Raw genomic sequence first — 1153433 nt, 5'->3', positions numbered from 1 at the left:
ACTACATCTTAATGTGTTAATTTGAAATATTAATCTGACAAAATGGTACTGCATTTTTCATCCACAGAAAGAGAAGCCCATATTTTTAAATGCTGGACTTGTGATGGTAATAAGAGTGATTTCATTTGTAATTAGACAGATGAATTAATGAAGGGGTAGGGACCCATCACATGTTTTGAACTTACTTACTTAGGCGATACCTAGTAGGCCAAGGATAATAGTTTTCCAGTTGTGGGGTCTTGGGGGTGGGTCCGTAGGTGGCTGAAGAGACCTATTCTTGACCCGCATGTTCTCCCGCAGTGAGGACATCAGTTTCCAGGTGGAAGGCGGTCCCGGTCAGGGTTGGCTTGATGCTCCGTTTTCTTGGCACGTTTCTCTCTTAAGCCCTCCATTCGTGTCTCTTCGAACTCTACAGCATAGCTGTTCACAGCTGACCTCCAGTCACAGTGCTCAAGGGCTAGGGTTTCCCAGTTCTCAGTGTCTATGCCACAGTTTTTAAGGTTGGCTTTAAGCCCATCTTTAAATCTCTTTTCCTGCCCACCAACATTCCGTTTTCCATTCTTTAGTTGGGAGTAGAGTAGCTGCTTTGGAAGACGGTGATCATGCATTCGGACAACGTGGCCAGTTCAGCGAAGTTGATGGCGTAGGAGCATCGCTTCAATGATGGTCTTTGCTTCTTCCAGCATGCTGCCATTTGTCTGCCTGTCTTCCCAAGAGATTAGCAGGATTTTTCTGAGGCAACGCTGATGAAAACACTCCAGGAGTTGAGTGTGACATCTGTAGACCATCCACGTTTCACAGGCGTAGAGCAGAGTTGGGAAGACAATGGCTTTATAAACAAGCACCTTGGTATCTCTACGGATGTCCCAATCATCAAACACTCTCTGCTTCATTCGGAAAAATGCTGCACTCGCAGAGCTCAAGCAGTGTTGTATTTCAGTGTTGATGTTGACTTTTGTGGAGAGGTGGCTGCCAAGGTAGTGGAAATGGTCAACGTTTTCTAATGTGACACCATTAAGCTGTATTCCTGGCATTGCGGAGGGGTTAGCTGGTGCCTGTTGAAAGAGCACTTTAGTTTTCTCGATGTTCAATGAGAGACCGAGCTTCTCGTATGCTTCTGCGAAGGTATTTAGAGTGGCTTGTAGGTCTTCTGAATGCGCACAGACTACGTTGTCATTGGCATATCGGAGTTCTATAATAGATGTTGTGGTGACCTTGGTTTTGGCTCTCAGTCTGCTGAGGTTAAATAGCTTTCCATCTGTCTGATACATGATTTCCACTCTGGTGGGAAGCTTCCCATCAACAAGGTGAAGTATCATAGCGATGAAGATGGAAAATAAGGTAGGGGCAATAACACATCCCTACTTGACACCTGATTTCATCTTAAATGGGTCACTTTGGGAGCCATTGCTGTCCAAGACTGTTGCCTTCATGTCATCATGGAGGAGCCGCAGGATGTTCACAAATTTGTCAGGGCACCCGAATTTTAGGAGGATGGTCCAGAGAACGCTGCGATTCACTGTGTCGAATGCCTTTGCAAGGTCAATGAATGCCATGCACAGAAGTTGATTTTGTTCCCTGCATTTTTCTTGGAGCTGTCGTGCAGTGAAGATCATGTCCACTGTTCCTCTGGAGGGGTGGAAGCTGTTCTGGGATTCTGGGAGGGTGTTTTCTGAAACAGGGAGAAGGCGGTTTGCAAAGATTCTTGCGAGGATTTTCCCAGCGGAGGTTAGAAGGGAGATACCGCAATAGTTTCCTCAGTCTGTTCTGTCCCCTTTCTTGAAAAGGGTGATGATGGTGGCATCCTTGAAGTCTGCTGGGATTTTCTTGGTCACCCACACTTTTTCAATGAGCTGGTGGAGTTGTTGTATCAGCTCAGGAACAACCCACTTTGAAGATTTCAGCAGGGATCCCATCAGGTCCGCTGGCTTTGTTATTTCTTTGTTGGCTGATAGCATTGCTGACTTCTTCCAAACTAGGCAGTGCTGCAGCTTATCCCTGGTTTGTTGTTGCAAGATTTGTGAGAGGGCCTCTTCGGCCACATTGGAGCTGCGATGAGTTAATGAAGGGGTAGAGACCCATCACATGTTTTGAACTACAACTACAACAACCATTTACCTGATTGTTGACTAATGACTATGTTGGTTGGTTCTGATAGGACTTTGAGTCAAAAACCTCTGAAGGACCAAAGGTTCCCCACCAGAGTGAATAAGCTATGGTAATTAAGTATAAATTAAACACAGATGATAACCTGTGGCGTAATATTAAAGATCATACTAAAAATATAAACTAAGAATCACAATGCAATTTTATTAATATTTTATGAATAATTAGTGGAGATTATTCTCTATTCTCTAATAAGAATGTTTGAGATTGCAGGCTCGTTTGGGTAAATGCTTTTAGGAAGAGCATGCACCTGTCCTCATTCATCCTCCTGCTCTTCAGCAACATGAATATAGCTTCATTGTGTGTGCATGTGTGGATGCAGTGCATAAAATGTAGGTTGAGGGGAGATACAACTGTGCCTCATTACCTTTATCTCACCTATATATAAAGCTTTTATAAAGATGAGGCTTCAAAAACAATTGTAACATCATGAAAGGCAAAGATTATTATTTCAAGAAAATATTTAAAATGCTTTGAATTTGTTTAATGATTTTTGTATGCGTTGACTTGGCAATGTACAATCCGTTTATATCATTCCTTCACACATACTATATTAGCACATGGTGTTAATAGTGAAATCCAGCAGAGTAGTGAACAGTGACAGAAAATGATAGGAGGACACTTCCTTTCTAGCTTTGTCTTCTGACTCTTTGACACTGAAAACAATAAAAGGACAGAATCAAGATGATTATGACGCAAACACTGAGGGAAGCAGTCAAGAATACTAGTGGTGTAGTCATAAAGGTTAAATACCACCCGCAATAGTGCAAAGTTACACTCAGAAGAAACAGAAAAGAGCTGTGGAAAACAAGCAAGTGAGACTCTCACAGGATATATTCAGACTTCAGGAAATAATATGTAAGAGTTCAGCATGCGATATGAAAGGTTTTATTGCTCTTCAATTACCACATTGCAAAGTAGAAATCTCAGAGCACTGATGTCTTGCTGCTGAGAGGGAAGCAAAAGTTGTTGAGAAAGCTGCCAAAGAGAGATCATCATGGGAACAGTACACACTCCTGATAATAAATACTAGGACTGAGTCACTGGAGACAGCCGTTTGAAGACAATACTACACTTAGTCTGAAAGTTCGTTTATTGCTCAAACAGTTTGTGTTATTGTGTGCTGCAGCACAGTACAATATTGTGCAGTAGTATTTGCCTAGGCTACAGTAGTTAGTAATCTTATTTTTTACTCAGTGTATTTCTGTGAGTAACAGAGCCATAAAAAGAATTGCAAATTCTAAGCTGTATTATCTGACAATGTACCCCATGACATTGCTACTCTGTGTATTTATATGATTTAATGGTCTGACAGATTTCTTTTAGATATACACTCATACCTTTCTCCCTTCAGAATGGTTGCTGAAGTGGCTAATAATAAAATGAATGTCTTGGAAAAGGCTGACTATGAGAGTGATGCATCTAAGTCCCAGGTGTGTCTGATTATTCAACATCCAGCAGTCTACAAGTTCTTTGTACTACAATAGGGATAGCTCAAACCCACTCCAACAATTATGAAGGATGCAACTTACCTTATTTGCTGAAATGCCAGCAGTTCTTATTTGTCACTTTGAAGAGGCCTTTTCATCTTTACATGCTCATTTTTCATAGTTATATGAATGTTTAACACACAGTTCTCAAGAAGGCTCAGTTTCTCTTGGAATAGTTGCATTTGAAATGCCAATTGGTATTTGAGTTCAAGCAATGTGATTGGAAAGGCTTCTGGATTATGATTTTTGTTCTTTGTGTAATCTTTTAGCAGCTTATTTATATATTTAAATGTTATTGTTTTATTCTTTTCATGATTTAACACACAATGTATATTGTAGTTTGCTTGTCTTATGTTAATGTGGCATTTAATTATTGCCAATTTGGAAGCCGCTCTGAGTCCCCATTGGGGTTGAGATAGAGTGGAGTAAAAATACAGTAAATAATAATAGATGAAATTATAGAACAAAGAATTACAGATGACAACAATCAGTTAATCAGCAAGTCTATATATGTCTCTATAGAATTGTCAAACCACACTGTCATACTCATAGGTTACAGAGAAAGAATGGGATGAATATTCAAAAGTGTGTGTGTGTGTGTGTGTGTGTATACACAATTGCAGATCACATAGTAAAGGTAAAGGTTTCCCCTGACGTTAAGTCCAGTCGTGACCGACTCTGGGGCTTGGTGCTCATCTCCATTTCTAAGCTGAAGATCTGGTGTTGTCCATAGACACCTCCAAGGTTATGTGGCCAGCATGACTGCATGGAGCGCCGTTACCTTCCCGCCAGAGCGGTACCTATTGATCTACTCACATTTGCATGTTTTCGAACTGCTAGGTTGGCAGGAGCTGTGGCTAACAGTGGGCACTCATTCAGTTCCCAGGATTTGAACCTGGGACCTTTTGGTCCGCAAGTTCAGCAGCTCAGCACTTTAACACACTGTGCCACCAGGGGCCCCATTGCACATCACATATATTGCACAAAATTCACACGTAGCAGTTTTTTTGCAGAAAGCAATATTTTCTGCTCAGCTTGGGAAATATTATTGTGTGTGGTTTTCAAAAACTTTCTTGCAGTGAGATGAAAATTGTTTAAAATTTCTTCCTCTGAGAAGAGCCTCAGGGTGCATCCACACTGTGGAATTAACATATTTTAACTTCACTTTTAACTGCCATGGCTCAATGCTATGGAATCCTGGTATTTGTAGTTTGGTGAGCACTAACACGCTGGCAGAAAAGGCTAAAAATTTTGTAAAACTACAACTCCCACAATTCCATAGCATTGAGCCATGACAGTTAAAGTGTTGCCAAAGTGTATTAATTCTGGAGTGCAGATACACCCTTAAGTAAGAACTAATCCCCAATGGTTTTTGGTCTAGAAGTCTAAGGGGTCAAAATTACAATGATAGGTTTCAGTGTAGGATGATAAGAATGATGACGATGAAAATAACAGTGATGAGTATATGGATGATAATTTTTGCTGCTTATATGAATGAGGTATAACCTCTAAAAGAAAAAAAAACATACATTTATCACAGTTTAATTAGAATGATGAGTAAACACAGCCAACAACAGATATCACAATGAGACAGTCTATTTGGTTTTGTTGCATGGTCCATGGTTGCTTCATAAATAAAGGACTGTGCAGTAAATAAAGAAGGCAATATGCAAATAAGCACTTAACAACTTGGCTCAGAACAATGTAGATAACAAGATTTGAGAGGTAACAGTGGGTGAGCAGTTGGCAGGAATGACTCCTTCAATTAGGATGGCAATTGGATATTTGGTGAACAGAAAGAGAGTACAAGATTTCTCCAGCCTGTACAGTTTGAAAGGAACTAGCCAGGAGCAGACATGGTGCTTTGTAAGGGGATAAAGATGAATGAATACTGAAGGGAAATAAAACCTTGCATTTTGCATATAAATGACATAATGATTGCATAGACACATAGGCATTATTTTCCTAAGAATTCAGAGCAATCAAGGCATAATGGCTGGCAAGATGGTAAACACTGCAGAACATCTAAGGACTGTGTTCCTGATACACCTCACCTGGAGCAACTAGTGTGTTGCTAGGAAGAAGAAACAGACTTGCAGGCAAAAGGCAGAAATGTCAGTAAAAGTCAGTATCAATTCATCTGTGCAATTGGACTTTCTACTTCATAGGACCGGGGGGACATGAGAAAAGTCTCCCTGCAGAATTGTGTTACATTCTGACCCTGGGCAACATCTTTGTAGATGGCTGATTCTCTCACACCAGAAGTGACTTGCAGCATGCAACCAAACAAACAAACAAACCAACTGACCTTTTCAGGACAAACTGTGACAATAATCTCAATCAACATCGAAGGCATATCAGCTACCAAAGAACAGCTGCTTTATGAATTATGCTGAGATAAGAAATATGGCATGCTGTGTGTCCAAGAAATATACAGGGATACACAACAGAAATGACCCAAAGTTCCAGGAATGATCTTTGTGGCAGAAAGACCTTACGTGCAGTATGGATATGTCATCTTTGTAAAATCAGGTCTCCAAGTCAGCAGTGCCCATAATACTGAAGAAAGCAATATAGAAGTTATAACAGCAGAGCTTAATAACATCACGATTATCGCTATGTACAAGCCCTCAAATGTTTCTCCTCTCCTGAGAACTTTGATAGGCACTAAAGGGCAGTAGTAGTTGGCAACTTTAACAGCCATAGCCATGTATGGGGCTGTGTTCAGTAAGATAAAAATTGAGAGGCTGTCCTCTCCTGGTCTGAATTGCATAAACTATCACTTATCCATGATAGTAAGCTCCCATCATCCTACAACAGTGGGTGATGGCACCAAGGATATAACACTGACCTCCTATTTGTGAGTGACAGCATTGTGTAACAATGCACTAAATCAGGGGGACCACCAATACCAAACACACAGCATCTGCTGATAGTATGCCAACTGTTCCCAACTATAAGGCCTCAGGAAGTTCAATTTAAACAAAGATTAAACTTTAACTTCAGAAAGGCAGATTGGCCTAGCACAATCAAAGTACCCCTGACAGATGGCCATCCAGCTTCTGTTTAAAAACTTTCATGGAAGTAGCCTCCACGACACTCCAAAGCAGAGAGTTCTACTGTTGAATAACTCTTATGGTCAGGAAGTTCTTCCTAATGTTCAGGTGGAATCTCCTTTCCAGTAATTTGAACCCACTGCTCCGAGTCCTAGTTTAAAGGGCAGCAGAAAACAAACTCGCTCCTTATTCCTTATGACATCCTTTCACATATTTATACATGGCTATCATGTTTCCTCTCAACCTTCTCTTCTGCAGGCTCAACATATCCAGCTCTTTAAGATGCTCCTCATTGGGCATAGACCCCAGACCTTTGATAATTTTAGTTGCCCTCCTCTGGACACCTTCTGGCTTGTCAATATATCTTTTAAATTGTTGTGACCAGAATGGGACACAGTATTCCAAGTGAGGTCTAACCAAAGCAGAATAGAGAGGCACCATGACTTGGCTGACGTTCAACTTATTGGCCATGAAGACTTCAAGATCTTTTTCACATGGACTGTTGTCAAGCCAGGCATCACCCATCATGTATCTGTGCATTTCATATTTTTTCTGCCTAAGTGGAGTATCTTGCATTTCTCCTTGTTGAAATTAGTTTTTGTCCCAGCTCTCTAATGTCTTAAGGTCATTTTGAATTCTGATCCTATTCTCTGGAGTATTAACTAACTCTCCTAACTTGGTGTCATCTGTAAACTTGATAAGCATGCCCTCTAAACCTTCATCCAAGTAATTAATAAAGATGTTGAACTATACTGGGCCCAGAGCCCTGCGGCACTTCACTAGTAACTTCTAAATCTGAAAAAAAACCAAAAAAACAAAAACAGAGTTCCCTCACTACTTCGCGGTTCACTTTTCGCGGATTTGCTATTTCACAGTTTTTCAATAAACTCTAAAAGAATATTATAAATAATTAAAAATTACAATTTACAGCCTAAGGAAGGGAGGAAGGAGAAGCCGAAGGGAGAGAAAAGCAGCAACAGGAGGAGAAGGAGGCAATTTATCAACACACGATTGGTTGATACAGACTTAAAATAGTGTATAACTACTAAACTAATGTATAAATATTAAAATAAATATAGTGTCTATATCTACTTCACGGATTTTCACTTATTGCAGGTGGTCCTGGAACGTAACCCCCGCAATAAGCGAGGGAACACTGTATATCAAACATGAAAAAATGTTATGCTTTTTTTGCTGTCTTACACAAAATGAAATGAAATATAATTTTTACTGATTTGTATTTCTGCCATGCCATATCAGCCCAATGAAGGCTTCATAGATCTCAGATGACAATATATAAATGCTGGACTCCCATTGAAAGGAGATTGTCATCAGGATCTACTAGCTCAGTGGTTCTCAAGCTGTGGGTCCCCAGATGTTTTGGCCTTCAATGCCTAGAAATACTAATAGCTGGTAAACTGACTGGGATTTCTGGGAATTGTAGGGCAAAACATCTGGGGACCCACAGGTTGAGAACCACTGTACTAGCTTCAACCTCTTTCTGCTAGAGGTAAGAACACCAAAACATTTATTTTATTTTATTTTTTTCATTCTAATTTCTAGAGTTCAGTGAAGGATGGAGAAGTGGGAATCCAAAAAAAAAAAAGTGACAATTCACAAAAAACTTTGCTACTTGATGGAATATTGATATTATAATACTTAATGTTTTCAATTTATTGCTTAACAGGTTAGAAAACATGTGCATACAGACACATGGACCTACAGTTGAAGGTGTTATTTTATTCCTTTGCATAAACAAAGACTAAAATAACCATCTATTTGGCAATGTTAAATTTTAAGTGGATGATGGTGGTAATGTAACTTCATCACATTCTTGAGACATTTGAAATTCTACCAACGTCTTGTTCAAGGGATGCATTATGTTATAATGTCAACTATTTAGCTGTAATTAAAGGATCACTTTTCATTGCCACATGGGAATTTGTTTCATATTTACTTATTTATAAATTTCCCAGAAGTTCTAATTAGCTAGTGAAAATACTTGTTCCCTTTATTAAATATATGAAAAAGTCAGCTACCCTGGGAAAAAAAATGCCATTTTGTAATTATAATCATATACCAACTTTTCTATTCTACAAGAAGACAAAAAATAATGTTAGTAAGATAATCATAGCACCTGTTTTTTTGTTTTAAAATTAGTTATGTACTTTTAATTGTATTTATTGAGTGAATTTTCTCTCTTATTGCCTTGAATGAAATAATACATTCATTCGTTTTGTATTGCATGAAGTGTATGCATTGTATGAGCTCAGGTGTATGTGTTACATAAGGTGAATATACAAAGAATGGAACAGATGCTTTTAAGTAAAGGATTACAAACAGTTCCATAAACCTAGAATGACAGTTATTGTTTGATGGAAAAGCCTTCTTCAGCATCTTTGACATAGCACCGAATGCCTGCTGTAGTAGCATATTAATGCCAAAATGACTTCAAAAACCAGAAGTCAAAGATACTATCAATCTAATGAAAGAAATCAGGATGAGAAGAAGTCATGATATATATATTTCAAGAAAGAACTGCCAATTTCTGTTGCTTTTGGTTTTCTTTGTCAGAACTCGAAGTCAAATAGCTGGATAGTTTGGGTCTCTTTCTTTAATTAATTCAGATGTGGCTGAACTTTTTTGTAATTGAAGCTACAAGGCTTTAATTTTTTAATGCAGCATAATAATAATAATAATAATAATAATAATAATAATAATAATAATAATATTAAAATGAGAAAAGCCATAACAGAACCTAAATAATGATGATGATGATGATGATCATCATCATCATCATCATCATCATCATCATCATCATCATCATCATCATCATTTTCTCTAGCTTCTTTAAGGATTAGGGCCTCCCAAAGTGAATTGCAAGAAATTAATGAAGTACAATATTAACATTCCCAAGTTTAAGGTAGCAATCAAAATGGTTTCTGAAGAGAAGAAATATAAAATTAAGCAAGCTCAAACTTGAATTAAATTTTATAGGATTTTACTACAACGTAGATGCAGGAACTGTGCAGCACTCCAGATACTATTTATTGCAACTTCCAACTAGGCATATGTTATTTTAAATTATTCATTACCATGAGGGACAATATTTTTTTTTCAAGCTTCCAGATGCCTTAGAAATCTGTGTGTTGTATCCCAGCCACAGGCTGGCCACGGCCATGTTCAAGATGATGACACTGAAGGGGATTTTGGTTTCCAAGATGGAACAGAAGAGGATTCTGGTTTGGGGATTTTGCAGCAGTCTGAGCCTCCTGTTAGAGACATGCAGTTTCACTTTGAGCAAGATGACCTGCTGGCCCCAGAAGAGTCAGATAACGGTCAAGCTGACATTCTTCCTTTGGGAGTTTTTGAGGAGGATTCGACAGTTGTGAGAAATAATGAGGAGGTAACTGGAGAACTAACAAATAATGACGGAGTCGGGGCAACTGAAGACCAGGTGCGAGATAACAGTGACCCTGAGCTGTCCAGGCAAGACCGTTTGTCTTGGCGGGGCTCTGAGCTCCGCAGAAGTGATCGTTTGGCGCGCAAAAGACAGCTTTTGAAAGAATCAAGCTGTGGCAAAAGAAACGCCTTCTTGGGTTTCTTCTTGGGCTATTAAAAGAAGCCTGTGCAGACCATGCCCTTTGTCAGAGCAATTCATCGCTTCATCCTTGTGCATGTTTCCCTTGCCAGCGTCTTGGAGTCTAGGGCCTTGTTTTGTGCTTTCTAAGGACTACACTTTGCCTCTGGGATTTCTTGCATTCTTGGACCCTGTTTCTTGCTTTTGGACCTTGTGTTTTGGATCCTGTGGACTAAGACTTTGTGCTCTGAACTTCATGCTTTGGATTCTATGGATTAAGACCTTGTGCTTTGGATTTCATGGACTAACTCTGTGCCTTATGGATTATTGCTATTACTTTGCCTTTTGAACCAATGGACCTTGCCTTTTGAACTGATGGACATTTATGCATTATTGATTCCCTGCTACCTTTGGACATTTTCTTTATAACTTTGAATTATCTTTTGATTGCTTGCTTCATCCATATACTGCTTTGCTTTAATAAAGACTTTAAAAGACTATTTGTGTGTTGACTGGGTATCCTAGCAAGGTGAACTTAGCCTGAGGTGCGACACTGTGCTGCTTTCAAAGAGGAAAAACTATTGGAAGATGATCTTCTGGTAGTGAAGACAGTTCCCCAGCATGACAACAGGATGACAGGCAGAAAGCATTCAATAATCTGGAATGCTACAGCCTCATGTGACATTAGAAGAATGGGGAGAACGGACTTCCCTACCCCTGTGCAACTGGGGGGGGGGGAGCAATTTGCTGCCTCCCCGTGGAAGAGGCCATCAGAAAGTAGTCCAGACAGGACTACTTTCTGGGAGGGCCAAGCTATAGCCACCATTCTGCCCCCCCCCCCCCCTTCCAGTAAAGGCAGAGAAGGATTTCAGTATCCTCAGCTGCCTTACTCTTATGCACCCAACACGAGGGCAGCTAAAAATCTGGAAGTCCTCAACTAACTTTCCACCTCATGCACCCCATGCAAAGGGGGCGGGAGAGACATCCAACGATCTTAAAGGCTCTAGTTATTGCTTCTTTTCCCCATCCCAAATTCTTTTATGCCATTGGGAGATAGGAAAGGGAAGTAATGATCTTTTTCAATACCTTCTGAATATTCTCAAGTACCTTCAAGGACTCTGTGCATACATCATAAGCATGTATCAGTGAGGTGAAATCTGCCATCTGTGAAATTATAATCCAACACACCAGGTGTTCCTACTTTAGTGTCAAAATGTATGTGTTTTACATTGTACACAAGCATTTTGCTTAACAAAGGTTGCATCTACTCTATAGAATTAATAAATTTTGCCACTATTTTAACTGTGAAGTGCCAATATTCAAAGATCTTTTAGCTTTACAAGGTCTTCAGCCTTCTCTGCCAAAGAGTTCTGGTGTCGTGCCAAATTACAAACCCCAGGATTCCATAAAAATGACCAATGTCTATTTAAGTAGTATCAAACTTCATTAATTCTACAGTGTAGATGCACCAAAAGTCATACAGTTTTTAAGAGCTGTAGGAGTAAATCCAATGGTTAGTCACAGCAAGAATAAATTGATGGTGGAAGCATCTTGGATAAGAATCCAGAATGTCAAAGACAATACTCCAAACAAGTTTTAAATGCATTCCAGTAGAAGTATTAGTGCTAGGTTTGTAATACCATGTCCATTTGGTGATGGGAGTCTATTCTTCTAATGATGAAAATAATAACAAACCTTCCAAAATCATTTATTACAATTACTATTACAGTTTTGGTAAACCATTTTCATACTTGTTACTTTTCAGTTTTTCATTAGTAGCTACATCTAAAAAGTATTAACCTTTATAAAAATGGAGATGGAAAAAAAATTCTATCGAAATGTTCTGAGGAATTTTTAACACAAAAAAGTATTGAGAAACGATAGCAAGCAAATGGTATTCAGAGAGAACGCAGGAGAAACATGTCATGAAAGAGATAATTGCTTCCCTTTCCCACCTCCCAATGGTATAACAATATTATGTTGTCATGGCATTAGCAGTTACCTTTACCATCACTCTCAAGTAACATGTAAGCCAGGCAAAATTTATGTTAATAAGTTCTGTTCTATTATTTATTTAGATTCCTCTTTTTTGGTAAAGAAATTGAATGAAACCATTCAGTTCATTGACCAAATCAATTGGAAAAAACCCTGTGAGAATTTCATTTGGCATAAACAAAGTAGACCTTTAGAAGAATTCTTGATTTTCTTTGTTTCACTTCTTTTGATGAATTTTCTGGCAATGTCTGGGTTGACAGCATCTACCTAACCACATGGAAGAATCAAATAAACAGATTCATTTTACTGATGTTTTACTTCAGTTGTTCAAGATGTCTGCTAGTTCATCCATTGTATTTAGTTCATTTTGGCCATTTTGTTAACTCCCAATAAAGCTTCATTACCAAGGATGTCAAAAGTTGATTGTCAATTGATCTACCTAGGCCTAGGGTTTTGAGTGCTTAGATCTTAAATGCTGGAATTCTTGGTGTCTATATTAAGCACTAAGCAGCATGCAGGAGGATTAATTCCCTTTCTGGCCCCCAGCATGGGGGCTGGGAAGTGCTTTGCTCCCTCCCAGTGAAGAGAGAGACAAAATAGTTCTGGCCGGGACTACTTGTGGGCAGGGCTAGCAATTCTTGGGGGGTTTTAATGGAATATCCTTTTGGAGGCAGGAATTGCTTTTAGGTAATGCCCTCCAAGTCGCATCAGATTCATCAGGGCCAATTGGCTTCGGAGTATACTTTAGCAGACACTGGTGTGCAGACCGATGGCTGCCTTACTGGCTTGACAAGGGCATTACTGCGGATCTTATATTCTTGGAATTCTTTCCCATTTTGGTGGCAGTAACAATATCGGCACCTGAGTTTGCTAACTCCACAGTTCATTTCTGATGTGACAACATGGCCACAGTTCAGGTTATTAACTCACTGACCTCAAAGTCATCCAGGATTATGAGGGCATTACATTATTTTACCCTTCATTGCCTGAATAACAACCTATTGTTTAAGGCATTCCACATTGCTGGTGCAAATAATGCTTTGGCTGATGCTTTGTCCCCTATGCAGATGGAGCGCTTCAGGCAACTCACACCAGATGCAGATGCAATGCCAAAGGCTGTGTCAGACCATCTTTGGCAGGTTGGAAAGAAGAGTTAGCCAGGGGATGGGTTTGGCTCTGGTGCCAGCTTCCAAGACAGCCTACAGTGCAGCAGTCTGTGAGTTCGAGGATTTTAGGAAGGATTACAATTTGGGTGAGATCGTGCTAGTTCCACCAGAACATCAAATTTTGTGTCATACTTTGGAGATCGGGCTTAGCGCCCCATTCCATTTGGGCCAAGATGTCCGCATTGGTATTCTGGTTCAGAGCCCAGGGTTGCCCAATGCCACGGAGGATTTCCATGTTTGAAAATGTTTGGAGGGGTGGTTGGCAAGCCCCAGGATGACAGAAGGCCTATTTCTTCAGGCATGCTAAAGGTCTGGCTAGCAGTATGCTCATCTCCTTTGAGGCCTTGTTATCGCATGCGGCTGCCCTCATGGCCTTCTTTGGGGTGCTGCGAGTCAGCGAGTTAGTGACTGGTTCAAAGGGGGACAGGTCAAATACTGACGCTGTCAGACATCATGTTGACTGCATCAGATTTACAAATTGTTGCTAGAAAGTCAAAGACTGAGCAAAGGGGGATGGGACGCATTCTCAAGCTATTGGCATGTAGCAATCCAGAGTAATGCCCGGTGAGGGCTATGGCAACATACTTGCATGCCAGGGGTGACATGCTGGGCCCTGTATTTGTTCACCGGGATGGCCTTCCCCTTACCAAGTATCAGTTCTGGACCAGGACATCCAAGGCTTTGGAAGCAATTGGTATTTGGGGGCACAAATTTGGGGCACACTCTTTTCGAATTGGAGCAGCATCCATGGTGGCAGCATTGGGGTACGATGCGGCACAAATGAAGGTAATGGGAAGGTGGAAGTCAGTGGCATACAGGACCTATGTCAGGCCTACTTCGTTGTATTAATACAGGTATTTTCATTGCAGATGCAGAGCAGCCATGGCTGAGGTGGTGCATTCTTATTTCTGGACACAGTTACAATTTCTGGGCCAAGTAATATGGCTGCATAAATTCCTTTGGTCAGCACCTTGGTCTAGCTACAGAGGTGGCAGTGAAATGGAGAAGTCGGAGAGGCCTGTGATGGGAGGGCCAGCTGCCTCTCTGGTTTTCAGCAGGAAGCAGAGACAACCCACCTGACGTGCTCATCATCCACTTGGAAGGCAATGACCTTGGACTTTTGAAGGGAAAGACACTTAGTGAGCAGGCGCTGGCTGATTTCCAGAAATTAAAGGAGGCTCGGCCTCAGACAAGAATGATTTTGTCCGCAATCATGCCACGCCACACATGGCTGGGTGGTGGAACTAATAAGCAAATGGATGAGGCCCGAAGACGGGTCCATAGATAGGCTCGCTGGCACACTTGATTATCAGATTGTCCCAGTAGGCACAACAAGGGGTTGCGTTCGGGGAGTGTGGTGTTGCCCCATTTGTTGGGGGAGGAGTTGGCCTTGGAGGGTCAAGGCCTCAATGGTATTGATGAACAGAGTCATGTGTAAGTTCAAGTTCAAGTTTAAGGGCAAGTTCAAGTTTATGTTCACGCTCTTTAATTTTGTTGTAGCTCACACAGATATTGATCAATAACATATAGTAAAGTTGCCCATATTTAAACCCTAAAGTTGCCCATATTTAAACTAAATGATAATTGTGTTAGATTTAATATAAAGTTGAAATATAATAAACACAATATGAATTTTAAAACACCCAGTGCCCCCCCCCCCAATCCTATCCACAACCTCCCAGCAACATGTCCCTTATCCTTTTCCAAATTCCTGCCTGCAGAAAAAAAAAGTCTTGATCTGCTTGCGGAAGGCCAGCAGGGATGGTGCCATCCTGGTCTCCCTTGGAAAGGGGTTCCACAGTCTGGAAGCAGCCACCAAAAGACTGTCTCCCATGTGTAACAACTGCAGAATATACTGTGAGCATCAATGTATGAGTAAAATAGACAGTATTAATCTTCTGCGCTGGTGCCTTGGAGTTTTAGGTAAATGCACACCCAAGGGATTGCTGCAAATAACTGGCTGGGAAAATAAATTTTGAAACCCAGACAACTACTTTTCCTGTTATGACTTTGCAGCAGCTGGATGAATACCTTTTTAATAAATGTTATTTTCTTGGTTCAGGACAACTTGGACTGCATGGCTCTACTACTTAACACTCACAGAAATCAATACAATATATATGTAAAGAGAAACTACAAAAATATCAGAAAACCAAAGGGAAGCTCTAAATAAGGAAATAACAGAACAAGAAATTCAAAAAGAAATACAAAATTTAAAAGTAAACAAAACACCAGGACTGGATGGAATATCGGCAGCATACTACAAAACCTATCAAAAAGAATTAACCCCCTATCTAAAAAGAGTAATTAATAAACTGAGAGAAACCCAGAAATGCCAGAAACATGGAAATAGGCAACAATATGCGTAATTCATAAAGAAAATTCAGATAAGGAAAAAATGAGAAACTACAGACCAATATCTCTACTAAATGTAGATTATAAGATGTTCAGTAATATAATCGCTGAGTGCCTAAAAAGTTTCCTAACACATTGGATAAAGGAGGAACAAGTGGGATTCCTCCCCAAAAGACACCAAAGTAGTAATGTAAGAACTATAATTGACCTAATAGAATATTATGAACAAAACCACCAGAAAAAAGTCCTCTTCCTTGCACTAGATGTCATAGACAGAACGCCACCAAATAGAGTAAAACACAGTTTATTGAGGTTACAGAACTAAGAATGCCTGTAATAAACAAAAAACAGGGCAAACACTTGACTTCAGTGTGATAAGTAACAGAAAACTGCTCCATTTGAGCTAAAACAGTTCAAAAGAATAAGCCGGATTAAACAGAAGTTTAATCCGGGTTAAATCAAAAGTGCTTACTTCAGCCAGGCAAATAAGGCAAACAAAAGAGGATTAACAGAGGTCCGAATGAAAACAATAAACTGGCAGCAGATTCTTCTCTGCTACTCAAAAACTAGAGCTGAGTAAATCAGACTGTTTACTCCTCCGTGCAACAAGCGATATCCGGGTCCAGGCACATCAATCAGGGTAACGGCAGTCAGCAGGGTCCCAATCCGGTCCGAGGTCGAAGCCAAGTGTAGACGTCTAGAATTCCACAAGTGTCACCGATAGCCACAGAAGGAGTAATCCGAGGTCGAGGTCAATCAGTCCATTCGTCAATCCAGTGTAGGTAGTTAATGTCCGTCAAAAAGACGACGGAGGTCCAAGCTATCAAGATTAAACACAAGTTGCACAGAAAAAGCCCACACAGTTCCTCCCGCCGTCTATGCCCAGTGTCCTTGGTAACTTACGTATCCAGCAAACGAATCACACCCGTCTTCAGGAAGTTCCCCAACAAGAGCCCAAGCGTTCGTCCAGATTACCTTGCCCAACGCAATTAGCCATTGATCCTAAACCCCATTTTATCCCAGTTCAAACTTCATCATCGCTATCAGCTGCCATCCCAATTCCAGGTGTCCCATCATCATCCTCATCAGAGCTACAACGCCTTTGACTACGCCCCACAGCATCCCCAGCTGTGGATCCCGCTCCATCCCTCCAGCCCGTCCATGGGTCTGATCCTGCAACCCGCCAATCGCCTCCCATGCTTTGATTGCCGGTGACACCCAAATCCTCTCTTACATGAGTCCATTCCATGTCATCCTCCTCCGAGCTAACCATTTCTTCCTCCATTCCCTCGGTAAAACCCTCAAAGGAGTCCTCATCTGTTGGTTCTGCAAATAGATCCCGGAGCCGTTTCCTTTCACGCTCCTCAAAAGAGTCTGACTCTCGAGGAGTCTTACGACCCCTTCTCCTAGTATCAGAGCCATAGGTTACTATATATATATAATTCTCTTAGGTTACTATATATATATAATTCTCTTTTTCCCAATTTGAGATTTTTCTCTTTCTTTTTAAATATTTTGTTAAAACTAATAAAGATAAAGATTTTATTTAAAAAAAAAACACTCACAGAAATCATGTGAGATAAGTCAGACCTGTTAATTTATTACTTTATTTACTTACTTTATTTATACCCTGCCTTTGTCTTAGTGGGGACTCACGGTGGGTAACAACAATCCCACATAGTTTTAAAAAGCACAGTTTTAAAAAGCACAGTACAAAATGCAAAAGATAATTAAATAATACGATGTGGGTTAAGGTAAAAACAGATTAAAACATAACAAATACACTTAAAGTAGCATTTAACCCCCCCCCCCCCCGAATCCAATCCACACTTCCCCAGTAGCATGTGCCTTATTCTTCTCCAAATGCCTGCTAGCAGAGGAAGGTGTTCCCTTCTTCAAATGTGGTCCCTAGGCTAGAGAAGTTTACTATTCCCATTTTTCTTTACGTGACGTGAATTTTATATGGTAAGCTTGAAGGAAGAGACTGCCTTGGTACATGCATTTGGAAGCCACTTTGAGATATTATTTGGCTAAAGAATGGTTCACCACTTTGAGCCCCACCTGTGGGAGAAAAGCAGGATAAAAATAAATAAATAACTCTATGAAAAGAATTTAAATAAATAGCATTATACGAGGCCTTGGGACTTTAACCTGGGACTCATGCATCAAAGATCCAATTAGTTTCTTCACTGTACTACCGTCCCAGAACAGGAGCTGTTGATATACATAAATAGCACCAATGCTGGAGACCAAGAAAAAGTGCTAAGGATACACGATCAATATCTGCCAGATGAGACAAAGGATTACCAGGCTTTATAAATCCCCTGGCTTTAGTCCAGGCTCCTCAAACTAAGCAATCCTGAAGCCTTAGTTAATACAAAGATGCTCCCATGGTGTGCCCACCATCCTAAGCATTCACCAGCCTGATTAGATATTGCTTTCTGTCCACAATCAACAAAAGTTTAGGCAATTATTACAGAACGTACCACAAAATTTAAGCTGTGGGAAAAAATCATTTGCTGGCAGTCTTTCTATGCCTCTAGTTTGGCACCCAATAACTAAAATGTACCTACTGTGTGTCTACTGTGCCTCAATAAATTATAATGCTCATAGTCTTTTCCTTTTGCAAAGATCAATGTTCAGAAGTATATCTTGGATGAGATCTGGCAAGACATTTTCCAGTTAGGGAAGAACAGATGACTAAGGTAAATAGAAAGACTGGCTTCAACTTGGAATAGAGAAATCATCAACAGCAATATGACTTGGAGAATTTCCAGGTCTAACTGTTATTGTAGTCCATTACGTCTTAACAAAATAATCAGTTAATTACTAGATGCTTGATTACAAGCAAATCTCATGTAAGAGGTCAAATTTGCACTATTTTACTGCTGTCTGGTTTATCAAAGAAACAGGCAGTTCATCCCCAAGCTCAGCACAATGGTAGTTTATGCTGAGTACTCCATAGGGAATTTGTTTCAAAGAGAAAGACATCAATACTGGTTATAGGTACAGCATTTGATACTTGAAAGTTAATCTATGAAGATCTGCTGCCTCTGAATTGGCCAAGATTACCGTCCTTTGTGTAAAGTGCATCATAAATCTGTAAAATTCTTTTAAGGTAGTAGTCATATGACTTTCATTCTATTCAGAGTTCAACTGAAATGTCCCTGAAAATCAATTGAAAAGAAAGGGAACATTGCCCATGAGAGATTTAGGGGAACAGTTTGATTCTAAGCCCTTACATACATTGAAGGGGATAATTTGGCAACAGTTCGATTTGTGTTCATACAGATGTATCTTTAGGAGGAGGCTGGTGAGGTTTTCAGTTTGTTTCTCATATGGCTGTTAATGTATTCATGCAAGGAAACAAGATGAGAATTACAGACAAAAGGCCAACATTCCCATCATTAGGCCACACTGTGAACCAGACATCCTAAGGAGTGAGGTTAAATGGGTCTTAAGAAGCACTGCTAACAACAAGGCAGCAGGAGACGATGGGAACAGTTCAGGAGCTGAACTGTTTAAAATCTTGAAAGATGATGCTGTCAAGGTGATGCATGCCATATGCCGGCAAATATGGAAAACACAAGAATGGCCATCAGATTGGGAAAAATCAATTTACATCCCCATACCAAAAAAGGGAAATGCTAAAGAATGTTCAAACTTCCGTACAGTGGCACTTATTTCACATGCCAGTAAGGTTATGCTCAAGATCCTTCAAGGCAGACTTCAGCAATACAAGGAGCGAGAGCTGCCAGATGTCCAAGCTGGGTTTAGAAAAGGCAGAGGAACAACAGAACAAATTGCCAATATCCGCTGGATAATGAAGGAAGCCAGGGAGTTTCAGAAAAACATCTACTTCTGCTTTATTGACTATTCTAAAGCCTTCGACTGTGTGGACCATAACAAACTGTGGCATGTGCTTGGTGGTATGGGGATACCAAGTCACCTTGTCTGTCTCCTGAGAAATCTGTATAAAGACCAAGTAGCCATAGTAAGAACAGATCACGGAACAACAGGCTGGTTCAAGGTTGGGAAAGGAGTACAGCAGGGCTGTATACTATCGCCCTACCTATTCAACTTGTACGCAGAACACATCATGCGACGTGCGGCGCTTGACGAATCCAAGGCTGGAGTTAAAATTTCTGGAAGAAACATTTACAACCCTAGGTATGCAGATGATACCACTCTGATGGCTGAAAGTGAGGAACTGCTGAGGAGCCTTATCACAAAGGTGAAAGAAGAAAGTGCAAAAGCCAGGCTGCAGTTAAACATCAAGAAAACCAAGATCATGGCAACCAGACCGATTGACAACTGACAAATAGAGGGAGAAAACATGGAGGCAGTGACAGACTTTATATTTCTAGGTGCGAAGATCACTGCAGATGCAGACTGCAGCCAGGAAATCAGAAGACGTCTACTTCTTGGGAGGAGAGCAATGGCCAACCTCGATAAAATACTGAAAAGCAGAGACATCACACTGGCAACGAAGGTCCGCATAGTGAAAGCAATGGTAATCCCCATAGTAACCTATGGCTGCGAGAGGTGGACCATAAGGAAGGCTGAGCGAAGGAAGATAGACGCTTTTGAACTTTGGTGCTGGAGGAAAATCCTGAGAGTGCCTTGGATCGCAAGAAGATCCAACCAGTCCATCCTCCAGGAAATAATGCCCGACTGCTCAATCAAGGGAAGGATATTAGAGGCAAAGTTGAAGTATTTTGGCCACATCATGAGGAGACAGGAAAGCTTGGAGAAGATCATGATGCTGGAGAAAATGGAAGGAAAAAAGAAGAGAGGACGATCAAGGGAGAGATGGATGAACCGTATCCTTGAAGTAACTGGCTTGACCTTGAAGGAACTGGGGGCGGTGACGGCCGACAGGGAGCTCTGGCATGGACTGGTCCATGAGGTCATGAAGAGTCAAAAATGACTGAACGAGTGAGACGACTACGTGACCAACCCCGGAAACAGGACATCTGAGTTGAACTACATTGATTACTTCTATTTTAGGATTTCTTTTATGAAGCCATTATTTCTATATTTCCCTTACACACATAACACACACATTTGGTTTTATACTGTCATTTGAGGGTTGGGAGCTGAAAATGTTTTGTCAATAACTAGGTACTCAAAGGGCTGTCTAGATATATAAATGCTTGATACATTTATACATTTCTGTTGAGTAGCTAAGAGAACAGTTTATCATGCTGAAAGTACAAAGCAATAACAGTGCCCAATTGGCTAAACCCAGGCATGGACAAACTTCAGCCCACCAGGTGTTTTGGACTTCATCTCCCACAATTCCTAATAGCCTACCAGCTGTTAGAAATTATGGGAGCTGTAGTCCAAAGCACCTGGAGGGCCAAAGTTTGCCCATGCCTGGGCTAAACACTCAGATAGCAGGCAACAACTTTTTATTGCTCGACATGTTCCAATGAAATGACCATTAGCATATTGAAAAGAAAAAAAACATATTTTTATTCTTCCTGCGGGAGTCTAAGAGTGACCCCCAGCTAGGCTCTGGCAAAGCATTTTATTAGATTAAACTCTGCATGCATAGATGAATAAATATGCTATGTAAGATGCTACTACACGTTTCTTGCAGTAGCATCCAAAGGGACATACCTTTGTTTACTCCAAAGCCATCTAAGTACATATTTGCTAGACTTAAGAGATGCCTGTTGCAAACTCTGGGAATCACATATATGGATTAAAAAAACAAAAAATATTCAGGGCAAGTTTAAAGAGACTGGATGAAATACAGAACTCATGATCTAAGTTGTTTAGGATGGGAGGAAAGCTGCATAAATTTGATTTGGGCAGAGGTTATAAAATACTTTTGTGTGGAGAAAGTCCATGAAAGAACAAAACAGAAGCAGCACAGTAAAAAGGGAGCCTGAGCAAATATAATGAAATGCATACTCAGCAATCTTTTTAGTTAATTTTATTTGTATAATTACAATGAAAATTTACTCTGAGTCAGGTGGCCAATATGCTGGCAGCTTCCTATAATCTATTTTTATATCACAGACAGCCAGGGGGGAAAAGAAGTGATATGACTGAAGAAACAAGAAAAAAGAAAATGAGGCTTTGCAGGGAAATAGTGGGTCACACAATGTGGGGAAAGCAACAGAAGAGGATTTTCTTAGCAATTTGTGCTGCTTAAATGTGATTTTGGTGGTGGCATGATGATAGCAGATAGTGCAGTGGGGTGGCAAAACAATTTCGGAGTGAACATATCCTATGGGCTACATATTGCCCATCCCCATTATAATGTGCCTCAATAAGGTTTTAAGAGTTTTATTAGAACACAACATTAGCAATTCAGATCCATATGTGGATGCACACTATGTGTACCGAAAGGAGTGCTACTGATATGGACATCCAATGTCAACTTGGACATTAGACACAAAGACATTGTGAGGAGACACCTCATTTGAAGGATTCTAGAGTCATAGACCAGGAATCTGGTGCTTATTACTAGACTAGTGAGTGTGAAGGGGCAGATTTAAGGGTATTTAAGGCCCAGATACCCCCTCACGTGCCTCCTTAATTCTTACAACAAGAGGGGATGACATATGTTTGGAATTCAGATGGACAGGGGATGAAGATGATTAGAGATTTGGCTTGGAGATTGCTGTGTTTATGTTCAGTGCACACAGCCCTCTCTAGGGCTGTCTCTGTGCTTAGACATTTTTCCTCTTACATAATTATCAGGGGAGATCTTAAACTCGAATTGTCTCTACTCTTCTTCCCCATCTTCAATAGGCTGCCTATCCTTACTCTCCTTTGTAGCCCTATCAGGCTTCCTCTCTCTTGGCTCTTCACCTTCACAGCCTCATTTGACCTCCAACACTATATTGCTCTCTTTTTAACAGACATTCCCACTTTTATCTTGGAATCTGTACTAATATGACATATTCTTATGCAGACATACCTTGTCTTGTAAGAAGAGGAGAGCAGGGTATCTGTACCTTTGATTTTTAAAAAGGGTAAGTATGCAGTTGTGACAAGTGCATGGAATCATTGAATGGTAGATAGATGTTTCATCAACTAAAACTCTATTACAGAATTAATTTTTAAAATACAGGACAGGGGCTCTGTTTCCCACTGTGTACTTCCAGTCCTTACACATTCATATTTCTATTTCTTAACACTCAAAGGAAAAGGCCTTTAACTGTCACATAAATCAAAATGAAGCTAAAATAAGCATATATATTTACTAACATGGAAAAAAAAGACTTCTGATCTACAAATACCAGGAAAGGTGCGTGAAGGGAAAGCCAATTGCCTTTCCAGAGAATGGCTTTCAACTCTAATGAAAAACTGAGTCCTTAAAAAAGAAGATGTTGGTAAACAGGGAATTATTTAGCCAATTACACCTGCTTCAAAGGGCATTAAAAATTAACCGCAGTGCATGCAGATTTGGAAATGGTATGAGCTGCTTACAATGAAATGCTTACTTGATCTCCTGCTGAAAGTATTTATATAGGCTGTTGATTTTAAACCAGAACTGTTAAGTCTGCTGTTTCAGCCCCAAAGCTGAGGCAGCAGCCATGTCTCAAGCTGACATAAACATCAATGTTACAAATTACTTTTCATACATCTGTATCAGGAACAGAGCCTTTGCCTCAGCACTTCCCAGTCAAAGAAGTTATGAGATTATATGTCTTTTGGTATTCAGTGGTTATAATACTATATTTGATTGAATTTGATTGACTAGTTCCTCCCACCGTCTCAACTAAAACAGACCTATTGAAATAGAATTGTGATCTAGCACATTGATTAATGTCATTGACTCGGTGAGTTTCTTCAAGTTGGAAATAGCAATAGGAGTCAAACCTATACCTTGCAATATATAAGTAGCATTCTTAACATTTGTATTTGGGATGGCAGTCAATACGGGGTAGGAGTGACATTCAGATCTGGAAAACAGACCAGTTTAGACCCCAGCTGGGAATCTCCAATTCAGAATGATTTAGAATTGCCAAATTTGACAATAAGGTCTACTGCTGAATTTAATTTTGAAAAAATTCAATGTCTTTGCATAGTAGACACCGAATTATGCCTATTAAAATAACTAGATGGCTCCAGTTCACAAACTTTTGAAAGAGATAATGCAATATTTTTCTTTTCTTCTCATATCTTTAGACACTCAAAATGAGTAAAGCATAAAGCCTCAATATATTCTTTTATATCCCGAGCTAGTTAGTTCTTGTAAAGGAAATTGAGCAAACTGAAGGGGAGGCAGAGCAAAAAAATGTCCAAGGTTCCGTGGCAAGATGTGATTGTAATCATTGTGAAACTTCCTATCCAACATAATAAAAAATAGAACCGGCTGAGAGGAGAAATTGCTAAAATAATGCAAAGTGTCCATTTCTTTCAAGCGGTACCATGTGGTAGGTTATGTTAAAGACAGGTTCTATTAATGTGCAGGCTGTGATTGTATTTGCTTTTGTTCTTCTAGTTATTTGTGCAATGATGGATGCCACAGTTCTGGAATCAGACAAATGATGCACTTGAATGTTCAATCCATATTCAAGCAATGAACTCTGGGCACGCTTTTATTGATTAGGGAAATTACACAAGACCAAAGATCATGGACAATGCTGTATCAAGTAGTTGACACAGTATCACTTGCCATCTTCTTCCTTAGCTCATATGGGTATTTATTTAGCTCATATAGGTATCTATTTATCTCCCCAGTAAAGGGTTTCTTTTATTTTCTGTACTGTAAAGTTGAAGTTGTTAGACAAGTAGGTGCTTCAAACCAGGTTGTTGTTGTTATAGGGAATAAGTTCTGTAAGTGAACTTCTGCCCTGAATTGCCAGATGGTAATGACGTTTGTACAATTAAGGACCTGTTTCTGCTTACAAGACTTTCTTTTAGGCAAGACGAGGTTGTTAGCAATGCTGCAAATACAGAAGAAACTATTTGTATGATCATTGTGGGAAAGGAATGAAATGCAGATGGCAGTGCCACCAGGAAAGGACTTTGGGGCACAATCCAAGGTTCCATCCAGCAGAGTAAGAAGAAAAAAAAAATCTCAGATGCAGCAGAGAAAAGCCACATCACTTCATAGAGAAAATCAGCAACCTCAAGCTCAACACCAATGGCAAACTGATCTGCTTTGATGTGGTATTTCTATTTACCAAGGTCCCAGTAGCAGACACCATTGTACTAATCAACCAGAATTTCCCTAAAGACATCACAACCCTGTTTCACCATCGCCTCACCACAAGCTACTTCCAGTGGGACAATGAATTCTATGAACAGAAAGATGGAGTAGCCACAGGGAGCGCTCTCCGCTCAGTCATAGCAAATTTCTACATTGAGAAACAAGTCCTGGAAACAGCAACAAAAAAGCCCACTATATAGTTCAGATATGTGGATGACACCTTCACCATTTGGAGCCATGGAGAAGAACAATAAAACAAGTTCCTGGAATGTCTTAACAGCATCCACCCAAACATCCAATTCACCATGGAAAAAGAAAATGAAGCAAAACTGCTATTTCTAGATGTCCTAGTCATCCGCAAACCCAATCAAAAATTGGGCCACACAGTTTATAGAAAACCTACACACACTGATAGATATCTGCATAAAAACTCCAGCCATCACCCAGATCAAAAAAAGAAAAAGAAGCACAATTAAAGCTCTGGCAGAATCTGGACTCTATAGGCCAATGGATCCTCCACCACAGTCATCAGAAGAGCTGCAAAGCCAAGAACAAGCCACAAGAGTAAAGACAAAGATTCACCCCAAGGAAAAGTGTTCTTACCATACATCTTACCATACACCGTTCCACTGACCGCATAGGGAAGCTGATGAAGAAACACAACCTACAAACTATCTACAGACCCACGAAGAAAATTCAACAAATGTTACATTCAGCAAAGGACAAGAGTGATCCTCTCACCTCTGTGGGAGTCTACTTATACCATGCACGTCTACAGGGACCACCAAACGCAGCATTGCCCAAACGTGAATCAAGGAATATAAAAGGCACTGCAGAGTAATTCAGCCAAAGAAGTCAGCCATAGCAGAGCACTTGATGAACCAACCTGGACACAGCATATTATTTGAGAACACAGAAATGCTGGACCACTTTCACAATCACCATGTCTGACTATACAGAGAAGCCACTGAAATCCACAAGCATGTGGACAATTTCAACAGAAAGGAGGAAACCATAAAAATGAACAAAATCTGGCTACCAGTATTTAAAATAAAATAAAATCAGGACAGTAAGCAAAGAATACCACTCAGAAAACAGGAATTCCAGATATGAATCAACCAGGGCCAGCTAACACTTCCCAAGAAAGGATTCCCCAGGCAGTAAGCAGCCAGACTTTGAAGCTGAAAGGCTATTAGTTGCTAATCAAGGTGGCCAACTGCACCATTCACACTTGCCTCAAACAGACAAGAGTTCTTTCTCCCACCTTGAACATTCCACAGATATATAAACCTCAATTGCCTAGTTTCCAACACACCTCACAACCTCTGAGGATGCTTGCCATAGATGCAGGAGAAATGTCGGGAAAGAATGCTTCTGAGACATGGCCATACAACCTGGAAAGCTCACAGCAACTCAGTGATTCCAGCCATGAAAGTCTTCAACAACACACATCCGCCTTGCTCTTTTAAGTGCTGCTACAATAAAACTATTTTATCTTGGAAAAGTGAACCAAACAGAGACTTAAGATACCAAGGCAAAATGTCCCATGTATTGTTGTTCAAATGATATAGTGTCTGTTGGGGAAGAATTCTAGATACGCATGTATTTATTTGCAAGCCTTACACTTTACTGAGTACCTACTGCATTCAAACCATCACAGGTGGATGCTTTTGCACTAGCCAATACAAAACTTTGGATTATTAAAGCACCATGCCAGAAAACAGTGTTCATCTTGCTTTATTAACTAGCATTAATAAGGAGCTTTTGACAATCTCAGATACAAGTTTTCATACACAGGCAGTTTATCATTATATTTATGTTTACATTATTGTCTAATATGTTTCTTTTGTCTAGGACAGGTGCTAAAGATCAGATGCAAACTGTAAATACTTGATTAACATAATATAGCACAATAGTAGTGCTAATGTTATCTGAAATACATGACCAATATGCACTCTGCCCTAATTGAATTAAAATAAATTAGCTGTCCTTCTGCAGTGTGCCAAGCTGGGACACTCCAGATCTGTGGAAATGTCTTCCTCACTAGCAAGTCATACCCTCCCAGTCTTAGGAGGAACCATGGTCCAGTCCTGAATTATTTTCACATCAGGAAGAACAGCAAGTTTTAAGTAACTAGAAAGGCAACCTTCAGGTGTGAGCATGGCTTTTGCAATGAATTGTCAGTTATTCTTAATTCATCCAAAGACCACCGAAAGGTGCTTTTTCATCTCCACATTCCAGGTAATAACTCTTGATTTAATTGGTCATAGTCTGCTCAAAGTCATTGTGCTATGACTCCGTCACTGCCATTTGGTTTAGCTATACTATGTGCTCTTCAGGCTGATGGACTCAGCTGCAATACACTATGTTGTGTCACTACACAAGTTTGCCAAAGTCTCGCCTAATTCATTACTTTTTTATTAGACCTGTTCCTGGAATGCCTCTTTCCACTTTGCTAAATTCACACTTTCTGACTTAGAAAATCCCTTCACGTTACACAAATACAACACTATTGACTTCATCACACACAAATAAGCATTTCTACACACTTAAGTAACTGCCACAGATAGTGCCCTTCACATGATGCAAGCTTCAAATGTGGGACAGAAGTTTGCTGCTTCTAAGGTGTGGGTTTTTCACACAGTTCTTGAGTTGATGGGCAAGTGACTTATTCCGCAATCACCTGCATAGAAACCTGTAAAAATACCCAATTTGACATATGATGGGAATCCTCCCCTGCCTGTTTGTAAATAAAATGATGTTGTCATTGTGGAGGGAGGAACAAGATAGGCAGAATCAATTCCTTTCTGCCACCATTACCATTTTGGGACTGAGGAGGTATAGCAAACAAGATAGTCAAAACATTCAGGAGGAAATAGCAAGTATGCAAATCCTGCACTTTGTGTCTCTGCTGTAACCTTAGCAAGATTTTTGCTCCCTCTTCCTGTGTTGGGTTATAAAAGTCCTTTTGAACTCTTATCTGAAACTCCTGCTGTGCTAATTTTGCCAGCAGAGAATAATTTAAGAGATAGCTTCATTTCCTCCATCCCTCCTGTAAGAACACAAGAATAACCCCTCTAACTAAATACGTTGTTGTCTTTTGGACTGTAAGTTGAACTCCCAAGAAAGAGATAGGTTTTAAAAAGAAAAGAAAATGGGGGAAGGGCAGTGGGAGAAAAAGGTCTTTACTGTGTGATAGTAAATCAAATGGATAAATTTTAAAGAAAGCAGAGAGAAGGATTGGTTGTGATGGAGGTAGGAAAATTGTCCACTTAATTTCAAAATGGAATATGCTGAAGCTTTATGGAACACCTGCTTCACCTCATTTTTCCAGCTCAATGTGATGCAGTCATATGACTTTTATTGCTATGATTATATCCTGTAGAATCCTAGGGTTGTTTGCACAGATACTACCCTTGGCAGAGAATTCTATATTTGTTATTTTGTTGTTGTGTACCTTCATCTTTTGCAACTTATGGTGACTCTAAGATGAATCTATCATTAAGAATATGTGATTTACCCAAGGTCACCCAATAGTATTTCATGAGTGAACAGGGAATTGAACCTTGGTCTCCTGAACCTTGGTAGTCCAGTGTACAAACCACTACATCATGCTGGCTCCCGGAATTATAAATGCTTGACCTTAATCATTTATAATCCCTGGATTCCATAGAATGGAATAACAGTAATTAAAATGGAATTGTTATGTGATGATTGTGTGATGTGAAAAAGCCCAGAGTTTTCCTCTTTTCCTTGAGTAACCTTACTGGTTGAAAATGCAAACAGAGCCAATGCTGCTTTGAAAACTCTAAAGACACCTTTGGTCCACTCAGGGATGTAACTATTGGAGGGTAAAATGGGGAGGAAAGGTTTGACTCACAAATGAGAGTTCTGCTGCGCTAATGAAGATTTCCTTCAATGTAAAGTCTTTAGCATTAGTTGCCACACTGCACTTACAATTCATAATTTCCAGAACTCCAAACTCAGCTGTCTTGACTTGAACACCAAAGAACATCACCCAGTAATTCAGAACACATGCAAGGATGGGAAATAAACAGTTCAATCAAATTAATGAAAACACTTGCACGAAAGAGAGCTGAATATTCTCCAAAATGAAGGGCATATCCATGGTTAAAATGTCCTGAGCAACAAAGCTCTTGACAGAGTTTGTGTGAATATTGTCAAATATCTTCTGTAAGAGAAAGTTAAACAAAATAGGAAAAAGAAAAACTGGCTGGGTGCCTTTAATAGAACATAGACTGTCTTTGCAGAAGAACCACAAAAATCTTTACACTGCTGGGATAAACCATCCATTTAAGAGCAGCTGGTTTGTGTTAGCAGCTACTGCTGAGCTTGGTCAGAAGCCTGGATAGCAAATTAGCCAACATTGGCTTGGTTAGATGGCATGAAGGCTTGAAGAAGAAACATCCAACACTTTAAAAAGGCAGGTGATGAGTCCTGGCAGGCCCCTTATTCAAAGTTTGCCTACTTCCCTAAAATAATTTTGGAGAATGGAGGAAATACATTGCGATATCTGACAGTATATCTGTAAAGCCAGTTTGGTTCAATGGAAAGCTATTTTGATTACCAAAGTTGTCATCCTATGTGCATATACTTATAAATATGCTGCAACTTAATAATTCCATCTGCCATGGTGGCATCTGTGCCATATCCATATCAGCATGATTACAGTTCATTTAATATAGTTTAAATATACAAAATATTATAGTGCATATTGTCTATTGGCTTTAGCTGCTACACTACTCTTTACGTTTTACCAAAGCGGTTAATATATTAACGTTTATATTTCCTCTAAAATGTTTTCAGAAGCTTCAAAGGGACAAGGAATTTTTTTAAAAAAACTTGTGGTGATGAATGGGGAAACTGCTGAGCTATAAAAGGAATAATTATCTGTTACTAGCTGAAGTTTTAGCTTTAGCAAAGCATAGAAGCTCCTTTCTCCTTCACCTGATGCTCTCTTGTTTCCTTTTTTTCCATTACATTCCTTTTCTTTTTTGTTTGTTTTCCCTCTCTGAGACATGAGAACATCAATGATGAAAATACAAAAGAAATTAAAAAACATCGCCATCGTTTCTTCTACATGGTGAATGTAAAGTTTAATTTTTTGTTTGTTTGTGTAAGCAATATAACTGAAGGCTATTCTGGATGCAAAGACAGCTAATCCCTCACAGACAGCTGAGAGCTTTAGTGGTGAAGAGTTAAATGACTTCAGAAAGCTATATATAAGATTATGACTAATACAACATAAGGAAGCCAAATCAGATAAAGTGTGCTTCTAAAACCAAATTGCAAGAAAACACACCAACCTGATAGAACAAATAAACAAATGCTACAAATAATGTAAAAGAGGACAAATTATTATAGTCATCTTGCGATTGAGCCAAAGAACAGGCTTCTTGCAAGATCCAATAGTCTAAAATGACATGTGTCATACATAGATTCCAATGACATTAGACAGGGTTACCAATACAATCTTAATAAAAATAGTTACTCTTTGATTATAGCTATGTTGAATTAATGGATCATATGTATCGGTGTGTCTTCAGGTCATCTGCAATTTTTGACAAGCCAATGATGAACTTAACAGGGTTTTCTTGGCTATGATTTCCATTGTTTTCCTTTAAGCCAGAAATAGTGTGACTTGCTTGAGATCAACCAGTGGGTTTCCATGGTAGGGTGAGGATTTAAGTCAAAGTCTCCATAATCTTTGTCCAAAAATCAACCTGCTTCATCACACTGGCTCTGGAATGCATGGGACTGTGTTATACTGCTGAATTAATACAATTTACTAGTAGTGCTATAATACTACCAAAAACTGCAAATTTACGCAAATACCTATGTAAGATGTGCCGATGTATGAAAGTATCATAAGAGATTATATAAAATTATATCCTTTATCCCTGTCATATAATGCCATGATCACATATGGTGTTTTTATTACTAGCATGTATATTCAGCATTGCCTGGGTTTGCATTTCTTCATGCTATTTATTAGAAATGTGTTTTGTTAGTTGCAGGCTTTCCTTAGAATGTCCCTATGACAACATTTTGGCTCTCTGAAAGGAACTCCTAGAGTGCCTCCCTGTTGACACTCGGACCTTCTGCCATTTGTCATTTTTCCCTCTGAGGTAGCCTTTCTATCTAATGCCTTTTGTGGTTGCATCTGAGTATTGCATACATACATACATACCTATTCATTTTGGGGGTCCTAATAGAGGTAGTCCAAGGTCATCATAGAGGCAGCACACACACAGAGTATTAGTCACAAAGAGAATTCCAAGAGTCCAGTCCAAGGGTCAAAAACTCACAAGGCTCACAAACTATGCAATATACGAAGTCCAGGATCATCCACACAGGCAGACCAAACAGAGTAGCAGGCATAGAGAACCGTCCAAAAGTCTGGTCCATGGTCAAATACAGAAGAATGTCCAATACATAAAGTCCAAGAGTCAAGATCACCAGCTAAAACATCCATCATGACTATTGTTTCCAGCAAGGTACTGTTGCAAACATTCAGTTTTTATGCAGACTCTGCAAAGGTCGTACAGCTAGTCATTCTTCTTTTGGGCCAACCTCTTTGACCTGCGCAGCTGAATCATATCTACCCTGAGTTGTAACCAGGTGGTAAGCAGTACGTCAGTGGTTCTCAACCTGTGGGTGCCCAGATGTTTTGGCCTTCAACTCCCAGAAATCCAACAGCTGGTAAACTGGCTGGGATTTCTGGGAGTTGTAGGCCAAAACTCCTGGGGACCCAGGTTGAAAACCACTGCGGTAAATTCTGCTCTTCTGCCTTAAGAGCCTCATTCTGCCTACACTCAGCTGCTTCTGCATGGCCCAGCTCCTGCTCAGCAGTAGCACTCTTAGTTATGTCAGGCTGCTCCTTCATCATTGGCTCATGGTCCTGATAGGGGGATTTTTAAGATGAAACTGCACCAGTATTTTAAGTTGGATCATGAAAAATATGTGTACTAAATTTTTGTCCAGATCCATCAAGCCATGTAGGAGCTTTTGTGGAACATAAATATATGTGCATTCTTTTACTTTTATATAGAGTGATTGATTTATATTATTTTATTCATGTTTTGCCTTTTCCACAGAATCGTACCCAGAGTGGCTTATGTTATATGTTTGAAATGTTTTTACATGAGATAATACCCTAATATACCTAGACTATGTAAAGTCTACAAGAGACAAAAGCTTAGACTCTGAAATATCTGTGAAAGAAATGTGTCTAAAATGGAAATGTTTTTTATATGAGGAGCTTTATGTAAAACTACAGAAGTTGATCATTTTCCTTACAGTAATAAAATATTTCTGAACACATGGATATTTTTATCCATATTGGATAATTCACCAGTACTTTCTTAATCATTCTGACAAGTCTCAATTACAACTTCATGAAGGAAATTTCAAAAAATAGCTATGTGTTCCTACAAAAGTCTTGTCTTAAATGCTTTCAACTTTTTGTGTGTTTGTCAGTATTTCACCTTGCTGCAGAAGCTTTGCATCACTTTGTCAGTTGCAGTGCAGTAAATTCAGTTGACAGCAATTCCCACATCTATTGGGACAACTCTGTGGCTGGACTCTGAGAGAAGAGCCATACTGTCAGGGAATTGTTGACTTGCTCATTCTCCACTGAGATGTGCCAAAGTCTGCCAACAAAACCCTCCTGCATAGGACCAAAATCTTTTAAGCAAAAGAATTAATGGACACAAATCTGTTCTAAAAAAGGCCACATTAATGAACAAGCCAGATAATATTTTATTCTTTACGAAGTATCCTGCTATTAGCCTCAAATTCAGCACATTCTAAGGAAAAGATTACAGAGTGCAATTTCAGTGTAAAATATTTAACTATAGTTTATCAACAAGTATGTGTTAAGGGTTTAATTGAGACTTATCCATAATAGATATTAGCACAATGTTTTTCAAATGAGGTGTCCTCAGTTTTATGATGTTTTGAATGCATTTTAACAGTTTTAACTTAATTTTAATCTGTAAATTTTAATCTGGATTTTATCAGTGGATTTTAACTTGTATTTTGTATGTTTTGTATCCTGTTGTATGTCTTTTAATGTTTTATCTCTTGTTTTAATGATGTTATATCCTGCCTTAAGCTGGATATTTTATTATGACACAGCAAACAAGATAGATATGCTGGATTTCATATCACAAAATCACAAGTCGAACATTTCCCAAGTGTCTAGAACTGTGTGATGTATTTTCGGATGATGCGTGCAGATCCCAGTAGGGTGGCCTTTTGCAGTTGGCAGATCGTGATTTTGTCAATGTCTATTGTTTTCAATAGACATTGACAATAATAATTATTCCAATAATAATAATAATAATAATGATGATGATGATGATGATGCTGTTATTATTGTTATTAGTGTTTGTTTATCTTTATATGTTTTGTATTATAATATTAATATTAATTGCAGTATATTTTTTTCATTTGTATTCTAAGCTATTTTCGTTCCACTATTGGAAGAAAGTTGGCATATTAATCCAAGAAAGGAAGAAGAAAACAAAAGATCACGGAAACACAATATGCTGCTTCTTTTGTAACATCATTTGTATATATGTTCATCTATCACTTTGACTCCCATTTATTTATGCCACTTGAAGTCCTATTTGAGAGAGAAGTGGTATATAAATCGTACATCAGATAAGTTTAACTAATTTAATAACATAGGTTGTATCCCTTGCATTAAAAAAATCTATGTATTTACATTTTAAAATTATCGTACATCCATTTGGTCCCATTGTTTTACAGTTTGCTTGTTTTTTTCTTTGTAGAAATAGGTGGTTGAAATATTTTTGATAGCTGAGGACAGCACTTAGTTCACCTGGCATTGAACTGTAGTCTATAAAATTGTCACAACAAATCATTCAGGTGTGAAAAGACTGCTTTTGAAAGCTTTTAATATTTCTTTTCCTTAGAGGCATTGCACCTGCAGTTGTGCAAATCTGATTGATAAATATAGAGATATATAGATAGATAACAAAAGGGGAAAATAAAAATAAGATTTTTATGGAAATAATTAAATGGTAAATATTTATTGGTCTGATCTGACCTTTAAACCAAAAATATCTGCATGACATTGATATCTACACAGTCATGTGTAAGTGAGGGAGTGAAACTGTCTTACAAACATTGTTTAAGTCTTGTTATTAAGGAAGCATAAAATCTAACCACACTAGTTGTCAGTTACACTTCAAATCATAAGAACATGTGCACAGTTTATCAAAGTACATATGAAAGTAAAAATATCCAGAAAATTTGTAATACATATGTAGTGCATTGCAATACATCCATAAAAAAGAAAACCATCACTAGTGCCTATACCCATATTATAGGCCACAAAGAAGCTTTATCTGAATTACACTGTCATCATTTGGGTAAAGTACAGGCAATCCCCAAGTGGTGTTTGTTTTGCTGCTATCTACCTCTGTTCGGTGATTTCACCTCACTTTCTGTCTCTGTGATAATTGGATTTTGAAAAATTTGTTTACTTCCTGTAATTTTATTTACTTTTGGGTAGTTCCCTTGTGCAATCATTAAGGTATATCTAAGCTGCATTATAAGTGTAATGCTGATATAATGATATGTAACTCCATTCTTTTTGGAAGATAACTGTAACATAGTTATTTTTGGTGTTATAGGCCTGGTGGAGCCTGACTAAACAGAGGAATAGGAATATCACGTGTGGGAGTATTTATGTTGTTATAGTTTTTATATCCTACCAGGCAGGGTACAGACAACAAAACTGTATCTTAAAATAGTGTAAACATTTTGAGGAGAGTAAAAAATAATATAACACGGTATATGCAGCTTGAACAACTATAGTAATTGCTTTTAAACAGCAATGATAATGACTGGGCACAGATAAAGTTCTCCCTCTTGGCAGAAAATAAAAGTAACACACATAAGGGAAGGTAAAGCACTATAAACTCTTTGGATTGTGAGCTTGTTTAGTATCTGAAGAACATTTAGTAATATATCGTTTTGTTCAGAAGCACTTCTTTGATCTTACAGGTAATATCCCATGTTAAAGTAATTTTTATCTCAGATTTTGATGAAGTGGGGAAGAAATGAAATGATTCCACTTGAAGCTCCCTTTAGAATATTGCCATAAGAATGAGTTATTGAGCAATTTTAAATTCCAGTTTAGTCTGTGAGTTATAGAGCTGCACTGCCAGTTGTGCTAAAACATTCTCGCATTTTGCCGGGCAAACAAAAAACACAAGGGAACAAATGATTACAGAGGGCAAAGCTCAAAATTGAAGAGGAAGGGCATTAAAATGAGTATTTTGTATTTGTTGTGTGCCATTTCTGATGTATAGTGACTCCAAGGCAAACTTATCACAGGAATTTCTTGGCAGGATTCATTTAGAGTGGATTTGCTTTTGCCTTCCTCTGCAGCTAAGAGAGGATGACTTGCCCAAGGTCATCAATGGGTTTCTGTGACTGGTCCCCAGTGTTATGACTATAGTCCAGTGATCAACTGCTACATACATTGTCTCCCAGTGAGCAAGTAATAATTATACAATATTGCATTGCCCATGTTAAAAAGGTCAGGCACACATAAAATAATGTAGCAAGTATGCATGTATAAAATGTAAATGCTTCATGCTGAAAACTTCTTTTTTATTCTCAATTTTGTTTTCAAAACATATCAATGTAATTCGATATGATTTAGAAATATGCATTTTGGGAACATGACCCACTTAAGCTTGCATGCATGTGAGTCTAACATAATAAATCGTATATGGTCTCAACCACCAAAATATATCAAGTCCGTAGGTCAGCCCCACATTTGCTTATCTCTTGAAAGGCATAAATCAGTTCATTGTAATTGAGATGACACTATTATGTGCACCTTAGTTTATTTCAGTTACTATAATCGATACATTGCAGTATATTAATCTTACATTAATTTTGCAACCACAAAGATGTCATCCTCTAGAACTACTGGAAGTCGGAGTAGGATGACATCTTCATTCTGTTGCTAGATACAGATATGCAATTGGACATTTCCTGGGCTCCCTTGTCCTCCAGGCATTAAATGGGTGGATGGGAGCGCTCTGTTGGAGAAGTGCTATTGTACATAAAGGTACTGGATTCCTTCTTCTGTAATGATCTTAAAACTTAAATGAGTTATGTAGACATAACCAGAATTTGTGCCGATATATGTCACCAACAGGATTCCAGCCTTTCAGTTAATTCAGTATATAATAATAATAATAATAATAATAATAATAATAATAATATGTTTCCAGCCTCTCCTCATGACTCGAGTCAGGGCACAACACAGTTAAAACACATTATCATGAAATCAATTCAATAAAATGTATATATTAAAACATGTTTCTTTAAAATACAAATATTAAAATACAAGGAACAAAGATTAAAATACAATACTTATATCAATTGGAAATACAATATCAATTGAAATGACAGTAGTATACTGCTAATAATAATGAAATCTGAATAGTGAAAAGTGTTATCAGTAACTATATCAGGGGTCCACTTTTTTCTCAGTTCAGAGAACTGCTGTTGATTGTGGCTTGGGAGTGTTCATTCTCCCTCTCTCCCACATGCAGATAGAGTCATACTCTTTTTTTATAAATGTGATTGAACAGCCTTCTTTCCACATTGTGTCTCAGCAATGCTAACATAAATCACTCTTTCCTCACTACTACCAACCATGAAAAAAGAGACATGTGTATGAAAGTAGGAAAAGAGTGAGTGGGATAATGAAGCCTCTCTTGCCCCCTGAAAAGATCTTAAGTGAAGGGACTGCATTTACCACTCCAGGCCATGGACTGTATGTTCCAGAAATATAGGAATTCTTCAGTGTAAACCCATGGAAACAATGAAAGAAATGTGACATTAAAAGACCAGTGTGTAACTCTATTACATAAATAAATAAAAACCTTCTTACTTATTATTTATATAATTAACACTTTTTAATCCCAAACTTTTTCAAAGTTCAGGGATCCATGCTGCTAGTTCTAAAACCTATCTTGTGGAAAGTTGTCCATCCTCTAATACTGAAAGCTGCTAAATAAAATATTTGAGGTAGAAAACCATGTAAGTGTAACACAGGTAAGGAAGGATTCTAAAATTTGTTCTGCCTGCCAGATGTCACATCTTTTGGAGCTCTATAAAATTGAAGTGAGAGGAGTTGAAAATGAGAAAGTGATTGATTGCTAAGGAAATAATCCTAGTTTTAAACTAATGAGAAAACTAATTGAAACCATTTGTCTCCAAAGCAGGTTTATTAGCTTAGTGCTGTTTTCATTTATGTAACATGTGTACACGAGCACATTTACAGAAAGTTCTGATGTTTGCTAGTATTTTGTTGATACATTCAATGAAGGATTTTAAAATAACTAAGTACATTCAAAATTAGGCTTTTAAACTCTCTAGCATTTAATGATTTTATTTCCTGTCATGAAGAAAGAATATTAGCTTCACTTTTGACTGAATCTATATTTCTCTCCTTTCAGTTCCTTTCTAAATGGAGCTACCGTACTTGAGGGTGTTTCCAGAACTGGATTTCATTGTGAAATGCCCAGCCTTGTTCATTTATTTCAATAGGCTAAGATTCTACATTGGGTTACATAGCATAAATCTCTTGAAGTAGATTTGCTCAATTGTGTTATGCAAACCTTGCTGTGAATTGACATGGTAAACCACATCTCTAATGAGATATGTAATTTAGTGCCCACAGACAGTTGACATTAGAATATGCCCATTTGGTTCCATAGGAGAACAGTTATAGTATCCTAGCCATCATTACATCCCTTCTACTATTATCACTGCTTCTTCCTTTTTCTTGCTCTCATAGAAACTCTGCTGGATAATTTTACTGCTGGTACTAGAAGCCTTCCATCTGGATACCCCCAGAATTGTAGACCTATTAAAATGAATAGGACTTGTTACCCACTGATTTAAAAAGGCATATTGATTGCATATAGTTTATTCTAGTTGGGGAAGATATTGAATTTCGCCCACAGAGATATAAAGACTTGCATCTTGAACAGATGAAGCATTTAACGGGTTGGTTCAGAACTTTGGCTTTACTTTTATTAGAACTTAGATTGCATATCGCACCCTGCACTTGCCCTATAAGCCTTATATTTCACCTGTCACACCAGCACTTTTAATCTTGTACCCATTACTCTGGCCCGGCCCAGTTTTATTGTGTTTTAGCGTATTGTTTACTGCTTGTTGTTTATACTGTTTTAATTGTTTTAATTTGCCTTTTGTTTTGTATTGTTATATTGTGTGTTGAGGCCTTGGCCTTTGTAAGCCGCATCGAGTCCTTCGGGAGATGCTAGCGGGGTACAAATAAAGTTTAATAATAATAATAATAATAATAATAATAATAATAATAATAACTACAGCTCCTGCTTTCCGTCTGAGTGTGCCAATATGATTGCATCTGCACTTGATAAAAATAAATGAATAGCTGTTAGAGGACAGATCATGATCTAGTTTTGAAAATATGCTAGGAAGCTGAAATTGAACAGCAAGGTGAAACAAATTTGCCAGAACTTGGAATAAATATGGGAGAAGAGATGGGAAAGGAAGAGGACTGGTGGGATGGACAGGATAAAGGGCATGTGTTGTGGCCTTTTGCATCATGTTTTAGGAAAATTCCTGCTTTCGCATGGAAATAGCACTTATATGTGCATCACTGATTCCTTATATTCCATATATCATCATATCCAAAAACCTGCGAAAAGGTCCATATTAGATCATGAATCACTTTTAGCTCCATAGGGGGTTAGCAGAATATTTTCTGAAGAAGAAAGGGTGTATAAAATAGAGTTGTGCAAAGGGAAAACAAAGTGAGTGAGATGAAGAAAATAGTCACACAATTAATTCCAGTTCTGAACTGAAATTGTTAAGCTCTGACTCAAGAACTGCTGACCAGCAATATTCCACATTGGGACTATTTGTGTGCAGGAGGAGGGAAAGGAGGAATCACCTCTTCCTTTCCCCCTCCCTTCTCCAATCACTCTGTAGGTCCAGCCAGGATCACTGGGCATGATGGGTGGAGACCACAAGTGTTCAATCTGCCACAAAGTGTGAGCAAACTCCCAAGCTGCAGGGAAGTTCCATAATACTCCCAACCTTTTTAAGTGGATGACAAGGCTGCGTTAAGCAGTTTTGGTGGGCATTAGGACAAATGCATCCCTGTGTATGCCAAGGAGTCAATTCACTCCTGCCCTACCTCATTTGGCAGTGTAGATGGGCCCGATGCAAAGAATTACATCCCTAGTGCTGATGTACACACTGCAAATTTAGCTACAATAACAACAAGGTAGGGGTAGAAAAACACTTTACTTGGGATAGGTATAGGTTGGGAACAGAGTCAGAAAAAAGAAGGCCGAATGAATAGAGGGAGGAGGAGAACATAGTTTTGATGCCAGGAAAAAAGAGAACAGACAAAGGAAGGAAAATTTAGAAGTCTAGAGGCTTTAAAAATAACTTTGGGGTTCGGTGTAGTGATGCAATTGTTTCACAGATTTCAGCCTTAGAATGGTTATTTTATTATTGGTAGGATAAAAATCACTATGCTACCATACTTGGAGCAGCAGTAGCCAAGATGTTGTGGGGCAAAGGAAGACAGACAAACACATTGTCATCAGGAAAGGCTGTTTATTTCAACCAGCCTATTTCTGTAGTACCTGTGATTGTCCAAGCCAGTCTTCCTAGGACACATCATTTCTGAGGACCCGTTCTCCACAAGCAGACAGGTGCTGGAGATACAGCATATGTAAAATTAGCTGCCTTCTCCTCCTGAGTACAGTGACTTTGATTGCTTTCCCTCCGTGCTACTGAACAACCCTGGAAGATGTGCAGCTGCTAGAATAATGTATTGTTACACTAACAAAGTACATAAGAAGGATTCCAACTCAAATTGGATTTTGGCTCTGGTGAGTACTGAGAAGGCAAAATAATGGTAGGATGGGATCTGATTTGAACTGAAAGCTAAGATAGCAATCCATATACCATAAGTACAGCCTATGCACATATGGTTTAATAGGGTGTATGTTTCTGGTTATAATGAACCATATTAGTGTTGAAACTGTCTCCCCAAATGTTCATAAAATGATGCCTTGGAATATTAGAAGGCATACGAACTGAACTGATGTGGGGTTGCTACCTTGTCAATAATTACATAGTAGAGTTTCTGTCTTGGAGTGTGCTACTTTTATCAGTTGTGTTGCTTTCTAACCTCATGTCTCTATGGAAACAATTCAGTGTTGATAACTAAATACAGTGCTTATGCAGTTTTATTTTTCCACATTAGAACTGCTTAAATTTCAGCCAGGGGTACTACAGGAAATTGGCATCTGACTTCTTCAAACATGTATTGTGCTGCCTCTGAAACCTAGCAAAAATGTATCCATTGATTGTCTCCTTCATCTTTACAAGTGCTTCTACAACTCAAAACTATACAAAACATATATAAAACATGGAGCATACAATGAAAAAAGATGAAAGTGTTGCTCCCTTGTTTAAAATGAGGATGTGGTGTTGCTGCTAGGAGGACAGGGAGTGCGGGTCTTTTAAGGACTCAGGTGTTTTGTTAATCAACGTGATTTAAAATGTATTTAGCAGCACTAAGTACTGTCACTGTAGGTAATGGTCCAGATAAGACACCATTCAGAATTACAAGTGCTAACTGGATTTTCCAATGAGAGTAACAGTAAGTGATGGTGTTCATGCTTTTAATAAGGCCAATCTCATGAAGCTTTGGAGGTGAAAGACGCTAATCTAATTCTCTGTGTTAAATTTGGTTTCAGATTTAGTCCTTCTATAATGCAGACCATTGAAAATGTGCAAGAGATGAGGAGAGAATTATTTGCAAGGCATGATCTAGGAAGGGAAAGAGCTATGAATCTTGAAATATGTGATGAAAGATTTAATAATTTCTCCCCACTTTTAAACTTTCTTTTTATATAAGCACTACACTCAAAGTCAAATACAAAAGCAAGTAATTATGCTTTGGTTTTCTTTCTCCTGACAGAGCTTTTGTACACACACATGAAGAAATCAAGACTCATAGAATCCTAGAGTTGGAAGACACTTTGTGGGCCATCCAGTCCAACCCCCTGCCAAGAAGCAGGAAAATCACATTCAAGTCACCCCTGCTAGATGGTCATCTGGCCTCTGTTTAAAATCCTCCAAAGAAGGAGCCTCCACCACACTCAGAGAGAGAGAGAGTTCCACTGCTGAACAGCTCTCACAGTCAGGAAGTTTTCCTAATGTTCAAGAGGAATCTCTTTTCCTGTAGTTTGAGATCATTGTTCTGCATTTTAATCTCCAGGGCAGCAGAAAACATGCTTGCTCTTTCCTCCCTATGACTTCCCCTGACATATTTATATATGGCCATCATGTCTTCTCACAGCCTTCTCTTCTGCAGGCTAAACATGCCCAGATTTTTAAGCCGCTCCTTATACTGATAAAACATGATCATTTTTAATGTTAAAAAGTAAGGATGTGCACAACACCCCAAAACTGTACAGTTTATGGTTCCATTTTCAGCTTCCCTACTATCCCGGTTTTGTTTCCTGGTTAATTCCCGAAATCAGGAAGGGGGTGCCATTTTTGTTCTGGTAAGATTTCGTCCATTGGTGCCAATGGGAAAATTTTAGAGGCGAATTTCTCTGTCTTTTTTGGGTCTATCAGGATGAAACTTGCCTCATTCATAGGCTACATTTACGACTGTAAGCTTATCACATTTCAGAACATTTCACCAATCCACTAATTTTTGGGAATCTTTTTTAAAAAACTATAACTTTAAAAAAACACACACATACAAGAGGGGGTTCTGGAAATTGGGGTCCCAACCAGCACACACCACAAGAGAGAGAAAAATAGACACAGTCAATCAGGCCTGCTCATGAATTTGTACAAATAGTATTGTCATTTGAAAAGCAAATGCTAAAAATCCCTCTCTCCCTGAGTTTAAAAGAACAGGAGAACATTCTGTAGTCAATGGAGCAAAAGAGGGCTGCTAGAAGCTAATGATGTATCCTTCAGCAAATCTTGCAAGAGTGTACACACTTAGAAATGTGACAGCCAAGATCATTCACATATACCCTAGCTGTCTGGTGAGGTAAATTAGATTTTTATGTACCATTTATGAGTATCTTTCAGAAAGACTATATATCACTGGAACATTCAGTGCAGAACCCAAAAACAAACAAACCAACCCCTGGTTTCTCCATAATCTTATAACCTCATAACAGTCTCATAGATCATCTATCTTGTTTGTCAGATTTACAGAGAAACCAAAAGGTAGAAATAAATTCTATAAGAGTTGCACTATAACCATCTTCAGTTGCCTTTCTCCAACTTCCCTGTCAATTAAAATTCTCTTGCCTCCCATTTTATTTTTGTCAATGGTTTTATTACCCTCCCTTATCAGAGAATTATGTCTGCAGCAATGAACATGTTCCCCATGTTGACTTCCTGCATAGTTTCAAAACCTGAAAACTCAGAGTCCTAAATCAGACAGGGATTCCTGAATTTATTCACTTTCCAACTCTCATATTTTAAATATTTCCAATTCTTTCTGCAGCTGAAAAAGAAAATAAACATGTCATGCTTTGTAAATTTTTGTTTAATAAATGAAAGTAAATTGTCACTCATCAGCTTCTGCCATATACAGTAGATGTTCCATTCAGCACTCATGGGGATTGGTAGGTGCCAGATAAATGTAGTTTCTGGTTGCTTGAGAGTTACTATTCTTTGGATGCTCAGGACTGTTACCTAGACTGTAAATTGTCTGGGGCCCACAGTTAGAGGAAGAAGCTCACTGGAATTAACCTTTCCCCCTAAAAAGTGGCTCCTCACCAGTGTCAATACTCTTAAGGATTTTTGTCTAGCCATTAGTAATGTGATTCTAAGTTACTGAGATAAAGTGTTACATTCCCATAATCACTGTTGATAAAACATAATCCTACCAAAATCTTAGAAAGTTTTTTTTTGGACTAAAACTCCTATAATCATGCAAACAGTATATCCAGTGGAAAGTTGTCCTCCATAGGAGGATTTGCCATTTCTGATTTACAAAGTAACAATCCAAAGCTCTGCCCTATATCGCATCCTCGATAACTCTTTCCATATGCTGTGTTAAAAGGTCTGAGGCAAAGAGCCTGCATACATATGTACACATATGTGCACACACGCACACACACACACACACACACCATGTAACTCATCATCTTGAACATATAATAGGTTGAGTATATAGTAAGCTGAGTAAGTAGTATAGATCTGTGAGCTTGATTAGGTACACAGAGTTCCCCACCCAACCTGTGGATGTTTTTGTGGATGTTCTGACCCCTTGAAATTGCAGCTCCTGTGGAGGCTGGTTCTGTAAGCTCCTAAAGAAAACATCTCTGCACATGATCCTTTTAAAATATGAGGACCTTTGGTAAGGATAATGTACAGATATGCTTTTGTTAGGAACTGCCACTCTAAGATGCCAAGAGGACCTTTAAGTGTTTCTTCTCGAAGGAGTGTGGATTGTAGCAAAGAGGAAGTTGCTTGGGCCTCACTCTCTGTGATGGTGCAGTGGTAGAGGCTGCATTGAAATGTGTTTGTGTGTTCTGAATGTCATGTGCATTTAAATATGTCTGAAGGCCGTGTTAATATATTCATCTGCCTGCCATTTCTTTCCTTGGCTTTCTTGAGCAGCTTCTTTGTTTCATAGCATTCTTCTGTATCAGGGTAAACATGAAGCACAGTACCCAATTCATTGGGCTTTAATATAAGAGATTTCATCTAAACATTAAGAAGAACTTTTGGATGGTAAAAGCTGTTCAATAGCTTTCCACTCTCCAAGGTATGCTGGGAGGTTCTTAAGAAGAGGCTGGATGGCCATATGTTCAGAGTGTTTTTGCTTGTTTATTTCTAGGTGTCAGAGAGTTGGATTGTATGGCCCCTGTGGTTTCTTCCAATTCTATTCTTCTATTCATGTCCACAAATGATGTTCAGTTAGACCCATAAATGGCTCTATTGTATCACTAGACAAAGGGTGACCTTTAGATATTTTTTCCCTCAAAATGCAACTAATTTGAACCATGAGTTCAAATTAGATCAATTGATCTGAAGCTAATCCTCTTGAGAATGCTTTGGATAATTAGTAGATTAGTAAAATTAGCTGTAGATCTAATAAAGACCAGGTGGTCTGAGATTGTAATAGGATTACTGGACTGAGTAGCTGAGGCACAGGCTTCTGTCTTCTTCACAGAGCCTGAGAATAAAATAGAGTATTTTAAACAGGCGGATTTATTGGAACCGGAAGATATGTTAAAAGTCAATGAAATCTTTTATAAACCAAAAAGACCATAATGTGGTGATCTGGGGCACTATTAAATTATTTTTCAGTTTTTAAAGCTTTATTTATTATGGACTGTTTGAAGAGAGACAACACAAGGTATAGGGAATTTCCCCTAGTAAGATCAGCACAGCTGCAGATTTTTCTGGATGAATAGGAACAATGTTAAGAAATATTTGAAAAAAATGTTATTCAGTGATAAAAAAAAAACCTTGATGAAAAGAATCCTAGATTGATGAGAATTTTTGCAGATTAGGTTTCATCCTATGAAAAATTCATGCTTGGTGGTTTGTTGCAAACATTTTTCTGCACAAAAAAGCTGATTTGCTGTGCATAACATTTTGTTTTTGAACAAGAAATGCATAGATTTTGTACCAAATAAGTCTCAAATGGTGCACAGATTTTGAGAAGAAAATAACTAAAATTACATATTGCTTCCTTTCAAAAGAAAATTGATGAAAATTACATTCCTAAGCAGTAATGTAAAGTCAATGAAGCCATCAAAGCCCCTGGGAAGGTATGATAAAGGTAAAGGTTTTCCCCTGACATTAAGTCCAGTTGTGTCCGACTCTGGGGGTTGGTGCTCCTCTCCATTTATAAGCCGAAGAGCCAGTGTTGTCCATAGACACCTCCAAGGTCATGTGGCTGACATGACTGGTATGATACCATCCAGTAAGAAGCACTGCAGCCTCCACCATTTTCCATGGACAAAACAAGAATAATGACACAGTTGATTTGCATTTTTTTTCAATTCATTTCTAAGACATTGAGAGAAAGTTACAGTCATAACCTGACTGATCTAACAAATGGTGGCCAAAGCTTTTCTTACAGAATTTTTTCACACCCACTAGACTACGCAGCCTCCTAGTACAGTAATCCTCTTTCTTAATCGTGCTTTCTGTCATTCATTTGTTGTAGGCTTTTTTTACCATCACTCATAGACTTAAGGTGAACTTTTAACTTCAGAGGAATTGCCTTTTCTCAGATGACATTTTGCTTACATCTCTGGCAATCTGTTGTGCTCCCTTTTCTTCAGCTGTGAGGATCCATGTCCAGTTCCCTCCTTGCATCTCTTTTCCATATAGATAAACAGTAATTGGTATATCACATTTCTTAGATGTAATGATCAGGAATAATAAGATCAGGTATATAGAAAACATCCTTGTGAAGCCTTGACGTGGCAGAGAATGGAATCCCTTCAGATCCCACCGCTGCCACCAATTATGTGAAGACTTGATGTGATGACAGGGATGGAACCTTTTTGGATCCCACCGCTGCCACCAATTATGTGAGGACTTGATGTGATGACAGGGATGGAATCTTTTTGGATCCCACTACTGCCACCAAAATGCGAAGGATTCACCTTCTTCCTCTATGTATCCTACTTTTCAATGTTATCGCTGCCACCACCTTTGAAAGATGCTTTGCTCAAATAATAAGCAACATTTGAAGAAACAGTAACTTGTTTATTTATAGCACAAAGCTTGATGGTTGCAAGAATGTTATAACTTAAGTTGAACGATGTTACTTCTGTACAGTAAGTGTTGCAAGACTTTTCAATCGTTTCACTGAGCTTAGTATGGTATTAGCTTTATAAGACTTGTTTCTTTCAGTTAGGAATACTGTCCTTCTTGAACTTAATTGATCTGTACCCGATCAGACTTGGACTGGGGAGTTTAACTGGTTAACCCTAGTCCTTCTATGACTTAGGGATGTAACCTCAGCTCTTTAGTTATTCCTACTAAAGGCTCAGCAACTTTAATTTTAGCCCTTCTCCGCTAAAACTCTCTAGCTGCTCAACTTCCTCCCACAATCTCTTTTTTTCGATCACACTCCTTTCCCACTGAATAGAACCAACTGCTCTGCTCAACCGACAAACTCCAACTGCCCAATTCCAACTGCTAAATTTTGAATTCTAAGGCTTCCACCAGCAAGGTGAAGCCACGCCCCTTTTCCTGGCCATGCCTTAGAGGCTCCCAGCTTCTGTATAAGAATAGCTGAAATATATAACTTTAAACAGTCAACCTAAACATAGCAATCATGAATAAAACACAATGATCATGACATCTTTACAATCCTGTTCTGTGCAGGGGAGTTCTTATGCCATTTCTTAAATGAATACAAGATCTCTTGAGTACTTCAGTGTGCACCGGGCAAGATAATCAGAACATAATGAGATTTTAAAACTACCTGTGAGAAAAAGAACGTAGCTTTCAATTCTGGAAGGGAAATCTAAACTGCCACATTTGGGTATAAGGGGGGAACTCTTTAACTCTGCCAAAAGAAAGTATTTTCAAACAGAGAGGGAATAAAAGTGAGGTCAAATGTGATCAATTACCAATTTGCCTGAGGGATACATGCTTGATTTTCTTCCAAGTTGATGAGTTTGATCATCTCTATCTGAAAATTTGTTCAAATTTCTTCTCTTGCTTGTTAAGTACTATTCCTGCAGTGTGCCTGTGATCTGATTTGGAATAATGTTATTTAATTGCTCAGCATGATAGAATATGTTATTTTCTCCAGTGCCACCCACCTGTGCTGAATTTTTAAATAAAATTCAGTGGAACAATGATACAACGAAGGAGGAATATAAGCACAATTAATGAATCTAAATATATTTTCTACCAGGATGAAGGATTCTTTAATTCTAGCTATGAATCTGGTCAAGAAAACTATAGAACACTAATTTCCAAGGGCACACTGTAGCTCCAAGCTTGCTCTCAAGAAGCAGTAGGTTCAGACCAGAGCCAGCCCTAGGTATTTTTCAAGTGTAGGCGAACAGAATTTTGGCGCCCCCGCCCCAACCAATCACTAAAAAATAAAAGCGTTGGATAAGCGAAAATGTTGAATAATAAGGAGGCCTATTAAACATCAAATTACATTAAGATTTTACAAATTAAGCACCAAAACATCATGTTTTACAACAAATCAACAGAAAAAGGAGTCTCGACTGCGCCCCCATATGTTTTGCACCCGAAGCGACCGCTTAATTCGCCTCATTGTTGGACCGGCTCTGGTTCAGACATAACCTTGCTTAGTACTTAATCTTCTGAGACAGATTGGTGTGACATAAAATGTATCCCTACATTTGGTGGAACAACAAACAAAAGTAGACCACATTACTTCAGCAATCGGAGACTTGTGGACAAACAGCAGCATTGTCCATATAATTTGCTGGTATGGACCAAATAGCTGCTGCAAATTGCAACGTAACATTTTTAAGGGGGAGATTTGTGCAAAATTTCATTTGTATTTTAACATGATAATACTGGACTTTGGCAGGGTTTTTTCACTCCTTAAATCTTGTACAGGAGTTCATTGGGTATTTTTTTGAAGTAGAAAATTTGCCAGTGTTAGGGAAAATGCATACAAAATGCATATATCAGAGAAAATAGTACAGAAAATAGTATAAAGAAAAATGTTTGCCATAATGACATACAATCAGGTGTTCAGGTTCATGGGTTCAGGATGTGTGGACAGCACTTACTTTCTAGGTGTATGCAGTGGGTGGTTGAGTGGCAGGGTGAGGTGGGGAGGCTAAGACTCCTTCTCATACATGACAGATGGCTTTGGGGTGCATGTGGGGAGTGGCGGGGTGGAAGAATGAGGATAGAAAAGAAGGCTGGGACTCACATGTAGTATGCCAGTTGTCTTTTGGTTGTGGACAGAAAGTTGTATGGTGGGTGGAGAGAAAAGGCTGGGGTTCATGTTTGTGCACTGCAGTTGTCTTTGAGGTATGTTGGGAGGGATAGCTAATACTCCAGAAGACAAAATCAGAATTCAAAACGATCTTAACAAATTAGAGAGATTGGCCGTAACTAACAAAATGAAGTTCAACAGAGACAAATGCAAGATACTCCACTTAGGCAGAAAAAATGAAATGCAATGGGGGATGTCTGGCTAGACAGCAGTACGTGTGAAAAAGATCTTGGAGTTCTCATGGACAACAAGTTAAACATGAGCCAACAATGTGATGAGGTGGCTAAAATAAGCCAATGGGATTTTAGCCTTCATAAATAGGAGTATAGTGTCTAGATCCAGGGAAGTCATGCTACCCCTCTATTTCACCTTGGTCAGACCACACCTGGAATACTGTGTCCATTTCTGGGCACGGCAATTGAAAGGAGAGGTTGAGAAGCTGGAATGTGTCCAGAGGAGGGTGACTAAAATGATCAAGAGTCTGAAGAACAAGCCCTACGAGGAAGTCATAGGGAGTAGGGAGCAAGCTTGTTTTCTGCTGCCCTGGAGATTAGGACATGGAACAATGGCTTTAAACTACAGGAAAGGAGATTTCACCTGAACATGAGGAATAACTTTTTCACTGTGAGAGCTGTTCGGCACTGGAACTCTGCCCCAGAGTGTGGTGGAGGATCCTTCTTTGGAGGCTTTTAAGCAGAAGCTGGATGGCCATCTGTCAGGGATGCTTTGAATGCGGTTTCCTGCTTCTCAGCAGGGGGTTGGACTGGATGGCCCATGAGGTCTCTTCCAACTCTATGATTCTATGTGAATGAGATGGGATGATTTAGAACAATGGGGTGGGGAGATTGCAGCTCACATGCATTCACTACAGCTATCTTCAGGGTTTGCATAGGATGAGATGAGATATAAGGGAGTGGGTGACACTCAAGCTTCCTTCTTGTCCATTTATATAAGTGACTTAATCACCCACATTTTTAATATCCATGAGGGTACTAGAACCAATCCCCTGTGGACAGAGAGGCTAAGTGCATGCATGTTGGAGATACATGCTTGCAAAACTGTGTTCTGGCATTAATCGCATACAAAATCAATACAAATTTTGGGTGAAACATTTGGGCGGTAGGAAAACAAGAAAGAAAAAAAAAGGGGGGGAAGAGAACTGCATAACAAAACTGATACATTTAGATCTACTTTAAGCTGCCTTAACAGTCTTTTCTTTTTCTTTCTCCTAGTAGCAAATGCAGGTTGTAATAAAGCTCCTCTTCCTTCTATTGCCTTCTCATTTCAGAAGAGAATACCCTACTAGAACTGCTATAAGGCAAGCTGAAATTGTCTCTGTGTTTCATCTTGATTTTGGCTCCATATTGCCACTCTTCTTGTCTTACAAATTGGAAGCCACTGCAGTTCTTGTAAAACTGGTAATGTGCACTCTCTCAAACACACGTTATACAATAGTTTGCTGAAGATAATGGACTCCAAAGCTCTGGGAGACCTCCCTCAGTGGATTTATATAAATATTAAAAAGCATAGGAGGTAGTGCTGGCCCTATAGAACTCCACATGATGATGTCTAGGAATCTTATCTACAGCCATAAGGAATATTCAATCATAAAGTATTGGACACTTCAAGGCCCATTTCAACCAATGTCTCAGAAGTATAATATGACATATGTAATAAATTGCCAAGAGATCCAGAAGAACCACCAGAGATACACTTCCCTATACAATTCCTGGCATTGGTGAACTGTGCAGGCAGCCAAAGTTGCTTCTGTCTCATAACCAGATGTGAAGTCAATTTGAAATGGATCCTGGTTATTAATTTCTTTCAAAAGGAATTGAATGGTGTTCCTTGTTCTAAGATCTTTGAAAATGGAAACTGCTCAATGATTATCTGGGATGGGATGGAGGTCTGGTGAAGGTCTCTTTAGTCTTACCCCTGCATCTTTCATCACCTCACAATTAACAGCTTTAATCAAGACTAAAAGAGAAATGGTTTACCTCATATCTCCAAGAGAGTCCAAGTACAAGAATTCAAGGAAGTGCTGGATTTCCCTCCATCCTAATCAGGGAAGAAATAACATTATCACCACCACCATTATAATCAAAGGTACACTTCTCAGTGGTAAATTGAGTGCTGATTCCTTTTAGTGAACAGTTTTGAAGTTGTTTGAAACTTGTTATTCTGGAAATGATTTTTTAACATTTTCTTCATTTAAACATTATTATTATTATTATTATTATTATTATTATTATTTTGTAAAGTGAAGTTACTACATAAATTATTAACCATGTAAGGAATGACTTTGTTCTGAGCTTCAATTACAGAGTTGGAATTAGATCTTGCAATCTCATTTGATTATTGTTCTTCCTTGTTACCTGAAATAGGGAAGTTGGGAAAGTAGGAAATATAGAAAAGTAGGGATGCCGGGAGTGTAGAAGTGGGTTTTGGGGGTTGGAATCTACTGATTATCAGTTTGCTCATTCAAGGACTTCTGTACATCTCCTCTTTTTAGTAATGCATGTAGCAAATGAGAATTGGTGCAAATATTATAATATGTTCATTCTAGAGTTTGGAAAGTGTTTTTAAAAAGAAAGGACAAGAAGAGTGAACTTCAGACAGGCTGAAGATAACTGAACAGTGTGAAAATGTTGGGTCTCTACCATTCTCAATTACTGCTGATTTTAGCATATATTACTGCATATTCATTCTTTAAAGTACTTTTCTAAGCACATTTCACTAATCAACTAATCATTTTAGATAATTAGACTGACTTTAATAGAAAACAATTCATAATCTTACACCATAAAAATACCAGTCTACTTTCATTGTAAAGGAAGAATTTAAAAATATTACAATGCTTGTATTTGCAAATGTACCAATGGCTAATCTACAATAGAGTCAGAGAGGAAAACAGATTGGATGTTCCTAAAGGCATTCTTGTATCTTTAGTTCCTTTGCATAAATATAAAAACTAAAGTCATCAGCCCAAAGCACAGTGCATGCTTTTAATGCAAAGTGCATTCAATATGCACCATCCACTTTTTAGTAAGCATCAGTCAAATCAAGCAGCACCATAACCAGCAATAGATTGCTTGTATTTTTTTAAAAGTCAGTTGCTCTGATGCTCCAGAGGCTCAAACAAGGAAACTTGTAAACCTGGTGCCGTGGTATTACAAATGGCACCTAGGCAAAATTGTTAAGTGCTTGACCTTTCCTCAGTGTGCCACATAGCAGCCAGAAACAAAACAAGCTGTCTAAATGTCAAAGCAGTTGAATAAATAAGAAAATCCAATCATTGCTCCAATAGCTACCAGCTAGTTTCCTTTGCTTATATGGTTGACATGCAGCAAGGGAAAATTCATTTGTTTTACTGCCCCCTTTCATTGTGTTGTTGAGCACAAGAGATGCCACAGTGCTGTGGTCTTCATATAAAGGCAGCAGCAGTTCATTAAATAAGACCAAGTTCTATTTGATACTGAGGGGTTTTACTGTACCAAAGAGCTGAACAGTGTATTTCAGACTCAAATCTCACTATTGTAGCTTGGAAAAAAGGTACTAACACCAATGCTCTATCTTCTCATCACTGAATACCTAGATCAAGTATTGAAAGGCAAGGTCTTGTTTCAAATTATGTCACATGAAATTAGTCAAACAGATCCCCATGACACTGCAACTGTTCATTGTATTAGGCTTGTTGTGTGATTGAGTGGACAAGAATGAAGGACTGACAATGAGCAGACAGAGAATATTGTTCTGCCCGTAAAGATCCAGAAGAGGTTGTTGCTACTGCTTCTTACTGGTGGCAATGGGAGAGATTCAGAAGCAATTCAGATGAAGAAGCTGTTGGTCTAAGTTTGAGAAATGGGTGTGTGCTGAGAAATTGAGTATACTTTCTCTTCTTTCTTTTGGGATCACAGAGCACAAGAACTTCATCTCAATTGTCTTCCTTCCTCCTCCCATCCTTAGGTTGGGCAGCAGCAGGGGGGAGGTTGTATAACAAGCAATAAGATAGCAAATAGCTTCCTCTCCACACACTTACATTTGTGGATAGGCCCTTTCAAAGTTCACAAATATAGCACTATGATTCCATTTTACTGCCATGGCTGAATCCTATGGAATCCTGGAGTTTGAAATTTAATATGGCACAAAAGCTCTCTTGCTGAAAATGCTAAATACCCCTCCCTAAACTGCAAATTCCAGAATGGAAGGTTAAAGAGAACTCATAGTATAATAATGGTCTCATGCAAAAAGGTCTGTGTTGCTAACAGAATGCTGCCTTAAATCTCACACACTTGGGCATCAAATTGTTTTGTATTATAACAATCTGGAGATGAAAATTATTGTCTATAGAGTTGTAGTGGCTAAGGCACAAAACACTGAGCTGTTTGTTCAGATCAACACTTCTATATAGACTTTGTACATCAGAGAGGAAAAAAAGTGGCAGGAGACTTGTATGAACAAATTATAATGGTAAAAGAAGAAATAATAGAGGAACTATTTCAAATGTGGAGAATGGATATGGAAATTGAGAGGGAGGCCAAGGGAAATAATTAATATAGTAAAGGAAAAATACAATGTACTAAGGGAAGCAAGGAGAAAAATGTTACAAAAATGGTATAGGATCCCTGCACAACTTTCACATTTTTTACCAGGGGCAGAGGACAGGTGTTGGCATGGTTGTAAACAAAGAGGTGTGTTTAATCATATGATACGGGAATGGAGAATGATTGAAGGAGAAATTAACACAATGTTACATCTTCAAATAATAATAGCCAATAGAAATCTACTATAATGTTTGTAAATGTTTTAAATGTTTAATATGTCTGTTTTTAATCTAATCTAATTTTAATGTCTGTATTATATGTTTTTAAGGCATTGAATTATTGCCTCCATGTGAGCCTCCTTGAGTCCCATTCAGGGTAGAGAAAAGCGGGGTAGAAATAGAGAAAATTAATAAAATAAATAAATGTTACATACAAGGATATCAGGAGTGCATAATGTGCAAAAGGAAAGAGAGATTGACAAATTAATAGTGTGTATGGAAATTGTTTTTGTAAGAGGTTGGAAAGATAAAATAAAGTGGACCATGACAAACTGATAAAATTACATAGTAAATATGTTAAATGTGGAAATAACAAATTGTAAATTGAACAATATAGACAAAATAGAAAATGTTATAATAATTAAGAATATGTGGGATCCAGTTAGAATTATCTAGAGAATGTATTCAGATGTGGAGTGGAAAAATTGAGATTAAGACTGATATTTCAAATGTATTTTCCATAGTTTATTTATTTATTTATTTACAACATTTCTACCCTGCCTTTCTCACCTAAAGGGACTCAAGGCGGCTTACAAAACTGGCAAAATTCAATGCCGATAATACAAACCACAGTAATAAAATAAAACAAACATTTTAAAACCTAAATATAATCAAATAAAAACAGTATATAAAATTTAAAATTTAATATTGCTTAAATCCATTCGTCCAATAACCTGATGCGTCATCTTTAATCCAGACCATGTTGAGCCATAAAGTTTACTCATTAAACGCTTGCTCACATAGCCAAGTCTTTAGTTTTTTCCTAAAACCGAGGCGAGATGGAGCCTGCCAGATATCACTAGGGAGAGTGTTCCACAGCTGAGGGGCCACCACTGAGAAGGATTGCGATTGACCAGGAGGACCTCTGTCTTGTCTGGATTCAATTTCAATTTGTTCACCCTCATCCAGTCTGACACAGCGATAAAGCACCGGTTCAGGACCTAGACAGCCTCCTTAATGGCAGGTGGAAAGGAGTGACAGAGCTGGATATCATCTGCTTACAGATGGTACCGTACTCCGAAACTCCTGATGATCTCTCCCAGTGGCTTCATGTATATGTTGAACAACATGGGGGACAGTACTGACCCTTGCGGGACCCCACAAGACAATGGTTGCAGGGCTGAGCAGGTGTCCCCCAATGACACCATCTGGGACCGCCTCTCCAGGAATGAGTGGTGCCAATGCAAAACAGTACCTCCAAGCCCCATCCCCGTGAGATGTCCCAGAAAAATACCATGGTCAATGATATTGAAGGTCACTGAGAGGTCCAGCAGAACCAGCAGGTACACACTCCCCCCTGTCCAGTTCCCGGGGTAGATAATCAACTAAGGCGACCAAGCTGTCTTGGTACCATGTCCCGGCCTAAAGCCAGACTGCACCAGATCTAGATAATCAGTGTCTACCAAGAATGCTTGGAGTTGCGCAGCCACCACACGTTCCACAACCTTGCCCAAAAAGGGGAGATTGGAAATAGGCCGATAGCTGTCCAATTGAGTGGGGTGCAGTGATGGCTTCTTCAACAGCAGTTTGATCACAGCCAATTTAAGGCTTGCTGGAAATTTGTAAGCTAGGGGGAGGAGTGAAGGGTTAGAGTGGGGTAAAACATTAAACTGATTTTTAAAAGACTTTGTGCATCCATATACTAATATTTCTGGCATAGCTTGGCTTAAAAACATGACTTCTAAAGCAAATGAAATGCAGTTCCTCTATGAACAAACCTGTGAGTTTGATTTCCCACCTGTAATAATGATCATTGTGAGAATAAATAAAAGCATAAATTGTGTTACACGTTGCCTGCTGATATGCTAGCCAAGTTGTGTATTCTTGCTTCATTTTTAGTGATGGAGATGGTAGTGTATTCATATTGAACTCAAAGAGAATCTGTGATGTGACAGCAGAAACAGCTGTGATGAACCCCTACCCAGACAGAGATGTTTCCAGTTACTTCTAGGTTAGGGACCTTTTTATAAGGTGTGACATAATCCAAAAACTCCTTTACCATTCCTTACCAAGAAGATTTATAGGGGCTGCTTTTCTTTCTTTTGAAATTGTATTGGCAAGCTTGTCAGTAGTGTATCTTCACTTAGTCATTGATGATGTAGATAACAGTCACCAGTACAACTTTCCTTTTTGTCTCTCTCTCTCTTTTTTTTTTAATCCTCTCTAGGGAAAACATATTTGGCTGATTTGGAGGCAAAGCTCTGTAAAACTGTGCATACTATCTCAATTTCCATGGGTATATCTGAGTCCTGTAAGGCAGTGTTTTTCTCAAACTGTGCTCCTCCAGGTGTTTTGGACTTCAGCTCCCAGAAATCCCACCAAGATTACCAGCTGTTAGAAATTGTGGGCGTTGAAATCCAAAACATCTGGGACGGACCCAATCTCAGATAACCGAACACCTCAGATTGCCTGGGAGGCCCTATTATCCCTCCTGGCAATCCAGTTTAGGGAAGCGCCCGTGTGTGCTGCTGCCTAGCAACACTCACGGGCTCTTCCCAAGAGGTGAGTGGTTGCCGAGGGATGGGGCTCCATCCCTCGGCAACCACTCACCTCTTGGGAAGCGCCCGTGAGTGCTGCTGCTTGGCACTTCCCAAGAGGCGAGTGGTCACTGAGGGACGGGGCTCTGTCCCTACAATGAGCACTTGGCCCAGGGGAGCGCCCGTGAGTGCTGCTGCCTAGCAACACTCATGGGCACTTCCCAAGAGACGAGTGGTCGCTGAGGGACATCTCCCCGGATCTCACTTGGCCAGGCCCTTGCTGGAGGAAAAATTTTCCTCCAGCAAGGGCTTGGCTGAGGAAAACCTGGGGCATGCACCTCGTCTCTTGGAGGGACAGGCCCTTGCTGGAGCAAGGGCCTGTCCCTTCGAGAAATGCCCCGCGCGCCCCGGATCTCACTCAGCCAGGCCCTTGCTGGAGGAAATTTTTTCTTACAGCAAGGGCCTGGCCGAGCGAGATCCAGGGAGACGTCCCTACAATCGCGAGGCGCTTCCAGAGCGCTTCCTCCTCCCTCTCCCGCTCCTTCTCTCGCGCTCCCTTTGCTCAAGGTAAGGAGAGGGAGGGGTGTCCCCGGTGGCACCTCGTATGATACGGATGCTCAGTTAACCGGGGCTTGGTTAACCGAGACTCTACTGTACTAGAGAGACCTGGATCTATTCCTTGAGGACTCTCCTTTATGGCACACACAGCTAAGAGTACATTTCCACAGTAGTAATTACTAGTAAAGTAAGTTTATCAGGAAACTCTTGGGATGCTTTTTAATATTACAGTAGAAGTGTGTGCATAATGTATAGAAATAAACAGCACTGGGAATATTTGTTCATTTGCAGCATGTTAGACAAAAATACATTTGCGGATAGCTAGATGAGAACTATATCTTTTTCTCCCATGATGTGTCATTATCTTATATGCACCTTATTTTGAATCTTAAAATCATAGAGGAATATCAAGGTTTTCTACACAGCCAGTCTAAAGATGCAAGTGTGAAGTGTCCCTGGAGAAAGAAGAACATTAATCACTGGTGATGGTTCTACAATGACTGATGGTTGTGCCAAAGGTGCTCCTTACAAAGGTTCTTCATTAGTTCCTCACAGCTAGGTAAACTGAAACTAAACTAGGGTATACTGATCAGAATATCCAACAGAGTTTCCAAATTGAGTGTGGAAAACTACTTTTTGTTGTACAATGGTTTTCAGTGATGTTGATAAGGCAATTTTGGGTGCTTTCCATACTCTGATCGCAAAACCACCAATTTAAAGGTATCTGGATATTTTAGCAGACCTAAAATGTTGCATGCAGTGTGCTGATGAACCAGAAATGCTTGTAAAGTCCTCTATAGCTTAGATTATGAAAGTCTGTATCTTTCCATAGAAATTTGACAGAATCCTATAATGTTCAGAAGAGGGCTTCATCTTGTATCGGCCACTGTTACAGGCTTGGCTGGCAAGGAGATGGGAGAGAGTATTTTGGATGGATGGATGTATCTCATTCTTTGAACTCTCTCCTGCAGGAGGCTAGCCTAGCCACTCCTCTATTCTCTTGTTGGTCACCCACCAATATCTCACAGATGAAACTGGGACATGTGGCCAAGCAACATCAGGGTGTGATCAAAGTGGCAAAAGGTTCTTCTAATTATTTTATTATTGTAGTATAAATAATACAAATACATTTTAACATCTCAATTAAAGGTTGCCCTAATGTGTTATTTACAACCTACAATATATTATCTATACACAGTTTCTCTCCTAAGCATAAAATAAAGATGTTTCTCTTTCCGCATAACAGAAAAATAATTTAAAAAGGTAAAATTGATTTCTTATCTGCTAACCCAAATATAGTTTTGTAAAATAAACCCAACAATTAGTCATCTTCTTGGTATTATGACATTTAAAAACATCCTGCCTGCCATGTAATGCCAATTTGTTAAACTCAGTCTTCAAAAGTTAGCAATAGCTTTTAGTGAGAAAAAGCAGACCTGCTGCAACATTATGCCAATATGCAGCAACTGAAGTAAGCAGAAGACAAAAGAAAAAAAGTGAGATTTTTTGCTTTCATTGGATTGATTTTTTTTTAAAAAAGCTTTTATTCTATGTATTGCTTTAGCTATTTTTTTACTTCAGTCTGTAAGCTGCTTTCTGCCCCATGTTGAAGAAAAGGCACAGTATTGAATGAATGAATGAACTTTTTCCATTGGTGTATCCTTTTTCATTTGTTTCATTTATTTATCCTTGTGTTAAAATATCAGAGTTCTTCATTCCACAGATGATTGATAAGTAACCACTTAATTTTTGTTTGTTTTCCAGCTCCCTCTTACAGTGTTAGCTTTGTAATATACTAGCTGTGCCCGGCCACGTGTTGCTGTGGCTAGGACTTAATTTTTCTTTTCTTTTTGTTGTATGAACGTAGAGGCATGGATGAGAGGTTGTGCTGTCAATTTTCAAGGTTGTGGGGCATTTAGTTTAGTTGTTTTGTCCAGTGCCGTGATTCCATTACCCTTTTATATATATAGATGTCGGAAGAAAAGTGACTCTTTGATCTATGCTGAACACAATGCCCTCTTGCTGAAAGCATTACTCCCAGAAAGTTTGTTTCTAGAGTTTACTCAGTAAATGGAGAACTGGTTTGTGTTGCTATTGGAGCCTAAACGAGGAAAACAAATCTCCAGCTGAAAGACATTGCATGCACGCTTTCTATATTTTATTCATGTAGATGCTTTTCCTGTTCCAATTACAATTACAACTGGTTTGGTTCCAGCCTTCCTTTCCCTTGAGGAGAATTCTCTTTTTTTACAGTTTCATATTTAAGTACAAAATTCTTTAATATCCCACAACAGAGATGCTTTGCCTAGTAGACCCATCCCCTGTCCCCCATGGACGTTGTTTTTCCTCCTTTCTATATGCAGGATCCATCAAATAAACATGGCAGAACTTGAAGTCAAATTCATGCCATGCACATTTTACTAATAGACATTTTATGAAAGAGGTCTTCTCACAATTCTAGCTTGCTTGTGAAAGCTATAAATGCCAGTATTAGACAAAAAAATGTCAAATATTTTGTTTAAGAAGATGACAAGATTGCAAATATACTGGATTCTAATTGTTATGTATATTTTTTTTCCTGTTCCCCAGAGCAGTGCTTCTCAAAGTGGTGGACTGTGTTGGTTTATAAGATAGTTGCTGCCTATCTGTACCATATTTATAGAAAAGAAACAGTTGTAGTTATTGACATTTTCAAAAATTTACATTTGGGGTTTCCATCTCCCCAAATCCCCAGTCAATATAGTCAGGGAAATTCTGAGAGCCAAAGCCCACAAATAATTTTTTCAAAAGTCTGAATCCCATGTACTTCCCAGGACAAGTGGGATAACATAGGAAATTAAAGGAATTCAAGCCTTCAAAGATATGAAAATGCATTTTTCAGGACACCACATTTCATGGGTCTAGTACCATAAACAATGAAGCTACTTTCTTCCTTTATTATCCATTTAATTAACCAAAATTAGAAGTTGATAAGATTTATGAACATATCACTAAAATGTGCTAATTCCTACAAACCAAAATTGCTGCTAAAGACCCAGATTACACCCACTGCTGCCTTACCCACAAGATATTTAAGTAAGAGGTATGTCTTCAAGCTACTTGCCATTTTATGGTGAACTTATGGATTTCACAGGGTTCTTAAACAAGGAGTTAGTTTGCCATTGCCTTCCTCTGAATGTAGCTATCATACTTAGTATTTCCTGGAGGTCTCCCTTTTAAGTACTAACCAGGTCAAATTTCGGCTTGGCTTCAAAGATCAGCTGGGATCTGGTTCTTTCAAGATATTCACCAGACAGTAGTTCCATATTCAAGGTGCATCTAGACTGTAAGAATTAATGTAGTTTAATACAATGTTAACTGCCATAACACAATGTTATGGAATTATGGGAGTAGTAGCTTTACCAGGTGTTTATCTTTCTCTGTCAGAGTTCTGGTGCCTCACAAAACTACAGGTCCTAGAATTCTATACCATTGAACCATGGCAGTTAAAGCTGTGTCGAACTGCATTAATTCTACAGTGTAAATACTGCCCTAGTCATAATGATGGGGTATCTTACTATCCTTATTGCTGATTTCCTTCTAACAGGTAGTTATTAGGCATGTGCGATCCATGAAAAAAAATGGTTCTAAACTCTCTTCGAAAGTAGGGGGTGCTGGTGCTTCGTTTCTAAAGTCATTTCCAAATTTTGAAGGCAAAAAGTTCAAAACTTTCCAAAACTTCCGAATCTTCGTATGTACCTCGTTAATGGCGGATGTGCATGCGCATGAAGGAAACATTATTGTAAATGGGGAAATTTGAGGGGCTTCTCTATCCCTCATTTTTGGCCTATCCTAATAAAACTTGCTACAGTGGTAGAACACATTTACCTCTGTTAGCTCACCAAATCTAAGAACGTTTAATTTATCCTCAGATTTTTGGTGAATTTTCAAAATTTTTATAAAAAGCATTTTTTTTAATAATAACAAAAATCTGTTCCTGGTTTGAAAGTGTTATTCCATGTTTAATTGGGTTGTCTTAACTTTGAAAGTTTTTGTTCTACTTCAGAAACTTTGTTTTTGTGGCTGAAACTTTGTTAAATTGGTGGAGAGAGACTCAACAAACCATCATGTGCAATTTTTATAGGACAATGTCCCTTGCACAAAAACAAAGATTTGGCAGTGTAATAAAGTTTAATCATGTTTTTTATAACAGAACTAATTAGGAAATGACATTTATCAACCAGGAACAGAAATCATAGCACACCATCAAATCACCCCTGACAGATGGCCTCTGAATAAGGAAATCTGTTCCTGGTTTAAAGTGTTATTTCCAGTTTCATTTGGTTTTCTGGAGCTGAGAGTGTGTGACTTGCCCAAGATCACCCAGTGGGTTTCCATGGCTGAGTGGAGAATCAAGCCACAATCTTAGTCCCACTCTCAAACCATTACAATACACCATGCTGTCTCAAAGCAGCCCGCTGCTAGCCAGGAGGGAAAACTCTCTTCCTGCACCGGGCTTAGTTTCTATGGGGCTGTTATTAAGCCAGTTGCTAGCCAAGCCTGTTGCTAGCCCGGAGAGAAAACGCTCAGGACTTGGTTTCTTTCTATGGGGCTGTTATTAAGCCCGTTGCTAGCCAGGAGAGAAAACGCTCAGGACTTGGTTTCTTTCTATGGGGCTGTTATTAAGCCCGGATGCTAGCCATTGGAGAGAAAATATTCTTCCCTTTCAGCACTGAGGCAAGCCCAGGCTAGGATGCTCCTCTCTGCAAAAAATGTTTGGTTGAATTAAAAACGCTTTCTCATATATCCAAAGGTTTTCTGAGGCCATTAAATAAATGGGCTCCAATGCTTCAAATTGGAAGGTTAATTCCAAATCGCTAAACCACCTCGGAACCCGGTTCAGAACCCAAAATAGATATGATTTTATTCCAATTAATATCGATTCCGAGGAATTTGCCCATGCCTAGTACTTATGGTGATGGATAATTTTCCCTGTTAATAGATTAAGTGCCTTAATGCAGCTGTATTGACTGTGTCTGGTGGATGTCTTATTATATCCTGTAGCTGAGCTCGATTGGGCATCATGCTAAGCTGGCATTGATATCATAGACACTAATCCTGGATAGTACATTCTATCCAGTTCAGCTGCTGTTATTCTTAAAACATAAATAGGACTGGGTTGTAAAGGAGGTGGAGGAACTTTATAGAGTACATGTCTTCTGGTGTACACACACAGCTATATAGGTGCTATCCCCCTGATTAATTGCTAATATTTAATTTTTGCGGAAAACACAGACTGGTAATTTCCATCATAGTATATGAAGAAATTCAGTTTACATTATTTTCAAATCTCTGTTCTTTGCGTGTAGTAATTAATCATTATACACTACTGAAATAAAGTGAAGTGAAGTGTAAAATGGCTTATTACTCATAGTGCTCATAACCACTTTCAAAAGAGTTCAACTTAATTTGCAACCAGAGGCAGAATGGTTTAGTATGTTTCACTATATATTTTGATATATTCTCCCCCCCCCCCCCAAAAAAAATTCCAATCTAATGTATAGTAAACAAATTAATCTATTTTTATTTGGCCATATGTTGCTCCAGAAGTAGATTTTACTCCAAAAATAAAAAATAATCTAATGTGCAAAATAATCTCAATAGATTAAAACAATAAATAACACAGAAACCAAATGCTCTATTAATGGAAATTCTGCAATGGAAAATAATTGCAAATAGGCAGAAAAAGTAATATTTCAAATGCTATGTAAACACCAAGGTTATCCTTTTATAGGTATTCCTTATTTAAACAAGTAGAATGACTGGCTGTATCACAAAGAAATAAACATTAGTGACCATGGATATGCTTAAAGGAAATGAGCTTTTTAAACAAGAAATGATCTTATGTATCCACAAACGCTCTTAAACTTGTGTTAAGCATTGTTGTCTTGGGGCAATCATGACTGGAGTCCATAATTCAGTGTCCTCATGACTAGTTCTTAGCCTTTCTATACTTCCCCTCACTATAACTGATCACACACCCATCCTTTTGTGCAATTAAGTGGGTATGGAAGCATGGAGGAACAGTCATATATGCCTGTCCAAACTTCTCACTTGTCCTTATGATCAGCAGTCATAAGAATTTAATTGTCTTTTAACTTTTTGTATTATCAAAATTTAACTAGTTTGTTTTTTTCCCCTCTTTGTATGGTCCCACACAAAAATAAAATAAAATAAAAGAGAGATGGCATGGGAAATAGAGAAATGAATAGATTCCTAATTAAGCCATGCAAACTGAGCATGATGACAAATGTTGCCATCTGGCTTTGGCCCAGAGATGAAGACACTATTGTCATGTCCTCTACTTAGGATAATAGAATCTTATAATATTAGAGCTGGACGAGACCACAAGGGTTAATTTGCCTAAGCACTGTTCAAAGGAGCGGGGGGGGGGGGGGGGCTGTGACAGGGCAGATTACAACTGACATCAAACACTCACCACAGAGGCTCAGACAAGGGCAGAGGTAGCATTATTCAAGAGCAGCAAGAATGTGTCCAAGCCCAGTTCCATGAACAATCAATGGTTGGGAGAATGGAGCTGTGCCCTATGCTCCCATGTGGCCTTGTGCATGGGAAAACGTCAACATGCTCAATGTAGGCTATTTAATCTCCATGATAATTAACAGCTTTCTTCGGCAAAGTTTTCAGTGAAATCAAACAAAAAACAACCAGAGCAAGTACAAACCACAATTGGTATTTATTTAGCTCGTTCCTATTATTCCCACAATCACACAAGCTATATCAGATTAGTCTAATGGCTCCAATGGCAATGGAGCAGTAGATCTGCGCTAAGTTTCACTCTGGGCTTTAAGAAATGTATTGAAGGTGCTGAACTAATTTCAAGGATAGACTTCAGCACTTTTAAGATCTCTTTTAAAGTTCAGACTAAACCCCAGAGCAATTTCGCCACTGATAAGGGGAACACCAGCCTCCGCTGGAGCATATGGAGATGTGTAGGTAATATTTTTCATCTTAAGAGACTGTAACATCAGTTTACATATAAATTCTTACTCTGGCAGTTTTCCAGCTAAGCATCTTGCCTGTTTAGCATCAGCCATACAATTCCTTCATGTTTTCAAGCCTGCCTCAGGGCTGAGACCAAACATTAATGAGCATATGTCTTGGCATCCTACACAATATGCATCCCAAAAGTGTAGAGAAACGATAGAGTGAATGTTTTGATTTGATAATATTGTTCTGAGTGAACCCACAAACCAAAGATATTATTTATTCTCCTATTGCTTCCAACAGTATAATTCCCATTCATTTTTATACCTCTCTTGTGAGCTGAGGCTAGCATTGTATCTTTGCTTTACCGATTCTCTGTGGGGCCACCCATGCTACATAAAATATCTAATTCATTTTTCTGGGTTTTTTTTTTCACTTCCTATAATAATCTAAACGATTGTCAAGGAGCCTTTTTTTTTTTCATTTTTTACTGGCATGGCTTACAATTCTCCTTCCAGAATAACACTGAGAAACAACCAGCCCTTTTGAAATCTTTTGTTGCTATAAAGTTTTTTCCCCCTGTCAGCCAACTTCCCTTGCTAACTTTGACTTTTATGAAGTCTGGCTTTCTAAAATTTGTCCTTTTCATTTTCTTTAAACTTCAACACACAAAAGTTTGTCCTTTTATATTCCTTTCTCCTCAAGGTGCCTGCCACCCTTGCACACCTTATGATTTTTTTGTAATAATCAATAAATGCTACAAGTGCTGATTTTTCGGATCGTGATATTTATCCCTTCCAAAATACTGTTTATGGAAGCATAATCTGAAATAAATCATCATTTTTCTGTCTTTACTTACCTCCATTAATCACAACCAGATCTAAAATAATTGAATCTGTTAGTTGCATCTTCAATCATCTCAAGCAAAAGGTTCTTTCCTCACCTGTCACTCTTGTGATTATTTTTTTAAAATGAACTATCAGAAGGTGTTGGTTCTGCCCATTATCAGTTATGATTGATTTGTGTATGAATTCCTTCTTTAAAAATATATATTTTATTGATTTTGGTGGCCCAAAGTAGATATTGATTATGACACAACTCAGAAAATAATAGGTATGGGAAAAGATAAAATATCAGGGAACACATGAGGAAAAGCAAAAATTGCAGTTACAGGGCTAAAAGTAGATATGAGGTCATGCTCAATGAAGAGTTTTTTCTATCCTTACCTCCTATTTGCCATATGCTTGACCACACAAAGAAAGTCATGCACAGCAGGACAGTGTGGGTGAATTAGGAGCAGAACGGCAGATAAGATTCAAAGACACAAGGAAGCAAAATGGATACAATGTGAGAGGTTTGACATTCTGTATTGGGTTCTGCATTGACTATGACAATAAAAATGATTTTCAAGTGATTTTAAGCAATTGTAAAAAAGGCAAGCATCCTGCTGGCAATTATTAAGAAAGAAAAAATGGAAATAAAACTGCATGGTAACATGTAGCCTTCATATAATTTACAATTTGGCTCCATTTGTAGTACGGGGTACAGGTCTGATTTTCTTATCTGAAAAATAAAGCTATAGCAGTAGAGAACATAAAGAAAAGGGACACTCAAAATGATAAAAGCCTCATTCCATCCCTCTACTCCAGCATTGGAGGCTTTCTGCCCATTGTAGCTGAGAGTGGCAGTAAAGATGATGAATCCTTGAGCCCATGGACACTGATATCTTACCACACATGACAAAAAGGCCTGTAACCAAGGGGGCAGACCCATAGCCAGAAAAAAATTGGGAGGGGTTGAATTCCCCCCCCCCCCAATAACTTTTCAGGTTTGGCACAAGATCTAAACACCCTAAAATTACCATCATTGTGTAAAGATTCTTCACAGGTAATCAATCGGTCCTGAATCTTTGCTCCCCATGAAGCCAGTTCTTGTCGACCACAAAGGACAATAGTTTCTACAACTGGCAAAAGTTTTTTTTCTGTTTTCTTCTGCTTTCTTCTTATTTCCTTTATCATGATGACGGTTACATCAGAATGTTTTCAACTGTGAATTAGCAAGAAGTTTTCAGCCAAGCACAAGTTGTTCTGATGGTACTCTGTTTTTTTGTGTCCATCTTTTTTTTTTTGTTTGCATCTTTCCATTGTCAAACGGTTTAGCAGCCAATGCACCAAGCTTCTGAGGAACCCCTTTACCCCAAACTTCTCCTCCAAATAATACAATGTACTTACAGAGTGCACCTTGTGCATGAAAATAGTAGGCTAACCAGGGAAATCTGCTGAACCATTTTGGCTAAAATCTTATATCTTAAATCTTCTTAGCCAAAAGAAATACATATCCTGGCAATGGAATCTGTGGATTTTGCACTAACTGATCTTTCAATTGGTCATCCAAAACAGTCCTGTTCATATAAAGTCCAAGGTCTAACAATGATACAGCTCCTTGTCTTTGCTCCTGCTCCATGGTTTCTTTGCCAGGGCTTGGATTAGTTGAACAAGTGGTAGACACCATAGTTTACAGTTTCCTCAGTTTTCATGTGCCGTTCAGGTGTGCTTAATCTGGGGTTTTCATCAGTACCAGCTGCTGTAATGGTTCTCAACCTACTTCTTGGTCTTCAATAGCTGGCTTTTTCTTTTTTGCCATGAACTCAAAAATGTTCAGTTGCTTTGATAGACATTTAGGCATCTTCTGAAGTCAGGTGGATGACAGGAAACACTAATAGCAGCCAATGAGGCTTTAAGTCTCTGAACCAAGCAGGACCTGGCAACTCAAGCTAGCATACAAATTACACAGTAAGTAATTTATGGCAAGATTTAAAACATAACATGAGGCCTGAAACAAAAGAGAGCCTCCCCATATAATTGCAAGAGCTTAAAGCCTAACATGAGACTAAAGCTTAACTTCTAACATGAGACATACAAAAAATGTAGCTTTCAGTATGTGATTACACAGTTAAAGAGTGGAATTGCCTGTGCCTTCCTGGGGCTGCGATAGTGTGATTCCCTCCAGACAAGAATTCATTCAGCATTATTTTAAAGGAAGGAGTTGTCTGCACCCTTCCTATGTGGCCCAGCAATCATGACTTGAGATCAAAAGAGTGTGCCTCACCCAGGCAACAACTTATTAAGAGCTTATTCTAAAAGGAGGAGGGAGGGCCATCCTCCTCTGCTACAGAAGGTGCCTTCCTTGAGGCAACCGAGGAGGGGAACTCTGCATAGTGCAGCCACCCAAACCTCCAATCCAGCCATTGTGCTCTGCTGCTGGGAAATCTCTGCCAATAAATGCAGAGGGCAGAAAGTGCCCACATTTTAGGTTGAATCCCTAGGGCAAAGGCAAAGCAATGGGAACCCTACTATCTTCTGGAAAAGGGGAAAGGAGGGAGCTAAAAGGGAAAGGACTAATGCCCCATTGGGAATCTGCCTCCTACCTCAAGCTGAAGCAAAGAGCACAATAACTGGGGTGGAGCAGCCTTAAATAGCCTGCAGCTCCACCCCTGTCAACCACCCCCACCAAGTCTGGTCTCCTTCATGAGGACCTTCAAATCCACCTCACACCTTAGGCTTTGCCTGCCAGTTATGGGTGGGCCTAGTTGGTTACATCCACTTTATTAGCGATTGCTGCAAGTAATAACAGTGAATAAATTTTCAAAATTTGGTTGAGAGTTCTGGAGGGACTCGTTTTATTTTTGCTTCTCATAGACTTAGCATGGGGATTTGGTTAACCAGTTAAAATTCATGAGTAAACCAGGTTTTTTTAACCTGAAAATTTTCAGGGGGGGGGGGGGTGAAATCTTTCACAATTACTTGCATGAGAAGCCAAAGTGTAGGAAATGGTCAGGGCACACCATCATGCTATTTAAGCAATGTCTCCTTCAGTTGTGGTTTGTCATTGCATCTCAAACAGGCCATAGTCAGCTTTTAGATTTTACTGCCTTGGGATGTGACTCTAGTCACTGATTTACAATGCAAGTTGACAGAATACAGAACAACTGAACTTCAAACTGTGGAGGTGCTCATGGGTTTAGCAAATGAAGTCAGAACTGCCAACGTGAGGACTGCTGTCTTCTTCTAAATTTCTCCAATCTACTGTCATCCAGATGTGTTGGGTTGCAGTTCCCAACCTTCATAACCAATTGGCCACATTTTTTAGGATTGTGAGAGTTCACTACAACACAACTTTAAGGACACAAGGCTAAGGAAGGCAGTACAAGCTGCCTGCTTTATTGATTTGGTTTTGATGGTAGCAAGACTCACCTCTCCTGACAACTGCAATGACAAATGCACACACAAGCTCCTTGTCCAAGACAACTAAATGTAACCTGCCTTCATAAGGCACTTTGATGAGAAAATAAAGGTGGAATGACAGCCTTTTAATGTTCTGTGTGTGTTTATGTGATCACAGCCAAGGAAGAAATTTACAGTTACAAGATATGGCTTATGTTGTTTTATGGCAGAAGCAGTCTTCTGTTCTATTTTGTGGAATGAGTGCGATTCAGAAAACCCACCTTTATACAAGCCAATAGGAGATATACAATCCCAATGTTTAGTTTGGAATACATCGAGCAATTTGTATCAATCTCGTCAATTTGTGAAAAGGACAGCGTTTCATTAAACTGTCCTGTGTAGAAAAAATTGTTTCAGGTGCTGTATCAGTAAATTATTGATGAGAAATGTTCCTTTATAGTGTGGGTGTCAATTCAATATCCAGCATAGAAGACAATCCTGATTCACCAAGATAGCTAGGAGGCAGCTGAGCTAATACTGGGATGGCTCAAACTGTGTCGAATCTAAACACCACTCAGCCTAGGAAGGGTGGAGACCTCAGCTGGCCAAAAAAGGCGAAAGCTACCAGGAGAGAGAGAAAAAAAAAACAATCAGCAGTGTCCATGGAAATAGAATTGATAGCTGCTAGTCACTAGCCAGCAGCCACCAAAATCCTAAACTCCATCTTGCATCATAACCAGAACAAACATGGAAACAATTGATGGTTCAGGAGCCAAACTAAATATTGGCTGAAGTTATATTGCCCAGTCAGTCCAATAATGTGCCTGGTTGAATGTTTCCTCTTCTGCTTGTTCAGATTTCAACTAGAGGCTTGTGCCATATCATTTTGAACTTCCCCAAATATGCCACATCATTGCCCACAATGTCAAATCATTTCTACCATATTCAGTGCTTTCAGCAGCCCTCCGGATGTGGTTTCCCAACATTTACACCTAGTCACAGATACACATACAATTTAAAAAAATCACAGAAAGTAATGCAATTTATTTTCTCAATCTCATTTATTTCATTGTATTTAAATTCCATTTTGCTCCAACATCAAGGTGGCACATAGATTTGAGTTAAACCCAAATATAATTATAACTATGAATAGTACCTTTGGCAGAACATCCAACAGAAATTGACCATAGAATCTCACTAGAAGTCTCGAGAGAACACTTTTCTGGGCATCTCTAGTTTTTGCAGAGTAATTCTATGATATTCAAAGCTTTCTGTGTATAATTGAAATCACATTTGACAAGCTTGCATAATAAGCAGATCTATTTCACAATTAATCCTGAAAGGGCAAATATTGTGTAGCTTGTTTAGAACAAGACAGTCTCCTTGTCAGCCTATACCACAAGTACCAGTCAGGACAGCCTGAAATGATATAGCCAGAAGTGAACGAGGGCACTCTTTCAGGAAGAAAGGGGGTTGCCAGGTGGGAGCCAGATGAAAGATGCTCAAAGCTCAGTGATCAAACAAGAGAAGACACCAAGCAGTCAAGCACATGTAGAAGGAGAGGGATGGAATAGCCAGGAAGAGGGATGTGAAGTGTACTATACCTGATTAACTCCCCGTGGTTCCCCTGGTTTATCTATTTTATATATTCATGTATTTATTTCCTGCCATTCTGCCCAGAAGGAGATCCTTACTCCAGTTATGCTCTTCAAGATCAAGTGTTTTCTCCTTCCCAATAGTGAAAGGAGAAATAACCCAATGAGCACTCATGTCATTGAGAAGTTTTGATGCTGAGCAATTACAGCCACTGCAAAGACATGAAGAAAGGGTACCAGATATTATCAGCATTGCAGTTTTGACTATTTTTCTCCATATGAATCAACTGGGCATTTTGCTTGAAACTGTAAGCCCAAAATTTCAGGGTGGATGTTTGTTGCTGTCAAATGCATTCACATCAACCTGAGATTCAACCTGTAGGGACTATCAGCAAAAAAGGATAAGAAGAGAAGAATGGAATGTTTCTTGTCTCTTTTCAGGTGTTGTTTACTATTTTTGTGCAAGGTCCTCTTGTGATCAAAGGCTTCTCTTATGTTATTTTCTACTATGGGTTATTACAAAGTATCTTGTGAGTACATAGCATGGACACTTGGAGGCCAGAGAGACATAGGGCTTTATTACACCAGCCTGCAAGTCTCATTGTAATTGGAATAGGTAAGGGAAAGAAAACATTCCCAGATAGGTATATTAATTATCTCACTTCCACAATAGTGCTATGGTGCTGGTTTGGCAATCTGTGTTCCTGTTGTCTTTCTTTCATGCTGCATCCATAATCCAGTCTTCCTGTCTATATATATATATATATATATACACAATTTTGCTTTTATGGTAATGTGGTGGTGGTGAGAGAGAGGAAGGCAGAAAAACGAAATGAGTGTGGGAGAGAGGAGTGAGGTGGGAGAGGGGGAAACAGTTTGAAAATAGTGAGGGGAAAGAAAAGGGGAGGGGAGATAAAGTACATCCACTGATGACATGTGACTGCTGGCATATCAGCACAGAAGCAGAAGAGGCTTATTACACTGAGGTTAGTAATGGGAAGGCAGCACTGTCAGGAGTTTTATCTAACGATGGGTAAAAAGTATCTTTACATTCTAAGAAGAAAGGCCAATTAACAGCAGGATGCACATGAGGTCATGTAATAGCTACTGGAAAAAGTCACAGTTATCCTACTGCAAGCCCTGTACAATAGTGTCCATAGTCGCAAACTGTGTACTGTGTCATCTGTGATGACTCATGGGCCATGTAGTCCCGTTCCTAGTACTATTGAGGCAGATGAAGAGGAAAACTTGGGTTTCCCACCGTTTCTGCCAGATTTGGAGCCCTTGCACCTGCAAGATGTTTGCCCACAAGAAGTCAGCCAAACAAGCCTTGAGCAGAAATCTCCCCCATTTTCTCGCTGGGATTATTATAATCAAGATAGGGGCGCTCGAGAGGCAACTCGCCGGAGCGCCAGGATAGCTGCCAGACAATTAGCTGATTAAGTCTGTTTCCCTTGGGAAACTTTAAGGAGCCATGCATCTGGACACAGTATAGGTTTCGGTTCTTGTTCCCCAGAGAAAGTGTTCCTTGGCGGGAAAACAAGATCCTATATAGGTGTTTGCCCGCACAGAAATCCTTGCGGAGTCAATTCGTCGGCTTGAGGAGTGAGATCGTGTGTAGACTTCGTACTCCAGATCCCAGATCCCGGATCAAGTTTCCAGCTCAGCCTTGTACCATGGACTTCTATGGACTCAGTTCTTGATTCATGTTTGCCTTGCTTCAAGTTTGATCTTGCCAAGTCTCAAGTCTTGCCTTGCCTTGCGTTTTAAACCACGGACCTTGCTTCTCAGATTCAAGCCTTGTTTTCCAGTTTCCTTCGGATTTACCTTAAGCCTCAAAGACTATGGACAGTTCCCCACACTATTGCTTGCCAAATAGTGTGTGTTTCGGTGAAGTGGATTATAACTTTGGACTTTAATATCACATATTGGACATTGTTTTCCTGGACTATATTTGACCTTTCCTGAAAGGTCTACTCCTGAACTATATTCTACACTTGTTTTTATTGACTTTATATATTCCTTTAATAAAGATATTAGATAGATTCTGGTCTCTGCGCATGGTTATTGGTGCTCTGCAGCCTGGGTCCTGACATCATCAGAGTCATAATCTTCCTAGATGAGATTTATTTCAGGCTGTGATTCCTTGGTATTTGTGTTCTATCCTAACCATCATTATTTCAGGATACTTGTGGCTTCAGCAGCAGATTGGGAGTAATGATTCACTCTCCATTGCACTGGCCTACCTTTGTGCTTCATAATAACTGTGTCCCTGGGTTGGAAAAGGTTTAGTTCTGACTAATTTAGCTGATTCCTTGCTACATCCCTTCCCAACTCTTTCTTGGTTCTTTTGCTGGTAGATACAAGCAAGGAGAGCAGTTTTACTAGCAGATCTCTCTCCCAACAAAGCACCCCTTAGTAATGGTATTTTTATATATGCTAGATTGTTCTCTACAAATAAGCCATTACATGGGTGGGATGAATAAAACCTAGGTGATAACAAGAACTGTAATTTTGGAATATGTCTAATGCACAATCTGAACAAATGCAGCTATAATAACTGGTAATTATGAAGATTTTCACCCTGGAGTCGAGTAGTTTCCTTCAGCTGCAATTAAACTGCTACATTTTGACCTCCACAAAGCTAATGCTCTGAACTTGTTCTGCAATGTCTATGGACAGCAGACTATTGATGTGATGCTAGAAACTGCACAGTTAGGTACTGTAGTTGGGGTCATACCATATATTTAACAGAAGTTCTTTTCTTCATCTGATTTTTGAACAATGCTTGTTCTGAGAATCTTAAAAGTGTCTAGAACATACAATCATAATTAACCAAGCCTGAGCTAAAACAAAGGATGTGCACAGTTTGTACAATACTTAATACTTCCTCAAAATTGTGCTTCTTCAGGCTGGTGGGAAAGGGTCAGAATGATAAATGCCGGATGAATGCAGTATTGATACGCATCCAGCAACTGTATATATTTGGTAAATCGCAATGTCCTTTTCATGGCTTCAATCAGCTCAGCTTCAGTTTTGTCTTGTTGTTGTTGCTGCCCTTGAAAACAGGCTGTCTTCATCCTAGCAAAAGTGACATCATTGTATAGCTGATCAGATTTGGATTTCTGATCATGTCACTGATGGGAAACAAGGCTAAATCATATTATAGCTGGGCAAGCACATTTCAAGTTTGTCAAGTAATTGACGGGATTGCTCTAAAGGACAGACTTATTTGCCAGCAACTATTTCCAATGAACATGGGGAAAGGCCAAAAGGCCTCTGTGCCACTGGCAAATGTTATTGTGTGCTATTTTGTAGCTGTGGAATTGTTTGGTTTGGCTCCAAACCCATTGACTCTTGGGAGGAGAGAAAAGCTGTGTGTATGTCATTGGTAGGACATGATCTTGAAGCTTCCTGTGTGTCTTACTGTTGCAGCCCAGTCACCTACTTGATCTCTTTTTCACCCAAACACAACACAGATGAACAAGAATAGTAAGTGTATTGAAAAAAGAGTATCTGATATAAAAACAGTTTCAAAATACATATGTGAGTTAGATTTCCAGAAGTTTAACAAAAAGCAATGATCAGCTCTTAATAAGAATTCCAGAAATCACTTTAGACAAACACAAGAAACTGTAATCCAACAATTGTTGCATTAAAACCATGAAAGCATGAACATGACTATAATTCAGAGGCTTGATACTTAATACTGACTATAATCCCAAAGGCTTGAAACTTGAATCAGGTTTTGTAAGTCAAACAGGAGGCATGGAACTTAAACAGGAAAACAAGATGCAGACCCAAGAACAGAATTACTAATTTAGAGCTCCCAAGATAGGCAACTTGACACATGAAAATCCAACTTGATCTCCCCAATGAACATTGACTCCAATATTCCCTTTGGCCCATGACATCACCCTTTTTCACACCTGAGTTCCCTTTGTTTATCTTTCAGTCTCTGGGAACATTGGACTTGTCTCTGTTTCACAGTATCCCTTCTGATCTGTACTTACTTACTTAGGCGATCCCTCGTAGTTCGAGGATGATGGTCCTCCATTTCTTGGAAGACGCCTGTGCATGATTTTTTTTAATGTGTGGAGGTCGGTGCACGGCCAGACAACACACAGTCTTCACAGATTGAGGTCCCCAGCAGGGGTGTGATTAACACAACGAGAGTGGTTTCTCAGTCTGTTGCAGCCTTCTTCCGCCTTCACAGCCGTTGTAACATGTACCATGTTATCCTCCGCCTGCTCCGCCGTTGAGGTCTTTGAGTCTTCAGATTGTTCTTGGTTTGGATCCTCCCCTGTGGCCACTCCTGGGAGTGCATGATTCCAGTGGTTGTGCCCTCAGGTTCATTGGAACACGCAAGCCCCCTCACCATGTCAAGGTGACAATCCATTGAGGAGGGATTTGTAAACACTAGGTTATCTGTAACCCTCCTGTCTACTCCACATTCCTTTCAGAGTCAATCCCTGTTGATTCTCATGATAATCATTGCCTGTAACAGTTCTAGCCAAAACATTCCCATTGTCTCAAAAAACACTTTCGCTTTCCCCCACAGATCACAAGTCTCAACCAGAAAATCCTTGTCCTCATTCTCAGATGCTTCACATGCCTCAATACAGATGGAATACAGATTTGGTCGCTGCATCTATCAGTTGAGCATTAAATTGTAAATAACAATATGATATTCCTGGACTTACTGTGGTTAACAAAATAGTAAATAATTATGAACCCTAGTGATTCAACAACTTCCAACAGAAGTGTTGTGAATGCGCCTGTGAATGATAGTGGTTGTCAGAACCCTGGCAGCAGAGCACCAATAACCATACACAGAGGCCAGTCTCTATCTAATATCTTTATTAATGAAATATATAAAATCAAATAAAACAAGTGAAGAATATAGTTCAGAAGCAGACCTTTCAAATGAGGTCAAATATAGTCCAAAAATGTATTGTCCAATAAATGATATTAGAGTTCAAAGTTTTAATCCACTTGACCGAAACACACACCTTGCCAAGCAATAGTGTGGGGAAATAGCAGAGTCTTAGAGTCCAATGAAGCTTGACAACAAGGCTGGAAATAAACTTGATTCTTGACTAGATCCGTGACTGGAGACAAGGCAAAACATGAAGCATGAAGCAGGGTTCGTGGTAAAACCGCGAGGCAGGACAAGGCTTGAAGCTTGATCCGGGAAGCAAGGAACTGGGATTACGAAGTCCACACACGGTCTCACTCTCGAAGCTGATCAATTGACTCCGCAAAGAATCCCTCGCGCCAAACACCTATATTGGGTCTCGTTTTCCCGCCAACAGAACTCTTTCCCTAGAGAACGAGAAGCGAAACCCAACTCTGTCCAGATGTGTGACTCCTTAGAATTTCCCAAGGGAAGCAGGCCTAATCAGCTTGATGTTTGGCAGCTAAGCGTAAACTCCTCCGTTGGGCTTCTCTGACTCCCCTTTCTCTGGAATAAGATTCTTTTCTGGGAAACGGAGGGGAGTTCTGCCCAAGGCCTGTTTGGCTGAATTCTTGAGGGCAAACATCAACATCCTGCAGGTGAAGGGACTCCGGCTCTTGCTGTACCGGCGAAAACCCCATGTTTTCCTCTTCGTCTGCCACAATAGTACTAGGAACAGGACTCAAGGCCCATGAGTCCTCACACTATCCCCGCCCCCAAGGCCCCCCTCATTCAGGGCCCCTCTCCGAGAGTCGCGGGGCCATGGCTTGGTAGGGTAGGTCTGATGGAAGCGGCGGACTAAGTCGGGGGCATGGACTGTGGAAGCATCTTCCCAGGAGCGTTCTTCGGGGCCAAAACCCACCCAGTCAATGAGATACTGAAGGCGGCGGCGATGGAAGCGAAAATCCAAAATGTCCTGAACCTCGAACTCCTCCTCTCCGTCCACTAGAACAGGGGCGGGGGGCGGCCGGCTCGCGTCGGGGCGGACACCATCCGCCGGAAGGAGCAGGGAACGGTGGAACACCGGATGAATGCGCATGGAGCGCGGAAGTTGTAGTTTGAAAGTCACGGGGTTAAGTTGCGCCACCACTGGGTAGGGACCCATGAGTCCTCACAGTGGTGAGATCAGGAGAGGAAGGAAAACCCTCGCGAGGAGGGCTCGTTGGAGGATTTGTTTAGGAAAAGGGTCAGGGAGACTGATGGGGAGTCTTCTAGGAGGATTCATGTGGGGATCCTGAGGTGGAAATGGATGCTGGGGAACAGGTGTTAATGGAGGAATTGGGCACGGACTGGGCACGGGCACCGGAGATGCTTGGGGACGAATCGGGGCCCATGGATACTGCTGATGCTGGGGAAACTTGGGTGTCTTCAGAAGCAGATCCCACTTGGTCTGCTTGGAGGAGTGAGGGGGGTCCACAGGTGTGGATAGAGTTGGGCATGGGCAGGATGATTGGGACTCTGATGAGGAATTTGGAACACCTGACCCAAGGGCATTGGCTGTGTGGAGTTCTGATTCAGATTAAGAAGTTGAGACACCTGCTCTTTGGGCGTAAATAGTTTGGACGCCCAGGGAGACCTGGATATATTGGGGTTGTTTGGCCATTATACCTTGCATGCAGCAAGGTGTTGCTGGGCGCCATTGGGTTTCCTGTGTGTGTTACTGAAGACTGGACTGGGATTTTGCAACGGATGTAAGTTTAATCTGGGTTATTCTGCAACGGAGGGCTGGAATTGTGTGGGTTTTCCTGGACTGCACTGTTATTACTATTTTGTATTAGCTGCTGTTCGCCCTCTTTGCTTTGGCTCTCTGTGCCATTTTGTGTTGTGACCTTATTGGATGACTTCAACCTCTCAGACCTCTAAAACACATGAAAAACACAGCAATAAAAACATAAAATGAGCTGGGCAAAGTGCACTGAGTGGAACTTGTAAACAAGAAGAAAGTTAAGGTGCTACAGGGTCATGGGAAGAGCCTTAAACTGGGGTGAACTCTGAGGCTATGTCAAGGAGTTAACCAGCAGGTACAACTGGTCAGAAAAAAACACTAGTACAATGGTTTAGCAGTGGGCGGTACTTCTTCAAAGGCCTGTTTGAAGAGCCAGGTTTTCAGGCTCTTCCTGAACACTTCCAAGGTGGCAGCTTGCCTAATTTCCCTGGGGAACGCATTCCAGAGCCAGAGGGCCACCACAGAGAAGGCCCTCTCCCTCGTCCCCACCAACCACACTTGTGACACAGTTTTGAACTCCTTTTGTACTCTTGAGTTTTGGGAAAGGTTTGTGGGCTTCAATACTGCTTGCTTTAGTTCATGCATCCGTTTTTCAGCCCATTGTGAACTTTTGGGTCAAGTTCTAGAACTTTAAGTTTAACCCGGATTATATCTCTGGCTAATCCGGATTACTTGCCAGTTCTTGTTTTTTGGGATTTTACCCGCTTGTTCTACTTAATAACATTGAAAGTTAAGTGTTTTAAGTCTTTTTAGTTTTTTGAGCTATTTTTTTGGTCTGTTGCTTTAATAAACTTTGCTCTCTAATTGGTGTCTGACTTTTGACAAAATGCATATCATAGAGTTGCACTGGAAGAACTAGGAAAAGCCTAGAAAAGAAATATTTTTTTTTCAATTTTGGGTAAATGAAACCATGTGTATCAGTCTCACAGATACAAGGATCATACTGTATTGTGTGGTGCATGGTGATATTTATGAGTATGGTTTATGTTTATGTGCAGACCCCATGTCCCTTTGCATTCATTTAACCTCCCATAAGATCAAATGAATGCTTGGATGAAGCTTCCATTATCATTAAAAGGTTAATTATTATCACAGAAAAGCACAGTCATCGGACAGAAATAACAACACAGTCTTTGTGTTCTGCACACAGTGGAATTTTGAATACACATACCTTTTTTACAAATTGATTCTCATCATCCCCATCATCATATTAGTTAACTCTGTAAAAAAGAGTATGAAAAACTAGCTTTCATCCTTGTCTTATGTGTTTGTATTCTCTTTTAGATATTGTGCCCCTCTGTTTTTGAAAGTGTATCAGCTGAATGGTATCCCAAAAAGGGAGCTGGTAGATATTTCTAATATATAGGATGATGTTTTTTTTTCTATTCAGGAGAAAACAAAGTATCAAGGAGTCTTAGCAACACACATATCGATTGTACAGCTGTCTGATTCACTACAGGACAATTGGTCAAGGTGAAGGGAAATGCTAGAAATGGAAACAGAGGGACTTGGAAATAAACTGTTAGCTGGTAAAGTTTAATCTAGAATTACACTAATACACAGTAGGCCTGAAAGTAATAGGTTCTTTAAATACTGGGCATGTCTTCAACCAGGCATGAGGTTATTTCATTTACATCAGAGATATCCCTTGACTTTTACTGTTAAATGAATCATAAAACGGCAGGATGTTGCCTCAGCATTTGATAATGCCAATGCACTAGAATATATTTTGTGCAGCACATTTTGTTCATTTGATCAGTCCCTTTAGCAACTAAAGTTGCATTTTGTCCCTTATGTAAGCCATCCCGAGTCCTGTTTGGGAGATGGTGGCTGGGTATAAGAAAATAATAATAATAATAATAATAATAATAATAATAATAATAATAATAATAATAATAATGACAAGTCCATAGCTTTCATTTCCAACAAACAGTTCAGTTTTCCAGTGCTCCATCATGTTTTCAATGAAGGTGCCAACGTTTTTACTAATCCCGATGGTGTCCAGGCACTTGATGATCCAGCTGTGTGGGAGTGAGTCAAAGGCCTTTTTGTAGTCAATCCCCATCATGTGAAGATTAGCTTTTCGGCTTTTACAGTTCTCCAGAATAATTTTGTCAATCGATAACTGGTCTTTTGTGCCCCTGCTTTTCCGTTTGTTGCCTTTCTGTTCATCTGGCAAGATGTTTTTTTCTTCAAGATAGTCTTGAATTCTGTCAGCTATGATGCCAGTTAGTAGTTTAAACATAGTGGGCAGACACGTTATTGGCCTGTAGTTTCCTGGTGCTGCTCCTTTTGCTGGATCCTTTTGTATCAGGTATGTTCTTCCAGTTGTTAGCCATTCACTGATACTTCTTTTCTGCAGCATCTCATTGAATTGTTGGGCCATTTTTCCATGTAAACTAATCAGATGTTTGAGCCAAAATCCATGGAGTTGATCACTACCAGGCGATGTCCAGTTCTTGACTTTTTGCACTCGTTTGCTGATCATTTCAGTTGTTATTTCCATCAGTTCCATTTTGTTCTGTGAGAATTTTCCTTCAAACTCCTTTATCCACCCAGTGTTTTTGTTGTAGTTCTTATTATTTTCCCAAAGCTCTTTCCAGAACTTCGTTGTTGCAGTTTTCTCTGGCTTTATGGTTACTGTGTCTGTTGTTTGGTTCAGGCTCTGGTAGAACCGTCTTTGGTCTGATTGAAATAGTTGATTTTGTCTGTACTGGATGATTCTGGCTTCATATCTTTCAATTTTTCTGGCTGTTGCTGTAATTTGTTCTTTCACAATTTCCAAGGCTTCTTCAATTTTTCTGGTGTTCAGCCAGTACTTTCTGATCAGGTATTGCTTGATTTTGTCATTCTTCAGTTTCTTCTCTTTCATATTTTTCAGGTTACTTGCATCTGATCTAAGTTTCTTGATTTTCAACTCTAGCCTGACCTTCCACTTTGGTTTTCCAGTTGATTTTCTTTGGGGCTGCCTTGATTGTAGGAGCCCAAGCTCTTCTGTTACTATCACTGCTGCACTGTAGGCATACTGGTTTGTTTGTTCAATTGATGTTATTTGGACAGTGGAGAGTACTGCATTCACATCTTTCATGAGAGGCGCTAGGTGTCTCTTGGGCACTGTTTTTAGAGTTGGGAGCCGCTGTCTTATTGCATTTGCTGCAGCATGAGCCATGATCTTATTCTTGAGCTCTTGTTGTCTTGCTGTCAAGGTTCCTGGTGGTTCAACAGGTGTTTCAAGTGCTGGTTCATGAAATTCTTGCAAAAGCTCCACACTTTCTTCTGGTTCAATCTGTTCTACCATTCCAAGTGTTGCTGGAGTCTCTGCTGCTGTCTGTGCTGTGGTCTGATGGTAATTTACTTTGCAAATTTTCTGGATTTCTTCGAGTTCAACTTCACTGAACACTTTGTTTCTGATTATGAATCTTCGTTGGTCAGCCAGAATCAGCAGCATCCACCGCAGTCCTTTTTATCCTGGGCGATGACCGAGCCAGTATAGACTTCGTTTTGGTTTGATTCTCCATAATGCTAATGGGTTAGGTGCACTTGGTTGCATTCCTTCGCTGAGGCCTCTCTGGCTTGGTTGGACCTGCCGGTAGTTACACGGTAATTACGGAGAGGAATTTTCCAGGGAGACTCATTGTCCCCTCTGCTTTTCATTATTGCCATGATCCCTCTGTCAACAATCTTACAAAAAACAAATCTCGGCTATCAAACATCTAAGAATTCTCACAAAATTTCGCATCTGATGTACATGGATGACCTGAAGCTGTATGGGAAAACGGAAACTGAAATCCAGTCTCTGACTAACACTGTCCGAATTTTTAGCACTGATATCAGCATGGAGTTTGGCTTGGACAAATGTTCGACAGTGGCATTGAAGAAGGGAAAAATCATTGAAAGTGAGGGCATAAATATGCCTAATGGCCAAACAATAAAGTGTCACCAGCCAGAGGCCTATAAATATCTGGGCATATTACAGCTGGACAACATCAAGCATGAACATGTGAAGACTGTGGTCAGTAAAGAATACACACAAAGGGTCAGAAAAATTCTCAAAAGCAAGCTCAATGGAGGCAACACCATCAAGGCCATAAACACCTGGGCCATACCTGTCATAAGATATACTGCTGGCATCATAAACTGGACACAGATGGAACTGGACAATTTGGACAGAAAAACAAGAAAACTCATGACCATTCATCATTCACTGCACCCTCGCAGTGATGTTGACCGGCTATATCTGCCTAGAAGATCAGGGGGCAGAGGACTCTTACAAGTCAAACAAGCAGTCAAAGAAGAAGAACATGCCCTGGCAGAATATGTAAAGCAAAGTGAAGAACCTGCTTTGATTGAAGTAAAAAATCAGAAACTCCTCAAAGCACAGCAGACAAAAAACCAGTACAAGAAAGCCACACTACAAACTAGAGCTGACAGCTGGCACAACAAAACATTGCATGGGAAGTTCCTTGACAAAATTGAAGGAAAAGCTGACAAGGAGAAGACTTGGCTCTGGCTCACGAATGGGACCCTGAAGAAGGAGACAGAAGGCCTGATCCTTGCAGCCCAGGAGCAAGCCATCAGAACAAATGCAATTAAGGCCAAGATCGAAAAATCAGCTATTGACCCAAAATGCAGACTGTGCAAGGAAACCGACGAAACCATTGATCATATCCTCAGCTGCTGTAAGAAAATTGCACAGACAGACTACAAACAGAGGCACAACTATGTGGCCCAAATGATTCATTGGAACTTATGCCTCAAGTACCACCTGCCAGCAGCAAAGAACTGGTGGGATCACAAATCTGCAAAAGTATTGGAAAATGAGCACGCAAAGATACTATGGGACTTCCGAATCCAGACTGACAAAGTTCTGGAACACAACACACCAGACATCACAGTTGTGGAAAAGAAAAAGGTTTGGATCATTGATGTCGCCATCCCAGGTGACAGTCGCATTGACGAAAAACAACAGGAAAAACTCAGCCGCTATCAGGACCTCAAGATTGAACTTCAAAGACTCTGGCAGAAACCAGTACAGGTGGTCCCGGTGGTGATGGGCACATTGGGTGCCGTGCCAAAAGATCTCAGCCAGCATTTGGAAACAATAGACATTGACAAAATTACGATCTGCCAACTGCAAAAGGCCACCCTGCTGGGATCTGCGCGCATCATCCGAAAATACATCACACAGTCCTAGACACTTGGGAAGTGTTCGACTTGTGATTTTGTGATATGAAATCCAGAATATCTATCTTGTTTGCTGTGTCATAATAAAATAATAATAATAATAATAATAATAATAATAATAATAATAATAATAATAATAATTTCATTTTTATTTACTATGGGCTAGTTCTGAAGGGAAGGAAGCTTCCTTCTGAAGCTATTACAACTTAATCTGCCCCAGATTAACTTTTTTCCAAAGTTCACTTTTGGGTTTAAAGATAGGTGAAAGATTGTTTTTTTATCAGAAGTTATCAACTTTTCAAAATCAACAAAGGAGAACTTTATTTCAGTTTGTTTCTGTTTGAAACTTTCCAGAATTCACAAAATTCAAATGTAAAGGAACATAAAACTGGTAATGTGCCCATCCAAATTGAGTGGTGGCTGAGGTGAATGGTGACTTCACGTTTTGAATAAATTCCTTTCATTATTTTTTGTTTGCTGAAATCTTTTTGATTTTATTTTTTTCCTGTGGTAAAAAATCTCTTGATTTTATTCATGATTAAGTTGTGTAATGGTATCTGGTCCCATATCCTGCTGTTGGTTCTATCAGCTGCTACCACCACCAATTCACCCCATATGACTTCATAACTTAATTGAAGTCACCTTTTTACCTGCAGAGACTTCCCTCCTCCAACCAAGGGAGATGAGAATCTGCCCTGAGTCCCCTATTGGGTGAGAAGGGAGGGATACAAATGTTGTAATAAATTAATTGTTGTAATAATATACTAATATGTATATACACACCAAGCAAAGGCACTGAAGGGAGTATAGAATAAAGGAGAAAATTGAAGGAAAATTTGTATTCGAAGGATGAAATCTTACACTAGCAAAAGTATATTTTGTATATGAAAGCACCTTCTTTTAGGAATTATTTTAGAGCAGTTACAAATATGTCCTAAGTGATATTCAGCCAAGGTTAGAAGAAACATAATGCCTGACATAACTAACTGAACATTCTTATTCTACTCTCAAAACAGATAAGGGTCTTTAGAACTCATGAAAAGCTGGAAGTCTGGACCCTATGTCCAACCTATGAACAAACTTCCCGAAGAAGAAGAAGAAGAAGAAGAAGAAGAAGAAGAAGAAGAAGAAATAGAAGAAGAAGAAGAGGAGGAGGAGGAGGAGGAGGAGGAGGAGGAGGAGGAGGAGGAGGAGGAGGAGGAAGTTGTTTTGTTTATATTCCACTCCCTTTCCCAGAAGGGACTCAGGGTGGCTTACAGCAGGTAACTGTTAAGACAATACAATACAAAAACAATAGTGCATAGGTCAAATTAACATAACTTAAAATAGGACCATTGAAATTCCCTAGGGATGTTGAGGTAGGAATTACCTTCTCTAGTTCTCCATCAATCCCAAAATATCTTAATCACTCTCCATTTTGCCCCATGGCAACATGTTTTCTAATTTTTCATTTTGGAAACATTTTGAAACTTTTTGAAACTGTCTTGCTAAACTGATCATCTCCATTGAACACATGTCTCTCATGACATCTGTTGGTATTAAGTGATGCTAAGCACCACTAAATGTAACCTAAAACCTAAAATCATGAATCCATTGTTTTCCTTGAGGAGAAACTATATCTTTTAGTTGTGCCCCAAAAAATTGGAAGGCCCATTGTGAAAAACAGTTTGCAGGTTTCTCTTCTGATATATGTTGTTTCCATACCAGTTGCCCCAAACTTGTGGAAACTGTCCTGGCTGAATGGAGAGATGAAGCAAACCACCTTCTCCCATGATGCCAAAATACAAGGACTTCCACAAAAACATGCATTTGTCTTTCTGTGACTTTGAAAATATCTTAAACAGATCCACCTTTATCCATTATATTGTCTTCAAAAGAGTGAGATTCAGGGAATTTAGGGACTAGGCACAACCTCCAGAGGTAAAGTTGCTAATGTTACCACATCTGCACCTATTCTGAGAAGAGGCAACAAGGCTTACAAATTTATTTCAGTTTCTCAGTTCAGGAGGATAGCATAAGATCTTAATCTGTTCACAATTTATGATACAAACCTCTCCTAAGGGGCTACTGTGTCTCCAAATTTCATTTAGTACAGGATAACAGAAAAGTTTTTGTATATTTATACATTTTAAATTGATGTTTTTATGTCAAGCTGCTTTGAGTCCCCTTTGGGGAGATAAAGCTGGGGGTATAAATAATAATAATAATATCTCTGCTCCCTTCCTATCAATATCAAAATATAAGTTGGAGGGTAAGAGAACATTTTCAGCAGTTGGTTTGCATCATTTCAGATATCACCTGACTTTACTGGTGACCTACAGCAGCAGTTCCAGAATAAAACTTCACCTTGCATTATACTTACCAATCACATGATCGATCCTTAGAACATCAAAATATTTGAACAATTTTCATATGTGGACTTTTCCCCTCTATGTCAAGATCTGGAAATCTAAACAGACCAGTATGTACGTATATATGTGTGTCCACAGTTCTTTCCAATAGTTTGTATATTTCTTTCCCCTGCCAAAGCAGTAAGGCAGCCTTGTACAATTTGTGCTTCACCAAGCTGAACGCATCAACCCACCAGCCATGTGCTGTACACTGCCAACTGCTTGACAAGTGATAACCTCCTTGTTTTTGTTTCTGTTTTTGTCTGGAAGGAAAACAGAAGGTTTATGTAGTCTCTGGTGGAAGACAAGGGATGGGCGTTAGTCTTTTGTACTGCTTCATAGACAATCATGTAGTTCTGTAGTAAGAGATCTTATTTTCATCTCCTTTGTTTAGTTAATTTTGAAGTAGGTCCATGCTGTTCAGATTTTCAAATTGGTGTTCATTTCCCCCCATTCTCATAAAAGCCACATAAATCATCCTTGTGTAATTTGATCTTTCTACCCACTCTAACCAATTCTAAATACTGGAAGCTTGCCCTGACCTTCAATGACATTAACCAGCTCAATCAATTGCTATCAGAGGCTTAACCACCATCATAAATAAAAGTAGAACATTCACATTTCTTTATGGAAATATCTACTTCATACCTCCTGGGACTGGCAAAGGAACAGAATGAATCTTGCATAAGAAATGCACATATTCCTGACAGCTGTGATGTTTTTCCAATGAGAAACTGGCTACAAACCCAGGTAATGTTTGAAAATGCATATGGCTAAAATATGTCCAATTCAAATGCACACAAAAACTGCTTTTCATCAATGTAAAATATGCACTGGACGGTATACATTACAAGACACGTGTACTTTTTGCTTGTATTTTCCCCTTTTATGTGAAGTGAGGAGGGGTGAACAAATGTTCCTGACAGGGAACCATATGAATAAAAATGCTTATGGGGTCCCATCAGAGAATTGCAGGATTTCTCAACCTTGAACATAAAATCTCTCTTTTTTTCAAGACAGAAATATCCTTACACATACATTCTCTTATTGTCTCTTTCAGATACTATTGACTATGACAAACTGATGGCTGGCCTAGACTTTGCTGTGATCTGGCACTGAGAGCTTGGCATTATTCAATTAAACTCTTGTAGCAACCCCTGTAGAATATACACAATAAGTCTTGGCCATCTCACAACAATATGATAAGCTTGAGAATTCCAGAAAAAGAATGTGAAAATAAATGTTAAAGCATCTTGAGAATGACTTAGAAAAATGGAAACCTATTTCACAGAAGAAGAAAGTTTTCAGGAAATCAAAAGGCAGATTTCAGCAAAGGGAAATAAGAGTTGAGCTGCAATGTCTCAGAAACTGTTCTGACAAACATTTCTTTCTCCTAGAAAAAGGGCACTTTACATAAATGTTGGTGACTATTCATCACCATTCCTTTTGTGGTAGCTGCCATGTTCCCTCCCAGTATCACATACCTGATAGTGATTCCAGATCAAGGGCATTGAAGGAGATACAAAACAGTTATTTGATTGCTAACAATCAAATGGGGCTGGGCTGTGGCGCAGGCTGGTTAGTAGCCAGCTGCAATAAATCACTATGACCAAGAGGTCATGAGTTTGAGGCCAGCCCGTGTCGGAATGAGCACACGATAATTAAAATTAAAAATAGGCCCTGCTCGTTGTTGACCTAAGCAACCCGAAAGATAGTTGTATCTATCAAGTAGGAAATTTAGGTACCACTATGTGGGGAGGCTAATTTAACTAAAAATTTACAACAACATGAAAACTGCCACCAGCCTGCAGAAAGGAATGAGGAAGTTGGCTTCACAGTGGGTGATGAAGCAGCTGCTCCCCCTGTGGCCAGAATCGAGCATACCCTCAGGAAGCTGGAAGCTGGAGAAGGTTAAAATTGCCTCTGTGTCTGTTTCTGTCTCTGTCTCTATGTTCATATGGCATTGAATGTTTGCCTTGTATATATACAATGTGATCTGCCCTGAGTCCCCTTCAGGGTGAGAAGGGCGGAATATAAATACTGTAAAATAAATAAATAAATAAATTTCTTTGTGGCAGCGATGGAAAGAAGGAAAGAAAGAAGGATGCCTTGTCACTACTAGTAGTGAGGTCCGTCGGAAGAAATGTTGGAAATGTTTTCAAGTCCCTGGAGAAATTTAGTGACATTATCTTCCAAACTTCTTTGCTCAGAAATTTAAAACAGAATTAATAACCAACCATGGAATAATGACACCAGACACAGAATGATGAGTTAAATGAGCCACTTTATTTGCCTGTAATTTGTGCTGAACCTGGAAAGAAGAATGAGAGGGAAAGCAACCTGATATGGGTCCAGCTGAGGCCAGTTGTCAATTTTTGTCAAGCTCCACAGGATTCCCTTTGATGCAACAATCCCAATAGCAACTCAATAACTGGGTTGCTCCCCAGCTGACTGTTCATTGGAAGGTAAACAAATCACAACCAAGTCCCAGGATCCTATAAGCGAGAACAAACCCCCTACAGCTTCATGGTAGATTCTCCACCTTCTAGGTCCCAGGATCTAAAGAGGCAGTTCCAAGGCCTTATACTTCACAAAATGATTGTCAGTGTGTACACCAAAGTTGTACATTCTATCTTCCAGTGATTACTTATTTACAGTTATCACTCTGAGCCAATCATCAAAGTGCTCATGATGCAGCATGGCATATGAACACACACAGACACACACCAAAAATCTCCTCAGATAAAGTGGATAACGTTTCTATCCAGCCCCAAAAGCAAGCAGCCAAAACTCACACTACACTGGAGGCGGGAGAGGAGACTACAAAGCAAAGATCCAAAGAGGGCATGTGAAGGGATGGCCAGGCCTAAAATAGCCTCTACCTCCGGCCCATTGTATGATAGAGAGATAGCTAAAGATAGCTAAAGATAGAAAGGAACATACATAGATAGAAAGATACATACATACATACACACACATACATACATAGATGGATGGATGGATGGATGATAGATGGATAGATGAGTGGATAACTGGATCAATAGAGATACAGAGAGAGAGAGAGAGAGAGAGAGAGAGAGAGAGAGAGAGAGAGAGAGAGAGAGAGAGAGAGAGAGAGAGAGAGAGAGAATAGAGTGATGGTTCTAAGAGAGACCTAACTTCAGGTCCCAATAGAGGATGATGTCAGACATGACAGACACTCATTGTTAGGGATGGCAATGAACTCATCCATGCATTCCACTGGTTCCAGATATCTTATTTTCCAAAGAGGGATATTCCAGTATATCCCTTGTGATGCCAAAAAAAATCCATGACAGACTGTCAAGAAACCTTATTTTTGTAGCCCTGCTCAGGTCTTATAAACACAGTGGTATGGCTTGAGTGTGAAGCATAATCCTATGTTCTATTCTAGAAGAGGAAGTTCACATTGGCACCGTTTTTACATACAAAACAAAAAACCCTGGATCTCATTGTACCCAGAGTGGGTTGGACTTAATAAAAAAGGGCCTCTTCAATTCAATATCCCTTCAGTGTAGTATAAATATCCACATATAAAGATATGCTCTACTAACACTACACAACCCCAGGTAGAATAGCAACATTGTGCAAGACATGCCTAAATGACTGATTTCCATTGCACAGTGAGAAACAGGAGTGTACAGGGCACAATCCATATGCACAGTTTACAGTTGCAATGCACAACAATGCTGTATAAACAGTTCTGCCACTGTCAACAGAATGCATCTGTTGTACAATAGTAAATAATGCACACATAGAGTGATGTCTGCCTGAATATGTCACTAACAGGATGTTGCCAATCAGGATGTGTCAGGAAGCAGTGCCTATTCCCTGCTTTCCCAAGCAGGAAGAAGTATTTCACTCTTTCTCCTACAATCAGTTGCCATTCTGTTCTCAGCTAATATAATCCAGCAACATTGCACTATTTCAGTATTATCTCAAGTAAGTGGTAAAAACATTTGTGTTTGATTCCAACAATGTTAAAGTAATTAATTGTTCCATTGTCTCCCATTTCTTGCAACCCTACTAGTTCTTTCATCCCACCTTAGGTTTAATAGTTTTTCAGGGTGAGCCATACAATTACCTATTACAATTAAAATATACATACAGTGAGATTTCTTTACAATATTTACCTTATCCGATATTCTCAGAACATAGTATAATAAAATAATATGGGCACTCAAAAGTATACAGCCATGTTTTTACTTGGTGCCTATGTAGAATACCACTTTTTACAAAGCACCATAGAGCTGGAAGAGACCACAAGAGCTATTAGGTCTAATCCCTTGCCATGCAGAGATACAGATAGTCTCTTTTTAAAAACCTCCAAAGGAGGCTCTACTACATCCTGATGAAACATCTATCTGGCTGTTTTGGATACTATATCCTATTTCTTCCTCTCTACCTACTGTTCTTTGTTTCCCTGTCTTTGGGTATCTGATCTCTGTGCTCTGAGCATGCTCAGCAGGATAGTTTGGATCTGTTTTGTGCTCTTCCTATGTTTCGGTCTCCTCCCTTTTAGTTTTCTTGACTGGGGGAATGTAAACTACAGGGGAAAAACCTTTGAGTTGCCATCGATGCCTGTATCACCTTAACCCCAAGACATTTAAATATACACTAGCAAAATAAACTAATCCAGATAATGAAATAGTTTATGAACCAGTTTGCAAAGTGAATACAAAAATAATAACTGAGGCTAGCAGGAAATAATTCCATGTGTTAGTAGTAGCAGCTCAGAGGAAAGTCCAGAAAGATGCCTTTACGGAGTACAAGATATTTACTTGATCTTTACTTTAGGTTTCCTTCTATCTTTTGAGGAAAAGGGCAAGTTTAAACACTATTCTTTGAAATAAAGCCACTGGATTATGATGCTAAGCATACCTCTCAAATCAAAGTCATTATGTCTCTGAATACCATTCAGCAGGGAACTAGTAGGAGAATGATATTACACTCAAATCCTGCTTGAGGGCTACATACAGACATCAGGATGTCTACCCTGGGAAGAGAATGCTGGATTAGATAGGCCTGTGGTCCGATCCAGCGTGTCTTTTATGTTCCTATGAGGCACATAATTGCTTCCAATAACAAACCAGGCAATCAACCACCTGCTGGTTTGGAATTGAAACAGGGGTTCCAAAATATAAGCAAGTCATTTCTGTATTCTTGATGTATTTCCTAGGCATCTAAGTTTCTATTGAGGTGGAACAGATCCTGGTGTGATGCCAAAGCTTACAGAATTGAGGAAAATAATAGTACCACTCAATTCTGTTTTGCTCAGACCTCACCTAGAATACTGTGTTCAGTTCTGGGGACCACAATTCAAGAAGGATATTGATAAGTGTGGAACATTTCCAGAGAAGAGTGACCAAAATGATCAAAGGTTTGAAAGTCAAGCCCCATGAGGAATAGCTTAGGGAGCTGGGTATGTAGCCTGGAGAAAAAAAGTCTGAGAGAGGACATGATAGCCATGTTCAAATGTTTTAAAGGATGTCACATTGAGGAGGGGGCAAGCTTGTTTTCTGCTGATCTGCATTGCTGGAAAAGAAATTCAACCTAAATGTTAGGAAAAATTTCCTGATGGTAAAAGCTGTTCAATGGTGGAACATGCTGTCTCAAAGTGTGGTGGTGTTTCTTTCTCTAGAGGTTTTTAAACAGGGGCTGGATGGCCATCTGTTGAAAGTGCTTTGATTGTGTGTTCCGACATGGCAGAGGCCCTTGTGATCTCTACCTATGATTCAAGAATGTTGATTGCATTTAGACAAATTGCAATTACAACTAGAAAGCATAAATGACAGGTTCTCGACCAGGTTTACCTAGAACCTAGTTCCATAAGATATCATGGTTGGGTTTTTTTTTTAAAGTAAGCATTTTTGAATCATAGATATAATAATTTTTATGCAGGGATTCAAGCTTTCCTCTGAGATGAAGGTTGAGAAAGGACAGTCTAAACCAGGAGTATCAGACTTACTTTCTTTCAGGGCAACATCGGCTTTGTAGTTGTTTTCAAAGGGCCATTTGTAATTGTATGACTGTATAAATGTAACTACATTTCCCTGGCACTGAAAGCCTCACGGGCCACATAGAATGATATAGAATGACTTGGCAGACCTTGTGTTTGACTTGTGTGGTCTAAGCTAACCAGATTTCAGGCAAACTTTCTAAATCTATCATACCAATTTATCTGGTCTAGTCTAGTAACAGAAACTAGATTAGGTTACATATCCTCCATCCATTTGTTTTTCACTTGTTTCTAAAATGTTACAATTTCTCTCCCCTCTTACTTTCCTCCTTTATCTTCAGTTTACTTCCACTGCTATAAATTGAGTTCAAAGTACATATGTGGTTTGCTCTAAATTAACTGAGTGGGGGGGGGGGAGAGTGGAGCAGGTGTAATTTTGCCCTTCTGAAAGGCTCAGGCAAAAGCAAACTGCTGCAGCCTCCCCTATCTTGTGTGCTCTTCTTAATTAATATAACCTTTGCCATTTTGACCACACAGTGATATTGTTTGTCCATTCATATCCTAGTTGTCAGCTGTTAAGTGTTGGATGTATAGAATAACAGTTGAGGAAAATAGGAAAGTAAAAGGTTAGAACAGAAAATGAAACTGTTAAAATGTCCTGCACCACCTTTAGTGTTTTGTACTTTTCTTCAGTTATCCACAGTATTCTGTTAGGTGTGAACCAGGAAACCCTGGTTTAATTAATATTACCCTGTTTCCCCTAAAATAAGACATCCCTAGAAAATAAGACCTAGTAGAGGTTTTGCTGAACTGCTAAATATAAGGCTTCCCCCAAAAGTAAGACCTAGCAAAGTTTTTGTTTGGAAGCATGCCCAACGAACAGAACACCAGAGCATGCAGGATCGGTAAATGTATGTACCATAGAGTGCTGTACATGGAAATATTGGTAGTAACAAGAAATTCTTGATAAAATTCAGTTTGTCTGGTTTTGCTGGTTTGTGATGACAACTACTGTAAAGTATATAATAAATGTTCATTTTTTGTTCAACAATAACTGTTCATTTTTCTTCATGGAAAAAATAAGACATCCCCTGAAAATAAGACCTAGCGCATCTTTGGGAGCAAAACTTAATATAAGACACTGTCTTATTTTCGGGGAAACACGGTAGTTAGCCAGGCTTAGATCCTGGCTAGTTAGTTACAGCACTATTATAGGATTCTACTTTAGTTGTCAGTACTTGGTCCTATGGGATTTTGAGATTTGCAGTTAATTCTATGTGAGAGTATTCTAATAATTTAGTTGGGGGGAGGAGGGAAGAGAAAGAGAATCACTTATGAGATTTCCTGTTTCATTTCTCAAAAGAATTTGAAGAACTTCAGATTCTATATGTACTTTGGTCCAAAGGGGTGGACAGGCAGAATTTGCTTTTCAGCGGTGAGCAACAGAATGATGTGACCAGACATAATGCAGTAAATGTGTGTCAGAATGAGAGATGAGCATATGAAAGTAATATTAGCTCTTTTATTTAACCTTTCCCACCTCAATCTCCTTTTTAAAAAAGCAAAATTTCTGCCCTAAAATCTGGGGTTTTGTGTGTATCATACAATAAAACAAAATATATGATGCAATAAAGTTCAGATGTCCAGATGCTGAGGTGGAGAAGGAAGCTTTTAATGCAATAACATTATACCATACATTCTCCCCTTCTCTTGACATCTGGACAGTTTCTTGCTGGAATTCTTAGCTGAAGTTACTGCACTGAGTTGGTAGAGGTTGCAATCAATAGACTATGGGATCCCTTCCAAACCCCATGATCCTATGACTCTACCATACATTACCAGGAGAAAAAGGAGGAAAAAAATAGCTCTGCCACTTTCCTTGTCATGGCTAGTTCAACTCCAAGATGACATTTTGGCTCTTGAGCATGGAACTTTCTCCTAAAATACAAGCAGATGCTTTGTCATTAGTCATAAAGTAAATATTTATTGGACACTAAAGAGGGGCAGACAATGATATAGACCAGTGGTTCTCAACCTGGGGTCCCCAGATGTTTTTGGCCTTCAACTCCCAGAAATCCTAACACCTGGTAAACTGGCTGGGATTTCTGAGAGTTGTAAGCCAAAAACATCTGGGGACCCCAGGTTGAGAACCACTGATATAGATAATATGTATATCACACAAATTGTCCTTATACTTATGTGAAGAGGTTTGGACAAATGCAAGACTGGTCCTTCAGTTCAGGTCTAACTGTATCATACTGAAGACCCTGAATCCTATATGCTCCATCCATATCAAATAATACATCTTCTCAGGCCAATTAGTATTCCAATGATAGCTATGATGCAGTTCTGAGATGAATCTATGCAAGCATGATACTGGAATATATCTGGACTCACTCTGGGGTGACACCTGAATGTCTTCTGCACTCCATTTCTGTACTTCCAGTGAGTATCGCAGGCTATTCTTGGATAAACAAGCTTTGCAAAGCTCAGGGATTTTCTGAAGTTTGTTTGAAACTCCAAAGTGTCCTGTGATGTTGGTGCAATGTGGACAGCTGGGTAGGATCTGATTTGGAGTGGGACATTGCTACCATCTCTTTTTTCCTGTGTCTCTCAATGTAGGGAAAAGATCATGCTGCTCCTAGTTGGCCACAGAGCTCCATGTAAAGTTGTAGTTGTGTGACCATTTGATATCAGCACAAGTGACCGTGCAATCAGGAAGAAGGACGCACAGGCAGTCACATGGAATGGGGTGCTTACAATGGCCAGGAGATTGCACAGAGCTCTGTCATTGGCTGGGAGCAGCAACAGTGATGTGGAAGGTAAGGTGATGGTCCAGTGGGGCCAATTCAGTCTCAGACAAGCTGGACTGCATGAATGCCAACCATGGGTTCAGTGGGGGAGGGGGGGGGGTTCACTTGATGTTGATGGATCTGGACTTCTTATATTACTGCAGCACATAAGCATACAGTGTTCTTGCAATTCTCTCCATTAGGGCAAAGGCCAGTATAATTTATCTGAGGAGTATATAAATTATCCCCTTGCAAGTTATTTTCATTGAAGTATATTGGTTTAGTGCTCCTTATCAGGGAACAAAACTGAAATATATGCAAGAGTTTGATTTGTTATTGTACTATATCTTTTTATAAGTCTAGGTTTAGGACTGTTTTATTATTAATGCTAAGACTTTGCAAACATATTCTCGGTAAATAAATAGCATAACATGATGGATAGTAAACTTTGCCCAAGGACCAAGGAAAAAACTCCTACAATGCATTATCAAAGACTATTCATTCCGTAGATTATAGGTGTCTTAAAAATTATACAAGGAACAGATTGCTGGAGATAAATGATCAACACTTTCATAAGGAAAAAGAATGGCAAAGTACAGCGTCTGACAGGATGTTCTTCAAGCCAAGTGAAGTTATGAGGCAATTTGAACAGTCTCTGTAATTGTAAGTTGAAGCCACCAGATGGCATAAGGAAATGAATGTCATTAACTGCACACGTCCCCTTGTTTTGGAGTACATCCAAACTAAACAACTCACCAGCACAAAGGAAAAAAAATAGAAAAGCTTTATCACTCTGTAAGGGTATAAAGCAAGAATAAAAGATGGCCTTGTAGTTAAAACCTAGGGCTGTTTCTTGTGAAATCCCTGGAAAAAGGATAGTGTTGGGAACTGCATTGTTTTAGAAAGACAATTACTTTCTAAGGGACATGATAAGCAATCCTTTTTAAAAAAAATAAAATAGGAATGAAATAGAGATAATGGGAAAAGAGAGACATTTTCCCCTAATGCCTCATAACACTGACATCCAGAATTGTGTTATGATGAAAAGTGTCTTTAGCTTCAGGTCTTAGCAAAAGGTGTGTATGTGGGGAGGAGTACTTCCTTGTGTAGTATATAATCATTAGACTAAAATTAGCATAAGGTACAGTTGCCAGATGGTCTTCAGAGGATGTAATTTAAGCAAATTGACTCAAATGTGATGCATGGAGAGAGAATGGAGATGGTGCACATTCCTAAAGCCTGTTCCTCTAGAAGAGCCTATCAATGGACGCACATTGCAAAATGTAGAATGACAACATTGCAGGATGTTTTTATGCATTTAGACCGACAGTAGTTGTACATTTTACAAAAAAAAATGTTAAGGTAGATAAGATATTACTGCTGAGGAACTGCAGTGCTGCTGTATGGTTTTGTGTATATCAGTCTGAGCTTGAAGGACCCAAGCAGCATACACTTCTGATAGACAAGAAGATGATAAAGTAAATAAATTTGGCTCATACTGTGAAGGAAATGTTCCATGGGAATTTCTTTTTATGGAATATGCAGGTCTACTAGTCAGATCTATCAGTTTCCATTATTAAATAGAACGTATTACTGAAAGAACTCCTGGAGCACTCAGACTACTCTGATTTTAACCATACACACTTATGCTTCAGTACAAGTCAAGATGGTAAGGGGGAAAAGGAAAAGCTATGCATCAGGGAGTGGGGGAGCACTCTAACAAATCTGATGGAATAAATTACGACATATGGAGGGACTGAATCATAGAATCATACAGTTGGAAGAGATCTCATAGGCCATCCAGTCCAACCCCCTGCTAAGAAGCAGGAAAATCGCATTCAAAGCACCTTGACAGATGGCTATCCAGCCTCTGCTTAAAAGCCTCCAAAGAAGGAGCCTCCACCACACTCTGGAGCAAAGAGTTCCACCCCAAAAACAGCTCTCACAGTTAGGAAGTTCTTCTTAATGTTCAGGTGGAATCTCCTTTCCTGTAGTTTGAAATCACTGTTCTGCGTCCTAGTCTGAAGTAGCTTTGAAACAAGAAAAAATAATAATTTTGCCATATTAATTTTGCACTTACAAAAAAAATCCCACATGTAGTTCAAATAGGCAATCACAAAATTGTAATAGTATCATGTTTTACATCCATTAGGTTTGAGAGCAGTGACAATGAGCCTCAATATATAGGATAAATCACACAGATGTTATTTGCTGCTTTCACAGGTAATGCTCACATAGAGAAAACATTCTCATATTTCAGTCAAACCATTCACATATGCCTCCACCACAATTTAGGATATGAATATTAGTTAGCCTTATATTGGGAGTGAACAAGAACAGCAGATTTGCATATTAATTATTTACCAAAAAGAATGAACCCATATTTATAGCTAGCTTGTTAGGTAAAGGTAAAGGTTTTCGCCTGACATTAAGCCTAGTCATGTCCAACTGTGGGGGATGGTGCTCATCTCCATTTCTAAGCTGAATAGCTGGTGTTGTCCATAGACACCCCCAAGGTCATGTGGCTGGCATGACTGCATAGAGCAGTTACCTTCCCACCTAAGCGATACCTATTGATCTACTCTTATTTGCATGTTTTTTAATTGCTAGGTTGGCAGAAGCTGGGGCTAACAGCGGGAGCTTACCCTGCTCCCCAAATTTGAACTTTCAGTCAGCAGGTTCAGCAGCTCAGCGGTTTAATCTGCTGCGCCAACAGGGGCTCCTAGCTAGTTTGTTACATGCCTTCAAACTGATCCAAACCTATGGATCAGTTTGTCAGGAAAATCTTATCAAGTAAATCCTCTAGACAGAATCTCATTGTTAAAATTAGTTTAGGAAAGTAAATACTTTCTGTATATATTTCAGATGTCAAAATTAATGTCAAAATACATAGTATGATTTTACATAGGATTTGTGTTACATTAGAACAGTAAAGACAAATATCACTAATTTAAAATAAAAATTAAATATTAAATAACCAAAATAAAAAGGTGTAAACACTAAATTAATCTGGCAATCTGCTATTGCAACACATCCAATGAAGTGGTTTAAAATCAGTATTAAAAGATTAGACTAATTCTCTGAGAGAGCACAACATATCCAAGATCACCCAGTGGATTTCCATGGCTGAATGGGGATTTGAACTCTATTTTCCCAGAGTCCTAATCCACCAGACTGGCTCATAGGATACCATAGGATCTTTATTTGCGTGTGTATGTGTTTTCTTTATCAAAATCTCTGTGTGTATATAATAAATAATAAACTTTATTTATATCCCACCCACTCTCCAACAGGATTTGGGTGGGATATAAATATAAATGTGTGTGTGTGTGTGTGTGTGGTTGATTGGTTCTCCATATTTTTTTGGAGATGAAAATATCTGTGTAAATAAAAACGGAGTTTGTGCCTTCCACTCTAGGCACTGAGTTGATGTCTGAATAAGCATGAGATGATTGGGAACAATTTGACCAGTTTTTCTCTTTAGCAGACACAGCTGTTTTGTAAAGCCACCCTCAAATCTTTCGGATTGCAATAGGGATAGCTAATAACAGAGTATCATTGCTGGGAAAATCCATTTCACTGCCAATTACTGTGGCAACTCAAAGGAAACAGGATAGTCCAAGGGATGTGGCAGATGATGTCATTGTCAGTATTAATCAAAAAGCTCTTAGTCTTTGTGAAACCTGCTTTCCTTTCTCCACTGGAAGGGATGCAGACAGCATCTACTTCATCCTATTCAATTTCCCCAGATTAAGTGGTTTATTAGTATTATATCCTGTTTTCAACTTCAAACAAAAGTCAGGGTTCCCAAATCAGAAGCCATAGAAGCAAGACGTATTCTATGTAAAACAGTCTGGGGTTTAAAAAGCTGTAAATTAGAGTCAGTCTTGTCAAGTCTTAACCAGTCCAAGAGTTGCAATTCTATTAAACACACTTGCATAAGCTGAAATTGTTGAAAGTTGTACTCAGAAAGGTGGCTGATCAATGTAACCACCTTATATGGACAGCATGCTCAGTCAGCACCCTGATCCCAGGAAATGTTTAGGAAAAGCATTCTATAGCAACGCTCCTCCTTACACCTTGATTGCAGTCATTCACTCCATCACCAGGAGATGGTCTAATCCAGACAATTTTTCTGAGACTGGTATGTCAATGTGTGATCCTCCTCCAGTTCCCCTGCTCTGCACCTGATATGACTTGTTGAACCAAAGGGAAATGAAACAAAATCTCAGGGTAGGGAGCATGACATATCACCCATTTCTAGAATTGTGGAAATTATGTGCTTCATTGTTTCCTAGAACTGATAACACAATCCTTTGCAATGTTTACTCACCTGTCAGCCTCACTGTGCTCAGTAACACTTACTTTCTAGCCATTAAGATTATGTTATAAAGCAGTGGTTCTCAACCTGGGGTCCCCAGATGTTTTTGACCTTCAATTCCCCAAAATCCTAACAGCTGGTAAACTGGCTGCAATTTCTGGGGATTGTAGGCCAAAAACATCTGGGGATTCCAGGTTGAGAACCACTGTTATAAAGGATTTGTTTTCCATTGAGGTGGTTTGTTCAGGATCACCATGGAGGAAGATTAAATGGCCACATTCTGTAACTCCATCACTTTGCTTCATGAAATTACCAGTATCAGTTACTTATCTGCCTTTGACATCCTCTTCTTGTTCAGTGTAATCATTTCTAGTTAACCATAAAGCCAGAACTGAAGTTTATAGTCAAAACTTTCAAAAAGCAAATGTAATATGTTTAAATTTTAGAACGTAAACTTGGAAATGAATAAATTGCTTCAGTCGAATAGACAGCCCAGAACCAAAGTCAATATCAAAACAACACTGTCCGAATGTGTCTCTCGCTACGACCCACCTCAAAATTTAAGATCTTCAGGTGAGGCCCTGCTCTCAGTCCCGCTAGCCTCACAGATGCGGCTGGCGGGGATGAGAGACAGGGCCTTTTCAGTGGTGGCTCCTCACCTATGGAACACCCTCCCAAGCGAAGTCAGGCAGGCGGGATCCCTCTTATCCTTTCATAGCAAAGTTAAGATCTGGTTGTGGGACCAGGCCTTCGAACAACACTAGCAGCATTAAGTATTATAATGTGTGCTGGAACTCAATTTGATAGTCTCTTATTTTTAGATCTGATTGCGCCTATCTGCTATTTAGTATTGTATTTTATGAATGTTGCTGTAATTGATTAGTTAACTATTTTAATTTATTTGTATTGTATTTTATATTTTTATATACGTGTGTTTTATTGTAAGCTGCTCTGAGTCCCCTTTTGGGTGAGAAGGGCAGGATACAAATGTTGTAATAAATAAATAAACACAACATATTTGTGTTCTAGGTATGTGAGAATTAATCTCTTTCTCCCACTCAGCTGGGGGCAGGGGAGCATTTTGCCAACTCCGCCGAAGGGGACCTTTACTAGAAATAGTTCTTTGGAACTATTTCCAGTGGACATGGCTACATGAGAGAGTAGCCCACCCTTTGAAGCTCATTCAGAGCTCAGTACTGACCCACCCTTCTGTCCACTAATAGTGTAATTATTTGGTCACCTCTGGGGCAGAGTAGGAACTCCCCCCCCCCCCAATGTTCTAGGGGAGTTTTTCACCTACCCTATACTGTTAAAAAAGGGGGAAATGGGGAATGTGGGTTTTAAATAGGCCATCATGCAGAAACAGCAATGGCTTTACATTTTGCTGTACACCTAAGGCACTCCTTTGTGGTATAGGCCAGGAATGGAAACCCTCTCCTGTGGTTTAAAAAACCAATGTGAGGGCAAATGGAAATGGCCTTATAATGAGATTTCTGGCCGCAATAAATCCTTGGGGCAGAATTCTCTTTTACATTTCCCTGAGTGGTCACCCTGGAAACTGTACAGTTTATTACAGCCAGGAACACAGGTGTTTCGCCCAAGTTAGCTGAGGAGTAGGTCTTAGATGGCCACTGCCTCAGCTTAATCCACACCAAGTTCATGTCCCTTTAGAAAGATTTTGCAAGTCACAACAGGTTAATTTGGTAACATTAATAAAAGTTGCCCATGGTTAATCCCATATTGTTGTGTTGTCTCGTTGTTTTGGGTGTTGGCTGGCAAAGGGCATTTGGTTGCTAAAATGAAGTAGTGATGGAGTTCAATGGGGTTGCCAAGTCTCAGGGTTCTGACTGAGATATTGGGAAATGTTATTGGTCTCCAAAAAGAATGATAAATGTCATTGTGGGGAAGAGAAATAATTACTTTGTTTTCTGAGTTGGCTTAAAAACTTTTAAAAATCCACATAGAAACTTCAAAACTCATTGCAAGAATCCATTTTATGTCACAAAGGCCCAACCCTGTAACATCATAATGCTCCACCCTCTGTTCCCATGTGTTCCCTAAAATGTTTCCTAAAATTTTAGTAATAGAACCTGGTAACCCTAGTGATGGACTATTCATAAATGAAGGGGAAATTAGGGAAAATGGAAGCAGTTGAAGATGAAAATAACATACTGAAATGATGTGGGTAAAAATGAATGGAAAGTGGAAACAAGGAAGTTACATGGAGGGAGGTGATGGTATACCTATTTTTGCACAGTTTGAGCTTGCCTTCATGTTTCATACGCATTCTACTGATTATCTGCAGCAAGAATCAGCATAAGCCAGAAGGACCTAATCCTAAATGGAAAGTCTTTCACCTTGATCCAAAACCAATTTCATTGGGAAAAATTACCCATACATTTAATCAGAACTTAATTTCACACAAGTAGTAAATGAGCGTACCATTTTAACACAGCTGGTTTTGGAGAGTTTAAAAATACTTAACTAATTCAACCACAATGGGCACGATAAAACCTAATTCCCTTGCAATAAAGCAATGTGTACAAAGCAAGTAGATTCTTCCCTAAAATCTCAAGCTCTGAAACAAACTTATCTTTGTGAGAGATGCCAAAAACGACTTGCAGAGTCAGAAAGGGCTGCTTTATATCTTATTATCTCCCCCACCCCACCTCTTGTATTGCCTAGTAACTTGATGCTAGATATAACACTTTGTCGTTGGGTAATACCATTTTGTTTTTTCATTTTTCACCTGACATATTTTGAATGTAGCAGTCTCTGTGAGATTACATAATTTGGATTCTCTCCGAGTCTGAAGATTCAGGAATGGTATAGAATTGATGTTTTCTTCCCTTTCTGAGCTGCATTTTGCCAAGAGAAGGCATATCTCTAACTATCTTCCCTGCTGCTTCAGCGATGTCTGTTAAACTAACAAGAAGCAACATGCAGAGATACCATCAAGCATTTCACCCTGTCTCCAGTATATGAGGACATGTCTCATTATGACCATGGGACTTCTACAGTAGACAAAATAAGAATAACTCATCTCAATATAGTACTGCAAAGGAAATGCATAGTCTCCAAAAGGTACAACATTAATTTGACCCCACTTAGGTAAAGCATGAGTTCTAATCATTTTATGTTAAATATGTAATGACACTGTTGTAAAAAAAAAGTATTTCCCCAAAATTGGTAGTGCATATTCTGAAAATTGTTTCATACTACCTACATGCTAGAAAAATAAATAAGACTGCAATGTTTAGGATTACTCACATGCAAAATAAATTTACATTGCAGCTAGATCAGGGGTCCCCAAACTAAGGCCCGGGGGCCGGATGCGGCCCTCCAAGGTCATTTACCTGGCCCCTGCCCTCAGTTTTATAATATAATATATTGTATATACAAATAATATTGATAATAATATTATAATGTAATACAATAGAAGACTAATAATAATAATACCATACAATAGTATTAATTCTATTTTATATATTACTAATAATATTACAGTATAGTGGTATAGTTTGATATAGCAATATATAATGCTAATAGTGTGCTATGCTAATAATATAACATATTGTATGTACATATAATTTGTAAGCCACTCTGAGTCCCCTTTGGGGTGAGAAGGGTGTGATACAAATGTAGTAAATAAATATAGTAAATAAATAAATAAATTTTAGACTTAGGCTCGCCCAAAGTCTGAAATGACTTGAAGGCACACAACAACAACAACAATCCTAATTAACTTGACTATCTCATTGGCCATAAGCAGGCCCACACTTCCCATTGAAATCCTGATAAATGTATGTTGGTTATAATTGTTTTTATTTTTAAATATTGTATTGCTTTTTCATTGTTCTTGTTGTTGTTTTTGCACTACAGATAAGACATGTGTAGTGTACATCAGAATTTGTTTGTATTTTTTTTTCAAATGATAATTTGGCCCCTCAACAGTTTGAAGGAGTGTGGACTGGCCCTCTGCATAAAAAGTTTGGGGACCCCTGAGCTAGATGAATGGATTTCGACCATCTTATTTGTTTTGCTTATTTTGGCAAGCATACTGTTCTTATTCAAGTGTCAAAGTACTTGTGTGAGAATTGGTCCACAGAGTCAAGTGTGTTGCGCCTTGACTATGTGAATGGTGTATTCCAAGTTTGCAGTGAGTATGAACTCATACTTTTATGGTTTCATTTAATCACTTGTAAAATGGTTAATCACATTTAGATGAAATTCACTGGTTTGTGGAACTTTTCTGTCTGAGATTAACAAGTAGACATAGGAGGTTATCACATGAGGCTCGTACTGCACATTTGAAGCACTTTATTCACGAATGGAAGCACCTGTGATTGCACAATGTTTATTTAAAAAAGAAAACTTCTTCCTATATAAACTACATCTGCAGGACAAAATGTCCTCCCATTCCATCAGCATTCCTCTCATAGCACAGAGAAGAAATGAGCTCATAAATCAGCAGAAATTCTGACTTCATGATATCTCCCTCCACAACTTCTGCCCAGGTTGCAGAAAGGATTCATATTTATTTTTTTCTGAATGATCTGGTACCATCTAGATGGCATTATCTTGACTCATAAAATCTGACATTGCTTCAATTACTTAGGAAGTTCACTGATATGAATGCTAGATCAGAAGGTCATTTTAGTTACCTTGGAGGCTGACTTATGTTTGTGACAAGGTAAGAGGAATGTGGCAATTACTTTTTCCTAGATCTCACTGTGATTTTCAGTAACATAGACAATGGTTTGTCCTGGTGTTCCTGGTTTGACTGGCCATGAGAAGCAAGTGTATCACAGTTGATTTCAATCTTTCCTGTCAAGTTGTATCCAGTAGGTTCAGTAGGGACCACTCTGGGAGAATACCCTCAAGCTGTATTCCACTTACTAATACAATTTTTAGAGCCATGGGTCTGGATCATTCAAATCTTCCATCAAAATCAACGAAGAGAGAATGAGAACTTCTGTTTCTGGAATCCTCCAGGAATTGTCATTCTTAGATAAGGTTCAGCTCCCAGAAAGCCTTTAAAGCTGCTTTTTAAAGAATCCCACACCAAAATACTGCTTAAATGATGGAAATCTGATGTGAATCTGCATGCACCACAGGGATGAGATACCGACTTCTGAATACCTCAAAAAGCATAGAACATCAAGCAGGATTAGTGTTGAACTATGAGTGTTTATCAGGAGTAAAAAAATGACACACACAAAATGGATGTTTCATAACCTATAAAGCCCTGTAGGACAGTGTAGGCAAGCTTTTAATACACACATCAAGGCACTGGAACAGGTAATGTGGAGTCTTGGAGTGAGATACCAACTAACACAATGATGGCATTCAGCTCTATTGCTTCTTGTTATCCAGTCACTACTTCAGGGCCCAAGTTCTGTGATGGCTAAGACTGAACAAGCTGGAATCAAAACCCTCACATAGAAATATAGAGAACTTCTTAGAGGAGAAAGTTTGACTCTTTGGTACTTCCTAGTAATAATGTTTGAGGAATTCATTTATTGTGAGTACTGACATAGACAGCCTTTTAATAGAAAGAAGCAGACTACTGCAAGTAGTAGTTGACAAGATAATGGGGATAATAACTCTGTAGGGCATCTGGAGTCATCATGCTCTGTGGAGGGTTATTTATGGTAAGAACTTATGAACTGTATTAAGTTTGTCACAGAAAATTCCATGATTGTTGTTCATACATGGCTAATTATATTCCTATAATGTGCAGTTCAACGGACGAACAGTGTAAATTGATTTTCTGAGCACTTAAGAGTGGCAAAGAAACTTATACTTCAAGGCTAGAAAGATAAACATACAATGGTCTGAAAATTTTACAGCCCTCTTTGTATTTGAATGTTATCATACAGTGCTCTTTTTCATTTAGACACTTTTTGAGACATTTAGACTGCTGACATCAATCAGGTTATTCAATTCTTATAAATGTCCCTGTAAACCTGCTTTTTCCCTTTTTATTTTTGTAACTTTTTTTGCTACAATGAACTCATGATATCTACTGCGGTTTGATTCCAGGACTCCCTGTAGATATAAAAATCCATTGATGCCCAAGTCTTGTTATATGAAATAATACAGTAAAATAGTATACTCATATCCTATCCGATTTGTCGTCAATTTACTCTTTTGGGCTCAATTTACTCTTTTGGATATCTACCATTTGCCAAATTATATGATCTTGATTTCTTTTCCATTATATGAAATGGAAAAATCAAGGTTTACTATTGGGAATTGAGGGTAAGAAAAATATTTTCAAGCCATGGATGGCTGAATCCTTGGATACACAATATCTAGATATGGAGGCCAACTCTATCATGTTAGTGAAATGGGAGTTATCTTTCACTATGTTGTTCCATAATGGTAACAGTGACAATAAATGCATTTGCATGCCCAATAGTATGAATGAATGATACTTTATTTATAGCCCGCCCTATCTCCCCAAAGGGACTCAGGGCAGCTTACAATAAAATAAACAATGGCAAACATTCAATGCCGACAAGTAGCTATAACCTTTTCTGAGTTCCATAGGTTGCCAATTCTTTACATATCAGGAGCCAAACCTTATGCCCAAATGAAAGTTCAGCACCATGGATAGTACCCTTAAACATGGAAATAAAGGTGGGTAGATTAATTGCACCTCTGATGTAGAAATCCCATTTTCCTGAGTTGCCTCAACTTTGTAACATTTGCACAGATGTTAGTTACATCATGACTTGACTGCTGCAGTGCGCTCTGTATACAGGAAGTTTGAAGATTATTTGAAAGCTCCAGCTAGTTAAAAATACAGCAAAAAGATCTGCTAAGTGATGTAGAATATCAAGATCACAGTATTTCAATAATAAGATGCTGTTACTTTTAACCTGTTGAGCCCTATCGCCATCATCCTGCTTGGTCATTATCCAAAAGCTTGCTCCCTCCTAAGAATTTTTAACATGAACAATGATATTTACAATCAAAGAGATATGCATTTAAAAAAGAAAGAAATAGAAAAAAGAAAAAGGAAAGGAGGAGAAAAAGGAAAAAAAGCCATACAATTAACATGCAATAAAACTTTGACATTGACTATAATAAAAATAAGAAAGAAAATCCTCTTTACAATCTCAAGCATCGAAATTTCAGAATTTTTGATATGAGGATACAGATACATAGCTTTTTAAAGTAAATCAGGCTATTTATAATATCAAATCAATTTAATATATCTCCACTCTCCGTGAGGTGAATCATAAACTAGGAACATCTTCAATTTAGCATTGCATGTAAGTAATCAAATCTAATCACATAAGACCACAATTGGTCAGCACAACTCCAGTCATGTACTGCCAGGTGATTGCATGATGTATGATTCAGCACGATTAAGAATAATCATACCAATCAAGTACAGATTTTTGATTTTCCATTATTTTCTTCTCTCTCAGCTAGACTGTCCCTTTCTTTATCTCATGATCCTGCTTAGGTGTCAATGCATAAGTGGCTGAATGTCCAGAACTGGCTTCCATATATACTTTTAACTTTGTGAAGACATCCATCACAGAGTACACTGGTTGTCATTCTTTCTTCTAATACACATACTTCAGAGCCTTTAATTTTGCAAAATATATATACAAAATGTAGGGTCAAGTTTATAAATTCCATGTGCCCTACTGAATAGTGTGAGATTTAAAACTAGGTATCTTGGTCCTGGTAATCTTCTTTGTTCATTCTTCATTTTCATCTATTTTGGGTAAAGGTAACGGTTTCCCCCTGACATTAAGTCTAGTTGTATCCGACTTGGGGGTAGGTACTCATCTCCATTTCTAAGCCGAATAGCCAGCATTGTCCATAGACACCTCCAAGGTCATGTGGCTGGCATGATTGCATGGAGCAGTGTTTCCTTCTCGCTGGAGCATCACCTATTGGTCTATTCACATTTTCGAACTGCTAGGTTGGCAGAAACTGGGAGCTCACCCCACTCCCAGGATTTGAATCGCTGACCTTTCAGTCAGCAAATTCAGCAGTGGGTTAACCTGCTGCGCCACCAGGTTCTCCTATTTAACATATATGAAATCAATGAGTTCACAATGAAAGAAGCTCTAAAATATGCCCAGGGTTTTCACAAATGACAAGTCATTTTGGATCTGCAATAATGCAATGCAAAGGGTAGAAGAAAACTGAGCAAAATGGGTGAAAATGTTTCTGCTGCTATTAGGAGATTTCAATTCATGGCCTCATTTATTTTGGGATGATCAGATGAAAGATGTGATATCTTCCAAGAAGGATTTGGAGGTATATTTGTTTTACTTTCCCTCAAAAGAGGCAGGCCTCTTATGTGGGAGGTACAGTACAATACACATTTAAGGTTTAAAATATAACATTTTGGTTTCAGGAGATTTCCGAAGTATTCACAGGGCCGGTTGTTACTAGGCGGCCGCTGACGCGGCCGCCTCGGGCGCTGGCTGCTAGGGGCGCTGTCGAGGCGTCGACAGCGACCCGTAGCGCCACCGACGCCTCCGGTGTTGGCGCGGGCCCGCGGGGCTTCAATCCCCGCGCCCGCGCCAAGCACCTAGGCCATTTTGCCCTTAGTAACAAACTAAGGGCAAAAATGGCCTATCTGTGCTGTGCGCATGCGCACAGCCAGATAAGCCATTTTTGCCCTTAGTTTGTTACTAAGGGCAAAATGGCCTAGCTGTGCTGTGCGCACGCGCACAGCACAGCTAGGCCATTCGGGCCTGACTTCCTGGTCGCGGCCGGCGACCGCCCGGGCGATCGCCGGCCGCGACCAGGAAGTCAGGCCCGAATGGGCTATCTGCGCTGTGCCCGTGCGCACAGCGCAGATAGCCCATTCGGGCCTGACTTCCTGGTCGCGGCCGGCGATCGCCCGGGCGGTCGCCGGCCGCGACCAGGAAGTCAGGCCCGAATGGCCTAGCTGCGCTGTGCGCGTGCGCACAGCACAGCTAGGCCATTTGCCCTTAGTAACAAACTAAGGGCAAAAATGGCTTATCTGGCTGTGCGCATGCGCACTGCCAGATAGGCCATTTTTGCCCTTAGTTTGTTGACTAAGGGCAAAATGGCCTAGCTGTGCTGTGCGCATGCGCACAGCACAGCTAGGCCATTCGGGCCTTACTTCCTGGTCGCGGCCAGGGCACGGGGGGCGGGGCCAACTCTGGCCCCGCCCCCCGCACTATTCGCCCTGGCCCCGCCTCCCACACAGCGTGGGAGGCGGGGCCAGGGCACGCTGGGCGGGGCCAGGGCGTGGGAGGCGGGGCCGGTGGCGGGGGCGCTTTTTAGCCCCCCGCTTAACATTTAAAAATATCTCCGGCCGGCCCTGAGTATTCATAAAAATGAAGAGAGGTCTAGGCTTTCCTAGAGCAACCAACCACATTGATTGGATATATATAGTGATGTATAGCAATTGATGCAATGGGTCTGGTCTAGTTAGGACTAGAAATTGGATTTAATAAGACCCAGTGTGGTGTAGTGCTTTGTGCATTAGACTACGACACTGGAGACTAGGAATCAAATCCCTACTTGGTCATGGAAATCCATTAGGTGACATTGGCCAAATCACACTCCCTCAGCCTCAGAAGAAAGCAAAGGCAAATCCCTCTGGCCAAATGTTGCTAATAAAATCTTATGATAGGTTCTCCTTAAGGTTACCATAAATAAAACATGACTTGATTATGCACACCGATGAAGTTAATATTTTTGCTCATTAAAAACCCTAAAGCATGCTTATCACTTTATTTTGCACACAAGACAGTATTAATTATAGATTTTGTTTACTTACCAATTAATACATTATTTATCAATGAATGAATAATAAACTAATGCATCCCTTAGGTTTTGGTCTTGCTTTATGGTATACCATTTGATGTTATACTCTACCCCACTAGTGACGTTCTAGCCAATTTTCACCTCTTGTCTGGCAATTCTGCTGATGGAGCAACACCTTCTCCCTGGTTATTGTTGCTTATGATTCATGTCTTCAACCGAAATTAGATCAGAGTCTCAATACTTGTATTTCAAGAGAGGTGCTTGTTATTTCTGATATTTTGATGTTGTATGTTTCAATGTAATTTACTTTTGTAGTTAGCAATTTCTTCAGTTTGTCAACCATCTGGCTTACTATTTCATTTTGCTTCACTGATTTTGCTTTTAAACCTCCTATTTTGCTTACCTGTATGGGTGGACTTCATTGGGAACAGAATCAGAAAGTTCTCCTTTAACAGCAAATCATGGCTCCTATCCTGATCCTCGCACTAATCCGCTGTCATTATCATTCCATGCTGGCACTGGATGCTGAGCAATTTGGTCTTTCCCATCTGCATTCCAGTCCAGTGGTATTGGCTTTGAGCCATCTGCAGGCACAGAATAGCTGTATTGTGCTGGAGAAGCCATCCTGGAATTCAGCATTCATAGTTATTTAAAGCTAGACATAGATATTCTTCCAAAGGGGAAAAAGGGGAGAAAAAGAAGCCCAGCTGCATTCATTTCAATGATTACATATCCTGCTATGTCTGATTATGCAGACATAAAACACAGCTGCATTCATTTAAGTCATTACATGCTGAAATGTGGAGGGGTTGTGCTTTGCTCTTTTAGAAATTAAAAGGCATTTTGCACTGATGGTAAGGAGGCTAGAATTTGGTCATTTGAGTGTGTTTTGATTATAAGCTTTTAATAATTCATTTATCACCCTGTTCTCTCCCTCCTGCCTGTCCTTTGTCTCTTATTTTAAAGTCTGCATTTAATTTCTGCATTACCACTGACCTGGACAATAAAAGTAATTTGGTACCCCCACACATACAGTTTCAGTTGTTATCTTCTACTTTCTATATATATATAAATGTTCTGACCATTTCTGCCTTAAAGTAAACAGCGAAACTAAACACCCACCAAAACTCACGAAACTTGGCTACAAAAGACATGGTCATCTTCGCTGTGTTTAGACATCAAAAAAAGAAAAGAAAAACAAAGTCCTAATTAGAGGGAGAGGAATAATTGTTTTTTCCCCATTTTTGCCAGTTAGAAGGCTAAGCTCTGCCCACTTTGTCTCCTAGCAACCCACTCAGCCATTTAATGGCGCCCAGGGCTGCTTCAGTCAAGCCTCTTCCACACTGCCTATAAAATACAGATTATCTGATTTGAACTGGATTATATGGCAGTGTAGACCCAAGGCCCTTCCACACAGCTATATTACCCATTTATAATTTTACATTATCTGATTTGAACTTGATTATCTTGAGTCCACACTGCCATATAATCCACTTCAGTATGCATTTTATACAGCTGTGTAGAAGGGGCCTCATATAATCCAGTTCTAAGCAGATAATATAAGATTATAAATATACAGTAAGGCTCACTTATCCAACATAAACACCCCGGCAGAACGTTGGCTTCAGACAAGGAGACTCATCATATTCACCTTCTTTCTTTCTTTTTTTTTCACAAAAAATTATGCCTTTATTTACCAACCAATCTATATATATAAAATGATAAAGTTGTTTGCGCAGTGACTATAACAACAAAACTAAACATCCCAGAAATACGAAATTTGGCAACACAATGCAAAAGGCTTGCCTCCAGGTTACAACAACACAACCACACCACAAAACCACAATCCAGACCCACAAAACTCACAACAACGCATCATGCGATAACAACACAACTAAACGCCCCAGAAATACAAAACTTGGCAACACAATGCAAAAGCCTTGCCTCCCAGTTGTAACAACACAACCACACCACAAAACCACACAGGACCCACAAAACTCACAACAACGCATCGTGACTATAACAACACAACTAAATGTGATGACCCATGGGCCTTGTAGTCCTGCTCAGGACATTGTAATTCCTGATGAAGATGAAAACTTGGGTTTTTTACCTTCCCAGTCTGAACTGGATTCCTCTCAGCCAGATCTTTCCCAGGCAGATCTGGGAACCTTGCACCTGCAAGAAAGTTGTCTCCCAGAAGTATGTCAAACAAGCCCAGAGCCTACTTCTCCCGTATTCTTGCGCCGGGAGTTTTGTAAACAACAGAGAAGTTTGGATTCAGCTTCGCGCAGGAGTGCGAGGATTGCAGCTAAGAATGTGGCCAATTAAGACTGCTTCTCGTGAGAATCTTTGGGGAGTCTCACATCTGGTCTCAGAGTTAGCTTTCGGTTCTGATTCCCAGAGAACTGCTTCGGCGGGAAAGCTAGACTCTATTTAGGTGTTTTACCCGCGTAGTAACTTCGCGGAGTCAATTCGTCAGCCTTCGGAGCGAGTTGTGTCTGGACAGCGCGCTCCGATTCAAGCCTCGCTCCTGCTCAAGCCTTGCCTTGCTATCCAGCCTTCGCCTTGCTTCCCAGCCTTGTTTATCTACGGACTTTGCCTTGTTTCCCAGGATCAATCCTTGCCTTGTTCCACGGATTTATCAAGTTATTCCACGGACCTTGTTCTTGTTCTTAGTTACCTTGTTCCACGTTCAAGCCTTGTTTCAAGTATCAAGTTATTTCCTAGCCTCGCTCAAGTTTCATGGACTAAAGGACCTTGTCATCTCCCCTCACTTTGCCTGGCAAAGTGAGTGTTTCGGTTATTGGATTACAACTTTGGACCTTAATATTTCTTATTGGACATTGCTTTTTTGGACTAATTCTGACCTTTCCTGAAAGGTCTAATTCTGAACTATTTTCTACACTTGTTTTTATTAACTTTATATATTCCTTCAATAAAGATATTAGATAGATTCTGGCCTCTGTGTATGGTTATTGGTGCTCTGCAGCCTGGGTCGTGACAGTTTGACTCCGCCACCCTAAGCACCAATTAACCTCGGCCAGAATGTCTACCGGAGTCGTACCTGGGCCGAGCGGCCAGCCGATTACCTACACCATCGACAAGGAAGAGGTGGACCGAATCCGTGATAAGCTCAATGCACAGGATGGAGAAATAAGGGGTTTGAAGGAACGCGGAGTTCGTCTTCCGGCCATGGCGTTGCCAACCAAGTTTACTGGAGAAGCTTCTAAGGTTCATGTTTTCCGTCGCCAATGTCAAGCTTATCTGGAGGCCCGTGCTGCCGGGTTTCCCCAAGAAGACATCAAAGTGGCATGGGTTTACAGTCTTCTAGACGGGCCAGCGGCCAGCTGGGCGACGGCACTGTTCGACCAAGCCTCTCCACACCTAAGATCAGCGCAACACTTCTTGGACCACCTCAAGGAGACTTGGGGAATCGAGGACAATTTGGAGGCAGCCGGTCACAAACTCCGTCGCCTTTTCCAAGGAGACAGACCTATGTCTCAGTATATAGCCGAGTTCCGAGTGCTGGCCCACAACACCGGCTGGAACGATGTAGCCCTCAGGGGACAATTCCGGGAGGGTCTCAACATTGAAATGCTGGAAGAAATCTCCAAGGTGGATCCTCCCCAGACCCTCGAGGCACTCATTGATCAATGTTTACGGGCTGAAGTCATGATTGCCAACAGGAAACAGTGGGTTCGAGGCCAGGGCAGTAGAGCCGGGGCAAAACCCCCCGCTCCCGCCAGCGTTCAGCCACGTCCGGTGTGGAGACCCCTACCGCCAACCCCATACCCCAGAGGAGGCGAGGAGGTGCCGATGCAGTTGGGCAATGTGCGTCCCAGACTAGATGCCGCCGAGAAGGCCCGTCGTCAACGCTTAAACCTCTGCTGGTACTGCGGGAACGGGGGCCACTTCGCCAGAGAGTGCCCAGCCAAAGGGAAGCCTGCCGCCCGTCTTGCGGCGGCGTCCTCCACGGAGACGAAGGCGTCTGAGCCGACTGGCACACAGCCGGCGGGGGAAGCCAACGACCGGGTGTAGAGAGGCTCGCCAACCCGGTCAAAAAATCCATCCAAGAGCCGCCAACCGGGGTCCTGTTCCTTCTCGTGGTCACATTATGGTCAGCAAAAAGGGGACCCGTCATGATCCACGCCATGATAGACTCTGGAGCTACCAACAATTTCATCGATAGAGAGTATGCCGACTCTCTGGGATTACAATATCATGATTTCAAGAATGCCCGTGTGGTGCAAGCCATAGACGGCCGTCCCCTCAAGACGGGCCCCGTAAGTCAGTGGTCGGAACCCACCAGGATGTGGATAAGGGAACATATGGAAGAGATTTCCTTCTTTGTTACCGAGGTCCCCCATTTCCCTGTGATTTTGGGAATTCCATGGCTGACTCTCCACGACCCTAACATCTCCTGGTCCAACAGAGAACTGCAGTTTGCTTCACCGTATTGCCAAAACCATTGCCTCGTAGCCAAGGTATGCCATGCCACAGACACCGAGCCCATCATCACCTTGCCAAAGAAGTACTCCGAGTATTGGGATGTATTCAATGAGAAAGAAGCCGAAAAATTACCCCCACATAGACCTTATGACTGTGCCATTGACTTGGTGGAGGGGGCCCCGATCCCGCGAGGGCATCTCTACTCCCTGACTGAACCAGAGCAAGAAGCTCTCAGGGAATTCCTAGAGACAAACCTTCGCAAGGGATTCATCAGACCCTCTCAATCCCCAGCCGCCTCCCCAGTGATGTTTGTGAAGAAGAAGTCAGGGGAACTACGCTTGGTGGTGGACTACAGAGCATTGAACAATATCACCAAGCGGAACAGCTATCCCCTGCCCTTAATCTCGGATCTACTGGATCGGCTTCGAGGAGCCAAGGTTTACACCAAGCTGGATCTTCGGGGGGCTTACAACTTAGTTCGCATCAGGGAAGGGGACGAGTGGAAGACCGCCTTCCAGACCAAATTCGGATTATTTGAGTCCCGAGTTATGAATTTCGGTTTATGCGGAGCCCCCGCAACGTTCCAGCATTTTGTCAATGACATTTTTCAGGACTATCTAGACAGGTTCTTGATAATCTACCTGGACGATTTTTTGGTGTTTTCCAGATCACAATCAGAACATGAGAACCACGTCAAAATGGTGTTACAACGATTGCGGGATCATGGACTTTATGCCAAGCTGGAAAAATGCGCTTTTGATCTACAAGAGGTAGATTTCCTTGGTTACCGCATCTCGCCTCTAGGGCTTTCCATGGATCCAGCCAAAGTTTCAGCAGTATTGGAATGGCGGGCGCCAACTAACAAGAAAGAGGTGCAGCGTTTCTTGGGGTTCGCGAACTACTACCGCAAGTTCATTCCAGATTTTGCCCGCTGGTCCGACCCCATCACTAGCTGCATCCGTGGAAAGCAGCCTTTCCGCTGGACTGATCAAGCAGAGAAAGGGTTCCAGCAACTAAAGAAACTATTCACCTCCCAGCCAATTCTACAGCACCCAAATCCTGGAACCCCTTTTGTGGTGCAAGCGGACGCCTCTGATGTGGCAATTGGGGCTGTACTCTTACAACCGGTGGGAGATCACCTCCACCCCTGTGCCTTTTATTCTCGTCAACTAACCACACCAGAGAGGAATTACACCATTTGGGAAAAAGAACTACTGGCCATAAAGGCAGCCTTTGAAACTTGGAGACATTGGCTAGAAGGGGCCAAATTTCCCATTGAAGTCCACACTGATCATCGTAATCTAGAACATCTAAGAACTGCCCGCAAACTAAATCAGAGGCAGCAACGTTGGGCTTTATTCTTTGAACGTTTCAACTTCCAGATCCATTATGTGACCCCAGCCCAAACCAAGCAAGCAGACGCCCTGTCACGTAAACCGGAATACGCTGCAGGACGCAAGGAGACCTTTGAATCCCAACTGCTACAACCTGAGAACTTTGCCACGCTCACGGTGGGGAACACCAAATCCATTCCCATTGGTTCAACTTCCCCTACTCCAGGACCCATCTGTGCTCAAGAAATCAGGGCTAGTCAGCAAGCAGATGCCTGGGCGCAGGACCAACTTCGCCAAGGTCTGCATTTCCCCTTTTCGCTTAAAGATGGGCTGCTCTGCTATAGAAATCATGTTTATATCCCACCCGGACCGGGCAGGGAAAAAGCGCTTCGTCTGTGTCATGACTGCAAACCAGCAGGACACTTCGGACTATTTAAAACTATGCATTTGATCCTAAGGGATTTTTGGTGGCCCAAGATCCGCAAGGATGTGGAAAAATATGTCAACACCTGCCCAGTATGCCAGCGCTCCAAGATACGAAGGGAGAAGCCCTCAGGGCTTTTACACCCCCTTCCTACCCCATCTCGCCCATGGGAAATAATTTCCGCGGATTTCATCACTGACCTACCACCTTCCTGTGGATTCACCACGATCTTAGTGGTGGTGGACCTATTCACCAAGTTAGCCCATTTCATTCCCTGCGAAGGCCTCCCCACGGCCAAGGAAACTGCGGATCTATTTCTTCAACATGTTTTCAGACTACATGGATTGCCCAAGAGTTTAGTCACAGACCGTGGATCTCAATTCACCTCTCGTTTTTGGAAGGCACTACAAAAGCTATTGGGCATAGACTCTCGCTTATCTTCAGCTCATCATCCCCAAACAGATGGGCAAACGGAGCGCACCAATGCCACTTTGGAGCAGTATCTTCGCTGTTATGTAAACTATCAACAGGACAATTGGGCTTCTCTGTTACCACTGTCTGAGTTTGCCTACAACAATGGAGTTCAAGCTTCTACAAAAGAAACGCCGTTCTTTGCAAACTACGGCTTCCATCCACGTTTCTTCCCCCCTGTCATTGAAACTTCAGAGGTTCCCGCAGCAGAGGATTGGCTGCAGGAACTCACAGCGGTGCAACAACTTTTGCTCCAGCAACTGGATCAAGCCAAGGAGGACTATAAACGCCACGCTGACAAACATCGCCAGCCGGGCCCCGAAATCAAGGTAGGAGATCGGGTTTTCCTGTCCACTCGCTTTCTGCCCTCCCACCGCCCTTGCCGGAAGTTAGATGCCCGTTTCATTGGTCCCTATCCAGTGGTGGCGCAATTAAACCCCGTGACTTTCAAACTCCAACTTCCGCGTTCAATGCGCATTCACCCAGTGTTTCACCGTTCCCTGCTCCTTCCGGCGGATGGTGTGCGACCTGATACAGACCAACCGGCCCCCCCTCCTGTTTTGATGAATGGGGAGGAGGAGTTCGAGGTTGAGGACATTTTGGATTCTCGCTTTCACCGCCGCCGCCTACAATATCTCATTGACTGGGTGGGTTTTGGCCCTGAGGAACGCTCTTGGGAAGACGCCTCCACAGTCCATGCTCCTGATCTAACCCGTCGCTTTCATCAGACCTATCCCACCAAACCACGACCTCGCGCCTCGGGGAGAGGGCCCCAGTTTGGGAGGGGCCTTGAGGAGGGGGATAGTGTGATGACCCATGGGCCTTGTAGTCCTGCTCAGGACATTGTAATTCCTGATGAAGATGAAAACTTGGGTTTTTTACCTTCCCAGTCTGAACTGGATTCCTCTCAGCCAGATCTTTCCCAGGCAGATCTGGGAACCTTGCACCTGCAAGAAAGTTGTCTCCCAGAAGTATGTCAAACAAGCCCAGAGCCTACTTCTCCCGTATTCTTGCGCCGGGAGTTTTGTAAACAACAGAGAAGTTTGGATTCAGCTTCGCGCAGGAGTGCGAGGATTGCAGCTAAGAATGTGGCCAATTAAGACTGCTTCTCGTGAGAATCTTTGGGGAGTCTCACATCTGGTCTCAGAGTTAGCTTTCGGTTCTGATTCCCAGAGAACTGCTTCGGCGGGAAAGCTAGACTCTATTTAGGTGTTTTACCCGCGTAGTAACTTCGCGGAGTCAATTCGTCAGCCTTCGGAGCGAGTTGTGTCTGGACAGCGCGCTCCGATTCAAGCCTCGCTCCTGCTCAAGCCTTGCCTTGCTATCCAGCCTTCGCCTTGCTTCCCAGCCTTGTTTATCTACGGACTTTGCCTTGTTTCCCAGGATCAATCCTTGCCTTGTTCCACGGATTTATCAAGTTATTCCACGGACCTTGTTCTTGTTCTTAGTTACCTTGTTCCACGTTCAAGCCTTGTTTCAAGTATCAAGTTATTTCCTAGCCTCGCTCAAGTTTCATGGACTAAAGGACCTTGTCATCTCCCCTCACTTTGCCTGGCAAAGTGAGTGTTTCGGTTATTGGATTACAACTTTGGACCTTAATATTTCTTATTGGACATTGCTTTTTTGGACTAATTCTGACCTTTCCTGAAAGGTCTAATTCTGAACTATTTTCTACACTTGTTTTTATTAACTTTATATATTCCTTCAATAAAGATATTAGATAGATTCTGGCCTCTGTGTATGGTTATTGGTGCTCTGCAGCCTGGGTCGTGACACTAAACACCCCAGAAATACGAAACTTGGCGACACAACGCAAAAGCCTTCCCTCCCAGTTGTAGCAACACAACCACACCACAAAACCACAATCCGGACCCATAAAACTCACAACAATGCATCGTGACTATAACAACACAACTAAACGTCCCAGAAATACAAAACTTGGCACACAACTAAACGCCCCAGAAATATAAAACTTGACAACACAATGCAAAAACCTTGCCTCCCGGTTGTAACAACACAACCACACCACAAAACCACACAGGACCCACAAAACTCACAACAATGCATTGTGACTATAACAACACAACTAAACGCCCCAGAAATACGAAACTTGGCACACAACTAAACGTCCCAGAAATACAAAACTTGACAACACAACACAAAAGCCTTTTCTCCCGATTATACAACACAACTACACCACAAAACCACAATCCGGACCCACAAAACTCACAACAACGCATCGTGACTATAACACAACAAAACGCCCCAGAAATACAAAATTTGACAACACAACGCAAAAGCCTTGCCTCCCAGTTGTCAGAACACAACCAAAACACAAAACCACAATCCGGACCCACAAAACTCACAACAACGCATCATGACTATAACAACACAACTAAACGCCCCAGAAATACAAAACTTGGCAAAACAATGCAAAAGCCTTGCCTCCCGGTTGTAAGAACACAACCACACCACAAAACCACACCGGACCCACAAAACTCACAACAACGCATCATGACTATAACAACACAACTAAACGCCCCAGAAATACGAAACTTGGCAACACAACACAAAAGCATTCCCTCCCGAATGTAACAACACAACCACACCACAAAACCACAATCCGGACCCACAAAACTCACAACAATGCATCGTGACTATAACAACACAACTAAACACCCCAGAAATACAAAACTTGGCACACAACTAAACGACCCAGAAATACAAAACTTCGCAACACAACACAAAAGCGTTGCCTCTCAGTTGTAACAACACAACCACACCACAAAACCACAATTCAGACCCACAAAACTCACAACAACGCATTGTGACTATAACAAATACAACATTTGACAACACAACTCATCCACCTCCCCAATCCCTACATTCACACTTGGCCTCCAAAAAAACAATTACAATAATAACAATGACAACAACAACAACAACAATAAGAATCAACACCATCACAGGCAAGAAACAGCCAGGCACTGAGGCTGAGAGGCCAGTCAGTGCTACACTGGGCCTCCAAAAAACAAAACAGTAGCATCTAACTTATCCAACCTTCATAATCACTACAACAACAATAATAATAAACACCTACACAGGCAAAACAAAAAAAGACTATTGTACCACAATAAAAATATAAACCGCACTCAGCAGAATCAGACATTACAACTAACAACAAACCAAAGACAACAGGGATCTCAAGCAATTATCAATCAACACAAAAATGGAAGAAGGTAACAGACTTCAAATACTACTACTAATGTGAGTATAAAGAAGGTGGAGGTCACAGCATCAATACAACCTAATGTAGACTGACCAACACCACCAGACTAAGCCACTGCAACGCGTGGCCGGGCACAGCTACTATATATATAAAATTGAAGTTTTACCTTATAAAATAGAGTAAATTAACATCGAAAGAGTGAGAACATTTGATTGTATAGAAAGTAGGAAAACTGAGATTAAAAAAGGATCAAAAAGGGAGTGTGAGAAAAAAAACCAAAAACCAAAAACAAAGCTAAAGTGCCCATATTTATATTAAAAAGAAAAAAATCTGAACAAATGGTGATATAAAAATGCAAAAGTACTTGGCAAAAAAAACACGCCAAAAAGCAAAAGCAAAAAGCATTAGCACTGGCATTAAACACTTCGAATAAAATCGCTAGGTTAGAAGCAGCTGACACTGGAAATGCTCTAACAAAGAACTACCAAAAACTGTTAAAGTTAAACTAAACAATCATTGTTGTTCCAGTACGACAGTTGGAAAATAAAATAATAATAATAAAAGTTAGGATTTCCAAGCAGTATGTCATCATTTGGTTAACAGAGAGATATAGAAGAATAATATAACGTGCATTTATGATAAGTCTATATTTCATTAAGGCTATTCAACAGAAGAAGAACAAAAAATAAAAACCTTCAACTTTAATCTACCTAAAAATAGTTAATTTTGGCAAAATCCTTAAAAATGAATTGATATTTAATTCTCCTTTTTTTACACTGACCGAATTCAGTAGATAAAGGTGTTCCCCACATGAAGATGTCCATGTAGTAACTGCTTCTGATATGAATGCTAATGATGAAGAACATCTTGGCATGGGTGGGGGGGGGGGGGAATAGTGTTAGAAAACAGACAGGAAGAAAAACAACTCATTTGAAATATGGATTTCAAGCTCTTTTCAAGATGAATATGGAAGAATTATGGCAAATTTACATATGTCCTTATGGTAAAAACAAGTGAAATGAAATTCTTGTTCTAAAGAGAAAAAGAGCACAATGTCAAAATAAATAGAAAAATCTGCATATAAATCAAACATTACAGATAGATATTTTGTTTTGTGAGGGGAAAGGAAAGATATAGATGTGAAAGGGGAATAAACACTCAATGTTAATGATATTGAAACACAGATATCACAGTCATCATGTAAATTGGGCATGGTCTCTGAAAGAAATGGCATGAGGGATCAGGAGAAGATTTAAACAATTGACAAAAAAAGAAGAAAAATAAAACAGGCTGAATGCCTTGGACATTTGCTGCCACTAGGATTGGAATCATCCAGTGTGGTAACTATTGGTGTCACCCCAATGAACCTCCTCCCATACCAGACTCTATTACAATATTGTAGCTAAATTGACAAAATCCGTAACTAAAAATCAGCAGCAATGAAAACAACACTGCATGTTCAAACCACACAATTCTGTTACTGTAACTGGACATTAATGACAGCTCTGATCAAAGAACATGCATATTAGAAGATTCAAAAAATAAATCGGCACAATGTTTTAGCCACATTGATACAGTTCATAAAAGCTGGGCTTACAAGAAATGTTTTTGTGGTTATAGCTACTACAGGGATCTTTTAAATAAAAAATAATAAATTACTGTTGAAACACTGCACCAAAATTTTATAGTCATTTGGGTATTACTCCCTCTAATGGTATTCCCTGGTACAGTTCACACCCTTGCACATGGAAACACAAATACCCATGACATCACTGCATTGAAGACTGTTCTTCTATGTTGAGGAAGGAGCAAGAGTTGAGAAACAGAAAAGACCTAGGAAGGTGAAAATAAACAGAGTTAGCAAGCTGCAAAAAAACAAAAAAAAACAAAAAACAAAAACAAAACAAAACAAAACAAACAGGGCCAGGAAAGCAAGGGAAGATTTATAATCACGAGGAAAGAAGTTGAGAGCTTGAAAAGCAAGGAGCATAAAATAAGTTTGATAGAGAACATAAATTAAATTAAGTATTGCAGAAGTGATTCTATCATCAAGCAGTCCGATCCTATGCAGATGTTTTAGTGCATAAATGTAATCTGATTATTTTTTATTTATTAGTTCTGACAGTTATGGTGTTCAGCTAAAACATTTCATCCACATAACCCCGAAGTGTCTTACTGAAATAAACCAATTTAAAATTACAATAAAGGCATAATGATATCAAAATATAACTCACCAACAGTTGTATACAGAGAACAAGTGTGGATAAACAATCATAGCTAAAGCCATTGAAGCTGTATTGTCATAATGTTGAGGTCAGATCAAGTCTTTGCTGACTTTGCTTAAACAACCTGTCCTTGCTAGTAGGGAGCAATTATTTTCAATGAGTTATCATTTTCAAGGAATTTTGATGCTAAAGCTGACTCATAACCCAATGAGCATTTATATGTTCAGAATAACATGTCCCCCAATTTACAGCATTCATCTCTTTCACCTGTTGTGCATTTTTTTAAAAAAGGTTCCATGTCCTATTGCTAATGCAGGAGCAGGCAACTTCTATTCCAGCACTCTTTCAGCATACACAATAGAATTATAGAATTTTAGAGCTGGAATAGACCATAAGGGCCATCCAGTCAAATTCCCTGACATGCAGGAACACACAGATGGTCATACAGCCACTACTTAAGTCCCCAGAAGAATAGTGTGTATACTATATGTATTATGTATATGTGTCATGTGTGTGCACACCCATGCATTGCAGCTGTTGTTAATTACCTTTGACCTCAACTTGCAGTGATCCCATGAATAAGGGAGGAAATCAGCATTTAAAACACCAATTTCAGGCAAATTTGGAACCCACACAGTGAGCCAAAACCTCACCTTTTAGGGGGGTGGCCACATTCTCTTCCATGCCAATTTGCAATTGGCATAAGGGGTATGGCCACCAGCCCCTGCCCTCCATTGTCCCCTTATTGGCTTTACAATGCAAAGAAAAGGCTCCTTACCCAGACTGGAGGGTTCTCCATGCTCTGTGGTGCCTGTAAATGATGTACGTCCAGAGTTTTCGAGGGGGAATTCCCCACTGCCCTCTTGGAAGCTTCATTGCATTGTTTTCTGTTGCAATAGAGTGAAGGAGACCTTCCAGGCACAGTAAGGAGTCTTTTTTTAAGCCAGGAAAGGGGGGGGGAAGTGAGGTAGGGAAGGCTGGCACTGCCATCCCTCCTCCATGGGCTGCTTGTGCCACAGAGGCGGAATCACTGTGAAAACTGCTCCCAAGATTACAAATAGTGATCTCGAAAGTCTCAAAAGGCCTCACACTTCCAAAGATGCAGACCTTACTGAAAGGTTCAGATCTTTGGAGGCGTTATTTCAACCTAGATTAAATAATATATCATGTGTGCAGAGAGGGTGGGAGGGTGTGTGTGCGCACACACACAAACTCACATAACATGCCAACACACACAACATACAACTCATCTAAATTTCCTGCATGTTTTCTCCAACTAATCCATTTTATTGGCCTAGCAATTTTTGCAGGTTTTGAAAAGAGAATTGCTTTAATTTCTCATGTAGAAACAGGTTCTTCTAGATCACATTTTGTCCACTGTTCATACAACTGGACTTTTTTTTGTAAAATGAAAAAGAAAAAAAAAGAATGTTAAACAAAACTGTATATGATGAGAAAGCAGATATCGTGGGATTTTCTGCCTTGATATTCTGGGTTATATGGCTGTTTAGAAGGGCCCCAAGTCATGTTTTGTCCTCCAAAAGCCAAGGAAGTTCTGCTGTGAAATTGAGCCCTGAATATGACTGCATTTCCCACCCTGCCTTTATTTTACTCCAGGGTGATGGAGTCAATTTGAACAGGAGATGAAGACATGAAGAAAGGGGGAGGCACATAAAAGACAACCTGTTGAGAGAAGGAGGAATGCAGTGTAGTGGGAGGAAAACCTCTCTCCTCAGCAATTATAAAACTCTTTCTCTGCAGCTACCATTTTCTACTGAAAGTGTCCCCTCTGCTGAGTCTGCTTTTCCAGAAACAGTATTTTCTGTCAGCAAATGACAGGAGACATTGCTTCTGGCAGGGCTGATGCAGTGGGAGGCCTGTAAACCTTAAGGAACTCTGCGGTAAAAGAATGTTTAAGGTCTGTTGGCTGCAAAGCAGGACTTTCCTAGTACATAATAAGGAAAAAGAGATTTAGTAGTGTATTAAAGTCATGATGTTATTTGACAGGTACTGTATGGTACAATAATGTTATTCCACTATACTCTTTCTTGCTCCGAGGGCTATAAATCTCTGTTTTAGTTACAAAGCACTATCTCCTCTTTGTTGCTTTCCTGTAAAAAGATGTGGCATATCTGAAAGATATGGCTGTTGGACATTTTCATTTGGTTAATTCTTTACATCCGAAAAGGAACAGGGATAGAGAGTTGGCACAATATGCATTTACATGATCCTACATCTCCTTAATATGCAAAGCACTAAATGATTTAGTAAAGGTCTAATGACTTTACATTAGGCATATATCACAGATATCCACAAAGTATAATTAATTGAATCTGTTGCACCATCACCCAAGGCATTTCCTTGTGAAGTCAATTAGAAAAAATGGAACAATGAGGAAAACAGGAAGTGAGGGATTGTAGCAAAGAAGCATCATAAAAGTTTATCCCTGATACTCACTAAAAAGAGGTATAGATCAGTACTGCCCACAAAATCTGAAAAAAGTTCCCCTCTTTGAAATGATTACTCCAGTCTCTCAATCACTATGATCTCCAATAATAGGACTGAGTATTCTGGGATATGTGATATAAAAACCCTACTTTCTCCAAGCTCTTGAATGGCTACTGTGTCAACTCAGTCCGCAGTCCAATCAACTCAAATTCTCACATCTGTGAATTATTTTATGAACTTCTTGTCAAGGTCAGATGCCAGCCAATGGATGGAAATACAGTTTATTGTATAAACAACTCAAAAAGCTCATAAAACAAACACAGGAGCTTGCAACACTTCAGTGTGAAAAAGACATTTAAACTGAAGAAACTCCAAAAAACCAAACTGGAGTATAATTCGGATTATCCAGAGATATAATCCAGATTAAAACAAAATTGCTTAGATTCAGCTTAAAATTGCAGGATAACTTGGAGAAGGCAAAACAAACAAATTCCAAGGGTCCAAAATAAACAGAATCCCAACTGGGCTACAAATAGAGTTTTAAGGCTCAAAACAAACAATGTCCCAAACCGGGCCAAACTTTGCTGCCAGAGGCAGCGCAAACAAACTGGTGCCGGAAACAAAGTAACGAACGGCAAAGAGTTACTGCAGGGTCAGAAGCCAAGCAAGTGGTCAATAATGAAGTGTAATTGCAGAACCAGGAGTCAAACCGGAATTGGGAGTGAAGAGTAATTGCAGAGTCAGGAACGAATCCAGCAGTCGGTAATGGAGCGTAACTGCAGAACCAGGAGCCAAACTGGAATTAGGAGCGGAGCGTTACTTCAGGGTCAGGAACGAAGCCAGCGGTCGATAATGGAGAGTAGTTACAAGGTTGAGAACGAAGCCAAGCCGGAATAGGGAGCGAAGAGTAATGCCAAAACGATGTCCAGTCCAAGGTCCAAGATGAGAACTTGTCACAGGAAAATCCTCGTCAATGGGTTGACACAAGTAGCCAAAACGACAGAGGCAAAGTCGGTTGCACAGTCTCAAGCCAGTCTTCAGGAACACGAAACCCAATGGCGCCCAACAACCACCTTGCCACACGCAAGGGCCCAATGGCCAAATGCCCACAATTTATTTACAATTCGTCTTCAGAACTTGAGCTTGAGGTTGTTCCCATTCCTCATCTGAGATGAAACCACCCTGCTGACGCCCAGACCTACCCTCAGCTGTGGAACTATCCCCACTCCTCCAATTAGACCACCTTGGGTCTGATCCTGATTCAAAACCCTCAGATGAATCCTCATCTGTTGATTCCTCAAATATCTCTTTAAGCCTCTTTCTCTGTAACTCCACAAATGAGTCTTGCTCCCAAGAAGCCTTTCTTCTCTTCCTGCTACTATCAGTAGTATCATTGACCCCAGAAGGCTCATTCACAACACTTCTCCTAGTGTGTTTCACTAGATACATTATACAAGGAATGGAGATTGTGTTGCACCCGGCACCTTGGCCAACATATCCAATTGTCAGGATTAATAGGAAATTCTGGAGGGCTAAAAAAATTCCTAGCACAGGTTCACAGGTGGGACATTCCACCAATGTGTATCATTTTCCATGAGAAATGGTTGGCTGGCAAAAAGAACTTATTTGTTTTACCCTCTTTCAATTAACCCCTTCATACAAACTAACAAAGAGCACTGAAAATTGACCCATAAATCATTATTGTGACATATAACTAATAGCTTGGGTGCAGATGGTCTGAAATACCATATCTTCACATATGAGCCTGACTGAGTGTTAATGGCTTCTCACAGTCTCATCACCATCCCAGGCACATTTGGTAAGGAGTCTAAGGACATGGCAGACAGACTTCTCAGTGACTGCTCCCAATTTCCAATACTCCATTCCACAAGAGGTCCAGTTGGGCCTTCTTTATTGTCTTTCTGCCAACAGACCTGTACCTTTTTATTAAGGTCACTGTGCCTATTCTAATTTATTGTTGAAGATGGAACCTTTAATGGAGGATGTTGTGTTTTCATTTTATTATGTTCCAAATGTGTGTGTATTTAAAAAATCTTGTTTTAAATAGAACTGTAGTTTAATGCTCTCTTAACTTTTGCATTAATAAAAATGTCTTTTTTGCAATTTGTTTTAAATGGCTATGAGACATTTTGAGCCATGTGCCCGGAAAAAGGCAGGATATAAAACAAACAAGCACCCCTGCCCCAAAGACAAAGCTCTGATAAAACCAACTGCTATAATGATAAATTAGAATAATCAATCACAAAACAGCATCTCCTTCTTTCCTTCTCATTTTTTTTTATTTCTGCCCTGTCTTATGTGGAGAACTTGAGCAGAGTGTATTGATTTTTGCATAGACTATCTGGATCTCTAACCCTATAAATACACGTCACCAAGAAAGCTTTGAAAGCATTTAGATACTGTCCAAATTTGCAGGGTTTTTAAAAATAATAATACAACTTTATTCTTGTATCCTTGTCACCATCATCCCAAAGAACTCAGGCTGGCTTTCACAAGGCACAAGGTGCCTAAAAGCAAGACATGAAATAAAACACAATTTAAAATACAATTGAATAAAACACATAAGCATGTAACAACAGCATAAAACTCAGAATAAAACAGCGCTCATCCGCCAATGGCGATAGCTAACGTATACATGGCCAGGCTGTAAACAATATGTGTGAAGGACAGAACGCCACAAGATCAAAGATAACAGAGTTTATTGGATTACAGAACTCAAAATGCCCGTAAAATACAAGGGCCAGGCAGTATTAGCCTTTAAAAGCAAAAAGGGGCAAGGAAAAACGCTCAAAAGATAAACCGGATTAAACCGAAGTTTAATCCGGGTAAAAACAAACAGCTTGCTTCAGCCTGGAGATAAACAAAACAAAAGCCGGGGAACAAAGTGTTCAAAAGAATGCAGCTAATTGGCAGCAGATTCCTCTCTGCTGCCAGCACTGTGCTTTGAGTAACTTGAGTCACTCTTCCACACAGCAGGCAAGATTTCCAATACACACAGATCAGCCGAGGATTGAAGCAGTAGAGTAGACCCAGTTCCTTTCCGTAGTTCAAGCCAGAAGCAGACGTTTGTAGATTCACCAAGTCCGAGTAGGGGGAAGTCAAGCCGTGGTCAGTTCAGTCCGAAATCCAAAGCAGGAGATGGCGTCCGTCAAGAAGACGACGGAAGGTCAAAGCTAATGAGATTAAGCACAAGTTTGCACAAACAAAAGCCCACACAATTCCTCCCGCCGTCTGACCCCAAATTCCAAAACAACTTACGTATCAGCACACGAAAACACACCAGTCTTCAGGAAAGCGTCCCACACAGATCCCAAGCGTTCGTCCAGATTACCTTGCCCAACGCAATTTGCAATTGCTCCCAAGCCTCATTTTATGCCAGTTACAAATCCTTATCACTATCAGCTGCCCTCCTTAACCCGGGCGTTTCCTCATCACTTTCCTCATCAGAGCTGGAACACCTCTGACTACGCCCCACAGCATCCCCAGCTGTGGATCCCGTCCCATCCCTCCAGCTTGTCCATGGGTCTAATCCTGAAGGTCCCCATTCATCTTCCATCCCATCATTGCCAGTGGCACCCAATTCCTCCCTCACCCGAGTCCAATCCATCTCATCCTCCTCCGAGCTAACCAGCCCCTCCTCCATTCTCTCCGTAAACCCCTCAAAAGACTCTTCGTCAGATGGTGCTGCAAAGATATCTCGCAGTCTCTTTCTTTCTCGCTCCTCGAGAGTATCTGACTCTCGAGGAGTCTTACGCCCACGTCTGCCAGTAACAGAGCCATGAGGCTCAATCATAACACTATCCCCTCTCACAAAGGCCTCCTCCCCCGAAGGCGGAGAGGTGGCAGTGATACCCTCCGCTATAGCACCACGACGACTGGAGGTATCTAATTTTAACAGTGAACGATGGAAAACTGGATGGACCTTTAAACTAGACGGTAAACGCAAACGAAACGCAACGGAAGAAATCTTTTTAACGATAGGAAAGGGACCCAAATACCGAGGCGCAAATTTTCCCCCAGCCTGTTTAATATGTTTGGAAGACAACCACACCAAATCCCCTTCTTCCAACTCCTCCCCTGCCTGCCTGCGGCGATCGGCCTGAGTCTTTTGCGTTGCCTTAGCTTCCAACAGTAAGCGACGGGCAACATCATGCAACGCAGCCATTTCCGAAGAGCGGTACACAGGGTCAGAAGAGACCACATTGGTCGACGGCGCCACACCTCCCCGTGGGTGAAAACCATACGTTAGTTCAAATGGCGTATGCTGACTAGACGTGTGCACCGCATTGTTGTAAGCGAACTCCGCCACCGGTAGCCACTTCACCCAAGCAGTGGGTTGATCTAAACAAAAACAACGTAAATATTGCTCTAAGAGCCCATTAACCCGTTCCGACTGACCATCCGTTTGCGGATGAAACGCAGAAGAAACGTTTAACTTAGTACCTAAGCACTCATGGAAGTGTTTCCAAAAGCGTGACACAAATTGCGGAGCCCTATCCGAAATAATCACCTCGGGAGCTCCGTGCAAACGATAGATGTGCTTAGTAAACAGTAAGGCCAACGTAGGGGCCGCCGGAATGGTTGAACAAGGAATAAAATGAGCCAGTTTGCTAAATAAATCCACCACCACCCAAATACAAGTATAACCCCCAGACTTAGGCAAATCCGAAATAAAATCCATGGAAATGATTTGCCATGGCCTCTCAGGAACAGGTAGAGACGACAACAAACCTCTAGGGTGCCCAACAGGCGTCTTACTCTGCTGGCAAACAGCGCAGCTGTCACAAAAGCGCAGAATGTCTTGCCGCATCTTTGGCCACCAGTAGCTCCTGGTGATAAGCTGCACGGTCTTGAACCTGCCAAAGTGCCCAGCCATGGGTTCGTCATGGTGGGCTCTAATCACCTCCAACCTGAGGGCCCCCACTGGTACATAGACCTGCCCCCTGCGTACCAATACCCCGTCTTGATCTTGTAGATGAGGCAGTATTGTACGGTTACCTGCTGATAACAGCATAAGTTGCTCCTGAGTCCACACATCGTCCCTCTGAGCCTCAAGGATCTGGTCATGTAACCCGAGCTCATTATCTACAACACATAGAGAGGCAGTAGGCAAGATGGTCTGACATACTACCTGCTCATTGGTCTTAAACTCCGGCTTGCGGGACAAGGCGTCGGCCCGCAAGTTTGCCTTCCCCTCCACGAACTGCACTTTGAAGTTAAACCTGGAGAAAAACAAAGCCCATCGGATTTGACGCTGGTTTAACTTTTTTGCTGTTTGCAAGTGCTCCAAATTCTTGTGATCAGACCTGACCACGATTTGGTGCCGCGCCCCTTCTAGCCAGTGCCGCCACACCTCAAACGCCACCTTAATCGCCAACAACTCCTTCTCCCATATGGTATAGTTCTGCTCGAATGGTGTTAGTTGCCGCGAGTAAAATCCACAGGGACGCAAGGTCCCTGAGGAATCTTTCTGAGACAATACAGCCCCCAACGCGTAGCTAGAAGCGTCCGCTTCTACCACGAACGGTTTGTCAACATCAGGATGTGTTAGTATGTTGTCTGATTGAAAGCTAGACTTTAGTTGTAAAAACGCGTCGTGAGCTTCCCGCCCCCACACAAATGGCTGTTTCTTACGCAGGAGCTGCGTCAAAGGCACCGTGAGCTTTGCAAAATTCGGAATAAACTCCCGGTAGTAATTAGCGAATCCTAAGAACCTTTGCACATCCTTCTTAGTCTTAAGCTCCTGCCATGAGTTGACGGCGTCAACCTTATGTGGGTCCATTTTAAGTTCCCTACCTGACACTACATGACCTAGGAACTCCACTTCAGGCACATGAAAGACGCACTTGGAAGCCTTGGCGAAGAGCCCATTAGCCCGCAGACGGTGCAGAACCTGCTTGACATGTTGACGATGTTCTTTCTCGTCCTTAGAAAAAATCAAGATATCATCCAAATAAATCACTAAAAATTGGTCAATTAGGTCCCTAAACACATCGTTCATGAACCTCTGGAAGACCGCAGGCGCATTGCAAAGTCCGAAAGGCATGACTCGGAACTCGTGGCATCCGAAGCACGTGTTAAATGCCGTCTTCCATTCATCACCTTCCCGTATTCGGATTAAGTTATACGCCCCCCGCAGGTCAAGCTTGGTAAAGACCTTAGCCCCTTGCACCCTTGATAACAGTTCCGAGATTAAAGGCAGCGGGTACCTATCCCGAATGGTGTATTTGTTTAGGATCCGATAATCGCAGACCAACCTAAGTTCCCCAGTCTTTTTGGCTACAAAGAATACCGGTGCCGCAGTTGGAGAGCTAGATGGGCGAATAAACCCCTTGGCTAAATTTTCATCTAGGAACTCTCGCAAAGCTTGCCTTTCCGGTACAGTCAAGGCATACAGCCTTCCTGCTGGCAATTTCGCACCTTCCGCTAGCTTAATGGCGCAATCATACGGCCTGTGCGGCGGTAACTTGTCCGCTTCTTTTTTACAAAATACATCAGAGAACTCCCCATACTCAGCAGGCACTCCCTCCATATCAGATTGAGAAACGTTCAGAGTGCAACAATCCTGCCTCTTTAAGGTCAACTTACGCGTCACCCAATCTACTTGTGGATTTACTACAGCTAGCCAATCCATCCCCAGGATCACATCGTATCTGGGCAAGCTTGTAATATCCCACACAAACGTTCCCGTTACTCCCTGCACCTCCCACATTACTGCTGAGGTCTCATGGTTAACCACCCCAGTCTCCAGCAGTCTCCCATCCGCTCCTTCCACCCACACGTCGCATGCCTTGCGCACTCTAGGAATGCCATGCTTCCTAGCAAACTCAATATCCACGTAAGAGACCGTAGCCCCTGAGTCCAGCAGTGCCAAAGTAGAAACAAGTTCCTTTCCCCCAACAGATAATGTAATGGGTACGAAAACATGCTTCCTCCCCTCAGTTGACTGCTTTAGTAGCCCTAATGCGTTGGACTCACGTCGCACTAGGGCTGGCCTTTTCCCGAAAGCTGGGAAGGTTTCACATTACAGTTTTTGGCAAAATGCCCAGCATTCCCACAGTACAAACACAACCCCAGCTGCCTCCTGCGGTTCTTTTCTTCTGTAGACAGCTTTTTAAAGACCCCAAGCTCCATAGGCTCTTCCCCCATCACCACAGGTGCCCTGGTTACATGCATAGGTGGCGCACACATTGCTTTCGAGTGTTTACGGGACTCGAACCTGGCGTCCAAACGCAGCACCTTAGCTACTAAGGCATCCCAATTCTCAGCCGGCTCCAAGCGTGCTAATTCATCCTGGGGATAATCACTTAACCCAGCAGTAAACAAAAGCATGAATGCATTTTCCCCCCAGTCCAGCTGGTGGCGATACAAATTAAACTTATTTAAGTAATCCAAAACAGTCCCCTTTCCCTGTTTCAACCGATACAGAGCCCACCCAGCATTCTCCGTGCGGAGAGGGTCCCCAAAAGTGTCAGTTAGTAACTTCTTGAAATTATTCAAATTGTCCTTGACTGGGTCATTTCCCAAAATTAAATTAGTGGCCCATTGTCCTGCGGGACCAGTCAACAAACTCAAAATAAATGCCACCTTGCTAGTGTCTGTAGGGTAAGCATGAGCACTGAGCTGGGAAAAATAAAGCTCAACTTGTGCCAAAAAAGTTGGCAACTTGCACCTGGTTCCGTCAAAGCGTTCAGGAGTCAAAACATGTCCTTTAACAGCATTAGCTGTTTGACTGACAGTAAAGGCCGTTTGTAATTGATCGAACTTAGCCCTTAACTCATCCATCGTCTTCCTGACGGGATTTATTACTGCAATAAACCTTTTATATGGCGTTGGGCAATCTGTCAAGGACAGAACGCCACAAGATCAAAGATAACAGAGTTTATTGGATTACAGAACTCAAAATGCCCGTAAAATACAAGGGCCAGGCAGTATTAGCCTTTAAAAGCAAAAAGGGGCAAGGAAAAACGCTCAAAAGATAAACCGGATTAAACCGAAGTTTAATCCGGGTAAAAACAAACAGCTTGCTTCAGCCTGGAGATAAACAAAACAAAAGCCGGGGAACAAAGTGTTCAAAAGAATGCAGCTAATTGGCAGCAGATTCCTCTCTGCTGCCAGCACTGTGCTTTGAGTAACTTGAGTCACTCTTCCACACAGCAGGCAAGATTTCCAATACACACAGATCAGCCGAGGATTGAAGCAGTAGAGTAGACCCAGTTCCTTTCCGTAGTTCAAGCCAGAAGCAGACGTTTGTAGATTCACCAAGTCCGAGTAGGGGGAAGTCAAGCCGTGGTCAGTTCAGTCCGAAATCCAAAGCAGGAGATGGCGTCCGTCAAGAAGACGACGGAAGGTCAAAGCTAATGAGATTAAGCACAAGTTTGCACAAACAAAAGCCCACACAATTCCTCCCGCCGTCTGACCCCAAATTCCAAAACAACTTACGTATCAGCACACGAAAACACACCAGTCTTCAGGAAAGCGTCCCACACAGATCCCAAGCGTTCGTCCAGATTACCTTGCCCAACGCAATTTGCAATTGCTCCCAAGCCTCATTTTATGCCAGTTACAAATCCTCATCACTATCAGCTGCCCTCCTTAACCCGGGCGTTTCCTCATCACTTTCCTCATCAGAGCTGGAACACCTCTGACTACGCCCCACAGCATCCCCAGCTGTGGATCCCGTCCCATCCCTCCAGCTTGTCCATGGGTCTAATCCTGAAGGTCCCCATTCATCTTCCATCCCATCATTGCCAGTGGCACCCAATTCCTCCCTCACCCGAGTCCAATCCATCTCATCCTCCTCCGAGCTAACCAGCCCCTCCTCCATTCTCTCCGTAAACCCCTCAAAAGACTCTTCGTCAGATGGTGCTGCAAAGATATCTCGCAGTCTCTTTCTTTCTCGCTCCTCGAGAGTATCTGACTCTCGAGGAGTCTTACGCCCACGTCTGCCAGTAACAGAGCCATGAGGCTCAATCATAACAATATGGCCAGGGAATGGGAATAAGTACAAAGCTGTAACTATGGGAAGAAAGCATGGGAATAAAGTGCAAAATGCAAAACAAATTCATAGATCAGCTAGGGACTAGGCCTTCTCAAAAGCTTGTTTGAAAAGCCAGGTCTTCAGGTCCCTATGGAAGGAGGAAAGTATGGGGGCTTTGTTGTTGTTGTTGTTGTTGTTGTTGTTACCTGCAATCAAGTCAGTTTTTTTTTCTTATGGATAGACTATGAATGAGACACCTCCCTTCATGAGTTCTGTTCAAGAACAATCCTACTCAGGTGTTGCATAAACAAGACTGTGGCTTCCTTTATGGAATCAGGAGACAGAGCTCCATGTGCTGAAAGATGGGCACTTGCTTTATTTGCTTTTAAAAGCCCAACACATTTTGGTTACTATCAGTTGGCCTTCCTGAGGGGCTACACACACATACATGGGAAACATTACAAAATATCCATTTAGTACATTAATGGCCCAAAATAAGTTATATTCTATAAAAACATATACATTTCATTATTCTACATAACAGTACAATTTCTGGAGTTGATAACACTCCAAAGAAATGGACCATTAAACAATGACAACTAGAGACTATGATGTCTGGATATTTATTGATGGACTCAGGTTTCAGGAAAGAAAAAGGATCAACGTAGACTAATGTAGAAATATATAGAATAATGTGATCTATACATTTAAAGAAATATAATTCTTTCTGTATTATGCTTGTTATTGTACTTATTAATAGAATTATATATGTGTTTTAGTGAATCCTCTAAGAAGAGCCAACTCTGATAGTGGCTGAAACAGATTGGAATTTTAAAAACAAATAAAGCAATTGATCATTTTTCACCATGTAGAGTTTTCTCTCCTAGTTTGCTTTGACTTTTCACACATGCTCACCAGTTTTTTCCTTTATTGAACAAAAACCACATATAACACGGTCTGCTTCTGAATACATCTCCCAAATTTGAAATTAAGGATTTGTCCAACACTGAAATACACTCCTAATCTTTGATTTTGCATAATTTGTTCTAACATTAAGAAAAATCTCTTAGTAAGACCAGTATCAGGCATCCTAAACTAACAATTTAGTACCAGCCTATCATCAGACCAAACTCTCCCTGTTTTTGTTTTAAATCTGCTTGAGTAATATGTTTTGCCCAGTTGAAAATCTCTGACTGCAGGCTGTGGAGAACGTGTTTCATCGCACATATCTCCACAGGCAACCTTCGGCAACAAGGATTCTTACTCTATATTGAAGAGGCCATATGAATAATAGAAACAGTAACAACAACCGGCAAACATTTGGCATTGAACAACACTCTCAGGTTGGCAAAAAAGGCCCCACAACAAACAATGTGAGCATTCAAAAACTCCTTAATTGGCTATTGTGCGTAATTAAACCACATTTATCTAGCCTGCTTACGAAGGGGCCAGAATACTGAGCCCCTTCCTATGGATGGAAACCAATAGTTCAAAAAGGCAACACTGGTACATAGCTGAACAAACACAACAGCTGTCAAGAGTCAGACGCCAGTTACAAAACAGAGTTTATTCCGAAGATAAGCCAAAAAATAACATAAACACAGGAAATATCCTTGAAACACTTCACTTATCAGTGTTTCGAGAGTAGATTGGACAATAGTAACTCAAAAACGAGCCACGCTAATTTCCCATGCTGGCATTCAATAAAAAACTAACGCTTCAATTCAGCTTTGGAAAACAAATAGAGTTAATTGCTGGAAAATAAACAAACTAGAAAAGCAGTAAAACTGCTTCCACGGTGCAGCTAAGCCGAGAGCCTCAAAGGGATGATGAATAGCAGTCGTCAGAAGAATCCAAGGTCAGGTCAGGAGGCAGCAGAAATTCCAAAAGACAAACCAGTAGTCAGAAGCCGGGAAAAGTAGTCAGTCAGAGGGCGAAGACAGAAGCCAGGTCAAATACCAATCCAGAGTCCGAAGAGGGTGCAGTCATCCAAACCAGGTACACGAAAAGGCACAAAGATAGTATCAGCAGATCCGAATCACAGTCCAAGTCCAGCACAGAGATCCCAATGGCGCCTCAGCAACACCTTGCCACACGCAAAGTGCAGTGGCCAAACATTCCCATTTTATTCCCCTTCCTCCTGGGTGACCAAACACTCACACCCAAACACTCGGTGTCCCAAATCTACTCAGAGTCTGAACTCCACACAGCTAGAGCTCGTGGATCTGGAGTACCTAGCAATTCGTCGGAGTCCCAATCATCCTGCCCACACTTAGCCCCATGAACACTTAAAGAACCATCCTCCCTTCTCCAAGCATCCCAATTGGGATCAGCTCCTGCAGAAACCCCAGGTTCAGAAGTATCCATAGACCCCAAATCCCCAGACATCTCCGGTGGCTGTGCCCATTCAGTGCCCGCTTCCCCAGCCACCACCTGTTCTTCAGCATCCATCTCCCCATCTGAATCTTCCTCAGAAGATCCCCCATATAGCTCTCTAAGTCGCTTCCTGCGCAACTCCTCCAGTGAACCCTCATCACGAGGGTTTTTTCTTCCTCTTCGAATTCCATCACCATCAACCATAATCCCCGAAGGCGCAGTCACAACAGCTGACTTAAAAACATCCCTCTGCAACTCATCATATTCAGTGTGTGCATACTATTAGAAGTGTTCATTTTTGTTTGCTTTGTAATTTTGATAAAATTTATTAAATTTTGTACTTATGAGGTGATATCTGATACATGGGCATGGCCCGCGCCAAAAATTTAAGAATCGAAACTTACCCCATACTTTTGGTTTTAGTTTTGTAAATCTTGGAAGGCTCTTAAAGTCAGTTTCCTTTTCAGTTCAAGGAAGCAAAACAAAGCCAAAAAGGTTGCCTTAGTGCCTTGCCTTGCCTTTTCTCTACATTAAAGGAGTTTCGGCATTAGGAGTGGGAAAAACGGGAGCAGTGTTTGCTGGGAACAGCACAAAACTCCGGGAAATGTAGTTTGGGACAGGGGGGGCTCTATGCCAGAGAATTCAAAAATTGCTTGTAAAATTTGTCTTGTTATAGATGTGAATCACCTAAAGCGGCAGAGTTTCTCCCGTAACAGGATATATATAAAAAAAACCCAGGCACCCCTGTTGAATTTATTTGCAAAGACTTTTTGTTTTGAGAGAAGTGCTCCATTATCTTCTCTATCTTGCATATAGCTATGTCACTGACCATGTGTTCACTTGTTTACTTCTTTTGGAAGAATTTCTCATCGAACTTGGATTCCTGAAGCTTGCATACATTGGGACTGATATCAGACTGAGATACTTTGTGTTTGAGAGCAGTTGCTCCTTTTTCATTGTATTTTTCATGTTACTGTATTGAGCTTTGTATTGGGGATTTTGGTGTCATTATATGCTATTTGGTCATCACAGTTCTCCTTTTGCATAGACTATTTTGTGTTTGTTTAGAGAATTCAAAAGCCCTTGCCCTGAACTACATTTCCCAGAGTGAATCAGCATCAGAAAGCACCAATGAAGATAGTGAAGAGAGATATTTGTCTTTTCCTAACAGCAACCAGCCAGAGTTCCAATGAATATGCAAAGAGGAGGACTGATAGATACTTCTGGTAAGTAAATCTCTGTGCTGAGCTGGGAAGAAATCCCTAAATGGATGGCCATCTGTCAGTAGAGTTTTGATGGTGCCCTTCTGCATGGAAAAGGGGTTGAACTACTTGGCTCTTGGGGGTCCCCTCAAACTCTAGGATTCTATGAAAATGTGGAGCTGGTTAATATTGGTTTTTGCTGGTGAATATGAGAGACATTCAATGAGATAGCTATTGTGGCTTTAAAAATGTTTTTGTCAAAACCATTAAAAATTCCTAAAATCAGGAGATGTATGAATATTTCTGAAAGTTGTAAGGGAGGAGATGATGCCGTTATGTCCTGTCATTGGAAGGAAATTCAAGGAGATGGCTTTTGTAGTTTTTTTTTAAAAAAAATATTGTTTATAAAATCTTTGAAAATTTCCCGAAAATCCGTGGATAAGTGAAACATTCTAAAATTTGGTGAGCTAACATGGTGAATATGTTTTACCATTGTAGCAAGTTTCACCCCAGGAGCTTTAAAATGAGGGAGAAAGGAGCCCCTGAAGTTTCCCCAATTATAGTAATTTATGCACAATTACTGTAACAAAATTTCATTACTCTTGTTATAGTAATAATTTTTTCACTAACTATACTTTAGAAACACTTTAAAAATGAAATGCCAGCGCCCCTAGTTTTGTAATCAGTTTTGAACCATTTTTATCAGTTTTGAACCAATTTTCCCTACTATCTATCCATTTCTAATCTCTACTATAACCAATATGTGGAGGTCAGGGTGGGAAAATTGTAATTATTGGACAGGATATCAGCTGAGTTTTGTTAAAAGACACATCTATATATATATAAAAATGTAATGTTCGTTTTATTATGGAGTAAACAACAAAACCACTGAACCAAATCACACCGGATTTGGCCACAAAAGACATAGTCATCCAAAATATGTCTTTCAATTAAAAAAAACCCTAGAAAAATAATCCAAATTACAGAGGATGAGGAAGAGCCTTTCTCCCCCTAACTGCCAGTTAGAAAGGTAGGCTCTGCTGCCTTTAGCCCCCCCCCCCGCTGCCTTTAAGCCCCGCCCCCTTCATATCCTAGCAACTCCCTGAGCCAAAATGGTGCCCACGGCACAGGCAGAGTGCACTTAGCCCTGATCCACACTGCCTATAAAATACAGATTATCTTATTTGAACTGGATTATATGGCAGTGTAGACTCAAGGTCCTTCCACATAGCTATATTACCCATTTATAATTTTATATTATCTGCTTTGAACTGGATTATCTTGAGTCCACACTGCCATAAAAACCACTTCAGTGTGGATTTCATACAGCTGTGTAGAAGGGGCCTCATATAATCCAGATCTAAGCAGATAATATAAGATTATAAATATAATATGAAATAATTACTGTGGTATAATAATACAGAACAATATAATCTCTAAATCAGGACAGTAAATAAAGAACAACACTCTTGAAAACAGGGAAATTGGGAATTACAGAAAGGAAACATTCAGGGTCAGCTAACACTTCCCAACAGAGGATACCCCCAGGCAGGAATCAGTCAGGCTTTGAAGCTGCAAGGCCATTAAATGCTAATCAAGGTGCCTAATTGCAGCATTCATACCTGCCACACCGAGACTATTAATTGCTTTTCAACCTGGCCAACCAAGATTTTCCCTAGGTGAAAAACCCCCAGGCTTTGAAGTCATGAGGCTACTCCATCCCATTCAACTTGGCCTAGCAAGGATGCCCTATGTAGAAAGCGGCCAGGCTTTCAAGCTGCAAGACTGTTTAGTGCAATTCAATCTGACCAAATAATGATTCCCCTACAAAGGAATTAGCCAGGCTTCAAAGCGGCTCTTTGATTGAGGGTGCTACTCCAGCTACTCCAGAAAATGGCCAGGCTTTGAGGCTGCAAGTTTATTCACTGCTATTCCACCTGGCCAACAAATGATTCCCATAACACGTGGCCGGACAAAGCTAGTACTTATATGTGTGTGTGTGTGTGTGTGTGTGTGTCTGTGTATGATGATTTTATCTTGTTTAACATTTCTCACCTGGGTTCTTTCCCTCTAAGAACTTCATTACAAAGGCCCATGCATTGCGGCGAATCCTTGAGGTCCTGGGAGGGAGTGTAGAGAATCTGTTGCTCCACACCCCACATTGCCTGACTTACATCTTTCCCCATCTCACAGAGGGAAGTGTCACCGCCTGTCTTCATCTCATTGCTCCAAAGGTAATATAGGAAGCCTCCCAGGTTGCTGCCATGGTGGCATATGCTGTTTGCTCTCCCCTTTTATCACAGAACCCGCTGGAAGTCCCCATGTGTCATGCAATGAAACGTGGTGAAAGGGGAGAGTAAGTGGCATATGACAGGCAAATCAGCCGGTATTATGAGGTTGTAGTTGATCCCAATGTCACCTCCCATTACTGTCTTCAATATGTAAATACATTGAAAATGAAAGGAAATTATACTACACTCAAAATCATGACCAAAAGTATAAGCTTAGCCTAAGAGAACATAAAGGGCTAATGTAAATCAGCTCATCTGTAGGCTTTGGTATTTAATGATATATAGAGCATGGTGTTGAATGAACTTTTAAAAATGTGGACATCATCAATTTTGGCAGATAATGCCCCCCCCCTCCGCCCTCTCATGCCAGATACAATTTGATTTAGCCTCTCATAAGGTCCAGTGTAATGATGGAACCTTGGGGTCACAAACAAAGCTACTCAACAGGGGCAGGATGTCACAGAAATGTTCTATCAGAGCAATATTAAACTTTAATTTAGAAGAATGCTGACAACTGCAATTGCTTCAAAAAAAAAAAGAAGCAAAAGAAGAAGCAGAGAACAAGAGATAATACCATGCTAGAATGCTAAATCATTTCAGAAAAAGTCTCCGATTCAATTGAAGGGGAAAAAAGAATTAAAGGGAAAATCTTTCATGCTTTTCATCTAGGAAGGAAACAGTAAATTCTCTGCAGCTGAATATCCAAGAGCTTGTTTCCACTTCACAGACACACTCTTGAATTAGTTTTCAGTCTATGTTTTGAATGTCTATGCATACACTTAAGGGGGTTGCAAATCTTGACTGGATTATTCTTCTGCATAAACTTATTCTCCTCACCACAAAATGACAGCACTGTTTTTGTCTGAGCTGGAGATGTTTTGTTCCTTTTCAAGTGTATTTTTCTTGAAAATGTGCAAAATTGAAAAATGGAAGAAGTGTCAATTTTCATGACAAAGTGAAAATAATACCACTGGATCGTTATTTGTGTCTGTGTGATAAATCATCCTTTCCTTTTATTCTTAGGTGTGTGTGCTCTTAGCTTTAAAAGGCCTTGTGTTTCAGAGGTATTTTGTGCTAAATGTAGTGCTTCAAAATGATGGACCTAATTTCAAAGCAGTATGTTTGACAATAGCAACATGCCACAATTACACAAAATGTTACAAACAGTTTAATGAGTTATCAAGTTATCGAGTTTTAATAACCATTTTGAGTCAGAAAGAAATCTAAAAAATAACCTTGCAAATGGAGAATATCTCATTAGGCCTTATGTTGTTGGAGTCACCATCTTGAAAATGATGGAGGCTAGGGGCTGTTTGTGCACTGGGAGAGGCATCTGTAGTAATTCATGGAAATTATATTCCCCATCCTTTCAAGTGATAAGAGGTTCATTCATGGGTGGTTTGTGGTTGCAGAGATATAGTAATTTCAAATGAGGTCCATCATTTTAAAACACCCTGTATAATGAGGGGGGTGGGGAAGGCTTGGTGTTGGCTTGGAGTACACATGCTGGAGGCAAGATCTCTAAACCAATATCTTAAGAATATTATTGGTTTTGCGTTCTTAAATCCTTATTGGGAATTTTATTATTATTTCCAAATTTGTCTTTAAATGAAGATTAACACAAGAGAGTTGAAGAAAGTAGCTTTGATATGTCCTGTTCATATTTAAGGAGTGATCAGTCCTGGGTAGATCTATCTATCTATCTATCTATCTATCTATTAGGGTTGTCCATATCGTCGTAAAAATTGTCATACCGTTATAATTTCGTTATGTTCCCGTTTTTTGACATGAGTATTGAAACGTTTTCCGTGGGCGCAACTGGCAATGTAATACGATCCATCGTTGGCCCATTCTGTAATTGTGTCTTAAAATTTTCGTTAATTTTTTTCCTTCCAAAATTTTTTCTTATATATATATATATATATATATATATATATATATATATATATTTGTTTCTGCAACTTAACATGAACAGGAGCCTAGCGCAGCCTAACATGGCTCCCGCTCCCTGCCAATCAGAGTCTTCCACGATGGCTAAAAAAGGTGGGGGCTAGCGTCCTCCCGTCGACGTGTAGAATCGCTATAAAAATCGCCTCCGCACAGAGCCAAGCCATTCTCTGGGTTGAGATACCGAGGAGAGAGGGTGGTTCGCGCGCGCGCCGTGAAGCTGAGAGGGCAAAGTGGCTGGTTGTTGCCGGTTAGATATTGTGTTGGGGGAAATTGGCTTGGGGCTTGGGGCAGAGTCCTTGCTGTGGATGTTGGGAATTTTTATTTTCCAAAGGAGTCTGCGTCCCTCCCTGTAACCACTAGCTTTGGGGCTTTTGGGGTGCTTTTTCTTTTTGAGGTAGACTTTTTGCCTTTCCTTTGCAAAGTTTTCTGGAAGAAAGCAATAAAACCCATATAAGGCTTTCCAAGCCTGCAAAGGAGTGTGTGCACCCCTTTTCCTTGTTGCACAAAAAAAACACAAAAAAAAACCCGGCCACCGCTTTTTATTAGATAGGGGCAGGGTGTGTGGTGTGGGGCTCAGGTCACAAGGGAGTGGGACATGAGCTCCCATGTCTTAGGAAGCTGAAATATCACCACCTTATTTTTAGATAGGAGCGGGGGGTTTCCAGTTTCTGCAAATGACCACCATTTTCGCTGATTTCCGGCCACAGCAACAAATATACACAAATAGAAAAGAGGGACTTTCACAGTGAAGAACCCAATTGAACAGGAAGTAAGACTTTCAAAACAGGAACAGGTTTCTTAAAATATAAAAAAATAGTATATTATAAAAAGTTATAAAAATTCGCCAAAAATCATAGGAGACAGGAAACATTCTGCAATTTGTTGAGCAAAGAGTGTGGAATGTGTTCTCCCACTGTACCAAATTTGATGAGAATAGCTCAAGAAATGAGGGCGGGAGACCCCCAGAAAAGTCCCCCCCCCAGTTTCCTGTTTTTTGGCGATTGCGCATGCGTGTCCGCCATTTTAGAAACATTTTAAAAACATTACGAATTTTCGTAAATATCCAAAAATTTTGGGTGAAACATTTAGAAATAATTTCTACAACGAAGAGCCGGCACCCCCTACTTTAGAAACGAGAATTGAAACAATTTTTCCATCGATCGGACAACCCTACTATCTATCTATCTATCTATCTTGAATTAATTTATATTGGAGACATGAATTTTATTGTATGCCGATAAACTCAATTTATATTGAAGAAATAGATATGGCATTATTGAATTTAATTCTCTGAAGGTATATAAAACCACATGCTGATCTTTTTTTTCTTGCGGCACTAGTATAATAAATATGACATGTTTCTTTCCATTGATAAAATTGCACTGAAAACAAAATTACAGGTTTTCTTTGACAGATTATATAAGCCAAAATCAATGACTACATTTTGTGACATGTGGATATAAAAGCTGTTTGCAAGGGAGAACTAATTTGAAATTGGTTCTCAAAAGGCCCACTTGAATAGGATGCCTCTAGATATTTGTTCTTTATGTTTATTATACCTCAGATTGCATCTGTACAGAAAGACATAAGTGAATGTCTCTGATTATTTTTTATCTAGTTATCTATGAAAGATAATAAAGTCAACTCCAAAGAAATGAACACTTCCTGCCTTACAATATTCCTAAACTGTGATTTTCTCACGAAACTGCTCTGATTGCAGCAACTAAGTAAGAATTTGCATACCACTATTTGTGTAATATAGGACTTGAGCTCTTCTTCCCAATGATCTAATGTAAGCATGTTTTATTTATTTATTTATTTACAACATTTCTACCCCACCCTTCTCACCTGAGGGGACTCAGGGCGCCTTGCAACAATCGGCAAAATTCAATGCCAAACAAAATCAGTAAAAAAACAACAACGTATTTAAAAACCATTAACAATAATCCATAAAATACATCATTCAAGCTTAAAAGCATATAATTACTTAATTCCATTCTTCCAAAAAACCTTGCAAATAGACCTTAGTTCAGACCATGTCAATATAGTACTTACTCACTAAATGCTTGTGCACAAAGCCATGTCTTAACGTTCTTCCTGAAGCCCAAAAGAGTTGGGGCCTGCCAGATGTTACTGGGGAGGGCGTTCCACAGCCGAGGCCCTGTCCCTCATTCCCACTAGCCGGGCCTGTGAGGCAGCTGGGACCAAGAGCAGGGCCTCTCCAGACATTCTTAGCATTCTTGATGGTTCATAGGAGGAGATACGTTCGGACAGATAAGTTGGACCAGAACCGTTTAGGGCTTTGTAGGTCAAAACCAGCAATTTGAATTGGGCTCGGTAGCATATCGGCAGCCAGTCGAGCTGGCATAACAGTGGAGTAGTATGCTCCCTGTATGCTGCCCCAGTTAACAATCTGGCTGCCGCCCGTTTTACTAATTGGAGCTTCTGGGCTGTCTTCAAAGGCAGCCCCACGTAAAGCACGTTGCAGTAATCCAAACGGGATGTAACCAGAGTGTGGACCACCGTGGCCAAATCAGACCTCCCAAGGAACGGGCACAGCTGGCGCACAAGTCTTAGATGTGCAAATGCTCCCCTGGCTACCGCCGAGACCTGGGGTTCCAGGCTCAGCGATGAGTCCAGGAGAACACTCAGACTGCGAACCTGTGTCTTCAGGGGGAGTGCGACCCCGTCCAACACAGGCTGTAACCCTATTCCCCATTCAGCCTTGCGACTGACCAGGAGGACCTCTGTCTTGTATGGATTCAATTTCAATTTGTTTGCCCTCATCCGGTCCGACACAGCGGCCAAGCACCGGTTCAGGACCTGAACAGCCTCCTCAGTGACAGGTGGGAAGGAGTGACAGAGCTGGACATCATCTGCGTACAGATGACACCGAACCCCAAAACTCTGGATGATCTCTCCCAGTGGCTTTATGTATATGTAGAACAACATGGGGTACAGTACCGACCCCTGCGGGACCCCACAATGAAATGGTTGAGGGGACGAGCAGGTATCCCCCAATGATACCATCTGGGAGCAACCCTCCAGAAAGGACCAGAGCCACTGCAAAACAGTACCCCCGAGCCCCATTCCAGCAAGGCGTCCTGGAAGGATACCGTGGTCAACGGTATCGAAGGCTGCTGAGAGGTACAGCAGAACCAGCAGGGACACACTCCTCCTGTCCAGTTCCTGGCGTAAATCATCAACTAAGACGACCAAGGCTGTCTTGGTACCATGTTCTGGCCTAAAGCCAGACTGTGCCAGATCTAGAAAATTAGTGTCTACCAAGAATGCCCGGAGTTGTGTGGCCACCACATGTTCCAGGACCTTGCCCAAGAAGGGGAGATTGGAAATAGGCTGATAGCTGTCCAATTGAGTGGGATCCAGTGATGGTTTTTTCAACAGCGGTTTGATCACAGCCAATTTCAGGCTCACTGGAAATATGCCTTCCCAAAGGGAGGCATTCACCAACACCTTCACCCATTCGGCCAATCCCGCTCTGGCTTCTCTCACCAGCCAGGATGGGCAGGGGTCTAGGATGCATGTGGTAGCCCTCACCTCTCCAAGCACCTTGTCCACATCCTCAGACTGAACCAAATGAAAAGAATCCATCAAAACTGGACAAGCAGGTGCTTGTGCTACATCCTCGGAGACTGCCGTAAATATGGTGTCAAAGCCAGAATGGATCAAAGTGACTTTGTCCGCAAAGAACCGAGCAAATGCTTCACAGTGGGCTGCCAAGTTGTCAGGGATCCTGTCTTGGGAGATGGGATATAACAAACCTCTGACAACTCGGAACAGCTCCACCGGACGATTCTGTGAGGATGCAGTATTAGCTGCAAAGAAAGAATTCTTTGCAGCATCTATTGCCGCGGCATATGTCCTAAGATAGGAACATAGCCGTGTTCGGTTTGACTCCCTCGGCTCTGAAAGCCACACGCACTCTAGTCCCCTCTTCTTTCGCCTCATCGCTGCCAGCTCCTTGGTAAACCAAGGAGATGATTTAGCTCGGGTACTCAAGAAGGGATGTTCCAGCGCTATCGTGTCTATTGCCCTAGTCACCTCCTTTTTTCAGAGGGCGACCAGAGCATCGACAGAATCACCAGCCGAGGAGGCAGGAAACTCCCCAAGAGCTGTCAGGAATCCATCCAGATCCATAAGCCTCCCGGGGCAGACCATTTTAATAGGTCCTCCACCCCTGTGGAGGTAAGGGGGTGCAGTAAGTCTAAACCTGATCAGGTGATGGTCGCTCCATGGCAATGGAGCGATGGTAAACTTCTCCACACTGCCACCTTCCTCCCATCCCTGACAGAAAACCATGTCAAGTATGTGCCCCACTCTGTGGGTGGGACCAGATACTAACTGGGACAGCCCCATGGTTGCCATGGAGGCCATGAAGTCCTGAGCCACTCCAGTAAGGGTGATCTCAGCATGGACATTGAAGTCCCCCAGCACAATAAGCTGCTGGGACTCCAACGCCAGACTCAAGACCACCCCCGCTAGATCCTTAGTTTCTGTAATAAAATCACTGGGGTACAGAGGATTTGGGTGGAGGTTAAAAGGTAAAAATAAATTTACAATTAAAATGCTCAGGAGTATTGATCTTATCACCACATTATACAACTCATTAGATGATAAAATGCCCATATACATTGACATAGTTTATCCAGTTGTTTATAGTTGTTTAGTAAACAAACTGTCCCTCCCCGCCCTCCTAAACGGACCTCCCTAACCCTCAATTAAAGCCCACAGTTGATGACCAAACCCCATTCACAACAGATGTTAACTATTGCTTTACAACAGATGTCAACTATAGCAACAAGGTCTTAGCAGCTGTAATTAAGGTGCTTTAATGTAATTAAAGTAATTAAAGTGCTTTAGTGCCTTAGTGCTTAATTTGGGTTTAGTTCAGCAGGGCAATTACAGCAGTCAGGAGAAGTCCGATAGTAAGCAAGTGAGGTAGTTTGGTAAAGTGCAGCAGGCAGGTCTGTTCCATAAAGTGCTTAGTGCTTGATAGGGTTGTCCGATCGATGGAAAAATTGTTTCAATTCTCGTTTCTAAAGTAGGGGGTGCCGGCTCTTCGTTGTAGAAATTATTTCTAAATGTTTCACCCAAAATTTTTGGATATTTACGAAAATTCATAATGTTTCTAAAATGTTTCTAAAATGGCGGACGCGCATGCGCAATCGCCAAAAAACAGGAAACTGGGGGGGACTTTTCTGGGGGTCTCCTGCCCTCATTTCTTGAGCTATTCTCATCAAATTTGGTACAGTGGGAGAACACATTCCACACTCTTTGCTCAACAAATTGCAGAATGTTTCCTGTCTCCTATGATCTTTGGCGAATTTTTATAGCTTTTTGTAATATACTATTTTTTTTATATTTTAAGAAACCTGTTCCTGTTTTGAAAGTCTTACTTCCTGTTCAATTGGGTTCTTCACTGTGAAAGTCCCTCTTTTCTATTTGTGTATATTTGTTGCTGTGGCCGGATATCAGCGAAAATGGTGGTCATTTGCAGAAACTGGAAACCCCCCGCTCCTATCTAAAAATAAGGTGGTGATATTTCAGCTTCCTAAGACATGGGAGCTCATGTCCCACTCCCTTGTGACCTGAGCCCCACACCACACACCCTGCCCCTATCTAATAAAAAGCGGTGGCCGGGTTTTTTTTTTTGTGCAACAAGGAAAAGAGGTGCTCACTGCTCGGGTCTCACTGCCCCGCCATTGGGAAGGCCGAAGTCTTTTCTCTGGGACCACTTCACGGTCCATTCCCAACAGTCTTCCTTGGCTGTGTGCAGGCACTGCAGGATGCACATTAGCAGGGGTAAAGACCTCAGGCATTTGTTCACCACTGGCTTGCGGTACCACATGAAGAGACATTTCCCTTGGGAGGGGGATGCCTTAGCCCCGCTAGCAGCACCCTGAGCTCTCCTTCTTCTCCGTTACGGTCTGCTGGGAGAGGGTCTCAATTAACCCTGGACCATTGGGGCCATTCCACTGGAAGGAAGAGAACAGGGGGAACGGCACCCACCGTTGAGTAGATCACTCAGCGTCTGGGAGAGATGCTGGCTCTCGACCACCATCCCTTCAGAATGGTAGAGCAAGAAGGCTTTGTGCGGTTCGTGGAACTGCTGTGTCCGCAATACAAAATCCCATCGCGACAAACCTTTTCAAGGACAGTGATACCGGGGCTGTACGAGGCCTGCAAGGTACGCGTAGAGGCAATGTTGCGGAGCGCCCTTGGGGGGCACATCCATTACACGTCTGACATTTGGACAAGTGTTGGGGGTGGCCATTCCTATCTTTCGTTGACTGCACATTGGGTGTAGCCTTTATGGCAGCTAGAGAAAGGGGGGCCCAAGCCCCACTGACCGGGGGGGCCGGCCACTGTTGGCTGGCCCCACGCCACTACCCCTGCACCCATGGGGAAGGGGGTGTAGCCTTTTGGGCAGCTAGTGAAATGGGGACCCAAGCCACACTGCCCAGGGGGGCCGGCCACCGTTGGCCGGCCCCACGCCACTACCCCAGCACCCATGGGGAAGGGGGTGTCACCTTTTGGGCAGCTAGTGAAATGGGGTCCCAAGCCTAAAGGCACATTGGGTGTAGCCTTTATGGCAGCTAGAGAAAGGGGGGCCCAAGCCCCACTGACCAGGGGGGCCGGCCTGACACCACTACCCCAGCACCCATGGGGAAGGGGATGTGGCCTTTAGGGCTGCTAGTGAAATGGGGTCCCAAGCCCCACTGCCCAGGGGGGCCGGACACCATTGGCCGGCCTGACACCACTACCCCAGCACCCATGGGGAAGGGGGTGTGGCCTTTAGGGCTGCTAGTGAAATGGGGTCCCAAGCCCCACTGCCCAGGGGGGCTGGCCACCGTTGGCCGGCCCCACGCCACTACCCCAGCACCCATGGGGAAGGGGGTGTGGCCTTTAGGGCTGCTAGTGAAATGGGGGCCCAGGCCCCACTGCCCAGGGGGGCTGGCCACCATGGGATGTCACCCAGCACTGCCCATTTCTGCCAAGAAGCAGGAATTTCCTTCTTGAGTGTCTCTCTCATTCCACGGTGTTTGTCGCATCACCCTGGCCAAGCACAAACAAGATCCAAGCCTTCCGGTTGTCTGGGCACCACACTCGCATCCAACGATGAAAAACTTGTTGAGATCCCCAGGGTGGGCCCCATTACACCATGTTTCCTCTTCTATAACCAGAGACTTCTGTATCAACCAGACCAGAGCCCCAAAGTCTCTAGCCGCCACAAAGGCACACTCCCTGACAGCAAACCGTCTGCGGCCCTGGCTGCAGCCCTACCAGATGTACACAAGCCAACTGGCAGTCCGCAGAGTTGTCGTGGCCACCATCACATCAATAATAATAATAATAATAATAATAATAATAATAATAATAATAACAATAGTAAGAACTTTATTTGTATACCCCGCCCCATCTTCCCGGAGGGACTCGGAGCAGCTTACATGGGGCATGCCCGTCAACAATACAATGGCAGCAATTAAACACAAAAAAATATCCACAAAAAAAAACAAATGTTGCATCAATAAAACATAAAATCAATAAGCAGTCAAAGTCGGCATACAGCATTACATGGTTAAAAAACAGAGGACTAAAAACACGGCTCTGGGCCGAGGGCAGAATACTTCAACATAGAAGAGGTAGTTTCACAGTTAAAAATCAATAAAGTGCAAAATACTCATGGCCTAGCAACCTATTCTTCAATAGGCAAAGATCCACCCTACAATCCTCGAAGGCTTTTCGGAAGAGGCAGGTTTTAAGGCTCTGATGTAAGGATCATGTTTCTATGGACTTAAACTAGAGGGAAGACTTGTGTGTGTCTGGTGTTCAGTTATTAAAGTTCTCAAGCAGATGAGCTAGAAAGAGGGAAATGAATTCTGTTGGGTTTACAGTTTCATTCAAGTTGTAGATGTAAACTAATGAAAGATATTGTCTTTATTGTGTAGAAATGAAACCAAAGAACTTAAACCTAGCACCAATTTCTAGACAAAAGAATCCATGAAGAAATAATTCATTGTTTTTAATAGTAATACAGAGCTTCTGAGTGATTAGTTTCTCTACTTATGAGTCAGCGGAAGATTTGGATCACATACTTTCCCTCAGTGTCACATCCTCTCATACACACGCATAGAGAAAAGAATTATAGCAGGCAGTGGCAGGGATCCATAAAAAAAGGGTGACCCCTGTCATTGTGGGATTGCAGTGATCCCATTGTAAAAGCATTGGAAAGGAGTGGGAGATAAAGAAAACGTTTCCGTTATCCTAAACGACAAGAGGCTTTGGGCAGGATGTCCCACATGTAATGGTGGCAGTGGTAACAAAGTTGGATTTTAAAGCGCCGTACATTTCCTTCGTGAAAACACAGTCTTCATTTTCTATTACAAAACACTATGAATTGTCCTGGACTGTATATTCAGCTTAAATAGCGGAAAAGTGCACCTGGTACTGTTGCACAGCAGATGTTTCTGCATGTTCCATAAGAGTTTATGTTGTTAAGACACAATATGAGGAGCAAATATGAGAAAAAAAGACACGAAAATAGACTAGGTTGTTGGGTAGCTGGGTGCCATTGCATCACCTATCGTTGGTGTACCGCCAGTTGCAGGATAGTAGGTTCATTGCACCCTGCAAGTTTGCCATCTCATTTCCATACAGCTGGTCATTGCCATTCTTGAAAGCTGTGGTGCAAGCCCCAAATCCACTCTGCTTGCCACTTGCTCAAAAGTTGCTTCCAAAAGCCAGTTCCATTATCAAAACCTAGAGCACCATTACCCACTATTCTGTTTTTGCTCCAAAGTCTGTCTTGACAACTGCACCATAGGTTCTTTCTAGGTTTTCCCTCTCTGTAAATCCAGGTCCACCTCTTTTGTGAATAGAATACATTGCCAGCCAGGGGGAGCATCGACATAAGAAAAGAAACACTGATTCCGGTTTTTTAAATAATTTTGATTTAAAAATTGGCTGGGTCAGATTACAGTTACCGCCGGCGCTTCTCATCTTAAGCAGGAGGTGTTTGAACCCAGGTGGGAAAGCAGAAGCATGTAGGTTTTGCCAGATTGAGCCACATGGCCGTCCAAAGAGCATGGAAGCAGAGGGATCGCAGATGCTCTGTGAGCATCGCGATGTTGACACACGAGCCAGAAATGCGATCCTCAGACCATCATCGCGAACAACCAGGGCGTAAAGCCCAGAGGGACACATTTGAAGCAATTTTGAAGTTTAATCTACATATTTAAATCCTGTGTTTGGTTGACATAGAGAAATTTAAATCCTGATTTTCCTTTTCTAAGTGGTGATTTGTATTTTGTGGCTTTTATTTTGTCCTCATGTTGTTTGGGCCGCTGCCCCAAGTAAGCAGCACCGAGTCCACGCAGGGAGATGTTGGCGGGAAATAGATAAATTTTTAGTCCTTTTAAATTGTTCATATTATAATCACTCAGAGAGTCCTCCTCGCTTCAAAGGGATTTCTTGATATTCTAGGACTGGGAGTTTGGCCTCGAGGAAGACCATTCTCTCAACAGAAAGGTCACTCGGCAAGCTGCAGCAAGGGGTCACACCATCGTCGGCCATGTTGAATACCCTCTTGAAAGCTTTGAACTGCTTGGAGGATAATAAATGGCATGTGCTGGGTTATTTTGGAATTCCAAGTCACCTAGTCTGTCCCCCGAAAAGTGTAAGTTGACATGGTGGGAAAAGAAAACAGATCAACCGACGGTTTCAAGATTGGGAATGGGGTGCGGCAGGGCCACATAATTTCAGCCTCTCTAATCATCTTGCTGTTTGTGTGGAACATTTAATGCGACATGCGTGGCTAGAGGACCTGTAGGCAGGATTTTAAATTTATGGAAGACACATACACAACCTATGGTATGAGATAACAGTCTGATGACTGAAAGAGAGTAGGGGCAGAGGAGCCTTCTCTCAAAGGTGAAAGAAGAAAGGGCCAAAGCTGGGTTGTAAGAGAAGGAAGCTTAAGGGAACCACACAGATTTATAACTGTCAAAATCATGGATTGGATGTGTAGGGTATGACAAACGTTTTATTTCTTCTTGCGACATATCACTGCAGATGCGGACTGTGGCCAGGAAGTTAGTAGAGGTTTTGCAGAGCTCTGTCCAAACTTGACAAAATAAGAGCAGAGACTTCACGCAAACATAGGAGGACCACATACTCGCATTGTCATCGCAATGCAATTCCCCATAGTAACCTGTGGATGTGAGAGCTTGACCGTAAGGAAGGCTGAGCGAGGGAAGAATGGCACTTTTGAACTTACTTGCTTTTTGAAAAACAGGAGAGTGCCTGGGACTGTAAGAAGATCCAAGGAGGGAAGGATATTACAGGCAAAGCAGCAGGCTGGCATGGACTTGAAGGAAATGTGGCCGTAGATGTCTGACAGGGAAGTCTTGTGTGAATCCGTCCAAGAGTTCTCCATGGCTCGGAGAAGACTACAAGTCTGAGCACTGCGTGAAAGACTTACTCCGGTGTGATTCCACCGTCTTCTATCGTCCCCCTGTCAAACCAGCAAGAAGCACTTCCGTAACCAGAGGACCTGCACCCACATGTCACTAGCAGCCACAAAGGCACATTCCCTGACGGCCCAACGGCACCGTCCCCGTGCGCGGAAAGAGGGCGCGGGGACCATCAGGCGGCCGTCCCGCGGGCAGAGCGTTGACCACCCTCTCAAGGTGATGCTACGGCCTAGATAACTATAACACGACAGTGGAAGAAAACTTGGAGAAGGGGTGACCAAGGCCGAGGTGTACTACTTACTCCGGTGTGATTCCACCGTCTTCTATCGTCCCCCTGACAAACCAGCAAGAAGCACTTCCGTAACCAGAGGACCTACGCCCACATGTCACTAGCAGCCACAAAGGCACACTCCCTGACGGCCCAACGGCACCATCCCCGTGCCCGGAAAGAGGGCACGGGGACCATCAGGCGGCCGTCCCACGGGCAGAGCGTCGACCACCCTCTCAAGGTGATGGGACAGTGGAAAACAATTTTGAGAAGTGGTGACCAAGGCCGAGGTGTACTACTTACTCCGGTGTGATTCCACCGTCTTCTATCGTCCCGCTAACAAACCAGCAAAAAGCACTTCCGTAACCAGAGGACCTGCGCCCACATGTCACTAGCAGCCACAAAGGCACACTCCCTCATGGCCCAACGGCACCGTCCCCGTGCCCGGAAAGAGGGCGCGGGGACCATCAGGTGGCCGTCCCGCGGGCAGAGCGTCGACCACCCTCTCAAGGTGATGGGACAGTGGAAAACAATTTTGAGAAGTGGTGACCAAGGCCGAGGTGTACTACTTACTGCGGTGTGATTCCGTCTTCTATTGTCCCGCTAACAAACCAGCAAAAAGCACTTCCGTAACCAGAGGACCTGCGCCCACATGTCACTAGCAGCCACAAAGGCACACTCCCTGACGGCCCAACGGCACCGTCCCCGTGCCCGGAAAGAGGGCGCGGGGACCATCAGGCGGCCGTCCCGTGGGCAGAGCGTCGACCACCCTCTCAAGGTGATGGGACAGTGGAGGACAATTTTGAGAAGTGGTGACCAAGGCCAAGGTGTACTACTTACTGCGGTAAGACACATCTGTCTAGCAGCCACAAAGGCACACTCCCAGACGGGGATTGGCGGGGACCGGAATGTGCACTTGAGAGGCTCTTTCACCTGTCGTCTGGATCCCACAACCTCGACTGTGTTAGTCCGGTCTGGGCACCTAACTTGACAGCCAGAGGCAGACTGGCATCAAAACTCTCATAACCCACAAGAGTTGTAAAAACAGATGTAATCTGCAAAGGGAGCACAAGCCCCAAACCCCTTTCAGCCCTGGATGGACGACCAATTAGTCCCAGGGATACCTGGCCAGGCATCGCCGTAAGTAATGGAACCTCATATGCATATTTTCACATCATGGACAATGCATTAAGAACAGAATGAGACAACAGACATTAGATTGAATAAAGAAGTTTTAACTTTTATTTTTATGAAATACATGCCAAAGTATAAGACAACTCAAAACACAGGAAATGTTGTGCTTGCAAACTTTATATTTCAAATAGTATTGCAGTCCTTCGAGGATTGCTTTGTGCGGTGCTCATCAAACGGCAGCAAAGTATGTCTCTTCTCAAAACAGCAATCTGTGGAGAAAGAGCATCCCCCTACTAGGATACCAGGATAGAGGAGTTCATAGTGCCTGCCCATCGTCAGTGAGAAGTTGAGAAAAAAGCTCAATGTTCCGAGAAAAGGTCCATCATAGAAACGGGGTAAGACTTATGAAGATAAGTCTTATGAAGATAAAACCTCTGGTCTTCGGAGAGGGTGCCTCACTTCCAAGGAAGCTCTGGAAAATTCAAAACAGGGAGGTTGGCCTTGAGGAAGACCAATTTCTCCACGGAAAGCGGATCCAGCAAGCTGCGGTGAGGGGTCACGACATCACCGGCCATGCTGAATACCCTCTCGCTCTGCACGCTGGTGGGAGGGCAGCTGAGGAACTTGCGGGCAACATTGGCAAGATGCGGCCACACGTGTTCACGAGAAGACCAGTAGGCCTTACTAGTGACTTACTTTCGGGGTCCTGGATTGTGCGTGAGGGCTGCGGGTGCTGCCGATGGGAGCCTTAGAGGATCGGGAGGGAAAAGAGGAGAAGAAGTCCGATCGCCATTTTATCTGCTCGGTCTGAGAGCCTCCGGGAGCCGGGACCCTCCAAGGCCCAGAACTCTGGCGGTGGGCGAGCCAGGTGATCGCCACCAGCATCTGGCCTGGGGAATTCAAGCCCGTGCCGGGCAGGGTGGCTTCACCCGGTCTCCTTTCACTCTTGGAGGCCGCGCCGGACCGGGCGGCCTCCGGCGGACATCTTCGGCGATCCCTGAGACCTCCTACCACTCTCGTCTCTGTCCTTGGGTGGCCTCGCCGAACCGGACGACCACCCTTAGCTTCTCCCTTGGCTTCCTTTTGACGGTGGAGGCCGCGCCGAACCGGGCGGCCTCTCTTGACACCTTACCGGCCCTCTCTGGACTTCTGGTGGGCCCTCTCAAAGAGAACTAGGCCACGCCGGACCGGGTGGCCTTTTCTCCCCACTCTCCGTCCTCCTCCTTGGGCTTTTGGGGTCGGCTTAAGCCCCTGGAGGCCGCGCCGACCCGGGCAGCCTCCTTGAGCCTTTACCATCGGTTTGGGAGAAGAGAAGATCTGTGCCTCCCGTTCCTGCCTTTGCCTTGGTGGCCGCACCGAACCGGGCGGCCACCTTCCAGCTTCCCTCCAGCATTCCCCATAGTGAAAATCAGCCCTTGGAAGCCGCGCCGGACTGGGCGATCTCTCCAAGCCTTTCTATCAGCTCTCACAAAGAGAAGACAGCTGGGACTTTTCATCGGCCTTAGCGAACCGGGTGGACTGTACGAAGCGGCATTATCAGGATCCTCAGTGCTGCAGCCGCCATCTATTTTATTTTATTCTATTTTTTATTTTATTGTTGTTGTTGTTGTTTTTTTTCATTGAGTGTGTATATGTATGTATTACAGATAGGAGCGAGGAAATTTTAATGTGACGCAGGGAGATAGATTTGATTGTTGATAGGAAGTGGGCTTATGTATTTGGTACTTAAACATAGGAAGTGATCACATAGGATTTGTGAGCTCCTTGAGGTTAATTTGATTGGTATATTGATGGTATTAGAATGTGAATTGATGGTGTGCGCATGTTGGCTGATATATATCTGAGTGGAAAGAGTCAGTAGAAACGGTGTGTTAACTTTGAAAGATTAGAGTGGTTACTATAGGAAGGTTTTTTGAGAAAGTATTAGGAATGAGTTGGCAGGAATCTCCGAGGAAAAATGAACTTTGTCACCTATGTGATCTGTTGGGGAAATCGTTCAGTACTGTTTTGTATCAGCTGGAGACACTGAACAAGAAAATTGATCATCTTTTCAAGGGAATTTCCCTAATTGTGAAAAATCCTTCTCCTATAGACACTATAACAACTGTACCAACTAGTTTTACTAACATTAATGAGGAATTAAACCCTTTGGAAGACCATGGCAGAATAAAGCCTGAGGAGCAGAAGGTAGTTAATAGGTCAGATTTGGAAGTGGCCAGTGATGAGGATGGGTTTTTATATGGGGAAGAGGGGCAGGGGAGGGTTGCCTGGAAGGAAATTAATAGAGTCTCTCAGAGGACAAACAACACGCTGTCACCAGAACTGTTTGGACAATCTCGGGATACTTCCTGTAATCTGTTGCGAACCACCAAGGTAGTAGTGGAAGTATCAGACTCTTTACTGAATAGAGGCAGATGGACATCTAAGCGAGCGGTCCAGATATCTCTCGCACAAATTCTTTCTTTAAGCCGGTCAGAAGTGAAGATAAAGCCCATTGACTGGCTTCGCAGAGACTATCAATCCTGGAACCGCTCCTTATGTCTTCTCATTGGGTTGGAAGATAGAATGATACTGGAAGAATTGTTTTTGTACGGGCCTAAACTTCAACAGTGGGGTATCACTCTTAAGAGGGTATTAGTAGACCCATTGATTCGCCCTCTAGTCATCAAGCGGAATCGCGATATACAAGATTCCCCAATGTCAAGCCATGTCTGTTCTACCCCTCAGCCCTCCCATCAGTCATCAGTTGTGCCTAGTCCCCCTCCCACGTTAGATGATGTTATCATATTAGATGACGCCTCTTCCCTCATATCAGCGGAGATAAGCCTCTCCTTTAAACAATCAAGTACACCTGGAGGCTTCCCATCCCAAGACAGCTGACTATACCCCTCTAGTGGCAATCCCAATCAGCCAATCCCTCAGGACGAAGAGGGTCCTCACGGGTGTGGGGGAGAAGGAAGATCGGTCACCAACGACCCAGGGAGAAGCGCAACAGAGTTATTGCGACCCTGGAGAGAAATAGGTGTGGTAGTCTTCAGGACAGACCCCCCAGCCTTAAGGTCCTGCTTCTGAATGCCAGATCCGTCAATGGTAAGACAGCTATCATCCAGGATTTGATCCTGGATGAGGGGGCGGATCTGGCATGTTAATACATGGTTGGATGAGCTGGGTGGGGTGAATCTCACCCAGCTGTGTCCACCGGGTTTCGGGGTTCATCAGCAGGCCAGGGTTGAGGGGCGGGGAGGAGGAGTTGCGGTGATCTTCCGGCAGTCCATCGCCCTGATCAGATGCACCGTTCCGCAATCTATGAGGTTTGAATGTGTCCTGTTGAAGGTGGGAGCCCGAGACAGCTTGGGGATTCTGTTGGTGTACCGTCCACCCCGCGACCCAGCAGTCTCCCTGTCTGAGCTAGCAGAAGTGGTCTCTAATGCGGCCTTGGTCTCCCAACAACTCATAGTTTTGGGAGACTTTAACATTCATGCCGAGACCACATTAACAGGTGCAGCTCAGGATTTCATGGTTGCCATGACGACCATGGGGCTGACTCAAGTTATATCTAGGCCCACACATCAGGCGGGACACACGTTGGACCTTGTCTTCATTGTGGACGGTGGGACAGTCAGAGTGGAAGAACAAAAATCCTTCCATTGTCATGGTCTGACCATCATCTGATCTGTGTAAGTTTCGCCGTGTCTTCTAACCTCCGCAGGGGTGGTGGGCCCACTAAGATGGTCCGCCCCAGGAGGCTGATGGATCCAGATGGACTCCTGAGGTCTCTTGGGGATCTTCCTGTTCTGGAGACTGGCGATCCTGTTGATGTCCTGGCTGATCGCTGTAATAGTGAGCTAGCAAGGGCACTGGACACGATCGCTCCCGAACGTCCCCTCTCGCTGCGTAGAGCCACGTCAACTCCTTGGTTCACTGAGGAGTTGGCTGTGATGAAGCGTGCGAGGAGGGGACTAGAGTGCATCTGGAGGAAATCTCAGGATGTGTCCGACCAAGCACGGGCTAAAGCCGCTATTAAGGCTTACTCCGTGGCTCTGCGAGCAGCCAGGAAAGCTTTCACAACTGCCCGCATTGCGTCTGCGGCCAATAGACTATCGGAGTTGTTCCGAGTTGTTGGGGAGCTCCTGCGGCCCCCTGAGACCCAGGAGCTTCCCGATGACTTGGCAACCCGGTGCAGCGAGTTCGCGCACCATTTCGCAGGCAAAGTTGCTCAGATACGTCGTGAGTTGGACTCCAGCTTGACTGTGGTTGCAGCGGAGGTAACCGAGGCACCTGTCGGTCTGATTTTGTGGGATTCTTTCCAGCTTGTTCTTCCTGATGACGTGGAGGGGATCCTTGGGTCTGTGAGGGCGACCGCTTGCGCTCTGGATCCTTGTCCTTCTTGGCTGGTTAAACTGGCCAAAGATGGGTTGTTGGAGTGGTTTGTGGCTATAATAAGTGCCTCCTTGGGTCAAGGGTCATTTCCATCCTGTTTTAAGCAAGCGGTGGTAAAACCGCTACTAAAAAAGCTCTCGTTAGACCCATCGGTTTGTGACAATTACAGACCAATCTCCAACCTCCCATTTCTGGGCAAGGTTCTGGAGCGGGTGGTTGCCACGCAGCTCCAGGGGTTTCTCGATGACACCGATTTTCTGGACTGCTCGCAGTCTGGTTTCAGGCCTGGGCACAGCACCGAGACGGCTTTGGTCGCCTTGGTGGATGACCTCCGCAGGGAACTGGACAGGGGGAGTGTGACCCTACTGGTTCTCCTGGATATCTCAGCGGCTTTCGATACCATCGACCATGGTATCCTTCTGGGGAGGCTCTCCGGGATGGGGCTCGGTGGCACAGTTCTGCTGTGGCTTCGGTCCTTCCTGGAGGGCCGTTCCCAGATGGTGAAGCTGGGGGACACCTGCTCGGACCCCTGGCCATTGACCTGTGGGGTTCCGCAGGGGTCTATCTTATCCCCCATGCTATTTAACATCTACATGAAACCGCTGGGAGAGGTCATCCGGAGTTTTGGAGGGCGTTGCCATCTCTACGCGGATGACACGCAAATCCACTACTCGTTTCCATCTGACTCCAAGGAAGCCCCTCGGATGCTGAACCAGTGCCTGGCCGCTGTGGCAGACTGGATGAGGAGGAACAAGCTGAGGATCAATCCTGACAAGACAGAGGCCCTCCTGGTCAGTTGTGCGTTGGATCAGGGTATTGGGTGGCAGCCTGTGCTGGACGGGGTTGCACTCCCCCTGAAATCACAGGTCCGCAGTTTGGGGGTCCTCCTGGATTCAGCGTTGACACTTGAAGCACAGGTGTCGGCGGTGGCCGGGAGGGCCTTTGCACAACTCAAACTTGTGCACCAACTGCGACCATACCTCGTGAAGTCTGATTTGACCATGGTGGTCCATGCCTTAGTTACCTCTAGACTGGACTACTGTAATGCGCTCTACGTGGGGCTTCCCTTGAAGACGGCCCGGAAATTACAATTGGTCCAACGCTCGGCTGCCAGATTAATAACGGGGGCAAGTTACAGGGAGAGATCCACTCCCCTGTTTAAGGAGCTCCACTGGCTGCTGTTCATCTTCCGGTCCCAATTCAAGGTGCAGACCATCATCTATAAAGCCCTAAACGGTTTGGGACCCACCTACCTCCGTGACCGTATCTCCCTCCATAAACCTGCCCGATCTTTACGATCATCCAGGGAGCCCCTTTTATCACCACTGTCGTTATCCCAGGCCTGCCTTGTGAGTACAAGGGAGAGGGCATTCTCTGCTGTGGCCCCCCGACTGTGGAACTCACTACCCACTGAAATTAGGCAAGCTCCCACGCTGTTAGCTTTTAGGAAAGACTTGAAAACATGGCTTTTCCGCTGTGCCTTCGGTGAGTAATTTCTGTCATATATTTCTGTGTTACTCCCACCCCGAATATCTATCCTCTAGATTACCCCACTTCCATATGTCCCTGTCCGCAGTGGAGTACCCCTCTGTCCCTCTCACTCCAGGTTTTATCTCTGTGTTTATGCGGCATGCCCTTGTTTTATTGTTTTTTGATTTCTTGATGTAATGCCTATTATTATTTATTGTATTTTTAATGGTGCTATGATATGTTGTTTTTATATTTTATATTGTATTGCTCTGGGCATGGCCCCATGTTAGCCGCCCCGAGTCCCCGTTGGGGAGATGGTGGCGGGGTATAAATAAAGTTTTATTATTATTTATTATTATAGGCCAACGGATCACAAGATAGATTCTCCTGCGGTTCCTCGAAGTAACGGTTGACGCTACACTCAGCAGAATCCAGCTTCCGTAGCTTTGAGGAATGAGAAGCTCCCGATTGTGACAGAATGGTGACCATTTTCCCGAATAAATCTTGCCGAGTCTGCTGCTGCTGCCCTTGCTGCTGACAACGCTGCTCTCTAGAGGTCGGAATCCTATCGCACGGCACTTCCGGGCTGTCGGACTCGCCACTGGCGCTAGTGCTAGGGGTGGCAGGCATCCGTGCCAGGGTGCCCATGTGCTGCTCTGCCCACCCCCCACGGCGACACACTCCTCCTTGCACACAAGGTTGACGGAGGCATGCCTTCCACTCCAGATAGTCTTTGGAGCAGACGGTGTCCTTCAACCTCGGATCACAGATGGCTGCTATCATATGGACATAGCTGTTTTGCAGCGGCTCCAGACGTTTACGGACAGCGATGGTCAGCCTTCTCACGACCTCCTGGACCTGCGGTGTTAGATTGCTGGCCAGGGAGTCGAGTGTGCGACCTCCTCCCAGCATTTCCAGATGCCTCTTTAGGGCCAAGACCAGAAGCACTCCCTGGCTGAGAAGGGCCCCCTGTGCCGATAGGGTCTCGGTTGCTTCCTTGAACGGTCTCAGAACTTCCACCAGTTGTGAGATGGTGTCCCACTCTTGCTTGCTCGAAACAAGCTTGCCAATAGACGCAACCAAGGAAAGGGAGATTCCATGTACCGCCTTCTGCTGCTCCACCATTCTTTCTAGCATCTTGAAGGTGGAGTTCCACCGGGTGGAAACGTCCTGAAGGAGCTTGTGTTGCGGTAGCCCCTCCAATTTCTGTCTGTCCCTTAGCTCTCGGGCAGCCTTGATGCTGCGGTGGAAGAACCCGGCGATCTTGCGGCAGCGTTCAATCAGCTGTGACAGGTGTGTGCCACCAGCGGAGGCCTGCTGCTGCTCCTCCGTGCTCTTGAAAGCATCCTTGACCTTGTTGTGCAGCAAGTGTGCCAAACATGTAACGTTGGTGAAGCCGGTGCTTTCAACTGCCCTAATCATGTTTTTCCCTGCGTCAGTGACCATGAACCCCGTCCTCATTGTCTCCGGATGCCTTGGTGTCCAGGCCGCCATCATGTCCTCGAGGATCTTGCAGATTGTTTCTGCCTTGTGGTCTCTATCAACACCCTCCAGGGCGAGGAGGGCCCAGCGCTGACCGGTCTCCACGCTGTCACCTTTATCCCACCAATGTGCGGTCAACGACAGATAGGAATGGCCACCCCCAACACTTGTCCAAATGTCAGACGTGTAATGGATGTGCCCCCCAAGGGCGCTCCGCAACATTGCCTCTATGCGTACCTTGCAGGCCTCGTACAGCCCCGGTATCACTGTCCTTGAAAAAGGTTTGTCGCGATGGGATTTTGTACTGCGGACACAGCAGTTCCACGAACCGCACAAAGCCTTCTTGCTCTACCATTCTGAAGGGATGGTGGTCGAGAGCCAGCATCTCTCCCAGACGCTGAGTGATCTGCTCAACGGTGGGTGCCGTTCCCCCTGTTCTCTTCCTTCCAGTGGAATGGCCCCAGTGGTCCAGGGTTAATTGAGACCCTCTCCCAGCAGACCGTAACGGAGAAGAAGGAGAGCTCAGGGTGCTGCTAGCAGGGCTAAGGGATCCCCCTCCCAAGGGAATTGAAGGATGATGTCTCTTCATGTGGTACCGCAAGCCAGTGGTGGACAAATGCCTCATGTCTTTACCCCTGCTAATATGCATCCCGCAGTGCCTGCACACAGCCAAGGAAGACTGTTGGGAATGGACCGCGAAGTGGTCCCAGAGGAAAGACCTCGGCCTTCCCAATGGCGGGGCCCCCGGCGGCCTTTGTGGGGTGCTCACAGGACTGGGGGCGGAAGGAGTGGGTTGCGACATGACGTCCTCTGTGGGAACGGCACGAGTGGGATTGCCTTCTTCCTCATCATCATCCGATGAAGTCAGTGTTAAGGGAAGCCTATCTATTTCTTTCTTAATTTTTATGTCCGGCGCGAGGACAACGACATGACCCAATTCAGAGACGTCCGTGGCAGCCTCTGATACGGGTGGCGGTGTGGTTTTATCACGGAGGGAACCCTTTTCTGACGTCGACCCACCGGGAACACGCCCTTCCACCATTTGTGTTTGCACAGCACTGCCCTCAGGAGCACCCCTTTGTTTCCTTCCAGTGCCACCCCTCGTTCCTCTTCCCGAGGCCAAGCTTCTCCCCGAAGTCTTGCGGGAACCACCTATTCCCCATGAACGCTTCATTACAGTGCTCTCGCTGATGAACTCCCCGAAACAGTTCCGTATGTTAAAATAGTTTATTTCAACCGACAGACCCTTTGTAATTTGGACACGGGCTCTCGAGATCAACGGAGCCTCTTTCTGTGATCCCCCTAGACTGGAGGCCAATGCCTTCCCTTGAATGTCTAACTGGGCGTGAGGGTAGCACTGGCTGGAATGCACACGTTCTTTGGAAACTGTTACTTCCAATGGACCCTTTTAATTTTGGAAAGCTATGTGTGTCTTTGAAATTGATGCAGTAACACTCAGCCCGGGGGCTTGGGATTATAAACGAAGCGTGAGGTAAGCTCAGCGCTTACAGGGAAGCAGACGTGGTTAGAAAACTATAATTTTCAAGCTCCCTCCTTTGCAGGCTTGGAAAGCCTGATATGGGTTGATTGCTTTATTCCAGAAAACTTTGAAAAGGAAAGGCAAAAGGTCTCCCTCAGAAAGTAAAAAGAACCCCAAATCTCTGTGGTTACAGGGACGCAAGCAGTGCACCCTCCATTGCAGGCTTGGAAAGCCTGATATGGCTTGATTGCTTTATTCCAGAAAACTTTGAAAAGGAAAGGGAAAACGTCTCCCTCAGAAAGTAAAAAGAGCCCCAAAGCTTAGCGGTTACAGGGAGGGACGCAGACTCCTTTGGAAAATAAAAATTCCCAACATCCACAGCAAGGACTCTGCCCCAAGCCAATTTCCCCCCAACACAATATCTAACCGGCAACAACCCTCTACCCCCACTTAGCCCTCTCTGCTTCACGGCGCGCGCGAACCACCCTCTCTCCTCGGTATCCCAACTCAGAATGGTTTGGCTCCGTGCGGAGGCGATTTTTATAGTGATTCTACACGTCGACGGGAGGATGCTAGCCCCCACCTTTTTTAGCCATCGTGGAAGACTCTGATTGGCAGGGAGCGGGAGCCATGTTAGGCTGCGCTAGGCTCCCGTTCATGTTAGGTTGCAGAAAAAAAATTTTAAAAAAAATATTAAAAATTTTTTTTTGGAAGGACAAAAATGAACGAAAATTTTAAGACACAATTACAAAATGGGCCAACGATGGATCGTATTACATTGTCAGTTGCACCCAGGGAAAACGTTTCAATACTCGTGTCAAAAAATGGGAACAATACGAAATAATTACGGTAGGGATATTTTTACGACAATATGGACAACCCTAGTGCTTAATGGTGGGAGGTTCTGTTCAAAAAGGTGCTTAATGGCAGCAAGTTCTGTTCAAATAAAATGCTTAATGGCAGCGAGTTCTATTCCATAATGTGCTCAGTAGGCCTGTAAAATGCTTAGCAGATGGCAAGTTCTCTCAATAAAGTGATTAGTACTCCGACTCACCACCAAAACACCAAGGTGGCACACACACCCTTCCCTTCCTCTCGCTGCAATGATGGTAGCAGCAGCAATCCCAGGTCTGCAGCGTGGGCGGCCCATCCGGCCGGGCACAGGTAGCAGCCGGACAACACCTTCTCCAGTTGGCCGCCACTCCAGCCCATCCAGTCTGGCCACCCCGGGCAACAGCCAGAAGGCAAGGCCAGAAGCAAGGAGGCAGCGACAGGCAGCCAACACACCAACCGCGCCCCTCACCTCCTGCGCCAATCACCGGCCCAGAAGTGGGCCTGAGCAAAGCCCCAAACTTTGCACCAACACCTTGCACCGAACACTCCAAGGCATCAGCAGCAACGCTGACGCTCCAAAGCAGCAGTGGTAGCAAAGCAGCAGCCCCAACAGCGACCCAGCAGCAACTGCAGGGGAACTATAGCCTCCAAGCCTGCCGCCTCTCCAACACTAATGCAGAGCCTGCACGAACACACTCTACCCCAGAATGATGGCAGTCTCAGCAGGTATAGTGCAAAGTAAATGTCCTTAAATTAAATTTTTCAGCAGCCGGGTAGGGCTAAAAGATTTTCAAACGCTGGTCTTGAGGTCTTAGTAGGTGGAAGGGCTCCCTCTCCCTCCTTTCACGCTGGGCTCGCGTGACCTTCGCCACCCTGGGTCTCAGTTCTAGGTCTTCTAGTCCAGAGAGTGGCAGAGGTTAAAAGTTTGTTAAAAATTGTAAAAAACAAAAAAAAAAACAAAAAAAAAACCCAGACGACCATGCGGAGCCCGCAGAAGACCAACCGACCGCGGCGCCATCTTGAATCCTATTTATCTTGAATTTTTTTATTTAATTTCATTTATATACCACTTTTCTCAACCCAAGGGGAACTCAAAGCGGTTTAACTACGTAGTAATTTCCAATGCATGGGCAGGATTTCCCAACGATGGGTAGAAATGAACCTTTCCTGGCAGAATAGAGATATCCAGCAAAGCTGAGTTTCCCTCCCTACTACACACTTAGAGGATGGAACTCCCTTCCTTAGTGAGCTTTCAGGGATAGCAAAAGGCTTAAGCCAGTGGTTTTCAACCTGTGAGTCCACAGGTGTTTTGGCCTACAACTCCCAGAAATCCCAGCCAGTTTTCCAGCTGTTAGGATTTCTGGGAGTTGAAAGCCAAAACATCTGGCTTAAGGATTATGGGGAGAAAGTTTTCATTGAAACAACCAGCACAATGTAGATTATCTATGGACCTCTTCAGATGGCCCTTTCAGGCCGTGCCATTGCGCCGGCAACCACCGGAAAAAGGGAAGGTGTGTAGGGCGGCTCACGGCACCCTGTGAACCCTCCCTTCATCACATGGAGGGGATGGGAGAGGGTGGTTGGCAACCTTTCCCTCCCCCCATCAGATGGCAGAAAGGGCAGCAACATGCATTGCTACACCACCCTTTCTTCCATCACACAGAGAAATGGGGAGTAAAGTGTGGAGCTACACAAAATACACTTTCCTCCCTATAGTCATGGAGGAAATGAGAAGAAGGTAGGAGGGGCCTGCCATGCATCATGTGACGACACATGGCAGGCCCCATTCTTGCCATGAAGCAAAGCAAAGAAATGATATAACTTATCTTTTCATTAAAAATAGGTCATTTATAGTTTTTTTATTGTATATAAATCCTGGTCCTAGTGAGGTTTGAATTCTTCTACCCATTCTTGAATTCTTCTACCTCTAGAGAAAGAAATAACTACTAGCAATGGTTGTGTACATATTGTTTTCCCCTCTATGTTTGTATACCATATATTGTGTCATGCAAAACTGATTTAAGAGTTACTTTCCATCCAATTCATGTTCAATTCTAATAAAAGTGGAACATGATAATGCTAGTGAAACATTGTTTAGATAATGGCTCAGCTTATCTTAAAAGGTAGCTATTTATGTTAGGCGACAATAAGCTTAAATCCCTAAATCCATTCTGTATGCTTTGAATATTTCTGTTCTATCTTGTCCATAATCAGTAGGACCAGGTTTAATTTATCAAAATTGCCTGGAAATGGGAAAATACCAAAACTATCATGTGAAGTGATTGGAAATCACATGATTACTTATATTGTATTACATCAGAAAAGTATTTTAAGGGTTTTTTATGTGTAAAAGAATGGAAATTTTTATAAGATGTGATTCGTTCATCTAATAAGGAATCCTCCAAATGTATTCTCTTTATCTTTGATAACTATAATTTTGATATCATGCTTCCCTTGAGTATTTTGGAAATACAACATATTGATCTATGTATATATTTATTTATTGGAATCACCTTTCTCATATTTCTAGAACAGTGTATGAAGATAGAATGAACATGATGTAGTGATCCGAGCACTGGACAATGACTATGGGGACTAGGGTTTTATTTCCCACTCAACCATGGAAGTGGCTACTGGATGACCTTGGGCAAGTCACACACTCTCAGCCTTAGAAAATCCTGTGATGAGTCCTCAGAGTTACTATAAATCAGAAACCCTTTGAAAACACACAAGAACATCTACTGAATGGCTAAGGGGCAAAATGCAATGAAACTGAGTGGCATAACTAATACTGTAAATCACCACCATTAATTAGATGCCTGGACAAATAAAATGTCTTAACTTGATATAAAAAAGAACACAGAGTTGTTGTTAGTTATACCTGCTTTGCGAGAGAATTCCAGAGTAAGATTCCACCACAGAGATTGCTCTCTTGGTTGTGCCAAGAGAGACATAATGTTCTTTCAGTGATGATACCTGAAGAAAGTCTTTACTTAGCAGGCTTAATGCCCAAGTGGAATAATCTAAGAGAATACTTGGACCTCAAGCCATTAAAGGTTTGGAGTGTTGTGATGGAGTCTTCAAGTAGAGATCCTACTAGTTGTATTAGAAGAGGCAGGAAAACTGCTTGTAAGCAAGACTCTGATGAGGAGCAACAAAGGAAGAGAATCCGGGAAATACTTATGGAGCCCTCTGGTGATGATACCTTTGAGGGTTTTGAAGGGAATTGTGGGACTGGGAGTCAGGAGGATGGGATGTCAGACTCTGGGAGTGAGGTGATGGATTGGACTAAGGTTCAGGAGATCCGAGAGATTCTTGAGGAGCCCACAAGCAGTGGTACATTTGAGGGATGGCACAGAGAAGATACAGATGGATCCTGGGGAGTTATGGGTTTGGATAGAAGGTGGTCTGGCTGGAGAGATCATAGAAGGGCTGCAGCTGGAGATGTGGCGTTGGGTGACTCCAGCTCTGATGAGGATTTGCAGCAACCAGCTGTGGATGGGGCGTTGGCTGGCTCAAGTTCAGAGGAGGACTTGTAGATAAAAGTAAGTTTGTTGCTAATGTAATTTTGCAATCGGCAAGGTGTTTTGTTGGGCACTTTTCGGGATCTCTGTTTCAGAAGACGTGTTTGGAAGACTGCTTTGGGACATAATTGTTAACCCGGGTTTTTAGTGGCAACGGGGGCTGGCATTGTGTGGGTTTGCCCTGGATTGTCTTGTGTTGGTTTTATTTATTAGCTGCCGGCTTGCCTCCATCGCTTTGGCTCTTTTGTTTATCTTGGACTGGAATTCAGTGACTGTGACTTCTTCCTGACGACCTGAACTGGAATTCGGTGACTGTGACTTCTCCCTGATCACTTGGACTGGAACTCGACGCCTGTGACTTCTCCCTAACGATGCGAGAAGGAGAAGCTGTGACTTCTCCTTTACAACGTGGTTTTGCTTTAGCAATGTTCTGGGGCATTGTGTGGCCGTTGGTCACTGTAGGTTACTGCTGGTAGCTTTCATGTGTTTGTTTAGCTCCAACCAGCAGGTGGAGCGAGTTTCCAGCCTTTTCAACTAAGTTTGTTTTAATCTGGATTATTTCCCAGGATAATCCAGATTATATCCCAAGTTTGGGTCTTTTGAGTTCTTTTTGGACATTGTTACCTCACACTGAAGAGAAAGTGTTTTGAGCCTCCTTTTGGTTGTTTTTTAGGCTTTTTTGTGTTGTTTTTGCAATAAACTGAGTTGTTTATATTGGCTGGTGTCTGACTCATAACATGGAGACTAATTCCACTTAGATGGCTCAACAGGCATTTTAGCAGGCAAAATCTGTATCAATTGAAGCTTTCAAAATATGTTTAGATGGTGCATGGAACACATCTCAGAAACACAGAATACATAAATTACTTACTTGACACCTCTTGGTCAAGTAAGTAATTTGGTGTTGGATCACTTGCTGACTGGAACATAGGAAAACATTTTATTATTGCTGTTTGGATGCCTGACATGAAAATGATGATCTAGGTGAATGTATGAGCAGAGTTCTTGTTGTTTTCAACAAAAATAGACATACTTATATATATGCATATAATTATTTTCTAGTGAATTCAATGATAAAAATATTCAGTGACATCCTACATCATTTACTTAGTTATGAAAGAGTAACTAAAGAACTCTTCTTCCAAATCTACCTTAGTAGCACTTGCATCAGGAGGTGAAAGTCTGCTCAGCTGATAACTAGGGCAAAAGAGGGTGATATTTCCAGCCACCTCCCACCAGCAAATGGAGCTGTGATGAAAAAATGCAATAGGAATCCTGCTTGTAATTATTACAATCTCAATTGCTCGCAGTAGAGTACTGGAAGTATTATTCTCATGTGTCCTGATCACCAGATGAACAGACTTCTATTGCAACAATGACTGTTAAAAAAGGGAGGTGTTTTTGGGTGGGGGCACAATTTATGATCATAGCAATAGTGTCACAATCACAAATATGGAAAAATTATGGATACATAACCCTGGGTTTTGAATAAATAACCATAATGCAGAAGCCAACCATCACATTCCAAGTGCAGTACCCATTTTAGGTATCTGTATTCATATGCATGCACAATATGGTTTAAGTAGGTACCAGTGGCATACCTTATCTAAGAAAATAGCCAATCTGAATGCTTCCCCCCCCCCCCCCCAAAAAAAAAGCAAGGCTAAACAGTATCTGAAATAGTTATGTAAACTATTTGGCTGTTTTACAAGTATATTTGTTATTTGCGCCTCACTTTCCAATGCGGTTCAGGACTTAATTGATGCATGGTACGTCTGCTTGTTCCTTTTGGAATGTGAAGGAATAATAAATGTGAAATTCTTGGCACATTTGACCCTGGTTGCAAATTCTGCATGTTTTCCTCTGTGAAAGATACTCCATATGTGAGCTTCTGTCACATGTAACAAACTTTTTTTTTGTCTATAAAGAAGAATAACGAACACTTTCTGCATAGTAACCCAAACATTTCTTCAAAACTATTGAATCAAGGCTTTAAAAGCTTATAGATAATATTTATTACTCTGATGATTATGGCTACAACTCTCTGTGTTACTATTGCTAAGATAATGGGAAAAGCAAATAAACTCAGAAACCATTATAAGATATAAATGGCTAAATAGAATACTGCATACAAACAATTGAGATTTAGTGATAGCACCCAGAAGTTATAGCTTTATTGGCAGGCACTTGATGTAAGAATTCTTACACCAGTTTGATGAGGATGAATAAAGAGAAATAAAATGTATAAAGGAAATGTTAGTAATAAACTCAGCTGAAATTGGATTTTAGGTTGCAACAGCAAGCATCTCTGTTGCATAAAATTCCTTGGAGATTTTAATGATCATAAACATTAAGATTCACAGCTTTTAGTTACATCTTCAAGTTAATATCATCATTAAAATATGTTTAATCCATCTATTGTTTCCACTTGCTCCATTCTGTTATGCCACTGCACCTAGCTATGAAACATAGCGGTTTTCAAAGACATCAAACAAGGTATTATTTTTCTGTAAGTTAGATTTTCTCTAGATTCAGCATTACATTGTTTTGTATGCTTTGCTAAAATTTAGCTATTGTTATCTTTATTATAATTTATTTTTTTAACTACTACTATGACTTCTTTGGTGCATTTTTCAAATTAGGAAATGAGGCATCTTACAACTAAAAAAATTAAAAAAGTTAAAAATGGAAACAAGATGACACATTTCCCCAAGCATAACAAACCACAGGGATAAAGAATTGGCTTAATATCAATGTTGTTGTTTTATTTCGTTTTTAGTCTAGTCCACCTTTGTGTCCACACAAACAGTTATATATAGTAAACTCTTAGCCTGGTATTTCAAGTAGGGATACATGTCTTCATTTATTTTATATTTTCATACAAAAATGAATAATTTCAAATGTTTTCTTTCTGCAGTGCTTTCATGCCATTTTTCATATTTTTGGCCTCATTATAGGATTATGAATTTTCTTCAGTGAAAAAAGCTTGAGGGTTTTTTTTATTTAAAAATATTCCTGTTCAAACAATTGTTTTCTGTGTAAAACTCAAAAGTTTTTTGTGTGCTGATGAATTTAACACATATATACAAAGGCTCAATGTGTGAAAGATCTTACCATGATTTAACATTTTGTTTGCAGAGTGTCTCAGATGGTTGAGATACTCTTATCTTCAAGGAGAAGAAAATTGGAGTAGATCCTTACTCACAACTAAAAATAATGTGATTGCCCTGTTTATAACCCTCTTTTCAGAATCCTGTACAATACTTAGTAGTACTATAAGTACTAAGCCATAAGTGCTGAAAAGTATAAACATTTGCCTCCTCATTACAAATATTGTTCTTGTTATTTAACATCATGTCAACTTTCACTTATGGTCACTCTATAAATGAGGAAATCCCCAAGATCCACAGTCATCAACTGCCCTCCATGTGTCTTGAAAACCCAGATCTTCCTTGAGTGAATCTGTTGTAGTTGGGCCAGGGGGCAATAATACTACTACTACTAGAACTGCTAGCAGGAGGAAAGGAGCTAATGGTGAGCAGGTGTTTGATGAGGAACAGCAAGCAAAGCAGGTCCGGGAAATACTTATGGCTCCTTCTGCGGATGAAACGTTTGAAGGATTTTCTAGCGATGAGGAGTCAATGCTGGAAGATGATGGGTTAATAGAGAGTAGAGGAACTAAAAGGTCAACTCGGGAGCAAGAGTCAGCTGAGGAAAGGGAAAGCAAGAAGATCCGGGATCTACTCACTGCTCCCACGGAAGATGAAACATTTGAGGGTTTTTCTGGGGATGATGGGTCTGGGAGTGAGATGGAAAGTGCTGCAGATTGGACTCAAGTAAATGTGTGTGCAGAGCCAGTTTCTGGGAGTGCATCAGGCAAACTACTGGTACACCAGGGACATGGGGAGATCTAAGTCTTGAACAAAGATGGAGGGACTGGAGGGATGATGGGCGAGGTTCACGTATGAGATCAAAATCAGCTGTGGATAATGATGACAGGGCGGAGGCCTCATCATCGTCGGATAACGAGGTGTAAGTTAAAAGTAAGTTGGAAGTACAGACTCCTTGGAAAAGGCAAGGTGTTGTTTTGGACATTGGGTTGTCGCTGCCTGTTCTACTGTTGGGATTGGGTCCTGGATGTACAGCTTCATGTTCCTGAATTCAGTTTGGCTCCTGATGACGGCATCGCTCGTTCCTGGCTTGGCATTTCCTGGCTTCCCTTGGCTCCTGGATTCAGTTTGGCTCCTGACAATGGCATCGCTTGTTCCTGGCTTGGCATTTCCTGGCTTCTCCTTTGGCTCCTGAATTTGGTTTGGCTCCTGGCGACGGCATCACTATTCTCGGTTGGCTCTCCTTTTGGCTCTTGAAATCGGCTTGGCTCCTGGCGATGGCATCGCTACTTTCTGTTGGCTCCCCTTTTTGTTCCTGAATTCGGATTGGCTCCTGATGACGGCATCGGTACTCCTGGTTGGCTCTCTTTCTGGTTCCTGAATTCGGCTTGGCTTTTGACGGCGACTTCGCTACTCCCGGTTGGCTCTCTTTCTGGTTCCTGAATTCGGCTTGGCTTTTGGACAACGGTGTCGCCTGCTCTTACTACAGTTGTGCGTTTGGCCCTCTCCTGGCTTTCTATGCCATAGTTTGGCATGACTTTAGTTTCAGTGAACTCTTGGCTGGAGTTAAGATGGATTATTAGGTGGATAATCCTGATTATTTTCTGTTCCCGCATTTTTGCCTTTTCCTGAAGCAAAGACATTTATTTTTACCAGGAACACTGAAGTTAAGTGTTCTTAGGTTCAGAATATCATTTAATAAATGTTTGTTATCTTTACTCATTGTGTGTGGCCCTTTAAGAGGAGCCTGTGTCCTGACAGAATCAATCCAGTTATAGTATTGAAGAGATTGAGGTTTTACAAGTGTGAATTTAAAAGAAGAAAGTTTTGAGAATGAGTTAAAGAGAGGAGAGGAAGGAGTGAAAGGAGTGAAGGAATTGGTAAGAGATAGTGTTGGTAGGCACAGGGGGAAAAGATGTGTGTGGAAGGTGAAAAAGAACAGAATGATGGGAGATGGGCGTGGGAAGCACAGGAAGAGGGGAAACGCAGAAAAAATGTTTTGGAAAAATAAGGTTGTTTTGGAACAGAGAGAAACAGAGAGGCCAAATTGAAGGATAGCGCTGGGAGGGAAAATTTTGATTGCATGTGTACATGTTTACTTCAATCACTCTGGTCAACTATAAAAGCCATAATGCAGATCAATCTAGGGTGACACTCCGCTCTTACCATTGCACCCACTCCATAGTGTTATACTGCAGATTTAACGATTGTATTTTAATCTCCTTGTTTCTAGTGTCTGATTTGAAATAGATACTAGAGATATTTGTGCACTGAGCCTCAACAGTATGATCTCCCTTTTTTCTTACTGCTTTCTGATTTACCAAACATTGGATGCACCCACAGAGTAGAATTAATGCAGCTTGACACTACTTTTACTGCCCTGGCTCAATGGTATGGAATCCTGAAAGTTGTAGTTTGGTGAGGCATCAGCACACTTTCGCAGGGAAGGCTAAAAACCTCATAAAACTACAATGACCATAATTCCATAGGATTGGGCCATGTCAGTTAAAGTGGTATCAAACTGCATTATTTCTGTGGTGTAGATGCACTGTCAGTGTCTGAATCACAGTCTAGTGTTTCTTATGAAACCTTAGTGCAATGGTTCTCAACCTGTGAGTCCCCAGATGTTTTGACCTTCAACTCCAAGAAATCCTAACAACTGGTACACTAGCTGGAATTTCTGAGAGTTGTAGGCCAATACACCTGGGGACCCACAATTTGGGAACCACTGCCTTAGTGCTATCAACATTGTTTGAGAATCTCTCAAAGGCAGAAAAGTTCCATTTGATACCAGGCAGCTTTATCCTCAGAAAATCCTTTTAAAAACCTGGCTTCATACATTTCAAAGTATGTAATATCTATAACTTCTATACTTCCGTTACTCCCTCACACCTCACAGAGACAACTGGCTAACAAAAGTAAGCACTCAGCTAACATTGTTCATAATACCTATAAACAATTTGAGATATTATTTTTCCTAAATTAAACTCAACATAAAACCTAACAGAAAATCCCATGCCAGAAGTTTTGAAAAAGTACTGAAATAAGCATTTTTTTTCTTGCTGAGACTACTTTTTGTCAGTAGAAGAGACATCAATTTAACAGTTAAGACAGTTATTTAGTATAGAGTGAGAAAAGACTGGAACAGGTTTTATGAGCTTCTGTTCATGAACATCAATTTGTGCTGTTCATTAATTCTAAAGATTTGAAACTTTAGGATAGATTTCTGAGGCTTCTGTCAAGTACCTGGGAGAGCTAGTGTGGTATTGTGGTTGCACTGTTGGATTAGCATTAGTAAGACTCATGTTCAAATCTGTATGTTCTTATTTACTTTGTGGTGTCATCCCAACTCTTCTCCCATCCATCTCCTTCCTTCCCCGAGACCCTTCCCACAAAACAATTGTTGGTAGGTATCCCTATAGGTTGAAGGACTTCCAGTTGAAGTTTACTCCTTTCGGCAGCAGGTGAAGACTTACATTCTATTCTTAGTCCCTAGTAAGAGAAAATGCACAGAACTGATAAATCTTAACATGTGCTAATTTATCAAATGGTCATCGATTATATATCTAATATAGTTGAACCCAACAATAAGATTTAGAATCATAGAATAAGAAGGTTGGAAGAGACCACATGGGTCATCCAGTCAAACCCCCATCCTTCCAGGGATGGAATTATGCAGTCTATCAGATATTGTTGAATAGCAGTTCCCCTCATTTTTGGCCATTGCCTATTCTGGTAAGGCTTTTGAGGGCTTTCAATCCAATATCCAATACCAACCACAGATTTAGACCCTCATTTTCCCAACCCTGAAGTGTAACTTTTTTTCAACTGATGTAAAATTGTAGCTCTTGGGCCTCATCATACTATCCAATTATAACACTATTATTTCTCTTTAACAGCTATGATAACTTCTTATGAAAACCAGGAATTTGTAGTTTGGCAAGTCCCTAAAGGTCTCAAGCTTTTTAAAAAAAATTGTGTCAGAAGCGACTTGAGAACATACTGCAAGTCACTTCTGATGTGAGAGAATTGGCCATCTACAGAGACATTGCCCAGGGGATGCCCACATGTGATAGCTGGGAGGCTTCTCTCATGTTCCTGCAAGCTAGAGCTGACAGACAGGAGCTCACACCATCTCACGGCTTCAAACCGGTAATCTTTAGGTCAGCAAACCAACCTTCATTCAGGTTAGCAGTTTAGCCAGTGCAAGGGTTTAACCCAGTGGTTCTCAACCTGGGGTTGCCAGATGTTTTTGAATTCAACTCCCAGAAATCCTAACAGCTGGTAAACTGGCTGGGAATTCTGGGAGTTGGAGGCCAAAAAAAAACTGGGGACTCCAGGTTGACAACCCATTGCACCACTGTGTCTCGGGTCTCAAGCTGACAAGTGTAAACCCCTCTACCTTATCTGGAGTGGAAATATAGTGTTACAAGAGTTGTAGTGTGAAATTGCTGAATTGAGTTGTAAGCCAATTTTTTTTTTTTGGGCGGGGGGGGGGGGACTCAACTAGAATCCAAGAGAGCCAGCTTGGCATAATGATTTGGGCACTGACCATCATTCTGGAAAGCAGGGATCACATCTCTGATCAGCCATGGAATCTCATTGGGTGACTTTGGGGAAGTCACACACTCTCAGCCTCAGTAGAAGGCAAAGAGAAACCAATCTGAACAAGAAAATATGATGGGTTCACTTTGGGGTTACCATAAGTTGGAAATTATTCAAAAACACACAAAAACATTTAGAACTCAATTAAAAAAATGTCTGAAATGAGAACCATTGGTGTCAGATTTTGGGGATTAGAATATGATAGATATTATTCCTCTTTACCTAATACTGGAAATTTAGGAAGATAAGGAACGATAGCATATATATATATATATATATATATATAGAGAGAGAGAGAGAGAGAGAGAGAGAGAGAGAGAGAGAGAGAGAGAGAGAGGGAGAGAGAGAGAGAGACAGAGAGAGAGAGAGGGAGAGAGAGAGAGAGAGATTTCCACAGAGATAAGTTGAATGAAATGTATATAATATATTGCTTTATATGGTAGAAAGCTTGTATAGAAGTAACTAAAATGAGAGATTTTGAGGCTAGAATATAAACAGGGGAATTATTGGGATGCATACACCCTGTACTTTACATCTTGAAGCTCAAATGTATGTTTTTTTTCCGTAATGTAGCTAGACACATGGATATATGCATTCTAGTATGATAGATGAAAATGTTACTTTGAGAGTGTGTCTAGGACCCCCTTTTCTGTGTCTTCTCTCAGATTGAGGAAGTCGACAGCTGCAGGCTGACCAGTGGGGAAGTTATCTCTGCACCATGGAGACACTGTAGACTCAACAATAGAGGGCACGGAAGAGATATAAGGAACTGCTAACTAGCCCCCAGAGTGATCAAGACTTTCAAGTCAGGTAGTGAAGAAATCAACACAGGTCTTGACAGCAGGATGTTGCCAGGAATTTGGCTCCCACCTCCCAAGAGTCATCGTGGGCATGTACAGTCTTTGGACCAGTACTCCAGTTCCAAGGAGCTCCAACACACGGTAAAAAGCTCTGTCCTAAACGGCCTGCCACTATGGCTCTAGTGGTGGCAAATGATACTGATGATTTGAACCTGAATGAATTTATCCACTCCCATGAACCTGGACAAATGGAGCACTGGAACTGGGAAGGCAGTGTTATTATGCAGATGTATCCTTCAAATGCCTGATATGATGGAAAGATTATTTGTCCAACCTCCAGTCCTAGGAAAATTGCTCAGAAAGCTTTGTTACTGTTGTGACCTTGGAATGTAATGGAGAATGGGACAGATGGGGTTTTATGTGTTGCGAAGCTAATAAACCCCTGATTTCTAGTCTTCTTGGTAGCTAATGGAGCCCAAGGGCTATGGCATGCTCTTCTGCAGGGAGGAAGTGGACAGTATCACTCCTTCTGCTTACAAATTAACTCAGCAAAAATAATCTTATTTTTACACTGTAATTTTTCATTTACCTGTAGAATGAATGATTCTAAACTTCAAGTTATTATTTCATTTTTATATATATATTATATATAAAGGAACTCAAGATCTTTCTTTTTATTTGAGGTGACAATTTGTAGAACCATACTCGGGCACAGCAAGCGATGATAAGAGTTGAATCTTCTAGTCTTCTCAAAATGGAGCTAACACATTCTGTGGCATGAAGATTGGGCGGGGGGGGGTGGTGGTGGTGGAATTGGACCAATTGTGCTTTGTAGATTAATTTCCTTCAAAGAGAAGGAGATAACTGCAAGGTTGCAGTCTGAAAATATTGATTCACTGTTTCATATTCAGCAGAATTTATCAAAGAAATTGTAAGCAGGCTTGTCAGAGACATTTTTCTTTTCAAAGCCAACAGTTTAAAGCTTTTCTGTAAACATTATTATTATTATTATTATTATTATTATTATTATTATTATTATTATTATTGCAATCTTCTTGGAGCTGTTCCTGTGAGTCAGAAAAAAATCCCCTCTTTACTTATTATTATTTCAGTTAAGAAATAACAGCTTCTTTTATAATAAATGTATGCTTTTCCAAACATTTTTATCTATTTACACACTGAGAGCATAGTCAATAAATTGAGTTCTAATATTGCTGTACTGTGGAGAGTGTGGCTCATGATTTAATTTTTATTAGAGACCCCAAAGGCCATGTATTCCAACCGCAGGAATATACATGTATTCCAGGCAGGAATATACAATCAAAGCACAGTTGACTGATAGTCAGAGGCGGTTCAACCGCCAGGCCAACTAGGCACTTGCCTGTGGTGCAAGTCTGTCGGGGGCGCCATTGAGGCATTCCTGGGTGCGCGCACATGTGTGCATGCATGCGCGTGCACTCCCTGCCTCCTCTCGGCTTTGGTCTGGGCCCGCTCGCAGGCCGAAGCCTAGCAGGCCCAGAGAACAAAGCTGAGAGGAGGTGGGGTGTGCACGCATGTGCGTGCACCTGGGCACACACCCGCCTCCTCCTCAGCTTCATTCTCTGGGCCCGCTAAGCTTTGGGGCCTGGGCCTGGCCTCCGGGGAGCCAAGTGGAGCTCAGGGTCCACTTACATGCTATGGAGGGAGGAGAGGAGAGGAGGCTTTGGTAAGTGGCGCCGAGGCCTAGGAAGGAGGGCAGCTGCTGGAAAACTCACAGCAACCCAGTGATTCCAGTTGAAAAGTATTGTAATTTAAAATACTGAGAATAAGAGAAGAGGTGGGCGTTAGGACCCTGTGGATGTCGGCCAGGGGAAGAGGGAGACGCGCAGACACACTCACAGGGCGCGAGCGAGTCAAAGGAGGGAAGCGGCTGCAAGCACGTCCTGTCTCTCTCTCTCTCTCTTGCCTGGCCTTCCATTCATCACCTGTTCTGCTCTGCCCTCCATAAGCAGGTGTAAAGTGTTGTCCTCCTCCTCAACATCCCCAGTGCATTCATCAATGACAATCCATTGAGATACATCAGAGAGCCCATTACTCTCCCAAGGATGTTCCTGTTGCTCCTGGTCTACGATTGGGGATGGAGCATTTGCATGATTACATAAGTGTGAATGTGGTGATGCACTGTCCCCGTCACGGCTATCCCCTGCGCATTGATCAAGGGTGGCCCACTGAGTGGTATCTAAGAAACTGTGGTCCTCCACAAGATGTGTTTCCTGATTGTATGTTAATGGTGTTAGAATTTCAAATCTGTTGTGTAAATGCAGCTGAGCAGAGGAGTTCTGCGGAGGCTGCCTGGTCCCGTGTCTCCTTCTATGGGTGACCTCCTTCCAAGCCTGAGGGTTGTCTACCTTTGAGTTGATCTCCCCATAAGGTTCCTGATCATGGTCATGGTGGTGTTGGTGTGATGCAGGCTGCAGATCTACAGCAGCGTGTTGTGCAGTGTCCAAGAAGAGCTCGAGTGCCTGAATGTCCTTAAGGGTCTTAATATGGTGCTCGAGCTGTTGGATCCTCTGCTCCATCAGAGTCATCTGTTTGCATTTGGAGCAGATGTAGTTGACTAGTTTTTGTGTGAAAAAGCAGAACATGCCACAGCTGGTGCATGTGGTGGAAAGTATTTGCTGTTGGTCCATCTTTTGGTGAGTGAAGTGACCGAGGAGGATTGTGTGTGTTATGGGCAGAATGCTATCCACCTTCCTGTGTGTGTATTTTTAAAGTTGTTTTGTTTATTGTATATACTGTAAGAATGTGACATCCTGACAGATGACCATCAGCCTCTGAATAAGGAAATCTGTTCCTGGTTTGAAAGTATTATTTCCTGTTTCATTGGGTTTTCTGGGGCCAAGAGTGTGTGAGTTGCCCAAGATCACCCAGTGGGTTTCCATGGCTGAGTGGGGAATCAAGCTACAATTGTAGGTCAACTCTCAAACGACCACACTATGCTGTCCCCAAAAGGGGCCCGCTGTTTCTTACTATGAGGCTTAGCCCTCTTCTACTCATGAGTGGCTTTCTTCCTATGAGGTTTAGCCCGCTTCCGATGTTACACTATATCTTAGGAGAAAACCTCAGTCTTTTTTTTAATGAATGCTCCCATGAGAAAATGTATAAGGATGTTGGTGAACTACAATTCCCAAAACTCCTCCAGGATTCACAGCTGACCATGTTGGGTCTGTGTGAAAAGCTTGGTCCAGATCCTTCACTTTTCTTCTTATCCCAGTTTATATGGCAGTGGGGACTCATATAATCCAGTTTAAATCAGATAATCTGGGATAAGATCCTGGGATATAGGGCAGTGTAGTTCCAGCCTGAGGCCCTTTCCACAGTGTCCCTATATCCCAGGGTCTTATCCAAGATGATATGGCAGTGGGGACATATATTATCCCCCTCCTCCCGGAGGAGGTTTGCAAAGCTTTAGAGAACTTTGTGCAAAAGAGCGAGAGAGAAAGGGAAGCCAAGGCAAACTTATTCTCCTCCCCCCCTTCCTTCCTTCCTTCCTTCTTTCCTTTCTTCCTTCCCTCCTTCCTTTCTTGCCTCCTCAATCGGAGGCAGTGTGCTGCAAGATCCGGCAAGACGATGCTGCTGAAGCCCAGGCAGAGAAGCTGCAAAGGGAGCTAGACATTGGAGAGGGCCCTCTGAGAGCAGGTAGTCGGCCTTCCACCTATTCCTCCACCCATTCCTCGCTCCATGCTCCCTCCACATTTTGCACACAGGGAGGCACACTCTTGCAAAATGTGCCCCTTCTCTTCTACGCAGGGCTTTCCCTGTTTCCCTTTGCCCCTTTTGCCTTCTTTCCCTCCTTCTCCTCCAGGAGTGTAAATGCTCCTGGCTTGCTTTCTATGGGGGTCTTAAGCCCAATGCAGGAGATTGGTTGAAAATGCTTTCTCATGAATCTGAAGGTATTCCGAAAGGTATTCTGAGGATGGTCTCCAATGCTTTGAATTGGAAGGTTAATTCCAAAGGGCCAAACCATCTCAGAATCCTGTTCAATTGTATTACGATTGATGATTTTATTATGATTAATGAGGTTTCCGATATTTTTGCTCAACCCTAGTATTTATTTATTTATTTACAGCATTTATATTCTGCCCTTCTCACCCCGAAGGGGACTCAGGGCGGATCACATTACACATATAGGCAAACATTCAATGCCTTTTAACATAGAACAAAGACAAACAAACATAGGCTCCGAGCGGGCCTCGAACTCATGACCTCCTGGTCAGAGTGATTCATTGCAGTGATTCATTGCAGCTGCTCTCCAGCCTGCGCCACAGCCAGAGCTATTTATTTCTAGATAGCAACTAAATGTACAAATAGGGATTGTACACTAGCAGTTTCCTAGACAAATGCAGCAGTATAGTCTGCTTATTTAAAATGGATTTGAATCATGATACTAGCTGTTTTGTTTGAGCAGAATCCAGATAACTAAATGAAAAACCAGTCAGCAATCAGAATAATTGTGAAATTTTACTGCAGTGTATTTTTCTTCCTTTCTTATCCAATAATGGCCTCTCCCCTTTTATAGATGTGAAAACCTAGTACACATAGATTTCCACAGTAGATTCAAACCCTTTACGTGTTTTCTGACTCTGTGTCAGGACTTGAGACTGATTAAATTTCTTCATCTTACCAACACCGTATTATTGAGAGGAAAGGAAAGCTGTCTTTTCATAGAAAAATCGTATCTCCTTGGCCCATCTTTTGACTGAGTTCTTTAAAAATAGAAAGTTTATCATGTTCACCTCTACGAAGTTTTATCCAACTCTCTCTCTCAGAGTCTCAGGGCAGAATAATGCCAAAAAAGACACATCTGTTACAGCTTTAGGGTTTAAAGCTTTAAGAGCTGCAGTCTTATTCTTCCTTGAAGTAGCTAAACTCTGTTGTATTGAATGGGATTTTCTTCTGAGTAGACATGTATAAAATTACAATGAGAACACAGTAGTTTTTGTTGGGAATCACCCTGGACTACTCAAGTTTAAATGTAGTCAGATAGATGATAGAATTAGATTGAGGGAATCCTTTCCCCATTTCCAAAGAATGCCTAGATAGGCTTTACTGTGTTTCATCCTATCCTGTTTACGTCACATCCCTTACTTTGAAGTTAGTAGAAATGTGAATCTCCAGGGACACTAACTTCTCATTGGTCAAAATGTTTTATGGCCCCAATAAACTGGACCATGAGGTTGGAACCATTTTGGTTCTCTCTTCTCCCTTTGTTCTTCTAGCTAACAAACAGCATCTTGCTGTCTCTCCTGGCAAGATGTAACTAGTATTTAGATGTTTGTTATTTTTCCTTTCTTATTTTTCCTTAGAAATCAGTCTAGAGTAGACTAGACAGCTCCCAAGCCTTTCTATCTATAATGGAATTCCTTTTACCTAAATAAATGCTTTTGAACTTTTACTGAGACTCTGCAATCGATTGCCATCCTAAGCTGAAAGGCTACTCTTTGCTCACCGCGTGTAAGTAACTGCTGCATTTGAAAGTTTTGCTTTTTTGCTACTCTGCTACATTTTGGTGGAATCTCCCCCAGAGAGGGTTAAATTGAGTCTAACCACTCAGAGATTACCACAACAATTTTAAAGAAATCACCTGCCCTGCACTATAGAATACAAAACATCAAGGCTTTCCCAAACCTTTCCACCTTTCCAATGCTAGGCTGAAAGAAAGAGAAAGAGAATGAACCAGTGTGGTGTTGTGCTTTGTATGTTGGAATAGAACTCTTGGAAAACAAGATTGAAATCTCTGTTCAGCTACCAGTGACCTTAGGCTAGTCCAACACTCAGTCTTGCCACATGTGCCGCTGGAATCAGCCAGTATCACCATGTCCTGGCTGCACCCATCAAGGTGTATGGTGTGTGTGTGTGTGGGGGGGGGGGGCTGTTGCCCTGTGCCCCGCTCTGGCTCCCCCTCATCACATTGGGGGAAGGAAGGAGAGACAGGGAGGTGCCTCACTATGGTGTGCCTCCTTCCTCACACCACACCGCATGGACGGCTGGCCCTAGTGCTCATGCTGATGGCAGTTTCTCATCCCTGGTGAGAGAGAGCCCTTCCTCCTCACCACACACACAACTCAATGAAGTAGGCTGAGACCATGGGGCAGTGTGGGGCATGTAGATGGCCATCTCTGGACCATCTCACCCAGGCCTCTGCACAAAAGGAGGCCACCACCGTCATGGGGCCGCCCACTGCCTCCATTCTAATTTGAAGGGAGAGAATCAGGTGGAATGGCAGTTGAGAGAGTGGGAGCCCCTCTCTTTCTCTCTTTGAAGTTGGCTGTGGTGAGGGGGTGAAGAGACAGGAAGATGCCCTGTGCGCCTGGAGCAATGGAAAGTTGCCACCTCACACTCCTGGTACAAGGGCTTCCTCTTGTCTCTCTCCACTCATTGATGTTGCCTCCACTCCAAAATTACTTCTAACCCATAAACCCAACCAGGGGCATGGGGACCTGTCACCCCACGTCCACACCATCCCTGCTTCCCCTTAACCCATAAGATGGGGGGAAGCCTCAGAAAGATGCTTCAACGACCTTTCCTTATGGAAAAATGGAAAGCCTCCCCCCATGCACCACTGGCTTCTTTTCGGTAGTGATAGGAGTTTTTTTTTCCAGTTCAGCCAAGGAGCCACCCCTGAAGTACTTGTAATGAGTGTGATAGGAGCTGTCGCACTCTATGGCCGAACTTGAAAAACCCCATCATGCCATTGAAAAGAAGCTAGTGGGAAGGGATCCTTATAGAGGAAGGCCCTGGCAAAACTCTGAATAAATCTGGTCAAGAAGAACCTATGATAGGGTTTCCTTAAGTTTGAGTCTTAAGGAAAGGCATATAGCAAAAAAGAAATCAAGATGCTTAACAATAAACCTAACCTTTTAGAGATTATTGCACATAATAACTCAGTTCTTTTATCTATGTTGACCTATCTCAAAGTGTTTTGTCTCTGGTGTGCCAGCCTCCTGCATCAAGAAGCTTATAACCTACCTTTCTCTTAACTGATCTAATAGAGCGTTAGCAGCTCAAATTTGTGCATCCTGATCAATATCTTGTATTTATCAAGTTACTTTTCTTCACTAACCTAGATGTTGGCAATATACCCAAACTGGAAAACTACCACTTCCTAGCTGTACCCAATCCCAGCAAAAATCCTATATCATTGATGGTTTCTTGATGGATAGAAACTTCACCAGCTCAGGACTGAATGCTTTTCTAAGGATATGCATGAAGTCCCTAGAAAAATGTTTAATTTACCCCCAACATGAAACTGTTTTAGTAGCATAAGTGTCCTTAAAAGGGATCTCTTTCAGAAATAATGTCCAGAGGTGGGTGACTAAAATGATCAAAGGTCTGGAGACGATGCCCTATGAGGAACATCTTAAAGAGCTGGGTATGTTTAGCCTGCAGAAGAGAAGGTTGAGAGGAGACATGATAGCCATGTATAAATATGTGAAAGGATGTCATAAGGAAGAAGGAGCAAGCTTGTTTTCTGCTACCCTGGAAACTAGGACTGTGTTCAAATTACAGGAAAGGAGATTCCACTTGAATATTAGGAAGAACTTTCTGACCATGAGAGCTGTTCAACAATGGAACTCTTTGCCTTGGAGTATGGTAAATGGTCCTTCCTTGGAGGCTTTTAAACATCTGTCAGATGTACTTTGTGCTTTTCCTGCATGGAAGGGGGCTGGATAGCCCATGTGATCTCTTTCAACTTTATTATTCTATGATTTTCTCAGATGAAATATCTTGTCTGCTTATTCAATGAGCCATGGAATAGACTTTAACTAGGCATGGGAAAACCTGTCAATTTTGCTTTGAACCCGCACCATAAAATACAGGGGCCAGACAACAAACATATGAAATAAATGGGCAATTATTTGATCTATTTATTAATTTAACTTCTGCAATCTGCAAGAAAAGGGAGGGGATTAAATCCACCTGATGGGTATAGCTGAAGGACAGGTGTCACTTCACTGATTGTCTCCACAGAACACCTTGGGCCAGCCCTTCAACACCGAGGGGCAATCCAAATTATTTTGGTTGCTCATCCCAGCTGGTTTTAACAGGAAGGTCATCCTGGGGGCACTACCTCCTAAATCACAGGGTTTTAAAAGTGAAACTCCCATTCTAGCCTCAAAGGTGGCCCCTTTCCCAGCTACCAAGGTAGACCCGATAGTGGATGCTGTGGTGCCTCCCAAATCTAATTAAAATTTTTAACATTCCACAGAAAGTGACAGGTGTCTGTCTAGTCACTTTTCCCCACCCAAAAGTCAATCATAGATCCAACCTCCCCTTTCAAGTCTTCCAAGAACAAAACATTCCCTTTAACAGAAAGGTGAACTCAATTTACCCAGTACAAATCGGGCCTTCATACGTATGATCTGCCCTGTAGAATTTGGGCTGTATCTTCAGCTCTGTGGAATTCCAGCTCTGTGGAATTCGGGCTATATGTGAAGAATGTCAGCAACTGCCATGTGGCATCGGATACTTTAACTTGCCGTTATCATTACACTGTGCAAATTCAATATGATTAGGATTCACATCTTCATGCCACTGAAGGTGATCTCCATCTTATATAATTTAGGCCCTATTAAAAGAATGTGAGGATGAACAATAAAATGAGATCAGCCTACTTGGGATTCCCATCTACTCACCACTGAAGGTGAGGTAAAAGAACATCATCCTTGTAAAATTCAGGCCAAATGAAAAGAATGTCATGATGAGTAGTAGATTAACACACACATCCCTCCGTCCCCAATGTGTGGCACTGCAGTCTTCAACTTACAATTATTCTTACACAGTGCGAGGTCGGTCTGGTTGGGATTCCCACCTACCCACCACTGAAGGCAGTAAAAAATGGTGAAGGACCATAAAATCCATGCTCCAGGCCACATACCTCTATCACCCAGAAATCATTTTGAGCATACAAGATCTAGACTTTACTCTTTAAAAGACCCAGATTATTCCCTCCAAGATGAACAATTAAAATATCTGGAGGAGGACCCCATCTTTTTTAGAAAAAAAAGGAGGAAAGTACCACACCATTCAATCATAGCCAGTTACTGACACCCCACTGTGACTGGTTGCAGATGAGGGCCTTCTCTTGGACTGAACTGCACCTGAAAACTAAGCAAAATAGAACAAACAAAGCAAGAACCATTTAACATGCCCTGGTATCAAGCAGATGTATCTTTTAAAGGCCATAGCAGAACACTGTCCAATATTCTGGATATTTTGGCATCAAGGCTTATTATTCCAGTGGTCAAAGCTGCCCAGGTTCTGAAGAAATGTGTGCCAATTCATAGCCATTAACACATAAAGCATTAAGACTCTTGAAGGTAACAGCCCAATCTTAATATTTAGTAAGGTTGGGAAGCAAAAGTGGCAAAACAACCACCCTGGCATAGGGCTTCTACTCATTGCATTACTTTTTAATGTTCTTACAGGGTAAAGTTCAACTTTCATACATTCCTGCATCAATATGTACTTATCTTTTGGTCCATCTTTGACCACCACATTAAAAGGACCTCTGCATGCTCAGATAACCAAATTTTCATGAATTCTGTGGTGAGACTGGCACACCTCATATCTCATAAAGATGCCTTAAAAATGCTTTATGGAACTACTCAGCAGGCAAAATGGAGGTGACCAATGATCTCTTGAAATTCCTGTAGAGTGGTTTTTCTGCATTCAGAGAAAACCATCAGTTTAACTTTCGATAGCTCCAGCTTATCCCTTGGAGCATTGAGCCAAAGTATCAACTTTGATGCCCAAAAAGATAAGCATGCTGCTAGGGCACTTTATTTTCTCATAGGCCAAGAGGATACCCAACTTACCAGCCAGATCCCAGAAGCAGTGCATGAGACCGAAACTTTGTGCAGAACCTGCTTCCCCAATATATAATGCCCACTACCAAGGTCAATCCCAACCGCCCGGTTACATCACAAAATAACTTTGCTGCCACCAATCTACGACCACACAATTTATTCTTCCCTGTCCCACTGGCTCACCGACCACCAGAGTCAGTTCACAGAGCCACACAAAAATGAAGGGAATCTCTGACTTAAAGGATGATGGCTGTTATGCAGGCAGGCCTCCTTCCTATATTGATGCACATAAAGACACACTGAATACCTGTAGTGAAGTATAAACAGATTTGTGAAGTTTATTTGACCTAGAACAAGAAGGTTGCTCAGATATTAGAAGAAGTTCAGACACGTAATGGTTTCAGAAGATTATCGAGCTGTTTCCTTAAAAGAAAATGGTTCCTTAACTTGTCTTCAGAAGAACTATGTTCACTCACAGGAGAACTAATCGGGCTTTTCCAAAACCCTTCGGTCATCCCTTCTGGAGGCTCCTAATATAAGCCTTCTGTCCCTTAGAGGCTATCCAAAATGTAGCACTTCTCCTCAAAGGCTATTTTTATTTCATGCCTCACAGAGGTTCTTTTCTCTCACTTCCAAACACTTCCTTTCTCCTCCTCAGACTCCTCTCCATCTCTCCCGATTATCTCTCTTTCCCTGGTGCCTTCTACTTTCTGTAGCTAGGCAACACTTTCTAACTCCCCCACCAATCAGGCACCACTACAATAAAATGAGCAGGCTGTTTCCTCTTCCTTTAGTTTGGATTGGGCCTTTTCTCCAAGGGCCTAGAACTTTTCCTACACACTAGCCTGACAAAGTAATCCCATTCAGTTACACTCACTCTCAAAGAAAAAACCCAACAATTCAAAATTCTATGGGTGGACAGAGAGTAAACAAAGTGCAGACTTCACTAGCTTGGCACCAGGGTCTTTCCATTGTACCTGCCGAACTGCAGCATCAAACAAAGTATAACAGATCGAACACAATGGAGTGGCATCATTAACTGAATCTCCTTTGGGATAAAAGATGAGGTGAATGAGCCAAAATTCTCCTGGAGCCAACAGGGAAGCTCACAAACTGGGAGCAGATAAACTGCAAAAGGGCCAACTACCTTTCCTTCTGAAACTTCTTTGCTAATTTTATTGCACAAAAAAGGAAACAGGAAATACCCAAATGGGACTCAATTTCCCTCAATTAATCCTTTTACCTCAGGCAACAGCCAATGTTGCTGCCATCTTCACGCACGTTAAAAAAAGGATGAGTAGCTATTTTCAGTTGTACTTGTCTGTTATAAAGGTGTTAAAGATGAAGAAAAACAGGGGTTCAAACACAATTTCTAGTGACCAGATGGATGAATCTGATAATTTAAATTATTCTAACATTAGTGGATGTTTTTTTAAAAAATGTTATTTTTATTCCTAATTAGAAGAAATTTGAAAAAGTAAACTCTGAATACAAATGAATAATAAAAATTCACACCCCAACCTATGTAGTTAGATCTGGCAACCCTCCCAAAATTAGTTTCTTATGAATAAACGTTTAAGAAACTAAATAATTTTCTTTTCAACTCTTCCATATCATGTTATGATATTGAAAACCCTCCTCATGCATTACCACAATGAATTAGAGTAAGACATAAATCCACTAATGTGCAATTAATCACTAAAGAACCAAAAGACATCTGGGCTTATATTCTGCAACATTTCTCAGACTCTGCTTTCTGAATGCAAATGTAAAAAAGGATGAGTACATACATGGGAAGAAGGCCCACAGAATGACATAACCTGATTAGGAATGAGTCATGTCCATCCTTGAGCAATTTCAGTGGATAAGTCTTCAATTGCTAAGCTTCTACCATACTAGCCTTGAATTGATTAAAACCTCTCCATTGTCAAGTTGACCGACCAGGGATGCTATAGATGTGGATATTGTTTGAGTTTCAAAACACCTTGACATATTTTTCTCAAATGGTACATTCTGCATTATGCTGATTTATTGGTAATGAAGTGTGCAATCATTATGCGTTACAGTTGCCATGAGCATGAAAATTCACATAAGTTTGAGCCACAAATGTTAAAAAATGTTAAGCGTGTTTTTAAAGTAGATCATCCTGCCATGCAACATTTATATCTGTTGAAATTTGAATGAGCCCAAATTGAGGAGTGTTGGGTTGTTGTGTGTTTTCCGGGCTGTATGGCCATGTTCCAGAAGTATTCTCTCCTGACGTTTCGCCCATATCTATGGAAGGCATCCTCAGAGGTTGTGAGGTATATGTGAGGAGGGTTGCTTTATACCCTTTGCTACTGGGTGATTACAAATATCTTCACCGTTATTCTGCTCACAGGGTGGCCAAGCCTTTACTCATGGGATTTCCACCAACAAGACAGGAGTATAACTGCACTCTCCATCTAACGTTCTTAAGTAACTCATAGACAGAGGCATACTAGCTATGTGTGATGACTCATGGGCCTGGTAGTCCTGCTTATGACACTGTAATGCCTGATGATGAAGAAAACTTGGGTTTTTTACCTTCCCAGTCTGAACTGGAATCTTCCCAGCCAGATCTTTCCCAGGCAGATCTGGGAACCTTGCACCTGCAAGAGAGTTGTGACCCAGAAGTATGTCAAACAAATCCGGAGCCCACTTCCCCTGTGTTCTCCCGCCATGAGTTTTGTAAACAACAGAGAGGTTTGGAAGCTGCTTCGCGCAGGAGTGCGAGGATAGCAGCCAAGAATTCAGCCAATTAAGTCTGCTTTTTCGTGAGAATCCTTAAGGAGTCAAACATCTGGTCTCAAAGATTAGCTTTCGTTTCTGGTTCCCAGAGAACTGCTTCGGCGGGAAAGTTAGACTCTATATAGGTGATTTACCCGCGAAGTAACTTCGCGGAGTCAATTCGTCAACCTCCGGAGCGAGTTGTGTCTGGACAGCGCGCTCCGTTTCAAGCCTCGCTCCTGCTCAAGCCTTGCCCTGCTTTCCAGCCTTCGCTCCTGTTTCTGCCTTTGTTTACCTACGGACCTTGCTTGTTTCCCAGGACTAAACATTGCCTTGTATCACGGATTTTACCAAGTTTTTCCACGGACCTTGTTCTTGTTCCTTGTTACCTTGTTCCACGTTTTAAGCCTTGTTTCAAGTATCAAGTTATTTCCTAGCCTTGCTCAAGTTTATGGACTAAAGGACCTTGTCATCTCCCCTCACTTTGCCTGGCAAAGTGAGTGTTTCGGTTATTGGATTACAACTTTGAACCTTAATATTTCATATTGGACATCGTTTTTTGGACTAATTTAGACCTTTCCTGAAAGGTCTGCTTTTGGACTATTTCATATACTTGCTTTTATTAACTTTATATATTCCTTCAATAAAGATATTAGATAGATTCTGGCCTCTGTGTTTGGTTATTGGTGCCTTTGCAGCCTGGGTCCTGACAGTTTGACTCCGCCACCCATAAGCACCAATTAACCAAGGCCAGAATGTCGACCGGAGCCGCGCCGGCTGGGCAGCCGCTCAGCTACACCATCAGCAAAGATGAAGTGGATCGCATCCGTGACAGACTCAACGCGCAGGATGGAGAAATAAAAGGATTGAGGGAGCGCGGAGTCCGCCTCCCGGCCATGGCGTTGCCAACTAAGTTTTCTGGAGAAGCTTCCAAGGTCCAAGTTTTCCGCCGCCAGTGCCAGGCTTACCTAGAGGCCCGTGCCGCCGAGTTTCCCCAAGAAGACATCAAGGTGGCGTGGGTTTACAGCCTTCTAGACGGACCAGCGGCCAGCTGGGCGACGGCCCTATTCGATCAAGCCTCTTCCCACCTAAGAACAGCGCAACGCTTCTTGGATCACCTTAAGGAGACCTGGGGAATCGAGGACAATTTGGAGGCAGCCGGCCATAAACTCCGGCGCCTCTTTCAAGGAGACAGACCCATGTCTCAGTACATAGCTGAGTTCCGAGTGCTGGCCCACAGCACCGGCTGGAACGATGTAGCCCTCAGGGGACAATTTCGGGAGGGTCTCAACATTGAAATGCTGGAAGAAATCTCCAAGGTGGACCCTCCCCAGTCCCTCGAAGCACTCATTGACCAATGTTTACGGGCTGAAGTCTTGATTGCCAACAGGAAACAATGGGTACGTGGTCAGAGCGGTAGAGCTGGGGCAAAACCCCCCGCTCCCGCCAGAGTCCAGCCGCGTCCAGTGTGGAGACCCCCACCACCAACCCCATACCCCAGAGGGAGCGAGGAGGTGCCGATGCAGTTGGGCAACGTGCGACCCAGGTTAGATGCCGCCGAGAAGGCCCGTCGCCAACGCTTAAATCTCTGCTGGTATTGCGGAAATGGGGGCCACTTCGCCAGAGAGTGTCCAGCCAAAGGGAAGCCCGCCGCCCGTCTTGCGGCGGCGTCCTCCACGGAGACGAAGGCGTCTGAGGCGGCTGGCACACAGCCGGCGGGGGAAGCCAACGACCGGGCGTAGAGAGGCTCGCCAACCCGGTCAGAAAACCCATTCAAGAGCCGCCAACCGGGGTCCTGTTCCTTCTAGTGGTCACCTTATGGTCAGCAAAAAGGGGACCCGTCATGATCCACGCCATGATAGACTCCGGAGCCACCAACAACTTCATTGACAGAGAGTATGCCGACTCTCTGGGATTACAATATCATGACTTCAAGAATGCCCGTGTGGTGCAAGCCATAGACGGCCGCCCCCTCAAGACGGGGCCCGTAAGCCAGTGGTCAGAACCCACCAGGATGTGGATAAGGGAACATATGGAAGAGATTTCTTTCTTTGTTACCGAGGTTCCCCATTTCCCTGTGATTTTGGGAATCCCGTGGCTGACTCTCCACGACCCAAGCATCTCCTGGTCCAACAGAGAACTACAGTTTGCTTCAAAGTACTGCCAAAACCATTGCCTCGTAGCCAAGGTCTGCCATGCCACAGAGACCGAGCCCATCATCACCCTGCCCAAGAAGTACTCCGAGTATTGGGATGTATTCAATGAAAAAGAAGCCGAGAAATTACCCCCACATAGACCTTATGACTGTGCCATTGACTTGGTGGAGGGGGCCCCGATCCCGCGAGGGCACCTATACTCCCTGACTGAACCGGAGCAAGAAGCTCTCAGGGAATTCATAGAGACAAACCTTCGCAAGGGATTCATCAGACCCTCTCAATCCCCAGCCGCCTCCCCAGTGATGTTTGTGAAGAAGAAGTCAGGGGAATTACGCTTGGTGGTGGACTACAGAGCATTGAACAATATCACCAAGCGGAACAGTTATCCCCTGCCCTTAATCTCGGATCTACTGGACCGACTTCGAGGAGCCAAGGTCTACACCAAGCTGGATCTTCGAGGGGCTTATAATCTAGTTCGCATCAGAGAAGGGGACGAGTGGAAGACTGCCTTTCAGACTAAATTCGGATTATTCGAGTCCCGAGTTATGAATTATGGATTATGCGGAGCCCCCGCAACGTTCCAGCATTTTGTCAATGATATTTTTCAGGACTATCTAGATCGGTTCTTGATAATCTACCTGGACGATTTTTTGGTGTTTTCTAGATCACAATCAGAACATGAGAACCACGTCAAAATGGTGTTACAACGTTTGCGAGATCATGGACTTTATGCCAAGTTGGAAAAATGCGCTTTCGATCTACAAGAGGTAGATTTCCTTGGTTACCGTATCTCGCCTCTAGGGCTCTCCATGGATCCAGCCAAGGTTTCAGCAGTATTGGAATGGCGGGCGCCAACTAACAAGAAAGAGGTGCAGCGTTTCTTGGGGTTCGCGAACTATTACCGCAAGTTCATTCCAGATTTTGCCCGCTGGTCTGACCCAATCACTAGCTGCATCCGTGGAAAACAGCCCTTCCGCTGGACTGATCAAGCAGAGAAAGGGTTCCAGCAACTAAAGAAATTATTCACGTCCCAGCCAATTCTACAGCACCCAGATCCTGGAACCCCTTTTGTTGTGCAAGCGGACGCCTCGGATGTGGCAATTGGGGCTGTACTCTTACAACCGGTGGGAGACCACCTTCATCCCTGTGCCTTTTACTCCCGTCAACTAACCACACCAGAGAGAAATTACACCATTTGGGAAAAGGAACTACTGGCCATAAAGGCAGCCTTTGAAACTTGGAGACATTGGCTAGAAGGGGCCAAATTTCCCATTGAAGTCCACACTGATCATCGAAATCTAGAACATCTAAGAACTGCCCGCAAACTAAATCAGAGGCAGCAACGTTGGGCTTTATTCTTTGAACGTTTCAACTTCCAGATCCATTATGTGACCCCAGCCCAAACCAAGCAAGCAGACGCCCTGTCACGTAAACCGGAATACGCTGCAGGACGCAAGGAGACCTTTGAATCCCAACTACTACAACCCGAGAACTTTGCCACTCTCACAGTGGGGAACACCAAATCCACTCCCATTGGTTCAACTTCCTCTACTCCAGGACCCATCTGTGCTCAAGAAATCAGGGCTAGTCAGCAAGCAGATGCCTGGGCGCAGGACCAACTTCGTCAAGGTCTGCATTTTCCCTTTTCGCTTAAAGATGGACTGCTTTGCTATAGAAATCATGTTTATATCCCACCCGGACCGGGCAGGGAAAAAGCGCTTCGTCTGTGTCATGACTGCAAACCAGCAGGGCATTTCGGACTATTTAAAACCATGCATCTGATCCTAAGGGATTTTTGGTGGCCCAAGATCCGCAAAGATGTGGAAAAATATGTCAACACCTGCCCAGTATGCCAGCGCTCCAAGATAAGAAGGGAGAAACCCTCAGGGCTTCTACATCCCCTTCCTACCCCATCTCGCCCATGGGAAATAATTTCTGCGGATTTCATCACTGACCTACCACCTTCCTGTGGATTCACCACGATCCTAGTGGTGGTGGACCTTTTCACCAAGTTAGCCCATTTCATACCCTGTGAAGGTCTCCCCACGGCCAAAGAGACTGCAGATCTATTCCTTCAACATGTTTTCAGACTACATGGATTGCCCAAGAGTTTAGTCACAGACCGTGGATCTCAATTCACCTCTCGTTTTTGGAAGGCACTACAAAAACTATTGGGCATAGACTCTCGCTTATCTTCAGCTCATCATCCTCAAACAGATGGGCAAACGGAGCGCACCAATGCCACCTTGGAGCAGTATCTTCGCTGTTATGTAAACTACCAACAGGACAATTGGGCTTCTCTGTTACCACTGTCAGAGTTTGCTTATAACAATGGAGTTCAAGCTTCTACAAAAGAAACGCCGTTCTTTGCAAACTACGGCTTCCACCCACGTTTCTTTCCCCCTGTCATTGAAACTTCAGAAGTTCCCGCAGCAGAGGATTGGCTGCAGGAACTCACAGCGGTACAACAACTTTTGCTCCAGCAACTGGACCAAGCCAAGGAGGACTATAAACGCCACGCTGACAAACATTGCCAGCCGGGCCCCGAAATCAAGGTAGGAGATCGGGTTTTTCTGTCCACTCGCTTTCTGCCCTCCCACCGCCCTTGCCGGAAGTTAGATGCCCGTTTCATTGGCCCTTATCCAGTGGTGGCGCAATTAAACCCCGTGACTTTCAAACTCCAACTTCCGCGTTCAATGCGCATCCACCCAGTGTTTCACCGTTCCCTGCTCCTTCCGGCGGATGGTGTGCGTCCTGATACAGACCAACCGGCTCCCCCTCCTGTTTTGATGAATGGGGAGGAGGAGTTCGAGGTTGAGGACATTTTAGATTCTCGCTTTCACCGCCGCCGCCTGCAATATCTCATTGACTGGGTGGGTTTTGGCCCTGAGGAGCGCTCTTGGGAAGACGCCTCCACAGTTCACGCTCCTGATCTAACCCGTCGCTTTCATCAGACCTATCCCACCAAACCGCGGCCTCGCGCTTCGGGGAGAGAGTCCCAGCTTGGGAGGGGCCCTGAGGAGGGGGATAGTGTGATGACTCATGGGCCTGGTAGTCCTGCTTATGACACTGTAATGCCTGATGATGAAGAAAACTTGGGTTTTTTACCTTCCCAGTCTGAACTGGAATCTTCCCAGCCAGATCTTTCCCAGGCAGATCTGGGAACCTTGCACCTGCAAGAGAGTTGTGACCCAGAAGTATGTCAAACAAATCCGGAGCCCACTTCCCCTGTGTTCTCCCGCCATGAGTTTTGTAAACAACAGAGAGGTTTGGAAGCTGCTTCGCGCAGGAGTGCGAGGATAGCAGCCAAGAATTCAGCCAATTAAGTCTGCTTTTTCGTGAGAATCCTTAAGGAGTCAAACATCTGGTCTCAAAGATTAGCTTTCGTTTCTGGTTCCCAGAGAACTGCTTCGGCGGGAAAGTTAGACTCTATATAGGTGATTTACCCGCGAAGTAACTTCGCGGAGTCAATTCGTCAACCTCCGGAGCGAGTTGTGTCTGGACAGCGCGCTCCGTTTCAAGCCTCGCTCCTGCTCAAGCCTTGCCCTGCTTTCCAGCCTTCGCTCCTGTTTCTGCCTTTGTTTACCTACGGACCTTGCTTGTTTCCCAGGACTAAACATTGCCTTGTATCACGGATTTTACCAAGTTTTTCCACGGACCTTGTTCTTGTTCCTTGTTACCTTGTTCCACGTTTTAAGCCTTGTTTCAAGTATCAAGTTATTTCCTAGCCTTGCTCAAGTTTATGGACTAAAGGACCTTGTCATCTCCCCTCACTTTGCCTGGCAAAGTGAGTGTTTCGGTTATTGGATTACAACTTTGAACCTTAATATTTCATATTGGACATCGTTTTTTGGACTAATTTAGACCTTTCCTGAAAGGTCTGCTTTTGGACTATTTCATATACTTGCTTTTATTAACTTTATATATTCCTTCAATAAAGATATTAGATAGATTCTGGCCTCTGTGTTTGGTTATTGGTGCCTTTGCAGCCTGGGTCCTGACACTATGAGACAGAAATGATATCTATCTTCATCTTCCATGAATTTTTCCAATTCTCTTTTAAAGCCATTCAGTTTGACAACTCTAACTGAAGCTTCTGGCAGTGAATTCCACATTTGTGCTAATTGTAATAGTGCTTCCTTTTATCTTTCTTGAATATTTCACCATTTAGCTTTAGTGGATGATCGCAGGTTTTAATATTATGGAAAAAAATGAAAAGCTTTTTTTCTGTCTAAGAATGCTGTGAAAGAACACCACACATAATTATATATACTACATGAAACCCCTTGCACACACCTGTTTTGTAACCTAAACATTCACAAATATAGCCTTTCCTTATAGGACAACTGTTTGGACCATTGCTTTTTTGGGTTGCCTTATTCTGAATCTTTTCAAGTACTACTGTCATTTTTTTTAAAGGATGATATACAGCATTCCAATATGAAATTTGCATTTTTAAAGCTGTTGAATATTATATTGACACTTCCATTGAGATATCTCCTACAGCCTCTCAGACCATTATTTTGGCCACTGATATCACATGAGATGTGAAATCAATGTGAAGTTGGAATTCTTTCCCCTCAATATGCACTAGATTTGAGCCTGAATAAGTTTGAACGAAAATTATTTGTCGTTTTCGGTAGGTCATTTTGTTTAATATTCGAAAGCAGAATGGGGAGGAGGGAGATGAAAAGCCTGGCAAAATGGAGAGAGCCAGATTTTATCAGTTCTGGAGAAAATTAATACCTGAGGCAAGGATCTGCAGCGTTCCCTGGCAGAAGCAGCATCCTCCATTTTTTTCTTGGAAAGTTCCCACCTCCTCTAGAGAAGGCCTTGGGAACTCACTTTCCCAGCAGCACTTGCATGCCTTATGCATTGAAAACCTCCTCTCTGAGCATGATGGGAGTTGAAGTTATTCTCTCTTTGCCCAATCAGCAAAAAGGAGGGGGCAGTTATTTCCATTCCTTCGGTGCTGACCTGGCAGGCAGCACATGGCAAGAATGTGGTGAGGAATGAGCACCCCGTGAAGAAGGCCGAGGAGGCTGCACGAAGGGAGCAGCAGCAGCAAGAGCATCAGGATGTTCCTTCACTGTGGTCCTGTGGCTGTGATGTTGTGTGGGTTCTGTATGGTAGGCATGGCTTTATTCCTTGTCAGATTTAATTGAGAAAGTTTAAAAAAATTGGCTGGGCACCAAAGAAGACCCCCAAGGCTTTGGAGGACAAGGAGGACGAGCCCCACAGAGGGGGCCTTGTGGGGGAGGGAACGAGCATTGTAGCCAATGGCCAGAATATTTGCTGGATGAAAACAGCAAAACCCCTCCCCTTCTAAGTAACTTCCTGGTAAACAGAATGAGGGGTAAGCCGACAAGGACCCCAAAACGGCATGCCTTTTGGCCGAATAGCACACCTCTAATATGCACACACAGAGAGAGAGACACACACACTATGTATGTGTTTGTGTGTAATAACATACAATTCAACTTTATTTCTAAAAAAGTAAAGAAATACAATACCAAACATTTTTCATCTATTTCTAGTTGCAAAGGCATTATTCATGCCTTTCCTCTCTTCTGTGATTGTGCTGTGGTGTACAACAGTACCATCACAGGTTCATTATCATCTGTACTCTGGGAGGGAGACTACCAGAGAGCAAGATAGGAGATCATCATTTCTGAAACTCAGCCATGCATTCACTAATGATTAATTATTATTAACTTTGTGGCAATGTGAATTATATATGCCAAAAATCAACAGTCCTTCTAGTTTCTTCGCTATTTCCAGCAGGGGAGTTGCTTGTTGACTGAAAAAAATAGCACAAGAGAAGGAACAAACAGAAGAAGACAACATGTGGATTGTCGATTTTCACCTGTCAGCAAGTCTCAAGTCAACACAAAAAGGAAACAGCTGTCAAGGAGTTATATGGGGAGAGGGTATTCATTTTACTCACACCTAATTGCATCTCAAAGGTGGATCTTTGTGTGCAATTGTAGAGGCTTTCTGAAGTTCAATCATTTTCTTCCAGTGTCTAGGCACTGGGAAAAATGTGTTATGGAAGGTTTTCTTCATATTTTTAATTCAGGAAAGCTGTCTTTGGCCACTATAATTATTGAAAATGAAAATATCTTTGCTTTCTTGCTTCAAAATGTAGTCATGGTAATGTCCCATGACCTCAGATCTACAAGTATAGCATTATGAAGTGACTAGAAGCATTTGCAAATATATGCAACCTGTTCCTTTTAGGCATATTCATTATGAATACATCCACAATCTCCCTTCAGGAGTGAAGGGAAAAATATCCTTCCTGAGAATCATTCATAAGAGTGCCTCAAAAAACGCATTAATGATGAAATGAGCCTTCTCCATCAGATATTAATGTATAATACTACTGCAGATTACATTCCTGAAAGGAAATCCAGCATGCAACGTGGGGCTCAATTGGCTTGATAAAAACAGTGTTTCACACTCCTAGAAATTTGTTGGAAGAAAATATTCACCTTGCCTCAAGCATCCACACATTTGGAGTGCCTACAGGTTCTTTATGTGAAATAAATTTCTCACAAAACAATGTGCAGTTGTGAAAAGGTGAATGGCTCACACAAACATCATTGAAAATAATACACAGAAAAAAGAAATGTAACCTTTCACAAATTACGTAAACTGCATCAATGCATGCACAGGTTAGAGGATATTAAAAATTGTACATAATGAACGCCAAAAAGAGAAACATTCTCACAACCCAATGTGAAAGAAGAACTGAAAAAAATGCAAATGAGATTGTGAGAAACCTAGCAAACTTGAGATGGGAGTACATGCACATATGGTAAAATTAATGCAGTTTGAAACCACTTTAACTGCCATGGCTATGTGCCATAGAATCATGAAAGTTGCAGCTTGATGAGGCATCAACACTCTGCTAGAGAAGGCTAAAAACCTTATAAAACTACAATTACCATGATTCCACACAGCAAACTGTACTGCACTTCCATTATGCAGAGCCAATTTTTGGCCTGTTTTATGGTTTCCATTGACATGTGCTGATGTGCATTAAGAGCTTTCTTTTGAACCTTCCTCTGACTTTGCTTATGTCAGTTTAAAGTCCTTTGACTGTTCTGCGGTGTTCTTTTACAGCATCCATTTTCTAGCCACTGCAGTTTGAAGTTAGCTAGCTTCAAAGGGCATTAAATGATGTGCGTTGATGAGGCTATAGATGTTATATCGGGGTCACCTATTTGAGATCATCACATGCTGTGACTGTAAGAAAGACACAGAAAGAAAAGACAGGTATCCACACTCACATTTCCAGGCGGATGCTATGGCATTGGGTTGCTTCTATGTAGGTGGCTCCAAAATTGCTCCAGCAATGTCTTTATACTTCACAAGGCATTGTCACTGGCCATCTATCAGGGAGACATTTCATACTCTTTTTTTTGTTTTCACAATTGAGCCTGCTTTGTACACAACATTCTCTTGCGTCTCCTTTTAAGATCAAAGAAACCTTCATGTTGGCACCTGCTTAAAGTGCCTTTTAAAATGAAATAAAACAATGATGGGCCATTTCCTTGTTTTTCAGAAAGAGGGTTATAAGGGAAAGGGGACCAACAGTACATAATTTCACCATTTGCTGTAGCACAAGATTCCAGTCTTTACATGGAGAAGTCATTAGTGGCATTTCTTAATAAATGGGAACATTTTATGGATTTTTGCAAAAAAAAACAACTTTATAATTTATTTTTGTTATGGTTAGGAGGAGCCCTCGGTGGCTCAGCAGATTAAACTGCTGAGCTGCTGAACTTGCTGACCAAAAAGTTGATGATTCAAGTTTGGGGAGCAGGCTGAGCTCCTGCTGTTAGACCCAGCTTCTGCCAAACTAGCAGTTTGAAAACATACAAATATGAGTAGATCAATAGGTACTGCTTCTGTGGGAACAGTGCTCCATGCAGTCATGTTGGCCACATGATCTAGGAGGTGTCTACAGACAATGCTGGCTCTTCAGCTTAGAAATAGAGATGAGCACCAGAGTTGGACATGACTAGACATATGTCAGGGAAAAACCTTTACCTTTACTAGGAAGGATTGGTTACAGATGTGGGTATGCATGTTTTAATGTTAGAGAAAAGGTCAGAAATAATCCCACAAGCCTACAAAGTTGAGTCTTAAAAGCCTTTGAAAGGAATTTAGTGTTTTAAATCCAAAAATAATCTCAGATTTTGCTCCGTCACAAACATTTGTTCTTTTTATATTTTGTAATATGTGGTTGAAAAAAAATTCTTTGGGAAGAAAAGCAATGAAAGCTGTTTATTGAAGATAATATGTAAGAATTAGCAAATCTAAGTTCAAAATTACTAAAACAAGGTTATAGTCCACAAGGAACGAGGCACTTAGAAATCTTGAAGCAAGGTTCCATATAAAACCAAAGACAAGAATAAACTTCAATCAACGTAGTCAAAATTAGTCCAAGGAACAAGGTCATGAACTGGAACAAAGAACACAATCTGGAACTGGAACAAGTGATTCAAAATGCAAGGCTTTCAGGAACATGGTATGATAATCCAAAATACCCAGGGACAGGAACAAGAACTGGAACAAAGCTCAAAATGCAAGGCTTACAGGAACTTGGCATGAAAGTCCAAAGGTAACATGAAACAATAGTCCATGAAGCAAGAACAAACCACTCGATAAGCAAAGTTACCACCTCTGAATTCTCTCTCAGAAGCAGTTCCTCTTAAAGCAAAAATCTGTGGGAAGTTTCATCAAAACCCCTTCTCATTAGTAACTGTTTGCTTCTCCCAAAACCTCCCTTTTTTTCTCCTTTCGGTAAAGGCCTGACTGAGACTTTGGGGAAATGCGGAGCACATTGCTAAACAGCAATGCGCCCCAGGTTTCTCTAGGCCGGGCCTCCCTATTATCCAACAGATCCGGTTATCCTGCCTGTTTAACTCAGATAACTGGAACTCTACTGTACAGATTTAACAATTTTTTAATACAACTTACGTAATTTCTGAAAACGTTGCACAAGCATAATGCTAGATATTAGAGTTATGCGTGGAATTCATTTATCCCGTTTAATTAGTTTCTTTCATGCCTTTTGTTTTTTCAGGAGCATGAAACAGGGAAGCCCCACCCACTATGGAAATCAGCTCAACACCAAAGCTAGCAGGAGCTGGTCCTGGCTCCTGTCCTGTTTTTCGGCATCAGAAAGTAAGAGGCACTTGGCTGCAGGCCCTGGCAGGTGCGGCTGCTCTGGACCTGCATGCCACATACACATTCACCTTGGAAAGAGAGTGTGTGTGTGGCATGCAGGCCCAGAGCACCTGCGTCTGCCAGGGCCTACAGCCAAGTGCCTCCTCTAGAGTAGAAATAGCAGCTAAGAAGAAGCCTCCTTTAAGCACATGCTGGGAAAGGGAGTCTGGGCATAATGGGCTGATAGAAAATGGATCTTTCAGCAATGGAGAGCAAAAACAGATATCTGCTCTCCCAATTTTGGAAGGCTCCTAAAAATGGACTGGGCCCCCACTGAAAGCTGGGACACGAAACAGGTCAGGGTTTAGCCCAAATGCACTAGTCTACTAGGTATATGTAACTGCTGAGAGGAAGATCAGAGGTTGTGTTTTTTCTTCAGTATCTTCTTTATTTATTTTATCACCCTTTTCTCCATATCTTTTATTGTATTGTTATAATCTGTAATTAATGTTTTTAAAAAACAAATAAAACCTTCCCAAAACCCCCAAAAGACTTCAACCTTTACTAAAGGCCACAAAAACCTTAGTCATACCAGTCAATAATTTGAGAAACACTCATAAAAGATAAGCAAAAATAGCTATTCATATCTGACAGTGAAGTACCAAAAAGAGCAAAAAAAATGCTGTTTTATAAATCCTGAATGGCCGCACAGTGGTGGATGATCTCTGTTTGTTTGTTTATGATATTTCACTGTCTTGTCTTCCTGAGGCAAAAGTTTCCAAAACTGATTTGCAATACTGAAAAGAAAAGAAAAAGTACAACAGAATTTAAAATGAAATGTGTGACAGAATTAATTAAACCAACACAACACGTTTAAAATAGATGTAGCAATAAAGTGTCACAACCTAAAAATATAGTTCTGTATTCAACTGGAAGCACAAGGGAGCAACCAGCTGGCATCCTTGTTAGTATTTACACAGCATTCACAGATAGACATTGTAACTTGTTGGATTCAGACTTATAATCATTGCATTACTATGATGATTTAGAGTGCCACTATCCCTCTTTAACAGATAGACAATGCCAAATAAAAAGAATTATGAGACACTGAGGAACAGGACAGTGAGTGATGTAGTGTTTATTCCTCTGTTGGCAGAAGGTCTTTTCCAACAAGCAGTTGTTGCAACCAGACTCCAGTTCCCCTGCAGCTAATTATTGATAAGTGCTTCACTGCCAGGACAGGGATGATGGTTTCTTCCCTTATTGCTCCTCTCCCAGTACTTCCAAAAGATATTTGTGTGAGGTGTTATCTAGTTGTTAACATTTGGGGGGGGGGGGCATGATAAAACTTAGCTACTAGAGGCATGCATTTTTTCCATTAGTCATCGTAAGTCGTATCAAAATCATTAATTTCATACTTACGAGGCAATATCTGACACATGGGTGTGGCCCACGCCAAAAACTTAAGAATTGAAACCTACCCAATACTTTTTCATTTGCATTGTGTACATCTTGGAAGCCTCCCAAAATCAGTTTTATTTTCAGTGCAAGCAAGCAAAGCAAAGCCAAAAAAGTTGCCTTTCCTCTTTAAATTAATGGCCTCTCACCATTAGGAGAGGGAAAGCAGGAAGCAGTGTTTGCTGGGAAAGAAAACATAGAACTCTGGGAAGTGTAGCTTGGGAAGGGGAGGAGCCCTAGGACAGAGAATGCAAAAGGCCCTGCCCTAAACTACATTTTCCATAATTCTGCTCGCAACAGAAAGTTCCAATCAGTACACGGGAGAGATGTGTCTCTCTGTACCAGCAGCCAGTGAGAGTTCCAATAAATTGTTGACTCTGCAAAGATTTACTTACTTATTTCTGCAAATCAGTGCTGGACTGGGAAGAAATCCCTAAATGGATGGCCCTTGGGGGTACCTTCCAACTCAATAGGGGAAGTATATTAATTTGTTTAGAGGTTGGATGGCCATCTGTCAGGAGAGTTTTGATGATGCCCTTCTGCCTGGAAGAAGGGAGTTGGACTACATGTTCTTTGAGGGTCGCCTCCAACTCTAGGATTCTATGAAAATATAGAATTAGTTAATATTGGTTTCTATTGGTTAATATATGAGGGACATTTAATGAGTTTGTTGTGGCTTTAAAAAGTTTTTGTCAAAACCTTAATTTTTTTTTTCTAAAATCTGTAGATGTATGAATATTTCTGAAAGTTGGGGAAAATGATCCTGTGTTATCTTGTGTCATTGTATAGAAAATTCAAGGAAACGGCTTTTGTAGTTTTTTTTTTAAAGTTGTTTATAAAAACATTTAAAATTCCCTGAAAATCTATGGATAAGTGAAATATTCTGAAACTTGTTGGGCTAACACTAGTAAATGTGTTCTACTATTCTAGCAAGTTTCACCCCAATAGCTGTAAAAATGAGGGAGCAAGGAGCCCTTGAGGTTTCCCCAATTATAGTAATAATGTGTAATTATTATAATAAAAAAGTAACAAAATGTTATTATACTCGTTATAGTAACAACATTTTCACCTACTATACTTTAGAAACAAAATGTCAGCACTGCCCAATTTTGTAATGATTTTTGAAACATGTTGTTGTTTTTACATGTTGCTTTTTCCCCATGGGTGAGATTCAAAGCGGCGTACAACATATAAAATTCATATAAATACATCAGACAGCAATACATGATCAATTAAAACATCATATCCTGATATAAAAACCCAATTAACATATCGAATAAAACAATGTTAAAACTTACAACAAGCACCATTTAAAAATATCCATAACCTCCAGCCACTGATGTTATTTAATCTGCTACAATGGTTGAGTTCCATTGTCATGCTTATTTCTCCTGGGCCAGGATCTCAATCAACCTTCTTGTGAATGTGCTAAAGTTTGCCCACTCCACTAGGCAAAAATAGACATTGGTTTGGAATGTGAGAAAACAAGGATTTACCATATTTACTCTAGTCTAATGCACAATTGAATCTAATGTCCAATTCAATTTTCAAAACCCTGAAACAAAAATAAGTATTTGCTGCTGGATGTAATTTGTCAAAGAATGCTGATGCTTCACTAAACTACAATCCTAGAATGGCATAGCATTGAGCCATGGCAATTAAATTAGAGATGTTGGCCCTCAAATAGGAGCTCCAGGTGTTCTTGAAGCAGCTTCCCCTTTTGCTTTGGCTCAGCACTAAGATTACTGTATTATGCCAATCTGGTGCGCCCCCTAATTTTGGCAAAGTAATTTAGCTAAAAAAAGAGAAAAAGATGAGCATTAGATATGAGTAAATAGGGTGTTAGAAAAAATGTCTCATATAAGGAAATGCAGAATGGTCCTTCCTTTTAAAGCCTGCAAGTCCTGCCAAAAGATGCAATCTATATATATAAAAGGGTAATGAAATTTCGGCCTAGGACAAAACAACAAAACTGCACATCCCAGAAACACTAAACTTGGCAGCACAACCCCTCATCCATGCCTCTACGTTCATACAACAAAAAGAAAAGAAAAATAAAGTCCTAATTAGAGGGAGAGGAATAATTGTTTTTATTCCAATTGCTGCCAGTTAGAAGGCTAAGCTCCGCCCACTTGGTCTCCTAGCAACCCACTCAACCCAGGGGACAGGCAGAGTTAGGCCTCATTTAGGCCTCTTCCACACTGCCTATAAAATACAGATTATCTGATTTTAACTGGATTATATGGCAGTGTAGACTCAAGGCTCTTCCACACAGCTATATAACCCATTTATAATGGACTTTATGTCAGGGGAAAAGCTTTACCCTTTACCTTAACTACCACCAATTCCTCAATACTTTATTTCCCATACCACCATACTTTGCCACAGCAACGCGTGGCCAGGCACAGCTAGTTCCTTATATATTCATTCACTTTCCACTGGCTGTCATTCTTCCAAAAACATTTCTTTATAAGGGCATGTTTCCCAGCTCTGCCCTCTCTCCAGCCAATGATCAAACGTGACACACTGCTCAACTCAAATGGTGGTGTGCAAATTCCCCAAATCCTTTTTGTCAATCACTTCACTGCCTTAAACACAATTTTAAAACAGAAGATATGTTGTGTACACATCCTAATGTAGATCATATTATGACAATGGGGCTATTGCAGAAAGGTCAAAGCTAAGATATTATTGAACACCAAGAGCCCGCCAGACAGTAACTTTTTCCTGGGAGCTCCCATAGCTGTCAGGAGAGTTCCCAGATGCCCTTCCCTGTAAACCCAGAAGCAATCACTACAAAAGGCAAAAAATGTGAGATTTCCAGGTATGGGAATATCACTGATTTTAGCCGAATATCTAGATCTTTGCATGCCTGTATGTCCCTGCAATTGGAAATCACTGAATTTTTTTTTATCTGGGTTTGTTCCCAGATTTTAGATGTTTGTTCCTGATCGGTCAGTTTTTAAAAAGAAGGTAACACTTGGGTAGAAGGCAAAAACTTTGTCTTGGGAAGAAGAACTTCATCCTTCACCTGTTAAATGAAGTTTGTGACAGAAAAAAAGTTCCTGGGGTGCAGCAAGTACTTTCACATTAAGTAGTACACAATGAAACAGGAACAGACACTTTCAAACCAGGAATAGAATGTCATCATTACTGTAATTAGTCATACCTTGTTGTATGGCCAACTGTGCAGACAAGTTTTGTGGTGTACTTGTGTCAGGGAACAACAGGATTATGTTGTCGAGTTATACATGTTGGTTCCTCATTGGGTGACAGCAGCATACACCTAATGTGTATGTAGTAAATGGCAAAAACGTACTACTGGCTATTGGGACATGGATGTGCTGGAGAGGAATGTAAATACTGAGAGCCAAGGTCATGCGGGTGGCTAATAGAAACAGTCATGCATAACCCAGGAACAGCACTCTATTGTTCCATGCCACAAGTACACAACCAAATCTGTCTGGACAGATGACTAGGCAGCCAGGCTCTAAAAAGGGTTAATTATGACAAAGTTCTGTTCCTGTCTTGAAAGTGTGTGTGCTCCTGTTTCATTGTGCAGTGCTGACTTGGGCAGAAGTGGTCCTACCCCATTAGGTTTGTTTGTATGGCAGATACTTCATGAAACATCTGGAGGGCACAGTTTCTCTGGCCAGAATAAAGAATGGAACTATTGCAGAGATGCGCATATCTGTATATCCGCATTCCTGGGCTTTAAAAAAAAAATGCTGCTGAGGTTTCTGGCAAAAGTCCCGTGGCGGCCATCTTGGGAGCCTCTAAATCTCAGAACAAAGCAGCAAGTCTGGACAATGGAGGCAGAAATCCCAGGAATAACAGGTCTGTATGTGGACTTCTTCTGAAGTCCTGGAATGTTTTGCCCCTGTTTAAAACCAGTGATTTAGTGCTGCCTGGAAGTGCCCCATGTGAGCCAGGTTTCTGTGACTGATGGTTGGGTCAGATAGGTCTGCATGGATATGTTTTTTAAAATACCCCAACTCAGACATTCATGAAGATCACTAGAATTTTAAATTGGGTCCCAAGAACCAATCACCCAAGAACCTACTAACAACTGGAACAACTAACACAAAGTTTACTTAATCCCAAAATCAATCTGGCAGGTTCATTCTGAAATTTCCAATGAAGGTGGTAATCCTTCATACAGTATATGGAAGTACAGTAGTCTAATCTGGATATGATTAGAATATGAAATTACTGAAGCAAGATTCACCTTCTCTAAATGTAGATGCAGATGGATAATCAACTGAAACCGATAAAAGATACTCCTGGTAATAAACACTAGCTGAGAATGAGCCTGCAAATCTCCAGTGGGACGTGACCCCAAGAGGTTGTATGTGGGACCCACTGAAGACAGTTGGACTTAACATTTTAAATAAACATACACGGGTTTTGCTGTGAGTATTGGATAACAAGTCTATACCATGAGTAATCCTATTGAGATTTGCAACTGTAGCATTAAAATTGCCAGTAAGGCAGTAAATGTAAGTATCGGTATTTATGACACACTTTCAAATGGCCATTTTCAGAAATGGAATTGCCTTCACAATGCATGTATAAATTCCTTCTATACTGCGCATTGGCCACAGTTAATAATCTTATAGCTTGTGGGTACCCTCATGGCAAATTTATCTATTCCTTCGAGTGGCTTGCTTTCTGTTTCAAGATGTTTTGGATAAACTGCTTTTGCTGTGTAATAAAGAAAAACACTGATCTTTTTAATTCATACAGAACTTAACCCTGTGGAATATACTGGTTCCCATAATTTAAATGATATCAGACTGTGCTTGGCTGTGCTCATATTTTAAATTCTGCCTTGTAAACTTTAAATGTAAGGGTTACTGGCATTTCAGGTCAGAATTTCTTGATATAGGGCTGAATATCCTATAGAAAATACATTATAGTAGATCATAAATGACATAAATATATTTCACAATACCTTTAAGCATCCTTATTTTCAATTTTTGTACAAATTTTGAATCTAAAGACTAGAATCATAGAATCATAGAATAGTAGAGTTGGAAGAGACCTCATGGGCCATCCAGTCCAACCCCCTGCCAAGAGGCAGGAAATCGCATTCAAAGCACCCCCGACAGATGGCCATACAGCTTCTGTTTAAAAGCTTCCAAAGAAAGAGCCTCCACCACACTCTGGGGCAGAGAGCTCCACTCCCAAACAGCCCTCACAGTGAGGAAGTTCTTCCTGATGTTCAGGTGGAATCTCCTTTCCTGTAGTTTGAAGCCATTGTTCCACGTCCTAGTCTGCAGGGCAGCAGAAAACAAGCTTGCTCCCTCCTCCCTATGACTTCCCCTCACATATTTGCACATGGCTATCATGTCTCCTCTTAGCCTTCTTTTTTGCAGGCTAATCATGTCCAGTTCTTTAAGCCGCTCCTCATTGGGCTTGTTCTCCAGACTCTTAATCATTTTAGTTGCCCTCCTCTGGATGCTTTCCAGCTTGTCAACATCTCCCTTCAACTGCGGTGCCCAGAATTGGACACAGTATTCCAGGTGTGGTCTGACCAAGGCAGAATAGAGGGGGAGCATGACTTCCCTGGATCTAGATCCTATACCCCTATAGATGCAGGCCAAAATCCCGTTGGTTTTCTTAGCAGCCACATCACATTGCTGGCTCATGTTTAACTTGTTGTCCACAAGGACTCCAAGATCTTTTTCACATGTACTGCTGTCTAGCCAGGCATCCCCCATTTATGCAATAAACAAACTATGTTTGTTTATTGCATAAAGTAATAAAAATAACTTTAAAACAACAGTTTTAAACCTGAGAGTTTGTACATCACATCCCAGAAGCCACAGCCGGAATAATCAATGGAACTGGAATGTGGGAATTCAAGTCCAAAACCTCTGAGTACTAAATAGTAAGAACTACTGCTTTAAGATTTTTTTTATATATATATATATATATATATATATATATATATATATATATATATATATATAGAGTTGGATCTTTGGGGTAGTGCATTTGATATTGTTGTGTGCCTTTTCTGATTTAAGTTAATCCTAAAATTAACCTATCATGAGGCTTTTCTTGGCACAACTGAGAGAGTGTGACTTGCTCAAGGTTACCTGCTGCTCCATGACAGAGCATGATTTTGCATATTGCTGGAGTTTAATGGTCAAAAAAGGATATCATACTGCTCTCAGAATAATAGAACCATCATTATAAAATTATTGTCATTGTTTTTTTTTTTTTAAAAAAAGATCACATCAAACAAAAATGAAAAATGTGTGACTATTGTAACATAGAAACATATTTTCCTCTTTTACTCATTTATTTATGGAGGAATGAGAAATATCTGGCCATCCAGATATTGTTAGAAGACATCTTACAGCAATTTTAGCCCACCTAGCCAATAGTGAAAAAAAGCTATTTTTATTTATTTTATTTTTACTCCACCTTTTTCCCAGTACAGAGACTCAAGGCACAACCGCCCCCCCCCCCCCCAACACACACGCACAAAATCTGCACAATTCCATCCCTAATTTGTGAACCACTATGAGCACTTCTTGTAGTAATTTAATAGTGCAAAAGTCTCTGCCAGATCTTAAATAAGATGAGTGAGATCCCATATGCCAGTTCACAGTCATTGAAAAACTATGAATGCTTCAGTTGTGTGAAGTGGCATTGGAAAGGCTTCCTGTGCAGAAGAAAAGATTCTGATCTCCACATCTCAAGTAAGTAAAATGTATAATTGAATTACATTTGTGGCTGTTAATTAATATAATCGAAGTAGACCTGGCATAGCGAAGAAGAGACTTTAAGCATCATCAAGTAGTGCCTTCAATTTCCATGTATTAGGTTCCCAAATGCACAGTGTGACTTATGCATAAGAAAATGAGATTTGCAAAAGATTATTTCAGATGTGTTAAGGGAAGGGAATGCATTTCAATAGAAATATTAGTTCCAACAGTATTGATAGATAATGAGGCATTCACTCATGTGGTGGATACTATGGCATGTGATGGCATGAAATCATGTTATGTACCATAGGAAATAGGTGTGCAAAAATATCCTAATTTAATTTATTTATTTCCAAACACTGCATTGTATTTTAATAGCCTGATGTGAAGCAACTTTTGATTCACTTTTAATATTACAATTTTACTTGCTTATGAAATATAGAACCTAGAGCAGGCATGGGTAAACTTTGCCCTTTAGCTGTTTTGGATTTCAACTCCCACAATTCCTAACAGCCATTAAAGTCCAAAACAACTGCAGGGCTGAAGTTTGTCCATGCCTGCTCTACAGATATGTTTACTGGCAATGTCTCTATTCCAGGTCCATCTAGCTCTATATTGTTTACTCTGTCTCTATTTTTAAGTGGAATCCTAATAGTTATCCAGGTCAAGTAGTGCTGCAATGGCAATATGTGCAGCCAACTATAGTCATGGTCAGGCCTGTAGAGATTACATTCATTGCATATTTATTATTTTTCTCTCTCTTCTACTAACTCTTTAGCCAAACAGAAACACTGTTCTTCATGCTAATGAACATCATCCACAACATTTATTTTCTACTTTTTAATTCTCCTTAAAGCCTTCCCCTCTAACTTTTCTTCCATTATTCTCTGCTCATGAGGGGGGTAGGGATAAAGCAGATGCTTGCCTCTAATCTGTGGCAGAATACGGAGAGACAATTTGCATCTCTGCATGCACCTAAGGCACCCATTTTGGTGAAAGCCAGGAACAGGAACCCCCACCAGCGAGTTTGCTCAACCGAGGTGTGGGTGAACAGAAATGGCCTTAGAGATGCGGGGAAATTCTAGTCCCTGGAGTCTCTCAACTTGGGGTTTGAATACTCTATGCAGCTTCTCTAAGCAGTTGTCCTGGTTGTGATTCATGGTGAGTTATACAGGGAACTCAGGTGTCTTGCCCAAATCAGTGCTCATGGCTACTGGCATGGCTACTACCTCAGCTTACACAACATCAAATTCAAACACTTTTAGTTGGTTGCAGTTCATGAAGAAAGTTTAAATAGGTAAGAATTTTTTTAAAAAGTTGCCCATATGTATCCCAACACAGTTGTCTGGTCTCATTATTTCATTGATGGGTGGGCAATTTCTGTATTACTAACATACCAAATGTCTGTTTCTTCTGTATTGCCTACTTTCCTTCCTGTCTTGTTAGATGAATTATCTAAAATGTCAAAGTCTTTGAATCCTTCTACCTGCTCTTTTCAGCTTGTTCCTTCTCACTTCTTAATTACTGTTACCTCTGCCATTCTCTTTTCCATATTTTTAATCCGTTTCTTTCTGCTGGTTTATTATCTTCTGAGTTTTCTTTAAAAGGCTTCACTTGATCAATCTTCTGTTTCTTATTATCTTGCCTTTCCTCTAGAAAGTTTTGGACTGCACCATTTACATCCACTTCTGCAACTTACTTTCTTGATTTTAATGAATCCCTTTCAATCTGGATTTCACCCTTTGCACTCTACTGAGATCATTTTTACAAAAATCACAAATGATCTCCTTCAGGCCGAATCAGAAGGCTTGTATTCCATTTTTATTTGCCTTGATCTCTTTTCAGCCTTTTGCATAGTTGATCATGCTCTTTTGTTGGATTTACTTCATGACCTAGCATTTATGGATTTAGTCCTTAGCAGATTTATATCTTATCCTTCAGGTCAGGTATCTTCCATTCCTCCTTCAGTCAAGATTCCACACGGCCATGTTCTGGGCCCTTTTAAAGTTATTATTGTAAAATTTTATTCAGAAATAAAGGAAGGGAAAACACTATAAACAACAAGAACAATACAAAAACAAATGATTGTAATATATAAAACTAAAACTACTACATCTACACCTCTATGGATCCTACTCAAATGAAGGCATAATATGACAACAATAGACAAATAAACTGCATGTCTGCATTCACTCACATGTGTCTTGCCTTGACTTATGTGTCATTCCTGCAGCCTGAGCAACGTTGCTCCTCTTTCGTGTCGTCACCCTCCTCCTTTTTCTCTGCAATGTCATAAACAGATTTCTTAGAATTTGTATTTTCCATTTAGATCTTAAACAACTGAAATTTTGAGGGAGGGGAGAAGATAATAAGTCCTACACAGAGAAATAGATCCTGAGCATGCACTTTTGTATAGTCAAAAATGATTAGTGAGCCATAAGAAAAATCAATATAATAAATAAAAGAAGAAACCAGGCAAGTTGATTCAATCTACCTCTTGGCCAAGACTCATTAGAAAACACCAAGGATGTTTGTACATGTGTTCAACATTGCACATTTTCAGAAGACAAATTTAATTTGGCACAGCAATGGGGCTTCTTGTATGCAACAGTAACACAAAAGGTCTATATTAAAATAACTATCTGTTTAAAGGACTTCAGAACAAGTTGAGAAAGTGCCAGAGCTAATTATGTGTTCATCTTTTTTAACTAGCATAGATACTTCCTTGAAGTTAATTAGGATTTTGTGGCTATTCACTATTCATTATTTCACTCTCCTATATATTCTAGAAAGAGCACACCCACTCTTCCGTTAGGTAGCCTTGGAAACTGGTGGTTAGAAATCACATCCAGTGCAATTAAAACAGTTCTTTTGAATTTTTGGACAGAATAAGATTAAATGATGATGAAACAGAACAAATGTTTTGATCCATTCCAGATTTAATATTTTTCTAATTCATAGCCATGTTTAAAATAGTCTTCATTGCATTTTTTACAGGAAGAACATATGATACCAATACTTCACATATGAGTAAGGGTGAATTTATAGAAATTAGCTAGACTTTCAAGGTGCTATATTATCTCTCTCAATTAGGGAATCAGATTGTCAGTCCAATTATGTCTTTAAATTTCAAAAAATATATAAATCTCATGCATTGTTTTCAAAATCAGTTAAATTAACAGTCCCATCACTGGTAAAGGGAATTGGCTATAGAGAAAAACAGAGAACACTGCCATTTTATACAACAAATTCCATATTTATGCTATGCCAAAATGGTTAAGGCATTAGGAATTTATTTATTTATTTATTTATTTATTTATTTATTTATTTACAGCATTTATATTCCGCCCTTCTCACCCCAAAGGGGACTCAGGGCAGATTACATTGCACACATAAAGGCAAACATTCAATGCCTTTTAACATAGAACAGAGACAGAGACAAGAATTGATGCTGTAACTATTTTGTGAGCAATTTCACCATCCCTTGTAATAATAGTATACATTTAGATGTCTCAATTCAACCAAACTAATACCAAAAAATTATCTACCATAATGCCATTCTAAAATAGCTGAAAATAAACTCTTGTTACTTTATTGTTCAATCTGAATTTTAAATGGCTGGAACTAAAAATTTAATTAAATGCAAATCCATGTATATGCAGAAAAAGTAAGGATGTTGCATTTAAGAGCAAAGTTTGGGGAAATTAGCATACTAATATGCAGATATTGGCTGCTCCAAATCTTTACAATATGGAGTTCCAAGATGGAAAGGCAGGAAGAGTGTCACTCCAAAGTAAAAGATCCTATCTAATCCTAAAAATATGACTGAAACTTTATTGTAGAAAAGTGAACATTTACCCATTTTGATTTTGATCTGCTTCCTCTGCATCCCAGATGTTCTTCTTGTTTTTGTTTCTTGTTGGAATCTAAGACTTTATCTTTTTTCCCCTCCTGTGGAAATTTATATTTTGGCACGTGCTTTGTCCACAGGTATATACTTTTTGTTCATTCCTCACTTTAAAAATAGATTTTCATATATATTTTCCCCATTAAGCCATGTCTGTATGCATTTATCAAAGATATACATTTTGAGTTGTACACACATTCATCTATTGTTATTATTTATTCTTAGGCTGTCGACTGGGGTTCAATACATGGAGCACACAAATCCCTTGTTGCATCAGTTCCACTGACTGGTGGTCTGATTTGGACCAGTATTCAATGTGCTGGTTATGACCTTGCAAAGCTCAGATCCAACTTATCTGAAGGAGGATATTCTATCATATGTGTTTTGAAATCTAGAGAGATCATTTTCTCTATCCCATCACTCTCACAGGTGTATCTTGTGGGAACATAGGAAATTCTTGGTGGCTTCTCTTCTTCAGACATTATGTAACTTCTATAGAACATTTCATGCATGTTTTCTTTAATGGACCCCACTACTGAAAATTTAAATCCTTTATTCCATAGGTATTCCCAATTATCCAAATCTATATTTTTCCCTAGGTTTCTAGCCCAGAAGATCATTCCTGTTTTTATTCGATTATCTTCTAGGTCATACACTAGAATATATTTGTATAATCTGGAGATCAATCCTTCATTTTCTTTCTCCAAAATATTCTCCAAGTCCGATTTCCTTTTGAATAACCCAATTTTAAAATATTTCATGTAGTTGTTGATATCTAAACCAGTCATTTATCTTTTGCTCTTCTATCCCTTTTAATTTCCATTGTCCCTTTTCTTCCATTAGATATTCCCTATATGTTCTCCATTCCTCACTATATGTTGGTATTGTTTCCAGAGGACACAGCCACAAAGAGTCTTTGGCTCCATCCCTTACTTATATCTTTACCATAATGCTTGAAGGCCAGCTCTTATTGGGTGTCTTTTTTAGACTTATCTTTCCCATACCATAAATAGGCATGTCAGCCAAATCTTAGATTATGTCCCTCTAGGTTGAGTAAAGCACAATTTCCTAACTTTATTCAGTCCATTAACCAACTAAAGTCTACGGCTTCATAATAATATCTAAGATCTGGAAATGCTACTCCTCTATCTTTGGAATCTATTAGATTTCTATACACAGTTCTAGCCTTTTTTCCCTATCTATATCCATAATAAAAGTGAAAACCCGTATGTGTGTATGTCGCACAGGTGTCCGCTCACACAGACAGCCTCTGGCCTCCACAAACAGGCTATAATTCCCAGGGCTGAGAAGCCAGCAAGTCACTCCCATCCACTGACATTGCGGTTACAGTGAGCTCCATGAACATGTAGCACAACCCTTGCCAATGTCCTCCCCAAACACTATGGCCCACCACCCAAGGAATGCTTTCATTTGAGGACCATTTCATCCTAAATTTTGTTTTTTCCATCACAGGCAGGCATCCCAGGATTTTCCATTACTGGAGAATTTGCATGATCCCGCCTACTGCCCTTCCCTTTCAAATCTGTCTGCATAACAAACAGAGCAGAACTCAACAACAACTAAACTTACTGGCGGAGCTTGGGGGATTGAAGTTGTAGTTTACCCTGCATCAAGTCAGAGCATTGTGACTCCCACTGGGAATTTATAAGAGTTGTAGTTCACCTACACCCAGAACGCTATGATCCCAAACAATGATGGGTCTGGACTAAACTTGCCATGCATCCCTGATATGCCCAGATTTGAATACTGGTGGGTTTGGAGGGGAATTGGCCTGGACATTTGGGAGTAGTAGGTACTGGGATTTATAGTTCACCTGCAATCGAACCCCACCGATGATGGACCAGGATCAAACTTGCCCCCATAACCAATACAACATATTGGAAAAGTTTGGGCGAAAGGGAGTTATAGTTCACCTGCACCCAGAGAAACACTGACCCCCACCAACAATGGACCGGGACCAAAATTTGCACAGAGAAGCCTCATGACCAACTGAACATACTGGAGGGGTTTGTGGGAATGGGTCTTGCTTTTGGGAGTTGTAGTTCACCAGTATCCAAAGACCACTGAACCCAGCCAATGATGGATCTGGACCAAACTGGGCACACAGACTGAACATTGCCTGCTGTGGATACTGACAGATGTTTTGGGACAATTGCCCCAGGAATCTGGGAGTTGTAGTAGTTCACCCCATCCAGGCAGCACTGCAGCCAGGTGATGACCAGCCAACGATAGATCTGGACCATGCTTGCTACACAGACCCAAAATGGCCAACTTTGAATACTGGCAGGGTTTGGGAAGGATTGAACCACGATTCTGGGAATTGTAGTTCACCCACTCTAAACTGAAAATACCTAACATTGAAATACAAATAATGACTTTTTCAAATAACCCGGGCACCACTGGGTCTCCAAGATAGTTCCAAATAAAAGACTAGAATTTGACCGTATCTTTTCTCCATTAATCAAAGACCTTCACTCTCTTAATTATTTGTAAAATTTGGAATAATAACAGCATTTTTCGTAAAATCATCACTTTTAGCACTGCTATTCTCCCCAAGAAGGATAATTTGATCCTTTGCCAGTTTTCCAGATCTTTTTTGAGTTCCTTCCATGCCTTCCCATAGTTGTCTTAAAATAGATTATTGTTTTATTAGTTATCTGTAATTACCACCATGTCATCCGCATATGACTTGACTTTGAATTCTTGCCCGTTTATTTTCACTCCTTTAGTATGTCTGTCCTCCCTAATCATAATATTTAGTATCTCTAACATCCATATAAATAAGACAGGAAACAGTGGGCTAGCTTGTCTTGTTTCCTGTCTTATTTATATGGATGTTAGAAATACAGTTGACCATTTATCCTTAGTTTTGCTTTTTGGCTAGAATAAATTGAACCAACCTCATTTCAAAATTATTGGCCTACCCCATATTGAATCAGTACTTTATCCTTAAAATCCCAACCAACATTGTCAAATGCATTATCAGCATCAAAAAATAACAATGTGAGCTCTCTGTTGGGGTCTTGTTCAGCTAACTCTATTATATTTAGTATTGATATTACATTCTAATTTAACTGTCTACCTGGAAAGAAGCGTACTTGATCTTCATTTATAATTTTAACCAGAATTCTTTTTAATCTACTTGCAAGAATTTCAGCACATAATTTATAATTGCAATTTAATAGCGAGATCATCTATAATTCTTCACCTGTTCCAAATCTCTATACTATTTTGGAATAAGAACTATATTTGCCTCCACCCAAGAGTTCGGAATCTCACCTTTTTGCAATGCTTTATTTGTTACTGATAACGGAGTTGGAGCCAATTCTTCTTTATATTCCTTATAGTACTTGGCTGAAAATCCATCTGGGCCACAGAGAGAAGAATTCATTACTTCCCACACATAGTGATCAGAGCCCCTACAGGATTCACTTTCCTCCTGAGGAACAGACTATTTTCCTACATCCAAACACAGAATGACAAAAGCATCCTTCTAGACATCCTTCAGACCTCTTGGAGGATAGCATCATCATTAAGTCTGTGATTTCAGACACAAATGCCTCACACTTTCCATAGGGCTATTCACACTATAAAACAGGGGTCCTCAAACTTTTTAAGTGGAGTGCCGGTTCATGGTCCCTCAGATTGTTGAGGGGCTGAATTATCATTTGAAAAAAAACGAACAAATTCCTATGCACACTGCACATATCTTATTTGTAGTGTAAACGCCCCCCCCAACAATTATTTATTTATATATTTGCTACATTTATACCCCACCCTCTCTCACCCCAAAGGGGACTCAGAGTGGCTTACAAGTTGTATGTACATACAATATATTATATTATTAGCATAGTACAATATTAGCATTATATATTAATATATTGCACTATACCACTATACTGTAAGATTATTAGTAATATTACAGTACATCTAATATATAATATATAATTTATATTATTATATTATACAATATTATTATATTGTATTATTATTATTAGCCACCCTGAGTCCCCTATTGGGTGAGAAGGACGGGGGTAGAAATACTGTAATAAATAAATAAATAAGTTATTATCAATATTATATGTATACACAATATATTATATTATTACCATAGCACAATATTAGTAAATGAAAGAACAATACAATATTTAAAAATAAAAACAGTTTTAACCAACATACTGTAAATCTTTCAGGATTTCAATGGGAAGTGTGGGCCTGCTTCTGGCCAATGAGATAGTCAAGTTAAGTAGGATTTTTGTTGCTGTGTGCCTTCAAGTCATTTCAGACTTTGGGTGAGCCTAAGTCTAAAACTGAGGGCGGGGGCCAGGTAAATGACCTTGGAGGGCTATATCTGGCCCCTGGGCCTTAGTTTGGGGACCTCTGCTATAAAATATAGTGACTGCTTCATCATCAAATATAATGCCCTTGATTATTTAGTTCCTTTTTCATGTATCTAATACACCTCTAAATTCCAAAATATTTTAGAAACCTATGGTATAGTCAGTCCACGGTTATTTCCATTCTACATCTCCAGAGATCTGGCTAAAATATAGCAATTTGTCCAAGGCTAAACAAAGCAGCGGCAACAGTTGGAGTTAAGCAGAACGTTTTTCATATTCATGATCCCCATGGGTTCACAGCAGTGCAAGCATACATATTGTACAGAGTAACTGCATGAAGAGCAAAGTAATACAAAATTATCATGCTGCCTTGTGGATTTGTTTGTATTAGTTTAGAAAAATATTTTTGAAAAATTCAAATGTTTATCATGCATATATTTTTGTACAATTTTTAATTCTGATGCTCATATCATTAGAATGACTTACAGTGATCTTATGTGAAGGATGCTGCATTCTCTAATATTCAAATTATTCATACAGAGTAATATAATGTGTATAATGTGTAACATATGCAGCTATGGGAGACATTACTAGGTGGAGAATATTTTGCTTGTTCAGAATGAAATACTAATTCATTTCAATAACATCAATAAAAGTATTATTTTTAGGATATACACATGCACACAAACAATGGATCTACCACCATCCCACACCCTTTTCTTTATTATGGAAATCTATTAATTTCTTCCCATTTTTGAGGGTCAATTCTAATAAAATCATCTTTGAGGGATGAAGGCATAGGGCTCATCTACACTGACCATCTATCTGCGACATATCATATACCTTTTCTTGGGCACTCTGACTGAGCCAGGCCACACATACGCTGATGGAGGGTGGAGAAGGTTCCTCCTCCCTCCTAGCTCCCTTAGTGTGGTGGTGCTCTGGCTGACATAAACCAGAGTACCAAAAACCAAGGTAGGTAGGATATTGCAGCTGTAGACAGGGATGGGGACCTTAAAGTGGTTGCTCAGTGGCGCTGAATATGTTCAGCATTGCAAAGTGACAGAGGGAGTCCCTATCTGGCCACTATGCAGGCCAGAATGCTGATCAGGCCCACATTAGCATGTATAAACAAGTACACAAACATACAAATCTTATGACAAAGGAAAACAATAGAACATGTGCCAAATTCTTTTTGACCTTGAAAAATATCAGAGGCTTATGCCTTACTTGTCAAGAAAGTAACATATTCACCATACCTATTTCTTAATTGTCAATGGGTTTATTAACTTGGTTGTTAAACTGTCCAATAACTTCTGTTTCTAAATATGTTAGTATTGAGTTATTCGCATCTACTTTATATGTCATCTTTGATTATTTTTTTTAAAAAAAAACACCATTCACCCCACTTAATTTTTATAGGAAATAAAATTAATAGAACAAATATCTAATTTACATTGCAAGTTATAAGGTGACATAAACATGTGGTAAGTTTCTATATCACTACATATTTTGTAAGGTTAATTCCTTTGTTTTATACTCTTTATAGTTTTGAACTAGTTTATACCCATTCCTGGACCAAACTTCATGTTTTTTTCACTACTGAATTATTCTTGTTTGCAATAAATTAAAAAGTAGCCTTCTCTGTCAATCTCAAATTAAGCCTGCATCCTTAATCAGTCAACAGTTTACTCTTTCTTTTCCATACGTAGTGTCAGAGGACAATATTTTGAGGTTTAAGGCTATGCAGTCTTTTATTTTACAACCATACAGCTTTCTACTACAGAAGTAAGAGCAAATGTACATTAGAGAGCATTTATCTTATGTATTGATTTTTAGGACAGAACCTTTAGAGCAGCCTTATTTCTCCAGCTGTAGAAAGTGCCCAGTTAGCCATTTGTTTCATTCTGATATATTGTTTTGCATATGTAGAAAATGTTTATGTCACTATGTCTGAAAGACAGAGAGAATGGAAAGAAAGAGATGGAGATAATATATAACATATAATATGTAAACACAGTAAAATATATCTTTTTCATTTTATGGGAGGCATGAATATTTGGATTTCTGAAGATTTAGAACCAAATTGGCTTTGTCAGTCTTTGAATTAGCCAGGCTGCCCCCCCCCCCCCACACACACACACACTTCCTCCACGTCAAATTAGTGTCCATACCCTTGTGATTGGCAGATAAATACTGGTAATTGAATGTATACCATAACACACTAGATAGTTAATTCATTTTTTTCAGACCCATTATGTTGAGGCAATGGAAAATTTTAGGAGTAAGTTGCTAGAGTTAGCAATCACTATGACTTGCTGCTATTCAGCTCAGAATCTGGAGGGTAACAACCCCTTCATCAAAGACTTCTTTCTTAATAACCATATCTGATGCAGCCAGAATCCTCCTTCATGGGTCTTTTTGTTGATGTTATAAAGTAGGTGGTTAATCTAGTAGGAGACTCATTCAGGCACAGACCAACAGCTGCAGAGAACAGCATTTCTGCTGTGACCTTCAGTTTCACCTTCGCTGTGTGAGGTAGATATTTTGGTAGTAGGTCATGAAAGGTAGTCATCTTTCTTCTTCTTTTCATCTTCTAGAAATACAATCCTATGATGGAAGAATGGAAGAAGACAACTTGGTCACCTTCTTTGAGAAGATATAATTAAAGGGGAAGTGAGGCGTAACAGTCAAAGGATTTTCTTTTCTAGTTCCCATTTAACCTTTAGAATGATAACTGTGAGGCTTATCTTTTTAGACTGAAACATTCTACATTGCTGGGGCAGCATGTATTACAGCAATTTAAAATAGTACTGACATCCAATATTAATACTTACACTAGCCCTCCTCTTCTGTGAAGTGCATGAAGTGGGTCTTATAACTTACCAGGAAGGAATGCTAGCAGTTGGGCACCAGATGTCTGGCATGAGAAAAGCAGCTCCTTGCATCTAGAATTCCATATAATTGGGATCACCATGCAGATTCTCATGGCAGGGGGAATGGTTTATGTTCAATATATGAAAACCTAAAGGCAAAACTAGCAGTGTATCCAGTTAAGTACTTTCTAGTAATGGTGGCAGCTCTCCTTCACTCAATTCACATGTTAATTCAAGATGGAAACTGTTTTTTAATGTAACATAGAACATCCAGAGCAAAACAGAAGAACTATGAAGAGATAATTTTATACAAACATTCATGTTGTTGATGGTCAAAATTGCTTTATGAGTTAAATAAATTGTTTTATAGTTATATTGCAAATTTCCCCAAGGTTTTCATCTTACTATTTCATTTTTGATGGGTTTTTTTTAAAATTTCCAGTTTACAGCATTATTTGTCCTTGCTTTCAAACATGAAACTGAAATGCTTTCGATTTTCTTCTCAAAATTTGTTCTTCTTATTAAATGCTATTGAGTCAACTTTGACCAATGAATTAGACATTGCCAAGTCACCCCATCATCAATAGTCATGCTCAAGTCTTAGAGACTCAGGGCGGTGGCTTCCTTGATTGAGTCTATCCATCTGGGATATGGCTTTCTTTTTATTCAGTGGCAACATTCACTACAGCGCTACTCATAACTGTCCTATGACTGCTGAGTGTCTTCTGAACTGGAAGTTTCATCTTCTGAACTATCTCTTGTTTGATTTAAATCAGACCTGCACAACTTGCCCTTAACCAATGGCCGGGAATTCTGGTTGCTGGAGGCCAAAACAGCTGGAGTACTGCAGGTTGTGCAGGCCTGATGGACTCATCATAGAGTTTCATTGTGAAAGGTGTTTACCAGTGCCTCCTTTTGTACAGTACAAACAAATGCTAACTACGTTGCCACTGCCATTGTTTCTGAGAGATGCCCTGTCAGTGCCATACTCCACTGCTACTGCTGCTGAGCAGCTGTTTAGGGCATTTATTATTGCTTCTCCAGCAAAAACCTCTCTGACTTTGGAGACTTTAATAGCAGAATCTCAGCATAGTTTGTTGCTTCACAGGAACACTAAATTTTATTATTGAGGAAAGTTGGTGCCATTGTTATTCTTAAAACCCTTCTTTTTGAGACTACCCTTCTTACATTTTAATTTACAATTGTATTGCAAATTTATCCCAGGTTCCCAGTCTCTTTAATCAATTTCTTATTTTTTTTCTGAAGTTTTTATCCTATTTTATACTTAATTGGGGCACGATCTGTTTGTGCATTCTAAACAAAAAAGAATGACATTTATGTTTGTTATTTCTTGTGAAAACTACTCTTAGTCTTAACATCTAATGTACAATTACAGCATGTCAAAAACTTGCTCAAATTGTCAATTTTCTTTTTCCATTTCATGTAATTTCTTTGACTTATACTTTGGGGTCAACATATATGTTGAGGTAATTAGTGACATGGCTTGCCCAAGGACACTAAACTCTCCTTGCCACAAGACGATTGGGGTGGGAGGAGTTGCCTAACAATTTTGAACAATTTTGAAGTAATTTTTCATTTTTCTGTAAACGCACAACTCTTAAAACTATTTTCATTTTTTTTTTTTTTGAAATGTAATCTTTATTAAAAGAAATTTTTTTCCATTAATACATTGACCTATCTAAAGGAAAGGTTGGGGTGGGATGGTCGAGGTAAGTGGGTAAGGGAGGAGGTAATGGGTGGTGAAATGGGTAGTCCTATCCTGTATTTGGGGGGATGAGGAGGCAAAAAGGTGAACTCTCTAGTGGGCCAGAGATGGGTTCTGGATTGGGAAGGGACAGGGGAATGTTCGGGGAAGAATAGGAATGGGGGCCGACATTCGACTCCCGGATTGATACCCTATCTACAGTGGGGGGAGGGGTTGATTAGATGGAGGGGATGGACTTCCACTCTTCTTTCTTCCTTCTATTCTCGTGCTTCATTTTCCTTTCATTTCTTCTTGTAGGTAAATTTCCAATTCAGACCAGTCCGTTTGTTTCATTGGTTTCCCTGTGCTTCTTCTTGTCAGATAGGTTAATTTATCCATATTTTTAATGTCTAGTAATTTTTCCAACCACATTGTTACCGTGGGGCTCTCTGGGTTCTTCCAGTTTTTTGCTACTACCATTCTTGCGGCAGTTACTGCATATGTAAAGATTTTTATCTTATTTTCTTTTTCTTTTAAGGAGTCTAATGGATCCTGCTCTTGCATTTCAAGTAACCCTAATAAAAAATATTCAGGTTTACATTCTAAATTAATTTTTAGCATTTTTTTACATTCTAAGTGGATTGATTTCCAATAATTTTTAATATTTTTACAATTCCACCATATGTGGAAATATGACCCAATTTGTTCTTTACACCTCCAACATCTTTTGTCTCTGTTTCGATACATTAATCCCAGTTTTTTGGGGGTTAGATACCATCTATGGATAGTTTTTAGCCAATTTTCTTTCAAGTCAATTGAATAGCAATATTTTATTTTTTTATTCCAAATATTTTCCCATTCATCCATTGTGATGGGTCTGCCTATATTCCTAGACCATTTTAACATTGATTCCTTGACTATTGCGGATTCTGTATTCCATTCTATTAATTTGTTATATAGAATCGTTACCAATTTCTTGTTTTTCTGAAGTATATTGTCCCAAAAATTGTTATCCAAATTGAAACCCGTTTCTTTATCTCTGTTATAACTTTCCTTTATTTGGTGGTATTGGAACCAGGATATATTCTTGTATTTTTTTTGAACTTCCTCTATTTCTTTGATACCTACTATTCCAGATATTAAATTTGATTTTTTTAAGATTTCTTTATATGTTGGCCAATTGTTCCAGCCCAATAATCTACGTTGGTTAGCCTCTAAAGAGGAAAGCCACAGTGGAGTTTTCTCATATAAATATCTTCTATATTTTACCCATATTTTAATCAAGGATGACCTCACAAAATGGTTTCCAAAATTTTTATCAATTTTCATTTTATCGTAGCATAGGTAACCATGCCAACCCCATCGCAGATTGAATCCTTCAATTGTCAGTAATTTTTTATTTTCCAATTTAACCCAGTCGATTACCCATTCCAGAGCACACGCCTCATGGTAAAGTTGTAAATCAGGCAGTCCAAAACCTCCTCTCATTTGAGGGGTGATCATCGTGCTAAATTTTATTCGGGGCTTTTTATTTTTCCAAATAAATTTTGACAGTTCTTTGTTCCAGTCTTTGAATACCTTAGCCCCTCTAATAATTGGGATGTTCCTGAACAGATATAACAATTTAGGCAAGACATTCATTTTAATAACCGCAATTCTCCCCATAAGTGAAATATTTAGATTTGCCCAATTTCCTAAATCTTTTTTTGTTTCCTTCCATTGTGCCCCGTAATTCAGATCTAATAGTTGGTTGTTTTTACTAGCTATCCAGATCCCTAAATATTTCATTTTTTTTACTATTTCCAAACCCGATTTCTCCTTTAATTCCCTCTGGCTTCTCATAGACATATTTTTAGTAAGGATTACTGTTTTCTTTTTGTTTAATTTGAAACCTGCCAGATATCCAAAATCCTCTATTTTTTTTAACCAATCTTTTATCATTTCTTTTGGGTTTTCAATTACACAAATTACATCATCAGCAAATGCTCTAATCTTTATTTCTTGTTTGTCCAATTTAATCCCCTTTAAATTTTCATCTTTTTGAATTGAGTTTAACATAATCTCCAATGTAAAGATAAAAATTAGCGGAGACAGGGGACAGCCTTGTCTCGTTCCTTTAGTTATTTCAAATTCTTTAGTTAATTGATTGTTTACTCTAATTCTAGCGCTTTGCTGATGATATATTGCGTTGATTCCATTTTGAAATTGATTTCCTATGTCTATTTCCTTTAATAGTAGTTTAAAAAAGTTCCAATTGACGTTATCAAAGGCTTTTTCAGCATCCACTGCTAAAAAGCCCACCTCCTTTTGATGATTTACATCGAAATATTCTATCGAATCTATTATTAATCTGACGTTGTTCTTTGTACTGCGATTGGGAAGGAATCCAGTTTGGTCATCTGAAATCCATTCTTTTAGAAATTCGGTAAATCTATTAGCCAGCACTTTTGTGAAAATTTTATAATCGGTATTAAGTAATGAGATGGGGCGGTAATTTGATACCTTATTTGGATCTGATCCTTCTTTATGTATTAAAATAATTTCCGCTTTTTTCCACGTCTCTGGAATGATTTTTTTTGTTAGGGCTTCATTCATTACCTTTTTCAAGTGTTGAATTATTTCATCTAATTGTAATTTATAGAAGCCCGCCGTGAATCCATCAGGACCTGGGGATTTATTGGCGTCTAAATTTTTGATAGCCATTTTTATTTCGTTTTCTGTAATTTCTTTATTTAAAGTTAATCTTTGTTCTTCTGTAATTTTTTGCAATTTTAGCTTACTTAAATATTCGCCAATTAAATCTAAATCTATATTATCTTTTTTATATAGATTGCTATAAAAACTTTCAAAGATGTCTCTTATCTTATCATCTATGTATATCAATTTCCCTTGTGATTCTATTTTTGTGATTTGTTGTTTATTTTTCTTTTTTCTTATCATTCTGGCCAACCATCTCCCTGGTTTATTTGCGTTCTCAAATGCGTTCTGTTTTGTCCATTTCAGTTGGTTAGCTAAGTGCTCCAATTCTAAGTTGCTTTTCTGTTTGTGTAATATTTTTAATTTTTTCATAATCTTTCCATCACTTGGGTTTTTTTTTAATTGTAATTCCTCTGCTTCCATTTCTTTTTGTATGTCTTGTAGTTTTTGATATTTAATTCTATTTTTTCGTGCTTTCTGCTGAATAAAATGGCCCCTAGCTACTGCTTTATAGGCATCCCAGGTTGTTTGTGGACTTGTCTCTTGGTTATCATTAAATTGAAAGTATTCCATAGTCATCCTTTTAATTTTTTTAATGTCAGTTTCCTGTTTAATTAAATTATTATCCAATCTCCAACTTACCGGTTTCTTTTTATAATTTATATTCATAATCAATGGGCAGTGATCTGAAAGATCTCGTGTTAAGATTTTTATCTCATCTACTTTAGGTTCTAAACTTTTAGATGTCCAGATCATATCGATTCTGGACCATGAATTATGGCGATTGGAGTAGAATGTATAATCTCTTTGTGTAGGATTACGTATTCTCCAAATGTCCTCTAGATCGTATTCATCTTTTAATTGTGAAAAATTTATTGGAAGAGAGTTATTATTATTTTTCTTTTTCTTTACCGATTTATCCAAATTATAATCTAATATTCCGTTGAAGTCTCCCATAATTACAATGTGGTCAAAATCTGTCTTCCCAATTTTGGTTCTTAGTGCATTAACAAATTTTCTTTTGGGGCCATTTGGAACGTAAATGTTACAGATTAATAGTTTTTCAATGCCTAGGTCAATTTTTACTGCTATTATCCTTCCTTCCTGATCCTTAAATATTTCTTCAGATTTAAATTTTTCATCTATATATAAGGCCACCCCACGTTTTTTCTTTGTGTCCAGAGAGTAATATAATTTTCCCAATTTAGTATGTATTAAATATTTTGAATGTTTCTGGGCGATATGGACTTCTTGGAGAGCAATAATATTATAATTTTTCTTACCTAAGTAGTTATAGGTTCTCTGTCTCTTAATGGGCGAGTTCAAACCGTTAATGTTGTTCGAAAATATCTTTATTGATTGGGTAAAACTATTCATTAAGGGCATCTTCCATTTTCTCTCCTTCCTCTTCCTCCTCTGAAAGAGCTTCTTGATCTTCGCCTAAAATTGATATGAGTTGTTCTTCCACAACTTCCTTTGGCGACTCTTGTCTTCTTTTCTTTGCCTTTTTGGGGTTTTTCTCTTCACTCGATGATTGTGGTGATAGTCTTTGTGCTAGGTCTTTTTTTAGCTTCCTATAAAATTGGTCTGCTTTTTCTTCTGTTTTAATCCAAATTTTTTCCCCTTTATAAGTTAACATGAGACCTTCTTGTTTCTCCCAGCGGAACCTGATTTGGAGGCGCTTCAATTCATCCGTTAAGAAAAAGTACTTTTTCCGTTTATTGATAGTGGATGGTGGGAATTCTTTGAGGATCATAATTCTTTTTGTGTTGTAGGTAATTGATTTTGTTCTGGAATTGTATAATATTTCATTTCTAAAACTTTTCTTTACAAAATGTGCGATGACATCTCTGGCCACTTTATTTTTTTTTGCATAATTTGTATGTAGTCTGTAGACGCTATCGATTTGTTCAGCTGCCTCTCTCTCACTGCATTGTATGACTTCAGCAGTTATCTTGGTTATAATTTGTTTAATATTTTCCTTAGGGTCTTCTTCTATATTTCGAAATCTTAGTTGGTATTCTGCTTCATTTTGTTCAATTTTTTCTTGCATTTTTTCCAGTTTGGTGTTCTTGAATTCCATGGTTTCCACTTTTTGTTGTAATTTTAACTGTGTCCTCTCTATTCTTATGTTGTCTGTTTTAATTTCTTGAATTTCTTGTACGTTTTTTGCCACTTCCAGTTTAATGGTGCAAATTTCCTCTTTTATTTCTTTCTTTAATATAGTCATTTCTTCTTGCAATATTTTTTGTTGCAAGTCCTGTTTTACTGCGATCCCGTGGATCTCTTTTTGAAGCAAGTCTTGCTTATCTGAGATTTTCTGCATCTCTTTTAATAATTCACGGAACCCGGTATCTTCAGGGATTGAGTTTCGTCTTTGTAGTGTCTTAGGGTCTCTAACATCCTTTTCTGTTTTCCCCCTAAGGGTCGTTGTTTTGAAGTCCATTTTTCCTTAGTAAAGATTTACTTAAACAAGTTGTTCTTTTGGGTTGCAATGGCCTTTTTGTCTCTGGGTTCCTTATTTGCCTTCTATCTTAATATAGGTAATGGGAGGATTAGATCCTGGTGTCTCTTTCTTAATGCCCCTCTTTCCGCCTTTTGCCAGAACTCTATGGTTTGTGTCTCTTGAAATTAGTCCCTTCGGCTTCCTGTTCCACCAGAAGCGCGTCTCACCTCCTAGCCAGCTCCGGTTGCGGACTCCTCCCCAAACTTCGCTTGGCTGGGGCAGGGACTTACATAGACAAAACAAACTCCTTCTCAAGGTCAGTTAGGTCTTGCTGGCTTCTGATATGGCGGGCGTCTTTTCGGTCGCCAACTCCTCTGAGGGGGCCTTCTTCCGTTAGTATAATCCTCCCGTGGTTATATTCTGCAGTATCAATTTAAGAGCCTTGTTTAAATTACAACACTCCCCAGTGCTCTCTGACTCTTTTTGCCAGTTTCCTATCAAGAAGGCTGTACCAAAGGTGCTGTTTCCCTTCCCCCTTTGTTTTTAAAGATATGCAAAGTAATGCCTTTAAGTAAGGCATTACTTAACTATTTTCATTTTTAAGTTGTTCTATGTACTATTAAAAACTAAACACATAGGATGAGGTTTCTTTGTCATCCATCAGATTCTCATTTTTGCTTACTGCATGTGTTTGTTCTTAGCTGCACAAAGGGAAACAATACCACTGATTTTGTTTGTCCAAATTGTGCAAAACATACAGGAAAAAAGCACTTGGTACCTAACATTCATGCTGTAAGCAAGATTGACACATTGCCTGTTGTTAGTGTGATACTAGATGGCTGCTTATATCATTATTTGTAGTTGCATATCAAGTTGTACTGTGGTTCTTCATAAATTCTCATTTAAGAGAGCAGTTAGGAATGTGTGGCAGTCCATATTATCACAGATAATAACCTCTTGTCTTATCCCTGCTTCAGAAAACCCTCCAGTTATCCTGTGCAGATTGTTAGGAGAAAGTATTATCAAAAACAATAAAGGAAAATAGGTTAGGCTAAATTGAAATATTCCTTTTGATCCTAAATTCCTACACACAAAACTCTATTTAGGGCATGATCTTATGGAGGAAAGGAAATACGTTATTTATTTATTTTATTTACTTTCTTTGGGGGGTGATCTACTTTCACCTTAAAATCTGTTCTAGATAGCTGGGATTTTCTGAAGCAGAGGTAAGCCAAGATTTTATCTCCTGTGTTGGGGGAAAGGGCCCTTTCTGTTACCAAAAGAATGCTTGAAAACCAAACCGTCATACTTTAGGGTTCAGAGTTCACCTGTGACACGTTGTAGTGTTGGTGCACATTTCCTGTCAACTTGATTATGTGCTCCCTTTCTATCTTTATATTTCTTCACACATACGGGTTAGAATGATCTCTACTACAGGTTTCTCTTTTTCGTAAAAAAAAGAAAAGAAAAAAAAAGAACAGTCCATACCACTTTTGCTAATGTAGCCTCTTTCCATATGATTGAAGAAGATGCATTTCATGTGTTCTGCTGTGACTGATCAATTCAGATTATAATGGCTGTAAAACTTTGAACTCTCACTCACTAAATCTATTTAGTTTTCAAACATATAAAATGAATCCTTGTTTTATTTCTACATTACGTTAGCCACAACAGTTTTACATCAAGATGCAATTATCTCAAGCAACAGTAGACAATGGGGGGAAAGAATGAGAGACATTGGCTATTCTTGAGTCCTGCTTTGGTTTTGCTTCTTTAGGGATTTTGTTATAAATCAAGAAGAGAACTTCAGTGAGTGAGAACAAGGCTTTAGCATAGCAGGTTAATCACCAAGCTGCAATAAATCTTGCCAACCAGAAGGTTGAGAGTTCAAAGCCTGTGACAGGGTGAGCTCTTGACCTTTAGCCCAGCTTCTGCCTACCTAGCAGTTCAAATACAAATGTGAGTAAATAGGAACCACATTAAAGTGGGAGGTATTTAGGCTTGGTGTTTGACCAGAAAAAAGGAGGACATTTATAAATAAAGAAAGGTCTTCAGCAGGGAGATGGAGTGACAGCACTCCCAGTGGCTGGAATCCAGCACAGCCTCCAAAGATGCCAAAAGATGGGAAAGCCTATATATATCTCTATCTGTTGTCTATCTTATCATTGTTATAATCAGCATTGTTATAATCATCATTAACTCTAACAGAAGAGTTAAGCTGCCTCACAGCTTGCCTAGAATAACTATGATGGTTCTGTAGACACTGGCCAGGAGAGTTCTTTTAGGAACTGTCTACTCTGTTGTGTTTCATATGGCTTTCAGATTGATTATTGTTGTGTACCTTCAAGTAATTTCTAGATTAGGGTGACCCTAAGGTGAAGCTATCATAGGAGTTTCCTGGCAGAATCCATTCTGAGGCTGAAAGAATGTGACTTGCCAAAGATCACTCAGTGGATTCTCATGACTAAGGAATTATTTGATCCTGGTCTCCTGGTGTCCTAGGGCGCTTCCACACATCACTAAAACTTGCACCGAAATGGGTTAAACAAGGGGGATCCTCTTCCCACAGCCCCGGGATGTTCCCCCCATGATGGTTACAGGCTATTCAGATTGAAATTGGGAAAGCATGAAGCCACCCTGAAGCCAGTGATTTACCCCCTAAAACTTACTGTAAAGGGGCCCTGGCCACCATGGAGCCTTTCCTCATATCCTTCAGGAAAATGATGCTTCAGGAGATGGGAGGAGTTGTGGAGGAAAATCCCCCCCCCCCCAAGTAAGCCAGATTGCTAGGAGGCAGGGGTTTTGCCTGCATTATCTTCATTATTTATTATTGTGACTGGCAGTACCAAGGTTTTCTTTGCCACTAAGAGTCTCTGATAAGGAGTATTATCCAGCAAGAATGGGGAAAGAGTGTAAGAGCACTCAGTATTTTCAGTTATTGAAAAATTGATTGACTGATTGTGTTCACCTGACCAAGGCCCACTTCTGCCTATATAATGTCTCACGGTATCTTTGTCCATGACAGAGACTGCTTTATGCTAGCTCTTGAAGCTTTTTCCAGTTTGGTCTTTTTAGATAGTACATGAGTCCACACATGGCACTATTAGTCCCTGGAAATGGTCCCATGGCATCACATAATAATAATAACAATAATAATAATAATAATAATAATAATAATAATAATAATAATAATTTTATTCTTATACCCTGCCACCATCTCTCTAAACGGATTTGGGCGGCTTACATATGGGGCAGAATGTCCACAAAACCCCCCCAATACAATCCATTACAACAAAAATACAATTAAATAAAACCTAGTAAAATATAACAATCCAGATAAAAACACAATTAAATAAAACATTAAGAATATAAAACAGCATCATTAAAATTCCATCAAACAATGAGTGACAAAAACCAATTATCAAAAATACTAAAATGGGTGTGAACAGGCTATAAAAAGGGATAGTGCAAAGCAGTATACTATAGGGCCAGGGAGTTGGATGAAGTACAGAGAACAGAGTACTATCTGGCCAACTAGGGACTGGGCATATGAAGATAACTGCAAAAAGTACGGGGGACTTCCACCAGAAGTTTTCTTCCTAATGGCACTCTAATGGCACTCTTCCTAATGGCACTCTGTACTTCATAAGCCTTTTTCCCAGAGTTGCAGTGCTGATGAAAATATAATAAAGTGCGTGCAAGCAGATTTTCTGACATTGTCTCTCCTTTCTCTCACTCCTGGTGCCTCCAGGATTGCCTTCTTGAACCCTGTTTCTCTTTGGGGTCACTCAACTGTTACATGCTTCTGCCCACTGTGCAATTGCAAGATCATTTTCCAATTAATAATATACAAGAAATGAGAACAAAGGAATGGTTTGAGAGAGTTATCATGGGAACTACTTTCCTCTCATGCTTCCATTTAGTCAACTGTGTGTCCATGGCTCCATCTGTTTATATCTCTCCATCAGCTGTTTTGAGAGCAGTCTACACTAGCATTCTGCAAGAAAATCTCATCTTTGGAGGAATGCTGGGACAAATGCAAGATACTTCACTTCAGCAGAAAAAATGGAATGCAAAGACACAGAATGGGGACGCCTGGCTCAACAGCAGTATGTGCGAAAAGGACCTTCCAGGGAAGTCATGCTACCCCTCTATTCTGCCTTGGATACCTGGAATACTGTTTCCAATTCTGGGCACTGCAGTTGAAGGGAGATATTGACAAGCTGGAAAGCATCCAGAGGAGGGCAACTAAAATGATCAAGGATCTGGAGAACAAGCCCTATGAGGAGTGGCTTAAAGAGCTAGGAATGTTTAGCCTGCAGAAGAGAAGGCTGAGAGGAGACATGATAGCCATGTACAAATATGTAAGGGGAAGTCATAGGGAGGAGGGAGCAAGCTTGTTTTCTGCTGCCCTGGAGACTAGGACACAGAACAATGGCTTTAAACTACAGGAAAGGAGATTCGACCTGAACATCAGGAAGAACTTCCTCACTGTGAGAGTGCTTCAGCAGTGGAACTCTCTGCCTCAGACTGTGGTGGAGGCTCCTTCTTTGGAGACCTTTAAGCAGAGGCTGGATGGCCATCTGTAGGGGGTGCTTTGAATGCGATTTCCTGCTTCTTGGCAGGGGGTTGGACTAGATGGCCCATGAGGTCTGTTCCAACTATATTATTCTATGATTGTACGATTCTATGATTATGTGAAGTTTTTAACACATGTTTTCATGCAGTCCCATAAATAATTGCACATTATGGGTGTGCGTTTTGTAGCTACCCCCCACCATCCCACTTTCTTCCAGGTTTTTAGGCCTGTGTAGATGGACCCATACACTCTCAGCCCAGAAAATCCTGTGATAGAGTCACCTTAGGATCAACATATGCCAGAAATAACTTGAAAGTAAGCAACAACAACAACAACTGGCTTATGTGTATGGATCACTAAGATTATTTTAATATTGAAGTCATGGCAGTTCCACCATACAAGATCAGTTTTAATCCCTCTCTCTCAAACAGCTGAGAGAAAAGCTTCTACAAGTCTCCTCCACACTGCTGGCTGCTTCAAAACCTTGCAGCCCAGACTGGTAAGAACAGCTGAAAGAGAAGCTTCTACAACTCTCCTCTATGCTGCTGGCCATTTTAAAACCTTGCAGCCCAGACTGGTAAGAACAGCTAAGAAAAAAGCTTCTACAACTCTCCTCCATGCTGCTAGCCACTTTAAAACCTTGCAGCCCAGACTGGTAAGAACAGCTGAAAGAGAAGCTTCTACAACTCTCCTCCACGCTGCTGGCCATTTAAAAGCCTTGCAGCCCAGACTGGTAAGAAGAGCTAAGAGAGAAACTTCTACAACTGTCCTCCATGCTGCTAGCCACTTCAAAACCTTGCAGCCCAGACTGCTAAGAAGAGCTGAAAGAGAAGCTTCTACAACTCTCCTCCACGCTGCTGGCCATTTTAAAGTCTTGCAGCCTAGACTGGTAAGAACAGCTAAGAGAGAAACTTCTACAACTGTCCTCCACGCTGCTAGCCACTTTAAAACCTTGGAGCCCAGACTGGTAAGAACAGCTAAGAAAAAAGTTTCTACAACTCTCCTCCATGCCGCTAGCAACTTCAAAACCTTGCAGCCCAGACTGGTAAGAACAGCTGAAAGAGAAGCTTCTTCAACTCTCCCCCACACTGCTGGCCATTTTAAAGCTTTGCAGCCCAGACTGGTAAGAACAGCTAAGAGAGAAACTTCTACAACTGTCCTCCACGCTGCTAGCCACTTTAAAACCTTGCAGCCCAGACTGGTAAAAACAACTGAGAGAGGAGCCTCTGGTGAGTGGCCGCATTGGGCTGCCTCTAATGTTGGGCCTTTTCCATCATGGCCCCCTCTGGCATCACCGTTGCAGCATTCAAACCAGACAGGCAGTTTTGGGGCGTCCTCCACCATCGCCCCCTTGGCTGCTGTGTTCCACCGCTGGCTTTTTCTACCACCATTTTATCATAAATCACCAGCTACTTGACTGTATTTTCCATGACTAGGAAATGAGATTTCACACATGATCAAAACATCATTTATAGGAAGTAAATAAATATCTGTGATTGATATAAATGTACTACAGAGTCATTTGTATAGTGCATTTGTTGTGCTTCTTTGTCTTTTCTCTTTCCACCTTGTTCTTAAATGGCAACTGAAGGCACTGAGAATATCACTACTGTATCAGCATTGAGGAATAATTGAGAGGAGGAGGTGTTTTGCTGGTGAGCATGAGCCAGCATTTTTGAGTTTATGACTGAAAATTAATCTTCTAACTTCAAAGGAGTCTCAGCTTCTCCCACGCAATTACATGCAGAAGTTGGAAATTTTATTGTACTTTCTCTCCCCAGCTTGAGTAATGATTTAAACATTGTTATACTTGTCCTTTTAGAAACATCTTAGGGGAAGCACTACAAACTTTTAAGAGGTCTTTTTGAATATAGATGTTTCACTGAGTGGAGAGAACAGACAGGATGTTTACTGTAATGCAGATTTCAAGATAAGTCATGACTCAGGTGATGTGTTTCATATTTTAGTTCTCCCACATTCTCTGCTATTGACTGTGCTTGTAATAATTTCTTATTTTATATCATTGTGGTCTTCCAAAATATTTTTGCAAGCACCATAAATATTCAGAGCTGCATATTTTAAAATAGTACAGGTATCTGCCTGTCAGAAAGAATGCATGAGGAGCCTTATACTTATTCAGGAACATGGGACATAGAATTTATTTTAATGTTTTATTTCAAAATTGTAGGAAAGATTATAGGAGTCTTTAAATCCAACATGTTTTTGCAGTAATTCTACCAATGAAACATGGGTGGTCTTGGATTTCATCCTGCACCATTGGATATATCAGAGGAGAAGAATAGGCGTTGCAGCCCAACAATACAGTAGAATCTCACTTATCCAACATAAACGGGCCGGCAGAATGTTGGATAAGTGAATATGTTGCATAATAAGGAGAGAATAAGGAAAAGCCTATTAAACATCAAATTAGGCTATGATTTTGCAAATTAAGCACCAAAACATCATGTTATACAACAAATTTGACAGAAAATGTAGTTCAATATGCAGTAATGCTATGTAGTAATTACTGTATTTATGTGATGACTCATGGGCCTTGTAGTCCTGCTCATGACATTGTAATGCCTGATGAAGAAGAAAACTTGGGTTTTTTACCTTCCCAGTCAGAACTGGAATCTTCTCAGCCAGATCTTTCCCAGGCAGATCTGGGAACCTTGCACCTGCAAGAAAGTTGTGTCCCAGAAGTATGTCAAACAAACCCTGAGCCTACATCTCCCGTGTTCTCTCGCCATGAGTTTTGTAAACAACAGAGGGGTTTGGAAGCAGCTTCGCGCAGGAGTGCTAGAATAGCAGCTAAGAATGTAGCCAATTAAGCCTGCTTTTCGTGAGAATCTTTAAGGAGTCAAACATCTGGTCTCAGAGTTTTAGCTTTCGTTTCTGGTTCCCAGAGAACTGCTTCGGCGGGAAAGTTAGACTCTATATAGGTGTTTTACCCGCGAAGTAACTTCGCGGAGTCAATTCGTCAGCCTCCGGAGCGAGTTGTGTCTGGACAGCGCGCTCCGTTTCAAGCCTCGTTCCTGCTCAAGCCTTGTCCTTGTTTCCAGCCTTCGCTCCTGTTTCCCAGCCTTTGTTTACCTACGGACCTTGCCTTGTTTCCCAGGACTAAACCTTGCCTTGTTTCACGGATTTTACCAAGTTATTCCACGGACCTTGTTCTTGTTCCTCGTTACCTTGTTCCACGATTCAAGCCTTGTTTCAAGTATCAAGTTATTTCCTAGCCTTGCTCAAGTTCATGGACTAAAGGACCTTGTCATCTCCCCTCACTTTGCCTGGCAAAGTGAGTGTTTCGGTTATTGGATTACAACTTTGGACCTTAATATTTCATATTGGACATTGTTTCTTTGGACTAATTTTGACCTTTCCTGAAAGGTCTGCTTCTGGACTAACTTTTACATTTGCTTTTATTAACTTTATATATTTCCTTAATAAAGATATTAGATAGAATCTGGCCTCTGCGTATGGTTATTGGTGCTCTGTTGCCTGGGTCGTGACAGTTTGACTCCGCCACCCATAAGCACCAATTAACCAAGGCCAGAATGTCTACCGGAACCGTGCCGGGTGGGCAGCCGCTTACCTACACCATCGACAAGGATGAGGTGGACCGAATCCGTGACAAGCTCAATGCACAGGATGGGGAAATAAAGGGTTTGAAGGAACGCGGAATCCGTCTTCCGGCCATGGCGTTGCCAACCAAGTTTACTGGAGAAGCTTCTAAGGTTCATGTTTTCCGTCGCCAATGCCAAGCTTATCTAGAGGCCCGTGCTGCCGAGTTTCCCCAAGAAGACATCAAGGTGGCGTGGGTTTACAGTCTCCTAGACGGGCCAGCGGCCAACTGGGCGACGGCACTGTTCGACCAAGCCTCTCCACACCTAAGATCAGCGCAACGCTTCTTGGACCACCTTAAGGAGACTTGGGGAATCGAGGACAATTTGGAGGCAGCCGGTCACAAACTCCGCCGCCTCTTCCAAGGAGACAGACCCATGTCTCAGTACATAGCCGAGTTCCGAGTGCTGGCCCACAACACCGGCTGGAACGATGTTGCCCTCAGAGGACAATTTCGGGAGGGTCTCAACATTGAAATGCTGGAGGAAATCTCCAAGGTGGATCCTCCCCAAACGCTTGAGGCACTCATCGATCAATGTTTACGGGCTGAAGTCATGATTGCCAACAGGAAACAGTGGGTACGAGGCCAGAGCGGTAGAGCTGGGGCAAAACCCCCCGCTCCCGCCAGCGTTCAGCCGCGCCCAGTGTGGAGACCCCCACCACCATCCCCATACCCCAGAGGGGGCGAGGAGGTGCCGATGCAGTTGGGCAATGTGCGTCCCAGATTAGATGCCGCCGAGAAGGCCCGCCGCCAACGCCTAAATCTCTGTTGGTATTGCGGAAATGGGGGCCACTTCGCCAGAGAGTGCCCAGCCAAAGGGAAGCCCACCGCCCGTCTTGCGGCGGCGTCCTCCACGGAGACGAAGGTGTCTGAGGCGGCTGGCACACAGCCGGCGGGGGAAGCCAACGACCGGGCGTAGAGAGGCTCGCCAACCCGGTCAAGAAACCCATTCAAGAGCCGCCAACCGGGGTCCTGTTCCTTCTAGTGGTCACCTTATGGTCAGTAAAAAGGGGACCCGTTATGATCCACGCCATGATAGACTCAGGAGCTACCAACAATTTCATTGATAGAGAGTATGCCGACTCTCTGGGATTACAATATCATGACTTCAAGAATGCCCGTGTGGTGCAAGCCATCGATGGCCGCCCTCTCAAGACGGGCCCCGTAAGCCAGTGGTCGGAACCCACCAGGATGTGGATAAGGGAACATATGGAAGAAATTTCCTTCTTTGTTACCGAGGTTCCCCATTTCCCTGTGATTTTGGGGATTCCATGGCTGACACTTCACGACCCAAGCATCTCCTGGACCAACAGAGAACTGCAGTTTGCTTCAAAATACTGCCAAAACCATTGCCTCGTAGCCAAGGTCTGCCATGCCACAGACACCGAGCCCATTATCACCTTGCCAAAGAAGTACTCCGAGTATTGGGATGTATTCAATGAAAAAGAAGCCGAAAAATTACCCCCACATAGACCTTATGACTGTGCCATCGACCTGGTGGAGGGGGCCCCAATCCCGCGAGGGCATCTATACTCCCTGACTGAACCAGAGCAAGAAGCTCTCAGGGAATTCATAGAGTCAAACCTTCGTAAGGGATTCATTAGACCCTCTCAATCCCCAGCCGCCTCCCCAGTGATGTTTGTGAAGAAGAAGTCAGGGGAACTACGCTTGGTGGTGGACTATAGAGCATTGAATAATATCACCAAGCGGAACAGCTATCCCCTGCCCTTAATCTCGGATCTACTAGACCGACTTCGAGGAGCCAAGGTTTACACCAAGCTGGATCTTCGGGGGGCTTACAACTTAGTTCGCATCAGAGAAGGGGACGAGTGGAAGACCGCCTTCCAGACTAAATTCGGATTATTCGAGTCCCGAGTTATGAATTATGGATTATGCGGAGCTCCCGCAACGTTCCAGCATTTTGTCAATGACATTTTTCAGGACTATCTAGATAGGTTCTTGATAATCTACCTGGACGATTTTTTGGTGTTTTCTAGATCACAATCAGAACATGAGAACCACGTCAAAATGGTGTTACAACGATTGCGGGATCATGGACTTTATGCCAAGCTGGAAAAATGCGCTTTTGATCTACAAGAGGTAGATTTCCTTGGATACCGTATCTCGCCTCTAGGGCTCTCCATGGATCCAGCCAAGGTTTCAGCAGTATTGGAATGGCGGGCGCCAACTAACAAGAAGGAGGTGCAGCGATTCTTGGGGTTCGCGAACTATTACCGCAAGTTCATTCCAGATTTTGCCCGCTGGTCTGACCCAATCACTAGCTGCATCCGTGGAAAACAGCCCTTCCGCTGGACTGATCAAGCAGAGAAAGGGTTTCAGCAACTAAAGAAATTATTCACGTCCCAGCCAATCCTTCAGCATCCAGACCCTGAAACCCTTTTTGTGGTGCAAGCGGACGCCTCTGATGTGGCAATTGGGGCTGTGCTCCTACAACCGGTGGGAGATCACCTTCATCCTTGTGCCTATTATTCTCGTCAACTAACCGCACCAGAGAGGAACTATACCATTTGGGAAAAGGAACTATTAGCCATAAAGGCAGCTTTTGAAACTTGGAGACATTGGCTAGAAGGGGCCAAATTTCCCATTGAAGTCCACACTGATCATCGGAATCTAGAACATCTAAGAACTGCCCGCAAGCTAAATCAGAGGCAGCAACGTTGGGCTTTATTCTTTGAACGTTTCAACTTCCAGATTCATTATGTGACCCCAGCCCAAACCAAGCAAGCAGACGCCCTGTCACGTAAACCGGAATACGCTGCAGGACGTAAGGAGACCCTTGAATCCCAACTATTACAACCCGAGAACTTTGCCACGCTCACAGTGGGGAACACCAAATCCACTCCCATTGGTTCAACTTCCTCTACTCCAGGACCCATCTGTGCTCAAGAAATCAGGGCTAGTCAGCAAGCAGATGCCTGGGCGCAGGACCAACTTCGTCAAGGTCTGCATTTTCCCTTTTCGCTTAAAGATGGACTGCTTTGCTATAGAAATCATGTTTATATCCCACCCGGACCGGGCAGGGAAAAAGCACTTCGTCTGTGTCATGACTGCAAACCAGCAGGGCATTTCGGACTATTTAAAACCATGCATCTGATCCTAAGAGATTTCTGGTGGCCCAAGATCCGCAAAGATGTGGAAAAATATGTCAACACCTGCCCAGTATGCCAGCGCTCCAAGATAAGAAGGGAGAAGCCCTCAGGGCTTCTACACCCCCTTCCTACCCCATCTCGCCCATGGGAAATAATTTCTGCAGATTTCATCACTGACCTACCACCTTCCTGTGGATTCACCACGATCCTAGTGGTGGTGGACCTTTTCACCAAGTTAGCCCATTTCATTCCCTGTGAAGGCCTCCCCACGGCCAAAGAGACTGCAGATCTATTCCTTCAACATGTTTTCAGACTACATGGATTGCCCAAGAGTTTGGTCACAGACCGTGGATCTCAATTCACCTCTCGTTTCTGGAAGGCACTACAAAAACTATTGGGCATAGACTCTCGTTTATCTTCAGCTCATCATCCCTAAACAGATGGGCAAACGGAGCGCACCAATGCCACTTTGGAACAGTATCTTCGCTGTTATGTAAACTACCAACAGGACAATTGGGCTTCTCTGTTACCACTGTCAGAGTTTGCCTACAACAATGGAGTTCAAGCTTCTACAAAAGAAACGCCGTTCTTTGCAAACTACGGCTTCCATCCACGTTTCTTTCCCCCTGTCATTGAAACTTCAGAAGTTCCCGCAGCAGAGGATTGGCTGCAGGAACTCACAGCGGTGCAACAACTTTTGCTCCAACAACTAGACCAAGCCAAGGAGGACTATAAACGTCACGCGGACAAACATCGCCAACCGGGCCCCGAAATCAAGGTAGGAGATCGGGTTTTTCTGTCCACTCGCTTTTTGCCCTCCCATCGCCCTTGCCGGAAGTTGGATGCCCGTTTCATTGGCCCCTATCCAGTGGTAGCGCAATTAAACCCCGTGACTTTCAAACTCCAACTTCCGCGTTCAATGCGCATTCACCCAGTGTTTCACCGCTCCCTGCTCCTTCCGGCGAATGGTGTGCGTTCTGATACAGACCAACCGGCCCCCCCTCCTGTTTTGATGAATGGGGAGGAGGAGTTCGAGGTTGAGGACATTTTGGATTCTCGCTTTCACCGCCGCCGCCTACAATATCTCATTGACTGGGTGGGTTTTGGCCCTGAGGAACGCTCTTGGGAAGACGCCTCCACAGTCCATGCTCCTGATCTAACCCGTCGCTTTCATCAAACCTATCCCGCCAAGCCGCGACCTCGCGCCTCGGGGAGAGAGTCCCAGTTTGGGAGGGGCCTTGAGGAGGGGGATAGTGTGATGACTCATGGGCCTTGTAGTCCTGCTCATGACATTGTAATGCCTGATGAAGAAGAAAACTTGGGTTTTTTACCTTCCCAGTCAGAACTGGAATCTTCTCAGCCAGATCTTTCCCAGGCAGATCTGGGAACCTTGCACCTGCAAGAAAGTTGTGTCCCAGAAGTATGTCAAACAAACCCTGAGCCTACATCTCCCGTGTTCTCTCGCCATGAGTTTTGTAAACAACAGAGGGGTTTGGAAGCAGCTTCGCGCAGGAGTGCTAGAATAGCAGCTAAGAATGTAGCCAATTAAGCCTGCTTTTCGTGAGAATCTTTAAGGAGTCAAACATCTGGTCTCAGAGTTTTAGCTTTCGTTTCTGGTTCCCAGAGAACTGCTTCGGCGGGAAAGTTAGACTCTATATAGGTGTTTTACCCGCGAAGTAACTTCGCGGAGTCAATTCGTCAGCCTCCGGAGCGAGTTGTGTCTGGACAGCGCGCTCCGTTTCAAGCCTCGTTCCTGCTCAAGCCTTGTCCTTGTTTCCAGCCTTCGCTCCTGTTTCCCAGCCTTTGTTTACCTACGGACCTTGCCTTGTTTCCCAGGACTAAACCTTGCCTTGTTTCACGGATTTTACCAAGTTATTCCACGGACCTTGTTCTTGTTCCTCGTTACCTTGTTCCACGATTCAAGCCTTGTTTCAAGTATCAAGTTATTTCCTAGCCTTGCTCAAGTTCATGGACTAAAGGACCTTGTCATCTCCCCTCACTTTGCCTGGCAAAGTGAGTGTTTCGGTTATTGGATTACAACTTTGGACCTTAATATTTCATATTGGACATTGTTTCTTTGGACTAATTTTGACCTTTCCTGAAAGGTCTGCTTCTGGACTAACTTTTACATTTGCTTTTATTAACTTTATATATTTCCTTAATAAAGATATTAGATAGAATCTGGCCTCTGCGTATGGTTATTGGTGCTCTGTTGCCTGGGTCGTGACAATTTACGAATTTAGCACCAAAATATCACGATATATTGAAAACATTGACTACAAAAATGCATTGGATAATCCAGAACGTTGGATAAGCGAGTGTTGGATAAGTGAGACTCTACTGTATTTGGAAGACCTCCACAATCTCAATAGAATTATGGAAATCAAACAAGATTTGAGGGTCTTTTATATTAATTATTAGGCTTGAGCAAATTTTTTCGTTAGTTCATTAAATTCGTTAAAAATTCGTTTCGCAAGTACTTTTGAATTGATATTTGAACCATCTGCTCACTGCCTTACAAATATTACAAATTTGAATAATAAAAGTACCTTTTTCGTTTGTTTCTGATGTCTTCGGATGTAGCTGTAGCCCCTCTGAGAGGAGAAGCCATGTTGGCATGCCTCTCAGCCAATCAGAGCGGAAGAGGGAGGGAGGGAGAGGCATGGCCATCGATCTGCTAGCATTTTTAAAAAAATGTTGCTTCAAAAATCCCCAAAAATCAGTGGATGGGTCAAACATTATGAAACTTGATAGGCTAAGAGTACTTAATTTTTGCTTCCATTCTGGCAAATTTCATCATAATAGCTTTCATAATGCAGGAGAACGAAGCTTCTGAATATTTACCATTCTTTTAAGTGGAAATGAAGCAATTCGCCATAACGAGAGAAAAAACTCCATTTCCCAGAAGCCTTAGCAAGCCAATCAAAGTGGAAGGAAGAAGGACAGGGAGGCGTGGCCATCGATCTGCTAACATTTTAAAAAAATGTTGCTTCAGAAATCCCCAAAAATCAGTGGATGGGTCAAACATTATGAAACTTGATAGGCTAAGAGTACTTAATTTTTGCTTCCATTCTGGCAAATTTCATCATAATAGCTTTCATAATGCAGGAGAACGAAGCCTCTGAATATTGACCATTCTTTTAAGTGGAAATGAAGCAATTCGCCATAACGAGAGAAAAAACTCCATTTCCCAGAAGCCTTAGCAAGCCAATCAAAGTGGAAGGAAGAAGGACAGGGAGGCGTGGCCATCGATCTGCTAACATTTTAAAAAAATGTTGCTTCAGAAATCCCCAAAAATCAGTGGATGGGTCAAACATTATGAAACTTGATAGGCTAAGAGTGGTTAATTTTTGCTTCCATTCTGGCAAATTTCATCATAATAGCTTTCAAAATGCAGGAGAAGGAAGCCTCTGAATTTTGACCATTTATAAAAGCATTGGGCTGAAGCAAACGTTTCTCCAATAGTACTATGCCCACTTACAAACTACAATTCCCAGGTGTTCCAGGCCCTCTCTCCTCTTAACATTCCCCACCCCCTTTTGTCCTCACTTAGAATCATAGAGTCATTGAACAGTAGAGTTGGAAGAGACCTCGTGGGCCATCCAGCCCAACCCCTTCTGCCAGGCAGGAAGACACCATCCAATCCCTCCCAACAGATGGCCATCCAGCCTCTGCTTAAAAGCCTCCAAAGAAGGAACCTCCACCACAGCCCGGGGAGAGAGTTCCACAGCTGAACAGCTCACAGTGAGGAAGTTCTTCCTAATGTTCAGGTGAAATCTCCTTTTCTGTAGTTTGAAGCCATTGTTCCGCATCCTAGTCTGCAGGGCAGCAGAAAACAAGCTTGCTCCCTCCTCTCTATGACTTCCCCTCACATATTATACATCATGTCTCCTCTCAGCCTTCTTTTCTGCAGGCTAAACATGCCCAGTTCTTCAAGCCGCTCCTCATAGGGCTTGTTCTCCAGACCCTAGATCATTTTAGTTGCACTCCTCTGACCATCTTGACCAAACTTTCATACAGTATGTGAATTCTTGGAAGGTATGAGAAGTTTAGAGAGAAGGAGGGAGGGAGAGGTTTGAATTTTGGACTCCAATTGTGGCTTGATTCCCCACTCAGCCACCCACTTGGGCAAGTCACACACTCTCAGCCCAGAAAAGCCAATGAAACAGGAAATAGCACTTTCAAACCAGGAACTAATTTCCTTATTCAGAGGCTGATGGCCATCTGTCAGGAATGATTTGATGGTGTACTATGATTTCTGTTCCTGGGTGATAAATGTCATTTCCTAATTAGTTCTGTCATAGAAACATGGCAAAATCTATGACACTGCCTGAACTTTGTGCAAGCGACATGGATGGAACATATTATGGTTTGGTCCACCAATTTAACAAAGTTTCAGCCACAAAAACAAAGTTTCTGAAGTAGAACAATGACTTTCACAGTAAAGACAACCCAATGAAACAGGAAATAAGACTTTCAAACCAGGAACAGATTTCTGCAGTTATTAAAAAATGGTTTATTATAAAAGCTATGAAAATTCGCCAAAAATCAGAGGATAAGGGAAACGTTCCAAATTTTGGTGAGCTATCAGTGTTAAATGTGTTCTACCACTGTACCAAGTTTGAAGAAGGTCACTCAAAAAATGAGGGTGGGAGAGTCCTGTAAAATCTCCCCTCGTGCTGTTTTTTTTGCTACTATGCATGCGCGTCCGCCATTAACGAATTACTTTTGAAACTAACGAATTTTCATTAAATTTCGAAAAATTTTGAGGGCAAAATTCGGAAATGACATCAGAAACGAAACGCTGGCGCCCCCTACTTTTGAAACAAGTTTAGAATCAATTTTTTCATGGATCGCTCAAGCCTATTAATTATAGCAAAATGATTCCTTTTAACTGATCACATCCTATGGAATCATGGCATTTGGAATTTGGGGAGATATCAGAAGAAATCTTGGGCTGAGATTTCTAAGTAACTCTCCCTAAACCATGATAGGGTCATTTTAGGGTCAACATAAGTTGAAAATAACTTGAAGGCACACAACAATACCATGAATCCTCAGATTTGATTGTCATGGTAGTTAAATACTGTGCTATAACTGTAGGATGAAAGGGCCCAAATGTGTGCTAACATTCCACAACTAGCATTCAACAACATGTTTCCTATTATGAGGCAAAATCTGAGTAGTGTGATGCTTATTTACTGTTTAATAGGCTTGCTGAAATAATTCGTTTTCCCCGTTAACCGTTATTAATTCGTTATTTTCGTTTGTTTTGAAGCAATATACGGCATTGGTTGTCCACACGCCTGGATATCGCGGTTTCGAACCGCGACTGACCGTTTTCCGTTATGTCGTCGGTTTTTTTCGTTTTTAAAAAATGCTTTTGCAAATCACCCAAACTTGTTTAAGTGCACTGGGGCAACCTAGAGTGTTGTTTGCACCTTGTGGCCAATCAGAGAGGACGTTTAACCAGGGGGAGGGGCTGGTAGGACGTCCTGAATGAAAAGAGCGAGCAGGGAGCCTCGTGGCTCATTTGCACCGGGAACCTGGAGAGGGTGGAAGGGAGATTCTGGGGGCAGGCAGGCAGGCAGGCAAGATTGCTGCGTCACAGCCTTGGCTGTGTCTGAGCTAGAGCTAGGCTAAGGCTACAGAAGACCTGGAGAAAAGGTTGGGTGGGTGAGTTTGGGAGGGAAACTGTTGGCTGTTGCTTTTTTAATTTTTTGGGAAGGGCCTGTGGGTGTTTTTTTCCTCCCGAGATTGGCGTTTTCCATTTTCCCACCCGGCCAGCAATTTTTCTGCTGCGCCATTTTTTCTGTTGCGGTGGGCTTTCTTCTTTCTTTCAAACGCTAAAGGGTTTTTGGAAACAAGGGAGCCGATTTGGCCCTTGCCTCATGCAGGGCTGTTTGTCCGTGCCAGGGACGCTTTCTGTGAATAAACAGCCAAGTTTGGCCAAAGGATTGCACCTCCCATTGTCCTTTGTAGAACTAAAACTCCTTTTTGGGAAACAAGGGACCCAGTTTTGCCCTTTGCCAGGGCTGTTTGTCCATGCCAGGGACGCTTTCTGTGAATCAAAAGCCAACTTTGGCCAAAGGATTGCACCTCCCATTGTCCTTTGTAGAACTAAAACTCCTTTTTGGGAAACAAGGGACCCACTTTTGCCCTTTGCCAGGGCGGTTTGTCCGTGCCAGGGTCGCTTTCTGTGAATCAAAAGCCAACTTTGGCCAAGGGATTGTACCTCCCATTGTCCTTTGTAGAACAAAACCTCCTTTTTGGGAAAAAAGGGACCCACTTTTGCCCTTTGCCTGCTCAAACAGGGCTGTTTGTCCGTGCCAGGGTCGCTTTCTGTGAATCCAAAGCCAACTTTGGCCAAAGGATTGCACCTCCCATTGTCCTTTGTAGAACTAAACCTCCATTTTGGGAAACAGGGGACCCACTTTTGCCCCTTGCCTGCTGAAGCAGGGCAGTTTGTCCGTGCCAGGGTCACTTTCTGGGAATCAAAAGCCAAGTTTGGCCAAAGGATTGCACCTCCCATACTCCTTTGTAGAACTAAACCTCCATTTTGGGAAACAGGGGACCCACTTTTGCCCCTTGCCTGCTGAAGCAGGGCAGTTTGTCCGTGCCAGGGTCGCTTTCTGGGAATCCAAAGCCAAGTTTGGCCAAAGGATTGCACCTCCCATACTCCTTTGTAGAATTAAACCTCCATTTTGGGAAACAGGGGACCCACTTTTGCCCCTTGCCTGCTGAAGCAGGGCAGTTTGTCCGTGCCAGGGTCGCTTTCTGGGAATCCAAAGCCAAGTTTGGCCAAAGGATTGCACCTCCCATACTCCTTTGTAGAACTAAACCTCCATTTTGGGAAACAGGGGACCCACTTTTGCCCCTTGCCTGCTGAAGCAGGGCAGTTTGTCCGTGCCAGGGTCGCTTTCTGGGAATCCAAAGCCAAGTTTGGCCAAAGGATTGCACCTCCCATACTCCTTTGTAGAACTAAACCTCCATTTTGGGAAACAGGGGACCCACTTTTGCCCCTTGCCTGCTGAAGCAGGGCAGTTTGTCCGTGCCAGGGTCGCTTTCTGGGAATCCAAAGCCAAGTTTGGCCAAAGGATTGCACCTCCCATACTCCTTTGTAGAACTAAACCTCCATTTTGGGAAACAGGGGACCCACTTTTGCCCCTTGCCTGCTGAAGCAGGGCAGTTTGTCCGTGCCAGGGTCGCTTTCTGGGAATCCAAAGCCAAGTTTGGCCAAAGGATTGCACCTCCCATACTCCTTTGTAGAACTAAACCTCCATTTTGGGAAACAGGGGACCCACTTTTGCCCCTTGCCTGCTGAAGCAGGGCAGTTTGTCCGTGCCAGGGTCGCTTTCTGGGAATCCAAAGCCAAGTTTGGCCAAAGGATTGCACCTCCCATACTCCTTTGTAGAACTAAACCTCCATTTTGGGAAACAGGGGACCCACTTTTGCCCCTTGCCTGCTGAAGCAGGGCAGTTTGTCCGTGCCAGGGTCGCTTTCTGGGAATCCAAAGCCAAGTTTGGCCAAAGGATTGCACCTCCCATACTCCTTTGTAGAACTAAACCTCCATTTTGGGAAACAGGGGACCCACTTTTGCCCCTTGCCTGCTGAAGCAGGGCAGTTTGTCCGTGCCAGGGTCGCTTTCTGGGAATCAAAAGCCAAGTTTGGCCAAAGGATTGCACCTCCCATACTCCTTTGTAGAACTAAACCTCCATTTTGGGAAACAGGGGACCCACTTTTGCCCCTTGCCTGCTGAAGCAGGGCAGTTTGTCCGTGCCAGGGTCGCTTTCTGGGAATCCAAAGCCAAGTTTGGCCAAAGGATTGCACCTCCCATACTCCTTTGTAGAACTAAACCTCCATTTTGGGAAACAGGGGACCCACTTTTGCCCCTTGCCTGCTGAAGCAGGGCAGTTTGTCCGTGCCAGGGTCGCTTTCTGGGAATCAAAAGCCAAGTTTGGCCAAAGGATTGCACCTTCCATTGTCCTTTGTAGAACTAAACCTCCTTTTTGGGAAACAAGGGACCCAGTTTTGCCCCTTGCCTGCTGAAGCAGGGCTGTTTGTCCGTGCCAGGGTCGCTTTCTGTGAATCAAAAGCCAAGTTTGGCCAAAGGATTGCACCTCCCATACTCCTTTGTCGAACTGGAAAGTACAGGTATCCCCTTGTAAAAGAATAAAAATAACTAAAACAGAAATAGACGGTTTTGCGGCAGTTAATATACCCTAAACAGAACACGTTGCCAATCAAGAAACAAGAAATATTTTCCACCACTTAACACGTTGCCAATCAAGAAACAAAAAAATATTTTCCACCACTTACACAACACCTTTCCATCCCCCCATCTGTCTCCTGAAAACACTCCTGTTATCAGGAAGAGTTCAGCTGTACGCGGGTCTGGGGGAGCAAGTCCTGCTAGTGGTAAAGCCACAGCCAGGACACTGTGGGGGGCAAAAAAAGTTAGGGTGGGTCCCATCCGTCTGGAACGCCGAAGTATGGGAGTGGGTGGACTTGATGAAGAAGCCGGCTGTTCGCATGCAGAAAGTTCACAGCCCTCCACACCGAGCCAGTTGTCTTATGGAGCTGAGACCACAGGAAGATCAATGGAACGTACAGGTGTAGCTGTCCTGGAACTACAGGTGGTGGATAGTGAGGAAATAGATAACTCCACCCCTCCACCCGCTACTGACAGTGAGGAGGAGGTAGAGGAGGTTGTACCATCCAAACAAAAACTTTCTCTAGCTGACGAAAGGGTGCCCACGACTCCTATCTCAGTGGGTGTCGCCACAGTGGCTGTGGGGAGGCCAAGGTCTTATATTTGGGACCATTTCCATGTCCACTCTCAGTGTGCCACTTTGGCAGTTTGTAGGCACTGTGGGGCAAATATCAGCAGAGGCAGAGACCTGAGACATCTTGCGACCTCGGGGTTGAGTTCTCACTTGAAGCGACACCATCCCTCCATATCGGTAGGAGGGGGAACTGCAAGCCCTTCCAGTGGCAGCATTAGCACAAAGTTCTCCTGGTGAAGATGGTGGAAGGCAGACACAGTCCACCTTGGAGGATTGGGCCATTCCATTACCCAGAAAGAAAACGGGGGAAACATTACTCACACCCCAGCAGATAACCCAAAGTGTGGGAGAGATGATTGCCCTTGATCACCATCCCTTCCGCCTGGTTGAACAAGAAGGCTTCGTACGCCTTATGAAACGACTGTGCCCCCGATACAAAATCCCATCCCGTCACACCTTTTCCAGAAAAGTTATTCCCGGCTTGTACGAGGGCTGTAAGGAACGCATTACCCAGATGTTGCGTAGCGCCATGGGAGGACACATCCATTTTACCTCTGACATTTGGTCAAGCTTGGGAGGAGGCCATTCCTACCTCTCTCTCACGGCACATTGGTGGGAGAAGGAAGGCAGTATGGATACATCCCATCGTTGGGCACTCCTCGCGTTGGAGGTAGTTGTTCGTGATCACAAGGCAGAGACCATCTGCAGCTATCTGGAAAACATTATGGGGGAGTGGATGCAGTGTAGGCCGGAAGAAATGAAGAGGGGCTTTATGGTGACTGACGCTGGTAAAAATATGATCAAAGCGGTTGAAAGTGCCGGGTTTCAGAATGTGTCCTGCATGGCCCACTTGCTTCACAATACCGTCAAGGAAGGTTTAAAGAGCCCGGAAGAGCAGCCAGCCAGCAACGCAAACATCGCCCTGCTGATTGAGCGCTGTAGAAAGATCGCGGGCTACTTCCACAGGAGCATCAAGGCAGCCCGGCAGCTGAGAGAGAGGCAGAGCCTTGAAGGCCTCCCGCAGCACAAGCTGCTCCAGGACGTCTCAACTCGGTGGAATTCAACCTTTAAAATGCTTGAACGCATGGTCGAGCAGCAGAAGGCGGTACACGGCATCTCCCTCACATTGGTTGCGCCAGTTAGCAAACTTGTTCCAAATAAGCAAGAGTGGGACACCATCTCCCAGCTAGTAGACATACTAAAGACATTCAAACATGCCACTGAGACCCTTTCGGAATCAAAAGCCCTTCTTAGCCAGGCAGTGCCCATGGTCTTGAGGCTAAGGAGGCACCTAGAAAGGCTTGGGGCCGGTCGAACACTGGACTCCCTGGCTGGACCACTGACACCGCCGGCCCAGGAGGTGGTGAGGAGGTTGTCCTTTGCTGTACAGAAACGCCTTGAGCCACTTCTTTCCAGCAAGGTCCATATGCTGGCGGCCTTGTGTGATCCCCGGCTAAAGTACAACGTCTGCCCAAAAGACTTTACCGTGTGGAAGGCCCAACTAGTTAACCTTGTAAGGGAGGTCTTTGCTGCCAGGGTTGAGGAAACGGGCACAGCGGCCCCTCTTCCGGAAATGCCTGTCACCCCCAGTACTAGCGCTAGTGGCGAGACTGAAAGTCCCGGGGAGCCGTTAGGGGTTTGCCCTAGGGATACGGATCTCCAGCAGCGACCAGGAAACGTTTTTTTTGCAGAGACAGTGGCCATACTTGCCTGCTCTGAAGAATCCTCTTTGCTGGCTTCTGCTCAAAAGGTAGACTCGGCCGAATGCTCGGTCAACAGGTACTTTGAGGAGCCTCCTGAGATAATATCTTGTGATCCATTGGCCTATTGGGCTTCACGCGAACACATGTGGCCGGATCTGTCATACGTAGCCCGCCAGTTCCTTAGCTGTCCTCCCACGAGCGTGCAGAGCGAAAGGGTCTTCAGCCTAGCGGGAGATGTAGTCACGCCCCACCGCAGCTTGCTGGACCCGCAAACAGTTGAGAAACTGGTTTTCCTGAAGGCCAACCTTCCCGTGTTGAATTTCCCAGAATTGGATTTTGACACCGACGGCTCATAGAGCGATATTTCTCCTTTAATCAACTATGCTTCAGAGTAACTTTGGCAAATTTTGTGGGTGGCCAGGGGTGGTGTTGCCCCTTTGGACTCTGTCCAACTACTATCTCCTCTAACCTACAATGCTTTCCTCTCTCTTTTCCCTTCCTTTCTCGTCTTTATCATCACTCACCGTTGCCCACTGTTGTTTTGGGGTTCATCAATCACAAGGGGCCGTTTCCCGAATCATTGAATCATGGAATCATAGAAAAGTAGAGTTGGAATAGAACTCATGGGCCATCGAGATCTCCCACAACTAAGACGCAGGAAGTTTCATTCAAAAGATCCCCGACAGATGGCCATCGAGTGTATGCTTAAAAGCTACAAAAGAAGGAGCCTCCAACACACTCTGGGGGAGACAGTTCCACTGCCGAACAGCCATCACAGTGAGGAAGTTCTTCCTGATGTTCAGGTGGAATCTCCATTCCTGTTGTTTGAAGCCACTGCTCCGTCCCGTTGTCTTCAAGGCAGCAGAAAATAAGCTTGCTCCCTCCTCCCAATGACTTCCCCTCACATATTTGTACATTGCTATCTTGTCTCCTCTCAGCCTTCTCTTCTGCATGCTAAAAATGGCCAGCTATTAAAGCCTCTCCTCATACTGCTTGTTCTCCAGACCCTTATTCATTTTAGTCGCACTCCTCTTGACACTTTCAAGCTTGCCCGCATCTCCATTTATCTGCGGTGACCAATTATTCCACGTGTGGTCTGACCAAGGCAGAGTAGAGGGGGAGCATGACTGCCTTGGATCTAGACGCTATTCCCCTGTTGATTCAGGCCTAAAGCCCATTGGATAGTTGATCTGCCGCAACCCATAGTAGGCTCATTGTTATCTTGTTGTCCAGGAGGACTTTCAGATGTTTTTCTCACACACTGCTGTCAAGCTAGGCGTCCAAAAAACAGTCGCTTGGATTTCCATTATTTATACCTAAGTGAAGTAGCTTGCAGTTGTCCCTGTTGAACTTAATAAAGTTACTTTTGGCCCATCTCTGTAGTCTGAAGTTACAAAACTTTAGAAGGATTTTCTGAGGGAAATTACTCCATAAAAGCCAAGGTAGGAAATGCTTCCTCTTTGGGTTCAGTACGTATTTCATTCAATTCTCTTTTTTTTTTTTTTGTTGGTCAAAAATTATTTCCCTCATGAGCCAGAACTGTTTGGTCTTCTCCAGATCCTCGGAGTTCCTGAACAGAAAGAGCACTGTTATATTTGTTGTGGATACTTCGGATAATCATTTTAGGTGAAGGATTACGCCAGACTCACACTTTTCAGAGATATCTGTCCATCTGAACATTTGAGGATGTGTTTTGCCGCAGGGATTAATACTACACCTCGACTTTGGCAATCACTTCTCTAAATTTTCATCTTTCAATGTCCCAACGGCTTGAGCGGGTGTGGTCGACGCAGTGGCCGCGGGACGGCCGCCTTTGGGTCCCCTAGCCCTCTGGCCGCGCACGCGGACGGTGGCGTTTGCCCGTCAGGGCGTGTGCCTTTGCGGCTGCTTTAGAGGAGTGGGCGCAGGTTACGTCGAGTGCGAACCACTTTTTGCTGGCTTGTTGGTATAACTCAGAGGGTGGAATTATCAAAGACAGTGGGACACCGACGATTTTGCCCAAATTTCTCAAAATGTAAACCTTGTGTCCCGTCACCCTGAAAGGCTGTGATTGACGCTGTTGCTGCGGAACGGCCGCCTTTGGTTGTTCTTGCCCTCTGGCCGCGCACGCGGACGGTGGCGTTTGCCCGTCAGGGCGTGTGCCTTTGCGGCTGCTTTAGAGGAGTGGGCGCAGGTTACGTCGAGTGCGAACCGCTTCTTGCTGGCTTGTTGGTATAACTCAGAGGGTGGAATGATCAAAGACAGTGGGACAGTGTCCCAGGCACCTATAAAGGCAGTGTACTCAACGTTGTGGCCGCAGAACGGCCGCCTTAGGGTCCCCTTTCCCTCTGGCCGCGCACGCGGACGGTGGCGTTTGCCTGTCAGGGCGTGTGCCTTTGCGGCTGCTTTAGAGGAGTGGGCGCAGGTTCCGTCTCGTGGGAACTCTTTTTTGCTGGCCTGTGGGAGTAATTGCTAGAAGATGGTGGAATCACTTAAAAAAGTGGGACACCGTGTCCTTTACCACTTTTCCAAATTGTCTTCTTTCACTGTACCATTGCCTTGAGCAGGTGTAGTCGACAGTATGTGATGATAATCTTCCGCAGACTCATAAGTAGAGAATCAATCCACTCAGAAACTCTGTTTTGCAATTAGAAACAATTACTTATGTCTTCATGTTCCCTTTTGAATCAACATTTGTGCTTTGTTTCTACTTTGGATTCATTACTACTCCATTACACACAATATCTTTCATAATTTTACTTCCTCAACTTTACTTTAACTGTATACCAACAGAAGTCATTTCCCTCTATCCAACTCATCTGCTGGAGAACTTAAATAACACCAGAAATACACACAATTCTTCCCTGAAGTGCAACTCCATGGAAACATGAACCCAACATCAGAGCCTTAAAACCTTCCTCTTCCAAAAAGCCTTAGAGGTCTGTGTGGTCGTTCGTTGCCTAGAATTGCTTGCCAGGCCAATAGTATTTTGCACTGCATTGTTTTTTAACTGTCAAACTACCTCCTCTCTATTCAGCCCTCGGACCCGTGCCGTGTTTTTACACCAATGTTTTTTAAGCTGTTAATGCTGTATGCTGACTGTGACTTTAGTTATATTTTATGTATCATTGACCCAACATTTCCTTGAATACAGAAGATTCTCACTGATCAAAGCTGAACGGATCTACCTAAGCTTAAATAAGGAAATATCTTGGATTGGACTGGTAGAAGAGAAGCGTATTACACACATCATATGAGGTTATGAATTTCCTAATAAAGCAACAAAAATTCATGTTATACAACCAATGTGACAGAAGAAGTCGTTCAATATGCAGTAATGTAATGTTGTTATTGCTTAATTTATTAATTTGGCTGCAAAATATCACAATATAATGAAATTGTTGACTACATAAATGGCTACTGTTTTCCAGAGGCTAGACGGTTTGCTGTCATTGAGTGTGTCTTTGTGTCATGGGTTGTGAGGAGTTGGCGTGGGGCCCGCCAACGGTGGCTGGCCCCCCTGGTCTAAGGGGATTGGGCCCACATTTCAAAAGCATACGTAACGAAAGCAGGCCCTTCCCCATGTGGGTTCTTTGGTGTGTGTGTGGGGCCGGCCAACGGTGGCCGGCACCCCTGGTCTGATGGGCTTGGGCCCACATTTCAAAAGCATACGTAACGAAAGCAGGCCCTTCCCCATGTGGGTTCTTTGGTGTGTGTGTGTGGGGCCAGCCAACGGTGGCTGGCCCCCCGGGTCAGAGGGGCTTGGGCCCACATTTCTAAAGCAGGCGGAAAGAAAACATGCCCTTCCCCGTGGCTTGTGGGGTGTGGGCGTGGGGCCGGCCAACGGTGGCCGGCCCCCCGGGTCTGATGGGCTTGGGCCCACATTTCTAAAGCAGACGGAAAGAAAACATGCCCTTCCCCGTGGCTTGTGGGGTGTGGGCGTGGGGCCGGCCAACGGTGGCTGGCCCCCCGGGTCTGATGGGCTTGGGCCCACATTTCTAAAGCAGACGGAAAGAAAACATGCCCTTCCCCGTGGCTTGTGGGGTGTGGGCGTGGGGCCGGCCAACGGTGGCCGGCCCCCTGGGTCAGAGGGGCTTGTGCCCACATTTCTAAAGCAGACAGAAAGAAAACATGCCCTTCCCCGTGGCTTGTGGTGTGTGGGCGTGGGGCCGGCCAACGGTGGCCGGCCCCCCAGGTCTGAGGGGCTTGGGCCCACATTTCGAAAGCAGATGGGAAGAATGCATGCCCTTCCCCATGTGGGTTCTGTGGTGTGGGCGTGGGGCCGGCCAACGGTGGCCGGCCCTCCGGGTCTGAGGGGCTTGGGCCCACATTTCGAAAGCAGACGGGAAGAATGCATGCCCTTCCCCGTGGGTTGTGGGGTGTGGGCGTGGGGCCGGCCAACGGTGGCCGGCCCCCCGGGTCTGAGGGGCTTGGGCCCACATTTCCTGGTTTTTTACTTCTCTCTCTGTCTCTGGGATGCGTGCCGGCCAACGGTGGCCGGCCCCCCTGGGCAGTATTTTAAAGTGTGGGCCACAATTTATTCCCTCTCTGGGAAGCGTGCCGGCCAACGGTGGCCGGCCTAGTATTTTAAAGTGTGGGCCACTCTTGTTCCCTCTCTGGGAAGCGTGCCGGCCAACGGTGGCCGGCCTAGTATTTTAAAGTGTGGGCCACAATTTATTCCCTCTCTGGGAAGCGTGCCGGCCAACGGTGGCTGGCCTAGTATTTTAAAGTGTGGGCCACAATTTATTCCCTCTCTGGGAAGCGTGCCGGCCAACGGTGGCCGGCCCCCCTGGGCAGTATTTCAATGTGTGCGCCTTGCCGCCTGTGGCTTTTCCTTTCTTTTCTTTTCTTTTGTTTTAGCTGCCTGTCGGCCTACGTGGTCGTGTTTCCCACGATGCGCCGCATATCCCTCTTCTCTCGCGGCTGTCTTTCGGCACCCCTTTATGCGATTTTGCACAGAAGCCTCCTTTTTTGCGGGCCACTCTTTTTCCCTCTCTGGGAAGCGTGCCGGCCAACGGTGGCCGGCCTAGTATTTTAAAGTGTGGGCCACTCTTATTCCCTCTCTGGGAAGCGTGCCGGCCAACGGTGGCCGGCCTAGTATTTTAAAGTGTGGGCCACAATTTATTCCCTCTCTGGGAAGCGTGCCGGCCAACGGTGGCCGGCCTAGTATTTTAAAGTGTGGGCCACTCTTGTTCCCTCTCTGGGAAGCGTGCCGGCCAACAGTGACCGGCCCCCCTGGGCAGTATTTTAAAGTGTGGGCCACTCTTTTTCCCTCTCTGGGAAGCGTGCCGGCCAACGGTGGCCGGCCTAGTATTTTAAAGTGTGGGCCACAATTTATTCCCTCTCTGGGAAGCATGCCGGCCAACGGTGGCCGGCCCCCCTGGGCAGTATTTTAACATATGGGCCTTGCCACCTGTGGCTTTTTCTTTCTTTTCTTTTCTTTGGTTTTAGCTGCCTGTCGGCCTACGTGGTCATGTTTCCCACGATGCGCCGCATCTCTCTTGTCTCGCGGCTGTCGTTCTTTACCCATTTTGCCATCAGGCAATAAATCAAACCAACGTCGCAGAAATCTTACATTTCTTGGGAGGGGGAGGGGCTTGACCACTGGGGTATAATGGCCTCCAATATTGATGCCTGGGGAAAGTCATTGCGCATAGTGGCAGGCAGCAAAATGTGTCTCTTGGCCAATGTCCCCCAATGCCCTAAAATTTTGACAGATTTACGGGCACTGAAACAATGATACACAAGTAGAAGCAAGAACTTTCACAGTGATGGAACCCCTATTGAATGAACAGGAAATAACAATTCAAAAGCAGGAACAGATTTTTTGCAATTGGTAAAGTTTTTCTATATGAAATATAAAATTGTGCAATAAATCTTAGGAAAGGGCAAACGCTCTGCAATTTAGCGAACAAGCAGGGTGGATTGTGTTCTCCCACTGTACCAAATTTGATCAGTATAGCTGAAAAAATGAGAGCAGGAGAGCCCCCGACCCCCCCCCCCTCTGGGGCTGTTTTTGGGCGACCGCGCATGCGCGTCCGCCATTAACGAATTAATTTTGAAGATAACGAATTTTCGTTAATTTCGAAAATTTTGGGGGGCAAAATTCGGAAATACCTACAAAAACGAAAAGCTGACCCCCTCTAGTTTTGAAACGAGTTTAGAATCAAATTTTTCGTGGATCGATCAAGCCTACTGTTTAATGCAGGAAATCTAAGAGAAGAACAGAAATAATTACCAATGATCTTCCTTGCCAGTTTAGAAAGTGATAGGAAACTTTCACAGTTCTTAAATTACAAGTTAGACAAGATTGATCTCCAAATGATATATAATTATAAGCTTGTTCTTGGAATGGAGCAGGGCACATTGGGAGCAAGGTGTGTGAAGCTGGGGAGAGGTAGCTATGAAAAAAACACACAATAGTTTCTATGTTTCATCTGACACCACACATTATTCCCTTCAATACTACTCCAGGATCATCATGATATTAGTCTTAGGATGGAAAGTTTTTCCCATCAACTATGCACCCTGTTTCTATCGGCATCATTGGCAAATAGAGTTGGTGAGTATCCAGTAATTAGGTTGTGGGTTGGTCACAACAGATGGGCTGAGTGAAAAAGCAGAAGGATATACATTTTTATTTACCGTATATACTCGAGTATAAGCCGACCCAAATATAAGCCGAGGCACCTAATTTTACCACAAAAAACTGGGGAAACATATTGACGCAAGTATAAGCCGAGGGTGGTAAATGTTGCAGCTACTGGTAAATTTCAAAATAAAAATAGATATCAATAAAATTACGTTAATTGAGGCATCAGTGGGGTAAATATTTTTGAATATTTACCGTATTTCAAAGAAAAACAGTACATTAACTCTATAAGTGGAAAAGTAGGGTCAACAAAAACAATATGGTATCAACAGTAACTTTATAATAATCATCATCATCATCTTCATCTTCCTTTGTATCCCACTCTATCTATCTCCCCATGGGGATTCAGGCCAACTTCCAACATAGTAACAGGCAGACATTAAATGCCTATATAAACAATGCAGAGCCAGATATAGATCTATAATTATATATACTAATTTCACATTTGCATTTCCCCCTGAAACATTTGCAAATCCTCTCTCTATATATGTGCATTTCCCTCCTGCAATATTTGCAAGCCCCATCTATGTTTATATCTATCTAGACATCTCTCTTCTCTATATATATGTGTGTGTGTGTGTGTGTGTGTGCATATTTGCAAGCTCTATATATCTATATTAATATATATCTATCTAGACATCTCTCTATGGACTTGCAAAGACCTGCAAATATGTGCGGGGAACATTCATATATAAAATTAATGTATTTCTAGGGAGAAAAATCTATATATTATTTACAAGCTTTGGGGTATGCATTTGCCCAAGGAAGAAATGCAAGCAAAGCCCCCCTAAAAACTACTTTGGCCTCTTTTCTCCTGGCCTTTCCTACCTCTTTTATTTCTCCCTTTTTCAAACTCTAAAAGTAGTCAGAAAAGGCTTTTAAAAACTTCCCTCCCTCTCCCCCAAAAAAACCCACTCCATTTTTGTTTCCTTAGGAATAAAAAGAAATACACACCTTCTGTTGCTCTCCTTTCCCTCCTTCCCTCCCTTTTGACTCAAATGTTCTTAGAATAATAGTAATAATAATAATAAATCCTGCAAATTTGCAAGAGTATTTCTTTTTCTTCCCCTTCCATCTATGCAATCTTTTTCTTCTTCCTGGCTTGGCAAGAGGCTCTCACTCACTCTCCTTTCGCTTTTGAAAACATTCCCTTTTTGTCTCTCTTTCTTAAAAAATAAGATAACTCCAGCCTGGGAGAAGAAGCAGAGAAAGGAGGTTTTGGGAAAGAAAACATACTGTGGCCTCCAGGCTACACTGCCTGGCTTGACCGTGACCCGATTATAAGCCGAGGGAAGCTTTTTCAGCCCCCAAAAAGAGATTTAAAAAACTTGGCTTATCTTCGAGTATATATGGTACTGTTGTGAATGCGCCTTCAAAGACTGTGAATGATAGTGGTGGGATCAGGAGAGGAAGGAAAAACCCTCGCGAGGAGGGCTCGTTGGAGGATTTGTTTAGGAAAAGGGTCAGGGAGACTGATGGGGAGTCTTCTGAGGAGGATTCATGTGGGGATCCTGAGGTGGAAATGGATGCTGGGGAACAGGTGTTAACGGAGGAATTGGGCACGGACTGGGCACGGGCACCGGAGATGCTTGGGGACGAATCGGGGCCCATGGATACTGCTGATGCTGGGGAAGCTTGGCTGTCTTCAGAAGCAGATCCCACTTGGTCTGCTTAGAGGAGTGAGAGGGGGTCCACAGGTGTGGATAGAGTTGGGCATGGGCAGGATGATTGGGACTCTGATGAGGAATTAGGAACGCCTGACCCAAGGGCATTGGCTGTGTGGAGTTCTGATTCAGATTAAGAAGTTGAGACACCTGATCTTTGGGCGTGGATAGTTTGGAAGCCCAGGGAGACCTGGATATATTGGGGTTGTTTGGCCATTATACCTTGCGTGTGGCAAGGTGTTGCTGGGCGCCATTGGGTTTCCTGTGTGTGTTACTGAAGACTGGACTGGGACTTTGCAACGGATGTAAATTTAATCTGGGTTATTCTGCAACGGAGGGCTGGAATTGTGTGGGTTTTCCTGGACAGCACTGTTATTACTATTTTGTATTAGCTGCTGTTCGCCCTTGTTGCTTTGGCTCTCTGTGCCATTTCGTGTTGTGACCTTCTTGGATGACTTCAACCTCTCGGACCTTGGACCTTGGACTGGAACTTGACTTCGCTCTTCGCTCTCAATCTGTGGCTTGGCGTCATTCTCTATTCCGTGGCTGTCTCCTGATACCGACGCTGTCTGCTTATCCCAACTTTGGACTGGCTTGATGATGTTTTCCCACTCTGCTCCTTTAACTCTTGGTTTGGTGTATGTTCCAGCAGCGGTTGCTGTGAACTCGCCAGCGTCTCGCTGTTTCGCTGGCTTTGCTGCTATCAACTGGGAGTTCCCTAGCTCCATTTGGACGTTTGTTTGTTTTGAACTCCTTTTTGTACTTTTGTGTTTTGGGAAAGGTTTGTGGGCTTCAATACCGCTTGCTTTAGTTCATGGCTCCGTATTTCAGCCCATTGTGAACTTTTGGGTCAAGTTCTAGAACTTTAAGTTTAACATGGATTATATCTCTGGCTAATCCGGATTATTTGCCAGTTCTTGTTTTTTGGGGTTTTACCCGCTTGTTCTACTTAATAACAGTCTGACTTTTGACAGGTACTTTGCTCTTGATGAAATTTGTTTTACTTTTTTCTCCACTGGAAAGACAATACAAGTTTTGATTGTTACCAGAAAAAAACCTTTTTGCACAAAAGTTTAGAAGGTGTGTAAAAATTATTTTTCTGCTCTTAAAAAACAACAACAAGGAAAATAAAACATTTGGTCCTTGAGCAATCAGCCCTCAAGTTTTTAAATGTTCAGAAAAATACTGAGATTGCTGACCATTTTCAAGATGGGGTGCCATACTACTTCTTTGTCAAGTACAAAATGATGGGCAAATATTCTTTACATCGGTAGAAAATAAAAAACACAGGTAATAATAATGGTAACAGCACTTTGAAAAATCAAGAGGAATCCTCAAGCTCCCTTTTAGTCAAATCTAATTTATGCACCCAGTGTGTGGCCCTTTGGGTTACATCACTTAAAAGATGCAATGGGATGACTTTATAGCAAGGAATAGAAGACACAGTCTAACATTCAGATCAAATGCACCCCAATTTAGGACAGGGACAGTCACATGATAACTCTTGCTATAATGTTGTCTAACACAGTCATAAGAGATATGGTTTATCACTGTTGCAGTTTACTTAATGAAGTTCTATCTCTAGCTTGCTCAAAGAAACATCTCTTTTCACATTATTCTGAACATACCAATTACTTGAATTGCTGGGACATGAGTGAACCCTAATGTGATAACTGCAGCTGTGTCTAAAAATATTCTCTAAAAAATCCAAGGTATAAGTGGCAGCCATTTTTCTATTCTCTTTCTCTCCTCCATTAGACCCTGTCTTTGAATATGAACAGCTAATTTATAAGTAAATCTAACTTTATTTTCTAAAAAATATTAAGCTCCCCTTACATGCTCCTAGATCCTACGTAGACAGATGAGAGTGTAATTGTTCAGCTTCTGCCTTGCTAAATGATTATTTTTCTTGAGTAATCCAGTACTGTCTTTCACATTTCCCAATACCAACATATACAAGGATCCCCTGAACTTGAGGAGCCTGGATATTGAAGTGGGATGGAAAAGGACAAGGAATCATTTTTCCATGTACTGCACATATTTGTGCCTCTCAGGGACCAAACCATTATGTTTCCCTGAAGGCTGCTTACATACCAGTGTTTCCATTTTTCTTCTTTAATACTAGTTATTTACACACACCAAAATCCTTCTGTGTTACCTAAGTCAATCCAGCAGGAGCCCTTGTCTCATTCTTCCAAAGCAACAAAGAGAAAGTAGAACCTATCAGGAGGTAGAAATGTTCTGTAGAGAGCTTTTGAATCCAGCGTAAAAGCTTTCCCACTTCTATGTGAGGTTTTCCTTTGCTGAACAGTGAGAGCAGGTGTTTTCTGCCTGGGCTGTAGAGTTTAATTGGGTTGCCAGTGGTTCTGACTGCATGCTGGTGCATTTTTCCTTTGCTACACAAAAGAAACCAGAACTAAAAACTTTTAAATAAACAAGTAATTACATAGAAAAGTTCTGAATCTTTTTTCAAAGGGAGCTTGTTTGACTTTAGTACGTGTTATTCTTTGTTCTGCCTGCTGGATTAAAAGAGAATTGGAACAGCTTATTGAATGTAACTACTTTCCATGCTATTCAGTAAATTTTTGCCCCCCCCTCCCCGTTTTCTGTTCTTTCATTGTGCTCACTGTATAGGAGTCTATGTTCAAAGACATCATTTTGATCTGATAAAAGTGTTTGTTTACTTTAATGGGAATCGAGATTGTTTAGCAAATGGAAAAGCTCGGTGTTGGCCTTCAATACTACACTGAGACTGAGAGACTGAGAGAAATGACCAATTGCAAGATAATGCATGGTTTAGGAAATGTAATGATGAGAGTTTGTCTAAAATGTTGTTATAGATAAAAGCATACTTAGCAGAGAGTACAATAGAGAGGTTCACAATCACATCACTTGGGGAAATACTAAGCAAGAAGAGCAGTGTAGCTCACAGACAATGTTCATAAACTAAGCTTCTTTCTGAACTGTATGGGAGAATAAACCAGGAACTAAAAAGACACTATGGTGGTTAGAAAATAGGAAGTGGAAACACGCAAGAAGAGAATGATGTAATTAATATTAAAGTTATTCAGTGATATCTCATGAAAGGGTTATTGTAAAAAAAAAATTACAAGTGACAAGAGGTCAGTAAAAGGGATGAAAAGGTCTTTTAAGTAATGGGGGCAGCAATGTATTGACGAAGGTAGTAATGTGATGTTAAATGAATTCTATTGCACCGCTCACAGAGGAGGACAGGGTGAGATGCCAGAATCAGTCATACATTTCCCTGGAGCAAGAAAAGATAGTGAATAAAATCAAAACCATGCCAAAATGGATGCTCTAGATATTAGTGAACTGAAGGCTAACAAGACTTCAGGCAGCTACAGAGTGGGTGACCAATCCCTGAGTAATAGAACAGGAAGGCCTAGGGGGAAAATGAGGGGATTATTCAAAAGGTTTCTTAGTTCTGACTGTTCCCTACATTGATTTCACAGGACCTCATGGAGCTGCTAGCCCTTTAGCATCATTAGATGAGTTTGTTCTAGCACTTCACCACAAAATCCATCTTGGATATTCCCCATACTTTTGTAAGTCTTTGGAGATATGCTTTCCCTCAGAGGTTCTGACAAACTATACTACAGTGCACAGCATCAGGTATTTGGGAGCTTATCTGGTTTCCCTCAACACTAACAGCAGGATGAATGTCGTTCAAAAAGCAAATTACTTTCATCCTGTACACAGTAAATAGAATACTGTGTACTTTGCATTATGTTTTGTATTCACATTATAGGGTCTGAGGGGAGTTGAGATTTCTGTATTTATTTCTCATAGAGACTCCATCGAACTCAGATATATTCATTGCCCAAGCCACTGGTGGCTCAGAGGGTAAACCCTTGTGCAGGCAGACTGATGACTTGAAGGTTGGGTTGCTGACCTGAAGATTGCCGGTTCGAATCCTACCCAGTGAGATCACAGATGAGCTCCATGTAGGCACATGAGAGAAGCTTCTCACAAGGATGGTAAAAACATCAAAAAACCTGGCATCGGCTGGACAACGTCTTTGCAGAGAGCCAATTCTCTCACATCAGAAGCAACTTGCAGTTTCTCAAGTCGCTCCTGACACACGCACAAAAATGCACAAGCCTATGTAATCAAAGATCGAAGGGCAAAGTGCCACTTCACATAACCTAACTGGTATCATAGGAATGTGGCCTCTTATGATTGGCCCAGCAAGTACTAGCACTTGTTCATGATATTGCTTCACACCATGCTCTACTTGTTCAAAGGATGCTGTAACTTGCTGTACAAAAAATGTCATAGTGTACAAATCCAGCAGAAATGGAGAGGTGTACAGCTGCTAAGGGCTGGCACACGCATTGGTGTCATCCCCAAGATTCATGTCAGGTGTTCCTCTCTAGTCAAAAAACATGTGATCCAAAAACATTTGCAACTGAAATTTCACTGCCACTTTGCAACACTTTCCTCTTAAGAGTGCCAGGTAATCATCTCCTGTTCAATGACACACATCAGCAGAACCTGGAAACCAAGTCCAAGAGCTATGGGAAATGCAGCTGGCCCCCTCAGTACATACAACTTGCCAATTTTGTCTTTTCTTGATCATTAAATTGACACTGAATTGGAAGCTGGGTTCTTGGAAAAGATTTGTATGGCCAAATGGCAAACTCTTCTATGATCCTCGCAGTATGTATTGCTAACATACCAATCTGGTCAAAACAATCCTCCAACCACCCACTCCAGTGTGCATCCTGTTTTCACAGCAGAAAAGATACAAAATTACAGATTTTAGGTTAGCCTATTTGTCCCCATGAGCTTTATAATCCAATAAACCCTTTGAGGTTCTATAAACTTAAAATAAATACAGAGAAAACATCATATATACTTTGTAAGTGTTCGTGTATTATTCTCCCATCACCCCACACAACATTGCCTCCTTCCAGATGACTATCTAACTTGGATCCCATACCAAAAAAAAATTGAATATAAATAAAATAAAAAACAAACAAACAAACAAAGCATATACCATACTGTATTATGGGAAATAGAAAGCAAATTGACAGGCCACCTTAGGAGGCAGTGAACTTATCGAAGATTCACCAACAGATCCGTTTTATTGATGAGATGAGGTATCTCACAGAATCTCCTCATCTTTACTTCTATAGCTTTGAGAAGCACTGCCTGATCTGCCTCATATACACTGCTGTGCTTGCTAGTGCAGCTCTAAGAGGCCCTGGAGGAAATAAGAATGACTCCAAAGCCTTATGAAAGCTGTCAACTACTGGCTTCACCTCAAACGTCTTTAAAGCTTTATTTTTCCCCAATAGCAGATGTTGTTGTTTACAGTTCAGTGCAACAAAAGTCATGGTTTCTAGAACGACCAACTATGACCTTAGGAACAATCTATGGAAAATACTAAAAAATTCATTTAATAATATTGAAGCTATTACTATCTAAAATGTATATATTGGGAGGAAAATTATACACAACAGGTGGAAACATAGATATGGTGAACTCTGTTAATGCTCAAAATTAACACAAGCAAAAAAAAAAAACATTTGGGTTGGTTTTGTCCTTATTGATTTTATTCACAATGACTGTGGGAGAGATTTGCAACTGTTTTAGTTTTCACAAAGGGAGTATAAAACAGCATAAAGAAATGACTGCAACAAAAGAAGTTTATTTTTAAAACCAAACATAGCAGCAAAGACATTCTGAGGAAATGAAAGTCTGAATTCTCTCTCCACCAAAGTGTTCCTTTTCTATTTCCCTTTATATTTATTTGTTGTCTATGTGCCAATGGGGTAAAGAAAGAGATCACATGGCCTATTTCACTGTTTTGTTGGTTCCTTCAATTGAGCTGGAAGAAATTGTGCTTTCAGCTTTCCTTTTCCCAACATTGATCGGACACTTGTGGCTACTATTACAAATTCAAACCCTACATTCATTTTGTAGTCAGGAAATGTTTCTGAGTTTTGCTCACATCCCGTGCTATTTCAAACATTCAGGGCACCATAAACTTTTCATCTTGTACATCACTTAAAACTTTTCATAATCCACTAGCAGCAGTAACTGTTTTGATTCCTTTTATTTATTTATTTTAAGGAAAAAAAGGAGAAGGAGAATTGACCCCTTGGCCTTAACATGACACATGGAGCTGATTTACCCTCAACACCAGGCAAGGATGTTTATGCATTTTTGACCCATATTAGCAATGCCCTGAAGCTTCCATGTTGCTAATGTGGCCATCCTGCTTTCTTGGGCTCCGCAGCCTGGGGATAGGACATGATGCTTATTGTCACCATCATAGCACCAGCCACGGAGCTCCTTTCCTCATTCCTCTCTCCAAGTTGCACTGCCACTTTTGCAAGTGTTAGCTAAGGTAACAAGCAGTGACCATAAGAACTTTGACACTCCATGGGCACCGCTACAAGGGCAGCAAGATGATGATAGTAAGGCAAGCCATCTAATGGGGCAGAACAACAGCAGGGTGTGCAGTGCAGATTCTCATGGAGATGGGTCCTTATTTTGGAATACACATTTATGTACGCACACACACAGTCTCAATAAATAATAACAACAACAACAACAACAACAACAACAACAACAACAACTTTATTTTTATATCTTGCCACCATCTCCCTGAAGGGACTCAGGGTGGCTTACAAGTGGGACCAAGCCCAATAATAACAAAATTAACCAAGTAAAACACATTTAAAAATGCAATAAACATATGGCAATCTACTCAAACCATTAAAATAGTAAAGTATAAAAACATCATTAAAATAAATCATGATGAGATTTTCTAATGTGATCTCTTTGGAATGTATCACTCTTTCATTTGTGCTGAGGAGCATAGCTGTCTCTATTTCAGACAGACAAACATACACATTCACACCTAGGTGCATCTATCACCTACTGAGAGAGAGAAAAATCTCTATTTTTGCCAGAAGACTGTGTAGAGCATTATAAAAGTTAAGTGAATGTTGTGGCAACTTAGAGAGTAATAGTGCCATTATCATGTAAGTGTTAATTATCAAATAAGCTTAATAAGTGCATGACTACACAATGTTACAGAACTTGCCAAGGATTTGCATTCAGCGGTAACTAAGGACCTTATAACATTGGGATATACTCCATTTATATCAGTATTCATCCCATGTTTTTCCATGACTGGATGCATACTGTATTCAAACGGGATATATACTGACCCTATCATACCCAATTCTTACATTTTTAAAATACTGTGCTTTGACTCATCACACCACGGAAGGCTGGCTCCTCCTAATTAGTTTGAATGCCTCCCCTTGTCACTTTTTTATTTTATTTTTTGAATATTCCACAGTGGCATACCTTTCTCGTGAGATTTTAACTGACAGAATGCAAACTGATTTTACAATTACATTGTAAAAAATTGCCTCAGATATGTATTAAATTTTAAAAAGCTTGATAGGAATCCCATGTGAAATTACTCTATTTCTGTGACTTTTTCAGAAGGATTCTAATGGATTATTAATGGAATGGGACAAACATCATGTGATAGGACCCATTTGGAATTGCATTCAACGAGTCTCAGAAACAGAGTATATCCCATTGTACTAAGGTCCTAGGATGTGTTTAACAGTATCATCTAACACGAGGGCTTTCTATAAATATTTTTAAACAGGCAAAAAGAGAATGCTGGGTAACTTCACCTTGAGCATTGTATTTATTATCTGTGAAAATTTGCTTCCTAAACTTAACGATATATTGAAGCAGCAGCTGTGGTTTTCATCATCATAATTGGATGTTTTAAGTTGTGCTGAAGCCCATTTATAGGATAGAAATTGTAGTTCTCTTCCCATAGCCCCTTGCACCAGCTGGTAATAAGAAGTTAGTTAGGTGAGCAGCCCATCACTAATGTGCCTCAGAGTGCTAGCCTGGCAACCAAGCTTTAAATCCCTTCCCACACATTGAGCTTGCCAGCTGTCCCTGTGATAGGAAATGAAACAGACACATCAGATATTAGAACTGTTTTTTTCTACTAGAGAATAGGTAACAAAGGGCAATTCTTGATACCAACTGGGGGAAATCATCCACAAAATTCCTTCTCAAAAATGACCAATGAAAAATGATCAAGACTAATCCAATACCCTTCCACCTTGAGGTGGGACTGTTGCTAGAGTAGAAAAGTAGATAAACAAGAAAAAAATCTTTCCCTATAAAGGTGACCCATCCCACTTGGCATAAGATACTGTGCCCCCACCTTGTCATGGTGAGGGGATTTGTGTGTTCCAGTGAAACTGTGGGTGAAGCCGTCAGAGTCATTGCTCCCAGGGGGATCCTCCAGGGCAGCAAGGTCACAGGGGAGGAATCAGACCAAGAACAATATGAAAAACACTTTATCATGGTGAAAAAAAGCTGAAACAGATGAGAGGCCACTGGTTGTCGGGTTAACCATACCAATGGATCTTAACCTCATTCTGTGAAGATTGTGTGTCGATCAGATGTGCATTGATCTTGACACCTAAAACAAATTCACATACAGGCATTTTCCAAGAAAAAAGAAAGGAAAATCAACAAAAGTCCCATAGTGATCAGCAAGTGGTGATGCAGACAGGACTGTGAAATCTGGAAGTCCCTAGCCACAGACTGGCATGTGGGCAGTGAATATGGATTCAGTCATTCCACCTCAAGGTCCAAGGCAGTTGAGCAGTTCGCCAGTTGTATCCATGTCTAAGCAGCCCTATTTAGGATCCACTCTGCTTACCCCAGGGAGCTAGAAAATGTTCCCTAAACATATTCGGCCTCTCTTATCCCTGACTGTACTGCCACATCCAGAGGGTTAACAACCTTGTAATCAAAAAAGATAAGTGAATTTTGGAACATGGAACATACAAACACTGTTTGTTAACACAGACAATGAATGCCTTGAATGCAGGACTGCTTTTATTGCAAGAAAGATGAGGTGCTTTAACATAACGGTAGCAGTGCCCAAAGAGCAAGAGAGGGGCAATTGAAGGAAAGGGGAGTCTACTCCTTCTGGAAGAGACTGCCTGAACAAGACTGAAGAATACATGAACTCAGCTTTGCTATCAAACAAGATCTGGTGAAGCATCTGTCTGAAGCATTCACTGGCATTAGCAAACCCTCCAAATTAATCTTGCCAAAAACCAGCAGCAACTATCATAAGTCCCTAGGCACCAATGCCAGATGATGACAGACATCAAGGAAAATAATTTACTATCAGCTCGACACCATCTTATTGGAAATACCTAAAGAGGACAAAATTATCCTCCTGGGAGATTTTAGTGCAAGTGTTGGATGAGATTTTGACCTGTGGCCAGGGATTATGGGGAAAGATAGGGTTGGAAACAGCAACCCAAATGGCTTCCTACTTCTTAACAAATGTGCAGAACACAACCTTGTCATCACCAATACACTCTTCCATCAGAAAACAAGTTTAAAATATCATGGAAGCATCCCAAGTCAAAGCATTACCACCTCTTAGACTATGTAATTATATGTGCCAGAGACCACTGCAATGTGTTTCTCATAAGAGGTTTTCTCGCAAATCCTGCAACAACAAACCAGGGATCAGCTTGCAGCACAGCCTAGTTTGGAGGAAGTCCGCAAAACCATCCACCAATTAAAAATAACTGCTGGAGAGACCACAGGTTAATCCCTTCAAGAGTCCTCTAAACAAGCCCTTCTCCAAACAAAACTCAAGGATCATTTTCACATGGAACACCCTGAAAATGTTGAAGAACATTAGAATAAACTGAAGACTTCTATCATTACACCTGTGAAGAAACCATTGGATACCAAACTAAGAAACATCAAGACTGGTTTGATGAAAATGATAACGAGACCCAACAGTTAATTGATAAGAAAAGGAACACCCTCAAAAGAGTCACTAACTGTGCTGCTAAGAAAAAGTTCTATGCTAATGAAAAATCTGAGGTCCAAAGAAGGACCTGAGAACTCAAGAACATCTGGTGGACAAAAGAGGCTCAAGAAATCCAAGATCTTGCATATGGGGTTTCTTCAATGTCACAAAAATCATGTTTAGTCCAACAAAGCATAGCATACACCCTCTATGCTCATCAGATGGAACTAAACTTCTAAAGAACAAAATATCAATTGCACTACATTGGAAAGAGCACTACCATAACCTCCTTAACCACAGCACCAAGAAAAATGAAGGGAACAAAATCAACAACTGTTCATGGTAGTCATTGACCTTGCAAAGACATTCAACACAGTGAATTGCAATGCACTCTGGTCCAACCTCGTAAAAATCGGATGCCTTGATAAATTTGTGAACATTCTGCAGCTCCATTATGGCATGATGGCAACCTTATTTTCCATCTTCATAGCTATAATTCTACATCTTGTTGATAGGAAGCTTCCCACCAGTGTTGAAACAATCTTTCGGACAGATGGCAAGCTATTTAACCTCAGCAGACTGAAAGCCAAAACCAAGGTCACAACAACATATGTTATAGAACTCCAATATGCTGATGATAATGTAATCTGTGCTCATTCAGAAGACGCCTTACAAGCCACTCTAAACACCTTTTCAGAAGCATACAAAAAGCTTGGCCTCTCACTGAACATCAAGAAAATCAAAGTGCTCTATATAGTGTGTGTGGGTGTTTATTCTGGATGTTGAAACCACACAACTACCAGTCCTGTTGCCATTGTTTAAAATTAGCAACTTCAATTAGTTTTTGCCATTGCCACAGTTGCTTCTGAAATTAGCACAAACCCCTGTAACTTTCCACATAGAAAGAGAAGAGTTCCTCTTCTTTTGAATCCCAGGCAAAATTCAGAAATCCAAGCACCTAGAGTTTAATTCAAGAGACTCTTCTTTCACTGGGGCTTATATAAATAGACTCTCATCTTACGTACCTTTCAGCATTTCGTGGTAAACAGGCACTTCCATTATCTGTCTATAACATTTACATACATTCAAATGGAAAGTGACACAATAATATCTGTTTCTGTTTTATTTTTCAAAATTAAATGTTAATATAAGCGAGGAAGTACAAAAACAGTTGTTACTGGAAAGTATGTGCAACAGCACTTATAATTTTATAATCTTTTATGGAAATATTGAAACACTTCTTGTAAACTACTAAAGCCATTTTGATCCATATGCTATATGTGTGCATAGTTGAGGAGAGGTTTTTGACTTTTCTGAATGTTGTCCTTTAAAAGAAAGGAAAGCAGAAAATCATTTTAAATATTTCCAGTTATAATGCTTTCCTACATGAGCAAAATTCTGCAGATCCTACATATTAGTGCCCTGCTGATATATTAGATTCACACATACATAGATACACCATGAAAGCTTCATAAACATATTATGTGCCAGCTGTGCATTGAAGCACAGCTGAATGCTTACAGGAGAGAATGGCATGGCTATGAACAGGTTTCAAGATACCATTGCATGAGAATCTTATGTCTTGATCTGGACAAGCTTCTAATATTTTCTCACTGGTGCAGTCATCTTCACTGAACTCCCCTGTTTTTGTAGATAAAGTCAAACAATTATCTTTCCCCAGTTTCTGATCTGAGTGCTGCATAAACTTCTCCTGGGTCTGTACAGATGTGTTTGTAATCTGCAGTTACATTTTAACTGACAAGTGTCATGCTGCAGATAACTGGTTGAAGGCTATAGCAAGTGATATGCATACAAAAGCAACCTTCCTTCAGTCCAGTCTCCAAGTGGGACTGGAAAAGACTCATACTATGTGCTTCACAGAATTTCTGGTAGACTCATATCCTCCAACATTTCATAGATGAAAATTGGGACTTGTGTTGTCCAAGCAACTTCTTATAGTGGTCAAGATGAGAAAGATTGTTAATAAGAGTGAATACAGAAGCTAGGAGAGGTTGCAGCAGTTTGCTTTTGACTGAGCCAACTGGGAAGGGCAAGACTGTCCTTCTGATCTCCTTTCCCCTTGCTGAGTTAATTGAGTACAAACTACTTTTGTACTTTAAACTCAGTTTGCATTATTTGAATTACATTGAGAACAAAGGAGGAAAGTGGGAGGAGAGGAAAAACTGGAATAACAGGAGAGGACATAGAATGACAGAGGATTAATCGGGATTGTTACTGCCAAATTGGGACAGTTGGAGGATATGGTAGACAGGATTGTCAGAATGTTATGAAATGTAAAATTATAGTTGTGCTGGACTAGATGCTGATGTTAAATACTATAATGCATATACATAAACAGAAAGTTGAAGTATCTGGGTTATGACTAGATCAAGCCTTTATTTTGTTCAACCAACCAAAATTTTTCGATTTTGGCTTTTCAGCAGGAAAAGATAATCTGTTGTGAGTTTTGAAACAGCCACTTTTATCCAGAAATAGTTGCATATAATTATTCACTGCAATGATTTTATATTCAGTACTTCAGACTCTCCTATAATATGGATGAAGGAGTTTAATTATTGCAGGACACATCCAGAGAGATGGTTGTTTCAGGTATTCAAAAACTTGGGTGGATCATTCTTCTATAAAAAAAAAGAGTGGGTTGCACTTCACATCTATGCATGGAGAGTACTATTGAAATGCAAAAATAAAATATTATTAAGTAACTATTATTTTTAAAAATAAATTCCTTCCTGGGGCATTTTTTACACAAAACTACAAATTAGCAGCAAAACCAATCATTTATCTCTAAATTAGCATTTTAATGACACTAGGCAGAAGGGCAGGAAGATATTAATTTTAAAAGTGGGAGAGGACCTTGTTAAGGACAACATGATCCACGAGCAGAGGCCAGTCATGGTGGTACGTACTTGCCTTCTTTAATCAAGTCAAAAAGAGAACCATTAGTAATGGTTGGAACTCCTTTTTCATTGCCAGACATCTTTAGCTTTTGGATCTGCCATTGAGTAATTAACAATAATATTTTCCAAGGCTTTAAAACAATCTTTCTTTCCACTTGTAGTACTTTGACATTATCTTCAAAGCAGGTCTAGCAGAGCTAATGAAGAATTCATTGCTCAGTTGATATTTCTATCCATGGAATGGGGAGAAGCACAACACAAATTGGAGGATGGAGCCAGGAGCATAATCGTACAGTTCTGTAGGAATGCTGAACTATAGATGATGGGTGTTTGTATGCTGATATGTTATAGATCTCTTTGAAAACTCCATTTAGTTCATTAAGAAGAAGCAACGCCTCATAATCTGCAACATTTCACAGATGAAAATAAGAACATGTGTCAAAACACCGTCAGAAGATGGAAAAGGTTATTAATAAGGAAAAACACACAAGTCAGAAGAGGCTGCAACAGTCTGATTTTGCCCATTGGAAAAATAAATTCTGCTTACTTAATTTGGCGCAAACTACTTTTGAACTTTGAAATCTGTTTGTGCAAATAAAAATAAGATGAGATTAAATAAGGAAATTATGGGAATCATTAAAAGAATCCATATTACCTGGGTCTATCGACCATATACAAGTTATTGTCCTACTGCCTCATCACTCCATCCCAAAGTATCCACCAGACATCTGAGTTGCTTCATTCCACTGATATATTATAGTCTCCCATCTCTGTTATTCGGTTTTCTCCACATTACCCTGTGTTTGATTTTTTTATTTTGAAAGGAATCTGTTGGAACATACTCTCCTTTAAGAGTGATATGTCTGAGAAAGTAATACAAATGTGAAATTACTCAGTTGTAAAAAACAACATATAATGGAACAATGACTATATCGAAGGACTTGTTTGACTTTTCACACCAATCTGATTTACCATATTTTGTCTTCAGGCTGATCCCTAGTGGTTTAGGACTAGGAGTACCAATGTGCTTCCAGCAGCCACTATTTGATTAATGGACAACTATTTTGAGTTAATCATTAGACACTTGCCTATGGGGACAGCCTTAATGAACTAAATGCAAAGGATTTTCCATCTTTCTTCACAGACACGCTGTGATATTTTTCCCTAAAACAAAAATTAGATTAAAAGGATGTTAATCATGTGCTGCTGTCTATTTGAACAGCTATTCCTTTGAGATAGTTGTTTTCCAAAGTGTCAAATTAGGTAGGACTTCAGCAGTAAAGTGGACAATGTGTTCTAGTTATTTGGGTTTCCAAATATTGTTTATTATCTTAGGGACTACCCTACTATGTAGGTAATAATAGCACCTACATTGAAATATAAAATGCTATTTTTACAGCCAAAGGAATGTCTTAAATATCTTTCAGCTTTGTCACTAATGCACTCAGATTAATCATCTGGGATTCTGACCACTAGGAAACATGTTTTATGCCCTTGAAAGTATATCTTCATCATGCATTTGGCTGTGATGAGCACTGCTTCCCCTGATAATAACAGAAAATGCCAATATTATGTTATCATTAACTATTTTATGTCCATATGGTCTCATTTTAGCTTGTATGGAGTTCTACACAACATACCATGTTCATGTTAGTTTTCTATTTGTTTGCTTGTTCAGGCCAACAAATAGAAAACTAACATGAACATGATGTGTTGTGTATTGTAGAAATCTGCAGCATTTTTCATCTTTTATTGGACCATATATTTGAGGATGAACAAGTACTGAAAGCAAAGTTCCTTTCATATGTTTTACAAAGAGGACTAAATACATGTCACCATTTGTACGGAAAAGCTCACCTTTTGTTTAGAAATTGCTGAACATGTGACATGTAAACTATTTTCTAATATTATCATGGATAATGAGCAATAGGGTGGTGCATTCAGGGTAAACCCTGGCCCATTTCGTGTCCTGGCTTTTGGTGGGAGCCTCCTGAAATCAGGAGGGCAGATATCTGTTTTGCTCTCCAGTGCTGAAAGATTAGTTTTCTATCAGCCCATTATGTGTGTGTGTGTGTGTGGGGGGGGGGGGGGGTTCCACCCAGGATCCCCTTCCTGCTTCACATTTTAAGGAGGCGTCTTCTTACCTGCTGTTTCTACTCTAGAGGAAGTGCTTGGCTGCAGGCTCTGGCAGGCACGTCTCTGGGCGTGCACGTCACACATGCATTCTCTTTCAAAGGAGTGTGTGTGTGTGGTCTGCAGCTGAGTGCCTCTTAATCTGTGATGCCAAAAAGCAGGCCAGGAGCTGGGCCCCACTGCTGCATGCTTTTGTTTCAAGCTGATTTCCATAGCAGGAGGGACCTTCCTGTTATGTGCTCCTGAAGAAACGAAAGACATGAAAGAAACACTAACGAATTCATGCATTGTGTCCACTATGATGATAAGAACATGAGGGGGATAATAAAAGTGGCTTTCTGGCTGCTCTTAACTGCTTTTGGCACTGCTGGATGGTCAAGACTCCATCCAGTCTCTAAGCAGCTGGGAAGGTGGCTGTCTAAACCATCTGCTATTCACCACTCTGGATCAGCTCAGGGAAAAGTGGCCAGTTTAAAACAACTCTTAGAATTTCATCCCTTGTGATTAGCAAAGCATTGGTGATTGTAGATTTTCCATTTTGCTTTGCAACACCTCAATTGGAAATTAAACAAATGATTTTCCTATTCTTGTCACATGTTTTCCTTCATGCTGCTCTCTTTACAAATTATCTGTTTGCCTTCCCATCATATAGGAAAAATATTTCTCCTCCTACTGTCCCCTCCCCCATTTTCATTTTATTGAAAAAAATCCTCTGAGTTTTTTCTTGCAGAATTACTCTATGGATTTGGATATTTTAAAAAGTTGGCAGAACAAAATAAATAAATTACTGTTCCTTCCTCCATGGCCCTAAAATGGTAATGGCAGAAAAAAGGAATCAATACTGCCCATCTCGACTCCTCCCTCCAGCAAGATGTCATCACACTGTTTACAAGCTGACAAGGGGGATTCTTATCACATGTGAAATTTGCCATTTTTTTCTCATCTCTATGTGGAGAATTGAAAATGAAGTCAATTGCCAATCGAATTCTGAATTGTTGGGAAAACCCACACTTTACAAATAGCAAAAGACTAGAAACTCACAGAACAAGCATGAGTTGTGTTAAGAGCTCTGTCAGTAACCATTTCCAAAGTGTATAGAAACGCAGAGACAACCTTTAATATTCATTGCTGGCATCTCATCCAAGTATTAGCCACAGGTCTGCAACTGCTTAGCTTCTGAAATCAGATAGAATCTGGTACCTATAGGGCATTTAGGAATAAAGGCATGGAACTAAGAGTGAGAAAAATAAATAAATGTAACAGAAAAATGTAACAAAGGAGATACATAAATACACCCTAGTAGTCATATCTTTAGTTTTACATGCAGAAAAATACTTTATTCAGTTCAGCCTTAATTACTTTTATTCATTCTGATTAATCTATATAATCTGGTCTCTGGGCATTTTGGAAAAGGACAGGGTAAAGTCATTTTTCTTCTGGTGTTGCAAATAGGTTTTCTGCAAAGCAATTGCCAAAGTTTTTTTTCCCTCAGGAAAAAAACTAGAGTTCAAATGCAATTATCTGATACTATTACATATTGGTTTATTCCATTTCTATAAATATGATATAATTCCTATGTAATCATTCTTGAAAAATGCACTAAATGTGTTTATTTTTAAAGAACTGAAAATAAAGAAATCTTCATTTTTATGTACCAATGTTCCCAAGTGGCTAAGTTTTTGTTCTTATCATAGATCAACAACCACACATTATTTACCATATCTTTAGTTTTTCAGCAATTTTGGTTTTGAACTGCATTCTGTGACAGCATCTGTAGACAGTGTAAACATGTTGAATCTTATATGCAAATAACTATAGAAATCTTATAATGGGTACAGACTAATCAATGTACATTCAGTCTGTTTTGAACATAATACTTCAGGATCCAGGATGCAACATAGTTCCCATTGAAATTACTTGTGTAGTAAGATAGTGATCATAAACTAGATTAAAAAGATTGGAAAGCAAAAGAAAGCAATTGACAGACATATAGAACTGACCATTTTTATTAATTAAATGATAAATTATTGAATTAAACATTTGTTCCTTCGACATATTTCACCATTTTCCGTAATTTGTGTTTTTGTTTTATTTATCCTCTGTGAGAGTTTGATTGGCACCTTAGTGTACAATTGTTGAAATCTAAAATCAGTTAAGTGGAAAAGAGGAAAAGCAGAAGCTATGCACAGCAAAATTTTTAGTTCCCGGTAATTTTTTTAAATGTAAAAAACACAACATGAGGAAAAACAAAAGAAAGATAGCTCATACTTTAGATTAACCACTAATGTTTATTGGCCCCCATCTCCAAAACTTGACATCATGGCTAAATGAAAGCAAATGAGCATCTGTGCAAAATCTGCCCAATTTAAATGAATCCTTGCAGTGGAGACAAAAGCTATTAAAATACCAGCCACTATCAAAACGCAATGGGAATTCTAATGCCAGAAAGAGAATACTGATAGGTCATGTAACCATGTGAAGTGCCAATTCAAGATGGCCCTTGCCACAAATCTAAAATGTGTTCTATATATTCCTCCAAAGCAAAAGAAGAGAGATCACTGTTAGACTTGGGTAACAGATGGAGGACATGTTTATCCATCTCTTATAACTGAACCTGGCTAGCTTAGTCTGCTTGGCCTAGTCACTGAGTCTCAATAATAACAGTATTTAGTGAAGCTATTTGGTAACTGGATACATTTGGAAATGATGAAATGCAAAATAGTGGGAGCAGTAGTTCTGTCTCATGGAGATATTGCTGGAGATATTTCATAAACAAATTCTGTTGTGAAAAAATGCCATTCCTGCTGAAAATCCATGTTATTCTCATGCAATGACAGCAGGAAGGTATCTAAAAGCTATCCCAGAAAGGTTGACAGAACCAAATGAAGAATCATCAACAAGATTTGGCCCTCACATTTTCAGCTTTTAATCAAGGTACAGCAAAATCTTTCTCTGTGTGTCATTTTTTAGTAAAGCAAATAGTAACTTTTTGCATTGTATATGTACATTCAGGTATTGCTAACAATCTCTGAAAAAAGCAGAGATCTGCTACCAATTTACTTTTTTGGAGTAGGTTGGAAAAACAACAGCATGATTTCCCTGTCTCTCCTCTGCAAATAATGACTTTACATCAGCATATGTTCCATATCTGTATAACCTTGTTGCTACTATAAAATACTCATTTTATGCCTGAGAAATGCATAGTCCCAAATCTAGCTGAATATTTATGGATTTTAGTGACCTTGAAAGTATAGATACATGCCATTTCCATTTCAAATTTTAAAATGGAAGCATTTCAATAAGACTAATTGATTTTTGCTCACCATTCACAACAAGGAGCATTTCAGAGATAAGACACACAGTTAGGTCCAGGATCTACACCTAAGTGGAATCAGGTGCAGTTACTGATTCATGAAGTTACACAGAAAAGTGAACACGTGCAGCAGCATTTTGATATTTACTTCTTGATAGACTGAACTACTTCAACCTGCAGAGGAAAGATTGCATTTTGAAATGGTATCTGATGAAGAAAATCCAAACAACCCATCAAATTCTAGATGGAAGGAACATCAGTATAAATATTCAATTGCACAAGTTTAAGCATAAATCTGAAAGTATGGTTTATAATCAAACTCATCTCTTTCTGAATGTGGAGCCATGATATGGATCACCACATGTGAATCACCAGTCATTTAGTAGAGATTTGTTCGAATTTGTTCAAGTCTTTCATCCAAAGAGCTCACAGTCAAGAAACGTGAGGCTACCTGTGCATACCTCCAACATGCCTCCAGACACCTACCACTTAGGTGTTTTTAGCCTGCTTATCATCAAAGCAGTTCACTGGAGAGTCCTGTTTTATTTATATGTCTTGTTCCTAAAAATGGAAGCAATAAAAAGCACACCATAGGATATTGGGGACTAAGAAACAGTGCTTTGGGTGTAATTTTTGTGCACACTTGCAGCAAAGGCAAACAAAAACATGGCTCATTAGGTATGGAGTGTTAATCCTGCCCTCTTCAGTTCAGAAGCTTTCTTTTGGGTTTGGATTATTCAATGGAATATGACATAAATTCTAAACAAGTTCTAGTTCAAGATTCTTTAGAATCTATAACCTAAAAATCATACAAAAGACAAAGTAGTTTCATTTTCATTCTGTTCACTGGTGATGCCTTGGCATGGGCACTACTCTGCTGGAACAGAACAATCCAGTGCTGTCTTTATGATTGTTGGCAAGATCTATAAGGACTGTTTTGCAGAAACTTCTTCCCCCTGGAGTTCCATCATGTTCTAAGGATAATGCCAAAATATGTGACTAATTTCAAATGTCTGGCATTGCATGTGAGTTGGAAATATTGTGAACCATTACATTTTTACAGGAAATCAGATTCATGAACTGAATAGTGACCTTCATGATTTTATAGATTTGTCTAGTTGACATATGTATGTACTATTTTATTTATTATTTATTTACAGCATTTATATTCCGCCCTTCTCACCCTGAAGGGGACTCAGGGCGGATCACATTACACACATCAGGCAAACATTCAATGCTTTTTTAACATAGGACAAAGACAAACAACAAACATAGCTCCGAGCGGGCCTCGAACTTATGACCTCCTGGTCAGTGATTCATTGCTCTCCCGTCTGCGCCACAGCCTCCAGTTTCATCTCCCTTCACAAAGATTCATGATTATGACAAAACTAATACAAATAAAGGTTTTCTCTATTTGCTACAGAAGTAACAAAAGCATGAATTCTGGTTTTATTGAGCAGGGGAACACTTTTATACTTACCACTTTGTTCCCAACTATCTGCTAAAGTCCAGCATCATAATATCAGGAAACATGCTGTAGTTGCATAATGAGCCAATGAACGCTCTGCCATACTGTATAGCCCATAGCTATGTTGGTAATCTTTTCCCAGTTGTATCACAAAATAGCAAAAATGGTGTCTGCCCTATGAGCTTTGATTGGTTCAGTGGCTGACAGCTGCAGTCTGTATCAGGAATAGGAAATGTGTATTTCTTTGGATATTGTTAGACTACAGCTCTCATCAGCCAACATAGCCAATGTAAGGAATGATGGAAATAGTAGTTCAATATCAGTAGGATCACATGTTCCCTACAATGTAGAAGGTTTTATGGACAGTAGTCAGATATCTGTACATGAACTTCGTATAAAATTTCCATTCTGTAGAACTGGCTGCCCTAAATTCAATTGCTTCCTCGAGGGTGTGATGCGTTTCATGACTACTGAAATTTTATTTTCTAGTTAAGCAATTTCCATTGTGGGGGATTAATATAGCTATTATGTCTTGGGTAATAAATTTGTGTTCATTCAAAGTTGCTCCACAAATCATCAGCTACACAAATCTCATTACAAAACATATTCCCTTAACTGTTGAGGTTACTGTATTGAGAAATGTTCCAAATACATATTTGCTGCATTACTTGTGTATTTACATGGGATGACTCCTCATTAAATTCAGAGATTCTAGTGTGATTTATACATGCAAAGCAGTCATTTGCATTCAAGAATGACATCCTTAATTCTCTGTTTCTTGACAATCTACAGTGTGTAGCAGCCATAATGAAATTCAGATGACAGCGGACTAACTATTCACTTCTTTAAGAAGAACATACTTTTATTTCTGTATCTTATAAAGTGTTGAATAATTATTTCATAAGCATGAAATATGAAATTAAAACTATCCATAGAAAGTGACAGAACTGGATTAACCATTACACTAAATATGCTATAGAGTATAAGCCTAATCAAATTGGGCCCACGGTTATGTTTTAACTATCTGAAAATCTCAGCCTTTTCCCTGCATATGCTGATCTCTTTTCAATCTCACCAAAGCTTTGAATGTATTTGTGTTCCCTTAAGACAGAGCTTTTAAAGAAGCACCAAATATATTCTGTGCTGATGAAAATTTCAAAATATTGATAGTCTGAACAGCATGAGGATATGAGCTTAGCAAAAGAGATGGGCGATGATAAGATATCTATATGATGCTATATGCAAGCTGACAGAAAAGAATGGAAGAGATATTTTAAAAGTTATGGGGGTCAGAATATATATTTGTCATAAGTCAGAATGTCTTTTAATTTTGGCACAGTAGCAAAAAGAAGCTTCATAACCAAAACTTTGTTTTACAACTCATTTGTGTTTTTTGATCAAATACATTTCAAATGAGAAACACCATCCAGTAATATTGTGTGGTTAAATGAGACCTTCAAACTTTAGGGTGTATTTGCATATGTATGTAATACCATTCAACACTACTTTCAATTTCTTTGAATTTAGCAAAGTTTAGATTGAAAGTTCATTCAGAGTTCCAAGCAAATTGCCTTAGATGGGAAGGATTTCAATACAATAGAAAAAGATCTCAAAGTAAGCAAATATAAATCACATCCATAGCAGGCGTTAGCATGGAATGTAAATTTGGGAGGGGGTTCTGGTCATCAGTAGTGAAGGGACAAACAGCAGTGGTCCTAGGTCAAGTGCCAGAGTGAGGTCAAGTCAATTGGAAACTCGTTCTCTCTCCAACTTGCGTTCCATCCCCAGGCATACGGCCGAGAAGGTGCTACCAACACCCCTCCTGTCCCTGCTACTATTCAATGCTAGGTCTATTGTTAACAAAAGTTCTACCCTCTCTGACTTTATTCTCGATCAAGCAGCGGACCTGGTTTGTATTACAGAGACCTGGATCCGTGAGGGTGATAACATTCCCTCACATGAACTGGCACCTCCAGGCTTCCAGATATTTCAACAGCCATGGAGTGTGGGACGGGGTGGAGGGGTAGCAATACTCTCCCGTGATTATGTTACCATCAAAGTTATTCCAACTCCAAAGATAGCCGGTATTGAATGTATTGGTGCGATCTTGGCTAGTAGGGAATCCCTAGCCATTCTTGTAGTTTACCGCACACCTGGGTCTCCGGGAGAGAGTCTGCTTAATTTATTAGATCTTGTGGCGGACTGGGTCTTGAAGTTCCCCAGACTTATTGTTCTGGGTGACTTTAATGTACATGTCGAGGCACTGTCATCTTCATCAGTGACTAAGGACCTAGTACCAACCTTTGAAGATTTGGGGCTCTCATTACTCAAGACTTGCCCTACTCATTGGGCTGGTCACACTATAGACTTGATTTTTAATATCGGAGTACGAACATCTCTCTCCGCAGTAATTGATGTTCCCTGGTCTGATCATGCTGTCCCGAAGGCCCGGATTTAGATTCCATCTCCTACTCCCCACCTTGCCAAACCAATCTTTGCTCGGTCTAGGAGACTCATGGAACCGGCTAGGTTCTTGAATGCCCTTAAGGGCCTGGGAACTGTGTGTGTCACTCTCAATGAGCTAATCAACAACTGGAATGTCAGTTTGTTGGCTGCCTTGGATGAGATTGCCCCCAGACGCGTCCTTCGCCCTCACCGGAATCGCTCCCCTTGGTACACTAATGAGCTACGGACGATGAAGCAAGCACGAAAGCGGCTAGAACGTCGGTGGCGACGGAAACCTGACGAGGTGTCACTGTCCGCTTTCAAGGCTTTTCGCAGGTCCTACGAATCAGCCATCAAGGACGCTAAAAAATCTTACAATTCCTCCTTAATAGCCTCTGCTAGATCATGCCCAGCACAATTATTCAAAATCGTTCGTGCTTTGACCAGTCCGGCTCCATTAGTCCAAAAACCAGCAACCACGGCTCTTACAGCAGTTTTTCACTGATAAAATCACCGTGCTTCGGCAGGAACTGCCCCGTACAGTTGATACCTTGAGTAAGCTCAAGACTTCGTGGCCACTTAGTGGGTCTATCTTTGACCGATTTACTCCTCTTGGCAGGGAAGATGTCGCTAGAATCCTGGCTGTTGCAAAACCAACCACTTGTTCCCTTGATCTGTGCCCCTCTTGGCTGGTGAAGAGCTGCCTGGAAGGTCTATTCAATTCGTTGAGTAATATAATCAATGGCTCTCTTGAACAGGGGGTCTTACCGGACAACCTAAAAGAGGCAAGGGTTAATCCCTTGCTAAAGAAGCCTAGCTTGGATCCCATGACCCTTGCCAATTATCGTCCTGTCTCTAACCTTCCATTCTTAGGTAAGATGATAGAGCGGGCTGTACTGGGACAATTGCAACATTTTTTGGATGATACAGCCGGCCTGGACCCTTTCCAGACAGGTTTCTGCCCTGGCCATGGGACGGAGACAGTCCTGGTTGCTATTACAGATGAACTTCGTCACCAGTCTGATAGCGGCGGATCAGCGCTACTGGTACTTCTCGACCTTACCGCAGCATTTGACACCATTGACTACGATCTAATGATTCACCATCTTGGAGTTTGCGGTCAGGTCCTCAATTGGTTCAACTCATTTCTCCGAAACCGGAGCCAATGCGTGGAGTATATGGATCAAGTCTCTGAAAGATCTTCCCTCCTATGTGGGGTACCCCAAGGTGCAATTCTCTCCCCTCTTCTCTTCAACATCTTGGTTAGACCCCTTGCTAGTTTGGCTCGGAGTTTCGGCCTAGATTGCTATCAATATGCGGATGACACCCAACTCCTTCTGCACTTGGAGCCTGGAGTAACGTCAATACCAGACCATTTCACCTTATGTCTGGAGACTCTGTCGAACTGGCTACGTGCTAGTAGACTGAAGGTGAACCCGGCGAAGACTGAGATCCTCTGGCATGGCCACTCGATTGGTCTGACCCATTTGCTACCCACCTTCGATGGTGCTGCCCTATCTCCTTCGCCTACCGTTAACAGCTTGGGTGTCGTTTTGGATTCGCAGCTGACAATGGAAGCTCAGGTCGCTGCTGCCAGCAAACAGGCCTTTTTCCACCTACGACAAGTGAGGCAATAGGCACCCTATCTATCTGATGAGGCTCTGGCAACAGTCATCGATGCCATGGTCACGTCTAGGCTGGACTATTGCAACGCCCTGTATGTTGGCCTTCCGATGTCTACGACCCAAAAGTTCCGTATTGCTCAGAATGCTGCAGCCAGGCTACTCACAAGAACACCCATGAAATGCCATATAACACCAGTGCTGCAGCATTTGCATTGGCTTCCAATTAATTACCGTGGTTTATATAAGATGCTAGTTCTGACCTTTAAAATTCTTTACGGCCAGGACCCATCGTACCTTAGGGACCATCTCTCCTTCTCCCATCATCGGAGGTCGCAACGACCATCCCAACGAGACTTACTTTATATACCGGGTCCTAGAGAAGTGCACTTGGAAAGGACCAGATGCAGAGCTTTTTCTATTTCTGCCCCTGCCTTATGGACTGCCTTGCCGCCCTATATGAGAGCCATGCGTGAGTTAGGGCCTTTTACCCTAGCACTTAAGACCTGGCTTTTTACTGGAGCTTTTGATTTATGTTAATTTTATCAATGTTTGTATGTATGTATGTATTTTTATCCTTTTCAATTTAGCTTGTAAATCACCTAGAGCATCTTGGATGGAGGGTGATTAATGATGATGATCCAGCAACTTTTACATTCTAAAGAGGTGGGTTAAATGTCAAGTCGAATGTCTGGAAAAACTTTCACAGAGTCTGAAAACATTTGCAAGATTTTGGCATATGTTTGGAGGTGACCCCAAATTTCAGTGGTAATTGTTAACAAAGTAGGCAGTTACATTGCTTGGAAAAGACAGCAAGAAAGCAATGACTAGCATACATTTGCATTTGAGGGTGGTGGAGAAAAAAAAGGGCATTTCTCAAAGACCTGAAAGCCCAGGCAAGCTCATGTGGGGGGAATATAGTCTCTGAGATAGCCTAAACCACTGATTCCCAAAGTGGGCACTACCGCCCCTTGGTGGGTGCTGCAGTGATCCAGGGGGGCTGTGATGGCCACAGGTGCATTTGGGGGTGGGGCCAGGGGAGGGGTGGGGCCTCTTCCCAAGTGCCCGAGACAAGGCTGAGCCCCTGAGGCGCCTGTTAGGACACAAGGGGCAGAGCTAGGGGAGTGGGCGTGGCTTCTTCCCAAGAGCCCAAGACAGGGCTGAGAATCTATACCTCTCCTGAGGCACTTGTTGGGACACAGAGGGCGGAACTAGGGAAGGGGGCAGGGCCCCATTCCAAGAGCCCAAGACAGGGCTGAGCCTGTATATCTCTCCTGAAAGGCCTTTTAGGACTAAAGGGTGGGGTTAGGGGCGGTGCCTCTTTCAAAGAGCACGAGACAGGGCTGAGCCTCTGTATACCTCCCCTGAGGCACTTGTTAGAACACGGGGGCAGGGTATAGAGGTTCAGCCCTGTCTGGCACTTGGGAAGAGGCCCCGCCCCCTCCTCTAGCCCCACCCCTTGTGTCCTGGCAGGTGCCGCAGGACAGGAATAGAAGCTCAGCCCTGCCTCAGAGCTTGTAACTCTGCCCATCCCATTTGTGGCCCTGCCCATCTTCCCCTCCTCTATTGCATCTTGGACTAGGGGAGAGGCTCAGCCCCACCCTCTTGAGCAGGAGCTACACCCACCCCTCTAAGCCACGTCCCCCCTTTCCAGGGGCTGCTGCATAATATTTTTTCTGGAAAGGGGGCGGTAGGCCAAATAAGTTTGGGAACCACTGGCCTAAACCAACATAACACAGGGTTTTAGGAACAATATCTAATTCTTTGATTTGTGTTACTAACAGACTAATAACTTCCCAACCTTGCCATCACCAGACTGAAAGTGCCTCATCAGCCATTCTTTTTCAATACCACCTATGAAAAAAGATTAATGCTAATCAAAGTACGAGCATTCAGAAATTATTATTATTAAACAATAGACTTTAAAAGAGGATGAAAATATTTTATCTTTTTTGTTTTAAAATTCTGTCAACAATCTTTGTTCTCTATGCAGTATTTTTAGGGAACACCTCAAAATATGTTTATGTTGTATGTGACAACACTGCTGATGTGACATTAGGAACTATTTCAGTAGAAACAATATAATCTGGATATTTGAATAATTTGTTACTGATTGGTGTATTCTGGCTTCCTTTCAAGGAAGGTAATTATGCACAGCCTGTTCTTATGCATGTTGAAAAGAATCATAAATATGATTCAATGCTAATATCTTGCAGGAAAGCATGTTTGTATAATTCCACTAGTTTGCTTCTTAGTAATCATCTTGCTTTCACCTGTCTAATTATTTAAGGAGTTAAACAGAGTAGAATGACTCTCCTGGTGCCTGAGTTTTATTACATTGAAGTCAAAAGCTTGAGTCATATTTATGTTTGAATAATGAGAAGATAAAACTAGACAGCCTCATCTAATCTGTTTTTCCCTTCAGGGCATACCCAAGACATTTTGTTTCCCCAAGTAGAACTCAAAAAGTGCTCCCCCCCATTTCAACAACTTTAGTCAAGGTGTTTAGCATCAAACCAACCAATTAATTCTATCAGTTGAGTCAGAAAAAACACAAGCTCCTGTCCCATTCCTGACAGTAAAATGATAATAATGGCAAAGTAAATAACTAAAATTCTTCTGTCCCTTTCATGACACCGAGTCACATCAATCTACTGAATGATAGGGTTTGTTTAAGTCTACCAAAACCTGACTTACTTGCATTTTCAAGGAAAGTTCTATTCTGCTTCAAATCAACACAAACGGGCATAACAATTTAACAACAACAATAACAAAGTATGACTTTTTGGTTATAGCTTGACACTTACATACTTTTGGACCTGTCATATTCCAGGTAGACTGGTTATAGTTAGACCACTCTCATAAACATAGTGTATTCCACTAGCCAATTATGAAAGTAAATTTTTAACCACCTCCCTTCCTCTCTTTTTCATTGCTTTTGCTTCCTTCCAGTGTCTGCTCCTCCATGTTATCAGGTTTAAGAAGTGAGAAAACATCCACATAATGTGTTGCTCTTGTATGCCTTCAAGTTGTTTCTGTTTTATGGCAACCCTATCATAGGATCTTCTTAACCAAATTTGTTTGTGTGGTCTTTACCCTCTTCTGAGGCTGAGATAATTTGACTTGCCCAAGTTCACACAATGGGTTTCCATGACTGAGCAGGGATCTGAACCCTGGTCTCCAGAATAGTAGCTTACATTATCACAGCATTCATGCACAAAGGCCATGTATGTGCATGGGGCAGTAGCAATGGGGGGGATGACCTTAGTGGGCTAGATTTGGCCCACAGTTTGTCTTTGGGAACCGCTGTTCTAGAGGATAGGACCAGGTCTAATGTTTTGAAGTTACAGAACAGTTGGTTTCCATTGAACATTAGAAACAACTTCTTGATAATAAGAGCAGTTTAGATTAAACTGATTACCTATAGAAGTGGAGGGACTTCCTTTTCTGGAGTTTTTCAAAAGTAGACTGGGCAGCTACCTGATGGGCATGCTTCAGCTGGAAATCCTGCATTGTACGTGGGCTGGATTCAATGGCCCAGGAGGTCACTTTCAACACTATGATTTGACTGTTCTGCTTTTGGAATTGGAAAAGTGCATAAATTAATTCTTCCTTTGTAACAAATTACTTCTGAGCTACATTCTTATTCAGTCCAATCTCTTGTTTTCAACACATGTAACTTAGGGATACACAGTGTTTGCACTAAGAAGAGTACTGCCAAAACTGTCATTCAAAAGTTGGCAATGAATCACTCGTTGGCACCCATTGCCAAATACTATTCCAAATTCTCACTCCAGCCAGAAGTTTAAAAGAAAACAAAGTAAAAGCTTAAAGGAAGATCCCCAGGGATATTCCAATAGTTGAGGATACCTGAATTGCTCTTTCCCATTGTCATCCTGTATCAGATAGATCAGCTAGGTTATGATGAATCATTGTAATAAGAACTATAAGACAATCAATAATGTAGATACTGCTAGGTGAAAATAACCAAAAAGCTATAATTGAGAGAAGTGATAATATATCATCGGCTTACTACATAGGGGAAGATAAGATTTGGATTTCTATTATATATAGACATGGACTTGAAAGTCTACTCTATGTAAAAACATCTTCAGAAAAAGTTGATGGATCAGTTAACTGAAGAGAGATTGGCATTCATTCAGATCTGAGCTTCAAACCCACAAATAAAAAAGGACCCAGGACAAATGTTGTGCCTAAGAAGTTCAGATTGTTGGGTATAAAATGTGAGATTTCATGAATCTGTTTCATAGCTGGGCTTATGGCACACTAGGGCAGAAACCAGAAGAGAAAGACCAGCTATCTCCCCACACATAGCAATCAAAAGAACCAAACTTAAGAGAAAAAAAGTATAAACAGATGCTTACTCACAGCTTTTGTATAATCACACACAGGTTTAGCTTCTTAAAGTAAGGTGAAAGGAAAAATAGAATTCTACGTAGTATCAAAAAGGATGGAGCATCTCATCCAGAGACACTTGCTCATACCTCCTCATGCCTGATGGCAAAAGGTTAGAGAGAAAAAGGTGGGTGAGCAAAACACATGCAACCCCAGAGAACAAGTGAGTTTATAGTTTGCTTGACTCCACATTTTTTTAAAAAAGAAACAACAAACCTGCATATACATTTTTTATATTTTCCACACCAAACAAACTTTATAATCTTACTAATCATGACATGCAAGATTACAAGCTAAAGCTAAATGTGCATTCACATCAATCCTAAAGGTTATTCACAGCCCTCCACTTCTGAGATGCAAGCAACATTGAATCTAGAAGAAGAAATACAGGTAGCCCCCGAGTTACAAACATCTGACTTCCAAACCACTTATAGTTAAGATCAGGGGTGAGACAATAGGAAGTGAGATACATTTACTTCTAGAAAGGGAAATTCACTCCTGAAAGAGTTATCATGGAGGAAAGGTGTCTCTATGGAAGATTCAGCACCAATCCTTGTTTCCACAACAAGCCCAATTTTCAAAATCAAATTTAAAAATCTTCAAACAGGGTTACAGCCAGCAAAACAAACACTACAGGGGTGTTAATCCTTCCGCAGCCTAAGAACAAACATACAGAACCTATTTCATTTGTAACTTGGGGACTGCTGCTACCTGGAATCTTCAAATAATGTGAACCTTTGTTATGATTGAGGGGAAAAAAACTAGAATTACAGCTTGAACAGCATGAAATCAGAATGGGAATATGATTGAAAAGGATGGGCTTTGGATGATTTCTGTCATTTCCCTGCTGTCGTCTCAGCCCTCTCCTGGAGCATAGAAACAAGACGCTAGTAGAAGGGGCGGTTCGTTCCTTGCCCCCCTTCTCCTGGCATGTAATTTCTACATACCAGGAGAGGGTTAGCAGTAGGAAAATGGTGGCTGGGTAAGTTATTTTCTCTTTTTTGGGGGGGGGGGGGGTATTTTAAGGGGTTTTGGGGAGGAGGTATCTGGGTATTCTCCCAGAAGGTTCTGGGAGGACATCTAGGCACACCCTCCCCCCGCTAAAAGTGTGGGTTTTTCTAGCCGATGTGGGGATAGAAGTCCACCCCAACCTGGTTTTTTTTATACCTGGGTTGGAGCGGACTTTTCTTCTCTGTGGAATGGCCAAATTTTATTCCAAACATATTTTATATAACTTTCGAGTAAATCAGATAATGACAAAGTGCACATGAACAAAATCTAATATCTATACATGATAATCCTTATCGAAAGTCTGCATGACTGATGCAGAATGTTTCCGGAACTTGCTTATTGTTTAAGAGGATGTTCTCAGGGTCTGGGACTGTAGGTATCCATAATCTCTGGTTTTTGGTCTTGGGCACATGCTATTGTAGTTACAACATTTCAAGCATAACACAAATAACAAAGTTTAGCAAACAATACAGAACGTGAGGATACATCAGTTATTGTTAAAATGGAGTTGGTCAGGCTTGCCAAAACAGATCAGTGTCAGCTCACCACAGCCGCTCCTGAATGAACACACGAGACTCTTTGTGGTATCACCAGGAACTTTTACTGTAGGAAACATGAACATCAGAAAAGCCAAGAATGGGAGGCTCCGGCCAACCCTCCTTTATATACCCTCCCCCTCATTTGAACAGTCTCTTCCCGCTCAGTAAAACCCCGCGCAAATTCCCCGCCAAGTCCATCAGCCGTTTCTCCTCCGAGTCCTGGGACGCAGGTGTCTTATCAATGTCAGTGACCCTGAAACTCAGAGCCACATCCAGGCTCTAGTAGCAGGGTTCTGACATGGCGTCCTCCTCCCCTTCGTCCTGGAAGGAAAAGATTAAACACAACTATTGTTCTCCGCTGTCCAGAGTTCCTTTATACTTTTTTAACAGGCTGCAATGGAATACCGGGTGTACCTTTCCTAGGTCCTTTGGTAGCCTCAGCTCATAGGTCACTTCGTTTATTCTTTTTGCTACCCTGAATGGCCCTATATAGCGTGGAGCCAATTTCTTGGATGGGAACCCCAATTTCAGGTTTTTTGTGCTCAGCCAAACCAGATCTCCTTCGCCCAATTTGTCCCCCTCTCGGCGCCTACGATCCGCAAAGAGCTTGTACTTCTTTTGTGTTTCCCGCAATGCCTCTACCACGGTTTGCCACCCTTGCTTGATTTTGGCCGGCCATTCCTCGTCGGTCTGGCCCTCCCCTTCCTTCCACTCGGGTAGCCTGGGGAAAGGTGCCACCTCCTGTCCGTATACTATTTCGAATGGGGCACGACCTGTGGCCGAATGTACGGCCCCGTTAAAAGCCATCTCAGCAAACGGAAGAAGGTCCGCCCAATCATCCTGTCTATAATTGGTGTACATCCTTAAGAATTGGCACAGTGTCTGTTGGGTACGTTCGACCCCCCCGTTGGTCGCGGGATGAAAGGCCGAGCTCAGGTTCCTTTCTGCTCCTAACAGCTGTAAGAATTTTCCCCAAAATTTTGCAGTAAATTGGACTCCCCGGTCACTAATTATCTTGTCGGGACACCCATGTAGGCGATATACATGCTTCACATACAAATCAGCAAGTTTTTCAGCTGAAGGAAGTTTTGGCAGAGCCACAAAGTGTGCCTGTTTTGAGAATAGGTCCAATATTGTCCAAATGTATCTGTGGCCTCTGCTGGGGGGTAGTTCGCCTACAAAATCCATGGCTACGCATTCCCATGGCCTCATGGGCTCCACCACCTTCTGCAATAGCCCCTGGGGCTTCCCCGGTGGTGTTTTTCCCTCTGCACATAATTCACACTGCGTGACGTATCCCCTGGCGTCTTTCCTCATTCCGGGCCACCAGCATTGTTTGGCCAACAGTTTAATAGTCCTGGTGGGGCCTAGATGACCCGCACCCTTGTTATCATGGTACTTCCTTAACATTTCTCGTCTTAAACATTCAGGAATATACAATTTCTTATTTACAAACACCAAATCCCCACACAATTCTCCCTTTTCTTTGTTTGTTTGTAACCATTTGTCCATTCCATACGCTCGCTTCAACTCTTCCTCCCATATTTCTCCTCCCCCCGTGGAAATGGCAGTACGTTTGTTTTCTTTGGCCGCTTGTGCTCGAGTTAGTACTGCCAGGCCCCATTGCTTATCAAGAAAAATACTCCCTTCAGATTCCTGAATTCCTCCCCCGTGCTGAGGCATCCGAGAGAGAGCGTCAGCGAGTATATTATGTTTCCCCTGGAAGAATCTGAGTCTGAAATCAAAACGGCTGAAATATTGGGCCCATCTAATTTGCTTCGCTGATAGTTTACGAGGGGATCTTAGATACTGTAAATTTCTATGGTCAGTCCACACCTCAAACGGTGTTCCACTTCCTTCCAGGAAGTGTCTCCAGCACTCTAGTGCTTTTAGAATCGCTAAGGCTTCTCTCTCCCAAATCGGCCAGTTTTTTTCTGTATCGCTAAACTTTTTTGACAGATAGCCACATGGCTTCAGGTTCCCCCCCTCGTCTTTCTGTAGCAGAACTGCCCCATATGCCCGGTCTGACGCATCGCAATGTAATACAAAGGCTTTAGACATATCAGGGTGCTGTAGGACAGGCTCCTCAGTAAAACGCTTTTTAAGGGCTTCGAAAGCTTCCTGGCATTCTATTGTCCAGGTCAGTTTGGCCCCTGGGGCCTTCACTTTGGCTGTTTCTCCCCTACCTTTAGTCTTTAACAAATCCGTTAATGGCAAAGTGAGGCGCGCAAAGTCCTTGATAAATGTTCTATAGAAGTTTGCGAACCCTAGGAAGGATTGCAGCTGCTTCCGTGTTTTGGGGGCTTCCCACCCCCTCACGTCTTCTACCTTCGCAGGGTCCATCGCCACTCCCTGGGAGGAAATCCTATACCCCAGAAAGTCTATCTGGTCTTTATTGAACTCGCACTTGGCAAGCTTCGCATACAGTTTTGCTTCTCTCAACTTTTGCAGGACTTCCCTGACTAGTTCTATGTGTTGCTCCTTAGTCCGAGATACTAACAATATGTCATCTAAAAAAACAAAGACTCCCTTGTACAACAATGGATGCAACACTTCGTTGATTAATTGCATGAACGCGGCGCCTCCGCCGCACAAACCGAAAGGGAGCACACGATAATTGAATAATCCGAATGCACAGGAGAAGGCCGTCTTCCACCTGTCCTCTGGTTTAATCTGCAATTTATGGTACGCTTCAATTAAGTCCAATTTAGTGAATATCTGTCCCTCCGATAACTGGGCGATCAAGTCCTTCACTAAAGGTAGGGGGTATTTATTTCCAGAACTGATTGCATTCAGGCCCCTGTAGTCAATGCAGAGCCTCAGCGTTTGGTCCTTTTTGCGCCTGAACAACACAGGCGCCCCTAGAGGGGAATTTGAAGGCTCTATGAAACCCCTCGCTAGGTTTTTATCAATGTATTTTCTCAGTTCCTCCTTTTCCCTAGCCGACATTGGGTATATTTTTGCCTTAGGAAGCTCTGCTCCTGGGACTAGCTCTATCTTCACTTCAACTCTCCGCTTCGGTGGGAAACTGTCTGCTTCCTTCTCATCAAATACGTCCACAAAATCCCGATACTCTGGGGGTAATTTATCTGCCAGTTCTGCTATCCTGATAGAGTCTTCCTCCCCCCTTTTCCCCGGCTCCCTTTCCACTTCCTGGCTCCCTCCTTCCAACTTCATCCTGAAGATCATGCTCTTATCCTCCCAGTTGATTTGCGGGTTGGCCTGCCCCAGCCATGGCATGCCTAGTATAACATTATAGCTGGCTATTTGTGATATCACAAATGACACCTTTCCTTCCCAACTCCCTATCTTACACTTTACATCTTCGGCACTGTACTTAGCTAATGATCCCGATGCTGTGGATCCGTCCAACTGCGAAAAAGCTATTGGGGATTCTAGGTTCGTTCTTTCGCATCCCAATCCCTCGGCTAATTCAGGGGAGATGATGTTCCTGGAACATCCACAATCCACAAATGCTTTGCAGGTTGCTTGTTTGCTGCCACTTTCCAGCTGAATGGGGACCACTATCATGGCTTTGTCCTGACTTACCAACCCCCCCGAGTGGTGCCTCATCGGTGGTTCTTCCTCGGCGCGTTTCCCTGCCACGGCTCTTGGTTTGGGCGGGCCTCCGCCTTCCCCTTTTCTCTGCCAGCACTCGGCAGCCCTGTGGCCCAAACGGCCGCACACGAAGCAGCCCCTCCTGCTGGTGCTCACGTTCCCTGTCGGCTCCGTTCTCCTCCCGGCTGGGGTTGATCCCTCCTTCCGGCTCCCCTCTTTCATCTGCGGCCGCTGCTGTAGCCCTCCTCGGTGCCTCCTCGCCTGGGCCAGCGATGTCTCGATGCGCCCCGCCAGCTGAATCCATCCGCGCAGTGTGTCAGGCTCATCACGATGCACCGCCCAGGAGAGGATCTCCCGCCTGAGCCCCTCTTTGAAGAGTTCTATCTTTGTCACTGCAGACCATTCCGGCACCTTTTCAGCGAGGCATTGGAACTCCTCCGCATACTCAGATACCGACCTCTGCCCCTGGGAGACGGTCTTCAACTCCTCCCTCGCCCGGATCTGCTCCAGTGGATCTCGGAAACGGGTCTCCAGGGCCCCCATAAAGCGTCGGAGTGACCCCAGACATGGGTCGCGCCGCGCGTGTAGTTGAACGTACCAGCTGGCCGCTCCCCTCTTCAACACTGCACCAATGGCCCGTACCCGGCTGGATTCCGTTCTAAAAGTGTGGGCATTGTCCTCCATATAGCCCCTCACCGTGGTCAGGAAAAAATCCAGTTCAGAGGACTCTCCCCCAAACTCGATCCTTAGTTCCTCTCGTCTCGGTAGGGGTCCCTGTGGTGGCAATCCCCAATCCTCCGCCCGTCGCAAGCCCCCTTGCGGGCCAGTGGGCCCCGCTGCTGCTTCCCTTTGTCCTGTGCCACGCCCGGCATTCGCCAGGGGCACCAGGGTCTCAGTTGGGAGCGTAGCCGGGATTCTCGGAGGCTTTTCCCCTTCGTCGTCACTCTCCTCCACCCGCGTCAGGCTCGTTTGGATCTTGGGCCGGGCACCGGGCTCCTTTCGCATTTCCCTTCCCTTCGGTGCTGGGAGGTCTGCAAAGCCCTGGCTGCTTCCCATGCTCACGTCCCACATTGAGCTAGCCCGGAGTTCCCTTCCTCGCTCCGGCTCCGCCAAAACCGCCAGGCGCTCCATCGCCCTCGACATCACTGCCAGGGTGGTCTCCATCGCCGACATCCTCTCCTCCAGAAACACCATCTTTTGCGGGCCTGGGGAAGGTGAACCTTCCTCTCCTCCGGTGCTATCTCCCCGCACCACTCCGCGCCTCTGGGTTACCCCATTTGGCTGGGCATAAGCGGTGGATGACGCCAGGGCCGCCAGCTGGTGGAACTCAGCGTCCGTCTCGGGAGTGGCCCTTTCCGACCTTCCTCCTCCGGCGCCCAAGAGCTCTTCATCCTCCACTTGCATGTTACACCTCACCGCTACAGCGGGATGGTGTCCGTATTCTTGGCTTAGTGTCAGCTCACCACAGCCGCTCCTGAATGAACACACGAGACTCTTTGTGGTATCACCAGGAACTTTTACTGTAGGAAACATGAACATCAGAAAAGCCAAGAATGGGAGGCTCCGGCCAACCCTCCTTTATATACCCTCCCCCTCATTTGAACAGTCTCTTCCCGCTCAGTAAAACCCCGCGCAAATTCCCCGCCAAGTCCATCAGCCGTTTCTCCTCCGAGTCCTGGGACGCAGGTGTCTTATCAATGTCAGTGACCCTGAAACTCAGAGCCACATCCAGGCTCTAGTAGCAGGGTTCTGACAGATCAGCATACAAGTGTAACTTTAATTCTTATTTTGCACATCAGCTATGCTCCATTCTGATCGAGGGCCTTTCCACACAACCATATAATCCGAAATATCAAGGCAGATAATCCACAATATCTGCTATGAACTGGGTTATCTGAGCCCACACTGCCATATAATCCAGTTTAATGTGGATTTTATACAGCTGTGTGGAAGGGGCCTTACTCTTTGCCATATAAAGAAGAGGAAAGGAGAGTAAGGACACCTTCAGATGAAGCTCTGTTGTGTGTACCAACACCTTGTTAAATTAACTTTCTGGGTACATATAACAAAGCTTTATCTGCAGTCTTGGCTGTGGAACATCTTAAAGGAGTCAGGCAGAATATAATATTATCCAGAAAGAAGCAAATCATGTCCCGTCCCCTAAATTTTCCAATGGCTGGGAAAGGTGATAGAAGTATTTACAACTGTCAGTTAGTATTGATGAGTGAAAATAATAAATTTGCTTAGAAATATCAGTTTCCCCAAGTTCTAAATTCTCCTAGTTATTTCAGAAATTATCTATAACTGTGACAGCTTTTTTAAAAAACAAAAAAATCTCTTGATCTTAAATCCCATGGAAAACCATATTTTGTTTTGCAACTTTTATATATTCATACACAGTAATACAGAGACTGAAATATTATTTCTTGCGGTCTAAAACAAGCCTCCCACTGAGTTCAGTGCTATCAAAACTTAACTTACGGTATTCTGACTAATGCATGTCCCCAAGAACAAGCAAATACACTAATAAAATATTTAAAACACTATTGAAGCAGTCTCTATCCTCATTTATTCTAGTTAAAATTTCAAGCGTTCAGCATGTTTTGAGTTTAAGCTGTAGGGCTGAGTACTGTATTAGGCAACTTATTGTAGCATCTCTCAACGAGCCTGTCTGTTGTTGGTTGACAACTACAAAACTAGATTCCACTTTTTAAGGGGCTAGATTTGACCAAGGGATGCCAGTTTCTGATCGCTATGCCAGAGGTTCAGCTACTGCAAATTCATCAGGGACACAAAAGAACAGAGTTGTAAAGTGGAAATGCTAATCATAAAAAGCTAACTGGAGTAACCTAACTAATGCTTTATGAAATGAGCAGCAGGTTTTCTCATTATCATCTGCAAGAATGACAAACCCAAATGTTTTGTTCCTCTCCTATGACACAGTGAAATCAGTTTTGGAAATTCTTATTGAGAATCTGCACACCTGTGAGAAAGTAATTTGCACACATGGTGAAAGAAACAAGTGCTGAATTTTTGAAATCAATAAATATTCACAGAGAGATACATATGTGGATTGGTTGAGGTGTTTGCTTCTGTGTTAACTGTGTGTATGTGATTTGCTTTCCTCTCCCAATAGAAAATGCCCTAGTATGCAGAAATTCCTGAACTTCTTTTGAAATTTCTCAAGGGTTTTCCCCAAATTTTTCCTTCCATAAGCTCACAGAGGATGTATGAATCATGCATTCCCTTGTTTAAATCTTGTAATGCGTTTGATTGGGAATATATTTCTAAAGAAGAGTCCCTTATCTGACCTCCAACATTATCAAAGGAAATGCCATACGTACAAAATGCCAATGGAAACAGCTATGCAGATTTTGACCATGTCTTACATATTTGCAGCATGTAACTTCATGCAATCTTTCTTTATTGATGCCCCCATTGCTTCATATTTCTAGAACTGGCAAAGAATTTATTCCATATATTGTAGCTTTTACTCTTTGACTATGGCATTTTGATCCCTGTCTTCTTTCAGGATGGGAGGGAGCCAGCATGGTAAAGTAGTTTGAATGTTAGAATACAGTTCTGGAGAAAAGGGTGAAACTCTCTAGGTGACCTTGGGCAAGTCACACTTTCCTAGCCTCAGAAGGCAATGACTAACTCCTTCTGAACAAAACATGCCATGAAAATTCTGTGATAGGTTCAGCTTAGGGTCTTTGTTAATCAGAAATGGTTTAAAAGCTTGCAACAGCAATTTATGACTCTGGAAGTGGTATGTATTGTAGTGCCTAGATTTATTATATTTGCATATCTTGTTGGTTTACGACTTACAGGGCTGCCTCTATTCTGCAAAAGCAGGACTTCAACAGGATGAGAAGATGTTTTCATATGTTCACATTTTCCATAAAGCGCTGTGCTAATCCTTGCAACCCCATTTATCTGTAGATGAGGAGGCAAAGAGCACATGACCTGCTGAAGCAAATGCAGGGTTGATTACCATATGTGTGTTAATGGTAGACAGCATTAATGTGGTTAGATGCAGACTATTAATTAATCATGAAATTTAGAATATCTCTGGTCCTATATACTACAGTGTGAATGTTGAGGAAGACGGGGAAATTGATGAAAATGTGTTTCTTTGTGTATTTGGATCCAGAAATTAAGCTATCAAATAGAAAGTGTGCAAAGTGGAAGCAGAAGACATTCATGAATTATTTTCTTACAATTTTGCATTTCAAATCTAGAGAAAGGTGACATATATGAAGATTCTATTATCTGTGTAGCATTAAGGTTTATCAATTTAAAATGTTCTGATTAAATGATAGAGTTTCCCCCCCCTTAAGTATGCATTCTAAACTTTTGTTTCTTAGGAGTTCTTACAACTTGTTGAAACACATACATATTGTGATTTTTTTGGATTTTTCTCCAAGTACAAAGGATTCAGATTCAGAAAGAAATTGAATGGTGCTTCACACATAACTTTTCTAGAGTAAATCAAAAGCACCTAATGGTCTTTCTAGCAGCATCAGTGTTGTACAATTTCACTGTAATGTGTTTCAAGGCCATAACAATAAAAAGTTATGTATCTATATAAAATTCTAAAATATCTTTTAATCCATTGGTTTGCTTTGGTAGTCTTAAACTACTACAAACAAACCTGAAATTGTACAAGGTCTCTAGCTGTCAATGATATTGACTGAAAACCAGCTAGCAATTTGATGAAAGCCTTACTTAAATTAATGCTTGTATATGTTTAAAATTTCCTTAATTAGTTAAACAGTGCTTGAATCTCATATACAGTCCAGTCAGCACATGAAGATCTGTATCTTTAAAAAACATAGAAGTTGCATAATAGCACAATAGTTCAGATATTTCCAATCTAAATCCTGTTCTACAGGGATTATACAGGAAACATTACCGTATTTGTGCTTCTCATTAGATTTTTGAGGGGGATTGATATTTCTGCAGATGGCAAGTCTAAAAGAACAAAACAGAAAAATGTAACCTTTGTTTCAGTGGCATTTGCAAGAGATTACGGTAGTGAGGAGGAGAATTATTTAGATAGTCCCACTGATGTATGTATAATTATTCCAAAATAAGTATATTCATAATGATTCTTCTGTTGGTAGTACTCCTTTATATTCCAAAATCGCCTTAAACACACACACACACACACACACACACACACACACACACACACAGGTATTGTTGTTGTAGTTTGTGGTGTATTTTGGGCTTGATCCCAATGTGAGCCACCCCAAGTCCCTTCAGGGAGATGGGGCGAGATAGAAGAATAAAGTTATTATTATTATTATTATTATTATTATTATTATTATTATTATTATTTGACACAACGACATAGTCTGACACAGCAAACAAGAAAGATATGCTGGATTTCGTATCACAAAATCACAAGTCAAACACTTCCCAAGCGTTTAGGACTGTGTGATGTATTTTGGGATGATGAGCGCAGATCCCAGTAGGGTGGCCTTTTGCAGTTGGCAGATCGTAATTTTGTCAATGTCTATTGTTTCCAAATGCCGGCTGAGATCTTTTGGGACGGCACCCAGTGTGCTGATCACCACCGGGACCACCTGTTCTGGTTTCTCCCAGAGTCTTTGAAGTTCAATCTTGAAGTCCTGATAGCGGCTGAGTTTTTTCCTATTGTTTTTCATCAATTTGACTGTCACCTGGTATGGTGACATCAATAATCCAATCGTTTTTCTTTTGCACAACTGTGATGTCTGGTGTGTTGTGTTCCAGTCTGGATTCGAAAGTCCCACAGTATCTTTGCGTGTTCATTTTCCATTACCTTTGAAGGTTTGTGATCCCACCAGTTCTTTACTGTAGGGAGGTGGTACTTGAGGCATAAGTTCCAATGAATCATTTGGGCCACATAGTTGTGCCTCTGTTTGTAGTCTGTCTGTGAAATTTTCTTACAGCAGCTGAGGATATGATCAATGGTTTCGTCAGCTTCCTTGCAGAGTCTGCATTTTGGGTCATCAGCTGATTTTTTGATCTTGGCCTTAATTGCATTTGTTCTGATGGCTTGCTCCTGGGCTGCAAGGATCAGGCCTTCTGTCTCCTTCTTCAGTGTCCCATTCATGAGCCATAGCCAGGTCTTCTCCTCATCAGCTTTTCAAGGAACTTTCCATGCAATGTTTTGTTATGCCAGCTGTCAGCTCTAGTTTGTAGTGCGGTTTTCTTGTACTGGTTTTTTGTCTGCTGTGCTTTGAGGAGTTTCTGATTTTTGACCTCAATCAAAGCAGGTTCTTCACTTTGCTTTACATATTCTGCCAGGGCATATTCTTCTTCTTTGACTGCTTGTTTTACTTGTAAGAGTCCTCTGCCCCCTGATCTTCTAGGCAGATATAGCCGGTCAACATCACTGTGAGGGTGCAGTGAGTGATGAATGGCCATGAGTTTTCTTGTTTTTCTGTCCAAATTGTCCAGTTCCACCTTTCTCCAGTTTATGATGCCAGCAGTATATCTTATGACAGGTATGGCCCAGGTGTTTATGGCCCTGATTGTGTTGCCTCCATTGAGCTTGCTTTTGAGATTTTTTCTGACCCATTGTGTGTATTCTTTGCTGACCACAGTTTTCACATGTTCATGCTTGATGTTGTCCAGCTGTAATATGACCAGATATTTATAGGCCTCTGGCTGGTGACATTTTATCTTTTGGCCATTGGGCATATTTATGCCCTCACTTTCAATGATTTTTCCCTTCTTCAATGCCACTGTCGAACATTTGTCCAAATCAAACTCCATGCTGACATCAGTGCTAAAAATTCAGACAGTGTTAGTCAGAGACTGAATTTCAGTTTCAGTTTTCCCATACAGCTTCAGGTCATTCATGTACATCAGATGCGAAATTTTGTGAGATTTGTTTTTTGTAAGATTGTTGACAGAGGGATCATAGCAATAATGAAAAGCAGGGGGACAATGAGTCTCATTGGAAAATTCCTCTTCTGATGTTGACAAGTCCATAGCTTTCATTTCCAAGAAACAGTTCAGTTTTCCAGTGCTCCATCATGTTTTCAATAAAGGTGCCAACATTTTTACTAATCCCAATGGCATCCAGGTACTTGATGATCCAGCTGTGTGGGAGTGAGTCAAAGGCATTTTTGTAGTCAATCCACGTCATGTGAAGATTAGCTTTTTGGCTTTTACAGTTCTCCAGAATCATTTTGTCAATTAATAGCTGGTCTTTTGTGCCCCTGCTTTTCCATTTGTTGCCTCTTTGTTCATCTGGCAAGATATTTTTTTCTTCAAGATAGTCTTGAATTCTGTCAGCTATGATGCCAGTCAGTAGTTTAAACATAGTGGGCAGACATGTTATTGGCCTGTAGTTTCCTGGTGCTGCTCCTTTTGCTGGATCCTTTTGTATCAGGTATGTTCTCCCAGTTGTTAGCCATTCGCTCATACTTCCTTTCTGCAGCATCTCATTGAATTGCTGGGCCATTTTTCCATGTAAGCTAATCAGATATTTGAGCCAAAATCCATAAAGTTGATCACTACCAGGCGATGTCAAGTTCTTGACTTTTTGCACTCGTTTGCTGATCATTTCAGTTGTTATTTCCATCTGTTCCATTTTGTTATGTCAGAATTTACCTTCAAACTCCTTTATCCACCCAGCGTTTTGTTGTAGTTCTTATCATTTCCCAAAGTTCTTTCCAGAACTTCGTTGTTGCAGTTTTCTCCGGCTTTATGGTTACTGTATCTGTTGTTTGGTTCAGACTCTGGTAGAACAGTCTTTTGTCTGATTGAAACAGTTAATTTTGTCTGTACTGAATAATTCTGGCTTCATATCTTTCAATTTTTCTAGCTGTTGCTGTAATTTGTTCTTTCACTATTTCCAAAGCTTCTTCCATTTTTCTGGTGTTCGGCCAGTACTTTCAGATCAGGTATTGCTTGATTTTGTCATTCTTCAGTTTCTTCTCTTTCATATTTTTCAGGTTACTTGCATCTGATCTAAGTTTCTTGATTTTCAACTCTAGCCTGACCTTCCACTTTGGTTTTCCAGTTGATTTTCTTTGGGGCTGCCTTTGTTGTAGGAGCCCAAGCTCTTCTGTTACTATCACTGCTGTACTGTAGGCATACTGGTTTGTTTGTTCAATTGATGTTATTTGGAAGTGGAAAGTCCTGTATTCACATCTTTCATGAGAGGCGCCAGGTGTCTTTTGGGCACTGTTTTTAGAGTTGGGAGCTGCTTTCTTATTGCATTTGCTGCAGCATGAGCCATGATTTTATCCTTGTGCTCTTGTTGTTTTGCTGTCAAGGTTCCTGGTGGTTCAACAAGTGCCTCAAGTGCTGGTTCTTCAAATTCTTGTAAAAGCACCACACTTTCTTCTGGTTCAATCTGTTCCACCATTCCAAGTGTTGCTGGAGTCTCTGCTGCTGTCTGTGCTGTGGTCTGATGGTAATTTGCTTTGCAGGTTTTCTGAATTTCTTCAAGTTCAACTTTACTGAACACTTTGTTTCTGATTATGAATCTTCGTTAGTCAGCCAGTCAGGGTTCTGTTATCTGTAAGTCAGGGTACTCTTGCTTCCACAGTTGATGCATCCTTTTTGGTAGCCACGCTGTAGTTTTAATCAATTACTGGAAATTCTAATTTTTTTTGTTTTGTTTTAGCCATGTTATTAAAAATATTGTTTAATTCTTTTTAGTTTTTGTAAACTAATGTTTGGTTTTGTCCAATTGATTAGACCTCTCCCCCCAAAAAAAACCTTCTTTCTTTGACATTAAAGCACAGTGTTGAGAATGTATTTCTTTCATTGTCTGAAATGCCAAAGCCTGATATAGACAAATGCCCCTATATACGAAAGAAATTGGGAAGTAATGAGGAGGAAATAAATAATGACAATTTTATTAAAATACACCATGACAACAAGTCTGTTGTAGTTCACAAAACCATGAAACATCTTCCGTGACTGACAGCCCTTTAAAATCTCTGGCATAAGGTTGAAGGGGGAAGGAAAAGGCACATCAATTTTTCTTTCAAGCGGTAAATAAATGAATAAATAGGACAAAAGGAAATGAAAAAGAAAGTGTAGGCTGATAGTGCTGCATTAAATGTGCTGGCAGTAATTTGGCCATTTTGAAATCTGTGGGATCACATGGTTGGAGTTGAAGTTATGAAGAGGCCATGGAAATTTGTCATCAAACAGCAATGTAGTAAATACACACCTATTTGAATAACAATGCCCATGTTAGAAAAAGGCACATCCTAAATATAATTGTAGACCATAGGTGAATAATTCTAGCTAGTAGGGAGGAGAATTTTTTATTCTCTTGCCCCAGAATTTTCCAGAGTCTATGCAAACTGCAAAATATGTAAACAAATAAATCACTCAACAAGTCCAGAAATCTTTTCTTTCATTTGACAATATTGCTGAACAAAGCAGAGGAACTGTCATTTATTTGAAAAGTAAACTGCCACACTTGGGGACTGCAGGGGGCTGAAAGGGATGGTCTAAAGGAATTGAGATCTGCCAAAAACAGCTTGGGGCTCACAGACTGATGTCTTAGCTGATATTTCTGTTTCAGATAGTTTGGCTTGGAATTCCTTACCTTATTGTAATAAATGAAAACCATTGTTCAGTTAACAAAGCAGAAGAAACTTTTTAATTGAAGGAAATCTCTCTAAACCACACATTGCCCAGCTATGGTTCAAAATGGCCAGTTGCTTGCAAAGAGTCCATGGCCTGTGGGGAGTGAGGACAGGACATCCAATTCCCCTGCAGTTATTAATGCAGTCTGAAGGTGATGGTGGTGGTTTCTCTCTGGATAGGGGATTGGACCAAAATTGCCCCAATCCAGTTATCCAGAATGCAACAAAGCCCTTGGGAGACTTTGGGGTTTCCTGTAAATTCAAGAGTATCACCCCACTTTGCCTAAATGCCTAAAGTCAGATTACGGGAAGAAAATCCATGACACTCACTGAAAGTCCCTGTTCATAGTGGAGAGAAACAGCAACGGATCTGTAGCAGGTCTGTTTTCTTATTAGTGTGAATAAGCCCTGATATGACTGGAGGTTGTTGAAATTAAGATGAGTATGTATAGGTTTTGTTCTACCAAGATCCTTTTGCTTTAATGTATGTTTACCCTCAGTTAAGCTTCAAAGAATTTAATGTGAGTTACAATTAGAAATGTAATTCCAGGCTTGGAATACTAATTTCTGCCACTCATAATACTTTTCTCAGTAGGAAGGAAAGCATTACAGGTTTTTTTTCTGCCTCAGGTTTTAATCCAAGCTAGAGGGCGATTCCTTTGTTTCATGTTCATAATGGTGTTTTTTTCTCTCTCTGCCTTAATGCATGGATCTAAGCTTCAGAGAAGAAGGACATATATTTCTATTCAATGTATTATAATTTGCTTTAATATATTCTTTAAGAAGCCATTTGGAGATAATTCTGTGGTTCTTTTGCAACTGCATCTTATACGCCTTCTGCTCTCCTCAGCCCAACAATGTGGTTTACCAGTAGTTGCCATGCATAGTTTGAATGTATAAAGCAGACATGTCCACAGAGATGGTCAGAGAATGGCATAATAAATACCTGGAGTTATCTGTAGACCTGATGATGCAGACAAGTATCTATAGTATTTTCTCCCTATGCATCATGTTTAAAGCAAGTTCCAGGTGAGAATCATCTGTTGAACCCAGAGCTTGGAAAAAAATGGCTACTGGAAACCATAATATGCTTATTTTAGGATCATCATAAGTTGGACTTGAAGACACACAACAACAAAATGGAAGTTGGAGTCCTAATGTTTCCAAGCTTTTATTTTAAACAAGAGGAAATATTTGTTTTTATCTGCATATATTTTAACATTGTAAGCCACCATAGAACCTCATCACATCGACAATTTTCATCATCCTAGGACACTTGCAGAATGCTGGAAGCACGGAGCCTGCCATAGGCTACTTCAAGCACAACCATGCTGGAATGCTGAAAAGATATCATGGGAAGCTTCCAGTGTTCTCATTGAAAAGAATGGGGCAAGAACGGGGAGAAGCTGGGCAGCGACGCTTCCTCCATGGGCTGAGCAACTAGTGATGCACCACTGCCCTCTGGATTTGGCATGCTACAAGGCAAACCCCGCCATTATTGCCCACCATCTGGACCTCAATGTGATGAGGTCCTAGGGCTGAGCAAGAGATGGGATGGTAATGATGACTGATCATACAACAATAGCCTTGTTCCATTATTATTGTGGAATGTTAATTTTACTGTCATTCCCCCATACATAAGGGGTGGTCAAACAACTGATTTGTAATAAATACACTGTGGGATAGACTGGTCAGCATTTGTTTTGGTTTTTCTTGTCCTAGAACAGCTAGAAGCTACAGATGGAAAACACATCAGGTTTTGACTTCTCAGTTTTCAGGTGCATAATTCAGATAGCTGGGAAGGGGCTCTTGGGATTTTCTCGGAGACGTTATTACACCCTTCAGAAAGCCTCTAGGATTGAGCTCTCTATTTTGGTAAAGGAATTTTGAAGAAGGCCCAGGAGGAGCTAGAGCTACAAGATGAAATATTGGGACCAGATGTGATCCACAGGCCATAAATTTCCCACCTTGCTTTGCAGCTTTATAGAGGCTAGTGTATCTTCAAGCATCTGTGACAATACTTAACATGAAGATGTGTTAAAAGAATAAAAAAGAGTGCTGTGTTCCCTCACTTAGGTTCCAAGACCACCCGCAATAAGTGAAAAACCGCGAAGTAGGGACACTATATTTATTTTAATAATTATACATTATTTGAGTAGTTATACACTATTTTAAGTCTTTATCAACCAATCGTGTGTTCCAATCCACGAAAAGTGAACCGCGAAGTAGTGAGGTAACCTGTATATCAAAATGCCATTTCCAGCCTGCATTGTGGCCCAACAGGGATGTCCTAAGCTGCCTCCATGACAGGAAGGTTTCCCAACTGCCCACTCTGTCCCTTTCGCTATCAGCTACAGTGGGGAAAGCCCCCTTTTCCTTCTCCTACATCCCCTTGCCAATGACATGGCACAGAAGCAGGAAGAGGGACTGCCAACCATGAGGTAGATCACTATAGCTGGTAGCGACAGGGATAGTGAGGATGAGAGGAGACAGCCTGAGCCAAGAGTTTGAGGAGTGCAAGATAGCCATTGGGACTCCCACAGCTGGTTACACATAGAAACCAGGTGGGGGTGTCTGCACCACCAAAACACAGGAGAAAGCCTGAATTCTGGTTCAGGATTTGGGCTTTCCACTGTGGTTTTTTAATTGGGGTGCAGCCACATTAAGATGCTTCCCCGGGTTAATCCTGATCAGCCCATGTACGTGCTAATCTGGCCCCATAGCAACCCAAATGGGCAGTGTAGATGGGGTCATATATTTTGACATTTTAAAAACCAAAAAAATCATATTTTGTTGCAGTTTTGCATACATAAACACATAAAACCCCTTCAAGAAATGTTTTCCTAAAGTCCAGAACTGCAAAAATCATTTTTAAAGTCTCTTGGAATCTGTACTGTTGTGGGCAGAAGACATTATTTAGCTTTCCTTTGCATGCAAGAACAGGTAAACCCCCTTTTTGGGATACTGTGGCAGGTTGAATGAGGGAGGAAACAAGGAAAGAGTCTGGTTTCTGTCAGTAGAATGTTGGGTTTTGGCTAAAGATCTTCATATATTTGTCTGGAAAGAGTTCAGGAGATTTGGTAGATTTTTCAAAATCAGTGTCTGATATTACCACATGTAGTAGGTCTGTACATGAAGACACTTGCGAGCTGAGTTGTGCTGGTGCCAGGGAAGTGTTCGTTATAATGAAAGATGAAGTGAAAGGTTAATGCTGATATTAATGCTAATTCATCTTTTTCGGGCTTCCTTAGTATGGAAAAGGCAAAAAGAAATGTGTGTAAATTGGTGCCATTTGTAAATCTCACTGTGAATTAGGATGAATTGTTATTCCATAATCACACAACCTTTCCTTAGTTAATGGGGGAAAACATAAAACATTAATATATTGTATATAGTGGATATAGCAATGCTACCTCCAAAAATGAACTTTGTGTCACAAAGAGAAGAGTACCCTTTTGTTTTGCGAATTGAGGCCTTATTATTGCCCTCAAGTTCTCTGACTGGGTCTTGGAGAAATGTTGTTTTGGGTGGGTATAAACAATCTTACTATTTAAGATATCACATGGAAGCAGATAGAACTTATTTTTGGTTACACTCTAGAAAATGAATGAAGACTAAAATCTGGAATTATGCAGTGCAGATAAAAGATAAAATTTAAATTAACCAACTCACTAAAGTCTTTATTACACAAAGCTGGCAAACCAGAATTGCAGTGGGATAAGCATGTCTGTTGCTGCTAGCTATCACAAAATGTCTTGAGCATCCAGCTACCTTCTCTCATGACTGTAGTGCCTCTTTTAAATGATGGGTAAAATCCACCAATGCCTCCCAATTCTGCTATCTTCCCATTATGTATCTCAGTGTAATGGGTCCCTTCCACTTCTGTGCTGACGTGCTGACAGACTAACTCAACCAGAGAAATCAGCCATAGCAGAGCACTTGATGAACCAACCTGGACACAGTATATTATTTGAGAACACAGAAATGCTCGACCACTCCAACAACTATCATGTCAGACGACACAGAGAAGCCATTGAAATCCACAAGCATGTGAACAATTTCAACAGAAAAGAGGAAACCATGAAAATGAACAAAATCTGGCTACCAGTATTAAAAAACTCAAAAATCAGAAAAGTAAATAAGAAGCAACACTCTGAGAACAGAGGAGTTCCAGACATGAATCAACCAGGGGCAGATAACGTCTCTGAACAAAGGATGCCCCCAGGCAGGAAGAAGCCAGGAGATGAAGCTATTCAATGCTAATTTAGGTGATTAACTACAACATTCACACTGGCCTCCAACTGACAAGAGTTCTTCTCTCATTCTGGACTTTCCACAGATATATATAAACCTTCCTTGCTTAGTTTCTCCATACCTCACAACCGCTGAGGGTGCCTGCCATAGATGTGGGCGAAAAGTCAAGAGAGAATACTTCTGGAACATGGCCATACAGCCCAGAAAACATACAACAACCCTGTGATCCCAGCCATAAACGCCTTCTACAACACACCCTTACTTTCTTTTCAAAAGGATAAGTCATATATATATATATATATATATATATATATATATATATATATATATATACACTCGCCATTATGTAAGAAAGAGCATCTATGCGAAATGAGCATCAAATGAGCATCAACTTGTCTGACCTCCATGTGTCCTCCATGCCTTTCTGAGCTTCCACTCTGTCTATAGTTGCTAAGCAGACAATCGTTGGCAGTGAAAGACAAGGATGCAGCAATGTTCTACATTCCACCCTCCTGTAAAATGGGGAAACAATTTTAAAACTCAACTCCCCTTAAATGGGCTTAAGTCAGTTTTTCCTCAGAACCTAATGTAATTAGGGCAACACCATATAATTTATAAATTGACAATGCTGATGGCCTTCAATGTCTTTATAACTATCCAAAAGTTTAATATATTTGCAAGGATTGCATGTATCCAAACTCCCCTGTGACCTGCATTCTCTGAAGTTTCCATATAATCGAGAGCTTTCCCAAAGTAACTTTGGGCCCATCGAATACTCCTGCCCTTTTTCCTTTATCTTTACCATCCAGTGGGCATCAAAATGGATGCAGACACTCCTTGGTGCCTGGAATGATACTATCCATCACACCTGGGAGATGAGAAGAAAGAGAGAAGGAATCATGCCTTTTAACTGGTTAACTGAATCGCCATGCTAAGTCTATGAAAAGCAAAAATTAGAGTTCCTCCAGAACTGCAAGAACTAACTCAACCAAATTTTGCTAATTTATTCACACTATTATTACTTACCTTTTGGCTAATTTACATTGCAATAGCAGCAATAGCTGACATAGTGACCAATTTTTGACATTTTGTATGTTTAATCAACATTTTCTCCATAAAAAACAATGTAATCCACTGAAATAGACATCAGAATCGGATTCCCCAGGTTAAACTCCATAAGAAAAACTTAAGTTTAACTACAATTTACACTGTTTCCAGGTATATAGCAACTATGTTAATTTTTGCTGGCTTTAAAATTTATACCTTAATTTCTCCTAAACTATCAAGTATTTTTGAATAACTATGTACCAGATTAAAGGTATTTTTTATGTAGTTTCTAAAATGTAATACAGTAGAGTCTCACTTATCCAAGCTAAATGGGCCGGCAGAAGCTTGGATAAGCGAATATCTTGGATAACAAGGAGGGATTGAGGAAAAGCCTATTAAACATCAAATTAGGTTATGATTTTACAAATTAAGCACCAAAACTTCATGTTATACAAAAAATTTGACAGAAAAAGTAGTTCAATATGCAGTAATGTTATGTTGTAATTATTGTATTTACAAATTTAGCACCAAAATATCACAATATATTGAAAACATTGACTACAAAAATGGCTTGGATTATCCAGAGGCTTGGATAAGTGAGACTGTACTGTAGTATGTGTGGGCCATCAATCTTGATTTTTAGATTTCCAATTTAAAGTGTAAATAATGTATAAAAGATCTTTCAAAATGCTGTATCTCTGATTCTAATTAACATTTTGTCATAAAACTTGAACACAATTATAGATTTTATTAGTTTCTTTTGTTTTTACTCATATAATTTTCTTTAATGATTTGTGAAATATTATTTTAAAAATCTGAAAGTAGTTACATCACTGTTCTCTTGCTCTTCCTCCTTTCAGAGTTCTCTCTTATGTCCCTTTTCTTGCTCCTCCCATTCAGGTATAAAAGGAAGGCATGAAAGCAGCTGTGGGTCATTTCTTACTATGCAACTGTCTGCTAGCTTGAGTTGCTGTTCTGAGACTTAAAGCCCTGTTAGTTGCTGTTCGTGTTTCTTTTCATCCACCTGATTCCAGAAGATGCCTAAGTGTTTGTAGGAGAAACTGGGGGTAAAGGTGGTCATCAGAAGCTTGGTGCATTCTTTGCTAAACAATTTGTGCAATGGAAAGATGCAATAAAAGTCTTCAATTGACACCAAAAAAAAGAGAACCACCAGAACAACTTGTGCTTGGCTGAGGACTTGCTAATTCACAGTTGAAAACATTGTGATGTAAACTATCATCATGATGAAGGAGAAAAAGCAGAAGAAAACAGAAAGAAATTTCTGCCAAATTGTGGAAACCATTGTCCTTTGTGGCTGACAAGAACTGCTTTTAAGAGGGAGCAATGATTCAGGATCTATTACATGTGAAGAACCTTTGCACAATGATGGTAATTTCAGGGCCTTGTTGAGATCTTGTGCCAGATCAGGAGACACTGGCATAAAAAAGTTATCTTTAAACTGTAGCTATGAATGCCCAGTATACTAGTCCTCAAATACATAATAAACTAATAGACATTTGTAGTGGCAAGAGAGTAAAAATGTTGAAAGATGAAATGCATTACAGATGAAACTGTAGATGAAACTTTGGATGTGAGTACTTCAGAACACTTATCACTCTCAATAAGGTATGAAAACATGGGAAGACTTTCTACGCTTTGTGAAGATAAATGATATGACAGGTGTAGGGCTTGCAGGCATTCTTTTGAAAACACTGGAAAAATTGGGCTGAACTTGCAATACTTTTATGGACAGGATTAGGATGGAGCTGATAATATGAAAGATCATATTAGTGGTGCACAGGCAATTATATTGCAGAAGTATCCAATGGCTTACATCCATTGCAGTGCTCACTCACTAAATCTAGCCTTAGCAAAGACTTGCAGCATTCCACCTGTCAGAAACTGCCAAGGAATGATATCAACTGTGTGCAATTTCTTCAGAGCATCACTCATCAGTGCTCATCAGAAAAATATAAGACAATTTCCTGAATCAAGAGCAAACAACCTGCTGCTGCTTTGTGAAACCCATCACGTTGAGTAACAGGATACAATTTTACATTTTGTTGAACTGTACAGTGTGGTGGTGAGAAACTCTTTGCAACAGTGAGACTTTTTCTCAAGGTGGACACTTTCTTTTAACTGTTCTGAATGCTGAATTTGCAGTTACCATGCACATCCTAAGAAAGTTGCTTTCACCATCCCTTCAGCTTAGGAAAACATTACAAAGAGTAGTTATGGACATTTTCTGTAGTTTGCAACATAATGACAGTCTCTTAGAAAAGGCCAAGGAGATGCACACAGAATCTATGAGATAATTTCAGGAGATCTTTCACACAGCAAGAGCAGTGGTGGAGTCTATGGATGGAGAAGTTAGGATTCCTCGCATCTGTTCAAGGCAGACTTGTAAAAGCAACATGCAGATAACTTCACCAACATCAATAGAATATTATAGGCTAAATGTGTACATCCCATTTGACTTGTGGTGTAGAAAATGAAAAATGATTAGAGCTGCAGAAAACCATCAAATACCCTGGAAGCACATCTTGTCTGTGATGGACAGTTTTTTCCAAAGAAACTTCAGATTTCTGCCAAAATTGCCAGTGTCAACAGCTATAAATGAAAGGTTTTCAACTTTTAAACGTTTGAAAACATACAAAACAAGCACACAGGGGCAAGAAAGACTGGCTGGGCTTGCACTCTTGAGCATCCACCGATGTTCATCAATGGAGCCTGATTTCTGTCAAAATGTATTGACAGAGTTTTCAAGTGTTTCTAACAGGCATTGTGGTATTCTTTTGGAACTACAAAATTACTAATTAAAAGTGACTTTCAGGGTTTTTTTCAGACTTGAAACTTTGTAGCTAAAATAGAAATTTGATTTAATTAAGTCTATACAAGTCTATAGCCCCAGTGGCAAAGTGTGTTAAAGCACTGAGCTGCTGAACTTGCAGACTGAAAGGTCCCAGGTTCAAATCCCTGGAGCGGAGTGAGCACCCACTGTTAGCTCCAGCTTCTGCCAACCTAGCAGTTCGAACACATGCAAATGTGAGTAGATCAATAGGTACCACTCCGGTGGAAAGGTAACAGCGCTCCATGCAGTCAGACATGACTGGACTTAATGTCAGGGGAAACCTTTACGTTTACCGATACAAAAATATGGAGCCCGGTGGCGCAATGGGTTAAACCTCTGAGCTGCTGAACTAGCTGACCAAAAGGTCAGCAGTTCAAATCCAGGGAGTGGTGTGAGCTCCCACTATTAGCCCCAGCTTCTGCCAACCTAGCAGTTCGAAAACAAGCAAATGTGAGTAGATCAATAGGTACCGCTCCAGCAGGAAGGTAACTGCACTCCATGCAGTCAGGCCAAACATATGATCTTGGAAGTGTCTACAAACAATGCCAGCTCGTCGGCTTAGAAATGGAGATGAGCACCAACCACCAGAGTTGGACACAACTAAATTTAATGTTAGGAGAAAACCCTTACCTTTTATACAAAAATATCGAATGAGTTATAGGATTTAAATTATTTTGTGTTATGGACCTACTCTTCATGATTTGCTAAACAAACAAACATTGTTTCAACCACCCATCTCCAACACCATTATTTTTTTTTTGCCTATGTGCCTGCTCCCTGATCCACCCCCTTTCCCCAGTAGATTGGTCTAAATCAAATCCAGTACTATTATCCAAACTGCACCAAAACCATGGGATTGCTCCAGAGTTTCAGGCAAACTCTTAAGCATCACAATTGTTCTCAACACAGGATTTTAAAAAAATGTTGCAGAACATCATAGTAACGGCCAGGAACACAGTGAATATGGGTTATTGAGCCCATGTAGATGAGCCCTTTAGAGCAGCAAAAAGTAAGCCTGCTCTATCTACAAGATGACATCCTTTCAAATATATAAACATGTTGGCTATGCCATCTCTTAATCTTCTCTTCTCTAAGCTCAACATGCGTTCTCAAAGCCAGTCCTCATAGGGGAGGGCTTTCAGATTTTGTTCATTTTAACTTTTTTCATTAGCCACATCATAATTCTGTTCATTTCACAAATTGTGCTAATGGCAGGACCATAGCAGCCTGGCAAGAATAGAGCCACGAATTACAAAAGGAAGAGGGCTTTTTTGACATCAGATTACATTTCTCCAGTCATCTACTAAATAGACTTGTTTCTCATACCTAAAGGACAAAAGTCTGAAGAAAATACTGTATCATGATTTTAAACCACAGGAGTCAGCACTTTCACACTGATCACTACAATTTTGCAGATTATTCATTGGGGCACATGCAAGGCACCACTTTAAAGAAAAGCAGCCCCAGGGCTCTGTACTTAAAAGGAAGGCGGACTGGAGCATGCCACTACAGCAGCAACATGAAAGGCTTCCTATGTTCCGCCATAAACAATGGATATGCTTCCCTCTGTGGGATGGTAATTGGGTGAGCTGAACTATGTGGGGTGTATGGTGACGTGTTTTCCATGCTCCCCAACGTGCACCACTGGAATTGCCACGGTGTGTGGCGATTCCGGCAGCCTTTGTGATGAGTTGCATGATAGAAATACCTTTACTTTCTGATGGTACAACATACCCCAATTTCATTTCAAGCACAAAATTATTAAACTATGTTATGAAATTACCTCCATGCTATATGTATAGGGTGTGTGTGTGTGTGTGTGTATACACACACACACACACACACACACAAATGTATTTTGTAACTTTGATTCCAGCTCCAAGAAATCTCATTAGGTACAAATATGTAAATGCAGGTAATCTAAAATCTGAACAAAATACTTCCAGTCCCAAGCATTTTGGATAAGAGATATTCAGCCAGTACTGCAATCTCAAAGAATTGCATGGATGCCCCTGGATTCAGTATTTGCTTTTATAATGTAATGCTTTGGGGGTTCTTTTGCTGGCACAGCATTCTATGTATACACATTCTAAGTATTTGTTTGCTGGTGCAGCAAGTCTTAGGGAAAGGCAATTAGTCTCACCCTGAAGCATACGTAAGTGTCTTCATGAAAGAAATTGAATCCGTCCACACACCTTATATAATATCATTCTTAACTTTGGTTGAGTCATTGTTTCTGAACTCTGCATTTGACATGTTTGTTGTGATACTGAACATTCTAGCATATTTGTATTAAATGAAACCATCCTGAAATACATTGTTTCACTTTCTTATTCAAGAATAGGTGTGTGCTCTCTCTTTTGTCCCTTCTCCCCTCCTTTTCTTTGGCATATAAGTCAAGGGAACCTAAGGTATCTTTGGAAGCTTTCAGGAGGAAGATGTTTGAAAAATACCCATTGTGTGTATGAATTGCATACAGATACACATACCATTTATTTCTTCCATATTGAAGACAGTTGTAGCTAGTTGATTCCATGTTAGTTGGAAGCCACCATCTGCTACTTACTCGAATTTCAGATTAACGCAAAGAGAAGATTTCATTTCTAATTTGTGTGGATGTTATCAGCCAGCACTACCAGAAGGTAAATTAATGAGACATTTCACACACAATATGAATGAATATATTTATTAAAAACCACACAAGTGTTCTACTGTGTCTCCTAGAAGGGACTTGGAGAGGGTGGCAGTCAGAGGTGGCTCTGCTTACAGGCAGTACCCAAGTTACAAACAAAATAGGGTCTGTAAATTCATTCTTAAGTTGAATTTGTTTTTAAGTTGGAACAGGTCCAGCAAAAAGTTCACTCTTTGTAATTTGGCCAAGAAAGATATACATTTCTTGTATAGTTCCTGTATGATTATTAGAATCTTTTAAAAAAAAGATTCCAAGCAATTTAAAGGAAAATCATAGAAATAGATAACCCTTCCCTCAAGAAGCCTCTCTTGTTTATCCTGCCCCAGCTTCCCTGGGGTGCAGCATACTGTGGAATGATGTGTCAGGAGATGGAGGGGGGGCGGCGAGGAGGACTCCCCTATCTCCTGACATGCCATTTCCTCATGCCAGGAGGCTGCAAAGAGGAACTTAATGGTGGCCAGGTAAGTTTTCTTTAGTTTTAAAGTGGAGGCTGGGGGTGGGTGGGATGGGAGCCATCCCTAACCTTTGGGCTCCAAGAGCCCAAATAGTTCAGGATAGCAAATGGGGAGTCACCTGTGGGTAATCCCAGGACTATCTGAAAGTTAGTCCCCACAGACCCAATACCCCATTAGACAAGAGCTTATTCTGAATTAATTAATTTTACCAGGGGCATCATTTTGATGCCCCGGTAAAAACCCACACAGATCTGGTGTTTTGGTCCTGTCTGAATGGGCCCTTTGAGAGATCCATAGGAAGAAAGGGGGTTTGGAGAGATTGATAGGAAGAAAAGGAAAGAGAGGATTGGAGAGATTCACAGGAAGAAAAGGAAAACAGGGCTTGGAGAGATCCACAGGAAGTTTGGAGAGATTCATATGAAAAAAAAGAGAAAGGGGGTTTGGAGAGATATAGATAGGAAGAACAAGGAAAGGGGAGTGGAGAGAAACAGACACACTTTGGTTCAGTGCAAAGATTTTATGGCAGAGAGGGAAGGGAGAGGCCCATCTGTAACTATGAGTTTTCATGTTGGATGTTTGTAACTCAGGGACTACCTGTATTTGTCAACTTCTTCAGCTACCAGGCATTGAGAGTTGTGGGATGCTAAAGGTAGAGAGAAGTCACTTCTTCCTATGCTATCCTGCTGCATTTCAGGTGCAATTGTTGGGATTTAAGAAAGGTTCAAATGTAAGTCTTGCTGGTTTGCTGCATGTGGCATGGAAGAGGAAATACCTTGTTAATGTAGCATGATGTTTTAAGGCAGTCCTGGAAATTTTAAGGATAAAGAAAAAAGCATTCAATTAGATTGAATTCTTACTCGATCAGGATATATATTTCCTGCTTACTACTACAGTGACTGGCATGAACTTGAAGAAACTGGGGGCGGGGATGGCCGACAGGGAGCTCTGGCGTGGACTGGTCCATGAGGTCATGAAGAGTCGGAAACGACTATGCGACAGAGAGAGAGACTGCGACTAATAACTTTCTAGTCTACAAAGTTCAAAATTTGGCATTTTTTTCCTTTCATCATCATATACGCTTTGTAGATTCTATAAAAATGCAAATTGACTTTGGGTAGAAATGAAAAAAGAAACATGCAGGTCAGAACTGTCATATCTTTTAGGCCCCTTCCACACTGCCCTATATTCCAGGATTTGATCCAAAATTATCTGCTTTAAACTGAATTAGATGAGACCCCACTGCCAGATAACCTGGGATAAGCAAATAATCTGGGGTCTGATCCTGGGATATAGGGGCAGTGTGGAAGGGGCCTTGGAGATAAGGATTTCAAATGCTTAGATATTAAAACTAGTAGGATTGCAGTTCAGACTCCAACAACAAATGCACCAGCTTAGCCAGTGCTTGTGGAAGCTATTTTTCTTGTCTAAATAGAATTATTAGAAATACTTAAGTCACACATAATTTCAATGAAGTCATTCAAAGTAATTGTGCAATTGAAATGTAAATATTAGCACAATCTTTTGAAAATTAAAACACAAGAATGGATCTCCTGAGCACATTATATGCTGCATTTGCCAAAAGTAAAGGTGACTTTTTGTTATTTTCATAGCTATTGCATTGATTTTGGAAGCTTGTCGTGTTAACACTATAATGTTGCCCTTTGAAGCTCTTTCTGCTAAGTATTCAGCATTTATCCCAGATGGAATAAGTCTGAAATTTTTAGCTCAAGTGCCCTTAGCAGATGCCGTTCTACATCATTTCAAACATTGAATCATAGGTCAGTACAATTTTTCAGGCTTGACTAAAAATGAGGTAGCATGAAGGCTCAATTTTCTAGTGAATTACACTGTAATGCTGCCTGTCCTACAGTGCCTTTTAATATTGGATAGCCATTTATGGAAGATCATCTACCTCCCCAAAGTTGAAATAACTAGGACTTGCTATAAGAAAGTGTTTTCACTTCAAAGGGATGCTTATGAATTAGGCTGATGCATTATAGCATAATAGCAGTGGCTTAGAAATCCCTTTCTAGGAAACATTTGGGTTTCTCCTGTGCGTATTTATCTAGCTAGCTGTATTAGCCTTCTCTACTTTCTTCTTCAATTGCTGTATTGTACTATAATATCTACCAACTTCTCATCAACAATTGAATGAGAAATGAAGTCTAAATTATCTGGGGGGTATAATTCCCAGATCTCAGTGCCTGGACTCTTTTCTCTGGTCTTCAGGATGAAGGATAAGAAACTTAGGATAAGAGTGCTATATGAAATCTCTCTCTCTCTCTCTCTCTCTCTCTCTCTCTCTCTCTCTCTCCCTCTCTCACTCTCTCCCTCCCTCCCTCCCTCCCTCCCTCCCCCCACCTCTCTCTCTCATCTATATATATATTCTCAATTGTTAGACTTGAGTTCTCATGTAAAATGTCACCTTTGGTAATATCCCTGGGGCCTACCCACATGATGTCACAAAGGGTCTCCTTGTGGTTCTGAAATCTTAGGCCCAAAGACAGTCCTCACCTGGGGTCCCTCAGTTTGTTAGGAATGAGTCTATCTATATTAGAGACCTACAGTTTGGTGGGAACCAACCCCTTATTTTTTGGTCTGTTTATCTGAGTCTCGATGGCGAAGTGCATTAAAGCACTGAGCTGGAGACCGAAAGGTCCCAGGTTCAAACCCCAGGAGCGGTGTGAGCGGCCGCTGTTAGCTCCAGCTCCTGCCAACCTAGCAGTTCGAAAACATGCCAATGTGAATAGATCAATAGGTACCGCTCCAGCGGGAAGGTAACAGCGCTCCATGCAGTCATGCCAGCCACATGATCTTGGAGGTGTCTGCAGACAACGCCGGCTCTTCGGCTTAGAAATGGAGATGACAACCAACCCCCAAAGTCAGACATGACTGGACTTAACGTCAGGGGAAACCTTTACCTTTTTTTATCTGAGTTTTGTCTGTCTATTTTGAGGGTAGGATACGATTTTGGCTAAAGTGAGTTCTGGATATGGTATCTGATCCAGACTAACAAATGTCATAATGGAAGACAAATTCAGTGATAGCTGTGCAGCAGTACACTTATTTAGCCAACTCCAAAGAAGAAGATAAATTTTGCAAGCTTTTAAAAATTCACTGACTTCCTCAACAAGCAAATAAGTTAAAATTATACAGGAAAAAGGTGTTAGAATCACAGGTCTACATTCTATCTCAGATGTTACTCTAATGTCAGTTAAGAAGGTATTGAGAGACACGCTTGCTCCCTTCTTTGTCATGTGGGGACTAGAGATAAAGGACAATACAAGACATTAGACCAGAGCTTTCTAAACATTTCATGTTGGTGACATACTTTTTAGACATGCATTATTTCACAATATCTTAATTCAGTTTTACTAGCAAAACAGAGGTTATTAGGGATACAGACACATATGTAAATTGTAATAACAAAATCTGTGGGGACACAACATATCTCCTCCATATATATATATATATTAAAGTATAGGATTTATTTCTTATTTCACATAAACTCAGAGGTTACTCATGACATTTGTGTGACACACCTACACACTTTAGCTGACACACTAATGTGTCATGACACACCATTTGGAAATCTCTGCATCAGGCGATGCTTCCTCTTAATAAACTTGATTGTGTAATACATAGTCTTAAAAGCCTTTTCTCAGATGTGCAATTCAGACAGTTCAGATTTTGTTTCCTTTTTCATTGCTTCTCTCAGAATTCCCCTAAATTTTTATCTTGTCCAAGTTAAGTTCTTCACAGGATCTTTTCTTCTTGCTGTATGAGAATTTATGCATATTTTTGTTCACATTATTCCTAATTTACACATCTTCTCTTCTGTATATATTTTGAACACATTTTCCTACTGAGCAAAATATACCTGTTCATGTTTTTCAAATGCATTCATTTATGTGGTAAGAAAGAAAATAAAATAAAAGGGGAAAAGATTAGAAAAGAAAAAAGAAAAAGGGATAAGCAAATTTAATACTCATTGCTTTAGGGCAGGGGTCCCCAAACTAAGGCCCGGGGGCCGGATGCGGCCCTCCAAGGTCATTTACCTGGCCCCCGCCCTCAGTTTTATAATATAATATTTTTATATCAGTTTTAATAATATAATATAATGTATATACATATAATATTGATAATAATCTTATGTTATACAATATAATACTAATAGTAATACCATATAATAATATTAATTATATGTTATAAATTACATATTATATAATAGTATAGTGGTATAGTTCAATATAGTAATACTAGCTGTGCCCGGCCACGCGTTGCTGTGGCAAAGTGGTGGTGGTATTGGTTAAAAATTGTTGTGTAATTTTTATTAGACGTTATTTGTATTTTTTTTAAATTAATTTTATTGTAAGTAATTTTTTTATTTATTATATTTTATTATTTTCTTGTATTATTTTTAGTTATTTTCTGTTATTATAGTATTTTATTGTATTAATTTTTTAGTGTTTTAAATTATTTTTTAGTGTTTTTTATTATTTTTATTGGGTTGCTAGGAGACCAAGTTGGAGGAGCTTAGCCTTCTAACTGGCAGCAATTGGATAAAAGCAATTATTCCTCTCTCTCTAATTAGGACTTAATTTTTCTTTTCTTTTTGTTGTATCAACCTATAGGCGTGGATGATGGGTTGTGTTGTCAAATTTCGAGGTTGAGGGGCCTGTAGTTTTGTTGTTTTGTGGGTCGCCGTGATGCCATCACTCTTTTATATATATAGATATAATGCTAATATTGTGTTATGCTAATAATATAATATATTGTATGTACATACAGCTGCTCTGAGTCCCCTTCGGGGTGAGAAGGGTGGGATATAAATGTAGTAAATAAATGCAGTAAATAAATAATTAATTTTAGGCTCGGCCAAAGTCTGAAATGACTTGAAGGCACACAACAACAACAATCCTAATTAACTTGACTATCTCATTGGCCAGTAGCAGGCCCACACTTTCCATTGAAATCCTAATAGGTTTATGTTGGTTGAAATTGTTTTCATTTTTAAATATTGTATCCTTTCGTTGTTGTTGTTGCTGCACTACAAATAAGACATGTGCAGTATAGGAAGCATAGGAATTTGTTGTTGTTTTTTTCAAATGATAATTCGGCCCCTCAACAGTCTGAAGGATTGTGGACCGGCCCTCTGCTTCAAAAGTTTGGGGACCCCTGCTTTAGGGTTTCTCCTGCTAATAAACATGTATAATGTTATTATTAGCATCACAGAATGCAAATAAAACTTAACAATAATATACTTGGTTAATGAAAATGTCTCTTTCCTATTCAGGCTTCCACTTAATGTGCAAAGGTGGAACAGGGCAGTTGGGCAGGCTTTTCATTAAAAATGACCATAGATCAGGGATGGGGCCAGAGAACATATGCAGGACAAGAAATGTTATCTCCGTGTGTTCAGTGTGCACATGGTTGGATGTCTTGAAAAAAGGAGTACAGGAATGAGAAGAATATTGAATCTAGAATAGCATCAATTCATAAGGTGTCATAACTGTTAATGAGACTCAATTATCTTGGCTGGCATTCTTTATGAATTAACTGTATCCTAGAATAAATGTCATAATTTTCTGTGGCATACAGTCATTCCCTGGTCTCTAAGATGATTCTGAAAATCACAGGAATTCTAGAACTAATGTTGACAAATAGGGGGATTCAGTCATTTTAGCAATACTGTACAATTTCCAAAATATTAAATGTATACACTAGTAATAAATGTGGGACTTATCTAATCAAAAGTAATAATGGTTAGTTGAAATCCTACACACATATGTCTGAGAATAAATTATACTGAAGTCTAAATAGGATTTGTTTCCAGGAACATGTCATCATATCGAACTCTCATTGTTAAATAATAAAGTTTGAAAATGCAATTAACTGCCTGTCCATTGAAATGGGAATCTTTTAAAGGTCCTTAACTCTATCTAGATCCAAACCACTGTTTTTGTTTTTGACCCCTGGAATAGCTTTTGCAATGATTTAAAGGAAATTATTGATCTTAATTTTAGCTACTAATAGAAGATGTGGTGTTTGGAATCTTTATTATAGATTTTTTTATTAGTTGAAACACTGACGACTCTTAATGAGTATGATGCATTACCCATGGCTTGGAGTCTATGCAGTGTCTTTACAGCTTACAAAGCTAGATGCTTCAACAGCATCTAATTGGATTTTAATTGGAATCAAGTCAAGATTAAATTAGTTGCTTTCACTTATAAGATCTAAGGTTCCATCTAGAAAGTTCTAGTATTCCAACACAAAGAAATACAATCACAAAAATGCTACACAGGGACCCACATGCAATATTTTCTTTATTATACTTTCAACATCTGTCTGAACCTGAATGTTTAAAAGTTTCCAAATACTAGGCTTGGGCTCAAATCAGTCTGAACTTAAATGATTGGTAGTTTTTGCTGGGCCTTTTATATAGTACTAGCTGTGCCCGGCCACGCGTTGCTGTGGCTGATGGGAATCATTTGTTGACCAGTTGGAATAGCAGTGAATAGCCTTGCAGTCTTAAAGTCTGGGTGTTTTCTCCTTACGTGAATCGTTGTTTGGTGAGCTGGAATAGGTTTCCTGCTTGGAAGGCTGGGTACTTGCGTTGTAGGGAAATGGTTTTTTAGCCAATTTGAATGGCACTGAATAGCCTCGCTGTTTCAAAGACTGACTGCTTTCTACATAGGGGCATCCTTTCTTGGGCAGGCTGAATGAGACGAAGTAGCCTCATGGCCTTGAATAGCCTTGCTGTTTGGAAGCCTGGTTGTTTCCTGCCTGGGGGAATCCTTTGTTGGGAGGTGTTAGCTGGCCCTGTTGGTTTCCTGTCTGGAATTCCCATTTTCAGAGTGTTGTTCTGTATTTAATGTCCTGATTTTAGAGATGATATTGTTGGTTCCTGCCTGGGGGAATCCTTTGTTGGGAGGTGTTAGCTGGCCCAGTTGTTTCCTTTCTGGAATTGAGAGGCCTCCATCTTAAAAAAAACCTAAACCCAAACATTGCGGCCTGGGGGCCTCTCCCGGCCTTGAGGCGTTTATCTCCCAAAGAAAAGAGTTAAAAGAAAGGAAACCTTGGTCCTTGCGGCCTCCCTCCAGCCTGGTGGGAGGCGGAGGTGGATCTTGGGGGGGAAGGTTCGGGCTCCGGCTCTCTCGTGGCCGGGGCCGCCCTGAGGCCTGCGGGGCACGGAGGAGCCTGCGATGGAGGGGGGCCTTTCTGGAAGCCCCCCCCGCCTTCGGCTCTGCAGGCCTCCACATCCCAAAAAAAGAAAAACCTTGGGGCCTCGCGGCCTCGGGAGGCTGTGGTGGGTCGGGGGAGGGGGGCCTCCCTCTGACCTGTGGGGGCGCATGGAGGAGGGGGCGCTTGGGGGGGGGGGTTGTTCCACGCCTGCTGGGGCCCCGCTGTGGCCTGAGAATGTTTACTCCACGGCCCAACCGCGTGGAGCCCCTCCTCCGACCACCATGGGGCCTTCCAGCCAGGCTGACGGCTGGGGGTTTAAGGTACCATGGAGGTTCTGGACGGGATTTTTTATTGTATCAACCTAGAGGCGTGGATGATGGGCTGTGTTGTCCAATTTCAAGGTTGGGGGGCCCATAGTTAAGTTGTTTTGCTTGGTGCCGCGATGCCATCACTCTTTTATATATATAGATTCGAAAATAGAATGGGGAGGAGGGAGCCACAAAGCTTGGCAAAATGGATTAAGAGAGCCAGATTTTATTGGTTCTGGAGAGGAAGGAGTTAAGTCTGCAATATACCTGAGGCAGGGCACTGTTACTTTCCCCGGCAGAAGCAGTGTCCTCCATTTCTTCTTGCAAAGTTCCCTCCTCCTCCAGAGAGGGGCCTGGAAACTCGCTTTACCAGCAGCACTTGCATAGGGCAGGCATTGAAAACTTCATCTTGGAGCATGATAGGAGTTGAAGTTTTTCTCTCTCTCTGTTTCTCAGCCAATAAAAAGCCTGGTGGTATCCATGCTCTGATTCGCTGAGAATGCACACAACCAGTGACTAAATTTGGCAGGCCTGCAATTATAAATCGGGTCCAAAACTGAGGTAGGTTTCATGCAGATAGGCCTTAAAATGACTGAGGATTGAGCCATTGTAGCTAATGAGCAGAATCTTTGCCGAATGAAAATGGCAAAACTTCCCTTTTGAGTAACTTCCCAGTAAACAGAATGAGGGGTCAGCTGACAATGGACCCCAAAACAGCATGCTTTTTGGGCAAATTGCACACCTCTACCAAATACCATACACATTTTAAAATCATTATCTTCTCAGCATATACATAACAATTAATGATAATAATCAGTACTAGATTCAATTGCTAGTCACAAGTAGTCCCTTTGAACCAATGTAAGCTATATTAAATGTTAATTTGCCAAATTCTCATTTATTGAACAGGTTCTGTTCTAGTTGTAATTACCAATTGGATTTCAGCCCAAGTTTCAAAGCATTGGTTCCATAAGTAAACAAATGGTTAAATCCCGCCCCCCTCAAATCTAGATAGCGTTTTGGTATGTGCATGTTTTAATAACTAACACATTTAAGACAGGAGTTTCCCTTGATTAATTAATACATTCTCAAATTTAGTCAGTCTCCTAATACATGTCATCTTACTTGTTGACATGTAATTCTTGTCATCTTTAGCCAGTTATATTAAAAGAAGTTATCTGAAATTGCTATTCAGAAAAAATGTGATCTAATAGTTTCCATTTTTTTCTTTTTTTTTTGCAGTTATGTATAAGATCTTTCATAGCTATCATCCTTGCAGTTCTGAAACATATCAATATTCCCCCTTTTTAGCTTTGAAAGGTTCCCATTGATCCATCCTTATTAAATTTTGAATTAAACATAACAGATGCCAAGGGTGATATATTAGAGCATAAATGCAATATATATTTATCTCAACACTTTCAATAACATTACCAGATCCTAAGATATTTTTTTCTTTCTTTACATGACATCTATGATACCATAATATTGAACTTATTCAGTGGCAATGATGGAACTAAAGAAGAACCCCCCCCCCCCCCCACACACACACACTGTAGTTGCCTTTTAGTGTAATGTTGCAGAGCTATGGTATTCTCAGTGGTCCAGAGAGCCTATTGGGTTATGCATGTTGGTAGATCTCGTGAAACACTATGATGTAAAAACAAAATTGCTTACACCTATCATTATTTAGATCCTATGAGTTTACTTTAGAATTAATGCAGTTTGACCTTACTTCAATTGTCTCAATGCTATTGACTCATGGGAGTTGTAGTGTTACAAGATTTTTAGGCTTCTCTGCCAAAGACTACGGGTGCCTTACCAAACTATAAATCTGCGGAGGTTTGTCCGGTTAGATTTTGACAGATAAATTTCAGTTGTAAAAGTCCCACTTGCTAGATCTTGTTCCTTATAGCTGATTGATTAGTTAGGCTCTTTGAGCTAGAAACTCTTGTTTCAGCGATGGCATATCCCAGTCCCCTGAATGAAGCAGGTGGTGCAACCACTGCAGAAAAAACATTATGACTAGACCAGAAGATTTTAACTACTGTACTACCTATTCAGTGGGCAACATTTCCTTCCTGGACAGGACACCTTAACATTGCTAGGTAGCACTAAATGGGACTGATCTTCAGGTCCTTTTTAATAGTGACTTTGGCACAGAAACCTTTTCCTTACCCCGTGGAATAAAATATTAGGATCCATAATGCATACTCTGGTAGCCTTTTGATGAAAATATTGTAACACGCTGGTCTGCCAGAATGAAAACTGGAATAGGCTCCTGCACTTTTAATAGTTGTGTAAAAGGGGGCAGTACTCATTAGTCCATTTTTGTGTCAGAAATTTTGTGGATACCTGGGACAGCATCATACATTGCTTCACAGTGCAAATAGCTCCCTCCCACAAATAGGCAAATGTCCTCTTTAACTCCTGATTGCCACACAAACTATTGAACTATTTGAAGTTGACTATTTTACTATTTTATATGTCCCACAATATCAACATATGGTAGTGCATGTTTTCCTGCCTACACCTAAAAGAGATGGTGCTGTTTTCCCAATTTGTGTGTGTGTGTGTGTGTGTGTGTGTGTGTGTGTGTGAAATTTGAAAAATAAAACACAGAACAAGAATTAGGAAAACACAGGAAGTGTACTGGAGGACTATATAGTTTGGGGGCATAGATAATTTTATCATAAGTCTTTTAAAGGGATGGGTTAGTATTCACAATGTTTTCACACCATGTTGCTGCTATTCCATTTTCTTTCCGATGTAACCCCAGGTTTTCCCACCAAAAATAACAAGATAACAGTTTTGTTCTCTGTGTTTGATGGCTCAGATCACTTTGCCAGTGTCCTTATTTAGGGATAAGATGGATATGATAAAGCCATGTAGTAAACAGGATTATCAAATGATTTCTTTACAGTAAAGAAGAGGGAAGGAAGGAGTGGGTATACCACTATTCATGGGGCTACCATGATCTCTCTCTTTTTAATGTTTTAAAGAAATGCTTTATTAATATAGTGGTACAGCAGCAGGCATGCCCAGTTGGAGCATAATGTGGAAAATGTGACATTATTGCAATGGCAATAGTGTTTTTAGACAATCATGAGGACACAATAGAGGTTTATTATTTATAGGGTTACTGTACATTGAAAGGCTCTTGTTAGCAATTTAATAAAAACCAAACTGTGTTCAAGGAAATTACTCCTAACTCCATATGCATAAAATTTCAACCTTTACCACAACTAGGTTTAGCTAGCAAGGTGCTGTTTGCTTCATGAGTTTTAGCCAAACTCACTATGTTTTTGGCATTTTTACAGAGAGAAGAGCCTAGTGTTTTTCTAGAAAGTAATATATCAGTCTTCCAAATGAAATGACATACAAGCCTAGGTGTCCTGATTTTTTTCCCTCTCAAAATTTCATATAGCTTCTAAGTTATAATTCAGTTTTTTCCCATTCAGAAGATTTGTAGGACTTGAGAATAACTAGTAACTTTATAAGTTTAGGTTGAAAGACTTGCAAGGGACAAAGGAGAATTCAGGTTTCTATGCATGGTAGCTGAAAGAGCTTCAGCAATTTTACAGGTCTCAGAAATGAACTGCTACCTGGGGAAAAATGGCAAGAAAAATGAACAAATAGATCTAAAGTGTATGTGTTTGCACAAGTGAACATTTTTTTTTCTTTGTAATTTGGAAAGGAGGTAAAAATGATACACACCCTTTCAATTTTTATGAATGCGCTAGACTTATAATGACGAACTGTTAGTTTAATTTCAAGAAAGGCAAATTGTTGAGCAGGGTGTGTTTCACTTTACTTGAATAATGAAGGAAAATGTCTTACAAACATTGGCTTCATCCCTTTTTTGGAATTTTCTATATTAGATTTATATAAATGATTTTGGAATCTACTGTTCTAATGTATTACTATTTTTTAATATTGGTATAAAACACTTACCGGTACTACTTTATCACATGGGCCAATTTGCTCATCGTACGCAGCTTGCTCTCCACTTTCAGCATGGAGCCCATTAGATGACGCACAAGGACTTCTGGCTGGGCTCCATGCTGAAAGAGGAGAGGAAGCAGCACACGCCTTCCTGTGTTGCCTTACAAGAAATTGGGGGCGGGGGAGCCAGGTGGTGACACTTCCCCACATGGGATGAGGGGTAAGGCAAGTTGTGCAATGCAGGGCATGGAGCAATGGCTTCTCTACACCATCCCTGCCAAGAAACCATGGATTCGCCATGATGGATGGTGAATCCATGGGCATTTGTGATGAGTTCCATAGAAAGATTGTCTTTAATGCTGAGTCTCTTATTAATGTTCTGCCTGGCACAAATGTGGACCTTCTTGGTAATTTTTCATCTTGTCAGTCACACATCCTGGAAGACTTCTCCCAATGAAACTCATTCAAATGAATTCATGTATTATTTATCGCATAAGACTCCTTTGCTTTCTATACAATTTATCCTCCCCCCTCCATTTCTAAACATGTGGAATCCATTGAAGGTACAATGGATGATGGAGCCTTTCCCATAACTTAAGGGGACTTCATGTCAGCGCCTGTCATGCTTTGTTAGGGAAACATCTGAAACAGTCCCAAAAATTGGGGGGGGGGGGTGTTATGGATTGTCTTCTGGACACAGGAAATGGAATATAAGTGGAGATAAAACCAAAAAACGTGTGGGATGGGAGCTGTCAAATTTGACATGAAGTGAGGGACATTTCGGTGGACAGTCCCCTACCAAGCATTGACATTCCTCTCCCAAAATTCTGCTTCATGAGTCTGGCATGGTAATTTGATTGCATTGTTCCTAGTAGCAGCTATGTCTAACCACCTTTTTTTAATTCCAAACAACACCAAAGAGCTATAGTAGCTTAAGGGTGTTATCAGAAATGAAAAGGGAGGCTAGAAACATCTAGCTAATATTACTTAATATTATATAAAACAAAATGGGAAGAAGATAAACATTTGCAACAAACCTATTAAAACAGCAGGAATTGTAGGTGCTAGCACCAACCCTAGATATGTCACATTTGTACAATTTGTCAGTTATTATTCTTATCTTTACTAAAATGCATTAATATCTACCATTAAATGTCCCCTGTTGGCTTTATTCCACTGTATTCTTTAAGCACTGCGGGAGCAATAATGCAGCATTTGTAAAAGCAAATCCTGGATAAACTTGAATAAAAGAAATAGCATCAGAAATTTACAGGTTATGTTTGAAGTAGCAAAGAATTTTCAGAGTGACTCAGCAGTGAAATTCAGCTCCTTAAGTTTTACTCAGCTGTGACCATTTACTTTTTGTCTACTGAGAATTACCATAATTGCATGTGCTAAGTGCAGATAAGCATGCTGTTCAATATGCGTTCTACCAAAAAACAATAAAAAAAAAGACTCTACTCCCTGTTTCCAGTCACTGTACCCATTAATTTTATGCTTGCCATTCTTGGTTGGATGGGGAAGGTTTTTCTAAATGGTATAGTAAGGCTGCAAAGAAAACTGAATTTCAATGAAGAAAATAATTAGCTAGTATTAATGAGATTTAAATTAGAAGGGAGTTAGGAAAGGTCTCAACTTCTTTTTCTCTACAATGTTTTGTCTTGTTCTAAGCAATTTTTAATAACCTATTATCTGGTTGGAGAGCCTGTGTCCTTTCTAAATGTTGTTGGCATACAGCACCTATCATCTCTGGCCCATGGCCATTCTGGTTGGGTCAAACATGCATTAGAATCCGGCAAATGCTGCAGGATCTCAGGTTCCCCATCTCTACTGTAAAAGATAATATGACTGCTTTAAGACTACGCTTCAACACTCCCCCACCATTGTTTATGTGTGCCCATTTATCTCCTGATAAAATTTGAAGTGTGAATGTCAAAGGAAGCTGATTGTACTTTTAAAATTTCATTCTTTTTACTGTTCTAGGGAGAAGAGAAGATTAATAGCTCTTTAAGTATGACCAACAGCAACTTAGCACTGTATTCTTCAAATTTGGGACAATAATAATAATAATAATAATAATAATAATAATAATAATAATTCCCCCCTGCACAGTTATGAAACCGCACAGTTATGAAATGCTATTACAAATCTGAACCTCAAATGTGTGGCTACCAAAAAAGGATGCATCAACTGTGGAAGCAAGAGTACCCTGACTCACAGATAACAGAACCCCGACTGGCTGACCAACAAAGATTCATAATCAGAAACAAAGTCTTCAGTGAAGTTGAACTCGAAGAAATTCAGAAAATCTGCAAAGCAAATTACCATCAGACCACAGCACAGACAGCAGCAAAGACTCCAGCAACACTTAGAATAGTTGAACAGATTGAACCAGAAGAAAGTGTGGAGCTTTTGCAAGAATTTGAAGACCTAATACTTGTTGAACCACCAGGAACCTTGACAGCAAGACAACAAGAGGTCAAGGATAAGATCATGGCTCATGCTGCAGCAAATGCAATAAGAAAGCAGCTCCCAACTCTAAAAACAGTGCCCAAGAGACACCTGGCGCCTCTCATAAAAGATGTGAATACAGTACTCTCCACTGTCCAGATAGCAGCAATTGAACAAACAAACCAGTATGCCTACAGTACAGCAGTGATAGTAACAGAAGAGCTTGGGCTCCTACAACCAGGGCAGCCCCAAAGAAAACTGACTGGAAAACCAAAGTGGAAGGTCAGGCTAGAGTTGAAAATCAAGAAACTTAGATCAGATGCAAGTAACCTGAAAAATATGAAGGAGAAGAAACTGAAGAATGACAAAATCGAGCAATACCTGATCAGAAAGTACTGGCTGAACACGAGAAAAATTGAAGAAGCTTTGGAAATAGTGAAAGAACAAATTACAGTGACAGCTAGAAAAATTGAAAGATATGAAGCCAGAATCATCCAGTAAAGACAAAATCAAGTGCTTCAATCAGACCAAAGACGGTTCTACCAGAGTCTGAACCAAACAACAGACACAGTAACCATAAAGCTGGAGAAAACTGCAACAACGAAGTTCTGGAAAGAACTTCGGGAAAATAATTAAATAATTAGAACTACAACAAAAACACTGGGTGGATAAAGGAGTTTGAAGGAAAATTCTCACAGAACAAAATGGAACAGATGGAAATAACAACTGAAATGATCAGCAAACGAGCGCAAAAAGTGGGAAGTGTTCGACTTGTGAGTTTGTGAAATGAAATCCAGCATATTTATCTTGTTTCTGTGTCATATAATAAAATAATAATAATAATAATAATAATAATAATAATAATAATAATAATAATAATTTATTTGTGGCCCGCCTTATCTCCCCAAGGGTACTCAGGGCGGCTCAAGAATACAGCATGGAAATGGAATTATGAGCATAAGTTAAGTGGACACAACAACTAGGATTACTAAGAACATTCTAGCAATCCCTTGACTCAATGGCAGCACCATTTTGGAGATCGTGAGGTACTGGAGAAACATTTGGCAACATCCCTACAGCTAGACACCTGACAAAATCCTCCTTCAGCACCTTCAGTCAACAGTGTAATGTGGCAGCTTAATGTGGTCCTCAGACTTTTTAAGCAGAGGGCCAGTTCACAATTCCCCAGGTTGCTGGGGGCTCGAACTAAAGTTTGAAAAAAATGAATAAATTCCTATGCACACTGCACATATCTTATTTGTAGTGCAAAAAACATGAAAGAATGATACAATATTTAAAACAAAGAGCAATTTTAAACAACATAAGCCTCCCAGTATTTCAATGGGAAGTGTGGGCCTGCATTTGGCTGATGAGATAGACAAGTTAATTAGGATTGTTGTTGTTGTGGCCTTCAAGTCGTTTCAGACTAAGGTAAGTTTGAGGTTGCCTCTTCTAGATCAAGGGAAATAATACCATCTCTCAATTCTTTGGTCGGATCTTACCATGACTACCGTGTCCAGTTCTGGGCATCACAATTCAAGAAGTATATTGAAAAACTGGAATGTGTCCAGGGAAGGATGACCAAAATGGTAAAAATTCTGGAAGCCAATGAGAAATATCTTAAGGGAACCTAGAAGAGAGAAAATTAAAATGGAACATGATCGTCATGTTTAAATATTGGAAAGGATGTCATATTCAAGGCAGATTTGTTTTCTGCTGGTTGAGAAACTAGAACACAGATTCAAACTACAGGAAAAGTGATTCCACTAAAATCTTAGGATGAACTTTGTAGTAGTAAGAGCTGCTTGACAGTGGAAGACACTACCTCAGAGTGTTGTGGAGTCTTCTTCTGAGGTTTATTTCTGCATAGCCAAGGATGGGACTGGAGGCTCTTATAGTCTCTTCCAGTTCTATGCCTCAATGACCTCCAGGGACTTCTAGGAGATTCCAAAATATGCTTTTTGCCATCCTGTGATGCTTTTCTGACACCTCTTGTTCTCCATCAGTTACTAAATAGTAGCGTTGTGCTTTTTTGTATAGAATTGCTGTTTGTTTTGCATAGTTTCATTCATTTAATCTCATTTTCATATTTGTTCCTGTTAAGGAAAATGGGGCGCTTATATGAACCGAGTTTTCACTTGGTTTTCACTTTTTTTTTTTTTTTTACAAAAAATGAATTTTTTGTACCATTGGCTGCAATGGGAGGGCTTCCAAGGCTCACCCCCCTCTTCTGCTTGGTTTTTGGGCTAGAGGGGTGAAAACCGCCACAAACGGAGGACATTTCGGCCCCTTTTAGCCCACCAACTTTTAAAACATTAGGATCTTCCCCAGAGTATTATTGTTATTAATGATATTATTATTATTAACACCCATTGGTACACATCTGATGTAATGGGATCAATAAATACCATATACTGTAGGCAACATTTTGTACTACAACTCCTACTGTCTTTCACCCAGCATGCCAACTATCAATTTACTCCCCACAAAAAAAGGAGAAAATTCCAAATTGAGAGCATAGGATTACGGCTAATGCTATGCTACATGATTTGTAACTTATTATATCCATCTCAGTTCTTTATGTTGAGATACATCAGCAGCGACTTGAAGTCAAATACACACACTCTCCTCTCCACATTGAGCATAAAAGTTCTATACATCTCCATATATAACTAAAAGGTAGGCTTGAGCGATCCACGAAAAATTTGATTCTAAACTCGTTTCAAAAGTAGAGGGGGGTGGCGATTTGTTTCTGAAGTCATTTCCGAATTTTGCCCCAAATTTTTTTCGAAATCAACGAAAATTCTTTATTTTCAAAATTAATTCGTTAATGGCGGATGCGCATGCGCAGTGCCCCAAAAACAGCCCAAGGGGGGGAGTTAGGGGGCTCTCCTGCACTCATTTTTTCAGCTATACTGATCAAATTTGGTACAGTGGGAGAACACAATCCACCCTGCTTGTTCGCTAAATTGCAGAGCGTTTGCCCTTTCCTAAGATTTATTGCGCAATTTTATAGTTCATATAAAAAAACTTTATTTACCAATTGCAAAAAATCTGTTCCTGCTTTTGAATTGTTATTTCCTGTTCAATAGGGGTTCCTTCACTGTGAAAGTCCTTCTTCTACTTGTGTAACATTGTTTCAGTGCCCGTAAATCTGTCAAAATGTTAGGGCATTGGGGGCCATTGGCCAAGAGACACATTTTGCTGCCTGCCACAATGCGCAATGACTTTCCCCAGGCATCCATATTGGAGGCCATTATACCACAGTGGTCAAGCCCCTCCCCCTCCCAAGAAATGTAAGATTTGTGCGACGTTGGTTTGATTTATTGCCTGATGGCAAAATGGGGGCTTGGATCCTACTCCCCTGGGGAGCCGGCCACTGTGGGCCGTCTCCCACCCCCACCCCTTTCCCCAAAGCAGCAGGGCGTGGGCTTAAACTGCGGAAATAGACATGGGGGCATGGATCCCACACCCCTGACCCTTTCCCTAAAGCAGTAGGGCGGGGGCTTAGCTGCAGAGATACACATGAGGGTTTGGATCCATTAAAAGCACTGGCAGGGGGAGTGGGAAAAATTGGAGCAAAAAGAAAGAAAAAATCAACGTGGTGATCCGAACCGCAATGTCCAAGATGGAGAAAAAAGCAGAAAGAAAAAATCCCCGTGGGGATCCGAACCCCAATGTCTATCTCAGCAGCAAAGACCCCACCCTGCGCCGTCCACAGTTGGCCGGCATGCATCCCCTAGAGAGAGAGAGAAAAAAAAACAGAGGACCCCACCCCAAAGGAAGGATCTGGGAAAAATTGCCCAAATATGAACGGAAGGTCAGCCGCAAGAGAAGAGAGATGCGGTGCATCGTGGGAAACTCGACCACGTAGGCCGAGAGGCAGCAAAAAGAAAAGAAAAGAAAGAAAAAAGCCACAGGCAGCCAAGCCCACACATTAAGCCAGGCCGGCCACAGTTGGCCGGCATGCATCCCCCAGAGAGAGAGAGAGAAAAAAACAGAGGACCCCGCCCCAAAGGAAGCATCTTGGAAAAATTGCCCAAATATGAACGGAAGGAAGGACAGCCGAGAGAGATGAGAGATGCGGTGCATCGTGGGAAACTCGACCACGTAGGCCGAGAGGCAGCAAAAAGAAAAGAAAAGAAAAGAAAGAAAAATGCCACAGGCAGCCAAGCCCACACATTAAGCCGGGCCGGCCACAGTTGGCCGGCATGCATCCCCTAGAGAGAGAGAGAGAAAAAAACAGAGGACCCCGCCCCAAAGGAAGCATCTTGGAAGAATTGCCTAAATATGAACGGAAGGACAGCCGAGAGAGATGAGAGATGTGGTGCATCAAGGGAAACTCGACCACGTAGGACAAGAGGCAGCAAAAAGAAAAGAAAAGAAAAAAGCCACAGGCAGCCAAGCCCACACATTAAGCCGGGCCGGCCACAGTTGGCCGGCATGCATCCCCTAGAGAGAGAGAGAGAAAAAAAAAAACAGAGGACCCCGCCCCAAAGGAAAGATCTGGGAATAATTGCCCAAATATGGACGGAAGGACAGCCGCGAGAGAAGAGAGATGCAGTGCATCGAGGGAAACTCGACCACGTAGGCCGAGAGGCAGCAAAAAGAAAACAAAAGAAAAGAAAGAAAAAAGCCGGCGGCAGCAAAGCCCACACGTTGAGCCGGGCCGGCCACAGTTGGCCGGCATGCATCCCTGAGAGATCGGCCCGGCCCTCCACAAAGTTTTCTGCTTTTGCGACCTTAGCCTCTACCCACGCCAACACCCCACCACCCAAGGGGAAGGGCGTGTTTTCTTAACGTCTGCTATTGAAATGTGGGCCCAAGCCCCTCGGACCAGGGGGGCCGGCCACCGTTGGCCGGCCCCATGCCCACACCCCACAACCCATGTGGAAGGGTATGTTTTCTTTACGTCTGCTTTTGAAATGTGGGCCCAAGCCCCTCAGACCAGGGGGGCCGGCCACCGTTGGCCGGCCCCCCAGCCACACCACACAACCCATGCCACAAAGGCACACTCCCTGACAGCAAACCGTCAAGCCTCAGGATAATTCAAGCCATTTTTGTAGTCAATGATTCCAATATATCGTGATATTTTGGAGCTAAATTCATAAATTCAGCAATTACAACATAACATTACTGCATATTGAACTACTTTTTCTGTCAAATTGGTTGTATAACATGAAGTTTTGGTGCTTAATTTGTAAAATCATAACCTAATTTGATGTTTAATACGCTTTTCCTCGACCAGTCCTTACAATCCAAGATATTCGCTTATTCAAGCTTTTGTTGGCCCATTCAGCTTGGATCAGTGAGACTCTTCTGTATTCCAGAAAATGTTGCATCAATAAGACATAAAATAAAACTGAAGTCACAGTCAGCATACAGCATTACCAGCTTAAAAAACAGTGGTGTAAAAACACGGCTCTGGTCCGAGGGCTGAATACTTCAAAGAGATGAGGTAGTTTGACAGTTAAAAATCAATAAAGTGCGAAATACTCTTGGCCTGGCAACCAATTCTTCAATAGGCAACGATCCACCACACAGTCCTCGAAGGCTTTTTGGAAGAGGAATGTTTTAAGGCTCTGATGTTAGGTTCATGTTTCCATGGAGTTGAACTAGAGGGAAGACTTGTGTGTGTCTGGTGTTATTAAAGTTCTCTAGCAGATGAGCTGGAAAGAGGGAAATGACTTCTGTTGGTATACAGTTTCAGTAAAGTTGAGGAAGTAAAATTATGAAAGATATTGTGTTTAATGGAGTAGTAATGAATCCAAAGAAGAAATATAGCACAAATGTTGAGTCAAAAGGAACCATGAAGACATAACTAATTGTTTTTAATAGCAATACAGAGTTTCTGAGTGGATTGTTTCTCTACTTATGAGTCTGCGGAAGATTAGCATCACATACTGTCGACCACACCCGCTCAAGGCGATGGGACAGTGAAAGAAGACAATTTTGAGAAGTGGCGAAGGCCGAGGTGTCCCACATTCTGCGTTGATTCCACCCTCTTCTATCGTTCTACCAATAAACCAGCAAAAAACCGTTCCCACGACACAGAACCGGCGGTCACACATCAATAGCAGCCGCCAAGGAACACACCCTGACGGGCAAACGGCACCGTCCGCGTGCGCGGCCAGAGGGTGAGGGGACCATAAGGCGGCCGTCCCGCGGCCACAACGTCAAGTACACTGCCTTTCAAGGTGATGGGACACTAGACAACCATTTTGAGAAATGCTGGCAAAGGCCGACGTGTCCCACTTTCTTTGGTGATTCCACCCTCTTCTATCGTTATACCAACAAGCCAGCAAAAAGCAGTTCCCACGCCACGGAACCTGCGCCCACACATCAAAAGCAGCCGCAAAGGCACACGCCCTGATGTGCAAACGGCACCGTCCGCGTGCGCGGCCAGAGGGCGAGGGGACCATAAGGCGGCCGTTCCGCGGCCACAGCGTCAACCACAGCCTTTCAAGGTGATGGGACACTACACAACCATTTTGAGAAATGCTGGCAAAGGCCGAGGTGTCCCACTGTCTTTGGTGATTCCACCCTCTTCTATCGTTATACCAACAAGCCAGCAAAAAGCAGTTCCCACGCCACGGAACCTGCGCCCACACATCAAAAGCAGCCGCAAAGGCACACGCCCTGACGGGCAAACGGCACCATCCGCGTGCGCGGACAGAGGGCGCGGGGACCATTATTCGGCCGTCCCGCGTCCACTGCGTCGACCACACCCGCTCAAGCCGATGGGACAGGGAAAGATGAAAATTTAGAGAAGTAGTGGCCAAGGATGAGGTGTACTAATTCATGCGGCAAGACACATCCTCAAAGGTTCAGATGGACCGTTATCTCTGTAAAGTGAGACTGTGCCGTATTCCTTCACCAAATATGTCTTACCGAAGGATCCACATCAATTATAACAATGTTCTTTCTGTACAGGAACTGCGAGGATCTGGAGAAGACCTAACAGTCATGGCTCATTCCCGAAATATATTTGGACAAAAAAAGGATAGAGATTTGAATGTAATCCATTCTGAACCCAAAGCGGAAGCATTTCCTACCTTGGCTTTTATGGACTAAGTTCCCCCAGAATATCCTTCTACCTATCCAGGATCATTATTACAGGAGAAAAAACCTATTGGAACCTCAGGGAACGGCCCTTAGAGATTGATTTACCCAAAAACGACCGTGGGCAACGGTGTGTGATGATAAAGACGAGAAAGGAAGGGAAGAGAGGAAGGAAAGCATGGGAGGATAGAGGAGAGAGTTGTTGGACAGAGGCCAAAGGGGCAACCCCCCCGCCCCCCAACAGAAATAGCCAAAGTTAATCAGAAGCAGAGCGGCTTAAAGGAGGAGAACTGTTGTTCTAGGAGCCGTCGGTGTCAAAATCCAAATCGGGGAAATTCAACACGGGAAGGTTGGCCTTCAGGAAGACCAGTTTCTCAACTGTGTGAGGGTCCAGCAAGCTGCGGTGGGGCGTGACTACATCTCCCGCTAGGCTGAAGACCCTTTTGCTCTGCACGCTGGTGGGAGGACAGCTGAGGAACTGGCGCGCTACGTGCGACAGATCCGGCCACATGTGATCACGTGAAGCCCAATAGGCCAATGGATCACAAGAAATTATCTCAGGAGGCTCCTCAAAGTACCTGTTGACCGAGCATTCGGCCGAGTCTGTGATGACCCATGGGCCTTGTAGTCCTGCTCAGGACATTGTAATTCCTGATGAAGATGAAAACTTGGGTTTTTTACCTTCCCAGTCTGAACTGGATTCTTCTCAGCCAGATCTTTCCCAGGCAGATCTGGGAACCTTGCACCTGCAAGAAAGTTGTCTCCCAGAAGTATGTCAAACAAGCCCAGAGCCTACTTCTCCCGTGTTCTTGCGCCGGGAGTTTTGTAAACAACAGAGAAGTTTGGAATCAGCTTCGCGCAGGAGTGCGAGGATTGCAGCTAAGAATGTGGCCAATTAAGACTGCTTCTCGTGAGAATCTTTGGGGAGTCTCACATCTGGTCTCAGAGTTTAGCTTTCGGTTCTGATTCCCAGAGAACTGCTTCGGCGGGAAAGTTAGACTCTATTTAGGTGTTTTACCCGCGTAGTAACTTCGCGGAGTCAATTCGTCAGCCTACGGAGCGAGTGGTGTCTGGACAGCGCGCTCCGATTCAAGCCTCGCTCCTGCTCAAGCCTTGCCTTGCTATCCAGCCTTCGCCTTGCTTCCCAGCCTGTGTTTATCTACGGACTTTGCCTTGTTTCCCAGGATCAATCCTTGCCTTGTTCCACGGATTTTATCAAGTTATTCCACGGACCTTGCTCTTGTTCTTAGTTACCTTGTTCCACGTTCAAGCCTTGTTTCAAGTATCAAGTTATTTCCTAGCCTCGCTCAAGTTTCATGGACTAAAGGACCTTGTCATCTCCCCTCACTTTGCTTGGCAAAGTGAGTGTTTCGGTTATTGGATTACAACTTTGGACCTTAATATTTCTTATTGGACATTGCTTTTTTGGACTAATACTGACCTTTCCTGAAAGGTCTAATTCTGGACTATTTTTCTACACTTGTTTTTATTAACTTTATATATTCCTTCAATAAAGATATTAGATAGATTCTGGCCTCTGTGTATGGTTATTGGTGCTCTGCAGCCTGGGTCTTGACAGTTTGACTCCGCCACCCTAAGCACCAATTAACCTCGGCCAGAATGTCAACCGGAGTCGTACCTGGGCCGAGCGGCCAGCCGATTACCTACACCATCGACAAGGATGAGGTGGACCGAATCCGTGATAAGCTCAATGCACAGGATGGAGAAATAAGGGGTTTGAAGGAACGCGGAATTCGTCTTCCGGCCATGGCGTTGCCAACCAAGTTTACTGGAGAAGCTTCTAAGGTTCATGTCTTCCGTCGCCAATGTCAAGCTTATCTAGAGGCCCGTGCTGCCGAGTTTCCCCAAGAAGACATCAAAGTGGCATGGGTTTACAGTCTTCTAGACGGGCCAGCGGCCAGCTGGGCGACGGCACTGTACGACCAAGCCTCTCCACACCTAAGATCAGCGCAACACTTCTTGGACCACCTCAAGGAGACTTGGGGAATCGAGGACAATTTGGAGGCAGCCGGTCACAAACTCCGTCGCCTTTTCCAAGGAGACAGACCTATGTCTCAGTATATAGCCGAGTTCCGAGTGCTGGCCCACAACACCGGCTGGAACGATGTAGCCCTCAGGGGACAATTCCGGGAGGGTCTCAACATTGAAATGCTGGAAGAAATCTCCAAGGTGGATCCTCCCCAGACCCTCGAGGCACTCATTGATCAATGTTTACGGGCTGAAGTCATGATTGCCAACAGGAAACAGTGGGTTCGAGGCCAGGGCGGTAGAGCCGGGGCAAAACCCCCCGCTCCCGCCAGCGTTCAGCCACGTCCGGTCTGGAGACCCCCACCGCCAACCCCATACCCCAGAGGAGGCGAGGAGGTGCCGATGCAGTTGGGCAATGTGCATCCCAGACTAGATGCCGCCGAGAAGGCCCGTCGTCAACGCTTAAACCTCTGCTGGTACTGCGGGAACGGGGGCCACTTCGCCAGAGAGTGCCCAGCCAAAGGGAAGCCTGCCGCCCGTCTTGCGGCGGCGTCCTCCACGGAGACGAAGACGTCTGAGCCGACTGGCACACAGCCGGCGGGGGAAGCCAACGACCGGGTGTAGAGAGGCTCGCCAACCCGGTCAAAAAATCCATCCAAGAGCCGCCAACCGGGGTCCTGTTCCTTCTCGTGGTCACATTATGGTCAGCAAAAAGGGGACCCGTCATGATCCACGCCATGATAGACTCTGGAGCTACCAACAATTTCATCGATAGAGAGTATGCCGACTCTCTGGGATTACAATATCATGATTTCAAGAATGCCCGTGTGGTGCAAGCCATAGACGGCCGCCCCCTCAAGACGGGCCCCGTAAGTCAGTGGTCGGAACCCACCAGGATGTGGATAAGGGAACATATGGAAGAGATTTCCTTCTTTGTTACCGAGGTCCCCCATTTCCCTGTGATTTTGGGAATTCCATGGCTGACTCTCCACGACCCTAACATCTCCTGGTCCAACAGAGAACTGCAGTTTGCTTCACCGTACTGCCAAAACCATTGCCTCGTAGCCAAGGTATGCCACGCCACAGACACCGAGCCCATCATCACCTTGCCAAAGAAGTACTCCGAGTATTGGGATGTATTCAATGAGAAAGAAGCCGAAAAATTACCCCCACATAGACCTTATGACTGTGCCATTGACTTGGTGGAGGGGGCCCCGATCCCGCGAGGGCATCTCTACTCCCTGACTGAACCAGAGCAAGAAGCTCTCAGGGAATTCCTAGAGACAAACCTTCGCAAGGGATTCATCAGACCCTCTCAATCCCCAGCCGCCTCCCCAGTGATGTTTGTGAAGAAGAAGTCAGGGGAACTACGCTTGGTGGTGGACTACAGAGCATTGAACAATATCACCAAGCGGAACAGCTATCCCCTGCCCTTAATCTCGGATCTACTGGATCGGCTTCGAGGAGCCAAGGTTTACACCAAGCTGGATCTTCGGGGGGCTTACAACTTAGTTCGCATCAGGGAAGGGGACGAGTGGAAGACCGCCTTCCAGACCAAATTCGGATTATTCGAGTCCCGAGTTATGAATTTCGGTTTATGCGGAGCCCCCGCAACGTTCCAGCATTTTGTCAATGACATTTTTCAGGACTATCTAGACAGGTTCTTGATAATCTACCTGGACGATTTTTTGGTGTTTTCTAGATCACAATCAGAACATGAGAACCACGTCAAAATGGTGTTACAACGATTGCGGGATCATGGACTTTATGCCAAGCTGGAAAAATGCGCCTTTGATCTACAAGAGGTAGATTTCCTTGGTTACCGCATCTCGCCTCTAGGGCTTTCCATGGATCCAGCCAAGGTTTCAGCAGTATTGGAATGGCGGGCGCCAACTAACAAGAAAGAGGTGCAGCGTTTCTTGGGGTTCGCGAACTATTACCGCAAGTTCATTCCAGATTTTGCCCGCTGGTCCGACCCCATCACTAGCTGCATCCGTGGAAAGCAGCCTTTCCGCTGGACTGATCAAGCAGAGAAAGGGTTCCAACAACTAAAGAAACTATTCACCTCCCAGCCAATTCTACAGCACCCAAATCCTGGAACCCCTTTTGTGGTGCAAGCGGACGCCTCTGATGTGGCAATTGGGGCTGTACTCTTACAACCGGTGGGAGATCACCTCCATCCCTGTGCCTTTTATTCTCGTCAACTAACCACACCAGAGAGGAATTACACCATTTGGGAAAAAGAACTACTGGCCATAAAGGCAGCCTTTGAAACTTGGAGACATTGGCTAGAAGGGGCCAAATTTCCCATTGAAGTCCACACTGATCATCGTAATCTAGAACATCTAAGAACTGCCCGCAAACTAAATCAGAGGCAGCAACGTTGGGCTTTATTCTTTGAACGTTTCAATTTCCAGATCCATTATGTGACCCCAGCCCAAACCAAGCAAGCAGACGCCCTGTCACGTAAACCGGAATACGCTGCAGGACGCAAGGAGACCTTTGAATCCCAACTGCTACAACCCGAGAACTTTGCCACGCTCACGGTGGGGAACACCAAATCCATTCCCATTGGATCAACTTCCCCTACTCCAGGACCCATCTGTGCTCAAGAAATCAGGGCTAGTCAGCAAGCAGATGCCTGGGCGCAGGACCAACTTCGCCAAGGTCTGCACTTTCCCTTTTCGCTTAAAGATGGGCTGCTCTGCTATAGAAATCATGTTTATATCCCACCCGGACCGGGCAGGGAAAAAGCGCTTCGTCTGTGTCATGACTGCAAACCAGCAGGACACTTCGGACTATTTAAAACCATGCATTTGATCCTAAGGGATTTTTGGTGGCCCAAGATCCGCAAGGATGTGGAAAAATATGTCAACACCTGCCCAGTATGCCAGCGCTCCAAGATACGAAGGGAGAAGCCCTCAGGGCTTTTACACCCCCTTCCCACCCCATCTCGCCCATGGGAAATAATTTCCGCGGATTTCATCACTGACCTACCACCTTCCTGTGGATTCACCACGATCTTGGTGGTGGTGGACCTTTTCACCAAGTTAGCCCATTTCATTCCCTGTGAAGGCCTCCCCACGGCCAAAGAAACTGCGGAACTATTTCTTCAACATGTTTTCAGACTACATGGATTGCCCAAGAGTTTAGTCACAGACCGTGGATCTCAATTCACCTCTCGTTTTTGGAAGGCACTACAAAAACTATTGGGCATAGACTCTCGCTTATCTTCAGCTCATCATCCCCAAACAGATGGGCAAACGGAGCGCACCAATGCCACTTTGGAGCAGTATCTTCGCTGTTATGTAAACTACCAACAGGACAATTGGGCTTCTCTGTTACCACTGTCTGAGTTTGCCTACAACAATGGGGTTCAAGCTTCTACAAAAGAAACGCCGTTCTTTGCAAACTACGGCTTCCATCCACGTTTCTTCCCCCCTGTCATTGAAACTTCAGAAGTTCCCGCAGCAGAGGATTGGCTGCAGGAACTCACAGCGGTGCAACAACTTTTGCTCCAGCAACTGGACCAAGCCAAGGAGGACTATAAACGCCACGCTGACAAACATCGCCAGCCGGGCCCCGAAATCAAGGTAGGAGATCGGGTTTTTCTGTCCACTCGCTTCCTGCCCTCCCACCGCCCTTGCCGGAAGTTAGATGCCCGTTTCATTGGCCCCTATCCAGTGGTGGCGCAACTTAACCCCGTGACTTTCAAACTCCAACTTCCGCGTTCAATGCGCATTCACCCAGTGTTTCACCGTTCCCTGCTCCTTCCGGCGGATGGTGTGCGACCTGATACAGACCAACCGGCCCCCCCTCCTGTTTTGATGAATGGGGAGGAGGAGTTCGAGGTTGAGGACATTTTGGATTCTCGCTTTCACCGCCGCCGCCTACAATATCTCATTGACTGGGTGGGTTTTGGCCCTGAGGAACGCTCTTGGGAAGACGCCTCCACAGTCCATGCTCCTGATCTAACCCGTCGCTTTCATCAGACCTATCCCACCAAACCGCGACCTCGCGCCTCGGGGAGAGGGCCCCAGTTTGGGAGGGGCCTTGAGGAGGGGGATAGTGTGATGACCCATGGGCCTTGTAGTCCTGCTCAGGACATTGTAATTCCTGATGAAGATGAAAACTTGGGTTTTTTACCTTCCCAGTCTGAACTGGATTCTTCTCAGCCAGATCTTTCCCAGGCAGATCTGGGAACCTTGCACCTGCAAGAAAGTTGTCTCCCAGAAGTATGTCAAACAAGCCCAGAGCCTACTTCTCCCGTGTTCTTGCGCCGGGAGTTTTGTAAACAACAGAGAAGTTTGGAATCAGCTTCGCGCAGGAGTGCGAGGATTGCAGCTAAGAATGTGGCCAATTAAGACTGCTTCTCGTGAGAATCTTTGGGGAGTCTCACATCTGGTCTCAGAGTTTAGCTTTCGGTTCTGATTCCCAGAGAACTGCTTCGGCGGGAAAGTTAGACTCTATTTAGGTGTTTTACCCGCGTAGTAACTTCGCGGAGTCAATTCGTCAGCCTACGGAGCGAGTGGTGTCTGGACAGCGCGCTCCGATTCAAGCCTCGCTCCTGCTCAAGCCTTGCCTTGCTATCCAGCCTTCGCCTTGCTTCCCAGCCTGTGTTTATCTACGGACTTTGCCTTGTTTCCCAGGATCAATCCTTGCCTTGTTCCACGGATTTTATCAAGTTATTCCACGGACCTTGCTCTTGTTCTTAGTTACCTTGTTCCACGTTCAAGCCTTGTTTCAAGTATCAAGTTATTTCCTAGCCTCGCTCAAGTTTCATGGACTAAAGGACCTTGTCATCTCCCCTCACTTTGCTTGGCAAAGTGAGTGTTTCGGTTATTGGATTACAACTTTGGACCTTAATATTTCTTATTGGACATTGCTTTTTTGGACTAATACTGACCTTTCCTGAAAGGTCTAATTCTGGACTATTTTTCTACACTTGTTTTTATTAACTTTATATATTCCTTCAATAAAGATATTAGATAGATTCTGGCCTCTGTGTATGGTTATTGGTGCTCTGCAGCCTGGGTCTTGACAGAGTCTACCTTTTGAGCAGAAGCCAGCAAAGAGGATTCTTCCGAGCAGGCAAGTATGGCCACCGTCTCTGCAAAGAAAGCGTTTCCTGGTCGCGGCTGGAGATCCGTATCCCTACGGCAACCCCCTGCCGGCTCCCCGGGACTATCAGTCTCGCCACTAGCGCTAGTGCTGGGGGTGGCAGGCATTTCCGGTAGAGGGGCCGCTGTGCCCGTTTCCTCCACCCTGGCAGCAAAGACCTCCCTCACAAGGTTAACTAGTTGGGCCTTCCATACGGTAAAGTCTTTTGGGCAGACGTTGTACTTTAGCCGTGGATCACACAAGGCCGCCAGCATATGGACCTTGCTGGAAAGAAGTGGCTCAAGGTGTTTCCGTACAGCAAAGGACAACCTCCTCACAACCTCCTGGGCCGGCAGTGTCAGCGGTCCAGCCAGGGAGTCCAGTGTTTGACCGGCCCCAAGCCTTTCTAGGTGCCTCCTTAGCCTCAAGACCATGGGCACTGCCTGGCTAAGAAGGGCTTTTGATTCCGAAAGGGTCTCTGTGGCATGTTTGAATGGCTTTAGTACGTCTACCAGCTGGGAGATGGTGTCCCACTCTTGCTTATTTGGAACAAGCTTGCTAACAGGCGCAACCAATGTAAGGGAGATGCCGTGTACCGCCTTCTGCTGCTCGACCATGCGTTCGAGCATCTTATAGGTCGAATTCCACCGGGTAGAGACGTCCTGGAGCAGCTTGTGCTGTGGGAGGCCTTCAAGGCTTTGTCTGTCTCTCAGCTGCCGGGCTGCCTTGATGCTCCTGTGGAAGTAGCCCGCGATCTTTCTACAGCGCTCGATCAGCAGGCAGATGTTTGCGGTGCTGGCCGGCTGCTCTTCCGGGCTCTTTAAACCTTCCTTGACGGTATTGTGAAGCAAGTGGGCCATGCAGGTGACATTCAAAAACCCTGCACTTTCAACCGCTTTGATCATATTTTTACCAGCGTCAGTCACCATGAAGCCCCTCCTCATTTCTTCCGGCCTGCACCGCATCCACTCCCCCATCATGTTTTCCAGATAGCTGCAGATGGTCTCTGCCTTGTGATCACGATCAACTACCTCCAATGCGAGGAGTGCCCAACGATGGGATGTATCCATACTGCCTTCCTTCTCCCACCAATGTGCCGTGAGAGAGAGGTAGGAATGGCCTCCTCCCAAGCTTGACCAAATGTCAGAGGTAAAATGGATGTGTCCTCCCATGGCACTACGCAACATCTGGATAATGCGTTCCTTGCAGCCCTCGTACAATCCGGGAATAACTTTTCTGGAAAAGGTGTGACGGGAGGGGATATTGTAGCGGGGGCACAGGCGTTTCATAAGGCGTATGAAGCCTTCTTGTTCAACCAGGCAGAAGGGATGGTGATCAAGGGCAATCATCTCTCCCACACTTTGGGTTATCTGCTGGGGTGTGGGTAATGTATCCCCCGTTCTCTTCCTGGCTAAAGGAATGGCCCAATCCTCCAAGGTGGACTGTGTCTGCCTTCCACCATCTTCACCAGGAGAACTTTGTGTGCTAATGCTGCCACTGGAAGGGCTTGCAGCTCCCCCTCCTACCGATATGGAGGAATGGTGTTGCTTCATGTGAGAGCTCAACCCCGAGGTCGCAAGATGTCTCAGGTCTCTGCCTCTGCTGATATTTGCCCCACAGTGTCTACAAACTGCCAAAGTGGCACGCTGAGTGTGGACATGGAAATGGTCCCAAATATATGACCTTGGCCTCCCCACAGCCACTGTTCCGACGCCCACGGAGATAGGAGTCGTGGGCACCCTTTCAGCAGCATGAGATAGTCTATGATTTGATGGTACTACCTCCTCTACCTCCTCCTCACTGTCAGTAGCGGGTGGAGGGGTGGGGTTATCTAGATCCTCACTATCCACCACCTGTAGTTCCAGGACGGCAACACCTGTATGTTCCATTGATCGTCCAGTTGTCTCGGCACCAACCGACAAATGGCTCCGGGTGGAGGGCTGTGAACTTTCAGCAGATGAACAGCCAGCTTCTTCATCAAGTCCACCCACTCCCATCGTTCCGCGTTCCAGACGGATGGGACCCACCCTAACTTTTTTGGCCCCCCACAGTGTCCGGGCTGTTGCTTGACCACTAGGAGGACTTGCTCCACCAGACCCGCGTTCAGCTGAACGCTTCATGATAACGGGAGTGTTTTCAGGTAACAGAAGGGAGGAAGGTATTGTGTTACTGGGGGGAAAGATGTGTTGTTTCTTGATTGGCAATGTGTTCAGGGTCTATTAACTGCCGCAAACCCTTCTATTACTGTTGTTCTTATTGTTATACGTTACAAAGGGGATACCTGTATTTTCCAGACCTTGATAGGGTTAATATAGGAGAAAGAGATTTTATGCAAGCCCTACTTCGGCAAACCCTTTTGCCAAACTTGGCTTTTGATTCACAGCGGCCGTGGCACAGACAAAAACCCCTGCTTGAGCAGCCTAGAAGGTAAGGAGGCAAAATCAGGCTCCCTTATTTTCCAAAAAGGAGGTGTAGTTCTACGAAGCACGATGGGACGTGCAACCCTTTTGCAAAACTTAGCTTTTGATTCACAGCAGCCCTGGCACAGACAAAAAGCCCTGCTTGAGCAGCCTAGAAGGAAAGGAGGCAAAATCAGGCTCCCTTATTTCCTAAAAAGGAGGTGTAGTTCTACAAAGGACTATGGGACGTGCAAACCTTTTGCCAAACTTGGCTTTTGATTCACAGCGGCCCTGGCACAGACAAAAAGCCCTGCTTGAGCAGCCTAGAAGGAAAGGAGGCAAAATCAGGCTCCCTTATTTTCCAAAAAGGAGGTGTAGTTCTACAAAGGACTATGGGACGTGCAACCCTTTTGCCAAACTTGGCTTTTGATTCACAGCGGCCGTGGCACAGACAAAAACCCCTGCTTGAGCAGCCTAGAAGGAAAGGAGGCAAAATCAGGCTCCCTTATTTTCCAAAAAGGAGGTGTAGTTCTACAAAGCACGATGGGACGTGCAACCCTTTTGCCAAACTTAGCTTTTGATTCACAGCAGCCCTGGCACAGACAAAAAGCCCTGCTTGAGCAGCCTAGAAGGAAAGGAGGCAAAATCAGGCTCCCTTATTTCCTAAAAAGGAGGTGTAGTTCTACAAAGGACTATGGGACGTGCAACCCTTTTGCCAAACTTGGCTTTTGATTCACAGCGGCCCTGGCACAGACAAAAAGCCCTGCTTGAGCAGCCTAGAAGGAAAGGAGGCAAAATCAGGCTCCCTTATTTTCCAAAAAGGAGGTGTAGTTCTACAAAGGACTATGGGACGTGCAACCCTTTTGCCAAACTTGGCTTTTGATTCACAGCGGCCCTGGCACAGACAAAAACCCCTGCTTGAGCAGCCTAGAAGGAAAGGAGGCAAAATCAGGCTCCCTTATTTTCCAAAAAGGAGGTGTAGTTCTACAAAGCGCGATGGGACGTGCAACCCTTTTGCCAAACTTGGCTTTTGATTCACAGCGGTCCTGGCACAGACAAAAAGCCCTGCTTGAGCAGCCTAGAAGGAAAGGAGGCAAAATCAGGCTCCCTTATTTCCCAAAAAGGAGGTGTAGTTCTACAAAGCACGATGGGACGTGCAACCCTTTTGCCAAACTTGGCTTTTGATTCACAGCGGCCCTGGCACAGACAAAAAGCCCTGCTTGAGCAGCCTTGAAGGAAAGGAAAGAGGGGGAAGCAAAATCAGGCTCCCTTATTTCCCAAAAAGCAGGTGTAGTTCTACAAAGGACGATGGGACGTGCAACCCTTTTGCCAAACTTGGCTTTTGATTCACAGCGACCCTGGCACAGACAAAAAGCCCTGCTTGAGCAGCCTAGAAGGAAAGGAGGCAAAATCAGGCTCCCTTTTTTCACAAAACCCTTTTGCCAGACTTTGCTATTAGCGTTGAAAAAAGAAAAGTATCCTAATCTAAACGAAAGCCCACCCCGCCCGCAACAGGCAAAATGGCGCAGCAGAAAAATTGCAGGCCGGGTGGGAAAATGGCAAACACCAATCTTGTGAGGAAAAAAGCCCACAGGCCCTTTGGAAAAAAAAAAACACCTAACAGTTTCCAACCCCACCCCACCCCACCTCACCCACCCAACCTTTTCTCCCGTTCTTCTAATCTGTAGCCTAGCTCTAGCTCAGCCAAGGAAGCTGTGACGCAGCAATCTTGCCTGCCTGTGCCTGGAATCTCGCTCCCAACCCACCCTCTCTCTGCAGATCCTGAAATGAGCCACAAGGCTCCCGTGCACTGTCTTTTCATTGAGGACGTACTACCAGCCCCTCCCCCGGGTTAAACGTGCTCTCTGATTGGCCACAAGGTGCAAACAACACGCTAGGTTGCCCCAGTGCATTTAAACAAGTTTGGGTGATTTGCAAAAGCTTTTTTTCCCAACGAAAAAAAACGACGAAATAAGAAAAAATGACCTGTCGCGGTTCGAAACCGCGATATCCAGACGTGTGGACAATCAAGGTCGTATATTGCTTCAAAAGTAACGAAAGTAACGAATTAATAACGGGTAACGGGGAAATCGAATTATTTGAGCAAGCCTACTAAAAGGATGCCAGACACAAGATGTTAATCTGTGTCTCAATGATGTGAATCTAATATAATAATCAGAAAATTTACCAGAATATTTGGAGAACTGAGGCTTAATTTTTGTTTGGGCACTCAAAATGTACTCCTGTATTTTTCATTTATGCTTACATTACAAAGACTATATTTTCTCACATTAACCATTATAATATCTGTTACATTAAGGCCACAATTTAAATAAGTATTTTTAAACTGAACTATTTGTCCTAATAAACAGGAGGCAGCTTTCCATTTACACATGAGTGCAACATTAAAAACACACATCTCATAAAAATAGTATCCTAACAAATCAAAACACTGAAATAGAAAATGAAAGCCAGTCAAAATTAGCTAGCCTTGAAAGGGCTGCACATATAACACATTTATAAGTGCAGAAAAAATATAGAGAGCCAGTGAAATGACTAAGGCATTGGGGGATCAGGATTCAAATTTTTGTTCAGTCATGGAAAACTGCTGGGTTACCTTGTCATACTACCTCAGTTTTAGACTGTCAAATGTTCTCTGAATAAATCTTACCAAGAAAAAGTCATGATGTGGTTGCCATAAGTCGGATTTGGCTTGGGCATATAACAGCGGGGAAAATATTGAGAGACGTAAGGCAGTTTCAGTAGCATAGATTTTTTAAAATAATAATAATAATAATAATAAAATAAAACCCAAACAAATACAAAATGCCATTTTTGGCAGGAAACACGAGTGGTTTATTCTGCTTCACATTTTCTGGAAAACATGGATCTGGGGTTGCATTCTCCCTCATAGCACACAATCTGGTTGCCACAAACCTAACTGAAAAAAGTATGGATCACTAGAGCTTAATAGCAAAAGGGCATGCTGATTTGGATAAAGCTGCATAACTGTTTGCATGTACAGATGCAAATGATATCCATAACTTATATGGATTAGAATACATATCACTCCAGATGCGAAGAATGTGAGCAAGTCAATTTTGGGCCATCTGAAATTTTGCTGTAGAAATGATAGCTGCAGATGAGCAAGTACAATGTCCTAGGTACTTTCATTATAGTTCTTTTTCTCTAAATGAAATGTAAACTGGATACTCCTTCAAACAAAGATTATCGTTAAAGTTATAACTTTTATCTGGCAGCTATTCTCTGTAAGAGCAGACATATACTCACCATGGACAGAAATATTCCAGAGATGGTGTAGAGAAGTATTTCTCAAACTTCATAATGCCGCCACCCCTTAATACAGTTCCTCGTGTTGTGGTGACCCCCAACCATAAAATTATTTTCAGTGCTACTTCATAACTGTCATTTTGCTATTGTTATGAATTGTAATGTAAATATCTTATATGCAGGATGTATTTTCATTCACTAGATCAAATTTGGCACAAATACCCCATATGCCCAAATTTGAATACTGGTGGGATTGGGAGTGGGGGGTTGATCTTGTCATTTGGGAGTTGTAGTTGCTGGGATTTATAGTAAATCTATTTATTATTTACAGCATTTATATTCTGCCCTTCTCACCCCGAAGGGGACTCAGGGCGGATCACATTACACATATGGGCAAACATTCAATGCCTTTTAACATAGAACAAAGACAAGACAAACATAGGCTCTGAGCAGAGCTGGCCCTAGGTATTTTTCAAGTGTAGGCGAACAGATTTTGGCTCCCCCCCCCCAAACCAATCACTGAAAAATAAAAGCATTGGATAAGCGGAAATGTTGGATAATAAGGAGGGATTAAGGAAAAGCCTATTAAACATCAAACTACATTAAGATTTTACAAATTAAGCACCAAAAACATCATGTTTTACAAGAAATCAACAGAAAAAGCAGTCTCGACTGCACCCCCGTATGTTTTGCGCCCCAAGCAACCGCTTAATTCACCTCATTGTTGGACCGGCTCTGGCTCCGAGCGGGCCTCGAACTCATGACCTCCTGGTCAGAGTGATTCATTGCAGCTGGTTGCAGCTGGCTTGCTCTCCAGCCTGTGCCACGGCCCAGGCAGAACATTCTGAACTCCAACAATGATGGAATTGAACCAAACTTGGCACACAGAACTCCAATGACCAACAGGAAATACTGGAAGGGTTTGGTGGGCATTGGCCTTGAATTTTGGGGTTGTAGTTCATCCAGGGCCGGCCCAACACGGAGGCCACGTGAGGCTGCCGCCTTGGGCGCAGGCCCGGGTGGGGGGCGCCGTCAGGCGCCCTGGCCCCGCCTCCCACGCTGCGTGAGAGGCGGGGTCAGGGTGAGCTGCACGGGAGGCTCCCGCGCAGCTCAGCTTCGCTGGCCTGGCCTTTTCCAGGGGGCCAGACTGCAGCAAAGGTCCTTGCAGGCCGCGATCGCGGCCTGCAAGGACCTTTGCTGCAGTCTGGCCCCCTGGAAAAGGCCAGAGCGCGCTGGAAGGGAGGCAAGGCCCCGTCTGGGCGGAGCCTCGCCTCCCGCGCAGCTCAGCTTGCCAGTCTGGCCTTTTCCAGGGGGCCAGACTGCAGCAAAGGTCCTTGCAGGCCGCGATCGTGGCCTGCAAGGACCTTTGCTGCAGTCTGCCCCCCTGGAAAAGGCCAGACTGGCAAGCTGAGCTGCGCGGGAGGCGGGGCCAACCCTGGCCCCGCCCCCCACGCCCTGGCCCGCCGGCAGGGCGCAGGAGGCAGGAGGGCGCAATTTCCCCTCCCCGCTTTATATAAAAAAATATGTCCGGCCGGCCCTGAGTTCATCTACACCCAGAGAGCACTGTGGACTCAAACAATGATTTCCTAAACAATCAGTACAAGCTGGCACTGACAGAGATGAGACTTTGATTGCATGTTCTCTTTGCCACATGGATAATATAATTATTAAAGTACTACCAAGGCATTCTGACTGATCAACTAACTTGCTATTCTAGGCATGGGCAACTTGCAGAAGTTGGTTAGGGGTGATTTCCAGGAACTGCATAGACTACAAGAAGAAGAAGAAGAAGAAGAAGAAGAAGAAGAAGAAGAAGAAGAAGAAGAGGAGGAGGAGGAGGAGGAGGAGGAGGAGGAGGAGGAGGAGGAGGAGGAGGAGGTGGAGGAGCAGCAGCAGCAGCAGCAGCACACCAGAAACAGAACAAGAAGTGGCCAGAAGTACAACCTTTTTGAAAGGCAGATCATAACTCCTGAAGCCTTCTGGGATAGGACAGAAAAAGGTGTTCAAAGAATGCTGCTGTCTGAACCTCCCACACCCATATTTTTCTACCCTGAAGGTATAACTCTTACTTCAAAAGGATTGTAATTGGAGATGAAATGCATTTAGGAAAGGAATCCTTCAGAAACTTGACATGCTTTGTGGTTTCTAATTTATCTTCAAATTGATTTTTGTTTGATTGTTTAAAGGATCTGAATGATTTATGCTGCAGTCTATCAATATCAATGATTTTAGGCTTATTGGATTTTAAACACATCCCTGTCCATTTATTACAAAATCTATCTAGTTTCAGGTAGAAACTTACTTGTCATAGAGAGAAAAGAAATGTTGATTTTCAATGGGCTAAGATATTTAGCATAAACCACTAGGCAAATCCCACTTCCAGAGTGGTTCCACCTAGATGAGAGTGATCCATCATGTAGCCATCTATAAGCAATGTGACTTGGCATCAGCTTATCTGGGACAATAGGAAACAAGAACTCCCACACATTTTCCCCTCCAAGTGCAAAATACTTACTCTAGAAGGTTACAACAAAATTGTGATTATACCTTGTGCACTCAAGAGATAGCTCAATCTCATATATGTTTATAGAAGTACATGTCATTGTGTTTGAAGCTTATTCTCAAATAAAGGTGGAAGTAAAATTGAACACAATTAGATTTTCTTCTGGGTGTACGCATAAGATGAAGCTGCAGCAGCTCTGGATTCATGCAAATATAGATAACTAACACATTTCCAATGGAAGACTGTAATTTTAATTTTCCAATTTTTCCAGCCTCAGTTTAAAAATTGCTTGCAAAATGACACTGGGCAATAAAAAAATCAAAGACCATATGAACAGTTTGTTATATTTAGATAGACTGAGCATCCCTTATTTAGAGTACCAAAATTTGAAATATTCCAAAATCCAAATTGCCTACATGGGTAGCTGAGGTAGTGATAACTTTGGTTTCTGATGGTCCAGTTTGCACAAACATACTAAAAATATTGTATAAAATTACTTCTTGACTATGTATCTAAGATGTATATGAAACATAAATGAATATTGTATTTAGAGGTGGATTCCCTCTCCAAAATATCTCATTATGTACTTTTATGAAAATATAGGTACTCCAAAAAAAATTCTTTTAAAAGTACAACCTGCAACTTTCAAACAAACAGCATACTACTCTTGTGTTTAAATCAGTTTTTCCAAATTATTTGTCTATTTCTCAGTTGTTTATTAAATTAAATTATTGTCTGCCTACATTTAGACAGAAAAAATGAAATGCAAAGATACAGGATGGGTGATGCCTAGCATGACAACAGTGCATGTGGTTGGAGTCTTTGCGGACAACAGGTTGACCATGAGCCAACAGTGTGATGCAGAAGCTTAAAAAGCCAATGGGATTTTGGGCTGCATCAAAAGGAGTATAGTGTCTAGATTGCGGGAAGTCTTTGTGCCTCTCTATTCTGCTTTGGTCAGACCTCACCTGAAATACTGTGTCAAATTCTGGGTGCCACAGTTCAAAAGAGATATTGACAAACTGGAAGGTGTCCAGAGGAGGGCAACTAAAATGATCAAAGGTTTGGAGATCAGACCCTATGAGGAGCATCTTACTGGATATGTTTAGCTTGCAGAAGAGAAGGTTGAGAGGAGACATGATAGCCATGTATAAATACGTGAAAGGGTTTCATAAGAAAGAGGGACCAAGCTTGTTTTCTGTTGCCCTTGAAACTAGGACTTTGAGCTATAAGTTAAAATTTCAGGAAAAGAGATTCCACCTGAACATGTTGATTCCACCTGTGATTCTATGCTTCTATGAATGTTCTTCTGCTTTGTTGTTTTAAAGTTATAAAACTATGCTTTTTAAGTTGTAAGCAATGGCTTGAATGTCAGGGTGTGCCCCTTTCTGTTGGGCATCAAGTTAAAAAGGTGGGGGGGGGGGGTACAAATATATATAAATATATTAATAATTTGGTCCCAATGCCTCAGCATGCTTCAGATTAGTTGTTGTAGCTTCTTCACATCTTCCTCCCCTCCCAATATTTTTGAGTCTACACCAACCACCAAGGATTGATAGGCAAGACTGGACATCATATGGAAATAATGAAATACTGAACTGCATTGGTATTTGATGTCTCAGTGATGGTTTAATACGATACTACCAGATGCCATCTTCATGGTTTATCCCCTTATTGCTTTTCCTACTCCTATGTATACCTCCTTCACCTGACCCTAAGTGGCTGAATCACAGTCTAGCCTTCTTTCTTCATTTGAAGCACATGTGGTTTATATCATTGTTATAGAAATTCTTTTACGACCTTTTTTCTAGGCACCTTGTTCTTTTGTATTCCCTGCAATATAAGCTTACCTACCCCCCCCCCCCCCCCGAATACATTATTGGGGAGGACGTTTGAGTGGAAGGCCTTTGACATAAAAAAGAGAAAACATGTGGTGTCACAAGAGAGAGTTGCTAAAATCCAGTTTTCCCATGTAAAACAATGATAGTGTTTTGTTGTTGTTTTTTTGCTGTTGATGTTTTTAACCCTATTAATCATAAGATAAGATCATATGGGACACATGCGGGAAACTTTAAATGTCATGGTATTAACTGCATGAGGAAGTATTTAATTTAATTTTCCCAGGGCAAGGAATGAAGGAACCCTATCTAATGAGAGGAAAGGTGTAAAGGTGGACAATTACACTGGTTTTTCTATTGGGGGGGGGGGGGGGTCAGTGGCATGTACATTTTTTTTGCCTGTCCCCTTTTCTTCTCTCTGCCACCACTATTTCAAAATACAGAGCATGCACACACAGTACTGTGGCTGAGAATAATCCAATGTGTTGGTCAAGTGGAAATGGTGGGATACTCCCTTCTGTCCCAGAATAACTTCAGAAGGGAAGATCATGTGTCTGTCAATATTCATTATAATGAGTTAAAATTTACACTAGAATTGATAATGCAATATTGAGAAGATTTGTATTGCTAGCATGCATCTGGCCATATTATTTTTCCATTTCCTATCTTTTGTCCTCTGTCTTCTTCCCCACCCCCCTCTCCCTCCTAATAATTTTAGTTAAACGTATCCTCCTCCCCTTCTCTTTTATCTCTCTTCTCTGTCTTCTCCCTTCTACAACTCTCATTTGCACTCTTTTTTTTCTCCTTCATTAGTACCCTTCTCTATCTTATATTCTGTCCCCCTCTCCCCATCCTCAATTCACACCCACTTTCTATATTTTACCCCACTAGGTTAATTCATTACCTTCCTTCTCCTTCTCAAAGGGTGCTTCCAGACAGCGCTTAAACCACTTTGGAGGTTTAAGTTCCCATGAGTGCCCAAACCATCTGGGTTTTCCAAGGGGTTGTCCCCATTCCAGTGTGGTATGGGACCACCCTAACTCCCTCCCCAAAGCCTTAAAATAAAAACATACCAGGCCACCATGCCTCCTTTCTGGCAGCCCTCCTGGCACGTAGAAATGACACTCCAGGAGGCAGAGGGACCAGGAGCAATTTTTCACCTAGGCACCCACCTGGCATGCCATTTCTACATGTTAGGAGGGCTGCCAAAGAGGGGGCATGGCACTTTGGGGGAGGGTTGGGAAGGGAGTGGTCGCCATCTCACATCTTTGGGCTCTAGAAACCCAAAAGATACAAGATGGTTGTGGGGACTGGCCCCTGGGAGTACCCGGTAGTCAGTCGCCACAAAGCTTATACCACATTAGATGCAATCATTTCAGGAAGGCCTGGGTCTAATGGGGTATCTAATTAATTCAGGACAATGCAGGGTTTCCCTGCTTTGTCCCAAATTAATTCACTTTTACTTGAGGTGTCATTTGGATGCCTCAGGTAAAAGTCCGACAGAGCCTGTATTTTGGGCCTTGTGTGGAAGGGACCTCTTTCTTTGTATCTCCAATTCTTTCATCCTTTCTGATTCAAAATAAAACAAAAGAAATTCTAACCAAAAAATCACCCTTTTAATCCATGACTAGGATAAATTGAATTACTAGCATTTTAAATGTATCCTATCATGCCATGTCAACGCCCCCCCCCCCCCATATTTTTTATTCAGCATTATAGTTGTTAATATATTGTAATTATAGTTATCACTATTTGGAATGTTTGGGAAAAATTTTCAGTTTGACTGTTAAAAAGGAATGGTAACAACATTTAGAAAATGTTCCACTTGCCTGGACAAAAAATCTTTGAATGGGCTAACTCTTCTATGTGTTGAAATAGTGCTTGAAAAAAACATTAACAATGGAACTATTTTTTGCCTCTTCTTATAGAAAAAGATTTTCAATCTTGATTTGTCATGTTTTTGTATCATTAAAAGATTTTATTGGAAATCAAAGCTAGAAGTTTGGTTTTTCTTTTGGAAACAAATCTTGGGGAACTTTCTTTGGCTTCACTACAATCCCATATATGGTTGAAAGCAGTACCAGCAACATATATGTGATATTTTCCCCTTGTTCAAAGCAGATCCTGCAAAAGAAAATTCGGTTCTGTTCCATAAACGGGGAAGAGGCCACTAGTGGGTGCTAGAAAGTGAAGTAGTGTCCAATTTATTGGGGGGTGGGAATAGAAGGAGGAAAAACGTTTCCCCCATTTTTGCTGGTCATTCCCCCTCCCCCTTCCCATATCACAAACAAGGGTTGTTTCCATGATGTGGAAATGGATGGGGGGAATAACAGGGAAACAAGGGGTAATGGTTTTCCTCCTTCAACTCACCCTCCACTCCAACTTAAGGTGCTAAAAACAGATATTTTGGTGGAGTTTTTTGAAAACATTATTCCCAACCAGGAAAAAAAATATTTCTTATAAAAAGAAATAATAGCAACACTTATGCAAGCATCATTGATTCAGCTAATTCAATCTAGCTAGAACTAACAATTGTGTTTAGAATAGAATGATTTTTAAGAAGTTAAAGGTACTAAGTGCCCAGATGTTTGATAAATAACCATTAGTTCCTACTTTATCATGTAAAACTTCATTGGGAATCTTCAGACATGCTTTTGTCAGACTGCCATCCAAAACCCATTTGTTTAGGAGAAAATTGTGTTGAATTCAGACCTAGTTGTACACCTTTTAAAAGCTGTTTTTCAAATGGTCATGCTCGCTCACCTTGGAAAGGCAAATACATATTTGGTTCAAGTGGTGAGAGGGATGTCTCTTGGGAAGAAAGGAGTGATATGTTTGTCATTTGGGGTGAAGCAAAGATACAGGAGTAACTAAAAGAAAGTCGAAGAAATATAAAGACGAATACACAATGTTGCTGAAGACTTCTCACACAGACTTCTGTACAAAGTTAATATACAGTCACTCATATGCCAAAATAGCCACTTATAGTAATGAAAATATTGCCATGAACAATGCATGTGTATTATTCATTTCAGCCCCAAGCACAACAGAAAGCTTACAAAGATTAGCAGAATGGAGGAGAGATCATGTGTGCAGGTAAAGTTACTGCCCGTGTAAGTAAGCACCTTCTCAGATATACACATCAGCCAATCAGATTGCACATGGGAGGTACAAAAAAGGCTATTGGCTTCATAGCTTAAATGGATATACTTTCAAGTACATGCATGATGGGAATAAAATAGGACATCCATGAAAGTGTGATGGAATTACTCCTATGCAGTGTCTATGTGAAATTGAGGGTCATGCCCTTCTGTCACAAAGTTCATTTGCATTATTATGCGCTGATTTGTTGTTAACAATAATAAAATAGAACAGTATACTGCACAAGTGTACATCCACTCATAGGTTCTTGTGCTATCAATGCTGGATGTTGAAATGTTAGCCCCATTATTCTACCTATGGCTTTTCAGTTGTTTTATGCATTTTAGATAAAAAGGCAAAACCATAGCCAAATTCAGAAACAATCTCCTTACCTTTTTCAAATTGTCGGAACATCTATTGAAATAAAACATACCCTGTTTCCCCGAAAATAAGACAGGGTCTTATATTAATTTTTGCTCCCAAAGATGCACTAGGTCTTATTTTCAGGGGATGTCTTATTTTTCCATGAAGAAGAGCTCACATTTATTGTTGAACAACAAAATGAACATTTATTATATACTGTAAAGTAGTTGTCATCACAAACCAGCATAACCAAACTAGGAATCCTATCAAGAATTTCTTGTTACTACTATTATTTACATGTGCAACAATCTATGGTACCTTTTGCAGTTTAGGTTTCACAAGGTTTCCACGCTGATTTCTCTCTATTCTAGTTTCAGTGTAGTCATGAATGATGAATAATATAATATACTATAATAATAATAATATGATAATATAATAATAATATAATGATATACAATATATTAATGAGATAATATAATAATAGGATATAATAATAACAGAATATGATAATAATATGGTATTAATAGGATAATATAATAATGGGATATAATAACAGAATAGCATAATAATAAAATAATAATATGATAATATAATAGAATAATAGTATAGAATATAATGATCTAAAATATATTAATAGGGTAATATAAAATTGAATATAATAACAGAATAATATAATAATATGAAAATATAATATAATAATAATATAATAATAATATAATGATATAATAATAATAGAAAAATATAATATAATGATATAAAATATATTAATAGGATAATATAATAATGGGATATAATAATAGTAACAGAATATGATGATAATAATATGGTAATAGAATAATAGTGTAAAATAATAAGTTTCATGGCATAGGATAGGAATAAGGATGAGAGGAGAATCCCTATGTGTCCTGTACCTTTGAGAAGCAGAAGCAACAGGATGAGTGGAAAGCCCTCTTCCTTCCCTCCCACCCTCCCTTGCCCTGGCTCCAGGAGCCAATCAGAAGCCTTGGGGGCAAAGGGAGCATGGCCTTGTCTCCGAAGGAAGAAACGGAAGTGCAGCAGCAGCAGCCACGGAAGGTTCTTCAAGCCGCGGCTGGGGGACAGGCAAGGCAAGGCAAGGCAGGGAGGCACAGAAAGCAAGCACTTTCTCTCCCTCCCTTCCTCTGATGTGTATGAGTGCTGCTTTAGTCCTGCAGCCATGCTTCCTAATGGAACTCTCCTGCAGCCTTAGTTGCTAGGTCTTGCTTTCAGGGGAGGCCTTATATTTGGCAATCCCCCCAAACCCCTGCTAGGTCTTATTTTTTGGGGAGGTCTTATTTTAGGGGAAACACGGTAAGCACACAAAAGCTCCAGAATATGGTTTTTAATTTGAGGACAGAGACACAAATTAAGGATTATCATTTCAATACACTTGCTGGGGGCAGGAAGCCAGATTCCTGGCAAGGTCAAAGGGAGTATTCATCCAGGCTAGCCAAATGTGTAAGGACATAATGGTTTTTATGGTTGTATTTACCTAGTTTCCCAGTTTTGACCAAAAGGAGAAAGGCAGAGATGATCACATTAAGGCTTTAACGAAGGCAGCCCTAGTATTCTGAAGTGAGAAGAATTCTGGGAAATGTAGTTTAGGGCAGGGCCTTTTGAATTCTCTGCCATAGTGGTCCTCACCTTCCCAAACTCCATTTTCCAAAATTCTGCTTACCGCCTTCGGCCAACTCCTCCTCCTTCTCCCTGAAAATTTTGGTGGGGGAAAACCCATATTCATTACAGTAGAGTCTCACTTATCCAACACTCGCTTATCCAACATTCTGGATTATCCAACACATTTTTGTAGTCAATGTTTTCAATATATCGGGATATTTTGGTGCTAAATTCATAAATATAGTAATTACTACATAGCATTACTGCGTATTGAACTACTTTTTCTGCCAAATTTGTTTTCTAACATGATGTTTTGGTACTTCATTTGTAAAATCATAACCTAATTTGATGTTTAATAGGGTTTTCCTTAATGCCTCCTTATTATCCAACATATTTGCTTATCCAACATTCTGCCGGCCCGTTTATGTTGGATAAGTGAGACTCTACTGTATCTAAAAAGATTTCAAGGTAAAAGGGATTTATTGGGAGTTGGGCTGTGAGGTAGGCAAAGTGAGAGGCAAGAAAACGCCAAAGTTTATCTAGTATGTTTCCTGTTGTTGTTGTTGTTGTTGTTTCAAAGGCTGGATGAGCATCTGTTGGGGGTACTTTGAGTATGCTTTTCTTGCCTCGCTGAAGGGAGTTGGACTGGATGGCCCCAGGGATCTTCCAGTGAAATAGAACTGTTAAGTTTATGTTGGTTAAAATTCCCTAAAAATCAGTGGATGTGCAAATCTTTCTGAAACTTGAGGGGAATGATGCCTTGGTTATGTTGTATCATTGTAAATAAAAACTCAAGGAGCCAACTCTTGTAGTTTTTTTAAAAAAATGTTGTTCATAAAAACGTTTTAAAGTTCCCAAAAATCAGTGGATGTGTGAAACATTCTGATATATGAGAAGTCGGGGGTAACAGTGGTAAATGTGTTTTACAATTGTAGCATGTTTCATGCCTATAGCGCTAAACATGAGGGAGAAAGGAACCCTGGAAGCTTCTCCACTTGCACAATTACATAACGAAAATGTAACAAAAAATTCATTTTATTGTTATAGTTATGATATGGGCCCCTTACGGTATTTTAGAAACACTTTAGAAATTATTTACACACACAACCAATTTAATAATGAGTACTGAAACATTTTTTCATTGATCACACAGGCCTTCTCTCTCTCTCTCTCTCTCTCTCTCTCTCTCTCTATACATACACACACACACACACACATATTGTACCTGTCATGCCCCATGAAGCCCCCCACTGTTTACCCCTAGTTAAACTCTTTTTAGTTATAGGGATTAATATTTTATGTACAGTTTCTGCAGTGTCAGTCTACACAGCTTCTTTATATTTGAAACCTTGGTCATCTTGCCCCTTTAAGAATCCCCTCAGGGGCAGAGCCTCAGGCAAGGTCCTTTTGGTTCTTGGAAGAGTCAGCTTTTTTGGGACTTGAGGGTGAAGAGAGTGGATGGCTGGAGGGTCTACAAAATTGCAGTCGGAGCTGTGTGAGCTGTATTCAAGTCCAGTCAGAGTTGAATATTGAGACCAGCTTAGAGACAGTTGAACACCATACAAGAAAGAGACAATAAGAAGAAATAAAGCTTCAAGGCCCTCAGTTTGGCCAGAATTGTGTCTATCTCTCAAAGACTTTACCACTCCTCATAAAGACTTTGTAGTGAGATTCAGGGGGAGAGTAAGTCTAAAATTCTTGTCAGTTAATAAATTCTTGTTTGATTCAGCTATATAATCTCTGACCTCTCTACTCTTCCAAGTAATTAAGATTGCATGGGGGTAGAACAGTATCTGTTCTGGCTTACATACAAATTCAACTTAAAGATAAATCTGCAGAACCAATCTTGTTCAAAACATGGATAATGCCTCTAGCTACTAGCCATGACCATATTTAGATTCTTTACAAATATATATGAGGGCCTTCAGATAATAAGCACTTTATAAGACTGAGATTGATTATTGTTGTTTTTACCTGCAGCAATTGCTGTATTTTACTGTTTTTTAATCAGGGGGGCACTGTGAAGTTGTGATGTTTTATGTTGGCTGCTTATTGTTTTATGTTATTTTTTTGCACTTTTTGTATTTTACATGTTGCACCTTGAGTTGAGTGCTTTGTGAGCCGCCCTGAGTCCTTCTGGAAGATGGTGGCGGGGTATAAATAAAGATGACGATGATGATGATGATGATGATGATGATGATGATGATTTCCTGTCAGTGACCACAATATTTTATTTCTTAGCTCAATTTGGCACATTTCCCTGCCTGAAGACATTTCTGTACATTTTGAATTACAAATTGGCCTTTTGTTAAGTAAGGCCTGTTTTATTTTGGTTTTGAACAGTGCTTTCTGTGTCCAAGGCTAAAGGTAGTACCTTCTCATACTTTTGTATTCTATTGGAAAATTCTCCCATTTTTCACCTGTTAAAACCATTTCTCCTCTTCTCCTCCCCTTCCATAATGATTTCTGAACTGATAATCTAGCCACAATAATCCTAGAGTGACTGATTTTTTAAAAAACTCTCTTGCACTAAAGAATTTTACTTTCAAAACATCTACTTTGCAAATAGGAAGAAACAAATTATGCAAAGTTAGTTAAAGCCATCTAATCTCACTTCAGGGAATTACCTGCCCTGAGTCCCCCCCGGGTGAGAAGGGCGGGGGTATAAATGCTGGAAATAAATAAATACCTAAAGGGGAAAATAGTGAAGGTAGAAGGGTGAGGTTTTGAATAAGGTTTCAGATACCGATAAGTAATGAATCCAGAGATTTCATGTTTAAATTATTTGTTGTAAATATCTATTCGGTTTATGTTCTACACAATGGTCCCATTTAAGAAAAGATAAGCAAGCTGGTCATGCTTATCACACTGAATTAAAGGTGTGTAAAATTCCAGACATTGTTTTGGGTTTTGGAACAATTTGGCTATTGGAAATCCAAACCACAAATATAAGAAACAGGAAGGGCTCCTCCAAAGCATTTATAAATCAAAACACAAGCCCTGGAATCTTTTGGATAAATTAAAAAAATTGGTTGATTCAGACCTTTTTTTTCAGTACAACATATTGCTCATTGCTCCAGTGTGGGAGGTGGTGGGAAGGGGCTGTTTGACATGATTGACAAGGGCAGCTGCATGTTTTTTCACATTGAAAGCCAATCAGAAGAAGAATGCTGATCATGTGGCTTTCTGCAAAGCTGATCTATATATATCTGTGCATCCTTTAGCTTTGTTCAGTTTCTGTTTCTTAAAACTTATAGCAGCACTACTCTAGCTATTGAGTCCCCTTCGGGATGAGAAAGGCAGGGTATAAATGGGGCAAATAAATAAATAAATATTAGCTAGCTTAGTTTTTTGATAATTCTTTTTCTTTGTGTCCCTTCATCAACATCCAGTCTATCTATCTTATTTATTATTTATTTATTTACAGCATTTATATTCCGCCCTTCTCACCCTGAAGGGGACTCAGGGCGGATCACATTACACATATAGGCAAACATTCAATGCCTTTTAACATAGAACAAAGACAAACAAACATAGGCTCCGAGCGGGCCTCGAACTCATGACCTCCTAGTCAGAGTGATTCATTGCAGTGATTAATTGCAGCTGCTCTCCAGCCTGCGCCACAGCCCGAGCCCTTCCTCTTTTATTTTCCAAATTCCACTAGGGAGGTGTGGGTGGATGTGAGTTTAAGGGAGGGGGGCTGTGAGTTTTAAAGGGCATTTCAATCTGCTAAAAACAGTGGATGATTGAAACATTATGACATTTTGCAGGAACGATGCACTATTCATATTCTGTCACAAGTGTGGCAAGTTTCATCCTGATATCCATAAAAATGTCAGAAAAAAGGGTTTTGCAAGTTTCTCAATTGGCACCAATGAACCGAATAATACAGAAACAATAACAAAACTCTGGATTATGAATTACAAACCCTCCAAATCTTCCCAAAATGAAAGGGGGGATCCAAAATTTGAAATGAAGCTGAAACAGATGCCTGCCATTTCACATACCTCTACACTGTGTCCCAAATCCAGGGAGGGATCTTGAAGGTAAAAAAAAGAAGATCCCAAGGGTTGGAACAGTGAATCCAATCTGGAGAAAGATTCAGTCACACAAGTTCATGAGCAAAAGAGAAGGAGAAGGCTATCAAAGGAGAGGAAGAAGGTTAAGAGACTGTAGAACAGTTGTTCTTAACCTGTGGGTCCCCAGGTGTTTTCGCCTACAACTCCCAGAAATCCTATTCAGTTGATCAGCTGTTAGGATTTCTGGGAGTTGAAAGACAAAGCATCTGGGGACTCACAGGGTGAGAACCACTGCTGCAGAAGGAGATGGCTGGATGGCCATCTGTCAGGGCTGCTTTGAGTGTATGTTCCTAGATGAAAGAGGGTTGGACTGGATGGCTCTTACAGTCTCTTCCAACTCTATGATTCTCTGAATCTAAGATCGAAAAGTGAGTGGAAGGGGTAGATTCAGCTACATGTAGTAAGCATTTAAAGAACATTTTGAAGAAGACACCAAAAATCATAAAAATATGCCTCAAAAAAGGTTGCAGTCTTTTTCAAAAATAAAAATGTTTTAAAATCAGGGTAAGCACTATTTTATGAGATTACCATGATAATATAGCTGATTTTAACACATTAAAAAAATTAACAATTAAATGTTAAAAACGAAACTGCTGTCATTCTATGACTGTAATTACAGAACAATGGCTTTCCTCAAAGCCAGTCTTTCATCTCAAACATTTACATATATTCTCAGTGAATACCACACAGTTTATCATTATGGTGAATCAGATAAGGTTTGATATTGCTGAAAAGATCGAATGATGAACTGGTTTCTCCACCAGGTAGACTAAGGCTTCTACCTCAGGCAAATTTGAGTGTCATGAATAGGTAGAAAGCTGTTGACTCTTCACTTTGCTGTTACTGCATTTTATTAAAATAGGAAAATGATGATGTACGTTAGACATTTGCTCCATGTGCAGCCTTTATTTATTTATTTATTTATTTATTAAAACATTTATATCTCGCCCTTCTCACCCAACAGGGGGTCAAATCAAGACCAGGTTCCAAAATGACTTGGACCAGCCCTAAATGTATCATTTCAATACTTTGGGAAATTATTTTATTTACTAGAGCTCCCAGGGCCAGTCTAGTGTTCATCATGCCAGCGTAGATCTACCCTCTATATTGTGTGCTTTAATTATCTTTAGTAAGTATATGAAACCATATTGTGCCTGAATTGTGCCTGGATGTTCAATAAATTTAGAATTGTTGTACTTCAGAGAAAACAATACCAATAGTAACAATTGGGAAGTTATGGGTGCAAGTAGGAACCACTATAGTGGTAACAAAAATTAGCAGTGTCACTAGATAAAAAGCATTTGTTTGAGATCACATATCCACCTGGTATTGTGAATCAAAGAGTCCTTCCACACAGCCATATAACCCAGAATATCCAGGCAGATAATCCACAATATCTGCTTTGAACTGGAATATTTGAGTGCACACTGTCATATAATGCGGTTCAATGTGGATTTTATACAGCTATGTGGAAGGGCCTTGAGTACCACTGTGGGCCCATCCAGACTTTAACAGAAGTGGAGTAATACTTCAATAATAAAATATATACAGTACACCATCAACTATGAATGGCATGTAAATCTCTTGGTTACTAATAAGGGGACCAGTGATTCAATTTTCTACTTCAATGTATTGGACAAATCTTTCCATTCAGTTGTGCCTCCCTTATGCACAATTATAATGCATGAATACTTTGTCATTTAAATTCAGTTCACCCTAGTTAACACATCTATAGTTCATGGTATGGAAATATTTCCTCACCTAATATTTTGAAGGTCTAAAAGAAATGTGAGTTGAAAGCTGGAAGATTTTGTCTGCAGTTTATTGCCACTCTGTAATATATCAAGCCATATTAAATCTTTCTGATGCCTTCACTGCATGAGTAATTATGTATTCAAGCAACTAGACTCTTCTTTCTTATGACATGTGTAACCATCTTCACTTTCCAGAACAGTATGTTCTCATTTCATAAAATTACATTAAATTCTGCATTTCTGTTAAAATTTTTTTTAAAAAAATAGAATCTATTATTGACCAAGAAGCAGTTTTATTTATATCTCCTGGATGTGAAGGACACTCAGGACGTTCACTTCTGTCAGAAGCTGTTTGCCAATAAAAGACAATAAGAGTCATCATCTGAATTTAACCTTTGTAAGGAAAGAAAAATATCAATGGCTAATTAAAAAGTGAGTAATTTATGTAAACCACTGGGTTTTAAGAACACACACCTATAGAGATCATAAGGCACAAAAACTATTGTTTGAATCTCCCTTTTAATATGCCTCTGATGGGTTCTTTCTGCATGCTAGGTCTTTTTAGAGGTGGCACAAAGATTTCAGTATTTCTTTGAGTATGCCAAGTTCCATATCAGTGCCAACTCCCATGCTGCCAAGGTATGCGCTTCTAATTGGTACCATAACTTTCCACTCTTCCTAAGCAGAGTACAGCTTTCCTATGCACAGTGCAGGAGGTTAATTTGAAAGTTGTCTGTTAATTTAAAGAAGTTTGACCTCTGATCTACATGCAAATCTTGTGGAGCAATGCAACTTTAATTATAGAGATACATTTTTGGGTGTGGGGTGTATGGCTTTTCTGTGATTTAATGTTGGAGACAAACCTGAAGTGCACTCCTACCCTGAGCTAAGTAGCATCCACTGTGCTCCGTTCCCTCCCCAGTTGCCACTTAAACTGCTAGTAATAACAAATCCTTGAGGACATCAATAGAGTCGCTGTGTTGAATAATCGCACACTATCAGGCAGTAGGCTTGCAGCAGCAGCTCCATTGCCTGTGACATCACTCCTGAAGCTCAAACCCCACTCTAAGCTGCCTTCATTAGTCAGTGTGTTGGTCTGTCTGCTTTTTTTCCAGATCTACAGACCGTCACACACGAGAACAGGTTATTTGCAGAGGGAGGACATTGAGCATCAGTAGCCGGAGAATAAGAAGCGAGACAGACAGAGACACACAGAAAGAGAGAGGAATAAAGAGAGCGATTACCAGCTTCACAGAACACAACAGACGCTAACAATATGAAATTCATCTTGCCTCGTTACTTGCTGTCCCTTTTCCCTGTTCTGGTTCTCAGCAGCACCAGGTGAGTACAGATCTCTCTGACTTGGCATTGTGTTTGAGAAGCAGTTAAGGTGGCTTTTTAAATCATGGTTTTCATTCCAGCTTTTCCCATGCCTGTAAGTTCAGAAAGCATCTTTTTCCTGAGCAAATTCCAGGCTGTGTATTCTCTCTGTGTCTCTGCCTCTTTCTTTTAATCTCATTCTCTCCCTCTCTTTTGCCTTTCTCACATGCATAAGAGACTTTGATTCTGGGTCATTTGCTAGTTAGTCGAAGCCATTCATCTTCTTAGCCTATCACAAGAAAACTCTTAGCTCTGCAATGACCCAAAGCTTTTTATGATTAAGCAAAACATTTCCCGATGTCCAGTCAATGCCCAGTTCAGCAGTAATATTGTTTCATTGGTTTCAGTGGACTATAAGGAAGCAAAAGATATGAGCATAAAACATACTTTGTTGTTTGCTATTATTTAATTTGAGGTAAAACAAAACAAAGCACCATGTCAAAGCCAATTGCTGTAGGAGTTTTGCAACTGAAAAATAACTATGTTCAGTGTTTCCCTTTATGTGAGCATCTGTGAATAACAGAATGACATTGGGATGTCAGAAAAAATGTTTCAAAGTTGCAAAAATGTAGGTATTTCGTACAGTGTGGATTAATGACAGACATGGTTTGGGTTCTATATGTTGAATGTCACCGTTTTTGATATTGGTACAATATATATTTTTGAAAAGGGTGAAGCATGTTCAGCCACTAGCAGGTGCAGAAAACTAAATCTAAAGAACTCTCTCTCTCTGTCCCAGAACCACACTGTGTAGCTACAGATGGAAAGTTAATATTGTGTGCAAAGCAGGAGCTGTTTGAGTGAAGACCTTTTCTGCTGTCTTCTGCTGTCAGTACATCTTTTACAATTTCCTGATGCTTATAAACAAGAAAGTGACAACTTCCAGCTCTGAGGGATATTAAGTACCCTGAAAATGTCTAAGTCTCCTGTGAATGTAATAAAGCAATGTACCTCTAACTGTGTGGGCCTCCAGAGAAATGCTCACAATCTTTTATGTTTGTTTACTTACAATACTTCCCTGTCAGTGAATTTGGAAAAACTGTTCCCATTCTGAGATTTGAGGGGACAGTAAGTGAAACAAGATTAGTCACTAAATGATTGGACTTTCAGGAGTAATCAATATAAACTAAAATGCTTGATGACCATAGGTGCAATGGAAAAGGAGGGGTTAAAGAAGTATAGAACAAAGTAGAAGGACTGCAGCGAGCTTGGTGGGGAGAGTTGCCAGCTCTTCTTACTCAGCTGTCTCTTGCTTTTAAAGAAGTTGTAATTTTTAGTTCCATCCTGTTCCATCAGCAGTGAATCATTCTGATGTTCATGTTCTTTGATAGACCAGGCAATTCCTTTTGGAACCATGTATTGTGATTTCCCAATTATCTGAAAATCTGTTTTGATTTAGTAAGTAGATCTTGGAAAGGGTCTGTCAATACAAAACTCTCTATCATTTCATATTGCTCATTTGGCTCTAGCTTGAAATGTTATGTGCTTTGCCAATTGACAGAGGAGAGAGCAGGATAGGGATGGCAAAGAAAATTGCCAAGAGATACAAGTTTGCATCTTAAATGGGCTTTTGACAGAAGTGCTTTTATGGCTGAGTTGTTGGTTGCCAACTTATCTCCTGTTTATAAAGAACAGAAAGTGAAAGATCATTTGCATTTCCATATATTTTTTCAAAACATTATTACACCCCGTAATTGAATAGATTTCCAGAAAGAAAATTAACCAGAAGATCAATTGTAGTCTGGGATCTCATTTAATAAACAGTATAAAGGTATTGTTTAAAAATGTGGAAACATTCTTTTCTATGAAATGTATATATTAGAAATGTATTATTTGTTTTGAACAGTCTATTTTTTCCACTGGTTTTGAAACAATATATGCTAAAACTGCAGGAGGGTATTGATGTCCCAGCATCAACCTACCCCAGTTAAAGAAACTTTCCGACAAAAATTCAGTTTGTGTACATTAAATGGAAAATGCTAATTTGATCTTATCCTACTGTTGCCTAAAATAGTGCTGTACATGAATGAATTAGGCTTTCCTTATAATTGAGTTTCTACTGGAACTTGTGTTTATTTTAATTAAGGTGAAACTTTCACTTGGGACTTAAACTTGCCCTAGAAGTCACATGGACTGCATACCTTCAGTGAGTTGTATATGTTGTATAGATTACCAATAAACGTTCTAGAACAAGTGAATGGATACTGACAGATGAGAAAGCCATAATTACTGAACTGCAGAATGGGATGGTAGATATATTATACTGGTATTTGGGAACCAATTGGAAGTGATCGTACTAAATGAGGATACATCCAAAAATATATTTGGCAAAGAAAAGAGAAAATAAAATTAAGCTATTGAAACAGACTTTATGTATGTTATTTTATTTTGAGTGCTATTTTTTTAGAAAATATATGGTATTTAAAGTGTTTGCTTTGGTTTGTAAATATATTACCACAATATCAATATTGACATGGTCCAGTGACAGCAATCTGCGCATTTTAGGGGATTATAGTTGGAAGCTATTCGAAGTCTGTGCTTAGATAGATTAACAGATTGACTAGTTCTATATAACTATGTGTATTGTCTCAGTTGGTTTTCATGGCCATAGACTTGCCTCCTGAAATCATTGTGAAAGAGTAGTGAATAGCCTTTTGTTAGATTCTTATCTGAGCAATGATATTTCTTCCATCATTTCTTCTAGAAAAAGGCCAAGCCATTTAGTTTACAGAATCTAAACCTCTTCTTTACTAATATGTGGTTAATATTTAGGCAATTGCTCAAGATGGGAAGGTTTGCAAGTACAGTTGGGGATCCATTACCCTACTGCGTACAACTGCTTAGTTCAGGCACAGCTATAACCATGAATGATGTGAGATTCTTTAGATGTTCTTTCGAGTGAACTTGACATGTATACAAAACAACCTTCATTTACCATAGTTATTCAGTCCAGAACCAGAAGTTTGTTTGATGGGGGGAAATGCTGTGAGTTTTGTTGTGCTGATTTTTATTCTTTAGCTGTGACATCTTCATTTTTGTGTGTGAAGGAATCTGTTTTACATACTACATAAGGATTAAGGTTGAGAATAATCTTTATTTTGAACAAGTTCTGAATTTCAATGATTTGAAACTGCTGGTGGTTATATCGTGATGTGAAGTTAGATCTGCTTAGCTGCTGTTTTATCAATTGTGTGCTTATTACACAGGCATGTATATTTTCTTCCATGAAGAGTTACTCTCATGCCTTTTTGCTCATGACAGTTTATAGGATGGGGATTTGCCATCAACCACAACTTCCTCTCCATCCACACAGAGTGCAGTTACTTCTTTTGTGGGGCTTATTTGAATGCAGAGATTAGCTGTCTTCCACATCAACTTTGGCAGGGACTCCTCTCATTATGGGTGGAATTTGTAGCAAAAACTTTCTGTATATATTTCAGATTTCAATATTAATGCCAAAAAATACATAGTATGATTTTACATAGGATTGGTGCTATTTGGGGCTGCTTTTGCTGACTGACTGTTTTAGGGGTTTGACAGTTGTGAAGGCAGAGATAAATATTGGTTGGTGTTTGTAATACACTGGAGACAACTTTGAGGCCCCAAATCACCTACACAAATTTCATTGAAGGAAATTTGCAAAAGTTTGGTTGCATGTAAACCTGATACTTGCATTTCACCAACCCACCTCAAGACCCTTTGGTAGGCCAGGATCTGCCCCTTGGACCACCTGCCTGCCGTTCTTTAACCTTGGTACAACATCTACAGTTGCAGCCACTAACAGTACACTCTGTGCACTTCATTGCAATGAATTTTCATTAATAAAAGGAATATTATTTATGTAACAGATAACTGAACCTAATTCAGTATTGCTGTATATATTCAATATCATATTGATGTACATAAGCAAAGGGTTATTTTTTCTGAACATTAGAGATAATAATACTTGATATTTGTTTTCTCACTAGTCAGAAGTTATCTAGCTTTTTATTACTTTTTGCTGTGAAATCCACACCTGTACCATGGAAATATGACCCAAGGAGTCATTTGCACATTGGCTTACTTCTATTTGCTTTAAATTTTTGCATGTTAGAACCTGTCAAAAAGTTATTGTTACTTCTAAATCATCAATGGTTAGCTGTAGACTGTGGTTTATGAACATGGAGGTCTTTCCTCATTTATGGAACAGACTGACATCCAACAGAGCCTCCTGCTGGAGAAAAGGGGAAAGTCAAACTTTGCCAATACCACTTTCTTGCTGCACTAGGCATACAATGTTTTGGAGAGTCTGTCAAATCTCCAGAGCATCTTCTCAGCACATATAGGAAACTGCAAGAGAGTGGAAGGAATGGAGAGTTGCTTTCTTCCACTGGAACCTGATAACTTCCATTATATTAGTGTGATGAATGTGCTCTAGTTTTAGTCCAAATTGTCAAGAAGCTATCAAAGATGTTGAGCCTATTTTGAGATACTTTATCTAGTTCCTTTGAAAATTCAGATTAAAACTTCGAATTGATTCTTTGTCACACTGACTTCAAAGCTTTCAGCAGTTACTGCATTCTCCATCTTCCTCCCTTAGGGAGCATTACATGAATGCACAACAACACTGTGTATATAATAGTATCAATCTTGGACTGTTGATGCATATTTTAAATTTGGACCATAACTAACTACTTTGTGAATTCAGTATTGTTACCCATGTCATCCCTGTTCCCATCTTGTTTGCTGTCATTGTTTCCCCTGCTTGTTGCTTCTTTGAAGAGAGAGAGAAATGAAAAAAGACCAAAACTATAATAGGCAAGAAGAGTTTCCTAACAAATTAGTTATCATATTTCCTGACACATTTTGAGCATTTGAGATGTACCTCGTGGAAAACTACTCAATGTCTCCCTGGAACAGTTGAAAAACTGTACATTATAATTCAATTTCTAGCAATAGTCTAGCTAAATGAATAAAAATTCAGTCAGTAAACTTATGCTTTTAAAATCTGGCCTCTATAAGGGTTCAATCAATATATTTTAACATTCACAGAAAGATATATTATAAATAAAGATGTGTTAGACAAGATTGAAAAACATGATTAATAGATTCAGCTTGGTCCTAATGGATCCATTAACACCAGAGATGGCTCCATATCACTGTCATACACTCTAACATTTCAAAGATGAAAACTAGAACATGAGTAGCTAAGCAACCTTTAAGTGTCTTCAAGATGGCAAAAGTTATCAGTGACAAAGAATACATAAGTGTTTTTGTCTACATTTAGGAGAAGGGCAAAATGTTGCCCCACCTCTCCTCTATTCCCTGCTGATTTAATGAAGCGCAAACTACTTTTGTACTTTGAACTCTGCAGCAATTGAAGTAAGCAGAGGATGAAAGGAGAATGTGAAAGTAAGAGAGAGAAACTCGGACGTTTAAAAAAAACTGTTAAAATGGACATCAGAACTTTTTCTGCCAAATCAGTTGGAGTATCTCTTTTGCTGGATTGAGATATTCAGATTCCACAGATTTTATTTTCTTATTCTTTTTTTAAGAGAGAAGGTGGATTACTTCTTCAGGAATCCTCCCGAAGTGACTATTCATCTTTGAAATATCAAAAAGTTCATTGACTTTAAATCCTGAAGTGGGCTTCTAGCCACTCTTGCTTTTGTTGTTTTGCCTCTTTGTTTGGAGACATGTTTAGCAGCCTGTGTAGCTCCCACAGCATCCCAGGAACAGAAAATTTGCCTACCTGTTCTCCACTCCTGATTTCTGACTTCTGTTCTTGAAGGAACCTTCTTCAACACTAGGTAGCCATATGGACTCAAGTCATAGGAAGAATGGCTTTAGTCAAGGAGAAAAGCTGAATTGCAATAGCAATAGCACTGGAGAAAAAGCACCTTTTCAGGTACCTCTGCTTCCAAGCATTTTTGTGTAATGTGTAGCATTTATGGACATTTTGCTTATTGAAAGTTAAATAAAATGTGACCCTTATGCTTCCCTTCCTCCTGAATATATTTCCAGTTTTCCTCAGAGTCGCCAGTTATGACTTCCACTTCTTCAGGGGATGACTGGTCACACTGTGTGAGACACATTTTCAGTATGGATACATTTCAATAAATGTTATTTTTGAAATTTGTTCACAGGCAGTTTTAAAGTGTTTCAACAATTTTTGTAATTTATTCACACTGGGAAGAGACAGTATGGAAATATAATGAAAACTTATATAGAGAATTGAAACTTTTCTGAAGTTATGCCGTTATATCACCCAACAAATCAAACTGCTTTGTAAACTGTTTTTCTTCAGTAAAAGCATCAGTAAGAGAAATATCTGCAGGCACACCAAGGTGTGCATCTCATTGTATTTTCTTTAGATCATGGCTATCAACCTTAAAATAAGGTTGCAGTCCTATGTGTACCTGCCCATGGATGGTGTTGTTAAGGGCATTTAGGAAATACATCTTAATAGACATGTATACAGTTGAATTGAAACTGATTTCTCCTTGGTAATCATTCCAAGAACAGTACTCTGGACTATTCTTTATTAACAGAATCCTTTGTTGATTATACTGGAAAACATTTTACCCTAGGGAATAGAATATATCATTTTCTAAAATGGTTTTCAGTTTGAATTGCAATAAAATCCTGCACTCACTCTCAAGCGTGTAAGCCCAAGAAAATGCAGTTTAGTAATAATATTTCTTATTAAATGGGTGTCCAAATAAGAGGGTTGTTTCTTTTTTCTTTTTCTCAAAACCCCCAACTCAGATCTCACATTAGTTTAATGGCAGGGAAAGGGATTATGGCAGGGTTTTTTTTAATGGAGCCATTCTACATCAGTATGAAATTGCATTATAAAGCACTTTGTAATTTAGTTCAGAGAAACAAACATAATGTTAGTGAACTTTGACTAAAATGATAGAATATTATGGAGTTGTGTTATAAAAAGGCATGACTTTAGCTTTCATTTTAATTTTATTTATTTCTCAGAAACCATTCATAGCCTACTCTTCTAAAGCTTAAGGTGTTTACAGCAAACTTTCCACATCAGTGCCTCCTAGCAAAAAAAGAAGCAGCAAAAACAAGACAATCCAATTGGTGCCTCAGGCATCTTTTGTATTGCTTAATCAATACATATTGTTTTAAAAGCAACATAAAATGTCATTTTAATAATTCTTCTATCTAATATTTGGCCATTTAATTATTGGTTTTAAATGTACTTCACTGAGTATCTTGATTATTCTTTCTGTTAATGCTGGGGTGAAGCAATACAATTTCTGCTGCAAAGAAAAACAGAAGAAACTATTTTTGAAGGTACTATCTAAACTATAGAGGGGCCCCTGGTGGCACAGTGCGTTAAAGCGCTGAGCTGCTGAACTTGCAGACCAAAAGGTCCCAGGTTCAAATCCCAGGAGTGGAATGATCGCCTGCTGTTAGCCCCAGCTTCTGCCAACCTAGCAGTTTGAAAACATGCAAATGTGAGTAGATCAATAGGTACTGCTCCGGCGGGATGGTAATGGCGCTCCATGTAGTCATGCCAGCCACATGACCTTGGAGGTGTCTATGGACAACGCCGGCTCTTTGGCTTAGAAATGGAGATGAGTACCAACCCCCAGAGTCAGTCATGACTGGACTTAACATCAGGGGAAAACCTTAACCTTATCTAAACTATCCTATTTGTTAAAATTATCTGAACATCATTTATGTCTCATGAGCTTACTTGTTTGTCTAGCTTGTTTTCCATGAATGTGGACAAATGTGTACATGATGAAGAAGCACAGAAGATAGCCTCAGAAACACTACACAATTATAGTGCTATTTTCCATTTTAACTGTCATGATAGCATTTTATAGAATCCTGGGCTTGGCAGTTAAGGGAGAGGCATTTAGACTTCTCAGCTATATAACTCTACAATAAACTTTGTTAATCTTTAAGATACCATACTTTTTCTTTTTTAAGATCTTGTTTCTGGAATATAGGATTGATTTTCTGTTTGCAATAATATTTTTAAGCATTCTTTTTTGTTTTATAATGATGGGTTTTGTGTTATAGGGAATCGCTCATGACCGAGTATGATTGTCTTCCAAGGGCAGAGTCTTGGCAGTGGGTCTGTAAGTGACTGTGGAGATCTATTCTAGATTCACATTGTGATGACTCATGGGCCTTGTAGTCCTGTTCCTAGTACTATTGTGACAGACGAAGAGGAAAACATGGGATTTTTGCCGGTTCAGCCAGAGCCGGAGCCTCCTCAGTCTCCTCACCTGCAGGATGTTGATGTTTGTCCTCAAGAATCCAGCCAAACAAGCCTTGGGCAGAATTCTCCCCCGTTTTCCCAAAAGGACAATTATAATAGAGATAGAGGGGCGAGGGAGGCTAATCGCCGGTCTCTCAGAATCGCTGCCAGACAATTAGCTGATTAAGCCTGCTTCCCTTGGGAAATTCTAAGGAGTCATGCATCTGGACACAGTTTGGGTTTCACTTCTTGTTCTCCAGGGAAAGTGTTCCTTGGCGGGAAAACAAGATCCTATATAGGTGTTTTGCCGCAAGGGGAACCTTGCGGAGTCAATTCGTCAACTCGAGGAGTGAGATCGTGTGTGGACTCCAGTTCCTTGTTTCCCGGATCAAGTTCAAGCCTGCCTTGTTTCGCGTTTGCCACGGACCTTGTTTTTGCTTCTTGTTGCCTCGTTTCAAGTCTTGTTCTAGCCAAGTATCAAGTTTGTTTTCCAGCCTAGTTGTCAAGTTTCAATGGACTAAAGGACCTTGTCTTCTCCCCACACTATTGCTTGGCAAAGTGTGTGTTTCGGTTATTGGATTATAACTTTGGACTTAATATCTTATATTGGACAATTTATTCCTGGACTATATTTGACCTCATCAGAATGGTCTGCTTCTGAACTATATTCTTCACTTGTTTTTATTGACTTTATATATTCCTTTAATAAGGATATTAGATAGATTCTGGTCTCTGCGCTTGGTTATTGGTGCTCTGCAGCCTGGGTCCTGACAGTTTGACTCCGCCACCCTAAGCACCAATTCACCTAGGCCAGAATGTCTACAGGAACCGGGGCGGAAGCCCAACCACTCAGCTATACCATTTCCAAGGAAGAATTCGACAGGATCCGAGATACCCTCCGAACGCAGGAGGGAGAAATACGGGGCTTAAAGGAACGCGGTGTCCGGCTCCCTGGCCTAACGCTTCCAACCAAGTTTTCTGGAGAAGCCTCCAAGGTTCATGTTTTCCGTCGCCAATGCCAGGCGTACATAGAAGCCCGCCAAGCCGAGTTTCCCCAAGAAGAAATCAAGGTGGCGTGGATTTACAGCCTCCTAGAAGGGCCTGCGGCCAATTGGGCGACGGCGCTGTTTGATGCGGCTTCCATGCACCTGAGTTCCGTGCACAACTTCCTGAATCACCTTAGAGCGACGTGGGGGATCGAGGACAACGAGGAGGCGGCCGGCCATAAACTCCGGCGTCTCTTCCAAGGGGACAGACAGTTGTCCCAGTACATAGCCGAGTTCCGGGTGTTGGCTCAAAACACCGGCTGGAACGATATAGCCCTCAGAGGACAGTTTCGTGAGGGTCTTAACATCGAGATGCAGGAAGAAATCTCTAAGGTGGATCCTCCAGATTCCTTAGAGAGACTTATCAATCATTGTCTACGAGCCGAAGTCCTGCTTGCCAACAAAAAACAGTGGCTCCGAGGCCAGAGTGGAAGAGCCGGAGTGACACCCCCTGCTTCCGCCAGTATTCAGCCACGTCCAGTGTGAAGACCCCCACCACCAGCCCCAAACCCCAGGGGAAGCGAGGAGGAGCCGATGCAGTTGGGCAATGTGCGCCCCACACTAGATGTTGCCGAGAAGGCGCGCCGCCAACGTTTAAACCTCTGTTGGTACTGCGGGAACGGGGGCCACTTCGCCAGAGAATGTCCAGCCAAAAGAAAGCCCGCCGCTCGCTTGGCGGCGGCGTCCTCCGCGGAGACGGAGACGGCCGAGGCGACTGGAGCAAGGCTGGCGGGGGAAGCCAGCGACTGGGCGTAGAGAGGCTCGCCAACCCGGTCAAAAACCCCACTCAAGAGCCGCAAACCGGGGTCCTATTTCTCCTAGTGGTCACGCTGTGGTCAGCGTAAAAAGGACCCGTCATGATCCATGCCATGATAGACTCAGGGGCGACAAACAACTTCATCGATAGAGAGTATGCCGACTCTCTAGGATTACAATATCATGATTTCAAGAATGCCCGGGTGGTGCAGGCCATAGATGGCCGTCCACTAAAGACGGGTCCAGTAAGCCAATGGACTGAACCCACCAGAATGTGGATAAAAGAACACATGGAAGAAATTTCCTTCTTCGTTACCGAGGTGCCCCACTTCCCTGTGATATTGGGGATTCCATGGCTGACACTTCACGACCCAAACATCTCCTGGTCCAACAGAGAACTACAGTTTGCCTCAAGATATTGCCAAAACCATTGTCTAGTAGCCAAGGTCTGTCATGCCACAGACACCGAGCCCATCATCACCTTGCCCAAGAAATATTCGGACTTTTGGGATGTCTTCAATGAAAAGGAAGCCGAGAAACTACCCCCACATAGACCCCATGACTGTGCCATTGACTTGGTGGAGGGGGCCCCGATTCCGCGAGAACACCTCTACTCCCTGACTGAACCAGAGCAAGAAGCTCTCAGGGAGTTTATAGAGTCAAACCTTCGCAAGGGGTTCATAAGACCCTCTCAATCCCCAGCTGCTTCCCCAGTGATGTTTGTGAAAAAGAAGTCAGGGGACCTACGCTTGGTTGTGGACTATAGAGCATTGAACAATATCACGAAATGGAACCGTTACCCCTTGCCTTTGATCTCAGACCTATTAGACCGACTCCGAGGGGCCAAGGTTTACACCAAGCTGGATCTACGGGGGGCTTACAATCTAGTTCGCATCAGAGAAGGGGACGAATGGAAAACCGCTTTCCAGACCAAATTCGGATTATTTGAGTCCCTAGTAATGAATTACGGTTTATCCGGAGCTCCCGCAACGTTCCAGCATTTTGTCAACGATATCTTCCAGGATTATCTAGACCGGTTCTTGATCATATATTTGGACGATTTTTTGGTGTTTTCTAGATCACAATCGGAACATGAGCAACACGTCAGAATGGTGCTACAACGATTGCGAGATCATGGACTATATGCCAAGTTAGAGAAATGCACCTTTGATCTACAAGAGGTAGATTTCCTGGGATACCGTGTCTCGCCACAAGGGCTCTCCATGGACCCAGCAAAGGTTTCAGCAGTATTGGAATGGCGGGCGCCAACCAACAAGAAGGAACTGCAACGCTTCTTGGGGTTCGCGAACTACTACCGCAAATTCATCCCAGACTTCGCCCGCTGGTCTGACCCAATCACCAGCTGCATCCGTGGGAAACAACCTTTCCGCTGGACGGAGCAAGCAGAGAAAGGGTTCCAGCAACTAAAGAAGTTATTCACGACCCAGCCAATTTTACAGCACCCTGATCCTAAAACCCCTTTTGTTGTGCAGGCTGACGCCTCTGATGTGGCAATTGGGGCTATACTCATGCAACCAGTGGGAGAACATCTTCACCCTTGTGCCTATTACTCCCGTCAACTAACAGCCCCAGAGAGAAATTACACTATTTGGGAGAAAGAACTTTTGGCCATAAAGGCAGCCTTTGAAAATTGGAGACATTGGTTAGAAGGGGCCAAATTTCCCATTGAGGTTCATACTGATCATCGAAATTTAGAACACCTAAGGACCGCACGAAAGCTAAATCAAAGGCAACAGCGCTGGGCTTTATTCTTTGAACGTTTTGACTTCCAGATCCATTATGTAACCCCGGCTCAGACCAAGCAGGCAGATGCTCTATCACGGAAACCAGAGTATGCTGCAGGACGCAAAGAGACCTTCGAATCTCGATTGCTGCAGCCCGAAAACTTTGCCACGCTCACAGTGGGAAACACCAAATCCACTTCAATTGAACCAACTCCTTCTAACCCAGAACCCCTTTGCGCTCAAGAAATTAGAGCCAGTCAGCAGGCAGATGCCTGGGCTCAAGAACAGATTCACCAAGGACTACGTTTCCCTTTCTCACTTAAGGATGGGCTACTGTGCTACAGGAATCATGTTTACATCCCTCCAGGTCCAGGTAGAGAAAAGGCACTTCATCTATGTCATGACTGCAAGCCAGCAGGGCATTTTGGACTTTTTAAAACCATGCACTTGATCCTACGGGATTTCTGATGGCCCAAGATCCGCAAGGATGTGGAGAAATATGTCAATACCTGCCCGGTATGTCAGCGTTCCAAGACGAGAAGGGAGAAGCCGACAGGGCTACTGCATCCCCTTCCTACTCCATCTCGCCCATGGGAGATAATTTCCACGGATTTTATCACCAACCTACCACCTTCCCTTGGATTCACCACGATCCTAGTGGTGGTGGACCTTTTTACCAAGTTGGCCCATTTCATTCCCTGCGATGGTCTCCCCACGGCCAAAGAGACTGCAGATTTATTCCTTCAGCATGTTTTCCGACTACATGGATTGCCCAAGAGTTTAGTCACGGACCGTGGATCTCAATTCACCTCTCGCTTCTGGAAGGCACTACATTGGGCATAGACTCTCGTTTATCTTCAGCTCATCATCCCCAAACGGATGGGCAAACTGAGCGCACCAATGCCACTTTGGAACAATACCTTCGCTGTTATGTAAACTACCAGCAGGACAATTGGGCTTCCCTGTTACCTCTATCAGAATTTGCTTACAACAATGGTTTCCAGGCTTCAACTAAAGAAACCCCGTTCTTTGCAAACTACGGCTTCCATCCACGTTTCTTCCCTTCTGTCATTGAATCTTCAGAAGTCCCTGCAGCGGAGGACTGGTTGCAAGAACTTACAGCGGTGCAACAACTCTTGCACCAACAACTGGATCAAGCCAAGGAGGACTATAAACGCCACGCTGACGGCCATCGTCAGCCGGGCCCCGAGATCAAGGTAGGAGATCGGGTTCTATTGTCCACTCGCTTTTTGCCCTCCCACTGTCCTTGCCGGAAGTTAGATGCCCGTTTCATTGGTCCCTACCCAGTGGTGGCGCAACTTAACCCCATGACTTTCAAACTACAACTCCCGCGCTCCATGCGCATTCATCCGGTGTTTCATCGTTCCCTGCTCCTTCCGGCGGATGGGGTACGCCCCGATGTGGACCAGCCGGCCCCCGCCCCTGTTTTGGTGGACGGGGAGGAGGAATTCGAGGTTCAGGACATTTTGGATTCTCGCTTTCATCGCCGTCGCCTTCAGTATCTCATTGACTGGGTGGGTTTTGGGCCCGAAGAACGGTCTTGGGAAGACGCTTCCACGATCCATGCCCCCGACTTAGTTCATCGCTTTCATCAAACCTACCCCGCCAAGCCGCGGCACTGCAACTCGAGGAGAGCGGCCATGTTTGAGGGGGGCCTTGGGGGCGGGGATAGTGTGATGACTCATGGGCCTTGTAGTCCTGTTCCTAGTACTATTGTGACAGACGAAGAGGAAAACATGGGATTTTTGCCGGTTCAGCCAGAGCCGGAGCCTCCTCAGTCTCCTCACCTGCAGGATGTTGATGTTTGTCCTCAAGAATCCAGCCAAACAAGCCTTGGGCAGAATTCTCCCCCGTTTTCCCAAAAGGACAATTATAATAGAGATAGAGGGGCGAGGGAGGCTAATCGCCGGTCTCTCAGAATCGCTGCCAGACAATTAGCTGATTAAGCCTGCTTCCCTTGGGAAATTCTAAGGAGTCATGCATCTGGACACAGTTTGGGTTTCACTTCTTGTTCTCCAGGGAAAGTGTTCCTTGGCGGGAAAACAAGATCCTATATAGGTGTTTTGCCGCAAGGGGAACCTTGCGGAGTCAATTCGTCAGCTCGAGGAGTGAGATCGTGTGTGGACTCCAGTTCCTTGTTTCCCGGATCAAGTTCAAGCCTGCCTTGTTTCGCGTTTGCCACGGACCTTGTTTTTGCTTCTTGTTGCCTCGTTTCAAGTCTTGTTCTAGCCAAGTATCAAGTTTGTTTTCCAGCCTAGTTGTCAAGTTTCAATGGACTAAAGGACCTTGTCTTCTCCCCACACTATTGCTTGGCAAAGTGTGTGTTTCGGTTATTGGATTATAACTTTAGACTTAATATCTTATATTGGACAATTTATTCCTGGACTATATTTGACCTCATCAGAATGGTCTGCTTCTGAACTATATTCTTCACTTGTTTTTATTGACTTTATATATTCCTTTAATAAAGATATTAGATAGATTCTGGTCTCTGCGCTTGGTTATTGGTGCTCTGCAGCCTGGGTCCTGACACACATTATCTTTCACAATGAGGATATAGATTTCCATATTGAAGGTGGTCATGACAAGGGCTGCTTGACGTGCCTTCCTTTTGGCACATTTCTCCCTTTTGCCTCTATCTGTGCCTCTTCTGAATCCACAGCACCGTAGGTAACAGCTGACCTCCAGTTAGAGTGCTCAAGGGCCAGGGATTCCCAGTTCTCAGTGTTTATGCCACATTTTGTAAGGTTAGCTTTAACCTTTAAATCTGTTTTGCTATCTGCTAAGATTTTGTTATCTGTTCTAGTGTTAAACCACTAAGCTTTATTTCTGGAATTGCAAAGCGATTGGTTGCTGCCTGCTGATAAAGCACTTTGGTTTTCTTGATGTCATCTTTAGTTGACGTGGTTTTCTAGGTTTTTCTTGTTTTCTTGTGATTTGAAATTGCTTCATCTTTTATTTCCCAGAAAACTGCATATAAGTAATGGGTAGCTCAGAAATTTGAAAAAAAAAACCAACAAAACACAGAATTAAAAGTATTTGAAGCTAGTTATCTGAATAAGCATTCTTTGCATTTTGGAGTGTTTCCAGACCCCAATTCATCAGTCATCAATATAGATATTAAGTTGAGAAATAAATGCATTGCGGACTATGAGTGTGAGTTGATGGAATGATAATGAAAAGGTACTTAGACCTTTCTGAGGAAAAAAAATGTTTCCTTGTTAGCTACTGTAATGAACTGGTTGATATACCTGATCATTTCCCCAGTATAGCACTCCTTGTCAGCAATCATAGGAGTGGATTCCTGATAAATATAATGGGCCACATCTCTCCTACATATAGCTTTCATTGATTGTAATGTCCCAAAAAATCAATATTTCTACATCAGAGATGGACTAAGATTTAAGACTTCATAACTGCTTTGACGACTTATGTTTTATGTCACAAAATATTAAGAATTTTGATTTAGATCTCTTTGTTTCAAGTAGTTTAATTTTGCATTGTATAAATTATTGGTTAATTTTTAAATGTATGTTCAGGCATGGTGTTATTCATCTATAATTTGAAACAGAGGATCTTCTGTCATCTTCTTAAATGGTGTCACAAAACTGGGGGGTTGGGGGTGGCATAACAACGCAAATAACAACTTGCTATTCAAAGTGTTGAATCTAATTATTGCATAATAATTTGAAAGTGTGAAGCTGTTAGCACAGGAGCTGGTCACAAGGATAAATTTAGCTAATGGCTGTAACTTAGATAAAGTTACTTGTGTTTGGTAAGACACAATTTCCAGGCCAGAAGCATTGTGCACTGAATGCCAGTTGTTAATTTTATGGGAAAACAGCAAGGGTGGATGACCGAGTTCCTTTTTTATTGTGATTATTTAAGGCTTGGATACAAATAGTTTAAATGGAATTCTGGCCTATATGGATCTTGTTTTGATTTGGCAGACCTCTTATACTCTTGAAGAGGGTTATAATAAGAGAATCTTGATCCATTCTGTCCTCCAGCTTATTCAGGAAAGTATTTCTCACTGTGCACTTGGTTCAATCTGGGGAGTGAATTCCTACAAGCAATCAAAATGTGAAGTGAAGAATGTGCACCCTTGTCTTTACCTTCATTCATGACACAGTGTGTCAGCACCCATCAAGCAGTGAGGAAAAAAACTATGAAACAGGAAGATCACTTAATATGTGTAAGCCCCTTGTTGTTGTTGCCTTCAAAATGTTAAATGTTATACATGTTAAATTTACCCAACTAGCCAATTCTGGCTGGCTCCCATATCAACAGTTTTGAACAGTTTTGAGCTTTACTCTAAACCAGGCCAGCATAACCTGTTGTGGACTTCAGTGCAAACCATCTCTTCTGATATCCCAGTGCACACCTTGTTTCTTCACTCTCTGCAAAGTCTGAATGGAAGTTCTATTCAGGTTCAATAAGCAGAAAGGTCCATGTTTCTCTGTTTTATTTTAATCACATAGAACATTTTACAGATTCAGATCTTTCAGATTTATGTGTTTATGTGTCTTAGTTAGTTCGCTTGGGGATAGCTTGCGTTTCTAAGGAGTGAACCAGACTTATATAGCATAAAAGGAGAATTGTATTTCTTATATCTCAAATCTTACTATATTTCATAACCCTCAAGGTCCTAAAATCAAATGAAACTTTAAGGAATTTGGCATTTTCCTCCTTACAAACCAGCCTGATATACAGTTCTTGCACATTTCAGTATACACAGATGCAAATATCACGGAAGAGCAGGTTGTCCTATATTGCTTTATTCTTTTTCTGACATACTACCAATGAAATGGGTAATCAATCAGCCAGTTACAATGATATTGAAGTTCCTTCTGTTCTGAGTCAGCAGCATGTGAATTCATGGTGTGGACAGCCATCATTGGAATTATTATTGCCTCATCCATTACAGTCTTTAATCATCCCTTTTGCAGCTTCTTAGTAATGACTCCTGTTGAAAAATAGAGGGAAAGTCTGTCACATATAATAGGAGGAAAATGTCATTTGTCATGTGCAGAGGCAAAACCAGCCAAATGTCTTGTTGAATTTTGGAAGAGCTTGAGATATGTAAACATGCCTAACAAGGGAATTAAAAGTATGTCTAAATGTTGAAAAAGTGGTAACATTTCTATGAAAGAAGCTATATGCTAACCAATATGCCAGCATACTAAAGGGATATTCTTTAGATAAGATGGGGAAGTTCATTCTATTTCAAAATTATGATTATACCTCAAGAATAGCTACAACTCTGATTGTTGTCAAAAGTGAAATTGTTGTTATTAAAAGGCACCACACAAATTGCACTGCAAATAAACTGCTTTGAAATGTAATTCTGATTACATCCAAGCGTGAGACAATTTGGGATTCTTACTTCCTGCCACTGCTGTCTGAAATGGTTTTCCCCTCATGCATTGTTTATGTATACAAAATGTCTTCTTTTATATGCTAATTGAGATATGTATATGATTTCCCATTTGATACAATTTAACAGTAGTGTACATATTAACATCCCACTTTCAAGTGTTTGCACACTTTTCTGGGCATATAACTACAGCTGGGGAAAAAATCTACAATAAGCCTCCATCTACAGTGATCATTTCATGCAGGTGCAAGCCAATTTGAACCTGCCTGCCACAAAATGCACACATTCAATGTGCGCTGCAGTGCAGTTTGAAGGGTCTACAGCACAGTAAAAAAAAGTTGCTGGAAGGTCTGAGTTAAGCCCTTGAATGGACTGCAGCAAATCCCAATATATCCTAGACTAAAATTGGTTCCACAGAATGTGAAGTACATTGTAGACACCTGTCCTAGATGTTGCACTTTGGAGAAGTCAGAATGAGGAGGCTGTTGAAAAATGCCCCAGGCGCATGGCTGACTAGTATCGGGGTAATTGCCTCTATTTGGGGGGCGGGGAGGATAATTGACTACCTCCACTCCTAGTTGTCAGTACCCCACTTTTTTCACCTATGAGTACTATGTCTCTGGAGCACGAATGAAGGGTGAAAGGGAAAAATGTGTCAAGAGGAAGGCACGTCAAGCCAACCCTGATCAGGACTGCCTTACACTTGGAAACCAATGTCTTCATTGCGGAAGAACATGTGGGTCAAAAATAGGGCTCCACAGTCACCTATGTATCCACTGCCAATTCACTACATTTGGAGGGCCATAATATTCAGACAACAAGGCAGCGCCTAAGTAAGTAAGTCTCAGGAGCACTGATGTGTATCTCTCTCAAAAATGGAGGAGGGGGGAGTCTCTACACAGCAGTTTCAGGCCAGGTTCTGTGGTTAATGTAATCACCTTCCTGGCCTCAAACCAGTTCCAGACCTGTCGGTCTAATCACCTGTGCAGCAAAACCAGTTCCAAGATGCATTTTAATGTCAGTGTAGATGTATTCTAAGTTGCATAACATAATAAAAACAGATAATAATATTGCACTAAACCCAAAGTTGGGCTTTCATGATCAAGAAGGGATTCAAACCCTGTTTTCTACAGTTGCAGTCATATCATCATCATCATCATCATCATTTTATTTCTTATCCACCTCTCCTCATGGCTTGAGACAGGTTACAAAACAAGTTAAATACATGAACGCAGCAAAACACTACAAATACATACACTAAAAAGTATGTTGAAACAGAGATTAAACAAAGGACATGCATTAAAATTCATGTTTATGTTTAAAGACTGTCTGGGTAGGCCTGCCAGAAGAGACAGGCCTTCACTTGTGTCTTAAATTCCGACAGCTGATTTAGCTGTAGGAGCTCTACTGGCAGGTTGTTCCACAGCCTTGGGGTGATGAAACGGTCCTCTGGGTGGTGGTTGCCAGTCAGATTCTGGCTGGTTGGATCAGATGCCCCCCCACACACACACACACACAGAAGACCAAAGTGTGTGGACCGGATTATATGGGAGAAGGCGATCGTTTAGGCAACTTGCTCAAAATATGCTCAGAATACCATGTCATACTCTTTCTCCTCTTTGTGTGTGTGTAGAGTGATTAAAATTATAGTAATAGTAATCAAGAAACTGTAAAATTTCATCAAATTATTCCATTACTTTTGTATTGGAACAGTCCTGGCAAGATAGAATGTTAAAAATTGATATTATGGAGTGAAATAATGGTGGAGGTAGAGACCTGGTTCTCCATTATAACATACAGAAAAAATTACCTTCTGTTGCCCAGATGGACATGGATACTTTTAATTTAATTTAAATGAAACAATTTTAATTAGTAGGAACTACCATGTGATATCCATTACAGAGTTCACCAAGCATGGGGATTCTATGAGCAAGCATTAGGATTTGTAGCATGCTAAGAACTTTTTCATTCTTTTCAATACTGAAATTATTGTTGTAGGCTATTGTTATACTCTAGATTACTGAACTCATTTATTTAAGTCAATAAAAATGAACCTCAAAAGGAGAAAGAAAATAAAGAGATAGAAATAAAGAAATGAAATCATTCACCAAGCTTTCACTTCTAGTTCATATGGGAAAACCTAAATATTGTTTGTGTTATCCTGCTGATGTACAAAGTGGAGCAAATTAATGGCTTTAATGTTCAGAGGGGATTCTCTCCTTAAAGTACAAGGTGCTAGCATTACTGCTAAAAGACTACTGCTGCCCATTAAATAATTTATAGATCCAACAATTTTGAAAGCTTTTTTTACTCTTTGGTTTAAGTACCATTATAAATATTTATTATCTGTTACAACGTGATTGTCTAAGCTGCCCAGAATGATGCAGATACTGTAGAACATGTAAAAATTACAGCTGAGATTCTGGCTGAGAAGACAAACTCCCTCCCAGGGACAACTCTCACTTCCTGTAGGACTCATTGTCACTTGTGAGACTCCATGACATGGCCATTTAGTGCCTAGTGGGGGGTATCCAGCTAAGCTGGAGACACAGCAAAAACGTCCCCAAAGATCTAATATTGTCATAATGCTACAGGGAAATAGCTGGATGCTCTTCCTCCATCCCCAGCTCTTTCCAGTCACTTTCTGAAAAAGACAAATGAGTTTTGAAGGAGTGAGTGTTGCATACACCTTTTATTGTTAAGTTGTTGAGTGGGATGGTAAGGATGCATAGCTAGTTATTTCTCAAATCATCTGATGAGCCAAATAAAGTAGACTTCTTCTGGATACCCACACAATGTATGGCTGGATTTGCAGTAGAAGTGCTGCATCCAGCCATTGATCCAGTGCAAAGGGAATTGAAATTTACATCACAGCTCTAGATTTGGTCCCATCAATTGCCCACATATCTACTAGAACCATACTGTGTTACTAGCCACAAGCAGCTTCCTTGCATAGTCTTGCTGGCAACCCTGCTTCTGGTAAGGTCACAACAATGCACCAAACTATGTGACCCGAAAAGTAATATTGGGAATTGTTTGGGACTAGCGGTAGCCCCAATGTGCCCTGCATGGAGCCCTGCAGGTCATCTGGATGCCAAAACATTTTCAAGGACACTCTTGACCTTCATTAGTGCAGCCCGAAAGCAAATTTACCAGAATATGTCGTATTTGTACATCCAGCCTTGATGTGGTTATAGAGTCTAAAAATTGGATCCAAAGCGCATTTAGTCCAACCTTCTGTTAATTTTACCTTGAATGTTACATTTTGTACTCCAACTCACAGAGCCCCTCAGCCAATATGGTAACTATTTACTTCTCCCAAAGATGGAAATATTTCCCAGTTCTGAGTCTAATATGAACCCTGTGCTATATGATCTCTGTATTGTCAAAGGCATTCATGGCTGGAATTGCTGGGTTGTGTGAGTTTTTTGGGTTGTATGGTCATGTTCCAGTTACATACTCTCCTGATGTTTCACCTGCATCTGTAGCAAGCATCCTCAGAGAACCTCTGAAGATACTAGCCACAGATACAGATGAAACATCAGGAGAGTATGCTACTAGAACTCGAAAGTATGCTAGAGCCCGAAAAACTCACAGCAACCCTGTATTGTTTTATTTATTCATCCATTTCAGTTCTTTAAGTTGCTGTATGTTGGCATCAACATGAAGGCACATATACACAAAATTAGGCAAAACCACCTCTGAGTTTTCCTTGCCTATGAAGTTCATGGAGTTATGAGGCAATTTGAAGACTCAAATACACACAATCAAGTCATAAACTTACATGTATGAACTGGCCAAGAATGGCCTGAGAACAATATAAGATCTATTCCAGACACTCACACTGAGTTCACACGTGATTGGGAGAAGCATTCATTCTGTTTCATAGTGAAGGTTTAGGTTTTTATGTGGAATCCATCTTTCTGAGAATTTTCACTCTCTTTGTTTCGTTCAGTTAATGTAGCTTATCTCATATTTTTATACACATACCCATGACAGTGGGCAGGAAACTGGTGTGATTTCTTTTCTGAAAGATAGATAAAAAGGAATGAATATGTGAGAAATGGAAATGTCAGCTGTAGTTGAAGAAGCTTTAGATTGGCTATTGATTCCTCTCGGTACAGTTAAAATGAAATATTTGCCTGACATGCAGATACAAAAAATGTGAGATATGTTATATATTTTTTAAAATCCACATTCTTTAAAGCCAGCATTTTTAGAAAGATGTGGGCTAATCATGCTCCAGCCAGTGCATCCTGAATACAAATAAATGTCCTTTCCAACATTTTGACCTACTGTTACAAGTTATATGTAATCTCATTTTCACAGCAGTCCTACCTAGGGCCAAAATCATCTCTCTCTGCAAGCATTATAGAGTTGTTCCCAACTTTTCATCTAAAGTTGAATCAAAAGCATATTTGTGAGTTCGTCTTTGGGTGAAACATCTGAGGAGCTTCAAGGGAATGCTGAAATAGCTTTGGTAAATTGAGCAATATCTGTGTCTGAAAATCTGTGGTTGTCACAGGATATTGACTAAAATGAAATTCAAAAAGAATATGTTAGTTTCTCCTCAGATAAAACAGCAGAAGGTATTTGAAGACAAGCCAGTACCACATTTTAATTTTTCTCCTCAAGTACTACATTTAATAAACAAACAAGCCCCACACCCTTGAAACAAGAACAAACAATAGTGGATGCTCAGTCAAAGGAAAAAAAAATAGGATACATCCTTCTATAACTTCAGATAATCAGTAGGGAGAGCATAGAGAGAAGGTTCCTTAAGGATATAATAAACAGAGATCTTAATAAATGCGTTCTTGTTATTCATTTGAAAAATTCTCATATCACAGATAAGTACCAGTTTTCGGGATATATCAAACCAGTCTCTGAAACAGGTCATTTGCAGGAAAAGCCCAGCTATTTCCATTCTATCTGTTTCAGGTATCCTATCTATTCCTTTGCCCATATTCTACCTATTCTTGATGACCCTTGGTTCACTGTAATAGAGGTATTCTTTTGTGTGTGTTGTAGATAGAGAAATAGTTGCACTTCTGGAAATTTATCACTTATTCCTGAACATTTTACTTCTAATGACCATCCACTGCTTTCTGAAACTTGAGTGCTGACCTTTGCAAATGTATTTTGTATAAAAGGGTTTCATGTTCTCTTATCGTACATGCAAATCTGTATATTAAGACAACTGAAAGTCAAATATCACTATTATAACAGTGGTTAAGTAAAAAAGAATATGGCATATCACTTGGTATGAAAAGGGGTTTAAGAATATGTTTTGAAAGCCTTGTTGTTGTTGTTGTTGTGTCTCATTAGCACAGATTTGAAACTTTTTCAAATAGTACAGATTTGATGGTTAAAAATATCCCTGCACCACTCTTCAGTTCTGTCAAGGTTCTTCCATTAAATAAAGCCACAGCTTCTCCTTGCTTCACAAGGCTGTGGAGCTCTGAGCTTTCTCCTCCATGTCTAAGGCCCCTTCTACACTGTCATATAAAATCCAGATTATCTCTTTTGAACTGGATTATGTGGAAGTGTAGACTCATATAATCCAGTTGAAAGCAGATAATGTAGATTATTTGCTTTGATAATCTGGATTATATGGCATCATAGAAGATGCCAATGAGTGTACTCATTAGAGGGCAGATGTATCTCATTCATGACCCAAATAACAAGTCAGCCATTAAACAGCTACTTTGTTACCTAATTTGTTTGTTTGTTTGTTTATTTATTTATTTATTTATTTTGTATACCACTCTTCTCCTCCAGGGAGACCCAGGGAGAACTGAAACATAGCATATATATTTACAATTGTCTATACCAAGTGCAAGCAGAGACATCACACTGGCAACGAAGGTCCGCATAGTCAAAGCAATGGTATTCCCCATAGTAACCTATGGTTGCGAGAGCTGGACCATAAGGAAGGCTGACCGAAGGAAGATAGATGCTTTTGAACTCTGGTGCTGGAGGAAAATCCTGAGAGTGCCTTGGACCGCAAGAAGATCCAACCAGTCCATCCTCCAGGAAATAATGCCTGGCTACTCACTGGAGGGAAGGATATTACAGGCAAAGTTGAAGTACTTTGGTCACATCATGAGGAGACAAGAAAACTTCGAAAAGATCATGATGCTGGGGAAAATGGAAGGAAAAAGGAAGAGAGGCCGACCAAGGGCAAGATGGATGGATGGGATCCTTGAAGTGACTGGCTTGACCCTGAAGGAACTGGGAGCGGCAACGGCTGACAGGGAACTCTGGCGTGGAGTTGGAAATGGCTATGCGACTGAGCAGCAGCACACCAAGTCAAATCATATTTGCAGTAGTTTGTGTGCTGCAGGACCAGTTAGTGAGGTACTGTTTCTCTTTAAACACCACTTCCTATCATACTTGCAACACTTGCAAGGGTTGGCCTTTAGCGTAGCTGGTTAATCACCAGCTGCAATAAATCGTACCAATTGAAAGGTTGGCAGTTTGAAGCTCAGATCGGGCTGAGATTCGGTATTATTTGAGGTGCCGCTGGGGGCGCCCCTCCCTCTCCTGCTCCTTCTTTCGGGTTTGAGAGAAGGAGAGGGAGGAGGAAGCGCCCTGCGATTGCTGCTGCCTCAGCAAGCCCTTGGCCTAGGGAAGCACCCTGTGATTGTTGCTGCCTAGCAACGCTCGCGAGTTACTTCCCTCGCCCCTTGGGAAGCACCCCATGAGTGTTGCTAGACAGCAGCAATCATGGGGCACTTCCCTAAACTGCATTGCCGGGAGGGATATTAGGGCCTCCCTATTATCCAAGCAGTTCGGTTATCCAAGATTGGACCCCCCCCCCCCTTTTATCTCAGATAACTGGAACTCTACTATACCAGAAATTCCTGGTTATCAAAGAAAGGAGGAAGTCTGTGAGCATGGGCTATTCGACATGGAGGATGGAGGATGATTATTATTATTGGATTGTGATGATGATGAATAGTAGTGATTGAACATTTCAGCTAGATTTGAAAGAGTAGCAGAGAACATAATTTGTGGTTCCCTGTGCATAAATCTCTCTCATGTTCTGCTGGATTTACCTCTGTACTTTTTTTTTTATATAAACCCAAAATCTGGAGACTTTTAACATAAAAATTGAAATCCTTTGGTAGAAATTTCATGACGGAAAGAGTTCGGAGAGTTGGAGCAGTATATAGGGCACATTGATGCTCCTTCATGGAATAACAAAGGCTGTTCTGCTTCAGAAAACAGTTCCATGTTGGAGTTCTTGTTAAGGTGGATCAGGTGCAAAAAAGAGTACTCAGCTCCCCCTCCCTTTCATTGCTATGCAAAAGTTGAAATTTCGGCAGCCTCAGCTTTTAGATTGAAGCATCTAGCTGAATAAATGACTGAGTTTTGCTGACAGCTTGCTCTCACATTCAGGCTTTTCACCATTTTTAGTAGGAAGAAACTGGGACATTTTAAAGGCATCTGGAAATCTGGGGTGACAAAGAATTCTTTGTGACTGCCCTTGCCAAGCCAAGACAGTGAGAAGGCATAGAGTTGGTCACCCCCTTCTCCTGTCATTTATAAGAATGCACGAAGAATGACAAACCATTTTCATACAGAATTATGGTATACATAGTCTGCCACAATAGAATCTTTGCTAAAGTACTGTCAACACATGTCACATTCCTTTAAATAGTTTGTGATGATAAACTTTGGCATTTTGTAAAGTATCAGAGGAACAACAAAAACTGCCATAGCATTTCAGAAAAGAGTAGATTCAAACTGTATATGATGATAAGCAGTAGTTACCCAGGGTTTGACCTACAGATTGTTTAAATGAAACAACATGAAATTTTATGTGAAGGTTCCAAAGAGAAAACATGAAATTTTCAACATGCAGAGCCTGTGTTTATTCAGTGAACTACAAACCTAATTTCCTCTGGTTTTTCTGTATTTGGCTGTATTCTTTGAATGGGCCAATAAAAATTATAATACTTATTTTATGAATAATTGGAAAGAACTGCAAACAGAAATATAGTGCACAAGTACAAAACCTTTTTTCTTTTAAAAAACTAATGTTTCCACTGGAATTTGTTGTTAAAGTCTACTATACAGAGGTGTCTGGATAATCCCCAACTTTTCAATTAAAAAGCGAGGTGTGTTGGAGATTCACTGAATCTTCTTTCCCCAGCCTAGCACTGATAATGAGCAGAGAGGAAGATTCACTGCTACGGTTCTTTACTTTCGTAATAGAAAGCTGCAAAGGGAAGGTTCATCAGTTTCCACTCTAGCCACCTTCACAAAATTCCTGATAAAAATGATACTTAGCTACAAAATCTAATGCAGTAAAAAACTAGATACTTTCAATTATTTCAAAGGTAAAAACCATGATGTGTGTGCCAAAGCAACAGCAGAGCATGATGAAAATAGCAAATGTTTTATGAGGTAAAATAGAAACGCTCAGACAGGCTGCAGCAGTTGCCTTTTGCCCAAGTTCTCTGGAAAGGACAAAATTCGACCTCCTTCCTTTCTTCACCTCTTCATGAATTAATGGAGAGCAAATTGCTTTTTCACTTTGAATTCAATTTGTAGGATACTGTGAAATCAGTCAAGGAAAGGGGGAAAAAGAGGAGAAGGAAAGAGAAAACAATAGCTGAAAAGGTAGGATGAATTAGGCCTGTCCCTGCCAAACTGGAACAATTGGAACATATGCAAACTGGAAGACTGAATACTTGTGCAAATCAGTAAATTGACATACATACACACACACATCACTCAGATACAGTAGAGTCTCACTTATCCAAGCTAAACGGGCCGGCAGAAGCTTGGATAAGCGAATATCTTGGATAATAAGGAGGGATTAAGGAAAAGCCTATTAAACATCAAATTAGGTTATTATTTTACAAATTAAGCACCAAAACATCATGTTATACAACAAATTTGACAGAAAAAGTAGTTCAGTACACAGTAATGCTATGTTGTAATTACTGTATTTACGAATTTAGCACCAAAATATCCCGATATATTGAAAACATTGACTACAAAAATTGCTTGGATAATCCAGAGGCTTGGATAAGAGAGGCTTGGATAAGTGAGACTCCACTGTACTTAGAATATATATTTGTGATTATATGCTAATCTGTTCATATATTTATATACACACAGTTTTGAGCTTCTGTGTTGCTGTTTAGTAATGGTCAATGTAAAAATACTGTCTGTAAAGTAAAACGAAAAAGAAAATTTGTCAAATTTGCAAATTCTTTGTAATAATCCATTAATACCTACTGCCTTAATTTGCTCCCCTACTTTCTTTTCAGCACCATAAAATGTGTGTGTGTGTATATACATACACACACACACATACACACACACACACACACACACACACACATATACATACATACATGAAATAAAAGGAAGGTACTGATATGTATTATCCAATGGAGGATACTAGGGGGTGCTAGAGAGAGAAGGATATCCCATTTTATGGGGGTGGAGGATGGATTGAAGTAGTAAAACAATTTCTCTCTGTTTTCCTGTTATTCCCCCACCCATGTTCCATAAATGAAGGAAACAACCCTCATTTATGATAAGGAAAGCGGGGAGGGGAAATAACCAGTGTAAATGGGGGAAATGGTTTTCCTCTTTCAACTCCCCCCAGTAAAATGAACTACCTTTCTCTCTCTGGCGTCTCCTAGTTTCCTCCACCCAGATAATGGAACAGTGCCTGAAGGAATTCTTACTATCCAGTCTAATCATGCTGGTATACATATTTGGAAATAGGGTTCCATGAATTCAACATTATTTAGGAAGATTGTGGCATTGGAAGAGTTGAGTTCCAATTAAGGTAAAATGTTTCCTCTATATAACAGGTAAATAATATCAAGAATAAATAGCCAAGGTGAAATTGCCACATGAAAAATATGATCTGTGAAAAATAATGTGGAGAAACAAGATTTGCTAGACATATTTTACAATAAAAGTGATTACCAGCAGCCATATCAAATGACAGGCAAATTATGTTTTGGGTATTATTTTATCAGATAGTGAAAAAAAGTTCTTCAACTGCAATTACTGCCAATCAAGGGCCACAGAAAAGCTGTCAGTACCACTCCTATGGACTCCCATTCACCTTCAGGCTGACAGTCATGCTGAGACCTTTGGCTTCTATCACTGTGGTGAAGGAATGGTGATTTGGAAAACAATGTACATTTGTCCCTACCTTTGAAGTTCCAAAGAGCTCTCTGCCTTCTGTTTCAGCTTAGCTAGATATTTCTTGGGGGTGTTATAGAGAAATTTTGAATTTTAAAAAAGCTTTCAAATATGGGAAATTGATCAGCCTTTAGTTTTTAATATTCTGCAGAACGGAGAAAAAAGTCTTTGGAAAAAAATTCTGAGGTGCAATTTTCTTCTTCTTCTAAAGTACAGCAATAAGAACCAAAATGTATAACCTTGTGTATTTACATGATTGGCTATGACAACCAGCATTGCATCATTTAGGAAAACCTTATTATGCATTTTTTTTCTTAATAATTTTTATTCAGAAAAAAACTAACAAATTCTACAAACTGACATAAAAAGCAAGAATACAAACCATAAAGCAAAATGAAAAAAACAAAGTAGAAATCCAATTTCCTAATATAAAAACACACACTACACTACAGCTATTAAACATTGACCACACACAGATATAAAATGCCTAAAATAGATTTTTATCCATCTTAAACCATTCTGTAATTGGGGTTGTTGTATGTTTTCCGGGCTGTATGGCCATGTTCTAGAAGTATTCTCTCCTGACGTTTTGCCCACATCTATGGCAGGCATCCTCAGAGGTTGTGAGGTATGGAGAAACTAAGCAAGGAAGGTTTATATGTATCTGTGGAAAATCCAGGGTGAGAGAAGAACTCTTTGTCAGTTGGAGGTCAGTGTGAATGTTGTAGTTAATAACCTTGATTAGCATTGCATAGCTTCATCTCCTGGCAGTCGTTAGCTGCCTCTGGTTCCCATGTCTGGAACTCCCCTGTTTTCAGAGTGTTGCTTCTTATTTACTGTTCTGATTTTTGAGTTTTTTAATACTGGTAGCCAGATTTTGTTCATTTTCATGGTTTCCTCCTTTCAGTTGAAGTTGTCCACATGCTTGTGAATTTCAGTGGCTTCTCTGTGTAGTCTGACATGATAGTTGTTGGATTGGTCAAGCATTTCTGTGTTCTCAAATAATATACTGTGTCCAGGTTGGTTCATCAAGTGCTCTGCTATGGCTGATTTGTCTGGTTGAGTTAGTCTGCAGTGCCTTTCATGTTCTTTGATTCATGTTTGGGCGCTGCGTTTGGTGGTCCATATGTAGACTTGTCCACAGCTGCATGGTATCTGGTAGACTCCTGCAGAGGAGAGAGGATCCCTCTTGTCCTTCGCTGACCGTAGCATTTGTAGGATTTTCTTTGTGGGTCTGTAGATAGTTTGTAGGTTGTGCTTCTTCATCAGTTCGCTTATGTGGTCAGTGGTTCCCTTGATGTATGGTAAGAACACCTTTCCTCTGGGTGGATCTTTGTCTTTACTCTCCTGGCTTGCTCTTGGCCTTATACCTCTTCTGATGTCCATGGTGGAGTATCCATTGGCCTGTAGATGGCCTGTAGATCCATTGGCCACTTTAGGTGGTTTAGTTCACCTTGGAGGAGGTGAGGTTCACAGATTCTTTGTGCACGGTCTGTCAGGGCTTTGATTGTGCTTCTTTTTTGACTTGGGTGATGTAATTAGTTTGTAAGCAAATGAAAAACAACAGGAAAAACTCAGCCACTATCAGGACCTCAAGATTGAACTTCAAAGACTTTGGCAGAAACCAGTACAGGTGGTCCCGGTGGTGATTGGCAGACTGGGTGCCGTACCAAAAGATCTCAGCCGGCATTTGGAAACAATAGACATTGACAAAATTACTATCTGACAACTGCAAAAGGCCACCCTACTGAGATCTGCACGCATCATCCGAAAATACATAACACAGTCCTAAACGCTTGGGAAGTGTTCGACTTGTGATTTTGTGATATGAAATTCAGCATATCTATCTTATTTGCTGTGTCAGACTATGTCGTTGTGTCAATAATAATAATATTGTTTCTTACTCACCTCTCCCTGTGACTTGAGGTAGGTTACAACATAGCTGTATTGAGAAGCCCTCTAGCAATAACTCCTCTCTTCTTTTTAATCTGAATTGGCCATTATTCAATAACAGCAGGTATAGATTAACCATTTATTTTTCAAAGCAATTTCAAGTTTCAGGTGGAGAGCACCATAATGACCTCTTTGCACAAAATTTATTCTTACATTTATTCTACACTTGTAAAAGTAATTATTAAAATTGAAGTCTGTCTTTATTTTGTCATACCAAAGGTAAGCATGAATCTTAAATTTCAGACCCTCTCCTTCTAATTGTAGTATTAGTTCATTTCTCAGGAAAAACAAGTTCTGCAGCCATGTCAAACAGGACAACTTGATTATACATACTCATTAAGAATAATTTCCAGATAACTAGAAATTAACATAAAATTTGGTATGAATATTTATTTATTTACAATATTTATACCCTTCATCTCGAAGGGGACTCAGAATTGCTCACAGAACACACATACAACAAACATTCAATGCTGATTATACAATTATATAATTAACAAGGACAGATAAGGACAAACAACACAACAGAGGTAAAGGCAGTTTTTCCCCAACTTATTTCCAGCATCTTAGAGGCTGTGCTCAACTCTGGCTATTGTGCCGGGGGGGGGGGGGCAATTGAATTCTCCTCTCAAAAGAGTCAGAGTTGTTTTGGCCTGGTTTTGCTGGCTCAACCTATTTAAGGCCAATCCACCCCTCCACCCACCCCGCTTTGTGCAGCATGTAGCCCACCCTCCCACCCTATGGATAGTGTGAGTACAGACTGGTCACCTGGGGGGGGGGATTTCTACCCCAAGTTTTCTTGGGGTTTTTTCACCTATCCCACACTGTTTCAGAGGAGGTGTTAATTGGCCTAGGGTGGGTCATCAAAATAGAAATCCCAGCAGATAATTTGTATGTCATACCCTTGTAAGCACCATGGCACCTACCTTTTGTGGATGAAGGGTAGACTCCTATACCAGTCCTTCTAAGTTCTGTGGCCCAGAGGGTTATAAGAGATGAGTTTCCATTGGGGCTGAGATGATGGTTCTAACTCTTATAAAACTCATAGGTTTTATAGGGAGCATCTTCAGGTTGACCTTCCAGTTTAGATTGGCTGAGGGAACAGCCAAAAGAGATGGGGTAGCCCTTGGAATCTTGGTGCTAGTACAAGGTTGGTCCTCGGGGGTGGCCAACGGAACCGACACCTTGGCCAAGAGACTTTTCCCACCAGATAGCGAGAGGTAAAATGTGTTTTTGGTTGCCAAGTTAATTCAATGACAGGTTAATTTGTTTGAAGTTGAATAAATAAATATTAAATAAGTCAATAAAATGGCCCTTTAGTGGGAAACCATTGGAATGAGGGCTATCATAGTGTGAGGGCAATGCAGTCTCTGAAACTCGTATGTGGGCATCTTCTGAATTTATGGCATTTATAAGTTGTTTCTCTAGGTAAAGGCTTTCCAAGCTATCTTACTAAATAAGCTTCAAGATAATTAGCTTCAAAAATGTAGCAGGATAAGGTCATTTCCTTGATATAGCAATGCAATCCACTTACAGTGCTGCCAGCTCAGACCACAATGTGTTTCTTTTTATCCTCCTCTGATTAATCCTGATCAATGGTTCTTGTATAAACATTGTATACAGTTTCTTTTTTCTATCTTTTTTTTAAAAAAAGATTAATGAATAAATTACAGGTTTTCTCAATCTGGCTCTATCGTTAGATGATCTGATGGTTTTATCTTTGAAACATGATTCCAGCGTTTGCAGAACTCTTGTAATGTGGACAGCACACTTTTTGGGATATAGATTTTTTTTCCATGTCAGGAACGACTTGAGAAACTGTAAGTCACTTCTGGTGTTAGAAAATTGGCCGTCTGTAAAAGGATGTTGCCCAGGGGATGCCCGGATGTTTTGATGTTTGGATATGGATTAAACTGCCTCAACATATTTTTCACCCAAAGTTCTTCACATCTGTTTGGCAAAGAGTAACTTAGCAAGTCACAGAACTGGATGAGAAGAGAAGGTATTATGTCCCCTCCCCCTGACTGCCCAGACAGGACAGTCAACAGCAGGAGGGATGGAGTTTCTCAAATAGAATTATCTCCCAGGCAAATATGTATATTAAATAGTTCTCAAGAGAAAGCTAACATGCTGCGGTGACAAGGAAATACCATTTACTAAATTCTTTGATAGCTTTTATTTGCGGGGGGCTAAAATGCAAGTATTTATTTGAAATTAAACTTATTTATATGCATGCATTTTACTTAGTATTCATGCATTTTCTTTTTGCAGCCATGTAGAGAAACATGATAATCAGAATCTCTAAAACAGGAAATACATCTGTGTCTATGAAATATACATTGTTTCCCTTTGATGTGGTTGTGATGTGATTATATGTATAGTAGTAATGTGCTGTGTATTTAGACAACTGTATCACATTCAAGGATATAATACATTTAAATATGTCACCTGAGTCATCACCAACTTAGTTATGAATGTAACCAAGTCTCCTAGTCTGACTTATGTATCCCATTCAACAGCCAGATTGAGTGATGGAAGTCTGTTCTGCTGGTGTAAGGTCATAGCAGAATATTTCCAGCCCTGCCCACTGTGATGGGGTTGCATCATAACCTAGTGTTGCATATTCATAACTATTTCCCAGACACTATTGAATTGTCACAGCCTTGATTGGGGCTGAAAACATTGTCCTTTTGCATCCTGTTTGTAAATACACCAGACACCTTCATATGAAGTGATACCTTGGAGTTTAAGGTGGAATTTTGGGGGCAGTGGAAGATTGATGAAAATGGCAATAATGACTATGAAATAGTTATGAATCTATAATATTAGGTTATGAATCTGTAACTACAAAACAACTAGTTTTATTTGTTTTCCTGTAAGGACCCTGAAGGCAGAATGCTACTGCCATTTCAGGTGCTGCCCTAGCAGAAACAACTGGCTTTTTTTGCCATTTCTTTTGTGTATCTGCCATCCTGTGTGCCACTTTGAGCTAATATAATTGAATTATTGTCATCCTCCCCTTTTTAGGACTTAAAAAGAAGCACAAACACCACTTTGGGCTGCAGCAGCCTCATATTCCAATCAAGACCCCTTTTGTAAATTAAACTCTTTTATCATTGTGGAACACCCTTGGATTCTTTTCTGTTTCTCACATTGCTGGGGAGTAAGGGCACTGCACACAGGCTGACCCAGTTCTGCCAATTAGTGTCCTGAAGAAAAATTCTCTTCCAAATCTCTTCTGTTCTGTCCCCAGTGTTATGCATCCGCAGCAGACAGTGCCAAATTTTAAAGCAGCAAGTTAGATGTGGTTAAGGTATTAATCAGACATTCACTCTAGTGTGTTGTGATAAAAATAGTCACCACAGAAGAGAAAAGGACAAATTACCATGTCCCAAATTACTATCGTGACTCAATGCACACAGCAAGTGGAGTTAAAAAATTTATAGAAAATGTTGAATGCATTAAGTTAATGGTCAATATGCTTTAAGATCTAATTCATTTACATTTATGCTGGGGGTTGGATTCTATTAAATGTATAATAAATTACCCATTCTGATTAATTCAGATGTCTCCACTTAGTAGACTCAAGCTGGAAACAGGATGTCTATGATAATTTTACTCACCCAACTCTGTTTGGACCTTTGGAGATAGGGACCTACTATGTGATTTTATGAACATCTCACCCCTTCCCTATAATCTTGTTTTATAACATCCCCTTTTTGAAGTTCTTCAGATTTTATAGATATAAAATGGTTTGATTTCAGTAATATGGATCTGTTACTATTTTTAGCAATGGAGAGGGGATGATATAAGAGTGCAGCTAGATAGGGCACACAATAAGAACATTTCTCCCTTAATTAGAATGTTTATTTTATTTCACTTCTCAAATTTCTAACATTGCAAAAAGTGAGGCATTGAAAACTTTTCACACTGGAATACTTATATTTGCTGTATTTACAATCCTGGTAATTTTGCCTGCCACTTTTATTTGGATGCCTAAACTATATTTCTAAATGCTCAAGTATGTAATTACAACTATAAAAAATTGGGGTCTGAACAAAGGGAAATGCCCTAATTTCCTAACCCATCCACTCCTATATTTGCACCTCTGGAATAAAGAAGGATAAATTACAAACCTGAAAAGATCTAACATAGTTCATTCAGCTCCTGACAAACTATTCTGATTGTTGTAACTTAAATATTTCATAACAGTTCCATCTGGAACTGAGGAAAACAAGCAATTTTGAGAGTAAAAGAGTTAGACAGACTTAGTTTATGGGTAAATTACAAATGGAGAAATGTAAAACTTGTTTGTGCTTTAGCACTACATATTTAATTAATTTAATAACTTAAATAATTACTTTTGAAATTAACCCAAAACTCAGTCTCAATATACCGGCTATCTGAGACTCACAAACAACTCATAGTTAAAAATGGGGGTGAGACAACAGGAAGTGAGAGAAACCTACCCCTCAGAAGGGAAATTTAGTCCTCAAAGAATTATTGTGGGGAAAATGTGAAATTTTCTCACCAATCCTTGTTTCCACAACAAGCCAAATTTTTCAAAATTCAATTATTACAGGGACAGAAAATGAGGTGGAATATTCTGAGCAGGGGCACAGACAGCAAAACAAACACCACCACAAGGGTGTTAGCTTGACCGTATGCTATACAAAAATGTGTGTATGTGTGTGTGAAATAGGTACTAAAAAAGTACCTATTCCAACTTACATGCAAATTCAACTTAAGACCAAACCAACAGAACCTATCTTGTTAGTAATTTGGGGACTGTCTGAAGTTAAATAACTCTTTGAATTAACAAAATAGTTTTGAATTAAGTTGTCAGTTTTTATGACAATCTTCTAACTTATTTGATAATTAATTTTAACTAATTTGTTCATATAACTGAGGTTGATTTGGGCTTTTTTTCAGTCATTGAAATATTCAACAACACTGATGAATTATGTGAAGCTATGCATTCCACATTCAGTTGTACTCATCTATCAATAGGTAATAAATGGTGCTCAAACTACTACACCACTTTACTTCTCTTATGGCAGGAAATTATTATTATGATCATTATTATTTTCATGGAGTTTCATATGCTACTGCAGCAAAGATAATTCATGGGCTTGCAGAAATGCTCAGTATCATCACCTTTATGTTTGTGTACCAGTAACTTCAAATATAACAAAACCTAGTTTTGTCCTAGGCAAATGTGTCCCAGATATGGACCCATCATATATAAGCCCCTGGTGATGAAACACACAAGTTACTTCTTTGGAATTACACCAAAACTGCACACATTTTGAAAGCATCTGTCACCTTTCATTTGTTGCTCTTTGGCATAAAGTCCAAATGAACTCAGGCATTGAAATCCTAGCTCAAATATGTGCTAGCTATAGGAAATTAGGTGCAAACCTCTTTTGCTGGCAGATACATTTTTCTGACAGCAGATCTGCTGGCAGAGCAATTTAACATCAGAAAGGCATTTCTGGCTGCATTCCCCAAAAAGTATGAAAAAAAGAGGAACTGAGTTATGCTAAATCCGAACTTTCTCCAATCCAGCAGCAGAGCATCCAAGCACAAAGGTGGGTTTAGGGATGCAAATCTTCATAAATGCCAATTTCACAGGCAAAAATGAATACTTCTTACAATTTTTTACCTCACTGTTAGAAAGTCATCAAATACTGTACAATTTTTGATAGTTACATATGTGAGAGGGCAAGCCCAGCTTTAGATAACGTGGTCCTCATCCAGCACTGCAACAGCAAAAAGGCACAATCAAAATTCATGGCATTCAGAGGTTGATAATCAAGAAAAAGCTATTAGCTAGCTCGTTCTACTTAAATCCCAAATAAAAGCATTGAATTTAGTTAACATAGCCCTGCATTCCTCTGCAAAATTAATATATTGTCCACATTCATAAATTACATGAGGTACATTTTTTACTGAAGGCCCAGGTCCCGAAATACAAGATGTAGTGGGCACCGGGGGTGGGGGATATCGTTAAGTCTATATAAAAGCAAAAAATTTCCAGCCTTCAAATAGGAGGCATCCTTTATAATTTGGCACATTTCCCAATTCCAAAAGGACATGTTTCCTGGCCCCCAAATAAGAGACATCTCTTATATCAAGAGATACTGTTACCCCTATCCCCACCTGGTTAAGCCCTTATGGGTAATAACTAGGACATGTTAAGCATCCCTTATCCAGAATGCTAAAATCCAAAATATTCTCAAGATCCAAAATAGTACATGGAGTTGCTGAATTAGTGACACCTTTGCTTTCTGATGGTTCGATGTATACTTTGTTTCCTGCATAAAACTGTTAAATTATTGTATCATATTATCTTTAGGCTATGTGTATAAAATGCTTATGAAAAATAAATGAATGCTGTGTTTTTACTTGAGTTTCATTTCCAAGATCTCTTATTACATACATATATACAAGTACATTATCTAAAATGCAGAACATTTCTGATTACAAACATGTTAGATAAGGGATAGTCAACCTTTCTCTTAATCAATTGATTATTATTATTTATTGTATATCCTATCTTTCTACTATGGATTAGTCTTTAGTTTATTTATTGCAACTAGAGGCAAGTTCAGCCTCTAGTACTTGCAGTACTATCTTGAAACGACTGTAGTTTCTGAAGTGCTTGAAAGGTAGCTCCACCTTTCAATTAAAACTACAATAGTTTAAGTGAAAATAGATATGATGCCAGTTCATTACTTGTATTTTCCACAAATGTGGTCTTATCTGGCCGGAACTCCTTTGAACTCATTTTTCTTGGTCTGTTGAACCAATTCCTTTCTTTTCCTTGTCAAGGTACAAACAGAAATGAGATGGTTTCTTGTATAACATGTATGGTATGTTATTAGTGCATGAGACATAATAAAATCTGGCATAGATTTTTCCTGCTCACTGAAGGACTATTCATTTAATTGTGCTTACTAATGATACTTAAAGAACAGGTCATTAAAAATAATTTTACATCCTTGACAATGTGATCCATGGGTATCAATTTTATCCCTCTAAAACAAATGACAAAATGTGGAATGTATTCCTAAAATGACATGTGGCAATAATTAGAATTAACTATTTTGATAACCAGGATTGGGCAAACGGCATAATACATGCTCAGCTGGAAGCTTTGCACACTTTTAGCCATATGCCTAAGAAACAGAAGTCTATTGTTTTATCATCTTTAGCTGTGAAATAAAAATAAAAATTCCAAATGGCAATCAGGCATATTGAAAGGTAGGTTTGCTGAAATATTCAAGGCAAAAGAAGCATTTAAAAGAAATATGTGAGATACAAGAACAGGGTTTTTCCCCCACAATTAAAAGTGCCCCTTTCTTAGCTGTGATCAAAATCCTCCTCAGAATAATTCCAAGTTAGTCTAATGGTTGTGTTTCCAAGCACTATATAAGGAGGCATCCAGTACCTTCTTATGCAAGATGTTTTCTCTTTCACACATTGTGTACAAGAACATAGATACAGCTGCAGCCCCACCCCATGATCACATGATGACATGATGTTTGGGAAGACCACTGTTATCACCACAATCCATGAAAATATACTAGCAGAATTTTATGCCATACAGGATCTTCGTAAAGATGTAACAATATTTAAGTTATTAGATTAAAGTGAAAGTGTAGTTCAGACTAGTCTTATTTTAATTTTGTTATTATTTATTTTTTCTAATTTGTGGTTACAGTTATTTCTCAGTTTAAGCACAGGAAGACGGTGTCCAGGGACACCCTCCCAATAATGGTGCTCAAAAACACCCTATGAGATAGAGACTGGTCCACGGCAATACACTGAACTGATGACTGAGTGAGAATATGAAACTAGGTGGGAATTTCATACTATGCATTTATAATACTATTGTTCTACTTCAACTACTATGGCTCTGTCCTATGATATCCTGGGATTAGCAGTTCTCAACCATAATACTCCAATGTCTAGCTAAATTAAAAAAACACAAGACTCCAGATAATAAAATCATAGCAGTTAAAATGAAATAGCAGTAGTGTCTTGTTTGTATGAGGCCCTATTTACACTGTCATATGCAGTTTAACTGCATTAAACTGCATTATATGTATTTACACTGCTAAATAGCACAGTTCAATGTGGTTAAATTGCATTATATGGCAGTGTATATGCATCCCATGACAATGTAGGTTTAAGAAATGCAGCTTTTTTGGATCAAGAAATGTGGATTGCAGACTAATAGAGAGATGTGAAACAGGAATTATAAAACAGATACCACCAATGGGGCTGGACTGTGGCGCAGGCTGGTTAGCAGCCAGCTGCAATAAATCACTCTGACCAAGAGGTCATGAGTTCGAGGCCAGCCCGTGTTGGGGTGAGCACCCGACAATTAAAAAATAAAATATAGCCCCTGCTCGTTGCTGACCTATGCAACCCGAAAGATAGTTGCAACTATCAAGTAGGAAATTTAGGTACCACTTATATGTGGGGAGGCTAATTTACGATATCATAAAAATCATCCAGCCGTCGTTGGAATGAGGAAGTTCCATCACAGTGGATGATGAAGCAGCTGCTCCCCCTGTGGCCAGAATCAAGCATATCCTCAGGAAGCTGGAAGCTGGAGAAGGTTTAAATTGCACCTGTGTCTGTCTCTGTCTCTGTTCTATATTATATGGCATTGAATGTTTGCCTTATATGTGTACAATGTGATCTGCCCTGAGTCCCCTTCGGGGTGAGAAGGGCGGAATATAAATACTGTAAATAAATAAAATAAATAAATGGTAAAAATATTCTTTTGTAAAGAAAGAAAATGTCCATCAGGAAATTGGAGGAAATATGTCAGTACAGCACTATGAGCAGGCACAAAGGAAAAAAATACTAGCTGAGTAGCTGTTTAAAAAGAAAAAGAAAAAGCACAGTGGTAGCTCAGTGTGTATTATATTAAAAACCTTCTTGAACTAATACATTATGTTTCTTTTACACACACACACACCATTTTATTGAAAGTTTTAAAATACATTAAAAATTAGAAAGATTAAATACAAAAAAAGAAATAAACATTAGATACAAAAAAAAAAGAAATACAGTAGAGTCTCACTTATCCAAGTTAAATGGGCCAGCAGAACCTTGGATAAGCGAATATCTTGGATAATAAGGAGGGATTAAGGAAAAGCCTATTCAACATCAAATTAGGTTATGATTTTACAAATTAAGCACCAAAACATCATGTTATACAACAAATTTGACAGAAAAAGTAGTTCAATATGCAGCAATGTTATGTTGTAATTACTGTATTTACGAATTTAGAACCAAAATATCACGATATATTGAAAACATTGACTACAAAAATGCATTGGATAATCCAGAACCTTGGATAAGCGAGTCTTGGATAAGTGAGACTCTAATGTAATAAAAAATTAAAAATACAAAGTAAGCTAAAAAAGAGGAAAAGGAAAAAAGAGAGATAAGTTCTGTAGGTTTGTTCTTAAGTTGAATTTGTTTGTAAGTCAGAACAGGTATATTTTGTTAGTGTAACTCCAGCTCTTTGGATAGCATAGGGAAGGGTTAATGCCCCCGTGGTGTTTGTTTGATTGTCTATAATCCCCCCTTTTAATAACATTTCTAATTGTCAAAACACAAAGGTTTACTTTTTCAAACTACCCAATTTACCCATTTCTGATAAATCAATCAATTGCATCAGCCATGGTTTATAGTATTGATTTTTTCCATCTCTGTGCATAGAACAGTCCTGCTGCTGTAAACATAGAAAATCCCATATTATCTGCTTTGAACTGGGTTATATGACAATGTGGACTCAGATAACCCAGTTCCAAGCAGATATTGTGGACGCTCTGCCTTGGAAGGGTCCATAATCTCTTGTGACCTATTTCCATAAATCCCAACAGAAAAAGTTCCAGTTTCAATTGACTATTAATCTTTAAAATCCTCTGCATTACTGGGTATATCTGAAACAATTTCTTTACTTTTTTCACATGCCAACACATTAAAATGTCCTTTCATAGCTCTGTTTCAAGATATTTATCATATTATTCCATGCTCACAGACTGGCAATGATATTTGACCAAGCAAAAGGAGAACATTATAAGCTTTAAGAGAAAAATTATAGCTGTAATGGTATATTTGACCTCAGCAAAACCTCCCAAGTAATTGAAGGTGCAAACTCCGTTAGACTTTAATCCATCTTGATGCAATAATGTTGTATTATCATAGCATAAGTAGAGTGCTTTCAGACAAAGAAAAAAACATAATAAAGTGAAAGTGAAACTGCAATATTGTGAGATGTGAATGTTTCATAGTTGTACTTTGAGGGCTCAGTTAATTATTGAGCTCTTGAAATCATCCTCCACCAACCTAATTTAAAAAAACAAAGGTTCTAGAGCTGGAGAATAAATTAGAATTTCACCTCCATGGTGACGTACAAATTAAGCAAAGACCAGCCACTTAATTTCTACTATCATCAGTCAATACAGTGCAGGACAACAATGCCAGGAGAACTATATTCAATGTACCACATCCAAATTGGTGTCAGTTGTTGATCTTAAATGAACAATTTCAAAAGTGTATTTCTTTTTTGAAAAGTAATTGTTCTTGGATGCACTCATACTAATGGGCCATTACAATTCCCTGATCAATTGCCTAGAATTGCAATAACCTTTTCCCCAGCAAGAAGAAAAAGAAAGATGAAAACACTCAATTGTTCAAGATTACATCAAATCTGTACAAGCTAGTTGGACACAAACCCTATTGAACTCTGTATGTTAGAATATAGAGTTATACAAGAAATGTATAACACGGAGAAATGCGAACACCACCATCTGTCCTATGCCTTCAGCCCATGCAGAAAAATCTTTAGCCCATGGAAGCAAAATGTGGGCTTACTAGTGAAAATTGCATGAAGAAGGCTCCTCCCGCAGAGATACCTTCTTAAGTCAAATTGATAAGCAAACTGGATTTAAAAAAAACAACAACCAAAAAACAGGTGATCCAATCCTGAGTGGGCTGGCCCTCAGGGAATGATGATGACAGAATTTAGGATTTGCATAATATTTTCAAGCTTTTGCAAATGTCACAAAGATCCACTAAAGAGCTTTATATGTGCCATCAAATTACATTAATGTATTTAGGGAATAGAAGCAGTCTGCTAGGTTACTATAGCAGCAGAAATAGCAAATTGGAATATACATAGTAAAGCTTGAGAAATAAAAAAGAGCAAGTTTCCTAGTTTTCAGTAAGCTGTGACTGCAGACGATAGAAGGTGTATGAAGGTTAATCACAAAGTGAGCTTTGGTCTAGTTAATGTTGAAGGTTCTGTCAACACAAATGTTATTTATAAATAGAAAGGATGCCAGGTCGCCAAGGATTGTTGTAAACTTAATTGTAGTATGATCATACCTTTCGATAATAGGAAATTCAATTGCTGCAGTGTGTATTGTCATATTAGATTATACAGGATGAGTATCATTTATTCAGAATTCCGAATTCCAAAATACTCCAAAATTCAAAGTTATCTACATGGGTGATTGAAATTGTGACATCTTTGCTTTTGCATTTTTGGAGATGCACATTTATTAAAAATATTGCCTATACAATTACCTTCAGCCTAGGTATATAAAATGTTAATGAATTTCATGTTTAGACTTTGGTACCATCTTCTTACATATATGCAAGTATTCAAAAATCTGAGGGGGGGGGACCCCTGAAATATACACCTGTGATCCCGAGCATTTTGGATAAGAGATACTCTCCCTAGGCAAAGCAGCTTTAAGAAATGATTTCCTAAATGACCATAGCATTAATTTGCCAACACTGGATTCCTCCAAAAGGATATCATCAGGTGGCTAGTGGATGGCAAACTTTGACATATTTGAAGAAAAATTTCATTGTTCCAAAAAATCTGTATGTGGGAAATGTATGGGGAGTTTTTTAGATATAGCCTCTGTGTCCTAGACATCTGTTTCTAAAAGCTATTACAAATTTGGAAGAAACTAAAAGGAAACTGATCCAGTTTGCAGATTGAACTCCCTTTTTCATCAGCAGAGTAAAACATCATGCCTCAGTCCCCAAGGGAGGGATTTGACTGAAACTTTCTATTTTCCTCCATCTGCTTATCACCCCAAGTTAATTATCTCTGACTCTCCTGCTCCTCTTAGTTTTTCAGTGGTAAAATAGTAGAATACTTAAAACTATGTAAAGTGAAAGATGGCTCACTGATTTAAGACACAACACATGGCATGCCTGGATGGAAGCTTCCCACGCTTCTAGTCTAGCTGCTGTGGATATACTGAAATCAGAGAACTGCCCTGGGGAAAAACAAGAGGTCAGATAAAGTAATAAGAAACCAAATGACAACAATGATTTAAGAATGTGAAATCTCAAGCAAACTTAGCAAAGTTCCCAAAAGAAGTTTTAGAAGTTGGTAACCAGGAAAAAGAATAGTAAATAAGGTTGAACACAAATGCAATGTAATACGCTTGTGGTTGTGCGATATTTCACATGTATGAAGTGCAGTAGATTGTACAATAGTCACAATTTCACATATCCACACTTCAAAAAATATTCCCCTCTGGAAGTGTTTATGGGCCTCTCTAGTCCTCAAATGTGATTCTGTGATATGCTTCCAGACCAAGTATAGACAAAATATCGGGATTGCTATTATCTGCAGTTTCATATATCAATGGAGTTGTAACATTGAAAGTAATACCATACTACTGAAAAAAATTGGGAGTTATGTGAATAACATAATTAATTCATGTATACCTTGTACATAGGGAGCCCCAGGTGGTGAAGTGGGTTAAATCACTTAGCTGACTAAAAAGTCAGCAATTTGAATCCAGGGAGCGGAATGAACTCCCGCTGTTACCCCCAGCTTCTGCCAACTTAGCAGTTTGAAAACATGCAAATGTGAGTAGATCAATAGATACCACTCTATCAGGAAGGTAACGACTCTCCATGCAGTCATGCCAGCTACATGACCTTTTAAGCTCTTTGGCTTAGCAATGGAGATGAGCACCATACCCCAGAGTCAGACACAACTAGACTTAATGTCAGGGGAAACCTTTACCTTTACCTACCTTTTACATTAAACAGAAATGGATCTGGCAATGAGTCAGGAAAAGTTTTTATAATAATGAAATGACAGTTCTGGTCTATGTTAAGAATGTCTATTAAAATTCCATTTTTAAAAGGAAGCATCATAACCTCACTGAACAAATCACTGAAACTACATCTAAATGTTACCCCTGAAGCTTGCTTACGTACAGCATTAGCCTAGTACAAGATCACTTGATGAAACTTAAAAATAGTTCCACTCACATTTACAAATTGTCCATACATCACATCTCTGGAAACAGTCCAACCTTAAGAAGAAGCAAAGCAGATTGTGTCATGACTTTTGATATCTATATATGGCACTGGAGCCAATTTCATCATGAAGGCTATTTCTGGTGACATACATTCTTAAAATAGATCTTTTAGCATTCTTTTAAAGGTTTTAGGAGTTTAAAATGGGCAAGTGGTTTTTTTTTTTCCAATGCAAAGGTTTTGTCAAAGATGTTTCAATTGATAGATGAATAATTCAGAATGCAACTGCATTTTAATATACAAGCTCAAAATATTAGCACCAAAATGACATATAAATAATAATGTATATTCCTAGAGTTTACCACCCAGAGTTAACCTAGGCTATCAGTATTTATAGGATTAATAACATAACAAAATTATGTTTCTCCAGGATTGTACTCAATATGCCTCATACATTTTATTCCATTTTAAATGCACAGGGGTGCATTTCATTTGTTCTTGCCTCGGCCTGCACTTCCTAGTTCCGGGTGATTATTTTTTAATTGATAACAGGCATCCCAGAATTTGTTTAATTACATAAGAAATAGTTATGAATTAAAAGTTTAATAATCCCATTTCAGTGAAATCAGTAACAATGAAAAGAGCAGCTGCTTTACATTTCAAAACAGATGGTCTCTTTCTTGTTCCATGCTGAATTCTCCCATAGAGGCTTGTTGAGAAGCAGAGGCATGAAGTGTTGTGACATTCTCATAGAATATGAAATGTTTGTCATATAGATGTTTCCTGACATCTTCATAGAACCTTGTTCTGAAATATATGTTTGGGTGGCCTTATAATGGGACACATTTCTGAGTTTTTAGAAGCTGACAAAATAAAGACTTCCACAGATGAAATATTTTATTTTGAAATATTATTTTCCAGATTATCATAATCAGATATTATTTTATAGCTGTGGCCAGAGGCGGTCCACCTGACAGGCAAGGGAGGCATTTGCCTGTGGCGCCATCGTTCCAGGGGCGCCCTCGAGTCCCCCGGGCTGATGGCACCACCCCCGCTGTCACGACCCAGGCTGCAGAGCACCAATAACCATACACAGAGGCCAGAATCTAACTAATATCTTTATTATGGAAATATATAAGGTTAATAAAAGCAAGTGTAGGAAATAGTTCAGGAGTAGACCTTTCAGGGAAGATCAAAATTAGTCCAAAGAAACAATGTCCAATATTGTCACGACCCAGGCTACAGAGCACCAATAACCATACGCAGAGGCCAGATTCTATCTAATATCTTTATTAAGGAAATATATAAAGTTAGTAAAAGCAAATGTAAAAGTTAGTCCAGAAGCAGACCTTTCAGGAAAGGTCAAAATTAGTCCAAAGAAACAATGTCCAATATGAAATATTAAGGTCCAAAGTTGTAATCCAATAACCGAAACACTCACTTTGCCAGGCAAAGTGAGGGGAGATGACAAGGTCCTTTAGTCCATGAACTTGAGCAAGGCTAGGAAATAACTTGATACTTGAAACAAGGCTTGAAACGTGGAACAAGGTAACGAGGAACAAGAACAAGGTCCGTGGAATAACTTGGTAAAATCCGTGAAACAAGGCAAGGGTTAGTCCTGGGAAACAAGGCAAGATCCGTAGGTAAACAAAGGCTGGGAAACAGGAGCGGAGGCTGAAAACAAGGCAAGGCTTGAGCAGGAACGAGGCTTGAATCGGAGCGCGCTGTCCAGACACAACTCGCTCCGGAGGCTGACGAATTGACTCCGCGAAGTTACTACGCGGGTAAAACACCTATATAGAGTCTAACTTTCCCGCCGAAGCAGTTCTCTGGGAACCAGAAACGAAAGCTAAACTCTGAGACCAGATGTCTGACTCCTTAAAGATTCTCACGAAAAGCAGACTTAATTGGGTACATTCTTAGCTGCTATCCTCGCACTCCTGCGCGAAGCTGCTTCCAAACCCCTCTGTTGTTTACAAAACTCATGGCGAGAGAACACGGGAGATGTAGGCTCAGGGTTTGTTTGACATACTTCTGGGACACAACTTTCTTGCAGGTGCAAGGTTCCCAGATCTGCCTGGGAAAGATCTGGCTGAGAAGATTCCAGTTCTGACTGGGAAGGTAAAAAACCCAAGTTTTCTTCTTCATCAGGCATTACAATGTCATGAGCAGGACTACAAGGCCCATGAGTCATCACACTATCCCCCTCCTCAAGGCCCCTCCCAAACTGGGACTCTCTCCCCGAGGCGCGAGGTCGTGGCTTGGCGGGATAGGTTTGATGAAAGCGACGGGTTAGATCAGGAGCATGGACTGTGGAGGCGTCTTCCCAAGAGCGTTCCTCAGGGCCAAAACCCACCTAGTCAATGAGATATTGCAGGCGGCGGCGGTGAAAGCGAGAATCTAAAATGTCCTGAACCTCGAACTCGTCCTCCCCATCCACCAAAATAGGGACGGGGGCCGGCCGGTCTACATCTGGCCGCACACCATCCGCCGGAAGGAGCAGGGAGCGGTGAAACACTGGGTGAATGCGCATTGAACGTGGAAGTTGGAGTTTGAAAGTCACGGGGTTTAATTGCGCCACCACTGGATAGGGGCCAATGAAACGGGCATCTAACTTCCGGCAAGGGCGGTGGGAGGGCAAAAATCGAGTGGACAGAAAAACCCGATCTCCTACCTTGATTTCGGGGCCCGGCTGGCGATGTTTGTCCGCGTGACGTTTATAGTCCTCCTTGGCTTGTTCCAGTTGCTGGAGCAAAAGTTGTTGCACCGCTGTGAGTTCCTGCAGCCAATCTTCTGCTGCGGGAACTTCTGAAGTTTCAATGACAGGGGGAAAGAAACGTGGATGGAAGCCGTAGTTTGCAAAGAACGGCGTTTCTTTTGTAGAAGCCTGGACTCCATTGTTGTAGGCAAATTCCGACAGTGGTAACAGAGAAGCCCAATTGTCCTGTTGGTAGTTTACATAACAGCGAAGGTACTGTTCCAAAGTGGCATTGGTGCGCTCCGTTTGCCCATCCGTTTGGGGGTGATGAGCTGAAGATAAACGAGAGTCTATGCCCAATAGTTTTTGCAGTGCCTTCCAGAAACGAGAGGTGAATTGGGATCCACGGTCTGTGACCAAACTCTTGGGCAATCCATGTAGTCTGAAAACATGTTGGAGGAATAAATCTGCAGTCTCTTGGGCCGTGGGGAGACCTTCACAGGGAATGAAATGGGCTAACTTGGTGAAAAGGTCCACCACCACTAGGATCGTGGTGAATCCACAGGAAGGTGGTAAGTCAGTGATAAAATCCGCAGAAATTATTTCCCATGGGCGAGATGGGTTAGGAAGGGGGTGTAGAAGCCCTGAGGGCTTCTCCCTTCTTATCTTGGAGCGCTGGCATACTGGGCAGGTGTTAACATATTTTTCCACATCCTTGCGGATCTTGGGCCACCAGAAATCTCTTAGGATCAAATGCATGGTTTTAAATAGTCCGAAATGCCCTGCTGGTTTGCAGTCATGACACAGACGAAGTACTTTTTCCCTGCCCGGTCCGGGTGGGATATAAACATGATTTCTATAGCAAAGCAGTCCATCTTTAAGCGAAAAAGGAAAGTGCAGACCTTGACGAAGTTGGTCCTGCGCCCAGGCATCTGCTTGCTGACTAGCCCTGATTTCTTGAGCACAGATGGGCCCTGGATTAGGGGGAGTTGAATCAATGGGAGTGGATTTGGTGTTCCCCACTGTGAGCGTGGCAAAGTTCTCGGGTTGTAGTAGTTGGGATTCAAAGGTCTCCTTGCGTCCTGCAGCGTATTCCGGTTTACGTGACAGGGCGTCTGCTTGCTTGGTTTGGGCTGGGGTCACATAATGAATCTGGAAGTTGAAACGTTCAAAGAATAAAGCCCAACGTTGCTGCCTTTGATTTAGCTTGCGGGCAGTTCTTAGATGTTCTAGATTCCGATGATCAGTGTGGACTTCAATGGGAAATTTGGCCCCTTCTAGCCAATGTCTCCAAGTTTCAAAAGCTGCCTTTATGGCTAATAGTTCCTTTTCCCAAATGGTATAGTTCCTCTCTGGTGCGGTTAGTTGACGAGAATAATAAGCACAAGGATGAAGGTGATCTCCCACCGGTTGTAGGAGCACAGCCCCAATTGCCACATCAGAGGCGTCCGCTTGCACCACAAAAAGGGTTTCAGGATCTGGATGCTGAAGGATTGGCTGGGATGTGAATAGTTTCTTTAGTTGCTGGAACCCTTTCTCTGCTTGATCAGTCCAGCGGAAGGGCCGTTTTCCACGGATGCAGCTAGCGGTCAGACCAGCGGGCAAAATCTGGAATGAACTTGCGGTAGTAGTTCGCGAACCCCAAGAATCGCTGCACCTCCTTCTTGTTAGTTGGCGCCCGCCATTCCAATACTGCGGAAACCTTGGCTGGATCCATGGAGAGCCCTAGAGGCGAGATACGGTATCCAAGGAAATCTACCTCTTGTAGATCAAAAGCGCATTTTTCCAGCTTGGCATAAAGTCCATGATCCCGCAATCGTTGTAACACCATTTTGACGTGGTTCTCATGTTCTGATTGTGATCTAGAAAACACCAAAAAATCGTCCAGGTAGATTATCAAGAACCTATCTAGATAGTCCTGGAAAATGTCATTGACAAAATGCTGGAACGTTGCGGGAGCTCCGCATAATCCATAATTCATAACTCGGGACTCGAATAATCCGAATTTAGTCTGGAAGGCGGTCTTCCACTCGTCCCCTTCTCTGATGCGAACTAAGTTGTAAGCTCCCCGAAGATCCAGCTTGGTGTAAACCTTGGCTCCTCGAAGTCGGTCTAGTAGATCCGAGATTAAGGGCAGGGGGTAGCTGTTCCGCTTGGTGATATTATTCAATGCTCTGTAGTCCACCACCAAGCGTAATTCCCCTGACTTCTTCTTCACAAACATCACTGGGGAGGCGGCTGGGGATTGAGAGGGTCTGATGAATCCCTTGCGAAGGTTTGTCTCTATGAATTCCCTGAGAGCTTCTTGCTCTGGTTCAGTCAGGGAGTAGAGATGCCCTCGCGGGATCGGGGCCCCCTCCACCAAGTCAATGGCACAGTCATAAGGTCTATGTGGGGGTAACCTTTCGGCTTCTTTTTCATTGAATACATCCCAATACTCGGAGTACTTCTTTGGCAAGGTGATAATGGGCTCGGTGTCTGTGGCATGGCAGACCTTGGCTACGAGGCAATGATTTTGGCAGTACCTTGAAGCAAACTGCAGTTCTCTGTTGGACCAGGAGATGCTTGGGTCGTGAAGTGTCAGCCATGGAATCCCCAAAATCACAGGGAAATGGGGAACCTCAGTAACAAAGAAGGAAATCTCTTCCATATGTTCCCTTATCCACATCCTGGTGGGTTCCGACCACTGGCTTACGGGGCCCGTCTTGAGAGGGCGACCATCAATGGCTTGCACCACACGGGCATTCTTGAAGTCATGATATTGTAATCCCAGAGAGTCGGCATACTCTCTATCAATGAAATTGTTGGTAGCTCCTGAGTCTATCATGGCGTGGATCATGACGGGTCCCCTTTTTGCTGACCATAAGGTGACCACTAGAAGGAACAGGACCCCGGTTGGCGGCTCTTGAACGGGTTTCTTGACCGGGTTGGCGAGCCTCTCTACGCCCGGTCGTTGGCTTCCCCCGCCGGCTGTGTGCCAGCCGCCTCAGACGCCTTCGTCTCCGTGGAGGACGCCGCCGCAAGACGGGTGGCGGGCTTCCCTTTGGCTGGGCACTCTCTGGCGAAGTGGCCCCCATTCCCGCAATACCAGCAGAGATTTAGGCGTTGGCGGCGGGCCTTCTCGGCGGCATCTAATCTGGGACGCACATTGCCCAACTGCATCGGCACCTCCTCGCTCCCTCTGGGGTATGGGGATGGTGGTGGGGGTCTCCACTCTGGACGCGGCTGAACGCTGGCGGGAGCGGAGGGTTTTGCCCCAGCTCTACCGCTCTGGCCTCGGACCCACTGTTTTCTGTTGGCAATCATGACTTCAGCCCGTAAACATTGTTCGATGAGTGCTTCCAGCGTTTGGGGAGGATCCACCTTGGAGATTTCCTCCAGCATTTCGATGTTGAGACCCTCCCGAAATTGTCCTCTGAGGGCAACATCGTTCCAGCCGGTGTTGTGGGCCAGCACTCGGAACTCGGCTATGTACTGAGACATGGGTCTGTCTCCTTGGAAGAGGCGGCGGAGTTTGTGCCCGGCGGCCTCCAAATTGTCCTCGATTCCCCAGGTCGCCTTAAGGTGGTCCAAGAAATGTTGCGCTGACCTTAGATGTGGGGAGGCTTGGTCGAACAGAGCCGTCGCCCAGTTAGCCGCTGGCCCGTCTAGGAGACTGTAAATCCACGCCACCTTGATGTCTTCCTGGGGAAACTCGGCATCACGGGCCTCTAGATAAGCTTGGCATTGGCGACGGAAAACATGAACCTTAGAAGCTTCTCCAGTAAACTTGGTTGGCAACGCCATGGCCGGAAGACGGATTCCGCGTTCCTTCAAACCCTTTATTTCCCCATCCTGTGCATTGAGCTTATCACGGATTCGGTCCACCTCATCCTTGTCGATGGTGTAGGTAATCGGCTGGCCGCTCGGCCCAGGTACGGTTCCGGTAGACATTCTGGCCGAGGTTAATTGGTGCTTAGGGTGGCGGAGTCAAACTGTCACGACCCAGGCTACAGAGCACCAATAACCATACGCAGAGGCCAGATTCTATCTAATATCTTTATTAAGGAAATATATAAAGTTAGTAAAAGCAAATGTAAAAGTTAGTCCAGAAGCAGACCTTTCAGGAAAGGTCAAAATTAGTCCAAAGAAACAATGTCCAATATGAAATATTAAGGTCCAAAGTTGTAATCCAATAACCGAAACACTCACTTTGCCAGGCAAAGTGAGGGGAGATGACAAGGTCCTTTAGTCCATGAACTTGAGCAAGGCTAGGAAATAACTTGATACTTGAAACAAGGCTTGAAACGTGGAACAAGGTAACGAGGAACAAGAACAAGGTCCGTGGAATAACTTGGTAAAATCCGTGAAACAAGGCAAGGGTTAGTCCTGGGAAACAAGGCAAGATCCGTAGGTAAACAAAGGCTGGGAAACAGGAGCGGAGGCTGAAAACAAGGCAAGGCTTGAGCAGGAACGAGGCTTGAATCGGAGCGCGCTGTCCAGACACAACTCGCTCCGGAGGCTGACGAATTGACTCCGCGAAGTTACTACGCGGGTAAAACACCTATATAGAGTCTAACTTTCCCGCCGAAGCAGTTCTCTGGGAACCAGAAACGAAAGCTAAACTCTGAGACCAGATGTCTGACTCCTTAAAGATTCTCACGAAAAGCAGACTTAATTGGGTACATTCTTAGCTGCTATCCTCGCACTCCTGCGCGAAGCTGCTTCCAAACCCCTCTGTTGTTTACAAAACTCATGGCGAGAGAACACGGGAGATGTAGGCTCAGGGTTTGTTTGACATACTTCTGGGACACAACTTTCTTGCAGGTGCAAGGTTCCCAGATCTGCCTGGGAAAGATCTGGCTGAGAAGATTCCAGTTCTGACTGGGAAGGTAAAAAAACCCAAGTTTTCTTCTTCATCAGGCATTACAATGTCATGAGCAGGACTACAAGGCCCATGAGTCATCACAAATATGAAATATTAAGGTCCAAAGTTGTAATCCAATAACCGAAACACTCACTTCGCCAAGCGAAGTGAGGGGAGATGACAAGGTCCTTTAGTCCATGAAACTTGAGCAAGGCTAGGTAATAACTTGATACTTGGAACACAAGGCTTGAACAAGGCAACAAGAAACGAGGAGCAAAACCAAGATCCGTGGAATTTACTTGGCAAGGTCCGGGAAGCAAGGCAAGATCCGTGGAAGTAAACAAGGCTGGGAACGAAGGCTTGTAAACAGGAACAAGGCTTGAAAACAGGAACGAGGCTTGGAAACGGAGTAGCTGTCCACACACGCTACTCCAGTAGCTGACGAATTGACTCCGCAAGATTCCAAAAGGGGCAAGGAACCTAAATAGGGCCTCGTTTCCCACCAGAGAACACTTCTCTGGGGAAACCAGAAACGAAAGTCAATCTCTGTGTCCAGATGTATGACTCCCTAAATTTTCTCATGGGAGCAGGCTTAATCATCAGAATGCTTTGCTGCGATTCTCAGGCTTCGGCGATTAGCCTGCTGAACTCCTTTTTGTTGTAGATAATAATTACGGCGAGAAAATGGGGGAGATTTTGACTCAGGGCTTGTTTGGCAGATTTCTGGAATACAAACCTCCTGCAGGTGCAAGGGCTCTAATTCAGGCTGAAATGGTGGAAAACCCAAGTTTTCCTCTTCATCTGTCACAACAGCACTAGGAACGGGACTACATGGCCCATGAGTCATCACACTATCCCCCTCCTCAAGCCCCCTCTCAAACTGGGACTCTCTCCCCGAGGCGCGAGGCCGCGGCTTGGCGGGATAGGTCTGATGGAAACGGCGGGTTAAATCTGGGGCATGGACTGTGGAAGCGTCCTCCCAAGAGCGTTCCTCGGGGCCAAAACCCACCCAGTCAATGAGATATTGAAGGCGGCGGCGATGAAAGCGAGAATCCAAAATGTCCTGAACCTCGAATTCCTCCTCCCCATCCACCAAAATAGGAGTGGGGGCCAGCCGGTCTACATCAGGGCGCACACCATCCGCCGGAAGGAGCAGAGAGCGATGAAACACTGGATGAATGCGCATAGAGCGTGGGAGTTGGAGTTTGAAAGTCACGGGGTTAAGTTGCGCCACCACTGGATAGGGACCAATGAAACGGGCATCTAACTTCCGGCAAGGGCGATGGGAGGGCAAAAAGCGAGTGGACAGAAGAACCCGGTCTCCTACCTTGATTTCGGGGCCCGGCTGGCGATGTTTGTCCGCGTGACGTTTATAGTCCTCCTTGGCTTGGTCTAGTTGCTGGAGCAAAAGTTGTTGCACCGCTGAGAGTTCCTGCAGCCAGTCTTCGGCTGCGGGAACTTCTGAGGTTTCAATGACAGGAGGAAAGAAACGTGGATGGAAGCCGTAGTTTGCAAAGAACGGGGTTTCTTTAGTCAAGGCCTGGACACCATTGTTATAGGCAAATTCTGACAGCGGTAACAGGGAAGCCCAATTGTCCTGCTGGTAGTTCACATAACAGCGAAGGTATTGTTCCAGAGTGGCATTGGTGCGCTCAGTTTGCCCATCCGTTTGGGGATGGTGAGCCGAAGATAAACGAGAGTCTATGCCCAATAGTTTTTGTAGTGCCTTCCAGAAATGAGAGGTGAATTGGGACCCACGGTCTGTGACCAAACTCTTGGGCAATCCATGCAATCTGAAAACATGTTGAAGGAATAAATCTGCAGTCTCTTTGGCCGTGGGAAGGCCATCGCAGGGAATGAAATGGGCTAACTTGGTAAAAAGGTCCACCACCACTAGGATTGTGGTGAATCCACAAGAAGGTGGTAGATCAGTGATAAAATCCGCAGAGATTATTTCCCATGGGCGAGATGGGGTAGGGAGGGGATGCAGAAGCCCTGAGGGCTTTTCCCTTCTTGTCTTGGAGCGCTGGCATACTGGGCAGGTGTTGACATATTTTTCCACATCCTTGCGGATCTTGGGCCACCAGAAATCTCTTAGGATCAAATGCATGGTTTTAAATAGTCCGTAGTGCCCTGCTGGCTTGCAGTCATGACACAGACGAAGTGCTTTTTCCCTGCCCGGTCCTGGAGGAATGTAGACATGATTTCTATAGCAAAGTAGCCCATCCTTAAGCGAAAAGGGGAAATGTAGTCCTTGGCGAAGTTGGTCCTGTGCCCAGGCATCTGCTTGCTGACTAGCCCTGATTTCCTGAGCACAAAGGGGCCCTGGAGTAGAGGGGGTTGATTCAATGGGAGTGGATTTGGTGTTTCCCACTGTGAGCGTGGCAAAGTTCTCGGGCTGTAGCAGCTGGGACTCAAAGGTCTCTTTGCGCCCTGCAGCATATTCCGGTTTCCGTGACAGAGCATCTGCTTGCTTGGTCTGGGCTGGGGTTACATAATGGATTTGGAAGTTAAAACGTTCAAAGAATAAAGCCCAGCGTTGTTGCCTCTGATTTAGCTTGCGGGCAGTTCTTAGATGCTCTAGGTTCCGATGATCAGTATGGACTTCAATGGGAAATTTGGCCCCTTCTAACCAATGTCTCCAAGTTTCAAAGGCTGCTTTAATGGCCAAAAGTTCCTTTTCCCAAATAGTGTAATTCCTCTCTGGTGCGGTCAATTGACGGGAATAAAAGGCACAAGGGTGAAGATGATCTCCCACTGGTTGTAGGTGTACAGCCCCAATCGCCACATCGGAGGCGTCCGCCTGCACGACAAAAGGGGTTTCAGGATCTGGGTGCTGAAGGATTGGCTGGGACGTGAATAATTTCTTTAGTTGCTGGAACCCTTTCTCTGCTTGTTCTGTCCAGCGGAAGGGCTGTTTCCCACGGATGCAGCTGGTGATTGGATCAGACCAGCGGGCAAAGTCTGGAATGAACTTGCGGTAGTAGTTCGCGAACCCCAAGAAACGTTGCACCTCTTTCTTGTTGGTTGGCGCCCGCCATTCCAATACTGCTGCAACCTTTGCCGGGTCCATGGTGAGCCCTAGTGGCGAGACACGATATCCCAGGAAATCTACCTCTTGTAGATCAAAAGCGCATTTTTCCAGCTTGGCATAAAGTCCATGGTCCCGCAATCGTTGTAACACCATTCTGACGTGGTTCTCATGTTCTGATTGTGATCTAGAAAACACCAAAAAATCATCCAGGTAGATAATCAAGAACCGGTCTAGATAATCCTGAAAGATATCGTTGACAAAATGCTGGAACGTTGCGGGAGCTCCACATAAACCGAAATTCATGACCAGGGTTTCGAATAAACCGAATTTAGTCTGGAAGGCAGTCTTCCACTCGTCCCCTTCCCTGATGCGAACTAGATTATAAGCTCCTCGTAGATCCAGTTTGGTGTAAACCTTAGCCCCTCGAAGCCGGTCTAAGAGGTCCGAGATCAAAGGCAGGGGATACCGGTTTCGCTTAGTGATATTGTTCAATGCTCTATAGTCCACCACCAAGCGTAGGTCCCCTGACTTCTTTTTCACAAACATCACCGGGGAAGTGGCTGGGGATTGCGAGGGTCTGATAAACCCCTTGCGGAGGTTTGTCTCTAAGAACTCCCTGAGAGCTTCTTGCTCTGGTTCAGTCAGGGAGTAGAGGTGTCCTCGCGGGATCGGGGCCCCCTCCACCAAGTCAATGGCACAGTCATAAGGTCTATGTGGGGGTAGTCTCTCGGCTTCTTTTTCATTGAATACATCCCAATATTCTGAGTACTTCTTGGGCAAGGTGATGATGGGTTCAGCGTCTGTGGCATGGCAGACCTTGGCTACAAGGCAATGGTTTTGGCAATATTTTGAAGCAAACTGCAGTTCTCTGTTGGACCAGGAGATGCTTGGGTCGTGGAGTGTCAGCCATGGAATTCCCAAAATCACAGGGAAGTGGGGAACCTCGGTAACAAAGAAGGAAATCTCTTCCATGTGTTCCCTTATCCACATTCTGGTGGGCTCCGACCACTGGCTTACTGGACCTGTCTTGAGGGGGCGGCCATCGATGGCTTGCACCACACGGGCGTTCTTGAAGTCGTGATATTGTAATCCCAGAGAGTCGGCATACTCTCTATCAATGAAGTTGTTTGTGGCTCCTGAGTCTATCATGGCATGGACCATGACGGGTCCTTTTTTCACTGACCACAAGGTGACCACTAGAAGAAATAGGACCCCGGTTGGCGGCTCTTGAGTGGGGTTTTTGACCGGGTTGGCGAGCCTCTCTACGCCCGGTCGCTGGCTTCTCCCGCCGGCTGTGCGCCAGCCACCTCAGACGTCTTCGTCTCCGTGGAGGACGCCGCCGCCAGACGAGCGGCGGGCTTCCCTTTGGCTGGACACTCTCTGGCAAAGTGGCCCCCGTTTCCACAGTACCAACAGAGATTTAGGCGTTGGTGGCGGGCCTTCTCGGCAGCATCTAATCTGGGATGCACATTGCCCAACTGCATCGGCACCTCCTCGCTTCCTCTGGGGTATGGGGCTGGTGGCGGGGGTCTCCACACTGGACGCGGCTGGACGCCGGTGGGAGCGGGAGGTCTCGCTCCGGTCCTACCGCTCTGGCCTCGGATCCATTGTCTTCTGTTGGCAATCATGACTTCAGCTCGTAAACATTGATCAATGAGTGCTTCAAGAGAGTGTGGAGGATCCACCTTGGAGATTTCCTCCAGCATCTCGATATTGAGACCCTCCCGAAATTGTCCTCTGAGGGCTACATCGTTCCATCCGGTGTTATGGGCCAGCACTCGGAACTCGGCTATGTACTGGGACATGGGTCTGTCCCCTTGGGAGAGGCGCCGGAGTTTGTGGCCGGCTGCCTCCAAATTGTCCTCAATCCCCCAAGTCGCCTTAATGTGATCTAAGAATTGTTGCGCTGATCTTAGATGTGGGGAGACTTGGTCGAACAGTGCCGTCGCCCAGTTGGCCGCTGGCCCGTCTAGGAGACTGTAGATCCACGCCACCTTGATGTCTTCTTGGGGAAACTCGGCATTACGGGCCTCTAGATAAGCCTGGCATTGGCGACGGAAAACATGAACCTTAGAAGCTTCTCCAGTAAACTTGGTTGGCAACGCCAGGGCCGGGAGACAGATTCCGCGTTCCTTCAATCCCCTTATTTCTCCCTCCTGCGCATTGAGCTTATCACGGATGCGGTCCACTTCATCCTTGTCGATGGTGTAGCTGAGTGGTTGGGCCCCCGGTCCGGCTCCGGTAGACATTCTGGCCTAGGTTAATTGGTGCTTAGGGTGGTGGAGTCAAACTGTCACGACCCAGGCTGCAGAGCACCAATAACCATACACAGAGGCCAGAATCTAACTAATATCTTTATTATGGAAATATATAAGGTTAATAAAAGCAAGTGTAGGAAATAGTTCAGGAGTAGACCTTTCAGGGAAGATCAAAATTAGTCCAAAGAAACAATGTCCAATATGAAATATTAAGGTCCAAAGTTGTAATCCAATAACCGAAACACTCACTTCGCCAAGCGAAGTGAGGGGAGATGACAAGGTCCTTTAGTCCATGAAACTTGAGCAAGGCTAGGTAATAACTTGATACTTGGAACACAAGGCTTGAACAAGGCAACAAGAAACGAGGAGCAAAACCAAGATCCGTGGAATTTACTTGGCAAGGTCCGGGAAGCAAGGCAAGATCCGTGGAAGTAAACAAGGCTGGGAACGAAGGCTTGGAAACAGGAACAAGGCTTGAAAACAGGAACGAGGCTTGGAAACGGAGTAGCTGTCCACACACGCTACTCCAGTAGCTGACGAATTGACTCCGCAAGATTCCAAAAGGGGCAAGGAACCTAAATAGGGCCTCGTTTCCCACCAGAGAACACTTCTCTGGGGAAACCAGAAACGAAAGTCAATCTCTGTGTCCAGATGTATGACTCCCTAAAATTTCTCATGGGAGCAGGCTTAATCATCAGAATGCTTTGCTGCGATTCTCAGGCTTCGGCGATTAGCCTGCTGAACTCCTTTTTGTTGTAGATAATAATTACGGCGAGAAAATGGGGGAGATTTTGACTCAGGGCTTGTTTGGCAGATTTCTGGAATACAAACCTCCTGCAGGTGCAAGGGCTCTAATTCAGGCTGAAATGGTGGAAAACCCAAGTTTTCCTCTTCATCTGTCACAACAGCACTAGGAACGGGACTACATGGCCCATGAGTCATCACACCCGCCTCCTTCGGCTTGGCGCTGGTCATTCCCGCCATGGCCTGGTCCTTCCTGGGGCCGCGCAGGCTGCATGGCGGCAAGGCCCAGGCCGCAGCGAGAAGGACAACGCTGCATGGCCCCACCCACCACACCACGCAGCCCTGCTGGCACTAGATAAGGCAGTCAGAACGTTTAAAAGTAATTTCTTGAACTATTAACCATGCTGACTGCAAGAATTTTTGGAACTGCAGTCCCTTCAAATACCTTTTCTAATATTTACATATAACCCATGCTCAATCTTCAGCTGTTTTTGATTAGAATACAAATTTCTGGATTTGACTTACCGTATATACTCAAAGATAAGCTAAGTTTTTCAGCCCTTTTTATGAGCTGAAAAAGCCTCCCTTGGCTTATAATGGGGTCAAGGCTGGGCAGTGGAGCCTGGAGGCCATTGCTTACAAGATATGATATCTTTCTCTTTCCTCTTGCCCTCCCTCATCAGAGTGTTTTCTTTTTCAAAGCCTCTCTCGCTCTTAACCAAGGGAATATTTTTAAAAGGGAAAGGAGGGGGGAGATAGGCCTTCCAAGTCAGGAAGAAGAAAATATATATCCATTAATCTTATAAATTTTGTTGATTTATATTTGCGTCTGTAATTTTGTTATACTGTATTTTGTTTATTGTAATTATCCGGACTTGGCCCCATGTAAGTCATCCCGAGTCCCTTTGGGGAGATGGAGGCAGGGTACAAAAATGAAGTTGTTGTTGTTGTTGTTGTTGTTGTTGTTGTTGTTGTTGTTATCATTAAAAAACATTTCCCCCGGAAATATTTGTTAATCTCTCCTACAGATATAGTATGGGCATTTCCCTCTGCAAGCCTTTGCAATCCCTATGCACCTATGCACCTGTATCTATCTATTTATATACAGTGTTCCCTCACTTATCGCAGGGGTTACATTCCAGGACCACCCGCAATAAGTGAAATTCCACCAAGTAGGGGCACTATATTTATTTCAATATTTACACATTATATTGGTAGTTAGGTGGCCTTTCTTCCCTTTGCAAGCCTTCTTCCTGCACTTCTTCCTCTCCAGCACCTGCCAGTTTCCCTTTTGAACATGTGTCTCCCTCTCATCGGCTTCCAGAGTAGTCCAGCTGGATGCTGACAAAAAAGAGGGCACATGCTCAAAAGGGAAACTGGGACCTTTTGTGCATGCGCACTTCTCAGAAAAAAACTGTGAAGCAGTGAGGGAGCGAAAAGTGAACTGCAAAGTAGGGAGGGAACGCTGTACATTAATTTATATATGAATTTTCCTCTTATATTTGCAGGTCTTTGCAAATCCTATATACATATAGATATCTAGAGATTTCCATATATCTGTATATCTGTATCTATATGTATACTTTATTTTATATATTAGTTTTCCCCTCACATGTTTGCAATTCTCTGCAAATCCTATATAGGTATAATTATCTATATATACAGATATGTCTAGATAGATATATATGAATATAGATATATACGGCTTACAAATATGTATAGAAATGTCAAGACAGATATGAATAGGGCTTGCAAATATTGTAGAGGAAATGCAAACACACACACACACACACACACATATAGAGAGAAACATTTATATATATATATATATGCAGCTAGCTACTAACCAGCTGTGCCGGGTTGTGGCATAGCTAGTTAGAAGCCAGCTGCACTAAATCACTACTGACTGTGAGATCATGAGATCGAAGCCCGGGTCAGGTTAAGCCCCCAACCATTAATAGCCTAGCTTGCTGTTTACCTAAGCAGCCCGAAAGACAGTTGCATCAATCAAGTAGGACATTTAGGTATGCTTTATGAAAGAACCTAATTTAACAAATGTACAATGTTTCAGATGTACAATTGGATCAGGACCAAATCATTAATAATTTAATAATTTTCATAGACTCATTGCACACAAGGCAAGTTAGATTTCTGACTTTAATTTTCTCTTAATTGTCCTATGCCTCTCAGACTCTTTTTGCAATCCTTCAAGAACTGCTTCAATGTCAAGAACTCTTTACTATATATCTGGACTGCAGCCTGCCATACATTGTTACACTGTGTATTATTTCTTCCCTTGGCGTTGATTGTGCTGGATGAAACTGAAGAGAAATAGATTCTAATAATATATGGAGGGCAGTAGATTCTCTGTCTTGACCATACATCATTAGCAGAGAGGCATAGTTGTGGTACAGGACAGAGCTGTTGCTCATATTTACAGAAAACTCTCTCTCTATATATATATATTAGGCTTGAGCGATCCATGAAAAAATTGATTCTAAACTCGCTTCAAAAGTAGGGGGCACTAGCGTTTTGTTTCTGATGTCATTTCCGAATTTTGCCCCTCAAAAATTTCGAAATTTAACGAAAATTCGTTAATTTCAAAAGTAATTCGTTAATGGCAGACACGCATGCGCAGTGGCCAAAAAAAAACAGCAGGGGGGGAGACTTTGCAGGTCTCTCCCGCCCTCATTTTTTGAGCTATCTTCTTCAAACTTGGTACAGTGGTAGAACACATTTAACACTGATAGCTCACGAATTCAGAACATTTCCCTTATCCTCTGATTTTTGGCGAATTTTTATAGCTTTTATAATAAACCATTTTATAATAATTGCAGAAATCTGTTCCTGGTTTGGAAGTCTTATTTCCTGTTTCATTGGGTTGTCTTTACTTTGAAAGTCATTGTTCTACTTCAGAAACTTTTTTGTGGCTGAAACTTTGTTAAATTGGTGGACTCAAAAACCATAATGCACTACACCAGGAGTCCCCAAACTAAGGGCCGTTGGCCAGATGCGGCCCTCCAATGCCATTGACCTGGCCCATGTCCTAAACTTTACACTTAGGGTTGACTTAAGTCTGAAATGACTTGAAGGCACACAACAACAACAATCCTAATTTTGGACTATTTCACCACAGTCTGGCCCCTCAACAGTCTGAGGGACTATGAACCCCTGCACTACATTACACCATGGTGTCTCTCTCTCTCTCTTTTTTTTATGAATGCTCCCATGAGAAAATGTATGGGTGAACTACAATTCCCAAAAGTCTTGGGTCAACCATCCAAAACCCCCCTAGGATTCACAGCTGGTGTGTGCCAAGCTTCGTACAGATCCATCACTTTTCTTCTTATCCCAGATTATCTGCAGAGAGAACTCATATAATCCAGTTTAAATCAGATAATCTGAAACTAGATCCTGGGATATAGGTTTAAAGCGCCCCAATAGCAAGCAGCCAAGCACTCCAGCACACCCAGACCTCTCCCCGCTCTTTCTCCAAAGCGGATTAAAGCGGCCCATTGCAAGCAGCCAAGCACTCCAGCACACCCAGACCTCTCCCCGCTCGTTCTCCAAAGCGAATTAAAGCGGCCCATTGCAAGCAGCCAAGCACTCCAGCACACCCAGACCTCTCCCCGCTCGTTCTGCAAAGCGGATTAAAGCGCCCCATAAGCAGTCAAGTAGTCCAGGAGCCCTTTGCAAATGCTTGCCCCCTCCGAAACATTCGACACCATTCGAAAAATTGGCAATCAAGGGTTCGATATCGACAGGATAACCTTTTTCTAAACACAGTTCAAAAGTGACAAAACATACGAATTGGATGCGACATCAGAAGGATTCGAATTTTTTGCCCAACCCTAATATATATATATATATATATATATATATATATATATATATATCAACAATTTTAAACAAAAACATTAATAGTGTATATATGTGGTTCACATTATCATGAGATTTCAATATTTTCCATAATGTAAGTAGTTAAAAAGCAGTACACCAAAACAAAAAAGAAAATCTTTTATGACAATTTTCAAAAGCAAGACATAATTTTGGAGTGGTGATGCTTGGATGCAAAGCAATTCACGATTTCATTGTAAATGAGTGCAGCATATAAGATTCTAATTTTCTATAATAGCAACCTGTGAAAAGTGCTTCAGGGCAGCTTTATCCATTATGTAAGTGAGATATTAAATATAATGGTGTTTATGAGGCATGGGGAAAGGTGTGTGTTGATCAGATTCAAATATTCATCATGTCTCGTTACTAGCTAATGTGCTGATATTTTCTAAATTGGATTTTGCAAATTTGACAAAACTGTCTTCTCATTTTCATTTTATAAGCATTGCAGTGAAACATATTTATCTTATTATCCCAGAAACTGGAGGTTTCCAGGGCAATAAATGAGTTATTAGCTCCCTTTGTGTCTCCTCTTTTCTTAGTAAAATATCAAGATTGCTTGAAACATTCATACTTTGTACTCCATTACTATACTATGTATTTCTAGAACGTTTGGACTATTGCAGATTATTGTAAATTGTCTCACTCTTTCTTTGAAGATATTTTCACTCATCTGGTTATGACAATTGGTTATGACATTTCTGGGGGAAAGGATTGGGACAACATTTAGTAATATTTCACTTAAAGCACGAAAGTTGCTGTTTACAATAGTTTTTTAAAAAAATTTGTGAAAGCTGCTACCTTCTCAAAGCATTGGTCTTGCAAACTCTCTTGATCTTGCCCACCAGCTCTCCTATTGGTTTTAAAGATGACTGTGAAGACGAGCCATGGAATAATGAAGCCAGACACAAAGATTGGGTTGAAATAAGAGTCAATTTATTTAGCCTATGTCCTATTTGTTTGTTTGGAAAGAGCAAGATGGAGAGAGCAACCTGTTGCATTGGGCAAATCATCTGAGCGCCTAGGATGGTCCAAACAATTGGGTTGCTTATTTGAAAGGCAATTTACTGGAAAGGGAAGGGAATTCTTACCTGGCCCAAAGCAACCAGACTGAGGGTGGGAGGATGGGTCACATTTAGAAACTGAAGATGCAGAAAAAGAGGTGGTCCTATTTATTTTTAAATAGGCCTAGAGAACATGTTTTATTGTTATCTTATACACAACAATAATAAACAAAGGAACAGTACACTGTGCCAAGAAAGGGCACCAAATACCCTGAATAAGTACCCCAGGTGTCTCAACTTACTTAGAACAGTTTCTATTTTTCAGTATACCCCTGAAAAATCACCTTCTTCTCTTTGATCGAAGTTACTTTGCATTGCTAAACTTTATTATAATTTCTGCATGCCTGGTAAACCACTTAGCTGTCCACATATTGTGGGATTCCTCCAGCCTTGTCAGGCTTCCAAATGGTGAATGAGTAGTAGAAATACTAGTTTAAACATCTGGAATAGTAGTTTATCAACATCTACTGGAGCACAGATTCCATGACACTAGTATCATGTTAGTGTCCAGCCATAAAGACAGCAAATCTCTACTCTATGGGGTATATTTCAAAGTAGTCAAATGTTTTATTACACTAGAAAATCCCATGCAGGGTTTAGCTTGTTAATTCAGATACTATTGATTCTGATTAATATTTTGGATTACTGATGTCATTTTACTTCAAAATTCTGTTCTCTTAGTATATATTTAGCTTAACAAACAAATTCCTTATCAGTATTTAAATGGGAGGTTTTCAGTTTAAAGAACAAATAATATAAATAATGTTGGCCAAATTTCTGTTTGTGACACAGGTGTAAAGTTATATTATACTTATACATGTCTTTTTCCTCATCACTGATAGCTAAAAATGTACAATCAATCATATTTGTGCATCTAGCAAGCAAACTGTTTAATCAACAATAGATACTTTGAGTTCAGAGAATGTTAAGGGATGTCATGTGAGAAAAAAAACTTGCAGGCTATGCAAATGTTACAAGAATTTAACCTAGAAAGATTCTAAGCACTAATGAGTATAATGTGTGTTGCTTAGATTTGGTCACCACAGGGAATTGGATGTTTCAAGCAATTTGTGCCCTGGATTTTATATCCAAGAAAAAAGTTATGTTACCTTGCAGTCAATTCAAAGCCAGATGATATGAAAAGAAAATAGATATAATAAAGCAATGCAAAAATAGCAGACAATTATTTTTTTCAATCACATAAAATACAAACATTATATTGGCCTCTTATAAAATATATTCATTCATAAGTCCCATTGAAATCGATGGGGCATTTTATTCATTAGCATAACTCATGACTCATTAATTTCAGAAATGAATTTATGGGGGACTTAGTGGAATTAATTTTCTCTTGATGAGGGATCTGTTATATTCCATTAAATCTGTGTATCTTTGCAAAGGTGTATAAAGAATTCTTCACTTATCTATTCAACATATTTATCAATGACTTGGATAAGGGAATAGCGGGCATGCTTATCAAATTTGCAGATGACATCAGATTGAGAGAAATAACTGATATCTCAGAGGACAATATCAGAATCCAAAATTACCAAAATGACCTTAAGAGAGCTGGCCATTTAAAAAAAAAAAAAAAAAAAAACTTCAACAGGAATAATGTATGGTATTACACTAGGCAGGAAAAAATGAAATGCACAGATAATAAATGGTTGAAATGCACAGATAATTAAATGGCTTTAAAACAGTACACATGAAAGGGATCTTGGAATCTGTAAAGAATTTGCATTGCACTTTTCAGATAATTCACGCAGATTCATTCCAACTTGGATGATATTATTGATACAGCATCAGTGGATATAACCTTGGCTCTTGCTTATCAAGTACTGATGGATATTTTTCAATTTGTGCAGCCTGAGTATGTGAGCACAATCCTTAGAGAAGTGAGAGCTACCACATGTGTTTCATGTCCTTGCCCTTTCTGGTTGATCAAACAGGCCAAAAGGGGACTGATGGAGCAGGTAAAAGCTTGATGAACAATTCCTTCTTCGAAAAAGGCTAAATTCCATCTTGCCAACAGGAGGCAGTTGTGAGGAACATATTTTAAAATATCATCCTTGAACCCCTCCATCATGGACAACTATTGTCCAATGTCCAACTTTCCCTTTTTTAGCAATTTATTGGAGTGTATGGTGGCTTCCCAGCTCCAGGTGTTTTTGAATGAAATTGATTATTTCGAGCCATTGCAATCTGTTTTCAGGCCTGACTGTAGGACAGAGACAACTTTTGTCATCTTGATGTATGGCCTATGCAGAGAATTGGATGGGGGAGTGTGTCCCTGGACCTCTTGCCACCTCCTCACATTGGGGCAAATTGCCTCTTTGCAGTACTTTGAGGATGGGGCCTGCCAGGTGCCATCACATGATGCTCGGCAGGCCATGCCCCATTGCCCCTCCAAGTGCTAAGGAAGCAAAGATTTTTGGATAGCTCCAATTGAGCTACCCACATTTTACTCTCCTTTCCCCCATCTGTTGGGGAAAGGGCAGTGCGGCAACGTGTGTTGCCACCCTTTCTCCTGTCAGATGAGGATAGGGATAGGGCAACAGTGTGGCTTGTCCCATTCCCCCAATGTGATGGGGGAAGGAGGGAAGGTGTGCAAGGCACTGTGAGGTGCCCCATGTGCCTGATGTTTTGCCAGCAATTACTGATGAAATGCAGCAATGAGGAGGCAAGTGTGAAGTGTGTAAGTGTCCTTGGAGATCGTGGGGATGTGAGAGACAGCCTTCCAGGTGGCTGCCCCTCAACTTTAGAACTCCCTGCCCAGGGAAGCCAGAATGGCCCCCTTCCTAATGTCCTTCCAGAACCAGACTAAAACCTTTTTATTCAGGCAGGCCTTTAAAGAAGGAGGTTTTAAATACTGAATTAGAGGGTGTTGTGTGGTGTTTTATGTATTTTAAACAATTTTAACGGTTTCAATTATTCATTTTAGATTAATATTTTAAAGAGGAAAAATGGAAAATTACAACAACATCATCAACAACAGCAACACAAGCTGAACATTATGTGGCAGCTAAAAAAACTAGATTGCATTAGTAGGAATAAAGTGGTTAGACTGAAGTAAGTCATAGTCCCATTTTATTCTTCTTGTAGTTGAAGAATAAAATCTACCTAATCTTCATCGTCAAGCATATATTTGCTTTTTAATTGCAAACAGATGTGGAAATGGTACAGAATTTAAAGCTGTAAAAAGATAAAAATTGGCATATTGGTCAATTTCTACATTTCAATAAGTGAGAATGTGAAAGAGAATCTAAAATTATCCATGCAGAGGGGGAAAGGTAGCATAAACTCAAATAAATAAACAGGGAAAAAAACAGTAAAAAGGAAAAATTAAGAGAGCAACTTTAATCTCCAAGCAGTCACCAGCTAGGGCTGTTATTGGTTGACAACAATTGCATACATAGAATGCAGATACACTATTCTTAGATGTGGAATCTACACATGCCTTTAGAGCCAATGCAGTGTTTCAGCATTGGACTACGATTCTGGAGACCAGGTTCAGTGCCCTATTTGGCCATAGAAACCTGCTGGGTGATCAGCCCCAGAATATTCAGTGAGAGGTTCACCATATGACCTGAATGCTCACAATAACCACAGCAACAAGAAATGCATGTACATGCGAGTTCATCCTTAGAGAGTGGTTGTTACAGTGCTTAGAGTATTGGACTGGAAAGAGTTTGGCTCAAGTTCCCAATGATGCATGGATTTTACTGGTGACTTTGCACTACTAAAATTTTCTCTTCATGGCCTATATGAATAATGGCAAGATGGGGAAAATCATGTACCTTGCTTTGAGAACATTACAGGAATCAAGATGTAGAAATTGAATAAATAAATGTGAATTCAACACTTTTAGAAAAAGGAATTGATTATTTGTTCTAGTTTTTGGTCTATACCAGTTTTGTTATTCCCCAGAAAAATAAAATCAGGTTAATTTATACAGTTACTCTCAATGTCATACTTCCATGGAACAGAAATTTGGGTAAATAACACAGAATTGATGGAAGTAGCATTTCTTGGCATTTGACACTTTTTTCTCTGCACAAAAAAAGAATCTTCTTTCAGCAATTCCACATTTGCAAGTTTATGAGGATTATGTGGGGCAAGAGTACTAATAAAGCAATGCACATAATTTAAAATGTGACTACCTAAAGATGTACGAGTTTTAAAAATTAAAAGTACTTCTGTCAATAGAGAAGATGTGCATACTAAATAAAATGTGCAAGTATTTAGTCACATAAAGACAAAATGAATAAAATATACATAACAGCTATATGAAAAAGCCACAGTCTTGCAAGCCAATATGAAATTAGAATGGGAAGAAAATGCAAATAGGATTAGAAGAAACAACAAACTGGAGAGATTTTTACTTCCCTCTCAAACTTCTCTACCTTAGAACAGGACTGGAAACATGGAAAGAGCTTTCAAAGTAATGATAAATGTGAGATTAGTCCAGAATGTCTCACACTGTCAGCAGGGAAGAGAACCCATGTAAAGCTGTTTCCAATTATTTTGGATGGAAATATGCCTATCAATGTTCCAAGCATATACAACACATTGGCCGTAACCATTATAGATATTTCAGAGAACCAAAAATATTTCATTTAGATCATGAATTGACAGCTCCAAGAAGATCTTTGTATGCTCACCTTAATATCCATAGAGATGTTGAAGAAATAAACAAACTAGGATCATTAGATTTTTGGTTTGGTTTGTAGTGCAAAATCCTACCAATTAGAGCTAAGGTAAACTTGAAAAATGTATATACAACCTGCTAGCTAATTGCTTCTGTTGCTTCCTTAACCCTTATATGCTTTTTTATTCACAGCACCAGATACATTTACTGCAGCATTGCAAATTGGTTGCCTCCTCCCAAGCATTGCAAGCTGAAATACTTCTCTCTTTTTGATAGGAAAAAAAACCCTCTGGTGCATATGTTTTCATATTTCAGGAACAGTTATATTTATCTTTCCTGATATGTTTTTCTTTATATAATGATGTAAAGAGATGTGGGTGTGTGCATGTTTTCTTCTTTGCTAATGAAATACAATATTCCTATGGATCATCTCTTAACAGAAACAATGTAATATAAGGGTAGAACTGTCCAAGGATAAAAGAATAAGAATTAGGGGAATTTTGATTTGTTCATATGAGAAAGCTCTTCATGAATCTGAGTATTCTACCCTACTTCAGAATTTAGAAAAAAAACCTTATTAATAAGATTTATTTTTAGTAATAGTAAATTTCCATATTCCACTTGCTCAAAAACTTTAAAAGGTATTTGAATATTTAGCATCTCTGTTTGATTCACTAGCCACCTCTCAAATAATGGGTCCAGCTCTGAATGCCACACGTAGGAAGAATATGAACAACTTGAAACAGGTTCAAAGAAAGGATATGAATCAGAAGTATGGAAACCTATGATAGAGAAAAGATAAAAATGCAGGAAAAGAGAAGCAATATTGTTTAGAGATGAAATTATTATTCTTTTTTTAAAGTAGTAGAAAAATGAGTTCCCCAAGTATTGGAAAAGCCTGCTTGGAAGGATTCTAGATATTTAAAATTTTAACAGTTGGGACTTAGCCTCTATGGAAAGCTTGGGTTTCCTGAAATAACCTGCAGCACAGTAGGTTAAGCCATCAGCTGCAGTAAATCTTGCCAATCAAAAGATTGGCAGTTCGAAGACCGGTCAGGGTGAGCTCCTGGTCTTTAGCCCAGCTTCTGCCTGCCTAGCGATTCGAAAGCAAAATGTGAATAGATTCACAGGTACCTGTCACGCCAAAGGCAACAGAGCACTAAGAACCAGACACGGAGACCAAAACAATCTAATATCTTTATTAAGGAAATATTAAAGTAGAATAAAAACAACTAGAAAATGTAGTCCAGCAATAGACCTTTCAGGGAAGGTCAAATATAGTCCAGAAATATATTGTCCAATATATTATATTAGAGTCCAAAGTTATAATCCCAATACCGAAACACACTCTACTTTCAAGCCGTAGAGTGGGGAAACGTCCAAAGTGTTTCTAAGATTCAAAGTAAGTCCAAAGCAAGAACTGGAGACAAGGCTAGATACTTGAGACAAAATCCAAGGCTGGAAACACGACGAGATAGTTCATGAAAACTTGACAAGGTTAGGCAAGGCAAGGCAAGGAAACTGGAGTTGCAGACTTAAAACGCTGTCCACACTAGGCTGGAACCGAAGTTAATCCTGAAGCTGATCTGTTGACTCCGCACGGATTCCCCTGTATGGGGAATTTTTATGTTCTTCAATCTTCCTGAAAAGCAGGTGTCCAGAACTTCCTTTCCCAAGGGAAAGAGAAGCGAAACACATCTTTCTGCAGCTGCGTTCCTCCCTGCAAATTCCCAGGAGAAACTTAGCTAATTAACGACTTGTTTGGCTGCTAATCTGAGGCTTCTCCTTGATAGTTCTTTCTGGCCCCGACTCGCCGTATAGGATTCCTTTCTCACAAAGGGAGGAGAGGAACTGGGAGGAATTTGTTCAAGGTCCGTTTGGCTAGAATCATCAACAACAGGCATCTGGAAGAAATCCGTCTCCTGCTGAGACGGCAGAAAACCCATGTTTTCATCATCATTATCCATGATGGTGCTAGGGTCAGAACTCTGAGGCCCATGAGACATCACAGTACCACTCAAAAAAAAGTTGGGTATTTTAAGGCACCCATAAGGAAAAATGCTGGTGATTCGATCAAAAGTTTACAAACAAAGCACTTCAGCAGGGAACCAAGCACAAGCCTCCAAGATGCTGAAGATGGCAAAAACCTATAATACCTCTTTCTATGTACAATTGTCTGTCTTGTCTGTGTATAAATGGCATCGAATGTTTGCTGCATATGTATGTTCTATGATCTGCCCTGAGTCTCCTCAGGGGTGAGAAGGGTGGAATATACATACGGTTCAGAGAGGTTTACTTTTGTCTTTCTTTGAGGCTGGGAGAGGCATACATAACTGAACAGGAATATGGACCCTAATCGCCAGATTGCTAAACCAGTGTTCAGACCACTGCTATCTGTTAATTGACCACAACATTATTTTGAAGTGTTGTAGAAAACAGATATGATAGCCATGGAAACCCTAACATGAATGATGAATCCAGACAGTGACAGATTTTCACTATAAAACAACTTCATTGTTTGGTTTTGCCACACATAAAAGTTTTTCTTAGCTGTACTGAAATTCATGACATGACACTGTTGGATGCTTCATGTCCTGACACAAAGAACTAAGTTGCTTCTATCATATTTTCCCTGCCAAATGCATATCATTTTTGCTCCTATTCCCATTTTCTTGTCAAGCTAATTAAAATATTTTACATACTAAAGAATCTGACCCATATTCCATTGGGAATGGCCCTTTCTTTCCTGCATTTTATATTCTTCTGCTCTCGTCCAATAAAAAAATACTATCAAATGATGCCAACTTTTGATTATCTTTGAAAGCTTTTTCTTGAGCTTTGTTAAAAAACACCATGGTCCTGTCTCTCTTCAAAAGATATAGGCTATATTTCACAAGCTTCCTGCCATATGGTCTTCTTCAAAGCTCCAAATTATACGTAATTTCCATTTCTCTGAACCTTTTTAAAATGGTGTTATTTCACTAAAGGTGGTTATTCCCATTGAATTCAATAGGAGCTAAGTGCATTAAAGATTAAAGTGATTACATGTTCCCAGAGCAATTTCCCTTGAATGGGGTATTATTTTTGAAGCCATCAGATATCACTGATCTACTATAGGTAAAAAAAACCCTTTGATTGAAAAAGCCATTCTAAATCAAGAATATATTTTGCTTCGTCATTTGCTTTTTATTTAAAAAAAAGATAAGGCACAATTTTTAAAAGGTAGAAGTGGTCTTGGATTTTATTGTTATTTAGTATTTTTCATGTTATTAAAAGCAGTAAAATGTTAAGAAATTTCTTCTGAAAGGTATTTAAAGCACACTCTATTGAAATGAATGGAAAATGCTCAAGAGTTCTTTCATTAATCAATATTTTATCTTGGATTTCTATTTTATTTGAAATGTAAGATGCCTATAGGAAACTATTTTTATCAGATCATTGTTCTCTCTGGTTCATCTTCCTGGATCTGATTGGCACACACCTGAGCCCCTGGGGTTTCTGACAAGAGTCTTTGACATGCCAAATGTGTACTGTGCCACTGAGCGATGCCACTTTCCCAAACCAGCTGGAACTGGCCAAGTAAAATCTTCTTAGAAGAGACGGAAAATTCCATCTCCAAAGGGCTTGGTTGAAGCATTGGACTCATCAGTTGAATACAATTAGGTCAAAGAAGCTTATTGCTCCTAGGAAGGAAATTTAAATAGATAAGGGATGGAAAGAGTCAGAAAACATAGCAAGCAAGGAACCAGGCCACAGGAAAAGCTTTTCCAAGGGACAAACAGCAGAGTATGTGAATCATCAGTTTTGCTAATGTTTTCCATTTCACAGAATCAGTTGATAGGAAGGGAGATATTATGACGCAAAGAAAGATTAAATGACTGACCAAAGTAAAGATGAATGAGCAAATAGTATTTCAACTAGGTGAGGAGTCCCCTTTTCTCCTTGAAGCTTGTTCTTGTTCTCTGAAATTGAAAATTGTAAAAAAAAAAAGTGGAATATTTTTTCTTTTAGAATGATGCATGAAATGTTTAAAGCAAGATGTTTTAAAAATTGCTTCTAAAAACTATGTAACAGAAAATCTATTTAAACCAGGGTACCATTTGCCTTGGAGCCCCTGGTAGCACATCAGGTTAAACCACTGAGCTGACCAAAAAGTCAGCAGTTCAAATCCAGAGAGCGGGGTGAGCTATTGCTGCTAGCCCCAGCTTCTCCCAAGCTAGCAGTTCAAAACATGGAAAATGTCAGTAGATCAATAGGTACTGGTCTGGCAGGAAGGTAACGGTGCTTCATGCAGTCATGCCGGCCACATGACCTTGGAGGTGTCTGCAGACAACGCTGGCTCATTGGCTTAGAAATGGAGATGAGCACCAACCCCTAAAGTCAGGCACGACTAGACTTAATGTCAGGGGAAAACCTTTACCTTTACCTTTACCTTTACCATTTACTTGCCCATTCTTGGTTAATGTGGGATTTGTGTATTGATAGTGTTTAAATGAAATTTGTGTCTTGTCTGTATTGCATACTGATTGCATCATCCAGAGTGTACTATAGTCTGGAAAGAGTTAATTACTAAGAAGCTGTGTTGACCTTGATGTGTGGCTGGAACTGGGGAGTGTTCAGACACAGGTGTGTGTGCATTGCTGATTGCATCAGTTCAGTTCTGAGTTGAGTGCTGTCTGCTGAGAGTGAGAGTCCTGTGTTCATCCATTGTCTTCAAGCTTGTTTGTCTTGATTATTACTGAAGTCAGTAAAACTTTGTATATAGCTTTACCATCGTCTCTGATGTCTCTTCGTTCTGTGTTCCACTGACTCTATCCAACTACTGCTGCGCTGCAAATTACTTTGACAGTTTTGTGTTGATTTGACATTGTGGAGAGCTACAGCATTTTTTTCTGTTTTACGAATGTTAGGAGGTTTTTTGTTGTTATTGCCTTTCACCTGTTCTTAATAAGCAAGTCAGATCAAATCAGTTCATTATACTAGAGGACTTTGCAGTTAATTGGTAACAAAAAATTAAAACCAAAATTAAAAGGAAGTTTTTTTTATTTTGAATTGTTGTATAAATATTGTCTTTTATTATAATGAATGTGATAAGGTTTTGACAAAGATATGCATAATACATTTTTGTTCCTAAAGTAAATAGAAAGTCTTGAAATTCATAAAGTTTGATGGTATCACTGCAATTTCATTCTCCATTTTATTTTATTTTTTTTAAAAAGAAATTCCTCCAAGCTGTCAAACTTTTCAGATATTTTAACATTTGTTATCATATTACACAATGAGTATTTAGCAACTGAAAAGAAAGAATGAAATCATGCATCTCTCCTTTTTCGTGTCTGAATTACTGTATATGAGTTTCTAAATAGGTGTAGCCTTTCATAATGCTTGGATTATTGTGGATCACTTGATGAGATCTAATTTTAGGGTCCTTCAGTACTGCCATGTAATCCAGAATATCAAGGCAAATAATCCACATTATCAGCTTTGAACTGGTTTATCTGAGTCTAAACTGCCAGATAATTCAGTTCAAAGCAAATGATCCAGATCTTATATGGCAGTGTAGAAGGGGCCCTAGTCCTTCTGTTCATCAAGCAGCAAAAACCACTGTCAGTCCTGGAAAGGCTTTTTACCCCCATTATAAAACCAGAAGTACAATATAGCCACAGAAATATACTCTTGCCAGTGACAACAGGGGAAGATGTGCCAGCATGATGCCAATTCCAAAGTAAAGTAGTTACAGTTCATACAGGCCCCTTCTACACTGCCATATAATCCAGATTATCAAAGCAGATAATCCACATTATCTGTTTTGAACTGGAGTATTGTTGTCGAGCAAATGTAGGGTTCGTCCCTGGAGCAGGGACAAACCGATGCCCTCTGACCGCAGGATTCGATCCTGGCCAACGGGGGCACTGCGAATTAAAACCCTATTTCCCACAATAATCTCACCCAAATCTTGAAGAGAGAGAACCGAGTTGTCTTTATTTCGAATCAGCTGACGCGGATGTCAAGACGCAATCGCTCACCGTGACGACATGTCACATAATACATTGCAGCAATTTTTATAAGCAAAAAGACAGGCAGAGCAATTCAAATCTCCCTCCCCGCCTTTCCCCGCCCAGTTCCACTCTGATTGGCTCTTTGACTGGGTGGCTCGAAATCCCCCCAATCAGATGGCTTCCTACAGTCTACCAATCAGGGACAAGGGGCGGGCTGAGCAGCGATTAATGGACAGCCAAGCAGATTATGAAAAGGATGGATGAGTCAATATGTCCAATCTACATATGTGTCTGACACACTTGTATTGACAAAGGATGAGCTGTTTCCTGAATAATTGTGTGGATGAAGGGTGAGCTATTCTTCCTTCTGATGGCCTGCTCTGAACTCAGAAGGGGGAACAGCCCAAATAATTGTCCATGCAAGGGTAGGTGATCATCTCTGGGCAGGGTACTCCAGCCCATCCAAGGGGGGGGGGGGCTGTCTGCACGTAGCTGAGTCAAACCTCAGTCACTCTATTTTTTCATATATGAGGCATTTTGGGAAGGGAGACATATAGGAATACATTCATAGAGTCAGAAATCATATTGCCCACTCCCAGCCACCCAAAGGTCTAGAGTTCATAAAGTTTCATACGAAATCCAGAATCCAAAGGAAAGATTGTAAAGCATGTGGTTTAAAACTGGCTTTTTTCCTTTGCTAACTCCTTTGTCTGGGTAAACAAAAGGGAGTGCTTTTGTCACTGGTTAAAGAAAGGATTAAGGAAGTTGTTATTTCTTGCCTCAGGCTAAAAGGTCAAACACCTTTTGTGCAGAGAGTTTTAGTAAACCACAGTAAACTCCAGTAAAAAGTCTCAATCACCTTCTACTATAAATATATGGAATATAGAACATAAAGTCTTGATTTTTGAACTATCTTTTACAAAGTCCTGGGGGGGGGGGGTCACCTCGATCACAGTATGTGAGTCTACATTGGCACATAATCCAGTTCAAAGTGGACAATTCGGATTTTATATAGCAGTGTAGAAGAGACCACAGTCTTTCTTCTAATGATAAGTATTACTCAAAGAAGGGGACCCACCCAATCAAATATTTCCTCTCTAGGGTTTTTTTTTTAGAACTCCAAGGCCCCTTCTACACTGCCATGTAATCCACATTATAAAATCAGATAATCCAAATAATAATAATAATAATAATAATAATAATAATAATAATAATAATAAGTTTATTTATATCCTGCCTCCATCTCCCCCGAAGGGGACTCGGGGCGGCTTACAGCAAAATAAAAATACAGCAATGATAAAATATAAAACATCAAAGGACAAAAACAAAAACCAATTAAAAAAAACATAGACTTGTATAACCGAATTATATGAGTCTACACTGACATATAATCCAGTTCTAAGTAGATATTACAGATTTTATATAGCAGTGTAGAAAGGGCCAAAAATAACTTCCACTAAGAGTCATTCATTTCAATTCACTGGTATTCATTTTTCTTTTCTTTCCATGCTTGGTTCAAGAAAATATCCCCAGTGGATACGAGATTCATACTATATTTTGCTTTATAACTGCTACTAATACTCAAGACTGAGCAATGTCTCTAAACACGGCATTTTCCAACTGTTCCAATTTGGCAGAGACAATTCCAATCAATCACCTCTTGATCCACTTTTTCAGAAGTTTTAAAATTGCCCCACCTTCTCTTCTCCTCCACTTTCCCTCTGTGTCCTCATTTTACTTAAGTTTACAAAGCAAATACAAAGTGAAAAGCACTTTCTGCTTACTTAACAAGTGATGAGGAAAGGAGAAGGCAGAATTTTGCCTTCCTTGCAGACTCAGAAAAAAGCAAACTTCTGCAGCCTCTCTTAGCTTGTGTCCTCTAGTTTACCATATATCTTCTACTGAAGATTAGAGAGCATGAAAAGGTTACAAATCCAAAGAAAAAAAGTTTCTCAAAACATGCTTAATTTAACATCAACTATTTAAACAAGAACACTATATTTGAATTATTACAGTTGAGCTACCAAATGAACCAGCTTCAGCTTAAGTGAACATTGAAATGGAAGTGCTTCCAAATGGAAATTGGGGGAAGGAACAGGTATAAAATCATCAGTTTCTAAAGTCACGCTGGAAAAATATGTGAAGCATAGATAAGCAGACTGGCTTCCAAATGCGTTGCCAAGCATGACATTTAATACTTGTTGAAACTGCCATACTAAATATGGTGGATATTGCTCAGTTTCCTTCTCCTGCCAACTGCCTCCAAGCTCTCCTTCAGTAATCAAGCATTTTGTGAGGCTTACGCTCAAAAGTAAAGGGGACAGGTGCAGTTGACAGCAGGACCCTTATTTTTTATTTCTTTGACATTCTGTAGGTGGTAGAGGACTTGCTTGTGACAGCTTGCAGGATGAGGAGGAAGTGACTCAACCATCCTGTTCTCAGTTCCACAGCACAGAAAAGCACAAAACAAATGTCAGGCCCAATTAATAAGCTAATGAGTGGTTTGTTAAGGCACTATTTCCTTTTGATACACAAAGAAGTGCTTATCCTCCCTCCCCTCCCTTTCTTTCTCTCTTTCTCCCTCTCTCCGTTCTATTTCTCACTTTCTTTCTTCCTCTTCTCATCTTCTCCCCACCCCATGCTGATGGAGAGTATACATGAACCTATATGGAGACTACCCAGTTGTTCTTTCTTTTCTTTTCTTTTTTCAGAAAAGGAATTTAAAATGGGGAGCACTGCTTGAAATTCTCACTATTTAAAGCATGCCTTTTGCGCAGTTCTTTCACAAATGTGCAAGACCTTGTATGAGAAATGTGCAGAGAACAAATGTATGCTAAGTAGCCATTAGTGAGGCAGTTCATTGGCAGAAATTACTGCAGGGTAGGTAGAACACAAATGAAAGGAAATGTTGTTGGTTCGGAAACGTATACAATATTTTAAGGAACACTATGAAAACTAAGACAGATTCACTACACATCTGAAATGGAACCAATAGTTGCAACAGAAAGCAACAGTAGAGGCACAGGTCTTCTCAAGAGCAGGTACACATTTTCTGATTGGCTAATAACTCTTCTGATATCAGCAGATGATCCTGCAGACCACTGGTCAGCATCCATGTATGATATCAGCAAATATGCCCTTACTTCAACAGTACATTCAATCACCTCATTACCCAACGGGACTATTTAATAGATGTAGCCACTAAACTGGGGATGGACAGATCAGTCTATTTCTGGTCCATGTCCATTTTTCATGGATTTATTCACAAATATGTCTCAATCTGTTTTCTGCAATTTTCAAAAACCAGATTAAAATCCTTATTGTTTGTACACATTTTCACCTGGACTCTGTATTTTAGCATGCTATCCAATATGTGTGCAATAGGTTCTTATAATAGAGAAAAGTGAACATACTGATGAAACCAGTTGATCATAAGCAAAACTTCCAATAATCACCGATAAGACCTCTGTTCTGTTTTTGCCAGCAATAGAGTAAAATCTACACAAGATATCATATTTACAATTAAAAAAATCCACAAGGAAACATTGCCACAGATAATTTTCACATTTGTCTAAATATATTTTATTAGGCATTTTGTTCAACAAAAATATCTTCTCCTAAGACCACTATATAAAGCAAATACGCTTGCATAAAGTGAGTGAATCTACACCAGGGGTCCCCAAACTAAGGCCCGGGGGCCGGATGCGGCCCTCCGAGGTCATTTACCTGGCCCCCGCCCTCAGTTTTATAATATAATATATTGTATACATATAATATTGATAATAATATTATAATGTAATACAATATAACACTAATAATAATACCATATAATAATATTAATTATATATTCTATATTACATATAATATTACTAATAATATTACAGTATAGTGGTATAGTTCAATAAAGTAATATATAATGCTAATATTGTGCTATGCTAATAATATAATATATTGTATGTACATATAATTTATAAGCCACTCTAAGTCCCCTTTGGGGTGAGAAGGGTGTGATACAAATGTAGTAAATAAATGCAGTAAATAAATAAATAAATAATAAATACATTTTAGACTTAGGCTCGCCCAAAGTCTGAAATGACTTGAAGGCACACAACAACAACAACAACAACAACAACAACAACAACAACAACAACCCTAATTAACTTGACTATCTCATTGGCCAGAAGCAGAAGCACACTTCCCATTGAAATCCTGATAAATGTATGTTGGCTAAAATTATTTTTATTTTTAAATATTGTATTGTTCTTTCATTGTTCTTGTTCTTGTTGTTGTTGTTGTTTTTGCACTACAAATAAGACATGTGCAGTGTGCATCAGAATTTGTTTGTATTTTTTAAAAAATGATAATCCGGCCCCTCAACAGTCTGAAGGATTGTGGACCGGCCCTCGGCGTAAAAAGTTTGAGGACCTCTGATCTACACAGACACATTCCCTCTTCATAAGGCCTCAAATGTTCAAAGATGTTGAAATATGAGAAAATATACACATCCAAACAAAATGCCAGCATTGTCTTGAAACAATCCCATAAATGTTTTTCTCATTAAAATAATGAGAAATTTAACTCACACATAAAACTAGCACCATTATGAAAACCTGTTTGTTGAATTGTGTCCAAAATGTTTACTTGCATTTTATAAATATAACAAATTTCAAATTTTGAATGTTAGTTTGATTATGAAATAAATTCTATGAACGAAAATTGGCCCAGTTTTTTAGGATGAGATGTAATCCAAATACTATCAATTCTCTGTTCTAATTTTTAGCATTTTTTGAAGAATCCCATTAATCCACCTTTATATTTTATTCATCTCTCCTACATTATGTATTGTTGTACACATTTCCTTAAGAAATATGATTTTACATGTCTTTTTAAAGCTGAAAACTGCTCTGCAAAGTTTAGAGAAACTTGTATTCTGAAAGATACTTGACTTAGGACCTTATCACATGAGGAATTTCAGCACCCTAGGACACTTCTGATCCAGTTGAGCCATAGAGCCCCACACCACACATCACATGATGTAGCCTCACTCCCAGCAGGGCTCCATGGCTCAACTGGGGTGGTAATATCTTATGATGCTGCACCACCAACACAGAAGCCACCCCATGTTCCATTTGGAACAATGGGGCTACCACAGGGAAAGCCACATGGCAATGCTTCCCCACATGTGATGGGAAAGCTTCAGCTACCAACAAGGTGGATTTGGATTGGATGTTGGAATTGCCCCTTTGCCTCCAAATTCACCATGGAGGTTGGCAAATCAATCTGAAGGACCTCATCATGAGGTCCCTAAAGAACTTCAAAGCTGGTTGGTTTACATGGAATTTGTTGCACATTTACACCAAATCTAACCAGTTGCCATAGGCTTCTGATAGCTTACATATTTGTATGTTGGCTTGGTATAATCTTGATTCTGGCCTGTAGCCAGGATTTTGTTTCGGGAGGGGCTGGGATTTTGGTTTGGGGGAGGGGCTGAGTCTGAGTGGGAGAGGGTCTACCCTAGCAAATCTTTTGTATCATTATCCCATAACCCCCATGCATATGGGATATATTGAGCATGGTGATCAGATCATGATATGGATAAACATAACAGTTTAAATGTATATAAATGTAAGGCCTTCTCATGGACCACTCTGAGAATTTTTTTTTGGGGGGGGGGGGACTCAAGCCCCTCAAGCCCCCCCCCCCCCCCCCCCCGGCTACATGCCTGTCCTGATTCATTCATCTATAAAAAGTATCATAGACAATGATCAGTTCTTTGGTAAGAGTAGAACAACCCACTTTACCAACTATAATACTAGCACTTCAATTGAAGTACCAATAGAATCAAAATACTTTTCCATCTGTATCTAAATTTAAGAAATAATGCCTCTTGGTGGGACTCCACTCATGTTGCAGAACCACTATTAAGAAATCCATTCCTCAAATCTCTAAATGTTTACCTTGCATTGTGTTTTTGCTGAGTGCAGCTTGATATTTCTTGAGCAAAGTTATTGTACCTATAAAGAAAATCCTAGATCTGTAGTGTTATATGCTAAATAGAATCTCCAGTAATAGTTGTTTCATTGAAAGCTTCTATTAGATTTACTCAAGATCACTCACAAACACTATGTATTGAGCAAGAAACATGAACTTTGTTTAAATGTTCATATAACAGACAGAGTTGTTGTTGTATGGGCCACAATTATACTTATACGCTAAAGTCCTGTTAGTCCCAAGATCCACCAGGGCAGTGATTCTCAACCTGGCGTCCCCAGATGTTTTTGGCTTTCAACTCCCAGAAATCCTAACAACTAGTACACTGGCCGGGATTTCTGGGAATTGTAGGCCAAAAATATCTGGGGATCCCAGGTTGAGAACCACTGCAATAGGGCCATTGTTCAATGTTGAGTTAACAAATGGTAAATCCAAATAATTTCATGACTCTTCTTTAGCTAGAATCACAGAGCCCCCAGATGGCGTAGTGGACTAAGTGACTTGAAGGTTGGGTTGCTGACCTGAAAGCTGCCAGGTTCGAATCCCACCTGGGGAGAGTGCGGATGAGCTCCCTCTATCAGCTCCAGCTCCATGCGGGGACATGAGAGAAGCCTCCCACAAGGATAGTAAAAACATCAAAAAAAAAAAAACATCCGGGCGTCCCCTGGGCAACATCCTTGCAGACGGCCAATTCTCTCACTCCAGAAGCAACTCAAGTTGCTCCTGACACGAAAAAAAAAGAAAAGAAGCTAGAATCACAAAAGGATTTAGATCGGCATTTCTTTCTTTCTTACAATTATGACTTATCCAATAAACAGAGTTATCTGCTTTGTGTATATCTACTTCCCCCCTGCCCTGATGCTGGATTTTACTTTGCAGTAAACCTAATACACTGCGGAAATAAACCATTTAAGGAAATCCATTCTGTAAGAACTCTTTTACATATATAACAATGACCATGCAATCTATTCAAGGTTCATTAATGTTTAAATATGAGCAAGCTGGAACTGAAAACTCCATAATATTGCAGAGGGTGAAAAACTAAGCACTTTTCAAATTGGCTAAGATAAATCTGAAGCAAAGTGTACATTGCATTTATATGCAAGAAAGATTTATTAATTCAGAATGGTAGCAGGGACACAGTACAAATATAGTAGGCAATATATATCTAATCTTGCCCTAGGTGGTGCAGACTGATGTGCTCATTGATCCATCTATAAATTCATACTTATAGTCTAAATTATTCCAAGGGCAGATGAGAGACAATTGATATGTACCTCTTCCAGGCTGTGGATAGAATTGTGATGATACACATATTCCTGTCAACTCATCAGGAGCTGAAATATGTTCTATAAAACTAGCATATTTTTCTACAAGGGTACAGAAGAGCTTTGAATTCTTATGGATCCTTTACTAAGACATTACTTCCTAACTTTACTCCTTGATCAGTCCTCTGGCTGACATTATTTCTACCAATAAATATTGTAAAATAAATTTGAATTTCATCTAGCTCTGCTATAAGGTCTGACCATTTTTTCTTCCTGCCTTAATTCAAATAAAAACAGAGACAATGTAACAATTTCAACTTTGCCCACAATCATATAGAAAATTTCTCTTGAAATGTCTGGCACTGGGCTGAGATGTCTGCAGGTCTTCATCAGTAAAGTGGGAAAATTATGCTTCCTCCATAGTATCCCAGGAAGTTGTCAGAAGTGGCTAGAATGTGTCAAAAGTGTTGAAATGTCCCATTAGTCATCTCAGGGAGAGTGACAGAAGCTCATTAATGACAAAGTTGTTAAAAGTCATACAAGAGAAGAAGTGGTAATGTCAGAATCTTGTTTGAGCTGTTTGATTAAGATGGTATTTAAGCTGGTCTTGAGGGAGAGGTGATGTAGAAAGAGGTCCCACCAAAAGGTATCTTAAACACCTCTGTAACTCTGTAACCATCACTTTTTAATGTATGAGTTTTAACAACTTTGCCTGATAAAAAGCTGGTGATCTTTGAAAGCTGAAATAAAACACTTTTTGCCTTTTTGGTTGGCCTAATATAGGTATCACTGCCATTTGCATTTTGCTCCAAGGCTGAAACAACTAATATTAAATATATTCTTTATTTAAGCTATAGACCAGCTATAGATTATTTTCATACAGAAGAGTTTACATCAATTACTAACCCCAACTAGATTTGATTCACTGAGGTGTGACATTTTCTTGTTGTGCTGTCTCACATTTTTTTTTATGCTGGCTAGGGATGCTAGGATTTCTAGTTCAAAATTTGCAAAGGTCTAGAAACCAACAGTACATCCAAAATGTAGGATTGATATAATTTGTCATCCCTTTAAGTGCCTTGATTCAATCTTTATATATATAAATGTAATGTTTGTATTACTATGGAGTAACCAACAAAACCACTGAACCAAATCACACCAAATTTGGCCACAAAAGACATAGTCATCCAAAATATGTCTTTCAATAAAAAAATCTAGAAAAATAGTCCAAATTACAGAGGATGAGGAAGAGCCTTTCTCTCACTAACTGCCAGTCAGAAAGGTAGGCTCTGCTGCCTTTAGCCCCCCTCCCCTGCTGCCTTTAGGCTCCGCCCCCTTCGTATCCTAGCAACTCCCTCAGCTAAAATGGCACCCAGGGCACAGGCAGAATTCACTTAGGCCTCATCCACACTGCCTATAAATACAGATTATCTGATTTGAACTGGATTATATGGCAGTGTAGACTCAAGGTCCTTCCACACAGCTATATTACCCATTTATAATCTTATATTATCTGCTTTGAACTGGATTATCTTGAGTCCACACTGCCATATAATCCACTTCAGTGCGGATTTTATACAGCTGTGTAGAAGGGGCCTCAAATAATCCACTTCTAAGCAGAAAATGTAAAATTATAAATATAATATGAAATAATTACTGTGGTATAATACAGAACAATATAAACTCTAAAATAAGGACAGTAAATAAAGAGCAATACTCTGAAAGCAGGGAAATTGGGAATTCCAGAAAGGAAACAATCAGGGCCAGCTAATACTTCCCAACAAAGGATTCTCCCAGGCAGGAATCAGCCAGGCTTTGAAGCTGCAAGGCCATTAAATGCTAATCAAGGTGCCTAATTGCAGCATTCATACCTGCTACACCGAGACTATTAATTGCTATTCAACCTGGCCAACCAAGGATTCGGCAATTAGAAAGCAGCCAGGCTTGCAAGCAGCAAGGCTATTCAGTACTATTCTACCTGGCCAACCAAGATTTCTCCTAGGTGAAAAACCCCCAGGCTTTGAAGCCATGAGGCTACTCCATCCCATTCAAGCTGGCCTAGCAAGGATGCCCTATGTAGAAAACAGGCAGGCTTTTAAGCTGCAAGACTATTCAGTGCAATTCAAACTGGCCAAACTATAGAGAATGGTGGGATTTATTTCTTTGGAGTTCTTTCAGTGAAGATTGAATGATATCTCTGATAAGTGTTTTAGTTGTATTTTCCTGCATGTCAGGAATATTTTATTTTTGTTTCAATTTTTATCTCCGATTGTGTTTGTAGCTGTATCCTTGCCTTGTTGTTTATGTTTTTAGTTAATAAATTTTTGGGGGCTTATTTAGTTTGAAACCTGCTTATTTTCCAAAACTGTCGATTTTCGTAAGCCAGGCATTCCTTTTATCTAGTGGGTTTTCAATGATGCAGACCACATCACCGGCATATACTCTCAATTTATATTTTTGTATTTCAATTCTCAAACTGCAAGATTTTTAATCTTTTACATTAATTTTCAAAACTGTAGGGGTTTGTGCACATCTCCCATGCAATCCATTAATATTAGCCAAGGATCCTAACAGCCAAGGTTGTCAGATGACTATCTTAAGAATAAGGGACACCTGGGGGGCCTTCCAGCTAGGGACTTCCGGGGCCTCAACCAATGAGCATGCATCTGGGCTAAGCTGCCAGCAGAGGTGATGACAGTGGTTTTCCTTGGCAACTGCTGCCGCAATCACCCCACCACTGCATGGCACATTCCTACTGCCAGTCCGGCCCAGGTGCATCTCCATCAGCTTTATGCCAGGGCCAAGGCCTGGCCCTGCCCTTCTGGCTTGCCCTTGACTGAAAGGGCAGGCCAGAAAGGCAGGATAGGTTTGGTACAGTGCAAGGGCAATGGGGCATGCCTGTCCAGCAACAGGCATGTGCTGGGGCGGGGGAGGTTGCCAAGGAAAACCACTGCCATAACCATCCCCCCCACCCAGTACATGCTCACCACTGGATGAGCATGCTAGATAGACACATGATTGGCCTAGTGTGCACCTGGGCAGGGCCCAGGCAAGTTAGCCTGTGTTGTTGGCACTGCTGGTAGGTGGGGTGGGTGTGGGGGAAGTATTGCCAAAAATAAGAATCATGAAGAGCAAGAAAATCAGACACAGGACATTTACTTGAATTAAAGGACTGTCCCTTAAAATATGGGATGCTTGGCAATGCTGCTAACAGCATGGTAAATCTTAATCGTTTCAAAAGATGTGCCTAAGTGAAACCTAGTCACTGTAATGGATACATTATGACAGCATATGACTATAACTATATATCTGTAAGAGAGAGAAACATTTTGATAAGATTAAATGAAAAGTAGAGTTTCTGATCTTAAGAACATAAGCTTTATGAACTCTAGTCATACTGAACTCAAATTTGAGATGAGTAAAATAATACCTGAATTACAAAGATTTGAGATGAGTAATGCATATAATATCTTGGGTTGCATATTAAAAGAATCATAGAATCGTAGAATCGTAGAATCGTAGAGTTGGAAGAGACCTCACAGGCCATCCAATCCAACCCCCTGCAAGAAAGGAAATGAGGAACAGATAACAAAAATGTTTTGGGGATAATGATGGAAATTATGTAGGACATTTAAATAGACAGTTTATATAAGAGAGAAGAAATCAAGAGGCTTTTCTCAAGACAGTCTGGTGGCAAAAATTAAAGAGACTTTGATTTCAGTTCAGTGTAGCCTCATATTGCGTAGTTTAGCAGACTTTCCATTCCCACTTGAGCATGTTATCCACAATGATTTTGAAAGTAAGCCAAGGAATGGAATGTGAAAGTATAGCTTCACAGATGAAGATACAGTTATTGGCAACTGTAAAATGATCACATTACTATTTTACCCCAAGTATATTGGAAAAAAACTTACAGCTTATCACCTAAAAAGATAAGCTTTTCTAATATCCAAAAAGATACATAAATTACAGTCCACATAGTTCAAAGTGTATTTCTGATTTAATCCCTGATGAGTCTCAAGTCTTGGTGTCATCTTCTGTAACTATGGTCTAATCTTGTCTATTAGAAATGTTTAGGCTATGCTTAACAGTTCTATAGTTTCGTTTCCATTTTGTATCATGTCAAATAAACCTGTATGAATAAAATATATGGTCTTATATCTCAAGAGAGTGGTATCCCAGATTGTTCTCTTTCACTTTCACAAAGACAAAAATGTAGAGATTCATTTATCCAGTATAAAAAATACGACACTACAACCACTATAGGTGTCCCTTTCCCCAAACCAACACTTGGAAACAATCACAGCAGACTATAAAAAGGCATTTTCAAAACATCTTTCTCAATTTGGTTAAGGTAATTCAAGATTGTCACCAAGTGGGTTTCAGTGCTGGTCACCAAAACATTAACTACATACAGATCTGAAATGCCTTATCTTAGGGCTTTACATTCTCTTCCACTTGTGTTTTTATTCCCTCAATTTTCCATGCACATTTAAAAATATAAGTATAATTAGATCATATTATAAAGGGCTTTTCTATAGATCTTCTATGGGCAGATGTATACTGACCCACTATACTGGGCCTGATCCAGCATGTGTATGGTTCAGGCAGGCACTCCTCCAGTTGCTGTGTCCTCAAGACCAAGTGTGCTCAGCACCACTGCCTAGCTACTCTTACCATCCCCTCCATCCTCTGTACCATAGCAGACTCCAGCAGTGACATAGGTCCTACATTTTTGCTACTAGCTGCAGTGACATAAGCTAGGATGACAGGACAACAAGTGAGGAGGGAGAAGAAACATTTTCCACAGTTGTGTGTGTGTGTGTGTGTGTGTGTGTGTGTGTTTCATAGTTAGGTCTGCCCATTGTATTAGACTTGAAGCTGTTGCACAGGATTTCTCAGCACACAACTATGCTTAACAAGCAACGATCAAACCAAGAAACAACAAAGTTTTTTTCCCCCAACACTGGCTGCATTATTACTTCTGTTGTATTTTCAAGAAAGAATGGCAGTCTATCATTTTAGCCAAAAAAAAATAAAACTAATAAATCTTCAGGGAGTTTCTTATAAAATGGATATAAAATGCATCTATTTTTAAAAAAAGAATTATAGAAATATCTGATATTGTTTAATATTCAAATACAGACAAGTTCCATGATTCTTAGTCATGGAACTAGATGTACAGCTTCTCATCTTCTGCCTTTCCCTTCAAAACTCTTGGATCATGTATTGCAAATCAGATTAAAACAAAAATGGAGATTCCATGTTTTCTGCCATTTACAGATCCTTGCCCTTAATTTTGCTAACCCTAATTGTATGAACTTTGCCCCAGTACTACATAGTTGAGGCTCCACTCTTATACTAATATTACAGGGATGAATAAGCATAATTGGTATTGTGTTATGGTTTAAATCCAAAAAATCACTGATGTAATTGAGCAGATAGAAGCTTCCGCTTTTTTCTGTTGATCCTCAGAACTTTCAAATGTCCTTACAACATGCAGGAGAACTTGCTGGATAGTGCTAATAACATGCCTATGGGGGAAAGAAGAGTTTAGAAAAACTCTAGACTGACCCACCTTTAGAAGATGCTCTCCTGATTTTAAGATATATTTGTATTTATTATTATTATTTGGCCACAAAACAACAAGTGTAGTTGCAATGTGACACCCTATTGTGTAGGAACTGTCAGGAAGAGGTTAGGACCAATTAGACAGCTTAATACTTCCCAAAGAAATTATCTTTTTTATTGGCTCCCCAGGCATTTAGATGACACTTTCCAAAAGCTGTCTCTAGACATTTTAAAGATCCAAGTGTTTTCTCTTTTCCCTATACTTCTTAAATTTCACTTCAGCTGTAATCTAACCATACATTTCAGTGACATTTGGGCACAACTTTTACTTCTCCTACAACTGAAACAAGAAATGGTGATCACAAATTTCTCTGTTGTAAAAGGGAAGAGGTCATTTTAGCCACCAGAATTTGTCATTATTTTGCAAGAAGGGTTTTTCTTCTTTCATTGTTTGATAATATGAGCTGGGCTTTCTAGTCTCTAGTATCATTCTAGCTCCATGGTATGACCTTCCTTTGGGGTCTATAGATGATTTCTATTGAATAAGCATGAACAAAACTGGACAATACAGGCTTAATTTGCAATGAAAGGATATGGTGGACAAAGGATATTAAAAGACTCCACATTAACAAGTTTTAAAAAACTAAATACATACAATTTAAGGTTAGCAATAAAATTTATGTGTATTTTTAGTTTCCTATCACTGGTAAGAAATAACAAGAATCTTTTTTTTTCCAAAATTGGTTATATAAAAATAAATGTATCCAACTAAAATATGTTTATGTTGCACAAACTGACTTAGTAATTTGAAACATGCATTTAAATGTATAATTCAGAATGCATTAACAAGTGTCCATTAGGAAAGGAACATTTCAAAATAATAATTGCATTATGATGAAGGAAGAACAAAGTAGTTAAATAACAACACAGAATTTTTATGGAATGAGATTGATAGTGGAACTGGGAAAAAGAGAGCAAAACCAAAATTGATATATTTTCAAACACATATATTTGTCATGACTTGTGGATGTATTGTGGCTGGTGAATGTATTATCTAAAAACTACAGACTGTCATTAATGAGCATTTGTAATTAAACAATTCTCCTAACTCATGAAAACAAGTGCAGTCCTATGTTAAGATTTTGGGGAAGTAAACTTGAAAATAAGTATTCAAAGTAGTTAGAGTGTCTAAAGTGAACGTTGTTCTCTAAAATGGAACATTATTCTTTCGGAGTTCTTTTTTCATCTGGAGAAAGCAAATGCATTGATGTTTGATAAATTCACTCTGTCGTAAAGCAAAATGCCAATGACAAAATAAAATAAAAAATAGAAAAGCAACACTCTACTTTAAGCAAGGAAGTCAAAAAGCAATTGTTCTAAATGACCATAAAGTTTGGGAGCTTCACATTTAATCTGCAATGAAACAGCAGTGCAGATCTTTTTTATTCTAAATTTCTTTTCTTAATTGATCCCATTTGAAACAAAGGCACAACTTTGCACATTGCTATGGAGAACCACTTTTTCATGTGAATTTTTAAGGAGAAGAGATAATAAATTCAGCAACATACGACTGCAGTTAAATATTGTAATGCCATTCCTGGCATCATATTTCTGTTCTATATAATACGGGTCCTTTAGTTTAATTGAAAGTATTGTATTTGGAAACAAAACCTCCTAAAAGTCTCTATAATAACATTCCATTTGAACTAAAGATCCTGCAAAGTAATGATAAAGGGTGCTTTCATTCATCTATCATATTGATAGGCAAAGTGGGGCTGTGATGCCACATCTTGCATCGTCAAGCTATTTTTGTAGTGCTCAGCCTTTCTATACTGCAAACTCTTTGACTGAGCTCTTTTTAACAAAAATAATAGGGTGAATTTCTTCTCCTGAAAGTTGCCAAGAGTGGTGATTTGCCATTAAAATAATTTGCATTGCAACTTTAAAAATGACAGAATAATGTTTGTCACCATTTTGAGGCAATGAACCTAAGGGCCCAACCAGATGGGCCTAAAAACTAAGACCTGTTTCAGTTTTTAATGGAGGCATCCAAACAATGCCTCTGGTAAAAACAAATTAATTCAGAACAAACCAAGGGTTCCCTGGTTTGTTCCAAATTATTTTGATACCTCTTTAGATCCGGCGCTTCCTGAAAGGCTAGGGTCTAATGAGGTTTTGGGCCTGTGGAGACTTACTTTCGGATAGTCTCAGGAGTACCCAGAGGTCCGTTTCCACTACAATATAACACCTTTCGGGCTTCTGGAGCCCAAAGGTGCTGGATGGTGCCCACCTCCTTGCCTCAAGCCTCAAATTGCATCCTAAAAGTTAAGAATAGGCTACTTGGCCATGAGAAGACAGGCTGGGGGAGGGATTTTTCTCCCTGTCCCTCCTGTCTCATCAGGCATTATTTCCTCAAGGAGGGAAGTTATGGCAACCAGGTACCTTTTCCTTAACTTTTAGAGAGAAATTGGGGGGGGGGCTTCAAAGTGGCCACCCCCCCCCCCCCGCCAGGAAAGCCTGGGATTTGGGGGGAGTGGGGACTCAAACCTGTGCCAAAGTGGGTTTTTAAAAGCCACTTTGGTGAAGATTTGAGTCCTGTCTGGAAGCATTTTCTAAGCTCCTAGCCAGTATTCTTTTGATCTCAAAATTTGATTATTATCAGAACTGCGGAGAGAAAACTTCCATAGCTTCTCTCCATAAATGCTTATCCATAAATCTGGTTCTCGCAAGACCCAAATAGGCAAATAGATTTCCACTATGTGTCTATCTGTCAATTGTATATTGTTGTACATCTTTGCAGAATGCCTTAAAGGTCAATGAGTAATATCTTTTCCATGGATACAAGAAGAAAACTGTGTATGAACAATATAAAAAAGTGAAGTGAAATGGCAATGAAGTGGTTGTATGAAGAGGTGATAACGTATCTCACTGGTATTGCTGATGCATAGGATAAGATTTTCAAATGTTTTCAAGAGATGGGACCATAGAAATATAAGGAAGAAACTATAAGTTGGGATATGAAAATGTTTTTATGAAATTGAAGTGATTTTTATTTCCAATTTTTCCATAAGTGTTCATGGTATATTTCAATATATGTTGAGAAGAAAATGGAGCTGGATTTTTTTATTATTTGATTATTGTTTTTGGTGGAGAGATTGGGGAAGCAATTTTAATTGGCTCATATAATGATGTAAGATATATGGAAAAATTGCCTCTTCATAACAACAGCTATATGGCAAAGATCTCAGAAACAATCGCTGAGGAGGAGCGCCCACTTGGCTGAGCATGGAGACTCTTGCTAGAAGCCTTTCCCTTGGGAACTTTGGAGAGGAAGGCCCCTTGGGGGGGAAGACTCTGCACCTCAATAAAAGCCTTGCTCACAGTAGTTTCCCTGCAGTGTTAACGTTACCCAATGTTAAGAAGCTTCGTCGCCTCCAGTTCCCAGCCTCTTGGCTCGAGCGGTCAGCAGTTGCCGTTACTCGCGAATAGACTGGGATTGAGTCTACTTCTCTCTTGTTCCATGTGCCAAGTTTTGTTTCTACGCTCTCAAGTTCCTGTCTTGCTTCTAAGAACTTTCATGAACATTTGAACCCTATTTGTGTTTCTTGCTTGCCGGATTGACTCCCCACTCAAACCCTGTTTCAAACCTGGACTTTGGATTCTAATACTGGACATATTCCTTGACATTTCTGGACTATCTTATACCTTTTCTTAAAGGGCTATTCCTTGCTCAACTTTTCCACCAATTCATTTTTGGACTATTATTTGCTTTAATAAAGATATTAAAAGATTATTGGCCTCAGTGTTGGTTTTCAGTGTTCTCGCTGCCTGGATTGTAACAACAACCTACAAACCATCTACAGACCCACTAAGAAAATCCAACAAATGCTACATTCAGCGAAGGACAAGAGGGATCCTCTCACATAGGGACCACCAAATGCAGAACCCAAACACGAGTCAAAGAACATGAAAGGCACTGCAGACCCTCTCAACCAGAGAAATCAGCCATAGCAGAGCACTTGATGAACTAACCTGGACACAGTATATTATTTGAGAACACAGAAATGCTCGACCACTCCAACAACTATCATGTCAGACTACCCAGAGAAGCCATTGAAGTTCACAACCATGTGGACAACTTCAACAGAAAGGAGGAAACCATGCAAATGAACAAAATCTGGCTACCAGTGTTAAACACTCCAAAATCAGAACAGTAAATAAGGAGCAGCACTTTGAAAACAGAAGAATTCCAGACAGGAATCAATCGGGCAACTAAGGACTCTGAACAAAGGATTCCCCCAAGTCAGGATGTGAGGCTGGGAAGGCCATTTAATGCTAACAAAGGTGATTAATTACAGCATTCACACTGGCCTCCAACAGACAAGAGTTCTTCCCCACACCCAGGAACCTCCACAGATATATAAACCTTCCTTGCTTAGTTTCTCCATACCTCACAACCTCTGAGGATGCCTGTCATAGATGCGGGAGAAACGTCAGGAGAGAGTACTTCTGGAACATGGCCATACAGCCAGGAAATCATACAGCAACCCTGTGATCCCGGCCATGAAAGCCTTCGACAACACATTGGCCATAGATAGATTTACAGAGCTGGAACCATCCGTTCCAATCCCATAGACATTGCAGGATCTCCATCTTAAGAATTCCCAGCAGGTACTGTCTGGCAGAGAAAGATTTCTATATAACTTAATTTGCCTTTGACATATAATGCTACTTCCACTAAAAACACTACACTCTCTCATTATGTACAAGGAAAAGATCTGTGAGAACAAATGACTCTGTGTCAAAGTCCTAATTTCACTGCTCAGATTTACGTTTCTGTGTTAGTAGAATGAGTAAAAATAATGATTAGTCTTATAAGAATGTAAAAAAGAAAGCTTAATAAAGCTGAAAAATTATGCTAGATTTACAAGTCTGCCACAGGTAAATTTATAGCAAAATTATCATGTTGCAAATAATCAGAAACAAAGAGTAATATCTGTTGCAGTTAAAAATAATTTAAATTAGGGTGTATATCAACCGGTAGTGATGCACAGTAATGATGCCCATAGTTGTGTATGGCCTTTACCTCAAAAGAATGAAACAATGTTGGCTTTGCAAAGCCAGTTTTTATGTTAGGAGAAATTGCCATTCTTGCCTCTCTAATCTGACCCATTTCCAAAGTAATGGATTGATACTAACAAGACAATTGTGCTAAACTCTCAGCGTTCATAATTAGTTAATCAATCCAGAGTAATAAACTGTAGATGGCTGTGAAATCTGCTTCTGGATTGTTATGTGAGAGGATAACAGACTGACACTATATACACATGCACACCATTGGTCCTCTACATTTGAGAGTTTAACTTTTACAGATTTGATTAATATGACCTAGAATCTTAGAATCTTAGCATCATAGAATTTAGAAGAGACCTCATGGGCCATCCAGTCCAATCCCCTGCCAAGAAGCAGGAAAATCACATTCAAAGCATCCCAGACAGATGGCCTTGAATGAGATTTTTCTGCTTCTTGGCAGGGGGTTGGACTGGATGGTCCATGAGGTCTCTTCCAATTTTATGAATGTCTAGTTCCTTCAGTACAACTATGGTCAGCTTTCAGTGGAAGTAGATCATTATGTCATACTGGATGATCTAGAGATTTCTAGAGAGAATGGTTTGCTAGGCAGTTATAGGTCCTCTAGTCAATTCTATGGTCAACTTCTGCCAGAAGTTGACCATAGAGTTGCATTGTAAGACCTAGAGATTCATAGAGAGGTGTTCTCTCAGGTAAAATTGAGAGTCTTATTCATGGTTTTTCCAATTTTGTTCAAGTCCTGTGCCTCTAACTCCAATACATTTGGAGTGGGGGCGGGGGGAGACTGTAGATGACAACAGCAGAGGGGTAAAATTCATAATTTTCAAAAGGTTGTTTATTAAGGAGCATGAGAGATAAGATGGTGGATCTTTTGAGAACAAATATAGTACAACTAGGTGTGATTTGATAAATGCTTAACAAATATATTCACCTTGAATTTCCCCCTTCAATCTGATTTTTTTGAACTGAGGACAGATAAAGTAGCTTTCAATGGGAAACTGCTTTGGAACAGAGTAACAAAAATCAACAAGAGAAATTCCAGGGAATATGTATAACGGAACTACAAATTAAAAAGTTGTGGATGTCTTTCTTACTTTCTATCTGCCTAGCAAATGAATAACTTAAAATGGCTGTCAATGAACAATAAAGTCTTTGTAAAACAGCTATTCATCTGTTTTGATTGTTGAAACTATATTCAGTTTGCTGCCAAGCTCCAGCTTTTGTCCCTACTTGTTCTTGCCTTATAATTTCATAACTTTCTTTTTCTGTTGTTCTTTCAGAGTCTTACACTGAAAACCATAGTTAAAGGAAAAATCTAACTAGAGATGAACAGAAGGTATCTTTTCCCCATAAAATTCAAAGCAAAACTTGCAATGCAGGCAATACCTTCAAGACTAAATGAAAAATGGGCAACTGCAGCAGACCCAAAAGCTACTTTCAGCCCTGGGATCCTGCAATGGCAAAAAAAAAAAAAGTGCCCCAAGCCCTAGAAAACTTGGAACTTGTCTTTTCTGGTCCTATTCCCTGATATTGATCAATAGTTGCTCCTGGACACCCAGATGTCCAGGGACTTCTGGTCAGTAATGTGAAGGTAGAATCCATGTTATGAGAAATCAAGGAATTATCTGGGTTTTCAGTCACCCTGATACCTCCTCCTTCTCCTTGGTCACGTGGTACTTCTGCTGACATCTGCAAAGGCATCCTCAACAGACAGGAATTCCCCAGAGCTCCATGGCAGACTGCTGCAGCAACAAATGCATCAGGCCCAGTAAGAGTAACCATCCTTCAAGGCTGAACCAGATTCAGCCTGACTGGAGGGTCTAGTTCAGCTCCCACCACTGCTGTACCTCAGGGTCTGAGGAATCAGGCTGATCCAGGACAAAAATACTCCTGCCTGGTTCCAGATTAAGGCATGCATTTAGATGAGCCCTTGAACCAGTTGAAAGTCCATTTAAGCAGTAAGAGTTTTTACTTTAATTTATTTCTGTTCCTGAATGCAATTTACTTTTTTTCTTATCCAGGAAAAAGCCATTTCTAGGAGCATGGAGAGATCAAAAGTCACAAAAACAGCCTTATGGCACTGCATCTGGCCTCAGGGCAATTTTGGCTGGATCTACACTGCTATTCAATGCAGTTTGGAATTGCATTATATGATTAGTGTTATATTATATTAGATCCATATAATACAGTTCAATACAGTTCAAGACACATTATATAGGACACTGACCATATAATAGAGTTAAAACAGCTATATTCAGCAATGGAGATCCAGCCTATGTTGTAAAGGATTGCACACAGCTAAGGATCTATTTGGGTAGTTGCTCAATCACATTCTGGTTGGTACAGGATGACAGATAAGTTGTTTTGGTTTCATTTGACCTCTCCCATTTGGGTGAGAAAGCAGACAGAATTATCTTATTATAGAGTTTTGTGCATTTCAATTTTTAAAGAAAATTGACACCCCTCACACCCCCCCCCCCAGATCACATCTGATGGACTCATCATCCTTTTCTATACAAATACTCTGTTTATTGAGCTATCACATGGAGAAGTGCAGTCTCCGCCCATATTACTTTCTTTCTTTTTTAATTAGAAAAAGGAAAAAAAACTCACCATTGTGGAAGTCCGAAATCAAAAAAGTCCAATGAAATACTTGTTACCGCTTCAATGACTTTGAAGAATAACACGCCTAGTATTTCCATTTTTAAAGGGGGGGGGGGTTAGTAACACAGTATGTCCAAATTCGGTAATCCCAGGTCTACAAAAAGGTGAAAATATAGCTACAGTGAATTGCATATATTGAATTTGTGCAATTCCCGAGAAATGTATTATTTTAAGAAATTACCATAAAAGTTTCATTAAAAGGATTCATGACAAGAAAAACATCACTGAGCCACCCACAGGAACACCCATTATTTATGCCACTACAACAATCTAAATCAGAGGAATCTGACCGTTCCCATCCCAGCTTTAAAAAAGTATCTTAAGTTGTTTCTAGACAAATTGGGAGCTCTGAAGATGATTGCTTTCCAACTCCAAAAACCTCTACACACTTTAAAAACATTTTAAAGATGGAGTCCCATAGGAAATCACCAGAAGTACTCCTGCGTCATTTGAAGAGCTCTGGAGATATTTGCCTTTAAATTGTTTTAAAAGTGTGTAGAAACAGGAGAAATCCTGTGTCTGATAAGGTCCCAAAATGTTTCCCTATGCTGAAAATCAATGAAAATCAACCACTACACACATTCCTTAAAACAATCTCAGAAAATCAACCAATACACTCAATCTCTCGACCATCCTGAGTTTAGGAGGCAAAGTTGCTGGTTTAAGGAGTTGAACTTCACTATACCTAGAAGCATGACATGTTTTAACAGAATCAACAGGGCTTCCTAGATTACTGATTGGGAAAAGTTCTAGTTCCTTTGATTTATCTTAGCTGCAGCCTGCACTTGAATTGATTTGCTTTCATTATGCAATGTGAAGAAGTCTGGCTATTTGAGCACAGTATTTTTATCCTTGAAAACATGCCACTAAAAATAAATGCATGCTTTCTTTCTTTTTTAATATAATAAAAGTATACTTTGTGTGCTAGTTTTTGTCATTCCCACTTCAAAAGCTAAAGCTAGCTGCTTATTTGCTTCTTGAACAATTAACATTTTCTCCTGTGCATCTCTGCTAACATCCTAGGCCAAATGGACATTTGTGCAAATAAAGTGAAGGCATGGACTAGTAAGAATATTGTAAATATGATATTAATTTTATACTGTAGAAGTTTTGCCTTTTTTTCCTTTCACTGATATTATTAGCAATGTGCATAGTGACTACCTGGAAACAAGATTACATATCAAGATTGAAGACCATACTCTCTGTGTCCAGTCAAGCTGTTTAGGAAATGCAGTTAGTTGAGCCTATGAAACATGATCACAAATCTAAAGTTTCATCCGTAATAGCTTAGTGATTTTTATTTTTACCAAGCATTACTCTCAGGAAAAAGATCTCCAAAATAGATCTCTTTTCTATCCAAGACACATGTTATTTTGGAAATATCATATTTCTAAAGAGATCTCATTTTGAAAGGAAAAAAAGCTTTTGAATATTGGAATTCATGAGTTAGAAGCTCAAAGTGTTTTTGAAGATAGAACAATGGAGAAATTGATGGCCTGCAATAATGGAATAAATTACAGATGTAATTTCTGATTAATTTGAAAAATCATACATATGCTCAGTGTTTGAAGTATGAACATTCACATTTTTATATATTAAACACCTGACTGAAATATCAATGGGTTTAATTTAGCTAAGAACAAACTGAGTGAGGAAGTGTCAGGATGGAAATATTCACTAATTTCCTTGTCCTTAATGAAAAAGTTGTCTAACTGCACTAAGGTCCCTTCTACACTGCCATATAATTTAAATTATCAAATCAGATAATCCACATTGTCGACACTGCAGTATAATCCAGTTCAAAGCAGATAATCTGGATTTTATATGGCAGTGTATAAGGGGCTGAGACACTCAATCTACTGCTGCAAGATTTTGAGCACTTTCAGGAAGCTAAACCCAAACTGTCCTGAACAATGTATAGACCAGCCTATTTGCACTTCCTGAATTTTTGACTGTATTTTGGGATGAAAAATAATTGCAATGCAGAAGCATTGTTTAGAAATGATAGACAAAACTGTCAGAGAACAAAAAGCTACATATCTTTCCTTCCTTAGCAAATAGTTATCTCCTGACAAGAAACTATAAAACCTCACACTATATTTCTCCTACAAATCCAAGTGTGTCCTGGTGCTTTATGTGGAGATACAAGTTTTTGATAGTGGCTCTATGTGTACGTGCCTTCAAGTTGCCTGTCGGCTTATACCCACTCCATTAATTTCATATGATCTTCTTAGGCAAGGAACCTTGTTCCTAAATCCCCTGTCTCCTGCTCTTTCTACCCTCTCTTTCTATACACTCCAGCTCACATCAGTCAATGCTTCCATATCACTTCCAGGTAACTAAGGGGCTCATTATGCAGGCAGAATTGACAGCTCTGTCCAGCAGTTAAGAAGGCAGGGTTGAAAATTGTTTGAAATTGCAGTTGTTCAAATCCCCTGGATTTTGTGTGTGTGTGTGTGTGTGTGTGTGTGTGTGTGTAATGTTGATAGCCAGGAAGGGGGAAAAATGGGTTGTTGCAGATTTCCAACTTTTCACATCACTATGAGTAATTTTAGAAATTCTTCTAGAGAGAACAGGATGTGGGGAAAGTAGAATATTGACGTGATGCAGGGGTATGAAAGAAGGGAAGATATGCTATAAAATGCAAGATGTCTATTCTGTAAAGGATGAAAGCACAAAACAGTTTATTCACCGCCTCATCCTTTTAGTTCTTTCTACACTCACTGTTCTTTGTACTGTCATCCATTAATTACATTTTTGTTTTGTTTTTTTGTTTTTTGTTTTTTTTTAAATCACATTACTAGAGTTGCCAAGGTGAAAACTAGAAGAAGTTCCTGTATCTTTAATCCAGTCCATGAGAGTTTATGTAACCAACACTATTCTCTCAGTTCGTCTCTAAGGCAGTGGTTCTCAATCTTGTCATGGTTTGCAAAGACACTGTGCTGTGTGTGTTAACTGAAAAATGAAGTGCATGAAACCAATTGGCTCAGCCTGTGGGATTGATTTTGATACTGTTTCTGTTCTGCTGCTGCAGAACTAGTTTGGACAAGTTTTTCAGTGCTGACTTATGACTGCTAGTGAAGAGAGCAGTGTGTACTCAGAGAGGCCTTGCTATTTTGAGGCCTCTTAGCTGCTGAGAAGGGAGGGAGAAGAACCAGATCTGTATTCTTCTCTGAAGCAGATTTTTGGACTGAGAAAGGACTCTTTATAACTATGGACTTCTGTAAGTGATCAGAGGGGCCATTGTAAATACTAGTGTTTTTGATCTCTTGGAATTCGTAAAGTTCCTGTATTTTTGTTCTGCAAACCTGAGCGGCATGTTATTGTTGTGCAGGTGATCACAGGCACATTTGGATCACAGGCACATTTAAGAGCTTCCATTTATCATCATAAATCTGTAACAAACCTGTGGGTCCCCAGATGTTTTGGCCTTCAAGTCCCAGAAATCCTAACAGCTAGTAAACTGGCTGGGATTTTTGGGAGTTGTAGGCCAAAACACCTGGGGACCCACAGGTTGAGAACCACTGCTCTAAAGTGTTACAAGATTCTTTTGTATACAGTATCTTTCATGCAGGAATTTCAGCTGGTCCATGGCAAATGATGCTGAAATTTCTTGTTCTACACAGCCATGAAATGTACAAGAGACCTCTCAGTTTACACTCTAGCAATCCTAATTTTGTTCACTTAATCTATAACAAAAAAAAAACCTGTGACAGATTATTAGGGCAAAATGGCTTGTTCTCTTAAATTAGCATGGGAACTGGCAAAAATCTGTCTACCACATTTATTTAGGATTACATGACAGATTAATGAGAGGGGTGTGGTCTTAATTGAGTGCTTAAATTCCATTGATTTAATTTGGATTTAAATGCATGCCACTATACATTGAACTGTAGTAAGTGTTCCATTTAATCAATAAGGTTTGTGAATTAGGTCCTTTTTTATGACATTCTGCAGTCAATGTCTTATATTTGTACAATTGCTTACATTTGATGCAATCAATTATCTGGGCTGTCTATTTAATAACATCTTTCCAATATTAGATTAATGTGCTACATTGGAATGAATGATAGGCTATACTGAAAAATTTCTTAAGCTTTGGCTAACAGGCTTGGATGAGCCACATTAACTGAACATAGTGCCATTATCCATGAAGAGATTCTAATATTGGTCATAAGACTGGTTTGTTGGGAATTGTCATTTTTCAGTATCTACTTATTCTTTGTGAGTGGGAGCTAAGAATAAATATCCTTTTTAGATATCTCATCTGGAAAACAACATTAACTATGGGGTGTTGTTGTTGTTGTTTTTTTTAAAAAAAATGCAGTCATGAGAGATTTAATCTACAAAAATATAGCACAAAGGTCCCACTTTAACAACCATGGCTTCATCCTATGGAATCTTGGGTTTATTGTTTGGTGAAGCATTATAAATGCTCCTCCCTACACTGCAAATTCCAGAATTCCATTTGATGTTGCCATTGTAGTTAAGAGAGAAATTCATTGCCACAATTTGGCAGCATGGAAGGATCCATGTGCTTATGCAGATGCTCATAATGGAACCTGAAGCACTGTGTAACGGGAAGCTCAGGAAACAATATTTAGAGTTATTTACAATTATTAAGTTCAATTGAAAAATCTGGCCATACCATGGATATCCATCCAGCAAGTGTATAGATTGAAAAGATCTTTATAAATATTTAAATCCCAGATAAAAAGGAGGAAGAAGGGAATCCTGGAAGGAAAGATTCTATGTAGTTTATGACTTATTTTGTTAATCTGATTTAACCAAAAAATCTCAAATTGTAAATATGAAGAAGAAGAAAAAACTGGAAAAATTTGCCCATTTCTGCTCCTGATATTATCCTATAGATTTATCCAGTTTGACTTCTTTTCATAGGCCAAAATCATGCAGCCTATTCTTGTCTCTCATTCCTTAATATTTGCTGATGCAGGCTGCACCTCTGTACCCATGAGGAGAGGTAACTCTCTGGAGAGATAACAAGCAAACATACACACTTTGTTTTAAAATGCACCTATTGTCCATTTTAATTATAAAGGGGTGTTACTAGATGTTTTTTTCCTCTGAATAAAAGGACTCCTTTCCATCATGTCAAATTTTTACTGGTGGGACAAGACATGTCAATTTTCATTAGTTATCCTTATAGCTGCCTATGCCAGAAGAAAATGTGGGTCACTGTGACAGATTCTGTGGAATCAAAGGAGATTTGGAAAATAGCCTCTCTCTCACTTCCATACTCTTGCCCTCTGGCTGAAACCCACTGGTGGGAGCAAATTCCAAATATAAACATTGAAATCTGTTCTCTGGGCAAGTGCACATATTTAGAGGAAAAAGAAATGCTTTAGCATCCATGCCGAGACCACATTGACAGGTGCAGCTCAGGATTTCATGGTTGCCATGATGACCATGGGGCTGACTCAAGTTATATCTGGGCCCACACATCAGGCGGGACACATGCTGGACCTTGTCTTTATTGTGGACGGTGGGACAGTCAGAGTGGAAGAGCAAAACATCCTTCCATTGTCATGGTCTGACCATCATCTGATCTGTTTAAGTTTTGCCGTATCTTCTAACCTTCGCAGGGGTGGTGGACCCACTAAGATGGTCCGCCCCAGGAGGCTGATGGATCCGGATGGACTCCTGAGGTCTCTTGGGGATCTTCCTGTTCTGGAGACTGGCGATCCTGTTGATGTCCTGGCTGATCGTTATAACAGCGAGTTGGCAAGGGCACTTGACACGATCGCTCCCGAACGTCCCCTCTCGCTGCGTAGAGTCACGTCGACTCCTTGGTTCACTGAGGAGCTGGCTGTGATGAAGCGTGCAAGGAGGGGACTAGAGTGCATCTGGAGGAAATCTCAGGATGTGTCTGACCAAGCACGGGCTAAAGCCGCTATTAAGGCTTACTCCGTGGCTCTGCGAGCAGCCAGGAAAGCTTTCACGACTGCCCGCATAGCGTCTGCAGCCAACAGGCCATCGGAGTTGTTCCGAGTTGTTGGGGAGCTCCTGCGGCCTCCCGAGGCCCAGGGGCTTCCTGATGACTTGGCAACTCGGTGCAGCGATTTCGCTCACAATTTTGCAGGCAAAGTTGCTCAGATACGCTGTGAGTTGGACTCCAGCTTAACTGTAGTTCCAGCGGAGGTAACCGAGGTACCTGTCTGTCCGATCTTGTGGGATTCTTTCTGGCTTGTTCTTCCTGATGACGTGGAGGGGATTCTTGGGTCTGTGAGGGCGACCACTTGCGCTCTGGATCCTTGTCCTTCTTGGCTGGTTAAGCTGGCCAAAGATGGGTTGTTGGATTGGTTTGTGGCTATTATAAATGCCTCCTTGGGTCAGGGGTCAGTTCCATCCTGCTTTAAGCTGGCGGTAGTAAAACCATTACTAAAAAAAGACCTCTTTAGACCCATCTGTATGTAACAACTACAGACCAATTTCCAACCTCCCATTTTTGGACAAGGTTCTGGAGCGGGTGGTTGCCACGCAGCTCCAGGAGTTCCTCGATGACACTGATTTTCTGGACCGCTTGCAGTCTGGCTTCAGGCCTGGGTACAGCACCAAGACGGCTTTGGTCGCCTTGGTGGATGACCTCCGCAGGGAGCTGGACAGGGTGAGTGTGACCCTGCTGGTTCTCTTGGACATCTCAGCGGCTTTCAGTACCATTGACCATGGTATCCTTCTGGGGAGGCTCTCTGGGATGGGGCTTGGTGGCACAGTTCTGCTGTGCCTCCAGTCCTTCCTGGAGGGTCGTTCCCAGACGGTGAAGCTGAGGGACACCTGCTCGGACCCCTGGCCATTGACCTGTGGGGTTCCGCAAGGGTCTATCCTATCCCCCATGCTATTTAACATCTACATGAAACCGCTGGGAGAGGTCATCTGGAGTTTTGGAGGGCGTTGCCATCTCTACGCAGATGACACGCAAATCCACTACTCGTTTCCATCTGAATCCAAGGAAGTCCCTCGGATGCTGAATCAGTGCCTGGCCGCTGTGGCGGACTGGATGAGGAGGAACAAACTGAGGATCAATCCTGACAAGACAGAGGCCCTCCTGGTCAGTCGCTCGTCGGATCGGGGTATTGGGTGGCAACCTGTGCTGGACGGGGTTGCACTCCCCCTGAAATCACAGGTCCGCAGTTTGGGGGTCCTCCTGGACTCAGCACTGACGCTTGAGGTGCAGGTGTCGGCGGTGGCTGGGAGGGCCTTCGCACAACTCAAACTTGTGCGCCAACTGCGACCATACCTCGTGAAGTCTGACTTGACCACGGTGGTGCATGCCTTAGTTACCTCTAGACTGGACTACTGTAATGCGCTCTACGTGGGACTTCCCTTGAAGATGTCCCGGAAACTACAATTGCTCCAGCACTCGGCTGCCAGGTTAATTATGAGGGCGAGTTACAGGGAGAGATCTACTCCCCTGTTCAAGGAGCTCCACTGGCTGCCTTTTATTTTCCGGTCCCAATTCAAGGTGTATACCATCACATATAAAGCCCTAAACGGTTTGGGACCCACCTACCTTCATGACCGTAGCTCCTATCACAAGCCTACCCGAACCCTTCGTTCATCAGGGGAAGCTTTCCTGTCCCCACTCCCGATATCCCAGACCCGCCTTGTGGGAATAAGGGAGAGGGCCTTTTCTGCTGTGGCCCCCCGATTGTGGAACTCACTGCCTGCTGAGATTAGGCAAGCCCCCACACTAGCAGCCTTCAAGAAAGACTTGAAAACATGGCTCTTCCGCTGTGCTTTTGGAGAGTAACTATTTTATATTTTGACCCTGTTCACTGTGGTTTTTATTTTTATGTCTTCCTCACCCCGAGTTTTAACTTAATGTTCATGTGGTCTGCCCTTGTTTTCATTGTCTCCTTGTTTTATTTTGTAATGGATATTATTTATTGTATTGCTTATTGTATTGTGATGTGCTGTTCTTTTATATGCTGTTTACATTGTATTGTTTTGGGCATGGCCCCATGTAAGCCACCATGTAAGCCACCCCGAGTCCCCGTTGGGGAGATGGTGGCGTGGTATAAATAAAGTTTTTATTATTATTATTATTATTATTATTATTATTATTATTATTATTATTATTATTTAGAAATGAGCCATGCAATAGTTCAGATGTGAAAAATACTTAGGAAACAGGTGAGGCATTTGTCTTAGAAGCATCTACCCACAACACTGGAAAAGGGTACTTGCTGGTTTTGTTTAGTTTTTATTGGTAACTTGAAGCTTCCATACAGAGAAAGCAAGAACAGCTCTGTTTTTAATCCCAGTAGTACCCATGGTTTTGTGAAATATGATTTGTAGTTAGTTAAGACTGTTTCCATAGTTTCTTTATTATACATATTCAAATTACCATTGTAAACTTCTGCATACTAGAAAAAGACTGAATAAATTAGCTCTTTACACAGATATCCTTTGCTTCATTCCAGCATCGGTTAATCAGACCTGCACCTGGGTATCTAAAGCCATTAGCTGGTGCTTGTTTTTATGCCACATATAAATAAATAAATATTTTTCATATGCAACCGTGGAACCAAATGCCATCTTGAAATCAGTTCCACTCTACTTATTTCAAATGAGAGCATCTTAGTTGCCTGGCAGTTCATAATTTCTAGTTGATGTTTCTTGCTTTGTGTTTTCTGATTATTTTCTTTCTAACACTCTTTCTTTTAAGAAATACATAAACAAATATAATGAAAACACTATAAACTTTCCAAACCAAGAATAGTATTTTAAAAAATAACAATGTGAAAACAGCATATATGTGTTGATTAATATAATGGAAAAAGTACATAAACTATAATTATGGTACAGGAAGAAAGGTACACAAATTTGTATCACCCTAAGAAAATTCTAGAGAAATCTAGGTTGCCTATACATAGTCACATAATCTTGATCAGAATTCGGATTTTAAAAATCCAGTTTAACTCTGGAGAGTCTCCACACACACACCCCAGGAACCATAATGAAGTTCCTGACACATTCACAAAGCTTCCCTCATGCCAAATTGATTCAACACAGCAACGTATTTTTTTCTTATTTTCTTTGGAGAAATGCACTGAATTCCAGCAGTCCATTGCATAAGAATCAGCAATTGAGTTTTTCTTCTAAATAAAAAAAGGGGGGAAGGTGATTTCTTCTCAGGAAGGGAAAAGGTGATTGTTTACCTTCTTGAGATTGCCATATCTGATTCCTTTATCTGAATTTTCGAATGATGGTGTTGTTTACATGAGTGCTGCACATGTTTCTCCCAAATTTCTGCTCTGCAGCATCCGTACACTAATCAGCTATAGTGCATTTTATTACCAATTTTGGAATTTCTCCTGACTTTTTTAACACATGCCTTCCATATGGATGCGCATTGCAGCATACATTAAGAGTTTGAGTTTTTTAGCTCTCACCACCCTTATTTTATCAACTTCATTCTGGATTTTCTGGCCTGTGTAGATGGGGTCTAGCATGCTTATGGGGCTCAAAACCACTTTTTCATATACTGTTTCTGTATAGGCAGAGAACAATCATATTGTCTTCTTACCCTTCTTTTTGTTCGCACCACGTTTGTGCCTCTTGCCTCCCTCTTCTCTTTATGCAAGACGGTGAGAGACATGCATGCCAGCAGCGCTAGCTTCCTGTTCTTGCTATGCTCGCGCCTCTCGCCTTCTCATGCAAAGGGAAGAGGGAGGCGAGGGAGGTGAGGCACGTGCGCACCAGCAGCATCAACTTCCTGTTCTCGCCACATTCGTGCCTCTTGCCTCCCTCTTCCCTTTGCTTGAGAAGGAGAGAAGCGCGCACACAGCGAGAACAGGAAGCTGTTGCCGCTGGCCTGTGCGCCTCTCACCTTCTCGCGCAAGAGAGGACGGAGGTGAGAGGTGCAAACGTGGCAAGAGTAGAGAGCTAGTGCAGTTGGAGCGCACGCCCCCACACCCTTCGCATTACAGGAGAGCAGCAGGCCGGGTTTCCAAAGGCAACGATGGCTACTCCTTGGCTTCCCTCTGGTGAGAAGAGGGAAGCGAGTGGCGAAAAGAGGAGGATGGTTGCCATTGCCATGGATTATTTACACCAGCGCCCTAGTGAAGGCATGGGCAAATCAGGGGTCTCCAGGGTTCTTGGACTTCAACTCCCACCACTACCTCCAAGTTAGAGCAGGCATGGGCAAACCTGAGCCCCTAGGGGTTTTGGACTTCAACTCCCACAAGTCCATCCAGGCATGGGCAAACTTGGGCCCCCTAGGGCCCAAGAATATCAAGGCAGATAACCCACAATATCTGCTTTGAACTGGGTTATCTGAGTCCACACTGCTATATAATCCAGTTCAAAGCAGATATTGTGGATTATATGCCTTGATATTCTGGGTTATATGGCTGTGTGAAAGGACCCTCAGGGCTCTTCCACACAGCCATATAACCCAGAATATCAAAGCAGAACAATCCACAATATCTGCTTTGAACTGGGTTATCTGAGTCCACACTGCCCTATATCCCAGTTCAATGTTTGGTGCTAAATTCTCAAATATAGTAATTCCTACATAACATTACCATGTATTGAACTGCTTTTTCTGTTGATTTGTTGTAAAACATGATGTTTTGGTGCTTAATTTGTAAAATCATAATGTAATTTGATGTTTAATAGGCTTTTCCTTAATCCCTTCTTATTATCAAACATTTTGGCTTATCCAACGCTTTTATTTTTCAGTAATTGGTTTTGGACGGGGGCACCAAAATTCTGTTCACTTACACTTGAAAATTACATAGGATCTACATGACAGGAAGTGATTTTTCTTTGTGCAGCCAATAAGCTTTTGAAGAACATGCATTATTCTGTGGGTTTACACTGTCACTAAAGGAGCTTCTTTTCTCTGCCATCTTGCTTTGGCAAGATGGCAGTCAAGTGGCCAAGTCATTAAAGTCATTTTGACTCTAGAAAGGTATGATTACTATGTATTATCTCCAGTATAATATCCAGTATGCCTCTAAATTCCAAAGTTGAGGAACATGAATGAAAAATACAATTACATTTATGTATTCCATATGTTTCTGGATGCTTTTACAATATATGTGTAAAGTTATTCTTCAAAAATGTCAAAGACAGCCTTTACTCAGCTGAGCTTTCCAATGGAATCTGGAAGAAAAACTGAGGGTGGATCAATGGAAGGATTGTGTTTCCATTGCATTACACATCAAATAATTGCAGTAGTTTACTGCAACATAATATAAGGAATATTAGTTCCATACTGGATGGTTTCATGATATTGTAGAGAATGCATATAAAAAACATTACCCGGGCCGCAGAAGATATTCCTATTGCTCAAACAGTTTGCATTTTATTTAGCTAGCCAGGTTGAAAATAGGTATCATGAATTGCCTTAGAAACCAAATGATACAATGTCAACATTGCCTGCTACAAAAATATTGTGGAATACCACACTAGAAGCAGTGGCATTAGATTCTTACTATCTTTTTTAAAGGAAAAAATATAGATCTTTAATTATACTTAATTAAAATTTAGAATGTTCTCCTGGATAAAACCAAGACAGAAGTATGAAGAGGAATATACAGTTGGCAAAACTAAATCATTAAATGATCAAGAGTTATCTCTATATATACTGCCAAAACGTCCACAAGAAAATGGAGAAAATGCTAGTATAGATTTGAAAAAGAAATTAAAATAAGTGTTTTGTCCAGATGACTGAAATAGTGTTGAGCTTAGTTTTTGATTTTCGTAAAGAAACTAATGAATATTTCTGGGGTATTTTCATTGCTATTTGCTAATGAGTGTCCACTAAGGCTGTGTATACAGATGCCACATTAGACTAAGGTTTGGTTATTTTAGGCAAAAAAAAATGTAAGCACATCATTAAAATACCATGAAGTGGTAACAACCAGCATAACAAACAAGACTTGTGAGGGCTATTATTTTACTAAGCAAAAGTTTCTACTATTATACCACCAGAACAGAGAAACAATGCTTTACAATGGGGATGCTAATTCTCTTCATATGGAGTTCTCATCAGATTCAAGGATCATGAATTACTGCATGTTTTCCAAAATACTTTATGAATCTTCCTTGTTCTGTTTCATTGCTGAATTATGTGTGAACAATCTGTATGTAAAATGTGGTTATACTAATAGAACATTGGTTCACTCTAAATTTCATACAAAGACACTTAATTCAAATTTCTCAAATGAATAAAGATACTGAAATGCATTTGTACACAATTCACACTTTTCTTGGCTTCTTGTGCTATTGTTTTCCAGTAGCAGGAAGACATGCACCAAAATGCATATGCTGGGAAAATTGTGCATGGAAATAGATTGTATTACAAGATGAATAAATAAAAAATATGTATTGGTAGGAGATACTTACAAAATATGCACAAGTACTCATGGAGATTTTCATATGGATTTTAAATGACAAATGAATACATTGAATTAAATTACATAAACTCAGTGAATTCAAATGTTTGGGCAAATAAGATACTCTTCAATAAGAATTAAATTTTGAAAAATTCCCTGCAGATTTCAGGAGTAACACTGTTAACTATAAAATAGCTAAACAAATGAATGAGAAAAAGCAATTCTTTCCAACTGAAAAGTTCTATCAGTAGCTGCTCTTAGAATGAACCAAGATGAATCAGGATTAACCAGTGACTGCATACCTCAGGAGTTTGATTAATCTGGGTTTTATTCCAGACTTATCCAAGATATTTGAATCACCTTCTAGTCCAGAGTTAAAATGTGATGGCCAATTTTACCAGTATTTTGCATTATGAACCCATCATGGGAAGTAGAAACCAGTATACTGGTGTCATCACCTTTAGGGTTCACTAAGAGGCTCAAATATCAAATGGAAAGTGACCTCAATGAAGAAATTAATACACTGAATTAAATGAGATCACTGATCTGACTGTGGCCAGATCCTTTTTGCCAAAGCACAGTGATATCTGGTGACTTCCATACCAAATGACTCAGATGAATAATGAATCAGTGTACATTTTAATCTAAACTTTGAAGTTATTATTCTGATGTGTATAATTTTATCCACAAGATAGATTCAGTACCTTGGACACCTCTTTAAAGTTCTGATTGTGATCGTCTTTACATTCAGTATTACCCTGTTTTCCCTAAAATAAGACATCCCCAGAAAATAAGACCTAGTAGAGGTTTTGCTGAATTGCTAAATATAAGGCCTCCCCCGAAAGTAAGACCTAGCAAAGTTTTTGTTTGGAAGCATGCCCGCCGAACAGAACACCAAAGCATGCAAGATCGATAAATGTACGTACCATAGAGTGTTGTACATGGAAATATTGATAGTAACAAGAAATTCTTGATAGAATTCACAGTTTGTCTGGTTATGCTGGTTTGTGATAACAACTACTGTACAGTATGTAATAAATGTTCATTTTTTTTGTTCAACGATAAATGTGAATTTTTCTTCATGGAAACAATAAGATATCCCCAGAAAAAAAGACCTGGCACATCTTTGGGACACTGTCTTATTTTCGGGGAAACACGGTAGCAGAGGTTTAGAAGCAAGCCTGTCTGAAAAAGAGTATACAATCCCAAAAAAGTCATAGTCTGTGTAAAGCTTAGTGAGAAGGGCATAAATGTATGTTAAGAATTTTTCATAATCTCTCTTCCCAAAACATTCTAATGATCAATTTCTCCAATTAATTTTGAAACTATACAAATCTTGTAAAAAAGCGGGGAGCGGGATAAGGAAGGGAAGTCACGTGTACTTATGACAATCCGACAGAACAAGCAGATACTTGCTCTGGAAGACAAATACCCCACAAATTATTTTCAGGTCCATGCATTAGTTTATTTTATCCTCCTATGCCACTAAAATTAGAATAAACATTGAGAAGACTGAATTTAAAACAGTATTATATATGCAGACAGAAAAACCAACTGAAAACAAAAGATAAAGAAATAGATTAGATTCTGTTGCTATGGTTTTAACCAGAACATTCTCCTTCGTGGACCCACCTTAAGAGAGAAGACAAAGAAGCTAATAACAGGGTTCAGTTGCTCAGAGGAACCATTGAATTGATTTTAATTTTAAATCATTTTAATTTTGCTTATTTTCATTTGTTTAATTAAATTAATCTAATGCATTACAATTGCTAAAAGTCTCCTACAATAATTCAGTCCATTATTCCAGGGTTTCAGAAAATTAAAGAGACTTTAATTCAGCCTTTATTGTCTAATTTCAATAAAGTATTGTGAAATAAGAGCTAATTAAAAGAAGCAATTGAGAAAGAAGAAAACAGCTCACGTTTCAGTTGTTAATCTTAACTGGAGTAGAGTCACTTAACCTATGGAATTGAAAAAGGTCTTCATTTGCCAATTTATTATTTATTCAGGATCCATCTCCTGTAGCTAGGGCTAACAATTGGATTTTGGCCACAATGTTTTACTCATGCATCAGATTGTAGAAAGGCACCTTTCTTCACATCAGAATTTATCTGTGAGACACATGGGGATTTTCCACACAATTTCATTATGGTGCTATGATTTCATTTTAACTACTCTGGCAATATCCTATCGAATCCAGGGACTTGCAGTTTAAACAGGGAATATTATCCCTCATCAAACTACAAGTCTCAGGATTTCATCGTATGAAGCAATGTTACCAGAGATGGTAGTGAGAAACAGTGAAAGTTGTACTGGACAACACATTTAAAATGCTGTATCATGCCCTATCTACACTGCGATATAATGCAGTTTGAAACTGCATTATAGAGTCAGTGTAGGCTCATATAATGAAATTTTACTGTATTAAACTGCACTATAAGGGTTTGCACTGACCATATAATGTAGTTTGTTACTGCATTATACAACAGTCTAATGTGAAAAAGGCAATTTATAAAACTAACAGTATCAGATTGATTTTATACAATTTCAGTCAACATCCTGTGTGAAATTCCAGCTACCACATTTTGGTGCTGGAGGAAAATCCTGAGGGTGCCTTGGACCGCAAAAAGATCCAACCACTCCATCCTCCAGGAAATAATGCCTGGCTGCTCACTGGAAGAAAGGATATGAGAGGCAAAGATGAAGATTTTGGCCACATCATGATAAGATAGGATAGCTTGGAAAAGATCATGATGCTGGGGAAAATGGAAGGAAAAAGGAAGAGAGGCCGACCAAGGGCAAGATGGATGGATGGTATCCTTGAAGTGATTGGGTTGACCCTGAAGCAACTGGGAGTGGCGACGGCCGACAGGAAACTCTGGTGTGGACTGGTCCATGAGGTCACGAAGAGTCGGAAATGAAGAAGAAGAAAACTATTGCCATCCAGCAAACAAACTCCAGAAATCAGCCAGGGGAGCATCTACACTATAGAAATAATGAAGTTTGACATCATTTTAATTACCATGGCTCAAAGCTATGGAGTTATGGGAGTTGTAGTTTTGCAATATATTTAGCCTTCTCTACCAACGAGTGCTAGTGCTTCACCAAACTGCACCAAACTACAACTCCAGTGACTGCATAGCACTGAAGCATGACACTTAAAATGGTATCAAACTGAACTAATTTTCTGTGTGGATTAACTTCTAGATAGTCTAACAAATAGTTAATGATGTGAATGTCATGAACAGTGATTTCCAAATTCTGGCCCTCTAGATATTTTTGGATCTCAACTCCCAACAGCCTTAGCAATTTTGGTAAATGGTCTAAGATTCTGGAAGCTATAATCTGAAACATCTGTAGAATCACAGTTTGGGAATCACTGTTGTAGATTAACAACCTCATCACAATCACCAAATATAGCATCCTAAGATGCTTCAACCTGTTTTGGGGATGGAGCTCCACGGAGGCCATCACATAACATTGTGTGACTTCCAGAGGAGGCCCTGCCTTTATTTCAATGTATGTCTCTGTAATCCCACATGGTAGCCTTGGATATCCATGAGTATACATTGACTTTACCACCAGGTAGAATCAAAGCGTCATTTGCAAATGTGATTTCAAAGGAACTGCGTTTTCTTTAAACGCACCAGCCCCTTCTACTCTCTCAGCACTCTTTGAGGGGATTGGCCAAAGTGCTACTGCTCGTGCCAGTTTTCCAACCAGTCATTCAAAAGGCCAGAAGTGGTGCCACAATAGAGAGATTAGAGTGTGTTGGTGTTTCTTTCAGGTTATCTCATGATAGACTATACTCTTGCCTTTCACCACTCTTCTCAGAAAAAGGAATACTACTTTTTTGGTAAGAGTTCATACTGTACCTTAACACTGTTAAAAATAGAAGTATCCCCTTCTCTTAAAATGGTGAAATGCCTTTTTGAATGTGTGGGCCTCCTGGGTGGTGACCAGGAGTAGCTGACCCCTGAAGACAGGGTTGCCATTTTGCCTTCTTGGAAGTAGGATGCTCAATTTACTCACAGGTTATACCAAAACCCATAGGTTTGGTCCCGAACCTGTCCTTGATTCACACATGAGGTTGACTTATCAAAAAGTATATACTGTAATTCTATTGTTTTAAACCTTAAAATGTAATGGATACTGTCTAATCTAGTGGATTCTTAGTTTAAACAATTTAAGTTAATCATTCCAGTATCAGTACAGATTTTGTGTGACTGATTGTGTGCTGCTTTGGCCAGTATCTTATTGGTGACATATGCAGGCACCATAACAGATTATTCTAACATAGGAACATTTCACACAAAGGTGGGATTATTATTTATTTATTTTTGTTTAGATCTGTTTACCTCTCATTTAAAATCATAGCGAGCCTGTTATTCTGCACTACTTTAAAAAAATCAAATGTAGATCCTTAGACATTAATCTATGGCCTTTTATCAGCCTATGCAGCACATTGTATCTGTGTTCCTCAAGCAGAGGAAAGGTTTGCAACAGCTTTCATGAAAGCAGAAATATTGGTAAGAGAAAGACTTTGATATCCTGTTCAACAGAAGAGTATTTGCAATGGAAGGGGTATTAATAATGGGATTCCATAGCACTGAGCTATGTGTGCTCCTAAATAACATTTACAAACTACCCTCAAAACATGAAGTGGCATTCTCTGTGAAATGAACACTAGACTAGGCTGAACAAGGTTTAGTCAACGGAGAGAACGTGGCTTGCATAATAAGGTAGTAAATTCTACTTATAGATGCATTTTTAGGAAGATACAGTTTATTGAGGACTACATTTTTACTAATTAATTCCTTTCAATTAATATATATGCTAGAAAATAATATGATTTAGTATGGGAAATAAAATTATGAAAGCTCATTAAAATCAGTGAACGTGCTACAGACACCTTGGTATGAATAATTCATCGACTGTACAGTGAGTGCATTTACTTTTGAAAGAGCTGTTCGTAAATTACTTTTATTGCTAAGCTATTCTATTTTTTATTTTATTTTGTGATGGGAAGAAAAATACACAGACAGACATACCATGTGCATACACAGACAAGGTCTATGAAGCTTTGGAAAGTTTAATTGCAAATTGATTAACAAGGAGCTTAACTAATTAAATCTACTGAAAGAGATTTAGGTTGACATCATGCTAGTAGGTACTCATAATAAAGAACCGTCCCATTGCATTACATACAGTACATTTGTCACTGATAAACTAACAGCTATTTATCTGAGCTGACAGTCAATAGAGGAAGAAAGCCAATCTTTATAGTATTAGAATAAATATATGGATGATTTTCTACTAATCATACTATTAAAGAACTTCCAGAAAAATAAAATAAAAATGATCATCATCCAGTTTTAAGAATGCATAAAACTACATGGAGTAATAATAAAATAGCAATATAGAAAAATTGTTTACTGTTAGAACAGGTTATCTGTCAGGAAATGTCCAACAGTCAACATGCTGAAATATAAGTTAGCACATTCAATCCCATCAAAATTGCAATATAAATGACAAAAACATGCATTGTAAAACCAGCATATATTTTTAATTTTTATAATCTTCACTTTTGTAATTAATTGTAGTTGTATTAGTTATAAGTAACACTAATTGTATTATTTAGTACAGTAGAGTCTCACTTATCCAACATAAACGGGCTGGCAGAACGTTGGATAAGTGAATATGTTGGATAATAAGGAGAGATTAAGAAGAAGCCTATTAAACACCAAATTAGGTTATGATTTTATAAATTAAGCACCAAAACATCATGTTATACAACACATTTGACAGAAAAAGTAGTAGTAGTATCTGATAAGGTAAAACTTCAATAATAATAAAAATTAAAAAAATAGATAGAAAAAGTAGTTCACTATGCAGTAATGCTACGTAGTAATTACTGTATTTATGAATTTAGAACCAAAATATCATGATATATTGAAAATATTGACTACAAAAATGTGTTGGATAATCCAGAACGTTGGATAAGTGAGTGTTGGATAAGTGAGACTCTACTGTATATTGTGTTAACATTGTTCTTTTGTTGCATGAAATACTTTTCAGAGCAGATTATGGGTTTGACAGAGAGTTGTAAGGACTTTAGCGCATGAACCTGCCATTTCACTAGAGTCATACTATCATTGATAGTGGATACATAACAGGTTGAGCACACCTCTTTTCAAACATGCAATTGCATCAGTTGTATCAATTCATCAATTAATAGTCCCACTATCGTATTTCTGAACATCCTTGTAACCCTGTCTTCCCATACTACCACCTTTCCTTTTTTAAAAAAATTATGTTTAAAGCACAATTTATTGCACAATTTCAGCTTTAAAACAAAACAAAACAGACATAAAAATAACAATAAAATATAACATAAAAGGAAAATGATTAGCTTGAAAATGAGGGGGGAGGGCAGAGAAGATGGAGATAGGAGGAGAACCCTGCTCCCTAATATCCTTTTACTGCTACTATGCTGGCACAGAAGTGAGAGGGACTCATCAGATGAAGATCGATGATGAGGACATTGTAGGGTTGGGAGCTATTTACACGTTTTACCAATTAATAGTTAGGGAGGAAGCAACCCAGCAGTGGGCCACAGCATCATGTGATAGGATTCATTATTAAATATGATGGTCCAGCTGCAATGCTGGTTCAACTGCTTCATGTGTAAAATCTGTAGTCATGGTTAATCTTAAAGGTCACATTTGTTATTGGCTACTTAGGAAGTAATCTTTACATTTTTATAAAGTGACATTCCTCCCCATCCATCATATGTCTCCAGGTGGACTACAGTACCTACAACAGGCACCAATCTGGGTCTCATTCATTCACTCTTTATTTGTTGAAGGTTTAAAAAAGTAATCCCAAAGCTTTGTAAAATAATATTTGTTTATTTCAACCAAAGGATAATGGTCCACTGGAAATATAGTGATAAATGGTTGGCTGTAAACATTAGATAATAAAGGGTGGATATGTTTTAATCAGAAATATTTAGTGTACTTCACTCTATTGTCATTGCTATTTTAAAATATTTGTTTACCTCCTGGCTAAAACTGTCATTTGGATATAGTGAAAAAAATAAATGTATTAGAAGTGAATGCAGAAATCCTGTAATAATTCTATACGTATCTCACTGAATTCTTATTGCTGAGTCAACCTGGTAGAAATCATATAGTTGGTTCAATGAATCTCATTGATTCCAATGCATAGGTCCAAAGTGTGTGAAAGTGGTTAAACCTCTACCTGGGTTGTCCCCTCAGGATTCCTTCCTGGATCTGGTACTCAGGTTTCAGGAGACCTTTAAAGTGGACCAGTGGTTCTGTTGATTAGTGGTTTTAGTGGGGTAAAGTGTTTCTCAATTCTAAAAGCAAACAATCAGATACAATTATAGAAAATACAACCAGTAAATGTTTATTATATCATTTTATTTTGATTATTGTTGTGTTATTTACACTGTTGTAAGCCGTTTTGATTCCCCTCAGGGAGATGGGGCGGGGTATAAATAAAGTTGTTATATTACTGACATAAAAACACAGTATGACACAGCAAACAAGATGTATATGCTGGATTTCGTATCACAAAATCACAAGTCAAACACTTCCCAAGCGTTTAGGACTGTGTGATGTATTTTCGGATGATGTGCGCAGATCCCAGTAGGGTGGCCTTTTGCAGTTGGCAGATCGCAATTTTGTCAATGTCTATTGTTTCCAAATGCCAGCTGAGATCTTTTGGCATGGCACTCAGTGTGCCGATCACCACTGGGACCACCTGTACTGGTTTCTGCCAGAGTCTTTGAAGTTCAATCTTGAGGTCCTGATAGCGGCTGAGTTTTTCCTGTTGTTTTTCATGAATGCGACTGTCACCTGGTATGGCAACATCAATGATCCAAACCTTTTTCTTTTCCACAACTGTGATGTCTGGTGTGTTGTGTTCCAGAACTTTGTCAGTCTGGATTCAGAAGTCCCACAGTATCTTTGCGTGTTCATTTTCCACGACCTTTACAGGTTTGTGATCCCACCAGTTCTTTACTGCTGGGAGGTGGTACTTGAGGCATAAGTTCCAGTGTGCCAATTACCACTGGGACCACCTGTACTGGTTTATGCCAGAGCCTTTGCAGTTCAATTTTGGGTTGTTATATTATTATTGTTTATTATTATTATTATTATTATTATTATTATTATTATTATTATTATTATTATATAACAATTCAGTTAATGATGAATCCTCTGAGCTCTTTCCATAGGTTTGGGGATATTGGAAGTATGGAGGAAAGGGAGCTGACATACACCTTCATCTCTAAAGGGGCTGGGCTGTGGTGCAGCTGGTTAGTAGCCAGCTGCAATAAATCACTATTGACCGAGAAGTCATGAGTACGAAGCCCGGGTCAAATTGAGTGCCTGACCATAAATAGCCCCAGCTCATTGTTTACAAAAGCAACCCGAAAGACAGATGAATCTGTCAAGTAGGAAATTTAGGGATTGCTTATGAGGGAAGGCTAATTTAACTAATTTACGTCACCATAAAAATGTCCAGCAGTGTGCGTGCTGGAAGATGAGGAAATAATCCATCAAGGACTCAGCGTCACAGTGGATGATGAAGCAGCAGCTCCCCCTGTGGTTGGAATTGAGCATATCTTCATAAAGCCAGAAGCTGGAATGTGTGATGTCTCAGGCACCTTTGGCCCCTGATCCAGCAGCCATTGTGGATCAAAATGAAGAGAATTTGGGTTTTTTCCCACCTCAGCAAGATTCAATCCCTTTCCAGATGTCTCCTGTTGACATTGCAGAGTCAGAGCCAATTAGGAATGCCCTTGAAATGTTGCCGGCTCTTCCCAGATCTCCAGAGAGTTTAGAATTTGATAGAAGGGCTACTTTCCAAACAGATCCCTCTCGAAGACAAAGTTTAAGGAGAAGTGTGAGATTAGCAGACCGAGGAGATTGTGGCTAAGCCAGTTCTCCTGGGAAGAATTGGGGAGGCAGGCATCTGGCGCCTCGTTGTTAGCAGCTCGTTCTCTTGGGAACATTTGTGGAGTCACGCACCTGCTTTGGGGGAGCTTTTGGACTTCAATAAAAGTTCTGCGCAGAGAATCTCTGTTGCAGTGTCAACTGAACTTCTGACTGAAGAATACATCATCTCTTGATCCTGAGCTTCCAAGCGGCCCGTTGGTGCACTTACTCTCGAGTAGACCGAGCGTAGCGGCTCGTCCCTTGCCAAGTTTGGACTGCGTTTCAGATCCACCACAAACAGCCTTGCCTTGCCTTGAAACCTTGTTCTGGACTATTATTTCAAGTACTTTCCTGAGGAACTCTGCTCCTTTCCCCACTCAAACTTCCAATAAGTTTGAGTGTGTTTCGGTTATTGGATTCTGGACATTGGACTCTAATATTGGACATAAAACTTTCATTCTTTGGACTAATTCTGATCTTTTCTTAAAGGTCAACTGTTTGACTATCTATTTTGCTTATTTTTGTTTGAAACTTTTATTGCTTAAATAAAAATATTAGATTGTTTATTGGCCTCTGTGTTGGTTCCCAGTGTTTGCGCTGCCTAGGGGTGTTACAGAATGTTAAATAGCTTCTGTGTCTGCGTGTGTTGTATATCTAATGGCATTGAATGTTTGCCATGTATATGTACATTGTGATCCGCACTGAGTCCCCTTCAGGGTGAGAAGGGCGGAATATAAAACTGTAAACAAATAAATAAATAAACTGGTTGGTGGGGACCCGAGAAAGGGCCTTCTTTGACTCTGGAAATCTCTGCCTAGGGAAGCCAGAATGCTCCCTCCATGTTTTTAAGAATGGACCATTGGGTGCTGCATGGTGTTAAGAATTGTTTTAACAATTTTTTAATTGTTAATTTAATAAGATTTTTAATTAATTATTTTAATGATTGTAATATTTAAGTGTATTTTCATATTTATATTTTGGAGGTTTTTAAATTGTATTTTTTTTAAAAAATTGTGAGCTGCTTTGGATCTCAGTCCTGGGATTAAAATGGGGTATGATGATGGTGATGGTGATATCATCTGGGCTTATTTTTTGAACAATTAAATCAAATCCCTTCCCCACAGCCACAAGCATATGGTCTCATTATTTTAAACAAAATAGTACAATTCAAAATCATCACCTGAGGACCCCATTCTTACTTAATTTGTTGGAGAGAAAACAATCCTTTTTCTACAAACCTAGAATTGTAATGACATTGTAATTTGCTGAGGTGTCCAATAAACAGGAGTCAATTAACAATTTTCCTCAAGCTATAGTTCAAAAAGATAATTCAATAAAGCCCAACGAAAACTGATCCAGTCCACAATACATATATTATGGCTGGATGGAATTAACAAGGACCATATCTCAGTACAAATAAAAATCTGAAATTGGATACTTTATTTTTGTTGTTTTGTAAGAAGCTTCCACAAATTGCTGGAATTCTTGCTGGAAGGATTGGAAGGGAATCTTAGCATTATTTAAATTCATGCTTGCCCTCGTGGTGACAGAAAGTCATTAAGCAGAATGATTACAAAATGGGAGTCAGTTGCACAATTGGCACAAGGTAAGGAGGGAGCCCCCAATGGTGCAGTGGATTAAACCACTGAGCTGTTGAACTTGCTGAACGAAAGGTCAGTGGTTCAAATTTGGGGAGCGGGGTAAGCTCCCACTGTTAGCCTCAGTTTCTGTCAACCTCACAGTTCAATAACATGTAAATGTGAGTAGATAAATTCTGCTCCAGTAGAATTGTAATGGCATTCCATGCAGTCATGCTGGCCACATGACCTTGGAGGTGTCTACAGACAATGTCGGCTATTCGGTTTACAAATGGAGATGAGCACTAACCCCCAGAATTGGACACGACTAGATACAATGTCAGGGGGAAACCTAAGGGGAAGGATTACATCTTTGTGGGACGTCAATTCTGATTGGACATACTCATATTTACAGTTAGGCTGAATTAAAGGAAAACTACTGGATGGAAGCTGGCAAAGGCATTACTTCATGATTTCTTCTTGATTGTCTAGTTAAATTGCTAAATCAGGGTTTCTCAAACTAAGGCCCGCAGACCGGATGCAATCCTCCAAGGTCATTAACCTGGCCTCTCTCTAAACTTTAGACACAGAGTCGCCCTATGTCTAAAACGACTTAAAGGCACACACACACACACACACACACACACAAAACAATCCTAATTAACTTGACTATCTCAGCCAAAAGCAGGCCCACACTTCCCATAGAAAAACTGGTACGTTTATCTTGGTTAAAATTGTTCTTCATTAAATATTGTATTGTTCTTTCCTTCTTTTTGCATTGCAAATAAGATATGTGCACTGTGCATAGGAATTTGCTCATTTTTTTACTAAACTATAGTTCAGCCTCCCAACAGTCTGAGGGACCATGAACCAGCCCTCTGCTTAAAACGTTTGAGGACCCCTGTGCTAAATCCTCATATTCCCCTCTTTATCATATTTGAAAAAGTGGAAACATTGTTGCTTTAATATTTGTTTTCATCTACCTTCAATCCATGTCCCCTCCCTCACTTGTCCAGCATATTTTAACAGCCAGGAAGAAATGTAATGTACTTTCAACCTCCATATGCTCATATTTTAGTATGCAGCCCTAAATCAATTTACATGGAGAGTATGCTTTTGACCTCAGTGAGTAGATCTGTGAGGATAAATTTATTCAACAGTATCCAGTGACAAACATTTCCCCCCCCCCTGTTATACACTATATAAATGTTCACTCCTAAAAAATCTCTGAACCAAACAAGAAAAAATATAACTAAGTATATAGGTGCAAGAAGATGAGCAGGCATGATGTGATTAATCAGTTATAATTCAGAGTTGTTGTATGTCTTTCGGACTGTGTGGCCATGTTCCAGAAGTATTCTCTCCTGACGTTTCGCCCACATCTATGGCAGGCATCCTCAGAGGCTGTGTGGCATGGATCCGTAAGATTTTCCCCTTTTTCATTAAAGGCCTTTTAAAACCTGGCTACATTGTCAATTTAGGGGACTTGTGAAATTCGCTTAGGGTGGTCTCTAAGGACCTTAATCCAGAATCCCCTCATCTTTTTTAAATCAGTTTAGGAAACATGAAGTGATTGGACCCATCCCATGATGCAGGAGGACTTCCTATCTGTGTTCCATAATATAAATGTTTGAACTATCTCAAAAAAGGGAAGGGGGAGAAGACAATCAAAAATTGTCTTAGGAATCTAGGATGCATGATATTTTATTTCTGAACTGACAAAACTATGTGGGATGGGATCTGACAGATTTACCTGTGTTGAATTGTTTCAGTGACATGGAGGAATGGGCATTCCTCACCACTTTGCTTCCACTGCATTTTCTCCTTAATAGTAATATAGGCTTGAAGTTGTGCTCTTGTTAGCTTTTTAATATAACACTGATCTCATGGAAGGAAGCAAAGCTTTGCAAGAGGGGATCGTGGCAAAGTGATTTATAATTACACAGGTATAATGAAGGGAAGAAAGACATGGAGAAGACTTACTATGGCAAAGTGGTTTTAAATTGCACTGGTATAATTACGGTAAGCAAAGCCTTGCAAGAAGGGACCATGGCAAAGTGTTTTATAATTACAATGGTATAATGAAGGGAAGGAAGACATGGGGGAATAATATTAATAATAATAATAATTATTATTATTATTATTCCACTTTTTTCTCTATACAGAGACTCAAAGCAGCTTGCAACTCAAAGCATTTCAGTACAACTTACAATATACAAATATACAAACATTAAAACAATATTAAACAACATTAATATTAAAGCAATCAGGTTAAAAGCAGAAAAGTATATAAAATCACATCACAAAAGCAGAGTAACCCTTGAATTGTGCCCAGTAACAGACTGGCAATCAGTGGAGCTGCTTGGGGGGGGGGGGGGGGGGTTGTACGCTCCCTGTAGCCAGCTCCAGTTAGCAACCTGGCTACAGCTCTTTGAACCAGCTGAAATTTCCGAGCACTCTTCAGAGGCAGCCCCAAATAGAGTGTGTTACATTAATCCGGATGGGATGTAACTAAGACATGTACCACTATGGCCAGATCTGGCTTCTCAAGAAACAGGCACAGTTGGCACACAAATTTTAATTGTGCAAAGGCCGTCCTAGCCACCACTGATACCTGGGCCTCCAGGAGGATCCCCAAACCGCAGACCTGTGTCTTTAGGGGGAGTGTGACTCCACCTAGCATAGGCTGAATCCCTATTCCCTGGTCTGCCTTCTGACTGACCAGGGGCACCGCTGTCTTGCCTGGATTCAATTTGTTTGCTCTCAACCAGTCCATTACTGATGACAGACACTGGTTTAGGGTCAGGACAGCTTCCTTGGTTTTAGGTGGAAAGGAGTAGTAGAGTTGGGTGTCATCTGCATATAAGTGGCACCGAACTCCAAAACTCCAGATGATCTCTCACAGTGGTTTCATGGATATGTTAAACAGCATGGAGGATAAAATGGAACCCTGAAGAACCCCACAGGTCAATGGATGGGAGTTCAAACAGGAGTTCCCCAGTACCACCTTCTGGGTACAGCTCTCCAGGAAGGACCAGAGCCACTGTAAAACAATGCCTCCTAGTCGTATTCCAGTGAGATGACCCAGAAGGATACTATGGTCAATGGTATCAAAAGCCGCTGAGAAATCCAGGAGAATCAAGGGAGACACACTCCACCTGTCTAGCTCTCTGTAGAGGTTATTCTGCTAACCTTGTGGTCTCATCCAACTCTAGGATACTATGATTCCATGATTCTCTTATTACCATTGATCACATGATGCTAACCTACATTATTGAGATATCTAGAACTGAGGCTGCACTCATGCAGCCAGGTGTAGTGATTTGGTTTGCTACAAATTCCATCACCCCAAACCAGCACAATCAGTAGTGAGTAATGCTGGGAGTGAGAATTCAGCAACAACCAGAGGGCTTTGTCATTACTGCCTTTGATCCAGAATGTCAAATTTAAGAATTTTTAGGCTAAGAGTTGCAGCAGTCAATACAGGATTGCAAAAAAGTGGCAATTGAATGTTGAAGTGCTCACTTCGCACAAAAGGCTTTGCTAGAGGAAGGATTTGCTAGGTAAGGCTGTCATCATGTAACTAAAATAATTCTTCTGCTATACCACTTTCCCCCTCTTTTCTCCTTGATGGATTATGAGATTGTTAGAAATGTGACAAATTATTAGCATGAGATAAGAGTAATTCTCTCCTTATTTACAAGATTGATATTAAAAAGCCATTGATGTCATAAGCTTCCCATGCTTGTTAGCTAATAATGGCCTCTGACTCAGAGAGCTTAAATGATCAGAAAGGGTTCACTTTTCATGCCACACTCAAGCTTGTAGAATAGCCATTTAATAATCTTTTTTCTGTAATATGCAAAGATATCCACTAGTTAGGGATCACATACTTTCCTGTGTGTGTGTGGGGGGGGGGGGGAAGCTGAGTGAAAGAACACAAGCTCATCTACCAGATTGTTTTGCAAAGTGTTCAAAGGCAAGCATTATTCTTGCCTTCCCTTTGCCACAATAAGCCAATGTTTAAAGATGTACTGCTTGCCTTTCTGGGTAATGTGACTCTAAAGTGGGTAATTGTAGACCCCTCGACTCGCCCTCTTATGCCCAACCTGCCCTCACATACCCGAGCCCCGGCTAAGTCAAACAGGATGTTTAACCCTTTGTGCAGGTCCTCTTCCCCTGTAAATTCGCTTTCAGTTAAATCTGCTCAACCCCTCTCCATACCCTGCCCACAAGCCCTGCTTTCTAACACCTTGTCAAGCTGCTTCGAGAGATCTCCCCCTTTTGATAGGCTCTATCTGTCCCCTTCTCTAGACACTACACAAGATGGAGATCCTTGCAGCCCTTTGAATTCAGGAAGCTGACTAGGCCCTCTTAATAACATTTCAGTAGAGCCAGGATCTCTGGGGGGTGGGGTCCGGGGGGGGAGGGTTCCATCGAGGGTTCCATCGAGGTTGTGTGGGGGAGGAGGGGATACGGCCAACAGTTTCCCAGGGAGAAGCGCAACAGGTGTCTTGCGACCCTGGAGAAGGTTAGGTGTGGTAGCCTCCATGGCAGCCCCTCCGGGTTGAAGGTACTGCTGCTTAATGCCAGATCCATCAGTGGGAAATCTGCAATTATCCAGGACTTAATCCTGGATGAGCAGGCGGATCTGGCTTGCATCACCAAGACCTGATTGGATGAACTGGGTGGGGTAAACCTTACCCAGCTTTGTCCTCCGGGTTTCGGGGTGCATCAGCAGGCCAGGCCTGGAGGGCGGGGAGGTGGGGTTGCAGTGGTCTTTCGGCAGTCCATCGCCCTGGTCAGATGCACCGTTCCGCAATCTGCTGGGTTTGAGTGTCTCCACTTGAAGGTGGGTACCCGGGACAGTTTGGGGATTCTGCTGGTGTACCGTCCACCCCGCGACACAGCAGTCTCCCTACCTGAGCTAGCTGAGGTGGTCTCTAGCATGGTGTTGGGCTCCCAGCGCCTTTTGGTATTGGGTGACTTCAATATCCACGCTGAGGCCACCTTGACAGGTGCAGCTCAGGAATTCATGGCTGCCATGACGACCATGGGGCTGTCCCAAGTAATATCGGGTCCCACCCATCAAGCTGGTCATACACTCGACCTGGTCTTTGTTGTGGGCGACGGTTTGGTCAGAGTGGAAGAGCAAACTATTCTTCCATTGTCATGGTCTGACCATTATCTGATCAGTTTAAGACTCACTGTGTCCTCAAACCTCCGCAGGCGTGGTGGACCCATTAAGATGGTCCACCCCAGGAGACTTATGGATCCTGAGGGACTCCTGACGTCTCTTGGGGTTCTGTCTGCTATGGAGGCTGATGATCCTGTAGATGCCTTGGTCGCTCATTATAATACCGAGTTGTCCAGGGCTATTGACATGATCACTCCCGAATGTCCCCTCTGGCTGCATGGAGTTGCCCCGGCTCCCTGGTTCACCAGGGAGCTGGCGGAGATGAAACGTGGGAGAAGGAGACTAGAGTGGCGCTGGCGGAGAACTCATGACGTTTCTGACCGAGCACGGTCTAAAGCCGCTATTAGGGCTTATTCTGCGGCGTTGCGGGCAGCCAGGAAGGTCTTCACGACTGCCCTCATCGCGTCTGCAACAAATAGATCTTCTGAGTTGTTCTGTGTTGTTGGGGAGCTCCTCCACCCTTCTCAGGGTGGGGGGGGGGCACCTGACTCCTCGGCAACTCGGTGTAGCGAGTTCGCTCACCATTTTGCAGACAAAGTCGCTCAGATTCGTTCCGACTTGGACGCCAGTCTTGATGCATTGCCAGGTGAGGTAACCGAGGCATCTGTCTGTTCGATCTTGTGGGATTCGTTTCAGTTTGTGCAACCTGATGATGTGGACAAGATTCTTGGAGCGGTGAGGGCGACTACCTGTGCCCTAGATCCCTGCCCATCTTGGCTTTTAAAACAGGCCAGTGGTGGGTTAGTTGATTGGTTTGTGGCAATAATTAATGCCTCTTTGGGGCAGAGCAAATTTCCATCTAGCCTAAAACAAGCAGTGGTAAGGCCTAGTCTGAAGAAGGCCTCATTGGATCCGGCCAATCCTTGTAACTACAGGCCAATATCTAACCTACTATTCTTGGGCAAGGTCTTGGAGCGGGTGGTTGCTTCTCAGCTCCAGGGATTCTTGGAAGATACGGATTTTCTGGACCAATCGCAGTCTGGCTTCAGGCCTGGGTTCAGTACCGAGACGGCTTTGGTCGCCTTGGTGGATGACCTCCGCAGGGAGCTGGACAGGGGGAGTGTGACCCTGCTGGTTCTCTTGGACATCTCAGCGGCTTTCGATACTATCGACCATGGTATCCTTCTGGGGTGGCTCTCTGGGATGGGCCTTGGGGGTACTGCACTGCAGTGGCCCCAGTCCTTTCTTGAGGGTCGTTCCCAGTTGGTGAAGCTGGGGACACCTGCTCGGACCCCTGGCCATTGACCTGTGGGGTCCCGCAAGGTTCTACTTTGTCCCCCATGCTTTTTAACATCTACATGAAACCGCTGGGAGAGGTCATCCGGAGTTTTGGAGTACGGTGCCATCTCTACGTGGATGACACCCAACTCTACTACTCTTTCCCACCTAATTCTAAGGAAGCCCCTCGGATTCTTGACCAGTGTCTGGCCGCTGTGTTGGCCTGGATGACGGTGAACAAACTGAAAATTAATCCCGACAAGACAGAGGTCCTCCAGGTCAGTCGTACGTCTGATCGGGGTATTGGGTGGCAACCTGTGCTTGGCGGGGTCGCACTCCCCCTGAAGGCGCAGGTCCGCAGCTTGGGGGTCCTCCTGGCTGACGCTTGAGGCTCAGATGTCAGCCATGGCTGGGAGGGCCTTTGCACAATTAAAACTTGTGCGCCAGCTGCGACCATACCTTGAGAAGTCTGATCTGACCATGGTGGTCCATGCCTTAGTTACCTCTAGACTGGACTATTGCAATGCGCTCTACGTGGAGCTGCCTTTGAAGACGGCCCGGAAATTACAACTAGTACAGCGTTCGGCAGACAGGCTTCTAACCGGAGCGAATTACAGGGCGCGTTCAACGCCTCTGTTTAAGGAGCTTCACTGGCTGCCATTTAATTTCCAGGCCCAATTCAAGGTGCAGGTTATCACCTACAAAGCCCTAAATGGTTTGGGACCCACCTACCTTAGAGACCGCATCTCCCCCTATGAACCTGCACGTTCTCTTCGCTCGTCGGGGGAGGCCCTTCTCTCACTCCCACCACCCTCGCAGTCGCAGTTGGTGGGGACGAGAGAGAGGGCCTTCTCCGTCGTGGCCCCCCAGCTTTGGAACTCGCTCCCTAGAGAGATCAGGCAGGCCCCTACCCTCCTCTCCTTCCGTAGGAGCTTAAAAACCTGGCTCTTTCAAAAGGCCTTTGATACTTAATTTGGTGTCGGACTGATCTATCTGCCCATTTTATAATAGCCCCATTCTCGAGGTGTTGCCAATGCGATATTACACTTTGTCCATTTCAACTGTGAAATTACCTTCCCCATTTCGGCCCATTTCGACACAAGTTGCACTTTGCCTGGGTTCTATGAATTAGTCTCCAGTGTTAATATTGTATGTTTTATGTTGATTTTAATGATTGTTTTTACTGTAATTGATGTTTTTATTGGATAACTGTTTTATTGCTGTGTTTTGATATTTGATTGTTTTATCGGGCAAGGCCCCATGTAAGCCGCCCCGAGTCCCTTCGGGGAGATGGGGTGGGGTATAAAAATAAAGTTATTATTATTATTATTATTATTATTATTATTATTATTATTATTATTATTATTACAGATTCAAGGCAGCAACAATAAACTAAAACAATTTAAGTGCATATAAGCTATCCCATTACAAAATAAACCAAACTGAACCTTCAACGGCCATTAAAGATGCTACAAACTCAAGTCATTCTGTTATGGTTGAGCCTTCGGGCTCCGGTAATAGAATAAGGGGTCATAAGACTCCTCGAGAGTCAGACTCTTTTGAGGAGCGTGAAAGAAAACGGCTCCGGGATTTGTTTACAGAGCCGACAGATGAGGATTCATTTGAGGGTTTTTCTGAGGGTTTGGAGGAAGAGATGGCCAGCTCGGAGGAGGACGACATGGAATGGACTCGTGTGAGAGAGGATTTGGGTGTTGGGGAAACAGGCAATGAAAGCATGGGAGGTGATTGGCGGGTTGCAGGATCAGACCCATGGACTGGCTGGAGGGATGGAGCGGGATCCACAGCTGGGGATGCTGTGGGGCGTAGTCAAAGGTGCTTAAGCTCTGATGAGGATGATGATGTTGGGGCGCCTGGAATTGGGATGGCAGCTGACAGCGATGATGATCTTGAACTGGGATAAAATGGGGTTTGGGACCAATGACTAATTGCGTTGGGCAAGGTAATCTGGACGGACGCTTGGGCTTTTGTTGGGGAACTTCCTGAAGACGGGTGTGATTTGTTACTGGATACATAAGTTTACCAAGGACACTGGGCATCGACGGCGGGAGGAACTGTGCGGGGTTTTTCTCTGTGCAACTTGTGTTTAATCTCGATAGCTTGGACCTCCGTCGTCTTTTTGACGGGCAATACCTACTCGCACTGGATTGACGCTGGACTGACTGACTTCGATTCCGGATTATCCCTTCTGCTGGCTATCGGTGAGACCTTTGGATTTCTTGACGACTACGCTTGGCTATAGACCTCTGGACCGGATTGGGACCCTGCTGACTGCCGTTACCCTGACTGCTGTGCCTGGACCTGGATATCGTTGGCCGCTGAACCCTGACTACGACCTCGCTTTTCGCTCGCTGCAGGAAGGAATAAACAAGCCTGGTTTATTTCCCTGCTGTTTCTGAGTAGCAGAGAGGAATCTGCCACCAGTCTGTTGTTTACATTTTGTCTCCTGTTGAGCCTCTTTTGTTTGCATTGTTTTGCCAGGCTGAAGTAAGCACTTTTGATTTAATCCGGATTATACTTCTGTTTAACCCGGTTTATCCCTTTGAACCGTTTAAGCTCAAACTGAGCTGTTTTTGTTACTTATCACACTGAAGTCAAGTGTTTGCCCTGTTCTTTGTTTCCTATGGGCGTTTTTAGTTCTGTAACCTCAATAAACTGAGTTTTGTTTTACTTGCTGGCGTTCTGTCTCTGTCAGATTTCCCAACGCCCTAAAATTTCAGTGAGGTACCAACGTCAAGAAGACGATGGAGGAACTCAAGGCTCGTTTGGATCAGCTGCAGGCTGCCTTTTATGCTGCACAAGCAGCACAGCCAGCTAAGGGACATGTAATGACTCCTGAACGTTTTGATGGGTCCCGGAACAAATTGCCTACATTTTTGGCTCAAGTTGAACTTTATTTTTCTCAGATTAGCCCACAAGCTTTTCCTACGGACACCAGCAAGGTGGCATTTATTTTGAGTTTACTGACCGGTTCAGCGGGACAGTGGGCAACTAATTTGATTTTGAGTAATGACCCAGTCAAGGATAATTTGGTTAACTTCAAGAAATTATTGTCAGACACTTTTGGGGATCCCCTCCGTATGGAGAATGCTAGCTGGGCTCTTTACCGGTTAAAACAGGGAAAAGGGTCTGTTTTGGACTATTTGAATAAGTTTAATTCTCTTCGCCATCAATTGGACTGGGGGGAGAACGCATTTATGCTTTTGTTTATAGCTGGTTTAAGTGACCATCTTCAAGATGAACTGGCGCGGTTAGAGCCAGCAGAAAACTGGGACGCTTTGGTGGCTAAGGTTTTGCGTTTGGACGCCCGGTTTGAATCTCGTAAACAATCTCAGACTATGTATGCGCCATCTGTATCTGTATCTAGGACACCTGTGGCTAAGGGGGAGGAGCCTATGGAGCTCGGGGTGTTTAGAAAGTTGTCAACGGCGGAAAAAGATCGTAGAAGGCAATTAGGATTATGTTTGTATTGTGGGACTGCTGGGCACTTTGCTAGGAACTGTAACATCAAACCTTCTCAGTTTTCGGGAAAAGGCCAGCCCTAGTGCGATTTGAGTCCAACGCACTAGGGCTTACAAGGCAGTCACTAGAGGGAAAGAAACATGTTTTTGTACCCATTTCTCTATCTGTTGGGGGAAAGGAACTTGTTTCAACTCTGGCATTGCTGGACTCAGGGGCTACGGTCTCGTACGTGGATGTTGGGTTTGCAAGAAAACATAGGCTCCCTACAAAACGTAAAGCATGCGATATATGGGTGGAAGGAGCGGATGGGAGACTACTGGAATCTGGGGTGGTTAATCGTGAAACCTCAGGAATAACATGGGAGGTGCAAGGGGTAACTGGAGAATTTGTATGGGACATCACACGGTTACCAAAATACAATGTAATTCTGGGAATGGATTGGTTAACTTTGGTGAACCCTCAAATGGATTGGGTGAAGCGTACTATAGCTTTTAAAAGGCAGGGATGTTTTGTTTTAAATTCTTCCCAGATTGATATGGAGGGTGTGCCTACTGAATATAGGGAATTCCAAAATGTTTTCTGTAGGAAGCAGATAAGTTACCGCCTCATAGACCATACGATTGTGCGATTAGACTGCTGGAAGGAGCTAAGTTACCAGCAGGAAGGTTGTACGCTCTAACGGTACCTGAAAGGCAAGCCTTGAGAGAATTCCTTGATGAGAATCTAGCCAAAGGGTTTATTCGTCCATCGAGCTCTCCAACTGCTGCACCTGTGTTTTTTGTGGCTAAAAAGACAGGGGAGCTTAGGCTAGTATGTGACTATCGGGTTCTTAATAAGCATACCATTCGTGATAGGTATCCACTACCTTTGATTTCGGAGCTTCTTTCAAGGGTTCAAGGGGCTAAGATCTTTTCTAAACTTGACCTACGGGGGGCATATAATTTGATTAGGATACGGGAAGGTGATGAATGGAAGACGGCATTCAATACATGCTTCGGATGTCACGAATTTCGTGTGATGCCCTTCGGGTTATGTAATGCGCCCGCCGTCTTCCAAAGGTTCATAAATGACGTGTTAGTAGGCTTGCTCAAATAATTCGATTTCCCCGTTACCCGTTATTAATTCGTTATTTTCGTTAGTTTTGAAGCAATATACGGCCTTGATTGTCCACACGTCTGGATATCGCGGTTTCGAATCGCGAGAGGCCGTTTTTTCTTATTTCGTCGTTTTTTTCGTTAGGAAAAAAAAGCTTTTGCAAATCACCCAAACTCCCACCATTCAGGCCCTTTCCTTTTGCCCCTCAGCAAAAGGGGCGTCACGGGCTCAGCCAATGGGAGGGGGCGAGGGGGAAGGAGGCTGAGGAGGAGGAGGAAGACGGAGGGGGGAAATGGCCACCGCCGCCGCCGCCTCGCCTCAGCTCAGACCTGGTGTCTCTCTGTGAGGCGGGAAGGCGGCGGATGGAGCCGGGAATGGAGAGACCGAGAGAGACAGAGAGGGGCCCGGCGGTGAGGAGGAAGAGGCCCAGGATGCGAGGGGGTGTGGGCCAGGCCCGTCCTCGGCTTCTCCCAGGGAGGGAGGGAGGGAGGACTACGACTCCCAGGGGCCCAGATTTGCACCCTCCCTCCCCCCAATACAGGTCTCCATACCACGCTACATGAACTTGAATGGATACTGTGGTTGTGTTGTCGAAAGCTTTCATGGCCAGGATCACACTGTTGTGGTATGTATTCCGGGCTCTATGGCCATGTGCCAGAAGCATTCTCTCCTGACGTTTCACCCACCTCTGTGGCAGACATACTCAGAGGTTTTGACGTCTGTGCGAAGCTAGGCAAGTGGGGTTTATATATCTGTGGAAGGTCCAGGGTGGGAGAAAGAACTCTTGTCTGTGGGAGGCAAGTGTGAATGTTGCAATTGGTCACCTTGATTAGCATTGAATAGCCTTGCAGCTTCAAAGCCTGGCTGCTTCCTACCTGGGGGAATCCTTTGTTGGGAGGTATTAGCTGGCCCTGATTGTTTCCTGTCTGGAATTCCCATTTTCTGGGTGTTGTTCTTTTACTGTCCTGATTTTAGCTTTTCTGTAGCTAAAAATGCATATAAAATTGATTCTATAGGGAGGATAAATGATTGGATTTCAACTCCTACAGCTTGGCTTTCTCTGCCAATAATGGTACCATACCAAACTAAACCTCCCAAGATTCTGTAGCAGTGAGCCATCTTGGATATTGTAAGGGATTTATTATTATTATTATTATTATTATTATTATTATTATTATTATTATTAGACCTTGCTCCCAGGAAGGTGCCTTCGCTGTGGCTCCCAACTTATCTATCTACCTTTCCACATATTCTCCACATTGTGTGTATGTGTATGTATATTATATATACATGAGCCCCGATGGCGAAGTGTGTTAAAGCACTGAGCTGCTGAACTTGCAGACCGAAAGGTCCCAGGTTCAAATCCCGGGAGCAGAGTGAGTGCCCGCTGTTAGCTCCAGCTTCTGCCAACCTAGCAGCTTGAAAACATGCCAATGTGAGTAGATCAATAGGTACTGCTCTGGCGGGAAGGTAATGGCACTCCATGTAGTCATGCCGGCCACATGACCTTGGAGGTGTCTATGGACAACACTGGCTCTTGGGCTTAGAAATGGAGATGAGCACCAACCCCCAGAGTCAGACATGACTGAACTTAACGTCAAGGGATACCTTTACCTTTACCTATATACACACACACACAAACACACACACACATATGCAGGGACTATATATACACAGTATATATCACACACACACCAATTTAACAAAGTTTCAGCCACAAAAACAAAGTTTCTGAAGTAGAACAATGACTTTCACAGTAAAGACAACCCAATGAAACAGGAAATAAGACTTTCAAACCAGGAACAGATTTCTGCAATTATTAAAAAATGGTTTATTATAAAAGCTATGAAAGTTCGCCAAAAATCAGAGGATAAGGGAAATGTTCCAAACTTTGGTGAGCTATCAGTGTTAAATGTGTTCTACCACTGTACCAAGTTTGAAGAAGATCACTCAAAAAATGAGGGTGGGAGAGTCCTGTAAAATCTCCCCTCGTGCTGTTTTTTTGGCCACTCCGCATGCGCGTCCGCCATTAACGAATTAATTTTGAAACTAACGAATTTTCGTTAATTTCGAATTTTTGGGGGGGCAAAATTCGGAAATGACATCAGAAATGAAACGATGGCGCCCCCTACTTTTGAAACGAGTTTAGAATCAATTTTTTCATGGATCGCTCAAGCCTAATATTCAGATTTCATTTCTGGGATCTTCAAATTATACTTGGAAATAAACTGGTAGATAGTGATGTCTTTAGATATAGCACAAAGTTACTGGTTTCCTAGGACCAAAGCAACAATCTGGCCACAGTATTGTCAGTTCATAGAATTTTCTGACTGAGCCTTTTCACATGCAACCCATGTAGCACAGTGTTAAATGTGTTCTACCACTGTACCAAGTTTGAAGAAGATCACTCAAAAAATGAGGGTGGGAGAGTCCTGTAAAGTCCTCTCCCTCTGTGCTGTTTTTGGGAATTGCGCATGCGCGTCCGCCATTAACGAATTAATTTTGAAGATAACAATTTTCGTTAATTTCGAATTTTTTGGGGGGCAAAATTCGGAAATACCTCCAGAAACGAAACGCTGCCCCCCTCTAGTTTTGAAACGAGTTTAGAATCAAATTTTTCGTGGATCGATCAAGCCTAGTGTTTAGAGATTTGATTGATCAGTTTGTGGTTGTTTATTTGGACAATATATTGATTTTCTCAAAAGATGAGAAGGAACATCAGCAACATGTGAGGCAGGTGTTGCAACGTTTACGGGATAATGGGCTTTTTGCTAAGGCCTCCAAATGTGTGTTCAACGTGTCAGAGGTGGAATTCTTGGGACATGTAGTTTCAGGAAAAGAACTAAAGATGGACCCGCACAAGGTTGACGCTGTCAACTCCTGGCAGGAACTCAAGTCTAAAAAAGATGTACAGCGTTTTTTGGGGTTTGCTAATTACTATCGAGAGTTTATTCCAAACTTTGCTAAACTGACTGTACCTTTAACACAGCTATTACGTAAGAAGCAACCGTTTGTGTGGGGGAGGGAGGCTCAAGATGCGTTTGAACAGTTGAAATCTAGTTTCCAAGATGATAATGTACTAATACATCCAGACATTGATAAACCATTCATAGTAGAAGCAGATGCTTCTAGCTATGCATTGGGGGCTTTGTTATCTCAAAGGGATTCATTAGGGACCTTGCGTCCCTGTGGATTCTATTCCAGACAACTAACACCTTTTGAACAAAATTACACCATCTGGGAAAAGGAATTGTTGGCTATAAAGGTGGCTTTTGAGGTGTGGCGGCACTGGTTAGAAGGCGCACGTCATCAAATCGTGGTCAGATCTGACCACAAGAACTTAGAACATTTACAGACTGCCAAGAAATCGAATCAACGCCAGATTCGATGGGCCTTGTTTTTCTCTAGGTTCAATTTTAAGGTTCAGTTTGTGGAGGGGAAGGTTAATTTAAGGGCGGATGCTTTGTCTCGTAAGCCAGAGTTTAAAACTTGCGAGCAAACAGTGCGTCAGACAATATTACCAACTGCTTCTTTATGTGTGGTAGAGAACGAGTCTGGGCTACACACTCAGATTCTAGAGGCTCAAAAGAATGATAACTGGACTCAAGAACAACTCATATTGCTTTCGGTAGGAACTCGTACTGTGCTACCTCATTTACAGGAACAAGAGGGGGTTTTGGTGCGTAATGGGCAAGTTTATGTACCGGCGGGTTCACTCAGGTTGGAAGTAATTAGGGCACATCATGATGAGCCGATGGCTGGGCATTTTGGTAGGTTTAAGACTGTGCAACTCATTACCAGAAATTATTGGTGGCCTAAAATGCGACAGGACATTCTTCGTTACTGTGATAGTTGTGCAGTTTGTCAACAGAGCAAGACGCCTGCCGGGCGCCCTAGGGGATTATTGTCTTCACTGCCTGTTCCTGAAAGACCCTGGCAAATTATTTCTATGGATTTCATTTCTGATTTACCTAGGTCTGGGGGTTACATGTGTATCTGGGTGGTGGTGGATTTGTTTTCTAAAATGGCTCATTTTATACCTTGTTCAACGATTCCGGCGGCTCCTACATTGGCTTTACTTTTTACTAAGCATATTTTCCGTTTGCATGGGGCTCCTGAGATTATTGTATCTGACAGGGCTCCTCAGTTCGTATCTCGTTTTTGGAAGCATTTCCATGAGTGATCCCAGAAGGGCAGTTGGTTCTCGCAGAGGCAGAGGCAGCAGGAGGACATTTTTGCTCCCTGGCTTCAGGTAGGATTTGGCTAAGATTTGGCTAAGATTTTAAACTGAGTGTGGGCTTGGCTCCTGTGGTCAAAGTCTAACTGTTGTGTGACTGTTGTGTTGAAAGAGAGCCAGGTACTTAAGTTGATTGACAGCAGGCATTGTCCCCTGTTAATTGAGTTTCTGGGAAAGCTTTATTTGCCAGTGTAAAGGCACCTTTACTAACTATCCTTTGCATTACATACAGGAAACAAAGCAACATAAACAAATACACAAAGAGGTGGTTTGTTGCAGTCTGCACATAAAGTGCGTGCATATTACTTAACTGTACAAAGATCCCACTTGGCCACAACGCTCACCAAGAGATGCAACAAAAGCAAAACATTCCCATCACATGCACCAGCTGTGGCATGCTCTGCTTTTTCACACAAAAACTAGACAACTACAACTGCTCCAAATGCAAACAGATGACTCTGATGGAGCAGAGGATCCAACAGCTCGAGCACCATATTAAGACCCTTAAGGACATTCAGGCACTCGAGCTCTTCTTGGACACTGCACAACACGCTGCTGTAGATCTGCAGCCTGCATCACACCAACACCACCAAGACCAGGATCAGGAACCTTATGGGGAGATCAACTCAAAGGTAGACAACCCTCAGGCTTGGAAGGAGGTCACCCATAGAAGGAGACGCAGGACCAGGCAGCCTCCGCAGAACTCCTCTGCTCAGCTGCATTTACACAACAGATTTGAAATTCTTACATCATTAACATACAATCAGGAAACACATCTTGTGGAGGACCACAGTTTCTTAGATACCACTCAGTGGACCACCCTGGATCAATGCGCAGGGGATAGCCCTGACGGGGACAGTGCATCACCACAGTCACACTTATGTAATCATGCAAATGCTCCATCCCCAATCATAGACCAGGAGCAACAGGAACATCCTTGGGAGAGTAATGGGCTCTCGGATGTATCTCAATGGATTGTCATTGATGAATGCACTGGGGATGTTGAGGAGGAGGACAACACTTTACACCTACATGATTCACTTCAACAGGAACACTCTTCAGGGGATATACACACTGTCTTGCACAAAAGGGACCCTGTCAATCCTCAAAGGAAACAGGTATTGGTAGTAGGTGATTCCCTCCTTAGAGGAACGGAAGCCATCATTTCCAGACCGGATGGGATGGCTCGAGAAACATGCTGCCTCCCGGGGGCAAAAATACACCATATCACTCAGAGGCTCAGCAGGCTCCTAAAGCCCCATCACCCTCCCCACCTTATGTTGATTCATGTAGGTACCAATGACACCGCTAGGCATACTTTTCAAAAGATCACAAATGATTTTCGAGCTCTGGGAACAAAGCTAAAACTGTATAATGTACATGTGATCTTTTCATCCCTCCTCCCCGTTGTAGGACACGGCTCTACAAGGGCCGGAAAAATAGTACAGGTCAATAACTGGCTCAGAAAATGGTGTCAAGAGGAGCATTTTGGCTTCCTTGACCATGGTCTACTCTTCCAAGAGGATGGACTACTGGCAAGCGATGGGGTGCATCTCACACAAGTAGGAAAACATCTTTTTGCACACAGACTCACAAACCTCATCAGGCGCACTTTAAACTAGATCCACTGGGGGAGGGGAACAACAGCCTGGCAAACACTATATTACCCACGACACAGGGAACCGCCAAAAGGCTAAACGGAGGGCTGCACAAACACAGCAAGGACCAAGTACAGAGAGCACAATAATCCCAAATAAACAGTTCGAGGGGAGGTCACAGGGGCTTACATGTCTTTACACTAATGCTCAGAGCATGGGAAATAAGCAAGACGAACTCCAACTCCTAGCACAGCACCACACATACGATGTCATAGGCATCACTGAAACCTGGTGGGATGACTCCCATCACTGGAATTTAACCATTGAGGGCTATAACCTCTTTCACAGAAATAGAACAAAGGGGAGAGGAGGGGGGGTAGCTTTATATGTCAAAAACAGTTACGTTGCAGAAGAAATGCAAGACTGTAATCCGGGAAACCAGCTTGAAAGCATCTGGATAAGAATCAAGGGAACCGGGACTCAAAAAGATCTTGTGGTGGGTGTCTACTACAGACCTCCGAGTCAGGATGAAGGACTTGATGAAGCCTTCTGTCAACAGCTGACCAAACAGGCACAAAGAAGAGATATAATAGTCATGGGCGATTTCAATTATCCCGATATCTGCTGGAAAACAAACTCAGCCAAGAGTAGAAAGTCCAACAAATTCCTCACTTGCCTTGCAGATAATTTTATGGTCCAGAAGGTAGAAGAGGCAACAAGGGGATCCGCAACTCTTGATCTAATCTTAACAAATGTGGAAGACCTGATCAATACAGTTGAAGTGGTTGGATCCTTAGGGGCAAGTGACCATGTGCTCCTGCAGTTTGCAATACAAAGGAATGCTGAAACTAAGACAAGTCAAACACGCTTTCTGTACTTTAAGAGAGCTGACTTTCAAAAAATGAAGGAATTACTGAGCAGCATTCCATGGACGCCGATATTAAAAAACAAGGGAGTTAAGGATGGATGGGAGTTTTTCAAAAGTGAAATACTCAAGGCGCAAATGCAAACAGTGCCAACAAAGAAGAAAAATAAGAAAAGTGCAAAGAAGCCAGAATGGATGTCCAAAGAACTTCTAACTGAGCTAAAGCTCAAAAGTGACATGCACAAGAAGTGGAAAAGGGGAGAAATCACCAAAGAAGAATTCAAACGTATAGCCAACACCGGTAGGGAAAAGGTTCGCAAGGCTAAAGCGCAAAATGAGCTCAGGCTTGCCAGGGACATAAAAAACAACAAAAAAGGCTTTTTTGCTTACGTTGGTAGAAAAAGGAAGAAAAAGGAGGCGATAGGGCCATTGCAAGGAGAAGATGGGGTGATGGCGACAGGGGACAGGGAAAAGGCAGAACTACTTAATGCCTTCTTTGCCTCGGTCTTCTCACAAAAAGAAAGCCATCTTCAACCTCAGCAACATGGATTGGACGAAGGATTGGGGGAAATCCAACCCCAAATAGGGAAACAAGTTGTCCAGGAACACCTGGCCACTCTAAACGAATTCAAGTCCCCAGGGCCAGACCAGCTACATCCAAGAGTACTGAAGGAACTAGCGGAAGTTATTTCAGAACCACTGGCAATTATCTTCGAGAGTTCTTGGAGAACGGGAGAAGTCCCAGAAGATTGGAGGAGGGCGAATGTGGTCCCTATCTCCAAGAAGGGAAAAAAGAACGACCCAAACAATTACCATCCGGTCAGCCTCACATCAATACCAGGCAAAATTCTGGAAAAGATCATTAAGGACGTGGTCTGCGAACACTTAGAAACAAATGCGGTCATTGCTAATAGTCAACACGGATTTACCAAAAACAAGTCATGCCAGACTAATCTGATCTCTTTTTTCGATAGAGTTACGAGTTGGGTCGATGCAGGGAATGCCGTGGATGTAGCGTACCTGGATTTCAGTAAGGCCTTCGACAAAGTCCCCCACGACCTTCTGGCAAACAAAGTAGTAAAATGTGGGCTAGACAAAACTACGGTTAGGTGGATCTGTAATTGGCTAAGCGAACGAACCCAAAGGGTGCTCACCAATGCGTCGTCTTCATCATGGAAAGAAGTGACAAGTGGAGTGCCGCAGGGCTCCGTCCTGGGCCCGGTTCTGTTCAACATCTTTATTAACGACTTAGACGAAGGGTTAGAAGGCACGATCATCAAGTTTGCAGACGACACAAAACTGGGAGGGATAGCTAACACTCCGGAAGACAGGAGCAGAATTCAAAACAATCTTGACAGACTAGAGAGATGGGCCGAAACTAACAAAATGAAGTTCAACAGGGACAAATGCAAGATACTTCACTTCGGCAGAAAAAATGGAAATCAAAGATACAGATTTGGGGACGCCTGGCTTGACAGCAGTGTGTGCGAAAAAGACCTTGGAGTCCTTGTGGACAACAAGTTAAACATGAGCCAACAATGTGATGCGGCTGCTAAAAAAGCCAATGGGATTCTGGCCTGCATCAATAGAGGAATAGCGTCTAGATCCAGGGAAGTTATGCTCCCCCTCTATTCTGCCTTGGTCAGACCACACCTGGAATACTGTGTCCAATTTTGGGCACCACAGTTGAAGGGAGATGTTGACAAGCTGGAAAGCGTCCAGAGGAGGGCAACTAAAATGATTAAGGGTCTGGAGAACAAGCCCTATGAGGAGCGGCTTAAAGAGCTGGGCATGTTTAGCCTGCAGAAGAGAAGGCTGAGAGGAGACATGATAGCCATGTACAAATATGTGAAGGGAAGTCAAAGGGAGGAGGGAGCAAGCTTGTTTTCTGCTGCCCTGCAGACTAGGACACGGAACAATGGCTTCAAACTACAGGAAAGGAGATTCCACTTGAACATCAGGAAGAACTTCCTCACTGTGAGAGCTGTTCGACAGTGGAACTCTCTCCCCAGGGCCGTGGTGGAGGCTCCTTCTTTGGAGGCTTTTAAGCAGAGGCTGGATGGCCATCTGTCGGGGGTGCTTTGAATGCGATTTCCTGCTTCTTAGCAGGGGGTTGGACTGGATGGCCCATGTGGTCTCTTCCAACTCTACTATTCTATGATTCTATGATTCTATGAGTGTTTAAGAACCAAGTTGAATGTGTCCTCTGCTTTCCATCCGCAAACGGATGGACAATCTGAGAGAGTTAATGGGCTGTTGGAGCAGTATTTGCTCTGCTTTTGCCTGGAACAACCTGGTGATTGGGTGAAGTGGTTGTCGGTAGCCGAGTTTGCTTATAATAACGCTACGCATACGTCCAGTCGACACACACCATTTGAGTTGACTTATGGTTTCCATCCGCGGGGGGGAGTGGCACCGTCAACCAATGTGGTTTCTTCTGACCCTGTATATCGCTCATCTGAAATGGCTGCCTTACATGATATCGCTCGTAAGTTGTTGTTAGAAGCCAAGGCAGCTCAGAAAACTCAAGCAGATCGACATAGGCAGGCAGGGGAGGAGTTGGAAGAGGGGGATCTGGTGTGGTTATCCTCTAAGTATATCAAACATTCTGGGGGAAAGTTTGGACCACTGTATTTAGGGCCATTTCCTATTGTTAAGAAGATCTCTTCTGTGGCGTTTAGATTAGGTTTGCCGTCCTCTCTTAAGGTCCATCCTGTATTCCATCGCTCTTTGTTAAAGTTGGACACTTCTGGGCAACGGGATGCGGTAGTCTCTGCTGTGTCTCCACCTTTGGAGGGTGAGGCCTTTGTGAGGGGGGATAGTGTTATGGTTGAGCCTTCGGGCTCCGGTAATAGAATAAGGGGTCATAAGACTCCTCGAGAGTCAGACTCTTTCGAGAAGCATGAAAGAAAACGGCTCCGGGATTTGTTTACAGAGCCGACAGATGAGGATTCATTTGAGGGTTTTTCTGAGGGTTTGGAGGAAGAGATGGCCAGCTCGGAGGAGGACGACATGGAATGGACTCATGTGAGAGAGGATTTGGGTGTTGGGGAAACAGGCAATGAAAGCATGGGAGGTGATTGGCGGGTTGCAGGATCAGACCCATGGACTGGCTGGAGGGATGGAGCGGGATCCACAGCTGGGGATGCTGTGGGGCGTAGTCAAAGGTGCTTAAGCTCTGATGAGGATGATGATGTTGGGGCGCCTGGAATTGGGATGGCAGCTGACAGCGTTGATGAGCTTGAACTGGGATAAAATGGGGTTTGGGACCAATGACTAATTGCGTTGGGCAAGGTAATCTGGACGGACGCTTGGGCTTTTGTTGGGGAACTTCCTGAAGACGGGTGTGATTCGTTACTAGATACGTAAGTTTACCAAGGACACTGGGCATCGACGGCGGGAGGAACTGTGCGGGGTTTTTCTCTGTGCAACTTGTGTTTAATCTCGATAGCTTGGACCTCCGTCGTCTTTTTGACGGGCAATACCTACTCGCACTGGATTGACGCTGGACTGACTGACTTCGATTCCGGATTATCCCTTCTGCTGGCTATCGGTGAGACCTTTGGATTTCTTGACGACTACGCTTGGCTATAGACCTCTGGACCGGATTGGGACCCTGCTGACTGCCATTACCCTGACTGCTGTGCCTGGACCTGGATATCGTTGGCCGCTGAACCCTGACTACGACCACGCTTTTCGCTCGCTGCAGGAAGGAATAAACAAGCCTGGTTTATTTCCCTGCCGTTTCTGAGTAGCAGAGAGGAATCTGCCACCAGTCTGTTGTTTACATTTTGTCTCCTGTTGATCCTCTTTTGTTTGCATTGTTTTGCCAGGCTGAAGTAAGCACTTTTGATTTAATCCGGATTATACTTCTGTTTAACCCGGTTTATCCCTTTGAACCGTTTAAGCTCAAACTGAGCTGTTTTTGTTACTTATCACACTGAAGTCAAGTGTTTGCCCTGTTCTTTGTTTCCTACGGGCGTTTTTAGTTCTGTAACCTCAATAAACTGAGTTTTGTTTTACTTGCTGGTGTTCTGTCTCTGACACATTCTTTGCAGATTTGACTTTTGCAGATGTGAATTTTGCAGATTTGACTATTCACAGATTTGATTAAAATGTTATCTCTAGGAATCTCTGGGTCTTCTAGTGTGACTATAGCCAACTTTCCTGGAGAACCTAGACATTTCTACAGAGAATATTTTAATCAAATCTATAAATAATTAAATCTGCAAAAGTCAAATCTGCAAAGAATGACTGTTGTTTGTTGCATCTTTAACTGTTCTCTGAGAATCTCTTGGTCAGTTCATAGGCAAACTTCAGCCCTCCAGGTGTTTTTGACTTCAACTCCCACAATTCCAAATAGCCTACCGGGTTGTGGGAGTTGAAGTACAAAGTATTTGGAGAGCCAAAGTTTGCCCATGTCTGCTCTAGGTGCGCTAACAAAGATTGACCATAAAGTTGTACTGCAAGACCTAGATATTCCTAGATAAGTGTTCTCTCAAGTAAAAAAAAGTGATTTCTTTATTTGCAGTAGTTCACTTTCATACGAATTCTGTACCCCTAACCCTAGATAATGTGGAGGGATGGTTATTTACTTCAGTAAAAGTCCATTATGGTAGGGATGAGCAACTGTGACCTTCCCAAATGAAGTAAACTTAAGTCTTTGAAAGCTTATGCCAAATAAAACCTAAGGCTCTTTGTCAGTTTTGTTCACACATTTCTAGTTTTTCCAAATACATTAATAATAGAAATCATACTTTGATCTAGATTAGCAATCTGCAATCTGTAGTACTGTGTTAAACAACAATACTCTGAAGAAAATATAAATCAGCTTTCAATGTTATATGTGCAATTTGATGTTAGAATTTTAAATACACATGTGTATTTACTTTACAGGATTTACTTTCACAAAAATATGACCATGGTCATTTGCTTTCAGAAATTTAAACAAAAAAAATGGATAGAGAGACTCATTAGTATCCAATGGTTATGACAGCTATAGGAGGTTTTCACATAGAGAGCCATTTATCATTCAATACTGGATTGCCACATGAGCTGTTATTGTCTAGCATGGGGCATTGAGAAGGCTTATTTACATATACACAGCTTGTGCAGTGTTGTTATTTTTCTGAACAAATGTAGACTGTCTTCCACATAGTTTGGGTTACTACCTGCAGTTGTTAGTTAATTATGTTCTCATTATCTTCAAACAATGTTGAATGAGAAAGGACCTCCTAATTATTTGATTGATTTTAAGGATCTTCAGCCAAATCCCATCATTATAAAGGTTAGTCGGATTGAAAGAAAAAAGAGAAAAGAAAACAACCCAAGAGATTTTCATGAAGTTAATTATTTTGGGAACTAATTTATGTCAGAACGCACATGTTGTACTCAGCATGGAATCCCTTTCAAAGAAATCTATGGTTGTACCCAATTAGAGCATTCCCTCCTCCCTTGAACAAAGATCAGAAGGAAGTTCTCTTAATCCCACCATATGCTTGTACACATGGAGCTGGCAAAGAAAGGCCTAAGATTAGAAAATTGGATTTTGAATCATTATGTGGGTGGAAGATAGGGACTGAAGACCTTAGCTAGTGCTAGATTATCTTCATACAATTAAGATCTGGTCCGATGCCTAAAATTGTGTTGTTCATTTTCCCTTTGTCCATTTTTCTTTCATCCTGACATTTCTACTATGGATAAAAATAATTTTCTCAGATTCAAAATGATATTAAAATCAATATTGTTCTGTTTTCTGTATACATTTTGTATCCATCCATTATGACATCAAAAGAATGTATGGATATCTTTGCATAAAATGTAAATTCTACCAAAAGAAGAAGGTAACTTAATAAAAAATAGAAATGCAATATAAATAAGCATGATGTCATTCCTTTTTTCCTTTGGGTTTTCCTTTTCTTTTCTCCTCTCCTAGATATTTCACATGGAAAGTATGTGATACAGCATCAATAGAAGTATTGTGACTAGATCAAGGGAAGTAGCATCATTATTTTTGGGTCAGACCTCACCCATAATGCTTTACCACAATTCAAGAAAGATATTGGAATGTGTCCAGAAAAGGATAACCAAAATACTAATGGGCCTGGAAACCATGCCCTATGCTTAGAGAGCAGAATTTGCATAGCCTGGAGAAGTGATATTTAAGAGATGACATGATAGCCATGTTTCAGTATTTGAAAGAATGCCATGTTGAAGATGGGTCAGACTTGCTTTCTACTGCTTCATGGATTCAAACTAAAGAAAATGTGGTCCACCTAAACATTAGAAATAATTTTCTAACGGTAAGAACTCTTGTGACAGTGGAATATGCTGCCTTGGAATGCAATGGAATGCTTTTTCCCCTGGAGGTTTTTTAAACTAGAGGTATCTATCAGGGGTACTTTGATTGCATATCCTTGTGTAGCACAATTGGATTGGGCTGGATAGCCCTTGTGATCTCTTCCAGCTCTGTGATTTTAAGTAACTCATTACTTTTACCAAAAATTAGATGGACACGTTATTAGGAATATATTCATAACCTGTTAGGATTATGATACCAATATGGTTAGATATTGGTGCAGAGTAGCAAAAAACGCAGAAGACTAGGGGTTTATGTGAGCAGAGGTGAGAAAAAGCAAAATAGCCAGGCTCCCTTTCCCTTTAAAGAGTCATGCATATAAAATAAGCATAAGAGACATCAAAAGTAAAATAGTAAAAATATGTTTACTCACAATCTTGTATGATGATGGTCATACAGGCAAAAACATCTTAGTTCCAAAAGAATACAGTTCAGGATACTACATTCTTAACAAATAAGTAACATCAGCATGGCATGGCTGGAAAAGGAAGCAGGAAGAGCACAGAGAGAGCAGGAAGAGAGCCTCCCCTTTTTATGCCCCAAATTCTAAAGGTGTACATCACTTCCTGTGTGTCCCCAGAAAGGATACTCCCCTTATACACTTCACATGCGCAACCCTTAAAATGGTACCATCAACTTTGGAATGCAGCTTGGCTCAGGTTACTAAGCAACAAACAAAATTAACTACATAAACCATCCCACATTGAAAATACATGCATGATTGCTTAGATAACCCAACACACGTTGGGTTATCTAAGCCAGTCCTTCTGTGTTTACTTTTCAACCCATGCTCATTTTACTACATGGGGAAAATCTTCTATATTATTGAGTAATGATCTTGCATATAAAATAGTTTAATCTGCCTTTTATGCCCATTGAAACCCTTTCTTTTATTGATTCTAAATATGTTTTCTGTTCTTCTGTGTCTTCAAGTCATTTCTGATTTACCCTTAAAATATGTTGAGTAAAATTCTGGGGAAATGAGTGAAAGAGCAAAAACTGGGCAGTTGTGTTAAATAAGTTAGGCCTTTGCAAAGTTTTTGGAGATGCTTCTGCTCAATAAAAAACTGATTTGATTGAAATTTCATGCAGTAGTGTTTGCAAATAAGTGCAGAAAAATAGGCACAGTTATTATCTATAAGGCAATGAGATCACATAAAATTGTGCCAGTTACTCGTCCCATTTACCTTTAACGTATATCCCTGGATCTGATATTTGGGCCTCCGTGTGAACACTCCATGGAATAAGTAGATGTGTAACAACACCCAGAGAAAAATGTAGAATTCAAAGTAGCAAAGCAGTATTTATGGTTTCTACTTCAGTAATCATTACAAGCAAAGCCATTTATGGTTTCTAAAAATGTTTACTTCTTTTTGTAGTAATCACAAATATTGAAATTACTCTATTAGCCTTCTGCCATATTATTCAGAAAGCATTAATGGAACTCGTTTAAAACTTTTAAAATCTCTAAACTTGAAAAGACATGCATATGGAAGGGGAAGTTGAGAAGTTACATGCAAAAGCACTACAGTAGAGTCTCACTTATCCAACACTCGTTTATCCAACGTTCTGGATTATCCAACGCATTTTAGTAGTCAATGTTCTCAATACATCATGATATTTTGGTGCTAAATTCGTGAATACAGTAATTACTACATAGCATTACTGCGTATTGAACTACTTTTTGTGTCAAATTTGTTGTATGACATGATGTTTTGTTGCTTAATTTGTAAAATCATAACCTAATTTTATGTTTAATAGGCTTTTCCTTAATGCCTCCTTATTATCCAACATATTCGCTTATCCAACGTTCTGCCAGCCTGTTTATGTTGGATAAGTGAGACTCTACTGTATTTGTAATGGTTTTGTAAAATTAAATGCTTCAAACATTTGTTTTGCTTTTTAGAGATACTTTTCCTTTATGGTGGAATGGAACTAACATAACAGTGTTTGTACACTCAATGTAAAACAACGATGCTGTGCTTGAAATAACATTGATGTGTGCATGTTTCTCTCTTTTCCTCTGATTCTATTCAAAGATCCAGAGAAATAGACATGACCTTCTAAATGTCTTGGATTTGAAAGTGTGTACTATAAAGGGAAGGGATACTTTCCAAAAAAAATGGTTTTGTTTTTATAAGCAGGAATGATAGTGTAGGGATACAGGGAGAAGAACAAAGTGCTAGGGGACCAAGATTTCTAGCTAATAACATTCAGTCTTTTTTTAAAAAGAAAAGAAAAGAAAAGACGCTATTTGTAATCCTCTCCCAAAATTTACTATAACTGCAAATTTATATTTATTTTAGCATTCCAGCCCATGTTATAAATATTTTTGAATATTCTAACTGCGTTTGGATGCCTGGAATTGTAGGGCTTTGCCCAAGAAAGGAAGATTAGACACTGATCTATATTAAGGAGGGCTTCACCAATTTAAATGGACCCAGTATAATCCCACTCAGAGTTCATGGACACTTTGTTACCAATTTCTGCTCCAATGATGGCATTTAAGTCAGCTCTTCTGCAAAAGAAACATGCATTGAAACCCGAGAGGAAGCAAGTTAAAGGGGGGGGTGGGGTGGCTAAATGATGTTTAGCCAAAGTGCAGAAGGAATCAGGAAGAATCGGGATATGGGCTGGAAAACTGGTGTTTAAAAGGGGCCCTTTAAACCCAATTCTTCCTAAGAAACACACACCTTTCCATGCCTGTGTATTCCAGCAGTCCTAGAAAATACTTGCTTTCCTTCCCTCCCCCTTGTGTGGATTCTAGAGCATGTACATTTCTGAGAAGCCTGAAACAGTTGATTGGCTAATCGGGTTGTCAAACAGAGGAACATGTGGCTCAGGGAAGCACAAGTGGAAAGCAAATACAACTCTCTCAAAATCTGTCTTTTACACGTTGTAATGGTAAACAGAACTCGAATTAACAATTGGGAGAAGCTAGAGATCCGAGGGAAATGTGTGTGTGTGTGTGTGTGGGTGTATGCTCTGTTATGCACTGGACCTCATACATGCATTTGCACATCTCTGGAGTACATTTTTAAAAAACACTTCTGTTGGATTTCCCCCATCTGCTTTCCATCTTAATCTGCTTCAAAAAACAGTTGTATGGACAGTAGAGGACTATGCAGTTGTCAGGGTCGGACCAATGTAATTTTCAAGTGTAAGCGAACAGAATTTTGGCGCCTTCCCCCCCCCAAAAAAACCAATCACTGAAAAATAAAAGCGTTGGATAAGCCAAAATGTTGGATAATAAGGAAGAATTAAGAAAAAGCATATTAAACATCAAATTACATTATGATTTTACAAATTAAGCACCAAAACATCATGTTTTACAACAAATCAACAGAAAAAGCAGTTCAATACATGGTAATGTTATGTAGGAATTACTATATTTGAGAATTTAGCACCAAACATTGAACTGGGATATAGGGCAGTGTGGACTCAGATAACCCAGTTCAAAGCAAATATTGTGGGTTATTCTGCTTTGATATTCTGGGTTATAGGGCTGTGTGGAAGGGCAGTGAGGGTCCTTCCACACAGCTATATAACCCAGAATATCAAGGCAGATAATCCACAATATCTGCTTCTTAACTGGATTATATGGCAGTGTGGACTCAGATAACTCAGTTCAAAGCAGATATTGTGGGTTATTCTGCCTTGATATTCTGGGTTATATGGCTGTGTGGAAGAGCCCTGAGGGTCCTTCCACACAGCCATATAACCCAGAATATAAAGGCAGACAATCCACAAGTATGTTTCAATCTACTTGGAATACACAAAGTGTGTTTAAGAACCGGTCCAAGAACTTTATTATGCCAATTGTTTGCCTTAGATCAGGCATGAGGCAAACTTCAGCCCTCCAGGTGTTTTGGATTCCAACTCTCATAATTCCTAACAGCCTACCGGCGGTTAGGAATTGTGGGAGTTGCAGTCCAAACACCCGGAGGGCCGAAGTTTGCCCCATGCCTGCCATAGATAGTTGAGCAAATAGTTTTCATGGTTGCCCCTCACTGTTAGGAATTGTGGGAGTTGAAGTCCAAAACAACCGGAGGGCAGAAGTTTGCCTATACCTGCTGTAAATTAAATGCTATAAAATCCTGGGAGTTTTAGTGACTCCCTCCCTTAAGCCCAGGTATCTGAAGCAACCAATCAGGATGCTGCACCTCAGCCCTCCCTGGGAGCGCTCGGAGAGCTCCTTCAACCCCCTCCCGAACCCCCGCCCACCCCAAGTCCCAGCTTACAGTGCTGACCAGTTGGACAAGGACTTGGGGCTGCTGCAGGAAGCGGCACAGGTCGAAGGGGCTGTCTGCCTTGGCCGCTCCATAGGCACCCCCATTGCCCTGGCCCTGCTTTCCACACCGCTGCTCTCCATTCCTTGCCAACACTGGGAGCAAGCTGCGGCCGCCATGCCTGAACTTGAGTGGCCTCCTCCGCAGGCCACGCCCCCAGGGAGGAGACTTCAACTCCCGACAGCCTCACTGCTTTGGCTGATGCTTTGGCTGAACTGGAGTCCAAAATACCTGGGTCACCACCGAAGCTTGGGAAGCACTTGAAGGAAGTGACTCTGCACCTCTGCTTTAAAGTGAAGGGACCTCGGCGCCACTTTTAACTGCCATGGTGGCCTGGATGCTGTGGAGGCCAGGCCAGACCATGGCCGCAGAGGCATGAAGGCCACACCTGGGCAGAGGTACCTCAATGGCGCCCCCTAGGCACCCCCTAGGTGCCCCCTAAAGGATGGAGCCTTCAGCAACTGCCTACTTCGCCTAATAGTTGAACTGCCCCTGGCAGTTTGACTGACAGGTTTTTGTTTGGACTCCCTTTGAGGTCCTGCATTTTAAAAACTGACTCCTTTGTCCTGCTTTTTGGTGCTATCTGGTAGACCCCTATATCTTGTATTCCAGGTTGCAATTTGAAAGTTTTTTTTTTAATTCTCTGAATTTCTTTTACCTCTATCTGGTTCAGTAGGAGATGAAATCATGTCAGGCCAGAAACTGATTGTATTAGTATTTCTCAAATCCTATAATAAATAATCTGGCATAAAGCTAACAAGACTATATACAAAAATGGAGCAAAGGTTTTGGAGATATATGATCGAGACATTTATCTGGATATTTTATTGTGGAATCGGCACAAACCATAATCCGATCCAGTCAAAATGTCATTTTTTATTTGATTCAAAATATTGTTCATAGGCAGGTGTGCTGCAAAGATGACTCGTAAGATTAAGAGCATTGGATCACACAAATTAAAATATTTCCTCTCAAATTCTTAAGTCATGTGTGCATTTACTTATACTAAATGATCATATGCAGGTTGATATGCTGCCTTTTTAAGCACAACTATACTTAAAATCTAGTCATCAAAGGAAAATAGGTTTCACTGAAACCAGCAGTTACCACAAATACATTAAAGAAACTGCTGCTTTTAAATAAAATTGATATTATTATTACTCTTTACTATATGCTGAGTAATATTTTCTGATTTCTTTCTAGTTGCTTTACTGCTTAAAATCCTTCTTTGAGACATTCTGAGGTTTTTTTTATTTTAAAAATGCAAAAATAGAATAATGAATATGTTACGTTACTCGTTTGCTGTCATTATTGGGAACAAGTCAATGATTTTGGAAGGGGGTGTGGGTGTATATTTGTAATATGGTATTTTTTAAAAAGAAAATGACCTCAAGGCAAGCATTATGACTATAATTGGATAATGTAAAAACTAAATACAGCACATAAGCAAACATTATACATTAGATAAAATATTAAGCCCAATGTTGAAATGTGCTTACTAAAGAAAATTTGGAAAAATGGTACAGTACAAATTTAATATACGAATCCAAAAAAAAATGAAGTCTCACAACCCAAAGTGAAACAGAGATGGGCAGATGGGATTTGGATAAATACCATGAAATAAAGATTCTAAGGTTTTCACATATCTTATTGCCCAAGATTTAGCAAAAGATATACAGTAGTAAACATCACAAAATAATGTAAAATAAAAGATGCTTATGAAGTAAGTTCTCACATCATTTATTGCTGCTGGTTATATTTATTTATGTGTCATAAAATTTCTTCAGTTTCTGTGCTAAGAGAAAAGTCACCTGAGAGTATATGAGATTTTTAGAACAATACTCAGGAGGACATGTATTTTATTTGCACGGGGCAGTCAGAATTAGTTGTGGAGAAAATTTTAAAAATCTGTTCAGGTCTGACCATGTCATTGTTATGCTCTGCACTTCCTCCCTCTTTTCTCCCCCCCCCCCACAGAACAGGTAGTGTCAATTAGTACTGGGTATGAGAAAGAACCCCCCGAAATAATGAGACAAGGCAAGTAAACTTGGGTTTAAAACTGGGTAACTTTATTGATACCGTGTTTCCCCGAAAATAAGACAGTGTCTTATATTAATTTTTGCTCCCAAAGATGTGCTAGGTCTTATTTTCAGGGGATATCTTATTTTTCCATGAAGAAGAATTCACATTTATTGTTGAACAAAAAAAATGAACATTTATTATATACTGTACAGTAGTTGTCATCACAAACCAGCATAACCAGACAAACTGTGAATCCTATCAAGAATTTCTTACTACCATTATTTCCATGTGCAACAATCTATGGTACGTACATTTACCAAACCTGCATGCTCTGGTGTTCTGTTCAGCGGGCATGCTTCCAAACATAAACTGTGCTAGGTCTTACTTTTGGGGGAGGTCTTATATTTAGCAATTCAGCAAAACCTCTACTAGGTCTTATTTTCTGGGGATGTCTTATTTTAGGGGAAACAGGGTAGTTACCTAGCTATCTTTTAATTTGGAACTAGGGCCAAACTCTCAAAAAGCCATCTGTAAATTTGGTAAGGCATAAAACAATATAGGTGATCCTGCCCGACCATCCTTTTAACTGAATTTAGGGTGAAACACCAGGTCCCCAGCATAACTAAACCTGTATGACCTGAAGGGGAATGTGGTGGAGAGTTTTGCCTCAGAAACAAATGAGGTCAAAATCTCCCATTCCAAGGCCATAATTGTTCACCCTCGCTGGGGCTATACAAACCCTAGGCGAGGATTCACGCCTCTGGCCAACATCAAAATGAGGTGCCTTGTGGTGCACACCAAAATAAGAGATTCCCCTAAGCATTCCGCCACAGTTCAGGAGCAAATGTCTATTTAGCTCCTGACCCCCACCAAATTCTCAAAGATTTCCCTAATTTTTTTTGTAGGTCAGCTAGGAAAATTTGGTTGCCCAGTTCGGACAGATGAATACATCAGCCCGATACAGATTTAGATCATTGAACCTTATGGTGTCATGTGGGATATAATAGCCCATGCCATTCTCCAAAACTTTTTGAAGGGCCCTATTGACCCATTTCCGAGCTTTATCCAACTTTTTGTCATTCCCATAGGGCCAATGTGGCCTAGAAATAATTGTTGACCATGACAAGCCAATATGATCTTGTGCATGTCATTCAAAACTTGAAGAAAGAGGGCCCTGCCTTTAAGCAGTCCCAACTCATTGCCTCCCAAATGAATAACAATAAGGTCAGGAAGAAAATGGACCCCTGACCCAAACAACAACAGAAGCAAACCATCCCACCACAGACCTCTTCTTCCCCTCCATTCCCCAAAGGCCATGGAAGCGAGGCCGAGATGTTGGCCGTAGGGACCTCTCCGTGCCTGTCACTCTGCCTAGTGCATATAACTGTGCCTGCAAATCAGGATGCAACATCTACTTGCCAACAGGATTGGTTCTGCAAAAAACAAGGTCATGTAACTAACCTGGCATATGACGCACATACGCATGGTAAGCACCAGATTTCCATCTGGTGCTTCAATAATTTTGTCTACTGAATAGCCCATTACAGCAGCAACGGAAGCAGTTCAAATTCTAAAGGAATGAGTACCAAACTTCTGATCCCTGATCCCCAGAATTTTTAAAGCCCTGGAAGTCAAGGCCCAGAACTGGTATTTTGTCAACAGTGCTCCATCCCGATGACAAAAAAGAAAACCCTCTGCTGTCCTCCTGCATACAACAAAAGATGTCAATGCTGCAACTGGGTATATTTCAGAGTCACTACAATGTCCCAATTTAAAAATGGAACCCTTACCCATTTGATCCGTTTTAGAAGACCGAATTACCAATTCTAATTTGTCCTGCTGGAGCCGCAGGCCCAAAAATTGAAGAGCCCTTCGAGATTGATCCACCTTTGAAGAGGCGATCAACTCACTAACTTGAAGAGCCCCAAAGAAAGTGGTGAGAGCTGCCACCTGGAATAACACAGTTTCATATTGGGATTCACAAATTTGGGGCCAAATTTGCTTTAAACCCCTAAGTATTTCAGGGGTCAATGGCTGGTGACTGTCTCGTGGCCTAACTTGCTCTCTAGACAAGTCTTCCAACCATTTGCGAAGCCGAAAATCGGCTGTGACATTCAGAAAACCCTGTGCCTTGAGCCAATAAGCCAGGGCAGATTACTTAGCATGAATGATTTGAGGGGCCAACCCCTTCCTTTCAAGAAAAATGCCAAACTGTGCAACGTGCTCATATGGAACCGGTGAAACAGAACTTATAGCATACAACTTCTTGAACTCATAAAACTCCTGCACCGCCCTGATGTAAGATTTTCTGGAAGTCGTAGCCAAGGCTAGCTTCATTCCCCAAACTATGGACTGTTCCCAATTTTCCAAAGATGGACCAGCATGCTCTGAGGGTGCAAATCTGCGCTGGGGGCAAGCTGCCTGAAGCATTCCATCTGCATACGGGACAGAGCATCAGCAAGAGAATTATCTGTCCTCGCAATATGAAAAGCTCTAAACAGTATGCTATACTTTATACAGTGGAGTGTGAAAAACTTCAAAACCTCCTTCAAGTCTGGGTGACCTAGATGTTAACGAATTGATAACCTGCACAGTGGTCTGGTTATCACACCAAAAATGAACAGTAGCATTTGCCAATTGATCTGCCCACAGCATCACTGCTACCGAAATGGGGGGAAAAATCCAGGAATGTTAAATCAGAGGTTATCCCCCTTGTGTGCCAACTCTTGGGCCATACCTTGGCACACCAATACCCATTAAAAAATACACCAAAACCAATGGCTCCAGCAGTATCAGACGCTATCTGAAGGGTGTCCTTCAGTAATAGGTCCTGTCTCCAAAAAGAAATTCCATTAAATTGACTTAAAAATTGCAACCATACATCCAAATCAGCCTTAATCCCACGGGTAATCCGCACATGATGATGCGGGAGTCTGACACCGGAAATAGCAATGCAGAGTCTGCGCAAAAAGGCACGCCCAGGAGCCACCACTCTGCATGCAAAATTTAAATGTCCAATAATTTCCTGAAACTCATGTAAAGTGGCCTTATTATGGGTAACAAAGGATTGGATCCTATTTATTAAATTTGACACCTTATCTAGAGGCAAACTAGAGGATTGTTGAACCGTATCAATCTCAATCCCTAAAAAGGTTAATTTAGTGGCAGGGCCCTCGGTTTTTTCTAGGGCCGAAGGGACACCCAATTGATCAGCCAATCGTTGAAAAGAATGGAGCAAAAATTCGCATTCCCCAAACCCGTACTTTCCTATGAATAAAAAATCATCCAAATAATGAACAACCCCCAATAAACCTGATTTTGATTTAAGGGCCCACTCTAAAAAGGTGCTAAAGGACTCGAAAGCAGCACATGAAACTGAACAGCCCATTGAAAGACCCCTGTCCATATAGTACAACCCGTTGAACTGAAAACCCAACAGTTCAAAGTCCAGCGGGTGCACTGGAAGAAGGCAAAAAGCAGACTTGATGTCACACTTTGCCAACTCAGCTGCCGGCCCATGAGCCCTAACTTTCTTCACCGTCGAATCAAAGGAAGTATAATGGACCATACAAAAATCCTCTGGAATTGCGTCATTCACCGATCTCTCCCTGGGATAGGAAAGATGGTGAATGAGGTGATACTCCCCTGGGACCTTCCCTAGTGGGAACAATCCCTAGTGGCAAAACCCTTAAACGTGGTGAGGGAGGTGAAGTAAATGGGCCAAGAACCCTACCCTCAGTGACTTCTTTATTAATTTTTGAAAGGACAATGTCCTCCATGCCAATAATGGATTTCAAGTTCGGGGCTCTAAAAGGAGCTTTGGGACCTAACGCAGGAATCCTAAAATCATTTAAAAAACCCATTACGCAAATAACAAGCTGCATTTAAATTGGGATAACAAGATAACCACAAGTCCAACTCAACTAGATTAATTGGGCTGGGTCCCTTTGGAAAACCCGCCGGGACTGAAACCTCTCTTTGAATTATGGTTATCCTTTCCACCACCCTTGCTGGGTTTACCCTTGGTAAAATTCTTTGCTGCATGCTGCCCTGAACAAATGGTGCAGACATGCAGAAATTTACATCCCTTCTGGGAACAAACTTCCTGGGAAGAATACTCCCAGCACAATAAGTGCTGTTGTAGTTGTTGATGCTGTTGATGTTGCGACTGGTGAAAGGAATGCCCAGCCTTGTAATTTTGATAGTATGCCCACTATTGGCCTTCTCGCCTGAAATAGGGCGTGCTGGAGTTAAAACTTCCAACCAAAGTTGGTAATCTATCAAATCCCAATGTAAGGTTGGAGATTGGGCAGCACGAAGCCTAAAGCGTTTGCCATACAGGAGCCAAGCGCCACCAGTAAAATTCACATAGAGCGAATTATTAATATTCATATATTGGAAGAGAGAGTGGGATCTGGAAGGATATGCCTTCACTAGAACCCCACCATAAATCAAAAAACAAGCGAACCAGTTACCCCAATTCTGGTCCACTTTACGTTTTTTAATAATTTCCTTCCTTTTGTCATCCAATTCGTCCTTTTCTTTTTTCTCCAATTCCCTGAAATACAAGGAAAAAATGTCAATGTATTCGTTTCTGAGAATTTTATCGACAGTCTTTTGGGCCAAATGAGAGCCCAATGCGTCGCACTAAGGCTATCAGGGGCAGGCAATGTCCAATCAGCCATGCCCCAAAAACAAAGTGAGCCTTCCATAGTGGGAGTTGCTGCAACTGATGGTCCCACAAGGCTTGGTGTTCCAACAGCAGGGGCCAAAATAGCTAATTGTGTGCTGCTGGTGGAGGGGCAGGCTCAGAAGGTGTTTGAATTGAATTTAAATCCTGTGAATCAGCCACTCCCCAGGGGAAGATGTGTGCGTCCCCATTACCTAGAGCAGTGGCAACATGCCTCACCTCCCCTGCTAGAGGCTGTACTCCTGCCACCGGAGAGGGGAATGGAATGACTTCCGCAACGACTGATGTTGAGGTGGCCAACTGCTCATCTGTGGCTGGGAACATAAAGATTTTATTAACATCGTATTACTGCCAGCACCAGGCCGTTGAGCTTCCTTTTCTCTGTCACGCATATCAATAGTTGCGACTAGCACCTTCAGCAACTGGGTTGAATCTTCTTCCTCGCCCGAATAGGCGCTCAGCGGGGGAGGGCGCTTAGCGGCTGATTTTTTAGCCGGGCCCTTGCCCTTCGGCCCCTGATATTCTTCTTTGGTGCCATACTGCAAAATAAATAAAATAAATCATTAAGCAACTTCCTTTTAAATAATGTAGCATGCCACCCAGAACAAACAGTATCAAAGGCAAACTAAAATGCCCTTACCCATAAAACCACTATTCAATTCCCTACCAACACTAAATAATTTCAACCATGTTCTCAGCTAAAATTAAATAGTACTATTATTGTTGTTAATATTAAACTTACTACTACAATGAAAACAGCAACACATACACCAAGTCCTGGCTTGACCACATTAGCCATTATACCAGCAACCAAATTACTATAATTTTCTTTTATTAATAACTAAAGGGCAAAAGCCCCACACAGAGCCAGCAGTGCAGCCTGCAAAAATTGACAAAAGAGGGGCCTGACAAAATGGCCACCGAGCCTGACAAAATGGCCTCCTGGCATGAACAAAATGACCGCCTGACCTGCCCAACATGGCTGCTGAGCCTGATCAAAAATGGCTGCCGAGCTTGATTGAAAATGGCTGCCGAATCTGCCCAACATGGCTGCTGGGCCCAAACAAAAATGGCCACCAGACCAACCCAACATGGCTGCCAGGCCTGGTCAAACATGGCCACCAGACATGCCCAACATGGCCTTCAGGCCTAAACAAAAATGGTTGCCATGACTGCCACAAATTGCCTCATAGCCCAATCAAAAATGGCCACCAGGTCTATTCAAAATGGAAGGACCAAAATGGCTGCCGCTCATGAAAAAATTGTGCCAAAATTGACACCTAATAACAGGCGCAAAATTCAAAAGCTGTCCATGCCCCTCTACAAAAATCTGCTCAGCAACAGCCAGAAACCATTAACTTCAGCATCAAAATTGCCTCCGCAAAATGGCCGTCAATGGCCAAATATGGAACTCCAGCCAACATGTCCACGAAAAAGGAAAAAACCCTGGAAAAGGAGCGTTGCACTACCTCGCTCATCCAACAATCAGGCGCAAATAAGGCGTGGGGAAGAAACGTTCCCACTCCGCGCCAAACCAAACATTCCCAAAGCAGAGAAATAAAAGGGACACCCTATAAAAAGAGTGTTGCTCCACCTCGCTTCTTCAAAACTAATTCAGGCATGGAAAGGGCACGGAAAGGAAACACACACACCATGCACGCTCCCTCCCTACGCCAAAAACAAACAGCCCCCAAACCAAGAAAGAAAAGAAAAGACCCTTTCCAACTGAAGTGCGGGCCTCAAGCCACCCTTACCCGCTGGAAGAAAACCCGGAGGAATGGGGGGGGGAGGTGCGCAGCCACTGCGCGCACACACAACTGCACCTACCTCGATCCACAGCAACATGGAGGAGGATGAAGAAAATTCTTCAAAAGCTTAGCTGAGGGAGGAGAGCAAGGGAAGCAGGGGTCAACCTCCAACAACCCTGCTCCTTCACCTCGCCAGCCACATACAGACCTCACAGCAGCAACACAAGGTAAATGGCTGAATGAATGAGCTCTCCCTTCGAAGACCCACAAGGCTCCCTCGCTGATCAGGAGATCTCACTTTCCACTCCTTCCTCCTTGACGTCCAGAAAGTGAGTGATCTAGGGGGCATGCTGCTTCCTAGAAGCCCCGTCCCTCAGCTCTCTCTTTCCGGTGGGAGGGGGCAAAGCCACTTCCCTCCCACAGCTGCTGGGGGGGGGGGGAGTTTAATCTCATGCTATAATTTTCTTCTTGTCCCATTTCTTTTTTTAAAAAAAACTGTCATACACTTTCTTTCATTGAAAAATAACATCTGGGTTACTGTTTGCTTCATTGCATATTCTACTTTCCCCCCCTGTAGCTGAATTCTGTGTTGAATCAGTTTCCAAATCCTACGTGTGAGACATACTTTGGTATCTTCTAAGATGAGCAATAGCAAACATTACATGCTTTACCTTGATTTGCATGGAATTGACATTATACATCCGAACACGAATGGTACAGTTTTTGGCTTGTTTTATACAACTGTGAGATATTTGGGCTGTGAGCCCCATTAATGTCAAACAGAAAATATAGCTACACTACCATGAAATTCCCCTGACAGGTTTACACAGCACCATCCCTTCTGCCAGTTGCTCTTTGCCTGAGTCTTGTCAACATTTCTTTTTGAGGCATCCAAGCTGGAAAAGCAAAGTCAAACATATAAATTATATCTAGAGGATGTGTCTGCTTCTAAGGTGTCTTAGAAGATGACTCATCAGAACCCAACAATGAATTAATTTAGCAAGAACTGCAAGGCAATAAAATGGCTAATATCAAACCCAGATTAGGAAAGCAAAAGTCTTATTTGGTTTCTGTTGTCAATACTCCTGCTTTGCAGTCTTCATTTTTTAGCCTTCAGGACAACTGTTGAAAACATAATACATTAAGTTAATTTCTTTACAGTCAACCCTTCCATTTGCCTCATAATCTCTCCTTTTTTATCTTGGTATTTTTCATACTTGTTTTGTGATTTTTTTAAAAAATATTGTAATTTCCAAGTGATATTGCTTTAGGTGTGCCTAGAACCAAGCCATAGACATATATTAAGAATTCTCATGTTATATTAGAATGTGTAATGCAGTAAGAAACAGATGCCTACATGCCACTCATATAGTCTACATTAGCTACATTATGATCCATTCTCAATTATTAGAAGGTGTGTGTGTGTGTGTGTGTGTGTGTGTGTGTGTGTGTGTATTTGTGTGTGAGAGGGAATATAAACACATCAAAGAGGTTTTCATAACTTGAATATATTACATAGCTCATAGCAGCATTCTTGTAAAAAACTGTGTATTAACAACAACAGATTTATTCTCTGTGTGAATGTATGATACAAAACCAGCACTATAGTCAAAGGATATATTCAAACTATATACAAAAGGAACACTCACTGAGCTCTGCAAAAGTACTTCCAAAAACCTAGGGAAAAAAGATTTAGGTGGAAATCTTTGCCACAACCACACAGTGAAAACAATAGCTTACCTGTCATTTAATTTTAATTGTTCATTGAGAGAGAAAAAAGGAAAACAGTAAAATGAAGACAATGATTAAAGTGCCCTGGTGGACGGTATGACTGGTTTGCTGGCTGGAAACCTGAACAAGAATGGTGCAAACTGCAACATTTTGTTGAAGAAGATTTTTGAAAATGAAAAAAGTTAGAAAAATAAGTAATGTCAATGACATATTGGTGCACAACTCAGTATAGAGCTATGATTAGGAAGGAGATTGAAATCATTGTTTTTGGTAAGTTTAATTAAAAGTCAAATTATAAGAACTGCGATTCATCAATCTTCCTTCCTTCCTTCTCTGTTTCCTCTTTCTGCAGTACATTATTCTACTTCAGATACATTGGGAGCTGGATATTTTTCAGCAGTGTTGGTTGGTTGCACCCTGGTTTGTCCTGGATTTTAGTGTAAACCAGGATCTTAATCTATTTGTGGCAACAAGGTTTGGGACCTTGTATAGATCCTTTTAAAATTTAAACTAAAGATCTCATCATATGGCACTCCATTTCTATTAATTTCTACACACTTCAGACACAGATTCCCACGGTCCTTGAAATGATACAGGACTGCTTCTGGTGGTTGCTTGTGGGCCTCCGTCTCTGCAGCATGTAGAAATAGGAGAATTTCAAAGACGGGCAGAAATTGACTTCAATTATTTCCCTGTGCATAGAAATGCTTAAAACTTGTATTTTTCCTTGTGATGGGAAGTGGTGTATTTGTCAGTATTACTTTGTAACATTTCGGTATGGCTATTCATGTCCGTGGTCTGCTAATTCTCCTTATGTTTCCATTAGTGGTTTAAAGATGGTGTGGGTCCCATTGAAAGAATTCTGCCTATCTCCTTTAGTGTAAAGGCTTCAGAGGAATGAGCCCATGAAAAGTGTTGTTTCAAAAAGGATGCCTGTTTGAAAAAGTGGGCTGATATCCTTGAAATTGTTGAGCTAGAAAGAGGAGGAGGAGATCCTGTGTGATGGGGGAGGGGATAAATTCTCAGTCTTCTTTAAAGACAGAACCCCTGTTGAATTATGGTTGTATGTGTATGAAATGTAAATCAAATTTTTCTGCTGTTTTGCAAGAGTGCGTGTTTCAGTAATGAAACAGTTAACAGCAGGCTAGTTTTGACTGACAGCCTGCTGTTGACCTATCAGGCATGATTTCCAGCCTTGGAAGTCGGGAACTTCCTTCGTACTGAGGAATGTGCTTTCTTATCACTCTGTGTGTATGTTGAGCGGTGCTTGCCGAGGCAAGAGGCTATAGAAGAATGCCAGCTCAGAGCAATGGCCTTTGCTAAGCTTTGTAAATATGTTTATAGATATTGAATAAATGTTTGGACTTCAGACTGCTGATGTGTTTGAGTCTGACATTGAAGAGGAATTGGTGTGGCAGATGATTGCAACCAATTCATCAGGGTGCTGGAGAAGATGATTGATGGAGTTTGAAGAAACCCACCCAGCACGCACCCTGAACCCCACGCTGACAACCCCATGAGATGTGATGTAAAGAAAATGATTTCAATCAACTTTTCCCCCTCTTGTGGGATGAAGTCCTTAAATCCAAGTTGGGTTACTAGTCCATTGGCACAGAAACCCGTCATGTCTCCATATCTCATGGTACATCTTTACTGTAGAATCAATATAATTTGAACCACTTTAACTGCTATGGCACATTGCTTTGGAATCATGGGAGTTTTCATTTTGTAAGGTGTTTAGCCTCTGCTAAAGAGTATTGGTGTCTCACCAAATTACAATTCCCAGGATTCCTTAGCATTGAGCCATAGCATTTTAAATAGTGTTGAACTGACTATTTATACAATCAGTTTCAGTGTGTGCAGGAGTTGTGTAATGTTTATACATTATACTAAGGTGGTTTTTGTCTTTGCTAGAATGCAATGTACATGCAGTAAACATGTACAGTAAATACTAGACTTGTGCATAATTTCAGATCATAATCATATATCGGATTAAATTTGTTAAATTCATGAATACAAAGCGATTTCTGAGACATGCAGGAAAAGTAGGGAGGGTTTAGAAATTGAACCATTCACCAATAATTTTAGTTGATGTTATGAAACATTCGGATGTCTTCTAAGATCAGTTTAATTTTTGGTATAACTATTAAGCAACTTTGGTAAAGCCAAGGGAACATAAAGTGCTTAGAAATCTTTTTTTTTTTTTACTTTGGAGTTTTGCCCCATTGTTGCCAGAAACAGGGTGCAGTGGGCGGGATTTAATTTAATGGAGATTGAGAATACAGCCATCTTAAATGTAGCATATATATATATATATATATATATATATATATATATATATATATATATATACACATACACACACCTCAATAAAATGCTTTGCTTGAACGCCTGGCCCCAGTGCGGTTTTCAGAGTGCTCACATACCTTTGGGGTGCAACAGCATTCAAGAGAAATGTTGTTGTTGCTTTTTGTTATGGTCTAAAATTAAAAATACTCCTAAAATCTGCAGATGTGTGAACCTTTCTGTAATATCTGGGGACTGATGACCTGGTTATCTTGTGGATTGTATAAAAATCTGTGGATAGCTCCTTTAGTTATTTTAAAAACTTGGAAAATTAGCCAAAAATCTGCAGATAAGTGAAATGTTATGAAGCATGATGGGCAAAGAGCAGTAAATGTGTTCTACTATTGTAGCAAGTTTCACCCCAATTGTTGTAAGCCCAGTCTGAGGTTGGGCAATGTTCAACCTGTGATTGTTCCTACTCCTGACTCTGTGATTGCTCCTGCACCTGACTTGCCAAAAGACTCTGGGTTTGAGCCTGAGATTCTTATGCAGCCAAAGTTGGAGGAAACTGCTATCCCAGGCCAGCCAGATTTTGGGCTGGAGGATTCTGGGAATAGACTCACAATGGTTTCAAGCTGACAGCTTGAACCCAATTCCTTGAAGGAGTCAAGGTTGGGCTTTCCTTTGTCAGATGGGCATTCTAATGAGGATTCTAGTCGTGATAAGGCTAATGAGCTTGACCGAAGGAAAGTGATTTATCAGCAGAAGAGAGTAAGGGAGGGTTTTCGGCACAGCCAGAGATTGCTATTGAGAAAGAATAATGAGCAGACTTCCCACGGAAAGAGGCCTTGAATTTACCTTTAAGAGGAACTGTGTTCTGTGAGAGATTCAGAGGTGGTAACTTTGCTCATCAAGAGAAAGATCCATGTTCCATGCTCCATGTTCCTGTGAAATTCCATGTTAATTCATGCAGCCTTGTGCCTTGATTCTTGTTGCAGTCTTGTCCTTGCTTTTGGGGATTTTTGTGTATCCAGTTGGGAGTTCTAGTAATTTGTAGTTTGGATTTCTGCTCCAGCCGAGATCCTGCCTTGTGTTCCAGCCTTGATCCTATTCCTTGGGCTAATCGAGTGTTGTCTCCGGTGTTCCAGTTTGGTCTTCTGTGCCTTGGACTAACCTTGATACCTTGCTTGGACTGATTTTGATATCCTTTTTGGACTATAATCTTCTGTGTGACTTTTATAGAGCCTTGCTTCAAGATTCTCAAGTATTTTGTTCTTTGTGAACTTAAACCTCATTTCATTGACTTTGAACTTTGATTTGCTACTGCTTGCATATAATCTTCAATAAACAGCTTGCTTGCTTATATTCTTGGGTTTTGAAGTGCCTCTGCGACCGAGGGGTGCAACACCAATAGCTTTAAAATTAGGGAGATAGGAGCCCCTGAAGTTTCCCCAATGGTAGTAATTATTGTATTAATGCACATGCACAATTACTGTAGCATAATAGTAACAAAATTTTGTTAGTCCCATTATAGTAATGAGTTTTTTTTTACTAAGTAAACTTTAGAAACACTTTAGAAATGAAGCTCCACAGTTTTGAAAGTACTTTTGAACATTTTTTTTATCTATCACACATGTTGAGTAAATATGTTTTATATGTATTTTTATAGAAATAAATTTCAATATGTGTATTTGTGGTATTTTTACAATGTTTATGTGTTTTAATTATTCTGTAACCCACCTTGAGCCACAAGGAGAAGTGGGTAAGAATTATTATTATTATTATTATTATTATTATTATTATTATTATTATTATTATTATTATTATTATTATTATTATTGGCCAGACATAGCAGGATACATCATGGATGCATCCTTATTCATACGATGTGATGTGATATGCTCTATTTAAAAGAGCCTGTAAGCCTAATCTACTTTATCCTGAAAGTTTAATTTTGACAACAACTAGAAACCATATTTCACTTAGGATGGGAACCACAAAAAAAGTAAATACTGGAGGTGGAAGAAATAAAAAGAAAATGGACTTAACTGGCCACAAACGCTAGGGAATGAACAGCAAACATAGAAAGTGTACTTTGGACACAGCTTTAGAAAGGGATAAAAAGAAATCAATACTGAATCAAATTTCTTCATCTTTACCAGCTCCCTTCATGATGCTAGATACTTTCCCATGTCTGCAGTCAAACACTGGGTCATTAAGATTTAAAATCTATCATCCTATGTATTACTTCTAAAGCAAAGTTCCAATAATTAAAAGAAGGCCAAATGACAACTGCAGAACTAATTTCCAATCAAATGTGACAGGGACAGCAGTTTAATTCCCTCTTCATGATTTTCACCACAGATGGAGTTCAGTGGCTCAGATTGCTTGAATGCGATTTCCTGCTTCTTAGCAGGGGGTTGGACTGGATGGCCCATGTGGTCTCTTCCAACTCTACTATTCTATGATATACACTGAATCAGCTGCATAAAAACACTGTGCATGAACTAGTAAGGAGACAGTGTTTTAAAACTATTCCACTTGTTATCAGTGTTGTTGATGCCTTTCCTCATAAATGGATGGGAGCTTTAGAAGAAGAACTTTCCATTTCTTACCCTCAGTTGAATCGGGCATAGTATGTTCAAATTGTTTATAAGTTGAATATTAAAGTCCCATACATTTTATTTCAACATTTTCAGCATTTATTTCAGGTATATATTCCCACTGGATTTTTGCAGATGGTATTCTATCATCTGTCTATCTACATTCTAATATGTCATAGCAGTCATTTTATCATGAGATTTATTATATTCAATCAGTACAATCTTGCTGAACTAATAAAATGGTCAACAGTTTCATCTTTTTCTTTCTGTAGACACCATTGATATTCATGGATTTTATTTTTAAAGTATTTACCTTAATGCTATTTGTCTAAAATGGCATTTCCAAAAAAAGAAGGATGAAATAATGCCACTTTGGTTGTACAGTCTTGAATTTACAAATATCCAACTTACATCAGAGTCCTAGGAAAAATGTGGGGGTGTGGCATAAGGAGTGCACAGGAGCGAATGTTTGAAAATCTTGAAGCATTTGCAATCACAGATAAAATAAATGATATGTCAAAACAAATATCTGCCTAAGTTGCAAGTAAAGTAGAACTCCATGAAAAATATTTTTGAAGTTTTGGTTAGTATGGCGTAAGGTTAGGGTCACTGTGTGAGATTTTTACTGTTGTCTGTATCCTAAAGTGAATGTGACTCCAAATATGGACCTTTACTCATATTTTCCTCTTTCCACCCATACCAGCATCTCCTTCTCATTTGGGCATCATGAAAAAAGCTGCCAAAGAAGAGGAGATAAGTAGCATTTATTTGCGTTCACACACACAATATACACTGACATACTTATCTTCAGATAAAGTTCGCCAGACATTTAGGATACACAGAGGTACAACTTGTGGAACAATTCAGGAGAATCATGCAGCCATGGAAAGACCAGTAGCTAGTGTTTTGGTTTGTCATTTGGGCTTCCAAAGGTCTAACTGAAATCAGCTGCAAGCTTTTAGATCAAATCCCCAAAGTTATTTTTTGCTCTCAAGGAAACACCTGATGCTTGAAAAGTGCTCTTCCTTCTGAAGAGCAAATCTAGTGTCTGCTGTCTCATTTTAATATCCCCTATTGACTACAATTTCACAAGCTGTGTACAGATAGATGTTTAATTAATTACAATTAATTATTTTTTTCATATCAACCTGTCTTTGAAATGAACACAAGTAAACACTCTTAAATTTCAATAAGCACAGTAAGTTTCAAGTGTTTAGGTTGCATGGTCTTGGTGCTATGGTAGAGACAAATAGACACATATGCAAACACTTTTATTTTTATATATTTTAGAAATCGCTAAACTGTAATTCAGGATAAAACCTCAGAATGCAGTATGCTACAAATGTAAAAGGACCTAAAATAATAAAACAATAATAAAATGAGATGATACATGACAGATGTGGTGTGTCATAATCAAAAACGTCTGTAGGGGGAAGAATAGCAATGAAGGATTTTATAGGTGTGGAAGTGTAGTGTCAGGCTTACTTCAAAGGACCAGTCTGAACGCAGATCAAAGACAGCTGCTCTCAAACACAATCTTTATTGAAGAATACATGACTTTGGAAAAGTCGAGAATGACCTAATGTTTACATACATCTAATTTTATCACTTCTGATGCAACGTAATATCACACGCAAATATCATCATCAAACCCCACCTTCTGGATCACATTTCCACCAAGGTTTCTATCCCCCCCACACTACAGCAATTATAATTGTTTATACTTTCACCCCTGAGTTCCCAGGCTCATTTTATCTTCTCCCGCCAGGTGCTCGCATGTTTATGTTATGAAGTCAGATTCAGGGCTTGGAAATTCAGCCCTGGGATCTGGCTGCATGACATGGCGCCCCCGTTTTCTTCGTCCTCCTCTTCGGTTCTTCTTTCACCATAGTCCTGAAACAAATCAAACAATAACTCTATGGGTCCATTTTGTCTAAAGTCCCCATATATTTTTTCAGCAAGCTGCGATGGAAGACTGGGTGTATTTTTCCTAAACTTTTTGGCAATGCCAATTGGAAAGTCACTTCATTGATAACACCCTGTATTCTGAATGGTCCAATATATTTGGGGCCCAGTTTTCTTGAAGGTAACCCCAATTTGATGTTTTGGGTACTTAACCACACTAGATCTCCTTTATCTAATTTATCGCCTTCCACCCTCTTTCTGTCTGCGAACGTTTTATACTTTTTGTGTGCTTCTTTTAACGAAGCAGTCACTTGATTCCAACATTCCATCATTTGCGTTTTCCATTTCCCTGCCTCTGTTCCTTCATTTTCTGTCCACCTCGGCAATTGGGGTAAAGGTTGTATTTCATACCCGTAAACTACTTCAAAGGGGGTTTTGTTTGTTGCTGAATGTATAGTTGAATTAAAGGCTAGTTCCGCAAACGCCAACCACCTAGACCAGTCATTTTGTCTCATGTTAGAGTACATTCGAAGGAACTGCCCAAGCGTTTGCTGAGTACGTTCTACCGCCCCGTTTGTCATGGGGTGAAAAGCAGAACTTAAACTCCTTTCTGCTCCTAGCATTTCCAAGAATTTTTCCCAAAATTTTGCTGTGAATTGTACTCCTCTGTCACTGACTACTCTACTTGGACATCCATGTAATTTGTAAATATGGTTTATGTACAATTCAGCTAGTTTCTCAGCCGATGGTAGCTTCGTCAGTGCTATAAAGTGGGCCTGTTTAGAAAACAGGTCTAATACTGTCCAAATATAACGATGTCCTTTGCTGACTGGCAGTTCTCCCACAAAGTCCATAGCTACACATTCCCAAGGCCTGGTAGGTTCCGCTACTGTCTGTAACAATCCCATAGGCTTCCCTCCTCCCGATTTATTTCTGGCACAATCATCACATTGGACACCATGATTCTTTATGTCCTTCCTCATTCCTGGCCACCAACAATGTTTTGCTATTGCCTTTGTTGTTTTGGTAATTCCTGTATGACCAGCGCTCTGGTTGTTGTGAAAACGATGCAGAATCTTAATCCTTAATATTGCTGGGATATACAGTTTCTTGTTTACAAACCAAAATCCCCCCTTCTGGTCCCCCTTTTCTGCGTTGGACGCGATCCATTGATCTCCTTTATAAGACTGTTTTAGTTCATTTCCCCAGTTATCTTCCCCGCCGAGTTCGACAAAAGTCGTGTCCTCCTTTTGGGTTTGTGCTCTTGTCCTGACAGCTAAGCCCCATTGTTTGTCAGAGAATATTGTCCCCTCCTTTGCTGTGGTTAGGCCTTCGTGTTGAGGCATGCGTGAAAGAGCATCTGCCAAGACATTCTGTTTCCCTTGAAAAAACTTTAATTGGAAATCGAATCTGCTGAAGTATTGCGCCCATCTGATTTGTTTGGGGGACAATTTTCTAGGAGACTTTAAATACTGGAGATTCTTATGGTCAGACCAAATTTCGAATGGGATTCCGCTTCCTTCGAGGAAGTGTCGCCAGCATTCTAAGGCTTTTAATATGGCTAATGCCTCCTTTTCCCATATTGGCCAACTTTTTTCAGTTTCGCTGAACTTCCGTGACAAATATCCACAGGGTTTTAAGTTCCCATTTTGATCCTTTTGCAATAGCACTGCCCCGTACGCACAGTCTGAGGCATCGCAATGGATTATGAAAGGGCTCCTGATATCAGGGTGTTTTAGGATGGGTCCTTCAGTGAAGCATTCTTTTAAGGTCTCGAATGCCTTTTGGCATTCTGGCGTCCAACTCAGTTTGGCGCCGGGAGCTTTCACTTTTGCTGTCTCCCCTTTCCCTTTTGTTTTTAAAAGTTCTGTAAGGGGTGCGGTTATTTGTGCAAAGCCTTTTATGAAGGGTCTGTAAAAATTTGCAAACCCCAGAAATGATTGTAATTGCCTCCTTGTTTGAGGCACTCCCCATTCTTTCACATCTGCTACTTTAGCTGGATCCATAGCTAACCCTTCTGGAGACATCCGATATCCCAGAAAGTCAATTTGAGTTTTATTAAATTCACATTTGGACAGTTTTGCGTACAGCTTTGCTTCTCTTAGTCTCTGCAAAACTTCCCGGACCAATTTTACGTGCTTTTCCTTATCTTCAGAAATGATCAAGATATCATCAAGGAATATGAACACCCCTCTGTACAATAACGGGTGTAGTATTTCATTTATAAGCTGCATAAAGCAACCGCTTCCATTTTTTAACCCGAAAGGCAAAATTTCGTATTCAAAATGGCCGAATGCGCAGGAAAATGCGGTTTTCCAAGTATCCTCCGGTTTGATCCTTAATTTATGATACGCTTCAATTAAATCCAGTTTAGTAAATATGCTCCCTTTCTTCAATACGGTAATTAAATCCTTGACTAAGGGCATAGGGTATTTATTGTCCTTGGTAATTGCGTTTAAATTTCGATAATCAATGCACAATCTTAGGGAATTGTCTTTCTTTCTCCTAAATAACACTGGAGCCCCGAGAGGAGAATTAGATGGCTTAATGAAGCCTCGAGCCAGGTTTTTATCAATGTATTTTCTCAATTCCTCCTTCTCTTGCACAGACATGGGATACACTTTTGGTTTTGGTAAGTCTGCTCCTGGGGTTATTTCAATCCCTACTTCTATATTTCTTTTGGGAGGCAATTTACTGGCCTCTTTCTGATTGAAAACATCCGCAAAGTCTCTGTATTCAGGTGGCAATAGCTGTGGGTCTATTTCCCCTGCTTCGTCTTCCTCGTCCTCCTCTTCTGCAATTTTGCTTATCTCCCATTGCATCTGCTGTTCTTTAAATGCTAAGCTTTTTCCTCTCCAATCTACTTCAGGATTTGCTTGTTCGAGCCATGGTATCCCCAATATTACATGGTATGTGGCAATAGGGGCTATCACAAAGGATATTCTTCCTCCCCATTTGCCTATTTTGCATGGAACTCCCCGTAATTCCTTTGTAGATACTTCCCCAGCAGCGACTGATCCATCTAGCTGCGAAAATGCAATTGGGGAGTCAAGTGCCATCTGCTGGCATTTCAGCGCTCCTGCTAATTCTGGGGTTATAATGTTCCTAGAACACCCGCAGTCTACAAACGCCTTGCAGGTGGCCCGATTTTCTAGCCCCGAGAGGCAAATTGGTACTACTATCATGCGTTTGTCCCGACTCACCAATCTTTCCGAAGATTCTGGGGCCTGCACCTCCTCCTCCGCACGCCTCCCGGTTGCTGGCTTGGGCTTTGGGGCTTTTGGCGGCTCCCCCTTCCGGGCCCAGCATTCCGCTGCTCGGTGGCCCGTCTTCCCACATACAAAGCATCCCGGTTTAGGTTTGTTGTCGTCTCCTCTGGAGGGAATCCCCGGCCTCCCTCCGGGTCTTTCTTGCTTCCTCGTTTCTCCTCTACCTCTCGCCACCGGTCTTTGCTGGCCGCTGCTGCTCCTGAAGCGCTTTACTTGTGCCAGGGTAGATTCGACGCGCCCCGCTAGTTGAATCCATCCCTGGAGCGTCTCGGGGTCGTCTCTGTGCGCTGCCCAGCTGAAAATCTCGGGGCGTAGTCCCTCTTTAAATAGTTCCACTTTGGTTACTTCAGACCACTCCGGTACCCTTTCCGCGAGGTGGAGGAATTCCTCTGCGTACTCGGGCACCGTTTTGTCCCTCTGTTTTATTCCTTTCAGCTGGTCTCGAGCCCTCAATTGCTCTAGCCGGTCTCTGAACCGGTTCTCCAGTGCGGCGAGGAAGCGGGGCACTGACCTCAGGCATGGGTCGCGTCTGGCATGCAATTGCACATACCAGCTGGCTGCTCCTCGCTTTAGTGTGTTGCCGATGGCTCGAACCCTGCTTGCTTCGGAGGGAAATGTGTGTGCGTTGTCTTCCATGTATCCTCTAATGCTAATTAGAAAAAAGTTCAGTTCCTCTGATTCCCCTCCGTATTCCAGCTTGAGATCTTCCCTTCTAGGCATCCATTCTGCAGCCCTTTGATATTGTCTGGGCGACATGGGGAAGGGTTGCATCAGGTTTCCTCGGGTGGCTCCTTGGAACACGCCGCGCCCCGCTCCGGTGGTCATTCTGCGCGGCTCCTGGAAGTCTGCCGCCGCTGTTGGCTCTTCCTCCCATCCGCATACTGGCCTAGCTGTAGCCCCCTCATCTCGCCTTTCCTCGTCGTACGGCACATCCTCCTCCTCTTCCTGGACCCCCCGCTCCTCTCCGCCTTCGTCTGCGAATCCACTGGACCCGATCCCTGGCCCCAGTGGCCTTTCCACCCCGACGCCCATTCGGGGGGTTGGGAGCTCTGTTGGAGACGGCGGCCTCAGGGTCCCCAGGGCTCGCTGACGCTCCACTTCTCGCGCCATGCTGTTCCGGAACTGCAGCTCCTGCCAGTATTCCTCATCTCCCTCGTCCCTTGCCGCCACGGGGCTCTGCGTTGACGCCCGCTGGCCCCTCTGGCTCCAATCTCCTTCTTTGCTTGGTTCTCTCTCGGCGCCATATCGGCTGGCCTCCTTCTGGAGATTCTCTTCCAATAATGGCACCAATCTCCCCACGGTTTCCGACAGCCTGGATAAATTAGTTTCCAGGATGGATAACCGCAGGGCCACGGTCTCCGGCATACTTCCTCCAGATCCCCAACTGGTTTCTGCAGCTGCAGAGACGCCTCTTCCGAGCCTGGGAATTCTCTGGGTCACGCCGTTCGGCTTGGGGTACCCCGTAGAGGAAGCTATGGCTTGCAGCGTCTCTTCTCTCTTCGGCCGGGCCCCTTGCAAAGGCCTCTCTGCCTCATTTGGGCTTTGATCTTCTTCCTCGCTCATTATCACTTCACTGCGAATTCCGCAGGAGGGTGAGAAATGGGATTCTCGACTTTAATGTCAGGCTTACTTCAAAGGACCAGTCTGAACGCAGATCAAAGACAGCTGCTCTCAAACACAATCTTTTTTGAAGAATACATGACTTTGGAAAAGTCGAGAATGACCTAATGTTTACATACATCTAATTTTATCACTTCTGATGCAACGTAATATCACACGCAAATATCATCATCAAACCCCACCTTCTGGATCACATTTCCACCAAGGTTTCTATCCCCCCCACACTACAGCAATTATAATTGTTTATACTTTCACCCCTGAGTTCCCAGGCTCATTTTATCTTCTCCCGCCAGGTGCTCGCATGTTTATGTTATGAAGTCAGATTCAGGGCTTGGAAATTCAGCCCTGGGATCTGGCTGCATGACAGTAGTAGCTCAGTGCAGTAGCTGGTAGTATAATAAAGCTACTTATGGTAACTCCTACTTCATGCTGTAACCCACTGTGTCAAGGGAGATCCACCTGAAAGATTAGAGTCAGAACAATTAATGTCCCTGTCAATGTTTCTACTATGTTGATGCAAGAGATTCCATTTTATGAAGTCCAGTGTAAAGCCTGATTTTCTTCACCTTAAAAAGCATCTAAAATCATTTCATTTTAAGCCTGTGCAACAAGAAAATATTATTCTAGCCACAAGTGAAATAGTTATATGCAGTGGTTCAGGTGCATTTAATAGTGTAGAATTACATTTCATAAGGAGCAGTTGTCTATAGTATTCAGCAACCTTCTTTTAAAACCCAGAGAAGTTTTATTCACAGCTTGTTATACAGTATGGGAATAAGCTGAACCAAAGAGACAAGTGTCATAGTGTGTATGTGTAAATCCTTGGGAGCCATTATAGTACTTTGACTGGAGACCAATATGTTTTCAACTAAGTGTTCTTGGGGGAGAAAAGAGCTGTACATAAAAGATTCATATGTTCCTGTTTCAGTAATGTGTCTTGTATCTGTTAAGAACCCATTCCATAACGGTTTCATCGCCTGCATGCACACACACGCAAACACACTTCTATTTGTTTGTTTTGTAACTCCAAGCAGAGTTCAACAAGCAAAACACTGAAGCACACAGCTGATCTTGTAAAATGGTGTGTTGGTTTAGAAAAAGAGGAAGTATCATTTATTTTTAATCTGATCACACCCAAGCAATATGTCCAGAGAATAGTGGTCAGTGTTGTGCCAGTTACAGACCTTTCTATGAAATACATCTTTGCAATAAACAAGCAGCCTTGTTTTCCCCTACACATTCCCCATCACCTTTTATTTAAAAAGTACAAAGACTGGACTCTGTGCATAAGCTGCTTATTTTAAAAGCACCTAAGAGGTGTTACACCTGCTTAAAATGCTATAATTATGCACAGGCCAAAAAAGAACTGGTTGCTACCTGAGGTCTAATGCTGGCTTTTGCTTAAAAATGAACAGAGCTCAAGCAGTAGCAGGAGATAGGAACATACACATACAAGCTTTGACTTGAAATATCTACCACATGAAAGAAAGTAAACTTGAATTTGACCTTGTTTGCTTCCCGGGTGAAAAAGAAAGATACGCACACGCGCACACACACACACTACCTCTTTGTAGCTATGTCTCCTCTGTAGCTATGCTACCCCCCCAACAGTCACCTTGTCAGCACCACAGCCCACCCCCATATGGCCATTTCTCTATTTTAGAGAGTGGGTAAATGAACAAGGATGTGTCCAAATCATTCCCTGAAGCTGGAGAAGCTGCTACTACAGGCATTTGCAGCAAGTCAGGGTCTTTGCAAGCTCTCTGTAGATGGCATCCTTGCAGCATATCCAGATATGTAGATACAATAAAATACCTGAATGCAGTTTGCTCATCCCCCCCCTTCTCTGACAGCCCAGAAATTACCTTGGGGACTCTGCTTCTTGCAAGGTCAAAACAAAATTCCCGTCAATACAAAAATGTAGTTTTTATGGTGCCATTGTATTTAACTAACAGGGTGCTAGCTAACCTCTCCTGCATAAAATAAATGCTGACACAGGGCCAAAAGTTGACAAAATTGCCCCCTCATCCCTATAAAATAATAAATCTAAAGAAGTGTGGTGATAGTGTCACCCTTCAAGGTCCATGGGAGTCCAGTGCATTCCCACACAAACACTCAGTTCCCATCAGTTCCTTATCTCTTTCCCAAATGGTCATACTTTTCAAATGCAGCAAACTGAATAGGATCGGGTGGTCCAGGGCTTCTGTGTATGCCCATATCTCCTCTCTGCCATAGTTGTATGCATGTTTCAAACAAACATCAATCTAGATGGTATGAAACTAACCCTATGAGAAGGATCTTATTTAGCTGAATGCACAGTGTTATGTTCAATGGCATTTGTAACAGTCGTAACATTTTCAAAGCTGTGAGGATATCTTGCACATGCATTCTTACAGATGTGTACATAGAGCTCACTTCACAATAACAGAAGTTCAATTAGAATTTATGCTATAGGCCAGAAAGATTCCAAAGTCCAAGAGGCCACCAATATGATAAATATGCTCTGCTGAGCAAATTGATGGGTGGGCTAATGAAGGATAAAATATTATTTATTTACAGTATTTATACCCCACCCTTCTCACCCTGAAGGAAACTCAGAGTGACTTACAGAACACACATATGGCAAGCATTCAGTGCTGATTATACAATTAACAAGGACAGACAATACACAAGAGAGATAAAAGTATTTCCCATTTTGGAGGCTGTGCTTGACTCCGGCCATGGGGGAATATCAGCATGCATTTTTAGCACCATAGTGTCTGAGACCCCATCTACATAGATCACATAAAGCAGTTTCAAACTGCATTCTTTCGTATGCAGGTGGAGCCTAAGACAATGAAGTTGATAACATAAGCTTTCAAGATTAACTCAGTCTTGAAGGCTTATTTTGTTTGTCTAAACTGGCCAGTTCAGAAAAAGCATTTACCAAAAAAACTAAACAAAACAAAATAATTAAACATCATAGGAAGCAAACCAGTTTGAGAAGAAGTTGGTCTGCTGAGTAGTAATCTAAAGGAACACTGAGAAATAAAACATGAAATGTAGAGGAGCTAAATGAATTCTTTTTATTTGTCTTTACTGATGAAGATACAGACAAGAGGAAATATCAATGTCCTTTGCATAAACATCCAGGAAGGGATTCTGAGGAATGGAATCAAATAGTAGTGACGAGATAGGGAATGTTTCATCTTATTGACACATTAAAAGCAAATGATTTGCAGTGATCAGATAAGAGTCACCTGATAAATCCCAAATAACTGAAATGTGAAATTTCTGATTCTAACAACAACAACAACAACAACAACAACAACAGAACAAAACCTCATAGACTAGCTTTTATGTCTAAGGACTGACCAAGATGATACCAGAAGGGATGAAAGCCTGGCTACAGTGCAAATAAACAAGGAAGAAATGGGCAGTATTTTTCTCCCTTTATTTTCAAGTTGGAAGGCTATTGTTCTTGCTTCCTACACCAAAAAGGATGAAATTGCACCAAGGGAAAGAGTGATGGAACCTTGTCCTGTCAGGAGATGCCACTCGCTCATCCCAGGTTTTTGCCAGGGCAATTAGAGAAACCACAGATGTACCAAATTAGGCAACAGAATGGGACAGCATGATCTATGTATAACTGAGCAAGAAATCTTAGTGATAAGTACATAGATACTGGATGATGGGGCTGTTGTGTAAAGAGTACAGTTAGATCCATTATGGGATTAGACATTCTGCTACACATTGTGCATCAAAATGATTTAGATGTTGATGTCTATGCATTTTCTGTTAATTATATACTTATTTAATGAGTCGTTGATTCAGATTACATTTCAAAAAGCTTCCTGAATAACAACCAAGGAATGTAAAGTTTTACCAGTTCTATTTGAAATGTCTTCAATAGTTGAACATAATGTATGAAGTGAAATATCTCCCTTTTCTTGCTTTTTTTTTTAAAGGCAAAAATACTAGAAGCTTTCCAAGCTAGGCTACTTAGTAACTAACTACCAAGGTTACTTTGGAGTAGCAGTTGGTCTTTTTATCTTGAGAGGATGGAAAGTCAATTAAAGCATTCAACATATCTCTGGTGTTCTAAAAGTCAATGATCCGTTTTAAACAGGTGAGAATTTAGTATACTATGACAGGTTCTTTGAAGAGTCATGAAAATGTAAAATGGGGCCTATTGTAACCATGGAGAAAAAATACTGTCATCATGATTTCTAAAACCTCATATAAATAGGTGTATTGGTTTAAACATAGTGTGCATGTACTCAATAATAATAGCCACAAATTATGTGGGTATTGTGACTTACCGTATATACTTGAAGATAAGCCAAGTTTTTCAGCCCTTTATTTATGAGCTGAAAAAGCCTCCCCAGGCTTATAATCGGATCAAGGTCAAGCCAGCAGTGAGAGCCTGGAGGCCACAATATGTTTTCTTTCCCAAAACCTCTCTCCTCCACTTCTCCTCCCAGGCTGGAGTTATCTTATTTTTTTAAGAGAGAGAGAGAAGCGAATGTTTTCAAAAGTGAAAGGAGAGTGCGAGAGAAACCCTTGCAAACCGGGAAGAAGAAAAGTATTTATCTAGCCTAAAATGATACATTTTAAAATATTGGGTTTATGGTTCCTGTCTCCTTGATCAGGTTGTGTAAGTGTTATTTATTGCTATATAATTGTATTGTTTTACTTTGCTTAACAATGTGTTATTATGTTGCTGTCAAAAGTCAGACGCCAATTAGAGAGCAAAAGAGTTTATTAAAGCAACAGTCCAAAAAATAGCTCAACAAACTAAAAAGACGTAAAACACTTAACTTTCAGTGTTATTAAGTAGAACAAGCGGATAAAACCCCAAAAAACAAGAACTGGCAAATAAACCGGATTAGCCAGAGATATAATCCAGGTTAAACTTAAAGTTCTAGAACTTGACCCAAAAGTTCACAATGGACTGAAAAACAGAGGTATGAATTAAAGCAAGCAGTATTGAAGCCCACAAACCTTTCCCAAAACTCAAAAGTACAAAAAGGAGTTCAAAACAAACAAATGCCCAAACTGAGCTAGGGAGCTCCCAGTTGAGAGCAGCAAAGCCGGCAAAATAGCGAGACGCTGGCGAGCTCGCAGCAACTGCTGCTGGAACGTACACCAAACCAAGAGTAAAAGGAGCAGAGAGGGAAAACGTCGTCAAGCCAGTCTGAAGTCAGGATAAACCAGCAGTGCCAAGCAGAAGCAAACGCCAAGCCAGGAGTTAAAGGAGCAGAGCGGGAGAACATCGTCAAGCCGGTCCGAAGTCGGGATAAGCAGACAGCGTCGGTATCAGGAGTGAAGGTAGTAGTCAGCAACAGCAGACAGCCATGGAATAGAGAACGACGCCAAGCCACAGATTGAGAGCAAAGAGCAAAGCCGAGTCAAGTTCCAGTCCAAGGTCCAAGGTCCGAGAGGTTGAAGTCATCCAAGAAGGTCACAACACAAAATGGCACAGAGAGCCAAAGCAACGAGGCCGAACAGCAGCTAATACAAAATAGTAATAACAGTGCAGTCCAGGAAAACCCACACAATTCCAGCCCTCCGTTGCAGAATAACCCAGATTAAACTTACATCCATTGCAAAGTCCCAGTCCAGTCTTCAGTAACACACACAGGAAACCCAATGGCACCCAGCAACACCTTGCCACACACAAGGTATAATGGCCAAACAACCCCAATATATCCAGGTCTCCCTGGGCTTCCAAACTATCCACGCCCAAAGAGTAGTTGTCTCAACTTCTTAATCTGAATCAGAACTCCACACAGCCAATGCCCTTGAGTCAGGCGTTCCTAATTCCTCATCAGAGTCCCAATCATCCTGCCCATGCTCAACTCTATCCACACCTGTGGACCCCCTCTCACTCCTCCAAGCAGACCAAGTGGGATCTGCTTCTGAAGACACCCAAGCTTCCCCGGCATCAGCAGGATCCATGGGCCCTGATTCGTCCCCAAGCATCTCCGGTGCTCATGCCCAGTCCGTGCCCAATTCCTCCGTTAACACCTGTTCCCCAGCATCCATTTCCACCTCAGGATCCCCACATGAATCCTCCTCAGAAGACTCCCCATCAGTCTCCCTGACCCTTTTCCTAAACGAATCCTCCAACGAACCCTCCTCCGCAAGGGTTTTTCCTTCCTCTCCTGATCCCACCACTATCATTCACAGTCTCCGAAGGCGCATTCACAACAGTTGCTGTTATGGTTGAGCCTCATGGCTCTACTACTGGGAGACGTGGGCGTAAGACTCCTCGAGAGTCAGATACTCTCGAGGAGCGAGAAAGGAAGCGGCTGCGGGACTTATTTGCAGAACCATCTGACGAGGACTCCTTTGAGGGTTTTACTGAGAGAATGGAGGAAGAGATGGTTAGCTCAGAGGAGGATGACATGGAATGGACTCGTGTGAGGGAGGATTTGGGTGCCACCGGCAATGATAGTATGGAAGGCGATTGGGGACCTTCAGGATTAGACCCGTGGACAAGCTGGAGGGATGGAACGGGATCCACAGCTGGGGATGCTGTGGGGCGTAGTCAAAGGTGTTTCAGCTCTGATGAGGAGGATGATGATGAGGCACCTGGAATTAGGGTAACAGCTGATAGCGATGAGGAGTTGTAAACTGGCATAAAATGGGGTTTAGAATCTAGGGCTAATTGCGTTGGGCAAGGTAATCTGGACGAACGCTTGGGCTCTTGCTGGGAATTTCCTGAAGACGGGTGTGATTCGTTTGCTGAATACGTAAGTTACCAAGGACACTGGGCATAGGCGGCGGGAGGAACTGTGTGGGCTTTTGTTGTGCAACCTGTGTTTAATCTTAATAGCTTGGACCTCCGTCGTCTTCTTGACGGACGCCAATTGTTTACTCTGGACTGACTGACTGACTGACTGACTGACTGACTGACTACGACCTCGGACTATCCTTCCTGTGGCTATCATTGGAACTGGTGAACTACAAACATCTGTACTTGGCTGTCGACCTTCGGACCGGATTGGGACCTCGCTGACCGCTGCTGCCCCTGATTGATGTGTTTAAACCCGGAGATTGTTTGCTGCGTGGAGGAGTAACTTCTTAGTTACTCAATATCAGCTTTTGGTAGCAGAGAAGTATCTGCTGCCAGTTATTTGTGTTTCTTTGAACTTTTGTTCACCAGCTTTTGTTTGTTTAAAGTCCCAGGCTAAAGTAAGCATTTTTAGTTTAACCCGGATTAAACTCCAGTTTAATCCGGTTTATCTTTTGAACGTTTTCTAGTATCTTTTCACTTCAAAGGCCAATGTTTGCCTAGCCCTTGTCTTTTACGGGCGTTTTTGGTTCTGTAACTCCAATAAACTTTGTTGAATCTTATCTGGTGGCGTTCTGTCCTTGACCGTTGCTCTGTAATGTATGTGTTGTTTTTATGATTGGAAACCACCCTGAGTCCCATCCAGGAGATAGGGTGGTATATAAATAAAGTTTATTATTATTATTATTATTATTATTATTATTATTATTATTATTATTATCATCATCATCATCAACACAACGACGTTGTATGGCACAGCAAACAAGATAGATATGCTGGATTTCGTTTCGCAAAACCACAAGTCGAACACTTCCCAAGTGTCTAGGACTGTGTGATGTATTTTCTGATGATGTGTGCAGATCCCAGTAGGGTGGCCTTTTGCAGTTGGCAGATGGTGATTTTGTCAATGTCTATTGTTTCCAAATGCCGGCTGAGATCTTTTGGCACAGCACCCAGTGTGCCCATCACCACCGGGACCACCTGTACTGGTTTCTGCCAGAGTCTTTGAAGTTCAATCTTGAGGTCCTGATAGCGGCTGAGTTTTTCCTGTTGTTTTTCATCTATGCGACTGTCACCTGGGATGGCAACATCAATGATCCAAACCTTGTTCTTTTCCACAACTGTGATGTCTGGTGTGTTGTGTTCCAGAACTCTGTCAGTCTGGATTCGGAAGTCCCACAGTATCTTTGCATGTTCATTTTCCAATACTTTTGCAGGTTTGTGATCCCACCTGTTCTTTGCTGCTGGGAGGTGGTACTTGAAGCATAAGTTCCAATGAATCATTTGGGCCACATAGTTGTGCCTCTGTTTGTAGTCTGTCTGTGCGATTTTCTTACAGCAGCTGAGGATATGATCAATGGTTTCGTCGGTTTCCTTGCACAGTCTGCATTTTGGGTCATCAGCTGATTTTTCAATCTTGGCCTTAATTGCATTTGTTCTGATGGCTTGCTCCTGGGCTGCAAGGATCAGGCCTTCTGTCTCCTTCTTCAGGGTCCCATTTGTGAGCCAGAGCCAGGTCTTCTCCTTATCAGCTTTTCCTTCAATTTTGTCAAGGAACTTTCCATGCAGTGTTTTGTTGTGCCAGCTGTCAGCTCTAGTTTGTAGTGCGGTTTTCTTGTACTGGTTTTTTGTCTGCTGTGTTTTGAGGAGTTTCTGATTTTTGACTTCAATCAAAGCAGGTTCTTCACTTTGCTTGACATATTCTGCCAGGGCATGTTCTTCTTCTTTGACTGCTTGCTTTACTTGTAAGAGTCCTCTGCCCCCTGATCTTCTAGGCAGATATAGCCGGTCAACATCACTGCGAGGGTACAGTGAATGATGAATGGTCATGAGTTTTCTTGTTTTTCTGTCCAAATTGTCCAGTTCCGCCTGTGTCCAATTTATAATGCCAGCAGTATATCTTATGACAGGTATGGCCCAGGTGTTTATGGCCTTGATGGTGTTGCCTCCATTGAGCTTGCTTTTGAGAATTTTTCTGACCCTTTGTGTGTATTCTTTGCTGACCACAGTTTTCACATGTTCATGCTTGATGTTGTCCAGCTGTAGTATGCCCAGATATTTATAGGCCTCTGGCTGGTGACACTTTATTGTTTGGCCATTGGGCATATTTATGCCCCCACTTTCAATGATTTTTCCCTTCTTCAATGCCACTGTCGAACATTTGTCCAAACCAAACTCCATGTTGATATCAGTGCTAAAAATTCGGACAGTGTTGGTCAGAGACTGGATTTCAGTTTCCGTTTTCCCATATAGCTTCAGGTCATCCATGTACATCAAATGTGAAATTTTGTGAGAATTCTTAGATATTTGATAGCCGAGATTTGTTTTTTGTAAGATTGTTGACAGAGGGATCATGGCAATAATGAAAAGCAGAGGGGACAATGAATCTCCCTGGAAAATTCCTCTCCTGATGTTGACAAGTCCATAGCTTTCATTTCCAACAAACAGTTCAGTTTTCCAGTGCTCCATCATGTTTTCAATGAAGGTGCCAACTGTTTTACAAATCCCGATGGCGTCCAGGCACTTGATGGTCCAGCTGTGTGGGAGTGAGTCAAAGGCCTTTTTGTAGTCAATCCACGTCATGTGAAGATTAGCTTTTCGGCTCTTACAGTTCTCCAGAATCATTTTGTTAATCAATAACTGGTCTTTTGTGCCCCTGCTTTTCCGTTTGTTGCCTTTCTGTTCATCTGGCAAGATGTTTTTTTCTTCAAGATAGTCTTGAATTCTGTCAGCTATGATGCCAGTCAGTAGTTTAAACATAGTGGGCAGACACATTATTGGCCTGTAGTTTCCTGGTGCTGCTCCTTTTGCTGGATCCTTTTGTATCAGGTATGTTCTTCCAATTGTTAGCCATTCACTGATACTTCCTTTCTGCAGCATCTCATTGAATTGTTGGGCCATTTTTCCATGTAAACTAATCAGACGTTTGAGCCAAAATCCATGGAGTTGATCTCTACCAGGCGATGTCCAGTTCTTGACTTTTTGCACTCGTTTGCTGATCATTTCAGTTGTTATTTCCATCAGTTCCATTTTGTTCTGTGAGAATTTTCTTTCAAACTCCTTTATCCACCCAGCGTTTTTGTTGTAGTTTTTATTATTTTCCCAAAGTTCTTTCCAGAACTTTGTTGTTGCAGTTTTCTCTGGCTTTATGGTTACGGTGTCTGTTGTTTGGTTCAGACTCTGGTAGAACCGTCTTTGGTCTGATTGAAACAGTTGATTTTGTCTGTACTGGATGATTCTGGCTTCATACCTTTCAATTTTTCTGGCTGTTGCTGTAATTTGTTCTTTCACGATTTCCAAAGCTTCTTCAATTTTTCTGGTGTTCAGCCAGTACTTTCGGATCAGGTATTGCTTGATTTTGTCATTCTTCAGTTTCCTCTCTTTCATATTTTTCAGGTTACTTGCATCTGATCTAAGTTTCTTGATTTTCAACTCTATCCTGACCTTCCACTTTGGTTTTCCAGTCGATTTTCTTTGGGGCTGCCTTGGTTGTAGGAGCCCAAGTTCTTCTGTTACTATCACTGCTGCACTGTAGGCAAACTGGTTTGTTTGTTCAATTGATGTTATTTGGACAGTGGAGAGTGCTGCATTCACATCTTTCATGAGAGGCGCCAGGTGTCTCTTGGGCACTGTTTTTAGAGTTGGGAGCCGCTGTCTTATTGCATTTGCTGCAGCATGAGCCATGATCTTATCCTTGAGCTCTTGTTGTCTTGCTGTCAAGGTTCCTGGTGGTTCAACAGATGTTTCAAGTGCTGGTTCCTCAAATTCTTGCAAAAGCGCCACACTTTCTTCTGGTTCAATCTGTTCCACCATTCCAAGTGTTGCTGGAGTCTCTGCTGCTGTCTGTGCTGTGGTCTGATGGTAATCTACTTTGCAAATTTTCTGGATTTCTTCGAGTTCAACTTCACTGAACACTTTGTTTCTGATTATGAATCTTCGTTGGTCAGCCAGTTGGGGTTCTGTTATCTGTGAGTCAGGGTACTCTTGTTTCCATAGCTGATGCATCCTTTTTTGGTAGCCACGCCTTTGAGGTTCAGATTTGTAGTAGCATTTCATAATTGTGCGGTTTTCTGGCATTGTATATTTTTGCCACTTCTGTGACTGTTCATTTGGGTTTTGATGATTCCGTAGCCCACTTGTCGATGGATGTCCAGAATCAGCAGCATCCACCGCAGTCCTTTTTATCCTGGGCGACGACCGAGCCAGTATAGACTTCGTTTGGGTTTGATTCTCCATAATGCTAATGGGTTAGGTGCTCTTGGTTGTGCTCCTCAGCTGAGGCCTCTCTGGCTTGGTTGGACCTGCCGGTAGTTACACTACCGCCAGCACAGCCCACAGTCATCATTGGAGCAGCTAAGCCCCCCCACCACGTCAAGGTGGCACCTGCGGGGGGATGATGATGATGATGATGATGATTATTATTATTATTATTATTATTATTATTATTATTATTATAAGGGGGAAGAGAGATTTTTGCAAATTTTCAGGATTTATTATTATTATTATTATTACTACTACTACTACTACTACTACTATTACTATTATTGCAAGAACATTTGAGTCCAAAGGGAGGGAAGGAGGGAAAAGAGAGCAACAGAAGGTGTGTATTTCTTTTTATTCCTAAGGAAATAAAAATGAGGTGGGTTTTTTTGGGAGGGGGAGAGAAGTTTTAAAAAGACTTTTCTGGCTACTTTTGGGGACTAAGAAAAGAGATGGGAAAGTGCAGGAGAAAAGAGGCCAAAGTTGTTTTTAGGGGGGCTTTGCTTGCATTTCTTCCTTGGGGAAATGCATGCCCCAAAGCTTGTAAATATTTATATAAATGTTCCCCCTACAAATACATTAATATATGAATTTTCCCCTCATATGTTTGCAGGTCTTTGCAAATCCTATATACATATAGATATTTAGAGATTTCCATGTACCTGTATATCTGTACCTATATGTATATATTAATTTTATATATGAATTTTACCCTCACATGTTTGCAAGTATCTGCAAGTCCTATATATAATTATCTATAGATAGATAGATGTCAAGATAGATATATATTAATATAGATATATAGAGGTTGCAAATATTACAGAGGGAAAACGCACGCGCGCACACACACACATATAGAGAGAGATATCTAGAACGTTGATAAATAGGGCTTGCAAATATTGCAGGAGGAAAAGGCACATAAAGGATTTGCAAAGATTTCAGGGGAAATACAAATGTGGAATTAGTATATATAATTATAGATCTATATCTAGCTTTGCATTGTTTATATAGGCATTGAATGTTTGCCTGTTACTATGTTGGAAGCCAGCCTGAATCCCCATGGGAAGATAGAGTGGGATACAAAGGAAGCTGTTGTTGTCGTTGATGATGATGATTATAAAGTTATTGTTGATACCACATTGTTTTTGTTGACCCTATTTTTCCACTTATAGATTTAGTTTACTGTTTTTCTTTGAAATATGGTTAATATTCAAAACATTTAACCCACTGATGTCTCAATTAACATAATTTTATTAGTATCTATTTTATTTGAAATTTACCAGTAGCTGCTGCATTTCCCACCCTCGGCTTTTACTCGAGTCAATAAGTTTTCCCAATTTTTGTGGTAAAATTAGGTGCCTCGGCTTATATTCGGGTCGGCTTATACTCGAGTATATACGGTATTTCTTTTGCAAAGAAAAAAATGCGTACATATTTTTAAGATTAGAAAATGGTTTAATCACCCATGTATACTTTTTATTACCTGCTGTGACCACACTACCACATTTTCTGACTACAGTTGCTTCTTTTAGATCTCTTGAATAGAAATCTAATGGTAGAGGAATCTACCATTCACAATCATTAAAGAAAATATTGTTCTCAGTTAAAAAATGAACTACCTTTATTTAAAAATATCTCTTCTTTTCTCATATTTAGCCATGCTCTAACTCTGTCCCTTTTAAAAGTAGTAGCAGAAATAGCCTACAGGTCCTGCTATTGAGATCAATGTGATGTACTGACAGGCAAGTGGGTATAGCCTGGAAGTCCATGAATCTACAGATTTTTATTAATATGTTTCAATCCTCCCATTTAGAACATTTTCTTAAACATAGGTTGATATAACAATTAACAAATAAATAAAAAGCTAAGAGGGTATAATAATTATATCTAAAAGGGGGAAAATTTTAAATGATGATAAAATTAAAGTATAATGCATGTTAAAAATTAACCATCAGTATATTAAAATAGTGTTAGCCCAATAAAATTTGACATAATAAATTAAAGAAACACTCATGATTGGCTCTTTCAGAAGACAAAATGTAGTCCCTTTTTTTTTAAAAGAGAAACTTGATGGTAAATTAGACGATAAAATGTTCACTGTGAAGACACTTTTTTACTGATTGGTTTGGATTGATTATCTTAACCATTACGAAGATATATTAATGCCTCTACAATCTCATACTGTACTTTATGATGGTGTTCTGTTAGTCTATCATAGATTTATTTGCTATAAACAGATTTAGATAACTGGTCATCTGGTAAAATGCTGCTACAGCATGTTGTAAACTGTATGTCTAATCAGTAGCTGCCTTGCTTTTGATTATGTGTGTGTGTTGTGATTTTCCTATAATCAAACCCATTTTAAAAAGAAACGACACAATAATCTGCACCCCAATTAAAATCCTTTAAATTATGAAAAGATATAATTGAGAACATACATTGTCACAGCAGGCTGATTCTTTTCATAACTAGGTTGTAAGCACAGCATGACTACAGATAGACAGGGACTATTATTATTATTATTATTATTATTATTATTATTATTATTATTAAACTTTATTTGTACCTCGTTAGCATCTCCCGAAGGACTCGATGCGGCTTACAAAGGCCAAGGCCTAGTACAGCGGCTATCAGCTGACCAGGAATCAGGTGACAGTTTAACAGGGATCGTCTTAAGGTATATGAATTAATGAAGTGTAAAACACTTTAACTACCATGACTCAAACTATGGAATCATAGCAATTATAGTTTTTCAAGTTCTTTAGCTTTCTCTGCCAAAGAGTGCTGGTGCATCTCCAAATTGCAATTCATAAGATTCCACAGTCGGAGCCATGACAGTTAAAGTGGTGTCAAATTGCATGAATTCTACTGTTTACATGCACCTCTAGTCCTAATGTGTTGCTGGGTCTCTGCTTACATTTACTCGGAGAATGTCCATCACTGTTTCACTCTATAAAGGAATGGGTAACTTGTAGCTCTAAGACCAGATCTAATGTGTCGCTCAATCCACTTTCAAAAGCCACCTCCAAGCTATCAGCTTAGGAGTGAGCTTTGAAGCTGGCTATCCATTAACAGCATGTGACCTCCAACAGTTAGCCCTAATGGAATGTGTCTTTGAAATGAAAAAAATCATTGTCCATTGACCTTTCATTCTATAAAATGCTGTAAAAATAAAACTAACCCCCAGCACATATAAAAACATAGTTATCAGTGAAAGAAACACTTTCTCGTTTGAAAAACTTCAAATGAATCTTCTCTTCCATTTTACTGTATGGCATTTTCATACAAAGGAACAATAGAAACACTGTAATTCCAAAGTAACATATTCTAGTAAATATGGTTCTATACTTCCTGTGATAGGTTCAGCAGTATGTCTAAGATGTGTTTTTGTAACTCTGTAAATTTGACTGAAATATGTACAATGGGTTTTTCTGTAGACAGCTTCTCCACTCAAAATCAATTGTTTTGCACTCTGGTAATTGTACCTAAGGAAAAGTTGCATCATGCTGAATTACCATGTTATCACACCAGGGTTTTAAAGTGGGCAGCCCCATATTTCTGCTGCCTGCAGAATTATGGGAAATGTAGTTTGGGACAGCAAGGACCTCCTTAGCTGAAAATTCAAAAGGCCTCACCCTAAACACATTTCTCAGAATTCTGCAGGCAGCAAAAATGTTGGGGCTACCCACTTTAAAGCCCTGGTGTAAAAACATAGCAACCCTCATCCTTTTTTCCATTTTAAAATCCATAGAAGAAGAATCCTTGAAAGAATCCTGTTTTTGTACATTTAAAGAGCAAAATGTGTGTTTAATCATATCTGTCTAATTGTCTATGGTTTAACATAGACCTGTATGCATTTATTAGACTTGAGCGATCCGTGAAAAAATTGATTCTAAACTCACTTCAAGGGTAGGGGGCGCTAGTGTTTCATTTCTGATGTCATTTCCGAATTTTGTCTTCAAAATTTTTGAAATTTAACAAAAATTCGTTAATTTCAAAAGTAATTTGTTAATGGCGGACACACATGCGCAGCAGCCAAAAACAGCCCTGGGGGGAATTTACAGGACTCTCCTGCCCTCATTTTTTGAGCTATCTCCTTCAACCTTGGTACAGTAGTAGAACACATTTAAAACTGATAGCTCACCAAAATTCAGAACGTTTCCCCTATCCTCTAATTTTTGGCGAATTTTCATAGCTTTTATAATAAACCATTTTTTTTATAATTGCAGAAATCTGTTCCTAGTTTGAAAGTCTTATTTCCTGTTTTATTGGGTTGACTTTACTTTGAAAGTCATTGTTCTACTTCAGAAACTTTGTTTTTGTGGCTGAAACTTTGTTAAATTGGTGGACAGTGTCTCAGGAAACCATAATGTGCTCCATGTCCTTTGCACAAACACAAAGTTTAGGCAGTGTCATAAATTTTGCCATGTTTCTATGACAGAACCAATTAGAAAATGACATTTATCACCCAGGAACAGAAATCATAGTACACCATCAAATCATTCCTGACAGATGGCCATCAGCCTCTGAATAAGGAAATCAGTTCCTGGTTTGAAAGTGCTATTTCCTGTTTCATTGGCTTTTCTGGGGCTGAGAGTGTGTTGTCCTGCTCACTTCAAAGGATCAGTCTGAACGCAGATCAGAGATGGCTGCTCTCAAATCCAATCTTTATTGAAGAACACATGACTTTGGAAAAGTCAGGAATGACCCAATGTTTACATACAACTATTTTTATAACTTTTGATGCTACGTAACACCACACGTAAATATCATCATCAAGTCCCACCCCCAATATCACATTACTACCATTTTCACACACTAGACCAATTATAATTGTTTATACTTTCGGCCCCAAGTTCCCAGGCATATTCTATCTTCTTCTGCCAGGTGCTCCTGGGATTGTTTATGTTATGACTCCCAGTTACAGGGCTGAATTACCAAAGCCCTGTAACTGGGTTCCATGACATGGTGCCCCCCTTTTCTTCGTCCTCCTCTTCGGTTCTTCTTTCATCACAAGCCTGAAACAAAACAATAATTCTATGTGTCCATTTTGTCCAAAGTACCCATATATTTTTTCAGTAAGCTACGATGGAATACAGGGTGTATTTTCCCTAAACTTTTTGGCAATGCCAACTGGAAAGTCACCTCGTTGATAACACCCTGTATTCTAAATGGTCCAATATATTTAGGGCCCAATTTTTTCGAAGGTAGCCCCAGTTTGATGTTTTGGGTACTTAGCCACACTAAATCTCCTTTCTCCAATTTATCACCTTCCACCCTCTTTCTGTCTGCGAATACTTTATACTTTTTATGTGCTTCTTTTAAGGATGCAGTCACTTGACTCCAGCATTCCATCATTTGCGCTTTCCATTTCCCTGCCTCTGTTCCCTCATTCTCTGTCCATCTCGGCAGCTGGGGCAGAGGCTGTATTTCATACCCGTAAACTACTTCAAAGGGGGTTTTATTTGTTGCTGAATGTATAATCGAATTAAAAGCTAGTTCTGCAAAAGCCAACCACCGAGACCAGTCATTTTGTCTCATGTTAGAGTACATTCGAAGGAACTGCCCAAGTGTCTGCTGAGTACGTTCTACCGCCCCATTTGTCATGGGGTGAAAAGCAGAACTTAAACTCCTTTCTGCTCCTAGCATTTCCAGGAATTTTTCCCAAAATTTTGCTGTGAATTGTACTCCTCTGTCACTGACCACTCTACTGGGACATCCATGCAGTTTGTAAATGTGGTTTATGTACAATTCAGCTAGTTTCTCGGCTGATGGTAGTTTCGTCAGTGCTATAAAGTGGGCCTGTTTAGAAAACAGGTCCAATACTGTCCAAATATAACGATGTCCTTTGCTAACCGGTAGTTCCCCCACAAAGTCCATAGCTACACATTCCCAAGGTCTGGTAGGTTCTGCTACTGTTTGTAATAATCCCATTGGCTTCCCTCCTCTCGATTTATTTCTGGCACAATCATCACATTGAACAACATAATTTTTTATGTCCTTCCTCATCCCTGGCCACCAGCAATGTTTTGCTATTGCTTTTGTTGTTTTTGTAATTCCTGTATGACCAGCGCTCTGGTTGTTGTGAAAACGATGTAAAATCTTGATCCTTAATGTTGCTGGGATATACAGTTTCTTGTTCACAAACCAAAATCCCCCCTTCTGCTCCCCCTGTTCTGCATTGGATGCGATCCACTGGTCTCCTTCATAAGACTGTTTCAGCTCGTTTCCCCAATTATCTTTTCCGTCGAGTTCAACCATAGCAGTGTTCTCCTTTTGGGTTTGTGCTCTTGTTCTGACAGCTAAACCCCATTGTTTGTCAGAGAATATTGTTCCCTCTTTTGCTGTGGGTATTCCTTCGTGTTGAGGCATGCGTGAAAGAGCATCTGCCAAGACATTCTGCTTCCCCTGAAAAAACTTTAATTGGAAATCGAACCTGCTGAAGTATTGTGCCCATCTAATCTGTTTGGGGGACAATTTTCGAGGGGACTTTAAATACTGGAGGTTCTTATGGTCAGACCAAATTTCAAATGGGATTCCGCTTCCTTCGAGAAAGTGTCGCCAGCATTCTAAGGCTTTTAATATGGCTAGTGCCTCTTTTTCCCATATCGGCCAACATTTTTCAGTTTCGCTGAACTTCCGGGACAAATATCCACAGGGTTTTAAGTTCCCATTTTGATCCTTTTGCAATAGTACTGCCCCATACGCACAGTCTGAGGCATCGCAATGGATTATGAAAGGGCTCCTGATATCGGGGTGTTTTAGAATGGGTCCTTCTGTGAAGCATTCTTTTAGGGTTTCAAAAGCCTTTTGGCATTCTGGCGTCCAACTTAGTTTGGCGCCAGGAGCTTTTACTTTTGCTGTCTCTCCTTTCCCTTTTGTTTTTAAAAGTTCAGTAAGGGGTGCAGTTATTTGCGCGAAGCCTTTTATGAAGGATCTATAAAAATTTGCAAACCCCAGAAACGATTGCAATTGCCTCCTTGTTTGAGGCACTCCCCATTCTTTTACATCTGATACTTTAGCTGGATCCATAGCTAACCCTTCTGGAGATATCCGATACCCCAGAAAGTCAATTTGAGTTTTATTAAATTCACATTTGGACAGTTTTGCGTACAGCTTTGCTTCTCTTAGTCTCTGCAAAACTTCCCGGACCAATTTCACGTGCTTTTCCTTATCTTCAGTCACAATCAAGATATCATCAAGAAATATGAATACCCCTCTGTACAACAATGGGTGCAGTATTTCATTTATAAGCTGCATAAAGCACCCGCCTCCATTTTTTAAACCGAAAGGTAAAATTTTATATTCAAAATGGCCGAATGCGCAGGAAAATGCAGTTTTCCAAGTATCTTCCGGTTTGATCCTTAATTTATGATATGCTTCAATTAAATCAAGTTTAGTAAATATGCTCCCTTTTTTCAATACAGTAATTAAATCCTTTACTAAGGGCATAGGGTATTTATTGTCCTTAGTAATTGCATTCAAATTTCGATAATCAATGCACAATCTTAGGGAGTTGTCTTTCTTTCTCCTGAATAACACTGGGGCCCCGAGAGGAGAATTGGATGGCTTAATGAAGCCCCGCGCCAGGTTTTTATCAATGTATTTCCTCAATTCCTCCTTCTCCTGCACAGACATGGGATACACTTTTGGTTTTGGTAAGTTTGCTCCGGGGGTTATTTCAATTTCTACTTCTATATTCCTTTTGGGAGGTAATTTACTTGCCTCTTTCTGATTGAACACATCCACAAAGTCTCTGTATTCAGGTGGCAATAGCAGTGGGTCTATTTCACCTTCTTCATCTCCCTCGTCCTCCTCTTCTGCAATCTTGCTTATCTCCCATTGCGTCTGCTGTTCTTTAAATGCTAGGCTCTTTCCTCTCCGATCTACTTCGGGATTTGCCTGTTCGAGCCATGGTATCCCTAATATTACGTGGTATGTGGCAATAGGGGCTATCACAAAGGATATTCTTCCTTCCCATTTGCCTATTTTACATGGGACCTCCCGTATTTCCTTTGTAGATACTTCCCCAGTAGCCACTGATCCGTCTAGCTGCGAAAACGCAATTGGGGAGTCAAGCGCCATCTGCTGGCATTTCAACGCTCCTGCTAACTCTGGAGTTATAATATTCCTGGAACAACCACAATCCACAAATGCCTTGCAGGTGGCCCGATTCTCTAGCCCCGATAGGCAGATTGGCACTACTATCATGCGTTTGTCCCGACTCACCAATTTTTCTGGAGATTCTGGGGCTTTCACCTCCTCCTCCGCACGCCTCCCGGTTGCTGGCTTGGGCTTTGGGGGTTTTGGCGGCTCCCCCTTCCGGGCCCAGCATTCTGCTGCTCGATGGCCCGTCTTCCCACATACAAAGCATCCCGGTTTAGGTTTGTTGTCATCTCCTCTGGAGGGAATCCCCGGCCTCCCTCCGGGTCTTTCTTGCTTCCTCGTTTCTCCCCGACCTCTCGCCACCGGCCTTTGCTGGCCGCCGCTGCTCCTGAAGCGCTTTACTTGGGCCAGGGTGGATTCAACGCGCCCCGCTAGTTGAATCCATCCCTGGAGCGTTTCGGGGTCATCTCTGTGCGCTGCCCAGCTGAAAATCTCGGGGCGTAGTCCCTCTTTAAATAACTCCACTTTGGTCACTTCAGACCACTCTGGTACCCTTTCCGCGAGGTGTAGGAATTCCTCTGCGTACTCGGGCACTGTTTTGTCCCTCTGCTTTATTCCTTTAAGCTGGTCTCGAGCCCTCAATTGCTCTAGCCGGTCTCTGAATCGGTTTTCCAGTGCGGCGAGGAAGCGGGGTACTGACCTCAGGCATGGGTCGTGTCTGGCATGGAGTTGCACGTACCAGCTGGCTGCTCCTCGCTTTAGTGTGTTGCCGATGGCTCGAACCCTGCTTGCTTCGGAGGGGAATGTGTGTGCATCGTCTTCCATGTATCCTCTGATGCTAATTAGAAAAAAGTTCAGTTCATCTGATTCCCCTCCGTATTCCAGTTTGAGATCTTCTCTTCTTGGCATCCATTCTGCGGCCCGTTGATGCTGTCTGGGAGGCATGGGGAAGGGTTGCATCAGGTTTCCTCGGGCGGCTCCTTGGAACACGCCGCGCCCCACTCCGGTGGTCATTCTGCGCGGCTCCCGAAAGTCTGCCGCCGCTGTCGGCCCTTCCGCCCATCCGCATACTGGCCTCGCTGTAGCCCCCTCATCTCGCCTTTCCTCGTCGTACGGCACATCCTCCTCCTCTTCCTGGATCCCCCGCTCCTCTCCGCCTTCGTCTGCAAATCCACTGGACCCGATCCCTGGCCCCAGTGGCCTTTCCACCCCGACGCCCATTCGGGGGGTTGGGAGCTCTGTTGGAGATGGCGGCCTCAGAGTTCCCAGAGCTCGCTGGCGCTCCACTTCGCGCGCCATTCTGTCTCGGAACTCCAGCTCCTGCCAGTATTCCTCGTCTCCCTCGTCCCTTGCCGCCGCGGGACTCTGCGTTGAAGCTCGCTGTCCCCTCTGGCTCCAATCGCCTCCTTTGCTTGGCTCTCTCTCGGCGCCATATCGGATGTGCTCTTTTTGGAGATTCTCTTCCAATATTGGCACTATTCTCCCCACGGTATCCGACAGCCTGGATAAATGAGTTTCCAGGATGGATAACCGCTGGGCCACGGTCTCCGGCATGCTTCCTCCAGATCCCCAACTGGTTTCTGCCGCCGCCGGAACGCCTCTTCCCCCTCTGGGAATCCTCTGGGTCACGCCGTCCGGCTTGGGGTACCCCGTAGAGGAAGCTATGGCTTGCAATGTCTCTTCTGCCAACGGCAGAGCTCCCAGCGGAGGCCCCTTTGCTCCGTCATGGCTTTGATCTCCTTCCCTGCTCATTATCACTTCACTGCAAATTTGCAGGAGGGTGAGAACTGGATTCCTGACTTAATTGTCCTGCTCACTTCAAAGGATCAGTCTGAACGCAGATCAGAGATGGCTGCTCTCAAATCCAATCTTTATTGAAGAACACATGACTTTGGAAAAGTCAGGAATGACCCAATGTTTACATACAACTATTTTTATAACTTTTGATGCTACGTAACACCACACGTAAATATCATCATCAAGTCCCACCCCCAATATCACATTACTACCATTTTCACACACTAGACCAATTATAATTGTTTATACTTTCGGCCCCAAGTTCCCAGGCATATTCTATCTTCTTCTGCCAGGTGCTCCTGGGATTGTTTATGTTATGACTCCCAGTTACAGGGCTGAATTACCAAAGCCCTGTAACTGGGTTCCATGACAGTGTGTGACTTGCCCAAGTGGGTGGCTGAGTGGGGAATCAAGCCACAATCGGAGTCCAACATTCAAACCCCTCCCTCCCTCCCTCTCTCTCTCTAAACTTCTCATACCTTCCAAGAATTCACATACCGTATGAAAGTTTGGTCAAGATGGTCAGAGGAGGGCAACTAAAATGATCTAGGGTCTGGAGAACAAGCCCTATGAGGAGCAGCTTAAAGAACTGGGCATGTTTAGCCTGCAGAAGAGACATTACGTCAGGGGTAGTCACAGGGAAGAAGGAGCAAGCTTGTTTTCTGCTGCCCTGAAGACTAGGACGCAATGGAACAATGGCTTCAAACTACAGGAAAGGAGATTTCACCTGAACATTAGGAAGAACTTCCTCACTGTGAGAGCTGTTCGGCAGTGGAACTCTCTGCCCCAGACTGTGGTGGAGGCTCCTTCTTTGGAGGCTTTTAAGCAGAGGCTGGATGGCCATCTGTCGGGGGTGCTTTGAATGAGATTTCCTGCTTCTTGGTAGAATGGGGGTTGGACTGGATGGCCCATGAGGTCTCTTTTGAAACAACATTTTTTAAAAATGCTAACATAATGATGGCCACGTCTCTGCCTCTGTCTCCCGCTCTGATTGGCTTAGCGCAAGGCTTCTGGGAAATGGAGTTTTTCTAGGCAATGGCTGCTTGCTTCATTTCCACTTAAATAAATGGTGAAAATTCAGAGGCTTCTTTCTCCTGCTTTTTGAAAGCTATGGGGATGAAATTTGCTAGAATGGAAGCAAAAATTAACCACTCTTTGCCTATCAAGTTTCATAATGTTTGACCCATCCACTGATTTTTGGGGAATTTTGAAACAACATTTTTTAAAAAACACTAGCAGAACAATGGCCATGCCTCTGCCTCCCTCTCCTTTCCACTCTGATTGGTTGAGAGGCATGCCAACATGGCTTCTCCTCTCAGAGGGGCTACAGCTACATCCGAAGACATCAGAAACAGATTCAAAAAATGTTCTTTTTGATTCAAAGTCGTAATATTAGGAAGGCAGTGAGCAGATGTTTCAAAAATTACTTCAAAAGTGCTTTCAAACCGAATTTGAAACTAATTTAACAGACTAACGAAAAATTTGCACAATCCTAGTATTTATTCATATATAAATAAAGACATAGTGTTTATACACATTGAGATGTATGTAAACCCAATAAATTTGTAAACCCAGAGGGATTCCCCCTTACCTGATCCCATGGGAGGAAGTGTCTAATGCCCGGCTTACCCCCATTGATCCCTATGCAACACGGGAAGCCTTCCATGTTGCCACAGCAGCAGTAGGCACCAATTACTCTCCATTTGCATGATGGAGCCCTGCTGGAAGTAGCTCTATGTCATGGGATGGGAGCCGGCGGGCTCCATGGCACAAATAGAAAGAAACCAGCATATGTTGAGGTCATTTCTTTGATTATTTCTTCATTTCTTTCTTCCATTGTCTGATAGATACATTTGTATGCATCTACCAAACAAATGAATATAAATATAATTTATATGACATGTTGATACTGACCTTTAGCAAAATACTCTCTGGTAAGTGCACAAAAAAACAAGGAAATATAAAAATACAACATGAACATAAAATCAAAAATTAATTTAGAATGGCATTAGAATAAATTGAAAGGAAAAACAGCATGGGAGAAAACTGTTGTCCAAGATCTCCAGAATACTGAAATGTTTTTTAAAAAAACAGATGAAGTGAATCTCTCTCAAAAATGATTCCATAAAGAGTCCCAACCACGATAGCACCCTAATAGTGTTCTTTCTAAAGAGCAATATGTAAGAGAAGTAATTGAAAAATGGCCTAAGGATGATCAGGAGATTGGGCAGATTATCTTTTAGGTTATCTGGCCTTAGGTTTTTTTAGAGCTTTATTGGATAATGTACTCTCCAATTATCATACCTTGGGAGCAGCAATCCCAAAATTGATCCTTTGCCCTCCCATTATTTCAAATGTTTTTAAATAAATCCCATTTTCTGTCTCCACCTTCCCATTTAACTGTGTCTTTAGCTTAAAAGTGTTACAAACTGAGTTCTGCAATGGGGGAGGGGGGATCATAATGTATAGGAATCGTTTTTACCCACACTAGTTTACAAATCATGCTACAACCCAATTGCAATTTTAAGGCTATTTTCAGCCACACTTATACTACAGAAAAGCATTTACAAGTATGGACATCAGTGGCATGAGTTGCAAAGATCACAATCAACAAAAAAATTGAATCATATCAGCCCATATGCATACTTGTCCCTGTTAGAGGAGTGAGTGGGGATTTCTTAGTGAATTGAAGCCATCAGAAGATGCATGTTATGATTTAACATGTCAAATCTGGTCCCAGGTTACTGAAACCAGGGAATTTGTTTTAAAATCCAGGGGTCTGCTTAAAACTAACAGTGTGTGTGTGTGTGTGTGTGTGTGCGTGCAGCTTTCTCATCTGAAAATTTCACTATATTCTCTCTCATCTTTCTTTCCTTCCATGATTTGTTTCAGGGCTCCAGCTTGAACAACTAATTCTGAATTAAACAAAAAACAAACAAACAAACAAAACCCAAATTGAAAACTCATTTAGCAAGCATTCATTTGAATCCCCATTCATTTTAACAACAAGAACAAATGAAACAACTGGGCCTCATTGGTTTGTTTTTCCTTTATTGCTAGAATGAATGCATTTCCATAGAGCACTCAGGACTCACACTAGGTTTCGGAGAAGTGCATGGAGAATTTGTTTGATCTATAGCATTAAAGTAAGATGCAATTCAAAATGCTGCAGTCTGTGGGACAGATGGTCTATTAAATTTGCAGTATATTATGACAGCTATTCAGGTTGTGTTAAGTGCTGTTATTAAGAGGAGGAGAATTAGAGCACAGAATTAGCGTATCCTTTTGCAGAAGAAAACAGCTTTTAAGTAGGATAGCTGTATGTGTTTTGGGATATTTGCATGGTCATGTAGGCACAGACTTTTATGTGTTGTTCTAAATCTGGAATCAGAGGTGACATTTGTTTTCTGGCAATAAAAACTAGTGATGTATTTGTTTATTAGTTCAATAACCCGTAACTAGGGGTTTCTACATTAGATGATGCAAAAGATGACATTTTCAGATGTGTTTGTAATAGTTCAATTCTCATCATTTTGACATAGAGTTCTGATCCATTGATTCTCAAGTGAAGCATGCAAACCAGCTCTAACTGGCAGAGTTTGTGGATAATGTGTGCACTGCTAATTATAAAAGACAACATGTATAATAACCAAGTCTACTTTCAATGGACTTGTTTGTGGTGTTTAGATTTTGGTTTCCAGGATGACATTCATCTTATTCAACAGGAGGATAGGGTTTGTTTTTTTGTTTTTTTTGCTATAGTTAATTTTGTTATTGTATTTAGATTTACCAAAAATGTACATTTCTCAGGAGGGAAATCAATCAATAGTCTCATTTAACAAATAAATTAATGCAAGATATACAACAATGATACTAGTAACGATTAAGTCTAAAGTATTTGAACTGATGGGACTTCTCTGGTTTTCAGTAGTTTAGATAATTTTGGGAGAAGGAATAGAAGCAGAAAGTCAGATCTCCTAACTTTGAACCTTCCAGTCTTGAAATCTTTGGTGAATCGGTTTCTCTATATCAAATAACCATCCCAGATTCCTTTTTTGAGGACATTGAAGAGAGCTCTTTACATGACTGTGTCTTTTCTGTGGAATTGCTTCCTATGGGAGGAATGTCACTCTCCTTTCGCATATAAACAAAGTCCTTTTGTAATCAAATAGGGATGTAATGGTTGCAAAGAATTGCAAAGATTTGTTTTGTGGCCTAAGGGCTGCATGTGAACATTATTATTATGTTTCCAAATATTTAAAGCTTTTTAATATTGCCTGGCATTTTAATATGATGATTTTAAATGGTTTCAACTTTTTTAATCACCAGGTTTTAACATTAATTTTAGTATTTCCTTTTTGTGAGCTACTTGAGGCCTCATACAGGAAGTACCTCATTAAAAGGTTAAATAAAGCATATTCCAAACTCTCTGCCATACAGTCTTAGATGCCATTCAATTAACCTGGGACCAGAAGTCACTCTTGGAACACAACATCCATGGACTTCTGGTCCTTAATGCAGTGTAAATTGGTTCAGGCCCCATTTAAGGGAAAATCAGGAAATGTTCAGGGTATGTACCATTTCAAACCAAAATGTGAGAACTACTTCTATAGAAATCAACTGTCCTGTGAATTGTGAAATATACTAAACATAGCACTCCTCTCTGGACGTCTGGATTAGTGTTGGTAGGAAATAGCCACATGGTTGGCTTCTTCTATGTGACTTCAAACTTCTCACATTGTTGACTTGTTCTGCAATGAATTGGACTACATAATTTTTATACTACTGTCCTAATGTTGCAAAAAGCTGTAGTGTGTCATTAAAGATTTAAAGAAAATACAAGATTTTTCTAGTGTCTTGTCAGATGACATTTAGCAAGGAGGAAAGTGTCTTTTTGCACAATTGTAAATTCAGTGTGCACTTGTTATTCTCCATTAGATTATCCCATCCTCTCATAGGATTATAGAATCATAAACTCAAGATTCTTGGAGCGGTGAGGGCGACTACCTGTGCCCTAGATCCCTGCCCATCTTGGCTTTTAAAACAGGCCAGTGGTGGGTTAGTTGATTGGTTTGTGGCAATAATTAATGCCTCTTTGGGGCAGGGCAAATTTCCATCTAGCCTAAAACAAGCAGTGGTAAGGCCTATTCTGAAGAAGGCCTCATTGGATCTGACCAATCCGTGTAACTACAGGCCAATCTCTAACCTACCATTCTTGGGCAAGGTCTTGGAGCGGGTGGTTGCCTCTCAGCTCCAGGGATTCTTGGAAGATACGGATTTTCTGGACCAATCGCAGTCTGGCTTCAGGCCTGGGTTCAGTACCGAGACGGCTTTGGTCGCCTTGGTAGATGACCTCCGCAGGGAGCTGGACAGGGGGAGTGTGACCCTGCTGGTTCTCTTGGACATCTCAGCGGCTTTCGATACCATCGACCATGGTATCCTTCTGGGGCGGCTCTCTGGGATGGGCCTTGGGGGTACTGCACTCCAGTGGCTCCAGTCCTTTCTGGAGGGTCGTTCCCAGTTGGTGAAGCTGGGGGACACCTGCTCGGACCCCTGGCCATTGACCTGTGGGGTCCCACAAGGTTCTATTTTGTCCCCCATGCTTTTTAACATCTACATGAAACCGCTGGGAGAGGTCATCCGGAGTTTTGGAGTACGGTGCCATCTCTACGCGGATGACACCCAACTCTACTACTCTTTTCCACCTAAATCCAAGGAAGCCCCTCGGATTCTGGACCAGTGTCTGGCCGCTGTGTTGGCCTGGATGAGGGTGAACAAACTGAGACTTAATCCTGACAAGACAGAGGTCCTCCAGGTCAGTCGTGCAGCCGACCGGGGTATTGGGTGGCAACCTGTGCTTGATGGGGTCGCACTCCCCCTGAAGGCGCAGGTCCGCAGCTTGGGGGTCCTCCTGGATTCGGGGCTGACGCTTGAGGATCAGGTGTCGGCCGTGGCCGGGAGGGCCTTTGCACAACTAAAACTTGTGCACCAGCTGCGACCATACCTTGAGAAGTCTGATCTGACCATGGTGGTCCATGCCTTAGTTACCTCTAGACTGGACTATTGCAATGCGCTCTACGTGGGGCTGCCTTTGAAGACGGCCCGGAAATTACAACTAGTACAGCGATCGGCAGCCAGGCTTCTAACTGGAGCGAATTACAGGGCACGTTCAACGCCTCTGTTTAAGGAGCTCCACTGGCTGCCGTTTACTTTCCAGGCCCAATTCAAGGTGCAGGTTATCACCTACAAAGCCCTAAACGGTTTGGGACCCACCTACCTTAGAGACCGCATCTCCCCCTACGAACCCACACGTTCTCTTCGGGGGAGGCCCTCCTCTCGCTCCCACCACCCTCGCAGGCGCGGTTGGTGGGGATGAGAGTGAGGGCCTTCTCCGTCGTGGCCCCCCGGCTTTGGAACTCGCTTCCTAGAGAGATCAGGCAGGCCCCTACCCTCCTTTTTACTGTAATTGATGTTTTTATTGGATAACTGTTTTATTGCTGTGTTTTGATATTTGATTGTTTTATCGGGCAAGGCCCCATGTAAGCCGCCCCGAGTCCCTTCGGGGAGATGGGGCGGGGTATAAAAATAAAGTTATTATTATTATTATTATTATTATTATTATTATTATTATTATTATTAACTCATAGAATCATAGAGCTGGAAGAGATCTCATGGCCATCAAGTCCAACCCCTACCAAGTAGCAGGAAAATCACATTCAAAACACCCCCGACAGATGGCCTCCAGCCTCTGCTTAAAAACCTCCAAAGAAAGAGCCTTCACCACACTTCAGGGCAGAGAGTTCCATGGTTTAGCAGCTCTCATGGTTAGTTTCTTTCTAATGTTTAGGTGGAATCTCCTTTCCTGTAGTTTGAAGCTATTGTTCTGTGTCCTAGTCCCTAAGAGTTGGTAGAGACCAGGAGGGTCATCCAGTTCAATCTCCCACCATGTATGGAAAGCAGTGAGCTTTCAGATATCCTGGCCCAACCCAGGATGAGCAAAACATTATGTGACAAGTGAAACATTATTTGAACTCATAAATTTCATCTTGTATGATATCTCCCGAGGAAAAAGGTCCTGTTTCAGTTTGGAATATATCAGGAATTCATAAGAATTGTGGGAATGATTACAAGTGTGTTTTTAAATACAGGTGACAGAACTGCTTACAAAGTTGTGATGAGAAAATTGCTTAAGAATTCAGGGTTCACTTCCAACTTATGAAATAAGCCTTCATAGCCTGAGTGTAGGGAATTAAAAACAAAGCAGAAAAGCCCTTGAACCATTACATTATAAAATAAATACCAGAAGTAATTTCAGCTACATATAAAATTACATATATTTTCCTTAGACATTTCATCAATAGTTCTTATTGCACTTCTCATGGTGTAGTGCCCTCACTGGAAAAGTAACCTTTTAACTCATCATAACATAGAAGCAGAAGATCAATGAGTCAGTTGTTTTTCGGGAAATGGCAATACATACTTGATACACACTTGACCTATTTTGAACTTCCCACATATAATGCTTGGATTCTTGTAATGAGTGTGATAAGTGTCAGATCAATGACATCAATCAACAAAATGATTAGAACCCCAAATCTAATCTGATTAACATTAGCTGTGTGTGGAATTATAGCGTGGAACATCTGCTTGAGTGTCACCTTGCAACTCAAATTCACAGATGGTGTTAAACTGCAAGCACAAATGTAAGAACACAAGAACTGCTGGTATTCTTTTGGGAGAATACAGCAATGTGTTTGAAACCCCTAAGGGAATTGCATTACCAAAATGTGAGAGGAAATGTTTATTTTGAGGAGGGGGGCCAGTTCATCTGTATTATTCAGTCACAACTCAACACAGTGAACTGAAGGTCTGATTTATGACAGATTTTCTAAAACTGAAAACATAGAATACTTTAAAATATTTAAACAAATGGCTGTTGTTCCTGAATTAGATAAGGAATTGGCCCAAGCATTCCAAATGTAAGGGAATTGGCTTGACTAGAATGTGAGAATATCACAAGCTTATAAGTCAGACATTGGCTCTATCTAGTCCAGTACTGTTAAAAAAAGCAGGATTCCTCAACCCATTTCTTCAGACTGAGAGATTAATGGTCCTTTGCCATTTACCAAATTATCTGCATTCTTTTTTTGGATTTTATTATCATCTTATCACTTTGGCATCCAAATCCAAAAAGTGATGAAAACCAGACAGGCAGAGCTAATACCAACACTTCCCTAAGAATTCTTAAGGCTCTCAAGATACTTATATATGAGAAACGAGCAGGCTCTTTGGTGATATTTTGAGCTATGTATTGTATGCAATCATAGATATACTAAGAAATGCATTCTCCTAACAATCAAATCAGAAAGCCCAGGTAAAGCATCCTGCTGTGCCGAGCTTCCATGAGGAAAGAGCAAGCAGCGACACAAATCTGTTACACCATACACAGCTCCGTCTTTGAGACACTTTCCCCATCACATGGGGAAAGCGTCGCCCTCGTGGAAAGGCGCCGTCCTGGCTTCATGGGCAGCCTCCTGTGTTGGGGGAAAAGCATGCAGCAACTCTTGCACCCATAATTGTGGGTGGGGCCTCTGCCGGATGCCACATAACATTGTGTGATGTCTGGCGCCAGTTTCCATCCATTAGATGGGGTGAAAGCATCCTAGGATGCTAATTTTACACCATCTGATGAGGTTGTTGAAGTGATTAGAGCGAAACTCAGACATGAAACTTTGCTTTCGTTACATTACATTACATCATTTGTAAGCCATCTTATATTCCTTACATTGTAGGATATGGCTAGTAAAGTGTTATACCTTCATAGGGATCAAACCTTTACCTCCCTCCCCACCTCTCTCTCTCTCTCTCTCTCTCTCTCTCTCTGCTTCACTTTAAGAGGCTTCGTAATAATTAACACAGAGAGAATCATTTCACTTAGATCAGCAGTTTACCCATTAAAATATTATCTCTTCTTTTGAGAAACTATACTTCTCTAAATAGACATCTCTGAATACATTGACATCTAGGAGTTAATGTCCTTGAGCATTGTTAAATCTAATAGCATCCATTACATCCATAGGCATCTTAATGAGTCTCCATCACATTCATAATGGGGCATATTAGTGTAGCTCAGATGAGAATAGATTTTCTCTCTCTTGCCACCACAGTATATCTTTACTAACATGCCAGGGGTGTTTATTAGTTATCAGAACCTGAATGACCTGAAGACTACCTTATATCCCTGTTATAAAATGGAGAGGGGTGAAACAGTCTAACTGCCATCTTCTCTTAGGTTCCTATATGCTTTTCTTAGTCTCCCTACTGCTATTCTGTCTGCTGTCAATTAAGACAAAGGTATTGATGGTACCCTCTTTATTTCAACAATTTTTTCTTCTAATCAGATGATTGGAAATATCATAAACAAACTAGGGGAGAACTACATCTTCACATGTGGCTGTTTTCCACTGGATTACTTCAGGCACTGCATGTACTATAGGTTTATTAGTGGCTAAAGCTCATATTTCAGTGTTCAAAGAAATGCAGACATTCTGATCTTTTTGTTCATTTTTAACTGGGGGAGGGAGAGAAAAAACATGCAAATTTGAAAATTTTCCATTTAAAAAGCAAATTTTGAAAGGTATGGAATGTGAGATTTTTCTACACAAGTGTTGATAGTATTGTGAATGGAATCTGATGATTAATCATCAAAGTAGACTTTTGTGGTTAGCCTCTTGACTGGCAACACTACACTAGGAACTGCCATGAAGTCATTGCATAAGGTTTTGTTGCTACTTCCAGCTAAAAGTGCATATCACACATCTCTCTCATTCTTGATGGGGATCCCAGGAAAAGGGTGGTTTTTTTTACATGTAAAAATGTAAGTCTCACTCCTTAGAGAGTTACTATGTTCAAACCCAAGACCTAGTCACTGTCATGTGAGAGGGCAATTTTGATGGCCTTCCTGGATAGAGGCCTATTAAAAATTGGATTAGCATGCATGCTGAGGCTGGCCACTAGGCTTGAGCACAAATCCGTTTTAATATTTTCCTTCAGTCAGTCCTGCTTCTTCAGCTTGGTCAGATGGCGATAATGGCAAGGGCTCAGCCATCACGGTTTCCCATCTGTAATGGGACCACGTGGAAGCCAATCATGGCTCCTCCTCCCCTTTTTGAGAACTCGCAGCATGCAAAGAGACCACCACCGCATGTTCCTGCTTGTCCGGGATTTCCCTGTGAGCCCAGCCTATTGAGCCAATTGGAGTAGAAGAATGTTGTGAGATGTCTTATGCAAATTGTGTCTATTTAATATGGCGACTGCCTCCATTGCTCTCAGTTGCATCCTCATGCTTCAGTCTGATTGCCTTGCCTTGCTGCCGCTCAACTTGTTTTTTTTTTGGCTTGGCTTGGCCTCTCTCTGGAATCTTTTTGATTTTCCTTTATTTTCTTGATTCATTTTATCTAGTGGGACTGGCTGGGAGTTGGGTTTGTGTGGGGTGGGTGGGTGGGGTGCACGTACATATTTGGAGGCTTGGGAGAAAGAAAGAGCATCTCTTTCTCTTTGCTCTTGTGGTGTGTTTTTCTTTATAAATATTTGGGTGGCTCCGGGAGCCTTGAATCACCCTTTAGCTTTTTTATTTCCTCCCCTCCTCTCATTCAGAAAATACTTATAAAATATAATTATTATTAAAAAATAAAACCCTCATTGTCAGAAAATAACTACCTAGCTATCTACCTCCTTCTTTTGCAAACTAGATTTCTCCTATAGCTAGCATACCTATGAGTTAGGATTGGACTCTTAGTCTTTGTTAAATTGACTACATGTTAGTTCTTGTTTGGCTGGGGACAAATATAGCTATAGGCAAAAGTAGATGTTCTTTTTTGAGGCTCCCAATAATGAAATAAATATGACTTAAGAGCCAAGGGAGTTTGTTCCTTCACCTGTTTCATTAAACAAAAGCAATTTCATCTCCTTTTGGTAAGATTAATGAAATAATTATAGCTGGGCAGGTTACAATGTGTTTTCCTCCCTTCTTTAGTTTTCAGTTTCAATTAGATATTTTCACATTGGTTTAACTGGAATCTTACATTATCCCAAATGAATATTCAGGCTTTTCAAAGAGCAATCAGGCATAAGAAGAAAATCAATTACATAAGAATAAAGCTTAAGAGGAGGTCTGCCTGCTTGATACTAGTAACAACTACAGTACAAGCAGAAAGACAAATACACCTACAAAACAATACAGTTTCTAAGTTACTGTGTGAAATTTCAGAAACAAATATAATTTTTTTCAGAACAAACATTTTGGCTTTATAAACAATAAAACTCTTATTTTGAATCATGTTCTGAGAAATTAACTGGAATGATTCAGTATCTGAATATAAATTCTAGGCATGTTCAAAGATTTGGAGTTCCATTTTGTAATTCGGAGATTCGTATGATTCATTAATACGAATCTCCAAATTACTAATTGGAAAATGAATCCTCTGAAGCATTATGAATCTAAACACAAGCCTCTGAAACTTTCGGAGTGATTCATAAAGATTTGTTGTTTTTTTCAATGTAACATACTCCATCATCTGTAATTGTCTGGGGTGGGAATGGACAGGAGTTAATGTGACTGAAAGAGCAGCTGTATGCTATTTTTTTCCCTTTGTCAGCCAATCAGAAGAAAAAAACCATCATGCAGCTTTCTGCAAAGCTGGTCTCCTCCCCTCAGCATCTCTGTGACTTTTTGGTTTTTGCAAGAGAGATATAAAGATGTGTGTTTGGAGATCCATTCTGCTTCTGTGTGTTTCTTAAAACTTAAACTTACAGTAGCTCTTTGATAATTCTGTTTGTTTCTGTCCCTCCAGTCTATAAGCTTTCTCTGTTCAAATTATCCAACTCCAAACTTATATTTTCCAAATTCCCATAGGTAGCTAGCTATACTCCCTCTCCAGCCCTTACCTTCCCCTCAAATCCTTTTATCAGCTTACTGTGTGCTCTTACTACTTTTAAGTCTCATTAAAATGAAAGTAACATGGTCAGCCCTGTTCCTTCTGGCATGAGCAGAATTCTAGGAAATGAAGTTTGGGAGGGCAAGGACCTCTGTAGGGTATTTAAAAGGCTCTGCCCTAAACTACATTTCCCAGAATTCTGTTCATGCCAGAAGAATGGGGCTGCCTGCATTAAAGCCTGAGTGTAGGTTAATCACATGTGCTTAAACTGAAAAATAAAATTAAATCAGTGGATAGACTGATTGTTCTGAAACTTGGCTGGCTTGCTGCCCTGATCATGTTGTCTCACGGTGCCACAATTTAAAGGGATTCCTCTTGTGTTTATTTAAAATAATGATGAACAAAATGTTCTGAAGCTTGGCAGGCTTAAAGTTATAAATGTTGCCCACAAGTGTTCCAAGTTTCGTCCTGATAGCCATAAAAATGACATAGAAGTGAGCTTCTAAATTTTCTCCATGGCCACTAATGGAACAAATCTTAATGAAATAATTATGAAGCTTCAGAGATTTAGATTATTAATTGGAATGGGACTCCTCCAAATCTTTACAAAATGAAGCAAGGGCCATCCGAATCTCTGAAACGAATTACTAATTGAATTTCAACCACTTTGCACACTTCTAGTAAATTTAATGTTCATAATCTCTTTTGATCTGATATGTTTATAAGGGAGTCATAAAAAAGTGTAAAACATTTTAGGGCAAGTGAAATATCAGAGTGTTGATAGTTAATGGAGGAAGGAAAAATTACTAGCATTAAAATGAACTTGAATTTATCTGACAGGGGAAGTCTGAATGAAAGAAATCAACATTTAGAGAGAGTACAAGTTTTTTATCTCTCTGCAGAAGCTGGAAACTAATAGTAAATGCTTCCTATGTCATGTTTAAACAAAAATCTATCTGAGACAATTGCTGTTATTAGTCCTCTGTCATTCCTAACTCCCTGGCCTTTCCACATTTTTCACAACAGTGTCAATAATCCATGCCACTTCCATATATATATATATATATATATATATATATATATATATATATATATAAAACATTAGCCATACATGTCCCTAGTTACAGTATATTTTCATCGCCGCACTTGAGGCATGAGTTATCATTGTTGCTCTTGTACAAACCACTTCAAACACCTCACTGCCATGCAAGCAAGTACGCTTTGGCAACTTATTCTTATTGAATGGTATTGAGATTACAATTAAGATAGTAAACTCAATGCAGTGAATTGGAAAAGACAAGGATAAGAACTATCTCAGTATGTGCTGAAAGTGGAACATATACTTTGAAGGGGTTGGCAGCCCTCTGGACAATAAAGGGATCCTAAATAGTTTTGCTTCAGCTCATTTGTTTCAGAATTGAATTGGGGGAATTTAAATCTCACAAGCACATCTCAGAAATGTTACTCCCATGTGTTCTTTCCTGTTTCAATATGGTGGGGATGTTAAGAACTAGAAGGTCAATATCAGGCTCTCTAGTTCCTTTGGAGGCTAGCAGCTAGACCATTGAGAATCCAGATGTTAGCTGCAGCATATATGATTACCCAGCATATATGATTCTGGTTTCAGTGTTAAAGGATACTTGAATGCAAATGCACTTATGGGACAGGCTATTGCAGGTGGTTGTCAGAGATACAAATCAGATCATAGAATCATAGAATCATAGAATAGTAGAGTTGGAAGAGACCTCATGGGCCATCCAGTCCAATCCCCTGCCAAGAAGCAGGAAATGGCATTCAAAGCACCCCGACAGATGGCCATCCAGCCTCTGCTTAAAAGCCTTCAAAGAAGGAGCCTCCACCACAGTCTGGGGGAGAGATTTGTATAAAAAACACTGGAAATAATCTCTGTGCTTGTACAGTTTCTTCACATTTACTGCAAACACATGTCCACCTAAAATGTTTTTGACACGACTGGCTAGCAGGATCATTTCCCTTCACACATTCAGTGAATATGAATCATGTGTATGTGGGATTGTAAGAAAGGCCTTCCTTTGTTTGCTCAGGCATTTGCCTACCAGCTAAAATTTATTATTATTATTATTATTATTATTATTATTATTATTATTATTATTAACATATTATTTGTATCCTGTTTTATCTCTCTAAAAAAGACTCAAAGCAGGTCACAATAAAACAATTCTTCCCATGAATGAGAACATGGATATTCATCCGTGTTCTCAGAGCTGCCTATGAAAATGCTGCCAAGAGGGAGCCAAGACAGAGCAGTGCATCATGTGATGGGATCCAATGGGCTCTGTCCTGGCTTCATCTCGACAACTTTCTAAGATGGAGAAAAAGCCCAAGTGTGATGAAATCATAAAACATGTACCACTGTGGCCAGATCTGGCATCTCAGAATGGGTGCATTTGGTGCACATGTTTTAAATGAGCAAAGTCACTCCTGGCCATTCCGGATATCTGGGCCTCCAGATTCAATGCTGAGTCCAAGCCAACATGCTTGTTGTTATTATTATTATTATTACTAATAGGTTTTCTTGTACTTTCTTGGTTTTGATAACAAAAACTGTCATGCCCCTCACAGGCTTTTATTGTTTTGTTTATTGAACCTCAGTTGTCATCTTAGTTAAAATGGGTCTAGTTCCTTGTTGTATAATTTTCTGTGGGAGGAAACCTTAATAACAACAACAACAACAACAACAACAACTACTACTACTACTACTACTACTTTATTTCTCTACCCCACCTCCATCTCCCCAAAGGGACCCGGGACGGCTTAAATATAGCACAAGGTGCCTAAAACAATGCATAAAATAAACACACTGTACAATAGAAAGGAAAACCAATAGTATATAAAACAACAATTTGAACTCAGGACAGTGCCCAATAACCCATAGTATCATCTGTCATACAAACATGGCCAACTGTAAACAAGAAGAAAGGAAAGGGATAGTGCAAGTTGTAGCTAAGAAACAAGGGAATGAGATGAAAGTGCTATGCTGTATCATAATTGCAGACCATTGGGCTAGACATTCTCCAAGGCTTGTCTAAATATCCTATTAGACCCCACCCCTTTAAGAACCTACCCACCAGAGGTGGGAATTGCAGTTTTTCTCAGCAACTCTTTCGCAGTTTGTCAGTCTATGGATGCCAAGGAGCCCAGAGGCTGCAATATCTTCCACATCTAAGTTTTAGGAAACTTAGTCAAAGACTTAGGAAATTTAGTCTAAAGTTTAGGAAAGGTTAGTCTAAGGTTAAGTCCCTAGTTGTTCTACACAATTGTTAAGAAGTCTTGTACTACATCCCGTGGCCTTGTCTCATGGTTGCAAGTTACAAGCTTCCACCCTTTCCTTCAAGTAATTGTTTGTTAGTCAGACCCTGGAAGGAGTTAGGGTACTGATGTTCAGTACAATTAAATTATTTTTTTGTTTACTGTTATACGTTTTGTTGTGAGTTTTCAACTCTGTTCTTGCTGAGAATAGGGCACCTGCGAGAGTTAGCTCGGCGGACAGAACAACAATTATTTGGGAGGCTTTTTTTTAAGTACAGTGTAGTGTTGTGTAGTGTATTTGTTTCATCTTTTTCATTAGTGCATTTGTTTCGTACCGTCCATTCAGATGCATGAAATAAGAGACGCCATTTTTGGATGAAACAAAAGGTGACACGAAAGAGAAAGCTGCACAAACACCGTGCTTTACTTTCATTTTCGGGCCATGTGGCATCCACTCCTGCAAACTTCTTCCTCATGTGTCAGGGGAGGAGGTAGGAGGAGTTGATCCTTGGGGAATCAGAGGCCAAGGAAACAGTGACATGGATTGGACAGAGAGGGTATATTGGGGGGACTGCCCCTAAGTTGGCCATTGCAGTCGCATCCTTTGCTGCTGCTGCTGCTGGGTGCTGATGGGCTGGCTGGCTTGCTCTCTCTGCTTGACTTGGCTTGCTGGTTGCTTTGCCTTGCCTTTTGCCTTGCTGCTTCCTTGCCTTGCTGGTGAGGGCACTGGACAAAGATTTGGGTTTTATTTTTTCCTGGCTGCTTGGCATATTTTTAATTCTTAAGAGAAGGGGCTGGGATTTTTGAAGTGGTAGGGGTGGGCTTGGCTGGGGAGTGTGTGTGGGGCATTTCTTCTTTATTCTTTGTGTAAAACCCCCCTTTTTCCTCCCCCCTATTGGTTTTTTTTGAAAAAAGAAATATTTTTTAAAGGAAGGAAATTGTTGGGCTTCCCTTCTCTGTTTAGAAATCAAACCTGTCTCACTCTCTATAACTGGCCTTTGGAAAAACTATTCTTTTATTTCTCCCTATCTCTCTGTATTGCCTGTGGCTTGGTCCTCCCTCTCCTTTGGGCTGTATAGAGAACAAATACAAGAGGATAGTCTTATTATTAGTTTAAAATTACATATATTTTTGAAAGCAAAGACATTTTTGGGCTCCTGTCTCTATTCAAACTTTCAGTCTCTCTCTAAAACTAGCCCTTAGGAGAACTATAATTATTTTCTCGCAATGGTCCAAACATTTTTTGTTTTTTTCAGACGCAAGATGAAAATCCCATTCAGATAGGTGCTCCATGTTCAGAAGCAGAGACAAAAACTAAAATGAGTCAAAATGAATGAAACAAAACAAAACAAAACAAACAGTGATTCCATTCAAATGCACACCACTAACAGTGTAAAAGTGCATCTCCCCTGTTTTGTTTTGGTTTTTTGGGGGTTTTTTTGTGTCAGGAGCAACTTGAGAAACTGCAAGTCGTTTTTGGAGTGAGAGAATTGGCCGTCTGCAAGGACGTTGCCCAGGGGACGCCCGGATGTTTTTGATGTTTTTACCATCCTTGTGGGAGGCTTCTCTCATGTCCCCGCATGGATGTGCACTAGAGTAGGGTCCAGTATTTGTTTCATATGTTTCATTCGTATGGCACGATACGGCAGACCCCTCCCCATATGGATGAAGCAGTGAAACTAAAGTGAAAGCAGTACAAAACTGTTTGCTTTGCTGCTGTTCATTTCATGTGGCACTCCCTGGAGTGGAAAAAGGAAAAGTATGGTATATAATATAGTTTAAAGTAACTAATTTATGAGTTCTATATTTATAAGTTTTATATTTCTATAGTAATATAATCTTTTATATATCCAATCTGTAACACCAAATTGTACCCAACTTGTATAAGAAAGGGGTTGTGGTGACGTGCCTACTAAAGTTTGAACTGGATTTAAATAAAGTCAGTGATAAACCATAACAAACAGAAACAGGTAGCGATTTTATAGAAATGCAGACTAAGGTACACTTAGGGAATTTGCATTACTATTTCCTCAGTTTCTCCCTTTATTTTAAGCAGGAAATGCTAAGACTATAAAAACATTAGAATTTGTATTGCGCATCCAACCTTTCTGGATCAAACCATGGGCCCTTTGAGCCCAGTATTTTCTTTTCCTGAAACTGCAAGTGTAATATTTCTGAGTAGTTCAAAAATCATGACATAAAAGGAATGCAACCCCATTTTGTTTTTGTTTTGTTTTTGTGACTTTACATGCAATACTGATGGGAATGAATAGATAACTGGCTTTGGAAGTTGGAACTGAAGTAAAGTTGGATCTGAACATTTGGAATAGATAACATGGTCACTGTCAGTGCTATCATTCCATTTCTTTCAATATTTGATAGTTTGCCCAGATCAGGTCATGGCATTCTATGTAAAACAACAAATTGCATTTGCAAATGGAGACAAAGTAAGAGTAAATAACTTCAGGGAGGGAAAGATCTCACTCTTTTGGCTCTCCTGAATACACTTCTTTTATTGGGAAGAATAATCAGTTCATTCTTGTGCTCAGTTATTTGTGGTGCTGCAGAATTTCTCTTGTCAAAGAGGATTACCATTGTTGAAGGAGGAGAGACAAACATTTGTTGTTTGTGGGCACTGGGAGGGAATTGACAACAGCAGAAAGACGAACTTGTTTATTAGGATTTGCAATCTGCATCATTATAATTCTAGTGATTTTTTCCAAAACATTTTATCTCTTAAAAATAGTTAGAGAACAAAGCCTAGCAGCTTTGAAATTGAGCAATTTAGGAGAGTCATGGAAAGTGAGATCGAGACCGCAGATAGCAAAACTTGTGCTGCGGATACCGATGCCCATTAAGCAGATGACCAGCACCAGCCGCGAGCTGTCTGTGGAGCCGTGCCTGGTGAGACGAAGAAGCTATATAACCCAATGTTCCCCAATCAAGAAGTCTCACGAGTTGAAGAAGAAAGCCATTGAGGTATTTTATTAATTGAGCTGGAAAGGATGACAGCATGCAGTAAACTGCTAAAGAAAGCCAACATGCTTGATACTGGCAAAACATACATTTTTATACAGATAAACCTTTGTTTTTCCCACTCATGCCCTAGCTGATTGGTGGACCCGGCTTTGATATCATGGCCAGCTGGGAGGATTCCCTTTTGGAGGTGGGACTGTGGTGCCCACCAGCCAATAAGAGAGCATTCCCCACTACCAATGCAGATTTCTGCTCTCCAATAGCTGACAGGGAGCAGGATGACCGGCTGGACAAAGGAATGCAAAGTGTCTTGGGATGATTACCATGTCCCAACTTTGGGATGAACAAAGAGGGATCATGTGTCCCCATGAGTTCTATTGTCAGGATGAATGGGCCGTGAGTACTCGGTGAATGAGCCTCTGGCACTACAGTTCATTGAGTTCCAAATCAGAATATTGTCCAAGATGATGGACTCATGAAGTCTGCTTCTGGGAAAGGGGAAATGGCATTGTGGATGACCGGGGCAGGACCTCATGGCATACTGGAAGATTGCCGGGTGATGAGTGTTTTCTTTATATCCAGGTGACTGCACAAATGGTGGGTGGCCTGACTTATGGATCCTATCGTCCTCTGCATCGTTGGGGTTATGGGAATCAGTAGAGATGGATTGATCCCAGAGATGATGGGTGTTTGGATCCTGTTGTTGTGATGTTGACCAGAAAGTGTTGATGGAGATTCCCAAATCAAGGGGTGTGGGTGAAAGGTTACCTGAGCTTGCTCAGTCGTTTGATCTTCAAATAGTTTTATAAGAAACACAAAATATTATTTTACACATACAAAGGGATTCATGAGTATTGAGGGTTCCTGACTGCAGGAACTGGGGTACTCATGAGGGCGAGGGTTGGCAAAGGGGTTAGTTGGGGTTCAGGGAGGTTGGTTTAATAGAAAAGGAAGGAAAGGAGCCTCACTCCAATTGCTGAGGGGCTATAGGGGATGGCTATAAGGGGTGAAGAAGAGAGAATAGGATATAGGAGACAAAAGGGGATACAAATAATCAATTGCGAAGATAACACACCATAGTGCACATTTATTAAAGGGTTATTTTGTAATAAAGGGGGAGATAGAATGTATCCAGGATGCTGGGTAGCTGCTGCTGGGTTCCTCTGATCCTCTGAATGTCCACATAATCAATTCCCGCCTGGCTCCAGGCCCCCGCTCTCTGTGGCTTCTCTATCACAATTCCAATTATAAATAAATTAATAATTTGACCCAGGGGGATCGCTGCTCAATATCACCTTCTTCATCAAGCTCTAAATGACCTTTGACAATACTTGGAATTTGTTCCTGCTGTTATGTGCCTTTAAGTCAACTAATGCTGACCCCATCCTAGATTTACCCAGATTTACCCAGAAGACATTTGTCATGACTTTCCTCTAAGTATGACAGAATGTGATTTGCCAAAAGTTACCAAATAAGGATTCAAATTCTGGTTTTCCACAGTCTTTGTCCAAAACCCAAACCACATTACCCTGGCTCTGATTGCTCTAGATGTCTTATTCCCTTGCAGTCATCCATCTTGCATATATGTAATATTCTTTTTCCATATGATGTTATGATATTAAGTTTAAAGGCAATTTGAAAATGTTGTCTCTATCATTATGCAACAGGAGAAAGTTGCCTTGGAGGGTTAATGTGGAAGCAAAGTTTTGGATCACTTGTTTTGCCCTGTTATATTCACTGGCTAACTTTGATCACCACTAATTTTAATAACTGTGCAATCAAAGATATCAAAATACCATAAGCTGTCTGACCAACTTGTGTACATGGATAAGATGATGGTACCATCTTGTCTTTTTCTTCAAGCAACTGAAAATCTTGATTCTGCTCTGATAACTGACCAGTTTGACCACCAGAGATTAATGGGAATGGCTTCCTTCCTTCTTTCCACCCTTTCTTCCATTCTTCCCATGGTTGTGTCTATGGGCTAAAGATCTGTAAAACCATAGCTAAAGGATTGTGCTTTTATTTTTATTTATCTTTTTTTTTAAACAACCATTATTTAAGTATGTCACCATCTAAGCAACAAACTCTGAAGGACTGAAGAATATATTTGCTGTTCCACTCTTGCTCCCTATTCATTATCAGCAGAATTATGACATATGCTGTATGTGTTTTCAATATGTATTCATATAGACCTATGTGTCTAAGCTCCCAATCATGCAAGCAGAAGCTACAATCCTATAGGCCAACAATCAGAAGCTCTGAATAAATGTACCAATATAATAACACAATGAAGAAAACTAGTGAGCACAGTTTTGCTTCTTTGCCTACATGTACAGGGTGCAAAGGATGGCAATGGACAGTGCTATCTTAATCAATGAATATAGAGAATTCAGGATTTCACAGGATTAAGAAAGGGAGATGAAAGCAAAGGGATCCAGATATTTTTAACTCCAGTCATCCTTGATCATTGGCTCTGCAGGCTGGGATTGATAGGAGACAAAGTTTAGCATATGACTCCCTTTCATTCATTTAAGATAATAATAGTGAAGTTTGTTGACTTAAACACAGAAGTGAAAAAATATTAATTTTGTTGCATTGTGACCATTCATTGCAACTGTTGTAATTGCAAAATGATCAAATATTCAACTTGCAAAATTACTTGGCATGTCACCCAGAAAGATTTGAAACAATATATGTATACATAAGTTTGCTCACAGATTCCCCTTTAGTAATATGCAAATGAATATTAGACATATATCAGGACTTGCTTCAGCAACCAATTCATAAGCTGTCAGGGAGCTATTCCATCTATACTATTTCACTGATTTAGCAATGCAATTACAATGATTAATTAGACAAGGAAAGGATGCTTGAAGAAAAAAGTGGAACAGTTATAATTACTTGAATGCAAGTGATTATGCCCAATCTAAGTAGGGATCATATTTTGCTGACACACATATATATATAGGTAATTGAAAAGAACTGGAGACCTTCAGATGGACAGAATCTTTCAGAATTAGCTGCTGGATGACTTTTTTGTATTTGTGCTATTGTATAAATCGCTAGGATTGCCAGGTCAGTATCATCTCCTTCAGATTTCAGGGCCAAAATCTGAAACCATAGGAATCCTCATGATTTCTCACAGGGCAGACAAAGACTGGGAAAGAGGCTGAAACTAGGGTGTGCATTATGCCCCAAAATCTTGTCATTATCAGATCTGTTTTTGGCTGACCCCCCATTTTATTTTCTGTTGCCGAAATAGGGAGGGGTGTGCCATTTTTATCCTGGAAAGATTCAGCCCATTGGAGACAATGCGGAAACTTTAGAGGCTTGTTTATCAGTGATTTTTAGGCCTATCAGGAGGAGACTTTCCTCTTTCATAGGCCACCTGTATGACTGCAAAGTACCTGCCAACTTTCAGAACATTTCACCAATCTAATAATTTTAGGAAATTTTTAAAATGTTTTACCATAACCATAAGAGGGTTCTTGGAATTGTGGTCACTGCTGGTTGTGTCCATTCTCAGTTAATCAGAGAATGGTCACAACGAGCGATGATTGGCTGAGAAAGAAACTTGAGAAACAGAGAGAAAAACTCCCATCATGCACTCTGCCAGGGAGGGGCCTTTCGGAAGGAAGCTGGGAAGCACTCAGCTTCATCTTCTAAAGAAATGAAGAAAAAAGGAAGGAAAGCAGCCCAAAACCCCATTAATCAAAGAAGGAAAAGGAAGAGAAAGGAAGAAGAGGACTGCAAGTGCTGCTCAGCCCCCATTAGCCAAAAGATTTGGCTGTTCATGACTCGCTTCAGGTTAGGACTTTGGGTGGCCTTCCCCAATCTGCTTCGGCTGTTCTAAATGCTGAATTAGCCAAACTTCTTGAATTTCCCGAGACAAAACAAACACCTACACATCCCTAGCTGAAGTTACAATGGATTACCTGAGTATTGAAACAAATGCAAAGGGAATCCAGGTGAATGGGTCAAAAATCTGGATACAATCTCACTAACCAGCTAGTGTGACGACTCAGATTCAAGAAATCCCACACATAGCCTTATCTACAGATCACATTTTTCTATTATACCCCGTTGCTTCAGATGTATATACTTTGACAAATGGTGCATCTTCACTGTAGAATGGCTGCAGTTTGAGGTCACTTTAACTGCCATGACTTTGTTTTGAATTAATTAGATACCTGGAGTACCCAGATCTTAGGTAAGATCCAGGCCTTACCAGGTTTGGGCCCTATGTGGATTGGGCCCAGGAATCATGTCACATGATCCCCGGACCCAATCCACACAGCCATCTCAGTTTTCTGGGCTCCAGGAGCCCAGAAAACCAAGAGGGCACCCACCCCTCCCCAAAACTCTAAAAGAAGCCCTTAAAATATAAAACAACTTATCCAGCCACCATTAAGGTACTTCTGGAGTTCTCCTGGCACATAGAAATTACATCCATGGAGATCAGGGAGGGGAAGCATTTTCAGTTTTAAATTTTAAAGTCTTCTTTTGGGAGGCTTTGTGATGGCTGGGTGCCAACTCAATAGTTACTAGGATGGCATGTAGACACTCCCCTGGGAAAGCTCAGATTTTGGGGGAAGGACAGAAATGCGTGCCAAAGAAGGTTTTAAAAACCCACTTTGGCTCACATTTCTGTCATGTGGATGCACCCAAAGTCTTCCAAAATTGAACATTTCTCAAAGCCTATTAAGCATTTGGGATTTCTGTGCAAAATTTACATGTGGTTCTTTTGCACAGAAAACAGCATTTCTTTTTTACTGAGAACAATGCTTCTGTGGAGAAATAGTTATTCTGCAGAGAAAGCTGTTTCTTGTGCAAAAAAAAGTTTTTTAAAAAAAAGAAAATTGATCATGTATAAATTTTATGCAAAAAAAAGTCCCTCATTAACGCATTATGGACTCAGTAAACTGTTCTTGAGTGGATTCAAATATGTAACACATTGCCATTATTACTCATGTGTCACTAGTAACTATATGAAATACTTCAAATAAATTTGTAATGTAACAAAACAATTGTCATATGAGAAGTGTACAGGCCATTTAAAAATGATGGACCCGATTTCAAAGCTGTATATTTTATGATGGCAACATATTACAATTATACAAAAATTTATGAACAGTTTAATGTGTAATCAAATTACCAAGTTTTAGTAACCATTCTGAGCCAGAAAAAAAAAATCTTTTTTGAAAAAACCTCTGCAAATGGAGAATATCTCATTAGGCCATATGTTGCCAGTTTGCCATCTTGCAAATGACTGTTACAATTGTTTGCCCTGGGACAGCCATTTAGCGGTAATAATTTGAAACTTTCAAATTGTTAGAATTTCATTCATGAGCAGTTTATGGTTGCAGAGATATAGTGATTCCAAATCAGGTCCATCTTTTTGTAACACCACAAATATCTGAAACGGTCTTGTCAATTGTTCATTTTTCTATATACATTATTATCTTATATGCCTGCTCAGTAACTAGTGGCCCAATAGATGTTGTGAAACTATAGGTTTATCAACTCCATGCACCAGAGTCATATGGATATTTAACAGTGTTCCATTGCAGTGCTTTGATTTTCCTTTTACTGCCATGACTGCATTCTATGGAATTTGCATTTTAGGGAGAGCTATTTTGAATACTCAGTGAGAGAGCTGGTGCCTCACTAAAATATAAATTCCCAGAGTAGTGTGAAATAACTAACAATAGCAAGAGTAGTTCAACAATATATAGTGCCTAAGTCACCAATTTCCATATCACATGTTCGCTTCAGCAATATAATGCTCCTATAATATGTATTGCCTTAACTTAGCAACATATTTCTCAATAAAGAGAGCACAGCAAAACTCCAGGCACAATGCAGGGCATATTTAAGATGTTTATGTTTAATTTACACTGCTATAACCTTGACTTGCAATTTCTCTGTCTTTCCCTCTAGAATGTTAAAGATATTCCTTGAAGCTATTAGTGCTTTTGTAAAAGCAAATGGAAGAAGGACAAACAGGAGAGAGAATTTCTTTGATTTGTTCTCTTAATGAGAAAAAAATCTGTTGTTTTTCTATCTTTGGTCTTTGCTCTTTCACAGTAGGAACAGGCTACACTATGAAATTACTAAGAAGCTGGTGAAAATCGCTTTCAGTAAGTGAGTCTTCCAAACATAGTACAGTGTTCCCTCACTTATCGCGGGGGTTACATTCCAGGACTATCTGCAATAAGTGAAAATCCACGAAGTAGGGACACTATATAGGGACACTCCCACCACTGCCGCTGCCTTGTGAGGCGAAAACAAAGCTGCTTCAACCTCCTTTTTTCTCCCTTTGGCTTCTCCTTCCTTCCTTAGGCTTCTCCTTAGGAAAGAAGAAGAAAGAGGGATTTATAATATTATTTTATGATTTATAATATTATTTTAGTGTTTATTTAAAAACTGCGAAACAGCGAGTCCGCGAAAAGCGAACTGCGAAGTAGTGAAGGAACACTGTATTAGGAAGTTGGAACTACTGGTGATGAAATGTGGGAGAATATAATAGGTAATCAATAGGTAGTAAAGGTAAAGGTTTCCCCTGATGTTAAGTCCAGTCATGACCGACTCTGGGGGCTGGTGCTCATCTCCATTTCTAAGCCGAAGAGCCGACGTTGTCCGTAGACGTCTCCAAGGTCATATGGTCGGCATGACTGCATGGAGCACCAGGCTAACAGCGGGCGCTCATTCTGCTCCCGGGATTTGAACCTGGGACCTTTCGGTCCGCAAGTTCAGCAGCTCAGCGTTTTAACACACTGTGCCACCAGGGGCCCCTAATCAATAGGTAATCAATAGGTAATCATATTCCTACTTGCAGTGTGTGAGATCTATTCCTTTAGATTTGTTCATCTTTTTTTGTTTTCACACTGACATTTTTACAATGCTGATCTGAATAATTAATATGCATTGTGTTTACAGATGACCTACAAGAGATTTCCAGGGCTTTGTAATTTTCACCAAATCGAAGTAAAATAATCATTACCTGAGACAAAACTTCCCAAAGGGAAAATCTCATTGAATTTAATTGGGGTAACTTTGGCATAACCATGCTTATGGTTGCTCTACACAACATGGTTGCACAAATGACTTTATAGAAATGACTGTACTGGTTTAGCAATATTTTCAATTTCTTACTAGTATCAAATTGCTGTTTTGCTTTGCAAACATTCTCACTATAGAGCAGTGGCTCCCAACCTTTGGTCCTCCAGGCATTTTGGACTCTGGCTCCCACAATTCGTAACAGCTGGTAAGCTGGTTGGGATTTCTGGGTGTTGAACTCCAAAACAACTAGATGACCACAGGTTGGAAATGGGAGATGATAAATCCATAGCATCCTTATTATTTTTACTGTAGAGCCAACCCTACAATTCTAAAAAGTAAGGTAATTTCTTTAGAGGGGTACATCGACACTGTAAAATTAATGGATTTTGGTGCCATTTATCTGCAATTGCTCAGTACTATGGGATCCTGCTATTTGTAGTTTGTGGAAATACCAAAGACATTTTGGCAGAGAAGACCTTGTAAAACTACAGCTGCCAAGATTTTCTAGCACTAAATCATGGCAGTTAAAAATTAACCTCTTTCATGTTTCTTCTTTGTGTTGATGAATATGAAATAAAAAAGATTGAAAGCTATCTTAGAAAAAGAAAGATGCCTCTTTTATATTTGCTTCTTAAATTGTAATCCACTAAAGAAAATCATGCTACAGTTCAGATACAAGACAAATCAATAAGGTCTTTTAAAGTCCTTTTAGGTTACAAGGATTGTATTCGTTTTCTAAGTAGTTTCATGCTCCTCTGGTAAATAGAGGTGCTGTCTTCTTTTAACAGCCTCATAAAAAGACCAATAGTTGCTCATTTTGATGCTAGTTATTCTGCTCACCTTGAAAGTCAGGAGGACTTCTCAGATTTAAAGCATTATTGGATGTTCTGTGTAGAAAGTAGTTATGTGTAGAAAAGGAAATTTTGTTCTTTTGGTAGTTTGTTCTGGTTTAGCAATCCCCAGCAGGCTCAAGGCTACAAATAAGATGATGGATGTGCTCTTAATTCCTCAAATGATACAGAATCATAGAATAATAGAGTTGGAAAAGACAACATGGGCCATCTACTCCAACCCTTTGCCATGCTGGAAAAGCACTTTGTAAAGCCACTTTGTGTCTCCTTATAGAGAAAGCAGAGTATAAATAAATATAAGTAGAATAATAAGAATAAAAATGGTCAAAGCAGAATTTAGAAGGAGCAGCTTGTTTTGAAAAATAGAATAATTTATATTCTATCACTTTTTGAAGAGTGGGATTGTTGGAAAATGTTCTTGATAGGTTGGCCTATAACACTGTCCAACACACATTTTCTGGATATATTTTATATGCTGATTCCAAAAATGGCACCAGCTTTTCCCAATCAGCTCTTGTTTTTGAGATACAGAACATATGCCATCTGTTAGTTGCTGTCTTCTCTCCCATAGAAGATCATGATGACAGTAGAGTTGATGTAGTCTGTGCAATGAAATTTTCTGAATCAATGCCCAATACCCCCAGGATTAGACCAAAAAACCAGAACACCAAGATTTTTTCATTGGATTGTCTAATTCTTCCTTACATTCCACTGGCTTTTAGAGTCATTCAAATAATTTTATGTAGTACTTCAAGGTTGGCTCCTGACCAGACAAGTCTATTTCAGCCTTAATAATAAAACACTCCCTAAGACCTAGGGATTTTTCTCCCCTACTCCCTCACCTCTCAACACATAATTTTGACACACCAGGAGCTTTTGACAGAGGGGCCTGAGATTGCAGCCAGGCTTCTCAATTAAGTTTTGGGGAAACATGGGTGGCTGGGAGGGGTCAGTGGGGCACTATCATGCTCTTTTGGGCTCTAGGAGCCTGAGGAACCAGGATTACTGAGAAGATTGACCCCCAGGATTGTGGAAGCGGTCCCAGGAGTCAATCCCCACAAAGCCCACACCTGGAAAGATCCGGACTTTACATTAAGATCCAGATCTGTCCAGGTGTTTACTCTGGATTAATTTGTGAGGATGCCTGCCACAGATGTGGGTGAAACGTTGGGAGAGAAAGCTTCTGGAACATGGCCATACATCCCGAATGGCTCACAGCAACCCAAACTCTGCTTTTTTTCCCAAAGGGGGCAGTGAAAAAGGTTACACTAACATGAAACCTGAAACAGTGTTCATTTAATTTTTTTGAAATCAAAGAATTGACCTGTAGCAATCTTGATTATGAGGATATGGTGTTTATAGTATACCATCACTGCCTCATGCAAATGTATGTAATACAGTGTCATGTAATATGGAGCTCTTAATTCAAACAGATCTTTTAATTTCTCTTTACCTAAGACTGGATCTACACTGCCCTATATACCAGGATCTGATCCCAGATTATCTGCTTTGAACTGGATTATATGAGCCTACACAGGATAATCAGATAATCTAGGATCAGATCCTGGAGTTTAGAGCAGTGTAATATTGCAATGCTCTCTGGCAGCTGTTATGCCGAAGGAAATATATCCTTCTTTATTGGTAGCCATTGATCATAGCCTCATGCTCCTTGAGTTTTTCTAGCCACCTTGTTCAATTTGGAACAATCATCACTACATCTTTTGATAGTGAGTTCAGAGCTTTAACTGTGCTCTTTGAGCACATTTGTCAATTATTATTTTTTTGTTTTTTTTTTAGAGTGGGGGCCTTCTTCTAGGGTTTCCTCTTTAAAAGAACATTGTGTGTGTGCTTTAAACTGATACTCTCTGCAAACTAATATCTAGCCAGGTCTCATTAAAAAGAAGCCTGACAAGCATGTATAGACTCAAACTGCAATTATAAAGATTTGGGTTGGTTGTGTTTCTTTTAGGAAGTGGGTGAGCTGGTTGGCCTGATTAAAAACATTTGTAAGCCCTTTTCCTAAAAGCTTGCATTGCAGTTTTATATCAGGTTCCCTCTACCCAAATTTCTTTCCCACCTAATTTCTTTCTTTTCTCCTTATTTTAGTAAGAGAGAGAAATGACATGTTTTAATCATATGGTAGTGTTTGAAAGGATGCAGTTACAATTAATTAAAATTATAATTAATCAGAAGGCACCTTATTTATACTTTGGAGTGTAATTAATCATTCCAAGGTCTAGATAAAGTGCCTTCTGATAGCAGCATAATGAAGGATACATTCACTACCATAGGCCAATGGCTTATAGCTTTCTGATCTGTGTTCAATAAAAAATAATGGGGAAAAAAACATTTCTTTCAAATAGTGATAAAGGAAAGTATTAGCATTTAAAATTGGGGAAGGACAATAATAACTCATTGCTTTTATACATACTATTGCAAATTTTAGTAAAATATCCTACATTCATAATTATGAGATGCCATTCTTTCATCTGCCACCTCCCCCCCCCCCCCCCCCCAACCTTTGGATCAGACATCATGTTGTACTCATCTTAAACATTTAACTCTGTTTACAAAAAATGATAATGGCATAAAAATGGAGTACACATTAAATAGCAATGAACCTCAAGTGCTATTTCACTTCCCACCAATCCTGGCCTACCTTGGAATACCGCTGGCTTGAAAAATATATCATGCCATTTTGTGTTTTGAGTAAAGCAGGATTTGTTTTCATTGTTCAGATATCTAATTTATTTTCATTGAATCAGATAAAGAATGAGGCTTAAAACTGTAGTACCTCACTCAGATTATAAAATTTCTTTTTTATCCTCCTTCACATATATTATTCATATATTCTGCAATATTTAGGTGTTTCACATTCTTTATTATTAAAATATATTTACTACTTAGGAAAATAAAATGTCTAACTACATTTTTAAAAAGCAACTAATGTATTATGAAGATTTTTGGATTTGCTATCCAAATGATCATATCTGCAGTTATGAGAAATATACTTGCCTTGAAAACTGCAACATCTAACAATTAGATGAATTAGATGAAATAATTTTTCTGTGTATTAGGGCATAGTAGAATGGTGAGATACAAGTGGCTTTACATTAATAAATGCATGGTAACTTAGTGGACAAGTAACTACAGAGGGTTCCTGTTTATCTGCCAGGTTGGGGACCAGGCCAATATCAGAAAGTAGAATCAATTGAAAAGTGGAGCAAAGAGGGTGATGTGTGTGTTAACTTAAAAAGCATTTTAGCTGCTGAAAAATGCAAATAACACAATATATATGAATATGTGAAAAGCTAAATTAATGCATAATATATACATTGAGTATAATTTTCCAAAATGCTTGTGCCCATAAATGTTTTGTATTTGTAAAGATTTTGGAATATCTGTAATTGCATATAGCTACATCATTAAATATCTGGGCGATGGGGCCCAAGTCTTAACACAAAATTGATTTCTTTTTTATATATGTTGTGGACTGGTCAGATTCTGAGTGTTCAAAAGATGAGGCTGGGGATGCTGGGAGAGATTGCATATAACGCTGGAATGATTTTAGAGCCTTTCTCTGAAGGAATTTTTGGGACTTTTGACTTTTATGGACTTAACCTGATGAACTTTGATTTCTTTTTATATTTGCTTGCTTTTCATATATTCAGCTTTTATTGTACTTTGCTTTTAATAAACTCTTACATTGGATTATCTGTACAGTGTGTGGTTTGTGGTGAAAAGAGGCTTCAGGGCTCTAGTTCAACAATATATAATTTACCGGCATAACCTGAACTTAATTTGATACACAGTATTTTAAATACATCTTGCCGGAAATGTTTCTGTACTTGAACCATCTGAAAGCAAAGATGGTATTATCTCAGTCACCCATGTGGACAATTGCCTTGTCAGCAAATAAATGTTGGCATTTGGTTGGGGGCAAGTAATTGTAGCCCCCATGAAAACACCAGGGGTTTTCATCATGAGACTGGTGATTCTCCCAGTCTCAGCACATGTGAGGGACCCTGGCAGGAGGTTAAAGCAGTCGACCCCCCTCCCCAGCGTAAGATGTGCTGTCACATCTGGGGTGAAGTGGGGTATCTTTGGCAGTCTTTCTAGCTTCTGGGACTTGGGGGGCTGCTTAGGATTTTCCCTCTTGGAGCTGGATTAGGGGGTTCCTGCTTTCTCTACAGAGTTCTGAGGCTCGAGAGTGAGTGCCCCTGGAATGGTCCTCCAGTAATGATTGTCCAGAGTAGCAAGCCATCAAGTGGACTGCCCTCAGGGTCAGCTGCTCACCCAGAGGTAGGTGGTCACTGGGTGATACCTGTTCCTCTGCCATGAACCATGTTTTGTTGTCTCCTCCCCAACCCAAGTTAGTTTTACTACCCAGAAGTGCAGTTTAACTGGGTCAATCCTTTGTTCCATATATTGGTGTCTGGTCTTTTATTTTGCTGTGGCATTTCAATGGAATTTTGGACTAGTTTTGATTTTAGAATTCCGAATAGTGAGTGTTCATCCTCTGCAAAGTAAAATGAATAAAAGCGTATATTTTATGCCCTTTAATGTTTTTAATGTGATACATTAACATACCTGTAGATCCAAATGGGTTTTAAGTAGTTTTCTTTTGGATTATATGGGAAAACATGTTTTATTGCTTTTGTGTGTGTGTGTGTGTGTGTGTGAAGGAAAACAACTACACAACAGTGAAGTGAGCAAAGGAGCAGCTCTGCAATTTCTTAGGGTAATACTATTTACCTTTTCTTTCAAAACAACGTACTTTTACAAACACTCTAGATGTCAAAACAATTCAAACAGAAAACCGCACCTCAGAATGGCAAACATACATTGAAAAATGGCAAAAAACCCTAATTTGCCAGTATCCCTATGAGAAGAGTTTAAAGGTGGGATTAAGGGCACTTGTGAGCATAACAATTTTGAGTACACTGCCACAAAAGTGTGTGTGTGTGTGTGGGGGGGGGGGTGAGTGTCAGTCCCCTTGCATTCAATCTCTCCTGCTGCCTACCATTTCAACCATAAGACCCTGACATGAATCCTTACTGTAGTTCCCCATCAAGGAAAAAATGAAGAAGTCAGAAAGAGAGGAGGCAGAGAAGAAGGGCCAAAAGAGAGATCATCAGGGATGGCAAAAACAGCAATAACTGCTCTTGTTGTGGCACTGGCAATTGCAAGTGAGTCCAAATGAGGACCCTTGAAAGGTAGAAACAAAGCTCGTCCACTCCCCATATGGCTCCTTGTGCCTCAGATACAACACTTATTTACAGAAATCTGTCTGGAGTAGTAAACTGCCAGGCTGGTGGAGGAAGAGTGGATGTAGTGCAAAAGCAAGGGGGCTGTCTTCTAACCTTTTCCCTTCCTTCCATCATTTTAACCCTCTTTCCCTCTCACCTTCCTCACATATCAGGCCCGGCCCAACACGGCACGCTGATCACGCTCCTGCCTTGGGCGCCACCTGCCCAGGGGCACTATTGAGCCCCTGGGAGGCGGGGCCACACCTGACGGAGGCGGGGCCACACCTGGGGGGCGAGGTCATGCATCGCGGGAGGCGGGGTCACATGATGTGGGAGGCATGGCCAGGTCTGGCCCTGCCTCCCGCGGGGCGCACCCTGGCACAGCCAGGCTGTGTGTGGCGGCAGTCCTTCCAGGCTGTGACGAAGGCCGTGGCCTGGAAGGACTCCCGCCACACGCAGCCTGGCTGGGTCAGGATGCGCACCGCAGGAGGTGGGACCAGCCACGCCTCCCACAGTGTGCACCCGCTGCAGCAGGAGTCCTTCCAGGCTGTGGCCTGGAAGAACTCCCGGTGCAGCCTGGCCGGGCTAGGACGTGCAGCAGGAGGTGTGGCCACCTGGTGCGGGAGGTGGGGTTAGGGTGCAGGAGGCGGGGCCAGTCCTGGCCCCGCCTCCCACATCGCGCAGCCATGCCTCCCACGTACCCCTTTCAATTTCCTCAGGCCGTCCTGTCACATATCATCCCATTTATCTTGCTTGCACAGTACTGATCTTGGCTTTTGCATTGCACAAAATCATAGAGTCAGCTTGGGAAATGCCAGAGGGCTGAAAAAAGAGGGGCAAGGAGGAACAAGGAGGATAAGTGAGGATCAGAACCGCAATCCTTTTTTTTTCTTTTTTGAGGGAGTCATGTTTTTCCCATCTCATCTTATTTTGCAAAGCTGATGCAGAACTGATGCATTTGCTCACCTTTGCACTAGAACAAAGAGGAGAGTTCTTTCCATCATTCCATTGTGTTTGAACTTTGACCATACTGTCTGGGTTTCAGGAAGGTTAGAAGACAGCACCATCTTGAATTCCAATTTATTTCCAAATTCTACATTGATATATGCATCCTGCACAACAGTAATATAGACTTAAAACAGGTTCATGGGTCTTCATAAAAAGCATTTATTGATGATGAGACCTTGGGGGCTTTATTCAGGTGAATCTCCAAGTCAATGAGGAGATACAGTAGAGAGATGTGTAGTAACCTAACCCAGATTCACATAGACCCTTCACACCTTAAAGCTTGGGACAAAGTGCAGGGATATGCAACATGCTTTGACACCATGTACTATCTCAACTTTATTCTGATTTTGTGAAGTATTTCTGTTTGTATTTTACAAGTCCACCTCATCAGACAGCCAGCGGCAGAAGGAGGCTATGGTCTTTCATCTCCCATATCTTTAGCGTCGTTGGGAGGGCAATCACATGGGGGAAGTGTGGAGTGCAGGTGGTGTGTGCGTCTTCCCCCATAGTTTGGGCAATACTGGAAGCCCAGGTGGTGGTAGCGGCAGTTTAGTTCTGCCCCTCTGCACCCACGGAACCGTCACAACATCATTTGATGGGAGCCGGCTGGCTCTGTGGGTGACCGGTGCTAGACTGGCGTTTGCCACCGAATCTTGCCCCGTATGCTGAGGTTGTAACATTGAAGATATAGATAAAGATGTTAAACTGCAATGTGGGAATGCTTACAATGCAGGACTTTTATCAGCCAAAACAACATTTTAGAGTACATGGTCATTCTACTTGTTCAGTAGAGTCTCGCTTATCCAACATAAACGGGCTGGCAGAACATTGGATAAGCAAATATGTTGGATAATAAGGAGGGATTAAGGAAAAGCCTATTAAACATCAAATTAGGTTATGATTTTACAAATTAAGCACCAAAACATCATGTTATACAACAAATTTGACAGAAAAAGTAGTTCAATATGAAATAATGCTATGTAGTAATTACTGTATTTACAAATTTAGCACCACAATATCATGATTTATTGAAAACATCGACTACAAAAATGCGTTGGATAATCCAGAACATTGGATAAGCAAGTTTTGGATAAGTAAGACTCTACTGTATGTTTACTGAGTCTTTATATATACGTAGAATAATTCATATCACCATTGTTTTCTGTTACTGTGTAAAAACTTTCTTAAAAACAGCAACAGCAACAACAACAACAACAACAACAACAACAACAACAACAACAACACATCTGTATTTATATCCTGCTTTTCTCCCTAACAGGACCCAAAGCAGCTTACAACATAATACAATATAAATGAAAGCACATTTAACAACCAGTCACCGTATAGTGATGTTATCTACATATTTCAACAGAGTAGAAAATACAACCGCTTCACCACATACAGGGAGAAATGAATATTTTTTATGATTTTTTACCATGCTACCACAGCATGAGTTTTACAGGGACACTTTAAATTAAAGCCTCACTATGCAATGTTTCTACTTCTATGGGATGTATTCTTCTAGCATTTTCAAATGATGAATAGCAATCTCCACAGGAAACATATCAGGTTTCAGATCTTTTCTGAGAACCATGCGAGATAGAAATCTATTTTCCACTAAAATATGAAGTCCTTGACATTGATAACAGGAGCTAAAAGATTCTCCAGGTGCTATCAACATAACTAGGTTTCTACAACCTTCTTCTGTACAGATGAACTGTTTGATTCAAATTTTTCCATTTGCAATGTATTTAAAACAGTAGCAATCAAAACATGCTGAGTTGGTATTACTGAAGAAAAAAAAACCATTTATCCATGCAGTGGTCTCAAAGGGTTGCTATAAGGTTTAATTATCTAATGATTTTGCTGTGTTAGCACAGTATAAATGCTAAATTGTTTTGTTATTGTGTTATCTCCTTTTAAATATCTGTCCTTGGATAGTTAATGTTTTTAAAAGCTACTATTTAATATTTATATGTAACTGAAGAGGTGGCTTTATTGCTATCTTAAATCCTGTCCTGAATTAGATGAGCTAATTTCCACCCATAAATTATGTGGATATTTGGAATCAATTCTTCTTTACTTGCATATGCCTCAGAACACTTGTGTTGTCTCCTTCAGTCAAAGTGCAGCTCTGTAATAATGTACAATGAACAACTGTCACTCTAATGTACAAACATATTTCACAAATCTTGACAGACTCTTCATTAATTCTGCGAGTGAACAGAAATGAAGAGATTGGCCTTGGTTGTTGTCACTTATTATGAAGTCTCCTTCACTTAACTTGACTGCAAGCCCCCACACCCAACCTCCCACTATTTTGTATTTTTGTACCAAAGGAAAAACATTGGCTTTTCAGTATCAATAATATTCATTCACAGCCTTAATCTTTTTAGTCCTGATCAGAGTACACCTCTTGAAACCATTAGATTTATCTAAAGGCTGACTTGTCATTTAGTAGATTGAATGACTTTACTCCAGTTGGAAGTAACCACCAAGATATTAACCATAAAAAGCAGCCAATTCAACCATCCTTACAAGGATGGAATTGCTGGTTTATGATAATAGCCCCACAATTTAGGTGTCTTCTGCCACCTGCAGAATTCTGGAAAACGTAGATTTGAGAATTTAAAAGCCCTCACCCTAAACTACATTTCCCAGAATTCTGCAGGCAGAAAAAGTCACCCAAAATGCCTGCGTCAAAGCCCTACTGTGATAAGTAAGTCAGTTGCATTTTTCAGCACTGTTTCATATGGGCTATACTTGGTGTTTCCCTCTAGTTATGACTGTTATACAGGGTGTTTCAAAATTATGAACCCAATTTCAAAGCAGTATATTTCATGATGGAAAAAATGTTAGAATTAAACAAAAAGTTACAATCGTTTAATGAGTCAACAGGTTATAAAGTTTTGTAACCAAAACACAGTTTGAGACACATGTTGCACCAAAATTATGGATTCAGTGTTGCAGAATCAAGAATCGACGTGTTGGAAGAGACCTTGTGGGCCATTCAGTCCAACCCCCTGCCAAGAAGCAGGAAATCACATTCAAAGCACCCCCGACAGATGGCCATCCAGCCTCTGTTTAAAAGCCTCCAAAGAAGGAACCTCCACCACACTCCAGGGCAGAGAGTTCCACTGTCAAACAGCTCTCACAGTGAGGAAGTTCTTCCTAATGTTCAGGTGGAATCTCCTTTCCTGTAATTTGAAGCCATTGTTCCACGTCCTAGCCTCCAGGGGAGCAGAAAACAAACTTGCTCCCTCCTCCCTATGACTTCCCCTCACATATTTATACATGGCCATCATGGCTCCTCTCAGCCTTCTCTTCTTCACACTAAACATATCCAGCTCTTTAAGCCGCTCCTCATAGGGCTTGTTCTCCAAACCCTTGATCACCCTTGATCATTTTAGTTGCCTTTCTCTGGACACATTCCAGCTCGTCAACATCAACTTTCAATTGCAATGCTCAGAATTCAACACAGGTTTCCAGGTGTGGTCTGACCAAGGCAGAATGGAGAGGTAGCATGGCTTCCCTGGATCTAGACACTATACTCCTATTTATGCAGGCAAATATCCCATTGGCTTTTTTTTTTTTTGCTATCGCATTGCATTTTTGGCTCATGTTTAGCTTGATGTCCACTAGGACTCCAAGATCTTTTTCACATGTACTGCTGTTGAGCCAGGCATCCACCATTCTTTATCTTCATGTTTTATTTTTTCTACCTAAGTGGAGTATCTTGTATTTGTCCCTGTTGAACTTCACTTTGTAAGTTTTGGCCGATCTCTCTAATCTGTTAAGATAGTTTTGAATTCTGCTTCAGTCTCTGGAGTATTGGCTATCCCTCCCAATTTGGTGTCATCTGCCAACTTGATGATCATGCCTTCTAGCCCTTCATCTAAGTCATTAATAAAGATTTTGAACAGAACTGGGCCCAGGATGGAACCCTGTGGCACTCCACTTCTCACTTTCCAGGAAGCAGAAGATGCTTTGGTGAGCACTCTTTGGGTTCGTTCACTTAGCCAGTTACAGATCCACCTAAACATAGTTTTGCCTTGGCCACATTTGACTAGTTTGTTTGCCAGGAGATCATGGGGGACCTTGCTGAAGGCCTTACTGAAATCTAGATACGCTTCATCCATGGCATTCCCTGTATCTCCCCAGCTTGTAACTCTATTGAAAAAAGAGATCAGATTAGTCTGGCATTACTTGTTTTTGATAAATCCGTGTTGACTATTAGAGATGACCACATTCCTTTCTAAGTGTTTGCAGACCACAACCTTAATGATCTTTTCCAGAAACTTGCCTGGTGTCGACGTGAGGCTGACTGGACAGAAATTGTTTGGGTTATCCTTTTTCCCCTTCTTGAAGATGTGGACCACATCTCCCTCCTCCAATCTGCTGGGACTTCTCCCATTCTCCAAGAACTCTCAAAGATGATTGCTAGTGGTTCTGAAATAACTTCCGCTGATACCTTATTTATTTATTCATTTATTTAATTTATATACCACTCTCCTCCCCCAGGGGGACTCAGAGCTGTCTTACATAATGGCAGAATGCCACATATAATACAACATGTAGAAAAACCAAATATAAAACACAAATGAAAGCTAGTATCCAAATCAAATTAAAACAATTAAAACCATGTGACCATTAGAAAAAGGGACATTTCAAGCCAAAGTCAGAGCCAGTCTGTGTTCAAATTAATATTAATCCATCAGGTCATATCAGATCATATCTTAGAGTGGGCCAAATGTTTGATCCCACAGCCATGTCTTCAGCTGCTTCCTGAAAGATATGTGTGAGGAGGCTTCCCTAATATCCCTTGGCAAGGAGTTCCACAGCTGTGGAGCCACCACCGAAAAAGCCCTGTCTCTTGTTCCCACCAACCGCACCTGTGATGGTGGCGGGACCAAGAGCAGGGCTTCACTTGAAGATCTTAATCTGCAGGACGGATCATAGGGGGCGATACGTTCTGAGAGGTAAGTTGGACCAGAGCCGTTTAAGGTTTTGTAGGTCCAAGCCAGCACTTTGAGTTGTGCCCGGAAGCTAACAGGCAGCCAGTGGAGCTGCTTCAACAGAGGAGTTGTATGCTCCCTGAATGGTGCTTCAGTTAGTAACCTGACTGTGGAATGTTGGACTAGTTCCTGCTTCTGAACAGTCTTCAAAGGCAAACCCACGTAGAATACATTGCAATAGTCCAAACGAGATGTAACAAGAACGTGGACCACCGTGGCCAAGTCAGGCTTCCCAAGGTATGGGCGCAGTTGGCGCACAACTATTGAGTACCTTATATACTCTTGGATGTAGTTGATCTGGCCCTGGGGGCTTGAAATCACTTAGAGTGGCCCGGTATTCCTGGATAACTTGTTTCCCTGTTTGGGGTTGGATTTCATCTAATAATTCATCCACTCCATGTTATTGAGGTTGGGGACAGCTTTCTTTTTGTGAGAAGACTGAGGCAAAGAAGGCATTAAGTAGTTCTGCCTTTTCTCTGTCCCCTGTCAGCATTATCCCGTCTCCTCCTCACAGAGGCCCTACCGCCTCCTTGTTCGTTTTTTTCCAATCGACATGAGCAAAGAAGCCCTTTAATTGTTTTTAATGTCCCTAGGAGTCTTTGCCCACAGAATGTCTTATGTTGTGGGGTTGCTATTGTATATAGGAACTAGGAAAGTATGCTCAAACATGCATAGCTAAAGCAAAATATTGCAAATGTCTCCCTTTTAAAAGTAGAAGAGAATTTCATTTCAGTTTTTTTGCTTGAAAAAGATTTGTCAGTATTTGCAAATGTCTCTGTATTCATGATAAAACAAATTTGAGGGCCACATTGGTGCTTAAATGTTCAAAAGTCTAGGCTTCAATCATCGTGCATTTTAGTGGTTCTGAAACCACACCTCATGTTTCAATGCTGTCTTGATTAGGTGTATATAATTTAGTCTTCGGGACTTAATGGAAAAGAAAGTATTAAACATGGATCCTATCAATGAGTGATTGGTTTTGTTCATTAAAATTTATTAGTGTATGTTACCTTAGCACATTAAAATATTTTGAGAGTTTGATAATTTACAAATGTATTTAAATTTCATCAAATTAGTCATATTTTTCTAATTAGCTAATTGCATAAGTAGACTAATGTCAGAAAAGTAATCAGCTAAAATAGTCCAAATGGTTCTCAGCATATTTTCTTGCCCACCCCTCTCCTTTTCAGGTGCAAATTTATATGCTTTTGGCATCATCTTTTCCCAAAATAATGTTGTCTCCTGAGAAGAATAGCATCTCTGTGATTTATTTCATTAACTGTTGTCAAGTATGACAACTTTCTGTGGTAATATATCAAACAAATAGATCATCAGTCCATCTCTTTTTTCTCAGTAATGTTTGAATATAATACATCATTGGAATAAGATGGACTGGCTACTTGTTCTGATGAAAAAGATAGGTGTTATAATACAATCAGTTGATCATGGATCATTCATAGTTCATGGCATATCTTAGCCTAAAGCATGAATTTGCAGTAACTGCTTTGCTTGAAATGATCTATATATCCTTGTTCAAGATAAGTTGACATAGTTATAACACCATGATCTTTGATGCGGGCCTCTTTGGCCCCCTCTACACTGCCATATAATCCAGATTATCAAAGCAGATAATCCACATTATCTACTTTGAACTGGATTATATGAGTCTACACTTCCATACAATCCATCTTAAAGCAGATAATGTGGATTTTATTATGGCAGTGTAGAAGGAGTCTTTACAACAAAAAAGTATATTACTTTTTTTAAAAAAATCCTATTTAGCTGTCACTCAGTTGCAATTCCAGGAAATACACTCACACACAGTTTCTTGTGAATAGTGGATAGCAAACCCTATATTTTTTACTGTAGTTGGCCATGCTTACAATAAAATTATCATTGAAAGGCCCATAACCACTTCCAGGGGAAAATATTGGATTCCAACCAATTTGGCCATACAAGATGTATCCAAGGACATCTATTGATGCCATCAGTTGTATAGCAAGATTTGTTCTCCTTCTCCTGTATACTCATTCCCCAATAAATCTCTGTTTCAGGGGTTTAGAGAGCATTTGGATAAAGTTTATATCCTAACTCCTCCTGTGGGATTCTGGAGGTTCATAAGCTCAGGGAAGTCAATGAGAAGAAAAGGAAAGTCCCACTACACAAGCAGAAGTGGTTTATACAATGTTGCACCTCCTTAAAATATACTCTTATATGAACATTATTGTAAAAAAAATGTAAGGTTGAAAGGGTGGAGCTGTCCAGGATGGTGTGACAGTATTTGACAACTGTAAAAAAAAAATCCACACTTTCTGCAATACTTTGGGGGTGTAAAGCAATTATTTGGCAAGAAGCATCACCCTCATTCAGAATGATGGTGTTGCCATGTAACAAGATCTGACACATAGCATTGTAAAATAAGGCATTGTGATAGATAATTTTCAGTTGAATAACTTGTGAATCCAAAACAAGATGGTAAAAACTGAAATTGCAAGATTGCTTTCCTAAGAAGTGCTCAGAGGCACAGGAAGATATCTGGATGTATTTTTACTAATGCCATTTACTGGAATAGAGAAAAAGCATTCAGATACAAAGGCAGAAATTTCATTTGTGAAATCAGAACAACTAAGACATTCCTAAGACTAAGACTATGACAAAGTTGACATGGCTTGATTTAAGGATGAAGCATGAGGATTCCATTCGGATGAATGGAATTAATTATATATACGTTTTTTTGTAATGTGTTTTAACAATGTTATTAATGGATCTGTTTATATTGTTTTGTTTTTATGATTGCATTTTCGGCATTAAATTTTGCCAATTTTTGTAAGCTGCCCTGAGTCACCTCGGGTGAGAAGGACGGGGTATAAATGTTGTAAATAAATAAATAAATCCACAATTTACAAAAAGGTCAGGCTTTAACTCTGTGGTAGAAAATGAATATTTTGTTTCTGTATTGTAAAAGAAAAGGTTGTCCCATTCAAGTCAAGGCAATTCAAAGATCACCTTTTGAGTGTATTTGGTAAATGAGCTGTTACAAATCCTATTTCATCGAACTGAATTTTATAAAAGTAAAGTTTTTCCATTTCAGGAATCACAGAAGTAGAATTACATTGCACTTGTCTTCTAACAGTTGATAAATACACTAGTTTAAAAGAAAAATCTCATCTAGAAATAAATATTCTTGGCATCTTTCACATGCAATTGTGCAGTGGAGAAAAATCTGACAATTATTTGAAAAACTGCTTCCAAAGTCTAATAGCAATTTAAAGCATTTTAACAGGATCACATGCAATAAGAATGAAGCATCTTTTCTCACATGTTTTAGCCTACTGTGACAGTATGTGTGGAAAGGAAAATTTCAGCTTTTATTTATTTTTTTGGCTTAAATATTTGAGAAGATGCAGTACATATTTCCCAAAGTATATTAGCAATTATGATTATTTCATATTTTAATGTGTTAATTTTCAGCATAGATGTTTTGGAAGGGAGAAGGATATACCTGTGATGAAATCTCTATCTCAGATTACTACCCTGAAAAACATAGACATGGTTTTCCAATCCATAAAATCAGAGGAGTTTCTGCCTTTTCTCCCAACTCTCCTTTTACAAATACAGTATATATATTTGGATATATAAATGCAGCATATTTTGGGATGTACCAAATTATTCTCTTACTAACCCAGTAATGTTCATAATGCCAGTTCAAGGAGTTGGTGTTACAGTTAGTCAGAATTCTACTGCTTGAATGTAGACTAGAGCAGATATCTCATTGTATCAACTGCTCTGGCTATCAATCAGATTCAAAATCCAATCGATTAAAAATGTTATCTGTTACATTCAAAGTCCTAAATTGCTTGAAACTTATCTACTTGAGGGATCTCACATACGAACATAACAAAAGTTGTACATTCTTCCTTCAGAAGTAAGATTGATGGCAACACATAGCAGGGTGTATTCAGTGATCCTCAGAGAATTTCCTACACTAAGTGTTTGGATCATATTTTCCTCTAGTAATGGGAGACTTATTTTTACACATGCTAGACTTACGACCTCATCATATGGGGCTAGATTCAACAGCAAATGGCAATCTAGCCTCGGTCACCCATGGAGCCAGTCGACTCCATTCACATGATGTCATGCCAGCTCCATGGGTGCAGAGAGGCAGAAATGGCACACCGCCGCCATCCAGACAACATAGGAGGCTTCCCATGTTGCCCAATCTATGGGGGAAGGCTGCATACACCACGTGTGTTTCACACTTACTGCCATGTGATCATCCTCCTGGCGGGTGAAGTGAGGCATTCTATATTAATATTGATCACACTGATAATTAAGAACAGGGCAATGCAAGTTAGCAATGCTCGAGAATACTTTGAGTTTAGGATAAAATACACCATTAAATTATCACTAACATTTTATTAGACTAATTCTTGAATTACTTAGTAGAAATACAGATTTTAAAGAAGACCGAGTGGCTTCTTGGACAGATAAAGCAGAAATGTTCAAGTTGTACATGAACAGCTAAGAGCAGATTCAAAAATCAGCACATATTTTAATAGACAAAAAAACCCACTCACCCTTGTTTCCTATAGATCCCATAACTTCAAGAAACTTTAGCAGCCCTTTGAGCTGCTTGAGAATTGGGTTGCTGTGAGTCTTCCAGGCTATATGGCCATGTTCCAAAAGCATTCTCTCCTTACGTTGTCTATTGGAAGTAAGTGTGAAAGTTGCAATTAATCACCTTGATTAGCTTTGAAAAGCCTTGCAGCTTCAAGTCCTGACTTCTTCCTGCCTGGGGAAATTTTTTGTTGGCAGATGTTAGCTGGCCTTGATTTTTTCATGTCTGTTATTCCCTGTTTTCAGAGTGTTGTTCTTTATTTACTGTCCTGATTTTAGAGTTTAATACTGGTAGCCAGATTTTGTTCATTTTCATGGTTTCCTCCTTTCTGTTGAAATTGTCCACATGCTTGTGGATTTCAATGGCTTCTCTGTGTAGATTGACATGGTAGTTGTTAAATTGGTCCAGCATTTCTTTGTTCTCAGATAATATGCTGTGTCCAGATTGTTCCTCTAGTGCTCTGCTATGGCAGACTTCTCTGGTTGAGTTAGTCTGAGGTGCATTTCGTGTTCCTTGATTCGTATTTGGGCAATGCTGCGTTTGGTGGTCCCTATGTAGACTCCTACAGAGATGAGAAGATCACTCTTGTCCTTTGCTGAACGTAGCATTTGTTGGATTTTCTTAGTGGGTCTGTAGATAGTTTGTAGGTTATGAAACTTGCTATGGTGGCACAACATATTTCCCATTCTTAGCCCACCAAACTTCAGAACATTTTGATGATCCTCTAATTATTAAGGATTTTTTTTAATGAAATACATTAAAAAATACAAGAGCTACTTCCTTGAATTTTTTAGATAATGATACAAGGTAATAGGGGTTCATTCCTCCCAACTTTCAGAAATATTCATACATCTATCAATTTGTGGTAATTTTTAAAATGTTTGACAAAAATGTTTTTTATAAAAAAAGGCACAGTATTGAATGTCCCTCATATTAACCAATAGAAGAAACCAATATCAACCAATTCCTCATTTTCATAGAATCATACAGTTGGAGGGGACCCCCTAGGGCCATCTAGTCCTACTCCCTTCTTACAGGCAGATGGGCACCATAAAAACTCTACTGATAGATAGCCATGGCATGCAGCTTCTAAATTAAGAAAAAAATATTGTTGTTGGGTTGGGTTGAGAGATATAATACTGATACAATAGTATATCCAACTCCTTGAACAACAAAAAAGCTTTTGAAAAGGGTCTAGTATTGATTGGTTTGTTGGGTTGGGTTGACCGAGTGTTACTTTTATGACAGAGAGAGGTCATACAGATGTAATATTGATAGAATAGTATATCAAATTTGTTGAAAAACAAAAAGCTTTTGATAAAGGGCCTTATTTTTTCATTTGTTGGGTGAGGTTCAGTGTGTAGTTTTAAGACTTTTAAATTGTGGCTTGTTGGTTTTTCAATATTAGCATGCATACACACACATACAGTTCACTCTTCTGTATTTTAATGATAATGACTGAAAGAATAATTCCTTGCAAATGCTTCTAACTACAAATAAAATATTACAAAAAAGAAAACAAAACTAGGCTAAATGATATATAATTCAATTTAAAATGTTAATGAAGCATTTGACTAGCAGCAGCCAACAGCACTTTTCAAAAATACACTTTCTTTCCCTCTCTCTTTATTTCTATCTTTTCTCCCTTCTCCTTCTCCCTTGATGTTGTCCTGCCTCCCTTCCTTGCTATCCATTCCATGCTCCTCGATTCCTTGCTAACTGCATTCCATGCTCCTCGATTCCTTTCCCAGTGAGAATGAGGCTTGCTGTGGCTGCTCTGCAAATGCTGCCCCCCTCCTACATAACCCCTGATTGGCTGAGATACAAGCCCACAGTTAGGCTTCACCTCTCAGCAGGGCTTGGTTGCCTTGTGAATTTTAGCTATGTCAGAGCTACATCTGAAAACATCCAAGCCATAAGAATCAGTGGTTTCCTATGGTTCAAATTCTTAATGTTTGGGGGGGGGGCTGCTCGCAGGTGCGTCAGAATACCTTTGGAAGTGCTGGACATCCAAAGAATTTACAAGTCCCAAAGACATACACAACAAATGCACAAATCTAGTATATACACTTGTATCTCCTTGAGTGCTGTCTAACAATACTTATTTGGAGGAGAAATGGTAAGGCATGTCCCAGGATTCTTTAGAACTGGAAGCCCAATTTTGTGATAGGCCAACAAGTAAAAGCAGTAACAGATGGTCTATTGGAACAAAGTAGCCAAATTGAAATACCTGCTAATCCAAATCATGCTAAAACCAAAGGCACACCTACCATATGTAATGTTCTTTAAAAAGCAAGGGTTGCTGATGGTAGTCAAAGCTGGTCAAATTACTTTCACATACCCAGCAATTGATTGAACTTCTTGCCCTCTATGGCAAAAGTATGGCAAGACATCTCTCCCTGCCTAACAAAACTCTATGAAATTAATGGAGGTTCTAAAGTCAACAGGTAATCTAAGGGCATACATACACAAAAGAAATAAGGCAAGAACAAGAGCCTTGGATACGTATCTTGAAGATTTGTAAGCTTTCTTATGGAATATATACACAAGTTTCCTTTAAAAACACATGCATTTAATGGTGGGATAGCTGGCTGTCACATGGAAATGCAGTGGCAAAATGTTTAAATAAAACCTAGAAAGGAAAATATGAAAAGAAAAAGAATGAGAAGCCTCTCATTGTATTTTCTGTTATAAATTTCTTGCTACTGATATAACTACTTCAGAATTTCACAACCCCAGTTTAGAATGTGAGGTAAAATTGATCTCTTCCCTATTCAGCACTTTAAAAATATGGCTAAGAGAGCAGGGAGCCATTTTTGTTCTGCCCAGAACTACTTTTTTCATTCTCTGATTGTTGTCCCTCCTCTCCTTTTCTGGGTTAACAATATACCTCCATTACAACAATCAAGCTAATGAAAAATTAGCAGCTGTGTTTCATTAACCTTAGTTGAAAGGGAGCCTCTTAGATAATTTTGAAATATGTGTCTCTGTGTTTGACTATAAAGATATCTGGCAGATCAGTGGGCACTGATGAACAATTGTGTAACCTTTTGTAATTTGTTGGACTGAGTGCAAAATAAAATTGTACTAAACCACATTGATTGTATTTATAACCATATTGCTGCAGGTTTAATGGATTTCAGGGAGCATAAAACATTGAAAGATTTTTTTAAATGTCACATGCAAAAATATATCCAATATGGTGTGAGATGACAGCCATTTCCAAAGGGACTGTAGAAAATAACCAAGTAATCATTTTTACAGGGCAAAACTGTCCTATACTAATATTAATTTGTGGTTGCTGGCTAAATCAATGGAGCACTCTTGGGGAAACTATTGTAAAAAAATAAAATAAAAATGAACCACGGATTCATAGCATAAGCAAAACTACAAAAACTGCTAAATTATTTTGACTGTTCCTGATGCTTTAATAACAAACCATCCTAGTGATAATTCATTATATTAATACAAGTCAAGGTGTTTTAAAGTACTGTATAATGTTATCTAAATGAAAATATATGCGAACAGATATTTCATAATAGAATTTCCTTACCCATTGTAAATTTTCACTCATATCACCTAGAAAAGTATGTCTCACTTTAGAGCTACAATTTCTAACCATTAACTGAATAATAAACTTTTCCAAATTTCTTGACATCCTGCCACAAATCTCATTTCTATAAATGTGTGGTGCTGTTCTTACCAATATTCAATAAATATTTCAAATGTTCTATCTGATAGAACACAGATAAGTTAGATACGTTGTTCCCTCTTCTGAGTATTATATTCACAATATGTAGAAGGTAGGGATATAAATCTTTGTATGTTTTTATTCTCATTGGAAAGAACAAAGAATGCAACCATTGTTTTCACTTCATAAACTATTTGCTGTTGAGGATTTCTTTGTAGAAAAATTGATTTAATTTTTTTGCACAGAAAACAACATATTATCTGCAGAAAACAGGTTTTGTGTCCAAAAAAATTCACAAAGAATAATCATTCCAATTTGTAGAGTTCCACATACAGAGATTGATATTGTACAGTGGTGATGTGACCTTTTGGCTAATTATCCAGAAAATAACATTTCTGTGCAGAAAATTTCATTTTCCGTACACACATTTTATTTTATTTTCAGAATAATTTTCCAAATTGTGAAGATTCTTATTCATCTAGATTCTCTTTACTAGGGTTCCCTAATAGTTAGGTAACATTTTTAAATCTTATTTCCTATCAATACATGGAAGGAAGAATTATATTGCTCAATATAGGACCATTATTTATAAACACTTAGTAAAGCAGACTTGCCACATTTATGATTTGCCAATGCTGCTTCATGGTCTTAAATGATGCCTGAAATGTAAAAACAAATCTCGTAAAAGAATCCACTGAGATAAAAGGGTAGAACTTAAAAATTTCAGGCAGACGATGAAGTTCATGTCTCAGTTATGAATTGCATTCCTTGATTGGGAAAGTAACCCCATCTGCTACTACAATCATATGCTACTGCTATTTTTATATTCTGCACCATAAGACTAGTCTTTTATCATTATTAAACAGAACAAAGCAGCAAATGTATATAGATATATCCTCAGCCACATGGAATGACATCTTCTGCCATCAACTGAAATTATAAACTGTATTAAATATACTTGGAAATTGCTTTGGATTAAGACAGTTCAGTGCTACATCTAACTTACTATTGGGCAAAAGGCCACCACATCACTATTGTACAATGTAAATCTTTGCATGTGAAACTTTATGAGGTGCGGTGATTGTTGTTTGCAATCATTGTGTTGAATGGGAACATTGTGTAACTGAATGAAAAAAGAAATGCATAATTAAATGACTACTGTTGTCCATTTCTTCATGGATATTCATGGACATTTGCCAGTGACAGATAGATATGCACCTTATAAGGACACAGATCTCTAAGTGCAATGATCATGGATAAGCAATTCAGCTCCCATAATCCTGAACTGAATGAGAACAATGAGAATCATACAAAGCTATGAACCAACATATATGGGGGATCCTACACATGGGTAAGAAACTAACACCATTCCATTATCACTATCTGGCAGAGGTTCAGTGGAGTTCCACTGAAGGCTTTCCAAGTCCTGTGTTAGTGATTGTTAGTGATTGAACATTTTGCATAGAAAACACCCACTGTACTAGTTACAAATCATCTAACAATATTAAAAAAAGGATGCCCCCCCCCCAAATGTATTCATTATTTAACAGCTAATTGTATCTTTTGTGATTGTTTCAAGGCTAACTATCGTATTTCACAAAATTTAAAGTGACACTGAACATAAGGTCCACTCCATTTTTGAAACTTCAGTTTTCCACCCAACTTAAAGCAACACAGAGCAAAACCATATTAAGGCCATCATGAGGCTCATATTTACCTAAGTGGTCTGTGTAGGTGTGGCAAAACATCTTTCCATCTATGCCAATTTTCTACTCCCACAAGCATACTTCAAATTTATCTTGGAATTTCACAAGTTTTCTCTACTATTGGAACCTTTTAAGAATGCAAACATTTTTATTTGAGAGGGAAGTAAAACAAAGTTCAGGAATTATAAACTTTTAAACATTGGAGGGTGACACCTTGTGAACAAGCATAAAACAGGGAAACGTAGATTTAACGTTCAAGCCAGTACTTATTCTTGAAACCACACATTCCAGTATCAAAATTTCACTTAGGTTTTGAAGTTAATAAATTGAGGACAGATTTCAGACAACAAGCTACAAATTACCTTTGCATATTGTCAAGTGCTATATCTCTCCTCTCTTTGATTCGACAGGCAACCCAGACTATTGTAGAGTTATATTTTACAAGTGGAAATATGGCCCACTAATTTTATCAGCTTTGGATTTAGATTCAGATGGGTTAGCACATAAATATCAAATGAAAGAGGGAGAAATGCAATATGCAGTTTGTAAGATCAGGTCCAGAATAGACTTAAAGGATTTGGTAAATTTGTAAGCCGCCCTGAGTCCCCTGATGGGTGAGAAGGGCGGGGTAGAAGTGATGTAATAAATAAATAATAAATAATAAAAATGCTAGCCTTTAAAAAAAACAGTCTAGCTGCTGAAAGGAAAAAGATCTCTTACAAATCTCCTCTCTATATGGTTAGATGATCTAACCATTCACATTTCTGAAACTGCATGGACAAATGTAACATGTAAATCATGTAGTTAGTTCAGTAGCAATTCCCAGTATTACAGTGCAATTTTCCCTGTTCACTGTGAAAGAAATTATTCTTATTAAGATCTGCATTTCTCTGGTATGTGTGATATTTGCCCACATTGATCATGTACTAAAGTGTACATGCATTGATAATTCAGTGTGGTGTCAACCCTTTACATTTTTGGAGTTAAGGAATAGAATCTCAATTAAAGTGAAAAACCACAAATAAAAAGAAATGCTGTTTTTTTTAAAAAAAATTCTGAGAGAACACCAATCTAGGAATTTTTTAGGTTTTTCAGCATGACTCAAGAGTTGACTTCTGCTGGAAGCTGATCATAGAATCACACTTGAAGGTCTAGAGCAGTGGTTCCCCAGATATTTTTGGCCTACAGCTCCCAGAAATCCCAGCCAGTTTACCAGCTGTTAGGATTTCTGGGAGTAGAAGGCCAAAAACATCTGGAGACTCCAGGTTGAGAACCACTGGTGTAGAGATTCCCAGCGAGGTCTTTTCTAGAGAAATCTCTAGGTCCTCTAGCATGACCAAAGGAAGATGACTATAGTGTTACATTGGAAGTTCTAGAGATTCCTAGAGACATCATTTTAAACAAATCTGTGAATAATCACATACACAAAAGTCAAACTCGCCAGTGTGGAGAGACAACAGTACAGTGTATTATGGATTTACTGGATTTGGTATTATATTGTACACAGAAATTTCACTTAGTAATGTGACAAGTATTTAGAAAGGTGGCATTTAAATTAAATGTTGAATAAATATCTAATTGTTAATTCCAAAGGATACATTCATGCAATCATCTTCCTGCCTCCATTGAAGATACGATAAGCAGCAAGCACTGTGAAATCATGCAATAAAAGATAAATGTAACAGATAATTATACAATAAAGTAGAAATTTAATCCACTAAAATAAGCATATGTGTCATTGTTTGAAGAATGAAAGTTTGTGTTTGTTTACAGTATCACTTTTTATTCAATGACATGAACAGAAAGGGCCATGAGGAAGAAGAGAGTTAAAAATGCTCCCCATTAAGCACAGACCATTATACAATTGTCATATCACAAATGTACTGAAGCAGGAAGAACGTGGAGTGACGAAAGTAACAGGTTTCAGTTCACAGTATGATAGGTCAATTAAGGTTGTCCATATTGATATGAAGGAAATATGTACAATATTATTTGGGAGGAATATTAAATTCAACTCTTTATCAACTCAGATTATTTGTTTATATAATTCAAAGCTAGCAAGAGGCACTTTGGATGAGGCGACAGAATGACAAGGGCATTTGGTATGAAGCACCAATAAGGCATCATGTCATGGGAGAAGAACTTCAGCTATTTAAGGCCAGCTCTCTATGCAGTATGAACCTGTGAAAGAGCTTTTTCTTGAAATTAACATGAGGAATTTGTCTATCTTTTAAGTTTCTGTGATTTCAGAGAGAATACTATAGATTTGCCTTCCAGAAAACAGTCTACCCAGCAAAGTAAGCTGGCTGAGGAAGTCATAGGTTGATACCTTAATTTGGTTGCTTCCTGCCTCTCCACAATTCTTCTGCATAATTAAATTAGATAGGTTAAATAGGTCCTATGTCAATAAAGTGGCCTGTTATTTACCCAAACTTTCTGTTTCTGAATTGTTATTTCAGGGTTGATTATGAAAACATTATTGACTAATGTTACTGCCAGATCATGGACTTTTCTCCCATGTAATACTTTTAAAAACTGGACATGCTAGGCTCTAAAGATATTGCAAGGTATTGTTCCTTTTCTACAGTTGTAAGGTAACAAACCAAATCCCAAATATGCAGAAAGTCTCATGCTAATAAATGTAATTTGGCCTTGTTTGAAGTGGAAAGCCACTGTCTTTCAGTTTGTGCTGTGACTCATTCCACTGGAAACATTAGGAATAATGTAATTAAATACATAAATAACAAGCAATGTTACAGAATATCTTATTATCTCTTGAAAAAAAAAGGAAACAAAGTGGAATCAAACTCTCTCCCCGGGGCCGTGGTGGAGGCTCCTTCCTTGGAGGCTTTTAAGCAGAGGCTGGATGGCCATCTGTCGGGGGTGCTTTGAATGCGATTTCCTGCTTCTTAGCAGGGGGTTGGACTAGATGGCCCATGTGGTCTCTTCCAACTGTACTATTCTATGATTCTAGGACTATGTTCAGGGATTGTTTATTTGTTTTTAAAAATATTTTTATTAAATCATTTTCAATAAAAAATAAAATATACATACATAGGGGATTTTTAAGAAAGGGAAAAAAAGGAGGAGAAAGGGGGATGGGAGAAAGGTGGAATTCTATAGGGAGGAAAAAAGAAAAAAAGGTAAGGGATATTGGTAAGGGATTGTTTTGTTTTGAAAAATAAAAACTTTAGAACATAAAAAGTAATGTGTTCCCAAATTGTGGCAAATTAATATCCATACTTGTTAGTTCCTTTGTTTACAGAACTCATGTTATGGGCATTTTTTTTCAATTACACCCCCACTTGAAAGGAACTCTTACTTCCCATTCTATGAACTGAATAGCATTATTGGTTTCTAAATTCATTTATCATGTCAGAAGCGAACCAAGGGTACAGTTGTAATGTATTTAAAAACACAAACAATGCTAAAAACATGGCATTATACTGAATGCCTTTTGACCAGTAGCTGGCCACTTGGAGTGCCTCTGGTGTTGCTATAAGGTCCTCCATTGTACATGTGGCAGGGCTCAGACTGCATTGTAGTAGATGGTCTGTGGTTTGCTCTTCTTCACACTTGCATTTTGTGTGCTCCACTTTGTGGCCCCATTTCTTAAGGTTGGCTCTGCATCTCATGATATCAAGCACAGTCTGTTCAGTGCCTTCCAAATTGCCCAGTCTTCTGTGTGCCCAGGAAGGAGTCTCTTATTTGGTATCATCCATGGCTTGGGGTTCCAGGTTTCACCTGACACTTTTGGACTCTCACTTGCTGAGGTGTTCCTGTGCGTATCTCTGTAGATCTTAGAAAACTATATCTTGATTTAAGGTGTTGGCATGCTGGCTGATATCCAAGTGGGATGGACTGGAGATTTCTTTTTTTTTTAATTAGATTTTTATTCAAGTTTTCTTGCGTGCACATACATTAAAAATGAGACAATGGGAGCAAGTGAGGGTTAGGTAGGGAGATAGAAAAAGAAGGGAAGGAGGTAGAGAAAGAAAAAAAAAGGGAAAATAAAGACAAAAAAATTAAAATAGTATTATATGTCCTTCCGCTTTCTATTCTTTGTGGCTTGAGTTTCTTTTCATCTTCTTCCTTTTTCATAAACTGGACTAGTTTTGTTATGAGTGTTCTCGGGTTCTCCTTTTGCTTATTTTTCCTTTAGTTTTTTCTTATATTCTTCATATTTGTCCCAGTTAGTTCGTTTTATTGTATTTCCTCTATTTACTTTCATTAGATACGTTAGTTTGTCCATATCACATATATCGTTCAGTTTCTCCAACCAATGTTGTTTTGTTGGGATGTCTTTTTGTTTCCAGTATTTAGTAAAGGTTATTCGTGTGGCTGTCACTGCGTATGTAATTATTTTGTCCTCATTTACGTTCAGTTTCATAGTATTCTCCATCAGTCCAAGTAAATAGATTTCTGGCTTCATTGGAAATGATTTTTGTAATATTTTCTGTGTTTCCTCATGTATGGATTTTAGGCTTGAGCGATCCATGAAAAAATTGATTCTAAACTCGTTTCAAAAGTAGGGGGCGCCAGCGTTTCGTTTCTGATGTCATTTCCGAATTTTGCCCCCCCAAAAATTCGAAATTAACAAAAATTCGTTAGTTTCAAAAGTAATTCGTTAATGGCGGACGTGCATGCGCAGTGGCCAAAAAAAAAACAGCACAAGGGGAGATTTTACAGGACTCTCCCGCCCTCATTTTTTGAGTGATCTTCTTCAAACTTGGTACAGTGGTAGAACACATTTAACACTGATAGCTCACCAAAATTTGGAACGTTTCCCTTATCCTCTGATTTCTGGCGAATTTTCATAGCTTTTATAATAAACCATTTTTTAATAATTGCAGAAATCTGTTCCTGGTTTGAAAGTCTTATTTCCTGTTAAATTGGGTTGTCTTTACTGTGAAAGTCATTGTTCTACTTCAGAAACTTTGTTTTTGTGGCTGAAACTTTGTTAAATTGGTGTGTGTGTGATATATACTGTATGTGTATATATATATATATATATATATATATATATATATATATATATATATATATATAGTCCCTGCATATGTGTGTGTGTGTGTGTATAGGTAAAGGTAAAGGTATCCCTTGACGTTAAGTTCAGTCATGTCTGACTCTGAGGGTTGGTGCTCATCTCCATTTCTAAGCCCAAGAGCCAGTGTTGTCCATAGACACCTCCAAGGTCATGTGGCCGGCATGACTACATGGAGTGCCATTACCTTCCCGCCAGAGTGGTACCTATTGATCTACTCACATTGGCATGTTTTCAAGCTGCTAGGTTGGCAGAAGCTGGAGCTAACAGCGGGCACTCACTCTGCTCCCGGGATTTGAACCTGGGACCTTTCGGTCTGCAAGTTCAGCAGCTCAGTGCTTTAACACACTTCGCCATCGGGGCTCATGTATATATAATATACATACACATACACACAATGTGGAGAATATGTGGAAAGGTAGATAGATAAGTTGGGAGCCACAGCGAAGGCACCTTCCTGGGAGCAAGGTCTAATAATAATAATAATAATAATAATAATAATAATAATAATAATAATAATAATAAATCCCTTACAATATCCAAGATGGCTCACTGCTACAGAATCTTGGGAGGTTTAGTTTGATATGGTACCATTATTGGCAGAGAAAGCTAAGCTGTAGGAGTTGAAATCCAATCATTTATCCTCCCTATAGAATCAATTTTATATGCATTTTTAGCTACAGAAAAGCTAAAATCAGGACAGTAAAAGAACAACACCCAGAAAATGGGAATTCCAGACAGGAAACAATCAGGGCCAGCTAATACCTCCCAACAAAGGATTCCCCCAGGTAGGAAGCAGCCAGGCTTTGAAGCTGCAAGGCTATTCAATGCTAATCAAGGTGACTAATTGCAACATTCACACTTGCCTCCCACAGACAAGAGTTCTTTCTCCCACCCTGGACCTTCCACAGATATAAACCCCACTTGCCTAGCTTCGCACAGACGTCAAAACCTCTGAGTATGTCTGCCACAGATGTGGGTGAAATGTCAGGAGAGAATGCTTCTGGCACATGGCCATAGAGCCCGGAAAACTCATAGCAACCCAGCCAGTAGGCTGTTGCTGAACAACCTATGAACTTTTAGCATTAAAGGAAAAAATGCCCAAGATTTTATCACTTAATACTGCTGGCATGTCTGGAGAAGAATAGAATGCTTCTATACCAGGCAAGGGCAAACTTTGCCCATGTCTGGAGTTAGGAATTGTAGGAGTTGAAATCCAAAACAATTTGACAGAAAACTGGGAGTTGTAGTTTGGCATGGTACTGGCTCTCTTCTGCAGGGAAGGCTAGGGACTTTGTAAAACTACAGCTCACATGACATGGCACTGAATCTGTTGCAATTGAGCTGGTGCCAGAATCCTTTGCGGGAGATCTCCTCAGTGGAGATATCTCTTAAAGGGATATCCTCTGGCTCTAAGGATTCCGTTTAGGAAGGCATCAAGGCAAGCCTGGTTTTGGTATTTAAGCCTGGCTGAAGAAGCAAAACCAAACGGCGGCTCCAGGGCGAGGCAGGGCGAGGAGAAGGCCAAGCGCAGGCAGGCATGTCTCTTCTCTCTTCTCTTCGCTCCCTCCCTGCTTCGCGGAAGGCTTCTACTGAGCCGGTGTGGTCCCCGCGGGGGGGGGGGGGCGTCTCAATGGCATTTTTAAAATGCTAGCAGATCGATGGCAATGCCTCTCCCTCCCTCCCTCTTCCACTCTGATTGGCTGAGAGGCATGCCAACATGGCTTCTCCTCTCAGAGGGGCTACAGCTACATCCGAAGACATCAGAAACAAACAAAAAAAGGTACTTTTATTATTCAAATTCCTAATATTTGTAAGGCAGTGAGCAGATGGTTCAATATCAATTCAAAAGTAATTATGAAATGAATTTTAAACGAATTTAACGAACTAACGAAAAATTTGCTCAAGCCTAATGGATTTCCAGTACAATTTTGTTTGTGGACACGTCCACCAAATGTGGAAGTATGACCCTACTTGCTTTTTACATTTCCAACATTTATCTTCTGTATTCTAGTACATGATTGCTAATTTTTTTGGAGTAATATGCCATCGATGAAACATTTTGAGCCACTTTTCTTGTAGGTCCGAGGCGTACGTATACTTTTGTTTTGTGTTCCAGATTGTTTCCCATTCTGACATCATGATTGGGCGTCCAATATTTTTTGCCCACTTTGTGGCGCATATTTTCACATATTCCATTCTAATAGCTTCTTATATACCCTTGTGATTTCTTTTTTTCCATTTTGCATTAGGGCCTCCCAAAAGTTATCAGTTTCATTAAATCCTATTATTTTGTCCTTTCCAAATTGTTCTTTCATTTGGGCATATTGAAACCACGATATTTTGTCGTATTTTTGTTTTATTTCTTCTTGTGATTTTAAATGGTATTGTCCATCCTTTTTTCTTAATATTTCCTTATATTTTGGCCAGTTTCTCCATCCCAAGAATTTTTTCTGGTTGGCCTCTAGAGGTGAAATCCAAAGGGGTGTTTTCTTGTAAATCCTTTCCTTGTATTTATCCCATATTTTTATTAGTGCGGATCTGATGAAGTGATTTCCAAAGTTTTTCTCCACCAGCCTTTTGCTGTACCAAAGATAGCTGTGCCATCCTCTCCTCAAATCGAAGCTCTCTAATGCTAATATGCTGTTTTTTTCCAGAGTTGCCCAATCTTTTAGCCATACTAATACACTAGATTCATAATATAATTTTAAATTTGGCAGTCCAAATCCCCCTCTCTTCTTTTCGTCTGTCATTATTGTATAGTTTATTCTTGCCTTTTTTCCCTTCCAAATGAATTTCGTAATTTCCTTTTGCCATTCCAAAAAGAGTTTGTTATTTCTTATCACTGGAAGATTTTGAAACAAATACAACAATTTTGGTAGGACATTCATTTTTATTATCCCTATTCGTCCGAGGATAGAGATTTTCAAATTCTTCCAATTCTGTAAGTCCTTTTTGATTTCATTCCATTTCATTTGATAATTATTTTTCAATAGATGTGCGTTTTTTGCTGTCAACCAGATTCCTAAGTACTTTATTTTGGGTACTATTTGAATATTTGCCTCTTTCTCAATTTCTTCTTGTTTTTTCTTTGATATATTTTTGTCAAAATTTTTGTTTTCTTTTTATTTAGGTAAAAGCCTGCCACTGATCCGTATTCCTCTATTTTGTCAAGCCACTTTTAGAATCATAGAATCATAGAATAGTAGAGTTGGAAGAGACCTCATGGGCCATCCAGTCCAACCCCCTGCTAAGAAGCAGGAAATCGCATTCAAAGCACCCCCGACAGATGGCCATCCAGCCTCTGTTTAAAAGCCTCCAAAGAAGGAGCCTCTACCACGGCCCGGGGGAGAGAGTTCCACTGTCGAACAGCTCTCACAGTGAGGAAGTTCTTCCTGATGTTCAGGTGGAATCTCCTTTCCTGTAGTTTGAAGCCATTGTTCCGTGTCCTAGTCTGCAGGGCCGCAGAAAACAGGCTTGCTCCCTCCTCCCTATGACTTCCCCTCACATATTTGTACATGGCTATCATGTCTCCTCTCAGCCTTCTCTTCTGCAGGCTAAACATGCCCAGCTCTTTAAGCCGCTCCTCATAGGGCTTGTTCTCCAGACCCTTAATCATTTTAGTCGCCCTCCTCTGGACGCTTTCCAGCTTGTCAACATCTCCCTTCAACTGCGGTGCCCAAAATTGGACACAGTATTCCAGGTGTGGTCTGACCAAGGCAGAATAGAGGGGGAGCATGACTTCCCTGGATCTAGACGCTATTCCCCTATTGATGCAGGCCAGAATCCCGTTGGCTTTTTTAGCTGCCACATCACATTGTTGGCTCATGTTTAACTTGTTGTCCACGACAACTCCAAGGTCTTTTTTGCACACACTGCTGTCAAGCCAGGCGTCCCCCATTCTGTATCTTTGCATTCCATTTTTTCTGCCGAAGTGGAGTATCTTGTATTTGTCCCTGTTGAACTTCATTTTGTTAGTTTCACCCCATCTCTCTAGTCTGTCAAGATCGTTTTGAATTCTGCTCCTGTCTTCTGGAGTGTTAGCTATCCCAGTTTTGTGTCATCTGCAAACTTGATGATCGTGCCTTCTAACCCTTCGTCTAAGTCGTTAATAAAGATGTTGAACAGAACCAGGCCCAGGACGGAGCCCTGCGGCACTCCACTCGTGACTTCTTTCCAAGATGAAGACGATGCATTGGTGAGCACCCTTTGGGTTCGTTCGCTTAGCCAATTACAGATCCACCTAACCGTAGTTTTGTCTAGCCCACATTTTACTAGTTTGTTTGCCAGAAGGTCGTGGGGGACTTTGTCGAAGGCCTTACTGAAATCCAGGTACACTACATCCACAGCATTCCCTGTATCGACCCAACTCGTAACTCTATCGAAAAAAGAGATCAGATTAGTCTGGCATGACTTGTTTTTGGTAAATCCGTATTGACTATTAGCAATGACCGCATTTGTTTCTAAGTGTTCGCAGACCACTTCCTTAATGATCTTTTTCAGAATCTTTCCTGGTATTGATGTGAGGCTGACCGGACGGTAATTGTTTGGGTCGTTCTTTTTCCCCTTCTTGAAGATAGGGACCACATTCGCCCTCCTCCAATCTGCTGGGACTTCTCCCGTTCTCCAAGAACTCTCAAAGATAATTGCCAGTGGTTCTGAAATAACTTCCGCTAGTTCCTTCAATACTCTTGGATGTAGCTGATCTGGCCCTGGGGACTTGAATTCATTTAGAGCGGCCATCAAATTTTGAATTTGATGTTTTGGATTCTCAATAATGCAAATAAGATCATCGGCAAAGGCTCTCAGTTTAAATTCATAATTTGCTATTTTTGTTCCTTTTAATTGATTATCCTTTCTAATATTTCTTATTAAGATTTCAATTGCGAAGATGAAGATTAGAGGTGATAATGGGCATCCTTGACGAGTTCCCTTATTGATTTGTATTTCTTTTGTATATTGTCCATTTACTAAAATTTTTGCTTTTTGTTCCGTATATATCGCATCAATGGCATTATAGAATTGATAACCTATATCAATTTCTTTAAATAATAATTTGATGAATGACCAATTTAAATTGTCGAATGCCTTCTCTGCGTCAATCGAAAATAGTGCCAATTCTTTTTGATGATATGTTTCATAGTATTCTATTACATCTACTATACATCTTACATTTTCTTTCATATACCTCCACGGAAGAAATCCTTTTTGCTCTGGCCCAATCCATGTAGATAGGAAGTCTTTAAATCGATTTGCCAATATATTAGTGAAAATTTTATAGTCCAAATTAAGTAACGAAATTGGGCGATAATTTTTGACCTCCGATTTGTTTGTGTCTTCTTTGTGAATTGTTACGATATCTCCTTCTTTCCACGATTCCGGGGTGACCTTCTTTTCCAATACCTGATTCATTAGTGTTTTCAGAAATGGAGCTAGCTCATCTTTCATAACTTTATAAAAGCTTGCCGTAAATCCGTCCAGGCCCGGTGCCGTATTAGGTTTTAAATTTTTTATTGCTTTCTTAATTTCTTCTTCTGTTATTTCTTTGTTAAGGTGTTCTCTTTGTGTTTCTGTGATTTTATCCAATTTTTGTTCTCCTAGATATTTTGATATTTTTTCCAAATCTTCACCTTTTTGCTTATACAATTCGCTGTAATAGCTTCTAAATTCTTCTCTTATTTCTTCATCCCTCATATATTCTTTGTCTTTGTCTTTGATCTTTATTATTTGCTGTTGTTGTTTTTTCTTTCTTATCTTTCTTGCCAGCCAGGCCCCTGGTTTATTTGCATTTTCGAAATTATATTGTTTCACATATTTCAGTGATTTTGCTATTCTTTCCAGTTCTAAATGATGTTTATCCTTTTTTAGGTCGTTTATTTCATTCTTAATTTTTTGATTTTTGGGTTGTTGTTTAAACATCTTTTCTTTGTTTTCTATTTGCTTGTTAATTTGTTCTATTTTGAAGTTTCTCCTTTTATTGGCTCTGGCTTTCTGTTGAATGAAGTATCCCCTCATTACTGCCTTATATGAGTCCCATATTGTTTGTTTTGTTACGTTCTCTTTATCATTGATGGACTGGAGATTTCAATGCCTTGGTCCTTTCATTACTGGCTGCTACTTCCCAATGGATATCGAGTGGTGAAATACCGGCTAAACAGTATAATTTCTGCAGTAGTGTGGGGCGTAGACATCCTGTTATAATGAGGTTTCTAAATGAATGCACATAAACAAGTTGTGTTTTACAGCATTTCCTGATATAAGGCATAATGAATGCAATACCGTTCTTAAACAGAAATGGCAACATGGTGTTTGTTAAGAAAGCATAAATCAGAGAGAGCTTAAAGGAACAGTTTAAAGGAACCCATTGTAGTGTGTGGTGGTCTCATGCCAGAAGTGACCCCACCCACCTTCTTTTATTCCCTAATTTAGCCCACCCACATTTAAATTTAGTATGTGCTTTGAGACCTGGTTGCTGGTTTAGTTCTGCCTATTTTAATCTTCTCTTCTCTGTGTTGTTCTTTTTTCCATATTTCAGTCATTTGTATTCAAAAAATCATCCCTATATTACCCTACCCCATAGAACTCTTATTGGACTTGTGATCCAAACTCAGAACTCGGGGATTCATGTTCTTCTCTTCCTTAGTTTCTCTTTTCTAATCTTTCACAGCCTTATCCTTGCTACTTTGACATTTGGCCTATCTAATGTTACTCGTAAGATACAGGAAAATCTCTTAAATTCATTTTCAAGTTAATTGAATTTGGCACATATTAATTCCATCTCTTTCCAAATAAATTTGAGCATTCCTTTTAAGGCTGTGTAAATAGATTTTGTATGCACATGTATGCCTAATTCTTCAAAAGATTCTTTGGCATGAAATGTTCAAAATATATGCATTTTAATGTTATTTAAAATGCGTAAGATTTTTATACATGGGATTAAAATTTCCCCTAGAAAATACTCTTTTATACTTCATAGAATCATAGAGTTAGAAGAGACCACTAACAACCTCATCAATACGAAGCCTCCCCGCAAGTGCAAATTTTCCCCCTTGTGATGAGAAAAGCACTGTGAGAGGGAGATATATGTGGGGCAACAGATTCGCCCCACTGCCTCTTTCCTCACCAGAAGTCAGGTGAAGCGGGATGCTTCACCTGGCCTTTATGATAAGATCGAATGACTATCCAGTCAAAATCCCTGCCATGTAGGTACACATATCAAAACACTCCCTACAGATGGACCTCCATTTTCTTGTTTACAAACCTCCACAGGAGATTACACCACACTCCAAGGCAGCATATTCCCCCCTCAAACAACCTGGCAGTGAAATATACTTGCATCTAGTGTATATTTTGCAACTGAGGATTTGGAATTGCTTTTTGCAAAATCTTGGCAGGTATCCTGCTCAGTAGTTACACGATTTTAAGATGGATCTATGAACCTGTAACTTTAAGGATTCATCTTTGCAGTCATGAATGGCTGAATGTGATTCCAAACTTCTTCCAGTTGAACGGTTCATTGAGAACAGCCGATTGGAGAGGCTCCTTTGTCTTCTGCTGCTGCTGCTCTCTCAGAAGGAAAGACATATTTATGATAGGACCAAGTGCCAGCTGCTGTTCTTAATATACCCTACAAGTGGAAGAGATCATTCCACAGTGTGTTGATATGGAGTGCCTCAGAAACCCATATAAAACCCAATATAAAAACCAATAAAAATTATCTGCTTTGAACTGGATTATATGGCAGTGTAGACTCAAATAATCCAGTTAAAAGCAGATAATGTGGATTATCTGATGGATAATCTGGATTTATATGGCAGTGTAGAAGGGGCATTGGTTACATCTGGCAAAGCAGAATCTTGGCCTAATTTTTTCATCTATATTTTTTTTTTTAAAAAAAAACAAATTCAGGGGATTTTGTGGTGGACCCATTGTGAAGGAACTGTGGAACTCCCTCCCCAGCGATATCCGGGAAACCCCATCCCTCCTGGGATTTAGAAGAAAACTAAAAACTTGGCTCTGCGCCCAGGCATTCAGCGAATAAGCTCATTGGCTGATGTAATCGGGTCACAAATCTGTAATTGTAGCAGTATTGAATGACTTAGGATGTGCAACATCGCTGCCTTGCAGCGTTTTAATTTTTGTATACTTTTTATCATGTTTTAATTGTCTTGTTTTATAGTATATTTGTTGCTGGCCCTCGTGGCAGAATGTAAGCCGCTCGGGGAGAAGGGCGGGGTATAAATGCATGTAATAAATAAATAAATAAATAAATAAGGATACTTCAGCAACCACTTGCAGCTCATGTGCTTCATGTTTGCCACTCTGGCTTTCATGAACTGCTGAAACTGCCTTTATCAACTATTGGCATTACTTGTGGATCATACAACGAAGAAAACTTGAATTGCAAAGCACAACCAAATTAAATGCTTTATTATTGATATTCTCTGGGGCATAAACAACAACCCATACTATGATGAAGCTAGTCAGCTGTGCAGTTTCACTCTAGCAGTTTCCTTTTCTGATAAGCAGTTTTTATTTCTGATGACTATTAATCAATGCATTACAGCAGCAAAAATGCATAGTAGATTGCCTTGCTGTTTAATATACTCAGTAGTACTTTGGTTGCTAAGCCATATAGGGCAAAATTTCAAATTAGTACTTTTAAAACTCCCATGTTTTTAAAATATATAAACATTTACATCTAACACAAACACACATGCATACATATTCGTGCACCTAATTCTTACATACAATATACTTAGCTCTTGTCATATTCTGATTCACTGGGCAGGACGAGTATGTATTTGCTGGCTCTGCTGGACCTTTCAGCAGCTTTCAATATCATCGACCATGGTACCCTTCTGAGTCGCCTTTCTGGCATGGGGCTTGGAGGTACTGTTCTTCAGTGACTCCGTTCCTTCCTGGAGGGATACTCTCAGAAGGTGGTGTTGGGATTATTCTTGTTTAACTCCTTGGCCACTGACCTGTGGGGTCCCTCAGGGTTTAGTTATGCCTACCATGCTATTTCACATCTACATGAAACCACTGGGAGAGGTCATCCAAAGTTTTGGATTGTGGTGCCATCTATACACACATAACACCCAACTCTACTACTGTTTCCCACTTAATTCCAAGCAAGTTGTTCCCATGTTAAACTGGTGCCTGACAACTGTAATGGACTAAATGAGGGCGAACAAATTAAAGCTTAATCCAGATAAGACAGAGATGCTCCTGTTCAGTCAAAAGGCAGTTCTGGGAATAGGGAACCAGCCTGTGCTAGATGGAGTCACACTCTCCTGAAAATGCAGGTTCACAGTATGGGAGTACTCCTGGATTCAGCTCTAAACCTGGAGGCACAGGTATCAGCAGTGACCAGGAGTGCTTTTGCACAGTTAAAGTTGGTGCGCCCACTGTGTCCATTCCTAGAGAAGCCAGATCTGGCCATGGTGGTTCATGCCTTAGTTACATCTTGGTTGGACTACTGTAATGCATTCTATGTGGGGTTGCCTTTGAAAAGTGCTCAGAAACTTCAGTTGGTCCAAAAAGCAGCAACCAGACTGCTAACTGGGGCTGGCTACAGGGAGCGTTTGCTGTGGCAACAGATCCGCTTGTTTCCAATCCATTTCTGGGCACAATTCAAAGTGCTGGTGTTAACCTATAGAGTCCTATATGGCTCTGGTCCAGGTTATCTGAAGGACTGCATCTCTTTCTATGAACCTGTCACACACCTATAGTCATCTGAGGAGGGCCCTCTCTCTGTTCCAACATCAAGCAAGCAAGCAAGCAAGCAAGCATATTAAGTGGGAATAAGGGAGAAGGTCTTTTTGGTGGCTGCTCCCGGACTGTGGAACTGCGACTCAAGAGAGACAAGGATCATCCTATCCCTGCTAGCCTTCCTCAAACAGCTAAAGAGACTTCTGTGCAAGCAGACATTTGAGGGAGAATGAAGCTGCTGGGGAGGTTGTGGGTGGGATTTTGGGAAGATAGCTAGTTTAAATTTAACAGGTACATTGCAACATTCTCTTGTACATAACACTTCTCCATAACAGATTACAATACAGAAATATGTATGTCTTGACTCCTAAAATATATTCATCCTCTAGCTCTATTACATACTTGTTATATTATCCTCTACCTTCCCCTTGATTACCCTTCATCTAGTGCTGACCCTTCACCCCAGACCAGCTAGTTACAACACTTATTTCCAAAATCTATTACAGGTTTGTTCCCCTTACCTTCTATATATACACATTACACATTCTATAAATTTTCTCCACATATTCCCAAATCATACTATATTTAATTGTATTTTATTTGTATTTTAATTTTATATCCACATATGAATATTTAATTGTTTTTCGTTTTTGTATTTGCTTTGTTTTAAATTATCATTAGATTGTGTAGTTGCTAGCTGCCTTGTGTCTACAAGTGGGATCTACATAAAGTTAATGATAGTAATAATAATAATAATTCACAAAACCAGCATTTTAATAATGCATTCTTAGACTTTCAAACAGAAGCTTGATAACTGTTACCACTTCTATGAGGAAATAAATGGAACTTCCTTTTTAATTATGAAATTGAGAGCTAGTTTAGCATAGCTGTAATTCAGAAATACACTAGTTTAAATTTCTGTTTTACTTTGAATTTTATTTCTTCAGAAAATAAGCACAGTTCTCAAAGAGGAAATGCCTGATCAAAAATGAGAATGGAAAGGGCACATATGTGTGGACTCTGATTTCCCTAGCTTATTAGCAAGTTTAGAAATAATTATAATTCAAACAAAAATATAAAATAAACAGGGATGTTAATGCTGTCTTGTTCCGTTCATCCTCTCTCAGTAAATGAGACATTGCACATTTTAATCATCATCATAATGATCATCTTTATCCTTGCCATAATACAGTTAGAATATTTTTGTCAGTCTTAGTGGAATTGTCCACATTTTTTTCAGACTGTAAGGTGATAAACTGAGAAAGAATGTTTTTTTGCTGCATGGACTAATGACCTTAGCAGCAGTGAATAACTTATTTGATCTCTCATGATCAATCAGCCAGTCTTTTTGTTGCTTCCTAGGTATGCATATGGGCTTAACTTCACATTTTGCATAGGGATCTTTTGTGGAAATTGCAGAAAACCTGATCGTCAGAAACCTTGTAGAGACATACATGCACCTAAAAGATGGCATTGTGTTGGTTAGTCTCATTTGTTCAATTTGTGATAGTGAACCAACATGAAGACCAATGTCATGGATTCAATAGGTATACTGTAGTCAAGACTAAATCAGAATTGTCATTGATTGTATGAACCTTTTGAAATGGGCTACAATGGGTTGCACTCTAGTCTCTTGCACCTCATCCAAAATCTCCATTTTGTTAGTCATGCAGCAGCCAGTACCCAAGGGAACATTTATACTACAAGGAAGGAGAAGGGAGGTGAGCAAATGATCACACTACACTATTAAATAGTTGTTATTCCATTTTAAATATTATGACTGCAATCCTGGGATTTGCAATTTAGGGAGGGGCTTTTAAAATTCTCAGAGAGAGGTTCTGGGTCTCACTATTCTCAGAATTCTGCAAGAAACAGCCACGGGATTTAAAGTGTGATGCCAACTCTTTGAAGTATAGTGTGATAATCTGAGTAACAGGGATGCACTCCTCTCTCCTGCCCCATTTGAGCATGAATGAGGCATCAAAACAACAATCTGGTCATTCTTCTTCCCATCTCTCTTGTAAATTGCCTATTCTTTTCTTTCCCTTCCACTTTCATGACCATTTAATAGCAATTGTGGTAGGTCTTGGCTGCCGTAGAGAAAAAGAAAGGTGTAGAACTATGTTTGTGAGATGGTTACATTCATAGAATCATAGATTAGGAAAAAATCACAAGAGTCATCAAGTCCAACCCCTTGCCATGCAGAGACACACAATCAAAATATTCTTGACAAATGTTTTTGTTTAAAAACCTCCAGAGGAGGAGATCCTGCCATCCTCCAAGGCAGCATATTCCATGTTTCCTATATAGCATCTCAGATAATTTGAAAACAAACCAGGTGTTTTAACTATATGTTAGAAATGTGACCTCTTGCAAAGAGTGGAATATTCTCCTTTCAAAATAGTGTGTCTTGCCCAAAAATGAAAAACAGTGATTTTTTTTTCATATTCTTAAATATATTTAACTATAATGATAAAGACTCACTAGATCTTTGGTTCATGTGCTATTCTCACATGGACAGCTTTCAGGCTCCAGATAGACTTTCCTATGGGCCCGAAACATGCTGTCAAACTACATTAATTCTATTGTGCAGATTTACCCAAAGTCTTCTTTCACTGGCTACAGTAATGAAAGTTCATTCATTATGCTCTTTCTGCCCTGAACTGTTGGAGAAAGCACTTCCAGAACATTTTGCCTCCTATGTTTGTTCCCATAGAAACTAGATATTTACTTTCAGACTGAAATCAAATCAAAATAAAAGTGGTGGCCATGCCAGTTAATGTTTTCAAGGCAAACTATCATGCCCAGAATTTGAGCAGAGCCCAGAAAACTGCAATTTCATCAGTGTGATATGTTAAAAGCCCAAATGCTGAACTCACCTTTGCAAACCCAAATGAAATATTTAATTTTCTTGTCATAACTGAGGCTCGCAGTCTTGCTGACAAGGTGATAGTACAGAAGGAAGATCTCTATGAGTACCTTTCTATCAGTGATGACATGTGGTCCTGCTTTTGCCCAGATGTAAACTAGATCTCTAACTTAATGGTTTCTGTTTGCAAGTGCTCATTTTGAGAGAATCTCACCACTGGTTTTTATGTGTTAGACAGGGCTATGAAGAGCTGGAAAGGCAACTTAAAGAAGTCTTTAAAGAGAGAAGCAATATTCTTCGCCAGCTGTCAAAGACATCCAAAGAGCTTGAAGGTATTAAAGTAAATCTACAGGTAAGACTTTTCCTTTCTTCCTTCTTGCCTTCCTTCCCAATGAGTTAAATCATTGTGCTGCTGAACAGCTCACCTGCTGACGTGAAGGTCGGCAGTTCGAAATCACAGGTCGGAGTGAGCTCCCGCTGTTAGCCCCAGCTCCTGCCAACTTAGCAGTATGAAAATATGTAAATGTGAGTAGATCAATAAGTGCCGCTTCAGCGGGAAAAGGCAATAAAATACACTCCAAACAATCATGGTGGCCACACGACCAGAAGGTAATCATGCAGGCATGAAAATGGAGAAGAGCATCTCCCAGAGCCAGAGATGAGCACCACCTTCACAGCCGGAAATGAAAGAAGTCTTTGCTTTTGTCTGTCTTGTGTTTCTCATTATATGTTTATAAATAAGGCATTGCATGTTTGCCTTTGTCAGCTCTGTAGATACTAGGCTTGCTCAAATAATTCGTTTCCCCCGTTAACCGTTATTAATTCGTTATTTTCGTTTGTTTTGAAGCAATATACGGCATTGGTTGTCCACACGTCTGGATATCGCGGTTTCGAATCGCGAGAGGCCGTTTTTCGTTATGTCGTCGTTTTTTTCGTTAGGAAAAAAAAGCTTTTGCAAATCACCCAAACTCCCACCATTCAGGCCCTTTCCTTTTGCCCCTCAGCAAAAGGGGCGTCACGGGCTCAGCCAATGGGAGGGGCCGAGGGGGAAGGAGGCCGAGGAGGAGGAGGAAGACGGAGGGGGGAAATGGCCGCCGCCGCCTCACCTCAGCTCAGGCCTGATACTCAGAGGTTTTGACGTCTGTGCGAAGCTAGGCAAGTGGGGTTTATATATCTGTGGAAGGTCCAGGGTGGGAGAAAGAACTCTTGTCTGTGGGAGGCAAGTGTGAATGTTGCAATTGGTCACCTTGATTAGCATTGAATAGCCTTGCAGCTTCAAAGCCTGGCTACTTCCTACCTGGGGGAATCCTTTGTTGGGAGGTATTAGCTGGCCCTGATTGTTTCCTGTCTGGAATTCCCATTTTCTGGGTGTTGTTCTTTTACTGTCCTGATTTTAGCTTTTCTGTAGCTAAAAATGCATATAAAATTGATTCTATAGGGAGGATAAATGATTGGATTTCAACTCCTACAGCTTAGCTTTCTCTGCCAATAATGGTACCATATCAAACTAAACCTCCCAAGATTCTGTAGCAGTGAGCCATCTTGGATATTGTAAGGGATTTATTATTATTATTATTATTATTATTATTATTATTATTATTATTATTATTATTAGACCTTGCTCCCAGGAAGGTGCCTTCGCTGTGGCTCCCAACTTATCTATCTACCTTTCCACATATTCTCCACATTGTGTGTATGTGTATGTATATTATATATACATGAGCCCCGATGGCGAAGTGTGTTAAAGCACTGAGCTGCTGAACTTGCAGACCGAAAGGTCCCAGGTTCAAATCCCGGGAGCAGAGTGAGTGCCCGCTGTTAGCTCCAGCTTCTGCCAACCTAGCAGCTTGAAAACATGCCAATGTGAGTAGATCAATAGGTACCGCTCTGGCGGGAAGGTAATGGCACTCCATGTAGTCATGCCGGCCACATGACCTTGGAGGTGTCTATGGACAACACTGGCTCTTGGGCTTAGAAATGGAGATGAGCACCAACCCCCAGAGTCAGACATGACTGAACTTAACGTCAAGGGATACCTTTACCTTTTCCTATACACACACACACGCACACACACACACACATTATGCAGGGACTATATATATATACACAGTATATATCACACACACACCAATTTAACAAAGTTTCAGCCACAAAAACAAAGTTTCTGAAGTAGAACAATGACTTTCACAGTAAAGACAACCCAATTTAACAGGAAATAAGACTTTCAAACCAGGAACAGATTTCTGCAATTATTAAAAAATGGTTTATTATAAAAGCTATGAAAATTCGCCAAAAATCAGAGGATAAGGGAAACGTTCCAAATTTTGGTGAGCTATCAGTGTTAAATGTGTTCTACCACTGTACCAAGTTGGAAGAAGATCACTCAAAAAATGAGGGTGGGAGAGTCCTGTAAAGTCCTCTCCCTCTGTGCTGTTTTTGGGAATTGCGCATGCGCGTCCGCCATTAACGAATTAATTTTGAAAATAACGAATTTTCGTTAATTTCGAATTTTTTGGGGGGCCAAATTCGGAAATACCATCAGAAACGAAAAGCTGCCCCCCTCTAGTTTTGAAACGAGTTTAGAATCAAATTTTTCGTGGATCGATCAAGCCTAGTAGATACTGTAATCCACTCTGAGTCCCTCTGGAGAGAAGGGCAGAATACAAATAAAGTGTATTATTATTCCTTCCTTCCTTTTCCTCCCTCCCTCCCTTCCACCCTCTCTCCTTTCCACCCTCCCTCCTTTTCTTCCTTCTCACATCTAATGATATGGATGCATGAGAAGTCTTATAATGAATATAGAATGTCATATTCCTTAGCAATTCAATCTATACATTTAGATGTTGAAGAAAATGTCTGAAAGAGGCTTCTACTTTGTGTTTGCTCAAATGAAAATAGGTGCATTTATGTGATTAGGAACTCTATTTTATGGAGTTTATTGGGACAGAGGAATCTACTCAACTTTCAAGCTTTGTTGTCAAAAGGAAAGTCAAAAGTAAGAACATGAAAATATTGGTGTGGATTTGGGGGTTTGTACAGTATGGTGATGAGATGTTCAGCTGCATTAAGACATTTGAATGTTGTAAATGTTTCAAAGATGGTCATACGTCTATCAGTAATGATTTCAGCCATGGTGGTTCCCAGCCCACAGCAGTTATTTTTGTGACCATTCAGGATGTAGAATGCCTGATCCTGGATAATTGATGCATAATCTGTCATGAAATTGCACAAGAAACTAATCTTCCTGTGGAAACCATGACCACAATAATTCATGGCCATTTGCATTTTCAAAAATGTTGTGCATGCTGGGTATCAAGACAGCTTTCCGCTTTTGACCAGCAAAGAAGAGTTGAAGTCTGCACTGAGTTGAAAGAGCATTTTGACAGGGAAAGCCAGCATTAAAGCATTATAGCAACTTGGCTGGGTGGTCTTGCCACAGTTCCCTTACAGCCCAGACCTCACTTTGAGTGATTTCCATCTACGATTTGGAGCCCTAAAAGAATTCCTTCAGCACCGATGAGAAAGTGAAACAGGCTGTCCTAGGATAGTTCAGACTTACTGACAAACCTTTCTATGCCAAAGCTTTCCAGGCATTAGTTGAATGCTGGAGTAAGTGTATAAATGTAGCAGGGGAACCTGTCAAAAATAAATGCAGTTTCTACACTTTTAAATTCATTATTTTATTTTATAAACTCAAAAGTCCCCATTTCACAGTGTTGGAGCCTCACCAAACTACAAATCCCAGGATTATATAGCACTAGCTGTGCCCGGCCACGCGTTGCTGTGGCGAAGTATGGTGGTATGGGAAATAAAGTATTGAGGAATTGGTGGTAGTTAAGGTCAAGGGTAAAGGTTTTCCCCAGACATTAAGTCCAGTCGTGTCTTACTCTGGAGGTTGGTGCTCATCTCCATTTCTAAGCTGAAGAGCCGGCGTTGTCCGTAGACTCCTCCAAGGTCATGTGGGATGACTACATGGAGCGGCGTTACCTTCCCGCCGGAGCAGTACCTATTGATGCACTCACATTTGCATGTTTTCGAACTTCTGGATTGGCAGAAGCTGGGGCTAACAGTGGGGGCTCTCTCCGCTCCCCCAATTCAAACCTGCGGCCTTTCGGTCCAGAAGTTCAGCAGCTCAGCGCTTTAACACGCTGCGCCATCAGGGGATATTATTTCCTAAAGGTTGTGAATATACAATATTTCTGATTGGTTTTTTTTTGTTTGTTGGAGGCAAGTATGAATGCTGCAATTAGGAAAAATGATTAGGATGTAATGGCCTTGCAGTTTTAAAGCCTGGCTGTTTCCTCCCTGAGTGAATTTTTTGTTGGGAGGTGTTAGCTGGTCCTGATTGTTTCCTGTCTGGAATTCCCTTGTTTTCAGAGTGGTGTTGTTTGCGATATTTTATGTGCTTCTACTGTCTGTGACCCTGAGAAAACAGAGGATTTTCCAGACTTTGATGACGGGAATACTTTGTTGGGAGGTGTTAGCTGGCCCTGATTGTTTCCTGTCTGGAATTCCCTTGTTTTCAGAGTGGTGTTGTTTGCGATATTTTATGTGCTTCTACTGTCTGTGGCCCTGAGAAAACAGAGGATTTGCCAGACTTTGATGATGGGAATACTTTGTTGGGAGGTGTTAGCTGGCCCTGATTGTTTCCTGTGTGGAATTCCCCTGTTTATTTACTGTCCTGGTTTTAGAGATTATATTGTTCTGCATTATTCTATCCCAGTAATTATTTCATATTAAAGAAGAATCTCACTTATCCAACATTCGCTTATACAATGTTCTGGATTATCCAACGCAGTCTGCCTTTTCATAATCAATGTTTTTGTAGTCAGTGTTTTAAATTCATTGTGATATTTTAGTGGTAAATTTGTAAATACAGTACAGTAGAGTCTCACTTATCCAACATAAACGGGCCGGCAGAACGTTGGATAAGCGAATATGTTGGATAATGAGGAATAAAAGATAACCCTATTAAACATCAAATTAAGTTATGATTTTACAAATTAAGGACCAAAACATCATGTTAGACAACAAATTTGGAAGAAAAAGTAGTTCAGTACACAGTAATGCTATATAGTAATTACTGTATTTATAAATTTAGCACCAAAATATCATGATATATTGAAAGCATTGACTACAAAAATGCGTTGGATAATCCAGAACGTTGGCTAAGCGAGTGTTGGATAAGTGAGACTCTACTGTAAATACTACATAGCATTACTGCGCATGGAACTACTTTTTCTGTCAAATTTGTTGTATAATATGATGTTTTGGTGCTTAATTTGTATAACGATTACCTAATTTGATGTTTAATTGGCTTTTCCTGAATCCCTTCTTATTATCCAACATATTCACTTATCCTGCCGGCCTGTTTACGTTGGATAAGTGAGACTCTACTGTATATTTCTAATCTTATATTATCTGCTCAGAACTGAATTATATGAGGCTCCTTCTTCACAGCTGTATAAAATGCACACTGAAGTGGATTATATGGTAGTGTGGAGTCAAGATAATCCAGTGCAAAGCAGATAATATAAGATTATAAATGGGTTATATAGCTGTGTTGAAGGGCCTTGAGTCTACACTGCCATATAATCCAGTGCAAATTAGATAATCTGTGGAAGAAGTCTAAGTGAGGCCTAAATCTGCCTGTCCCCTAACTGAAACCTGGCTGTCCCTTGGTTGCTAGGCAACCAAGTGGGCAGAGATTAGCCCTCTAAACTGGCAGCAATTGGATAAAAAAATTATTGCTCTCCCTCTAATTAGGACTTTATTTTTCTTTTCTTTTTGTTGTATCAACCTTGAGGCGTGGATGATGGGTTGTGTTGTCAAATTTTGAGGTTGGGGGGCCTGTACTTTTGTTGTTTTGTGAATTGCCGTGATGCCATCACTCTTTTATATATATAGATTCATCTATGACAATTAAAGTGGCATCAAACTGCACTAATTCAACAATGTAGATACACCCTGTGTTTCCAGTGGTTCTTTATGGAAGCCACTCACAAGCAATATTATGGGAGGAGAGCAGGAAGAAATGACTCTCCAGTAGAAATAGTCATTTTACATCCTGAAGGCAGCTCCTAAATTGGAAAAGATAAACAAAGCTTTTCATCTTACAGTTGTTTTCAATTTTGTAGTGTATTATATGCAGAAACCATTTTTTATCACAACGCTCACCATTCATAGTTTTATTGATGATAAATGTTAAAGAGCTTCTTGATAATACATTGTTTCTTCTCTCTGTTATCAGTCTTTGAAAAATGATGAAGCATCTGCAAAAAGTGATGTACAGAAACTCTTGGAATTAAGCCAAAAACAAAGGTATGGTTCAGCTTTTATCCATTTTAACCTTTACTTTTTTCACATATATGGAAAACAGGTACACATTCCCACCTTTTCTTGCAAAAAAGGCCATGCAAAATAATAAGGGGAAATGAGCAATAGAGATGGCACCATCCAACTGCAACAAAAACCTAGATTTTGATGGATGAAAATGAAACATAAAGATCTATAACTATAAATGTCAGTGGAGTGATAGGCTAGATTGGGCATACTGATACCCAAATTTGGGATTTTGACTCTGTGGGAAAGGATGATGGGAATAAAGTGCAAGGTTGGCCTCTAACAGGCTTCAAAAGGTCAAACCTTTCTGCTCTTTGCCAGCCCACACACATGGAAGAATTCACTTTGCGCCCCTGGATTGTCTATTCCGTCAGGAATGATATGTAAAATGGATGGTGTTGGATCTAGCCTGGCACATCAATGTTGCACACTTTCTGCTGCACACACATTATATATTTCAGCATACAGGAAGTCCCCAAGTTAAGATCAAGATAGATTCTGTAGTTTTGTTCTTAAATTGAATTTGTATGTCAGAACAGGTACATTTTTAAGTGTAACTCCAGCCAAAAATATTGTTTTTAGCTTTGGATAGCATAGAGAAGGGTTAGCACCCCTGTGATGTTTGTTTTGTGGTATGTCCTCCTGTTCAGAAAATTTCACCTGTCCCTGTGATAACTGGACTTTGAAAAATTGGGCTTGTTGTGGAAACAAGGATTGGTAATAAAGCTTCAGTGGAGACAACTTTTTCCCATAACTCTTCCAGGAGTGGAGTGAATTTTCCTTCTTAGGGGTAGATTTCTCTAGCTTCCTTTTGTCTTACCCCCATTCTTAACTCTGAATTGTTTGCAGTTTGAATGTTTGTAACTAGGGGACTGCCTGTATACGTTTAGAAGAGATCTGTCATTGCATGAAAATACTATATGCAGGGTAGTCCAGAAATCACGAAAGGTTTCTACTACATGTGATGCAATGGTATTGTAAAAAATTTTTAAAGGAGTGCATAATTATTGAACCCGATTCTTGAATTTTGGCATATATATATCCTAGTATAATCTACAGCATTGGAATCTATAACTTCTCATGGATGGAGAAGAATAGATTCTCTGATGTGGATGCAAAGTCCTGATGATAGGAGGAGAAGGATCAGAACAAGACATTCATTAATGTGAGGTGACAACTGATTAAGGAGGAGGAACCTATTTTCTTCCCATGTCCCTCCATCATACTTCAGCCTTCAGCCTTCAAATATATATAATTATATAGTCCCCGTTGGGGAGATGGTGGCGGGATATAAATAAAGTTTTATTATATATATATATATATATATATATATATATATATATATATATATATATTTTCAGGCAATTTTTTCCCCAAATTCCCTCATTGTAGGACATTTTGCTCAAATATTTGTTTCTGCAAAGAAAAAGCCTATGTAAAAATGTGTTTTGTGTAAAATCCAGTGTATTCTGTGCAATATGTTTCTTGCCAATCTTTTTGCATACTGTCCCTTGAAATTAAAAAAGTGCACAAAATTTCTCATAATCTCATCCAATGGGGAGAAATGTTTTTTGCAATTATCTACCCTCTGAATCTCTATTATCATGAGGCTAAAAGGCACACATGGAGCTGCTGGGAGAAGTCATCTTGAGTTTTGGAGTTTGGTGCCACCTATATGCAGATAACACCTAACTCTACTACTTTCCACCTAATGCCAAGGAAGCTGTTCTGACCTTAAACCAGTGTCTGTCATTAGTAATGGACTGGACGGGAGCAAACAAATTGAAACTTAATCCAGACAAGACAGAGGTACTCCTGGTCAGTCAGAAGACAGACCAGGGATCTAGCCTGTGCTGGATGGGGTCACACTCCCCCTGAAGACACAGGTTTGCAGTTTGGGGGTCCTTCTAGATTTGACACTAGACCTGGAGGTCCAGATGTCAGAAATGGCCAGGAGGGCCTTTGCACAATTAAAACTAGTGTGCCAACTGTGCCCGTTCTTTGGGAAGCCAGATCTGGCCATGGTGGTACATGGTGGTACATCCATCTGGTGTGGATTACTGTAATGCACTCTATGTGAGGCTGCCTCTGAAGAGTGCTCAAAAACTTCAGCTGGTCCAAAGAGCTGCAGCAAGGTTGCTTACTGGAGCTGGCTTCAGGGAGCAGACAACATGGAGTTAAGCAGCTCTGCTGGCTGCCAGTCTGTTTCTGGGCACAATTCAAAGTGATGGTTATGACCTTTAAAGCCCTAGACAGTCCAGGCCCATGCTATTTGGCTGCCTGCATCCCTTTATATGAGCTTCCCTGGGCCCTGAGATCTTCAGGAGAGGTTCTTCTCTTGGTCCTACTTCCATCTCAAGCTCGGTTGGTGGGATCAAGAGAGCGGGCCTTCTCGGTGGCTGCCCTTCAACTCTGCAACTCCCTGCCCAGGGAAGCCAGAATAGCCCCCTCCCTTCTGTACTTCTGGTGGCAGGCTAAAGCCTTTTAATTCAGAGATGCATTTAATATGAAGGTGTTTAAGATCTAGTCAGGGGGTGCTGTGGTTTTAAATTTTTTATTGTTTTAACTTGAATTGTTTTTAATATTAATGATGTTTATTACTGTTTTAATATTTGTATATTTGCACATTTTAAGTTGTATTGTAATGTTTTAATTGTGAGCTGCTTTGCATCTCTGTATGTAGAAAAAAGCAAAATATAAATGATAATGACGACGATGATGATGATGATAATAATAATAATAATAATACATATAGCCACAGTCACTATCAGGCAATCCAGAAATGAAAATGGGTTCAGGAGTACAGCTACATAGTAGAGCTATGCAAAATTTTAATTCTCTGTTGTAAGTCAGATAGAATTTGTTAGATCCGTGCATACAACGTGATATCAGAAAATTTAAGAATCAAAACTTTTACCTGGTTATTTTGCGTAAGTACATTGTGATTTTTCTCTGGCATAAACAAGTCCAAGAAATATGTTTTCTTAGCCTGAAAAAAGCCACTCTTGACATTATCAACCGACTCTAAGCAATAGCTTTGGTGCTTCCACCATCTTGCTTCCTGGGAGAACAGGGAGGGTATATAAAGAGGGGTTGAAACTCTATGGAGAGGGAGATGGGGGATGGTGGTGGGGAAGAGACGGGATCTATGTTAATTGCTGTAATGACATGTTTCATGCATTAGTCTGTATTTGATGTTTTTATAGTTTTAATGGTTTTAATCTACAATTGAATGTTTTTGATTTAGATATGCGATATATCTATATATATAAAAGAGTGATGGCATCACGGCAATTCACAAAACAACAAAAGTACAGGTCCCCCCAACCTCAAAATTTGACAACACAACCCATCATCCATGCCTCAAGGTTGATACAACAAAAAGAAAAGAAAAATAAAGTCCTAATTAGAGGGAGAGCAATAATTTTTTATCCAATTGCTGCCAGTTTAGAGGGCTAATCTCTGCCCACTTGGTTGCCTAGCAACCAGCCAAGGGACAGCCAGGTTTCAGTTACGGGACAAGCAGATTTAGGCCTCACTGAGTCTTCTTCCACAGATTATCTAATTTGCACTGGATTATATGGCAGTGTAGACTCAAGGCCCTTCCACACAGCTATATAACCCATTTATAATCTTATATTATCTGCTTTGCACTGGATTATCTTGACTCCGCACTACCATATAATCCACTTCAGTGTGAATTTTATACAGCTGTGAAGAAGGGGCCTCAGATAACCCAGTTCTGAGCAGATAATATAAGATTAGAAATATACAGTAGAGTCTCACTTATCCAACGTAAACAGGCCGGCAGGATAAGTGAATATGTTGGATAATAAGAAGGGATTCAGGAAAAGCCAATTAAACATCAAATTAGGTAATCGTTATACAAATTAAGCACCAAAACATCATATTATACAATAAATTTGACAGAAAAAGTAGTTCCATGCGCAGTAATGCTATGTAGTATTTACAGTAGAGTCTCACTTATCCAACACTCGCTTATCCAACGTTCTGGATTATCCAATGCATTTTTGTAGTCAATGCTTTCAATATATCGTGATATTTTGGTGCTAAATTCATAAATCCAGTAATTTCTACATAGAATTACTGCGTATTGAACTACTTTTTCTTCCAAATTTGTTGTCTAACATGATGTTTTGGTCCTTAATTTGTGAAATCATAACTTAATTTGATGTTTAATAGGCTTATCCTTAATCCCTCCTTATTATCCAACATATTCGCTTATCCAACATTCTGCCAGCCCGTTTATGTTGGATAAGTGAGACTCTACTGTACTGTATTTACAAATTTACCACTAAAATATCACAATGAATTTAAAAAACTGACTACAAAAACATTGATTATGAAAAGGCAGACTGCGTTGGATAATCCAGAACATTGTATAAGCGAATGTTGGATAAGTGAGATTCTTCTTTAATATGAAATAATTACTGGGATAGAATAATGCAGAACAATATAATCTCTAAAACCAGGACAGTAAATAAACAGGGGAATTCCACACAGGAAACAATCAGGGCCAGCTAACACCTCCCAACAAAGTATTCCCATCATCAAAGTCTGGCAAATCCTCTGTTTTCTCAGGGCCACAGACAGTAGAAGCACATAAAATATCGCAAACAACACCACTCTGAAAACAAGGGAATTCCAGACAGGAAACAATCAGGGCCAGCTAACACCTCCCAACAAAAAATTCACTCAGGGAGGAAACAGCCAGGCTTTAAAGCTGCAAGGCCATTACATCCTAATCATTTTTCCTAATTGCAGCATTCATACTTGCCTCCAACAAACAAAAAAAACCAATCAGAAATATTGTATATTCACAACCTTTAGGAAATAATATCCCCTGATGGCACAGCGTGTTAAAGCGCTGAGCTGCTGAACGTCTGGACCGAAAGGCCGCAGGTTTGAATTGGGGGAGCGGAGAGAGCCCCCACTGTTAGCTCCAGCTTCTGCCAACCCAGAAGTTCGAAAACATGCAAATGTGAGTGCATCAATAGGTACTGCTCTGGCGGGAAGGTAACGCCGCTCCATGTAGTCATCCCACATGACCTTGGAGGAGTCTACGGACAACGCCGGCTCTTCGGCTTAGAAATGGAGATGAGCACCAACCCCCAGAGTCAGACACGACTGGACTTAATGTCTGGGGAAAACCTTTACCCTTGACCTTAACTACCACCAATTCCTCAATACTTTATTTCCCATACCACCAGACTTCGCCACAGCAACGCGTGGCCGGGCACAGCTAGTTTTTGTATATATATATGAGGCATTGAATTTTGCCATTTATTATGTTGTAAACCGCTTTGAGTCCCCCCACGGGTGAGAAAGCGGTATAGAAATGCAGATAAAATTAAAAATTAAATTAAAAATTAAGCTACATTAATGTCTGTGACACAATTTTAATTCACAGAGCAACCAACCGAAGAAAGGAGTTATGGCCATAGTTCTGCTATCGGACTTGGAGATTCCTAGGAAATACTTCACTAGGAATCTCTTTCGGCATAACTCTGTGGACCACATTTGTTGTTCTCATATAAAAATGTATTTATTTTCCTATTTCACAGGGGTTCTGTTGGGATACCTTTGGGTTTCTTTTAAAGGAGATTTTATTTCTAGAAATATTAAGAATTTACTAAAAATCTGTGGATGACCCAAACATTCTGACACTTCATGGACTTGCTCGCAGTGGAAAATGTGTCTTGTCCTCTAAGTGTGAACCCCACTCCGCTCCACTCTGGCCAGCCATAGCAGCTAAAAAAGATTTAATTTTTGACAAACATTAAAAAAATTCTCAAAAATCAGAAGATGTATGAATTTTTCTGAAACTTGAGGGAAATTATGCCCTGGGTATGTTATGTAATTGTAGTGAAATTCAAGGACATAGCTCTTGTAGTTTGTATTTTGTTTTTAAAGGTTTTTAAAAAATCCCCAAAATTCAATAGATGAGTGAAACAATCTGAAAATGGGGGGGGGGGGGGGTAACAGTGATAAATATTTTCTACCATCATAGCAAATTTCACCCAAATAGCTCTAAAATGAGTGAGAAGGGAGCCCCAGACCTGCCCGGGCAATTACTCAATGAAATAGTAACTAATAATTTGTTACTCTCATTATAGTAACAAAATTGACACGATATTTTAGAAATATTTTAGAAATCACCCATTGGAGCCCCCAGATTTTGTAACAACTAATGAAACATATTTTTTTTTATCAATCGCACAGGCCTACTACATAGTGAACCCAGAATATTTTGTTTGTTATCCAAGACTGGATGAAGTCCTATTCATGTCCTTGCCTGTCTAGAATCACCTTGAGCTTCCATTTATAATACACATCTCTTTTGCATATTTGTGTTGAATATGCTAACTTGGGTTGAGAAAGTTCAGTCAGCAGTCTAGCATATCAAGTTCTTTGAACAACAATTACTACCAGTAAGTTGATGGATTCTGCCAAACAAAATATGAATCTACCCCACTCCAAAAAGCAGGGTGATCACTGTGGCAACATAATGCACAAAGCCAAGAGTATCAAAAGCATATGTGATATTTCCAGCTGTCCATAGTTACCAAAATGATTTCAAATCAATATGGGAGTAATTTTCCAATTGCTACTATAAACAACTAACATTTGTCTCCACTGAAGCAAAGTGTTACCTCAAAGCTGTCATGATGAACCAACTGAAAAGTGTGAAGATAGTTTCCATGGGAAATGAATACAGAGCTTGGCTTCAGCATGCTGATTTCCAGAGACAAGCATTGTGAGATGCACAGTGTGTTGGGGAAACAGCTTGCTTTGCTTCTTTTCTTGATTTTTTTCTGACACTCCAAGCAAATACTATGGAAACCACCTCTCAGAGCAGTATAACAATTAATAATTCTGGACTTTTTGGATTGAGAGCCCACTTAGGCTAGGGAAACATAAATTTTTAGATATTCCTATTGATAAAATGCCAAAGCTTGAAAACTGGCCTGTAATTAATGCAAAAGATGTGCTTCATCAATTGTGTGCTCTTCTCCCAAGAAACATAGATCAAATAATACTTCAAATACCTCCTGCCAGATACATAGTATCACAGTCCTGAAGCATTATCTTGTATACCATTTGATAAATCTTCCAAAACACAGAAGAAAAGACCTATCAGATTTACCGGTGGGCTATACATTATTTAGCTTTCAGGAATCGTGCATTGACCCCAATTGAAAGTATCTCCAGTTGTTCTTATGTTTAATACATGTCTGCTCTAATCAGAATAGTGTGTCCCAGATTGGGACCAGTCATTCATTGGCTGCATGTCTGTGCTAATATAATAAGTCACCACTTTGGTGAAAAGCAACACTCTGATTAAAATCTAGTTGTCTCTGGTTTGTTGTTGGTTTTGAAAACCAGTCTGCTTCAAGTGACTGGTGAAATCCCATTACTTTGTGCAATCTGGTGATAAGAAGGTGGTTTCCTCAGGGGCATCAAATAATGTTTGCTGGTTCAGTCTACATTAAGCAGACATAACACATATGAACCAGGTACACACTGTTAACTTTACATAATTTTCTTTTGATCCAAGCTATATTTATAATATTCCACCTTGTACTGTATGAATAGTACCTTATGATCTCAGTTTCAGTGTATGTTATGACAGCTATATCCATGATGGAGTCATTCCAAGATGCGCACACATCTTGTGGACACCTGAAACCATGGATTGTGAACCCTATATTTTGACTGTACCTGGGCAGGAAGTGTTTGAGGAGAACCTTAGGACCACAAACACTTCTTGGGGGGAGGGAACTCTATTTTGGAGTGGGGAAAATTAAACTCCAGATGTTGAATACTGAATACATGGAGAAGGACATATTGTATATAATGTAGTTAATGGAGGTATAGATATAATTCAGTGACACTAATCATTTGATGTGGGTCTTGGCTTTTGATTTTCTAGATTAATTCAGCAGGTATGCATTAATTCTCCAAGTCTGTTGTGGTCAAAGATCATCAGGCATATTGAATCAGTTATAGGGACATAACTGATTTACTTTATAGTGTAGATTTTATTGTCTTCTTCCATGTTTAATTTTTAAATTGGATCTCAACAAAAAGGCCAGTTTCTTCAATACCAAAGGACAATTTTAAAAGATTTAAAAAGTTTGGCACACATATGTTAAACTAATAATCTTCTATAAACAACAACAAAAGCTTCTACTTGAGAATGGAGAAATTATGATTTGCTTTGAAATGTAAGAGTTAACAAATTAAATACAATATTTGAAACCTGTTTTTTGCTTTGAAGGAAATTCATACCCGCCCCCATTCACAACTATATATGTGTAACTTGATGTGCCTTTGATTATGTTGATATCATCTTTGTTTGTGACTATTTCACTATAGCTTTTATTTCCCAGCAGGAATTGTCCAACTGACTATTTCACACAGCAGGAAATATAACAGATACAAAAGTGAGACAACATTGGCTTTCTATTGGCATGTTGCTGGTACACACTGGGAATAATTAATGAATGGCCTCCTTAAAGGACAAACACTGGTTAAGCTATATAATTAAATTGTCATGAAATAAGAATAAAGCAAAATAATTCTTTTTTTTGTCCCATAATGGACACTAGAAGTGAAATTTGTATTTTTTTCCTTCTCTTCAATAAACTAGGGAAGAAATGAAATCGCTCCAGGAGGCCTTTCAGAAACAGCTTAATGAGGCAGCTGAGAAGGCAGAAAAACAGCAAGCTACAGTGAGTAATTGTATACGCCTTTTATTATTATTTTATTCCACCTTCCTGTGACCTGTCCTTTGTAAATTCTTCAGTAACTCAACTATATTCACATGAAAACATTTTGTTAGCTATGAAGCGAAGTGCAGAAATCTATTAAGTGTAACTTAAAAAAACTAACTGTTCATCATTGAAATTTGGGTTTTCATTTTTTTTCTGAACTGTCCCAAGTTGATTCAAAGAATAGAATAGAATAGAATAGGACAAAAAGAAAAGAAAAACACACACTATAATCCTATATGTAAGGGACACTAGTGTTTTGCCAACAGTGCACTTGTGGGCTGCAAGGCACTTTTTATGATCATGAAGTGGCATCATGTATTATATCACTTCCACTTTTGCTTTGAGCCTCTTTTTTGCTGTTTAGATAATGAGGTATTGGCTTTACACTGAGTTGTGATTATTGTGGAGTGAAAAAAATGCCCCATATTTGCTTTACTTTGGGAACTTGATATGGCATCCAGGGGAATGGTGGAGACACTGATGAGTTGGTGCCATAGGAAGCTTGAGAGCCACACTTTCCCCAGATATGCAAATGTCAGGATGTGAAAGTCTAGCACTCATAACAGCTGAACTCTCCACATCCTGTCAGAGCAATGGGGGGTGGGAGATAATCTCAATGATAAGGGCCATCTGGCTAGGAGGATGGGTTTTATGGCCCACTCTGGTTTTTCAAGCCTGGGAAACGACTACATCACAGATACGTGTGAATATGGAAAGGGGGGGAGGTAGGAGGTGGATATACTCGGGGTTTTGCAGGAATACGTTAGTTCTAGCTTTGTTTACAACTTGAAAAGGAGGTCTTCAATAAAGCATTTCCACGGAACTGCCTGTGTGAGCCTGCATTGAGTCCTATAGCTTTCAAGAGCTGACAGCAAATATGTAATTATTTTGTTCTGGCTTGCAAGAACAAATAATTTCTACATCTTATTCCCTCCCAAGTATTCACATATTTTGAATTATTGGAGAAAAATATATTGTGAAAGATACATGTGAGGCTTTTGTGCTTAAAAAGCTTGCTCTTAAAAACTCATTTCCTTTTTTTGTGAGAAATTAGTGGGTTTTTAAAAATAAAACTTAGTAACTACATTTATAAAAGAAACATTATTTATTGAATGAATATCTTTTGTGTAGAAAATATTTTTTGCAAAAAGTCCTGTTTTCAAAAACACAAGATTTTTTTGTTCAGTCTTTTGTTCATATAACAAAATTTTGCATAAAAATCTATGAGTTTTTGAAAAAAAATCTTCTCAAAACCACATGTTGCACCAAAAAAATGATATTAGGGGAGGATCAATATGGTTTCATTAAAAATAGATTAGCCAACCAATTGAGGAATGTAATAAATGTAATAAACCAAGCAACCATAGAAAAATAGAAACTGTTGATAACAAAATTGGATGTTTATAAGGCTTTCGATATGGTAAACTGTTAGTACCCATCCCAAGTATGTGAAGCATCCAATTTAGGAGGGAATTTTTGCAAAGTAATTAAGGAATTATACAAAGACAATCAGGTAGAATTACTTATAAATGTATTTAGGTCAAAACAATAAGGATCAATAGCAGAACTAAACAAGGATGCCCCCTTTCACCCATTTTCTTTGCATGGGCAATTGAGGCATTAGCTAACCATATTAGAAATGATAAAAGAATCAAAAGATATAAAATTGGCCAGGAACAAATTAAGATTAATGTTTACATGGATGATGCAATGATTCTACTTGGGGCACCAGAAGACTCTGTAAAGGAAGCAAATAATATTAAAAAGAAATTTGAAAAATTATCGGAATTGGCCATAAACATTCAAAAATCAGAAATCTTACACAGAAACTTTACCTGGAAAGAGTTAAAAAGAATATAATCCATCCTGGAAATAAAACTGGGAGAGAAGAAGTCAAAATATTTCAGGGTATACATCCCCAAAAATATAAATAACCCATGACAATTAAATTATAATCACTTATGAAAAAGTTAGTAAACAAATGTACAGTTGAAAAAATTGGAATTGGGTATATCAAATAATTTTGAGGACATATGATTAATGTTCTAGATAATTGATTAAAACACATCGGAAGAACACCCCCTTTCACATATTAGAAAGCCTGTAAAATATAAGCCATACAAGTTCACAAACATGTTCACTTCAGCAATATAAAATAATATTGTAATGGTATAAAACAATGATTCAAATGAATAAAAGAAAAAGAATATAGTGAATAACAACTGGAGATAAAAACATGTACCACATGGGAGTTTAGATAAAATGTGAAAATGAACACAATTAACTTTTTAATGTATAAAATTGCTCTTATGTGTAACAGCATGATATGAGTTTCTCTTATAAAGATTTTCATGGGAGTAGGTAGTAACTTTAGGGATGATGAGGGGTAATGGAAAGTTGATCCACCTCCCACTGGTTTTTCTGTAAAGTTTAGCAGCTCTGACAAATTTGACACAAAGATGCCAATCATCTGATCTGCTCCTGCAGATTTCTGGAAAATGTTGTTTAGGGAATCTGAGGACCTGTCTAGCTGATAATTCCAAATGTCCTGAACTGTATTTCCCAGAATTGTGCAGGAGCCACTCAGATGATTGGCAGATGCTAGCCTTAGTTCCATAACATTGGTGGGGAAATGTCCTATGTGAACAGGACAAAAGCCAGGACCAAAGACAATTATGTAGGCTGACCTTGTAGCAGGCTGACCTTGTTGCTCTTAGGGTACACATAACTTTGAATTGTGCAGCCAAAAACAAATGATGATTCTTTGTACACTTGTTCTTTGAAATCAATTGAAAATTAGTACTATTAGCTCCTTTGTTTCAGTACTCTAAATTACTACAGTTAATTTTGTAATGTAATTTTGTAATTTTACTCTGAGAAGCCCTGAAATAACTTCCAGTTTTAAATGACCTCACTGCTTCCTTTTATTACAATGCATTGTACTAAAATTGGCTGAACCTCGATTTAGCTAAGGTGTTCATACATCAAAGACATCAGAAAGCACATATAGAGTGCATGACTCAGGATTATAGAATTCCCAAAACAGAGAATAAAGTCTTCCTCCTTCTTTTGACATCTCACTTTTTGGTGATTTACTTTTCAGTACTTGCAAATTTCAGATAAATTCCATTAATTCGATGACACTATACTCTTTCATCAGTTCTTTATGCCTATGAGATTTGCTCGGGACTGCTTTTGTGCATGTGCATGCTCCCAAGGCTTGCTATAGAATGGGAGGACCTTTCTTTGAATCACTTTTGAATATACGCAAAAGTCCATGTAGCTTTATCACACATTTAAAAGTGATATATAGTGTGCTATTCACATTGCTCAGTGGCCAAAATGCATCTGCAAGCTAAAATAACCTTGTGTTTCACTTTTCAACCGATTCCATTTTATGACAATGCTCCAATCTCTGACTTGTCAGATAAATGGGGGCTTCTTGTAATTTGTTTTGTCTTGCCTTTCTTTTAGTGAGCTCAGGGATCAAGTAAATGGCTCTTCTCCTTTCTCATCATAACAACACTGTATGTTAGATCAGACACAGGCAAGAGTGTTTGGCATCAGTGAACTTCATGGCTTAGTGGAGAACCTCTATCTCTTGACTTCCAGTACAGCACTCTAACAACTACAATACAATAGTTCTACTTTCATATAAGATGGCTTTATCAAAAGAGAGTATCCATGATAATTAAGTATAGTTTCCACTTACAGAGCATTCTGCAAATGGGGAAGGATATGTATCAGGAAAGAAAAGTATGAGATAGGATGATTGTTCATACATGTTAGTGGGACCTTTTGGGGTGTTCTCAGAAACAGAATTTTGGAATGAATGGTGCTTTAAGCCTGATTCAGACGTAACACTTGGAGCAGAGGATTCAGAAGTATATCCACCTGCTCCGTTTCTTATCTCCTTACCGTTAACAGAAAGCTCAAGAGTCAATTCACATCATAATTTATATTATTCCAAGGATAAATAAAAAAAACCCAGAATATTTTGAGTAAGAAGGGCAAATTCCAGTGGAGAGGAATCAAACCCTTTTTTCCAAATTAAAGATGTCAAAAATAAAATATTGAAAGAGTCATGATTTAACCCTGTGGAAGGAAAATTTAATATTTATTAAATTCTGTATTTATTATAGTTTGTTTTGCATCTTCTGGACTCAAGAAGGCATGTAAAATAGAGTCAGAAATTCATGGTCCATGGCTGGTTGTTTTAAATGAGTGATTTTCATGGAAGAAAAAATGGGTGTGTAATCATGTGTGGCAGTTACCTGTAGCAAAAACTCCCTCTAGCTGATGTTCCCTGTGTTGATATCCCATTTGGAAGAAATCATATGGAATTATATTAGAATAATAAATGTAATGTGTGATAAATTCTCTGCCTACTACATCAAATTCATCTAAATGAATTTGCAGAGGCCATTGTATATGTTAAGTTCCATAACACAATTAATCTCAGTGGATTCCCAAAATATGATGTTCATTTCCTGGAGAAAACAATAGCTGTGATTTTCCACTCTAGTGAACATGTACCCTCTTGCAGTTAAGTATTTCAGACAAACAACAGATGTTTTGCTTTATTTTTAATAAGCATTCCTTGGTCTGCAGGTAAGGTGGTAACTCATTAAATAAACCCAATGAGCAACAGTGATGTGCATTATATGCCTATTTATGTTTTCTTATGAATAAATCTCAGTATATACAGTGGTAAGGCGAGTGTCCATAGGATTGCCTCTTCAAATCAAAATTATTTATATCAGCAATTTAAATAGGCAATAGGCTTGATCGATCCATGAAAAATTTGATTCTAAACTCGTTTCAAAACTAGAGGGGGCAGTTTTTCGTTTTTGTTGCTAATAACGAATTTGGCCCCCAAAATTTTTCAAAATTAACGAAAATTCGTTATTTTCGAAATTAATTCGTTAATGGCGGACGTGCATGCGCAGTGGCCCAAAAACAGCCCGAAGGGGGGGGACTTAGGGGGCTCTCCCGCCCTCATTTTTTGAGTGATCTTCTTCAATCTTGGTACAGTGGTAGAACACATTTAACACTGATAGCTCACCAAAATGTGGAACGTTTCCCTTATCCTCTGATTTTTGGCAAATTTTCATAGCTTTTATAATAAACCATTTTTTAATAATTGCAGAAATCTGTTCCTGGTTTGAAAGTCTTATTTCCTGTTAAATTGGGTTGTCTTTACTGTGAAAGTCATTGCTCTACTTCAGAAACTTTGTTTTTGTGGCTGAAACTTTGTTAAATTGGTGTAGTCCCTGCATATGTGTGTGTGTTACTGTATTTACAAATTAACCCCCAAATATCATGATGTATTGAAAACATTGACTACAAAAATGCGTTGGATAATCCAGAACATTGGATAAGCGAGTGTTGGATAAGTGAGACTCTACTGTATATTGTTTTTGCATGGCAGAATGGCGTTGGACTGGATGGTCTCTTCTAGCTTTATGATTCTATGATGTTTGGTGCCATGTTTCTATGATTCTATCATTTTGTTGTCGAGCAATTTAGAACAGTATTGGATACCTGTAACTGTTTCTTTGAGTGGTGTTCTGTGGAAACACAACCCGCCCATCCTCCCCGCTGATTTCATGAAAAGAAAAGAAAAGAAAGAAAAAGCCACATCCGGCAAGGCCCACACACTGAAATACTAGGCCGGCCACCGTTGGCCGGCACGCTTCCCTGACAGGAAGAAAGAGGGGCCGCCGCCCCAAAGAAGGCTTCTGTGCAAGATTGCACAAAGGGGTAAAGAACGACAGCCGGCGAGAGAAGAGAGAGGCGCTGCATCGGGGGAAACTCGGCCACGTAGGCCGAGAGGCAGCAAAGACCAAAGAAAAGACAGAAGAAGCCACGGCCGAAAAGGCCCACACTTTAAAATACTAGGCCGGCCACCGTTGGCCGGCACGCTTCCCAGACAGGAAGAAAGAGGGGCCGCCGCCCCAAAGGAGGCTTCGGTGCAAACTCGCATAAAGGGGCAAAGAACGACAGCCGCGAGAGAAGAGAGAGGCGGTGCATCGGGGGAAACTCGGCCACGTAGGCCGAGAGGCAGCAAAGACCAAAGAAAAGACAGAAGAAGCCACGGCCAAAAAGGCCCACACCCTGAAATACTAGGCCGGCCACAGTGGGCCGGCACGCTTCCCAGAGACAGAGAGAGAAGAAAAAAACCAGGAAATGTGGGCCCAAGCCCCTCAGACCCGGGGGGCCGGCCACCGTTGGCCGGCCCCACGCCCACACCGCTGAACCCACAGGGGGAAGGGCATGCTTTCTTAACGTCTGCTTTCGAAATGTGGGCCCAAGCCCCTCAGACCCGGGGGGCCGGCCACCGTTGGCCGGCCCCACGCCCACACCGCTGAACCCACAGGGGGAAGGGCATGCTTTCTTAACGTCTGCTTTCGAAATGTGGGCCCAAGCCCCTCAGACCAGGGGGGCCGACCACCGTTGGCCGGCCCCACGCCCACACACCACAACCCATGACACAAAGATACACTCCATAACAGCAAACCGTCAAGCCTCTGGAAAAATCTAGCCATTTCTGTAGTCAATGATTCCATTATATTGTGATATTTTGCAGCCAAATTCATAAAGTAAGCAATAGCAACATATCATTTCAGCATATAGAACGACTTCTTATGTCTCCTTGGTTGTATAACATGAATTTATGGTGCTTTATTAGGAAAATCATAACCTCATATGATGTGTTATATGCTTTTCTTCAACAAGTCCAATCCAAGAAATTTGCTTATTTCAGCTCAGGTAGGCCCGTTCAGCTTTGATCAGTGAGACTCTTCTGTGTTCATGTTGGGTCAATAAGACATAAGATAAAACTGAAGTCACAGTCAGCAAACAGCATTACCAGCTTAAAAAACAGTGGTGTAAAAACACGGCTCTAGTCCGAGGACTGAAGAGGAGGTAGTTTGACAGTTAAAAAACAATACAGTGCGAAATACTATTGGCCTGGCAACCAATTCTTAAATAGGCTACAAACGACCACACAGACCTCTAAGGCTTTTTGGAAGAGGAAGGTTTTAAGGCTCTGATGTTAGGTTCATGTTTCCATGGAGTTGCACTTCAGGGAAGACTAGTGTGTTTTTCAGGGGTTATTAAAGTTCTCCTGCAGATGAGCTGGATAGAGGGAAATGACTTCTGTTGGTATACAGTTAAAGTAAACTTGAGGAAGCACAATTATGAAAGATATTGTGTGTAATGGAGTAGAAATGAATTCAAAGTAGAAACAAAGCACAAATGTTGATTCCAAAGGAAACATGAAGACATAATTAAGTAATTGTTTTTAATAGCAAAAGAGTTTCTGAGTGGATTGATTCTCTACTTCTTACTCTGCGTAAGATTATCATCACATGCTGTCGACTACACCCGCTCAAGGCAATGGTACAGTAAAAGAAGACAATTTTGAGAAGTGGTAAAGGCCAAGGTGTCCCACTTCTTTCAGTGATTCCGCGTGCGCGGCCAGAGGGCAAGGGGAACCAAAGGCGGCCGTTCTGCGGCCACAACGTTGAGTACACTGCCTTTCAAGGTGAATGGGACACTGTCCCACAGTCTGTGATCACTCCACCCTCGTTATTACCAACAGACCAGCAAGAAACAGTTCCCACAAGACGGAACTTGCGCCCACTCCTCGAAAGCAGCCGCAAAGGCACATGCCCTGACGGGCAAACGTCACCGTCCGCGTGCGCGGCCAGAGGGCGAGGGGAACCAAAGGCGGCCGTTCCGCAGCAACAGCGTCAATCACAGCCTTTCAGGGTGATGGGAGACTGTCCCACTGTCTTTGATCGTTCCACCCTCTTCTATTGTTTTACCAACAGGCCAGCAAAAAACAGTTCCCACTCGGCGAAACGTTCCGCCAACACCTCGAAAGCAGCCGCAAAGGCACACGCCCTGACGGGCAATCGGCACCGTCCGCGTGCGCGGCCAGTGGGCAAGGGGAACCAAAGGCGGCCGTTCCGCAGCAACAGCGTCAATCACAGCCTTTCAGGCTGATGGGAGACTGTCCCACTGTCTTTGATCGTTCCACCCTCTTCTATCGTTTTACCAACAGGCCAGCAAAAGACAGTTCCCACTCGGCGTAACCTGCGCCCACACATCGAAAGCAGCCGCAAAGGCACACGCCCTGAAGGGGCAACGGCATATACCTCTGTACAATTAGAGTCTGGCGTCACATAGTCCGAGAGGCAGCAAAAAGAAAAGAAAAGTAAGAAAAAAAAACAAAGGGCAGCAAAGACCCCACCCTGAGCCGGCCACAGTTGGCCGGCATGCATCCCTGAGAGTTCGGCCCGGCCCTCCCACAAAGTTTTTTGTTTTTGCGACTTTAGCCTCTACCCACACCAACACCCCAACACCCAAGGGGAAGGGCGTGTACCTCTTCTATCGTTTTACCAACAAGCCAGCAAAAGGCAATTCCCACTCGGCGTAACCTGCGCCCACACATCGAAAGCAGCCGCAAGGCACACGTCCTGAAGGGGGAACGGCACCCTCTGCGTGCCAGGTCAAAGGGGGAGGGGACCCAAAAGCGGCCGTTTAACGACCACAGCGTAGACCACGGCATATAAAGGAGAAGGGACACTAGACAACCATTTGGAGAAATGCTGGCAAAGGCGGAGGTGTCCCACTGTCTTTGATGATTCCCCCCTCCGAGTTATAAAGGCACCCTCCGCGTAAGCGGGCAGAGGGCTAGGGGACCCAAAGGCGGCCGTCCCATGGCCACTGCGGCGACCACACCCGCTCAAGCCGATGGGACAGTGAAAGATGAAAATTTAGAGAAGTTCTGGCCAAGGTCGAGGTGTAGTAATCCCAGCGGATAAAGACATCCTAAAAGGTTCAGATGGACAGATACCTCTGTAAAGTGAGAGTCTGGCGTATTCCTACACCTAAAATGATTATCTGAAGTATCCACATCAAATATAACAGTGCTCTTTCTGTACAGGAACTGCGAGGATCTGGAGAAGACCTAACAGTCATGGCTCATGATGGAAATATTTTTTGCCCCCCCCCCCCAAAAAAAAAGGGAATTGAATGAAATCCGAACAGAACACAAAGAGGAAGCATTTCCTACCTTGGCTTTTATGGACTAATTTTCCACAGAATATCCTTCTACCTCTACAGAGTCAGTATTACAGGAGAGAAAACGTTTTGTAACTTCCGAATACAGAGATGGGCCAAAAGTATATTAAGTTCAACAGGGACAAATGAAAGATACTTCTCTCCGCGATGGCTGTTCGGCAGTGGAACTGTCTCCCCCGGACTGTGTTGGAGGCCCCTTCTTTTGAAGCTTTTAAGCATAGGCTCGATGGCCATCTGTCGGGGATGCTTTGAATGAAACTTCCTGCGTCTGTCTTGGGGGAGAACTCGATGGCCCATGAGTTCTATTCCAACTCTACTTTTCTATGATTCCATGATTCACTGATTCGGGAAACGGCCCCTTGAGATGGATGAACCCAAAAACGACAGTGGGCAACGTTGAGTGATGAAAAAGAGGAGAAAGGAAGGGAAAAGAGAGAGGAAAGCATTGTAGGATAGAGGAGAGAGTTGTTGGACAGAGTCCAAAGGGGCCACCCCCCCGCCCGGCCGCCCAAAAAATTGGCCAAACTTACTCTGAAGCAGAGTTGCTTAAAGGAGGAGAACTGTTGCTCTAGGAGCAGTCGGTCTCAAAATCCAAATCTGGGAAATTCAACACAGGAAGGTTGGCCTTCAGGAAAACAAGTTTCTCAACTGTTTGAGGGTCCAGCAAGCTGCGGTGGGGCGTGACCACATCTCCCGCTAGGCTGAAGACCCTTTCGCTCTGGACGCTGGTGGGAGGACAGCTGAGGAACTGGCGGGCTACGTGCGACAGATCCGGCCACATGTGTTCACGTGAAGCCCAATAGGACAATGGATCACAAGAAATTATCTCAGGAGGCTCCTCAAAGTATCTGTTGACCGAGCATTCGGCCGAGTCTACCTTTTGAGCAGAAGCCAGCAAAGAGGATTCTTCAGAGCAGGCAAGTATGGCCACCGTCTCTGCAAAGAAAACGTTTCCTGTTCGTGGCTGGAGATCCGTATCCCTACGGCAACCCCCTACCGGCTCCCCGGGACTTTCAGTCTCGCCACTAGCGCTAGTGCTGGGGGTGACAGGCATTTCTGGAAGAGGGGCCGCTGTGCCCGTTTCCTCCACCCTGGCAGCAAAGACCTCCCTCACAAGGTCAACAAGTTGGGCCTTCCACACGGTAAAGTCTTTTGGGCAGACGTTGTACTTTAGCCGTGGATCACACAAGGCCGCCAGCATATGGACCTTGCTGGAAAGAAGTGGCTCTAGGCGTTTCCGTACAGCAAAGGACAACCTCCTCACCACCTCCTGGACCGGCGGTGTCAGCGGTCCAGCCAGGGAGTCCAGTGTTCGACCGGCCCCAAGCCTTTCTAGGTGCCTCCTTAGCCTCAAGACCATGGGCACTGCCTGGCTCAGAAGGGCTTTTGATTTCGAAAGGGTCTCAGTGGCATGTTTGAATGGCTTTAGTACGTCTACTAGCTGGGAGATGGTGTCCCACTCTTGCTTAGTTGGAACAAGCTTGCTAACAGGCGCAACCAAAGTGAGGGAGATGCCGTGTACTGCCTTCTGCTGCTCGACCATGCGTTCGAGCATTTTTAAGGTTGAATTCCACCGAGTCGAGACGTCCTGGAGCAGCTTGTGCTGCGGGAGGCCTTCAAGGCTCTGCCTGTCTCTCAGTTGCCGGGCTGCCTTGATGCTCCGGTGGAAGTAGCCCGCGATCTTTCTACAGCGCTCGATCAGCAGGGAGATGTTTGTGTTGCTGGCCGACTGCTCTTCCTGGCTCTTTAAACCTTCCTTGACGGTATTGTGAAGCAAGTGGGCCATGCAGGACACATTCTGAAACCCGGCACTTTCAACCGCTTTGATCATATTTTTACCAGCGTCCGTCACCATAAAGCCCCTCCTCATTTCTTCCGGCCTACACTGCATCCATTCCCCCATCATGTTTTCCAGATAGTTGCAGATGGTCTCTGCCTTGTGATCACGATCAACTACCTCCAATGCGAGGAGTGCCCAACGATGGGATGTATCCATAGTGCCTTCCTTCTCCCACCAATGTGCCGTGAGAGAGAGGTAGGAGTGGCCTCCTCCCAAGCTTGACCAAATATCAGAGGTAAAATGGATGTGTCCTCCCATGGCGGTACGCAACATCTGGATAATGCGTTCCTTACAGCCCTCGTACAAGCCGGGGATTACTTTTCTGGAAAAGGTGTGACGGGAGGGGATTTTGTAGCGGGGGCACAGTCGTTTCATAAGGCGTACGAAGCCTTCTTGTTCTACCAGGCGGAAGGGATGGTGATCTAGGGCAATCATCTCTCCCACAGTTTGGGTTATCTGCTGGGGTGTGAGTAATGTTTCCCCCGTTTTCTTTCTGGGTAATGGAATGGCCCAATCCTCCAAGGTGGACTGTGTCCGCCTTCCACCATCTTCACCAGGAGAACTTTGCGTGCTAAGGCTGCCACTGGAAGGGCTTGCAGTTCCCCCTCCTAGCGAAATGGAGGGATGGTGTCGCTTCATGTGAGAGCTCAACCCCGAGGTCGCAAGATGTCTCGTGTCTCTGCCTCTGCTGATATTTGCCCCACAGTGTCTACAAACTGCCAAAGTAGCACTCTGAGAGTGGACATGGAAATGGTCCCAAATAAATGACCTTGGCCTCCCCACAGCCACTGTGGCGACGCCCTCAGAGATGGGAGTCGTGGGCACCCTTTCAGCAGCATGAGAAAGTCTACGTTTTGATGGTAGTACCTCCTCTACCTCCTCCTCACTGTCAGTAGCGGGTGGAGGGGTGGGGTTATCTATATCCTCATCCACCACCTGTAGTTCCATGACGGCAACACCTGTATGTTCCATTGATCGTCCAGTTGTCTCAGCTCCATACGACAACCGGCTCCGGGTGGATGCCTGTGAACTTTCTGCATTCGAACAGCCAGCTTCTTCATCAAGTCCACCCACTCCCATAGTTCGGCGTTCCAGACGGATGGGACCCACCTTAACTTTTTTGGCCCCCCACAGTGTCCTGGCTGTGGCTTGACCACTAGCAGGACTTGCTCCCCCAGACCCGCGTACAGCTGAGCGCTTCATGACAAGGGGAGTGTTTTCAGGTAACAGAAGGGATAATGGTAAGGTGTTGTGTTACTGGTGGGAAATATTTGTTGAATCTTGATTGGCAACGTGTTATATTCTGGCCAATTAACTGTCACAAAAGCGCAGTCTATGACATTTAGTTAGTTTTATTTGTTTTCAAGGGGATACCTGTACTTTCCAGTTCTACAGGGAAGTATGGGATATGCAACTCTTTCCCAAACTTGGCTTAGGATTATCAGGAAGCGTCCCCGGCTGAGACACAAGCAGCCCCGCTTGTGTTTGAGAGCGGTGAAGGGACCAAGGCACCCCCTTCTTTCCCCAAAAGGAGTTGTATTTTGTACAGGGAAGTATGGGATATGCAACTCTTTCCCAAACTTGGCTTAGGATTATCAGGAAGCGTCCCCGGCTGAGACACAAGCAGCCCCGCTTGTGTTTGAGACTGGGGAAGGGACAAAGGCACCCCCTTCTTTCCCCAAAAGGAGTTGTATTTTGTACAGGGAAGTATGGGATATGCAACTCTTTCCCAAACTTGGCTTAGGATTATCAGGAAGCGTCCCCGGCTGAGACACAAGCAGCCCCGCTTGTGTTTGAGACTGGGGAAGGGACAAAGGCACCCCCCCTTCTTTCCCCAAAAGGAGTTGTATTTTGTACAGGGAAGTATGGGATATGCAACTCTTTCCCAAACTTGGCTTAGGATTATCAGGAAGCGTCCCCGGCTGAGACACAAGCAGCCCCGCTTGTGTTTGAGAGCGGTGAAGGGACAAAGGCACCCCCTTCTTTCCCCAAAAGGAGTTGTATTTTGTACAGGGAAGTATGGGATATGCAACTCTTTCCCAAACTTGGCTTAGGATTATCAGGAAGCGTCCCCGGCTGAGACACAAGCAGCCCCGCTTGTGTTTGAGACCGGGGAAGGGACAAAGGCACCCCCCCTTCTTTCCCCAAAAGGAGTTGTATTTTGTACAGGGAAGTATGGGATATGCAACTCTTTCCCAAACTTGGCTTAGGATTATCAGGAAGCGTCCCCGGCTGAGACACAAGCAGCCCCGCTTGTGTTTGAGAGCGGTGAAGGGACAAAGGCACCCCCCCTTCTTTCCCCAAAAGGAGTTGTATTTTGTACAGGGAAGTATGGGATATGCAACTCTTTCCCAAACTTGGCTTAGGATTATCAGAAAGCGTCCCTGGCTGAGACACAAGCAGCCCCGCTTGTGTTTGAGAGCAGTGAAGGGACAAAGGCACCCCCTCTTCTTTCCCCAAAAGGAGTTGTATTTTGTACAGGGAAGTATGGGATATGCAACTCTTTCCCAAACTTGGCTTAGGATTATCAGGAAGCGTCCCTGGCTCGGATCCCTTTTTTCCAAAAACACTTTTGCGTGGAAAAAAGAAAGGAGAAAGCCCACCCCGCTCGCAAGAAGAAAAATGGCGCAGTAGAAAAATTGCTGCGCCAGGAAAAAAACACCCACAGGACAGCCCTTTGCAAAAACAAAAGAAAAAGAAAGACCCAACTAACACACACCACCCAAACTCAGCCAGCCACCCCACCTTTTCTCCCGGTCTTCACACAGCCATGCTGTGACGCAGCAATCTTTCCTGCCTGCCAGTGCCTGCACCAAAATCTCCCTTCCACCCTCTCCAAAATTCCCAGTGCGACTGAGCCACGAGGCGTGTGCACGCTGTTTTCATTCAGGACGTCCTACCAGCCCCTCCCCCTGGTTAAACGTGCTCTCTGATTGGCTACAAGGTGCAAACAACACGCTAGATTGCCCCAGTGGACTTAAACAAGTTTGGATGATTTGCCAAAGCATTTTTTAAAAACGAAAAAAAGGCGCCATAACGGAAAACGGCCAATCGCGGTTCGAAACCGCGATATCCAGGCGTGTGGACAACCAAGGTTCGATATTGCTTCAAAACAAACGAAAATAACGAATCAATAACGGTAAATGGGGAAAACGAATTATTTGAGCAAGCCTAATAGGCAACTATGTATTATAGTTGTGTGCTTTTAGAATGGGAAACTGTTGTACCAATTCCTCTGTGATTTGGTAATATGTTTCAATTGTAGGGTGATAACTCACATGTTGACCTTGAGCAAATCTCGCTCAGGGCCCTTCCAGAAAAGATGAAATCGCAAAAGGAACTGAGATTTAAAATCCTGATTCCTTTTCATGATTTAGGCCACATATAGGGTCCAAATCCCAGGTTTTCCCTGAGTTTGACCCAGGAGGGTATGTAGTAAGCCCCCAGCCCACTGTTTCTCGTGTAAACTGGATTAACCTGTCATTTGGACACCCCAAGTTGATCCAAAATCCATCATGGGTTTTGGGCCTGTGTGGAAGGGCCCTCACACTGCCTAAAAGGGTAACAAGGGTGAACGCCTCTGAATTGAAAAAACGGAAAACTGGATCCTATTTATTGTAGTTGTTTGAGGCCTGAATTGGGACTCAAATGTTTGAATCCCCAAAGCCCACTGGGCATGTCACATTTTCTCAGCATAAGAAGGCAGTGAAAAACATCAGAATAAATTATGCCAAAAAAGCCTATTTTTACTCTATATGTGACTTTATTTTATATCCCGCTCAAGGGGACTCTGTGCAGCTCACATGGGGAACAAGCCCAATGTCACATATAATAAACAGTCATGCAATAAAACCAATATAAACAATATAAACCATAAAACCATATAACAGCATAAAACAGGATAAAACAGCATATCAGAACAATGGGTCTGAGCATAGTGCAATATATATAGAGAGGCAAAAATTATACAGGCTCAACTTAAGGCTCAGGGTGATCAGGAAGAGTAATCTCATTTAAAAATAAAATCAACAAGAGAGGAACATCGATAAGGTGCGAAGGCTGCGACAACTACACCTCTAACTGGGCTATTCAGTCAAAAGCATTTTGAAATAGCCATGTTTTGAGGTCCTTACGAAAAATGGACAGAGAGGGTGCCAGCCTGATCTCCTTAGGGAGGGAGTTCCAGAGCCGGGGGGCCACCACTGAGAAGGCCCTCTCCCTTGTCCCCACCAACAGCACCTGAGACGGAGGCAGGAGTGAGAGGAAGGCCTCCCCAGACGATCTCAAGGCCTGCGTGGGTTCATAGGGGAGGAGGCGGTCACGGAGATAAGCATGTCCTGAACCATTTAGGGCTTTATAGATAATAACCTGCACCTTGAATTGGGCCTGTAAACTTATTGGAAGCCAGTGGAGCTGTTTATAAAGGAGGGTTGACCACTCCCTATAGCCAGCTCCTGTTATCATCCTGGCCACTGATCTTTGTACCAACTGTAGTTTCCGAACCATCTTCAAAGGCAGCCCCACGTAGAGTGCATTGCAGTAGTCCAGTGTAGAGGTAACTAAGGCATGGACCACCGTGGCCAAGTCAGACTTCACGAGGTACGGTCGCAGCTGGCACACAAGTTTTAATTGTACAAAGGCCCTCCTGACCACCACTGACACCTGAGCATCAAGATCAGCACTGAGTCCAGGAGGACCCCCAGACTGCGGACCTGCGCCCTCAGGGGGAGTGTGACCCCGTCGATCACAGGTTGCTACCCTATACCCTGATCTGCCTTTCAACTAACCTGGAGGACCTCTGTCTTGTCGGGATTAAGTTTCAGCTTGTTAGCCCTCATCCAGTCCATCACAGCGGCCAGACACTGGTCCAGGATCTGAGGGGCTTCCTTGGAATTCGGTGGAAAGGAGTAGTAGAGTTGAGTGTCATCTGTATAGAGATGACACCAAACTCCAAAACTCTGGATGACCTCATCCAACGGTTTCATGTAGATGTTTAAAAGCATGGGAGATAGAATAGAGCCTTACAGGACCCCACAGGTCAATGGACAGGGGTCCAAGCAGGAATCTTCCAGCTTCACCTACTGAGAATGACCCTCTAGGAAGGAGCAGAGCCATTGCAAGGCAACGCCCCCCAATACCCATTCCGGAGAACCATCCCAGAAGGATACCATGGTCAATGGTATCGAAAGCCGTTGAGATGTCCAAGAGAACCAGCAGGGTCACACTCCCCCTGTCGAGTTCTCTGCGGAGGTCATCCACCAAGGCGAGCAAAGCCATCTCTGTTCTGTGACCAGGCCTGAAACCAGACTGCAATGGATCTAGATAGTCGGTCTCTACCAGGAATCTCTGGAGCTGTGAGGCAACCACCCACTCCAGAACCTTGCCTAAAAAGGGGAGGTTGGAAATTGGCCGGTAGTTGTTTAATACCGATGGATCAAGGGATGCCTTTTTCAGGATCGGTTTAACCAATGCCTGTTTTAAGGCAGATGGAAAATGCCCCTGATCCAATGAGCCATTTATAATCCCCATATACCAATTTATCAGCCTCCCACTGGCAAGTTTTAAAAGCCAAGAAAGACAAGCGCACATGGTCACCCTCACAGCCCCAAGGATCCCTTCGGGCTGAACAGTCTGAAACGAATCCATTAAAACTAGACAAGCAGATGCCTCCGTTACCTCCTGTGGTACTGCTTCAAAGCTGGTGTCTAAGTCGGAGCATATCTGCAAAGTGGTGGGCGAACTCACCACATCAAGTTGTCAGGTGGTCGGGAAAGCCTCCCACCACCAGGGTGGAGAAGCTCCCCCACCACCCGAAACAACTCAGCTGGTCTGTTAATTGCAAACGCAATGCGGGCAGCCGAGAAATCCTTTCTGGCTGCCCGAAATGCCACGGAATAAGCCTGAAGGGAGGCTCTAGCCCGTGTTCGTTCAGATACACTTTGAGATTGACGCCAGATGCACTCCAGCCTCCGTCTTATCCGCTTCATCAAAGCCAACTCCTCAGAAAACCAAGGAGCTGAATTGACGCTGTGAGATGAGAGGGGACATTCAGGGGCGATCGTGTCTACCGCCCTGGTCATCTCCGAGTTATAGAGATTGACCAAGGCATCGACAGGATCGCCAGCCCTCATGACAGGACATTCCCCAAGAGACATCAGGAATACATTTAGATCCATAAGTCTCCTGAGGCGGACCATCCGAATTGGTCCTCCACCTCCGCGGAGAATAGGTGGTGCAGTTAGTCTAAAACTGATCAGATGATGGTCAGTCCATGACAATGGAAGAATATTTTGCTCTTCCACAATGACCGCTCCTCCATCCACAACAAAAACCAGGTCCAACATATGTCCAGCCTGATGGGTGGGTCCAGAAATCACTTGGGACAGGCCCATGGCCATCATGGCAACCATGAAGTCCTGAGCCGCACCACACAAGGTGGACTCTGCATGGATGTTGAAGTCACCCAGTACCACCAGGTGCTGGGACTCCAACACCAGGCTAGAGACCACCTTGGTCAGCTCAGGCAGAGAGACTGCTGTGCCGCGGGGTGGTCGGTACACAAGCAGAATCCCCAACCTGTCCCTGCCTCCCACCCTCAGGTAAACACAGTCAAACCCAGCAGATTGTGGAACGGGACATCTGATCAGGCTAATGTTATCCCGATAGACCACCACAACCCCACCTCCCCGCCCTCCGGGCCTGGCCTGCTGTCACACTCTGAAACCTGGGGGACAGAGCTGAGTAAGATTTACCCCACCCAGCTCGTCCAACCAGGTTTCAGTAATGCACACCAGATCCGCTTTTTCATCCTCTATCAGCTCCAGCTCCATGCGGAGACATGAGAGAAGCCTCCCACAAGGGAGATCAAAAGATTAAAAAAAACAACATCCGGGCGTCCCCTGGGCAACGTCCTTGCAGACGGCCAATTCTCTCACTCCAGAAGCAACTCCGGTTGCTCCTGACACGAAAAAAAAATAATCCAGGATCAAGTCCTGGATGGCAGCTGTCTTACCGTTCATGGATCTGGTGTTTAACAGCAGATCCTAAAGCATTTACCTTTATGACAATTAAAGTAATATTACACTGAAATAAGTGTGCCACTTAAATACATCCAAAGTCTTAGATACAAGAAAAGTAGTTCTGCAGATGGGGGAGGGGTTGTTGTATATATTCTGGGGCTCACCCAAACATGCTAAAAGGGATTCACACATCTTTTTAAAATGGTGTCTGACCCCCCCCCCCCCCACTGCCCTGAATGGTTCATAAATTTATTTCATTAAAAAAAAGATAACATATATTTCATTTGCTTTCCTTCCTTTTGCTGGCAAAAATAAAAGATTCAGCTGTAACCTAATCTGTTTTAGTGAGCCTGATTAACTTCCTCATGACAACAGTTTACTTCTCCCCATGACCTATATTGTTTGCTGAGCTCTGTCATTCATGCTATAACAGCAGTGCTGTACCTGCAACATTATGTGCCAAGGACCAACAGCTAGAAGTTTTGTTTACATATAATGCAAGACCTTAGAAACAAACACATTCTTGGTGCTAGCTGTACTGATCACATAGACCTCAGATAAGGATTACCATGAATACATTAGATATAGAAAAAAAAAGTTTTACTCATATGCATTTTATCATTCTCTGTGTAACTCTGAAGTTCTATAAAATACTGATGCTTGAAATAAACTTTATCTATCTCTACCATTTCTGTGATCAGGTTGGGCTGAAAGCAGTGCTGAGTTCTGATGGATTCATTGACCAAAGTTATTGTTTGTTGTCTGTGTTCCTCCTCAGTTTCTGAATTCTTAAATAAAACAGACTGAAGTCTTTATCCTAAAGTCTATTCTGTTCCTGTAACTTTGCAGATGGATACCTTCTCTCACTTTGACAGCTTTATCTTTTTACTATGCTAAAGAAACTCTGCACTTACTAAAACAGAATATTTCTATTGTTTACCCCAGTGAAACAAACATGTGATACAAAAAATATCTTAAATGTATTCTAAAGCATGCCAGTAAAATACATTTGATCACTAAAAGTACTATGAGAAATATCCTTAGGATATATAAGAACAAAACAAAGCAGAAAATGAAAATTTATAGAAGACTAGATAATAATAATAAAGAAACATGATATTTTATTTCCTCACAAAATAACACTCTTCATAGTTTCCCCTAGAGCTTTCCTGAAAGCACAAGAAACTGCATGCCATTTGTCATGTTTTGTATATTTGAACACCTAAGAGTGGAACATCTGAAACAACTAAATTCTTCCTAGTTGTAGACTAGAAATTGCATTTGTACACATCACTGAACATCTATGGAGGTGGAAGAGAATAAATTTTAAGAAGTCTAATGCATATTTATAAAAAAAATAAAATTACCTTTTATTTTTACTCTTATTTTAGTAGGAATCATGCACCTGTTTTGGAAATGCAAAGCAACTTTCTTGTTGCTATATGTATGAATCTTTGTGGATGTTTACTAGGAATGTGCAAAATTTTCTGACGTTTTGAATATCATAAGAAAATTTGATAAATTTGTATAGCCGGAGTGATATCTGACACATAGGTGTGGCCCATGCCAAAAACCTTAGAATTGCAACTTACCCAATACATTTTTATTTGTATATTGTCAATCTCAGAAGGCTCCCTCCCAAAATTCCTATTTCAAGCAAGCAGCGCAAAGCCAAAAAGGCTCCCATTCCTCACAAACTCAATGCCAATGACAAACTGATCAGCTTTGATGTAGTGTCACTATTCACCACGATCCCAATAGGAGGCACCATTACACTCATTACCCGGAATTTCCCAAAAGACATCACAGCCCTGTTTCAACATTGCCTCACTACAAGCTACTTCCAACAAGATAATGAATTCTATGAACAGAAAGATGGAGTAGCTATGGGGAGCCCTCTTAGTCCTGTTATAGCACATTTTTACATGCAATACTTTGCAAAACAAGCCCTGGAAAGAGCACAAAAAAGCCCACTATATGGTTCCAATCTGTGGATGACATACTCACCATTTGGAGCCACTGAGAAGAAGAACTGAACAAGTTTCTGGACAATATCAACAACATCCACCCAAACATCTAATTTACCATGGAAAAAGAAAATGAAGGAAAACTGCAATATCTAGATGTCCTAGTCATCCACAAACCAAATCAACAATTGGGCCATACAGTCTACAGAAAGCCTATGCACACTGTTTGATACCTACATAAAGACTCCAACCCAGGTCCAAAAAGAAGCACAATGAAAGCCCCGGTAGACCATGCAAACAGAATTTCTGAATCCCACCTCCTCCAAGGTGAACTGAGCCACCTAAACTGAGCTCTATAGGCTAATGGGTATTCTACGACAGATGTCAGAAGAGTTGCAAAACCATGAACAAGTCATGGGAGTAAAGACAAAGATCCGCCTAGAGGAAAAGTGTTCTTACCATACATCTTACCATTTAGTCTCTGCTGTATTTATTTTTAAGGTTCAAATGCAAGCTTGCTAATTGCAACATCAACACTTGCTTGAAACAGACAAGGGTTCTTTCTTCCACCCTGGACATTCCACAGGTACACTCCACTTTCTTCACTGCCAAAAGAACCTCTGAAGATGCCAGCCACAGATGCAGGCAAAACATTAGGAGAGAATACTGCTGGAACATACAGCCGGAAAAACTCACAGCAACACAGAAAAGAGCTTATTTTGGAGGGAGAGATGTAACACTCGATACCCTGGCAATTTTTCCATTTATCAGAAATTTCAGAATTAGATACATTCAGTTGTGAGGCTAAGAAATGTTCTTTCTATGATTAGTTGACTCACAATTTCACCATTGATGGTTGATTCATGAATCTGGGTACCTGTCCAAGGTGTGAATTTTATCTGCCATCTCTAAGACTAAGTCTTAGAGATGGCATTACTAATTCTTATTGAAACATGAATATTATCCTGAATGGTTCATATAAAACTCCTAACTTATTCAGACTCATTCACCCTAAATGTATACATGAGTCTAAAATGCAATCAATAATTACTTGCCAGCCCTCTCAAGAAGTAGCAGTTAATGCACAATCCTCCTGAAACTATAGCTTCTAAGCGATTTCTTCAAGCACATTAATTTTAGCTTGGGGCATTTTATGGCTAATAGAGTACCATCTGTTCTAAATCACATCTTTATTATTTCATTAATGTCACAGAGGGCATTCAGAAGCATGGTGACAAACTATATGTTCAAAGAAGTGCCAAGAAACACCCCTTCTTTCTCTTATCCTGTCTGTTGCTGAAGACGTCTGTTCTTTGACAAAAAAAAGTCTGTTGACAAAAATGGCTAACCACTACCAATTGAACATTTGAGCCATAATAATCATAGTTTTATGATCCATGCATTGTGATCAATTTAATTGTAGGCTCTATATTGATATTGATGTTTTAAACAGTTTTGTTGATGTTTCAAATAATTTAATACTTGAAATGCTTCCAGCTGGCAATTTTAAAAGGCAAGCTACAGCTGAACATTAGGAAAACAAAAACAATAACCACAGATAATTTCTATAACTAGATGATAAATACATTGAAAAAGTTCAGGATTTTTCATAACTTGTCTCCATTATTAATTGGAACGGAGATTGCAGTCAATAAATCACAGGAAGACCAGGAATTGGAAGAGTAGATGCTCGTAGAAGAAACTAGACAAAATTTTGAGCTGTAAAGATATATACAGTAATTGAATATGAATATTAAGATTGTCCATGCCATCATGTTTCCCATTTCTGTGTATGGTTGTGAATGCTGGACAATGGAGAAAGCTGGTAGGAAAAAAAATCAACTTATTTGAAATGTGGTGCTTGAAAAGAGTTTTGTGGATACTGCAAACCACTAAAATGATAAATAAATTGATTCTAGGACAAATAAAGCCTAAATTCGCACTAGATATCAAGAAGATTTTTATTATATGGTCAGTGCAGATTCCTATAATGCAGTTAAATGCAGTAAAACTGCATTGCCCTGCAATCACCAAAATAACAAGACCACACAACAATTTGGGATAAATATGGGAAACTTTTATTAATGTTACCTATTTAACTTTTCTGTGATCTGCAAACCAATTCTTAAGGGGTACGAACTTAGTGTGGAATAAGCCGAGGCAGTGTCCATCAAAGACCTACTCTTCAGCTAACTTGAGCAAAACACCTAGGCCCTTGAATGTAATCAAACTGTACAGTTTCCAGGATGACTGCTCAGGGAAATGGAATGGAGAATTCTGCCCCGCGTCTGGAGGATTTATTGGGGCAGAATTCCATGTGCTCCAAAGCCATTTTCTTTCACTCTCACCTTGGTTGTTTAAACTACAGGTGAAGGTTCCTGTTCCTGACCTACACCACAAAGGGGTGCCTAAGGTGTACACCAAGATGTGAACCCATCCCTGATTTCTGCATTATAGCCTATTAAAAAACCCACAAACACCAATTCACCCATGAAGAAACAGTGTAGGGTAGGTGAAAAAAAAAACAGAATGTGGGCGGTGGGACATTCCTACCCAGCCTCAGTGGCAACCCAACAAGTACACTGTTAGCAGGTGGGAGGGTGGCTCCTGACTCCCTCCTCTCTTGGCACATCATTTCTACGTGCCAGGAGAGCTCCAGCAGCATGGCAATGGGAGCCGGGTAAATGTATTCATTTTAAGGCCTTTTTGGGGGGGGGGGGTGTTTTGTGTCTGGGTGCCCTGCTGGAAGGTCTGACAGGACATCTGACACCCCCCCCCCCCCGAGGAAAGCATGGATGTTGGGGGAGGTGTGTGAACTTTAACTCGGGCACAATCGGGTTTGAGAAACCTGACTGGGAACAGCTCTGTATGGAACCACCCTGGAATTCTTTTAAGCATCGACTTGCTGTGATCCATATCAGATCCTAACTACAGGGTCATCAACCTTAACTTGTGAAAATCTTGAGAACCACTGAATGCTGTCAATTTTTATAACCAAAAATTCAATCTAGTTGATGGTGCCTCCATCTTTAGGTGTCCAAAGGGGGTTACCAACTGTGATGGTAATTGGCCACCTCTGTATGGTGAATTCTAAGAAATGATGGCCATGTCCACTCAAGCCATGTGGCCAAAAATGGCCACCACAGAGGCCCCTGTGGGAAAGTTGGCTGCCCCTAGAGTGGGCTACACAGTCCAGTGTATAGACAATCACTTTTGTGAAACCTGGAGAATCATTCAGTAATAATAATTCTTGACTAGATAGATTGATTTGGTATGTCCCTATGTTCTATAGGCTCAGGTAAACATTCCAAGACATTTGATTAAAAAAAGGGAAGGAGGTGGCACATGCCGAAACCCAGTCACACGCTGCCGCCGGGTGCCCAAGTGGTGCACCATGGTAACAAGGAGTGGCAACGAACGTGGGCAAGAAAGGCCAGAGATGGCAGCCAACGAGCAAGCCAGAAGGAAAGCACTCTGCCGACTCACCAGGGACTCACTCAGGCAGAGCAAGGAAAACTGGTGCCCAACTGGCCAAGATGCCAGGGATTCCCCGTGCCATGGGTGAGGACATCAGGCATGTATTGCAGCCCCCAGCATCGCCGGGAAGGTGCAAAAAGACCAAGGGATGGTCCCACAAGCCAGGCCAAGTGCCACTGTGCTCCCACAAGGCCTGTGGTGCTGAACTCAAGATGCAACCTGCAAAAGAAGAGGAAGCAACCAGCCTCACCAAACCAAACAAAATGAAATCCCCCTTGAAACCCCAGGAACTAGCAGCAGAGTTGCAACTTGGCACCCCCCAAAAATGCAGGGTTGAGAGGAGAAGGTGGGCAGGCAAGCCAGGCCACACACAGCCCTCTCTTCGCCACTCACAGCCAGAAGAAAACAGGCTCCACTTTGACCTTTTTCAGTGCCAGATCAAAGAATGAGTTTCTGGGGCGGAGCTGCTTGACTAGGTTAGCTCTGCCCCTGAAAAATAGTCCCAACTGTGACTATTTTTCTGGTCTCTTCACTCCAGGAGACAAATCATCCTACCCCCTCAGCAAACAAGGAAGGGAAAGCTAATTTTATGAGTCTATACTAACCATGTAATGAAGTTTAAAACTCCAAGACTGGTGCTCTCTAAAAAATTAAAAAATATTGTCCCTTGAGGGCTTTGAATTAAGAAGGGGCTGGCATGCCTATATTTGGTATGAAAAGATTAAGGTAGAAAGAAGGTTTTTGAACCATTATATAAGAGCCGGCCTGATAAAAATATGGAATAGATACAAACTAAGACTTTAGAGACAGACCCCTTTAGGGCTATCTCCTTTTGAAGCTTTCCAAAGAAGAGAATTAGGTTGGGAAGTATGGCTCACTTATGAAGATTTATTAATAAAGCAAAAAAGAAACATGGAATTAAAAGGGGAAAAAGATTAAAATGAAATATCCAAGTTTTACCTGGCTTCATTATAGACAGTTATTTGAACTTTTTAAGAAAGATAGAGAGTTGGGGTTTGCAGATAAAAATGACTTTTGGGACAGCATAATGAAAACTGAGAAAAAACTGCTTACTATAATTTTTTAAAAAACTTTTAGAGTGGGTCACTGAGAAAGAACAAATAAAAGACTGTATGGTGAAATGGGCCCAGAATATTGGTCACCAGATTGATTTAAAACAGTGGGAAAAAGTTTGGAATCAAATTAAATATACTTACTCATATGATTTGAAAGAGAATTGGCTTAAGATGCAATACCGATGGTATATGACACCAAATAAAATTTCTAAATGTTATAAGAATGCATCCAATAAGTGTTGGAAATGTGAACAACAGATAGGAACTTTTTTCACATCTGGTGGACCTGTCCAAAAGCTCAACAATTTTAGAAAAATATAAATGAAGCTATACAATCGATTTTAAAAATAAAAATCCAAAGGGAACTGGAATTCTTCTTGTTGGAAATGTTAGATATTGAAAAGGACAAGAATAATGAGATTTTGTTCAACTTTTTGATCATAGCAGATAGGCTAGTCTATGCAAGAAAGTGGAGGCAAAATGAAACGCCGAAAAAAGAGGACTGGTTAAATAAGGTATTAGAGATTATGAACATGGACAGGCTGACCTACTGGTTGTCACCAAACCAGGGGTTACCTAAAAAAGAAACTAATTGGGACCTAGTAAAAGACTATTTAAAATTGATAAAATTAGATCTCATCAGCTGAAGTTAATCAATTCCAAGATCAGAAGAAGATGAAGGGGTTGTTGCATCATTACAGTAAGACATTGTTACAAACGAACTTAAGGACCAGTAAAAGCAAGATGGAAGTCAACATTTTTTAAAATTTTGCCATTTTTACCTTTTTATTTTTCTCTTCCTTTTTCTGTTCTGTATTTTTCCTACTTTTCTAACAGTAATCACTGTTCTCGCACTTTTGATGTATAACAAACTTTACCTACTATTTCTATAAAACTCTAATAGACATATTTATTAAAAAAAACTCCAAGCAATGCTTTTTGTCTGCATTTCCTCCAATATCCACATTTTTGCAAGCATTCTTCTCTGAATGTCTATTTTTCTAATATGTATAGTACTTTTTACACATCTTTTGATTGCAATTCTCATGACAAAATTTGAGAAGTAGAAAAGCAGAACATATCCCTATCCATTTTGTTCATTGTTTCTTTATTTGATTAGAAAGATTTGTATTGTAGTGCAAATTGAATGCATTTCCTCTCCATCTCTTAATCCTACTCCCAATCAATCCCATTGTGTTTGGAGTACATAACTACACTAAATGGTGTAGGAGGAGCAAGCCCATAGCCGGGGGTGGGCGGGTTAGGTGTTCAACCCCCCTCCCAATTTTTTGCACCTCTGCTTGCCCATTCGCTCGCCTATCTTCCTGCTTGCTTGCTCGCCCATTGCCCGCCCCTTTGATCACTTGCCCGCCACACACACACCAGTTCACTCTCTTGTTCAATTCTGCCCCCCCCCCCCCCATTTTTTCTGGCTACGGGCCTGAGGAGTAATATCACATAATGCATGCTATGTCCCATGCTGATTTCAGCATTGAACAGTTTACACTTATATTATTAGGAAGAAACAAAGTAAAGCCACAATAGTGATTTAAAATAATTACTGACAATTGTTTGAAATTCACAGCAAAATATTATTTTTAGGAAAATGCTGATTTTTAAGTCAGCAGTCTATCAGCAAGTCACCCAGGCTTATGCTCACTAACGTTTTTTATTATGTCAAAAGTGACTTGAGAACATACTGCAAGTCATTTCTGGTGTGAAAGAATTGACCATCTACAGAGAGACGTTGCCCAGGGCACTCCCGGATGTGTTACCATCCTCTGGGTGACTTCTCTCCTGTGCCCACAAGCTAGAGCTGACAGATGAGAGCTCATCCCGTCTCACAGATTCGGACCAGCAACCTTCAGGTCAGCAACCCAACCTTCAGGTTACAAATCTCTCTGCGGGCTCTGATTTCATTTCAGCTTCAAATCAAAACACCCCCTTTTGTCCTGGAGCCTGATTGCTTTTATTCATACCCATACTTTCATCATTTCAGAGATAAAACCTGGGACAAATGCATTTGGGAGACAATTTTTAAATCAGTGAGGTCACACAGCTGAAGGCCTCTAGGCATTGGTGCTTGATAAAGTGTTGCAAAGATATAATCCAATGGAAACACCTACATAGCCTCCAACATTTTGATCTTAGAACACTAAGACACATATGGCCAAGCAATGTCAGAATGTGGTCAAGATGGCAACACTTTCCAGTGAGAGAGAACATACAAGCCTAGAGAGGCTCAAGCAATTTGATTTTTCTAAGTATACTGTAAAGGCAAGATTCTGCTATCTTCTCGCCTGTCCCCACTGCAAAATTGATTGAGTGCAAAGTACTACTACAATATGAACGCAGTTTGAAGAAGCTGAAGAAATATGAGAAGAAAGCAAGAAAGTGAGAGAGGAAGAGAAAGAAGCTGGGACATTTTAAAAACAGCTAAACATTGGAAGAACAACAGACTAATCCTTGCCAAACCAGTACAGAAGAACCTCTTGACAGAAGGACAATATGATTATATACAAAACTATTAAAATTGACTTCATTTTTGCAGGAGGAGTGGTCAGCATAGAAATCAAGTTTTAAAAATAGTTTAATAGCTTGTATCAGAATTTTGTAGGCAAGATATGTACTCTCTCATTCATAGCAAAAGGTCCCAAGGGCAAAAAGAAAAAGAAAGCAAAATAAAACTGCTATAATGATGTGGGCAATTCACTCAAGAGTAACTGAGATTGTTTTTCAATATAGTTCCTTTCTCTCAATGCTTGAGAGGTAGTAGCTGATGATTTACCTTGTGTGACACATAAAATGTCCAAAGGCAAGGAACTAAATTTATAGCTTTAAGTTTTAACGGTGAAATAATTATTATCTATAGGACTCTCTCCATCATTTATCGGTGTTAAATAATTAAATATTGTCTGAGTCTTGGAATTATATCATCAACATCTGTTAGTACTCTGTATTTCACTGGTGGGGAGGATTTAATTTGAATCATTCAAGGTCAAACACCTGCCACAATAAAGGTCAGGAGATGAAAAATATCTCCCTAATACATGTAATAAATACAATAAGGCTGGAAACACATACAATTTTGTGTAGCATTGAGTGTTTGCTTCCTAGAGACATAATGCTATCCTCCCTGGATACAATGTATGTGTATGGGGGAGGGGTTCATCATTTAGATAATGAACTGTATTTTCTGATGTTTAAATGACAGCCTGAACTGTTTGGTTTTTAATTTAATGCAGAGGAAAGAAATTCTCCCGAGAAATGCTGCTGATCTTATTGAAAAGTAGTTTAACTACTCTTGAGATTCAGCAGATGTTTTGTGTCAAAAAGTGCATCTAATTATTTTACATTTTGCCTTATTTTACCTCTCTGTTACTATGACAAATACTGTTAAAAAGAGCAGAACTGCTAAATAATTACAGTGTCATCCCTACCTGGGGTCTGAAAATGTTTAGAATACCATGGGGGTTCCAGTATTTCAGAAGGGGGTCACAATGATCCCTGAAGAAGATTCCTTCTTTCAGTTTGTGCACCCAGAAATACCTGAGTGTTCTTTCTTCCACCATTTCAAGTGATCAGAAAAGTAGATATTATCTACATGCAGCTCTAGGACCATAAATTGTACACCTTCTGGTTAGATGGAAGGCATAGTGGATGTCTCTGAAACTTCTCCAGTGTATCCTCAGAGGCAAAATATACCAGCTTCAGGCAAGCTAATGCATTTGCCTTTTCTTTGTAATTAATGGGAATGCTGTCCTGCTGGTGGAGATAACAAGAATCACAGCAATCCTTCTTTCCTTTTTCAGGACCCAGTGCTATCTCCACAATTGTTCTGTTCAATGAGCCACTTCTAGATTGTTCCAGTAATTGTGGCTGTTTGGAAAATGGGTTGTTCCAGTTTCCTTGAAGTTAGGAACCTTGAGATTAAGGCCACACTTCCATATTTGGTAATGTACAATGCAAAAAGTATACCCATTTGCTTGCTAAATCCAAATCACATTTCTACAATCAACCCATTTTATCTTCACTTTTACAGATCTTCTTGTTTAGATTTATAACCTTCCTTCTCATTAGCTAATAATTTTTCTGTTAAGCAAACTGTAGCCATAAACAGATTTGATTGACTAGATATTGTATGTGTCATGCCATTAAATGTAACAAGAAAAATTTGCATAATAATGTTGCAGTGTGGCATGCTGCTGATCAAGATGCCAATCACTCCATGACATTGCTTTTCTGTTTCATCACCCCCAACCTCAACAGTCAGTCAGAATTCTATAGCAATTGAAAACCATGTCTTCACAGGGCTATTTTGTTTTCCTTAAAGCTTTGTTTTACATATACTACAGAAAACCAGTCTCCCCCAGCTCTCCTACAGACACCTCTTCTTATACATGCAATTTATTTGTTTGTTGTTGTTCACATTGGTTACTTACTTATATAATAATAATAACTATATAATAATAACTAAACACAGCTGTCTATTCTAAACAATATCTGAAAAATATGCACCACAGTAAAGGTTCAAAACATAGAACACAATATGTATATTAGAGCATCATATACATAATGTTAACAATAATACAAATAATAATACAACTGATGATCCAGTTCTGTCAGCTGTAATGGCACATAGTCATAACTTACAGAGTATAAAGATTTTTAGACTGCAATCATCCAGATTTAATTGCTACACAGAGCAGTTTTCAGTGTAAAACATATATCAGACATGTATCAACAAGACTCCAACTAAAGTTTGTTAGCAACACTGATATATAAATATATCAGTGTACAATTCAATTGGCTCAAACCTGGCTTGGAGTCAAAACAAATCAAAGTCTCTGTAGTCTTGGAGTCAAAGTCTCTGTAGTCTTGGAGTAGTTCTATAGGACTCCTCAGGATGTAAATGCAGTCAATTGGCTGTAGCTTCAGTTTGTAACAAATGTTGCAGTCATTTACAGTTCCCAGCCAGGAAGCTTGGTCAGATAGTTGTTATTTTAAAGTGGCTGGCTGTGAGCCGAAGTAAGCTGTTTACATAAGCCGTTTACTACTGGTTCCCAGGTTTACTCCAGTTTCAGTTAACCCTTCATCTGGTAAGCGGCAATGTTTTGAATATTTGTATTGTTGGCTCAGCTTCAAGCTTTATGTTCGCAGTGTCTACGTGCTGATTGTGGATTCTATATGCCTAACTGAAACCCTTTCTATGCTACCATATAATCCTGATCAGCAAAGCATATAATCCACATTATCTGTTTTGAACTGGATGATGATGATGATGATGATGATGATGATTTATTCATTTCTATCCCGCTTTTCTCCCATGGGTGGGATTCAAAGCGGCATACAACATATAAAATCCATACAAATACATCCAACAACAATATATAATCAGTTAAAAATCATATCCCAATATAAAGTCCCTATATATGTGAGTTTACACTGCTATATAATCCAGTTCAAAGCAGATAATCTGGATTTTATATGGCAGTGTAGAAGAGGCCTAAGTAGCATTTCCTGGTCCAACTCCCCTCCCAGCCCACCTTAAGAGCCAAGGCCACATTGGACAAAGGAGCCATGTTCAGCTTCTAATTAGGACACAAGCAGAAGGGTAGTTCCACACATATTCCACTAGTGAGCAAGAACTTGCAACAAGTACTTTTGATAACTTGTGATTTTGCTGCCTGAAGTAATCGACAAAATGGCAGATATTCCCATTCCACTTACAGAAACTGCCTGCACTCTTTCCTGAATCTTTCTGACTTCTGTGCTGGCAATGGGACTGCATCTTCCACAGTTGGCTTCCATTCCTGGAAAAAGGTATTATTGTGTGGTTTTCTGGCACTGAATATTTCTGCCGCTTCTATGACTGTTCATTTGTATTTTGATTCTGTAGCCCATTTGTCGATGGATGTCCAGAATCAGCAGCATCCACCGCGGTCCTTTTTATCTTGGGCAATGACCGAGCCAGTATAGACTTTGTTTTGGTTTGATTCTCCATAATGCTAATGGGTTAGGTGCTCTTAGTTCTGTTCCTCAGCTGAGGCCTCTCTGGCTTGGTTGGACCTGCCGGTAGCTACACTACTGCCAGCACAGCCCTCAGTCATCACTGGAGCAGTTAAGCCCCCCCCCCCACCACCACGTCAAGGTGGCACCTGCAGGGTGGTCCCGGTGGTGATGGGCACACTGGGTGCCATGCCAAAAGATCTCAGCCGGCATTTGGAAACAATAGACATTGACAAAATTATGATCTGTCAACTGGAAAAGGCCACCCTACTGGGATCTGCACGCATCATCCGAAAATACATCACACAGTCCTAGACACTTGGGAAGTGTTCAACTTGTGATTTTGTGATACAAAATCCAGCATATCTATCTTGTTTGCTGTGTCATAATAAAATAATAATAATAATAATAATAATAATAATAATAATAATAATAATAATAATAATAATTGTGCGGTTTTCTGGCATTGTGTATTTCTGCCGCTTCTGTGACTGTTCATTTGGGTTTTGATGATTCCGTAGCCCACTTGTCGATGGATGTCCAGAATCAGCAGCATCCACCGTGGTCCTTTTTATCCTGGGTGACGACCGAGCCAGTATAGACTTCATTTGGGTTTGATTCTCCATAATGCTAATGGGTTAGGTGCTCTTAGTTCTGCTCCTCAGCTGAGGCCTCTCTGGCTTGGTTGGACCTGCCGGTAGTTACACTACCGCCAGCACAGCCCTCAGTCATCATTGGAGCAGTTAAGCCCCCCCACCATGTCAAGGTGGCACCTATCCACCCAGCGTTTGTTTTTTTTTTTTGAGGGGGGGGGGGGAATAATAAAAACTACAACAAAAACGCTGGGTGAATAAAGGAGTTCGAAGGAAAATTCTCACAGAACAAAATGGAGCAGATGGAAATAACAACTGAAATGATCAGCAAACGAGTGCAAAAAGTCAAGAACTGGACATCGCCTGGTAGTGATCAACTTCATGGATTTTGGCTCAAACATCTGATTAGTTTACATGGAAAAATGGCCTAACAATTCAATGAGATGCTGCAGAAAGGAAGTATCTGTGAATGGCTAACAACTGGAAGAACATACCTGATACAAAAGGATCCAGCAAAAGGAGCAGCACCAGGAAACTACAGGCCAATAACGTGTCTGCCCACTATGTTTAAACTACTGACTGGCATCATAGCTGACAGAATTCAAGACTATCTTGAAGAAAAAAACATCTTGCCAGAAGAACAGAAAGGCAACAAACGGAAAAGCAGGAGCACAAACGGAAAAGCAGGAGACTCATATACCTTCAGTCTTTGTTTTTTGTTTTTTGTTATTTTATTGTTTCCCTTTAGCTTTTAAAAATGTTTCATTGTAAAATGCAAAACACAGCAGATTTCAAGATCCTCTTAGAGCTTGACACAGTAACAAATTATAAACAACTGGTTGTTTGTTTTTGATTAATTTTATCAAACTAATTATACAAAGGTATAATTAAGAAATTTAGTGGAAAAGATCTCTCATAAAATCAGTATCCATTCTTCTCCCAGATGAAAGGAAAATTAGTAGATCTGTAGAGAGAATTAGCTGGAGAGAATTAGTAAATACTCTTTTGATCCTACTATAGAACTCTTCAAGTCACTTATGAAAAATGTGTGAAATTAATTTGCTTCACTCACGTTTCATCAGGTTGCTCTGCATTACTGGAAGTCAGGTGAGAACATGAAGGCTTTTTGCTTGTGGCTTCAGAAAGTCATAAACAGCAGTGTTATTCCTGGCTGACAGTACAATGATGCCTTTTTTGTGAGAGGAATGTGTGTGAAGAAGATCTGTTGAATTATAAAGTGCTATTGTAGATCCTGTAGAGATAATTAAGAGTATTTGTTAGGAACTGAACCCATAAGTATGTGATGCTGTAAATCATTAAAGGAATCATATCTAGGAGCCACATTTTAATAAACTATTCAATACCAAATAATTGAAAATTCAAGCAGGCGAGAAAGAGGTAAAATCATAGAGTCGGAAGAGACCCCAAGGGACATCTAGTTGAACCTCCTGCAATGCAGGAACACACAATCAGAGTGCTTCTGGCAGGTGGACATTCAGTCTCTGCTTAAAAAACTCCAGAGAAGGAGACTTCATCACATTTTGAGGCAGCAGATTCCACTCTTGAACAGCTCTTAACATCAGGAAGTTCTTCCTAATATTAAGGTGGAATTTGTTATTCTACAGTTTTGATCCATTAGAGCAACAGAAAAGTAAAGATATCTTGGTCACACTTTTCAGAGGAATGTAGTGTAGTAGGCAACTGAATTCCACTTTAGATTCTTTACATTTGTATTACAGTAAAGTCTCACTTATCCAAGCTAAACGGGCCAGCAGAAGCTTGGATAAGCGAATATCTTGGATAATAAGGAGGGATTAAGAAAAAGCCTATTAAACATCAAAATTAGGTTATGATTGTACAAATTAAGAACCAAAACATCATGTTTTACAACAAATTTGATAGAAAAGCAGTTCAATACGCAGTAATGTTATGTTGTAATTACTGTATTTACGAATTTAGCACCAAAATATCATGATATATTGAAAACATTGACTACAAAAATGGCTTGGATAATCCAGAAACTTGGATAAGCGAGGCTTGGGTAAGTGAGACTCTACTGTATTTATTTGAGAAAGAGAGAGAGGTTGTGTGCTAGCTAGTAGGGGTGTGTAAAAATATAGTTACTCCTCTTAAGTAATAACCAAAGTGTTAAATTTGTGCATATGAACCAATATTAGAAGCATGTAGGCAAAGGGGGGGGGGGGGTTAAATCGAAACACTCACTAATCATTTTCGTTAAGATTCTGTAATGTTCGGATGTCTCCCAAAGTCAGTTTAATTTTTAGTATAAGCATTAAGCAACTTTGGCCAAAAGGCAATTGCTAATGTTTTAAATTAAGACCTTTTTGCCAATTGCCATAAGGAAGGACTACTGGGAGTGGGACAAGCAGAGTTGAGTGGGAGACTGAGAAGACAGCATTCTGGGAAATGTAGTTTGTGAAGGTGACGCCCCCTGTACCAGAGAATTCAAAAAGCTCTTCCCTACATTTCCTAAGATGTAGTGCTCAACTTCAGAAACTTCCAGTGAGGGCTGCAGTATCCAGCCATTCAAAGTGAGTCTAATAATTTTAATAATAATAAATAAAAGTATTGAATCTGCAAAGGGAACTTAAATAAGTAATAGTGTAAATCTGTCCTAAGTTGAAGTTATGTGGTTAACTGTGTGTCATATAGACAGACAGACATTCAAGGGAATTGCTGTTGTGGTTTTTGGGGAATAAATGTTTTTGTCTAAACTTTTAAAAATTCTCAAAAATCTGCAGATGTGTGAATCTTTTTGAAATTTCCAAGGATTGATGCCCTGGTTATCTTGTGAATTATTGGTAAAATTCAAGTAGATATCTCTTGTAGTTTCTTTTTAAAAAATATTGTTTGTAAAAAAATTAATAATTTCCCAAACATTAGTTGATGAGTGTAATGTTGTGAAATTTGGTGGGCTAACAGTGAAAAATGTGTGGTACAACTATTGGTAGCTCCAGTGGCTACCAATAAGTTTTTGGGCCCAATTAAGGCTATAAAGCCTTAAACAGTTCAGGACCTACCTATCTCTGCTATCGCCTCCTCCCCTATGAACCTACACGGGCCTTAAGATCATCTGAGGAGACTCTTCCCTCGCTCCCACCCCTGTCTCAGGTGTGGCTGGTGGGGACGAGGGAGAGAACCTTCTCGGTGGTAGATCAGGTTAGCACCATCACTGTCCATCTTTCGCAGCTAATTGAAGACATGGATGTTCCGGAGTGCGTTTGAATAAATAGCCCATTTGACTTGGTATCTTCTCTATGTTTACAAATCTTAATGGCACCTTATCTTGCTCCTTACTCTGCATGCTACAGCACTTTAAGTGAAATTGTTCCCTTGTTCCTTTTACTCATTCTGATTTTATCTCTGGATCTGGTGTAATGATGTATTAGTCACCCTCTGCTGTGCAGAACAATTTGATGTTGCATTGTTTTAAATCTCATTGTAGATACCAAGTCAAGTTTTAGTGTATTATGTGTATTGTATGCTATGTTGTCATATTTTTCATTGTAAGCTGCCCCGAATCCCCTTGGGGAAATCGTGGTGGGGTATAAATAAAGTTGTTGTTGTTGTTGTTGTTGTTGTTGTTATTATTATTATTATTATTATCACAATTGTAGCAAGTTTCATCACAATATCTCTAAAAATGAGAGAGAAATGAGCCCTTGAAATTTCCCCACTTTCTCAATATTTTAAAAAGTAACAAAATTTTGATAATCTTGTTACAGTGATGACATTTTTACTTACTATATTTTATAAATATTTAGATATGAAATGCCAGCACCCCTAGATTTGAAATGACCCTTAAAACTTTTTTTAATCAATTGCACATGCCTACTAGCTAGTTCCATAATCTGTCTCAGTGCCACAGCTGCTTACGATTGCTTTTTGAAAATTCCAATCTTTTTCTTCTGAATTATATCATAAAATTTTCTTATATTCTTTCTTATTATCTTTCTTATCTTCTTTCTTCCTTATAGTCCCTTTTCTATTTTACTAATTTTGCTAAGGAGGTGTGGGTGGGCATGCATTGGGGGGGGGGGCTGTGAGTTTTAAAAAACATTTTTTGTGTTTGTTTAAATATTATCCTTTTTCACTTTAACTTGAATGAGTGTGGGAAAGGTTTAGGGAAGGGAGGGATAGCCTGTCTCCCTTTAATCCACACGGGGAGAATATTATTTTAATTTCAATTCCTCCCCAGCCCTAACTTCCAGGGGATACTTCTTTTTTAAAAAAGACATTTAATTTGTAGAAAATAAAAATTTCCTAAAAATCAGTGAATGACCCAAACTTTCTGAAACTTGGCAGGACCTGCAGTGATAAATGTGTCCTCCAAGTATGGCTATTTTCATCCGGATAGCCATAAAAATTATGGATCCGCCAATGGGCCAGATCTTCCAAGAATGTAAACGGAATTTCTTACTGCCAGATCACGGAACAGTATTTTCCCCCTCCCAATTTTGGGAATTTCCCAGTAAACAGAATGGGGTGCAGCTAAATATGAAACTGACACAGTTATTTGGTATCTCATACACCCCTATTGGTTTTATTCTTTATATCTTAGGCATAAATCCTCTTTTTATTTTAAACAGATTATAGACAAGAAATTAACAGAATCAATGATAGTATGCTTGCTTAGTCAATCCTTTATTTAGTTTACCACTGAATTCTGAAACATATCCAATATCCTATAGATTCATTCCAGGAAGAGGAAAGTGAGGGATGAGAAGCTTATTTTACCTTATAAAAAGGAGGAAGAAAGGGAGAGATGGGGGGGGGGGGGAGAGGAATGCAGCAACACTTTTAAGATTTAAAAAAAGACCTATCATAAAGGTGCTGCTACATTCCTTCTTTTTACTCTCCCTGTCCCTTGGTTATTTTGCACCACCAGAGTCTTAACATATCCACTTCTTTGAAGATTACTTTACCTTCTTTTTCTTCAGTGCATGTGAGAGAAAGAGACAGAAACTTGTTTCATCAGCCAGACATTGTTCATGCCTTCTTCAGAACTGATGAACCTTTTACTCTATGTTGAGGCTGTGATTTTTAATCTCTCCCAGTGTTGGTAATAAAGTTGAAATAATGTTGAAATGTTATGTGGGGGTTTGTAGGTAGATCTAAAGATCATACATCCCCCTTAAATAATGGAAATATCTATGCTTTGAGTGGAAACTGAAACATATCCACCATGTCTTTGAGATGCTTTTTCAAGGCTGAAATGATTTTTCTCAGATCTGCCAACAATAGATGTGCCAAAAACATCAATTTAGATGGTTTATAATTTACATAGGTGTGAAGTAAACAAAGAGGCAATGTTTTTGCTAAAGGCTAAAAGACAAGAAAGCAAGAAATGTGAAAGTACGAGGGTTATCCAGATAAAAGTGTTTGAAACCCCCCCCCCTAAGATTTCCGCCTGGCTTGCATCCTGAACCAGGCTGGTTTCCCTTCCCTCAGCTGTCAAATGGTGAGCTCAGCTTTCCGATCGCTCTTCCTCGATCGCTCTTTTGTTTTGCAGATGCTTGCAAAGAAGGTGCTCTTTTAAGGTTTTTCAAGAAGCACACCTTTCCTGTCCCAAAAAACCTTCCTTGCAAGCATCTGCAAAACAAAAGAGCGATCGGAAAGCTGAGCTCACCATTTGACAGCTGAGCGAAGGGAAACCAGCCTGGTTCAGGACGCAAGCTAGGTGGAAATCTTGGGGGGGGGGGGCTTTTCAAACACTTTTATCACTATGATAGCTACCTAGATTTCAGTGGGGACTATGGTGAAAACTAGTATTTGGGTCTGGCTTTCAACTGAATATGGTAAATGTTTTCTCCTATACTTCGTTTATTTTTAATTCCAAAACGTACTGAACTTTCTGGATAGCCCTCGTATATGACGTCTACTGTAAGAATTGCCCTATGAAGGCTCAGGAAATGCTTTGCAGTAGTGTTGATACCTATACCTGACACTTGCATTTTGTCTATTGATGGATTTGGGAGATTTCTTAAATTGTTACTTTATGCTTTCAGATTAACTTTTTGAAGACAGAAATGGAGAGAAAAAGCAAAATGATCAGGGATCTTCAAAATGAGGTAAGATGTTAATCAGTTGTCGACATTTTGAGAAGTATCTCTTATATTGGTACGTTATTGTTGTTTACTGTCAAGTTATCTTCGACTTGTGTTGAGCCCATGAATGAAAGACTTCTTGGTCATTCAGTCACAGCCTTGGTCATGTCTTGCAAACTCAGGGCCATAGCTTCCTTGATAGAGTAAATCTATCTATAATGTGGTCTTTTTTCTTCTGCCTTCCAATTTACCAAACTTTAACTTTTCTAGTTAGGTATTTCATATGTGTCTACAATAGAATAGCCTCAACACAATACGTGGTCAGTCCCAAAAGCAATGAGAATGATTTATTTTTTTCTATTGAATGTACATGCAATTATAGTTTATTCCCTTCAAAATAGGTTCCTTGTGATTGAAGTTTCAGCATTGCTGCCACTTTTCATAGCAGTGGAGGAAATCTTCACTTGAGAGGTTGTTCAAAGCCATTGTTATAGCTGCCTGAATGTTTTCAACTTCCCCAAAGTGCTGCCCTTTTAGGTGGGTTTTGAGCTTGGGGAAGTCAGGGCTGTGCAGTGGGTGGGGAAGGATTCAGAATAGTCTTCACATGAGCCACATTGTTCTCCGTTTTTGAAGTTGAAGGACACTACTCCAGTCTCCTTGCATTTTCACCCATTACAACAACTACTACACAAATTTACTACACACTTTGCTAATGTACCGACTACTACAAAAGTGGGAACTCAACTGAGCATGGTTGAGTTTCCCCTGGGTTCCCCCTCCACTTGCCTCAACCCTCACTTTTCTTTTCTGGCCCTTCTGCACTGCACAAAAAAAAAATCATTCTCATTATTTTGGGGACAGAATATGTATATGCTTGCATTTGTTTTTGTGAAAATTCAGAAAGTAATTGTTCTGCATATTTAGGCTATTTTACTAAATTGTGGGATTAAAAGGGGAATGAATTATAATTTAAAATGTTGTTAATTCAGTTAGAATATGTTTAATATGCATATTTCAAGTGCATCATGGGATCAGAAGATGATTTTTCCCCAGTCTCCCCCCCCCCAATTTCTCCACACTTCTTAATACAGTTCATTGATGGCTCAGTAGAACTTCATCTATGATTTTTTTTTTAAGTGTGTAGAAATAGGGGTGGGGAGTGCATGGGATGAAGTCCCAGGACACATCTCCCATGAAGTAATGATGAGAATAGGGATAATTACCGAAGGGACTATACACCACATTCAATCTTCTCTTGAAATTTAAAAGGCAGCATTTGACAGACAGTATAGCAGTAATTTAATTATGTTTACATAATTAATACACAATATTAGCTATTATTTCCAGGGCCAATTTTAGGTGTTAGGTTAATTTGCCTAATGACTTACTTCATGCAGGGCCATTGCAAGCAGGTAGACCATAGGATGGAAGAGGGGCCACCATGTAGCCATGCCTAGACCTCTCCTTCTCAGCAGGCACCACTTCGTTGCTGGCTGGGAAGCAAGAAAGCAACAGCCTAGCAGTTCAAAGCACAGGGCGCAGGATAAGTGAAGGTGTGTGTTGGGGTGGTGGTGGTTAACTCAAGTGTTGCTCATGGCTGGGCAAGACAGTTGCCTTTCAAGCCATAACTATGCTTACATCCTACTATGTAGTGGGACTTCATTGTTCCACTGTTCCGTTGACTGTTCAACTAGTTTTTAAATTTTATCAGAACTTTGGGATTTGGTTGTTGACATGATTCCTAGATCCAAGTGAAGTTGGAATATGTGCAATAACAACTAGAATGGCTCTTAGATCATGATTTCAGATTGTGTGGTTTTTAATAATTGGTTTTAATGTTTATATGTTTAATTTTTCTGTTTTTAGTGCATATGCCTATTTTATTCTGTACTTGTTTTATGTGGCATTGAATTATTGCCTATTGTAAGGCCACTCTGAGCCCCCTTCAGGGTGAGAAGGGTGGGGTATAAACACAGTAAATAAATAAATCCAGAAATTGGAGTGCCTATACCATTGGACATCAGGAATCATATCTAGGGGTCCCTTCGGGAACTCAGGAGGTGCATGGTGGAGGTGGCCTTGGAGTTGCTGTAAGAATGTGCTCCTTCACTGAACCTCCATACATTTAAGAGGCACATGGAGTCACTTTCCTGACATCTCATAGAATCTGCCAGCAGGCCTGGATAACAAACTCATTGATCAACAGGCCATATGATACAAGAGACAGTGATCCAGGTTAAAACCATTTCTTTCCATGCGATAATGTTGTTCTGCCTCAAACCTTGTATGATACAAGAGTGATCCAGGTTAAAACCATTTCTTTCCATGGGTCCCATGGCATGGGATAATATTGTTCTGCATCAAGCCCCATATGATACAAGAGACTGCTGATGGTTGGGCAATGAAACGGGACGGGAAACTTTGATGGTTCCCATCCCACCTGTTTTTCAGTTGAAACCATGGGAATAAAGCACTATAAGAAGAGCTCTGAATATAATTGCTGGCCTGTGTTTAGAGTTCCCCCTTTCAGAACATTTCTGCCTCTTTTCAACCCCAAAATATGTGATAAGCTGCATGCCTCTCCATGCTTGAAAAGAGGCTGAAGTATCCTAGGAGGGGAAAATTTCTCAATGTGATGAAGTAGATTGCTGGGTTCCCTCCTTTCAAGACACTTATGCCTTTTTTCAACCAAGGAGGGTTATGCATGACAGCTGGAAGTAGTTTAACTCATGTGATGAGCTCAGTGCTTTTCCAAGCCTGAAAAGAGGCTGAAGTGTCCTATGATTGGGGAATTTCTCAATGTGATAAGGTGGTTCATGGACAACAAGTTGAACATGAGCCAACAGTGTGAAGTAGCAGTTTTAAAAGCCTTGTTTTCTGCTGTTCTGTAGACTAGTACACGGAGCAATGGGTTCAAATCACAGGAAAGGAGATTTCACCTAAACATTAGGAAGAACATCCTGACCATGAGGGCTGTTCAACAGTTGAACTCTCTATCCTGGATTGTGGTGGTAGCTTCTCCCTTGGAGGCTTTTAAACAGAATGTTTTGATTATGCTTTTCCTGCAGGGCAGAGGGTTGGACTAGATGGCCCATATGGTCTCTTCCAACTCTATGATTCTATGAACGACAGCTCAGTGCCTATGGTCAATGGGAGAGCCACTGTTCAATAATGAAACAAATGCCTTCCATGAAGAAATATTGAAGCCCAGCTTTTTTATTACCCTGTTAAATAGTTCTTGTGGAACAAAGCAGAACCCTCTTCAGTGCACTGAATGTCTTTCAAATCTATGACCTAACATTTCATTTCTTAATTACATTTTTATACAGCTTTTTCTTTGCAGAGTGCATGGCTCTCCTGCTCCCCACTTTAGCTTTATAACAACCCTGTGACATAGGTCATTCTGTGAGAAAGTAACAGGCCCAAGGTCATGCAGTGAGTTTCATGGCTCAGTCGGGGTTCACAAAAAGGATTACAATGAAGCTCATAGAACTGAATTTATAACCTGAACACCGGGGAAGCAAAAATCCAGAATGTACAATTGTACACACATTTGCATTATGTTTGTTACCTTGAATTGTCATGTAAAGGTAACAAGAAGAAATAAAGCCAATTTATTTTCCCTTGAAATAGTATTCACTTAATTCTAGGACATTTTGGGGTCTGTAACTCTGACTGTTGAAAAGCATTTGATCCTAGGCAGCTTAAAAAGCTTTGATCTTTTGTGACATGCTATATTATATAGCAGCTTGGCTGAATCATTTGTTACCCACCAGCTCCTATGAGACAATTTCATTTTCCACCTGCATTCTTACCAACCTCTTTGGGAGGGAATGTTGCTTAAATGTCTCTTGAGGAGTCATACAAAATCTATGCTCTTTTTACACAAAAAATTTAAAAGACGCATAAAAAGAAAAAATGAAATGGGAGCTTATGGCTGTTTTGGGACTGGCCGCATCAGTTCAATTGAATACTCAGTGCCCGCCTAATGAATTTTGATGAATGTTATTCTTTAGATGAGATTAAAGCTTAGCAGTATTTTCATCAGTGTGTTTCACCAAGCAAAAATGCAAAACATATCCCTTTATTGTTAACATTCCTGTTGCTTCAATGCAAAGTTTGATCAGGGCTCTCTGTAAACTGTATTTTTTCCAAGACCCAGTGAGGCATATACAGGTCAGGTGTAACTGTTCACAAGGGATCAAAATTTTACTTTCTCTATAATGATATGGTTACCAAACAGTATTCTTGAAACTTCGGTAAGTTTCAGAGTCCATTAAGGCAAGCTCCTGAGCGTCAGTGGCTGGTAGGCATTGGGTACATTAGGACAATTACAATATTTCTTAATAATGAATTATACATTCAGGCCTTTGAACAAGGCACAAAGCAAACCAGAAGTGTTTTGAACCAGGTCAACTACATTTGAACAACTTAGGATATTGAATGTCATGGTGTGATTTATTATCTCAGTCAACAGAAGATCCATCTTGTAGCTCTTAACTGAAGAAGATACCTGAAAGAGTAAAACATTTTAGAATGAAGTAATGGTATAGTTGCTATAAAATACTAGCTGGAAATTCATCCTGACTAAAAAAGTAAACATCCCTGGTCTTTGTGTTTCAGTAGCAGGAAAGAGATCTGATAGTAGAAAAAGGCTCCTGCTTAGAGAGGGTTAAATGTCTGGGTGAGTAGCAAGGTGTGCAGGATATAAATTAAAGGCAGGCAACTATGGGGGAATTCCATGCCAGTTTTCTGCCCCAAATGCCCACTATGGGCTAGATAGATTGGCAAAATGGCCTAAAATGAAGAAACGAAATAAAAGTAGAGGTGCAACAACCATCATTCATGTGGAGTGAAATAATTGTATGAGTTGCTAGAAAGGAAATAGAGACAATCAAAGAAAAACCTATATCAGTGGTTCTCAACCTGTGTGTCCCCAGGTGTTTGGGCCTACAACTCTCAGAAATCCCAGCCAGTTTATCAGCTGTTAGGATTTCTGGGAGTTGCAAGCCAAAACCTCTGGGGACCCACGGGTTGAGAACCACTGGCCTACTTGATAGAATACTTAATAGGTCAGGAAACAACAGACAGGAGATTATTATTTATCTCCAAGAAGTTGTCATATACCTGTAGCAAGATCCTTTCAGATTTCTCGCTCTTAGTGTTATCACCAGTCCTGTGAAACATGTGACTATGTAGCTTGGTATGCCCCTATTATGCTTTTTTGCTTCCTGATGATCAGGGATGGGGCCAGGAGCCATGGTGGCACAACAGGTTAAACTCTTGTTCTGACTGAACTGCTGACCTAAAGGTTGGTGGCTTGAATACGCGAGATGGAGTGAGCTCCCATTTGTCAGCTCTAGCTTCCCATGTGGGTACATGAGAGAAGCCTCCCAGCAGGATGGCAACACATCCGGGTGTCCCCTGGGCAACATCTCTGTAGACAGATGACTCTGTCACACCAGAAATGACTTGCAGTGTGTTCGCTTCTGACATGATTTAAAAAAGGGGGTGGGGACATTGAAACTGTTCTACGTTCCCTGAATTGATTGTAAATTATGGCCAGAATTTATGGGGAGGGTGAATAACTCAAAAGAAAAATGGCTTCAAAATGCCAAGATGGCAATGCAGTGTGCTTGTTCTTGTAGCTGGGGATATTTTTGCAAACATTTATTTATATTTAAAGGGGCTGATGATTAGGTTCTGCTCTGAGTCAAGAATACCCTTGGACCTTATAAGAAAACAGCAAAGTATCCTTGACATATTGAATGAATGGTTTTGAACTTCTAGTTGAATTTAATGAGACTGAGGCTTACATCTCCTCTGTGGCAAGACTTCTGCTCTCCTGCCCACTCCATTATGTGTAATGAGTTTTTTTCTCCAATATTCTAAAAACAAATCCTTTGCTCTATTTCCTTATGTTGTCCAATAATATCTCTGAAGTTGCTTGCTGAAAGGAATTGCTCTCCTACCAGTGAAAGCACAAGACATCACAAACATGTGGGATTAACTATGGGCAACATTATTATATGTTACCAATCAAATATCTGTGTAATGTACAAACATAATAAATGGGCATGAACATAAACTTGGACTTGCCGTTAAACTTGAACTTGAACTTACACTTGACTTTGTTAAACGATACAATTGATGCCTTGACCCTTCAAGGCCAACTTCTCCCCCAACAAATGGGGCAGCATCACACTCCCCGAACGCAACCCCTTGTTGTGCCTGATGGGACAATCTGGTAATCAAGTGTACATCTCCACACATAATTATATACAAAGAAACATACTCTACACATATACTACCTACTTACAACCCCCTTACCCAATTTGCCGTGTAATAAACAATGTAGAGTAGGCGGAAAAAACCCCAGCGTTGTAGGGAGAAAAAATTCCTACCCGGCCCCCATAGGCGACCCTCTAAAGTACACTGGTCAAGGGCGGGTGGGTAGGTCAGCCTCCAAAATGGAATGGCTTGGGTGGGGAAACCTTACCTAGCTGGCCCTGCCCAAAAGTAGTCCTGGTAGGGACTATTTGCCTCTCCCTTCACTGGGAGGGAGCAAAGCGCTTCCCCGCCCCCATGCTGGGGGCTGGAAAGGGAATTTTCTATCCTCTTTCAGTAGAGTAATTTAGCATGCATTTTTTTTCCTTTCAACTAGAATTGCACCTATTTCCTTTAAAATTGTTTTGAATGCATGTATGAATAATAGTTTTTTGAGAACAAAGATTATATTTCCATATAATGTAAACGCTTTACTATAGTAACAGAGATATTGGGTTTATAGAATCACAGAGTTGGAAGAGACTACAAGAGTCATTGAGTCCAACTCTCTCCCATGCAGGAACACACAATCAAAGCACTCCTGACAAATGGCCATCTAGCCTTTGTTTTAAAACCTCCAGAGAAGGAGACTCTACCTACACTCTGAAGCAGCATATTCCATGGCTGAACAGTTCTAACTATCAGGAATTTTTCCCTAATACTTAGGTGAAATTTATTTTTCTGCAGCTAAATCCATATCTCCCTTTCCTAGTCTCTAGAGCAGCATAAAACAAATCCCCCCCTCAGTATTCTTTATCTCTCTATTTTGCCTTTTGTATGTGTACAGACATATTCCCAATCTTGAATGGTATTTATCTATAGAATGAAACATAACATGGATAGGAAGACAGGTACACGACATTGCCACACACATAGATGCCAACTGTGCTCATACATTTACTTAGAAAATGTCGTAACAGAACCTATTCATATCAACCATAATATTAGAGGCCATGCCTTGCTGTTCAGATTCCTATGATAGTGTCTTGCTCATGCCTCAATTGGGTGTGTCACTACAAATCACCAATATTGCATGCTTCATAATACAGGAACTGCTTTTACTCAAATTTGCTTCAAGCCACACCTTTCCTGAGATGTTCACTTGTCAGAGTTAGGTAACCAGTTGTTTCTTAGTGATTTGCAAAAGAGGATAAGGCCTGGTGGAGGATAGGGACTAAGTAGCCACTTCTCTCTTATTTGTGGTAGGTATAGTGAGGAGATATGAGTTTGGTGATAACCTTCTGGCACATATTTAATGAAGGATGGAATCTGGAATGGCCCTTGTGTATCAAGTGATCAGGGAAGTTTGCTGTCTTCAGAGTTGATCTTGGGTTTTGTCCTCACCAAGGGGTTATGCAGCTTGAGGGCTGACACTTTCTGGGCCTCCTTCCAGTTTAATAGCTGCCTGGGAGCAACTTCGTTTTAAAATGATTTCTTTTTGGAAGCTATGGTGATCTCACCCAGGAAAAAGAGGTCTAGGATGAACCACTGCCCCAGCTGCTTCCACATTAGGTTGCTCCCTCCATTATGTTTTGTATATCATTTAGAAACAATTAAATAGGCAATATAGTACAGTTATGCTTATTTCAACATGTATATTTTTGTATAGTCTCATTATTCCATTTGCTTGAATCAAAGTGTGGTAACTATTGACTTAAATGTACATTCCTAGAAAAAGAAGGCCAAGAAATAAATAATTCCAATAACACTGAATGGAAAAGAAACATTGTGAAATTAGTAGACAAAAAAAAAACCTTTGCTAGCTCACTTGCCCATGCTGTGTATTATGAAACATGAATGAGATAGAAGGAAGGAAACCATGCACATATTTATGCAAAATAAAGGTCTAGATGTCTTTGTTTTTAAAAGCTTTCTTGCCTAATATACAAGATGTTGTTGACATTCACCATGAGCTAGCAGATATGTGATTTTGAAGTCTATTATTCAAATTTGTATTATTAACTGTATATTCCTGAAAGGGCATTGACACAATTTAAACAGCCACATGATACCATCAGTAAAACTCTTAGGATATAAACACATCCTTGAAAATTCTTACAGAATATGTTAGATTTTGGATAGTACTTAATGCAGAAAGGGATTAACTGGAGACATGATTAGAATGTAACCATTTCATCTCTACTTTAGAATCTTATAATGTTTAGATAAATAAAAAATACAATGTGACATGATTATACCACATATTATCCTAATCCCCGTGGCCAAATGTGAAATGTTGTGTTTCTGCGCCTCTTGTAAGTTTTAGTGAATCTCCTATTTATGATTCTGATTTGGGAGATAACTAGAAATATTGTTGCTGAAGCCACTATTTCTTGAAATATAATGCATTCTAATTAGGAATGAGATTATGTGCATAATTCATCTTGTGTGCAAGAACAAACATTTTTCCTTCTTTTCAGGATATATAAAAGGTTTATAGATCAATTCATATAAACATCTTGGACAGGATAGGCTTTCTATTGTTGGAACCCATCGTCATGGATCCCACATGCTAAGATGAACTGTATGACTGCTGAGCACTAGTCCAAATGCTTGTGCACAGAACTATTCATAAAGCCATCTAATCTCCCTAGCACATAGATGTAGCCCGTATGTACACCAATGTCCATAATAGAAATAGATTGCTCATGCCAGGAGTACATTTGCACAGCTAAGGCCTAAGTACTAGCTGCACAAATTTCTTGAGTTATCACAGCTGATAATGTAGTAACACCTCATTTGGATTTCTGTAACATGCTCTATTTGTGGCTTTTCTTTGAAAGGTGTTTTGAAACTTCAGTTAGTACAGTATACACAATTGCCTTGTTGCAACAACCCCACTGGTTGTCTATTGCCAAGCAGAATCCAAAGTGCTTGTTGTGACTTTATTTGCTTCAAATCCAGATTAATCTTCCATATGAACCTGCCTGTATTTTGAGATCTTTTGAGGAGGTCTGGATCTCATTCCCATCACCCTCAAAGGTACAGATTCTAAATTAGTATCTGTACCTTTCTGGAGAATCCGTGTAATTTAAAACCCTAAATTTCCCAAAGGGCCCTTTTAAAAAAGTGTCTCTACTGGATTTTCAAACTATGAATGAAAAGAAAGGGGAAAGAAGATAAAGAAGAAAAGAAGAGGAAGAAACAGAAGGGATATTAAAGTGAGGTACAAATGAAAATGAATATATGCTAACCCTATTACCTAAAAGATATCGAGTTGACATCTGCACAACACATGTTCATGTGGAGCTAAAGCAATGAGCCTTGAATGACTGATAATTACCCACATGTTCTGAATAAGGAAAGAGATGTCAGAAGGACATAGGGATTGTCCACTCCATGGCATGTGTGCATCTACACTGTAGAATTCTTACAGTTAAACATTTAACTGTCATAACTCAATGCTATAGAATCATGAAAGTTATAGTTTTTTTTTATTAGATTTTTATTCAAGTTTTTCCACATATACATTCATTAAAAATTCTAAAATAGGAAAATAATAATGTGAGGGAAAAAGGGTACAGTGAGGGGGGAAAGGAGGGTAGGAAAGAGGAAGAGGAAAGGGAGAAAAAGAAGGAAAAAGAAAAGAAAAAAAGGGGGGAGGGGTAGAAAGAGATATAGATAGTAATAATAAATGTCCTTCCGCTTTCTATTCTTTGTGGGGTAATTTCCTTTCCATCTTCTTCTCTTTTTCAAACACTGGACTAGATTTAATTATTTTAAGTGTTCTCGGGTTCTCCTTTTGCATGTTTTTACTTTGACTTTTCCTTGTATTCTTCATATTTTTCCCAATTGGTTGGTTTTATTGCCTTTCCTCTATTTGCTCTCATTAAATATGTTAATTTGTCCATGTCATATATTTCATTCAGTTTCTCCAACCAATTTTGCTTAGTTGGTATGTCTCTTAGTTTCCAATATTTAGCAAAAGTCATTCTTGCAGCTGTTGTTGCATATGTAAATATTTTATCCTCATTTGAGTTCACTTTCATAATATCCTCTGTCAATCCAAGTAAATAAAACTCCGGCTTCATTGGAAATGATTTGTGTAGTATTTTCTGTAATTCCTCATGTATAGCTTTCCAATACACTTTTGTTTCTGGACACGTCCACCAGATATGAAAATATGACCCTTCTTGCTCTTTGCATTTCCAACATTTATTGTCTGTATTTTTGTACATCATTGCTAGTTTGGTTGGGGTAATATGCCATCGATGAAACATTTTGAGCCAATTTTCTTGCAAGTCCGAGGCATAAGTATACCTTTGTTTTATGATCCATATTGTTTCCCATTCCGACATCATAATTGGGCGGCCGATATTTTTTGCCCATTTTGTAGCACATGATTTCACATATTCTATCTCAGTGGACCATTCTAATAGCTTCTTATATACTCTTGTAATTTCTTTTTTATCATTTTGCATTAAGACGTCCCAAAAGTTGTCTATCTCATTAAATCCTAGTATCTTATCTTTTCCAAATTGTTCTTTCATTTGAGCGTATTGGAACCAGGATATTTTGTCATATTTTTGTTTTATTTCTTCTTGCGATCTTAATTGATATTGTCCATCCTTCTTTCTTAATATTTCCTTATATTTCGGCCATTTTGTCCATCCCAAGAATTTTTTCTGATTTGCTTCTAAAGGTGAGATCCAAAGGGGTGTTTTCCTATATATCCTTTCCTTATATTTTTCCCAAATTTTTATTAGTGAGGATCTAATGAAATGGTTTCCAAAGTTTTTCTCAATCAGTCTTTTGCTGTACCACAAATAGCTATGCCATCCTCTCCTCAGGTCGAAACTTTCTAGAGCCAAAATGCTATTTTTTTCCAAAGTTGCCCAATCTTTAACCCATGCTAACCCGCAAGATTCATAATATAACTTTAAGTTTGGCAGTCCCAATCCTCCTCTCCTTTTTTCATCTGTCATTATTGTATAGTTAATTCTTGGCTTTTTCCCCTTCCAAGTGAATTTCGTGATTTCCTTTTGCCATTCCTGAAATAATTTATTATTTCTCATCACTGGTAGGTTTTGGAATAAGTACAACAGTTTTGGTAAAACGTTCATTTTTATTAACGCAATCCGTCCTAGGATGGAGATTTTCAGGTTCTTCCAATTATGTAAATCCTTTTTGATTTCATTCCATTTCCTTTGATAATTATTTTTCAGTAGTTGGGCATTCCTCGCTGTTAGCCAAATTCCCAAATATTTTATTTTGGTTACGATTTGGATGTTTGTCTCTTTGTCAATTTCTTCTTGTTTTTTCTTTGGAATATTTTTTGTTAAAATTTTTGTTTTCTTTTTATTTAAATAGAAGCCAGCCGCTGAGCCAAATTCCTCTATTTTTTCAAGCCACTTTTGTATTTGATGTTTTGGATTCTCAATGATGCAGATCAGGTCATCCGCGAAGGCCCTCAGTTTAAATTCATAGTTAGCTATTTTTGTTCCTTTTAATTGGCTATCCTTTCTGATGTTTCTTATTAAAATTTCTAGTGCGAAGATAAAAATTAAAGGTGATAACGGGCATCCTTGACGGGTTCCCTTATTGATTTGGATTTCTTTTGTATATTGTCCATTTACTAAAATTTTTGCTTTTTGTTCCATATATATCGCCTCAATGGCATTATAGAATTGGTGCCCTATATCAATTTCTTTAAATAATAATTTTATAAATGACCAATTTAGGTTATCGAATGCCTTCTCTGCGTCAATTGAAAGTAGTGCCAATTCTTTTTGATGATATGTTTCATAATATTCTATTATGTCTACTATCGATCTTACGTTGTCTTTCATATGTCTCCCCGGGAGAAATCCTTTTTGTTCTGGGCCAATCCATGTGGATAGAAAGTCTTTGAATCGATTCGCTAAGATATTGGTAAAGATTTTATAGTCCAGATTAAGTAGTGAGATCGGGCGGTAGTTTTTGACCTCCGTTTTATCTGTATCTTCTTTATGAATTGTGATAATATCCCCTTCCTTCCACGATTCCGGTGTGACCCTCTGCTCCAATACTTGATTCATTAATGTTTTTAAGAAGGGGGCTAATTCGTCTTTCATAACTTTATAAAAACTTGCCGTAAATCCATCCGGCCCCGGTGCCTTATTAGGTTTCAAATTATTTATTGCTTTCTTAATTTCTTCTTCTGTTATTGCTTTGTTAAGAAGTTCTCTTTGTGTTTCTGTAATTTTATCCAGTTTTTGTTCTCCTATGTAATTCGATATTTTTTCCAGATCCTCCCCTTCCTGTTTATATAGTTGGCTATAGTAGCTTCTGAATCTGTCTCTTATTTCTTCGTCTCTTGTGTATTCTTTATCTTTATCTATAATCTTTATTATTTGCTGTTGTTGTTTTTTCTTTCTTTTCTTTCTTGCCAGCCAAGCCCCTGGTTTGTTTGCATTTTCAAAACTATATTGTTTCACAAATTTCAGTGCTTTTGCAGTTCTTTCCAATTCTAAATGCTGTTTATCCTTCTTTAGATCATTTAGTTCCTTTTTAATTTCCTGGTTGTTGGGTTGTTGTTTGAACATCTTTTCTTTATTTTCTATTTGCTTATTAATTTGTTCTATTTTGAAGTTTTTCCTTTTGTTAGCTCTAGCTTTTTGTTGTATGAAAAAACCTCTCATTACTGCCTTATACGAGTCCCATATTATTTGTTTTGTTACGTTCTCTTTATCGTTGATATTAAAGTATTCTTTTGTTAAGTTCTTATTTTCCAATATCTTTGTTTCCGATTTAATCAAGTTATCGTCCAGTCTCCATCTCCAGGAGTTTCTTTTATGGTTTATTGTTATTTCCAGGGGGCAGTGGTCCGTTTTATCTCTTGGAAGTATGTTTATCTTGTCCATTGCTAGTGAATTTGAGGCCCAGATCATGTCTATTCTGGACCACATTTCATGTCTACTTGAGTAGTATGTATAATCCCTTCCCTCTGGATTTTTATTTCTCCACACATCTTGAAGATCGAACTCTTTTTTCAAATTTAGAAAGTTTTTGGGTAATTGTCCAATTTTTTCTTTACTTTTTCTATTTTTCTTCTTAGATCTATCTAATTTTTGGTCTGTCACCCCATTAAAGTCTCCTAAGATTATTATGTGATCCGAATCCATTTTTGCCATTTGCTCTCTCAAATTGCGTGCAAATTGTGTTTTTGGTCCATTTGGGGCGTATATGTTACAAATCAGAATTTTCTCTTGATTTAACTTTATTTCTACCGCAATTACCCTCCCCTCCGTATCTTTAAATTTCAATTCTGCTGGGATGCTTTCGTTTACGTATAAGACCACTCCTCTTTTCTTTGCCAAATCTGCAGAGAAGAATTCTTTTCCTAATTTATTATTCTTCAGATGGGCTACATGTTTTTGACATATGTGCGTTTCTTGAAATGCCACTATATCATATTTCCCTTTGTTTATTTGGGTCAGAATGTTTCTCCTTTTTTGTGGAGAATTTAGTCCGTTCACGTTGTTTGTGTATATTTTTAATTGCTGTGTAATTTCACTCTTCATCTTGATTGTCGATATTTTCCAATTCTTCCTCTTCGTCTTCATCATCTGTTATGTTTGTGGCCTGAGATCCTATTCCAGCTCCTAGTGTTACGTCTTCCGGGGAGTTCTGTCTTTGTCTTTTTGGTTTTTTCTTTTTTACTGATGGTGATATTGAGGCCATATGTTCTAGATCCTTTTTTAGAACTTTGTAAAAGGCTTTTGCTTTATCAACTGATGTTAACCAATGTTTTTCATCTCTGTAGGAAACCATTATGCCTTCTGTCTTCTCCCATCGAAAGCGAATTTTATGTTTTTTTAGTTCTTCCGTAAGGAAAAAATAGTTTCTTCTTTTATTTAAAGTCGTTAGAGGGAATTCCTTCAGTATCACAATCTTTGTCTCTTTATGATAGATTGGCTTCTTGCTGTTTTGGGATGGTATTTCATCCCTTACTCTCTTTCTTGTGAAATGCACAATCACATCCCTCGCCACTTTGTTTTTCTTTGAATAATTTGTTTGTATCCTGTAGCACCTATCTATTTCTGTTTCCATTCTTTCTGATTCCATTTGTAATAAATCTGCCATCATATTTATTATTTTTCCTCTTATGTCCTCATTTTCCTCCTCCTGAATATTTCTTACTCGGAGTTGAAATTCCAGTTCTCTTTGTTCCATTCTTTCTTGCAGTTTTTCTATTTTTGAGTTTTTGTTTTCTAGATTCTCCATTTTTTTCTTTATTTTCTCTTGGGATTTTTCCAGCTTTTCACCATTTTGTTTTAATTCTTTTATGTCTTCAAAGGTTTTCCTCATCTCCTCTTTCAGTTGGCCAATATCTTGTTTTATTTCCATTCTCATTTCTAACATTTGTTTGTTATATTCTTCCATTCTTTTTTGGGCCTCTGTTTGGTAATTTTCTTGTCTTTCCCCCAGTTTCTGAATTTCTTTCAGAAGGTCCTTCATTGAGACATCTTCTGAAGCTCTTCTTACCATAGTTTTATTATCCATTTTTGGCTTAGGTCCTGCCATTTTATTATTATTATTATTATTATTATTATTATTATTATTATTCTTGTTATTATTTGTTTGCTGGGGCACTATTATTTGCGCAAAGCGTTTTCTATCTTTTGAGACTCTTATTCTCTGGGGCACCGTCTCTTTCCTTTCCTGCTCTTCCGTTCTCCGTCTCTCTTGCTTCTTCTGTCTTCCTTCTCCTTCTGGTCTTCGTATCTTCGCTTTGTTTCTTCCTGGACTTCACCCTTCAGTTTACCGGATCCGGCGGGTCATTCGCCTTGACGAATGCCTCGGATCGACGGTGTCTCAATTGTTATATAATGTCTTAAAGTGAGTCAAATATCTTATACTAATTAGGTTTGTTGGAGCTCTTATTCTAAATAACCGCCTTAAAGTGATCTGGATTGTTTGACAGTTTGGAGAAATACAGGCAGGCAGAAGAGGTTCCTTAGTCGAGCTCTTAATTTCAATGTGTTTTCTTTAAGAGTTAAGTTACATTCACCTCCTTAAGTTCCTTTTCCCTATTTCTAGTTGCTTTCCCGGCATTCGCCGGCTGTGTTATACTTTTCTATGCTCCGCACCCGCTCTCAGTTCGAGCATATCCGGTTACCCACTTCCTCTTTTTTTTGTTTATGAAGAAGGATGCCGTAGACATAACAACATGGCTCCCAAGGTCGCCAAATGGTATAGTGAAATATTCCGTCTTTCTCCCTTCTTTCCCACCCAATGTTTTTTTTTTTTCTTTGGAGAGTCCGGCGCTATTATCCTGCCTTTGACATTCGTTAGGCTATATTGTTAAAGTTCTTTGAGATATAGCCAGATCTTCGCCTAATCTTCCCCCTCCGCGACTCGCTGGATCCGGCAGGATCCTCACCCTTCCGTGAGACCTCGGATCGACAGCAGTCCACTCGGTCTGACAGTTGTATATATAAGTATTTATTAAATTGATGGGTTTATTTAGTTCCGTCTCCCGGAACCCGTGGATCAGTCTTTTTTTCGTGACGCTCTAGATCCACATCCACTTAGAATAGAAGCTTTTTTCTTTTGAAGTACTTACTTCTCCTGCCGTCTCGGCGTTACGATCTCTTCATTTCTTTGATTTAAAAATGGGCCGGCTCGCGGTATGTGCAGATCCCTGCTTCTCTCCTCTCCGTCTGCTTCCCCGCAGTCCCTGAATCCACCAGGCTTTCGCCCCCGGAATTTCAGTGGTCCGCGCTGGGGTTTGCAACCCACTCTGACTCGATCCGCAGGGTAAGGGGAGCTAAAAGCTCTCCCAACCGGAGAATGGAGATGGCTTGCTAGGAGCCCCTAGCAAGTCGTGCCCGCCGCCATCGTTGCCCACCGGAAGTCCCCGAAAGTTATAGTTTTACAAGATCTTTAGCCTGCTTTGCCACAGAATTTCACCAAATTACAAATCCCAGAATTCCATAGCATTGAGTCATGACAATTAAAGTAGTTTCAGGCTACATTCATTCTACAGCTCAGTTGCCCCCACAGATGCATATTCCTCCATAGCCTTGATTTAACCTAACAGCAAATTGATGTCTCCTTTGTTGACCTGTAATTGTTTGGATACTGTCTGATTAAGCTTGCCTTTTATAATATGTCCAGTCTCTGCTGCCAATATCTGATCTTATTGACCCATCCTAGAAAAGAAAAAAGTAATTCTTCTGCTTAACATCTGAGATTTTAAACAAGTGAATGTATTGCAATACACTGAAACCTTGACTTAAGAGCATTCCAACTTAAGAGTGTTTTGAGCTAAGAGACAGTGCTCAGCCTGGGTTTAGCTTTGACATACAAGCAGTGCTTTGAGTTGAGAGCTAGCACCAAAGGGGCGTTAGCATGAGAGGAAGCGCCAGTGCGAGATTACAGGGCTTTAGGGCTTCAAGGGAGCAGCTTCCATGCATTGTGCTCTTGTCTGCTTTGGGAGATTGCTGTCCACTTTGCTCTTGTCCACTTTGAGGAATTTTAGTTGGTTTTGTGTGGTTTTTATTCCTGGTGTGTGTGGCTTCGTGAGGAGAGAGAGGGAGAGAGAGGGAGAGAGGGCAAGAGAAGGAGAGAGGATGGAATGAGTACAGTATGCAGACAATGATGCTTCTGCATTTTCACTTTGTGCTTCCTTGCAACACTTTGTGCTTCCACCATTTTAAAGTTGATCTTTGTCAGACCCTAGGCAACGGAGCACCAAGAACCAGACGCAGAGGCCAATATCTATCTAATATCTTTATTAAGTAAATATATAAAAGTAATAAAAACAAGTGAAGAATATAGTTCAGAAGCTGACCTATCAAATGAGGTCAAATAAAGTCCAGAAATGTATTGTCCAATAATTGATATTAGAGTTCAAAGTTTTAAATCCAATAACCGAAACACACACTATTGCCAAGCAATAGTGTGGGGAAAGCGCCCAGAGTCTTTGAAGTCAGGAAGAACTTCCTCACTGTGAGAGCTGTTCGACAGTGGAACTCTCTCCCCGGGGCCGTGGTGGACGCTCCTTCCTTGGAGGCTTTTAAGCAGAGGCTGGATGGCCATCTGTCGGGGGTGCTTTGAATGCGATTTCCTGCTTCTTAGCAGGGGGTTGGACTAGATGGCCCATGTGGTCTCTTCCAACTCTACTATTCTATGATTCTATGATTCTATGATTCTATGATTCTATGATTCTATGATTCTATGATTCTAAGTCCAAGGTAGCTTGAGAACAAGGCTGGAAACAAACTTGAATCATTAAACAAGGTCCGTGACTAGGAACAAGGCGATACAGAGAATCTAAGAACAGAGTCCATGGCTAAATGCAAGGCTAGACCAATCTTGAATACTTGATTCGTGAAGCAAGGAGCTGGGGTTGCGGACTTTGCGAAGTCCACACAAGGCTGGAAACACGAAGTTGCTTCTGGAGCTGCTCAGTTGACTCCGCAACAATTCTAACGTGCCAGGCACCTATATTGGGGTCTCGTTTTCCCGCCAAACAGGTGTTCAGCGTCCTCTTTCCCTAAAGAACAGGGAACGAAACCTAACTTTGCAGATGTGAGACTCTCTGGATTTTCCCAGGGGAAACATGGCTAATCAGTGTCTTGTTTGGCAGCAATTCGTAAACTCCTGTGAACCCGCTCTTTAACTCCCCTATCTGCAGTAAAGGAATGTCTCCTAGCGAAGGGAGGTGAGAGCTGTTCAAGGTCAGTTTTAATTGGCTTTTGGGCAAGAACATCAACATCAGGCATTTTGAAGGAGTCCGGCTGTTGTTGATCCGGAGAAAACCCCATGTTTTCATCCTCATCTGCCACAGTGACACTAGCAACAGGACTACAAGGCCCATGAGGCGTCACACTATCCCCCCTCTCAAGCCCGTCCCCATTCAGGCCCGCCCCCCGAGATCCACGGGGCCGCGGCTTGGAAGGGTAAGTCCGGTGGAAGCGCCGGACTAAGTCAGGGGCATAGACTATGGAAGCGTCTTCCCAAGAGCGTTCTTCCGGTCCATAACCCACCCAATCAATCAGATACTGGAGGCGGCGGCGACGAACACGAGAATCCAAAATGTCCTGAACCTCAAATTCCTCTTCCCCGTCCACCAAAGTAGGGGCGGGGGGTGGCCGGTTCACATCGCCGGAAGGAGGAGGGAACGGTGGAACACCGGATGAATGCGCATGGAACGCGGAAGTTGAAGTTTGAAAGTCACGGGGTTAAGTTGCGCCACCACTGGGTAGGGGCCGATGAAGCGGGCATCTAATTTCTGGCAGGGACGGTGGGAGGGCAAAAAGCGAGTGGACAACCAAACCCAATCTCCTACCTTGATCTCAAGGCCGGGCTGGCGATGGCTGTCAGCGTGACGTTTGTAGTCCTCTTTGGCTTGATCAAGTTGCTGGTGCAAGAGTTCTTGCACCGCTGTGAGTTCCTTTAGCCAATTCTCTGCTGCAGGGACTTCTGAGGTCTCCACGACGGGAGGAAAGAAACGGGGATGAAAACCGTAGTTTGCAAAAAACGGGGCTTCTTTAGTTGAATTCTGGACACCATTGTTGTATGCAAACTCTGAAAGAGGTAATAGGGATGCCCAATTGTCCTGTTGGTAATTTACGTAACAGCGAAGATATTGTTCCAAAGTGGCATTGGTGCGCTTAGTCTGCCCATCCGTTTGGGGGTGGTGAGCTGAGGACAAACGAGAGTCAATGCCCAATAGTTTTTGAAGGGCCTTCCAAAAACGGGAGGTAAATTGAGAACCTCGGTCTGTGACCAAACTCTTGGGCAGGCCATGTAGTCGGAATACATGCTGAAGGAATAGGTCTGCGGTCTCTTTGGCTGTAGGGAGTCCTTCGCAAGGAATGAAATGTGCCATCTTGGTGAAAAGGTCCACCACCACTAGGATCATTGTAAATCCAAAGGACGGTGGTAGGTCTGTGATAAAATCCGCGGAAATTATCTCCCATGGGCAAGAAGGTGTGGGAAGCGGATGCAATAGCCCTGTCGGCTTCTCCCTTCGTGTCTTGGAACGCTGGCATACAGGGCAGGTGTTGACATAGTTTTCTACGTCCTTGCGAATCCTGGGCCACCAGAAATCTCGCAAGATCAAATGCATGGTTTTAAATAGTCCAAAATGTCCGGCAGGCTTGCTGTCATGGCACAAACGAAGAGTCTTTTCTCTGCCGGGGCCTGGAGGGATATAAACATGATTTCTGTAGCATAGTAGTCCGTTCTTAAGTGAGAATGGGAAGCGTAATCCTTGACGGATCTGTTCTTGGGCCCAGGCGTCTGTCTGTTGACTGGCCTTAATCTCCTGAGTGAGAAGAGAATCTGTGGTTGGAGGTTTTGGGCTAGGTGAAGCTGGCTCAATTGAAGTGGATTTGGTATTTCCCACTGTGAGCGTGGCAAAGTTCTCGGGTTGCAGCAATCGGGTTTCTGAGGTATCTTTACGCCCTGCTGCATACTCTGGTTTCCGTGATAGGGCATCTGCTTGCTTGGTCTGGGCAGGAGTCACATAGTGGATCCGGAAGTCAAAACGTTCAAAGAACAAAGCCCAGCGTTGTTGCCTTTGGTTTAACTTCCGTGCAGTCCTTAGGTGCTCCAAATTTCGATGGTCAGTATGAACTTCAATAGGGAATTTGGCTCCTTCTAGCCAATGCCTCCAATTCTCGAAGGTTGCCTTGATGGCTAGGAACTCCTTTTCCCAAATGGTGTAATTTCTCTCCGGGGCTGTTAGTTGGCGTGAGTAATAGGCACATGGATGGAGATGTTCTCCCACTGGTTGCATCAGCACAGCCCCCACTGCCACATCAGAGGCATCCGCCTGAACAATAAAAGGGGTTTTTGGATCAGGGTGCTGTAGAATTGGCTGGGTCGTGAACAATCGCTTTAGCTGCTGGAAACCTTTCTCAGCTTGTTCTGTCCAGCGGAAAGGCTGTTTTCCTCAGATGCAGCTGGTGATTGGATCAGACTAGCAAGTGAAATCTGGGATGAATTTGCGGTAGTAGTTTGCAAACCCCAAGAAGCGCTGCACTTCCTTTTTGTTTGTTGGCGCCCGCCATTCCAACACGGCCAAAACTTTTGCCGGGTCCATGGATAGCCCTAGAGGCGAGACGCGGTATCCCAGGAAGTCTACTTCTTGCAAATCGAAAGCGCATTTTTCTAACTTGACGTATAGTCCATGATCCCGCAAACGTTGTAGCACCATTCTGACGTGCTGATCGTGCTCTGTTTGTGATTTTGAGAACACCAAAAAATCGTCCAAATATATAATCAAGAAATGATCTAGGTAGTCCTGGAATATATCGTTGACAAAATGCTGGAATGTTGCGGGAGCTCCTGATAATCCGAAATTCATGACTAATGTTTCGTACAGTCCAAATTTGGTCTGGAAAGCGGTTTTCCATTCATCCCCTTCTCTTATGTGAACCAGGTTGTAAGCCCCGCGAAGGTCCAGCTTGGTATAAACCTTGGCCCCCCGGAGTCGGTCCAGCAGGTCCGAAATCAGTGGCAATGGGTAACGGTTCTGCTTCGTGATGTTGTTTAGAGCCCGATAGTCCACGACCAAGCATAGGTCCCCTGACTTCTTTTTCACAAATAGCACTGGGGAAGCGGCTGGGGATTGAGAGGGTCTAATAAACCCCTTGCAGAGGTTTGTCTCTAAAAACTCCCTGAGAGCTTCCTGCTCTGGTTCAGTCAGGGAGTAGAGGTGTCCTCGCGGAACTGGGGCCCCCTCCACCAGATCAATGGCACAATCATAGGGTCTATGTGGGGGTAATTTCTCGGCTTCCTTTTCATCGAAAACGTCCCAAAAGTCTGAATACTTCTTGGGCAGAGTGATGATGGGCTCTGTGTCCGTGGCATGGCAGACCTTGGCTACTAGACAATGATTTTGGCAATATTTTGAAGCGAACTGCAGTTCTCTGTTGGACCAGGAGATGTTTGGGTCATGGAGTATCAACTACGGGATTCCCAAGATCACGGGGAAATGGGGAACCTCAGTAACGAAGAAGGAGATTTCTTTCATGTGCTCTCTTATCCACATTCTGGTGGGCTCGGTCCATTGGCTTACTGGACCTGTCTTCAGGGGTCGGCCGTCAATGGCTTGCACCACCCGGGCATTCTTGAAATCATGATATTGTAGTCCCAAGGAGTTAGCATAGTCTCTATCGATGAAGTTGTTTGTTGCCCAGAGTCTATCATGGCATGGATCATGATGGGTCCCTTTTTTACTGACCACAGCGTGACCACCAAGAGAAATAGGACCCCCGTTTGTGGCTCTTGAGTGGAGTTTTTGACCGGGTTGGTGAGCCCTTCTACACCCGGTCGCTGGCTTCCCCCGCCGGCTTCGTCCCAGCCGCCTCAGCAGTCTCCGCTTCCGCGGAGGACACCGCCGCCAGACGGGCGGGGGGCTTCTTCTTTGCTGGGCACTCCCTGGTGAAGTGGCCCCCATTCCCACAGTACCAGAACAGGTTTAAACGTTGGCGGTGGGCCTTTTCTGCAACATCCAGCCTGGGGCGCACATTGCCCAATTGCATCGGCTCCTCCTCGCTTCCCATGGGGTTAGTGGCTGGTTGTGGGGGTCTCCAGACTGGACGAGGCTGGACACTGGTAGAGGAGGGGGGTTTCACCCCGGCTCTTCCACTCTGGCCCCGGAGCCACTGTCTCTTGTTGGCGAGCAGGACTTCAGCCCGTAAACAATGGGCGATGAGTCTTTCAAGAGTCTCTGGGGGTTCCACCTTGGAGATTTCTTCCTGCATCTCATGGTTGAGACCCTCACGAAACTGTCCTCTGAGGGCTATATCATTCCAGCCGGTGTTTTGAGCCAACACCCGGAACTCGGCTATGTACCGGGACAGCGGTCTGTCCCCCTGGAAGAGGCGTCGGAGTTTGTGGCCAGCCGCCTCTTGGTCATCCTCGATTCCCCAGGTATTTCGAAGATGAGCCAGGAATTGCTGTGCGGTGTTTAAGTACGTGGAACCCGCATCGTACAGCGCCGTCGCCCATGTGGCCGCAGGTCCCTCTAGGAGACTGTAAATCCATGCCACCTTGACATCTTCTTGGGGAAACTCGGTGTGGCGGGCTTCTAGGTACGCCATGCACTGGCGACGGAACACATGAACTTTGGAGGCTTCTCCGGAGAACTTGGTTGGTAGTGCTAGGGCAGGGAGTCGGGCTCCGCGATCCTTCAAGCCCCGAATTTCTCCCTCTTGCTCTCGGAGTTTGTCCCGGATCCGGTTAAATTCATCTTGGGAAATGGTGTAACTGGCTGGTGGTGGCTGGACAGGGGTGCCCGCTCCGGCTCCTGGTGTAACAGACATATTGGCCTTAGGTTGCTTGGTGCTTTGGGTGGCGGAGTCAAACTGTCAGACCCTAGGCAACGGAGCACCAAGAACCAGACGCAGAGGCCAATATCTATCTAATATCTTTATTAAGTAAATATATAAAAGTAATAAAAACAAGTGAAGAATATAGTTCAGAAGTTGACCTATCAAATGAGGTCAAATAAAGTCCAGAAATGTATTGTCCAATAATTGATATTAGAGTTCAAAGTTTTAAATCCAATAACCGAAACACACACTATTGCCAAGCAATAGTGTGGGGAAAGCGCCCAGAGTCTTTGAAGTCCAAGGTAGCTTGAGAACAAGGCTGGAAACAAACTTGAATCATTAAACAAGGTCCGTGACTAGGAACAAGGCGATACAGAGAATCTAAGAACAGGGTCCATGGCTAAAAGTAAGGCTAGACCAATCTTGAATACTTGATCCGTGAAGCAAGGAACTGGGGTTGCGGACTTTGCGAAGTCCACACAAGGCTGGAAACACGAAGTTGCTTCTGGAGCTGCTCAGTTGACTCCGCAACAATTCTAACGTGCCAGGCACCTATATTGGGGTCTCGTTTTCCCGCCAAACAGGTGTTCAGCGTCCTCTTTCCCTAGAGAACAGGGAACGAAACCTAACTTTGCAGATGTGAGACTCTCTGGATTTTCCCAGGGGAAACATGGCTAATCAGTGTCTTGTTTGGCAGCAATTCGTAAACTCCTGCGAACCCGCTCTTTAACTCCCCTGTCTGCAGTAAAGGAATGTCTCCTAGTGAAGGGAGGTGAGAGCTGTTCAAGGTCGGTTTTAATTGGCTTTTGGGCAAGAACATCAACATCAGGCATTTTGAAGGAGTCCGGCTGTTGTTGATCCGGAGAAAACCCCATGTTTTCATCCTCATCTGCCACAGTGACACTAGGAACGGGACTACAAGGCCCATGAGGCATCACAATCTTTTTTTTTTTTAGTGTTCCATGTGAATGTTCATTTATACATTATTTGTTATTTATGAAATAAATTTTCTGACTAGAGAAGGATTCTATGATTCTTTTTACACATTTATTATGTAAAACACACCACAGTGGGAAAAAATCTTGTCTTGGTTTTTTGGCCTGTTCCTGTGGTTATTTGGGGCTCTAATTCAGAAAATTTCATGGTCCCCATAGTACATTTGAATGAAGAGGAACTTTATGTTACAAAATATCTATCCATCAGACATGAGCATTATACACTTCACATGCCATTAGGTTGAGGAATTTCATACCTCAATATCCTTGTATTCTGCATCTGTGAAGTCAACATTCATTCTATTGCTATTTCATTCTTTCATAACTTTTGAAAAATAAGATTTACCTTATTGTTGTTCTAAATTTTAGTAAGTTGTCTTGAATCTCACTTTGGGAGAAAGGTAGTATAATAATGCCAACTAATCAATTAATCAGTCAATCATTGCCAATCGCGAGCATTGTAGAGTGTATTGTCAAGAACTAAAATACAGCGTTATCAGACCAAGATTTATTTTTACCCTCTTCTGTTAATATTTTCAAAAAGAACAATGCTATAAAATATTGTACTGTTCTGCTTAATTTGTTTCTCCCCAGAAGGTAGCTTACCAAGTTTTTTAAAAGTGTAAAAGCCCATGTAGATAAATATACAGCATTATAATAGAGACTACTTCTTAGATCTTGCAGTTCATGAATGGTTTCTGGAAGAACTTTTAAAAGCTATAAACTGACTAGATTTCTGCCCTTTGCACTGTCCCACCCACCAGGGCAGCAACAGCTTGTCTACTTTCATTGCTTGCTTCTAAAATCTGCCACACAGTCACATCCTGTCTCCTTTTTCCCCATTTATTTTTAAATTAGGCAAATCAGAAAGAGAGAGCAAGAGTGCTGAATATATGTATTAATTAATGACTATGCCACTTTAAAAGCACAGAATTTAACATTTGTCATTGACACCGTGGGAGGAAAGGAAGTGGATGGAAAAAGGGAAACAGATGCCTGCGAAGAGAGATGGCATGCGGTATTGCAAGACTCTGAAATGTTTCAGGAAACAGTAATTTTCAAACGTTTATATTTTTGCAGAATTAAAAAAGTTTCAAGTATACCATAGAATAAAGACGGTATATGGGGAAGCAGTGCTGTAAAATTGTTTGAACTCCTGAAAATACTTCATGTATCAGAATTATTGTAAAGCAACTGATATGGAGCCCCGGTGGTGAAGTGTGTTAAAGCACTGAGCTGCTGTACTTGCAGACTGAAAGGTCCCAGGTTCAAATCCCGGGAGCATAGTGAGCACCTGCTGTTGCTCCAGCTTCTGCCAACCTAGCAGTTCGAAAACATACAAATGTGAGTAGATCAATAGGTACCGCTCTGGTGGGAAGGTAACAGTGCTCCATACAGTCATGCCGGCCACATGACCTTGGAGGTGTCTACGGACAACGCCGGCTCTTCGGCTTAGAAATGGAGATGAGCACCAACCCCCAGAGTCAGACATGACTGGACTTAACGTGAGGGGAAACCTTTACCTTTACCTTAACTGATATGGTAAAAAAGAAGAATTCACTAATAAAGGTGACAGTATGAACAGTATGGAAGTATAGTTCAAGGAGAACATGTAAACAGTAAAGAATAGATTTTAAAAGACAGTGTTTTTTCATCCATGAATACAGATGAACTTGCCCTGTGCATTTTCTCCTACAATAATGATCTAATAAGGACTGGTTAATTATTTTCAGTGATATATGAAATTCACATTTGCATGTCTGAGTTAGCTGCACTTTCAGGTTATCTGTTGTCTGTTGACTTATAATGACACCATGAATTTCATAGAGTTTTCTTAGGCAAAGAACACAAATGTGGTTTTGCCAGTTCCTTCCTGTGAAATATAGCCTACAGGAGGCCTTCTCAAACTTTTCCATTCAGGATCCATTTTAATCTGATAAATTTTTATTTGACCCCAGGCATATAGATATAATAAAATAGATATAAAAAATCAGGCATCCACTGATAAAAAATCAGCATTTGCAGCAAAGCTTACTGAACGGGCTGATTTTCCTTTTTATGAAGTATAGCTGTAGCATCTTCTACAAAATCCACTTTAAACACTGCAGAACAGATCCATGTAAATGTCTAAAACAACGACTAGATAATGTTCAGAAAAAAATTGGGGCCTCAACACTGAACTAAGGGGACCCTATTTGGGTTTGGGACCCACAGTAAGAAGCAGTGGCCTACAGCACTACATCTAAGTCGTATCCAGAACAGGCCCTGCTTATCTTCAAAATGGGATAGTTGTGCCTCATCCACATTTGTATGCTTGAATCCTATGACCTTTCAGCTATAAAAGAATTATTCAGTTACACCAAACGTATTATATTCATTTGCCAGAGACTTTGTGCAAGAGATTATGAAATAGGCTATGATTCTTCAGTTTCACTGATCTGAAAACATGGAAACATCTTCTAGTAATATGGTAAGCACTAGGGGACTTTCAGTGTCTATAATTATTCTTGCCTTTCTTGAGCTTCACTATAGTTTAAAATTGTTTGCACAACAGAATGAAGCTCATTTAACCTATAATCATATTTCATTAGTAAATCGCCCTAGCAGCTGAGTTGTCATAAAGCATTGTATGGGAAGGGAGAGATGCCCCCCTCCAGAAAGACCAAGGAAGACACAAACACATGGTTGGATAAAAAATTGTCTACAACTTGTTTATTGATAACAGTAACAATGGGGGTTGGCCGCCATGCATGGGTCCTGGATCTAAGATCGGTCAGCCCAATGCTGTCCGATACCAAGCACGCCAGGGTGCAGCCAGGTAAAAACCGAGCCAGCATTACCCCGTACCTCTGGCAAACTGGGCACTCCCACATATACAATGGGGGGGAGGCAAACCAGATCCAGGGCCCATGCCAAACGCCACAAAAAGGGGGGTGGGGAACCGCACTCCCCTTGCCGCCAACCCCAGTTCCCTGCCATCAATAAGCAAAATAAACACCCTCAGCCCACAACCGAAACGAAAGGATAACTAGAGCCAAACAGGGGGTGGGGACACAAAGCCCCGACCCAAAAAGAGTCCCAGTCCATAGGTAACGGGTCCCGAAGGGAGCTGACATTCCAAGCTGCCCGGAATGGAGTCCATAAGTCCTAAGAAGGCGCAGTGCCTGTGCCCAGCAAGGGGTCGCCTAAAAAGGGTGACCCCAGCCAATAGATTGTGGGCCCAGCCCACAGATAGCAGAAGGGGCCAGGCCACTGATAGGCAGCCTGCCATATAGTGGCGGGAAATTTTCCCACTGAGCAGGGGGCTCCTGGGAAGGAGAAACCCCCTGCTGATGCCGTTTTCCAGAGGAGGCACCCCACCCCGCAACATTCAAGCCTGGTAAGTCAGGTGCTGCTTATACGGTGTACAAATGCATAGAATGATAGTATTGTAAAAGCCTTTGTAGGGCATGAAGTTCAACTTCTGCTCAATACAGAAGCCACAGAAGTGGATCAATTATAAGAATTCTGGTCTTTCCTTCAGTGAGGAAAAGCCAATTGCCTCCTGGATAAATGTGTAATTGATATTGATATACCTCTGTTTAACTTATTTCTCATTTTCTTCTAAAATCTACTCTCATATAAGTTAACTCAATTAGATTTAGTTTGGTGTCAAGGACACAACAGAAGGTGAAGTTTCTGAATTATTCTATATGATGACTCATTAGGTATAAAGTCTACTTCTGCTTGCACCTAGATTAAACACACACTGTCTTGGTAAGGAAATGAAAGGAAAGAGGGGAAGCTAAATATACCCATCTTCTACTGTGAAAGCTCTGTGGCCATCATCCATGAAGGGGGGTGGGTACATTGGAAGAGGAGAAGAGTTCACTGGCTTTGCTCCAGGGAATGGCAGTGCCAGGGCACCATCAAACCTGATGCTGGGTCTGTTTAGAACAGTGGCTCTCAACCTGGGGTCCCCAGATGTTTTTGACATACAACATCCAGAAATCCCAGACAGCTTACCAGCTGTTAGGATTTCTGGGAGTTGAAGGGCAAAAACCACTGGGGACCCCAGGTTGAGAACCACTGGTTTAGAATATCCTAGTAACTCCCTATCACATAATTCCTTCACATTTTCCTAGAAAGAAAGAATGATAGAAAAGTATGCAGTAAAAATGTGCTAAAATATTGTCAGTTAAGGGTAACTGTTATGAGGAATGAACAAATTCATTTTAGCAGACCTTAGCTAGTACTGAGGGAATAATTCTTTCTCTGTTGTTGGAACTGAACGAGCAAAGGGCCAGATGATCAGAAAATCAAGAAGGCCAAGAAAAGGGACTATGAGATTGAATTCCACATAAAATAATTCAAAAGAATGAACTTGTGAACAGCCTTATTAAAAATATTTCATCTGGGGAACACAATGGGTTCAATGGAGTTTATTTCTTTTAATTATAATTAGGGTAGCATCTAAAGCTTGACAAAATTCAGCAGTTGTTAATAGCTTTCTAGACATACAAAACCATGGTAAAAATATGAACCAGTTTCCCCTCTAGTTAAAGACATAAACATGAACAAAACTATTTTATTTAAAAGATGTTTGGTCTTTACATATTGTTTACAATGGTATTTAATTTTAATATGAAATCCAGTTACTTACAACAGAATCGATTGAAAAGGAGAGAACAGCAGCAGACTCATGAACAAAAGGAAAAAGTTGGAAGGGGGTGCCAGTGTTTCTTTTCTAAAGTGTTTCTAAAGTATTGTTAGTGAAACTTTCATTACTATCACTAGAATAATGAAATTTTGTTACTTTTTCGTTATAGTACTTGGTCAAGTGGCCCCTGGTGGCAGCGCAGTATGTTAAAGCACTGAGCTGCTGAACTTGCAGACCAAAAGTCCCAGGTTCAAATCCCGGGAGCAGAGTGAGTGCCCGCTGTTAGCCCCAGCTCCTGCCAACCTAGCAGTTCGAAAACATGCAAATGTGAGTAGATCAATAGGTACCGCTCCGGCGGGAAGGTAACGGCGCTCCATGCAGTCATGCCGGCCACATGACCTTGGAGGGGTCTATGGACAATGCCAGCTCTTCGGCTTAGAAATGGAGATGAGCACCAAGCCCCAGAGTCAGTCACGACTGGACAACCTTTACCTTTTCAGGGGAAAACCTTTTCAGGGGAAAACCTTTTCAGGGGAAAACCTTTACCTTTTAATTGGTCAAGTAGAGAAACTTCGGGGGCTCTATTCTCCCTCATTTTTATAGCTATTGGGGTGAAACTTGCTACAATGATAGAACACATTTACCACTGTTAGCCCATCAAGTTTCAGAACGTTTCATTTATCCACGGATTTGTGGGAAATTTTCAATTTTTTTTATAAACAACATTAAAAAAAACTACAAGAGCTATCTCGTATTTTCTTTACAATGATACAAGATAACAGGGGATCTTTTCCCCAACTTTCAGAATTATTCATAAATCTACCAATTTTAGGGAATTTTTAAAGGTTTTGACAAAAACATTTTTTAATAAAGCCACAACAGCTATCTCAGTGAATGTCTCTCATATTATTCAATATAACTTCCATTTCTTCCCAGCACAGCAGATTTACTTACAAGAAGTATCAGTCAACCCTCTTTGCAGATTCAACCGTTTATTGGAACTCTGGCTGGCTGCTGCTACGAAAGGACAAATCTCTCCCCTATTATGATTGGGGCTTTCTGATGCTGAGTGGAATTCTGGGAAACGTAGTATAGGACAGAACCTTTTGAATTCTCTGGCATAGGGCTCCTTGCCTTCCCAAACACCATTTCCCAGAATTCTGTGTTCTCTTAGTCCTTTTCCCAGAGAACTCTGCTTTCTCCCAGCTGCTCCCCTCTCCTAATTGCAAGATGCCACTAATTTAAAGAGGAATGACAGCCTTTCTGGCTTTGCTTTGCTTGCTTGCACTGAAAATGAAACTGACTTTTGGAGATTTCCAAAGTTTACAATATTCAAATTAAAAAGTATTGGGCAAGTATCAATTCTTACGTTTTTGGCACGGGCCGTACGCACATGTCAGATATTGTGTCATAAGTCCAATTTAACAAATTTGATCTGACTAACGATGTGCTGAATGAAACACTAGAGAATGTTGCTTTTTCATGTCAGGAGTGACTTCTGGGGTCAGAGAATTGGCCATCTGCAAGGATGTTGCCTAGGGCATGCCCGGTGTTGCTAGTCTCAAACTTAAATATTCTGTAGGGATAAATTGGAGAGGTAACATAAGCACTATTCTGGATATTAGTAGTATCTGACAGTTTCTAGCTCAATGCTGTGGTAAATCTATTTTATGTCTGAACTTTAAGGATGTAGCATTTTGGATAGCTCTGTCAAAGTCTGGATTGAAGCATCCAGTGCAATATGGAACTACATGGAACACCCTATTAACATGACAGCTACCAGCCACCAATTGCTGGATATGAGAAAGGCAGCCTCTGAAGCCCCATTCTTCTCTTTATCATCTCTTTATATCTCTTTATATCTCTTTATATTCTCTTTATTCCCCCTTTTCATCATTCTTTCCCGTTGATTGTTCCCTGCCCCAAGCACAACAACATTCTGCTGAGACTATGCTCAACCATAAAAAAAACCAAGGGTTTTTTTAAAAACAACAACAATAACAACAACCTATTGCCTTTCATTTTCACTAGACATAAATGGCAGCAACGGTCTTCCAGCTGAAAGTGGAAAGTCATTCAGAAAGTTTTCTAGGAAGCTTGCATTTTAATGCTGTTTCTTTTTGATTAATAATAATAATAATAATAATAATAATAATAATAATAATAATAATAAAACTTTATTTATACCCCGCCACCATCTCCCCAACGGGGACTCGGGGCGGCTTACATAGGGCCGTGCCCAGGACAATACAATATAACAAAATATAAAAAACAACATATCAAAATACAATTAAACAATACAATAGATAATAATGTGCAGTACAACACAAAGTCAAAAAAGCAATATAACAGGGGCGGGCCGCATGAACACTAAGTTAAAACTTGGGGTGAGAAGAGGTTAAGAATAAAAACCCTCAGGGGACAGGGACATCAGATAGTAAAACAGTCTAGAGCAGGGGTCCCCAAACTTTTTAAACAGGAGGCCAGTTCATGATCCTTCAGATCATTGGAGGGTCGGACTATAGTTGGCCACCAAGCAATAATAATAATAATAATAATAATAATAATAATAATAATAATAATAATAATAATAACAACAACAACAAAAACAACAAAAAGAGAGTTGGAAGAGACCCTTTGGGCCACTGAATCAAATCCCCTTCTGCCTTTGTGCATTGAAAGCACAAGCAAAGCACCCCTGACAGATGGCCACCCAGCCTCAATGTTAATAATAATAACAATAATAATAAAAAAGAAGGTTGGAAGAGACCCTTTGGGCCATTGAATCCAATCCCCTTCTGCCTTTGTGCATTGAAAGCACAAGCAAAGCACCCCTGACAGATGGCCACCCAGTCTTAATGTTAATAAATAATAATAATAATAATAATAATAATAATAATAATAATAATAATAATAATAGTTGTAAGAGAAGAAGAGACCCCTTGGGTCATTTAGCCCAACCCCCTTCTGCCGTTGTGCCGTGGGGGCCGGATAAATGGCTCTGATGGGCCGCATCTGGCCCCCGGGCCTTAGTTTGGGGACCCCTGGTCTAGAGGATAAATGTTGGGGGGAGTAACAAGGAACAGTTACTCTCCGAAAGCACACCGGAAGAACCATGTTTTTAAATCTTTCCTAAAGGCTAAAAGGGTGGGGGCTTGCCTGATTTCAATGGGCAGTGAGTTCCACAAACGGGGGGCCACAGCAGAAAAGGCCCTCTCCTTTGTACCCACAAGGCGGGCCTGAGATATAGGCAGTGGCGACAGGAGGGCCTCCCCTGATGATCGGAGAGATCGGGCAGGTTTATGGTAGGAGATACGGTCACGAAGGTAGGTGGGTCCCAAACCGTTTAGGGCTTTATAAATGATGGTCTGCACCTTGAATTGGGACCGGAAAATGAACGGCAGCAGATATATGTACTCCAGCATACTTACAGCATCACTCAAGAATGTAGAAGCCACTAGCTTAATTTTGGATGACCCAGTTCCAAAGCAGAAGAAAGGTTTTAGAGCCTTTCATTATATATTTATAAACTATATAGGCATAAATTGATGGCAATTATTATTATTATTATTATTATTATTATTATTATTATTATTATCAACACAACGACGTTGTATGGCACAGCAAACAAGATAGATATGCTGGATTTCGTTTCGCAAAACCACAAGTCGAACACTTCCCAAGTGTCTAGGACTGTGTGATGTATTTTCTGATGATGTGTGCAGATCCCAGTAGGCTGGCCTTTTGCAGTTGGCAGATGGTGATTTTGTCAATGTCTATTGTTTCCAAATGCCGGCTGAGATCTTTTGGCACAGCACCCAGTGTGCGACTGTCACCTGGGATGGCAACATCAATGATCCAAACCTTGTTCTTTTCCACAACTGTGATGTCTGGTGTGTTGTGTTCCAGAACTTTGTCAGTCTGGATTCGGAAGTCCCACAGTATCTTTGCATGTTCATTTTCCAATATTTTTGCAGGTTTGTGATCCCACCAGTTCTTTGCTGCTGGGAGGTGGTACTTGAGGCATAAGTTCCAATGAATCATTTGGGCCACATAGTTGTGCCTCTGTTTGTAGTCTGTCTGTGCGATTTTCTTACAGCAGCTGAGGATATGATCAATGGTTTCGTCGGTTTCCTTGCACAGTCTGCATTTTGGGTCATCAGCTGATTTTTCAATCTTGGCCTTAATTGCATTTGTTCTGATGGCTTGCTCCTGGGCTGCAAGGATCAGGCCTTCTGTCTCCTTCTTCAGGGTCCCATTCGTGAGCCAGAGCCAGGTCTTCTTCTTCTTCTTCTTCTTCTTCTTCTTCTTCTTCTTATTATTATTATTATTATTATTATTATTATTATTATTTCTTGCCCACCTCTCCTCATGGCTTGAAACAGGTTACAGAATAATTAAAACACATAAACATTGTAAAAATAGACAAATACGCATATTAAAATGTATTTCTATAAAAGATACATATTAAAACATTTTAAACATGAAGAGATAGTTAGCCTAAAGCATCGTCTACCTGATTATAAGGAACCAGTAAAGCAAACTTTCTCTCCCCCCCCCCTTTATTACATATATGAAGGAAACTCATGACAAGGCCAAGAACATTGAAATATGTTATCAAAGGCTTTCATAGCTGGGATCACTGGTTTCCGTGAGTTTTTTTGGGCAGTATGGCCATGTTCCAGTAGCATTCTCTCCTGATGGTTTGCCTGCATCTGTGCAAGCATCCTCAGAGATTTGTTCAGAGGTCTGACTGCAAAGTCGGATACTACACTGAAGAATTAATATAGTTTGACATTGTTTTAACTTCCACCGCTAAATGATATGTAATAATGGAATTGCAGTTTGGTGAAGCACCAACACTCATTGGCAGAGAAAGCTAAAGGCCTTTTAAAACTGTGTAGATGCAACCTTTGCCTTTTTCTAACATAGCAGAAACAGCAGGGATATAAAAACCTTTAACAAATGTTGTATCTGTATTTTTTTCCAAATTTTATCTGCATTCCTCCCATCCTTGTTTCAAATTAGATTGAAAATTCATATGCATTTTAGGGCACATTTTCCCTTATTCGATAAAGTGACTTTCTTGATTATGCATTTTTGTGCTTTTCACAGTGACTAAAACATGTCTTTTTGGGAGCCCCCAGTGGTGCAGTGGATTAACCGCTGAGCTGCTGAACCTGCTGATTGAAAGGTTGGCAGTTTGACTCTGGGGAGCGGAGTGAGCTCCCGCTATTAGCCCCAACTTCTGCCAATCTAGCAGTTTGAAAACATGCCAATGTGAATAGATAAATAGGTACTGCTTCTGTGAGAAGGTAACGACGCTCCATGCAGTCATGCTGGCCACATGACCTAGGAGGTGTCTATGTTTCAAAAGGCCTTCGATGTTTAGTTGTTGCTGGATTGATCTATCTGTCCATTCCATAATAGTCCCATTGTTGTTGTTTTGCCATTTTATACTGCACTTTATTGTCCAACTGTGAAATTTCCTTTTGCCATTTCGTATCATTCTGCATTTCGCCTGGGATCTACGAATTAGTCTCCTGTTTTTAACACTATATCCTGCTTGTTGATTTTAATGATTGTTTTTATTGATGTTGATGTTTTTTACTGTGATAATTGTCTTATTGCTTTGTTACTGTTTTGTTTGTTTTATCGGGCCTGGCCCCATGTAAGCCGCCCCAAGTCCCTTCGGGGAGATGGGGCGGGGTATAAAAATAAAGTTATTATTATTATTATTATTATTATTATTATTATTATTGACAATGCTGGCTCTTTGGCTTAGAAATGGAGATGAGCATTGATCCTCAGAGTTGGACACGACTGGACTTAATGTCAAGGGAAAACCTTTACCTTTTAAAACATGTTTTGATATGTTTTGTTATGATAAATTAGTTGCTCATATGTATTTGTGAATAATTTGAAAATGAAACTAATAACAAAATCTTGTGGTTTCCTACCGGTGATAGCAAACAACAAAACACAATTCTTTGTTCCATAGGCTTTCAGGCCATAAAGGGGTTATTTTTGTCTTTTAATTTCAATTGGAAAGACAGCAAATAGTTGTCCAGGGAACTCAGGCCACTCCTCTTAATGTCCACCTTGTGAGACCATACTTTCCTCCTAATTCACTCCTTCAGTATATTCCCACTTCTGTTTAATCCTCCATGATCTTCATCATTTCTACCCAGATTTATACTTCTAAATATCTTCCTATGTTGTGGAATAGAGCACTGATGAGTAAAAGCAGATTTTATCAATTTCAGTCTTCCAGGTTATCATATATATATATATTTTACAAATGATAGTGATTTCCTATATATTATGCCTACATAAAGGAGATGCCTATAATAATTTCATTTGGTCATTGTCCAAGAATCAAACTCAGACCATAACTATTGCTTAATAATATCAGGGTGTAGTTTAACATTGCAGACTCTGGAAATATGCTCAGATTTCAGTATGAAAAGCAGAGCACTGGTGGATTTCCATTTATGTGAATCCTTCCTTGATCATCATTTTACAGTTCATTAGTCCCCAATATTAACACATCAAGAAGCTTTAAACTGCCTACTAAACATGTATAATTCTTCAGATAAAATTCATTTACATTTCAAGTACCTTCCATTTTACCCTTATAAGAACGTACCCCGCCTGATTAATGAATATTTCAATTTTCTAATCAGTTATTTCCCATCTTGTCAATCTTTTCTTTACTTTGTTTTTCATCACTGACAGCCATATCAAACAAAACACAACATTTACATCTATTTATAATGCTACTTTAGTGCCTTTTCTAGCATCAACAAAAAAGTAGAAAACATACTTAATTTCAAATGATTTAACATTGAGGGCAGAAATCCTGTGCTTAAAATACAGTGCATATTTCATTTTTTATAAAATGGTCTACTTCTGTGCACTTTTATAGTCATAGGATCGTGCAAGAAAGATCTCTCTCTTTCTCTCTCTCTCTCTCTCTCTCTCTCTCTCTCTCTCTCTCTCTCTCTCTCCCCATTGCTTGGTTTTCTAATCTCTGAAGCAGCAGAAATCAAGCTTGCTCCATATTCAGCCCTTCAGATATGTAAAGACAGCTATCATATCACTTTTCAGTCTTCTCTTCTCCAAGTTAAATACACCCAGCTCCTTCAGATGTTTCTCATAAGATTTGCTGTATAGATCTTTGATAATCTTGTTTGCTCATTTCTAGTAATATTCCAACTTGTCAATATCCTTCTTGAACTCTATTGACCAGTTCATCTCTATTGGTTAGGATCAAATCCAAAATAGCCGATCTGCTTGTTGCTTCCTCCATCTTTTGTTCAATTTAATTGTCTGTGAGGCTAGTGAGGAATTTCTTGGACCTTACACTCTGCAGTGTGATTTCTAACAAATATCACAGTGGTTGACATCTCCCATTACTATCATCTCTCTCCTTTCAAATATTTAATTGTTTGTTTTAGGAAAATATCATTCAAACATTTCACAGATTTTATTTTTCAGGATTGGTCCCAAGAGAAAAGAAAAAACCTTCCTTTGAGCTCTTACATGACATTCCAATTTTGGATGTGCATATAAGATACCTGGTCATTAGGGCTGTGCAATATTTTCATAGCTTGTTGTAAGTCAGATCAAATTCATTAGATTAGTATTTACCATGTGATGTCTGATGTGAGGGCATTGTTCACACCAAAAAAAGAGAGAAAAGAATCAAAACTTTAGCCTGGTATTTTTTGTAAGTTGTGTAAATGTCATAACTTTCTGTGATGCAGTTTAAATTCAGAGAGTAACCAAGCACTACTGGGAGATAAAGCCAAACTGTTGTCATGCCTCTCAGCCAATCAGGATTGAGGGAGGGGTTAGAAGAGGCAGAGTAGGAGCCATGGTCATTGTTCTTTAAATTTTCCAGTGCCTCACCACACCCTCCATTCAAGAAGGGAAAGACAGAGGAGCTCTGTAGTATTGCTTCAGGCAGTCAGGCAGCCAGGCAGGCATAGGGCACGGTTGCACCAAAGAAGAAAAGGAGACTCCATTTGTTGGCTGCTGCCGCTGATAGCTTTCTGCTGCTGCTTATAGATTACCTATTAGCTTTCTAGCTGAGGCTTACTTCGTGCTGTGGAAAGCAAAGGAGAGAGAAGCTTTGCACGAAACACTGAAACAGGCATTGGCAAGCAGGAACTTTTTTTTGGGGGGGGGGGGTGTCTTTCGCCTTTCAACTGTTTTATATTTTATTTTTGCTGCAGTTTAGGGAATCTTTGAGGGTTATTGGACTACATTGCTCTCTGTGTGCTGTGTGTACAAGTTGCCTTAGCTACCCTGTTTCCCCTAAAATAAGACATCCCCAGAAAATAAGACCTAGCGCATCTTTGGGAGCAAAAATTAATATAAGACACTGTCTAATTTTCGGGGAAACATGGTATGAAAGTGTGTTCTCTGTGTGCTTAATTCAGTAAAAAAAGCACACAACTATTATTTTCACCCAGGCACAACTTTCCTTAGCTGTGCTAATGTATTCTTTTTGTGCATAATGAAGCCAAAAAGCACAAAATGTATATTTTCACCTGGCCACAATTTGCCTTAGCTGCTTTTTCTAGAGCTAGTGTAATCTCTGTGTATGAAAAAAGAACAAAGCCACTTGTTTAACTCTGGTGCAACTTGCCTTCTGTTGAGTATGTTTTGGTTAAAGAATAAGAGATTTAGAGGTAACAGACATCTTTAAATATTTGAATGTATGCCATGCATAAAATGGAGCAGGCATATGTTCTGATGCTCTAGAAACCAGGAGTTGAACCAATGGATTCATTATTACAAGAAAAATGATTCTATAGGACATTTCCAATAGAACAACTTTTTTAATGATGAGGAGATCAAAGATTTGGGGGATCTCTCTGGAAAGAGAGATCCGTGCCAGACCCACAAAGAGGGTTGCACAACACCTGGTGATCTTGTGAGAAGCAAAATAAATATTTCCCTATTCCCAATAAAAGGCTCACCAAGTTTGAAGCAGAGGTCACCGAGTTTACTCTGGTCCAGCTGGAGCAGGATGACAGCAGCAATAAGTTGCAAGAAGAACCGACATGCCATTACATAGAAGAATACACATTTTATACTTTTGCATTTTGAATTTCCTGCTCCCGCCCACCCAGCCGGATGATTGGTCAGGGGAGTCCCTGACATCAGGAGGCAGGAGGAGCGGTCTCGCACACCCCAGCCAATGGGAGTGAGAGCCCTGCCTGTGATGTCTCTCCCTCACTGGCCAATAGGGGAGATGGAGGTGCGGCAACAGGAAAAACAAAGGCAAACATATCAATGACAGGATTAATGAGTGACTTTATGTCAGGTCCTTTGTCAAGCAGTCTGGGGGGAGCCCCAGGGTCCTGCAAGCCAGATCTGGCTATTGATACATTGATTGAAATAACAAGTCTCTTGGATGGGAATCTGACACCTGAATGCCAGTCCTATTGTCAAAAGAGCAGCAGCATCGGGGATCTTGATGGGATTAAAATGATTCAGAGTCCAAGGAAGGAAGATGGCTTTGTCTTGATAGCTGTGGCTTATCCTTATGTCCCCGCAGAGGTGGTAAGCCATTTAGGTGAATGATTGAAATGTCCAAAGGTTTCTTCATTCTCAAATGGTCTGGCATCACCCCCTGAGGTTTGAGAAGAAGTCCATTGTTTTATTTTCCAGAGGGTGATCATGGTAATCCATATTGGTAGTACATAGCCGAAGGCATCCTGGTGGTGTTCAGGTCAGGAAGGTGTGCTGATCAAAGGTTCACATCATGGTCACAGTGCTTCTTTTATAAGGGGCAAGATATCAAAAAGTATAATAATAAAAATAATAAAAATAAAATAAAATTGATAGGAGACACATGTGGGAGTCACAATTGGGGAGAAACGCAGGATCTAGCATCCCCATGTGTTGGGAGACAGAAGCAGGTAGTCCCATGAGGTGTTCAAAGGGCTTTGATCCCCTTTGTGTTTCTCATGGGGGGAAAAGAGGAATCCCAGAGATTCTCCAGCAGCCCAGCAGGCAAAAGGGCTTTTTGGAGTTCCCCTAGAACTGGGAGATAGCACAAGGGATACATGGGGTTCATGCAGGGAAAGGGGAAAGGGGTCCCTGATACCTAAATAATTCATAAAAAGGCACAAAGGGTCATTTTAGATTGTGTTGCCCGTGCTCATTCATAAAATGGCAAACTCATTCATGAAAGGGAGCCAATACATTGGTCTGGAGACAAATCGGGGCCATTGTGGCAAAAAAAATGAGATAACAGTTTAGTTTGGAAAGTGTCCCGGAGTGAAATCGAATTGGTCCGGAGTGAATCCATTGAGTTGCGAATATGGGGACCTGGTGGGTTTCCATATCCGCGGTTGAAAGACCTGCATTTCCTTGTTCCCGAGGCAGTTCTGGACCGCCTCGGCCAAGCTGAATGAGATCTGCTCAGCTCAGAAAGTGTTTTATGGTTAATATTTGGTTTGTGGAAGCAGCCTGAAAAATGAGCTCTTTTGCAGGCAGGGAAGTGAAAGTAAGTAGTGGATACAATTTATTACTCTGAGTTAATATGTAACAAGGGACAATGGAGCCTCAATCGAGAGAAGCTGCCTGTGGTTTTCAGCTAACGTGGGAAAGATACAATGTTTTCGTATGACTGAAGGAAATCTGGAAGGGAAATTCAGGGTTCCTGTGAGCCTGTGGAACTCCTGACAGAAATCAGCCATGTGTCAAAGCAATGTGAGTGCGGGGTTAGAGAATGCAATTGACTGCCCTGGTGGATTCTCTTTCTGTGGAGGCCTTTAAACAAAGACAAAATGAGTCTCTTATTTTGAGTATTGGAAAGCAAGTGTACAAACAATGTTGCCTAATTTTTAAGTGTCTGCCTGAGTTGTGTTATAAGCATTTCTTTTCCTGGAAATTTCTTTGTTAGTTCAGTTAAAACTCATAAAAATTGTGGTGGTAATTAAAAACTTAGATTTGAAAACTATTATTCTTTCACCTCTTCCACCAATCCAGGCTGCATGCAATTTTATGGTTACCTTCTCCTGCATATATCTGGCTTATGCTATTTTAACACACCCATTTCACTGCTTACCATTTTTGTCTCACCACTATATCCAGTCTTATCTAGATCTTTAGAATTCAGGCAGATTAACTCTAAACAAATGGCCATCCAAATTCGCTGGTGTTATTGATGGAAGAATCCCATTAAAGTGAAAAAACACAAATATCTTATGCCCAGGAGAGGGTACTGCTGCCTTGACCTGAACAGCCCCTTCCCTTCTTCTTTCTTGGCCAGGTGGTGGTGCAGACTAAAAGGGACATGGCTGGGGTGCATGAAATTGAAACAACACTGGTAGTTTCAGGGAGCCTGGTCAGAGCCATATACAGCATACAGGAGTAAGAGGAGGAGGAGCAGACCCCTGTAAGCTGAGTACTGGGTGTAGTTGAGGAAATAGTGGCATGTGGAATCTGCATACCACTATTGGACCATGCCACTATTTGACCTTCTCTTATTCCTCTTGCTAATGCTTTGTACCACATATATCTCTGTTTCATCTGGGCAGTGACAACTAGCTGAGATGTGTGCGGCTGAGATAGTCACAACACATCCAGGAAGAACAGTGAGTTCCTCATACAGGGGCAGCAGCAGCCCTAGAAGAGAAGTTGTGTAATGAAGAGGAGGTGACAGTAGACTCTGGCCCTCTGTAGATGCCTCCACTTGCATAAAAGAGGGTAGAGAAAGCAATGCAGAGGTGATGGAGGTGGCAGAAGAGAGAGAAGTGTTTCTCTGGCCAAGACATAACAGCTATAGTGGTGGTAGAAGCAGACTTGAGCAGCTTCCTGTGATGAAGTAGTCCTGGTGAAACCAGCCTCTGTGTTGTGGATCAGCCATCATGGTCCAGGTTTTATCGAGACTTAGAGTTAGAAACAGATGAGGCAATGGAATTCGAGGACATTTCTGCTTCAGTTCCAGGCCCCATGGCCTTGCAGGTGCTGGATGTTGTAGAATCACAGGATCTGCTAATTGACAAACATTCTGAAATCTCTCCAGTGTTACCCATACCAGATGGTACAGACTTGAGGGAGAATGGAATTTTAATAGGACAGATTTTGTTACAAAAGATAGGAGCAAGAAACAGGGATTGAGAAGAAGTCAGAGACTCACTCTCAAATTGGATAATGATTAATTTTCCCATGAGAACTCTGTGGGTCCTGTACTCCCTAATTCTTGCAGACTTGGGATTCTGTTAAAAGTACTCCTCATTCTATTCTCATTGAGGTGTCAACTTTGCCTTTCCTCGGAAGAGGTTCCAGTTTCCAGCACCTTGCCTTGTCTCCTGAATCCATGTTGAGTTCCCAGTTCCAGGTGAGCCGTGTCGAGCCATGACTCCCAAGTAGACCTTGCCTTGTTACCGCGATTTCCTTGTTCCTGAATCGAGATTGACTTTGCCTTGTTTAACTTGCTTCCTTAATTTTGCTATGGGACTTTTCAAGTGGATTTGCAGCACTTTGTTCCTGCTATTGTTTCATGGACAAACTTTGATTTCTTAAAGGAAGCTATCGAGCTTCACTTGTAGATTACAAATTGGACATTGAGGAACTTTCTGAATTGCAATAGACTATATATTATGGACTATTTCTTACTCTGACTTTCCACCTTAAATGCACATAGACATATATACTGTGCTTCAATAAACAGCTTGTGTGTTATATTGGCTCCTGCCTGGTTTTCGGGTGCTCGCACTGTCTGATTCATCTGACAACTGGCAGCAGTTTCCTCCATGATTCATTTCCCCCCACCTGCCCCCATCTCTCTCTCCTACTCACACCTTTGCTGCTGCCTTCTACCATTTTTAATAGGGACTTACCAGCCTTGCAGTGCCTATTAATAACAACATTGGGCATTAGCAAATGATCCATGAGCAATAAAATTTGCAACATTTAAATGCACACATGTGTAGATCCAACTGCACATAATAATTCCAACAACAAAAGCATGAAAGTGGGAAAACCTATATAAATTCCATTGATTCAACAGATGTACATTACATGCAATCGATAAATGGATGCAAGCCATTGTTGTCATGGTAAAATTATTAGATATGTCATTCCATTGAATTTATTTTCAAAGGAAGCAATGAGTAACTTCCATAATTTCTCCCACTAAAGGAAACCCTTTGAAAACCAGATAGTTTTAGAAGGCTACATACAATTTGGTGCAACATTTATATGTGGTTTTTTGTGCAAGAAACAATATTTTCTAAACCTAAAACATGTTCTCTGTGGAAAATAATATTCAGAAATATAATTCCAGAGTTTTTCTCTGCACAGAAAATGCTGTTTTCTGTACTAATTAATCATCTGTGTATATAGAATAAATTGCCAATTATAGCATTTTCTGCACAGGATTAATATCCTAAAATTTCCTGAAAATCTAAATAACATATTATTTGACTCTCATTATGTATTTTTATCTTATCCTTTCTTCCAAAGATTGAGGATTCAATATGATATGTGTTTGGCTCACTGTAAGATTGAATTTAAACTAACAGTTTCGTAAGTAAAAATATCAGCTACAAAAATCTGGGGGAAAAAACCTGACAGCTGCTAACTTATACATAGATTAGTATGGCAGATTACATGGGATGGAAATCAAAGTGGTGAAATAAACAAGCTTTCCAGGGACAACTATAGCAATCAATACGATTAAGCAGTCATTGTCCAAACTGATGATCTGGCTCTGTGCGATGCATACAGGATGTCAGACAATATCAGGTTCCATTTTCATTACACTTCCTGTGCCCAGGGTCTAGGCTAATGCAATACAAAATAAAGGTCTAATAGAATGTGACACAGCGTTGCTAGGAACCGGTATTGTACTAGTCCCTGTGAATATGACTATTTGAAAAAAACCAACCCTACCTGTTTAACTTGTATGCAGAACACATCATGTGACATGCGATGAATCCAAGGCTGGAGTTAAAATTGCTGGAAGAAACATTAACAATATTAGATATGCAGACAATGCCACTTTTATGGCTGAAAATGAGGAGGAGTTGAGGAGACCTATAACCAAGGTGACAGAAGAAAGTGCAAAAGCTGGGTTGCACTTAAACATTAAAAAAACCCAAAGATTATGTCAACCAGACTGATTGATAACTGGCAAATAGAGGGGAAAAACATAGAGGCATGAAGATTACTCCAAACATGGACTGCAGCCAGGAAATCAGAAGACGTTTACTTCTTGAGAGGAGAGCAATGGCCAATCTTGATAAAATAGTGAAGAATAGAGACATCACACTGGCAACAAAGGTCCACATAGTTAAAGTAGTGGTATTCCCCATAGTAACCTATGGATGAGAGAGCTGGACCATAAGGAAGGCTGAGCGAAAGAAGATAGCCGCTTTTGAACTTTGGTGTAGGAGGAAAGTTCTGAGAGTGTCTTGGACCACAGGAAGACCCAACTAGTCCATACTCTAGGAAATAATGTCTGTCTGCTCACTGGAGGGAAGGATATTAGATACAAAAATGAAGTACTTTGGCCACATAATGAGAAGACAGGAAAACTTAGAGAAGATAATGATGCTGGGGGAAAAGGAAGGAAAAGGAAGAGGGGCCGACAAAAGGCAAGATGGATGGATGGTATCCTTGAAGTGACTGGCTCGACCTTGAAGGAGTTGGGGATGACGACAGCCAACAGGAAGCTCTGGCGTGAACTGGTCAATGAAGTCACAAAGAGTCAGAAGTGACTCGATGAATAAACAACACCACAACTTCAGTTGTGTACTTTTGCCTAGCTAACCCTATACAAGTGGAAGATAACTGCTAATTAGCCAAAGTACTCTTGTTCTAACTAGCTTGAGAATATATTCCTTTTTAAAACATAGCATCCTGCTTTATACTGAATCAGAATATTGGACCATTGACCATGTTCATATGAGACACACAGTTTTGGAATGCCTGAAACTAAAGTGCCTTTCCTGCTTGTCAAGGATGGTCTCCACCACTGAGGTACATTTTTTATCATGTCAGAAGTGACTTGAAAACAAGTTGCTTCTGATGTGAGTGAATTGGCCATCTACAGAGACGTTGCCCAGGGGAGACCTGGATAAGTTACCATCCTGCTAGGAGGCTTCTCTCATGTCCCACTGAGGTACAATGCTTTCCGTATGATCCCTCTTCTCTCCATCACTGTCAAGACACCATTCATGACTGAAAAATAGCAAGCAATTCTTTCAATCAATCATTTAAATGTATGTGTGGTTCCTACCATATGAAAAACATTATAAATGAACATTGTCACAAATCCTACTTCTGCCATTCCTTCCAGATAAAATCATACAACACTGTGTCCAAGAGATTCAAAAATATGTCAGTTATCACATTGAATTATTTAATAATAATACCAACAAAGTGAAGGACATCTCATATGTTTGCACCTTAGATGATTTAGCTAGACCACTGAATTTCTAGAAAAAAAATGACATTAAGAAAGTTCAAATTAGACATCTACCAACTATGCATCCATATCGAAGTGTCATACAAAAATTTAATTTAAGAAACATATCTTCAGAGTGATTACCATTATATCATCTCACCAAAAGGGCTGCAAAATCTATTATCCTCGAGTATCAGGGTTAGAGCCCACCTATTTTAATGTATGCTCTGTTCATTTCTAATTGTTAAACTCTTTATTTCCTTCCTCCTGAAAATGTGATATTAGAAAAACTCATGCTAGACTACTGTATTGGTTGTAAACATAAGAAGACTATTGTATTAATATTGAAGAGCATCAGAAATATTATCAATATGTTACATTGGAAGAAGATGACTATGTGAAATTCTCACCCCCACTCCCCCAATGCCCCTGAACATCCAAAACTAAATTTGACCTTTGTTTATTTAGTACAAAAGTATGAAGATGGTTTTGGAGCCACATCTGGCAGATGCCTTATCAGGCCTTCTAATTGGGAGCTCTGTTACTGTTGAGCCAAATGTGGCTATGGAGGTTTCACATGCAAAGACTAATATCTCTAATGCTGTTAGACATCTGGAGATGCATAGCCCTTTCCCCACAGCCCATTTAAATCTCCACACATTGAGACAATCTTTTGAACAGTGTTATAGATAAATAAAGAAGCCATTAGATAAAACCTTAGAAGACATGATGTCCCCTTAAGCACATCAGATACAAAACAACACTCATAGTAAAGGTTACAGAATCATTAGACAGAAAAAGAAATGTTGCAACAAGAAGTTATTGGAGCACTGCCAAAGGGAAAAACAGAGGTTAAAACAAAATCCCAATGAAGATATATATGAAAAAACAAAGTTGATAAGAAAACTAAAAAATCAAAGCTCTTCTTTCCAATGAAGGAGGAAAATATAAATTATCTAATATCCTTTCTCCTGCTGAGAAAAGATTATCAATATCAACCAAGACTTGGGAAAATAGTGAAATGGCCTTGGGTGAAATTTATAAGAAATGTTTATAAAAGCATGAACATATATCAGCTGAGACAGGAATTGTGAGCAGCTGCAAAAGTTGTTTACTGATACAAAAGAGTACAAAAAGAATTATTTTAAGAGCCGCTAATGTACCCAGTTCCTGAAAAGGATGGGAGGGATGAAACATTACCCGAGAATCAAGAAATGTAGGCACAATAGAATCGGCATTAGATTAATTTTGAAAAGAGTTAAAAGGTAAGGCTTCTGTAAAGGCATTAAAGCATACCAGAAGCATTTTAATGGATAAAACAACTATTTTCTTTCAAGCAGCAATCTGTAAAGTATTAAATGGCAGAACTATTTGAGAGAAGCTGAAAGGTTTCACTACATGAGTCAGAAGGACAATAGAAGCCTCGCAAGGTTCATGTCAATCTGTACATTCTAGCACTCAAATATCCATTTGAGCATGTTCAAAAAGCAAATGTCATTTTATACTATGTTGTAATGGAAGTTGAAAGGTTATTATCTTTTTTTCCTGCTCTTGTCTCTAGCTTTCACGTAACCACTAAAGTGAGGTAGGGGGGTGGCCTCTGTATGCATTAAAATCCCCCAATACCATTTTAGCTGATGTTCCAGACAGAATAAGGACTTCAAAGACATAGCTATGTTAGTCTGGAATATCAGTATTCAAAGTGATCATGTAGCACCTTAGAGACGAACTGAGACAATAAAGTTGGTAGCATAAGCTTCACATTAGCCAGGATAAGTGCCCTGTTTCTCCTGGCTTGGCCAGTGAACTGAGAACAGTGGTGTGAATCTATCGCCCTGCACACCGCTCCCTCACAGCGACACTTCCCCATCACACAGGAAAGCATAACCAAAGCCATGTGGATCTGTACTGGCTCCAATGGAGCCAGCCCAACATGGGCAGGCTCCCATGTTTGGAGGGAAGCTTCCTATAATACTTCCGCTTTGGTTGTGGGCGAGGGCTCCGCTGGAAGTCCAGTGACAAAGTGTGATGGACAACATGCCCATTAATCACTGGACTGACAGGGAAGCACCCTAGGATGCTTAAAAAGCCCCTTGTGATAGTCATATGTCTACTTCTTCAAATACATTTAGGGTTTTACTACAATTTTGCATGAATTATACAACACAGAACTAAAACTTATGCTGATTTTCACTGAGGAGACAGACAGCAATTTTTTCTGTAGCTCCAAAAAAGTGAAATTTACCTGATCACTCACAATGGAACTAGCTGCATACAAAAGAGAGGAACATAGATCAATTATTCAATTTTTGATCAAGTAAGTGATAGACATCTATCAAAGTCTGAGTTATCCATATCCAATTTTAGAGTGATCTTGGTATAACATTCAACAGTAAAAGAAACAAGACAATTTGCAAATAGATTTTCCAACACTTTGTAGTAAGAAATTGCAGCGGTGCATGACTTAAATAATACCACATCAGATACTACATCAGTGGTAGTAAAGGAAGTCAATATGTATGATGTAACAACAACCACCACCACCACCACCGTCGGCAACCAGGTGACTAACTGGAGCGTTGTATCAGGAGAGAATGACTCTCATGTTATGGCAGCTCCACTGGCTGCCGGTCTACTTCCAGGCTAAATACAAAGTGCTAGTCATTAATAACTATAAAGCTCTAAATGGTTCAGGCCCAGACTATTTGCAAAACCACATATCTACATACAAACCAGCACAGGCACTGCAGTCAGCAGAAGAGATTGGTGGGGATGAAAGACGGGGCCTTCTCTGTGATTGTGCCCCACCTCTGGACCTCCCTCCCTAAAGAATTAAAAATTGCCCCCTTTCCTAATAGCAACGAAGGGGCATTTACACTGGAAGTTGTCCTGGAGGCTGCTGGTTAACCAAGCCCTTCTCCATTTTTCTCCATTCCTTTTCACCCCCCCCCCCCCAAATGATTGAGGGAGAAAACTACATTACTCTGCAGGCTTCCCTTCTGCTTTTCCATCTTTCCCTCAGCTCCTCAACCTTTGCAGAATGTTGGCTGGTTTGAAGTGGAAAAGATGAGAGGGAGATTGATTATGATTATGATTATGATTATTAATTATTCATTATTATTATTAAGTTATTGTTAATACCATATTATTTTTGTTGACCCTACTTTTCCACTTACAGAGCTAATTTACTTTTTTCTTTGAAATACAGTAAATATTCAAAAACCTTTAACCTACTGATGCCTCAATATAATTTCATTGGGATCTATTTTCATTTTTAAATTTACCAGTAGCTGTCGCATTTTCCACCCTTGGCTTATAATCGAGTCAGTAAGTTTTCCCAGTTTTTAGTGGTAAAATTAGGTGCCTCGGCTTATATTAGGATGGGCTTATACTCGAGTATATACGGTATATATATTTGGCATGGGTGTTTGAATCCATGGGTACAGAATACATGAATATCGATGGTAAACTGTATTTCATGTGTTTATAATACCTTTGGTTAAAACTAACTATATTGAGAATCAGTTTCCATTATTTGTATCCTGACAAGTGGAAGGGTGTCACTTAGTATTTCTTGCCTCAGCAGAAAATTAGAATTATTTTATTAATCCTTATACTTCTTCTATGTTTACTTCATTAGTCCAGCAAGTACATAATCCTACTTATATGCTTGTGATAGCTGTGTGAGCTACAAGGCGATATCTTTCCAATGATAGTAGTATTTGAGTGTAACATTGTTTCTTTTTGTATATTGCCACTAAGGGCTATATTGATCTTCAGAAAGAGAAGCTATTACTCAAAAATGCAGTTTTCTCTGATAATTGAAAGTATTTTAGTGAAGTAGTTGAATGATCAAACCCATTTGTTCACATTTTGGGTTTCATTCTGTACTTTTACTGCTTGTAATCTGATAACAAAATAAGAATGTGAAATACAGTGTAGCCTAGAGAAATAATACATTTGGAATTCTGCTTTCTCTCATTGTCTATTGTAGGCTTGTAGCCAGGAATTTTGAGCTGAAATTCTAAGAGTGGAATACTGGAATAATATGTGAAGCCTGAATACCTTATTAGGTCATTGCAACAACTTTAGCATAGTACAAATAATTGCACATACTGTCTTCCTGCCATCTCTTCCTAGGGGCCCATCATCCATTAGGAAATAAATGTGCAGACAAGCAGAGCAAACAAACTGGTAACAGTCCACCCCTAGAGTTGTCAGATCAACAGCATTCAATTTCCTGATATTTCAGGACCTAAGCCTAAAGCCCTTGTGTTATCTCAGTAAAAAGGCCCTTCCATAACAATTTTAATCCATTTTTAAGCCCCATCATCACCACTGGTTACAGGCCAGGCATTTTTGATTGTCAGCTGCCTGGGGATAGACCAATAAACTACTGAGTGGAACCTGGTATAATCTATAGAGTATAGCATATAAGATACAATACAGGAGACTGAATGCACCACAGTGTGCTTGGCAGAAGCTTAAATCAGGAAAACCACCTACACAAATGTCAACAAAGCATGACTGAAAATAATCTGAGACTGTGGATGTGAGCTTGTAATGATCTTTAGCAAATGTAATGTGTTCAATAGTAATCAAGATAAGAAAACATCCAGTACATTTTACCAAGGATAACTTTCAGTGGGATGTTGCTGCTGCTGTTTCAGCAGCTCCAAACTTTTCTTTCCCTGCATTTCTCAGGAAGAGAAGGAGGAGGATTAAAGAGGAGGAGGATTAAAGAGGAGGAGGCAGGAAGCGGCATGACACAATGGAGCCCCTGACTATCACCATGGAGCCCCAAGGGCTCCACGGAGCATGGTTTGAGAAGCCCTGCTTTAAAGATAAAATGCACACACACTCCTCCAGTAAATTCTACGATATATAATATAGCACAGTTGAGATTTCAAAACAACAAGGGAAGGAGCAATCTGCAAATGCTCAGGAAGGAAATTGCAACAACAAAGCTGAGCAAAGGAAAAGGAAACGCTTGGTTATTTGAGAAGCCTAGAATTCCTAGAACATATATATTGAGCAGACTGTAAAGAGAAATAAGTCTGAAAGATAAAAATGAGCAAGATTGTATAAGGCTTTGAATATTAACACAAAAAGCTTATACTGAGTCCTAGAAGGAATGAGTAACCAATGAAGAGACATCAAAAGTAGTGTAACATTTTCAATACAAAAGGCCAAAAAGATAATTAACCTAAGCAGAAGAATGTTGAATGGAAACCTTTGTTTTGATGTATGCTGATTTGATAACCGACACCCTGGGTGAGAATAAGGAAATAATAAAAGAAACTAAGATAAAGCCATAGATCTGTTTGCCTTTGGTTGTCTTCCATGGATGAAAACTGCTACTGATGGACTAAATAACCTGCCCAAACCTGCTGAAAGATGGTTCTTGTAAGATAAGCATCTCTAGACTATGCTGAAATACATGTGTCCCATTTTGAGTATAGTGGATGCCAGAATAGATGCTAATGGGTATAAGAGATTCTGTTAAGATTTAGCAATGCTCACAGAGATCAACATTTTATGTCTGTCAGGAACTGCTATCTGTGTGATCACACTAAATTCAGTGGAATATACTCCAGTATAGAATTACAGCCCGAATTTCTCAAACTATCTCATGTCAACCTTCCTGTTTCGATGTATTGTGCTCATTTTCCTTCGGTTTTGTAGGTCCAGAGCATAGAGAAATTTATTTGTAACTGCTGATTAAAGTGGTGTAATTTGTGCCCTGTAATATCATTGTCATAACTTTCTTTGCCTTGCATGATCAGAGGGTATTGGATCAGTGCTAAAGACCAAAGAATTTGTCAGTTCCAGTTGGCTTAATGCTGAAAGCCAGTTTTGACAAAGACAAAGACAAAAGGAAAATCTATCAGCAAATTCTATTTACATTCATATGTTTGCTATATATGTTGCTTAACATATGTTCTTGCCACTAATGATTAAAGCACTTTATGGTTTTCAGGTGAATATGGAAAATGTGTCTCCATTGAATTTAACAACTATTTGTATGTTGGCATGGAATGATATAAACTGGACGCATGTGAAAATGTTAGCAGTGTTTTCACATCTCTTAGCAAGAGTGGTGATGTTCAGAGATTCATCCACCCTGCTGGATAAACTGTAGGGTGGATGAATACATATGCTAGACTTATACCTTACAAGAAGCATGCAAGTTGCATGTTAGTTTAACTGACTTTTTGATACTACTGACCATAGTATCCTTCTGGAACACCTGGAGGGGCTGGAAATCAGAGGCACTGTGCTGCAGTGATTCCAGTCATTCTTCTCTGGTAGTTTCTAGATGGTGGTGCTTAGGGATAGCTGTTCCTCAAAAAAAGGAGCTGTTACTGTATATAGCATCACACAGGGTTCCATTCTTTCTTCTTCGTGGTCTCTGTGAAATCGCACATATGGTAGAAAATCTCGCACATGTTCAGCAGTTCAGAACCTATAACAAGCTCTCTGGCTCTTTAACTACAGCCCCACCTTTCCTCCCCAGAGGATATATAAGAAGCAGATGGGGATGTAGCCTTAGTTTCTTTTTTCCACCCTTGCAAAGGCAGTGTTAGAGACCTCTCTGTGCTTACATTGGATTCCTTGGATAAAGACCTTGGATCTTGATATTGGACTGTTGACTTACCTTCTCCATTGACCTGGACTGTTGACCATTCCTGTCTTCTGGTGGCCCTGACTTGGACTGTGTTTGACCATTCTTAAGGCCAGATTGACAACCAAGCTTTTTCCTTCAGGATTCTTCCTTTCAGGATCTCTACTGCACCATGGGTGTTCACTAAGTGTATGGCGGTGGTGGCAGCACACCTTAGGCTCCTGGGAATCATGGTGTTCCCCTACATTGATGACTGGCTTTTAGGCGCCCAGACTCGTGAACGTCTTCTCCAAGACATAAACACTACGTTATGCCTTCTTCAGGATCTGGGCCTTGTCGTAAATCAAGCCAAGTCGCACTTGCAACCAGCTCAATGCATTCAGTTCATTGAAGCCACCCTGGACTCCACGACCTCATGAGCCTACCTTCCAGAGCAGCGTTTCGAGGCCCTTCAGTCACTGCTGCTTCAAATCATCAGGAAGCGATGGGTGCCAGCCATATTCAGTCGGTTCTCGGCCATATGGCTTCCACTGCATCAGTGACTCCGCTCTCACATCTCAGGCTGCGGCCACTCCAGTCGTGGTTTCTGCACGTCTTTCACCCTCTTCATCACAGCCCCGGCTGCATCATGCGCGGCCTTGCAAGTGTAAATCACTCCCTTCGATGGTAGTTGCACTGCCCCAATGTCTGCAGCGGCATGCCATTTCGGCCACAGCAGCCAACAGTTCAGCTTACAACGGATGCATCGATGCAAGGCTGGGGCGCATACACGGGGACCACTCACTCACTGCCCACGGTCACTGGTCCCAAGAAGAAGTCACAAATCACATAAACTTCTTAGAGCTGTTGGCGGACTTCAAGGCGCTCAAGTCATTCAAGCCCTCTTTCCACGGTCAAGTTGTGCAGCTTCTGACAGACAACACGAGTTGGTATGTCAACAAACAGGGAGGCACCCACTCCCGTTTACTTCTTTGACTCACCTTACACATATGGGACTGGTGTGTTCTCATGAACATACATCTCACTGCCATCTATTTGCCAGGAGAAGAGAATACTCTGGCAGACCAGCTCAGCAGACAACTGCCATTGACGCATGACTGGTCATTGCACCCCAACGAGATCGCCACTCTCTTTCACAGGTGGGGACAACCTGCAATAGATGTTTTTGCAGCACCACACAATGCAAAGTGTGAACTTTATTGTGCAAGGATGCCTCGCGGCTCTCCCCAAGGCTGTCTGGGGGATGCTTTCCAATTCAGTTGGAATGGTCCTCTCCTTTACATGTTTCCTCCTATTCCCCTTCTCACAAGGGTCGTGGCAAAGATAGACGAAGATGATGCAGATTGCATTCTCGCCAACCATGGTTCACACCTCTTCTGGCCCTGTCCACCAAGGGCTTCATCCGCCTGCCCAACAGGCCAGATCTCCTCTCGTCCCACTCTGGCCAGATGCTGCATCCAGATCTGCTCCACCTCCAGCTGACGGCATGGTGCATCAAGCGCCAGAGCTGTCCTCAGCAGTGACAACTATTCTTAATGCGGCTCATCGTGACTCTATGAAAACATCTTATGCCGCCAAGTGGAAACAATTCACGGACTTTGTTGCTGAGCTCAACGTAGATCCTTTGTCGGCCCCTATGCCTCTACTTTTGGATTTCTTGGCATCCCTTGCAGCGGCTGGATTAGCCTTGTCATCCATAAAGTGTTATCTGTCTGCCATATCGGCTTATCATAAAAGGGCAGGTCTGTCATCCTGTTTTATGGATCCACTGGTGAAGCTGTTTTTACAAGGCTATAAGAACATTCGGCCACAAGTCAGGCCTCCGCCTCCAGCATAGCAGCTAGATATTGTTCTCTCAGTGTTGCAGAGACCGCCTTTCGAACCACTCCATTCAGCCGACTTAGTTTACCAGTCATGGAAGACAGCATTTTTAGTTGCAGTCATGACAGCTCACAGGGCCAGTGACCTCAGTGCCCTCAGGGCAGACAAGCCTTATATCAGATTCCATGCAGACAAAGTTGTCCTACGGACAGATATTGCTTTTCTCCCAAAAGTATCCATTTTGTTTCATACATCTCAGAAAGAGTTGTAATTGTAATCATCCTTCCTGCACTTTTTTCTAATCCGACTACGGACTTGGAGCGCTCTCTTCATCTCCTTGATGTTCGATGAGCCCTTTCTTTCTATTTGCATAGGACAGGTTCTATCCGTAAAACCCCGAAGCTCTTTCTGCAATATTGAGCTGATACTGCAGACCTTCCTGTCTCTTCCCAGTGCATCTCGGGCTGGGTGAAGTCCACCATCCGCTTGGCTTACCATCTGGCATGGAAAGATCCTCCAGTAACGGTTAAAGGCCACTCCATGAGGGCAGTGGCCTCTTTGCTAGCGTACCTCACTGGAAGAAGTATGTAGAGTAGTGACATGGGCTACTCCTCTCACCTTCACTACCCAATACAAACTGGACATCCTGTTGTGACTCAGCTATCATGGCCCAGTTTTCAATGAGACTTGGAGTCAGAAACAGATGAGGAGGCGGAATTCGAAGACATTCCAGCTCAGAATTCAGGCCCCATGGCCTTGCAGGTGCCGCTAATTGGCAAACATTCCGACTCCTCTCCAGCGTTAACCACACCAGATGGGACAGACTTGAGGGAGAATGGAAATTTTAATCGGAGAGATTTTGTTATCAGAGATAGAAGTAAAAAAACAGGGACTGAGAAGAAGTCAAAGACTCGCTCTCAAACTAGATAATGATTAGTTTTCCCATGAGAACTTTTCATCGGCCCTGGACTCCCTAATTCTTACAGACTTGGGATTCTGTTAAAAGTACTCTGCACTGTATTCTCATTGCGGTGTCAACATTGCTTTTCTTCGGAAGAGGTTCCAGTTTTCAGCTCCTTGCCTTGATTTCTGAATCCATGCTGAGTTTCCAGTTCCAGGAGAGCCACACCGAGCCACGACTCCTGAGTAGACCTTGCCTTATTACCGCAACTTCCTTGTTCCTGAATTGAGATTGACTTCGCTTTGTTTACCTTGCTCCTTTGACTTTGCTATGGGACTTTCCAAGTGGATTTGCAGTGTTTGTTTTCCATTATTGTTTCATGGACAAATTTTGATATCTAAGGGAAGCTATCGCGTTTCACTTGTGGATTACAAATTGGACATCAATGAACTCTTTCTGAATTACAATAGACTATATGTTATGGATTATTTCTTACTTTGACTTTCCACCTTAAATGCGCATAGACCTATATATTTACTCTGCTTCAATAAACAGCTTGTGTGTTATATTGGCTCCTGCCTGGTTTTCGAATGCTCATGCTGCCTTGGGGTGAAACACATCCTCTCCAAGCGAGACATGTCCTTTGGAAGAGCGGTCCTGTTTTCACCGCTGGCATGATGCCCACCTACCATAGTATGTAGCTCGCCAGTCTACCATATGTGCAATTTCACAGAGACCACGAAGGAGAAAAATAGGTTGCTTACCTGTAACCATGTTCCTTCGAGTGGTCATCTGTGAAATCCGCACATCCCCACCCAGCCTCCCTGATGACATCATGCCTCAGTGACTTTGCCTTTGTATGGCGGAGGAATTAAGGCTACATTCCCACCTTTTTTCTTATATATCCTCTGGGGAGAAAGGGTGGGGCTATAGATAAAAAGCCAGAGAGCTTGTTATAGGTTCTGAACTGCTGCGCATGCGTGAGATTTTCTACCATATGGGCGGATTTCACAGATGACCACTTGAAGAAACATGGTTACAGGTAAGCAACCCACCTATCCTCAAGGCTTTTTAACATTTTCATTAAAACCGCTGGGAGAGATCATTCAGCGGCATAGGGCAGGTTGTAATAAGTACACTGATGACACCCTAAAATATTTCTCCATGCCTTTCAACACAGCTCTAGTTATAGAATGACCTGCCATAAGAGATTCAACAGCTAGATTAACTATCAGAATTTAAAACACAATTCAAGACCCATCTTTTCTGGCAGGCCTACCCGGTCAATTTCAAGTTGTGAATTTTAATCTGCATTGCATCAATGGATTTTAACTTGTATTTTAACTCTGTGAGTCTTGTTGTATATCTTTTAATAGTGTTTTATCTCTTACTTTAATGATAAGAAATTCATTGAAGGCACAAAATAATAAAACAAAACAAAATGACCTTTATCAGTACTGATTAACCTCTATCTACCCTAATACTCTGTGGCTTACTATTTGTGGCTTACTAGTGATTAACTGGCAATGGCCATGTAAAACTTACACATAGTTGATCTAAGTAATTTACATATGTTTTGTTGACCAACCCATGAAATAGTGAGACCACATATATGAATTGGATTGACATTATTAAACTATTGCTTATTTAATTATTCCTAGAGATGAACAAATGAGAAGAATATCCTAACACAGGAGCAGCTCGGGCAGAAGGTCTCTACCAGATCTTCTCCCCAGCTTTCACTAAGCAAAAAGTTTTATATAAAAAACAGAACCACAAGTAATCACATGATTCAGCACTTAAAACCTGTGATAGGAATTGAAAGAATATTCAAAGATCTGAATGAATAAAGGGAGCTTCTTGAATGTTCAGAAATCTTGACAAGAAGTTGTGGGTGTGCAGATATTTGTTTTTCCTCAGGAGGTTCAGCTAATTTGGCATTTGGAACAGCTGAAATGGATTGGGGAGGGCCACCCAAAGCCCTAACCCGAAATGGATCATGAATAGCTAAATATTTCAGTTAATGGGGGCTGAGCAGCACTAGCTCTACTTCCTTTATTTTCCTTTTCCTTCTTTGATTAATGAGTTTTTGGCTCCTTTCCTTCCTTTTTTCTTCCTTTCTTTAGAAGATGAAGCTGAGTGCTTCCCAGCCTCCTTCCCAAAGGCCCCTCCCTGGCAGAGTGCATGATGGGAGTCAAAGTTTTTATCTCTGTTTTTCCAAGTTTCTTTCTCAGCCAATCAGCTCTGGTTGTGCCCATTCTCTGACTGGCTGAGAATGGAAAAAACCAGCCATGACTACAATTCCCATACTGCTCTTGTGGTTATGGTAAAAACTTTTTTTAGAATTCCACAATCTTCTAAAGTTTCCCCATTGTATTCAATGGGCTGAATCTTTCCAGAATGAAAATTGTACACTCCTTCCTATTTTGGCAATGACACAGAAAACAGAATGGAGGGCCAGCCAAAAACAGATCTTAAAATAGTAAGGTTTGGGGGCATTATGCATATCCCTACAAGAAGTATCTTCCTCAAGCTCCTTTCTCAAGTTAGTTCTTGAAGACGTGCAAAGCCTGTCCTGTAAGTATCCCCACCACAAACACATTTCCTCTCCTCCTTCTCAGGGGAGAGTAATTGAACAAGGTTCATATGGCAATGCTTAGGATAGCCAGTAGGGGTGTGCATTTTAGTTAAGCCCCATTCCGTTTTTGGTATTTGGATGTTGGTGGACAATGGATCCATTTTTTGAGAGCTTCCCAAAATCAGCTGAGGAAAAATCTGTTTTTTTGATCCGGCAACTGAAAGATCTGGAAAGATACAGCACATTTGGGAGCCTCCCAGGCTCCCTTTTCCACATTTTAGGACTTTTGCAATGAAAGTGGCAGCACTTGGAGGACACATCTACTACTATCAGCCTCCCAAGTTTCATAATGTTTGGGTCATCACCTGATTTTTAGGAAATTCTTAAACTTTCTAGAAATTAAATCTCTTTAAAACAAACCCAAAAAAGTATCACCTGCTGGCCCCGCCTGGTCTTTATTTATTTACTACATTTCTACCCCATTCTATCTCACCCCAAAGGGGACTCAGAGCAGTTTCCAGTTTGGCAACTCAGTGCCACATAGCATGCAATCAAATAAATATATAACACATTAACAATAAAAACATAATTAAAACCACATAGATATATTTAAATAACTAATTTAAAATAATAGCCTCTAGTCTTATAATCAATGTCCAAGTCGATCCATTAGTATTACTTTGTGATTGTACAGTAGAGCCTCACTTATCCAACTTTCATTCATCCAATGTTCTGCATTATCCAACACAGTCTGCCTCATGCCTGGATCCACAGCTGTTTCTCTAGAAATTTTAAATCTCTCCCTCGATTTAATTTTTGGAACCTTAAGGTGATTTATGTAGGTTTACATCAGTAAAATTCATTTTATAAATAAATAGATAAAATGTTTATGTATAGAGACATGGAATAACAAAAACTTTTAAGGTTTATTCAATAACAAACAGGTAAAACATCTATTATGTTAGTGGCTGTTTACTCTTTAAGTGTGACTCAAAATAGTGCTTAAATAAATTAATAGTTATAATTAAACTTTTCCATATGTAGTATCACTGCTTAGTAGGCATGTGCGATCAATTAAATACATGTTTCAAAAGTCATTACAAAATTAGGGGGAGCTGGTGTTTCATTTTTAAAGTGTTTCAAAAGTATAGTTAGTAAAAGTTTTGTTACTATAATGAGAGTAACAAAATTTTGTTACTTTTTTATTTATAACTAGCTTGGGGACCCAGCGGTGCCCGGGTTATTTGAGAAACTTGTGTGCCAAGTTTAGTCCAGATCTTAAGTTGTCTGGGTTTAGTGCTGTCTGTATAAGGGTGAACTACAACTCACAGAGCACAGGTCAATCACCCTGATACCCTGCCTGTATGCATAGTTGGGTACAATGAGGCAGTGTGTCAAGTTTGGTCCATTGGCTGGGTTTAGTCCCGTCTGGATAAGGGTGAGCTACAACTCCCAGGGCCAAATGCAGCTGAACTATAACTCCCTTTCCCCCCAACTTGTCCCATACATTGTATTGGTTATGGGGGCTCTGTGTGGCAAGTTTGGTCCTGGTCCATCATCGGTGGGGTTCAAAGTGCTCATTTATTGCAGGTGAACTATAAATCCTAGTACCTACTATTCCCAAATGTCCAGGCCAATTCCCCTCCAAACCCACCAGTCTTCAAATCTGGGCATATCAGGTATGCATGGCAAATTTGGCCCAGAGCTATCATTGTTTGGGTTCATAGCGTTTTGGGTGTAGGTGAAGTACAACTCCTATAAATTCCCCAGTAGGAGTCACAATGCTCTGACTTGATGCAGGGTAAACTACAACTTCAATCTCCCAACCTCCTCTAGTAAGTTTAGTTGTAGCTTAATTTTGCTGTTTGTTATACAGACAGATTGGAAAGGAAAGGGGAGTAGGTGGGGTCATGCAAATTTGACAGCAATGGAGAACCTTGGGATGCCTGCTGTGGTGCAAGGGCAGTAGGCGGGGCCATGCAAATTTCACAGCAATGGAGAACCCTGGAATGCCTGGGTGGTGGAAGAGAAAGTAAAATGTAGGATGAAATGGTCCCCAAATGGAAGCATTCTTTGGGTGGTGGTTTGTAGTGTTTGGGGAGGACATTGGCAGGGGTTGGGCTACATGTTCAAGATGCTTGCTGTAACCTCAATGTCAGTGCAAAGTAGTAGGAAGGAGTGGGAAGGAATGGGAAGTGTAGCCTGTTTATGGAGGCCGGATGCTGTCTGTGTGAGTGCACATATGTGCCACATACACACATATGGGTTTTCACTTTTATTATGGATTTAGATTTAGATTAGATTTAGATAATTGCGCAAGTGGGGAAACCTCAGAAAGCTCCTTTCTCCCTCATTTTTACAGCTATTGGGGTAAAACTTGCTACAATGGTAGAACACATTTACCACTGTTAGTCCATCAAGTTTCAGAATGTTTCACATATCCATGAAGTTGGGGGAAATTTTAAAATTTAAAACAGCATTTAGAAAAAAAATCTACAAGTACTATCTCCTTGAATTTTTTATACAGTGACACAAGATAATGGGATCATTCACCCTAACTTTCTGAGATATTCATACATCTACTGATTTTAGGGAATTTTTAGAAGTTTTGACAAAAACACTTTTTTAAAAGCCACAACAACTATCTCATTTAATGTCTCTCATATTAACCAATAGAACTTCCATTTAGGAATTTCTTCCCAGCCCAGCACTGAGATTTACTTACTAGAAATATCAGTTAGTTCTCCTCTCAACAGTTTATTGGCACTCTGAGTGGCTGCTACTACAGAGGGACACATCTCTCCCCTATCCTGATTAGGGCTTTCTGATGCTGAGCAGAATTATGGGAAATGTAGTTTAGGACAGAGTCTTCTGAATTCTCTGGCATAGCACTCCTTTCCCAAACTACATTTCCCAGAATTCTGTGGTTTCTTTCCCAGCAAACTCTGCTTTCTCTCTACCGCTTCCTTCTCCTAATGGCAAGAGGCCATTAATTTAAAGAGGAAAGGCAGCATTTTCTTGCACTGACTATGGGAGGCTTTAGAGATTTGCAAAATGTAAATGAAAAAGTATTGGATAAGCTTTGATTCTTAAGTTTTTGGCTTGGGTCACATACATGCGTCAGATATTGCATTGTATGAATTTAATGAATTTGATACTACTTATGACAACTAATGAAAAAATTGCATATCCCTACTGCTTAGTACTAGGTGGTTCTAATAATATAGGGCAGTTAAAACACCTTTCCGTAATCTTACAAAATGTGTTCTTTCAACATTTTCAGTGGCACATGAGTAACAGAATGCTTGCAATCTCAGATTAGTGTTTTTGTATTTCTCATTATTTTTTTCTGCTGGAGAGCAATGATATGAGAAGCCTTCATATTTTTCCAGAAGCAGCTTAGAAAGAAGTTGTATGTCTAGTATGCAAGAATCATAAATCAAAATGAAGCACTCTTTCCCAAGAATTCTAATAAATGTCATTTGTGGTGTATGCAGGATCAGTCAGTCAAAATATATGTGTGTGGTTACATTAATTCCATGTCCTCCATGCCACAAAAATAGATTCTTAGACTTAAATTGCCCCAGCGGTGGTTCCATAGTCTGTACTAGTTAATTATCAATCAAAGGGCCCTTCCACACAGCCATATAACCCAGAATATCAAGGGGAAAAACCCCACAATATCTGCTGTGAACTGGGTTGTCTGAGTCCACACTGCCATATATTCCAGTTCAAAGCAGAAAATGTGGGATTTTATTCAGCTATGTGGAAGGGGCCAAAAATCTATCATCCCTTACCTTGGTGCTTAATGGTTTGTAGGACGTGGTGTGTGATTTGATTATGATTATGTGAGATATGAGGAAATCAATGAAATCCAAGCATCTATTTGATATTGGGCATTCACGACTGTATAGGAGCTTTTATTTCATGTCATTTTCAAAAATGTAATGGAAACAAGGGGAAATGTATGAAGACAAGTTTGCAGTCCCTCTTCAAACAGTGTTAAATAGCATTTACCTTATGTGTCATACTTCTCTGTGGTGATTTTCACATGGCTGCTGCTATTGAGAGAACACCATCAATAATGAATGAGTGCAGCAAAGGCATTGATAAAAGAAGATTATGACACAGATTTTTATAGAAGGGAGACTTCCTGTAACAATTGCTTGTCCATGCTGTGCTAAGAAGCTACAAGAGGATTTTTTTGCTTAAAAAACCCCCCAAAACCATTTGACTAACATTTTTTAAATGTCCAAACATCTGTGGAAGGATTAATAAGGATTGACAGAGACAGGAAGCATATGTTTTCCCTTTGTATGGGTAACCATTTGACAACTCTGAATGTTGTTTCTGCCAAGTGTGATCACAGTTCTGACAAGGATTCAAAATGGGATGCTTAATTTCTGTGCATTTAAATGTTAAAAATAGCTTAGCTACCCTACAACAATGCTGTGTTAACCATAGAAAGGAATTATTTGATATATATTTTGATAAGCTAATGTATTTTTTTAAAAAACTTTCTCATTTTGGAACACTGTGTTGTAGATATTTTAGCCTGGTGTGCATTTAACATATAGCTTTCACATTATCTTTGCATTCTGATCCACTTATTACATGTAAATACTTTTGGATACAGCATTACTTCAAGGTTTCCTTGATTTATATTAGTTAAGAGATAATTAACCTTGTCTGTTCTTCTACTAGTATTGCTCCATAGGACCTGCTCTCTTATTCTGCGATAGTCTGGGTCACTCGAAAGACTTTATGTAAAAAGTTGGAAGTTCTTCCATCAGAAGTAGAAGACACTCTCTTTATCCAAGGTTGTTTCATCACTTTTTCCATTCCATATTTTAATAATGTCTTTGTTGTGTACAAAATGTGGAACATACTTGTTGATAAATTTCAATACCTTGGGTTGTTCCAGGAGAAAGTAAATCCTGAAGTATACTTACCACTCCCCGAACATTGAAGTCACCAGCCTCCATTGCCAATTTCTCATGTAATATTGTTTTGGAATTACTTCTTTTTGTTCTATATATATTTCAGAACTAGGAATGCGCTCTCAAGCAAAATTAATATGAACTATCTATATAGGTATTCCATCTGGTTTTCTATTTCTGCCAGCTGAATGCTATATACTTGCAAGATGACGAAGAGAAGAAACTAACTAGAAGATGTGTTTTTCATTACATTTTCCATACAGGGAATATGTGTATATGTGTATGTGTCTAAACAGTTTTCTCTCAGTGTGATGACACATTACTGCCTGGAAAATTACCTTTCCAGAAAGGAAATGATTGTGATGTCTATAAAACTGTTGTCTTAGGATGACTACAGAAAATAACTCAAGATTTCTGAAATGTGAGAGTGACTACAAGTGATCTGAGTCAGTGTGCTAAAGTTAGATTGAATTTTAAATTATTTGACTGGCAAGAAGTGAAGATCATTCTATTCCCCACATTGTGTGCTCTTCTTCAAGATTAGAGCACTTGAGCCTTAATAAAGCCTTTTTACTATCTTCATAAAGTAGGTTATACATTATGGCGGGGCAGGGAACATATTAAATAAAATGAAGAAAGTCTACCTTAAGTGATATGAGTTAGGCTTGGGTGATGCAGGCCAGCAATCTTCATGCTGTTTAAGTAATTGCATGCACACTTCTGGTGGAAACGTGGAGTAGCAAGCTACATTGTAGCAAGCTGGCTAGAACACAGGACATTGCAGGGATAGCAATGACTGTTTAAAAGTTAGAAATTCCTCTTCAGAAATAGGAAAACCTCAAAACCCAAACCCTCAAAACTCGACAGATCCTACCTCCCCTTTTTGGCTCCCTGGAACTGAAGAAGGGGGTGAGAGGAGTGATAACATCATGCTCCCCAGCAAATTGCTGTCAAGAAGGCAGAAGCTACTTGGATCCACTTTTTAAAACCTCTGTATTCTCACAGGAATTATAAAGCAATTAAATGAAGCCCTAAGATCTGCTGTTAATTCATCAAGTTTGTAGCAAATATTGTCTCTGAAGGTAAACCTACTTTTTCATTGTTTAAAAACTATAAAGCCTTTAAAAGACTTTTAAAATTTAATTATTGGTATTATATTCTGAGAATTGTTTAAATTTGCCTAATGAAACTTTCTGTTGATCATCTACATAAAAAAGAAAAGATTTAATCTGCTAATATTTAAACTTCAACATTTAAATAAACAAAAAACAAAACAGGGGGAACCAAAAATTGTTTACCATACCTGAGAACAGCATTATACCAAACCAAAGCCAGACATGTAGAAACCTTTGACTTACACCAGATAGGAAGCAATCATACAATTGAAACAAGGAGTATAGCAGAATAATTGAAGCATAGATGAACATGTACAGAAAAGTCAATAAAGTTTTGAATACAGGAAGCAGGAAAATAACAACTTTCCCAAACTTTAGGCAACAGTAAAGTGGTTGGAGGCACATCAAAGTGGTTGGAGGTTGAACTACAATAATTTTTTTAAAAAATCTTTGAAAATTTGATATTTATTTAAAATACAACTTACAAATGTGTTAATTAACAGAAATGACTATGATGACAACAGCATAAGGAATTAAGGACCAGAAAGATGAGGAAGGGCGTTCCTAGGTGTGGATCTTTAATAGATGAAGATCGAATGAAAGAAATCTTGACTGAATTAAAAGACATTACAGATGGAAGGAAAAGCATGGAGACAATAATGGAGGAAAAATCATGCAAGCAGAAAACACATAGGAAAGCATCCGCAGGGCATGAGAGAAGATATGCAGCAGATGAGAGATGCAATGGGTGTTATTTTGAAGCAACAGGAGCAGCAAGAACAAAAAAATAATAATTGAAGAAACATAAAAGAAGATGCAGATGGATTTCCAGAAGGATTCAGCTGAACTTCAGGGGTTGGATAATTTGCAAAGAAAATATTTCTTGAGACTTGGAGGAATCTCGGAATCAATACAGGAACTGGATAAGGTAATTATGGAAGTTATGGCTAAAATCCTTGGTAGAACAGAGGAAAAACCTGGGATAGAACTGGACAAGATCTTCAAAGTTCATTCTCAATACGCAATAAGGAATAAACTCCCAAGATATGTGATTGTGTGATTTGCAAGAAAGAAAGATGTAAGTGCATGCCAAAAATCTGATTGTGATAGGAAATACCAGGACTGCTATACTAAGAATTCCCACTACAGATATTAAAGAAGAGACTATTTCTTCTTGACAGAAGAAAAGGTATAGAGTATAGCAGGGGTCCCCAAACTTTTTAAACAGGGGGCCAGTTCATGGTCCCTCAGACCATTGGAGGGCCGGGCTATAGGTTTTTAAAAAAACTATGAACAAATTCATATGCAGTGCACACTGCACATACCTGTGATGACCCATGGGCCTTGTAGTCCTGCTCAGGACATTGTAATTCCTGATGAAGATGAAAACTTGGGTTTTTTACCTTCCCAGTCTGAACTGGATTCTTCTCAGCCAGATCTTTCCCAGGCAGATCTGGGAACCTTGCACCTGCAAGAAAGTTGTCTCCCAGAAGTATGTCAAACAAGCCCAGAGCCTACTTCTCCCGTGTTCTTGCGCCGGGAGTTTTGTAAACAACAGAGAAGTTTAGAATCAGCTTCGCGCAGGAGTGCGAGGATTGCAGCTAAGAATGTGGCCAATTAAGACTGCTTCTCGTGAGAATCTTTGGGGAGTCTCACATCTGGTCTCAGAGTTTAGCTTTCGGTTCTGATTCCCAGAGAACTGCTTCGGCGGGAAAGTTAGACTCTATTTAGGTGTTTTACCCGCGTAGTAACTTCGCGGAGTCAATTCGTCAGCCTACGGAGCGAGTTGTGTCTGGACAGCGCGCTCCGATTCAAGCCTCGCTCCTGCTCAAGCCTTGCCTTGCTATCCAGCCTTCGCCTTGCTTCCCAGCCTTTGTTTATCTACGGACTTTGCCTTGTTCCCCAGGATCAATCCTTGCCTTGTTCCACGGATTTTATCAAGTTATTCCACGGACCTTGTTCTTGTTCTTAGTTACCTTGTTCCACGTTCAAGCCTTGTTTCAAGTATCAAGTTAATTCCTAGCCTCGCTCAAGTTTCATGGACTAAAGGACCTTGTCATCTCCCCTCACTTTGCTTGGCAAAGTGAGTGTTTCGGTTATTGGATTACAACTTTGGACCTTAATATTTCTTATTGGACATTGCTTTTTTGGACTAATTCTGACCTTTCCTGAAAGGTCTAATTCTGGACTATTTTCTACACTTGGTTTTATTAACTTTATATATTCCTTCAATAAAGATATTAGATAGATTCTGGCCTCTGTGTATGGTTATTGGTGCTCTGCAGCCAGGGTCTTGACAGTTTGACTCCGCCACCCTAAGCACCAATTAACCTCGGCCAGAATGTCTACCGGAGTCGTACCTGGGCCGAGCGGCCAGCCGATTACCTACACCATCGACAAGGATGAGGTGGACCGAATCCGTGATAAGCTCAACGCACAGGATGGAGAAATAAGGGGTTTGAAGGAACGCGGAATTCGTCTTCCGGCCATGGCGTTGCCAACCAAGTTTACTGGAGAAGCTTCTAAGGTTCATGTCTTCCGTCGCCAATGTCAAGCTTATCTAGAGGCCCGTGCTGCCGAGTTTCCCCAAGAAGACATCAAAGTGGCATGGGTTTACAGTCTTCTAGACGGGCCAGCGGCCAGCTGGGCGACGGCACTGTACGACCAAGCCTCTCCACACCTAAGATCAGCGCAACGCTTCTTGGACCACCTCAAGGAGACTTGGGGAATCGAGGACAATTTGGAGGCAGCCGGTCACAAACTCCGTCGCCTTTTCCAAGGAGACAGACCTATGTCTCAGTATATAGCCGAGTTCCGAGTGCTGGCCCACAACACCGGCTGGAACGATGTAGCCCTCAGGGGACAATTCCGGGAGGGTCTCAACATTGAAATGCTGGAAGAAATCTCCAAGGTGGATCCTCCCCAGACCCTCGAGGCACTCATTGATCAATGTTTACGGGCTGAAGTCATGATTGCCAACAGGAAACAGTGGGTTCGAGGCCAGGGCGGTAGAGCCGGGGCAAAACCCCCCGCTCCCGCCAGCGTTCAGCCACGTCCGGTCTGGAGACCCCCACCGCCAACCCCATACCCCAGAGGAGGCGAGGAGGTGCCGATGCAGTTGGGCAACGTGCGTCCCAGACTAGATGCCGCCGAGAAGGCCCGTCGTCAACGCTTAAACCTCTGCTGGTACTGCGGGAACGGGGGCCACTTCGCCAGAGAGTGCCCAGCCAAAGGGAAGCCTGCCGCCCGTCTTGCGGCGGCGTCCTCCATGGAGACGAAGACGTCTGAGCCGACTGGCACACAGCCGGCGGGGGAAGCCAACGACCGGGTGTAGAGAGGCTCGCCAACCCGGTCAAAAAATCCATCCAAGAGCCGCCAACCGGGGTCCTGTTCCTTCTCGTGGTCACATTATGGTCAGCAAAAAGGGGTCCCGTCATGATCCACGCCATGATAGACTCTGGAGCTACCAACAATTTCATCGATAGAGAGTATGCCGACTCTCTGGGATTACAATATCATGATTTCAAGAATGCCCGTGTGGTGCAAGCCATAGACGGCCGCCCCCTCAAGACGGGCCCCGTAAGTCAGTGGTCGGAACCCACCAGGATGTGGATAAGGGAACATATGGAAGAGATTTCCTTCTTTGTTACCGAGGTCCCCCATTTCCCTGTGATTTTGGGAATTCCATGGCTGACTCTCCACGACCCTAACATCTCCTGGTCCAACAGAGAACTGCAGTTTGCTTCACCGTACTGCCAAAACCATTGCCTCGTAGCCAAGGTATGCCACGCCACAGACACCGAGCCCATCATCACCTTGCCAAAGAAGTACTCCGAGTATTGGGATGTATTCAATGAGAAAGAAGCCGAAAAATTACCCCCACATAGACCTTATGACTGTGCCATTGACTTGGTGGAGGGGGCCCCGATCCCGCGAGGGCATCTCTACTCCCTGACTGAACCAGAGCAAGAAGCTCTCAGGGAATTCCTAGAGACAAACCTTCGCAAGGGATTCATCAGACCCTCTCAATCCCCAGCCGCCTCCCCAGTGATGTTTGTGAAGAAGAAGTCAGGGGAACTACGCTTGGTGGTGGACTACAGAGCATTGAACAATATCACCAAGCGGAACAGCTATCCCCTGCCCTTAATCTCGGATCTACTGGATCGGCTTCGAGGAGCCAAGGTTTACACCAAGCTGGATCTTCGGGGGGCTTACAACTTAGTTCGCATCAGGGAAGGGGACGAGTGGAAGACCGCCTTCCAGACCAAATTCGGATTATTCGAGTCCCGAGTTATGAATTTCGGTTTATGCGGAGCCCCCGCAACGTTCCAGCATTTTGTCAATGACATTTTTCAGGACTATCTAGACAGGTTCTTGATAATCTACCTGGACGATTTTTTGGTGTTTTCTAGATCACAATCAGAACATGAGAACCACGTCAAAATGGTGTTACAACGATTGCGGGATCATGGACTTTATGCCAAGCTGGAAAAATGCGCCTTTGATCTACAAGAGGTAGATTTCCTTGGTTACCGCATCTCGCCTCTAGGGCTCTCCATGGATCCAGCCAAGGTTTCAGCAGTATTGGAATGGCGGGCGCCAACTAACAAGAAAGAGGTGCAGCGTTTCTTGGGGTTCGCGAACTATTACCGCAAGTTCATTCCAGATTTTGCCCGCTGGTCCGACCCCATCACTAGCTGCATCCGTGGAAAGCAGCCTTTCCGCTGGACTGATCAAGCAGAGAAAGGGTTCCAGCAACTAAAGAAACTATTCACCTCCCAGCCAATTCTACAGCACCCAAATCCTGGAACCCCTTTTTTGGTGCAAGCGGACGCCTCTGATGTGGCAATTGGGGCTGTACTCTTACAACCGGAGGGAGAACACCTCCATCCCTGTGCCTTTTATTCTCGTCAACTAACCACACCAGAGAGGAATTACACCATTTGGGAAAAAGAACTACTGGCCATAAAGGCAGCCTTTGAAACTTGGAGACATTGGCTAGAAGGGGCCAAATTTCCCATTGAAGTCCACACTGATCATCGTAATCTAGAACATCTAAGAACTGCCCGCAAACTAAATCAGAGGCAGCAACGTTGGGCTTTATTCTTTGAACGTTTCAACTTCCAGATCCATTATGTGACCCCAGCCCAAACCAAGCAAGCAGACGCCCTGTCACGTAAACCGGAATACGCTGCAGGACGCAAGGAGACCTTTGAATCCCAACTGCTACAACCCGAGAACTTTGCCACGCTCACGGTGGGGAACACCAAATCCATTCCCATTGGTTCAACTTCCCCTACTCCAGGACCCATCTGTGCTCAAGAAATCAGGGCTAGTCAGCAAGCAGATGCCTGGGCGCAGGACCAACTTCGCCAAGGTCTGCACTTTCCCTTTTCGCTTAAAGATGGGCTGCTCTGCTATAGAAATCATGTTTATATCCCACCCGGACCGGGCAGGGAAAAAGCGCTTCGTCTGTGTCATGACTGCAAACCAGCAGGACACTTCGGACTATTTAAAACTATGCATTTGATCCTAAGGGATTTTTGGTGGCCCAAGATCCGCAAGGATGTGGAAAAATATGTCAACACCTGCCCAGTATGCCAGCGCTCCAAGATACGAAGGGAGAAGCCCTCAGGGCTTTTACACCCCCTTCCTACCCCATCTCGCCCATGGGAAATAATTTCCGCGGATTTCATCACTGACCTACCACCTTCCTGTGGATTCACCACGATCTTGGTGGTGGTGGACCTTTTCACCAAGTTAGCCCATTTCATTCCCTGTGAAGGCCTCCCCACGGCCAAAGAAACTGCGGATCTATTTCTTCAACATGTTTTCAGACTACATGGATTGCCCAAGAGTTTAGTCACAGACCGTGGATCTCAATTCACCTCTCGTTTTTGGAAGGCACTACAAAAACTATTGGGCATAGACTCTCGCTTATCTTCAGCTCATCATCCCCAAACAGATGGACAAACGGAGCGCACCAATGCCACTTTGGAGCAGTATCTTCGCTGTTATGTAAACTACCAACAGGACAATTGGGCTTCTCTGTTACCACTGTCTGAGTTTGCCTACAACAATGGAGTTCAAGCTTCTACAAAAGAAACGCCGTTCTTTGCAAACTACGGCTTCCATCCACGTTTCTTCCCCCCTATCATTGAAACTTCAGAAGTTCCCGCAGCAGAGGATTGGCTGCAGGAACTCACAGCGGTGCAACAACTTTTGCTCCAGCAACTGGACCAAGCCAAGGAGGACTATAAACGCCACGCTGACAAACATCGCCAGCCGGGCCCCGAAATCAAGGTAGGAGATCGGGTTTTCCTGTCCACTCGCTTTCTGCCCTCCCACCGCCCTTGCCGGAAGTTAGATGCCCGTTTCATTGGCCCCTATCCAGTGGTGGCGCAATTAAACCCCGTGACTTTCAAACTCCAACTTCCGCGTTCAATGCGCATTCACCCAGTGTTTCACCGTTCCCTGCTCCTTCCGGCGGATGGTGTGCGACCTGATACAGACCAACCAGCCCCCCCTCCTGTTTTGATGAATGGGGAGGAGGAGTTCGAGGTTGAGGACATTTTGGATTCTCGCTTTCACCGCCGCCGCCTACAATATCTCATTGACTGGGTGGGTTTTGGCCCTGAGGAACGCTCTTGGGAAGACGCCTCCACAGTCCATGCTCCTGATCTAACCCGTCGCTTTCATCAGACCTATCCCACCAAACCGCGACCTCGCGCCTCGGGGAGAGGGCCCCAGTTTGGGAGGGGCCTTGAGGAGGGGGATAGTGTGATGACCCATGGGCCTTGTAGTCCTGCTCAGGACATTGTAATTCCTGATGAAGATGAAAACTTGGGTTTTTTACCTTCCCAGTCTGAACTGGATTCTTCTCAGCCAGATCTTTCCCAGGCAGATCTGGGAACCTTGCACCTGCAAGAAAGTTGTCTCCCAGAAGTATGTCAAACAAGCCCAGAGCCTACTTCTCCCGTGTTCTTGCGCCGGGAGTTTTGTAAACAACAGAGAAGTTTAGAATCAGCTTCGCGCAGGAGTGCGAGGATTGCAGCTAAGAATGTGGCCAATTAAGACTGCTTCTCGTGAGAATCTTTGGGGAGTCTCACATCTGGTCTCAGAGTTTAGCTTTCGGTTCTGATTCCCAGAGAACTGCTTCGGCGGGAAAGTTAGACTCTATTTAGGTGTTTTACCCGCGTAGTAACTTCGCGGAGTCAATTCGTCAGCCTACGGAGCGAGTTGTGTCTGGACAGCGCGCTCCGATTCAAGCCTCGCTCCTGCTCAAGCCTTGCCTTGCTATCCAGCCTTCGCCTTGCTTCCCAGCCTTTGTTTATCTACGGACTTTGCCTTGTTCCCCAGGATCAATCCTTGCCTTGTTCCACGGATTTTATCAAGTTATTCCACGGACCTTGTTCTTGTTCTTAGTTACCTTGTTCCACGTTCAAGCCTTGTTTCAAGTATCAAGTTAATTCCTAGCCTCGCTCAAGTTTCATGGACTAAAGGACCTTGTCATCTCCCCTCACTTTGCTTGGCAAAGTGAGTGTTTCGGTTATTGGATTACAACTTTGGACCTTAATATTTCTTATTGGACATTGCTTTTTTGGACTAATTCTGACCTTTCCTGAAAGGTCTAATTCTGGACTATTTTCTACACTTGGTTTTATTAACTTTATATATTCCTTCAATAAAGATATTAGATAGATTCTGGCCTCTGTGTATGGTTATTGGTGCTCTGCAGCCAGGGTCTTGACAATACCTTATTTTGAAGTAAAAACAAAACAAGACAGCAATAAATACAGCCTCAATGCTAATCATAATCACAATAAAAATAATAAAGAGGGTTGGAAGAGACCCCTTGGGCTATTTAATCCAACCTCCTTCTACCTTTGTGCACCCAAAGCACTAGCAAAGCACCCATTAATAATTAATTATTAATAATTAAAATTCCATTATAAACAAGCAAAGCTTTGGAAGGCACGCACCAGGCGAGGGAGGAGACGGGAAAGGTGTTCGCCTTTCCCTCCTACCTCGTGCTGCACGTGCCTTCCTGGTCGGAGGAGGAAGCTGCCGCTGCAGGGGCCGGATAAATGGCTTCAATGGGCCGCATGTGGCCCCTGGGCCTTAGTTTGGGGACCCCTGGAGTATAGGTTCTGATGGGAAAATCTAGAAGGGGTAATGGTATTGTATAAAGAGCAAAAATATTGGTTAACATCTATCATGATTAAAATGTCAAGGATTTCTATGAAAAATTTAAAAGAGATTTACACTCAGAGAAAAGATTAGAAGGAGAAAAACAAGCCCAAGCATGATAAAAAAGAAGGCACATAATTCAAGCAGACCGGCGCCCAAGAAAACAGATAGAAATGACAACCACAGCAGGCCAATCCACAGGATGAAGAATGGATGATGATCACACACTATTACAAGAATAAGGGCTCTAAAGAGAATCTTATTCATTATAAATGGATTGAATTCACTAAAAAAGAGGAAAAAGGTCTTTCATTATTTCAGAAGAAAGAATGCTGATATCATAGGGCACCAACGACATGTTAAACAACAGGACAGAAAATACTTAAAACAAAAAAGACGGAGAAGAATTTGCTTCAGTGGGAACTGAGGTATTGTATATCCTCAAACTCTGGTAACCTCAAATAGTTAAGACTGACACAGAAGGAAGGTTTCTAATGGTAATGATAGAATTACAAACAAAGAAAATATTCACTGTTAATATTTATCATCCTAACAGTGCAAAAGATCCTTTCTTTGAAAAACTTTGGAAAGAGTTGGAAGACATTGAGTACACAGATATGATTTTGATAGGAAACTACAACTCTGTTGTGGATTTCAATATGGATAAAAAACTATTAAGCCAATTCAAGAGAATCAAGCAAAATTACCAAAACACTTCTGGAACAGGGTAAAAGAACTTTCAATAATTGACATCTGAAGGTTCTTACATCCTCAAGAAAATGACTATACCTTCTTCTTTGATAGACACAAATCATACTAAAGACTTGATATGATTTAGATCACTAAACATTTAGTAAATCTTATTACAAAGGTACAAATCCAGGCCAAGATTATTTCAGACCATTTCCCATGAATGAATTAAAGGAGAACATTAAAGAAAAAGAAAGACAATTAATAAAAGATGTGACACAAGAAAATCTCCAGCACGAGCTAAAACAACTTTGCCAAAAAGCCTCAATGTTAATGGTGCATCAAATGGAAAAGAAGACTATAAAATTTGCAAAGTAACAACATTTTGAACATGCAAACAAACCAGGGAAATGGCTGGCAAATAAATTAAAAAGACAGATACAAAAGAAAAATATTAATATGTTAAAAATGAATTAACAAGAAATAGAGGGAGAACAAAACCTAAAACAAGCATTCCAAAATTCTATCAAAAATGAGTAATTAGATTCATCCGCTGACGCCTTTCACGTACATCTTGATTCAACCGTATCACCTCAGATATTTATTCCTCAAATGCTTGAGTACACAAGCCATGTCTTGACTGCTTTCCTAAAGGTTAGGATACCCTAAACAGTTCTGGCCCAATCTACTTGTCCGAACGTATTTCCTCCTACGAACCAGTAAGATCACTAAGATCATCTGGAGAGGCCCTGCTCTCGGTCCCACCTGACTCACAGGCGCGGCTGATGGGAACGAGGGACAGGGCCTTCTCGGTGGTGGCTCCCCGGCTGAGGAACACCCTCCCTGGAGATATCCGACAGGCTCCTACCCTGCTGGGATTCAGAAGGGCTGTGAAAACATGGTTATGTGCCCAAGCTTTTGATGAGTAAATGACAAAGTTGACATGGTCTGATTTAAGGATGAAGCACGAGGATCTCGGACAAATGGAATTAATTATATTTATTTTTTAAGGTTTTTATAATGTGTTTTAACAATGTTGTTAATAGATCTATTTATTGTTTTGTTTTTACGATTGCATTTTGGGCATTAAATTTTGCCAATTTTTGTAAGCCGTCCTGAGTCCCCTCGGGTGAGATGGACGGGGTATAAATGTTGTAAATAAATAAATAAACAGAATCACCAGCCAGAATCCAGTAGCTTCGAGCAAATCCATCAGACTTAAATTTCAATCCTGAGAAAATAATTTATATGTAGTTTTTATTTTTTTAAAAAAAGTCCATTTATTTTCTACTCAGTTTACACTAAATGGGAGGTAGAGAAAAGCACAGTCACTTAATTATTCTGTTCATGTAGGAAGCATTTCTAATTAAAAACAAAGCAATGGATTTAAGTGGAGAATCCCATTTTACAGCATTTGATTCTGAGATGCATGGTAATTGCTGACATTATGCAGGATTGTCTAGAGAGGAAGGCTGTTGATTTTCTGATTCTTCTGTCAGATGAGTGTGACTGGGAGGTTCCAGGTGCTGTTTGCAAGAGTAATTGAAAATGGAGAACCTTTTTAGAGATATGTTAGCCTGCAGCAACATCGTCCCATTTATTTGAGAAATGGCACAGCAGGGTTTGGCCTCCACAGGGGAAATATTGGGCTTTAAAAGTCCATTATTATGAATTGACAGTACCACCAAAGGCGAACTGATAGAAATGAAGTGAGCAGCTTCCTGAAGCCCTATATGCAAATAGAGGTAATCTAAATTGAAAATGTATTTTTGAATTTTTAACTCCAAATAAACATGCTGCTGCATTGCACAAGGAAGGGAGGAGGTAGATCCACATCAGTATTTCTTTGATGGTTGTAAACTAAAGAAGACTGCATTGGGTGAATATGCAATGTTATAACAATCACTACCTTAAAATCTATATATATATAAAAGGAGAATGGCATCGCTCCACCGGGCAAAACAACAAAACTAAAGGCCCCCCAACCTCAAAATTTGATAACAGAACCCATCACCTACATCTCTAGGTTCATACAACAAAACCAGACATCCCCAACCTCCATGGGGCCTAAAAAAAACCCAAAAACTGGAACGCTCCATCTGCACCTGCTCCCAGGCTTACAAGCAGCGAGTCTACTCACTGCAATTCCAATTGGCCACAGCAACGCGTGGCAGGGCACAGCTAGTATATTATATATGGGCATAGCAACTAGGCAACACAACCAAAATCTAAGAATTTAGAGAAAGAACATGGCATTTTGTTGTGCTAGGCATCATTCTATTTCAGGATGGTTGACTCATAATGAACAGGAGAAGTAAACCCCCACCCCCAGTCTCTGGCATCAGGTGCTATGATAGCAGTTGTGGTGGCCAGACTGAAGATTCCAGATCACTGTAGTAACTAGATAGCCCCGATCTCAGTGAATCATGGAATCCTCTGTATGCTTCAATTGATTCATTGTATCAAGGCCAGTATTGGAATAGGAAAATGGGGAAAGGGAGTTTACAGCACCCATTTTTCACTTTGCATAGAAAATAAACCAAAAGAAATTAGTACAGCATTGTGATTGTGAATAGCAACTGCAAAGTGGCAACCTAAGATTAGGTTGTTCTTGATGTGCCTTCAGATCATTTCCAAGTTATGGTGACCCTTAGGCAAATCTATCAGAAGGTTTAAATCAATCACAGAGTTTTTTGGGGTTGATTTGTATGACAATTGGATTTTATAAAGGCAATATGATATTGGCAGTGTTATTTCTGATACCTTTTCTAATTATGCCCAACTTGGAATTTTGGTCAGTTTTTTTTTTAAAGGAAACCCAGCAACCACATACTGAGTTGAAAATCTTTCATAGAGATATCAACTAGGACCCACATACTTGTGCAATTGCTATCAGCTCACATACCATTACTGTGTATGTGAAATTGCAGGGTTTTTTAGTTCCATTATCTTCACTTTACTTTTTCTTTCACTGAACTTTCTTTTAAAATTTAAAACTTTTTTACAACCTCTTTTTGATTTCACCACACTAAATAATTTAGTTTCATCAAAAAATGTGACCATCTCACCATATTGCCCTAATTCCAGGGTTATAGCATCAGGAGAATCTTTCTGCCTCAGGCTTGGTAGATATATGTGTTTTGAGTGTTCTTCTGGGAAATCCTGTATCTTGGAGCATGTACACAAGTTTTACTTTCAAAGTACTGTAATGAAGGAGTAGGGGAAGGAGACCTCATGGGTACTTTCACATTCACTTAAAAGGGTCTTACATACTTTGTAATATTTATTATTTTGCTATAGTAATCAGATTGTTTCCTGTTTTAGCCGGTTGTTGCCATTATTTGAATGCAGTGATTCTATGCTTTTATTGTTTTAGAAAAATATCTCTGCAAGTATCCAAAATTAATAATTAACTACCTGTTTGCCAATTCCACTACCCTACTTCCTGCCTAACAGCTTTGGGGTCTCTGGTTAGCAACTGAGAATAAATGAAGAAAAATATCAGAAAAGATGAGACACAACCATCTTTAGGACAGAAACTCTGTTGAAACATTAAGCAGGAAGCAGACAATGAGAAGGCAGGGCAAGGGCCAAAGGAGACGTTAGTTCGCAGGAAACAGAGGCATCTTGATATGCATGTAACAAGGTGTCAGAATTAGGAAAATGCTAAACTCTTCCAGAACTGTTATTTTCAGTGCATATGAATTACATTAACAGTTAATATGAACTGTACTTTGGAATGGTCTCTGACCTACCAAAAAATGCAAGAATGCTAATTCGTTCAACATTACGGATAGGTAGAGGCTGAAAACTGTACATAGTAGAGCTGTGCAATTTGGCCAAAGCGCATCCTGTTTTGGGGTCCATTGTCAGCTGACTCCTCATTCTGTTTATTGGGAAGCTACTGGAAAGGGGAGGGGTATTGCCATTTCCATCCAGCAAAGATTCAGCCAATTGGTTACAAAAGGAAATTTTAAAGGCTCAATCCTCAGTCATTTTAAGGCCTGTTTGCATAAAACCTACCTCAGTTTTAAACTCCTATCTACAACAGCAGGCCTGCCAAGCTTCAAAACAATTCACCAATCTACTGATTTTTTTAAGAATTATTTTAAGTTTTAACCATAACATTTTTTAAAATAAGACAACCCACAAGAGGGGGTTCTGGGAATTGTAGTCGCCTTTCCTTTTCTGGTGTTCTTATTTTTTTTTTCTCCTGTACCAGCAAAACCCTGCAAACAGCTGACTTAATATAGCTCTGTTCATTCATGTAAAGAAGACTCGTGTTAACTTGGTCAGAACAAATCATACCTGCTTAGTGCCTAGCCCTGAGTAAAATGTCTAGACTGACACTGATTGTTGGAAATAATTTTTCAAAAAAGAACATGGTTCTCCTTGCACAACAACCTCTCAATGCCCATTTCTTAATATTTGGGAAATGTCACTGTTTTAATTTCTGCTGTGCTTGACCAAATAATGGCATTGCACAGTTTAACTTTCTTGTCATGAGGCAATGACTGTGTGATTAGCAATTTTTTTGTTGAACTTCCTCCCCTTTCATCCAGTCCCCAAACTATAATGACATTTTATGCGGACTATATGTTTTTTAGTGTGTCAAATTTCTATATATCCTGATTTACTTGGGTAGACATTTTCTACATAGTAATAGTTTACTAAAACTCAAAGGACAAAAACTAATATATGACACAGTGCATTTTGCATTATATAATTTCAGCCTGTAAAACAACAGATACCAGGTGTTTGATTACCCTTCAATATGAATAATTTTATTACATGAACAGAATTATATGTAAACATTTCCCCCTCAGTCAGCTTTTTTAGATATTGCACTGAAGGCAGTGTTTGTTTCAGAGATGTTTTTTCTATCATGTGACAGCATGCAAACATAGCTAAACTGGCATAAATTCAAGAAGGACTATGCCCCTTGTTATGTCATAATTGAATGAGTCCACTGTTATAATGATAGAGAGATATTTATTTAGTCCATTAAAGTGGTAGCAGAAACATCAATTTATCTTCTGACAGAGATAAAAGATTGTCATAAATCTCTAATGAAGTTTACTTCCTTTGAAGGGAGTGCATTTCACTATTGAACAAAATCATCATCACCAGAAAGGCCTTCCTGATGTTTGGTTGTAATTTCATTATTGCAAACTGAATCAACTGTTTCACGAACATCAGAAAAGAAGTTTGCTGCACTTCCTATGCAGTACCACTTCAGAAGTATGCCATCATCTCATTTCTAATTCTTCTCTTTTCAAGGCTAAATGCTCGACACATAAGGCTATTTCCTACACGATACTACAGTTCTGTTAATACAGTCCAGAATTGCATTAGCTTTATTTTTTTGACATCATACCCTTGACGCATATTTAGTGTAATCTATTATGACTTCTAGATTATTTCCACATATACTGCTATTAAGCCAGGTGTCACTCATTCTATGTTTGTATATTTGATCCTCGCCCCCACCTATAAATGTAGTACATCACATTTATCTAAGCTTAAATTCACGTTACTTTTTCCGGTTTAGTTCTCCAAATTGTTAAGGTCACCTTGAATCCTGATTTAGTCTTCTGAAATATTTGCTACCTCTTCCAGATTAGTGTCATCTGCAAGTTTGATGAGTATTCCCTCTACTCCTTCACACAAGTACTTCTTCATTTATTTTTAAAACTTAGCCAACCTTGAGCCTGGGACAGAACCTTGCAGCTTCCCATTTGTCACTTCTTTCTGACAAGGAAACCTTGATGCACACTCTTTGAAGTATGACACATCAGCCAACTAAATCTACTATACAGTAGACCATTGAGCCCATGTTTTACCAGCATCTGCAGGAATGTTCTAGTGAAACTTGTTAAAAGCCTAACTGAAATCAAAATGCACTACATCTACAGCATTCAAGATACTCTCCACAGCATTCTTTAATCTTCCAAACCTGTAAAACTGGAAAAAGAGATAAAATTTATCTGGTATGACTTGTTTTTAAGAAAAAATGCTAGTATTTAGGAAACAGCATTCTTTCCTAAGTGCTGAAAGACTAACTGATTAATGTTATATTCTAAAACCTTCTTGGGATCAATATCAAGCTGAACAGCCAGGAGTTTTTCAGGTGGTCATTCAATCCTCCTCCTTTTTTAAATGGACAGCATTCTCTCCCCACGCTGCAATGACTTCCCAAGCAATTTCCAAATGAAGTAATATTTTATAATTTGTAAGGCTGATGGATGGTGTTTAATTTTTCATATTTAGTGACATCATCAGAAGTTGCCCCTGTCCTTAGATATCCATTTTTGCCCTGAAAACACAATGCCTCAGATACCATTGACCTGGCCTAGACCTTGACCTATAGTGCTTCTTTACATGCATTATAACCCAGGTTACATTGAGTTGGGGGGGGGGGCAATCTTTAGCCAAAATGCAGTAGGAATCAGATTAAAGACTGAAAACACTTGTTAAAAAGGTGCCTGTTGAAACCGGTTCCTCCTGAAATAAATGCACCTTTCCATGCCTGTGCATATCCATGCAGGCATGGAAAACATGTGCTTTCCTTCTCTCCCTCTATATATTCCCTCTGTGCCCCCCCCATTTTTTTTTCAACTTACTGGAGGAGGAAGGCTCAATTTCAGGCCTTTTCCTCTTCCTCCTCCCTGGAAGAACCAACGGGGGCCTTGGAGGAGGAATACCCTTTCCACAATGCCGCCCTTCAGCTCTTGGGGGGGGGGGGGAGAGTCTACAGAATTGAAATGGAGCCTTCCTCTGGTAAGCTGAGAGGGAAATGGGTGAAAGGGAGGGGGAGGCTGGCAGTGCCCTTGCCCATCCCTCCTGATCTCAGATCAGCATGGGAGACCATCAAGCCACCCCCCTGCAAAATCCCAATAACTGTGCTCAGCATCAGCTTTAACATCTTACTATCAATTTCATCTGAAGTGATAACTCATTTCACATCCAGATTGAGCCCAGGCTAACCTGAGCCCAGGCATGCCAAAGAGGGAATGTCATCAATATTAATCAAGCTGCAAATCAGGGCCTGTCACTGTCATGTGGTCAGAGCTCAGGAAGACCAAATAACACTCCAACAAAAAGGAATGTTCATTTGCTCTTCACCACTGGTTCCCATGACTGCCCTTGATAAATTTAACTTGTCATCTGGTGAGGTTTGTTGAGTACAGCTTTAATAAGTAAAGATGACATCATTATTCATCATGCTGTCAGCAAGCTTCTGCTGTAATCACCAGTAAAATCATGCCTGGGGATGGGCAAAGACAATGCTTGACTCCACAAAATGACTCTGCTCATTTGAAGAAAAGTGTTCTGGCAGATGCTATTTCTTTTAAAAATGTTTTGCTCTGAGCCTCCCTCCACCAAAGTGTACCTGAGGACTATGGGAACTGCATAGTTTAGTGGATTGTAAGAGGTGATATACTCAGTTGCTAGCATCTCATATATAAAAGTCCAGATAATTGATAAGTGGAAGGAACACTATCCAAAATACACTAAAGAGCTACTGCTACTAGTCAGAGTAGGAAAAATTGGGACAGCTGAACAAATGGCCACTGACAAGGTGTCCCTATCAAGTGTGCTGTCTAGCCTGTTGATTCAAAACAGTCACTTGTCAGCAGTTGATAACTTTAATGGTACAGATAGCAGAAGTAAACTACCCACATTTTTGTCAGAATTGAGGGATTGATCCCAGTTACAAGATTTATAAGGTTATTGCATTTTTAAATGTTGGTGTTGTGGTGTTCATTGGCTAACATCAGGTAGCTAATACAATTATCTGCCTGAGTGTTCATTAGTTCACTAACCATAACATTACATCACATTGTTCTCATGCTTTCTCCTGGAAAACAGTCTTAATTCACATTCCCTGTGGTTTTGACTACAGCCAAACACCCAACTCTTTATTAGTTCAGGTGCAAACAGTCTCTTTCTGCTCTTCTCACATTTCAGCAGAGCTTTAATTCCTATAGAGCAGATGACTGACAAAATTGCCTTTATATAAAGAACTATGTATCAATCTATATTCCATAACACAATAGTTGCATGCCCTTGATGGTGATGTTTATGGCATGACATCTAGGGTGTCATTTTTGGAGTCTGAATGTTAAGGTAAAGGGGTTTCCACAGAGACAATTCCAAGTCTCTTAACCTGCTTTGTGTATTCCATTGGAAGCAAAGTGTTGTGACTGCGCCTTCGGGGATTATGGTTGATGGGGATGGAATTCGAAGAGGAAGAAAAAACCCTCGTGACGAGGGTTCACTGGAGGAGTTGCGCAGGAAGCGACTTAGAGAGCTATATGGGGGATCTTCTGAGGAAGATTCAGATGGGGAAATGGATGCTGAGGAACAGGTGGTGGCTGGGGAAGTGGGCACTGAATGGGCACAGACAGATGTCTGGGGATTTGGGGTCTATGGATACTTCTGAACCTGGGGTTTCTGCAGGAGCTGATCCCAATTGGGATGCTTGGAGAAGGGAGGATGGTTCTTCAAGTGTTCATGGGGCTAAGTGTGGGCAGGATGATTGGGACTCCGACGAATTGCTAGGTACTCCAGATCCACGAGCTCTAGCTGTGTGGAGCTCAGACTGAGTAGATTTGGGACACCTGGTGTTTGGGTGTGAGTGTTTGGTCACCCAGGAAGAAGGGGAATAAAATGGGAATGTTTGGCCACTGCACCTTGCGTGTGGCAAGGTGTTGCTGAGGTGCCATTGGGATCTCTGTGTTTCCATGAAGACTAGACTTGGACTATGATTTGAATCTGCTGTTATCACCTAGCTTGGCTCTCGCTGTGTCTTATCGTGGACCTGTTTTGGATGACTGCACCCTCTTCAGACCTTGGATCGGAATTTGACCTTGCTACTGCCTTCGCCCTGTGATTGATGACTACTATTGGCTTTTGACTCCTGGCTTGCTCTTTGGACACCGCTGTTATCTCCTGACCTGACCTTGGAATCCCGGACGACGTCTTTTCACCATCCTTTTGGAGCCTTCGGCTTTATCCACATTGTGGAAGCAGTCTACTGCATTCTTAGTTTGTTTGTTTGTTTCCTGACCAATTTGGTGTTTTCTTTTGGGAACTGTTCCTTTGAAAACTACAGAGCCAGCTGGCAGGGCTTGGACTCAGAAAGTGCAGTTTGCACTAAGTTTGTTTAGCTTTGTTTTTACCTGCTTGTGTTGCTGAATTATATTTTTGTTTGAACTGCTCTTGAAGCACTGATAGTGAAGTGTTTCAAGGTTTTTTCTGTGTTAACATTACTTTTTGGCTTATCTGCTGAATAAACTCTATTTTTGTTCGCTAATTGGCGTCTGACTCTTGACACAAAGACTATGAAGCAATCAGGTATCTTTGGCTGGATCGACACTACCCTATATGCCAGAATCTCATTTCAGATTATCTGCTTCAAACTGGATTATATAAGTCTCCACTGCTGGATGATCTGGGATCGGATCCTGGGATATAGAACAGTGTAGAAGGGTCCTTTGAAGTGCAGTCAGCAGGGGTCTCCTTGGTCAATATGCTGCAAATTCATGATAAACATAGAATGAACTGGTGACATATATTGCAATTTGAAAGCATTACTACTTCATCAGATGGGGTGATTTTAGCATCCTATAATAATAATAACGGATGAATGTAACATTTCCTGTTTTAACAATAGGTAGATGAAGTCTTGTAGTACACTGTTAATCTGAGATGCAGAGTGTCATGTTCTTGCCTTAGGCTAAGCATGTCCTTCTCTTTGTTCACTGTGACAATGCAGGTAGCTTTTTATATTCTGTATGAACTTTTCCCCATATTAGCTTATAATTAACTAAAACTCTCCTTTGAGGCCCTGTAATGACCATGTTGCCCTTTTCCCTCTTGTACCAACTAGCTAGAACTATTATTCTGATCTTTCACCATTGTATTTTGATAGAAAATGATTTTTGTGCTGTTTCCCATTGTTTCCTGTCTGGAAACTTGCTCTGTCTTTATTTAGGATTAGCTGAAGTGAACTGGATCACCAAAACATCCAACAGAAATAAATAATTAAAAGACTGAATTCAGTACTAGATAAGTGAGACTGCTGCCTTAGAGGGCAGATAGTGTAGGAGCAGCAATAAGTTGTTGCAGAAGAAAGCTGAAAACTCTTTATCACTTTGCCTGAATTACCCTAAGCTATTTTGTAGTGATTGAATGTGATTGAATAGAACTGTCCTATCACAAACTCTCTGCTCTGATCAAATTGTGAAATGTTGAGCTTGCTTACAAAGCCTAATTTGTTTTAAATTAAGACATAATAGAATTAATAATGTACGCTTTATACCTTCATTCCAAATGTCTGGATGCATGACTTCTGCCTTGAGGCCCATCATGATCTGTGCAAAACTTCAGAAATAACTAATTACCAATGTCCTTGGTAAAGCAAAACACTCTCCAGGTATAAAACAACTAAACAATAGCCTGTGCCAACTAGCCATTGGTAAAATAAACAGGAACTATTTTGGTAGTAGTGGAGAATATTAGGCTTGTGTAGTTCAGCTGGAGAGCGCGATCCCTTTTTGGTATCCAAATTTCATTGGATACCCAGATCTGTTTTTGGAAGTCTCCCGGACATTGGCTAATGGAAAAATCTGTTTTTGGCGAGGCAGCCGGAAGAGCTGGGTAGATCTGGCCCATTGGCGGCAATGGGGAACCTACAAGGCTCCCCTTTCCATTCCTGGGGTCCTTTCCTTTCTTCCTTTCAAGGAGGCCTGAATTTGAGGAACAGAGTTAAGGAAGCACCCTTCCTGGGACCTTTTCCTTTCTTCTTTTCAAAGGAGCCTTGACAAGTCTTGAGGAATGGTGTTAAGGAAGCATGCTTCCTGGGACCCTTTCCTTTCTTCTTTTCAAGGAAGCCTGAGTTTGAGAAATGAGATTAAGAAAGCATCCTACCTGCGACCCTTTCCTTTCTTCCTTTCAAGGGAGTCTTGATTTGAGCAAAAGGGTTAAGGAAGTACATTCATGGGCTTCTTTTCTTTCTTCCTTTCAAGGGAGCTTGGATTTGTGGAATGGGGTTAAGGAAGCAGGCACCAACATACTCTCAAATAGAAGGGAAGAAGCCATGCCCAGCAGCCACATGGGCTGTTTCAGGCAAAACAAACATTGTGTCTGCGCCTTTGCCATTACCACCATCTGGAGAAACCAAACAAGTTGAAGAAGCCGAAGGAAAACAGCTAAAACGGATGCATGCACAAGTTTAGAGAATATGTTTTTCAAAGTCGTACATGAGCTTTGATTGAGGACAAAACTAATCATGCTACAATATAATAAACCTTATTTTCTTTTTTATGGCAAGATTTTTGTGGACACTTAAGGGGGCATGTATGAATTCTGTATTCTCTTCAAAATGATATTGTAGTTATTTTACACTGCCTCACAGTACCAGACCCACCTGCACCAAACAGCTTGAAGCAATTTATCATTGCAGAAGGAGCCACTTTCACTGGGTAATAGACGGGAACAAGTTAAAATGTGTGTGAAACAAGATGCTATGTGCTGTCATTACCCAAAAATTGTGTAAAATACACATAAGGGAATTCAAATGTAAACAGTGCATGATAATAACTTTTGTTCAGTCCTTCGTAAAAACATTGATTCAAATAAAATGTGTCTAATTTACAGATCAAACTTTCAGAGTTTCCATTAGGTGCTGGACCTAAATCTCGCTTTATGTATAGAATTCAGTTAACATTCTATTTCAGTTGCCAAGATGTTTTAAATGCATAATTTCACAATATTCTATTACTAGTTAATAGTAAATTTACATTATTAAATGCATAATGTTTTGAGTTTCATATATTTACAGTTAGTTGCCAGTGAAAGTTTATACTGGGGTTGTTGTATGTATTCCGGGCTGTATGGCCATGTTCTAGAAGTATTCTCTCCTGACGTTTCGCCCACATCTATGGCAGGCATCCTCAGAGGTTGCCTGCCATAGATGTGGGCGAAACATCAGGAGAGAATACTTCTAGAACATAGCCACACAGCCCGGAATACATACAACAACCCTGTGATCCGGGCCATGAAAGCCTTCGACAACACAAAGTTTATATTGTTTAAAACTTTTGAAATTTGCTTCTATGTTCATTTTCTAGATTCAGTATGCTGCATGGCAAACTAATGGATGTCTTTTTCCTTTCCTACCACTACAAATTTTCAAACTAAAATAGTCACTACTTTTTACATTTGTCTTCTTTTCTGAAATATATTTTTCCATTCTGTAAAAAACAGAACCAGGTTATCCAACTTAGGGCTGGAATCCTGTTGGTGAACTACACTAGTGTTTGCACTTTTTTCAAGGTGACAAGGGAAGCCAGACAAAATCTACAAGCTCCAGGTAGCCTAGGTCTCCAGTTCCTTATTTCATTCATTGCCATGGCACAGTCAACCTTTCCCCTTTCTACTTTCTACCATGGTGTAGTTTCAGTGGTAGCAGCAAAAAGGGCAGAACAGCAGGGGAGATAAATGGTGAAAAAAAAATTAAAGCATGCATTCAGAGTTATGTTAGCCTCTGTCCACACAACATATTTTCCTCCTTTCATTCCCCATAATAAGATCATCCTTTCTACCAAAGAAATTTGAATTTTCCAGACTTTCCATACTTCAGACAGCCAGAGTGGATTGGAATAGGGTCCATGATGGAAGGACTTCCACCAACTGTCAGATCGCTGCATATTGGGTGTAATTGGTTACTTAGATCAAAATACATATATTTGAATTCACGAAAGCTTTCTAAATTCAATCAGTTTGTGGTATTACCTTGGAATTTACTTTTCGTCTGAAATCACTTGAAAAGAAATAATTGTGTTTGTCATTGTCTTCATGGCTCTTGGGTGAAGGACAGGAGGTGAGGTTGTGCTTTCTTCTTCTCTGTACTCATATGATTTTGATGTAACTTCCACTACTTCTAAGAATCCAATTGGAGTTATAAAACCAAACAAAAAACAAGAACATATTTGAAATAGATTTGTATTTTATGATGTTATCTTCATCTGTATCTGAGGACTATTTTTTCAAAAAAAAACAACAAAAAAACCCGAGTTCTTAAGATATAGCTTTTTGTCTTTTGTCAATGGTTGTTCAATCATTCCATTCTATTAGGCACTATTTTTGTGATTTCTTCTGTCTACACTGTGATGCTTTCAGACGTTTGCTTAAAACAGGATGTAATTTGTGATATGTGTTTGTGACCTCAAAGACAATTTTCTCTCATTTTTTCTTTACCCCCCCCCCCCCCCCGGGTCTTTGGGTTGTAATATTTAAAATAAAAAAGGAGTAGATGTGAAAGAAACATATTGCTCCAATCTGCGTCAACATTAAAGAGAGATACACTTGAGGATGGTAATAGAATGTTGCACTAGTGATAGGAATAGCCAGAAAATATTCCAGAATGACAGGATTACAGAAGTATCATATTGACTGTTTTTTTAAAAAAAAGAAAAGAAAAGAAGAGTTACAGCAATAAAAGCCATAGCCTTTTAAAACATTTACCACATCTGAAGGATTCTGTTAAATCTTGAAAGCCAAATTGAACCCCAGGCTTGGAGGAAAGGAGGAAGAGAAAGAGAAACTGTTATTCACCCCAACTCTCTTTGTGCCTTTCTCTAAATAGTTGAAGATTTATAATAGACTTATGTTTTCCAATATGATAGTTTTGCTTTAATTTTTAATATAGTATGAAAATTTGATAGGTTGATAGACTCTGAATTGTTCTGAACTCAGGGCCAGTTCTACCTCTCGACAGATTGAGGACAAATAGGTTTGAACATGGTAAGAGCAGGAAGCTATTTCTTTGTTGTTAATACGTTACTGCTATAAGAACTTGAAAAAGTGTATTGGGATTTAGTCTGCATTGGGTGCAGAAGATCTGTTTGCTGGTCCCAGATGGTGAGGCCAATTAAATTGGGGTCAGGGAACCCATGTCTGATGCAGAGAGATGGAGGGGTAAGGACCAAGCCTATTTAAGGGCTGCTCCAGCCCCTTGTCTTCCTCTTGGATATTTGTTGACTCACTCTCCTGTCCCCTTTCACAGTTTAAATATGCTGGTTGCTTCAGGGCCAGGTTTTTCCCATTCCTTAAGAGTTTTTCACCTACCTTAGATGCAAGACTTTACAATTGGCTAAGGGTGGTGCCTTAAATATGACCCTATTTACAGGGGGGGGGGGGTTGGAAGAGAATTAAATTTGGTGAACACCTTTGACACTGTTTTTAATGTAGGATGGGAACCCAGATCTGCCCATGGATATGATGTGATCACGGAGTATTGACAGTTACTGTCCTTGCTTGGAGTTGTTCTCTGGGTTTTTGCCCCCTCCAGTCATCAGTCAATCAGCAAATAGGATTGTCTACATGAGCATTTTCTCCTTTATATGAAACCTATCCATGTTTCCTTGTATTGATGATCTCATTCATATAATTTCAGAAACATTTGTACTCAGCCCTGATGGTTAGTTTGCCCCTAGGAAAATCCACTTCCAGGAAAGGATTTTTGATCAGAGGAACAGATGGGCCTGAATTATGCATAACAAATTTAGGGTGTTACCACCTAGAGGGCTCTGACTCTTAGCATCTGGGGTTCTGTGATAGATGACGTGCTCAGAATTGTATGAGGGAAGAATGAAGAAATGTAATTGTTTCACTCTGGAGGTCTCTCATTCACAGAGTTGCCATACATCAAAGCTGACTTGACAGTGAATAACAACAAGAATTGTTTCACCTTATTGTCATCACCTATCTGTCCTAATGAGTGCTTATACATTTTTTTTCCTGTCTGGTAGTTTAAATATCCCCATATACAGTTGCAGCCACATGTTTATATCTCCAGAAACAAATATTTGGTAGCCATGTGATGGTTTTATTTCTTTATTTTTTCTTTAATCAAGAGTTAAGTGGGCAGATGTTTAGGATTGTAGCTATCATGGACTAACTTTTGGGCATGCTGGAAATGAATTTGTGCCATTTCTGTATACCATTTTCATTTTGATTTTATATTAAACTTTGCTTTGTAATAATAATAATAATAATAATAATAATAATAATAATAATAATAATAATAAAAACAACAACAACAACAACAACAACAACAACTTTATTCTTAAACCCTGCCACCATCTCGCCAGAGAAGACAAAATGCTTGCAAGGTTAAAGGTTGATTCTGTTAGTGCTAGGCTATTATTGTATTTGATCCATAAAAGATAGGATTCAGAAATTGCCTAAAAGCACGTTTGCAGCCTGCCTCTCAAAAGGATCATTGTGTATCCAGAACATCTGTAACACTTGTCAATGTCGTCAATGTTAATATATTAAAAATGTGGCATTAATTATGCAAGGTCCTTTCTATTGGAATAGCATGGTGTTTAAAAAAACATATGATCCATTAGAAGCCACTTTAGCTTTTCGGCACAGCTTCTTAATATCCCCTATGTAATGAAATATGGATGGTAATGGGTTCTTGTGTAATAATGAGAACAGAAAGTATGGATGAGAGGAAGAGCAAAAGATTCAATGAGCTTTTGTTGCAAAGTATCTGGGAAATTTTCCCATGTACATTTTCATCCATTAGTAATAAAGTGTTATCTGCAACCAGTTGCTAGAGCCATTATAGAGGTATTTCTACACTAAGACTTGGGAGGACCAGGTTTCAGCCACCACAAGGAGGTGTGGCCATCATATGTGTCATCTTTGAAATAAGGAATGTCCTCACAGCCATTTTAAGTATGATTTCAATGTATCAAGGGATCTGTGTGCCCCTTGCCATGTTATAAGATGACACAGAAACAGCAGCCACACAACTCCAGAATAAGTAATATTGGGAGATGGGATTTGTGTGTGCAAGAAGGACTTGTCATATGAAAGCTATAACTGCCTTGCATTTCAGAAAATAAAAATGTTAAATAAAATATTGACTTATGGTAAAAATAAGTTAACATTTCATTGATTCCTAAATTTTTTAGTAAACAGGTTTGATTTTTATTCAGAGTTTAAAATTTATGAAAGAATCCACAGGATGGTGAAAATCCAGCATTGTTTCATTTAAATTAGTTAATAAGAGTACATTTCCACTGCCTTTTACTTTTTTATTTTACCTCACATCTAACCCAAATAAACACTTTCCATCTTAATTAACTGTCTGTTTTTTTGAAAGGCAAGAATGTGTTTTTCTGTCCCTGCAAATAACAATCAATTGTAAATTTTACAGGCATCTAGAATTTGAAAAAAGAGGAAGCATTTGTACTATTACATATTTATTTTCACTATGAGTGTATTTTCGTCTTCACTGGCATCCTGGAAATCATAATTTAGTATTCCATGCTAAAATATTTAGAAGATTTCTTAATATTTTAGTACTTCTTAATAATAAAAACATTTTCCTTTCCCTCTTAGAACAAAAGCCTGAAAAACAAACTCCTGTCAGGAAGCAAGCTTTGTGGTATTCATGCTGAAGAGGTGAGTAGAATTTTGTACTGATCTGATCCTAACAAGCCCAGCGGGCAAAGGACTGTTCAAGGAGGCCTGCCACACATTTTATTTCAGAAGTGAGAAAAGTGTTGTGGAAGTGTTAGGATGACTTCTACCCTGAATTATCTTTTCACTTCTATTAATTTTTTACAAGTTTACAGAGAAAGAAAATATGATCCCAAGGGGGGAGGGGGAAGCCTTGAATTTATCTGGAGAGTTACTTTTAAAATTGTTAAGGGTTTTTTTTTTACAGAGTTTGACAGAAAAGCCGTGTAAAAATACAGGTTTGGACCCAAAGGCTTCTTATGCATGGTGGAAGGCAACATCACTGAATTTACACAATTCTTATCATCTTATCACTAGCCACACTGTACAATTACAACAGTTTTATAATGTGTTAATTGTGGATGTTGGATAACTGCTGAACCAGGATACAACCCAAATTTGTGCTCAGCATGCAACCCAGCTGTCTTTGAATCCTGCCAATTATAAAGGAAGTAGATATTCAGGTTTTGGTATATTAATGGTACTTCAGATTCATGGATTAAGTCCTTGCTTTATATTTTAGCCAACATTAGCTATAACGTAGTTGTGTTGTTATGTGCTTGGCCTGCAATAAGATGCATCCTTTGGAATTTTCCAATTACTCTTACTTTCAGAAGAGAGCCATTGTCCATATCTCATCTTATGGAATGAGTTTCTGCAAAGACCTAACTTTCCTGTATTCTCATGATGTGGCCAAAATACTTCGACTTTGCCTCTAATATCCTTCCCTCCAGTGAGCAGCTGGGCATTATTTCCTGGAGGATGGACTGGTTGGATCTTCTTGCGGTCCAAGGCACTCTCAGGATTTTCCTTCAGCACCAAAGTTCAAAAGCATCTATCTTCCTTCTCTCAGCCTTCCTTATGGTCCAGCTCTCGCAACCATAGGTTACTATGGGGAAGCCATTGCTTTGACTATGCGGACCTTCGTTGCCAGTGTGATGTCTCTATTCTTCACTATTTTGTCAAGGTTGGCCATTGCTCTCCTCCCAAGAAGTAAACATCTTCTGATTCCCTGACTGCAGTCTGCATCTGCAGTGATCTTCGCACCTGGAAATATAAAGTCTGTCACTGCCTCCACGTTTTCTCCTTCTATTTGCCAGTTATCAGTAGGTGTAGTTGCCATGATCTTGGTTTTCTTAGTTTTTTTAAAAATGAAATCATTGTTGAATGCTTTTTTCTGAACCACTTGGGCATGGAATGGGGGATACTTTTAAGAGTACTGTGGAGAAACTGGTAGAGTAAGCAGCTGCTATGAACAAAATGTAGGAAAACATCCATGCAAAGAAATGGATCTGACATGTATACTCCTGAGTCAGTGGTTGTTAATAGTTTATAGTTTCAAAGTCTTAGGGTGGTCTTAAAGTATATTGACATTTTTCACAGAACTGTCAGATTTTTTTCTTTTTTACATCTATTTAAAGTATTTTTGTCATATCAGGTTGGTTTGGACCATAAGCTCCACTATATCTTAGACCTTTAAGAATCTGAAACAGTCCTTTGTATTTTCTCAGGTAATCTGAATTTGGAAAACAGTGTTCCACTCAGTCCCCTCATCCTTTCATCATAGTTTCTCCATCACAGCTTTCTATCTGATTAGAACATTTTCATGCTCAAAACATTTTTCTGACATTATACCTCATTCTGCTTTAAACATGTAACTGCTAGATGTTTCTGCAATTAGTATCTATATGGCATTAAAGTATGTAGCTTTTGAAAACAAGGACAAAAGGGTGGCATAATTAGAAAGCCTGGTTGATTTAAATAGAACCAAACATGTTGTTTCAAAGCCCTTCTTCAAATATATAATGAGTGCTGTATATATAAGCATTCAAAACCAAATTTTTACCTATGAAAAGCTCTTTGAAATGCATGAGATTGCCATAAGTTGACAGGCAACTTGAAAGCACATACATACATACTTTTAAGGGATGGGAACAAAAGTCCTTTACTTAAAGTTGGAGAGTGTATTACTATAGGGATTGAGGCCAAATGAGGAGCTGTTTAACATTAAAATATAAAGAGAATGAGAGATGGAGAGCCACACATGGAAATCTCTCTCAGAAAAGAGAGATTGGGAATGCATGTGGCCATGGGCTGCACCATTCTCTCTGCACCACTTGCACATCCAAAATCATACTGGATTCGTGCCAGGAGGACAGAAGTTTTAGGCTGCATCTACCCTATAGAAATAACCCCACTTTAACTGTAATGTCTCCATGATGTGGAATCATGGGAGTTGTAGTTGAAGCTCTTTAGCATTCTTTGCAAAACTACAGCTTTCATTATTCCATGGCATTAAATCATTGCAGTTAAAGTAGCAGCAAACTGCATCAGTTCTATAATATATCATCTGGAGCAAAGTCTTCTTTGCAGGGCTTTGTTTTTAGTTTAAATGAATGAGGCCTCAGACTTCAAGAAATGAGAGGAGAGTTAGGCACATTCTACATCTCTCCTATATTGTGGCATAATATGTGGGATGAAAAATGAGAGAAATGTTAATCCAATCCAGTGTTCTTTTATACCAGGAGTGAGGAATGTCTGGCCTGCAGGATGTATATAGCCCATGAAGTTTTTTGTCCTTGCTCTGTGGGCTGCCCTTATCTCTTTGCCTCACTCTCTCCTTCTCTGGATGGCAAAAGCAGTAATTGGCCACAGGGAGCTATTGGTCTGCCTCCTTCCCTCCTTCTGTCACCTGCCAATGTGGCTGGAGAGAGGTGCCCCATCCTGGCCACATAAGGACCCTGGACAGACACCCCACTGCCTGACTGACTGGACACCCTCTTGCTCGCCCACCTACCTGCCTGCCTGCCCCCCCCTCACCTGGCAGCCACATTCCTCTTTCCCCTTCGATTTAGGTTGTAATATTGCCTGAGAAGTTGCCTGGGCTTACAAGGCTACGATTGCCAGCCAGGTCTACCCCGGTGCCTCTCTCCTCCCTCAGTTCAAGCAAGGCTTGCTTCTCCTGGGTCTCTCTTCCCTCACTTCCACTCACCTGAGACCATCCACTTCCTCTAATATTGTATGGCCCGTGAATCGTGCTATACAATAGCCCTTGACAGATATAAAGATTTCCCACCCTCATTTTATGCCCGCCAGCTTGGGATCATCTTCAACCCTTATTCCAAATCAATGTTATATATTAGGAAGGCAGAGCCACCCCATATATCTCTATGGGACTGGAGGGGGACAAGAGGACACACAGCCTTAATATTCCCATAAGAAAATATTACCTCACAACCTCTGAGGATGCCTGCCACACAGCCCGAAAGACATACAACAACCCAGTGATCCCGGCCATGAAAGCCTTTGACAGCACAAATATTAATTTGTTTGTGATAAGATATGAAAGCCTTTTATGGACTTATAGCTACTGCTTTTCTTTTTGGAAACAATTGTGACAGGTCCCTTTCACTCTACATATACTTTGGTGACATGTTTTAGGCAACGGTGATATCACTAGCTTGGTTGTGTGACTGCATTTCAGATGAATCATCATTGTTCTATGACTGAATTAGTTTAACATTCTTGTGTTTTGTGTAGAATGATGGTTCTTGTACCTAAGAAATATTTGCAAGAAATGAATACCAAAACATATTGCAAGGAGGGAAGGAAGGAAGGAAGGAAGGAAGGAAGGAAGGAAGGAAGGAAGGAAGGAAGGAAGGAAGGAAGGAAGGAAAAAAGAAGGAAACAAAGAGAGTGTCTGTAGTTCAGGGAGTGTTCACAGTAATGTTATCATTAGAATGATTGCCATTTCACAGACAACAACTGAGATTACCATCCAAGTTATTAAATAAGCAATCACTTCCAAATATACTTGTACAACAGAAAAAGCATACAGAAATAATTGGGGAAGACAATTGAGCCCATGTTATCTTAAAAATGTACAAGTTTTACAGGGTTTTTTTTTTTAAAAAATGGCACTGTTAAAAATTCAAATACTTTTCTCACCAAAGCTCATTATGCATATTAAATAGAATAAGACCACGCTTGTTCTTTTTTCATTGACCTTGCTTGCTGACTTTAATGGCTCATTATTCCAATCTGTTCCTTTTATGGTCTTTGAGAAAAAGGAAGGTTGCTTTTTAAGTAAACAATACACTGTTAATCTGATTATTTTTTTAAAAAGAAGACTAAATAATTAGTGATAATTAATCAGTATGTGCTTGGCATGTCCTACAATATACAGGTGTTGGGATCTTGAAAGTACTAGGGGACTGGAATACATTATCTCTAATGCAAAAGAGGTTCGTAGGGTTTTGTTTTTGCTACTGACTTTGATTCTGCCCCGTTGTAGTTCTGGCTTGCATTTGGTTTCCACCTCTATCAAGAATTTTTTTAAAAAATAAGATATTTTTAAAAATTATATTTTGCACCCATCCAGTCCATAGCCACACCTCTGCTTTGTACACATTAATTAATTATTAATTTGAAAGCGGTGCAAATGGTGATAGCCTTCACGAAGAGTAGAAAATAAATCAAATGTTGCAGTTAGTATATGAGGAGAGGAGAGGAGAGGAGAGGAGAGGAGAGGAGAGGAGAGGAGAGGAGAGGAGAGGAGAGGAAGGCTGATTGGATGTGGACACTGAACTCTCAGGGGTTTTATTTTAACACATCTTTTACCTTTATAGCTGATTCACTTCAATTTCATTTTCTCTTTGGATGTACAGTTAAGCCAGGAATGAACTCTTTGTGGCTCTTAAGGTTATTTCCATACTTTTAGACTGCCTAGAACACCATTTTTTTCAAAAGAACAAAGTGAAGCCTTTGGGACTACCAGATTGCCTTTTATATATTTTGAAGAGCTCCTCTGAGGTGTCTAGCATGCAAAAAAGCACATTTTAAAACAACCAAAAATAAGAATTATGGACACTCCCAAATTGGCAGTGGGGGCACCTTAGTCATTCCATTCAGCACATGAAGGGACCCAAGGCAGAGGATTGCTAACCTACTTCACCCCAATTCTCTCACAATCTGCTTGAGATAAGCAATTGTGTAATGCCTCCTTACAATCCAATACTATGCTAGAACTCACATGTAAGATCAGAAGACATCCCTCTGTCTTCTTCTCTGTTGTGAACTTAATCTGTTATGGCTGTCCCTGAAGAAATAGTATATCACTGGGGAAAATGGGATGGTCGCTTCAGATATAAGATGCTGTTGTAGAGGCCTGTGTGTCACTTGCCTTCTATGCTAAGCAACTACCTTCAGGGGCATAGGGGGATACTGCTCTGCTACTTAAGTTAAATTGAAATTAATCTGCCAGTCCAGCTAGCTTTGTTACATGAAATGGCATGGTGTTTCAAGATGCCTTGGGAATGCCCCATGCAAGGGACATGGCTGTTTGCTGCTACCAATTAATAATTAAGTACCTTTTGCTGCCACCATTTATAACATGCATGTGCCACCGCTCTTCTCTGCCAGCATGCAGAGAGACCCAAACCATCTCTTATAGAATCATGGTTAAATAAGCAGACTGTCCACCATGTTTATCAGGAAGACACACAAACACTTGGAGTGAAGTAAAACAGAATTATGATGTTTATTTGTACTTGAACAGAAATATTGCGTAGTGGTTTCAATAAAAATAACAGGCTTTGCTTTAACCGTGAATGGTTCTTAAACCGGAGTTGCTTGAAAAATATTGTTCCCTCACAAATGAATATTCACAGACTTTTCAAACCTTAAAGACCTCTTCCCCAAGGCTCCAAACTCAAGCACTTTATCCCTTTAGAAGCTCACTACAGTTCTTAGCACTTCTCCCTGAAGGCCAATCACTTTTCCCTCAAAGAGGTTTCTGTCAAACAGTTTCCAAAACCTTCCTTTCTTCCTTCTTAAAATTCACTTCCTAGCTCTACAAAACACCAAAACCTAACACTTTCTGGCTCAATAGCTCCAACTGTCACTTTGGCCCGACCACCTCTGGTTGCTAAACAACTCCCTCCAATTTTACAAACCATTCAGGCTGCACTTCCACACTTGAAGCTGCCTGATGACTCCTCCCCCTTCTTGGCTTAGCTTTTCCAAGCAAAGGTTTGAACTGCCTTATGCATCAACCCTGCAAGGTAGGCTAATCCATTATACCCCACCTTTCACTATGTTCCAAATATTTGTCAAAAGAAAAGGAAACTTTCACAGGCTACAGAAAAAGCAATGAAGTTAGTCTTCATGCAGTTCTATCAAAAGCCACTATAAATCAGAAAACGGACATAGCCCACTCTTCTCCTATTTTTATGCTTAACTGCCAGAACATTTAATCTAATAAGGGAGTTTTCACCAAATCTTTTGAGGAATCTGCACATCATATCTGCTTCATGATTCAGGAGGAGTGGTCATTGTTTTATCATAGAATCATAGAATAGTAGAGTTGGAAGAGACCACATGGGCCATCCAGTCCAACCCCCTGCTAAGAAGCAGGAAATCGCATTCAAAGCACCCCCGACAGATGGCCATCCAGCCTCTGCTTAAAAGCCTCCAAAGAAGGAGCCTCCACCACGGCCCCGGGGAGAGAGTTCCACTGTCGAACAGCCCTCACAGTGAGGAAGTTCTTCCTGATGTTCAGGTGGAATCTCCTTTCCTGTAGTTTGAAGCCATTGTTCCGTGTCCTAGTCTGCAGGGCAGCAGAAAACAAGCTTGCTCCCTCCTCCCTATGACTTCCCTTCACGTATTTGTACATGGCTATCATGTCTCCTCTCAGCCTTCTCTTCTGCAAGCTAAACATGCCCAGCTCTTTAAGCCGCTCCTCATAGGGCTTGTTCTCCAGACCCTTAATCATTTTAGTCGCCCTCCTCTGGACGCTTTCCAGCTTGTCAACATCTCCCTTCAACTGTGGTGCCCAAAATTGGACACAGTATTCCAGGTGTGGTCTGACCAAGGCAGAATAGAGGGGGAGCATAACTTCCCTGGATCTAGACGCTATTCCCCTATTGATGCAGGCCAGAATCCCATTGGCTTTTTTAGCAGCCGCATCACATTGTTGGCTCATGTTTAACTTGTTGTCCACAAGGACTCCAAGGTCTTTTTCGCACACACTGCTGTCAAGCCAGGCATCCCCCATTCTGTATCTTTGATTTCCATTGTTTCTGCCGAAGTGAAGTATCTTGCATTTGTCCCTGTTGAACTTCATTTTGTTAGTTTTGGCCCATCTCTCTAGTCTGTCAAGATCGTTTTGAATTCTGCTCCTGTCTTCTGGAGTGTTAGCTATCCCTCCCAGTTTTGTGTCGTCTGCAAACTTGATGATCGTGCCTTCTAACCCTTCGTCTAAGTCGTTAATAAAGATGTTGAACAGAACCGGGCCCAGGACAGAGCCCTGCGGCACTCCACTTGTCACTTCTTTCCATGATGAAGACGATGCATTGGTGAGCACCCTTTGGGTTCGTTCGCTTAGCCAATTACAGATCCACCTAACCGTAGTTTTGTCTAGCCCACATTTTACTAGTTTGTTTGCCAGAAGGTCGTGGGGGACTTTGTCGAAGGCCTTACTGAAATCCAGGTAGGCTACATCCACAGCATTCCCTGTATCGACCCAACTCGTAACTCTATCGAAAAAAGAGATCAGATTAGTCTGGCATGACTTGTTTTTGGTAAATCCGTGTTGACTATTAGCAATGACCGCATTTGTTTCTAAGTGTTCGCAGACCACTTCCTTAATGATCTTTTCCAGAATTTTGCCTGGTATTGATGTGAGGCTGACCGGACGGTAATTGTTTGGGTCGTTCTTTTTCCCCTTCTTGAAGATAGGGACCACATTCGCCCTCCTCCAATCTGCTGGGACTTCTCCCGTTCTCCAAGAATTCTCAAAGATAATTGCCAGTGGTTCTGAAATAACTTCCGCTAGTTCCTTCAGTACTCTTGGATGTAGCTGATCTGGCCCTGGGGACTTGAATTCGTTTAGAGTGGCCAGGTGTTCCTGGACAACTTGTTTCCCTATTTGGGGTTGGATTTCCCCCAATCCTTCGTCCATTCCATGTTGCTGAGGTTGAAGATGGCTTTCTTTTTCTGAGAAGACCGAGGCAAAGAAGGCATTAAGCAGTTCTGCCTTTTCCCTGTCCCCTGTCGCCATCACCCCATCTTCTCCTTGCAATGGCCCTATCACCTCCTTTTTCTTCCTTTTTCTACCAACGTAAGCAAAAAAGCCTTTTTTGTTGTTTTTTATGTCCCTGGCAAGCCTGAGCTCATTTTGCGCTTTAGCCTTGCGAACCTTTTCCCTACAGGTGTTGGCTATACGTTTGAATTCTTCTTTGGTGATTTCTCCCCTTTTCCACTTCTTGTGCATGTCACTTTTGAGCTTTAGCTCAGTTAGAAGTTCTTTGGACATCCATTCTGGCTTCTTTGCACTTGTCTTATTTTTCTTCTTTGTTGGCACTGTTTGCATTTGCGCCTTGAGTATTTCACTTTTGAAAAACTCCCATCCATCCTTAGCTCCCTTGTTTTTTAATATCGGCGTCCATGGAATGCCGCTCAGTAATTCCTTCATTTTTTGGAAGTCAGCTCTCTTAAAGTCGAGAATGCGTGTTTGACTTGTCTTAGTTTCAGCATTCCTTTGTATTGCAAACTGCAGGAGCACATGGTCACTTGCCCCTAAGGATCCAACCACTTCAACTGTATTGATCAGGTCTTCCACATTTGTTAAGATTAGATCAAGAGTTGCTGATCCCCTTGTTGCCTCTTCTACCTTCTGAACCATAAAATTATCTGCAAGGCAAGTGAGGAATTTGTTGGACTTTGTACTCTTGGCCGAGTTTGTTTTCCAGCAGATATCGGGATAATTGAAATCGCCCATGACTACTATATCTCTTCTTTGTTCCTGTTTGGTCAGCTGTTGACAGAAGGCTTCATCAAGTCCTTCATCCTGACTCGGAGGTCTGTAGTAGACACCCACCACAAGATCTTTTTGAGTCCCGGTTCCCTTGATTCTTATCCAGATGCTTTCAAGCTGGTTTCCCGGATTACAGTCTTGCATTTCTTCTGCAACGTAACTGTTTTTGACATATAAAGCTATCATCATACTCATGGTCAGTATATCATCATCGCCTTTTTGTCTTTGGTCTCCTACTATAAATGATGAGTTATTTCTTAGAGTTTAAAAATTTATTTCCCCATACCCATCTATTTGTTCTAGGCTGGAAAAGCAAGAAAGTGGCTTTTTGTCCTTTCTATACAGCTATTTCTTTCCTGTTTGTCTGACATATTATTTAGACAGATTTTAATATTACAGTGTAACTTTATAATCTAACACAAAAGTTCAAATCAAAATGGAAAACACAAAATTTAACTTTTTTGATAGTAAACCTATGCCATATTATTTGTTGTCTATAGATTTTTAAACTTTATGGTAAAGGCTTATGATGGCATTATTTCCAGCAGGGAAAATAGGACATTTGTGCAAAGGATATCTATTTTCTAAAGGAAGCTGGCTGTGGTTTTATTTTTAGAAAAAAATAAATTGCAAGGCATTCTTTATTGAAGCACACAGTAAGGAATTGCTATAACATATACATAGGGATTCTCAATGATACAAACAAGCAATTTCTTCATACCCCACATATTTGGAACAGCTTGTGTTACTTTGGCATATATTTGCATTATATTGAATTTGGAGCCTGACTTAAAATATTCAGCATATCGACTTGGCAAACTGTTTGGCCCATTTATCTAGCAATGTAAATTTCTAAGCTTGTGTATGCTGGCAAGGGTTTTTTCATTTAGGCAAATGGTGAGCTCAGCAGGCGCAGAACTTGGAAGTTACTAATCTCAAATAGTAAGTTGCCTCTATTTAGTTCATTTTAGCAATAAGGAAGGCATAGCTTCAATGCCTTACTATTGTACCTGAACAAAAGATAGCATATTTCCTATTGCATTATTTAGTTATTTTGTATGCAACCTTTTAATTTGTTTTTGGGGAAGATGACTATCACATGGTTCAAATGTTGGCTCATGCTCTGCCACATGCTATTGCATTTAGATTTCTTTCCTAGCTGATTAAATGTCTACTTTAATTACCTTTGATAAATGGGAAAGTGAGTATGTTACATTGAAAAATTGTAACTATTAGCATAACTAGCTTCCTTTCATCTTTCGAATTGTAACTCTAACTGCTTAATTTTTAAAAAACTAACACTTCAGGTTCTTACGAAAAGAGCAAAAATTTTACATGTATGAAAGTAATAGATAATATAAACAGGACATTCCTCTCAAAAAGTTATGACTGGAGCCTTACCATGTACAAAAATAATCAGAATTTGGAAATAGCCTAACTTTTCCAATTCCTTATTGTAATATGCTACATGCATTATTTGGAAGAGGCCTTGGCCAAGAGGGAGTTAAATGAGGGCAATAACCTCTATAAAAATTCTATCTTGAAAAAAAAAAGTTGTCAAATTGAAAATTGTTTGTACCTAGACCTATACATTGCACCACAGCCAAAGGGAGCAGAACTCTTGTTTTTCTCATATCTAGTTACAGAATACTAGGGGTGTGCAATTCCTCAAAAAACTTCCCAGTTTTAGGCTGCCTCTCCAAATTGTTTTCTGGGAAATTCCTGAAATCAGGAGGGGGGAAGTACCATTTCGTGATCCATCAGCCAGAACTTCAGTTTTCCCTCCGGGAAGATCCAGCCCATTGACGACAATGGGGGAACTGGCGACACTCATCTTTCCATCATTTTTATGGCTATTTGGATGAAAATGACAACACTTAGAGGACACATTTATGACCACAAGCCGTCCATGTTTCAAAATGTTTGGGCCATCCACTGATTTTGGTTCCTCCCACCAAAAATAAAAAGTCCTTTCTAGTTCACCACCTTGATTCTCTGGCTTGTGTGTACTTCTGCACCAGAAAGTTTAAAATGTGTGTGTACTCCTGCACCAGAATGTTTAAAATGTGTGTGTACTCCTGCACCAGAATGTTTTAAATGTGTGTGTACTCCTGCACCAGAATGTTTAAAATGTGTGTGTATTCCTGCACCAGAATGTTTAAAATGTGTGTGTACTTCTGCACCAGAATGTTTAAAATTTCTGGTGCAGGAGTACACACAAGCCAGAGAGTTAAGGAGGTGAACTAGAAAGGGCTTTTTATTTTTGGTTGGGAGGAACGTAGGCTGTTCGTGCTGGACAGAGTACAGAAACCAGAAGGTAGGGCTGGGGAGGGATCGAAATTGAAAATCTTCCTGTGTGGACTCAAGGGAGTCAAGCTATTCCCTAAAACTATTCCACACTCAGTCAAGTTAAAGCAAAAAAAATAAAATAAAGATTTTTTAAACAAATACACAAAAAGCCCTTTAAAACTCACAGGAGGAGGAGGGAGCAAGCTTGTTTTCTGCTGCGTTGGAGACTAGGACGCGGAACAATGGCTTCAAACTACAGGAGATTCCACCTGAACATCAGGAAGAACTTCCTCACTGTGAGAGCTGTTTGGCAGTGGAACTCTCTCCCCTGGACAGTGGTGGAGGCTCCTTCTTTGGAGGCTTTTAAGCAGAGGCTGGATGGCCATCTGTCAGGGGTGCTTTGAATGTGATTTCCTGCTTCTTGGCAGGGGATTGGACTGGATGGCCCATAAGGTCTCTTCCAACTCTACTATTCTATGATTCTACAGTCCCCCCCCCCAAAGAAAACTTAATGCTGAAGAAAAGTGTTGGAATTTCCAAAAAGCAGATCTTTTATAAAGACCTAACCACCAGATTATTATTTATGCTACAACAGGGCATAGAAGTCAAAGAGATAGCTGTATATTGGAATGTCAGTAATCCTGTTTCACCTTAGAGATAAACTGAAAGTAAGAAGTTAATAACATAAACTTCCATAGAATAAATATATTTCCTAATATACATTGAGCGAAGCATTTCGAAACAGACCTTTATAGACAGACTATGTGTGTGGGCAGGCAGAGTAATGGGAAACTTGTGAGTATTGTGATAAAGTGACATATTTTTATGATGCTTGTTTGGGAACAAAGACAAGATAGATGTTGTCTAAAGCCAGGATGAATAGATAATTATATGACTAATGAAGGGTTTTAGTCTTTGGAAGTCTTTAAACAGAGGTTACATGAACAGCTTTCAGAAGCATTGTTGTTTATTTTTATATGGCAGGTGTGGTCCTTGTTAAGATTCTATGATTCTATAAATCTTATGCAAGAGAAGGAAAAGAAAACCTATCTGAGATTAGAAGCAAGAGTAGATTTTAAGAGGGCAGATCATCCAGTAGTTTTCATTAGTAAATCAGCCTAATTTGTGTCTATAATATCCTCTTTATAAAGGCATACAGATGTATAGGAAGTATCATTTTCTTCTCAATTGTTAGGAGATGGTGAAGATTGAAGATTTCAGAGAAAGCAATTTAAAGAGTATTTGGGGATTTTAGAAGAGATTTTTTTCAATAGCCACCTTTGTGTATTCTGTGACTTAGTCTTGCATCATCATCCTTCTCTGCCCTATAGACCTGGCATCTTCACTTTTACTTAGCATGATTTGCAAACCCTTTTTGTAGGGTTTGTGATAGCACAGTGAACATGGAAAGAGCTATCTCATTTTTCAGAGAGAATATGGCAAAAGCCATATGTTAGCATGGTGTTTCAGTTGAACAACTTGTTGTGCAGAAGAATAACCACAAATTCCATTATAAGTAGCCACTGTACCACTGTATGCATGTGCAAATATAACCAATGTTTGAACATTTCAAAAGACCTTTGTATTTATTGTTCCCTGATGTGAATAGTTTGGATATATCTAACGTCCCCCAGTGATTAGCAACCATAAAGTAAAGGGAAAATATAAATACAGAAATCCATGTCAGCACAATGTCATCTTCTTCCATTTTTAATTCATTTGTAACTAGCTTTGGAAATGTTTGTTAGAAAACCATAATGTGCTAAGTGAGCTCCAAGACTTAGGTATGCCAATTTTAAAATAATAAGAACCTTCTTTATATTGTATAGTAGAGAAGGAAATCTAAATAGAAGATTTGACAATTCACATTTTGATTCATAGTATAGGTTTCTATCTAGCATGAGAGAAGGAAAGGTAGCATACAAACGTTTTGGCTTTACACATACAGGCAGACAGATCAGAGCACTCTTGAATAGCATGGGAAGGGGAAGAAGGACTTTTGGTCAAAATGGGGAGAAGCAAATTATGTTTTCTTCTCTCTGTTTTAATACTAGGTTGGCTTGCTTTAGGAGGAGGACACTTCAAATTAGGCTGATCCTCCTCCTGTAAGCAAAGTGGAATTTGGTCAAGCTGTCTGTGCCCAACAGTCCTCCTCTCCTGTAGCAATAGTGCAATAATAAGATTTTAGTCATTTAGTCCTCATATTTTTATGATGATGGGAATATTTTTTTTCTTGGTAATAGTCATCACCTCAGTTTGTTCATAATGTAGTAAGTTGGCCATGTTGAGTTTCAGAGACCTCATGCTACTGAGACCCAAAATATCTAACCTGAAATTATGCCCTGCTGGTACTGTCATGGTGCAGCCTTCTCTACCCTGAGCAGCACAGTCCAAGCTGATACTTCAGAATCCTTTTGCTGCAAGAATTTGTGGACAAGAGAATGCATCTATTCAGTAGAATTAATGCAGTTTGGCACCACTTTAATTACTATGGTTCAATGCTATGGAATCATGGTGGTTGTAATGTGACATTTTAGCTTTCTCTGCCAAAGGGTACTGGTGCCTCATCAAACTACATCTCCCATGGTTCCATAACATTGAGCCACGGCAGTTAAAATTGTGTCGAGCTTCATTAATTCTAATGTGTAGATGCACTCAGGGAAGGGAATGAAAAAGTATCTGTAGGCTTGCTTGGTTAAAATTGAGATTTTTGGGGCCAAAACCTGAAACCTAATGATGTTGTCAAAAGTGGAAGATATTGGCGATAATACACTGGTGATATTACAAATGGCAGCTCCAGTGATGTCATTAAGCATGGGACCTTAAGCAGTAACAGTATCATCATGGATATTCCTTATTGTATTTTTTTTAAATCTCCCAAGTGTAATAAAAATATACACACACACATTTTTCAAGGCAGTATTCTCTTCCTGCAGTTCTCTCCCTCACTCCAAGGGCTGGTGAATTGGGTCCACATCTTAAAATTTGGTACACCTATTTCTTATAGAGCAGACTTGCAGCCCAGGACGCATATGATTGCAGCCCAACACAAATCATAAACTTATATTTTTCCACTTATCTGTTGTGGCAGATATCACGAAAATTATACACTAGCTTTTTTCTCATTAGTTAATGTTAGTGTATTCTATGTGTTGCACAAGAAAGTTCTTCCTTTTCCAACGTGACCCAGGGAAGCAAAAAGATTAGACAACCCTGTTAACAGAGTTTCTTTTGGCCTGTGTTATATGGGATCCAAGGCCAAATGTCTATGCTATGTTCATAATTTGTAATCTGCCTCACATTTTATATAGTAATTGTACTTTATTACTGAATTCAAACATGAGAATCTATCTTTCACTTCATGTGTTTATTGCAATAGAAAAATGATTGTTTAGCTGCACTAAATGTGGCTCATTTCATTGGTAGATGTGGGTTTACAAACACGAAACAAAACCAAAAACTCAGAAACCTATTGCTTGAACTTTAAAATCTTTTCCTCCACAGATTTATAAATATAAATTACTTATAAGATTAATGCATTATCCTCTGCTTGCAGTCAAAAAAGATCCAAGCCCAACTGAAGGAGCTCCGCTATGGGAAAAAGGATTTGATTTTTAAGGTGAGTTTGTCACTTGAGTTGGAGAAGAATATTTGCTTACAGGCAGTGTAACATTAAAGTAATCTGAGGCAAATGGTTTTTACTCCCCTTACATGCACACATCCAAAAACATACTGAAAAGGACATGAGTAAATATGATTTATATGGTACATTCTTCTATCTCTCCTGGATTCCATCAGTTTTATCATTATGAAAATAGTCTTAAAGAGCAAGATTCTCGATGCAAAGGCAATTAATTTTGGAGTTTCCTATCCCCTATTTCTCTGTAATACCATTTATTCAATGTTTGAAATTTGTGTACATCCAACAAATCACAATAAATGTCCATTAATTTTCCCCACTGTTCTGGAAGCATCTGTCTTGTGATGGTGTGACTAATGTGTAGTGTTCTACATCTATTAAACATGAAATTGGTATTTATAAATTCTGCATAGGACAAACTGTCCTGCCAGTATGACATTGAAATCTCCTTCATGAAATGTACATGCTATCCAGATTTTTTAAAAATAGTTTTGTCAAGAAGGGTTTTGTTTGTGTGTGGTTGTTTCTATTTTTGTCAGTAAAACAGAAAATATTTTTGAAGAAATTCAGAGAATTAATTGACTGGTTATTCCTTTTATAATAAAGATTATGGTGATATTTTGCATGTTATGGAGTTCAATATGCCCATTTTGTTCTGTGGATGGAAACGTGTAAGGGTATCTAACACAGGTCAAGTATAACTACTAGGTAAGCCAGAAATGTCTCCATGTTGCTTGCATTCTGTTTGCATAAGAAAGTAAATACCTTAATCTCTTCCATGCAGAGCCACTGTCTCAAAGGTGCACTTCAAAGCACCCTTGTTGGAATTCAGACTGTCAGTGTGTGTGTATGCAATCATGCAAAGATGACAAGGGCAAGATGGCACAAAATACTGGGGTCCAGCAGTCTGGAATGGAGCACAGGACACAGCTATGTTGCACATGTTTCTGCTGTTCTTGGTAGTATCATTACTTTTTGATCATTTTTAACAGCCATTGCAAAATTGAGAAATTTCATATACAATAATAATGATACACAAAATTTGAAATCTCATGAAAAGATATTTAATTAGTCCACTGATTGGATAGGTAAACGAAGTCACACATTTCTTCAAGTTTCTCCCATAGAATGAAGCAGAGTAATTTGACCATTAGAGCAAAAGAGGAAAATCCTCTAACCAAGACAAGCTCCAGACTGCAGGTGCTGGAGACCCTCCCCCCTACTCCACCCACTGAAACTTTAGCAGCCACCACATTCTCCACTCTGCTCCATCTTCCAACCTGTCATTCACCTGTTCTCCTTAATTCTCACTGGAAATACTGTAGGTGTTCCAACTAGACAGCAGGTCACTAGTTCCTTCTCAGACCATAGGAAGTAACAGACAAAGAGAAGCCTTTTACTTGGCTTTTTCTTCATCACATACAACTAGAAAACCCTTTCTCACTTGGCCTAGAGATGTTTTTACTCTATAATCCCCTACTGATTTCAAGAACACCACCTACTGATAGCTGTTTCCTAATAGTTGTTGGGAAAGAGTTGGAAAAACAAATTGCCAAGGCCCAAACCTACTTTATATATATTTATTTATTACAGTCAATGACCAGCACCAAATATCGGAATAGGAACATACTTTGTATTAATGTGTGTGTGTGTGTGTGTGTGTATGAGAGAAAGGGAGACAGAATGTGTTGCTTATGTGTGCTTACACAAGTAATAGAGAGAAAATTCTCATGTATTAGTTAATCATACTTGTTTCAATATTCTTATCTATAAAATAGGTCTATGTATTCTGAAAATTAACTTCTTTCTGTAACTTTGGGTGTTCAACCCTGGACCCAGTGGCATTTCATATCCCCCTTGATCAAATTTATAAAGCATTTGCAAAGTTAGCCAAAAGCTAGAAAACAGTCCAGATCTTACAAGAGTAAGGCACAAATAGGGAGATTTAGAAGGAGAAAGACCCAGAGGAGAGAGAGAGAGTTTTAATCCCTGTCCTCTCCTATCCACTTTGGGCTCTGAGTCCAGCTACTACAGAATTCAACCTACTCGTACTAGCAAACAACCTCCACCCCAATAAATAATTTTCTCTAGAACACGGAAGTGCTGGATGAAATATTTGCTCCTTCTATCTCTGCCATTCATTCACTTTTCTCCTTAGAACTTGTGCTGTGGAAGTCACACAACAAATTAATAATGTATCTCTGTTTTAACTTCCAACAATAGTATATGGACAGCAGGCATGAGAGTGAAAGCTTATGTTAAAAATGAATTGCTCTTTACTAGGGCAAACACTGTTTTAGTGGACATTTTGTTTCCTACTAAGATATGGCAATTTAGTTCTCATTTACACTGTGCAGTGGGAAATGTTTCTTGCTGAATTTCCTGTAAGGATTTACTCTCAGCCCTCCAATCTGAATGTATGTGATTAATTTAAGGTAAACAACTTACATACCTGAACAGAACATATGAAGTGCACATCTAGTTTGTCACTCAGGCTCACATTTCTGATCTACAGCACTGATAAATATTTTCTAGACTAGAATGCTTTTAGAAATAATTGATTCTTTGATAATCTGTTGCATGATTGTGATTTGTAAATCACATTTTAAGGACAGCTCTTTGAGGAAAATGCTCCATTTGCACTTTGAAACTACATTGTGTTTGTGGTTCCAAATTCCATCTGGTTTGTGTTATGGCATAACCCGATGTCCTGTGTAGAACATAAAATTTGTAGAACATACAATATGCACAGATTAGTGATGAGTGTATCCATTTGGAGCTGATCCATGTATCAGGGGAAAAGACAGCTTTGGCAAATTAGTTCATTATATAAATGGGGCTCCACCTCCAAAAATGTGGAATCATTATGGCTTTCATAAGTAAAATGCATAATTGTTGTTGTTGTTTTTTTTAAAAAAAAATCACATAAAAACTAGACAATCTTTGTATTTCACAAGAAACTTATACAGTATTCTGCCCACATACCCATAACTACTCAAGCTTTTCCAGGCCTTGTGGAATAAGAATTTGTGTCTTCTGAAAAATCTTTTTGGGGGTGGACTTCTCAAAAAGTGTGTGGAAGGCCATGCTTTTTTGGAGAAGCAATCAGTGAATATATCAGTAATGTTTTCTGTATGTGCTGCCCTATTTTTAAAAAGATCTTTGAACAGTTTTAAAAAATAAAAACAAGCAAAGAAGTAACAAAAATGTAGCACAACAAAATGCGATCAAAATAATGAGCAGTGAACAAAGCATGTGAATGAAAACCAATTTAAAAGCTGCAGTAAGATTTAAGTCACCAGGAAAAAAAGAGCAGAGGGAATTCAGCAAATCTAGAAGAAAAATATCTTTGGAGTTTAATTAGGCTGCTTTTCTTAAGTTACTGGGGAAGAGCAAGACGTAGAGTTCCACCCAACATTATGCAAGAAGACTACTTTTGTGTGGGTGAGTGAAGAAGATAATTTTGGAAAAATATTTTTTTTTAATTTTTTTATATGACAATCCCTAGGTTTTTTGTTGTTGTTTTTTTTATTAAAAAAACATTTTTATATATTTGACAGATCACATCATAAACAGTAAGTAGTGGTGGTAAAGCAGTAACAAAATTACAGGAGTCTTTTAAACATGCAATGGAAAACTATACTGAGGACATTATGATAAAAGGAGGCAAATTGACATGTAGGTATAACATTGCCAGTCAGCTTCCTCTCCCAATAATAAACCCTTTCTACTGCTATTGACAGTTAAACCCATAAATGGCAGCAGATCACACCACGTACCCATCATTTATGTAGTGCAATGATGAACCAGAGAAAAAGGGCTTTTTTATAGTGCAAACTCCTTATACAGGAAAGGGGAGCTGAAATCTCATCAACTTGTTTCTTTTGGTGTTGTACAATTACCCAGATAGTTTGCATAATTTCAGTTTCTCAAGTTACGTCTTGCATCAAATCTATACTGTAAGAAATCCACTAGTACTTCTGGTAGTTTTGGGAGGACATTCCTATCAGATTTCTGCTGATGAGTGGGATCCAGATTTAGATGGCTATTACAGGGTTGGGAAAATCCTGAAGTATCTTCAGAACCCAGAGTAGCTACTTCTGATTTGGGTTGCTTCCTAGGTCCCCAAGGATTGTTGTCTGATCCAAGTCTTCCATGTGAATTAAATGGAATACTATTCTGTCAAGTAGTACTTTTCAGTGTGTTGCTCATAGTTTATAACAGAACTAATTATATGTTAACATAGATTTTAATTATTATTATTTTTTTAAAATAAAAAACATAGAAAAGGAGCATGATGTAAACATTGACAATACAGTGATTTAGCTGAAAGAACATGCAGTAATGACTAATTATAACAATTATCCTTTCAAATACAATTCTATTTAGTTAGAACAGTTATACCATGTCTCATTTTACTAAATATTCCAAAAATATGAAGTAATGTGGATAATGTGAGAATAATTCATTTTGCCTAACTGAATACTAATTAAGGATTGCTGTTTTGTTTTAAAATTACTATTTAGTTATTTAACTTGAGATATTTGTGCTTAACATATTACTGAAAATATACAGATGGCTAATTATGCTCCCCTCCATTTTCATAGTAGAAAGTCAAACTATGATGACCTAGAAATGAATTACGCATTCAGAATTGTGGAAAGCAAAAGAAAAGGAGTGATTTGATCATTTAAACAGTTGGATGATACTTCAAAGGCCATCTGGCCTAACCTTCACTAGTGTTGGAATCCTTAGCTAAAAGATTCACAAAAGGGTTCTATTCAACTTATGTTTAATAATGTCCAGTGAAAAAAAACCCATTAAGTACAATTAGTCCATTATCAAACTTATCTTACCATTATGAAGTGCTTCCTAATGATTACTCAAACTGTTGCTAACCTGGAATATCATCTCTGGCAAAATGGTGTTACATACACAAATGAGTATTTGTTGATTTACTTACTATTTATGGTATATCCTTTTTTCCCTAATGAGCTCGGAGGTGATGTATGAAACTCACTTTATCTTCGTTATAACCAGGTAGGACAGGCTTAGAGTGAGAAGCACAACTACCCTAAGAGTTTCATGGTTCACTGGGGATTTTTTTTATCAGGATTACTTCCAATCTAGCAGTTCAAAAACATGCAAATGTGATTAATTAAACGATACCACTTTGGCAGGAAAGGCATAAAGACGCTTCAAGCAATCATGCCAGTCAACTGACCAGGAGGTGATAGTGCAGGCTCCTTGGCTTGGAAATGGAGAAGATATTTCCCCCAGAGCCAGAGATGAGCACCACTTCCAAGAGCCAGAAATGAAAGGAGAAGCCTTTGCCTTTATCTGTGTATGCGTGTCTCATTGTATTGTAACAAGGCATTGAATGTTTGCCTGTATCTGTTTATGTATACTGTAATCCGCTCTGAGTCCCCACGGGGAGAAGGGCGGAATATAAATAAAGTGCCGTTATTATTATGATTATTATTATTGTTACTGAAGTTCCAGCTAACACTCAAGCCCCTAAGTCACTTTGTCTTTCAGATACTGGGTTTTTCATATATGATTCCCCTGCTTGATTCAGTAGAGTATAGTATACAAGATCAGGAGGCACCAAATATTGGGAACAACAGCACAGTGTTACAGATGGAACTGAAATAATAAAACAAGAACCCATTAAAGGTCAGAAGAACAACAAGAAATTAGCTGGGGAGAAGGAACTAAATGAACAATTTTTTACACTTGTGCAAAGGGCTTGGAAAAAAATAAAATGAACTTAGATGGTTATTGAGGTCCCATCCAACTTTATGATTATATCATCGTATGACCTTGTGAAAGATGGTGAAGTCATGTGAATTTTCTATTCAATAAGAAAAGAAAGTTAAAATTAAATCACTATTATTTCTTAACAGCAAACTGCTATAAAATCCAATTTCTCATTACAGACCTCCAAGCATGCAGCCTCAGCTGCCTTAAGCAGAGTTGTTGCTTAAGTAAAATACTGTAAACTGGGCTGAATTAACAGTGCAACCCTCTTACATGGGAAGCGGTTCCAGTAAACTAATCTGACTTCCTTCTAAATTGCATACATAGAATTGTGACATAAGCGCTATTATGCTTGCTGGTTTCATCTCAGAAGTATTTTATTTGTTTTTATTCCCAAATTGCACACTGCACCTTAGTATAAAAGATCAGTTTGTTTGGATGCAGCATCACTGCAATGCAGCACAACTGCCTTGTCTGAGAATAACAATAATACAGTGTAAACCAGATGCACAGTAGACACTTTAGGATTGTTCCCTCCTTAGTAGAAGCAATTATTTATGTACCTCTCTAAGCATTGTGCGCAGTAGTCATTTAATATGACAGTGAAGTAAGAACATGATTCTCTTCCCACAGGAAAAGAGAATGCAGATGAACCCATCTCAGCAACTAGAGTTGTTTTCATTGTGAAAATAAAAAGTTCTTTTATCATACCAAAGTCCCAGCAAACAGTCATATATCCTATAAAATACATTTTAAAATGCATTTTAATCTATCAATCACTTATTCTGTATAAGCAAAATCCAGGTTGATAAGCAACATTCATGGTAAGATACAAAAGTAGAAGTAAACGGAACTACCTTCTACTGTCACATCCAGAACTTAGATGTCTTATTTTTTACTACAATTTCCAGAATCCCTAAGAAGTATGGTTGCTGGCCATACTGACAGAGGGAACTTGGGTGCTGTGGTCCAAAAATTACCTTTCCAAGATGTTGACAAATGACAGACCCCCTTTCATGCAATAATGCAAATGTTAGATCAGGTCCATACATTCGCAACACCATCCATCTCAGATCAAATGCAACCATGTATTGTTAATTGTAAAAATCTGATTTTGAATCTCTATATTCAGCCATCTTAGTGCATCCTTTCCCCTTCTTACTATGGGGCCTTATCTTTAACACATATTTGCCATATCATCTCTGTGATAGAAATTGCTGTACAGTTGGCCTCTTCTTTACACGAATTGGATTCAATCATCCATGGCTTAAAATACTATTTTTAAAAATCCCAAAAGCAAAGATTGATTTTGCTATTTTATATAATGGACCATTTTACTATGCTGTTGTATATAATGGGACTTGAGCATCCTTGGATTTTGGATTCTGTAGGGAGTCCTTGAACATAAACCCCAATCAATACCAAGGGCCCACTGCACCTATTGAATGAATGTTACCTGGGCATATTGGTGACAATTTAGTTTGAAGATTCTGCAGTGATTGTGCTAATTTTTACAAAACAAAATCCAAAAACAAATATATGTATTTTAATTTTTTTATATTTGCCACATAAACAACTTGAGGTTTAACATTTTTGTAGGAAAACAAAAATAAAACTGACACATGCGCTCATGCATAAATAAGCCGATAGTCTGCTCTTACTATGGTCTATGATCTGTGTTTTCCTTAGAATGTGGGGATACAGACTTGAGCTAATTGTACCATGTGTGTATCTCATTTTTATATGTGAGGTACATTCATATATAAAGATAAAAAGGAAATGACAAATATATATGAAAAAGTATTTGTTTCAATTATAAATACTATTTCATATATATTTTTATTATACAACTTCTGGTTCTTATTTGCTTCCACAAGCAATATTATGCTGGATGTAATAGTATTTCAGAAATGTATGAAGAGGCAGGTTTTTAAAAATGTTTCTGTGAATATTTTGTCAAAACACAATATCTGATTCTGCAGTTTAATTTGTGAGTTGATTCAAAATATCTATCACTCACCAAATTCTTTATGCAGAGCTATCTCCTTTTTTAACTTTGGGGAAAATGTGAATGGGCTACACAGTATGCACAGGTATTGGTTAAGTGAGACAAGTTCTTCCAGTTGTATCCAAAGTCATACATGTTAGGATTCCAGGAGACCCAATTTTGAATCCCTACTGAGCCATGGAAGCCCACTGGGTGACCTTGCAGAGGTGATACTTGCTTTAGCATTAGATGAAGGCAATGACAAACCTCCTGTGAATATATCTTACCAAGAATGCTCTAGATAGGTTATAAGAAATCAAAGTTGACTAGAGAAAAAATTACAGTAATAAGGAGACATTCAAGATTCACACTACAGTAACACTGGCAACTTAAATATAGACTGGAGCATATTAGACCACAAAAATACATCTCTTATTTTTGCATAACCTGGATTGAACAGAAAGTGGAAATGGGACACTTAACATTTTTTCCCTACCAAAATCCTCATCAGTCACTTCTCCAACATCTCTTTGCAAGAAGAAAGATCTAATCAGTGATAATTGGCTGGGATTGAATGCATTTGAAAGAATGCTTGGCACGTGGGAAGTGTTAAAGCTCCTTTCACCAAATCTTCCTGATCCATTTCTTCTCTTCCTCTCTTTGCTAAATAGTTGAACAACATCAAATGGCATTACATCTACTTTGGCCCAAAGACAAAAGGAAGAATTACAAGAGTTGTACTTCAATAGATCCCATGACAGTTTCCATTTAAGGAATTCTTGTTAGCAGAATCCATATTTTCAAATTTTGAGTCTGAGTAACCACAACTGCTAGGGACCATGTGGATGTTCACAACTTCCTTGATGATTAGGGGCAAACCAAAAGTTTTCATGTTATTTTGATATCACTTTCTATTTCACCTTGTTCCTAAAACTCTTGGTGTATATTGTATTTGTATGTTTATGTTTGTTGTGGCATTGAATTATTGTCAATCTGGAAGCCACTCTGAGTACCCTTTGGGTGAGATAGAGCAGGGTAAAAATACAACAAATAAATAAAATAATAATTGGTTATTGGTTACATTTCAAAAGACAGAGAAAGATGGGTAAGTAAGCATTTCATTTCAATTTGACCAAAATGTATCACCATTTGTAAAATTCAAACATGGAAAAAAGTGACGGGAAAATGTGCTTGGGGATGCAAGAGCCCTGTTTTACTTGCACTCCACATCAAATGTGTTCTTTGTTATCTTTCCTACTTTTGCTGTTTTGTTATCCATCATAAAAAGGCCAAAGGTGGGATCATGATCAAATCTTGGCTTGAATGTACTTGCTACAAATTTCTTCAAAATGTAATACCAAGATCATTTGAAAGATATCATTTGGGGTGGGTGTGGGGGTTCAGTGACTCCTACAACAATACCTGAAATCAGGGCCGTAGCCAGAAAAAAAATTCGGGAGGGGTTTTGAAAATTTCAGGGGGGGGGGGTTAACCCCTAGCACACACCCCTCCCCGCTACAAACCTGTCCATATCTGCTTGAGATAGTGCCTGGAGGGACTCTTAATGTTTTGTGTCTCATGCAATAAAATGGTGCTGTTTAAATAATGAAAATGCATAAATAATTACGCAAAGAGCTATGTCATCTTTACTTCAAAAGGTCACTGACTTTTGTCCAGGGAGAGTATGTAAGTGTATGCATTCTTGTCTGAGAGCAAATGTCCGACATAAAATTTAAAATGCATAAAAAAGAACAATTTCTCCCATTTCACACATTAGAAAAATATCTGTGAAGTATGTGTGGAAATTGAAATGGCCTTATTATACCACTTCACTGTACTAGCACTATTTAAAGAATTTATAGTAGCTTTTGGAAATCAAAAACAGGAAGCTGATAGTTTTCCTGAGTGATTGAAATCACAGTGGTGACTTTGCTAAAGATAAGAAATAGATACAGAAACTCCCAGCTAAATCCAATATGTTATCTTAATAACAACCGACGTAAGCCTGAAGACAAGAATCTGAAGGATATTATATTTTTATTGCTGTGCTGTGGTTAGCATATTGTTTGGAGGAATAACTACTGAAGCCTATTTAATTCTGGACGAGTATGCTGAGGACCTCTGAACTGGCAGCTGCTGTTTATTTTTATATATTTTAAAGAACACCCTGCCCTTAACAACAAGTCTTGTTACTAAACCTTCACTGCTTCATCAAGGATGATTTGTCTAGGAGAAAAGAACCAAGTGCTTTAGCATTTCATGTACTGAAATGTGTAATCAGTCCAGAAAAATGCCCCCCCCCCCCCGCAAAGGTGGTATTGAAATGTTCATTTCTCTAAAATAAGAGAGGAAAATTGGAATAATTCTTGAAACTTGAGATAAGCATGCTAAATGTGTATTGTAGGGTTACAATGGAGCTTATAAGCACCAGATGCAGCCATGTTTTATCCATTCATGCATTACAATGTTTCTTGGTTAAATTGTGGGACAGGTAGAATATTCTCTTACTGCCTGTTATTAGTGGCTGTTGTCTGTCTCATGAATCAGCCGTTTTTGATAACTACCCATATTACAAAGCCAGATTTTCAGCAGTATATACTAAATGACCTGATGCAAAAGAATACAGCACTCCATCACTCTGAAGTATTATGAAGAAGAACAAACATTTTGGATCTTTTACCAGAGATGTATGATCCAAGGAATGAGACTGAAAAGTGTTAGATGTGTAGAACCACACATTTATGTGGGTTTCTCTGATGTTGCATCTTAAGGAAATATCATCTGGAAATAATTGTGCTTTGATTTGGAAGCCCTTACAAGAAATGAAAGAAACAAGGAAAGGAACTGAGTCTTTAGGAAAGTAGGTATAGGGTAAGAAAGCCAAAGTGACTTGATGGGTTATGGAAGTATAAAAATGTTTTTTTCATTGTATGAAGAATCTCAGAATGTTATTGTCATTGCTGTTCCATTCTGTTTTTTAAAAAATATATTGGGTTCCAGTATAATTTCTTTTATTTCTCCACAGAAATTTATGCATGTGTTTTTGTGCATTTTATTTCAAAATATCCACATTTTGTACATTGTAACCTACTTTTGTGCTCATGTACCATTAGTTAAAGCATACTTGTATTCATTTGTCATACATTTACATTTCAAACGTATACATAAATTCACTTGTTTTCCTTCAAAAAGCCACATAGGCCACATGAACACATGGAGCTATGAGGCAAGGTGGAGTTCATTCTGCTGCACCAACACAAGAGATGCCAAATAGTATATTTATCCCTTTGTATCTGTGGATTCAGCCGTACACAGATTCAAACCATCCACAACTTGAAAATATTCCAAAAAACAAAACAAATCCAAGAATCAAACCTTGATTTTGCCACATTATATAAGGGATACCATTTTACTACACCATTGTATAGAATACGATTTGAGCATCCATCAATTTTGGGATCCACAGGGTCCTGAAACCAAAGCCCAGTGGATACCATGAGCCCACTATATTTCAATACTGCTGAAATGTCTCATTGTTGTCCGTTCCTAGCTTTGTATGGCTCCTTGGCTGGACATTCTCACTAGTATCTCATCAAACTTCCTAGAAACCTTGATCTGCTAAATATTTTATGGATTTAATTCATGAAATAGTTAATTTAAAACACAGAAATGTGTTCACCTTGAATGTTGGGTCTGTATCCACAGAATATTTCCAGTGACTTATAGATGTTCCGGGTTTTGTATTGATTTCTCAGCAATACTGATTTGTCTGTTTGTTTAAGTTGTCTAAAGAAACTAGACAACTCTGTGAATAAGAGAACTAAACTGCTCCATAATTTGTATCTGTTATCTTTTTTGCTGACAGAAATATCTTTGACTAGGGATTCCATTAGTAGAACAGAGAGGAAGACATTTTTCATTACTCCGTCCTTCATACTGTTCACTTCTTCCAGTAATGTTTCAAAGGGACTTCTAGCCTTCCAGTTCAGATTTTGGGACACATGCAGGAAACATTTGGAGATGGAAGCCCCCGCTAAATCAAACAGACTTTCTTCAACCAATTGGATAAAACATGTAATGCACATCTATTTAGTGTTTTCTCTGTCACAGTGAAATACAGCCTTTCAAATTGCACCAAAATACAGTAGTAGGCTAGATAAGAGTGCTGATGTTCTATATTCAAAGTTGACTTACTTACTAAATCACACAGATTTACTAACTGCAGGTAGATAGCAAATAGGCTACTAATCTTCTAGGGCATCAAACAGCTGTGTATATTGCATTTACCGGCTGTGAGTTAGACTTTTAAAGGACTGTTGTTTCAGATCTTGTCTTAAGGAGCAAATTAATGACTCCAGACGCTGTACTGCATGCTTAATGGACTGCAGTAAAGTCTGCTTTGATGCTACTGTAGCCTGGGGTGAGCAATACTTTTCATATACTTTAGGGATTCTTGCCTCCTGGGATTTCTTTGCATGTTCATTATGCATAGCTAACTTAATTCCAAATTCTTCAGAGCAAAAGAAAAATATATATCTTTGATAAAACTTCATGTATAGTTGCACGATACACCTAATTCACTTTGAGAATATATGTACATCTAAAAAGGTTATACACAGAGGTTACATGTGGGATCATGAACTGGACACATATATCATATGTATTCCATACAACATCATTGTAACAATTGCACTTTCTGCCAGATTGTTTCCTGGGACAATTTATAGTACTTCAGGCTGCCTGAAAATTTTTGCTCTCCTACAAAAGATTGCTCAGGCATCAAGATGTTCAGGAGAAATCATTCTTTCACTCCCACTACCCTCAAAATCGTATATGGTGGAAATAGAAGAGACAGCCTTCTTGGTGGATTCTCTAAGGCATCGAAAATATTCTGTGTAGAGAAGCAAGGATATCTCCTTCCATTTATTCTTGTCCTTTTTTCCTTTTTTAAAAATTATATTTTAAACTATTTTTGTAGACAGTTTATTTTTTAAATAACTTTACATGTATATATCTGTATGTGCTTTTTATCTATCTATCAGAATTATTGTAAAGATGGATATAAATCAACCTGAGCACAGAACCATGGTATGGGGTATAGTATGCATATACATATACTATACTTATCTGTATAGTATGCATGTTACACTGTGTATGTTTATTCAAACCCTAAAGTAGATTGTAAATTATTAAAGCATGATTTAAGCTGATTGAGGACTCATATGTTTTTAGACTAACTATCCTTTTTAATGTTCCTGTCAATAACTTTTCATAACCATTCTAATTTCCCTACTAATTATGTCTGCTCTATAATTAATCACAACATATTTAATAGTGAGATTGTGCATTTGACAACTTTGGTCTCTTGTTTATAATGATGATAATCTTCACAAAGCAATACATTCTGACATTGATTTACTGGGTTTCCTGAATTGTACTGTTGTTTGTTGTTCCCAAGGGAAGTAGGGTCAGACACTATCCTAGTCCATGGGTTTGCATAATGCCCCAAATGCACCAGATATCACCTGATTTTGGAAGTTAAGCAGGACCATCTATAGCTAGGATCAATGAAAATCAGGTACTATATTTCAAGGGAAGAAACATTTTTTTTCATGTCAGGAGCAACCGGAGTTGCTTCTGGAGTGCAAGAATTGGCTGTCTGCAAGGATGTTGCCCAGGGGACGCCCGGATGTTTTGATGTTTTACCATCCTTGTGGGAGGCTTCTCTCATGTCCCCGCATGGAGCTGGAGCTGATAGAGGGAGCTCATCCGCATTCTCCTCGGGTGGGATTCGAACCTGGCAGCCTTCAGGTCAGCAACCCAACCTTCAAGTCACAAGGCTTTTATCCCCTAGGCTACCGGAGGCTCCTGGGAAGAAACATGGAAGTATTCTTTACCTAAGAAAAACCCATGACATTTATGGGGTGACCATAAGTTGATGAGCAACTTGGAGGCACATACACATTCACCTTCTAAAATAGCAATTTCAGTTTCTTCTATATAAACTGTAATTTGTCTTGGAAAAAGTGATGCCAGTCAGAGGGTTTTATATTATGTTACCTTAGTTCCTGTACAAGGAGAAAGGTGGGGTATAAATTTAATTAATACATTTTAAGATTTCTTTTTGAAAAATTGAAGTTATTTCCATGTTCAATTGCATCTCCATTTTATTGAAGAATGAAATTGGAAGGAGATATGAAGGTAGCATACTCTTGTCAGTTTCCTCCCCCTTTTTTCTGCCAGTAGTAGTGCTAGTTGGTGATTGCCACCTCTTCTCAATATGCTTTAGAAAATGACCCTGCATTTTCATTTAGCAATATTTCCTGGATTTCTATGAGTACAGTGGCTGCCTAACCCTCCCCCCAATCCGTTTGTGTCCTTCTGAAAAAAATACCAATATACCCCACCCCAATACCCATACCTGACAATGGATTTAGAAATATCAAAAAGAGGACATTTTGACTAAGCCCTTCTGCTAAAATATATTGGCATGAGCCCTGTATTCTACAAGAAACTGAAAATAACCTGAAGTAATGAAATAATGCCATGTGCACCAAACATATGTTGGATTTAAGGAACCAGGAGAAATGGACTGCTAGCATAGTACAGGTGAGGTGCAAAATCCTCTCTTCCAATTAGCAAAATGCCACCTTTACTTTATGAAGGGCACCTTTGGATTCAACCTATTATTTTAGTGCTTCATTATTCGTAAAGCAAATATTTACATTAAAATTCATTACTATCTATGCACTATATATCTTAAAAGAAGTGTTCGCAGCTGCAAAAGGTAATATTTGTTCTATATATTTAAATAAAGGCATATTTACTTAGTTCCAATTATTTTCAGCAAGAAAAAAAATCGCACATTCCTATTGAATTACAATATTTTATATATTAACACTCAAATGTTCTTGATATTTTATTTGATGGTGTGATCAGGGCACAGTCTTAACCACAGTGCGCAATCATTAGCCAAAAAAATTAACCTTATAGAGGAGAATAATGCTTGGATTGGATTAGAATGATTATAAATACTTCTGTTTCTCCATTATAAAAATGCTCATTATTATTTCTCTGCTCTGTTGACCTCTGTTCACATCCACCACTTTTTGTGTGTCTCTTTGGTTCATTTGTCATATCTCAGTTCTGGTCCAGTGAATGGGATAACCAAGGGGCAAAGTAGGAACTGAAGTTGAGAGTGTGTTTGCCAAGAATCTTTCTTCCGCCATAATTGAATCTACATGAACCATGATACTTTTCAATACTCAAATTAAAAATGTGATTCCTATTAAAATATGAATTCTATTATACAGATCTGATTTCTTATTCCATTTATCTAGTATTGCCTCACCACTAGAAGAAATACTTTTTAGACTACAAAATTCAAACCAGAAAATGTGTTTAAACATGCAAATAATACTAGATGGAAAACTCCTTAAATAAATATGTAAATAAATATGTAAATTAGTATGAACTTGAAAAAGCTAGCATATGAAATGGAAACATTCTTTGATGTGTTTTCATTTCAATTCTAAACATTCTTATGCATTCTAGACAAATACATAAAAGCACACATGCAATTTTGAGGTCTGCATCCTTTATTATTATGATGCTGAGTCAAGCTTTGTGTTAAATGCAATGCTTTATGTGGGCAGGAATGATGAAACATTTTTGCAATTTACTCAACGTAACTTGAAAATCTTACTCCGTTCCAAAATTAGGGAATGAAATCAAGATAGGCAACTTTGGCCTAAGAATGGATTAACTTTTAAAAAGTTAAACCAATCTAAATCATGTAAAGTAGATAAATATGTTGACATTAAGCAGTGCAAAGACAGAGGTAATCCCGTGAAATCAATTTGAGGATGAAGCACCTTGGTTCAAAATTGAGTATGAGATAATGGCCCATAGCTTCCTGATGCAGCCAAATTCCTCCATTGAGAACACAGAAGAAAGTTACTGCCCGGTGGTTAGTTTTTTGTTTTTTGTAATCTGCCTGGCAGTTTACCCAAGATATGCCCAAAAGGAGACCCTTCACATGCTTTATTATCAGATCCCTCAATGGTTACCTAACTGTCTTGGAGGACAGTTAGATAAAAAATTCATTTTGCATTATCAAAACCTAGTGTGAAGTATGGAACTCAGAGAGAGCATCCATGGCAGAAATGGATTATTTGCAGATGGAATTCTAATCGTGTTTTTTTAAAATACTAAGGATTCTTCCATTGCTGAAGCGCTGTTTTTGTATGTGATAGATAAATCTGTGTGCATCCCATCAGCAACAATAATTTTTCAAAGGCCATAGAGTGATATAGGGGATGTTCTGAAAGGATTGGGAGGAGCAAACCTTCTGTGATGTGATGAGTCAAAGCGCAGTATTTTCTGAAGATAAGAATCATAGTAATTGGATGTGATAAGGTTAGTATGTATTCTGTCTGAAAACAGTGTGCATTCAGTTATAAAAAAAACTACAAGATAGAACTGATAGAAACAGAATACCATATTTTCTAATTTGATAAGGTCCCTAGAAACAGTTTTACCTTTCTTAGAAACAGAAATTCTAGTTTGGACCCACGTGAAAGTGGAAGTCTTCCTTATGCTAGAATCTTTTAAAATGGGTAAGGTTTGGGGAAATTCCAGGGATTCTTTAAAAAGCAAATTGATTATGAAAAAGGCTACTTTATGTATATGTATTGAAAGTCACTGTTTTATTTCCACAGGCTATTCATGTCTATTTTTTATTATGATAATAAAAGGACATAGTGAATATTCTGCCAAAAAAAAAACCCTAATCTAAAATTCAAATTATGGCCAAAAATGACAAAAAGTTTGGGTGACATATATTCGGATGCATAAAGATTTATAATGGCTGTCATAATGTAATATTTAGGATACAGAAATAGGGTTAATGGTTTCTGTAATCATCATTAATGATCAACCAGAGGTTGCAATGAATCAAAGTATCCACATCTGACATGATGATTCCTATGATAGTTTTATAAACTTTTGAGGAAATCAAGAGTACTTTTCATCTTTCCAAAGTTAGACCTAGTTTTTTGAATTGTTCTGTGGCTTCTTTGAATATGACCTCATGCATTACCAAGTGTTTTGTATCTCTAATTAGCCAGGCGGAAATCCAATTTAGAAACATTCTAATACTTTTCACCACCACTCTGAGGTGGTCTTCAAGTTCTGGATTTATATTTGAATTTAACATAGTCCTCAATATCTAGTCTAAGTTATCCAGTTTGAAAAAGTTATTCACTCTATATCAATGTAACTAGAATAGCAAGAGCTACATCTTTGCAGTATCTTTGAACAGTTCCTCCAACATAGCAGGCACAGTCTTTCAAACCTATTTCATAGCTGCTGCTATTTACTGCAAAAGACTTGGTCAGTTTGGTAATAGACTTCAAACATGTCGAGGCTTTGGTTCTCTAGCTCACTAAATGTTGTCTTTGCTCTGATCGGACCTTTGAAGATATCCTAAGGAGAAGCAGTTGAGATAATTAAGAAACTGAAAATCCCCTAAACCGGTAGTGAGTTTGAAACTGTAACAAGCTCTAGGCTAAGTGGAGCTTGAAAGAGAATAACCAGCTGTGATGGCATGTAAGACAACTCCAAAACAGGCCATCCTGTGCCTAAGAGAAAAATGTAAGGAGAAAAAGAAAAAGAGAGGAAGGGTTAGAAAATATATCTTTATGTTCTAGAGTTTAAATACTGTTAAAATTGTAGAGTAAACTGGTCATTGGTACTAAAAAATTAAACATCTTTGTTGGAAAACTCTGTTTTTCCAATTCATTTTGTTTGTTCTCTATTTGCTCCTAGAAGTCTATGAAACTTGAAATGTGTTGGATTTCAGATTTAGGACTACCTGTATTTGTATATGCATACATAGAAAGATATCTTGGAGATGGAACCTAAGTCTAAACAAAATTTACATTCCATATTATACCTTATGCACTTTGCTCAAAAATAATTTTATACAATATTTGAATAACTTTGTGCATGAAGCAAAATATGTGTTTGTACCATCAGAAAGCTACTCACTTGAACAATTTCTAATTCTGGAGTATTTCAGATTTTGGAAATCTGAATAAGGGATACACAACCTGTACTCTGTTTTTATTTGGCAAGACATCTCTTGGAGTCTATGTTCAGTTCTGGTTACCTCAGCTGAAGAAAGGTATTAACAAATTGCAGAGAAGAAAAATAACTAAGATTATGAAGGGTCTGGGAAATAATCCCTAGAATAAGTGGTTGAGGGTGCTTGGTATGTTTTGTCTATAGAAAAAAAAGGCTAAAAAGGTGATATAATTGCCATCTTTAAAGATCTGGAGAGATGCCACATGGAAGATGAAGCCAATTTATTTTCTGTTATTCCAATGGTTAAGAACCAACCTAATTCATTTGAATTACCATAAAGGAGATTCCTATGAAGAGCTTGATGGTGATAACTGTTTAACAGTTATAGAGAGTATTGCAGAAGGCTGGAGACTTTTTAATGGAAATTGGATACCCATCTCTTCAGAATGATGTTGCTGTAGATTCCTTCAATAGTAGGAGGTTGGACAAAAAAAAATGAATAGTTTAGTAACAGTCTTCAAGCATGCTGAGGCTTTGGTTTTCTAGCTCACTAGATGTTGCCTTTACTCCGATTGGGCCATTAAGATCTCCTTGTTTTCTGCTGCCTTGGAAACTAGGAAGTGGAACAGTGACTTCAAACTACAGAAAAGGAGATTCCACCTGAACATTATGAAGAACTTTCTAACTGTGAGAGCTGTTCAGCAGTGGAACTATTTGCCCCAGAATGTGATAGAGGCTCCTTCTTTGGAAGCTTTTAAACAGAGGCTGCATGGTCATCTATCGGGGGTGTTTGAATGCGATTTTCCTGCTTCTTGGCAGGGGGTTGGACTGGATGGCCCATGAGGTCTCTTCCAACTCTATGATTCCATGATTTTATGATTCTATGATCCTGAGAGGAAACAGTTGAGTTAATTAAGATATTGAAAATCCACTAAGGTAGTAGTAAGTTAGCTTTCCAATACTGCAATTTTGCCTTCCATTAAACTATTCTGAATAGAAAAGAAGTAGCCTTTTCAGTACAATAATTAGGTGGAACATTGCTACCGTGTTTCCCCGAAAATAAGACAGTGTCTTATATTAATTTTTGCTCCCAAAGATGAGTTAGGTCTTATTTTCAGGGGATGTCTTAGTTTTCCATGAAGAAGAATTCACATTTATTGTTGAACAAAAAAATGAACATTTATTATATACTGTACAGTGGTTGTCATCACAAGCTAGCATAACCAGACAAACTGTGAATCCTATCAAGAATTTCTTGTTACTACCATTATTTCCATGTGCAACACTCTATGGTACGTACATTTATCGATCCTGCATGCTTTGGTGTTCTGTTCGTTGGGCATGCTTCCAAACAAAAACTTTGCTAGGTCTTACTTTAGGGGGAGGCCTTATATTTAGCAATTCAGCAAAACCTCTACTAGGTCTTATTTTCTGGGGATGTCTTATTTTAGGGGAAACAGGGTATCACTATTAGAAATAACAACTGTCTCAAAGGGCAGATGCTGTGAAGAGGCAACTGTGTAACACAGACTTCTTAGTTGTTCTTCCTGGAGCACTGGCCTTTCCTCTGTCCAGTATAGAGGAAAATACTTGGGCTGGAAGTATGCAATAGAATGGCATAGGTGGACCTAGAGTTTCCTGGAAACATTTTTTGTGGGCTTCTCTAGGTCCTTCAGTGCTATTCTGTGATCTGCTTGTGCTGGAATCATAACATAGAATAGCACTAGGGGACCTAGAAAGGTTGGCTAACACCTTTGGGAGGGAATATTTTTGAAATATGGATAAATGAAACCATGGATATTGATAAAGGGGTCATACTGTACCATCAACTTCTGTACAGTGTTCCCTCACTTATCACTGGGGTTAGGTTCCAGGACCACCCGCAATAAGTGAAAATCCGCAAAGTAGGAACACTATATTTATTTTAATATTTATACATTATTTTAGTAGTTGTACACTATTTTAAGTCTTTATCAACCAATCGTGTGTTGATTGCCGCTTGGGCTCCTTTTCTCTCCCTTCGGCTTCTCCTTTCTCCCTTTCATAGGCTGTAAATTGTAATTTTTTATGATTTATAATAGTCTTTTAGAGTTTATTGAAAAACCGTGAAACAGTGAATTCACGAAAAGTGAACCGCAAAGTAGTGAGGGAACACTGTACATAAAAAGGAACATCTTGTCAGGCAGCAAAATATTTTGCCTTCTTTCAGCTGTGATGCATAAATCAACTTTCTTTATGTTGGTATGACCAAAAAGTGACCTACCATTATAAATTGAAATAGGAACAGAAATAAAAGTTAAAATTGAAGTAAGTGTTAGTCCATAGCACAGTCACAGAGGAGCCTGGGGAAATATAAAATAGTATAAGAACAAGAAAATAAAGGTTCCTTCCATTAATAAAAATACATGATGAAATATGCTTGTAGATGCAAGTGTGCTGCTCCACTGATTTCACTTGGATTTTATGAATAGACATGAGAGCACTCAAGCATATGGAGACAGCACCGTCAGCAATGGTTAATCTTGATCATTTTTTCAAAGAAGAAATTAACACTCTCCATGGAACAACTACTACTCGCACACATTCAGTCTGTAAAGGGGCAGCTTTCATGAACCATAGCCATAGGTACTTAACCATGAATAACTTGTGCTTGCATAATGACATTTTTAGATTTGAATACTTTTTAAATAATTTTATGGATTTTAACTGTTAATTTTTATTTAATACTATTGATGTTTAATTCTATTTTAATAGTTGCATATTTTTGGATTTTAAATTGTATTGAAATGCTTTTAATGTATGCTGCTTTGAGTCTCCTTTGTGGAGAGAAAAAATGGGGTATAAATAACCATAGTCATATTCATAGATGTACCCTAATTAGAAGGTGAATAGAAAGTTAGCATTGGGTTTCAGGCTCAAGGACTAAACAAGAGTTAATTATCATTATAATTAGTATTAAAAAGTAAAAAATAACTTTTCAGCTTCTAAGGACTGCAGTAATTTGAGGCATGAACTGGCCTTTGAACCATGTGATGTTCCTCTTCTGTCATTTACTGAACCTACACTTCCAATAACTATAATGCATACCCTACAAACACGGCAAAAGTCATTATGGGGAGAAGGTACTTTTTTGATGGTCTTTATGATTAGAGATCAGGAGGCTCTATGTGTGGCACAAAATGCCAGGATATGGCATGTGATGGGTGTACATTTTTTGCACGCCTTTTGATGAAGGGTGGGGTTATATAATGGTTTCTAATAAGTTAAGTATATTTAACCAAGTTGCAGTACAAAAAGTGTGGAAAAGGCAAAAGGAAGAATATACCATATACAGATAAGTTTCTCAGAAATTATGTAAACCTGACAATCAAAACAACTAATGACCAATGAGCTCAGCCAAGGTCCTTCTGATTCTATATTTACTTCTCTGGAGAGGTATGACTACCCCAATTAAGTGCATAGAGTAGTTTAATAGCCAACCAGGGGTGGGAACGGTTCTTATGAAATCCCAAGAAGCCTTTATTAGCATGACCAATGACATGAAAGAATGGGTTGCAAACTACTAACCCACCCTTCCATGTCCCTTTCCCCAATAAATGAGGGCAGTCCTAGGGGCAAAAAGTGGCATTCACTAAACAATCAATAGATTTACTTGATAACAATAGTTATGATTATTATTTAAAAGACTTCATTAGTCTTACTGCTTCATCACAATAGAGCATGAATCCACTTTAAATTCGGTTTCTGCCTCCTGCAGAATTCTGGGGTTTGTAGTATGGTGAGGCCCAGGACCCGTCTGGCTGAACTATTTAAAGCCTCCTCCCTAAAGTGAATTTAAAATGGAGCCAAGCTCTAGTGTGATGAGGTCCTTTATGTTATCTGTCACGGGAAAACTGAAGATGGCAGTAAGAAGTGATGATGGATAAAAAAACAGTTTGGTTCCAAATTATTTCTGGTTGTGTTTTGTAGTTCACTGAAGGAGAGAGGATTACAGTATTGGGATTTTCAACTACAGAAAAAATTATATCATCATAAAACCTTAATTATACAGTGAAGCAAGATCAGCATCCACTTTCTGGAATTTCCTTAATTGACAAGTTTTCACAAAACAAAAGCTAGATGTATTAAGAGACTGAAAATATTTGTTATCAAGGTTATACAAGAAATTCATAGGTCTTTTCAACTCAGTACCTACAAATAGGAAGGCCTGAAATACTTCTGCTATGACTACTAAAAATATTACATAGCATTTGGAGTAGTAAGTTGAGGCAGATCAAGACTAAGGTAGAGGGAGTCTCTACATTAGGGAATTTAAGTCCAAACCAAGAGAGGTATTGGGAGAAGGTTGTAGGCCATCAGGGTTCTTTTCCCCCAATGAAAAACAGTATGAAGAATTGGCATTAACTAGGTTTGTGCATTTTGGCTGAACCTCTATGCATTTTTTCCTGGCCGCATACTGATAGACCCCCATATCCATTTTTGTGTGCCTCCTGAAAACAGACACACAGCTGGATGGTGTTTTCAGGCTGCAGCTGAAAAATACAGCTTAATCCAGCCCATTGGCTCCCTGGGCTCCCCTTCTCATCATTTTATGCAATTGCATTGTTTGTACTTATATCCTTCATTAAGATCTGGATTAAAAAGCATCAGAGTGAAGATACTACTTTTTCTGCAATCCTTTACATTTGGTCTGTAGAGGAGACCTGGGTTTTATGCTTCGTTAAACTTTTTCTACTCTACAGGAGACAGTCGGCAGCGTGGGTGCTCTCCCCCTGCACACAGCTTTCTATTAAGGCATTTTAAGGAGCCTTCCCACCTACCATTGGGAAGGCAGAGTAATGACCTGGAGCTATCCTCTGGGCTTCCTTTAAAAAGCCCTCTCTTTTCTGTTGATTTGCACTGCAGGCCCTGCCTGCCCCCCCCCCCCCCACACACACACACAAACACACCTCTCTGCTTCGGATTTAATGCTTTCTTAAAGCTGTTTCTATTTTCTACTCTAGAGGAGAAGTAGCTAAATACACTGGTGCCAGGATGCAACTGTGATGCTCAACAGGGAGGGGGAGCGCTCATCTGTAACAGCTGGGCCCTTACTGGTCCCTTCAGTAGAGGCAAAGCCGGTTTGGCCGAAGTAAAACAGCTAAAACAGATCTGTGCACAAATCTAGTATTACCAATACAAATGTATTAACAAATGCACTTGGGCTGCTAAGTTGTATCATCTTTTATCATCTTTTATTATACTGTTAATTCATTCATTTATTATTTCATTTATATCCCATGATTATGTCAAAAATGCTACTGAAAGTTTTTATTTTTTCTGATGATGTACAAGTTGTCATAGTTGTGTTCTCTTTCTTCATCATGCTAGTAACATTGGGGTGCAGGGGTAGTGTTCCGTCCCCCAGGACGATGGTTTGCCTTACCTATTGGTCGTTTGTTTGTTTTCCCTCCTTTACATTTTGTCTGAGCCTCTGGCTGCAAAAGCCTAGGAAAAGTGGCTTGGAATCTGCAAGAGCTGGCTGCAGTTTTCTTTGCAGTGATTGGTCAAAGAATGCAACATCTTAGGACCGCCCTTTTTACCAGGGTCTAGTCTCCATTTTGGAGCTTCATTCTGGCTATAGTCTTCCAACGTGCTGGAGCTGTGCAAGGCTAACTGGGACAAATCATCCTCAAAACCAGGCCAATCTAAGCCTATCCAAATTAGATAAGTATTGAATTATATTGATCTGGAATAGGAAATCTAGTTAGAGGAGCAGGGTTATTCTGTCGCTTCTAGAACTAATCTTTGCTGTAAAGATAGGGAAGGAAAGAGTTTCTCCTTCTAATATAGGCAGCGTGATTAGGGTATAGTGGTTTTATAATCACCTTTGCTTTCTGGAACCAGGGATAATTCTGTACCTAAAACCTATAGAAATTTGTTTCATTTTCTGCAACTTTAAGATCTGTGCCAGGTTTTACAACCTTGTATGAATAAACATCCTTTTTGAAGTTATCCAGACTCAGTCGTTCAATATCTATAGGACAGCTTATAGGGATTTGCAGTTCGCCCGGATAAAGGACAGCACGTTTCAGTTTTATAGTTTTTTATTGTCCGGCGGACGGCACAGTTTTGAGGTAGATCAGCGGTTTTTCCGCTTGAGCTAGCTTGCACGGCTTATAGTTTTTTATAGTTTAGGAAGTTTAGTATAGGCCGCGGCTTTTCCGCCTGAGCTCAGTCTGCATACCTAAAGACTCTACCAGCGTCTGAGGCAGTGGAGCCCGCTCTCAGACCTGAAGGAGTCAAATAGTGGGGCTCTATTTCCTTGCTATTTGGCTCGCGTGTGCGCACGTGGCCCAGTGGCTTTCTGGGTTTGCACAGGCTGTGCAGTTCCCAGCAACGTCCAGGGCTCCCTCGGCGGTAGACCTCGAGCCGCGGAGCACCAGCGACAGTTCTTTGGCTGGCTCTGAGGCGTGAAGCCCACCAGAACCAGGCTAGAACCTGGACAGGCCTGGCAACGCTGCTGTGAGTTCGGCCGGAGCACTTGGCCGGCTTCGACCTGCCTCATGGTCCGGCGGTGGTGACCTGCCTCATCGTCCTGCGGTGGTGACCTGCTTCATCGTCCTGCGGTGGTGACCTGTTTCATCGTCCTGCGGTGGTGACCTCCCTTCACAGCGGGGAGGAGGCGTCTCTTCTCTCCTCCTTTCCAAAGCCAGCTTTGGTGCTCCTTCGGCGGCAGGCCTCGAGCCGCAGAGCACGAGGTGCTTGAAAATTTGGCGAAGTCGCCATTTTGGCAGTTTACGTCACTCGGGCAAGGGAGGTATCAAGTGGCAAGTTGCTGTCAGTTGGCATTTTGCAGCTTGCCCACTAAAATCTGGCGCCAAAGGTCACTATCTTTGTAAAGTATAGTTACTTAGTGATATATATTGCTATGGTTAAGTGTTGTGCATTGTATTATATATTGCATTTGCTTTTATTGTAAATTTACTTGCTGGTATGTTGTATTTGCTTTTGTTGTAAATTTACTTGCTATTAAGAATACATAATGTCTATGCAATTTCAAGATGATACAGATGGTATACCTCCTTCTGAGGCTGAAAGTAGGAATGAAAGGCCCCAAAGGATAAAGCACCCTTCAGCCAAGATGCTAGCCCATCTAATAGATGAAAAGGAGCTCCTCCATGTGAGGTTAGGTTCGGCATGGGAGCGAATTGTAACATTGATGGACAGAATTGAGAGCTTGGGTATTACAAGGGTGCCATCCATATTACAGACCGACCTTGAAGAGACCTTCGGTATTTGGAGGGGTTTGGTGTCTAAGATAGTCCAGGTCCTCGAGCGCATTAACGCCAAGGATTCAGAGTTAGAAATAGTGAGTGTCTTAGCTGACACTAATGAGAAAGAAAATAAGGTGAGGGCAATTCTAGATGCCTTGGAATTTAGTTCTCCATCTGTTAATCTAAGGTCTGAGCCAAAAGGAAATCAGTCTTCCTTATGCAGACATGAGACCAATCTTTTAAAATCACCTGCTGTGGCACTTAGTCTTAAGTCCAACCGCTCTAGCCAGGTATCTAAACTAAGGGAGTGTGCATCATCTAAACATAGCCACTCTAGCAAGTCTTCTGCTGCTGGGAGTGCCATCTCTTCCCTAGCTGCCTTGCACATTAAGGAGGCTGCACGTCTGGAGCTAAAGAGCAAGGTAGCGGGGGCGGAGGCTGATGCTAAGGCAGCTGATCTCACCCTTCCCTTTAAAGAAGAAGAGCAACGACTGCAAAGCAAAATGCAAATAGAACAGGCCCAAAGGCAATGTGAAATAGAAATGCTTAGAATAAAGATGGATGCCGCAGCCAAAAGGGTAAGGGCTGAGACTTTGGCCAAGGCCCTAATTGAGCCACTCACAGAAGAAAATGTAAGTCAGTTGCCGAAGCAGGACCCTTCTTCCAAGGTGCTTGTGCATCTTAATAGCTTAAACAGCCAGTTTTCGGATGAGGAACAGGAAGACTTCTCTCCTTACCCAGAGCAGGGCCCCAAAGTCACTTTTGAGTTTCCTGCAGAGCAGAGCGTCATAGCGGGGAGCTCACCCTTGCCCGAGCTACCTGTGCCTCCTGCTAAATCCCTAGGTCAGTCAATCAGGGCCTCAAGGCCAAGTGCTAGTTGGCCCTTACAGACAGCTGCACAGGGAGCCACCGATTCGTCAGTGGTCGATGTCATCCCTCCAAGAGGCCAAAGGTTGACGCAAGGTGCACGGTGGGAGTCCACTCCACAACAGCAAACTCCTCAATTGTTCCCTTCGACGCCAGAGTCCCAGCTTGTCTCCATCATCAGAAGCCCCAGAAGAGATCTTAAGGACAAGGGTGTCGAAAAGTTTTCGGACAAGCCTGAGGAATTTCTTCTCTGGAAGGCCACCTTCCAGAGAGCAATCAGAGACTTAAAGTTATTGCCTGAGGAAGAACTGACTCTTCTGGCTGCATGGTTGGGCCCAGCCTCATCCTCACAAGTTAAGAAGATCTACGCAGCCCACATAGCCGATCCCGACAAAGCCCTGGAAAAGGCCTGGGCCAGGTTGCAGCAGAGGTATGGGGCCAGCACAGAGATTGAAGCATCTCTTATGGACAAGCTCCAAAGGTTCCCAGCTTTGAAACTCAAAGACTTCAAACTCTTGTGGGACCTCAGCGATCTCCTTACGGAATTAGAGTCGGCCAAGGAGAATCCAGAACTGCCCGGTTTGAAGTGCCTCGATCAGCACCTGTCCCAGAGGCAGATCTTGACCAAGCTGCCCTTCACTTTGCAAGAACGCTGGGGACAGGAGGTCTTCAACTACAAGGAGGCCCACTCCCAGGCATACCCTCCATTTTCTCATTTGGTCCAGTTCATCACCAGGGCAGCCAGAGAAAGGAATGATCCGCAGACGGGCCTCCCCACCTTATACCAAGGGACCCATCCAGGGAAGGCATCTGAAGTGGACAAGAAACCACCTAGAGAGGCCAATAGACCTGTCAGCGTAAAGGCAGTCGAAACTCAACACAAGACTGATGAACCCAGGTCGGAGGTAAAAGAGTTGCTTTGCCCTATCCACCAAAAGCCTCACAGCTTGGCCAACTGCAGGGAGTTTAGTAGAAAGTCATACAAAGAAAGGCAACAGCTAGTTCAAAAGCAGGGAATCTGCTTTAGATGCTGTGGAGCAACTCCACACTTTGCGTCCAACTGCAAAGAAAACGTCAAGTGTGAGAAATGCAACAGCCTCAAGCATTGCACCGCAATGCACAACTCCAGTGTCATCTCCCACCCCAAAGGGAACGTTTCACCAAAAGAAAAGTCAGCAGTCGAAGACACCGACAAGCCAGTCGTACCAGAGATGCAGGTGGAGGTTTCAGCAGTCGCCTGTACAGAGCTGTGTTCTGACTCGCACCAGTACAGAGTTTGTCATCCTATCTGCCTAGCGGATGTATATCCAGCCAAGAGCCCTTGGCTTAAAAAGAGACTTTACGTGGCTTTGGATTCACAAAGCGACGCCTCCCTGGCGACTCCAGAGTTTTTCCAACTGTTTGACATAAAAACCCAGACGGTCGACTACACCATGTCCACCTGTGTAGGGAAGAAGAAGTTGCAGGGTCGCATAGCATCCGGCTTTGTTGTCTCCTCTTGTGACCAGAAGAGACTGTTCGAGTTACCAGACCTCATTGAGTGTTCCTCTATTCCCCGGAACAAAAGGCAGATTGTAACTAGAGAAGTTGTGGAGGCTCATCCACACTTGCGAAGGCTGAAGAACGCCTTACCTGCTTTCCGTCCAGATGTGGACATTGCCCTTCTGCTTGGTGCGGACTGTCCGAACTTGTTCTATGTGAACGACCAAGTTAAGGGACCTCCAGGGGCGCCCATTGCTCAGCTGCTACCACTAGGCTGGACAGTTACAGGCCCAGTGTGCATAAATAGGATGCACCCTCCATCGTCGGTGGGCACTCGTCAAGCGCACGTGCTTCAAGGCAGTCGCCCCACACTAATGCATAGCTGTTTGAGTCATATCTCGGTCTATTGTCAGGGGATAACACCAGAGTATTCTTCCATCTTTGAAGTCTCCGAAAGGGATGAAACTACAGCGCTTTCCAAAGATGAACAGAGGTTTTTAGAGATCATGAACTCTCAAGTTTCCCGGAGTCCCGAGGGAAATTGGATAGCCCCTCTGCCTTTTAAAGCAGAAAAACCCACTTTGCCAAACAACAGGCATGTGGCAGAAAATAGACTCTGGTCACTGAAGAAGAAGATGCAGAAAGACCCCAAGGTGTATGTGGCTAATAGAATCAACAACATTCTATCCAGTTCTACGCCTAGCCAGTGGCACCATGTCGCCACCAGCGACAACCCAGCTGACATCGCTTCCAGAGGAGCTTCAACTCAACGAGTGTTAAGTTCAAGTTGGCTGACAGGCCCCAGATGCTTGACCGAAGTCAATTTTCCATCAGCCTTTTCTCCCACCGATAATACAGAATTGCTCGAGTCCGTTCCAGAGGTGAAAGTTTGCAAGATGACCACAGAAATCAAGATGGGCCAAAGATCTTGCCTGGAACCACACCGTTTTGAATGTTTTTCGGAGTGGCACAGTCTTCTTAGAGCAGTTGCTAGGCTTATACATCGTTTAGCTTGCAAAGATAGTGAGCCTTTACAGGTCCAGGATATGATAAAGGCTAAGAGCGTCATATTCAAGTCAGTACAGAGATCTGCTTTCAAGCAGGAAATAGCTAGGCTAGAGCAAGGGCTCAACATCCCTAATCAAAGTCTTCTAAATGAGTTAAACCCATTTCTAGACAAGGAGGGTATTTTGAGAGTTGGAGGAAGGTTAGCCAAAGCTAAACTCAAGGCGTGCATAAAAAACCCCATCATCATACCCCCTAATAGTCACACTGCATTGCTGCTCGTTCGGCATCACCATGAAAGGATCCATCATCAGGGTAGAACTCTAACTGAGGCAGCCCTTAGAAATGAAGGTCTGTGGGTAGTTAATGCCAAAAGGTTGGTCAACAGTTGTATTCTCAAATGTGTTAAATGCAGGCGCCTTAGGCGAAACTGTCAAAGTCAGTTGATGGCAGAACTACCTCAGGATAGGACTTTGACAGACCCACCCTTTTCCCATGTGGGAATCGATGTGTTTGGTCCTTGGGAGGTTGTCACTAGGAAAACCAGGGGTGGTGTTGTAAATAACAAGAGGTGGGCAGTTTTGTTTACTTGTTTAGTAATACGAGCTGTCCATATAGAAGTCATAGAAGGGATGGACACTTCATCATTTTTAAACGCATTAAAAAGGTTCATAGCCCTCAGAGGGCCAATTAAGTCAATTCGGTCGGACTGTGGCACCAATTTTGTAGGTGCGACCAAAGAACTCAATTGTGTGTCTAGGTTTGGAAGAGACCCAAAGGTTCAGAACTTTACGAATACTGAACAAATTATGTGGACTTTCAATGTTCCTCACGCCTCCCATATGGGTGGTGTTTGGGAGAGGATGATTGGTATTAGTCGCAAAATCCTTAATGCCATGTTTTTGAGTCATAGGTCATTGACGCATGATGTTTTGGTGACACTTATGGCGGAAGTTACCGCAATTATCAACAACCGGCCGCTGGTTCCCCTTACCAGTGACCCTGAGAACTTACAACCACTGACTCCTGCACTTATTTTGACACAAAAGGTGCCAGGATGGAAGGACGTCATGTTGCCAGTTCCGGACGGAACTCACCGTGCCCTGTGGAAACAGGTGCAGTCCTTGGCCAACCACTTTTGGAAAAGGTGGAAAGCTGAGTACTTAAGCCAGCTTCAAGCTAGAAGAATCTGGCAAAGCCCACAGGACAACATTGAGGTTAACAACGTTGTGTTGTTAAAGGACAAAGACTTGCCCCGCCATGCGTGGCCCATGGGCATTGTATTAAAGACCTTTCCTTGCCCGGACGGTAAGGTCAGGAAAGTTCAATTAAAGACTTGCAACAGAGACAAAGTGTCCATTTTGGACAGACCAATTAGTGACCTCGTGTTGCTTATTGGAGATGTTTAAAGTTCTAGTGTTTGTATTGTTGTGTATACAAAGGTGTTTGTATGTTTTTGATTGGTAAATTCCCACATCCTGGGAATTTAGCGGGGAGTGTTCCGTCCCCCAGGACGATGGTTTGCCTTACCTATTGGTCGTTTGTTTGTTTTCCCTCCTTTACATTTTGTCTGAGCCTCTGGCTGCAAAAGCCTAGGAAAAGTGGCTTGGAATCTGCAAGAGCTGGCTGCAGTTTTCTTTGCAGTGATTGGTCAAAGAATGCAACATCTTAGGACCGCCCTTTTTACCAGGGTCTAGTCTCCATTTTGGAGCTTCATTCTGGCTATAGTCTTCCAACGTGCTGGAGCTGTGCAAGGCTAACTGGGACAAATCATCCTCAAAACCAGGCCAATCTAAGCCTATCCAAATTAGATAAGTATTGAATTATATTGATCTGGAATAGGAAATCTAGTTAGAGGAGCAGGGTTATTCTGTCGCTTCTAGAACTAATCTTTGCTGTAAAGATAGGGAAGGAAAGAGTTTCTCCTTCTAATATAGGCAGCGTGATTAGGGTATAGTGGTTTTCATAATCACCTTTGCTTTCTGGAACCAGGGATAATTCTGTACCTAAAACCTATAGAAATTTGTTTCATTTTCTGCAACTTTAAGATCTGTGCCAGGTTTTACAACCTTGTATGAATAAACATCCTTTTTGAAGTTATCCAGACTCAGTCGTTCAATATCTATAGGACAGCTTATAGGGATTTGCAGTTCGCCCGGATAAAGGACAGCACGTTTCAGTTTTATAGTTTTTTATTGTCCGGCGGACGGCACAGGTAGGGGATAATGTGATTCTGTATTTCAGCTGAACAGTCAGTGAACAGCACTTGCATATGTACTGGTATTTCCTTTTAAATATGATGATATGCAGAGAAAGATCCACTTTCTTCAGTTTTCAGTGTCCAAGGAGCTGAATATGTGCTGGTAAAGTTTTAAGCTTTCCCTCTGTGCTTGTTCTTCATGTGAATGTGACATATCAGAATAAGTCTTTGTCAGCTCCAACTTCTGTTAGACCTTGCTTTTTCAAGGCTAAGAACTAATGTGAACAGACATAAATCGAATTCAATGTAATTTTAAAGGCAGCACAGTTGCTTTCCCTTCACTCCACAAGGCTTTCTCTGCTCTGCACCTCATTTCTCTATCATATTACGGAGTAAGTGAGGACAAGCAGATACAAGTAGTTCGGTCTTCCTTTATATTTATATTCTGCATGGAGGATGATAATCCTATATTTGGTTTATAAGTTTTAAACTTATTTTGATGTAACGTTAGAATATAAAACAATATTTAATTTCCTAAACTCCTTTTCATATTGGTGAAAAGAGTCTGACATGCTTTAATATTGGTTTTACTCTGACTCTTCTAGCTTTTATTGATTTTTCTAAGACAGGATCCACACCTACAAAAATATTGGTACCTACCTTGATCCTGGTGTTATTGGAACACATTATGTTTCTCTGTTTTCTTTTAGGCTTAATGTGGCTTTTAATTTTTTTACAGTTTAAGGAAAGAAATTGCTTTATTTACACATGTGCCCTATGCCCCAAATTGGGATTGGAGTAAAATTAGGGGATTTGGTGATTTAGGGTAGAACATGTTGGTGGGTGGTTAGGTAGAGGTCCAGCAAACCTGGCTTCACTAACATTTTAAAATGTTAATTTTCAAATTTGTGAAACTCTGATCACTAGAAAATGTGTGCTAGTATTTTTTTGAATATTATTTAATTACATTTTATTACATGAGTTTCTCATTGGGACACATGTTGTAAGGGGATCAGGTGTGAGGGGGTAGGGAAGATAGATCATTGGATATTGGGCTGGAGGACTGTAAGTAGATCAGCTGGGGGGAAGGACGACTATTTGTGCATGCAGATTTCTTTGTACATGCAGATTCTAGTTAAAAGCTACCCAATGTGGGAGGTTTCAGACTTTTATAATGTTAGTGAGGAGTCTTTTAGGGTGAATTGGTTAGGGTGGAGGTTCAGATTTGGACAAGTAGGCTATGTGTGAAGGAGCAGAAAGGATGAAAGGGATCCATCCTATTTTGAAATGAAATGAAATAAAGTTGCAATTACACCAGCAAGAAGAAAGGAGGGATAAAGAGAAAGATGGCACAGTTTAGGCTACAATATTGAAATTTCCCATATTCAATCACATATTGAGGGGGGTGAGAGGGATTGAACAGGGGAGTCATCCAAAGAGAATGGAAGGTTAATGGTGAGATTGACAGGCAACCAAGAAAAGCTATTTGTTAGTAGGTGTATGCATGCCAGAAAGACAAAAATGCAGTTACTGTGATCATGTGAATTAAATAATCAAAATGTTTAAAATGTGGACATGCCAGCAATGTCCTTTTGTACTGAACTGACTTCAGGAAGGGAGCTATTTAGGTTTTAAGACCTATTTGAATTTGGATTTAAATGTGTGAGCTTGACATAAGTGGGGACCAACTAGAGCAGATAGTGCTCACTGGAGCTGGGGTATATAGGAATTCAGCCTTGGAAATTTAATATATTTGACATGGTTTCTTAATACCATGCTTTCCATCCCTGCATTTCATACCTCTCACCAATCTGCCAAAGCTATATATTAATGGCTGAGAGGGTGAAAGGAAATATGAAAGTCAGACATCTGGATGGTGGCATCTTTGGGAAAAATTAGCAATAAGCTCCTGCAATTGCATGTTTGGAAATATTTAGCCAAAAGCCCTAAACCATGGTCCTTTATTACTCATGAGTTTAAGACTTGCAGAGCAATTCATGAGCTGAAAATGTTTGATGCCTTGTAAAAAATTCTTATAGCTGAGATAACCATCTGTTCCAATGTCCTTTCCCCCTTCTCCTATATAAACACCATAAAGCTATTGAAATTTGCAAATAGGACAATTACATTAATAGTCGTTTTGGTGCTTTGTAGGATGTAACTTTTATTTTAGGACTCAGGATTGCATCTGCATTCAGAAATAAAAAGGTAGTACCAAGAGATTTTGTCAGATAGCTTCATTATACTAACAATTATATTCAGTAGTAATAGTAGTATGAATCTCACTAATGCAACTCAAGAAGGGTAAGCTTTGTCTAGCCCTGAGCCTGAATGCAGAGGACTGTGTTGCTACTCTCTGGCCAAGTTTTTAAGGAGGTACCATTCTGGATTTTTGCTTCCCCAGTTGCATGGGGTTTAAAAATATAATCCTGTCAGCATCCACAGAGTCTTCCTTTTCCATTCAAACTCCTGGGGGGGGGGGGGGGTTGAGGGAAGCCTTTTTATCTTTGTTTTAATCTTAGGTCATCTTAAAAGTGTCCTCAAGTGTTCACCAATAACTCACTGTCTACATAACCATTTGAATTGCCTTCCCCATTGTGACTTGGCTTGTGGTACTGATATGTCTAACACCCAGTTATTCTGTGGCAGACAGTACAGGGCTGGCAAAGAAACAATCAGTCCAGTAAATCAATTTCTGGTTATTGCTGACATAACCACTACTACCTGCTTTTAGTCCTACATGATGACAAAATAGCAAATATTTGTTTGTTGAGCTGGTTTAAATTTTTGGCTTTGCAGATGCATGCAGCTTTCTATACCTGCCTCTCTGGTGTATGAACAAAAAGTGTGTTTCCCACCCCACTATCTTATCAAAGAACATTGTGGAGAAAAGCAGGTTTCTTAAACTGTAAGGAATCATTTGAGTGACATTTGAGGAATAAAAAGGAATCTGTGGCCATAAATGACCCAAATATGTTATTATCTAAGCATGCATTCCCATTGCTAATGTGTTGTGAAACATAACTTCATAAGAAACAGTTATTTCAAACCACAATAAAAATATTCTGTTTTGAAGCTTTTACTAATCTTCCATAATTCTATCCTAAAACAGTTGCCCAAATGAAATAGTGGCAGTTATCTATGGAGTAGTTAGCATTCTTCCTGAAAAATGATCAGTTCTTTAGCTGCAAAAAGCAGCATTTGAGGTGGGGGCGGTAGTGAAGAATTGGAAACAGAGATAACATGGAGAGAAGCTTATATTTTGCCCCTCCTTTCTGCTTCCAAACATGCTCCCAAGTTGTTTTTCTCCTTGCAGGGTTTCAATATAGAGAGAAAAAATAGCTACAGAACTGCATCAGTTGTCACAAAGAAATGTACTCCCAAAGGACTTTCAGGTCCCACTTACACCTATTAAAGTTAGGAAACACAGAGTTTGGTTGTTGTGAGTATGTGTGCTTGTTTGCGTGTTTATGTAAGCATATAGTTCTACCTGAACTTTTTATGTTTCAATTGAGTTTTCAAACATTTTAGCATACATTTATCTCTTTTGAAGGTGGCAAAACCTTCATCTGGACAAAATTGCACTTCAATTCTGAGATTTAAAAAGTTCAGTTTGTAGGCAGTCTCCCCATTTGTATCACTCATATCTTCTGGCAAAACTGTTCTACTTTATTTATTTCGTGTCAAAAGCATTGCATAACAAATACATTGTAAAATGATGAAAAAAAGGAAATCACAAGCAACTAAATAGTTTTAGACCAAAAGCAGGCAACAGCAACCGCATTGTCCGTAACTTTAAACAACTCCTCCTCCGTACATGAGGCAGGACATTGTGGGCAAGCATACATATGCTGAGTTGTTTGTTCTGCTCCACAGTCACACAAGGTGGAGGATTCCTCCAGGTAGTGCACCTTGCCAAGTTGTCTTTAGATCTGCCCACTCCACTTCTGAGTCTGTTTAGGGACTTCCAAGTTGCCCATTCTTGGTTTGTCCCTGGAGGAGGATCCTCATGGGGGGGGGGGGGGTCATCCAGTTGAAATTGCCAGGTTTAGCTGCCCAGAGGGACACCCTTGCTGTTGCTGGAGGAGAATCAAGAGGAGTGGTGGGTATTCTGCATGTTTTGTTTAGTGCTATGTCCACCTGCTTCTCATGGGCAGACTTTTGCCAGACAGGACAAGCGTACTCAGCAGTTGAGTAAGACAAGACTAGGGCTGATGTTCTTATTACTTGTGGGTCTGCACCCCATGCACTGCCAGTCAGTTTCTGCAGGATGTTGTTGCATGTAGCTACTTTGTGCTTGGTGTTCATGCAGTGTTTCCTATATGTTAGTGTTCGATCTAAGGTGACACCAAGATATTTAGGATGGAAACAGTGTTCGAGCTCTTGGCCTTCCCAAGTAACTTTCAGTTTCCTGTTGGCTTCACAGTTACGTAGGTGGAAAGCACACACTTGTGTCTTGGACGGGTTAGGCTTCAGGTGGTTCTCTTTGTAGTAGCTGGAGAGATCTTTCAAGGCATTAGTGAGTTGCTTTTCAACTGTTTCAAAAAATTTTGCTTGTGTTGTAAGGCCAAGGTCATCAGTATATATAAAGCTCTTTGTGAGTGGTGGTAGTGGCTGATTGTTCGTGAAGATAGGTCGGTGCAAGATAAGGTCGGTGCAAGAACGCTGCCTTGGGGTAAACCATTCTTTTGCCTCCTCCATCTGCTTTTCTGGCCCTGAAACTCCACATAGAAGCTGCGGTTTTCTAGGAGGGTCTGGACAGTTTTTGTAAAGTCAAAGTTTACTTTGTTCTACTGTTTAATCTGTTCTACTGACAAGAAGGGATTTTTTAATCTTCTGTTTTCTTATCTGTCATAGTAGAATCTTTATTTTTTCATAGTCTAATAGAGAATATTCTGCAATATTAATCAACTTTAATGTGCAAAAATGGAGTGTAATTTTTGTTTGTAAATTTCCCACAGGCACAACAGCTTACAGACTTGGAACAGAAACTAGCAATTGCAAAAGAAGAACTGGAGAAAGCAGCTCTTGACAAAGTAATAACTCTTAGCACATCTCTTAGCTCTATTAATAGATACCCATTGCACAGCCTAATCTGTCAACCTGTGATTTTATTTCTTATTTTATGTTATGTATAATGAATCTTACCACTGAAAAGGAGGGAGGTTCTTACCAACTGACAGCCTAATTAAACAATGACACCTTTTCTATATTGCTGTTGAATAAGGTTCATCCCCCTTTCTTTCCTCATAACATATCCTGCTAGGGTCAACAGAATTGCTGTTAACTATAGTCACAGATTGCTAATACAGCCAGGAAGTAAGATTTTTAACTGCCTTTGTTGATCTCAAATCTACATTTAACTTGGTATAAAGGGAAATACTATGGTTTAAATTACAAATATATTACAATATAAAATTACGGTGGTTACTGTTCCATTATCTGGGCAGAGGTCAAAAGGAGACGCAGAGACAGAAGGATAGTTCATTTTATGGGGAGGGGGGCGTTGAAGGAGTAAAACCATTTCCCTGTTTTTCTGTCATTCCCCCCACCCATGTCACTGTTGTGGAAACAACCCTAGTTTGTGAGATGGAACTGTGTGTGTGTGTGTGTGTGTGTGGAGATAACCAGAGAAAACAGGCAAATGGTTTTCCTCCTTCAATTCCCTGCCCCTAAAATGGACCAGCCTTCTCTGTCTATGCCCCCTTTTGGAGTCTGCCTGGATAATGGAACAGTACCCTACTGTGAAACCTCTTAAAATATAAAACTAAAGGGTGGCTGCTTTGCCCTAACTGCTGTTCTTTTAGTGTGAAGGTCGATAAAACATGACCTTCATGCTACATAAAGCCCTCTGGTGCTGTTTTTATTACCATAAACCCTTTTAGACTTCCCTGATCTACTGCTTTCCTGATGACTTGCCTTTTTTCTGAAAGCTTCTAAATGGACAATTTGCCTTTTGAATAGATTTCAGACACCACCAGCACCCAGATTGCTCAAGGGCTCCTCCAAATAGAGCATTATGGCATTTGTTGTTATGTTCAGTTCTGGAGGGGGCACTCTTCTGTTTGTTTTAACCCCACCCCCATTTCCTGCATGCAAAATGTGCACAAAATGTGGTTTTCTGTTCAAATCAATCATGCAACTTTTTTTCCACATAATAAATCTTTAATTCGTCAAAACATCCAGACATCCCCTGGACAACATCCTTGCAGACAGCCAATTCTCTCACACCAGAAGTGATTTACAGTTTCTCACATTGTTCCTGACACACACACACACACACACACACACACACACACACACACACACACACAAACTATCAACAGAATCCTTAGCAGAAATCATCTTAAAAGTAAACTATTTGAAAAAAATGTAACTAAAATTATGCAGAACAAATATGTTTTTCTACTGAAAGAGAACAAAACAAGCAAACCTATTGACAAGAAATCAAGCAGTAACCTCACTAAATCTTGAATGCTTGAATGATTTATCAGAATTCTGCTTTGCATCAAAAATGAGGAATATTGACATCAGACCTTCAAGGGATAGTGTTCCATTACCTGGAGTGCTACCATCAAATTTGAGGGCTTCAGAGCCTTAAAACAGGAGTATTCTGTTGATGGTCCACCAAATCTTGTCAGATTGCTACCACATAAATTCTATCTAATTATAAGGCACATTGCAATTTCAATGGAGCAAAATTGAGAGAGCCAGACATTATTTATATTTGTCCTGATCAGTTTGGGACAAAGTTATCTGCAAGGCTGCGTACAACCTCACCTTCCCAAGGCCTCACAGGCCTGCTGGCAAGATCCTTCGAATCGTGGAAACAAGCAATAAAACCTTTTATTTAGTAGCCCTTTCATGGGCAGCTCCTTTGGGAAGCAAGCTTGGCTCTGTTGTTGCTTTTTAATGAGGTATTAAGAGCAAATTGATTGAATCTGTTTTAAGTTGTAACTGCTTCTAATTAATTCACTGATTCTGGCCTTCGGTTTAACGTTTGCTGGCAAACATATAAAGATACCAAAGACTAGGGAGGGAAGGAAGGAGTTTAGATCATAGAGGACCTTAGGATCTAATTCCCTGCAACCAATTGACTGGAACCTTGTGATCAATTTCCTGCCTCCATATCATGTGAGCAATATTACCGTATATACTTGAGTATAAGCCGACCCGAATATAAGCCAAGGCACCTAATTTTACCACAAAAAAACTGGGAAAACATTGACTCCAGTATAAGCCGAGGGTGGTAAATTTCAGAAATAAAAACAGATACCAGTAAAATTACATTAATTGAAGCATCAGTAGGTTAAATGTTTTTGAATATTTACATAAAGCTCTAATTTAAGATAAGATTGTCCAACTCTGATTAAATCATTATTCTCATCTTCTTCAATGTAAATGTGCTTATGTATTCTTTTAATAATAATAGAGTAAATTAATACATGTAATAATAATAATAATAATAATAATAATAATAATAATAATAATAAATACAGGAAAATAATACATGTAGTAATAAATAGAGTAAAATAATAAATATAATAATAATAATAATAATAATAATATCAGTGAAATAATAAATGCATTAATAATAATAAAATAGAGTAAAATAAATGTAATAGTAGCAACAATAGAGAAAAATAATAAATGTAATAATACCAAAAATAATAGAGAAAAATAATAAATGTACCATATATTCTCGAGTATAAGCTGACCCAAATATAAGCCAACCAGGACCCTCACCCGAGTATAAGCTGAGGGGGGCTTTTTCAGTCCTTAAAAAAGGGCTGAAAAACTAGGCTTATACTTGAGTATATACAGTACTTAATTTCCCATACATGTAGCAATGGGGGAAGAAGTGGGATTTGGGGAACAATTACTTGTCTTATTGGCCCGCGGCTTTTTGGTGGCCCCAGCCCCACAGGGTCAAAGAGGATATTAGTACCCCCAAATGCTATCTGAAGCATGGAAGAAATTTTACCATGAGATCTGTGGGTCTTCAAATGACCAGAAGAGGTCAATTTTTCTTAACAGGAAGCTAACTAGAAGTTGGTTTCTGGGTCATTTCTTTCTGTAATAAAACCTTCCCTGGGACCTAAAATAGTTTATGTGGACTCAGAAATTGACACAATTACCCTCATCATGCAAGAGAGCATTCAGGGGCAAAAGCTGGGGTTTTCAAGGATCGGATCTTCAGGGGGGGACATATGTAGACCCAACAACCAACCTAGGCAGTTCTCAAATGACCTCACTTCTACCACAACTATGCACTAACCCTTCTGAAAGATTTTCATGCAAAACAGGTTACCAAGAGTTTCTAATCTGTTCCAGAAATTGATCTTTCCTATGATGCATTAACCATTGTGCCATGTAAGAATTTACTATCTATGTAACTGATCTTCTATTTGAGTTTTGTTTTTCTTGTACATTGTAAAGAGCATGAAAGGTTAACAATAAAATCCAGAGTAAAATGTTATTCATTGTAATCTATTGTTAAGATCTAATGACATTTTTCTCTTCAGGAGTCACAGTTGAAAGCCCTGAAGGAGACTGTACAACTCTGCCTCTCTTCAGTTTTGCACAATCCACCTCCGTCTAGAAATATAATCTCTTCAAGGCCGATTGAGAGGCAGCCGTCCCCTGTTACAAATGGTTCAAAAGTTCCATTTCAAGCGACCAAGGTATGTTTTTCTCCTCTTAAGAAATTAATTTGTTCTGCAAGTCAAGTCCATCAAACTGAAACAAAGAAGGTTTTTTTTTTTAATTTGTCAAAAATTACAATACATTTTGAAGGTACAGTAGAGTCTCACTTATCTGACTTCCACTTATCCGACACTCCGTATTATCCGACGCCATCTAGTGGCCAATTGGAAAAATTGCACCCTTCACTCAATCCAAGGTGAGAGCTGTGGCTCTTTCCCGTTGGAAAAATCTGGAAAGAGGAAAAGCACATCTCGGAAGGGAAGGGAAGGAAGGGGGGTGAATCATCCCATGGGGGGGGGCATTTGTATGCGAGGCAGGGAGGGAGGAGGGGAAAAAAGGAAACGCGATGGCTCTCCCTCCCTCTTTCTCTTTGTGCTGGCAAAGCCTCGTGTCTCCAAACTGGCCTTGTTTCCAAATCAATGGCTCGTGATTGGAATGAAAAAATGGGGAGGAGAGAAGCCAAAGCGAGCCTGGGCTTGGGAAAGGGCCACAGGCAAGGCCAAGTCAGGGCTGGCAAATGGGGAGGGGGGCTGGCTGCCTTCTGTCATCTCCTTACCTGGGCGGGTGGGAGGAGGATCCCCTTTTCCTCCTGCACACACACACACACTTTGCTCCAGATCCCCCCCCTCTCTCCTTCTCCCTTCCTTTTTCTCCCCCACGCACTCTCTCTTCCTCCTCCTCCTCCCCCCTCTTCTCCCTCTTTTACCCATCAGCCTTGCAGCAACTTGCACTTCTGGTCTTCTCCTCCTCCCCCTCCTCCTCCTCTTTTAACCCAAGCAAGGATCATTAGAGGCATAGCACCCTAGAAACACAAGAGACCCCCTCCTCTCTTCAGAGGCTCTCCAGCCCAGCCTCATTCTGCCAAGCTGGAAGGCACAAGCCAAGCCCTCCTCCCAACACAGAGCCACCCAGCTCCAGGTGAAATTCTGGAGACATTTGACCAATATCAAATATTTAGCAAACTTTGGTTTCCCAGTGTTGCCATTGCTCTGCTCAATATGGGATTCTAGAAATGATTAATCTACAGTATTATCAGTGTGTTCCCAGCTCTGTTCTTCCAGGGGTTTTGGATTTCAAACAGGATGTTGTGCCGTCGCGCCTGGGGCTGTAAACTCTTAGTGAAAGAGGTATGGACGTGACATCTTTCCCCAGGGGATTGCTTCTTGCCCTCCTTTAGGGAAACTGGAACTCCCAAGGACCAAAACACTGTAGTTAACTCAAAAACTGGGTTTATTCTTCACAAAGGGGGTAAAAGAAAATATACATTACAGTCTTTGATTGTTTAAGTCCATGAAGCTTGTCCAGATCCCTCTTTCTCTGGCTGTGAATGCCGGAGCAAACTCAGCCTCAGTCCAATGACCTATATCTGAAGACAAAAGTCTTCCTCTGTTGCCAAAGGACTGATGTGAAGGCGCTTGAGACTCCTCAACGTTGTTCAGGTTGGCCCTGAACATGAAGTGTAAGTCCCAAGGGTAAGAACCTCAGAATTGGTGCTGAGAGGTAACTTTTGAATGGCTTTTAGTGCCAAGTCTCTCTCTCACGTCCATCCGATATAGAGTTTGCTGGTGGAATGAAAAGGAGGAAACACAGTCCTACTCCAGGAAGAGGTGGAGCCAAACAGTTTTGCTGAGTGAGCAATATAACAGGTACACACAACATTGATTGACAGATATAAATAACCAATCCAACTACATTTACAGGGTAAGGGCAAAATCAGGCATGATACAACAATTCAAATCTTGCAACTTATAGTTCCAACACATAGATGGCGCCACTCGCGCCGTCACACTCCCGGCCTAGATTTCCGGACTTTCGGAAATCTAAACAAAATGGAGTTAAATACCTTTAACTCTAATAACTTTAAGACTGTATGTCTTCTGAAAATAACACAACCATGTCGCTGATAGGCCTGTCAAACAAAGAAACCTTTTCGTTAGAGACGACCTTAACCTGGGCCTTGCGCACTCTATTGTCAGGACTAGGATATAATTTTGACACAATACCCTTAGCCCATTGGTGTCTAGGAGCATCTTTTTGTTTAAGTAACATCAAATCCCCAACCTTTACGTTGGCACTTAACAATCCAAAACCCATTGTTTCTTAGGGCAGACTCAGTAAATGTCCTTCCTTGGTGTTTAACCTTTGCGTGGAAATGCTGTGTCAACAGCAGAGCTATGTGGTTATGGTGTGGCAAAATAAAAGGATTTTTAACGCAGGATCTAATCTTTGCTCGTTTTAGTCTACCTCCAACCCTAAGGAGACCCTCATTGTCCAGGAAGGGGTTCAAGTCCCTTAAACAACTATTTTTGGGCAAGGATGCTTTTCTTTCTAGACAAGCTATTTCTTCTAAAAAACACTGTCTTTGAGTGGATCTCAGGATGACTGTTGAGGCTTTTGAAAGATCTTGGGGCTGAATTGCACCACTGTTTTTTGTAGTGATGTAATGTATGAGCCTGGCAATAGCTGCCTGAAGTCTAGTCCATTTTGAAAATCTTTCAAACTTGGCTGGATTTAAACCTTGCCTTGATAAGTCTTGGCCATCGATGGTAGATTTGCAGGACTGAATTTCTGGCAACTCAGTGTCTTTGAGCACGGAAATGCTTTCTGGAAAGGAAGGATTTTGAAGACATTTGGGTCCAGTGATCCAGGATGACTTGGACAACTTTGCGGCTGATGTTCCTCGGGATGTCACATCTGCCGGATTTTCTGAAGTGGATATGTAATGCCACTGCTCTTCTCCCTCCGCACACACGCTGGCTGGTTCAGCATAGTTGCTTCTGAAGAGGTCTTCCACAAACTGGGTGATCTGGGTCTTTACCTTCGGATCCTTTAGCATCCTTCTTCTTAAGGACAGGAGACGATGATGGGCAACATCTCTGTTGTTGGGTAGAGATGGTCTTTCCGGCTTGAAAGGTAAAGGTGCTATCCAATTACCTTCAGGGTCTTGAGTGACTTGGTTGTTCATCATCTCAAGAAACTTCTGATCATTTTTAGAGAAGGCTGTTTGCTCATCTTTCTCTGTGACTTCGATGATGGAAGAGTAATCGGGCATTACTCCCTGGCAGCAAACTGAGATGTGGCTGGCACATCCTTGCATTAGTGAAGGCCTTTTAGTGACAGGCTGGAACATCTTGTTCAGGCAGACTGGGCCTAACACCGTCCATCCTAAAGGCAACTGCTGGGCCATGGGTGATCCCTTAGGACCTTCAATCTGGTTGCTAACACGGAACAGTGTGGGACAATCTGCACCGATAAGCATGACGATGTCTGTTTCCAAGTCCAAAGCTGGAATTAGATCTTGAATACCTTCGAGATGAGGATGGGCTTGTACCACCTCCTTCGTGGCTATCTGTTCTTTGTTCCTGGGAATCAGGCTGCATTCTATAAGGTCAGGAAGATCGTACCTGACCTTTTGTCCAACAGGCGAGATTTTGAACTTTGTTGCAACTCTGCCATTCATCTTATTCTTTCCGGAACAAGTGGATATGGTGTAATCTATTGTCTCGGTATGAAGGTTGAACATGTCGAAGAACTCTGGGGTTGCAAGAGATGCGTCACTTTGGGCATCCAAGGCGATGTAGACCCTTTTCTTATTCCAAGGCTGCTTGTCTGGATACACCACTGCCAGGCAGATTGGGTGGCAAATCCTGGGCTTGTGGCTATTTTGACAAAGCTTGGTGCAGGCAACCGCAGGAGCCTTGAGGGCTATCTGAGGTTCTGTAGGCTTTTGGTCTTCTTTGGTTTCTTCTTTGGTAGGAGAATTTGACTTTGCTTTGAATTGAGGGGAATCGAAGTTGTGCATTGCAGAGCAATGCTTGATGCTGTTGCAGTGTTGGCATTTAACCTTTTCTTTGCAGTCTTTGGAGAAGTGAATAGTGGCGCCGCAGCATCTAAAGCACACCTTGGCCTTTTGAACTATTTGGAGTCGTTCTTTGTAAGGCTTCTTTGCGAACTCTCTGCATTCATCTAGGCTGTGTGGCCTTTGATGAATGGGACAGGATATGGTGTTGTTGCTGACTGGTTGAGCAGAAGCTGCAGGAGTTGCGTCTGTCATCTTGACACTCAGGTTCCTTCTAAGATCTTTGCCCTGGGCTTTGTCTTCTTTGGAGGTCTTTTCAGGCTTTAGGTCTTGGTACAAAGCGAGAAGACCTGTTTGAGGGTCATTCCTCTCACGGGCTGCTCTAGTGACGAAATCCACCAAAAAGGTGAAGGGCGGGTATACATTTGCATTCTCCTCTTTGTACTTGAACACCTGTTTCCCCCAAGCTTCTCGAAGAGGAAAAGGAAGTTTGCAGAGAATGGCACTCTGTGACGTGTGCTGGTCCAGACATGCTAAACCTGGCAGCTCTGGATTTCCTTTGGCTAAAGCTAGCTCTAGTAAAAGATCACTAAAGTCCCAAAGCTGTTTGCAATCTTTCATCTTCAGTGATGGGAACCTGTTGAGTCGATCCATGAGGGACGCTTCTATCTCAGTGCTCGCACCGAAGCGCTGGTCCAAGCGAGACCACGCTGTGGACAAAGCTCTTTGGGGGTCTGCTACATGAGCAGCATAAAGTCTTTTTACTTGCTCGGCTGAGCTGGGTCCAAGCCTCGCCATAAGAAGGGACAGTTCTTCATCCGCTTCTAGCTTGAAATCTCAAATGGCCCTCATGAAGGTGATTTTCCACAGAAGGTAGTCATCCGGTCGGTCAGTGAATTTCTGGACGCCTTTGTCTCTGATGTCTCTTCTTGGATTTCTCAAGAGGGAACCCAATTGAGACTCCAGTGTGTAAGGGTACATCTGAGGAGTGTGATGTGGCCCGACGAAGTCAATGTTCTTCGGTTGAACACATCTTGTCGCGATGGTAGGCGATGCTGGGTTCAGCAGATTGCTGGCAGGCAGCACCTCTGAAGCCTTCATCTTCAGCGATGGGAGAATTGACTTGGTATGCAGGGATGAATGTGGTGGTTCACTCCCGGCCATGCCTTGCCAATGTGGATGGACATCTGGATGTTGTTGAAAGACGTCATCCTTTCGTTCCCAAGTAGACAGGTGGTATCTCTGAGGCCTAAGTGCAGGGATGGACTCTGACAGAGATGATGGCACTCTCCCGGCCGTGCTTTGCTGTACTTCTGAGGAATGGGCTGGCCTTGAAGTTGCGAACACTGGAACAGGTGAGCGATCTTCAAGGTGGTGAAAGGAGATATGACTCTGCACTACAGGTTGCAGATGTGCTGAAACCTTTGCTGTAGGCTCTTGTGTTGGCAGGAAACTAAGGTTTTCTTGGGTTAGTTCCTGTGATAGGGCTTTGGCTAGAACGTTAGCTCTGACTACCTTTTGTGCTGTGTCTCTTTTTACTTGAAGCAGATCTAGATCGCGTTGCAGCTCATCTTGCTTGGCTTCAGCCATTGCAAGCTCTATTTCTCTCTGGGCCCTGGCCTGTGCTAGGTCGGCTTCTTGTTGGGCCCTAGCCTGCGCTAGATCAGCTTCTTGCTGGGCCCTAGCCTGAGCTAGAAGCAGTTTCTGCTTGGCTTTAGCCTGTTGAAGGAGGAGTTCCTCTTCATTGAAGGCAAAGTCTTGCCTAGCCATTTCTGCAGACGCCTCTGCTTCTAAAACCTCTTTTCTAATTTTCAAACGGACAGCCTCTCTGTTGTAGTGGGCTGCTTTGGAAGAAGTACTGATGAATGAGTGTGTGGATTGGGAGGAACTGCTATGCCTAGATGAATGCTTGGATTTAAGGCTAGCATCATTAGATGGAATCTTGAGCAGACTGGATCTAAGGCTTACACATGGGGAGCCTTGAACCCTTTCTTCTGCACCTTTGAATAAGGAACTGGGCTCTGGTTCAAATAGAACTGCGCTGTAGCGCCTCCTCTCTTCTTGTAGGCTAAAAGAAATTTCCTTAGCCCTATCTAAAGACTCTGGAGTGTTAATTTTGTTCAGTACATAGATTATTTCTTCTGCAATAGCACTCCCATTATTGAAGGCCTTTACAAATTCTTGCCTAAGAATTTCCTTTTCCTTTGGGCAAAAGGATGCCTTTATTGCATCAGCTATGGTTGGCAGGTTTTGCCAAGCTCTGTTAAACCTCTGCCTAAGCTGGCCTTCCTGCTGCAAAAGGCAGAGCATTGTTTTCTCTGTGGGGTGCCTTTCTCTGACAGGGCGGGGGGATTTGACCCTTGTTTGCAAAATCTCATTGCTATGACTTGACATTCTGTGAAATTCAAAAGGAAACTTATCCCAAGTTTCAAACAGTACAAAATGCAATACTATATAACTATACAACTAAAGGCACACAAAAGGGCAATGCAATACTTTAAACAAGACAATTAAAACAGCTGCTTAACTGGGAAGTTAAGCCTGGGCCTTCATAAACTTGCAGCAGGCTCTGAAGAAATGGCAGGAACTGCAGAAGGTTGGAAATTTATTGCTTTGCAAACTGGGTTCTGGAGGAGGCTTGGTTGGTCTGCAAAGGCTGACTTCTGGAGAAATGTATCTACTTTGCAGAAACCTGGATTTTGCTGCAGTTGCAAGAGCTGAATGTAGCGATTTGCTGGCTTGAGAAACAGAAAAGGCGGGAAACTTAGCAAATGTTTCAATTTGCAAAGGCTAGGCTTCTAGCAAATGTATCCACTTTGCAGAAGGCTTGAACTTGCTGCAGCTGCAAGAGCTGAATGTAGCAATTTGCTGGTGGCTTGAGATGCAAAAAGAGCGGGAAAGCTTGCAAATGACTCAATTTTGTTAAGGCTGGGCTTCCCTCTGGAGGCAAAGGCAGGCTTCTTTTGACTTCTTTATCTTTAGGAGACTATGGGCTTGGCAAATTTAAGGCCCTTTCACTCCTTCTTTTCCCTTCTTAGCACTTCTGGAAGGCTTCTTTCAGCAGTTCTGGAAAAGAAGGCTCCTCTCTCAGTACTTCTGGAAAAGAAGGCTTCTCTCAGCACTGTGCCGTCGCGCCTGGGGCTGTAAACTCTTAGTGAAAGAGGCATGGACGTGACATCTTTCCCCAGGGGATTGCTTCTTGCCCTCCTTTAGGGAAACTGGAACTCCCAAGGACCAAAACACTGTAGTTAACTCAAAAACTGGGTTTATTGTTCACAAAGGGGGTAAAAGAAAATATACATTACAGTCTTTGATTGTTTAAGTCCATGAAGCTGGCTGTGAATGCCGGAGCAAACTCAGCCTCAGTCCAATGACCTATATCTGAAGACAAAAGTCTTCCTCTGTTGCCAAAGGACTGATGTGAAGGCGCTTGAGACTCCTCAACGTTGTTCAGGTTGGCCCTGAACATGAAGTGTGAGTCCCAAGGGTAAGAACCTCAGAATTGGTGCTGAGAGGTAACTTTTGAATGGCTTTTAGTGCCAAGTCTCTCTCTCACGTCCATCCGATATAGAGTTTGCTGGTGGAATGAAAAGGAGGAAACACAGTCCTACTCCAGGAAGAGGTGGAGCCAAACAGTTTTGCTGAGTGAGCAATATAACAGGTACACACAACATTGATTGACAGATATAAATAACCAATCCAACTACATTTACAGGGTAAGGGCAAAATCAGGCATGATACAACAATTCAAATCTTGCAACTTATAGTTCCAACACATAGATGGCGCCACTCGCGCCGTCACAATGTTTTGGTGCTTAATTTGTAAAACCATAATATAATTTGACATTTAATAGGCTTTTCCTTAATCCCTCCTTATTATCCAACATATTCGCTTATCCAATGTTCTGCCAGCCCGTTTATGTTGGATAAGTGAGACTCTACTGTAGTTTTAAGCCTCTCCTTTCTGTCACAAAGTTATATTTTTAAAAGTTGGAATATTTTTGTATTTTTATTTCTTTCTTTTTTTTCTTTTTTGCTACTGAAGATTTGGAGTATTTTTTTCAGTATAATGTCTCACTTCTTGTACATGTACAAGTAAACTGATAATACAGAATGTAATCCATGCTGTAATCTCTGGTGTTCCACTTGCTTATCCTGTCTGTAATTTATATACAGTTCAGCAGTACAATGTGCAATCCATCAATGGGCTTCTTGTCCTTAACTGCAGATGAAATCAATTGGGTAAGCTGCCCATGACTAAATCCTATTCGATTGCTTTCCACAGGGTTTAGTTGTTTCTGAATGTTCTGGACTGTGCACATAATGCATAATTTGTCTTATGTGGTGTGGCAGAAAACTGGCAGTCATTTCATATGACACACCGAGTAGCCCATTGGATCTGCTCCTGGTGGAATGCCATCAGCGATGATGTTTTAATAGCAGATGGATGTGATCCCAGTAGTTGTCAATGCCAGTAGTTGTCAATGCTGTGGCTGTCAATTCTTTTATCATCTAGTGCACTACCACTGTGCACTGAAGTATAAGACACTTTGGGGGTCATTTTATATATACAAACCCTAATTTATTTATTTCCTCTAGGTAATTGTATTCATCTTTTGCACCTAATACCACTTGTTTAGTTGTTAAATAAATGCCTTATTCATCCACATATCCTATATATACACTTCTGCTGGCTTTTCTAGTCATTTCCATGTCAATATTGGAATGTTATCCATCCTCACCATTTCCCCACTCTACATATGTATATAGAAAGTATGTGTGGGATCATCCACATCAAGACATTCCTTTTTCAAACTAATTTTTAGCCAGAAGTAAAGGGGGGGAAAAGACAATATAAGGACAGCAGTTTTTCATAATATAGATGACTAAAACTACAACATTTTATAAAGCTAAATAAAAAACAAGCATGCTTACCTAATCTACACTAATGTACATTTACTAAACATACAACTACAGAAACTATATATTCTCAGAGACCCATAGCCTAATGACAATATTAATGTGCACTCTGGTGACTGCACATTTGTTGTTATTGTGAAGGGGGTTAGTTCTAACAAGGGTCTTCCACACACAAAGAACTGTAGCCAAATTGGGGTTCTCGTTTGTCATGGGCAGGCCTATGAAATTTTGGGTGTGGCTTCTAGGGAAGATGAATGACCTTTGCAACCCATTCCACCATCAGATGTTCCTGAGGTTCTTTCAATATCTCAGGCTGACTTGAGCTGAAGACATTTAGGGATCAGTCCTGATTTAGGGAGTGTCATCTATTGTCTGATTCAAATAGTAAATAAACACATATTTGAAATATTATATACATCTCTTTGGCTGCCTTAAGATATCTATAATGTTTCTTTTAAATCAAATGAATTGATGGATGAAGAGTCTTGTGTCTTGGGCTGTATTAAGAGGCTAGTGCAAAGTTAAATCATTATTTCTCAAATGCTTGGTTACAAATCTTCCAGGTTTTGTTGTTTTGTTTTTTATTCAACAATCAGGAGATGCACATAGGCAATCGCTGTCTTGAGAAATATTGTTTCCCTGGAATTTATTATTCCTTCCGTCTATGAAGGGACTGCTGAATGTACTTTGCATGTTTCCTTAGACAAACTTTCTAGAACACACAGGTGAAGGTCTTCTTAAGAATCACAAAAACACATATTTTAATGTGCTCCACATATTCAGTACAGATGTATTATCTTTCACAATGATTTTTCTTATACGTAATACATGCTATGAATGAGTTAACTGAAGATAGTGTTATACATTTTAGGGTGTATGCATAAATATATTGACATTGTAAATTTGTGCATTATCCATAATTATAAATCACTGAATTCTGTGAAATAGTTACTAAGAGGGTTGTGACTTTTAAACATTATTATAATAACATTGTTATAGATATAGAGCAACTTCATCCTTCTATTAAAAGCAGCAGTAACAAGCTTCAGCTATAACTGCAAGAATTGTTATGTTGCTTCAAAATAAGGTATTAATGGGGTAGGGTATAGGAATTTGCTTTCTTTTAAAAATATGATAGGGACCATGTATGGCACAGTCTTCATTGATCTACTCACATTTGATAAGAATCAGCTTAACCTTTTAAATATATTAAGCCTTCCAAATAACATATGTTAACAAGATTATTCATCCTGTTTACAAACGATGACCTTTTCTCAATGCCAAATTAATGTATCATTTAGAAGGTGAAATTCATATTTTGATTGACTATCTCTTCCTTGCGCAACACCGAAGAAGTCAGTATGGGTTTGTATTAAGAACATACATAAAATCATCACTGATTTATGGACTTGGTCAATAGGTGTCCTATCAATGTGAGTTTGGGTTTCCAGTCTTATTTTGGTGAAACAGGTCCATAGCTAAGGATTAGGAAACTCATCTGTTTCTTTGCTTCAATATGAATAACAATATAAAATTCTGCCCATATTTGTATAGCTGCCCAAAGTCCTCATGCCCATCTAGAATTGTAGCCTTAGTCTTGATTATGTATATGGAAGAAACTGCAGTTCCAGGCACATTCATTGGTCAGAAACCTGTTGGTTAGTCCTAACTAAAGTAGACCCATGAGATCTGTTGTTGTATGGTGAATTAACATATAGATAAATGCAAATGATTCAGTGGGTTTAGCAAAATCAGGAAAAAGTACAGTGTTCAAACCACTGTTTCCAGTATCAGATACTCATTCAGAGATTGCATCCAACAACTTCCATGTCAGTACATCCATTTTGAGCTATAATTGGGATTTTAAGAAAGCTATTCAAAGTGCTTAGTTTATTTGGATTTTTAAAATTCAGACTAAAACCCATAGGAAATTCACTACAGTGAGATGGAGTAGACATTACTCGTAATTGCTGTTCAGGAAATGGTAGACAGAGTGTACCAAGAATATCATTGAAATGGTAATCAGATGACTTGATCTGGAGTAGATAAAGGAAGTTCTACTTTGTTAAAAATAGCAGAAAATATGGCAAGCTTTTTTTAAAACCAATACAGCTGTTTTATATAACAATATTTAACTTGGAAAGAAAATATTACCGAAAGGATGAATAATGTAACTTTCCAAAAGCTAGCATGTTATTTGCATCTTACTGAAATTCATATTTATCAATGTTAATGTATGTGGTCCTCCTCTAACCGCTGATCCATAAGGATAGGGTTCCATCTCTCTTTTTTTGGATTTGTTCCTCTTCACCTCTAAGTAAGCAATCAATAGCACTATCACCATTTTAAAAAGATCTTGGCATTTGTCCTTGAAACCAAGCCAAAAAGTGTATCTGAAATTAAAAATCAAAGAAATCATTTGTGTTTGTCAAAAATGGAATGAAGGCTGATAATTTCATTTATCATAATATACCAATATAAATTCAGGTTTTGACCTTTTCAAGAAAGCATTCGTCTCTGAATATCATACAAAACAATATAAATTTAATTACATGTTTTTTTCTTAAGAAATAGATGTAAAGCTGTCTCAATGTGCATATTTTTTTATTTTACCTCTACATGACCTCTCTTATCAAGATGTGTCAAAGTCCCACATTTTTGGGAAAAAATACTCTGTTAGACAATAATTTCAAGCTGTTGCCATGATACTGTCAGCAAGTACCCAGAAATAGCTTGTTTGTTACAGCTGTTTCTTATGCTTAATATCTGTGTCATTTATGAAGACACTGCCTTTAAGATTCATTTTCATCCCTGCAGAGATACTGTGTGTCTCATTCTTCACAGTGAACTTTTGTAATGCTTCCCAGCTCCTTTCCTCAGAATAGCAGTTGAGATAACCACTTCAAGCAGAAGAAAACAGAAGCAATGAGTTATACCATTCATCACCTCCTGTAGGACCTCTCCTCCTTCTGCCTTGCCGCCATCACTGGGCTTCTAACCTGCCTCATACACTTTCTTCCCCCTCCTTGCATTCACTTCATGCCTCTACGCTGTCACCTACCTGTGCTGTTTGCATTCTGAAAAATGCATCTTTTGACCCTATATCCTTCTCTCTTGGACGTCTTTCAGACTTCTTGAACCTTATCATTAAACCTATCCCCTTCCCTTCCCTCTTTCCATCTTCTCTTTATTCTCTCATCCTTCCCTCCTACTAACTTTCTCACCTCATCTTGTTCTCTAATGGGACTTTCCCTTGCTTCTTGAATTTCACTTATCACATTTTTCATTCTTCCTTCCATTCCTTGCTTTTTCATCTCACCTCAGTTAATCCCTTCTTTGTTTAATGCCTGTGCTCATTTCTCTCCTATACCCTTGCAGTGTACTCTTCCCTTGTTTCCATCACATCTGAAGATAGACATGGTTGTTGCAGAACACTGTGACCAGAGTGCATCCATGTTGTACCCCATTGTTCTGCTACAAGGGTCAGAACTGGATCTCACTTTGAGAAAGTTGGGATATAAATGCAACAAATGAAAAAAATGAAAGTTTGGAATCAAGACTAGAACATTTTGCAGATGAAAGGAATGCCATTCCTTCTTTCTGGAAGCTTCCCTCAAAACCTAAAATCATGCTCCAAATTTTTTTGAGAAACATTCGGAACAAGGGGATGGGGCAAAAAAGATTACAGAAGACCATTCAAACACTATGATGTTGCTCCTATTGTAATTTAATCAAAGGCATGAGGCCGGGCTGTGGCACAGCTGGTTAAGTAGCCAGCTGCAATAAATCACTATGACCAAGAGGTCATGTGTTTGAGGCCAGCCCGTGTCGGAGTGAGCGCCTGACCATTAAAAAAATTAGCCCTGCTCATTGTTGATCTAAGCAACCGAAATATAGTTGCATCTATGAAGTAGGAATTTAAGTACCACTTTGCGGGGAGGCTAATTTAACAAATTTGTGACAACATAAAAATCGTCCAGCAGCTGTTTGGAATGAGGAAGTATCCATCAAGATCACAGTGGATGAAGCAGCTGCTCCCCCTGTGGCTGGAATTGAGCATCCCCTAAGGAAGCAGGAAGCTGGAGAATGTTAAATTGCCTCTGCGTCTGTCTCTGTCTATGTCTCTATGTTCATATGGCATTGAAAGTTTGCCATGTATGTGTACATTGTGATCCGTCCTGAGTCCCCTTCAGGGTGAGAAAGGCAGAATATAAATACTATAAATAAATAAATAAATGGGCCCCTTGTTCCCAGTATGGCTACGTTTATCATACAAAGTATTGATAAGCACACAGTAGCTATGTTCCTTTAAACAGAACAGTGGAACTGAAATGGAAATCAGAGTGGATTTGCAAGGCTTTATAAAGCCCTTGGCACTCACTGTGGTTCAGTTTCAGGACATCCCATGGATACCAAAATCTATGGATGTTCCAGTCCCATTATAAAAAATGGCATAGTAAAATAGAGTTCCTTTATCTAAAATGGCCAATTCAAGCTTTGTAATGTTTTGAAATATTTTCAAATTTTGAATGGTAGAATCTATGGATGTATCATTTGAGGATATGGAGGGCCAAGTGGGACCCAATGACACATGCCTGAAAATCCATAAGGAAGTGGGATAAAAGGAGGGTATCCAGAAAACACATACACCCAATGTGTGCTGGAGCACATTGAGTTCTGTGCATGTTTTGATGCCTCGGGTAAAAATGCCTGTCTGGAAGGGCCCTTAGTAGTATTTTTTCTTTCTTTCCATGATGGGCTTATTTTAAAGGAGCAGGATGTAGAGTTTTGAATTTACTCTGTTATTAACTCATTAAATTGCTGATATACTGGTTTTTTTTTTTTGCCTCTGTGAATTTGTCTTACTTTCAGTTAGCTAATTAATGATGGGGTTCAAATTTGTGAATGAATTAGGCCATTAGAACTAAATAGGTACTTATCTTTCTGCCATAGTAAAACAGAACTATTAGAACTGGACGAAATATGTCACATGGCTCTGTCAAGCAAATTAATGTAGAATTAATGCAGTTTGATACTATTTTAACTGCCATAGCTCAATGCTATGGTATTGTAAGTGTTGTAGTGCCTCACCAAACTATAACTTTCATGATTCCATAGCATAGAGCCATGGCAGGTGAAGTGGAGTCAAACTGGATAAATCCTGCCGTATATATGCACTCTAATTTGGTGGTTTCTTTGAGGAGATAGTGTGGGTGAAGAAGTTTCTGGCTTCTAGTTCAGACAGCCAGATTAGAGAAGGAAAAGAATTGCTAAACTTAGGGAGAAAGGAATTGGAATAAGGAAAAGAACAAAGGGGAACGGGGCTGGGAATTGAGTCATTTATTTGTTTAGGAGAAGTCCAAGAGTTTCAAACAGTGATGCCCCTAAGAGCCAGTATGGGAAGAAAATGTTTTGCAGGAACTAAGGGGGCATGGTATGCTCAGTACTTCTCTTCCTTTGTTCATTGGTTCCTCTTATATATTGATGTGTAATTGCTGTGTAATATTTGGGTGCCCTTTCAGAAAAGCCCTATAGGCTGTAAACCTAGGGTCATCTTCTGGACTTTGGAATTTTTCTAGGGGTGGGAGTGTACTCTCTTCAGTAATCCCCTCCCATTTATTATATTCTGGACAGGTTTTGATTGCATGCTGTTAAATATTTGCAATTATTTAGTGTATTACTCACACTATGATTAAATGAAAAGCTTTCCTCATTCCCAACCATTTCTTTCTACTTTGATTTCATTCCCATTCTCTCTTTTCCCACATCTACCATGCTGCTTTTTAGCCACCCCACCTCATCTCTCTTAATTATGACCCTTTGATTGTACAGTAAAAATGCATTCATAGAAGGGTGGAACTTTTAAATATGGGATCATTAAAACAGCAAATGTGTATTTGGGGTCCTTGGCTCCTCAATGCAAAAACTGTGCTATACGACTGATCTTTGCTGACCATATTTCTTGATTGTAAGTGGGGAGTCATAAAGAACACACTAATGCAGTTGTGCGAAAAATATTCTCCATGTCCTCAGAGTGTCTCAAAAATTAAGAATTCTCTCTTGATTCACCAATCTTTGTGACTAAACACTGGTTGCTAGATTTGCAGTGGGCTTCAGATTGTAAGAGAGCTGTTCAGGCACTCGACCTTATTTCAAACATACAACCAAAATCTGTTGTGGCCATAAAACAGAGTTTCAAATTGCCTATCTCAAGGCACTGAATCCATTTATTGTCTTTGCTCCTTTACAATACATGATTTTCTTTCTTTCTTTCTTTCTTTCTTTCTTTTTTTGGGAGGCTGGGGATCCCAGTATTTTCTTAGATGACTCTATATAATATAAAATCATGTCCAAAGCATTTCAGCAAATATATTGTCATACATATTTTTGCCCAAGGACAGGTCTATAATAAGGCACAATATGGTATGAAAGGAAAGGACAGCTGTGAAGCCCCTGTAGTGGGATGTACACGTTATGGAGGCTTGATTGATACCACTTTGGGTTTCTTTCTGGTGCTAAGTCAAGGTCTAGCTTCTTAATTAAAGCCTTTTGGGCCTAAATATGCAAGAACACAATTTTAATTGTTGTAGTTTTAAAGTTGTTTCAATTTGTCACGATTAACACAATGGGCCTCTGCATCTACAGATTCTACCTCCAAGGATTCCATCAGCAGCAGTTTAAATATCCCCCTCCCCAAAGACAAAGAAAATCCCTAAAGCAAACCTTGATTTTACCATGTTATTCAAGGTACATCCCTTTTCTAGACTGTTGTATCTGATGGGAATTGTGTGTACCCCTGGATTTTGGTATCCTCAGGGGATCCTGGAACACAAATTATTTATTTATTTTATTTGGGCCATTTTTATCCCACCTTTCCCCACTCAAGGGCCCAAGGCAGCTAAGAGTACTTATAAAATACAAACAATACAAACATTAAAAACAGTACATCATAAAACTAAATATTTGACAATGCTGAAAAACATTAAAACATGTATATTAGCATAAAACTATGAAATCCTAAAATCAAAGGTTCCCAAGAGCCAGAAGAAGAAGAAGAAGAAGAAGAAGAAGAAGAAGAAGAAGAAGAAGAAGAAGAAGAAGAAGAAGAAAATATTTTTTGTACCCTGCCTCTATCTCCCCGAAGGGACTTGGGGTGGCTTACATAGGGACAAGCCCAAATTCAACATAGTTAAAATATAACACAACAAAATTCATAAAAACAATTTCAGCAGTATAAAAACAACCACACATAATACAGTATAAAGCAAAAAATCTAACAACCATCAATAGTTTGAGTAGTACACAATTCTGAGCTCTGAAATTCTGAGATACACCCTACCCCATAACCCTTTTTCTGGAGCTGTTTCCTAATCTGGCCATTGGACCCACATTTCAGATCATTAGGCATGGCAGCTAATTTGCCCAGAGGAGAGCCAAGGAGTGACAGCAAACTCCAATGATCAAGAAACCAGTAATTCGAAACTGACACTCCCTAGGCAAGATGGCGACAGGGTGAGGAAGCCTGTAAAGGAAGCTCTTTTAAAATCCTATGGAGAGTCATCTTTCTGGCATAAAGGAGCTGCCACCACAGAGGAGACACTGTCACCCCTGCCCGCTGCCCCCACACACAACAGATCCAAGGCAGGAGACCAGTGGGTCCTGAGTCAGGAGCACAGTGATCCCCAGGTCCTGCTGACTCACATTTGCAGCAGAGCCAAGGCAGGACCTCAGCAGCTCCTGGGTCCCCCGAAGAAGCCACAAGAACAGATAGACCACTGCTGCTGTTGCCGCTGCCATTCTCTGAACAAACAGAAGTTTTCAAATCCAGAAGATACCAAATGTTCACTCTATTTTGGATTAATTTAAACAGTTTCATGTGAAATTGTTTAAATTATTTTTTTCCTTTAAAAGGCACTGAAATGTCATACTAAAGAGTGGGATAAACATATTTTTTTATAAAATCAACATTTTATATAGTTGACCAAAAAACTCAGCTGAATATATATGCAGTCCCTTTCTCACTTTTATCCTCACAACAATGCTGTTAGATATGAGTCTCCTTGTGGAGAGAAAAGGTGGGGTATAAACACGGAGATGGTGATGATGATGATGACTACAACGATGATGATGTTAGATTAGGAAAGATCTCATTCAGCAAATAGGAATTTAAACCTGGTTTTCTCTGGTTTGCTAGTTCAAAACTCTTCTTTACTGCCAGGCCTTTTCAAAATGCATTTGTCCTTTTTCTTTTACAAAAATAGACTGGGCTTTCAAAACTGGGTGCTTGGAATATGTTAACTATTATGTTGAATTGATACATCCCCCTATTCCTATGAATGGATTAGAAAATGTAATGGAATAGATTTCTACTTTGACTTCCACAATGCAACCGCATGCTTAACAATATTACAGTCACATCTGCAAGTCATGCTGAATTCAAAAGGGAGTTGAGCGCACAGACCTAATGTACTAAGCTGAGCCTGCTTCATTGATTTGCGCAAATAATAGATCCAAAAATCCCTCACTACCTGAAAATTGTGATGAATACAAAATAGTACGTAGCATATCTTTCAACTGTAGCAGTGAAATCAAGAGCAAATACTATTCAGGAAATGAGATGATTTTATCTCATGTCAAAAACTGTACACCTTCATTTGCTATGGAATACACCTTGGATTTAGAACTAGAGATTATCCTGGCTTTTTGCAAGAAAAGTTTTCAAACACATAGTCATTCACAGGCTATATAGTGCAATTTGACTATCATTTTCTCACAAAAATCCAGTCATGCTTACTGGACTAACATTCTCTATTATGTCTACTACTGTGTCTCATACATTGCATCATGTGTCTAAAAGCAATAAATGCCAGGGAAGCTATAGTCTAGTAGAGTGAGACAATCACAGACGTATCATGCTAGTCTAATGGAATTTGACACCAGTTTGACTGCCATGGCACAGTGCTATGAAATCATGGAAATTGCCTATTTGGGCTAAAGACCTTGTAAAACTCCAGGTCTCACGATTCCATTGCATTTTAGACATGGCAGTTAATATGATGTAAAATGCATTATTTCCACAGTCTAGATGCACCCTTGTTCATACTTCCACCCCTTTGACAAATAGCCAGGAAGAACATCAAGTGACACCCCCAGCCTGCCCTCCCCCCCATATTAATTTTTCCTTCAGAGTGGAATTTACTCCTGTAAGCACCCCTCAAATAAGGCCTCCCCCCCCCCAGAACTGCTGGAAAGTTGACTAGTTTCCCCTATAAGCCCAGATGACAACAACATGGAGTGGGGAGGCTCCTGGGGTTGGGGGTCCACCATTAGGACCGTGCTGGCCTACTCTGAGGCAATGAGGGCAACCAGAAAGACTTTCTCGAGTTGTTTCAGGTGGTCAGGGAGCTTCTCCATCCTCATGAGGTGGAGGAGATACCTGACCATCTGACAACTTAATGTGGCACGTTTGCACATCACTTTACAGACAAAGTCACTTAAATGTTTTCCAACTCAGATGCCTGTTTCAGCACATGTCCAAGGGATGTAATGAAGGCACCTGTCTGTCAGGTTTTGATGGATTCATTTCGACTTGTTCAGCCTGATGATGTTGACAAGGTTCTTGGAGCGGTGAGGCTGACCACTTGTGCTCTAGATCCTTGCCCATCCTGGTTTATCAAGTTGGTCAGTGAGGGGTTGGTTGAGTGATTCACGAGGATCATAAATGCCTCTTTGGAACAGGGGCATATCTCATCATGCCTCAAAAAAGGACTCCTCGATACTGAATAATTACTGACAAATCTCCAACCTCCTTTTTCTGGGCAAGGTTCTGTGGCGGGTGGTGGCCTCTCAACTCCAGGAATTCTTGGATGAGACTGATTATCTAGATTCATCACAGTTTGGTTTCAGGCATGGCCACTGTACTGAGATGGCTTTGGTCGCCTTGATGGATGACTTCTGCAGAGAACTAGATGGGGGAGTGTGTCCCTGTTGGTTCTCCTGGACATCTCAGCAGCTTTCGATACCATCGACCATGGTATCCTTTTGGGGCAGCTTTCAGGAGTGGGTCTTGGGGGAACTACTTTGCAGTGGCTCTGCTCCTTCCTAGAGGATGGCATTCAGTTGGTGAAGCTGGGGGATACTGTCAGGACCCAGGCTGCAGAGCACCAATAACCTTACACAGAGGCCAGTCTCTATCTAATATCTTTATTAAAGAAATATATAAAATCAATAAAAACAGGTGAAGAATATAGTTCAGAAGCAGACCTTTCAGATAAGGTCAAATATAGTCCAGAAATGTATTGTCCAATATAAGATATTAGAGTTCAAAGTTTTAATCCATTTGACCGAAACACACACTTTGCCAAGCAATAGTGTGGGGAAATAACAGAGTCTTTAAAGTCCAATGAAGCTTGACAACAAGGCTGGAAAATAACTTGATTCTTGACTAGATCCTTGACTGAAGGCAAGATGAACATGAAGCATGAAACAGAGTCCGTGGTAAAACGTGAGACAAGGCTAGACTTGAAGCTTGATCCGGGAAGCAAGGAACTGGGATTACGAAGTCCACACACGATCTCTCTCCTCAAGCTGATCAATTGACTCCGCAAAGTACCCCTTGCGACAAACACCTATATTGGGTCTCGTTTTCCCGCCAACAGAACTCTTTCCCTAGAGAACGAGAAGCGAAACCCAACTCTGTCCAGATGCATGACTCCTTAGAATTTCCCAAGGGAAGCAGACCTAATCAGCCATTTGTTTGGCAGCGATTCTCAGGCTTCTGCGATTAGCCTCCCTGACTCCCCTATCTTTAGTACAATTGTCCCTCCGGGAAAATGGGGGGGGGAGTTCTGCCCAAGGCCTGTTTGGCTGAATTCTTGAGGGCAAACGTCAACATCCTGCAGGTGAAGAGGCTCCGGCTCTTGCTGAACCGGCGAAAATCCCATGTTTTCCTCTTCGTCTGTCACAATAGTACTATGAACAGGACTACAAGGCCCATGAGTCATCACAGATACCTGCTTGGACCCCTGGCCTTTGTCCTGTGGGGTCCCACATGGTTCTATTCCATCCCCCATGCTCTTTAACATCTACATGAACCTGCTGGGGGAGGTCATCTGGAGTTTTCGAGTTTGGTGCTATCTCTACGCAGATGACACCCAACTCTACTATTTTCCACTGAATTCCAAGGAAGCCTCTCAAACCCTAAACCTGACAGTTGTGATGAACTGGATGAGGGCTAACAAACTGAAGCTTAATCCAGACAAGACAGAGGTCCTCCTAGTTAGTTGTGGGACCAATCGGGGATATCGGGTGGCAACCTGTGCTCGATGGGGTTACACTCCCCCTGAGGGCGCAGGTCCGCAGTTTGAGGGTCCTCCTGGACTCAATGCTGACAGTTGATGCCCAGGTGTCAGCGATGTCCAGGGGGGGGGCCTTTGCACAATTAAAACTTGTGTGTCAGCTGTGACCATACCTTGAGACGTCTTACTTGGGCATGATGGTCCATGCCTTGGTTACATCCAGATTGGATTACTGCAATGCTCTCTATGTGGGGATGCCCGTGAAAATGGCCCAGAAACTTCTACTGGTGCAAAGGTCGACAGCCAGGCTCCTAACGAATGCTGGATATATGGAGCACACAAATGCTCCTATTGAAACAGCTCCACTGGCTTCTGATAAACTGCTTGGCCCAATTCAAGGTGCAGGTATTGACCTATAAAGCCCTATATGGCTCGGGCCCTGCTCATCTCCATGATCTCATCTCCCCCTATGAACTGGCACAGGCCTTAAGATCTGCTGAGGAGTCCCTTCTCTCGCTCCCACCACCGTCCCAATCGTGGCTGGTGGGGATGAGAGAGCAGGCCTTCTCGATGGTGGCCCCCTGGCTCTGGAATACCCACCCCAAAGAGATCAGGCAAGCCCCTACATTGTTCTCTTTCTGTAAGGAACTGAAAACCTGGTGGTTCCGGCAGATCTTTGAGCAAGATTAGTTGGCTGTTCAACATGTTGACCTTGCTCTACACACTATCCACCCCCGGGTCCTATGATAACTGAAGTACAAGTCTTTACCTATCTTTTAATTAATTATATCTACCTCGCAGCCCTTATTACTGTATTGGACACCTTCATGTTGATTGGTACTGTAAGTGTGTTCATTTTAGATTGAACTATTTTTACTGCTGTTTTATGATATTGTTTTTATTATGTTTGTTTGTTCATGCCGTTGTATGTTGTTTTGACAACCAACTGTTTTGTGTACATGCTAGAAACCACCCTGAGTCCTCTTGAGGAGATGGAGCGGTATATAAATAAAGGTTTATTATTTATACATGTGCAGTTTAGAACACTATTTCTAAAACTATGAGTTCCTACCCTAAATGGGATCCCATAAGAGAAAATGGGGGTCACAAAAAATTGGCAACAGTAAAAGGTTGTTTAATGTCATCCAATGGATGTTTTAAATATGTATATAAACCTTTTAGCAATAATGTGCAGACAATGCTTCAGCACTACTTCACAAAAACGAAAATCAAGCTGTTCACCAAGCCTTGCAAATGCTGGTTTCTTATCAGTAAATGTTTCATTTTTATATTCTTATCTTTTTATATATTTATATACCTGGGCTCACATAAAAATGTGAAGAGGTTGTATGGGGAAAAAGTTTAAGACACCCTGGTCAACAAGATTATCTGAAAATTAAAGGATGTGTATAGTCTCCTAAATCAACATTTCATAACCAAGCAATCACAAGGAATAAATCCAAACAGATATAAAATAAAAATTTATATCTGTAAACCAATTTTAAATTCAAATGATTTCAGAGTATTCAATAATATATACCTGTTTGTGGAACAGTTGTTTCAACAAGACTTCCTCCAGCCTCATAATAAATTACCATTGGGTTTTTTTTCTGACAGGTTCCTCATACAGTAGAGTCTCACTTATCCAACATAAACAGGCCAGCAGAACGTTGGATAAGCGAATACATTGGATAATAAGGAGGGATTAAGGAAAAGCCTATTAAACATCAAATTAGGTTATGGTTTTATAAATTAAGCACCAAAACATCATGTTATACAACAAATTTGACAGAAAAAGTAGTTCAATACGACATAATTCTATGTAGTAATTACTGTATTTACAAATTTAGCACCAAAATATCACGATGTATTGAAAACATTGACTACAAAAATGTGTTGGATAATCCAGAATGTTGGATAAGTGAGTGTTGGATAAGCAAGACTCTACTGTATTTAATTACATATAGTTCCATGTTGTTGTTGTTGTTGTTGTGTGCCTTCTAGTCTTTTTCTAGCTATGGTAACCAATCATAGGATTTTCTTGGCATGGTATGTTCAAAGAAGTTTGTCTTCTTCCACTATAACTTTTTAGCTGTAGTGATCAGAAATATATGTCATGTTTTACATATAGTCACCCAGTTGCTTTATATTAAGGCAGTATAAAATTGACATATTTATTTTCACTTCCCTTTCTAATTAAGACTAATATGTGTCCACCTTTTTTATAGCAACACATTCTGGGTTGACATTTTGAACAAGCTATCTACAACCACTACATAATCCCTTTCTAGATTAATCACAACCAATCTCATATAAATGACTTTCAATGGTTTAGGGGTTTTTTGCCCCAATGGTTACCATTTAATACTTGCTTCTTCGCTTTCTATACCATTTTCAGATCCACAGGAGGCCATTCCCGATCACATGATGGGTTATGGTTTTGATGTGAGAATTTTAGCTTTTTGGAAATATCAGATGTCAGTCTATTTCTATATATATTTAAAGAACAAAGAAGATACAGCATTTATCTTTGCAGTTGATTACTTTTGAGTAAGACTTGTTCTTTAATATGCTATACAATGTTATGATTAATCATACTTTCTACCAATTTACATGGAACAAATACACAACTAACAAGCCTTTAGTTTTCTTGTTTTTTCCACTGGATCACTCTACTCACTTTCCAGCCTTCTATGCAGAGGCTGATTTTAGGAATATGTTACAAGTTCTAGTTAGATAAATTTCCTTCTATCATCATGAGAAAATTTAGTATAGTTTATAAATGGTAAATGAAATGATGTGGAAAGTGATCACTGTTTTATCCATACTCTGTTGACTAATCAGAGAACTATTATGGTCTTTATCTGATAAACTGCGTAATTTAATGCTATGAAGAATGGAAAGTCTGTGTTTTTAAAGGACTTCCCATGCTTGCATGTGTGTGCACACTCATTTATACGTTTAGTCAAACATTTTGAGCATGATGGCATTATTAGTAATGCAGAAGTTTGGAGAATACTATATATGCCTCTATGGCAATGGTTCTCAGTCAGGGGCCCTTTCCCAGGGGTCGCCTCCACTGCCTCAAGGTCATACACTCAGAAAAGAAGGAAAGACTGAGGTGCCAATATCTCTCCCTCACCTTCACTCAAACAACTTGAGTGCTTTGCCATGCCTTGCTGCCTTTACCTTAACCCCCTTCTTTTGCTGCCCTCTCTCTCACCTGCAGAGCATGCACACAACTGCGTTCCCCCTCCTTCCTTGCCTCTCAACTGCACATGCAGTCAGCTCCACCAAAGCAGTCCCTCAGACGTGAAGCCACAAGCCAGGTGGCAAAGGCCTGAAGACACCTGCTTCATGGGTCAGTCGACCCGCCTTGGACTGCGGGGCCCACATCATGACAGTGGTGAAGGTGACTCCCTGCTCCTAATCCCAATAATGAGAGTTGTGGACCCGAGAGGCCCTGAGTCGCTGCCTCTGCTGCCTCTGCTGCCTCTGCTGTGTTGTTCCCCCTCCCTCTGCAGCTGCCTTGGCTAGTAGCAGTAGCAGCAAAAGAGGCAGCAGCACCTCGGTGTCTCAGGAGGAAAAGGCAGAGGTAGTGGAGGGGGCTGAGAGGAGCTGAGCTGAGCATAGGGCGGTAGACCAGATTGCTATCCTTTCCTTTCTTTTCCTTTCCTTGCTTTCTTTCCTTGGCTTGGCTTGGCTTGGTTCTAATTCCATGCTGCACAGCTGTTTGCTGACCTCCCACAGCAATGGAAGAAAGGCCCCTTCCTGCCTCCTACCTCCTCCCCCACCCCCGCTTTGTGTGCTTTCTTTCATGGATCCTCCGTTCAAGAAAGAGAGCCCCAAGGCAGGCAAAAAGAGTCAGCAGCACCAGAAGAAAGGGGCTGTATCAAGCACTGCCTGCTTTCCTGTCCTTATTGCAAAACATAGGAAGAGGGGGCCCCTCCCTATTCCCCTTGCTACTGCTACTGCTGCTGCTGTTGCTTCTCTTCTAGGGGCAGTGCGTACTTCACCAGTTGCAAAGAGAGGACCCCATTAGCCCTCATGCCTCTGGCAGGGAATTGCTGTCCACAGCCTTTTGAGCTCGAAACCCTCCATCAATCTGGGAAAGGACAGCCCTCCCCTCTTGTATGGCACTCCTTTGTCAGAAGATGATCATATTTATTTAGTTATTAACTTTCTTTTCTCGTTTAGTGATTATTAATTTATAATGATGTTAATTTGTACTGTCTGATTTATGTGGCTGTTTTTTTAACAAGGCATTGAATGTTTGCCTTTCTTTTTTGTCTGGAAGCCACCCTGAGTCCCCTAGGGAAGATAGGGCAGCCAATAAATAAATAAATAAATAAATAAATATTATTACCATCATCATCATCATCATCATCATCATCCAGCATGTTAAATAGTTACATTACAATTCATAACAGTAACAAAATTACAGTTATGAAATAACAACGAACAAAAATAATTTAATGGTTGGAGATCACCACAACATGAGGAGCCATATTATGGGGTTGTGGCATTAGGAAAATTGAGAACCACTGCTTTATGGTCTACTGTAAAGGCTGAATTAATATTATATAAAAGAAATAGTCCATAATTATGGATCATTTGAAAATGGTGAACAAAGCTGGATGTAATTGTCAGATAGTTCTGGAAGGAAGTTAATGCCATCACACCTTAATGATTTTATATATATATATATATATATATATATATATATATATATATATATATAATGAGTACTGTCTCTATATGTGTTAAAGACTCAGTGTCATAGGGTTCATCTAATCTAGTGTTATAAAGTTGTGTGGGGGGAGGTAGGATTTGGTGGCTTGCTGTAACAGTCATGGGAAAATAGCATTTCTTAATTGTTTTCAATGAATCACAAAAAGTGACCTTTACAATGTGGATACAGATTTGTACATCTAATCATTTTAGCTGAAGTGCATTGAATCACTGTCTGGAAAAAGGCAGGGAAATTTGGCCATCAACAATGCAAGAATTCAATTTATTCTGTCCTGAATGATTTAAGAAACAATCTAAGAATATAAACTGAAATCCTGGCAATTCCCAATGGAACTTATGTTTTGATTTTCCTATTTGAAAACCTTAACAAAAACCTGAACCTGTCTGACCTTCAGTAGAGAGCTAATGTAATAAGTTTTGTTGCTTGGCGTTTTAAAAACTGACCTTGAAAGGCTAATGGAAGAATAGATTTTGAATGCGGGGATGGGGGATGGCTATATCTGAAATGTTTAAAGCAAAAAATTTCCTCTTAAGCATTAATTAGTATAAACTCATTTATAAAATGATCAGTTAATGCTTGTTATCCTAAATGGCTTCATGATCATTTGTATGTTGTACCTAAGCATGGAGATGCGTGTGTTTTTCTTACCATTAGTTTTGCTTACCAGCCTGTTTCCATGGTGGAAAAACTCAGCACACAGAAGAACCATCATTCATGGGACTCAATATGTTCTCTACTTGGGGTTCCCATGTGAGTAAATTTATATGGATGAGTCATTTGCATGCTGATATTCATCAGTAGTAATATTCATCAGAGCACTCCTTGGAAGGAATATTTTACATATGAAACCAATCCCCTAGAATAGTTGGTGATTTTCATCATCACAGAAGTCAACTGTTAACCAGATGATCATCTCATATTATTTTGAAAAGAACACTGGAAATCAAAGTATGGTTCAACAATCTGGGCACCTATGGGAATGGCAGTTAGGGGTATCGAGTTCCCAGTTAGGATTACAGATCTCATAAGGTAAATAAGCAAGATGGATAGTGTAATACTCCTAGTGGAACACATATATCTTTGTAATATGTTGTTTCTCCATGACATCTATCATGTCACCATCCCTGACATTCTGGACATTTAGCAAAAGTTAATGGCCTATTAGATTTTGGTTTTCCCTAAAAATTCTCAATGCCAATAATCATCATATGTCATTTGATATATTAAACAAACAGATAAGCAATATACTGTTCTCATTTTCTGCTTGAGGAAACTTGTCTAAAATTCTGTGACCTCAATATTCACTATTTTTTTATTTTTTTTTATTTCTTCCTGACCCTACCCCTTTCATCAAGTTATTGCTTTTATCCCTGTTATCTGATTCTGTTTGCGTTACTTTTATCAATATCACCCACTACTTCTACCTTTGTACTGAGGGATGTCTAACTTTCTATGTTTTATTTTTATTTTCTTTGTAGACCATAACTGCCAATGGGGCACAGTATGATATCTTATTTGACAGATTCTTTGCACAGAACATGGAGCACAAAGCAATGCTTACTAGCCTGTGACTAATTACATTTTTATGATTGTGTCAGATAAAAAAAAGATAAAACCAAGTTTCTCCAATTTGCAATATGTATGTGAGTGCATGTGTGCACAGACAGAAAAACTGGAAACACAAAGTTCTTCACCCATATGATGGTATTTTATCAAAGTTAATCTGCGGGCTATCACAACTGGATAAAATATTTAGATTCAAAGGTCTCTCCATTACATTGAAAAGTAAGCACTAGCTTAGTGATTACTTCTTTTAAGAACTAGATTTATAATGTGGCTACATGATCATGATCACATACAAAGCAATGACCACATACTTATGATCATATGCAAACATAATGATTCTGTATTTGGACCACCTATAGCTTTTGGTCAATGAAGTGTTTTAAGAAGTGATACCTTTGTATGCATATCTTAAATGTATGTGGCAAAAATTGAGAACCAAAATTAATAACTGAAGACTGCTTCCATGTAGTGGGAAAGAAGCCACAAGGTTCTACTTTTAAGCAATATCCAAATCTAGAATCAATATATCTCCTCTATTTTGAAGATGTAAAGAATATTCACAGAGCAAGTGTGGTTTAGTGGGTTAGACTATGATTTTGCGGGCTCATCTACATGGGCCAAATGGATTAGGTTAGAGTATGAATGGACTTTGTAGTGTCCACATGATGTGTGGAATCCATTCATCTTAGTGTGACCTTGTCCAGTGTTTTAAAAAAACAGAATGCTCCGGAGCTTCCCTGAAGTTTCCAAGCTCACCTGTGGTGAGGTGAACAGTTGGACTGCTTCCTATTCAGAAGTTGCCACATCTGTTCACATAGCCATCTCACTTTCTCTGGGCTCTGGTGGCCCAAGGACAGAAGATAACATTTACCTCCCCCCTATTGTCTTTGGCATACCATTGCTTGTCACACCCATTGATGCTAGCTGGAACAACTAAGCAACTAAAAAAGGGAAAGGGCAATTCCATACCGCACCCCTCATGTCACTCTGTCTATTCATCACTACAGGTGCAAAGTGATGATCTCTGCCACATTCATGCCTGGTGGTCATTGCTAAGCCCAGAACAACAGGAGAAAAGTAAGAGTGGAGGTCCAGCAGTGTTGAATTGTGTTTGGCACTACTAGGTCATGTGGACTCCATCCACCCCTTGAACCAACTCTGTATGTGTCATGCAGTGTGGGCACCTGCCAACTGCCACATGGAATTTGATAGCACTGATCCAGAGCATGCCACTCTGAACCAGCATTGCCATATGTGCCCTATGTAGATGGGCTCTGGGAGACCAGGATTTGAATCCCAGTTAACTATGGAAAGATGGTAGGTCACCTTGAGCAAATCACACTCTCTTGATCTCAGGACAGGGCAACTGCAAATCTTCTCTGAAGAAAGCTTGCCAAGAGAACCCTGTAATTTGCTTTGAGGTGACTATAAGTCAAAAATGACTTGAAAACACATAACAAAAAGTTATTCACATATTTTCTCATTCTTCATATTTTAATAGGATATATTATGTGAAAAATAGATTCATCACATAATGTCATACTTTGTAGAAATATTGCTGATTTCATAAAACAAATTATTTACACAATTTTATTTTGCAAAAAAGTGAAGTGTGAAAAATTGTTGGGTTTTGGTAATTTTTTCTCAGGAAAGGAGAATTTTCAAAGTTTTAGAAAATTGCTTTGTGATAATGAGATATATAAATATAAATATTTGTATCCCCATATTTACAAAATATGATATAAGAGGGCACAATTACTCCCTGATTTCTTTAGAATATTTGATACCATACAAATCATAATAATTTCAGAAATAAATATGTTTTAGAAATGACTATTTTATTAGAGTTGCCATTGCGATTCAGCAAAATTAAAGAGTATATTAACACATCAAACAAAAATTTTAATACATGTGTTCACCTGCTCATCTGCTTAGTAAAGGAATCCAGGCTCCATCTGCCCTCTGCCCACTCTGCCTTCGATGTGTGACTCCAACCACAACTGATTTCACTTGTTTGAACATATACGAGAAAAGAACAAAGGTTATAATCAAGTGCAAGCTGAAACACAAAATTTGCAGAATAATTTACAAAGCTGTGATTAACACAATTGTAAATATAAATACTACATCAGCTCATGGAGAATGAAACAAGAGAGAGAGGGGGGGAACCTTAGAAGGGGGTACTTTCAAACTGGCAATAAATGTCTCATTGAGAAGCTGATTATTGTACAAGAAGAGCAATGCTAAGCTAAGTAACTCTAGGAGAAGGATTCCAGGAAAAAGGGCTTTATTCTATATTATTTGGTTGACCCAAGTATGGCAGCCAAATATCCTCTTTGAACATATCCAAAAACAATAAGATATGTGCTCAAAGCAAAACAAAACCCCCGAAATAGCCAAGTTTTTTTTCTTTTTGTGTAGCAGTTCATACTTTATGAGCTTTTTAAAAAATATAGAATAGAGATGCTCTGAGAATATTTTGTTTGTAAATTGATGACTTTCAGACAATCATAATAATTCCCTGGATTTTGCTGTTTTCAGGATAGTACAATGCTTTTCTTGGCAGATTAAGTGTATTTGTTCTATGTTACAAATTAGTAACTGGATGGGAAATATACTTGAAATCAATATCAAATTTGAGAAGGAATGTCTGAAAAACACACACTTAAACATGTTTCTTGTAGTGCGTCTTCAAGTAGTCTCTGATTCATAGCAACTCCAACTTTTCTCAAAGTTTTCAAAGATGACTGGATAGCTATCTGCCCAGAATGCTTTGATTGTGTATTCCTGCATGGCAGATTGGCCCTTGTGATCTCTTCCAACTCTGTGATTCTATTATTGTAAAGTGAATCTGTCACAGAGCTTTCTAGGTAATATTTGTTCAGAATGAGGTTGTCTTTGCCTTACTCTTAAGCTGAGAGTGTGACTTGCACAATATAACCCAACAAGCCGAGCAGTGATTCAAATCTTAAGTCATAGTATGTAGCTAAATGTAAATATTTATTTATTTATTTATTAAATCTTTTAATAGACTTATGTAGGAAAACAACTTAAAATAAGGCAGACTGAAAATAGACTGGGCTGCAGGTAGTTTTTTAGTGCCTCACTCAGAGTTTACAAGAGAGTGCCTTTCCCTCAGAGCAAGTAGGTAAAGGTAAAGGTTTCCCCTGACATTAAATCCAGTCATGACTCTGGGGGTTGGTGCTCCTCTCCATTTCTAAGCCAAAGAGCCAGCGTTGTCCGTAGATACTTCCAAGTTCATGTGGCCAGCATGATTGCATGGAGCGCCGTTACCTTCCATTATGGCGCTCAGAGCAAGTAGCAGAATGGATTAGCCTGTTTTCCTGTCTCACCTCAGTATAGTGGCAAGTTGCAATCCTTTTCTGAGATAAAGAAGTGCCACACCTCTTGCCTCCACTGCTCTTTGCCTTTGGGTTGTGTCATGGCACGCCAGGGTTAAAAGGAAAACTATGATGTCTGGCTATACCCGGTGGCTATCAGTGTACCCTCTGATGAAATCCAGTACTTAAAATAAAGGCTCTTGAGACAGGAGTAAAGTTAACCAAACAAGTTTACTGGAAACAAAAAGGCAAAGGGTTAACTCCACCTATGGCTCTTTAAAGGCAAATCAAAATAATACAAAACTATATTGGTGGTAAAATACGTGCTGTTCTATGATAGTACAGGTAGTACAGGTCTTAATTATATTGGTAATACAGCTATACTATGTTGGCAGTACTGGTCTCAACTATAATGATAGTACGTGCTGAGAATTCCTGACGGGATTGCCAAGGCCAAGAAACCCAGACAAATCCCGGCCTTCTCTAAAGCTCTAATCCAAAAGAAAAGGGAAGGAAAAGCCTTTCAGGCAGGCTCGGAGGGGGGGGGGGGACTGAAGCCCCTCAAGCCCCCCCCCCCCCCCCCCCCCGGCTACATGCCTGCTGAGATACAATGTCTCCTTTATCTTTTCTTAGTATCTAACATGTGGCTGTTATTGTTGTTCTTTTTGGAATTATAGAATCATAGAATCATAGAATAGTAGAGTTGGAAGAGACCACATGGGCCATCTAGTCCAACCCCCTGCTAAGAAGCAGGAAATCGCATTCAAAGCACCCCCGACAGATGGCCATCCAGCCTCTGCTTAAAAGCCTCCAAGGAAGGAGCCTCCACCACGGCCCCGGGGAGAGAGTTCCACTGTCGAACAGCTCTCACAGTGAGGAAGTTCTTCCTGATGTTCAGGTGGAATCTCCTTTCCTGTAGTTTGAAGCCATTGTTCCGTGTCCTAGTCTGCAGGGCAGCAGAAAACAAGCTTGCTCCCTCCTCCCTATGACTTCCCCTCACGTATTTGTACATGGCTATCATGTCTCCTCTCAGCCTTCTCTTCTGCAGGCTAAACATGCCCAGCTCTTTAAGCCGCTCCTCATAGGGCTTGTTCTCCAGACCCTTAATCATTTTAGTCGCCCTCCTCTGGATGCTTTCCAGCTTGTCAACATCTCCCTTCAACTGTGGTGCCCAAAGTTGGACACAGTATTCCAGGTGTGGTCTGACCAAGGCAGAATAGAGGGGGAGCATAACTTCCCTGGATCTAGACGCTATTCCCCTATTGATGCAGGCCAGAATCCCGTTGGCTTTTTTAGCAGCCGCATCACATTGTTGGCTCATGTTTAACTTGTTGTCCACGAGGACTCCAAGGTCTTTTTCGCACACACTGCTGTCAAGCCAGGCGTCCCCCATTCTGTATCTTTGATTTCCATTTTTTCTGCCGAAGTGAAGTATCTTGCATTTGTCCCTGTTGAACTTCATTTTGTTAATTTTGGCCCATCTCTCTAGTCTGTCAAGATCGTTTTGAATTCTGCTCCTGTCTTCTGGAGTGTTAGCTATCCCTCCCAGTTTTGTGTCGTCTGCAAACTTGATGATCGTGCCTTCTAACCCTTCGTCTAAGTCGTTAATAAAGATGTTGAACAGAACCGGGCCCAGGACGGAGCCCTGCGGCACTCCACTTGTCACTTCTTTCCATGATGAAGACGACGCATTGGTGAGCACCCTTTGGGTTCGTTCGCTTAGCCAATTACAGATCCACCTAACCGTAGTTTTGTCTAGCCCACATTTTACTAGTTTGTTTGCCAGAAGGTCGTGGGGGACTTTGTCGAAGGCCTTACTGAAATCCAGGTAGGCTACATCCACAGCATTCCCTGTATCGACCCAACTCGTAACTCTATCGAAAAAAGAGATCAGATTAGTCTGGCATGACTTGTTTTTGGTAAATCCGTGTTGACTATTAGCAATGACCGCATTTGTTTCTAAGTGTTCGCAGACCACTTCCTTAATGATCTTTTCCAGAATTTTGCCTGGTATTGATGTGAGGCTGACCAGACGGTAATTGTTTGGGTCGTTCTTTTTTCCCTTCTTGAAGATAGGGACCACATTCGCCCTCCTCCAATCTGCTGGGACTTCTCCCGTTCTCCAAGAACTCTCGAAGATAATTGCCAGTGGTTCTGAAATAACTTCCGTTAGTTCCTTCAGTACTCTTGGGTGTAGCTGATCTGGCCCTGGGGACTTGAATTCGTTTAGAGAGGCCAGGTGTTCCTGGACAACTTGTTTCCCTATTTGGGGTTGGATTTCCCCCAATCCTTCGTCCATTCCGTGTTGCTGAGGTTGAAGATGGCTTTCTTTTTCTGAGAAGACCGAGGCAAAGAAGGCATTAAGTAGTTCTGCCTTTTCCCTGTCACCTGTCGCCATCACCCCATCTTCTCCTTGCAATGGCCCTATCGCCTCCTTTTTCTTCCTTTTTCTACCAACGTAAGCAAAAAAGCCTTTTTTGTTGTTTTTTATGTCCCTGGCAAGCCTGAGCTCATTTTGTGCTTTAGCCTTGCGAACCTTTTCCCTACAGGTGTTGGCTATACGTTTGAATTCTTCTTTGGTGATTTCTCCCCTTTTCCACTTCTTGTGCATGTCACTTTTGAGCTTTAGCTCAGTTAGAAGTTCTTTGGACATCCATTCTGGCTTCTTTGCACTTGTCTTATTTTTCTTCTTTGTTGGCACTGTTTGCATTTGCGCCTTGAGTATTTCACTTTTGAAAAACTCCCATCCATCCTTAACTCCCTTGTTTTTTAATATCGGCGTCCATGGAATGGCGCTCAGTAATTCCTTCATTTTTTGGAAGTCAGCTCTCTTAAAGTCCAGAATGCGTGTTTGACTTGTCTTAGTTTCAGCATTCCTTTGTATTGCAAACTGCAGGAGCACATGGTCACTTGCCCCTAAGGATCCAACTACTTCAACTGTATTGATCAGGTCTTCCACATTTGTTAAGATTAGATCAAGAGTTGCTGATCCCCTTGTTGCCTCTTCTACCTTGTGGACCATAAAATTATCTGCAAGGCAAGTGAGGAATTTGTTGGACTTTGTACTCTTGGCTGAGTTTGTTTTCCAGCAGATATCGGGATAATTGAAATCGCCCATGACTACTATATCTCTTCTTTGTGCCTGTTTGGTCAGCTGTTGACAGAAGGCTTCATCAAGTCCTTCATCCTGACTTGGAGGTCTGTAGTAGACACCCACGACAAGATCTTTTTGAGTCCCGGTTCCCTTGATTCTTATCCAGATGCTTTCAAGCTGGTTTCCCGGATTACAGTCTTGCATTTCTTCTGCAACGTAACTGTTTTTGACATATAAAGCTACTCCCCCTCCTCTCCCCTTTGTTCTATTTCTGTGAAAGAGGTTATAGCCCTCAATGGTTAAATTCCAGTGATGGGAGTCATCCCACCAGGTTTCAGTGATGCCTATGACATCGTATGTGTGGTGCTGCGCTAGGAGTTGGAGTTCATCTTGCTTATTTCCCATGCTCTGAGCATTAGTGTAAAGACATGTAAGCCCCTGTGACCTCCCCTCGAACTGTTTATTTGGGATTATTGTGCTCTCTGTACTTGGTCCTTGCTGTGTTTGTGCAGCCCTCCGTTTAGCCTTTCGACGGTTCCCTGTGGTCGTGGGTAATATAGTGTTCGCCAGGCTGTTGTTCCCCTCCCCCAGTGGATCTAGTTTAAAGTGCGCCTGATGAGGTTTGTGAGTCTGTGTGCAAAAAGATGTTTTCCTACTTGTGTGAGATGCACCCCATCGCTTGCTAGTAGTCCATCCTCTTGGAAGAGTAGACCATGGTCAAGGAAGCCAAAATGCTCCTCTTGACACCATTTTCTGAGCCAGTTATTGACCTGTACTATTTTTCCGGCCCTTGTAGAGCCGTGTCCTACAACAGGGAGGAGGGATGAAAAGATCACATGTACATTATACAGTTTTAGCTTTGTTCCCAGAGCTCGAAAATCATTTGTGATCTTTTGAAAAGTATGCCTAGCGGTGTCATTGGTACCTACATGAATCAACATAAGGTGGGGAGGGTGATGGGGCTTTAGGAGCCTGCTGAGCCTCTGAGTGATATGGTGTATTTTTGCCCCTGGGAGGCAGCATGTTTCTCGAGCCATCCCATCCGGTCTGGAAATGATGGCTTCCGTTCCTCTAAGGAGGGAGTCACCTACTACCAAGACCTGTTTCCTTTGAGGATTGACAGGGTCCCTTTTGTGCAAGACAGTGTGTATGTCCCCTGAAGAGTGTTCCTGTTGAAGTGAATCATGTAGGTGTAAAGTGTTGTCCTCCTCCTCAACATCCCCAGTGCATTCATCAATGACAATCCATTGAGATACATCCGAGAGCCCATTACTCTCCCAAGGATGTTCCTGTTGCTCCTGGTCTATGATTGGGGATGGAGCATTTGCATGATTACATAAGTGTGACTGTGGTGATGCACTGTCCCCGTCAGGGCTATCCCCTGCGCATTGATCCAGGGTGGTCCACTGAGTGGTATCTAAGAAACTGTGGTCCTCCACAAGATGTGTTTCCTGATTGTATGTTAATGATGTAAGAATTTCAAATCTGTTGTGTAAATGCAGCTGAGCAGAGGAGTTCTGCGGAGGCTGCCTGGTCCTGCGTCTCCTTCTATGGGTGACCTCCTTCCAAGCCTGAGGGTTGTCTACCTTTGAGTTGATCTCCCCATAAGGTTCCTGATCATGGTCTTGGTGGTGTTGGTGTGATGCAGGCTGCTGATCTACAGCAGCGTGTTGTGCAGTGTCCAAGAAGAGCTCGAGTGCCTGAATGTCCTTAAGGGTCTTAATACGGTGCTCGAGCTGTTGGATCCTCTGCTCCATCAGAGTCATCTGTTTGCATTTGGAGCAGATGTAGTTGTCTAGTTTTTGTGTGAAAAAGCGGAACATGCCACAGCTGGTGCATGTGATGGGAATGTTTTGCTTTTGTTGCATCTCTTGGTGAGAGTGGTGGCCAAGTGGGATCTTTGTACAGTTAAGTAATATGCACGCACTTTATGTGCAAACTGCAACAAACCACCTCTTTGTGTATTTGTTTATGTTGCTTTGTTTCCTGTATGTACTGCAAAGGATAGTTAGTAAAGGTGCCTTTTTCGTGCGCGCCGTCAGGCGCGCGCGACACTGGCAAATAAAGCTTTCCCAGAAACTCAATTAACAGGGGACAATGCCTGCTGTCAATCAACTTAAGTACCTGGCTCTCTTTCAACACAACAGTCACACAACAGTTAGACTTTGACCACAGGAGCCAAGCCCACACTCAGTTTAAAATCTTAGCCAAATCTTAGCCAAATCCTACCTGAAGCCAGGGAGCAAAAATGTCCTCCTGCTGCCTCTGCTTCTGCGAGAACCAACTGCCCTTCTGGGATCAGGCTCTGGCAGAAACTCACACTGGCAAATAAAGCTTTCCCAGAAACTCAATTAACAGGGGACAATGCCTGCTGTCAATCAACTTAAGTACCTGGCTCTCTTTCAACACAACAGTCACACAACAGTTAGACTTTGACCACAGGAGCCAAGCCCACACTCAGTTTAAAATCTTAGCCAAATCTTAGCCAAATCCTACCTGAAGCCAGGGAGCAAAAATGTCCTCCTGCTGCCTCTGCTTCTGCGAGAACCAACTGCCCTTCTGGGATCAGGCTCTGGCAGAAACTCACACTGGCAAATAAAGCTTTCCCAGAAACTCAATTAACAGGGGACAATGCCTGCTGTCAATCAACTTAAGTACCTGGCTCTCTTTCAACACAACAGTCACACAACAGTTAGACTTTGACCACAGGAGCCAAGCCCACACTCAGTTTAAAATCTTAGCCAAATCTTAGCCAAATCCTACCTGAAGCCAGGGAGCAAAAATGTCCTCCTGCTGCCTCTGCTTCTGCGAGAACCAACTGCCCTTCTGGGATCAGGCTCTGGCAGAAACTCACACTGGCAAATAAAGCTTTCCCAGAAACTCAATTAACAGGGGACAATGCCTGCTGTCAATCAACTTAAGTACCTGGCTCTCTTTCAACACAACAGTCACACAACAGTTAGACTTTGACCACAGGAGCCAAGCCCACACTCAGTTTAAAATCTTAGCCAAATCTTAGCCAAATCCTACCTGAAGCCAGGGAGCAAAAATGTCCTCCTGCTGCCTCTGCTTCTGCGAGAACCAACTGCCCTTCTGGGATCAGGCTCTGGCAGAAACTCACACTGGCAAATAAAGCTTTCCCAGAAACTCAATTAACAGGGGACAATGCCTGCTGTCAATCAACTTAAGTACCTGGCTCTCTTTCAACACAACAGTCACACAACAGTTAGACTTTGACCACAGGAGCCAAGCCCACACTCAGTTTAAAATCTTAGCCAAATCTTAGCCAAATCCTACCTGAAGCCAGGGAGCAAAAATGTCCTCCTGCTGCCTCTGCTTCTGCGAGAACCAACTGCCCTTCTGGGATCAGGCTCTGGCAGAAACTCACACTGGCAAATAAAGCTTTCCCAGAAACTCAATTAACAGGGGACAATGCCTGCTGTCAATCAACTTAAGTACCTGGCTCTCTTTCAACACAACAGTCACACAACAGTTAGACTTTGACCACAGGAGCCAAGCCCACACTCAGTTTAAAATCTTAGCCAAATCTTAGCCAAATCCTACCTGAAGCCAGGGAGCAAAAATGTCCTCCTGCTGCCTCTGCTTCTGCGAGAACCAACTGCCCTTCTGGGATCAGGCTCTGGCAGAAACTCACACTGGCAAATAAAGCTTTCCCAGAAACTCAATTAACAGGGGACAATGCCTGCTGTCAATCAACTTAAGTACCTGGCTCTCTTTCAACACAACAGTCACACAACAGTTAGACTTTGACCACAGGAGCCAAGCCCACACTCAGTTTAAAATCTTAGCCAAATCTTAGCCAAATCCTACCTGAAGCCAGGGAGCAAAAATGTCCTCCTGCTGCCTCTGCTTCTGCGAGAACCAACTGCCCTTCTGGGATCAGGCTCTGGCAGAAACTCACACTGGCAAATAAAGCTTTCCCAGAAACTCAATTAACAGGGGACAATGCCTGCTGTCAATCAACTTAAGTACCTGGCTCTCTTTCAACACAACAGTCACACAACAGTTAGACTTTGACCACAGGAGCCAAGCCCACACTCAGTTTAAAATCTTAGCCAAATCTTAGCCAAATCCTACCTGAAGCCAGGGAGCAAAAATGTCCTCCTGCTGCCTCTGCTTCTGCGAGAACCAACTGCCCTTCTGGGATCAGGCTCTGGCAGAAACTCACACTGGCAAATAAAGCTTTCCCAGAAACTCAATTAACAGGGGACAATGCCTGCTGTCAATCAACTTAAGTACCTGGCTCTCTTTCAACACAACAGTCACACAACAGTTAGACTTTGACCACAGGAGCCAAGCCCACACTCAGTTTAAAATCTTAGCCAAATCTTAGCCAAATCCTACCTGAAGCCAGGGAGCAAAAATGTCCTCCTGCTGCCTCTGCTTCTGCGAGAACCAACTGCCCTTCTGGGATCAGGCTCTGGCAGAAACTCACACTGGCAAATAAAGCTTTCCCAGAAACTCAATTAACAGGGGACAATGCCTGCTGTCAATCAACTTAAGTACCTGGCTCTCTTTCAACACAACAGTCACACAACAGTTAGACTTTGACCACAGGAGCCAAGCCCACACTCAGTTTAAAATCTTAGCCAAATCTTAGCCAAATCCTACCTGAAGCCAGGGAGCAAAAATGTCCTCCTGCTGCCTCTGCTTCTGCGAGAACCAACTGCCCTTCTGGGATCAGGCTCTGTTTTTAATGGCCAGTTCAGTCTTACTGAATCTTACCTTACAATATCAAGTTATAATCAGTTATTTTTTAAGGGGAAAGATCAGTCTAGCAGAGTGTGGCTGTATGTGTGTGTATTTAATGCTTTCCAGCCATCTGCCAATGTACAGCCACCCCATGCATTTCATAGGATTTTCTTAGGCAAGGAAACTTAGTGGCAGTTTTCTGTTTCTTCCTCTGAAATATAGCGGACAGTGCACTCTCTTAATATAAATGGCCTGGACATATGAGGCGACATAAAATTATAAAAACTTACAAATCTGATAGATTATTCCTACAGGAGAGGCATGTAAGACCTAAGGCTGAAAGAATATTATGTCACCACTTGTTTAAAGAACATTACAACGCAAGCTCAATGAAATCCAGGGGTCAGGGACAGCTAGCTCAATAGCTGAATCCTGTTCTTTGGATTTAGATAATATAGTGGGGGATTGAAATAGAAAGTGTGTTTTGTATCAGGAAAGGTACAAGATGTGCAATCATGTTAGGTCCTTGTTATGTTCCAAATCAATTATAGGCACAATTTATTACCAACATGTTAGAAAAAGTGGATGGCTGCACAAAGGAGGAGACTCTATGTGGATAGCAGAGTGATTTTAAAAAGAGAGATTGAAGCCAATCTGTAAAATATCTGAGAGAGCAAGAAGAGAAACAAGAGCTATATACAATAAAATAAAAGAATTAAATGTATTGAATGTATTACAGTACAATAGCCCTCCTTCAAAGATTCCATGTTGTTTTCTTCTATATATTATTCTTGCATTAAAATGTTTTATTTTTTGGGTTCAAAGCATTTAGCTCCACAGATAACGCAGATATGTTTTGTCCCAATACTACTTACAATCCTTTCTTGGCAGATAGATATGTTACCTTAAGTTATAAAAAGCACAGCATGGGGTTTAATAAAACTATTTAAATACAAATTAAATTGAGATATAGATATAGACATAGATATAGACATATAGATGTAGACATAGGCAAACACTTCACTCCAAGAATAATGTTAGCAATACTCTGGTACATTCTAAAAGCAGTTCTTAGATATGTATTTGATAAGGAGGGTTCTACCCAAAAGAAAATGTGTTAATATGTGGGGTGTGGGGAGTATGGGTGTTATTAAAGCAAACTGAAGTAATTTTGCAGTTGCTGTTATTGTATTCAACTGGGTTTCTATGATTATTAAAAAATCCCTGTCTTGACAGGAACACAAAAATCATTTGTTACATCCCTAAATCCATCTTGAATAAGAATGCTAAAAAGTAGTTAATCTAACGTATCAATTACAAGGAGGACTTAATTTTCAGGCAGCACATTGTTTACTTTTGGCTTTCTTTTTATTCTGGGAACTGACATATATTTTATCTCCTTTTTGAGATCTTTCTAAAATGCAGGTATCTGTGGCTGTCAAAGCTACTACAATAAAGTAGTATGTAAGTGGTAATCAATAACAGAGATTACGATGGATAGAAGTATGAGTGTATGTAACCTGTCAACTTATTACAACCATAAAATGTTAACAGGTTGCATACATTGATGGGGTTTTTTAAAGATAAGGAGTACTCAGAGGTGGTTTTGCCAGTTCTTTTATCTGAAATATAAGCTACAGTACATTGTATTCATTTGCAGTCTTCCATCCAAGGACTAGCCAACCAAGTACTGACCATGGCTGATACTGCTTAACTTCCAAGATAGAGGAGATCCGATGACATTTAGACCCTTAGATAGAGTAACAGTGGAAAACATGGATTTCCTTTAAAAAGTTGAATGTGGTTACTTTGGGTTACTATGATGGCAAATTTAATGGAGACAGAAAAAATATCTTTTGCACATGGACCAGAGTTAGGACTTATGGTCATTTGCAATTCCCTTTAGCTATGTTTTACCTAGAAGCTGACAACTGAGGGGAGATGTTTCTAGTATCTTGTTTTCACTAGTGAACTATGGGATGCACACATGAGAAAACAGGCTTTTAGAATAATTTACTAGCATTTTTATCTGCATGATGAATGACTGTCTTTTTGTAAAAATAAAATGTAGCCACCTTTCCTAGACAACCAATATCTTCCAATAGGGCAAGCAGTGCCAAGTAATTGAAGATTACAGTAAACTTAGCAAAAAGTGGCAAAATGTGAATGTTGTTTCCTGATATCTGGATTATTGTAGTGGTGCAAAGACACGTGAAATGTTATTTTTCAGAGTTCCCACTGCACATCTCAGATCTCCTTTGTTTCCAGAATGCTACTGTCCATGTTCCCAGTACTGAGACACATTGTTTCTAAGGTCTGAGATAGTCTTTTATGTATGCTCCATGGGAAACAGTGTGCTTCAGAGTTCCTTATGTCTGTGATACAGCCACTTGAGCATTTCAGGTGCTAAGAACTCATGAAACTTACACAGCATTCTGAGAAGTGGCAGTGTATTGCCAAAATAATTACAAGTCTGGGTCAAAGTTAGAATGTAGGTTTAGTTTATAATGAGCATGGGAAATCTCATTAAGTTCACTTTAAAATGCTGTCCTGTTCCAAGTGTTGGCACCATCACTAGATGAGACAGCTTTAACAAATTCTTGTCCTTTACAGATAACTTTGTCCTTCGATGTCCCCCATTGTCATTTCTTACTCTAATTTGTTGTTGCTGACAAATTTTCATTATGGAATGTAAGACCTATTCTATTTTTCTGTTGTCACATTCCCATGTCTAATCTTATATCTATGCGATTGGGCAGTCATACTATTGAAGTTGCTATTGTCTGCTGCTCAGTGTTCAATTATTCTATTCACATAGAACAATGGAGAACCATGTTTTCAAGCAGCTTTTGCCACAATCTCACTGTGGTGAAGTGTGAATTTTGATCTACAGTCATGTGTGATTGTGGGTGGGTGTTTGAAGAGGTAAGTATTTAAAGTGGCATGGCTGGGGGGATGGTGGCCAGCTCAGCTCATTCTAAGATGGGTTGCCATGGAAAAGGGGAGGAGCCAACTGCCACTTGGCAAGAGAGGCATTTTAAAATAGGCAGTCTGTGGTCAGAGAGCCGCAGGAAAAGCCGGTTCTACTGTGTTGAGAATCAAGAAGGTTTAGGCTTTTAGCCTGTGTGGTTTAGATAGGTCAAGTTGACTTATTTAGGTTAGTAGTTAGAGGTTTAAAAAAGAGGAAGAGAAACCCAGTAAGAGTCTTTATTGTAACAGAAATAACAGAGGGAAAGAATAAGCTAGTACCTGGAGTGAACTGTTAAAGAAAGAAACACATTTTGAAGTAAATAAGATTAAAATTTGCCTAGTGGAAAGAATAGTCCTTTTAAGAGTTGTTTCATGAGAGGTTATAAATGTAACCACTAAAGGAATGTACCTCTAGAAGATAAGAAACATTGAAACCATTAAGCTTCTGTACTTCAATAAACTTATTACAGTTTCTCTTAAATCTAAGTCTCTGTTTCTTATACTTCGAGTCAAGCCACGCTACACATCAAAGGAAGATAAACATCATATTACAGGCTAGGGGCTGTATTATCGATTTTATAGATTCATTACAAAATTGTAGGAGACCCTGACAAATTGTCCCTTCAACCAGTGGCGTCATTACACTCAAGTTGTGACATTAGGTTTACAGCATATTTGCTTTAGGTCCTACAAATATCTTTTACTAGTGCAGCAGGACCTAAAGTCAGATCACATAGTCTGAAATCTGTGTGGTTACTTCCAACTAGAGTAGGCTTATTGCATTAAATATTGATGGGAGTCAACACATTTGTAAATCCCACTGATGTCATGGGCATTCTCTAATCAGGACTAATAATAGGATTTAAACCATGTTTGGGAAAGGGGAAATTCTTGCTATAGTAAAGGGGCAGATGAATTCATCAATTTTATTTTTTCCTGGATTCATTTGTTCCCCTTTCAAGACGTTTTCATCACAATGTAAAAAAAATACCAAAAATGATGTATTTTTATTGTAAAACACCTGAAACCATGACACACATTTTCACTAGCCTAGATGGCCAATTCCATTGAGTTCAAGAAACATATCAATTTTACTAAATCCGTAAAGAAAAAAATGAAAATAAAATTCTTAATCCCTTTAATGAACCTTTCTCTCTCCATGTATGAATGCAGTTAGTGGTAGAATAAACCTGATACTAATAGAAGTTCCCATATTCTTGTGCTAATTCCTATACTGAGGTGGATGTTTAGGTTTTGTTTAAAGATTCAGGATGTGGAGGAAAAGGAACATTAAATACAAAGAAGTCCTGTTAGAAATCAGAGTTATGTTTAAGTAATCATGAGAAAATGTTATGTGACTGTAAATCATGCTATTAATATGTAAATGTGTAAATCGGCCCTAAATCTGGGGCTGGCTAATGCTGTTATTCTGCAGCTAGCTAATGCAGGCTTTTATAAACATGGTGTGCAGCTGAGTAGCTAAACCCCATAGAAGTTCATTAAAATATTCTTATTTCATAGTTCTGGCTGAGGAGGGAGGGAAAGCACTCCTATTATTATGAAAGCGAAATGAAGCACTGAAAATGTATCATATAAAGTTTATCCTAATTTCAGTACTGTCACGTCAAGTACAATGTGGCCATATTAAAGTTGTTGCCGCTTTATATTCCTTGCAGAATTTTCTGTCTCTGTTAATGGAAAAATGAGTTGCTAGTGTTTTTCTTTTTCTTCCCAAAAGGAGAATAAATACATCAATGAGGGTTTTTTTTTCTTTGATCTGAAGTACAAAGCAAGGTTACAATCTACTAAGCACAGAAAAATGATGCTTAAAGAGGCCAGTGAGATTACTACAATTGAAGAAGCTATTAGTTTTCAAATCCATGTGACCTGTCATCCTCAAATTGTCACATTGTGGCTGATCATTTGCATGAAATATAGCATAAGATCACAAACAACATTTTAAGACCTCCAAAAAAGAAAGTATTTGTTTCTTTCAGCTGAGTCCCTTCAGGGAGAGAGGGCGGGTTAAAAATAAAGTTTATTATTTTATTCTTCTTTGTTATTCCAAATATTGTTAGTCTCTTTTTTCCCACCAGCAATAGAAAGCATGTCCAATAGCCAGGAATGAGTGGAGTCATCATCACAGTTTAATATCTGAAAACTTTCTGCCTTAGGCAAAGGTGCCCCCACCCAACACACACACACACACACACACACACACACACACACACACACACACACACACGCAAACACGATAGAATCTGCAGGTGGGCAATTAACAAAACAGAGCAGTCTTGTATTCTGACAGATCAACACTTGAATGTTCAACAGACAGGTAATATCAAAAGCACAATAGAATTTTTACCTAATGTAGCAGTCTGATAGAATACCATGAATCTTAAGACAGGAAATGATACTAAGGATTTGACTGTTCTGTCCAAAATCCCAGACTCACAGTGAAGGCACTGCTGGCAGTCTTCATGGGGCACCTTACAGTGAGTATCCTGATTTTGGGGGGTTTAATTCAACTTTGGGGGATACTCTGAAGTTTGCTGGAAACTTCAGAGTATCCCAGGGTGTTGCAGCAGTTTGAACAGCTGGATCAGATCCACTTCAGACTGCTTCTATGCACAGAAATGCACCAGTACCAAAATCCTTTCTCTGGGATGATCAGTCAGGGGAAGGGAATAATTTGTTCCTCAGCTGCTGCTGCCATTCCCTGCTGGTCATGGAGCACCATCAGAGTGTCTAGCCATGATGGTTGCATCTGCTGATATCAGAACAGGTCAAGAAGGATGAGAGATCCTTCTTACCAATCACATTGGCACCCCCTTCTGACCTCAGCAGACATGACAAGTCTTCAGATAAGGTGACAGCGCAGCAGTGCTGATACAGTTCGAGGCCATCTGGACTCAAGCTCTAGAATCAGTATATACATGATGAATCCAGAGCTTCTCTAGGCCAGATTGACACATTTCCTACCAATGTCTGTTACAATCCTTTCAGAGGCTTGTGCCCTATTCTTCCCCACACAGAAGCATTTGTTTATTTACTTATTCATTTACAGTGCTAGTCTATCATCTAGTCACATAGGTCTTTGGGTGAAACTTCTTGTATCTGATGATGAAGTCCTTACTCTAGATGCAGAATCTGGACATATAGAAACTTCAGAGTGCTGAAAATAGCCCCATGGAAAATATGTAACTGTAGGATGATGTGGAAGTCCCCCCCCCCTTCCTTAGGCAGCTGGACTGTAAGAGCAGTGACATGCATAATTTACTGCTGCCCTACTGCCAAGCCATGCTTAATAAACACCAAATAAGCTTTAGAAGTACTCACTCCCACTGATTTATTTCCAATGTTTCACAAATAAGTTCAACACAACCTCCACTTCCTACTACCATGACTTCTTCTCATCCCTTCTTTCAGCTTTCAGCATTAGCTTCCAGATCTCTCCCTGCAGTTAAAGGGGCAGTGCACCCAACACCTCTAACACTCTTACAGATTAGAAAGAAATCAGGACTATGAATAGAACCAAGACTTCTAAGGTCCTACCTCAAAGATCCTGCCATTGTGTTGTATTGAATGACAACATTGCATAACTGAATGAGAACTCTAAATGCATAACCAAATATGCGACAATTGGCAATGGATACTTATTATTGTAATCCAGACACAATGCACATCTGCATACATAATGGCACTGCATGTGCAACTTTGTTTTTGCAGCCTTGAACTGAATGAATGCATTCTGCACGAGACACAACTGTTCAAACACTTCTTTAGAAAACCTACTTCTTATACAAGAAAATCTATCCTATGGGCCATATGGTACTATAACAGTATTGGATTAATTTCTAAACATGAACCAGGGAAATCTGAGTTCCACAGCTGTACATGGTCAGCATTTAGCCTTCATCCTTCATCCTGGAAAAAAGTCATAAGTAGAGTGCCACAGGGTTCCGTCCTGGGGCCGGTTCTGTTCAACATCTTTATTAATGACTTAGATGAAGGGTTAGAAGGCATGATCATCAAGTTTGCAGACAACACTAAATTGGGAGGGATAGCCAATACTCCAGAAGACAGGAGCAGAATTCAAGATGATCTTAACAAATTAGAGAGATGGGCCAAAACCAACAAAATGTAGTTCAACAGCAACAAATGCAAGATACTCCGGGGGGAAAATGAAATGCAAAGATACAGAACACCTGGCTTGATAGCAGTACATGTGAAAAAGGATCTTGAAGCTTCGTGGACAACAAGTTAAACATGAGCCAACAATGTGATGCGGCAGCTAAAAAAAACCAATGGGATTTTGGCCTGCATAAATAAGAGTATAATGTCTATATCCAGGGAAGTCATGCTACCCCTCTATTCCACCTTGGTCTGACCACACCAGGAAATCTGTGTCCAATTTTCAGCACTGCAATTTAAGGGAAATGTGGACAAACTGGAATGTGACCAGAAAAGGGTGACTAAAATGATCAAGGGTCTGGAGAACAAAATGATCAAGGGTCTTAAAGAACTGGGCATGTTTAGCATGCAGAAGAGAAGATTGAGATGAGACATGATAGCCATGTAGAAATATGTGAAAGGGTGTCATAAGGAAGAGGGAGCAGACTTGTTTTCTGATGCCCTAGAGACTAGGACTCAGAAAAATGTGATCAAATTACAGGAATGTTCCACTTAAACATTAGAAATAACTTCCTGAATGTAAGAACTGTTCAACAGTAGAATTCACTGCCTCTGAGTGTGATTGATGGAGGCTCCTTGTTTGGAGGCTTTTAAACACAGGCTGGATGGCCGTCTGTCAGGGGTGCTTTGAATGCAATTTTCCTGCTTTTTGGTAGGGGGTTGGACTGGATGGCCCACTAGGCCTCTTTCAACTCCATGATTGTATTATTCTATTCCCTCCCTATTTCACTGAGTTACTATACTAAATCATATGAATCAGGGAAGTACCACCTTGTAAACATCTGGCACTTTCTCCCCAAAAATTACTCTCTGAAAAATAATTATACATATAATGCCAGAATATGGTAACAATTATTGAAAGTAGTGTTACCATTTGAAGAAGCAGGAAGGGAACGAATCCTAATGTGACATGGTGAGTCTTCAGCCTCTTCTAAATCCATGTCTAAGCCTGCATTATTTGTTGATCAATTCATTCTCCAAGGCTATTCATATCCTTTCAGTGGGGCCTGGCTTTGTAGCATTAAAGAAACCATTAACTTTCAGATACACCAAGCCTACCCTTCTTCTGTGTGGTATGATCACAGATGGCATTGGAAAGTGCTTGAATCATTAGCTAAATTGGCTTTAAAGAAACACAATTACATGAAGGGAGAACATTTGCCCCCTCTTCAAAATCTAACAGGGATAAAAGCAAGATCCATAACCAAGCAAGTGTGAGTTAATAAGGCTGATTTTCTTCTTAGGATATCAGTGAACTTGTTAACCTTGTTCCTTTCAGCCCTGTGGCTTTGCATACTATTATGATTGCAAAAATGAGAAGCTGTCCTTATGTTTTCCTTCTAACACTTAATATGATTTCCCTTCCTAGACTTAAACTCCAGTCCAAAAGTCATGAAGTGACAAAAGTTCTAGGCAGATGTCAGAATACCCACCCAGTTGCAAACCAAATACCCACAGATAATCATGTGAAGCAATTATTTTACCAGCCATTGTCTTCTCAAAATACAGCTGTTGCTTATTGGCAATGATTGTGCTGAAAGGCTGCAATCACAAGTGACATAGTTCTCTTGAGCTTGGGAGATGTATTTTCAACGTTCACATTATTTTCTTAATGAACTTTCTTTTATGTGAGCACTTCCTTGGATATAATTGACACATTTAGATATAGAAGAACTGCATCTTTATGCCATTTCTTTCTGCTCTCCTTGAAATTTTGTCTTCTAACTACCACAAAATCTGCAAACAATGGGCTAACACTCTACAGGTAATAAATGAGTTATGTAGATGCTTGGTGCTGAATGCAGCATTTTGCATTACATTATCATAAAATTATAGTTGCAGCTGTTTGTGTAATTGGGAACCATTTGGAGAATTCACTGTGTTCAATGACCCTCTGCTGGATTGTTTGCCTAGTTGTGATGGAGATAATGTGTTAATATTGTGGATTCTGTCATGTAAAATAATGCAGTAGTGTTGCCTAACATCCAGGTTTTGACAGCATTTATGACTATAATTTTATTCTTCATCAGCTTCTGCTCCTTATTTAGCTGTATTTCTTTTTTCATTTATACAAGTATATTGCAACCCAAGAAGCTATCATTTCCACACAAGTCATTTCCTAATTGGGACAAACATAAGGTAGTATTTTTGTTTTGAAAGAAAGGTCAATTTAATCCAGAATCCTGTTTTGGAAAGTAGCCAATATTTTTGAGGTGAGCACAACATGACATATTAATAATTATATAACACCCAATAATTCAAAATACAGGGACCATATCTGCATTATATATATTGTGTACAGTACACTATATATAGAAGCTACAAGAAAACGCAGTGGACTTTGTCTTGAGCACTACTATATGGCAGAAAGGAAAGCTCAAGCCCCTTTTTTCACTATGAAGGATTCCATGCCATTGGTACACATTCCAGTCCAAGTTAATTTATTGAATCAATGGGTAGGTTTCATTGATTCAGTGTGTCAACTTTAGTTGTGACTATTATTAGATTTAGGCTTTATTAACAAATCTATTTAAACAATCAGATTTTCATTTAAGAAGTTATTGGCCAATTCTAAAGAAAAAATACAAAGGCCAAGATTTTCCATCAGGGTAGCATAGTAAACTCTCCATCTGTGTAGTGATATATAAATTATACTACTGTATGCTTATGCTGAATGGTAACTTTACAAAATTGATTTAAGACACTGCAGCTGAGTGTGTGTGATGATTTAATTGTAATGGGACCACATACAGCATCTTGCTTTCACATATTTGAATTGAATGTGGCAATTAGTATTTTGCACACATGTCTATTTTTCTAGGGGAATCTTACCCATGCAAAAGACATTAACAAGATTGTGGCAACTAATATCAGTGAAATAATATGTACTAAATTACAGTAATGAGTATCAAAAATGCTTGAAAACTTCATAAACAGACTTAAATATGATCTGATTCAAATATAATAATCATGGTCTAACAATGGTTTGATTCACTTTGTTGTGCCTAGTTCCCACCTCCAAGAGAGTGCCAGGTTCAGTCCCTTTTTCTTTTAAAATAGGATTCATAGGCAATCAAATGTTATATTGGAGTTTTTCTAAATAAACACCACAAATCTTCTATTATGATATACAAGAGAATTGAGGCAAAGATAAAAAGGAACACATAAGATTCACTATCAGAATAATAAACCATCCTGGCCTTACAAGTTATTACACTATTCATTAAAATGTCATGTAATTAAAATAGTCTAAAGATAAACAGAATAGGCAAGAAGGCAGACTACAGTAAGGGTATGACCATGGAATCTCATATTATAGTCTTAGTCACCATTTTTTTCTTCAAAGGCAGAAAGATGTTGGGAATAATAGCTTAAGCACTCGATAAGTATCGATATCAGGGTGTCAAATTCATTTTAATCGAGGGACACCTCATCCTTATGGCTGCCTTCAAAGAGCTGTTGAATCTATGGAATGAGGACCAACTACTATACTCTTTTTACATAGTGGTCGGTGCTCCTTAGTTCTGGCCCAGTTTGGGCCTTAGATGTTACTGACTGACAACCTTCCTCACTTATGATTATCTTCCATGCAAACTGGGGATAATGGAAATTGCAACCCAACAGCACTTGAGACTCTCAGACTGAGGAAAGATTAAAGGGTATTTTAATACCAGACATCATATCCACAAGCTTTGTATCTAAATTCAACCCCACTATCCAGACTAAACAGAACAAGGGGCAGCCTTCCAGATGTTATTGCATCCCAACTCCCAACAACTTTAGCCATGATGTCTAATGATGAGGAATACAGGGTTGTAGTTCAGGATCTATCTGGAGGGACACATAAAAGCATATAGAGGGCTCAATTTGACTGACAGTCCTTGATTTTCACACATGTGATTCATATGGTATAAGGAATTCCTTTTGGTCCTTAGTTTCTTTGTTTCTAAATTCATGTGGCAGTTGCTACTTTCACTAGCAGGGAGAAGGACAAAGGTGTCATGATGTATTGACTGGGCTGTATTTGATAGAATGGTTTCCATGTTAGGTTTTTTTAAAAAAAGAATTGAATTAATTAAGTAATCAATTTCAAATTGATTGCATGAGTTCTTCCATTCATCTCCATCAAGAGTGGACAGTTATGAACTTCTAGATATTGTTGTTGTTGTTGTTGTTGTTGTTGTTGTTGTTGTTTTATACTTGCAGTTCCCATAATTACAGAACCATTGACGGTTCTATGATTGATATCAATTGTAACAAAAAAAAGGCATGGGGGTCCAGAGCTGTTGTTACTATTGTTGTTAACTTTATTTATACTCCACTTCTTCAAAACTGGGATTTAGTATATATGTATATAAGCATGCTGACACCATGGTTAGGATACATAGGAAGAAATCATCAACCTAACAGTAGATCCATTGGTTTAAATCCAGTTGCTTCTTCAAAGTGCATTAGACCCACTGAATCAATATAATTTACATAAATTCTGACATTGATTAAATGACCCTAGTAATATTTGGATTTAGTTTAAAATGCTGTATTTTCATTTTGGAATGTGGAAGTCAGATTTATCTGTGTGTAGCATCATAAGTTTTCACATCAACCATTGCAGTATTTTCAAGTGTGCATAAATGATAGGAATGATAGCACTCATAACACTCCCACAAATATAACAACTCATCTTCTATTCAAAAACGCTCACAATGTTTCCTTGAGAAACTTACCTAAAAGCTTTTGATATTCCTATATTAGCCTTAAAATCAGGATATTCATTTTACAGCATTTTTTTAAAAAAAAAATTAATATAGACAGGGGAAAGAGGCTTCAAGGCAGCCTCTTCCCATGGGCCCAAACTGGCTCTATTCATGGGCGGGTGGGGGGTTGGAATTGCCTCAGGTTTCAACTTTAAGGCTTCTAGTGGGGCTTGTAAGAAATGCTATCTGTAGATGTTAAAGCAAAGGCATTTCTTTGCAAATATGAATGCTTGTCCTGAAATCCCAGGAAAAAAAGAGGAACTGAATTAGAGGCCACCCTTTTATTTGAATTGAGTAAGTCTACTGTAAACACATACTTTGCAAATATATATAGGTTTTTATATGAAAATTCTATTAATATCCATACAAAATCCACAAAATGTGACCCTGTGCAGATTTGATTCATGATTTTATAGCAAATAATCAAACCAAATCAAATTTCCTGAAGGAAGAGAAGACGGCAACACTAAAAGGGATTTCTCTAGCAATCTCATTGTCTTAGGAGATATAGGCTCGGAGAACAGTGACAGAGGTGTGGTGGAGGCAGCCAGGAAGTGAGAGGAGATTTTTTGCAGCAACAGAATTCGTACCATGCGTGTTTGGAGGGTGGGGTAAAATATTCATGATTTTTCATGGGTGAAGGGGGACAGAGCTGGTGCATGCCACTGCCACAGCAGCACAGGAGGCTTCCAGTGTTGCCGTTAGACCCAATGGCTACAGGGAGAAGACAACTCCCCTATTGCAGCAGCTCCAGTTTCTGGGCACAATTCAAAATCCTGGTTATAACCTTCAAAGACTTGACAGTGCAGGTCCAGGCTGTTTGGCTGACCGCATTCCCTTGTATGAATCTGCCTGAGCCCTGAGATCTTCAGGAGAGGTCCTAACTCCATCTCAAGCTCGGTTGATGGGAACAAGATAGCAGCCTTCTGAGTGGGTGCCCCTCGACACTGGAAGTCCCTGCCTAGGGAAGCCAGAATGCCCCCCTCCTTGTTGTCCTTCGAGCAGCAGGCAAAAATCTTCCTATTATGACAGGCTTTTAAAGATGAAGGCATTTAAGATCTAGTATGGGGGTGCTGTGGTTTTTAACTTTGAAAATGTTTTTGATAGATTGGATGGCCCATGAGGTCTTTTCCAACTCTATGATTCTATTATTTTAACTGTGAATTTTTTAGTGCTGTTTGTGTTTAATTCTGTTTTAAAGTTTGTATATTTGTATGTTTTAAATTGTATGAGGGTTATCCAGAAAGTACATTATGTTTTGGAATTAAAAATGAACAAAGTATAGGAGAAAACATTTACCATATGCAGTTGAAAGCCACACACAAATACCACATCTCATGTAGTCACCATTCAAATCTTATCATAGTGATAAATGAGCTTGGAAACTCCTTCCCCACTAAGTTCTGCTGCCTCCATCGTCAACCCTTCCGCAGCTGCGCAGCATCGCCAAAAGGCTGCGTTGCCGGCCACGCCCCCATTGTTGGAAATAAGTGGTTGACGACGGAGATGGCAAAATTTATTGGGGAAGGAGTATCCAAGCTCATTTATCGTTATGATAAGTGCCTAGATTTGAATGGCGACTATGTGAGATGTGATATTTGGGTGTGGCTTTCAACTCCATATGGTAAATGTTTTCTCCTATACTTTGTTCATTTTTAATTCCAAAATGTAATGTACTTTCTGGATAGCCCTTGTATAATAATTTTTTTTATGTCAAGCCACTTTGAATCCCCTTTGAGGAGATAAAGCATGGTATAAATATAATAATAATAACAACAACAACAACAACAACAACGGGAAGCTGCACACTCTGCACACACTCCACACTTCCCCCATGTGATTGCCCTCAACTGGAACTGGGCAATGTGGGGCATGGTGCACCCAGTTCCCCATGCCCCTCAATGAAGTGAAGCAACTTCAGCAGCTGTGTGACAAGGTCATAAGTCACATGGTTGAAAAACATCTGTGTTTAAGTGATTTTATGTAGTTTATGTCTAGATGGGAAAGTGAAAAATGCAGTAGCATCATTGATTGTGAAAAGACCAGTACCAACATGGCATGTAGATGCTCTCCATGAATCTCAAAGCATCAGCAAGAATACCTACCACCTAATCACACTGAGAAATTTCATAGTCGTAGGACACTACAGTCTCTTTTCAAGCATAGAGAAGCATGGAGCTCATCACATGTTCCAGGGTTGAAAAGAGGCAGAAATGTCCTGAAAGGAACTCTGAACATGGGCCAGAAAACGTGTTCAGAGCGCCTACCTCTTATCACACTTTATTGCCATGTTTACAACTGAAAATTCATCAAAAGTTTCCCAGTATTGTTTCATTGTCCAGCCATCAGCAGTCTGGGGGTGGGGATGGGGGTTGATGCAGAACAATATGATCCCATGAAAAGAAATGGTTTTAACCTGAAGCACTGTCTCTTGTATCCTATAGGGTTTGGGCCAAAACAATAGGATTCCATGGAAAGAGGTGGTTTTAAACTGGTTTCAGTCTTCTTTAATGTAAAGGGCTTTGGGCAGAGCAAGGGATTTCTTGGTTTTCAGATATTTTTATTGTTCTTGATTATTTTTTTAAAAGTAATACTGACCTTGGCATGAATGTAAAAGATGAATGTATTACCAGCTCTTAAGTTCCCACATGTGTGAGCATGACTGGAAGGCAGAACTTGAAACAAGACTAATGATGATATAAGAGGGGCAATTCTCTACTCTTAAAAAGACGGTCACCCATGCTTACCCCTCTCAACGTGATGAGATCATAAGAGCACTTTATCTCCAGCTGGCATGGCAGCTGATTCTCTGTGGGACTGTTCTGCCAATAATTATCCCTGCTCTCCTAGAAGTGAGGCAGGGCAAAGTCAAAACTCAAGAATAAATTGGAAGGCTGGGGAAACAGTGGGCCTAAATACTGAAGTGCTCACCCATTTGTCTCCCAATTCATTTTTCTCTGTGTAGTTTTCCCAACTGCCTCCCATCCCTTGGTAACAGTAAGAAATCAGTTTACTGATGGGTTTTATCTAAACTTATGAAATGATAGTGATAGTACAGACATCAAATTGGTGAAAAACCATACTTATTTATTACAATTGATAGTTCTCATAGAAACTGGAAAGCTTCATATCTTTACTATTAACATTCTGGGGAGTTTCCAAACTTCTATCATGCAATTGCTCTGAAATTTCATGGGATTTTACCAGGGATTCAGAAGGTTTACTGGGGATTCAGTATCCCCACTATTTCTCCCATATTTTCTTTTTCATATCAGAAAAAGTCAGTCTTTTAAACAGAAGAGCTTCTCAATACCTTTAGACTTGACAGGCTTTGATAGGAGCTTTGTACCTGAATTAATACTTTAGTCCTGAATTCAGCCTCAGTACTTGAAGGAGCATCTCTTCATAGGCCCATCAAAATTGTGAAATCTGATTTGCAGTTACACCTCTGTATTACAGTAGTGGAGGCAAAACATAATGTGGAGATACAGCTACTGTAACATGTCACCCTGGTGGTAGAATGTGGTGTTCTTGATCATTCATACTCTTAAATGTTGAATTCATCCTGATAATGATTTCCTTTCATAGCCAAATTTAAAAAGTGGCAATTCATTAAAGCTTTTAGCTTATAGTTTAACTACGAGATCATAGATTGTGAAATTCTGTCAGTGCACAAATGGTTTCAATATGTTTTATATTGGTTTAATTTAGATAATTTTAATAGTTTTAGACTGTTATCACCAGCCCTCCATATTGTAGATGTAGCTTTTGTGGATTTGATTATTCAAATATTGTCAGGACCCAGGCTGCAGAGCACCAATAACCTTACACAGAGGCCAGTCTCTATCTAATATCTTTATTAAAGAAATATATAAAATCAATAAAAACAAATGAAGAATATAGTTCAGAAGCAGACCTTTCAGATAAGGTCAAATTTAGTCCAGAAAAGTATTGTCCAATATAAGATATTAGAGTTCAAAGTTTTAATCCACTTGACCGAAACACACACTTTGCCAAGCAATAGTGTGGGGAAATAACAGAGTCTTTAAAGTCCAATGAAGCTTGACAACAAGGCTGGAAATAAACTTGATTCTTGACTTGATCCGAGACTTAAAACGAGGCAAACATGAAGCATGAAACAAAGTCCGTGGCAAACCGTGAGACAAGGCAAAGGCTTGAAGCTTGATCCGGGAAGCAAGGAACTGGGATTACGAAGTCCACACACGATCTCTCTCCTCAAGCTGATCAATTGACTCCGCAAAGTTTCCCTTGCGACAAACACCTATATTGGGTCTCGTTTTCCCGCCAACAGAACTCTTTCCCTAGAGAACGAGAAGCGAAACCCAACTCTGTCCAGATGCATGACTCCTTAGAATTTCCCAAGGGAAGCAGACCTAATCAGCCATTTGTTTGGCAGCGATTCTCAGGCTTCTGCGATTAGCCTCCCTGACTCCCCTATCTTTGGTATAATTGTCCCTCCGGGAAAACTGGGGGGGGGGGGGGGAGTTCTGCCCAAGGCCTGTTTGGCTGAATTCTTGAGGGCAAACATCAACATCCTGCAGGTGAAAAGACTCCGGCTCATGCTGAACCGGCAAAAATCCCGTTTTCCTCTTCATCTGCCACAATAGTACTAGGAACAGGACTGCAAGGCCCATGAGTCATCACAAATATATGATTAATATATATTTCTAATCAGAATTTGAGTATGGAATCATGTTGGAGGACCTAGAAATTCCCAGAGAAAACAATTCTCTAGAAATTTCTAGGTCTTCCAGTGTGATTTACTGATCAACTTCTGGAGGAAGTTGTCCATAGAGACACCTGAAAAAGCTATTATGTTCTTTCCAATTAAAAAAAATCACTCATTTTTCCATGGTTTTTCTATGTTTGTGGGATCCTGTGACTAACTCCTGCAAAAGTGGAGAGCCAATTGTATGCTGTATTGCATTGGTTAGTTATTCTGTTGTCCCTTTTCTGACAACTTTATAACAATATTTCAATAAAAGTTACCAGAAAACTGGCCTGATTTTGTAGAAATCCTTCAAAGACTGGCTCTTTCAAAGATTGCCTTGGTTTACAAGCCACCCTGAGTTCCTTTTGGGGTTGAGAAGTGTGGGGTAGAAACAGAGTAAATAATTAAAATAAATAAGAATGCAAGAATTCTGGAAATAAATCAAATTATTAATAGTCCTGAATATTCTCTAACAACTCCTGATCAGATTAGGATACAGGTTTATTATCCTTTATTCAAAATGCTTGAGACACAAAGTGTTCTGTATTTTGGATTTTTTTTTTGTAATGCCTGCATATGCATAATTAATATGAAATTCATTTATGTTACATATATCCTTTAGATGCATAGCTTGGAGGTACTGATATACAAAACATTTTTGATACTTTTGAAATGTGATTTTCCTGCTTCTTGGCAGGGGGTTGGACTGGATGGCCCATGAGGTCTCTTCCAACTCTATGATTCTATTCAATGATTATTTTGTGCATGAAACAAAGTTTGAGTACATTGAAACATCTAAAAACAAATGTTTCACTATGTCAGCCATGCACATGGATACTTTTGGAATATTTTGGATTTGGAATTCTGTATAACATTTCCTCTTCATATCCAGAAAGTAATCAATCAGTGTTATAACACTAATACATCTTAGTGGGAAAATCTTTGAAGAAATTTATAAAGATGCAATATCATTGAAAGAGGAAAATCTCTGGAGAAACTGAAGTTTAGAGGGTCATATAGAGAAAGGAAAATAAGTGACTCAAGCTGAAAATTTGATAGAGGTAAAAGAGGGCCTCATGGTTTTAGAGTAAGTTGGACAAAATCTGGATGTCAAAGAATCAGTTGAGACTAAGAAATTTAAGACTTGAGGAAAAGAGATGGTTCTGGAGAGTTTTGTTGAGATTAAAGACAACCAGGTTGGAGGAAAGATCATAGTTTAGGAAGATAAAGACTCTAAAAGACGAGATAATGGGATAAGGGAACCTTCTGTGCAGAGAGCTGAGACAGATCCAAGAGTATTAATCCAAAAGTATTGAAGAAAAAATAAGAAGTCATTTCAAAACCACTGCAATAATCTTTGAGAATTCTTGGAGAACAGGAGGGAACTGTTATCCCTATCTTCACAAAAAAAAGGGGGGGGGGAGAGGACCCAAACAATTACCATACAGTCAGCCTAACATCAATTACTAGAAAGGATTCTGGAGCAGATCCTTAAGGAGGCCATCTGTAATCTGTAATCACTTAAAAATAGAATGCTGTGATCACTAAAAGTCAACACGAATTTCTCAAAAACAAGTCATGCCAGACTAAAGTTATTTCTTTTTTCAATTGAGTTATGAGCTTGATAGATGCAGGAAATGCTGTGGTTGTAGCATATCTTGATTTCAGTAAGGCTTTCAACAAGTTCCCCCATGACCTTCTTGCAAACAAATTAGTCTAATGTGGGCTAGGCAATGCTACTGTTAGGTGGATCTGTAATTGATTAAGTGATCAAACCTAAAGGGTGCTCACCAATGATTCCTCTTCATTCTGCAAGGAAATGACTAGTGGAGTGTTGCAGAGTTTGGTCCTGGGCCCAATACTATTCAACATCTATATTAATGACTTGGATGAAGGTTTAGAGGGTGTGCTGATCAAGTTTGCAGATGACGCCAAATTAGGAGAGATAGCTAATACTCCAGAAGAAAGGACCAGGATTCAAAATGGCCTTAACAGATTAGAAAGTCAAAACTAACAAATTGAATTTCAACAAGAAGAAATGTAAGATACTGCACTTAGTCAGAAAAAATGAAATGCAAAGATACAGGATGGGTTCTGCCTGGCTCAACAAGAGTACATGTGAAAAGATCTTGGAGTCTTAGGCCCCTTCTACACAGCTGAATTAAATCCCACATTTTCTGCTTTGAACTGGAATATATGGCAGTGTGGACTCAGATAACTCACTTCAAATAAGATACAGTGGGATTTTCTGCCTTGATAATCTGGGTTATATGGCTGTGTGGAAGGGCCCTTAGTGGGCAAAAAGTTAAATATGAGCTAACAGTGTGATGCAGAAACTAAAAAGGCCAATGGAATTTTGGGCTAAATCAAAAGGAGTCTAGATCAAAGGAAGTCATGGTGCCCCTCTATTCTACTTTCATTAGACCTCACCTGAAATACTGTGTCCAATTCTGGGCACCACAATTCAAGAGAGGTATTGACAAGCTTGAACATGTCCAGAGGAGGGTGAATAAGGACGTCATCAGAAAGCTTCTGCAAGGAAAGAGGGCACAGCGGGGTGAATGTGTCATCCCACATGCAGCTCCCTCTCCACGCTTTTTCCATCACATGGGAAATGCATTGCCCTTACAGGGAGGGCCCATGCCGGCTCCATTGAAGCCAGCACAACATGGGAAGTCTCCCGTTTTGGGGTGGAAGCATCCAGTGATGCTTTCACCACTGTTGGGGGCAGGGCATCTGCCAGTAGTCACACAATGTCGTGCGATGTCCGGTGTCAGTCTCCATCCTCCAGATGGGATGAAAGCATCCTAGGATGCTAAAATCACCCTGTCTGATAAGATAGAAAAATGATCAAAGGTCTGGAAACAATGCCCTATGAGGAATGGCTTAAAGAGCTGGGTCTGTTTAGCCTGCAGAAGAGAAGGATGAGAGGAGACACGATAGCCATGTATAAATATGAGAAAGGATGTCATAAGGAAGAGGGAGCAAACTTGTTTTCTGATGGCCTGGAGACTAGGACTCAGAAAATGGGATCAAATTACAGGAAAGAAGATCCCACTTTAACATTAGAAAGAACTTCCTGGCTGTAAGAGCTTTTCAACAGTGGAACTCACTGCCTCTGAGTGTAGTGGAGGCTCCTTCTTTGGAGGCTTTTAAGCAGAGTCAAGATGGATATCTGTCATGGGTACTTTGTGCTTTTCCTGCATGGCAGGGGGTTGGACTAGAAGGCCCATGTGGTTTCTTCCAACACAATTATTCTGTGATTCTATGACTAGCATAAACTATGTGCACAAGATAATGCAGCTATTTCAGGTTTTTTTAAAATCCATTTTCACAAGTTTTTTCCTATTATGAACTGAAAATTTCTACTCAGTGCAGAATTTGTCTATTTCCTCAGCACTTGGGGAAAATAAGTTTTTTGACCATTTAAAAATATTTTTGACTCATTGGATTAATCTTTCCATTATATTATTATATTGTAGTTAAGAGTCACTTGTGTTTGTGAATTAACATATATAGATGTCTTATGCTATATTTTCCAAAGACCTTGTCTACAATGCTAAACAGTTGTATTGTGAGCAAGGGAAAAAAGCATATTTGCAGCCAGGTGTATTTATTCAGTACCCTGAAGAACTTGCTTTTCAACACTCAGGGCGCATCTATACTGTAGAATTATCTAAGTTTGTCATCACTGTAAATGCCATGACCCAAAGTTACAATATCATGGGAGTTGTAATTTGTTGAAGTGCTAGCACTTTGTAAAAGACGAAAAACTTTGTAAAACACTCTGTGGCAGGAAAGGCTAAGGACCTTGAAAAAACAGAACTTTCATAATTCCATAGCACTTAGCCATGGCAGTTAAAACCATATGGAACTGATTAGTTCTCCAGTGTAGGTACACTCTTGAAATACTTCTTCAGCCAGGTAAAAGGCTGTAGTAAACTCTTTCTAAACATGTCCAGATATTTCTGTGCTTTTCTCCTGATCCGCCTAAAATTGATTAGACACGTCCATTATAACAGCAGTATAACACAGTCTCTAAAAGTCAGAATCTTCCCCCATTGCTTGTTTTTTGCCATTAATTTCTGTATAATATATTTCTCCAAGACTGGAATAAAACAGGCAATATCAGAAATGCTAATTTATGTAAAGCCAGGACATTTTGAGAAACTGTGTTGGTCTGTTTTAGCAAGGAGTATTTTAACAAGGAAGAAGGGACTACAAAAGATGGAAACCATTACCCAAATAACATTTTTAAATGTGGGACATTCCCTAGCTAAATATGTTAGCATCGAGGCTGTGATTGCTTCTGGATGTGAAGCAACCTACAGGACTAGCTGTAGCTCTGGGCCATGTGCTTTTGATCCCACCAGATGCAGAAAATCATGTAAGGGAAATGAAAGCTCTTCACAGTACAGCAAGCCCAGAATAATGTTGCCAGTTTGCCCCACCAAGCTGCGCTCACCTTCTGTGAGAACTGCTGCCAGTAAAATAGCTTTGTTCTAAACATCAAGCAACAACAAAAAAGAAAAGAAAAGAAAAGAAAAACTCAGACAACCACTGGGAACTAACTTGAGAAAAATCATATACAAAATGCACATAGAGACATGCCAAGCTTAGGGTTAGTCCTAGCCTATTAGATGCCATCTGTCTGGCAGCTCATCTGTCATTATCATTGCCTCAGAGGGAGGTAACTGGGCTGGATTCAACAGGCTTCAGATGGCCAGATTTGAATCACAAAATGAAACCTGATATTAAAGCGGACATTTCGATAGAAGCATCATAATGTTCTCTGTTCAAGCTGCCATATATCTATAAGGCAAATAGAGAAGAGAAATCCCTGCCAAATTTTACAGCATTTATATTTAAAGTTAATATTAAAATTAAAAGTCTATGAATGGCACAGAATAAAGTTGTATATCTAAAATCTGACATGGTAATTGACTTACTAGGCAACATCTTCAATTGAGTTGATTTTTCCCCCTATTGGTATTATTGCTTGGTTAATTTATATTCCTTTGTATGTGTTTTAACTATGAAGCTGTCCATTCTCCTTTCTTTTATTTGTTCCAGTTCTACAAACATTTTATCTTTTGCAAAAACAGGCTGATTTATACAGTCTTCTTTGTTAAATCTCTCTTGCTGTAGAGATTGATTCAAACAGTTGCAGTGTAGAAATGTTATGTGAAAACAAAGTTAGGACACTCCTCCCCCAATGTCAAGGTCTGTAATACAGATGAAGATGAAGGGCTGCCAGGTCAGAAGAAAGCAGAGAACAACAGCAGCTGCAGCCTGACACTGAAGAAGCTACCCCTGCTGTGCAGGGCCAAGTGCCTCAGGCAAGTGGGAATCCTGAGTTAACTCAGGATCAGGAGAGCAATGAGGCAGAGTTAAGTATCCCAGAAAGACTGCAGCTGAGGACTCACAGTATTTAGCTGCGCAGATCCACCTGGCTGGCACAGAGAAGGGTCAACAGGTAAAAGCACTTGTGCTATTGAGCATAAAAAGTGGCAGTTTGGATTTGGTCTTTGCTGGGAGTAGTGTTTGGAACCTGCTACAGTTTGGAGTTCTGTTAGATGATTTTGTGTGCCTTATCATGTGTTAGACCATGGCTTCGGACTTTGGATTACATATAATTTGGATGTTTTGGTGAGGACCTTTGGACTGGACTATTGACTACGCCTTCTGGATTAGCCCTGCATAGTTTGTTTGAATCTGCTTTGGCTTAGATCCCGGACTGATTGACGATGAGCATAAAGAGTGGCTGTTTATACTGAGAGATGCTGTGCAGGTTAGCGACACCAAATTTAAATAATTTGTCAAAGTATCTAGTATGACTAATATCTTCTATATCATGCTAAAGAAAGAATACTCACAAAAAAGTTATCTTTGGGTTTAGTTAGTTGCTGTTTTCTGCCTGGCAACATGTTTCAATCCATTTTTGGGGAGCCTCCCGAAATTTGAAGGGCAGGTATCAGTTTTCAGTGTGGGGTGCAGAAAGATCTGTTTTCTATCAGCCCATAAGAGGGGGGGGTGTTCCAGAGGCTCCTCCTCCTTTAGGCATTTAAGCTGTTTTACTCTAGAGGAGACAGGAGAGGCACTCAGCTGCAGGTAGGTGCTTGTTTTAAGGAGGCTTCTCATCGGTTTCTACTTTTTGCTCTAGATGAGAAGTGTTCAGCTGCAGGCAGGCATGTGCACTTCCTACACATCACACAAGCACTCTCCAAGGCAATGAGGCAAGTTATTCTGACTTTCCTACAGAGGGGAGGAAGGTGCTCAGCCAGGCAGGCATGCATACTTCCTTTATGCCACACACACACACACACACACACACACACACACACACACACTGCAAGGCAAGGAGGTATTGTATGTCAGCTTGCTCAATCAGTGTCTGTTCCTGTGTCTGTCCCTTCTGGTCGGCCTGAGGCTGACTTTCATGCAGAAAATGATGTTTCACTTAAGGAATGTGGGCCTGAGCATCTGTCTTATCAAGTGTAGTTGAGACAGGTTCAGATGACCCTTCACCGAGTTCTACAGAGTTATTCTCTGGCAGTGATTCAGAAGTTGGCCGCAAGGAGATAACCTCGAACTGAAGACAGTTTTACAACAAAGATAGAGAAATTGGAAAAGCTAAGATGATTGGCTTGTTTACAATTGAAAAATAAGAATGCTAAGACAGGTATCTCAAAAGGAAGGAAAAGTGCAGTTCTCACAGCTGGGGATTTTGGGGAGGGCTTTTATCGATATCTTTTATTGATATCTACAAGGCGTGGAGCCTTTTCGACCCATGCTCAAATTGTATGGAAGTCATTGCCTCCATATGTTAGAGCAATGTCGGAGTTGCAACCTTTTAGAAACGCACTCAAGACTTGTCTGTTTGGTTGTGCTTTTAAGTAAATCAGATCTAATCTGTCAAATAGTCACTGTTGAATGTTTTTATGTTGAATGTTTTTATATTGTGGATTGATATTTTAAATTGTAAGTCGCTTGGAGCACTCTGGTGGAGAGCGACTAATTAAGAAATAAAGTGAAGTGATGTTGTTTTTGTTTCTCAATCCAAGTGCTCCGTGTTTCCAAGGATTTATAGTGTTCCTGTTGGCCTATGGGATATTATGTTGGCTTCCTGAATTACTTTATCCAAGTTTTGCCAAGGATCTTATTATGCTATGTTGCCTGTTTGTACCTGTCAAGAGTCAGATGCCAATTAATGAACAAAACAGAGTTTATTCAGGAGATAAGCCAAAAAGTAAACATAAACACAGAAGATATCTTGAAACACTTCACTATCAATGTTTCAAGAGCAGTCCGAACAAAAATATAACTCAAAAGTATGTCTTAACAAGCCAAGCTGTTTATCCATGCAGGCATTCAAATAAAACTAAAAAGACACTTCAATTCAGCTTAGAAAACAAATTGAGTTGACTACTAAAAAATAGGCAAAATAAACAAGAACTTGAAACCTTCCAAAAGCTGCAATGAGTAGCTTAAATCCGGAACTCCAAGCAGGAAAAACAAAGCTAAACAAACAGTGCAAAAGGCACTTTTTGGGTCCAAGCCCTTTCTGTTGCAGCCAGCCGGCTCTGTGGATTTAAAGGGACAATTCCCAAAAGAAAACACCAAACTGGTCTGAAAACAAACAAACTAGAAATGCAGTAACTGCTTCCACGGGTGCAGATAAAGCCAAGAGCTCCAAGAGGAGGGTGAAGAGACGTTGTCAGGAGGATCCAAGGTCAGGTCAGGAGACAGCAGCGAAATCCGGAGGGCAAGCCAGTAGTCAAAAGCCGAGAGTAGTCGTCAATCAAAGGGCGAAGACAGAAGCAAGGTCAAATTCCAATCCAGGGTCCGAAGAGGGTGCAGTCATCAAAACCAGGTCCACGAAAAGGCACAAAGAGCCAAGCAACGATGGTAACAGCAGCTAGAAATAGTAATCAGAGTGCAGTTCAGGGAAACCCACACAGTTCCAGCCCTCCGTTGCAGAGCAATCCCAGATAACTTACATCAGAAGCACAGTCCCAGTCCAGTCTTCACGAATGCACAGAAATCCCAATAGCGCTTCAGCAACACCTTGCCACACGCAAAGTGAAGTGGCCAAACATTCCCATTTTATTCCCCTTCCTCTTGGGTGTCCAAACACTCACACCCAAACACCAGGTGTCCCAGATCTTACTCAGAGTCCGAACTCCACACAGCTAGGGCTCGTGGATCAGGAGTGCCTAATAGTTTGTCGGAGTCACAATCATCCTGCCCATACTTAGCCCCATGAACACTTAAAGAACCATCCTCCCTTCTCCAAGCATCCCAAGTGGAATCTGCTCCTGAAGACACCCCAGCTTCAGTAGTATCCATAGGCCCCAAATCCCCAGACATCTCCGGTGGCTGTGCCCATTCAGTGCCCACTTCCCCAGCCACCACCTGTTCCCCAGCATCCATTTCTTCCCCAAACTCCCCATCTGAATCTTCCTCAGAAGATTCCCCATTGAGCTCTCTAATCCGTTTCCTGCGCAACTCCTCCAATGAACCCTCATCACGAGGGTTTTTTCTTCCTCTTCTAATCCCATCACCATCAACCATAATCCCCGAAGGCGCAGTCACAACACTACCTACCTTGCTCCATGGAATTCCTATAGCTTGATGTTATGGATTTAAACTGAAACCTTTAAAGACATTCTTTCCTCATGATTTTGGATTGTATTTTTACCATATTCTGCTTGTTTTTTTAATATATTCTACAATAAACTGCTTGCTGTATATTTGGTTGTTGTGTTGCTTACAGTCAAAGGGATGTCAGCCTTGGGGTTCAAAAGGAGGAAAGTGTCATATGCTCACGAAAAGCATTGACTCCCGCTTGTTTTCATGTCAAGCAGATTTTTGTACAGGGAAGGAGCTTCCTGTATCATGCACGGAAGGGAACGAAAGGAACGAAAGAACTGATGAAAAGGGAGAAAATAATACTGCACACAACTCTAATAGTCATGTGTCTTTGGGTCAATTATGACTTAAGGAAACCTATCATATGCCCCTCTTGCCAAGATTTATTCAGAAAAGATTAGTCATTGCCTTCCTCTTAGGTTGATAATGTTACTCACTCAAGGTTAGTTTTTTCCCCATAAGTATTTTACCAATTCACACTTTTTTTCTTAGTAGAGTGAAAGTACTTAATGAAATAGTAATAACATGTGAATAATCATAACTGATTTCCTATCTAGATTTGTCTGAGTGTAATTGGAATACTTAACATTTAAATATCTGGCTTCACACTTCTATGTATTCAATTGATTATGGTTTCTCTTATTTTCTCTGTGGTATGTCTCACTTTTAACAACTGTATCATAGGCGGGCACAATATGGACCTTTACATACTGGGAATAGATATAGCTATTAAATTTGGCCAATGTAAAGTGTGTATGTGTGTGGTGGGGGGATAAATTAGTTTTAAAACTCTTGAAAAAGAAAATAGGTACTGGAGAAAAACAAATGAAATAGAAAGCAATGTTGACAGACTTCCTTTCTTCTTTAAAAGCAAGCATGTATATGACTGCAGCCATGAACTGCTTTTCAGCAATCACTCAGAGGGCACCTCTACACTAATATATTAATGCAGCTTGGAACCAGTTTGGGAGGAACAGGTTTTTGCTGCACCAGTGAATAGTTGACAGGCCTAGAACTGGCTAGAGGCCAGCAGGGGAAGGTGATAACATTAGTCACAGTACCTTGCCTCAAATCATTCTGTGGCTTGAGATGTGCAACAGAGCTTCCCAGGTGTGGGGTGGGGGGCAGGGGGGGGGGAGAAATGAAAATTAGGAGGGAAGAAATCAATTCACTGAAGCAGGAAGCCAAGTGTTTTGTGGCTGCTGCAGTTTAAAGTATTTTTGGAGCCAAAGAGTCAAGAGTAGAATAGCTTTCTGCCTTTGAGAGTTAAGTTTTGAACTTTGAGATAATTTTCATAATAATAGGACTAGGATTTCATTCATTTTAAAATAATACGCCCAAAGGTACATTTTTAAGAATGCAAAGCCATAACAATCATATCCAGAAACTGTTGTGAGAGAGAAGACACTGAAGCCACTAGCTTTGGTTAAAAAACTGAAATGACATACCAAAATCAAAAAAGGTCACTGACTCAAAAAAGAGTGATTAAAAAGAGCTGTAGCAATATTAAGCAGTGGGAAACTAATGGAAGACCAGGAAGATTATAAAAATACAAAGAAGAGAAATGATAAGTAGTTTATAATGGAAGGGAAAGACAATATATGGAAGCTGACAAGTTGGAACAGGAATGCATCATTTATTCCATCACAAAATTTGGAAAGCATCTCAGAGAAATAATGTGTTTGGCTTGCTTTTCTCTTTCAAGTAATCTGGATTTTTTATTTTTTGTTTTATCTTTGACTGAAAGCTGTGCAAACACAAATGGATTTATATATCTTCAGTGAGCGTGTGCTTAAGTTAAATAGGCTGCACATAATTTTGCTATTCTTAAATGCCTGAAATTTGTAACTTGATTTTCATTCAAGCATTAAAAGGTATCACCTGTAAATCTTGGTAATTTTCAATAATAATACTACATGCAAATCCCTGAAAATATCACATATACAACCACAAAATAATAATAAACCTTAAGCAGGCTTTTGAAATGCAAAGACAAATTGGATAAGAGGCTAGGGGCACTTTCCAAAATATTTTATCCTTGAGTGCATCACAGTATTTTATTGACTAACTACAACGCTAACTAGATTGGGGTTTTTATTCTTCTAGAGAACAGTGTGTTCCTTGCAATTAGACAAAATATTGTAATTAGATAAATATTGCTGGTACTCGCACATCTCCCTCGCAGCTGTAATGAGATTCTAATATTATTTGAATGCAACCAGCCTTTAAAAACCAAAATAAATACCTTATATGCCTGTGCATAAGTGAGCCCCATCTATAAGTTGAGAGCAGATTTTGGGGACAAAATTCTGGATTCTGGACTCATGAATAAGTCAAGGGTCATTATATAGAGAGGAGAAGTGCCAGCTTCAAAAAGGCCAGAAGTGGTGCCATTGTGGAGACAGTAAGGGGGTAGTTGCTTCTTTTAGATACCCCGGCTGGCCTTGGGTCCTGCTTGAGACTATTTAGCCCTTGATTGTGTTGACCACATTTCTGTTTTTGCAGACACTCTGTTTATGATCCTGCAATGGGGTACTGGGGCCACTGGAGGATGAACAAATTAATGAAATCAATGAGTATTACAAACCAGATTTAATTCACACAAGCCAGTTCTGAACAAAGAGCAATATTTCTTTTCTCCCACCTCAGTATCCATTCCTCAGCCCAGCTGCTTTCAAGATGAAGCTCAGATGAGGCTTTTCCTGGGGTATAAAGAAATAGTGGGGAGAGATCCAAAGGAAAGTTTTCTTTGTGAAGTTTTGCTCCGATGTAATCAAACATATCACTTACTGTTTTGAGTAACAAGTTTAAAATATTCCCAAGTAATATTTGCTTAGTTGTTATTTGAAAGAAGACTGGGGAATGCATCCATATCTGATGGTTACATATTCTTACTGTATTTTTCCCAAACTTCTATCTTTCTTTATCTTCTAGCAAAGAGCCCCTGCAGACAAAGAGACTCCTGAGGTTTCCTCACAAAAAGCGGATAATAGTCAAATCACCAGAGACTGTGTTTCACAAGATGTAAGTTTAATCCATTTGGAAGTCAAGGCTTAGTGGGAATTGTATGCAGCTCATAGTGCCTTTAGATATATATTTATATGAGTGTAGCAAACATGTTATGATGCATTTATTAGAGGAACATAGAAACTTTATACTAAGGTGTGTCGATGCTCAGTTATTGTTTGATAGTAACATGTACTCTTTCCTAGTTTTATTTGTCAGTTATTATAAGAATTTGCAGGAGTTTTGAGAAATTTTTACAACTAGAGAAGGTGTGATCTACTTGGTAGATAGAATTGCATGGAAAACCACTATTTGGAAGCTTTTTATTTTCCATATATTCAATGCATACCAAAACTCATGCCTCATTGTTAAATAGTACCAGGGACGAATAATCAACCACTGCAAAATTAAAGCTCTTGCTTGGGAAGAGCAATCTGGTGTGGGGAAAGGGTGCAAAAGGGGCTTTGCAGCACAGTCTTGTACTTGCAAATGCCAGAGATCTCAGAAGGAACAATTAGAGAAGTTCTGTTGATCCCAATCAGCTTTCACCAGATTATTGCCTCAACGCTCCTTAATGGTGGCAACAGCTTTGGTCATTGTTATCAGTGGCAATAAAGCACCCAGTTGTCATTTGATCCAGTTTTCCTGATCCATCCTATACTACAATTCACTGCATTCACTGCACCCTCAGTCATCAGTGGCCCTACATTATTTTCGTGTCAGTAGCAATTTGAGAAACTGCAAGTTGCTTCTGGTGTGAGGGAATTGGCTGTCTGCAAGGATATTGCTCAGGGAATACCTGGATGTTTAATGTTTTACCATCCTGTGGGAGGCTTCTCTCATGTCCCCACATGGGGAGCTAGATCTGACAGAGGGAGCTCACTCGCTCTCCCCAGATTCGAACTGCTGACCTGTCAGCCAGCAGTCCTGCCAGCACAAGGGTTTAACTCATTGCACCTTTGGGGGCTCCTAGTGGCCCTCCATGAAATGGTAGGATGGGAAGATTACCTCCAGCTATCCTTGTTGCAGACATCTAAATCTAGATCAAGATGCTATTCCATTATAGTGGTTATATAAATGTGTACTGACAGTTGAAACCTGTTACAGAGAGGTAGTATAAGGGAATACATTAACATCAGTTACAATAAAGCTTCCTAATCTTTGATGCAGAATATTTATGATATGGAGAAGCTGGGGGTATGTTTTACTCTTGATCATCTATTAACTTCTCTCCCTCTCCCAGAAACTAGTAAAAATATAGAATAGTTACAAACAGACATGACCAATTTTGCTTAAAATATTTAGTGATTAGTGTTGAAGATTATATTATATGTATACTATTCTAATTCATACTTATTCTGAAGAACCACTCTGTGAAGGAATGAAATACATAATCATATTTTGTGTCCCTTAGCAGGTGGCGAGTTTACTTGAGCAAAGGTAGTTCTTTATCGTGATGAGTTAGGGCTGCTCTTTCTGACCTGAACTCAGTTAACCCATGACTGTCTCCTTCTGTTTTTCAATTTACTCCACCTTTTCTCTTATTACAAAGGTAACAGAAACTCACTATGAAATTTGAGACTGAATAATCAAATTAGGTTCTATGTAGTTAGCCTGATCCCAGAACCAGATTTTTACTTTCCTTCTGAAGGCTAGGAGGGAGAGGGCTGACCTAATTTCACTAGGGAGGGAGTTCCACAGCCAAGGGGCCACCACTGAGAAGGCCCTATCTCTCATCCCCGCCAGTCATGCTTGTGAAGGAGGCAGGACTGAGAGCAGGGCCTTCCCAGATGATCTTAACCTCCAAGGTGGTTCATAGGGGAAGATACATTCAGACAGATAAGCTGGGCCAGAACCATTTAGGGCTTTATAGGCTAAAGCCAGCACTTTGAATTGTGCTTGATAGCAGATTGTCAGCCAGTGGAGCTGGCGTAGCAGGGAAGTTGTGTGCTCCCTGTACACTGCTCAGGTGAGCAAGCTTCTGAAGAGTCTTCAAGGCAACCCATGTTGAGTGCATTGCAGTAGTCTATTGAGGATATAACAAGAGTGTGGACCACCGTGGCGAAGTGAGACTTCCCAAGGTATGGGCACAACTGGTGCACAAGTTTTAATTATGCAAAAGCTCCCCTAGGCACCATCAAGACCTGGGGTTTCAGGCTCAATGAGGAATCTAAGATCACTCCCAAGCTGCGAACCTGTGTCTTCAAGTAGAGTGTAATCCCATCCAGCACAGGCTGTAACCCTTTACCCTGGTCAGCCTTTTGACTGACCAGAAATACCTCTCTCTGGATTCAATTTCAGTTTGTTCACCCTTATCCAGTCTGACACAGCTGCCAAACACCGATACACGTCCTGAAAAGTCCCCTTAGTAATAGGTGGGGAGTGACAGAGTTGAATATCATCTGCATACATATGACATCATACTCTCCAGATGATCTCCCCCAATGGCTTCATGTAGATGTTAAATAACATGAGGGACAGTACTGAGCCTTGTGAGACTCCATAAGACAATGGTTGCGGGGTCAAGCAGATGTCTCCCAACAACACCTTCTGGGAGCAGCCCTCCAGGAAGGACCGAAGACACTGCAAAACAGTACCTCTGAGCCCCATACCTGTGAGGTGTCCCAGAAAGATACTGTGGTCAATGGTATTGAAGGCAATTGAAAGATCCAGGAGAACCAACAGGGACACATTCCCCCTGTCCAGTTCCCAGCGTAGATCATCTCCTAAGGCAACCTGTGTCCCTGCCTAAACCAGGCTATGCTGGATCTAGATAATCAGTCTCCACCAAGAACCCCTGGAGTTGTGAGTCTACTACACATTCCATGATTTTGCCCAAATAGGGGAGATTGGAAACTGGCCAAAAGTTGACTAATTGAGTGGGGTCCAGTGATGATTTCTTCAACAGCAGTTTTATAACAGCTTCTTTTAAACTGGCTGGAATCTTGCTCTCCTTTAAGGAGGCACTAACCACCACCTACACCCACTCTGCCAAGCCTCCTCTGGCCTCCTTTACCAGCCAGGATGGTCAGGGCTCTAGGATGCATGTGGTTGCCCTAACTTCTCCAAGGATCTTGTCCACATCCTTGAGCTGAACCAATTGAAATGAATCTATCAAAACTGGACAAGCAGGAAGAACAAGGAGGCGATAGGGCCTCTGTGAGGAGAAGATGGGGTGATTATGACAGGGGACAGGGAAAAGGCAGAACTGCTTAATGCCTTCTTTGCCTCAGTCTTCTCACAAAAAAAGGCCATCTTCAACCTCAGCAACATGAAATGGACAAAAGATTAGAGGAAATCCAACCCCAAATAGGGAAACAAATTGTCCAGGAACACCTGGCTGCTCTAAACGAATTCAAGTCGCCAGGGCCAGAACAACTACATCCAAGAGTATTGAAGGAACTAGCTGAAGTTATTTCAGAACCATTGGCAATCATATTTGAGAGTTCTTGGAGAATGGGAGAAGTCCCAGAAGATTGGAGGAGGGCAAATGTGGTCCCTATCTTCAAGAAGGGAAAAAAGAACGACCCAAACAATTACCATCCGGTCAGCCTCACGTCGATACCAGGCAAGATTCTGGAAAAGATCATTAAGGAAGTAGTCTGCAAACACTTAGAAACAAATGCAGTCATTGCTAATAGTCAACACGGATTTACCAAAAACAAGTCATGCCAGACTAATCTGATCTCTTTTTTCGATAGAGTTACGAGTTGGGTTGGTACAGGGAACGTTACATTTCCATCCATCACATGTGAGGCCACTGACAGTTTGTACACTGTAGTGTATGAATTTTCTTTAGAAAAGACCTGCTTCATTTAGTCTCATTGTTGCAGTTTGAAGATCCAACTGCATAGTTTAATAGTCAAGAGGCATACTGAATTTTACTATTTTATTATTTTTCCTCCCATCTTCTTTTAATGAAGATGCATACTTGACTGGTCCACTTTCATAATTTATGCTCCCAGCTGTGTACCTCCCAAGCTTTTGCTCTATAATTCACATATTGAGCTACCTACTAGAACTACAGGATTTTTACAGACTTTACTGATCAAGCTGCATACTTGATCACATGAATTTTCACACCCAGGTACTTTTTCTGATCAAACAGCATGCTAAACTGATCAAGAAGTAATAATGTTTTAAGGCATAAGCCATGCCTCTGTTTATTCAAACTACTTTAATATCTCACTTTACAGTTTCCAGATTCTTTTTTTCTGGTTTCTGTAGAATTGTTGCATTAAATCTGCCTCTTTTTTAAAAGAGAATGGAATATTGGATATAGATTTCTTTTTATTTTCACTTAGTAGTTCTAAACAGGAACCAACAAAACACAAGCTTTTATCTTCACAACATTTTTCTAATTGCCATGTGTATCTGTGTTCCCCAGTACTTCTCTTCCTTTACCTGTTAAACATGTGCAACACATGGGGGGGGGGGGGGGGAAGAGAGAGAGAGAGAGAGAGAGAGAGAGAGAGAGAGAGAGAGAGATGAGATCCTCAAGCTAAATAAAGTGCCATACAGCACTTGCTCCTCCTCTTCTCCCCCAGGACCATGATAGGTAGCTCCCCATCAGAGATTGCATCCCCCCCCCAGAAATATTTGATGTTTTCACACTTTGGGGGGGGGGTGTGCTTCAACACTACTAAGGTGGAGGGGCAATTATAATTACATTTCAACTGCATTATTATTGCACTATTGTTCAATAGAAGAAAAACCCAGTTTTTATTACCATATGCAAGATGATAATAGACTCATAAGAGTTGAAGGGACCTCATGGGCCTTTATCTCCCATCCCCTGCTCAGTGAAGGATCTTCAGTTCCTCTTCTTTTTTTAGCCTGCTTTGCCTACTCAGGTTATCCATTTCCTTCTCATCTCTGATAATTCACTTAATCCCAGCCAAGGCTGCTCCTTTCTTGTCACCCTCATCTCCACTGCTCTTTCTCATCTGTTACCCAGAATCAGAGAAGGCAGGTAGGTCAAGAAATAAGGAGAGACTCAGAATTCAGAATGTTCAGAGCCACTTGTACCAAAATAAGTCTCTTTCTCTAGTTTTCTTACCTCTGTCATCTGACCCACATCTATTTATATATTATATGCTCATCATACGAGTTAAACAGACAGGGTGATAAAATGCAGCTTGATTGTTTTGGTTTGTTTCATTATTCAATGCATGTTTGCCACCTGATCACTAGTGTATCTTCATTTTCTGAACACAGCTTCAACATCTGGAATTTCTTGCTCCATTACATGGTAGAGGTCTGTGTGAACATCCTATATTGTGTGAGAGATTAATGCTGTGGTCTAGTGTTACTGCAACCCTAGTGTACTCTTTCTAGTTGTCTGTTTGGTTTCTTGGAAAATGTGCTTCTGATGAACCAGCTGTTCACCTCACAAATTTAATCAGTTGCTCTCCTGTGCCATTTCTGATCCTAGGCCAAATCTTCCAACACTCTTTGTTCTTCTCTGTTTCTCACAATTCTGTTCCAAACACTTATCAACATGTCTATCAACTCTGTGATCAGTTTGCAAGGCTCAGTTATTCCATAAGATAACCAATTGTCACTTTGTTTCTGTTTTGTTTCCCCACCTAGTATTTGCCAAGTAAGAATATAGGTATGGTGGTAGATAAACTAGATGTTCATTTCAACATAGATCCCAACAAAGAATTAAAATTGGTGGGAGAAGAAGACTGGAATACTTTTAAGACAAAGTTTGATCTGGATTGCCTTGCCACATGCACATTCTTATTTTTTCCTCACAGCCCCAGCTGTTTTTAGTTGGATGCCCCTCCCCTTGTTTAGGAAACTTAAACATGAGGTGTCAAGCTACTTTCTGCTTCTACAGGGTGTAAAACCATCATCTACCTCTTTGCTCTGTTGGCTAAGTTTTTCAAGAAGTAAGTATTCATCTATCAACCTAGAATAGATTTACTGAATGACACAACAGCTGCTTCTACCAGCTTTCATCATTTGCATGTATCTTAAAACAACTACCTTTTAGTGTGCTGTTGCCATTGTAAGTTGACAATAGTGTTCTGCTGTTCATTATAGAAGCATTATAGCCATTTAAAAAATATACTTATTTTTCCTAGTGGAAACAAATGAAATTATGTTTCCACTAGGGAGGACCTCCTGATAATATTATATTCAGTTCTGCTGTGCTGGAATCTGTCTCATTCTACAACATAGAATCATGCCTACCACACTACTCACTGTAGAAAAGTTGTTGTTTTCACATTTCCTTCTGGTTAGTCTTACATTACCATGGCTAAATGTCTTAATGTTGTATAAAATACATGCAATGTTGCATGAAACAGAGTCCACACACTTGAAAATCAATGACACCGAGGCCCATTCTACATTGCCACATAAAATCCAGATTATCTGTTTTGAACTGGGTTAAATGGCAGTACAGACTCATATAGTCCATTCAAAGCAGAAAATGTGGATTATCTGCTTTGATAATCTGGGTTATATGACAGTGTAGAAGGAGCCCCAGCATCTAAATCGGTGGTTCCCAACTTTTAATCCTTCATGTGTTTTGGACTCCAACTTCCAGAAATCTCAGCCAGTTTACCAGCTGTTAGAAATTGTAGGACCTGAAGTCCAAAAGATCCAGAGGACCAAAAATTGGGAACCATTGATCTAGAAATATTTCCTATACTTTGGCTCAGATATTAATCAGAATGGAGTCTGCAGTTAAGACTAGGAATTGGAAGGACAGCTATGTAAGACCTAGAAAATGTTCTTCAGTGCAAAGATATATAATTGAATACCAAAGTCAGGATTGTCAGTGCCATGATATTTCCAATGTTTATCAACATCGAAGATCGTTAATAGTAAGAAAATTACTTGCAATGTGGTACAGGAGGAGAATTTTGTGGATACCATAGACTGTCAAAAAGATAAATAAATGGGTCCCTAAACTCTCCCTAGGAGCCCCGGTGGCAGAGTGTGTAAAAGCACTGAGCTGGAGACTGAAAGGTCCCAGGTTCAAACCCCGGGAGCGGCGTGAGCGGCCGCTGTTAGCTCCAGCTCCTGCCAACCTAGCAGTTCGAAAACATGCCAATGTGAGTAGATCAATAGGTACTGCTCTGGCGGGAAGGTAACAGCGCTCCATGCAGTCATGCCGACCACATGACCTTGGAGGTGTCTACAGACAACACCGGCTCTTCAACTTAGAAATGGAGATGAGCACCAACCCCCAGAGTCAGACATGACTGGACTTAACGTCAGGGGAAAACCTTTACCTTAAACTCTCCCTACCATACTTTGAGCATATAATGTGAAGACAGTCATCATTAGAAAAGGCAATAATGCTTGGCAAGGTAGAAGGCAGTTGGAAAGAGGGAGGCTAATAATAATAATAATAATAATAATAATAATAATAATAATAATAATAATAATAATAATACTTTATTTATACCCCGCCACCATCTCCCCAATGGGGACTCGGGGCGGCTTACATGGGGCCATGCCCGGGAAAAATACAATATAACAAAATATAAAAGCAACATATAATACAATTACAACAATACAATAAAGCATCATATACAGTACAGCACAAAATCCAAAAAGCAATATAACAGGGCGGGCCGCATGAATACTCAGTTAAAACTCGGGGTGAGAGAAGGATAAGAATAAAACCACAGGGAACTAGGGAAAAGATAGCAGACAGTCTAGAGGATAAATAATGGGGGGCGTAACAAAAAAGCGTGTAACAGTTACTCTCCGAAAGCACATCGGAAGAGCCATGTCTAGAGGTAACTAAGGCATGCACCACCGTGGTCAAGTCAGACTTCACGAGGTATGGTTGCAGCCAGGCACTGGTTCAGCATCCGGGGGGCTTCCTTGGAGTTAGATGGGAACGAGTAGTGGATTTGTGTGTCATCTACGTAGAGATGGCAACACCCTCCAAAACTCCGGATGACCTCTCCCAGCGGTTTCATGTAGATGTTAAATAGCATGGAGGATAGAATAGACCCTTGCGGGACCCCTCAGGTCAATGGCCAGGGGTCCGAGCAGGTTTTCCCCAGCTTCACCATCTGGGAACGGCCCTCCAGGAAGGACCGAAGCCACAGCAGAACTGTGCCACCGAGTCCCATCCCGGCGAGCCTCCCCAGAAGGATATCATGGTCGATGGTATCGAAAGCCGCTGAGATGTCCAAGAGAACCAGCAGGGTCACACTCCCCCTGTCCAGCTCCCTGCGGAGGTCATCCACCAGGGCGACCAAAGCCGTCTCGGTGCTGTGTCCAGGCCTGAAGCCAGACTGCGAGCGGTCCAGAAAATCAGTGTCATCGAGGAACTCCTGGAGCTGTGTAGCAACCACCCGCTCCAGAACCTTGCCCAAAAATGGGAGGTTGGAAATTGGCCTGTAGTTGTTATATACAGATGGGTCTAACGAGGTCTTTTTTAATAATGGTTTTACTACCGCCTGCTTAAAGCAGGATGGAACTGACCCCTGAACCAGGGAGGCATTTATAATAGCCACAAACCAATCCAACAACCCATCTTTGGCCAGCTTCACCAGCCAAGAAGGACAAGGATCCAGAGCGCAGGTGGTCGCCCTCACAGACCCAAGAATCCCTTCCACGTCATCAGGAAGGACAAGCCGGAAAGAATCCCATAAGATCGCACAGACAGGTACCTTGGTTACCTCCGCTGGGACCACAGTTAAGCTGGAGTCCAACTCACGGCGTATCTGAGCAACTTTGCCTGCAAAATGGTGTGCGAAATCGCTGCACCGAGTTGCCAAGTCATCAAGAAACCCCTGGGCCTCAGGAGGCCGCAGGAGCTCCCCAACAACTCGGAACAACTCCGATGGCCTGTTGGCTGCAGACGCTATGCGGGCAGTCGTGAAAACTTTCCTGGCTGCTCGCAGAGCCACGGAGTAAGCCTTAATAGCGGCTTTAGCCCGTGCTTGGTCGGACACGTCCTGAGATTTCCTCCAGATGCACTCTAGTTCCCTCCTCCTATGTTTCATCACAGCCAGCTCCTCGGTGAACCAAGGAGTCAACGCGATTCTACGCAGTGAGAGGGGACGTTCGGGAGCGATCGTGTCCAATCGTTGGCTGCAGACGCTATGCGGGCAGTCATGAAAACTTTCCTGGCTGCTCGCAGAGCCACGGAGTAAGCCTTAATAGCGGCTTTAGCCCGTGCTTGGTCGGACACGTCCTGAGATTTCCTCCAGATGCACTCTAGTCCCCTCCTCCTATGTTTCATCACAGCCAGCTCCTCGGTGAACCAAGGAGTCAACGCGATTCTACGCAGTGAGAGGGGACGTTCGGGAGTGATCGTGTCCAATGCCCTTGATAGCTCACTGTTATAGCGATCAGCCAGGACATCGACAGGATCGCCAGTCTCCAGGACAGGAAGATCCCCAAGAGACCTCAGAAGTCCATCCGGATCCATCAGTCTCCTGGGGCGGACCATCTTAATGGGTCCACCACCCCTGCGGAGGTTAGAAGGCACGGCGATACTTAAACAGATCAGATGATGGTCAGACCATGACAATGGAAGAATGTTTTGCTCTTCCACTCTGACTGTCCCACCGTCCACAATAAAAACAAGGTCCAAGGTGTGTCCTGCCTGATGTGTGGGCCCAGATATAACTTGAGACAGCCCCATGGTTGTCATGGCAACCATGAAATCCTGAGCTGCACCTGTCAATGTGGTCTCGGCATGAATGTTAAAGTCTCCCAAAACTATCAGTTGTTGGGAGACAAGGGCCACATTGGAGACCACTTCTGCTAGCTCAGACAGAGAGACTGCTGGGTCGCGGGGTGGACGGTACACCAACAGAATCCCCAAGCTGTCTCGGGCTCCCACCTTCAGGAAAATACACTCGAACCTCGGGGATTGCGGAACGGCGCATCTGATCAGGGCAATGGACTGCCGAAAGATCACCGCAACTCCTCCTCCCCGCCCCCCAACCCTGGCCTGTTGATGCACCCCGAAACCTGGAGGACACAGCTGGGTGAGATTCACACCTCCCAGCTCATCCAGCCACGTCTCGGTGATGCATGCCAGATCCGCCTCCTCATCCAGGATCAAATCCTGGATGACAGCTGTTTTACCATTGACGGATCTGGCGTTCAAAAGCAGGACCTTAAGGTTGGGGGGTCTGTCCTGAAGACTACCACACCTAAACCTCTCCAGGGTCGCAAAAACTCTGTTGCGCTTCTCCCTGGGTTGATAGTGACCGTGCTTTCTCCTCCCCCATATCACCTCAATGGGGCCGCCTCCATGAAAGCCCTCTTCCCCCTGATGGAAGAACTGGGTGGAGTTGCCAATTGCCGGGACTAGTCAGCTGTCCTGGGAAGGAAAGCCTCCAAAAGTACTTGTTTGTTTAAAAAAGGAGCTTCTCTCCACTGATGGGAGAGAGGGGTCAGTTGATTTGGCATCATCATAAATGGGAAGGTGACTAAACACCTTATATACAGCCATTTAATCAGGAGTAGAATGTGGATTTTAGAGATCCAGTTCACTCAGAAGTGCCTGCATGAAGCAGCTGAACGATAAAAAAAAAAAATCCACAAAGTTCACCAGATGTTGTAATCCACAGTCTGATCCAGACCAATTGCCTCTGTCAAAACCCAGAATTTGAATTTTTTGCCCCTTACATCCTGGCAAACAGTTTTCCCAGTGCTTGCTTCACAGCTCCACAAAGCAAGGCAAGAAATGTAAATGTTCCAATGGGAATGCTGAGCTTTGAGGGGGAAGGTCTGTAGCTGCTTTCTTATTCTGACTGTTTTCCCACTGCTGATCTTTCTATATTTGACATTCAGCTTTTTCTTGTTCCTGGTTTACAGACAGGAAAAATTCTGCACATTTTCTGGCTGTAATTGAGATTTCTGATGAGCTTTTTATCATGTTATTTTTGGCTGGATGCGAGTCGGAGCTCATTTTGTGTGTGTGTATGTTGGGGGGGGGGTACATTTTCTGGGCACATCAAGCCATTTCAATGTGGATTATACTGCCTCTGTAGACGGGGCCAAATATTGTATCAAAGGCGAATAGACTCAATCAATGAAGCCACAGCCTTGTGTTTACATGACTTACCAGGACTGTTTATAACAAGGTGACTTGGAGGTCTCTAATTCTTAGGGTCACCATAAGTTGATGACAATGGACCACAAAAAATCCATCCTTTACATGATATAATTTTTATCATCTCTAGGGCAGCTGTTTGAAAAATATTTTTGCATCAGCTATTGTATCTTTGCTGAATTGTACTTCCATTGCTCAGTACAATGGTGCCTTGTACCATCTTTGCTCCCTTTCATTCACATACTTTATTTACTTGTCATTCTAAGTAGAGGTAATAATACCTGCAGACAAAAAAAAAGATATATCCCTGTTTTTGACATTTGCCTGGAAAGATTTATTGAGCTCCTTGTACTTACAAGGAAATATTAAGTAAGGATATCAGATAGGGAAGCTGCCTTAATACTCCAAAGAGGATTGCAGAGTTTCTCGTTACTATTCTATGCAGATTGAAAACAGACTCAACGCAAGACAAACATCTCCTATAAATTCCAAAGATTGCACCCAAGTAAGATGAGTTAAATGAATATTTAAAATCATATATTCTTCAGGTTTGAACAATCTTAGGAATAAATAATGTCCAAGTGCGGGATCAGTAGATCTTAGAAGAGAGATAAAACTGCTGCTATTGCTCCATTTTTCCTTACTGTTTTTTCCCCTCTTATAACAATCCCTGCAAAATCGCTACATGATGTAACATCATCTTTCAATACACATAACATCTATGGATATAAATCTGCAATGGAGAGATATCCAACATGATAAAGTCAGAATATATTCTGTTTGTACTAGATAGTGTGGAAAGGATATTTAAAATATTCAGAAAAATGTTATTCAAATAATTGGAAACCCTGATGAGAGAAATTCTAGACTTGCAAGAATGATCACAAATTTGTCACACAGTTTGCACATTAGTATTTTTCAAAGAAAACAGCATTTCCTGAACAGGGAAAAATAGCAAAAGAGGAAACAATTCTTTTTCAGATAAAATAATATTTTCATGCAGAAAACGAGGTTGAGACTATTTTTAGGTTCATTACAGAAGTGCTCCTCTATATGTAAATAAAAATCAAATTGAAAACATTAGATATCTCTGGAGCCTTTCTTTAAAAAATACTTGTAATCAAAGACAGAAATGCTACTGGGTTGTTGTAAGTTTTCCGGGCTGTATGGCCATGTTCTAGAAGTATTCTCTCCTGACATTTCACCCACATCTATGGCAGGCATCCTCAGAGGTTCTGAGGTATACTGGAAAATAGGCAAGGGAAGTTTATATATATCTGTGAAAAGTCCAGGGTGAGAGAAGAACTCTTGTCAGTTGGAGGCCAGTGTGAATGTTGTAGTTAATCACCTTAATTAGCATTGAATAGCTTCATCTCCTGGCTTCTTCCTGCCTGGGGGCATCCTTTGCTCAGAGTCGTTAGCTGCCCCTGGCTGATTCATGTCTGGAACTCCTCTGTTTTCAGAGTGTTTCTTCTTATTTACTGTTCTGATTTTTGAGTTTTTAATACTGGTAGCCAGATTTTGTTCATTTTCATGGCTTCCTCCTTTCTGTTGAAGTTGTCCACATGCTTGTGGATTTCAATGGCTTCTCTGTGTAGTCTGACATGATAGTTGTTGGAGTGGTTGAGTATTTCTGTGTTCTCAAATAATATACTGTATCCAGGTTGGTTCATCAACTGCTCTGCTATGCCTGATTTCTCTGGCTGAATTAATCTGCAGTGCCTTTCATGTTCTTTAATTCATGTTTGGGTGCTGCGTTTGGTGGTCCCTATGTAGACTTGTCCACATCTGCATGGTATACGGTAGACTCCTGCATAGGTGAGAGGATCCCTCTTGTCCTTCGCTGACTGTAGCATTTGTTGGACTTTCTTTGTGGGTCTGTAGATAGTTTGTAGGTTGTGTTTCTTCATCAGTTTGCCTATGCGGTCAGTGGTTCCCTTGATGTTTGGTAATAACACCTTCCCTCTGGGTGGATCTTTGTCTTTACTCTCATGGTTTGTTTTTGGCCTCACAGCTCTTCTGATGTCCATGATGGAGTATCCATTGGACTGTAGAGCCCAGTTTAGATGCTTTAGTTCACCTTGGAGGAGGTAAGGTTCACAAATTCTTTGTGCACGGTCTGTCAGGGCTTTGATTGTGTTTCTTTTTTGACTTGGGTGATGATTGGAGTTTTTATGAAGGTATCAATCTGTGTGTGTGGGTTTTCTGTAAACTGTGTGGCCCAATTGTTGATTGGGTTTGAGGATGACCAGAACATCTAGAAATTGCAGTTTTCCTTTCTTTTCTTTTTCCATGGTGAATTGGATGTTTGGGTGGATGCTATTGGGGTGGTCCAGGAACTTGCTGAGTTCTTCTTCCCCATGGTTCCAAATAGTGAAGGTGTCATCGACATATCTGAACCATACTGTTGGCTTTTTGGGTGCTGTTTCTGGGGCTTGTTTTTCAAAGTGTTCCATGTAGAAATTTGCTACTACTAGGCTGAGCGGGCTCCCCATGGCCACTCCATCTTTCTGTTCTATATTCATTGTCCCACTGAAAGTAGCTAGTGGTGAGACAATGGTGAAACAGGGCTGTGATGTCTTTTGGGAAGTTTTGTTTGATTAGTGTGATGGTGTCAGCTACTGGGATCTTAGTAAATAGGGATACCACATTGAAGCTGTGGTGCCAACTTTTCAACACAGAGAGGAATATGCAGCCCAACAAAAGAAAAAAAATGAAAATGCATAAAATGAGTATACAAAACTTTGGATGAGGCAGCATCTTTTATGCAACTAACATGTAACTACAGTACATGTCTGAGGGGGGATTCATTCCATCACTTCCTGCATACTAGCAAACATTCAGTTAACTTCTGCCCCATAGAGGGGGGTGCAGTTGAAGTTTCTCTGATTCCTTGACTGGAAGGAAGTAGGAAGAATTCTCCTCTTTCCCTCCAGCAACAGGACCTGGCCCTGTTTGATTGCCCTGTAGAAGTGGGGGCAGATTCCCATTTTTCCTCTTGATAATGTTGCACTCCCTTACCCAGGAGAAGGTGGAGGCACCTCCCCCCTTTATCCCTGGCAATAAAGCAACAGTTCCGGTCATTTTAATCCCCCCTTCCCTCCCCTCCCCCACACACAAATGCCTGAACTATGGATAAGTGAATCAAACATATAGGATCCATGGATATGGGTCTTACTATTCCCTATCCTAAATGGATTGGATCCATCAAATATACCTGTATAGATTTCCAAAATGCATTTTTGTTCCTCCTCTACTTCTTTTAAGAATAAGGGCACAAATATACAGTAGAGTCTCACTTATCCAACATAAACAGTCCAGCAGAACATTGGATAAGCAAAAATCTTGGCTAATGAGGGATTAAGAAAAAAGCCTATTAAACATAAAATTACATTATGATTTTACAAATTAAGCACCAAAATATCATGTTTTACAAGAAATTGACAGAAAAGGCAGTTCAATACACAGTACTGTTATGTAGTAAATTACTGTATTTACAAATTTAGCACCAAACACATTGCAACATTTATTACAAAAACAATGACTACTAAAAGGCAGACTGCGTTGGATAATACAGAACATTGGATAAGTGAAGCTTAGATAAGTGAAACTCTACTGTATTTGTCCTTTTGTCAAATGTTTCAGAAGGCTCCACCAAGAAGACTGAAAATAGCACATTAAATGTCATTAAAATTTCTTATTTGCCTTCATAATTTATAGCCTACCTGTTCTATTAAACCAATTTCATAAAACCAAACAGTAGTAATTAAACATATATAGAGATTATTAGAGGCTAAACGTACTCAGTCTCTGAATTACTATAATGTACACCCACATTCTTGTGCATAATAACATGTTGAAATAAAAGGGATTGGCATTAAATAATAGATCTAATAGAAATTATTGTAGCTATTTCATTAATTTGTGCTGGTTTTTGGTAGTTTGTTAAATGTTAATCTATAAATATATGCACTTTACTAGTACATATTCCTCTATCTTCAATAAAGCCACATTTTATTTTTATTGCTCAATAATATTATGGAAACCTGGTTTCAGCCAGGAAAGTGTATGGTGAACATTAAAGCTGTACTGAAATTCAGTTCAATTAATACCTAAAGAATACATTACATTGGCCATTTTTTTTTGCCCAATGTTTAATGACTTAATCTTCCATTCTTCCAAAATGCAGATTTCCTTGTGTGGTTATATGAATATTTATTCAAAAAATCCAGCATACTTCAGAACATCCTGAAAATAAATCTGTATGAATGCACATTTAATGCATACATTAAAAAGCTTCAACCCTTTGGAGAAAAAATTCATAGGAAAATACTAGGCTGGTTTGGCTATGACTGGAACAGTGATGAGTTGCTCCCTTTGGAGTTATCTGTGACTCAGAGTGCATAGTATGAGCTTTTATGCCAGTCTTAAAATAATTGCACTGGCTGCCAATACTTTTCCAATCTAGACTGAATTCAAGGTGCCTTTGATAACATTTAAAAATTTAAATGACAACACTGATGTTGTTGGAATGATGTGGGAAATGGGAGGGATGAAGAATCTCTTCCTCCTTTCCCCACTTCCTTCTCTGATATCTCCATCGGTCTGATCTGCTTCAGTGGATGCAGTGAGCAATGATTATCCCCAGCTTTGTGCTTGGTGATCTCTGCTAAGTTGAGGATGACAGTGGGAAGAGAAATGACAGTCACTGTCCATGGGCCGCCTATGCCCAGGAAGCGAGATGAGCATGTGAACAGGCTTAGTTGCTTCTGAAGAAGAAGTGGTCCAACTGATCATACTGTCACAAAGTATACATGAGTTCCAGAGTTTCAGGATGCTCTGGAGCATCCCACACTATTTTTAAATGTGAGATAAGGCCACATTAAGGGCATAAGGGCAAATGGCTCCTGCCATGCGGATACCATGAAGTCAATTTACCCCCACTCTGACTCATATGGTTTGTATCAATGGGCTCTAGGTTAACTACAGGTGGGGACAAAAACAAATTGATAAATTGCTTAAACCTAAAATTAAAGTCTCTCTACAATTCACCATAACAATAAAGTATAATTTCACATGTTTAAACAAGATCATAGTGCCTTCTTTCTATTAGAAATAATGATGTACCCTTCCTTAATATTCTGTTTGAAATTTCAATCTTATTCCTTTCATATAGTATTAATGTAGCTCTGCACACATTATTTACACTGCTCAAACATCACCTCATCATTTTAACCCCAATGGGTACAATATCCTACTAAGGTGAGTTGAAACCAGCTGCTCTATTTCTATAAAGTTTTGTGTCTAATACTGTATTGTCAGACATCTATGGAAACCTGTAGTCTTTGATGGTCTTGCTTTTCTAAATCCATTATGTACAGACAGTTTATAAATGGAATATGCAATAATTCAGAAAACTTGATTAAGAAAACAGCATTGAGAATAGATTTTCCCACCTCCACAACAAATTGGATAAACCCTCTTCTACCTAGAAGAAAAACCAATAAAGAGTTTCTAAACTTGTGATTTTATGTCTACTGTAAAGGGTCTTTGGAACAATTTCAAGAACTGAGAGAGGAAAAAGCTAGCCAATACACCTTTACTTTACTTTTACATTCTCCAATCTTAGGTAAAATCGAATCCCTGGCCCCTGGGTCATTCTAGAGGACAAAATGGAGATCATTGGTCACTGTCGAGTCTCTTTTGCTCTGCAATGCACACTCTCCTCCCCAAATTCCCCTCCTTTTTTCTGACTGCAGATGGTTTGGGACAACTGTGGAACCTGTTCCAAATGAGCTATAACAATAGTAATAAAATAACTATGTGGACATACTAAAAGTGTAAAGAATAAAAGAACAGCTGGTCCAATAAAACTGATTTCATGATACCTATAATTAAAGCAACTATAGACATACCAAAGGAAAGGACATAACTCATCTGGCTGACTGTGTTCCTCAGTATGATCCTTTGATTCTATTTTCCAGTTTTGTGATTCCATCTATGAAGCCAGAATATCCCAAAGCTTCTCAAAGATATATCAATGCCTCTAGCAGCTTTCTGAGGGTCAGAGTATTATCTAATTCACACTTAAATTGTGTCTGGAAGTAGAAAGATGTGTTGTCCCAAGTGCTTCCAATAACAGCTGCAATTGAAAATATTATATTTGTGCAATTTACCTTCTGTTCAGTAATGGGAGCCATAGCAACATGGCATAAATTGAGAGCAAGTTCTGCTTCATAGAAGCTTGAAACTCATAGAAGAGAGATGCCTATCACTATTTCTCTCTCCATTTGTGAAAGGAAACATTGCTCATTGCATGGTTGATTGCACAAAATGTTGTTAGTCAATCCAACTTTGAAGTTTCTATCATTTCCTCAGAAACCAACTTGCCTTGGATTGACATATTTTTGTTTGTCTGTGACAATTGATGCTGATGGGATTATTGTTGTGAATCAGTAAATGCAGCTGGGGTCTATGACATGTTGTCGATACACAGTTCTGTTGTACCAAGAAAGGGAAACATAGTAGATTAAGAAATGTGATAGGTCAGCATAATAGCCTATCTCCACAGCAACCATCTCCAGAGGCAGGTGCAAATAGCCATCTACTGAGAGCAAATGAGGTACTATGCTGAATGGGGAAAGATTGTGTTACTTCCAATAATATATTTAAAATTTATGGTTTGTATTGTGTATACATGCATGCATGCACAAATGCAAACAAACATATATTTCTGTCCCATATTATTACACGCTTATATTCTTATTAATTAATACCTATAACAGCCACAGCCACAGGTACATCTACACAAGGCAAAGGAAGCTATCCAAAGAAGCTTCCATGGGAGAGAGAAAAAACAAAAGTGAAGTAACTCCCACAACACACACTTGCCAAAGATATGCCCTATGGATTATTCCTTTCCCTACTATTGTAAGAAAATATGGATGCATCTGCATATGGATTTGTGACATACCTAAAATAAACTAGTTTGCAAATGTATCCATACTTCCTCTAGAGGTATCTTATTGAATTTAATGGGATAGCCACGCCAGCCTTGTATAAATATGTGAAAGGATGTCACAAGGAAGAGGGAGCAGGCGATTCCACCTAAACATTAGGAAGAACTTCCTGACTGGATTGTTGTATGTATTCCGGGCTGTATGGCCATGTTCCAGAAGTATTCTCTCCTGACGTTTCGCCCACATCTATGGCAGGCATCCACAGAGGTTGTGAGGCATGGAGAAACTAGGCAAGGAAGGTTAATATATATCTGTGGGAAGTCCAGGGTGCGAGAAGAGTTCTTTGTCAGTTGGAATGTTGTGTGAATGTTGCAGTTAATCACTCTAATTAGCATTGAAAAGGTTCGTCTCTTGTCTGGGAGGCATCCTTTGTTCAGAGTCATTAGTCATCCCTGGAGCTCCTCTGCCCTCAGAGTGTTGCTTCCCATCTACTGTTCTGACTTTTGAGTTTTTTAATACTGGTAGCCAGATTTTGTTCATTTTCATGGCTTCCTCCTTTCTGTTGAAGTTGTCCACATGCTTGTGGATTTCAATGGCTTCTCTGTGTAGTCTGACATGATAGTTGTTGGAGTGGTCAAGCATTTCTGTGTTCTCAAATAATATACTGTGTCCAGGTTGGTTCATCAAGTGCTCTGCTATGGCTGATTTCTCTGGTTGAGTTAGTCTGCAGTGTCTTTCATGTTCTTTGATTCGTGTTTGGGCACTGTGTTTGTGTTTAGGTGCTGTGTTTACTTCCTGACTGTAAAAGCTGTTCAGCAGTGGGACTCTATGCCTCGGTGTCTGGTTGAAGTTTCTTCCTTGGAAGCTTTTAATCAGAGGCTGGATGGCCATCTGTTAGGGTTGCTTTGATTGTGCTTTTCTTGAATGCCAGAGGATTGGACTGGATGGCTCATGTGGTCTCTTCCAGCTCTATGAGTCTATGATTATATGACATACCTCTGAATAGTCCTGCTTAAAATTTGCTGTGAATAAACACATGGATAGTTCAGTAGTTCAGTAATCGATATTGATGTTGTTAAAAGAGAAAAAGTGTTTTGGTATACCAGCAGTCTTCAGAGGATGATGTAGGATATAATCATATCATTTAAAGCAAATGGAATGTGCATTTTCCCTAAGATACTTCTATCAATAGCATGAAATCTGCATGGAAGACCTCCCAGTTCAGCTTTATCCTACACTGATTAAAAAAGAGATGAAGGAAACCTCTTCCCCCCTATTTTGTTTTTGTTTTTATTTTGTTTCCTTCTCTGGTGGTAAAAGGCAATCTGGTGGTGAACATGACATTGCTTTTGACCGCCAGGTGTCAAATCACATAGCAATGGGACCCCACTTTTAACTACAACCTGCCAAATTTTGGAGTTTAGAGTTTGTTGAGCAACTAGATCTCTCTAGCTCATACTACGAAATATCTGTCACTACACTGGAAATCCATCAGATTATCTTATTGACAAGTATAAATATAGATAATGTTCTTAGTTGACATTTTCTCAGCTTCTTTTACAATTGAAAACATTGTGATAAGATGTGTGTGTTCATACACATTTCATTTTAAAATATAAACCAATGAGTACTGTGTTACACCCATTTCAGTACATTTTAATAAAAAAATATTTGTGACTCAAAAAGAAAATACAATGGAAATAATAAAAATGCAAGACCAGTATTGCAAAAATCAGAGAAGCATTAAGCATGACAATTGAAGAATTGTTATGTTCCATCAGATCATGTCAATTTTCTTTTCTTTTCTTTTAAAAAAAGTATACATTTTTATTCAAACAAAATCTTTAGCACCGTTAATAGTGGTATACTAAGCTCTGAACCTCAATATTTCATCATAACTGCTGATTTTTTTTAACTTTCTATGAATGAGTGGTTATTCATTCACCATGGCCTCTGGCTATTGCTGTATCTTGTGGCAGAATTGCAGATTAATTTATAGTTTAGTTTGTAAACATAAACTGGTATGTGTACAGCTTAAATCTAGATGAAAGTAGACTTGTTGTATGCATGTGAGAAGTACTTAGAACATTCACATTAAAATTGTTGAAATATACATTCTTATTTTAATGTAAATTGAAATAGAACAAACTGCTGGTCTCTTCATATTTGTAATATAGTATTGATAATAGAAATCTCAAAGCCATGGTAGCTTCTAGTGAAAATTGCTGGAGTGGAAACTATAGCATTTTCAAATGTTAAAAGAATTGAAAGGGGACAAAGTCATTTTCTGTAAGTGATTTTGGAAGTATCTATTCCTAATTCAGCATTGGCAATGCATGGCCAAATGTATGTTGGGTTTTTTCAAAGACTGATTGTATCTATAACAGAAGTGCCATGAATTGGCTGTTCCAAGTATTAAAGGACCAAGGCACTGAACCATGACTCCGAAACAACTTCAATGCCTTGGGGGGTGTTTTGTAAATCCCAGAAGAAAACCTACAGTTCACTTGCTTCACCATGGCTTCAGCTCTGCTGACAACCACTAGTTGGAATAGAAAATCACATGAAAATAGGCCATCCAAGGTCTGTCTTGGGGAAGAGTAAGTCTCAGCATCAGAAAACTTCTCTCATCAGAAATTTTTAAAGTTCAGACTAAACTTTGTTCCTTTAATGCAGGCATTGAATTCATGCAATCTTAAAGCATCTTAACCAAGAAAAATCTAATATCGGAGCCCAAAGTAACCTCCTCTTTGTTCAACAACTGTAATGTGGTATCTAGCAAATGCTAAATGCATATGAAAAATGTCTTGTCACTTTTTCTGAAAACAGAATGTCAGGGTTTTTTTTATCTGTTTGTGTTTTGAACAAATTGAGATAGTAATTCAGTAAGGCAGATTCTGACCAAGACTGATTAAGTAAATGAAGAGCTTTAAAAACAGGAAGGCTAGCTTTACTATAGCTTTAAAGTCAGATTTAGTTTGTCTTTTTAAAAAGGATTTAGCATCCATATTTTTTAAAAGAGTGAGAAAATAATGGGAAACTGTATTTCTTATTACAAGAAGCCAATCTGTATATGCTGTATATACCTTTTTTTTCAGTGATATTGTTCTTTTTTAGAATAGGTCACAGTTAGCTGTGAAGGAGCGTGACGGCTGAAGTGGCAATTTAATTTTATGTGCAGTTTTAAAAGATTTATATGGTCTATGCATTTGTACTGTTGCATTATAATTTGTTATCTAGGTTTAAATTCAACATATTTTAAAAATATATTTATCTTCTAAATTACTAGAAGATGCAGTTTCAAATGTATTTTTAATATCTTTAATATGGTCTATTGAATATTTAAATAGAAGGTTATGGTGATGATGGCAGTATTATTGAAATGTAGACAATACTAAGTAGACCTTCAACATATCTTTCGAAAGTAGATTTCACATTTGACTGACTTCACAAAGGAAGAGGCTTGTCTCAACCACCCTGCAGCTTCACTATTGAGCTGAATCATATCCAAACTGCAAAGAATTGCCAGTTAATATTCTAGATCTTCAAAAGAGAAACAATAATTTGTTTTTTTAATTGAATAGCATGAAAGATTGTGTACAGATCAATCTTCAAAAGAAAACAATTAAATACTCTTTTACTCTCAGAGATTGTCCCCATTTATTTTCTAGAGAGATTTTCCAATCTTTTAATTATGACACAATTATGTATAAAGTAAACATTATTTATAGGAAATAACCAGTTTGTGTATTTTCATAGCTTTTCCGTAATATTCAAAAGCAGTGGGCAGGGGGAGGTGGGCACTTGTAGTACTGATTTCCAGCTTTCTGATATATATTTCTTGCTCTTTGCATTTACATGTTCTCTTTACATGCTATAGAAAAGATGGAGCAGACTTGTTCCAGAAGCCCGGGTACTATTTTTTTTTGCAAAATGCAGCCTTACATTTAGGAACTGAATGAACACTGAATAGCAACCCTACTTTAAAGCTAAGGCTTATTCATACATGAATATTTTACTATGCTAGTAAAATGGAAACCATATTGTGAAGCAGATTCTGAAATCAAAACCTATTGTGTAACTCCAACAATTTCTCTTCTAGGTTGGCAAAAACTGTTTAGGAAACCAGAACAATTCAACCTCTCCCCAGCTAAAGGTGGCAGCAACAGATTCAGAGTTACAGGTATTTACTGATGTTTGTTTTTTTTAAGTTGAGATTACAGGCAGTCCCCAAGTTACGAACAAGATAGATTCTGTAGATTTGTTCTTCAGTTGAATTTATATGTAAGTCAGAACAGGTATGCCTTTTAAGTGTAACTCCAGCCAGATAGATAGATAGATAGATAGATAGATAGATAGATGGTTTGGATAGCATAGGGAAGGGTTAACACCCCTGTAGTGTTTGTTTTGCAGTCTGTGCCCCTGTTCAGAAGATTTCACTCCACTTTCTATCACTGTAATAATTGGATTTTGAAAATTTGACTTCTTGTGAAAACAAGGATTGGTGATAAAGCTTCAGTGGAGACACCTCTTCCCCATGATAACTCTTTCAAGAGTGAATTTCTCTTCTGAGGGGTAGAGTTTTTTCACTTCTTGTTGTCTTACCCGTTCTTAACAATTAGTTGTTCGTAAGTCAGATGTTTATAACTCGGGGACTGCCTGTACTTGAATGTCAAATATTTAAAAATTGAGCCCTTTTACTATTTTCCTTCAAGTTATTCTGAAGTTTCAGATGCACAAACAAGACACTTATCTGCAACAAACAAATCACTTTCTTCATGAAATAACGGCAGTAACAATAAGATGCATTTCTCCTATGAATGGAGTCACTCTCCCTTCTAATAAAAATGTTTATGTGTTAAGTAGGTTTTACCTTTAAGATCATTCTTTAAAGCCTTTCATTAAGGCAAATTTGTGAAACAAAGATATAGTATTGGAAGTTTTAAGTTTCTTACTATGGCAGCAGCTGTCTAAGCTATATCTCACATTGTTCAATATAAGTCCACAATTTTAGAAAATACAAGGGCTGTTTATATAGGTAGGATGGATCAGTAAAAATCAAGATCACTACCTTGTGAAGCAGATGTGTTTTCTGCTAAAGCAAATCTACAAATCGACAGAGTTTTTCCTTCTCTGTAGCCTTTAACTCTGTGTGAAGGGGATCTTTCTCTTGGGGCAGAAAGGGATTGATTTTAATGCTGATTGTGTTTTTCTCCATTCATTAACAGAAGTCACACAGTCCTCCATGGATTAAACCAGAAATAAAAAAGATAGCAGAGAAAAAAGAAAATAACCCTGAAGCTCTGACTAAAATCAAGGGAAAGACTCTGTAAATAACATCCAGCTATCTTTAAAATCTTCTTCATTTGCTCTCGTCTTCATCTTTTTAGTCCAGAGGCATGAAAATGTATCAGATTTCTAAAGCATGCAGTTTTTTCACTATTTTATGGATGTTTGTAAATTAGTCTAGAAATTTCTGAAATAGATTGATGATTAGTATCTTTCAGCAATAATCCAAGAGAAATGGATGTTTGGGGGAAAATGCTTTGTAATACAGTCCAGTTTTTTGAAATATTATTCTGCCCTGATCTGTAACTTGCTTATTATAAATCACTCTGTTTTGTAAAGAAATGCTATTAAGAATTTTTATTTTATTAACCAATCCTGTTTCATAAGAATCATTATTGAATACTAAAGTCAAGACTGATGAACCGGTGAATTGTTACACCTTCAAAATCAAACAAACTCAGTAAGAAAACCATAACTGGATTGTCTCAATTTTCTGATTGTCCCAAATCATTGTGTTCATATGGTTCCAAATACAATTCTTTGTAAATGGGAATTCTTCTTTACCTAAACACCTTCTCTGAAAATTGTGGGCATTCCATCATTTTGATAAAGTAGATCTAAAGCACATAGTTACGGCAGACAGCCCCACAAAAGTAAAAACTGAATTCTGTTGAAAGTAAGACTTAGCAAATAACAAATGAATCATGTTTTAATGTTTCCAATAGAACTAAGATCAAATTTTCATAAAATGGTTTAGAAATTGTAGTTATCAAAATAGTTGCTACAGTGCTGTAAAGTGATTATTAACTAGATCTTATTAACAATGCCCCTTTATTAACTGATTTGGTTACCTTTTTGATCTTGGACTAAACTTAACTTGTTTTAATCATACTGAACAAAGAAACTCATATAAATGATCTCCCCATATTTTAAAATGGGAAAAATGCTACATAATTAGAATTGAGTGGAAAGGCATTCCCTATGATAGTTTTTTTTTATCCCCACTAGACATTGGGTGGGTGCTTTAGATTAGCTTTCCTTTCCCTTCCCTTACACAAGGAATGGGGAAAAATGAACATGTCTGAACCTCAACTTCAGGAATGTTGATCAAAGTAATGGTAGGGAGTCCTAGAACCATCAAGGTGGTGAGGTTTGGCCAAATGTCTCCATGAGATACAAGATGAGCCTCATTTCGGTCTGTATTATATCCATTGAACAGCATTATGTAGGTGGCCATTTGTAGTCTTCAGAGCTGACATTAGGAACAGATTTATCATTTTATGTTCCTGTGAAAATTAGACACTAGGAAATGCTAACTTTTGCTGCATTGCTTTCACGGTTAAAAGTTCTTACTAAAAGAGGGAGGAATGGAGAAAACCTCCTCTTTTTTACTGTTTCATTGTGCAACCTATAAACACTAGAGGTAGACATCACTGAACACAGTGAGCTGAGCAAACAGACATTAGTTTACTGTTGATAACTTCCATCTCATATTTGGAGTCCACAAGGGTATACATCCGGGGGAGGGGAGAGGGAGAATGGCAACATTGCCCCATAAGAATTTGGTCCCATGAGATTTCCATTCAGTCCTCACATTTCTTTCATTGTAATAACTTAAAAATAAAGCTGAAAAATTAGAAATACAGTTTCTGTAACCAAAGAAAAGGGGTAGGAAAGTTTGTAAAGGTATGCAAATGCAACCCATATAAAAGTTCCAGATGTGAACATTTTCCAAAAGCTCACTCTCTCCAAAGCTAGAAATTTGGAAGTAGAAAAAAAATCATTGAAAAGGATTTTTTTTATAGAAGGCAATATCATTTTACCCCTTATAGCTACACTCCTAATTGTTCTTAATATACACTCATTTTTATTCTTATGACAATATCTTTTTAACAGAAACACCAAATCAGGTGATATTTTCAATTGTGTTTTAAACACAAACATACTCCATTAATTCTACATTTGATTTAGAATTTTGGGAAATAATTGCTTTTGGATGATAATTCTAATTTTATCAGAATCAGTGTCATTAAAGCAACAGAAATTTTAGGAAATCAACACAATAGTACCCAGTATGATGCTTCTTTTGCTAGTGGAACTATAAAGTGGAAGAAGAAACAAGTAACATTACCTGCCTGAGCATAACTGTCTAGAGGTAAATATAAAGCAGGAGCTCTGTCCCTTAACATGGCATAATACTAGTTTTATTTGATGCCATTTCAGTTGTCTGCTCACTAGTCTTGACACAGACACTTAATCTGTTGAGTTAATGACACCAGAAAACAGCTATGACCACAAGATGACAAAATGATTTGCTGTTTCTGTATATACTTCTGTATATACTTTGGTGCCTGCCAATTATTCACTTCCTTCAACAACACTCCATGTTTCTGATGGTATTAAGATGAACACTAGAGATAATGTAAACTCTGTGCATATCCATTTTTTTCACATCTTGAAGAATTTCCACATGAGCATAGTCTGACATTCAACATCATGTTAAATTCACAATGATGTTCATAGTAATAATAATAATAATAATAATAATAATAATAATAATAATAATAATAATAATAATACCCCTCTACCATCTCCCTGAAGGGACTCGGGTGGCTTACATATGGGACAAAATGCCCATAGACACAAATACAAAACTATCCATCAAAGCAAAAACACGGTTAAAATAAAAACATAATTAAATATAACAATCCAGATAAAAGCACAATTCAATAAAATGTTACGAGTATTAAACAGCAGCATTAAAACTCAACCAAAACAATACACCACAAAACCAATAGCTATAGTACAATGGGTGTGACAAGGCTATAAAAAGATCGGACATGGGATAGGGCAAGCAGCATATTGTAAGGCCTGGTATTGGATGAAGTGCAGAGAACAAAATATTATGAAACCTAGGGACTGGGCATTTATAACTAGGGATTAGGTGTTCTCAAATGCGAGCTGAAACATCCAGTAACCCAAGAAGTTCTGTAATAAATTCTTGGAACTGACGTCTCAATTACAGTTTTTTATAACCTAGTGATAATCTTGACAGTTTGTTTGATTCAATTTTGGTTAGTTTTGCATTGCTGCTTCTGCTGTTTTTGACTTCCTCAAGGCAGAGGTCTGCAGGAGGTAGAACCTAATTGAGGCATTAGTTCACTTAACATCTTTATCAACTGGCTCTTGACATCTTTTTGTCAAGAATTGCTTCAGAGTAGACAGATGTTAACAAAGGCAAGTTTTCCTTCTGTGATAAAGATGTTTGTCAATGTTCTTGCTATGTGCAATTTATTTGTAATTTATGGCAATCCTAAAGGAAACCTATCCAAGGTTTTCCGTGCAATATTTCTTCAGATAGGTTTTGCCTTTTCCTTCCTCTGATGCGGACAGACTGTGACTTGCCCAAGGCCACCCAGGAGGTTTCTATGGCTGAACCAAGATTCAAACTTTAGTCTTCTGAAATGTAGTTCAATGCACCGTCTACTACTACATCTGTGTGCTGGTGTAAAACTAAAGTCTGCATTTGCCTCAAGGATTTTGAATATAATGGCCAAAATAGCTGCTTCCTTTCCATGTCCCTGCAAGGCTAACTAGGCACTTGCTTTGATGTTATCATGTTACTGTACACATTTTCAAATCAATCCATAATAGTCTTTTTGTTTGAGTTTTTTTTTTTTTGGTAAAGCACATACTTTGCACAAAGGTGGTTCAAACTTCAACATCTTGCTGAACAAATTCTGCCTGCAACCCTGTAAAGATGGTACCAGTAAGTGTTGACAATACATGATGAAATGGACCAGTGCTCTGAACTGGCATTAATGCAACTGTCCATGTTCCTATGTGGAGGAGACATTTTTGTGATAAGCAGAATAAAAATATTGGCCACCTCAGCAGTTATGCATGGACACAGGCCTGTAGCGGGGGGGGGGGGGGGGGGGGGTAGGGGTTCAACCCCCCCCCCCCGAAATTTTTCAAGTTATAAAAAAAATCTCATTTACTCATGAATTTTAACTGGTTAACCAAATCCCCATGCTAAGTCTATGAGATGCAAAACATTAAGAGTCCCTCCAGGCACTATCTCAAGCAGATATTGACAGGTTTGTAGTGAGGAGGGGTATGTGCTAGGGGTTCAACCCCCCCCCCCCCCGAAATTTTCAAAACCCCTCCCGAATTTTTTTTCTGGCTACGGCCCTGCATGGACAAGAGTACTGAAGAGCAAACATCAAAACGGGTGTAGGCTGTGCCATTAGCAGTTTATCTTCCATGCCTTATGCATCACATCATGGTGTTGTTCCATAAGAGTAGGAAGTCTGTTTCCCCTTTATTTCTGACCAGCAACAATTCTCCTAATGCCTGCAACAAACTACTTGATAAGTACCACTGCTTCCATCAAATGGTTATATGACTAACTATCTCAAAAACCAGTTTGTAGTTAAAATGTTTTCATGATTCAAATAGTTCCTTGTAAATCTAGAATAACAGGTAGTACAACAAGAAGACTGTCCATGGTAATTTTAACACCTTGTCTGAAATGTTCTTGATGAGATTGCATTCCCTTATGGGAATTATTTTTGGAATGTTTGATTGGCAGCAATGGAAAGGAAGAACAAGCTGTTTCTTTCTTGCTTGCTGCACTCCACCTCCACTACTGACATAGTTATACTGGCCAATAGATTCACAGCCCTTATGATGATGATTATATTCCCCTTCAGTTAGCATTATAATTACACATAGTACATTTTTCAAGTACTTCATGGCACATAGATTTAAGCACTCTCTATCAAAAAAAGAAGAAGTATCACAACTAGGTTTGCCTTTAAATTATTCCTTTCCCAAATGTTTGATTCATAATAGGCTTTAAAAACAAAGCCAAGCAGCTAATTTTGTATGGAAAAAGTAGGCGCCTTTTTATTTCAATTTCATGGAATATGGAAATACATTTTGAAACATTGTGCCCTGGAAATCAAGGCACAGACATCCCATTTGTTGTGAAAATGCTAATATCCCATTCACAAGAATAAATAAGACAACGATGAACGCCAATGAAATCATGGAAAAGAAGAAACAGAAAGTGGATCACAGAACATATTTCTTTGTTATAATGAATATCCAAGGCTACCAAGTGGAAGCAAAAATGGATATATCGAATTCTAGCTTCTAAGAGGTACATGTAGGAAACATGCTCTCAATCTCCTGGGCAAAGAGCGTTTCTAAGTCTTTTTTCAAGGCCATGGTGTCAGAACATTGTTAACACAGAGGTCAGCTTCATTGTGCAGTGTGCAAGCATTTGCCAACACATTTTAACTCAGAGTACATTTTTAGTGCTTGTCTGACTGCCATGTCTATTCAGTTTCAGGGCCAGATAAGAACCTGATAGCCCCCCAAAATAGGATTTTAAAACCATAAACTATTTTCAAGGTGGAGAATCCAGAAAAAAATTGCAGCATGGAAGGAGATGTTTGTCACTTAGGTTTCTATAAGAGACTGTCTTCCCTGAAGTACTTTTTAAAAAAATTATAGGACTAGATAATTAGCTAATCTAGTTTAGATCTTAGATCTCTTGGAATACCGTGTCTCACCTGGAATACTGTGTCCTGTTCTGGCCACAACCACTCAAGAAGGATATTAACAAGCTGAAAAGCGTCCAAAGAAAGACAACCAAAATGATCAAAGGTTTGGAAGTCAAGCCCTAGGAGGAGGAACTTAGGGGGCTGGGTTTGTCTAGCTTGGAGAAAAGAAGGACATGATAGCCATTTTTAAATATTTGAAAGGATGTCACACCGAGGAGAGGCAAGCTTGTTTTCTACTGATCACAAGGCATTTTTTTCCCCTTTGCCACTTTACTTCGAGGCAAGGATGGGGCCTGCTATGCACCATCATATGGCAGGCCCTGCCCACTTTCTTTCCAGAGTCAAGGAAAAGCACTAAAAAGCACTTCCTCCATGACTACAGGGAAGAAAGTGTATTTTGGGTAGATCTGACAGATCTACCTGCACTTTCCTCCCCATTTCCCTGTGTGATGGAGGAAAGGGCAGCAGTGCAATGTGCATTGCTGCATGTTGCCCCCCTTTCTGCCATCTGATGGGGGAGGGAAATCGTGCCAAAGCACTCTCTTCCATCCCGTACATGTAATGAGGGGATGAGGAAGGGTGCACGGGGCAACATGAGCCTCCCTGCACACCTTCCCTTTCACCAGAAAAAAAAGCTCATTCCATCATCTACATTGCACTTTTTCAGATATTTAATGATGGCTAGGCATATCCAATTTAAGCATTGCCAACTGCTATACTTGGCCACCAGTTAACTTTGGTATCACTCTATGTATGTGACTGTGAGATTCAATAACACAGAAAAACCCATTTCAGGGTTAGGAAAAGATATTTTAAGACCTGGGGAGGATCAAAACAGGCTCCATGTGTATGGGAAAAACCCAACAAGGAGAATTCTTGCCAAAGTCCACACACTAGCAAAAAGTCCCAGCTTCAAGATCTTGCATCAAGGAAATTCAGCTTGTCATAAATCATGGTGATTTATGATTTGCTTTCACCACCAACCTGGTCATGTAGTAGAAAAGGAACCTCTAGCTAGGTTCTGATAGTGAGACAAACAATAATGCAGGTACAGTAGAGTCTCACTTATTCAATGTTCTGGATTATCCAATGCATTTTTGTAGTCAATATTTTCAATACATCATGATATTTTGGTGCTACATTCGTAAATAGAGTAATTACTACATAGCATTACTACGTATTGAACTACTTTTTCTGTCAATTTTGTTGTAAAACAGGATGTTTTGGTGCTTAATTTGTAAAATCATAACCTGATGATGTTTAATAGGCTTTTCCTTAATCTCTCCTTATTATCCAAAATATTTGCTTATCCAAAATTCTGCCGACCCGTTTATGTCAGATAAGTGAGACTCTACTGTACCTTCCAATTTCTTTGTAGGGTGAACACCAGCTTTCCAGGAGTTCAGCCTTAACCTACTATAATATTTAATCAACCAATGGCATATTTAATTCAGGTAAAAGTATGTTAAACAATTTAAATGTTTAATTAAAATAATGTTAAATTGTGTTAACATCCATAGTGGTGATTCCAAAGGAACGTACTCCAAATCTAATTGTTGCTTCAGGCTAGAGACTCTGCTATTTGATTCCAATACTGTTCCTTCCCTTTTAAATAGGCAGGGGAGCACCTCTTCCATGTGTGAATAATGAAGACAATTGGCTGCTTAAAAAACAAACAAGCCCTGCGACAGGCTGAGCTATCCCAGATCTATCACAGGTGGGATAATTTTGACAGTTGGCAGCCTCCATCTACATGGATTTTTTTTTCAAATGTTCCCCCCTACTCCTATGATGTAGAGAAAGTAAATTTTATGCCACTGTGGCTTTAGGTTTTTCCCATTGTTATCTGAGCTAACCTTTTCCCTCCAGTTTCATCTATTTTCTGACATTTTCATTGTCTGCCTCTATAGATCACTCTACTTTGGATTAGTTGGTTTTGGTCTGTATTGTGTTGCCACAACTACTTTATTATCTCAAGCAGACTTTTCAATGATCCCCATATCTAGCATTGGTTATTTTTCACTACTGTTATTGGTGCTGTTTCTGTAATACTTTTTTTCAGTGATAGCTATGATGCTGCTGTCACTGCTTTCAACTCTGCCATTGTTGTTTTGAAAGGGGGGATCCTAATAATAATAATAATAATAATAATAATAATAATAGTTTTATTATTATTATTTTATTTCTTACCCACCTCTCTTTGTGGCTCGAGGCGAGCCACAGCACAGTCAAAACACAAAAACACTACAAAAATTCTATAAACATACATATTTAAATGTTTTATAAAAGATACATATTGAAATATATTGCTATAAAATACATATTAAATACATAGGACAAAGATTAAAACACAGGACACAAGTTTTTATCTCCAAACCATGAAATAATGAGACCACACACAAAAGTTGAATTGAAATGTGGAACACTACATTCAACTATTACCTATTTCAATAATCTCTTGAGTTGTGCAAGCGAGGGGAGGAACCTAGTGAGGCAGCATCTGGAGCAGTAGGTCTCTACATGATCTCCTCCTCAGCTTCTCATTGATAAAACACCTGGGTTCCAGAGAAAAAGACCAAGCTGGGCTTTTTGTTGACCAGCCATCTAAACACCAGCAACCTGAGGATCCAAACCTCAAGCCACATGACTTCTAGCAAGGACAAAACCTTCAAGCAGAAAACCTTAAGAGCACAACCTCAAGGACAATTTTCTTCCCAACCCCCATGTCACATGGGATGGGCAGAATGCCCAAGCCCTGTCTGATGAGATCCTTAATTAAGTACAGTCTCACTTCATTGGAAGCCAGAAAAATCACCCCACCCATCCTGCACCATGCAAGCAATACTTGGGTTATGTAAACTTTTATCGTTCATGCAACAGGATGCAAGTTTTAGGTTTTCCCTTTTGAACCCACTTTGGCAACTTTCTAATAGGCTTTTCTGGCTACTCTCTGCCTCAGAGTGTGGTTGAAGCTCCTTCTTCGGAGACTTTTAAACAGAGGCTAGGTGGCCATCTGTTAGGGGTGCTTTGATTGTGCCTTTCTGCATGACAGGGGGTTGGACTGGATGGCCCATGTTGTTGCTTCCAACTCTATGATTGTATGATCGACTTATTTAGCTCCATTACTTCTGCTGTCAATTTTGACCCTTCTCTTTCCTGTCGGATATTGGCTTGTACTAGTCCAACACCACTATTTCTATTTCTATTTTTTCCAGCCTTTTCATGTCATGATCTTCCGCCACTACATCACATTTCACTGTTTATTGTTGTCATTGTTGTTCCTTTTGTTTTTCTATTACTTTTATATTGTCTGTTTTGCCTGGGCCTTGGCCCCATGTAAGCTGCGCTGAGTCCCTTCGAGGAGATAGGACGTTGTCAAAGACAGAACGCCACAAGATAAAAGATAACAGAGTTTATTGGAGTTACAGAACCAAAAATGCCCGTAAAAGACAAGGGCTAGGCAAACACTGGCCTTAAAAGTAAAAAAGAGACAAGAAAAACGTTCAAAAGATAAACCGAATTACACCGGAGTTTAATTCGGACTAAATCAAAACAGCTTGCTTCAGCCTGGGATTAAACAAACAGAAGCTGGTGAACAAAAGGTTCAAAAGAATGCAACTAATTGGCAGCAGATGCTTCTCTGCTGCCAAAACAATGTTTGAGTAACTTAGAGGTTACTCCTCCACACAGCAGGCAAATTCCCAATACAAACACAGCAGACGAAGGTTGAAGCAGTCAGCGTAGTCCCAGTCCGTTCCGAAGGTCGTAAGGCAGATGCAGACGTTTGTAGTTCACCAGTTCCAACGACAGACACAGGTAGGAGAATCCGAGGCCGTAGTCAGTTCAGTCCGTAAATCCAGAGTAGCAGATGGCGTCCGTCAAGAAGACGACGGAAGGTCAAAGCTATTAAGATTAAGCAGAGGTTGCACAACAAAACCCCACACAATTCCTCCCGCCGTCTGAGCCCAATGTCCAGGATAACTTACGTAGTCAGCAAACGAATAACACCCGTCTTCAGGAAAACTTCCCACACAGATCCCAAGCGTTCGTCCAGATTACCTTGCCCAACGCAATTTGCTATTGCTCCCAAACCCCATTTTATGCCAGTTACAAGTCCTCATCGCTATCAGCTGTTCTCCTTAGCCCGGGCGTTTCCTCATCACTTTCCTCATCAGAACTGGAACACCTCTGACTACGCCCCACAGCATCCCCAGCTGTGGATCCCGTCCCATCCCTCCAGCTTGTCCACGGGTCTAATCCTGAAGGTCCCCAATCGTCTTCCATAGTATCATTGCCAGTGGCACCCAAATCCTCCCTTACCCGAGTCCATTCCATATCATCTTCTTCCGAGCTAACCACCTCTTCCTCCATTCTCTCAGTAAACCCCTCAAAAGAATCTTCGTCAGATGGTTCTGCAAAGATATCTCGCAGCCGCTTCCTTTCTCGCTCCTCGAGAGTATCTGACTCTCGAGGAGTCTTACGCCCACGTCTCCCAGTAGTAGAGCCATGAGGCTCAACCATAACACTATCCCCTCTCACAAAGGCCTCCTCCTCCGAAGGCGGAGAGACGGCAGTGATGTCCTCCGCTACAGCACCACCACGACTGGAGGTATCTAACTTTAACAGAGAACGATGGAAAACTGGATGGATTTTAAAAGTAGAAGGTAAACGCAAACGAAAAGCCACGGAAGAAATCTTTTTAACAATAGGAAAGGGACCCAAATACCGAGGCGCAAACTTTCCCCCAGCCTGTTTAATGTACTTAGAAGCTAACCACACTAAATCCCCTTCTTCCAACTCTTCCCCTGCCTGCCTATGACAGTCGGCCTGAGTCTTTTGCGTTGCCTTGGCTTCCAATAGTAAACGACGGGCAACATCATGCAACGCAGCCATTTCAGAGGAACGGTACACCGGGTCAGAGGAAACTACATTGGTCAACGGCGCCACACCTCCCCGCGGATGAAAACCATACGTCAGTTCAAATGGGGTATGCTGACTAGACGTGTGCACAGCGTTGTTGTAGGCGAACTCAGCCACCGGTAGCCATTTTACCCAGGCAGTGGGTTGATCCAAACAAAAACAACGTAAATATTGTTCCAACAACCCATTAACCCTTTCCGATTGACCATCCGTTTGTGGATGAAACGCTGAGGAGGCGTTCAACTTAGTACCTAAACACTCATGGAAGTGTCTCCAAAAGCGTGACACAAATTGTGGAGCCCTATCAGAAATAATCACCTCAGGAGCTCCGTGCAAACGATAAATGTGTTTAGTAAACAATAAGGCCAATGTAGGGGCCGCCGGAATGGTAGAACAAGGAATAAAATGAGCCAGTTTAGAAAATAAATCCACCACCACCCAAATACATGTGTAACCCCCAGACTTAGGCAAATCAGAAATGAAATCCATGGAAATAATTTGCCATGGTCTCTCAGGAACAGGCAGAGACGACAACAACACTCTAGGGCGCCCAACAGGCGTCTTACTCTGCTGGCAAACAGCGCAGCTATCACAAAAGCGAAGAATGTCTTGCCGCATCTTTGGCCACCAGTAGTTCCTGGTGATGAGCTGCATGGTCTTATATCTGCCAAAGTGCCCAGCCATGGGTTCGTCATGGTGGGCTCTAATAACCTCCAACCTGAGTGCCCCCACCGGTACATAGACCTGTCCCCTGCGTACCAATACTCCGTTCTGATCTTGCAAGTGAGGCAGTATTGTACGATTCCCTGCTGACAACAGCATGAGTTGTTCTTGAGTCCACACATCTTCTTTCTGAGCCTCTATGATTTGATCATGTAACCCGATCTCACCTTCCACAACACATAAAGAGGTAGTAGGCAAAATGGTCTGGCATACTACCTGCTCGTTAGTCTTAAACTCAGGCTTGCGGGACAATGCGTCGGCCCGCAAGTTTGCCTTCCCTTCCACGAATTGAACTTTGAAATTAAACCTGGAGAAAAACAAAGCCCATCGGATTTGACGTTGGTTTAACTTCTTGGCCGTTTGCAAATGTTCTAGATTCTTGTGATCAGACCTGACCACAATTTGGTGCCGCGCCCCCTCGAGCCAGTGCCGCCACACCTCAAACGCCACCTTGATCGCCAATAATTCTTTCTCCCATATGGTATAGTTTTGCTCAAATGGTGTTACTTGCCGAGAGTAAAATCCACAGGGACGCAAAGTCCCTGATGAATCTCTTTGAGACAATACAGCTCCCAACGCGTAGCTAGAAGCGTCTGCTTCTACTACGAACGGCTTGTCCACATCTGGATGTATTAGTATGTTGTCTGCCTGAAAGCTAGACTTTAATTGTAAAAACGCATCGTGAGCTTCCCGCCCCCACACAAATGGCTGTTTCTTACGCAGGAGCTGCGTCAACGGCACCGTGAGCTTGGCAAAGTTTGGGATAAACTCCCGGTAGTAATTAGCGAAGCCTAAAAACCTCTGAACATCCTTTTTAGTCTTGAGCTCTTGCCATGAGTTGACTGCGTCAACTTTATGGGGATACATTTTGAGTTCCCTTCCTGAAACTACATGACCTAGGAACTCAACTTCAGGTACATGAAAGACGCATTTAGAAGCCTTAGCGAAGAGCCCATTAGCCCGCAGACGATGTAGTACCTGCTTAACATGCTGACGATGTTCTCTTTCATCCTTAGAAAAAATTAAGATATCATCCAAATAAATCACCACAAATTAGTCAATTAAGTCTCTAAATACATCGTTTATGAACCTCTGGAAGACCGCAGGCGCATTGCAAAGTCCGAAAGGCATGACACGGAACTCGTGGCATCCGAAACACGTGTTAAATGCCGTCTTCCATTCATCACCTTCCCGTATTCTAATTAAGTTATACGCCCCCCGCAGGTCAAGCTTGGTAAAGACCTTAGCCCCTTGCACCCTCGACAGTAACTCCGAGATTAAAGGTAGCGGGTACCTATCCCGAATGGTGTGTTTGTTAAGTACCCGGTAATCACAAACCAACCTGAGCTCTCCTGTCTTTTTGGTGACAAAGAACACAGGAGCAGCAGTTGGAGAACTAGATGGGCGAATAAACCCCTTAGCTAAGTTCTCATCGAGGAACTCTCTTAAAGCTTGCCTTTCTGGTACTGTCAAGGCGTACAACCTTCCTGCTGGCAATTTTGCACCCTCCGCTAGTCTAATGGCGCAATCGTATGGTCTATGCGGCGGTAGCTTATCCGCTTCTTTTTTACAGAATATGTCTGAGAATTCCCCATACTCCGCAGGCACTCCCTCCATATCAGACTGAGTAGGGTTTAGAGTAAAACATTCCTGCCTGCTAAAAGTTATCTTACGCGTCACCCAATCCACTTGTGGATTTACTAAAGCCAGCCAATCCATTCCGAGGATCACATCATATCTGGGTAAGCTCGTAATATCCCAAACAAACGTTCCCGTTACTCCCTGTACTTTCCACATTATTTCTGAGGTCTCATGGTTAACCACCCCAGTCTCCAATAGTCTCCCATCCGCTCCTTCCACCCATACGTCGCATACTTTACGCACTACAGGAATGCCATGCTTCCTGGCAAATTCAATATCTACATATGAGACCGTAGCCCCTGAGTCCAGCAGTGCCAAAGTAGAAACAAGTTCTTTTCCCCCAACAGATAACGAAATGGGTACAAACACATGTTTCTTTCCCTCAGTAGACTGCTTTAAAAGCCCTAATGCGTTGGACTCACGTCGCACTAGGGCTGGCCTTTTCCCGAAAGCTGGGAAGGTTTTACATTACAATTTTTGGCAAAATGCCCAGCATTCCCGCAATACAAACACAACCCCAGTTGTCTCCTACGATTTTTTTTCTGTTATAGACAGTTTCTTAAACACCCCGAGTTCCATAGGCTCGTCCCCCTTTACCACAGGTGCCTTAGATTCAGACATAGGTGGCGCACACATTGCTCTAGATTGTTTACGGGACTCGAACCTGGCGTCCAAACGCAACACCTTAGATATTAAGGCATCCCAATTTTCTGCCGGCTCCGAGCATGCCAATTCGTCCTGGAGGTAATCATTTAAACCAGCAGTAAACATAAGCATAAATGCATTTTTCCCCCAGTCTAACTGATGCCGGTACGAATTAAACTTATTTAAATAATCCAACAGTCCCCTTTCCCTGTTTCAACCGGTACAGAGCCCAACTAGCATTCTCCGTACGGAGGGGATCCCCAAAAGTATCAGTTAATAGTTTTTTAAATTCTCTCAAATTGTCCTTGACTGGGTCATTTCCCAAAATTAAATTAGTGGCCCATTGTCCTGCAGGACCAGTCAACAAACTCAAAATAAATGCCACCTTGCTAGTGTCCGTAGGAAAAGCTTGTGCACTAAGCTGGGAAAAATAAAGCTCAATTTGTGCCAAAAAAGTTGGCAGTTTGCTCCTAGACCCATCAAAGCGTTCGGGAGTCATAACATGTCCTTTAGCTGGCTGTGCCGCTTGCATAGCATAAAAAGCAGCTTGTAACTGATCAAAGCGAGCTTTTAACTCCTCCATCGTCTTCTTGACAGAAAAACTGTTTTATGGGCGTTGGGCAATCTGTCAAAGACAGAACGCCACAAGATAAAAGATAACAGAGTTTATTGGAGTTACAGAACCAAAAATGCCCGTAAAAGACAAGGGCTAGGCAAACACTGGCCTTAAAAGTAAAAAAGAGACAAGAAAAACGTTCAAAAGATAAACCGAATTAAACCGGAGTTTAATTCGGACTAAATCAAAACAGCTTGCTTCAGCCTGGGATTAAACAAACAGAAGCTGGTGAACAAAAGGTTCAAAAGAATGCAACTAATTGGCAGCAGATGCTTCTCTGCTGCCAAAACAATGTTTGAGTAACTTAGAGGTTACTCCTCCACACAGCAGGCAAATTCCCAATACAAACACAGCAGACGAGGGTTGAAGCAGTCAGCGTAGTCCCAGTCCGTTCCGAAGGTCGTAAGGCAGATGCAGACGTTTGTAGTTCACCAGTTCCAACGACAGACCAAGGTAGGAGAATCCGAGGCCGTAGTCAGTTCAGTCCGTAAATCCAGAGTAGCAGATGGCGTCCGTCAAGAAGACGACGGAAGGTCAAAGCTATTAAGATTAAGCAGAGGTTGCACAACAAAACCCCACACAATTCCTCCCGCCGTCTGAGCCCAATGTCCAGGATAACTTACGTAGTCAGCAAACGAATCACACCCGTCTTCAGGAAAACTTCCCACACAGATCCCAAGCGTTCGTCCAGATTACCTTGCCCAACGCAATTTGCTATTGCTCCCAAACCCCATTTTATGCCAGTTACAAGTCCTCATCGCTATCAGCTGTTCTCCTTAGCCCGGGCGTTTCCTCATCACTTTCCTCATCAGAACTGGAACACCTCTGACTACGCCCCACAGCATCCCCAGCTGTGGATCCCGTCCCATCCCTCCAGCTTGTCCACGGGTCTAATCCTGAAGGTCCCCAATCGTCTTCCATAGTATCATTGCCAGTGGCACCCAAATCCTCCCTTACCCGAGTCCATTCCATATCATCTTCTTCCGAGCTAACCACCTCTTCCTCCATTCTCTCAGTAAACCCCTCAAAAGAATCTTCGTCAGATGGTTCTGCAAAGATATCTCGCAGCCGCTTCCTTTCTCGCTCCTCGAGAGTATCTGACTCTCGAGGAGTCTTACGCCCATGTCTCCCAGTAGTAGAGCCATGAGGCTCAACCATAACAGACGTGGTATAAAAATAAAATTATTATTATTATTATTATTATTATTATTACACAGCAAGCAAGATATGCTGGATTTCGTAGCACAAAATCACAAGTCGAACACTTCCCAAGTGTCTAGGACAGTGTGATGTATTTTTGGATGATGCGCGCAGATCGCAGTAGGGTGGCCTTTTGCAGTTGGCAGATCGTAATTTTGTCAATGTCTATTGTTTCCAAATGCCGGCTGAGATCTTTTGGTATGACACCCAATGTGCCCATCACCACCGGGACCACCTGTACTGGTTTCTGCCAGAGTCTTTGAAGTTCAATCCTGAAGTCCTGATAGCGGCTGAATTTTTCCTGTTGTTTTTCGTCAATGCGACTGTCACCTGGGATGGCGACATCAATGATCCAAACCTTTTTCTTTTTCTGAGAGCTGTGCTGGCGGTAGTTTAACTACCAGCAGGTCCAACCAAGCTAGAGAGGCCTCAGCTGAGGAATGGAACCAAGAGCACCTAAACCATTAGCATTATGGAGAATCAAACCAAAATGAAGTCTATACTGGCTCGGTAGTCGCCCAGGATAAAAAGGACCGCGGTGGATGCTGCTGATTCTGGACATCCATCGACAAGTGGGCTACAGAATCAATATACAAATGAACAGTCACAGAAGCGGCAGAAATATACAATGCCAGAAAACCGCGCAATTATTATTATTATTATTATTATTATTATTATTATTATTATTATTATTATTATTCCTTTTTTCTTATTCCCACATTTCAACTGATGAATTGTCATTTTTGTCTCTTGGTTATAGCAATCAACAATTGCTTAGTTCATTAAGCAGAACAAAGGCCATTAGGCCATTCAAAAACTGTGTTTTCAAATCCCCACTGAAGTATTTTTTCCTTCCTTTGCTGTCAATGATGAGAGCTAAACAATTTTTCCATTCTCAATTTGTTTTTGGATATGACTGTTTTAAATTAATTGACTGCCCTTTATTTGAGTACTAAATCATGGTTCTCCACTCCAAATTAAGGTATATATTGATTCAGTGGTATAATTTCTGTCCAGTCTGTAGTGGACCCTGTGTGACTTGATCCGACATTTCCTCATACACATATTTAAGCTGAGGAATTTTTGCTTTACCGTTTTTAATAGTTGACCTTTGGGACCACACAGATTGAGGTTAACTTTCCTAACTGCTTTCTATCTTCCAATTGATTTAACTTATATAAATGATATTTTATATTTGGACCTCGGGATTCTTTGGGATTTGTTTCCAGGATCCCTCGTGAGCAGGGTTTTCCTTCTTTGTCTTGAATTAATGCTTTTACTAGTGGTGTTGTTTGGACACCTTTGGTAAAAGCGTGAGAGCCCATACATTTTGGGCCCTGTCTGGATGGACCCTATGATACTTAGACTCTTCCAAGAAACATAATTAATTAGTATCATATAAAGCTGAATCCTTCATAATAAAAAAAAACCAGGGCATAACATTTTCTTGGCTAATAACAATACTTGTACATAAACTACCTAAAAGTGTACTCTCTCTCTAGATGTGTGTGTGTGTGTGTGCGCGTGTGCGTGTGTAGAGGGAGGGAGAGAGATTGCTAGCTGCAATATTAACTATAACAAAGACACACTTTGTTTTTGTTTTTAATGGAGTGAGCAGTTTGACAACAACATGGGATTTTTACCCATCTGGGACAGGGAAGAACTAGGACAATGATTTCATAATAACACATAATAAAATATGTTGCACACTAGCCCAAAAGCTGTTAGATCAGAATACACACAGGGAGCACTGCTTAGTAAAGTTTATTATCCCTCTTACTTAAAACAAAGGATCGCTGCCTACATCTTTGTGATAAATATAGCAATTTCATAAATGCAGGCACTGTAGCAAACAAACATTAATTGCAAGAGTATGAAATTGTTTATAGCAATCTATGGAGCAAAGTTTAGCTGAGCAAAATGAATGCAGAAATGTCAGATTTCAGCTGTAGGTGTGGAAGCACTTCTACCACAGTTCTATCACAGGAACAGCCCAGCTTCTCCACCTACTGCCGAAAATGAACACCTCAAATTTAAGGACATTCTTCCTTTTCCAAATGACAAGGCTTGCTTTTGTCTGCATTCCTTTCTCAACAAAACTTTGCTCATTAAATACTTTCTTGTCCATCCTTGACTGTTTATCTGGAAAAGATGAACAGGCCAAGAGTTTGTAAAGTTATTTGGGGTAAATTCTGAGGCTCTATGAACTTCTAGAGCAGTGGTTCCCAACCTTTATTTGACCAGGGATCACTTTGACCAGGGACTAAAGGTAAAGGTAAAGGTTTCCCCTGACGTTAAGTACAGTCATGTCTCACTCTGGGGGTTGGTGCTCATCTCCATTTCTAAGCCGAAGAGCCGGCGTTGTCTGTAGACACCTCCAAGGTCATGTGGCTGGCATGACTGTATGGAGTGCCGTTACCTTCCCGCCAGAGCGGTACCTATTGATCTACTCACATTGGCATGTTTTCGAACTACTAGGTTGGCAGAAGCTGGAGCAACACCGGGCGCTCACTCTACTCCCGGGATTTGAACCTGCGACCTTTTGGTCTGCAAGTTCAGTAGCTCAGCGCTTTAACACACTTTGCCACCGGGTCTCAATAGGGACTACTCTCCAATATTAGTACCAAAAGGGTTGTGAAGTAATTTTTGGTCAACTTTAGATTTGGTTTGGTTATTTGGAGTGCTGATTCAGAAAATTGCACTGGATAGACCACATCAGCTCCAGTTTCTGATATAGAACATATGCCATCCAGTAGTCACAATCTGCTCACCCACAGAAAACCATAGTTCATAATCTAGAGCTGATGTGGTCTATCCAATGTAATTTTTTTTTGAATCAGCACCCCAAATAACCCCAGAAACAGGCCAAAAAACAAAGACACAAAGATTTTTTTTTAGTTGAGCTGTGTTATTATCTGTGGATTTTGTTAACACTAGTGTTAAAAAAAAGGGAAGTGGGCTGAGGTTGAAAAAAATACAAAAAGCGGAGCGCAGGAACCAAGAAACTGTCCCTAATGACAATAATAATAATAGTAATATTATTATCATTATTTATTATTATTATTATTATTATTATTATTATTATTATTATTATTATTATTATTATTATTGAAGGAAAAGCTGATAAGGAGAAGATCAGGCTATGGTTCATGAATGGGACCCTGAAGGAGGAGACAGAAGGCCTGATCCTTGCAGCCCAGGAGCAAGCCATCAGAACAAATGCAATTAAGGCCAAGATCGAAAAATCAGCTGATGTCCCAAAATGCAGACTGTGCAAGGAAACCGACGAAACCATTGATCATATCCTCAGCTGCTGTAAGAAAATTGCACAGACAGACTACAAACAGAGGCACAACTATGTGGCCCAAATGATTCATTGGAACTTATGCCTCAAGTACCACCTCCCTGCAGCAAAGAACTGATGGGATCACAAACCTGCAAAAGTATTGGAAAATGAGCACGCAAAAATACTGTGGGACTTCCGAATCCAGACTGACAAAGTTCTGGAACACAACACACCAGACATCACAGTTGTGGAAAAGAAAAAGGTTTGGATCATTGATTTCGCCATCCCAGGTGACACTCGAATTGACGAAAAACAACAGGAAAAACTCAGCCGCTATCAGGACCTCAAGATTGAACTTCAAAGACTCTGGCAGAAACCAGTGCAGGTGGTCCCTGTGGTGATGGGCACATTGGGTGCCGTGCCAAAAGATCTCAGCCGGCATTTGGAAACAATAGACATTGACAAAATTACAATCTGCCAGCTGCAAAAGGCCACCCTACTGGGATCTGCGCGCATCATCCAAAAATACATCACACAGTCCTAGACACTTGGGAAGTGTTTGACTTGTGATTTTGTGATATGAAATCCAGCATATATATCTTGTTTGCTCAGGACCTTCTGGCAAACAAACTAGTAAAATGTGGGCTAGACAAAACTACGGTTAGGTGGATCTGTAATTGGCTAAGCAAACGAACCCAAAGGGTGCTCACCAATGCGTTGTCTTCATCTTGGAAAGAAGTCATGAGTGGAGTGCCACAGGGTTCCTTCCTGGGCCTGGTTCTGTTTAACATCTTTATCAAGTTGGCAGATGACACCAAACTGGGAGGGATAGCCAACTTTCCAGAAGACAGGAGCAGAATTCAAAACGATCTTGACAGACTAGAGAGCTGGGCCGAAACTAACAAAATGAAGTCCAACAGGGATAAATGCAAGATACTTCATTTCGGCAGAAAAAAATAGAATGCAAAGATACAGAATGGGGGACGCTTGGCTAGACAGCAGTACATGTGAAAAAGATCTTGGAGTCCTTGTGGACAACAATTTAAAAATGAGCCAGCAACGTGATGCGGCTGCTAAGAAAGCCAACGGGATTTTGGCCTACATCAACAGGGGTATAGCGTCTAGATCCAGGGAAGTCATGCTCCCCCTCTATTCCGCCTTGGTCAGACCACACCTGGAATACTATGTCCAATTCTGGGCACCGCAGTTGAAGGGAGATCTTGACAAGCTGGAATGTGTCCAGAGGAGGGCAACTAAAATGATCAAAGGTCTGGAGAACAAGCCCTATGAGGAGAGGCTTAAAGAACTGGGCATGTTTAGCCTGCAGAAGAGAAGGCTAAGAGGAGACATGATAGCCATGTACAAATATGTGAGGGGAAGTCATAGGGAGGAGGGAACAAGCTTGTTTTCTGCTGCCCTGCAGACTAGGACGCGGAACAATGGCTTCAAACTACAGGAAAGGAGATTCCACCTGAACATCAGGAAGAACTTCCTGACTGTGAGAGCTGTTCGGCAGTGGAACTCTCTCCCCCGGGCTGTGATGGAGGCTCCTTCTTTGGAGGCTTTTAAACAGAGGCTGGATGGCCATCTGTCGGGGGTGCTTTGAATGATTTCCTGCTTCTTGGCAGGGGGTTGGACTGGATGGCCCATGAGGTCTCTTCCAACTCTACAATTCTATGATTCTATGATTCTATGATTCTTCCCCCTTTGTGTGTGCCACTGGGTGAGTCTTCTCTGCCCTGGCCTGGGAAGCCGAGAAAGCACTGGTGGGGGCAGTGCTCTGCAGTCTCCTTCCTTCCTTCCTTCCTTCCTTCCTTCTCTCCCTTTCCTTCTCTCTCACACACTCTTCCAGCGGTGGCATGCACCCCTGGTTCATGCGCAGTTGCAATTTTCCCCACATGTCTCATGGACCTTATTTTAGGTCTTGTGGCCCACCAATGGGCCCCGGCCCATGGGTTGGGAATCACTCATCTAGAGCATGGCAACATTTCCCCAAAGGTCTGACTACATGATGACAACAGGAAGGAAGGATGACCTCTGAAACTTGTGAAAAACAGTCTTAACTTTGGAAATAAAAAGGATCCATTCTTGGGAGCACTGACACAACTCCTTTCAAGCCAACAATGCCCCAAATTTCCAACATTTTTCTTGGAGACGTAATAGTTGTCAGAAGAAGAAACTTCCATGTTAGAAACCGAGAGATCTCAAAATTCCTCCTTTTTGACTTGGGAGCCCACTTGGAGGCTGACCTTTCCCCACTGTATTTGGCAACAAATGCCACCATTACCAAAGAGGATGCTTTCCATTTTTTTTTTTTTCAAAATGGTCGGTACGTCAAAGTTACTTTATCCTAGGGTTTCAAGTAAGGAATGTTCAATTCAGATTCAGAAAGTGAAAGAGCAGGATTCCCTTATTATGTTTTGGAGGAGGGAAGGTGGGGTTAATTGAAATGAAACTGTTTCCTGCTGAGCAGTGACCATTCAGACCCTGTTACAAAGTTATGGATGGATGTCTGCCCCTACCACCATCAAGAAGGAAATGGGCTGATTCAGCCATAAAGCATGGAGACACAGTTGCAACCCAAGCCTTTTCTGAGCCTGGCAACTGTGGCACAAGAAGATGTTTTGATACCAGATGAGGATACCTCTCAGACTGTCCTGCCTGTCAGAGCAAATGTGATGAACAATCAAATGTAGGAGATTTTCCCTCCATTGTGGGAAAAATTCTTTGATATATATACATGCCATCCTTTTACATCCCAGACAAAAAAGTCCTGGGAAACAATTGATACCTGCAAGTGACTTTCTGCCTTTTTTATTTAAAAGAACCCCTTCTCTAATGCTTGCTTGTTCACAACTTCACAATGAGAGGTTTTCAGGGAAAGATGAGGGATGAATGACAGGGAACTGTATAAGGAATGTGGTGAGCATTCCAGTTCAGAGACCTAGTTCGGATGTTGTTCATTCATCCACACCAATGGATGTAGTTACATTGACCTTGTTCAGAAATAGCAGCTGGCGACAGGCTTCACGTGGTGCAGGAGCAACATTGGCATCCATAATTTAATTCTGCCCTGTGTGAAGAACTGTTATGTTTTGTCAAGCCTGAATAGGGATGAGAAAAATCTGTCAGAGTTGCTTTCTCTTACCTTTACCCTTTTTTCAACTTTACAATCTTTCTAACCCGAATATGAAAAATATATGAGTTGTGGTGCATTCTTCAAAACGGAATTGATATGGAATTCCTTCGTATTTATATTACCCAAATTCAAAGGTACAACTATTCTTGGCATGTTGTATGGAAGCCAAAACAACTTTATGTGTCTGAATTGTATCAAGGGTTTTATACTAACTCATTTTTGTTATTTTAATTGTTTTTAATAATTGTGATTCTATTTTGATATTTGTATTTTGGTGACTTTTAAATTGCATAGTTTTTTTAAAGTTGTGAGCTGTTTTGGGTCTCACTTCCTGAGATAAAAGTAGGGTCATCATCATCCACACACCATATAGAATACACCATAATGATTAGAGAAAGAATTAATATATTACTTCTATATTTCTATTTCTATTTCTATTCCTTTTCCAAATAATTAATAACAGTGAGTTAAACAAGATGGTTCTGGGATTGTCCTACTTAGGCCTGATATTCAGTAATGACTTTTCCATAGGGAAAAAAACCCCTCAATGCATGATCTGTTGGAAAGGAAATCCAGCATAGCTTCATTTTTAGTTTTTACTTAATATGCTATAGACTTTCACATAATAGTATTTATAATGGCTATGGGAGAATTCTGCTAGCAAGTGAAAGTTAGGTCCAGCATATTTTGTGCTTCATTGGAGGGCTACAGAAACTTCTTGACAGAATATGTTGCTCATTCAGAAAAAAATAGTAGATGGCCAATCTTACACCTGACAGATAAGCAAAACATCTGTCTGGAATGCATAGCTTGGGGAAAAAGTAACCTAAGAACATGTGCAGCTTTTAGGGACTTTGCAAAAGTTTTGGAAACTATGATAGACTGTTTCCAGAAAATTTTAAAGCCCTAAAGCCAACAGAAGCCATCTCAACTTGGAAGCTGGGGCTTCTGGTTAGTACTGGTTAGTTAGTTGAGAGACCACCAATTAATATGAGGTGCCATAGGCTATATTTCAGAGGAACTAGCAGAGTGTACAAACCACTGGTTCAGGGCTATCATTCTGCACATCAGCCTGGTTGTATATTTTTTCCAATAACATTGGAGCCTTGAGTCATCAGTATGGTTTTCTAATTTTCCCAAGGTTACTGGGGGGATCAGTTCTTTTTCAGATCTTAGGGCTACAAGCACTGCCTCCAAGCTTTTTTTAAAAAAACTATTCTATCTTTTAGACAGCTCCAAGAACAACAATTTATAATTCAAATAGGTTGCAACCCACTTCCCACATTGTTTAACATAATGTAATATTCATTTTTTAAATCAAAAGTGGACTTTTAATCTTTTTATTTCATTTTTTCTCTAGTTGTTTCACATAATAATTTTATTTCAATTGGGGTGGGGGATTTTTGTGGCCACAGGAGTTCCAGGATCAAAAAGTTGATCCTGGTGAATCAAACAATATATGTGATTTACTCCCTGTTTCCCAGTCCTAGAAATGTGCTTGATACTTATCCTACTCAAAGACTCCCTGAATATGTTCATGGCATGCCCTCAGAACACCATGATTTTGTTGTTATCCCTACTGAACCACCAACAGTGGAGACGAGAGGGTAGAAAAAATGTATACACCTGCAAAGGTGAAAGCTTTCAAGCTTATGTCTTTCTTTCCACCCATAGATGGGATGGCTCATGGAATGTCCTGTCAGAAATCATAAATTTCAACCTTAATGAGGTGAGCGCCATATCTGCCATTTTGTTTAACTAAAACGTTTTTTCAATACTCCATGTCAGCACTCTTACTCTGGTGTGATTTGACTGAGACACAAGACATGTCTATACTGGCCACTTTATCTAGGGCCAGTCCAAAGTATTATGCTCCAAACTGACTGCAATTCAACCATGATGGCAAGTACTGGAATGGCTCCTTGGATTATGATTTTTGATTGTGTGGTTTTAATTATTGGTTTTAATATGTTTTAACTTTTGGGTTTTTGATGTATATGCTTTTCATTTGTATGTCTCTTTATGTGGCATTGAATTGTTGCCACATGTAAGCCGCTATGAGTCCCCTTTTGGGTGAGAAGGGCAGGGTATAAATATAGTAAATAAATAAATACATGCACCAGGGTGAATCCTGTGTGATGCCATGTGGTTGTCCACACAGGTCCCACTGACCCATCCCATTTTCAGCACTATTCCTTCCTCACCAACCTAGAAACTTGAAACCATGCCAAGTGCACTATCACTTCTGCTAAGGCCAGAAATAGGCACCCAGATCACTCTCCTCTCTGTCGACTGCATGGAGAATGGGAATAGCATAGCTTCTGCCATGTGGAAAACTGGGGCGAATAAGACCCAATCCAAAAGAATCAAGAGCCCCTCCACAGTTTCTGGAAATTACTGGGCTTTTCTTCAAATTTGCTTAGCTCAGAGCAAAATTGGGTTAAGGCCAAAAAAGGATAGCTATATCTTGTAAGTAGCCATACACATTCTAAACTGCCACTGCCACCTCCAAGGTCAGCCTCCCCCCCCCCTTTGTTTTTTTTTAAAAAAAATTGGCAGGTACAGACATGGTCAATGACCAAGGATTATAAGAAATGCAGATTCCTTTTGTTGTTCACTCTCTTCTAAAACAGGCAGCTTAGTCCTTTTAACAAAGGATTCATAAAATATTGTCATTTTAAGAGTGCAGTAACTATGATTAATTTATGGGTCCATTAATGATAAATGCTGCAATGGTTCACATGAAATGCTATAGAAAAATGCAGTTCTCTACCGTTATGTTAATACAGATGTATATTCTCTATGCTTTCCCCCCATATCTTTTGATATATGAAGAAACTTTAATGGGATTTCCAGAATGTGTGTGTAGCTTTTGTTGTTTGTGCAACAGAGATTTATGTATTTGTCCATTTCACTAGCATAAGAGGCTTGTTTATTTTTCAAAGAAGCTCTTCCAGTTCACAAGGTTTATTATCCTAATTTAAATCAGTGAAGTGTTTCAAAGCTAGCAGCATAAGTAATATAAAATAAGTCAACAGACTTGTCACCTCTGGGTAAGATTCTATGTCTTTTTAGTAGCCGTAAGACAGGCAAGAATTCAACATGTCCTGTTTTTTCCTATGATGAATAGGAGCAAACCAAATGTGTGAAATTTCTGTCTTCTGTGAAGCAATTAGGGAAAGAATAGAAAGAAGATAGGAGCACTCTTTAAAAGGTGCAGTGGGAAGCATCAAGGCAATTCAGAAATAGTTTTGCTTGAAAGCTCAGAAAGTACCTTGCCAATCTGCTCCATTAATCCAGGGGTGTGCAAACAGGAACCCATCAACCCAAGATAACCTCCAAGACTGTTTTCTTAAGCCTCCAATGGTTCTTCAGACAAGCAATGTTTTTAGCCAAAACATTTCCCACATGCTCTCTAGGGACATCAGTACAATTTCACCATATTCTTGGTGACCATAAGCTGTTGTAGGCCCATCAAAAGCCATTTGTAACCAGTAAATTGCAAATTAAAATCTGGTGTTAGCGTGAAAAAGGAGAATGTGTACCTCTAGGATGCAGAGAGTTGTATGTATAATCCACAAATCTAAAGTAATTCACAAAGTCCTGTACTATCCACTATCCTGAAGATCTTCCGGGGAGGCCCTGCTCTCGATCCCACCTGCCTCGCAGGCGCAGATGGTGGGGATGAGGGACAGGGCCTTCTCGGTGATGGCTCCTCGGCTGTGGAACTCCCCAGCGATATCCGGCAAACCCCATCCCTCCTGGGATTTAGAAGAAAACTAAAAACTTGGCTCTGCGCCCAGGCATTCAGCGAATAAGCTCATTGGCTGATGTAATCGGGTCGCAAATCTGTAATTGTAGCAGTATTGAATGACTGAGGATGGTGCAATATCGCTGCCTTGCAGCATTTTAATTTTTGTATACTTTTTATCATGTTTTAATTGTTTTGTTTTATAGTATACTTGTTGCTGGCCCTCGTGGCAGAATGTAAGCCGCTCTGAGTCCCCTCGGGGAGAAGGGCAGGGTATAAATGCATGTAATAAATAAATAAATACATAAATAAATAGGTAAAAGACACACTCAATTCTATTCTGCTTTAATAAAAAAAAATCTTATCCAAAGGATTTTTATATTCCCATTACATTTCTCTTTCCTTTTGCCTGAGGCAGAACTTCTCATCTTGTGTTGCATTTTTAAAAGTAGAATCTGGAAGCAACCTAGCAAAGTACATACACCATCTCACCACAGCATTTTTTTTCAAAACTTTTGTATAGCTTCCTTTCTGTGAAGCTTTAAAAAACAGCAAGGAAGTCTTTCAGGTTCATCAAAAGGAAAGTGGATGAAAAAGAATCAGTGTTGAAGGCCAGCTGGAGAATGTGAGACCTACATTTCCACAACAGTGCTCTCAATATCAGCTCAGTAGGAGGTCAATTAAAACTGCTAGCATTTCGCCTTCATCAAAGTACTAAGAAAAACGTTACCCTCTTCCTTTTCTCCACTTCTTCCTCTTATGAATGACTAAAAGATTGACATGCCAACTGGAAAAGAAGTGAACTTTGGTATCTGCAGTATTTAGAGCACCAGAGCAGCCAGCTACATTTCCAGACTGAAAGCTTAAGAAGGAGGGTATCAATGGTCTCATGATTCTAGCTTTCCTTGCATAATTACACTGGGGATGGATTTCTAACATAATTTCTGTTGAGTTCATTTTTTTTAGCTGTTTTAGACTTAAATAGGCATGCTGATTTCAAAACTGCAGTTAGTTTTGTTCTATCACATCAAGTTTTTCTCTACAGCTTACCTTAATGCAACCATGCTAGGCTGAATCGAAGGAAGCACTAATGCTCTCCTATTGGCTGAGAACAAGCTTCCCTCAAGTGGGGAGGGGAGGGGAATGACCTTGGAGAGCTAAACATACTTAACTACAGAGGGGTTTTGGAGCCAAGTTTTCTATCCTTGAAGTATATTATATGTCCATTATTATTGATATATGGATAAGTTGAGGGTCATTCGATAGATACATCTATAGAGGCAGTGACATCTCCAGCCCATCCTCTGTTCGGATTTTAGCCAGCACACCAATGCTTTAAATCAAAAATTGCTTTCGAGGATCTACAGAGATACTCGCAGGAACACCTCAGCAAGCTAGAGTCCAAAAGTGGCAGGTTAAAACTCAGAACTTCAATTCATGGCTGATACCAGATTAGAGACTCTTTCCTGGGCACACAGGGGACTGGGTGACTTGAAAGGCACTGAACAGACTGTGCTCTGGCACCATGAGGTGCAGAGCCAATCTTGAAATGGGACTACAAAGTGGAGTCCAAGACTCCACTTTATGAGTGTGGAGAAGAGCAAACCACAGACCATTTACTACAATGCAACCTGAGCCCTGCCACTTGCACAATGGAAAACCTTCTTACAGTGACACCAGAGGCACTCCAAGTGGTCAGTTTCTGGTCAAAGGACATTTAGTATAATGCCAAGCTTTTAACTTTGTGTGTTTGAAATGCATTATAAATGTACCCTCAATTCGCTTCTGACATGATAAATAAATTCTATAGAGAGGGGAGAGTACCAATGCCTCCTCAGAGTAATGGCTGCCCCTGGTGCATTTTCCTATAAAGGCATTCAAAAAGGCTAAAACTGATGCCATGGCCATATAAAATCTGCTTTGAATTGGACTATGTGGCAGTGTAGACTCATATAATCCACTCTAAAGCAAATAATAATGATTATCTGATTTGTTAATCTGGATTACATGTCATTGTAGAAGAGGACTGAGGCCCCTTCTACACTGTATATAAAATCCAAATTGTCTGCTTTGAACTGTATCATTTTGCCACTATTTTTAAAGAAGAGGATGGGGTTTTATTTGGTAGGTGTTATGATACTGTACTTAAATTGACCCATGGATAAGTTGATGCAAGCTTTTAGGCTGATTTAATGAGCAAAATTCCTATTTATACATGAGCATAAGTAGAAATATAGAGTACTGCCATCCCTATTATCTCATGCTAAACATAGGAATACGTTGCTTAAGAGCAAAGGGTTTGTTTGGGGAACTTTTTCTCTCTTTGGTTAAAATGATTGATTCCCCCCAAAATATCTGCTTGCCTCTTCCCCCAACAAAATCTGATATTTTTTTCTTCTTAAATATATGTGGAAAGTGAATGACTGAAGTTTCCTTCTGAGAAATTTAATCTTGCCAGCTCCTTTCTGTAAAGAGTTCCAAGTGCAAAGTGACAGTTTAAATCACTTTGCAGCTCCCATCATTTAAGTGTCAAGAATTCATCCATTTCGTGAATATATTACCATATATCACTTTCATTCCTCTGAAGTTGTCTTCACACAAAGCTGGTTTACTTCAATGTGCCTTTACTATTTTAATGCCAAGGGAAGGAAAATTTTCAAAACTGACCCTTTTAAACGTCATCAGTTGCTTTTGGGGATAAACTCAAAGGAAGTACTGAATCAGAATGTTAAATGGTGGTTTTGCTTACACAAAGAATGAAGTATGCTAAAAATGGTTATTGACCATATTTTTATTTTTATATATATATATATATATATATATATTTCAATTATGTAAAAGGTCTCCAGGGTTAAAATAAAAACAATTCTGAAATCTTGAACAGTGTGTGCTTTTTTTGATCCACAAATTTACACTGCAGTGATTGGCTTTTCACTCCCAGGTAAAGATCTTTTTATGGAAGCAGACCTTCTCCGACAACTCACAATAGGCAGTCTATTAAGGTCAGGCAAGACTTATATGGCCAGAGATTTAGAATTTGAGATTTTTAATATGATGTTTTTAAGATTACCTCTGTGTCCTGAGGTACAGGGATTTTAATGATAATGATAAATGCAGGGCCGGTTCAACCATGGGGCAAATTAAGCACTTGCCTCAGGCGCCATCATCTGGGGGGGGCGCTGTTGAGGCGTCTCTTGAGGTGCCTCCAAGTGCCCTAAAGACAACTTTCTGTTCACGCCTCTCACCTCCTTTTGTTCACGCCTCTCCCTCCGTGGCACTGGGGCTGGCCGAGAATGCCCCAACGCCCGCTACGGAGGCGAAGAGGTGATGGTGCGGGGCTTCTTCGCACTTCCTCCCCCCTTCCTGGCTTCGGAGGGGCCCTTGTGAGAGGCGGAGCCAGGTCCCAGCAAGGCCCCAGCAAGGCCCCAGCCACTCCCTCCCTCCTTCCCTTTTCCCTACCTTCACCTGGGGTCTGGCTCTGCCTCTCACTGGGCAGCTCAGGGGAGGAAAGAGGAGGAAGAGGACGTCTCCTGTGAGAGAAAACGTGCTGTGTGTTTGGTGGGAAGTCTTCCCCTGGGGTCGCCAGGAGGGGAAGATGGAGGTGTTGAGGCAGAAAAGGACGCCAAGGCAGGGCGAGAAAGAGGTCGCGGAGGAGAGGAGGAAGAGGAGGAGGAGGGTGCCTCGCAGTTGCCTCGGCCACTGGAGAAGAAGAGGCAGAGTGGCGAGAAAGAAGACAAAAAGTTCTGTCCCCAACTCCTCGGCCCCTCCTCCCTTCCCTTCCCTCACTCCCAGGCAAGTGGGAGAACATCCTCTGCCTGGGAAAAACATGAAATTGGGTTTTTGAACCCATCTAGCATGGTTGGAGAAGTGAATTCTGGTTTGGCACCCTTCTTTTCTAGCCCCTTTCACACGAATCTCTTATTAACCCCCTCCTCAATGGAGAAGTGTGTCTGTCCTTCTGGGGGGCATTTGGCCTCCTCTCCAAAGGATGCATTAAAGGGCATCAAACAGTGTTCAGGCTATTTCAGGATGAAGCGGGTGGCAAAGAGTTAAAGGGACACTTGTTAGAAAGAGGAGAGGAAATGAGGGTGTGTAACTGTGTGTGAGTTTGTGGATATACCTCACTATCTCCCCTCTTCTTCCTGCAATGAATGTTGTTACATTGTTCCGGATCTAGAGCCTAGTTGAAATTGAGAGGGGAAAAAAAGGCAGGGGAAAAAAATCTGACTCCAAAGTTTGATTTAAAGAGGGCTGGAGGTTCCCTCCTCTGCTGCGTTGTGGGTATGCTGTGTTGCACGGATTGAATACAGAACTAGAATGGACTGTATCTGTGTTCAGGGAGACTTTCCACACAGCCCTATATCCCAGAATATCAAGGCAGAAAATCCCACAGTATATACTTTGAACTGGGTTATCTGAGTCCACACTGCCCTATATCCCAGTTCAATGTTTGATGCTAAATTCGCAAATATAGTAATTCCTACATAACATTACCATGTATTGAACTGCTTTTTCTGTTGATTTGTTGTTTCGCTTATCCAATGCTTTTATTTTTTAGTGATTAGGTTTTTTTTGGGCGGGGGGCACCAAAATTCTGTTTGCTTACACTTGAAAATTACCTAGGGCCAGCCCTGGATAAATGTTACTTTTAAGCCTATTTATATGATTTATACAATGTTGTTATACAATGTGTTGGGATATTGTTTATATGTTTGGGTTGGGGGGATGCTGTTGTGTTTTGTATCATGTAGTTTTGTTTTTTTACCCTTTGTTTGCCACTTTTAGCCTAATCCATTGGAGAAAAGCAGGAGAAAAATAATAATAATAATAATAATAATAATAATAATAATAATAATAATACAGAATGGAATTTGGGCAATGCACAATATGACAATCAGAGAGAGACATGTTATTGGCAGGTGGTCTGAGGAAGTGCCTTCTATAGTTCAGAGGAGGAAAACAACAAACAGAAAGTCTAGAGCCCAGCTGGGGCACTATGCAAACACTTGTTTTTTTTCCCCAGGATCACAGTGTAGGGAAGAGAAATGGAAGACAAAACTGTGCCAGCTCTGAACAGATTACACTATGTAATAAAATTTGAAAAAAAATTGTTCCTGGTTTGAAAGTGTTCTTTTCTGTTTAATTGTGCAGATCTTACTTTGATAGTAGTTGTTATTAGTGTTGTGCATTTATATGAAATCACTTCCCGTTTCTGTTTGTTTCATTTGTATGGCCTCGTTTCCATGTTTGTCCGCCATTTCTGAAATCAGCGCGCATCTGAATGAGCTCTTTTGTTTCACCATCCGAATAAACAAATGTATTTGTCTCATTGGTGACAATGGGCGGGCTGCCCAGGCTCCCCTTCCATTCAGTTTTAGGGCTAGAGGGGTGAAAATCACTATACATGGTGTCGCACCTCAGAATAGTTCACCTTGCTGTTGACACCAAGTCACACACAAAGATAGTCTTTTGTAATTTTATTAAGCTAAAGCAGAATATATATAATCAAAGCAGGCAGAAATAAAGATTCCAAAGTAGTTGCAAAAAGTGTCAGTAAATCCAATAGTCTTTAGTCAAAAACCATGAGTCCATTTCCAAAGAAACATTGGTCCACTGGTTGCAAGGTTTCAAGAACAGGAGAATTTCCAAGGCATGAAGACACATCCACTCTGATGAAGCGAGAATTTGCTTTGACAAAGAATTGTCTCCAAACACACACTTTTAAAAGCAACTCAAAAATGCATTTCTCTTCCCTTCATAGGCCTCCCATTTTCCAGCTAATCTCAGGCTGTGCTGAGGCATTCCTTTCCATTGCAAACAATCTGCTCTAGATAGCAATGGCGCTCCTTGATTGTCAAGGTCAACTAATTCATTATCTTGCACCTGAATAGGAGCCTGAGACAAATCCAGCTCATTATTTCCCATGGGAATGTCTCCCTGGCTGTTATCTATGACAGGCTGGTTCAGGAGTTCATCCACAGGCTGCACTTCTTGCCCTTCTGAACCAGCCTGTATAACTCCATGATTTCTCACCCCCATGATATCATCCTGGAATTCATCTTGCATCCCATCCTCTGGCTCCTGCATTGGAAACCCAAAATCCCCTTCCTCATCTTCACTCTCACTCTGCTGCTGAGTCACAACACATGGAGGGCATGTCTACCACTTTTAGCCCTCCAACTCTTACAAGTTGTGGGTCATCCCCCTAATTTTTTTTCTATAAATAAAATCTCCATAAAAACATTCCCTCTCCTCCCTCCCCCCGGTCCTGCCCTCTAACCTAAGGACCTAAGATACCAATGATTATGAGATGCTTTACTCTCGAACTGTGGAGGAGACCTGAGGTTAAAGACTGGGCTTAAGGTACCACTGATTCTGAAAGGCCCCCCTCTTGATATGCACAGGAGAACTGAGCCTAAAGACTGGGCTTAAGGTACCACTGATTCTGAGAGGTCTCCCTCTTGATATGTAAAGGAGACATGAGTTTAAAGTATAAGCAAGCTGCAAGGCAGGCACTGAGGCAGACAAGGGGCAACAAGCACGGCTGGCAAATGCGTTCCCAGGGCCACTCAGGGAGCGCCAAGTGGAACAAACAGCAGCAAAGCAAATGGTTTTGTGCTGCTTTCACTTTTCTTTCACTGCTTCATCTGTATGGGGAGGGGTCTGCCATACCATGCAATACAAATGAACAATACGGTATAAAAACACGAATGAAACTGATGAAACAAATATCAGGCCCTACTCTACTTGTTATACTCCAAAAACTTCATTTTTGTGACTGCTACAAATTAAGTTGAGTGGGTTGAGAATCTATGAGACATTCATTGAAAATCTATAGCAAAATGTGCTGCAGGATGTTATGTGCTGCACATAATAAACCTTTTCCATGTTTTTATGATAGAACCCAGAAACAAAAATCGTTTTTATTTTTGCAGTGACTTCCTTCACAGCCGCTGGACTCATGGCCCCTTCCTTCCACCATAACAAATGCCAGCATAGTTATGCCAGAATGAAGATATCCTCATGTTTGGAATTTTCATATTTTGTTTTTATAAGCTTTATAAACAATTATATTAGCTAGAAAATTACCCTCTCAGTTCTCCTAACTGACCCTTTCCTGCAAAATACATGCCACAAGAAATATAGAAATACAGTATTAACCCTTTATTCACATGATATCCATGGTTTCACTTACCTGGAAGTGTTTTTGGGCCCCTCTAGATCATCCAGTGCTATTCTATGGTATGCTTCAGGCCTGCGTTACAGTAAAAATATCAGGCTTCACTATTATCTGCAGTTTCAAGGAACCTTGAAATGTATCCCCCATGAATACAATAGTTGTACTCTATAATCTACAGTGACCATTAGCTAACAGTTCAAGCTTGTTACATCCTTCCCCAAGAGTAATTCATAGTTCCACTTCACCTATAAGTACTATTAAGTATAAGTAATTAAGTATTGTGCCATTATAATAAAGGCTAATAGCCAAATTTAATGAGGAAATATATATTTCTCCAAATTTATTTCCTCTCCTTGTGGAGATATTTCTTTTCTTTTTTGTTTGTTTAATAAATATTTATTAAGTTTCAATCATATACAATAAAATTCGGGTGAACTGAAAAGAGAGAGGGGTGAGTAGGGGGTGAGGGATGGGATGATGGGTTTATATGAATATTGGTGGACAAAGAAAAAAAATAGGAAGAAAAGAAAAGGAAAGGAAAAAAATAGGAAAGAAAAAAGAAAAAAAGTATGCAGGTAAAAATTTTTAAAAAGAGAGAAAAAAACAAAAAAACAAACAAAACAAAACAAAAACAAAACAAAAACAAAACAAAAAAAGAACAAAATTGACTTCCGCTTCGCCGCCATAGGGATTGCCGTCTGCTTCCTCCTGTTTTTCATTCGTAGTCTTCACTCAGTTCTTCTATTTCTCATATATGGGTTTTTCGCCAGGTGTCCGAGGTGGTCTTCTATTTGTTTATTAATTCGGTTTTGTTCCTACTGTTATTCTTCTTCATCATCTTCTTATTGTTATTATTCTTTTTGACAAATATTTTATTTATTTATTGTTATTATTTATTTGGTTTTCTTATAATTTTTTTCCCTGGTTTGTTATTTATTTATTTATTGTTTATTTATTTTGTTGGTTTTTTTTGTTTATTTATTTATTTCTGTTCTTTATTATTTTCACTTCTTATTATGATATGTCCTCTCTCTGCTTATTCCTCTATATTTTATCTATTCATATGTTTGTTTACCTTTTGCCAATCGGTCTCTTTTCTTGGGGTCCCCTGTTGTTTGGCTATTAGGTAAGTTAGTCTATCCATATTTTTGATTTCTGAAACTTTAACTAACCATTCAAGTTTTGTGGGGATTTCTTTTTTTCGCCAATGTCTTGCGTAAACTATTCTAGCCGCTGTCGTGAGGTACGTCATTAATTTCTCTTCGTTTGACCCAGCCTGTATTTTTGAAATTCCAAGTAAGTATGTTTCTGGAAGTTGTCTGTATTTGATCTCCAGGATCTTCTGTATGTTTTTGTGGATCATAGCCCAGAATTCTTTTGCTTTGTGGCACTTCCACCATATGTGGAAATAACTTCCTTCCTCCAATCCACACTTCCAACAGTTGGTATTTAAGTTTTTATTTATGTTTCCTAACTTTTTTGGTGTTATATACCATCTATAAAATTGCTTCATCCAGTTTTCTTTTAATTCGAATGCATAGGTCAGTCTCAATTTCCTATTCCAACATGCCTCCCACTCCTCTAGGTGAATTGATCTGCCAATATCTTTAGACCATTTGGTCATACAATTTTTGATGTAATTGGTCTCAGTATCCCATTCCAAAAGTATTTTATAGATTTTGGAGATGAATTTACCATTTGTAAATAATATTCTATCCCATAAGTTGTTTTTACTCATAAAGCCAATTGGCCCATCTCTTTTAAAATACTCCCTGAGTTGACCATATTGTAACCATGATATTTTTACCTGATCGTTTGAAATTTCCTGATGTGATTTTAATGTCCATTCTGATCCCTGTTTTATCAGTAATTCTTCATACTTTGGCCAATTACACCATCCCAGTAGCCTTCTTTGTGCTGCCTCCAGGGGTGAGATCCATGTTGGTGTCTTATTATACATTCTCCTTCTGTATTTTTGCCATGTCTTTATGAGTGCTGATCTTATTGGGTGATTACAGAAATTTTTTTCTATTTTTGTCCTATCATACCACAGATAGGAGTGCCATCCGGCCCTAAGATCAAATCCCTCAATGTTTAGTATTTTCCTATTTTTAAGTTGGATCCAGTCTTTGATCCATATCAAATTGCAGGCCTCATAGTAAATTTTTAAGTTTGGTGCCGCAAATCCCCCTCTTTTTTTATCATCTGTTAAATTTGCCCATTTGATTCGGGGTTTTTTTCCCTGCCAAATATAATTGCTCAGGTCTTTATTCCAATTAGCGAAATTTTTCTGATTTCTCAGTATTGGCAGGCATTGAAACAAATAAAGCATCCTTGGAAGGATATTCATTTTGGTGGTCGAAATCCTTCCCCATAGTGATAATTTTAAGTTCTTCCACTTTTCAAGATCCCTTTTGATCTCTTTCCAAGTATTCTCGTAGTTATTTTGTAACAGTTGGATATTTTTAGATGTTATTATTATTCCTAGATATTTTAGTTTTGTGGTTAACTGAATTCCTAGTTGGTTAGAGATTTTTTCCTGTTTCTTCGTGGGAATATTTTTTGTCAATGCTTTAGTTTTGTTCATGTTAATTTTTAACCCCGCTAGTGCGCCAAATTGTCTAATAGTTTCTAACCATTTCCCCCCCGTGTCTTCTGGGTTTTCTATAAAGCAGATGACATCGTCTGCATATGCTTTTACTTTATAACTATTCCCTTGTATTTTTGCGCCTTGGAGTTCCTTATTTTCTCTGATGTTATTTAAGAGGGTCTCCAACGTCATTATAAAAATGAGTGGGGATAGGGGGCATCCTTGCCTTGTTCCTTTTTCAATTTTAATTGGTTCTGTTTCCCGTTTGTTAATTCTAATTCTTGCATTTTGACTTTGATATATGGCTTCTATAGAATTTCGAAAATAATAGCCCAGGTCCATTTCTTGCGCTAGTAATTTGAAAAAGTCCCAATTGACCCTATCGAATGCTTTCTCGGCATCGATTGCCAGAAAAAGTACGTCCTTCTGAGTATTTTTTTTCGTAATAGTCTATTAAGTTAATTACTGTCCTGACATTGTCCTTGATTTGCCTATTAGGTAGGAAGCCCACTTGGTCCTCGTTGATCCAATTTTTTAGGAAGTTTTTGAGTCTTTCTGCAATAATACTTGAGAAGATCTTATAATCTACATTAAGTAGGGAGATGGGCCTATAGTTTTTGATGTCCTCTTGATCTGTGTTGTCCTTATGTATCACCGTTATTAGGGCTTCTTTCCATGAGTCTGGCATATTTTTCCCTTCTCTTATTAAGTTCATTAATTTTAATAGGTGCGGGGTTAGCTCCTTCTCAAATGTTTTATAAAAAATTGCAGATAGGCCATCCGGGCCCGGGGATTTTGATCCATCTAATTTTTTAATGGCTTGATGAATTTCCTTCTCTGAGATTTCCTTATTAAGGTTTTCCCTCTCATCTTCTTTGATCTTTTGTAATTTTAGATTACACAGGTAGTTTGAGATTTTTTCTTTTTCCACCTGTTCCTTCTCATATAATTTGCTATAAAATTTGGTAAATTGTTTTAGTATCTCGTCCTCCATGGTGATTAATTCCTCCCCCGATTTTATTCTATTTATATAGGTTGCCTCTTTTTTCCTTCTCAATTTCCTTGAGAGCCATCTCCCCGGTTTATTTGCGTTCTCAAAATGGTTTTGTTTAATAAATTTTAATTGGTTAGCTCTTTGTTCTAATTCTAAAAATTCTCGGTCCTTTTGTCTGAGTTTTAGTTCCTGTGAGATTTTTACATTTTTTGGGTTTTCTTTCAGTTTTTTTTTGCAATTGTATTATTTTGTCTGTTATTAATTTTAGTTGTTGTCGTTTTTCTCTCTTTTTCCGAGCTCCTTGTTGTATGAAATACCCTCTCATTGTGGCTTTACCTGCATCCCATATTGTGTAGGGGGTGGACTCCTGATTATTGTTTATTCTGAAGAATTCCTCCAATAGTTTCCTATTATTTTCTATATCCTCTTTCTTTTTCAGTAAGTTGTTATCTAGCCTCCATCTCCAGCATGTTTTCTTTTGGTTTAATGTTAACTCTAGGGGGCAGTGGTCTGAGTATGGTCTTGGTAGTATATTTACTTTTTTCACATTTAATGTTATTGATTTTGATACCCAAAACATGTCTATTCGAGACCAACTTTTGTGTCGTTCCGAATAAAAGGTGTAATCCCTTTCTTTTTCATGCATTAGTCTCCAGATATCCACCAAATTAAATTCCTCTTTAAAGTTTTGCACCTCTTTCGACAATTCTCCTTTAAGCTTCTTAGTTTTGATGCCTTTCCCTGGGTTTTTATCTATCTCCTTTTTTAACACCCCGTTAAAGTCGCCCATCATAATAATATTATCAAATTCTTTATCTGAAATTAATTCTTTGAGTTTTTTGATGAACGATGTCTTGTTTCCATTAGGGGCATAGATGTTACAAAGTAAGGTTTTATATTTTTCTATGGTAATGATAATTCCTAATATTCTACCTTCCTCGTCCTTAAAGGATAGTTGTGCTGTGATTTTGGGATTGATATACGTCACTACTCCTCTTTTCTTTTTAGTGTCTAGTGAGTGGAATTTTTGTCCCAGTTTGTTTTGGTCTAGGTATTTTTCCTGCCCCTGTTTTATGTGTACCTCCTGAAGAGAGATTAGATCATATTCTGATTTTTTAAGTGCATCAAATATTTTATTTCGTTTTTGGGGAGCATTTAGCCCGTTTACATTGTTACTATATATTTTTAGGCCTCTGTTCATGTTCATTCTGATTCGTTTTCACTTTCTCCTTTCCCCTCTTCCCCTGAGAGGTAAATGGGGTTCTCTTCCGTCTCTATATCTTCTGCCTCTTCCTTGTCTTTCATTTGGATTTCCCTTTCCGTGTTCTGCGTCGATAATCCTTTCGAGTCCATTATGTCAATTAAGTCCTCTTCCGTATAATCTTGTAATTTTTTATTTGGTTTCTTCCGTCTATGTTCTCTTCCTTCTGGCAGCTCTGCTTTCCCCAATTCTTTCTCTTCCTCCCATTCTTTTTTTATTCTTTTGTAAAAGTTTTCTGCTTTCTCTTCTGATGTTATCCAAAATTTCTGTCCTTTATACGTGGTCATTAGGCCTTCAGTCTTCTCCCATCGAAATCTCAGGTTTTGTTTTCTTAATTCATCGACTAAAAATAGGTATTTTCTTCTCCTATTCAGTGTTTCCGTGGGATATTCCTTTAGAATCGCCACTCTTTTTCCTTTGAAAGTTATTGGGTGTTCATTATTTACTTTCAATATTTCGTCTCGAAAGATTTTTTTTTGTAAAATTAACAATGACGTCACGTGGGGTCTTGTTTCTTTTTGCATAGTTGGTATTAATTCTGTGTATCCGGTCCGTTCTGTCTTCAGCTTCTTCTTTTGGGCATTGTAAAGCATTGGCGATTATTTCTGTTATAATCCCCCGTATATTTTCTTTGGAGTCCTCCCAGACGTTGCGGAACCTCAGTTGATATTCCATTTCTTTCGATTCCATCCACTCCTGTTTAATTTCTGTTTTCGTTGCTTTCTGTTCTAGTACTCTCACCTCCCTCTGTAGTCTTTCATGGGAGTTTTGAAGCTCAATTTTATCGGTTTTTAGTTCTTTCAGTTCTTGGTTTAGGCCTTCAATTTCCTGTTTCATGTTTTTCAATTCTGCTTTAATTTCCTTCTTCAAATCCAACATCTGCTCATGTGCCATTTTTTGGTATGCTTCCTGTTTCTCCTGCATTCTCTGTAGTTCTTTTAAGATAGTTTCCGTCATTTCCTTTACTTGGAATTCTTCTGAGATGGAGGCTCTTTTTTGAGAGAATTTGGTGTCTCTTGTCTCCTTCTCACTTCTGAGTCTGTAAGCCATCTTTGTTTATGTGGTATAATATTGTTATTATTTTCCCTTTTACCTGAATTCCTTTATGGAGATTGTAAATATGCTATGTGAATATACGTATATTTGTATCCTTGTTTGTTTCTTTTGTCCTGTTTAAGGGGGGTAGAAAGAGTTATTTTCTTTCCTCTCACAAATATGTTGCAGATAGACCCTTTATGCGTTCCACTAGAATATGAAGGTTGCACCAACCTCTTTATGGGGCTAATATTTTGAATAATAGGTTTTATCCCCTAGGTCTCTGCTAAAGTGTCCGTTCATATATATCAGGTTGGGTCTTTCCACTTCCTCCTATCTCACTTTACGCCTCCCACTTGTATCCTCTTGTTTAATGTTTCCGTTCTTACCTCTTGTCAGTATCTCAGAACCTTCTCCTTCTTCTATTTTACGTTATCTGTTCCCTCTGTGGATGAGGGGGGCGTTCTCCAACTTTCCTTCCGTCTTATTTTAAGTTTCCTCCCCAGGCAGTCTCGCGTGAGGTTGTTTGGTTGCTTGTCTCACGTTGTTCCTCTGCTGGAGTCCACCGGGTCCTTCTGCCCGCCCTTCTCCTCTCGCACGCACGGAGCGCGCGCCGTCCCTCCTGTCGTCTCCCCCTCTCTCTCGCAGCTTCCTCTCCTCCCGGGCAGCGTTTTCAAGGTCAGTTTTCCGGAGTCGCCATCTTCCTAGCTCTCTCTTTTGGGTTTATGTCCTTCCCCTACCTTTGTCCGCCCCCAGGTAGTTCTCAAATACAACTTCTTTCTCTTAAAGCCTTAAAGTACCTTAAGATGCCTTTCCTTTTAATATCTTTTAGTTCGTTCGGTTTAGCTTTGCTGTGTTCTCAATATATATTCTCAATAGTTAATCCAAATGTTCGTTGATTTCCACCCCTTCTTCCCGGATCTGTTAATTTCCAAACCTTGAGCACTCAATTCTTCCTTTCTTCACAATTCGCCATTTACAATTCTCTTTCCGAGATTTCTTACCTTATGGTGTGGAGCTCTCTCTCATCGCCATTTCCTCTAGGGATTTCTAGTTTTGAAATGCGTGGGGTTGGAGATCAGGGCGAGGAAGCTCTCGCCTCGCCAGTCCCGCGGTCCACCATACCCTGTGGCTTCCAATACCGGACCTTTCTAGAGACTCCCCCTTGGTGGAGAAGCCTCTTTTTAGGCCGTCGGCTGGTGCCGTGGGTTTCGCTGTCTCCCCGCAATAAATCGCTGAGGAGAGGGAGCTGAAAGCTCTACCCAACCGCCTCAGGAAGGCTGATCCCCTGACGGAGTCTTAGAGGATCTGTCTCTCCACCATGATCCACGCACCGGAAGTCGTGGAGATATTTTTGAGGTAGGTTTGGAAAATTGGGAGAGGAGGAGATTTCATATATATATATATATATATATATATCCTTCCCCACATCCTTCTGATGTATGGTTCTATGTGGATTTATTTTTGTGGCAAAGAAGCATACATATTTTTGTATATTTTTAAATGAGCACAATAATGAATTAAATTGTAGGGGTGTACAATTCAGTTAAACCCTGTGCCACTTTCAGTATCTGGATTTCAGTGGCCCCCAATCCATTTTTTGGGAACCTACCAAATCTGGGTGGGCAAAATTCTACTTTTTTGATCCGGAAGTCAAAAGATCTGTTTTTGCTCTGGGTATATCTGACCCATTGGTAGCAAAGGGTGGGATTTCCGAGGCTCCAGTTTCCATCTTTTTTATGCCATCAGTCTTCAAAACACACATTTCTGGGGTCCTTTCCTCTAATATCCTTCATTTAGACCTGGGTTACGGTATCAGATTTAAGAAACCACTTTTTCTGTAGTCCTTTCCTCTAATATCCTTCAACTAGAACTGTGTTAAGACATCAGAGTTAAAAAAACCCCACTTTTTCTGGGGTCTTCTCCCCTCATATCTTTCAACTAGACCTGGGGAGGAATTAAATTCACCCTACGGGCAGTCCAGCTATCCCCTCCCTTTAGTAAACCACCGCAATATTTAAACAAACACTTCCCCCAATGCCCTTTCACAGCCCCCCCCTCCCGCAAATGCACATCCACCTTCACTTCCCTAGACAAATAGTAAAAAAGAAGTGAAAGATATTAATCTAAGAAAAATAAATGAAATTCCCAAAGGAAAAGATTGGAATTGAATCCAAAAGCAAGCAAGCGGAAAAAGCACTGAGATAAAACACAGAGCTAGCTAGCATGTGAGCAGCTTTGATCTTCTGATTGGCTCAGGCAGGCAGCAGTATTCATAACTCTCCAGGAAAACCCATGTGTGTGTGTGCTTGCCTCTCAGAGCTCCACGTGTAGCAGTGGTGTAGTCTGGTCCAGCTGAAAAAAAAATGCAGCAGTGCCTGTGCCGTTACAGCTGGCCAAAGGAACAGTTGGAGCCAATTTTGAAAAACAGATCCATGCACACATCCCTAGTAAATTTTCTTTATGCATTTGAGAAATGGGAGCCCTAGTACATGTTTCTCAAGACATTGTTTTTCTTTAGAGGAATGAAGTGCAAGCAAAGAAATGTGTTAGTTTCTAAATTGTGCCCATTTTTCATGTTTGTTATGGCAAGTAGAAATCGAGTAAAATTGTTGAAAATACAATCATGATCAGGTCAGTCTCTCATATCATTATTTCCTACTGCTAGTTTTCAGTCATCCCATCACCTATTGTGTAATCAGTTTGTCACCCACAGTTTTCATGCTGCTTCAACCATTTCACTCCGCAAACATACAACACCTATTATTATTATTTTTTTACAAAGGGAGCCTTACATTACTGAATTATTATTATTTCATTAGGTAGAGCTTCCTGACAGTACAAGCACTCTGAAAGTGGAATTGATTACTTAGGATGGTGGCAGATCATTCACTGCAGGTTTTAAAATAAGATATAGATGTCCAGGAACATTTCAGCTGTAGATTCCTTTATTAGCATGACATCAAGCTAGATAACACTTTGTATCACTTCCAACTCTACAGTTCTGTTCTCTGACCTTCAGTTACTTTACCCTTTGTTGTAGTTAATGGAGAACGTGAAGCTAGTCTCCATTTGCCATTTTTCTAATCATTAGACAATTCTGAACAGTCATCTGCATGCCTATTCTTAAGCATTGTGCCAAATCCTGAAAATATAGATCAGAATCCTGTTGGTGCATATCGCCAATGTAAGTATGCCAGAGAGAAGAAAGGGGTCAGGGACTCTTTGGTTATGAAGAAAATATGGCACTGGAGTAATTAGTTACCTGAAGCTTGAAGCCAGATTTTGTCTGCCTTCCCTTGCCTTCAGTTTTCAGCTATGAAAGTATTGTCTGCTCTACAAAAACACATTAAGCAGATTATGATCTTTGCAGAATTTCCAGACTGTATGACAGGATTCTAGCAGCATTAACTTTTAACAAATCCTGGGTCAGGAAGTGGGACAATGAAACCATGGCTGTATTGCTACTGACCAAATAAAATGGATTAATGTTATGACTGGATTCACAGCAAAAGCTCTGTTTCCAAATGTAAATTTAGTGCAAGGGGAAACAAAAATCTCCAAAGTAATCCTGGTGCTTTGCAGGTGAGGAGAGTTAGATTGGATTGGATCCAGCCCAATATAGTTCCATACACCCAACAGACTCACCACTATGTTGTCAGCCAGAAGTAGCTCCCTCATAAAGTCTTGCTGTTGATGTCACTTTGGATGAGATCAGAAAAGAGTGCTTAGCAATGTCAGGCCCGGTCCAATGTTGAAGCGGCTGAAGCTGCCGCTTGGGGTGCACGTCGAAGCAAGGCGCTGTCGAGGAGGAGGCAGCCCAGAACAGGAGTCCTTCCTGGCTGGACTCGAGGAGAGAGAGGGAGCCTTGCACTTGTCTCTGGAGTCCCCTTCGCCTCCGTGGACCCAACAGCAGCGAAAGGGAGAGGAGGAGGAGGCAGCCCAGAACGAGAGTCCTTCCTGGCTGGGCTTGGGGAGAGAGAGGGATTCAGGGAGCCTTGCGCTTCCCCTGGATGGTGGGCTCCAGGGCCCTCTCCCCCCGCTTCAGAAGCGGCTTGGCAAGGGCAAGCGGTGGTTGAGTAGTGCTTGGCGGAACATCAGGCAGACTTTCAGGTGAGTCAGAGAGAAGGGTCTTGCCTCTCGTTGCTTTGTTTTGCCATTCTTTTTCAGTGTCTCTTCCCTCCCACCACTTTGGGGCAGGCTTCAATTCACGTCCAGTTGTCATTTCCCAGAAAGTTGAGATTGAATCCCAAATACCAGGGAAATAAAGCTATCCAGTTGCGAGGGAGTCGGATGTCATGGGCTGGGTCGACATTGCCAAATAGTTCAGTTTGAACTGCATTATAGCGTCAGGGTAAACCTGTTTGAACCAGTAAAACCCACCTTATAATGTAGTTCAAACTGAATTATTTAGCAGAGTCGATCCAGCCATCTCAGGCCCCTTCTACACTGCCATATAATCCGGATTATTCAAGCAGGTAATTCTCATCTGTTTTGAACTGGATTATATGAGTCTACACTGCCATATAATCCAGATTTTCAAAGCAGATAATCCTCATTATCTGTTTTGATCTGGATTATATGAGTCTACACTGCCATATAATCTGGATTATCAAAGTAGGAAATCCTCATTATTTGTTCTGAACTGGATTATATGTGTCTACACTGCCATATAATCCAGATCATCAAAGCAGGTAATCCTCATTATCTGTTCTGAACTGGTTTATATGGATCTACACTGTCATATAATCCATATCAAAGCAGATAATCTGGAAATATTAAGGCAGTATAGATCCAGGCTCAGACCCCTTCTAAAATGCCATGTAATCCAGATTATCAAAGAAAATAATCCACATTATCTGCTTTGAGTTGGATTATATGAGTCCACACTGCCATATGAAAGCAGATAAACTGGATTTTATATGGCAGTATAGATCCAGACTCGGGCGCTTCTATATGGCCATATAATCATAGAATCATAGAATAGTAGAGTTGGAAGAGACTTCGTGGGCCATCCAGTCCAACCCCCCGCTAAGAAGCAGGAAATCGCATTCAAAGCACCCCCGACAGATGGCCATCCAGCCTCTGTTTAAAAATCTCCAAAGAAGGAGCCTCTACCACAGCCCGGGGGAGAGAATTCCACTGCCGAACAGCTCTCACAGTCAGGAAGTTCTTCCTGATGTTCAGGTGGAATCTCCTTTCCTGTAGTTTGAAGCCATTGTTCCACGTCCTAGTCTGCAGGGCAGCAGAAAACAAGCTTGCTCCCTCCTCCCTATGACTTCCCCTCATATATTTGTACATGGCTATCATGTCTCCTCTCAGCCTTCTCTTCTGCAGGCTAAACATGCCCAGCTCTTTAAGCCGCTCCTCATAGGGCTTGTTCTCCAGACCCTTAATCATTTTAGTCGCCCTCCTCTGGACTCTTTCCAGCTTGTCAAGATCTCCCTTCAGCTGCGGTGCCCAAAATTGGACACAGTATTCCAGGTGTGGTTTGACCAAGGCAGAATAGAGGGGGAGCATGACTTCCCTGGATCTAGATGCTATACCCCTATTGATGCAGGCCAGAATCCCGTTGGCTTTTTTAACAGCCGCATCACATTGTTGGCTCATGTTTAACTTGTTGTCCACAAGGACTCCAAGGTCTTTTTCACACACACTGCTGTCAAGCCAGGCAGCTGTATCTTTGCATCCAGATTATCAAAGAAAATAACACTTTATTTTTAACCTGCCCTGTCTCCTCTAGGGGACTCATATTGCCTCCTCTAGGGGAGTCTATATTGCCATATAATCCAGAACGAATAAGGTAATCTGGATTTTATATAGCAGTGTAGAAGGGGCTTCAAAGAAACAGTGGGTTTAGTATTCAAATGGTTTTTGCCCACATGCTTCAGCATATAAAATGACATTTATTGATCCTCTTTTTTTTCTTCGCAACCCTTTGCAATTTTAAATCCCACATTAAAAGGGTAAGAACTTTGGGTTCCTGTGAGTTTTCTGGGCTGTATGTGAGGTCTGTTGGAAACTAGGCAAGTGGGGTTTATATATCTGTGTAAAGTCCAGGGTGGGAGAACATACTCTTGTCTGTTGGAGGCAAGTGGCCACCTTGATTAGCATTGAATAGCCTTGCAGCAAAACCTGGCTGATTACTGCCTGGGGGGATCCTTTGTTGGGAGGTGTTAGCTGGCCCTGATTGTTTCATGTCCGGAGTTCCCCTGTTTCTTTTTTTACTGTCCTGATTTTACTTATTTATTTATTTCCCATACTTGTGTCCCTCCCATCTCACCCTAAAGAGGACTCAGGGTGGCCTCACAACTGGCAACAACTCGATGCCCGATTTGTTTGGCGGGGGGGGGGGCAAAATTCTGTTCGCCTACACTTGAAAATTTCCTTGGGCCAGCCCTGAGCAATGTGCACAGAAGAAGCAATCTCAATAGTAAAGTTCTGTAAGGGAAATGCTTTTTACTAGGGATACAATGGAGGCAGCAGCATTGGTCCCAATGGACTTTTAGCCCAGTCAGCCTTTGCCTACCATAAGACATCTATGAATGGTACTGTCAGAACAGCTCTGGAGAAGTTTGCTTCAGATAATTTGGGTAAGTATAGACTCAGCCTGTGATAGCCTTTAGAGTTGTAATGTTTCCTTCACATATAAAGCAAATAACTTGCGTTTTTGGGTAACAACATAGGAACAGGAAAATTCACACAAGGAAAGGGTATGGAACATGTGCTGGACCTGTAAAAAAGCTGTCAATTATTGGAGAATGGTGCATGAAACTTGTCAAAAGATTTTAAACATTAAATTACAGCTGAAACCAGAATATTTCTTACTGAGTATGTCGGATGAGGAAATGGACTTGGATAGAAACAAGGATATTTTGTTTGTTTACCTGTCTACAGCAGCAAGGATGGTCTAAGCAAGATTACGAAAACAAGTAGTCCCAAATGGCTAGGGAAAATAATGGATGTTATGATATGGATAGATTAACATTTTTATTGAAAAAGAACACTGGAGTCTTGATAAGACCTATGGACTGGTGACTCGTCAAAGAATACTTAAAAATATAAATAGTAGAGAAAAATCCTAATGTTAAGCAAATCAAATATGCTAGAAGGAAATGGACCATATTTAAATTAAAGAATTGGGGTGAAAATTTGTAGACAAGGAAAATTATTGAAGGAAAACAGTGAACTTTATTACACTGCAAAGAAGAAAAATGGAAATACAAATCCCCTCCCCCATCCCTAAACCTTCCTTTTCCCCTCTATCTCCACAACCCTGCCCCACCTTAACCCATCCTTTCTTCCCTGCAAATTTTCCCCTTTTCATTTTTATTCATCTTTTGTAAACCCTTAATGAAAATCTATTTTAAAAAAGAAAAAGAAAAAAAGGAAAGGGTATGGAGAATCATCCAGCTCTGTTCTTGTAGTGGGATGCACTAGAATAACATCACTGTCAGTATTGTGTATCCAGCTATAGGAATAGAGTTGAAGGATTACTGAGAGGATATTGTCCTGTATCATTCCAAATGGCACCAGTGGCAACAATATATGTGTGACAATGCTGTAAATAATCTTTTCTATAGTGGTATCTGGGTCATCAAAAGCCTTCTATTTTGATGGCTTATTTGCACCAATGCTGATATCTTTTTTTTGCACTACATTACAATATGTTTTTTGTTAATGTTTAGGGGGCATTAACTTTATGCAGGTATGCACTAGAGTTGTGCATGGAATTTGTTCCTAACGTTTCTACCATTTCTTTCTTGTCTTCTGTTCCTTCGGGAGCACAAAACGGGAAGCATCCTCCTTACACAAAAATCAGCTCAACACAAAAGCCAGCTTTCGTCTGCAGCCAAACTTGCCTCCATTGCACCAAACACACACACTCTTTCCAAAGAGAATGTGTGTGTGGCATGCAGGGAGGCCCAGAAAGCATATGTGCCTGCCAGTGCCTGCAGCTGAGCAACTCTTACTCTAGAATAGAAACAGCAGGTGCCAGGTAAGAAGAACGGAAGCTTCCTTAAAGCTTTCTTAAAGGGGAGCCAGTGGATGGGAAGCTTTCCCCCCATAATGGTCCAACTTTTGGGGCCCCAAACCAAAAACAAATTAACTACCCTCCTGATTTCGGGAGGCTCTCACAAAACAGATTGGGGCCCCCAATGAAAGCAGGGACATGAAATGGGGCAAGGTTTACCCCGAAAGCACAATCCTAGTTTGCACATACATAGTTTTGACTATTTTAACTTTTTTTGAATTTCTTTTTATATGGTACATTATTTTTTACTGTTTTATCTTTGTAATTGTTGAAATTACAAGACTGGCAGAGACCCCAAGGAGAGCTTCCTCCTGCGCAGCTGATTGCACCACCATATTTACTCTCAGAAATGCTTTGCGATTAAGGCGAAATGGAATATTTTAATAAATGTATGGTAAATAAATAGTATATTCTGTTATACAATAAAATTATTTCCATTGGCATATCAGATAGAAGGAAAAACATCCATTATACCTCAAGATGAAAGAGCTTCTAAATCAAAGACATATTAATGGACTGCCCGTGTGTTAACCAGGAAGTTCATCATTTTTCAAAGCTTGCAGGATTCAAAGCACAACACCCAGAAACCAGTGAACTGAAATATATCTGATGTTGTTCATGAGCCAGAGCTGAAGCAACTTCATTATCTGAATGACATCGAACAAACAGTTTAATGACATTTTTTCAGGAATATCAGTGCTCTGCACCGTATGCCACAGACATGAGGTTCAATGCAAGTAATGAAATTACATTGCTTTTAACTTTGCCAGTGCAGATGAGATGAGTACCATCTGCAATAAATTCCCACAAGTCACAGTGTGCAACTAAATTTAGTGTCACCAGCTGGATCCTGCTCTCAGGGTATAAGCACCTTAATATCACGATGCATTTCCTTCTTCTTCTCCTTTTCAGCTGGGGCAAATGATCTTGCAGTAAAGGAGCCATTTGCCATTGAGCTGCAAGTATGATCAGAGTTCAGTGGCCAGAACCCTCTTGGCCAACTATGCTAATTCTTTTGGCCATCTGTAACATTTTGTGACATCAGATTAAGGCACTTTCTGAAAAGGAACACAACAGCATCGGGATATAGAAGAAAAAGGCTTCATTATTGCCCAGATCCCAAGCAGCTCAGGAGATAGGTATTAAGGCAGTTTTCTGTATTCTATAACTTCTGGGTCTTGGAGAGAGGGAATTTAGCCCATGGGCCACATGCAGCACTTGTACCATCAAAAGCCCCTCTGGAGATCCCTTCCCCTCCATTAAAGTTTCCCTGCCTCCAGTTTTTAAAACATGCCCTGGGAAAATTTTATATGATTTTTCAACCCAAATTATGCTAAACCACTTACAAACACAGCTGATAAATTTGTTTCCCAGAAGACCTCAACACTCTAGAAATCAAATTTTAGGAAGGTGGGAATAAAATTGCTTCCAGCCTCCCACTCTATCCTATGCCATCCCCTTCATGAACATGATACCCATTCCCACTAATCCTATGGTTCTTTTCCATCCACCTGCACTATCTTTGCACTGAGATGAAACTGAATCATGACCCTCTGGTTATCCATGAGACCCAACAACTGCTCAGGAATGATAACACTGAACACTTGAATCTGACATGACTTCAAAAAGTTCGGTGCAAATAGTGAGCTTCTTTTGTGCCACAAAGCTCATAGGTCCCACATATCTTCTTTTTTGCTCAATTTGTGATTATGTGCTGAAAAAGGAAAGAGAAGCTTATCTCTTCCACCATTTGGCTGTAAGCAGGATTATCTGGGTCAGACTTCTTCAATTTATCACTCTGTGATTGTGGATGACAGAAGTTGTTCTCTAACATATCCAGAGGGCACCAGGCTGTGGGGAAAATGATAGACAGATGCAAAGCCACATCTTATATCAGATACCAGGCTTGTGTATTTCAGCTGAACTTCAATCTGTTTCTTCTGGCTGAAGTTTGGGAGACCCCTGGATCAGTTTTCATTCACCTCCTGAAAACCAGTGAGTAGCCAAATAGCCATTTTCGGTCTGCAGCTGAAAAAATGTGGCCAGATCTGACCCATTGACAGCAATACGGGGGGCTTCCTGGGCTCCTCTTCCTGTCATTTTTAGGACTATTGGGATGAAAATGATCATGCTTAGAGAACACATCTACCACTGTAAGCCCACCAAGTTTCATAATGTTTGGGTCATCCCCTGATGGTTAGGAATTTATTTTCTTTTTAGAGCACAGTGAGAAATACAAACAGAGAAAACTTGTTTGCAAAGGAATGAAATTATAGTAGGTAGGTAATAGTTTTCTGAGAATGAGGCTTTTCTGATTACTGAAATTATTATTATTAATAATAATTGTTAATCATATAATCATATAATCATGGAGTTGGAAGATACCTCGTGGGCCATCCTGTACAACCCAATGCCAAGAAGCAGAAAAATCGCATTCAAAACACCCCTAACAAATGTCCATCCAACCTCTCTTTAAAAGCCTCCAAAGAAGGAGCTTCTACTAAACTTTGGGGCAGAGAGTTTCCCTGTTGAACAGCTCTGACAATTAAGAAGTTCTTCCTAATGTCCAGGTGGAATCCCCTTTCCTGTAGTTTGAAGCCATTGTCCTAGTCTCCAGGGCAGCAGAAGACAAGCTTGCTCCCTTCAGAAAAATATTTATTGAAAGAGAGGAGGGGAGAAGAAAAAATAGCTAAAGGTTGACCCAAGGCTCTCAGAGCCACCCAAATATTTTTAAAGAAAAGCGCACCATGAGCAAAGAGATGCTCTTTCTTCCTCCCATGTCTGCAAATGCGGGCATGCACTCCATCCACCCAGCCTGCACTTTCCCAGCTCCCAGTCACCCTAAATAAAAAGAATCAATAAAATAAAGGAAAATCAAAAAATCAAAAAGATTCAAACCTAGAGGCCAAGCCAAGTCAAGCCAAAAAATAAAGCTGAGAGTGAGTGGCAAGGCAATCAGACTGAAGCACCTCTCTAGAACCAGGATGCAACTGAGAGCAATGGAGGTGCTTGCCCCATTGAATAGACACAGCTTACATAAGACACGTCATGGTGTTCTTCTATTCTGATTGGCCCAACAGGCAGGGCTCGCAGGGAAACCCTGTATGAGCACATGGCAGCCTCTTTGCACACGATGTGATGCTGAGTAGGAGAGGAGGAGCTATGACTGGCTGCCACGTGGTCCATTTTGGCTGAAAAAACTTGGTGGCTGAGCCCTTACTGTTACAGCCAGCTGAACAAGCTAAACAAGCCGGATTGGCTAAAGAGACCTGACCAAACCGAATCCATGCACAAGCCTATCAGATATCAATAATTTGATGTACCTTATGATCCTAGCAAAGGTTCAGTATGGCAAACAATCCTCCCTAAATGATCATTTATCCTGCCTTTACAAATCTCCTCCTAGAATTCACAGCTTCAGATGTCCATTTATATGTATTACAAGGCACTCTTTTAAAGCTTGAGTAGTGACCAAAGATTTGGTCTATGCTGCCCAGAATTTTCTACGCTATTCATCCTGTGTGTCATTCAGCAGCTTCTAGGAGAAAGGATCCATAAAGAAAAGGCTAAATAAGAACAGAAGGCTTGGACATCTCTGTAAGATAGTCCCAGTGATGCATCTACATGCATCGTAATGATTGTTCTAATATGTAAATAGGAAGAGGGAACACCTTTCATTTTTGAAATCAATTTATGAAAAATCTTTCCACCCTAAACATACGAATTGTAGATCTCGGTACAGTAGAGTTTCACTTATCCAACGTAAACGGGCCGGCAGAACGTTGGATAAGCGAATATGTTGGATAATAAGGAGAGATTAAGGAAAAGCCTGTTAAATATCAAATTAGGATATGATTTTACAAATTAAGCACCAAAACATCATGTTATACAACAAATTTGACAGAAAAGGTAGTTCAATACGCAGTATTGCTATGTAGTAATTACTGTATTTACAAATTTAGCAACAAAATATCATGATGTATTGAAAACATTCACTACAAAAATGCGTTGGATAATCCAGAATGTTGGATAAGCGAGTGTTTGATAAGTGAGACTCTACTGTATATTCTTTAAAACCAAACTGAATTGAAATTGTCCCCCAATATGTAGAAGCAAAACATATTGAAAGCCATGATGATGATGTTGATGATAGATAGACAGACTGCCAATCCTTTAAACTTATGTATATAGTTGAATGTAAATGCACATGACATTATTTTCAGTACACGGAGAAAATGGCCACACAAAGACACATTTCAGGAACCTCAGGCCTGCATTCCTGACCACAAAATCTGAGAAGATGGTAGCATGACATTTTAACTCAAAACGCCACACCCTATTGTGATTTTTCTGTATGTGGAATTAAAGTGTAATGTCTTTCAAGCATTTTGAAGTAAGGGAACATTTCTGCATCCATACTTTAATACTTCATGTTCTCATATCAGATGATGATAATGATAACAAAAAAATTATTACCTGCCTCTCCTGATGGCTCAAAGTGAGGTAAAAAAGTCAAAAACATGTGAACATAAAATATATACAATAAATCACATAGATAAAAACACAAAATTATAAAAAATGTGCACCGAACATAGATACAGAATTGACATATAGTAGCAAGAGAATGTAAATCAAAACTCATGATTGATAGTTGACTGGGTAGGTCTGCCGGAAGAGATGGGTCTTCAACTGCGTTTTAAATTCCAACAGCTCTTTTAGCTGTCAGATTTCTTTTGGCATATAATACATAACACCACCATCTGAATAATGTTTCCAATATAGAAGGGTATAGTTACAGGAGATCAAAATGAGAATACACAACCTCCAGTGAAGTTTTCCTTCAGTCCCCAATTTTCTAGCATTGCAGGAACTTCTACAGCTAAGTTTCTGAGGGAAATCTCAGAGTTCCAGGCATAAATTCATTTCCAGTGTCTCACTCTCTGAAATGCAGAGTTTGGAGACCAAAGGAAAATTTCTGGTGAGACAAAATATCATTTATCATCACTCACCACTCCCTATAACTACACTCTGGCAACAAACTGTCCTAAAGGTCATCTTGAAGGTAGCTTATTTTTGTTTTCAGCTGTTGAAGAGGGTAGCAGCTTATTTATAGACAGACAAACATATAGGGTGGATACCCCTATTTGTGAATCATATATCTATATGTACATCTACATTTATATCTGCATCTTGTCTATATCTCTGTTCTTCAAAACCCAAACTTCTGACCTCATCTATTTCTATTGTTGTTTTAGTCACCCACTACTGCTTCCCATTTGTGTTATGAATAAACCTAAGAGAAATATATAAAATCCACTCAAAGTAAATGTCATTTGGGTTGCTGTGAGTTGTCTGATCTGTATTGCCATGTTCCAGAAGCATTCTTTCCTGACGTTTCACCTGCATCTATGGCAGGCATGCTCAGAAGTAATGAGATATGTTTGAAACTAGTCAAGTGGGGTATATATATCTGTGAAATGTTCAGGGTGGGAGAAAGAACTCTTGTCTGTTTGAGGCAGGTGTGAATTCATTCCTCATTATCTCTGAGGATGCCTGCCATAGATGCAAGTGAAATGTCATGAAACAATGCTTCTGGAACATGGTAATACAGCCCAGAATACTCACAGCAACCCAATGATTCTGGCCATGAAAGCCTTCGACAACACATTAAATGTCATTTAGTTATTGCTGTTTGATCCTTTCTTTTTAAAATACAGAATTGTTATGTTTGGGAAGAGATTCTAAAGACCAACTTTCATGAAGGACATTGAGTTTTGTCATTTGATATGTATCCAGCTATTTTATACCTATCTGAGTTTTTATCCATTTGTTCACAATTTTTGTCAGATTTAATGATAATACCTCTAGCAGTTCAAAGACCTTTCCAGAGTAGGTGTTCCTTGACAGGCATTTCATATTTTTGCCAAGTTTATGCATGTCCTTTGGGTCAGGTGGGACATTGTTTTCCTAGCAGTTAAAGGAGAGGAGAATTAAATTAGCAGAATGGTTAGCTCTCTACTGAGAGAGATAAAATCATGGGGTCAATGAAAAGAGAGATTTTTGCTCAGTACTGTTTTAATGTGAATATATTATCAGATAAAAGAAAATAAAGTAAATATAATGAAAACACTAGATATCGGTATAAAAGTGACACTGTATAAATGTCATATTGCATTTCTTGCTCTCAGTTTCCCTTGTTACTGTCAAAGATATTAAGTTCATGAATATTATTTGTCCCTTGATTGCTAAATATGTTTTCATACTATGATAATTCATTTACTGTTGCTGTACATACACATGTATTAAATTGATTTTTATTTTAAAAAATCAATCCCTAAAACCAGGGCTGACATGGGTACATTCTTTACATATTTGTTATTTAATTATTTATTCATATATATGTAAGCTATCATCCATCTCTGACCATCAGATTTTCTTCATTTGCTTCTGCACCATTTGATTATTTAAATCTAGATCTCTGGTGTCTACTGTCAGAGTTCTCAAAGTTTTTCAGCCGCAGAGTCCTTTTTGAAGCAAAGGTTTCTCATGGTGCCCCAATAAATATTTTTATATAAAATACTATATATTATATTATATATTTTACATAATGTATATATATCAGGCATGGGCAAACTTTTGGATGCATTACATTTAAAATTTGACAGATGGGCCATGCAAATGGCAGGTGGATGGAGACTGTTTGTGTGAACTAATTGAAAAAAAAATTGAACAAATTCCCATGCACACTGTACATATCTCAATTGATAAGAAAGAAAGAAAGAAAGAAAGAAAGAAAGAAAGGAAGGAAGGAAGGAAGGAAGGAAGGAAGGAAGAAAGAATATTTAAAATGAAGAACAATTTTAACAACATAAACTTAATGGTACTTTAGTGGTGTCATCTAGTCCAACCCCCTTCTGCCATGCAGGAAAAGTACAAAGCACCCCTGGCAGATGGCTGTCTAGCCTCTGTAAATAGTAGTAGTGATAATAATAATAGTAATAGGAGCAATCCCAGGAATCATCGAGTCCAACCCCCTTCTGTCATGCAGTAAAAACACAATCAAAGCATCCCCTGTGAGGTGGGAGGGAAATCGGATTCTGGAAGCAAGGAAGGTGTGGGGTAAAAGATTCTGCATGATGAGGGGGTATGAAGAAAGGGTCTGCATGGCAAGGGGGACAGGGGAAAGAGTCTACATGGCAAAGGGCATGGGGAAAAGGTCTGGGCAGCGAGGGGGTGCAGGAGAAGGAGTCTGTGTAGGATGACAATGCTGCTGTCGCTGCAGCCACTAGTGGGAAGAAGGCCCAGCCACAGAGTCCGAGAGAGGCCTTGCCTTCCACCTCAGCAGGGACGCCATCCCTTCATGTGATGCCATCCTTTCTAGGGCTGCATTCATTTCCTCCCTGGCAGCAGGCAAGCTGCCACTGTGCACACTTTGAAGAAAAGGAACAGGAAAGATAAGCGAACAATACCACTGCTCATGCTTGGACAAGGAGGAGGAGGAAAGAGGAAGGTGGAAGGAAGTCCTTGCCATGCACGCTTGGAGGGGGAGAGGGAGGAGGAAGAGGAGGAAAGCGCAGAGCCCCTCAGTATGCTTCCTGAAACCCCAAAGGCTTCACGGAGCACACTTTAAGAACTGCTGGTCTAGGAAGAAGAGAATAATTAAGGTGTTTAATTCATGTGACAACTTTATCACATTCAAATGACATATTTCTGAATTGTTGTATGGCATCTGCAGAATTTCTAAGTCTGCAATCAAGACAAGTGTCAAAGGAAAATAGTTTTTCTTCTTTTAGAAGTAAACCCAGTTTTCTTCCTTTGTTTTTGTGTTTGGGAAACTCATTGCCAAGGACCCTGATTAATATAAGGACCTCATCAGACGGGCAGGCGAGAAGCAGAGGAACCATCTGCCTTTGTTCCCTAACATCTTTCTCTGTTTTCTGGGATAGTCTCTGGAAGTTGCCCCGTGTCATGTGATGGGCTCCATAGAAAACCATTTTGGCAACGAAATGAAGAGAACATTGCATCTTAAAAAGGCCTACAAGATGCTAATCTGAATGCTTTTCAGGATCCCAACTTTAAATGGGAAGAATCATTGACTCATTCATAACTGGGTAATTTTCAAAGAAAATAGTATTCTTACTTAGACCAGGAGTTAGTAGCCCATGTGTCACAGGTCATAAGCAAGCCCCATCCATTTTGGCAGTTTCTTTCTTCCCAGACCAAAATGTTATTTGTATTTATTTACCCTATTTATAACCTACCTTTCTCTACCCCGAAGGGGACTCAAAACCACTTTATTTGCTGGTGTGCAATAATAGCAGCAATCCTTTCACAAAATTCCTTTGAAAACAAAGTATGTGGTGAGCACCTACCTGGTTTTTAAGTAGAATAATTTTCCTGGAAAACTCTGGGGAGTACAATTCTGCTATAAACCAAGGTATATACTCAGTATGCACATTATTTTCAAAGGAAATTTGGGAGATGTGCCACTGCATCTCCAAAATTCTGGTGCATTCTAGAAAATTCAGTAGTATTGTTTTTAATGTGACAGTATTTTAAATCTTAGGGTGTCTAATAACATCCCCCTAGAAATTACCCACCCTTAATATATAGAGACACTGCTAGTGACATACACAGGCATAACATGGCTTCTCAGCTGCTTCCACATCTACTCCAGCCACTGCATCACTATACCAGGAGCCTCTGGCAGAAGAACAAGGAGACTAGTGGTTCAGGAAACATCGTTCAAAGAAGGGAATGAATTTTTCCTTCCTTGACATTTGTGGAAGCACTTGGAACCCTGACAATGATGGAAATTATAATCGTTTACCTTTTTTATTAATTACAATCACAATTCTATAGCCTCGTTGTTGTTGTTTTTACCTCTTTTCATCTTTCAATAATGAGAGGAAGGGAAGAAAATGAATAGAAAATGGTTAATTATCTTAATGACAGCAGGCAATTACTATTGTTTCCACCTTGACTTCTTCTGGTAAAAATGAGGCAAAAAGAGATATTTTCATTGTAAATAACTAATAGTGGCTCTAAAGCTCTGTTTAATTTAACATTTTTATTATATTTTTTCACTCCTCACTCAGGTAACAATCTCAAAATGCAAAAAAGATCTAATAGTTTCTTTTAATCAGTGTTGGAAGAAAGGAGAAACAAATACATGTTGGAAAATATAACTATTATGGCAAAGAAATATCAAGTTCATATTTTCTCTTACAGATGAAATGAGGCCATTTCCCCTACCTCTGTATAACACAAAATGACTGAACTTTCTGCCTTTTGTATGACAGTTATAATGGCCATTACATTAGTTGCAATTGATAAAAATAAAATGGCAACTTGGCTAAACAGGAATGCACTTCAGTGCACAATGGTTGTGTTTCGCCCAAGTAATGATGCTTCAGCAGTTAACTCACTGTGCAGGGTCCATCATTCTGAGATCATGACAGCCAAGGCTATTCGGAACAGGACCTGTGACAAGGATAATAATAGTCTTTGATGGCTATACATTAGGTAAAAGGAAGAAGGATCGCTTAGTGTCTGTCATGAAGTTGCTGCTGAATGTAGATGGGAAAATATGACTATGGTGCTATTAGTCCCCAATAACAGAAAATATAAGACAGTCCCCAAAAAAGAATACATGCTGTTGAACAACCATATTCCAGAACACTAATCTGTTTAGCTATTAGTAATGATTGATTCGATCTGCAAGCAAGCATTCAAATTCTGATTTATAGGTAGTAAATACTTGGAACATTTTGCCTGGAGAGTCATATAAATTGGTCAGTTTTGTTTTCTCCCAACTTTTTCTCATCCTATTTATAGCGATATTTGTTCATCTGAATAGGTTTTTACTTTTTGAAATGAATACAATTCTCACCCAATCTTAGCTGCTTTTGTGTACTGGGATTACTACTATTTTATTCATGTTACTTATACTACATTTATGTATGAGCTCAAATGCAACAAGTTTTTTTAGTTTCTTTCATATATATATATATATGTTTCAAAAGGTTACACTAAAAGTGGGAGAACAATATAGTCAAATAGAAAAGTAGGAGAACAAGAGAAAAAAGGGAAAAAAATAGAACATAAAGTCTTTGAGTGACTTCCATCCTTATCCATGTCATTTTTATTAGAAGGGAATTTTCCCTTGTATTATTTGTCCTTCGTCTATATATATCTGCTTCTCCATATTAAACAAGAACTTCCAAGATCTTTTACTTGTTAGTTTCTTCTTTATAGTATTGTAGTCTTTTTCTGTTTCCTGATATAATCCAGGAAAGGTTTCCAGTCTGTACTTTTCTTCGGTATGCCTTGGTGTTTAGTTATTAGATATGTTAATCCATCCATATTTTTTATTTCCATTACTTTAATTAACCACTAGTCTATTTCCAGCACCTCCTCCTGTCTCCAGTTCTTTGCATAGATAATCCTTGCTGCTGTTGTCATATAGTTGAATAGCAATTTGTTGTTCTCTTTGAGCTTCAGTTCTGTGATCAGGCTTGAGTCTTTGCTGAAGTATCAGAGGACAACGATGGCAAACCTCCACTAAACAGGATTGCCAAGAAAACCAAGAAATATTCAGAAATGATAAAAGGGGAAATCTAGTTAGAAACGATGGAAATTGCCCATTTCTGCACCCCCTCTTCTGATAAGGATGCTAAATACATTAAATTAAGTGGAGAGGGAATATATATAGATTACTTTTGATGACAAAGAAATCATTTGAAACTTTTGATTCAAAACAATATGATAGTTGTTGAGTCACTGTTGAACAATATGATTGATAGTTGAATCTCCTAGATGCAATTTGAAAGCTTCTTCCAAAAGCATCAATAAGCAATTCAAAAAATTACTTTACATTTGTGCGCAATCTTAATTTTATTTGGGTCAATGATCATACCCTATGTATACGTTTGCCCTCCAACCTTCCGAAATAATGAGCCAACAAAATAAGCCTGGGTTTAAACTGGACAACTTTATTAAATACTAGCTATGCCCGGCCACACGTTGCTGTGGCAAAGTGGTGGTGGTATTGGTTAAAAATTGTTGTGTAATTTTTATTTGACGTTATTTGCATTTTTTTATTAATTTTATTGTAAGTTATCTTTTTATTTATTATACTTTATTATTTTCTTGTATTATTTTGAGTTATTTTCTGTTATTATAGTATTTTATTGTATTATTTTTAAGTGTTTTTTATTATTTTTTATTGGGTTGCTAGGAGACCTAGTTGGAGGAGCTTAGCCTTCTAACTGGCAGCAATTGGATAAAAGCAATTATTCCTCTCTCTCTAATTAGGACTTTATTTTTTCTTTTCTTTTTGTTGTATCAACCTAGAGGCGTGGATGATGGGTTGTGTTGTCAAATGTCGAGGTTGGGGGGCCTGTAGTTTTGTTGTTTTGTGGGTCGCTGTGATGCCATCACTCTTTTATATATAGAGATTACCTAATTAACTCTTAAATTTGTAACTTGAATCTAACTCTCAAGTGTCATCTATGAATTTGGTGAGGGATAAGCCCATATTGATGGCCCTGAATTAACTGAATTTAGGATGAAACACAAGGTCCCCAGTGTAACTAAGCCTGGATGACCTAAAGGGAATGTGGTGGAGAGTTCTGTCCCAATGATGATTGAGGTCATAGTCTCCTATTCCTAGATCATAATTGTTTCCCCTCGCCGGGGTTGTTTGAATCCTAGGCGAGGTTTACCACTTCTGGCCTACTCCAAAACTGAGATGCCTTGTGGTGTACACCAAATGATGCGATTCCCCTATCAATTCCACCACAGATCAGGAGCAAGTGTCTATTTAGCTACTGACCCCCACCAAATCCTCTAGAATTACCCTAATTCCATTTTGGGGCTCATCCAAACATATCCTTGCCCAGTTCAAAAGATGGATACCATCAATTCTGCAGTGTGCCAATGTATTGTACTTTAAGTATCATGTAAAATGTAAGACCCTATAACATCTGCCAAAAAACACTTCAGATGGCCCGATTGACCTTTTTCAAGCACCTTCAAACTTTTTTTTCATTACCATGTGGCCCATGTGGCCTAGGGATAATCACAGGCCATGCCAAGTGGGTTTGAGGCCATGCCTCCTTAAACCTTGTGCATGCCATTCAGAACTTGTAAAAAAAAAGGGCCCTTCATTTCAGCAGTCCCAAATCATTGCCACCAAGGTGTATAAAAAGAACATCAGGAGGGAACAGCAATGGGAGCAAACCATCCCAACGAAGGCCTTTTCTGCCCTCCAATCGACCAAGGCCATGGAAGCGAGGCCGAGATGTCGGCCGTAGGGACCTCTACGCTCCTATCGATGGCCAAGTTCACGTAGCTGTGCCCACAGATCAGCACACAACATCTACGTGCCACAGGATCGGGTATGAAAAAACAAAAACTGTAACTGACATGGCATATGACGGCATAGGCTCCAGATTCCCATCTCCCCAATGCTTTAATTTATCCACTGAAAATCCCTTCACAGCAATAAGAATGGATCCCATGCTTTTGATCCATTTGGAAACTCGAATAAACAATTACAACTCATCTTGCTGGAGACGCAAGTCTGGGAATTGAAAGGGCCCTTCAAAATTGATATGCTTTGAGGATGCAACCCAAACACTGACTGCTCATATGGAACAAGTGTAACAAAACTTATTGCATCCAACTTCTTTAACTCAGAACTCCTGCACCACTCTGACAGCGATTTTCTCGAACTCACAGCCAGGGCTAAATTCATACTCCTGATTATGGACTTGTCCCAATTATCTAAAGGTGGACCAACAAGCTGTGAGGGTGGAAATCTGTGCTGGGGCAAGCTGCCTGAAGCATTCCATCTGCATACGGTCCCCATTCCCAAATCCCCATTTTTAAAATTTCAGTTCCCCAAACCCAGGCAGTTTTGGTGGACAGCAAGGGGAGCAAGAGACAGATATCCAGCTATTTTCCTATAGCTAGATGCAAAGCCTCCACAGGGACATCTGCAGGGTCTCTGAATGTCCATGCAAATACCTGTCATTTTGCAACCCAATTTTTTAATTTTAATTTTTAATTGGGATGCTTTGTAGATGCTCATTAGCCTTGATGAAAATATTATTTCACATTGCTCATGACACTTTCTTGCTATCCTGTGGTCTTTCTAAACTATACCTTTCATCAGTGAGAAATTCTAAAGCAAGTCACACTATACAATGTATTATGAAGTGTTAAAAAGCATTATGATTTCACTTTAATTAACACTATGATTTCAGTTTAATCACCATGAATGTATCCTATGGCATCTTGGGAACTGTAGTGTGTTGATGCACTTTGTATAGCTCAGAATTCAAAGGGCCTTCTCTCCACTACATGCTTCTCATTTCCCATACAATTGGATACCATTTATAATGATGAAATCTTCAGCTTATTGGGAGACCAGATCTTGGGCAACCTTTCATCATTTACAGAAACATTTTACACAGATGATATATTTAATAGGATATATTTTATTCATGTGATTATAGGAAAGTTCCCTTAGGCAACAGGTTAGGTACATTTGGGCAGCTTTTTAAAAAGAAGACTTTGGTCTGATTCAGCATAGCACAATATATGTTTTCTTAGAAAATGAGTCCAAAATACTATTTGAGCAACAAAGCATAGGAAAGAGAACTTGTTGGCTGCATTTTTCCCCCCGCAAAGGATTATTTGAATGCCATACAGCATCTTTGTTGAGAGTGACCCTATGCAGAGACAATTGATCATGATGATGTCCAAACAATATTTGGAGTAACAGTCCACAGATAACAACATTATTGGTTACTTTGAGAGGTAGTGGAGACATCAGTGTTTCTATTGTTAGGCAATGTAAAGGCAGCCAGCCACAGGATTGCATCATTCTAATAAACTCTAGACAGAATAACAAAAATGGCAGCAGAAAGTCTATTATGTTTTTCTGGCTTTCTTGCGACCATGAAATTTAAAGAGTGTCTGCTCCTCCCCTTTAAGGTAGAGTATCACTGAAATAAATATGAGAAACTCTCACAGGGTCCTATGAGATAATTGTATGCTATTTCTGGGGAAATCAGTTTCATATATTTAACGCACTGGTGGCACAGTGCATTAAAGCGCTGAGCTGCTGAACTTGCGGACCAAAAGGTGCCAGGTTCAAATCCTGGGAGCGGAATGAGCGCCTGCTGTTAGCCCCAGCTCCTGCCAACCTAGCAGTTCGAAAACATGCAAATGTGAATAGATCAATAGGTAGTGGGAAGGTAACGTCGCTCCATGCAGTCTTGCCGGCCACATGACCTTGGAGATGTCTATGGACAATGCCGGCTCTTTGGCTTAGAAATGGAGATGAGCACCAACCCCCAGAGTCGATCACGACCGGACTTAACGTCAGGGGAAACCTTTACCTTTATCTTATATTTTCCTTTCCTTTCTTCCTTCCTCTTACATTCAAGCTCTCTTTTCTCCTAAAATAGAAAAACTTAACAAATTGAAATGTCATACTAAAAATATCACAAACTTTGTTCATTCCAGTCAAAACACATATGCAAACATACATTCACAATGCTTCTCGCTTTGTTTCACTGTCTGTTATCTTCTCCACATTTCTCGTAAACTTTTGAGAGGAATTTCAAAGAAATGAACTGAGGCTAAAGAAGAACTATTACTTTTCTCTCTGGATCCCATTTTTTCATTAGTTGGCATTTCAACTGCTTTCGTGTCCATTATGACATACAATGTTTTTATGCCAAAACATTGTGATAGTGCTTATATTTATTTCCACCCCTCTTTTAATCAGAACAAAATATTAAGCAGATGTCTTCAGTGAATTATCTACAATGGTACCCAAGTGGTTTGTATTTGATAAAGTAATAGATGCTTAGTCCATTAAACTACTATCTCTTCTCTGTTTATAGTGAATATTTTCTACCCATCTGTATCTGTTGTTCATTTCATTTAAACCCCTTTCTAGCTTTTGTCTCAAGACAGAATATTTATGTTTGAGGCTAGCTTTTATTGCTATATATTTTGGTGTATCATCTACTGTTTATTTGTCTATCTATTGCACTAGTTATTTCTTTAACAAAAATGGTTATTACTTACAATGAAAAAAATTAGGACCACCTGATGGCCTTTCCACATATCAGAGACAGAGGATAATGCCATTTTTCTGGAGTGAGCTAATGAGCTGGCAGATATTGAACTAGCTCATGAAATTTGATACGGTATATTTATCGAGATGCCTAATAAGGTGAATGATGCCAGCTCATTGGAGACAGAGGAAAATAATTAACATACATATAATTGGCTATTGCCACATTTCAGTATACTGTGCCATTAGTTTGGTAGCCTACATGAGCAAGTACTTAATAGTCATTGAGCATACTTTGCTTAGAGTCACTTGGCACACTATGGAATCAGTACTGCAGCATAACTAGGACTTGCAGGTCAAAGAGACTTCTAGATTAGCAGAATTATGATACCTTCTGCCACTACCAACTCGGAGGCTTTCTTTTTCCTCTATCTTATTTCCAGCAGTTGGGGATATATTCTTCTGAGCTATCCCTATTTTAGGCCTATGGACACATTTGGGAGTGTTGTGTGTCAAGTCATTTCCAGTCTATGGGAACCCAAAGGCAAATCATTCACATGATTTTCTTGGAAAGATTTGAACAGAATGGCAAAAGTGACTGTGACTTGCCTAAGATTACCTAATGGGTTTCATGTCTGAGTTGACATTCAAAACCTGGTCTCCAAACCACTACACCATGCTGATTCTTGTATTCAATCAGTAATTCTGATCCACTGGCCTGCAAAAGGCCTGCTGTTTGTGGAAAGAATAATCAAGAAGAACTGACTTGCTGATAAGGATTCATATGGTTGCCTGGGATACCCCTTCGGTTGCTGTGGCTGTGGGGGGCTGTCTTGTGGTATTGCTGCACATTTGTATTCATAGGTTAAAGCAGTTCAGGTAGGAAATGTTTGTCTACCTGTTTCTTTACATGTACAGCTTCTTTCTGTTCCACTACTGTGAGGGTTTTAATTAGTTTTGTTTACAGGGATTGATTTAAATATGCAATCCCTTAACCACAGTTTGAATGGCATAGCTCTAACTCTGAACAGCATTTCTATCTATAACCACCAAAGTCAGTGAATTATCACTGGTGTTCTGATAATGTTTTTCACTCAAAGAATGACTGCTTGAATTGCCTAAAGCAATTTGGAAACATTTATAAGCATGGTATGTTTTGTTGGGATTAATGTAAACTGCAATGATGCAGGAATGAATTATTTGCATGTCTATGTTGTGTATCATTTCTTGCAGAGAACAATCCTTTACTTGAAGACTCCATCTTATGGCTCCATCTAAGAGCCATAAGAGTGCACTGTTGGAAGAACCTCAAAGCTGCCCAATGATGGTTAGTATTTGGAGAGCAAAGGTCACACACGTCTCTTGATCACAGGCTTCTCCAATACAATAATATGTTTGTATGTGACTGTATGCATTAGTTCACATGCCTTCAAGTGAACTATTAACTTAAAAAATCCCATGGATTTCATAGTTTTCTTATAGAAGGATTCCTCAGAGGAGGCATTGCCAGTTCTTTCCTCTGAAACATAACATACAAAACCTAGTATTTGATGGTACTGGCTATGCTTAATTTCCAAGATCAGACAGAATCTGGTGCTTTAGATTATTTAAGATTCTATTGTTCAATGGTTTGAGTGTTGGAGTATGACCCTGGAGATCAAGATTTGAATCTCTATTTAGCCATACAAATCTGGGTAAGTCATACTTATTCAGCCTCAGAAGAAGGCCAAGGCAAACCTCGTCTGAACAAATCTTGCCTGGATTCATCTTAGGGTTGTCCTAAGTCAGAAATGACATGAAATTACACAACCAAGTTCTAAACTTGTACCAATACGTACCTATTGTTGTCTACGAAGATCAAATGGGACCCAAGGAGCAAATAATTAATTCAGCATTATTACAATGAAACCATTCAGAGAGTGGTCAGTGTTTCCCCTGTTTCCAAGACTCCTGGGAGCTTGACCACCACCACCACTAAAACCATGAAACAGAACGGTGAACTAATTTCACCCCTAGAACAAATATGCTCCGGCTGTATTTTGAAATCTTGCCTGCCAGTTTCCTGATATATTAAGGCAGTAGAACAATGGTCTGCTGGATCCCATCTTTTCAAAAAGCTAAATGAAGAGTGATTTTTATCAATTCTTAATGGAGACTTCTGGAGGAATTCATATTACACTAAACCTTGACATCATGCCTATGACAGAGAAAAGGGGTAAAAAGTAGAACAAACCTCTATTTCCAGAAAACAATGAAAAAGTTTTAAAATGCTTCTGTAATAATAATAATAATAATAATAATAATAATAATAATAATAATAATAATAATAATAACATGTCTGCCCACTATGTTTAAACTACTGACTGGCATCATAGCTGACAGAATTCAAGACTATCTTGAAGAAAAAAACATCTTGCCAGATGAACAGAAAGGCAACAAATGGAAAAGCAGGGGCACAAAATACCAGTTATTGATTGACAAAATGATTCTGAAGAACTGTAAGAGCCGAAAAGCTAATCTTCACATGATGTGGATTGACTACAAAAAGGCCTTTGACTCACTCTCACACAGCTAGATCATCAAGTGCATGGACGCCATCGGGATTTGTAAAAACGTTGGCACCTTCATTGAAAACACGATGGAACACTGGAAAAGTGAACTGTTTGTTGGAAATGAAAGCTATGGACTTGTCAACATCAGAAAAGGAATTTTCCAGGGAGATTCATTGTCCCCTCTGCTTTTCATTATTGCCATGATCCCTCTGTCAACAATATTACAAAAAACAAATCTCGGCTATCAAACATCTAAGAATTCTCACAAAATTTCACATCTGATGTAAATGGATGACCTGAAGCTATACGGGAAAACGGAAACTGAAATCCAGTCTCTGACCAACACTGTCCGAATTTTTAGCACTGATATCAGCATGGAGTTTGGTTTGGACAAATGTTCGTCAGTGGCATTGAAGAAAGGAAAAATCATTGAAAGTGAGGGCATAAATATGCCTAGTGGCCAAACAATAAAGTGTCACCAGCCAGAGGCCTATAAATATTTGGGCATATTACAGCTGGACAACATCAAGCATGAACATGTGAAAACTGTGGTCAGCAAAGAATACACACAAAGGGTCAGAAAAATTCTCAAAAGCAAGCTCAATGGAGGCAACACCATCAAGGCCATAAACACCTGGGCCATACCTGTCATAAGATATACTGCTGGCATCATAAACTGGACACAGGTGGAACTGGACAATTTGGACGGAAAAACAAGAAAACTCATGACCATCCATCATTCACTGCACCCTCGCAGTGATGTTGACCGGCTATATCTGCCTAGAAGATCAGGGGGCAGAGGACTCTTACAAGTAAAACAAGCAGTCAAAGAAGAAGAACATGCCCTGGCAGAATATGTAAAGCAAAGTGAAGAACCTGCTTTGATTGAAGTCAAAAATCAGAAACTCCTCAAAGCACAGCAGACAAAAAACCAGTACAAGAAAACCGCACTACAAACTAGAGCTGACAGCTGGCACAACAAAATATTGCATGGAAAGTTCCTTGACAAAATTGAAGGAAAAGCTGATAAGGAGAAGACCTGGCTATGGCTCACAAATGGGACCCTGAAGAAGGAGACAGAAGGCCTGATCCTTGCAGCCCAGGAGCAAGCCATCAGAACAAATGCAATTAAGGCCAAGATCGAAAAATCAGCTGATGACCCAAAATGCAGACTGTGCAAGGAAACCGAAGAAACCATTGATCATATCCTCAGTTGATGTAAGAAAATCACACAGACAGACTACAAACAGAGGCACAACTATGTGGCCCAAATGATTCATTGGAACTTATGCCTCAAGTACCACCTCCCAGCAGTAAAGAACTGGTGGTATCACAAACCTGCAAAGGTCGCGGAAAGTGAGCATGCAAAGATACTGTGGGACTTCCAAATCCAGTCTGACAAAGTTCTGGAACACAACACACCAGACATCACATTTGTGGAAAAGAAAAAGGTTTGGATCATTGATGTCGCCATCCCAGGTGACAGTCGCATTGACAAAAAACAACAGGAAAAACTCAGCCGCTATCAGGACCTCAAGATTGAACTTCAAAGACTCTGGCAGAAACCAGTGCAGGTGGTCCTGGTGGTGATGGGCACACTGGGTGCCGTGCCAAAAGATCTCAGCCAGCATTTGGAAACAATAGACATTGACAAAATCATGATCTGCCAACTGCAAAAGGCCACCCTACTGGGATCTGCACGCATCATCCGAAAATACATCACACAGTCCTAGACACTTGGGAAGTGTTCGACTTGTGATTTTGTGATACGAAATCCAGCATGTCTATCTTGTTTGCTGTGTCATACAATAAAATAATAATACTTTATTTTTGGACTGCCCTCTCACCACGAAGGGACTCAGGGTGGTTTACAGACACAAAACAAAAAGGCAAACATTCAATACTTCAAATGAGTACACACAGATCACAATAATACAGGATAATGCACAGTAATAGTAAACTTAAAACAAAAGAATTAAGCATTGAGATGCTATGTCCAATAAGACATAGTAAACTGAAACATGAGTAAAACATTACAACATGTATCCTAAAAACAATTAAGATACAATTACATTATAATTGCATTTAAGATGTATCATAGCAGCCATATAATGAAGTAAACTGTTATTTGTATCAAAAGGTCTTTCCACCCTTTACTTTGCTTTTATTCCTTTCTTCTTTTTAGAAATGAGCTTTGTTTTTGTTTTGTTTCCTTTTGTTTTTTTGTGCAAAATTCAATCAAGAGCCAACTATTACTGCTTAGTCAATTGTCCTTTTTTAAAAGGCCCATTAGACTGAGTTTGGAATTTGGGGCTTTTTCTATGTATTTTTTTCATGAAAATATGTACCAGTGAAAACTACAAAGGCACAAGAATGGTAGGAGTTCACAATCCCTGCAATGTTTTTAAAACCAAAATTACCTGTAATTTCTTGGTTTTTCTCTGGTGTTTTGATTCTCTTTGCAACAAAATAGTCAATCAACTGCTTCCTTTTATGTGGGTTTGAATGCTCACCCATTTTTGGACTGTAGCACTCAGAATATTTCATCCAGACCATGTTGATGAAGGGATTCCTTGTAATCTAAAATATACATGTTTTTCTTTTACCCTAGTGACAGACATTTTCATGAGAAATGGCATGGAAAGTGTGTCTTAAAGGCTTTACTTGTTTTGTTTAAGTCCATCATACATTGAAGATGTTTAGGATCATTTTGGGTGATATCTTAAGGTATCTCACTACTGGTAGAAGGCTCCTTTATTTCCACCAACACATTGATATATGTATCACTTTTGCTCACATTTTCCCTGATCTCTAGTTCCACACAGACTCCAACACTACTCTAGAAAGTATCTTGATTCTCAGGAAGATATTCTAATCAGTAAGAGCCAAATTCTTCATCAATTTATTGATGGAAGGATCTGCTTTGCCATATAATTTTCTGACAGCTGAAGGGTATCAGCAGGTATAACCCATTGGGTTACTTATTGTTTCAATCATTTATCCCAGCTAGGACAGAATCAGTAAGAAGCAATGGGAACTTGTTAAGTCAAAACAAATTTAAACTTTATTTGTCCAATCTATCTACTCCAGTTGAATTGAAACTATTAAGCAATGATGATTTTATCAAACAGAAATTGCATGATCCAAACTACACACTGAATATTTTTGTAAATGCACATTTATAAATCTAGAAATGTGAGTCAAAAAATCAACCCAAAAACCTGGGTCAACTTACCCATGGCTTAATGTGAGCACTGTACCTTAACTCTTATTTTTAAAAGGAGCTATGCTTTTCTCTGAGTAGAGTAGTGAAAAGCAATAACTTACTCTATCCCAGGAGAAGTTTAAAAAGCCACTAATTCCTCTACTCTCTCTGCCACAGCACCACTTCTGGCCTTTTTTAATGTGTTGTAGGGAAATCGGTGGCGGCGGCCAGTGATGGCTGTTGTCAATTTGGCACTGGTGCTTTCCCTTCTTTATGAAATTACCCTTGAATTATAAAAATCCACAATTTTGACTCAAAAACCTGTTGTGGGATGCTGAAACGTGAAGTGATTTATAGTTTCCCAATCACAACCTCCCTGAATCACTGCAAGCTGGATAGCAAGTATCCCAGAAGCAAGCAAGAATATAGCAGAGTCCTTTCACTGCAAAAATATGCTTCTCCCCATCTATCAGCAGAGTCCAACTGCCAGCATCTGACCTTATCTACACACTCTGTTTAATAAACTCACTGATTCAGGTTTTCATCCAAAATATTCAGAGGCCATCAGTAAGGGACACCGGCTGATGCAACCCCTTTCCAATAATGCCTCAGCCAATACCACATTGCCTTAGGTATTGCATCATGACATTCACATCCATTACCCAGGTGCTATCAGTATACCATATGTTCATCAAATAGTATTTTTTCCTTCGACTAGAAATGCTGTGCCATTTCTATCTAACAGTACAATTCCTCTCACGTTCAACTCGATTTACATACGAGGCCAACTTATACACAAGCACATATTACATGCAGTATGTCCAATGCATGAGCCAAGGTGTAAGGTTTGCTTATTCGCAGATCTAAGTGTAGTGAATTTTCCATCTTCTCTTAGAATACATTTATCTTTTAGCAAAGGAAAATAAGTTAGAGTTACTGTAAACTTCATTTTAGAAGGGGAAAAATATAAAATGAACACAGGAGTTAAGTAGAATTCACATTGATTTCCAAAACTAATTATAGGTATTATTTGAAATGCACAAAAAGATAAAGTAAAACAAAATAATTGCCATGCTTTTGATATATTATGCATAGCTAATGGTTATTACTAGCTGGAATACATTGCAAACTCCCTAACCACTTAAATGAAAGTTAATGCTATATTAAAACTGTCAACAGAGCTATGTCCCCTAACACTTTTTGAAACAATCCTAATTTGCCAGCTGTTCCAAATGAATGGACTGATTTCAAGAACTATTGTAGCTGGTTATTGTTAGATTAATCTGTTCCTTGGAGTTTTGGTGTAAGTGTCCCCAGATCCATTCTTTCATATTGTGATGTAGGTAATGCTATTTGTAACATGATTCCATTAACTGTGAAATGAGTTCTTAAGTGTATACAGTTCAGAAGTCTAATTTCTTCACTCTGATTTCACGGGCTAGTCCATTTTATGCCCAGAACCTAAATGTGTCTCTTTGATCTAAAGAACAACGATGCAGAACAAAGTCTTTTCTGTGAAATAAAGAAATGCGTTGAATGCAATCTCATTCAGTGAAGATTTCCATTGAGAAGGCTCCAGCTGTTCCTATAAGAATATGAAATAAACAACCTATCATTGGGTGCTGAACAGCATGTAAAATAAAAGGTCTCCATTTTAAGGAATGAAAATGAAGGCACAACTTGCTGAGCTGGTTTAAATATTTGCCTTCGGTATTTATTAAATCAGGTGAAAGACTCACCAAATGGAAAATATAAATGGGCTGAACAGAGTTCATAAAATGATGCCTCACTCACTGTTTCTGAACACATTTTTCAATCTACAGTAGAAGGAACTCACTCAAGTACAATGGTATTCTATGTAGTTACATGGCATTTGCTTTATATTTCTTTTCTGTACTAGTTAATTCTGGCACAGGAAAGGAAAGGGGAAAGCAGCAAACATAAAACAATACTAGTGAGCTTCCATAATCCCAAACTATCTATTTTTAGAGGCAGCAAGTCAAAGGGGCAACGACTGGGTTAGACTATCCAAGAACTATCCAAGGTGGTCAATCAATTAGAATGTGTGAAAATTTGGAAACAACCCCCACACACAGAGACACACACAGATGTCATATGCCTGGCAAAAGTACTGAGAAGAGCAGGAGGGGGCTCATTCATCCCAGATTCCTTTGCTATTCAGGAGTGCAGAGGTGGGTGAAAACTGAGCCTATGTCCATTGGTGCTGAAATGGCTTTGGCATGGCTGGGCTGTCAGGGTGGAATCCAACCACAAAGACAGCTCAGGACAACCTTGTGTGAATCATCATTTTTCGTGCCATTTACAACCCACCTTATGTGCCTGTGTAGAAGGGCCCTCAGATCCTTCTGTTAAAGTTTAGTCAAAAATCCAAACTGGATTCACCAGCATATCTGGCAGTGCTATATTTGGTATAACTTGTTAAATGTATGGGGGAGTGTGTTTGTTCCTCCATGACACATTCAAGAGTAAACAATTCCATTACATAGTTTGCAGTTGATGAAAGATTTGTTTCTTCCAAAACATATTAGATAATAACATAATAAATGTGGATGCTTTGTGTTGAGAAATATTCTCCTGTTGTTCTAGCACCAGTAACCATATTTCAGTGGAGCCTTTAAATCAGTAGGATTTAATTAAGTGTATTATTTACTTACTATTCTAGCTGGCATAAGCCATAGGAGCCCCTGCTTCTAGTATTCCATCTGGTACAGTAGAGTCTCACTTATCCAACACTCGCTTGTCCAACGTTCTGGATTATCCAACGCATTTTTATAATCAATGTTTTCAATATATCGTGATATTTTGGTGCTAAATTTGTAAATACTCGGGCTGTGGCGCAGACTGGAGAGCAGCTGCAATCAATCACTGCAATGAATCACTCTGACCAGGAGGTCATGAATTCGAGGCCCGCTCGAAGCCTATGCTTGTTTGTCTTTGTTCTATGTTAAAAGGCATTGAATGTTTGCCTATATGTGTAATGTGATCTGACCTGAGTCCCCTTCGGGGTGAGAAGGGTGGAATATAAATGTTGTAAATAAATAAAATAAAATAAAAATAAATACAGTAATTGCAACATAACATTACTGCTTATTGAACTACTTTTTCTGTCAAATTTGTTGTATAACATGATGTTTTGGTGCTGAATTTGTAAAATCATAACCTAATTTGATGTTTAATAGGCTTTTCCTTAATGCCCCCTTATTATCCAACATATTCGCTTATCCAACATTCTGCTGGCCCGTTTATGTGGAATAAGTGAGACTCTACTGTATTCCTAAAGCACTCGTAAATTTTTGAAGAATTGGGACCCTATCCAGAGCTTGGGAAAATATGTTTAAAACAAATAGATCTGAGGACATGGAAATATCCCTAACTGGTTGGTCTTTGGATTATGCTCTGGGATTCAGTTGTAGGTAACTTCAGCATGTAATTCAAAATATATTCTTTTATCTTTAAAATAATTTTCCAGGCTCTGGTGCAAAGGGGATGCCAACCTTCAGCATCCCTGAATAACAGAAAGACTGCTTGAGGCTGCTGGAAGTTGGTGTATATTAGTTTGAACTCCAAGAGTATGATCAATCAAACCTGACTAGAATTGCACTGGTGCATTGTGCTGATATAATGGTACATTACACTACTATAGTGCACTTTCAATGGATTGCTTCATGGTTATCATCAAGACATATAAGCTGTTGGCTCCAAACATCATTTTTCTACAATGCTATGGGACAGATAGTTTTCAAGCCACCCTTTCAGCTCTTAGGAAACCCGCAGAAGGCTATTATTGAGGAAACAGACTGATGAGTAATGATGAGCAATCTTCTACTCCAGGTGGCAGCAACAAATAATCTGCCTTCTTTCCTTTGCAGCACTATGTTAAAAGCTTTTTCACCCCTTTGTCATCGCATTGCTGCTGCCACAAATGTCAACACAGTATAGTTACTAGTAGGCTTGTGCAATTTGGTCAAATCAGAAGGAGTGTTGCCATTTTCATTCAACAAAGATTCGGCCCATTTGCTACAATGGGAAATTTAAAGGCTCAATCCTCGGTCATTTTAAGGCCTATCTGCATGAAACCTACCTCAGTTTTAGACCCCATTTTCAACTTCAGGCCTGCCAAGTTTCAGAACACAATCTACTGATATTTTAGAATTTTTTTTTTTACCATAACATTTTTTAGAACAAGACAAACCACAATAGAGGGTTCTGGGAATTGTAGTTGCTGGTTGTGTCCATTCTCAGCCAACCAGAGCATGGACACAACCAGGCCTTTTATTGGCTGAAAGCAGAAATCTTTAGCTCCCATCATGTTCCGAGAGGAACTCAGAGACTTTTCAGTGCCCTCCCCATGCAAGTGCCCTTCCCATGCTGGGAAAGCAAGTTTCCAGTAAGGTCCTCTCTGGAGGAGGAGCCTAGGGAATTTTCTGCTGCTGGGGAGGGAGAAAAGATGCTGCAGGATCTTCTCCAGGAGCCCCAGAGCAGACCCCTGCCTCAAGTATAATGCAGACTTAACTCCATTCTCTCCAATAGCTGATAAATCCAGATCCCTTGCCCAGCTTTTTGGTTCCATCCTCCCCATTCTGTTTTTTGGGGGGATTACATGAAATGGACCACCAAATATTATAAATCACTTTTGGTCAAACTGATCCAGGCTAGTTACTAGGGTTCTGCGATCAATGAAAAAAATCTTTCAAAACTCATTAAAAAAATTAGGGGGTTCTGGTGTTTTGTTTCTAAAATGTTTCTAAAATATTGTTAGTGAAAATTTCATTACTATAATGAGAGTAACTTTTTGTTATAGTAATTGTGCAAATGGGGAAACTTCAGGGGCTCATTTCTCCCTCATTTTACAGCTATTGGGGTGAAACTTGCTACAATGATAGAACACATTTACCACTGTTAGACCATCATGTTTCACTTATCCACAGATTTTTGGGGAATTTTCACAGTTTATATAAACAACATATTTTAAAAACAACTATAAGAGTTATCTCCTTGAATTTTCTATAAAATGACACAAGATAATGGTATTGTTCCTCGCAGCTGTCAAAAATATTTATACATCTACTGATTTTAGAGAATTTTTTAAAAGTTTTGACAAACACACACACACACATATGTATGTGTGTGTGTGTTTGTATGTTTGTCAAAACTTTTAAAAATTCCCTAAAACCAGTAGATGCATGAATATATATATAGCTACAACAACTATCCCATTGAATGTCACTTAAATTAACCAACAGAACTTCAATTTAGGGATTTCTTCCCATCCCAGCAGAGATTTATTTAATAGAAGTATCAGTTAGTCCTCCTCTTCACAGATTCAACCATTTATTGGAACTCTAGCTACTGTTATTAAGGGACAAATTTCTCCCCTACCCTAATTGGGGCTTTCTGATGTTGAGCAGAATTCTGGGAAATGTAGTTTAGGGCAGGGTCTTTTGAATTTCCTGGAATAGGGCTCCTCAACTTCCCAAACAACATTTCCCAGAATTCTCTGCTTTCACAGTCACTTTCCCAACAACCTTTGCTTTCTCCCTGTTGCTTCCCTCTCCTAATGGTGAGATGCCATTAATTTAAAAAGGAATTGCAGCCTTTTTGACTTTTCTTTGCTTGCTTGCACTGAAAATGAAACTAAGTTTGGGAAGCATCTGAGGTTTACCACATTCAAACAAAAAAGTATTGAGTAAGTTTAGATTCTTATGTTTGGCATAGGCCATGCTAACATGTTGTATATTGCATCATAATAGTTATAGTACAGTTACACAGCCATAGTGACACAAAAGGATATCAGCCTCTGCTTTCCAGTCCCAGTACTTGTATCTTAACTTCTTTATATTCAAACTCTGCATGAGATTCTCTGAAGCTTCAGGCTTTCTCCCACCTTACATCTTGAGCCTACTAACATCAATCACTACATGGTGAGCCAACATGGATCAATTCTGCTTATCACCCCATACTTTGGCTCCCTACTAGAGAATATGCCCAAAGTGGTAGTAATAGATTATGATCTGTGGTGACACATCATGTGGTGACAGATGCTTGCAAATTCATATCTCCAGGTTAGCAGATCATAAACGACATTATGAATAATATGGTGAATTAACTCTCCCTTAACAGGACCAAGATGGAAAGTATTCTTGTGGTGAGGATGTTGCTGTTTTGAACAATGTGCAAACGAACTGAATTCAATTAACCTCTGGAATAAGGCTAAAGAGCTTGAACTGCTAAAGAAAGAAGGACCATCATCAGATACAAGAGGAGGTAATTCTGTGTCCACTGCAGTCAGTGTCTGACTGCAACAGGACATCTCTCCCTCAGCCCAGGCATCTGTATTTCCTGAGTTGTATGGAAGAGGCTGTTGACTGTCATAATATTGTTTAATGTAAAACCAGCATACAGGTGTTTTCAGTATATACATAAAAATAATGAAATAAGCGGAGACCATTAAAGACCACACCTTCTTCCAGATGTAATAATTTTTTTATGATTGAGGGTCACTGGTCTAAATCCAGTTGCTAATACAAACTCACATGGACCCACTGAATCAACTGCTGAATGGTAAATTAACAATTCATTGAAGTCTGCTTTTTTTAAAAAAAAAAATAAAACTGGGACTAGCAATTAGATTTAGGCCATCTCAATTGTTTTCAAAGCCCTCCTATTTCCCTACTGTTCTTTCAGAATGAAGACAAAATGCACCAGTTCTACAACTGGTATATTTAATCTTCCTCTAACTGGCTTTGCTTTCTCCAATATTGCTTGAGATTTGGCATTTTTTCCCCGCCATTCTGCCTGTAGAAGTATCCCAATTATTTCCTCTTTATCTATATTATTCCCCAGGGCAGAAGTGGGTAAAGTAGAGGGGGAGTTGTGGGGCCTCCAGTAAATTTATATACAGTTCAGTGAAAAGTTATATATATAAAAAACAATTTTCCCTCCCTTCTGATTTAGTTATATCTCATCTTTCTCCTGACATGGGATCTAAGCCAGCTTTAACATACAGATTTAAGTGCATAGGCAATATATATTTTCTTTAATACAAGTTACCAAAAACTCACATTTTCATTGCTAGGTATCCATTTAGATGTTACATGGCTGTGATATTTTCATATGATACTTTTATAGAATATAAAAAGAGAGTAACTCAACACAGAAAAGGAAAAAAGGAAAGAAAAGCAGTGCTTGTAACAGTGTCCTTTCATCCTATTCAGAATGTAGAAATCTTACTTTTGAGGACTAGAACGTGCTGAAACCCCTGAGGATTTTGGTAATTCTTGTAACTTTGCAAGGAGTGATCCTATGTGAGATACAGCTACAATAATAGAATAATTCTGTTAACCACAAAGATAAAAGTTACAACCAATAAAAAAATTAGGAAGCTGTGCTTTGTGGCAGCTGTTTTTCCTGTAAGTGCAGTGGTGAATCCACTGTGGATTTTAGTGTGAATATTAAAAGATTTATCCAATGTGCTAAACTTAATTTGCAGATAGGTTTCAGTGAAGTTCCTTTAAAGTAGAGACTACAATCTGGAACAGGTTCCTCCCTCTCAGTGACACAGAAACCACCAGCCAGTTACCAAGGATTGTATCACAAGATTTGCAGAAAAGATGGCTTTCAAAGAGGGATTTAAAGAAAAAGAAGTGTCATGAAACAGGTGTTCTGAAAAGGAATTCAGTAGTCTCCTGTTTAAATAAGTCAGACAAAGAGTGTTTAGCATTGGTGGGATCATGCCCTTTCAGTTATAAAATTGTATAGAATTTCTGAAGGGAAATTCATCTTTAAGAGTATAGACCCCAAGAGATATTAGGTTTAGTCTTCTCAAAGAACTGCAAATGAATCAGAGGTGCCATTTGATAACTTCTTTGTGACCTTGACAGCTAAATGACAGGTACATATTCTGAAGAAGGATTGTCCTCTACCCCCTCTTTGCCCTTTTCCCTGGTTTTGGAACAAGTCATAGGGAAAAAAAAAATCTTCATCTTTTGTATTGCTACCTATTTTTTATCTAGGCAAAAGAACCAAAATGGAAAAGCAGGTAACCTTAAAATGGGATGAAAATAGGATTTGAATAGAGGGAGTCATAATTCATTCCCTCTAAGTCTTTTTTATTTCTTCATGTACAATGGTTCAGTTACTTTCAGGGCTTCCACCCTGTCTGCAAAGAGAGACCCCTTAGGGAGTAACAATTACTTAATATAACTCGCTCTGCTTCAGTCGGCCTCAGACCAAAGAAGGGTAAGAGAAGTCATAGCGTTGCACCTCTCTTTAAGGAAAACTACTGTCCTAAGCCATGCCTTGAGATCATAGATTTCAATTTTGACAATAATATACTCTTTTTATATTATTATTATTATTATTATTATTATTATTATTATTATTATTATTATTATTATTATTATTATTATTATCTTCTCTAGCCCCACAACGCAGAACATTTCTGGGAAGTTGCATCTAGAATATTCTTCAGCTCCACTTGAGAGAGAATGCACCTTCATTTTCCACACTGTGAATTTAAAACACTTTAGACTGTTTCCAGCTTTGAAATATAATGGACCCTTCAGTTTGTCTCCAAGTTGCCTGTGGATACCAAAATGCATGGATATTCAAGTCCTATTATCTACAGTGGCATCATTAAATGATGCCCTTTATTCAAAATGGAAAAACCGAGGTTTGCTTTTTGGATATATTTTTTTTTGGGGGGGGGGGGTGAGATTTTCAAACTATGGGTGATTGAAGTAAAGCATACAGAGGGCCAAATGTAACATGATCTATTTTTGTCCAATCTAAATTTCTTCCTATTTGCATTGCATTGCTCCATAGTACTGCCTAGATTATATTATGTGCTAGTTGAAGCAGCCAAGCACACATGGAAGTTTCCTTTTCATAACAATGTTAGATCTTTTGTGCCAAGAAGGAATTAAATTAGCAAGAGTATAATCTTCCCTTACAGTTCCATAAGGACCTGCCATTAAGTCTAATTGGAGTTATAAAATTGCATTAATGGGATTCAATCATACCTGGAAAAAACACATTCACACATATTTAGAGAACAATGAAATAAAGTAATATCTAATCAATCCAAGAGGTTTAAACATATTATTCACGGGAAATTAATGTTTAACTTTAAAGCAACAAGCTGCATTTTTTTGCTGAAACCAATTTTCTGCAATTCGTTTGCATTCAGCTCAGATTCAAGATACCCCACTCTGAAAAACAGCATAAAATGTGATAGATTATGTGTACAATCCCGCATCATCGTAGTGGAATGTATGTAGAGGCAGTCCCCAAGTTATGAACAAGATAGGTTCTGTCTGTTTCTTCATAGGTTGAATTTGTTTGTAAGTCTGAACAGGTATATTTTTAAGTGTTACTCTAGCCAAAAATGAATATATTTAGCTCTGGATAGCATAGGGAAGGGTTAACAAACCTGTGGTGCTTGTTTTGCTGTCTGTGCCACTGTTTGGAAGATTTCACCTCATTTTCTCTTCCTGTGATAATTGAATTTTGAAAAAAAATGGCTTGTTGTGGAAACAAGAATTGGCGAGAAAGCTTCAGTGGAGACATCTTTTCCAAGATAATTCTTTCAGGAAGAATTTAAATTCTGAGGGGTAGATTTCTCCCACTTCCTGTTGTTTCACACGTGTTCTTAATGATGAGTCATTTGTAAGTTGAATGATTGCAACTTGACTGCCTGTTTCTGCGTGTGAGGATATGATGTGTCAGCATCACACAACCCCCATGTGCACTACACATTAAAGACTGGACACTTTTGTGTAATGCTTAATGTGCAATTCCTTGTAAACCACTGAAATGTACAATTCACACTGTGCAGTGCATAATTACAATGTGCAAATTGTAAATTATTATAAACCACCTTCAATCCCATTCTGGAATAAAGATGGGAAATAAATCCAATAAATAAGCTCAATTATGCTTTTGCTACTCTCAGTAGTGTGTATGTCTCTTGCACTACTGCACATGTAGAGCAATTTACACATGCATATGTCATTGACACAATGCCAGTCACTGTTTTAGAATGTTATGTAAAGCCTACAAGGTATGAATAAACTACAAAATCCCCCTTTCCCAACATTTCCAAAGCACCTTGGAGAATACAGAATTAAATCCTATTACAGATAGGGATGGGACATACAGACATCACTATGAATATATGCCATGCCATTCCAGTATGTACACTACCTTCTACCATGGAGTTGACATGAATATAACAACAACAACAACAACAACAACAACAACAACAACTTTATAACCCACCCCCATCTCCCTGAGGGGATTTGGATTGGTTCACATGGGGACCGAGCCCAAGAATCAGCAGATACAAACAGAACACAATAACAGCATATATAATTAAAACAATAAAATAAACATTCATAAAATACATCAGCAGGTGTCAGGACAAAAGGTGGAACAATGAAAAGCAATGTTACAATCTGGGGATTCTTCAGGATTTGAGACCCGTGTGTACAAGCAGTGGTAGTGACAGTGGTCAAGAACACATTAGAGTTCTTGCTAATCCTTTCCCCAATTGCACAATAGTCCAGAAGGCGCTCTTCTCCCATATATGAGAATTACCACATATTACTCTGGATGACAATGCAGAACAATATAGTATGTAGTGTTGGATAGATTATGGAGAAGTAATTTCTTGGTACCACCCTTCTGACATCTTGCAAAATGAAAGACCTTAACTGAGAAATCATTGAAACTGTCCCTGAGGCCAGATATTATTCTTACCCAGACCAGGATTGAATAAGTTGCCTTGAGTACTGCTTCAGTAGGACTGATGATGGGATTCTATACTGGTTGCATTTCTCGGCAGTATGTTTTTAGGCTAATTTAAAATGTTTCTCTTTTTCTTTCTGGACTAGGTTAATTCTAGAACCACCTAAGCCCTTATGAGCCTACCATTGTTTTAAGATCCATTTGATTGATGGGCTCTGTTTTCTTAAGTGCCCCCTACATTTTGGAACTCTTCCTAGGAAATGTGAGTTTTCTTCTCACTTGTGTATTTATTTATTTATTTATTTTAAAAACCAAAACAAAACAGAAGTCTGACCACACAGCAGTTTTGACTATGGATTTAAATATGTTTCTTCCTGCTGTTAAATTGATGATATATTTCTTTAGAAAAAAAATGATTACCATAATTTACTAATCATAGAAAAGAACAATTGGAACAAAATGGTGTAAATCATAGTGATAGAAGTGTAGAAACCAAAACCCATGACTAAGGCCAGATTTGCTCAAATAATAATAAAAAAATAGCATACTCACCCAACCTGACTCTGGCAGTCTTCACAAGCCAAAATAGTTTACTGTACGGGCCATGACAAAAAGCAACGCATGCACACAATAGTACCCTCGGAGCAATAGACTCCAATGATACTGAGCAGAAGCCATAATCGTGCTCCCGCAAGGAGTTAAAAAATGCCATTTAACAGTATTTTTTAAAAAAAATTGCGAAAGAGTTCACATATAGATGCATATTGTGAGTCCACTTAATCCTTTGAATCTCCTCGGCAGTTGATGGCAATTTTATCTAATTCTCTCTTTCTGATCTTTTTTGCAGATAGAGCAAACAGGGCTACTTTGTGAGTTACATAGTTGTTTGTGTCACACTCAGCAGAAAATGCACAGTTTCTGCTAAGCAATTCCCTTTACCATGAGTAGAAGTGTAGAAACCAAAACCCATGACTAAGGCCAGATTTGCTCAAATAATAATAAAAAATAGCATACTCACCCAACCTGACTCTGGCAGTCTTCACAAGCCATGATGATCTTCTGTAAGAACTCAGAGGTTTTGGCCTCATTAAGAAAAGTCTGGGAATGTTCTACAGCAGTGGTTCTAGAGCAATGGTTCTCAACCTATGGATCCCCAGATGTTTTGACCTTCAATTCCCAGAAATCTTAACAGCTGGTAAACTGACTGGGATTTCTAGGAGTTGGAGGCCAAAACACCAGGAGACCGACAGGTTGAGAACCACTGTTTAGAGTTTGAAGGAAACTCTGAACTGTCCTTAGGGCTTTGCAGCCATTTGGACAGGTAGATCAGGTCTGTTTTGCCCCAATACATTGTCCAAATGGACATTCCTGCTATTACACCATGGCTTGGATATATTTACAAAAATACCATGCACTTTTATGGTGACCATTGTGTTGTGTGAGTAATTATTTATCTTACTTTCAGTTTGAGTTTTATTTGGTATGATCTACAGTAAAACACATAGCCTTTAGGTGTATGCCTCCTCCAGCACTTTAATGGGATAATAGTCCCTGGCACCTACCTCTTTCCTAATCTGTACTTTACAAAACTATTTGCACTTTTCTGGCCCACTCCCCTTTTAGGAGCCAACCCAGGTTTTTATCAAAGTGTGTTTATTGTTTATTGGTATATGTGATTTTATTTGTTTATGATTTGTTTTTATTGTTGAGTTTTATATTGCTTGTTGCCTGGGCTTGGCCCCATGTAAGCCACCCCGAGTCCCCTCGGGGAGATGGGGCGGGGTATAAAAATAAAATTATTATTATTATTATTATTATTATTATTATTATTATTATTATTATGTTTTTTCTTCTACCCAGCTAGAATAGATTTTTGTCACCATGTATCCTGGAAAGATTGTAAATAGAAGTAAATATGAATTGTTTCATCTGAAATACTGGTTTCTAACTACAACCTAAAAGAAAATCTTAGATGAGTTCCAAAAATGTGGAGGCCTTCTATTTTTTTGTCTTTATTTGAAAAATTTCACAGGAATGTCTGCTTTCTTAACAAGGCACATACATCTTTTTTTTTTAAAAAAAACAAACCCTTGTTATTGTTTATTTGTGCCTCTATACCATAAATTGAGTCTATCTCTGCTTCATTCCCTTTTGAAATATGCAATGTTATTATCCATCACACAAATATGGTGGTTTTGCAAAATTTATTCACTTACTCATAACAGTATGTATTATAGGGTAAAGAGCACAACACCTGTTCTTCATTTCTGGAACCATATTTAGGCTTTTTCGAAAAGAGAAAGACAGAAAAAGGTGGGAAAGATATGCACAATAGATTAATCTGCATGGAGTAGATAATAAATCAGTGAAAAGAGAATGCTCTTGATAAATGGTTTGAAATGAAGCTGTGTTGAATAAAACAAAGGAGTCTCATTTTATGAGCAAAATGGCATTGCAGGCAAAATGAAGGAGAAGAGGACACAGAATTTCAGAGAAAAAGTCTTAACGAAATATTACCTATCAAGAATCTTTAAAGAAGATGTTATAAGTTATTCCACATAATGTCTGCTAGCATAAGACTAAAATGCAATATATGATATACAATCTAAGGGAAAGGATTTTTGTTTCCATAAGGACAGTCAAAATTAAATTGTGAAACAAAAAATATTTTTAAGAATATATATTACGGGTAGTTGTGTGTATGTGATGGCAAGGAATGGAGATGAATGAATCTTTAACCTCCCCCCCCCCCCCGCCCGAATTTGGCATTATACCTTTTTGACAGGAGTGTGTAAGGATTCTTACATTGGGATGGAACCTCCTTTATCTCAAATTTTATTCAATCTGATATGGACCTAGTTCTAAAGTGCATTTAGGATTACATTGATTACTTTTAATTTGCATTTGCTAAATGTAAAATAAATGGAAATAGTAATGGAAAAATAATCAAATAATGTGGGAAACTCAGGTGTCAGGAAACTTTTTTAACAGTGATGGTTCAAATGATCGCTGAGAGATAAGTGTTGAAGGCTAACAAGTCTGAATAAGAACAGCAATAAGTGATTATGACAAATATATTGTTACAAGAGTGAGAGAATAAAATTAAAGTGGATAGTTCTTTCAGTGTATAGTAGCAGTATAGATAGCTAAATGGGGAACTGTCAGGCTTACTTCAAAGGACCAGTCTGAACGCAGATCAAAGACAGCTGCTCTCAAACACAATCTTTATTGAAGAATACATGACTTTGGAAAAGTCGAGAATGACCTAATGTTTACATACATCTAATTTTATCACTTCTGATGCAACGTAATATCACACGCAAATATCATCATCAAACCCCACCTTCTGGATCACTTTTCCACCAAGGTTTCTATCCCCCCCACACTACAGCAATTATAATTGTTTATACTTTCACCCCTGAGTTCCCAGGCTCATTTTATCTTCTCCCGCCAGGTGCTCGCATGTTTATGTTATGAAGTCAGATTCAGGGCTTGGAAATTCAGCCCTGGGATCTGGCTGCATGACATGGCGCCCCCGTTTTCTTCGTCCTCCTCTTCGGTTCTTCTTTCACCATAGTCCTGAAACAAATCAAACAATAACTCTATGGGTTCATTTTGTCTAAAGTCCCCATATATTTTTTCAGCAAGCTGCGATGGAAGACTGGGTGTATTTTCCCTAAACTTTTTGGCAATGCCAATTGGAAAGTCACTTCATTGATAACACCCTGTATTCTGAATGGTCCAATATATTTGGGGCCCAGTTTTCTTGAAGGTAACCCCAATTTGATGTTTTGGGTACTTAACCACACTAGATCTCCTTTATCTAATTTATCGCCTTCCACCCTCTTTCTGTCTGCGAACGTTTTATACTTTTTGTGTGCTTCTTTTAACGAAGCAGTCACTTGATTCCAACATTCCATCATTTGCGTTTTCCATTTCCCTGCCTCTGTTCCTTCATTTTCTGTCCACCTCGGCAATTGGGGTAAAGGTTGTATTTCATACCCGTAAACTACTTCAAAGGGGGTTTTGTTTGTTGCTGAATGTATAGTTGAATTAAAGGCTAGTTCCGCAAACGCCAACCACCTAGACCAGTCATTTTGTCTCATGTTAGAGTACATTCGAAGGAACTGCCCAAGCGTTTGCTGAGTACGTTCTACCGCCCCGTTTGTCATGGGGTGAAAAGCAGAACTTAAACTCCTTTCTGCTCCTAGCATTTCCAAGAATTTTTCCCAAAATTTTGCTGTGAATTGTACTCCTCTGTCACTGACTACCCTACTTGGACATCCATGTAATTTGTAAATATGGTTTATGTACAATTCAGCTAGTTTCTCAGCCGATGGTAGCTTCGTCAGTGCTATAAAGTGGGCCTGTTTAGAAAACAGGTCTAATACTGTCCAAATATAACGATGTCCTTTGCTGACTGGCAGTTCTCCCACAAAGTCCATAGCTACACATTCCCAAGGCCTGGTAGGTTCCGCTACTGTCTGTAACAATCCCATAGGCTTCCCTCCTCCTGATTTATTTCTGGCACAATCATCACATTGGACAACATGATTCTTTATGTCCTTCCTCATTCCTGGCCACCAACAATGTTTTGCTATTGCCTTTGTTGTTTTGGTAATTCCTGTATGACCAGTGCTCTGGTTGTTGTGAAAACGATGCAGAATCTTAATCCTTAATATTGCTGGGATATACAGTTTCTTGTTTACAAACCAAAATCCCCCCTTCTGGTCCCCCTTTTCTGCGTTGGACGCGATCCATTGATCTCCTTTATAAGACTGTTTTAGTTCATTTCCCCAGTTATCTTCCCCGCCGAGTTCGACAAAAGCCGTGTCCTCCTTTTGGGTTTGTGCTCTTGTCCTGACAGCTAAGCCCCATTGTTTGTCAGAGAATATTGTCCCCTCCTTTGCTGTGGTTAGGCCTTCGTGTTGAGGCATGCGTGAAAGAGCATCTGCCAAGACATTCTGTTTCCCTTGAAAAAACTTTAATTGGAAATCGAATCTGCTGAAGTATTGCGCCCATCTGATTTGTTTGGGGGACAATTTTCTAGGAGACTTTAAATACTGGAGATTCTTATGGTCAGACCAAATTTCGAATGGGATTCCGCTTCCTTCGAGGAAGTGTCGCCAGCATTCTAAGGCTTTTAATATGGCTAATGCCTCTTTTTCCCATATTGGCCAACTTTTTTCAGTTTCGCTGAACTTCCGTGACAAATATCCACAGGGTTTTAAGTTCCCATTTTGATCCTTTTGCAATAGCACTGCCCCGTACGCACAGTCTGAGGCATCGCAATGGATTATGAAAGGGCTCCTGATATCAGGGTGTTTTAGGATGGGTCCTTCAGTGAAGCATTCTTTTAAGGCCTCGAATGCCTTTTGGCATTCTGGCGTCCAACTCAGTTTGGCGCCGGGAGCTTTCACTTTTGCTGTCTCCCCTTTCCCTTTTGTTTTTAAAAGTTCTGTAAGGGGTGCGGTTATTTGTGCAAAGCCTTTTATGAAGGGTCTGTAAAAATTTGCAAACCCCAGAAATGATTGTAATTGCCTCCTTGTTTGAGGCACTCCCCATCCTTTCACATCTGCTACTTTAGCTGGATCCATAGCTAACCCTTCTGGAGACATCCGATATCCCAGAAAGTCAATTTGAGTTTTATTAAATTCACATTTGGACAGTTTTGCGTACAGCTTTGCTTCTCTTAGTCTCTGCAAAACTTCCCGGACCAATTTTACGTGCTTTTCCTTATCTTCAGAAATGATCAAGATATCATCAAGGAATATGAACACCCCTCTGTACAATAACGGGTGTAGTATTTCATTTATAAGCTGCATAAAGCAGCCGCTTCCATTTTTTAACCCGAAAGGCAAAATTTCGTATTCAAAATGGCCGAATGCGCAGGAAAATGCGGTTTTCCAAGTATCCTCCGGTTTGATCCTTAATTTATGATACGCTTCAATTAAATCCAGTTTAGTAAATATGCTCCCTTTCTTCAATACGGTAATTAAATCCTTGACTAAGGGCATAGGGTATTTATTGTCCTTGGTAATTGCGTTTAAATTTCGATAATCAATGCACAATCTTAGGGAATTGTCTTTCTTTCTCCTAAATAACACTGGAGCCCCGAGAGGAGAATTAGATGGCTTAATGAAGCCTCGAGCCAGGTTTTTATCAATGTATTTTCTCAATTCCTCCTTCTCTTGCACAGACATGGGATACACTTTTGGTTTTGGTAAGTCTGCTCCTGGGGTTATTTCAATCCCTACTTCTATATTTCTTTTGGGAGGCAATTTACTGGCCTCTTTCTGATTGAAAACATCCGCAAAGTCTCTGTATTCAGGTGGCAATAGCTGTGGGTCTATTTCCCCTGCTTCGTCTTCCTCGTCCTCCTCTTCTGCAATTTTGCTTATCTCCCATTGCATCTGCTGTTCTTTAAATGCTAAGCTTTTTCCTCTCCAATCTACTTCAGGATTTGCTTGTTCGAGCCATGGTATCCCCAATATTACATGGTATGTGGCAATAGGGGCTATCACAAAGGATATTCTTCCTCCCCATTTGCCTATTTTGCATGGAACTCCCCGTAATTCCTTTGTAGATACTTCCCCAGCAGCGACTGATCCATCTAGCTGCGAAAATGCAATTGGGGAGTCAAGTGCCATCTGCTGGCATTTCAGCGCTCCTGCTAATTCTGGGGTTATAATGTTCCTAGAACACCCGCAGTCTACAAACGCCTTGCAGGTGGCCCGATTTTCTAGCCCCGAGAGGCAAATTGGTACTACTATCATGCGTTTGTCCCGACTCACCAATCTTTCCGAAGATTCTGGGGCCTGCACCTCCTCCTCCGCACGCCTCCCGGTTGCTGGCTTGGGCTTTGGGGCTTTTGGCGGCTCCCCCTTCCGGGCCCAGCATTCCGCTGCTCGGTGGCCCGTCTTCCCACATACAAAGCATCCCGGTTTAGGTTTGTTGTTGTCTCCTCTGGAGGGAATCCCCGGCCTCCCTCCGGGTCTTTCTTGCTTCCTCGTTTCTCCTCGACCTCTCGCCACCGGTCTTTGCTGGCCGCTGCTGCTCCTGAAGCGCTTTACTTGTGCCAGGGTAGATTCGACGCGCCCCGCTAGTTGAATCCATCCCTGGAGCGTCTCGGGGTCGTCTCTGTGCGCTGCCCAGCTGAAAATCTCGGGGCGTAGTCCCTCTTTAAATAGTTCCACTTTGGTTACTTCAGACCACTCCGGTACCCTTTCCGCGAGGTGGAGGAATTCCTCTGCGTACTCGGGCACCGTTTTGTCCCTCTGTTTTATTCCTTTCAGCTGGTCTCGAGCCCTCAATTGCTCTAGCCGGTCTCTGAACCGGTTCTCCAGTGCGGCGAGGAAGCGGGGCACTGACCTCAGGCATGGGTCGCGTCTGGCATGCAATTGCACATACCAGCTGGCTGCTCCTCGCTTTAGTGTGTTGCCGATGGCTCGAACCCTGCTTGCTTCGGAGGGAAATGTGTGTGCGTTGTCTTCCATGTATCCTCTAATGCTAATTAGAAAAAAGTTCAGTTCCTCTGATTCCCCTCCGTATTCCAGCTTGAGATCTTCCCTTCTAGGCATCCATTCTGCAGCCCTTTGATATTGTCTGGGCGGCATGGGGAAGGGTTGCATCAGGTTTCCTCGGGTGGCTCCTTGGAACACGCCGCGCCCCACTCCGGTGGTCATTCTGCGCGGCTCCTGGAAGTCTGCCGCCGCTGTTGGCTCTTCCGCCCATCCGCATACTGGCCTAGCTGTAGCCCCCTCATCTCGCCTTTCCTCGTCGTACGGCACATCCTCCTCCTCTTCCTGGACCCCCCGCTCCTCTCCGCCTTCGTCTGCGAATCCACTGGACCCGATCCCTGGCCCCAGTGGCCTTTCCACCCCGACGCCCATTCGGGGGGTTGGGAGCTCTGTTGGAGACGGCGGCCTCAGGGTCCCCAGGGCTCGCTGACGCTCCACTTCTCGCGCCATGCTGCCCCGGAACTGCAGCTCCTGCCAGTATTCCTCATCTCCCTCGTCCCTTGCCGCCACGGGGCTCTGCGTTGACGCCCGCTGGCCCCTCTGGCTCCAATCTCCTTCTTTGCTTGGTTCTCTCTCGGCGCCATATCGGCTGGCCTCCTTCTGGAGATTCTCTTCCAATAATGGCACCAATCTCCCCACGGTTTCCGACAGCCTGGATAAATTAGTTTCCAGGATGGATAACCGCAGGGCCACGGTCTCCGGCATACTTCCTCCAGATCCCCAACTGGTTTCTGCAGCTGCAGAGACGCCTCTTCCGAGCCTGGGAATTCTCTGGGTCACGCCGTTCGGCTTGGGGTACCCCGTAGAGGAAGCTATGGCTTGCAGCGTCTCTTCTCTCTTCGGCCGGGCCCCTTGCAAAGGCCTCTCTGCCTCATTTGGGCTTTGATCTTCTTCCTCGCTCATTATCACTTCACTGCGAATTCCGCAGGAGGGTGAGAAATGGGATTCTCGACTTTAATGTCAGGCTTACTTCAAAGGACCAGTCTGAACGCAGATCAAAGACAGCTGCTCTCAAACACAATCTTTATTGAAGAATACATGACTTTGGAAAAGTCGAGAATGACCTAATGTTTACATACATCTAATTTTATCACTTCTGATGCAACGTAATATCACACGCAAATATCATCATCAAACCCCACCTTCTGGATCACTTTTCCACCAAGGTTTCTATCCCCCCCACACTACAGCAATTATAATTGTTTATACTTTCACCCCTGAGTTCCCAGGCTCATTTTATCTTCTCCCGCCAGGTGCTCGCATGTTTATGTTATGAAGTCAGATTCAGGGCTTGGAAATTCAGCCCTGGGATCTGGCTGCATGACAGGGAACTGTGTTGTCAATTTGATGTCTCTCTCAAGTTCTGAGTTGCCATTCTTTAAATTTTCAGTCATCTATATTTCTGATTATGCCTGAACATGAAAAGATGCTTATTATGTGCTGCTTCTGAGTTTCCAAAAAAATAAATAAATAAAAACATCTGACTTACTGCTGGTGACAGATACCAGACCAGGTGGACTTTTGATCCAATCCAGTGAGAAAATGCTCTTTTATGATAAAAGCTACAGCATAACATAAGGTGATTATGGAAATATTTCACCACAATGATCTAAGCCGTCAGGTGAGTTCCACTCAGCTGATTGATCAATACAGACCTTTCCCTGTGATCTCTCCCATGGTGGAAGATGTTGGCTTAAACTTCTGTGAATCACCTCATCTATGTTGTCAATTTGATGTCTCTCTCAGGTTCTGAGTTGCCATTCTTTAAATTTTGTAGAAATGTAGCATGCCATCGCCTGATACAAATATACACAAGTGTCCTTTCATTTAAGTGACTCCGACTAAGTCTCATTTGTGCCATCATTTACAAATCTGCAGCCATCATTAAGATGACCATAATATGATTTGAGCACATTGTTTTTCCAAACCTTTCCAACTATATACAGTATTCATGGGCTTTTACAACTGTTTGGAACAAATATCTATTTCATTTTATTAATCTTAGACACTAAAGGTGTTGTTTAAAAGGTTTCCTCTTCACATTGCTGGTCAGTATTGCAATAATACAACAGACAATAAAAAGCACTATTCAAAGTCCAGTGTGAGGTTAGGACTTCCAGCAAGAGCTTTAATGATCTGCTCACATTTTTATCATAATTTTGCACTTGTTCAGACATTTTGATTTTTCAACAGAACAATTCTGATTTTTACAACTTTTCAGGTGAAAATAAAGTGTTAGATTATTTCTCCAACTTCATTGGCCACCTTCTTTGAAACATAAGTGAGGAATTGGAAGTTCATGTTCATTTTACTGGCCGTACGCCAAAGGAAGCAAAAATAGCTTCAGCAGTTATATTAAATTCCCACTTATTCAGCATCACTTATTGTAGCTACCGAATTATAAGAAAATAGTGAATTTTCCTCTATTATTGTATCCAATGTCAAATAGACATTGTCTAAAGTGAATGAAGAAGTTGAAAAAGTTCAGATACAATACAGTGTGCAAACTACTTGGCAAAGAGCTGAGTCTGATCCTTGCACTTCAGTCTTTCAAAGGTGACTATAGTGGGACATAGACTTTGATCCTTGCAGCCCCATCATCATGAATTTCATTTGTAATAAGCATAATGTAAACTGATGGCAGGAACTGAACCTTGTTCCCTCGAGATGCATAAAAGTCAATGATTTGCATTTCTTCCAGTTTCCACTCTGTTCAGAAAGCTTTGCTTACTGCATATTTCATTCATTCTAATGGGACCTGAGTGGCTGAAGTCCCACATACTGAGTTGACAATCAAGGCCTTAGGCAAGTATGGCATAAGTTAACAAGAAGCTGTCAGCTGGCGGAAATAGATCAAAGCTAAATCATGACAATATAAGCTATTTAACCATTCAAAATAGAGAAGAATAGAAGGGGATTGAAAATGTGGGTTAAACCACCAACCCTTTACAAAACAGAAATTATTTTCTTTGTTCTTATCCTTCCTTTGCATAAATGTTGTGGAAAGTGGCATACATATTTAAATTAAAGACTGCCCACTAATTTTAACTGAAAATAAATGTTTTTGACATGCTTGAAATATTCCTTTAAAATATTTAACCTTTTTCATGCTGTTAGAAGTCATTCTTATACTATAGCACAATTTTCCACGTTATTCCCCCCTCTCTTTCACCATATTGTGAAAAGGATCTCACTACAATGACACATAACCAGTCTGTTTTGGACATGCAATAACAAAGAATCTGAAAAGAAGTGAATTGAAATTGCCAATAAATAAACTATTCTTTTGTTGATATTGTTGCTGTTGCAAGGTGTATTGAAGAAAGATATGTTTTTGAAAACCAAGAAAGAGAAGTGTTTTGTCAATTATTTTTTCCAATAACACTGTATTGCATTTGAAGAAATGGGTATATATCCACCTTTTCAGTGCTAAAATGAAAAGCTCTTGGTAAAATAAAAAACCAGTTAGATTTAAAGGTGTCACCACATTTTGTTCTTTCCTCCCTTTTTCATGTTTAGGCTTTAATAAAGGAGATAATGCTCATAAGTAAATGAACAATTCCGGCTCAGTCTAAGTAAAAAGCCAATGGTTAGTACGTATTTTAAAAATAGAGTAAGATGTATGGGACAACAGTTTGCAAGATGACTAAACATGTAATGTTTGAAACAGATGTCTTTTCGCTGTCCTAAATACTGATGCAAAATAGAAAGAATTTTTCTCATCTTGTTTGGAATTATACGAGTAGAATTATAAATAATATTCTTTAATGTGTCCACATATGAGGATTTGTCGCTTCACTGATCCACGACTGTAAACAGAATAACAAAGAGGTCAATAACTGTTGTCAGGAATGCCCACACATAACGTTGATAAGCATTGGAGTACCACCATCTCATGACTGTCACTGTGGAAGTTGCCCCAATACAAAAGGAATGTGTACTAAAACTGACTCCCTGTAGGCCCAATGCCTGCAGAGCTTTTGATGAAACTTTACAAAACTGATATTTTGTAAGAGGAAGAGAATCTGCATGCTGAAACAAGACACCAGGATCTTTCCTCCTTAAGGTAAAGGTAAAGGTTTCCCCTGACGTTAAGTCCAGTCATGTCTGACTCTGGAGGTTGGTGCTCATCTCCATTTCTAAGCCGAAGAGCCGGCGTTGTCCGTAGACACCTCCAAGGTCATGTGGCCGACATGACTGCATGGAGCGCCTTTCCTCCTTACCTCCAAGTATATTGCAGATTTTGCAGTAAAGAGGTTCTTAGAAATATTTAGATTAAACCTCTTTGAGTGTAAATTGAATCTTTTTGTCAATTGTTTTCTGGAGCGGCAGAAAATAAACTTACTCTATACCTACATGACACTGCTTCAAATAGTTGAAAGTGCCTATCACATCCAGTTTGCTCAGCCATTCCTCATAGGAGTTGGTTTTCAAATCATTCATAATCTTGATTACCCTCCTCAGGTCATTTTCAGGTTGTCAATATTCTTCTTGAACTGTGGTGGCAAAATTGGAATAGTCCTTCAATGGGCTTTTTGCATGGAATTTTTTTCCAACTGAAAATGTTGATTTTGAATAACATTTCTGAAAATTGTACTAGGCCTTTGAGAGGTCATAGGCTTTCAAGAAGTTCAGAAACACAATTTAGATCAGAGCATTTTGGCACTAATTTTTCATGGAGGTGAGACTCTGCATTCCTGTGAGGCACAAGGCTATGCTGTTAGTAACACTGATGTCTGTAGAGTCTCCCCAGTGAGTTTATTTCCAGGCATGCTTTTGCTGATGAGCCAGACTAAATGTGCTAAACTGCTACTGGGCAGCATCTGTGGGATGAGAATGCAGAGTATTTCTCAGATACAATAGCAGTGGCACTGCACAGAAGAAGCTATTTTTGAATGTTTTCATCATAAAAACCCCTATAATGAGACAATTTCAAAATTAAGAGATAGGGCTAGAAGATTATACTACCCGGTCAGAAAGCATTAAATCAGCTTTTAGAAAAGACAAGAGGACAAATGAGAGCAGCACTGCCTCTAATGACACAACTGGACTCAAGCTGTCAATATGCTCAAATGTGAAAGGAGAAAAGACATGGATAGGATACTGTGATCTCAACAGCAGGAATAATTGTATATCAGTATAAAAATGAGATGAGAGAAAAGGAATAAGTCCTCTTTGCTGCATAACTGTCATCCACTTCAAATTGCAACCTAGTAGCTACTTTTCTTTTGAGGGAAGTGTGTGCCTGTCTATGTTCAAGACCTTGAAGATAGATGTGTGTTTTGACATCTCAGCCTTGTGGTTAAGTTAGATTTCAAGGCAGAATTAAGTTAGAATTTCAAAGCAGTTAGACTTCATGCCCATCTATAAATGTAGCTCGGCTGGTGGTTGCAGAGACTGGAAGAGGCAACAGAACTTTTATAAGTTTCACTCAAACTTGGCATCAGATGTAATTTAAAAAGAAACTCTAAAATCCACTTTATACCTCAAATATTTTGCTCAAATACAAGCGGCATTTCAATTTTCAATAAATGCTTGTTTGAAATTATGCAAAAATTCTCCATTTTTAATTTTTAAGAGGAAGAAAACTTTGATATTTAAGTGCAATACAAAGAAGTATTGACATGTTGTACATTTTGGCCATTTAAAAATGTGTTGGCTACAATTTTCTATCCCAATTATGCTTTTTACAGACACTTTCCTCACTGTGGCTCCCCCCCTCCCCCCCGGTTCTGAGTTACTTCTCTCCCAGATTACAATTATATATATAACTGTCAAGACCCTGGCTGCAGAGCACCAATAACCATGTGCAGAGGCCAGAATCTATCTAATATCTTTATTAAAGGAATATATAAAGTCAATAAAAACAAGTGAAGAATATAGTTCAGAACTAGACCTTTCAGGAAAGGTCAAATATAGTCCAGGAAAACAATGTTCAATATATGATATTAGAGTCCAAAGTTATAATCCAATAACCGAAACACACACTTTGCCAAGCAAAGTGTGGGGAAAAGACAGGGTCCTTTAGTCCAATGGAGCTTGACAACAAGGCTGGGAGCAAACTAGATTCTTGGCAAACAAGGCTTGATACGTGGCAACAAGAGGCAAGAAGCAAGAACGAGGTCCGTGGCAAGATCCGGGGACAAGGCAGGCTTGGAACTAGAACAAGGTCCGTGGCAAGGTCCGGGGAACAGGGAACTGGAGTAGCGTAGTCCACACACGATCTCACTCCCGAAGCTGACGAATTGACTCCGCAAGGATTTCCTTGCGGGTAAACACCTATATAGGATCTTGTTTTCCCACCAAGGAACACTTTCCCTGGGGAACAAGAAACGAAACCCACACTGTGTCCAGATGCATGACTCCTTAAGATTTCCCAAGGGAAACAGGCTTAATCAGCTAATTGTCTGGCAGCAATCCTGGCGCTTCTGCGATTCGCCTCCCTAGCGCCTCTATCTCGATTATAATTATCCCGGCGAGAAAATGGGGGAGATTTCTGCTCAAGGCTTGTTTGGCTGACTTCTTGTGGGCAAACATCTTGCAGGTGCAAGGGCTCCAATTCTGGCTGAAACGGTGGGAAACCCAAGTTTTCCTCTTCATCTGCCACAATAGTACTAGGAACGGGACTACATGGCCCATGAGTCATCACACTATCCCCCTCCTCAAGGCCCCTCTCCAAAACGGGCCCTCTTCCCGAGGAGCGGGGCCGCGGCTTGGCAGGGTAGGCCTTATGGAAGCGACGGACTAAATCGGGGGCATGGACTGTGGAAGCGTCTTCCCAAGAGCGTTCTTCGGGGCCAAAACCCACCCAGTCAATGAGATACTGAAGGCGGCGGCGGTGGAAGCGAGAATCCAAAATGTCCTGAACCTCGAATTCCTCCTCCCCATCCACCAAAACAGGAGTGGGTGCCGGCCGGTCTGCATCGGGGCGGACACCATCCGCCGGAAGGAGCAGGGAGCGATGAAACACTGGATGGATGCGCATAGAGCGCGGAAGTTGGAGTTTGAAAGTCACGGGGTTAAGTTGCGCCACCACTGGGTAGGGACCAATGAAACGGGCATCTAGCTTCCGGCAGGGACGGTGGGAGGGCAAAAAGCGAGTGGACAGCAGAACCCGATCTCCTACCTTGATTTCGGGGCCCGGCTGGCGATGACTGTCAGCGTGGCGTTTATAGTCCTCCTTGGCTTGGTCCAGTTGCTGGAGCAATAGTTGTTGCACCGCTGTGAGTTCCAGCAGCCAGTCCTCCGCTGCAGGGACTTCTGAGGTTTCAATGACAGGAGGAAAGAAACGTGGATGGAAGCTGTAGTTTGCAAAGAACGGGGTTTCCTTGGTTGAAGCCTGGACACCGTTGTAGGCAAACTCTGACAGAGGTAATAGGGAAGCCCAATTGTCCTGTTGATAGTTTACATAACAGCGAAGGTATTGTTCCAAAGTGGCATTGGTACGCTCTGTTTGCCCATCTGTTTGGGGATGGTGAGCTGAGAATAAACGAGAGTCTATGCCCAATAGTTTTTGTAGTGCCTTCCAGAATCGAGAGGTGAATTGAGATCCACGGTCAGTGACCAAACTCTTGGGCAATCCATGTAACCGGAAAATATGCTGAAGGAATAAATCTGCAGTCTGTTTGGCCGTGGGAAGGCCATCACAAGGAATGAAGTGGGCCAACTTGGTGAAAAGGTCCACCACCACTAGGATCGTGGTATATCCAAGGGAGGGTGGTAGGTCGGTGATAAAATCCGCAGAAATTATCTCCCATGGATGAGATGGAGTAGGAAGGGGATGCAGTAGCCCTGAGGGCTTCTCCCTTCTTGTCTTGGAACGCTGGCATACCGGGCAGGTATTGACATATTTTTCCACATCCTTGCGGATCTTGGGCCACCAAAAATCTCGTAGAATCAAATGCATGGTTTTAAATAGCCCAAAATGCCCTGCTGGCTTGCAGTCATGACATAGGTGAAGTGCCTTTTCTCTGCCTGGTCCTGGAGGGATGTAGACATGATTTCTGTAGCATAGTAACCCATCCTTAAGTGAGAAAGGGAAACGTAGTCCTTGGCGAATTTGATCTTGAGCCCAGGCATCCGCTTGTTGACTGGCTCTAATTTCGTGAGCTCAAAGGGGTCCTGGAGTAGAGGGAGTTGGTTCAACTGCAGTGGATTTGGTGTTTCCCACTGTGAGCGTGACAAAGTTTTCAGGCTGTAGCAATCGGGATTCGAAGGTCTCTCTGCGCCCTGCAGCATACTCTGGTTTCCGTGATAGAGCATCTGCTTGCTTGGTCTGAGCTGGGGTTACATAATGGATCTGGAAGTCAAAACGCTCAAAAAATAAAGCCCAGCGCTGCTGCCTCTGATTTAACTTGCGGGCAGTTCTTAGATGTTCCAAATTACGATGGTCAGTATGAACCTCAATGGGAAATTTGGCCCCTTCTAACCAATGTCTCCAATTTTCAAAGTCTGCCTTTATGGCCAAGAGTTCCTTCTCCCAAATAGTGTAATTTCTCTCTGGGGCTGTCAGTTGATGGGAGTAAAAGGCACAAGGGTGAAGATGTTCTCCCACTGGTTGCATGAGTACATCCCCAATTGCCACATCGGAGGCGTCAGCCTGCACAACAAAAGGGGTTTTAGGATCAGGGTGCTGTAGAATTGGCTGGGACGTGAATAACTTCTTTAGTTGCTGGAGCCCTTCCTCTGCTTGCTCCGTCCAGCGGAAAGGCTGTTTTCCACGGATGCAGCTGGTGATTGGGTCAGACCAGCGGGCAAAGTCTGGAATGAACTTGCGGTAGTAGTTCGCGAACCCCAAGAAACGTTGCACCTCTTTCTTATTGGTTGGCGCCCGCCATTCCAATACTGCTGAGACCTTTGCCGGGTCCATGGAGAGCCCTAGTGGCGAGACACGGTATCCCAGGAAATCTACCTCTTGTAGATCAAAAGCGCATTTTTCCAACTTGGCATATAGTCCATGATCCCGCAATCGTTGTAACACCATTCTGACGTGTTTCTCATGTTCTGATTGTGATCTAAAAAACACCAAAAAATCGTCCAAGTAGATGATCAAGAACCGATCTAGATAATCCTGAAAAATATCATTGACAAAGTGCTGGAACGTTGCGGGAGCTCCAGATAAACCGAAATTCATGACTAGGGACTCGAATAATCCGAATTTAGTCTGGAAGGCGGTTTTCCACTCGCCCCCCTCCCTGATGCGAACTAGATTATAAGCCCCCCGAAGATCCAGCTTGGTGTAAACCTTGGCCCCTCGAAGCCGGTCTAATAGGTCCGAGATCAAAGGCAGGGGATAGCGGTTCCGCTTTGTGATATTGTTCAATGCTCTATAGTCCACAACCAAGCGTAGGTCCCCTGACTTCTTTTTCACAAACATCACTGGGGAAGCGGCTGGGGATTGAGAGGGTCTGATGAACCCCTTGCGGAGGTTTGACTCTATGAACTCCCTGAGAGCTTCTTGCTCTGGTTCGGTCAGGGAGTAGAGGTGTCCTCGCGGGATCGGGGCCCCCTCCACCAAGTCAATGGCACAATCGTAGGGTCTATGCGGGGGTAGTTTCTCGGCTTCCTTTTCATTGAAAACATCCCAAAAGTCTGAGTATTTCTTGGGCAAGGTGATGATGGGTTCAGCGTCTGTGGCATGGCAGACCTTGGCTACAAGACAATGGTTTTGGCAATATTTAGAAGCAAACTGCAGTTCTCTGTTGGTCCAGGAGATGTTGGGGTCGTGGAGTGTCAGCCATGGAATTCCCAAAATCACAGGGAAGTGAGGGACCTCGGTAACAAAGAAGGAAATCTCCTCCATGTGTTCCCTTATCCACATTCTGGTGGGTTCAGTCCATTGGCTTACTGGACCTGTCTTTAGGGGACGGCCATCTATGGCTTGCACCACCCGGGCGTTCTTGAAATCGTGATATTGTAATCCCAGAGAGTCGGGATACTCTCTATCGATGAAATTGTTTGTTGCTCCTGAGTCTATCATGGCATGGATCATGACGGGTCCTTTTTTCGCTGACCACAAGGTGACCATTAGGAGGAATAGGACCCCGGTTTGCGGCTCTTGAGTGGGGTTTTTGACCAGGTTGGCGAGCCTCTCTATGCCCGGTCGCTGGCTTCCCCCACCGGCTTTGCGCCAGCCGCCTCGGCCGTCTCCGTCTCCGCGGAGGACACCGCCGCCAAGCGAGCGGCGGGCTTTCTTTTGGCTGGACATTCTCTGGCAAAGTGGCCCCCGTTCCCGCAGTACCAACAGAGGTTTAAACGTTGGCGGCGGGCCTTCTCGGCAACATCTAATCTGGGACGCACATTGCCCAACTGCATCGGCTCCTCCTCGCTTCCTCTGGGGTATGGGGCTGGTGGTGGGGGTCTCCACACTGGACGTGGCTGAATACTGACGGGAGCGGGAGGTTTTACTCCTGCTCTTCCACTCTGGCCTCGGAGCCACTGTTTTCTGTTGGCAAGCATGACTTCGGCTCGTAAACATTGGTCAATAAGTCTCTCAAGAGAGTTTGGAGTATCCACCTTGGAGATTTCTTCCTGCATCTCGATGTTGAGACCCTCACGAAACTGTCCTCTGAGGGCTACATCATTCCAACCGGTGTTTTGGGCCAGCACTCGGAACTCGGCTATGTACTGGGACAACGGCCTGTCCCCTTGGAAAAGGCGCCAGAGTTTATGGCCGGCCGCCTCTAGATTGTCCTCGATCCCCCAAGTCGCCTTAAGGTGATTCAGGAAGTTTTGCGCGGAACTTAGGTGCATGGAGGCTTCATCAAATAGCGCCGTCACCCAATTGGCCGCTGGCCCTTCTAGGAGACTGTAAATCCACGCCACCTTGACTTCTTCTTGGGGAAACTCGGCGTGGCGGGCTTCTATGTACGCCTGGCATTGGCGACGGAAAACATGAAACTTGGAAGCTTCTCCAGAAAACTTGGTTGGTAGCGCTAGGGCAGGGAGACGGGCTCCGCGTTCCTTCAAGCCCCGTATTTCTCCCTCCTGCGTATGGAGTGTATCACGGATTCTGTCTAATTCATCCTTGGAAATGGTGTAGCTGAGTGGTTGGGCTTCCGCCCCGGTTCCTGTAGACATTCTGGTCTAGGTTAATTGGTGCTTAGTCGGCGGAGTCAAACTGTCAAGACCCGGGCTGCAGAGCACCAATAACCATGCGCAGAGGCCAGAATCTATCTAATATCTTTATTAAAGGAATATATAAAGTCAATAAAAACAAGTGAAGAATATAGTTCAGAACTAGACCTTTCAGGAAAGGTCAAATATAGTCCAGGAAAACAATGTCCAATATATGATATTAGAGTCCAAAGTTATAATCCAATAACCGAAACACACACTTTGCCAAGCAAAGTGTGGGGAAAAGACAGGGTCCTTTAGTCCAATGGAGCTTGACAACAAGGCTGGGAGCAAACTAGATTCTTGGCAAACAAGGCTTGATACGTGGCAACAAGAGGCAAGAAGCAAGAACGAGGTCCGTGGCAAAATCCGGGGACAAGGCAGGCTTGGAACTAGAACAAGGTCCGTGGCAAGGTCCGGGGAACAGGGAACTGGAGTAGCGTAGTCCACACACAATCTCACTCCCGAAGCTGATGAATTGACTCCGCAAGGATTTCCTTGCGGGTAAACACCTATATAGGATCTTGTTTTCCCGCCAAGGAACACTTTCCCTGGGGAACAAGAAACGAAACCCATACTGTGTCCAGATGCATGACTCCTTAAGATTTCCCAAGGGAAACAGGCTTAATCAGCTAATTGTCTGGCAGCAATCCTGGCGCTTCTGCGATTCGCCTCCCTAGCGCCTCTATCTCGATTATAATTATCCCGGCGAGAAAATGGGGGAGATTTCTGCTCAAGGCTTGCTTGGCTGACTTCTTGTGGGCAAACATCTTGCAGGTGCAAGGGCTCCAATTCTGGCTGAAACGGTGGGAAACCCAAGTTTTCCTCTTCATCTGCCACAATAGTACTAGGAACGGGACTACATGGCCCATGAGTCATCACAATAACTAGCTGTGCCCGGCCACGCGTTGCTGTGGCGAAGTATGGTGGTATGGGAAATAAAGTATTGAGGAATTGGTGGTAGTTAAGGTCAAGGGTAAAGGTTTTCCCCAGACATTAAGTCCAGTCGTGTCTGACTCTGGAGGTTGGTGCTCATCTCCTTTTCTAAGCCGAAGAGCCGGCGTTGTCCGTAGACTCCTCCAAGGTCATGTGGGATGACTACATGGAGCGGCGTTACCTTCCCGCCGGAGCAGTACCTATTGATGCACTCACATTTGTTTTCGAACTTCTGGGTTGGCAGAAGCTGGGGCTAACAGTGGGGGCTCTCTCCGCTGCCCCAATTCAAACCTGTGGCCTTTCGGTCCAGAAGTTCAGCAGCTCAGCGCTTTAACACGCTGCGCCATCAGGGGATATTATTTCCTAAAGGTTGTGAATATACAATATTTCTGATTGGTTTTTTTTGTTTGTTGGAGGCAAGTATGAATGCTGCAATTAGGAAAAATGATTAGGATGTAATGGCCTTGCAGCTTTAAAGCCTGGCTGTTGCCTCCCTGAGTGAATTTTTTGTTGGGAGGTGTTAGCTGGCCCTGATTGTTTCCTGTCTGGAATTCCCTTGTTTTCAGAGTGGTGTTGTTTGCGATATTTTATGTGCTTCTACTGTCTGTGGCCCTGAGAAAACAGAGGATTTTCCAGACTTTGATGATGGGAATACTTTGTTGGGAGGTGTTAGCTGGCCCCGATTGTTTCCTGTGTGGAATTCCCCTGTTTATTTACTGTCCTGGTTTTAGAGATTATATTGTTCTGCATTATTCTATCCCAGTAATTATTTCATATTAAAGAAGAATCTCACTTATCCAACATTCACTTATACAATGTTCTGGATTATCCAACGCAGTCTGCCTTTTCATAATCAATGTTTTTGTAATCAGTGTTTTAAATTCATTGTGATATTTTAGTGGTAAATTTGTAAATACAGTACAGTAGAGTCTCACTTATCCAACATAAACGGGCCGGCAGAACGTTGGATAAGCGAATATGTTGGATAATGAGGAATTAAGGATAACCCTATTAAACATCAAATTAAGTTATGATTTTACAAATTAAGCACCAAAACATCATGTTAGACAACAAATTTGTCAGAAAAGTAGTTCAGTACACAGTAATGCTATATAGTAATTACTGTATTTATGAATTTAGCACCAAAATATCACGATATATTGAAAGCATTGACTACAAAAATGCGTTGGATAATCCAGAACGTTGGATAAGCGAGTGTTGGATAAGTGAGACTCTACTGTAAATACTACATAGCATTACTGCGCATGGAACTACTTTTTCTGTCAAATTTGTTGTATAATATGATGTTTTGGTGCTTAATTTGTATAACGATTACCTAAGTTGATGTTTAATTGGCTTTTCCTGAATCCCTTCTTATTATCCAACATATTCACTTATCCTGCCGGCCTGTTTACGTTGGATAAGTGAGACTATAAGTGTACATTGATAATCTTAAATTATCTGCTCAGAACTGGATTATATGAGGCCCCTTCTTCACAGCTGTATAAAATGCACACTGAAGTGGATTATATGGCAGTGTGGAGTCAAGATAATCCAGTGCAAAGCAGATAATATAAGATTATAAATTGGTTATATAGCTGTGTTGAAGGGCCTTGAGTCTACACTGCCATATAATCCAGTGCAATTTAGATAATCTGTGGAAGAAGTCTAAGTGAGGCCTAAATCTGCCTGTCCCCTAACTGAAACCTGGCTGTCCCTTGGTTGCTAGGCAACCAAGTGGGCAGAGATTAGCCCTCTACACTGGCAGCAATTGGATAAAAAAATTATTGCTCTCCCTCTAATTAGGACTTTATTTTTCTTTTCTTTTTGTTGTATCAACCTTGAGGCGTGGATGATGGGTTGTGTTGTCAAATTTTGAGGTTGGGGGGCCTGTATTTTTGTTGTTTTGTGAATTGCCGTGATGCCATCACTCTTTTATATATATAGATGAGGATCACATGTTCATATCATGTAGTCTGGCCCATCAAAACAAAATCTGGGGGGAGGGGGGATGAAACAATTTTTATTTGTTTAGCAAACCATGAAGAGTAGATCAATTACTCAAAATAATGTAAATTCTGTTACTCATTCTATTTTTATATAGCCTTGATTAAATTGAATTTCTATTTTAGCTATAGTTTTAAGTCTTAAAATACCCTGAAAATGACTTAATTGGTAATTTAGTGATTACAAAAGAATACCACAATGCCTGTTGGAAACACTGGAAAATTTTGTCAATACACTTTTGACAGAAATTAGGTTCCATGGATAAACTTTAGTAGACATTCAAAAGTGCAAGTCTAGTTAGTTTTTCTTTCCCCATTGTACTTCTTATGTATGTTTTCAAATGTTTCAGAGTTGAAAATGATCTTTCATTTGTAGTTGTTGACACTGGCAATGTTGCAGAAATCTGTTTCTTCACATTTGGAAAAAAAAACTGTCTATGCTTCCTGTACATTTGATGGTTTTTCCATTTTCTACACCACAGGTCAAACTTTTCTGTCAGTGTGTCAGTATCTTGAAAGCATTCATTTTAAATTTCTGTGTACTTGTTCAAGTTGGATTTTAAATGGTCAGAAGTTATAAGGAAGGACACTTGCAGTTCCTGAACTACTTCCCTGTGCTTTGTAAACCTTTCTTCAACCTGATTGTAGAAAAAGTCCAGAAATGGGATGTACACATTTAGTCTATAATATTCTATTGGTGTTGGTGAAGTTGCCTGGATGTTGCTTTTACAAATCTGCCTTGAACAGAAGCAAGGAATCCTAACTTCTCAACCAATGGACTTCACCACTGATCATGCTGAAAATCTTTCACAGATTCTGTGCACATCTCCTTGGCTTTTTCTAAGAGATGCCAACATGTTGCAGGCTGCATAAAATGTCCGTATCTACTCTTTGTAATGTTTTGCTAAGATGAAGGGATGATGACAGAAGCTTTCTTAGGATGTGTATGGTTACTGCAAATTCAGCTTTCAAAATAATTAAAAGAAGGTGTCCAGTAGGGTTGTCATATCCATTTGGACTGAAACAGATTTGGAAAATTTGGTGATTCATTTGCTAACTCCTCATTCTGCTTAGTGGGAAATTGCAGAAATGGGGGGGGTGCCTTTTTGTTTGGGAAAGATTTAGCCCATTGGCTACAATGAGGAAACTTTAGAGGCTTGTTTCTCAGTTATTTTTAGGCCTATCTGCATGAAATCTACCTCAGTTGTAGACTACATTTGCAATTGCAGGCCTACCAAGTTTCATAACAATTCACCAATCCTCGGAGTTTTAGTAATTATTTTAATTTTTACCATAACATTTTAAAAAATAAGACAAACTACAATAGAGGGTTCTGGGAATTGTAGTCACCGGTTCTGTCCATTTTTGGCCAATCAGAGCATGGACACAACCAGACCTTTTATTGGCTGAGAAACAGAGAGAGAGAGAGAGAGAAACTTCCACTCCCATCATGTCCTCAGAGGCTTTTCAATGCCCACTCCATGTAAGTGCTGCTGGGAAAGTGAGTTCCCAGCTGGGCCATCCCTGGAGGAGGGGCCTAGGGAAGTTTCCCAGAAGAAATGGACACTGCTGCCAAAGGAAGAAAGAAGAGAAGGAGTCCCCTGCAGAAGGCCTCTGCCTCAGGGACAGAGAAGGAGCCCCACAGATGTATTAATAACGTTAAACAAATGTACATCTCTAGCAAAAACAGATGATCTTCTGAGTAGAAAGTAACACAACTACTCTTCTTCTTGAGTGTGCCATGCTAATAATTGGGCAGGTGAAAGGGAAGAAAATGTTGTATTTCCATAAACTACAGGGTTAGTGGCAAGCAGAGAAAAATACCATGCAGTCTTGTATTAACATAGAGGATTTTTGTGAATGTGTGCCATTTCTGAGGGGAAAAAACCAGCGAATCCTCAAAAATAGGTCAGATTTATTTTACTAATGTTTTAGGAACATACATGATCAACCAGTATTTCTTCACAGAAATAAGCATAGTTTTCCAGTGTCCTGTAATCCAAAGTAGTGTGAGCACTACTATTTTACTGGACTTGTTTTTCTTTTACCTGCCTAGGTTAGGAATCAGGGAGTGAGAATAAGCAATTGTAGACTTGGCATTACCAGAAGAAATGAAATGTCTTAGCCTGCTGAGAAGAATATGGCAAAGCAAAATTTTGGTGTGGCTGTAGAGAAGGCTCTTTTCATCTGCCTTCTAAGATAGAGAAGTTGTGATGAGGAGAGAGGGTAAGTACATAACACAATGCTAATCTGCTAAATATGCCACAATACAATAAAGACAAAAACCACAGCATTTTAATGATTGTTTATCAGTAAGGATTGAATAAGAAGAGAAAAATAAGCTGCTGCTTTGTGCAGGGGTAGTTTGTGGCTTTTGTGGAGTTTTGTTTTTTGTTTTTTTGCATTTTGGCCTTTTTAGTCCAGGTGTTCAGAAGATCTGCTCCTATTTTGTCCTTTACACCTGCTACAGAAAGCACAGCAGGAGATGTGCTGGCTCCTTCTCTCCTGATGAGCTTGTCCACCTGGGCTGCAAGCCTGAGAACACACAGCAGAAAATCACAGTGTTCACCAACTCTGTCTGTTTGATCCTTTGAAGAGGAACTATCATCTAATGGCAACTGGCAAGCCAGCACATATCAGCCAAACCCCCTTGGGATCAGCAGTTGCTACCTCTTCTGGTTTCTCTGGAGATTATTTACACATTTCTTTAGCATAGAAAAGGTAAGCACTAAACATTGATGTTTCCTGATTTAAACTCTTTCAATATGGTGCTGGGTTAAGTCAAATTGCTCATTTTGTAGCTATTTTACTTCTGTCAGAAAACATTCCTCAGTATTCCACTATTACTTATGAAACTAGCTCATCTAATTTACATCAGTCTCAATTTAATCTGTTAGTCCAGAATGCAATTCCAATGTAATTGAGATCTATTTGTATGCTTATTCATGAGATGCAGCACCTTATTGTGGTACAGAAGTGGCTTTATCTATATGCTTATTTAAGTATGACTAAGCTACCTTTTAGGGCAGAGATTTCACAAGACAATTTACAGAAAACCAAGGAGCAATATGACAGTTCAATTACAATATTAAAATATATATTTAAAAGAGAACATTAGCTAGCAATGTACCATTAAACCAGTATAAACAATAACATCTGGTCAGCAGCTCCATAAAACCTTGTAATAAAAAAGAAGTGAAATAAATTCAGTTTCATGACCCACCTTTAAACGTGAGTCCAAAGGAATAGTTGGAATCAATTTATAGGCATCACAGGAAGGAAGACCAAGTATTGAAACTGGTTATGTATCATGGTTGTGCATGTGGCTTGCCTTTTTTTTTTTACAGAATCTAACTGCTGAGTGAGAACAATTGGGACAGATCCAGCTGAGCTACAGATGTCTTCAGCTGCAGATACCTACAAACTGAACAAGCCACACAAAGATAATTAAGGATGTTCTACATATATGGAACATCATTGAAAAAGCCCTTCCAAAATAACTGACCTCCTACAAAGATTGTATCACATGAAGCTTCTTCTAAATGAAGGCAGTCCTTCAATTACTTTGCTTCCAAGGACACAAGTGTATTACCAGATTGTCAACTTCTTGTGGTGAGTGGGCTTATGCATTCTAGTGAATGTCTGAGCAAAGCCATTGGGAGTAGTGTACTCCCAGTGGAGCCATCCATGGTGGCAAGGTCATAGGGGAGGAACCAAACAAAAAATGATCTGAAGACTTCAATGGCAGAGCAGCAGGATAATAACATGGTACGTGTTACAACTGCTGTGAAGACGGACAAAGGCTGCAACAGATGAAAGGCCACCAGTGTTGTGGTATCCATGCTATTGGATCAGAATCTTTTTCTATGAAGACTGTGTGTTGGTTGCTGTGCACTGATTTTTACACATAAAATAAAGTCACACACCAGTGTTTCCAAGCAAACCAAAAAAAAAAATTAAATTGGGGCAGGAATACAAAAGTAGTCACTGATACCAATACTGTAATACAAAGTGTGTTATGTTCCAACATTGTGGTCTGCACTTATGTCTGAACAGAGGCTAAAACTGATTCTACTTTTTTGCAGTCCTGAAGGTAAAAATCCAATAATCCGATAATCAGATATAGCATATTATTGATGGAGCTGTATGGAATACAGTCAATCTCTATGTTTTCTGTCCTCATTGTATTGAATTGTCACTTAGAATTCAGAAACAAAGTGGGAAAACATTCATAAACATGATTAAGGGTGTCACTAATTTTGCTTTAGTTTTGCCTTTTTTTCTTTCCCTATTTGTGATGTAAATAATTAATAAAAGCAGATGGGGAAATGAAAAGCAGATGGGGAAATGAAGTGAACTGTGCCCCTGGTGGCACAGTGTGTTAAAGCGCTGAGCTGCTGAACTTGCGGACCAAAAGGTCCCAGGTTCAAATTCCAGGAGCGGAATGAGCGCCTGCTGTTAGCCCCAGCTCCTGCCAACCTAGCAGTTCAAAAACATGCAAATGTGAGTAGATCAATAGGTACCGCTCCGGTGGGAAGGTAACGGCGCTCCATGCAGTCATGCCGGCCACATGACCATAGAGGTGTCTACGGACAACGCTGGCTCTTCAGCTTAGAAATGGAGATGAGCACCAACCCCCAGAGTCGGTCAGGACTGGACTTAACGTCAGGGGAAACCTTTATCTTTACCCATCTAGTAATACAATTCTTCTTAAGAGTCACACTGATCTCAATATTCCCATCAAGGAAATGGTGAAAAAGTAACTCAACAGTCTTTGTCAGATTTAACAAGGAGGAGAAACAGGATTTCAGCTTTCATTCTATGATACTTTGGATTCATAAAGAGATGGCTAAAAACAAATTATAGCATATTAGAATTCTAAATAATAAAGGGCTGTATTTTAGCTTTACTGTAATTTTTTGTTTGCATTGTTCCACTGTTTTGGTCTATTTGATTTTTAAAAACCTACTTTGTAAATGCCTTTGTACTTGTTTAGTATTTTTTGTTTGTCTTGTGTGTTTTTACTATTAGATTGTATGGCAAAAGGAGCCTATCTTTAAAAGCTTTTCAAAACCCAATAAATCATTCTCTGTGATCTCTTTCCTCTCAGGAGTTAGTAAGAAATTATTTCAATCATTATGCACTAGAATTTTAGTTTTAAAGAAGAAGAAACAGCATAACTTGTACTGTATGTGTATATTTTCTTAGCCCTTTGAAAACTGTGTGTGATATACTCATGCAAGTAGTTGTATGTGCATATTGGAGTATGTTCCACTCAGATACCCATAGCCAGAAAATACAAGGTAAAGTCAAGATAAAACAAAAAACAAAAACAGGAAAAAAATGACAAAGAAAATTCTTATGGGTGTGCATATTTAATTTTATTTTAATATCTGGCCATGAAAGAACTTTTGACCCCTCCCCCCTTTTCAATGAAATCAATTTACTGACAATTAGAGCATTATACTTATATTTCATCATGTCATGGTTCACAGAGAAGTGACATTCGGCATTTCACTAGGTAAAAAAAGTAAAAATGCAATAGATGTTGCTGCATACTTTTGTGTCTTTTTAAAAAAAATAAAAAATAAACATGGACAGTGGCTGAAATTTGGGCACCTGAGATTACAAATTTAGATCACAGGTTGACACAAGCACAAATTTACTGCTGGTCTTCATTACATTGAGGGGAAATTGTTACCTACTCATATTAGATAACTTGACAATGTCTGTTGTGGGCTAAATTCCTTACCTAAAAATCCCAGTGAAATTCATAAAATCACCATAAGTTAAAAAGGGACTTGAAGGCTCATATTCTCTTTTTCCCTGCATACACTAGTGTGATGACCCATGGGCCTTGTAGTCCTGCTCAGGACATTGTAATTCCTGATGAAGATGAAAACTTGGGTTTTTTACCTTCCCAGTCTGAACTGGATTCCTCTCAGCCAGATCTTTCCCAGGCAGATCTGGGAACCTTGCACCTGCAAGAAAGTTGTCTCCCAGAAGTATGTCAAACAAGCCCAGAGCCTACTTCTCCCGTATTCTTGCGCCGGGAGTTTTGTAAACAACAGAGAAGTTTGGATTCAGCTTCGCGCAGGAGTGCGAGGATTGCAGCTAAGAATGTGGCCAATTAAGACTGCTTCTCGTGAGAATCTTTGGGGAGTCTCACATCTGGTCTCAGAGTTAGCTTTCGGTTCTGATTCCCAGAGAACTGCTTCGGCGGGAAAGCTAGACTCTATTTAGGTGTTTTACCCGCGTAGTAACTTCGCGGAGTCAATTCGTCAGCCTTCGGAGCGAGTTGTGTCTGGACAGCGCGCTCCGATTCAAGCCTCGCTCCTGCTCAAGCCTTGCCTTGCTATCCAGCCTTCGTCTTGCTTCCCAGCCTTGTTTATCTACGGACTTTGCCTTGTTTCCCAGGATCAATCCTTGCCTTGTTCCACGGATTTATCAAGTTATTCCACGGACCTTGTTCTTGTTCTTAGTTACCTTGTTCTTGTTCTTAGTTACCTTGTTCCACGTTCAAGCCTTGTTTCAAGTATCAAGTTATTTCCTAGCCTCGCTCAAGTTTCATGGACTAAAGGACCTTGTCATCTCCCCTCACTTTGCCTGGCAAAGTGAGTGTTTCGGTTATTGGATTACAACTTTGGACCTTAATATTTCTTATTGGACATTGCTTTTTTGGACTAATTCTGACCTTTCCTGAAAGGTCTAATTCTGAACTATTTTCTACACTTGTTTTTATTAACTTTATATATTCCTTCAATAAAGATATTAGATAGATTCTGGCCTCTGTGTATGGTTATTGGTGCTCTGCAGCCTGGGTCGTGACAGTTTGACTCCGCCACCCTAAGCACCAATTAACCTCGGCCAGAATGTCTACCGGAGTCGTACCTGGGCCGAGCGGCCAGCCGATTACCTACACCATCGACAAGGAAGAGGTGGACCGAATCCGTGATAAGCTCAATGCACAGGATGGAGAAATAAGGGGTTTGAAGGAACGCGGAGTTCGTCTTCCGGCCATGGCGTTGCCAACCAAGTTTACTGGAGAAGCTTCTAAGGTTCATGTCTTCCGTCGCCAATGTCAAGCTTATCTGGAGGCCCGTGCTGCCGAGTTTCCCCAAGAAGACATCAAAGTGGCATGGGTTTACAGTCTTCTAGACGGGCCAGCGGCCAGCTGGGCGACGGCACTGTTCGACCAAGCCTCTCCACACCTAAGATCAGCGCAACACTTCTTGGACCACCTCAAGGAGACTTGGGGAATCGAGGACAATTTGGAGGCAGCCGGTCACAAACTCCGTCGCCTTTTCCAAGGAGACAGACCTATGTCTCAGTATATAGCCGAGTTCCGAGTGCTGGCCCACAACACCGGCTGGAACGATGTAGCCCTCAGGGGACAATTCCGGGAGGGTCTCAACATTGAAATGCTGGAAGAAATCTCCAAGGTGGATCCTCCCCAGACCCTCGAGGCACTCATTGATCAATGTTTACGGGCTGAAGTCATGATTGCCAACAGGAAACAGTGGGTTCGAGGCCAGGGCAGTAGAGCCGGGGCAAAACCCCCCGCTCCCACCAGCGTTCAGCCACGTCCGGTGTGGAGACCCCCACCGGCAACCCCATACCCCAGAGGAGGCGAGGAGGTGCCGATGCAGTTGGGCAATGTGCGTCCCAGACTAGATGCCGCCGAGAAGGCCCGTCGTCAACGCTTAAACCTCTGCTGGTACTGCGGGAACGGGGGCCACTTCGCCAGAGAGTGCCCAGCCAAAGGGAAGCCTGCCGCCCGTCTTGCGGCGGCGTCCTCCACGGAGACGAAGGCGTCTGAGCCGACTGGCACACAGCCGGCGGGGGAAGCCAACGACCGGGTGTAGAGAGGCTCGCCAACCCGGTCAAAAAATCCATCCAAGAGCCGCCAACCGGGGTCCTGTTCCTTCTCGTGGTCACATTATGGTCAGCAAAAAGGGGACCCGTCATGATCCACGCCATGATAGACTCTGGAGCTACCAACAATTTCATCGATAGAGAGTATGCCGACTCTCTGGGATTACAATATCATGATTTCAAGAATGCCCGTGCGGTGCAAGCCATAGACGGCCGTCCCCTCAAGACGGGCCCCGTAAGTCAGTGGTCGGAACCCACCAGGATGTGGATAAGGGAACATATGGAAGAGATTTCCTTCTTTGTTACCGAGGTTCCCCATTTCCCTGTGATTTTGGGAATTCCATGGCTGACTCTCCACGACCCTAACATCTCCTGGTCCAACAGAGAACTGCAGTTTGCTTCACCGTATTGCCAAAACCATTGCCTCGTAGCCAAGGTATGCCATGCCACAGACACCGAGCCCATCATCACCTTGCCAAAGAAGTACTCCGAGTATTGGGATGTATTCAATGAGAAAGAAGCCGAAAAATTACCCCCACATAGACCTTATGACTGTGCCATTGACTTGGTGGAGGGGGCCCCGATCCCGCGAGGGCATCTCTACTCCCTGACTGAACCAGAGCAAGAAGCTCTCAGGGAATTCCTAGAGACAAACCTTCGCAAGGGATTCATCAGACCCTCTCAATCCCCAGCCGCCTCCCCAGTGATGTTTGTGAAGAAGAAGTCAGGGGAACTACGCTTGGTGGTGGACTACAGAGCATTGAACAATATCACCAAGCGGAACAGCTATCCCCTGCCCTTAATCTCGGATCTACTGGATCGGCTTCGAGGAGCCAAGGTTTACACCAAGCTGGATCTTCGGGGGGCTTACAACTTAGTTCGCATCAGGGAAGGGGACGAGTGGAAGACCGCCTTCCAGACCAAATTCGGATTATTTGAGTCCCGAGTTATGAATTTCGGTTTATGCGGAGCCCCCGCAACGTTCCAGCATTTTGTCAATGACATTTTTCAGGACTATCTAGACAGGTTCTTGATAATCTACCTGGACGATTTTTTGGTGTTTTCCAGATCACAATCAGAACATGAGAACCACGTCAAAATGGTGTTACAACGATTGCGGGATCATGGACTTTATGCCAAGCTGGAAAAATGCGCTTTTGATCTACAAGAGGTAGATTTCCTTGGTTACCGCATCTCGCCTCTAGGGCTTTCCATGGATCCAGCCAAAGTTTCAGCAGTATTGGAATGGCGGGCGCCAACTAACAAGAAAGAGGTGCAGCGTTTCTTGGGGTTCGCGAACTACTACCGCAAGTTCATTCCAGATTTTGCCCGCTGGTCCGACCCCATCACTAGCTGCATCCGTGGAAAGCAGCCTTTCCGCTGGACTGATCAAGCAGAGAAAGGGTTCCAGCAACTAAAGAAACTATTCACCTCCCAGCCAATTCTACAGCACCCAAATCCTGGAACCCCTTTTGTGGTGCAAGCGGACGCCTCTGATGTGGCAATTGGGGCTGTACTCTTACAACCGGAGGGAGATCACCTCCACCCCTGTGCCTTTTATTCTCGTCAACTAACCACACCAGAGAGGAATTACACCATTTGGGAAAAAGAACTACTGGCCATAAAGGCAGCCTTTGAAACTTGGAGACATTGGCTAGAAGGGGCCAAATTTCCCATTGAAGTCCACACTGATCATCGTAATCTAGAACATCTAAGAACTGCCCGCAAACTAAATCAGAGGCAGCAACGTTGGGCTTTATTCTTTGAACGTTTCAACTTCCAGATCCATTATGTGACCCCAACCCAAACCAAGCAAGCAGACGCCCTGTCACGTAAACCGGAATACGCTGCAGGACGCAAGGAGACCTTTGAATCCCAACTGCTACAACCTGAGAACTTTGCCACGCTCACGGTGGGGAACACCAAATCCATTCCCATTGGTTCAACTTCCCCTACTCCAGGACCCATCTGTGCTCAAGAAATCAGGGCTAGTCAGCAAGCAGATGCCTGGGCGCAGGACCAACTTCGCCAAGGTCTGCATTTCCCCTTTTCGCTTAAAGATGGGCTGCTCTGCTATAGAAATCATGTTTATATCCCACCCGGACCGGGCAGGGAAAAAGCGCTTCGTCTGTGTCATGACTGCAAACCAGCAGGACACTTCGGACTATTTAAAACTATGCATTTGATCCTAAGGGATTTTTGGTGGCCCAAGATCCGCAAGGATGTGGAAAAATATGTCAACACCTGCCCAGTATGCCAGCGCTCCAAGATACGAAGGGAGAAGCCCTCAGGGCTTTTACACCCCCTTCCTACCCCATCTCGCCCATGGGAAATAATTTCCGCGGATTTCATCACTGACCTACCACCTTCCTGTGGATTCACCACGATCTTAGTGGTGGTGGACCTATTCACCAAGTTAGCCCATTTCATTCCCTGCGAAGGCCTCCCCACGGCCAAGGAAACTGCGGATCTATTTCTTCAACATGTTTTCAGACTACATGGATTGCCCAAGAGTTTAGTCACAGACCGTGGATCTCAATTCACCTCTCGTTTTTGGAAGGCGCTACAAAAACTATTGGGCATAGACTCTCGTTTATCTTCAGCTCATCATCCCCAAACAGATGGGCAAACGGAGCGCACCAATGCCACTCTGGAGCAGTATCTTCGCTGTTATGTAAACTACCAACAGGACAATTGGGCTTCTCTGTTACCACTGTCTGAGTTTGCCTACAACAATGGAGTTCAAGCTTCTACAAAAGAAACGCCGTTCTTTGCAAACTACGGCTTCCATCCACGTTTCTTTCCCCCTGTCATTGAAACTTCAGAAGTTCCCGCAGCAGAGGATTGGCTGCAGGAACTCACAGCGGTGCAACAACTTTTGCTCCAGCAACTGGATCAAGCCAAGGAGGACTATAAACGCCACGCTGACAAACATCGCCAGCCGGGCCCCGAAATCAAGGTAGGAGATCGGGTTTTCCTGTCCACTCGCTTTCTGCCCTCCCACCGCCCTTGCCGGAAGTTAGATGCCCGTTTCATTGGTCCCTATCCAGTGGTGGCGCAATTAAACCCCGTGACTTTCAAACTCCAACTTCCGCGTTCAATGCGCATTCACCCAGTGTTTCACCGTTCCCTGCTCCTTCCGGCGGATGGTGTGCGACCTGATACAGACCAACCGGCCCCCCCTCCTGTTTTGATGAATGGGGAGGAGGAGTTCGAGGTTGAGGACATTTTGGATTCTCGCTTTCACCGCCGCCGCCTACAATATCTCATTGACTGGGTGGGTTTTGGCCCTGAGGAACGCTCTTGGGAAGACGCCTCCACAGTCCATGCTCCTGATCTAACCCGTCGCTTTCATCAGACCTATCCCACCAAACCACGACCTCGCGCCTCGGGGAGAGGGCCCCAGTTTGGGAGGGGCCTTGAGGAGGGGGATAGTGTGATGACCCATGGGCCTTGTAGTCCTGCTCAGGACATTGTAATTCCTGATGAAGATGAAAACTTGGGTTTTTTACCTTCCCAGTCTGAACTGGATTCCTCTCAGCCAGATCTTTCCCAGGCAGATCTGGGAACCTTGCACCTGCAAGAAAGTTGTCTCCCAGAAGTATGTCAAACAAGCCCAGAGCCTACTTCTCCCGTATTCTTGCGCCGGGAGTTTTGTAAACAACAGAGAAGTTTGGATTCAGCTTCGCGCAGGAGTGCGAGGATTGCAGCTAAGAATGTGGCCAATTAAGACTGCTTCTCGTGAGAATCTTTGGGGAGTCTCACATCTGGTCTCAGAGTTAGCTTTCGGTTCTGATTCCCAGAGAACTGCTTCGGCGGGAAAGCTAGACTCTATTTAGGTGTTTTACCCGCGTAGTAACTTCGCGGAGTCAATTCGTCAGCCTTCGGAGCGAGTTGTGTCTGGACAGCGCGCTCCGATTCAAGCCTCGCTCCTGCTCAAGCCTTGCCTTGCTATCCAGCCTTCGTCTTGCTTCCCAGCCTTGTTTATCTACGGACTTTGCCTTGTTTCCCAGGATCAATCCTTGCCTTGTTCCACGGATTTATCAAGTTATTCCACGGACCTTGTTCTTGTTCTTAGTTACCTTGTTCTTGTTCTTAGTTACCTTGTTCCACGTTCAAGCCTTGTTTCAAGTATCAAGTTATTTCCTAGCCTCGCTCAAGTTTCATGGACTAAAGGACCTTGTCATCTCCCCTCACTTTGCCTGGCAAAGTGAGTGTTTCGGTTATTGGATTACAACTTTGGACCTTAATATTTCTTATTGGACATTGCTTTTTTGGACTAATTCTGACCTTTCCTGAAAGGTCTAATTCTGAACTATTTTCTACACTTGTTTTTATTAACTTTATATATTCCTTCAATAAAGATATTAGATAGATTCTGGCCTCTGTGTATGGTTATTGGTGCTCTGCAGCCTGGGTCGTGACAACTAGCTACATGTAAGGTTTACAGTGAATTAAAGCATAGATATTTTTAAAATGTTCATGTTGTACTGACATTCTGTTATTTACTGTGACTATTTTCATCATACTCTAAATCAGTAATCTAAAGATTAAATGTACAGATCATGTATTGTATTCACTTAAATAACAGAATACTGATGTACCTATATAATTTTACTTGTTTGCAGTCATCCTCCCACATTTGCGGGTTTATTTATTTATTTACAGTATTTATATTCCGCCCTTCTCACCCCGAAGGGGACTCAGGGCGGATTACAATGAACACATATATGGCAAATATTCAATGCCAACAGACAAACAACATTCAGTTTTAGACAGACACAGAGGCATTTTTTTAACATCTTTCCAGCTTCACGATTCCGGCCACAGGGGGAGCTGTTGCTTCACCGTCCATTGGTGGCTGTTCTTCCTCATTCTTTTCCTCGTGAGCAGTTTTATAGTGTTGTAGATTAGTTAAATTAGCCTTCCGCATAAAGCGTACCTAAATTTTCCCTACTTGACAAATGCAACTGTCTTTCGGGGCTGCTAGGTCAACAGCAAGCCGGGGCTATTTTTTTGTAATGGTCGGAGGCTTAACCCGACCCGGGCTTCGAACTCATGACCTCTCGGTCAGTAGTGATTTATAGCAGCTGGTTACTAGCCAGCTGCGCCACAGCCCGGCGCAGCCCGGTTTGACATTTTTATTGATTTAAATGCTATTTCTAGTAATCTCTTGGTCCTCCAGTGTAATCTTGTGGTCAGCTTCTAGCTAGAGTTAACCATAAAGTTATGCAGGAGAAACTAGACATTCCTAGAGAAGTGTTCTCTTGGGAAAAAATATAGCAAATATATCACTTTCATGGGCATCCTGCGCCCCTAACCCCAACAAATGTAGAGGGCTGACTGTTCTTATTAATATGCCACCTTTCGCTCAGTGAGATCCAAGGTGGCGGATGAAAAGAATAAATTAAAATGGGGGGGGGGGGAATTAAAGATAATTCAAATTCATCATATTGAAGTAGTGTAAAATCTTTAAAATGTATACAAAGATTAAAAATAAAACACCTCCCTGCACCCATAAGCAATTACACATTAGGAGTCTAATGAAACAAAAAGATCTTTCCTGCCAGCAATTGTTTCCCATGCTTCCCAGAAAAAAGGCTGGAGGGAATGAGGTTGCTGTTTCATTAAAGGAGTGCCAAACTGTGCATTTAAACCTCTAACCTTAAAAAGAGGTCTAATTAGCTACTGCACATTTCTTTTCTCTTCACAGATACAGACAATGAAGGACTATTAAATGTCAAACTCACTTGACTACAAATCATCAGAAATTGTGACTAGGGATCTCCCTATCCAGCATCCAGTCACTCTGGCACCATGCTTGCCCCTTAGAAAAGTGTCTGGGAAACTGTCATGTCAACTTGATACAAATGGCCTTGACAACTACAACAAAATATCTGTTATCGACAGGGGAGGTCATTAAAGTTGCTCCCAATCTATGAAGAATGCTATTCTCCCTCTGAGCTGTCCCATCATCTCAATACAGATAGTGTTCTTGATAGATATTTTAGTATTAACCTTTCATTTTTATTACTTTATCCCAATAAGAAACATTAAAATCCTTCTAACTATGCTTCTCAAGTAGCACAATGAAGAAAGCAAATAAGACCTAATTTAAGAACCATTTAATTAAAGATTCCACAATTTCCCACACATTGTGCTCTGGAATTAGTTTTGTTAACAGCAACTACATAAGAGACATTCCTACCACCAGTTCAAACCTTCAGGCTAGTCCAGTAGATTTGGGGATGGTCCAGAACTCAGTGATAAATGGGCGTGCAATATTTTTTTAAAAAATTGATCTCACAGTCAAGAATCAAAGTGATTAACATATTTTCTCTTTGAAGCAAAAATACTGAAATAAAATGATACTATTTTCAATATATACTTGCAGTTTGAAATGTGTTGAATTTTTTTGTGCACATTTATGTGCAAAAGCAAGTTTTGGTCCTTTTTTTTGCAGTATTATTTGTACAGAAAACAATTTTTCTTGTCCAGATAACAGTATTTGTTTGTAGTATGCATAAAATACTATTTTTCTCAGCAAGGAGCTTTTTTCCAGTGGAAAAATATTTTTTCAAAACAAAACAGAACAAAACTAAATGTTTCACTGAATGCATTTCAAACTGCAGTTTCCCCATCTTCCTATGATTTGTTTTATGGATTAATGGGAGATTCAATCTTACTTTTTTAAAAAATATATTTGAATACTTTTTATCTCTGTTATATACTTGAATACAGAGTGTGTTAGACTCAAGGCATAACAAAAAATCTGGGAACAGATGAAGGAAAATAATCCTCTCTGTATGAAACTCTAGAAATTAATAAAACTATTTATAACCTGCCCTATCCCCCACTCCAAAGCAACATTGACAACACTAACAAAGATGGCTAACACTCATATGATAGTGGAATAGGAAAGAAATGCATATTATATTTTAAAAATGGAGGATAAATCTACACGATAGAACTATTGCAGTTTGACATCACTTTGACTGCCATGCCTTGATGCTATGGAATCCTGGGATTTGTTCTTTAATGAGCTACAAGCACCCTTTGGAAGAAAAGGCTAAATACATTGTAAAAACACAAATCCCAGGGTTTCATATGATTGAGTTATTTAACTTAACTTGAAGTCACTAGGAGCTTAGTGTCTGAGAAATTCAACAAAGCCAAATCTTCCAAACTTTCACATCCTTAGTGTAAGAAGCATAGTAATATTCCATGGAACATCTGCTTCTCTAAATGCTGCCCTGACATGAATATAGGCCCAGTCTGAGTGGATTTCTTGAGGTTCTAGGTTTTTTGCATGTGCCACAAATTCTTAACTGGGGTGTGTGTGTGTATGAATGCAATGAGTTTGTGTATATTCCCATGAGACAATGATGCCATTTCAAAAGTGCATATTTGAGCTTTCAGCATGTTCTACAAACAAATGGAAAGTGTGAATGAATGATGACCTTTGATAAAACAAACCAATCGTACATAAATTCTTCAAATGGCTGTGAAATGGCACATAGTTTTCCCTATGTACTGATCAGCATGCACAACTGGGCAGCGTGTCAAAATGCCGGAAGAACAATAATGCTTTGACGGCCTCTATGAATAGAGACAAGAAGGCTTTGTAATAGGCACCAAGCACCAAAATGTTGAATGTGAGGAGGGTAGAGTTTACAGGTTATCTAAGACCTGACCACCCCTTCATATGTCTTTATAACTACTAAAATATGAAGGAGAAGGTTCTATTACTTCAGCAATTCACTGGTTTGCTGTTTCCTCCTCTTTATCCAATACTGGAGCCTTATTGTCTTACACCTTGGGCTTTCTAGAATGACAAAGTGGCACTGGGATGACTTGCATCAGGACACTCTAAACTATAGAAATTATTGATTTTGCTGACTGAAAATTAAAGAACTATACATCTTGCCTTACTTCATTCTGGACTGAGTGCAGTTTATTTACCCGTATTTACTTGTACCATTGAATCTAATGTGCACCTCAGTTTTCAAACTGTCAAAACCCCAAAAGGTATTTGCCGACAAATGTAATGAGCAGCAGCAAAAAGTGCACTTTTTCTGATTTGTTCCAAAAAAAAGTATGCATTACAGTTGCTGTGCACTTAGAATTCCTTGTTTAAAAATAATGTGTTAGATCGCCAAATTTTCCAGCAATGAAAAGTAACACCAGAGATTTAGCTAACCCTTGATGGGATGGAAAGGAAGACAGGGGAAAATTGGAAGGAGGGAAGATGGGAAGAAAGGAAAAAAGAATGATGAGATGGAATAAAGGAGAAGATGGATAGAGGATAGAAAGAAGGTAAGAAAAGATGAAGGAAAGGAAAGGAAAGGAAAGGAAAGGAAAGGAGGGTGGGAGGGAGGAAAAGATGGGAAGAAAGAAGAAAGGAAAGGAAAAGAAAAGAAAAGAAGAAAGGAAGAAAAGATGAAGAAAGAAAAGGGTGAGACAGGAAAAGAAAGGAGGGTGAGAAGGAAGAAAGAAGATGGATGGAGGATAGAAATAAGGCAAGAAAGAAGGAAGTAAAAGAAAGGAAGGAGGGAGAGGGGAAGGAAGGAAAGAAAAGATGGGAAGAAAGAAAAGGAGGAAAGAGGGAAGAAAAGGAAAAGAAGAAAGGAAGAAAAGGGAGAGAAAGAAAAGGATGAGAGAGGCAAAGAAAAAAGGAGGATGCGAAGGAAAAAGGAGAAGATGGATGGAGTATAGAAAGAAGGTAAGAAAAGAGGAAGGAAGGAAGGAAGGGAGGAAGGGAGGGAGGGAGGGAGGGAGGTAAAGAGGGGGGAAGGAGAAGGCCTGCCCCTTCGTGCCACCAAGCCAGAGCCGCCTCCTTCTGCTACAGGTGAGGCCCCCTCCTTGGACACAGCCTCAAATGTGTCCTGATGGGTGCCACCTGCTCCCTACCCGCATCACTCCATCAGGGAGAATGCAGCATGGAGATGGTAGGAGGGGCCCTGGTTCTGGTGAGATGGTGGGCCCTGGCAAGTGGAGGAGGAGGGGGCAAAGGTGAAGGAGACTTGGGAAAGGCAGGGAGTCTAGCTGTAGTGTCTCAGAGACCTCCGAGTCATGACCCCGTCGCCATTATGGATCAGACCGAAGAAGAGATGGGGTTTCTGCCATTTCCCCACGATTCTGTTCCCTTCCAGATGTCCCCTGTTGACAGTTTTAGCCCACAGTTAATTAAAAAGGGCCTTGACTCACAGCCCGGTTCTCCAGAGAACGCTATGTTTGACTGCAAATTGTTTTGGGAAACATCTCGCGCGGAGAAGCAGAATTTGAGGAGAAGCGCTAGATTAGCGGAGAAAGCAAGCGTTAATTAAGCCGGTTCCCTTGAGAGTTTCCCGGGAGGATTGCATCTGGCAAGTTGTTGACTTAGTCCACTTTCCCTTGGGAAAGAGTGTTCAGACACCTGGCTGGAAAGGAGAGCGAAGTCCCATAAAAGTTCTGGGCGCTGACTGTCCTTTGCGGTGTTCAACGTGTCAGTTGAGGAATTCACATCGACTCTAGTTCTGCAGCGTGCTACTCTCGAGTAGACCGGCGTTGCATCTCGTCTCCCTGTCAAGTCTGGACAGCGTTTCAGCTTTACCACAACTAACTGTGCCTTGCCTGGCATCCTAGCCTTGGATTTGAGCCCTGGAACTCTTTGACAGATCTTGCCTTAATCCCCACTCAAACAGCCTAAAGGTTTGAGTGTGTTTCGGTTATTGGATTTAAAACTTTGAACTCTAATACTGGATATCTACTTTCACATTACTGAACTATATTTGACCTTTCCTGAAAGGTCTATTGCTGGACTATATACTCTGCTTATTTTTAGTTGTCTCCTTTATTTCCTTAATAAAGATATTAGATTGTTTATTGGCCTTCGTGTCTGATTCCCAGTGCTCACGCTGCCCTGAGGTGTCACACTAGCACACACTCTCACTGCCTCTCCTGTGTGTACACCTGCCCACCAACACTCCAAGCCTTCTCCTATCTCAGTGGTTCACAACCTATGAGTCCTCAGCCAGTTTACCAACAGTTTGGATTTGTGGGAGTTGAAGGCCAAAAGAACTGGGGACTCAGGTTGAGAACCACTCTCCTAGCTATACCGCATTGTGCAAATGCAAAGCTCACCCCAATTTTAGCATGGTCATTTAGCCAAAAAAGTTATATATAATATGAAAGTATTTTAATTTGATATGGTGTGCAGCTGTCTTTAAAAACATATTCCCTGCCCCCATCCCCACGCACATACTTATTGAAATTTCAAAATTATTAATTGGGTGCAAACTGGACAATCCAACTAAAGCACAAATACTTTTGGCACTTTAAGCCTAATGTTAACCCTGAGAACGATGTATGATAAAGTAGTGGCAAAACCAACCAAATGTCCAAAAGGTACAAGTATGCCTATTGATTTTCTAAGTAACTAATATAATTCCATCTTCTGTTAGAAGCAATAAGTTTAGCATGCATATACTCTGTACTTGTTAGTTTGTGTGGTCTAAGACTTTAGGAATGTATACATTTTACTTTCTATTTTTTAGTTTTAGACAAGACTGCTCTCCTTGCATCACTTAGACTATGATGCCTCTGAATTTGTTCATATTCCATTTTGTATTCTGCAGTTCCCTCCCTCTCTCTGTCCAGCCCCATGTTTGAAGACAACATGTTACAGAGTCTTTCATCATGAGATGAACATTGAGTAAATTATTAAACTTTCTTCATATCCAGGTTTTCTTTATTTCTATGCTAGAACCTGTGTAGGCATGGGTGGGACAAGCTGTTGCTCACCTTTTACTTGTGAAAACTAAATATCTGCTTGTGAAATACACTACCATCTCTAACATTTGCCAAGACATCTACCATCAGCAACTGCAGTGGGTACCAATGGCAGCTAGATAGTACTGTATACCATTCTATGCTACCTTGGGTATCAGGTGTGATATTTATTTATTATTTATTTATTTACAGTATTTATATTCCGCCTTTCTCACCCCGAAGGGAACTCAGGGCGGATCACATTATATACACATAGGGCAAACATTCAATGCCCGTAGACACATCAAACAGAGACCGAGACAGACAGACGCAGAGGCAAGTTAACCTTCTCCTGAGGGGATGTTCGATTCTGGCCACAGGGGGGAGCAGCTGCTTCATCATCCACTCTGACGGCACTTCCTCATTCCAGGTCGTAAATTAGTTAACCTTGCCTCCCCACTTTTTTATATAAGTGGTACCTTATTTCCTACTTGATAAATGCAACTATCTTTCAGGTTGCTAGGTCAGCAACGAGCAGGGGCTATTTTTTATTTTTAATTGACGAGTGCTCACTCCTCCACGGGCTGGCCTCGAACTCATGATCTCAAGGTCAGAGTGATTTATTGCAGCTGCTCAACAGCCTGCGCCACAGCCCGGCCCCATATGACTTTCTATAGCAGTTGCTTGGAAATACAAGTAGCAGGGTGTTTTAATGCCTATGGATGCCCCATGGCCATCTGGTCAGTTCCTGGAGGAACAACATGCTGAACCAGATAAGACTTTGGTTGGCTCCCATTCTTCTTATGTTCTTATCGCTGGTTCACACTAATATAAAATATGCAGCACTACAGCCAGGCTATCATTCCAAGAAATGTGCTTTCACACTTCTGCTCAGAGACAGAGTACATGCTCTGAATGCAGAAAATTTCAGGTAGAGCTGTGAAGAAGGAAGAGACATCCATCTGTTCTTTCCAATAATCCAAGAGCTAATTCAATAAACTGATGTAAAATGAATTTCAAAGGATCCTACAGAGAGTTACCTACAACATAACAAAATTGTTTGAAAACTGTTGTCCAAATCAACTAATCTTCTGTGTAAACAAACTGCATGTGGTCTGCGTACTTCCCTCCTTTTCCTATTGTGCATATGTGGGCGAGCCATTCACTCCTGTATTGATTTGTGGTGATTCTCTGGGACATGCTGCATATCCTAATCATGGAAAACAGATGCTGTTGAGTTGTTTTTTGCAAATCCATGTGTTAAAAACCTATTTCTGTTCCAAGCCAAGTGACAAAGGTACATTTGAATATTGAAGCAGGCAGAAAACAATTATTTTCTATTACAATAGGTCCTCAATATCCACTGGGGTTTGTTTCCTGAAGTATGCGTGGATACTATGAACTCTGAAATAAAGGGCAAACAAATCATACAATTGCTGAACAGAGCCTGTGAATATGGGAAATGGCAGGAGACTACAGCAGGATATATGTACACAGCAACAGTGCAAAATCAAAAGTTTTTTTCCCTCCAGAATTTTCCCCCAAATATATTTGATCTGCAGTTGGTTGATACATGGATGCAGAACCTATGGACACAGCAGAGACAGTATTTGTTTTTTTGTTTTTGTTTTGATACAGGTTAGACTAGGGGTGCATCTACAGTGTAGAATTAATGCAGTATGACATTATTTTAGCTGTCATGGCTCAATGCTATTGCATCACAGGACTTGTACTTTTACAAGGTTTTAGCTTCTTTCTCTTTTTTTGCTAAATAGTACTAGTGTTTCACTAAACTACATCTCTCATGACTTCAAAGCATAGATCCATGACAGTTAGATGAACCCCATAGATTAATTTTGCAACAGATGGTTTTCTAAGAATTATTGTTGTCCTCAAAATGAGCATGACACTGAAAATAGGTGTCCTAGTCAGCTCTGGGAGTGAGCACAAGGGGTTGCTGGAAGAGCCAGTAGTAGAGTTGGAAACCAGCAGTACCCAGCAGCACCCATACTACCACCACCCAGCCTACTGTGGTTATTGCAGAAGATTAGCGTTAAGTAGCCACCACTTCCCAATAGGCAGATCAAGCAGAATCTAGTACAGAGGTGTCACACTCGTGGATCTCCAGATGTCTGGGCCTCCAACTTCCAGAAACCCTACCAGCTTTTCCAATGGCCAGGAATTCTGGGAGCTTAAGTTCAAAACAGCTGGAGGGCTATCTGTTTCACACCATTGATCTAGTACATCTGAGCAGGCTGATGAAGGATTAAATGCATTGTCCCTTTTAGAACACAGATGACAGCATGTAGAGGCCTGCAGGTCTGCTGCATTAGCAGATAAACGAACTCTATGCAGGCTACACCTGAGAGCATAGAATAAAAGATTGTCAAGGTGAAGACTTATTGTTGGAAACAACTGGTTTCATGGTGTGAGTTTGGTCTCTGATGCCCTTTGGATTGTCAAGCTTTGTTGATTCTGGGCTGTGCCTTTGACTGCTGTGTTTTGTTTCCTGGCTTTGGTTTCTGATGCTGCTGTTTTCAAACTGCTGGACAGGAATGCTGGCTTCTGTGTGTACATACCTTAATACTGTTAATCTACAAGTCCTTGTAGACTATAACATTGGGGGTTTTCTGTTAATATATATTTACTTGTTTGCATAACCAAGACTTGGCAAAACAGGACAATGGCATCCATGTGGAAATATTTGCACATGCTTAACAAGGTAATGATTAAAAAGTACTGATTTTTATCTCTATGTTCAAGCTGTGCTCAAGAACATGGAGCACAATGTGGTGAAGTCTATCCATTAGCCATGTGATAAGAGTGAAATGCAGCTGGTATCCCTGTAAGAACATGCTACCATATGTAGGGAGCCTATTCACCAAGTCTGGTGTTTATCTTGTACTTCATCTGCTACTAAGCATAGCTGGGCTTAGTATTTGGTTTTACTCGGGAGGGAAGGACAAAGAACTAGCTCAACAATTAGCTCAGCCATTTTTATACAAAAACAAAAATAGCATTTACTTAATAAGCAGTTTCAGGGAATGGTAAACCCATAGAGCTTAAAGGTATTTGAATGGTCATCTAGTCCACAGTTCTCTATGTATAGGAATCTACTACTAAAGCTTCCCTGACAGGTATTGAATTAACCTTTTTTAAACATTTCCAGTAAGCAACAATAAGGCACTTGAGAATTACTCAATTTTAATATTAGTCAGAATCCATTGATTTGGGCTTGTCCTTCTGAAGCAGAAAACAAGCTTGTGCCAAACTCCCAGTGACTCCTTCGGGTAATTGCATCCCAAATATTCATATATTTCAATCCAAAACACTGAATTTACTGAATTCAACTTTATCTAGACTGATAAAACTGCATTTAGCGATGTGTTTGTGTGTGTGGAGGTGTTGGTGGGGCATAAAATGACCCATTCACCACCAGGGATTTTTCTGGAAATGGTGGAATTGTTCTTGCTTGCAAAGTTCAGTACTGGTGCCAGTTCACTAGCAGGAAAATGGAAGAAAAGCAAGATTGATTCCCTCAGTGGTTCTTTCAAGTAAGAATTATCACAGCATTTTATATGTTGGATTTCATAAATACTTAAAAGCAATGTCATAGAGGGCATCACGGGCCACTAAGAAGCAAAGTTATATTGCTTTGGCATGAGTAGAATTTAATGAAATATTTCTATTGAGTCTTGCATCCCAATTAAGGATTAAACAAAAAGAAGATAAGAGACTGTTTTATCTATTGGAATACAAATAATGTTTAAATTTGACTTAATGGGAAAAATTTATCTCCCCCATCCAACACTGTAACTTGAATAAATATACATATATTCAAGTTTCATTAACCCAGTTTTGAACATAGAGAACATTTGAGTAGGTCATTTATATAGTTTCCTTTCTTAGATTTAGTTCCTCTCCTCTGCTTTCATAAGGATCCCTGTTCCTTGTGAATCTGTGATTCAAATGTATGGAAATAGGAAAAGTATCACACTTAGGGTAGATGAAAATGTTTTTGGAAGATACAAGGTAAAATGCAATTATTTTGCTAGTTAACTTACACAACTTTATTATGCTGGCAAATGGTAGTTCTTTCTCCTCTAGCCCACCTACACAATTTTTGGTTTTGAATATTTTGGACAAGATCATGCATCATTAGATGTAAGTATGATGACAGAGCTCCATTGTAATAGTTATATCCAATGATGCCACCCTCCCCTGAAAAAACACACATGTTTTCAGCTGGCTGTGCCACATTTGAAGACACTAATATTTGGGGTATCTGACAAATGACCTCTGCAGGCAGTTGTGGCAGAGGCCTATGGGTCCACGGTCCAGCTCCAAGTGCTCCACATGACTGAAAGAGCACAAAATTATTTATTTTGCAGCTCCCTGGTCTGTAGTGCCTCAGAAAACCTTGAGGTGATACCAGGTTAAAAAGATTGATTTTTTTTTATCATATTCAGTTGCTAATGGCCATAAACCTAAATCCCCAGCAATCACAAGATCATAAGTAGCTCTTATGATTTCTTAACTACTAAACCATAACTTCTAGAATTCTATAATGCTGCCTCAAAATTGCTATATATGTTGTGAATTAACATCCCACTGTATTGCAGGTAAATAATACTGCTTGCACCTGCCCTGTGATCCCAACCATAAGCCCAAAGCATTGATGATGAACCACCACATTCTATCCAAATAATATTTTTTCAATACAGTGCATAGTAAACTAGGGATAAGTTAAGGTGAAAGATTCCAACTGAGTGGTCACTGCTCATCAAAGTTCTGCATGCTGCTAACAGCTGAAATGTGAACAGCAAAATTTTTCTTTCTTGCAACCTTGAGATGGTTTTCCTTAAATGAGTTGATATTTCACAGGCATTAAAAACATAAGTTTACAATCATTTAGTTGATTACAACAGAGAACAGGATGGATAAATTATGTGTTTTGCCATGCAAAACTAACAAAACAGGAATTGGCCATACTAGACATGTTTCATTCTAAAGCAGTCTACCTGATGTTCCTTGGTTCAAAGTGACCAGGAGAAGAGCTCTGAAAAATACATTGTGCTTCAATATTCTTATTTCCTTCTTTTTTGTTCATCTTTCCCATGTTCTCCTCTACCCCTGTTCTCTCTTGTTTTGTTATTCTAACTTCAGAAATTTCTACCTGCTGTTATCCCAACTCTTTTCAAACTCAATGTATCTCATACATTTTTTTCTTACTATATTTTAGTTCTTGCAGTTTTCATTCATCTTCTCTTTTGCTTCATGCCCATTTGAATCCTAAATGCTAATACATATCTTAAATCATCGTTGTGACAACTAATTCTATGTTGTCATTTGCTTGTAGTAGCATCTCACACAATTTACCTCATGGATTTGAGAGTTTTGTCCCTAGCACCAAAAAGTCCTAGTGATATTCATCATTATTGTAGAAATTCATTATGGAACCCTGTATTATGAAATATATGTGTCATTAAAGATTTAGAGTAAAAGGTCCCATTAGACAAAAGCCTTCTGTTACATAAGTTAAGCATAGATTGGTCCCATCTGGCTGGTTTTTACAGGTTAGAAGCAATTCACTTGCTTAAAGGTAAAAGTTTTCCCCTAACGTTAAGTCTAGTCATGTCCGACTCTGGGGGTTGGTGCTCATCTCAATTTCTAAGCCGAAGAGCTGGCGGTGTCCATAGACAATTCCAAGGACATGTGGCCAGCATGACTGCATGTCTACCAGGCTTCACTCCCTCCTTCCTTCTCCGCCCCACCTTTGTCCTGTGTCACCGCTCCATGTTTTCCAAAAAGGTTGCCCTTTGTTGAGACTCCTCCCTTGGAAGGAAAAGGGGAGAGTGAGGCAGTAACTATAAGCCCCCCTGCCATAATCAAAGTCCTCCTGATATGCCTCTTCTGAGAAGCCTCCAGAGAAGAAGACTCTGCCAGACTCTGAGGCAGCATATGCTACTGTCTGAAATGACTTAAAGGCTCACAACAATAATCCTAATTATCTGGACACTCTCATCAGCCAAAAGTATTTCCCATTGAAAGATTTTACATTGGTTAAAACTGTTCTTAATTTTATATATCATATTTTTCTTTCATGGGTTTTTTTGCACTACAAATAAGACATATGTAGTGTGCATAGGAATGTGTTTGGTTTTTTTTTTTAAACTATAGTCTGGCCCCCAGACAGTCTGAGGGATCGTGAACTGACCCTCAGCTTTAAAAGTTTGGACACCCTTGCTCTAAAATGAAATCTAATTTGATCAGCTACTAGGGCTGTGAAAAACTTTGGTTGTAATTAATTTGTCATATCTATTTCATAAGATACATACATATGAAGCGATATTAAGAAATGGGAGGAATGACCACACAAAAGCCTTAAGATTCAAAACATTGACCTATGACTTTCAGAAGATTTGTGTAAGTCTTGTAAATGGCTCCAGGTCTCTGTCATAGGTGCCGCTTTTGCCTCAAAGGTCACTGAGGAGGCTGGTGAGGCTAGAGTGGAGGGAGAATCCCTGCTCTTTTCCCAAAGGGGGCAGTGAGGGGGCCCGGGCAGGTGAGAGGAAGGAATGCTTGGCTGGATGTCCAAGCAATGAAAAATCCCTTCTGGCACATGGCAAGTCCAGAGAGAGACAGGCAGAGACCACACTCACATTGAGGCTTTAACATAGGAAGTGAGCAGAATTCTGGGAAATGTAGTTTAGGATGGGGCCTTTTGAATTCTATCACAGGGGTCCTCGCCTTTCCCAGAATTCTGCTTGCCACCTTGTGCTTCCTCTTCCTCCCTGAAAGTTTTGGTGGGGGAAAAATCCATGTTGATTCTCTAAAGGAATTTTGGGATGAAATGATATATATAAATGTATTTATTACAGTCGATGACCAGCAACAGAAAATGTACAAGCATCAGAATAGCATAGAAACATATGCAATTAGATATTAAGAAACACAGTGAAGAACAAGGTTAAAACACAGTATTGAATGTGGTAGTTAAAATGATATAAAACATTTATATGCTAAAATGACAAAGGTAAATGCTGAAGTAAATATTAAAACCTACTAAAACCTTGGGAACATCTTGCACTGACAAGCTATCGCTGCTGCACAAAAGCTAGCAACTTTGGCAGTAATTTTGGGGTCTTGGTCTGCCAAAATATAATCGACATAAAACCTTACAGATCTCCCTGGTAAACTTTCTAAAATTGGATTTATAAAATGTTTATGAAGGTCTCGGTAAAAAGAGCAGTACAACAAGACATGCTCCACAGTTTCCACTGCCTCAGCCTCACAGGGACATGGTACTTTGTTATATCTTCCCTCAAGTACAGCTGAAGGGAGTACATTGAACTTAGCCAAAGAGAAGGCCTTCCTATGTTTTGAGATAATAAGGTTATCTAAGTACTCTGCGGGAAGAAGCGCTCTCCCACTGTCCCTAAAGACTGGAAGAACAGAAGCTGTGCCTAGGTAGCCCTGCAGCTCAGTGTCCCAGATACGCTGTTGTATATTTTCTTTAGCTTTTGTGTAGCCCATAGTTAAGATGGTGTTTGGTGAGAATCCCTGGTTTAGGATTTTCTCGTCAACTAGTCTTTTCCATCTTGAATGAAATCGATCAGTAAGGGTCAATGGGGCCAAACCTTTAGGGATAAACATCAGTTTTAACCAAAAGTTTAGTTTATATACCCAGATCCAAGACTCGACAGAGATCTGACCCGTCTCTAGTAGCAAGATTACATTAGGCACACAGCTTGGGAGACTAAGGACACTTCTTAAAATTTTTGTCTGAACGGCTTCTAAAGCCTTGACACTTTTGAATGCACACAATTGTGCTCCATATAACATTTGTGGCAAGATGTTAGCATTAAAAACTTGAATTGCTGAAGGCACATGCTGGCCGCCTTTACCATTAAAAAATGACATAAGTGAGTTTCCCAGAATTCTGCTTGCCACCTTGTGCTTCCTCCTCCTCCCTGAAAGTTTTGGTGGGGGAAAAATCTATGTTGATTCTCTAAAGGAATTCTGGGATAAAATGGGATTGTTGGGAGCTGAAGGGAACAAGGCAGGGCCTCCTTCCAAAAGCCCGAGACAGGGCTGATACTCTATACCTCCCCTGAGAGGCCTTTTAGGACTAAAGGGCAGGGCTAGGGGTGGGGGCGGGGCCTCTTCCCAAGAGCACGAGACAGGGCCTCTTCCGAGCGGCCTTTTAGGACTAAAGGGTGGGGCTAGGGGCGGGGGCGGGGCCTCTTCCCAAGAGCGCGAGACAGGGCTGAGCCTCTGTATACCTCCCCTGAGGCACTTGTTAGAACTCTTCTAGCCCCGCCCCCTGTGTCCTGGCAGGTGCCGCAGAACAGGGATAGAAACTCAGCTCTGCCTCAGAGCTCGTAACTCTGCCCATCCCAGTCCTGGCCGCCCATTTATGGCCCCGCCCAGCTCCCCCTCTCCCTCCCAGCCCTGCATCTTGGACTAGGGGAGAGGCTCAGCCCCGCCCTCTTGAACAGGAGCCACGGCCACCCCTCTAAGCCACACCCCCTTTCCAGGGGGCACTGAGTCATATTTTTTCTAAAAAGGGGGTGGTAGGCCAAAAAAGTTTGGGAACCACTGATTTAAAGGATGCAATTCACCTATTATCAAAGTTTAGATCCCTGATAAGTATATGTCGTAATGATGTGTTTGAGTTCATTTGTGTGCTCTGAGACCATACCTCATAACAATTGCTACTTGTCAGCAGATCTTTCTCAAAATAACTACAATACTACTGCATATTAATGAAGAATAGTTTGACTGTGATTGCAGTGAAAATATACTTTTGAAGTATTTTTGCATTTTAAGATGCTGACCTGTATGTAAAATTTTATTGTGGGTGTTTTTGTCAATGGGAAGAGAGTGCATTTTGTATTAGAAGTTACTGTTTTGCTGTATTCAAGTGTTGTAAAGTAATTAAAAAGTAATTATATGGTTACCTTTGAGAAATAAAAAGCATTTTATTCCTCATAATAGGGCAAACAATTGCCAAAAATTACATCAATCTAACCTACCCTAATTTCCAAAACAAGAAAGGGATTGGATCCATTTTGCCTGCTGAGCATTCAAGAAAGTGCTCACATTGTACCAATGATTGCTCAAGTTGCAGTGACAAAAAAGACACTTCACTAATTCACTCTCATAAATGAGTTTTTCAGGTAAGTTTTAGGTTAAATAAGATTTCAGCCATTTCAACTTGTCCTCCACTAGTACTGTAGTCTCAATTTCTTCTGTTTCAGTGTTCCTTAGCTCCTTGTTAAATTGCAGAGCTGACCTGGTTTTACCCACAGGGAAAAACATAAAATACATTCTTCTTGGAATAGCGGCACTTAGGTATCATAGAGAATGACACTGCAAAACAGTTTCAGAAGAAATGATAGGACTAAAAAGTCCACACTATTTCTAAGCAGAATTGACTGGAAAATACAATCTAAATGAAATACATTTTGCTTTCTGAGTCTCTGACTAGCCATAAAAAATATAGAATACAAATCTCTAAAATTGCTGGCTTTATAATAGTAAAACATCCACCTAGCTGCTTATTTTTCATTCATTTATGTTAACTGTGATCAATAATATGAATAATTACAGTGTAACAAAGTAATATTTTAAACGTTCTTGGAGCTGATGAAGGTTAAAAGAAACACTCCTCGGAGATTAGGTATTACTGCAAAGATTAGCCTAAATATCCCAAATGCACCTTTAAAACATTATCCGCAGTAGAAAGATTTGGAGTGGGGAAACAATAAAATGGTGCTGGTTTTAGCATTTTGCAGCAACACAATTACTGATACGAAAATGCCAATCTCACTGCTCTTGATTTAGTGCTAAGTAACATCTGATCTCATTAGCAGATGTAGTTACCCTTGTAGAAGTTTAATGGTTTTTAGTGAGTTTTAACAATGAATTCATTTGACCCAGTTCCATCAATCTTAGCTCTATTCACACAAGGAGAGCTAAACACATCAGCCTCCTCAATGTCTTTTCCAGGGGTTATAGATCTTTCTGGACTGGCTCTCCAAAGGATGCTGTGATGTGTTATGGTACATTAAAATCAAATACAAGATGGATTAAAAGAAAAGCCTTTAAGGAATAGCTGTGTAAAGTGCCTCCTCTTTTGACATTTTTAAGATCGCACAAGAATTGGACCAAAATAGTCATAAAGTATCCTGAGCAAATTGAATACATTTTATCTGCCCATTACAAATTAGAGTGAAGTCACTATATTGACTTCATTTTGCCCTTAGGAAACCGATGATTCAGCCTAGTGTGGTAAACTGCCTGGGATTTCTGGGAGTTATAGGCCAAAAACATCTGGGGACCCCAGGTTGAGAACCGTGATCTAGGGCTTAAAAGGTCATAACCAGCACTCTCAATTGTGCCTGGAAACAGACTGGCAGCCAGTGGAGCTGCGGCAGCAGGGGGTTGTCCGCTCCCTGTAGCCAGCCCAAGTTAGCAACCTGGTTCTTTGAATGAGCTGAAGTTTCTGAGCACTCTTCAGAGGCAGCCCCATGTAGAGTGTGTTACAGTAATCCAATCAAGATGTAACTAAGGCGTGTACCACCATGGCCACATCTGGCTTCTCAAGGAACAGGCACAGTTGGCACACAAGTTTTAATTGTGCAAAGGCCTTCCTGGCCAGTGCAGATACTTGGGCCTCCAAGTTCAGTGCTGAGTCTAGAAGGACCCCCAAACTGCCAACCTGTGTCTTCAGGGGAACTGTGAACCCCATCTCTATTCCCTGATCTTCCTTCTGACTGACCAGAAGTACCTCTGTCTTGTCTGAATTGAGCTTCAATTTGTTTGCCCTCATCCAGTCCATTACTGATGACAGGCATTGGTTTAGGGTCAGGACAGCTTCCTTGGCATTGGGTGGAAAGGAGTAGTAGAGTTGGGTGTCATCTGAATGTAGGTGGCACCATACTTCAAACCTCATGTATATTTTAAACAGCATAAGAGACAAAATGGAACGCTGAGGAAGCCCATTGGCCAATGGCCAGTGGCTCGAACAGAAATCCCCCAGCATCACCTTTTGGGTACAGCCCTTTAGGAAAGACTGGAGCCACTGTAAGACAGTGCCTCCCAGTGAGGTGACCCAGAAAGATACCATGATCAATGAGATCAAAAGCTGCTGAGAGGTCCAGAAGAACCTGTCTAGCTCTCTGCGAGGGTCATCAACGAAGGTGACTGAAGCTGTCTCTGTTCCGCAGCCAGGCCTGAAAGTGGATTAAAATGGATCTACATAATCTGTTTCACTCAGAAATCCCTGGAGTTGGCTCCAAAATCTTGCTCAAAAAGGGAAGGTTGGACACTGGCCAATAGTTTTCCATTATAGAGGAGTTTGGGGATGGCTTTTTAAATATAGGTCTCACAACTACCTCCTTCAGGCAAGGTGGAACTATGCCAGTCCCCTTCTGGCCTTTTTGATGAGCCAGGAAGGGAAAGGATCTAGAATATGGTAGCTCTCATCTCTCCAAGGATCCTGTCCACATCTTCAGGCTGTACAAATTGAAAGCTATCTATCAACACTGGACAAGTAGGAGCCAAAGTTGCATCAATTGGAACTATATCAATAATGGATCCAAGTCGGAACGGAGCTGAGCGATGTTATCTGCAAAGTGCCTTGGAAATTCTTCACAGTTGGCTGCTGAATGGTCAAAGATTTCTCCTTGAGGACCAGTATGTATTCTGACCACTTGAAAAAGCTCAGCTGGATGGTTCTTTGCAGATGCAATGGTGGCAACAATAATGATTTCTTTGCTGCATCCATTGCCACGCTCTAGCCCATGCTCGATCAGATTTGCTTTGAGTTCTCCACCAACATCACTCTAGTCTCCATCACACTTTCTTCATGACTGCCAACTCCTTGGAAAACCAAGGAGCTGATTTGGCTCTGCTCTGTGAGAGTGGACATTAAGGAGCTATTGTGTCCACCTCCCTGGCCATTTCCCCATTCCAGAGGTCAGCCAGAACTTTGACAGAATCACCTGTGAAGGTGACAGGAAAATCCCCAAGAGCCATAAGGAATCTATCCAAATCCATAAGCCTTCTGGGGCAGATCATCTGAATCAGTCCCCCACTCTTGTGAAGGTTTAGAGTCCCAGCAAGTCTAAACCTGACCAAGTAGTGATCAGTCCATGGCAACAGAACTGTGACAAGTTCCTCCATACCACAGTCACCATCATCCCACCCTGCACAGAAAACAAGGTCCAAACTGTGTCCAGCAACATGGATAGGGCAAGACTCCACTTGGGACAGACCCATGACTGTCATGGAGGACATGAAGTCCTGAGCCACTCCTGAAAGGGCAGTCTCAGAATGGATGTTGAAGTCTCCCAACACTATTAGCCACTGAGATCCCAATGCCAACCTCGAGACTACCCCAGCTATCTCAAGAAGGTAGACTGTTGCGCAGTGGGGTGGGCGGTACACCAACAGGATCCCTATTCTGTCCCAGTTATCCATCTTTAGGTAAATACACTCGAACGCTGTTGGCTGTGAGATGGGGAACCTGATCAGGAGGACAGAATAGACTACTGCATTCAACAGCAGCATTTTCAACTTAGGGGTGCTATCACCCTGGTTATCCAGGCTATTAGATATAAGAGACAGTTTGGGGGCAATAAGCACTGTATTTCACTCCGATTTGGTTGGTACCTTCTCCCCCTTTTGCATCTCCTCCTACACTGTATCACTCCAATGGCTGCCCCACAAGTCCAGGGACTCCCTCCCTCCTTAAAAATGCATCCATCCTGTATGGGGTAGGCTAACAGATGCAAATGAAAACCTTATATATAATCAGGCAGGCAGAACGACAAAAGCAAGGCAATAACCTTGAGATCAAGCAAGCAAAGGGACAGGCCCTCATCCCTGAGTGGCTCTCCTGAAAGAGGCTAACCCCTTTGGTATTGCCCCTTTGGCAGCAGCTTGGCCCTCGCAGGCGTCTTCCTTTTATCCTCCAGCCTCTGGAGGCAGCAGGTGTTTCTGCTAGACCCTTGCTTGCTTTGGTCAGTCAGGGTCTGAATCTTCAAAGAGCCATTTGCCATGAGATGAGGTCAAAGGCAGCTGCAAATAGCTCAAAGGCTGCAAATTGCTTACAGGACACAAAACTGCAAGCAGCTCACAGCAACAAACACTGCCCTCTCCTTCCAGCTCCCTGCTGATGTTTCCTTGGCTCTTTGGTTGGTGCTGTGCGATTGAGGCCCCCACAGGCATCCTCCAGCCTCTGGAGACAGTAGGTGTTTCTGCCGGACCCTTGCTTGCTTTAGTCATATAGGGTCTGAATCTGCTTAGAACCATTCACCAGGCGTCATCCACCAACCCTAGTGTCTTACTGTCAACAGACAAAGACCTGTTTATTTAAGTTTTTCATTAAATTTTAAATAAGTTGTGGCAGAGAGTGCTTTAAATTAGAGCAACTATCATTTTTAAAAAAATTATTATGCTTTAAATACAATTTTGATGCTATTTTAAACTTATTTTTAAACTAGAGTTTAGTTTAAATGAGTTCTAACCTTTGTAATAAGGATTTTAAAATATTCTGTTTTTAAAGTGTAGCTACTTTGAGTTTCCTTGAGGAGAGGAAAGCAGAAATGAGGCGGAGGCGGCGGAGGAGGAGGAGAAGTAGTTGAATATGACCTTTAATTCTGTGCAGGGAGAATTGTGCGATATGATTTATAACCATCCATCCATATTAGCAGGTTTCATTTTGTGGATTTGATTAATATATTTCTAGGAATCTCTAGATCTTCTGGTACAACTCTAGTTTCAACTTGGGCCAGAAGACCTGGAGATTCCTAGAGAAAGCACATTTCTAGTAATCTGTATTGGAAATAGAATTGCAATGGAGAAACTAGAGATTATTGAAGAAGTGTTCTTTCAGGCAACTCCCCTACTATCAGATTTTTTAAATGCAGTTTTTCCACTTTCATGGGATCTTATTCCCCTAATCCCAGAGAGTGTAGAGGGCTGACTGTAATTAAATAAGAAAGATACACAGTCATTTTGCTAATAGCTAAATAATTAAAGCAATAGTAATGTGACAAATCAAACATAAGCAATTTTGTATTTATCAGCAAGAGAAAGAAGTGCTTAGGTGGGATTAATATCAGTTGGCATATCAAGAACTTTTAATATTTTAACATAGATATGCCAGAAAAAAATCTAGCATTCATAGTACATATTTCCAATTAGAAATTAACACTAAACTTAAAAGCAATGTTGCCTCAGGCATACTTGGCAATAACAGAGGATTTTTCAGATCAATTTGCTTCTCCCATTCCAAAACAAGCAGTCTGTGGAGGGGAGGTGGGAGAGATTACAGTACTTTCAATTCTGTGCATTTTTGGTTACTGAATAAGACCTGTGTCCCAGATGGCAGCTGAAATAATAATGAATTGCTAATTAATGAATTGAAAAATTGAAACAAGGCTGTGTTCATCTCTACATGATAAACAAGGATGGTGTTGTGCAATACAGAGGACCTACACTAGATGATAGGAAACCTTCCAACCAGTTTTTCTAAAGCTGTGATAATAAAGACCCTTCCCTCATGACTGTTTTGGTGTTTTTCAGCCCCTGACATTGGCTTAAAAAAGAGATAAGTCAAGCCATTCACCTTTTAGGCAATGCCCATTCAAAACCTGTTTACTATTCAAAAGAGTACTAATTTGTCAAACTAGGCATGCAGTTTTGTAGTTTTGTATATTTACAATATATTAGAGATGGTATACATGAGTTCATATTCAGTAAGTCCTTTGGACTGCTTGTACATATTGACATAGCCTAGGTTCTTGCCATCAGACAAATGGATCAAGAGAACCTAAAGGGGAACTTCTGATGTAAAACAAATAATGATACCACTTATCCTCAAAGGGAGCCATAGTCTAGGAAGATGCAAGTTTCCTCTCACCAGGTGGATGAGGAAAAGCTATCCATGTAGTACCTATTGTTATCAACTCTAATTAATTAGATACTATACACATTTCTGTGTCTAAAATGTTGGTTTCTGCTATAATCCTGGCTGATGGAGGCAGAGATGCTTCATTGCATCTTACATTTTAACCTCACCAAGTTGTTAATTCCAACTAGCTAGTCCTGATTTTATTTTATTTTTGCAGTCATTTCTCCTTGGTTACTTTGGGTTAGGGATTTCCAGTGTGATTAAAGCATGTGTCAAGATTAGAGATGTAAAGAAAATTGGGATAGAAAAAAAAACCCATATTTATTTGACTATTGATTTATCCTTTCAGGATTTCTTTGTATGGATGTAGTCTTCATTTTTTTTTTACCTTTCTTCTGTGTCAGTACTCCTGTTTCATACTTAAAAGAATGCCATGAATTAATCTGATGCTTCCATTTTTAACATATTGGTTATTCATGATTGACTACTTCACAGTGATTAAATAAATTATCTAGAGAAAGACCTGATAGTCTGCCCAGATTAGGACCCAGCAATCCAAAGTCAGACCCTGAGTCTAGTTCTGTTTCCAGAATCCCAGGCTGGCAGCAAAAGCATGAGGTTTATGAAATCTCCGAGAGCTAACAAACATGGTTGATGGGCTATATATTCATTTAAGGGAACACATGTCCTTTCAACTTGATCTAAGACAAGCAAGGAAAATAAGGTCTAGCTATCCAAGTTTCATTTTGGAAGCTGGCACTTAGAACAGGCAAGGCAACCTTCATTTTGAGAAAGTTGAAAACTTGATATAATAGCTTAAGGATCAATGTTTCTAATTTAGCTTGCTACCACCAAAGATGACAAAAAAGAGTGAAAGCAGCAGGTTTCCTTCAGTTATCATCTACTGGCTAACCTCTTAGCAACGAGAAAATGGATATCAATATAAATCAAGTGTTTTATCATCCTCTCTCCTGCCTTTTCAAACAGTGCAGAGGAATTAACTGAAATTCTCATTATCAACAGGAGAATACATTACAAGAAAATTGAAAGTAGATAACTTCTTCCCTCTTGCCTGGCATTCATTCCAAAACCAAAGTCACAATGATAGATATTTCCTTTCTTGTTCTCTAATGATATCTGGAGGTCAACTTTGGGAAACTTAATTTTGTGCAGAAACATTGTCTTTAGGGGGAAAGAAGAAAAGGAAAATATGCCAGGAAAAATATATTGTTAAAATTATACTAGGATTTAAAACAAGAGGGGGGGGGGGGAAGAAGGGGGAGTAGAAAAGGAATAGGGGGAAGGAGATATATATATATATAGATAGATAGATAGATAGATAGATATCTCAGAAAACAAAACAAGAACCCTAGGTAATATTTCTCATTCAGCCCCAGCCTATCAAACTGACCTTGAGGAAGTCTCCTCACTTTTCTTTCCACATACTATTAGTAAGGAAAACCTTTCCTGAGTCGTTAAGGTAGTATAAAATTCAGTTAATTATATGTGCAGTGTTTGATGTTTCTGTGGCAGAAATTAATGAGAATAAATAGCAGCATCTATCTTACTTAAACAAATGATGTTGAAACGAGGGGAGGAGGAAAAGTTCATTAATTTTACATGGGAAAAATTTCTGTGGTTCACAGAATTTCGAACATTATACTCTACACTTACAACAGACTGCATCCTTAATAAATGTTTAGTTGGATTTGAACCAGAAAAATCTGGCATTTCCTTAAGTGGGTTGGCAAAACCACAGTTTAGCCCTTATCAGTTGAATGTCCCTGTATTTCACTGTTTATATTTTGTAGACATATATATTACTGCCATTATTATAGCGCTTAAGGATGTAATTCATCCCTATGTTTCTTATCAAAGGTAGCAAGAAGTAGTTTCAGTAATGTCTTCCTGCTGTGAGAACATCTTCAAAAACCATACAGTTTTGATGGCTATTTACAATTTGAAACTTATTCTGTATAAAATATGCATATGGTTCTTTTGTGCCAAAAATAGTGTTTTCTTTATGGAAAATAATATTTCAATGCAGACATATTGATTCCTTCACACAAAATACAGTTCTCTGCACACTATATGAGCCATGCATGATTATCATTCTGGAAGGCATAGCACTCCTATTCTTTTCCCAACTATTCCCCCCCCCCTTACATATACACACACTTATAAAGTTTGTGGAACAGCAAATTTGGCATTGGACTTCATGACTACTACACTTTATTCTAAGTTATTATTTGCTCTTCATCTATCTATCTATCTATCTATCTATCTATCATCTATCTATCTATCTAGTGTTTTACAAAAACAACAAGATAAATCAGGCAGCCCTGTCAAAATTTACAATCTAAAATATGTACACATTCACACATATGGGAATTGTAAGAATAAATCAAATATAAAACTATACAATACAATACAATTTTAAAAGATTGTCCAAATATAAAAAACCCAATAGTATTTATTATTCCAAGCATATGCCACCTTAAGACCCAAAGCAGTTTACAATGAATAAACTCAAAGCAATACAATTCTAAGACACATGAAAATAAAACAAAAAAACAAGTGAAATATTTTTAAATCTACACAAATTAAAAAGGCACCCCTTTTCCCATAAGGGGTGCCGCCGCTGCCGCCTCCTCCTCCTCCTCCTCCTCCTCCTCCTCCTCCTCCTCCTCCTCCTCCTCCATGTTTGTTCCCTAAAGGAATTTTGATATAAAAGAAGGGGATTATTGGGGGAGTTGAATCAACCCTGTGATGTAGGCAAAGTTGAGAGGCAGTAACTCTAAAGTTTACCTAGTAGGTTTGTTGTAGTTGTTGTTTCAAAGGCTGGAAGTGTATCTGTTGGGCATGGTTTAACTGTCTTTTTCCTGATTGGCAGAATAAATGGGGTTGGACCCCCCCTGCACAATAACTTGACAAAAGTAATGAAGAATTCATTATATCTTTATAGTTACAATACAGACCCTAACAATATTTAAAAAACAGTTTAGAATGATTTTCTACCCCCCCCCCCCAATTTCATAATGAGTAATGAAACATTTTTTCATTGATCACATAAGCCTAGTGAGCACCCTTTGGGTTTGGTTGCTTAAATCCACCTAACAGTAGCATTGTCTAGCTCACATTTTACTAGTTTGTTTGCAAGAAGATCATGAGAGACCTTGTCAAAGGCCTTCCTAAAATCAAGGGCACCTCCCTGCTATTCTATCAATGGTAGGCTAAAACCTTTTTATCCATGTTAGTTTTTAAAGAAGAAGATTTTATAGATTAAGTCAGGTAGTGTTGTGATTTTTTATTGGTAATTATGTTTTTATGGATTTTAACTGTGATTTTTAATACCATTGATATTTAATTCTGTTTTAACATTTGTATATTTTTAGATTTTAAATTGTATTGAAATGCTTTTAATGAAAGCCAATTTGAGTCTCCTTGTGAATTAAAAAGTGGGGAATGATAATAATAATAATAATAATAATAATAATAATAATAATAATATGATTCATTGGAACTTATGCCTCAAGTACCACCTCCCAGCAGCAAAGAACTGGTGGGATCACAAACCTGCAAAGGTCATGGAAAATGAACACGCAAAGATACTGTGGGACTTCCGAATCCAGACTGACAAAGTTCTGGAACACAACACACCAGACATCACAGTTGTGGAAAAGAACAAGGTTTGGATCATTGATGTTGCCATCCCAGGTGACAGTCGCATTGATGAAAAACAACAGGAAAAACTCAGCCGCTACCAGGACCTCAAGATTGAACTTCAAAGACTCTGGCAGAAACCAGTGCAGGTGGTCCTGGTGGTGATGGGCACACTGGGTGGCGTACCAAAAGATCTCAGCCGGCATTTGGAAACAATAGACATTGACAAAATTACGATCTGCCAACTGCAAAAGGCCACCCTACTGGGATCTGCACGCATCATCCAAAAATACATCACACAGTCCTAGACACTTGGGAAGTGTTCGACTTGTGATTTTGTGAAACAAAATCCAGCATAACTATCTTGTTTGCTGTGTCATACAACGTCGTTGTGTCAATAATAATAATAATAATAATAATAATAATAATACATTCACAGCATTCTTTGCATCTATGAAGCTTGTAACTCTATCAAAAAAAGAGATAAGATTAGTCTGGCATTACTTGTTTTTGAGAAATCCGTATTGACTTTTAGTGATTACAGCATTTTTTCTGAGTGATTACAGAATGATCTGCTCCAGAATCTTTCCTGGTATTGAATCTTTCCTGGTCTTGCTATGTAAAGATTTAGGCAACAAAGAACCATGCTGAGAGAAGTTGAAAGTTATGTAATATAGTGTTCAATATCAGAATAAAATTATGAAGAAATGCAGCAGAGTATCATCAGTATAAAGATGATATTGAAAACTGTATGTATAAATGAATGAATGAATGAATGAGACCACTCGAAGACAGCACATAAAAAGAAAAAAAACCCAAAGGACCCAAAAAGAGCGCTGTGGAACTTAACTAAAAAGGGGGAAATTCAAACTGATATGACTTCCACCCACCACATGAAATGACTGGATTGTGAGATAAGATGTAAATTATCTCAGGACTGAATCAGTAAAGCCTAAGTCATGAAGGGAATCTAATGGAAAAGCATGATCAATTGTGTCAAAGGCCACGGAAAGATCAAGAAGAATAAGAACAGAACTTGACCCAAAATAAATCATGTGTAATATTTGTAAAGAGGGGCCCCTGGTGGCACAGTGCGTTAAAGCGCTGAGCTGCTGAGCTTGTGGACCAAAAGGTCCCAGGTTCAAACCCCGGGAATGGCATGAGCGGCCGCTGTTAGACCCAGCTCCTGCCAACCTAGCAGTTTGAAAACATGCAAATGTGAGTAGATCGATAGGTACTGCTCCGGCAGAAAGGTAACGGCACTCCATGCAGTCATGCCGGCCACATGACCTTGGAGGTGTCTACGGACAACACCGTCTCTTTGGCTTAGAAATGGAGATGAGCACCAACCCCCAGAGTCGGTCACGACTGGACTTAACGTCAGGGGAAAACCTTTACCTTTACCTAATATTTGTAAAAGTTGTCTCTTAAAGTGCAAAGGGTAAAATCCAATTTGAAAAGACTTGAGTGCAGAAACATGAAAAAGAAAATTGAGGCAACATACATAAATAGCACACTCAAACAACCTTTGAGAGAAAAAGTAACAGTGAAATAATGATAAAGAGAAGATGGATTGAGTGCAAGTTTCTTGAGAACTGAAAAAACCAACAGCATGTTTGAAAAACATGATAAGGGCAGATTAATATGGAAAAAAGAAGCAAGAATTGTAGATGCAAAAGACACTAAAAAGTGAGAAGGAACAGGATGAAGAGGAAAGCTAGAAGGATTTGGACATTAACATCTTGGAATATTTCATCTAACAAGGCAAGAGAGAAAGGAGAAAATGCAGAATAAAAAAGATAGTTGAGAGCTTTGTAATGAAGAAGGTTCAGAAGCTGCAAGATCAGAATGGATGGTTTTAACTTTAGTGTTAAAAGAAAATATGCAAATTACCAAAGAAAGGCGATGGAGGGAGAGGTGAATGGGAAGACTTTATTAAATGCAGAAAATTAAAGAAAAGAAAAGAAAACCCATCTTGGTAATAGAGAGGGGAAGAATCCTACCACCATGCTGCTAGCATGCCATTATAGAAATGGAAAGGATTCATCACACCAGTGTAAATGATGATGGGAACATTGTGGGATTGGAGCTTTTGATAGGTTTTACCTGTTAATAGCTAGGGACAGGATTATGATGTGGAGAAGGCAGAGTGGCAGCAGGATGCACACAACTGCCTCAGGTGATAAAGTCCTAAGTTCCTGCACTCACACACCTGAATGTTTGTAGAGGGCAGATTACAGTCACTATAAATTCATAATATCCCCTTCATTTTGTGCCATCTCTTTTGCCAAACAACAATATCATATATAATTGATTCATGCTCATGCACAGAATCTACTGTGTCTTTATAATTATATTTGCATCTTTTCGGTTTTTGAATGCTAGAATTGAAAATGTTCACTTTTAAAAAAGACACAGCAGTAGCGCACGAAGGTGGATTTATGAGAATTGTGATATTAATGGGAAGCTCAATATTAAAGGTGCTCAGCCTGGTATGTATGCACCTTCAATGATAACACAATTATGGCAGAATAGTGGTTTCATGTAATAAAGTACCAAATAAAAGAAGTAAGCCAAGCCTGAATTTTGGTAGCACGGGCCTTACATGTAGACAAAGAGACAGATCTATCAGGATTGAAGATAAAGTAAAGAAACTGATGAAAACAAGGAACTGATTAAATAAAGAGAATAGACCAACACTTCAAAATGAACATAACCAAGATCTCAATAGGAGCACACTAGAGGACTTCACAAAGGAGGATTTTGAAGAAGAGAAAAATAAACAAGATGATGAGAAAATTCAGTGACTGAAAAACAGGAGACAGAACAAACTTATACTTTGATGAAGAAAATAGTTTTTTCGGGTAAGCACAAACATGCACACAGTTTCCTTGTTCTAAATGTTAGTGTGAATGGGTGTACACGTAGATTACTCAGTAGCAGTTATATGTGTGTATATCATTGAACTTAATTGTAGATTCATTAGCCGTCAACAGTTTTCTCAAACATCACTTTGCTATGCTATAATTTTAATATTATATGGTTCATAGTAATACTGTATAAAAACCCCTGGAAATATTAATGGATAAAGAAAGCACAACTCTGTTTATTTGGTTTAATTGCACCATAGCCGAAAGGCATCATATTCCCAGTAAAGGACTAACTGGTAGAAATCCATCATCATATATTTTTCTCCCAGGGTTTTCTATTGCTTCTAGTCATATTCTAATTATGTCTTCTAGTTTGTGAATTAAAATAAACTGTTGATGGCAAACAAAAATTACAGTGCAGCCCTAGGGCAACTCACTGAGCAGTGGTGCAGTTGTTTCCAATGACACCGTAGATTATCACCATGCTACAAACATTCTTTGTTTTTGTAGTTCTGCTATTTGTTTCTTCTAACTGATCTTTCTTTCTACAGCCAGAGTATAGAAGAAAATGCCTTCATGCATCTCTCATGCCTTGGATACAGTCTGCATTTTTCAAATGCTGGTGCTTGGGAACGAAATATAATATAATCAATAAGACTTTGAAGAACAGTTAGTTAATCTTTATGACAGAGTATAATGCAGCCAAATAATCTTTAGATACTCTACAAAAATAATTTCACTACATGTATGTTAAATCTAAGATAATTTCAATTAAAGAGTTACTGAAAGTGAAACCTGATTCCAACTGTGTTATATGGGAGTGTGGACTCAGACAACCCAGTTCAAAGCAGATATTGTGGATTATCTGACTTGATATTCTGGGTTATATGGATCATATTCTACAAGATCCCTTTACATACTGCTTTTGCCAAGTCAGAATGCATGAGATTGAATATATCATTGTCCTAGCACTAATATCATATTGTGACTCTACCTTGATTTGTGTCCATATTCTAGTTTTGCAGTTCAAGAATAGATTTGGGATTATAGAGTTTTAGGGCCCACATAGTCATATATAAGGGGCCCCTGGTGGCACAGTGCGTTAAAGCGCTGAGCTGCCGAACTTGTGGACCAAAAGGTCCCAGGTTCAAATCCCGGGAGCGGAATGAGCGCCCGCTGTTAGCCCCAGCTCCTGCCAACCTAGCAGTTTGAAAACATGCAAATGTGAGTAGATCAATAGGTACCGCTCCGGTGGGAAGGTAACGGTGCTCCATGCAGTCATGCCAGCCACATGACCTTGGAGGTGTCTACAGACAAAGCTGGCTCTTTGGCTTAGAAATGGAGATGAGCACCAACCCCCAGAGTCGGTCACAACTGGACTTAACGTCAGGGGAAACCTTTACCTACCTTTATAGCCATATAACCCAGAATATCAAGGCAGATAATCCACAATATCTGATTTGAACTAGATTATCTGAGTCCACTCTGCCATATAATCCAGTTCAATGTCGATTTTATACAGCTGTGTGGAAGGGGTTAATGACATCTGTGTTGTGAATGAGAGATGCTTTCATTCTTCTGTGCTTCAGCCACATTTTTTCCCTTTTATTTGAAAGATCTAACACCACCACACATCCATCCATCATTTTATTTATGCCACACCTTTCTCCCAGTCTGAGACTAATTTCCAAAAGCTTGAGTAGATGCTGCATGATTTTTAATGACTGTGTTTTTCTCATTTGAAAAATATTTCAGATCCCTTTTAAAAATCTAGAACAGGTACACTGAGCATATTGCAATGCAAGTCAGGACTTTTTTTAAAAAAATATTATCTGCTATGCTTTGCACAATTCTATCAGATGTTTTCAATCCAAAGTACAACACTGAGGCCCATGAATCTGCATAAAAATGTCTATTGCAACTTGATTTTTTTTCAGATTTCATGTTAGAAGTTTCAAAGACAGTATCACAAAATGCACTCTAACTAGTACAGCTACAATCCATAATTGAGGAAATTGACTTCTAATTGTATTTCATCAATCACTATGCTCTTTCCTTTTAAAAAATGAATTGCTCATCTTTTGTCTTTGCAAAAATCTGTTGCTATGATTTGCTGAGCCAAGCTGCCTTCATGGACACCTACCTTTAGCTTCAATATTTTGTGAGAAAGCAAATTTGGAAGCTAATCAGGGCCACCCCCCCCCCCATTAGTATTTAAATGGATACCGCTATAATTCAGAGGAAGGTACTTGCAAAATCACTGCTGAGCATTGCTTGCCTAAGACAAACCTATGAAATTCATGGGGTCAATAGCACTGAGTCAAAATTCTCTGCAAACTGCAAACTACAGCTGCCAAGTTCTATAGGCTCAATTATTTCTAATACAGAGAAGACCATATTTGATCTGTTACAGCAAGGATGTCAAATTCATTTTCCTTTGAGGGCCACATCAACCTTACAGTTGCCTTCAAAGGGCTGTTGAATCTATCAATGGGGAAATCCATGGGCCAACAATTTTTTTTGACACAGTCATCAGTGATCTTTAGTTTTTTACCCATTTTGGGTACCCAGATCTTATTGAACAACAACTCTTATCACTTTTGATTATCTTACATATGGGCTGGGATAATGAGAATTTTAACCCAACAGCACTTGCAGCTCTGAGGTTGGGGAAAGGTTAAACAGCATTTAAAGTCAGACATCATATCCACAAGCCTTGTATTTACATTCAAACCCCCACTCTCCTGACTAATAATCTGGTTCTTAACATCAATAGCACCAAGGAGCTCATAGTGGACTACAGAAAGAACAGACCAAAAATACAGCCCTTGGTCATAAATAGGGACCAAACAGAGCAGGTGGCCAATTTTAAGTTCCAGGTGTTACTGTTAAGGAGCTGACCTGGGGCACCCATATGGCAGCATTGGTTAAGAGGGCCCAAAAGAAACTGTACTACCTGAGGCTTCTAAGGAACCAAGAATTGAATGAAAACTGCCGGTGACTTTCTACCACTGTGCTATAGAAAGTGTCCTAACCTATTGCATCTGCACATGGTTTGGTAACTACATAGTGGCAGACAGGAAGGGGTTCCAGAGGGTCACCACTTCTGCACAGAGAATCATTGGTTGCCCTCTCCCCTCTTTGGAAGAACTTTATAAGTCCCGCAGCCTTAAGAAACCTCAGAGAATCTATTTCACCCAGCATATTCTTTTTTGCATATGGCAGAGGTATAGGCAAGTAACAATGGCAAGGACAAACAGACTGAGAGACATCTTTTATTCTATATAGCTGTAACTATATTGAACTCCATGGCTTCACATTGATATGGCATTAGGGGCTGTGTAGTGGGGTGGGAGTATGGAGGGATGGCTGTGTTGTTTATGACGTGTGCTGGAGAAAGCATTTAATTTTGTTGTACAACAACATTATCTATTTTATTCTAAACAGAACAATTAGCAGCCTTCCAGATGTGACTGTGTCTCAACTTCCATCAACTCTAGTCATGATGTCTAATGATGAGGGAAAAAGGAGATGTAGTCCAGTATCAGGAGGGCCACATAAAATGCCATGGTGGGCTGGATTTGGCCCACAAGCCTTGAGTTTGATAAGTGTGCATGACACATGAGTGGTCAGGCAAAAAATGAGGTTGCAGCCCCAATTCATTTTGACACTCATATGCTTGAATACATAGAAATGTAAAGCCTGACATTTAAGCACTAAGTATTCAAATTGTTTTGATGACACGGACATCAAACCATCCCACTTCTCTATCTAATATTTTCCAACCACAGATAACAATTTCCTGTTTTTGCAACCACCACTGAACTGTATGGAAATAGGACTAGACTTTAATTTGATTTCTCTGAGTTGTATCTGAGGATCCATGAGGATGCAGAATTAATAATGACAATTTTAAACATAATGCTTCTATTTTTTTCTGCAGAGTATGAACGAACTTAGTTCTGTCACTTAAGAAATGGATGTGTGCCAAATCAATTTAAAATGATTCCTCTATTGAGTTAGGAGAACAGTAGCTTCCTTTAAGAATGAGAAATTAAAGAGATGCCTTACCAGCTGAGCAAAATATTTCACAGCAATAAGAAAATATATTCCCAAAATAAAATATTCCAGACATTAGCCAATATTGGATGACAGACACCACTGTTTTAAAAAAATACTTTAACACTAGCTTCTGTGCAGCATTTGTTCACATCATATTCTAAGTGTGTGCTTCCTATAAACTCATATTAAACTTAGGAAAACAAATCTGTTGCCAAGGCTACTACATTAACACTATAAATCTATTTTTGCCTACTCAGAGTTAAAACCAGTTGAGTTCTACAGGATTTACTCCAGATGCTGAAGTTGTGAGATGGATCTGAAAGTATTTATATTAACAATTAATGAAGAATTTGACTGCAGAAATACCTGCAGAAATGTAAATGCAAAGTGTAGGATGAGTCCGCTATCCTCAATGACTGGAAGGGGAGGAGGCAGACAACTAAGAAAATACATAGACTTCCTTGGTCAATTAACCAATTAAATCATGCAAATTCCATCAAGCTTCTACACTATAAACTGAGCTGGAAATTTGCACACCACTGTTTCTTCTTTCTCAGAGCTGAGCCCACCAAAATTGGAGAATTCACACCCTCTTTCCCCACTTAGAAATGACCCACAAGAAATGGAGACTCGGGGCCAGAACCTGAGATTTAGCAATTCTACTCCTAAATTGTTAGACACATTTTGGCTTACTATGGCTTTCACATGTCACTATATCTGACAGCCCAATCTTCTTCAAGTTCCAGTTTTATCCACAATCAGCTGAAGGACAGATCTACACATCCTTGACGTAAGAAGATTCATGGTTCTTCCAAACTAGGCTAAAGAAGTGAGAGATCTCTAATGCAGTTTCTTTATTTTGTTGAGTGCTGCTAGTTGTTGTTACTTCTTCATCCACCCATTCTGTATTTATTTATTTAGTGTTACCTTCTTAGAACTCTAGTGTTTTTTCAGTGCAACAGTGTAATTTTATGAGTTCATTGATGAACCTATGCAGTATGATACTCTAACTCTTTAAAAAATGGGAGAGGAACATGGGATAAGAATTGATTTTACCTTTACAGATCCTGTCATCTATCTTGATATCATCCATATGACACCACTACATTCTATGTCACAATACACATCACTGTGGAAGTAACCACATAAATTACAACAGGAGTTACACACAGCCCCCAGAGACTTTTTGTTCTGATATATTTCAGAATTTTTAAAAAATCAATCAAAGAGTGGGAATAAAAAGTTACAGCTGTTGTCATAGATTTCCAGCTAATAGTCTGGTGTAACAAAAATGTCATTTGGATTTTTTTTTTAAAAAAAACAACAGCAACCAAGAACTACAAAGCTAGTACTGAGGCATCCAGACATATTTGTTCTATCTATATTTTCCCTAAATAAAAAAGAATGATAATGTGATATGAGTGTAATAGGCCAGATAGAATACGGGCTATTTCCCTTTCATTATGGACAGATTTGTAATAAAATATGAACCTTTTTGGGCCTGGGTGATCTTGGAATAATTTTTGCTATGGAAGCACACTAGCCTTGTTCTTTTCTGCTGTCCACTGCATATAGATTGTAATTTTCCAAAGTGAAGTGAAAAGACAAATTACATTGGAGAGTCTTCACAACAGAAAATTGCCCTCTGAGGATGTAGAATGATGAAAACAGCAAAAGGATGCTGAACACAAATAGTGCACTCCCTTTCCTCAAATGTGCACAGACTCCTAATATAGGAATTTAAGTGCACATAAATTGGCATTTGTTCACTGCTATTTAAGTCTGAAGATCTACCTTTCTAAAATCCAGCTCTAAATTACTCAAGGTCCTCTTCTTGATCTAGGTCGTTCTTTATGTACCTATGTACTGTTGAAAAATTTAGTAATGATCAAAATATATGTCTTTTGTGGATTTATTATTATTGTTATTATGTTTATTTATACATTTATTCATATATTTCATACATTTGTATCCTGTCCTTTTCACCCCCAGGGGAGTGACTCAAAACAGCCTCACGACCAGCAATCATTATGTTATGGTTGAGCCTTCGGGCTCCGGTAATGAAAGAAGGGGTCGTAAGACTCCTCGAGAGTCAGACACTCTCGAGGAGCGTGAAAGGAAACGGCTCCGGGATTTGTTTGCAGAGCCGACAGATGAGGACTCATTTGAGGGTTTTTCTCAGGGTTTGGAGGAAGAGATGGCCAGCTCGGAGGAGGATGATATGGAATGGACTCGTGTGAGGGAGGATTTGGGTGTTGGGGAAACAGGCAATGAAAGCATGGGAGGTGATTGGCGGGTTGCAGGATCAGACCCATGGACTGGTTGGAGGGATGGAGCGGGATCCACAGCTGGGGATGCTGTGGGGCGTAGTCGAAGGTGCTTAAGCTCTGATGAGGATGATGATGTTAGGGCGTCTGGAATTGGGATGGCAGCTGACAGTGATGATGAGCTTGAACTGTGATAAAATGGGGTTTGGGACCAATGTCTAATTGCGTTGGGCAAGGTAATCTGGACGGACGCTTGGGCTCTTGCTGGGGAATTTCCTGAAGACGGGTGTGATTCATTACTGGATACGTAAGTTTACCAAGGACACTGGGCATTGACGGCGGGAGGAACTGTGCGGGGTTTTTCTCTGTGCAACTTGTGTTTAATCTTGATAGCTTGGACCTCCGTCATCTTTTTGACGGGCAATACCTACTTTCACTGGATTGACGCTGGACTGACTGACTACGATTCCGGATTAACCCTTCTGCTGGCTATCGGTGTGACCTTTGGATTCCTTGACGACTACGCTTGGCTATTGATCTTCTGGACCGGATTGGGACCCTGCTGACTGCCGTTACCCTAAACCTGAATCTTGACTACGACCACGCTTTCGTTCGCTGCAGGAAGGAGTAAACAAGCCTGGTTTACTTCCCTGCTGTTCCTGAGTAGCAGAGAGGAATCTGCCGCCAGTCTTTTGTTTACATTCCAACTCCTGTTGATCCTCTTTTGTTTGCATTGTTTGCCAAGCTGAAGTAAGCTCTTTGATTTAATCCGGATTATACTCCTGTTTAACCCGGTTTTTCCCTTTGAACTGTTTAAGCTCAAACTGAGCTGCTTTTTGTTATTTAGCACACTGAAGTCAAGTGTTTGCCCTGTTCTTTGTTTCTTACGGGCGTTTTTAGTTCTGTAACCTCAATAAACTGAGTTTTGTTTTACTTGCTGGCGTTCTGTCTTTGACACATTAGATGACAAAACAAACAGTTATAAAACAATTACAATTAAAAACATAATTAAAACATCATTTATAAAAAACATCATTTAAAATTACACAAGGTAAAGTCATAGTCCAGGGTCTGTCCATGATCAGTCACATAAATCATTCTTCTTATTGCTGCATTTTACCCTGCTTTATCTCTCCTAAAGGAGACTCAAAGTGGCTTACATTAAAAGTAATTACCACATAATTTAAAATATAGAAACATTAAAACAGAATGAAACATAACAGTATTAAAGTTTCACAGTTAAAATCCATTAAAACTTATTCAAAGCTAACTTATTGACTGTCTTCTTAATTTCCACTACAACACATCTGTAGACATCTTTTTCTTCTTCCCACTTCTATGATTACTCTTCATTAAATCTCAATCCTTTCCCATCTCTCTTGAGCTTAGTGCTACGTAGAACATATGTACACCGTCAAAAGGCTGATTCTACAAAATGAATAAAAAAAAGCCTGTCACCAAGTTATGAACAAGATATGTTCTGTAGGTTTGTTCTTAAGCTGAATTTGTATGTAAGTTGGAACAGGGACATTTTAAAGTGTAACTCCAGCCAAATACATATATAGCTGAGCTTTGAGTATCATAGGGAAGGATTAATATCCCTGTGGTGTTTGTTTTGCCATCTGTGCCTCTGTTTAGAAGCTTTCACCTTACTTGCAGTCCCTGTGATAATTAGATTTTGAAAAAGTAGGCTTGTTGTGGAAACAGGGACTGGTTATAAAGCTTCAGTTGAGGCACCTTTTCCAGATAATAACTCACTTCCAGATTTCTCACCCCTGTTCTTAACTATGAGTTGTTTGTAAGCCAGATGTTTGTAATTCAGGGACTGCTGGTACTTTAGTTTAGGGGAAGAAAAATGTTGGTGGATCAAAACTGCTCATACTCCTATTGGCCAGCAGAGCCAATAATGAGGAATGCTAGGACTTGCAGCTCAACAGTATCTGGTGCGACACAATTCTTACTCCTGCTTTAGTCTCAGCTTCTCTTAGCCTTTGTAGAAGGCATAGGCTACTGCCTAACAGATCCTATTTGGAACTAACCTGGAGCTCATCTTTGAACTTCCAAGAGGAAAGACCTTGACATTTTTAAGGGAAAGCTTGTTGCCCATGTCTTTTCCTAGAATTGCCTTTTGCCTTTCTGAACCTACCTTAGCTAGACTTTTTAAGGCTCTGTATCTGCCTACCCCTAGTTATTTCTCTTTTGTTGGAACTTGATCATGCTACATTTCCAGTATTTGGATTGTTTCCTTGTAGTCAGTCAAACTGGTAGTGAGTCACTGAAAACTTACTTCTTCTATCACCTCACCTCCTTCTCAGCAGCTGTTCCTTGCATGAAACACCACTAATTTCTATTTCCTTTTTCTCTTGTGATTCTTTACTAAATTGCATCCTGAGTGTGTAACAACCTTCCCTTAAGTATATGGATAGCAATAGTCCTAATTTCTTTAAAAGTACACACAAAAGTTTCCTCAGATTTTTTTAAACTCAAGTTTCACTTTCCTGGTTCTCAGTTCATGTTCATTGATACCTCTTGTACTAATGATAGTTTTATTTTATCTTCTTCAGTCGCAAAATAATTTAAATACATTAATGACATTAATAGAACAAGTATTCAACTGATCATTTGATAAAACCAGGGGATAATTGATTGAATCTGAATGCTGAATGGAAAATGGAGGAAAGGAGAGAAGACTAGAGAATGAAGTCTGATATTACTATTGTTATTGGTGACCTACCAGATTTATATCAGAAAGGCTATTAACACTGATCTGATTCCATTGTTGTTATGTGTTTTCAGGTCAACTCCAAGCAACAACTCTATTTTGAAATTTTGAAAAAAAAATGATTTATTTAGAAGAAGTTTGCCATTGTCTTCTTCTGAATGTAGCTTGCAGTGCCTGGTGTTCCCTGGTGGTCTATTTTCTGAGTACTAACAGGGCCTGCTCTTGCCAAGCTTCTGAGATCACACAGGATCTTAGTCCTTTCAAGATATCTAGGCTGTGCTCTAAGGCAATGCCTGGACAAAAGAAGTATTGATAATCTGTCATAGAAATGTCTCTACAGAAGTTAAAATGGTTCAAGAAGGCTACATTATGGATGAAGGAGATAGTTCATCCAGATTTCACCTTTCTGTGACTTGGAGGAAATGAGGGATTGTGTGCAAAAATAACGATGAAGTTCAGTTTTGATTGAGGCAGAAGATATAGGCACAAAAAGAAAAATACATAAGAACTGGGGTCTTGGACTTTGTAAGCTAACAGTATTTTAAGATCCAGGTTGTTTCCCTGGAGACCTGATGTGAAAACAGGGGACTTTGGTAATCTGTTTGACTCCTCAAGTTGTGCCTCCACCTACACTCAACCTGAATACATTTTAAAAGAAAAAGAACACAGCTTACAAGGAACGTCTTCCCCCAAAGAAAGTCAGCTTGATTAAACTTTGCATATATAGAACTTCTCGCTGCTTGAAGAATGTAGGATATCAATCAAGATATCACACAAATAAATACAATTCACCTACCACTCACATAAATAAATAAATAAATAAATAAATAAATCATGTTTCATGTTGAAAATTAATTTCTGTGTTTTCTGTGCATAAATTTATGATTGCAGAATGTAAAGCTTCAGAATGATTGTAAAGATTATCCCCTAAGAGTCTCTTACAGATCTTCTTGACATAAATTGTTGTCATTTTTAAACCTCCTTTCTTTCCCTATCACACTGAAAAAGTACATAGCCTATAACAATAGAATGATTATATGAGAGACGTCTTCCCATAGTAGTTTTCCAATCCAATATACTTTTCAGTATTTTTCATTTTCTTCCTATAGAGCAGGGGTCTGCAAACATTTTAAGCAGAGGGTTGTTTAACAGTTTCTCAGATGGTTTTGGGGTGTGTGGACTGTAGTATAAAGAACACATTAACAAATTCCAATGTGCACAGCACATATCTTATTTTAAGTGCACAAAACATGAAAGAACAAGACAGTATTTAAAATCAAGGAAATTTTTAACCAATATAAACTTACAGGGTTTAAATGTGAAGTGTGGGCCTGATTTTGGCTTATGAGATAGTCAAATTAATCAGGATTGTTGTTGTTGCTGTGTGCCTTCAGTTTGTTTCCAACTTAGGATGGCCCTAAGGCAACCCTTTTATAGAGTTTTCTGATCAATATATATTCAGAGGGGATTTATCTTTGCCTTCCTTTGAGGCTGAGAGTGTGTGACTTGGCTAAAGCCACCCAATTGGTTCAGAGTGACAGTCTGAGATTTAAACCACTATGCCGTGCTTTCTGAATATTTTCCCTCACTTTTCTCTTATCTTTTTTCTCCATTCCTGCTCTCTCTTTTTACTTCTTTCCTCCCTTTTCTCTTTCCTTACCTCTTCCCACCTCTTTCTCCTTTATTCTCTCCTTCGGTCTACCTTCTTTCTTCTTTCCTTCTCTCTTCTCTTCCTTTTCTCCTTCTTTCCTTGCTTCCTTTCTTTCTTTCTTCCTTCCCTCTTTCCTTTTCTTTCTCCCTTCCTTCCTTTTCTCCTTCTCTTCTCTCTTCTTCATTCCTCTCTTCCCTTTTCTCCTTCTTTCCTTCCTCCCCTCCCTCTTTCCTCCCTACATCCTTTTTCTCCATGAACAGCTGAAGCAAGAATGGGGCACAAATGCAAGCAGTGTGAATAGGATCTGAATACAAGCAGAGTGCAAACAGTGTAAATGGTAAGGTAAAGTTTTCCCCGTAACATTAATTCTAATCGTGTCCGACTCTGGTTGGTGCTCATCTCCATTTCTAAGCTGAAGAGCTGGCATTGTCCACAGACACCTCCAAGGTCATGTGGCCAGCATGATTGCATGGAGCATCATTAACATTCTGCCAGAGCAGTACCTATTGATATACTCACATTTGCTTGTTTTCGAACAGCTAGGTTGGCAGAAGCTAGGTCTAACAGCAGGAGCTCACCCCACTCCTTGGATTTGAACCACTAACCTTTTGGTCAGCAAGTACAGCAGCTCAGCAGTTTCCACTGTGCCACCAGGGGTTAATAGTCCACAAGGGGAAAACTTTCGTGGACCAGATGTGGCCTGTGGGCCTTGGTTTGATTACCCCTGCCATAGGCAATTCAAAGCACAAAATCCATTGTGCAAAGTAAATCCCATGCTACAAAATAGTATTTGAAGTTTTCGATGACTTTCTCACAATGAAAATCATAGTGAAGTCTTTATCCTCTCCTGTGAGTACAAAATAAAAACAAAAACAAAACAAAAACGTTTACCTCTCTAACACTGAACTTCATTGGGAAACTACACTTTAAGAAATCACAGTCCAGTACATGTCTACTCAAAAGTAGCCCCCACTAAGTCTAATGAAACTTGCTGCCAGATAAGAATCTATACATTTATCGAAATTAGTTTTTTGTTGTAGCAGTTAATAAGCAATCCTGTGTTTGGGCTTGATAAATTTGTGCTCTCCCTTTCCTGCACTCTGATGCTGAATTTAACATTTTGAAAGAAAAGTAAACTGGAGAGTTCTTATTCATAGGGCCTCCATAAGAGAAGGTTGATTTGATCGAAGCTAATAACAACAAAGGAATCTATGATCTCTTTGTTTTACTTGATTTTACTCTTTTCTGTTTATTTCTGAACTCCCTATTTAGAAACTCAAATCCAAAAGTGATTTTAAAAAAGTAAATCTTAAACATTCTATCACAAGAAAAAAAAATCTTTTAAAAAATGTTTCAGGTTCTTTAGTCTTCTAATACCAGACTAACTGTTATGATTGAGCCTCATGGCTCTGTTACTGACAGACGTGGGCGTAAGACTCCTCGAGAGTCAGATACTCTCGAGGAGCGAGAAAGAAAGAGACTGCGAGACATTTTTGCAGCACCATCTGACGAAGAGTCTTTTGAGGGATTTACGGAGAGAATGGAGGAGGGGCTGGTTAGCTCGGAGGAGGATGAGATGGATTGGACTCGGGTAAGGGAGGAATTGGGTGCCACTGGTCATGATGGGATAGAAGATGAATGGGGACTTTCAGGACTAGACCCATGGCTTAGCTGGAGGGATGGGACGGGATCCACAGCTGGAGATGTTGTGGGGCGTAGTCAGAGGTGTTCCAGCTCTGATGAGGAAAGTGATGAGGAAACGCCCGGGTTAAGGAGGACAGCTGACAGTGATGAGGATTTGTAACTGGCATAAAATGGGGCTTGGGAGCAATTGCAAATTGCGTTGGGCAAGGTAATCTGGACAAACGCTTGGGATCTGTGTGGGACGCTTTCCTGAAGACTGGTGTGTTTTCCTGTGCTGAGACGTAAGTTGTTTTTGGAATTCAGGGTCAGACGGCGGGAGGAATTGTGTGGGCATTTGTTTGTGCAAACCTGTGCTTACTCTTATTAGCTTGACCTTCCGTCGTCTTCTTGACGGACGCCATCTCCTGCTTTGAAAACTCGGATTGAACTGACCACGGCTTGTCTTCCCCCTTCTGGACTTGGAAACTACAACGTCTACTTCTGGCTTTGAACCACGGAAAGGAACTGGGTCTACTCTTCTGCTACAATCCTTGGCTGATCTGTTCGTGTTGGAAATCCTGTCTGCTGTGTGTGTGGGAGCGACGCAAGTTCCTCTAAGCACCGTGTTGGCAGCAGAGAGGAATCTGCTGCCAATTAGTTGCATTCTTTTGTTCCTTGGCTTTTGTTTTGTTTACCCTCAGGCTGAAGCAAGCAGTTTGTTTTTACCCGGATTAAACTTCGGTTTAATCCGGTTTATCTTTTGTACGTTTTTCCCTTGTCCCTTTTTTGCTCCTAAAGGCTAAAATTGCCTGGCCCTTGTGTTTTTACGGGCATTTTTGAGTTCTGTAATTAAATAAACTCTGTTATTTTGAACCTTGTGGCGTTCTGTCCTTGACAGATTGCCCAACGCCCTAAAAAGTTTATTGCAGCAATAAACCCGTCAGGAAGACGATGGATGAGTTAAGAGCCAAATTTGACCAATTACAAAAGGTTTTTACCGTTAGCCAAGCTGCTCATGCTGTGAAAGGACATGTTTTGACTCCTGAACGCTTTGATGGGACCAGGTGCAAGTTGCTAACCTTTTTGGCACAAGTGGAGCTTTATTTTTCCCAGCTCAGTGCTCATGCTTTTCCTACAGACACTAGCAAGGTGGCATTTATTTTGAGTTTGTTGACCGGTCCCGCAGGACAATGGGCCACTAATTTAATTTTGGGAAATGACCCAGTCAAAGACAATTTGGATAATTTCAAAAAGTTATTAATTGACACTTTTGGGGATCCTCTCCGCACGGAGAATGCTGGGTGGGCTCTGTATCGGTTGAAACAGGGAAAGGGGACTGTTTTGGATTACTTAAATAAGTTTAACCTGTATCGCCACCAGCTGGATTGGGGGGAAAATGCATTCATGCTTTTATTTACTGCCGGGTTAAGTGATATGCTCCAGGATGAATTAGCACGCTTGGAGCCGGCTGAAAATTGGGATGCCTTAGTAGCTAAGGTGCTGCGTTTAGACGCAAGGTTCGAGGCTCGTAGACACTCGAAAGCAATGTGTGCGCCACCCATGCATATTACCAGGGCACCTGTGGTGATGGGGGAAGAGCCTATGGAGCTTGGGGTCTTTAAAAAGCTGTCTACAGAGGAAAAGAGCCGTAGGAGGCAGCTGGGTTTGTGTTTGTACTGTGGGAATGCGGGGCATTTTGCCAAAACCTGTAATGTGAAACCTTCCCAGCTTTCGGGAAAAGGCCAGCCCTAGTGCGACGTGAGTCCAACGCACTAGGGCTCCTCAAGCAGTCAACTGAGGGGAGGAAGCATGTTTTCATACCCATTACATTATCTGTTGGGGGAAGGGAACTTGTTTCCACTTTGGCACTGCTGGACTCAGGGGCTACGGTCTCTTATGTAGATATTGAGTTTGCTAGGAAGCATGGCATTCCTAGAGTGCGCAAAGCATGCGACGTGTGGGTGGAAGGAGCAGATGGGAGACTGCTGGAGACTGGGGTGGTTAACCATGAAACCTCAGCAGTAATGTGGGAGGTGCAGGGAGTAACGGGAACGTTTGTGTGGGATATTACGAGCTTGCCTAGATATGACGTGATCCTGGGGATGGATTGGCTAGCTGTAGTAAATCCACAAGTAGATTGGGCGACACGTAAAGTAACCTTAAAGAGGCAGGACGGTTGCATTCTGAATGTTACTCAATCTGATATGGAGGGAGTGCCTGCTGAGTATGGGGAGTTCTCTGATGTGTTTTGTAAAAGAGAAGCGGACAAATTACCACCGCACAGGCCATATGATTGCGCCATCAAGTTAGCAGAAGGTGCGAAATTGCCAGCAGGAAGGCTGTATGCCTTGACTGTACCGGAAAGGCAAGCTTTGCGGGAGTTTCTAGATGAAAATTTAGCCAAGGGGTTTATTCGCCCATCTAGTTCACCAACTGCGGCACCAGTATTTTTTGTAGCCAAAAAAACTGGGGAACTTAGGCTGGTCTGCGACTATCGGATCCTAAACAAATACACCATTCGGGATAGGTACCCGCTACCTTTAATCTCGGAACTATTATCAAGGGTGCAAGGGGCTAAGGTCTTTACCAAGCTTGACCTGCGGGGGGCATATAACTTAATCCGTATACGGGAAGGGGATGAATGGAAGACGGCATTTAACACGTGTTTCGGATGCCACGAGTTCCGAGTCATGCCTTTCGGACTTTGCAATGCTCCCGCGGTCTTCCAGAGGTTCATGAACGATGTGTTCAGGGACCTAATTGACCAATTTTTAGTGATTTATTTGGATGATATCTTGATTTTTTTCTAAGGACGAGAAAGAACATCGTCAACATGTCAAGCAGGTTCTGCACCGTCTGCGGGCTAATGGGCTTTTCGCCAAGGCTTCCAAGTGCGTCTTTCATGTGCCTGAAGTGGAGTTCCTAGGTCATGTAGTGTCAGGTAGGGAACTTAAAATGGACCCACATAAGGTTGACGCCGTCAACTCATGGCAGGAGCTTAAGACTAAGAAGGATGTACAAAGGTTCTTAGGTTTCGCTAACTACTACCGGGAGTTTATTCCGAACTTTGCAAAGCTCACGGTACCTTTGACGCAGCTCCTGCGTAAGAAACAGCCATTTGTGTGGGGGCGGGAAGCTCACGATGCGTTTCTACAACTTAAGTCTAGTTTTCAATCGGATAACATACTAACACATCCTGATGTTGACAAACCGTTCGTGGTAGAAGCGGACGCTTCTAGCTACGCGTTGGGGGCTGTATTGTCTCAGAAGGATTCCTCAGGGACCTTGTGTCCCTGTGGATTTTACTCGCGGCAACTAACACCCTTCGAGCAGAACTATACCATATGGGAGAAGGAGTTGTTGGCGATTAAGGTGGCGTTTGAGGTGTGGCGGCACTGGCTTGAAGGGGCACGGCACCAGATCGTGGTCAGATCTGATCACAAGAACTTAGAGCACTTGCAAACAGCAAAGAAGTTAAACCAGCGTCAAATCCGATGGGCTTTGTTTTTCTCCAGGTTTAACTTCAAGGTGCAGTTCGTGGAGGGGAAGGCAAACTTGCGGGCCGATGCTTTATCCCGCAAGCCGGAGTTTAAGACCAATGAGCAGGTAGTATGTCAGACCATCTTGCCTACTGCCTCTCTATGTGTTGTAGACAATGAGCTCGGGTTACATGACCAGATCCTTGAGGCTCAGAGGGATGATGTGTGGACTCAGGAACAACTGATGTTGCTATCAGCGGGTAACCGTACGATACTGCCGCATCTACAGGATCAAGACGGAGTATTGGTACGCAGGGGGCAGGTTTACGTACCAGTGGGGGCCCTCAGGTTGGAGGTGATTAGAGCCCACCATGACGAACCCATGGCTGGGCACTTTGGCAGGTTCAAGACCGTACAGCTTATCACCAGGAGCTACTGGTGGCCAAAGATGCGGCAAGACATTTTGCGCTTTTGTGACAGCTGCGCTGTTTGCCAGCAGAGTAAGACGCCTGTTGGGCGCCCTAGAGGGTTGTTGTCGTCTCTACCTGTTCCAGAGAGGCCATGGCAAATCATTTCCATGGATTTTATTTCGGATTTACCTAAGTCTGGGGGTTATACTTGTATTTGGGTGGTGGTGGATTTATTTAGCAAACTGGCTCATTTTATTCCTTGTTCAACCATTCCGGCGGCCCCTACGTTGGCCTTACTATTTACTAAGCACATCTATCGTTTGCACGGAGCACCCGAGGTGATTATTTCAGATAGGGCTCCGCAATTTGTGTCACGCTTTTGGAAACACTTCCATGAGTGCTTAGGGACTAAGTTAAACGTTTCTTCAGCTTTTCATCCACAAACGGATGGACAGTCTGAACGGGTTAATGGGCTCTTAGAGCAGTACTTGCGTTGTTTTTGCTTGGATCAACCCACGGCTTGGGTGAAGTGGTTACCGGTGGCTGAGTTCGCTTACAACAATGCGGTGCACGCGTCTAGTCAGCATACGCCATTTGAGCTAACTTATGGTTTTCACCCACGGGGAGGTGTGGCGCCGTCGACCAATGTGGTCTCTTCAGACCCTGTGTACCGCTCTTCGGAAATGGCTGCATTGCATGATGTTGCCCGTCGCTTACTGTTGGAAGCTAAGGCAACGCAAAAGGCTCAGGCTGACCGCCACAGGCAGGCAGGGGAGGAGTTGGAAGAAGGGGATTTGGTGTGGTTATCCTCCAAACATATTAAACAGGCTGGGGGAAAGTTTGCGCCTCGGTATTTGGGTCCCTTTCCTATCGTTAAAAAGATTTCTTCCGTTGCGTTTCGTTTGCGTTTACCGTCTAGTTTAAAGGTCCATCCAGTCTTCCATCGTTCGCTGTTGAAACTAGATACCTCTAGTCGTCGTGGTGCTATAGCGGAGGGTATTCCTGCCACTTCTCCGCCATCGGGGGAGGAGGCCTTTGTGAGAGGGGATAGTGTTATGATTGAGCCTCATGGCTCTGTTACTGACAGACGTGGGCGTAAGACTCCTCGAGAGTCAGATACTCTCGAGGAGCGAGAAAGAAAGAGACTGCGAGACATTTTTGCAGCACCATCTGACGAAGAGTCTTTTGAGGGATTTACGGAGAGAATGGAGGAGGGGCTGGTTAGCTCGGAGGAGGATGAGATGGATTGGACTCGGGTAAGGGAGGAATTGGGTGCCACTGGTCATGATGGGATAGAAGATGAATGGGGACTTTCAGGACTAGACCCATGGCTTAGCTGGAGGGATGGGACGGGATCCACAGCTGGAGATGCTGTGGGGCGTAGTCAGAGGTGTTCCAGCTCTGATGAGGAAAGTGATGAGGAAACGCCCGGGTTAAGGAGGACAGCTGACAGTGATGAGGATTTGTAACTGGCATAAAATGGGGCTTGGGAGCAATTGCAAATTGCGTTGGGCAAGGTAATCTGTGTGGGACGCTTTCCTGAAGACTGGTGTGTTTTCCTGTGCTGAGACGTAAGTTGTTTTTGGAATTCAGGGTCAGACGGCGGGAGGAATTGTGTGGGCATTTGTTTGTGCAAACCTGTGCTTACTCTTATTAGCTTGACCTTCCGTCGTCTTCTTGACGGACGCCATCTCCTGCTTTGAAAACTCGGATTGAACTGACCACGGCTTGTCTTCCCCCTTCTGGACTTGGAAACTACAACGTCTACTTCTGGCTTTGAACCACGGAAAGGAACTGGGTCTACTCTTCTGCTACAATCCTTGGCTGATCTGTTCGTGTTGGAAATCCTGTCTGCTGTGTGTGTGGGAGCGACGCAAGTTCCTCTAAGCACCGTGTTGGCAGCAGAGAGGAATCTGCTGCCAATTAGTTGCATTCTTTTGTTCCTTGGCTTTTGTTTTGTTTACCCTCAGGCTGAAGCAAGCAGTTTGTTTTTACCCGGATTAAACTTCGGTTTAATCCGGTTTATCTTTTGTACGTTTTTCCCTTGTCCCTTTTTTGCTCCTAAAGGCTAAAATTGCCTGGCCCTTGTGTTTTTACGGGCATTTTTGAGTTCTGTAATTAAATAAACTCTGTTATTTTGAACCTTGTGGCGTTCTGTCCTTGACACTAACAGTACAGGAAAGAAAGAGAACAGGGAAATGGAAAGTTGAGAAATTGGTTTTAGCTGATAGGAAAAAGGAAGTTCTCAAATGAAGCATAAAAGTGTGTAAAGTTAACACATCATTTAACATTGAATGCACTGTCCTGAAATAATGAAATGAACTACAGTGCTAAGTGTATGCCTAGATTTGGAATTCAAAATATACTGAGACAAAGAGTGGGAGAGAGCTGTTGTTGCGCCTTGTTACATATATCTCTGAAAATACACTTGGTATCAACTTTTTAAACTATTACTTTTCTACATATTTTCAGAATGTTATCTATTTAAAACTAGTTAAGATCTGCTTTCTGAAGAAATATATTAAAAAATATGCATATTTCTCCAAGCATACTTTTCATCTGACTAAGATTTTGTCATTAAAACTCTCAAATTATCTGATGTTGCTAATTAATTAGCATTGAAGACATATGTACATCAAATGTTATTGTGCTATTGTAGTTACCTGCAGAACCAGCAGCATGTGTGTGGGCTTAACATTAAATAAGAATAATCATAAATATATTTTGTTAGAATGGAAAAGGCAACAACTGTATTGGTTACAGCTGAGTAGACTTGTCTCAGACCATCCAGGCAATCCATATACCAGCTCACCTGCTTGGCAGTGCTGGACTGATTGAAGATACATCTACACTGTAGAATTACTGCAATTTGACAACATTGCTATGGAAACATAGGACTTGTAGCTAGGTGAGGCACCAACAAATTTTTGCAAAGAAGGCTAAATACCTTGTGAAAGAATATCCCCCATGATACCATAGCACTGATCCACAGCAGTTAAATTGGGGTCATACTGCATTAATTCCAGCATAGGAATATACTCATATGGAAGCAACTCTTTGCTTCCCCTGACATTGGGAGTGAGGCAGGTGTATCAACTGCAAACGGAATCTGGCTCTGGTTGCTTCTGCCCCTAGATCCTTTATGGATATACCCCCACACAAAGGGATATATGGTTCTGTCTCTCCCAAATTGGATATGTCCTCCTATTCCAGAAATACCAAATTTTATGATAATCAAAACAGCTGTGTGATACCTCTAACCCAGACATTGGTAAGTTTTGGCCTTCCAGGTGTTCAGGACTTCAACTCCCACAATTCCTAAGAGTCTACTGGCTGTTACAAATTGCGGAAGTTGAATTTCAAAACACCTGAAAGGTCAAGGTTTGCCCTTGCCTGCTCTAAACAACTAGTAATCTATATTAAAAGCCTCAAATCAACTTGAGTTAAGCCTCCATTTATGTTGTGGTTCAACGTGATGGAGCTGAGGGGCTTGGGGTTTCAAGGTCTCAGATATCAGATGCAGTTTCAAGGCTTGAGAGATCAGATGCAGTTTCATGGTTTGAGAGATCAGATGCAGTTTCAGGGCCTGGGAGAATGCTGGAATCAGATGCAGTCGAGAATGGGGAAAAGGAGGTGTGTTGGAGCAATAGGCTATGTCTCTGTGTGAAAGTAGAGATGTTTTGGAATCCAGCAGCCAAGGAGGTGATCTTTCACCTACAAGCAGTGCTGATAACATTAGCTCATCCGGGGGAGCAGTTCACTTGGATACACGTTCAAGACTGGCTCTGAGGGGGGAAGGATTCAGGTACAGAAAATCAGACAGAATTCATGTGAGAGAGGGGGAGATAGACAAAAATGGGCCCCTAAAGGTCAAAAGAATATGTTCATGCTTTAATGGCCTTAAAGCAAAGCAAGCTGTGTGGGAATTTTAGATCTAGCAACGTTGCTTTCCCTGTGAAGCCTTCTAGCCTCGTTCTCCATTCAAGCCAAGATCCAAGTTCATATTCTGGTATCTTGTTTCATGGAATATTATAGGATTTTGTTCATGTTTGCTCCTAGTTTTCTGGATTTTGCCTATTTATTTATTTACATCACTTTTACCCCACCTTTCTGCCCGAGGGGACTCAAAGTGGCTTACAATAAATAGGCAAAAATTCAATGCCTAAAAACAATGCAAAAACAACAATTCATATAAGACAATCTACAAAACAACAATTCATATAAAACAGATACAATTACAAAATAAAACCACATTATATAAAATTTTAAGCATGTCCAAGATTAGAATCCTAGGGATTCATGTTCCAGTTTTAAGCCTTGTTTTGGATTTATCCTGCTTTGAATTGTTTTCTGTGAACAATGTGAACTGACTTTTTACTTGTGACTTTTGCCTTTTATATTAACTCTTTGGTTTTACCCTTTATTTACTCATGGTGTTTTGCCCTTTTTTATATGTGCTTTCTTAATAAACTGCTTTGACTTTCACATTTGGTTTCTTGGTGGGTGCTGTGAGCAAAATGAAACCCCACTGAGGTGCAACAATTTATTCCTGACCCCTACATACTAACAAGGTTCCGATTAGCAAGCCCTCCTGATCTATATCAGAAGCTAGGAAAACAGTGTAGGTATCCTGAAAAGAAAAACAGCCCTGGTGCCTAGAACATGACATCCATGCTCTCTTTGCTCACTACTATAATCCACAAATTGACATTCCCTGTGATGAAACCAACTGTTTAATTAGTTAACTAAACCTATGCATATTGTGGCGGGGGGGACTTCTGTTAGTTTGTTTTATAGCCTCATTATAATTTGTACAGATTTTGACTTGGCACAACTGAGCATCCAGTAGGGGTGTGCAATTTTTTCATTAGTCATCATAAGTCACGTCAAATCTGTTAAATCTGTTAAAGGAAGCAGCAGGGAGAAAGCAGAGTTCACTGGGAAAGAGTCTGAGAAAGCACAGAATTCTGGGAAATGTAGTTTGGGAAGGTGAGGAGCCCTGTCTGAAAATTCAAAAGACCCTACCCTAAACTACATTTCCCAGAATTCCACTCAGCATCAGAAAGCCCCAATCAGCATATGGGAGAGATTTGTCCCTTCATAGCAGGAGCCAGGCAGAGTTCCAATACATTGTTGAATCTGCCAAAAGGAGGACTGACTGATACTTCTAGGAAGTAAATTTCTGTGCTGGGTTGGGAAGAAATCCCTAAATTGAAGTTCTATTTGTTAATATGAGAGACATCCAATGAGATAGCTGTTGTGGCTTTAAAAAATGTTTTTTTTTGTCAAAACTTTTTTTTTAAATCCCTAAAATCAATATATATATATATATTTCTGAAAGTTGAAGAGATTGTCCCCTGTTGTGTTGTCATTGTATAGAAAATTCAAGGAGACAGCTCTTATAGTTGTCTTTTTAAAATGTTGTTTATAGAATTTTTAAAAATTCCTCAAAAAATTGTGGATAAGTGATGGGCTAACAGTAGTAAATGTGTTCTATCATTGTAGCAAGTTTCACCCCAATGAGGGAGAAAGGAGCCCCTGAAATTTTGCCACTTGTGCACTTACTATAACAAAAAAAGTAACAATATTCTGTTACTCTCATTATAGTAACAAAATTTTCACTAACAATTCTTTAGAAACACTTTAGAAATGAAATACTGGCGCCACCTAATTTTATAATTATGTTTTGAAACATTTTTGTCTATTGCACAGCCCTGTTGTCTAGCACTATCACATTGTTTTAGAGACATTAGCAAGCCATAACTGACTATACAACAGTTGTATGGTTATTTTTAAAATCATATTCAATATTTGGTCTGTTCACAGGGGACTATGTTGCACTCAGATTGTAAAGTCATCAGTGATCCATAGTATTTGTATTATAGGTCCTTTCTGGGTTATATTTCATTTTTCCTGGTGGAAGATTGGCTGCAAATCTCTCGTGATCTCTCTCTCTCTCTCTTTATCAAGGCCTCTATCAAGAAAGCCTTTCATAAATTGGATAGGTTGTGTTACCTGTGAGGGCATCTTCTCTCTCAGCCCCTCAGGCTTCAGCACATCATTAAAACACACCAGTCAATTTTTCTGACTTTGTAATGCTCAAAGCAAAAACACAACATTAATTTCCATAAAAACCATAAATAGTTAATAGCATAATTGCAAAGTAGAGCTTCCAGCACCTTGAAACACAAATAAACAAATGCATGTTCTTCCAACCAAAGCCTTGGTGTAATTCTCTGCACACACACTGTGTAATATTGATAAGCGTGACCTGTATGAACTGAATAACAAATGAGCTTTGGTTCATACAGAATGTAGAATTGGTAGAAATGAGCTTGCTTGCTATATAATTGAGTGGTTACCACGATCCATAGTATTGAAAAACATGATTTTTATACCTCTCTTCTGTATTTTAATTAATTCTATTACCAAGTAAAATGGTTTTCTTTTTTACAATTATACTGGGGGGGGGGGGGTGTTAGCCAAAACCAAGTACCACCTTCCTTTGATGAAAGATTAGCAATGCAATTCGGTACATGTCAGAGGTAGGCTTTATTGAATTGTGGATTTTAACTCCCAGGTAAATGTGTATAGGATTGAAGCTTAACTTCACAAAAGAGGGCCAGTGGGAATTCTATTATAGTAACACAGTTTTTCTCATTTTGACTAGTAGAACATTTAGCATTCAGACATGTGCATTTGTTCACATTTATTAGCTTTATCAGTATTCTTAGAAGCATTTCTTGCTGATAGTCATAGCTTGGAATGTAGGAGTATTCCATGAGGAAGTTTTCTGTCTCTTCTGTCCTATCCTGTGGTATGCATTTCTTTTTCTTTAAGGTCAGTACTGAGCTCCTTATAAAAAACAGCTTGGGAAGCCAGATATGTTTGGAGAATTTATTTATTTATTTATTTATTTACAGTATTTAGACTGAAGACTGAAGAAATGAAATGTAGAAAATGGAACAAGTTTTAACTGCTTCACAGACTAGGGCATGGGCTTACGGTCTCAGTTTGTTTGGAAAAAAACATGAATGAATACTGATGCACACTGCACATATCTTATTTGTAGTGCAAAAAAAAGAGAAATAATAACAACTACAACAACCACAACTTTATTTATAACCCACACTCTCTCCCTGAAGGGACTCAGAGCAGTTTATACATGAAGTTATCATGAAGACCAATTTTGACTCATATAAATTCGCCAGTGTTTCAATGGGAAGTATGGACCTGCTTTTGGGTGATGGGATAATTAAATTAATTAGGGTTGTTGTTGTTATTGTTGTTGTGTGCCTTGAAGTCATTTCAGACTTAGAGTGACTCTAACCAGGTAAATGACCTTGGAGAGCTGCATCCAGACTGTGGGCCTTAGTTTGAGAACCCCTGGACTAGAACATGAACTAATAGGTTTAGATAGCCAAAAAAAAAAAAAAAGATTTCATCTAAACATTAAGAAAAAAAATCTGCCAGAAAGAACTGTTCAATAGTGAAATAAACGTTTTTGAGAGGGTCGTGGACTCTGCTTCATTAGAGGTCTTTGCAACCTTGTTGGATGACAAGAACTGTTTTTAGGCCTTCATTACAGGGTATTGTGTGATATGGCACTTGGGATCCCTTCCAGCTCAATGATTCTGTTAATAGTTTCATGACACTTGAGATTGGGCCAATAGGACTCCACTCTAGTTCTTTGATATTATGCACATTTATGTGGAATTTGAGGTTTCCACAAAATATTGAGGCTTGAGTCCAAATCAGTTTGAACAAAAATGATTTGTAGTATTAAGTGGGTCATTTTATATTATCTCCGAAAACAGAATGGGGAGGAGGGAGCTGAAAAGCCCGGTAAAACTGATTAAGGAAGCAGGATTTTATCCAGTTCATAGAGAGGAAGGGATTAAATCTACAATATATCTGAAGCAGGAATCTGCCACAACTTTTCTCCCTCCCTGACAGTGAAGTGTTCAATTTCTTTTGGAAAAGTTCCCTAGGCTTCTCCTCCAGAGAAGGCCCTGCTTTCCCATCAGCACTTGCATAAGGTGGGCAGTCTCTGAGTTCCTCTCAGAGTATGATGGGAGTTGAAGTTTCTCTCTGTGTGTGTTTCTCAACCAATAAAATGCCTGGTTGTGTCCATACTCTGATTTGCTGAGTATGAACACAACCGATGACTACAATTCCCAGAACCCTCTCTTGTGGTTTGTTTTATTTTAAAAAATGTTATAGTTAAAATTTAAAATAATTCTTAACAATCAGAATTATTGGTGAATTGTTTTGAAACTTGGCAGGCCTGCAGTTATAAATGGAGTCTAAAACTAAGGTAGATAGGCCTTAACATGACTGAGGATTGAGCCTTTTGACCAAATTGCACACCCCTAATATTTAGCCATTGAAAGCACTGTGATACTGCTGACAGACATGGCCAACTTCTTCAACACAAAGGAATGAATTCTCATTGGAGATGCTGGACTAAAAGGCCATTGGGAATATCCAAAGACCAAAACCTCTCCAGAGAAACAGCTTTCTATTTCTAGTATTGACATCATTGTCGAGTTTTAGAAGTTTAATTGTCAAAAAAAGAGTTCACCTGCTACAAGATGAAAAATCTGGCACTGTCTGCTGGGAGGAGAGAGCAATTTCCTGGCCCCCAGGGAAAGGAACTGCTGAGTAAATAGTTCCAGCCAGGACTATTTTTAAGGGTGGGCCATTATTTTATCAGCTTGTAGCAGGTTAATGAATTGTGGAGGAATTGAATTATATTGGTTTATTATCTTTATGTGGGATTTCATGCACTTGAAAAACTTTCAGGGTTACACTGTCAATTAGTTAATGTTTGTCAAGTACTTTGATGATGGAATTCACCAATGAATTTTAAGTTTTACTCTTCTCTGTGCCAGAACTGAATTCTGGCCTTCTAAGGTTAGTTCACCTCTAATTAATTCATTCGTATTTGCAAAGTACTTCAATATGTCCCAATTACACACTGTATGTGAAATACACTTATTAGCTAAGAGATAAAATCTGCCAAATAACTGCTGTGTCACTCTTTATAAAATTCTGTAGGTAAAGTGATGAAAAAAACACAGGATCGATACACTCACCCTTGATATTAACAGGGGAAAATCCCTTCCAACAGTACCTCCCAAATTTAAGTTCCAGAGCTGATAAGGGCTCATCTACACTGACCACTTAGATTGATGTGTAACTGGATCAGCCCTGTGGCAACTAAATGCTACAAGGGTCTGATCCAGATTACCTGGAACAAGGCCACCTTAACAAGGCTAAATCAAAGGAAAGCCCAAATCCTGATCCAGGATTCTAGATGTCTCTGACTTTGGAGCAGTGAAGGAAATGGTAAAACTGCATTAATTTTACAGTGTAAATGCACCATTAGAAAGAGGATTATGCAAACTCTGGCATGGGCAAAATATGGTACTGCACTTTCTGTTGATGCACATTGGAAGCTGCCATACCCTAAATCAGAGCATTGGCGTAGCGAAGACTACAATTGTCAGCTATGGTTGGCAGCCTCTCCCTGGTGTTATGAAGGGTTTTTACCCAGCCTCTTCTATACAGAACCTATGTGGATAGTTGTAGCGTAATTCCATGCTGGAATCTCATCAAAGTTCTAACCAATCTCTGTGATCCAATTTAGTAATCCAAATGAGAGATAATCAGATGTGTTCAGGATTTAGAGGTAAGATATTCATGTAGGGGAAAATTTAAGGAATGCCCTTCTCCTTTAGTTTGAGGGTGGGCATGTCTCTGAAAACATTAGATGATTTCCTTTTATGTATGCTACATATCTAGACCTGTAATTTATTGTGATCTGAAGTGCATTTGTTGACAGTCATAATTCCTCATTTTAAATTGGTTTGCTTCTTTTAAAATTTGTATTTATTCTTTTGAGAATTTAAAAATAACAAACAAATTTAACTCCCATCACACAATTCCCCCAAATTAACATTTGTAACAATATATCATGTATAACCTATCAATCCTGTCTGTCTGCCCATTTGTGATCAAATTGTATAATTATTACACAATACATCAAAAATCCAGTTGATTAGTGGAGGTCCATCCTCTTGAAAATACTTGAAAAAGAATACAAGTTGCACCCATTGCATCCATTAAAATGACCACAAATATGTACATACTAGTTAAACCCAGCCATGCTTTGCTGTGGCTCAGTATGATATGAAATGAATGTGAAAGTAAATATAAGTATTGTAGAGAACATTGATTCACTGAGAAAACATATCATTCAATTCAATACCCGGCCTTGTGTTACTGTGTCTATGTGGAATTAATCGTAAGGAATAAAAAAGAGGTTTTACCAAACATCATTTTTATTATAAAGCTATTGGATTGACTACATTTTCAGTTTGTCTTTTTTCTGCATGCCATGTTGGTTCAAATGAGAAGGATTCCCAGGGCAATCATCCCCAACTCCTGCGTGTATGTAGAGTTGGCCATGTTGGGTCTGTGTGCTAGGTTTGGTCCAGATCCATTCTTGGCTGGGTTTAGTGCACACTGGATAAGGGTGAACTACAATTCCCATTATCAAGGTTTATGCCCACAAACTATGGCAGTATGTTCTGTTGGTCATGGGGGTTCTCTGTGCCGAGTTTGGTCCCGGTCCATTGTCGGTGGGGGTCACAGTTTATCTGGATGTAGGTGAACTATAACTCCCATCAATCAAGGTCAATATCTCCCAAACTCCTCCAATATTTTCCATTGGTCGTGGGGAGTCTGTGTGCCAAGTTTTATCCAGGTCCATCAATTGTGTGGGTCTTGGTAATCTGTTGAAGTTGGAGCAGAATCAGGTGAAGGTACCGCAAATCCTATCATTCATTGTCCATCCTCCTCCTATTGGCACCAGGACATGAAGTGGGTAATAGGGTTTCTATGTACCAAATATGATCCAGGTCCGTCATTCATGGGGGTTGCAGAGGTCTGATTTGGGGAAAGGTACTGCAAATCCCATTATCTGTGGTTTGTCTTCCCCTAACCTCACAAGGACGTAAAGTGGGGCATTGGGGGGGGGGGGGTCTGTGTGTCAGGTTTGGTCCTGATCTGTCATTGGTGCAAGTTGCAGTGGTCTGTGGGAGGCGAAGTGGTTGAAAGTACTGCATATCCCATCACCCGTGGTTCTCCCTCCTCCAAATTCATTATTAAAACATGCTCTTATTGGTATGCCATGTTGTGTCAAAATTTCAAGTTGATCAACCAACTACTTTTCGAGTCCTGCATGTACAAACATACACAGGCTGGATTTTTATTATATTAAGATGAAGACCTGGAATTCATTGTAGTATGAAGTTCACCTATTGGCTACCATCTCTGTTTATTATAAAACATGTTGCTTCTTTACAAAGCTCCTTTTACCATATAGAGTTGCTTGCTTTTATGCAAATGAACAGATTTCTTATTGCTTCATATTGATTCTGACAGCCTATTCACATGTGATTAAAATTCAGTCTCGCTTAATTAAAATGAGGCCTACAGTGTTTAGCAGATTATAACAAAGTATTAAAGAAAAACCATTTTAATCCAGTTGTTGTACATCCTGAAATAAATACAGGCTGCATGATGACTCAGATGGGCTTGGGAAACAACATTTGTAAAAAAAACCCACTTACTCTAATAAGCACCAAATGATGAATCAACCAAATTATAACAAAAAAGGCTTAGTGCTTTGCATAATTGCCTGTGTGAGAGTAATAATGATGTTTTGTTTTTCCTGTCCCACATTTGTCCCCACCGGAAGCTTCAAAGGCGAAGCCTGAGGCAAGGGAGGGAATTTGGAGACAGTTTGGGCCAATGGGGACAGGTTGCCTCTTGTGCTTGACTCTTTCTTTTGGTCACCTATCTTTAGGTGACCATTTTTGTGGTATCTTTAACATTTGTCATTGGGCAGTCATTTTATGTCCTCAGCACTTGTCATTAGGTGGCCATATTGGACCACTTTTAGCACTTGTCATTGGGTGGTCATTTTGCAGACATTAGGGCTTGTTATTGGATGACCATGTTATGTCTTTCCAGGCACTGTTCCTTTGGCAGCCTCTTGTGTCTTCCTTCGCAGTGTAGTAGGTGGCCACTTTAAGTCAGCTTCACTTGATATCCTTTGACATGACGCCCAATTGATTGCGTGGCCATTTTGGTCTGGCTGAGTGGGCACAGTGACACTTCGATCACTGCATATTAAGCTGTGATTGGACAATGTCTCATTTAACTTTTCTCTTTTTTGGATTATACATTATGGCATTAGGTGGGAAGAAAAGAAAGGGCTTGACCAAGAAGGTGCCTGCTAAAACATCTACTTTCAGATTTTCAACAGCAGATAGAACTGGATTCTAATTGGGACCAAATGGGCTTCTGTGATGGCACACCCAAGCCTATGAAAGAACTATGGTGTCTGGCTTTACTTGGGGGCTATCTGAATACCTTCTGTTGAGATCAGGTCCCTTAACAAAGAGGCACTTTAGGCAGGATGAAAGTTAACCAAACAAGTTTACTGGAAACAAAAAGAGCAAAGGGCTAACTCCACCCAGGACTATTGAAAGATAACTTAAAACATTACATTACAAATGGAGAATTGGTTGAATGCAGTAATTTTTCTGGGATTCTGGAAGTCTTTGCCTCTGATGTGAAGTGATGGACTTGGTCTTCTCTTTGTGAAACTTGGGCTGGCCACAAGCTTTTGGTGTCACTGGGACTGGTGGTATATGCAGTTTGTACTGTACTGTACTGAACTGAACTGAACTGAATGTGCTAAGAATGCCTGTTTGAATTGCTGGGGCCTAAATTCCGGACAATATTCAGACCTCAAACTCTGTAGCTCTAATACAGAAAAGAAAAGAAGGCCTCGCAAGAAGGCTTTGTGAGGCAAATGGACTGAACCAACTGAGAATGGCCTCTATGGGGGTTTTAAAGCTCCACCCCAAAACTAATACAAATGGAGGAATCTACACTATTGAGGAACCTAAACAGAGGGAACTGTTTAGTAAAGGAGAGGAAAGGCAGAGCCAAGACTTCACAGGCTTCAACTGTGCAGTTTTGCTCTACAAGACAAAAGAGATTGATCAGAGGCAGTTGGGGGTAAAGAAGACCAAGGGCCAGGCATCCCAAGATTCAGATACAAAAATCACTTATGGGAATGGTTTCATTTTGTTTAGATGCCTTGGAGGAGTGTATCAGTTCAGGTGAAATAGGTAAGATCAGTGTTTCGAAACTTAGTGACTACATTTTATTTTATTCCCTCCTGTATGATTAAGGCATATGGCTTGGAGTACTGATTTCATGTTCTTCCCTAATTTTCACCTTGCCTTCAATAGCATGTAGATGGAAATTCCAATGAAATTGACCTTGCATGATGTAAGGATAATTATGAGTGAAAGAATGCAACAACGCATGTTGGCGGTTACTTCATTTTACAGGGCTCTTTTTTCAATGGCATGTAGATGGGAATTCTCACCAGATCAACTTTACACAGTGTAAGTGTTGGAATCATAGATGCCTTAAAGGGCCAGACTTAAAAGTTACTTCAAAACAGAATTTATTAAAACAAAAGGAAAGGGATGCAGCGATACTAAAATGCAGTTTCACTGGTCAAAACTCAAAAAAACAAATCAGACCTGGTTTAAAAGGTAAACAGAAATATAATCCAGATTAACTGGATGCAAAGAGCAACAAGTCCAACAAAGCGTTCTGAGGTAAAACAAAAAGGCATAGGACACAAATGATTAACAAAAGGAGTCGCAGGAATAGAAGCGTTGTCAGCCAATGTCCAGGGGCGAAGCGGGAGAAATCCAAAACAGTGTCACTCCAGTGTCCGCAGAAGCAGCGTCTTTAGCCAAACCGGTCCAGGTCCAGAGAGAGAGAAGTCCAAACTGCAGATCCAAATCCAACGCCAGGCAACAGCAAGTCTACAAGAATCTTTACCAGTACACAGCACCCAGCACACGAATGCACATCAACACCTTGCCTTCTGCAGAGACCCCTCACCCCTGAACCCACTTTTATCTACAAATCATTATCAGAAGATGAACTGACCACCACCCCATCACTATCCCCCGCATCTACTCCCGGCTCTTCACGTGAATTCCCTTGACTTTCACTCCAATTCCGTCATCTCCTGTCAAGACTTAGATCCCCCAAAGACTCAGTTGGATCCCCTGATTGCCAGTCTTCACCCCCAGAGAACCCCATAAAGGTATCACTAGTTGTTGGCGCCTCACAAATAGCTTGCACTTCTCTTATCTTAGTCCAATCCATGGTGTCTCCTTTTCCTTCACTCATTGACCCATCGTCCCCAGAGAATCCCTCAAACGACTCCTCATCTGTAGGTGCTGTAAGTATGTCCTGGATCTTCTTTCTCTGCTGCTCATCATCAGATTCCTGCTCCCAAGTAACCCTTTTCCCCTTCTGGCACCCATACTACTGTTTGTAACATTACTCACAGGCTCTACTACAACAGTAAGGATAACATCCCATTAGAAAATATAATGTCACATGTTGGGAGTTAATTTATGGCCTGAATTATACAAGGATTATGCTTTCTACCTTGCCTTCAGTGGCATATAGATGGGAATCCAAATCAGATTGATCTCACTTTATTGTTTATCATGGCATTCTTTTCATATATCCTGAATTATTCAAGGATGATGCTTTCTACCTCACCTTCAGTCCCCCCCAGGTTAGTTTGCTGTACAGGAGTGCAGTTTAAATCACAATATGGATGAATGCTGGTTGCCCTAAGGGCTGGATAGGAATTTTTCTCTTCCTTAAAGGGGTGTGTGTTCACCTACTCCTTATTGTACACATGGGAGCAAGGAGATTGTTCAAATTGTGTTATATATAGGTTCCCACTGGCAGGAACTGGTGGAAGAACATGTCAGTGTTCACCTTGGCACTCCCAATTTTGGGTGAAGGGGGATATCTGGGATGGCTCCTCTGAGTTCTGAGGCTTGGGGGACAGCTTAGGATTCCCCCTCTTGAGGCTGGATTGGGGGTTCCCGTTTTCTCCTATACAGTTCTCGGGTTTGGGAGGGAGTGCTCCTGGAATGGCCCTCCAGTAATAACTGTCCAGGCCCAGCAAGCCATCACATGGACTGCCCTTGGGGTCAGGTGTTCGACCAGAGGTAGGTGGGGAGCTGGTCATTGGATGATATCTGACCCTTTGCCATCACCCATACATAGTTGCTCCTCCCAGGTTAGCTTGCAGCCCAGGAATGCTGTTTAAATAGGTCAATAAAGAAAGGATGGAGAAATTAGAAGATCATTTTGGGCATAGACATTTAAGAAGCCAAGCCATTTACCTAAGACAGTTGATAAAGCTCAAGCTAGAAAATAAGAAACAATGCTCCAGATATATTGAAGATTTAACATTCCTATTTGACAATCTGCAGATTAATGGCATGTCATTTCCAGACAATCAGAAAATAATATTTTCAGAAGCAACTTTAGCTGACATCTTTGAAGGTTTTAGTATAATTCCAGAAGCAAATCCACAATTAAGTTTTGAGCAAGCTCTAGGAAGATTGAGAAACTATTGTACAGACATTAAGAATTCAACAAATATTAAAGGCAGAGATCCAACAAGCTCAAACTATATGATGAATAATGTGCATGGTTATCAAAAGAGCAATAGATACAGTCCACAAACCAATTCTTACCAAGTTCAAGCTTCAAACAGGCATAGATATGCACACAAGGAATATAGAAAATGTTTCAATTCTCAGCCCTGGTCCTATAGTCTGCATTTGACACAAGCCACTGCCCTGACCTGCCCTCTCGAATCTGAACATGCCCACTTTTTCTGGCTACTAGCTGTGATGTTGGTTGATGTATTTTTATGATGCTTTTACTTTTTTGGTTTTTATTGTTTTAATTATGTTGTTTATTTTTATATGTTTTAATTGTTTTTTAATTGTGTTACTTTGTACTTCTGTTTATGTTTATGAGTCCTTTTAGGGAGATGCTGGTGGGATTATTATTATTATTATTATTATTATTATTATTATTATTATTATTATTATTATTATATGTCACAGCAAACAAGATAGATATGCTGGATTTCGCTTCACAAAATCACAAGTCGAACACTTCCCAAGTGTCTAGGACTGTGTGATGTATTTTCGGATGATGTGCGCAGATCCCAGTAGGGTGGCCTTTTGCAATTGACAGATCGTAATTTTGTCAATGTCTATTGTTTCCAAATGCCAGCTGAGATCTTTTGGCACGGCACCCAGTGTGCCCATCACCACCGGGACCACCTGCACTGGTTTCTGCCAGAGTCTTTGAATTTCAATCTTGAGGTCCTGATAGTGGCTGAGTTTTTCCTGTTGTTTTTCATCAATGCGACTGTCACCTGGGACGGTAACATCAATGATCCAAACCTTTTTCTTTTCTACAACTGTGATGTCTGGTGTGTTGTGTTCCAGAACTTTGTCAGTCTGGATTCGGAAGTCCCACAGTATCTTTGTGTGCTCATTTTCGAATACTTTTGCAGGTTTGTGATCCCACCAGTTCTCTACTGCTGGCAGGTGGTACTTGAGGCATAAGTTCTAATGAATCATTTGGGCCACATAGTTGTGCCTCTGTTTGTAGTCTGTCTGTGCAATTTTCTTACAGCAGCTGAGGATATGATAAATGGTTTCATCGGTTTCCTTGCACAGTCTGCATTTTGGGTCATCAGCTGATTTTTCGATCTTTGCCTTAATTGCCTTTGTTCTGATGGTTTGCTCCTGGGCTGCAAGGATCAGGCCTTCTGTCTCCTTCTTCAGGGTCCCATTCAAGAGCCATAGCCAGGTCTTCTCCTTATCAGCTTTTCCTTCAATTTTGTCAAAAAACTTTCCATGCAATGTTTTGTTGTAGTTTGTAGTGTGGTTTTCTTGTACTGGTTCTTTGTCTGCTTTGCTTTGAGGAGTTTCTGATTTTTGACTTCAATCGAAGCAAGTTCTTCACTTTGCTTTACATATTATGCCAGGGCATGTTCTTCTTCTTTGACTGCTTGTTTTACTTGTAAGTGTCCTCTGCCCCCTGATCTTCTAGGCAGATATAGCCGGTCCACATCACTGTGAGGGTACAGTAAATGATGAATGGTCATGAATTTTCTTGTTTTTCTGTCCAAATTGTCCAGTTCCACTTGTGTCCAGTTTATGATGCCAGAAGTATATCTTATGACAGGTATGGCCCAGGTGTTTAAGGCCTTGTTGGTGTTGCCTCCATTGAGCCTGCTTTTGAGAATTTTTCTGACCCTTTGTGTGTATTCTTTGCTGACCACAGTTTTCACATGTTCATGCTTGATGTTGTCTAGCTGTAATATGCCCAGATATTTATAGGCCTCTGGCTGGTGACACTTTATTGTTTAGCCATTAGGCATATTTATGCCCTCACTTTCAATGATTTTTCCCTTTTTCAATGCCGAACATTTGTCGAACATTTGTCCAAGCCGAACTCCATGCTGATATCAGTGCTAAAAATTCAGACAGTGTTAGTCAGAGACTGGATTTCCATTTCCATTTTCCCATCCAGCTTCAGGTCATCCATGTACATCAGATGCGAAATTTTGTGAGAATTCATAGATGTTTGATAGCCAAGATTTGTTTTTTGTAATATTGTTAACAGAGGGATCATGGCAATAATGAAAAGCAGAGGGGACAATGAGTCTCCCTGGAAAATTACTTTTCTGATGTTGACAAGTCCATAGTTTTCATTTCCAACAAACAGTTCAGTTTTCCAGTGCTCCATCATGTTTTCAATAAAGGTGCCAATGTTTTTACTAATCCCGATGGCGTCTAGGCACTTGATGATCCAGTTGTGTGGGAGTGAGTCAAAGGCATTTTTGTAGTCAATCCACATCATGTGAAGATAGTTTTTCGACTTTTACAGTTCTCCAGAATCATTTTGTCAATTAATAACTGGTCATTTGTGCCTCTGCTTTTCCGTTTGTTGCCTTTCTGTTCATCTGGCAAGATGTTTTTTTCTTCAAGATAGTCTTGAATTTTGTCAGCGATGGTGCCAGTCAGTAGTTTAAACATAGTGGGCAGACATGTTATTGGCCTGTAGTTTCCTGGTGCTGCTCCTTTTGCTGGATCCTTTTGTATCAGGTATGTCCTTCCAGTTGTTAGCCATTCACTGATACTTCCTTTCTGCAGCATCTCATTGAATTGTTGGGCCATTTTTCCATGTAAACTAATCAGATGTTTGAGCCAAAATCCATGAAGTTGATCACTACCAGGCGATGTCCAGTTCTTGACTTTTTCTCTCGTTTGCTGATCATTTCAGTTGTTATTTCCATCTGTTCCATTTTGTTCTGTGAGAATTTTCCTTCAAACTCCTTTATCCACCCAGCGTTTTTGTTGCAGTTCTTATTATTTTCCCAAAGCACTTTCCAGAACTTCATTGTTGCAGTTTTCTCTGGCTTTATGGTTACTGTGTGTTGTTTGGTCAGATTCTGGTAGAACCATCTTTGGTCTGATTGAAACAGTTGATTTTGTCTGTACTGGATGATTCTGGCATCATATCTTTCAGTTTTTCTGGCTGTTACTGTAATTTGTTCTTTTACAATTTCCAAAGCTTCTTCAATTTTTCTGGTGTTCAGCCAGTACTTTCTGATCAGGTATTGCTTGATTTTGTCATTCTTCAGTTTCTTCACTTCATATTTTTGAGGCTACTTGCATTTGATCTAAGTTTCTTGATTTTCAACTCTAGCCTGACCTTCCACTTTGGTTTTCCCGTTGATTATCTTTGGGGCTGCTTTGGTTGTAGGAGCCCAAGCTCTTCGGTTACTATCACTGCTGCACTGTAGGCATACTGGTTTGTTTGTTCAATTGATGTTATCTGGACAGTGGAGAGTACTGTATTCACATCTTTCATGAGAGGCGCCAGGTGTCTCTTGGGTACTGTTTTTAGAGTTGGGAGCTGCTTTCTTATTGCATTTGCTGCAGCATGAGCCATGGTCTTATCCTTGAGCTCTTGTTTTCTTGCTGTCAAGGTTCCTGGTGGTTAAACAGGTGTTTCAAGTTCTGGTTCTTCAAATTCTTGCAAAAGCTCCACACTTTCTTCTGGTTCAATCTGTTCCGCCATTCCAAGTGTTGCTGGAGTCTCTGCTGCTGGCTGTGCTGTGATCTGATGGTAATTTGCTTTGCAGATTTTCTGGATTTCTTCGAGTTCAACTTCACTGAACACTTTGTTTCTGATTATGAATCTTTGTTGGTCAGCCAGTCGGGGTTCTATTATCTGTGAGTGAGGGTACTCCTGTTTCCACAGTTGATACATCCTTTTTTGGTAGCTGTGCTTTTCAGGTTCAGATTTGTAATAGCATTTCATAACTGTGCGGTTTTCTGGCATTGTATATTTCTGCCGCTTCTGTGACTCTTCATTTGTATTTTGATTCCGTAGCCCACTTGTCGATGGATGTCCAGAATCAGCAGCATCCACTGCAGTCCTTTTTATCCTGGGCGACGACCGATCCAGTATAGACTTTGTTTTGGTTTGATTCTCCATAATGCTAATGGGTTAGGTACACTTGGTTCCATTCCTCAGCTGAGGCCTCTCTGGCTTGGTTGGACCTGCCGGTAGTTACACTACCGCCAGCACAGCCCTCAGCGACCTTGGAATGGTTAAGCCCCCTCACCACCACCACGGCAAGATAGCACCTACGAGGGGGATTATTATTATTATTATTATTATTATTATTATTATTATTATTATTATAAATGACCCTTTGTTTAAATCACAATAATAATCCTTACACAGTGTAAAGATAACTGCGATTTAGAAAACATGTTATGCATCAGCGGTTATCTTACTGCTCATCTAAACATTATTTTCATCCGGCTCGATTTATACAAGAATTATGCTTTTCTACCTTGCCTTCAGTGGCGTATAGATTGGAATCCAATCAGGTTGATCTCATATAGTGTAAGGCTAACCATGAGCTAAAATCTGTAATGCAACACTTTTCATAGGGCCTAAGTATGCAGGGCAAAGGCACCCCTTTTCTGCACCTTCAGTGGTATGTAGATGGAATTCTAATCATTTTGATTTCCTCTGGGTGATAATGACTGCAAATGAAAGACAGAGATGCCGCATGTGAGCAGTTACTCTATGAAGCTTCCTGACATTCCTTTTGTATGGCCCGAATTTTGCAAGGCTAATGTTCTTTTACCTAACCTTCCGTGGTGTCTAGCTGGAATTCCACTCAGATTGAGCTCGCAAATGTAAGAATAACAGTGGGTTAAAGAATTCATTTCCTCCCATTGGCAGTAGCTGAAATTCTTCCAGCATGACCAAAATTTGATTAGGCAGATGGTATGTATATCTGTATGGGGTTGATGGCGTTCACCTCTCAGTTGCAAGGAATGTTGTAAAGGCCTGGCTTAACTAGGGCAGTCTTAGTTCAACTCTTTGTGAGAGGATTGTGTTCATTTTGCAAATGATTTGAAATGGGGATTTGAATCCATCATTGGCTTGGTTGAGAAAAGTGACTAGGCAAATGCCTGTCTCTTTCTGTGGCATGTTAAGAGTCTTAAGGAGATTTGGTAACCACCTCAGCACCCCCTTTGTGCATGAAGGATGAGCCTCAGGAACAGCTTCTCTGGGTTCTGGGGCTTGAGTTGCTGGAAAGGGGGCTGCCCTTTTGGCTAGAATGGGGATTTGAAAACTTGAAAATTTCTGAGGTTTGGGAGGGAGCACCCCCAAAATGACTTTCCATTATATGGCCAGGGTGAGTAACTATGATAATTTGGATAAATTTGGTTTGGTGCTGGCCCAAGGGTGGGCACCTAGTGTCAAGAGTCAGACGCCAGTTAACATACAAAACAAAGTTTATTCTGAAGATAAGCCAAAAAATAACATAAACACAGGAAATATCCTTGAAACACTTCACTTTTCAGTGTTTCGAGAGTAGATTGAACAATAATAACTCAAAAACGAGCCACGCTAATTTCCCATGCTGGCATTCAATAAAAAAGGTTGTCCCAGGGTGGGCACCTAGTGTCAAGAGTCAGACGCCAGTTAACATACAAAACAAAGTTTATTCCGAAGATAAGCCAAAAAATAACATAAACACAGGAAATATCCTTGAAACACTTCACTTTTCAGTGTTTCGAGAGTAGATTGAACAATAATAACTCAAAAACGAGCCACGCTAATTTCCCATGCTGGCATTCAATAAAAAACTAAATAACGCTTCAATTCAGCTTTGGGAAACAAATAGAGTTAATTGCTGGAAAATAAACAAACTAGAAAAGCAGTAAAGCTGCTTCCACGGTGCAGATAAGCCGAGAGCCTCAAAGGGATGATGAATAGCCGTCGTCAGAAGAATCCAAGGTCAGGTCGGGAGGCAGCAGAAATTCCGAAAGACAAACCAATAGTCAGAAGCCGGGAGTAGCCGTCAGTCAGAGGGTGTAGACAGAAGCCAGGTCAAATTCAATCCAAAGTCCAAAGAGGGTGCAGTCATCCAAAACAGGTCCACGATAAGACACAGCGAGAGCCAAGCTAGATGATATCAGCAGATTCAAATCATAGTCCAAGTTCAGTCTTCATGGAAACACAGAGATCCCAATGGCGCCTCAGCAACACCTTGCCACACGCAAAGTGCAGTGGCCAAACATTCCCATTTTATTCCCCTTCCTCCTGGGTGACCAAACACTCACACCCAAACACCAGGTGTCCCAAATCTACTCAGAGTCTGAACTCCACACAGCTAGAGCTCGTGAATCTGGAGTACCTACCAATTCGTCGGAGTCCCAATCATCCTGCCCACACTTAGCCCCATGAACACTTAAAGAACCATCCTCCCTTCTCCAAGCATCCCAATTGGGATCAGCTCCTGCAGAAACCCCAGGTTCAGAAGTATCCATAAGCCCCAAATCCCCAGACATCTCCGGTGGCTGTGCCCATTCAGTGCCTGCTTCCCCAGCCACCACCTGTTCCTCAGCATCCATCTCCCCTTCTGAATCTTCCTCAGAAGATCCCCCATATAGCTCTCTAAGTCGCTTCCTGCGCAACTCCTCCAGTGAACCCTCATCACGAGGGTTTTTTCTTCCTCTTCGAATTCCATCACCATCAACCATAATCCCCGAAGGCGCAGTCACAACACCTAGCCTTGACCATACCCATCAGTTGGATTTGACCCCTTCTTTTCTGCAGGCTGCAGCAGTTAAATAATTAAATAAATTGGTCAAAAATGGCTCTTTATACCATACTTTGTCTGTAAAACTTCTTTGATGAGACACAGAATAGAAAAAATAGCACTAATTGTTTTTAATATCACTTAATCTCTATAATACTTTACCTTTTTTTTTTTATCAATGAGCTCTGTTATCTTTATAATCCCTAGCTGCTGAATATTAATTTTTCCCTGTGAAAGGTGATCAGTACTGGCAAGCAATTATAGGATACATAGGTAAAAGAAGAAATAGGGCTTCGTGTGCTTAATGGTTGGATCTTTTTCTTTAAGAAAGTTTTTGATTATCTTATTTTATGAAAAGCACATGTTTCAGCTCTTATATTGATTGGCCTTTTTCAGGGGCTACACTATAATGAACATAAATACAACAATAAAAGAAAAATCAGAATATAAAAATACATGCTAGGTTGGCAGGAGCTGGAGCTAACAGAAATAAATATAGTGCCACTATATCGCAATTTTCCACTTTTCACAGGTAGGCCTGAAACCCAACCACATGAAAAGTGAGGGGACAGTGTATATGATACAGAAAATGAGGGGAGAAATATTATAGAAGGACATTGATGAAAATTAATGGATACAATACCTCTGAAATGGAATATTGTATTTCACTGCATAATAGTTGCACTTCCCTCCCTTTTTTCCCATTTAAAAAAGGGAAGGTGCCCACAGGCAAGCAAAAGCTATGGAGTCTCCTTAGATAGCCAGCCAAGTGAGGCGCTGTAGATCTTTCCCACTGGTGTGCATGGGTGAGCAAGAGTTGCAGGGCCTCCTTTGGCTGCCAGCCAAGGAAGCCCTATTGGTCTCACTTGTCCATGAGTGAGTGAACCTTCACCTGCCCATGTGCCTGCCCCTCAAAGTTATGGGGCTTCCTGAGCTGGGAAGCCCCATAGCTCTAAGGGGCAGTCACATGCGTGGGCAGTGCGATGATTATGAGATGAAATCATTTTACCAATTTTGGTGTGCTAGAAATGGGGATATGACTAATATGTGGTGGTGACTATTATGCAATAAAATATAGTAGCTCAAGTGCTAGGGAAGCTGAAGCAAAATGTAATTTGGAAGATTCCAAATTAAGTAAGTTTTTCACAAAATGCAAGCCATTGGACTGTATGTATTAAAAAGAAGATCCTCAAAGTTTGTCATTTTTTGTATACAGAAGTTATGCAATGCAAAAATATCGGGCAAGTTTTGAAAAAGTTCTAAATAAATTTAAGTAATTCATACCCAAGAGCAATGAGACTTACCAAAGATACAAGTTTTGCTGCAAGGTGCAGGAAGAAGAGAAATCAATAGAATAATTCCTTAGTGATCTTAAATTAATGAGTCAATCTGTGAGTTCTGAAACATTCACTGAATCATTAATTAGGGATCAGATAGCATTCAAACTCAAGAGATGGCAAAAGAGAGAAATGACTTGTAGACAGTGATTTGAGGCAAACAAATTTCTGAAACTTGCTGCTGAAATCTGTGCAGAGCATAGAAAACAAAATTGCAAAAGTAACTTCTGGTAGAAGCCTCTCCCGCAAGCTTTCACAGAACAAAAAAAATCTGACATCTAATTGTATGCAACCAACACTCATTTCTGAATCAAAAGCTTGCCTAGAGAAGTGCCTGCAGTGAAGAAAACAGATATAGATACAAAAGATGTCCTGCAGTGAGGAACTGTTGTAAGGCATGCAGAAAATGTGACCGCTTTACAAAAGTGTGCTTCCAACCAAGACTAGCTCAGAAGAAGACACAACACCTGCAAGCAAATAGTAATTCACAGTCATAAAGACACATGGGTCAAAAATATTTCTCTTCCTGCTGTCTTTCTTTCTGCACAGACAGTATCATTAGTAACGAAAAGCCTAACCCTCACACTTGTGCATACCATTTAATGAAGGAAAAAAGATCTACAGATGTGATTTTGGTTGGCTGCTTTTTAGAGAAGGGAGGCAGAGGCAGCTTTTGCAGTTCAATGGACTGAATTGTTATAAAGAGGCAGAAATCACACAATGGCAAAGCAGGAATGATAACTGTGAAAATAAGAAGAGAGACTTGAGCATTGGAATGATGAAACTTTCATCATTCTAGAAAAATCCAGAGCTATTCATTTAATTTTCAGAATGTTTCCCAGCAAGGTAATGACTACAGATAGAACCTGCTATTGCTAACAAATTGCTTTCTATTCATCCAGAATGCTAACGTTTCAAATCTGTCTGCAACTAACAGCCAGATAGTTTACCCTGGGAAATCTTAATATCCTTATATATTTCGTTCACTAATAGTTAATCAACAATGAGGTAATTATATCTTGGATGTCCTGCAAAGTCCTGCAAACTTTAAAGTCACTCAAAAATACATCCCTACAATCTTAGGGATTATCTACATTGGTTCTGTATCCAAGTTTCAACCAGAAGTCATTCCTAGACAACCAGATGATTTCTGGTTGGTATATTTTATTTTATTTCGTGTCAAAAGCATTGGTACAGCAAATACATTTCAAATAATGGAAATAAAATAAAAAAAGAAAAGAAATCACAAGCAACTAAATAGTTTTGGACTAAAAGCGGGCAACAGCAACCGCATTGTCTGTAGCTTTAAACAACTCCTCCTCCGTACATGAGGCAGGGCATTGTGGGCAAGCATACATATGCTGAGTTGTTTGTTCAGCTCCACAGTCACACAAGGTGAAGGATTCCTCCAGGTAGTGCCACCTTGCCAAGTTGTCTTTTGATCTGCCCACTCCACTTCTGAGTCTGTTCAGGGACTTCCAAGTTGCCCATTCCTGGTTTGCCCCTGGAGGGAGACCCTCTTGGGGGGGCATCCAGTTAGAATTGCCAGGTTTAGCTGCCCAGAGAGACACCCTTGCTGCTGCTGGAGGAACATCAAGAGGAGGGGTGGTTCTCATGAAGCCCTTCCTTGATTTGAATCTGGTGGGAGGAGGGTGATAGCCATGCATTAGGTGGCTTTCACAATGTTCGACCTTTTTTCTCTCACCGTTAGCAGCAACTTCCCGTCGCACATCGGGAGGGGCAATGCCAGCTAACTTGTAGAGTTTATCAGGTTGGTAAGGTTGGTAAGGTGGGGGTAAAACTGGTTGATTTGGTTTTACATTACATTAGAGACCTCTTCACATGGGACTTTTTGTGCCCTTTATTGTGCCCTTTTTGACAAGACCTGCTGAGCATCACCAGATGATGCTGATTTGGCCCCACCCACATTCCTTCCAAAAGTGAAGGAGAAGCATCACAAGATGGAGAGGAAAGTGTTTTCAAGTAGCTCCAATGGAGCTACTTGCATTTTCCTCTCCTTTTCCCCATATGATGAGGGGAAAGGGTGATGGGGCAATGTGGATTGCTGCCCTTTATCGCATTTGATGGGGACAGGGCATCAATGTGCCTTGACCCATCCCCACCATAGGATGGGGGAATGAGGGAGGGCATGTGGGGTGCCACAAATACTCCCACACATCTTCCCTTTTGCTGGCAACTGCTGGCAAAATGGCATGGCCCCAGGGGTCACGTGACAAGGTCCAAGGAGAAGTTAGGGAATGCTCCAGAGTTCTGGAAAAACTCAAGAGCAGTCCCACACTCCAGAATAGTGTGGGCAGCTGGACCTGCTTGAATTCTAACCACATGGCCAGGTGTTGCCATCCCGGCTACTAACAGGTGCATTTGCTGACAACAGGGAAAAGAAAGGAGGTGGTTTCTCCTCCTTCTCCTTGGTCATATGGGCACCTGGTAACTCTCCAGAGCTCTATGGCAGTTTTCATCAATGATAATCCAAGTAAGGGTGACCATCCATCAGGGCAGAAGCAGGTTCAGCTTGACTGTACAGTCTGGAATCCACCTGGACACTGCTGCAGTCCAGGTTGATGTAAAAAATTCCCTTGAACCCACAGATGGTCCAAAGCAGCAATGTTTATGTAGATAACCCTTTAGATATTATTAAACTATGTACATAGTGCATGTACATACATATTGATCAATGTAGTATCTATACATGATTCATGGCTACCACAGAATAGCCCATTATAACCACATGAAGAGTATTTTAATGCTGAAAGAGTATAACACACAGTGGTGCAACAAGACTGTGGAATGACCCAAGTCTGTGGAACAAACTGCCAGAAAAACTCTGACAGATACAGTAGATGAGCTGTCGGAATTAAAAACACGAGTGAAGACCTAGTTCTTCTGGCAAGCCTACCCATACAGTTTTAATGATGAATTTCAAACTTGCATCTTGAGTTTAATCTCTATATTTTAATACGTATTTTGTGGAAGTATGTTTTAATATGTGTTTATTTTAAATAATGTTTTTAGGTGAATGTATGTTTTAACAATATTGTAACCCGCCTCGAGCCGTAAGGAGAAGCAGGCAAGAAAAAACATTATTATTATTATTATTATTATTATTATTATTATTATTATTATTTTATTATGACACAGCAAACAAGATAGACATCACAAGTCGAACACTTCCCAAGTGTCTAGGACTGTGTGATGTATTTTTGGATGATGCGTGCAGATGCCAGTAGGGTGGCCTTTTGCAGTTGGCAGATCGTGATTTTGTCAATGTCTACTGTTTCCAAATGCCGGCTGAGATCTTTTGACACGACACCCAATGTGCCGATCACCACCAGGACCACCTGCACTGGTTTCTGCCAGAGTCTTTGAAGTTCAATCTTGAGGTCCTGATAGCGGCTGAGTTTTTCCTGTTGTTTTTCGTCAATGCGACTGTCATCTGGGATGGCGACATCAATGATCCAAACCTTTTTCTTTTCCACAACTGTGATGTCTGGTGTGTTGTGTTCCAGAACTTTGTCAGTCTGGATTCGGAAGTCCCACAGTATCTTTGCGTGCTCATTTTCCAATATTTTTGCAGGTTTGTGATCCCACCAGTTCTTTGCTGCTGGGAGGCATAAGTTCCAATGAATCATTTGGGCCACATAGTTGTGCCTCTGTTTGTAGTCTGTCTGTGCGATTTTCTTACAGCAGCTGAGGATATGATAAATGGTTTTGTCAGTTTCCTTGCACAGTCTGCATTTTGGATCATCAGCTGATTTTTTGATCTTGGCTTTAATTGCCTTTGTTCTGATGGCTTGCTCCTGGGCTGCAAGGATCAGGCCTTCTGTCTCCTTCTTCAGGGTCCCATTCGAGAGCCATAGCCAGGTCTTCTCCTTATCAGCTTTTCCTTCAATTTTGTCAAGGAACTTTCCATGCAATATTTTGTTGTGCCAGCTGTCAGCTCTAGTTTGTAGTGCGGTTTTCTTGTACTGGTTTTTTGTCTGCTGTGCTTTGAGGAGTTTCTGATTTTTGACTTCAATCAAAGCAAGTTCTTCACTTTGCTTTACATATTCTGCCAGGGCATGTTCCTCTTCTTTGACTGCTTGTTTTACTTGTAAGAGTCCTCTGCTCCCTGATCTTCTAGGCAGATATAGCCGGTCAATATCACTGCGAGGGTGCAGTGAATGATGAATGGTCATGAGTTTTCTTGTTTTTCTGTCCAAATTGTCCAGTTCCGCCTGTGTCCAGTTTATGATGCCAGCAGTATATCTTATGACAGGTATGGCCCAGGTGTTTATGGCGTTGATGGTGTTGCCTCCATTGAGCTTGCTTTTGAGAATTTTTCTGACCCTTTGTGCGTATTCTTTGCTGACCATAGTCTTCACATGTTCATGCTTGATGTTGTCAGCTGTAATATGCCCAAATATTTATAGGCCTCTGGCTGGTGGCACTTTATTGTTTGGCCATTAGGCATATTTATGCCTACACTTTCAATGATTTTTCCCTTCTGCAATACCACTGTCGAACATTTGTCCAAGCCAAGCTGATATCAGTGCTAAAAATTCGGACAGTGTTAGTCAGAGACTGGATTTCAGTTTCCGTTTTTCCATACAGCTTCAGGTCATCCATGTACATCAGATGCGAAATTTTGTGAGAATTCTTAGATGTTTGATAGCCGAGATTTGTTTTTTGTAATATTGTTGACAGAGGGATCATGGCAATAATGAAAAGCAGAGGGGACAATGAGTCTCCTTGGAAAATTACTTTTTTGATGTTGACAAGTCCATAGCTTTCATTTCCAACAAACACTTCAGTTTTCCAGTGCTCCATCATGTTTTCAATGAAGGTGCCAATGTTTTTACTAATCCCGATGGCGTCCAGGCTCTTGATGATCCAGCCGTGTGGGAGTGAGTCAAAGGCCTTTTTGTAGTCAAGCCACATCATGTGAAGATTAGCTTTTCGGCTTTTACAGTTCTCCAAAATCATTTTATCAATTAATAACTGGTCTTTTGTGCCTCTGCTTTTCCGTTTGTTGCCTTTCTGTTCATCTAGCAAGATGTTTTTTTCTTCAAGATAGTCTTGAATTCTGTCAGCTATGATGCCAGTCAGTAGTTTAAACATAGTGGGCAGACACGTTATTGGTCTGTAGTTTCCTGGTGCTGCTCCTTTTGCTGGATCCTTTTGTATCAGGTATGTCCTTCCAGTTGTTAGCCATTCACTGATACTTCCTTTCTGCAGCATCTCATTGAATTGTTGGGCCATTTTTCCATGTAAACTAATCAGATGTTTGAGCCAAAATCCATGAAGTTGATCACTACCAGGCGATGTCCAGTTCTTGACTTTTTCTCTCGTTTGCTGATCATTTCAATTGTTATTTCCATCTGTTCCATTTTGTTCTGTGAGAATTTTCCTTCAAACTCCTTTATTCACCCAGTGTTTTTGTTGCAGTTCTTATTATTTTCCCAAAGCTCTTTCCAGAAATTCATTGTTGCAGTTTTCTCTGGCTTTATGGTTACTGTGTGTTGTTTGGTCAGATTCTGGTAGAACCATCTTTGGTCTGATTGAAACAGTTGATTTTGTCTGTACTGTATGATTCTGGCTTCATATCTTTCAATTTTTCTGGCTGTTGCTGTAATTTGTTCTTTCACGATTTCCAAAGCTTCTTCAATTTTTCTGGTGTTCAGCCAGTACTTTCTGATCAGGTATTGTCATTCTTCAGTTTCTTCTCTTTCATATTTTTCAGGTTACTTGCATCTGATCTTAGTTTCTTGATTTTCAACTCTAGCCTGACCTTCCACTTTGGTTTTCCAGTCGATTTTCTTTGGAGGCTGCCTTGGTTGTAGGAGCCCAAGCTCTTCTGTTACTATCACTGCTGCACTGTAGGCAGTGATATTATTATTATTATTATTTCCTAAGATTACAGCAGAACTCCTGTACTCACAGTAGTGGTACAGAGTACCCCTGGAGGACCTAGCAAATTCCTGGAGAGGCTATCTCTCTTGTAATTTTCTAGCTCCTCCAACATGACTCTGTAGTAACTTCTTTGAAAGTCATTCATTTCCATAGAGTTTGCTATTATCCACAGTTTCCTGATTCCACAGCAAACTCAGGCACATAGCCCATGTGCGATATAAACAGCCAGTTCTAAATAGACGAGTCAAAGATTAGCAACAGTTTTGTTTGGTTAAATTTTGTGATGGAACCTTTCCAAAATTGCCAATTAATTTATAAATTTGACCCAAAGAAAAGCCTGTTTTAAAAAATGAAATTGTAAGATAAAATATTTCAAGAAATTGTCAGATTTATGTACCTCTTCAAGAAAACTGGCCTTCGTACACATGCATTAGTGTAGGGGATCATGGTACATTTTCAGAGAGGACTGATGCATTATTTTTATGTGTGTATGTATGAGTCATCTAAAAAGACAGCTGGTGTTGGGGGATTTGTATAAGGGACATTATATCTTGCTTTTTTCTCCATATGGAGACTCAAAGCAGCTCAAAACTTGAAGTGTTTCAATACAAATATACAAATATTAAAACAGTATTAAACAACACTATTATTAAAACATGTCACCAGATAGTCTAAGCAATTCTCTAATGTAATATTACAGTAATAATAATAATAATAATAATAATAATAATAATAATAATAATAATAAATTTTATTTATTAACTATTTCTCCTAACAGTTTGAGGTGAGGGTACAACAAAGTCAAAACAAATAAACATAAAATACATACAACAAAATACATAGATAAAACGCACCATTATAAAACATGCACCAAACACTGGATACAAAAATCAACATATAGCAGCAATATAATGTAATTCAAAAACTCATGATTCAAATTTGATTGGGTAGATATGCTGGAAGCTTGTTTAGCTGTTGGAGCCCTTCCAGCAGGTCATTCTACAGTCATGGGGCAGCCAATGAAAAGGTCCTCTGGGTGATGGTCACCAGTTGGGTTCTTGCTGGAGTAGCAGTCCCCCTGAGGACCTCAGTATCCTAAGGAGCAGGTTGTGTGGGAGAAGGCAACCCTGTAGGTAACCTGGAACCAAATCATGTAGACTTTAAAGATTAAAACCAACACTTCGTACTTTGCCCAGAAACTAATTGGCAACCAGTAGAGTAAGTTTAATATGGATGTAACATGCCCACTCCTGGATGTTGCTGTAACCAATCTGGCTGCCATGTTTTGAACTCATTGGAGTTTCTGAACTTGATATAGAGGTAACCCAAAGTACAGTGCATTGCAGAATTCCAGCCTTTAGGTTACTAGCGTGTGCACTATCATCTTTAAGTTCTCAGATTCTAGAATTATATACACACTTCTACAGACCCACTGCACTTATTAGCTGTTAGTACAGACTTTTAGACCTTTTTCCAGGTAGCCATGCCAAAGAAGATGAAGGAAATAGCTCTACTTAAATTATACTCTATCTGATGCCAGGCAAAAGACTTATTTTCAAAGAATATTGGTTTTTGCTTTTAGGTAAAGGTAAAGGTTTCCCCTGACGTTAAATCCAGTCATGTCTGACTCTGGGGGTTGGTGCTCATCTCCATTTCTAAGCCGAAGAGCCGACATTGTCCGTAGACACCTCCAAGGTCATGTGGCCGGCATGACTGCATGGAGCGCCGTTACCTTCCCGCTGGAGCGGTACCTATTGATCTACTCACATTTGCATGTTTTCGAACTGCTAGGTTGGCAGGAGCTGGGGCTAACAGCGGGCGCTCATTCCGCTCCCAGGATTTGAACCTGGCACCTTTTGGTCCGCAAGTTCAACAGCTCAGCAGTTTAACACACTTCACCACCAACTTCACTTTTTAAAGAAGCTTGCTGCTGGCTTTACTTTTGATATGTGCAGCTGTTTGTTTGATCTTGTTTTTAGCCAAATAGTTTTAATTATTAGTTTTGTGCTATTTGATATGGAATGTTGTAATTTGTATTTCATGCATGACCTTTGCTTCTTGGAGTAGTTTCAAAATAAATAAAATACATTTCTCTGAAGATCAACATAGTTTAACATTATGTCCTAACCAAATCAGTGTGTACTTCACACTATTATATTTCATTCCTAGCTCACATTTGAGTGATTTGACTGGTAGTCTGGGGCTTGATTCAATTTCTAAACCTTGGGTGTTTCCTAAGCCTGATGATACACTTTCTGAGTGAGGAGTAATGTGATCGTGCTTTTCAAATATCCCAGGGAGTGCCACAAAGACCAGGGAATGGGCAGAACCAGGTCTAATGGTTTTACATTGTGGAGATGGGGGTATATTTTGATGGAACATGATGAGGAAATTCTTAATAGTGAAAGTGGTTTGGCAATGAAATAAACTGCCTAGAGGGGTGATGGGGTCCCCTATGCTGGATATTTTCTTCTCTGGTTGGTGTCTCTTTCTCTGTAGCTTTTCAAAAAGAGGCAAAGTAACTACCCAGTGGAAATGCTATATGGTGGAGATTCTGCATTGAGGAGGGGATTAAACCAGACAGTAGTTCCATTTTTATGATTCAATGATTTTTCACTTAAATTTTCTATATGCATTTTTCATTTTTGCTTTTTTCTAATTGAATACTTGTAGTCTGGATTTGACTGATCATCTAGGATTTAAATTATTGTAAAACTTTTGATGACAAGAAACTTTTATCTTTTGATAGTCTTTGTAATTTAATTTGTGAGAATTAACATTTTCATATATCCTCCTGAACTGCTGAAAGTTTGGTGGTTCGAATCCGGGGAGTAGGTTGAGCTCCTGTCTGTCAGCTCTAGCTTTCCATGCAGAGACATGAGATAAGCTTCCCACAGGATGGTAAAACATCAAAACATCCAGGCATCCCCTGGGCAAAGTCTTTCCAGATGACCAATTCTCTCACACCAGAAGCGACATGCAGGTTCCCTATTTGCTCCTGACACAGAAAAAAAAATCCTCCCACATAGCACTGTTTTTCTTGGCAGTTTGTCTCAAAACTAAAATAAACATTGCCTATGAAGCACTACTTTGCTTGCTCTGCAGATGTAGTTTTAGCACATTCATGCAGTGAATAATAGTGTAACATTTAAAATGTTAAACAATATTTAAAGGCCACACAGGATATCTGCCTTGAAACCATAGAAGACATCAGTCATAGGGTATCCATGAAAAATACACAAATGAAGGATGCTATTTTGAGTAACATCATCTATTTATAGAATGTAAGAGACAGCAAAGTATCTCACAAGCAGGTCAATTCAAAAGCAGAAGGCAGGCAACAGCCAACAGCATATTTGATTACTGGGGAAGAAGGAAACTAAATCTCTTCTCCCACCAGTATTACAATTGGGTTATTGTCCCACACCAGCACCTGATCAGCTTCTTTTCCCTGCCTCCTAGCTGATTAATTGAACTAAGCAAGAAATGGGTTATATTCCCAATGATACCTTAAATGCCTTGAATCCATCATATGGAAGCAAGTAATATGTACTTTGGTGAGATAATTGAGATTCTTTCCTAGTCAGCCATAGTCAATTCCCTGAACTACAACATTAACAATGATCTGGAAATGGATTCCTACCAAATTGCAAGCTTCAGGATTCCACAGGAATCAGAGTCCTATAACTGGAGTACATATACCCTCTTGGTCTCAACCATTACATTTTTCTTCCTTAAGAGGAAATATAGATCCAGTTCTGTCTTGCACTATTATAATCTACAGAATGTAGGGAAAGAAATTATTATTGTAAGCATTTCTTTTCCTTGATGTCACATGGGCATGTGTGTGCCAACAACAAGGAGCAGTGCTTGTTTTGTAAATGGAAATGAGCAAACAATTCAGAGTACAAAGTGATTCTTACCCATTGTATACATGTTGTTTGTGTTGTGAGTGATACTATAATTTCTATGGTAAATAGCAAATTAAGAAAAACACACACAGAACAATTCATATCTCCTTCAGAACGCTGACAGCTTTTCATTTTACTAGACATAATTAAATGTGCTGTATGAAAGCACCATGGTTCTTTGTTGGTTGGTAAATACTGGTTGACAAGCTCACAATGAAATAATCCCAATGTCTAATGGAATAGGGAATTTTGTGTGATGTTAAAAATCTATAAATGGCATCCAGAACATTTGAAATACTATTTTTACCTCCTGGGTATATCAGAGATATGTTAGCAATTATAACAGCTGATACATCTCTAAGAAATCTTGCCTTTAAAATTTAAAGGGAACTCACGGTTTTTCTAAGATAATAGAATAACAGAGTTGGAAGAGACCATATGAGTCATCCAGTTGAACCCACTGCCATGCGAAAATATGGAATCAAAGCCTCTATTAAAATGCCTTCAGAGAAGGTGACTATCGCACTGGGAGGCAGTGTAATCTACTGTCAAACAGCTCTTATCATTAGGAAGTTCTGTGTTATAGTCTCTGGAACAGCAGAAAACAGTCTTGTTCCATCTTCAATGTGTAAATCATTTCAGTGATTTAAACATGCCCCCTCTTACCATTCTCTTCACTAGTCTAAAAGTACCTAGATCCCTAAGCTGCAACTCAGAGGGCATGGTTTCCTAGTCCTTTACCAATTTGGTTGCCTTCTTATAGACATATTTCAGCTTGTAAATATCCTTTTAGAATTGTGGCACCCAGAACCAGACACAATATTCCATGTGAGGCATGATCAAAGTAGAATATAATGACACTTTGATCAAAGGAGCAGCATCGATGTTATGCTTAAGATAGTTCACATTTGGTAGACTGGCATCTGAATATCAAATGTGTAAGCATTCCATACCATAATAATCACAGCTGTTCAGCATGATCCATCAAAATCTTAGCAGGAATGAAGAGGACATTCTAGGACATATAACCTGGGAAAAAAATGGAGAGTGCATTGATGAGTGTAATACACAATAATAGAAATGATTCGTGTTTTTTTCTGATGTCTTTTTCTCCCTAAGGTAGAGGGGCGTAGAGCTCATAAACATCAAACAGTCATTTTATTTATTTATTTATTTATTTATTTATTTATTTATTACAGTATTTCTACCCCGCCCTTCTCACCCAACAGGAGACTCAAGGAAGCTTACTGTATAAAACACATATATAACAATCAACAATCATAGTAACATTCAAATTCAGTTTAAAATTAAATTACATTTAAAACATTCATAAAACACATATAAATGTACATTTAGGTGCATTTCAAGTACAAACCAGATGTTACAGATGGTGCTGCCATTATTGTTTGAAAGCCTGGTCACATAGCCAAGTCTTAACTCTTTTTTGGAAGAAAAGGAGAGAGGGAGATTTCACTTGTGAAAGTGTTCCATAGGCAGGGGGCCGCTACTGAAAAGGCCCTGTCTCTCGTCCCCACCAGCCGCACCTGTGAGCCTGGTGGGACCGAAAGCAGGACCTCCCCGAGGATCTTAAATTATGTGATGGGTCATAGTGGGAGGCACATTTGGACAAGTAAGCTGGGCCAGAACCACATTCTCTTCCTGTCCCACTCCCTCTGTCCACCCTAAAAACCTATGCACCACCTACCCTCCCTCCTCTATTTTCCTGCATCCTATTTCCTTTTCCCTTCAACCCAAGTAAGTGAGCAAGGAAACACTCCTCTAGTTTGATGTCCTCCTAGCACCCAAAGATTTGAACACTAATAAAGCCTGACTTATGTGAAGGCAGTAGGCTTGTGCAATCCAGGTAAACCGCTAAAGAACTAAAAGACTGAGGTTTATCACTGAATATGAACATAAAGGGTTTATTGTATTTTATTTTTGGTCACTGTTCTAAAATTATTTCAAAAAGAAAACTTCAAGCTTTATTCCTGAGTGACAAAACATTAACGAACATCAGTTTTGTAGTCTAGATGACTGAAATAGTGTTTCAATCTATTGTGTTTCAAATTCCATCAGGCAAATTGTTCAGGTGAGAGAAACTGTAAATTATAAGTATTGCTAAAGATTGTGTATATCTGTGGGGCGCATTTTCATATATATTAAATCCTTTCATTTATTGATTTCCAAAATATAATAATGCCAACAACTTTTTACATCTACTAAGAGCCATATATAGAGTTTGTCCATATGAAGAGGCGCACTGATTGAACCAGACTTTCTTCTGAGGTAGAAGGAGACACAAATAAATACAGTGACCTCTTTCGCACAACATAAGAACCAGTGGACAGTGAGAAAATATTTCTTCTTTAGCTGATGGAGGCAGAAGTTCATACAGCCCTGAGATTCAGATGCATGTATTATTTCAGCCTCTGTGGTTGTAGAGTTCACATGAAAATGAAACTTCCCCCCACTGCGCAGCTGGGGGAGGGAAGGGGATTTGCCCCCTCCCAACGAAGGAGAGACTTCTGGAAGGGGGGCGGGGCTTCTAGGAAGCTGCCCGCCTCTTAGATCACTCACTTTTGGAGCTTCGACGTGAGAGGATCCAAGAGTGGGAGCTCCTGTCCCTTGGTGCCGAGGTCCAGGAGGAGAACGTCGAGGGAGATTTATCCCCCCTTTTTTCATCTGTTTATACTACTGCTTTGAGGTCTGTATAGGAAGGGAGAGAGGCTGAGGCAGGGGAGCCAGGGTTGGCCTTGGCTGCTACTTGGCTTCTCCCTCGACGTCATTGTGCCTGGTAATGTTAAGAATTTGTTTGGAAATTAAGTTGCTTCCCCAGTTCTAAGGGGTTTGGGCGGAGGAGGGTGTGTGCGGGGCCCGCGCGCCTCTTCTCCGTTCCTCCCTTCTTCCTTTGCATGGTCCTGAGCCTTATTAGTGTGAAGGTGTAGGCGGGGGCTTTACTTTTGGGAGATATGGGAATGATGTACCTTTTTTCCATGTTTAAGTTGGCTTTATTTATTGTGTAATTTTATTTGGATGGTATGAATGATGAATTGGTTGTTTGGGTCGCGTTTTGATTTGACGTTTGGGAATGGAAGCTATGTGGTAGGGTCGCCATTTTTATTACCAGTCTTATGTAGAGGTGTTGCTGGGCAGATTGGCTGTGTTTGTGGCGCGAATTCCCTGTTGCTGGGCAGATTGCCATAGCTGTTAGTGTCGGTTCTTTGAATTTCGCGCTCTTTTTGCCTTATAGTTTGCCGCGGTTTTTCTTTGTGCAGCCATGTTGGTTGCCAGGTTGGGTGAGGGCTGGTCAGCCATTTTACTTGTGGGCATGGGCAAGTGTTTGCGGCGGCCATATTTGTTAAGGGAATTAGGCTGGAAAGGACGGGCGCCATGTTGAGTGAGGGCTGGTCAGCCATTTTACTTGTGGGCATGGGCAAGTGTTTGCGGCGGCCATATTTGTTAAGGGAATTAGGCTGTAAAGGACGGGCGGCCATTTTTGTAGCTGGCATATTAAATAGAACAATGGTGGCCATTTTGTTGATCGGTCGGCCATCTTTGTTAAGGGAATGGCAGCCATTTTAGGTGCTTCATGGCAGCCATTTTACGGAACGTTTTTTAATGGATTTTAATGGCTGTGGCCATTTTTAATTTGGGCATACTCACATTGCATTGGTTTAATGCTATAACAATTGATGGTATTGACTGATTGGTTTTAAAAAATACAAATGGATTATTAGTAATTGATTAGATGGTTCAAGTTAATTCATTGATAATGTATGGAGATTAATTAATTCATATGTATTTATGGTGGCTGATTAATTAATGAATTGATGTTGGGGTTAATTGATTAATATATTTAATTAATTTTCAGGGGGTAATTTATTTAATATGCTATTGAGGACAATAAATTAATGAGATTCTCTATATAAATTGGGGTATTAACTTATTGAATTAATTTTAATATCATGTATATATAGTAGGTGCATATCAGTGTGTGGTATTGTATGCTTTAATTAAATGATTGCTTAGTTGCTTTTGATTTAAGAAATGTTAGACGCTTCGGGTCCCTTGGCTTGGATAGGGTAGGGAGTTGGCTCATTCTAGTTTCTGCCACCCCCTCCCCCCCCCCCACTTATTTGCTACTGAACTTTCTTCCTCAATATTAACTTTTCGTGGTCTTACTGAACTTCTTATTTTGCAGTATGCCACCAAAGAAGAATGTTGGGGGGCCTAAGGGCAAGGGTCCTGCGAAGAAGATTCCAGCAAAGCGCCCGCCTCCACCAAGTGGTCCTTCAACCGAGGATGAAGACTCTGCACAGTTGTTGGGAGTGTTGGTCGCCCGGATCGAGGCACTGGAAAGAGAGAAAGCAGCGGCTGCTGCTGCGGAGGTGCAGAAGGCTGGTGGGGGCAGTAACACCGGGTTAATTAAGTCCTTATTTTCCCGTATTTCTGCCTTAGAAGGGGAAAGGAGTGCTGCGGTGCCTGTCACTGATGCGAGCCTGGTTACATCTACGCCGGTGACCGCTGAAGCTGTTCCATCTGCTTCGGCGGCAGCAGCTGAGATGAGAAGTGCCGTATCCGCTTTAGGTAAAGGGGACACACACACCTTCCCTTGGGGAGTGGCAGACTCTCAAGATCTTATCACAACCCAAGCACCTGATGAGCCTGTTCCATCAACCAGCGGCACGCAATTAGCTATCGTGGCTCCGGTGGTTGAGACACCAAGCGTGGTGGTAGCCTCTTTGGATTCAACACCTACTATTGAGAATTCTTTGTGTTTTTGGGGCACGGCTGATTGGCCTTTGCCGGCCTCTGATAGCCATAGTGCTACAGCTTTAGGCTCGCATTTGGCTCAAAAGACAATTGATAAAATTTTAAGGAATGAATACATCGACATTTTTACCCTGTATTTCAGGGAACTTGATAAGAAAGAAAAAGATGATTTAGATGATGAAAGAAAGGAAATTATGAAAAAACGCAAAGTGGACCAGAATTGGGGCAATTGGTTCTCTTGCTTTTTAATTTACGGAGGGGTTCTAGTGAAGGCTTACCCTTCCAGAGCCCATTCTCTTTTTCAGTACATGAACATTATCAATTCGGCTTATGTAAATTTTACAGGTAGCGCTTGGCTCTTGTATGACAAGCGCTTTAGGCTTCGTGCGGCTCACTCTCCAACTTTGCGCTGGGATTTGATTGACCATCAGCTGTGGTTGGAGGTTCTAACTCCGGCACGTCCCATTGCGGGCGAGAAGGCCGACAGTGGGCACACAATTCAAAATTCTCGAGCTGGGCAGTCCTTTCGTCAGCATCCATATTCCCAGTATCAGCAACCACAGCAATCTCAACAACGCTTGCTATGCTGGGAATATTCTTCGCAGGGAGTTTGTTCCCGAAGGGGTTGCAAGTTCCAGCACGTTTGTGCCATCTGTTCAGGGCAACATTCTTCCAAATTTTGCAGTAAGGGAAAACCTGGTAAGGGTGGGGGAAAGGGTAACCACGATCCCAAGAGAGGTTTCGGCTCAGGTGGGTTTTCCAAAGGGGCCCAGCCCAATTAATTTAGTTCAGTTAGATTTGTGGTTATCCAGTTATCCCAATTTAGGCGCAGCTAGTTATCTGCGTGCTGGGTTTTTTGAGGGTTTTAGGATTCCTGCAATGGGACATAGAGCTCCTTTCAGGGCACCGAATCTAAAATCTGTTATTGGCATGGAGGACGTTGTCCTTGCTAAAATCAATAAGGAAGTTGCAGAGGGTAGGGTTCTTGGCCCATTTAGGTCTCCTCCCACTCCTAGGTTAAGGGTTTCGCCATTAGGGATTGTTCCAAAGAAGGCACCGGGGGAGTTTCGACTCATTCACCACCTTTCCTATCCCAGGGGAAGGTCAGTGAATGACGCGATTCCTGATGATTTTTGTACAGTCCACTATACTTCTTGTGATTCGGCGGTTAGGAAAGTTAGATCTAGGGGGCCGGCGGCAGAATTGGCAAAGTGTGACATCAAGTCTGCTTTCCGGCTACTGCCTGTACATCCGCTGGACTTTGAGCTGTTGGGTTTTCAGTTCAACGGGTTGTACTATATGGACAGGGCTCTTCCCATGGGCTGTTCAGTTTCCTGTGCTGCTTTTGAGTCCTTTAGCACCTTTTTGGAGTGGGCCCTTAAATCAAAATCGGGTTTATCGGGGGTTGTGCACTACCTGGATGATTTTTTATTTATAGGGATGTCTGGTTCTGGAGAATGCGAATTTCTTCTGCATTCTTTTCAGGAACTGGCCGATCAGTTAGGGGTTCCCTTAGCCCCCGAAAAGACAGAGGGCCCGGCTACTAAATTGACCTTTTTGGGGATTGAGCTTGATACAGTGCAGCAAGCCTCCAGTTTACCTAGGGAGAAAGTTTTTAATCTAGTAGATAGGATTCGAGCTTTTGTTACCCGTAACAAGTCCACATTGCGGGAGTTTCAGGAGCTTATTGGGCATTTAAATTTTGCATGCAGAGTTATAGCTCCTGGGCGTGCTTTTTTGCGCAGACTCTGCGATGCTATTTCTGGGGTTAGACTTCCGCACTATCATGTGCGGATTACACGTGGGATCAAAGCTGATTTGGACATTTGGTTACAATTTTTAAATCAATATAATGGGATTTCTTTTTGGAGACAGGATCTTTTGTTGAAGGATGCTCTTCAGATAGCTTCTGATGCTTCTGGAGCCCTCGGCTTTGGTGTATTTTTTTTAATGGGCATTGGTGTGCCGAGCTTTGGCCCAGGGAGTGGCACACCAAGGGTATAACGTCCGATTTAACTTTTTTGGAGTTTTTTCCAATTTTGGTGGCTGTCACGCTGTGGGCTGATCAAATGACAAATTCCACCGTTCATTTTTGGTGTGATAACCAGGCTACGGTGCAGGTTATCAATTCTTTAACATCTAAGTCAGTCAGACTGATGGAGGCTTTGAGGTTTTTTACACTCCACTGTCTAAAGTATAATATACTGTTTAAAGCTTTTCATATTGCAGGGACAGATAATTCTCTCGCTGATGCTCTGTCCCGTATGCAGATGGATCGCTTTAGGCAGCTTGCCCCCAGCGCAGATTTGCACCCCCAGAACATGCCGGTCCATCTTTGGAAAATTGGGAACAGTCCATAGTCCGGGGAATGAAGTTGGCTTTGGCCACGACTTCCAGAAAATCTTACGTCAGAGCGGTGCAGGAGTTTCATGAGTTTAAAAAGTTGTATGCCATAAGTTCTGTTTCACCGATTCCATATGAGCACGTCGCACAGTTTGGTGTTTTTCTGGAAAGGAAGGGGTTGGCCCCTCAAACTATTCGTGCTAAATTATCTGCCCTGGCTTATTGGCTTAAGGCTCAGGGCTTTCCAGATGTTACAGCCGATTTTAGGCTTCGCAAATGGCTGGAAGGTTTGTCGCGGGAGCAGGTTAGGCCACGTGACTGCCGTCAGCCATTGACACCGGAAATTCTTAAAGGCTTAAAGCAAATTTGGCCCAAAATTTGTGAATCTCATTACGAAGCTTTGCTGTTGCAGGCAGCGGCTCTCACCGCTTTCTTTGGGGCTCTTCGTATTAGTGAGCTGGTCGCCTCTTCAAAGGCTGATCAATCTAGAAGGGCCTTGCAATTTTCGGACCTGCGGCTCCAGCAGGACAAATTGGAATTGTTTATCAGGACTTCTAAAACGGATCAAAAAGGGAAGGGTTCCATTATCAAATTGGGATGCTGTAGTGATTTGGAATTATGCCCAGTTGCAGCTTTGTCATCTTTTGTGTCCTGCAGAGGAACGTTAGCTGGTTTTCTTTTTTGTCATCGGGATGGAGCACCGTTGACAAAATACCAGTTCTGGGCCTTGACTTCTAAGGCCTTAGGAATGTTGGGTATCAAAGATCAGAAATTTGGTACTCATTCCTTTAGAATTGGGGCTGCTTCCACTGCTGCCGTTATGGGCTACTCTATAGACAAAATTAAGATGTTGGGAAGATGGAAATCTGGTGCCTACCGTGCGTATGTGCGTCATATATCGGATTAGTTATATGGCTTTTTGTTTTTTCAGAACCCACCCTGTTGGCGAGTAGACGATGCGTCCTGATTTGCGGGCACAGTTATGTGCACTGGGCAGAGCGACAGGCGCGCAGAGGTCCCTACGGCCAGCATCTCGGCCTCGCTTCCTTGGCTTTTGTTGAATGGAGGGGAAGAAGAGGTCTGCGGTGGGAGGGTTTGCTCCCTTTGTTGTTTGGGTCAGGGGTCCGTTTTCCACCTGACCTTATTGTTATGCATTTGGGAGGCAACGATTTGGGGCTGCTTAAAGGCAGGGCCCTTTTTCTCCAGGTTTTAAATGACATGCACAAGATCCAGGAGGTGTGGCCTCATACCGGATTGGCATGGTCAGCAATTATTCCTAGGCCACGTTGGCCCTATGGGGATGGAAAAAAATTGGACAAAGCAAGGAAACGGGTCAATAGGGCCCTACAGAAGGTTTTGGAAAATGGCATGGGTTACTATGTCCCTCATGACACCATTAGATTCAATGATTCGACGATGTATCGGACTGATGGGATCCATCTGTCCGAACTGGGCAACCAAATTTTCTTAGCGGATCTGCAGAAAGGAATTAGGGAAATTCTTTCGAATTTGGTGGGGGTCAGGAGCTAAATAGACATTTGCTCCTGAACTGTGGCAGAATGCTTAGGGGAATCTCTTATTTTGGTGTGCACCACAAGGCACCTCTGTTTTGGTGTTGGCCAGAGGCATGAATCCTCGCTTAGGGTTTTTACAGCCCCGGCGAGGGTGAACGATTATGGCCTTGGAATGGGAGACTTTGACCTCATTTGTTTCGGAGGCAAAACTCTCCAACACATTCCCCTTTAGGTCATCCAGGTTTAGATAGACTGGGGACCTGGTGTTTCGCCCTAAATTCAGTCTTACTGGATGGTCGGGTATGACCACTAATATCGGTTTATGCCTTACCAAATTCTTAGATGGCTAAGGATTTTTGGCCCTAGTTCCAAATTAAAGTTAAATAGGTAACTATCAATAAAGTTGCCCAGTTTTAAACCCAAGCTTACTTGTCTTGTCTCGTTATTTCGGAGGGTTGGAGGGCAAGAAACTTCCCCCCCCCCCTGCGCAGCTGGGGGAGGGAAGGGGATTTGCCCCCTCCCAACGAAGGAGAGACTTCTGGAAGGGGGGCGGGGCTTCTAGGAAGCTGCCCGCCTCTTAGATCACTCACTTTTGGAGCTTCGACCCACCCGCCCGCCGCTAACAGTATAGCAGTAGTGTGGTCGCTTAGATGGGCCGGGTAGGAATTTTTTCCCTCCCATGTTCTGGGAGGGTTTTTTGCCTACCCTATACTGTGTGGAGTGGTAAATTGGGAGGTGTGGTCATTTAATTAGGTGGTCAGCGGAATGCTTAGAGGAATCTCTTATTTTGGTGTGCACCACAAGGCACCTCTGTTTTGGTGTTGGCCAGAGGCGTGAATCCTCGCTTAGGGTTTTTACAGCCCCGGCGAGGGTGAACGATTATGGCCTTGGAATGGGAGACTTTGACCTCATTTGTTTCAGAGGCAAAACTCTCCAACACATTCCCCTTTAGGTCATCCAGGTTTAGATAGACTGGGGACCTGGTGTTTCGCCCTAAATTCAGTCTTAATGGATGGTCGGGTATGACCACTAATATCGGCTTATGCCTTACCAAATTCTTAGATGGCTAAGGATTTTTGGCCCTAGTTCCAAATTAAAGTTAAATAGGTAACTATCAATAAAGTTGCCCAGTTTTAAACCCAAGCTTACTTGTCTTGTCTCGTTATTTCGGAGGGTTGGAGGGCAAAAGCTTGTTACTACTATTTCTATCAATAAAAATTGCCACCTCCTGTTGATGATGTCTAGAATTTTATTGGCTTTTTTGCCTGCAACATTTCACTCTTGACTCAAGTGCAGCTTGCAATATACTAAGACTCCAGATCTATTTCACAACTACTGATGTCAAAACAAGTATCACTTATTTTATATTTGTACATTTCATTTTTGTTCTTGGTGAAATTCATATTGCTATTTTTTGCCTAGCTCACCCATCAGTTAATGTCATTTTGAATCCTGATTATGTCATCTCGAGAATTAGCTGCTCCTCCCAATTTGGTGTCATATGTATGTTTGATAATCATGTCATTATCCAAGTTATTTACAAAGATTTTGAACAACATCAGTCCCAGGCATAACACTGAGGCACCTCACTGGTCACTTCCCTACAAGTTGAACAGCGACTACTGTTGAGCATCTAATTAGAAGTTGATCTAACATTAGATCATTTAGGTCACATTATATACATTTTTTGCACATAAATGTAATGGGACCATTCCTGACATACCATGGTTTTCAATGTATTAGAAATTGGGAGGAGGGGGATGGAGCCAGAGAGAGAGAGAATTCAGTTTGATTTGTTTTGAGAAAAGTCTTAGTGAACATTTTACCCCAGCTGCTCACAGATCAACTGTTTAGCTATCTGTTCTAGAACATTTACTGATATTAATGTCAAATTGAATGGTCAGTAATTCTTTGGTTGCTCTTCTTCAATCAACATTTTTGAACATGTGGATAATATTTGCCCTCATCTAGACTGCTGGTTTTTGTCCTGTTTTCCAAGAGTTAAAAAAATCAAGTATTTTAAGTACCCTTTGAACCAGTTCATCTGGCCCTGGAGAGTTGAATTTGTTTAGAATAGATAGGTATTCCTGTACTACCTTATTATCTTTTCTGGGATACACTGCCCTTTCTGCATCATTTGTTCTATTTTCACCATATAGAGCAGTGTTTTTCTTTGGGGAGAAGGCCAAAACAATGGAGGTCTTGATTAGTTCCACTCTCTCGATGTCTCCTGTTAGCATTGTCACCATCTTCTTCATGCACTGGCTCAACTGTTTCCTTGTTCCTGTTCCAAACATAGCCAACCCACCGTACCCCCTTTAAAAATCATTTTCAACATTTATAGGAAGCCAGAGCTCATTATGAGCTTTCACTTTTTTGACTTTCTCTCTGCATTTACTGGCTTTTTGTTTGGGTTCCTCTTCAATGAATTTCCATTCCCAATACATCTCATTTTATGAGACTTTTTGCACATTCCTTCAGATTTCTGTAGATAACTTATATTTTTCATAATTGCGTTGCTTATTATTGAGCACTGAATATGTAGCCTTAAAAAACTTCTATGCATCATGAACCCCTTTCTCTTTGAGCCATTCTGACCATGATATCACACTCAGTTTTCCCTAAATTTACTGTAATTATTTTTTCTTATAGTCCAGAGTCAGATATATAGCTGGGGGGGGGGGGGGCTTGAGAGGCTTCAGCCCCCCCCCAAAAAAAATGCTTAGGGTGGTCCGAGTGAAGGCCTTACATTTATTATTTAAACTGTTATGTTTATTCATATCATGATCTGATCACCATGCTCAATATATCCCATATGCATGGGGGTATTGGGATAACGATACAAAAGGTTTGCTAGGGTAGACCCTCTCTTGCTCAGACTCAGCCCCCCCCCCCGAACCAAAATCCCAGCCCCTCCCAAAACAAAATCCTGGCTATGGGTCTGTCCAGAGTGCATGTGCCATTATATTTGGCATCCACTTTTCCTACACATAACACATCTCAAGAGAACATGATCATTCCTACCCAAGGTTCTCACTATTTCCACTGACCAGTTCTTTAATATTAGTAGGATCAGATAAGAAACAGTCCACTTGTTGCCTCTTCCTTCTTCTGGAAAATGAAATAGTCAACAGGGCAACTGAGGAATTTGATATATTATTTGGGCATTCTTTGGCAGAGTGTCACTTCTAATAAACATCAGGGCTGTTGGAGTCTCTCATTACTACTATATCTCTCATTTTTTATGTTTAGCCATCGCTTCTAGGAAAGCAAATTCCATGTCTTCATTTTGGTCAACACAATGATTTTATGGTTATTTCTCTCTCCTCATGGATCTTGTCACAGGTAGACACATCCCTGACATACTGGCTGGTGCATAAATATCTCCCATATTTTGAGGGGGCACTGTGTGGGCTGCAGTGGGGGGCGGGGGGTAGGTCTAATTCAGTAGGTTTGGCTTTGCCGTTTTTAGTACCTATCATAACCAGTGAATGCTAGGGCTTTGCTGTTTAAGTGTATCATGAGAACAAATGTTCTGTGATAATGATGCAGAAAGTGTTCCATACATGTTTTGTGATTGGTCAAAATGCATTTGAGCCAGATCGGAAAACAATTTTTCGATCATTTCTAGTCTTCGGATCACTAGATCCACACTGAAAATAAAATCACCTGGCAGACCTAAGACCATTAGAATGTCAAAAAATATGGAAGCAATAAAGTCATGCCATGGTATTGGGGGTATTAAGTCAGAGTTTGAGAAGTATTCTGCATGCCAATTATAAACTGCATCTTTACAAAATGATTTCTCTGATATGATTTTTTAAATCCACTAAAACAAAACTGTTTTCATGTACTTTGCAAAAATACTGCATGTATATGACTTTTTTCTAGATACTAACTTCATTCATTTTTTATAGTCCTTCAAAATGTGGAAAATCTTTAAGCCCCACACTGTATAATACTTTCCCCTCTTTTCATGTTTGGTCTATTTCTTTGGTTATGCCCCTCTATTACAATGTCCCAATCAAGAGACTGATTTCAGTCATTCCTATTAAACCATATTTGCTTTCTGGTATTAAGAATCATTGAGTCATCGAGTTAGAGGGGACCCTACTGAATCCAACCCACTGCTCAGCTTGAACTTGTTTATTTTCTATGCAAGGTGCATTAGTGTGCAGGGATGAACACATCCCCTGTGTGATGCCAATGGAGGAGAGTTTGCTCTGCTTTGTTCAAAATAGCTTCATTCCTCTCTCCCATAGGTTTCATTATAAATATGTGGGCTTCAAGCTGTTGCACTACTTCTTCCAGCAGCAAATATTACAGGTCACTGTAACAGCTCCCTTACAATCCATGTTTAGTCATTCATGTTTACTTGCCCTACAATTATCCAATTAAGTTCTGCAAGATGGCTAATGAACGTGTGTTTCTTTTAACCTCTTCATGTTATCAGAAAGAAACTGCAGGCAAAGACTCGCTGCATCTTTTAAAATGATAGAAAAATAAATGTGCATAATTTAAAATATTTATAGAGAGAAAGTGCTTAAACATAATAATTTGCTGATCCCTAATAAACATACCCTTTGGGCACAGATTTTTATGTTTTGCCCTAGTTTGAGTCTGTTTATTTTAATAATATACAGGAGCCAAAATACAAAGGCAGAATCTAAAAATATGGCACTAGAGGGCATGATTCATGTTCACAGCCCAATAAAGGGAAGACAGTGACGGATACAGGGATTGTTAGAATGATATGCATAAACTTTCAAAGTTTCGGTGACGGGGATACACCCTCAACGTCTGATAGTTGTCTATTCCAGTTTTAGTCAATAGGGAAACAGCATAAAAATGTTATATAGATTGAATATCCTTTATCCAGACTTCTGAAATCTAAAATACTCCATATTTGTAGTTAAGATAGTTTTCTGATATTTTAATCTATACAAACTTTATTTCTTGCACAAAATTATTAATAATATTGTGCATAACATTATTTTTCAGCTATGTGTATAAGATGTATATGAAATGCAAAATGAATGTTATGTTTAGACCTAGATCCCACCTCCAAGATATGTCATTATGTATATGTATACAAATACCTGTATTCCAAAATTCAAAATAATCCCAAACTCAAAACATTTCTCATCCCAAGCAATTTGGATAAGGGATACTCAACCTTGTTTTGTTTTGGTTTTTAAAAAATAACATTAAAAAGCCTAGATAAGGAAATATGTAAACCAAAATAAGTGAACAACCCAATAAAGAACTTGGTTAGGATAAGTATGCTTGTGAATTCTGTGAAATGCCTTAAAAACAATACTGACAGATTTTCATGCCCCTTCTACTAGATCACCTAACTGAGTTACCATCTGGTTCTCTGTTGTTCCACCACCCAGTTGGTTACCTTTTCTGTTCCTCTGCTTGGCAAAGGAATTTGTTAGCTGGCAGTGACAACTCTTGGAATTATTTGGAAGTTTCATATATGTTAAGGAACACAGTGGTTCCCAGGGAGGAATCACTGCTAGAGAATATGAGTGCCTCTACCTGGCTGGCAGCCAAGGTCTTATTTTGCTGAGTGAAATGTGCCAGGGGACTGTTTTGTGTGCAGCCGACTGACATGGATGCATGCAAAGATCTGAAAAAGAGCCAAACTTTTACTGTGTTTTGCAGATTCCCTCTGACATTGTCCTCCCAGCTGGGTTCCATATTGAACTGTGAAACTATTTATTAATGTTATTTCCAAAAGAGGTTTGTGCATATCTTTTCAAAATATGCATATTTAATGTGTTTAATATAAATATGTGTTTAATGTACTCAGATGTTTACATGGTTTCCCCACTGACTAAAGTATGTAATTTTTGTTCAAATATACTCTTTTTTTCAAATGTATAACTTTGCATGCTTCCCCCATACAAACAGTGAAACATGTCAAAGCCCTCAAAACAGTATTTTTTTAAAAAAAATAAGATATATTTTGTCTTGCAACTTTAAATTTGCTGTTTTGTGTCCCAATTCTATGGGGAAAGTAGAGTGGTTGTTGTAATTGTTATTTTTGTATGGAAATATACATTTCTTTTTTTATCCTAGATGTGGACATAAATGCTTGGGGCGGGCAGCAAATTGACCGTATTAGTATTACAAAACCACACACATTCAACCCAGATTGAATGCTCTTGATGAAGTAGCGTGTGTGCATTCAATACAGAGTTTCTGAACTTTTGCTGTATTTCTTGCTATTGTGAATATTTACCTTTATGCCATGGGAAGTTCATTTTTTTTAGTGGCAGCTTGGCAGACCTTGACATAAAATAATAAAATTTAAGTCTCATCTTTGGGCACTGTGTATATGTCTTAGCCTTGAGTAATAATTTCTTTTTCATTTGGCTTGCATAGGAATAAGCCTCATTGAGCTGAGTGGGGGAAATGCTGTCATTATTCTATAGCTGTAAAATGAAATATTGTGCTTTAGGATGCTGAAATAAAAAAGTTCACATGTATCTAAAAACTTAAGATTTAACAGAAAATAATGTTTGTGTGTATGCGTGTGTGTGTGTGTGTGTCTTACACAATGTAAATGACAAATATTAGATCGCTTTCTGCCTTGGTGCTCCTCAAAGTGAAATGCATTATTAATTGGAAACTACAGTCAAGTTTTCTACAGTTTTCCTTGTTAAGTTTTAAAGCCTTGGCATTCAAATCCTTATCCAGCCTAAATGCACTAAAGTCTCTAGATTTCCATCTGATCTTGGCTAAGTGGGCCACGTACTTAGGTAGGAAACCACCAATGAATACCAGATTATATTTCAGAGGAAGGAACTTGCAATATAGTCATGTCATCATGTTTCTTGTTCATTTGTTTACATATAGAACTGTGGTGTAGTAAAAGGTGGATAAAACCTTTACCAAGGAAAGCAGACACCCCCAAAATAATTGCACTCAAAAAACCCAAAACAGACAGGCTTGGCAAGTGCCAGGCTCTTACACAGAGATTGTGATGGATAATTTTCTAGCCTTTAATTACTTTACCAAACTTCAGGCTACATGGCAGAAGTGAGCACTGATCATCTTAGTGACCCTAGAGTATGAACATTAAACAAACAGCAAACTTTATCTTCATTCCAACCAGGAAGGCTGTTTATCTCTTTACAGTTCTGTAATCCAAAATATACACAGTTTGTACAATATCTCTCCTACTACTACTACTTACAATACAGTAGAGTCTCGCTTATCCAACCTGCACTTATCCAACGTTCTGGATTATCCAACTCAGTCTGTCTTTTAGTAGTCAATGTTTTTAATACACTGCGATATTTTGGTGCTAAATTTGTAAATACAGTAATTGCTACATAACGTTACCGTGTACTGAACTGCTTTTTATGTCCATTTGGTTAAAACATGATGGTTTTGGTGCTTAATTTGTAAAATCCTAACATAATTTGACATTTAATAGGCTTTTCCTTAATTCCTCCTTATTATCCAACATTTTCACTTATCCAACATTCTGCCAGCCTGTTTATGTTGGATAAGCGAGACTCTACTGTATTCTCTTTCTCTGTACCTTCAGTTATAAAGCAATATTTGATACACCAAAATCTCTACTATAAAAAACCCAAAAAACACCACTATTCTTTGGAAGCCCCAAACCTCTATCATTAGGAAGCCCGCATGCTGTGGTTGCTTGCTTAATTTATATTCCCTTTAACTAGTCACCTGCTGCATTTCATCGTCCCCATTGCAGCCTATTCTTTATTGGAATGCTTACAGATCCCATTCATTAGTTACTCTGTGATTTCCTCAGAACTTTGTTATTCCTGACTTTACAATTAACCACAAATCTGCCTGGAGGAGCCAACTGCTACACTTGGCTGCAGTGGAACGCAGAAGAGAGAAGCTGGAAGGCCGAGGGACCTGGCAGCACATAATGCACCTGTGATAGGAATGACGACAGCAGGACTACCCAATCTGTGTGGTTTTTCTTTTCTCTCTGTTTTTGTGGCATCCTATGCCTACACACACACACACACACACACACACACACACACACATACATCTAGCAATACTAATAGACACTAATTTTATTCCTATATTTTTACTTCATTGCTTTTCCTGGTATGACCTAGATCGGTATTATTTGTAAAATTACAGCCGGAGTCATTATAGGAAAAATGTAACTCTGTCCCACCTCTTTATCAGGAAAACTAATTCATTGCCAAAGTAGCCAGCTAGAAGTACCACTTTACTTCCTAGCTCTGCAAGTCTATGTGCAATTATTTTTCTGTTCACATTTTCTTTATTTGTTGAACTCTTAATATGCCTCATACCCTTTGAGCTTATCCTACTGCAATTCCTTTCACCATTCTAGTCCCTAACATTTTTCAAAGAAAGAAAGAAGATAAAAAATAAAGCATTGTCCCGTTGAATCAATTCTCAGTGTCCTGAAGTGTTGAGATTGATTCAAAGTAGCTTGTTCCAAACTCCCAGTAAAAGGTAGCCTTTCCCATATACAAAAAAAAATAAGGATTGCATAGTCTGATGACAGGAAAAAGATGGGGAAATTTATAATCTCATTTGAATAATCTTTGATTAACATGTAAATGTTCAAATTGTACATGCCACAATAGTTGCCAAATAGTCCTCTTTTTAAAAGTTTCCACTTTCTAAATTTGCTATTATGTGTCTAATAGTCAAGGGGGAAAATATTTGAGATTAATGCTGCAGTGATTTTATTCATTTTCAACTGTTATACAGCTGAAATTTCTGCATAATTGAGTTTCAGGAGAAGGAATCTCACGAATATTGTGAATTTCTCTGCAATGCCCTGCTGTCACCAGCAAACATTGACTAAGTATGTGTCATACTTCAATTACGTTCGTACTAACTTCCTGGGGTCTGACAATAGAGCTAATTTGGTACAAGAAATGATAGATGACTCATCCATTTATCATATATCACTGATGTTCTAGGATGTTCTCTGTAATGAGTGGAGAATGACAATTCTTTTTAAAAAAATAAAGCCAGTTTTTATAAAGGTGTGGGACATGTTCAAAGCTATCAAAAATATTGGATGGTTGCAAAATGCACTGTCACTTACTTGATGAAAAATAAAGCCTCTGGAAGAAGAAATAATTGAAAGGATGAAAATGGCATTTGTTTAAGCTTTCCTCCCACTTCTTAGTCATTACTTTTCAGTAGAAAGGTAAGAAAGTTATGTTTGTGGTTAACGATGGAGCAAGGACTTACTGTCCAAACAGAGGAACATTTGGATGTATTCTATTGTCTGGAGCGGATAAATCTAAGGAAAGGAAAATTGGAATATAATGTTGAAAGAGAACCATCCTTCAGAATAAAGCACCCATATAAATAAACATTCAAGAATAAATGATATTTACTTGGGTCCTTCCTTCCCTTCCCTTCTCCCTTTCTATTGTTTCTGCTCTGCCTTTGCCACAACTGCCTGTGTAGGATTTCTAAAACAAACTGGCTTTTTTTTCAGCTGGATAAATATGTGATGCTGAATTCTGGTAGCTTTCATCTGTGCTTGTTTTCTCATTTGACATAACAGCAAATGTTTCTTGAAACACCAAGTGTAAAGGAGTATGGGAGAAGAGTATGGGTGAACAAAATACATATATGTGACTTTCTTTGGACCTCAAAAAACTCTAACTGGAAATATGAATACTATATTAAGATTCTCATTCTGGGCAGGATCTAGGAAAATCTTATCTTGATAATGGAATAATTCGTGAGAAAGCAGCTTTGCTTATTTTCACATTTTCTCTGAAAGTTAGAATTTTACCTCTTGTAACTACGGTTTTCTTCTATTGCCACATATAATCACAGTTCTGACATAAGCAAATCATTTTGAAATTTTTTTAGTAAAAGAATCTATTCACTGCCTCTAAAATCTCCTCACCCTTCTTCAGCGTTCCATATAAATCAAATCCAGCCCCATAATTGCACAGGTCTTGGGTGGTCTATAATCCAATGCTGACCTTCAGCCCTCTCTCCAGCTGAAGGATTCCATTTTCTCAAATTCTGGACTATGTTGGAAAATGTGAGAGATAGTAGCTGAATAATTAGTATCCAAAAGCATAAGATTTGCTTACAAATACCAAAATCTGTGATCTTCATACATGGAGAAGATAGTACTGAAGACTACAAAATAGAGGATGGATAAATATAGACTAGCTGCAGAGTGAGACCAACAAATAGGAAATGACAAGAATGCACATTGTGCCTAAATTCTTAGACGGACATACAAACTGGCAACTGCTGAACATAGGCATGCTTATACAACTGCATCTTACAACCTCATCACACAGTTTCAAATAAGTGTCCTAGGATGCTTAGAGCCAGCTTTGGGGATGTTGTCTGTGCCTCTGACTCCAACCTCCCTCAACCAGGGTAAAAGCGTCTCCAGACACAGGAGGCATCCTGTGTTGAGCTGACTCCAATGGAGCCAGCATAGGCCTTCCCGAGAGGGTGACACTTTCCCCATATGATGTGAAAAGCATCAGGAGAGTGAGTTGCTTGCAGGGTGACAGATTCACCCCACTGCTCCCTCCTTCCTTCCTGGAAGCCAGGCAAAGTGTGTCACTTTGCCTGGCCTTTATGATAAGGTAGTTTGGTCTGGCCTTTATGATAAGGTAGTTTTATTGTTTGACCCAAGGCATACCCTTTATAAATTGCTGATAAGATATTTTGCTTCAGTTACCCAGCTCCTGTATCTTGTCTCTTCCTAACTTGGAATCTAATTAATAATGCAGTAGTTCAACTGTCTCCCTGGACAATTTCCAGTTTCCAATATATATACATCACACTTTTAAAGCACTGCTATTACACTTTAAATCCTATGGCTGCCTCCCGTGGAATCCTGGGATTTACAGTCTAAGGAGGGGCCTTTAAAATTATCAGCCAGAGAGATCCTGGGCCTCACTAAATAACAAACCCAAGGCATAGGATGTCATCAAATAGCAGTGCTTTAACAGTGTAGTGTGATAATCTCCTAAATCTGTCAGTGCTAATGTTAAGAATGTGGATCTCAAGATCCGACCCTCCTCCAATCCCCCATCTCTTATGTACTTACATTTCCTCTGTACAAGTTTGTGTTCTTTTTTGTTCTACACATTTGGGAAAGATTTTGCATTCATGAAAGAAATCTTGGCTCTGAGAGCTACCTTGATAGTACCTTTTAGCAATGTTCTTTATTTCTTGAATGTGTAGTATCCTTCCTCATCTGTGGTATTGATTCCAACTGAGCTTCTATTATTGTGGCTTTTTGTGATGACCAAATACTTTAAAGGGATTTGCCCTTCTCAACTTTTCCTGTCAACTTCATTTTAGTAGTAGAAGTAAAATTGGTAAAATATTCTTTAATTTTTTTTTTTAAAAACTCTAAAATGCCTATTTTAAAACACACACCCACAATTTTAAATGGATCAACCCTCAGTTAAGTTTCAAAAGCAGATCAGCAGAATTTTTTTTGACTATGTGTTGGAAGCTCAGAGCAAAGGAGACAGCCCAAAACTCGGAGACAATCAGTTAATAAGTGTGTCAAATTACTAACTCACCAGCTTTTCTCCAATCCTGTATTCACTAAATTTACTAATATTAGAATTTGTTAGAATGGATAGCTCACCCATTCTTGGATTCAGTAAACCAGAACGAGATTAGGATTAGAGGAAATGCACTGAAACATGTTACTCAGCAGGTTATGTGCTTGCTTTATTATGGCTATCTATGATGATGATTACATGGGTCAAATAAAATGGACTTCCCTTGCAGCTACCACAAGAAGTCAACACAATGTGCAGCTAGATAAGCAGCATAATAGCTGCTTCTAGTCATTTATCAGGCAAAAGGGGAACTCACTCTGGAGCTTCTAGGAAGCTCTAGAGCAGTGATTCCCAAAGTGGGCACTACCGCCCCCTGGTGGGTGCTGGAGGGATCCAGGGGGGCAGTGATGACACCTATTAGGACATGGGGGAGGGGCCAGAGGAGGGGAGGGGCCTCTTCCCAAGTGCCGGAGACAGGGCTGAGCACCTGAGGTGCCTTATAGGACACACAGGGGATGGAGCTAGAGGAGTGGGTGTGGCTTCTTCCCAAGAATTTGAGACAGGGCTGAGAATCTATACCTCTTGAGGCTCTTGTTGGGACACAGAGGGCAGAGCTAGGGAACAAGGCAGGGCCTCCTTCCAAAAGCCCGAGACAGGGCTGATACTCTATACCTCCCCTGAGAGGCCTTTTAGGACTAAAGGATGGGGCTACGGGTGGGGATGGAGCCTCTTCCCAAGAGCACGAGACAGGGCTGAGCCTCTGTATACCTCCCCTGAGGTGCTTGTTAGAACACGGGGGTGGGGTATAGAGGTTCAGCCCCATCAGGCACTTGGGAAGAGGCCCCGCCCCCTCCTCTAGCCCCACCTCCTGTGTCCTGGCAGGTGCCACTGGACAGGGATAGAAGCTCAACCCTGCTTCAGAGCTCATAACTCCACCCATTCCAGGCCTGGCTGCCCATTTGTGGCCCCACCCACCTTCCCTCGCAATCCTGCATCTTGGACTAGGGGAGAGGCTCAGCTCTGCCCTCTTGAGCAGGAGCCACGCCCACCCCTCTAAGCCACACCCCCCTTCCCAGGGGGCGCTGAGTCATATTTTTTCTGGAAAGGGGCGGCAGGTCAAATAAGTTTGGGAACCACTGCTCTAGAGTGACCTCTGTGTTTTTGGATCTGGCCCAATGCAATGTTCACACATAAAACAGAGCCATGCCTGGTGATATGGATGAACACCCTGTTGTTACCTCATCAAAAGCCACATTGCCAGCAAGGCTCTCCCAGGGAGCTGCCTTTGGCCAGTGAAATAGCAGAGGAGATGGCAACCCGAATGCACTGTTGATCCTGTTGGCCATCTGCACACCAAAAAGTCCCAGGGATGCTCCCATGCTGCATCTGGGGCAGCTCCAGAGTTCAGTACTCTGGATTATTTCAGTAAATTTAGATATAGAGTTTGAGAGAGGGAGACAGAGAAAACTCAGGAGAAGATATGTGAAGCAACCAAAGAACAGGGAGTAAGTGAAGAAAAATGACAAAAAAGAAAGTTCTAGACTACAATAAAAGAATGCACTATCACAAGAAATCTACTGGGGATCTCTGATTTTGGGCAAACTTATGCAAAGAAGGATCAGTTTTAGCCAAAATCCTATGTCAGAATGGTCTGTGCCATCTGAAACTGTGAATGGTAAAACATTATTTTTATTTATCACTTTCCCGGCCTCCTGCAATTAAGAAAGAGAATATCAGATCTGTGAAACTATACATTGCCCACATGCTATCATGATAATTTTCTGATTTTGAGTTGGAAACTGTCATAATTCTGCATTCTTTTCTGATATGATATGTCCCTTTCTATTGCTGCAGGACTTTTCAGTCTTATTGCTATCTAATTCTGTTGTCTGTGTAATCTAGTCTTCAAAAACAAAAATACTGTCATTTTATTGCTAGGCCAGCACAGTTTCTATCTCTGCTTCACTATCAGCACCTGACAATACATTTGAATAACATATGTACAATCTATCTTCTGACAGTTCCATAAAAGCTTGAAATATGTCTGCCTGATAAGAAAATATCTTTTTTTAATGGCATTTACTTTGTTAGTTGTTCTGACAATTACATTTGTGGCAAAAAAACAACAACAACAACAACAAAACACCTACCCTATCCTGTTTATTAAAATGACTTTGTTGCATACATAAAAACCCTATATTAATATGAATCTTATCATTTTTTATGAAAAGGATAGGCTGTCTTAGTGGATTTTACAGCTTTTGTTTGTTTTAAAAGAATCTGATTCAGCACCTAATTTATTCCGAGAAAACATTGTCTTGACAAGCTTCAGTAGATGAAATATTAATAAAGGGAAGCAAAAAAAGGGGGAGATAGGCAACAAAGGATTGATTGAACAACTTCCAGAAAAGAACAGATTTAACACATTTTAAACTCCTGGGCAAGGGGCATTAACCGCTCCCTTTGTGTGCTCTTTAACTTGTGCTACATTGACTGACAACTGTGCAGTTAGTAATTAACCCAATGAACATGTCCTGTCACCTCAGGCAAAAAACCTTGCTAGACTCAAGGCACTGGAATGGGAGAGGAGAGGAAAAAAACACTGTCTGTTACATTCATGCTGACTTTTGTTGATGCACCAATGGAATGCCAGATTATTAAAATAATGATTTTAATTATTTTAAGAGAGAGAGATTTGGGTATATGGGTGCAGAACTGCCAATTCCCTGTTCGTTTTTTTTCACCTTCAGTTTACTTGAAAGGCAGAATCATTTCCAAAAGAAATAGTGTGAGGAGGCTCCGTTGCTGCCACCAGCTGGATTTCTCATGCCACTGCCCATTTTTAAATGTTCAGTATTTGAAAGGAAGGAACTGGCAAAGTCACCTCAGAGTATTGCTTGCCAAAGAAAACCTTATGAAATGGATGGGGTCACTATCAACAATCAACAATTTCCTGATCATTTTTTCTCATCTTTTGACATCTGTAAAGAATGGTCAGCAAGAGCTGATGACTTTTTTTTTTATTTGAAGTTGTGCTAGGATTTCAAATTGCTTTCGACTTGCACACTTTCACCAAAGCATAGGAGAAAGCATCAGTTAATCTTGCATGAACAGAACTGATGTAGTCACTCTGATTCCCATGGCCTAGTGGGGATTCAAACCCTGGTCTCCAGAGTGGTAGTCCACCATTCAAATCACTCCACCACATTGGTTACATTACAGACTCCAGTACTGAACTCATCAAGGTGACATAGCACCTGAATCAAAATAAGCCATCAGTGTAACATACTATTCAAATCTATTTAGGTCATACACATTCTTTCTGGACTTTCTGCCACTGCTCTCCTCTTTCATCAGTTCAGAACGTGTTCCCCTTCAAGGAGCCTTTGAGACTCCTTCTCACCTTGCAGCCTGTTCTCAGCCATGACAGGCATTGATGATCAATCCCACTCCTATTTGCATAGTTTCAATTCATCAGTGGCAAAGAGTGGGATAAAGAGATGGATCCCAGGAACTATTTTTCTATGTAGGTCTGTGCCAGAATTCTCCATAGGATGTATTAAAGGTATAGATATATTTTAGGTAACAGAACAAATGTGGGGGCACAAACATTCCATTCAAGAAATAAGATTACAATGGAGATGGCTTCAATTGGCCTTAAATCCTTTTTAACCTTGAATACTTTTTTGTAAAGAAGGAAGCATCTTTACTGGTGTAGAGATAGAGAATGGGGTGATATAATATCTAATTGGGATAAAACATTTTGTAAGGAGTTCAGAATATTTTTATCCTTCATTTCATACAAAAGAATGTATGTCATTCCTCAAAGTTCATCATTGAAAGTAGAGCTTTTGTGACCTGATAGAAAAGGAATGAAAAAGACCAAACGATGTTCTGGAGCATGTTTGTCTAAGATTTAAAGGGAGTTGAGGTTTATTTTGACTCATGTGCTGCCCAATCTGAATTCAGATTTCACTTAATATTGATCCAATTTTAGTGGCAACACTTAGGATTTGGATTTGTGAAATTAAATTTACTAGATTGGAAACCGGAGAGTATCTTCAACGGTCGGGCAGAAGAGGGAATGTCAACAGGTGATGCTTGTTACTTGGGTGTTATCTGGAATACAACCACTGAGTGTAATGTTAGCAATTCTCACAACAGAGTTGCTGCAACTCATTGTTAAAATTAAGAATAATATGCAAATACAGCTAAGTCAAATCTATGCCAGAGTCCAAGGTACAAAGCCTAGGGAGTGGAAACTTATAATTTTTACATAACACATACAGTCAAGTCCTCCACATTTGTCAATTTGACTTTTGCAGATTTGATTATTCACTTATTATTCACTGAGTATTCACTAAGTCCTCCAGTGCAACTCTATGATTAAAATCTGCTGTAAGGTGACCACAGAATTTGAGGATCTAGATATTCCTAGAGGTGTTCTCTCAGATAAACAAAATAGCTGGTTTTATATTTTGGTTTTTTGCCATCATGCTGGTCCTATGACTCTAAACCCGGTGACCTCAGAAGTGTGAATTTATATAACTACATTGCATTCACATTATAATTAAAAAGGAAAGATTTTTTATTTTATTTTTATGGTATAACATTCTCTTTTTAGTTTAGTTATGAGAAGTGTCACTAAATGGTGGAGGAGGAATATTTCATAGTTCAGGTATTTTGTGCTGCAACTCATCTCAAAGAATATAAAACATGTGGGTTTTAAAAGTAATTTGAAACACTTTGAGAAATAGGAAACAGTACTCTTTAAAAGACTGAAATTATAAATATAAACAGTGTAAAAAGGAGGCCTTGGAATTATAGCTATAACTAATTAGAGATAAAACCTGATTTCTGAGCTCGTCATAGGCCCCATCTAAACTTCATATAAAATCCAGATTATCTGCTTTGAACTGGGTTATATACCAGTATAGACTCATATAGGAGCCCTGGTGGTGAAGTGTGTTAAAGCACTGAGCTGCTGAACTTGCAGACCAAAAGGTCACAGGTTCAAATCCCGGGAGCGGAGTGAGTGCTCACTGTTAGCTCCAGCTTCTGCCAACCTAGCAGTTCGAAAACATGCCAATGTGAGTAGATCAATAGGTACCGCTCCGATAGGAAGGTAACAGCGCTCCATGCCGGCCACATGACCTTGGAGGTGTCTACGGACAACACCGGCTCTTCGGCTTAGAAATGGAGGTGAGTACCAACCCCCAGAGTCAGACATGACTGGACTTAACATCAGGGGAAACCTTTACCTTTACTATAGACTCATATAATCCAGTTTAAAGCAGATAATCTCATATCAGATCCTGAGATATAAGGCAGTGTAGATCCAGCCTTAGTATCTGAAACTACCTTCTTAAGGTATGTAGAATGGCTCAGCACTGTTTAAAATAATCTTTCAAAACCGAGTGGTTTCAGAACCAGCAGAAGACACCTGCCCCCTCTTTGTATATTTTTGGCATTCCTTCAAGATGCCAAATGATCCCATACCTTTGGCAAAAACAGGCTTTTTGCCAGCATCTGATCAAGAAGAAAGGGTGTTATTTGAATGTTTCATTACATTTTTGAAAATTATGCAATTAGGAAAACAAACATCAACAAAAAATAGCCATACTATATTATAAATAAGATCCCTTGAAAACAATTATACTTAACATTTAGGTAATACTTTCATTAGTGATGTAACCCCTTGCAAATTTCTGCATAGAATTTGCACAATATATTTTTGACCAGGTTTTTGTGCAGAAAACAGCACTTTCTGCACAGAAAATGATGATCTGTGCAGAATTATTAGCTGAGATCCTGCACTGGAAGACAGCTAAAACAGAAAGATGCATTTTAGGTACAGAAAAACAACATTTTTTTGCAGTTTCACAGGAAATTGCAAACATTATGCTATCTTAGCACATAGTCTATTTTAGTTGTTATCAAATGTGCTCCGTGGAGTCCTTGGGGTTCCATGAAACCTAGTGAGGAGACCCACATTTTCCTCCTCCTCCCCTGCTCTAGTCCAGCCTGACCGTTGTGCAACCCTGCCTACCTCCCTGCCTGCCTGCCTGCTTGCTTGCCTTTGCATAAAGGATTGTCCTTCCGTGGCCACTGTCCAGACATAGCAACACCTTGTTGCCTTCTCTCTCTTTCTCTATTATTTCTCTCATGGCGCCACCCCTCCTCCTCCCTCCTTCTCCCCCTCCCCCTCCAAACTTGCCCTCTTCTTTCCTGCTCCTCCCCCTCCCTCCACTTCCCTTGCTGCCAAGAGCCTTTTTCCCCTCTTCTTCCTCACCACCCAGATTCTTTCCCCCTCACCTTCCTTGCTTCCAAAACTGTATTTCCCTCCCACCACTGAGGGGGTATTTGATTGTGTTTTTCCTGCGTGGCAGAAGGGAGTTGGACTGATGGCCCCAGGGGTTTCTGCTGCTGTTGCTGTTGTTGTTATTATTATTATTATTGACACAACAAGATAGTATAACACAGCAAACAACATAGATATGCTGGATTTCGTATCACAAAATCACAAGTCGAACACTTCCCAAGCATTTAGGACAGTGTGATGTATTTTTGTAAAAGGCGAAAGATTTATACGATCTGAAGAGAAACCAGAGTACTGTGTGATGTATTTTTGGATGATGCTTGCAGATCCCAGTAAGGTGGCCTTTTGCAGTTGACAGATCGTAATTTTGTCAATGCTTATTGTTTCCAAAAAAAAGCACATTATGGTTTGTTGAGTTTCTCTCCACGAATTTAACAGAGTTTTAGCCACAAAAACAAAGTTTCTGAAGTAGAACAATTACTTTCAAAGTAAAGGCAACACAATGAAACAGGAAATAACACTTTCAAACCAGGAACAGATTCTTGTTATTATTAAAAAATGTTTTTTATAGAAACTTTGAAAATTCGCCAAAAATCTGAGAATAAGTCAAATATTCTTAGATTTGGTGAGCTAACAGTGGTAAATGTGTTCTACCACTGTAGCAAATTTCATTAGGATAGCTCAAAAATGAGGGAGAGAGAAGCCCCTCAATTTTCCCCATTGACGATAATGTTTTCATTCATGCGCATGTGCATCCGCCATTAACGAGGTACATACGAAGATTCGCAAGTTTCAGAAAGTTTTGAACTTTTTGCCTTCAAAATTTGGAAATGACTTTAGAAACGAAGTGCCAGGGCCCCCTACTTTCAAAGAGAGTTGAGAACCATTTTTTTCTGGATCGCACATGCCTACAGTGTTTACTTTGTGCTTTTCCTGCATGGCAGAAGGGTTTGGACTGGATGGCCCCTGAGGTTGCTCCTATTATTATTATTATTATTATTATTATTATTATTATTATTATTATTATTATCATTATTACAAAAGCTAAGTGGCCATCTACTGGGGGCATGTTGATTGTGCTTTTCCTGCATGGCAGAAGGGAGTTGAACTAGATGGCCCCTGGGGTTTTCCATTGAAATACTATTAAGTTTATGTTGGTTAAAATTGTTCTTCATTTGAAATATTGTATTGTTCTTTCATTCTTTCCCTTTTTTTGCACTGTTTCAATTAGTTCACACAATTGTGTTTTTCCTACAGGGCAGGGGGTTGTACTGCATGGCCCATATGGTATCTTCCAACTCTATTATTCCATGATTCTATGATTCTATGAAACACTTTCCATCCATCTATCACTGGTCTGGCCCATGCCAAGAATATATATATTCTTGGCATGGGCAAGACCAGTGATAGATGGATGGAAAGAATATATATATATTCTTGGGGCTCCAAAAGAAACTTTTGCTTCTAAAGGGGTGGACTCTGCAGCTGAAAACATTTGAGAACCCCTGGTATATTTAGTTTTTAAAACTTTTCTCTCATATATATTTATATCTTTGTGTGTGTGTGTGTGTGTTTTCTTTTAATTGCATTTTGTTTTAGTTTTATATTGTTGGCCATCTTTATCTCACATTGGGATAAAAGATCAATCAACCAACCAATCAAATATTTAAGAAACTTCTAGATTTTTTTCAAGATTCTTAGTCAATACAGGTTTCTCATCATCCATGTTTTTAAGATACCTAAGAAGCACATTTTGGCCATTTTTGAATATTATATCCTTTCTTACCTTGAGTATGTTCAAAGTCCTACCCACATTCAACATCAAATTCCTTTTAAAATCCACTGATAGTAGCAGATAAATATATCTGGGACAGTGGAGGCAGGGAAAACATGAAAGATATATTGTGGGAATGCTTTGCTTTCTGGGGAGTGATGACAACATATTTTGAATTGGTTCTCTCACTCTAACCATATTTTCTCCCCTATTGCTTTTATTAGAGTTGACTTTTGAATAAAAACGCCAGACCTCTCAGGAACAGGTAGATGAGAGTGTCATAGCTGTGGGCTATCCCATGCTTCCCAAGCTCAGGTGGCCTGGGGACATGAGATGGCAGCATCCTCCTCTTCCCAATGTCATTGCTATAATGACATTGGGAAGAGGAGGATGCTGCCATCTCATGTCCCCAGGCCACCTGAGCTTGGGAAGCATGGGATGAAACCTAGCTGTCTTGACAGACCTTAACTGAGGGAACATCCTGGGTTAGGATTCAGGTTTTCCTCCAAATAAGCTTAACCTAGTGATTCCCAAAGTGGGCGCTACCGCCCCCCGGTGGGCACTGGAGCGATCCAGGGGGGCGGTGATGGCACCTATTAGGACACGGGGCAGGGCCAGAGAAGGGGCGGGGCCTTTTCCCAAGTGCCAGAGACAGGGCTGAGCACCTGAGGCTCCTGGTAGGACACACAGGGGGCGGTGCTATAGGAGTGAACATGGCTTCTTCCCAAGAGCCTGAGACAGGGCTGAGAATCTATACCTCTCCTGAGGCTCTTGTTGGGACACAGAGGGCGGATCTAGGGAACAAGGCAGGGCCTCCTTCCAAAAGCCCGAGACAGGGCTGAGCCTCTGTATACCTCCCCTGAGGTGCTTGTTAGAACACGGGGGCGGGGTATAGAGGTTCAGCCCCATCAGGCACTTGGGAAGAGGCCCCGCCCCCTCATCTAGCCCCACCTCCTGTGTCCTGGCAGGTGCCACTGGACAGGGATAGAAGCTCAACCCTGCCTCAGAGCCCATAACTCTGCCCATCACAGGCTTGGCTGCCCATTTGTGGCCCCACCCACCTCCCCTCGCAGTCCTGTATCTTGGACTAGGGGAGAGGCTCAGCTCTGCCCTCTTGAGCAGGAGCCAGGCCCACCCCTCTAAGCCACGCCCCCCTTTCCAGGGGGTGCTGAGTCATATTTTTTCTGGAAAGGGGGTGGCAGGCCAAATAAGTTTGGGAACCACTGGCTTAACCTGTGGGAAAATCACATTAAGACAGCCTTTCCCTGAGTTAACCCAGATTAGCCCAATGTGGCATTTAGCTGATATGGTACTGATCCTATATCATACTGACCTAAACAGACAGTGGTAATGGAATGGCAGGTGGGAATGACTTTCTTGTCAGGAGAAAAGGGTCTTATATCCCCACCCCTATACTGCAAATTGCAAGTTAGAAACCATATTATGCATTGTATATCACACCTGAAGTATCACTCCATCTCACTTCCCCTTTAAAGGTAAAAGTGGTGGCCCAGTGGCACATCCTGGTCAACACTCATTGTGGCTTAGGGTCTGCAGCTAGCCATGCAGATTCCAGAGACGATGAGCCAGGGTACTCCACTCCTGATCAGCATCACCATTTATAGCCAGTGTAGATGCACCCTAAGTCCCATGACTTTGAATTGGAAAAATTATATCCCAGTAATAACTGTGAAGAAAAAAGGTAAATGTCCCCTCCGTTTATTGTAATCAGGATTAAAAAATTGCACTTCTGCATTTATGATTAATCAAAAGGATAGAAGACATTGCTGTATCCTATGCATTAAGTGTATCATGTATTTCTGCTCTGAAGTATCTCGTTTCCCAAGGTGCTTTTGCTGGATCATGGCTGAGACATCTTATGAACCAGTAATTTTCTACTTAATGGCTTACCCTCCTATTCAAGAGTAATTGTGGTTTAGTGTTTAGGAAAGAAAATTTCTGAAATTCTTGGATGTTACAGTTACCATCTCAAGGCAATAAATGTGATCCAAGTAGCAGAAAATTAACAGGATGAATAGAACTAAATGAACACTGTTGTTGGCTTCATTTGGTAAAGTGAAGGAGATAAAAGATCATGCCATATATAACTAAAATGCCTGCAAGTTTTGTTTCAAGGACTGAAAGATACATTATTGTGTATCTATTGGTTTTTTTCTCTATGCATTGTATATGATCCCACATGATAGAAACGTTAAAAGAAGTCCACAAGGCCAAGCTCAGATTAATGGGAAACTGAGTAGCTTCCTCATAATATACTGCAGCAATATGGTAAAAAAGATAAACTAGAAAACAGACTGTGAAAGACCAAAGGCAACAAAGCTGTAAAAACCCAGACTCTGTCACCTAGTGTTCTAGTGATTTATTCTTCATAATGAGAGTTTGATGGGTCTGTACAGAAATGTAGCCATGGGGCCCAGCTAATAAACATTAACTTCCTGAGATTCTGTTTATTATCCTATGGCTAAGCCATACCTTTCATATGACTTCTGAATTTAAAAAAGGCAGATTTTATAAGGAGAGACTAAGCTGCCCAACTCTGGGGTGGTGTATATTGTCAAACAGTAAAATAATGATTTGAACAATATAGGTGGCTGTATTACAAATGCCTTGATTTTCTTTTTCTAAACTATTAGTGTTTGCATTTTTAGAGGCAGTCAACTGAGGTTCTGTCTTGACAATGTCTATGTAAAAAAATCATTGCATAGGCTGGTTTCTCAACATATTATGATTTGCTGGCATGCAAAAAAAAAAAATCTCGCCATTTTGAAGAGGATCTTGTGTCAGCTACCTTGTTTCCTCTCTACAATCTGCACCAGTGTGCTTTCCTTTTTGCCTTTTCTCTCATTACAGCTTTGTCAGTTAAGTCTGCTGTCAATATAGCCCTTCAATAGCACTGCAGTAGTACAAAACTCCTGATCCATTTTCCCCCATGTGCACCATCTCTCTGTCCAAGCAGTCAGTCCCAACACCTTTCTTTGGTTGGGCTTCTAATTTCTCTAGTATTAATGTGACATACACTTTGGGGTTGGCATGTGGGATGTATGGTATGTCTCATCTTCTCATTGCATGGGCTGGCCTTGATCAGCTTTACAACACATGTCTGTATTTATTGCTTTTGAAACAAGGAATGAAAACCTGTGTGGTCACGTGCAGATGAATATGTCACTGCTGCTGTTCACTTACTGCCATCTTCTGACATGATATATGTTAGCCATTGATGCAATTTGTCACCTGTCAGAGATTTGCGATTTCTGGGCACCAGCTAGATTGCTAGGCAGGTCTCCAGATTTGGCTTGTCTCTTTCCTTCTGCCTTTTTCATTTTATTGTTTGTCATTTGACTTTCAGAATTATTCCCCATAAGAATGCAGATGCTGCTGACTTCTTCTGTTTGGTATGCTGTTACAATTTAAATCAGAACTATAAAGTCTGCAGGATGGCCTTGTAAGCAAAGCATCCATAAAATTCAAAGGATCACCTTGCATACAAAATACTCCAAGGTGTTATAATCAGATGACATTCAGCCCTTTGTGTCCTGAATTCACTTCTAATCAGAATATCATTGAGAGATAAGCAATGAAGTTCTCTCTGAGTCAATGAAACACATCCTTTGTCTTTCTCACAATAAGAATTTCTATTCCTTCAGTTTCAATAGACAGAGAATCACAAAGGATGAATGAACACATTGAGCCTGAAGCATTTGCATTAGATTTTGCTGGTTTAACACAATGGGATACTTTGCAAATCTACCCGATAGGACTGATTTTTAATAAGAAATTATGCATCCTTTGTTGGGGAAACAGGTTGGGAAGTTATGTTTCCTCAGCTCACTAGTCACAAAAGATACCAAAATGATCTCAGAGTTAAAGTAAGTCTGTTTCCATTATAGGCAAGAGTAGAAAATTACTTCATTATTTTTGTCTATCTGGTTCAGGGGACAGACTACCAGTAGCTCCCCAGGGTTTTAGAGCAGAGCCTTTCTCAGCTATCCTTAAAGATGGTATGGATTGAACCTGACACCTAATGCACAAAAAGCATGTGTTGTTACATGTCAGACACTAGATGCACTTCATGCAGCTCTCTGGTTATAGCAGCTGCTGCTCTCTCTATTCCCCCATACACACACACACACACACACACACACACACACACACACACACAGTGAAATAAGTGTGCAAAATTTGATATCACCAGAAATTACTGCAAATAGATGTTCAATTCTTCTCTCTCCAGCTATTTCACCAATTTTATGTATGATGCCTGTGTTGGGAGGAGAGGACTTTATCACATGAAGCCACTATATTAGAGCAGTCACATTATCATTAATAGTGGATACATAGCATTATGAGCATCCTTAATATCCCTTCTTACTTTATTTGCGCATTTGCGCTAGGTCAACAATCTATGGTCCCATGATTATATTTCTGGACACTCTTTTAATCACACATTCTCACACTTCCACTGCTCTGTATTTTTTTTTTTACTGTTTTAGATCAATTTCACAATTTCAGCAATGGCAAACAAAAAGACAAGTATAACTGAAAATATAAAATAAACAGCAATTAGACAGTGCAGGAATAATAAGGAAAGGGCAAGAGGAGGAGGAGAATTCCACCCCCTGATGTCACTTTACTGTTGTCATGGCAGTACAAGAATGAAACAGACTCATTGCACCAAGATAGGTAGTGGTAATGTTATGTGATTGTAAACTATTGACAGATTTTCCCATCAATAGCAAGGAATGGGTTAATCATAGGGAGGAGGTAGACCAGCATCTGGATGCATATGATGTTCATGTGATAATCTCCAAAAAGAGAAGAAGGTTCCTCCAGGAACTACCCAGGAATACTAAAGAATATTAAAGTAGTGAACCAGATACCTGCTGAAAACATATAGGTGTATGCATGGGTAGTAAAATTTATGTCATGAGTTGCTTCTGGGCTAACAGAGTGCATTTTCTCCACACATTTAACCATTTATTTAACCATTGGATATAAAGATTTAAATTAGGCTCCTACTACATGGCCATATAATCCAGATTATCAAAGCAAATAATCCAGAGTATCTATTTTAACTGGATTATATGGGTCTACACTGTCATATAATCCAGTTCAAAGCAGATAATCTGGATTTTACATGGCAGTGTAGAGGTGGCAACTGAAAATTGTTGAGGTTGCCAACTTCCCAGCACTTCTCCTATGAAAACTGGAACACATGCAGACAAGCAATATTGGAGTGTGCTCAAGATGGCAAACATTGTTAGTAAGAAAAAACAGGAGTGGCAACAATCTTCTTTTCCTGAACCTACTGAAAAGCAGCAGAAGAAGATAGAGAAACTGGGACCTCAGGCAGGGATGAGGGAAAAATATAAAAAGAAAAAGCACAATAAAAGAACAATCAAAAATACAAAATACAAATCCAGAAACTCCAAAGTTGCTGAGTATTGGTGACAATCAGTTTCTTGAATCGAACCACAGAAATTCAAAAACTTGAAACTTGGGTCAATACAGTGAAACAAGAAAAAATCCATACACTTGATTAAAATTATATACAGAACTTGAAAAAAAACAACAACAACAGAATAAACCAGACCAAAAACCACGAGGACCTGAATCCAAATATAAATCTTGTTTCATATATTTTGCTGCTTTCAAAAGAAACATTTTTTCCTTTAATTTTTTTCTAGACAACTTGACGATATTGGAGACAATGATATGCTATTTTGGCAATCATTAAATTGTGGCTTAGAAAAGGATAAGGAGATTTTATCTGATACAATGGAAAGGAGTGGGTTGTTTCAAAGGACTGGGAGCTGCCCCCCCCCAATATATATATATATATATATATATATATATATATATATATATAGCCTTAAAAGTTCTGCTGCATTTTTTAAAACCCCAGGACAATTTTACACCCTTCATGGAACTTTTAAAACACAAGATGTAAATCAGGAAATCCCAAATTTGCTTCCTTGAAAAAAGGCTTCTTTGGCCTTTAAAATAATCTTGGAGAACTAAAATCAGAAAAAATCAGAAATTGCTTCTCTGAATGCTGAATTTATTTTTAAATAATACTGGGAATTTCAAGAAATGTCTTCAATGGTATTTTCCCCATAGCTAATTTCATAGTTAATGGGTATGGGCTGAAATCAATTCTTAGTTCCAATTAGAGTTGATAAAAAGGTGTCTGAGGGCCCTTCCACACAGCCATATAACCCAGAATATCAAGGCAGAAATTCCCATAATATCTTATTTGAACTGGGTTATCTGAATCTACAGTGCCAAATATCCCAGTTCAAAGCAGCTAATGTGGGATTTTATTCACCTGTGTGGAAGGAACCTTAGAAAGTCTCCCATTTATAAGATCACCTAACACTGAAGCTGAGTTGATGTCAATAATCAATTACAAAGAGGAGATCCATTTGAATGAGAGATGCTAAGTCATATTATTCCCATTGATTTACTCATTCTACTCTGGTTATGTCTAACAACTTAATTTAATTCTAAGTCTTATTCAGATACACACTTAAGGCCCTTCTACACAGCCATATGACCCAGAATATCAAGGCTGATAATCCACAATATCTTCTTTGAACTGGATTATTCGAGTACACACTACCATATAATCCAGTTCAATGTGGATTTTATACAGCTGTGTGGAAGGGGCCTTACTGATAATAAGCTTCATTAAAATTAATGGTACTTGCTTGATAAAGTGATAATAAATATCACAAAGATATACATCACAATGCAAAAGAAGAGAAGGTATATTTTGTTATGTTACAACTGAAATGTAAATAAGCATATTTTTTGGGGAAAGAATTGTATACAGACAGTCTACTATTTGTAATAGATCCATTCTGAACTAATTACCTATCTACCTACTTCAAATCATTTATTTTATTTCTTTTATGAAAATTTTTATTTCTTTTATGAAAATTTTTAAATCTCTAACTGTTCATTGTGGGATTTCAGGACAATATATTGTACATTTCAGTGTACAATATAAACAATGTTACATACTGCTAGATTTTTTTTGATAAAACACTTCTCACCTTTTTCCCAATTTAGGACTGGAAGTGGCTTGTGAAAGTTAAAACGGATGACACCCACAAGGAAGCTAAAATACAGGGTGTTTGAGAAAGAACTCGCTATTCACTATTTAATTTAAATGGGAATGGGGAGTTCTTTTTCAAACACCCTGTATAATTCAACTACCAATAACAAATAAAACAGTTAAAAAGACCATTAAAATAATACCAAATGTAGGCAACACCACCTCCGCAGAGTCCTGCCAAAATAACAAAAAAATCATCACCTACCAATGAAACGTTAGCAAGGAGGGTACCATTCTAATCTGTCTGGTTTCTGAAAGCTCTGTGTTTCCACCAAATGTACCTCTGTATGGCAAGGCAGAGAAAAGGGCCTCTCAAGACATATAGGATGACAGGGCCGTTCATATATCCTAGGTGTAGGGCTTTTGTGGGAGATAACCAACTGTTACAACAAGAGACTTCTGTGTTCCCTGTTTTCAGACATTAAAACCATAAATAATTTAAAGAAGTTAAAACATATATTAAACAAGAAAACAGTTAAAACAGCTACTTATAAAATTATATATTTTTTATTTATTATATTTATTTATACCCCGCCTTTCTCCCCATGGGAACTCAAGGAGGCTAGGACAATGTGTTTGTGCATTTAAAGTACAGTAGCCTCCAAAAGCTTTGATACCTCATAAAACGTTCGGTTGTTGCATGTTGCTGGATCCAAGGGTATAGTGATACAGTTCCACCGTGTTTTTTCTTAAAGAAAGCAACAAGTAACTTTAACAATGCTTCCCCCACTATGCTGCTTTGGAGATCTATTCAGAATTCAGAATTCATCCAGCCCAAAATTCACACAATATTGCTTTGTGCAGAAAATAATATTTCCTTGAAATACAACTGCACTTTCTGTGCAGGAAATATTTATACGCAGAAATATCATCTATTGTGCTTTAAAAAATTGTTTTCTGCATAGAAAAGCATTTTTCATTCTATGCAGATCACCCACACACAATTTTGGTGTTAAGTCCCTAGTTACAGCATTTTTTCTGCATAAAAATATAATTTTTGGCAAAGAAAACACTGTTTTGAGCACCCAGAAATGATGTTTCCTGTACAAAACAACTTACGTGAAAATTTTGCACAAAAATAGTCCCAAACTACAAAGGTTTTCGTTATGTTCTCAGCAACTTTTCCAATATTTTAAACATTCTTTCCACATTCCTGTCATCAAGATTTCTGAACACTCAAAAACCATGTTTTTCAACAATTTGTAAAATAATTTTGAATATACTTTTTACCCATAGTATAGGAAAGGATAAAATTTCCCCAGTACTGTGGGTACTATGTAATGTTTAACACAATGATTCTGTTAAGGTACACTGACCATTTTCTGTTGAGAAATGATCAAATACAGACCTGGGCACTGTGCTGTCCATAAAACAGGTTTTGTGCTTCCTAGCCCCCTTTCTGTTCTGGTGAACTGCTTTTCTTGAAAAGAAAGAGTGAAAATTCATTTTTCAAACCAGTTGTAGAACTCCATAAACTATTCAACATCAACAAACAATTTTAAGGTAGTAATGGGTTTCCAGGTTTACTCTCTTCCTCCTTCCTGCATTATTTATTTATTTAGCAAGCTGAGTGTCCCAAACGGGTAGAAATCTGACACCTAGACCCACCAAATCTGGATGTGCCTGTTACAGAGTTTGTATTCAGAACTAACCTTTTCAGGATAGACTGACTAAAAAAATGCATTCTTTAACAAAGAGTCTCTTCATGAAGAAGGATTCTTGTCAAATTCTTCCTCATGCCAATTCCTCCCCCGTTCTGATTTCCCTGCTCCTGTGTGCTGAATGTCACTATCCATCTATTAGTAATCTGCTGCAGTATTTCTCCAATTAACTAAAAATGTCAGTTGAGCATTTATAAATAGAGCTCAGGCAGAACTACTGAGAGAATTTGAACCCAGACATTGAAGAACTCTTGCTGTGGAAAGTATTAAATTCTCTGCTGGGCAGAAGGGTTTATGCAATGTAATTTTCTGGCCCTTAGAAAAATCTATTATCAATACATTTATATGTAATAAATAAAATTATGTTACAAAATACATCAAGGTTACTTTTTACACATAGGTTCTTTTAATTGTCAATACAGAAAATATGATAACCTGAATTGTTATTCCCAACTAAAGTAGAATTCTATTGTTAGTCCAAACTAAAATAAATCCTATTGTTAGCCCCAACTAAAGCTGACCTATGTCTTGACTCACCATTTGACAATTAGATTGATGGGTCTACTTTAGATTTAACTAAGAGGATACTGGCCAAAATTTTGCAGTTATCAGAAATTTGTTTTAGTCTAGATAAATAAACTACAAATAGTTTAAAAAGAGTAAAGAAATAAGGAATAATAGTGCACATTGTCATTGCAAAAGGTTCCATAAATAATTCTGTGCAGTCATTTTAATTCCTCTACTGGTATAGGAATGAAAATGAGAAGCCAGGAGATTGCTATAATTTACAAGGTATATGAAAGAAACATTCGGAAGATTGGTGAGATTCCTAGCTCTGTCTGTGTAATGGAGGTCACGGGAAAAATGCACTCTCCCAAACAAGAGGAAAAGGAAAATCCTGATTTCACTGCAGCAGTACTAGCATTGTCAATATTTGAGTCAAATGGATTGCTTTGCTTCTTATCAGACATTGCTGATTGAGGAATGTGACTCAGAAGGCAGGTGGGGGTGGATGAGACCTCCATGAAATGAAAAAAATCGTGTGTGGTCTTTGTTGTCAGAGCAGTAGGTGACAATATCACAAGTCCATAATAGCTTTGAACTATTATGGCCAGAGGTTCTACTTTTATATCTTCTGTCACCTGCTCTTTTCATCTTATAGCAAATCTTGCTGTAACTCTAGAGCAGGGTTTATTTCCTCTTCAATTCCTCTTTTATAACTGGTGTCATCCTCATTCCCACTTCATTTTATTCTGAACACTTTCATTTCACTTCACCTTCGTTTTCATCCCTGCAAGAATGATACACTTTATTACAGCTCTTGTAGTCTTGACTTTATGACTTTCTCATATAGTTGTTGCTAATCAAAGGGGTGTTTCTTATATCGTTTTTTGTATAGTTGATGAATTCTTCAATAAAAGGCCTGTAATTGCAGAAAGAATTAGTTTAAGAATTATAATTAAGATCCCCAAATCAAGTGAGTGAAAACAATTGTTAATATAGATTGATGTTCCATATATAAGAATGTTTTGAAAGAGCTGAAAAGGCTTTGCTTCATACAGTGAAATAAACATGAATGCATTGTTTCTAATTAAGTATGTTTCAGTTGCTCTTGAGTTTCCTGAGAAGTGGGCTCCAAACATTGGGATAAGCAGAATTAGTAGTCCTAAGTCTTTATATAGTCCTAAGTCTGTCTTCCACCTTCATCAACATATTTATTGTATATATATTGTGTTCCCTTGCAACAAACAATGCATACAGAGATTGAAAAAGCTATTTTTTCAGCTGCTACTCCCAAAGTTCCCCAGCCAATGTGTTCATTGGCTGATGGATTCTGAGAGTTGTAATCCCACTTCCCCTCCCTCATAAATAATTGCTGGCATCCTCTTCAGAAGTTATGATATATAGTTTTGTAACTTTTGGAATTCAAATGTATGGTCTTTTACAACTAAACATGAACTCAAAATTTTATCTTTTCAGCTGGGCAGTGCCTCAGCCAAAGGGTTTCTGGAGTGCTGGATATTTAGGGACTGGGAAATTGCCTCAGCCAAAGGGTTTCTGGACTACTAGATATTTAGGGACTGGGAAATGGCATCTATAGCATGCCATCATTTATTGTGTCAGAAGCGAATTGATACTACAGTTGTAATGTATTTAAAAAACCACAAAGTTAAAAACTTGGCATTATGCTAAATTTCCTTTGACCAGAAGGTGGCCACTTCAAGTGCCCCTAGTGTTGCTCTAAGAAGGTCCTCCATTGTGCATCTGGCAGGGCTCAGACTGCATTGTAGTAAGTGGTCTGTGGTTTGCTCTTCTCTGCACTCTCATGTCGTGGGCTCCACTTTGTAGCCCTATTTCTTAAGATTGGCTCTGCATCTTGTGGTGCCAGAGCACAGTCTGTTCTACACTTTCCAAGTCACCCAGTCTTCTGTGTGCCCAGGAGGGAGTTCTCATATGGTATCAGCCACTGATTGATGCAATGCAGTTGTTAATCAGCTTCAGCAGCCAGCACCTTGCTTTTGGGCCAAAGGTCTTAATTTGTTCCATCCATACTTCATCTAGGCAAACTGCTTTGCCATTTTTACATTTATTGAGAGCCATTTCCAATTCAGTAGATGTAAAAGGTTCATAAAGGTTGTTGTTCTCATTATCTGGTTGTCTGATTATTGGTTTCCTTCCTAGTTTGGTGATAAGGTTGGGTTTCCCATTCATCAGTAGCTGATGATCTGCCTTTATGTTGCCATGGGTATTAGTATGTGAAGTATGATTGCTGAACCATCTTAACAACCTCCACATATTCTGATTAATCCTGCCCATATCAACTTCTGTTATCAACTTTATTCATTGTTCTTTCTTGGCTTCAGAGATGGAGGACAGAATGCTCTTTGCTGCCTGAAGAGTTTGCTCACCAAATGGGTCTTCATTGTTGGGCCAATGTGGGGCTTATTGAGAGGAGCACTTGTAACAGGATCCCAAATGCTGCTAGAACACGGCCATACAGCCAAGAAACCACACAACACTCCAGGATCCCAATTTCTTGTTCCTAATATTTTGCACTACAGGAAGAGTGCTGCAGACATAAATCCCCACAGCTTCAGCTAACAGTATATTAGAAATCCTTCAGTTGAGTGCTGACCACTGGTACACTGAGGGGAGTGGGAGAATTTTCTGACATTTTCTATCTTTTTAAAAAAATAAAAAAATAATTACAATATTATTTTTTACAAAATATGCAATATAACAGTACAAAACATTATAATATAAAAAATTTGCTTGTATCTCATCCACTCTCCCCCTTTTCTCAATCATAAACTTATCCAAAATAATCCCGTCAAACCTCATATTTAAACATTTTCCTCTAATTAAGTGTCTATTTTTATTAATATTAGGAAAAGATATAATAGTCATATATTTCCCTAATCCAAAGTTTCACCTGATCTAACAGAGGTTTAAATCTCTGACACATATAACTAATAATGTTTTTCATCTAGCTTCAATAAATTCTTTTATTTCTCCTTTCTCTAATCTTACTTTGTATGTTAATTTTTCAGCTAAAGCAATGGCCCATATTCTAATTAACTAATTCTGCACTGATAGATTCCCTGATTTTTCCATACTTCTTTGGAGCACATACCAGAAATAACATAAGGTCTTTATTTTGGTAGACTGCCATTGGTAGAATCATAGAGTTGGGAGAGAATCCAAGGACATGTGGGAACACACAATCAAAGCACTCCTGACAGATGGCCATCCAGTCTCTGCTTTTGTTTTCAGACATTATATCTGATTATGCAGGATCTCAGTTAATGTTTCCAACTTGTGCATATAGATTCATTTGCATGTGGTATGTGCTAGGTGAGGCATACACTGTAAAACACTTAAGATAACACCTAAGGAATTTGAAATTAGCAAATACAAAGGTCTACTCCTCAGGTTCTCTTTTCTTTATAACATTTCTAAAACCTACTCCTGCTCCTGGGGCTCTTTTCTACTGGCAGGTTGATGGCTTTTCAGGTTACTGATGAGATAATTATGTTCACCTTTTAGTATGTGAAGTAATAAATGGTCCGCAGAGGTTAAATAATTTTTCTTTTACATTATAACAGTGCTACAGCATACAGCAGATTTGCAATCTGAACAGCACACCTGTCTGTAGGGCATCAAATATTTTATGAACTAAATTTATATGGTAACTTCTTCATTAAGAATCTCTACAAAATTAATTAGCAGGTTTACAGGCATATAATGTACCAAAATCTGGCCTAAATATTTCTAAAACCAAAGAGATGGGTTATATTTTAGTCACTGTATTATATAATTAAAGAAGTTTGACTTAACATGTCAATGTCACACATATTTAGTTAGCTGTTGCTGGTAACAAAACACAGGCTGATGATTATCCCTTATATAAAATGATTGAGGACCAGAAATAATTTGGATTTTTTTGGGGGGAGGGGGGGAATTGCATAGACAGAGAAGTGTGCGAAATGGCAGGAAAGTGTTTTGGATTTTGTTTCGAATTTTGGATCCTCCCCCCCCCCCCAATTTCACTTCAGGAAGATTCCAGAAGATTCGGGCAGGGGTGGGGGTTTGATTCATAATCTGAAGTTTTGTTATTGTTTTGGTAAGATCTGTTCCATTTGCAGGAATGGGAAACTTTCAAGGCTTGTTGCTTTGTCACTTCTATGGCAATCAGAATGAAACATGCCACATTTGTAGGCAACATTTATGATGGTAGCCTGCCAAGTTTCAGAATGTTTTGGTCATCCACTGATTTTTAGGAAATTGTTAAAGTTTTTACAAATAAAATTTCTTTTTAAAATCCAAAAGAGGTACCCCCTTGAATTTCTGCACTATGAGACAATATGAACAGGGCATAATTCCTGCAAAGTTTTAAAAAGATTTGGTCATCTACTGACTTTTAGAATTTTTTTTCAATATAAGTACTTACTTATTTAGGTGATCCCTCATAGTTCAAGAATGATGGTCCTCCATTTCTTGGAAGACGCCTGTGCGTGATTTTTTTAAAATGTGTGGAGGTCGGTGCATGGCCAGTCAACACACAGTCTTCACAGATTGAGGTCCCAGCAATGGTGTGATTAACACAATGAGAGTGGCTTCTCAGTCTATTGCAGCCTTCTTCCACCTTCTCAGCCGTTGTAACATTTACCATGTTATCCTCCGCCTGCTCCGCCGTTGAGGTCTTTGGGTCTTCGGATTGTTCTTGGTCTGGATCATCCCCTGTGGCCACTCCTGGGAGTGTGTGACTCCCGTGGTTGTGCCCGCAGGTTCATTGGAACACGCAAGCCCCGTCACCACGTCAAGGTGACAATCCTTCGAGGGTTATAAGTACCTTGAGCAAGTCACACTCTCTCTGCTTCAGAGGCTAGAATTTTATGAAAAATATGGCTATCAGAATGAAACTTGCCACACTTGCAGGTCATATTTGCCACTTTAAGCCTGCCAGGTGTCAGAATGTTTTGATCTTCCACTGATTTCTAATAATTTTTTTTAAGTTTTTTTCAATTAAAGATTTTTATTAAAATATCCAAAAGAAGCATCCCATTAGATTTCTGCATGATGAGACAACATAAGCAGGGCATCAATACTGAAAGATTTCAGAAAGATTCATTCATCTAGTGATTATTAGGAATTTTCTTCCATTTAAACACATGTGACTGGGGAGTGGTTTTTAAGCAAAGACTGGATGGCCATCTGCTGGGAGAGCTTGGATGACTGTTGAGTAGAATTAGAGTGGATGGCCTTTGGGGGTCATTTTAAACTCCCAGAATTCTATGATTCTATAAGTAGAATCTGGATGGCCATCTGTCAAGAAGGATTTAATTGGGTCTTCCATTTGGACAGAAGGAAGTTGGAATGGATGGCCCTTGATTTGCCTTCCAACTTTATAAGTCTAATAATAATAATCATCATCATCATAATCATCTTCATCATCATCCAAAAATACATCACACAGTCCTAGACACTTGGGAAGTGTTCAACTTGTGATTTTGTGATATGAAATCCAGCATATCTATCTTGTTTGCTGTGTCATAATAATAATAATAATAATAATAATAATAATAATAATAATAATAATATGACCCCCCCCCCCCCGCAGGTGCCACCTTGATGTGGTGGGGGGGGCTTAACCACTCCAATGATGACTGAGGGCTGTGCTGGCGGTAGTGTAACTACCGGCAGGTCCAACCAAGCCAGAGAGGCCTCAGCTGAGGAGTGGAACTAAGATCACCTAACCCATTAGCATTATGGAGAATCAAACCAAAATGAAGTCTATACAGGCTCAGTCGTCACCCAGGATAAAAAAGGACCGCGGTGGATGCTGCTGATTCTGGACATCCATCGACAAGTGGGCTACGGAATCATCAAACCCCAAATGAACAGTCACAGAAGCGGCAAAAATATTCAATGCCAGAAAACTGCACAATTATGAAATGCTACTACAAATCTGAACCTCAAAGGCGTGGCTACCAAAAAAGGATGCATCAACTGTGGAAACAAGAGTACCCTGACTCACAGATAACAGAACCCCGACTGGCTGACCAACGAAGATTCATAATCAGAAACAAAGTGTTCAGTGAAGTTGAACTCGAAGAAATCCAGAAAATCTGCAAAGCAAATTACCATCAGACCACAGCACAGGCAGCAGCAGAGACTCCAACAACACTTGGAATGGTGGAACAGATTGAACCAGAAGAAAGTGTGGAGCTTTGCAAGAATTTGAAGAACCAGCGCTTGAAACACCTGTTGAACCACCAGGAACCTTGACAACAAGACAACAAGAGCTCAAGGATAAGATCATGGCTCATGCTGTAGCAAATGCAATAAGTCAGCGGCTCCCAACTCTAAAAACAGTGCCCAAGAGACACCCGGCGCCTCTCATGAAAGATGTGATTACAGTACTCTCCACTGTCCAAATAACATCAATTGAACAAACAAACCAGTATGACTACAGTGCAGCAGTGATAGTACACAAGAGCTTGGGCTCCTACAACCAAGGCAGCCCCAAAGAAAATTGACTGGAAAACCAAAGTGGAAGGTCAGGCTAGAGTTGAAAATCAAGAAACTCAGATCAGATGCAAGTAACCTGAAAAATATGAAAGAGAGGAAACTGAAGAATGACAAAATCAAGCAATACCTGATCCGAAAGTACTGGCTGAACACCAGAAAAATTGAAGAAGCTTTGGAAATCATGAAAGAACAAATTACAGCAACAGCCAGAAAAATTGAAAGATATGAAGCCAGAATCATCCAGTACAGACAAAATCAACTGTTTCAATCAGACCAAAGACGGTTTTACCAGAGTCTGAACCAAACAACAGACACAGTAACCATAAAGCCAGAGAAAACTGCAACAACAAAGTTCTGGAAAGAACTTTGGGAAAATAATAAGAACTACAACAAAAACGCTGGGTGGATAAAGGAGTTCTTGTCTTAACAAAAGAATCCTTGAGCACCCAGGGCATGACAGCTATTAAAAATGTGAGTGGATACAGTCTGAATACATTGTATTATGAGTGCACACAAATCTGTCTTGCTTTGGAGGATTGAATATGCAGGCGTATTGTTTTATCACAAAAACAAAACAAGACACACACACATATTAGAATAAATAGATAAATTAATAAATAAATAAATGTATATACCGCTCTATCTCCCCGAAGGGACTCAGGGCAGTTTCCAATATGAGTGCGAAACAACATACAATAACTTAACACAGCAAAATAAACACATTGTTAAAACAAGACAAAGACAATTCAGTTAAAATAAGCAATCACAGTCAGAACCTTCAGTCGAGGGGATGGGAATCATTAGTCAGGGCAAGGTTGACATGGTCCATTTTTAGGGATAGGTAACTTATACAACATATCTTAGGGCCAAGAGGTGGGCAGTGTACCAGAGTAGACTCTGTTTTGACTAATGAGACTAATCTTATTCAAAAACCTGCCAAAACCACCAGGCTTTTAATTCCTTATGGAAAGTGGGCAAAGTGGGAGCCTGCCTGATCTCTTTAGGGATAATACTGAAGTTCTGCAATGATAAAATACATACACACACCTGATACCATGTCATGTTCCATTGTTTCTTTATCTACACGTTGAGCTTATGAACTAAATACCTCAAAGCCCCCATACTACCAAGCTAAAATGGACCACCAGAACATTGCTCAGAACATAACAGCTAAATCTGAGTACAATAGTGAAATCCAAATCCATTTATTAGTGCTTCTAACTTTATCATAAGTTACCCAGTAGTATTTTTGTCTTGACTGAGTACTGCAGTTGAAGCTTATGTAGTTCTTTTCAGATTTTTGCTTTACTGACAAACTCATAGGTGGTAGATTTTCCAAGCATCATGACTTGTGAACTCACATAAGGAAAGAGTCTTCAAAGTTCAGCCAATTTTCTTTCATCTGTAGTGCTTCTCTGGGGCACTATAGTATATCCTTAATGAGCCCAGCACCTCCTTCATAATTTCAAAGGTGCAGAGGGCTTGCTAATTAACTTGATATATTAGCAGCAGAGGTATCCACAATGAGAGCGCTAAGGAGCTTTACAGGTAGAACCTAAAATGATATCGCTTCTCTTGAGGGAACTTGCAAGCATTATTTTTCATTGTTTGTGCCAGTAAAGCCTCTTGCTAGCTCTCTAAGAAAACTGGTAGGGCAACTTGACGGAGTCTTGTAACTAATGGGCACTGAATTCTTGAAAGCTCTGCTATAGTATGTGCGTTAGTATTTCATTTTGACCAAGCATACTCCGGTAATGTTTATTATGGAGAAATAGCAGGTTCATTTATTTCACCTGTCTTTCTAAATGTCCATCACAGATGCCACTGCAGATGGGATTAAGCTCTTTTCTCAAGTGATTTCTTACTTTCATATGTATCTGTGAATAAACCCCAATGTATTTTCTGCAATCAGAAATGTGGGGGATGGAGGAGGGGTCTTTTCTTTCACATTTTTAAATGAATGTATCTCACTTGCCTATCCTAAATTAATACATGTATTGGAACACAGGCATACAGACATTTTTTTAAAAAAGAATTGGTGCATTCTTTGCTCCAACAATGTATAAAATGCAAGTAATAGGGCTGTATGATTGATGAAAAAAAATATTTCAAAACTCATTACAAAATTAAGGGTGTTTCATTTCTGAAGTGTTTCTAAAATATTTTTAGTAGAAATTTTGTTACTATAGTGAGAGTAATGAAATTTCGTTACTTTTTCATTTTGCGCAAGTGGGGAAATTTCAGATGCTCCTTTCTCCCTCATTGGTGTGAAACTTGCTACAATGGTAGAAGACATATATCATTGTTAGCCCATCTAGTTTCAGAATGTTTCACATCCACAAATTTTGGGGGTATTTTCAAAGGTTTTATAAGCAATATCTTTAAAAGAAAGCTACAAGAGCCATCTCCTTGAATGTTCTATACAACGAGACGAGATAATAGGGGATCATTCCCCCCAACTTTTGGAAATATTCATACATCTACTGATTGTAGGGATTTTTTTTAAAAAAAATGACAAAAACATTTTTAAAGCCACAAACAGCTATCTCATTGAATGTCTCCAATATTAATCAATAAAACTTCCATTTAGGGATTTCTTCCCAGCCCAGCAATTTACTTACTAAAAGTATCAGCCAGTCCTCCTCTTTGCAGATTCAACAATTTATTGTAGCTCTAGCTGGCTGCTGCTACAGAGGGACAAATCTCTCCCCTATCCTCATTGAGCTTTCTCATGCTGAGCAGAATTCTGGGAAATGTAGTTTAGGTCAGGGCCTTTTGAATTCTCTGGCATAGGGCTCCTTGCCTTCCCAAATTACATTTCTCAGAATTCTGTGCTTTCTTAGTCTCTTTCCCAGCAAACTCTGCTTTCCCCCTGCCTTTTTCCTCTCCTGATGGTGAGAGGCCATTAATTTAAAGAGGAATGGCAGCCTTTTTGGCTTTGCTTTGCTTGATTGTGCTGAACATGAAACTGACTTTGGGAGGCTTTTGAGATTTACAAAACGCAAATGAAAAGGTATTGGGTAAGTTTCAATTCTTAAGATTTTGATGCGGGCTACGCCGGTGCATCAAATATTGCATCATAAGTACAAATTTAACAAATTTGATCTGACATATGACAACTAAAGAAAAAAATTGCACAGCCCTAACAAATAATATAGAAATGTGCACACAAAAATGTTATATATATATATATATATATATATATATATATATATATATATACTTGTGCACAAGTACATTATAGTACATTGCATTAAAAAGTGTGTACTAGAGGGAAATACACACACTTTCCCCTAAATTTGCCATTTTTACTGAGGCTTTACAAAGTGTGGAATATAATATTCATCATGGGACTCAAAATTGGGGTACTATTCTCATGAAGTCATAACCCCTTCAGGAAAAGCTTTCACTATATAGAGAGCTTGGAAAAATTATAACATTGAACCAAATTGTCTCCAACTAGCACTCCCATTGGACATGCTGGCTGGGGTATTTTGGGAGGTGTAATCTAAATTTTAATAAATGCCCATTCTTGGTACATGTATTTCTAGACAAACTTAGGAGGAAAAAAATCACATCTTTTTTTAAAAAAACAGTTTAAAAAATGAAACGTGAACTATATTAAGGTGCAAACTTCAGTAATTCCAAAAAAAGGCTGAGCATATGGTACTTGTTCAGAGAGGGCTATGAATAAATTTAAATATTAAATCTAGAAAGTAATAGAATGAGTCAAAGCAACAGCTGGTTGATTTTGGAATTAGGTTATGAGATCATGATAATATTTCAAGGACTTACTGAATTACAACAGAACTGTTGTCTCAATGAGCATCTCTGTGTGTGTGCACATCTATATATCATGCACATCAATACTGTATTGATTAAGTGGGCTTAGACTTGGATATTTAAGAATTTTAACCCTCCCCCCGACACACACACAGGCAATTTCATGGATCAGGAAAGCTTAACAAATATGTACTTCCAGTTCACTATTAGACTGATGCATTCCCTCTACCTCACCCTAAGTGCCGAGTGGATTTTAGATTTGAGAGTTTAACTGGTGACTAGAGTTATCCTGCATAAGCTGTTGATATAAAACTAGCAGATCCATTCAGTTCTGCTCTATTTAATTCAGAGGGGAGAGGAATGAAGTATTTGTAGAAACTAGAGTCCATCAAAATAAGTCGAATGATTTTCACAATTCAATGTGTTGTCGAAGGCTTTCATGGCCGGGATCACAGGGTTGTTGTATGTCTTTCAGGCTGTGTGGCCATGTTCCAGAAGCATTCTCTCCTGACATTTCACCCACATCTATGGCAGGCATCCTCAGAGGTTGTGAGGTATGGATAAACTAAGTGAGGAAAGGAAAGAATATATATATCTGTGTAGGGTCTGGGGTGTGGCAAGGGTCCTTTGTCACTGGGAAGCCAGCATTAATGTTTCAGTTAATCACCCTAATCAGCACTTGAGATGTTTTTGTCTCTTGCCTGGGGGCATCCTTTGTCAGTCAAGCCCTCAGAGTTTTGGTTCCCATCTACTGTTTTGATTTTGAAGTTTTGTAATACTGGTAGCCAGATTTTGTTCATTTTCATGGTTTCTTCCTTTCTGTTGAAATTGTCCACATGCTTGTGGATTTCAATGGCTTCTCTGTGTAGTCTGACATGATAGTTGTTGGAATGGTCCAGCATTTCTGTGTTCTCAAATAATATTCTGTGTCCAGGCTGGTTCATCAAATGCTCTGCTATGGCTTATTTCTCTGGTTGAATTAGTCTGCAGTGCCTTTCATGTTCTTTGATTCTTGTTCTTTGATTCACAATTCATTTTAGACATCCAAGCCTGCCAGCATTACTTTGGGTCTCTAGCATATCTGTGGTGCAGAAGAGTTTAAAACCGAAATGGTGACTCCTCCCTGCATAGGACTTTTGAAAGCTTGTATGGCCTTCCAATCTTTGACAGGTTTAGTCTTGAATCCACCATAGGTATGCAAGAGGGCAGCTGGTGGATCTGAGACTGTAGAGGAAGGAAATCCACTCAGTTTTATGCTCCCTCAACCGATGAGTCCTCAGGCCGAACAGATACTGGATTCTATTCCTGACTGGGAGAATGCCTATACAACTTGGAACAGCTGCAAGCACCACAAACCCTGCTGCATGACACAACACTTACTTTGTATGTTTTTGTTTCTAGTGTTCCATCCTTGACAAATTGAATTGGGAAAATTTTTCAGGGGAAAAGTTACAGTCTAAAATCTGCTGGAGACCTTAGAGGGACTGATTATGCCAGTCTGTGCAGACAGCCCTTTTCTAGACCAACAATGGTTCACAGTTGCGCTTGAAATATGTGCCTGTTATTTAAAAGTATTTTGTAAAGAATCAAATACAGTAGAGTCTCACTTATCCAACATAAACGGGCCGGCAGAATGTTGGATAAGCGAATATGTTGGATAATAAGGAGGCATTAAGGAAAAGCCTATTAAACATCAAATTAGGTTATGATTTTACAAATTAAGCACCAAAACATCATGTTATACAACAAATTTGACAGAAAACGTAGTTCAATAGGCAGTAATGCTATGTAGAAATTACTGTATTTACGAATTTTGCACCAAAATATCACGATGTATTGAAAACATTGACTACAAAAATACGTTTGATAATCCAGAACATTGGATAAGCGAGTGTTGGATAAGTAAGACTCTACTGTACTACTATTCCTTTCCACCTAAAGCCAAAGAAGCTGCTCTGACCCTAAACCAGTGTCTCTCATCAATCATGGACTGGATGAGGACAAACAAATTGAAACTTAATCCAGACAAGACAGAGGTGCTCCTGGTCAGTTGGAAGACAGACCTGGGAATAGGGATTCAGCCTGTTCTGGATAGGTTCACACTCCCTCTCAAGTCCACAGTTTGAGGGTTCTTCCGGACTCAGCATTGAACTTGGGAGCCCAGGTGTTGCCAGAGGCGGTCCAACCATAAGGCGAACTAGGCACTTGCCTGTGGCGCCATCGTCCCAGGGGCGCCATCGTCCTGGGAGGAGGGCACCACTCTCCACCTCCTTCTCTTTTGGGCCTTCCGGCGGCCACGCTGGGCCTCCCGGTGCCCGTGCTGGGCTTTCCGGCCTGCGCAGACCCATCTTCGCACCACGGGAGCCCACCTTTGGGGCCTTCAGAGATTGTGAGGTCTGTGGGAACTTGGAAGCTAGGTATGTGGGGTTTATATATCTGTAGAAGGTCCAGGGTGGGAGAAAGAACTTTTCTTTGAAGCAGGTGTGAATGTTGTAATTAATCACCTTGATTAGCATTTAATGGCCCTGTGGCTTCAAGGCCTGGCTTCTTCTTGCCTGGGAGAATCTTTTTTTGGGAGGTGTTAGCTGTCCCTGATTGTTTACTGTCTGGATTTCTTCTGTTTTCAGAGTGTTGTTCTTTATTTATTGTCCTGATTTTAGAGTTTTTTTTAAATACTGAGGGCTATCTGGGTTATCTAAATCCACACTGCCCTATATCCCTGTTCAAGGTTTAGTGCTAAATTCGCAAATATAGTAATTCCTACATAACATTACCATGTATTGAACTGCTTTTTCTATTGATTTGTTGTAAAACATGATGTTTTGGTGCTTAATTTGTAAAATCATAATGTAATTTGATGTTTAATAGGCTTTTCCTTTATCTTTATTATCCAACATTTTCGCTTATCCAATGCTTTTATTTTTCAGTGATTGGTTTGGGGGGGGGGGGGCGCCAAAATTCTGTTCGCCCACACTTGAAAAATACCTAGGGCCGGCTCTGGGTGTTGCCAGTGGTCAGGAAGTACTTTGTACAATTAAACCTTGCACACCAGCTGTGCCCGTTTCTTAATAAGTCAGATCTGGCTGCAGTGATACATACCTTAATCACACCCCTTCTGGATTACTGTAATCTGCTCTATGTGGGGCTGTCTCTGAAGAGTGCTCGGAAACTGCAGCTAGTCCAAAGTCAGGTTGCTAACTGTGGCTGGCTGTAGGGAGTGGACAACCCCCCTGTTGCAGAAGCTCCACTGGATGTCAGTCTGTTTCTGGGTACAATTCAAAGTGCTGTTTATGACCTTTAAGGCCCTAGATGGCTCAGTTCCAGGCTAATTCATTGACCACATCCCCTCGTATAAACATGCCTGAGCCCTGAGATCTTCAGGAAAGGCCCTTCTTTCCATCTCAAGCACGGTTGGTGGGAACAAGAGAACAGGCCTTGTCAGTGGCTGCCGCTTGACTCTGGAACTCCCTGCCCAGGGAAGCCAAAATGGCTTCCTCCCTGCTGTCCTTCCATCAGCAGGCTAAAACCTTTTTATTCAGACAGACATTTAAAGAAAAAGATGTTGACATCAAGTCAGGGGATGTTGTAGTTTTTAACTTTATATTTAGTCCTGTTTTAATGTTTGCATATTTGTATATTTTAAATTGTATTGAAATGTTTTTATTCATGTAAGCCGCTTTGATTCTCCTTGGGGAAAGAAAAAGCACAGTATGGTAATGATAATGATAATAATAATAATCAGGAAGGGATTAATCTATGTAGTTAAGCCCAATGCTTCAATTTTTTGATGAAAGGTGAAGAAGAATTTGAAAAGTTACTATTCAAAGCAGAATGTGTTATGCACTTCATGGATTAAGAAAATTAAATCTCTTACCATTGACATTACAAAAAATAGTATCCCTTTATACTATTTTCATTGTTATGGGAGACACATCCAGGATTGATCAGAGGATGGATATAAAACTTTAAAGGGTGACAACGTTACTTTTAATTTATTTCTTTCAACCTCTGAGTGAGGTGGAAAGGCCAAAGAAGAGCTCTGCATGCTAATTTTGTTATTCCTCCCAACTCAGAGCAAGTTAGAGTTTCTCCAGAGATGTTTTAGTTCTTGAGTATTTGAGGACAAAGTAGCTATATTAAACCAAGAGAATGAAGTAGTCCAATCCTAATTTCCCATTCCCAATGCCAGGTGGGTGTCCTGTGACCTCACTAGATGGGCAAAATTGCCCATCGTATGATGCTCCCTCCTCACTTGCAGCAAAGAACCTACAGGTTCCTATCCCACAATGTAGATCTACTTCTAGCAGGGCTCCATGGCACAAGTGTTGTATAGGCAACAATGGAGGAAAGCGGGGTGACAGATACTTTCCCCTCCCTTGGGATGGGGTGAGGGATAAGCATCTGCCACTCACTCACTATGCCAGGGGTTGGCATAGGACCACATACACTACCCCGAGGTATTTTATTGGCCCCAGCATGCCCCAGACCTCTCAATAATGCCCCTTTTCTAACTCCAAAATTAAATTGCCTCTCTTGAAAGTCTACCAAAGCAGTAATTTACATTTTTCAAAGAGTTATAGATTACCACTTTAGAGCACTACCAGGATGTGAAATATAGCTCTGGCTCTTACTTTGTTTAATATGAAAGTTTGAACAGTCACATCTTTTCTTGTTTTCTGTAAGCTTACTCCAAGTTATGGTCAGAGAGTTTTCTAGGCAAGATTCATTCAAAACAAGTTTGCCATTGTCTTCCTTTCAGGCTAGAAGAAAATTGGACTTGCTCAAGGTATACACAGTGAATTTCTAAGGCTGAACAGGGACTTGAATCCTAGTCACTCAGAGTCCAATGCTCAAACCATCATACTATATTGGCTCACTGTGCTACCTACTGAAGCTGCTCACTTTCACATGATGTTTATTGAAGCTCAGAAGTCTGAAGTGAACTTGTGGAAGGCATGAGACTGAATAGCTTCTGGAAATGATAATAAGGAATTTCTATTTTACACTCTAAAAAAGAATGTTCCCATTAGCTTAAGAAAAATGGTACTGATTGAATACAATTGGTCTACAATACCCATAAGAGATACCATTAATTTAAAGATTAGCGTAGTTAATGACTGGCTAACCAAATTTTTATCCTAATTTTTTAAAGCAAATTATCACTTTCCTGAAAAATAGATTTTGGAAGTAGCAGGCCAGCTGTGTCCTCAAAAATTAGCAGCTTTTGCTGTTGGCATACATTTTTGATTTTAATGAAATCGGAAGATCTATAATTGACATAAATTAAGTAGTGCCTTTGAAGAATGTTTTAGACTCCAGACAAAGGTTCAGAGTAATCTGAGAAGACAAAAGTTAGAAATGACCTTTTAATATGTTATGCTTTTTGAGGGAAATTGCTCAGCCTTGAAATAAATTATTGCTAAAACTGACAAGCATTTAGGAATAGCTTGTAGCAATTCAGGGATAAAGTCTAATTCAAACTCAGTCTAATAATTAAGGGATCAAATTAAACCTTTCAAATGTCAAGGAAATCAAAATGTTAAATAGAGGGGGAATATAACATTTTAAATTGGAAACTTACATTTTGAAGTTTCTAAGTTTGGAAGACATTCTAGAAATGTTTTTTCTTCTAATTTTTATCTTATTTTGATCAGGAATCAAATATTTAAAAATCATTAATTGATAGGCTTAACAAACAAGGATCTTAATTTGTCGCTAAATGAGGATATTTTATTCACCTATATGACCACTGCAGCCAGGATCACTTATGCAAAGCATTGGAAATTAGAAGAACTGCCAGATCCTGATCAATGGAGAATAAAGCTGTTGGACATCAAGAACATGGACAAATTGAATTTTTTAATTAAAAAGAATCCGGGTAACCCCATAAAACAAACAGCCTGGGAACAGGTAGAAAACTACTGTAGAAGAAGAAGAAATAAATGACTGCTGGGAGAGGAACAGTAATATAATAAAAAACCCATTTGATGCGGAATTAGAGAATTAGTTAAAAATCAAGTGTCAAAGGACTAGAAGGAAGTCGACAACATTTTATTCTACTATATATATTTTCTTTTTTGTCTCTTTTTTTCCTTTTTTCCCTTCCCTTCCCCACCTCTACACCACCCTTCTACCTTTCTTGACTTTCCCCTCAACTATTGTTCCCACTCTTTCGATGTACTTCAATTCTATATATATATATATATCAATAAAAAGTATTAAAAATCATTAATTGATATGATAAAGTTATATCCTCTCTTTGATTATTTTCTGCTTTCTGATTTGGTGTAAAATTTGCTCACTAAGCTTATAACTTACCAATGCCTAAAGTCAAGTACAAAAGCATATGTGGAATATAAGACGCAAAAGAGTAACATACTGTGTCAAGATTAATCACCTACCAATCCTGGAGAAGGGGAATACTCTGATCTTGTAGCATCTTATGAGTAGTTCTAGTGATGTCCCAACTCATGTTAAGCAGTTACTGGAACTTGTCAAAGCTCAACTTGGTGGTATGAAGGATGGATAAAACATTTTTCAAGTTGCATTATAGCCATCCTTCCACCTTTATTGCCTTTCTCTGGTGATAAATGGTGGGTGGATTAGCTGACATTCATATACCAAACTGTTTCCCGACAATGTCCTAAACTATACTGGAGTACGATTATTGTGTTATAAAGAGGTGACACATGGAATGGCAAATGGTCAAATTCATTTTACTTATCTCACTTCACCTAACTGATAAGCCAGAAAAAGGAGAAGCTTGTGATACTTTTAAGCTTAACACATTTATTTTAGCATGAGCTTTCACAAATTACTTAGTTTTCATGAAATTAAATCCCAGATCTCCTAGACTGCTAGTCACTAATATTAAAGCCGGGCTGTGGCGCAGCTGTTGAGCAGCTGCCTTAAATCACTCTGACCATGAGGTCATGAGTTCGAGGCCAGCCCGTGGCGGGGTGAGCACCCATCAATTAAAAATAAAAAATAGCCCCTGCTCGTTGCTGACCTAGCAACCCGAAAGATAGTTGCATCTATCAAGTAGGAGATAATGTACCACTTATAAAGTGGGGAGGCAAGATTAACTAATTTACGACCTGGAATGAGGAAGTGCCGTCAGTGTGGATGATGAAGCAGCTGCTCCCCCCTGTGGCCAGAATCGAACATCCCCTCAGAAGAAGGTTAACTTGCCTCTGCGTGTGTCTCTCAGTCTCTGTTTGATGTGTTTATGGGCATTGAATGTTTGCCCTATGTGTGTTATAATGTGATCCGCCCTGAGTCCCCTTCGGGGTGAGAAGGGCGGAATATAAATACTGTAAATAAAATAAATAAATAAATAAATAAAGCAGGGGTGGAGATGAGTGGTGACCAGATGGGGCCCCCAAACCCATTTTTGCAACTTGGTTGACTCCTGAACCACCCCACATTAAAAATGTATCTTTTGGAGGCATTTTTTTTTCCTGGAAAAAACTAACTAAATACCACTTTGGTTTCATTTTTCCATCCCTTGAGTTTCCAACTTCCTGATAACATACTTTAAGTGGCAAAACATTGTCTCAGATAGAAATCAGAAGTGACATGATATAAATTCTGGCATGATAAGAAGTGCTAATGTGACACTTTGTCTGAACCTGCACTATTTCTTTGTGAGTTTCATGGGTTCCCATGTCAATTGAGACAGGCTCCTTCTATCACATAATGATACTTGCACAGTTCTAATTTAGCCACCCCTTTCAGTTTCAAATTCCAGTGGAAGAAAAGTGAGAAGAGAATGAATCAAGCCTCTCTTGGTAGAAAGTTCTATAACCTTGGAGCAGCCACTAAGAAGGCTCCCTGAGCAGAAATACTGCTGTCTTGTCTGTTTTAAGCTTCAGTTTATTTGGACTCATCCAGTTCATTACTTACTACAAACCCTAGCACTGTAGTAAGCACTGAAGTTAGCAGTAAAGCAGCTTTTTGGAGTTAAATGTAATAGAGTAATAAAGTTGTGTATTATTAACAAACTTGTGACATTGAACCCCAGATTTCCTGAAAACCTGAAACTATTATAAATCAGTGCCTCCAATTTTCAATCCAAGTAGACCCTTCTCCTATCCAGTTTCTGGCATGAGTCGGTCACCAAGAGGACCAAATCTGGCTCTGTTCCAGGTATGAGATCAGACTGAAATGGATCTAGCTAATCTATTTTATCTAGGATACTTCAGGAACATGCCCAAAAAGTAATATTGGAGACTGATCAATAACTGTCTAGTGCAGTGAGTTTCAGGGAGAGCTTTTTCAGTAACAGCCTCAATAGAGCCTCTTTTAGGGAGAACAAAATCTTACTTTACTGCACTTAGGCATTCAACACTCTTTTTATTTGCTCAACCATTCTCACTTTGGCTACTTTAATGGGCCAAGAAGGGTAAGGGCCTAATATACACATGGTGGGTCTTATCTATTCAAAGATCATGTGAACATTTCCAGTCTTTACAAATTGAAAGGCATTCAATACCAGAGGGCAAACAAGTGCCAAGATTACATCCATTGGGTCTGTATTAACTACAGTTTCCATGTCGAAACTGATCCCAGCAATTTCATTGCAGGTTATCAAATGGCCTGCATTTTGTCCTTCTGAGGCAGTGAGTCACAATTCCAATTTTCATTTTATGGATTGATCCAGATTTGGAGCTCAAAGGCTTCTGGAACATCTTACATACTTTCAATGGAAACATGAAAGTCCTGGCCTTTGGGATTACAATACAAGGAGACATAACACAAAATGGAAAAAAAAGGTTGGGTGTGACAAAAGAGAAACAAGCTGCATGACATGATGGTCCTGTTAACTATCTGGACTTCTTCTGGTATAGAATGTTTACCTTGTTTCCCCATATATTTGCATTTTTGTGTATACATTATTCAAATATGTGCACTTTTATATCCAGTGGTTCATTGGAATATTGCCTGGAAAAAATTAGAGAGGTGAGAGCACCAAATAATATTGAGCTTAGATTTGACATATTAATTAAATACTAAAAACAAAATTGAAAAGAATCAAGCAATGTAAAAATGTGCTGGAGAAGTGTTCTATAGATACTATGGATGGCTAAAATGCAAATGATGGGTTTTAGAACAAATGAAGCGAAGATAATTAAACTAAGACTGTGGTATATTTGACATATCATGAAATAAGATAACTCACTAAAAAGACAATAATGCTTGATAGTAGTAAAAGAGGGGAACCACATTACAGGAGGATTGGATATATCAGGAAAGTCACAATCTTGAGTTTTCAAGACCTGAGAAGGGCAGTTGATGGCAAAATGGAAAAAAGGAAAAGTATGGTATATAATATACTATAAAGTAAGTTATAATTCTATACTTCCTCAAGGTCTTCCTCACAAGGCCTGAACGATAGGCTAGGTTTCACCTGCTTCTTATAATGGGATTAGAAATACTTAAGTCTTTACAGAACTACTACTGAATGCTCACAACTTGAGGTAGAATACTACATGTAAGAATCCTCCAAGGACATGTAAGTTTCATTTGTTGTAAATCTTGATATTTGTATACTATATAAGATATTATTGGGGTGTATTATACATGTCTATTTTTAGTATGATTTGTATTATTTTGACTCAATTTACAAATAGAGTACTAGATAGTTCTTTTCTATTTATTTCTATAAGAAGAAATAAGACAGCAGAGCATCAAGATATACTACCTAAAGCAAAAGAGGGAACTCCAGGATTACCTGAAGAAGGTCTACCTGAAGAAGGTCGCTGAAACTGGATGCATACCCGGGAGACCAGTCGTTGCTATTGACATGGAACTTTGATTTACTTTGAATGATCAATTTTTGAAGAAGAGTATTACAAACCTTGAGAATATTATCAAAACTATAATAAGACTACTTTATGTACCAATAATTATATTTGTTAAAATTGGACATTGAAATATGTACTTATCTGTACAGCTGGAATATATAAACTGATACTACAATCATAATATATAAGTGATTATATCACTTGAGGAAGTATAGAACTATAATTTACTTTATAGTATATTATATACCATACGTTTCCTTTTTTCCGTTTTGCTGTATATAATAGACATCTGTACATATAGCAAGGGCAGTTGATGACCAGGATTCTTTGAAACATTTCATTCAAAGTTTCACAATAACTCAAAGTGAACCTGCCTCCAAATAACAACTGAGAACCAGCATAGTGGAGTGATTTAAATGTTGGACTAGGGCACTGTGAGATTAAGATTTGAATGCCCACTCAATCATGGAAAGTCACTGGATGACCTTGGGCAGGCTCTAGCAACCCCTTCTGAGCATATTATGCCAAGAAAACCCTATGAAGATCACCTTTTGGTTCACCATAAGTCAGAAATAGCTTGAAGGTATTATCAAAACTTCAGGATCCCAAAATCCATGACCACGGAATATGCCAGGAAGGGTCTTGCCAGCCATATCTAGAGGTAAATTTTCCCCCAAAAGCATGATCTGGTTAAAACTTAGCACCTTTGGTCCAATTCCTAGTTTCACAAGCACACACACCGTGGGAAAGTGCAGGGGTAATCCAATTATCCCTTCAGGCAGTATCCCTCTATCTCACAAAGACTCCTCACAACCAACAACTGACTAATCCCTAGGCAGCCAGGAAGGCCACAGAATTACCTGATGCTCTGCCTTTGTTTCTTCCTGGGAATTTATCCAGGTGTGCCAACACACATCGTCTCCAAGTCTGAACTCATTATCAAACCCAGGCTGGCACGATTATAACACTCATCAACCTGAACCCTACCCACATTCCTTTCCCCCATGTACCTACTTATAGCATATCCAGAAAACAGTCATAGACTTCAGAGTGAGTAATGACAGTTTATTAAAGTTTCCACCAGACACAGAGCCCATTCAGCTGCAGCAGCAGATGGCACACCCCAACCAAGCACTGTGTAGATCCTAGCCTGCACCAGCCTGTATCAATCAGCCGTTGGGGTGGCAAAAGATTGAATAGCTGTCAGTTCTCCATATATGTCTTTGCATGTAACAATTGTCTGATTTCAGAGTGAAGACTCTCCTGACATCCACTTTAACTGAAGTGAATAAAGGTTCTGGTCCTTGCCTTCACCCTGCCGTGTTGGATTGGAGTTCAGGTATGCCAGGAACTTGAATCCACAGTTCTTGCAGAGCTGATATCACATATCAAAGGCACACAACAGCAGCAGCAGCAACAATAACAATAACAACTTTGGTTTGAGAAAAATGAATTGGGCAAGTGGGCTTTGAGATAGAACTGAATTTCTAATTTAGAAACTGGCTTATGTATAAACAGCTACTATGAACAATATATATAAATATTAAGCATAGTTTTTATTATTTAACAATTAACAATGTAAAATATCACTCCCACACAAAGAGGACAATAAATAAGTCCCAGTTAACAATCTACCAGATAAAAGAAGCCTTTCTTCTCCTCACAAGCTCAGAGGTTGATATCGATTTGATAGAAGTCATGCAGTCTTTCTGGCTTTTCTTTTGTTTCCCTAACATTTTCATGGGAGCAGTTGTCAAGTGCTAGCTTTCATTGGGAATTGCTGACTTCCTTTCTTCCAACTCTATTTAATGTACTTTGCATTTTGTTGTATTGTATGAAAATGTAAATTATGAGGACCTAGAGTTCATGAAATATCTCTTAGTCCATGTATATTATATTCATAATCAGCATAATCTAGAATTTGGTTTGGCTTCCTTCACCAGTTTCCTCTTGCTGTTATTTATTTTACATAGCTGAAATTTACTCTGTTCTTTATATAAATCATGATGTTTGAAGGGAAGTCTTATTTACCCTCCAGATGCAATGGAGTCCACGGACTATGATATATTTCAGCTAAATTTAGACTTGTTGGAACCAGCAGCATTGCTTTTAGATAAATTAGAGAGGAAATTTTGTTCTAGTACCCATATCCGTTTTTCTCCACCAAACCCTCCTCCATCTGTTGTTGTTGTTGTTGTTGTTGTTGTTGTTGTTACAATTTGTTCTTTCTGATCAGGTTTTTATTATCAGTGTCAATTTCTTTTTATAGTTTTCATTCCAAGTCTAGAATTTATCTAGGGGTCTTTTGGTGGCTGTTTAAGTTCCTTTGAGCTGTCTTTTGGGGGCAAAAACTCTAGTTTCGATGTAGTCTCTTGATACAAGTCCAATCACTGCACCTTAGATCTTTCATTTATTGCATCTTTGGTCTTTCAAAGTGCAAGAAAAGCAAGGCTTCATTTTAATCAGGGGTTGATCTCTCATAGCCTCTTTTATTGTAGGCTTCTGAATACTCCCTGGAATTGTGGTGGTGGTTGCTGGTCAGTTAGCTTCATCTGGATGTCCTCTGTAGTTCATTTCTGCCATCTTTACATGGACATTGTCCCCACCAATGTCCTTTTTCTCCACAAATAAAACATGGTCCTCTGGATTTGGCTCTTCCTCCTCCTTTATTTGCTGTTGTGGCAATCAAATTATAGTAGCTTCTTTCTAATGTCCAGAGCACTCTGAATAATGAATGTTATTTTGACCAGATTATTCATGGCCTCATTTTCAGGGTCAATATCAGTCCATCTTCTATATTCATTCTTCAAATGTCTCAGGAAATCAATGAAGGAATCTTTAGGCTCTTGAGTTATCTGAGTTATTTTCATAAAATTGATAGTCTTGGGGACTCCATTTTGAACCCCTTTAATGAAACTAACCTGCAGGCCAGTGGTTCTCAACCTGTGGGTTCCCAGGTGTTTTGGCTTACAACTCCAAGAAATCTCAGCCAGTTTACCAGCTGTTAGGACTTCTAGGAGTTGAAGGTCAAAACATCTGGGTACCTACAGGTTGAGAACCACTGCTGGAGGTGTTTTAAAATTCTCTATCCCAATTTGGTATTGATTTGGACTGTATTGTCTCTCCAATCTTCGCCAAAATCTAATGGCCATTCTTCAGCCATATCATAATCTTCAATTAGGGCTTTACTATGTTTAATTGTTAAGTCCTCTTTGACCACAAACAACACCTGACACCTGTCATTAAAACTGAAGAATACTCTTGCCAATATTCTCAAATCTACTAGGTTGGGCCTGTGACTATCCATTAGGTCAGCTAAAAGGTCCACATAACTTGAACAACTCACTTTATAAGGTGAAAAAACTTACAATTTAAAAGGTGTGATGACTCATGGGCCTTGTAGTCCTGTTCCTAGTAATATTGTGGCAGACGAAGAGGAAAACATGGGATTTTCGCCGGTTCAGCCAGAGCCGGAGCCTCTCCACCTGGAGGATGTTTGCCCTCAAGAATTCAGCCAAACAGGCCTTGGGCAGAACTCCCCCCCCCATTTTCCCGGAGGGACAATTATACTAGAGATAGAGGAGTCAGAGAGGCTAATCGCCGGAGCCTGAGAATCGCTGCCAAACAACTAGCTGATTAGGTCTGCTTCCCTTGGGAAATTCTAAGGAGTCATGCATCTGGACAGAGTTGGGTTTCGCTTCTCGTTCTCTAGGGAAAGTGTTCTGTTGGCGGGAAAACGAGACCCAATATAGGTGTTTGTCGCAAGGGGAACTTTGCGGAGTCAATTGATCAGCTTGAGGAGAGAGATCGTGTGTGGACTTCGTAACCCCAGTTCCTTGCTTCCCGGACCAAGTTTCAAGCCAGCCTTGTTTCACGTTTTGCCACGGACCTTGTTTCATGCTTCATGTTTGCCTCGTTTCAAGTCTTTGATCTAGCCAAGAATCAAGTTTATTTTCCAGCCTTGTTGTCAAGCTACATTGGACTTTAAAGACTCTGTCATTTCCCCACACTATTGCTTGGCAAAGTGTGTGTTTCGGTCAAGTGGATTAAAACTTTGAACTCTAATATCTTATATTGGACAATACATTTCTGGACTATATTTGACCTCATCTGAAAGGTCTGCTTCTGAACTATATTCTTCACTTGTTTTTATTGACTTTATATATTTCTATAATAAAGATATTAGATAGATTCTGGCCTCTGTGTAAGGTTATTGGTGCTCTGCAGCCTGGGTCCTGACAGTTTGACTCCGCCACCTTAAGCACCAATTAACCTAAGGCCAGAATGTCTACAGGAACCGGAGCGGAGGCTCAACCGGCCAGTTACACCATTTCCCAAGAAGAATTCAATAGAATCCGTGATACTCTCCGGACGCAGGAGGGTGAAATAATGGGCTTGAAGGAACGCGGAGTGCGTCTTCCTGCCCTAGCGCTACCAACCAAGTTTTCTGGAGAAGCCTCCAAGGTTCATGTTTTCTGTCGCCAGTGCCAGGCGTACTTAGAAGCCCGCCAAGCCGAATTTCCCCAAGAAGATGTCAAAGTGGCATGGATCTACAGTCTCCTAGATGGGCCTGCGGCCAATTGGGCGACGGCGCTGTTTGATGCGGGTTCCACGCACCTAAGCTCTGCGCAAAATTTTTTGAACCACCTTAGAAAGACCTGGGGGATTGAAGACGACGAGGAGGCGGCCGGCCATAAACTCCGGCGTCTCTTCCAAGGGGACAGGCCGTTGTCCCGGTACATAGCCGAGTTCCGGGTGCTGGCTCAGAGCACCGGCTGGAACGATATAGCCCTTAGAGGACAGTTTCGCGAGGGCCTCAACTTCGAGATGCAGGAAGAGATCTCTAAGGTGGATCCTCCAGGGACTCTTGAGAGACTCATCAACCAGTGTTTACGAGCCAAAGCCCTAATAGCCAACAAAAAACAGTGGCTCCGAGGCCAGATTGGAAGAGCCGGAGTGAAACCCCCCGCTTCTGCCAGTGTTCAGCCACGTCCAGTATGGAGATCCCCACCGCCAGCCCCAAACCCCATGGGAAGCAAGGAGGAGCCGATGCAGTTGGGCAATGTGCGCCCCAGACTGGATGTTGCCGAAAAGGCCCGCCGCCAACGTTTGAATTTGTGTTGGTACTGCGGGAATGGGGGCCACTTCGCCAGAGAATGTCCAGCCAAAAGGAAGCCCGCCGCCCGCCTGGCGGTGGCGTCCTCCATGGAGCCGGAGGCGGCCGAGGCGGCTGGAGCAAAGCTGGCGGGGGAAGCCAGCGACCGGGCGTAGAGAGGCTCGCCAACCCGGTCAAAAACCCCACTCAAGAGCCGCAAACCGGAGTCCTATTTCTCCTGGTGGTCACGCTGTGGTCAGTGAAAAAAGGACCCGTCATGATCCATGCCATGATAGACTCAGGGGCAACAAACAACTTCATCGATAGAGAGTATGCCGACTCTCTGGGATTACAATATCATGATTTCAAGAATGCCCGGGTGGTGCAGGCCATAGATGGCCGTCCCCTAAAGACAGGTCCAGTAAGCCAATGGACTGAACCCACCAGGATGTGGATAAGGGAACACATGGAAGAAATTTCCTTCTTCGTTACCGAGGTTCCCCACTTCCCTGTGATTTTGGGGATTCCATGGCTGACACTCCACGACCCAAACATCTCCTGGTCCAACAGAGAACTACAGTTTGCCTCAAGATATTGCCAAAACCATTGTCTAGTAGCCAAGGTCTGTCATGCCACGGACGCTGAGCCCATCATCACCTTGCCCAAGAAATATTCGGACTTTTGGGATGTTTTCAATGAAAAGGAAGCCGAGAAACTACCCCTACATAGACCCTACGACTGTGCCATTGACTTGGTGGAGGGGGCCCCGATTCCGCGAGGACACCTCTACTCCCTGACTGAACCAGAGCAAGAAGCTCTCAGGGAGTTTATAGAGTCAAACCTTCACAAGGGGTTCATCAGACCCTCTCAATCCCCAGCTGCTTCCCCAGTGATGTTTGTGAAAAAGAAGTCGGGGACCTACGCTTGGTTGTGGACTATAGAGCATTGAACAATATCACGAAGCAGAATCGCTACCCCCTGCCTTTGATCTCAGACCTATTAGACCGGCTTCGAGGGGCCAAGGTTTACACCAAGCTGGATCTCCGGGGGGCTTACAATCTAGTTCGCATCAGAGAAGGGGACGAATGGAAAACCGCCTTCCAGACCAAATTCGGATTATTTGAGTCCCTAGTCATGAATTACGGATTATCCGGAGCTCCCGCAACATTCCAGCATTTTGTCAACGATATCTTCCAGGATTATCTAGATCGGTTCTTGATCATATATTTGGACGATTTTTTGGTGTTTTCTAGATCACAATCAGAACACGAGCAACACGTCAGAATGGTGCTACAACGATTGCGGGATCATGGACTATATGCCAAGTTAGAAAAATGCGCCTTTGATCTACAAGAGGTAGACTTCCTGGGATACCGCGTCTCGCCACTAGGGCTCTCCATGGACCCGGCAAAGGTTTCAGCAGTATTGGAATGGCGGGCGCCAACCAACAAGAAGGAAGTGCAGCGCTTCTTGGGGTTTGCAAACTACTACCGCAAATTCATCCCAGACTTCGCTCGCTGGTCTGACCCAATCACCAGCTGCATCCGTGGGAAACAGCCTTTCCGATGGACGGAGCAAGCAGAGAAAGGGTTCCACCAGCTAAAGCAGTTATTCACGACCCAGCCAATTCTACAGCACCCTGATCCTAAAACCCCTTTTGTTGTGCAGGCTGACGCCTCTGATGTGGCAATTGGGGCTGTACTCATGCAGCCAGTGGGAGAACATCTTCATCCTTGTGCCTATTACTCCCGTCAACTAACAGCCCCAGAAAGAAATTACACTATTTGGGAGAAAGAACTTTTGGCCATAAAGGCAGCTTTTGAAAATTGGAGACATTGGTTAGAAGGGGCCAAATTTCCCATTGAAGTTCATACTGATCATCGAAATTTAGAGCACCTAAGGACCGCACGAAAGTTAAATCAAAGGCAGCAGCGCTGGGCTTTATTCTTTGAACGTTTTGACTTCCAGATCCATTATGTAACCCCGGCTCAGACCAAGCAGGCAGATGCTCTATCACGGAAACCAGAGTATGCTGCAGGACGCAGAGAGACCTCAGAATCTCGATTGCTGCAACCCGAAAACTTTGCCACGCTCACAGTGGGAAACACCAAATCCACTTCAATTGAACCAACTCCCTCTAACCCAGAATCCCTTTGCGCTCAAGAAATTAGAGCCAGTCAACAGGCAGATGCCTGGGCTCAAGAACAGATTCGCCAAGGACTACGTTTCCCTTTCTCACTTAAGGATGGGCTACTATGCTACAGGAATCATGTTTACATCCCTCCAGGTCCAGGCAGAGAAAAAGCACTTCATCTGTGTCATGACAGCAAGCCAGCAGGGCATTTTGGACTTTTTAAAACCATGCACTTGATCCTACGAGATTTCTGGTGGCCCAAGATCCGCAAGGATGTGGAGAAATATGTCAATACCTGTCCTGTATGTCAACGTTCCAAGACACGAAGGGAGAAGCCGTCAGGGCTACTGCATCCCCTTCCCACTCCTTCTCGCCCATGGGAGATAATTTCCGTGGATTTTATCACTGACCTACCACCCTCCCTTGGACTCACCACGATCCTAGTGGTGGTGGACCTTTTTACCAAGTTGGCCCATTTCTTTCCCTGCGATGGTCTCCCCACGGCCAAAGAGACTGCAGATTTATTCCTTCAACATGTTTTCCGACTACATGGATTGCCCAAGAGTTTAGTCACTGACCGTGGATCTCAATTCACCTCTCGTTTCTGGAAAGCACTACAGAAACTATTGGGCATAGACTCTCGTTTATCTTCAGCTCACCATCCCCAAACGGATGGGCAAACTGAGCGCACCAATGCCACTTTGGAACAATACCTTCGCTGTTATATAAACTACCAACAGGACAATTGGGCTTCCCTATTACCTCTATCGGAATTTGCTTACAACAATGGTGTCCAGGCTTCAACTAAAGAAATCCCGTTCTTTGCAAACTACGGCTTCCATCCACGTTTCTTTCCTTCTGTCATTGAAACTTCAGAAGTCCCTGCAGCGGAGGACTGGCTGCAAGAACTCACAGCGGTGCAACAACTCTTGCACCAACAACTGGATCAAGCCAAGGAGGACTATAAACGCCATGCTGACGGCCATCGCCAGCCGGGCCCCGAGATCAAGGTAGGAGATCGGGTTCTGTTGTCCACTCGCTTTTTGCCCTCCCACCGTCCCTGCCGGAAGTTAGATGCCCGTTTCATTGGTCCCTACCCAGTGGTGGCGCAACTTAACCCTGTGACTTTCAAACTCCAACTTCCACGCTCCATGCGCATTCATCCGGTGTTCCATCGTTCCCTGCTCCTTCCGGTGGATGGTATACGCCCTGATGCAAGCCGGCCGGCCCCCGCCCCTGTTTTGGTGGACGGGGAGGAGGAATTCGAGGTTCAGGACATTTTGGATTCTCGCTTTCATCGCCGCCACCTTCAATATCTCATTGACTGGGTGGGTTTTGGCCCCGAAGAACGCTCTTGGGAAGACGCTTCCATAGTCCATGCCCCCGACTTAGTCCGCCGCTTCCATCAGGCCTACCCTGCCAAGCCGCGGCCCCGCGACTCGAGGAGAGGGGCCATGGTTGAGGGGGGCCTTGAGGGCGGGGATAGTGTGATGACTCATGGGCCTTGTAGTCCTGTTCCTAGTAATATTGTGGCAGACGAAGAGGAAAACATGGGATTTTCGCCGGTTCAGCCAGAGCCAGAGCCTCTCCACCTGGAGGATGTTTGCCCTCAAGAATTCAGCCAAACAGGCCTTGGGCAGAACTCCCCCCCCCCCCGTTTTCCCGGAGGGACAATTATACTAGAGATAGAGGAGTCAGAGAGGCTAATCGCCGGAGCCTGAGAATCGCTGCCAAACAACTAGCTGATTAGGTCTGCTTCCCTTGGGAAATTCTAAGGAGTCATGCATCTGGACAGAATTGGGTTTCGCTTCTCGTTCTCTAGGGAAAGTGTTCTGTTGGCGGGAAAACGAGACCCAATATAGGTGTTTGTCGCAAGGGGAACTTTGCGGAGTCAATTGATCAGCTTGAGGAGAGAGATCATGTGTGGACTTCGTAACCTCAGTTCCTTGCTTCCCGGACCAAGTTTCAAGCCAGCCTTGTTTCACGTTTTGCCACGGACCTTGTTTCATGCTTCATGTTTGCCTCGTTTCAAGTCTTTGATCTAGCCAAGAATCAAGTTTATTTTCCAGCCTTGTTGTCAAGCTACATTGGACTTTAAAGACTCTGTCATTTCCCCACACTATTGCTTGGCAAAGTGTGTGTTTCGGTCAAGTGGATTAAAACTTTGAACTCTAATATCTTATATTGGACAATACATTTCTGGACTATATTTGACCTCATCTGAAAGGTCTGCTTCTGATCTATATTCTTCACTTGTTTTTATTTACTTTATATATTTCTTTAATAAAGATATTAGATAGATTCTGGCCTCTGTGTAAGGTTATTGGTGCTCTGCAGCCTGGGTCCTGACAAAAGGTCAGTTGTATTAAAAGGTATATTACCCAATTTTTCTTTACTACTTTGAGATAGCACTTCACAAAATGGTGCTGATTTAGTAATTGACTCTTCCTCCTTTGTGCTGGATCCTAAAATGTTTCCAAATAGAAAGTCTTGGTATTTTTCAACATTTAATCTCTTAAAATTCTTAAAATCCACTTGTCAGCTTTTGAAAGGCTTTGGATGCTATTTAGTAGGGTTGAACAAATTTTTCATTAGTCCGTTAAATTCGTTTAAAATTCGGTTCAAAAGCACTTTTGAAGTGATTTTTGAAACATCTGCTCACTGCCTTCCAAATACTACAAATTTGAATCAAAAAGTACCTTTTTTTGTCTGTTTCTGATGTCTTCGGATGTAGCTGTAGCCCCTCTGAGAGGAGAAGCCATGTTGGCATGCCTCTCAGCCAATCAGAGCAAAAGGAAGATAGTTCTGCTAGCATTTTAAAAAAATGTTTTTTCAATATTCCCCAAAAAACAGTGGATGGGTCAAACATTATGAAACTTGATAGGCAAAGAGTGGTTAATTTTTGCTTCCATTCTGGCAAATTTCATCACAATAGCTTTCAAAAAGCAGGAGAACGAAGCCTCTGAATTTTCACCATTTATTTAAGTGGAAATGAAGCAAGTCACCATTGCCAACAAAAAAAATTCCATTTCTCAGAAGCCTTGCGGCAAGCCAATCAGAGTGGAAGGAAGAGGGACAGAGAGGTGGGGCCATCGTTCTGCTAGCATTTTTAAAAAATGTTGTTTCAAAATTCCCCAAAAATCAGTGGATGGGTCAAACATTATGAAACTTGATAGGCAAAGAGTGGTTAATTTTTGCTTCCATTCTGGCAAATTTCATCACAATAGCTTTCAAAAAGCAGGAGAACAAAGCCTCTGAATTATCACCATTTATAAAAGCAGTGGGCTGAAGCAGACGTTTCTCCAATAGTACTATGCCCGCTTTAAAACTACAATTCCCAGATGTCTCAGGCCCTCTCTCCTCTTAACATTCCCCACCCCCTTTTGTCCTCACTTAGAATCATAGAGTCATTGAACAGTAGAGTTGGAAAAGACCTCGTGGGCCATCCAGTCCAACCCCATTCTGCCAAGAAGCAGGAAATCGCATTCAAAGCACCCCCAACAGATGGCCATCCAGCCTCTGCTCAAAAGCCTCCAAAGAAGGAGCCTCCACCACAGTCTGGGGCAGAGAGTTCCACAGCTGAACAGCTCACAGTGAGGAAGTTCTTCCTAATGTTCAGGTGAAATCTCCTTTCCTGTAGTTTGAAGCCATTGTTCCATTGTGTCCTAGTCTGCAGGGTAGCAGAAAACAAGCTTGCTCCCTCCTCTCTATGACTTCCCCTCACATATTTATACATCATGTCTCCTCTCCGCCTTCTTTTCTGCAGGCTAAACATGCCCAGTTCTTTAAGCCACTCCTCATAGGGCTTGTTCTCCAGACCCTAGATCATTTTAGTTGCCCTCCTCTGACCATCTTGACCAAACTTTCATATGGTATGTGAATTCTTGGAAGGTATGAGAAGTTTAGAGAGAGAGAAAGAGGGAGAGAGGGAGGGAGGGAGAGGTTTGAGTGTTGGACTCCGATTGTGGCTGAATTCCCCACTCAGCCACCCACTTGGGCAAGTCACACACTCTCAGGCCCAGAAAAGCCAATGAAACAGGAAATAGCACTTTCAAACCAGGAATTGATTTCCTTATTCAGAGGCTGATGGCCATCTGTCAGGAATGATTTTATGGTGTACTATGATTTCTGTTCCTGGGTGATAAATGTCATTTCCTAATTGGTTCTGTCATAGAAACATGGCAAAATCTATGACACTGCCTGAACTTTGTCTTTGTGGAAGCGACATAATGGAATACATTATGGTTTCCTGAGTCCACCAATTTAACAAAGTTTCAGCCACAAAAACAAAGTTTCTGAAGTAGAACAATGACTTTCACAGTAAAGACAACCCAATGAAACAGGAAATAAGACTTTCAAACCAGGAACAGATTTCTGCAATTATTGAAAAATGGTTTATTATAAAAGCTATGAAAATTCGCCAAAAATCAGAGGATAAGGGAAACGTTCTGAATTTTTGTGAGCTAGCAGGGTTAAATGTGTCCTACCACTTTACCAAGTTTGAAGAAGATATCTCAAAAACAGAGGGCAGGACAGTCCTGTAAAGTCCCCCCGGTGCTGTTTTTTTTGGCCACTGCGCATATTATTAATCCGCCATTAACGAATTACTTTTGAAATTAACAAATTTTTGTTAAATTTCGAAATTTTTCAAGGCAAAATTCGGAAATGAGGTCAGAAATGAAATGCTAGCGCCCCCTACTTTTGAAGTGAGTTTAGAATCAATTTTTTTCATTAATCGCTCAAGCCTACTATTTAGCGATGAAGAAATGCAAAAAACAAACAAACAAACAAACAAACAAACAAACAAACTTGGGGGACTGGATTGGTTTTGTTTGGATTTTCTCTGACCCATTCCTCCCAAAATTGAGGAAAAGTGGAAAGCAGTTTGTTCAGCTTCACTATCACTTCACTTGCAAAAACACCTGGGCCTCCCCTGGGGTGTGATTACCTCTCAGGTGTCTCATTCAAACACACTCAAGCTGTTTCTAAAACACACACCTCCCCAAATATCAATGTGTTCCTACCCCCCACCCCCACCCCATTCAGGTTCCTCAAAAGGATCCCTTCCCTTTTTCTTCCTGGAGCATGCTGAAGGGTCTTCCCTTGGGTTCCTTGCCTTAGTGAGGACCCTCACTTTCCCTCCTTCACTTGCCCAAAGCTCTGCAGGAGCTGCCTTCTGTGAATGTGATACTTGCTGACTTTTGGCAACTGCAGGATGTCTCTATTATATTGCAAATGGAGCTGTGTTTGCTGTTAAAATGGTAAGGAGTAAATGGTAAGTAGTTTGATGAGAGAGACAGCTAAATAACACTGAAAAGCACGAAAGGCAATGCTAAAGAAAATAGTTCCCTCTGCTTTCCATAACACCCCCTTCATGAGATAAGGTATTTAGTCTGTGAAAATTAATGCCACTTAAGTCTAAGGTGCTACACAATCCCTTTGCATACTGATATCCAGTCGGCTATGTCTTTGAAGCTCTAATATTAGTTAGGCATTTAACTAAAATTGGCTGCTAAGTGTTTTTGATGATAGAGGTGTTCATGTCTATAGAAACAGACTGCTAGTAATGAGAGGCCATTTAAATGAAGAGGAATTCTTTGATGTTAACATTACATTTTCAAAAGTAAATGCTGTGAAGGTCTACAAACACAGACAGTACGTGAATTTGCTCCATAGAAGATCTGGTAGCAGTTTCTCAAATGCTAAGTGCAATACATGCTAAAGACCTGAAAGCTTTGCCTGCCAACCCCTGAAATAACAAGACGACACAAGTAACATGGGATTAAATATAGGCAACTTTATTGTTACCTATTTAACTTTTGAACTGAATATAACCCTATTCTAATAGAGAATCTGGTAGGAAAAAAACCCCTCCAATGTAGTGTCCATGTCTGATCTACCCTTGGGCTGCTAAGGGCGAAAACCTGGTTCCCGGTTGGCCTACACCTGAGCAACCTTTAAGGGGAGCGTGTCAGAATAGCCTCCCTCAACATTGTTGAGGCCAAACTCCCGGCATTCCAGGGGCCTTTAACTTCACCTCACTTGCTAACGATGAATAACAAATGAGTGTTTTCTCTGATGTCCTTCATCCCAAAGGGGGTGTTGCCCTAGGTATACCCTAGATTGTAAATTCCCCTATCCATTTTCCGCCATGATTGGGGGCAGATGTCTATCTAGTCCCCAACCCCCACCAAATTCTCTAACGCCTCTCTAATTCCTACCTGCAAGTCAAACAGGAATTGGAAGTTGCCCTCCATCGATAGATGAACTCCATCACTTATAAAGCCCTAAACGATTTGGGACCCACCTACCTTCGTGACCGTATCTCCTATCATAAGCCTATCCGATCCCTTCGACCATCAGGGGAAGCTCTCCTATCGCCACTGCCGATATCCCAGACCCGGCTTGTGGGAACAAGGGAGAGGGCCTTTTCTGCTGTGGCCCCCCGATTGTGGAACGCACTGCCCATTGAGATTAGGCAAGCCCCCACATTAGTAGCCTTCAAAAAAGATTTGAAAACATGGCTCTTCCATGGTGCTTTTGGAGAGTAACTATTTCAACTATTTTATATTTCTTTTCCGTTGCTCCCTCTAATATCTATCCTCTAGACCAGGGGTCCCCAAACTTTTTAAACAGGGGGCCAGTTCATGATCCTTCGGACTGTTGGTGGGCCGGACTATAGTTGGCCACTGAGCAATAATAATAATAATTATTATTATTAATAATAATAATAATTCAGCATATCTATCTTGTTTGCTGTGTCATAATAAAATAATAATAATAATAAAGAGGGTTGGAAGAGACCCTTTGGGCCATTGAGTCCAATCCCCTTATGCCTTTGTGCACTGAAAGCACAAGCAAAGCATCCCTGACAGATGGCCACCCAGCCTCAATGTTAATAATAATAATAATAATAATAATAATAATAATAATAATAATAATAATAATAAGGGTTGTAAGAGAAGAGACCCCTTGGATTATTTAGCCCAACCCCCTTCTGCCCTTGTGCCGTGGGGGCCGGATAAATGGCTTTGATGGGCCGCATCCGGCCCCCGGGCCTTAGTTTGGGGACCCCTGCTCTAGACTATACCACTTCCTTATAACCCTGTTCGCTATGGTTTTGTTTTATGTTTCTCTCACCCCGAGTTTTAACTTAATGTTCATGTGGACCGCCCTTGCTCTCATTGTCCCCTTGATTTGTACTGTAATTGGATATTATTATTTATTGTATCGCTTATTGTGTAGTGATGTGTTGTTTTTATATGCTGTTTATATTGTATTGCTTTGGGCATGGCCCCATGTAAGCCGCCCCGAATCCCCGTTGGGGAGATGGTGGCGGGGTATAAATAAAGTTTATTATTATTATTATTATTATTATTATTATTATCCGATCAGTAAAAGTCCTCCTTATCATGAGTGATGACATTGTGTAAAATAACTGACCTGCCACTGCGGGTCAAAGAGGAATGAATAACTCTATTAACTCTTTTTCTTGCTCTCTCATGTTTCCACACGTCTCCCCCACTGGGCCACTTTAAACATGGGATTATTGCTGACCAAATAATATGGGTATGGGGCCAAATACCCCATATCCACTTGAAATCTTCCCTAGCCTGAAAAAACAAAGCCCTGCCCTGGAGCAGGCCTAGGTCATTTCCGCCCAGGTGAATGACCAAGCCCTTGGGAGGAGGCCCGCTCCCAGTTCCAAACAGCAGGGGAATCAAACAGTCCCACCTCAAACCTCTTCTACCCTTCCACTTGATGATAGTGGTAGAGGCGAGGCCAAATGTTGGCCATAGGGAGTACGGCGTGCCTGGCATTCTGCACAGTGGACGTAGCAGTGGCTGCAAATCAGGACCCTCCATCTATGTGCCAACAAAGCTGAATCAGATAGTAAAGAACATGTAACTGGAACGAAGGGGAGCGAACGTACCCCTCCCACAAAACTTAATCTAAACCACTTTACTGCCCAACTAGGCTGCAGTGGAGGCGTTCCAACGCGATGAAACGATAACTACAATGAAGAGGAGTGGACATACCCCTTGTATGCACCCGAGCTCCACCTCCCAATAGACTTAATCCTTTCAGCTGCATAACCCAGCTGGGATGCAGTGGATGCAGCTCCAATGTGAAAAGAAAGTGTTCCGAATTTCAGGTGGGCCAAACTCGAGATCTTCAAGGCCTTGGTGGTAATTGACCAGAATTGGTACTTTGACAATGGGGAGCCATCCTGGTGGCAGAAAAGGAACCCCGGGGTAGTACCTCTAACTGTTAAAAATGCTGAGATAGCTTCAACGGGGCAAAGGTCCTTGTCGCTGCACATGGTCAATTTGACAATTGCTCCTCTGCCCCTTTGATCTGTCTTGGATGATCTAATACGTAATTGTACATTCCCAGGAGTCAGCGTAACATCTGAAAAAAGGAGGGCCCTTTGTGTGTTATCGATTTTGGACATGGCCACCAATTCACTCACCCTAAGTGCCCCAAAAAAGGCCACCAGAGCTTCAGCATGAAACAAAATTTTCTCATAAGCTGAACTACAAATTTGGGGCCAAATTTGCTTTAAACCTTTTAAAATGTCAGGTGTCATAGGTTCCCTATTGTCCCGTGGTTATCCGCATTCCCTTGACCATCTGGCCATTACCTTGTGAAGTTGAAAATCATTGGCACTGTCAGTAAAGCCTTGAGCTGGGAGGTGGAGGGCGCTTTGCCGGTGCCTTTTTTGCTGGGCCTTTGCCCTTTGATCCTCCAACATTCTTCTTTGGAGTCATCCTGCAAGAAATGGAATGACCAAGAGGTTAGTCATGAGGGAATTAGCATGGGCCAACATTGACCAGTGGGAGGCTGGGCTCTCAGCTTGCTGAATCTTTGGGTCAGATAGTAACCATTACTTGACTCCAACACTCCTGTTAATGGGATCACAAGTGACGCCAATCAGCTAACTATTGGAAAACCCCATAACAAACATGAAAATGCAGCTAACCCCAACCTGTCTCAAAAGGCCTTAGTAACAATGTAGGCCTGAAGGGATTGGCCACCAACTGCGCCTCGCTAGGGTTCCTGTCGACTGGATGGCAAAAGGCAAGCCAGTGCCCCCATCTATTAACATAAAGACAAGATGGCCACCACCTAATAAAAGGCTGCCTAGGCCACACCCGCAAAATGGCCACTGGTCATGTGGACAAGATAGCCACCAGCAAGAAGTCAAGATGACCGCCACCATGTGTAAAGGTGGCTACTGGCCATGCGGCCAAAATGGCTGCTATGAAATCCACACTACCCGGCCTGCCTAAAACAAGTTCAGAGACATTTCTGTTGGTGGTTTGATTTACAAGGCACATCAGTCGTATTCTCCGAGGCCTATCACAGATAAATGACAACTCATTTTAAAATTGAGTTGCTTAGCCAGATGGGTCTTTACTGACCTTCACTCCT

The 1153433-nt window shown here is 40.8% G+C and overlaps 3 protein-coding genes and 2 long non-coding RNA genes across 9 annotated transcripts; 3 read left to right on the top strand and 2 right to left on the bottom strand.

Moving 5' to 3' along the window:
- Positions 1–16096: 16096 nt before the first annotated feature.
- On the bottom strand, positions 16097–17355 carry LOC134295413 (uncharacterized). Its single transcript, XR_010001972.1, has 2 exons — positions 16712–17355; positions 16097–16628 (listed from the first exon to the last, which is right to left on the bottom strand). It is a non-coding gene; the product is annotated as an uncharacterized LOC134295413 (long non-coding RNA).
- Positions 17356–193427: 176072 nt separating this feature from the next.
- On the bottom strand, positions 193428–210763 carry LOC134299280 (uncharacterized). The gene is made up of 3 exons (XR_010006475.1): positions 206815–210763; positions 205154–205238; positions 193428–195576 (listed from the first exon to the last, which is right to left on the bottom strand). It is a non-coding gene; the product is annotated as an uncharacterized LOC134299280 (long non-coding RNA).
- A 144051-nt stretch (positions 210764–354814) lies between these two features.
- Positions 354815–890061, top strand: luzp2 (leucine zipper protein 2). Of its 5 annotated transcripts, XM_062981287.1 has the most exons (12): positions 355248–355625; positions 607383–607500; positions 613399–613469; positions 622165–622246; positions 659392–659454; positions 746387–746449; positions 761167–761229; positions 796855–796929; positions 800419–800577; positions 866319–866408; positions 888502–888582; positions 889628–890061. In XM_062981287.1, exons 1-12 carry the CDS (start codon positions 355561–355563, stop codon positions 889730–889732), a joined length of 1035 nt encoding a protein of 344 aa, XP_062837357.1. In that variant the 5' UTR covers positions 355248–355560; the 3' UTR covers positions 889733–890061. The 5 variants fall into 5 exon arrangements, with proteins under 5 accessions (XP_062837262.1, XP_062837302.1, XP_062837445.1 ...); XM_062981375.1 differs by lacking the exon at positions 866319–866408 and having other exon boundaries at positions 355230–355625; XM_062981352.1 differs by lacking the exon at positions 761167–761229 and having other exon boundaries at positions 355245–355625.
- Positions 761236–796848, top strand: LOC134299107 (uncharacterized). Its single transcript, XM_062980848.1, has 2 exons — positions 761236–762209; positions 766431–796848. The coding sequence occupies exon 2, from the start codon at positions 786108–786110 to the stop codon at positions 791100–791102; it is 4995 nt and encodes a 1664-aa protein (XP_062836918.1). The 5' UTR covers positions 761236–762209; positions 766431–786107; the 3' UTR covers positions 791103–796848.
- A 191479-nt stretch (positions 890062–1081540) lies between the features above and the next one.
- Positions 1081541–1088844, top strand: LOC134295412 (uncharacterized). Its single transcript, XM_062967779.1, has 2 exons — positions 1081541–1083658; positions 1087119–1088844. The coding sequence occupies exons 1-2, from the start codon at positions 1083274–1083276 to the stop codon at positions 1087715–1087717; spliced, it is 984 nt and encodes a 327-aa protein (XP_062823849.1). The 5' UTR covers positions 1081541–1083273; the 3' UTR covers positions 1087718–1088844.
- The last annotated feature ends 64589 nt before the right edge of the window (positions 1088845–1153433 follow it).

The sequence above is a fragment of the Anolis carolinensis genome, chromosome 1 (genome assembly GCF_035594765.1).
Source record: "Anolis carolinensis isolate JA03-04 chromosome 1, rAnoCar3.1.pri, whole genome shotgun sequence".
NCBI lineage: Eukaryota > Metazoa > Chordata > Lepidosauria > Squamata > Dactyloidae > Anolis > Anolis carolinensis.
Note: the sequence above shows the minus strand (reverse complement) of the source record. Positions and strands in the feature narration are given on the sequence as shown.

Excerpts from the sequence above, each read along its gene's own strand:
- luzp2 (XM_062981192.1), top strand. The coding sequence starts at position 365,780 with ATGATCCATGCCATGATAGACTCAGGGGCGACAAACAACTTCATCGAT.
- LOC134299107 (XM_062980848.1), top strand. The coding sequence starts at position 786,108 with ATGTCTATGCAATTTCAAGATGATACAGATGGTATACCTCCTTCTGAG.
- LOC134295412 (XM_062967779.1), top strand. The coding sequence starts at position 1,083,274 with ATGCCACCAAAGAAGAATGTTGGGGGGCCTAAGGGCAAGGGTCCTGCG. Across the intron at positions 1,083,659-1,087,118 it reads AAGTGCCGTATCCGCTTTAG|AACCCACCCTGTTGGCGAGT; the intron begins GTAAAGGGGACA and ends TTGTTTTTTCAG.